Source organism: Podarcis pityusensis, assembly GCF_964106645.2.
Source record: "Podarcis pityusensis genome assembly, chromosome: 12".
In the NCBI taxonomy this organism is placed as follows: Eukaryota; Metazoa; Chordata; class Lepidosauria; order Squamata; family Lacertidae; genus Podarcis; species Podarcis pityusensis.
In genome coordinates this window covers 13,425,681-14,362,957 of record NC_138037.1, presented here as the reverse complement: position 1 = coordinate 14,362,957, position 937,277 = coordinate 13,425,681, and the positions used below count along the sequence as shown (strand labels likewise).

Here is a 937,277-nt window from a genome sequence, read left to right as displayed (position 1 = left end):
TAAAAAATAAAAATTTTATTGGGTTTTTGATAATTTTATACATATAAAGCATAACCATTTCAAACATTAAAATACAAGGTTCTTTTGAACCTTCGGACCTCCTTCCTTCCCTCCATGGGTTCCATGTTTAAGTTTAAATTTGCTGCATCTTTTACCATTATCCATCTATTATATAACCATAATTACCATAAACAATTCCACATTACAAGTGTCATTACATACCTGCCAAAGATTTTAACTGTCTACAGTGGTCTTCTAAATAAATTACAAATTTACCCCAGTCTTTAGAAAATACTTGACCTTCCTGGTTTCAGATCTGCCCCGACAGTTTCGCCATCTCCGCATACTCCATCAGTTTCATCTGCCATTCTTCTTTTGTTGGTATTCCTGCTTCCTTCCATCTCTGGGCTAGTAGCATTCTCACTGCCGTTGTTGCATACATAAAAAGTCTTTTATCTTCTCTTGGTAACTCTCCACCTATTGTCTTCTCTAGAAATGTCAACCTGATCACACTTATTTGAAAGGGACGGGAAAGAACTCCACTGTGTTTTAAAGCTCCTTGTAAATTGTGCAGTGCAGGCCAGAAACTTCATAAAACATCTCTTGCTTTTTTGTTGTTCCATGGAAAACTCAAAAAAGCAGCAAATGCAGGCAATAATTTAGACTGATCCTATGTCCAACTCCACACTGCAAAACGTGTCTTTGTTGGCTTCAGGCATTCTCTCAAGAATTAAAAAAAGCCACCTGTTTAACACATGGCTACAAGTTTTGGCTTAAATATTTGAACCATTAATCTGCTGCATTCATCTTGATGTTCCTACGATCTGGGGGAATTCCAGATCACATCCATATTGCTGTAATGCATATATGTATTGGGATGCATAAGTAAAAAGAATCATAGAATAGTAGAGTTGTAACATATCCCAAGTGTTATCTAGTCCAACCCCCTGCAATGAAGGAATCTCAACTAAAGCATCCTTGACAGATCACCATCCAACCTCTGATTAAAATTTCCGCCCTCCCTTCCCAACAGGTGGGCGGGGTGTGCAACACCGAGCGGGCTTGCCTGGTCCGGTGCTTCTGTATTCAGAACCAGGAAGGAATTTCCCCTGCATTGGCAGGTTTTGCCTTCCCCGTAGCATTTTGTCACAACTTTGGCGGTTTTTAGTCCTTGGCAAGGTATCCTTTAGTCTACCTTTGAGTTGGTGGGGGAAAGGCATTTCATGCACCCTCACGCAGCGGCGTTTGCAGGGCCCGTTAAAGGGTTGGTTGTGGGAGTCCCTGGCCCTAGAGCGGCAGCATGTAGGCCAAACTCCTGGCTGAGATAAGGTGGGAGGGCACGCTGTGTAAGTTTGTGCTTTACAGTCCCCTCCCACTGCACCGCATTGCCCTGCACATCCTCAGTCCCAGACAGGCTGAGAGGGTTACGTGCCAACGCCTATGCCAAATTTCCCACATTCTGAAGTTAAATAAAGTTGTGACCAATTTGAACCCATACTTTGGTCTCTGGTCTCATTCTCTGGTGGGGAGGTAGGCTCCATGAACGGGGTTCAGCGCGTGTGCTCGCAAACCTCCAAGAAGGAGAGTCCAACACATACCAAAGGAGACTGTTCCGCTGTCAAACAGTTTCTTACTGTCAGAAAGTTTTTTCAGTCTTCTCTTTTCCAGAGTAAACATTCACAGCTCCTTCAACCATTCTTCATACGGCTTGGTTTCCAGACCCTTCATCATCTTGGTTGCCCTCCTGGCCACAGTCAAATCCAGCCTATGTTAGACAAGATATTCAGTTTGGAAGATAATTTATTTTTAAAAGCTTAGGTCAGAATTATCTCCCTTAACTGCAGATGGTTACAAGGAGCAGGCTGACTCTAAAAAAGATGTTGGGGATGCAATATGAGAAAATAATCATTTTCAAGGTTGCAAGGTAAGATTAAGTGAACAGAGATACTGTAAAAATACTTTGCTAAATATCACTCCGGCTGTGGGGCAAGTAGGGCCTTGCTTTTTCAATACTTTCAGATCTGATGGGCTCTGCTTGCATTACTACAGGAATGTGGTATCTTTGAGAGATAGGGCAACTTTTGAAAGGCTCATTCTAAATCCAATTATCAGGCAAAAGATTATATATATAAAAGATTATAAATGTGGCTTTAATAGAATTCAAAATAAAGATGCAGTTGTATTTGGAAAAAAGAGAGCTGGGTATTGATTATTATTTTTTTAACAATGCCTGATTTTGGTTAGCAATAGTGCTCAGAGAATAACATGGTGTGTGAACTTTGAAGAAAACTATTACAATTCATACTATAACTGGCTCCTTATGCCCTCTAGCTTAAAAAAAATCTACAAGATTGTCAGGGAACTGCCATCAGTACTGGAGGGGGAGAGCAAAAGCCAGAGGGATTCCAGAGGGCGTCCAGGGATCGGGAGGAGCAGCCCATCTTCTGGGGAAGAGAATCAGCGTAGCACCAGTGGAGAAGGGGGGCAGATGGGGGAAGCGGCGAGGTGGTCTCATGACTCCTTGCCTGGGACCAGCAGGGAGAGTAGGGGTCCTCCGTTGCCCACGCCCTCCCTGCGCAGAAGGCTTCCGCGCAGAGAGGGTAGGCGGAGACTAGGCGTCAAAGAACTTCTTTGCTGGAAGAAATTTAAGAAACGCCCACTGACGGATTCTACCAGCGATTGAGTCAGCCACGGGTGAGTGGCTGTCCGGACAGAAAAAGGTTCACTTTGGCAACACAGCCAGGTGTTTGCACCCAGCCGGGGAGATAGGTACCTGCTTACGCACGAGCAACCCCTAGAACCATTACAAAGATGAAGCATGATAAATGCAGGTGCTGGGGAAATTTAGCAGATTTGTTGTGTACGTTCTGGAGCTGAGCAAAAATTATGCAGTAGCAGTTTTCCATTTTTAGCAAATACTGGAAGGCATTAAAAAAGGTAAATATTGGAAGGCATTATATGTATCCTAAACCAGCAGAACTTCTGCTGAACTTAATTGAATACGCCCTTGAAATTGCAGAAGGTAAGGATTTAGACATGATTATTAACTAGAAGCAGCATGGTTCCTCAGCTTGGAATAAAGATAAGATTCTCTGTTAGGTTATTTAATTACAGTATTCTTCAGGCATGCAAATCATATCTTGTGAGGGAGTATGTGCTAAGCTTGGTCCCTTCTGTTCGCCTGGCTCCCCCAAGTTAGACAGTGAATATCTGAAGCAGCAGCCTCAAATTCCAGGGTACTAAATCACACAGGAAGTCCATAGACCTGCAGGAGGCTCCCCCACTTCAGATGTCTCTGTTGACAAATGAGCTTAACTCTTCGTCTTTTGGAATGGCAAGGTTATAATTTGTGCATTTGAAAGACAGGTGTCCTACCTTTCAGTTATAAGAGAATATATATGATAAAATTAAATAACATCAACAACAAAACACAAAAGGACTTTGGTTACCGTCACTATTGATTGCTTTGCTCTTTCCCCCACTAAGAAGCTTGGCAGATTGAATGTCTGTCTTTCGGTCTAACCATATACTGTATTCCAATTTCAATTTTTAAAAATGACACAAAAGGAGTTTGAACATTTTAAGCAGCAACTGAAAAATGCACACCTGATAAGATTATCACATAGTTGCTGTTCAGAAGAACACACCAGTCACGGCAAAGTCAACACACCTAGCCAATCCTTCTTGTGTGCACGGGGCACATTCTATGAATGCCCAAGAGTTTCTTATTACATCTCTATTTTTGAAGTAGCATCCGCCATATTGAGTAATGTTCCAGACAGACTCAAGCAGGTACCCGGTGTAGAGCAGTGGGTCTCCAGCTGTTCTTGGACTACAGCTCCCATCATCCCTAGGTAGCAGAACCAGTGGTCAGGGATGGTGGGAATTGCAGTCCAAAACAGTGGGAGACCCTAGTTTGGGAAACACTGGTGTAGAGCAAGGGGAGCTCCCAATGTTGTTCGACTACAACTCCCATCAGCCCCAGCCAGTATGGCCAATGATGAGGAATGATGGGAGTTGTTTTCCCACCATCTAGAGGGCACCATGTTAGCTAGCCCTGGAGTAGAGACCAAGGCAATGAGAAAAACCAATGGCCTGTTGGGAGCCTGGCCAACAGAGGCAACTAAGGGTCCAATCAAGATGATCTAGCCCACTATATTTCGTCTTGAGTGGCAAGTCAAAGCATAGCTCCAGTCCAAAGCACAGAATAGACCTCCATCCTTTTGGCTAGATGTCTAGTTATACTTTCCGCAATGTGGCATGTAGGTCCCCTTCTCCTCCCGTTGTGCCCGTCACTATTCCACACTCCTCTTGCATCGTTTGTGGGTGTTTATCTGAGTTGTTTATAGTGGAGGATGAAAGATTTGAAACTGGACTTGTTTATTTAGCAATTATTATGGAAAGTTGTTGCATGGAAACTGTAAACACGGGCATGCATTCATCTTAGGAGTTTGGCAAAGAACAACGCACATGTCTGCTTCTGGGTCAGCAGAAATAAGGGTTAAAAAAAAGAAGACTTTTTTCAATGAAAAAGAAAAAACCAGGACTGCAATCCCACAACTGTGGAAACGAGGGGCGGGCAAACTCAAAAACATTGGTTCATGTTTTTTAAAAGTAAGCAAGCACCCCTCTTTAAAAAAAAAAGTAGTTGGCAAAACGTTTCTTTAGTATTTCAGAATACTCAAATACTTTACTAAGAGAAAGCTTTTTAAAAAACAAATAAAAAACCCCACCAAATTAGCGATTCACACCCATCTTCTCTGTTGGTTCCCTGCGCCCCCTTCCCTACCTAAAAAGGAAAATAAAAATAACCTTTTGTTCTTGAGGCAGGGGTGGGGGCTACAGGCAGTGGGCTAGTCTCAATGTAGCAGAGGTAGAAAACAGGATGCTGTTGGACTGCCACTGCTGGGGCTATCAGAGAGAGAGTAAGCATCAGTCAGGTACCCTCCTCCATCATGCAGCCCCATGACTTGTTGAACTACTATCTGCTGAACTTTGTATCTAAGAACCTGCGATGTTGTATCTGATAACCTCACTGCCTGATTTATCCCCCCTCCTCCCTCCCAATACATTTTCCTTTTGTGCTGTGCTTTTAGATTGTAAGCCTGAGAAAAGGGACTGTCTTATTTCTGATCTTTGTAAGCTTGCAAGAGTAAAAGAAAGAAAGAAAGAAAGAAAAGAGGAGCATTTAAAGGTTTTTTTTAAAAGTTTTAAAGAAATGAATACAGTGGTACCTCGGGTTAAGTACTTAATTCGTTCCGGAGGTCTGTACTTAACCTGAAACTGTTCTTAACCTGAAGCACCACTTTAGCTAATGGGGCCTCCTGCTGCTGCTGTGTCACCGGAGCATGATTTCTGTTCTCATACTGAAGCAAAGTTCTTAACCTGAAGCATTATTTCTGGGTTAGTGGAGTCTGTAGCCTGAAGCGTATGTAACCTGAAGCGTATGTAACCCGAGGTACCACTGTAAAATAGAAGCTAGCTATCCCAACTTAGACAACATCATAAAGTTGAAACAAAACGATTCCCCTTCCCACTTTTTTTTCTTTTTTGCCTTGTCTGCTTAATGCACAGGATGAAGTGAAATTATTCAGATTAAAGCCATTTAAACAAAGAGGCAGCATGGTGATATCAGCCAACAACTGTCTTGGCTCCATAGCAAAGAACAACTCTTCAACCTGTTGCCAGAAGAGAAGACACGCGCACACACATATATCCTGGCTGCCTCCATCTCCCAAACGAAAAGACTTGACTTCCTTTTCCATTCTCTTTAATAGACTAATAAATCATGTCGTTTAAGTGAAGCTTCCCATTAACGCAGAAGCCAAGTGTATTGCTGCAATATGGACATCAGATTGACCCGGATTACTTGTTCTATAAAGAATGATATATCACTCAGCTCAGCTGCTTTGCAGCCAAAGGCATCGGCAGACGTGCGACCTTATGACTCCATCAACTATTCACATATTTATTTTCATGCACCACCTTTCATAGATTAGGCTTTGTGACTAATGTTTCACTGGATGCAGAGTGGAGGCTGATCAAATCGAGGCAAGAAACTGAACCGGATCCCTATCGCCAAACTCTAGAAGCCAAACTGTGTTGGTTGTAATCAATGTCTTCAAATTTGGGGCAGATGAGAGAAAATTGTTAAGCAAACATTGTAAGGGGCCCCTGACCATTAGCTCTAGTCATGACCGACTCTGGGGTTGCGGCATTCATCTCGCTCTATAGGCCGAGTGAGCCGGTGTTTGTCCGAAGACAGCTTCCGGGTCATGTGGCCAGCATGACTAAGCCGCTTCTGGCGAACCAGAGCAGCGCACGGAAACACCGTTTACCTTCCCGCCGGAGCGGTACCTATTTACCTACTTGCACTTTGACATGCTTCAGAACTGCTAGGTTGGCAGGAGCTGGGACCGCGCAACAGGAGCTCACCCCGTCGCAGGGATTCAAACCACTGACCTTCTGATCAGCAAGTCCTAGGCTCTGTGGTTAAACCCACAGCACCACCCGCATCCCACAAACATTGTAAAGGGTAGGTTAAATATTCAGAAAGAAGTAATGAGGTAAGCAAATGTTTCCCATCAGTGGGCGAGTGGGGGAACCAAGTGTACAACTATTGACTGCAGAGTTTTGGATGCTTTCCTAGACAGCTTCTCCGTGCACCCCGAGTGATATATTTGGTCTGCAAGCCAACAACTGAGGTGAGGAATCAGATGCCGTTCAACGCCAACTTCCATTAGCTTCAAACAGCATGGCCAGTGGTCATGGCAGCTGTAATCCAACAACATATGGAGGGCCACAGGTTCCCTGCCCCTGTAGGGTAGCCACAACCTTCCAGTAATTTCTTAAAAGATCTGGTCAGAAATTTCACAGGTGAATCTTCTTGATAGGAGGAATCACCTGTTCAATATCACATTGTTTCTAAAAACTTAAAAGGGCAGATATCTAGCCATGCATGAGACATGGAGACCCTGGTCTATATTTGTGTGTGTTTTCCATCTTAGAGTTCTAAGCTCCTGTTCCCTTAAGAACTTTCCAGCAGGCAGAACTTCCACAGGCACAGTACTTCCCACACTAGACTATACAAAATGAGCCATCTGTCTTTCATCTCTCTCTCTCTCTCTCTCTCTCTCTCTCTCTCTCTCTCTCATGCAGCTATCAAAAGGCACTGGTGTTTAGCAACTGCACTTGGATCAATGGGCAAAGATTCTAAACACTGGATTATCTAGGTTAGATTTTTATTTATAACATTTCCCCACCCTCCTTGAAAAGGGAAACAGAGGAACACCACTGCAAAAGAAGGAACCAAAGAGAGAAAAAGGAAACAGGATAATGAGAGAAAGGGAGCCCTTAACCTGCTCATGAAAGTTCATCATGTTCTAGATATGAGTACATTATTTAGAACATGAACAATGGTCAAGAACTTCATTGGCATTCGTGATAGGGCTGTGCATAGACCCCTCTGCCCTGTCCTGGGACCCCAATCTGGCTTTCCCAGTCATGCTGCCCCATGCTGCCCCAGGACCATACATCCAGCCCCAGGTCAGACCCCAGTTCAATTTGAGAGGAGGGTAATGTTTAGGATGTTTAAACTCTATTTAAATACACAGGTGGGGAGAGACTGTGTAAGTAGCAAGAAACACACATTTCATAGTTCTTCGTTTTATAATGTTGTGCACTGATTTAAGACCATTAGTACAGGAAAACAGTGCATAATAATAATAATAAATCAATAATGTACCAAGCATGTAACTGAGGTAATTTGTTTGTCCATTAGCTCAGTGATAGAGCATATATATTGTAGCAGCCTCAAACGCAGCATTGTTTGGGAATTCTAACAAACCCAAAAATCAGTCTGGTTTTGAAAGGTTCAGGCCGCCATCTTGGCTTGAAATGATGTTCAGTTGTATCCAAGCATAAACAAAAGCATGCTCCTTGATCTACATGGAACCTCCAAGTAAAATAAAAACAGTCATGATATTTAAGAGATGTCCCAATGCACAGTGATCAAAGAAACAACTTTCAAAGATAATATACTATCTGCTTCTATGGCCACAGGTAGTATGCCTCTGAATTCCAGCTGCTCTCAAACGCAGGTGGGGATAAAGTTGTTGCACCCAGGTTCTGTTTGTGGACTTCCCATGAACATTTGGTTGACTACTGCTGGACAAGATGGGCTATTGGCTTGATCTAGTAGAACTCTTCTTATGCTCATACATTGCTTCTTCATGTAGAAAACCCAGTGAAAGGACCTCAGCAAGCAGCCTTGAGAAAGATCTCTGCTTGAGGCTTGAGCGGCTGTTGTCAATCAAACAGATAGTCCCAGGTTAGACGAACCAGTGAGCTGACAGTGTAAGTTAACTTCCTAAGAGTCCTATTTGATCACTTTTGCTTGCTTGCCTTCAGATTTGCTGTGCTCTGGGAAAGCACAGTCTGCTTGGGAAGAAAAACATTATCTGGCGACACCTCTGCCAACCAGCATGCCATAGATTGGCAGGATGCCTTGATGGAATTGGCACTCTAGGCACACCAAGGATCAAAGTAGGGACCTGATCAGAAAGAGGTGCAGCCAGTCACATGTCTCATGCATTTCGCTGCATGCTCAAAGCACCCTGCAGCACAAGCAAAGCAGTCTGGAGAGGGAGGCAAATGAAATTACCTTCAGCGCACCATAAATCTGGAACAAGGCTGACGTCAGCACCAGGCATCTCTGGGCAACTCTGGGCAACTGCTAGGGTCCCAAAGCCCTGGAAGGGTCTGCTATCAAGGCCTGTTCTGCCTCCCCGTTATTTATAATTTTACTTGTCATGAACTCCTAACATGCCTGTGGGGCATTGTGGAAGGTGAAAGGGATGGCGACTCAGAATTGCTCAGTGCACTTCCACCACAGCCAGGCAAGCTGTCAGAGTTCTCACTGTCTTCCATAGTCCACAGACACCAGAGGACACTGTTCTGAGAGACCCCTTTTCCTGAACCTGATTCTGATCTGGAATTCTCTCTGCACTCAATGTGCATTTCTCTTCTCGTCTCTCCGGCGCAAGGCCAGAAAAATGGTGTCATCTTTCATGACAAAGTAACTGGAGAAGGGGGTTGAGATCTACGCCAGACTTGTTGCCACACCCCACATTCCTCCTCTTCCTCCTCAAATACTTCCATTCCATTACTGACGTCTTTCAGTGCGAACTTGGACACTTAGCAAGAACAAAGGGAAGAAACAGAAATTATGTGCATACAGATACTTTCCAAATATTTGGATTCCTGCATAGCTTTTCTTATGCGGAGCTCACCACTGGTCAGACCTTCCAGGATAGCTTGTGAATTAGCTCCTTTTTGATCTTCCAAATGTAGTTTTTGACTTGAGAGTTATTTCCCCTATTTTGGGATGTGGCTAGATTTCTTGTCGTTAATGAGGATCCAACGCTGAAATAGGGCACATAGTGCAAATCTCCTGAGTGTATGGGTAGGGAACAAGCTTTTATACTCTCATGCCAGCCAGCCAATCTAGTTGCAATAAGCCAGCTCCAGTCAGCCAGCATTGGAAAAAGAGAATGAGGCTGCGTACCAGGGCTGGCCCTATCGTGAGGCAGATGCTCAGTGGCGTGGAAGGGACAGAGCTGTGTGTGCCATATGGTGTGGCCTGCCTTGTACCTGCTACTCTAGCCTGCTTCCCTCAACTGTAGTGGAAGATCCATTCCTTTCACTTGTATTGGAGTAAGATTAAACTAGCAGTCAAATTGGCTTGGGGAAGGGTGCCATCTTGCCCTTCGCTTCAGGCATCAAAATGTCTTGAGCTGGCCCTGCTGCAGACACACTGTAATTTAAAGCTCATGGCTTCCCCCCCCAAAGAATCCTGGGAACCATAGTTTGCTCCCCACAGAGCTGCAGTTCCCAGCACCCTTAACAAATCACAACTTTCAATGTGCTTTAGATGTACGGTGCAGCTGCCACAAATGGCGTCAAGAACATTGGCCCTCAGAAGTGAATGTCAAGTGATCTGTGCATTGCGTGGCTATTCCCTCCCCCCCACAGGTGGAATAAATGAAGACAACGGACACAGAGTTTTAGGTTAATGGGCGAAAATGGCCACAACTTTATTGATTACAGGAAAGAAGGGTATTGGCTTTAGGCATTGGCCCCTAACCGACTATCCGGTCTAACCGGGAAGGGTTAAACACCAACAGGGGGAGCCACCCGAGATGCATATCCCTAGGCGCTCCCCGAGGGGTTACCGCTCGGGGGCGCGCTTTAGGCCCTAGCCTCCGTAGGTTTCGGACGAGGCGTCGCCCCTCGGAGTCCTTTAACGAACTACCCTTCAAGAATTGGGGGAGGTGATGGCGTTCCTCCCCCCCAACCTCATCTGCATGACAATACCCCGGCCAATGCCTACCGCCACCGAGCCGCCAGCCGGCTCGCCGCCAGTACCCTCAGACCTGTAACCAATCCCTAACGCCCTGAAAAATATCTGCCAACCAAATATCATTGCCAGCATCAGATAGATGCACGCCATCCCAGCGATAAAGCATTTCCTTGTCAAACCGTATGCACGGGTGCTGAATGACCTGACCACCCAATGCGGCCACTCTACGTGCCACCGTGCGCTCCACAATCCTCCTAGCTTTATTCACCGCCACGGGTTTCTCTGCATCCCGCCAACATCGCCTTTCCAGCAAAGATGACCAAATTATTGTAACGTTTTCATGGGATGCCATCAACAATTCCAAGTCACTGATAATGTTCCACATCAAGTCCACCCCTTTCCTATACGCCAGGTCGTTCTCGCCCAGTTGGATGACCAAGGCACTGGGTGGGCCCTCAGCAGCGATTTTCCTGGATACAACTGGGAAAAACTCTTCCCAACGCATACCCCTCCTAGCGATCCATGACAATTTGACCCTGCTGGGTAGCCGTAGCTCTTTATCCCAGCCCCTTTGTTCGGCGCGCCGCTTTGCCCAATATACGATGCTGTGGCCGAGGATCCACAGTCGAACCACACCAGTACCTGAAATGAGAGAATCGGAGAACCAGATCAGGAGGAGTGCCCGGGGGAAAGCTGAGGGGAATTTAGAAGGGCTTCCGGATGTAACCCCGGTATGCGTTAGATTTCCAGCGCCCCAAGTCCATAATTCTTTCTGCCGGTAGACCCATATGGGCGGCGGTGGTCGCCGCCCCAATGCGAAAGGAGTGCGCGGCGTACTCCTCCTGGGGAAGCCCGATGGCAGCAATTGCCTTGCGCATGACCCTCGTGAACTGTTGCTTTGAGAGTGCGGAACTGTCGGAATGTAAGAAAAAGGGGCCACTAGACTCTGGTCTTACACACAGGTATTTTCTGGCATCCTTTACGGGGCAAGGGCCCGCCTTTTGAGTTGCCTGGAGGCGAACCAAGGCTCCCTTGCCAAGCTGATCAGTCTTCAAGCTACGGATTTTTAACATTACATGTGCACTGTCCACAGTTACGTCCTCCAACAATAGCCCCTTAGAGGCCGTGCGGTCCTCACAGACCACTTCGCCTATGCGTAGGGCGCCAAAAAATGCGAAAGAAAACGCTGCTGAAAATAATTTGGCTTCATATCTCGACCAACACAAGGCCCTCAGCTTCCTACGGATTTGGGTGAGTATATCTAAAGTTATGGGCCTTCTCCTGTCCTGGCCGTGAGGCCTGGACCTGCGCCAGCCCTCAAGCATCTTCCGTACCACGAAATGCGAACAGGGATCAACGGAAAATAAAGTTTTAGAAAAGAAGGATATAGCTGCTGAATGAATATTGAGGGTTTTGGGGGCCCGTCCAAGATCTCTAAGGTGGACCAAATACTCTATGACTTCCGACTTGGACGGTGGCCTGCCCGGCTTGAACCGCTCCTTTTTGATGCGGAAGGATGTGAAGTCTAGCCATGCCTTATTATACGATCTCAGGGTAGAAGGCGCTAGCGCAGACAATACTCCCTTTATTGCTTCTCGTTGCCAATATTCCAGAGGTGCTCCGGGAATGGTTGCGGCTGCTGCTGCGCATCCGGCGCCAATGAGTGAAAGCGTTCCATCTGGAAACGAGATAGAGCATCCGCGATGTTATTATCAATACCAGGGACAAACTTGGCTGAAGCGTGAAGGTTCAACCGCAAGCAGGAAAGGACAAAGTACCGTAAAAGGGACGCTACTCTGGGTGAACGTGACGATTGTTTATTCAAGACTGACACGACCGCTAGATTGTCCGTCCAGAAACAGACTCTATGGTTTTTAAACTGGTCTTCCCATAAGTGGATTGCAACTACGATGGGAAAGAATTCTAAGAATGTCAAGTCCCGTAGTATTGGTTTACCTTGCCAGGAGGAAGGCCAGTGCTGAGCACACCACTGGCCCCTGAAGTACACCCCAAAACCCAAGGACCCAGCCGCATCCGAATGTACTTGGAAATCTGACTGCAGCGCCAAACTATCCTGCCAAAGCGATATGCCGTTGAAACCATCCAGGAATTGCAACCAAACAAGGAGGTCCGCCTTTACTGCCTTGGAAAGGCGTACCCTATGATGGGGTGATCGTAAGCCCGTGGACAGCTTTGCTAGGCGGCCGCAGAAGGGACGGCCGGGGGAAACCACACGGCAGGCGAAGTTGAGGTGCCCCAGGAGGGATTGGATTTGCCTCAAGGTGACCTTCTTTAAAGGCAACATTTGGCCGATGAGCTCTCTAAGGGCCACCAATTTCTCGGCTGGTAAGCGCGAGGTTTGGGCTACGGTGTCAAGTTCAATGCCCAGGTATGTCATGGTAGTGACCGGACCCTCAGTCTTCTCGCCTGCCAGAGGGACCCCCAATTCCCTAGCTAAGGACTCGAAAGCCAGGAGGAGGGACCTGCACTCCTCAGCGTCACTTGCCACCAAAATAAAATCATCGAGATAATGACCCACCCCTAGAGTGCCAGTTCTAAACTTTAGGGCCCATTCCAAGAATGTGCTGAAGGTCTCGAATGCAGCACAGGCAATAGAACAACCCATGGGCATTGCTTTGTCAATGAAGTAAGCTCCCTGGAATTTGAAACCCAACCAGCGGTAGTCTTCCGGATGAACCGGGAGTAGGCGGAATGCCGACTCAATGTCGCATTTTGCCATAAAGGCGCCCCTGCCAAAACTCCGCACCAACCGCACGGCTTGATCGAAAGACGAATACTTCACCGTGCACATTTCTTGGGGAATGGCGTCATTAACTGAGGTTCCTTTGGGATAGGACAGGTTGTGTATCATTCTAAATTCACCGGGGGCCTTCTTTGGGACAATACCGAGCGGGGAGATATGAAGCCCTTCGATAGGCGGAGTTACGAATGGACCGGCCACCCTCCCGGCTGTAATCTCCTTCTGTATTTTTTTTTGTCGCAATGTCGGGCCTTTCAAGGACTGATTTCTGGTTAGGGGGGCAACTGGAATTGGGTGTGAAGGCAACCGGAATTCTAAAACCTTCAGAAAACCAGGGGAAAAGGGGCGAGCCAGGGCTGCCCCGACCTTAAGTGGCCTTACTAAGGCCCGCCCCTGCCGCCAGCCGATTGGCTGGCGCCACAGGGGATGCTAATTGGGGGAATCCCTGAATCCCAGCCTCGCGGGGGCGAGTGTGGGCGGGGTCGTGATCCCACAACCCCCCCTCCTGACGATCGGAAGGGGCATTCTCATGGGCATTCAAAGAATCATAGAAATGTAGAGTTGGAATAGACCTCAAGGGTCATCTAGTTCAACCCCCTGAAATGGAGGGATCTCAGCTAAAGCATCCATAACAGAGGACATCCAACCTTTGCTTAAAAATCTTCAATGAAGGAGAGTCCACAACCTCCTGGGGAAGACAGTTCCACTGTCAAACAGCTCTTACTTTCAGAATTTTCTTGTTGTTGTTTAGTCGGAATCTCCTTTCTTGCAACTTGAAGCCACTGGTTTGAGTCCTACCCTCCAGAGCAGGAGAAAACAAGCTTTCTCAATCTTCCATGTGAGATCTTTGAAGATGGCTATAATATCTCCTCTCAGTCTTCTCTTTTCCAGGCTAAGCATACCCAGACCTTTCAACCATTCCTCATAAGGCTGGATTTCCAGACCCTCGATCATCTTGGTTGCCCTCCTTTGCACACGTTCCACCTTGTCAACATCCTTCTTAAATTGTGGTGCCCAGAATTGGGCATTGTGGTCTGACCAAGGTAGAATAGAATGGGACTATGATTTCCCTTGATCTGGACCCCATACTTCTTCACACTGTGCTTCAATACAATCATTAATTATACTTGTCATTCTTGTATCCAGTTCTCCAAGCTCCACAGAAGGACAGTATGCAGTGGCAGACTTTGGGATTTCAGCAGCGCACCTTTGCGGTGCCAAAATTCGGCGCTTCCCTCTTCTCGCCTTCCATTGTTTGTCATTGTTGCAGTGCACCCTGTGACGTCCTCTCAGCTCAGTGGCCGGTCGTGCTCCCCTAAATCCACCTCAGGCCTGTCATCCCATTTGACCTCTTCAACAACCACCCTTTTCTTGCGAGGAATCCTATTCGGAATAAGGGAATTTCCCTTAAAAAAGGGAAACGTTGACAGCTATGACCCAGAGAGATGTAAGCTAGGCTGCAGAATGGAGAGAGAGTGTGTACCCCTCATACGTTTGAAGGGCGTAGCCATCAAATAAATAAATAAAAACAACTGGCACATTGTGCCAGAGATAACTTGGCTCTGCCCCCCCCCAACATAAAACCTGCTCCCCTAAAATAAATCCCGGCTATGCCCATGGAAGCACCCCATAAGGAATCTCACAAACTGTAGTTTACTCCTCACAGAGCTGAAATTCCCAGCTTTCTTAACAAACTACATTTCCCAGCTGTTTTGGGGAGGGCGTTGTAGTCCAGTAAATTACCTATCCCTGCCCCTAATCTTAAGAAGCCCAACCCCAGAATAAAAATGTAAAATGCATCACCTGTTGTATTTCTGCCTGACGCGCAGCACGCAAGCAGCAACTCCAGGGCGCCAATGGAAGAACCAGATGGGGGGGGGGGAGAAGGAGGAGGAGGAGGAGGAGAGGCAGGAGAAAGCCGGAGGCGGAGAGGAGGAGTCCTGGCTGGGTGAACAGTAGCGCGCAGCCCAGCGTGCCGGGGAGCCAGTCTGGGCTGGGAGGCGACGGAGGCAGGAGCCGCAGTCCGGGCGACGAGGGACCGGGGACGCGTGCTGCCAGCGAGAGGCGCGGCGGGAGCTGCCCACGTGCGCGCCCGCGGAGTCAGCTGCGCGCCAGGAGACGGGTAGCGCCCGCTCGGCGACCTTATGTTTCTGCTGGGGGGTCTCTGCAGCTTCGGAAGCCCGCGACCCCCGGCCCCGGAGAGCTGATCCTGCCCCTCCGGCACTTGGCTGGGATGAACTTGCCGGCTCTTCTCTTCTCGATCGGTTGGTGGACTTTGGGGCTGGTGAGTAACTCTGGGTTTCTTTGCTTTCCTGTGTCCCCCCATCCCACCCCACCCCACCCCTCACCTGGGTGCTGATATCATAAAGCGGGGTTAGTCTCTGAGCATGTGCAAAGTACCTTTCCCGCCGTTCATCGCTGAGCAGCCACAGGACGCGCGGGCTCCCACGGCGACCCTTTATTTAAAAAGGACACAGTGAATAATTTCTCTTTTCTCTCCCTACCCTGCGTTCATATGATCCCCTCCCTGGGTGACTGCTCTTTTTAGGCTATAGGTGGCCCTCTGTTCTCAAATCGATCCACTTGGATCTTTAACATCGCCAGTAACAACAGAGGAGCATAGAGCAAATTCCATAAAATTGTGGGACGAAAGTGTGAGCTCGTTCCCAGTGCTGACTTAGCATGGGAGTCCCCACTGCAGGTGTGACTGGGTGGAAATGGGTCAGAAATGCTCAGCCGCACATGTGAAATATTCCTGGACTTAGGATATAACAGCATTGCTGCTTCACTCATTTAGGCAACAAAGTGTGTGGGACTCACTCACCCTCTCTAACCTCCCTGTTTGATAGGCTGGTAACTAATTTGTTGTAACGGATCTTAAGCCCAGTCATGAAAGCAGGTGAATTTGCTTGAACTCTTAAGCATTGTGGATTGTGAGAGGGCAATGAATTGTAGCAATAAATGCTTCACTGCAGATATGACAGGCAAAGCATGACTGAAAAGCAGATTCACTTTTGGATGGAGAGAGGAACCTAGTAAGAGCTCAATATTTCAGCATTATAGAAAGAGAAGACATCTTCCACCCACAACCGTGGCAGGACTATAAAGGATGAAGTACAGTATCACCCATAATTCCTCTGAGGTGTTCCCTGCCTCTGTAAACTTCTGGATCTTACCGTAATTCATTGAGAAAGATCAGGACAAAGCAGACAGCATGAATTAGTCCTGTCACTGCTGTAAACAGAAGTATTCCTGATGGCGATGCCTCCAGTGCTATTCACGCAGTCAAAATAGCCTCCAGGCTAAATATTACCCTCAAGATAATTTTATGCAGATTGGTTTCCCCCTGCAACAAATGTCAAGTCTTTTCTCGTCAAAATCAAAATTATTAAGGAATGCCAAATATGTGAAGTCCCCGCCCCCATTTTTTTCAATACAGTGGTACCTCGGGTTAAGTACTTAATTCGTTCCAGAGGTCCGTACTTAACCTGAAACTGTTCTTAACCTGAAGCACCATTTTAGCCAATGGGGCCTCCTGCTGCTGCTGCTGCGCCGCCGCTGCACGATTTTGGTTCTCATTCTGAAGCAAAGTTCTTAACCCGAGATACTATTTCTGGGTTAGCGGAGTCTGTAACCTGAAGCGTATGTAACCTGAAGTGTATGTAACCCGAGGTACCACTGTAGACATTTATAGCTGGAGTGGAAATTCTAGCCTGTACTATTAGTAATTTTGAACATGAAACTTGTGTCTAACAATGATAATTATGGATCAAGTGCTCCAAAGTTCAAAAAATAAAAATAAAAAAGGCAGTCTTGATTTTGCCATGCTGTCTGGGAACCATATCTATGCCACCTTGCGTTTTGTGACAGAAGAAAAGCATGGGTATAAGTGTAAGAACATACATAATAAATACTTGTGTTTTGCCACTGCACATCAGGAAGCAGCTGCAGGTGGGTATCTTAATATTAGTGCAAGGAATGTGAGACTCACCTTGCAAAGTTTCTGGGACATACAGTCCAGTTCACGCATCTCGTATACCAACACCCAGTATTGGACTTCAAACATTGTTGCACCTAAATCAAAAAGACAAAACAATGCCTACTGGTTTTGATTATTATTTTTTTAATGATGGACAGAAATGGAGGAAGAAAAAAAATATTCCCCCTTTGAACCTCCTGCTTTGTGGTACTTCATGGCAAAGCCACTTCATTAATGCATGGTCTTTCTAATCTTAGAAATGCTTTTGCACGTCCCTTTCAAATTACTAGTCGGGAGGAAAAGCCTTGGGGGCTGCTGCAGACATTATAGTTTGCATGCAGAAATCAGTCTTATTACTTGGAAGTGTGTTGCAAGTGTGTGTTTTTTCCTCTTGAGCTTGTTGACCAGACATTGGCTAGTAAGGACAAAAAGAATAGTCATACAATTTTCTCTCCATTCTATTCGGAGTCCCTTCTTTCCCCTACATCATCACCTCCTTCTTCCAAAGAGCTCAAGGTGGTTTATCCTTGTGTTTATCTTCACAACAACCCTATGAGGGAAGCATAGAATTGTAGAGTTGGAATATGTGTGAATGCTGCTGAGAAGGACAGAAAGTGGTTTTTTAATCAACAGTTTAGTTTTTTATTGAATGCACTCACCACTTTAATAGAAACAGCCCTTTAAACTTCACCCATGGAAAACGTAAAAGGCAGGCTGCCCCAAAGCATTCAGTACTCCTTAGAGGTTCTGAGACATTTTCTTTGCAGACCTCAAAGAAAAGTTATTCTACACCCTCCTAGCCATGACTGCAGTGCTTTTCTGATAAGGGATTTTACTTCCCCATCCCAACGTTTTGGCATGCATGCCTATGCTTGTGTTTATCAATAGGATTCATGTATTCACAAATCCACACACTTTTCTTTTCACTGTTCAGTAAAATGAACAGTGTGTCAATAGAAAGCTTCGGATTAATAGGATTTATTGAGTTTATCAATAGGATTCAAAGGTAAAGGGAATTTTTTAAGGGTATTTTTTAAAAAAAATAAAATACAGGAATATATAATATGCCCAAAGGAAGCTAATGTTTAAAAATGCATGGCTTCTTGTTTTAAGCTTTATATCTTCCTGTTTGCTCTTTTGGCTTCTTCTTGCCTCCTAGATTTCTGCTTTGCTCTTAACTTTCTTTTCAAATCCTTCCGATATCTCCCTCCCACTTTCTCTCCCATGTGATCATTTGCACTCTGGAAAACATAGGGCAAACCCTGGATGAGGAGCTGTTTTGTAAACAGAAGCATGTGTTTGCAATCACAGGCATCATGCAGAAGAAGGGCAGCTCAGTGGCAGGACATCAGCTTTGCATCCAGATTCAGCTCCCCAACATGTCTAGGTAGAACTGGGAACGACTTCTGTCTCAAACCAGGGTGCCACTCAGCATGGGCAGTACTGAGCAAGATGGACCAGTGGTCTGACTCGGGAGACAGCAGCCTCCTGGGTACTTGCCAGAAATAAAGCAGTTTGCTGAGTGCTCCTGCAGAAGCAAACCCATGTATATAATGTGTGAAGTGACCCAAATCCCTTGTCTGGGTAAAGGTAAAGGACCCCTGACAGTTAAGTCCAGTAGCGAATGACTCTGGGGTTGCGGCGCTCATCTCGCTTTATTGGCCAAGGGAGCCGGTGTACAGCTTCTGGGTCATGCGGCCAGCATGACTAAGCCGCTTCTGGCGTAACAAGAGGAGCGCACGGCAACGCCGTTTACCTTCCCGCCGGAGAGATACCTATTTATCTACTTGCACTTTGATGTACTTTTGAACTGCTAGGTTGGCAGGAGCTGGGACAGAGCAACGGGAGCTCACCCCGTCGCGGGAATTCGAACCGCCAACCTTCCAATCAGCAAGCCCTAGGCTCAGTGGTTTAGACCACAGCGCCACCCATGTCCCTAAGTTATATTATGTAGCTTGGCTTTTTAACTCCTCTATTTTCACGTGTTCGCTTTCCCTTCTGTTTTATAATGAACATGTGGAGCTGCTTTCTAGTGAGGTCATTGGTTTGTTTAGCCTAGCATTCCTTATTCTGACTGGATCTTGGAATGCCATATGGGTGAATCATCCCTGTGAGTCCTCATCCCTCTATCAGTCCTCTGCAAAGGTTTATGCCACACAACACCTGTGTGTGTGTGTGTGTGTGTGTGTGTGATGCCCTAAGAAAAAAATGCAGGCAATGTTGTTACTCTGACACAGCAGTTTTTCCACATTCCTGATTCCTGACTGTTTTATTGCAACATACTATAGGATCAAGTCTTCCAGGACTTGGAAGTAGTTAAGTGTGATTTATCCAACTGCTGTTTTGCCAGGCTAATCTCTATATTGTTCCAATTTTAGTATATGTGCTGCCGAACTGAGCACTATCGAACTGCTGTTTAATTCGCACATCAGGTGGAATTGCATAAAAGGATCTTGCAGCAGCAGGGAACCACCTGTTATTAACCAAGCTTGGTAAATGATGCCAGTTAAAAATGTTGGATTGTTTCCAAATTGCTTATTTTCCCTATCCCTGAAAGGTGTTTTTTCTTTTTTTACAATAGTGAACTATTAATGGCTGCAGTTCATCCTATGCGATGGCTTGTAGAATGCCAATTTGTATTCCCTACTTTCCAAAATCATCTTTTTTTTCATAAATGTGCATAAGGAAATAACTCCAGACTCCAAGCACGCAACACTGTGAATTCATTAGATCACTTGGTGCCTAAAGGCCTTTCATAAAGTGTGTATGATTCAAACGGGCTTATTTGTTGGAAAATGAACGCTTTTGCAGAATGCAGCACGCCTGGAATAGAGGGGGGGGGCATTGCACATCTTCTGCAATTTCCGCAGCTGATGTATATCTTTCAAACAGGCAGCCTGAGCTTCACTGCTAAATCACTGTTTAGAGAACATTTAAATCATGTGATTTAAAGATTTTAAAAAAGAATATTTTTAGACATTTGTTTAATCGACAAATGATAAACACTGAGAATTAAAGTTCACTAGTGGTACACAAAGCTGCATCTATGTTTTGTTTTGTGATTCTCATAAGTAATCTTAATAAGAACCTGCAGGATCAGGCCAATAATCTACCTACTCCAGCATCCTGTTCTCACAGTGGCCAACCAGACGCCTGTGGGAAAACTTGCAAGCAGGATGTGAGCAAGTCGTATTCAGAAGCGTTACTGCCTCTGACTATGAATTTGTCTAATCCTCTTTTAAAGCCATCCGCATTGCTGGCCATCGCTGCTTTCCGTGGGAACGAGTTCCATAGTTCATCTGTTGCATGAGAAAGAAATATCTTTTATCTGCCCTGAATCTTCCAAACTTCATTGGATGCACACAATTTCTAGCCCCATGCAAGATGGAGAAAAACTATTCTCTGGACACTTTCAGCCCTAAAAGGAACTGGGCCACACATTAGAACATTGTGGTCCAAGAAAGATACTTGGAAAAGGAAACTAGCATTAGAAACCACTATTTTTTCATGGTTGCCATACTTTTTTCCTGGCACTGCACCTGTGCATAAATATAACAAGGCTTATATATTTAATGTTATGGCTGAAGCCCAAATTGTGGTTAATCTCAGTCTACACTGTTTAGAAGCTGGCTTGTTTCAATACATTATAGTTAAGACTAACCACTGTTTGTTGGGTTCAGATAATGATGATGATGATGAATTTCATTTCTATACCACTTTATATTTCCAAGAAAAAATCTCAAACATGTCCCCAGTCCCTGTGGCAATGTTGATGGAAGGGCAGGGAGGAAGAGTATGTGAGCTCAGGTAGAGGCTAGAATTGTTCTTGTCACAATAAACCATGGTTTGGTTGCGTATTGTGGTACTTTAACGCAGGGGTCAGCAAGCTAAGGCCCATGGGCTGGAAGAGGCCGGTGGAGGTCATTTGACCAGCCCCCGAGCTGCCCCCGAACTGAGTTGCCCGTTCTCAATCTGCGCTAAACCGGCGCATGGGGACTCACTTCTGTGGCGCCAAAAATTGCGTCTGCGCAGACACAGATCCTAAAAATCGCAGGCGCACGCGCAATTCAGCCCACAGAGGGAACTCCGTGGGACTGATCCAGCCCAGGCAAGATACACCTTGCTGACCCCTGCCTTAACGCAACCAATGAACCATTCCAGTTCAGAAGAATAATTAATACAAAGAGTAACAGAAATGCTTGCACATTACAGTGGGTTTTGCCACTGCACAGCACTTAAGAAATAAGATGTACGAGGAAAGGGGAGAAGAATAAAAAGTCGTCACGTTATAATTTGTGATACTGTACTTTGTTCTTATCACGCTAGATGGGTTCTCTTCCACCCTGCTCCATAGTTAGCCAGGTTCTCTTTTGATGACAAAAATGTACATTTCCTTCATTTATAATAATGTTCCAAGTTGCTCTGAAAAGCTGTGAGTCACTTCAATCAATATTTTCAAATATCCCTGTGGTGACTAGTGATTGCCAACTGTAGTGGCATTGTTCACTGGGGAATGTTCAAGGCAGCAATCAAGGATGTTTCTTTGTACAGAAGAGTGCGGTTTTCAAAGTTCCCATTGACATTGCTTGGGAGTCACTAGGCTGCCAACATTTAAAGCCCAGTTTGGGGAACCTTAGGTGCTGACAACGTAGTAAACGCAGCAGTTAAGAGACTGAATGGTGAACCAGAAAGTCAGTGGTTTGAATTTTGTTTCTGTCCTTGTGTCTTTAGCCACAATGCCTTGACCTCAGCCCCCTGGGAGATACCCTGTGGCCACTACTGGCACCTGGTTGTGGAGGCCAGAGCTCAAACAATGGCATTAATGAGCCTCAGTGGAAACTGTTAAACCAGAGATGGTCCTCTGCTGAGTCAATGCTTGCAGCTGGATCTTCCTTGTATTCCCAAGTAAGGTTGGTCCTCCCAAATAGATCTTTCCTTCCAAGTAGACCTCTGGTGACAGAGCCTTCTGGAAGCCAACTAGGCTATGCACTGGGTCTACCTTTGCTCCTGAGGCCTAGAGGGTGATGCAGACTTGGGTGATGAATTGAGGACTTGGGATAAGGTTGGAGGAGTTATTGAGGGGCCTAGGCGAGGCATCCCTGTAATGGGATTATTCAGGCTACCTTGGACAGCAGCTGGTTCTTCCATATCTTTGTTTGGAGCTGTGCCCCGTGCCTAGAGTGATTTCCCTAGGATCTGGGCTGGAGAAGTTAATGACTCCCTGTGGTCAAGGAGTGTGTTGCTTTACTAACTTTTTCAACCTGCAACATTAGACAATTACCCATTAAAATGAAAAACCACAGCCTTCATAGCTGGTTATCACTACCTTCTTAGCACGTCAAGGATTCCTCAGTTTCTGCTATAGAACTAAAATACATGTTTTGACACCAGTGGTTGTTTTCAGGCCAAATGCCATTGGGTTGTGCCCAGTGCTAGCCTTACTCAGAGTAGTCCCATTGGAATGAATGAACATCTTGATGTAAACTGCTTTTTCGGTAGATTTCATATATTTTGGTATGCATCGTGATTTGCATGTAAATTGTTATTTCTTTGCTACATGTACCTTCTGAGGAGTAATGATATATTCTAATGACACTTGGAAGCAAAGGGTCTGTTGGTTAGGGAGATTGAGTTTTGTTTCAGTCAGTCAGTTTATTTGTTACAGTGGTTCTCTGCACGTTTGTTTGCTGAGTGAGGGTAATAGTGTAATGCAATTGTATCGGCATACTTTATTCAGCCTATAACTTCCAGTGCTAATGTATTTACTTATTCTTGAAAAACCTAATAAAAATGATTAGCTGTGCTTAGTGTTATGAATATATTTAAGTCGTGTCCTTTGTTCAATTTAACAGGTAAATGGGATTCACCCGGAATGCAGATTGCAGCTGGAGCTTCATAAAGAGGAAATAAAGTGCATGGAACTTTTAAAAAATGCCAAAACCGTGGGTTTTAAAGGTAAGAAGACAACTTAGAGAGTGAAAAGAAAAGAGTGATTCAATCGTGTAGTCTTGCAAATAAGTCCACAAAAGCTACTGGCCTGCAAATGAAAGGAGCCTGTTAAGATTCTCGTAGCCTCCATTTCCATGTTGGCTGAAAATGAACGGAAGGTCCCTTCTCATGGCCAGCATTGACATGGGACAGGGTTATCCACCACCCCCTCTGCCAGCCTGCTGTATTTCCATGATTACTTACTGTAATTAGTAAATTACTTTTATTTTATTCCATTACATGTAAAATAAATGTACAAAAACAAATGTAAAAATACAAAAATATCAGAAGTGACACATCCATTCTCTTAAATTTGTCAACAAAACCAGAAGATGTGAGGGGACATCTGTTGGTAGAAACATTTAGATGTCCCTATTTCCTGCATACGGTGCCACAGTGTCCTGGAAGTTAGTTGTGCTGATATAAATGATAGAATCTGACTACACAGTATAAAAAATGTTATGGGTCTTCTAAGCCTTTGGAAACCTTTATATTTTCTGCCCTTGCCAGGTTCCATTCACTTTCATACCACAGAGATATCTGAAGGTCTTCCACTTTTGTGCTGTGGATATCCTAGCTGCTACCAGAAGCCACAACACTAATTCTTTAGCTTGCAGTTTTTGAATATGACCATCTCATATATTTAGAAGTGAGCGCTGTGGGATCATTTGTCTGGTAGTCTTTGAGACAGTATATACCCATTAGACCAGAACTCTTTCACCAGTGGACACTCCCACCATAAATGAAAAGACATTCCTAACGCCCCAATGATGACATTCTGCCCCTCCAAGGGCAGGAGCAATGGGGAGCAGCAAATAGCACAATAGTAGGTCCCTTATGGGAATATCGGAAGCTGCCTTGTACCAAATCAGACCATTGGGCCATCTAGCTAGAGTTGTCCCTAACAGTAGGGCGCTTTAGGCAGGCGCTTTAGGTGGCAGATAGCTGAGGGGCAGGCAGCAGTAAGGTGTTGGAGAACAACTGTGTGTTGAGCAATTTGTTCTGTGCCTCTGAGGTAGCCTTGGTGGAAGATGTTGTCCCATCATCAGTGCTGAAATCAGATTAAAAGTTGGTTTTGGTCCATGGAAGAAGGTGGGTGATGCCGTCTTCATCAAATTGAGCTCGCCCTGCATATAGTTCAGTACTGTCTACACTATAGTTTTTCAACCTTGAGTCTACCAGATGCTGTTGTACTACAACCCAATCATCCCTGACCTGTCTGAGGATCATGGGAGCTGTAGTCCAGTAACTGTGGCTGAAGAACTTAGTTGTGGGGCTATATTTAGACTCTGCAGGATTTCCTTGCACTACGTGAAGATGTTTGGATTTTTTAAAATGATAAAATGTCTTATGGGGCAATGATTACATTTTTAAGATGAGGAGAAAGGGCTTGGAAGGAGGTAGCTGATTCCATTCCTTTCCTGTCTCTGCTTTTAAAACAATTTTCACTATGGCTTTAAGTGCAGTGGAACAGAAGATTATCAAAAAGCAAATACAGAAGTGAAACATTTCCCACAAGCCAGTGCCTCAACCAAGGCCATCTGCTCACAGTGTAAATAAATGATCTTTCATTCTTCTCAGTAGGGAGACAATAAATACAGCAAAGGGTTTGAAACAGAAAAGTAAACACATATCTGCCTGTAAAAGAAAATGGATCAGTAGCAATGAAATGAATTAGACTGGGTGCTGTGAGTCAGAATTTTAAAAGAGTCTGTTATAGGATTTTTTTTTAATTGGCAAGGATATCTTTTATTTGACAAGGATTATAAGGTTGCCAGCCAATTGGAAGGGTGGGTTGAGAGCCAATACAAGCCTGCAGGTTCCTTGCAATCACAGAGAAAATGAGAAAGCCTAATTGCTGTGCTGGTTTATTTTATTTATTTTCAGTTTAATTGTTGTATTTATATTCAGTAGCCCTGTAAAATAGGTTAGGCCAAGAAGGATAGCAACTGGCACAAGGTAACTCAGTAAGCTTCTTGACTGAGTAAGGATTTGAATTTGGGTCTCCCTAGTCCTAGGTCTAGTGATGTATGGAAGTGAGAGCTGGACCATAAAGAAGGCTGATTGCTGAAGAATTGATGCGTTTGAATTATGGTGCTGGAGGAGACTCTTGAGAGTCCCATGGATTGCAAGAAGATCAAACGTCTCCATTCTGAAGGAAATCAGCCCTGAGTGCTCACTGGAAGGACAGATCATGAAGCTGAGGCTCCAATACTTTGGCCACCTCATGAGAAGAGAAGACTCCCTGGAAAAGACCCTGATGTTGGGAAAGATGGAGGGCACAAGGAGAAGGGGACGACAGAGGACGAGATGGTTGGACAGTGTTCTCGAAGCTACCAGCGTGAGTTTGCCCAAACTGCGGGAGGCAGTGGAAGACAGGAGTGCCTGGCGTGCTCTGGTCCATGGGGTCACGAAGAGTCAGACACGACTAAACAACTAAACGACTAAACAACAACAGTCCTAGGTCATATTCATACCATATGTTTAAATGCTATGATACTACTTTTAACGGTCATGGCTCCCCCCCCCCCCAATCCTGGGAGCTGAAATTGACAATTCCTAGAGTTCCCTGGGAACAGGGATTGACTGTCCGAACCAGCACTTGCCATGCAAACCAGGATCTCAAGCCAGGATTTGATCCTAGGTTTGTTTGGGCTAGCAGAGTATGGATGAAATGATAAACCATGGTTTGTTTCAAAGCAGGATCAGTGTGCAGTGGGATAAGTATGCGAACTGAAACTCCTCACTGCTTAGTCACGTAATGCCAAACCATGGCTTGGTGTTCTGTTTAAATGGAACGTCTAACTCATTCAATCATGGCATTTGCTGGCTTGAAAGCGTATCTGACTGCAGGAAAGCTAAATAATTGCTTCAGTGAGCAAAGGACATGGAAGTGCTAGGAAACTAGGAGGGGTTGTGACCTCCTGCCCATAACGTGTCCTATTTATAGAGCACACAATAACTGCTTCAGTTGAGGCCGTGGGGAACTTTGTTTTAAACGGAGATGCAATCGTGTTGCTTTTATGGTTTGCTACGGGTCCAAAAACTGTGTGGATTGCCTCGTATAGATTTCAGGATTAGAGCATGCTTAGCAGTCACAAAGCCCACAGCAAGCAAACAACTCCAGAGATGAAGTTGAAGGATTTATCTAAGCACTAACTTCTCTACCATCCACCCACAAGAGAACTGTTAAAGGCAAAACACTGCTGGAACTCCCTGGAACTTCTAAGTACTTTAGAAGATACCTGATGGATCTGATCAAAGACCCATCTAGTCCATCTTTGGCCAATCACATGCCTATGGGAAGCTCACAAGCAGAGCATGAATTCAATAGCTCTCTCCTGCTTATCACCTCCCTCAACTGATATTCAGAGGCCTACCCCTTCTCAGACTTGAGGTAATATCCAGGCATCGTGCCAAGTAGCCATCAATACCTTCTCCTCCATGAAATCTGTCTTAATCCCTGTTCAGAGCTGTACGAATTGGTGGCCATCACTACACCTTGTGGGAACAGATTCCACACTTTAACTATATGCTGCGCAAAAAAAGATAGCCTTGTCGTTTGCCCTTGGCTCTTCCGAAGAAGAGTGGAACACAAATTCTCCTCTCTGCCAACCCTCACCGACAGCTTTAATTGCTGTGTAGCATAACCCTATCCCTGTTGACTCAGAAGTAAGTCCCCAGAAGGGGGTTATACTCTCAGGTTAAGTGTGTATGGGATGGGAGTTTAAGAGGGTAATCCTATAGAGGGGGTGGGGAGGGGAATCCATAACAGAGTTCCTGTTACTTACTACCCCTGTGGCCAGAGCAGAAAAATATGCTTTCCCCTTTTGTTTCTTTAATTTGACTTAAAAAAAAAAAATTAACAGCAATTAGCCCTTGCTTTGGGCATCTTAAAGAAATTAGGGTGTTTTGGACCCAGGGCCACTCTGCAAGTGCCCTCATTTAGACACTACAACCAGTAAAACGGGACGCAGGTGGCGCTGTGGGTTAAACCACAGAGCCTAGGACTTGCCAATCTGAAGGCTGGCGGTTCGAATCCCCGCGACGGGGTGAGCTCCCGTTGCTCGGTCCCTGCTCCTGCCAACCTAGGAGTTCGAAAGCACGTCAAAGTGCAAGTAGATAAATAGGTAGTGCTCTGGCAGGAAGGTAAACAGCGTTTCCGTGTGCTGCTCTGGTTCGCCAGAAGTGGCTTAGTCATGCTGGCCACATGACCTGGAAGCTGTACGCTGGCTCCCTCGGCCAGTAAAGTGAGATGAGCGCCGCAACCCCAGAGTCTGTCACGACTGGTTACCTTTACCTTTACCAGCAAAACACCCACAGCAGGTAGAGTTTTCCATTCCGGTGAAGTTTTCTGCCAGCATTCTGGTGTTCTCCAGAGTACAGGTGCGTTCCTGCAATTGCATCACCTCTTTCCTAGTGCAGCAGCAGTTATAGCAGGGATGGGAAACCTATTGGACTACATCTGTCGTTGTCCCTAAGCACCGGCCATGTTGACTGGGGCTGATGGGAGTTGGAGTCCAACAACAGCTGGTTCCCCATCCTTGATTCCTAAAGTCCGTCAGCCAGGCTTCCAGCTAAGGACTTCCCTGCTGGTTGTTTTAAAAGCCATTTGGAGAGTTTGGTATGAACAGTGCTTTTTTCTGGGGAGATGCAGAGGGAGGCATACCCCTAAACATTCTGTGAATCTTTGTAGTTTTCTCCATTTACTGTATTTATTTTTCTTGAATCAAAATGAGAGTACCCCTAAACATTTATTTATAGAAAAAAAAGTACTGGGTATGAATGTTGCTTAAAGGGAAGCTGTCCATTAATATACATGTTATATCTTGATGGAGCCAATATAACCCCCACATTAGACAGAGCTTTCAGGCAAGTTTGTGCCTCCCCAGAGCTACCCCTATTTTTTCTCTCTAAAGTGATTCAAGAAGCAACACAACTCAGCTGTCTAAATATAGTAATTTCCAGAAGGCTGCTTGGGACACTCTGGCTTGGGTTGCCAGCGGGGTCTTCGCTATAGACCATTTAGGAGCATAGCTGTCAACTTTTCCCTTTTCTTGCAGGGAATCCTATTCGGAATAAGGGAAATTCCCTTTAAAAAAGGGAAACGTTGACAGCTATGTTTAGGAGATGTTCTGAGCTGGTTTTGCTACTGATAAACGGTCTGGAAGTGACATGTGACTCACATTGGTAAATTTGTTAACATGTCAACAGAAACTCACAACAAAACCCTCTGCCTGTTCAATCATCAGTAAAGGCTAATTCTCAGATTGTTGTGCATAGAATGGCAGTCCCAGTATATAAGAAAACCTAAAGTGTGGGTTTTTTTAAATATAGACATTATAAGGATGTCAAAAAGTAAGTTTCTATATTTAGTGTTGTCAACATTCGAGCTGAGTACAATATTTTTGTCCTGTATGTGTTTCTAATAGCAAAAACATATTTTTCCATGGTAATAAATCACTTTGGGATATTTCTTTTTCTCTTTCCAGTTTCTTCCATAATAATAACAAGGCTAATTGCCAAAAGACACACAAATCAAGCCTGAAACGATTGTCCACATTCTTTTGATAGCCCTAAGCTGCATATTAATGATTCCTGTTGCCCTCGTGACGTTTTATAGTTGCATCTTTTTATTACCAGGTTCACTGGAACTAATTTTGGGTTACGTTTTTCTTTTCACATGCAGCAGTAATATGAAGTATCTATAAAACTCTTAGAATTATAAGCTGGAAAATGTGGAGAGAGTTTACCGTGTGTGCGCCTGTGTGCAAAAAATCTTAGTCAATGCTTACTTTAAAAATTCATTTCCTTGGTTCTTACCAGCAGGTTTGCAGCAGATTGATGAGAGGTAACAGCCATTTTAAAATACAGTAGTACCAAGGTTTACAACTATAATTCGTTCTGGAGGTCCGTTTGTAAACCAAAACAGGTTGTAACTCAAAACGCGCTTTCGCCAATGCAGCCTCCAGAAATTTTTTGTTCATAATCCAAAAAAAATGGGTTGTAATCCAAAAAAAGGTTGCAAACCGGGACACTGCACTTCCGGGTTTGACATGTTTGTAATCCAAAACGTATGCAAACCAAGAGGTATGCAAACCATGGTGCCACTATACAGGAGCTCCTTGGGTTACGTTACCCTCGGGTAATGTAAACTTCAGGTTGCGAAAGCAGCAAACTCAGAAGTGTTTCACTTCACAAGCATGCACAGATGCGGTCTACCACCCCGCGCACATGTGTATAACAGTGATCCTTAGGTTGCGAAAACCTTGGGATCTGGCCAGACCTCCGGAATAGATCCCATTCGCAACCAGAGGCAGCACTGTGTAAAAGTTGAGATGCATTGAAAAGTCCATTCAAGTATAGGCAACTCCCCATTTAATGGGGAGGGGTACATTCTCAGGCACCGCCCATTTAAGTAGAATCGTGTATATTGGGGACACAATTGAGAAAGCCTGCAAACACCCTCTACACCTCTGGAAACCCTTAGAAAAACCAAAAATCCACCACAATCACTCCCTCCAAACCTCCTTGCTCAAACTCAAACGCTCCACAGGCCTCAAAGACTCCTGGGGTTGCACTTGCAAAGGCTTGTGGGATTGCTAGGCACCATTTTTGTACCATTTTTATGCTCTTTTAGGGCTGTTTTTGCCTCTTTTCATTCCACTTCTGGGTTCGTGGCAATGCATGCATGCACATTTGCCTAGATAGTGCAGGTTGTGGAGGTCACAATGCAAAGAGCGATGGTGGTAGAGGAGAAAGGATGCCAACGCCTAACTGTTGTGATTCCGGACTCACACCTTGGAGCCTTCCATTAGCCTATGATGACAAGCTCACTCTCTAGCTCCAGCAGGGGAACGTTCATCAGTAGTCTGTGTGTACACAAAGAAAAGCTACCTTCCTATCAACATCTTTCAGATATTTTCCACAAGTGAGGGAAAGATGGACCTTTGCCCTTCATCTCTGGAACAGACCCAAAAACATCGCACTGGAGCAAAAGAAGTAATTTATTCGGCTGTCCTTTGCCACTGGTATGAATTCCACATCCAGTCGAGCCAGAAAGTTACTCATTTTTCAGTACGTGCATAATTACCAGCGCTGCCAGACTTTTTTAAAATATAAATTTAAAAAATAATAATTGATTGTCTTTTCGGGATTCTTGTGTGTCAGGTTTCTAATGCTGCCTTTGGCCTAAAATCAACTAGGGGGGTGGGGAAGAAAGCCTGGTCTGGAGTCCTGTACGTGGACTGAATCCTCTTTGAGGGGCCAGAATAGGTGCCGTAAATCAAACAAACAGGGGTTCTGCCCACATAGCTTTGCTAGCGACACCTAAAATGTGAAGTTACCCCAGATGGTAATGGACTGATTGTCCCTGGTTAGGATCAGAAATGGACAAAAAAACCCTTGAACTATATCCCCCACAAACTTGGAAAATAGCTCAGTTTCTTCCACTCCAATTGGATCTAGTTAGCAGGTTGGGGAAGCTTATTTGACCTCCCATCGTCTTTGTCACTGTGGCTTAGCAAGAGAGAGAGGAGTGCGGCATCAGTGAGGCGGTGGAGTCAACAAGGTGCAAACGCTCCAATAGGAGTGCTGGATTGGCTGCACTGCTGCTGACCTCACCACCGCCTCACACAGAGATAGGGGACCCTTGTCGGTGTCGCAGGGAGCACCATGGAGCACAGAACCTAACCGTGTCACGCTGCCTGTTGAAACAGTTATGAACCGAAAGTACGACAGGAGTCCTGTGGATTATGGCTGCTGTTTGTGTACTCCAAGCCTGCACATGGTTGAAGACCAGAACACATGAAATTACAAACACACCACACCACCCGCCTCCACAAAGACCTATGGTAGAGCTCACAATATACCTGCGCATCCCCATTCCACTGTTATGGTGGCAGGCAAGCTTGCTTGCCCCTGCGATTGAGGGGGCCGGCACCGCACAATGTGCTCACATCACATGTTCACGCCACATGATGTGCCGGCGTGAGATGGGCACACCACATGGGTTGCACACATGACGTGCGCAAGCACAAATGACGTGCGCATGTCGCCGTGAGATATTGAGGGGCAAAAGGGGCAATTACTTTGTACAATCCTGGAAGTCTGTTTCAAGCATTTTCTTTCAGGCTGGACATCAGTGGGTGGGCCGGAGTCATGTCAAATAGGTTTATTGACAGTTTGGCTTCGCTCGTATTGGATGCAGGTTACAAAGATAACAAGATCAGTATGGGATAGTTCTGTGGGGGTGAGATACGCAACACGAGCCTATGCATGTTTATGCATGTTGGAAGTAACCCCATAGGAACATTTCTATACGCCCTTTCCCTAATAAAATTAATAACAATAACAATAACAATAACAATAACAATAACAATAACAATAATAATTTATTTGTACCCCGCCCATCTGGCTGGGTTTCCCCAGCCACTCTGGGCGGCTTCCAACAAAGATTAAAAATACATTAAAATATCACACATTAAAAACTTCCCTGAAAAGGGCTGCCTTCAGATGTCTTCTAAATGTCAGGTAGTTGTTTATCTCTTTGACATCTGATGGGAGGGCGTTCCACAGGGCGGGCACCACTACCAAGAAGGCCCTCTGCCTGGTTCCCTGTGGCTTTGCTTCTCACAGTGAGGGAACCAACAGAAGGCCCTTGGCGCTGGACCTCAGCGTCTGGGCAGAACGGTGGGGGTGGAGACGCTCCTTCAGGTATAAGCCTCCAATAAGTTTTGCATAGTCAAAAGTGGCTTACAGACATGTTTAAATAAAGTTGTTTACAGTCTGAGCAGGAGCATACAGATTGGGGGGAAGGACCATAGCTGGCTGGTAGAGCATCTACTTTTCGTTATAAGAACCAGATAATGTTCACTGCAATGCCAACATTAAAAAGTGATCTTAAAACCGGAAGTCAAATGAAAAGTGCAGCCATAAAGAGGGAAGATCTTGCTGGCAAGTGATCTAGAGAAGTAGAGATTTACCCTTACCTTGGGAAGATATTTTTTGACCCATCACCAGCTCCTGTCACAGGGCAAGAAACTTGGAGATGTTTCCAAACAGGTTATGCAAGATTACATATGCTCAAAGGATGTCATTGCATCAGTGTGAGGGACCCCTTTAAAAAACAAACATATAGATAATAGATTACCACTTCGGAAAATTTGATTGAAAAGCAGCTATGGGCAACACTCTCTCTTTCTCTCTCTCTCTCTCTCTCTCTCTCTCTCTCACACACACACACACACACACACACAATATAGCATTTTAAAGTATTCAATCAATCCTGTGATTGGGGAGCAGTTTCACAAAAGAACCTAATTAAGGTGATTGCAGATCATTAACTTGTATAACTCGGGTAGTTATAATTAATAGATTGAAACCCAAAAATAATTAACATAAAGTCAGACTGGTTTCCAATCCATAACTGTTATTTCATTTCGTGTGCAAGCACACTTCTTCAGATACACTGAAACAGAAGTTACCAGATCCTTCTATATATTGAATCTGGTAACTTCTGTTTCAGTGTATCTGAAGAAGTGTGCTTGCACACGAAAGCTTATACCAAGAACTAACTTAGTTGGTCTTTAAGGTGCTACAGGAAGGAATTTTTCTATTTCGACTATGGCAGACCAACACGGCTACCCATCTGTAACTGTTATTTCATTATAATTGCTGTTTCTTTAAGATGCAATCCGCACCATCAAATAAAGACTTGCGATACTTGATTCTTCTATTGTAGGCCTTACATTTTTTAAATGTATAATTAAATGTATAATGTATATGAAATTGTATAATTTCACATGTCCCAAAGTCCTTATGCATTTAAATAAACATATTAGCAAATCTAGTTTTATGGGTTTGTGTTTTTTAAAAAATCTTTATTAGTGATACCCACCGTCCTCTAGTACTTGGGCATTGTCCTGCATGGCCCCTAGAAATGTGGGGTTGCTGTTTTTTAATATGACAACATTGTCAAGAAAATGGTTCCTCTGCATAGATCTCTGGGTGAAATGCTAGCCTTTTGGAAGAAAACTATCCCAGTAATTGACATGATCTCGTTGAATTGAGGCCTCTGTGCTATCTAGACTGAGGAACTTGCTTCAGCTGTGTGGGAAAAGCCACCCACACCCAAACACTAGAATGTTCTAGGCTTTAAGTCTCCTGATTGGTTCACCCCTCTTGCGTTTTGCTGTTTGCTTTTATTTCCCTTTGTCTTTCTTACCTGTTGCTTTGCGACACCTAGGAAACCATATCTTCTGTGCTCTGGACTATAGCTTTTGGGTCAATGCTTTATGGTATATGCACAGGCAGTGGCGTAGCGTGGGGGGTGCAGGGGGGCCGGCCGCACCGGGCACAACATCTGGGGGGGGGGCGCTCACACTCGCAGTGCTAAAATCCACGGGTTAGGGGGTGCAAATTACTTGCCTTGCCCCGGGTGCTGACAACCCACGCTACGCCACTGTGCACAGGGTTAGGAAACGTTAGCTTTTCTGTTTCAGTTTAATTTATAATTTAGGAGGCCACACCTTCACCTTCCTGCTCCCACTCACCTTGCAGATCCAGTAACACTTCTCCATTTTGTCAAGTTGTTCCTCCTTTGATCCCATCCGTCGTTTCTCCAGGCCATCCAGCAACAGAGAAAACAGATTTATCTTGCCTGGCTGAGACCATTCAAGAGCCTCTTAGTAATTTAGTATCTTGTCGGATAGTACAGTGTCTACAGACTCCACTTTATGTTTTTAGGAAATGAACATCCACGTAGTCAAGAACATTTTTTCAGCAGTTCTGTGAAGTGTAGGGTTGGATTCTTGGAAACGCAGTGCACACACAAAAATCAGAGACAACACACTTCATCAAGATAAAATGTCTTTGGACCATGCACAAGGAAGAGCAAAGTGCAGATAGATCATCCTTAAACAAATGTCACCCTCATTTCATCCACAGGGGACGTTCAGATTAGAGCATGGGTAGGCAAACTAAGGCCCGGGGGCCGGATCCAGCCCAATCGCCTTCTAAATCTGGCCTGCGGATGGTCTAGGAATCAGCATGTTTTTACATGAGTAGAACGTGTCCTTTTATTTAAAGTGCATCTCTGGGTTATTTGTGGGGCATAGGAATTCGTTCATTTTCTCTCTCAAAATATAGTCCACCCCCCCCCCCACAAGGTCTGAGGGACAGTGGACCCGGCCCTCTGCTGAAAAAGTTTGCTGACCCCTGCATTAGAGGAAGGTTCTTCTGCTAGAATGGACTCTCTGTAAGCACCATACACTTTCCCCAGTTTCACCAGGCTACCAGTCCTGAATCCTTGCTTGTGAATTACGTAGGATGGCAGTGCACTTGTGGCTTTGAATGTAGGCTTGTTCCACCTGCATCAAGTGGAGGAGTGTGATCTGTAGTGACAGAGTGGTACCTGGTGTTGATAACATTCCTGCAGCCATCACATGTTGGAGGCTGGGTGTTTGCAGCTGGGAGCCCGCTCTGCTCTTCATGCAGGGAGCTTACTCGAGGGCAGCAGACTCCCCAATATAGACATTCAGCCCCCAGTGCCTAGAGAGGTACAGGAACAGGGGTCAAAATGTTTGGGAAGGCACAGGGCCAATGGGCTCACCCCCATGGTGGCAATTGTGGTGGTCTGGGACAGTTGAGTAGGGTTCCTGGGTTGTATCCTGTGCTAGCCATACTCAGAGTCCTGCCACTGAAATTAATGCTTTTGACTAACAAGTGCATTAATTTCAATGGGTCTTCTCTAAGTAGAACAGAGCTGGATACTTAAAACCCATGAATTATTTGTGGGATTGAGTGTAGGTATGTTTGAACACTTTTAAGGATTGTATGAAATGTATGTTTGTATGCTTGTATATTTGTAATATATGTGTATTAAAAATTCTTTTTAATAAATAGGGGGAAAAACCCATCTTTTTATTCAGTACTTCACTGTCTTTCATCTACCATGAAATTGATGAGGGAGAGAGCCATATCAGTTTCATGGGTGCCATTTTTCTTCAGCTTTCCCCTCCTGTGAAAGTGATAAGGGAAAGGGGAACAGCCCTATGACTAGAATTCTCCTTTACATAATAAAGTTTGTAAATGTGGTAGATAACCGGAGATCTCTTTGACGTGCATGATTTATTCCTATGACAGAATTAACTTTTCTCATCACAATATTTTGGGGGCTCTTTCACTTGGAATTCTAAACGTTTCTGATTATGCCCAAGTCGTTAGATCCTAATGCATTTTGATGGCAAAGTAAAAATAATTCAGTCTTGTTAGTATTGCTGCCTTTTAGTAACCCAGTGCTTATTTATTGTGGCACTTGGCAGTAAATAATAATTTGTCCAAAGCAAAATCAATCATTGGAATAATATGCCAGAAGCAAACTAAAGCAGTTTTTTTTTTAGAAGTGATGGAGAATAAGTGGTGCTTTGGTTTGCCTTATATGCTTAATATATGTAAGAGTGTTGTCACGCTACAGTTTGCTTGGCCACAGGCAGGTGGCGCTGTGATGTGAAGCAGTCTTCTTTTTGTCTTCCCAACAATTGCTGGTGTGGTTCAGTGTTCTTTTAATCCCCATTGCCTCTGTTAAAATAATCAAACTAGCAGGTGAAAGTACACACAAGGTACACACATTCAAGGCTAGAGGAAAGTCTGTTCCATAGCAGTGAAGGGGCAAGAAATGATTGTGAGGAAGCCAAGTTGTGTCAGAATCTAGGAGAGGGTCAGTTGCATAGCTGTCAACCGTCCCTTATTTGGCGGGAAACTCCCTTATCCCAGTGCTGTGTCCCGTTGCTGTCCTGGATTGATGATGTCCCTTAAATTTCCCGGGTTTCAATGCTGCCTGGGAGAAAAGGGCTACCACCCCCACCTCCCAGCCACCCCCACTCGCAGGGATAAGACCCATCCCCACAAGGGTCTGCTTACATCGCGGCAGGGCCTCAGTGAGCATCAGTCTGTCTCGGGAGATAAAGGAGGAGCGCGCCTTTGGGGGAGAATGTCAGCTTGTTGGAGAGTCCAAGCGCCTGCCACCCAACACACCGAAGGGCCCGTAACTCCCGGAACGCACCAGGAGCTGCAAAGATAATGTGCACTTGGGGGTGGGGGCGATCCGCCTTCGGGGCGCGACTATGGTGCTATCTGGGGGCTTCCTTCCCCGAATGAAAAGCTGCCAGCTAGCCCCCCCCCCGGACTCCAGCGAGACTTTGGGAGCTCTAAGCAGGCGGAGGTAACCACGTCCGGCCCATCCTGTCGGGTGGCAGGGCTCACCCCCTTCTTTAAAGGGCCAGTGAGGAGAGAACTATCGCTGCTTCAGCCTCCCGAGGCATCCCTTACGACTTTAGCATGCACAGCTAGATGTGCAGGGTCTTGCTCGGCACAGGATCTAGGGCAGGCATGCACTGGCGGGTGGGGGGAGCGCCCAGCCCCTGGCAGTGAGATCCTGGCAGGGTGCAATCGCGGCTCCCCCCCACGCGCTGGGCTCCCCACCCCCAGGACGCGCGCCAGCCCACCCCCTGTGCCGCAGCACGAAGCTCCGCCACTGCAGGCACGTGCAACAGGTCTCTTGGGAGTTGGACATGCCTGATCTAGGGGGAGGGGGATCCTTTTAGATTACCTGCTGCACTGTTTTTCTCTGGGGCATTGTCACCTCTCGCCGGGACCTGGCAATGATCCTGAAGCCAACCTGCCCGAGCCGATGGAATGGCAGTCGAATCCTCGAGCACCCTTTTTTCTTTTGATGACCATTCCCCTCACCTATTTCCATTGTCGTTTCACAGTACTGTACACGTCCGACATGGGGGAAAGGAAAGGAGCTGGTTGAGTAAAATCCCTTATTTTGGCTGCTGATCCCTTATTTTCGAGGCTGCTGGTTCCTTATTTTCAAATCTGTAAGTTGACAGCTATGGTCAGTTGAGTAGAGCAGGGGCAGAGAAGGTGGAGAAAACAAAGCAGGTGTGACCAGGTAGCTGGACAAATAGCCAAAGGAATCTTGATCTGGAAGCAGCTGAAATTTCCAGGACCATGGTTGACCTGACCAGGAATTAGGAATGGGGCAGAAATTTGATTTTGTTTGCATTTTAATGAGAAGCAAGTCAATCCACACTTTTTGAACCAAAAACACAATTAGGCTATCCTTTGAAATTTGCAGTTCTCCGAATTCTTAAGTGCAGGTCTCCAGCTAAGCAATGCATGCAAAAATGCATAGATTAGGAGGAAGTATGCATTAAAAAGTGAAGTTCTCAACAAACATACGATTACTTAGGGAGACATGAATCAGCTCTATTTCTGCATGATTCATTGGTAACATTTTCCCCTTAGAAAGTCCATTTTAATAAGGTTCCAAAAGATTTGTTACCAAGATTTATGAATATGTTGAAATTGTTCATTAAGCCTTGCTGCTTTTATAGTATAATTTTTTTAATCAGGAAACATATGAGGGCAATTGCATTAATTACATCATAATAACATTGCTCGCACGGTAATCTTTGTAAACAAACACATTCTGCGAGGGAAAGAGGTTGTTAACACAGTCTCTGCTTAATTAGGGTACACAGGAGTGGATCAAATTCTGCTTGAGTTGCTGATACAGAAAATCCTATGGGAGATAAGTCAACCAATATTTGTTTCTTATTGAGTCTGCAAATCTGTGTTGGATTGCCAGCATCCATTTTAGGTACCCAAGAGGCCAGGGGTATTATTTTTCCCTTAAAAATGTAAAATAATTGATAGGCAGTCGCAGGCAGAACTGTGTGTATTTTGTGAGGGGAAGGATGGCACCCTCCTGTTCCACATACAGAAACTAACGGTGTTGGCAGCTGACTCTTAGCTCACCCCTGGCAGGGTGGCAATATCCTCCACAGCAGGCTGGCTTAGGGAGGTGTAGGGCACGCCATGTGGTACACTCAGACACTTGAGACGTTGTCGCCATTTCCCACTCCACAACATCCACCACCTCAATGGGAGGCCTGCCCTGTCCAGACATGACTTCTTCCTATTACCTGCAGAGATCCATCAGTGTTACCTCATCCTTTACAAAGTACAGGAAGACAGTTCCTGATGGCAAAGAGCTAACGATATAAAACCTGCTACATTTTCAAAGTACTTGTTGCAGATGTTTCTTTGAATATTTCATAATAACCAGAAACACAGGTGCTTCCTGAGAAGTACAGTGGTAGCTCGGGTTAAGTACTTAATTCGTTCCAGAGGTCCATTCTTAACCTGAAACTGTTCTTAACCTGAAGCACCACTTTAGCTAATGGGGCCTCCCGCTGCTGCTGCGCCGCCATGGCACGATTTCTGTTCTCATCCTGAAGCAAAGTGCTTAATCCTAGGTACTATTTCTGGGTTAGTGGAGTCTGTAACCTAAAGCATATGTAACCTGAGGTACCACTGTATATAACCTGAGATACTATTTCTGGGTTAGCGGAGTCTGTAACCTGAAGCGTATGTAACCTGAAGTGTATGTAACCTGAGGTACCACTGTAATTGTGGAAGAGGGAAGAACACAGTGGGAGGAGGGATTCACTCAAGGAGCTCCATATGAGATGCTTTCTGCTTGTTTTTTTCCAGGGTGTGTTGGAATCTGGGATAACATTACCTGCTGGCACCCTGCAGAAATTGGGGAAACCGTGACAGTACCGTGTCCAAAAGTCTTCAGCAATTTTTTCAGCAAATCAGGTAATATATCTTTTATATAATGGAAACCATATTGAGGTGTGTGTGTTTTTTTAAGGGTTCTCATGTGCGGGTAACAACAGCCAGAAATTAAGAAATCATTTTTGCTACGAAGAGTTCATTTTTAATTTGGTGATGGGCAACTTACATACTGAAAGGACTGTTGTTGTCATTGTCGTTGTTGTTTTAATACCTGTATCTCAAGATGTGTACACTTACAAAGGCTTACTGCATGTCTATAATCTTGAAAACATGCAAGTGATTATATTCAGGTTTACATCAAGGCCATAGTGCTGAGCAATTTCTATGAATGTATGTCATGGATATCAGGTCTGCAGGGTCTGTGACCCACCAAACCAAAACGCAGTCCACCAGCTGTATATGGTGTCCCATGGGACTCTGGGTTTTGCAGCCTGTCCAGAACGGTAAACACAGGGCAGAAGGGTGGAGCTTGATTATGCACCTGGTAGGCCTCGCAACTGATGACTTGTGGGGCCAGCCCTATCATTAGACAGAGTGACACAGCCGCCTCAGGCTGCAGTTGCTGAGGGATGGAAAGTGGGAATAACTGTGTGGTCTGCACTGCACCCCCTATGCTGCCCTGCAGTGAGATTCGGCTGCCAGTCTAATTGGCTCTTGTACATGGAATGGGAAAAGGCACCATCTTGTCTTAGGCCACAGGCAGGAAAATATCTTCAGGGTGACCCTGATGACTGGTGGATGTCGACTGTTATAGGGGCCTGCCTTTATGTGGGTTATGGGCCACATTGGACCATATCTGACCTTGGATCTATCTCATAAACCTGGCAAGAAGCAAGAGAATGCCTTAGGAGAACCTTAGGAGCCCCATCTCCAGCATCATTGGACCCCTACACATGGGGCATAGCATTTGAACAGGACCCAAGGAACAGAAGTGTGTGAAACCCAACATATGCTGACCTATTTTGCACAATATTTTAGATAAGATCTGAAATATTGTGCAGGGCCTTTTTTAGAAGTGTACATTCAGCATCAGCAGAGGATGGACCACGTTTGTGTCCTTAGTTTAATGGTATAGCATGTGGTTTGCATGTAGAAGGTCCCATGTTCAGTCCCCAGCATCTCTAGATAGGATTGGTTGTGTTCCCCCTCTGAAATCCTGGACAGCCTCTGCTAGTCAGTGTAGACCATGGGTAGGCAAACTAAGCCCCGGGGGCCAGATCCTGCCCAATCGCCTTCGAAATCCGGCCCACGGACGGTCTGGGAATCAGTGTGTTTTTACATGAGTAGAATGTGCCCTTTTATTTAAAATGCATCTTCGGGTTATTTGTGGAGCCTGCCTGGTGTTTTTACATAAGTAGAATGTGTGCTTTTATTTAAAATGCATCTCGGGTTATTTGTGGGGCATAGGAATTTGTTCATTTCCCCCCAAAAAATATAGTCCGGCCCCCCCACAAGGTTTGAGGGACAGTGGACTGGCCCCCTGCTGAAAAAGTTTGCTGACCCCTGGTGTAGACAATATTTTGGTATGTGGACCAGTAATCTAACTCCATTATAAGGCAGCTTTCTACATTCTATGTTTCCGTGTTCCCACCTTGCTTATGGGATGGATTCAAGGGCAGGTATTCCCAATCCAACACGCTGATCTGATTATTTTAGGGTTATGGCTCCAGTCTTATTATGGATATATAGATTTATTTAAGCATCGCCTACTTGGCAGGTGCATGTTTATGAATTAGCGTTCAGAAGAGTTTCCTGCGATGTTTTGGGACAATAGGAAAGCCCTCCAGTTTGTTGTTCCTTCTAGAACTTTCTCTCATCTCTGCTCCTCTTCTCATAATTGGGACAAGCCTTTTAGAAACACATTATAAGTGAAATTGGGATTTGCTGTGTGTCAGAAGAATATTCATCTCTCCAGCTAGTTATTCATCACTGCAGGATCTGAAGGCTTTAATAACCCTGCCATAGATCATTCAATATCACCTTAAATAACAGTGTAGGGTAATGAAAGGCTTTTTATGAAGATAATTTTATTCAAATTACGTCCCCATCTAACACATTTATAGCCGCAAATTAGTCTTCTCAAAAGCTGGACGCTAATAGAACCTCTGCCAAGTGATTTTTAAATGTCACACGGAGCCTCCTGATCTGTTGCTGACGAAGAACACACCCATACCTGGTGGAAGTATTTGGTCATTTTTCTAGTCGTGACAATACCATGGATGGATATAGGGTTTTATTTTGGGGTGGTGAGAGACAACTTAGGTTATCTGAAGTAAGCGCCAAATATAGACACATGGGTTCTCTTGACTTCAGCATCAAGACACTCAGGGCAATCCTGATCCCTGGCTGGAAGCAGAAGGGCAGACTCATCACTGAATCTAAAGTCCTGTCACCTCCATTGGCTTGGGAAGTGGGAAATGACCAGTTTAGGGAAGAAGAAGAAGAAGAAGAAGAAGAAGAAGAAGAAGAAGAAGAAGAAGAAGAAGAAGAGTAGTAGTTTGGATTTGATATCCCGCCTTTCACTCTCCTTCAGGAGTCTCAAAGCGGCTAACATTCTCCTTTCCCTTCCTCCCCCACAACAAACACTCTGTGAGGTGAGTGGGGCTGAGAGACTTCAAAGAAGTGTGACTGGCCCAAGGTCACCCAGCAGCTGCATGTGGAGGAGTGGAGACGCGAACCTGGTTCCCCAGATTATGAGACTACCGCTCTTAACCACTACACCACACTGGCACACTGGGAGCTTGCTGCTGGTTACCACTGGTGGTAGCTTCTTACCTGCCAGGGTGAAACTAGGCCTCCATTGTGACTGGGCAACCACCACCACCACCACACCAACACTCCTCTCTGCTGGTGGAGGCTAGTGATGGTATACATTACTATAGGTTATAGTAGATTGGCAACAGGAGCCTCAAGTCACCTGTGAGGGACAACCTTTTTAGTGAATTAGAATTCCATTCCTGATTGCTACACTTTCGCCCCTTTTGTTTAGGAAATATCAGCAAAAATTGTACAAGTAATGGTTGGACAGATATATTTCCAGATTTCTTCTTTGCTTGTGGATACAAAGAAGTTGACGAAGACAGCGCGGTAAGTCAAACAATTCTATGACTCGGAATCGAATGTACTGGAGAACTATTGAAATTTTAAGCTGCCAATTTGTGTTAATTAAAGGAAAACAAAATCAAACTAAATGTTAGAGATGGAACACCATCCGGGTCAGTTTTAGAAAGTGCAACATAAAACACTGCTCCTGGAAGACTGCATAGGTCCATCTTAATTGTAGTGGCCCAAACCAATTGGCCTTTATGGGTCAAAACCAGCACCTAGAGTTGATTTTAGAAGGCAGTATGGACCCAGCGGAGATGCTGGAACATTGGTTGAATGTTCTAGAAATTCTAATTCTGCATATGTACTGAATCAAATATGCCTTGTCATCAAATAAATCTTGTGTTTTCCATATTTGTTGACGTTTTCCTCCTGTGACACTGCTGACTAACTGCGCAAAGATTTTAAAACAAAATGATAAACTCTACCAGCCAGACCATATACAATCTTGTTTCCTACAGTATTCACTCAATCAATTTTTTGGACCATTTTCAGGACCATACTAGGCCTCGTTTGAGAAATCATCCATATTTTTTTTTAAAGAAAGATATTGCACCATGGTGCTGTGGAGGTAGAATTAAATCTTGCACTCTTTCCCCCATCAAAATCACCCCCCATAGCTGCTATTTGTCCCTACAGAGCAAAACATGCAGGCACCTGTGAGGCCTGTTTGTTTTGCCCTGTGGAGCAAATAGCAGCTTTAGGGGGCATTAACTGGGTTAATGGGAGAGGGAGTTAGCTAGTCCCACCCCACCCCGTGCCACATCGCCTCATGCATCCCTAGAGGTAGAACCTAGAGGAGGGGAAAGGTGTAGAAACGGACTCTGAATTGCAGGTTGTTTTGGAACCTTGTGTAATGTTAACATATGAGAGTGCTGGAGGTGAATTAGTTAAACAAGTTACCCAATCAGAACCCAGGGGGGTGGAGTCAGAGGGACTATAAAACCAGCTCTGGGAGAGGGGTGAAAGGGGAGTTCGTTGGGAGCTGAGTGGTTGGAGTGGAGTGGGATAGAGTCTGTGGGTAGGTTGAGTTAGTGTAGTGAAATAAGTTGAGTCAGGAACAGTTAGGGGCTAGGAAGACAAGTAAATATCTGAGAGGTGGTTTAGTGAGTGAGAGCAGGTAGCGGAAGTTATAGGTCTGGATAGGCACCCTGTGATTGTAATTGACCGATACCGTTTATGAAACCACACGCTTGTTAAACTGCAATAAATAAACAGAAGTTTATGTTCCAATTTAACCCTGACTGGACTCAGTATTGTACCAGGTACGGCCTGGGTGGTGGCAGCGAGAAATAAAGTGGTGGCACAGGGGTGAATAGACAGTGAAACGTCCGGGGACCCTGTGTGATCGCCACACCTTGAGGGCCTGTGTCCCTGTGCAAGGGATTTACTTGAAGACAAGGCCTGTGGTGTAAATGTTACACAGAAGTCACCTTTACGGTGGGATGACTGGGAAACATTTCTGTGATGCTGGCCCTGCTCTAGCAATTTGTGGCCATGCTGGCGATCGCTACCACCCCCACCCCCCAAAAATTATTGCAACGGAAATTACAAGTCGTTCATGTTGACATATTTTCACTATGCTGTAGTTATTTTCTAAAGAAATGTGGGTGAAAACCTTCAGGCCTATTTCTGAGGAAACATACTGATCACTGAGGTTCTTGTTGTTTTTTGTTGTTGTTGTTACTATTAGGATTGATTCCCATGAGGCACCCCAAAGCAATTTATAGTTGTTCTCCTTGGCCTTGGGATGTGGGTGGTTTTGGTCACGGGATAAACCAGTTCAGCAGGTTAGGTGGAAGTGAGTTCTTCAGAACCACAAACCCCTCTCACCACCCCTCACATAGCTGAAACCGTGTGCCTAACGCAGCATCCTCCATGGTCTTGCTGTTTCCCTCTACAGTGAAATTGCACATGCTCTGGCCTCTGAAAACTCTGCTATGATGGGTGGATTCCAGCTCCAGGCAATAGATTAGAAATAGGGATTCAGAAGTGACCCATGCCTTTTAATGTCTAGATTTGCACTGCAGATTAGACAGAAGGAGACTGTAGGAGTTGACACTGTGCCACATCAAACTGCAGGCAGAATATTGAATTATTTTTTTAATGCCCACCCCACAGAAAACTGACTTGCATGGAGAACGCTTGCTCACCAGGGGGAAACATTTAGCCTAACTCTCCCACTGAAATTCTAGTTTCCCTGCCCCCCCCCCCCATGCATAACTTTAAAGGGGAGGGCATTTCTGTCCCTGCCACTTCAGAATCTGATCTTATTTTGTGAGGGGTGTAGAATGGTTCCAAGAAAGCTTTCGAAGCCCCATCTAGAAAGTTATGATAGATGAAGATGTCATATTATGTGTGTGCCCCTATTACTCTTTGCTTAATATATCTCTGCAAAGGCATGTTTCCTCCTGTGGGTTTTGACAACTATTATTAGCTTACTTCTGGTCTTTCTCATTTTGTTCTGTCAGAGCCATGCATGTAGACACAGGGAACATTTGAACACCGTGTATATGTGGATAGCAGCTGCCTATAGACCTACTGAAGCTTCCCCCCACTTTTGTTCCTTTTTAATTACAAACAGGAAAAGCCTTCTTAAATATATCTGCACCTATATGGATATACATATTGCAATAATTAGGGGATCTGAGGAGGCTAAGCAATTTAATTTTTCCAAGGAAGCAGAATGCAAACATTCAGAGATTTCCAGTAAGGGGGAGGGGGATGTGATATATATTCCCTTGAGTGACGCATGTCACACTGTACTGCATGGGTTAATAAAAGCTGTGGCCTTACCAAGCAACCACCATCCCAGAGACCATAGGAAACATGGAATTTCCTCCTCCAAGGGCAGAAAGAGATTGCTTCTATCTCAGAGAGGGAGCTCCAGTACCAGATTTTCCCTCCATGCTACTGCGGTAACTTTCACAGTCCTTCTCTCTCTGATGTTCAGCATAACCTTTAACTCCTCTGTCTCCTGTGCCTCCCATATTCTGTTCAGCACCCAGCCATATTTGATAGCATTGCAACAAAATCACCTTTTTTCTCTATCCACACGGCCACTTGCCTAGACTACTGCCATCGTCTCCTCCCTGGTTTGCCATTCTCTCACGGGGGTCCCTTCATATCCATCCCATACCCTGCTGCCAAAACTATTCACGCTTTGATCACACGACACCTTACTTAAACCCTTGCTCTGGTTTCCTGTTTTCTTCTGGGTTCAGCATAAGCTCCTCATCCTGACTTTCAAAGCCTTCCATGGACTTTTGCCCTCTTCTTATCCTACCCCCATTCATATCAGTAACCACCCCAGTCCGTGACTTTCACTCCTCCAGCTCCACCACCCTCTGCTTTCTGAAGGTCTCCTGCTCCCTTAGATCCAATCCAAATTCCACCCCCAAGCTCCTACAAAGGGGGGTGATTTACAGGCTTAAGAGCTTTGTGTTCTCTCTTCTGCAACTAACAAAAGCTCCGAAGAAGGGACTTACTGTAAACTGGAAAATCAGTGCAGCAACAACTGGGTTTTTTTAAATTCCTCCTTACCACCTTGTTGTTGTCGTCATTTAGTCGTGTCCGACTCTTCATGACCCCATGGACCAGAGCATGCCAGGCACTCCTGTCTTCCACTGCCTCCCGCAGTTTGGTCAAACTCATGCTGGTAGCTTCGAGAACACTGTCCAACCATCTTGTCCTCTGTCGCCCCCTTCTCCTTGTGCCCTCCATCTTTCCCAACATCAGGGTCTTTTCCAGGGAGTCTTCTCTTCTCATGAGGTGGCCAAAGTATTGGAGCCTCACCTTCAGGATCTGTCCTTCCAGTGAGCACTCAGGGCTGATTTCCTCCAGAATGGATAGGTTTGATCTTCTTGCAAGTCCATGGGACTCTCAAGAGTCTCCTCCAGCACCATAATTCAAACGCATCAATTCTTCGGCGCTCAGCCTTCTTTACCTGGATTCAATTCAAATAACACTCCCCCACCATGAACCTTTTTGTGTGTGTGTGTGTGTGTTTTGTTGGGTTTTTTTTTGGGAGGGGTGGCCTGCCCCATCATGGCTCAAAACTTGAAGGAAGCTGACAGCAGCAGAGACACTTGCTCATAAGGCAGGTTCATGGCAGGAAAGGCAGATGCAAAGAACAGGACCTTGGACAGAGCACCATGGAAGGGGCCAGCTGGTGCTAGAAAAGCTGGTGCCTCAGGTGAGTGAAAAGGCCTTCTAAAGGGTGGCTGGCTTGCCCTGCTATTGGCCTTCCCTTCTCTGAGAAGCTGGCTTGGCTCCTCAAGTGCCATTGTCGAATCTGCAGCCATTGGCTCCTTTCACAGAGATGGGAAACCCGTGACCCTCCAGATGTTCATGGAGGAGAGGGTTATTGAAGGCTACTAGCCATTATGGCTAAGCTAAGCCACCACAGTTGAAGGCAGCAATGCTCCTGAATATCAGTCGCTGGAAAACAAAGGAGGGCAGAGTGCTCTTGCACTCAGGTCCTGCTTGTGAGCTTCCCACAGGTTGGCCATTGTGAGAATTTGATGCCAGAAGGGTCTGGAAACTAAACCTTGTGAGGAACACTTGAAGGAGCTGGGTATGTTTAGCCTGAGAAAGAGGAGACTGTGAGGAGATATGACAGCCACTTTCAAATATCTCAAGGGCTGTCTCGTGGAAGATGGAGCAAGCTTGTTTTCTCCTGCTCTGGAGGAGTGGACTCGAAACAATGGCTTCAAGTTACAAGAATTAGAGATTATGACTAAACATCAGGAAGAACTTTCTGATGGTAAGAGTTGTTCAGCAATGGAACAGACTCCCTCAGGGGGTCGTGGAACTCTCCTTCCTTGGAGGTTTTTAAGCAGAGGTTGGATGGCCGTCTGTCATGGAAGCTTTAGTTGAGATTCCTGCATTGCAGGGGGTTGGACTAGATGACTCTCAGGGCCCTTCCAATGCTACAATTCTGATTCTGTGTCTAGGAGGGCCATTGGTCTGATCCAGCTACAGAGCTCTTCCTAGGTTCTTATGTTGTCCTTATGATGTTGGGCTCCAAAACCCAGCCTGCGTAGGCCATGATCAGGAATGTTGGGAGCTGTTGTCCAACAATATCTGGAGGATCCCACCCCAGTGTAGTGTACTCATCAGAGTGCTGAGCTCAGACTTGGGAGACCAGGATTCAAATCCCTATTGAGCCGTGAACTTTACTGGGTGACCTTGGACCAGTCACCATCTCTCAGCCTCACCCACCCCACAAGGTTGTTGGGATACAAGTGTAAAAACAACAACAGCAGTAGTGCCAAAGAACCAAATATTAGATGTATACATCACCCAAAGACTAGTTCATTATAGTGCCGGGCTGCCACCATTCTGCATGCTCATGAACTAGGCTGAGTACAAAGTTGGCAGCTGCTCCACTGCCAGGAGACCCAAATTGTGGTAGGTCCTGGAGGTGGGTCAACACAGAAAGGCCCCACTGAGGACAGCCTACCAAAGCCCCACCAAATATCTGGAACGGTCCTAAGCTCCACAGTGGTACCTTGGTTCCTGAACAGCTTGGCTTCTGCAAACCCAGAAGTGAGTGTTCCAGTTTGCGAATGTTTTTTGGAAGCTGAATGTCCAACTCAGCTTCCGCAGCTTCCGATTGAGTGCTGGAAGCTCCTGCAGCCAATCAGAAGCTGTGCCTTGGTTTTCAAACCATTTCGGGAGTCGAGCAGATTAAGTTTGAGAACCAAGGCTACATATGTCCTGATTAAATTGCTATGGCCGACTCAGGCAACATTTCTGTGAAATTATGTATTTCTTGCCTGGTGCTATACTTTATTATACTTGATATTCTGATTTACTAGGAGGGGGGCAAAGCAGAATATTTGATCACACACTTTTGCCTTCAAAATTGAAGTGCAGGAAAATGAAAATGCTAATGAAGCATATATGCTTGGAACGAATCTTTGCAAGCTTCTTATCTCTAAAACAAAGTAATAAGATCATTTTTATTGGGGGGGGGACGCCCTTCGCATTGCATAATGCAATCAAATCTTCTAAAGCTGTACAGTGCAGAACGGATTGAAGATATGACATTTTATTATGGTGCTTTCTTACGTCTGACAGGGAGTGTCTGTAGCAGCAAGAACAGTCTGATTTGGAGAAAAGCTGTTTCCTGGTGTGACAGTATTTTTAAAGTAATTAAAATAAAGCTTCTATGTTTTCCACGTTATTTGCAACTGGTAGGCTGTGCATGTGACTGCTGTGATTTGCAAAATAATGTCAATTAAAAATACCAGCTGCCATGGTGGGGGCTGGCTGCAGGCAGTGGAAATGTTGGGCATTTCCTGGGGATCCAAGACTAGCAGGTGGGGGCCCCTGAACCAAGAGCACCCACCTTTTCAATATGCACAGAAGGCACAAGAAGGTCAGAAACTGTGTGTCAAGGGCTGCACTGAGGAGGAATGGCAGGGGCTGCCCCCTTCTCCTGAACCGTCCTGAGGACAGTGTAGATTTAGAACAGTGGTTTGCAGAAGGACATAGTTCAGAGACTGCAGAGTGGAAAAGCTGGGAAATACTGGGAGAGGAACAGCAGGAAGAAGGAATACTGGGGAATTGACAGCTGACAGACTCAGTGTCTTTGGAAAGCATTCCTGAGCCCCCTCTCCCAGGACCAGACAGGCATTGAGGGTAGTGGAACAGAAAGCTCAGAGGCAGAAAGCCCAAGTCAGGGATGATGTTGGATAAGAGAGACGGAGGGGGTTAGGCTTTACTCGGAGCAATACCATTATTTAATAGGGACTACATTCCTTTCTCTTTCTCTGTGACTACTGAATAAATTATGTGGTAAGGACTCTTCTTGTTTACCTGCTTTTTTGGCTGCCACCGGGGGAGGGATAGGATTCCCTGAACCTTGACACTGTGAGAAAAAATTCTGTTTGCACCTTCCCACCTTCTTCCAGGTCAAAGGGGCCCAAGGAGAGCCCTTTGACATGATGCTCATATTCCATCTCCACTGTTGGGGGCAGTATAACTAGGAACACCAGGTCCTGAGGAACATAGTAGGAAGAGTGGTGTTGCCTTCAGGTGCAGCATGTGGGCTTCCCATAGCCAACTGGTTGGCCACTATGAGAACAGGATGCTGGACCAAATGGGCATCTGGCCTGATCCCTCACAGCCTTTCCTATGTTGTTCTTGCCCTTGAGTCCTGCTTGTGGGCTTCCTGGAGGAGGTGTTTATTTAGTAAGCAGGAGATGGGGCTAGATGAACCTCAGCTAAATTTTTTGAAGCAGAACAGCTAGGACCAGAGGTGGCAGCTTGTGAGGTGATGGGTGTGTGTGTCAGTGTTGCGTGTGTGAGCGTTGTGCCTCCCTAAGTCAGGCAGAAACTTCCTAGGCTTTGGGAAAGGTGCTGGAGCCCTGGTGCCTCCTTGTCAAAGCTGAAAGGGCTTTGGGAAGGTGGCCGGAGGGCTCTTGGACCTTGTTGCAAGCAAAAATCCACATCTCTCCGCAAGGGGAGCAGTTGGCTACTCTAAATCCTCTTCCTTCCAGCAACATCCTGGGCTCATTCTTTGTTCTCTAATACGGACAGACCTCCTAGTTCTTGGGGAGGGAGTGTCCCCCACACTCTCTAATGACATTTCTGCTGACTGTTCCCTCCCTTCTGTTTCTCTTTCCATTATCTCGTAACTCGGTAACTCCTGCCTAAGCTGTTCGGTGTCTGTGTCTCTCTCTGTTCCTGAAACCGCTGGAAACAGGGAGGGCGGATCTTCCCCCTCCTCTTTCTCCTCTTCAAAGAGGAGCTGATCTGCCTGAGAATGCATTCCCCAATCATCTGATTCATACCGTTTCCTGGCAGGATGCTAGATCCCTGGTGCCTCCTTCCCAAAGCTGAAAGGGCTTTGGGAAGGTGGTGGAAAGGCTCTTGGGCCCTGTTGGAGCATCATGCCACCCTTGCTAAGCCAGGCAGAAGGCTCCCAGGCTTTGTGAAAGAGGCGCCAGACTTTAATGCTCTATTGTTTACCAGGAACCTTTAGGGGGAAAGCCTAGACCCACCAGTCCTCTGATGGCACACCACTGACGGACCTTTCTTCTGACCTAACATGCCTCTTCCTGCATTCTTAAGCTGTGGTTTCATGTCAAGCAGTGTCAAATGTGAAACTGCAGCACGACTCATTCCGGAGAGATGACTGTCGAATTCTGGTAGATTCTGGAAGTCTCTGTAGACCCCGCAGCAACAAAGTTGACCTTTTGGCTAACAACTTTTTTCGCCTTGCTAAGCAAAAGTGCGAAATATGCTCTGAAGTGGAAAGAACGGCCTGTCAAGCCACGCTCAAGCAAGCTGACTTTAGTATATTATAGCCAGCAAGCATATTAATAGAAAGCTGCATAGATTTTTTTTCTGCATGGCTAGATAGATAGATATATTTTTACAGTTCTTTGGTTGAAAGAAATGTACTTTGGGCCATGTATGCAATGAACTCTCACATAATTGGGAATGTCTTTCAGATCAATAGGCACCAATTCTATTGAAGCATCCGTAGATTTATATTCACTATACTCACTTGGTTATTAAAAAAACATTTCATTAAACAGAATTTAAAAATAGCCCCCCAGTAGAGTATTTCCAATAACATTACATCCAGGAAATTAAAAAGTAGTAATTTTCATTTGGTGCAAGAGATACAAAATAAATGCATTATCTCTATCACCGCACCCTTTCCGTATTTCTGAGGCAGCTAGCAACATGTGTCCTTGCATGTCATCACTATATGCAAATAAAATTAAGGGTTTTTGTGCCTTGCAGGGGTCTAACACAATCTGTGATTCCCCCCCTCACAAGTGTGCAATAGTCCAAACATTTTTATGCCAAGCTCTCATTCTTCCAAGGAATTTCATCTCTGAATTACTGGTTGTCATGCTGCCACCAACAAACAAGATCAATATAATAGTAATTTATAATAATAATAATAATAATAGTAATAATAATAATAATAATAATAATTTATAATTCACCTTACTTTTCCATCTATAAGATGCCCCCGTGTATAAGACGCACCCTATTTTGGGGGACTCAGATTTAAGAAAATGGGAGATGGCACAGAGTTGTGAGCTATTGGGGGGGGGTTGCCGAAAATTGCTCACCCGCAAGCATCCAAAAATCCACCTCTCATCTGTCCCCAGAAGTTGCCAATCACCCGCCCAATTGCCACAGCGTCAGCCAATCAACACCAGCCATTGACGCAGCAACCAATAACACGCCCAATAGTTGCTGACATCCGCAGCAGCAACAAATCAAATGTCCACCCTATGCACTATCCATGTATAAGACGACCCCTCACTTTTTAGCATAATTTTTAAAGTAAAAAACCTAGTCTTATACACGGAAAAGTACAGTATACCCTACCTATCTGGGCAGCTTCCAGCAAAATATTAAAAATACAGTTCTTTACATTCAATATTATGGTTTGATCTCTCAAATATTGATAAGGAAAACAATTCCAGAGTTAAGACTTGGATAGTGCAGAATGCACTGCAATGGCCACTTCCTGGCCCCTTCTTTTAATGAGAGGGTTGCCCATGAGTACTATGAAGGTCAAATGCCTAAGGTCCTGGAGAGGAGAGGTATTGCTGGGTCTACATATGGAAGATGCAAATGTTATTCTGTGCATGATTCCTTGGCAGTACTATAAATCATCCAGTTTTGGTGAATGTTCTATTTATGCTCTTCTTATGGTGACCGATGCATGCAAATTGTTTCTTTTGTAGATTTTCTATGTTTTGGTGAAAGCGATTTACACCCTTGGACACAGTGCGTCTCTCATTGCTCTGACTACAGGAAGTATAATTCTTTGCCTTTTTAGGTAAGTATACCTAAAAATCGGGATGGGGTAGTAAGCTGTTTATTAAGCTACAATCCCCTCTCCACTTACCTAGAGTAAGCCCCGCTGAATATAATGAGACATGGTTATGGTTGCAGGCCTAGTCCCACTGAAATCTATGCGACGAAATTGTGACTAACATTGTCTGAATCCAACCCATAGCGATGCTTGAATAGCTGTCAAAACAAAGCGGCCAATTGTAGATGCTAATGAAATACAGAACCAGCATAAACAACTGCCATTAAAAACATTTTAGTTAATATATTCTGTCATTGGTTTGTTAAGAAATGACATTTGCAGGTTTTTCTTTAAGGCTGGGTATTCGTTTTGCTAAGAGTAAGAAAAATGATAATCACTTGCTCTTCCGTTTTTGTATCCTTTCCCCATGTGTAGGAAACTTCACTGCACTAGGAACTATATACATTTGAATTTGTTCCTGTCCTTCATTCTAAAAGCAATCTCTGTCTTGGTCAAAGATGAGATCCTCTATTCTGGTAGTAACACAGTTCACTGCTCAGAGGATCAACCATCCTGGGTAAGAAAACAAATTGCTATAACTTGAAGCATTTTTATCTTTCGTGTGCTGTGTTTTTGGGTGCGTGAGAGAGCATTAGGGACATGGGTGGCGCTGTGGGTTAAACCACAGAGCCTCGGACTTGCTGATCAGAAGGTCGGCGCTTCGAATCCCCGCAACGGGGTGAGCTCCCATTGCTCGGTCCCTGCTCCTGCCAACCTAGCAGTTTGAAAGCACGTCAAAGTGCAAGTAGATAAATAGGTACCGCTCCAGCGGGAAGGTAAACGGCATTTCTGTGCGCTGCTCTGGTTCGCCAGAAGCGGCTTAGTCATGCTGGCCACATGACCCAGAAGCTGTACGCCGGCTCCCTCGGCCAATAAAGCGAGATGAGCGCCGCAACCCCAGAGTCGGTCACGACTGGACCTAATGGTCAGGGGTCCCTTTACCTTTCTAAGAGAGCATTATATTAGTAGCAGACAGGTTGCATAAAGACTCGTGTGCAGTGGCACCAATCTATGGGGCCAAGATGCCTTCGGCCCCCGCAATATTTGTTGGGAGGGAGCTGGGCCCCCTTCGTGTAGAGGGGGCAGAAGAAGCTGAATGTGGAGCCAAGCACAGCACGGCTTCAGTAGTCAACTCCTCCTGAGAGAGAGAGAGAGAGAGAGAGAGAGAGAGAGAGAGAGAGAGGAGGAACCGCCACACTCAGCCTCCTCCTGACAATACAACGTTGCACATGACGTCATGGACATATGACGTCACACATATGCAACACGTGCATGATGTCACGTGTGTGTGACACACAATGGGCCCCCTCAGTCTTGGGTGCAAGTCAACACCTCCGCTGATGGGGCTTTGGGGTATTTGTCAGGGTGGGGAAAGTGTGGCCTTACAGATGTTGTTGGATTTCAACTCCCATCGGCCTCAGCCAGCATGGCCAATAGTCAGGAGGGTTGGAAGTTGTTGTCCAACAACATCTGCAAAGCCAGAAGTTCCCTATCTTCGTCCTAAGTGCAGAAATGAACGGGCAATAGTAGATGAGTTGGTGAAGAGAACCAATCATAATTCAAAACACAAACATCTGGGTCATATATCCACACCATACATGCAGTGAGGCTGACCAGTGAAGGAACAGGGCAGGATTCCAGCAAGCCCGTCAGAGGTAATGTAATGTGAGACCCAAAGGAAAGAGGCATCGATTGCTTTAAAAAGCAGCATGATTTGGATCTAGGGCAGGGGGCCGGTCCACTGTCCTTCAGACCTTGTAGGGGGTCGGACTATTTTTTTGGGGGGGGGGGATTAATTCCTATGCCCCAGAAATAACCCAGAGATGCATTTTAAATAAAAGCACACATTCTACTCATGTAAAAACACCAGGCAGGCCCCACAAATAACCCCAGAGATTCATTTTAAATAAAAGGGCACATTCTACTCATGTAAAAACATGCTGACCGTCTACGGGTCGGATTGAGAAGGCAGTTGGGCCAGATCTGGCCCCTGGGCCTTAGTTTGCCTACCCATGATCTAGGGCACTTCCAAACTGTCATTCTTTTTGGATAGGGTTCAGTCACAAACAAGCAAATTCAAGTTTGCATAATTAAAGTTGACCTGGTGTTCTTGTGCAACTAAACCATTTTCATTCCCTAAAACACCATACTCAGGCTGTTGCCTTAGGGAAATCATTGCCTGAGCTCTCCATCTGAAAAAAAACCCTGATATAATAATGACCTATCTCACAGGGTTTGGAAGGTCAAATAATTGCAAAGCACTTTCTGAATTCAGCATTTTTAATAAATACACAGTGACAAATGGTGAATTGGAAAGGGTATTCAGTGGGTGGAAGATGAACTGTGACATTTGCTTCCGTGCTATTCATAAAAAAGTTATTAATAGGATTCCATGTTGATGTAACATAATTAAGAGCTAAATCCTAAATACACTTACCTGGGTGTAAATACAGAGGAACTTCTATCCATGCATAGAATTAGACTACAGATAAAGATAAGGGGCCACAAATCAGTGAAAAGGGCACATATTATGTACACTGAGAGAATCAAGTCAGTTTGCAGCCCCGTCCTGCAAAAAAGGCCCCATGTAACATTACAGGAAAAGGTTGGTGGACAGCTGCTGCCAGTCAGTGTAGAAAATTGTGAGTTAAACGGACTAACAATCTGACATCTACTGTGCAAAACCGCAATCAAAGATCTCCTTGCTTGGGGAATTTCCCCTTTCCTTACGTTAATATCTCCACTCTGTTCAACGTAGCCATGAAAACCAGGAAATCTGTAATGGTGGGAAACATGCACGAACCTTTGCATGTCCCTTGAATGAACCTTCCTGAACCGTTTTCTTTTGCCTTAATTAAATGCGATTGGCTGATAAACCTTCCACAGAGCTCCCCATATCGCTGACCGAGATGTCAACATTACTTGTCACTTCAGAGGTTCAGGATCATGAATTTAGCAGGGAGACACAGGTTAGGTTTTCATTTCATTTCTCCTCTCCCCCCCCCCCATTTTTTCTGGCTAATTTAAGAAGGAATTTCAAGACAGCAAGTTTTGTCGCTGTAGTTAAACTGGTATAAATCAATATGCTGCAGTGTTGTCCAGGTGATGTAATATCTGCAGCAAAGAGTTGCTTCTGCTGACCCCAGTTTAGTTACATAAGAGCTAGGAAGAGCTTTCAGTCGCTCGTTATGCATTCCACAGGGCTATTTTTGCTTCTGGCACAGCTTCTATAGAATAAACTAGCTTTAAAAAGTGACAGGAGCCTCTTCCCTAAACCAAATTACTTCTGGTTAACTGGTGGTCCTGATTATTACCTCCCTGCCCCAGATTAACCTCGACAGTGGTGGCATTTTTATTCCTGGAATATTTTGCCCTGAAATGAAAAGGAGATATTTAGGAGGAAGGAATAACACAAGGTATAAAGAGAGGGAGAGGGAGAGAGAGGCAGGATGGTTTTTAGGACACAAGACAAATCCCAAATTTTTCACTAGGGAAGCAAGCCTTGAGAAACACTTGGCGTTTGTTTCCGTTCACTTCTAAAAGTTATAATTTGACCAGAATCCAAACAATAGAAAGAGGCCCTTTCAGGCGACCAACAGGCAAGTTCATGGAAGGGGAAGTCCCTCATGTCAGAGCTTGTATCTATCAAAGAAAGATTTCTAACAAAGGAAGCCATTTACTGTGTTCAAGCAATTTATTTACCCAAACGTTTCATCCTTGGTTTGTAACTTTCCAGGTCGGCTGCAAGGGTAGCTTGGTAATTTTCCAGTACTGTGTAATGGCCAACTTTTATTGGCTCTTAGTTGAAGGACTTTATCTCCACATCCTCATGGTCATATTCTCTCCTAACAGACACTTCGCCTTATATCTCCTTATTGGATGGGGTAAGAAGATTGACACAACCTTCTTTTCTTCTCTCTTTGCCTCTACTGTGTAAAAACGGGGTCTTTGTATCTTAGCTCCTAGGTCTGGCCTCCAGAACTTGAGATCGAGCAACATGGACACACACGGCATACATTGGGGCTGCTTGACTCCCTCACCCCCATCTCTCTTTCTGAGCTTCCAAACAAGCAGCAAAAATGGAGATGCAACCAGTTCCTGCTGCTGGTTGATGAGATGTATTTGGCTGGGTGGTGGGAGTCACATGTTGTGCAGGCCTGACCTAGATACCGTACCTTTCAGTGTATAAGATGCCCCCATGTATAAGACGCCCCTATTTTGGGGGACTCGAATTGAAGAAAATGGGGGGAGATGACACAGAGTTGTTGAGGTGTTTGTGTGTCTGAAGGATTTCCCAGAGTTGTTGAGCTTTTTGGGAGGAGGGGATTACCCAGGGTTGCTGAGCCTTTTTTAGGGGGGATTGCCGAAAATCGCTCACGGGCACACCTATGTCCCATCGCCAGCAGAAGCTGCCAATCGCCTGTCCAACTGCCGCAGCGTCAGCAAATCAACACCACCCATTGACACAGCAACCAACAACACGCACACAATAGCCGCTGACAGCCATGGCAGCAGCCAATCAAACGTCCAACCTATGCACTATCCATGTATAAGACGTCCACCACTTTTTGGCGTGATTTTTAAAGAAAAAAACATAAGTCTTATACACCGAAAAGTACGGTATTCAGATTGTTTGGTTGGTGGACCCAGAACTCTTGAAGATGATGTATGTGTGTATGTGTAAAGCCTAAAACCCCTGGAGGAGAGTTCCAGCATTCCGGGGAAGGAGGGAATCCTGAGACAAGCTTATCCATTCATTCACTGAATTTGTATAGCCACCTTATAACATGAATTCAATCAGTACAACAACTGAAATGCAATATATAACAGGGCTTATCCACACTTCCTCTCGTCCCGCTGCTTTGCCCCCCAGGGAAATTGTTCTTTAGTGCGCAGTTGGAGCAAATGGCAATTCAGGTTTTCTCCTGGTTGACCTTTGCTCTGATTTAGCATGGATTTAGGGTTCTCCCTGGGAAAGGAGCAGGGCAAGGGGGGAACTGCTTGGACTCGTGCCTAGACAGCACAGGTCAAGTGGGAAACTGCTCAGACCGATGCGTTCTAGAAATGGATGGGAAAAGCAGAAGTGTGGACGAGCCCACAGTAAAGTGTATAAACTAAAAGCACAATTGCCATATTTTTCGCTCTATAGGATGTGCCCGACCATAGGACACACCTTGTTTTAGAGGGGGAGAACAAGAAAAAAAATTCTCCCCCTCTCTGCGCAGCGCCCCTTCAGCAAAGCGGCAGGAGAAACGGAGCCCCTTCCATTTCTCCTCCTGCTTAGCTGAAGGGACGCTGCGCCTTAGCTGAAGGGGGACCTACCCTTCAGCGAAAGGAACCCAAAGCCTCCGGAGCGCAGCGGGAACTCAGGCGGCTATCTTTGAAGCCTGGAGAGTGAGAGGGGTCGGTGGGCTTCAGGCGGCATTCGCTCCGTAAGACGTACACACATTTCCCCTTAATTTTTGGAGGGGAAAATGTGCGTCTTATAGAGCGAAAAATACGGTAGACAAGTTGCAACACTATGCACAGTGAATCGCTATTCTGGAGCCAGATAGTATGAGGAATAGTATGTTGGGCTTCCAGCAGACAAAACATTTATTCCAAGCTCAGTCTCTGGTATCTCCAGTTAAATGGGGTTTAGGTAGCAAGGCTGACAAGGGCCTCAGCCTAAGACCTTACTTTTGATTGTTTCAGCACCACAAATGTGGCAGTGTCAGCAGCCTCTCCCTCTCCTCTGCCACATGTTTAGCTACTTTAAACGTTTAACTAAATTTAAGAAAGGATTTCTAACACTACCTAGCAATTAGTTCTTGCACCATGGGATATTTTTTGCATGTAATGCATTCTAATGTTGATGCATTGCAGAAGTGATCTATTTAACAATTCTCCTTTCCCTCCACTTCGTATTCCACTCTCAGGAATCCCCACAGTGTTCATCATCGCATGGATTGTGTCTAGAGTCTATTTGGAGGACACTGGGTAAGTTTAAAAAGGAAAGCAAACTTGATGCTTCCACGTTTTGTCACCACGCGTCTTTTGGCAATTGTGCTATGTCCAATATTACCAATTCTTGGAATGTCAGAATTCTCTGAGGTGTCTATGAAAGATTTCATGAGGCTCATTCCCGCTCCAGGGACAACGGGGAGTGACAGGTGATGAATTCATCATTTTAAAAATATTTTATATTGGCTGCTCCCTGCTACTGTATAGAGCAGACTTCTTCAACCATCCTGGGCATGGTCTGCTGGGAACTCTAGTTCAACAACATCTAGAGGATACCAGATTGGACAGGGTGTAAGCGCTTGACATATGTAGTTCTGCGCTCAACAAGAGAACGCAGGATTTGCACGCAGGTTCAGTCCTGTGTGGTTCAGTCAAATGCCTCTTCACATATTTGATTTGGCTTAGAAGGCTTTAAAGGGGGATTCAACAACTTCAGGGGAGGCCAGGTCTTTCAGTGGCCAAAAGTAACAGTGGCTGTGGGGAATTTCTGCTTTGTTCTTGAGGAGCAACACCAAGAGAGGGGCTGTCACCTCCGTGCCCTGTTTGTTGGCTTCTCAGAAGCACACAGCTGGCCACTGTGTGAACTAACTCATAACAACTTGGGCACCCAGAGTGGCGCACATGTCGTGCACCCAGGAGGGAGCCGCCTGGGGGCAGGGCGAGCTGCCCAGGGGGGCATTTGGCATGGTGATTGGCGCCCATTGGGAGCTATCAGTGCAGTGATCAGAACGGCTATCAGCGCCCATTGGGGGCAATCAGCATCCGGGGGGGTTGTGTGACAATTGGCGCCCAGGGGGTGGGGTGGTGATCCACCCAGGGGGGATTTTGTCACACTCCCCCAGGATGACACCCAGGACAGACCGCCCCCACCGCCTCCCCTTCCTACGCCCCTGACTCAAAGCGCATGGTAAATTCATCTTTTAATAAAAGTTGCTTGCTTTGCTAATACAGTGGATCACAGGCACCGGGTTGCTCCAAAAAGTGAAGGGGCCCGGTGTGCACATGTGACATCACACGTGAGCCATGTGATGTCACACATGAGCCATGTGATGTCACATGTGTCTCCCAATGCTGCACAAGCCAGCGCATCCTTCCATTAGATTGTGCTAGATGCTGCGCAGGCAGGTGCAACCTCACTACTCTTGCAGGAGCTAAAGGGACCCCCAAACTGCCAGCAAAGAAACCCCACCCCCAGGCCCTATAAAAGGGGTGGACTTGTCTGGCTTTCTATAGCTTCTCCTGTTATTGAGGGTTCTACTACTGTGGCTGCCTCACTTCGGCCCACCTCTCCATAATTCCAGCACTGACTTTGCAAGAGAAAATAGTGCCTGTTTTTGTTTTTTTAGGAGGTTTTGCCCTTTTCCAATTTGCTTGGCATTTTCAGTGCAGCTTCTCAATTTATTTACCGTATAAATGGGATTAATAATTTTTTTAAATTATTTCCTCCCTTCTTCCCAATAGTTGCTGGGATACGAACGATCACAGCGTTCCTTGGTGGGTTATAAGATTACCCATCCTAATTTCAATTTTAGTAAGTAAATTCAAATGGCATGTTAACGCTTCGGTTTCACACTGTGATTTTCAGCTCTGTAATTCTGTACGCGTGTGTCGATCTGAGCAAAGTGTGCTATCATATTTTAACGTATTGATTTTATTTATAACCTACTTTTCAGCTCAAGGTTGATATGATCCATTAAAGCAGCTAATATAACATGTCCGTCAGAAAGAACTCCTGCTAGCACACTGAAATATGTTTGGTTTTTTTTTAATTCCCACAAAGTCCTAAAAACAACAGTGAAAAATGCAACGGCACACCCCCCCCCCCCCCGGACACAGTCCTCAAATACTTAGTGGACCAAAACAGCCCCTGCCTGCTTTATAAAAGTTAAAATAGATGTAGCTAAATCAGCCTCCATTTGCAAGATCACTTTTCATAGGGCTAACTATCCAGAACCAAAGCATTTTCTATTCCAGCTGGTGATGCTTGCAATACTTATCCCATTACATCCTGCCAGAGGCATACCTTTTCAAATCCCCATCATGGAATTTCATGTTTCAAAGGATTTTATTTTTTATTTGTAGGCCTCTTCATACATAGGGTGTGTGTGTGTGTGTGTGTGTGTGTGTGTTGCACGAGTGTGCATGCACAATGCATTGCATTTTAATATAGATGTGTATAAATTCCCTCTAATGGTATGCTAAGCAATTTACAAAAAATTGTAAATATTCCCTCCCCCTCAAAAAACATATATATTAAAAATAGAAGCACTGTAGCTCTAGGCTGTCCGGAAACCATCTGTGCTGACCCTGAAAACCCTGATGGGGGTTTTTTGTTTGTTTATTTGCTAATTAGGTCTTGGTGAACCCCAAGCTCTAATTAGCCTTGTTTATAAGTGACAGGCAAAAGGCACATTAATCGTGAATTAATTATGGATTCATTATACTCGATATCAATTGTGGCAGCTCTCTTCTTGTCCCCAAAAGTATAATGAGAAGATAGGTAGGTATTATTATTATTATTTATGGAATATATATACCGCCCTATACTAGGAGGTCTCAGGGATGGTTCACAGAGTAGCAAGGTAGAGTAAAATTGCAGTAGGCAGGACAGGAGCGAACAGAAGTCAGGCTTGTCAGATGTACTTTGTTTTTTACTGGAACTCCCAAGATCTTTCAAGCCCTTGAAATTGCCCACCTGCACTCCCAAAATCTACGCAAAAGTGAGAGGACAGTTGTAGCCTCTCTCTCTCTCTCTCTCTCTCTCTCTCTCTCTCTCTCTCTCTCTCACACACCCACACCCACACCCACACCCACACACACACACCCCTCTGCTTTCAGCTGAGGTTATGCCTCCATTTATGAGACAAAAATATCTCACTTCTGGCTTAACGTCTATAGGACACAAGTAAATTATAATTCAGTCTCCCTGTTACTTTTCATTGGGTGGTGGTCGACTTTGCCAGAAGTCAAATGGCTGTACCTTGCCCTTTGGTAACACTGTCGAACCGAGCTGTTAGTTTCCAGTGCCGCTAACGGCTCTAGCCATTGATTCAGCGTGTTGGAAACATCTCCCAATAACATTTTGGCCATGGAATAATCCTTCTTGGCAAGCTTTGGGCATTCCGTGTCGTGTTCCTCTTCTTGGTCTTTTAAATTTGAGATGTCCTGTACCTGCCACACTGTTCAGTACTTGGCACAGTGAAATTCTAACAAGCCAAAGAATTTGAGGCAAAGACTCAAACAGGTGAGAGACACATGATTAGGATTCAATAGATGGGATTCCTGCATTGCAGGGGTTGGAGTACATGAACCTCGGTGTACCTTCCAACTCTGCAATTCTATGATTCTCCGATTCTCTGTCCTTATGCTGCTCTTCCCCCGCCCTGGTGCTCTCCAGAAGTTTTTTACTACAGCTCCCATCAGCCCCTGCTTGCATAGCCAATGGTCAGGTATGATGGAAGCTAGACATCTGGCGGGCACCAAATTGCAGAAGGCTGTCTTATACTCTCCTTCGGTGAAGGTGTTGTTTTAGACTAGTGAAAATCTGAACTGAGAACTACATAGGACTTTTTGCAGTCCTGCAGTTACAAATGACCTGCCTAGCAAAGTCCTAGAGACATAGAATCCTAGATTTTTATAGTTGAAAGGGACCCTGATGGTCATTTAGTCTAAAGCCCTGCAATGCAGGGATATGCAGGTGGCCCGTATGGGGATGGAACTCACAACCTTGACATTATCAGCACTATGCTCTAACCAACTAAGCTGTGTCCTATCCTGCCTTTCAGCTACAGCCCCCTAATGTGGTTTATGCTAAGCTTGGTGTTGTGTAGGGCTCAGAGCAGGGGTCAGCAAACTTTTTCAGCAGGGGGCTGGGTCCACTGTCCCTCAGACCTTGGGGGGGGGGCGGACTATATTTTGAATAATAAAAAAAAAGAACGAATTCCTATGCCCCACAAATAACCCAGAGATGCATTTTAAATAAAAGGACGCATTCTACTCATGTAAAAACATGCTGATTCCTGGACTGTCTGCGGGCCGGATTTCGAAGGCGATTGGGCCGGATCCGGCCCCCGGGCCTTAGTTTGCCTACCCATGGCTTAAAGCAGTCTTTCTCAACCTGTGGGTCCCCAGATGTTGTTGAACTACAACTCCCATCACCCCTAGCTAGCAAGGCCAGAGCTCAGAGATGATGGGAGTTGTAGTCCAATAACATCTGGGGACCCACAGGTTGAGAACCACTGGCTTAGAGTATCAGACTGGGGAGGTCCATATTCAAATCGTTGCTCAGCTACAAAGTTTACCAACTGACCATGGGCCAGAATTTTTAATCAGGTCCAGCCCTGCTATTAGAGTGAAGCAGCTTCCTCATGTACCTTTTCATGTAGGGTATCATGAAAGGACTATAAATTGTTAGTTTTTCAGTTTACTCTTATTGAACTTTTACTGCCAGGGAGAGGTGTGTGGATTTACTGGTGTGCATGCATGCTGTCTTCTAGGTGAATTTTGTACTTTTCATCAGCATTATAAGAATTCTACTGCAAAAGCTGAGATCGCCAGATGTTGGAGGCAATGACCAGTCCCAGTATAAGTAAGTGAAACTCCCCAGAAGTCCCTGTTGGGAAAATGGAAATTTAGGGGATCTCTGTTAAGCTCTGATTCATCCTTACTTTTTTGTGTGTTGGCGTGTTTTTTTAGGAGACTTGCAAAATCGACATTGCTGCTTATACCACTGTTTGGAGTTCACTACATGTTGTTCGCAGTCTTTCCGATTCGCATTTCAAATAACTATCAGATCATTTTTGAGTTATGTCTGGGATCTTTTCAGGTAAGATATCTGCCCAGTGTTGTTGTTGTTGTTTTTTAAACTGACATAGTTCGTTATTTTTACTGAAATAGTTTATTGTTAAGTTTAACTTAATATTTCCCATTTACAGGGCCTGGTTGTTGCAGTCCTATACTGCTTTCTGAACAGCGAAGTAAGTTTTTATTTAGTCTCTTGTGGTAATAACTAAGGAAGGGCTATAGCTTACAGGTGCAACCCACAGCATTCTAGTTCCTTGGGCTTTCGAGGCTTTGTGAGGGACCCAGGGCTGGTGTTAGCACCCAGCGTTACCAGAAAGTTCATGGCACCCCATCAGGACCCCACTTCTCTGCTAATAAAGGTCCTCTACCCTCCTGCCCAGATCAGGCAGCTGAACCCGCAAGGTAGTGTTTCCTGCAATAGGGGAGGTGCCATTTTAAGCCATATTCACACCACACATACAAAACACTACGATACCACTTTAAACAGCCATGCCTTTCCCAAGGAATCCTGGGAAGTGTAGTTTGTTAAGCTGCAGTTTGTTAAGTGTGCTGAGAGTTGTTAGGCTACAATTACCAGCCCATCTTTGTAGGAAACTCTGGGAATTGTGAGGGGAATAGGGGTCTCCTAACAACTCTCACCACCCTTAACAAACGGAAGCTCCCGTAATTCTTGGGTGGGGTGGGGGGAGCCATGATTATTCAAAATGGTATCATAGTCCTTTTAAAAGATGGTGTGGCATTCATTTCCCACAGTGCCCTGGAGCAATGTTGTGTCAGGGGCATTTGGGGTAATTAATATGGCAACTCCGCTGCCACCCACCATGACTAACAGGTAAGCTTGCCAGGTGTTGCCCAGATAGAGGAGGGACCCTGGAGAACATTTGGATGGGTATAAAAGGTAAAGGTAAAGGGATCCCTGACCATTAGGTCCAGTCGTGACCGACTCTGGGGTTGCAGCGCTCATCTCGCTTTATTGGCTGAGGGAGCCGGCTACAGCTTCCGGATCATGTGGCCAGCATGACTAAGCCGCTTCTGGCGAACCAGAGCAGCGCACGGAAACGCCGTTTACCTTCCCGCCACAGCGGTACCTATTTATCTATTTGCACTTTGGCGTGCTTTCGAACTGCTAGGTGGGCAGGAGCAGGGACCGAGCAACGGGAGCTCACCCCGTCGCGGGGATTCGAACCGCTGACCTTCTGATCGGCAAGTCCTAGGCTCTGTGCTTTAACCCACAGCACCACCCGTGTCCCTTGGATGGGTGTGGGTGGGTGCAAATTTGGATTCAGCTCTGACCAGGGATTCTTGGCAGCTCTGCTGTCTCTGGTTCAGAGGTATCCACTCTCAGCGTTGTATATCTGAAATATCTTCCTGAAAAGGAATTATTATACAACCTTGCTGCATGTTAAAGCATCGTGTGGGGGGGGGGGAAGCATTGCTGACCTTTCCGAGCCCCCACCCCTACCCCCAAATTGATGTAAGCTTCTTATGAATGTGCACACCTAATACTCTGCGTGCTGGTGTGCTCTGTTTACATTTAGGTACAAGGCGAACTGAAAAGAAAATGGCGGAGTTGGTGTTTGAACCAAAGAATGGGCCGAGATTACAGACTTCACAGCTCTTCTATTTCTCGGAATGGCTCAGAAAGCATCTCCCAGTTGCATCGTAATTCAGCGACTCAGTTTTCCCTCCAGACGGAAACCACAGTGATATAAGCCACGTGGGTGCCTGCAAAAGACTAAAGATTATAGGGCATATCGCTGCATTGTACAGCTCAGTCAGCGTGATAACATTTTATAACGTCTGTAGAGTTTTTACCCTGTTTTTGTCTACATGTCAAAATGTGGGAATGGCCTAGTGCAGGTCGTGGTATCCTTTGAGTTTAGCCTTAGAACTTGTTTTCAGCTGTAGGATTTGTGTGTCCTTGGACCATAGGAAGTGGTGTGTTTTGATGCATTTTTATTAGTTATCATTCTGACCCCTACCAATTCCATGCTGAAAATAATTGGGGTTTACTGGATTAAGAAAAAGGAAAGTTGTGCTGCCTCAGACCAATGTCCCTCTAGCTTAGCATCCATTTTTCCAACAGCGTTCAGCCAGATATCTCTAAAAATATCACAGCAAGACATGAAGGCAAGAATCCTCTACCATGGTTGCCCTCTAAAACTTGATAATTTTGGAGATGCACTTCCCCTGAACTGGTATGGTATATATAGGATCATGAATGGCAGCCATTGGTAGCCTAATATTTCACAAATGTATCTAATCCTCTTTAAGGTCATCTAAGATGCTGGCCATTGCCACACATTGTGATAATGAGTTCCATAGATAAATTAGGTGAGGCCTGAAGAACTTCCTTTTGTCTGTGCTGAAGTTCCTGCCAGTCACTTTCAATTCATTACCCTGGCATCTGAATCATTCTCCCAGATGCCCACTATATTGCTTGCTTGTCCACTTTCTTTCAGCAAACACTTCCCTATTTGCATGAGGCCAAACATCGCCGGACTTAGGACCAGCTCTGTTACATAGATGCAGATCGTGATATCAACCCACATTGGCATGTAGGCCTCAGCCTGGTCCATAGTTTCAGAAGAAAGTGTTACTAGGTTTTGGTTCAAGGATGGGGAACCTTTGGCTCATGGACCTAATGAGGCCCCCCAGACCAACTCACTAGTCCCTTTTGGCCAAGCCATATCGGGTAAAGACATGGGGGCTTGCAGACACCACCCTAGAACTGATGAGCAGCCGCTGCAAAATATAGCCCATGAAGGTAATCTTCAAAGTCTAATGACAATTTTAAATTTGGTGAACTCTAAGAAGCCTAAGGGGGTGGAGGCTTGGGTAAGATGTCATACACAGACCTTTGCCATGACTAGCAGAAGAAAAGAATTAAGGTTTTTGTAGGACACACACACAAACTGCAGAACTCAGCTTGCACGAACTTTGATTAATAGAACATCCTTGCTCTTATCACACACTGGCATATTTTTCCTCTGTTCCTACGGTTTGGCTGTGCCCTGAGTATTGATTGTTATGTTGCACTTTTAATTTGCAAATGGTTTCGCCACCATTATTGCATATGCTCTCTCAACAAGCCAGTGATGTCGGTCACTATTATTACCATTTTACAAATGGGAACTGCGTTTGGGAGCCAATGATTTGGCTCAGGGTTGTGCAATGAGTCTTGAGACAGAGATTGGAACTTGACAAAGGAGGAACGGTGAACCGCACGGAGACAGAAAAAAGACTGTATAGACTGAGGTATGTGATACCTTAAAAACCATGGGCAGGGAACCTTATTAGCTGAAGGGACACATTCCCTTCCAGGCAACCTAGAGCTAGAAGTGGGTAGAGTCTGTTTCTTTTATATTTCTGCTATAAAAATCTTTGCCATCTTGGGAATTAGCTACTATATTGACTAAGGTAAAGGTAAAGGGACCCCTGACCATTAGGTCCAGTTGTGACTGACTCTGGGGTTGCGGCGCTCATCTCGCTTTATTGGCCGAGGGAGCCGGCGTACAGCTTCTGGGTCATGTGGCCAGCATGACTAAGCCGCTTCTGGTGAACCAGAGCAGCGCACGGAAATGCCGTTTACCTTCCCGCCAGAGCGGTACCTATTTATCTACTTGCACTTTGACGTGCTTTTGAACTGCTAGGTTGGCAGGAGCAGGGACTGAGCAACGGGAGCTCACCCCATCACGGGGATTTGAACCGCCGACCTTTTGATTGGCAAGTCCTAGGCTCTATGGTTTAACCCACAGCGCCACCCGCATCCCTACTATATTGACTAAGAAGGCTCAAAAGGATGCTGCAGTTTACAAAGAGGTTTATCCAATTCACTTTCAAAGCAGCCTTTACCAACCTGGAAACCTCCAAATGTTTTTGGAGTACAACTCCCATCGGTGCAAGCTGGCTGGGGCTGATGGGAGTTGTAGTCCAAAAACATCTGGAGGGTTCCAGGTTGGCAAAGAGTGATGTATTCAAATGCGTCCCCTCTTCAGACTTTCAATTCCCCCATACCGGGTCCTTAATCATGAGAGGAGCCTCTGGCCTTGTTGGGCAAAGTTATTGGACTTGTTTCTTCATCCTTCTTGGAATGAATGAGTGAGTGAATGGATTTGCATTTGGAATAGTTGTACTGTACGTGGGATGAATGGCTGTCTTTTGAACACAGGGATGGGGAACCTGTGGCCCTCCAGATATTGCAGCACAGCTGACCACTGCCTTTGCTCTTAGGAGCTGGAGTCCAGCTGGAGTGCCATGGCTTCCCCATTCCTGTGACAGCGGTTCTCATTAAATTCTCCAAATACTCGTTTTGTGACTTGCGTGTTTTCACATACGCCGTTTCCAATACTAATTTATTGTATGCATTTTTATGTTACGTCATCGTATATGTATTATGTTTTGCCTGTTGTTAAGGCTTCCCTTTTTGTCAGCTTGCTATTCAAATCTTTAATTTCAGCAGACAGAAAATGATGGTTTTATGTAGTGCTCTAGAGTGTTCACAGCACTTCACCTGAATTATTTCATTAATCTTTGCGACAACCCTGGGCTTTGGGTCAGTATTGGTATTCCCATACTGCAGATGGGAGACTGAGGCTAAGAGATGCCACCAAGGATGTCCATTGAGTCACAGCTCAGTTTCTTAATAGTGCAATCCTGAGCGTGTTTACTTGGATGTAAGCCCCACTGACTTCATAAAGAGCAGCCATAGACACTACACCAGCTCTGTATGTGCAGAGTGACTTCATTTTAATGCTTGCTATGTCCCGAACTCCCAAACATCTTGGAATAAAAAACATGGTTTCCAGATCAAATAGTGTGGGTAGCACAAGTCTTTTCGTGTAGTCAAAACCTGTCACGCTTTTGTGACTTCTTTAATGCAACAACTCTTCTAGCATACTTTGAATATCATTCTATATATATATAATTTTCTTTTCCAGTGTTTATGATATCTGCCGAGCGGGTTTCCATTCATGCTGATGTGCATTTGTAAAAAGTAAAAGAAGAGGTGGGGGGAGTGGGAGGGAACAAAACTTTTAACTATTGCTTAGGACACCTAGGACATAATGATGCAGATTGAAAAATAAAGCTTGAAGCAGAAGGCACCAGGCAAGTTACTTGTCCAGAGTCAGAGAACAGCACCATTTGGAGCAGGAGAAAGAGAAACGGACCAGGCTTGAATTATTCCTAGCATTAGAACACCTGGTTGCTTAAGGCTCACCAGAATAAATAGCAATAACTATATATATATATATATATATATATATATATATATATATATATACCAGTTAACCAAAATTAATGTTCTTGACCAGCCACCAGTCTATATATGTTATAGGATCATGCACTAAAACTTTTCCTGGACTGTAGGGTGTAGCACTGATGTTCTGCTTATTATCCTCACTTACTTTTCACCCTTCTCTTCCCAGGCACGCTCAATGTCTGAGTTTTGTTTCCCTCCGCTTTTTCGTTGCCCCAAGCTGTCCTCACGAAAACCTGCTCTTTAAAGCTGAATAGGAGCACAGGTCAAATTGGGGTTTCCACAGATGGATGTTTGCTCCGATTGAACTTCGTAGAATGAGTTTTCACAAGGAAAGCTCTGGAGCCAAAAAAATAAAATAAAAAATGGCGCTGGAACACACAACATTAAATTGTGGACCGTGCCTGGAAAGGGCAGTGGAAAGGTACGTGTGGCTACACCCACAGTAAAGTACAAGCATAATTGGATTCTGAAGGCCACATGGCTTAGTTCAGCTTCCATGTTCCTTCCATCGATGCTTCTGTGACTCAGAGCTAAGAAGAAGAGTTTGGATTTGATATCCCGCTTTATCACTACCCGAAGGAGTCTCAAAGTGGCTAACATTCTCCTTTCCCTTCCTCCCCCACAACAAACACTCTGTGAGGTGAGTGAGGCTGAGAGACTTCAGAAAAGTGTGACTAGCCCAAGGTCACCCAGCAGCTGCATGTGGAGGAGCAGGGAAGCGAACCCAGTTCACCAGATTACGAGTCCACCGCTCTTAACCACTACACCACGCTGGCTCTTTCTTTCTGCCGTCCTTTCTTGGCCGACTCTTCTATGTCCTGGGTGGCTGTTGCGGATGTTCTTCTGAGTCACAGCTATGCGTGCGCATATCTGCAGCCTTTAAAATCATAATCATAATTTTTTTATTTATACCCTGCCCATCTGGCTGGGGTTTCCCCAGCCACCCTGTGCGGCTCACAGCATATATCAGAACATACTAAAACGTCGAATGTTAAAAACTTCCCGATACGGGGCTGCCTTCAGATGTCTTCTAAAAGTCAAATAGTTGTTTATTTGCTTGACATCTGAAGGGCGGATGTTCCACAGGGAGGGCGCCACTACCAAGTCGCCTGACTCCTAGTATGCCTGAGGTTTACTGGGTGGAAGGAGGGGAAATAGGTCACAGCAGCACAATGAGGTGCCTTAATATTTCCCAGGCCAAACCTGCCATTCTATCAACCAATCCACAATGTCTGCTCCCGAGGAGCCTTTCATTTTGCTCCTTTCTTTTCCCATCTCATCAGCTTGGTACATTTTAAAGCGAGCTGACAAAGGACGCATTGATAGGCCATAACATTTTTGCAATGCGTCAAGTACAAATGCCTCTTCCTGCATGATTAATTCAGAGGCCGGGAGTGCGATATGTTCTCATCAAAATGGGTCATCCCAAGCTCGTGTCAAACATTTGGTTTTTTTACTGTAGCTTTCCCACCCAAAAGTCTACTTTAATGTTTCATAATTGCATGGTTGGACCTTGGTGTTTAGTATATCAGATTATAAATATTGCTGGAACTTAATGGGCTATGTAAATACCCTTACTGTAGTACCACTTTATATCTGTGGGCTGCTGCTTACAACTTCAGACCTAGCAGGGCCATTTAGAAAGGGGGGAGGGGAGAGAGTCCAAGAGGATCCCTTTATAATTACCATAAAAGGCATAAACTGAAAGGGGCTTTTTTTTGTTTTGTTTTAACCTCCTGTCCTTATGTAGCCGTTGCAAAGGGAAAGATATGAAGCTGACAGGTTCTTATAAATATAAGCATGCCGTGTCTACACTCTTAAAAGAAAGGAGCGTGAGTGTGTTTATTTCTGTTGTCGCCTGTGACCACGTCTTTTCTAAATAATAGATGCAAATGCTGCAGTGCTCTCCACAGGGACTTAAAAAAAAAAATTACCTCATACAATGACTTTTTTTTTTTTTACCTCATAAACTGAAGGGTTAGCAAAAATTACCACAGGCAGCAAACAGCGTGGAGATTTCTAGAAAACTGATTCACAGGGAAAATAGCAAGTGGAGTTGTACACAGAGCAGGTTCTTAGAAGGCCCATTCGGCTCAACTTCACCACATGCAAAGCAATATGGACCTGTTTGTTTAGGCAAGCCCATCTAGACACATAGACACTGGCGTGTTTTCCAAATGAAATCACTGTTAATTACCCTTAAATGTTTCAAACTGTTTTTAATTGCTAGTTTTCAAAGGTTCTTGTAAACCACTTAAGAGGTTTTATGACGAGAAGTATATAGATTTCGTTAAATAAATAAAACTGGTGTGAAACTATGGCAATCTTATTGTTAGGTCGTGGGTTGACATAGCAGCCGGCACAGCGATTTCTTCAAGTAGCTCTTTATTATGGTAAGCTGGAATAGAACTGACTGCGAACAGCTCAGCCGGCCTGTATTTATAGGCAGCCGGCTGTCAACATTGTAACCACAACAGCCCAGAGTTCCCGCCTAAAATAACAGACGCGGACCTGAGTGAAAACTATCTACAGACCTGAGTGAAAACTATATACAGTATCCCCCTGTTGGCCCAGGGTGAAACTACACTACATAACACCCCTCCCCACCGAGATAAGGCGTTAGTTACAATCGTAATGGTTTCCTTATATACAGCACTACGCGTAATGGTTCAATTAAGCACAAAAGCATATCGGTTACATTTCCCATACTTAGACCAACAGTGATACCTGTCCAACAACATAGTCCTTTAAATAAGTTGGGCGCTTGGAAACTCTGCCAGACCGCCGGGGACTGGTAGCCAAGTCCGGAGGGCCACACAGTTCTCGCTGAGGCTGTGGTGCGACCCTAGGTGACGTTGGAACCAACTCCCCTGGATCCGCTGCTGTGGGTGGAGCCTCCGCAAGTGGAGTGGTCTGAGTCTGTTCTGAAACGGCTTGGTTCGGCTCCACGCTGGCAGCTTGCGAGGGAGGTGTAGGTGGGGCCTCGCCATCTGTACGTGTCTCTTCTGGAGCCGCAAGCGCAGTTGGGGGCACCTCGGTAGTGTCCAAGTCCCCAACCCTGCGCCTAAGCTGGTCTATGTGCCGTCGCCACAAGCGTCCGTCTTCGAGTGCCACCTGGTACGAGCGAGGTCCAGTGACTCCCACTACTGTGGCTGGCACCCAAGGGATGTCCCCCACATAGTTCCGGGCAAAGACCTGGTTTCCTGGGACAAATGACCGTGGTGCGTTGGCACAGCCTGGGGGTTCAGCCACGGCAAAGTCTGGGTGTAGCCGGTCGAGCGGTGACCTGAGGCGGCGGCCCATAAGCAGTTCAGCAGGACTCCTCCCTGTGGCCGCATGAGGGGTGATGTGTCGCACGAACAAGTATTCGGCGACCCGCTCATGCCAGTCTCCCCGGTCCAGGCGCGCCAGTGCCTCTTTTGTCGAGCGCACCATTCTTTCCGCTTGCCCGTTGCTGGATGGATGAAAGGGTGCCGTTAGGGCATGGCGGATGCCCAGTCCCAAAAGATACCGCTCAAACGTGCCTGACGTGAACTGCGGTCCGTTGTCAGAGACAAGGACATCAGGACACCCATGCGTTGCAAACAGGCCTCGCAGCACCCGGATGACAGCTTCGGTAGTGGTGGAGGGCATCAGGGCGACCTCCAGCCATTTGGAATAGGCGTCCACCACTACCATAAAGGTCCGGCCGTGAAAGGGGCCAGCCAGATCGATGTGCACCCTCGACCAGGGTGTCTTTGGCGTCTCCCAGGTGTGTCCCTTAGCTGCCGGTGGTGCAGGCCTCGACTCCTGGCACGCTTGACAGGCGGACACCCAGGCAGTGATGGCATCGTCCATATTAGGCCACCAGACGTAACACCGAGCCAACGCCTTCATTTTGACAATTCCTGGGTGGCCAACGTGCAGAGCCTCCAGGACGCGCTGACGGAGTCCCTGGGGAATCACAACGCGGTCTCCCCACAGCAGGCAGCCGCGATGAGCTGAGAGTTCATGTTGTCTGGTTGCGAAGGGCTGGAACTCCGATGCAACAGGCCCTTGTGGCCACCCCCTCCACACCCAGTTGAGCACCCGGCTGATGGTGCGATCCTGGGCAGATGCGGAGGCCACAGTGGCAGCCGATACAGGCGCTGCCGGAAGATCCTCAATCAGAAGGAGCGATGAAGCTGGAGCCGGGTCTTCCACAAATGCTGGAAGAGGGCAACGGCTGAGGGCGTCGGCATGGCCCATCGATTACCCGGGCGATGGATGAGCCGGTAGTGGTAGGCAGCCAGGAAAACAGTCCATCGCAGCATGCGTGGTGAGAGGACCGGTGGAGTTGGACGATCACCGGCGAGGAGGCCCAGGAGTGGCTTGTGGTCAGTGATGAGGTCAAAAGTCCTGCCATAGAGGTATTCATGGAACCTCTTCACTCCAGCCACAAGTGCTAATGCCTCCTTGTCGAGCTGGCTGTAATTCCGTTCCGTCGGAGATAGTGTCCTGGAAAAGTAGGCGAGCGGTGCTTCTCTTCCATCTGGAAAACGGTGACTAAGGACAGCACCGATGCCAAAAGGTGAGGCGTCGCAGGCAAGGACCAGCGGCCTGGATTCACTGTACTGTACCAGCACACTGTCTGAAGAAAGGAGAGCCTTGACCGCGTTGAAGGCCGCCGTCTCCCGATGACCCCAGGCCCAAGGCGTCTTAGTGCTAAGGAGTCAGTGAAGAGGCTCAGCCACTGTGGCTTTGTGGGGCAGGAACATGTTATAAAAGTTCAGCAGCCCCAGGAATGCCTGCAACTCCGTTTTGTTCTTTGGGGTGGGGGCCTGCTGGATAGCGCGGATCTTGGATGTGGTTGGATGAAGACCGGAGGCATCGATAAGATAGCCCAGGAACTCTACCTGTGGAACGGCGATCTGGCACTTGTCCCTCTTTACCTTGAAACCAGTCTAGCCCTAGGAGGCTTGGCCGCTGACCTTCGACCACCACCAACCGGAGCAGGCCCGAAAAATCCTTGAAGGCGATCCGGAACCGGCCAACGCCTACCACGGGAATGTCGTTTCCCTGGTAGTCTCTCAGGTGTACGCGGTGAGAGTCGAGTTGCCTTTTGGACACTCTGGGTACCAGTCTTTTGATGGTGCTCCATGACACGATGGACAGGGCAGACCCGGTGTCAATCTCCATGTCACATGGAGCTCCTTCAATGAGCACCGTGACGTTCAGCTTGCGTCGCGTAGGCGAGTCGGTTTGGCCAATCGTGGTTCCAGACGGGCAGCGGCAGTTGGTGAGAGCGAAACAACTTTCCTTGGCAGACTGGAGTGAAGACTTGGACTTGCGAGTCGATGAAGGGGGGGTGTCAGACGGAGCCGATCGGCAGACCTTAGCGATGTGGCCCCTTCTGGAACACTTCCTACAGATGGCGTCTCTGAATCGACACTTGGCACGGGAATGGTTGCCTCCGCAGCCAGCACATTCCGGTTGGCCCTTGGACTTCTGTTGGAACTTCCTGCGCTCCCGCTTTGTCTGGTGCACGTCATCGTCTTCACTGGAGGATGCCTCCTCACTGCTGGCCTCTTCATGATGCACCGGAACTGGCTCCCTAGCAAGACGCGGGCTGCTGGACTTGCGGATCTCCTGAGGCCACAGCCTCCTCAATGGCTTTCTGTAGCGTGAGGTCTGGCTTGGCTAGGAGGCGCCGTTGCAGATGGATGTCCCGGACCCCGCAGACGATTCGATCCATCAGGGCATCGTCTAAGTCTCGGAACTCACAGTGCATGGCAGCCTGTCGCAGGGCGGTGGTGTAGTTGTTGATTGACTCCCCCTCTGCCTGGTTCCGGTGGTAGAACACATGGCGGGCAGCAATCTTGGACGGCTTTGGTGCGTAGTGGTTGCGGAGCTTCTCTTGGATCGTGTCCCATGGTGTTGCCTGGACTGCTTCAGGCGCAACCAACGCTCGGGCCGTCTCAAACACCTCAGGCCCACAGAGGCTGAGGAATAGGCCCTGCTTCCGCTCCTGTGATACTTCTGTCAGCTCGTTGGCTTGGAGGTAGCAGTCGAACCGAGCGAGGTAGGAGTCCCATGATTCAGAGGCTGGCGCAAAAAGCGGTAGAGGCACAAGTGAAGCCATGATCCCGATGCCGGCGTGAAGGGCGATGGATGGAACACAGTGCTCTAGCCAGAACAGTCAGCTCTGAATTGGTTCTGCCCAGTGATTTCGCTCAGTGATTTCGCTCTGTGATTCAGCTCAGTGATTCAGCTCAGTTCAGAGGCTGGCCGCATCTGGCTGTGCTCTGATGTCCATCCATCCCACCTTCGTCGCCAGTGTTAGGTCGTGGGTTGACATAGCAGCCGGCACAGCGATTTCTTCAAGTAGCTCTTTATTATGGTAAGCTGGAATAGAACTGACTGCAAACAGCTCAGCCGGCCTGTATTTATAGGCAGCCGGCTGTCAACATTGTAACCACAACAGCCCAGAGTTCCCGCCTAAAATAACAGACGCGGACCTGAGTGAAAACTATCTACAGACCTGAGTGAAAACTATATACAGTATCCCCCTGTTGGCCCAGGGTGAAACTACACTACATAACACTTCTCTCCTGACTGGAATCGGGAGAAGCAGAAACCAAATCTGACAGATCCGTCCACCCCTAGCTAGGGCCAGCTCTGAATCAAACGGCCCCCTTAGGCTGCAATAGCTTTCTGTACCCCAAAAAGTCTTTTCTTGACTTTTGAATACCTTGTTTTGCACTGCATTTGGGGGCCTGTTTCATGGGTTCTCAAATTGCTCACATAGTTTATATCTCCCTCATATAAGATGGTAAATAAATAAAGATGGTAAATAAAGATAGTAAACACCTCAGTCTTAACACAACCACTCACATGACCACCATGGGCAATGATGTTGTCTATGCTGCTATTATTATTATTATTATTATTATTATTATTATTATTATTATCATGAAGTAAAAATAACAACAGAGTGCTAGCCACGAACTTGGGTTTAGCTGGTGAGTGGATAGTTTATTCAGGACAGTCTCCCTACAAACTCCATATCCCAGGCAGCCACTTGGATTGCCTGGTTCTGGATTTGGCTGTGACTATGGCAATAGATGTAGAACACTTTTTTGGGGGGATGTGGAATTGAGGTGCCAACAAACCACTATTTCCAGTCCCCTTCTCAGGGTGACCAAAGCAATTGGGGCTTGCATATCCCCTTGCTGCCTTAAGGAAATAGTTTGTCTCTCTTTGCACAAACTAACATCTCTCTCTCTTACATCCAGACAAGCAAGAGGCATCAGAGTTCAAGAAAGGCATTACGGAAAGGCAGAAACACTTTGGGTGTGAAGCGTGGCCAGCTTTTGGGAGAGGGAATATGTCATAGGGGAATTCCAGAAATGAGATAGAGAGGCTTGGAGGTTCCTCGCCCCTGATTTAGGGCAATGACAGCGTGATACTTTTTCTAGGTTGTATTTTTCGGACCACGGTAATTTCTGACAAACTGTTACAGCCAGCCTATTACAGTGGTACCTCGGGTTACATATGCTTCAGGTTACATACGCTTCAGGTTACAGACTCCGCTAACCCAGAAATATTACCTGGGGTTAAGAACTTTGCTTCAGGATGAGAACAGAAATTGTGCAGCGGCGGCACAGCGGCAGCAGGAGGCCCCATTAGCTAAAGTGGTGCTTCAGGTTAAGAACAGACCTCCAGAACAAATTAAGTTCTTAACCTGAGGTACCACTGTGTTACCTAATACTTAATCCATGTGCCAGTCAGTGGCAGATAAGATCACATTATGCAGTTGAGCCTGTGGGCACTGTTCTTCAGAATTAGGTATTGTGGTAAATGGCTAAAATGCTCTTTTAAAATAGTAATGAAAATGATTCACGTGGAATGGCTTTACCTCTTGTGTGTTTTGTACCGAATTTAATATTCCCTGCTGGGTTTTAATCAACAGAGCCTCAAGAGAAACTATCTGGATGTTCTGTCTGATACTTCTATCAGTTTTACTTTTCTTTTATCCTGTCGTATACAGTGAAAACCCTGATGTAAATGGATGTGACTTATTTTAGTTTTAATTTCACTTACGTATAGGAAAACGGATGTAAATAGACTGGCTTTTCATATTTGTAAAACTGCATTTGTATCTTCTGTTCTTTAATCTATAAAATATTCTACAAAATATATAATGACCTTCATTGAGGATTTTTCTGGTCACCTTATGTAAAAAATAATAATGATACTGTACAGCTGAAAAAGGTTCAGAAAGGAGGCAACCAAAATGATAATGGGTCTGGAATAATTCCCTTGTGAAGAATTTGCGGCATTCTGGTTTAGAAAAAAGGTAAGACGATACATGATAGAGAGGATACATGATAGAGATGTATAAAATTGTATGTTTTGTGAGAAAGGTGCATTGGGAGAATTTTCTATGGACACCCCAGAAGCAAATCAGGATGATTGCTCATTGTCATGTAATCACCCCACAAACAAATCAGAATGAATGCTCAATAAAGACTAGAAAAAACACAATACATATATATCCTGTTTCCCAGGCTGCCACCCCTTGGGAAAACAGCAACTGGACAAACCACAGGTCAATCATGTGCTGCCATTATGTGATAGACAGGTAGGATGTCCCACCTACTTTCCATGGAGTCAAGCTGCCTCTGCAAATGGTTGAGAAAAGGAGGAAACAGAGGAACCTGTTCATAAGTTCACTCCACATACTGGTGTGTGAGGAAGAAACATGCCCTGAGGGTATAGAATACCCTTGCCGACAAAGGTCCGTATAGGTCCGCATAGTTAAAGCTATGGTTTTCCCAGTAGTGATGTATGGAAGTGAGAGCTGGACCATAAAGAAGGCTGATCGCCGAAGAATTGATGCTTTTGAATTATGGTGCTGGAGGAGACTCTTGAGAGTCCCATGGACTGCAAGAAGATCAAACCTATCCATTCTGAAGGAAATCAGCCCTGAGTGCTCACTGGAAGGACAGGTCCTGAAGCTGAGGCTCCAATACTTTGGCCACCTCATGAGAAGAGAAGACTCCCTGGAAGAGACCCTGATGTTAGGAAAGATTGAGAGCACAAGGAGAAGGGGACGACAGGGGATGAGATGGTTGGACAGTGTTCTCGAAGCTACCAGCAAGAGTTTGACCAAACTACAGGAGGCAGTGGAAGACAGGAGTGCCTGGCGTGCTCTGGTCCATGGGGTCACGAAGAGTCGAGCATGACTAAACACCCGAACAACAACAAACCCTTAGGGTGCTTCCAGGTGGGGATTTAATATTTTAAATGGGTTATTGAGATGTTGCATTGGTTCGTTCATTCATTTGCAACAGGTTTTTATAATTTAGCAAACTTGCCCCGGAAAGGGTAAATCCAGATTAAATGCAGGGGTGTGTGGAAACATGGGCTGGTAATTTGATGACAATGATGTGGGGGCTCATTAGAAACACCCTAGAAACACCATGAGGAAAGCTTTGCAGTGGTTGTTTTAATTCTAGTACAGGCACCCCAACAATCCATGTTACAGGCAATTCTAATACTTGCAACTTTCCAAACACAGTTTACTAAAGCCATCCCCCTCCCACCCGCCAGAGAGAAACAATATGGATCTCTCTCCCTGCCAAATTAAATTACAGTAACAGAGCATGAAAGAGGCATTTAAATATGAATGCCAACCACCAGCCTGGAACTCAAATGCAGGCAAATTGAATTATTGAGATGAAAAGCTGTATCTGAACAAAGCTCTGCAAGTTCTTCACAAATGAAGTTCAGAACAGAAACTGAAGGGCAAGAAAATCTGCAGTCGTTTCACAGTTTGAGTTAAAAATATTTCTTAATAAGAGTTACTCTTAGGAGTTTGTCTTCTGTGAGACATATTCAAAAGGTTGCATTTCAAATCTATTCCAATCTGTAGTCGTGCATTGGTTCCTACATAAATACTAGGCATCTACGTCAGACTTGGGCGTTAATCCAAATCCAAACATTTCAGGTTTATTGAAGGCGGAATGGGATTTGTACAAGGTGGCACAAATTGAAACACCTCAGTGATCCAGACATTTAAAAAATGTGGCAGGCAGGCATCTGCTGAAAGCGAAAGTAACATCTCTAGCTTACCATAATGTCATAACACAAGGGTAGCATGATGGGGAAAGAGAAACTAGCCACCAAAATGGGAAGAAGGCATGGGAAAAGACTCTGTTATAATCAAAGGGAATGATTATTTACTCAGAAATTCCTTTTAGTTCTCCTCTTCCCAAAATTAAATACAAATATGCTCCTGGGCCCATTTTCTGCAATTCGGCAGGTTTCCCACCCAGTGGTACCTCTCTCGTGTCTTATCCCAGTAAGCAGCGGACCAAATCTTCCACTTTTCCACTCTCACAACTGCAAATGCTTCACAGCTTGTTTATTTTTGCACTTCACCCCAACAAAATAATAGAACAGCTCAAATTTATCCTCCTTAGTCAGGTAGCCATTTCCACCTCTCATTAAACCTTCCCATAATGCATCACATCAGGAAAGAGAGCATACTTCCAAGTTGTCATAGCAAAAGTACTCAAGATTGATTTTCATAATGGGATAATAACCACATTTGATGAGTGTCCAAAATACCCTTAGGAAAACTCAAGTCCACACTTTTCCACCGGCTGGCAAGAACATCTCTGCCAATTATGGGCTAGCAGCCCACAATTGTTGCTGGATTTGGCTTCCTTCCCAAACCCTGCCTGCCATTTTGGTGTCCGAGAATGAAAAGCAGAACATCTGCTCCGAGGAGGTATTCTTTAGAAGTCATATGGTATGGGTGTAAAGGGTGTCTTTTTCCTTTTTCCTTTGTTCGTTCTATTTCTGTAATAATTCAATTTAAAAAACAAAACAAAAACCTTCATCCAGAAGTCACAGCCAGAACTTTTACTGCTGGTTTTGGTTTTCCAAAAGCAGCCCTGCGAAGAGCACATTGCGTATATCAGGCATAATCTAGTCAATGAAATCAGGTGGGAGATTTCTGGGTCACCAAACAGAACTAGCATAAGAGTCTATTGGTGGTTTTCCTATGCAGAAAGTTTGGGAGCTACTGAATTTCAGGTCTTATCTGTTGCTTCTAGGGGCACCTAATTCAGTTTTAATTGTAAGTAATGTGTCGGTTAAAGGTGTCTCTGTAAATATACTAGTTCTCCACAATCCTCTTTTGTGAGATTGTCTTTGGTCTTAGGTACCTTCATTGCTCTCCTCTCATTATCTACTTGAACAGTCATGTATATCTCTTTTATATAAAACAAGACAATGCTCCTCCAGACATTACATTAGTCAGTCACAGATGAATTCATGAATGGTACAGTTGTGTTAATCTGCATAGGTTCCAAACGTTGTCTAGGATGAATCACACCTTTCATCTGGGACTAACAAAGGGCAGAAGCATTTAGCTCACATCAGCCACCTGACCTAGCCACAATTAAGCACTTGCAAATCCCATTAATGTTAATGATTTTTATGAAACATATATACGCAAAGCCTGGTTGACTTGTGGCCCACTTTTGACCTGGATAGTGCTGGTCAAAGACCATTGCTACATTTATTTGATGTTTTCTGGACATAAGAGCAGCATTTGCACCTGTTCATATTTTCTAGAGAAGAGAGAGAGAGAATGTGAATGAATGAATAGCTACCATAGATAAGTCTTTGGTGCAAATCATGGCTAGGTACCTATAGACCAGCCTCCTCCAAACTAGTGACTTCCAGATGTTTTGGACTACATTCCCCATCTGTTGGGTTTTTTTTGGGGGGGGGGAGAATTCCTGGATGCCAAGATCCAAGTTTGGTGAGAGAATTCCAGCCAAGATTTAAAATCACAAAATATGCAGCAAAGTAAAGTGTGGAAATATAGGCTGTTAGATCTTTTAAATAAACCTCAAGTGAGTTCTGAAATGTCCCCTTTAAAAGTTTGTTTCCAAAGTTTCCCACTTCGCCCAGCATAGAAAAAGACCCCATGTTTAATAAGTTAAAGATGCTTTACTTACAACCTCTCCAAAGGTCAGATTCATGTGCTTTTCCATTCAGCTTTCAGAAAAAGTTGCACAGACGGTAAAGTATGGCTTACAAAGTGGTAAAAGTTCCTAGATTATTGGTATAGGAATTTAAGAGAGGCTTGTTAGAGCCACATTGCTGGAGGAAGCAGCTCAAGAGCTCCCCAAACACCAAAGTTCACATGTAGACTAGAGGAGAACAAAGACTTGACTACCTAGTTCTTCCCAAAGTAAGAGGAAGTGAACATAGCTAAGCCTGGCAGGACAGCTTAGTTTATGGTATTAACCCCTTCATGCATTTATTAGACTTAAGCATATCGCTTATATGTATGAGATTGGTTACCTCACACCATCAGCCCCGAACAACATGGCCATGTTGACTGGGGGAGATGTGATGATCCAATATCTATCTATCTATATAGTCATCATAGTCATTTTGAGCTAGAGGGCTTGGTTACTTTACTAGGAATCCAACCCTTAATTTGTTCTGCCAAATTAAAATTGTATTGAGGACAAAAACTGTGCCTTGAAATAGAGTTATGGGAAGCTGTATTCTGTGGTCCCATTAATCTAAAGTATTGTATAGCTGGCTCTCCTTAATTCCATCCATCAGATCCAGTGAGCTCTTGTGCTTGAACTATGTAAGGAAGGGAACCAATTTTCCAGTTTTTTGCATGGATTCAAATGCTTTCTTCTGACTCAGATTGTTGCAAGGTTTCTCCAGAACTTTGTGTGGCTGGCTCATTTCCATTGCTTCCCACAACTTGGCCGTGGCTCACCCTTCCTGAATTGGGACCATTGTCTCCATATTGAGAATAGGAACTAGACTATTGCCTTCCATTGCAACAGACTGCCCCTGTTCCTAACAGCAGGTACATATCTGAAATCCAACTAAAAAGGAACAGAGTTGAAAAATCCCTGTAAAGTCCTTTGCAGGGCAATGACTGATACCCTTAAAAGGTAAACACATACTTACATTCTTTGCAAAAAGCAATGCTTAATTTTATAAACAGCAGCCTAAAGCAACAACATCAGTTTGTCTCCAGCTTCTAATTTTACAAGGGCATTTGTATACGTTTCTCCGAACTCTTGATAAACCTTTCCCCAATAGAATTCACTTTATAACTTAGCTGTTACATTACGCCATGTGCAGTTCCTAATGCAGCTGTGTAAAACGCTGCCAGTTTCTGCTCCTAAGTCTTAATATGCCCCTAGTTTTCATGCATTTGCTACACTTTTTTCCCCTTGGGATCCCAGTCTGCTGCATTGCAGCTCTATCAAAGCGCACCTGTTGTATGTATGATGACATATATCTCTTCTCTCTACAGCTATCTAGAGGGCCATAGCTCTGTGCCAGAGCATCTGCTTAGGATGCAGAAGGTCCAAGCTGTAATTCATGGCATCTCCAGGTAGGGCTGGGAGGAATCACATCTGAAAACGCTGGAGAGCCACTGCCACTCACTGAAGACAAAACTGAGTTAGATGGACTAGTGGTCTGGCTGGTAGCATTCCAGGAACAGCTGTGCACCCACATGATCTTAAGCACCCTCATTCCCCCAAAACACCTTCAAAATGGACCCAAAATTACACCAGTTAGGGCTTGCCGACCAGAAGGTCAGTGGTTCGAATTGCTCGGTCCCTGCTCCTGCCAACCTAGCAGTTCGAAAGCAAGTGCAAGTAGATAAATAGGTACCGCTCTGGCGGGAAGGTAAACGGCGTTTCTGTGCGCTGCTCTGGTTCACCAGAAGCGGCTTATTCATGCTGGCCACATGACCTGGAAGCTGTACGCCGGCTCCCTCAGCCAATAAAGCGAGATGAGCGCCGCAACCCCAGAGTCGGCCACGACTGGACCTAATGATCAGGGGTCCCTTTACCTTTACTTTTACCTAAGAAATATGCTCAACTTGCGGAGCTAACATACAGAACAAGAGAACTGGAAGAACATATGTTTAAAGAAGACTGGAAAATGTTTATTGAATGTATGGGGGGAATTGTGTACACTTGAAAATATTGGCAGCATTAAGATTAATTCAATAGTGCAAATATGTTTTGATGGATGTAGTAATGGAATACTGAATGGTTTAGTTTATATGAAATATGCAGGGATTTATGCTACGCAAAATGAACCATGGAAAGTGAAGAAGGGAAGTTTTTGATGTTTTAAGGTTGTTTAAATGAATACAGTGGTACCTCGGGTTACATACGCTTCAGGTTACGTACGCTTCAGGTTACAGACTCCGCTAACCCAGAAATAGTGCTTCCGGTTAAGAACTTTGCTTCAGGATGAGAAAAGAAATCGTGCTCTGGCAGCACAGCGGCAGTGGGAGGCCCCATTAGCTAAAGTGGTGCTTCAGGTTAAGAACAGTTTCAGGTTAAGAACAGACCTCCAGAACGAATTAAGTACTTAACCCAAGGTACCACTGTATTCTGAATTGTAAAACAGAAAATTTAATAAACATGATATTAAAAATAAATAAATTACACCAGCCCAGTTGTTTCCCTCCCACTGGAGTCAACAGGAGGGGGGAAGCCTGTTCATCCATCTTCTCACCTGGCTGCAGAAAGCTGGATAGGCTATTGACATGGTGGCTGTTCCAACATGGAAGCTCTCCAGTTTCACCATAGCTGTCAAGTGTCCCTTATTTGAAGGGACAGTCCCTTATTCCAGCGCCATGTCCCGCTGCTGTCCCTTATTGATGGATGTCCCTTAAATGTCCCTTAAGTGATGTCCCTTAAATTTCAAAGGAAGCAGCTCCTTTCCCTCCCTCCCTGCCGGCCAAGGAGGAGGGAGGCTCCAACTGTGTTGCTTGGCTGTGTTGCTCACCCAATAAGAAGTCTAAGAACGACTGGGGGGTGGAGCTTGCATGCCTTGTGTGTGGCTAGTTAATGCAAGCTGAGGAGGATTTTGAATGCTGGGCGCCATTTTGTTGCACGTGCTGCTGCAAACTTTGCAGTGCAAAGCCAGGCCGGGGAGCCATCTTAAGTTGAGGCTGCATAGGCCTTGTGGTGCATGTGATTCAGATTCTATTCAGTTGAACCTCTGGTTACAAAGTTGGTTGGACAGTGTTCTCGAAGCTACCCAGCATGAGTTTGACCAGACTGCAGGAGGACAGGAAGACTGGAGTGCCTGGAACAGGTGAGGCTGCAGGTCCCTTATTTTGGCTGCTGGTCCCTTATTTTCAAGGCTGCTGGTCCCTTATTTTCAAATCTGTAAGTTGACAGCTATGAATTTCACCCACTCACCACACATAATAGGACTGATCCGCTCAGCTGCAACACTACAGACACTTACTTCAGAGTAAGCTCCACTGAACTCAATGGGACTTGTTTCTGAGCAAGCATGTGCAGGATTTTGCCGCACAATTTAGTTAATAAGATTAGAGTCCTAGCAATGATGTCAGTATCATTCCACAGTATTCGGTAGGCCCGTCAAAGTGAAAAATGAGAAAACGTGCTTGAGAACAAGCAAAGGCCCAGTATTACAAGAGCAGTTAAGTTCTTGAGCTTTCTCCAAATGAGAATGCAATCCCTGGACCTAAACATCAAAAGTTTTATTGGCCAATGGGATTTTTCTCCCCTATACTTGAAATCTCTTCTTGCAGTTATTTGTAAAAGAACAGACAACTTGTTCTTGGCAACAATGTAGCAACCCGCAGCTAATTATAGACCTGCCGCATGTTTTGAAAAGATGAAGTCACCTACTTAATGCAGTGCTTGTCAGAAACTTCACCTGCCCTGAGAGATTCTGGGGAAGTCTTCTCATGCAGTAGGAAATCACTGCACATCACTGCAGGTCTATCAACTTGTCACTTACATTGCAGGTACTTTTAGAAGTCAAACCCAGCCAATGTTACCTTCAGCATATTGGGTTGTAGCCCACTGAATTTTACTCAGAGTAGACCCGTTGAAAGTAATGAAACTAACTAAGCCATTTCCAATTCAGTTTCATACTCTTAAAGTATGGCTAATATTGAAAACAACCTGTTCTGCGTAATCCAGAGGTTTTCAACTTTTTTGAGTCCACGGCTCCCTTGACCAACTGCATTCTTTCTGCGGCACCCCTGTGGGGCTCAGGAACCCAGTTTGTCGCCCCTTACCTGCCGAGCTGGCAGCCTCTCACCCTTTTTTGAACACCCTCCCTGTGGAGTGTTCCCTCAGCCTCCTCTCCTTGGGAGTCCTCTGGGCAGCTGCAGCTGCCTCTCCTGGTCTCTGAGCTGCTCCCTTTCCCCAAAGAGAAATGCCTTCTCCCACTGCCCCACAGGGCTCTGGGAAGCATCTCCTGGCCAGTCCCAGAGACACTATTCACCTGTGGAGCTTGTAGCCAGGGCTGCCGCAACAAACAACTGCATAAGCTGGAAGAGATGCAAGAGGGCATTAGAGGAAGGAAGGAAGGAAAGAGGGACAGAGGCCAGTGTTGCCCACGGCACCCCTGACTATCATTCAAGGCACCCCAGGGTGCCACGGCACACTGGTGGAAAACCACTGGTGCAGGTTTGTAGCTAGACATCAGCATGGTGTAGGTTTGAGGGCAAAGAAATGTAATACAGTGGTACCTTGGGTTAAGTACTTAATTCGTTCTGGAGGTCCGTTCTTAACCTGAAACTGTTCTTAACCTGAAGCACCACTTTAGCTAAAGGGGCCTCCTGCGGCCGCCGTGCCGCCGGAGCACGATTTCTGTTCTCATCCTGAAGCAAAGTTCTTAAACCAAGGTACTATTTCTGGGTTAGCGGAGTCTGTAACCTGAAGCGTATGTAACCTGAAGTGTATGTAACCCAAGGTACCACTGTATTAGTCTTTTGTATGAAACCAAATTGCAGTTACCCATTAATAGTTTACAGAACAATAATTACTTTAACCAACAGTATTGATAGCAATATTCTGAAGTTAAACCTACTGATTAGATTAAGTGTTCCTGAACAGTATAAAAAGTGATCATTTGAACTGCAAACCACAAATTAGCTCTTCTTTCCGCCTCTCCTCCAACCCCGCCCCCTCCAGCCATTCAGTTCACCCTCTATTTAAAACCATTTCTAATGAGGCAATAATCAATATTTATATTTATGGACATATTTTAGCTGACATATTTATGGACATATTTTTTGCGCCCCCCCCATCACCTGTGCCCCTGGTGGGGGCCCACCTCGCCACCCCCTAGCTGCAGCCCTGGCCACAGCCTTAGTTTTTCTTCATAGAATCATATTCGGGAGTTGGAAGGGACCACAAGGGTTATCTAGTCTGACCCCTACAGTACAGGAATCTTTTGCAGGTTGTGATACATAGGCAGCAGTCAAATACAACATTCCTTGTTTTCCTAGAGTGGACATGCAAGGGGATGTTGGGTCCAGCCAGTCGGAACTTCCTGTTTCCTCCTGGACAGGGACATACTTCCTCTTGCATGTGATGAGAGGTGGGCGTGACCATACCTGTGCAGGTAACAAAAGCACAAGGCACACAGCCCTCCTCCCTTCTTTTCCATCTTCCTTTCGTCGTGTGAACTACAGTGACTGCCGGTCTGCAGTCACTGGGATTAACCCCTCCCCCCCAATATGGAGTAGATCCACATGTATATACTTTGTAACTAAGTCTGCCTTCTGGGATCCAACTGTGAACAGAATGTGAGTAAACTACTTTTATATACTTTTGCCCAACATGGGGCTTGAATCCTGAGATTAAGAGTCTCTTGGTTGAATTGGATTTGAACCTGCAGCTTTTTCTCTCTTCCTTGTCATTGTGCTGCTACTTATGATATGTGCCATCACAAGTCAGAGTTGCCTGGAAAGTCGGACAGAGCCAGGCAGTCCTGCCCATGAACCAGCAGCAGTCTCATCCTTTAGCTACAGTCCAATTAGCTCTAGCTTGTATTTTCATAATGAAAGCAGGTGGACAGGCGTCTGGTGTGTTCCAAATCTGCAGCTTCAGTTTCCATTAACTAGTTCTGCGTTTGTCCAATTTTGCTCATAGGCCAACAAGAGAGATTAGGCATAACAGCTCAAGCGCAAACGACTCTCGCCTTTAGATTAGGAGCTCCCTTGAGTGGCAGCTTTGTGGCAAGGTTTCACATGTGTGTTGCTCAAAAAGGAAGCAAAAAATATATATTCTTAACATCCTAGGAAGCACATTTAGGAGTTCTGAGGTTGCACACTGAGTCTGTTTAGGCTACAATCTGAGGCTCCAATACTTTGGCCACCTCATGGGAAGAGGAGACTCCCGGGAAAAGACCCTGATGTTGGGAAAGATGGAGGGCACAAGGAGAAGGACGACAGAGGACGTGATGGTTGGACAGTGTTCTCAAAGCTACCAACATGAGCCTGACCAAACTGTGGGAGGCAGTGGAAGACAGGAGTGCCTGGAGTGCTCTGGTCCATGGGGTGACAAAGAGTCAGACATGACTAAACAACTAAACAACAACAACAACAAATCTCTCAATGGCCCATCTTTTGTTATGTCAACCACTTGGTCATTATCAAGTGATCACCTCATGAGGAAGCTGCCCTGTGCTATTTCAAACTCTTGCTAGAATCAGGAACTTAGAGGTTTGCTTGAATTCTAACCCTTTACTGAATCCAGAAATTATGGGGAGCGCCCCCCCCTGCAAATTCATAATAAAATAAAGATTGCAACAGGACCTATTTAATTGGTTCACTATCTATCGGAGGGGCACGTGCCCAGGCGCGTGTGTGTGCATGATGGTGTACTGAATTTGTGCCTCGTACAAACAACTCCAGTTCAGTTAGCACAACGGTTTATCTCTTTTTCCGGAAAATGCACCTCATCATTTTGCCAGCATGTACTGAATTTCAGCCTCTTGGAAACGCAAGCATTTTGGAGGAGAGAAGATAAGAGTTTTCGTACACAATGATGTCACATGCAAAACTGAAAATAAGTCTTCTGGTGTCAAGCATCGCAGAACGTAAGCCCTGCAGGTCAGCACTGACTCATTACTGCGTGTGCCATTAGCAATTTCAGCCAGGGCACTTCACCACAGCCCTAAATCTTATTGGCTCCAGATGTGTACAGAGAGCCAAACCACTGTTGCTAGATCTGCTATATTCTCCAGTTTGAGCAATTCCTTGTTGAGGACAGCCCCAGGAGATTTGTACTTGCCCACACTTTCATAGAATCATAGCGTTTAAGGGACCCAAAGGCCATCTGGTCCAATCCTCTGCAATGAAAGATCTCAGCTAAAACACATCTATGACAGATGGCAATCCAACCTATGCTTAAAAAGCTCCAAGGAAGGAGAGTCCACAACCTCCAAAGGGAGACCGTTCCAGCAGGGGACGTCAGGACCAGGGGCAATATGGCCGGGTGAGAGCAGGAACAGGGGTCCAGAAGCCAGGAGTCTGAGGGTCAGCGAGCCGGGAGTCAAGAAGTCAAGGGTCCGAGGATCAAGAAGCAGGGAGTCAAGGAGCCAAACACAGCAAGGCAGGAAACGTGTTGCTGTGGCAAAGAGCTGAAGGGAAATGCTGACCTTATATCCCTTCCCAGCTCTTGCCCCCAAGTGCTGTGAGTTACCAATCGGCCTCACCTGTGAGGACGTGCCTTGCCTCGCCTCTTCAGAACAAACTTAGGAAGGCCCCAGTCCTGCAAAGTCCTATTGGTCACAGGGCCTGGCTCCTGCATGCACACCTGATAATTTGGGTGTAATCTTGAATGTATGGTTATGCTCCCCACAATTATAGGAACACAATAAAATCTCTGATGGGTCAGACCAAAGGCTCAGCTAATCACACATTCTGCCTTGACAATGGCAACCCAGAAATCTATAGGGTGTTAACAACAACAACAACAACAACAACAATAATAATAAATTTTATTTGTATCCCACCCTCCCTTGCCAGAGCTGGGCTCAGAGCTGCTAACGAAACATGAGTGCAATTGCACTCTCCCATTCATTACCCCCGGAACTGGTATACTGTACGTAGCTATCATCATAACTAACAGCAATCGATCATCTTATCATCATCCTTAGCTGGGGCGGGAAAGTGAAGTAATGCATGCCCCACCTTTTCCAAAGTTTTTTGGCAACAATCTCCCTAACCAAAGAGGTAAATGGCAACTTTCCCACGCAGCCTGCAGAGAGCTATTAATAGTTCAAAAGTGGGATAGAGTATTATGAACAGGACTAGTAGCAACGAGTGGGGCAGGACTGGAAATGGGTTTTTGCTGATTTCCAAAGAGATGTCACATCAAAGTTCACATCAGAGCACATGTACTTTTCTTGCAGTTGCCTTTGGGCAGGAAAAAAAACAAGAACAACACTTCACAATATAACATTCCTGGGAAAGGACACCATGTAGCTTCAGATAATAAATCCATCTCCTCTTCCTAAATATTTAGGAGTTTTAGAATTGTTGCAGAAAACTTACTCAAAAGATGCTGATAACAGGTTCAAATTAATTTATGGGTCAGTCCTATGGTCTGGGGGTGGTGGTAGAGAGACTGCACCGTCTTATTCTTTAATATTATCGAAACTTTCTAGTGATACGTTGAACAGATGAGGTCTCAGTTTGATTGGTTAGCTATGGAGTTAGAATAGAACTAGCCTTCACATCAAAATAAGAATAGGTTTAATCTAAGAAATATCCAATACACAATCTTTATCATATGGAATGTTGTTGGAATGATGAAACGAACTAACCATGTTAGGTTTCGTGGTTTGCAATCCAAATGATCACTTTTTATACTGTTCCAGGACACTAAATCTAATCAGCGGGTTTAACCTCAGAATATTGCTATCAATACTACTGGTGAAAGTAATTGTTGTTCTGTAAAATATTAATGGGTAACTGCAATTTGGTTTCATACAAAAGACTAATACTACAAAGAGGAGGGAAGCCTTGTAGCTCAAGACATCGTAGTGTTTGCTTGACGTCCTTCTATGTGGAATGGGAAATCAATGAGCCCACTAAGCATTTCTTACCCCAGCCAGACTGGTGCATTTATTGCCACTCAGGACGTATGTACTGGCACTGTGGTCTAAACCACTGAGCCTCTTGGGCTTGCCAATCAGAAGGTCAGCAGTTTGAATCCCCGCGACGGGGTGAGCTCCTGTTGTTCGGTCCCAGCTCCTGCCAACCTAGCAGTTCGAAAGCACATCAAAGTGCAAGTAGATAAATAGGTACTCCTCCGGCGGGAAGGTCAACGGTGATTCCGTGCGCTCCTCTGGTTTCAGTGTTCCATTGCACCAGAAGCAGCTTAGTCATGCTGGCCACATGACCCAGAAAAACTGTGGACAAACGCCGGCTCCCTCGGCCTGTAAAGTGAGATGAGCACCGCAACCCCAGAGTCGTCTCCGACTGGACTTAACTTTCAGGGGTCCTTTACCTTTTTTTAGCTTAGCTTCAGTGTTAGATAACAGGCCAACTTAAACTTTGCCTGCACGGTATGAACATATACAAAGAGGTTTTGGAGGAACTAGGAAGGTACAAAGGAATATGGTGCTTACTAGATTCTTTGCATATGATCAGCTTGGTCAGACAGTGCCAGGGAACACGAGTGATTATGAATAATCTATTTTTTAAAACTCTCATTCTAACAGCGTATACACAATGTGTGTTAATGTACATTCGGTGCTGAATGCGGGAACCTTTTGGGGGGTGCTGTACGCACAACAACATCCCCGTGTCATCCCTGACTCACAATATTTGTTGATGAAAAGTGCATTCTGCTGGAAGTTTTAATCTGTTTTGAGGGCGAGGTCTTTAGCCATGCCAATCTTTTACTGGACTGAAGCATATAAATTTGAAGTTGTCTACCTACCCCAACAAATTTAGGAATTCCTTTATAGTCCTTTAGGAAAAAACAACCTTTCCCCCTCATTAGCCTCGAAGCAAATACCTATTTTCTGCTCCACATGCTCTGGAAATGTGAAGGGATAATGGACTCCTGACTAAACTAATGAACTGAAACCTCTTCGTGCTGAAGAGGGAAGCGGTGGGGCCACCATAATAAACCGCTGTTATGAATTACTCAGGTTAAAATAACTCGATGGAAATGCAGTAGGAACTTCTGCTTTAATCAGGACCAAAAACAGGTGGGGGGAGGTTTCCTGTTCACTTTGCAGTGCCCTAGTTTTAGCAGCGAAAGGATCTCTCTGCATTTGCCTGTGAGAACAAGCTGGTAAAAACCGACATTTCCCTCATCGTCTGAGAACTGCAATAGATCTGAGAATCCAAACAGAAATGAAAAAGATGACATGTTTTGAAGGAAGAATACAACCATAGGAAGACGAGGAATTAAAGGTGGCAGGATTAAGTGAGCTTTAGCCCACAGTGTTTGGTATAGGGACTCTATATGAAAAATAAACGAAAGAAAGCCGAGTGTGTGGGCTCCTTGCTCTGCAGGGGAGTGATGAAAGCAAAGGGGCAGATGGTGAATTTCTTTCCCGTGACAGTGACCCTTAAGAACATGAGAAGAGCCTCCTGAATCAGGTCAGTGGCCCATCTCACATTGCCAACCAGATGCCCGGGGAAACCCGCAAGCAGAATTTGAACACAAGAGCACTCTCTCCTCTTGTGGTTTCCAGCAACTGGCATTCAGAGGCGTAACTGTCTCTGACAATGGTGGCAGTGCATAGCCATCACAGCAAGTAGCCATTGATAGCCTTTTTCCTCCCTGAATTTGTCTGATCCTCTTTTAAAGCCATGTAAGCTGGTGGGCATCACTGCCTCCTCTGGGAGCGAGTTCTGAAGCTTAACTAGGCCCTTCGGTAAGGCACTATGGGGAAATGGGAAAGACATCTCTGCACTCTGCAAGCAAATAATAACAATAATAACAACAATAATAACAATAATATATTATTTATACCCCGCCCATCTGGCTGGGTTTCCCAAGCTACTCTGGGCGGCTTTCAACAAAAGATTAAAAATACTTTGAAAGTCATTGAAAACTTCCCTAAACAGGGCTGCCTTCAGATGTCTTCTAAACATCAGATAGTTGTTTATCTCTTTGACATCTGGCGGGAGGGCGTTCCACAGGGCAGGCGCCACTACCAAGAAGGCCCTCTGCCTGGTTCCCTGTAATTTTGCTTCTCGCAGCGAGGGAACCGCCAGAAGGCCCTTGCAGCTGGATCGCAGTGTCCGGGCTGAACGATGGGGGTGGAGACGCTCCTTCAGGTATACTGGACTGAGGCTGTTTAGGGCTTTAAAGGTCAGCACCAACACTTTGAATTGTGCTCGGAAACGTATTGAGAGCCAATGTAGGTCCTTCAAGAACGGTGTTATGTGGTCTCGGCAGCCACTCCCAGTCACCAGTCTAGCTACCGCATTCTGGATTAGTTGTAGTTTCTGGGTCACCTTCAAAGGTAAAGCAACACCTGTCGAACGGGACCAATGACTATAGCTCTTAAATACAGTGGTACCTCACGTTAAGAACTTAATTCGTTCTGGAGGTCTGTTCTTAATCTGAAACTGTTCTTAACCTGAAGCACCACTTTAGCTAAGAGGGCCTCTTGCTGCCGCTGCGCCACCGCCACACAATTTCTGTTCTCATCCTGAAGCAAAGTTCTTAACCCGAGGTAATATTTCTGGGTTAGCAGAGTCTGTAACTTGCAGCGTTTGTAACCCGAGGTACCACTGTCTAAAGAAACTGAGAATGATTTACTTGGTTCAGTAAGATCGCGCAACCTCAAGCCTGTTCACAAGTGGCAGAATAACAAAAAGAGAAATGTCCTCCGGTGGTATAAAAAGCAGCAAGACGAAGGCCTCCAGTCAAGGAAGGCTTAATGGAAACATTCTTCTGCTGCTTCAGTTTGGTAATAGCAAAGCGGGGGGTGGGGGTGCTTTGATTTGAAAAGTATTATTATGAATATGGGCCTATATGACATGGTCTTCCATGGAATTTTACATTAAAAACTCAACAATACATTTGTAAACTACAAAAAAGAGCAAAGCCTCTTAGCTTTGATTTCAGCTTCATGAGTCATGAGGCTGTATGACGTTAAACCAGAAAAATGCAAGCCCTCTCATAGCAGGTACTTGCTATCAGGCAAAGTATTTGAGTTAATTTTGAGTTAAAAATATAACAGAAAAACAGGAATCCTTGGAGTCAGCTTCTAATCTTGAATGCGGGACGTCAGTGGATCAGTTTGGCTGAATTCATTTCTCATTATTATTTCCCCCCCAGAGAGCCAATATTGAGTAGTGGAGCCTTAGGCCTGATCTATTTGGGCTCTTTTTATGTTTTCGTGTATGGTGTTGCAGTCCTTCAGCTCGATCCCACTCAGTTCAATGTCATTTACGTAAAAGAAAATATGTGGACTGTTCATTGGGTTGTGCATTTCAGCTGACCTCATCCTTTCATTGCATAATGATTTCATAAAACCAACTGGATAAATAATTGCATATTTCTTGCATGTTTACCTCTGACTCCATTTCCTTCACCTTGTCTCTGGTGTATTTGTCTAGATTTTAAGCTCCTTGGGGTAGGGACCCCTTTTCTCAGCAAACTAAATGATTTCTCTCTTCCTGTTATTTTCCGGTTTGCGCCTGGTGGCGAATTTGCCAACATGCTTAAAAATATAATGTTGTTTTCTTCTTTCTGGTTTCCTGTATATCAGTGGTAGTCACCACAGTGTAGTTCTTTAAAACAATCTTGCCTATTAAGATTGCATGTGCTGCCTGTGCTGTTTTTATCTGATCGTTTGCTTAGCTTAAAAGCCACCTTGTTGATCTAATAACTTTTAATTGCTAATGCATTAAACTCTGGGCCATGTTGAGATTCTACCTGTAGAGCTATTCTGGCCTTCTCTTGTAGAGAAAAGGTTTGTATTCAACTAAGTACTACTTGAAGAATTTTTCAATGCAGTTCACAGAAATGCACATACAGTGGTAACTCGGGTTAAGAACTTAATTCGTTCCGGAGGTCTGTTCTTAACCTGAAACTGTTCTTAACCTGAAGCACCACTTTAGCTAATGGGGCCTCCTGCTGCTGCCGCCGCGCCGCCACCACGCAATTTCTGTTCTCATCCTGAAGCAAAGTTCTTGACCCGAAGTACTATTTCTGGGTTAGTGGAGTCTGTAACCTGAAGCATTTTTAACCCAAGGTACCACGAAAATGCTGATTAATTTTCCGATTCTGCTATACAATAACTGTTTCTCCTTATTGTTTTGTCTTGCTTGTGTTGCAATGAAGATTATATATGTGATCCAAAAACACCTTGCTGATTCAAAATGGCACAGTTACAGGTCAGTTGGGCCATTCTGCACACCATTGCTGCGTTTTAGTTATGCAGCACAAAAACAAAGCTTGCGAGATTTTGCTTGATTGCTTCCCGGCAAACCTGTGACACTTGCTAGGTGCTGAAACTGCAGGTCAGGCCTCATCCATCACAGAAAAGGAGCCTTTCAAACCGAACAGTTCTGAGAGAATTAAAAAGAAAAACAGTCGCAGTGAAAACAACCAGGCATCCTAAGCGACTGTCCTGAATTCCTTAAGACTATAAATATTTCCTTCCCAGAGAGGATATTGTTTGAAAGATTCCTTGCTAGAAAAAGAATCACAATTTTTTCTAGGCAATCTATGATAGTCTAACAGATGTTCATCACATTACAGTGGTACCTCGGGTTACATATGCTTCAGGTTACATATGCTTCAGGTTACAGACTCCGCTAACCCAGAAATAGTGCTTCAGGTTAAGAACTTTGCTTCAGGATGAGAACAGAAATCGGGCTCCGGCGGCATGGCAGCAGCAGGAGGCCCCATTAGCTAAAGTGGTGCTTCAGGTTAAGAACAGTTTCAGGTTAAGTACGGACCTCCGGAACGAATTAAGTACTTAACCCGAGGTACCACTGTATATCCCACAAGGGCTCAGAAACCCAGAACCATCTCAGATGAGCTTGCGAAAGCTTCATTGTTTAAAGTGCTATAAATGACAATGGCCCGTCAGTCATATTATGAACGTTTGAGGGAGAATACCAATATTTAGGAAGTCAACATGGCACTACTTACAGGCACAAAAGAGGGAAATATTAGCAGGCTTAGGGGAAACCCATTGCAATCCCTCCTTTAAAAAACCCAAACCAGTACAGGATATAAATACTAATACTAATAATACTAATACTACTAATAATAATAATAATTGCTGAGAGTGAGAAGTAAGTCACAGTTCTTAGGATTCTGTGTGGGAAGCCATGTACTTAAATGTATGGTATATATGCAAACCCGATGTGAAAGGAAGTACGGTCTGTCATTTGGATCACAACAATGTTGTATGAATGCAGCAGCAGCAGCAGCAACAACAACAACAGGTTGTGGGTATGCTCAGCACCAGTTCCACAATAAACTTTCATCCGGATGCAGAATAGCATCCTCAAATTGTTCTGAACTGGCTAAACAATTCTCAGTAGCGAACTTCTCAGCTCATTTTCACAGCTGCCTCTCAAGAAGAGGGGGCGAGTGTATATTTCATTTGATTGCTGTTACACAACCCCAGATGGCCAGTCTCTCAAAATAAGGGGGCTTACTTAGAGTAATTACATCTGCCTACTTAATAAGCTACAATTACACAGATATACAAGCAACCAAGCCTTATGATATAAGGATCACATGTTCGTGGCGTAATAGGGAGCAATCTGCTGTGTGGAAATGGAAATATTAAAATGGTCAAGTTAATGGAAGTTGTATTACCTGCGATGCATTGCCATAATGACTGAGAAATAGGTTTCTTCCTTTCTGTGAAGCTATCAGATAAAAAGAAGAGATGTCCACTAAATTGGCTAGAGTGCAGACAGAGCTAGCAGATGAGTGCTAGCATTTGACATGGGTCTTTCTTTCAACCTCTCCTTTTTTACAGCTTTGGAAATGAACATCATGAAGCGTTACATAACTTATTATTTATTAAATTTCTATACCACTCTTCATCTGAGGATCACAGGGCAGTTTAAAATTTAAAAACTCCAAAAAAAAAATAAATAAATACATACCATAGTAACAAACAATACCACCCCCCTGTTTTAAAAGCCATAGATAGTTTAATTAGCCTGGGAGAAGAGGAATGTTTTAGCCTAGCACCTAAAGATATGCAACGAAGGTGCCAGGTGAGCCTGGTGAATGAAGGCCTCCTGCAGGTTCTCCAGTATAAATTTCCACATCATTGCAGGATGTGTGTGTCTCCCCCACACAGAGAAAGCTCCCTTCTACAGATGTCCCCTTCCTGCAACACAAATACGCTGGGAGGTGAGGCTGGCACAATCTAAGCCTGGCATGAGCTAGTTTGGTTTGACAACCTTCACTGAATTACAGTGGTACCTCGGGTTACATACACTTCAGGTTACATACGCTTTAGGTTACAGACTCCGCTAGCCCAGAAACAGTACCTCAGGTTAATAACTTTGCTTCAGGATGAACAGAAATCGTGCTCTGGCGGTGCGGCGGCAGCGGGAGGCCCCAATAGCTAAAGTGGTGCTTCAGGTTAAGAACAGTTTCAGGTTAAGAACGGACCTCCGGAACGAATTAAGTACTTAACCCGAGGTATCACTGTAGTTCAAAAATCCCTGAACTGCACCTGAAAGTAATTCCCATAATTGCAGAATGAACTGAACATGAATAAAGTTTGTTTTAGGGTAGAACTTTGAATGATTTCTACTTTTTTTTTATTCTTTAGACTGTGGTTTTGGTTTTTTGTGTGTGTGTGTGGGTTTTCTGTATCTTCTTCTACACATTTAGAACCGAGAATTAAAACCAAGAGCTTGCCCCAACAGTTTTCAAAGGCCTATCTATGCAGGAAGGTCTTAGTCTGCAGAAGGATAACAAAGAAGGAGCCAGTCTAACCTCTCTTGGAAGGGGATTCCATGACATGTGAGCAGCCACAAAAAAGGCGCTCTCTCTCATGTCACCACCAAGCCAGCCATGCTTCTGATGTTGATGGGACCAACAGGTAAAGGTGCTTACACGAGGCAAGGTGGGCACAGGGAGATCATATAGGGCTTAAACCATATAGGCAGGCCCTCCAAGTGTCCCTATTTTCCAGGGATGTCCCTGATTTAGTGAAGCTATCCTGGTTTCCGATTTGATCCCGGAATGTCCCACTTTTTCTTAGTACATCCCTATTTTCATTGGATAAATGTTGAAGTGTATAGAGTTATCCAACTCCTGAGCCATCTGAAGGCAATCCTGTACAGTGGTACTTCAGGTTACAGACGCTTCAGGTTACAGACTCCGCTAACCCAGAAATAGTACCTCAGGTTAAGAACTTTGCTTCAGGATGAGAACAGAAATCGCACGTCGGCAGTGGGAGGCTCCATTAGCTAAAGTAGTACCTCAGCTTAAGAACAGTTTCAGGTTAAGAATGGACCTCCAGAACGAATTAAGTTCTTAACCCGAGGTACTACTGTATACGGAAGATTTTTTTAAAAAAAAATATTATGTTTTTATATATGTTGGAAGCTGCCCAGAGTGGCTGGGGCAACCCAGTAAGATGTACGGGGTATAAATAGTAAAATTATCATTATGGCATGGGGTGTCCCAATTTTCATTGGAGACATGTTGGAGGGCATGTATAGGGTGTTATAAACAACACTTTGAATTGTGCCCAGAATCAAACTAGTAGCCAGTGAAATAGTTCTAACCATTCCCAGTACCCTTTGCAAACTACAGTTCCCAGTTTTTTTTGGGGGGGGTGGGCTTCTGTTGTCTGCAAGGCTTGAGTTCTTTTGGGGTGCTCCTCCATCTGTCCATCAGCACCAAGCCAGACATTTTCTGCTTCTCTTTGCACCTTCCCATTAAGTGCTGCTATCCTTCTACTCACCTTTTCGTCCTTTTGTCATGTAAATCCATGCATAATCCTTGCTGTTTGGCACAGGACCCTTGAAAAACACATTTATCCTTCTAATTTGTCACATAAATGTGGCAGGGGGTTGGCGGGAGAGAGTTTCTCTCCTGCCTCAGATCAAAGGCTTTACTTGTTTTGGCACATGGCTGAAAGGGCAGAAAGTTCGAGATGAATTTATTCCTTTTCATTTGTGACTCCATACACTGTCTTGGCAAAGGAGGCTGGGGATTAAGGTTGTTATGTTTGCGAGGAGCATGTTGGGGTACATGTCATATAAATAGGCAGCTTCTCTGAGAAGCCTTGGGCAGTTTCCACCAGAAGAATTATTTTTTATAACTTTATTGTTATTTTTCCGTCCTCCATTTTCTCATCCGAAAAAGCTGAGAGAGAACAGCAGCGAGCCAGAAAGCAGTAATAAAGCTGAGAGGGCAAATCGGTGCCTTGAAGAGTTTTAGGTCCTGGGAGGTCAGTTACTTTCAGTATTAGGAATTTAACAGTTTCTCCTCGAATGTTTGCTTTTTTTCTTTGGGAACAAATACCCTAACAAAGCAGAGAAACTGGGACACTCGCCCTGATCCAGAAACAGTGTGCATGTCCACTAAGATCCAGGAGACTTACTCCCAAGTAAATATGGTCATATCAGCACCACATATTTAAAGTGTATTTATAGCAGTTTAACCATCATGGCTTCCCTCAAAGAATCCTGGGAACTGTAATTGACCATTCACAGATCTGCAGTTCCCAACACTGTTTACTTTTGTTGTTTAGTCGTTTAGTCGTGTCCGACTCTTCGTGACCCCATGGACCAGAGCACGCCAGGCACTCCTGTCTTCCATTGCCTCCCGCAGTTTGGTCAAACTCATGCTTCGAGAACACTATCCAGCCATCTCGTCCTCTGTCGTCCCCTTCTCCTTGTGCCCTCCATCTTTCCCAACATCAGGGTCTTTTCCAGGGAGTCTTCTCTTCTCATGAGGTGGCCAAAGTGTTGGAGCCTCAGCTTCACGATCTGTCCTTCCAGTGAGTACTCAGGGCTGATTTCCTTAAGATTGGAGAGGTCTGATCTTCTTGCAGTCCATGGGACTCTCAAGAGTCTCCTCCAGCACCATAATTCAAAAGCATCAATTCTTCCCAAATTGTTCATCTGGTTGTGAATTCCAGCTGACCTCTCCCTTTCATTTCCAAATGATTTGTAAAACCACTTATTTCTCTTATATCTTATGTCTGCCTCCATTTCCTTTTCTCGTCTCTAGTGTTGTCTGTCTAGATTGTTAGTTCCTTGGGGCAGGGAACTAGTGTTCACTAGTTTATTCCTCGCTGTTATTTTTTTTCAGTTTGTGCCTAGCGGTATACACGCAAACATGCTTTAGAACATTATCTTGTTTTATTTCTGGGAATTGATGTACATCAGTGGTAGTCATCATCATATAGTTATTTAACCACCAACCCGCCTAATGAAATTGTATTTGCTGCCTGTTTTTATCTGATTGTTTGCTTAGCTTAAAAACCACCTTGTTGATCGAATAACGTAATTGCTCTCCGGGCCACATGGAGATTCCACCTGGAGAGATATTATCGGCTTAGTTGTATTCAGCGTTGGCACATAAACATTAATGGACTTAAGTCAGGCATCTCCATTAATTTCAACGGGACTACTCTTGAGTAGAACCAAAACTGGATAGAACCCCATCATTTAAAGAGATGATTAATGAAGTCAGGGTTAAAAATATTAAAAGCTGAAATGAAAGCCAAAGTTCTGTTTTTAGATATTATTCTTCAAATGCAGTTAGAGAATATTTTTTAAAGGTAGTGCTTTCAGTTTTTATTATTTTGGGTTTGAAAACTTGTTTTTAAAACATCTCTCGCCTCCCTCCAGAACCATGGGCTATGTGTGACATGATTTTGGGTAACTTTCTATGTTCCATGTAACACAGGGAGGGAAGCCTTTGGCCCAAAGTTGGGCTTCACCTCGCATAAGCCCAGGGGATTATGGGAGTTGTAGTCCATCAACATCTCTGAAAAACATGTAGGCTAAGCCTATGACCAGGCTGATCTAGTCTTCTGCGCTACACTTCCCTAGCTCAGGGCCAGATTGTTTAAGTAATCTCTTTACTTGGAACCAAAGTGCAAGGACATCAAGATTTCATGTCTCTCGTCTCTTCTTGGCTGAGATAATGTGAATAAAGTGATCTGTACTAATCAGGGGGAGGGAAGGAAGGGGCACCAAATGTTTGTACTTGGATAAAGTCCAAATAAGCTGTCCCAGAAATTGTGACACTTTTGTTAACTTCTGGCATTTTACCTTATTTTCAAGTTATTACAGATTTGTGAGCGAGCGATAGCAGTGCATCACATATATGAATTCATCACATTTGAATTGGTCGGTTTCTTTATTTTGAACCCGCAGTTGAACAGTTTTAAACTGTAGGTGATAACAGGTCAACAATAGTGGAATGGGTGTATACCCTCCCAACATTTCTCCAATGAAAATAGGGACGTCCTAAGGAAAAGCGGGACATTCCGGGATCAAATCAGAAACCGGGGCGGCTTCTGTATATCCAGGACTGTCCCCGGAGGGAGGGTCTGGTTGCATTCCCCTGGAACAAACAGGCCCGTAGTTTGCAGAAATTCCTGGATCCAACGTTGTTACTGGCTAGGAGTGCCTTTTTCCAGCTCTGGCCACTTTAAGGCACAGCTCAGTTGGCTACAATACTCCATGTTCCAGATGGGGTTATTGCAGTGTGCGCTACCTAGGGCTGCCCTTGAAAGAGACTTGGAAATTCCAACTGGTCCAAAATGCAGCTGCCAGATTACTGGCTGGCTCTCCATTCAGAATTCATACAACCCCCTTTAAAACAGCTACAGCGGTTGCCAGTTTGTTTGTGGGCCCGATATGAGATGCTCACGCTTGTGTTTTCCTCGTCTGCCAAACACACACCTTTTCACCCTGGCCTTGGACACTTGAGATGTTTATTTTCACTACCCACTGTAATTGTGATTGAAATTTGTTGTAAACTGCTTATAATATTGCATTTTACACTGCTGCAACTTGTCCTGAGACCTCAGGGTGAAGGGCTAGGAATAAATAATAATTAAAAGAATCTACTTAGAAATAAGCCATGCTGAATTCAGTAGGACTTACTCCCAGGTAAAGGTATATGATAGGCTTAATTGTATTTAGGTTCCACTGATTAACTTAAATTGGATTCAACCTAATGATTTTGAAAACCTTTCTGTACCTGACTCCCTGAAATATATGTGAGTACCCGAGAATTGGGGGGGGGGGGGAATACTGAAGGAACCAGAGACATGTGCATTACAATGACATTCTATGGGTTAATGCTGCATTATTTAAATATAACAATAATCTCTTCTTTGTCCCAAACATATTTTGCATAAATACCCATATTTACTAATAATGGTTTGGTGCCCTCTTGTGGACTACTAGACTGTTTGAATGATAAATATTTGTATATAATTCACAGGGAGAGCAGGTCATTGTGTTAAGTCTGTTGCAGCAAAAACAACAAAGGGGTTTGCACAATAACTGACAATGAGATATGCAAGTTTAAAAGCTACAATTTACACTTCCTCAGACTGGGTGTTATGTATTTCCTTTAAAAAAATAAATCCTGGGAGAGAGTAATGTGCAGCTGTGACTGCAGGTTGTTTTTGTCATGAGAGGGTAATGGTCTCAGGATTTTATTTTTTAACATACCACAAGATTCTCTGCTGCAGTTGTCTTATGTGGCTACTCCTCTGGAAGTTACTATTCACGTAACTGGATTTTTATTCATCCCTATCCCCAAGGCTTCTGAGCAAAGTGTGTTACACAGATAAAAAAATTAGGAATCAACAAATAACTGACAGACAAAAAAACACAACCATCCTATTATCGGCATATTAAAACCCCTATATCCTGAGCACATCTATTTTACCCCTGTCCACTCTAAGCCAGTAGAAACAGTACAAACAGGGTATAACAAAGCTGAAGTTTGGATGAACTGTCATTCCGCTCAAGTCTTCTTCATTTTGTTGGACGGCCATTTTGAACCATATTTCCACCAGAGTGACCACTAAAGTTCTATTCACAACCACCTTTTACCAAGAAATGGACATTTTCGGAAATCACAAAAGCAGCGTGCAGAAGCTTTGTATTCCATTATGGGTTTAGCTCGTATAGTAAGTGATTTGGGGCTTTTGGCGACTCCAATGAAGATGTCCAAATACATGCATAAGGAAAAACTGAGTTTCCACAAGACAAAACTAGAGACAAGCAGGATTTCAAGAAGAGTCTCAATGGCCAGAGTTGTTCCTGATTCTATAATGTCCCACAGCCACACCAGAAGCAAGGCACTTAACGCGTAACAGGTGTTTGAAGAAACCAAACACTATATTAATTCCATGGGCTCCAACCCAACATTATTAAATGTTTTGTAGCATATTAATGCTCTTTATTTCAAATGAATAATAAATATAACTATCTAATGGCTTTCAATTTAAAAGAAGATACCCAAACTTCAAAGGACTTCATGTTCATTGTTTTATTCTAAAATATCTATAAACAATTGCAATGCATAGCCTATACTAAGTAAATACATTTTTGGAATTAAATATAAATACAATTTATATCTCCCCTTTGCATAAAATATCATGAATATTTGTTCTGTTTTATGTTTGATAAAAATATTCTCTACCTCAGGTTCAAATACTGTGTCGATGCTTTAAAAATATATAAATACTATTTACAAAGATGAATGAAAAAATATGAAATCATGTATTTTACTCAAGCTAAAACCCAAATATTAACAAATACATCTAAAATCAAATGGTTGTCATATGTGTGTATTCACAGAAAGGCATGTCTTTCTTTTTTTTACAAGGCCTGCTGCAGAAGTAAGTTTAATTTCTCAGATTCCTCTGGCTGAGGTAGTGCCCACTTCTTCTTTACGTACTTTATGTCTATTGTTCCAGATTCTTTGGCCAGGGCAATCCCCAGGAGACCGCTGGGTTTTTCAGGCTCGCCCAGTACAGCCATAGTTATAACCCTGAGAGGAAAATAGTGCTTGTTTAACAAAGGGAAGAAGAGAGGGAGAGAAAGGTGAAAAAGTAAATCTCCCTTGATTCACCTGACTGGGATCAACTGTCATTTGGCTCCTCCTGCTTCCTGTCCAAAGTGGCCTCCACAAGCTGCCATTCCCTGTGGCTTTATCTGAGGGACACAGCAAGGACCCCCTCCCCACATTTGCATCAGCTTCTCCCCACTCCCACCTCCAAGAGCTGTCTCCACCCCCAACCACCCTACTGCTTCAACATCAGGAGAGGAGAGACTCAAAGCCATGGCCATTTAATTATTATTTTATTTATTTATATATATATATATATATATATATATATATATATATTTATACCCCGCCCATCTGGCTGGGTTTCCCCAGCCACTCTGGATGGCTTCCAACAGAATATTAAAATACAATAATCTATTAAACATTAAAAGCTTCCCTAAACAGGCCACCTTCAGATGTCTTCTAAAAGTCTGTTTTCCTCTTTGACATCTGGTGGGAGGGTGTTCCACAGGGCGGGTGCCACCACCGAGAAGGCCCTCTGCCTGGTTCCCTGTAACTTGGCTTCTTGCAGCGAGGGAACCGCCAGAAGGCCCTTCGCACTGGACCTCAGTGTCCGGGCAGAACGATGGGGGTGGAGACGCTCCTTTAGGTATACTGGACCGAGGCCGTTTGACTCCTCCAGCTACATCAAAATCCCTCTGTTCCTCCTGGAAGCCCTGTCAACTACCTTAAGCTTGGAAATTATTCACCAGAGGGAACAGAGAGGGAAACGTGGGGAGGATTTCCTTCCTGACCCCAAATGTGGCGATTACCTGGACCATGATAGTAATCTTTACATGGGTTAAGGAAGTGTAAAGCTCATGAAGATCCGAGTTTATAGCAAGGGAACAGCAGTCACTTGTAGTTCAGTCACTCATTGAGCCCGGATGCTGAGATCCAGCTCTGAGGGCCTTCTGGCAGTTCCCTCATTGCAAGAAGTGAGGTTACAGGGAACCAGACAGAGGGCCTTCTCGGTAGTGGCGCCCACCCTGTGGAACACCCTCCCTTCAGATGTGAAGGAAATAAGCAGCTATCCTATCTTTAAAAGACATCTGAAGGCAACCCTGTTCAGGGAAGTTTTTAATATTTAATGCTGTAGTGTTTTTAACACTTGATTGGGAGCCGCCCAGAGTGGCTGGGAAAACTCAGCCAGATGGGCGGGGTATAAATAATAAATTATTAATTATTATTATTATTATTATTATTATTATTATTATACCAAGTTTGTATGACTATCGCTAAAACACCGTGCTATGTATGGACTTACTTATCGGACCAGATAGGCTGCTTGGCTACGGGAGCCAAGTCGTTTTCCAGCAGGTCCCAAATGTAAACGACAGACATGGCATCCAAAACAAAGAAGACGGCTGGTCTGGTCAGAGCCCACTGCAGGGAAATGATGGGCTGCCCGCTTGTGCTGTTGTTCCACTGCATAAGCGGAAGCTCAGAGGTCATTTGGTGCAATCTTATGCTGCCATCTGAACAGCCCACCTGAAAACATAAAGACAAAACCTTAGCGGTTCGCTGGCACAAGTAATCCTCTTATTGATTAAAATGTACAACCAACTCTAAAGGGAGCCACACACAGTTTGCCACTCACCCGCAGCATGTAACAACTGCCCACAAATAACTGCACATAAGTGGCAAACCCCAATGCTCTCCCTCCTGTCTGCCTGCTGCTGCCTTATTGCTTGCATTGCCACAAGCATCCCTGGTAATAAAAGGTAAGGCTGACATTAGAAATTGTTCTGTGCATTGGTTCTTGTGGTGGCAATATATATCACACAGTACCATGCTCCAGCACCACACGCCAGCTCCCTTGTGCCTTAGTACCAAGGAAAGGGAGACTGAACTTTTTGAGAATAATCTCTGACTGAACTGGTTTCAGGCTAACAGGCCAGGTTGGGGAGCATCATTCCCTGCACCGAAATCTTGCAGAAGTGATGCAGCGTTTTCCACTGTCAATATTCGCCAAAGTTAACATGTAGGTGCAGGCCAAAACTTCTCCCCCCCCCCCCAAGTGAGTTTTGGTAATTATGTATACAGGCAACAACTGATTTATGAATGTCCAATAGACACATAACAGGAGGCAACCCGGAAGTGGATGGAAAAGAGGGTACAAGGCGTCAGAATGGGCTTATTTGTGTTCCACCGTTGCGCAGAATGCAACCCCTGCACAAATCGGAGTCTGCTTGTACAGGTCATATACACAGTGGCCCTGTTGAAATTATTGTTCCAGGCTTTGTAAAGCATCCCCTGAGCTTCTTTCCCCAGTTTGTTAACTGATGTTAAGCCAGATTTTCCCAGTTTGGGACATAATGGGTGGCTCTGGCTTAATCCAAGCCAGAATCGTTATACAGTGGTACCTCGGGTTACATACATTTCAGGTTACATACAGACTCCGCTAACCCAGAAATAGTGCTTCAGGTTAAGAACTTTGCTTCAGGATGAGAACAGAAATCGTGCTCCGGCGGTGCGGCGGCAGTGGGAGGCCCCATTAGCTAAAGTGGTGCTTCAGGTTAAGAACAGTTTCAGGTTAAGTACGGACCTCCGGAACGAATTAAGTACTTAACCCGAGGTACCACTGTACTGAAGCCAGCACGTAGTAAGAGGAAGGTGAGGGAGGAGCACTTGACCCCACTGCTCTTTCCCAGATTCAAAACAATACTAGAATGATAGTCTGGCCAATATTGCTATATATTGCTATAACATATAATTGCTATATTCCTATATATTGCTATAACATATAATCTGAATCCAGAAGCCTGCAGAACCCTCTTCTGTGTGCCCAAGGGGCCTTGCGAGTCATAGCAGGCCCGGCCTAGACCCATACTGAACAGCAAAGCTTTTTGGAAACTAAGGAAAGTCATAAAAGCAGTTTGCAACATGGCATAGGGGCCTAATTTTCAAAGCAGAACATTTCACTGGGCACGTTCAATCAACACCTTGAGTAAATTTAAGTGCTTATTTAGAGCCTGACCAACTGTAGAATTTCACTCCGTCCAGCTATTACAGTCATGCTGCATGTTCATGGCCCTTTCTCTACGTGGTTATGGTCTGGCTACAAGTTTATGTAAACAAAGGTAACTGTGTGTGTTCTTACACTTGACGTTCATCTGTTTGTAGTTGTACGAAGAATTACAAGACACTATTATTGTTGCCTCATCTCGGAACAGACTGAAATCTGAGTCACGCTGCCAGAGCTGGGGGGTTGAGCAATTTTGATGCTACTTGCAAAACTCTTTACAGAAAGCAAAGACTGCTCCATTATAGGATACACGCATTTTCCCGTTTAGCTCTGTTAAACAGCCCGGCTAAGCTCCTGCCAAGAAATGAAAATGGGCATCCATACCAAAAAGATTGGCTTTCCAAAAGGAGAGAAGTCGATGGCGTTGATTCTGGTTGATCTTGGCGCCCCCTGCTGTGGTTTGAACCACCTGGGAGGTATTCTTAGTTCATGCCTTGTACCATGGCTCACTATAGCCTGCAAATTAAAAAAAGGCGGGGGGGTGGGGACTCTTATTTCTGCTACGTTAAATGAAACAACCCAGGTAGGCTACTTCTTGCAAAAAAAAAAAATCTGGAAAGGAAATTATATACCCACAAAAGAGGACTGGATATATAAATTAGCTGAATTTATAGAATGGGCAAAATTAACTGCAGCAATAAGATACCAGACTAGATCACAATGGATATGGTTTGAAGAATATATGAGTAAACACTGCTCTAAAGATAGCATGCCGATATGTTTAGACTAGTTTGTAAAGTTGTTTTAATAGTTTAATAAAACAAGTAACATAGTGATGCATGAACTGCAATGTAAACAAGAATGGTAAATAATTAAAGATGACAAGCACTGGTGGAGGGAAGTCACCAGGGTGTATGATCATCCACCTATTTTTTGTAATTTTCCTTTATCCCTATTTTTTTGCTTTTTGTTTTGTTTTCTTTCCTTTCTGCTTGTTTGTCTGTAAGGCATGTAAATTACTGTTTTGTATGCATATTAAATGAATAAATTTAATACAAAACCCCCCATGAAAAACACTTTACAGAGAGCTGTTAGCTTTATTTAGAACTTAAAATGTAGCAATTTGTAATAAGAACCTGAAAGTGCATGCATTTAAAGATGTCGCCATTAAAATGTTAACAAATGCAGATGGATCACGGACAACATTCAGGAGAAGAAAGGAGGCAATAGTGAAATTAAGTAGAGAATATTACTCACAACGTCTGTTCCGACAACAAAATGATTGGGATTTGAAGGCAGAAATTTAATATTCAGTGTCTGAGGTACCTTCATGAGCACGGTATCCCTTGAATAAAATCTGGGGAAATGTCAAATGGATAAATTTATATATTGTAGAAATGTTGCAGTGTAGAGTGCTCTCATTCACTGTCTCATATCCTTTTCTAAGACATTTCATTCCATTCTTCTCCCCAATTTCTGTCCCCCCACCCCACAACAGGCAATCAGTATTGTGTGGATACTGAACATATTTAGCCCTCAGTGAGCTGCATTTTTTGGAGCTTTTCTCAAAATGTTTGTTTTGCTGTAAATCTTGGGGTTCCCCCAAGCATACTGATACCTCCCCCCCTCGTTTCTTAGTGTCCCCATTTTGGCTACAATCCTGTCGGCACTCACCAACCTAGTCCACTGTTAGAGGGAGGATCCTTCTCCCAAACGATTTTTCACTAACAGCAGCATAATGCTTGGCCTGCCCTCAGGATGTGGTAGAAATAGCAACCACATCCACAGCTGCAGTTGTATAAAAGCACATCTGAAGCCTAAATGGCTTTTACACTTTGAGAGGACAATGCAAACCTCCAGCAACTGAGTGTTTTCGAAAGCACTGAGTGATTCAGATTGAAAAACACAGATTACAACAAAGAAATATGCTTGGCTATATAGAACAATAACTTCAAGAAATGTGTCATATCTTTACCTGCAATTCAGCTGAACTGTAGAGCTGTGGACCAGTTTTATTTTGCCCCCTGGAATTAAGCCTGTAAGCAATAAAACTGAACTGTAATAATAATAATAATAATAATAATAATAATAATAGCAGCACTGATTTGGTGCTTTATGGAAATTGCAGACCAACATGTATTTCAAGGTCCAAGATTTTTCTACAAAGGAAAGTTGGTAGATGGAGGATACCACCTAGAGTGACTCTAGGTATACAGAGCCATTATTCTAATGCTTCATGTAAGTACTGCATGCAATTCCACTGTTGGCTGCCTGCCCAGAACAATCCCAAGCTTTTGTGATGACCAACAATGCTTTTCTCACAGTATCTGACTTCGTCTTCCTTCCCTTCCATAAACAGCAGCTTCACTAAGGAGTTTCACTTACCTAAATCACTTTGTGAGCCTGCCAGATCCCCCTTTTGAAGTTCAACTACTACCTAAAAAGTGGCAAAAAAATAATAATAATCAGGAAAAAAGAGGAGGTATCATCGCAAACATTCTGAAACATATTTCAGCTTTCCGTATGTTCTCACTAAGACTTTGCCTACCCTGCAGTTTACTAAATTAAAAACTGTACTACCTTAGTTCTTATTCCTTGACTTGCTGCTTATTCAAAACAAAGTTTGCTTTGCAGGCATTCTCCAAACAATATACCCTAAGACCAGCTTCTCCTTTCCTAAAATTTGGTTGTGGGCTTCCTTGCCTAACTGGATCATTCTCTTAAAATATATTTTAAATCTTGCATATAATGTGCAATTAGGCATCCCCACCACACTAAAATTCACAAATGAAAGCATACAATATCATCCAAAGCTTAGTAAAGTAAAGGGACCCCTGACCATTAGGTCCAGTCGTGACCGACTCTGGGGTTGTGGGCGCTCATCTCGCTTTATTGGCCGAGGGAGCCGGTGTACAGCTTCCGGGTCATGTGGCCAGCATGACTAAGCCGCTTCTGGCGAACCAGAGCAGTGCACGGAAACGCCGTTTACCTTTCCGCTGGAGCGGTACCTATTTATCTACTTGCACTTTGACGTGCTTTCGAACTGCTAGGTTGGCAGGAGCAGGGACAGAGCAACGGGAGCTCACCCCGTCGCAGGGATTTGAACCGCCGACCTTCTGATCGGCAAGTCCTAGGCTCTGTGGTTTAACCCACAGCGTAGTGAAAGGTTATTGGCTGCGCTTTATACTGCTGTGGAATATGAGTGAAACAGATCTTTAAAATAATACATAAATACTCCAGAGGTGCAGCAGAAGAGTGGTCTTCCTCAGAAATAAATTTTGTGACAACTTTACAAACAGGAAAGCATGACACTGGTAGTAGCAGGGGAAAGCACTACTGTATGGAGCATTCTTGTGTGAACTGCATTGGAAATCTAGATCTAAAAGCAGAGTAATTCTTTAAAAAAGGTTATTATTAGTTTTAATAGGAACCAACCAAAAAGATGCTCATGATACTTAGAAACAGGATTCACAACAGGATGCCCTAATTAGCAGGAAAGGGAAACTGCATTTTCCAAGCGATAACATCTTTAATGTTTGTGTAAAGTCTCTCTCAAAAACAGCCAAAGTTGCACAAAAAAAGCTATATGCCTGAGCAACAAGTGAGTAATAGCTATGGAAAAGTTCCAACTCACCCACAGACTGAGAGTCCCGTTTTCATCCATAGAGGCAATCTGAAATGAAAGTCCTAACATTTCTGCAAGGAAAAATGATAACTCAGTAATTATAGATTTGCAGGCACTATGGTTGATCATACATTATTTTGCCCACTTAAATTTGACCCCCATAAGATAGGCATTAGCAGAGATACTAACATGCTAGAATTTTATCCTCAACACTGAGGCAATAATGTTCACTTCTTGGTTTGTTAAATTAATATGCTGCCTTTCCACCCATCAAGGTTCCTCAAGCCAGCTGATAGAAAGAAACAATTTAAAATATCACCATGCCATAAAACAAATACAGAATGAAACAAACCGTGCAGTGAAACTCAGCGGCAGAATAATGACCAGCCTGCGGCAGGTGTCTCTAATGCTTGGCTTGTTTTCTAATTGCCCGTCCCTCTTAGTTTGCCAAATAGCTGGGATGGTCAAATAAACCACAATTAAGCAAGGCTGTTGGGTTCATTCATAATGCCAAAACGTAGTAAAGATAAGCCACAGTTCAAAAGCCAGCAATAAACTATGGCTTCACATCTGCCATGACCCACGAAATGAGGACCTTGCAATGCGTGGCAGACGACTGTGGAAAGGTTCATGTGACTTCACTGTGGTGAGTAGAAGGAAGAACATGCAGTGCCATCTTCAGGGCTCTTCCCATCATAGGACAACTCTGTTGCCATGCTCTGACTCAGAAGATGACTCTCCTGCAGTACCTCTGGCTCCCCAGCTTTACAGAAGCCAAAGACTACAAAATAATGAGAGCCCTTTAGCAAACCATGCTGTTTGATGTAGACTACTGATTGGACACCACCTGCGAGCTTCTTGCTTCCATGGAATTAGTTAACAGCATGGTTTGATCCCAGAAAATAAACCAAGGTTATTTGTCTGCTAGACTGAGTTAGGATGTTCAAACAAGCCATACTTTGGCTAAACCAACCATGGCTTCTGAACTACAGAAATGTTTATAGGCAAGGAATTCCAGAACAATAACAACTGTGGGCACAACCTGTATTTCCAAAGAATATTTGTCAATTTCTGGAGAGCGGTCTACGTACCCTCCTGAGATGAGAGGTAGGAAAGACCACAGTTCTGCTCCTTGAAGACAGATGTTGAGACAGGTTCGACTGTCAGCACAGAACATGTGTGGTTTACTGAGGCAAATACTCCATCTATAGTTGAGAAATAAGCAAACAGTAAGTCCACCCATCCAACCAACCCCCGTTTTGTTTAATTCAGGACTGTAGTGACTACTAAACTGGTGTGGAAACAAAAGTGCTAAAAAAACCAAATTTCAAATAAGGTCTCTGTTCTCTTTAATACATGTTTACATTACTGCATATCATGTTAAAAACTTCACTAAGTGTTAACCCTATTATACTGAAAGCACCACGCCCATTGCATTTCAAGCTGGGGTGCTTTTCCTCAGAAGATACAGGGAGCAGAATTAACTCTAAACTCTCTAGTATTAATCATAACTTATCATACAAGCCACTTGAGTGGTAAAATGGCAAACATGTCAAACTAGGAATAACATTTAGATTTACTACATTATTTATTTATACTCCTCCTTTTTCCCCTGACAGGGCAGCTTACACATAAAAATTAGAACCGCTGAAAACATAGAAAAAGCATTAATTAAAAAACAATTAAACTTTGTTGGAAGTATTGCTAATAACATGCCAGGCTTGGTATATATTCTAGCAAAAATAAAAGAAAAAAAAGATTGATACTACTTCACTGATCTTCTTTTCATCAACTTTAATTACATGGGTTCAGCCTTTGACTTATCTTTTTACACATCTTTTGCATGGAGTGGGGGGGGGGGGAGAGATACCCAAAATGGAATTGGAACAACTTCATATATATGAACTGTGCTTGTTCATATATCATGGTCCTGGCCACTCAGGTTGCAACAGATGTGATGATATCATTCAAGGGATGTTGACCAACCGGTAGAAAACGTTGGAGATCGAAATGTCCAATCTGTTTCATTGACCTTCATGCAGTGGTGCAACCTTGAGTCTTCTCTGAGATCCCATACCAGCACTGAACCATCGATTGTTCCAGCAAACACTAAAGTAGCCTTACTAGGACTAAAGCAGCAGCATGTCACCTATACGGCAAGACAAAATATCCCAGAATTACAAATGAGGGAAATATAGTTCTACTGAATATGTTTTGGTTCGATGGGAGTCCAACTTAATGGAAGGGAAGAGAAATGATAAATTTCGTTTTGCCTACGTGGAGCACATTTGACATTAGCACCATTCCAATGATATAATATAAATAGTGTTAATGTAATGCAATGATTGTGGGGGTAGATGTAGTCTTGAACCCTTAATCTTACACTTTAATTTAATGTTGTGAACTGATCTGAAATCTGTGGATGAAGGGCGGTACACTGGCACCTTGGTTTTCGAATGTAATCCATTCTGGAAGACCGTTCGACTTCCGAAACGTTAAAAAACTGAAGCAGGCATTCTGGAAGAATTTACTTATGGAAAACTCAAAACGGAAGCTGCGTGGCACGTTCGACTTCCAAAAAGTGTTCGAAAACTGAAGCAGTTACTTCCAGGTTTTCAGCATTCAAAAACCGAAATGTTCGACTTCCGAGACAATTGAGAACCAAGGTTCCAGTGTATACAAATTTGATAAAATATGACACAAAGTAATCAGTTTTTCACATGCAGTACACTATGGAATCAAACAGAACATAAAGGAATGAAACCCCCCCCAACAAAAATAGAAGATGAACTACTGTCTGAAAGCTTTTGTAGCACCTGAACAGGAATATATCTCAATGATGTGGGGTGAAAATTTTTTCAGTGCTTTATTTCCCCTTGGAAAACTCTGTTTCGTAAGTTCATTAAAACAGATGCCAAATACAAATGACTATTACATGAGCTTGGTAGTTTTAACATATATTTTGCTTTGTTTACAAAATACATGCAAAACAAACAAGTTAAATAAATTAGATCACTCTCTTTAGGGGCATCAGAAGAATTCCCAATGCACATTTGTTCCCATAGAAAACAAGAATTTCTGTGTGTCAAATCTTCGAGTTGAGACTTTTCTTTCCCCGAGCAACAGCTGTTCTGGGTTTAGCCCATGACTGTCTAAATGCACAGGCATGCTCAAAATCCCATAGAGAGCAGACTGTAAGAGGGGGTGTGGAAGCTGAGCTGGATGTAAGCTTCCTCATTGAGACAGAAACCACTGCAGCAAATTTTAAAGATAAAACAGGCTGCTGAAAGAAGGAAAGAAGAGAGGATATTATTCTTGTGCATAACAGAGTGCCTTCCCCATGCTGCAGTGCTCAGCCAGTCTCTATAGGTGGGAATTAAATAATATGTTGCTGCTGAGTTGAATTAAAACATTTTATTTCTAATATTTGACTTAAGGGAATTAATCAGAACTGAGCCTGTCGACCCACATGTGGTGACCCAGTTACTGAACCTTTATTGGTCTGAACTGAATCAAACTGGAACAACTTCAGTTGCTGTTGAACCTGGACTTTGGGTGTGTGTGGTGGTTTGGCTACCTGGGTAGGGACACCAGGTCAATCTCTCTTTTGTCATATAGCGAGGCAGAATGTTCCAAAATGGACAACATACCATGGATATAAAATTAACACAATTTTTAGATTAGCAGTCCCAAACTGCTTTGTAGATACAGTGGTATCTCGGGTTACATATGCTTCAGGTTACATACGCTTCAGGTTACAGACTCCACTAACCCAGAAATAGTACCTCGGGTTAAGAACTTTGCTTCAGGATGAGAACAGAAATCGTGCTCCGGCGGCACGGTGGCAGCAGGAGGCCCCATTAGCTAAAGTGGTGCTTCAGGTTAAGAACAGTTTCAGGTTAAGAACGGACCTCCGGAATGAATTAAGTACTTAACCCGAGGTACCACGGTATTCAAATATTATTAGTGTGCACTTGAGGAAAAATCCTGTTATAACTGCCTTCCACTTAATCTGCAATACTCTGGTAACCTGGAGAGGGTTTTTCCTTGTTTCTCTCTATTCCCTTCTCTTCTGTGATGAAAGTGGAAAGCAGGGAAGGTGGCAGTACTAGAAGCGAAAGGTAAGACAGGAGTCTTGGGTGCGGTTGTGGCTGATGTGGGTCTACAGGCAACAATTAGATTAGAACATATACAAAGAGGTGGGTGCTAGTGCATTAGACAGTGGCATATCGTTAAAGCATACCTGAGATTCACAAAACAGTAATTTCTGAGGACTAGAAGGTTGCCAGACATTCCATACACAAATGATGTATTTGCTGTCCAGCGGTAAGTCATTTGACTTCTCAGGAAACCCATGAACAGAAAGCAGAGCTTGCCTCTGACCCTGTGAGATGTGCAAACAGGATACCCTTCGACCTAGGGGGGGGAAACCAAAAATCACAGATGACATTTTAAAAATCTATTATGGCTCAACTACACAGGGGACTTGTGACTGGATCTCCCAATGTTTCCCTTTTTAGTTAAAAGCAAGAAGGGTGGTGTCTGATTTTGGTTTAAATAGAAGCACTTGAGAGGTATTGGTTTGATTAAGTGATTAGGGTGTCTAATCGTGGTTCTCCCTTATCCTATCTACTTTAGCCCTCAGTCTGCAAGACAAAAGCTGCTGCTATGTAAAACTTGTGCCTTCTGCGTATCTAGGCAAACTAACAGGCATGCTTCTGTATTCAAATTAGTTGAATTTAACTTTGCAGAGAGCTGCAGATGGGTCAGAAGAATGTAAGGATTGTCTCGCTGCATCTACAATTCTGTTCCCAACAGCAAAAGATCTAGACATGTCTGCAAAAGAATAGGAGTTTCTGGTGCCCCACTACAAGATGAAGAGCAAAAAGCATCTTACCATTCAAGAAAGGAAGATTGGTGTTTAACTGGAAGCACCTGTCACTAATAGACAGACTGGATGGTCGTGATCTCAGATTCCGCCGGGGCTGCGTTGCTACTTGATCTTCCTCAAGCAGAACTTCAATTACCTTTAAAAAAAATAGTATTTGTTAGAAATGTGGGGGGGAAATCTATTACTCTTTCCTTCAGTGATAATAACCTGCTAAGGAGTCTGCTGGCTTCAACTGCTTTTACCTCACTTCAATGACTTAGAGAGAAGATGGTGGGAAAGTTTTGTGGGGTAGTTTCAAGACAAGCGGAAAAACTGAATTTGCGGAGCTATTATAGAGGAGTGTGTTCCTCCATGGGTATCCATTCCTACTTGATTAAGGAAAACCATCCTACAGAATGAAAACCAGGTGAGGGGAAACACAAGCGATCATTCTGTCTCTTGTCTATGTAAGGAATATATTAAGCTCCAGACTATGGTTACTGCTAATTATTATTTTACTTTCCCCCCAAGTATTCCCCAAGTATTTCCCCAAGTATTAAGTTTCATACAAATACAGCACATACTATAAAATCAATAAAACCAAAAGAAAAAATGAATAGAACAAATATAACAAACGATAACCAAAAATACAACCTCAAACATATAAGCAATAAAAGTTGATTGATTCATTAATTAAATTTCCAACTTCTTAAACGTATTACTTGACTTCCTCTAATCTCTTCCATCTGAATTTCCTTGTAACTGAATGTAGCAGTTTTCCTATATCATTATTCAAAAGTACAATATTCAGTTTATAATCAGATTTCTTAACTTTTCTTAACATTCTATGTCTTATTTATTTATTTAGTCTTAATTTAGTCCTAGGCCTGTTTAGTACCTTCAAGTAACTACTAATCTTTAATATTACAATATTTGCTCAAATAGTCTTTAAATTTCTTCCAGTCTTCTTGATTTTCCTCTTCTTTCTGGTCGCGGATTCTCCCAGTGAGATCAGCCAGCTCCATAAAGTCCATCATCTTGAATTGCCATTCTTCCACAGTTGGTAGTTCTTGTGTTTTTCACTTTTTGGCTATTAAAATTCGTGCAGCAGTTGTGGCGTACAAAAATACCTTTACATCTTTCTTGGGCAATTCAGAACCTAATATTCCAAGGAGAAAGGCTTCTGGATTCTTTATAAATGTATATTTCATCATTTTTTAAAATTCGTTATAAATCTTTTCCCAGAAGTCTTTTACCTTAGGACAGGTCCACCACATGTGATAAAAAGTACCTGCTAATTATTATTTTAAGCATGAATATAAAAAGTAAAATATATACCTGACAAGCAGATCTCAGAAAACTTGCCAGTCTCTGGGAATCAATCTTTGGGGTAAGGGAAGATACATCAGTGCTGCTTTTTGGACCTGAAATGAGACCCAAGGAAAGACGATAGTACATTACCCAGAAAGTTCCAAACTGCTTTCACATTTTGTGTTGCTAAAGCCAATAGGAAATGACCGCTTGATAATAAGAGATACATAGTGAGGTTTCTCTTAGCGTGTTCTTGAATTATATTACATTTTAACACCTCTACATATCTAAATAATAATCACCTCCAGACACAACAGCAGTTTCTCCAGGATGTTGGGTCCATTTTTCTTGAGTCTCTATTTCGTCAGTCTGAACATCCCTGTCCAGGTTATCTTCATTCCACTGTACATAGGCCTAAAGAAGAAATATGAAAATATCCCATTCACTCTGAGCACCTGCAGATGTGAGCGACTTGAAATACCCATCTGCTGTATCCCAAAATACTTTACACCTCATGAAAAATTCAAGGTACTGTACAAAGTTGCGTTATCATCTACTTCATAGTATAAAGAAAATGTTTCTCTTTTCCTTTGGATGTTTAAGATAAAATCTTTGAACACGATTGCCTATAGAACTGAGTTTAAAAAGTAGTTGTTTGGAATCAAGAAGAGACGGGCACATTAATCTTGCTGAATCCCATGGAAACATGAACTATGCATTTGGTCCCCAAGGAATAAAATAAATGAACTGGAAGGTCTGTTCTGTTGACTCTGCAGTATATTCTCTGGGGGTACTAAATGGAAGCTGCTGACTAGCAAGGAACACTATTACTCACAATAATGGATAGCAGCATCCAAATATTCCTGGCCTGGAAGACTCAGTCAAGGCAACCAAAGGGAGGGGTGTGTCTGTGTGCATCAGACAAGTGAGTTTGGAATAGGTGGATCTTGGACTTTCCTGGATGAGCCAGTGAAACTCCCTCATCCATGGGTTCATATGGAAGAATTTAAGCCAGCAGAAGTCCCCCAAAAGAGGTGTGATGGGACAAAGAGAAACTTGCACCTGGCAACCCAATGGAACTTACACTGGCAAAAAGAGTGGTGCAAGTCAAACTCTTATTTTAAAGGCTTGTTTTCCATCTGCTAGGTTCAGGTTTGTTCAGCTGGCAGCAGCCTCACTCCTGAATGGAGTTTGGAATAGAGGATAAGAAGAAGAAGAAGAAGAGTTTGGATTTGATATCCCGCCTTTCACTCCCTTTAAGGAGTCTCAAAGCGGCTAACATTCTCCTTTCCCTTCCTCCCCCACAACAAACACTCTGTGAGGTGAGTGGGGCTGAGAGACTTCAAAGAAGTGTGACTGGCCCAAGGTCACCCAGCAGCTGCATGTGGAGGAGCGGAGACGCGAACCCGGTTCCCCAGATTAGGAGACTACCGCTCTTAACCACTACACCATACACTAGCATGATTTATCCTAGCATAAACTATGCTGTCATCCTATACTTAGGATTGCTCTGTTATCCATTAACACCAAGAACACAGTGAAGACCTAAGGTCTAACTGATTTCATCTGGATGAGACCTACTAAGTATCTAACTTTTTTTCTAGTTTGCCCTAGTGTGAAAATTCTTATGGCTGTAACTCTTGGCTTTAAAAGTACTAGCAATGGCAAACGCAATTTCTCTTGCATTAGAAACATATACCCCATTGCCAACTTCATTATCAGAAATTAATGAATGTTTTGGGGTACTGTCAGTACTGAAAATGTTGTATTTATTTAATCAAAACATTTATACCCACCCTTTAGCCAGGAAAGCTCCCAGAATGGCTTACAAATAAATAAAAATAGCATACTTCCTGTCTGTAGGCTAAAAACACACCAGAAAAGGAAGAAGGGATGAGAGGGAACAGGAAATCAAGTGAACAAGAAATGAGAGCAGTCAGAATGAATATGCTGTGCGGTGTACCTGCTTGGTGTTTATTTTCCCAAAGTTCCGGATATACATGTCATATTCATTCACTGGAGGCAAATCCAGCAAACAGAAGGTGACTGAAAAGTCCAGGTCAATAAGTCGGAGCAGTTCAATGCTACGTTTCCTTGAAAACACGTCACAAGAAAGCAAAATGGCTAGTAAGAACTAAATATAGTGACATGTACTATAAGGTCTAGAAATATTCTCACTCCTAAAGGGAAGAGCAAGGAGTTCAAAATCAAGGCACATAATCTGAAGGAATGGTTTTATGTCTGCAGTTCCAATGCACTTTGAGGAGAATGAGATTAACGCAATTGAATGCCTCCTGGGTAGGAGCCGTTTCATTTCTGTATACTTTACTGCACATAGCATGCTGTCGACACTAAGGGCTCTTTCAGACATTACACAGGGAGCAACACAGGTTTGTCACCAAATGTAAGATCAACAGGGACCTGCAGCAAATCACAGCTGCCTGACATGTATCTGCACAATACATGTTTTTGCAAGCACATATTTATAGCATTCATATTCTATGCTTTTAGGTTTACACTTAAAATGCCTTAGGTTTTAAATGTAACATATACGTTGACTCTAAGTATATGTTAAACAGTAATATCAGGTGACAGAGAATACTCCTGGTTTAGGTTTATTAAATTTATATCTCTTCCCACCAAAAAGGTCTCAAAACGATCTACAACCAAGATAAACAAAACAAATTAAAAACCGATTTAACAATCTGATTTTCCTGAATAAAAACTAAGATGAAACTAGTTATCTATACATTTTTCCCCAGGAAGGAAACTCTGAGCAGACTATTTTGGAATGTGATCACCAGACTGCTAAACTAGAAAACTAATAAGGACACAATTCCCCCCTCATTTTCCTGCACTAGCCCAACTTTGAAGCAGAACTTGCCTTAAGTCAAGAGTGGAAATCATCAAGCTCCCTTAACTAAGGGAAACATAGCTTTGTTGCTTACTGGGAGCAGATTAGGGACAAAATAGTTTTCTGCCCAATATAAATGGGCATTGGCTAAGATTACTACATCACAGCATCTGAGCCCAGTCAAGAGAGACATCAGGAAAGGCCAGAAAGACTTTTCTGTCTTCTCTGGCACCTCCACAGATAAGCTGCTGTTCTAGAATCATGCAAATATGAACCGATTTCTATCCCTATAGGATTGTGACACATGCAAACAATTTAGACCTAGTACACATGAATTGCTCACAAAAATACTTTTATTGCACTTTGTTAGGCGTACAACACTTGTAACATTAAAAAAAAACTACTGGAAGTTTACATGCAAGCCATCTTGCAAAAGTTACATGCAGTGATATATTTTAATACTACCTACTTCTGCTCACTGGCAATCTTTCTGATACTTTGCCGCTGTTTGGCAGTTTGGAAATCAATGAACTTTCCAGAAACAGGACTTCGAGCGGGTGACTCTTGCCTTTCTGCAAGATAGTAAGTATATTCATGAAATCTTTAAAATGCAAGCGGATGACTCCAATATACATGGATGAAGCCTGCAATGGTCAAAAAGAACAACAAGCTTGCCTACTTCACCTTTAGTTGCAATTAAAACCACAGGAAATAACCTTACACTGTACAATGAGTGCAAAAAAATTGTGTACATCCACAATGGGTCACTCTTATGACTGCTAACCAAAAGTAAGTACCTAGTCACATACCTATTTTCAGTTCCTTTTCCCTTCCTTTTGGATTCTCTCTTTGTTTTGGGAGGAAGGTCTCAATCTTTTCATTTTCAGCATTAATAGCTTTTTGAATTGCTTCTACTTCTGCGCTCTTGGCTACTGGAATTTTTCTTACTTTTTCTTTTGTTTCTCTTTCTTCCTTTTCTTGCTCTTGGCTATCTCCACCTTCATCCTCATCCTCATCATCTATGTCGTCAAAATCATCTTCATAATCCTTCAATAAGAACAGTAGCAATTACTTTTCTTAAAGCACAAATGAAAAGCCCATACCAATGGCGTTGCTCAGCAATCTCCACTGCCAATTCTGCAACCCTAAAAGCTTTCAAGCTTCCTCTTGCCATTGCAGATTGTCTTTTAAAATGGTGATGGTTTAATATCCATTACTAAGAACAACATTTAACAAACAGTGTAAGCAGAAGTAACTGCGCAATTTGTTTTAAAGAAACAAGCTCTCTTGGGTGGAGTTCTGTACAAAAAACATGCAGCCCTCCTTGAGACATGAAGGAAAGGAGCCTCTGGGTGAGGGTCATAGCTCAGTAGCAGAGAAAGTCCCAGTTTCTTTACTACTGTGATTGTAAGTTGTTTAAACTATTTTTTATATTGTGTTTTAATAACTGTAGCCCACCCTGGAACATTAGTATGAAAGACAGGTGATAAATAACAATAACACCAGTGGTCTTCTGACTCAGTAAAAGGCAACTTCCTTCCTTTCTATTTTTCTATGACAGTAGCTGACAGTACAGTCGTACCTTGGAAGTCGAATGGAATCCGCTCCGGAAGTCTGTTCGACTTCCAAAACGTTTGGAAACCAAAGCACGGTTTCTGAACGGCTGCAGGAAGTTCCTGCAGCCAATTGGAAGTCGCAGAAGCTCCGTTGGACATTCGGCTTCCAAAAATAGTTTCCAAACCGGAACAGTCATTTCTGGGTTTGTGGAATTCAGGAGCCAAAACGTTCAAAAACTAAGCTGTTCGAAAACCAAAGTACGACTGTATTCTCCCCCCCCCTCCCCAAAGCATCTCCCCATGATATATTTAAAGAATTAAGTCGCTGTGAAGTCATTGCAATTAGATTTCTATATTCCTACTGCTTGTGGATCAGCTACATTTATTTGATACCGCTACCTTCTTCAAAAAATACTCCTTTGCACTCACTTCAAAATCATCTTCATAGTTCACAGAATCATTATCATAATCTGCATCTGGATAAGGTGTGTCCTTATTTGGTTTCTAGCAAGAAAATGCAAACAACTGAATTAAATCACAATATAACTGTACAAATGAAAACATTAATGGAATTTATTTCACCAGTGAGATTTAACTGGCACTGCTGTGCTCCTTAAAAAATGAACGTAATAATATGCAGCTCTTACATTGCCACTTTCTTCATTTGATAGCCTTTGCCGATGGGATCCCACAGCTGACAGGTTGTCACTTTTGTGGCGCTAACATATCAATAGATAAAACAACTCATGAGAGAAAAGCACTGAAATGTGGCAGGGAGTTCTAATAATACAACTTAGTTCTTATATCATGCTTTCAACTTCCAAGGCTGCCCTTCCTCACATGTTAATATCTCAGTCTTAGAAAAGCCTCACTGTATTTTATATGTATTTTATCTGTAGAACAACTCCCACCCCAAATCCTGACTATATCAGACACTAGAAACAGGCATGCTAAATATATTCCTTGATTATATTTATTTAGGACTTTGTTTTCTCGCCGTGTCCAATGTCAACAACATCAGACAAAGTTGGCAAACCTATGCCACAATCAAACTTTCAAGATGTAACAAGACACACTTTTTTTTTTGTATTTACGGTAACAAACATAAGACAACTATCCTTTTGGAAGTTGCTCTACCAATATGTCTCTCCCATGATGAGCCTCCTGCTCTCTAATATGCTGTGGCCTGTATAGTGCTGAGTAATCTATGAAATGTGTGAAAGGCTGTAGTATTTTTTTTCCCTTTTAAACTTTATTTTATGTCTTCATTGGGTGTACACTCTGGAACACTCAGCCCCTGACTAAAAGACTAAAAAACTGCAGTCAGTCAGATACTACATCATTTTTAGATTTTTTTTTGTCTACGTCCATAAATAATCGTGAGCATTTTAAAATTCTCCAGGGAGAGAGACAGCATGAGAAGTTTCTGACGATACGTTTTGTGCATGATCCATGTAAATGTGTCTAAGTCTGCAATCCAATACATAGTTACTGTGGGAGTAAGTCCCACTGAACTTAATGTATCTTACTTCTGAGTTGACATGCATAGGATCGGGCCAAAAGGTTGCAATTTTATGCAAAAGCCCACTGAGCTCAGTAGAACTCACTTATATGTAAGCATGCAGAAGACCAAGCTTAGAACTGGGTGCAAACTTTCAACAACATAGAACAGAAGTTTAGTATAAGCACAATTCAAATAAAGATAAACACCTTCCAATCCCATTAGTTGAAAGTGAAGAAAAACAAGTATATACTTAATTCTCCTATTCAGATTGACAAGATTTAAAAGGCTGTGGCTGTGCCTTATATTAGGAGTCCTCCTTTGTAACTCTTCACTAAATTTTAGGTTCTTGTTCCTTTGGTTTATTACTAATTCCTACAATATTCTTGCATTAGAACACTCCAAATAAAACCACTTACTTCTCGTTTTGTAGCGTCTTTTTCACTCTTGACATGGCTCTTTACTTTTTCTTTTGTACCACTATAATGAGAAAAAAACACCAAACACAGAATTAAAAGGAGTGCCTACCAAGCAAACACTATTTCTGTGGAAAACAAGGTCTCAGAACTGCTTTACACCTGTTCAAATAAGCTATGCTGGGAAGGGGGGGGGGGGTAATGATAAGTGATTTATGTTGAATCTTTTCCCACTTACACTGCAACATGTGACTTTCTCACATAGTGAGATCTGTGAACCCCTATAAGAACAGCACTGAACTACTTTTCATAGCAATGCCTTGTCCCTTTGTAATGTCTCTCCAACACAGAAATTATTTGCTTTTGATGAGAGAATATATTGAGGAACAATAGACGTACTGTGGAGTTCACCCCATCCTTTCCAAAGTATCCATATATTTCTGATGGCAGAAAATCAAACAAGATCCTTGCTTACAAAGGTTTGGCAGCTTTCAAATTTTGGATCAGCTCTCACTTACAGTAAGCAGAAAATGTGAATGGCATTTCATCAAGTCTTAAAGAATGGATTTCTAAAACAATCCTACAACTCATGAAATAAAACTTAAATCTTCCCCACTCCAAATAACTAAAAGATATCTCCCAACGCTCATGGCCAAGACCGTCATTTCATTGCAGAATTCGCATAAAGCAGTTTCTCACTATGTTAAATATAAAGACCTATCCAAGCTTAACAAAGAGATGCCAGCAGCACTTGCTCTTATCCCAAGAATAGAGCTAAGCAGTTCAAAAGGAAAGGAGAAGAAGAAGCAGCATGTAACCCCGTGGCGGGCTTTAATTTGTTTGAAACAGGGACCCGAGGGAATCAAAAAGATATCAAAAAGAAGTCAGACAGCTTTTTGTCTGGCTGGAAAACATATCCAACACAATCACAAAATGTCTAAGCAAATAAATAAATTACCAAGAAGCTGGTGCCTAGGAACTGAAAATATTTCCCTCAAATCTATAACGCATCATCTAAAAAATATACGATGATGCTTCCAAAATATGTATGTTGGCTATTTTAGGAGTTTTACAGTGCAATCCTATATATGTCTACTTCAAAGTAAGTGTGACTGGATTCACGGAGGCTTACTCCCAGAAAAATGCATACAGGATTACTGCCTTAAATATATTTTTCAGGCCCCTCTTCCCCTGGAAAATTAATCAAAAGGAGGAAGGCAGGACACAGGCAATCAAAACACCCTTGTTGCTCTAACTTGTGGAAACAGATGGGTAAGCAATCTGCCTTTGCACACACTTTGGAGACAAAGAATGCCAGGCACAAATAAATAAAATCATAGAATCGTAGATTTGGAAAAGACCCTGAGGGTCATCTAGTCCAACTCCCTGCAAAGCAGGAAACATATACATACAGTGGACCCTCGGGTTATGTTACCTTCGGCTAATGTAACTTTCGGGTTGTGATCGCGGCAAACCTGGAAGTGTATACACGTGCGCGGAAGTGGCGCCTCATGTTGTGGGCTGTTTGGGGTACGTATGGACCCCCAGAACGAATTAAGTTCATATTCGGAGGGTCCACTGTATTTATTCAGAAGAAGCGGGTGGCGCTGTGGGTTAAACCACAGAGCCTAGGGCTTGCCAATCAGAAGGTTGGCGGTTCAAATTCCCGCAACGGGGTGAGCTCCCGTTGCTCGGTCCCTGCTCCTGCCAACCTAGCAGTTCGAAAGCAAATCAAAGTGCAAGTAGATAAATAGGTACCACTCTGGCGGGAAGGTAAACGGCGTTTCTGTGTGCTGCTCTGATTCACCAGAAGCGGCTTAGTCATGCTGGCCACATGACCCAGAAGCTGTACGCTGGCTCCCTCGGCCAATAAAGCGAGATGAGCACCACAACCCCAGAGTCGTCTGCGACTGGACCTAATGGTCAGGAGTCCCTTTACCTTTACCTTTAAGCTCCACTGTGCCCAATGAGGATTACTCTTACTTATTTAAACAGAGCCCACCTTTCACGTGGATGGCCTGCTTCAGCTTCATGCCTTGAACTCTTGCTTTGGCTTTTATGTTCACGGTGCTGAAAAATATATTGTTCGAAATACAATGATTTGCAGCATTCAACACGACTAAGTATCTCCTTATATGCATTAACAGGTGCACGTGCTCTCTTATATCAATGACTCTTAGTATATACAGCTTCATTTTTAAAGAAGACAAAACTAGCAACGATTAAGGTTATTGCTAGCATTCACCAGATAGGCATCATATATTATGCAAACAATGCCTGTATTAGGGCTGTATTCACAGCACTCCTTAAAAAGAATTAAAGCATGCCATAAAATAACATGCCATGGAGGTCTATCATTGACCTGGGTCCCTAAGGCATGGACTCAAGATAAAAAATGGATTGGTATGGCTGTCATATGTTTGGAAAACACAGTCAGCAAACACAGTACACAGGCATGTGACAAGCAACTGTTAGTCTACATAAAGGCTATATAATATCGTTATTATATGCACAATACCATTACTTTGTGAGAATTACTTTCAAGTAAACATGGGAGGACTAGCCTGTTAATTAGTTTAGCTGCTGCTTTCTGTTGTGGGAAAGTGTACATCAGACGTACAGAACTAGCTAAATTTGAGAAATTCCTGAAAAGTTGACTTACTCTCTATATTGCAAATAAAGCTTATGTGTACCATGAAAGAAGAGCACATAACATTTTGTGCAATGCACTACTTTGTGAAATGAAATGTAGATTACTTCAAAAACTAGACCCTCACATCAAATTTATCTCACGTTTTGCAAGCAGCAAACTTCACACTTTTTCAGCATAAAATAGAATAATCCAATGTATGCTGCCACCCTAAACTCTTTGAGAGAAGGACGGCATACATATACAGTGAAAGCGTAACAAAACCAATCAATTCTTTTATTGACTTTTGGCTTCTAATGAATAATTTTCCATTGCGGAAAAGCATAATATAGTATTTTTGTTTCAAGCCACAGTATTTCTTGATATTTTCTCAGCATATCTTGTTCGCTTCTGACACAAATTCGATTTCCAAGGAAAATCTGACAATTTCTGAATTTTATATTAGCCAGCACTGCTAGGAAGCTAAAGCCAATGTAAAGCAAACCTTGTGGTCTTTCTTCTTCTTTTCGTTTTCTTCTCTGTGTTGTCTTTCACTGTTCTCCCTACGGTGTCTGTCTTCATAGTGAGACTGCTCCTTATGTTTCCTGGAGGTGTGCCCTTCTTCCCCATCCCTGAGAGATGTGAAACTTCTTAATTTCAAAAACTTTTCTTTTCCTTCTACAGCTAAGAGCTCATGCTCTTTCTTCTCTCGATGCCTTCTTCTTTCCTTATCAGGGTCCCGTTCCTTGTGTGACTTGTGCCTGTGTTCACGTTCTTCATCTCTGTGTGTCTCACCCAAAGTATCCCTGCTCTCTTCATTCTGAAGAGAAATAATTTTAAAAATTCTTTTAAAGAACCAAAATTGAAATTTATCAATTTTGTAGCTCAGAAATATACCACTACTACTACTACTAACGACAACAACAAGCCTGTGCTGAGCATTCTTTTGAGAATATTTCTGGCACATTGCTGGAGAAGCGGGAAGAGCAAAAAGGGTGTGTGTGTGAAAAACTCAAGGAGATGAAGAAATTATCAATCTGTTAAGGTACTTTTGAGGAGGGGGGAGCATACCATATTTGCTGTTTGTGAGTTGCTAACTTTTCTTTCTTTTTCTTTACACTTCCCCTCTTTTCCTTTTTAAGAACAAGGATTATTTTTTTACCTTCTCTTACCTCTCTCTCTCTGTGTTTTCTTTCTCTTTCTTCATCTTTTACTTTTGGGTGATCTAAAACACAATCACATCTATAAAATTAAGAAGTTTTATCTTCAGTACATTTCAGTCTCTTACGCTACATACAACGCAAATACAGTATGTGCTACATCTCTGCAAGAAGCATTTCAGGGCTGTTACTTCAATTCCAAGCCTGTTTCAAGTAATGTGCGCAGTATATAACCAATAGCAAACTAGGGGAATTACTGGAATTACTGGAAATGTTAAAAACACACACACAAGTATCATCTAACTTTTCCGCACAAACTAGCTTTTTCAAGGTTTCCAAATCTATCTTCGAGATACATTGACAATAAAGGTATTATTATTATTATTATTCAAATCTCTTTGCGCTAGGACATCCATCATGTGAGGCATTGGAAGAAAATACCCTCCTTCCTATGAAGCAAAAGACAAGCAATGTCTAGAGAAGGGTGTGTGTGTGTGTGGAATGGAGGATCCTGCAGCCTCCCTATATGGGTTTATAAGCACAGGAGGGAGCAAAGAAATGTCCTTCACCTCTGAGAGGAATAGACAGAGTGATACATAGGTGGACTGATGGATTCCACCCAATTGAATTGGAAGGAAGACCACTCCCATGGGAGCAAGCATCTCTGAAAAAGAAACTGAGCTTAAAAGAAAAAAAGCCCAGATACCTATGGAGAGGAAACTCCCTTGTCTATTAGGTCTGTCATCTTGTTAAGACAGACTATCTTTACAAAGTAGGAGATGAAAAGAAAAAGACATTGTGTAGAACTGCTTGCAATCCATGTCACTGCCATGCCTCCTGTGCAAGAGTTTTGAAGCCCATTTTCACCTTCTTCTAAAGCATTATTTTAAAAATACATACAGTGAACAAACCATCCCACCTGCATGATCCTTGTTGTCTCTTCTTCTATAATGTTCTTTATCTCTTTCCCCAAAAGCCTCCGTAGCATTTTCCACCAGTGTTTGATTGGGATCATCTTTCTTATGCTTCCTCTCTCTCTCTTTGCCGCTGTGTCTCTCACCACTTTTCCCAGTGTTATGTTTTTCTTCTTGGACATGTTTTAGCTTAACTTTCTCTCTCTCATGTTCTCTGGGATGATCTTTTTCTCTTCCTTTCTCTTTCCTTTCATTCTTATGTCTTATGTCACTTGATTTAATAAGTCTCACTTTTTCACCTGCTTTTTCTTTTGATTTCACTCTGACCTTCTCTTGATCTTTTGGCAAGTCATCAGCATCATTGCTGTCACCCTCTCGTGATTTCCTCTGCCGATGTCTCCCGTCTTCAGACTGACTATCTGATCGAGACACCTCAAGAAGGAAACAAGAAACGCAATAGTAACATTTTTTATATATACACACACACACACATATACATACATATATATGTGAGTGTGTGTGTGTTTGTGTGTGTGTATGTATATATATATATATGTGTGTGTGTGTGTGTATACCAATTTTTTGTCTTTGAAGACCCACCTTTTCAGGGGCAGCCTGTTCCATTTTGTCAGCCTTCTGATGCCAACCCCGCAGTCATGGCCTCCCCATTCCACTTCCACCACAACCAGTATGCTCCCTCGCTCACCAAAACTCAGTGAGAGAAGGGCACTCCTCAAAGTCTTGGCCACCCCAGAGACAGAGAAGACAAGCTGCAACACTGTGCGCTGGAACATACTCTCTTCTCACCCAACTCAGCAGGGGGAGTGTTCCTCAAAGCCTTGGTGCTCATCTTCTTCATCCTAGGTGCAACACAGCACACATCCCTCTCACCAAAACTCAGGGATGTCCTACTGGCAGCACAAGCAGAGAGGCGGGCCTCTTGAGCTTCCACCACTTACTTCACCTCAACTCAACTCTTCTGGCCGCCACCTCTGCTATTGCCATCAGGTACAAATAAATCTTACCTTAAGATGCTTCTTTAGTTCATCTGATTTCCAAGTGTCATCTTTGGTTCTTCTCTAGACCAAAAAGAATGGTGGGGAGAGGTATCTTAAACTGAGAGCTGTATTTAGAGCATAGGGCAGTATACAAATCTAATAAATAAATAAAATAAATAAATAAATAAATAAAACTACGATTTGGTCAAGGTTTTTGAACAAACACTCAAACTACAATGTTATCAGTTGGAAATGATGGGAGATTATAGAGGGAGTTTGCTTGGACTGCAGAGACCAATAGTGAAATCTTCATAGTCATTTAAACCTATTAAACTAGATAATTTTCAATGAGATAGTAGCAGCTGGTGTGGTAGGGCAGTTACGGAGCCTCTCTTCCAACACCAGTGTTGTTACAGTTTACCTGGATGGGGCAGCAGCAAAATCAAGGTTGCATGGACACAGTGCCAGGAGTACTGGCCAACTCTGCTGGTGCATCCATGGAGTTCCAACTTCATCACCTGCTCTGCCCCTCTGCAGCCCCATCCAGGTAAGCTGTAGCTGTGCCATTATTGGGAGGATGGCACCATCGCACCACACTGGCTGCTAGTGCAGAAACTAAGCTCTTCTCCCCCTTCCTCACATTCTAGGAGCTCACCTTTTCACCCTCAATAGCAGATTCAGTGGGGGTGGGGCCCTGTTCCAGCACAAGTCCAGGTTTAAGGGAAGACAAGAGGTTCAGAAGGCTAGAAAACCAGCTGCAGCAGCCAAAGTGTTTTGGGAGCCTGGTGGCTGCAGAACTACAGTCAAGGCAGGACAGTTACCCAACACTGTTTAACCACCTTGCCGTGCTCAAATTCAGGAGTGTGCAGCTCATCACCTTCCGACTTCCCATTTGAAATAGCAATGACCAGGACAGCATCCTTCAACCACCTATTAGAAGTCGAGTCCTACTGAGCACAGCAAGGCTTACTTTCCAGCAAACACCTGTTTAGGGTGCACCAAAGTTCAAGCAAAGGAAAGTCCAATGCTGTAAAGAAAAATATTGTGTAGGAACCTGGAATGTAAGGACCATGAACCTTGGTAAGTTGGATGTGGTCAAAACTGAGATGGCAAGAATAAATATTGACATCCTGAGCATCAGTGAACTATGGTGCTGGAGGAGACTCTTGAGAGTCCCATGGACTGCAAGAGCAAATCTATCCATTCTTAAGGAAATCAGCCCTGAGTGCACACTGGAAGGACAGATCCTGAAACTGAGGCTCCAATACTTTGGCTACCTCATGAGAAGAGAAGACTCCCTGGAAAAGACCCTGATGTTGGGAAAGATGGAGGGCACAAGGAGAAGGGGACGACAGAGAACGAGATAGCTAGACAGTGTTCTCGAAGCTACGAACATGAGTTTGACCAAACTGCGGGAGGCAGTGGAAGACAGGAGTGCCTGGCGTGCTCTGGTCCATGGGGTCATGAAGAGTTGGACACGACTAAACAACAAAATTCAAGCAGTGCTCACTCCCAGGGAAGTATGAAGAAATCAGTCCCAGATTTGCTAGGGGCTTCAAAGGCCATTTGGTCCAAGCCCAATGCTTTAACCCACTGCTTCAAACCGTCTCCCTGTGGAGGATCCCCATCATCTCTGTGACAAGCTATCAAAGTACAGTGGTACCTCGGGTTACATACGCTTCAGGTTACAGACTCCGCTAACCCAGAAATAGTGCTTCAGGTTAAGAACTTTGCTTCAGGATGAGAACAGAAATCGGGCTCTGGCAGCGTGGCAGCAGTGGGAGGCCCCATTAGCTAAAGTGGTGCTTCAGGTTAAGAACAGTTTCAGGTTAAGTACGGACGTCCGGAACGAATTAAGTACTTAACCCGAGGTACCACTGTATTTGAAACCCTTCTGTGCGTGCCTAACTAAGCAGCAAGCCCAGCTGAAGTTCTCCAACGAGACTTGCAGCCCATTCCTAGGCGTGTTTGCACTGAGTTAACTGCTGCTATGTTGCTCCCAGATATATTTGCAGCCTAAGAGTTCGATTTGCCCTTTTAAAGCTGCGCCCCCCGTTCCCACCTCCACCTCCAGCCTTTCTCCCGGCGAGATTTACGCTACACCACCGACCCTCTCCACCTCCTCCCCTCGTGCCCCCACACAGACGGGCAGCTCACCTTATCTCCCTCCATAACAGCACGCAACCGCCCCGAGATGCAGCATCCCCGACGGCGCCCGCAGCTTCCCCTCGGGCTCTGGAAAAACTTGCAGGCCGCAGCTTAGGTTAGGCTACCTAGGCAACTGCGTCCCAGTTCCGCCTAGCAACAGGTAGAGCAAGGTCACAGCCGATAGGTTAAAAGTCGACCTCGGTGGGCCAATCGAACGAAAGCTACCCGGGTTTAAAGGCGGGACGAAAGCGCACAGGGGCTTCTGGGAGTTGAAGTCAAAGCTCGCTTGCCCGCCCGCCTGCCTTTCCTTCTTGCGCGCACAGAGGAGGCGCTGATTGCAATTTCGGGAGGGAGGCGGTTAGGAGATTAAAAGATAGCCGGAGCGACCTTTTCTTTTTCGGCAGCGATAGAAGCAGGGAAAAAACTCTTTGAAATGGCAGAATAAGGCTCTTCATCATTTTAAGAGAAGAAGAAGAAATAGATCTCTCCGGCTTTTTTTTTTTAACTTTTAAAAAACTAATGTTGTTCCACCATCTGCAAGGCGAATTATGTGTTTTCACGCTTGTGCATTAAAAAATACTAGCATAAAGGCAGAAGAAGAAGAAGAAGAAGAAGAAGAAGAAGAAGAAGAAGAAGAAGAAGACAGACACAGATACTGATGCAAATACAATTGTCGCCCCGGGCATCAGATCGATCATTTGTTGAGCCGAGAGGAGGATACAACCCGTCCTCCTCAGCTGATCTGAGATTTACATCCGCTTTGGGGTACCGCCCTTCACAACAACTGTGGCATCTAGAAGAACAGTTGAGGCGTAGGAAAGGGTCGTCTTGTGACACTTTAAAAGCCAAAAAGTATATTACTGCATAAACGTTCGCAGGCTATAGTCCAATTCATAAGAAACATTTTGTAGCGTGGGCTGCAGTCCACGAACTGTGTTGGTTAATATGTGATTTGTGAGTCCGGAAGTCAATTTAGGTAGGCCAGTTTTCTGTCAAACCCACCCTTCCATGCCCAGTCTCTTTGGTTTATTTACATTTTTATAAACCGCACTTTCATAAGAACTATAAAAACATTATACAATAATAATTACATGGGACGGGATTCAGTAACATGCCAATAAACACTGGTTGCTTTTTTAAAAAACCTACCGTAATCCCCAAGACTTGTCTGAAACATGCAGTTTTTAAAAGACATCTAAAAGCAGATATGACTCCTGCAGGACTCCTACTGGCAAGGAGTTTTACAGGTCAAGGCCTTCCACACTGAAGGCTCAGTCCCTGGTAAAAGTCAACTGAACATCAGGGGCACATGGGACCACAAGGAGTACCCCATAAGAAGATACCTGCAGATGATGTACAGCATAGCCAAACAGGTCTGTAAGGTACCTTGGGCCCAAGTTGTTTGGGGCTTTGTGAATTAACACAAAAAAACTTAAACCTGACCTAGTTGGCAATCGGCAATCAGTTCAGCTCCCTCAGCAAAAGAGTAATATGTTGCCAGTACTGTAACCCGCTCCTGTGAGTAGTCTGGCTACAGCTTTCTGTATTAGCTGCAGCTTCCAGACCAGGCATGGGGAGAATCTTACTGTCTGCTAGTTATAGGAATATTATTTATGTACTAATTTTAAATAATCCATAAAACAATCATAAAAATATAGCAAGGCAGAGTGCAACATAAAAGGATGAAATCAACAAAAGATCCATAAAAGCATTATTTTTATGGATGTATTTTATAGATTTATCAATTATATATTTTTAGCTCTGGGAAAATGTGCTATATAAATGCTGAGTTCTGTTGCCTGATCTGGAAAATGCTTGATTTAGTCTCATAGCACATTTTACATAAATAAATGAATGTTAAAACACAGCAGAACATGAGGTTCACTTGTGGTGAGTTTTGGAGGTCACCCCTCTGAGACCAATATCCATGTTGAGCATGTGTTTTTTTTACAGTTCCACACAAAATGGCTTAGCTTGAGGTAGGTAGAAGATAGATCTGTCTCTGCAGTAGATCTCTGGGTGATTTCCAGTAAATCAGCAAAGGTTTGTTTGTTTGTTTTTACTTCCAGCTGTTTAGTAATGACAACAACAAGATGACTTCTGCCACACCTCTCTTAAATTATACTGCTGAAATTAAGAAAACTGTGAGGAGGATAATCAGGGGGCGATTTTTGTTTGTGTGTAGAAGACTGAGCTCAGTTCAGTTCTTGTACTATTAAACACATTTAATAGTAAAAAAATTTTGCCTGAGTTTTAGAAAACTCATAATAAAAGTAGAACAATATATACAAAGTTCATTAGAATAATGTCTACAACAGCATTATGTCTGAGGAAGTGTGCAGTGCGTTAGATTACAACAACAACAACAATTTATTATTTATACCCCGCCCATCTGGCTGGGCTTCCCCAGCCACTCTAGGCGGCTTCCAAGAAAATATTAAAATACCGTAATGCATCAAACATTAAAAGCTTCCCTAAACAGGGCTGCCTTCAGATGTCTTCTAAAAGTCTGGTAGTTGTTGTTCTCTTTGACATCTCGTGGGAGGGCGTTCCACAGGGCGGGTACCACTACCGAGAAGCCCTCTGCCTGGTTCCCTGTAACTTGGCTTCTCGCAGTGAGGGAACCACCAGAAGGCCCTCGGTGCTGGACCTCAGTGTCCAAGTGGAATTTGGAATACAAATGTCCAATATAAGCAAAAGTTCCTAAGCAGAATTTAGGCTATTAAGGTATGTCCTCCACAATGGAACCTGACTCATTGGAGGTTGCAGTAAATGTCTACCCTGGCTCTGAATGCTTTAATTCCAAGTGTTTGTCTTCAAATGGACTTCAAATGGGTTCTTGTCTTCAAATGCCTCAAATGTGTAAACCGCCTTGTGTATAATAAAATAAAAAGGCAGTATACAAATTAAAAGTGAAATGAAAAAAATATGAAATGATGTATACCCACCCCATGCTTACATTCTACGTTGCTCTTCTACCATCTCAGTCTTAATACATCAATGGTACTACAAGTCATGAAGGAAACAAGAATCTGGCTCTAGTCTTAAGGAGCAGTCCTTGACAGAATTTATAGGGCAGCTGGTAGTTTATTTCAATTAACCCATTTTTATTACTACTAAGGGCCATCCCAGAAGACTGAGGTTTTTTATCTAACATCCAAGAGAATCATACATAAATATAAAGGGAGATAAAAATAAACAGGCAGTATAATTGCAGACCTAGGAGAAAACAATTGTCATGGCAGAAGATGGACATCAGTTTTGATGGCAGTGGACTTATAATTGACATATTTAACAGTCAGACCAAAAAAAAGTCTGACGGGAATTTGTATCCGAAGAGCAGCTGGACAAGAATCCACTGGGGAAAATGCTCTCCTGGGATGATTTATTTCGAGCAGCTCTGACTAGTGCTTTTCACCTTACAGTATTTTGATTTATCCCAAGACCTGTCAATATATGGGGAGGGTTTGGAGCACATAAAAATTTTGCAGAATTTGAGGCGAAGTCTGCAGATAAATAGTAGCTTCCCTACAATACACTCAACTAATTTGTTTGACCCGAGTGTCTCAAAAAGGCCTGCAGCACAGCTCTCCTCTAGTGTGAATAAATCAGCCACCACTTTCCTACTCCTCTCAAATATCCCGAGGTCATAATATGTCCCTGTGTGACACCTGTGCAAATCTCTTAGACATGTTACACAAGTGAACTTCGCTGAAGTAACATCAACTATCCTCTTGCATAAAGAACTAATGGTCTGGCCCTATGCATGTTTAGAAAATCCTACACACAGAGTCCTCCTATACACAGAGGTGTATTTAGGACTTAAGGGTTGCCTCAATTCTTTAGGAACAGTGAGGAACCTACTAAGGACAAATTGGAGGAAAATATATATAGTTGTTTGAACTCACATTTGGTTGAATGTACATAAATAGACCATAGGAATGATCCACCAGTCAGAGCCAAGTGCAAAATAGTGGCTCAGTGGGACACACTGAACATAAGGAACAGGCTGCTTCTGACAACACACTCAGCCCAGGAATTTGGTTAATGGCTGTGTACATGCCATATATTTAAATAACATTTAAAGCACATGACTTGCACAAAGAATCCAGGGAACTGTAGTTTACCTGTCACAAAGCTACGATTTCCAAGACCCTTAACAAACTACAATTCCCAGGATTATTTGGGGGAAGTCTTTATGTGCTTTAAATGTATGTCTGTATTTAAATTTCTATACGGCTCTTCATCCGAGGAACACATGTATGGCATGTATGCAGCCTCAGAGTTTATAATTATTTTACAGCCCCCCCACCTGACTCCTGATTCCCCCTCCCCAAAAAGAGTTCCTAGCATAGGATCCAACACCTAGGGGCCAAGGTCCCTCCATCCTCCCCCAATAAAATATTTGAGGGGCCCTCCCCCACAAAAAGTTAATGGGCATTGCGTATTGTGATTCATTAGGCGAGGTACGGTTTACCTGCCCCCCCCCCAATATTTTATTGAAGCTGGCATCCCTGGTTCCTAGTTTCAGCAATATAATTAAGGGAGGAATATCTTTTAGCTGGTCTTAATGTCAGCCAGTTGGGAGGGAGTCAGAAACCCTTGCCAATTCATTCCAAATATCCCAGAGATGCACCCGGAGATCCCAATTGACTTTCTGTCCTCTGGGGAATAGTCAGTGTCAACACTAAGGTAGGAAAACCAAGCAGATCTTCGGTGTTGGGTTGGGAAAAAACCCCAAAACCCTAAGCCATGCATCTTTTGTTTCAAGTGTGGCTGTTTAGAGGGACATTTTCCAAAAATTTATGGGATTATCCCTGGATTGAGCAAACCTAATTTACTGGGGGGAAAGAAGTGAGATAAGAGCGGGCTTTTTGGGGGGAGCGCATGTGGGTGACGCTACTTAAAACAGGATCTCAAACAGCTTCAAATGCACATTAAAGTCAGGTGTGGACAAGTCCGGAGTCTCCATATTCACATAGCTGTCAACTTTTCCCTTTTCTTGCGAGGAATCCTATTCGGAATAAGGGAATTTCCCTTTAAAAAAGGGAAACGTTGACAGCTATGCATATTCAGTGTGAAATAGTACAAATCCAGCCTGACCATCATCACCTCTGATAAATATTACAACCCCCACAGGAGTTTGCAATCCCGGTCTCTAAAATGGTGTAACAATTTGCACGAATACAAGGCAGCACAATAGCAATAGAATGTGCAAGGTAGAAAGTCACGCTCTACGTATGCACGTAAGACTCAATGCTCTTTGGACGAACATTTCAAACGCTCAAATATAACGTGCATCTGGGTCCCGTCTCCTTTTATGGAATTGACGGCGGTTTTGATTTTTTGGGGCGCGCGCGCCTGCGTGCTGCGCTGGCGGCTTCCCCGGATGCTGACCAGCAAGCGGGCGGTGTCATAGGGACACCACTTGCTGGAGAGTCCTCCGTAGGGAGGGCGCCGTGAGGGGTGTCTTCTCCTTGGGGCGAGGCTTTGCTCCGATTACGTGACGTGGGCCAATAGGGGGCAGGGAACCGAAGAGGCGGGGTAGACGGAGGAGGGGCCTCTCTCTTCAGAGCCCCGCCCCTCCTCCGTCAGGCAGCCGTTTCTTCTGCTCCTTCCCGTCCCCCTCCCGCCTATGGACTGTCCCACAAGTCTCCGAAGGACCGCCTCCATTCTTCCCCCCCTCTCTTCCCGAGGGAATGGCTCGCTCCGGGCTAGGCGGGTCCCTCCTCCTGCTCCTCCCCCCGCCTCAGAAAACCCGGAAGCGGAGGGAGGCGGGCGATTGTTGTTGTCACTCAGCAACTGTGAGGCGGGAGCGGCGGGGCTGAGCGCGCGCGCGCCTGAGAGAGAGAAATGCGAGGAGCCGCGGCTGCTGCTGCTGGTGCCTCCCGCGCCCTGCCTCCTCTGCGCCCGCCCTCCGCCGCCGCCGCCACCGCCCAGAGAGCATGAGCGGCGCAGGGGCCCAGCCGCCGCCGCCGAGCCCCTCGGGGCCCGGCGGGGATTCCCAGCCCTCGGACCCCGCGGAGCCTCCGGCTGCTGCCGCCTCTCCTCCTGAGCCGCCGCCGATGCTGAGCGTCGACTTGCCCGCTCTGGTGTCGCAGTTCGCGCGGAGCTTCGCGCTCATCTTCCCCGTCTACGTGCTGGGCTACCTGGGGCTGAGCTTCAGCTGGGTCCTGGTGGCCCTGCTGTGCGTCTTCTGGGTGCGGAGGCACCGGAGCGGCAAGAGCTCCCGCCTGGGCCGGGCGCTCGCCTTCCTGCAGGACGAGGAGCGCGCCGTCAGGCTGACGGTCTCCACGGGAGACCTCCCCGCGTGGGTGAGTTGCGAGGGAGAAGGGCGGCGGGCGGCAGCAGCAGCAGCAGCAGCAGCCACACCTTCCTTATAGCCAGCCCCAGAGGGCGCCCCCTCCCGCCCGGCCACGGCAGCCGCCCCTGCAGGGTGACTCTTGGGCGCTTCCCTTCCCGCCTTCTGGGCCAGGTGCCGGGGCTCCAGCTCCCTCCCATGGCTGTTGCATCTGCACCCAGTTCCCACCTGGCAGGAGCAGCCCATAATCTTGTGGGCGTGTGTAGTGGTCTTCTTCACGGCTGCCTTTGCAGGCTTTGGATAGTCTTCTGCCTCTTTCTTGGGTTTAGCCCCCAGGTCCAGCTAACCCGCAGTCAGCCTGATGCCTCTGGCTTGGCACTGGCGATCCTGCCACCACTACCAGCCTGCTTCTGTCCTGCCAAGGAAAGAAACTTGCTGGGGTTGTGGTCCTAAACCATACTCCAGAAGTAAACCCAGTGGTTGTGCTTGGGCTGCTTCACACCTTGCGTCGAAAAATGGACCTCTGTGTTTCCTAGTCTGGAATCTCTCTAAAACAGCATTCAGTTGTCTGGAAACATGCAACCAGCCTGGGAGCCTTGACCAGGAATCGTGGGTCTTAATCCAGGAATGTGTGTCTGCTTGCTGCCCCGCCCTGCCCCCCCCTTCTGTGTTTTTCTGGGAGGGTTGGTACCTTTAAATAAGTATTCTTCCACTGACAGTCACACCCTAAGCAGCATTCCTGCTTGATCCACCTCCTCTCCCTGTGCTGCATAGGATCTGACATTTCCATCTGAATCCTCAAGGCTTGCATTTATGGACTTTGGCCTGTTATGTGCACACATACCTTACAGAGTACCTGTTTACCTGAAGGTTTGTAGAAAGAAGAGCAAGCAGTGTGTATTATTCAGTGCACCGCACATGTTCTTTTTCAGCTGTTAACTTGCACGCTTTCAGGCTGATCACGTTCTTAAGAATTTAGACAAGTTTGCTTTCCTTAGTAATTGAAGATGGCAAAGAGCCTTGTGAGAACTTAATGATTAAGATGCTTATTATGGCATAAACTTTCATGGACTACAATCCACTTCATCAGATGTATAAAGTGAAATTCTGAGTTGCAGGAACATCTTTCCATAGTTGGAGATGGGGAATTGTAAACAACCATGTACCTGCAAAGCAGGTTAGCACTTTGTGCATTCGGGGAAGCAGACTGTAGTTCACAAAAGCTGATGCCATTAAAAGCTGATGCCATTAAAAGCTGATGACATCTATTAAGATACCACGAAGCTTTTTGTTGTTTTTGCCACATGAGACTAACATGGCTATTCCCTCTGGAAATTTAATTAAATAGTTTCTTGTGTTCCCAAGAAGAGCCCTGCTTTTAAACGCTTCCTCTCCGTTAGTATCTGCACGAATTATGGCACAGTAATTTGTGGGTGTGTCTTCCATATATTCACTAGGAACTGTGCAAGCCAGCCTTCAAGACTCTTCTACCATTTGATTAAAAAATAAAATAATCCCTATTTTTATAGATTGGGGTATGTATTACTAATACACTTTCAGTATGGCATGCACTTGTTTCTGCCCTAACTGCACAAGAAGCTTATACAGTGTGATTTATCAAGGTGAGCTGAGGAGTTGCCAATCTGAGGACTGGTTGGGAGAAATATTTCTGAGGGCAAAGTACAGGCCTCTGACAGCTGCTTTATATTTTAGGGGGGCTTGCTCACTTTGGTAAGGGATATGAGAACTTGGACTGAAAATCTTTGTTTGGTAAGCAGAAGGGGAATAGGATCTGTCTATGGTTTGGGGCAGGGCTCGTCCTACAATTAGGCTGAGTGAGGCAGCAAATGTTGGGGAGGCAGGGAGTGGTTGCAAGGTATTGGAGAACAGTGCTGTGTTCACCATTCATAGTTTGCCCTGCACCCAGTAAGCTAGCCTTTAGATGCGGTGAAAGATGCAGTTTTGTTGCTAGTGTTGAAGAAAAATTCAATTACCACCAGTCCATCTTGTCTTTTGCCTCAGGCATTCCCTTTTTCAGGGAGCATGTTCATGCTGTTACATGTTATATATACGTATATACATATACATACATACAATATGTACAAGGAGAAGAGTATTTGTTAGTACAGATACTTGATTGGGATTTCTGGTGATTACAGTGGATCTCTGTGTTGAGAACTATTCTTGGGTAACTAGAAAATCCAGGCTAGGTAGTGTGTTCTGCAAGGGAGATTTATTTTCCAAGATGGCAGGGGTCCCAGATCTTGTCCTTAACAGTTGGGCATCTCTCTTCTCCCTCCTGTAAATCTTTTGTTTTCTTCAGCCATTCTCTGTGTTATTTGTAACTTCTTAATAAAGCTTGATTTTGTAATACAAGTCGCGTTGCTAAGAACAACATTAACTGTCAGTATTGGACTGTCTGTTGCCATTCTGAAATTCTGCTCCATTATGAAAGTAAATCCTTAACTAGGAACTTTCAGATTCCCTAATCATTTTTATGGTTTATCTTTCTTCAAGGTACTGAGGAGCTGTAAGTCTGTAGTCTGTAAGAGTTCAGTGGCCTGTGAAGCAGGTGCAAAAAGAGATTCCCCAAATGCAATAACATAAATTGTATGTAAAATGTTGTGTGTATGTGTTTATATGCATTTTTATGGGGCGAGAGTCCATAGTTTTTATCAGATTCTCAAAGAGGTCCAGGACCCTCAAAAGGTTAAGAACCACTGATGTAGAAACTTTTTAAAAAGATGTTAGCTCCAGATTGATGAAAGCTTCCCCCTGTTAGGATGCAGTCCTAACCCCAATCATTACCTGGCTTGGCTTAATTGAGCAGTCAGGCTACCTGCTATGCATGCCAACCTGGGTAGAAAGTGTGTGTAGTGGAGGCAGGTTGTTGTACCAGCCTGTAGCAGTCAGCCCTGCTTGGGATCACATGGCTCTGCTCCTTCCTGCCCTGGAATACCCTGTTTTGGAGCTTTCTGCTGGCAATGCTTCCATCTACCCATCAGGTGGAATGGGGAGTTCAGCATCAGCAGAACTGTCATTGCTGTCATCACTCTTCAGATGGAGGCTGGCATGACTGGGCAGAAGGATTCCTCTGCCCTATCCACCACCATGCCACAGTCTGCAGCAAAGGGGGTTTGCATTATTCTGTAAATTCCGCTGTGTTGAAGGATTCTGTTTAAGCTCAGATTTGTAAAATGTTATAGGTAGGCCTAAGTTGAACTTCAGGCCCTGTTGTTAGGAACGTTTTTGCTCTACTAAATAGGGGTCCATGTTTTGGTGATGCTGAGTTATGGCTCAAAAGGATTCAAATATTTAGGGGGGAACAACCTGGCTAAGAAATCAAGGCTCATAGTCATGCCCCTTGTTTTGCCATGGTGCAATGTGCCAGATTCATTGCCTGCTTTTGTTAGCAGATCTGTGTTTCCGAGATGACTGAACGAAAGCTTCCTGTTGGCTCACACAGGAATGAAACAACGGCAGAATGTGGTAAATCTGGGAGTGGCACTGGTTGTCTTGGCAATGGAGATGTTTCTCTGTTCACAGACACTTCAGGTTTTTCATCAGTATTTCTGTGTAGATGATGCTCAGAATACATGTGTAGTATTTCCAAATCTAGATTGTTGCTTATTTTCATGAAATGTGTAGAAACTTTAGAAGGGTCATAGAACATGACACCTTAGAGAAGTAGATTTACAGTGTAATCCTTTACATGTCTATCAAGTAAGGTACATGAAGTTCAACCCAACTTATTCCCAAGTGTGTGTAGATTACTGAGCCTTAAATTGAAGACCCCAGCTAGGTGGTTTAATTTGGATTTGGAGAGTTCATCTCTGTTGGTGGCCTTGAACCAAGTGTCCCATCCCTTGGCTTAAACCAACATGCCTGAAAGCTGCTAAAATATCACTGAGCCCCTTGGAGAAATGACAATATATAAAGCTACAAACTGAGTTAATATTCAGAGATATGCAGGTAAGAGGACATTTTAAATTTAGGTTGGCAAAGAACAGCTGTTAAATAGATGCTGACCAAGGTGGAGGTTGATCTGAAGAGAACCAGAATTTAAGCCTGTCATGCATGTCTTTGTAAAGGGTTTAAAAGTTATATTAAACTAAAAATGGAATTTGGCCAATGCTTTTCAGATACAAAGGTAGCACACAGTTAAAATTTTGCAGTCCTGCTGTAGTGGAAGTTGGTGTACACCTTTGTTTCAAGGTGGTGTACAAGATGTGTTGACATGAGAAGGATCCATGTTAGGACATGGTCACAGTAACCGTGAATGTTGGAACAGGAATTTATTTTAGGATCTGCCAATTTTTGAGACTAGTGTAAATCGAAAAGGGTATACAGTATTTGGGCTAGATTGATACTTTGATGCTGAATACTTGTACCAGTATATTTTGTTGCTCTGCAAAACAGCCAGGTATGTTGAGCCCTTACAAAAATGGCCCTAGATATATTGTCAGTGCTAACATTTCTGAGAGACTAAATCATGGATTTTGAAGATTCTAAGTTCTCCTAAGCTTTGCTTTAGGCTGCTTAATGAAGCATGGGCTTCACAAACTACAATGAAATAAGAATACTGCTTGTGCTGCTTTGAATATGGAGAGAAAATTGTCCATTGTAAATATTATGTTTCCTCCCCTTCTTTCTCAGTGGGTACAAAGTTATGGTTTGTGGTTGGCAACATAAATAATCTTAGGTAGCAGAACTAATGATGAACAATTTTAAAAATTACTTAGTTGAACATTTGGTAAACTATATTTACAAATTGTTTGTCAGCCTACATCTTCAGTTTGATTTTTATTCATCCAAGACTGGCCTCAGTGGATAATCAATACTTCTTTTTTTGCAGTAAAATGTCTGGTCTACAGCCGTATCACATTTGCATGGAACCAGTCCAATTGAATGACAGGACATCTCAGTAAATAGGCATAGAATTGAACAGTTAGGGTTTAATATCCTGTTCCTAAACAAGTTGCATCCAGGTCTCATTAATTTTGGTGTGTTGGTGGTGCTGTGATCATATATGTGTTATTTAGGAGTAAAAACTTTTTTCAAGGTTGATTGCTGGAGGAATACTGGTCAAAATACAGTAGTAACGTCTTGTCTGTGTAATTTAAACAAATACAAACTTCTCTTGCAGAACTTGTGTGTTTATAAGAACTTCTGGAAGAATCACTTAGAGTGGCATTCTCTTGTAATGAGTCAGTGCAGTAACTCCCCCCCCCCCCGACTTCTGGTGCAGCTGTAAAATTTCTACCAGTAAGTTAGACTTCCTTTCCTAACCATGCTGCTTTAGATGTCAGTTACATTTATTTCAGTGCAAGTTATTTGTAACTAAGAGTGTGCTTTCTTTAAAAGTGAGTTTTGTTGAAATTTGTGAGACGTCCTAGTAAATATTCTTGGTGGTGTTCTAACTCGGTTGAATAAGTGTACAATGAATTTGTTACTAAAAATGAGACTGTAGTTTGTCTTTGGCTGAAAATAACTGTCATATGATGAGCATTACATTGTCATTTGGCTGTCCTTATCGTATAGCAGCATGGCTTAAGCAATATATTTCCGCTAGTTCAAAGGCAAGCTCCTTTGCATGTCAGAGTAATTAGATTATATCCGCTAACATCTGTAGAAAGCATTTTTTAGTTGAATCAGATTCTTAATAATGAAGATATTAACTAGTGCAATGCTTAGCATACCTCTTCCTAATGCTATTTTCATAACCTTTATATTCCATCAGCTAGTTGTCAACACGACTATCCTTACTCAAGCTTGGCTGTGTTGTGTGATTGTGATACAGCACCAAGTGTTAAATTGAGCCTTGTGTATTTCAGCAGTCCTTTTTTCACCCCAAGCCTCTAATAGTGTAGTTCTAAAAATACGTGGACTTATGCCTTAGCATGTTCCAAATAGCTAAATTCTGCAAGAATTAACAGAGCTGTGGCCCAGTGAGATGGTGTTAGCCTGATCCTGAGAGGAGAGGAATAACACTTGAATATGCTTGCACATGGATGTTCAGTTACCAGGTATGCATGCTTGATTTTTCTCAATAAGACTTTGCCAGTGTGAAGTGCCACATGATACTTTCCCTGTAATTAATAATGGAAACTTTGTATGTCCTGCTTTATGCTCACATGACAAAAGTATGAGAGTAGCTGTGCATATCATGTGATTCAAACATCCTTCCTGTCGTGCTGCACTCCACAGTAGCCACCTCTTCAAATGTTGTTGTAATGCAAATGTTCTATGGCAGAAGTTAATAATCCAGCGCACAAATTTAAGGTTCCATAAATTGTGCGAGGTTTCTTTTGTGTGTGTGAACCTGCTGATAGAGTAGATAGCATGGCTTCCTTTCTGGTTTGTTGTGATGTTAACTTCCAGTTGAAATTCATTCATTCAGACTTTAGAAAGAAGCTACGGCTTGTCTGTCAGTTTGTGTCTTCGCTAAGCCAACTAATGTAGACATGCTTGTCCAGTTTCTTTCAGAGCATTATTAACTTGTGGAGCTCTTCTAGGCCATGTGTAAAGTGCAGGTACCACTTCTATTTGTTGTGGTATTTACAGGCTTCGTTTGGTTAGTTGCTAAGTGAGCTATACCAGGTCATCTGTTCATTGCCATTGCTTGTGGTATTGAAATTGATTCTCTGTTCACAAGTTATTTTAGTGGAAAATAGCTTTCATCTCCTGCCTTTAACTGCCTTCCAAGGCTTTCTCTCCCGTTTAGAAAAGAAAGCATCTTTAAAATGAGCTTAAAGTTCTGTCACAGGTGCCCCAGCTCCCTTTCCCCCCAACCAGTCAGTCCTAGCTTCTACAGCATCCCCTACTTTTTTATCTTTATCTGCTTATATTTTGTCTGTTGACTTAGATCCTTGGGAACATGCGAATGGCACCACATCCTCAGTTGTTTTTGAGACTTGAATTTATGTAGCACTGCACATAAAATCTTGCCAAATTGCATTCCTGGTTGCTTCTGAATTGTTTGTGCTGAGATTGCCAAGAGTGGTCTGATTTGTCAGTATTTTGAAGTTTAAAATATGCTATGTTGGCTCACAATACTCCAGATATTTTATTTTATTTATTTGATAAAATTTATATATTGCTTAATGGACCAAAAAACCCTAAGTGGTTTACAAAAACAGCATAAGATACTCAATAAAAAGGCAGCTAAAATTAAACATTAAAAGAATTTGCCATAACATTTTTCAAAATATTCCTAAAGTGAGAAGTTTTAAAACAAATATATCGTGCATTACATGTTAATAGTGCATTTTAGAATTGCATGTCTGGGTAAACTTGCCTAAACAATTTTTTTATTAGGCATTGAAAGCAACGCAGTGACTGTGTCTGCCTAAAATTAATGGGCAGAGAATTCCAGAAAGTAGGTGTTGCTTCACTGAAAGGTCGATTCCTTGCAAATGAATGTAGAATGGGCATTATGTTTCACAATTTGATAAAAATGCAGCACTGGTCTCACTATCTAATTCTGCACTATTGTACATTTTAAGCATTTATTTATGCAGTTTTATGAAACTTTGCTTACTGTGCCCTTGTTTTCTTGACATCCTGCAGACTTTGTCAGAATTGGGCTGGCACACTTTTGAGTACCTGAGTACCTGACATGAAATTCAAGCAGCTTTGAATTAATATGCTGTCAATCCAGTTGTTTCTAGGGATTGGCAAAACAGCATGGGAGCTGAATGGCAGATTTTTCTTGACAGATTATATGTTTACATTTGTGTTGCTTATATGAATGTTGCCTTAGGAAAAATGACTGTACTGCTCTTGAAACCAAAATAGATCTAGGTGGTATAGTCAAAGCACCTTTTCATCTCTCTTGCTATTTTTACTTTGTTTGTTTGTTCTGGATATTTTCTCAAAACCTTCCTTCTTCAGCTATGTGTCAAATAGCAGGCATAATCAAGGGCCTTCAGAGAGGCCAGGGGATCACATAATTAAACCCAGAGCCCTAAAGGCAGGACCCTCAAGGTATCCAATGTGATCTGTGCAACAGAACAAGTCCCCAAAAGATTAGCCCACCTTATCCTAAGAGTTTGCTGCAGGCAAGAGTGCAGAAGTGAATAAGATGCCCCATATCAGACATGCCTGCCTGCAGCCTTTAACTTTGATTTTTTCCATCTTTATTAAGTTTAATTAACAGCAGATTCACATGTATGATACTTCACAAAGCAACAAAAATAAATCCATTCGTTCCTATGCAGTTCATTAGCAGCCTTCAACTTTGACCGTCTCTTGTCAACCCAGGGGCACTGGTAAAGTTTCAGAGGTGTACAAGAGTCAATACTGTTCAGATTTATTCTGTTGAATATCTGGACCCAGGGGCCAGCAACCTAAGGGCCATGGGCCACAAGCGGCCCACGGGGGTCATTTAACCGGCCCATGAGCTGCCCCCAAACCAAGCTGCTTGCTCAGTGAGTCCCCCGCCTGCTGCACTAAACCAGCGCAGCGAGGGGACTCGCTTCCACGGCGCCACAAATCACGGGCACTTGCACTCCGGCCCATGGAGGAATCTCCGCTGGAGTGAACCTTGCAGACCCCTGATCTGGACTATAAAATGGTAAGGGAACAGCTTTTTGTACAGGAACATTATTCTAGCCCAGCTGAGTCTGTGACCTGGATTTGGTAGTAGCATTTTGGACAGGCAAAATGGAAGGGAGCGTCCAGTTTAGTTGGAAAGCACATCCTTTGGACACAGAAGCCACCCCAGTTCAATTCCTGGCATTTCCATTTAAAAGGACATCAGGCAGTGGTGATGGAAGAGACCGCTACCTCAGTCCTTGGTAGTCTGCCAGTTCCAGTTGAAAGTGGACAGTACTGGTCTGACTTGGCATGTGGCTAGCTTCATATTTATATATGTTCATATAAATACTGTTATCTCCTCTGACAACGCTGAGTAGACAAGTCCAAAATACATGTTCATGAATCATTAGGGACACTTGGTAGTGTATACAAACTTGGCCTCTGGACAGAATGTATTTCAAGTAAATACTGCTAAGGGTGTGCCTCTTCCTAAGTAGTTTCTCAATGTTACAGTACTTGCTATACTACTCTGTTAAACTGTACTTTTGCTTCTTTTATCTCTTGGTTCTCTGTGCAAAGGAATTAGGTTTCCTTGGAGTTTTTGGTGATGCCGCTGTGCTCCCTTTATTGCTTAAGTGTAGAGATTAATGGTAGTCCCACCCTCATTTTTATGGCCGTATGATCACAGATAGTTCTGTTTCGAAATTATTGCCTATAGACATATACTCTGCACTTCTGGCATGGGAAAGAATGGAAAGTGTTACTACGGGCAGCTTGAATCTTGGTTCAGCATCCAGTCTCTGTGTGTCTGTGGCCATGCACTGCAATATATGTTGTGACTGAGGGAGACGGTTTGGTCAACACCCTTCTGTGTCCCAGATCTGACCTGCCGCTGCACATTGCCGCAGGAGGCATTGGGGTGATCTTAAGACTTGCTGAATTGTTAATGCAAAATAATTAAACTTAATTTTGGTCTCTATAAAACAGCTTTCAAAAATGACTGCCCCTCCCTCCTCTCTTTTGCTTTGCTTGCTTCTGTCATTTATTACATTAATGCTCTTATTTGTATGAATCATGTTAGCACGCAGTCTTGAGTTCAGGAAAAAAAAGTCTCATGAGATGTGGCTTAATGACTAAGCCTTTTTCAAAACTAAGCTCTCCCATCTGCCTAGAAATAAAATATGTACTGCCATTTCTCTGTAAACAATATGTCTTTGCAGTTGTTTGCCTCTTTAAAAAAATGGTTTAACTAAATCCCAGTCAAGACGGTTGCTGCGTAGCAGTAGTGGCATATGTTTTTTAGCATATCCAGCTACATTGTAGGAAACCAAATTGCCCGTTGTTGTTGAAGGTAGTAGGTAAGGTAAAAGACCCCTGGACGGTTAAGTCCAGTCAAAGACGACTTTGGGGTGCAGTGCTCATCTTGCTTTTCAGGCCGAGGGAACAAGCGTTTGTCTGCAGACAGCTTTCTGAGTCATGTGGCCAGCATGACTAAACTGCTTCTAGCACATGGAGGACTATGATGAGTGCCAGGGCACATGGAAACGCTGTTGACCTTCCCGCTGCAGTGGTACCTATTTACCTACTTGCACTGGTGTGGTTTTGAACTGCTAGGTTGACAGAAGCTGGAACAGAGGAATGGGAGCTCACCCCGTCCATGTAAATAATAAATGATAGAGAGATCTTGATTGAAAACAGCATGTCGATGACAAGCATGAACGATTTCAGATTGAGGAAAAACTACATTTTTTGTGCTACAAATGGGTTAGAGTGTCCACAGCTCTAGTTTGCTCTAGTGTTTACCCCAAAGTAGCTTGTTTATCATTGGAGACAATACCAGAAATGTGGAAATCTGTAGTACAATTGCATAATGTGGATTACATGAACACAGATGCCAGACTATAACTGAATATGTATTTATTTGTAGTATTTCTAGTCCACATTTCTGTTCAAAAAGTAAGTCCAAGCTGGGAAACAAAATATTAGCACCTGAAATGCGGTATTAAAACATGGTAAAACCCCATAAAAACGTAGCTTTTATATCATCATATCTAACAAAACTTTAAAAATAAGAATTGACTAAAGAAACTTTACTTTCGTTTAACCCAGCACTCTGTGGAATAATAATTGTAGTTCTGGTGAAGCTCCTTAGAAAGGGAGTTTCAAGAGTTAGGGTGATGTAACTCAACCCTAGTCTCTGCTCAAGTAAATGCTGGGGAAGAGTTCATTCAGGAGAAAATGCTGTATAAGTTACACCAGGGGTCAGCAAACTTTTTCAGCCGGGGGCCAGTCCACTGTCCCTCAGACCTTGTGGGGGGCTGGACTGTATTTTTTTTTTGGGGGGGGGAATGAACGAATTCCTATGCCCCACAAATAACCCAGAGATGCATTTTACATAAAAGGACACATTCTATTCATGTAAAAACATGCTGATTCCTGGACTGTCCATGGGCCAGATTTGGAAGGCAATTTTGCCGGATCCAGTCCCTGGGCCTTAGTTTGCCTACCAATGAGTTACACCATGAATTGTACCCAGCAGGTAACAGGCAAGCAGTGCAACAAAATTCAGTGCATTTTTGGCAGCCCACTCAGAATAGTAGGTGTACAGCAAGGCTGTTCTAGAACATGCTTATTTAGAAATTCTAAGGCTTGAATCTGAATCATTTGCATGCTGTAGGGATTTCACATTTCAACATGTAAATTCCACTTCTGGCAATGGCCAAATGATCAATAAGTTTGGGCAACAAAATTTGAAGTGTGTAAGAAGAAACAGCGGGTTACAGAGGGTTGTATCTAAGTGCTAGTCTTGCTCACAGTAGATGCACTGAAGTTAATGGACATGGCTAACTTGGGTTCATTCATTTCAGCTGGTCTGCTCCAAGAAGATCTTAGTCGGATTCAACCTAGGATATTTAATCACCTGTTTTGCTTTTTGCTTTACTGTGCTCAATATGCAACAGAAAATTACCTGATTTGGAAGTGGATTGAATTATGGCTCCAATAACCCGCAATCACACATTTCACATACTGTATACTTCACATGTTTGTGCATCCCCACCCCTAGAACAAAAGCTTCTGTTCACCCCAGAAGCAGCCATTGCTGCCTCCTTGCTTCTGAGAGCTTAGCCTGTCTTTAGCATTTGGTACTGCTGGGACAACAAACAAACAAATCTCTTTTCACTCCCTGCATCTTTATTTAGGGATTTTGTGGGGCAACATTAGATGTGCTATTTAGGCACTTACTGGTGCTTTGCCCCACAGCAGGTTTTACAATGGGGGCCATGAATGTATTTGGAATAGCAAGGAGTCCAAATTTTACGCAGGATAAAAAAGCAACTTCTGCCTGCCTGCGCCGTGTTTTCCTCAATAGGCTGTTCCAGCTCAGATGTGCCTGATGTTGTGCTAAGCTAAGCAGAGCTCTTCCCAAGAGACTGCCATTCCCCTGACTTACGGTGAGCACTTTTTTGTTGTTGTTAATTCGTTGAGGAAGAGGTATGTTTCTCCCTATGTATCCAGTCTTCACTGCCCAGAGTTCGGCTGTATGGATTGCAGATAACTGTACATGCCAGACAAGAACGGAAGGACTGTCATACACCATCTGTATCAATTAGTGTTTTGTTAAGTGCTTCTCTTTTTGGTTCCTAGAAGGGCTACAGGGTACCGAAGGAGGAAATGTGTTGAACCTCTTGCAGTGTTTACATACAAATTGAGAACTAGCTGCCTGCGGATGGTTGACGGTGTTGTGATATCTAGGACATGTTTGATGCCTAAAATAGAACAGAGGCTTGCATTTCTCATGGTGTTTGAACATGCTGTAAAACTTGTCATAGCTTAAAATAATGATGCATTAGAATTAGAGGTTTGGGGAGGAACTGGCAACTGAAGCACACAGAAGAGTATTCAGAAGAGAAAAGGAAGATGGCTGTTTAAGGAACCAGTGGTACCCACAGCACAGTTGCTGAAGAGGAATGCTCTTGTCCAGAGCTCAGGTCAGCCTGGAAGAGGATGCTATAAGGCCCTTGTTGCTGCTTAGACCTCCCAGGTGGGGTGGCTTTAGCTTCTGGAGTGTATAGTTGCTGCCGCCTCCTGCTCCTCAGCTGATGAAAGCCCTCCCCAGCCTCCATTGAGGCTCTCTCCTTAGCAGGAAAGGGGAGGAGGAAAGCCCCCCCCTGAAGTGGTGGAAGTCAGGGCAGAAAGGTGAGATGTGCCCTTCTCCAACTCAGGTTCCCCTCTTTCTTCCTTCTCTTCCTACGTTAGAGCCTGCCATTCAGTGTAAACATTGCTCAGCTATTATATCAGGCAGCTTCCTGAGCATCAGTTTTGTGTGTGGCCATTTCACTGTTGAACTGATAGGCATTCAACTTCCTGAGCGCTCTCTGTTGGAGAGAATAACTCTACAATTATCTTAAAACATGTATGCATCACTTGTTCATAAACTGGTCTCTTTACATTTCCGCTTATTGTTGTAATCTTATGTTTTAACCCGGTGTAAGCTAGTCCATGACTTGTTGCTGAAAGAGTTTTTTTTAAATTGTAAATGAAAAGGTAATCAAAGCCACAAAGCTGAAGGGGTAAAAAGGAGTTGTGTCTGAAAGGGGCTAAATACAGTAAATGTTTTGCAAATGAGGGTTTTAAGAAAAGTAGCTGATTGGTGGTTTAGAGACTTGAATTCCTATAAGCTGAAATAGTTAAAAAAATGTGCTAAAAACAACTACAACACCTTTTTCAGTTTACTAGGCTTGTTTCAGAGTTAAGAGCTACACAAAAAAAGGTTATGTAAAAACAGCAAAGAGCTCTGGCAGTACTTTACTAACCATTGTGGACAAAATGGCTAGAACACTGAGGAAGATCTCAGCTATTATATAAATATTTCAGGTTATTCCATTCACTTCTCAGTTGCTTCCCAGGTAGATTGATTCTAGTGTCCTTTAGTTAGGGTTAAATTCTAATTTTCATTCAGAGCACAGAAGGTACACTTAATTTTCTGAAGCATAAATGAATAGCCTAAAAAAATTCTGTGGAGACATCACCCTTTTAATACTGTCGCTGTCTGTTTGTTTTAGACTTGATTGCCCCATGTGTTTGAACTCTATATAAATAAAATATTGTGTTCTAGTACTTAGAAGCACCCGGTATACATTATTGATGGTTCTCATGTACTTAAGCTCATTACGTATGACAACTGTTTGGAGCAAATAGCCCTTTTAGTGAAGGTGTTACAGATTTGAGATGAAATAAAAGTCTATGAGCAAGCAAATTTAAAAATCCTTTATTAAAGAAACAATGTCTATGACCAAGCAGATTAGAAAATCTTTTATTAAAGTAACAGTGTCTATCAGTCATCCTTTTTTTTTTACCACAATGAGCCAGCACTAGCAGTAAAAATAAAACCAACTAAGCTTGAAGAGAACGAGGCCAGCAAATTGACTTGGTTTTTTTATTTGTGGACTGTCAGTAGTTTTAAGAAATAGAACAGTGCGGATGTATGCACTTGATCAGCCATAGGCAAACTCCGGCCCTCCAGATGTTTGGGACTATAATTCCCATCATCCCCAGCTAACAGGAGCAGTGGTCAGGGATGATGGGAGTTGTAGTCCCAAACATCTGGAGGGCCTGAGTTTGCCTATGCTTGCACTTGATCATTTAACTATGGATCAAAGTTGGTTAGCAAGCCATAGTTATAACTGTGGCTTCTCTACTGTTATTTTTAAACCGTAATTAAGGCCACTGTAGGTAGATTGGTGGAAATTTGCATTCAAAAGGAGGGAGAGATGGTGCATATATACAGCTGCCAAGGTTCTAACTATGGTTATGATGGGGCTTGATAACAAATATCTGTCAAACATTTTGAAATACAGTGGTACCTCTGGTTACGTACTTAATTCGTTCCAGAGGTCCGTTCTTAACCTGAAACTGTTCTTAACCTGAAGCACCACTTTAGCTAATGGGGCCTCCCACTGCTGCCGCGCCGCCTGAGCACGATTTCTGTTCTCATCCTGAAGCAAAGTTCTTAACCTGAGGTACTATTTCTGGGTTAGCGGAGTCTGTAACCTGAAGCGTACGTAACCTGAGGTACCACTGTACAGATAATCATTTTGTGCAGGGGTTCCATTCCTGGGCCCTGTGCGCATCAGTGGAGTGTGCGTAAGCCAGCCCTGCTATGCCCCCATTCTGCCCTCTTCTCAGTCGCCCGTCAGTTGGATGCACGCAAAATGGTCACTGCCTGTAGAATATAGTTCAGTTCAGATGACTTTCCAAACCATGGTCCTTGAGGATAAGATATAACTTATGTGCACGCGCACACTTGTTTTCCTTTCAAGCACAACTTCACTTGGTAGTTTAGCAAAGCATAGGTTGTGTTTACATCTGAACATCTGCACACTCTTTTCCAGGCTTGCCCTCCAAACCATGACCAGAAACCACTTCAGATTATGGTGTAACTGACCGATTTGGACAGTGCAGTGATTTACGATTAGTGCTAAACTGCAAACGGTGTGATGATTTTGTGGGTGGGCAAATGCACAAACCTAGATGAACCTTTGGCAGAACAGCATACAATGGCAGCATCAGATACATAATGCTGTTCTAACATTTGAAGATAATAGTTAAAAGGTCACCAGTCAGAATTTATCTTTGGATGGGTAATAAGAACGTTGGGGTTGGGGAGGCACAGGGATAACTAGTTTTCAGAACAACCTACTTGCAGGGGTAACGGAAGAATATCAATTTTTGGGAGCAAGCAAAATAGACAAACTATCCCTAGTCTCCTGGTATGAGCCAGTAATAGTAACTGGACATTATTACTTAACAGACTAAATTAGCCGTGACAACCAGACCCATGATTTCTCCATGTGAAAAAGATACCGGTAATTGCCAAACCGGATTATACCATATTTATGGTACTCCATGACCCTGTTGTACTTTCAGTGGCAGGTTCACCAGGTGAAGGGTTTGGCCAACAACTGTAGAAAACGTTTCAAGCCTGGTAATGAACTTGTATGGCGCAGTTCATCAGCCTTGAAGCCCTTGACTCATGTTCACAGTGATTGTGACCTTGTGCGTTTCCATTTTTCTTTTGGTTAGGTGCACTTTCCAGACACAGAGAGAGCAGAATGGCTGAACAAGGTAAGTTATTGTTTCCTTGCCTGGAAGTTCTTTTATTGCTTTTTCGCGTTGTCATTTTGTCTTTTGACCAACTCTGATTACCTATACTTGGTACAGAGGCTCAGAGTATCTTGTAAGGGACTTGAAGAGAATAGAAAGGAGTTTATCAACTCCTCCTCCTCATGTTGGCAGCCATAACTTCATGCTAAATAGTTATCACATATTTGCAGGAGAAGCGATGGGCAACCTTATGGCTTTTCAGGGTCCCTTCTCAAATGAAATTCCTGAGTCTGTATTGCAGAGGGAAAGCTCCCAGGGTGATGAACAGATAATTTATTGGAAAGGCTTATTTTCCATAACTGATTTGTCAATCCTATTATCAGGGTGAAATGTTTTTAATGCGGATGTAAGCCTTTAGTTGATCCTAGTGCCCTAACTTAGGGGAAAACTCCAATTTGTTACTGTTGACCTGAGTCGGAGGACAATATGAGGCAACTTTTCTGATTTCCGTAATCCAGTGACTGCAGCACAGGTAGAATCTTCCGTCCGTGACTGGTTGTGTGTGAAAGTGAGAGTGTTGTCCAATCTGCCCCTTCATCATAGTCCTCACCTCCATATTTTCCTTCCTTCATGCTTTCCTCCCCTCATTTTGTGTGTGTGTGTGTATGTGTGTACTCAAAATTCCATAGATGTACGAAGTACGTATGTAGCCCTTTGCTGTGCAGTTTGATGTGAAGTTTTCCTGGTGCTGCTGCTTACGTTCTCAGTGCTGTGCTTTGCAGCCCTTTTGCCCCATCATCTTCATTCTCTAGGCAGAGGAGTGTTTAATGCCACATTTTGTTTTTGTCCCGTTCCCCCACATTTATAATAAGACTTTCACACTGCAACATCACTCGATTACAAGAAGGGAAGATGATGTGATATCAGCTGTTTGTTGCATCACCCCTTTTACTGCCCTCCTTTCTTTGCCTTCTTGCAGCCAGTGTGGGACCTTGAATTCTTATGCTGTGCCATTGCAGAATATGAAGCATGGCCTTTCAGCTTTTAGTGCAACTGCACAGAAAATGGACTCTAGTATGATTTTCTCTTCTATGGCTTAACGTTCCATGGACAGTTAGAGCCACAGAGACCTCAAGATGCCCATTCTCTTATGTATGTTACTTTCTCACTTCTACAGAGCATCTCTGATAGGAGTGCACGTCCAAAAACATTTTAGGTAGTCATATATTACATTAAAACATGACAAAGTTAAGTGAAAGGAGTACACAGACATGTTAGTTATATGGAGCACAGCAGATGAATTTTCCTGGTTGTAGCCTGTATGAGGCTGCTAAGGCAGCTACTGAAGGTGATATAAAATGGGAAATTGTACATAAAAATTTTCAATGAACTATTTCTACAGCAAGAACCTACAAATACTGTACCCTTTTTTCTTTCTCAGACTGTAAAACACATGTGGCCTTTCATTTGCCAGTTCATTGAGAAACTTTTCCGTGAAACAATAGAACCAGCAGTGAGAGGAGCAAACAGCCACCTGAGCACCTTCAGTTTCACAAAAATTGATATAGGGGATCAGGTAAGTTTCTTCTAGACTGTGCATACTGTCTAGACACTTGGAACCTTGTGTGAATTAGGGTGCCGGCTATTTTCTTAAGAGCGATTATGGGCAAAGAGTGATTACGGGCAAGGTGGTAATGTACAAAAACAGCTTTAAGTTCATTTATTCAGTTTGACCAGAGTTCATGTTTTGGCAAGATTTTCCTGGAGATGATTATTTCAAAAGTGACATTTTGCTTTTCTGGAGGAGGGAAGATTGTAGTGTTGTTGGTGGTGGTGGTTGTTATTGATTACCTGTCCTTTACCTTAAGCTCCCAGGGCAGGTTACAACATTAAAACACAACATTGCAACACAATATTAAAAACTCTTTAAAACAGTTTACAATGCACTTAATGTGTTGCCTGATATTTTTGTTGAGGAATTTTCGTATTTCACTACTGAGGTGATTGTATCAACTCATTGTGTGTTTGAAGAAACAATACCTATTTTAAAATAAATATTTATACAAGTCTTGTAGTATTGTCAATTGGCAGCAACTTCCTTACCGTATTCCAGTACATCTTTGCCTTATGCTAAAGGCAGTATATTTTTTTTTATTACAATTTTTTAGATGACTTTGCTCTTCCTGTCTTGTTTGTGGTCAATCAGTGGCTTAATTGGTGTTGTGGTGTTGCTGTGATAACAGAAGTGGAAGCATTTCAGATTGTAAACCACTTGTGTTACAAGATTATTTAAACTTTTGTTTTTAATGAAGTCTAGATGCCTAGATTGGACCAACATTTTCCCATTATCCTTTGGAAAAACTTGCTCACAGCACAAGCGTACAAGCACTTCTGTTCAGAGCAGATACTGGTTGATTGCTCAGCTGAGCTGTATGTTGTTCCTGGTCATGAATCTGCTCTGCGGATTGTAGTTCAAATATTAGTTATTTGGTTAACCATCTCTCACAACCCGCACTGTAAACATTTGGGCAAAAATAGCCTTGATAGATCTTGTAACACTGCTTCTGCTTATCGATTGATGTGGAAGATGTGTTATGACCAAAATGGGGTATGCCATTTGTTTTCCTCTCTTAAACAGAATTGAAGTACAAACTTGGAGCAGAAACGGTGCAGTAGGTGGGAGCAATTTTATAGACCACTCCTTTCTCCTTTCAGTTTTCTGTTATTCCAGTTTCTAAAACAAAACTCCCTAGAAACTGCATGGAATAGCAACATTATATTTACGAGAAATGACAAAATTCATCCTTGCCTCCTTTGAGTTGGGAATCGAACTTTCTGTTTATGTGGAACACTGAAGGTGGCATGCAAAATGCCTATTCGGGCTGAAATGTAATAGTAATAGCATCTTATACATTGATGGTGAAAGTAGAGCCAATTCTCTTCCACTTTACGCAAGCATCCTTGCCAGGTTGCTTGGATCCAGTTCTTATTCACCGCAAGTGATCAGGTGTGCTGCCTTTCAGTGTTTCCGGCACAGTTATGTCATTATAGGACAAAGAAACCCTACATTTTGATATAATGCTAATGCTTTTTATTACTCATGCAGTTTTCCCACACCGAATTTGTTCATAGTGACACATCCAGAATAAGAGGGGCATATTCTGTTAGGTGGTATTTCTGAATCTGTGTCCACGTCAGACAGCATTTCACACTTGATGGGATGATTTTAACAGAATAATTAATCACTTAAAACTTATTTTTCTCTTTAGCCTCTTAGGATTAATGGTGTTAAAGTGTACACTGAAAATGTGGATAAAAGGCAGATAATCTTAGATCTTCAAATCAGGTAAAACTGTCAAAATATGTACATCACAAGTTTAAATTTCTCAAGTTTTGTATTTTTAAACAATGTTTCGTTTTCTGTTGGGATTTTATTTGGCAAAATGCTTCCTTGTGCAGGAAAATACATTTTTGTTTACATGATAAAAAATTTAGAAAACCACTAATGGTTTTGCTAGCATGAATATATAACATTAAGCAAGGTACTATTGTGCACAGAAATAAATAAATTTGATAGTAAGAGCAGAATAAATGATTTCTTGGATCCGTGGATCTGTCACTTCTTTGAAGAGGGGTTTTCTTTCTTCTTGTTCCTGTTCAAGTCTGTCAATGGCCATAGGTTAGCATAACATGGATGAGCCTCCATGAACCCACATAGAACGTCATGCTCATTCCCTCCCCATATTGACTGATCTCCTGGAGGCTTGTCCACACAGTGCTAAGCCAGCTTTGTATTTCAGCACTTCCCTGGTAGCTGTAGGAGAGAAGGAATTGTGTGTGGGCAAGTGAGAAGGCTAGTGGAGAAGGAATTGAGTGTTCTAACCCTTCTCTGTGCCCAGCGTAGAAACCAAGCAGGCTCGCAGAGGAAGGAATCCTCCGCCTCCATTTTTTGCATAGATAAGGCAGTAGGAAGAGGCGACAGAGCCCTCCATCTGTTTGCCAGGCCAAAGCACTCTAGGTTGGTTGTTTTTGTAGCTCCACTAAACCATATTTAGCATTAGGAGCAAATCGGGGGCCCATTGTACCTTTTGAAAGTAGAGATGCATAAACTGCCAATATGTGACTTACGAGGGTTCCTTCGATGTACAAGATGTGCCTCAGACATGAAGAAGGGGATGTTTGGAAACAACTCCTTCCTGTCTTGTCCCCCCCCCCTTCTATTAAGTAGATGACACGATAAATAATGAGTTGGAGGGTTACACTACACTGCTTTTCATTAACTAGAAAGCTCACATACAACAAAATGTAACAATTTAAATTTTTTTTTGCCTTGAAGTGGTGCTTAAAAGGTTTTTTGGCTGATTGAATGGTTTAACATGTAGAACATGCATTCTCTTTATTTCTCTGAGGCCTTAGATCAGCCTTTGCCAACATGGTGCCCACCAGATGTTTTGGGCTAGATCTCCTGCGCTTGCTGGGGCTGATGGAAGTTGTAGTCCGAACCATTTGGGGGGTATCAGGTTGGCAAAGGCTGGCTTCAATACGAAAAAACATACAAATAAGGGGACTTTGGACTTCTCTTTTGAAACTGAGGGGAGTTTCAAAAGCAGTTTGTAATATGGAACAGAGGAGTCTGTTGTTTCAAGAAGGCAAAATCTTACTAGGCATGACTAAAGTAGATCTTTGGATCCTGGCCAATAACTTTTTAGGTTTTAATAGGGACAAGCAGCACTAACCATAGTTCTTTGCCTTTATACTCTTGTACACTATAAATCTTTCACTCCTTCCCCTTTAAATTGTGTGAAAAGAAACCACATTAGTCATCTTCTAAGTATTCATGGGGACAAATGGTTAATAAACTTCCTAGTAATGTGTAACATGTCTGTCTGCCATACTTGGGATCTGCAGATTAATGTAGCCTTGCATAGTTCACAGACATTATGCACTCGGTGGATAAAATGTTCTGCTTAACTTGGTGTCCAAATAGCAGATCATGTTTCATACAAGCTGTATTGCAAAGACACAGTCCAAGGAATATGGGTTGAAGGGCAATAGTGTCATTCATGAATTGTATAGGTGCAGCCAGCTAGCACTTTTCTGATATGTCTTGTTTACTTCACTTAGGTATATTTGGTGCTGCAAATTAATACAGTACCAAAGAGTGTAATCAATTTAAAAGTAAAAAAAAAAAAAAAACAGGATAAAAAAGTATCTCTTGCATGTACACAGAATATACTGAGCACTTCCATAAGGATTGGTGAATCATTTTAAATAATGAGCCTAAATGTGATTTCTGGCATCCCCGGTCGGTATCAATGAGAAGACCTGCACTGGGATTGCATGTTACATAGTGTTTGACATACAAGTGGGGTTGTATCAAATGCCAATCAAACTGGGAGCTAGACCCATTGAAATTCATGGCCCTAAGTTAGTCATGTCCATTAATTTCATTTGGCCTCTTTTGAGCAGATACTAGTTGGATATAACCCATGGTTTCTAATATGTAGAAAAGCGCATTACAGAACATTGTACAAGGGCTGTGATTCAAGGAGGCTGTTAACTCCTGCGGAAATGATTGCACGTTTACATCAAGGTTTATAAAGCAGTTCCACCTTTAGCAATGCTTCCCTGCCAAATCAAAGGCTGCTGTTTGTAACTGGAATCTAAGCAGAGGCTTGAGAGTTGGAGGAGGCCCTGAAGAGGAAACTACTGATGGCTTGTATCTAGCAAAGCAACACTGGGTCACAGCCTAGGCCTAATCTATTTCGAAAAATGATTTTTAAAGTAAACTTGCCATTGATTTCTAAAAGTGGTCATTTACGAATAGGCTTTAATGTTTAATACAAAATTGCAATGTGTCCTTGTGCTTCTCAGTTTTGTGGGCAATTGTGAAATTGACTTGGAGATCAAGAGGTACTACTGCAGAGCTGGTGTGAAAAGTATACAGGTAAGCTGCGTTTTCTTCCTACGTGACACAAAACTAAATTATTTACAGATAAAAATGTCGTAAAACTGTGCAATCCTTTCCCCACCCCAAAAAGGAAGCAAACTTTTAAAAAATCATTTTGTTCTGTTCAGCATAGACCTTAAGTATGCAGGTATATTAACAGACTTCTCCATTAACGATGCAGTTCTCTATATTATTAATTCATGTTTAGTATTCTGAATCTTTCCCCCCTTAGATTCATGGCACTATGAGAGTTATATTGGAACCTCTGCTTGGAGATATGCCTTTAATCGGAGCACTGTCTTTATTTTTCCTTAGGAAACCGGTAAGTTAAAAATCTAGATTTCTTCATTCTCTATCTTACAGATTTTTGCTTTTTCACTTCAGTAAACCGGTGCTTAGAATAATTTTCTAAATCTAGGGATGTCGAACGGGAATTTATGGCTCACCCTAGCGTAGACCAACCATGGTTCTATTTGAGTAAATCTGGTCCTGAAAATAACTTTGAAGAGATCAGGAGAGACTAGGCCTCCCTCCACTACCCCACAGTCCATGACTGTAACCACCATACCTTGGTCACATCCATACCATATATTTAAAGCACATGGCTTCCCCCAAAGCATTCTGAAAACTAGTTTGTCAAGTGTCCTGGAAATTGTAGCTCTGTCATGGGTAAACTGTAGTTCCCAATATTCTTTGCGGGAAGCCATGTGTGTTAACTGTATGGTATGGATGCCTCCAGAGTAGAAAGCAGGACCTAAACTGGTCTTGGGAGCCACCACTGGCTGATTCTTGATCAGCAAGGTTTTGTTGCCTTCAGTAAAGTTGAAGGTCAGTTTACGTTTATGGTAAGAGAACTAAAAACTGTAGTACACTTTTCTATTCTGGCCACCTTTTTCATGCTTGTACAAAGTATAATTTCAATAATCAAATGAAAGGCCATGTTGATACAGTCATGTTTAGGCATCAAAGGTTAATGGTGGTGGGTGTATCTGTTGTCATCCTCTTAATATACCAATATCCACTGCTCCTGAAAGTTGGAATCATTTGTTAAGCAAGCTGTAGTTGGAAACTACTCAAATTCAGTTTTAGTTTCATTACATAATTAACTAAAAGGAAATAAAAACCTGGTGCAACACAATTCATTTGGACTTCAAACAGCTTATATTCTGCAGATCTGGTGTGCAGGTCTAGTACCTAATTTATGAGAATCTCCACTTTTATTTCAAAAAGGGAAATATCTAGACCTCATGGTTGCTGAGAAGATGAAAATGAGTTTGAGGGTAGTGTTTTTTGAAGGCTCACAAATCAGATAGGCAGGGATCGTCTACATGATGAAGTCCCTCTTATATGATCCTAATCTCTTATTTCCTGCCTCTTTCTTTTTCCCCTCCCTAAAATATTCTGAGCTGCAAAATCCTAAATATTATTTTGTTGATTGTTATTTAAGATGTTCCCAAACAATGTACAGTAAAGATATCGGAAAACAGAATGTATAATAGAAATAAATATGTAGGGCATATTCTGCTAGCACAAAGATTTCCACATGCACAGCAAAACCCATAACAGATTTAGGGGGTACATGGGGAGAAGAGAGGGAGAGGAAGTTCCGTTTTGCAGCCAAAAGTCCTTGCATTATTAGAAACACTTCATTGGCTGCCACCCAGACAGAAAAGATTAAATGCAAAACTTTAAAACTCCAAATTACACAAATTTTACAGTTATAGACTGCAAAATGGCTGAAGCTGCCTGAAGCCAAGAATTGTAGGCGCATGTCTAATTTTGATTGGAAGCTGATTCCAGAGAGCTCTGTAACTGCTGCAGAGTTATGCAAACTGGAGAGCTTGTATAGGTTTGGGCACGGGAAGGTATTGTAAAGTTCTGCCTGCCACTGCAGATGAAGAAGTATTTGACCTTGTTCTGTCATCTTCTGTGAAGATCATACTTTTCATTTGGCATCTTGCTTTGCTCTGCTGTCACTCTGATTTCAGTGTATCCTATAAACAACTAAAATTGGAGGTTAGTGCTTATCATCTAGATGTAGGGACTGTCCCCCACCCTTCCTAGTTATATAGAGTATGCAATATTTGCTTAAAATATCCAGGTGTGGGAAGCGGAGTACAGAAAGGAAAGAGATTTTAACCATTTGTGGGGTTTGACTTGTAGGTTAGTTTCTAAAGCATTTTTATCCTGCTCTTCTGCTGGGAAAAGTCTCCAGGGCAGCTTACGTAGAATCAGTAAAAACAAAACAGTCTGTGTCCATACAGTAGTCTCAAAGGCATGATACAAGAGGAAAACAGGAAGAGGAGGAAAGAGGAAAACAAGGGACGCTGGGGAGCACTTCCTAAAGATACATACTAGTTCTAATGACCATGAACTGGAGTAGGAGCGGCGAAGGGAGTGGAGAATCTGGAGCAGGCACCCCCAAACTCGGCCCTCCAGATGTTTTGGGACTATAATTCCCATCATCCCTGACCACTGGTCCTGTTAGCTAGGGATGATGGGAGTTGTAGTCCCAAAACATCTGGAGGGCCAAGTTTGGGGGTGCCTGATCTGGAGCTTGTTTCTCAGCAGAACCTATGGAGTGGCTTCTTATCTTTCCTTCTACAGTTCTCTCTCTCTCTTTCTCCCTCTCTCCCTCCCTTGTTTTAAATTGAGCTAAATTTGGGCCATAACTTTTATTAACTGCCAGCATTCAGCCCAAGAACATGTGAAATAATAGCTGGTCTCTGAATGTTAGTAAAATGCTTTTCTTTACTCCTTGACAAATCACATGATTGACCTCCACTGCCAGAGGCATTATGTTTTCAAGACCCATTGCTGGAAATCGCTGGTGGTCAGAATGCTGTTGCTCTCATGCCAAGTTTAAAGGTTTCCACAGGCATCTTGTGAGCCACTGTGAGAACAGGATGCTGGACCTCATGGGTCCTTGGCCTAATCCAGCAGACTGATCTCATGTTCTTATGCTCTTCATCATAAGAAATATTTCATTGCCCTCAGACTTTATACAAGAAAAAGTTTCTAGGTTGCTTTATCTTGGCAGCTACAGCTAATTAGAGTTCACACCTTTTATAATTGCTCAGCCTCAGGGTGAGGAAAAGGTAAATTGAAGGAGACAAGTTATCCTTCCAGAGACCACACTCTCCGAGCACAGATCCTCAATAATTTTCCGGGTGAAAAGGATATAAACGGCAGAGCTCTTTGCAAAACAAATTAGGGAGGAACTGGCCATAAAAATTCTGGCTCTATAAATTTATGAAAGATGGATCAGAACTGAACTGAGCATGTACAAGGGACTTATTTTTAAAGAGGCAAATCGTAAGAAGAGAGATATTAGAGCAACACAAAGCTTGGAAGTCTGATAAGAAGTGAAAGGCACCATGATTTCTACAGCTGCATAATACTACCGCTCTGTTTTTTGGCATCTCTCTAATGAAAATTTGTGCTAGAATATATTGGGAAACAGCTTTACGGCTCCAGGGCTCAATAAGAACAAGGAGCGTATGTGACTAGAGCAGCCTTTTCCAGTCTGTTGTGCTCTAGACTACAATTCCCATCATACTTGACCATTGGCCATGTTGAGTGGGACTGATGGGAGTTGGAATCCGGCAACAATCTGGAAGGTCACATGTTCCACTATAGCTTTTGCATCCTGAAAATACCTTAAAAACTTGTAATTCTTAGGATGCAGTAAATTTTGATTTCGCCATGCTAAGGCAATTATTCCTAAAACACCCAATTATTCAAACATGAGAATTTATCGTATTGAAAGAGGCTGTAAGAAGTCATCCTCGGTGAAGCAAAAGAGCAAGGATTTAAGCTGCAACTCGGGGTTTAATTTGTGGAAGTGAATATTTCATTTTCCTATCAGTGTTTAATATGCAACATTTCTATTTTCCTTTGGTTAGTTCTATGCTTATTTTAGCTCTGTTCATAGGACACTGAAATAACCTCATTGGTTAAACTTTGCAAACTAGCCACCACCTGCAGTTGTTATTTTTAACATAAAAAAAAGACGACTTGGAGCAAATTCACTGTTTTTTAAATTGGATTAGCTGGTCTGCCCAAGAAGCAGGTGGCTAATAAAGATGTTAAATTATCCTGTCCGGCTTTGCTGCTGTGGTTAGTGGAAACAAGGTTTATTTGGAAAAAGGATTACTGTTTCAGCTGGGGTAATACATGTTAAATAAATTTAAAGGGCATTGCCCCAGGGATGAACTGCTGCATAAGGAAGTATTGGATGTGCTAAATAAGTAATAGTTGCATTATTGGGATGTAGTTGCTGTCTTGTTTTAGAATAGGGGAACTTCTGTTGAGGTTTTTCCCTCCTCCCCCTCACCCATATGAGCTTTTATACAGTGGTACCTTGGGTTACATACACTTTAGGTTACAGACTCCGCTAACCCAGAAATAGTACCTTGGGTTTGACGGAAGCCAGCCGTCACAAATGGCGCAGTTTAGCATAAAATAAAGACACAGAGAGCCAGCAATATTTTCAGGATGGTATGAGCAGCTCCTTTCGAACTTCTCTCTTCTCCGGTCTCTTTTATTATCCTTTGTTCTCTCCTGTCGCATGGCCGTTTGCCAATGTCTCACGTTACCTACATCCAGTCATGGCTTAAACCCACCCATCGCCATATAGGGTAATTACTGCCCAGAGGGGGAACATAACTCCATATAAGGCTATGCACTTAATACACTGCAAGGCACGGACATGCAGGTCACCGAGGTCAGCGAGGCACCAGGTGGCGCTACAAGCCTTTGCCATGACTTCATGGCTCCCACATGGGTTAGGAACTTTGCTTCAGGATGAGAACAGAAATCGTGCGGCAGCGGCAGTGGGAGGCCCCATTAGCTAAAGTGGTACCTCAGGTTAAGAACAGTTTCAGGTTAAGAACGGACCTCCAGAACGAATTAAGTTCTTAACCAGAGGTTCCACTGTATTCCATTTCTTTTCTCCATATGAAACAAACGAGTAACCTGTTTGGGGGTGGAGAAAAATATTGGGTGGGGGAGAGAGAAGGGGGCACTGCTGATTCTGACCCTACCCACTTTTTGACTTCAGCCTTGCCCATCTCCAGTGTACAGCCTCTGAGGAATTAGGGAATGTAGCTCTTGACATAGAAATGTTCTTTTTTGCTTGCTTGAATTTGTACCCCACACTTTAGGCAAAAAGGTTCCCAGAGTGGTTTACATACAGTCAATGAAAACATACAGTCCTCTGTCTTAGTCCCCTCTCCCTCTCTTTCTCTTCCTAATCCTAACACACATGGGGAAAGGGGCATGGAGGAAAGATGGAGGGAAATCAAACTCTGGCAACAATTCTTAAACAGTTCGTTCTTATAATTAACAGCTTACGTAGTTCAGGGGTGGAAGGTGCCTGATGGAGCCAAGCTTTTGGAGATTCCCACATTCTGAAGTAGAGACATTTCTGCCCTTAAGGAGCTGGTCCATAGCTCAGTGGTAGGGTGCCTGCTTTGCATGCAGAAGGTCCTCGGTTTAGTCCCCAGCATCTACAGGTTGGGCTGGGAAGAAACTCTAGATAGTTATTGCTCTGGTTATCTCCCGCTTGGACTACTGCAATGCACTCTACGTGGGGCAACCTTTGAAAGTGACCCAGAAACTACAACTAATCCAGAATGTGGCAGCTAGACTGGTGGCTGGGAATGGCCGCTGAGACCACTTAACACCGGTCCTCAAAGACCTACATTGGCTCCCAGTAAGTTTTCTGAGCACAAATCAAAGTGTTGGTGCTGACCTTTCAAGCCCTCAACGGCCTCGGTCCAGCATACCTGAAGGAGTTTCTCCGCCCCCATCGTTCAGCCGAGGCCTTCTGGCAGTTCCCTCACTGCGAGAAGTGAGGTTACAGGGAACCAGTTTGTAGCCTTCTCAGTAGTGATGCCCACCTTGTAGAACGCCCTCCCATCAGATGTCAAGGAAATAAACAATTATCTGACTTTTAGAAGACATCTGAAGGCAGCCCTGTTTAGGGAAGTTTTTAATGTTTGATGTTTTATTGTGTTTTTAATTTCTATTGGGAGCCACCAGTGTGGCTAGGGAAACTCAGCCAGATGGGCGAGGTATAAGTAATAAATAATAATAATAATAATTAATAGTATAGTGCCGTTTGCTTGCTTCCAGATGTTTCTTTCATTCTCCTCACGCCGCATGAATGAGAGAAATTGCTGCCCTTACCCAAGCCCTTTTGCACGTGCCAAATAACTCTGTATATGTGTGTTGGTGGGAGTTTGTAAAAAATAAGAAATAGAGGCCAGCCTAGTAAGCCCAGCCAGTATTTTGTGGACCCCTAGTTTTATAGTTTGCAATAAATTAGACTACATTGTTTTTAAAATGTAGAATTTAAGGGGGATTAGTTTTATGATGCTGTCTCTCTTTCTCTCTCCCCCCGCCCACAAAGAATTATGTGACAATCTGAAACAACTTTTTGTGTTGGATCAAAATTTTACTACTGTCATTTTGCCATCATCTAAAAAACTTGAGAGAGGTTGCTGCCAAGAAAAGCTTCTCCTTCAGTATTTTCGTAAGGAGAAGCACAGAGGAATTATTTGGCAACTTGTCGTGGATTTTTTCTTCTCATATTTTCCAGTCCAAACTAACAACTGGCAGTAATTCAGCATACTCCACAGACAGTATCTGTTGCCGGCCTTGATGACTATATATGGGAACATAGCCTAAATTAATAAATCTGAACATACTTATCTAATGAGTTTGCTCAAGCCTTCTGAACCATACAGAGATTTTTGTCAGACAGCCCCCACTTTGTACTGGCTGCAAAAATTAGTCATCTTCTTTGAGTAAGAGAAGATGGCAAACGTAGCCGTTACATGTTTATCGAGAGGATATATGTTCAGCTAATTGTGAAGACATTTAAATGGCAGAACAAGCATGAGAAGAATTGGTAAATTTCCTCTGATAGCTTCCCCCCCCCCCCATGATTAAAGGTTTGAAAGGGAGAGTCCTGTGGCAGCTTAAGGAGAAAATAGAAATCCTGTGTCCATATTAGTAAATAGAGCCTGCTTTCTGCAAACTTCAAATTCTCCTCTTTCCTGTCGGAGGCTGGTTCGAGTGGTTGAATGGGCTTGGCTTGCTGTCTGCTGGAGTGTTTGTGCCACTGTTGTGAGGCAGACTGGGCCCCACGCTTTCCCACCCTCTTTTTCATGCCGGGGTTACGTCCTACAGGTCGCACCTAAAGCCAAAGTCGCATATAGCCGATGCACATTGGATTGAATGGTGAATGAGATTGCTGATGTCATTTCCCAGATGCACAGCTCCTTTCTGCCCCCCTTTTTTTGCCAAACTCGTAAAGCTGAATACGTTCAAGTTAAATGGACCTAAGTTTTTATTATTTTTACTTTTATTAGATTTACCGTATTTTTTGCTCTATAAGACTCACTTTTTCCTTCCTAAAAAGTAAGGGAAAATGTGTTTGTGTCTTATGGAGCGAATGCAAGCTGCGCAGCTATCCCAGAAGCCAGAACAGCAAGAGGGATTGCTGCTTTCACTGCGTAGCGATCCCTATTGCTGTTCTGACTTCTGAGATTCAGAATATTTTTTTCCCTTGTTTTCCTCCTCCAAAACCTAGGTGTGTCTTGTGGTCTGGTGCGTCTTATAGAACGAAAATACGGTATATATCTCCCTTCATCATAAGATATCAGGGCAGTTCACAGAAGTTGCGGGCTTACTGTATTTTATTAGTGTTTGAGGTGAATAGGAATGAGTGTAGCTGAAAATGTCAGCCCTTTATTCAAAGTGAAAACGTCTTAAGCCTGCACAGGGGGGAGGGACCTGAGTGCTCCTTCTTCAAAAATATAATCTCTCCATAGAAAACTAGAAAGGCAAGGTAAAGGCTATACTAAATCCCTTTACATCTTTCTGTATATGGGCAGGTGTGTGTGTGTGTGTGTGTGTGTGTGTGTGTGTGTGTGTAATAGAGAGAGAGAGAGACACCATTGTCATAAGAAGCTGCACATGCTTGGAAAATGTTACATAATCTGGCAAGGATAAAAGCTTTCCTGTGCCCTAGTGATGGCTGAAAGCACCATTCCTGTATACGAAAAGAGAAACCTGGAAACACTTGGGAAGAGTTGGAAACATCTGTATCTTTTGCCCGCCACTTCAAAACCATATACAGTGGTACCTCTGGTTACATACTTAATTCGTTCTGGAGGTCCGTTCTTAACCTGAAACTGTTCTTAACCTGAAGCACCACTTTAGCTAATGGGGCCTCGTGCTGCCGTCGCACTGCCGTCGCACGATTTCTGTTCTCATCCTGAAGCAAAGTTCTTAACCCGAGGTACTATTTTTGGGTTTGCGGAGTCTGTAACCTGAAGCGTCTGTAACCTGAAGCATATGTAGCCCGAGGTACCACTGTATGGGGGGGGGGTGGCGGCATTGAATTTGCTATGTATATAGCCTTCAGGGTGTATATTTAGAGAGTATAAGCCCTATGACACCATATGCAACATTTTCTTCCCAAAAAGTATTCTGTGATGATCTCCCCTCACCTCACTGCTTCTCTCAAAAAATGTTACACATACTAATCAAAAGGGGCACAGTAACTCTGCCTTGTTCTTGCAAATACCTGCTTGAAGATTATTTTAAAGGGTCACTGAACTGGTTCTTCTGCCCTATGAGTCTTTATTTTATTTTTTATTTTTTTTCAGAGGAAAAAAAATCCATGCTCTTTTCTGTCAGGTAGCTTTATCTATGAAGCTTTGGACATTTTGACCTGAGTAGATTTTTATTTTTTATAGGAGTAGACCTTTGTTTTTCCTCTTGAAGCAATATTAATCTAATCTAAAACACCTGAACGTCTTTTATTGACTATACCCCCCCCCCCCGGATTTTAGCTGTGCCCTTGCCTGGGTATATTATATTTGAGAAATCTGTTAAAATGTCTGTGTGCATCCTCTGTAAAATATTAAAGAGGCCACGGTCTGCTGTGCAGTGCTTCTGAACAAAAACCAGTGGAACAGCAATGAGTCTCTTCAGTACCAGAGCTTGATGCATATTACATTTAAATCCTGCATTTCTTCCGTGAGACTCAAGGCAGCATCCATAGGGCTCCCAGGTGGTCTCTGATCAAGGCATTGACACAGACTTGCTTGGCTTCAACGAAGTTGCTGCATCATTTACCTTCATTCTTGGGATCACATAACACGTTTTTAAAGCAGATGACACAAATACATTTAAAAAACCCCAAAAACTTGAAAGTAATACTTTTTTGAAACTTCTGTATCCAATCTCTGTGGGTGTTCGAGACCTCCTGTTTCTAATAGGTTCGTCTCTCATGGAAGTTTCAATATACTGAATGAGTGTGTGTGTGTGTGTGTGTGTGTGTGTGTGTATGTGCATGTATATATGCGCGCGCGCACACACACACACACGTGTGTGTAGGCATGTGTCTGAAGGCAGCCCTGTTTAGGGAAGTTTTTAATTACTGATGTTTTAATGTATTTTTAATCTTTTGTTGGAAGCCTCCCAGAGTGGCTCGGGAAACCCAGCCAGATGGGTGGAAAATAAATAATGATGTTATTATTGTTGTTATTATTGTTATTGTTATTATTATACATATGCCAGAGGTGCTTTGTAGCAAGAGAGTATTGTCATTTAGCAAAAAACAAACAAAACTGACAGCCTTGTAGAAGAGTGATGCAATTCTATAGTGGGAGATTAAAACAAAGGCACAAAGATGAGTGATTTCTAAGTAAACTCCCTACCATCTCTACCACTGTGTTTAAAGTTTAATGCAGACTGGTACACTTGGCAAGTCTGAGGCATCCTTTTTACCTGCTAGTGCCACGTTTTGCTAGCAGTCCTTTGGCAGTACTATGTGATCTTTCGCAGCGAGCTAGTAACAAAGAATTTTATTAGATGTGGAGCCAAGGGCGGGGGGGACTAAACCACAAAAAAGAGAAGCAGAATTGAGCAATTATTCCCAGTCGTGATTTAAAAGCAAACACATGGGGGGTGGAGGAATGGGAATGTATGGCTGAAGGACTGTCAAATCCAAAACCACGCTGCTCAGGGCAGATGGGGTGGGGTGGGCAGGCGGGCAGCTGAAGGCAAGAAAAGTTTGGCAGCTACAAGGCTGGCGCATTTCCCCTTGTGGAACACACCTCTGTATTCTAACACCTCGCTTGCTGCCTGCTCCAACAACATCTGCAACGCTGCAGCAGCACTTCCAGCATCTTTGCAGGAGCAGCGCAGTGCTTGTGCAGCAGCCTGCTTGCTGAAGTGTTGTGGCCTGGACTGGCGGCTTCTCCACTTGCTCAGACAGTCAGGAGCCTTTCTCAGCAGTGCTGTCTGTGACTTGCCGGGAGAACAACCAGGCCAGGCCAGCAGCAAGCCAACACATTGGCATTGCCAGGGCACTGGCTCAGGAAAACCGAAATGGCTGGGATGTGGGGGCTGCCATTGCCTGCTCCAGCATCCGCTGCCTGAGGCAGCCACCTCACACTTTCGAATGGTGGAGCCAGCCTTGCCTGTAAGGAGGTTGGTTGGCGGGGGACTCTCCTAGGCGTGCCAAAGTTCTAGGCTTTTTCTGATGAATTGTTCTGTATAATCAATACTGTATTTTTCCCTGTATAAGATTAGGTTTTTTTCCTTAAAAAATAATGTCAAAAATTAGGGGGCGTCTTATACAGTGGTACCTCGGGTTACATACGCTTCAGGTTACATACGCTTCAGGTTACAGACCCCGCTAACCCAGAAATAGTATCTCGGGTTAAGAACTTTCCTTCAGGATGAGAACAAAAATCGTGCTCCATCGGCCCAGCGGCAGCAGGAGGCCCCATTAGCTAAAGTGGTGCTTCAGGTTAAGAACGGACCTCTGGAACGAATTAAGTACTTAACCCGAGGTACCACTGTACACGGATATTGCCGAGGGTGGACTGGCAATTGGTTGTTGCAGCAAAAATAGGGGGCATGACAGGAAAATATGGCAATTAAAAGAATAATTTCAGAAGTTCTCCAAGAAGGCTTAGATGCGGGGGGGGGGGGGGGGGGTGTAAGTGTGAGAAGCTTGGCTCTTTGTTGAGTTGACTGTTTTCCTCATGACTTTTAGTCTGTTCTGCGATATCATAGTAGTGCAGCCAATGGCTAGGGAGAGTTGCAAACAGGCCACAGTTACAGTATAAGATACCCTCTTTTATAATGAGAGAAAACTAGAGCCGACATTATGTTACTAATGTGCATTATTTCTTAATGTGCAATGTTACGTAATCTTGCAATAAGTTTAGCAACTATTTTTGCAGCCGTTAAGCTACATTCCTTAACACACTTCACTTTTAAGAGTTGGCCTGCTTGATTTCTAATGGTAATGATTTCTACAGTAAATTGCTTTTTAGAATAGCAGCCTAGTACGTTTTATGCAAGTAACTATTCTGAGGGTCATTCTGATGTTCTTAATCTGTAGGTATAAATAGTTTGTCTTGTATCCTTCCTGATGTTGGACAGTACTCACAAAGGGGCGAAAAAAATGCTATCCTTCATTTCAGATTTTGGCTGAAATTTGCATGTGTATTAGTGTTAAACTGATTGCTTCCTGCCATCTAGCCTCTGGGATAGCTCAGTTGATAGAGCATGAAACTCTTAATCGCAGGGTTGTGGGTTCAAGCCCCACTTTGGGGGGAAAATATTTCAGGACCTTCGTGTTCCTGTCCAGCTCCACAATTCTGTGATTCTATTATCCTTACGGCTATCAGAATGTATGACCCTTTGTTCTGTTTCTTAAGTGCTGGGCAACATTTAAAATTGTTGTTTTCCCCCCTGTCTTCAGCTTTTGGAAATTAACTGGACAGGACTGACCAATCTTCTGGATATTCCAGGACTAAAGTAAGCCAAAAATTGAATGTGAAACTATTTTTTTTTAATAAGTGTTTTAGTGTGTGTGCATAATTACACAAGATAATTCCAAAGAAATAGGTGTTTGTGTTCCATCTGGTCTCTGCTATACTTGTTGAGAAACTGTCAATGTGATAGGCTGAGTTGATAAACATACTACATCTAAACCTTGTGATTGGGCAGTGCTTAACCGTAGCCCTCAGTGATATCTTGAAAACTTTAGAAGAAGAGGAATTGACAAATGTTCTGGCTTTTAGCTTTTTCAAAGTTCATGCATGTAAGTTTTTTTAATGATTTTTTAAAAGACAAACTGGATTAGTAGATAAGAATTTGCAAATGGAACGGCACGAAAAGGCTTGCAGACATGGGTAAGGAAAGTACATATGGGGAGCTGGAAATGCTCCTAAAGACCCAAGCTAGCTGTTTTGCAAGCTGCAGACTGCATCTTGTACAGTTTGTTTTGACTTCCAAAACCAGCCAGAAGAGTTGCAAAATTATAGGTGGCAAAGGTTAACTTTGCTTTGCTGTGAGCTTTCTGGTGAATAGCATCGTTTGTAATTTGCAGCAGTATAACATCTGGAAGAAAACAAGGTGTTTCTATGCAGGAAAAAAAACTGCTAGCATTCTAGCTATATTTGGCTTGCCTATTCAAAGGAAAGAATGCAGTCAGTCTACTTTTGTTGCAGTCAAGAGAAGTCCCAGACTTGAGGTGGTGCATATTTGAGGCTAACTTGTAAAGCTCCACCCAGTACTGTAAACTCTGAAATCCTATGCTTACTGTTGATTAATTTCTCTCTCTTTCTTGAGCTCTCAATTTGGGACAAGCTTCTTGTGACAAGCTTCTCTCTAAAACTTTCAGGCATAACTGAGTATCTTTGTTTCTTATTGCTGTCTCCAAATGCAGTAAGAAATTCTTAAGGTTGCTTTATTACAGTACTTTTGAGAGAGAGAGAGAGAGAGACTATGCCAGCTTTTTTTGCCTTTATCTTTTGCTTGCCTCTTGACGAAATTAATTGGGGTGGGGTTGCAAAATGTAGGTTTCCTAAAAAAAAACTTAGGGCAAAAGTTCATCGCAGACTCTAATTATAACTTGCAGTCATGTGGCCATTTCCACTGGTTGGGCATGTTGGTGCCCCAGTTTGTCCTGCTGTTCATTTAATGATGTGCACTAAGCATCTGCTAGCACCTGCAGAGGTGTTTGCATAATTACTCACTGTGTTGTGGCAGAATGGTGCTCTTGAGTCAGCAGATCCTCGCTCTAAAGCAGGGGTCAGCAACCTTTTCCAGCTGTGGACCGGTCCACCGTCCCTCAGACCATGTGGTGGGCCGGACTATATTTGGGGGAGGGGGAAATGAACGAATTCCTGTGCCCCACAAATAACCCAGAGATGCATTTTAAATAAAAGGACACATTCTACTCATGCAAAAACGTGCTGATTCCTGGACCATTCGCGGGCTGGATTTAGAAGGCGATTGGGCCGCATCCGGCCCCCGGGCCTTAGATTGCCTACCCCTGCACTAAAGCATAGCTGGCTTTTGTGAGAGCCTGCCAACTCCCTGGTTGGATATTGATTCCATCCCTCCGACCCCTGGAAATCTTTATTTCACAGTCACACTGGGATCATTCATATCAACTCATTTTTAGGAAGTGACTAACTACCTTGAATACCCACAAATCCAGAGTAATTGACCTATGTGGAAAACTTTTTTTGTTTTCTTTTTTTACGTTTTTTTAAGTTAATTTTTTTTATTTGTATTCTGACAGATAAACTTGACATACAAACATATAACAATTAAACATCAAAAAGTGAAAAAATTATAATAAAAAGATGTTAATACACAAAACAAAAAACAATGTTAACAAAAAGAAAAAGGAAATAATTATTAAAATAAACACATATCTCAAAATAAGTGATATATGTAACCAAATTTCATATCCATTTTCTTTGTTGACTTCCTTCATCCTCTATTTGGGTCTGATATCAACCTTAGTAATCTGTTTGCATTTGTCTACTTATTTTCTCTCTTTGTAATTCTTTTTAATTATCATTTTTCTAATCATATATCAATTTGCAGAAGTTAATTAAAACAAGTACAAACAGTAATATGTGGGCATTGCTTTTTCAAATATTCATTGTATTTTTCCCAATCTTTTTGAAATTTTTCCTTGCTGTGGCCCCTGATCGCATCTGTCATCCTTGCTAATTCAACATAACTAAATAGTTTGCCTTGCCACTCTTTTTTGGTTGGAATTGTCTCTTTTTTCCAGTTTTTTTGTGATCAGGGTTCTAGCTGCTGCCACGGCATACAAAAATAATTTTTTCTCATCTTTAGATATATCTGTATCAATTATTACCAGCAGGAAGGCTTCTGTCCCCCCCCCCCCATTGTATTTAAAGATTTTCTTCATTTCTTTTTTACATTTTTAAAACGAAAGTGCTGGCTGACTTGTTGAAAGCCTTTTAAAATGTTTTTAAATTGACCATTGGCTCAAAGCTATAAAATATTGTATAACTTCCTAGTAGAGAGAGAGAAAATATAAATGGGCTAATGACTTTGTATGATATCAATGAATCCAAGTGTAAAGGTGGTATGGCTGCATTCTACTTCTGTTCCTTTGAGTAAAGTGTTTTTTGTTTGCAAAACTTCCAAACGCAGTGCTGCAAACTAGCTTCCCTCCTCATATAAAATTTAAACACCGTGGTGTTCATTTGATCTGTACTGATATCAATAGGGCTCAAATGTTTTCTTGGATACCGCAGTAAAAATGTGAAAGTCTAAGTTCTGAAGAGCTCTAGCTGCAAGGCTAGATGAAACATTATGAGGATTGCACACCTATCAGTTGTTTTCACAGAGAGAATATGCTCCTCCAATCTATTTAGCCTCAATCTACTGTTTTCACCATCATTTAATAATGCCACATGAGACTCACACATTCTCTTTTCTTTCCCTTATCTGGCATTTAGCTTCTCTGTACACTTAATAGTTTTGAAAAATGGCTATATAAACTGGTTGGATGATGAAAAGCATGGCCATTTCCCACTGTTGACTCTTTTCCACTGTTTGCCTGCCTGCCTGCTGCAGTACTGTAGACTGGTTGTAATATTTTATGCTGATGTTCTGAAAAATTCTGATTCCTGAACAGAGTGGGCGGTGTGCAACATTAGTACCTAATCTGCCATGCGTAGACTTCCCATAGCATCTGCCTGCCCTCCCAGAAAATTATTACAGAAGAAGCCTAACAAATGTCCACGTATGTGCTGATACCTTAAGGCTGATGTACTTCTGGAAGCTGCTTTGACTTCCTCCCTGGTGGTGTTTGCACTGACATAGCAAACTGTGTGACCTGAGATAACTCAGTCTCAGAGCATGAGACTCTTAATCTCAGGGTTGTGAGTTTGAGCCCGACGTTGGGCAAAAGATTCCTGCATTGCAGGGGGTTGGACTAGATGACCCTCAGTGTCCCTTCCAGCTCTACATTACTGTGATTCTTTGAGTTTGAATCAGTTTGTTACTGTGTGGCTTCCACATGCTCACAAGCTCCAAGTTCAGTCACCTTAGTGGTGCATGTCATGTGCTGTTTCATTTGAGTAAGCTACTCCTTAGAAAAGCAAAGTAATTGACTTTTGTATGTTGATTACTTTAAGCTAACGTCAGTTTCATCAATATATGATGTATGAAACAATAACTTGGAGTAGTGGGCCTTATTTTCTATTCAACGGTATTTTATAGTAAATAATTAAGGCAACTCGGAGAAGAATGAATAATGTTTATACAAAGCCTCTTATTCCTGCCCCTTATTCTGAGCTACTGTTTCCATCTTGTGGCCATTGAAGGTATCATTGTAGGCTCTCTAAGTGGTGGATGAATCTTATGTACCGTATTTACTTGAATCTAATGCTCACCTCTTTTGGCCAAATTAGGTTGCAAAAATTGAGGTGCGTATTAGATTCGATGGCACATCTGCATTTGCCAGCAATATCTTTTTTGTTTCCAAGGTTCTGAAAACTGAGGTGCGCGTTAGATTCGATGGCGCATTAGACTTGAGTTAATACGGTACATCTAGGGCAAGACTGATGATAATGCAAGTGTAGTAAATTCAAATGTATAGCACTCTCTGACCCAAGGAAGCAGGGCTGGTGTCAAGGCAGTTGTTGTGGGAACTAATTCAAAGCAGCGATCCCATTGACAAGAGCCTTTGTACCTTATTGTGTGAGGAGGTAGACCACTAGAAGGGTGTCTTGGGATGAGGGATGGGGTCTTATGTAGAGTGTCTTGGTCAAAGACTGAACAAAATCTGGCATAGACACTGAAAGCAAATAGCACTTGGTCTGTCAAATTTCACTTATGGAAATGGTTCAAGGTGAAATGATAATTTGTAGAAGGAGTTCTACTACCACTCAACATGGAGATAGATAGATAGATAGATAGATAGATAGATAGATATATTTCCTCCAGACTTCATTAAAACAAAACAAAAAGCCAGGAGTCCTAACTGAAATGACTCCAGCCAATCAGGTCATATGATCTTGCTATTTGGGTCAGTCCTATATATACCCTTTCTTACAAAACTGAATGTAGATGAAAGGGAAAATCCAAGAATTTTGAGAAGCCCACGGAACTAGCCCAGAATTTTAACCAACGTGTAAATGGGGCTGAACAAATATTTCTGCAGCCTGCATATTTAGCTAGATTTGCTGTATGCTCTATAAATCTGGTTGTCGCTTTTTAATTAGAAGATGAAGAAATGTTGGAAGAGAAATTGTGTTGGCAGTTTGCCTGAAATTTATTTACTGTCCGGAGTTGAAATTCCTTACCCTGCAATGTTAACAGAAGCATAAATAACTGTGGCTTCAGCAAATGTAATAACTGTTTAAATGGTGATAGTGTGTCAAAAGTGCAACTAAGGCAAGATGTCTTAAAATAACTTCTCTTACGTTTTCTTCCCAATAGCGGTTTATCAGACACTATAATATCAGACATCATATCCAATTACCTGGTGCTTCCAAACAGGATCACTGTTCCTCTCGTCAGTGAGGTACAGATTGCTCAGTTGCGCTTCCCCATACCAAAGGTAAGAATTTTAGCATAAAATTATAAAAGAATACAGTGTGAACTCAGTATCATTTGAGTAACCTTTGCAGAACCATTATGATTTGCGAAAGTTTGATAAACACTATTTGTGAAGACCCTAAAAATCTGGATGCTGGGCATATGACAGTAACTTCAGATGGGTTTAGCCTTCCAAGGTGAAGCTAGGAATTTCCTTCCCTGTCATGGACAATATTTGAACAAAAATATTTTAATGACTCTTTGTTTCCATACCTCAGGTTTCTCCATTTGTATAACTTAATGCTTATTTTGGGTAAAATTCTGAAATGATGAAGCAGTACAAAATCTAATGCAGCAATATCAAAAGTTCATATGTGGGAAAAATAGATCAAAATTGCGGTACTTCTGGAATGTTCTGGATAACCAGAGAAACTAACAGGAGCAGGCAGTTTTTCACAGATACTTAAATCTTGAGACTGAGTGCAGACCAGGTGACTGATCAAGTCTGTACCTGCTTAGCTTTAACCAGTGCTTTTTTTCTTAATGTTTTTTAGAGGTACTCTCATTTTCCTAATCATGTTGAAATACTGCCCCTCAGTGAGGCCAAACTTAGATTCACAAAATGTTTAGAGGTATGCATCCCTCTGCGTTTCCCCAGGGGGAAAAAAAACTGGCTTTAACAAATCTTTGGAATCTAGTACTGCTATTCCATGCACTGGGCTCCAAATCTAGATTAAAGAAATATAATCCAAAATAATAATGAATTTGCTTTCTGTTCTGTCATAAATTGGCAGAACATACCATCCAGTCATAGATGCATGCGTTTAGAATAGAATCTACTATGTAGACTTGCGGTACTATGCAGGTAACCTAGAGCAATCCTGTGACCAGGGACTGATAAGGATTGATCCAGTCAAGTTGATGGTCAGTCATCCTGCAGTGGAAAGAATTTGTGTTGATACTTTATTGTTGAAAACTATATGATGGGTAACTATTTCTTGCATCTTGACAGGGTGTACTAAGGATACACTTCATTGAAGCTCAGGATCTTGAGGGAAAAGATACTTACCTAAAGGGAATTGTTAAAGGGAAGTCTGACCCGTACGGAATCATTCGTGTGGGTAATCAAATTTTCCAAAGCAAAGTCATCAAAGAAAATCTCAACCCAAAGTGGAACGAAGTTTATGAGGTACAAAGTTTAAAACGGCATTAAAATAGAGCCTTTGAGGGCTAATTCCGTATACATCTTTCTTACATGGAGAGATAATCACCTTTTGTGTCTTTTCTGCTGCTGATACATGGACTACTGCAGCTGTCTGCACAACAGATTAGTTCATTTATAATGCCAAGCCATAGTTTGGTGCCGTGTGAACAATGATGATAGTAATATTAATAATAGACAAGACTAACTTAGCACCATTAAATTCAGTGGCTCTACTCTGAGAAAAACTTAAATACAACCCGTTCACAAGAGTTAATTTCTGGGTGGTGTTGCTAAGCCACTTTGTTTGGAAGTCAAACTTTGGAAAAAAAAAATGCATTCTAAAAAGGTGAGGATGTAAAAGAGTTTTCTTTTGTTATTCATTTTTATCTATATGGTAGTAATAAATCCTATTGGTTTATCAGCATCCTTGTAATCAGACCTGTGTGTATCCTTCATTTCTCTACTTATACATAATTTTGTAGTGATAGGTATTTTGTATAATGTAGACACATTAAAAGCCATGTCAGATATTTGTGCTGAATAGGTTACCTTATTCACTACTTTATTTGCAGGCCTTAGTGTATGAGCACCCAGGACAGGAATTGGAGATTGAGCTCTTTGATGAAGACCCAGACAAGGATGACTTCCTGGGAAGGTAAATGCCAAGCAAGATACATTTATGATATTGGCAAAAAATAGTTGTTTTTGTACTTTCTTCTGATTTGAATGTTAACAGATAAAATTCCATGCTTCCTGTGTTTTAAGTAATTTTTAGTCCTTGTTTTCTCTTTGCGTGCCACTGCCAGAATCCCTCTTTCTATACGGTGGTACCTCGGGTTAAGAACTTAATTTGTTCCGGAGGTCCATTCTTAACCTGAAACTGTTCTTAACCTGAGGTGCCACTTTAGCTAATGGGGCCTCCCGCTGCCGCTGCGCCGTCGCCATGCGATTTCTGTTCTCATCCTGAAGCAAAGTTCTTAACCCGAGGTACTATTTCTGGGTTAGTGGAGTCTGTAACCTGAAGCATCTGTAACCGGAGGTACAACTGTAAATGAAAGAGGAGGGAAAGCTGAACTCGGCAGAACTTGAAGAAAAATAGTTAACATCTCCAAATGCAGTATTGGCATATACACAGAACAGTTGCCTTTTCAAAATGCCATGATAATGCATGCATGGCGTTTTAAAAATACCTACACGCTGAAAAGAAATAAATGTTGTAAGTGTTAGAAGTAACAATATGTTCCTACCTAATTCTTATGCTCTATTGCTTTTACTATTGTAACATATCTGGCTTTAGCTGCCTGAGGAATAAACCATAAAAAGCTCATATGTGCCCTCATGGAAGCCGTGCTCTGTTGTTTTCCCCCAGAACACCATGTTATCGCAATTCAAGGACCTAATTTATGTCTTTTCCACAACAATTGCAAATGTGGCAATTTTCTTCAAAGCTCTTAACAAGCAGTCACCCTTTGCTTTATATATCCTTCCCAATTCCTTTCTTGCCCCATGAGAACTTAGATGCTGTTCTCATTCTTTATGGACCTCTTCTCCCAATATGAACCAACCCAGACTCTGCAGTCATCATCTGAGGCACTTTTTTGTGTGCTTTCTCCATGAGAGGTCTGGAGGGTGGCAACACGAGAACGGGCCTTTTCTGTGGTAGCTCCCCGTTTGTGGAATGATCTCCCTAGAGGGGCTCGCCTGGTGCCTTCATTCTATACTTTAGGTGCCTGGTGAAAACGTTTCTCTATAACCAGGCCTTTGGCATTCTATGACCTTTAAACTGTGCTTGTGGGAGTGGGGTCATTGGTTTGTTTTATTATAGGCTGCGACCATTTTGTGCATGTCCAATTGACACATAACCTTTTGGACCCAGGAAGGGATTGCGTGGGGGCAAGGACCAGAACCTCTGCGCAAAATGGTCCCCGCCTGTATTATGTGTTCTCATTTTGTATTTTTATGTTGTGAACCGTCTTGTGATCTTCAGATGAAAGGCGGTATACAAACTTAATAAACAACAGCAACAACAACAACAAATTATCATAAGGATAGCATAAATATGTTTAGATTAACCCACTATCCTTTTTAATACTTCATTGATCCCTCCAACAATACAGCTTACAGACGAGATAATGATATTATTCTAATGTGTTTTTCTCCTAGTCTAATGATAGACCTAATTGAGGTCGAAAAGGAGCGCCATTTAGATGAGGTAAGTCTCTACCTGCTCTTTGGTGGAAAAAGTGTACCAGGGTTCATACCCTGAGGTGGTCAGCCTACGGTGCTCAATCACACTTCAGATTCAAATGTTGAATGATTTGATAGACCTTTCTTCCAAGATTGCAGCCTCCCTCTGCAGCAGATTTCTACATTTTTATAACACCGTTTATGTGGAACCATTGAAACACCATCTCTCCTCTGTGTCAATTTATTATGATGGCAGACATTCTGAAGACGTCAAATTGTGGCATGAATGGTCACAGTGTGTGGAAGTCACTGATAGTCATTGGTTAAAATGTTTTTTGTAAGGAAGTGTTTGTACAATGTCTTAACATGAAGTCATTTTTATTGTTGTGTTAGAGCATGGATTGAATGTAAAAGATAAATGGGAATCATGTTGACTTAGCTGTTTTTATTGGTTAGTTTCATTATGCTATGTCAGTGCGCCATTTCACAAAGTACCAGTAGTATGTCATGAAACAGGAATCTATAATATCACATTAGTGGATGGCTTTGGCTCTCACAATCTTTTATTTACTTTGCCTACAGTGGTTTACTTTGGATGAAGTTTCCAAAGGAAGATTGCATTTAAAACTAGAATGGCTCACATTGATGCCTACTGCAGAGAATCTTGATCAGGTATTTTGTTTTATCTTTTTAATACATGGTCTCGCAGCTTTAAACAGGGCGTTCTCAATATAGATAAGAACGAAGACCTGGGTCTATACACACACATAAGTCATATTGCTTGATAAACAATGGTTTGTTATTGCATGTGCAAGAACCACAATGACCCTCAGGCTTCCATGCAGCTAGGAAGAGGACTTAAGAAGCTTTTACTTTCTGTTTTACGTAAACTGTGGCTTTCTGTTTTGTCCAGACTGGGATCATGGTATACAGAAGCCAGCTACAGAAGCCATGGTTTAGAGTTGGCTTGAATTGATTCAGAGTATATGCTAAACACAGTCCCTGGTTCAGGGAAAGCAGAAAGCAGAAAGAAAAATGTTTCTGAACCCTCCTTCAGCCATGTCGGAGGTGGATGGAGGCATGTGTGATTCTGAGTCGCACAGTTACTTGTGCATGTCTTACCATGGCATTCCAACAGAGCCCCCCCCCCCCCCGCAATATACCATATTTTCCTGTCTATAAGACGCCCCCTATAAGACGCCCCTATCCGACGCCCCTCAGATTTAAGAAAATGGGGGGAGATCTATCGGTGTATAAGATGCCCCCAACTTTGGACATTATTTTTTAGGAAACAAACCTAGTCTTATACATGGGAAAATATGGTAATTAACTTGAACATTTCTTTTAAATTATGCCTCTCTTACATTAGGTTCTAAAAAGCATTCGAGCTGATAAAGATCAAGCCAATGATGGCCTGTCGTCAGCATTGCTTATTCTCTATTTGGATTCCGCAAGAAATCTGCCAGTAAGTCTCTTTGCGGTAATGGTATTTCTCTTCAAGTGATTCCCATTTTTTATTCTGTCACACATTGCTTATCACTAAGCCACTTTGCCTCACTAACTCACATTATGCCATGTTTTTAATTACATTTTCATCTGCATTCTGCAACATTAGCATCTTTTTATAGTAAACACACATTGCGATTGAGTCTGTTTGCGACACTGGTCTACCAATTGCATTTTCTGAACTTATAAAAGATTTTGATTAAACTTGTAGCCTTGAAAGAAAACGCACGAGCAGTCCTATGAAAAGTGTGCCAAGCCCAATAGAAGTATATTCACTTGGATTCAAGAATGGATACTTTGGGGGCTTATATCTGTGTTTTTCTATGGTTAGGGCTGCAGTCTTAGGTATGCATAGTAAGACTGGTTGGTTTGGGTCCTGACTTTTGTTCCATGAATAGGAGGAGAGTTGTGCTGAGTGAAACTCTGCTTCTGTGAATGGAAGATCTTTTGAATCACGGAGCAAAAAAAAAAATCAGAGACCCAGGCTGTAGCTGAGCGAGCATATGTAGGATTATACTCCTTGTTTTATGATGGCATTGTTTGGAGTTGGCCACCGTTTTGTGAACATGGGAGAATGCACATAAAACAAAGCTTTTGTTTACTTCTTCCAAATAGCAGCTCCTATACAGTAGTATAGGCTCTACTTGCTTCAGAACAAAAAACCCCATAATTCTGCAAGTGCAGATCTCTTGCCTATGCTTATTTGGATCAAGGCAAGCCATTTGATGTACGTAACTTAATACCATTATTCCTTATAAGAGAATTCCCTGATTTAGGCTGTATGTCTTACAAGGTCTTCTCAGGCACAAAGGGAACCCTGAATGAAAAGAGAAATTACAAAGACAAGGAATTGCTTTTTTTTAAAAATGAGCCCATAGTGCTGCTCTTAAGGAGTGATGATTTTCAAGGAACATTTCCAAAACAAGCTTCACCTGTATCTTCTGTCAGGAGGGAGGCTTCACTTGGAAGCCACAAGCTGCAAAGACCCAAAGATAGGTTTGTGCATATACCAGACAGTGCCATCTTCTGCGGAAGAAGCTGAGCAGCAAGATCCAGTTGCCTTTCAGCTATTTTTCTGTATACTTCTGCTGGGTAGTTGGGAGCTGCTACTCTCCCAAGAGTAGACGCTCTTCCATTGTGGGTTGTTCCCTTGCTCTGTTAATGAGTAATAGACTTGGTCATTTTTTTAGGCTGAGTTAAAGGGGGGACGCAGGTGGCGCTGTGAGTTAAACCACAGAGCCTAGGTCTTGCCGATCAGAAGGTTGGCGGTTCAAATCCCTGCAATGGGGTGAGCTCCCGTTGCTCGGTCCCAGCTCCTGCCAACCTAGCAGTTCGAAAGCACATCAAAAGTGCAAGTAGATGAATAGGTACCGCTCCGGCGGGAAGGTAAACGGTGTTTCCGTGCGCTGCTCTGGTTCACCAGAAGCGGCTTAGTCATGCTGGCCACATGACCAGGAAGCTGGACGCCGGCTCCCTCGGCCAATAAAGCAAGATGAGCACCGCAACCCCAGAGTCGGTCACGACTGGACCTAATGGTCAGGGGTCCCTTTACCTTTACCTAGAGACTGCTCCTTCTTGACTCCATTCATATCTGCCTTTTGAAGAGATGGCAAACTTATTAAGGACCTTGAGTCTGCCTGCTCCCTGTTTTCTACCATGCAGACCAAATTTCAGAAGTGAATTCTGGAATGGCCCAGATTTGCTAATCTCTGGTGATATTTTAAAGACAAAGTAAGAAATGGATATTGGTCTTGGAGTACTTGCTTCTTACACTTGAAACAGTGCTATGCATCAGTATGTTTAAAGGTTAATTTTCTCAACGACACATTTTCTGTGCTGTTATTAAGGTTGCCGGGTGCAATCTTTACACTAATATTTTAGTTTTCTGCAATCATTGATACCCAAAGAAGTAACTTGTTTCAATCTAAAATGCTGGCGGTGGTTTTCCTGGTGTGTTTGGGGGACCGGGATTGGGAAAGTGTTGTGTAATGTCTTTATAAAAAAAATAAAATGTGGTCACGTTTTTCTATTTCCTTTCCATTACAGGTTTAAAGGATTTTTTTTAGTTTTTAGTTTTACATGGAGAAACTTGAAACTTTTAAATAAACTAATCCATTGGGACATGATGTTCAATGTATATTAATAAGTAAGTGGGTGGGTAGTGCATATGACTTTACAGGATCTCATAGCATAATTGAAGTTTACTTGATGGTGTGCTACTTGTTTAAGTAGTAGGGGAAGTGGTATTACCTGCAAATTTACCATTCAAGGGTCTCCTCTATCAGTAACGTGTAAGGTAAAATCAGGGTAGGGGGACAGCTCTTGAGCAAAGAGTGTAGCCATAGAGAAAGGATGAGGAACCTACCTATCCAGATGTTGCTGGAATCCAGCTGCCATTGGCCCCAGCCCCCTTTGGAAGGATCACAGGTTTCCTATCCCTGTCATAGAGGGTTATGGTAATCTGACAAAGGTGTTCAAAGTTTTGTTGGAAGAGATTGAAGCCTCTCTCTTGCCCACATAGAACTTGGATCTGTTCAATGATTTAGTCACACCTACACCTTTTTTAAAAAAAACAAAAACGCTTCAAAACAGTGATTTGATGATGATAGATGGTATAGGGATTCTCCTTCTACCCTATTAATTTTATTAATACATGGTTGCCGGATATTGGGCCAGTTTGGGATTATGATTAAACACGTTTGCAGAAGGCTGCGTAAGTAAAAGGTCCTATGATTTGCTCAAGTGGTACTGTAAATGGAAGCATGCAAACAATTTGGGGGTGGGGAGAGTTACTGGTACTTTGCTGTGTTAATGAGGTGAGACCAACAAATGGCAAAAATGATGACACATGTACCTTTGGTGGGTGCCAGTTTGTAATTTCAGACACCTTTGACTGTTTTCCTTAACTGTGCTAATGGTAAAGCTGCTTGTGCATTCATGCTGCCACAACCCTCTGCTTTCTTCTTCCATTTCCATCTTCCTAAAGAGTATCTACGAAGGAAACTTTGGGTGTGGATACTTAAAAGAGAGGAGAGCATCGGGACTAGTCTTTTGTGAAAATACTACCTCACTCTATAGAACACTATTTGTGAGTTCTCGGGTGTTATATGTGTATTATACATTCTCTCTCTTTTGTTTTTTTTAACCCGCCAGAGTGGATTGGTGCAACTAAACCCACTTAACCCTAATAGTGGAATGGTGGAAGCATGCAGTTTTCCTTCACACGCATGGCTTTCTTTTTTAAAGTGTGCAGTGTTGTTATACTTACTGCATTTCCAAACTGTTTTATCAGCTCGGTTTGTTAGGTATGTTTTGTTCATTTGAAACTAGCCTTTTCAAAGATCAGCATGTTTATTCGTTAATCTCCGTGGGTACTTTAGAAGAAATGCAGACGTTTGCTTGCAGCGAAATGAAACTGTCGTGGATTTTGAGAGCCAACCTCTTTTGTGATGCTTTGGAAAATTAAGTGCAAGTTTTGTGGTGTGTTGTACGCGAGGGCCTGGAATCTCCTAGATTTGGTTCAAGTTGCACAATGAAACAGAAAGTTGTGTGTTCCCCAAGTTACATGGTAAATTTTGTGTTCTGTTCTGCAGGATGAAGGGAGCGTATTCCCCAATGGCCTTTTGTCACTAAGAAAAAGTCCCTGCAGTATTAGTGTTTCTACCAGTCGGAAATAATGACTTCTGTTTTGGAGACTATGCTTAGAATGCTAATAATGCATTGACAGTTGATGTCAAAATTAACATGCTTTTCAACTCATGGGCTTTTAAAGCAAAACACCTGTTTTCTCCGTACGATGGTAAACACTCACATAACACATTTAGATTCTAAACCCAAGAAAGCCTGTAGATGCATTCATAGGCTGCAGTTTGAAATGCTGTGACCATTTCTTAGTCACATAATCAAAACTTTTTTTAAAAAAGGCGTAAGTTGGCCCAGACATTTTCACTGTGACACCCATGGCCTATTCACACACAAACTCCTTTATATTGGGGGATCATTCACCAGTGCTTTGTGTGCTAATTCTAGTCTTATATTTAAGCACTAACCTGGTAACTGTAGGTGCAGCTGGGAAACCGAGGAGGCAAGCCCACTCCATTCCCAATGTGGAAATTTAACTTTCTGCCCCTCTTCTGTCAGTCCCCACCAGGCTGGTGTAATTATTACCCTATCAGGCAGAGGGCCTTCTTGGTAGTGGCACCTGCCCTGTAGAATGCCCTCCTATCAGATGTCAAACAGATAAACAACTATATGACTTTTAGAAGACATTGGAAGGCAGCCCTGTATAGGGAAGTCTTTAATGCTTGATGTTTATTGTGTTTCCCCCAGAGTGACTGGGGGAACCAGTCAGACGGGTGGCATATAAATAATGGCCTCGAGTCCTTTTATTCCTATCTGAATAATCCTAGATGTTTGCATTCATTTTATAAGTCTTTAGCTCATCAGTCTTGCACCTGGTATAACATTTTATAATTTTTTATAAGCAGATGAGTCTTACTTGGGAGGGATAGGTACTTATCTCTTCCCTGGCCCTATTCTGGCTTTCAGCGGAACTGAGATTAGGTGTGAATATCACATTTTAGGATTGTGTGTACATTCTCCAGCTCCATACCAACGTAATTTGGTGTTGAGTCAGATGTTTGCCAAATTGGGTTTGCTTCTAAGTTTCCTTTGAGAACCCAGCTTTAGTTCTGGTTAGAAGCACATTCAATATGTTTCTTCTTTCATCCAGGGTAGTGACAGTCACATGTAATGCCAGGGCTCCTTGGATATGGTGCTGAGGAAATTTCACACATGGGAGAAATAATAATAATAATAATAATTTATTATTTATACCCCGCCCATCTGGCTGGGCTTCCCCGGCCACTCTGGGCGGCTTCCAAAAGAATATTAAAATACTATAATACATCAAACATTAAAAGCTTCCCGAAACAGGGCTGCCTTCAGATGTCTTCTAAAAGCCTGGTAGTTGTTGTTCTCTTTGACATCTGGTGAGAAAGGTGCTCATAAGCCCACATCCTGCCAATAGCTTTCTCAGCCCCATTTCTGTTGTACGTTGTGTCTCTCAAGTGCTAAGTTCCCTTTAATATTAAGTTTGCCTAGATGGGAATAGCTTGTTACAGCCGACAAAGATTGCTCTAGAAAAAAAAAACCAATTTTAACAGCAACTTGAGCCAAATTAAGCTGGAGTTTGTGTTTCCCTTTTTTACTTTAGAAGTGGCTGACCCCTCTTTCCTGTTTTGGATAATTTTAAGGGCTCCTTCCCTTCACAGACATTATAAAGTTTGCATGGCAGCAGCATGCAAACTGCAATCCCCTATACAACCCATTGCTTTGATTCTGATAACACTGCCTTCTCAGTTAAAGCAGTTACAGTGCCCATTTGAACTTAACACGATTCTTTAAAAAATAAGAGTACAGCAAAATTTCAGCAGGATCACAAACTTTTAACGTACTCGTGACATTCGTGAACCCCTGAAAATAAAGCAGCAAGAACTATCAGTGACTGACCCTTGCATATCAAGAAGTAGCATGTATAGAAAAAAGAAGGGGGGACCTATGTGCACGTGCAACGTAAAATTATTTGGGTTGTTTCTAAACCTTATAGGCCACTTTTTTCTTTCAGTCTATATACATAGCTGTCAACTTTTCCCTTTTCTTGCGAGGAATCCTATTTGGAATAAGGGAATTTCCCTTTAAAAAAGGGAAAGGTTGACAGCTATGTCTATACACATAGCTATTCTAAGTGGCAAATAGAAACAGGCCAAGTTCCTGCACGTTGTGTTGTCCATTCTTGATTCTTAAGACGCCTTCCCAGGTTGCCAGTAGCATGAGTGTGGTATGTACACAACTCTTTGAAATGCTCCTGCAAAGAACTCTTGACTCAAATTGACCCATTGCTTCAAGAAGAACTTCATGTTCTTGAGTGTACTTATTGGGTTACTTATGGCCCTGGGAAATAAATTTCTTTCTAAGGAGCTATATTCAGAGATAAGAAACTATGTCCATTCTCTCTCTTACCCCCCTGAAGAAGGAAGGACCACAAAACATTGCAGTCCTGTATACCTCACGTTTCTAGTTCTTTCCAACAGGTTTGTGGGATTTTTTGTTTTTGTTTCAATGCATGACTTTCACATCAAAACTCATGCTGTACCCTGAAACAGAGACAACTGTATGTGTCTAACAACTTCATACCAGATTATTCCACCCCCGCAGAAAACAGGGAAAAAAATCCTGTGCAATTGAATTTTTAAAAGAGTTATTTCTGGAACACTCTAACTTTCTCTTCCTGTTTTGGGTTACAGCATGACTGCAGAGTTGCTTCTGTTACTATAACAACAAATGCCATGAGCTTTCAAAGCAGAACTTTCTCATTAAATATTATGTTCTGCTTCAAAAACCCATGGGGGGAAGATGGCACCCTGAACACCTGTTTGCTTTCTTTCGAAGCCCCTTCTCCTATTCAGCTGGTAGCATCGCAGTTTTTCTTGGTAGCTTAATTCTTAATAGCTTGCCTGAGCCACTTCTGGGGTGATGCAGCTATTACCAACATAAAATGAGAAATTGTTAATGGAAATGGTCAGAGGCCAATCTTGTTTAAATCCACTCCTATTCGTACATCTCCAATTCAAAAAAGAAATTTATGTTGCGTCGTACCGCTTTGAAAAGAGAATAATAAGGGAGAAGAATATTAGCCCTACTGGAAAAAAATGGTGTCTAATTAGAATACTGGAATTAAAGATAGAATGAGAACAAAAGACTTTGTCGTATTATTTTGGAATAATCATTTTGTTGTTTCCCCTTCATTCCGAGAATGTTTTTTCCCCCTGGTCCCCTGTTGTCCTGTCCTTACTTAACCTCCATAGAACTGCTTCATTGCATGCCTTATTAACCCTTTGTATGTTCATTTTCTTCTGCTTTAAAAGCATAATCCATTAGAGTATAATCCAGACGCCTTGAAGAAGTCTGCTGTTCAGAAAGCCCTGAAGGTAAAGCTAATACACCTTTCCATTTAAAGTCACAACGTTAAATGGAGTCACAGAGTCACCTGTAACAAATTGACATTCCTATGTATTTTTTTGTGCCACAGAACATAATCTTACTACTTGGTACCAGGCATTAAGACACAGAGTGTTGATCTATTTGTCTGTGAGACAGCACACTGAAAATCGTATCAGTGTAGCATTGTAAACATTAAAACCTTATTATAACTAAGCAAAAACAAAGCTGTAAACAAAGACAAAACTACCAGATTCTACTGTGAATCATGCATTTACTGTATTTAAAGCGTAATCAAATTTATCAGTAATCTGTGATGAAAGATGAAGTCTTCATTATTAGGCTAGTATAAGGGGCACTTTAAGAATATGACTATTATAGAGTTGGAAACAATCTCAGAAGGTCATCTAATCTAACCCCCTTGTGATGCAGGGAATCAAAAATTGTTCTGCTTAAAAACCTGTAACAGAGGAATCCATAGTAATTCCTTATGTTTAGTCTAAATCATTTCTGTTGTAATTTGAGCCCATTGGTTCATTCCTATCTTCCAGCACAACAAAACATCAAAATGAAATTGATTAGAAACTAGCTTTGTAGACTTACTCATAGCAGCATGTTTCAGGATGACCCTTATAGGTACTGGCCAGAATTCACATAGACCAGTGGCAACCATAAATTGAGTTCTGTCAAGTAGCAGGAGGGTGCCTCCAGTATATTTACCATAGGAGTAATCTTTTCAAAATACGCTTGCAGCACAGAGACACTGAAAGACATAATTAGTGCCATTGGTTGGAAAGAAAGGATTATTTACAAACGTGTGTATGCATATGCAAATGCCCACAGTCAGCCTCTCTTCCCCTGTAAACAATCTTAACTGGAAGCAGGCTCAAAGGGGATGGATATAATTTTAAGTTTATATATCAGGGGATCACAGGGTGGTTTACAGTAATTGTCCCTGTGGACAGGAAGTTACAGCTTCTTCTCACTGGCCATTATAATAGAATCATTGACTTGGAAGGGTCATGTAGTCCAACCCCCTGCAATGTAGGAATCTTAGCTAAAGCATCCATGGCAGGTGGCCATCCAACCTCTGCTTAAAAACCTCCAATGAAGGAGAGTTCACAACCTCCCGAGGGAGTCTGTTCCGTTGTCGAACAGCTCTTATTGTCAGAAAGCTCTTCCTGATGCCGGAATCTCCTTTCTTGTAACTTGAATCCATTGCTACGGGTCCTACCTTCCAGAGCAGGAGAAAACAAGCTTGCTGTATCTTCCACGTGACAGCCCTTAAGGTATTTGAAGATGGCTATCATATCTCCTTTCAGTCTCCTCTTTTCCAGGCTAAACCTACCCAGCTCCTTCAGCCATTCCTCATAAGGCTTGGTTAGAAATAAGGCCAGCCAAATTAGTGGATCCTATGTGCGAGGATTTAAAATTACTGTTTTGCAGCTGTTTTATGAGGGAGCATACACTTTATCTTGTTCAGTGTAACATAAAGGAAACATGTGAATAGTGAGAAATAAGAGGGGATAGACGTAACTATTTGGAAAACGGAAAGTCAGGAACCCAGTAAACGAAAAGTTCTATCTTGTAAAGGTTGGTGGCTGAGAACTTGATTTAATGCTATATACTTCATTCAGTGATCACTAAACCAGTTTCTTGGCAAACAGCCCCATAGTTAATATTTGGGGGGGCATGTTTGGTGAGGTGGTGGAGGATCAAAGGAACTCTCCTTTTATTCTCCTGAGCACATAGATGATTAATGATATGGCTTATTTCTTTTAAAATTGAGTATTTTGTATGAGAAACGGAATTTGCACTTCAAGATGAATTGCAGTAAAAAAAAACCCTCTGATTTTATAGGAATCAAAACATGCTGTATGATTCTCCTAATCTAAAAGTTTTAGCTTCATTCAATGAAAGATAATGATCACTAAAAAGAGAGGCATTAAAGAGAGGCTTGTGTATCAATTAAATCTAAATTTAAAAATATTTTTATTCAAAAATTTCAGGACATGTTTAATACATTTAATACATGTTTATGAACCTCTAACCATTTAACATATTTTATTAACCTCTGCTTTTTAAGCATTTTAATTTTTCCTATGTCTCAAGTTCAAATAAATTTGTTAACAATCTAGGTAATGACTTTTAACAACATTAATAGCTGCTTCGGATTAACTGTTGTATATACTTCTCTTTTTAATGAAAGTGTTTCTGTGAGACATTAATTTAAAGCATGTTAACAGACATTCACGATTGGGGAATGTTCAGTTTCTGTGAACTGATGATAAGCCACTGTTTACTTTTTGCAGTTTGACCTAATGGTATTCAACTGGGGAGCAAGGCTCAGACATGACAGATGGTTGGGTAAACCTATAAGTAAACCTATAAGATATCATAGCGCATCTCCTTCTTTGCTTCTCCTCCCTCCAAAAAAAGAAAAGAAAAAGAAAGATGTTTTATGAGTCTGAAGTTCAGCTTAATCATAATATTCCATCATACATATAATAAAAATAAGCTTTCTAAGCTTGCGCTTTATCCATATCCCCCATCTGCATGCAGACCGCAACATTCATTTATTTTTTCTGGGATTTGAAATGCTTATTAACAGATTGAGAGGTTGAACTTTATGGAACAGTTTCATTCAAAGTGTGTGGGGGGGGGGGGAATATGGGAAGGAATTTGAAACTCAGTTGTGTCAGTAGTATCCCTGTACTGAATATTTCAAGGTAGGTGTGTGTGATTGCTGTTTGCCTCATAACCTATAAACAACTTTGTAAAGAATACAAAATAAATGGGTGGAGGGCTGGGTTTGATTGATGGAAAGCCCGAATGAGATGCTAAAAGAATTTCATTCAACCCCCCCCCCCTTCGTCTTCAGTCAGGAAAGAAACTAAATAGCAACCCCAACCCCCTTGTTTTGCTGACTGTTGGACACAAGGCACAAGAAAGTAAGGTAAGCTCAAAGACCTAAATCTACCTTGGATAAATATTGAGGTATTCTTGTGAATTCATTGCTCACAGTTGTTTACGTGTTACACGTAATAGGAGAGGTGTTTGCAGTCCTCCTCCTATTGAGAAGCAGGCTGAGAGCAGGTTAATTTAAACCAAAGAAAAATGAGTGACATTTGTGTTGTAACCAATTCTGAAGGACTGGGCCTTTATTACTCTTGTATCTTACTTTTCCTTTAAGGAGCCCAAGGCCTCTTTAGTCATCGTCATAACCTTGTGAATTGTGTTAGGCTGAGAGACAATGAGAGACTTGCCTGAAGCCACCATCTAGCAACTGAAATGGGGTTTTAAACTTCAGTTTCCAACATCCAAAGCCACACTCTTGCCATTATGTTACACAGGCTCTTGGATATGCTGGGAAAGTCATTTAAATCTATAAGGGGCATTTGATTCACCGTGTAAGCTTCCATGTGATTTTTCTAGTCCATATGAACTTTGCCGTTTTTCCAGAGTACAGTATGTGAAAGTTGCAAAGCAACTGTATAAACTGAGCTTATTTTTAGCCATTAATTGTAATAAACAAACTTTTCCCTATCCCTGAATAGATTCGTTACAAGACCAATGAACCTGTATGGGAGGAAAACTTCACTTTCTTTATTCACAACCCTAGACGGCAAGAGCTAGAAGTTGAGGTAAGATGTCTTTCCCCTCTGAGGTCTTTGCCTCTCCCCTGTTTATACCAGCTCCTGTCCCTAAGTAATCCCTTCCAATATCCATGGGTTACTTTCCTCCTTCCCCCATGTAGTATTTTGATTCCACTGTTGCTAAAACAGCATGGCAATACAGTGGTACCTCAGTTTAAGAACTTAATTCGTTCTGGAGGTCCGTTCTTAACCTGAAAATGTTCTTAAGCTGAGGTACCACTTTAGATAATGGGGCCTCCCGCTGCTGCCGCCCCCCCCCCCACCGCCACATGATTTCTGTTCTCATCCTGAGGTAAAGTTCTTAACCCGAGGTACTATTTCTGGGTTAGCGGAGTCTGTAACCTGAAGCGTCTGTAACCCAAGGTACCACTGTATCTTCCAGATGAGTAGTAATGTTAATGTGTTGCAGGAAAAAGGGTATTTTAGCACTTTACACAGCAATACATTTGTCATGGCATGAGCTTTTGGTTTATGGCACGTTTGAGGCTTTGCCCTGGTGCCAGTGAATCTTACTCCCTTGGACATGAAGTTGTGAGGGTGGTTACCTCTTCCTTCCTTGAAAAGGGCATGGAGGAAAAGAAGAAAGTTAGAAGAGTGACACTCTTTCCCACTTCCTCCTTCAGCTCTATGTCATTTCCAAGGCTCATAATTATTCTATGGGATCCAGCTTTTCCACAGATCCCTTGGGAAAGTGAAGTGTGTGCATTCTTTCTTCTTTCTTGCGTCTCTAGTAGGGTGACTGATCTGATGAGAAGGGTAGTGATCAGAGGTGGCATTCATTGTACTCTTTCAAAAATCCAAAGGTGCCTATGGGCCTAAAACGTTAGTGGCCTCGGTAAAGGGACCCCTGACCATTAGGTCCAGTCGTGACCGACTCGGGCTGCGGCGCTCATCTCACTTTATTGGCCAAGGGAGCTGGCGTACAGCTTCCGGGTCATGTGGCCAGCATGACTAAGCCGATTCTGGTGAACCAGAGCAGCGCATGGAAACGCCGTTTGCCTTCCTGCTGGAGCGGTACCTATTTATCTACTTGCTCTTTGACATGCTTTCGAACTGCTAGGTTGGCAGGAGCTGGGACATAGCAACAGGAGCTCACCCCGTCGCGGGGATTCGAACCGCTGACCTTCTAATCGGCAAGTCCTAGGCTCTGTGGTTTAACCCACAGCGCCACCCGTGTCCCTCTGTTACCTCTGTAAGATTCCCAAAAAACCAAAACCAAAACCCCCAATCTTGAGGCTTCTACTCGTTTGGATGACAAGATCTTGGGTAACCTTGTGTCACTTCTGCAAATGCTGAACAGTTTGCATAATCAAATTTGTTTTACTAGACCAGGCAGTAACATTTTAAATAGCTTCTGTAATGTTTATATTGTGGTCACAGTAAACCTGACGGCATCTGGTGCTGGAATTTGGATGTCTTATCAAATGGAGCTGATGGCCATGAATCTAAAGCCCCCCCAGTGTGAGCAGTCAAACTCAGCTATTGTTATTCATATCTGAATCATTACATTTTTGTTTTGCTCTGTTCCAGACAGCAGTTTTACTTTACTTCGACTTTGGCAGATTATTGCCTTTTCCATAGAAATAACACTATTGAGTAAATTACCGGCTTTTCTGTCTGTAACCAGTTAGTGAAGAAGCATGAAGTTGTTGTTGTTTAAAAAAGGTGTTTTATTGAAAAGTCGCTGATCCTCTTTATGAGTTTGAGTCAGTTTTATTTAAAATGTTCAGTGTGCTCAGTTTCTTCTCCTTCTCCAATAGGTCAAGGATGAACAACACCAGTGTTCCTTGGGAAACTTCAAGCTTCCTCTAAGTCAGCTTCTTGAAAGTCAAGATCTAACTATGCATCAGAGATTTCATCTTAGCAATTCTGGTCCAAACAGCACTGTAAACATGAAGATTGCACTCAGGGTACATGATCTCAATGAATATATGTTAAGGAACTGGGGTGGTGGCATCCAAATATATGTTCCCAAGTTTGGAAGAAAACAAATTGCATTAAAAAAATGAATTGCAGTTCCTTTCTGTACTGCGCCAAGAAATTAATGCCATGTTCTCTGTTCTGTGGCTTCTAGATTCTTTCTCTTGAAAAGCAAGAGAGGTCTCCAGACCACCAACACTCAGCCCAAGTGAAGAGGCCCTCCGTTTCCAAAGATGGAAGAAAAGGTTCTTTCAAGCCTCAGGTCCCCAGTTCTCCAGCAACTGACTTGAACAAACACCCAGTTTCCACAACAACAGACACTGATAAAAAGACTGATGTGGTTGAAAAAAGCCATCCCTCTAATCCTAGTCCTCAGTGGCCAACAGATCTCAGCAGAAGCTCATCCAGTCTCCTTGCCTCCAACTTGAGCTATTCTCCCAGCCACCTTTCAGTCAAAGAACCTACTCCAAGTATCGCTTCGGACATATCACTGCCCATTGCTACGCAGGAGCTGCGGCAGCGGCTGAGACAACTTGAAAAGTATGGTCCTGAATTCTTTTTACATTAGGTTTTAGGCTAGGAAGCAACCAGGAAGGCCATCAAACATAATAGATGTGAGAAGCTAGGGTTCCTTACACAACAGGACATGTAGTCTAGACAAGCTTTCATCAACCTGGTGTCCTCCAGCTGTTTTAGGCTGTGCTAGCTGGGGCTGATGGGAGATGTAGTCCAAAACATCTGAAGGGCACCAGATTGATGAAATCTTGTCTAGACTACAGGGTGCAATGTTGCAGCAAACCTATGAACATTGATGAGAGGGAGCCTTCAGCATCCCTATCTAACTATGACTTGTAATAAAAAATCCTTCCTGGTTCCGATAATTGTGGTCAATTAGGCTTTGCTTTATGCCCAGAACCTATCTTGTAAGCCTCTCCAGGGGCAATGATACTTTTCCCAAAAACACTGGCATATGTTGACACAGTCTTACTGACCACTGAGAATTACAAACTGAAACTTGGGTTGTGAGGTCTTAAAATAAAGATTATGTAGCTTGATGACAGCTGGCATCCTTAGTCTATAAATAGCAACTATACCTAATTTGCCATTGCACAGCAGATAAATTAACAGTGCAGTATAATCCGATGTAAAAATATTTGTTGCTTCTGCAACTCAGTGGAGTTTTTGACAACAGAACATATGAGTAAACAGTTCTCATTATTATAGTTGCCTTCGCCTTTGTAGGTATGTATTTAAATTTACCAACCTAAATTGAACCCCATTCTGATTGGTACACTAGTTCACGTTCTGTCGGCTCTTTCTAACCTAAATATGAGGCACATAGCGAGGATCCTTTTTCAACTAACATGGAGAGCTCATATTGTCTATTGACTTCTCTATTATTCTCATGCATTTAGTAACTTGGGGGTGTTTCTCCATTCAGATGTATAAGCTGCTGAATGTAACAGAATATGTTATTTTGGCTTCACAGCTTTCTTAAACATGTTTATCATCCTTTGTTTCTTAAACTACTGTGCCTGAAGAACAGTTCATGCAGTCTGCTGACATTTGCACACAGCAGCAATCGCCTTACATGCTGCATCTGTACATTGTAATGTAACCTTCACTGCAGAGTAGATATGAAGCATGCTCTAGCTTTGTTGTTGGAGGCAGTGTGCCTCTGAATGCCAGTTACTGAGAATCTCAAGTGGGGAGAGTGTTCTTGTGGGATACCTATAGTTTAGATGAGCTTTTGTTCTGCTCCTCCAGGCTATCTATCTCCACTCTATTTATACCAGAAAAAGCTGGGTTAAAACAGCATGCAGCATGTCTTCTGAGTTTGTGAAAGGTCATATCCTTCCTATTGAGGGGATAAAAACTTTCAAGAAAACAAATAAACCTGCTTATGTATGTCAGTTGCTTCCCCAACATGGCAACTGAATATTGACAGTATTATGAGCCCGTGTGGTGTAGTGGTTAAGAGCGGTAGTCTCGTAATCTGGTGAACTGGGTTCGCGTCTCCACTCCTCCACATGCAGCTGCTGGGTGATCTTGGGCTAGTCATACCTCTCTGAAGTCCCTCAGCCTTACTCACCTCACAGAGTGTTTGTTGTGGAGGAGGAAGGGAAAAGAAGATTGTTAGCCATTTCGAGACTCCTTAGGGTGGTGATAAAGCTGATATCAAATCCAAACTCCTCTTCTTCTTCACAGTGGCACAACGTTAGGACAGTCTCCGTTGGGACAGATTCAATTAACAATTCGGCACAGCTCACAAAGAAACAAACTTATGGTTGTGGTTCACACATGTAGGTGAGTATTATATTGCTTCTTTCTGCATCTTGCAGCAAAACTATTATTATTCATTCATTTTAATCCAATTATACACTGCTCCACTTCTGATAACAAAGCAGTTCACCTTTACAATACACAGTAGAACAACAACAAAGAACACAACAACAGAATATAACCATAAAAGCCATCTAACCATTCCCACAAACTGTCCTGTGGCTCAGCAGATCTCTCAGCCTAACTGTCCCAGGTGAAGGGTTATGTCTGCAAAAGCCAATGAAACTAATAGTTGAAGAATGATGGACCTCTAGAGGCAAAGAGGTCAACACAACACAACCAGGAAACCGTTTGAACAGGCCACAGTTCCTTGGGTATTACAGGACAGTGGTATCCTAAGAAGGGCTCCCTCCAGTTGCACAAACTGGGAAAGCATTCTGTCATGTACAGTGGTACCTCGGGTTTAGTACTTAATGCGTCCCGGAGTTCCGTACTTAACTTGAAACTGTTCTTAACCTGAAGCACCACTTTAGTTAATGGGGCCTCCTGCTGCCGCCGCGCTGCCGGAGCACGATTTCTGTTCTCATCCTGAAGCAAAGTTCTTAACATGAAGCACTATTTCTGGGTTAGCAGATTCTGTAACCTGAAGTGTATGTAACCTGAGGTTACCACTGTATCTGTATAGAGCTTTGTAAGTTGATGGCAACACTTTGAATTGGGCTTTGAAGCAAACAGCCACTGCAGGTCATGGAGAATAGGAGTAATACGGCTTTGAATTGGCACATCACTCTTAAATCACTGAATACCGGCTTTCTGCACTAGCGGCAGCCTCCAAGCAAGCTGTACATAAGCCCCATGTAGAGCACATTGTAAGTAATCCAGACAAGAGCTTACCAGGGCATGGATCACCGGGGTTGCATTCAAGTGTCCATTTGTTCACTATATAAGAGAGATTTTCTACCTTTAGCTGTTCATTTCATTTGTTTTGCTTTTTTAATAAAATTGCTTTTAATGTTGGGTTTTTTTATTAACCGTTACATTTTATTGTCTTTGAAACATTTTGTTAAATATACTGCAATAGAATAATAGCAATGCTCAGAGCAGTATGTAACCGTAAGCAGCAACTTTCTACCATTGGCTTCTGTTATTGCAATGTAGTGGCTTGACAACCCATCACCTCTCCATTAGTGCTGTTTCCTGATCTCCATTTCTCTCAGTTGCCTCATACTGAAAGCTACTTGTAACCAGAATCCTCTTTCTGGGAGGCAGGAGAGTGATTGTGTATACAGTAGGCAATATGTTAGGAGAGAAGAGATTAAGAATCAGCACATACAGAAGACAGTCAGTCTGAGAGGATGAATACCGAGGCAGTTGGTGTGAATACCGAGACAGTGTACTTTAAAATAAATAAATGTCCTCTGTTCTAATGTGGTTATTTTGTGTTTCTTTGATAGAAATCTAATTGCCTTTTCAGAAGAAGGATCTGACCCCTATGTCCGAATGTATTTACTGCCTGACAAGAGGAGATCAGGAAGAAGAAAAACAAGCGTTTCAAAGAAGAATTTAAATCCAGTGTTTGATCAGGCGTATGTTGCAGTTTCTCATTTGTTGTTTTTACAACATGGAGTTGACACAATCTTCCTTTGCTTGCAGTGAAATAGAAGTAATCAGGAGTATACAGTAAACTGTTTAGGAGTAAACAGATTTCCCAAGTTTGTGTTTTCTTTAACACTTATTTTAAAACAGGGAACATGGTTTAGTACAATGTCTGTTTTAAAAGATGATTGGTTTTAGTAGCCTGGTATGCTTAGAAAGTAGAGATGGACAGAAATCTCAGAAAGCAAATAGTTTTGCAGAGGGAAGTGCTCACCATGAGGTGAGAGGGAGTTTATGTTCGTGAATATTTTTCCATTCAAGCTCAGTTGGAATCTCTCAAAGGCTGCTTTCAGAATTTCAGGGATTTCCCTCCTGCAGACCTGTTTTGCAGTTTAGAAATACAATTTAATAAAAATATAAACAGAGATTCTAAACTTGCTGGGTATCCTGTATCCGATGCCTTATTGTGTTCCATTTCATAAGCTCACTTTAAGATTGTTTTCTCTGAAAGATTGTTTCCCTTTTCAGCTTTGATTTCAGTGTTTCATTACCTGAAGTACAGAGAAGGACGTTAGATGTAGCAGTGAAGAACAGTGGAGGTTTCTTATCCAAAGACAAAGGGCTGCTTGGTAAGGTAAGTTACAGATATAAAGAAAAAATACCATGGAATGCCGGTGCAGGTAAGTGTGAGTTAAAATGTTCTTCCTTTCTCAAAATACTACAGCCTAGAATCATTAGTGAAGCTGAATGTTGGAAGATGCAGGAGATGCAAAATGAGAGAGACAGTCTTAAGAACAGAGGGGCTTTAATCATCACATCATAGGAATGTAGGAAGCTGCCTTTTAGTGAGCCACACCACTGGTCCATCTAGCCCAGTATTGTCTGTGCTGACTGGCAACAGTTCTCCAGGATTTCAAACCAGCATCTCTCCCATTCCTACCTGGAGATGCTGGGAATTGAGCGTGGGGCCTTCTCCGTGCAGCAACGTGGGAGCCACAAGTAGTCAACCCACTTCCTGCAATGTTGTGTAGTGCAGATCTGGACCACCTGAGGAAATCTGAAGCAGCTGGGCCTTCCAAAAAGTCACCAGCCATTACAGAAATGGTAGGAGGGCAGCCTTGCACCTCCGCCTTGGCTCTTGACTCTCACCCCAGAAACTGCACCCCTAGAAATAGACAATGTGACTTTGCGTGAGAGGAGAGTTATCTACCTGCCTTTCGTCTGAGCAGAGTTGCTGCCTGCTGTAGCCTCAGGATCTGAGCTATAGGCCCCAGCCTGGTGAGCTTGCCAGTACCCTTGCAAGGCCCCCAATAAATACCAAGTCCTTGTGATGATGCAGCCAGAATGTATCTCCTTGACCTTTGACCATCTTGGATTATTAAAGCTTGCCAGAGTAAAGTGAAGGCACGAGGCAGGAGTTGGTAATGCAGGTGAGCTGTGCACAGGCATGCTGCCAGCTAGCTCTGCGGAGGCTCTTTTTATTAGCACAGTATGCAAACCCAGGCAGATACATTTTGGACTGTGACCTTTACACATCTTCCAATCCCAAGATCGAGAGGTGGTACAAAGTTATTTTGGCACCTGTTTCCACTGCATCATTTCCCCCTTGAACAATGTATGACGAAGGAGACAAAGGTCACAGACAGGGCACGGCAGACCACTAAGAGAGCAAAGGTTAGATAGAGGGCAATGATGTTCAGACAGCTGTGGCTTTGTCTGCGGGTGGGAGTGTGCTCCGCACCCGAAGGTCACGCATTCAGACAGCGGAGGCCTGTCTGCAGGAGGAAGTGTGCCCCACACCCGGCGGACATTCCTTCACCAGAGGGGTATCCCCAAGCGGGTTCAGGGTGTGGTCAGTGCATCTTCGTGGTCCCAGCTGTCCTGAAAGGTGGCGAGTTGATCATTCCTGAAAAAGCCCACCCTGGACACTTTCACTGATTGCAACTTCCAACTGGCTGAAAACTCCCTTTTTAGGCAAGGTGATTGAGGCTTGTGGCGTAACAACTGCATGTACCGATCCAGATTCAGCACATGGGAATTCTGTATCATACTTGTGCCGCAAAATGTGTTGCTGAATGCTGTCACAATGAGACTCTAGCCTTTAAAGTTTGAGAGAGGGCATCAGCAAAGGTTCTACCTAAGCAGCTGTAGGGCACTTACAATTAAAAAAAACTAAGTGTTAAATCACTCCCACAAGATATTAGCATGCTCAGATTTCTCGGAACTTAATTAGCTGCTTCTTTTCTTGCACAGGTATTGATACCACTGGCTTCTGAAGAACTTTCCAAGAGTTCCACCCAGTGGTAAGTAGAATCACACTGGCACCCTTTCCATCTTATTTATTCTTGGTGCCTCCAATAAGACTGCTTTTCTTTTTCTTCACCTTCTAGGTATGACCTGACAGAAGATGGTACAAGGCCGCATATTGCACCTTAGGCAGTTTGGGATGCCAGAAGCTCCTGTTCATATACTTTTGCCATCCTTTATATATTTTATCAACATTGTTCACACAGATGTATTAATATTTTTTTATAACTCTTAGTTATTAGGCTCAATCAACACTTCCCAACAGTTTTATAATACTTGGACATTATATGTAGGCTTAAGTCCGTTTGTTAGCCTTTTTTCCTTCATTTGTTACAGCTACTTTAATGTGCAATAGGGTTTGTAGAGTAACCATGTTTCAATGGAACCTTTTATGGCATTTGTAACCTTGAGAAAAGTGAGATTTTATCTGGTTTTCCTATCTTGTTTCATATCTCACCAAGGTGTCTGCCATGTAAATAGATGCTATTTTTTTAAAGAGAGTTTCCCCCAATGGTTTGAAGACAAAAGGAAAATGTAAACACAAATGAGATCTTTTTCTTTTAAATGCACGCTAAAAGTTTAAGGCAAAATGTTTAGGGAATGGTTTTCACAGCAAAATTGTCTTAATCCTAAGATGACTGATTTCTTTAAAAAGAAAAGAAAAAGTACAGAAGGAATTAATTGAACAGTTAGCCCATATATTTCTGGCCTTAAAGCCTTGCAAAATGGGAGAGTACAAAATATTAACTTTTAATATTTATATAGAAAAGTATTCTTGGAATTGCAGATAATTCATATAATTCTAAAATTCATCCAGATGTTATAAAGAAAAGTATATATAATTACTGTACAAAAGAAATACTGTATGAAAATAAGATGATCATGGTGTTGAAATAATAGTATATTCATCTAGTCTCTTAAGATGCAAAAGTGAAGACTTGAGTAGTACAGTGTTTTGTAATGCACTTTTGCAGTCATTGCTTCCTGTTAAGATTTTATTTGCCCCACCTGAAATACCAGAAAATTGCCTATGCAAAAGTATGGTTAAGATGTACTGCAGATTAAGAATTGATAACCACCGTAATGATTCAGAATCTGTGGTGGAATCACATTGATTGTTTTACATATGAAGCTTCTTTAACTGGGTCTCTAGGACGTTTATCAGTGGTATCATAAAATGCCTGCAGGTCTCTTAAATTGGAACTCATATTATAGAAAGCTCAATATCTAGATTTCTGGTTAGCTTTTTCCAGTTGCTTCAATGCTTGGAGCAGTTCCTTCTCTTTTGGGTCTGATCTATGTGAAACACTCACATTCCATTCAAAACACCACTGCATTCTGCTGCAAGGACTAGTTCATACACCACCAGTTAAGGAATCTGTCACTAGAGATTGAGCAGACCGTGTGCTCCACAAAGTCTGCAAAATCTGCCATGAATCTGGAATGTGTGGATCAGAATGATGTTAATGCAGTAAAAATGAGCCATTTAAAATCAAATGTATGTTCTAATCAGTGCAGCTTTTTCATTTGATTTTTACAGGCCCAGGAAATGCAGGAGTGGTATGCAACAAATGGACTTGATAGATGTTTTGAGTGTGAACGTTTTGCTTCATTTTATTCATTGTTACTTTCGGAACAAAATCAATGGGGTATTGATTATATCTATTGCTTCCTTTTTTTGGAAAGCTTTCTCAGATGGTTTTTAACAAAAATGTATATTTTTGTGGTTTAACCCAAGAAACAGTACATTTCCTCTGCAGACAGTAGCCTCACAATCTTGGGTAAATATGCAATTGCTTTTTAAAAACAAAATAACAATTTATCATTAGTTGATTCTCTTGGGGTGGCTTCTGACTACAAAATAATGTTTATGGGTAAATAAACTCCTGGAATACTAGCTTTATAATTAAACTTACATAACCTTAATTCTCGCTTAGACAATTGGAATAATCCAACAGTAACACCTCCTGCACAAGAACCATTCAGTTGAGCTTGCACAGAAGAGATTCCCATGTGCCCTTCAAGTATACTAAGAATACCGAAGTGCCTGTCATATAGATGTAGCAGACTGTTCATACCAAGTTTAAAAAACAATTTCATTTTCATTTGTCGGCGTGACACATTTGTACATACCCATTGGCATCCTGTATGTAACATCAAGTTGTACTGTGTCATCTTTGCTAGGCAGACCTGTGCGGCAGCATCCAGATAATGTGGTACATGTACATGAGCTCTGAGAGAGAGGCTCACCATAAACATAGTCTAGATTAAGGTGGTCCCCTACTTCCTTTTAAGCATCTTCACTATATGACCACTGTCAGACAGCTCAAACAAGGGAGAACATATAATAGGAAGAAGAAAAGCCATAATCTGTAGTTACCACAAGCCCTTATGAGAAATATGAAGACAAGGGAAATGTGACTCGAAGTCTTATTGAAGAAAGCTACTAACCCGTATACCATAGTATTCTCTCCTGGCTAAAATTGGTATTAGTAAGTAAGAGCATTGTACAGTGGCATTAGTTATGTTGAAATTCCTAAATGATGAGATTCTTGGGAGAGGATGCCATAATGCCAACATGTGGGCATGTAACATCGTAGAACAAATAGGTTTCTCGTTGTGGTCAAAATTTGGCAGGAGGGTCCTACATAATTCTTTTGAGTATCTGAGTATCAGGTATGGTAACCTCTATTTCATGTATTTGCAATACCTTGTCATTAAGAATAGGATATTGGTAGAAATGCATAGAGGTAATGCAGGCCACTAGGGAACAGCGTGAAATACTTCCAATCTATTATTAAAGTAAAAGCCGCCGTCTTCTCTCTTCATCCCCTGGTATATATCAGTGTTCTTTCCCTACATCCCAAGGTATCCTGCATGAGGAAATAACAAATAGTGAGAGTTATGCCAAATGTGTGCAAAAAGGGATTAGTAACAATGTGAGAACTCATCAAGGTGGCCCTCGGGTGGAGAGGAGCTCGCTCTCAAAAATCTGGACCAAAATCCTGGCTAATTACAAAGAAACGCTCTTTTCTACCTTTGGAAATCAGAAGCTGCATGCATGAATCTATTCTGTCCACAACTTGGTGGTGGTAAGATGAGGAAGAATGACATTTCCATTAGCAAATCAAAGACTAAATGTCATCAGACTAGCTTTCCGCATTGTTTATTATTTTTTTAATTCTGTGCCTTAAAGGAAAGCTTAAATACTTTGTTTCAACCCAAGCTTTGTTCTCTGTATCTACCAGTTTTTGTTGCGTGCTATTGAAACTGTTCAGTGCTCTATGTTGCTGGAGAGGAAAGCAGCACTTTGCATTTAGAGCTATTATAATCCAAGCACCAAGTCACTATATTATGTGGGTTTTGGATTAAATTATTTGAACCTTCTCTATATCAGGCTTGCAGCAACTGCTGAAGGGAGGAGATAGTTTAGTACAGATTGCCTTTTTCGCTCATGTAATTTTGCAATTGCATGTATTTATTCAATAAATGATTCATATGGGAGTTATTGGTGGATCTTTTTTTCCTTCATTCCAAGAAAGTCTTAAATATTTATTTACCCGACATAACAGGCAGTCATTAGTGCATCAGTGATTTACTGCATTATCAGAAGACATGTATTCCGTGTATGTATGTTGACTACTGAAATCAATAGGAACTTCCTGCGGTACAGGGAAGAGGTTCATTGATAAGCCTAAGCTTATGCCGTTGATGAAACTTGAGAAAAAGCAGATAGTTCCTTCCAAGACTTCTGTTGGTTGGATATCTACACTGATATAGCCTCTGTAATTGGTTTCCTGCAGAAGCAACATTTTTCAGAACTCACTTGCATTGTGTAACAATCTTGAAGATAAGAGGGAGGGATGAAGGTATTTCAGAGAAGGTAGATGGAGCAAATAAAGCATATTTTAAAAATGGTTTTCAGTTCAGAAGAGACACGTCTTGTTCAGTTGCCCAGTGCATGGAAAACTCTCATAATACTGGGTCAGGTCTGCTTTTCTTTTACTTCCATCAACATTTCAGCTGTGTTAGAAATGTCTATGTGCATTGTCTTACAACAGCTGATTTTGTATTTTCTTGCATTACTTAATTCTGCTTTTTAACCTATAAGCAAAGGCAGCCGTGGTAGCCCATAAGAAATTCAGAAATGCATACCTAGGCAATACTATTATTAGGCCAACCACAAATATCATAAACTGGTGAGCAAGGTACTCACTTCTACAAAGGCACAAAGACTGGAAGGGGAGGCTGATTTCTGCAGCGGCATCTCAGTCCCCACCACACCTTATGTCACATATGATGGCAGGTGTGAGTGGTTTCTGAAAAGCAGCCTCGTAGGCCCAGTAAGCCAAGTTTGGCCCACAGGCTGGGGGTTCCCTCTGATTTTAAAGGTATGATGTCCATTTAGTCACAGTCTTCTGTTGGGATAAAGAAACACAATTGATTCCCCCATTTTAAAAAATCATCTAAATCCAGCTGTTACCTGGGTTCGTCTCCATCACTGAGTTCCTTGGTAGGTGGAAAACAGAAATAAACTAGTTTTTAAATTAAGGATGCTGAGATTAACTTTAGTTGCTGTCCTAGGTGAAAAAGAAGTCACTGAAAGCTGAATAAGGTAATTTAAGATAAGTGGTACATTTTTAAGCTATAAGGAGACAAAAAAGTGAGCTCTTGGCAACAGTTCTGATGCAGTCTCAAATAGTGTGTTTTTTCAATCATGCACACAACTCATAAATAGCACTAGATGGTGCTATAGATTCTAATGAATAAGTGCTCTTCCCAGTCAGTTCAGCCTATTCATGGACAAAAGCTAAAAGCTTTAGTTGTACCAGGTTTTTTTTCCTGGTATATCGTAATTTGAGGAATGTACTATATGTACTATGAATGTGCCCTTTGCTATGGGCTTGCTGAGGAAATCTTGTAAACATTGCTGGCTGTTGGTTTTTAAAATCTCTCTCTTTATGGTACCACTCTCTTGATTTATGTCTGGTTTTTGTACCCCACCCTGGGATTAAGTGGGATGATGGGCTGGTTAAAAATATTCTGTAGAAATGCAGAAAACATCAAAATTACAAAGTGAACTTCTGCAGCCAAAGAGGAAAATAATATTGAAATTGTACAGCTTGCTCCTTGAATGGGAACTGAAAGATGGGGTAATAAAAGAACCAATGATAAAATGGTCACAAGAGCTGGGCCAGACAATTCATTTAGACAGAGGGGAAAGATTATGGAAAACTGATATAAATTTTACAGCGTGCTATTCGATTAAGGAAAATATAATGAAGACGTTTTACTGCTGGTACCTCACCCCAGTGAAACTATCAAAAATATATAAAAAATCAAATCTCTGTTGGAGATGCAAAACAGAGGTGGAGACGATGTATCATATGTGGTAGGGGTGCAAAGTGGTGAAACAATTCTGGATTATGATACATGAAGAGCTTAAAAGGATATTTAGGAGTTCAATCTTTAAAAAACCAGAGGCATTTTTGCTGGGTTTGGTATCGAGTGACATTCCTAAGGATAAAAGGAATGTATTCCTTTACGCAACCGCGGCAGCCAGAATCGTAGTGGCAAAAAATTGGAAAACTGATAAAATATCAGAATTATTAGAATGGAGAATCAAATTTCTTGAATTCGCGGAGATGGCAAAATTAACAGCATCAATTAGAGGCTACTCTAATAAAAAAATTAATAAAGAGTGGGAATGCGTTAAGGAATACATGAAAAAAAGTTGGTGCTGGAGCTTAAAAATTAATATGCAAAAGTATAAAAGGCGCAAAGAGATAGGATAATATGTTAAAGTTGGAATAACAAAGTGAATAATGTAACAATAACAAAAATAATAGTAAGTAAAGAAGATCACACACAGATGGAGGGAAGTACTGGGCTGTGGGGGAGGGAGGTGAAGGGATTAATTGAAACTGTTAAAGATTGGTATAGGATTTAAGAGATTTACCGGTAAATTTTCATAAAGATTCTATAAGGAAAGCAGAAAGCAGCAAGAAATATCAAGTAAAGGTATCGGAGAGGAAATCAGTGTAAATGAAAACATGAGACTTATGGTTTTGTTACATATGATTTTATTTTGGAGTTGTCTGTTTATTTTGGAGTTGTTTGTTGTAAAGAATGTATATCATGTGAATAAAATAATAAAGGATGAAACTGAAAAAAAGAAAGAAAAAGAAAATGTTATTAGCCTAAAGAGCTGTAAGTTAATACATAATGAAAAAAACAAAAAAGGCAGAATTATTTAGAATTGGATAAGAAGATGGCATATATAATGTTTGTTGACTTATCAATGTAAACTATGCTTGTGCATTTAGACCTCTACACTCCTTCAAGGTGTATTGCCCTACAAATCCACACTGACAGTTCCATAAAAATCCCCCCCAAAAGTAATAGTAAATACAGTAATAGTGTGTTAACTAGTGTATTTGTGAGAGCTTTTAAAAAAGCAGATTATGAGATGGGGCATTTGGATGATGGAAATCAGACTTCAAACCCTAAGGAACAGCTAGGTTTCCTAGAATAATGTAATGTAAGAAGGTTCCCTGTGCTGGGAAATTACAGTACCATGCAGCAAAAGTAGAATCACAAGAGAATATATGCATAAGAAATAGAATCTAGTCCTCTGGAAAGTCCCTTGAACTTATGGCCTGGCCATATTAACATTTGTGGCAGAGTGCATGATAAATGCCCCATTTGCCTAAGTGAGAGGAAGGCAAACTACTATAGGATTTAGGAGAATTTTACGAGTGATCTTCCAATTTTATAAAAATTATTGAAGTAATACAGTAAGTGAAATGAAAAATAGAAATGAGAGGAAACATTAAACGTCAATTGCAAAGAAATCCAATACTAACAAAGTGTATATAAAATAAGCTTTACTGCAATATAAATAGCTGTTCCAGAATTGTCTCTTCACCACTCAAGTGTGCACTATATAAAAGAAAACTGACTCTCATGTCAAAATAACTGTTTTCTGAAGGGGCATAGATGGTATATAGTCAAATAGATTCACCAGCTATCATATGATGTAACATTCTGGGAATATTACTTTTGTTACTGCTGATAGCAGTGAATAATATACAAAATTACAATGGCTTGCCTGAGGCATTCTAGACTCCTTGACAGATAAGAGGGATCTCTTCAAGGGGGGGTGGGGGACAAGACTGTCTGATGAAGGGACAGCATGGAAGCAAGTTTGCATTTGCTGTTGCTCAGCAACCTTGTATTGAAGGCCCCCTTTCCCAGATTGCTTTAACAAGATTTGACGGGAGAAGGATAGTTAAGTATATGATTAATAAAAAAAGGTATAGATTATTCTGAACTGATGTGCAGACACGTCAAAATGGAATTGTACAATTTAGGTAATGTTGAAGGATGACACCCTGCAAAAAGTTGACAACTGGCTCATTATTACCTGCACAAAGCAATTCTTGCATCCCTTTTTTGTTTTCTGCTGTATCACTTAAGATCTGATCTTTGTTATTATTCAGCCTGCTATGATTTCTGTGTCAAGATCTAGTTGCAGGGACATAAAATAAAAACCTGAATTTAATAAGCTATGTTAAATTGTAGGGAGAGCTGTATTTCAGTGAGTTTACCTGATGGGTACCTTGCAGAGTTGGAAACATTGATAAATTACTGCAATTTGTACCCTGGCACTGCTCGCAAATGGAAATGCCAGCCAATTAATTAGGCATATATCCCTGCTTTACAATGGCTGATCTTATTTAAACTGCCTCCACACTGTTGCTGTAGGGCTGTTAAAGCTGAGCTGTAAACAGCAGTCAGAGGGGAGCGGGGAACCAGTTGTTGTGCCAAGGAATTGGAGTCAAGGAATTGAGCCAGAGAACTGAAGAACATGCCAAAGCCAGAAATATATCCGGCAACGACTCAGCCCAAAGTCTGAGAATATGTCACTGTCCAGACTCCAGGACGGTACCACAGTCTGCAGTTGTGGGAGTTGCACATGCACAGAGTGTTGTGGGTTCCTGGTTCCAGTTCTAGCAGCACAGAGTTTTCTTTGAGTAACTCAAATTATTTTTAACTTTACTTCACTTTCTCTTCCCCCCCCCGTACACAATACACTTTAATAAAAGCTGCTTTCTCATATATTTGTTTTATAAAACTCTTCCATATAAGTGCCTAGTCCCATATAAATGTCTGAAAATTTAATAAACCCTGAAGCCAAACTTCATTACAATGTATTTTACCCCATTGGAAAAAAAGTCATCTTTGTCAACTTCTGGTTTGTACTCTGCATATACTCTGGGGCTAGTCTACACCATATCGGCCTCCCCATTTAGATTTAGGTGGCATCATTACAACTGGAAGCAGAAAAGTTCTCTGTCATGTAGCACTTTTAAATGACAAATTAGGAATCCTAACATTTATATAATAAACAAAAAATGTGCATATAAAATTAGAAAAGGAAATGAAGTTTCTGCTGCTTTCTCTGTGAGGTAGTACGCTACATACCATATAAACAATTTCAATAAATTCAAAATGCTATTCTATTTCTTAACAGCATCTTGGCAGTCAAAAACAAGTCTCCTTTTTCAACTGCTCCTCAATCCATAGCTCTACCTGAAGTGGCAGAGAAGCCTGCAAATTCTGATACAGTGGTACCTCGGGTTACATACGCTTCAGGTTACACACTCTACTAACCCAGAAATAGTGCTTCAGGTTAAGAACTTTGCTTCAGGATAAGAACAGAAATCGGGCTCCGGCAGCGCGGCAGCAGCAGGAGGCCCCCATTAGCTAAAGTGGTGCTTCAGGTTAAGAACAGTTTCAGGTTAAGAACGGACCTCTGGAACGAATTAAGTACTTAACCTAAGGTACCACTGTATTTTTAACTGGCTCTTAATTGTAACATGTAAGGTCTGGGGAACGAATGCAGCTCCCCAAACTCCTCTTTCAGTCCCACGCCACAACCTCCATTGGCCCTGCCCAACTGGAATATGAACTCTGATAATGCTTCTTACTTGCCGTGATAGAGGTTAGAGTGATGCACAGTAGAAAAAGTACAATTTGCTTTACTTGGCTCACACACCTTTGCCAGGCTCACCATTGCTGGCCCTCAGAAAGCCACCCAGGAGAAAATGCTTCTGCTGGGGGGGGGGGACCCCACCCCCAGCAGCAGACAATATATTAAGTAAGTTTGGGCTGCAAGGCTGAATAGTGCCTTACAGTACAGCCCTCAATATATGTACTCATTATTTAGCACACTTGATGTATTTATTCATAGAACAGTGCGCTGCAGTGGTTAAGAGTTTAGGACTAGGACCTGAGAGACCAAGGTTCAAATCACCTCAGCTATGAAGCTCACTAGGAGACACTGAGCCAGTTGCTGCTTCTCAGCCTAACCTACCACACAGGGTTGTTGGGTAAGTGAGGCCACAGAACCATGTGCACCACTTCAATTGCCATTGAGGTCGGATATAAAGGCAATAAATACTCAGAAGGCCCAAGGCTTCAAACTCTGCACTGGTTAACGGGCAGAAAGCCCCCAACTGAACACAGTGGGACTTCTTCCCGAATAAACCCTACATAGAACTGAACTATTAATGATGAGTGGGAATACTTTGGGGAAATGTTTTAAGAGGTATAAACAGTCAAATAGAACTTCCAAGTGTGGATTGACTTTTGGGCAGCAGTAAACAACAACTTAGAAATGGAGGCAGTGAGAGATTTTACTTTCTTGGGCTCCATGATCACTGCAGATGGTGACAGCAGTCACGAAATTAAAAGACGCCTGCTTCTTGGGAGAAAAGCAATGACAAACCTAGACAGCATCTTAAAAAGCAGAGACATCACCTTGCCAACAAAGGCCCGTATAGTTAAAGTTATGGTTTTCCCAGTAGTGATGTATGGAAGTGAGAGCTGGACCATCAAGAAGGCTGATCGCCAAAAAACTGATGCTTTTGAATTATGGTGTTGGAGGAGACTCTTGAGAGTCCCATGGACTGCAAGAAGATCAAACCTCTCCATTCTGAAGGAAATCAGCCCTGAGTGCTCACTGGAAGGACAGGTCCTGAAGCTGAGGCTCCAATACTTTGGCCACCTCATGAGAGGAGAAGACTCCCTGGAAAAGACCCTGATGTTGGGAAAGATGGAGGGCACAAGGAGAAGGGGACGACAGAGGACGAGATGGTGGGACAGTGTTCTCGAAGCTACCAGCATGAGTTTGACCAAAGTGCGGGAGGCAGTGGAAGACAGGAGTGCCTGGCGTGCTCTGGTCCAGGGGGTCACGAAGAGTCGGACACGACTAAACAACAAATTGTGTTTAGGACTGCGGTACCTCACGTGACCGCCAGGATGTCTCGAGAGTCCCCCCCCCCCCCAAACGCCAGACAGACGGGAGTTTTACCTCACGTCTTAATACATATTATTTCTGAAATACCAACCAACCACCTCAGCGAACGAACCCTTTAAGCGCGCACAATCCCACACCCTTTGCAATCGCCCTGAAGGCCTTGAAACTGAGACAAGCGCTTCGGCCTCCGGGTCCCAACCGAAGGCTGACGGACAAGTGCGCACGCGCGCGGCGGCGACGGACCGGAAGGAGTCTCGCCGCGCGGCCTCTCCCCGCCCCTTTCGACTTCCTTCTTCACCTCCCCGCCCCTCTCCCCGCCCTTACTTCCGAGCTTCGTCCAATGACTAGCCGCGAGCCGGCCTCCGTGGCGCGCATGCGTCGTCTCTTGACGTTGCCGCTCGCGGGAGAATTCGAATCCAGCTGCGCGGGCGCCAAACGGAGCTGGTAGTGGATTCTCAACGGTGAGTTTTGAGGGGAGAGGGCGAGGCCGTGGCAGGTGAAATATAAACGGAATTATGTTAGGGTAAGCTAGGTCTGTGGTGACCTGTTCTTGACAGTGGCCAATGCCCAGCAGCTGCCTGCTAGTTAGGGAGCCGGAAGGGTGGGCGTCTTGTGGAGAAAGGTGAAGGAACTGGCCTGCTGGATTAATGCTAAGGACCCGCCCAGCCCTGCTTTCTCTATTCCTTTTCGATAGCAAGCCTCAGGGGAAAGGACTGTCTTACTATACTGGAGTTTGCAGGTAGCTCGGGGTGCCTTTTCTGCTTGAAGAAAGTGAGGTAAAAGCACACCTTTGAAATGGTTTGTTGTTGTTATTTAGTGACTTCTAGGTGCGTCTGAAACAGGGAAGTGACAGGAGAAGGGGGGGATTGTATACAAGGTGGAATTTATTTTACTTAGCCTAGGTCCATTAATTTCAGTGGTCTACAGTGGTACCTCGGGTTACAGACGCTTCAGTTTACAGACTCCGCTAACCCAGAAATAGTACCTCGGCTTAATAACTTTGCTTCAGGATGAGAACAGAAATCGCGCAGCGGCAGTGGAAGGCCCCATTAGCTAAAGTGGTACCTCAGGTTAAGAACAGTTTCAGGTTAAGAATGGACCTCCAGAACAAATTAAGTTCTTAACCTGAGGTACCACTGTACTGTTAATAGAATAGAATTCCATACATATGGGAACAGAGGTGCGTGGTGATGATGAAAGGAGAATTGTGTGTTTGCCTTCAGTTTCTTAAAAAAAAAAGAAACAATATAAAAAACATTCTACCTTCAACTTCAGGAATATGTGGTTGGGGGGGAAAGGGGTGGGGTTGGCTGTGGGGGGTGGGGGAGCAAATGGCCACATGCTGTAGCCAAAAAGAGTGAGAAAAGAAAACCTATGGATACTTTTGACTTTGTCATCTCTTTTCTCAGAATTCATATTGTGCAGGACAATAAAGAAGTGTGAATCACCAGTAACTGGAACTAGTGAGCTATTGTGGTAAGGCTAGTTATACTACATGTTCTGCCCAGTTGCCATAACAGTTGCCAGTCCATTAATTTACTTAAGAAGTATAGAAACATAGAGAGACAGTACCTAAAGCAGTGTACGGAATAACCTAAAACTACTGATATTACCGAAAATAGCAGTAAAACATCCATTGCTGCCAGATGGACAATAATTCATGGCCAAATTAAAACAGCAGCAGTTAAATACATTCAGTTATGTGGTGCAAAAAAATCCTGTAAAGACAGCTGGGCCAGAATACATCTTTAGAAAGAGCCAGGCCAACAGTGTAGGAGATAGTTGCTCCAAGGAGTCGAAGTGCAGATGCTGCCAGGTTTAAAGGAGGTAACCTAGTGGGGCAGTGGTTAGTGAGGCAATAGATGTTTTCTTGGAAGCAAGCAACCTGAAGGCAAAGTTTTTCTTTTCTTTTTTTGCGAGGGAGGGGGAGGAAACAAACCATAATCACTAGTTTGCACCTAGTATGAAACCAGTCTCTGGTTTGTTTCCACTCTAGTGTGTCAAGGTAAGGAGCAGGGGAGAAGCAAATTGGAGACATTTGAGCAGTCTGCACCTACATGCTTCTTATTCATATTAAAAATGCAATGCGGTGTGTGAACTAGGTTTGTTTGCCAACCAGTTCTGAATTGCTGTTCTGGCATTAAATTGGATTTCCTGTTGCAATGTTTTCCTCTTAGACTTTTATGGATTACGAAGTAATACAACATGGCAAAACGTGAAGCTTTTCTACAGGCTGCTTTTAATGGTGCCAACAAGGAGTTCTTGCATTTTATCCAACTTCACGTAAGTAAATATGAAGAGGGAAAAAAGTGCCTGGAGTGGGTTGAAACGCTTTTGTTCAGTGACAAACTTTTGGTTTGTATCATTTTTACAGAAAGATGCAGCAGATCCATTTGATTTGAATGAGTTGTTGCAAGAATTATCTAGGAAGCAGAAAGAAGCATTGTGGGAGAAGTTAGCACAGTGGTTGGCACAAGTTTTAGTGGAAGACCCAACAGAAGAATGGCAGAGAGTTGGAGAAGACTGTGATGATGACATGGAAATTGAGACGGCTGCTAAAAGGGTATTTCTTATAACAGATTCCTGCTATGTTTCATGAGCTGATACAATTACTGTAATTATTTATTCATTTGTTCATTTATGTGGCTACCACCTTAGATACCAGAAGCCTTTCATATGCACTCCTTTTATGTCCGTTTCATTTACATCAGGGGTGGGGATCCTTTTGGCCTGGCCAGCCAGATTTTTAGCTTCTCTACCCTCGTCAGCTGGGTTCAGGCATGCTAGCTTGAGTTCAGGCACACTCAAACCCTACACAAAGCAGGATTGAATCCCCTGTGCAACTGTGTTTACCTCCCCCACACCTGATTGCATATATATGATTGTAGGCATGAGGCAGGTGGCCAGGGTTTCTGAAAAACAGCCCCATAGGCCAAATGGGAAGGCCCAAGTTTGGCCTACAAACTGGAGGTTCCCCACCTCTTGATTTACATCCTGTAGTTCCCTGTCAGAATGGCTTATGCTGGGCTTCCAGGCCTTTCCACACATTGTCCATTCTAGCTTTTATACAGCAGAGGGGCCAGGGGAAAGCATGATGGTAATAGTTTGAGAATCTCAAATGCAAGTTGCAGATGCCTTTGTTAACATGAATGAAGTGAAGGCTTATTATTTATCAAAATCTCAACTGCTTTCTTCAGGAAAGCAGTGCAGAATTGTGTGAGTTTTCTTCACTATACTGTACTGAAAACAATGGCTTACAGCTAATTTAGACCCATTGATTTAAGTGGATCTACTCTGATTGGGTTGTGTCCAATCAAGCTCTAGTCTGCTTAAGGGTTCTTTGAAACCTATTCTCTCTTAAAGAAAACACAGTTACCTAGTCTATCCACTTAGGTTAATTGGCTCTCAGCTCCTAATTCAATGAATTTATTTGTTCTTGGTTCAAGTTCTTTTGCTGAAAATTTGTAGATACATGGATAATTTTTTTAACAGCTTAAGGAAGAGTGCTGTGTTACTTCAAAGCTTACATTCTGCACCATGAATATGAATTCACATCAGTTGATTGGACGTTGTTGTAAAACCTGTTTGTAAGTAGTTGCAAACTGGTACAAAGTTTTTTACTTGTTTTGTTTTTGTTTTCTAAACCTCAAAACTTGAACAGTGGCAGATCCTGAAAAAAACAAGGAAACGAAAATATGCTGCAAGGAGGAGAAAAAGACATACAAAAATTAGTGCCCTATTAATTTCATCGAGAGAGCTTAACATGTGTTTAAATATTTTCTGCTGGAAAGTGCTTGACTGGCTAGATCACGTTCATGATGTTTGGAAAGACACTTACTCTCACAATAGGTTTTAATGGGGGATCACAGCAGTGCTGCTCTACCATAATTGTAAATACTGCCTAGTAAAAAATAAATTAGTACCTGCATTTAATAAAGGGAGGACATACTTAAATACCTTTCAGCAAAGGAATTTATTCCAGCTAATATTAAGCCAAATCATACTGCTTTCAGTTTTTCTTGAATAATTGTGGTCTGATGTTGTAGTTTAACTTCATAGCCTTGTTAAGTAAGTGTACCTCTCTCAACTTTTAGGAAGAAACCACAGCTGTCATCCATGGTGTTGCCACTGTAGTTACTACTTCCATACCCACAGTAGATGAAAATGTAAACATCAAAGCTCTTTTAGAATGTGCACTGATATTAAATGGTATGTATTTCAGTTGATCTCAGCATACTAGGATCTTTGGTATATTGATAGTGCTAAACATCCTTTGTGTGAACAAGCAAATATTTAAAACAAAAGGAATGCCACTTCTGGGAGTGGAAGTAATTTAAACCTACTGACTTACAGCTTTCTTCATACAATTGCATGTACCTTGAACATTTAAAACGCATCTTTTCTTTAGCTATTATTGTTTCTTTATGGCATATTTTGAAAACCGTATTACATGTCATATAACCACTTATCTCATAACAGATTCACTGGTTTGCATAGCAACAAAGTAATAATCTAAAATGTTGGTGTAAATATTGTATCTGTTGATATGTTTATAGCTTAGCAAGTGGGTGTAAGTGCTTTACAAGCTTCAAGTACTCTTGATGTGGGTTTCAGACTGTAAAATGACTGGAATGAACTTACTGAAACAAAACTATAACCTTGGTCATACCACAAATTCATCCAAAGCTAGTTCTTAAACCTAAGTGTGGTCCATCCCCTGTTTAGTCATACGCACCTCATAGGAACCACTGTATTTCTTGCCTAACCTGGAATGAGAGTACGCTGTGGTGGGAGAGCGGAGGGTCTCCCCTTTGCCCATACTATCATCCCGACCAGAATGGTCCCTCCCCCATAATCCATTCACCATAGAGCGCGCCTACTGGGACCAATATAAGCTTTTATGCCACTGCAAATATGAGGCACCTACCTCCCCTGATTCTCAGTGGGACCACAGGAGAAATAGTTAAAGCCACCCAGACTATGGACCCAATCCAATTTGGGTCCCCTGGTTTACCTGTTTGTTTTACAAAATTATGTATGCCGTGGTTAACTATGCTCCTAAGGTCACATTAAATTTTCCTAAGAAATTTAAATGACAAAGATAGAGTTACTGAGTCTGGCAGTAAAACAATTTTTTCAAAAGACAGCTGTCTTGTGACTGGCATTTTGGACAGCAAGATAAGAAAATCAGCTTTGAGTTATGTTTCTTGAAGCATTTTAAGATTGCTAGCGGTCTCTTTTTGACACATAAATTTAATTGTGCTTGCTATGATTTTGTTGCAGGCATTCTTTACACATTACCTGACTCTGAAAAATCTCTGCTGGGAGCCATCCAGTGCCTATGTGAGCGATGGTGGGAGAAGGGACTTCAAAGAAAAGAAGTGTTTGGGAAAAGTGCTCTCATCATGCTTCTGAAAAAGAGTCTTGAAAAGAAAATTGTTGTGGTATGCTTTAATTAATGAGTTAAGTCATGTTTATATACACTGGGGGCTGCCACCCCTGCTCGCTCCACTTGCCGTCCCCAGCTACTCACACCACACTTCCCTGCCCCCTTGAAGTACCTTCAGACCCAAACATGCCCCCTAAGATGCATGCCAATGTTTAATTTAACCTTTCACTATGTCCATGCTAAAGCTTCAGGATAGCTTCCCCACTCTGTATGTCAGGGCTAACCAGAAACAGCTTTACCCTTCTGCCCATTCTTCCAGGCTACTCAAGAGAAGATCATACTTCAATAGGCTGCATTAATCCAGATCACCTATCTCAGCTGGAAATGGGTAGGATGGATCAGTGTTGGGTGGCCTTTGCAAGCCTTCCCACTCTCCCCCTGTCACTGCTGCCATAGAGAGCCAGAGAAGTATGGTTGTATATTTCCTCCCATCTCCTGCAGGAACCAGTAGCAGTGATGGGGACAGCGGAAAGGCTTGCAAAGCCTGTCCCACACTGATCCATATGCCCACACTTACTTCCTACTCACCTGAGGCTGCTTGTCTACTGAAACAACTCCCCAGCAACCATCTACTAGGTTCCCACTTTGTTCCTCCTTGGCCTCTGACACTGCTGAAACTAAAAGAGTGATGTCAGTGTCAGGTGCATGGCAACAGCAAAGTAGGGCAGTAGCTGAGGACCTGTCCTGGCTGTTCTTTTGCAGCTTGTCTGGGCCTCCCACTACCCATGCCATTTGCTCACTTGCTCATCTGCCTGCCTGTTTTTCTTTCCCACATTTCAGTTTGTGTGGCCACCAGTACACGACCATGTGAACTGCAGCATGGCAACATTTTTTGCAACATCTTGCAAAAATATTAGAGAGTAAGAAACTTGTAATTAATTTGTGCTTGAGCTAATTGATACTGTAAACTCCAGTACTTTGGTGCATATCGCATGACTGAAAGATGTCTCTCACCTCATAATCCTCACACACAAATGCAATTGTGCATCTTCCCTAGGGTGTGGATATAGTCCGTCTATGGCATCTTCACCGGGCTTTACTGTGTTTTGATTATGACTCGGAGGAGAGTAATGAAGTGAAAGATTTGTTACTCCGGTGCTTTATGAGTATTGGCCATATTAAAAAAGAAGAGGTAAGTGTGCTTTTTCTAAATATATCTTCTCACTGTTTTAAAATTATTGGGTGATAAGTTGATGCCTACAAAAAATAAAACAAGTCTTAGGGAGGGGGAGCATAGAATTTATATTTCTCACAAGGTATGTATGTTCAGCAACCTGATGAATGCAGGATATCTACTTGCCTTCTACCTCATTCTTTGAAGAAAATAGTTAAGACCTTGTTTTGATTTGCGGGGGGTGGGGTGGATTCTTTTGCTTGTTTGGCTACAGATGTACTGGGTTTTGGAAGGGTTTTTCTGGTCAAAAATACTGGAGAAGTGGACCTGTCACCCTCCATATGTTATTGGCCTCCAGCTCCCATCAGCTGACGGCTAAAGTCCAAAACCATCTGGAGGGCTGCAGGTTTCTTACCCCAGGATTACTTATGCTGTGTGTGGGTTTTGTTGCTTTTAAAGAACTTGGTTTCAATTGTGTGTTATGCTGCTGTAATATATTAAGTATTTTGTTAGCTGCCTTGAATACATGTTGTGCAGTGCAATCCCATCAATGATTACTCAGAAGTTGTCTTCTGTTCAAAGAATCTTGCTGTCAGGAAAGTGAGAATGTAGTATATTATAGCCGTAAACCCTATGAATGTCACATTACTTAGTTGTGAATATTAAAAAGCCCATTTGGCTATTTGTGAAGTTGCCTTGCCTAACATCTCTTTCAGGGGAGAAGATTCCTGAGTTTTCTTTTCACATGGAACGTGAACTTCATTAAAATGATACACGGGACTGTTAAAAATCAGCTGTTGTGTTTTCCTAGGTATGTTGAACTGAAGGCACTTGCTACCACTTTGTTTTATGCTTGTGGTCGTGGCCATACCCCATACCCCAAAATGTGTATAGGTAGATAATATAGTGGGGCCATAAAACTATTAGGGAAAATACATTCATATCCTAAGACATCATTATATATAAGTGCCAGGCAAAAACTATCTTCTCTAACCAGACCTTTGCCTATCTATGGCCTTTTAGAAGGGGGTGGGATGTTTTAAATGTATGTCTCTGTTTCCTCTCTGTTTTAATGTATCTATGTGGGCTTTTTTGTTCATTTAATGATTGTATATTGTTCTGGGTTGCGCTGGGCAAGATAAAGATAAGAATAAGAATAATAAGGATTCAGTTTCTTATAGAATATCTGCCTCTGTCCATTACAAGAAGGTTTCAGAACCCTTTGCCTGTTGTAGCTTATTAGCGTGGCCAGATTAGGGCTGAGTGAATTGTGGAGGTAATAAATGCCTCTTGAAGGTATGTTCTCAACAGTTATTTTGTGAGGTCTGTTCTAAAGGAACCATCACTTGAACCAACTGATCTTGGTTGTGCAGTCTTGACTCAGAGTGCATGGTGACATAGTGACAACTTAACTCAAAATAGTTACTAGCCCTAGACTGTTTCCTAATCTTAATTATATCTTCATTTACTAATGTAGGTCCCTGATGACACACATTGCTGAGGTTTATTTCAGAGCCTGGAAGAAGGCTTCAGGGAATGTACTGGAGGTATATTGTTTCAAAGTTGCTACTTGTCTTTGCTCTTAAATGTGTTGGCACTCTAAATCTTGAAGCCAGTGTAGGTAGAGGCAACCAGATTGTGTACATATCACAACTACAAGCAAGCGAGGTAAAAGGCCACCTTTACTTAGCAGAAAGATCAGTTGTAAATAAGAGCACTGATACTGACATATCCAAGAGGTGTATGGATCTTCTATGCTAAATACAGTGGTACCTCAGGTTAGAGACGCTTCAGGTTACAGACGCTTCAGGTTACCGACTCCGCTAACCCAGAAATAGTACCTCGAGTTAAGGACTTTGCTTCAGGATGAAAACAGAAATTGCATGGTGGCGGTGCGGTGGCAGCGGGAGGCCCCATTAGCTAAAGTGGTACCTCAGGTTAAGAACAGTTTCAGGTTAAGAATGGAGCTCCGGAACGAATTAAGTTCTTAACCTGAGGTACCACTGTAGTCTTTCTTTGTGGGGGAACAGTTATTTTCAGGAGGACTAATACAGCATTCATTATCTTCACTAGACAATTCACGTGAAGACTCAGTGGCCTAAGCTCTATTTGCATTAGCTCCATTCACAGGCAGCTGGCAGTTGGATGGAACTACTTCTGCAGGGAGCAAGACACTGGGAAACTAGGCTCTTGTCAATACAGCTCAAGATGCCAAACCACAATAGCATTAAACAATTATAACAAAAAATAGGCCATCAGAATAAAAATACAGAAAATATAAGCCGCCAATTAAAAAACAGCTTGATCAAACAGCCTCCAGCAGTTTGAAACAATTCAGTAAGTAGGAGAGATTAAAAACCACTTTTGATTCCCAAAGCCTTCCTGTAAAGAACGTTTTGGCAACCTGACTGAAAACTGTTAAATTGGGGTCCAGGCAAGCCTCCCATAGGAGCCAGTGCCAGAGTGCAGGTGCAGCCACAAGAAAGTCACTCTGCTTGGTCCCTACTAAATGTACTTCTGGATCTAGGACACATAGGATGGTCTCTGTTGAAGATCTTGGTAGGCAGTTGGTCCTGTGCAGGAGAAAGCATGTCCTTCAGATATACTGGCCTCAAACTGTAATGGGTTTTGAAGACAACACAGGCATTTAGAATTTGGCTCAGAGACAAGTTAGAAGTCAAGTGCAGTTGTTTCAATAACTTAGCCCTAATTTTTCACATTGATGAGGATGTGTATTTGTTCTTATTTTAGGTGATTGAACATACTTGCATTCAGGATTTCATGCATCATGCAATTCACCTCCCCAGGAACTCTCCATTAAACTCTAAAGTGCGAGAGGTGCGTTGATATTCATGTTAAACCAGTGGCTTTCAGAATTCCTATCTTTTCCCTTTCCACACTTCTGCCTTGCAGGGTGATCCCCCAGAACACATATTGTTCTCTCCTGAAGCTGTTCACAGCAAGAGAACACTTTAGAAAAACTTCTCCAGCATTGAGGAACCCAGTAATTAACAATAATATTTGTTTTGTGCGTTTATATTCTGCCTTTCCTAGAAGGAGCTCAAGGCAGCATGCATAGTTCTACCCTCTCATACTCACAACATCCATGTAAAGTAGATTAGGCATAGAGAGCTCTTGATTCACAAATGATTATACACTGGTTTATAAGCCATGGGATGATGGTGCAAATCCTCCTGTTGCAACTGGCCTATTACTTGCTGAGCCTCATGGCTGAGTGAGAATTTGAATCTAGCTTTCCCCAGTCCTAGTCTAGCCCTCTGACCCAGAGCTTTCCAAACGGTGTGTCACAACACAATAGTGTGTCAGCTGCAGTGTGCAGGTGTGTCACGCAAATGCTCCTCCTGGGGCTGGAAAGGGGTTAGTTAAACTCTGGTTTGCTAGTAAAACTGCATTACTGTGTTGCAAAATGATGCATGTTTAAAAAGTGTGTCACCACTCTGCTCTAATCATACAATAACAAATGATTTAATTTGAAAAGTATCTGTTCCAGTTGTTATTGTGTGTCACAAAAGTTTGACTCTCAGCATTGTTACTTTTTCTGAAACCTCAGTTTAACCTTAACCAGACTACTCTGGGGGTGGTGAATAGGATCCAGTTGGCAGGCCAGATCCTGAACTTGCCCACTCTTGGATGGGCCCTTTTTGATGGGTACATGGGGCTGCCCACTAGTACATCACCTGCCATCACTATGATGGGAGGCAGGGTTGCTCCTAAATGAGCATTTAATTCCTATTGGGTACAGTACATACAAATAGTTGTGTGGTTCTTTTGCTCTATCAGTAGCTAATTGAAATGTCTACACTCTTCATTCTTTCCAATATTCATGAGTATCATGTGGTCAAAGCATCTTCATAAGGAGAACACTTTTTAAGCATAGCATATAACATTGGTAACCAATGGTGCTCTCCAAATGTTGGAGTCCTATCAGTTCCAACTAGTATGACCAGTGGTCAAGGATGATAGGAAATGTAGTCCTGCATCTGGAGGGCATCACACTGGCTATCCCTAGCATATAAGATCATCTATGGTTGTCTGCTTACACAAACCACAGGAATTCTTATTTTTGCAAAAGCTAATCACTGGATAAAAGGAGTTGTATTTCTCAAATAGCCCATGAAATGAAATTACTAACTTCCTGCATCCTTTGCATTTATTTTCATTTTGTCAGTTGCTGATCTATTTCCACAAACAAAACAAATGTCGCCAGGGAGTTGAAGAAGTTGTTTATAGACTTTATCAACCAATTCTTTGGAGAGCATTGAAGGTAATTGTTTAAAATGTTACCTATCATCTTTGCGGATATTTTTACATCAAGATTGTTGAAAAGGAGTTGAAAAATAATTGGACCTTTTTTAAGGTAGCTTCCAATATTCTTCTGTGTTGTACGTCACCACTAGCCAAGCCTAGTCAAGCATCGATCTGACAAAATAGATAGTGCATACTCTCTTCTGTGCCAAGTACCACTACAAAGCTGCTCTCAGTTAAGAAGGGGGTCTTCCTGTAAAAAAAGGTTTCAACTTGTTTTGCATAGGGTGGCACTCCCCTTCATGAAGTGGAGATCCTCCAGAATCTGGCTTTGCTTCTGAGTTTGAGTATAATTTTATTTTTGCTTTGTGAGTCACCCAGATAACTTTTGTTTTGGTGTGGCTGTATGAAAGTCGTAAGAAAGCAAATAATAAATAAAATATAAAGTTAATGAAGAAGAAGAGGAGGAAGAAGAAGTTCAGATAATGGCTGTGGATGGGTTTGCTTTTGCCCAGGTCCAGCTGATGCACCTTTTTACTTTTTTACAAGAGTATATGATGGCTTTTACCTTGACGTGGAACCACAGAGAGCTCTGCTTCTGAAGAACTAGCTCTTTGCACGTATTTGTTAAGCACTATTGTGCTGATAAATGCGCCATCAGGTGCCTGCTAGCTTAGAAGCAGCTAGCTTATTTAGCCCTAATAAGTAAGATCCCTTGCCTGCTGCTGTGTGGAAAGGGAAGAAAAGTCTAGTGTAGTTGCCATTTACTTAAAGGTCTGAAACGGAATTATATTTTTATAATCTCATTGAGTGGAGAAAATTGAGGTAAAATGGAAGCAAAAGCTTCTGAACAGCTTGTCCTGGCTGTGTTGGAGGCGGGTTGGAAAGGGACGGGGCAAATAAGCCCGAGGCTTTCGTAGGCTCATTCTTCTAAGGTTAAACTATTGTTTATAGTTGAATTCAAATGGGACCATTAACACTGCTGCGGGTTCACACCTTAAACTCACTGTGCACCCTTGCTTTTAACACAGGACAATGATTTAGGCATTAAGGATTTGCTTTGTCCATGGTTTATATAACTATCATTTACTTGACTATTTTCCTGCTTTGTAACAGGCCAGAAACTCGGAAGTCCGATCAAATGCAGCATTGCTATTTGTTGATGCATTTCCAATTCTTGATCCATCTTTTAATAAAGAAGATATGGAAAACGAAATCCAAAGGCAATTTGATGAGCTCTTTGTAAGTCTACTGTGTGTTTCTCTCCCCACCCTCCATCAAGCTAGTTTTATTTAAGGTTAGCAAAAAGTAAGGAAATCCATTTTGCTGGAAAATGGAATTGGAGACATCAGTGCTTTTTTATTTTTACAAGTAGCTGTCTTGCTTTATTTTGAACTTTTCAGCATCATAATTACAAAGCAACCTAAAAGTAAAAACTGTGAAAACATAGATTCTTATTAGGCTAGATGATATGTCACTATGAGAATAGAGAAAGCCGATTGCTTCTCTCTTCCTCTTCCCTTCAATACTAAAATATAATGTTATTGTATAAATGTACATACACATTTATTTGGATCATTGGCTCCCACAGAAACTTAAATACTGTAAGATTAAAATATACATTGGTAATGAACATTTTAGAACAAGAAATCACTGTACTGATGAAGACATACTTTAAAGCCCATATAGGTGGAAAATATAGACATGGAAGAACTCACTTAAGTGTTGCATTTCTGAAAATATCTAAGGCATCATCCCTTGATAAGGTCTCCTTCACAAACTGTCAAATGTGAGCTGTCCAGCTGCACAGAAAACTGGATGGAAATTGTGACTTAATATTCTTTATTTCCCCCCTGTTTCTAGACTCTCTTAGGAGATCCTCAACCTCTAGTCCGCTCAACAGGTGTGCTTGGTGTTAGTAAAATAGCATTCAAATATTGGGAGATGATTCCTGCAAATGTGCTTGCTGATCTCATAAAAACTCTAATTGAAGATCTTTCTTTTGATGCAACTTCAGCTGATGTTAGATGCTCTGTTTTTAAAGTAAGTGCCTTCACAACAAAATGGAGTGTCTCTTCTTTTAGTGATTAGTTTCTCCTTGGCTTGGTTCAAATGTCACTTAGCACAGGTAAGCATGACTATGATTTAAAGGTGAACACATAGTGTGCTAGTGCACAAGGCTAAACTCACAGATACTTGGTTTCTCTCCTTGCTGCTCTGAGAAACTAAGGCATGGTTAGCATTAGAGTTGCATCCAAATCCAGGCCTGCAATTTCTTCTCCAAACTCAGAGGAGCAGGTTCTTAGCTTGGGGGTACTGCCTGATTGACATTGTCACTGCAGGCAGGCCCATGTGGCCTCAGTGGTAGCCATTCCTGGATCAGGAATGACTTAGCCACAGTAACCCGTGTTCTCGTAACCTTACTTTTAGACCATTTTAATGTGCTCTACTTAGAACTACTTGTGAAGACAGTTATTTGGGACAGATGGAGGTTTTGGGGGTCATTTTTGTTTGTTTTGTTGCTGTACTTTAGTGATGGATCGATATAATTCTTTCCTAAATGTTACAGCTGCATAATTTTAATGTGCCATTGAATTTTTGTGGTTTTCATTTGTGTTTCATTGTGTCCAGGGATCTTTCAATGCAGGATAGTTTAAAAATTGATTAAGCACACTGTTTTGCTTTCATTTTGCTTGCTGAAAAAGTTGGCTTTTCTCAATGCGCAACTCAGAAATGCGTTGAGTGGTTTTGGAGCGATCTCTTCTTTTGTGGGCAATTTGATGCAAGGCACTGCCACTGAGCAGTGTGTAAAGGGGAGATTGTGGGCAGGTTTGAATTTCCTCTCGGAGCTCCCCCGCTCCACCTACCCCCACAACACACACTGCTCAGCTATGTGGAGGAAGGCAGCTTGGCAGCCAGGAAAAAGTGGCCTGGGAAAAGGCAGGGCCCAGAGGAGAGGCTGCTGGGCTGAAGAGCAGGCTACAAGACAGTAGTTCCCAAGCTCTGCTTTATAGCCAATGCTATTCCCTTTTAAAAATAAGCTTTGAAATAGTTGGCATGCAAAGATCATGCTGCTGATTAGTGATGAGCTTGTTAAAACAGGGTACTTCTGATTGGAATGAGAACACAATCTTAATAACTAGAACAATGCTGTAATAGTAAAGTTCTCTAGAGCAGAAATGTTTGCTAACCTAATCATACCTTAAATTGGAATAAAAACATCAATAGATGTACCAAACCTTTTAAATGCTTCTATTTTGCATAAATATATTTGCTGTCTTTGTTCCAGTTCAGCAGCATATCCCTAGAAGGAATATTAATAGGACAATTTTTATATGCACAACATATACCACTTTGCATTTAAATGGCATGTTTTAATAAAATGTGTTTCCTTGCTTTTTGTCATTCTCCAGAGCCAGTTCTCTAAGCTGCATGTGGTTAGCAATTAGAATAGTTTCAGTTCTGTATTCCCTGCTTTCTTGTGATAACCTTTTATTGGTCTTTTTCTTTTCTCTCTTGCAGTGCTTGCCTATAATTTTGGACAACGTACTAACCCACCCATTATTGGAACAGCTCCTGCCAGCCCTGAAATACAATCTCCATGACAATTCGGAGAAAGTTAGAGTGGCTTTCGTTGATATGTTGCTGAAAATTAAGTCTGTCAAGGCTGCTAAGGTAGGATAAATTAGGTTTGCTAGGCTGCAGACAGGCTGCATAGAACTAGGCAATTTATTCTGAAAGATGTACATTCATCAGTACTGCAACAATCCTAAAAGAATAGGGGTGCAGGTAACCTATTAACACTTCACTCCAAACTATTTACTATTGTTGTATTTTAAACTAATCAGTGCCTTTGCTGGTTTCTTTTTTGCAGTTTTTCTGGCAATTATCTTGATTGTATGTCCAGCAGTTGTATTCTTTTATTTCCTGATTATTTTTAAACATAAGTTACAAATTATTGGTACTTTGTAGCTGCAAAAATAAACTGCCCCTAATTGGAAAAGATGTGAGAACTCAACTGGGCACTAACTGGATACCAAGAGCTGGGATGTTGCTGAATTGTTTAGGAAGAAATAGAACCAGGAGGGACAACTGTATTCCAACAGCTTTTAGGAAATATGAAGATATTAGTTTAGAATCAAATCGGATCAGAAGATCTATGGTCAATAATATCATTGTATGTCTGTGATCTTTTGAGTTCTTTATTTATTCCTATGTTGTTTACAATAAAACTAATAGAAGCCTCTGGGGGTGGGGGCTTAGAAAAGTACTTTATTTCTATTGTGTCTGCACCAGCAGCTCTTCCGTTGGTTTTTTTGGGGTGTGCATTTGCTGGAATATACATATGATGATGAGGACTTGGATTTTTATAAGGGGAAAAAAGGACAATTCTTGCTCGTACTGATAAACTTACACTGATATTTGAAAACAGGAAAGTTTATTTTTCAGGCACACGTTGCTATGCATACTTATAAGTAATGGTTAAGCAATGTGCCATTTGATTCCCTTCCCCACTTGCAAGATTCCAAAATTACAAAGTTTCCACATTTATAAGGCTGTATAATACACTGGATTGATGCAATTTATATACTTTTAATTATTATTTAAACAGTATAATATATAATAATATTTCATTTTCAGTTGATCTATTTGAATTCATTAAATTTCTTTGAACCTGCTAATCATTATAAAGTTAATGCTCAATTTATAACTCTGTATAAACTCAGTGCTGGGCTCCATATACTGTAGTTTTCTTGCTTTTTCAATATTGTTAGTTTTATAATCCAAATTTTCCTTATCATTCTATTTACTCAGGCCACACATTATAATATATAATGCTGCTTCTTGATAGAAGGTGGCATATTTTACATAATTCAGTAAGCAGAGTAAAGGGTCTGTCGATGTGTCAATTGAAAGCTGGCCAAGTTCCTTACAAGTATGTTCAGATGTTAGTACCTTTTTAAAGCACTGCTGACCACTGCTACTTGCTCTTTATGTGTGGCAAGATCAGGAATGAGCCTTGAGCTCTTCCTTTCTGCTCTTACCTCTGGTCAGGGAAGTGAATGCAATTATTTGCAAGCTCTCCTGACCCTAGATATGGAACCTGTTTCTGCTTTAGCATCCATAGCCTTGCTTAGATAAATGGAGTCTCTTTGTTGGCACTTCTGCACCTGTGGGAGGAAGAACAGGCCCATGGCCCATTCCTAACGGTGCTGAGAAGAGGGAAGAGAGAAAAGGGAAGAAATATCCAAATAGTTGTTCAGCTGTGATACAGGTTTCCCAATTTCAACCTGCTGCAAAAAAGCATTTTCATACTCATGCAAGTGCATTGAGACCAGCGTGTGTACAATAACTGCATGAATAAGATCTTCTGCTCCCTGCTCTGTTTTTAACCCCAAATAGTGTGCCTGGAACTGCCACAATAAAGATGTGGCATTCTGTTCCCAGAAGCCTTATCTAAACTCCATAGATTGGATGCAGACAGAGGTAGATAACAAGGTGTGATACAGGACAAGGACATGTTGGAAGAGGGATAGTTGATTTTAACATTGTCTTTTTACATTGTTGGAGCCTGCATAGGTTTGTGGGAACAATTTGTAACCTTTATGGTAAAGGACGGGTAAGAAATAATAATAGTATTGACTAGCAGACATGCTGAAAGGTTGAGGCTGTGATGATCCAGGGGGGGATTTGTAAAGGAATGTTTTGAATAGAGATTTTAGAAAAAGCATCATGTAAAAAAAGGCAAAATGGGATTATTAGATAATGTAATCATGATAACTTTTTTTCTTCCTCTTCCTCACCTCCATACTGCCCTGCTCCAAATTCCTCACAAATCAGTTCTGGAAAATCTGTCCTATAGAGCATCTCTTAACTCGCCTTGAGATTGATTCACGGCCTGTGTCCCGGCGCATAGTAAATCTCCTGTTCAGCTCTTTCATGCCCATCGATCAACCGGAAGAAGTGTGGTGTGAGCGCTGTGTCACACTAATCCAAATGAACCCTGCAGCGGCTAGAAAGTTCTACCAGTATGCTTATGAGTACACCAGCCCAACCAACATAGGTAAAGTTCTGGAGAGCTAATGGCTTGGTTTATAATAAAGAATCTATGAGCAAAAGTATTGTGTAGTAGCTCTTACTGTAAATGCTCGTAGGCCAGTAGCTGCTTCTGAAAATTCTGTGCCAAATTATAAATGCCGGGAAGGGGGAGAGAGAGAGAGAGACCTATATGGGGTTTTTATTCTTATTGCTACCTTTTATATGCATGCATTATGTATCTACTTGGCTTATTTATTTTTAAATGGAGATCGTACTTAACTCCCTCCTCAGTGCATAGCCATTGAGTGATACAGGGTGTTAACTTCAGCCACATTTAAATAATTTATTTTTATTTTATATTAAAATATATAGCCATGAAGATGCTCAAGGCCATTTACAAATCAATTAAAAACACTAGCAAGAAATAGAATGAATAAAATATTAAGCTCTAAGCAGCACCGTGTTTTATCATTAAACTGTTTTTATTTTTATATTTTGTTTACATTGAAGACTTTAAATGTTTAAACTTACTCTTTTTTTGAATGTAAGTAATGATTCGGTTGACTGCTTTGCTGCCCACTACTTTAAATTGTTCCTGTTTCACACTATCTTTCACAATTGCACACTTTGTTCTTTAATTTTAGCTAAATTGATGCTTACCATTCAGAGCTGTTTGAACGCCTGTATCCGGCAGGGATTAAAAGCATCTGACAGCGATGATGAAGACAGTGAGAAAGAGAACATGAGTGTAAGAATGCAACACAAAGTTTCTAAGATAAAAATGCTAATTAGGAGAATAAGAAGTGGTCTATGTACTTGGCTCAGTAGTGGCTTTCCATGGTTTCAGACAGCATGTTCCCAGCCAGGGATTGTACTCGGGACCTGAGCCTTTCTTCTGTCTTGCTCTTTGGGGCAAAATATAGAGGACAACTGTTCACTGTTTCACCTACCAAGAGTGTTCTTTGGTGCTTGTTGTGGGATGTGATGTTCCCCAGTTGCAGTACAGCTGCTAAACCAAGGTTTGGCTTAGTGTGTTGTCCAAACCTAGAAGACTGGTTAGTAGGACAGACCAGAAAGGAGCAAAGCAGCTGCAAGTTCCTATCTAGGAGCCAGCACACTCTGTCCTAGTAGGCTATGTTAGCCTTACTGTGGAACTAGGCCTGTGTGAGGTGTGTTTACTCTGTACCATATTGATTATTACTGGGATTGTCAGCACCTGAACCAGATTTAAACTATAATTTCGTTCTAGCAGCTAAATTTCTGGCAGCTAAATTGCTAACCCATAAACAGCTACAATGTTTGTATATTCATCTAGGCCAGTGGTGGCCAAACTTGGCCCTCCAGATGTCTTGGGACTACAACTTCTATCACCCCTAGCTAACAGAACCAGTGGTCAGGGATGATGGGAATTGTAGTCCCAAAACATCTGGAGGACCGAGTTTGGCCACCACTGGTCTAGGCATTTTCTAAAGTAAAAAATAAATTCATAAGAAGTATTACTTGGGGCTGGGAGCTGCCCAGAGTGGCTGGGGAAACCCAGCCAAATGGATGGGGTATAAATTATATTATTATTATTATTTATTTTTATTTTTATTAATATTATTATTACTGTGTTTTCTTTAGGCTTTCTTTTGCAGTCTCTGGAAAGGCTTGCTTTGAAATGCTGGTTTCCCTTGCTCTACCTGCCCCCGCATTCATTTTTCAGGGTCCTCATCTTGTTTCTGTATCTCTAGCTTCTATCAATGCCTACCAGCCCTGATGCCTATGTTCTCCTACCACTGTTGGTGGCAGTATGCATCTGAATGTCAGTCGCTGGGGATCACAAATTTGGAGAGAACTGTTACTCTCAGGTCTTGCTTTTGGTATTTCCATATGCATCTGGTTGGCCATTGTGAGAACAGAAAGCTGGACTAGATAGGCCATTGGCAGGATCCAATGGGTTCTTCTTATGTTCTGTGTTGTGTTTGGGAATTCTAAGGCAATAAAATCTAGATTCTAGGATGTTAGTTTTCAATGGGTATTATTACATGATCTAAGAAAAAAACAGTTAATGTTCATTTCCCCCTTGATTCCTGGAACACTGGCCCTCTCAGATAATAGCAAACTTCTAAAATTGCTTTCTTTCTAAAATTCCTGACAGCATCCGTTGTATTATCATACACATGAGTTCAAGAAGGCCCATTCCATTTTTTAAAAGCCTATAAGCCTAATTTGAGATGCACTGTGCAAGAGAAATTGCATAATAATCCTCACTTGTTTACATTTCAGGTGCCACATAATGTGTTGTCAGTTGATGACATACCTTCCATGGCAGGCTTACTTGAAATAATTGTAATTCTGTGGAGAAGCATTCAAAAACCACTTAATCGCAACGAAGGAGCCAAAAACCATATTGTCCGAAAATTTGCTTCTGTGCTATCTGAATATTTAAAAGTATTTAAGGTAAGTTCTCCTGTGAGGTACACTTAAAATTCCTATAGATGTATTGGATGCAAAGGTTTCATTCTGTTGGTGGAAAGGGTACAATTGCAAACAGAACAGCCCCCTTGAACTCCAACTCACAGTAATACTTATCTCACAAGCTTTATTCTGTGGCCCCTTGTCCCTCACCAGGTATAGGGGAAAGAATGCAAAGGTATTAAAAACAGAAAGAAGGAACTTGCTTGGGTTTTTGTGTAGAGGGAATACAGTAGGAATAAGAGAATTCTGTGAAGTACAAGACAATCAGTTCATCATCATCGTAATAATTATTATTACTATTATGAATTACATTTGTATACCACCCTTCATCCAGGGATCCTAGGGTGGTTCATAACAGATCATTAGATTGAAGAAGTGCAGTACATGCATCCAACATCCTGTAGATAAGAGAAAGGGTTAGAAGTTTTGCAGATTTGTTGTTATTGGTCTGCCTCTGTATTTGCTCTAACTTTAAGACATTAAATCATAACGTTGCTGTAACTTTAAATGCATGGATGCTCTTTCCATATATATATATATATATATATATATATATATATATTCATATGGAATGTTTGTCATTCATAGATCTCAATGATCAGAGATTCTTTTTATTCAGCGCTGTTCAAAACTGTAAAAAATGCACTGGGAAGTACAACAGTAAACATATGCAAGCCAAGTGTACATAAGATCTAACAGTATTGCTAGTCTATATTTGTAGCACAGTCTAGGCAGACCAAACTTGTGGCAATCAAGTATACAAGATGTATCAATATGAATCAGGCTTAATAATTCTTGACCTGACTTTTTGAGAATCTTAATGAATAAGGAACTTGCTGTGAAAATGGAGGGGGCACCATTTGGTTCTCTTTGTAAGTGGCCTTGTTTACCAAATGTTTAGAAATTCCTTATTAGACTGTTCTTTGTTTCAATCTAGGATGATCGTTGTGTGTCACCAATAATTGTCCTTGCATCTTTCATGACTCCTGCTTCTATTCCTACATTCAGGTATTTATGTATTTACTTATAGTTCCAAATGTGGATAGAAACTTTTCCTGTCAACTGTGTGCCATGCAGATTTGATTCTAGTAAGGATATTTCGATCCATAGGCATGTTGAAAAGTTGTGTAGGCTTTTGAGGTAACCTTATGTACTTAAATGGCTAACGTGCCGTGTTTGCATTTGTTTCTAGTTGTGGTGTGGTCTCTAAACTGAAGAATCTGGAAAATGGTGCCACTGAAAACAATTACTCTTCCCTTCTTGACTGTCTGTGTCGTTGGGGGAAGGTGGGACACATTCTTGAATTAATCTGTGATTGGATAACTGCTGAACCAGTTGGAAGAGAGGTGTGTTAAAAGTCTGGCTTTGAAACTTGGCAGAGCAAAGAGTATATTGTTAATGTAATGTTTGAAATACTGTACTGTGTCAAAAAAGAAAATAATAAAAATTATACTTAAAAAAAAGTTGGGCTTTGAATCATTGCCTTATGCACCTTTTGTAGATGGATCGTTGCTTTAGTTAACATTTTAAAATGATATCTTCCTACTGTTTAAATATAAAGGAGCTCTTTTCTCTTTGTATTTAGAGTAATGGCACTTCTGAACGGCGAGTACGTATCCAGGAGACACATGAGTCGAAACCAGAATTGGCGCTTGATTATATGGAGTATTTGCTGACTCATTACATGAATCGGGAATGTCTCCTGTCACTCCCCAAAGAGAAGCTGGACCATCTTTTGAAAGCTCTTGAAGCTGCAAAGGTTAGATTTCACTCTTCCACAGTATTGTATGGCAATCTGAATTAATGCCAGCAAGTAACATATAAGGTTTTCTGCTGTTATCTGCCTTGTGGATATCTTTCTCTGCTCCATAATCATCGAGTAAACCTTTGAAGCAACTTATTCCAACAAAATGTAGCTTTCATATGTTGCCTAAGAGTTTATCTTTTATTGTGGGTCAAATTGATGTAAAAATCTTCATCCCTGTTCAGAATGCATACATAGTGTTATCAGGCTATGTCAGTTCAGATTAACATTGCTTGATAATATTGGCCAAAGTTTCCCAAAAGATAAATGATATATGATAATTATACTTCTGTTCTTCTATATTTGCTCCAACCTGGAACCTTTGCATTTGCAAGGAGCAGCAGGATTGTGCAGATTACTTAATACAGCAACTACCATGAGAAAGACCTTGACTACAGTGATGTGTCTGTATTTCCTCACAGGCACAAGCCTTTTTTGTCTCTTATTGTGCAAGCTCTGTAATAAAATGGAACAGTTTGAACAGGATGATGCAATGCATGCTAATATATGCTTGCTGGAGTGACACTTAAACTAGGTTAAAGTAGGCAATGTGGCAATATGCCAGATGGGCGATACTGGCTGTTTACTTCAGGTGTATGGATTAACATTTTATTTGAGGGTGAGCATCCAGTGCATCATCAGAATTGGGTAGCTAGGTTGCCTAGTGTAATTTTCTCAATAGAATGAACAATTAGCCTCTTTTGTATTGGTTTATGGTTCATGTTGTCAGTTCTGGGGATCGTTCTAGCTTCACACTATTTTGCTTATGTGTGTGATGGCCAGGAATGTAACCCCCACATAAGATGTGAATTACCTGTACTCGTAAATAGCCTCCACTCCTCAAAATCTCTTGTTTTCTTCCTAAGTATGAATTTTACATTTCAGGATGTTCTAGGCTCTTCTAGTAGAGGATCTGATGCAAGGCCTCCCTTTTACCCTGCAACTGCACTGAGAGCCTTCAGTCTGTATTGCAGATTAAATATACATCTTCAATATAAGGTACTGTCATGTCAAGAGTTGCTCTGCGTTTGAGCAGCAATAGCTCTCAGAATCTGAATATATTATATCACATATTTGTGTGCTTCTGTTTTCATCTTAACAGTTTGCCTCTGAAGGGCAGGAGTACCTGTCAGCTTTGGAGAAAGCAGGAGCTTGGATAGAAAGTAGCATTCTGCCTGCTTTTGAAATAGATGAACAGGAAGGCAACATAGAGCAGCCCAGTGAAACCTCTCAGCTGGTGGTTCAGGTAAAATGTATGTGCATGTTGTGGGGTTTTTCTCATGTATTTTGAATTAGTACAGTACCTCACACTGGCTCAATTCAGACCTCACACCAGAGAAACACAGATGCAATCCATAATTTAGACCTGCTTGTGCTCACCTATGGTTTGATCACCTATGGTTTCCTTTTACTTTATTATATTTTTATCTCACTCTTCCAAGATACTCACAGTTGCTTCACTTACTCTTCTCTTCCTTAGCTCTGTGCTCTTGTTTATGTGGCGCAACAGCCTTAAGAGGTAGACTAACTGCCATGCCTATGGTTTGTCAATTTGTACAGAAACTTGTTCAAACCATGGCCTTAGACTGATTTGCTGACTGGCTTTCAGACCATGAGATGTCAGATCAGATGCCATGATAAATCATAGCTAAGCTTCCTTAACTGTGGTTTGATGTTGGATATCGATTGCAGGATCATTTTGTCGTTCATTTTTGTTTTTTACAAGGGTGAGTTCCTCAAGAGTTGTGCTAGTAACAGCCAGTGGAACAAAGGACTGTACAGTAGATGCTAAATCCTTCAAAGCACTCTTCTGCTATTTACTTAGGAAATGCGTGATAAAACATGAGTCTGGCTTCTTAAAAAACATGTAATTTTAATATTAGCTAATGGGATGAATAAATAAACTCCCTATGTCTATAAAATAACAACCCTCCAGTTATTCTGCTTGAAGGGTAGCACTGTAAAGTTTGTTTATTCACCTATAAAAGTTGATCCAATAGCAAGAGCCTATTAACTCTTCTTTTGGATTAAAACTGTCGAAAATGAGCTGACATTAGGGAATACTGCATTTAAAAAAAAATGACAAAAATGTTTAAACAGAAATTTTAAAAATTAAACTTTGTATTTCCTAGCTTGGTAACAACTTGTCATCCATTTCCTAATCTCAAGCATGCTTTAATCTCAATAGAAGCTTAATAACTGCATCTAAATATTAAGTACTGGTCATGCACAAAAATCTTAATATATTTCAACTTTTCATATGTAGAATTACCTGACAGTTTGCAAAGATGTTATAGCTGTTGGCCTTGGTGATTCAGAATTTCAAGCACACCTTTTGAACTTGACCATTGTCATCATACACACAGGTATGTTTCTGGCTAATTAACACTGCCTTTTATTTTGTGTGGTTAAGATTGTTTGGCCCATAAGCCTTTAAAACATGACAAGGATTCCACATTTCCAAAATTAAAATTTGTGAAACTCTGTACTTTAAACGTTCTGTATGCACATGCATACACAGACACACACACCAATATGCAAGGTAAACATACAAAGTAGATCCCAGAGAAGAGAAAATTAGCAACATTGGAAAAAGCATATATTGTGTAATAAAATACATATTTATAAGGGTTGCATCCGATGCCATCTGTGGGCAAGTAGAACTTTACCTTCCTCTCCTCTTCCATGCAACCCTCACAATCTTCTTTGGGGTGCTGCAAGAGGAAGGAGAGAAGTCCAATTCATATAGTGGGGCTTCACATCATGAAGTTTGCTTGTACAATACTGGATTCTGTCCAAATGGTATAAATTGTAGTAAGCTAATGACAATGTTGATACAAGTAGGTTTCTGTATGCAGTAATAACAAATAAGTTATATAATGACTGTGCAATTCAGCTGTTGATACTAAAATGAATTTTATAAATGCTGTTAGTTCTAGAAAGTACTAGTTCCAGAGGTGAGCCTGAACTGCATATTGTGCAAGCAGTTAGATAGCAGTGACATGTCTCTGATGCAGAGAACAAAGCAAATCCAGCACAGATATTAAAATCACAGTTCAATGATTACCCTACAGGATATACCTAGTAAGATGTTGCTCTTTTAACTACTTCACCAAAATACCTCCTTTTCTGAGTGCATTAATTGGATAGTAAAGCCATAGAGCCAAAACAATTCCTCTCCTGTATTAGAAATGAGGGTCCTTTTTCAGTCTGAAAGCCGCATTGCCTTCTGGACAGCCTTCCATGGACCATGGGTCAGTGGTAGGCAGAGCAACAAATGTCAATTTTACCTTTGGTACAGTAGGCTAGTTTCTACACCCACTCACATGCCCCTCTCTAAGCGAGAGCTTTTATCTGAGTTCATGGACACTTTTCAGTTGGGCAAAAATGCTTGGCCAGGCCACTGAGGACATATGGCCTAGGGAGACAGATTCTGAGTGCCAGAGATGAGGCTTGGAGAGCCACAGTCATTCTCCCACCCTGAGGCTCCTCGCTTCTGTCCTTTATGATGTCCACAGTGTCTATGCAGCAGCCTCCACTCTGTTGATGCACATAATTGGCAGCTTCACTATATGCTCTTCTGAATATATCATTAAGTTGACACTTGGGCAGCCCTTTGTTTCAGGCTAAGAAAGCCTATTCTTGAGTAGACTTTGGCTGCCTTTGTTTCTGGATGAATAGGCATTCTGTGTGCACATTTGCAAGAAACCAGGTAGGACACATGGCATCCATGGCATGGGTGGAAAGAGACATGATCGGGATATAGGTCAAATCCTGTTTTGCTACCTTGCAGAAAAAGTGTGTGCATAGGGTACTGTAACTTCATAAAGGAGCTAAACTGGTGAGGAATGCCTGTAACATTGATGTGGTTTAGTGGTTAGAGTGTCTGAGTAGGACCTAGGAAGCCAAGGTTCAAATACCCACTCAGCCATAGAATCGTAGAATTGTAGAGTTGGAAGGGACCCTGAGGGCCATCTAGTCCAACCCCTTGCAATGCAGAAATTCTGCCCACAGTTGTCCCTGGATGGGCTCAAACCACCAACCTTCTGGTTAACAGCCAGATACACTGACTCATTGTGCCACAGGCTCCCTGGATACCATGAAGCTTTCTGGGTGACCTTGGGCCAGTTACTGCCTCTCAGCCTAACATAGTATCTCACAGGGTTGTTGTAGGGATTAAATGGGAGAAGGGCAGAACCATGTACCCCACTTTGAGTGCCTTGGAGAAAAAGGTGTGAGATATACATGCAATAAATTAATTAAATCAATAAATATTGTAAGATCATAGGATCAATAACCTCCAGGAATTAATTGGCCATTAGACAGACAGACAGACAGTTATATGGGGTGGCATAGCTTAAAATCTGAATTCTGATAGTTAATTTGGTTTTTCTTTGCTTAGACAGAGGCTATGTCTGCATTCCAATGATACTTGGTATCCTGAGAGAGATGGTTGAAGCTTCTTTAGCCCATAATACTGATAGCAGTGACTGGGAAGAGCTTCTTGACAATGTTCAGAAGATGTTCCAGAAGATTCTAGAATGTATGGCACTGAGACTCAGAAGACAACGTGAAGAAGGAATCCAGGTATTTGTTGCATATGAAGTTGGCCAGCTTGTTTCTTGCCAATTGAAGGACTTATTCTATCTACAATTATTGGGGAGTGAAACCTTTAAGGTGATGTGAACACTTTTCCGTTTGGCAATCACGGCTGTATTGGCCAGGCATGGCTGTTGCTCACGAAAGAGTATAGATACCGTAACTTGGGAGAATAGCCTCCAAAGAAATATAGGGGTATTGATTTTTCTCTATAGCAAGGAGATGTGTGTCCCTTTGATGCCTACTTTTATTCTTAAACCAACTTTTTAAGAAAGTCAATGAAAGGCAAGAGGTCATTGCAAATAAAAAGAAACAGAGAAACACACCAGTTAAAAGGAAGAAGTAACAGTATATATTTTATATATACCAACAATCTGCCCAGACAAGCAAAATTACTGCTTGATGAAGGGACAAAGTGGTCATTAGTTTTCATAGCAGGCTTTTCAATAGCTTTCATAAACATTAGTGCCATGATTTCTCGCCTGTGTCTCTGATGAAGGGCTTGCCTGAAATTCAGTGCTGGTACAAGTGTGAAAGGATGATGGACTAGCTTAAGTAGTGTCTTCAAGCTTTGCATGCCACTATTCCGAAGCTGTTCCCTTATAGCAACCTTGCCAGAAATGTGTTACCTCCACTTTCACTGTTACTTGACTCCTATATTTCCATTTCATAGTGAGGTTGTTTAATCCCTTTGTCAGCATTAATTCTTAGTTTCAGTTTCATAAGGATTCATGACCCTGTTTCTTCTTGAGCCTTTTAACACTCTTTATATTGGAAAAATAATTCTGCACAGACTATTGGAACTGGGCTGTTGATCACGATTTGGGTTGTTTCTAAGCAGCAAAGAATTGGAGCACGTTAATTAATTTTACTATTCTAAGATTTGTGTCATAGTACCAACATGGGAAAGTGCATGTACTTACTTCCATCCTCCACTTTCTGAAACAATCTAGTGATGCTACACTGCTTGCATGGGCTGGCTGGAACTGGGTGCGAGACTTGTTCCCTCTTCCACATGAAAGTAGGCAGTTCACCTTCAATGCTCTTTGTAGACTGCTGTTACTGGGTACATGTTTTTAAGCTGCTGTGACTTTCATGAAGATTTTCTCTGCTCTGAGTTCTGCAGCTATGCCCAAATGATTAAACTCCTGAAAACAGACTCATAACTCTTGTTCTCTCTGAAAGTGTTATCCTTGAGAAATCTAAATCTGTTTATTCAAAGGGCTGTTTATGACTTCTAAAGCCTGACTTCCAAAGCTTAGGCCCAGGACCACATTCTGCCATGCAAACCCGATAGCGTTCTGACACCTTCAGGGGAGGCCCTTCTCTTGATCCTGCCACCCTCACAGGGATGTTTGGAAGTGGCTGCTCTCAGACTCTGGAACTCCCATCCTAGAGAAGCTAGACTGACTCTCTTGTTCTTCTGGCAAGTTCCAACATTTCCAAGTTCCAAGACTGTTTTATTCCAACAGGCTTTTAAATAGTGATGTGCTTTTTTTACTATCTGCATTTTAATTACATTTTAACTACTGTATTACCTTTTGTATGTTTTTAGTCTTCTGTATTTTATTTGTATTTTAAATTGTGTACACTGTCTTTTGTGTTCCAGTCTGGGAAATATGCGGATATAAATAAACATAATTATAATATAATATAAAACTATTTTTTATTTCTTCTAGTTCATTCATTCTGTTCAGGAGCCTCTTCGAGAATTTGTACATGTGGTTCAGTGTTGTGCTTTGACTTGTCCAGCTGTTCACCATGGAGTCCTTTCTTCTCTGCTCGCTGCAACAGTAGTCGAGACAGGCTACACCTTGCAACACAAGGTACAAGGCTTTGTTTTGCTTTCTTTCTAAAAATGCTCTGTAAGCATGAAGGGAAAGGGAGGTATCAAGTGATCATGCACAGGTTTATTAGTGAATTGGTGCTGAGATATATTTTTTGTACTAACTTGTATACTCAGTGTATTTTATAAAAAGAATGTCACCATAAATCCAAGATCTTATTCTTGTGAATATAAATTGCTTGCTGTTGCACTTTTTATTACAGCTATAAAACTGCAGTTCATTTTTATTGTCTAATAACCTTACCATAAATTTATTATTGTTGGAGAAACTGGCTTGTCTTCAGTTTTTGGAAGAGTTTAGATATAACGACAAAAATCCAGTGCCAGTTAACAAACTACCTTTCATTTATCTTGAATAATGCTACTCCCCCCCCCATCTTATATACAGTTGATGGTCTAGAGTGGTGACTAATCTGTGACCCTCCAGATGTTGTAGCTTGCATCAGCCATTAGAGTCAGGAATTATGGGAGCTATAGTCCAAACTAATGTAGAGTGTACCACAGGGTTAGCTACTGCTACTATGAAGCATGCTAGGAGTATCTGTTTTCCATGGACTGCTTCCTAAGAGCCTTTAAAATATGTTCAAGCCCACATGTGTTCATTTCCACTCAGAAAAGCTGGATAGATTGTTCGGGGATGAGGGGGACTTCTAACAAGCATTGATTCTACCTGAACTGAAAATGTGAGTTCTGAGTGGCTCTGCCCACCTTGACCAATACCTAAAACAAGAAGTATAAAGGTGGCAGCAGCAGTGATGGGAAGAAAAGGAGAGAGTGGTGTGGAATACTTTCCAGACTTGCAGCTGCTGTTTGCTGTAAGTGGGGAACCACCACTGGTCTACATGTCAAAGATTTTGGCCTCAAGGTTATTAGAAATGCTTCATGTCTCACTATCATTCTTATGGGAATTGAAAGTCAGCCTGAAGGGTCTCATGGCAGTAATCCGTCACGCAAAATTACAGTGAGCAAAATGTAGAATGTTCTGCAAAACTGAAAGGCTAAAGGAATGCTTGGTCCCTATTATTACTTTGATGCTGTCAGTGACCTTTTGTAAGGTGAGACATGGGGACCACTACCTTCCCTCCTGGTTCTTTGCTAACAACCATGAAAGAAGCATTTTAAACTGTATCTTCTGATTAGCTTTTGCCGTCTGTTGCTCTGTGCTTCCCCCTCAGAAGAAAGAAATGAGACATAGGCTGCACCAGAAATCTTAAAGCTATCACAGTTAGCTTCTTGGATGAGGAGCACAGCTGCTGAATTTATGTCTTTGTTTCTTAGAATAATGTTTTATTGGGTTTTTTTTGTTTGCATTTGTTTTTATTATACAGACTTACATTTTCTGTGTTGTGTTTTTGTATACCACTTAGATATTTTTTAGCAGCTCAAAATTATCTGAAATAAATGTCTTGCCAGACATATACTGGGGGCGGGGGATGGTCATCCACCTTGCTCTCTTTTGTGCAAGAAATCCTGACAATTACCATTCCCTTTGGTGTGGACCCCAATCAGGGAGCCCAGCCAGGGTATATACCAAGCCTCAGCTCTGCTGTGACATGTTTACTGGTATTAGGTCCAGTGTCTCAAGGACCTATGAAAAACCAAGGCTTTGGGGAAATATGCCAAGGGGTGTTCAGGCAGTTTTCAAGCATACAAAGGACACTACCTAAGCAAATTATTTGGGCACCAGTAGAGTGAAGGCTGATTCTAGAAACATCACATCTAGTCCAGCTGTCTGTTCAGATCTGCACAATTTGTTTTCATTTCATTTTCATAGAAATAATAAATTATTATTAGTAGTAGTATTTTCATGGATGAGCTCAGAGTGGCTAATGAATTGTATGGCTTCCAAGTTGTCTCCTATCTAGGCAGCTTACAGGCCAGATCTCAGCTTCATACAAGCTGTCATGTGATTTCATACCGTTCTCCAGGCCCTAGCCTAAAGTCCCCAAGAAAAGGCAGCTTCATTGTTGTTAAGTTGCAGATCTGTGAGGACACGAGCCAAATAATAATAATGTAGCTGCATTAATGATGAGTGCTAGAAAAGCTCTAAAACAATTACACACTCCTATGCATACTTTTTTCCTCACTTAATCATTGTTCATTCAAATGTGGAATTCACTCAACCGAACGGCAAAAGCGTGCTTGGAAGAGTCACACTTTAGTAAGGGCGGTGTCAAGGACACAGAGCTGAAGGACTTGGTAATGGTACTTTGAATGAGATTTTCAAGTGATAGCTGCGAGTTCAGACCTCAAGCTGGTCAGTGGACACCCCCCCCCCCTCATTCCTACCCAATGAGAGAGCACTATGCCATCTGTTCCCCGTTAGTTATGACCCCTAAATTTACTATTAAGCCACTGTCAACCTTCACACTGCTCTGAATGCCAGCAGGTGCAACAGACCTTTCAGAGCTGTTAGAGCTTAGTGTGCATTCCCCTATCAAAGCCACAACAATTGCTAATGTACGGTTTGAGATAATGTCATGTAGCAAGTACTGCTTTTGTCAAGGGGATGGCAGTTTCCAAAGCCAATTCTCATGACCTTTCATTCACTCATAAAATGGATTGGCTTCCTAATCCTTAGAAAAACTGCACTTTTGTTATTAGGTGGTATTCTGCATGCACATGTTCCACTGTATAATTTTTTTTTATTTAAATAAGTTCTCCGGTACACATTCTAGGACTACTCATGGCAAGGGGCTGAGCAAGAAGTGGCTGGCTCTATGCTTTGCCTCAAAAATGGTATCAAGTAACGAGACAATAGGAGCTGAATGCTCCTTCCGCCTGTCAGCTTTCCTTTTTTAAAATCCTAATTGTAGACATCTAGTAATTCTTTTTCTGGCTGTTCCGGTTCTGGTTGAATATTACATAAACTTAAAGTATCACAATTCTTTGCCTGCTGTGTATTCACTTCCAGTTTGCCTGAATAGAGTCTCTTTGGGTTTCTTCCACTTTAGGCGTCCACTCCAGAAGAGCTGACTCCACCTAAGTCTTTTTCAGACCTCCCCCCACTATCAAGTATTTTGATGGCAATAGTGAACAAGTCAGCAAATGTGGTCAGGTAAGTTCTTTCTATCCCCACCCTCCCAAATGTATGCGGCAAAGCAGATAGCCCCATTTCTTCTTGCATCACTGCTTGTACTCCTGCCTACATTGCGGAGGAGCAAGTGTACCTTCCTCCCCTGTACCATGCAGTTGAACCCTTGAGTGTGATGTGGGCTGCTGATGGCAGTGCTTTACATGAGCGTGCGAAAGAGAGAGCTGATGGGGTAAGTATGAATTGGAGCCAAGCTTTAATTCCTTGTAGATACAAAGGCAGTTAATATCCACTGGCAGATCTCCATGTCTTATCAGCCAACTTTTATGCTAGGCTTTTTGTTTCTTTCTTCCTTTATTTTACAAATTGGTAAGAGCTCCTTCAGACCTACACTTTATAATGGCAGCCTGAATGCATTTAGTTATACTTTCTTTTTTATTGGAACCTTAATTTAGCACTAGTATGTTGAAGACTAGTTTTACCACTCTTCAAACATAATACAAACAGAGCTATTTTAGGCCTGCAATGTTGATCCACCCTACATTTTAAAAAAATAATTAAAAAAATCCAGGAAAATGGGTTCTACTTTAAATATACATATTTGGTCATAACTACTCGGGATACATGCAGTTGCCCACATCAAAATGCACCGTAGATTGCCACTATGGGGCCCCCAACCCCAGGCAATTGGGCTGTGTTCCTTGGCTTAGTTTGACAGCTGTATCAGAGAGAGGAAAGAAGACCCCACCTCCTTAGAACTCTCCTCCCCCACATGGTGGTCTCTGCCTTGGCAGTAAGTGACAAGCTGTTCTCCAGTCAGTGCCTTTATCTTGAAGCAAGCTACTGTTATTCCCACTCCACCCCATCCCGGGCTTTAAGCTATCTAGTTGAAGCCTATTCTACTATGCATTTCCTTGAACAAAATGGATGAACAAAGACTCTTCCAAGCTGCTTCAGTTTCTCAAGTACTGTATATGTATTGGAGCAGAATGACGGACAGTCAGTTTTAAGACCACTCACCGAAGAAATTTGCAAAAATTAAGGTTCTCCCTCTAAAATGACATGCCCTAGTCTGTTATACTTGATTTGACCTGGAAATCTATTTACTAAGAACCTGTTTAATTATTCATGTACTTACTTCTATTCATATACTGTACTTATTTCTGTATTTGACAACATTAATCTAAAAAACACAGTTTTAGAGCTCATATTGAACTGTTCAGTTTCCAGGGATCAGGAACTTGTTGCATTTGAAACTACCATTTTTGCCACATACAGTCCTTGAATCTAAAATCAATCTATCTTGTAACCATTGCTGCTGAAACCATACTTTGTCATCAGTTTAGCTTGGGGCTGACATGCACTTCCTTTCTCATGAGAACTATTTCCTAGGAAGAAAAGTGTGAGTGTGTATGGGGTGGCAGTGGTGCGTTACTCCTAGAAGACTGAATATTTTGCCATTTTCACTTTCAAATGCAACATGAGAAGCTGAATATGATTGTACTTGGTTTCCCTCACCCAGATAGGGTGTAGTTCACAGGCAGTTTTGTATAAGACGTGAGCTGCTGAATTATACAAAGGATGTTGTCATCTTTACTTATGTTTCCATCACAGTGGGTTACATCTAGAAGGATTCTCCCTCTAACTATATGTATGACTATTTAGTTGTACTAGGTTGGTGACTTTATGTTTCTAAATGCTTGTGCATTTTAAGAAAATTGTCAGGAATTGTACATTTGGTAGCAGTGGGAGAGCTCAGTAGGTAGAGCATGAGACTCTTAATCTCAGAGTCGAGAGTTCACGTTGGGCAAAAAGATCCCTGCACTGCAGGGGGTTGGACTAGTCGATCCTCATGGCCCCTTCCAACTCGAGAATTCTATTATTGTAATGCTAAGAATGGAGATGCGGTGTTTTGTCCTATTTGCCCACCTCCTCACCCAGATACACTGGAACAGAGGGAGTTAACTTGGAAAGGGATTAGGGCTATGGTCTGCCTAGAGAGGCTGCAGTGGAAAGTTTGAGGTAGAAGGGAGGGGAAAAAACTGGGCTGAAGGTGGAGAAAGGAAGTAGCTGTTCTGAGGTTCCTGGGGAGGGCGAAGTGACAGCAATGGATTTGGTAACAGTACCTTGAAGTTATTAAGAGTTTTGCACAGGATCTTAAACCTAAGAACTCTGAAAGCTATTGTTTTTTCCCCCTCTTTACTTGTATATTTAATGCATATTCCGTTCATTCTTAGATCTTTTCTAAAGGAGTTAACAGAGTCCATTGAGTCTGAAGAAATTGAAGGGATTGTCAGCATTGCAGCAACTGTGTACATTGTTGCTTTAATTAAAGGTGAGTAAAAACAAAACTTTGAAATCACTGAAAGCTGCACAAGTTTAATTCCGATTTTTGGACTCCCGAATTGCTTTTGACAACCCCTCATCAAAGACTTTAGAATAAGCTTGCTAGTTAAAGCTTTCTAGTAAAAGATCAAGAAGCAGGCATTGGAAGTAAACTGGTTCACCTAAGAGAGGGAGATAAGTATGACTCTCCTAAGGATCTGTATAGGGACCAAGGCCACTTAACTTGTTAAAAATGATTTGAAGTTGAGAGAGCAGGGAAGTAACCAAGTTTGCAGATGATGTCAAATTATCCGAGATGTTGGAAATACAAGCAGACTGTGAAATGCTACAAGGGAATCTCTGCAAGCTAGCTTGAATAGGTGTTAAAATGGAGAATGAGGTTTAACAACTGTAAATGTTGAGTGATTCATATTGGGGTAAAAATCCTAACTGTGACTAACCAGAAGAGAGAGATCGAGGTCATAGATAGCTGAATGAAAGCATGAACTCTGAGTGTGTTGCGGGGGGAGGGTAGTTAAAGGGCCAATTCTATGCTAGAAATTATTGGAGAAGGGGTAAAAAACCAAATTGCTAGCATTTTCCCGAATAGGTTTCTTTTGGGCGGCAAAGATCTAACACTTACTGAAAACTTCAGATTCTGTATAAATGCAAATACCTTGTAGTATTTATTTTTCACAAAATGCTATTTGATTTCCAGAACAAATTATTGCCTCTGTTCAAAAAGGCAATTGAATTCATGGCTAGCTTGAAAGGATTCTTTTAGTGCAGCCATGATTAGTGGATTTACTTTTACACCTTAAGGGAATGTTTCGGTTCCCTTTTCTGTTCTACCTATTTCTGTTTCTCAGTAAGGCTCACTAGTTTTCATAATCATGTTTTTCAGCAGGTAAGCATAGGCCATCATACATAAAGGATATAGCATCTGCCCTTCAGAGGAAGTTAACATCATACAGCGAGATTATCAAGGAAGATGGTAGCAGCATGGAAAGGTAAACCTTTGGTGGAATGTTTACGTTCTGCAATGTAGAAAAGATATATACTAGTGCTGGTGTGTAATGCATTATTTTATTTGCAAAAATATTGATATACCACTATTCATTAAAAATATCAGAACACCTGCAATAATAGTACATAAAACCATATGAAGCAGTCTGGTCTTAAGCAGTTTAGATTTTATCTTCTCATTGGCCTTATGTATCATAATAGAATTGCAAAGTTAGAAGGGACCACGAGGGTCATCTAGTCCAGCCCTCTGCAATGCATGAATCGTTTTGCACAATGTGGGGCTTGAACAGATAACCCTAAGATTCAGAATCTCGTGCTCTCCTGACTGAGCTATCTTGTTGCGTAATAAGTTATTTGAGGCCCACACGGAGCATGGAAAGAAAGAAAGAAAGAAAGAAATGCCTTTCAGTTTTTTCTTGCAATTCTAAAGGGGTTTTTTGTTTAGTTTTTGAACAACACATGCAGCTATATGTTAGCAGCAAACCTTCTGCTTTTCTCCATACTTCATGTATATTGAACTTATTAGGTCATGCAAGAGGAGATCAAATACAATAGAAGGCATCAGTGGTTTTTGATTCAGTGATCAGTATGTTATTTAATTCTTTAAAAGATTCCAGCTAATGCCATTTGCAAATGGATACTCTTAGCCACGTCTCTCCGTGTTAATAAACAAACAATGTTCTTAATACTTGGAGCTAGCTAATAAAGACTTTGAGTACTTTACCCCCAGGATCTTTCTCATTGTGAGAATGCATCAAATTTCTAAAATCTTAGGAATCCATCAAAGGTAACATGGCTTGTTTCCGTTAGCATCTTGTGCAGGTTTCTTTCTTAATACAGTGTACACAACAGTGTGGAATGGGGATATGAGACGGAGTACTTTTGTTTGAAGCTCAATGCTCTCCCAATAAGCTCTTCGGTACAAGAAACCTTATACGTAGCTGCATAGGAAGATCACCAGGATGGGGCCTTGACTAGGAGATATAAATCTAATCAGTACAAAACCCAGTTCATAGTGCTGTGAAGCAATTAATTTTAATCTGACATCCATACTTTTGCATAAGAGTATCAGAAATGTCATAGTAAGCAGATGTTTTAGTTAATGGAAAACTCTTCATTTGCCAGTCATTTGTGTAACTTACACAGCTGCTCCCTGCTCTTGTTTTCAGAACCCTCTATGAAACGGCTCTGCGTGTTTTGGATGAAATATTAAGTCCTTGACCATGTAACTATTTATATAAACTAAGGAAACAGTGAAGAAGATGAATACACCCCTTCCAGAGAACCAAATGACTTAACTGTGCAGTGTTTTGCCTTGAGTGGGAAAACCACGCCGCTTTGCTTTGTGCTTCCTTGTCATGAGACTGCTTCCATAGGTAATCTTTAAAGACAAAATCAAATTGTACATTCATTTTTGTAAGAATTGTGAAGAAACACTTTTAAATGCTAAAGTATTTTTTGTACATTGCTTTAAATATGGCTTAGATCCTTGAGTTATATTTTGTATATATTTAAAAAAAGCTCTTTTGAATGGCATCCAGATCTTTACATTAAATCACTATGCAAACATCGGTTGAGTCACATGAGGCATGCTTGATCAGCACCAAAATCTTTCACCCAATGTAACTGTTAAGTAAGAAATGTCTTGTCTTAATTTTTAATATGGTATTTCACATACCGTTATTGAATACGGAGTAATATTTTCTGAAAGCTAATGCAATCACCAGTATAGATAGGTACTCCTACTGACTTATTCTGATAGCATATTTATGACATTCTGAATCTTTAAAAAGGTTTCTGTAATAGAGTCTCCCCCAGCTACTGCATGCACATTCACAGGTTTACATCTTCACATGCCAGTGCAAATATTCCATTTGTCTTAGTTGGCAAATGGTACCTCTTTGTCTACAGTAGGAGTGGGGAACTTGTGGCTTTCCAGATGATGTTGAACTATTACTCCCATCCGCCCAAACCAGCATGGCCAATGGTCAAAAAGTTGTCATCCAACAACATTTGGAGAGCCATAGTTTTCCCATCCCTGGTCTGTGGCCTTGTAGGCAGAAGCAGATGCCAATCTAGCAAAAGGACACCCACAAAGAAACATCTCCCTTGTAGTCATTTTCTTTCTCTTTTGCTCCACATTCCAGCAGGCTTCTTATGAGACCAGAGCTAGTCTACCGGAAACCAATTTTGTCTGCAATAGAATTAATGTTGCTATAGTTTTAAGATTGGGGAAAAGCAGAAGTCCACCCCCCCCCCAAAGCAGGTTGCTTACCTGTAACTGGTGGCCTTCCATTGGCCATCTGGGCCTGTGCAGAGTACATTTTGGGAATTTTAGGGGTGGGATGTGGAGTGAGTGCCTTCCTACTTCGGCCTGTGTTTACTGCTACAGGAAAGCATAATTGGGAATCGTCTTTAGGGACTGTCTTCTTAGCAAGTTCCGTCATCATTTCTCATGCATTCTGGGAGCTCTTTAAGTTCTAGCAAATACAGCATGCATTTTATTTCTTTGGTTTCCTTTCCATCCCTGCACCTACATCACAGTTGCTGTTTTTCAAAAAGCGCTGTCACTTTTTGAAATTACCTCTCTGTTTTCTGGAGAGAAAGCAGAAAGTTGATTCATGCACTCACTGACAGCCACAAGAGAGCCATAAAAAGAACATGCAAAAAAACCATAAAGGTAAAGGTAAAGGTACCCCTGCCCGTACGGGCCAGTCTTGCCAGACTCTAGGGTTGTGCGCTCATCTCACTCTATAGGCCAGGAGCCAGCGCTGTCCGCAGACACTTCCGGGTCACGTGGCCAGCGTGACAAGCTGCATCTGGCAACCCAGCGCAGCACACGGAACGCCGTTTACCTTCCCGCTGGTAAGCCGTCCCTATTTATCTACTTGCACCCGGGGGTGCTTTCGAACTGCTAGGTTGGCAGGCGCTGGGACCGAACGACGGGAGCGCACCCCGCTGCGGGGATTCGAACCACCGACCATGCGATCGGCAAGTCCTAGGCGCTGAGGTTTTACCCACAGCGCCACCCGCGTCCCTAACTGACAGCCACAAAAGAGCCATAAAAAGAACATGCAAAAAAACCATACCTAACATTAAAAGGTGTAACAAGTTCCTCCAGCTTTTCCTTAGAACTTTGTTTCTTGCCATTCTCTGAATTCTTTTCTTATCCTGCCATATCTCATTGATAAAAGGTGCTACCCCAAATGAACTGGATTGTTCCTAATGATATCCCATTGGAATGGTTCTACTTGTTTTTCCAACTCCTCAATGCAAGTTACTTTAATACAAACCCAAGCTGGGCATTTAGCACCCCGAAGCACATCAGTTTGGGACAGACCCTTTATGAACTTCCCAGCTTAGCAAAACCACTAAAACCAATTAGCCTAGTCTTCAAATTATAATCATTTTCAGTTTATTCTCTTGAGTCTTGTCAAAGGCTGGGGGACTAAGGGGAGTTTTGGGTACAAATAGTGTTCTGCGTCACTTCCTATCTTTCCAAATAGCTTCTATTCCACATTTCCTATATAGAACATATGAACTATTTACATACAAAGCACCCATAGACTTGACTCAAGATTGTTCCTTTATTATACCCAGTATTGTCTGTTTCTTGCATTTTTTGCGGAAAATTATTAATTTTTCATTGTTGTCCTAGGAGTCTTGCTGGGATTTGTCTCCTTCAGCCTTTTGCTGATGCAAACAAAATTTCAGAATTCTGCTACCAACAGAACTGTATCACTAATCTAAAACAAAATAGCTTGAAATTCTTGTCTTGCATGCAACATGACTCTCCTTCTTGGTTTTGTTCCTTTGAATGACTAATGGAAGCCATTCTGCTTTAAAATGAGTCTATTGTTCATACTGTCAAGAAGGAGCGTTATCTGCAGATTTGTAGGACTAATCACTGTTTCCATGTTCTGAATAGAACACTGGAAAATTTCTCCAGCACTCTTTACTTGAGCTGATGCTAGCAATGATAGGAGGCTTGTTCTAAACATTTGGTTTTTCTGTGGGTTGTTTTTTTTTAACTACAAATGCAAGTATGAATGTTTCCTAAGTGATAAAGTACAAATGGAAGAAAATAAGATGAAACACAACTGAACATGGTGCAGAACACATTTTAGAGTTTATTGGGTGGTGGCTATGGCAGAAAATTGATATTACTTCTCTGCCTCCATTGTGCCCATTCAGTGTCATTCAGTTGATCTACTGTGGCCAGTTTGGGATCTTCTCCAAGATCAGTTTACAGGAGACCTTTGTTGTGAAGCATTTTGTTGTGCTACTCTGCCTCGCTGCTGTTCTAAAATATTCCATAGCTAGGTTCTTTGACTCCAGAAATCTCCATACTGCTTGGAAAGCTAATGCTGAGGTGTGCATGGCAGGAAGGTTATGGTTGGTCTTGGCTGCTATCTCTGTAAATCAATCCACAAAGAGGTACTCTTCCTAACAATGATTGATAGTATGGGAACTCAGGAATATTCAAATGCCTTTCTCTTCTTGCTTGACCAGTGTTCATTTGCATCTGACCCAACTTTTCCTCTACTCATGTAAGATCGATCCCCAGTTTGCTTCCTCACCCTAAGCTCTGGCATATACCAGGGATCCAAGCGGGCTCCACGAAGCAGGAGACGGCGCTCAAGGGTGATTGCGTCAACAACCTGAGCCATTTGGATGTTCCAGTTGTTGAGCAGAGCTTTGACAGGAGTGCCAGTCATATCAGCCAGAAAAACCCCCCAGAGCCGCCTGGAAATCCACTGGATCCATCAGCCCCTGAGGACAGACCATCCTAATAGGTCTCTTGCCTCTGCAGAGGGGAAAAGGTGCTGAAATGCCTAAAAGCATTACCATCGCTGGCAGGCATACAGTGGTACCTTGGGTTAAGTACTTAATTCGTTCCGGAGGTCGGTTCTTAACCTGAAACTGTTCTTAACCTGAAGCACCACTTTAGCTAATGGGGCCTTCTGCCTCTGCGCCGCCGGAGCACGATTTCTGTTCTCATCCTGAAGCAAAGTTCTTAACCCGAGGTACTATTTCTGGGTTAGCGGAGTCTGTAACCTGAAGCGTATGTAACCCAAGGTACCACTGTACTAGCATAACTTAAAAGCCAGGGCCCTCTGCTCACTCTCACTTCTAGTGGTGGGAAATTTAAATCCTAATGGTATAAGTTATACTATAGTCCAGGGAGATACAAATCATTCTTTTATTGATTCAGAGCCACTTCAGCGGAGGCCTAAACAGTACAACAGTCACATAAATTTAGTCAACTTCACTGGAATCTGCCTGCCTCTCCCCAGAAGTTAACGGAAGAAAAAGCTTAAGATAGGCTAAATAAACAGAAGCTTAACACAAACTCTAATTAACTTTCTTCTCCCAGAAAAGAATAAAACCATCTCCTGTATCCTGACCAGTAATATGGCAATAGCTGGATTTATTTATGTATGATTTTTATATCAAGGCCCACTAATTTGTACCACGGTTGAAGAAAAGCAGAAGAATGAGGGTGTCCCAAACTGATTGTCCACTGTTGGTTGTGGTTCTTGTCTCTAGTGTTATGACCGCAGCATTCTGAGGGCCTTAAAAGCCCCATGGCCAGCTTTATCGCCACATCCAAGTTCACTTCTTCATCTGGATCAAGCTGGTCTAAAGCTGAGCCACACTGGCTGTAACAGGAGTGGCAGAGAAGGGAAATCAGAATCAAGGGTCCTATCCACAAAACATCCTGTCTCTGGTAGGTGGGCATGGTAACTTAAAAGGTAGTGTCTGGCTTTATTTCTTTTTATTGTTTTCCCTGCTTGGTTTTTTTTTTTTTATGTTTACCACTTAGAGATGCTAAGGACTAATCAATATCTAAATGCCTTAGATCCAATGAAATAATGTAAGTGAGCTGTTTGCTCATCATCTAGGGCACATGAGACTGTCAGAATAATCAGAGTTAAGATATAGCACATTCTTGTGATTTGTGGTTCTAGATGGTCCCTGTTTTGGTGCTAGCTGTTTATTGCTTATTGGCAACACCTAAAAACTATGCTTGGTGTTGTATTTATCAGTGCTCCTCCCCTTTTCTACTATTGGCAGGTAGGTTGGTACTCTGAAAAGATTACTTTGGGAAATTAATTTCGGCTTTTATATCTTTAATTTCTTCAGAGCTTGCTTTCAGTTCCCTTATCTCATTCAGCAGAGGGTTATACTTTTCCATGAACTTGAGCAGCGAGCCGCTGCTGCAGTTTTCCCCCTGTCACAACACACATTCTATTTTCCTATTTCTGCTGTGTCTCTATTTCATCACTGACAACTGTGTTTCCTTTTTTCAAACACAATATTGGCTGTCCTTCTATATAAGGCTGCAACATAAGCCAAATATTAACTCTGTAGTCCTTTAAGGATGGAATGGAGCAGAACGTTTTGTCTGGTGGGATCATACATTAGGCTTGAGGTAAACAGGACTTTTTTCCTCGGGTCCAGCTCTCTAATTAAGAAATCTTGGAGACTCTCTTGAGGTTCTTGTACTACTTTTGACAGTTGTTAAGTAGAGCTCAGTTGCATCCTTTTCCTGATGATAGGATCATAAAATGTGTCTTGGTTTTATTACGTTAAAATCCTTTTTTATCTCCAGATAATCCCTCAAGTCGAGTTAAGGATAAATTGCCTAGATTGCAAACTTTATGATGTTTGTCTCACTGTTCTCCTTTTTTAAAACTCATACTGATGAGTCAAGCTTCTGAAACTCAGCCTGTGTGTCTGGCTAGTTATCTTAACTTCTCTCCTTTGGATTAATTTCACTCCCATAGTTTTCTGTCCACCATTTTCCTATCTCTTTCATCCTTTCCTCTTTCTTCATATAGTGCTTCTGTGTTGGCTACAGCACTGATGTCTGCAATCTTTTCTTTCACTTGCTGTGTAATGTAGTCAGAACCTCAGTCTCTTAACTCTCTTTGAAGTCGCTACCAAAAGGGCCCCATCTTTCATACCCACCAGTCTATTAGATTGCTGCAGGCCCGCAAACAGGGGTTCTGAGGCTGACCTTAAGGCCTGCACAGATTCATATGGGTAGAGGTGGTACTTCAAATAGCTTGGTCCCAGAAAGTTTAGAACTTTAAAGGGCATTATCAGCACAAATAGGCAACAACTACAGCTGTTCCAGCAATAATGCTATATGCTCCAACCACTGGGCCTCCACCAGTATCTGAATAGCTGCATTTTGTACCAGCTGAAGTTTCCATACTGTCTTTAAAGGCTGCCCTTCATAGAACACATAGCAATAACTTAGTTTGGAAACAACCAGGGCCTGTGTAACTGAGGCACAGACAGCTATATCTCTCTGTAAACCAGAGATGAAGAACGGGGAAGCACTCTAAATGTTGTCTGACTACAGCTCTTATCATCCCTGTCCCTTGACCATGCTGGCTGGGGCTGATGGGAGTACTAAGCCAACAGGTATCTAGAAGGCCACAGGTTCTCCACCCATACCCTAAGCTTTCTAGATCATAAAGGCAAGTCATGCTAGAACTGATCTCCATGCTTCTGAAGTCTGGTTTCTCTAGAGAGGAGGCCATCTAACAAAAGAAATTTCCGTGCATGTTAATTCCTGAAGGCTTTTTGTTAATATTAGCTCATCTCAAAATGTGCTGATGTAAACACTAAACAGATGCTTAGGTCTTCAGTTAACTCTCACTAAGCATTAGCATTTTCACTTAACCACACGCCTTATTTCCAGCTATTCTCCCAGGTAATCGCTAACTGCAGTTCAGTCTGAGACTTAAAATGCAACTCCCTTTCAAAGCTCCTTTCCAACTGCTCTTCTTTGGCAACATGTAAAAGCCATTATCATTTAGCTATGGCCTAGGGGATAAAATAGCACCTCACAAGCTACTCGTCATCACTAAAAATCAATATTGTTTATATCTCACTGAGGCTCAATCTAGAAGAATCTCAATCTCCCATTTTCTCCCCCTTGGTAAACTGCAACTATTTGGCAAAATTACACAGGAATATGCTTGAATGCTTAAGGTGGGGGTGGGTGAGTGGGGGGAATAATAAATTTACCTCTGCTGTGAGTTGAGCAGGATATTAACATCTGCTGGCTTCCTCTCCAAGTATTGTAGAAAATCTTCTGAACCCACTGCTGCTGTTATGAAAACATTTCTGCAATCTTTTCCTTTCAGGAAGATGAATGCATTCATCTTAATTTGTGGCACCACTCCTAGAGTTAGAGTTAAAATGTATTTTATGTTCCTCTGTGTTTCATTATGGTGAGAAGTCCCAAGAAGCCTATCCACACTTTGAACTACTGGGCAAGATGCAGAATTTCTAGATAGAGGCGCGTGGACTGTGTTGGAACAGCAACACAGGTGAAGTGCCTCTACAGAGGAGGAAGATCACCCACTGAAGGAGAGAAACCCTTGGAAGAACATGATGCACAGAAGCAAGGCTATCGAAAGCCTTGCTGTGTCACTGGAGCTGCAAAATGGATCCCAGGCCCTCACCTTGGACACCATTTCTGGGCTAGAGGAGCTAGGACAGCAGTTATCAACCTCAAGACACACCGAGATGGCTGTGGAAGATACAGTGCACAGAATGATTCCTGCCACCCCCCACAGGAGGAAGAGATGGGAGGGGATGGACGAATAGTTTTCCATTTTTGACCTAAGCCCTTCAGATCCAAAGCTACTGACAGTGGATGAGTATTCTGATAACCTGTATGCTACCTACCAAGGAAATGATTTCAGAAAAAGGAGAATTGCAGTTTGAAAAAAAGCAATTTGAGATGAAGGAGTAGGAAGTTATCAAGCCATAAGACTCCTGCTTTTGTAACCTATCTTAATAATATCTTGATTAGCTCATTATGTTGGCCTGAATGCAGGGATTGGAAGAAATATGTCCAGGTTAGAGGCCCCGAAATATGTCCAGGTTAGAGGACCCTGCCAGTGATCTAATTTCTGATTCTGGACCAGAGGAGCAAGAACAGCAGTTGCAGACCTCTGAACACTCTGAGGTGGTTTGTAAGGTATTGTGTACAAAACAATTACTGCCAGAAGGAAGAGACGTCTGGTGGTGGTAGGTGACTCCCTACCGAGGGGGACAGAAGCAGCGGTGGGCAGGGGTAACAGGGGGTCCCAGGAGGTGTGCTGTCTTCCAGGTGCAAAGATTCATGATGTGACAGAGAAGTTGCCATGTCTTATAAAGCCCACTGACCAAAAACCCTTCCTTTTGATTCATGTGGGTATAAACGATACTGCCAGACACAATCTTTAACATATAGCAAAGGACTCTGGGCAGGATGCTGAAGGGCCTTGGGGCATCATTCCTTCCTGTTGAAGGTTGTGGCCCAGGAAGAGAGAGAAATACTGAAAGTAAACCACTGGGTGTCATCAGGAAGTTTTTGGCTTTGAACATGAACTCTGCTTCCTTCAGGAAGGTCTTCTGGCAAGAGATGGGGTCCCTTCCAACTACAATTCTATTATTCTATTCTAAGTTTAGGTAAAGGGTAAAGGGACCCCTGACCATAGGACGACTCTGGGGTTGCAGCGCTCAACTCGCTTTACTGGCCGAGGGGGCTGGCGTACAGCTTCCAGGTCATGTGGCCAGCATGACTAAGCTGCTTCTAGCGAACCAGAGCTGCGCACGGAAACACCATTTACCTTCCCGTTGGAGCGGGAACTTGCACTTTGACGTGCTTTTGAACTGCTAGGTTGGCAGGAGCTGGGACCGAGCAATGGTTTAACCCACAGCGCCACCGGCGTCCCTAACATATTAGTGCACATCTGTGCACTCAATATTCTTTTCTCTTTTTTTGAGTGGTAGCAATATACCACATTATATTATATTAATTGCTAATTATGCAAATAAATTTGTAATATACAGTTATTGACTCACACTTGCATGCATGAAAGGGTTAACAAGCTCAGGTTGCCAGTGGGGGTGGAGCTTAGCAGGCTCCCTGTAGCATTTTGTTTCCTTCCTCCCAGTGTCTTCCTCTTCATGCTTCCTGGAAGAAGGATCCACGCAGAACTAATTCTACTTTTGTCTCCATCCTCCTTACTGATGTTCTACAAAGGCTGCTGACAGGTGGCCACCACTCCTTGAACTGGTTGTAAATAAGAAGGCAAGCTGATGGGGACAGACTGAGATTTGTGGGGCCGTCCCCCATTTTCCCTAACAGCAGCCTCCACTGCCTATAGGTGACTGAAAGCATGTCCCATATAGACCTGCCAACCAAAGGACACAGTGGTCTTGCCAGGTGAAGTTGGTGCAAAGTGTTCCTGAGGTCACATGTGTAGCAATTAATCCTGGAACATCCTGAGGCCATTAGCCTGAATTATGAGGGAAGACTAAATCAGCAAAGGTGGATATGAATTCCATCCATAATAGTTATCTTCATGCTGGCAAGCACATCTGCATTAGCAAGCAAGACGGGTGGAAACAATCCCAAATAAGAGTTCAGTCAGCCCCGTACACTTTGACTCCATTCTTAAAGATGGTTATCATCAGTGCTGTTCCAAAATCTGTTATCCAGTTTGTCTTATGAAAGAGGCTTCCATTTTTCTGTCTTTCTTAGGGCACTTGGGGATTATTATTGTTGCTGTTGTTGTTGCTGTTGTCAATATGGGGTTTTGATCTTACCATTGTGAGGAGGCCAAGGGTGGTCTGTGTGTGCCCCCCTCCCGGTAGATATTTCTCCAGCACCCTGCAGCCTCCCTGGGTGCCTGCACTTCCTAAAACACCTAATGGGAGAAGTGACCCCATGATATCTTCCCCAAGGCTTCAATTGATATTTTGGCACTCGGGAAGTTCCAAAGCCTAATTATAGGACAATGTCATGTTACACATAACTGCAACTGCAAGATGAGAAGTAATGAAAAAATCAGCTCTGGTGTTCAGGTCCTGCTTGCAGTTGGCCACTGTAGGAACAGAACACTGGATTATGTTCAGATCATAACAAGAAGTTGACCAGATAAAGGTATTGCAAAATAAAGGGATGTATATTGCTCATCTTCCCCCATCCCACAAATTAGCCAAAGTTAGCACATGAGCATAGTTGGTGGGTGAAACAAGTACTGTTGCTTTCTGTAAGAGATCAGCTGGGTTTACTTTGCCAACAAGTATACTGCGAAATCTGTGGTCAAATAGCCCCACCCAGGTTCTATATAGACATTCTAATATCTTTGTATACATACCCTGTGAACCCTGGATCTTCTCTACACCCTGTAAACATGCAAATGCAAATTAAGGAGTGGCGCTTGCTTCCTTTTCGAAGGAAGGAAATTGAAGCAGAACATAAGTGTACCGATGTGATCTTACTAGGAGTTTCTACTAGAAAATAGACACCTGCTCCACCTATTATTATATGAATAAATTTGTATACTGCCCTTCATCTGTAGATTTCAGGGCGGTTCACAATCTAAAAATACAAGACGAAGAAACATAATAAAAGCAAGAACAAAAACCAATACCGCCCCCCCAGCCCCTCCCAAAACACATTTAAAAGGGCATTGGATGTCAAGCAGCCAAAGGCCTGGTTAAAAAGGAACACTTTCACACGGCGCCTTAAAGATGTATAATGAAGGTGCCAGCTGAACCGCCCTGGGGAAGGCATTCCACAAATGGGGAGCTATTGCAGAAAGGGCTCATTCTTGTGTTGCCATCCTCTGGACCTCTTGAAGAGGTACACAGAGAAGGGCCTCAGATGATGATCTTGGGGTCCCCGTAGGTTCATATGAAGAGAGGAAGTTCTTGAGGTATTGCAATCTTGAGCCATTTAAGGCTTTGTAGGTCAAAACCAGCACTTTGAATTGGGCCTGGAAATGAATTGGCAGCCAGTGCAAGCAATGCATACGTAAACATAATAAAAGGTACCGGTATCTATTTTAAGGTTTCTGTAGCTGTTGTTTTTGCCACAGTCCTTGCTATTCAATAACACTTTGATTTACTGCGATGATTCCCTCCCACCACCTTTGAATGAACTATATATCTGTGTGGTTTCTTTTGTTTTGCATTGCCTCTCTTTAAATAAAAATCCTTCCACATTCTCTAATTGATTGTATTCAGCGCATAAGTGGTCCAAACCAATGCCAATATTGATTTTAGTCTCTTTTTTTGCTGTCAGTTGCAGAAAAAACAACGACTGCTCAGTGGTAAGCTTTGATATCAAAGTTTTGTTCATCTATTCTAGTAGTTCACACTCCATTAAAAAAATACTTGTAAATCATAACTGACACATGTAAGCTTTAATTTTCTCCCCACGGTAGAAGCTTTTGAAGCTGATGCAGAAGATTTCCTGTTGTTCTAAATGTATTCCCTTACTAACCTTTAAATAGCTTGCATAAACCAAGGCTGCCATCATGCAGTAGAAAACCATATGCTACATGTGCGTTGGCTCAGTCACATTCCTGGTACAGGCATGGAGACAGTGCACATGACCGAACTGATGTATATGCTAACGTAAACACAAAAAGAGCCCTGCTACTAGGTAAGACCAAAGGCCTCTCTGGTCCAGCATTCTGTTCCCACACTGACCAACCAAATGCCTACAGAAAGCCCTGATAGGATATGAGTGCAATAGCCACTTTCCTCTGTTGTTGCCCAGAAGTTGGTACTCAGAGCCATGCCATCTCTGATCCTGAAAGCAGAATGTAGCCATCATCACTAGTAGCCATTAATAGTCACTTCCCTCCACATCTTGTTGCAGCAAACTCCATTATTTAACCATGTGTCTGAAGTGGTACTTTTGTCTGTCTTGAATCTCCCACGCTTTAGCTTCATTTGAAACGGAGAAAAAAGCCTCTATCCACTTTCTCCTAAAGTAAACGGGTTTCATGGCACCTGTCATGTGGAGAACTCACTTGGATAGGCTTTATAAATACATGTTGCTCCCCTATGCTAGAGTCATTGAACTACTGTTCAGTACTGACTGTTCTGAATAGCAGCAGCTCTCGCTAAGGTATCAGGTGATATTTTTCAGCTCTAGGGATTATGCTAAGGTTCAAACCTGGAGCCTTCAGAATGGGCCCATCTGTAACACTATGATGGGTGCGTTGTTTTCATAAACAAAAAAACGTGAGGAGTGGGTAGTTTGGGGGTTGTGACACCTTCCTCTTGCTAAGTTTCCCATTGTTAGAGTGAAAATGGGAGTTCGGGGTACCAGCTGACTATATAAAAGATTTCCCATCTTTGAGGGGATAGGATAGAGGATTTAAAATTGTTCCTAATGTATTTTGTATCATCAGTGTTGATAAAAATGTTGCATTTTTATTTACATTGCCTTAACAGTGTAGTTCAGTAACTTGCAAACAACAGAAACTACATTTAATTTCTAATATATTTTGATAAATGGTAACTAATGATAATGATAAATACCTTGTCTTGTCACTTTCTGCCATATGTTATTGTCTTAGTCAGAGGTATGTTTCTCATTCCATGTAAATTCAATACGGTCATTTTCCCAGGGTTTCTTTTTTAAAAAACTACATACTCTCTTTCCAGCCATATGGCTTGCACAGCCCATGAGAATTCAACAATTTAACTTTCAGCAGCTCCATTTTTCATCGTGTCCTTTCCGTATTGCCTATCTTTGCATTTTTGTTTGTTTCTACTTCAGTTTAGCCATCTGAAGTTACATATCTTGCAGTAGCGAACTTTCTTCAAACCACAATTCTTTTAAAGCAAACTCATAGCTTAGAATAAGTGTTTTACATAAACCTTACCATGCTTTGCAATAAAAATATTCAAAACTGGTGGTGTCCACTACAGGCTGCTTAAACAGTGAATGGAGTTTTGTTTAGTGATCCTCTGTGTTGTCCTGCTCCAACCAAGTTCTACTCAGAGTAGGGCCATCAAAACGAATGGACCTTAGAGACATCCAATTCCAATAGGTTTACTCTGAGTGTGACTAATGTTCACTACAATCTTACAGTCAGGCATTTTATGCATGGCTAAAACCAAAAAGTGGGGAGTAGCCTCACTCCCTGCTGCCCATGTACACAGTGCGTATGTGCAAGGAAGGAGTGTTCACACATATATCAGTGTATGTGAAGGCTCCCTCCCTGCAGACATCCATACTATATACATGGGATGCTATGGGGCATGACTAGTCAACATATGAGTGCACCCCACCCACCCCTGCCCTAGTCTTACCCCTGCAACTAATGCTGGAATAGGACTTTGTGTTAAAGAATTAAAGAACAAGTACTCTAACCCAGAAAGGGATGAGCCAATATTGAATACTGGGGAGAATGGACGCCCTACAACAAGACCAGTAACACAAATGCAGAAGTGCATAATAATTTGTCCAAAGACAAGGATTGATCCTGGGAATGCAGGATGGCCATAAATGGACTGGTTAGGTCAAAATCAACAATATGTTTTTTTCACTGCAAAAATGTGGAGTTAATATAGACAATCCAGAGGGCAAAGTGCAAATATTTTCCTTTAATTAAAGTCCAGGAGGGGACTGGGCAAAATGATAACTATAGATGAATAACCACCCAGTGGTTAATCAGAGGGAACCGTCACACTTTAACATTTTGATGTTATCAACAACAGGAGTGACATTACCTGTGGCTCCCCAGTTTTTTTCAGACAGGGTAATTAACTTGAGATGCTAATTGGAGACTGAGCCTAAGATCTTTGGCATGCAACCTCTACATGCACTGCAGATGTTCTATTACTAAGTCACGGCCATCAAACACATTTCACTGTGTTACGTAAGAAGTAACCACAACAGATCCTCTCTCTACCTTAGCTCCAGGAGGTGGTCTTCCAAGTCAGCAGAGCTGACCCTACTCAACAGAGCAGAGGGAGGCAGCAAATGCTGTGTGTGCAATGCACTCTATCGCCATCCCCTATACTCTCAGGTGCTGTTGGTGAAGTTGCATTCAGTTCTGCGCATGGAAGCTGTGCGTCTCTGTGCCTGTGGAGATGCCACTTGACCCTTTGCCTCGGGCACCAAAATGCCTTGGGCCAGGCCTACGAGCCAAAGGTGTGCGGCTTTCAAGAGCAGAAGAAACGCCTTTCTGCAAGAGAGCACAGCTTCATGAGGGATGCCCAGCTGCACAGGCAGGCAGCCCTCCTCAAGAGATGAATTTGGGCAGGTGCAACTTGTCATGCTCCACTTCCTGCTTGCATCCTCCTTTCCCCACACAAAGCTATTATTAAAGGCACACGAGCCCTCTCCTCCTTGGCAGCAAGGCCGACCCCCGTCCATTGAGCCAGCCTGCCACTGAGAAAACCCCCCAGGCGAACTACTACTAGCCTCCTGGGCCCTGCCTGCCAATCTCACCCCAAGCATTTAAAAAAGGAGGAGAGCTCCCCTTTGCAAGCACCCACACCCACCCCAACACCTGGTGGCCAGAGAGCACTTTTGGAGCAGGAAACAGCTGGGCTTCCATTTTGGACCCTGACCTCTCCTCCTCTCCTCTTTAGTGGGATTTGGTCGGCCAGTCCCTCTACCTGTCCCTACAAGTTAAGCCTTGGAGAGTGGGAGGGAGGAAAGAGATGGAAGGGGTATTGAGGAGGAAGAGGAAGAAGAAGGGCCAGCGGGCGCGCTTGGCCCGCCTCAGCTGAGGGAAGGCTGTGGAGCTTGCAGCGCGAGCCAGTAGCAGCAGCAGCAGCGCGTCGAAAGAGCTGCGCGAAGAGAGCAGCAGCAGCAGCGGCAGGCAGGCAGTTCATTGCGAGGAGGAGGAGGAGGCGCCTGGCGCTGCCGGGCGAGGAGGAAGCGAGGCAGGGAGGGGCCGCCTGGCTGGCTGAGGCTGGCGAGCCGAGGGGACGGCGCTGGTCGCTGTCCTGGGTGTTGAAGGGAGCCCGCCGGGGAGCGCCTGCAGCCTGGCCCCGGAGCCGAGGTGGCATGGACTGAGCCGCTGCGAGGGGACAGGAGGACGAGGCGGGCCGGGCAAGCAGGCAGCCAGCAGGCAGGCGCTTGCCATGGGCCACGCATGATGGGGTCGCCCGGCACCTCCAGCCTCGCGTTCCGCCTGCTGCAGCAGCTGCTCCTGGTCCTCGTCGTCGCCCGGCACCCAGGCGGAGCCGCCGCCGCCGCCGCCGCCGCCGCCAGCGCCGCTGGAGCAGAGGCCAAATTCGGTGAGTGGAGAGCTGGGCTGCGAGGGAAGGAGAGGCGCGCGGCGGAGGACGCGCAGGGCAGGAGGCGCCGCCGCTGCAGCCGCCGCCGCAGGAGGGAGGAGGGGGCGGGGAAGGGGAGAGGCCGCCCGCCGGGCCAGGGCAGGTGAGCCAGGGCCGCCCGCGGGCGGGAAAAGTGGCGACGCCGACGCCACCCCTCGAGCCTCTGAGGCGCAACTTGTGAGGAGGGCGAAAGGGCGCGGGGATCCTTCCCTGGCTAGCGCAGGAAAGCCTGCCCTCCAGGGGCCTGCCTGTGTCCCCGCGGCCGAAATCCTTCTCCTGAGGAGACCTTCTGTTTCCCTCCACACCCCCCTCAGTCGAGACGTATTAATTCCTCCCCTCACATATTCTTACTGAGGTGCGCAACACCTGCTATCCGTGCGTGCGTGTGTATTCAATTAATTTCACAGCTTTTGTATACCGCTTGGTCAGGGACAAAAATCGGTTTCTACGCGTGTGTGTAGATACACCCACACTTACATGCGTGTATTTCAAGTCCCCTGTTAGCAGAGGTTTGGGTCAGCCCTTGCACCTGTGTGTTTTTACCTGCACCCCTCCTCCCTCAGGTGTTCCCATTGCCACCCAGTTGAGCCTCACTGACTCACCCCTTGCAGGGCTTGAGGGGAGGCCGCTACTACTTTGCAGACCCCCATTCCTCCATGTTACGCCCCCCCCCCCAATATTCTGTCCCCATGGACTGCTCTGCTCAGAACCAAGAGATCTCTTTCACAAATCATCCTCTTACAAGTTATACTTTGTGAAGTCTGTGGCACTAGCAAAGCAATTGCATTTCCACTTGTGGCCTCCACATGCTCCATAGGCACCTTATTAGAGGGCCATCTCCAAGGGCTGCCCCAGTTACTTCAAGAATGTTGATTTCTTCAGACCCACAGGCTGCTACGAACATCCTACAACCTACCCTGCTCTCTTAATGTTCCTTGCTAGGCCCACCCAAAGTTAGATAACTAGCTCATTGGCCTCCTCAGTGCACACCACTGATATTTCCCCCATTTGAAACATCTCACCTACTTCCCAGTGAAGCCTGGTGGTGGTGTTTTTCCAAAATTCTACATTGTTGTGAACTGCCCTGAGGTTTCTGGGTGAAAGGCGGTATACAGATTTAATAAACAGCAGCAGCAATAATAATGCTAAATTCAACTCACTGAATCAAGAAGTTCCATTAGTCACATGTACTAGAGTTGATCACCCAACTGTTGTTGATCATTTCATAAACCTTCATAGACAATATCTTACTGGAAAGTCACACATTCCCTTGGTGAGGTTCTTGCCCTTCAACTTTTTTACCAACCTAGCTTATTTCTCTTCTTCAATTCCACCCCCCCCCCCCAGCAATATTCAGATGGACCGTTTCCCTTTCTCACCTAATTAATTCAGGTAAAGTCGTTTATAGGTCAGACTCCCTAGGCAAATTGATCCTCACTATATACCTATCAAACTATCATCTCGTTGAACATGCTGGCCAAAAATGGAGTTCTTTTTATTGATATTACCTTTTTGTAGTTGTAAGCAATCCTTCTATATCAGATACACTGAATATATATTCCTTACCAATAAACACTCCAAATGAAGGAAATTTTCAATATAATTTTGTAGTCATTCTTCAAAACCTTCCCCCCCTTTTAAGAGATATCCTCCCAACTTAACTAATGTTACTGTTAATCCTCTAAAACTTGCACCATATCACTCTTTACCTGCTTAACGCTTCCTGATATCTGAGCTCTGCAAATTAAAAGCATTCCCGCTATAATTGTAGTGTACAGTGGTATTCTGAAACTAAAATGAATTCTAACTCTATAAGCCCATTTATTTTGCCAATAACAATATAGTGCAGATTTCAGTTGCAAACTCTCCCAAACAATGACATGCTAATAGGACTATTGTTACAAACTTCCCGTGATGAAAACAAAAGCTTGTCTTTTGGCACCTTAAAGTCCTACAGATTTATAAGCTTTCAATCTTCATCACAATCCGTCTTGTAGCCTTTAAGGTACCATAATAATAGCTTTTGCCATAAAAGCTAGCTTTTCTATCCCTCTAGAATTTGTTCCCTTATTAGCTGATTCCCCATGAACACATTTTATCATTGAAATTCCATATTCTCACTGGATACCTAGAGATACATTAAAGAAAGCTAGACTTTGAAAATGACATATTAAGTCACATACTGAGAATCTGACTCAGTGCCATTAATCTGTTCACCCCAAGCTTACTTTATATTGGGGGGGGGGGGATCATTTTTACTGAGAAGCCACCTGAGACCCTGCAGTGTTACAATGACCTATATAGGCCATTCCAGCCTCATCTTTGCTATTATTTTTGTGAGAGAACAGGTTGCCTCAGCTTGTGTCCTTGTAGAGCTTGGCACTTACTGACTGTCTAGAGCAGGTAAAAGAAGAATCAGCCTCACATTAGTCTCTGTTAAAAGCTCTCTGTTAGTAAGAGCAAATTAATAGAACCTATGTTTCCATGCTTTCTTCCCAACTGAAAGGGTCATGGAATTAAGCTGATAATATTTGCAGGAGTCTGCATATTGAGATTAAAATAATAATGTGTTCCATATGCTAAAAGATGGGGACAGGTGTTTAAAGGAAACTGGATTGGAGGTAGCAGTACTAACAATTATAAATGACACAGAAAAACCATTCCCAGATCTTGTTAAGGGATGCACTTGTCCAGAGTAAATACTACCTGTTATTTATAAACCGAAATCCACCCTTTCACTGCTCCTTAACACATTTATGCATTTGCCTCATAATCGTTCTAAGCATGCATTGCAAATAATTTGGGAAGCACAGGAAGGATAACACAAAATCAGTACGTGATTTCCCCCAGATGGTTTTCGAAAGGTCAGCCTGCGCACTCTAGATTGATTTGTGCAAGCACTAAAGTCAATTTAAAGAACAAACCTGCCCTTGAATTAAAAAGCAAACTCAGAACTAGTTAGGCAACCTTGGGGGCAATCATAAATGGAGCCCACTCCTTTTTAAAACAGGGAAGTAATTTGAAATCCCAGCAGTGTGTTTGAAAAGGAGAAAGAACCAGGAAAACAAGCACTTTGCTGTGATTTAAAAGTATTTCACTATTTTAAAAAGGAGTGGGCTCCATTTATGACTGTGCCTAAGCTTGCTTAACTAATTCTGAGTTTGTCATGCTGTGGTGGAAATAGTTTTAAAATATTATTTTAAGAGATTATAGAACATTATCACTAGGACATGGACAAAATCGCCACCAGGGTCTTTTTCTCTGTTAATAAAGTGTTGATAATGAGAGAAATGTAGTGGTGCCAAGAAGTGTTTCTACCTTGAAAATAAATATCTTTCTGAAGCATCTGACTGAATATAACCAAAGTAAATGCCACCACATTTGAAGAACAGAAAACAGATGCAAGGCACTGATGCCTCGCCTTCAAACTATCAAGTTTATGTTGTTGCTTTTCCATTTTCTTGTTTCAAAATATCTCTTGGAACTGAATGTTGAATTTTTAATGCGTTCAGACATGCATAAGTAACTACTTATTATACCAGCAAACATATTGTTTTTATAGTGCCGTTGGTTCATACAATTCTTTATACAGCAACATTTTATTCATTTGGAATATTTAGGACCTGCGTTTTCAATCTGAAAAATCTTCCCAGAGTGACTAAGAATTATTTTTTTTAAAAAAAGCAACATCAAACAGATTTAAACAGCAAAATAAATCCTTAAAGCTAAAAGCTGGAATAAATCCACAAGGAATAAAAATAACAAGACTACCTAAAAGGCCTGGGTAAGTAAAGTCTTTACTTCAGGTTGATGGCAGGCAAGGTTTTCCTAGGAAGAGTATTCAAAAGATGGGGTGCCACAACTGAAAAGACCCTAAATGTGGGTTACTATCTTAATATTTGGGTATGCTTTATCTTAAGTATAAAAAAGTGTCATTGGCTCAAACAACATGCAATCTACAATTTAATATTGGAAGAAGAAAGCAACAGAGAAAAGTATGGAGGATAGGGGAAGTCAGGTGGGATGAACAGGTACTAATGTAGTGACATGTGTTTTCAGTTGGGGGTGATGACTAAAGGATAATGATGAAAGGAGGACTTGAAGGGAGAAAGAGAGAAAAATGATGCTATCAAGAAGTTCTGGGAGACAGTTCTCTAGGTATGAGGCAAGAAAGTGAGAAAGGGTGGAATTTCCAGGAACCAAAAGTATTTCATACCACTGAAGATGGTAAAAGCAAGGACCACCGTAATGGATTTTGCTGTCCACTTAGATGGCTTTAAAATAGGATGGTACAAATTCACGGAGGATCAGTGGTTGATAGTTATCATGGTAATACTATTTCCACTGCCGCAGGCAATATGCCTCTGAACCACCGGTAACAGGGGGAACACAAATGAGAGAAGGCTATTGTGCTCATTTCCTGTTTGAGGCATTCCCGTAGGTATGTGTGAGAGCAAAATGCTGGTTCTACATGGGTTCTACATACAAAGGCTGGGAAGGTTCTCTGAAGGTACACCTCTAGGGAGCTTCCCTGAGCACAGCCTTCTCCATGGGAATGATATCTTTCACCAAAGATTGAAGAGCTGCGCTGGACAGGAGTGCCAACTTGGCCCCAGAAACATGGGTGCCTGGGGACGTGGGTGCCATGCAGTGTGCCTGGCCCTGGCACCGAAATTTGTGGGGGCCCAACCCCTTCATGGGGAATTTTGTGGGTGCCCAGGCACCCAGGGCCCAAGGGAGTTGGCACCTATGGCCCTGGACATGTCTCATTTAAACCCCATTCCCCATTATATAATTGATTCACAGTTCTATCACATTGAAAGGATAGGGAATAAGGATTCAGCCTGTGCTGGAGGGCATGTGTGTGTTACACTCCCCCTGAAAACTCAGGTTTGCTCCTTGGGTGTACTCCTGGATTAAACCCTGAGTCTAGATGCTTAGGTTTTGGCTAGGACTGTGTTTGCACATTGAAAACTAGTGTGCCAGCCACACCTGTTCCTGGAGTTGTCTAATCTGGCCACAGCGATACATGGCAAGAGGAAATAGAAGTTGTAGCTTGCATGAACTGATCTATCCTAATCATGTCATGGCCCAATGCCAAATCCTACAGACAAGGAGGCAAGACTGGACTACAGATAGCTTCAAGTAAGCAACTTGTTCCAACAGAGTATGGCAGCAAACAGAACTTCCTAAAGCTCCTGCTCTCAGACTCTCTCAGCCTGTGCCCCCTTATGACTAGCTATAGAGTCTTAACGGGCCAACCCTCTGGCCTAAGATGGCCACCCCTCCTCAGTTCCCTAGTCTCTGCACTATTGTACTGGTGAGGTCCTGAGGGAAGGTTTTGGCTCCTGAGAGGGAGGTTTGCCCGTGAGGATGCAGGCTCTGGTGAGCTTCTTCTGGAGACTATGTTCCTCAGCCTCGGTTGCTTCCTGTTCTTCAGCAGCAGGCTTGGGCCCTGTGTTGCCTAAGCTGCAAAATCTGCTGCTTCTGGCTCTGGCTGCTGCTGGAGTCATGACACCTTGACTGTACTAGTGTGGAGCAACAAAAAAAGCAGGAAATCTGCCCCTCCCTGCCCCAGTTCCATCCTGGCCATTATAAAGTGGCAAGGATTTGGATGCAGTTGTAACCCTGTGGCTCCCAGTTGGGATTTAGGATCGCTTGGCCTGACTACAATCCTATCTCCCCTTAGGTAGCAGCTAAGTCCCACTGAACTCAGTGGGACGTGCTTTTGAGTAAACATGTGTAGCTGTGTTATGCAAGTCCACAGTTTCACAATGGCTTGTTAAAGAACACAGTCTCTTCATTCCGCTACTGAACAAATCAGCATTGGCGGTATGTATTAGCTACCAGTTGGCATGACTGAATTGAGCAGAGCCAAGTTACAGTGATCTGGTTCACGTGTTGTCATGGTAAGCCATGCAGGAGTGCATGAAAGTGTGGCCTCCTGGAGAGAAGTTTGCAGCCACTTCGCTGCTCCGTAGCCCTTTTACTCCTGTGTGCGCTGAGCTAAGTCAAGGTTTGGCTTGGTGTGGCATCCAAACCCCGGCTCATGGTTAAGCTCTCTCTTCACTAACCACAAGCTATAGCAAAGCTTTGTTCTTGCACCTAAACTTACCCTTGTAGAACATCATATCATGTTGAAGAACACCATAATATCATGTTGAAACTGTATACTGGGGATTTGGGGTGCTATAGAAATTAAAGAGATAGGATCATACAAGGATAGGCATTAATGTTAGAATATGGACATTCTTAATAAATGGTCACATCAAATTTAATCTTCTTGTGTGCCTCCTTTCCCTGACATATCAGAGATCATTGCTAGCTCAACTTGTTGCATGGAAAATTTGCACTCGCTCACTCAGAAAACCAGCTACAAAAAACAGGGTCGCGTTATGGACAGCGGCAGGAAAGGAGGAAAAAATTCCAGGTTTTAGAAACACTATTTATTCCAGCCTGGTGTTTTTTGGAGGGAATTTCTTGCTCGGGGGCACATTTCTAGCAGCAATTTTTGAATGTAAAGGAGATTATATCACCCGTATTTCTAGCTTGTTACATTTTGATGTGATATTCTGGTAGCCCCATTAGTGATATGGCTCAATAGCTTGAGTTACCCAGATTCATTTATTTTTTATCAAAACATTATCTTTGGCACTTTTTTTTTTTTTGCTATTGCCATCTGCATAAAGTTGCATATATATTATTATATGGTGAGTCCAGCCAGTGGTGGTATGGTAACATCTTTATTCATGGCAGCAAGCAAGTAGAAAGACACACAAAAACCCCAACCCTGCTGCTATACATAGGCACCTGGGCTAGGACTACCCAACCCAGGTGAAGCTAATTAAAAGCAATCACTACCTCCCTTAACTAGTCCCTGGCTGCTCTGCCACTATGCTGAGCCTGCAATTCAATACACAACATATATGGTAATTTTTCAGAGTCTTGAAGATGGCATTGCAGAGTTGACATCTGCTTTCGTCTCTGGACAAATTGGTTTGGCAAGTTGTGTTTTTTAAAAAAAATCACCAAGCTTTTATACTGGCAAAGCTGAAACTAGCCTCCAAAAGTAAGATACGTTAATACGTTTCAGCTGACAGTTGTGATGGGAAGCCTTATGGTAACATATCCCTTCTCCAAATTCCTAGGAACATTTCTGATGTGGGTTCTTCAGTGTATTTTTAGTACTTGAAAGGATGCTTATCTACAGAAGCACTCATGTAGCTCTTTAAAAAGAGGCTTTCCATTTATTCACAGCAATGCTCTGCTGTTGCAATAACATTTTTTAAAACTCATCTCTCTAGCATAGAAGTAAACATCTTACTTTTTTTTTTTAAAGGACCACATAGCCTAACTTCCTCTATATCAATGTCACCTGCAAACTTGAAAGCCTCAGATAAAGGAAGGTCCATTGAGCTGCCTGAGCACCAGGGGAATTATGGTCTTACTCCTCCTCCTCTGTGTTCTGGAGGTGAAAGTCACCCCCTGCATCCCCCTCAGTTCTTGGAAACCATATTTGTCCCCCTACCCTTCCTTCTGCAAGTGGTGGTCAGTGCTCTCATAGTTAACACTGCTGCTCATTTGTCCAGTGTGGTCAAGCAGATTCCGCACCTGCAGAAACAGCTATACAGTTGCACTTGTTTGCGTTGGGACACACAACAGTCACAATTCATCACAATATCAATTAATGTAATGTTTCAAATGTTTTGTGTATCATTGAAGTCTGGTGAACCGTTGAAGCCTGGTGGTTGAATCTGACAAAGCATTACCCGTGGAAGTTTGTACCACAATATATTTATGGGTCTTTAAACTGCCACAGGACAGAACTTCATAAGCCTCGCTACAAGTGTTTAACGTGGCTAAACCAAAAAAGTCTGGTTTGGATTTGAAATATGTTATTAAAATCATGTAAGTGATAATCTGAAGGCAGCCCTGTTAAGGGAAGTTTTTAATGTCTGATGTTTTATTGTATTTTTAATATTTTGTTGGAAGCCACCTAGAGTGGTTGGGGAAACCCAGTCAGATGGGCGGGGTATAAATAAATTATTACTGTTGTTGTTGTTGATAATGATAATAATAATAATAATAATAATAATAATAATAATAATAATGTTTTAGCATGTGCCTGTTGACATGAGCCAAGCCTAAATTAATCTATTTTATAATAAAAGTTTAGATGCATTACATGCACATTGTAACTCATCAAGCAAACAATATTTGCAGGAATGAATCTGCAACAATTAAAAAGAAGACTCAAAAGCTCTGCCCAGATCTCTGGCATTTGGCATATGAGAAAGAGAATTTGCCACCAGGAGTTAAAGGAAGTGGGTGGGCATCTGAGAATGGTTTTCTATGTAAGGTTTTAATTTTGGTGCAGCGAATTCATGAACGTAAAAGAGGAGGAAAATGAGCTAGTGTTTGGAATAAATACTCAGCAACATATGACACCATTTTTAAAATAGTGGTTTCCTGGGAAATCATTTGTTTTCTCATGCTTACATAGTGCTTACAGTGCAGAAGGTAACTGGAGGCGAATATTTATGAAAATCGTTTGTGCTTGAAGGGATGCATATATAACAAGAGAGGACTTTTCTTCCAATATTTTTAAGGTAAAGAAGGCAAACCTACCACTGCTGTGATTCTTTTGCCTTTGAATATTAGAAAATTAATTTGACATTAATATCCTGTTTTCAGTCATGCACACAAGTTGCAAGTGGTTAAGACGGAAATCCTATACAGTACACACTTATCTCAGAATAAGTGACGCCTGAGGTGACGCCTGAGTAAAAATGTACAGGTTTGCACTGTTAGTCTGATTTAAATCAATGGAACTAGATCATAATTATGTGGTGGACTGAAGGGACTGCGGGGAGGGGGAAGGGCACAAACGATAATTTTTATTGAATGGCACACTGAAGTATTCTGGGTGGTCTTTTTGAAAACAGGATTGTAAGACTTGTGTATGTTTTTGCTACCAGAGAATTACAAATAGTAACTTCTTCCCCAATGAAACCCATAAGGTATACATGACTCAAAAGGTAAGTACAAGTCCTCAGAAACTTAAAAACGAAACAAAACACAGCTTAGCCTTCTATTATTATTAAATTTATTTATTTATTCAGAACAAAAACCTATTTCTGTGGTCAGCAGGAAAAGTAAATTGCCAGAAGTGTTTAATCCTTTCATGAAAACTCAGAACCTGAGTTGCATGTAAATTAAGTCTGCTCATCCTCCCAACCATAATCTCTGAGCTGAAAATATCTCATTGTAAACACCAGCCTTCTGTTTGCCTAATTTTAAAAAAGTGTTTTTGTTTTTTATTCTTAATAACTGCAAGTTGTTTTATGAACCCTAACTTTGAGAATGCATTTATGCATACTGACCCAAGGAAGTTTTTGAACCGGGTTGGAGACAGGGTAACTGCTGGATTATATATATATATTTTTTAAAGGGAGACAACTATTACTTGCTTCTTTGTCCCAGTAACCTTTGGTGCAACCCGCACCACCTAACAAAACCTAATGCTAAGAACAAAGCAAGCCAAAGTACAGGGAGCTGGTGGAACGGAGCCGTCTTAAATTAGCTGGTATAAGTTACCCCTGTTCCAAACTCTGTTCGCAAGAAGGGCTAAAGCTGCCTGAATAGGACTGAGTAAGGCAGAGGGATAACAAAGCTTTAAAACAGAGTTTGACTTGCACCACTCTTTTGACCAGTGTAAGTTCTGCCAGGTTTCCAGTCATGCAACTGAACTGAAACAGCTTTGGAATAGGAGTAAGCTTTTTTCTTGCATCATCCCACCTCTGCCTTGTTCCTATTCATGCCAATATAAGGGTGTCCATCTTCGGTTCTCTCACCTGAGCCCCAGTTTAGCAGGTTCAGGAACTTATGCCAGTATATTCCTGGCTGATCCAGGATAAGCATTGCCCCTGCTCAGCCTATCGTTGGACACCTGGATTCTTGGGACCCTCAGTGAGCTTGCCAGTGAGCTTGCCTCCATCAAATGCTGCTCCTAAACATGGACCCAAGCCGCCAATCCCAGACGCCTCACCAGATGCTGCCACTCCTTCCATCAGCAACCCTGGGCAAGTAGACCTGGAGGTTCCCTGAGCAGTGCAAGGCCCGTCCACCCTATTGAGGAAACAGAAGAAGAAAGATGTACAGCTGGCACCCACCAGCTCCCTCAAGCTGCAGGACATGCCCATCTCCCTTCAGAGCAAAGAGGCCTTCATGCAGGACATGACCCCTTATGTATTCCAGCACCTCTAGACCTCCCCCAGAAAAAGACTGGCAAGCAAAACATGGGAAGCTTGTTTATGATGGACAACTTGCTGCAGACCTCCACTAGAGACTCTGAAGCCTGGAGCACAAACCTCAAATCTTTGCCCTGCTCCTGGGTTTCCCTTGACAGCAGGATCAATTCCTTTCCCAGCCCAGATGCCTCCTTTCCTTGCCTTCCCCTTACAAGAGTTGTCAACTGGACCTGGTGGACCCACCCTGTGGTGGCCAGCCCTCCACAGTCTCCAGTCTCAGCCTTTCATGGTTATTTGTTCATGCCCTGGGACCGGCTGCCCACCCTGTGCAGCAGTGGCATGGTGCCCCCTCTGGTAGGCCCTTCCAGGGGCTGTTGACCACCTCACCCCCAGCAGCACTGCCCTGTTGCTGGTGTTGCCCCCAGCTTACCCCTAGGCTGCCAACTGGAACCCAGTGGCAGCTCTCCACCCCACTACCCCTGTACCCCTTAACCTACTTGCACCCCTTCTTTTCTCCCCCTCCTTGCTGTGTCCTCCATCAGCCACCATCACTCTCATCCTTCTGAAGGGACAGGTTGCACCCACTGGAAGGGTCTGATCAGGTTCTTCCCTCTGCCCTTTATTTTCAACCAGGGTGCTAGGAAAAGTTGGCATTTTATTCTGTATGTGTGCCAAGCACTTCATATGAAAATGTGGGGTAAAAATACTTAAATAAAATAAGAGGAGTGGTGAACACTTAGGGACACCCCCCCAAACGATAAATGTATGTTTTTAGCTGTTTCTATTTTATCTGTTGTTTTTGTCCATGGAGTTTTCTTGGCAGGGATACTGGAGTGGCTTGCCGGTTCCTCCTCCAGGTGGATCACGTTTAGTCCAAACTCTCCACTCTGACCTGTCCATCTTGGGTGGTCTTGCATGGCATAGCTCATAGCTTCTCTGAGTTATTCAAGCCCCTTCACCATGACAAGGCAGTGATCCTTGAAGGAGCAGAAAGCAAGGAGGAATTAAAGAATCCCTTAATGAGGGTGAAAGAGGAGAGCACAAAATATGGTCTGAAGCTCAACATCAAAAAAACTAAGATCATGGCCACTGGGCCCATCACCTCCTGGCAAATAGAAGGGGAAGAAATGGAGGCAGTGAGAGAGTTTACTTTCTTGGGCTCCATGATCACTGCAGGTGGTGACAGCAGTCACGAAATTAAAAGACGTCTGCTTCTTGGGAGAAAAGTGATAACAAACCTAAGACAGCATCTTAAAAAGCAGAGACATCACCTTGCCGATAAAGGTCCATATAAAGCTATGGTTTTCCCAGTAGTGATGTACGGAAGTGAGAGCTGGACCATAAAGAAGGCTGATCGCCGAAGAATTGATGCTTTTAAATTCCGGTGCTGGAGGAGACTCTTGAGAGTCCCATGGACTGCAAGAAGATCAAACCATCCATTCTGAAGGAAATCAGCCCTGAGTGCTCACTGGAAGGACAATCCTGAAGCTGAGACTCCAATAGTTTGGCCACCTCATGAGAAGAGAAGACTCCCTGGAAAAGACCCTGATGTTGGGAAAGATTGAGGGCGCAAGGAGAAGGGGACGACAGAGGACGAGATGGTTGGACAGTGTTCTCGAAGCTACCAGCATGAGTTTGCCCAAACTGCGGGAGGCAGTGGAAGACAGGAGTGCCTGGCATGCTCTGGTCCATGGGGTCACGAAGAGTCGGACATGACTAAACAACTAAACAACACCAATTTTATCTGTAAGCTGCCTTGAGTCTTGGTCTGGGAGAAAGGTGGGATATAAATATAATAATAATACTGACAATAATATTGTTCAACCTGATGGATTACGGGTTTGGATTGTGCTATAAGTCTTCAACTCCTTCCTGCATTGTGAGGGAATTTGGACAGTCATATCTTGGCTTAAGCCTTTCAGCCATGCAAGCATTTATTTCACTTTTCCCTTTACACCAGAGAGCAAACACATCAGGAATTCTTTTTATCAACTCTGATTTCTCATCCACAGCTTCAGAATTACGAAGCCAACTTCAAATGATGGCTTTGTTCCAAAGCTCCTAACCATAGTTTCCATAGGTGTTCTATAAGCTGTTAGCCAGAAAACCATGGTTGACAGCTTAGTTATCTTTGCTATGCTGATAATATTCCATTGATCAAATTCTGGGTTAGTTATCCTGTTTCATACATCCATCCTTTCTTTCTCAGGTCCCCTTTCCCCTTGAATGCAAGGACTTCTGCAGCTTTTTGTCTTCTGCCGCGTATGTAAAGAACAATCTAAGGGAATAGTCCTTCTCCCAAGGCCTCTGATATTTCTTATCTTCTCCTTTTCCTTCTGTGTCTCTTCTGCTTTTCTTAGTATCTTGCTCATCTTAAATTGTAAGCCTACAGGAGGGGTGCCTCTTAAAAATATAATTACTGCACAGCACCCACTGTTTGAGCTGCTTCACAATAGCATAACATAATACGACAAGGTCCAGTCCTTTCAGTTAGATGTTGCGCATCTGGCGAAGCAGCAGCTTAAGAGGGTGGCACAACGCTGCTGATTGTGCCCTTAGCAAATTATGTTTTGTTTTGATTACGTACCTGGCCCTTGTGCCTTAGTTATGTTGCACAAAGGCCTTTGTGTAGTACAGTCAAGCGGCTTCTGTTTGATGGTAAATTGTTATTTCACGTGACTTTCCTTAACATTACTGTGCAGGCCCAGCGCTAGAAACTGCATCATTTGAGCCGGCCTGCAACTCTGCCGCTGCTCCCCTTTCATCTCCCCACTGTCGCCACTCCCATTCTTTTCCTTGCAGTGGCAGCACCACCTCCTCTTCCTCTCCCCTCCCTCTTCCTGTTCCCCCACCCCCACTAAATTAGCAATGGCAATAGCAATAGCAGAGAGAGTATGTTCTCTTCCACCTTCTCCTCCCTGCCTTGCCTCACTGAGGAGATCCTTCTTCAAAACCAGGCATTCTGGGTGAGGTGCCTGTGCTGTCTGCCACTCAGTTTTGCTATGGTGGCTAGAGAGGCTTTTTAAACTTAGAATGATATTGGAATAATTAAAAGCAGCAGGGTTGTTTCCCCCCCCCCAGCCAGAACTCACTAGAACTCTGGCAGTTCTGAGGTGGGCACCATTGGCATTCTAAGAGAACAAGGGAGGTGTTCATGGTGAGTTCTGGCACCTTTTTAAAAAATAAAAATAGCACCGAAAAGCAGTAATAATTTTGGGGTTTCCTGAATTGGTTCTTCTCCTTTGTAATACTGTAATACAGTGTTGTGAATGACAGATGGATGCGGCTTTAAATCACTCATATATAGCTCATCTAGTGGTTAGTAAAAGTAAGGGGGCCCCTGACCATTAGGTCCAGTCGTGGCCGACTCTGGGGTTGCTGTGCTCATCTTGCTTTATTGGCCAAGGGAGCCGGCGTACAGCTTCTGGGTCATGTGGCCAGCATGACTAAGCCGCTTCTGGCGAACCAGAGCAGCGCACGGAAACGCCATTTACCTTCCTGCCAGAGCGGTACCTATTTATCTACTTGCACTTTGATGTTCTTTCGAACTGCTAGGTTGGCAGGAGCAGGGACCGAGCAACGGGAGCTCACCCTCCCGTTCGAACCGCCGACCTTCCGATCAGCAAGCCCTAGGCTCTGTGGTTCAACCCACAGCGCCACCTGCGTCCCTTTTCATCTAGTGGTTAGTTTTTGTGTAATGACCAAGGCTCACTGTTTCATCCCAAATAGTATAATGTCGAGCTCTTCCACAAGAGTAGAGGGCATAAATTGCCCTTCTTACTTTCCTTCAAATAATTGGGTAGTGGAATGTTATCATATTGGTGGAATTTATTGGTGGGGTGCTGAATTTATGATTTTCCATGCTTTCACTTTTTTTTGGGGGGGGGGAATCCACATTTTGAAAAGCATTGGCAGGATTTGAATAGCTTTCTTCCATAATTGCCTTTGTTTTGGTTGCATGGTAATTGTATTTTGTGTCTGTTCTTGGATAATTATGTAATTGTTCATAATCTCTGTACTGAGAGAAAGACTTTCCTATTATTCATAAAAGGTAATAAGTAGAAATTAAGTTACAGTGTTACAAACTGGGATTTTCAGTATAACGTAAAGGCCCAAATAGCCACTGGAAACTTGCTTCAAATGCTGTAAGCTGAAGGTTTTCTTGAGGATGCCAGTCTGCTAGCAACCAAAATATCTAAATATCTCTTGAGTTCAAAGGCTAAAATAATAGAAATGGAAGGAACTTGAAGACCACCTATAGGTAAAGCACAATCTTTTATATGCATAAGAATGGCATCGTTTCCTTGGATCCAAAGGGCAGCATTCTGTTTTCAGCAATGTCCAAACAGAAGTCTTTGAGAAGTTTATAAGCAGAGAATAAGCAGAAAAAATAATTTATTGTTGTCTGCGCCAATATCTGCTAACCAGATACTGGTTCTGAAAATGTAAAGATCAGTTTTTAAACTATTTATATTCTGCCTTTTTGCTATAATGCACAAGATGTTCTGCAGAAAATTAAATGCTAGCAACATTCAGTGGTAGCTAAAAAAAGTTTTGCAACACTTTTCAAAGGCAGACCCATATAAAGCATGTTTCAATGTTTCAGTGAGAAGGTGACTGAAGTATATGTGTCACCACAGCCAGATCTGCCTTCTCAATGAATCAATTCTTCTTTAAGGACTCCTTGCCACAGTGAGTTGCTGAACATCCAGCAGGAAAGCTGGGTCAATAAGCACTTCCAGTTGAACATCCGATTCTTCAAAGGAATTGCAACCCCATCCAAAACAGACTGAAGTGCCATTCCCTGATCTGCATTTCCATTGAACAGGAACACTATATTCAGCAGTTATCCACAGATTCCCCATGAATTTGTCAAATGGCTTTAAAAACATTTTTACTGTCTTCATTGCAGGCAGTGGAGTCATAGAACTCAATTAAGCACACGTTGGGGAAAGACGTGCCTTAGTCCTTTGGAAATGTGTGGAAGATATATTACAGTAAACTAGGGTTAGCCATCATTACCCATGGTTTATGAAATCCTGTTGGAAAATGTGACTAGACGGAGAAATAGAGTCTGCAATAAATCAGTGATGTTCATTAGCTCATAAAACAGCTACAGACAATTAGCTGAAACAAACATTATAGCATATAGTGCAGATAAAGCACTACTATATGCACTTTTTAAAAAACCACACACCCTAGAAATCAGGATTTCAATAAAGGAATAAATATGATTCCAAGTGTAATCCTATTCACATTTTTTGTTACTTAATTTCTGCTGAATTGGAATCTCCAATTGGAAGCCACATCCTGGCTTTCCATAGTGGTGGTGCTGAAGTTAGCAGAGAGCAGGCCAACACTGCTGTTCTCTTACAAACTACCACAGAGCTCAGTCACCCTGCGCTACTTCCAGAATCCCTTACAGTATTTGAGACTATCAGTGCCTTACAGCTAGGTACCTGACACGGTCAGACAATGTTTGCACCTGCCATGGGGCAGTGGACAATGCGTTCCATCCAACTTGCAAGCCAAAATTAAGCTTCCAAAAGGTAGATAGCAGATATCAATAACAAGACTAAAAGTGCCAGCAGAGACTAATATACCCAGTGCCTCAAGATTGTGTTTGAAGTTTAATTACAAGAACTGTCAGGAGATAGGGAAGAGGGAAGAGGGTTGTGTAGCAGAAGTCTCAGGATGGTCTTCATTTACAGAGGGTTTCTGAAGAGCTTTCATGGTTTTCAAATAAAAACGTTTTGAATTAATAAATAAGATTGAAACGCTAAACCAAAGTGGGTTGTGATGAACACACATTGGCTTTTAACGTAGAAACCCAGGGCTCAGCACATTGAACTTGATTGAACTCTGTGCCTTGCCTTAATTCATCTTCTAGCAGGAAATATATTGTAAGGATAAATGAGATGTCGAGCCTATCAACAGATTTCAGCGCATGCTGAAAAATGCTGTACACGCTACCAGTGACATTAACAATATTTTACAATTTTAATAACTGCATAATAGTTATAAAACGGCGTTTTGTAGTTAAAAGGAGAAAGGAGATATTGCTGCCCAATCTATCTCTAGAGGGGCCTTTTGATCCAGAAGGACTCTTCTTGAATATGCATGAATATATGTGTACCAGACCGATGTTCACATTTGGGGTCTTTCTGTCCTTTTGGATTTTTTCTTCATAGCTGGAGGGACAGCCATGAAGGACCGGGAAAATGTAGATGTCAGGATGACCCTTAAGAATGTTTCTTGGTTTCAGCCAAGTGGGATTCTCCATACGACCACCACATCTGCTTTGATAATTCTAGTCTAGCATCCTGTTCTCACAGCGGCCAGCCAGATTCCTGTGGGTAACCTGTAAGTAGGACCCAAGCACAAGAGCCCTTTCCTCCTCCTGTAGTTTCCAGCAACTAGTATTCAGAAGCATACTACCTCCGACTGTGAAAGCAGAGCATAACCATCATAGCTAGTAGCCACTGAGAGCCTTAATTCTCCAGGAATTTGGTCTAATGCTTTTTTTAAGCCATCTAAGTTTGTGGCCATCACTTCCTCCAGTGGGAGTGAGTTCCGTTGTTCAAGCACGCACTGCATAAATAAGTCCTTCTGTTTATCTACCCTGAATCTTCTTATCTACCCTGAATCTTCTTATCTATCCTGAATCTTCTTATCTATCCTGAATCTTCTTATCTATCCTGAATCTTCGAGCATTTGGCTTCACTGGATAGCCATGAGTTCTGGTGTTATGAGAGAGGGGGAAAAATGTTTCTCTAGCCACTTTCTCCATGCGTGCGTAATTTTGTAAACTTCTGTCATGTCACCTCTTACTCGACTTTTCTCTAAACTTTAACTATTATATCAATAGTTTCCCCGAAAACTGTTTATATAACAGTCTGTTCTTTTATGCTAGCCTGCAAAACCTGATTTACCCAGATAACCTTCTCCTCCTGTCGTGATTCTTTCATTTTGCAGTTACGCATACAGATACTGTAGATATAGAAATACATTTTAACATATAAATGTTTCCTATATATCTCTCTCTCACACACAATGTGCATGTGTATAAACGTTTCCATTGACGCACATTTGTGATGAATAATTGTAATGCTTTGGAAGGAGGTCACAATCTGGTTGACTCACACAGCAAATGCGTTCATAAACAGCAGATAATAAAGATAATATTTCTTTCATAAAATAACTAATTGACAGCAAATATTATTGATAAGAATATACTTGCAAGGCTTTCTCACTATGCTTTCAAAGGCTCTCTATTCAGTAGAGAAATATTGCACTTATATTCTCATTCTCTCCATACTTTCAAATTATATTTTACCTCTTCAGATATGATGTTTTTTTAATATGGGGAATAAAGAGGCACTTAAGTGAATTAATGCACTAATTCCTTAGAACCTTTACAGCAAAGTAGCAGTTAAGTGAGTGCAGCATATGAAAGAAACAAGGTACTGTTTAATAGAAGAAGGGTTGCTAAGGCAGAGTAGAAGCTGTCAGCCATTTTGAGCCTCTGGGCCCATTTGGAATTCTGAAGAGTCCCTTTCTGGTTGTTTTTCACCCTCTTCCTTCGTCACTCCCACCCAGTCAAGCAATAGGTTGTGCACAGGCATATATCCATTCACACACTTTGCTTTTCCGTTGGGTCTTGGTAAAAGGTGGATCCAGTAAAATTAAAACAGATCCTCTTGAATTTTCATGATGTTACAAATTCAAGTTTGCATAATAATAATAATGATAATAATAATAATAATAATAATAATAATAATAATTCAGATCTGGTGCTTGCTAGTAGCACGAAAACATTAACCTGTGGCACAGGTCCTCCCGGCTATTCATTGTTTTTATATAGGATGACAACAAAACAACCAAGTCACAGAGACGACCTATGATTTGGTAATGGTTTTGAGGGGATCCTTTGTAAAACATTATGAGGATGCATAGTTTTTGCACCATAGCAGCACTGGAAAGCACAGGATCCATGAATGTGATTCGGCCAATTAAAACAGATCTGTGATTTGATGGTGGGGGGGGGTCACGTGTGTCACCTCAGCCTTCCAGATCACTGCCCTTTCCTCCCCCTCCCCTGCTTTCCATGTCATCTTCTTGGTTGCTCTACTTTCTTTTCAGTTGCTCAGGTGCCACTCTGAGCCTTGGAAAGTACATAGTGCTCCTTCAGCTCTTATTTCAAGGGGAGGAGGGCAGTAGCGCCACTTGCCACATCACGATGAAGGCAGCAATGACAGGGGCGTCAGGGTCTTCGTTGTCACCCTTGTGCAAATAGGCGCTACACTGGTGACTCCAGAAGCTGGGCTCTCAGCAACGTTGTAGTGTTGTGTCAGCTTATACCTCTCACACCTTGTCCAGTGTCCTCCATGTAGGAAAACAGGTGAGAGATTTTTAAACACTTGAATGACATGCTAAAGGAGGGCATGTTTTTCACTTGCTGCTATCGTAACGTGGGAGCTTTCTAAATGTGCCATGTATAAGTTACTTTTTGGAGGATATCTGTACTTTTAAAACTTATGCAAAAGGACATTGGTGAAACAAAGTGTGAATGACGGGTGGGCGTTTGGAAGTGTGTAGACAGAATCACAAGCTTGCTTTTCGAGCAGCTTGGTGGAGCAAAACCTGTTACAAAATAAAATATCGTTGACAGGTTGGAGATACTGCCATCTCTTCTCTATTAGAGGGCTTAAATATGAAATTAGCACTGTGCATTTGGATTATCTGCTTATCTTTCACTTTAGTTCTAATAGCGTAGAAATGCCAAGTATCTAGAAAGATCTAGAATTTGCAACTTCTCTTTTAAGTTTTATTTTCGGTAAGGGATTTCTGGGTATTCAATATAGCAAAACCTTCTGGGTGGTAATACAGCACTGCCTTTAGAGAAGAACAGTATCTAGGCTGGTGTGAGAAATCTTGCTCCTCTGTCACAGCAAAAAAGCAGAAGATAGTTCTTGCTGTTACTGGTAGCAGGAGCAGCATTAAAATGGATTCCAGTTATGTAATTAAGTATGTAAATTTAGTTGACCTTCTTTTGCATAATTATGTAGCTCAGCTGCTTACAATGCATATTGATTTAGAACACTAGGGTAATGTAAACCTACTGGAATAGCATTTCGCAGATCACACAAAATCTCAAAGCAGAGCAAGTAGCTTGTGTTCCTAAGGGCTCAGGTTTTATTTAAAGGCTTTTCTTTCTGGAATCATATCATGGGATACTTTAATTTCTGAGGATGTATCTGTTTAAATCTTAGATTGACACTTTGGTTCCTTTTCTTTTTTAATGAATGGAATATTTAAAGCAAGTATTTGAAAACCATTTAGTGGAGTCGCTTCCTACACAGTTTAATTGAAAGTTTTTTTCTTTGGTCGTTTGTCACTCTTTTTTTTCTAGTGTGTTTTTCTTTCAGGTATTTTGGTACACTTGGGTTGACTGGAACTTGAACTCGAGGATGAGCAAATAGACACACTAGTCAGTCTTAGTCCACGCTAAGTGATGAAGCTGCCTGGGGAACACCACATCTAGAACCTATGCTGGTGGTCCAGTGTGTGGATAATGTCATTTCATAGTTTAGTCACTAGGTGGCAATAGACCTAGTTGTAGCTGGGTGAAGCTTCCTGTTCTGCTCTTGTTCTAGAGCACGGGTGTCAAACACAAGGCCCGCGGGCCGAATCCGGCCCGCCAGACTTCGTCATGTGGCCCGTGTAGCCGCCGCCGGGCACCAGCCTTCACCTTTTATTCTCGCTTTTTTTTTTTGACACAAGAAAGCCGCCTCTTCAGCGCATGCGCGGCAGCCTACAAGCCAGAGAACGTCTGCCCTCTAGCGGCGCCGGCCGTTCTACACAGGAAACCTCCACTTTACATGCATTCAGGAAACCTCCACTTGTTTTTATATTGAGCGCGTGCCATCCTGTGATGTGACAGATCCAACGGCTGCCTGAACCCTTCTCTCCTGTACTGTAAGTCCTACAGATACAACCGGCCCTTTGAGGGGGACCAAACTGCTTATGCGGCCCCCGATGAATTTGAGTTTGACACCCGTGTTCTAGAGAAACAATAACTTTGCTTGCCTAGTTTCTTGACGGGTGCAATCTTCTCCGCAAGATCGTTGCTACGCTAGCATGATTGTTTCTATTATGTCTGTGAGGTTAGGATTTGCTAAGTAAAGTGTCTCAAAATACTCTGGAATTTATGAGATTGTACAGCATGAGATTTAGGGTGGTGCGGGTGTTTCTCCAGCACAGGGTGCAAAGCCAAGGGGACGCAGAAGAGCCATAATTGACAAGATCCATTTGGGGACACTAGATTTTGGCCCTACCGCAGGGTACCATATTACGAAAGATTACCAAAGTCGATGGCTCGTGAGAAGAAAGAGAATGGTGATTGACACTGTGTACTGCACTGAAATCTTAGAAGCCACTTGGTTGAAAAGATGTGTTTTGCTGCAGATCAGAATGTTTCTAGCATGTCAGAATTCATGTCATTTATTTATTAAGCAGATGCAATGGACATTACCTATATATATAGAGAGAGAGATTATTTTTTGCCTTTTGGTATGGGAAGGTAACTGGATAAATAATGTCATGTGCAATAGATATCTATTTCTGGCTTAAAATTGCATGTAGTAATAGGATACCCAAAATGTTAATGCTTTCTTCAAGACTAAGGCAGAATTATAAAGCATTTATCTTGGAAATAGAATCTACATATCAACATAACCAGCACACATAGGAGTTAGATAAAATATAATTGGACCTGGAGTGTGTAATGAACATAAATTTCTGATTTGTTCTATTTTGTATCTTTCATATTTTGGTCTTAGTGCCCAGAACATGTCAGGGAGGTATAAAGAATAGGCAAGATTCTATTTAAAATATATAGAAACACAAAGGAATATGAACCTCCATTCTAACTTGCAACAACAAATGACAGTGCCACCTAGTGACACAATCATTATTATTATTATTAATAATAATGATGAATTCATATACTGCCCTATACCTGGGGATCTCAGGACAGTAAACAAAATAAAATCAAGATATTAAACCACAAAATACATAATAAAAATAAAAACAACAACCCAATAGCCCCCCCCCCCCATTTTTTTAAAAGGGCGTAGGATATAAATCATGTCAACCAAAGGCCTGGTTTAAAAAGAAACGTTTTTGCCTGGCACCTAAAGGTGTATAATGAAGGCCCAGATGAACTTCACTGGGGAGAGCATTCCACAGATGGGGAGCCACTGCAGAGAAGGCCCGTTCTCGTGTTGCCACCCTCCAAACCTCTTGAGGAGGAGGCACATGAAGGAGGGCCTCAGAAGATGATCTCAGGGTCTGAGAAGGTTTATATGGAAAGAGGCGGTCCTTGAGTTATTGCGATCCTGAGCCGTTTAAGGCTTTATAGGTCAAAAATAGCACTTTGAATTGGACCTAGAAACTTAACTGGTAGCCAGTGCAGTCAGACCAGGATCCATGTAATATGCTCAAACCATCTTGTTTAACCTGTAGCTCTGTCCACACTCCATCCCAGTCTCCACAAGTGAGTTTCCAGGTGCACGTACTGTGTTCCCTTTGGGGATGATGAGGCACAGCAGAGACAGAGGTGTCTTTATGATATGTGGCTTATTGATACATATATAAAACTTGAGCCTACAAGGAGGGTTGCACAGCATTACACCCCAAGAGGGTCCTTTGCTTCTCTCATAGGTGCAGCAGGCTTGGAGATCTGCAAACAGAGAAATAAATGAAGCTCTCTGTGTCTCTTCCTCTTGCTTGCCAAACCACTTGCAAAGCTGGCACATTTTTTTCCTGTTTGCCTGCTCTACATAATCCATCCTGAAATCCTAAACCTCTTTGCTCTCTGTCCAGCAACACAGCTGGAGAAAGGGCTCCCTACTCCTTGCCTGCTACCTCTTTGACTTATTGATGGCTTCCTTGGTGGGTTAATGACTGGCCACCATTAGCCTTTGTTCTCCCAGTCACCCATATCCAACTAGCTCTGCCAAGCTGGCCTGTCTCATTAGCACGAATGAAACCCAGGGGATTCCGTGTTGGGTTCAGTTTAATCAAACCTTAGTTAATTCTAACTTTTGCTAATTCTAGGATTTATGGGTGTTTTGCACCCACAGACTCTGGCCTCCAAAACTTATAACAATATACAAGAAGAAAAAAATCAATTCGAAATAATTTAAAAATGCTTTTTAAAATGTGCTACCAACTCCTGCATCTAAAAGTCTCCAAAGGTTAAGGGAAACAGAGTATATTCAATCTTATTATCTGTTTGTAAAGAAAAGAACAATTAGCTGTGCTTCCTAGCAACAGACCAAAGTAATTATTGGCCATGGGCCAGTGAAGTGTGCCTGCAGCCTCTGTACACCAGCACTAACTTTTCAGAGATATTCCATGCCAGCTGCTGTCCCCACAGAATCTCCACATTGTGCCCCAAACTCCCAGATTTGAAAAGCAGTCTGAGTAATTGGGATGAGAATTCTTGGGACAGATACAGAGGGGGATACAAGGCTGTTTACCTTTTTTAAAATAAAAAAGTTACCTTAAAAAAAGCACACCTTGCTTTCTAGTGCACTTGTAAACATTGCACTTTGAGTTTGTCCTGAATTATAAGAAATCGTGTCCTCCCTAAAAGAGGGCACGTGTCGCGGTGAGAACTGGACACCGACCTCCTGTGTTGTGGGTGGGGTGAGATTGGACAGCCACAACACCCGATTGGTAGGTCCTTGTTGTTGGGTTCAATCTAGCCAATGGGGTGCAGTCCAAACGGATTGAGGGACCTATATATACCCATGCACGTGACCCAGAGCTTCCTTTTTCAGCTCGTGCATTGGAACACCCGCCCACCTCTCCCTACTTTTAGGGCATTGCAATTGACCTTGCTATGCCGTCGTCTGTCATTGGGACAGGCACGGCAGGAATTTCCCCACTTGGCTGATTGGCTGTTGCCATTTGGGTTTTGCCTGCCGCGTAGCAAATTGTCACAACTTGTAAGGTTGCGGATAGGCTCTGGTCCAGGTGATATGGATGGGAGAACGCTCTCGCCATCCCTTATGTGAAGGGTATTCCGTTAAAGGAATCCAAGGACTCAGCTGGTTTGGTCAACCCCCAAGAGGGGGTTGTGCCCATGCCTGAGTCCAGGGGGGCATCTGGGTGGCGGAGTTAGCCCGTTCCCGGCTTTCCACTTATCCAGGTTTCACCCTCGGCTGACCTATGCTGGTGCCCTGGATCAGCGCTACCTGCATGGCAGGGAGCTAGTCGAACCAGAGCCTATGCAACCACTCACCTTCTGTAATCAATAAAGTTGTGGCCTAAATTCTGCCAAAAACCAAAACTAAAATTTGAGTCAAGTGTGTCTTTATTTAGGGGGGGTGGTCTCTGTGTCTGAACATGCAAAGTGTTGCACTGTACACTCCGGAATCATATATGTGGTTTTGTACCTAGAACTTCTCAAAACTTTTCCCACTTTCTAAACTACAAGTGCATAACCAGTATTCGAACTTCCATTGTACCATGAATGATCTGTAGCTTCAGATTATCCAGATTCATTGCAGATCCTCAGATTTATGATAACACCCGGTAAACAGCACTTTAGCGCATCAGTGTTCACTGTCCGGAAATTCTTACTGTTAGTTCTACAAGATAGATTGGTTTTGGAAAAGGGCAGGAAGTTCTTTCCCTAACAGGTACAAAACATAGCCCTTTACAGTTCAGAGGAAAATGAATGTTTATTTACTCCCGCTTCATGGCTCAAGCATAGAACAGAGTCCCTTGGATGTTACTGAACTGTGCATCTCTTTAATATCTGAAAGAAACCTGGAGGAAAGCTCTGCAAACCCCTTCAGTTTCCCGCCTCCCTAACAAGGGCTTTCTACTTTTCTCCAGGCCTTCTGGGGGTACTACTCTCCTCCTTATTGATTGCATTACACATCCTGATCCCAGCTAAGTCATGCTCACCTGTTTAAAGCTGTTGAGCTGAAAGGGTAATCCAACCCTAGCATCTCAGTGCAGATTGGAAATAAGGTGCAATCAATCTCCTGCAGGCCTTTCAAGGTACATGAATATTGCATTCCAAACGTGCTCTCTCGCTGGGCACAGCACAAAGGTTTAGTCAGGCTTTGGCATAGGGGTAGGGAATTATCTTATTATCTGTCAAATGAAAATTCCTCCTTATAATACTTTCTCCTTCCTGAACTAAGCAAAGCTGGGTTTTCTTGTGCTCGCTATTTGCATACCTAGCCTCTTAGGACATATTACACAATCATGCCTGCCCAGGATTGTTTTAGCGGTTTGCTTATTTATATGGAATACATCCTGCCCTATTCTAAGGGCTTAGTACAATGATTTGTTGTATAATCAAAGGGTATTATTTAAAGATACACGATGTGGGAACCTTGCTGAAGCTAAGCAGGGACCATGACTGGTTGGAGGCTGTCAAGGAACCCTGTGTATTTTGCTTTGAGTTCCGTTTGTGGAAAAGGCAGGACATTAAATGTAACAATAAAGTAAAATATTAAAATAGAATGAAAACGTCAAGTGTATTTTACTGCAACCCATTCACCAAAAGCTAGCCAAAGCAACACGATGTCGACACTGGCAAACATCTTAACATAATGCGTAATTGCATGGCAGCTCATAACTCTATCATTGTTGGGGAGGCCAGTGTGGTGTAGTGGTTAAGAGCGGTAGTCTCCTAATCTGGGGAATCGGGTTCGCGTCTCCGCTCCTCCACATGCAGCTGCTGGGTGACCTTGGGCCAGTCACACTTCTTTGAAGTCTCTCAGCCCCACTCACCTCACAGAGTGATTGTTGTGGGGGAGGAAGGGAAAGGAGAATGTTAGCCGCTTTGAGACTCTTTAAAGGGAGTGAAAGGCGGGATATCAAATCCAAACTCTTCTTCTTCTTCTTCTTCTTCTTGGGAGTCTAGCCAATAGCTTCTGGACTCTACTGGAAATTCCAGAGTCCTGATTTAATGTGCCATTCAGCAGACTGCTGGTCATACCAGGGCCAGCCAAAGATATTTCGCTGGCTTTGGAGGAGCAGCAAATGATGATTCTCCACCCAACCACCCATGTCAATACACACAGTAGCCAAGGCCAGTCAAGTTGTTTTGGCATCTGAGGTAGAAAATCCTACAAGTACCTCTTCCCCTTCTTGGAAGTAAAATACAATAATAAATTAAATAATTTAGCAGCTTGCTATCCATTCATGACACCCCAAATCAGCTGTTTCACTCTGATGAAAAGTAGGGCCATGTCTGTGAACCATATCTGCACCATGTTTACATAGTTTGTGAGGCAGTCTGACTTGCCTATTGTAAACCAATCACCCAGGAAGCCCATGAATATTTTTGGGTATACAGTTTTGCTCTTGCATAGGGAACGGAAAATCTCACTACAAATTCCAGTCACTTCCCCTATTTGTATACTCAGTCGCCTGGTGATGTATTGACAAGTCAGTTCCTAAGTACCCTGGAGTTTTCTTGTCGCTTTCTTTCAACTTCCGATTCAACAATGGATTGTTCAAAGGTTGATATAGTAGGACATAACCTGGAGTTATTTTATAATATAAGAGATGTGTACGTAACCTACATGTCAGGGCTGCCTCAAGTCTCAGCTCACAAAAGACCAACGCCAATTTCTTCTTATATACAAAAGTGTTTATTGGAGTTCATTGTTTGCTTCACATCCGAGGCGCGCAGCCCCACGTCTGTTACCCTTAGACCATTGAAGTCCCCTCTGAGTCAGTCCCTCCCCTGCACCAGTTTAAGAGGCTTGCGCTGCTCCACCTCTTCCTCTCTTTCCTTTTCCGCAGGGTCTTCCTGCCCGCTGGGGTTTCGCCCCTCCTGGATTCCCCTGACGCGGAATCCCCAGATTGCTCTTGCCCCCTCCTGCGGGCTTTGGGACCTGGCTCCTCCTCCGGGCTCCCTGTACTTCCGCGCGCCTCCACATTTGAACTTGGCGTGCGCGCCCAACCTCTAACCTTCCTTTTGACAGTTACACTACTCCCTTCACTACTCCCCTCCCCTTCCGGGAGGGTGGCTTGCTCCGACCTCCCTCCCTTCTCTGCTGCCGGAGCTGCTTCCCCTGATACACTGGAACCTCCACCCCCTTCGCTGCACTCTGGCGGGGAGGCTGGTCCTGACGCCCAGCTGCCACTTTGGGATCCCCCGCTGGCCCCCTGCTCCTGACACGTCCCCCCTGGGGCTCCCCTGGCCTTGACCACCGGCGCCCCCTTCTGGGAATCCTCTGATTCGCTGGAAAGACTCATGGAATCTCTTGAGTCATTGTCATCCTCTTCCTCGCTGTCCTGGGATTCATCCCCATCGCTCTCCATCTCCTGCCTACCCTGTGCCTCTGTCCCTGAACCCCTGACACTACATAACAACAAAGCCAGAAACTTTGTAAATATTGACTTTTGCCAGTAATCATAAACCTTTTATTTGAATGCCATAATGGGAGGGTGGCAGAAGAAAAGGCTGAGGGAGCTGTCTGGTGCTCTTCATTGGTTTCAACAAGACTGCTGCCATTTGTACTGTTTTGCAGGTGTAATGTTGCATTGCCATTAGGGACAGAGACAAGCCCTGAGGAAATACAGTGGTACCTCAGGTTACAAACACCTTGGGTTACAAACACTTCAGGTTACAGACTCTGCTAACCTAGAAGTAATACCTCAGGCTAAGAACTTTACCTCAGGAAAGGAATAGAAATCGTGCACTGGCAGTGTGGCAGCAGCAGGAGGCCCCATTAGCTAAAGTGGTACCTCAGGTTAAGAACAGTTCCAGGTTAAGAAAGGACCTCCAGAATGAATTAAGTTAGTAACCATAAGTACCACTGTATAGAAGTTTGTCTAACTTCAGCTCTGTCCCTAGCACACCGCCAACTCTGACTCTCTTGCTTCTCCTGGTGGTTTTTGCCTAAGGTAGATAAGCCACCTTAGTGACAACAGTGACACTATGCTACCATATTCCCTATGACAGCATATCCTTGAGTTCCGGCATAGGAAGATTTAGAAGAAATCTCACTCCAGCAGAGAGTGTAAGTAGGGCCGGTGGAACATTGTTTTAGCTTTAGAAAGGCGGCATACAAATAAAATGATTGATTGATTGACTGATTTAATTTCATTCAGTTTGTATTTCATGGATCAGAAGTTAACTATACTTTGATTTCACACGTCTCAGGATTTTACAATACATATGGCTCAAATGACATGCCAAAATGCATTAAAAATATTTTAGAGACTACTGTAATAGTCTCTGTCTTAATAACGGCTGCATAAAATGAAAGGAGCGAGGCGTTCCAACTGCCTGGGACTGGCTGACGAAATGTGTTGAACTAGCAGTCATGGATAAACTGGCCAAATTAATTCAAAGGAGGGAAGGAAGAAGGGGAAAGTCCAGATTTTATGAGAGATGGAATTGCTGTATTGATTATTGAAATGAACAATATGAAAATTTAAGGTTGTGAATATATTTGTTTGTCTAGACTGTGCATAATATAAAGTAAAAAAGTAAGTATTTTCATTTAAAATGCAGTTTAAAAATGTGCACATTAAGCTAAAACACTTATTTAAGTAGGAATGGTCATACTTCCAAAAAAATCTCAGATTAATGTGTAAATGGAATGGAAGGGAAGCACACATGAAATTGACAGAGACTAAAACAGACCTATCTAACCACACCTAGCTGTAAGTCAGAAATACAATCCATTCTTAGAGCTAAACCATGATTTGGCTTAGTATTGCATCTGAACCTGGGCTTGTGGTCTGCTTGTTTTTTTAAAAGTAATTTTATTAGTTTTAATAAAATACAAATATTTAGGATAATTGTACAGCGTAGCTTACAAATCTTAAGAACAGACTTAGTTAAAAAACGTGTAACATGAAAATAAACAATAAACGAAAGTGTGGTCTGGATTGGGGGGGGCGAGGGATGGTACCATTAGGAGCATACTCATACATTTCTTAATAATAAACAGAAAATAGAAAATAATGTTTGGGGCTTATTCATTGGTGTATATATAGAGCATATAAGGAGTGGGAGAATGCTCACCTGTATTTCATCAGGTCAACCATAAACTTCTGAATGCTGGATGCTGGCTTGTGGTTTGTTCTTGTAGACAAAACCGCAAGCAATAAGTCAAGAACACACCTTGATTACAGCTCTCATGGTATGTCTGCAGCAAGACAAAACAAGAACCTGGGTTTCAAACCCAACGCTAAGTCAAATGATGGGTTAGCTCTAGGTGGTACAGCAGCAGGATGACCAGTGGAGGAGTGAAATGGCTTCAGTTTTTACCGTAACTACCTGTACACTTGCACATTCTCACTTAGCAAGGAAATTCCAGGATGTAATTCACAAATCATGGTTAGGAAGCATAGGAGTGAAAATTCTTACTCGTCCCTACATACATTAGGTCTCAAGAGAAGTACAATTTTCTATCAAAAGCTGTATTTCAGCAACTGAGAGAGAATATTACCATTGATGGTAATAGGATTCTGCAGATAGATGTTTTCTAAAAACAGAATATTCTCAGGCCCAGAGAAAATACTAGCCATTCAAACAACAAAAGGAGAAAGCAAAATAAATAAGAGTGGGAGCCTACTGGGAGCAGTGATCTGTTTCTGAAGACAGTTTCATACTCACAGAACCACTATGAAATTATACTGAGCCAAATGTAGGACAGAAATGAGGTGAGAAACAAGAGCAAACTTTATAAGCTACAAGAGAAAAATTAAGTAGCACAGCTGTAATGGCATATTTTAACTTCCAAGCCCTCTGACATAATTTGAAGATGCAAATCAAGTTAGAACTGTCGTGATATACAAGAAATGGAATAGTTCATTAGCTTAAAACCATAGGATATCACAAGGCAGATATTATTACTGGCCCACTTTTCCAACGCTCATTCAAAGCAGTTTACAGAGAAGCGTAACAGGAATACAATTTAAACAAAAGCAGAACGGGAATAGTCAACATCGCAGCTATAAAACAACAACTTATGTAAAAGCAGTGGCCATAGAAATTTCTTAGGAACAGCAGAATGATTTAACATCTGCTGAAACAGACACGTTCACGCCCAACATATGACTTATAGGCACAAGCAAATTGCACCCACATTGATTTTCCTTGCTAATAACTTGTGCAATTTGTATGTTGCTACATAAAGGGCCACCTTATTTTTCTCCCACCTTCCCTTTTACCCCACCCATAGCTGTGTGTTATGCTAATGATAATTTCCACTGTTGCGTTTTAGTAGGGAGGGTCATGGCCCCACCAAGCTCTGATGTACAGCAGAAAATAAGCCACTGCGGTGCTGTTGCAGCAACCGCAGTTCCTTCCCTGCTAGACAAGAATCATGGTAAATAAAAGACCGTGTGAGTTAAGGATAGTATTTTAAATGTCAGGGATTTCCCGCCCTGCCCCCATCTCCACCACTAATGTTTAACATAGCCAAACCTGATTTGCTTTTTGGGTGCGTCAATCAAAGTTATGCTTTCCCAGCCTGGTTGCAGGGAGAAATATTTCATATTATAATAGTCACTTGTTTAACAGTTGCTAAAGAGAATGTGTCAATAGGGTAAGGTGACTGAGAAGGATTATATAGCCTGTAGAATGACTTGCTGCTCCACTGAGCAAGTGGCTACTAAGAACCCCCTGAAATCACATTGTTCTGCATACAGTGGTACCTCAGGTTAAGTACTTAATTCGTTCCGGAGGTCCATACTTAACCTGAAACTGTTCTTAACCTGAAGCACCACTTTAGCTAATGGAGCCTCCTGCTGCTGCCGCGCTGGTGGAGCACGATTTCTGTTCTCATCCTGAAGCAAAGTTCTTAACCTGAAGCACTATTTCTGGGTTAGCGGAGTCTGTAACCTGAAGCGTATGTAACCTGAGGTACCACTGTATTGTAATTTATCTCTGATACAAAAATAATGGCCTAAGTAGTTCACTGTAAATTAAAGACAAAAAGAGCCCTGCATTTTATTAGTTATTTAAAAAATATACCACACCTTCTTTGGAGGCAGGGTTGCAGGCAGGGGGAAACCTCCAAGGTGGCTAATAATTTAATTAAAGCCAACAAAAAGCTCCAAACTAATTTGAATCCAATAAATTACATGTGACTATATGCAAAACAGCAATGCCAAAAACTTCACCTTCATGACATCTGATCAAACACCCAAAGGCACTCGAAAATAAACTTTATTTTACTTGGCACTGAAACAACAGCTACTTATTTGCCACATGAATTTGGTGAGGGAATATTTCTTAAATGGGGTAAGTGCTTCAACCCAAAGGGTCCTGTTGCTAGTCAATTGAGGGTAACCGGAGAAGGAATATTAAAGCTAGTCTCCTAAAAGGCATGTAGGTACTGACAAGAAAAGGCAGACAGCATGATGATGATGATGATGATGATGTATCACCCTTCATCCTAGGATCACAGGGCAGTTTACAATATAAAAACACAAAAATACATAACATAGTAATAAACAAAAGAAATACTCCTCCCCTCCCCTGTTTAAATGGCCATAGATTATTTAACTAGCCAAAGGCCTGAGAGAATAGTGTTTTTGCCTGGCGCTGAAAGATATGTAACAAAGGCACCAGGTGAGACTCCCTGGGGAGAGCATTCCACAAATGGGGAGCCACCATAGAAAAGGCCTGTTCTCCTACTGCCACCCTCTGGACCTCTCGTGATCCCAAGTTTTGTAGGACTTCATAGTGTGAAACCAGAACACTGAATTGTATGAAGAAAAACTGGAAGCCAGTGTAATATTTGAATACTGTTTCATATTCACAATCAATAACTGTTTCATATTCACATGTCTTCATGTAGCCACCTTACAGCTATATTCTCTCCCCCAGAGCTGGCCCAACCATGAGGTATGTGTGAAGCAGCTGCCTCAGGCGGTATATGCACATAGACGGCACCCCACCGCTTCTGCTAGAGTTCCAGTACAGGGCGTTGCTGCTCTTCCAGCAAGGTGTTGGGACAACCCCTCTTGTTTGTGCTGGATCTAACATGGATGTTGACCAGGCTATGGATAAGTGTAGTGCAGTGCAATTTCTCGAATAATAAAACCTTCTTGGGAACTAGAAATATGTCATTTCAGTTCCTTTCCTTTCTGTAGTTTCTGCTGCCAGTGAAAACTAGTTACATGTACACTGGGTTCTTACTAATATCCAAGCTCCACAGAGCATGAGCAACACCAAATCGGTTCTAGGAGCAGATGGCATATACTAGTTCCAGCAGCCTGAAATATTTGAAGAGGCAGAGCACTGTGTTTCCTTCTGCAAAGGGGAATTAGGAATGAGGGTAGCAGATGGGTCACAATGTGATGTAAGGGAGGGCTCTTCCATATTTAAAGACCACTGATATTAGAGAAAGGGAGTAGGATGGCACTGTTTAGTGGATTAATGAATTGATTAGATTACTAGATTAAAATAAGTTTGTTTTAACAACTCTGTTTGAAAAATCATGCTGAAGAAGAAGAAGAAGAGTTTGGATTTGATATCCCACTTTATCACTACCCTAAGAAGTCTCAAAGCGGCTAACATTCTCCTTTCCCTTCCTCCCCCACAACAAACACTCTGTAAGGTGAGTGAGGCTGAGAGACTTCAGAGAAGTGTGACTAGCCCAAGGTCACCCAGCAGCTGCATGCGGAGGAGCGGAGACGCGAACCTGGTTCCCCAGATTACGAATCTACTGCTCTTAACCACTACACCATGCTGAAGATTTTAAACAGTGTAATGCAGATGCTCACAGGACCTGGACCTTGTAGGTGCCATCTTGCAAGAGGCATTCCTTTCTCTCCTGCGAAAGCGAATGGCTTGCCGGAGATGGTGTTGGCTGCAACACATCAGGAGTCGGCAACCTTTTGCGGCCAGTGCTTCATTTGGGCACCGCTCACAAAATGCCTGTTCTGGGATATAGGACATCACACAAAACAGCTGCCACGTCTAAAAGAGAATAGGCACACAAAATGGTAGGGGTTGCATGCCACCCCACCAGTGCAAGGGGGGGGGGGATAGGCACCTGCAACACACTTGTAGAGAGATGGTCTTTGTACACCTCTTCAGACTGGAAGGGAAGATTCAATCCTGATATTGAATGAAATGTGGGCATGTTTAAAAGGGCATGTTCAATGTAGGATAAGCCGAACCATCACAAATAGGAACTGAGCAGGATTGCACTGTGGATTTTTGAGGGAAAATTTACTGAGACCTACTGTGGGTTGCACAAAACGTATTGGTGAGCACATTCTCACCTGTAGGCATAATAATAATAATAATGATAATAATAATAATAATAATAATAATAATAATAATAATTTATTATTTGTACCCCAGCCACTCTGGGCGGCTTCCACAAGACCAAAAATACACTAATATGTCATACATTAAAAACTCCCCTGAACAGGGCTGCCTTAAGATGTCTTCTGAATGTCAGGTAGTTGTTTATCTCTTTGACATCTGATGGGACTACACTGGTGACCCCTGTATCACATTTTCTAAATCAGGTGTGGAATCTGTGGCCCTCCATATGTTGTTGGATTCTAACTCCCCAATTTTGATCTGAAACAGCATCTTTTTTTCATCCAAATTTTGCATTTTCATATGCAAACTTAAAGCAGATTGCACTAATTAGTCAATTTAAACAGATATGGTTGAGTAGCTGAATGTTTTTCAATAAAATATTGATATATGAGGTGGAGAATGTATGGCTTGTTTCTGACACAAGGTAAATCCTGCAGGCATTTGCATTTATTTTAGCAGGAAACTAAGGTGGGGAGGGTGGGTATTTTGCTAGAAGATGGAAGACAGTTGTTTGTAATGCATGACGTGAGTAAAAGGATCTGCAGGATACGATACTGCTTTGCTCTTCAGTAATGATTTATTACTGTCATTAACCATTAGCAGGTAGATGATATTTAAAATGAAATATGTTGTTTCTTAATGCTGTAGCAAATAATAACAAAAAATAAATTTGTGTTTAAATTAGCATTTTGACTGCTGGGTGAAACATGCATAACTTCAGCTTCAGTTAATGTAAAACTCAATTCAAATATCATGCGTTTTTCAAGGAGATTTAGAGGTCTTTCTAATCTGCTTTCCCCAGCAAACCAGTACCAGAGTTTGCCACACATGAATTTATTAATTTGCTATTCAAGACATAGATCCTCTGGTTAATTGCATCAGATGCCTCATTCTAATCAGCATGTAATTGTCAAGTTTTGTTGAAACATTGAAGGTGCAGCTTTGTATAATAAGTTTTTCTTGTGCGTATTGAGTACATATTAGGTGATAATGCAAAAGGGACCGAACAGAATTAAAGTCACTTATTTGAATTACACACTTGTTCCAAAGTAATCTCTTTACGTTTGGTGCCTGAACAACAAAATGGCAGATTCAATATAAGGAAGTCAAAAGTCAGTTGGGACTGGTTGTCACCAAAATTCCTACCCATATTTATGTTGATGGGATCTAAACTGAGTATTAATTAAACAGTGCATTCAAGGCAGTTCATATCGACTTATAAAGCAATAGGTAACTGTTAGGTGGATTTGTAGATGGTTGACTGACTAAACCCAAAGAGTACTCACTAATAGTTCCTCATCATCCTGGAAAAATGTGGCAAGTTAGGTGCCACATTGGTTCTGTCCTGGGCCCATTGTTGTTTAGTGTCTTTATAACAACTTGGATGAAGGAATTGAGGGGATGCTCATTAAATTCGCAGATGACACCAAGCTGGGAAGGGTAGCTAATGCTTCACAAGACAGAATCGGGATCCAAGTTACAAGAAAGGAGATTCTGACTAAACATCAGGAAGAACATTGTGACAGTAATAGCTGTTCGACAGTGGAGCCGGCTTCTTCAGAAGGTAGTGGACTCTCATTCCTTGGAGGTTTTTAAACAGGAGTTGGATGGCTACCTGCCATGTATATTTTAGATGGGATTCCTGTATTGCTGGAGTTTGGACTGGATAACCTTCGTGGTCCCTTCCAACTCTACAATTCTATGATTCTGTGATCAGAGACCACATAGAATAGATGTGCTTTGATGGGCGATTTGAAGGAAGGGAGAGAGATGGCACCACGTACATGTTCAGGGATACCTTTATTGATAGGAAGAAGCAGGGGAGAATATGTTGAGTTATTCTGGAGACATGTAATCAGCTGAGCATGGTGGAGTTGGATAAGTAGAGATCATAGATAGGGATGTAATGAGAAGCTTGGGCCAAAATTGTAAGCCAGTGACAGCATCTGAAGAAGGGTGCTTCTTGGTCTGAACAATGGAATAAATTAGTACTTTTGACAGGGTAGCTGTGGATAGAGAGATGGGAGGTCTGAGTTGTGAAAGAGGAAGACCAGATAAAAGATGACCAGAACATGAACTAGTGTAATAGCTGACGTAGCAGAGAATAATTGGCTTAGAGAGAGGAAGAATGAGGAGGAGTGAGAGAACAAAGAGAAATGGCAGGACTTGACAGCTGATTAATGTGCGTAGGAAAGAAGATAGAAGAATGAAAGATAAAACTATGGCATGAATGGCTGATTAAGAGGTTGCATAGTGATTTTGTTGACAGATACAAAGAGGGATTGAGGAGAAGACTTAGAAGGAAAGATACCGTAAGTAGTCCAGTCCTGGGCATGTTTAATTTGAGAACACAACATTGAGAATAAAACATTTTGCCTTCAATGCAAATTGTCATACCGTAGCTAAGTATGTTTTTAAAGGTGTGATTTTGTCATTGCTTTTCGTTCCCATCTACTCAGTTTGTTCTTACTACCCCAGCAAGTGTAAGATATGTCATGTCCTACCATGACAGCTGATATATGAAAGATGTATCACATGCAAATTCTAAACCACAAGGGATAAGGTTCGAATTATTTCACATGCATCTTGTCTACTAGAGTTGAGACTACCACCATAATCACTATGATGATGATCATGCTTTCTAAAACTCTGGCTGGTCCTGGTGGATCTAGCTTCCTTTATTATTTATCAATTTAATTTACACGACACTTCCTATAAAGCATCCCAAAGCAATTTAACAATCAAACCATCAACAAGAAAAGCATATATAAACAAGAAAACATATAAAAACACTTTCAATGCCAATACATAGTTCATAAGTTTATCGTTTTAGTAGAAAGACATGGCAAACTTGTAGCAATAGTAGTAAAAACACAGAGAACATAACACCCATAATATAAACCAACATCTATGATGTAAGAGAGAGAAGATACCAGAGACACCCACAAACTTAATGTCTGAATTCCCAAAACAACTTATTGTGCTTTTATCTAGCTCATTTCCCCTGGTTTTTTGTTTGTTGTTGCAGCCGGTGCGCAGAGGGCCACTTTCTGTGTTACAAAGCTATTATTGCCACTCAGAAGAAACAGAACCATTTCTACCAAGGTGTACCTGTTTGCTTCTGCAAACAGATTTCAGAAAGCGATTTCTTGGTTCTTTTTATGAGTGATGTCTTCCACCTGAGGTTGACCAGAAATACAAAGTCTTTCTGTGTACAGGACCTTGTTATAGTGTCCATCCAAGGAAAGTATTCAATAAGTACCAGAAAGATGATAGAAATGTGCCCTGTCTGATATGTAATGGAAAGAAGTTCCCAAGGGTAGGTGTTGTTACACTAAAAGCCCAATTCGTTCATTGTATTGAATGGACCTCTTGATGAGATGGTATCTGCAGGAGAGTGCCTCCTGCAGTGATCACTTGGGTATATAAGCAGTGACACCAGCTTTTAGCTATTGACTTAAGATGGTCATAGACACATTCTGGATTTGAGGCCCAGCATAACCGCTGGAAATACTACATGAGAGCTGTGCCTCAGGAAACGAACCTTTGGGGACCAGGCGCTCAGTAGCAGGTATTATATTTCTGTATTCTTCCCATTCATTCTTTACATTTACTTTATGCTCTTGACTTCTTCTGTACTGCTCGGCTTAGAATATCAAACAAAGGTCTGACTCCAGTTTGAGATTTTATAGCTTGAGATGTTGGGACTGTACTGCAACTGCATTGCTTTCACCCCATCCTGATTTTGTGTTTTCATTGCATTCTTTCTAGGCTGCCTGTTTGAGGATGACCTTTGCAAATCATTTGAAATCTGCATAAATGGTAAGTTTCTGAATAACTGGCACACATTGCTAAGCAGCTTGTTGTATGTGCGTACATCGATGCATGTGGAATCTCTCTGCCAGTAAGAATTAAGAGATCCTTCAACTCCCTCCCACCCAAGACAGATTTTGTATAGTCTGAGCAGTCATTTGTTAAAGTTTATTTATGATGAGTGGTGGTGGTAGTGCAAACTTTTGTGCCCATGACAAAATGTGTAGATCCGACACTGGGTGGTGGTGATGGTGGTACCTATCAATATACCTTTCTACACAGGCTACTCTCTCCTTCTTTGTTGTGGCAGCTTCTCCCTCCTTTCATTACCTGACTCTCTCTGAGACATCATGAGAGGTCTGGAGTCTGGCAGCTCCTTTTGCACCCACTCTGACGCACGTGCAGCAAACCCTTATGAGCAAGCAGCCAGCCTTCTTCCCTGCATGTATTAAAAATACCTTAGGATGTGCGACATACTTTATGGACACCCCCAATTATGCAACTGTTGATGGACTCTTAATTATGTCTTTTTTTAATAATAATTTTTATTAAGTTTTCCATTTTAACAATCCAATCAAATCACATTAAATATTCCAAATTATATAAATATATATCATAAAGTCCAAATATTTTGCCAAATTATAACTTTTTTGTTAGGGGTTCCCATGCTTCAAGTTCAGTGGTGTCAGAGGCTTAATGCTGTCCAGCTGGCATAGATAAGACTCCGGGCTCCCAGCCAGTTCCAAACTATTTGATTTATTTGACAAAGTTCAAACGTACATCTCCAGCGTTTCAATTAGCGTCCGTCCCGTTGTTGCGCAGTTGCCGCCTCTAATCTTTCTTCTTCCTTTTCTGTACCCAGCATGCAAGTCTGCGGAAACTCCTCCCCTGACTTCCTCTGTGTACAGAATGACTTGTTCCAGGCTCATCCTCCTCCCCCTCTACGTCAGACCCACTGTCAGACGACAGGCTGCTGATAATCTCTTTAGGCTCTCTATAACTGCTGGTTTCTGTCCTTTCATCTTTTCCCGTTTGCCTCTCCCTGACATCCACCCCCTCCTCAAAGGCCCCCTCCCGCTCAGGAGACCCGACTACATCCCCTTCTCTTTCCTCAGAGGTGGTAGGGGAGAACCCCGCAAAACTACCCTCTTCCTCATCCGTCTCTTCGAACACACTCCTCCAACCCCCAAGTCCTGGAGTTCCTCAGTCTACGCCTTCGTCTTCTTCCTCCTCCTCATCCAATTCTGGGAAACCTTCGAATTCCTCTTCGTCGTCTGTTGTTTCGAACACCTCTTGTAAGGACCTCACCTTGCCTTTGGGTTTGTCCGGGAAAAAATTGTGGAATTCCTCTACCAGTTCCTTGTTAGACATACTATCTTCCGGGACCCAGGTATTCTCCGATGCCGGGGCCCCTTCCCAAAGCCACCAAATATTCCAAAGTCCCCCCTCTCCAACGAGAGTCCAGTATTTCTGTGACCTTGTTGCACTGCTCCCTTTCCTCTATTTCGGGTGGTGGGCCTTCCCCTCCCCCACTACCCTGCCTCCTTCCCCCCTCCCTGTAGGGGAACAGCAGTGATCTGTGGAACACCGGATGGATTCTCATGCTTTCTGGCAACCTGAGCTTAAACGCCACCGGATTTATTTGCTGGATCACCTCAAAGGGCCCCACCTTCCTGGGCTTGAGTTTCTTGCAGCCCCCTTTCCAAGGCAATCCTTGCGTGGACAACCACACCTTGTCCCCAACCCTGATGACCTCCCCTGATCGCCGATGTTTGTCGGCTTCCTTCTTGTATAACTCCTTAGCCCTTTCCAAATTCAACTGCAGCTGTCTGTAGATCACTTCCATCTCCTCCACAAACTGTTCGGCCGCTGGAACACTCCACGACTCCTCCCCCCTCCCGGGGAAGGCCCTTGGATGACGCCCATGATTGGCAAAGAATGGTGTCATCCCTGTGGATACATTCTCCGCGTTGCTGTAAGCAAACTCTGCCAGGGCTAGTTTGTCCACCCAATCGTTCTGCTTCTGACTTACATAACACCGCAAATACTGTTGTAAAACAGCATTTGCCCTCTCCGCTTGCCCATTGGTCTCGGGGTGCCTCGCCGTTGTAAAGCTCACTTCCACCTGGAGCAGCCCCATGAGCTTGAGCCAAAATCGTGAGGTAAATTGAGCCCCCCAGTCCGAAACCACCCTTGCAGGTATCCCATGCAACCTAAACACGTGCTCTACAAACAGCCTAGCTGTTTCTTCCGCCGTCACGGCGTGTGAACAGGGCACGAAATGGCACATTTTGGTCAAGAGATCAACCACCACCATGACCGCTGTCTTACCCTTACATATGGGCAGATCAGTGATAAAGTCCACGCCCACCACCTCCCATGGCTTCCCCGGTGTGGGCAATGGTTCCAGCAACCCAGCTGGTGCCGCCCTTTCCCCTTTGGCCCTCTGACATGTGTCACATCCTCGCACATATTCCTTTACATCCTCTCTCACCCTTGGCCACCAAAATTCCCGTGTGACCAGTAGCATGGTCTTATGCTGTCCAAAATGCCCCGCCGTGCAACTGTCGTGGAGTTGCTTGATTAATTATGACTTAGATTGTTTTAAATGTACCGAATGACCGTTTAGTAATTTTTGTAAAATTTTTGTAATTTTTGTAAAATTACGAGAAGTACTTTTGTAAGAGAAAGAAAGTAAGTACAACGTTAAAAAGAATTAATTAGAGTGGTGGAAAACAGATGATGGGTGAGCTTCACTCATTGCATCATATATTTCCACTGGGCCACGTAGAGCCTTTTTTGTCTATAACAATAAGTGTTCTCCTAAAGTGCTGATATCTTTGCCGTAGAGGCTATATTTGTTATAAAGGCTCTGTTATCTTATTTACATTTGCTGAGTGGCTTGTGGTAGCAGTCATGCAGTGTTAATTTTCTTCTGTAAACCATTTTTATTGGCTTGCTGAAATCTGCTGATTCAGAGTTGGTAAGGTAGTGGTGCATTTTTTTTAATGCTTTCCTAATGGCAGGACAATATGTCAAATAAGATCTCTGAGTCTTGCTCTCCAGAGTTTTCTGTTTACAGATTGATTTCATATACTTCAGTTTCTGTCACTAGTAGAAAACTGCCTCATATGGTTATGAGCCTGAAAAATTGATATCCTCCTGTAAATATGTGAATAATGAGTTTTTATCATGGAAAGTGTGGAAGGAGGAAGGAAGAACAGCCTGGGTGGATTGATGTGTTGCTTTCCAGATGTATGTGCGTGTTTTATTGTTACAATCTTTGTTAACTTAAGAGATTCTGCAACATACAATGTGATCAAACAGGATCTGGTGAAGATATACATATACAATTTCAGATCACTGTTGAACAAATACAAACAAAAATTAAAACCAAAATAAATAAAGGTATGTGAATGCACCAAAGGTAGCAACTAGAACTTTATAATGTAGACATAATGATTAAACAAGACAAGGTTACAAAACATGAACCCTATCACACCAAGTGAAAGTATTTGAAGTTTTCAAATGCCTTGAGTCACAATATCAGCCATATTCATTCATAGGATAGGCTGGGTTCTTGACCATGTTCCTCCTTGCTTACAAATGAAATACAGTCAGACCAAACAAGTACAAAAGCATCCCCCTTTCCCCTTTGGCATCTAATAACTATCAGTTTATTAGTTTTTCCAGCAGGGCAAACTTTACTGTACCAAGATGGATGTTCTCTGTGGCACAATGGGGCAGTGTGGCTTTTTGTTAACCAGAAGGTTGGTGGTTTGAGTCTACTCAGGGATGGCTGTGGACAGGATTCCTGCATTGCAGGGGGTTGGAGTTGGAAGTGACCCTGAGGGTCACCAACTCTACAGTTCTATGATCCTAAGTAGTAAGATTGGCCTCATCTACCCCCCCCCAAACTGTGTGATGGTCCATCCTAGCTGCTATAAGCAGGTGCACTATCAAATGTTTATTATGCTTTTTTATTATCCTTGTCAAATATAGATAAATGTGCTAATTGAGAAGTTGAGATAATGTGGCAGTTAAAGATCATATCTGTTTCTCTGAATACCGTAGCCCAGAATTATTGCACTCTAGTAGAATCTAGAATCTAGTAGAATCTAGTAGAATCTAGTAGAATTATTGCACTCTAGTAGAATCGCACGCCAGGCACTCCTGTCTTCCACTGCCTCCCGCAGTTTGGTAGTGGAAGACAGGAGTGCCTGGCGTGCTCTGGTCCATGGGGTCACGAAGAGTCGGACACGACTAAACGACTAAACAACAACAGAATCGCACTGTAGGTGGAGCTACAACCCACTTTCTGATCATCCCCTCCAGTACCTTGTAGATACAAATGAATTCATCTTCGAGAGCCTCCTATGAGTCACGTACCATTTATGAATCAACTTCAATTACAGTTCTTTATAGTTAGCTGATATTTTATGAAAATGAGTTTTATCCCCAAATTGCTAGCGAAGTGTCTTCGATTCTAAACATGTTGAATTACAGCTTCCACTGTCTCTGAACATTGGCGATGTTGGGTGGAGCTGGTGGGAGTTCTGGCTCAAAACACCTGAAGAGCATCACCTTGACTACCCCTGATGTAGAAGATTACTCAAAACATGTAAAGCTCTTCACTAAAATGGCTGAAAGCCAGTATGCTGCTGATTGCTTCACCTGCCATTGCCTTGGTTTTCATATCACACTAAGCCAAAGCCTAACCACAACCCAGATTTGATCCTGATGATGATGGTGATAATAATAATAATAGTAATAATAATAATTTATTATTTATACCCCGCCCATCTGGCTTAGTTTCCTCAGCCACTCTGGGCAGTTCCCAATCGAGTGTTAAAAACAATACAACATTAAATATTCAAAACTTCCCTAAACAGGGCTGCCTTCAGATGTCTTTTAAAAATAAGATACCGTATTTTTTGCCCTATAGGACGCACCGGCCCATAGGATGCACCTAGATTTTTTTTTGGGGGGGGGGAATAAAGGGAAAAAAATTTATTCTCCCCCCCCAGGCGTGGGGCTGGGGCGGGGGAAGCCCGAGCTTCCCCCGACCCCAGCCCCCAGAACAGGTCCCAGAGCGATGCCCCGACCCCAGCCCCCAGAATAGGCTGCCGCCCCAAGCCTTGTGCGCCAGGCGGGACCTCCCGCCGGGCTCCCAAGGCTTGCGGATAGCTTCCTGAAGCCTGGAGAGCGAGAGGGGTCGGTGCGCACCGACGCCTCTCGCTCTCCAGGCTTCAGCGAAAGCCTGCATTCGCTCCATAGGACGCACACACATTTCCCCTTCATTTTTGGAGGGGAAAAAGTGCGTCCTATAGGGCGAAAAATACGGTAGCTGCTTATTTCTTGACATCTGATGGGAGGGTGTTCCACAGGGCAGGCGCCACTACCGAGAAGGCCCTATGTGTGGTTAGTCTGGAGAGAATTTAATCATGAGCATGGGTTCAGATGACATACTAAACCAAACCTGGGCTTAGGCCAGTGTGGCACAGCAGCAAAAAGGACCAGGGAGGAGCTAAACATCTGTGAATTTCTCTCCTGGAGCCTGTGCCTTCATGATAATTTCTACTTGGACCAAGTTGGGTTTCATACTGAGGAGGCATTTAAGGCAGTCATCCAACAGCGTTTTGCTGTAAAAAGAGAAGGCAAGGGGAAGGCAGATTATCAGTGATTATCGCCCTATGTGTTTCTGCTTGTGTTCAACAATCTCAGACTTCCAACTGAAGCCATTTCCATAATTGGAGCACTTACGTGGCCTTTCTCCATGGAATCTTTCATGTATGATAAGAGACTATTCCTGGCTGAAACTTTTCTTACATGTGGGGCATTTGTAGGGTGTGATGGGACGATGAGCTGCTTGTGTGTAAAATCCTAGTCCCTCAGAGTTTGGTCAAGTTTGCAAACCTCTGTCTGTAACGGAGCCCCTTAAACATGGCTCCGTCAGTCGCTGGCAGATTCCGACAGTGGTTGCTTTCGGAATCGCTTCCAACATAAAAGCTCCTTAACGGAAACACGTCTTCTGGACTCTCTGCGTGACAGTTTCCGGCGAGGAGTGGGTGTCCCTACAGGAGGTCCTGAAACCTCCCCACTGTTTTCGCTGGAAGTGTCTCTGAGCCATCCCTCCAGCTCCCTTTCCCTCAGCTCAGCTCCTCTCCCCCTACTGGTTCCCTCTTCAGCTGCTGAGTCTCTCCCAACCTGTGTGAGCCCTTTCACTTCCCTTCCTTCCGATGGCAGTTCCCTGACATCCACCTCCCCTCCAGGGCCCCCTTCATCCCCTCTCGCCCCCTCCTCTACGGGCGGTGAGGAGGCAAAACCCCGGAATGAACTTCCTTCATCTTCCGATGTCCCGAACACTTCTCTCCACCTGTTGCGGTTCCTGGTCTCGAAGTACTCCTCCTCCTCAGAGTCCATCTCCCCTTCCCCTTCCGATTCCGAGAATCCTTCCAACTCCTCCTCCTCATCGGTGGTCCCAAAGTATTCCCTCCGGAACCTCTCCACAGGCTGAGGTTTCCTTGGGAACCTTTGATGGAACGTTTCTATCAATACCTCGTCGTTGATATCTTCTGCCATTACCCAAGTGTTTTCTGACTCCGGTTCTCCTTCCCACGCTACCAAATACTCCACCTGATCCCCCTTCCATCTGGCGTCGAGGATTTCTGCCACATGGCTGCTGCATTCCCTTTCTTCTATGACCGGTCCCCGAGTGGCCATCCCTTCTCGTCCCCCCTCATACGGTGACAGTAACGACCTGTGAAATACTGGGTGCAGTTTCATGTGGTTGGGTAACCGGAGCCTGAAAGCCACTGGGTTGACCTGTTGAATGACCTCAAAGGGACCCAATCTCCTGGGTCTTAATTTCTTACAACCTCCTTTGAACGGCAACCCTTGGGTTGACAGCCACACCCTATCTCCCACCCTTATGGTTTCACCTTCCCTTCGGTTCTTGTCTGCCTGCCTCTTGTATTCTTCCTTCGCCCTTTCTAAGTTGAGTTGGAGCTGACGATGGATTGCTTCCATTTCTTCTACAAAATGCTCGGCTGCCGGGACACCCCATCTCTCCCCTTCTCCCCCTGGGAAAGCCCTGGGATGACACCCATAATTAGCCAAGAAGGGGCTCATCCCTGTGGACACATTCTCGGCATTGTTGTAGGCAAATTCCGCCAGCGCCAACTTTTCTACCCAGTCATTCTCTCTGTCATTGACATAACACCTCAGGTATTGCTGGAGGACCCCGTTTGCTCTTTCCGCCTGCCCGTTGGTTTCAGGGTGCCGGGCAGTCGAAAAGTTGACCTCCACCTGCAGTAAGCTCATGAGCTTCCTCCAGAACCTGGAAGTAAATTGTTTTCCTCGGTCTGAGACCACCCTCAATGGCACCCCGTGCAACCTAAAAATGTGTTCTACAAATAACTTCGCTGTCTCTTCCGCCGTGACTGCATGCGAGCAGGCTACAAAGTGGCACATCTTTGTTAGTAGGTCTACCACCACCATGATGGCTGTTTTCCCCTTGGACTTCGGCAGATCAGTCATAAAATCTATCGACACTGCCTCCCAAGGTCGTTCTGGGGTTGGTAAGGGTTCTAATAGCCCCGCCGGTGCCCGCCTCTCCCCTTTGGCTCGCTGGCATTGCTCACACCCTCTTACATACTCCCGTACATCTTCCCTCACCTTAGGCCACCAAAATTCCCTGGTGACCAACCACATGGTTTTGTGTTGTCCAAAATGCCCCGCCGTGGGGCTGTCGTGCAACTGCTTGAGTACCCTCCCCCTTAAGTCTCCTTCAGGGATATACAGTGCCCCTTTGTAATACAAAGCTCCATTTCTTTCCTCGAAACCCCCTGGTTCCTCTCCCTCACCCCTAAGACCTCTGAGCTTATTCTGGGCGTATTCATCATTCTCTGTTTCCTCTACCAGTTCTCTTTGTCCCACCAATGCCGCCCCACACACCCAGCGGTCCTCTGGAATGACATGTCTCTCTTCGGGTGCTCCCTCCCCCTCCAAATATTCAGGTTTGCGTGAGAGAGCGTCCGCCCTAATGTTCTCTGGGCCTGGCACGTAACAAATCTCAAAGTTAAATTTGGAGAACTCCTGGGCCCATCTCACTTGCCGTTGGTTGAGCACTCGTGCCGTCCTCCAATACTCTAGGTTCTTGTGGTCAGTGCACACTTGCACCTTATGTTGTGCGCCAATTAGCAGGTGCCTCCATCTCCGGAACGCCTCATGAATGGCTAGTAGTTCTCGGTCATACACCGTGTAGTTCCTCTCGGATTTGTTCAGCTTTCGCGAAAAAAAGGCACACGGTCTCCACTCTGACTCCTCCTTCCCTGGCTGCAGAAGCACCGCCCCAATAGCTCTGTCTGATGCGTCAGTTTCCACTCTCATCGGTTTTTGTAAATCCACATGCAGGAGTTGTTGTTCCGAGGCGAAGGCCCTTTTTAGTTCCTCAAATGCTCGCTCCGCCTCCTCAGTCCAAACGAACTTCTTCTTACTGCTGAGACAGTCCGTAATGGGCGCCGTCAGGTGGGCAAAGTTTCGGATGAACTTACGATAGAAGTTCCCAAATCCTAGGAACCTCTGCACATCCTTCCTTGTTTTGGGTGTTTTCCATTCCAGCACCGCCTGGACCTTGCCGGGATCCATGGCCAATCCCTTGTCTGACAGGCGATACCCCAGGAATTCCACCTCCTTGGTATGAAACTGACACTTCTCCAGTTTCACCCACAGCTGGTTGGCTTGCAGCCTGCTCAACACTTCTCTGACGTCTCTCACATGCTGCTCCTCATTCTCAGAATACACCAACACGTCGTCTAAGAAGGCCACACAATTCTTGTAAAGCAAAGGCCCCAGGACGTGGTTCATAAACGATTGAAAGCACGCGGAGCCTCCTTGTAGGCCGAAGGGCATAACTAAATATTCAAATGCCCCCAAAGGGGTGAACATGGTGGTTTTCCATTCATCCCCCTTCCTTATTCGTATCAGGTTGTACGCCCCCCTTAGGTCCAGTTTAGTAAAAATCTTTCCCTTCCTGACCCTTGTCAAAATGTCGTCAATCCTGGGCATAGGGAAAGCCACTGGTTCTGACACTGCATTTAAGGCCCTGAAGTCACACACAAGCCTCGGCTTGTTCGTGTTTTTTTTATCCACAAAAAACACTGGGCTGCCCCCCACCGCCCTGGACTCTCTGATGAACCCTCTCTTCAGGTTCTTGTCAATGAACTCTCTTAGCTCCTGCATCTCTCTGTCTGACATGGCGTACAGCTTGCCTACAGGGAGCTGTGCCCCAGGGAGTAAATTGATTTGACAGTCAAAGGGTCTATGCGGGGGTAGTTGGTCAGCTTCCCTTTCGCTGAAGACGTCGCGGAGATCTGCGTATTGTCGTGGTACCTTCACGTTCTCTGTTACTTCAGTCCCTGCTAGGGTGGCTTGGGCCCCTGCCAAACCCTTTCCCTCTTTGCAGTGTTCTAAGCAATGTGCTGAACCAAAAGAAACCACTCTCTGATGCCAGCCCACCAGCGGATCATGTAACGCTAGCCAGCTCATCCCCAATATAATGGGAGCTCCTCCCAAGGTGGCCACATTAAACGCTATCAGTTCGGTGTGCCTTGCCACCTTCATTATCATTGGGACGGTCTGCAAGCTGACTTCTCCTCCCAACAGCTCCCTGTCATCGATCGTGGTCACCTGCAGGGGGTTGCTTAAAGGGATCGTCTGTATCTGGTGTTCAGCTGCAAACTCTTTGCTCATGAAATTGCAGGAGCTGCCTGAGTCCAACAGCGCCTTTATCTTTAGAGGGTGTCCGTTTGGCAGCTCTAGCGCCACTTCTATCACTAGGGCGGGTTTAGGAGGTTCTGGCGTGGGCACTTTCACTGCTCTTTGGCCTGGCTGCTGTGCCCCGACGGTGGCAGCCAGGCGTTGGCTTTTACTTGCTTCGGTATTTCTTCCTCTCTTCCCTCCACAGCTCCTACCATCCCTTGCCATTCCTTCCTCTGGGGGCAGACTCTGGCAAAGTGACCTGGCTGTTGGCAGAGATAGCATTTCCGGGCGCCTTTTCCCTCCTTCTTTCCCCCCTCACTGGGCTTTGAAACTGCGCGCGCGCGCGCTGTTCCGATTTCCATCGGCTCTGCCGGCGGGAAAGTTGGCTCTGGAATGTCTGGAATGCGGAACTCCTTCCAACGTTCCCCCTTCCCTTCCCGCCTCTCCAATGCTCTCGCCTCCTGGCGCGCTCCTATGGTCAGCGCTGATTTGGTCAGCTGGTCCATAGACTCCGCCCTGGGCGCCCGGGAAAGTTCGTCTTTCACAGCCGAAGAAAGCCCTTCTTCAAAGAGCATTTGAATGGGTTCCGCCGATAGATCCCACCCCAATTTATGGATCAACATGGTGAACTCAGTCCAGTACTCACGGACAGATCGGCTCCCCTGTTTGCAAGCCATTAACTGTCTGCGGACCACTCCCTGTTCAATATCGCTGGAAAACATCAGATCCATGGCGCGAAAGAACTTCATCGTGTCCTTTAGGACGTCACTATTCGCTGCCATCAGGGGTCTAACCCAGTCTCTCGCCCCCTTTTCAAGATGCCCAATCACGAAAGCCACTCGTGATTCCTCGTCAGGGAATTCATCAAACTGCAGATTGAGGGCATATTGCATCTCTGTCCGAAAGCCATGATAGTCTTTGGGCTCCCCCCCAAACTTCTGCACCAATCCTGGTACCTTTCTGACGAGCTGGGTGTCTTTCCCCTTTTTGTCTGCATCCTGAGCCCTCCTCTCCTCAAGCCTCGCCGTCTGCAGCGCTAGCTGGACCTCCAACACCCGGTACCTTTCTTCCAGGCTTGGACCCGCTCCAGCTCCTGCTTCTCCGGTTCCGGCTGGGTTGCTCATGATGCCTTCTCCTGCACAAGCTGCTCACGAAGACTGTCGGAATGCTGTGATGGGACGATGAGCTGCTTGTGTGTAAAATCCTAGTCCCTCAGAGTTTGGTCAAGTTTGCAAACCTCTGTCTGTAACGGAGCCCCTTAAACATGGCTCCGTCAGTCGCTGGCAGATTCCGACAGTGGTTGCTTTCGGAATCGCTTCCAACATAAAAGCTCCTTAACGGAAACACGTCTTCTGGACTCTCTGCGTGACAGTTTCCGGCGAGGAGTGGGTGTCCCTACAGGAGGTCCTGAAACCTCCCCACTGTTTTCGCTGGAAGTGTCTCTGAGCCATCCCTCCAGCTCCCTTTCCCTCAGCTCAGCTCCTCTCCCCCTACTGGTTCCCTCTTCAGCTGCTGAGTCTCTCCCAACCTGTGTGAGCCCTTTCACTTCCCTTCCTTCCGATGGCAGTTCCCTGACATAGGGTTTCTATCCTGTGTGGATTTCTGGTGTTTTAACGAGATCCTGCTTCTGAAATAAGCAAGTCCCACAATGGGAGCATTTTATCAGCTTCTCTCCTCTGTGGAATCTTTAATGTACAGGAAGACTGGTCACTGACAATTTTTTTCACACACGGAGAATGGGCAGTTTTCTCTGTTGCTTCATGAAATCGGAACACTTTCCCTACAACTGGAATATTTAAATAGCTTTTCTTTTGTGGGGGATCTTACGTATTTTGTGGTTTTTTCATGTTGTGAATATCCTGAGATCTAAAGATGAAGGGAGGTATACAAATTGTAATCATTGTCATAATCTTTCATGTGAAAGAAGGCTTGATTGAAGAAGAAAGCTTCTCACACATGTAGAACATTTGGATTGTTTCTCTGTGTAAATGCTTGACATTTAATGCAATTTGCATACCAGTAAAAAAACCTGCCTATTTTTAAGGTTTATCCCTGTATGATACTTTACATATATTTTAAGTTTTGATTTCTGACTGAAACTCTTCCCACATGTGGAACATTTATGTGGTTTCTTTCTTGTACAGATTCTCTTATGTTTTATGAGATCGGAATGTTTATGAATATGTTATATCTCCTCTGGAAAAAAAGATGTTGTTCTGTATATAGTGTTAATTTCCCTTTCATTCTAGTTTTTTAATTTTAATATATAGATATTTTTCATAAGATTTTTATATATGTTTAGTGAATGTTGTGTGTGGGTATTTCTTTGTGTGTGTAAAAAATACAGTAACAATTATTTTAAAAACCATTGAGACCTATATGAATTGTCAATATAGAGCACACTAATGATTTCCCCCTGATAATTTTGTTCCTTGTTTTGTTGTTCTTGTTAATTACCTGGTCTACCTTTTTGAAGCCATACTATCTATTTTTTCTCTCAACGGAGTATTTGTAATGCTAGGACAGTTTTTATATATCAAGGACACAGTTACTGAAAATCTTATTTACATGAATCATGACCAGGATTGTATAGATGAGATCTGATTGCATGGGGCCAAGCAAGAAAAGCTAATTAAATGTACTGGCTGATGCACACTGTATCATTAAGTCAATCCTCATTGATAATTTCTAACCCTCTTGCAGGAAGACATAGTTTAATGTCTGAAATTGTATTTGAAGAAACTGTGTCCCTCAGAGATTGAATAAACAGTTGTGCAGTGTTGAATCAGTAGTGCCTAATATGAGCAACTTGCAGTTTGTCAGAAGAAACCTTTTTTGGTACAAGTTACAGAATCCTTCCAAGTATAACAGTAGACATTCTAGGGACATCCCCAAGCACAGTATCACAGAGCTCTTACTATTAATTCATTTATCCATGGGGCACCTTTTTGTGATCTTACAAAGGGCCAGTCCTACCATAAGGCAAAGTTAGGTGGTTGCCTCAGGCAGCAGATGCCGAAGGCCAGAGTGCTGCAGTAAAGTGTTGGAGGTCAGAGCTGTGTATGTCATGCTGTGTTACCCTGTGTCCTAAATAAATCTGCTACCCTTAGTGCATTGTCCTATTGCCAGTGTTGAAAGGAAAATTTAGCTGCCAGCCCTTTTGTTAAGGAAATGCAGTGGTTGGGGCACCATATTGTCATTTGCCTTGACAGCAAAATATTTTGGGCTGATCTTGATCTCACGACTAGGAAGCACTTACATGAAGATGCAATTTTCCTACTGTGATTATAGTTTCAATTTATCAGAGCAAAAGAAGAGTCACATTTTTACTGCAAAATCAAATTTCCTTAGAAGCAGATGTCAGTATAGTTATTTAACTACTATTTGTAGTGATTCGTCACATAGGATGAAAACAAAACAGGCGAAACTCTCCACACGGTATAACAATCACATACGGATGCAATGAGAGTTTGTGAGGTAAGTCTCAGACCAATTCCACACTCATTGGTTAGTCTCACTCTCTGTATACCAGGCATAACTTACCTAGTGTACCTCTGGATGAAGCATAGGGTAAAAACATGATTTTTCCAGTCCACTTCATTGTCATGGCCTCTGCTGTTCATTTTATATCACTAAGGCAGCCTGATTCTGGGAAACAATAGTCCTGATAGCTAAAAACTATCCTGAGCCAGTGTGGTGTAGTGGTTAAGAGCGGTAGTCTCGTAATCTGGTGAACTGGGTTCGCGTCTCCGCTCCTCCATATGCAGCTGCTGGGTGACCTTGGGCTAGTCACACTTCTTTGAAGTCTCTCAGCCCCACTCACCTCACAGAGTGTTTGTTGTGGGGGAGGAAGCGAAAGGAGAATGTTAGCCGCTTTGAGACTCCTTCGAGTAGTGATAAAGCGGGATATCAAATCCAAACTCCTCCTCCTCCTCTTCTTCTACTTGAAAAGCAAAGAAAAAGAAGAAGCAAAGAAAAAGAGGTCCCAAATCCATAGTTGGGCAATAACTTTATCAGGATTAACAAAGGGTTTCTGAAAGTGGCAAGCTTCCAAATTCTCCAAACGCTTCCTCAGGCAAGATGTCAGACAAAGCAAGAGGTAGCAGGACAAGAAAAAACAAAACCACTAAAATTAACCTGGATGTTGCAGTCATAAGGTCAGTCGTTGTTTTTAGACTCGATGCTCTAGCCAGGAAATCTTGTTTACAAAAGTTATATAACAACAGATAATTCCCCATTGGTTTTGCATCCACCCTGTCAAACCTCCTTGGTTCTTCCACATGGAGTTCCACTCTACTCCACCCCACCCTACCTCAAACTAACCTAGCATCCTTATCCAAGTCATGGTGCAATGACATCAAAGTTCTGACACCGACTTGGTGCCACCTCTTTGGCTGCTGGCTGCCAACTGAATTGCTGAAGCTTCTGGGAGAAAGGGAAGAAGCTGAACTCATTGCAAGTGTTACCCACCTGACTCTATGAGTACATTTCTCTACTGGAATTCATAAATTGCTACCTTGTCCTGCAGACATATAGTACTAAAACCATATTGGATCTGTTTCCAATGTAAAGTTCCATACAGATTCTATAAGCTGAAAGTAGGTATGCATTTATGGTAATGCTAGCGATGCCATTGCAAGCTGAGAATGTGAAACCATGACAATGGCATTAAGCATTTGCTAAACAAAATCTGCTGTTCCGTGCAGTGCAGTGTGTATCCTGTTTTCTGGTATAAGCTGGTGGCATCGTTTGTGTTTACTGTGACTTTTCAAAGGAATTGAATTAAATAAACTGAGGTCTGAATTAAATGGGCATGTGGTCTGATAGATATGGTGCTGGGCCTGGAGCTGGGAGACCTGTGTTCAAATCCTCCTTGAGCACTGAGCTCTTAGTACTAATTTGTTAGGCAGGATTAACAGTGACCCACCTCACGGGGTTGTTAGGATTCAGGAGCAACAATTAATATAACCTTGCAGGCAAGTCCAGAAAACATTTACTGGCTTATCTGCCTATACATATCTGTATAATTAATTTATGTCATAGCAATAGCCTAAACAGAAAATAACACCCCCACTCACCAGTTTTGCAAAAGCTGTCTTGGGTAGTTACTTTGAGATGATTCTTAATCTCCTCAGAGATAATAAGCTAAATAGCTATTTACAAGTCTAGATTTATAAGTGAAAACACCAACCTGTAAACCTAACTTGTTACAGCAGTCTCAGATTTGAAGGAGGCTTGATTTACAATGTCGTTGAAGGGTGACACTTTCTACCAGTGATAAAAGCCTATTTATTTTCTCCCACATAGCTGGACTCAAAATTCAGTTTTTAAAAAAAGGTTCTGTGGCGAAGGAATGAAATCTGCGCAGCAGTGATGCTCTATAATAGGAATAGGTATATGTGGCTGGAGATTTGTTTGTGACAGAAGATAACAGAGCTGCGCATTATTATTATTAGACATGTTTATACCCCACTTCATGGCATGAAGCCGCTGAAGAAGTGTACTGTGTAAAAGCAGAATAAAACACAGATCCTTAAGAGCAATAAAATCAGTTCAACAAAATGATCAATAAAACCATCCATACAAACTAAAAACAATGGAAACACTTCATCAAATATACAATTGATCCTTATAAATGGCTGGGTTATACAGAACCTCAATAATCGCCTCTCCTCATATAAACTGACCCAGACTTTGTGTTCCTCTTCTGAGACCCTTCTAGGCCTGGACGATATATCAATATATCGCCCAGGACCAGTATGAGGAGCAGACCGCGATGTCAGTTTCACTCAGCGGTATATCGCTGATGAAACCGCTGCCGCTTCTGAGTCCCTCTGTTAGCGACTTCCTCCAGTGAACGTTGCTAGTAGAGGGACTCAGGAGCAGTGGCAGTTTCACCAGCACACTGGGGTGAAACTGCCTCAGCTCCCACTATGAGAGCTGTGGCAAATTCACCCAGTGCCTCGCCAATTCAGCTTGTTTTTTCAACATAGCAGTATATCTGAAGGAGCGTCTCCACTCCCATTGTTCTACCCGGACACTGAGGTCCAGCGCCGAGGGCCTTCTGGCGGTTCCCTCACTGCGCGAAGCCAAGTTACAGGGAACCAGGAAGAGGGCCTTCTCAGTAGTGGCACCTGTCCTGTGGAACGCCCTCCCACCAGATGTCAAAGAAAACAACAACTACCAGACTTTTAGAAAACATTTGAAGGCACCCCTGTTTAGGGAAGCTTTTAATGTTTGATGCATTACTGTATTTTAATATTTTGTTGGAAGTCATCCAGAGTGGCTGGGGAAGCCCAGCCAGATGGGCAGGGTATAAACAAATTATTATTATTATTATTATTGCCAGACCACGATGTTTGGCTGGTGATATACCGTGATGTTGAAAAGCCAATATCGTCCCAGCTCTAGGCCTTTCTTCATGTGCCTCCTCCATGGGCTGCATCAATAGGAGTATAGCATCTAGATCAAGGGAAGTAATAGTGCCACTGTATTCTGCTCCGGTCAGACCTCACCTGGAGTACTGTGTCCAGTTCTGGGCACCACAGTTCAAGAAGGACATTGACAAACTGGAACGTGCCCAGAGGAGGGCAACCAAAATGGTCAAAGGCCTGGAAACGATGCCTTATGAGGAACGGCTAAGGGAGCTGGGCATGTTTAGCCTGGAGAAGAGGAGGTTGAGGGGTGATAGGATAGCCATGTTCAAATATATAAAAGTATGTCACATAGAGGAGGGAGAAAAGTTGTTTTCTGCTGCTCCAGAGAAGCGGACATGGAGCAATGGATCCAAACTACAAGAAAGAAGATTCCACCTAAACATTAGGAAGAACTTCCTGACAGTAAGAGCTGTTCAACAGTGGAATTTGCTGCCAAGGAGTGTGGTGGAGTCTCCTTCTTTGGAGGTCTTTAAGCAGAGGCTTGACAACCATATGTCAGGAGTGCTCTGATGGTGTTTCCTGCTTGGCAGGGGGTTGGACTCGATGGCCCTTGTGGTCTCTTCCAACTCTATGATTCTATGATTCTATTCTATGTGAGGTCTGGAGGGTGGAAACACGATAATAAGGCTTTTCTGCAGTAGCTTCCCATTTGTGGAATGCTTTCCTCAGGGAGCTTTGCTTGGTGTCTTCACTGTATACCTTTAGGCACCAGGTGAAAATGTTCCCCTTCAGCCAGGCCTTTGGCTGATTAATATTCTATAGCCTCTTAAATGTGTTTGTGGAAAGGGGATTTATTGTTTTGCTGTGGCCATAGCTGCCTTACCAACCAACAGGTTAAGAAGACCTTTGATTATCACTTTTTTGTAGCTGTTATTGTTTATTTTTGTATGATTGCTAGGTGTTCTTTTAACTAGTATTTTTTTTTAATTTAATGTTTGTTTGTTTAAGAAATTTGATACCTGTTCTTCACTACTGGGGTCTCAAACCAGGGTACAATATACTGCTTTGGACTATTTATTGGTAGCAAATATGCAGATAAATGATATTATCCATAATATTACAGGTTGTTTTTTACTTTGTCTATAGCTCATGACACACAAGATCATAGTTATTCTCATAATAATTGCTGGGATCAAGCTGGAGAAGGTTTTATCAAGTTGCAACATCTGATTTCAGAAACTGTGTTTGCATCAGTATATTGGCTAAGTGAACCTTGTATTATATTAATGCAGAATAGTCATATTGTGCATCTTCTTACCTTAAAGTTACTGGAAGGTACCATGACAGGTTTATTATCTCTCTCCCTATGCATCAAAGTCAGGCAGATAAGCAGGAAGCTGAGATAAGTTTAGTAAAATCAATCCACAGAGGGAATGGAGCAATTTATACGAAAGAGCTGTCCGTAAATGAAATGAAACGTAAAAGTATCTCAGTTGGTACAGTAAATCTTGCAATATAAAAAGATTATCTCATAGGCCTACATCTGAAGCAGTGCACCCCATCGCTTAGTCCTGGAATATTTACTATTTTTCCAAGCAAAGAAACATTAAATATTAAGGAGAAAGTTGTTTATTTGAAGGAGAGTCAAAGCAATTGGGGTAGAGATGCTCTTTCAGGTATACCTGCTTGTGTTCTGCCTACATTTATAATAATAAAAATCATCCCAGTGGACTAAGAGCCCTGTAGCAAAAGCAAAATAAACAAGGGTCAAGTGACCTGATGATGTAGAGGGAAATTTCGTTCAATCTCCTCTCTTCCCACAACAGAATATGGTGGGTGGAAGGAATAATTGTTTGCTTTAAAGAAATGTCTGGTGTCCTTTGTTCTCACTTTTGGTGCTTTTACACTGGGCAGTGACAGCTTGCTTGAGTGGGACATTGTGCAAGCTGCTTCATCCTGGTTTTGGGTGATTCATTTCTCCTACTGCAACTTCAGACATCACATCCCAGGCCTTTCAGAAGGGCCCACTAACTCTCTGGGAAGTCTTTTCAGGGTGAGCAGGATACAGAAGAGCTTCCTTGTACTTCTGCTTGCATAACATACAACCCAATATATTTTTGGCTCTTATTCTTGTCCATTCGTTTAAGAGTTTATGTTTTTTAATTTGTTCATTGCAGTTTAAATGGCACAAGTTGGGAGGACAGTTCAGTCACAGACTCCATGCAATATGGCAATGTTTGCTTTAAATCAGACTACGGTATATTTAGTTTCATTGGCCTGTTGGTGGAAGTTTGTATGTGGCTGTCTGTCCTCACATAGTTTTGTGTTCTGTGGTATGCTTTGATTCATAGCACAAAATCCCACCCCCCATTTCTGGTAAGGATGAGTTGTTTGTTTGTTTTCACCATCAGGCTGAAGCCAGAAACTGGGTGGACATTTGGGAGGGAATTCACAGCCAGCAACAAGCAAGAAATATTGTCTGAAATTTCTCTGAGTTTCACACACCTGCTAACATGCTTTTTTTCCAAGCATCCCAGCAATACCACTTTGCTGTAAGATTACTGGACTTGAAAGGAGGTTCTGTGATCTGCCACTTTAGGCAGCAGAGCATTTCTCTATTACTCACCTGTTGCTTCCTTTAATAAACAGTTCTTTCTGAAGGAGAAATTATAGCTGCTGCTTTCAGTATCTGGAGAATTTGAATGATTAATTCCACAATAAATGTCTGCATGGGGTAATGGTTATCTAGTATCAAATGAGAGCATTGTCTTGGGAGCAGTTATGGTGTCAGAGCTGCTCAGCTTGCCTTGCAGTTTTTCACTTGACCTGCAGATAAGCAGATACCCATGCTCACTAAGATGAATTTATGAGAATTGCGTTTAGTGGAGCTCTTCTTGTTAAGGGTCTGCCAGCACTTCTGTCTGAAGCCAATATTTCATTAATATGTGCAAGCCTTATTTTAACCAACAGCTAGTAAACGTTTTGGAGATCTGCTTTGGGTTCAGAGTGCAATGTACCCTAATGAAGAAAAAAATACTTTATGATCTCATTGTTGAATACAGTGGTACCTCGGGTTACATACGCTTCAGGTTACATACGCTTCAGGTTACAGACTCTGTTAACCCAGAAATAGTGCTTCAGGTTAAGCACTTTGCTTCAGGATGAGAACAGAAATCGTGCTCCGGCGGCGCAGCAGCAGCAGGAGGCCCCATTAGTTAAAGTGGTGCTTAAGAACAGTTTCAGGTTAAGTACAGACCTCCGGAACGAATTAAGTACTTAACCTGAGGTACCACTGTATCCTTACAGTTGGTAAGTAAGAATTCAACAAAGGAAGGGGGGGAGCCTTATCCTTTAAGAACATAGGTGCTTCAGCAAAATATTTGCATCCACTGCATGCACACACAAAATCATAATCCTCAACTGACCCTGCTAAATTGATTGTGTGCACCTTTCTCAGTGCTAATAAGGATGTAAAACAGAGACCACTAGTTACGTGGTGTGACTACAGCTGGATTGGGGCCATAATATCAAACTGAAATAAGATATGTATGAGTTGATAATGCTTGTTTAAGTTCAACATAAGAACATAAGAAAAGCACTGCTGGACCAGACCAAATGGCTGTACAGTGGTACATCAGGTTACAAACACCTGGGACAGAGGTAGGCAACCTAAGGTCCGTGGGCCGGATGTGGCCCAATCACCTTCTAAATCCGGCCTGCGGACGGTCCGGAAATCAGCGTGTTTTTACATGAGTAAAATGTGTCCTTTTATTTAAAATGCATATCTGGGTTTACTATCGAAATATAGTCCGGCCCACCACATGGTCTGAGGGACGGTGGACCGGCCCACGGCTGAAAAAGGTTGCTGACCCCCGACCTAGGGTTACAAACACTTCGGGTTACAGGCTCCGCTAACCCAGAAGTAGTACCTCGGTTTAAGAACTTTGCCCCAGGATGAGAACAGAAATCCCGCGGCGGCAATGTGGCAGCAGCGGGAGGCCTCATTAGCTAAAGTGGTACCTCAGGTTAAGAACAGTTTCAAGTTAAGAACAGACCTCCGGAAGGAATTAAGTTCGTAACCAGAGGTACCACTGTATAGTCTCGTTCTCAGAGGGGCCACCTACTTCTATATTGTTACAAAAATTGGGTGCCACCCACACTCTCTGCCGGGTGGTAGCAAGATTCTTTCATCAGGGCTTGAGATTTGTGATGGTTCATTATATTGTAGTTCTGAATGGTTTATATGTGAACAGAGCAACTGTACGTTTGCAAGTAAAATTATGACACTTGGTATAAATGTCCCAGTTTGCAATTCTTGCTATTTTAGCCACATAACATTGTTCTACTAAATGTAAGCTTCTCAGAGGAGCTGTTTTCTTCTTGACTTTCCTCACAAATGACTATGCCTTGGAGGTCTATAAGACAGTTAATCACCTGAGCAGGTGGTTTCTGTTTACTGGAGAGGGTAAGAAGGGGGATGTTAATAGACAAAAACAGACCTATGTGAGTCCCAGATTCATTAAGCTGCAGTTTAAAGCACCTGCTGGATCCAAAAGGCATCTCATTCCATGGTTTGCATACAAAAAACAAGATAAAAATTGACATGAAGGCTGCTTTAAAGGGGAAACATTCTCAATTTCTGTGCTGAGACTCATTAAATAGCCTTAATATGCACAGCTCAGGAGATAAACCTCACGACGGACCAATTGAATAATCTTAAAATGTGTGATGTTATTTATTGTTTGCCTGCATGAATTCTTTTATGCCAAAAGAAATGGTCATTTGGGGAATGTCTAGAGCCAATTAACCATTTAGCCATGAGCAATGGATGCCTGCGGTGAAGGAGTTAGCTAGCATGTTAGTCAAACCTTTTATAACATTACTTGTGAGTATTATTTGAAACCCAGGGGGATGTAATTAAATTGTTGCAATTTTTTTTTTAGCCAATAGCAACACTCAACAAACAATTGCATTTCTTTTCTATCAAGCAACGGCCCTTAGGTTGACAAGATAGCCTTTCTGCACTGTGATGATGCAGTTGCTGCTGTTGTTATTTAGATGCTCCTTCCCTGCTTTTCAAATTTTCAGTAAGGATAACAATGTAAGATAAATATGAAATTAAAATAATGTAATATTAGGCATCATGAACTGGTAACACGATCTTTTTAAAGGTTTTGAAATAGTTTTAAGTTCAACCAATACATTCAAATAATGGCCAATGTTTTGTCCTTATTTAGGAAAAAAGAAAAACAAAGTTAAGAACTTCATCTGCATTTTTAATTTGCATAGGATCATTAGGGCCAGAAAATTCTCTTATGCCCTAGAGAGGTATCCAATTTGGTATGTTTGTTTTATTTGTATTTAGTAAACAAAACTAAAAAGCTTTAAAACTGGATAATATTCATTTTCAGTTGGCATCCACTAATTCTTACTAATGAACTTTTGAAGTAGAAAATTTTCTATAGATAAATAAAGCAGCGGATTTTTAATTTTTTTTACATTTTGGAAATTTTCTGACATGCATCATTAATTCAGGGCCATTAGCGGGTTGGAAACCATCTTAGATGTGTTGCACACTGCAGCATTAAGCCACTTCATGCTATTAGTTATCTGGCTGTTCCATATCACTGCTTAACCCAATGTGAATTCATCAGTATTTGAATGTTTGGTTGTTCATACATTTTGATAGGATAAACAAGACTGGACAATAATTAACAAAGACTTGGTATTAAAACAAACTGAGGGCATTGCATTAATTGGATGTGGGCAATTGCTCTTGAAAAATTAGGATAGATTGCCTCTATTCCGTCTCTCACTTGCCTGGTTCCTGTCAAGGAACAGCTGCTTTCTCATGTGACACAATTGGCTCTGAGGCCGCCTTGGTGGGCAGATTTTGTGATGTGTGAAAGTACCAGCTTACTGCTGGAAGAAACTGTTCTTCATTTCAGGAGGACGTGCCAGCTGGCTTCCTCAACAGATATCCATGGCATTTAGCTTCTTTCATAAATCACAGGGTTTTATTTGTCCTTATCAGACATTTCCTACAATAATGTTCATCAAAGGGTACAATTTACCAGAGCTTTATGGTAGCCCTTTCAAATAGCACCTCATTTTCGTTCAAACAAGTCATTTCACATGAGACAAAAGTTAAATAGTTTCCCGCACCTTCACCCCCACCCATGCCCACCACCACATCCAGTGAAGCTTTTTGCAGGGTATAATCACTGATATTAGAAGACTGCATCTTTGAGCAGCCACTCGGCAGCAATGGTGAAACCTTGGGCACTTATATCATTGGCTTTATGATCTATAATATCTCTCATGGATGGTCAATAGCCATTCATAATTTTATGCCAGATAATTCTTGCACCTGGCTCTTAGCACATCCTCCATCCCAAACTCCACTGGTTTTCTTACAAGTCATCTGTCAGACTACGAATACTTACTTTTTCAATTGCCTGGTTGCTGTTAGTCTTGCCCTTTCTGTCGGGATGGGCAAGGCAAAGGCAGAGGCACACAATTGGTCTATTAGAGGGGAGATGTTCTGCTCTAGGTGGGATGTTCAGCCTGACAGGATTCTAATCTGGGCAGTGCTAGGCATGGGTTCAGGTGCAGCAGGGCTAGCAAAACAAAGTGCAAATTTCAATTGGTCAAATCAAGCAGGAATATATGGGAGTGTAGCTCCACAGTTGTTGTTTTTCCCCCAGGGCAGAAGTGGTGAAGCTATCCTTCAAAGTACAGAGCGGGTAATTGAGGAGCCCTCCTTTCTTTGAGAAGTGAATGATGTGATAGGAATGCTTTCAAGTTTGTTACAGATTAGGATAGAAGAAGGTAGAGAATGAGGAAAATAAGCTGAGGCTGAATACTTTTTTCGTTTTTTAAAAATAGGGTTCCTACTTCCTACTACCAGTTTAAATGGTATCATTATGGGGGGGGGGTTGTTTGCATTCCTTCCTTCCTTCCTTCCTTCCTTCCGTCCGTCCGTCCATTTTTTAAATTGGTTTTCCACAGTATGTAAGTTGAAGTCTAAGTTAATGTTTTCCTTGGTAAGTTGTATTTCTTTTCTGTCTGATCATCTTACAAAATTGCACCAGCAGCGTACTGTGGCATGGGGAGCTTCTGGATGTTTTATCAGTTGTCAGAGTTTATTTCCTCCTCCGTCACAACCTCTCTCACTAGGAAAAACATGTTCAGTAGAGACAAATTTCTGATACCATTGAAAGCCTGCATAGTCCTGGGCAGCTTGCCATTTGTCTTCTGAGAAATTTATCCAGAGGAAAAAAATACAGGCATAATGCACCTGTCCTCAGACTGACTTCAATTTGAGAGGGCAAGTTCTTATAAAAGGATATGTTATGAAGCAGACAATGGAATATACACTGCCGTCAAAGGTGGACAATGGCTGGTGCTTTAATGATTAAATTTTTACCACCACCACCCCCGCCACAATATGCTGTTTATTAAAAGGGATAGAAAGGAAAAGACATTACTGGAGATGGAATTTAATTCCTCTCCAAATAACATGTGCAGATTTATTAATCTAGTATGTGATTTATGCTGAACTTGCACTGCAAATTCAGCTTGGATACTACTGAATGCATGTATCCAAAGGTCCTTGCATTCTCACCAAGTCTTTAAAGGGCAACACAGTTAAAGCAACTTCTGTCACATCTCTTCATGATTCATCAGGTTTTACTGCCGTTGGCAATGCATCAGTTCATGGGATATTCCCCTCCCCCTTTGCCAGAAAGGTTCAGGGCAAAATATATTTATAATATTTCTCAAAGCTTAGAGAAGCTGTATTTGAGGAATGACTTATTCTGGAGGAGGCAGTGCTAATGAAGGAAATTAACCCCTTCCTCCATGTCCAGTTCCTCCAACAATGAGATCTCGGGGTATGGCGGACAGCTGTTGGAGGAACTGGACATGGAGGAAGGGGTTAATGTCTCCTCCAAAGAAACCACGGGCTATAGATTAAGAACAAACGTTGGTTGCAGCTCATGGTTTGTCTGGAGGATGATAAACTGTTAACCTGGATTTGGACAACACAATAAGCCAAACCATGACTTGGCTCACAGCAGCAGGACTGGAACAAAGTGGCAATGGTCTTCTTTTGAAGTGGGAGCCCACACACACATGTTTTGACTTAGAATTATGTATGATTCCATAAATTAATTAGCACCATGTGAAGAAATACTTATTTATTTTGTCCTGAATTTGTTAGCCATCATTGTCATTTAGTGGCTTCAAGTTGTAGGTAGAATCTGCACACATATTAAAAACACTGTGAAAATGCTTTTTTATAACAAAGGTTTTGAAAAATACGTTGAATTTGGCATAGCTCACCATCACCATCTAGTGTCACATTTGTATATTGCACTTCACAACACATTTAAAACGTTTTATTTGCAGCTGTATAGATGAGTCCCCAATGTTATATGGGAAAGGGTTAGGGTTAGGGAAAGGGGGAGATGCTTTTCTCTATCCACTTTACACATAATTTTATAAACCTCTGTCATATGCTAGCCATAGGCCTTTCCTCATGGATAATGAGATCTAATGTCTTTCTCATTAGGATGCCCTTTTATTTGGCAGAAGTTTCATAGTTTTATGAAAGTCTATATTGTAAAAGTGAGATAAATTCTGCTGATTGGAAGACATATTGCTGTGTTTGCAGGAACTGTTGCATATTTTGTGTTCTGACAGATGGCTGTTGCATATTAATTTGGGAGGCTGTTTAACTTTATCAGGAGGCATTTGAGGGAAAGCTTCAGAAATATTAGGTCCTTTTAATTTGTATTCTTTTTCAATGGATGTGAACATTGTTTCAGTTTAAATTAAACTAGTGCTCAGTGAGGCATTAGCTACAAATATGTTGTAATTAGAAGGTTTAAAAGCTATCAAAATTTAATAGGCTGCATTTCTGAAAATTATATTACTCTTTGCTCCTGAACTGAGTTCCATTACAACAAGGAGAGCAATCAAGCTGACCTCTTATTTCATCAGTTTTTCTGCTTCAGCTTAAGAGGTCTTCGATATATAAAGAATATTGATTGTTGCTAATACCATTTAGAGAGAGTAGGAGTTATTATATATATGGACCTGTCGCTCATTACAGGGGTGTTGCAGAATTGTTTGGCTGAATTTATTCATGATTAAATATTAGAAGGCAACATGTTTGCTAACACAAAATGAATTTGATACAGCCAGGGGGTTGTTAATCTTTATTTTCTTGTTTTTATTTTAATGTATACGATTTGTGTTGTATATGTTTCATTTTGATATAATAATCTTTTATAAAAGGTAATGGGCACTTGGAGATCTAATTATAGTAAACGGCATGTGTTGTACCATGGTAGAATACAATTCAGAATTGATAATGAAGAAACTGCTTGACATAGCAGTAAATATTCATAGAGCCTAAATACCAGTCATCAATGCTGCATGTCTTATACTGCCCATATGTCAACTGCATGGGGCTGAAGAGAGCCATGTTCTCATCCCCAGCCACAGTTCAGACAGTATGCTGTAGTGGAACAGAGCACTGTTTTGTCTCAGGTTGCTTTAACATGGATGATAAAAAGGACCCCTGACCATTAGGTCCAGTCGTGGCCGACTCTGAGGTTGCGGCGCTCATCTCGCTTTACTGGCTGAGTGAGCCGGCGTACAGCTTCTGGGTCATGTGGCCAGCATGACTAAGCCGCTTCTGGCGAACCAGAGCAGCACACGGAAACACCATTTACCTTCCCACCGGAGCGGTACCTATTTATCTACTTGCACTTTGACGTGCTTTTGAACTGCTAGGTTGGCAGGAGCAGGGACCGAGCAACAGGAGCTCACCTGTCATGGGAATTCAAACCGCCAACCTTCTGATCAGCAAGTCCTAGGCTCTGTGGTTTAACCCACAGCGCCACGGTAGTAAATATGATAAACGGTAAACGGTAAACGGTAGTAAATATGATAAACGGTAGTAAATATGATTGTCTCCTGCATGGAGTCATACTCCTTGGAATTTCCACTTTTGACTTCTCATTTGAACATGGTGATTTGCGTGTTCAGATCCAGAAACCTCCCCCCTAAATAAATTCACACATGACTCAAATTTTGTTTTGGTTTTTGGCAGAATTTAGGCCACGACTTTATTGATTACAGAAAGTGAGTGGTTGCATAGGCTCTCGTTCGACTAGCTCCCTGCCATGCAGGTAGTGCTGACCCCGGGCACCATTATAGGTCAGTCGAGGGTGAACACCTGGATAAGCGGAAAGCCGGGAACGGGCTAACTCTGCCACCCAGAAGGCCCCTGGACTCAGGCACGGGCACAACCCCCTCTTGGGGGTTGACCAAACCAGTTGAGTCCTTGGATTCCTTTAACGGAATACCCTTCACATAGGGATGGCGAGAGCGTCCTCCCATCCCTATCACCTGGACCAGAGCCTATCCACAACCTTACAAGTTGTAACGATTTGCTATGTGGCAGGCGGAACCCAAATGGCAACAGCCAATCAGCCAAGTGGGGAAAATTTCTTCCGTTCCCCAGTCCCAACGACAGACGACACATGACGGCATAGCAAGGTCAAGCGCAAAGCCCTAAAAATAGGGAGAGGTGGGAGGGTGTTCCGAATGCACGTGCCAAAAGAGTAAGCTCTGGGTCACGTGCGTGGGTATAAATAGGTCCCTCGAACTGGTTGGACTGCGTCCCATTGGCCAGATTGCACCCAGCTACGAAGGACCTACCAGTTGGATGTTGTGGCTGACCACTTGTACCCACCCATACACAGGGTGTTGGTTGTCCAGGTCTCACCGCAATACGTGCCCTCTTTAAGGGAGGACCCGATTTACTAAATGAATGCATAAAGAAAGCATGTTGGGTTGGAGAGGGAAGCGGGAACAGACTTTCCTCGCTTCCTTTTCCTAACTTACCATGGTTTGCAAGTGTGCCAAATAAGAATTGGGCTAGCCCCCAGGCTCAAATTTTGTCCATTTCTTCCTCTTACCCATCACACCACTGGCTTGTGGCCCTGGGAAGGTTGCTCATGGCTGAATATAGCCCGTAGACTGCAAAAACGGTCCTCACCCATGTATAACTGTATGAACTGAGCAAGATTCTTATTTGATTAGTGCTTCCTTTGGAACAGCAGGCGTGAGAACAGCAAGACATGCAGCTCAAATCATAGCTTGGCCTGTTCCTTGAATTTTCATATATGTTGCAGCATGATATAAGCTTCGGTCACACAACTTGTGTATACTGTCTAGTAAGAGTAGGGAGGACTATATTAGAGTCTCCTTTGGCCAAAGCTCTGAGATAACCAGTCTCATATAACCAACATGCTTAAGTCTAATTAATGCATGAAGGGGTTAATACCATAGAGTAAGCTGTCCTGCCAGGCTTAGCCTAGGTCACTTCCCCTAACCTTGGGAGGAAATAGGTAAGCAAGCCTATTGTTTCTCTCCAGTCTACCTGGGAAGCCCAACTTGTGAAGTGGTTTATGTCGATAGCTCCATCTCAGACCGCATGGTTGTCACTATGCCAATAATTTAGGAACTTTCACCACTTTGTAACGAAGCCAAGTTTTTCTGCCTGTGCAACTTTCTGAAGCATAAGAATCTGACCTTTCAAGGGATTGTAAGTAACCAAATTTACCAAATATGTGGTCTTGTAAGTAACCAAATTTACCAAATATGTAGTCTTTTCCTATGGTGGCGGAAGAGGGGAACTTTGGAAATAAAGTTTTCAAGCGTGCATTTTGGAACTCACTTTAAAAGGCATGTTTCCACGCTTCACTTTGCTGCATATTTTGTGACTTTTAATCTCTGATGGGGTTCTCTCACTAAAGAGTACTTGCCCCAAACTTGAATCTTGGCATTCAGGATACACACACACACACACACACACACTTGCATCAACAAAAACTTCTGCATGCAGTTGTTCCACACAGGCCTGTTGAGGAGAGCCACATCCAGACTCTCAGTGCATTTTCCAGTATCCTGCTGTTGCTTGTCAGATCTAAAAGACTAAGATTTTGAAAAGTTTTTTGATTTTTTAAAAAATAAAAAACTGCTTTGCTTTTGTTGAAACTTTCCCGCCTCAAAAGAGTGCCCCAGCTGTCCTAAAACTGTATAATTAATGTCTGTTCAGATTTAACCCAGCCATCTGTTTGCATCTCACTCCTCTTCTTTTTGCAGCCTAGCTTCTGCTTAAAGGATTTTCGCGGCAGAAGAATATATGCCACAAAGGGGTTTTTACAGCAGCACCCAAAACGCATTAAAAGAAATACAAAATTCTAAACTATCCGTCAAAGCCCACTTTTCAGATCTCATTTTTCTCAAGCTCAGGGAAGCACATCGGAATGAAAACCACTAACAACTTATAGTAAATCCTGTGCAATTCACGTTTTGAATGGGGTAACTCCATAATCTTTTGCAGGTTAAAGGCTTCACTTTTGAGCATTTGATCCCTATCTAGTAATTGGAACAAGATTTTATCTGAACACGTTTGAGTGGATATAAAATGTTTCATTTTGTTGCCTTTATAAATGGAATCATACCGGTTTCAGAAGAATTTCTGTTCTAGTGCATTGTTTGGACATGTTTTTATTGCTTATTAAAACATCTGTTTGATACCGTACTTAAGCAAACAGAAAACAAAAACAAAAAACCACAAATCGAGTTGTTTCACTCTTAAGTTATAATGTATTTTAAGAGCTCGGCAGCATCCGGAATAAAATGAAAGGAAATTATTTTTTAAAACAAACTTTTGAAGAGAAGTTCAAGAAGAGTAGTTTTTGTTAGTCACTTAATTTGCTACTGCTTCCTACAGATACCTACCTTGTTTTATATTAATAGCGTGCTCTATCCTGTAGACTCATCGGCAATGACAAGCACTGTCACCGTCAGGAATGACAAGCATTGTTGATGGCTCCAACAAAATAAAAAAAAATGTTTGGGAAGCTAATTTCCTTTTCTTTATTAATGTGTTCCTGGGACATATTCAGTCTTTGACTCACTGCCTAAGCAATTCTTGTGCTTTATCCCATTGTGTAATAAAAAAAATGTTTAAAAGGGAATTAAAATGGTTAATGGTACTGATGTCACCTCCACAGAAATGGCAGCTTGTCGTGATTAACTATTATGCTGCTATTTTGTAACAAAACTTTTGCAGGAAAACTAGGCTAGTACTATTTTCAGGTTGAGCATTCTCAACCAATTCTGAGATAGAGAGTTCTTAATGGAAAATCCCAGTCTGTAGCTCCAATGCATTACTTACATCTAAGCCTTCTGTGGTGTTTGATCTCTCCTTCATGCTTGCCTTTCCTTCTCCTTAGATATGATTACTGTCCTTGAAATGTGTTCTGGTTCTTAAAGAAACTGATGCTGTTTTGCTCTCAGATTATTTCTGAATTCATTGGCTTGGAGGAGGCATTCCCCACCTCTTTGTACACAAAATATAGGCCTATTCTCTGATTTTATGCAGTTCTAAGGACACTGTGTTCTGTAGGCTTGCTAACATTGACATATTATTTAACAGAGATCAAAGACTACCTACTTCTCCTCTACATATAAGAAATTAGCAGAATAAACAACATCCAACACTCTTAATTGCATAAAGCTGTTGCACACTTAAACGGAGAGAGGGAAAGCAAGGAGACAAGGGCATCAAGCTGTTGGGGAGCAGGTATACCTGTACACCACAATGTCATGCAGTCAGACAAGTGGTTTCCCAGCCAGCCTCACGCACAAATTCATCCCATTGTTGTCTGTCTGGTGCTCTTTTACATCCATTGTTCTTTTCCAAATTCTCAAGCATATTTGTTAAAAACCTTAAGTATCTAAAGTCAATGCAAAACATGACTAAGCATGCCTATATAATTTACCACTGACACGTGGCTTTCTAAAAATCTTGAACTTCTTTTGCAATGTGATATGGCTTGTGCAAGGTGCGTTGTAGAGCTACCCTTCCCTACTCTCTTATCTCAGGGACCCCGTGTTTCCCTGTTGGAGAAGGCACTGCTCATTGATATCAATGTGGAATTCACAGTAAACTTCACCCCCCCCCATCAAACGTCTGGGTGGCTTTCAGTTGGGAATGGGATGGTCCAGGACAGAAAGTTCTTCCTCTGTGGGAAAGATACCAAGCTTAGCTGTAGTGTGGCTTCTCTTCTCCCTTCACTAGGACAATACTTCTGTGTTTATATGGCATCTTCTGCCTACGTTATGACTCTGTGACAACATGCAGTTAAAACAATGTGGGTGGTATACATCTTACTTTTTAAAAATTTCTTACAGAATTATAGCCAGCAGTTGCATTTATACATTTCAAACTATTATTAAACACATATTAATGGGTTCTCAGATTTTTTTTCATTTTTATAAGCTGTGGCCATGATAAAAAGGTAAAGGTAAAGGACCCCTGACAGTTAAGTCCAGTCGCAGACGACTTGGGGGTTGCGGCGCTCATCTCGCTTTACAGGCTGAGGGAGCTGGCGTTTGTCCGCAGACAGTTTTTCCGGGTCATGTGGCCAGCATGACTAAGCTGCTAATAGCACAATGGAACACCGAAACCAGAGCAGCGCACGGAAACGCCCTTTACCATTTACTTATTTAACTACTTGCACTTTTTGGGGTGCTTTTGAACTGCTAGGTTAACAGGAGCAATGGGAGCTTAGCCTGTCACGGGGATTCGAACCACCGACCTTCTGATCCGCAAAACCAAGAGGCTCAGTGTGGCTATTGTGTAACATATTTCAAATTAGTACTATTATTATTATTATTTCTTTTTTTAAAAAAGTTCTTAAAAAGTCAGTTTGTATTGGAATTGTTTTGCATTGGTTATGCTGGTCCTTCTACATTGGATTTAGGCTCGAGGCTACTGGGAACAGTCTAATTGTAATGGTAAAAATGTATAATTTCCTGTGTGAACAGGCAGTGCAGTTATGTTTGGTGTTTTTTCCACACACAAAAAAATTATTAAATTTTCCAAATTTTAAAACAAACATATCATCAAACATAACATAACATCAAAAAACAAACAAACAAAGCAACATATATCCTAACTATAGAAATTCCACTTTTGTTAACATTGTTAGATGACTTCCTTGACTCCCCCTGGCTGAGTTTCCATTTAAATCATTGTAGCAATTTTCCGAAACCAATTTTACATAAAATTTACTTAGTCCAATTAACATCTTGCTTTCTTTTCATTTTAACTTTTATTCATAGTATTCTACAACATCACATATTTAAATCATAGGCCGATTTGGTACTCGCAAGTAATTCTGTTTAAGTTATCTTAACATATTTAACTAAATAGTCTTTAAATTTCTTCCATTCCTCTTGATACTCCTCTTCTTCCTTCTGGTCGCGGACTCTTCCGTTCAGGTCAGTTAGCTCCGAAAAGTCCATCATCTTCATCTGCCATTCCTCCACAGTTGGTACTTCTTGTGATTTCCAATTTTTGGCCAGCAAAATTCTAGCAGCAGTTGTGGCATACAAAAACAATTTAACATCTTTCTTGGTCAATTCCAACAGGCAGTGCAAGTTATGAGTGATATTGGAGCAGATGCGTCTTAGTCCCCAGAGTGGCCACCCAGATGCTTTGGGGAACCCTTTAGCATTTATTTATTAGGTGGGAGCCTAACGGAACAGGAAAAGCCTCCTATTAAGACCATTGTTCTTTCTTGCTACTGACTGGCAGCAGCTCTCTATGTTTAGAGGATTTCAGATTAGGTATTTTTTGCAGCTCTGCTTCCAGTGTGTCAGGGATTGAATTGAAGCCCTTCTGTATGAGAAGTATGTACTCCACTTCTGAGCTATGATCCTTCCCTGAATATTTGACTAGAGCCGAATAATGGATGATCTGTCAGTCAACCATGTTTGAGGAGTTAATTTAACTGTGAAAAGGTACATACCAGGAGAGGAATATAGTTTCCAAGGAAGGAGGGGGGACGACGACCCGTAGAGGGGAATAAATCTTACATTCCGCTATGAAAATGTTCATTGTTTAGGCTCAGCCTCACAAATGTGAACATGCATTCGGCAAATGGCATTGAGGAGGACGTGCTCCCCATTTATTTTTGTAATTATGCTTCCGCTTTAAATGCATATCATCATGGATGAAGCTGGCTACGCTGAATACATTTTTGAAGACTGAAGTGTGATTGAAGGGAGCCTGTCTATAACCTCATAGAAATCCTGCCGGAATGGGGACTTGACTAAGTAATTTGAGTTGCAAACAGCCTAAATTTTTATCAGCTGCCCTCAGTAATTACCAAGCTAGGTTGGTGTGACTGGAATGGAGAGGTGAATAAAATTGCATTTAATGCCAGTCTCACTCAGACAGATTTCAACCATTCTTTTTTGGGGGGGGGGCGTAATGGGATGCAGTGGAGTTGTACACATGTGGAATTGGCTTTGAAAACCTCCTCCCTGTACAGGTGTGGGGAGAACAGCCTTGTCAATTTCACAATTTGAATACCCCATATTGCACTTCACTCTACAGTATTACCATTGATACTGCTCCAAGGAGGGGAGGGGCTGTTTATCTCTTCAAGGGGGTCATTTATGCACACCAGTACTGGTGCGCGTTTTAATTTTGTAAGAATACACTGACTCTATGAAAAAACTCTATGAATTGGAAAGTGGAGATCCTATACGTACCTTTCCTCGCTTGTTTCTTTTGTATCACAAAAAAACTTTTAAAAACTATTTAAAACAACTCCTTCATGGATCACTGCCTTGTCGTGGCGAAGGGTCTTGAATAACTCAAAGAAGCTATGAGCTAGGCCATGCAGGGCCACCCAACATGGACAGGTCATAGTGGAGAGTTTTGACTAAAAGTGATCCACCTGGAGCAGGAACCGCCAAGCCACTCCAGTATCCCTGCCAAGAAAACTCCATGGACAAAACAACAGGCATATAAAAGTTATGATGCTGGAAGATGAGCCCCTCAGGTCGGAAGGCGTCCAACAAGCTACTGAGGAAGAGCGGAGGACAAGTAGATTCAGAGCTGATGAAGCGACTGGGTCAAAGCCGAAAGGTCGCTCAGTTGCGGATGTGCCTGGAAGTGAAAGGAAAGTCCAGTGTTGTAAAGAAAAATATTGCATAGGAACCTGGAATGTAAGATCTATGAACCATGGTAAGCTGGATGTGGTCAAAAGAAGACAAGAGTGTCTGGTGTGCTCTGGTCCATGGGGTCACGAAGAGTCGGACACAACTAAACGACTAAACAGCAGCAACAATTTAAAACAAAAAAATTGAGCAACATATAAGTTAAACTGGTAAGGCGTTCCCGCATGTGGATTACAGGAAAATGGCAAAGGAGAAGGCATCAGCGCAGTTTAAAAGAAGGCCTACTGGACATAGCTGTCAACGTTTCCCTTTTTTAAAGGGAAATTCCCTTATTCCAAATAGGATTCCTCGCAAGAAAAGGAAACGTTGACAGCTATGCTACTGGATGGCATCTGTGTCCAGTTTTAGAGCCAACATTTGGGGCAGGCAAGCAGGAGAGGAGAGCGTCTTCTTTTGAACCAGCTGCAGGGGTACGATAACATTTAGAGTGGGGAAAACTTAGCTTGCAAATTGTGATAAAGCACATTAATTGAAGCAAGAGGAAGTTCCTAAGGCGCTTCTTGCTAGAGAGGGATAGTTTTGGCATGGCAGCAGGAGCAGGGTTGGGCATACAATCCAAGCAGTGGTTCCCCTGGGACAGCTGCTCTGCTTAGCTGACGTGGTATTAACTTCATTGCATGACGCTGTTCGATTTCCATGAGGCAGATTTAGTTTTATAACTGTCCAGGGAAACAGTTCTGTCTGTCCTCTGTATGCATCATCACATGCCTATATTCTGCTGTGTTATTTTCTGGTCTTAGTATATTATTTGTTTTATAGGAGAGTGAGGCAGAAGCCAGCAATTTAACATGCATGTTTTTAAGAAAGCAAATAGCAGGGCCCCAAAGCGCCAGGAGGAGGATAGCTAGGGTTTCCTCCCTATGCATATTGCAGTTCCAGGGAGTTGATGTGTTGTCAGGACTATAGCGGGGCGGGGGGGGGGGCATGGGAGGGTTAAACTCCCCCTCTCCACCTCCTGTTGCTTAGTTGCCATGCAGCTCCTATTTATGTTTTCAAAAGCATGCATGTTGATTGCATTCATGCAATCTGCTTTACATAGAGTTTGGCCCTTAGTGGGATAGATGAGAACTTGAATGTTATGATCTGGATTAATTGGTGGATCAGATTCTGCCTACTCTTATTGGGGAGTGTAGAGGAGAGCTAAACGAGTGGGTGAAATATATAGATAATTATTGAAATGTGGTTGACTGATTATGCCACCTGTTATAGTGTGCCAGGGGTCTCTCTCTTTATCCTTCCCCCTCTTCAGTTCCTGCACTCTTGCGGAAGTTGCAGAATTACAATGTGTGTGTGTGAAATACATATGGAAATACAAATGTAGAGAAAAAAATAATCATGACATAAATCATCCTGTCTTTGAATCCATGTAATGTATATGTAGTATACACAATTTATAACTGAAATTTACCAAAACAACAATACAGGTCAGACTTAATTGGAATACTTATGGTTGAATTATTACCTTGATATTTCAATATTTTGGGACTCTGAGTTAGTTTTCTTAGAATTTTGAGCATCCTTATTCAAACAGAGGTCTACATTTGTAAACTAGCTTGTAATCTCTGCTATATTTATTTCTTCTCTTTTGCAACCATCTGCTCAGCTTCAGCAGTATGTACAGATTTGTGCCTTAAAGGCCATCTAGAGACGATTTTGGAACTAAGGGAGGTAAAGAAGAAAATGGTAAGATGGAAGGAAATATAAACTCGGGTGTTCCAAAACCACTAGTAGCAGCTGTTGCTGGATATTCCAGAGATGGGCAAATGAGCTTGCATTTCATTATTAATAATTTATTTTTATAACTGGTGGAGCCATGAAAAGGGCTAAGGAGGTTTCCCTTTGCTTAAATAGAACTGAATGTGTCGCTCAGAGCAGTTGCAGGTCTGGAGGAGCCAAGAAAGAGACCCAGGACTACCCTGAGAAAATGGTTTTGAAGCACTGTACATCAGAGGGGGCAGTCAGAAGACGATAGACCAGGATCTGTGATTTGCAGATTAGCAGGGGTTTTGACTCTGAATTGTTTATAACGATAGCAACAACGAAGCAACTTTTCCCACCCCGAATTAGGCCGCTGAGATGAAGCAAGCTAACCACAAGTTTTCTTTTGTGTGAAAGGACTGCGAGCTCAGTTCAGCTTCTAGCACAGAAAACAAATTCCAGGGCTCAGAATGTGCTCAGAGGCACCACAAACACTTTAATTCTAATTACACTTGGCTCTGGTTGGTAGATCTTGGAGTTCAAGGGAAAAAACCAACAACCTGATGGTCCGACAAGTCTGACATTTGCCCATCCCTGCTATATATTATGTGCAGTTCAATGGCATCCTGGGAGTGCTTCCTTTTTATCATGTAAAACAGCAGCAGGTGGCTTCCGACTGAGCTAAGAACCTGTGTATGTGTGTAACCTTTTCCGGCCCAGCTGTTTGCCTGCTATAGCCATTCTACAACTCATATTCCAGAGTGGTAACATACAGGGACCTGTATATTTTATTCTTGGGAAGGAAGCTGGGACATGGGTGAGATTTTGAGTGAGCACATGCTCTTGTGAGGACAAGTTTACACATTTGCGACTTTTTAATTTGGAGGGGGGAGGGGAAGGTGAGTAAGGCGGGACATGGCAGAGGTGTATAAAGTGGTGCATGATTTGAAGAAAGTAGATAGAGATTTCTCTCCCCCCCCCCAAAAAAAAACCCCACCTAGAACCTGGAACCATTTCAGTGAAGCCTAATGTTGGAAGATTTGGGATGAATTTGGAGGTACTTCTTCACAAAGTGCACAGCTAAACTATGGTGTTTGCTTCCACAAAATGTGATGCTGCCCACAACCTTGACCTTAAAAAGGGATTAGGCCAGGCTTCCTCAACATCGGCCCTCCACATGTTTTTGAGACTACAATTCCCAGCATCCCTGACCATTGATCCTGCTAGCTAAGGATCATGGGAGTTGTAGGCCAAAAGCATCTGGAGGGCCGAGGTATAGGAAGCCTGGATTAGACAAATCCATGCCTATCAGTGATTACTAGCTGAGATGGCTGTGTACTGCATGCTCAGAGACAGTGAGCTGGGAATTGTGCACAGAGAGTGTGTTGTTTCACGCAGGCCCTGTTTGCTCTGAACTCTTAGCCTTATCTAGCAGGACTTTTCTTACGTTGTTCCCTTCTCTTTCTCTTCACTCAGCCTGAAGTGACCCACGATAAAAAAGAAAGCCTTTAGGAAACAGAATAAAGGTGTTACATGTAATAGGCAGCACCACAGTGCTCATCCATCCATCCATCCATGCAGGTTGTTTCCTCCTATATTCTGTCCTTTTGTCTTCACACAGTCAAAACTCTGATCATTTGTAATTTGCATGTGAGAAATTCTGGCCTTATCTCTACAGGTAGAGCTTCCTTTCTGCCTGTCTTTGGACTTTACCATGCACCCAGTAAACTAGTTTGTTTCTATCCATGGCAGAAGCACCCACAGAAACATTACAAATGAGTCAGTAGGTTTATACATGCTTCTGTATGTCTTATTTCTCCCTGCCTGCCCAAGCTGATTTCTAGCCTTATTGTACCAATTTACTTGTCTGCTGGTTTCTCCTCTATCTTCCAACAGTCGTGGTGCGTCTTGCCCACCTGTTGTCATGTTTCATCTTCAACTATTATTGTGCCTGTGTCTTTAGACTGAAAGTTGAGTTTTGCCCTCCAAGTGACCTTTAACTTTGAAGCCATCTTTGGATACAACTCTCACGCTCAGTGAGTTGTATGGAGCGTCTTCTATATTGAGGTTATTATACAGAAAAGTTTGGGTTAGTGAACATTGATCAAAATAAGAGCACATAAATAAGAGTCTTAAAACTGACATGTCACCTCTGACTCTGTTTTATTAATCGGAGCTGTTTGTATCTCACAGAACAAGTGAGTTGCTTGTCAGAATTGACCTTTCTTGCAGTAATCAAATCTACTGAAACCTTTTAGAGATGGATCATGCTGAGACATGCACAGTGTTTGTCATGAGCTTTGTTTCTCCCTTCTTCCTCAAGTGCCCAATTCCCTCAATCCTTTCTCACGTTGTGACAGACATTTTGGAAAGGATGGATGATCAATTGTATTGATCAATTGTTATATAAACTGTTGTGGTATTTAACATGATTGAGCTAAAGCATGTTTGATATTGTATGAAATACCTCTAGATCAGGGGTCAGCAAACTTTTTCAGCAGGGGGCCGGTCTATTGTCCCTCAGACATTGTGGGGGGCCGAACTATATTTTGAAAAAAAAAATATGAACAAATTCCTATGCCCCACAGATAACCCAGAGATGCATTTTAAATAAAAGCACACATTCTACTCATGTAAAAACACCAGGCAGGCCCCACAAATAACCCAGAGATGCATTTTAAATAAAAGGACACATTCTACTCATGTAAAAACACGCTGATTCCTGGACTGTCTGCAGGCCGGATTTTGAAGGTGATTGGGCCAGATCCGGCCCCCGGGCCTTAGTTTGCCTACCCATGCTCTAGATGCATTAAATATTTTATAGCTGCTTTTTAAAAACTATCTTAGCGATTCATTTTAAATGAAATACTTCTACTAAATGTAACTATGTATTTTATTTTGTCGACAATGAGTGTGATAAATGGGCAGTTCAAACTAGTACTACTCTTACCTTGTTACAGTGTGCCAGTTAATGAATTTGTGCTTGATTCGGTTAATTTGTGGTGGAGTAGTTGTTTGGTTTCCCACATGATCAGTAAACCTATGAGACCAAGTTGCAGAAAGTGGTAAGTCCGGACACAGTCTCTGTCCTGAAAATAAACGCTTTGTCAAGTGTAGCAAATATATTTTGGAACAGCGTATGTCATATTTTAGAATGCCTGTCTTCATTTTTATTGATGGTTCCAAAGCAATAAGACGCTCTTATGTTAATCTTCCCCTCATGCCCAAAAGTTCCTTCATAAACTAGGACCAAACTTTTCTCATGTGGGTTGTTCCTGCTTACATTTGACAGTTAGATATTGGGGCTGACAACCTGAAAAGTGCTGTTGGCGTGCGTCTCACATGAAAGGCTGTTTGTGGATTTCATGAGCTAGGAACAAAAAATCTACTCAGTGGTACAGGTGGTACCTCAGAACTTGAACGTAATCGTTTCTGGAAGACCGTTCGGCTTCCGAAATGTTCGAGTTCTGAGGCGCAGCTTCCGGTTGGCCGACAGCTAGGTTTTTGCACAGTGGAAGCACTTACTTATGGGTTTTCAGCGTTCGGGAGCCGAAACGTCTGAGAACAGAGCTGTTTGAGTTCCGAGGTACCACTGTATTTATTTAAAATCAAGGTTTCTACAGTATTCTCTCATCTTCCACAGCAGGGGGCCCCAGTGAGTTGGTATTTTCAGTGCATATGTAACTCCACATTGCTATCTTTAGATAAATCTGGTTTAATAGGCATTTACTAGTATCCTGGCAGTTTATATGAGGCTGATGAAATTATCAGCTGTTTTTTCTGCCATCCTGTGGTTGTTTTTAAGTACTGCATAGTCACAACCACATCAAAACTTCTTTAAAGCATACATTATATAAACAGTAGCAGGGTTGTAGTGTTCTATCATGACTTGAACTTCTGGGGTAGCATGGTTGTTACTGGCACTGCGTATAAGACAAAGGTCATCTTAAAGCTTACAAGTTCATATAATAAACCACAATGTAATGCTCATTTTTGTAAATGAAGGTGAATGGATGCCTTTCTGTTTACATGTTCATTTTATATAGATGACATGTTGTTCCAAGGAGGGTGCAATGTCATTAAGGCAATCTCCTTTATTGAAATAACCTTTGTTAGCGCATGAGTATGCAAACTTTGGACTCAAATAATTGAACTATTTATCAAGCAGAATAGAAAAGTAATGAAATAAGAGAGGACGAAATAAGAGACCTGGATTCCTGTGCCCCGATTTTAATCCCAATCTTCACAAAGAAGGACAAAAAGAGACTAGCTTGTACTTCCTATCCATATCCTTTAAAACAAAAATTACAAATGAAGCAAAAGCTTTGATCCTTTTGCAATGAATTCAGCCTGAACATTTGTAAACAAATAGATAGTTTTAAGGCGATAATAATATTCCAGCGCATTCACCTCTATGAAAGTCTGCTAGGGGAGGAGAGGACAAAATAATAAGCTACAGGCAACTATGGATGCATCTTTAGGTCTCAGGCCAAATCAGAAAATGCCCACTCTATTTTTTATTTATGTTTCTAGTCACTTTAATTCTGAAGATTCATAGTGAGTAACAACTTAGAGCAGGAATGGGAAGCCTGCCTGCCTGCAGACCTAATTTAGTCCAGCATGTGTCCTAATTTGGCCTACAAGGTCATTTTCCTTAAGGCACTCCCACATGCCCCACATCTGAGATAATATGGGAAATTACGTATGGGACAGGTAAGGAAGCAGCCACAAAGAAACAGTTTCCTGATTGTTCCTTGCAAGCAGGGCTTGCTAACAGTGAGTCCCTCTGGGATTAGCTGCACTCGGGAATCATACCCTCCATCATTCCTCCAACGAAAATAGGGACATCCTAAGGAAAAGCGGGACAGTCTGGGATCAAATCAGAAACCGGGACGGCTTCTCTAAATTAGGGACATCCCAGGAAACTGGGACACTTGGAGGCGCTGGGGAGTTTCAAATTAAATAGTGTGTGTCTATTGAATGGCATTTGCACATGTAAGCAAATTTTCTCATCACCACTGGATGATGTTGGCAGCGCTGGGGACTTGCTTAATTTATAAGCCAACAGATTTGCTATTTCATAGACTTACGCTTTAGCAAATTTCTTCAGCAAAGCTGAAGCATTAGATGTTGATGATTCTGGAAGTAGACTTTGACTAATTTCTGTGAGCTTCTGAGTAAGTGTGTGTAAGATTGCAACCAGAAACCAAGAAATCTCCTATTGTCTCAGGTACACTGGTATTTCTGCCCACTGAGTTTCAGATAAGCAGAGACATTTTAAAGACATCAGCACCTGTGACCTCTCTTTATCATATATTTAGTGGACGTTTGTACTTGCTGTGGCTTAATATGTGTTTTTGTAACACTGTGCATTGTACAGCAGAGGGAGTATTTTGTCAGGAATAGAAGATATTTGTCACAGTATCGCAAAACTCTATTAAAACGTGCCTTTAATTTTTTTAAAAAACTGTAATAATCAAGTCCCAATGCAATATCAAATAGATTTATGGGTTAGAATTCAGCTGAGAATGGTTTCTTAAATAAAGCTTTGTTCAGATTCTACCTTGTCATCATGTTTTATGTACACAATAGAGCATTCCCAAAGGGGGAAGGAAAAATTAAAGTTTCTTTAATATATTAAAAGTTTAATTGTGTTGCTTTTTTCACTCATGAGGGAATGATTAATCAAGAACAATGCTGTTATCTTAGTGGTGAATAAATTAAAATTGCTTATATAAGTTCTGGCGAAATTGCACTCAAAAAACAAACTGAGCAACTCTCAATGGGCAAATATACATGCATGCATTCCTCGCCTATATCTATTTTAATATATGCAGTCTCAGCCTACTGACTATGCCCCTTGATGTTGGGGTGATTAGTAAACCATGTCTTTGGATAGCTAACACGTTTTTCTCAGCAGTATTTGGCTGCATCATAGATTAGTTGTGACTAGTCTAGTTTCAATCTTGGAGTCCCCCCTGTGAGTGTCAAAATGAGATACTATTCCTGCCATCTACATAATTGTCACAAAGGGACTAACTTCAAGACAAGGCTATAACATTCACTTGTCAATTGGGTAGAGGGCTTGTACATCTTGACAACTGAGGCAGAAAATCCAAAACACCCCCTCCCCATAATTGTAAATTTGAATAACTGACTACTTGTTACTCTTTGACACCCAAAAGTAGCTACTTGAACTGGCAGCTGGTAGAACCAGTGTTGCTTGCCCAAAGTCCTGAACGCTCACAGTGCAGCAATATATTTGCAGAATGGGTGAATAAGGAGGCAAGGGAACGTGTGGATTTAAATCCCCATCCTGGGAGTCCAAGTGTCAAGGATAAGACTTGTTAGAGTTGCTCAGTGTAGAATTAAATTAGCTTTCCCACCCCAAAAATGAGTTTCAGGGCTTTACTGCAGAACAGTCTTAAATATTAGTTACATTGGATTAACAAAATAACAAAATAACACATTGCAAGGAAGCAGTGTGGTTCAGTCCTTTAAGTCGTTTATGCAGTTCAATAAACTTTCCTCTCTCTGGTCCCAGAGAGAGATTCTAAGCTTGTTCATCATTGCAGAGTTTCTCTGCTGCAACTGCTGCTGCTAGCCATCTTTGACTTCACAAGTTTCCTCTCCTGTTGTGAGAGCAGCTGCTCAGGTTTTCTGTGATGAATCATCAGGTACCTTAACTCACTGAAATGAAAAAAACTCAGAGTGGAACCTCTCACTTAAGACAGACTTCTCTTTCCAGCCTCAAGTGGAATCCATGATCTGGACCTTGGGTAGAAATGAATTCAGATTCAAGAATGTGCTTCAGACCTTTACTGCAGAACAGTCTGAAATATTAGTTGCAATAAGATAAACATTACAAACCCACAGTGCCACCCGTGTACCATGCTACTCCTGCTAGCCATCTCCAAAACAGGCTTTTCAAGTTCCAGCTTCTTGCTGTGAGAACTCTGCAGCTCATGTTTCCAGAGAAGAATAATCAGGTAGCTTATCAACTTGAGTTGCATGTACTTTGTCTTATAGTTATGCATAGAGCAGGGATGAAAAACCTGTGTCCTTCCAGTTGTTGTTGGACTAATCAGCCCTAGCTATCATGACCAATGACCAGGAATTATGGTCTGCAGGTTGGACTACAGGTTCTTCATCCCTGCAGTACAGTATTGGGACATAGGGCTTGTTCCAAAGGCTTCATGGAAAAGAGTTGCATAGAGGGATTTGAAAGGATCAAGGGAGTTACTCGCACAGAGGCATTCTGGAAGATGGTTCCAGTCATAAAGGGCAATAAAGCAGAAAAAGCAGACTCATTTAAGGAATTTGGAAACTTTTTGATGACTTAGAGTGGCAGAACTTCATTAATGAAAGACACAGGCAGAAACAGATTTTACTTTAAAAGTTATTGTGCCCTTGGTAGTCTCTAGGACAGTGTTTGTCTCAAAACAATATTCCCCAGAGGTCTCTTCTTTTCTTTCCCTTTCCAAATTCCATCAAATGCCATAATCTGTCCAAATTAAAATAAGCAAATCTATTCTGTTTCTACTGTCATGTTGAATGTTTCATACTGACACAAAATCATGAATATTAGAAGAGCATTAAATATCAAAATTTGCAATGGATCCTAAATGTATTTTTATCAAACTGATTTCAGTTCTGAAACGTAAAGTTTAAAACCATATGAGTCATTTATTTAAATGGTGGGGGAATCATGCGTATTTGAGTTCTGGGCAAGTCAAGCACACCTGTTGCAGTCTCCTCCTGCATAATCACAATGTCTATAAATTTGCTGTACAATGGGAAGGCAAATATTCCTATATAGGCTACAAATCCTTCACCCATTTTAGCTGCTCAGAATCGAGGTAGACTGCCTCTCTCCAGTGTACTGCAAGAAGGGCTTAATTAAATCTACAAATACAATTTTCTGCTATAGTAAATGAGAATTCTTCATATTGTATTAAGAGAAGCATTCATCCCTGATCTTTCAGAAGGCACTTGACAACCTCTTCCTATGGGCAGTAGGAGTTTATTCACACCTAATTATTACAAGACTCTCAGAATGATTCTCTCCTTCATTTACAGCCACTGGTTGAGGATAGGGTTACTCCTAAATCCATTGCACTAGTGGAAGTGAAAGCTCTGCTGGTGTAAGGAATCTGGTGTAGTGTTGCTGATATCTACTCTTATGCTTAAGGACCTCCATTAGGGTGCAAATGGACTTCTTTGGCTGCAAGTGCTTTACTTAAGTTTTAGCAGAGTTATAATTACTTAATTAAATCTGTATATTTTATTTATGCATTTTATTTTTGCATTTATTTATTAAATCTGTATACTGCCCCAGTTCACAGCACAAAAGTACAAGATAAAAACACAAAAAAAAACATTTTGAGGACTTTCTTGCCAGATGTTTGCTTGTGTGCTTATTTGGGGGAAATTTCTTTTTTCCCCCCGGGGAAACAACACTGCAAAGGGAAATATTTTCAGGAAAATGAATGAGTGTCTGATGAAAAAAGTTAACTTCTGGAACTGGACAACAAATTAACCTAATGGTGCCACCAGCTTTTGTTTTTGTTTTGAATTAATGTCTTGTATTTCATACAGCGTGGGATGCGGGTGGCGCTGTGGGTAAAACCTCAGCGCCTAGGACTTGCCGATCGTCAGGTCAGCGGTTCGAATCCCCGCGGCGGGGTGCGCTCCCGTCGTTCGGTCCCAGCGCCTGCCAACCTAGCAGTTCGAAAGCACCCCCCGGGTGCAAGTAGATAAATAGGGACCGCTTACCAGCGGGAAGGTAAACGGCGTTCCGTGTGCTGCGCTGGCTCGCCAGATGCAGCTTGTCACGCTGGCCACGTGACCCGGAAGTGTCTGCGGACAGCGCTGGCTCCCGGCCTATAGAGTGAGATGAGCGCACAACCCTAGAGTCTGTCAAGACTGGCCCGTATGGGCAGGGGTACCTTTCACCTTTACCTATTTCATACAGCAGACTTTCGTATAGTTTGCATGAATTTTAAAGACATGTACTGAAACTGTGTAAAATTATTATATATATTTTTCAAATTCAGTGCTCCGCAACAGCTACTATAGGTTCTTTTGTAATGCTGTAATTGCACCGCACTTTCAAGCACAATATCACATTTGAAAAGCAACATCTCTTTGTTATCAAGAAGCTGTTTATGAGATCTGCATTAGCAGTGTTTGAAAACTTACAGCATCTAGGGGAAAATGTTCATTACTGAATTTAACTGAAGATGTCCACAGAACTGGAAGACTTTAGAACTTGAATTCCATATCTCTTGTAGTCCTTGACTTTAGTATTTAAATCTGCCCTACTTTTCCTATATGACTGGGTACAGCCCATATAGCCATATAGCCCTATAGCTACAGCACTGTGGATTGCCAAGGCAGAACACAGAGCAGAACAGCAGTTCATTCTCAAATTACACTCACAGCTTTTGGATTAATCTCAACACACCTACACGAAGAAATGCTTCAACATGTCTGACTCTGTAGGGAGTTCGGCTGTAGTGTGATGCTGTTACTAAGGCAACAGGATAGGGTGAAAGCAAAGAGACTATTCAAATAGCAGTGTCAGTAAATGCATCACATCAGGTAAGCCAAAATATTGCTCTTATGGGAACCAAGAGACCTGTATGGATGGTGGTGTCGAATTGAGACCAGGCTGCAGAATTCACTTCCGTAAAATCCATTTGCTGGGACACCAACATATTATTTGGTTTTAGTCCAGACCCATGAGAAGAGAGCATTAAACCCCACCAGCCTCCTTTCTCACTTCTTAATAAAAAAGTTCACAGAACTAGACTCCCAGTAGCAACTCCCCCAAGTTTTACAGTCTTGGATTTATGCTGCAGAATGTCTGCTGAAAGGTAAAAAGAATGCAGGTTAAAAGCCAACAAATATGATAGGTAATGAAAAAGATTGCTCCAAAACATTAGTAAATCTTTGTTCTGCAAATGATACTGAACATTTCTCAAAACAATACAAGTATTTAATAATGATGATGATGATGATGATGATGATGATAATAATAATAATAATAATAATAATAATACCTTATTCTTTGAGGGGAGTATTTTAGGGCTGCCAAATATTCAACAGGCAACTTACCTAAAGGAGCTTTTCTGTAGTTCCACCTAGAATTCAGAATTCCGAGGAGCCCTGCAGAGAAAGATTCCCATTCAAAATAATTGAATGATGAAGCAACGTGATACACTTTCTGTCTAAAGTTGATGGAATTTGCAGTTGGGCTGCCAGACCAGTAATGGCGTTGGGCTATTGGAGGTTGAGGTTGAGTTGATGGCAAGGTTGCCAGCAGGGTCTTCTGGATCTGGTGCCCTGTCTGTGAGTTGGGTCCTTTGCCCCACCCACAGCAGAGGGGGTAAATTGCCATGTCATATGCAGATTTGTATCATAACTTACTAGTGGTCCAGATGACCCAAAACCCCCTCAGTTTTCATTCATCCTCAAGCACCACACCCTACCAGATGCCTATTGGACTGGTTTTTTTTAAAGATGTTGTGTTGGGAGTACACTTAACTTTAAAAACAATAGCAGCAAAAAGTTTTGCAGTCCTGGAATAAGGCTAAATAGCAACACAGAAAGAATACCAACAGGTGACGTTTTCCCCGTGATTGTATTGCTTTAATAGAAAAGGCTAAATTTGTTGAATTTCTGCTTGCCACACAGCTGTTAAAGCATAAGTGCCCTGCTGTTCCCCAATACCAATGCTTAAAGTTATAAATAGTTATTTAATAAAGGTCTTTCATCAATTGATGTAGGTCTTAAGTACTACACACTGCAATGCCTAGCGTGGTATTTCAGATGTCAGGAGTATGGGTTGGGGGCTAAAGTGAGACACAAGATTTGTGACAACTAAGATTCATATGCCCATGCTTGGATAGATTCAAGATTAAATGGTTAACAAGCCAGTCGTGTATTCTTAGAACATTGGTTGTGATCACACATTTAATATATTGCCTAGTTTAACCCATACATGCAGAAAGGCTGTTTTAAAGTGCAGAGCATTTTTTTGTAAGCAGCAGATGATTGCGTAGAAAGCTAAAAATAAGCAGAGACCTGTATCTTCTGAAGTAGGCACCGTGGAACAAAAACTGGAGTTGCACAAAATGAAAACAGAGAGAGAACGTGTAAAAAAGCAGTTGCTAATGAGAAATATAATTGTTGGCTGAAATGCCAGAAGGATGATTGAAAAGGTACATCAGCCTGCTTTGTGTGCCTTTTTCAGCTCTCCACGCACATGTCCCTGCAAATGTATTAGCACCTGCCTACCAGCTGAAGTGGCTCACCTTTAACTGATACGCCTTTCTGAGATGGCATTATACAGCAATTTGCAACTCTCTGCAGGAGGTGAAAACATGCAAGCAGGCATCCTGCTGCCCAGGACAGAAAATATACTGTTAATTGTTCTTTGCAAGTATGTAGAAATACTCTCCAAATATTTAGGGGCACTCCAGGGGCCTGACCAAGCAAGTTTGATCCTGGGCACTACACACCAAAGCAGGCGATACGATCTTAGTAGTTCTGAGGTACACACAGTGCCTGTCAGGCTTAGCTCCAGAGACAATGGAGCCACACCAGTTGCCTTTAGACCATTCTCTGAGCTTTACAGACACATACCAATATTTCTCAGTTTAATGATTCTAAACTATCTTCTGACGTAAGGCCTGTTACACAATATTTTTAACCTAACTGTTAAGTCGTGGGTGAACATATCAGACGACACAGCGATTCTTCAAACAGCTCTTCTTTATTCAGATGCCAGAACAGAACTGAGCTGAAGGGCTCAGTCAGCCTGCTTATATAGAGCTCCAGTACCTTGTTACTGTAACAACTTTCTAAAACTATCCAATCACTGAACATCACTTTCGATCCTTCATTTGCATAACTATCTACAGTATCCCCCTGCTGGCCCAGGGTGAGAACTTCAGTACATAACACTAACCGTAAAAACTGTTGTGCACTCTTTATCTTCTCCAGTTTCCTGCTTCATCATCTCTGTCCCTGCACCTCATTTCTATGGTAGGTTGTTGTTGTTTTTAACTCCTCAATTAACCAGAAATGGCAGCAGTTGTTTTAGACAAGGACCTGGACGGATTGGTCCAGTGACTCGCTCTGAACCAGTTATCTGTGCCTATGAATATTATTTCAGGTATTTAGAAGGAGATCAGCAGGGCAGCATGTTTTTGCAGTTCTTCTTCACTGCATGCAGTGTCCTTACTCCCTGATGTTGTTCCTAACATTTTCTTGAATTTCTAAAAGTCCTTTTTAAATAAATAAATAAACTGGGAGTGTACAATTGCATGTTCCATGGAACCGAGTTCAGTTTGCTCAGGGGAGAGGATGGGGGGGACGACTCAATTATTTTTGTTTACTATTTATAAGTCTGCTGCTCTGAACTCTGCTTACGTTCGTTTCGTTCCTGCTGCCTTGTTAGTGAATGACAGGAAAGGCTCAACAGCTGTTCCCTATTCAGCTCTTCTCAACCTTTCATGCTTTTCAGACACATCTTTAGGCTTCCTTCATTCAGCACTGAAGAGCTACTCCTGTGTGTGTACCCTTCACCATTTTGCCTGCCATTCTCCTCACCTTTTCCAGTTTTGCTGCAGCAGGCAGTGCCAATACGTTTTATCCTCAATGATAGTGTTTCTTGGCAGGCGTTGCTATAACATACAATTAAATTGTGTTCTGCAAATGGTACATCAGATATGACAGGGGAGGCACATCTTTCATCTTTTTGATGTATAATGACATTCAGAATGATCTCTAGTGCTCAGTTGTTAAAACAGCCTGAAGAGTCGGGAGGTCTACAGAGCTCCTTGTTTGATTTAAAATTTGTAAGATCAGCACGTGACCTTCTTTTGAACGTACCTCATTCTGATGTGCTCTGCGCATCATTAATGTCATTAACAGTACATACTGGATATAGAATTAATAAGTTTTAAATTGCCAATTTGGGGGGGCTCTTGAAAAAGGAGGTGACAGAAACAAGATGAGGAGCTGTTGTGCATCTGTGCTGCTTTTAAGTTGAGAGGAAGAAGGGTAAATCAATGCATTTCAATGTATTCCTGTCTACATTGCCGATGTAATTCAATAAATATGTTAATTAAGTATTCCAAACAGGAAAAAAAGAATCGAGACTTTCATTAAGTCCTATTCATTTTGACAATTTTTATGTTATTGGTTCCCCTGCCCCCACCCAGCTTGCTAAGAAATTATCAGTTTTATTTTAGTTTGAGAGCTGGCTTCAGTTAAGATAGCAAAACCTTGAAAAACCAGAGGCAACTTCTTGGTGTTTTTCATCTTTTTGAACAGCACTCTTAAAGTGAAAAGTAATTTCTCCCAGTAGTAAATTCTGTTCTTCTTTGTATGGTACCTGCTTTCTGTGGACAGGTGCACCTTATAACAAATTGGGCTGCTTTAGATGACATGGAAAGCCAAACTATATCAAGGCATTGTAAATGTGTGAGGTCTCAGAGAGGCATCCACAGCCATATTGCTCCTCCCCGTCCCTTTTACTGATGCATTGTGCCAACAAAGTTTGGCTTAGCATGTTGGCTGAACCAGGACTTATGGTTAAGCTCTTTCCTCACTAACCATGAGCTATAGTCCAGAAGGCTACCATGCAGAGATTCAACAGGACTTTCTTCTGAGTAGATGTATCGGACTGCACTGACAAAGACTTAAAGCATATGCATTCCAAGGCATTCCAAGGCAGTAGCTTGCCTCCTGGCAGACTACTAATTCAATCCCATGATTGAATATATATTTTTTAAAATCTACCACAATGAGCTTTGTTTCATTAGAATGGAGGCAACCCTAATCATCTTTGTCTGGTTCCACTAGACAGCTAATCACATGAATTTCAACCACTAAGCAGTGGCCTAGCTGAAGTCCCTTTGAAAGTCAGGACTATCTGACTTCCAATAAAAGTTAACAATTCATGTCTTATGCCAGGCACAGGCAAACTCAGCCCTCCAGATGTTTTGGGACTACAGCTCCCATCACCCCTAGCTAACAGGACCAGTGGTCAGGGATGATGGGAGTTGTAGTCCCAAAACAGCTGGAGGGACGAGTTTGCCTATGCCTGTCTTGTGCCTTATTCAAGGGGGTGATTTTCTAAGAGGGTGAACAAACCTTTCTGTCTCTCTGCTTAGAAACCCACTAGCAGGATACAAGGTACTGTCTCCCTCTGTGCAATCTCTTCTACTAGAGACGGGGCATATTTCAAATTCAACAGGCTTGCTACGATGCCTTGGATTTGTGACAGAAGCTTTTAGCGAAAAATATAGATTTTGGTACCTTTCTCCCTTGAGGGTGCAACAGTGGAGGGTTCGCAAATGCTGGTCTTAATGAGTCACTGCATCAGCAAAAGTGGATGGGGCATTTCACATGTGGGAATAGACCTCTGTGGTCTACACCAACCCTTCTAGATAACTGTATGTGCCTTTGATTCAGAGGTGTAGCAAATGAATGGTGAAGCAATAAGGGCAAAAGCACATATACTCTTGAATAGCAATCTTCTTCTCTCTGTGTGAGCACAAGAATAAATTGTAAGGAAACAACTCTTTTATTATGAATATTATTCATTGCTCTTGCTCACATTTCATTGGAAACATAAGTATGGTTTTGTTTTCCCTAAAGCTTAAGAAAAAGGCTCAAAATTTTAATGTACTAAAATAGTGGAATTTAAGAACATCCTGTTCAGTGCTTTGAGGTAAAAAGCATTCTTAGTCAACAGAAGTGGGGAAGCCTTCTTTCAGAAGAGCATTAGTCAATTATGGCCAAATTGTCATTTCACAAGTCATTTTCATCTGTGATAAGCCAAGTCTTCAAGGTCAGCTCAATGTGGTGTCCAATTTCTATTTCCATAATGTTGTTCTGCGGCATATTGGCATTTTCCTTGGAGCTGCCTTCTTTCCTTCATATGAGTTTTAGGCAGAACTTACTTTATAGACAAACAGCATCCTTTGTAATTATCTCAAAGGGTATTGTTAAGAACTAAGTAATGTTAAGAATCTCTTTATGCTATACTTATATGTCTACATTTTGTTTTTTGTTTAAAGAAAAACACTTTGCTACATTTTTGTGCCATTTTTGTGCCATGATGGAACCCAAGGCAGCTTACACTCCCAAGTGTTCACCCACTCAGTGTGTTTACTGATGTAGGCACTGACCACACCTAGACCTACATAGCTTTAACATAGAAGAAGAAGAAGAGTTTGGATTTGATAGCCCGCCTTTCACTCCCCTTCAGGAGTCTCAAAGCGGCTAACATTCTCCTTTCCCTTCCTCCCCCACAACACACACTCTGTGAGGTGAGTGGGGCTGAGAGACTTCAAAGAAGTGTGACTGGCCCAAGGTCACCCAGCAGCTGCATGTGGAGGAGCGGAGACGTGAACCCGGTTCACCAGATTAGGAGACTACCGCTCTTAACCACTACACCACACTGGTAGTCTCATATACTTTTGGACCAGACCTTGGTCCAATTTATTACTCATGTTTATTCCTTCTCATTTACTCAAATAAGGTTTTGCTCTTGTTTAGCTGGATTTCATCAGTGTCTGTCTTGAGTGACAGGTGTGTGTGTGTGTGTGTGTGTGTGTGTTTATCATACAGTATATACACCCATGTTCAGAACCTGAACATTTGAACAATACTTTAAAGCAGTGATGGGCATTCTCTGGACCACGGCTTTAATTAGGGCCTCCCCACCAGGCCTGTGAGGTTATTTGCTAGTTGCTAAGCCGTATCTCTCTGCTCTAAGGGATGCGGGTGGTGCTGTGGTCTAAACCACAGAGCCTAGGGCTTGCCGATTAGAAGGTCGGCGGTTCGAATCCCCACAATGGGGTGAGCTCCTGTTGCTCAGTCCCTGCTCCTGCCAACCTAGCAGTTCGAAAGCACGTCAAAGTGCAAGTAGATAAATAGGTACTGCTCCAGTGGGAAGGTAAACGGCGCTTCTGTGCGCTGCTCTGGTTCGCCAGAAGCAGCTTAGTCCTGCTGGCCACATGACCTGGAAGCTGTACACCAGCTCCCTTGGCCAATAAAGCGAGATGAGCACTGCAGAGTCATTCACAACTGGACCTAACGGTCAGGGGTCCTTTACTCTATATCTGACAGCATATACTATATGGGGCATCAGCTGATGAGCAGTGCCTTTAAATCCCTGAACTTTTGATTGGTGGTGCTTGGAAAGCCCTTGCCCAGAGCTGGTCCACTCATGAGGCAGGATGAGGTAGCTTTCTCAAGCGGCACCCATAAGGGCTGATTTGACCGTTCCACCTCCCAGCTTTGTCGCTTGGTGAGAGGGGGAGATCTCGCCCCTCTGCACCTGGCGGTGTGGCAGGGCTTTGCACCAGCTTTTCCTGAAAGGAGAATCTATTTGCAGTGGTGGATTGAAACTGCGCCTGCAAATGGAAATGCTTTTCTCTGCTTGCAGGCATGGTTTGAATGCAAATTGTACCTGCAAACCGACTTCAAAGGGATCCTTGAGTGTGCCTTCAAAGCAGCTTGCTCTCGGCACCAATCAGCTGATTAGTACCAAAAGCAAGTACCTTTGAACTTGTCAGCTAATGTCATAACTACACCAGGTGATTGGCAGGTCAAAAGTCTGCCTGCAGCAGTTGGAGATGGAGTTGGCCCACCAACTTGACGCTGTTCTTCACTCATGCTTTTAAAATGTAGGAGCATCCTGGGAAATAGTTTGACGCAATTTCTGTGGTTTCTTCTAGCCATGGAAAAGCTTTTCATTAAGACTCTAAATTTACAGTAAGATATTAAACTCACAGAATGGTTTGTTCACAAGATTGCAGTACTTGCATTGCTTTCTTCCATATTATTAAAAAGTGGAAAGTTGCACAACAAATGTTTCTTTTCACCACAAGCCGAGGATACCTCAAACTTCAATGCCTAACAGTGAAACAGATTTTCTATCTATACATATGATTTTGATCTTCTTTTAAAACATAGTATGGCCCCACTGTTAAAACTAAGAAACAAACAATTCTGTGTGCCTTTAAAGATTAACTTGTTATTCACAAGGGATTTTACAGGGAAGAACCTACTTTATTGTATGTTTAAAATGGACTTAGATGATAGTATGTGTAGTTGAGTTGAACTACATACAGTGGTAGGAAAGCATGTTGACAAGGTGAGAGGCATGAAGGTAGCTGAAGAATCCCTTCATTGCTTTAAAAACACAACAAAATGAACTGGACTCCTTGGCAGGTTTTGAATAAGCATACACAAATTTATTGTTGATAACATGATGCACAGATATGTAAGGATATATACAATTTTATAATATGCAGAGAAAATATGTGCAGCGAAATCAGAGAGAGGAGCTGAGGAAAGTCTTTGGTGGGGGGGAGGGAGGGGGAAAAGGGGGTAAATTATGTAGGCGATTATATGGTTTGATAATTTGTTATGTGGAAATTGAGCAATAATTTTTTTTTTTAAAAAAAGAATCCCTTCATTGCTTTGGGTTACAAAGTTTGGTCCAATTGATTAATACAAACCAGAGTTTGCCTCCAAATCAGACTTGTAAACCATAATTCAAACTGGGTTTCTGTTTCAGGTTTGGAGGTAAAGTTTGTTTAAACTTTACCTCATGAGCACCTTGTGAATATTTTTATGTCTCAGTATGGACAGAACTAGCAATGCTGGGATCAGTAAATCATGGGCAAGCTCATACAACTGTTTTGACTATGGCCAAACAGGGAAACTTTTTGTTTGCAGCATGGTATTCTTTTCTTTTTTATGCTGAGGGAATTGGCCAGTCATAAATGACATCTGACAAATTCCCACCTTTTCTGAAATAATTATCATTAAAATAGAATTTGCATTGACCTTGCTCCTTAAGCCCCGGCCAAGGCGGTATCTTTCTCGCTGAAAAAGTGCTCTGATTAATGTGGCCTCTAATTAGGATTTATTGTTGGGTTTTGTTTTATTAAAAAATAATTTGATATTCTTTTATATCGTTTTAATATGTCAAGTGTAGTGCAGCTAACAGGCTAGAAATGAAACATTTACTATATATATACCACTTTCTTGAGAGAGCATCCAGAGTGCTAAAATTGTTTAACAGTGCTAATAGATAAGAAATCCTATCTGGAAAAAATCTAAAAATGTTTTTTCCTGCTTTGCTTCTCTTCTTTTGATTGAAAAGATTACGGTATATTGTGGTATTTTTTCCTGATGAGAGAGAGAGAGAATGGCAACATTTAAAGACTTTCCAGTGTGATCCAGGTTTCTGACCATAGATGGCAGTGTCTAATGTTTGAACTGGCCCTTTTACACATGCCGTTTTACAATTTTAAATTGCTACAGTACCCACCCATAATAACCACGAACTATACCTATATAGCTTAGTTTTAAAGTAGGGGAATGACACAAAGGGGGTGGGGTGGGGAAGCCTTCCATTTCAAATTTCAGCCCCAGTGGCTGCACTATGCATATAAAGAAGGAAAGAAGTCTGAAAAAGAATCACAAGCTACATATGAGATCTTCCACCCATATTTGGCCTAAATATGTTCAGATGGAGTATTAACCTGAATACCAGCTGTTGAGTGCATACAATATGGAAGGGCTGTTACCTTCATGACCAGTGCTATTTTTCTGGGGGGTGGGGGGTGGGAAGAGGTGCCAGAACTTGCCAAGAACGCCTCCCTCATTCTCTTAGGATGGCAATGGTGCCCACATGAGAGGTGCTGGAACTGGGTTCTCCTGAGTTCTGGCTGAAAAAAGCCCTGTTCATGATTGCCTGGAGGCATTTGGAAATAGAACTGCTTTGGTCCAATATTCTGAAGCCCTTCTGAGTTCTTATTGATATGTGTCTCAGATACTTGAACACAGATATAATGAGCTGTAAAGGCAAAGGTAAAGGTACCCCGACTGTTAGGTCCAGTCGCAGACGACTCTGGAGTTGCACGCTCATCTTGCTCTCTAGGCCGAGGGACCCGATGTTTGTCCGCAGACAGCTTCCAGGTCATGTGGCCAGCATGACTAAGCCGCCTCTGGCGAACCAGAGCAGCGCACGGGGTGTTTACCTTCCTGCTGGAGTGGTACCTATTTATCTACTTGCACTTTGGGGTGTGCTTTCGAACTGCTAGGTTGGCAGGAGCTGGGACCAAGCAAAGGGAGCTTACTCCGTCGTGGGGATTCGAACCGCTGACCTTCTGATTGGCAAGCCCAAGAGGCTCAGTGGTTTAGACCACAGAGCCACCTGTGTCCCTATAGATCAGTACTATGGTTTAACTGGTTTGTGTTACCGATTAAACTATTGGTATCCCAACCTAAAAGAATGTGTTGGGTGGCAGCTTATATATATATATATATATATATATATATATATACTGTTCCCTAGTATTGTACTCCAACTCCTCTGAACCTCTCTAAAAAGGCTGAGGATTCTGGGCTACATACCCGGCCTGCTAGTTAAGTTACTCTATATTAAAAACTGTCAGAGAAAGAAAAGCAATTTCACAAAGTCCCTAAATTAATGAGAGTCTGGTTGCATGTTGGTTGCTTTTTTCCCCCTCCACGCATCTGCGCCCTAGTTCAGACTGCCATTCTTAATCATATTTTAATTTTCAAATAAATTGCTTTCATTATCCTTTCATTTACAATACCATGTGTGCATTACTGCTCATTAATGTTTGTCATCTACTATTCTGAAGCCGGGTTTTTAAATAACCATGGTTGCAACATAGTAATTAAAGATGATCCATGTTGGTTTTACAGAAATTATTCTGAAGCCTTTAAAAACACCAGAACCAAAGTGCAACAAGGAAGAATTGCAATATGTAGACATTGCATCCTTCCACCCCCATTGAAAGTGTTTTAGTTTGTTTATGAAAGGAAAGGTGGCTTAATAGAACCAGCTAACCTAAAGACCTACATTATTCCGCACCCTCCCATTAAGCTGTATTACTTTGTTATAATTGACAGGCCTGCTGGTTCTTAGTTATTGGTATATATTTGTGGCACTGATTTGTACACGAGTCCAATCTTGTTTATCCAAATTGTCAGGAAAGCAACTGAAAACATTCAGATAATTAAATGTTTGGTTAAGCAAGAATGCTGTTTTTGTTGGTATGTCTTGACATAGTGCTACATATGAACATACCGGGAATTTAGATAATTGGGGCAGATAATAGATGTCTGGCTAACGGGGCCTTGTTGAAGATAATAAGAGAAAACAGTTGCATCCCACATGAATTTGCTACAAAATACTGTTAAAATAATTTGATTGGTTCCCCTCCAAACTGCTTGATGTCTTGTTGGATCTGTTCAATAATTCAAACAGCACAGAACAATTTCCTCATTCGCAGAACTGCTGTTAAGTGGCAGAAAAAATGAAAATAAATTGATAAGTGTGGTTATTGCACTAAGAGTGTCTGTGTTTATATCAGCAGTAGCAGGTGTGCAAAAAAGCTCACTGCATGCACTGCCAGGCAGTCCCTTTCTACAACACTTTAAAATGTCGTCCTTCAAGCTTACTGGGTTGTATCCAGCTAAGTCATAGTCATGATAAACCTATTGAAGTCAATGGACTTAAGTTAGGGTGCTGCCAGATGGAGACCTTGCATTGCATTCAGATCTGGTGTGTGTGATCAGCATATAAGCTTCCACACATTTTGTTTGGATATTCATTGACATGCCACTGCTTAGCATCCATACCAGTGGGCGGACCATAGTCACTTATCCTTTATCCTCCATGACCTTTCCCCATTTTTAGGTGCACGAGAATGTCTGTATCTGCATGTGCACATAGGAAAGTATGAAAGAGCAAGATCTTTCATGGTGGGCTTTTCGTAAGGGGTGATATCAATTTCCAGTTTTATTTATTGTGAATACCGAGGTATTGTGAAAAACAGTATACCTGAAGGAGCATTTCCACTCCCATCTTTCTGCCTGGACACTGAGGTCCAGCGCCAAGGGCCTTCTGGCGGTACCCTCCCTGCGAGAAGCCCAGTTACAGGGAACCAGGCAGAGGGCCTTCTCAGTAGTGGCGCCCGCCCTGTGGAATGCCCTCCCACCAGTTGTCAAAGAGAAAAATAACCACCAAACTTTTAGAAGACATCTAAAGGCAGCCCTGTTTAGGGAAGCTTTTAATGTTTAATAGGTTATTGTATTTTAGTGTTTTGTTGAAAGCCGTCCAGAGTGGCTGGGCAGACCCAGCCAGATGGGCGGGGTATAAATGATAAATTATTATTATTATTATATTATTATAAATAGCAATTTCAACCTGCTGTTTCAATTGGTAGGTTTGGTGTTGGGCTGGGGCCATATGAAGGCAACAGGGAGCAGCACATGTGTGATGGATGTGGACAGGGAAAGGGGACCGAGGGAATCAGATGCAGTCAGGAATGTCATGTCTGATACTGAGGGCGCCACATTGAGCAGCAGCAGCAGCAAGGAGAAGAGAGCAGGATGTAAGGAAGCTGGTTGTTGGGATGCCACCTGTGGAGATGGTTTTGATTGATTGCTCCCCAGTCAGGTCCAAAGCCAGACTTAAGACCGCCTGAGAAGGAAATGGGCTTCTTGTAGTTGCAGGTAACTGTGGACACAGGCTGTGGAAAATTCACCACTTAGGGATGGTAATGCAAATGTAAACAACAACAACGAAAGTATTCTCTGGAACAAGGCTGGGTATCAGAGGACAACTTGTTGGGTTTTTTTGTCCATAAAGGTTATTTAAATGGTTTTTCAAATTGAGATGCTCGTCTTGTGCTGTGGTGAACAACACAGAAACCTGTCCCAGGCACATAATTTTCAGTTAGATGTCATTGAAAGCTATAAGTGTTTTTTGTGTGTTTTCAGTCTGAGCGCACATTTTCTTCTAATGAGCTTTGCAACACTTTCCCCTGGGTTGTGAGGTATAAGCAGCACAATACGAGAACAAACTGGGTCAATTTGTGCTGATGTTCATAACTACATGTAAGTGGGAAATATATAATCCAGCCTCTCCATTACTTTGAAGTAGTTTCCACCCACTCTAATCTTGTCCATCTGCTTGTCACTTTTGTGTTCTGTACAGTGGTTAGTACCACAATGGATTACATCTTATGATACAGACATATGTCTATATCTGTTTCTATAGCTGTATTTCTCCACTATCATCGCTTCTGTCTGTAACTATTTCTGTATCTGTATCTATCTGTCATTTGCTTGGTGTTACTTGCTTGATGATACTCAAGTTGTGAAGTAACTAGAAGATAGTTTCTTATAGTTTTGCTCGTACTTATAAATTATAATGCAGCTGCAGTTTGCCCAGTGTGTTGCAGAGAGGCTTCTTAACCATTTTCCCTTGAGCTATTTTTCATCTGAAAATTGTGCCACGATTTCTTTAACTCCAGGTGGGGGGAAAGGTGCTGCTACTTGTATCTTTTCTTCATTAGTAGTGGAAGCAGCTTCTCTAGTTGTTTAGTCGTGTCCGACTCTTCGTGACCCCATGGGCCAGAGCACCCCAGGCACTCCTGTCTTCCACTGCCTCCCGCAGTTTGGTCAAACTCATGTTGGTAGCTTCGAGAACACTGTCCAACCATCTCGTCCTCTGTTGTCCCCTTCTCCTTGTGCCCTCCATCTTTCCCAACATCAGGGTCTTTTCCAGGGAGTCTTCTCTTCTCATGAGGTGGCCAAAGTATTGGAGCCTCAGCTTTATGATCTGTCCTTCCAGTGAGCACTCAGGGCTGATTTCCTTAAGAATGGATAGGTTTGATCTTGTAGTAAAGGTTTGATCATGTAGGAAAAAGTATTAAGAAGCCTATTCTTTCTCCCCCCCCCCCAAAAAAAATTGGCCTTCCACTTCAAATTGCAGATTTCAATGCCTGACAAAAATAATCTTCTAAAGGAACAACAATGCAATTCATAACATGTAGTTCTGCCCTAAGTCAAGATAGTAACTTCTGTTGCAAATGATGCTTCCTGTGCACTTAGCTTTCTTGGCCTTCACTCTGTGATATAAGTATACATTGTGATTCTCCGATCCTATATGACATGGAATATGTTACTCCAAAGTGTTTCATGTGTGCCTCTGAAATGTAATGGGAGATATGGTTCTGTCTATGTAGTATGTATTTGCATAATATGTCAATAAATCACATATTGCATCCATGTGGTTTAGTGAAATATTCTGGTTCTGTGTTCATGTCTTCCTTTACAGAAGTGCGAATTTTGAGGAAATTCCTGTGCAGCCAATATTTATGAATGTGATATAAAATACATGTTACAAAATAAGGTTTTTGTTTTAGATTGGAAGTATTCATACCACGTGCTTACCAAGTAGTATGTAACATTTAGCAAGATAAGCATAAGAATTTTTGATTATTTATTACCCTGAAGAGAGAATGACAGAAGATCCTGTTTTTAAACTCCATCTCATAATTAAGGTTTTTAATTAAATGCTTCTGCACTGAAAATCGGATTTTTATTAAAGTATTAAAGTATTAAAACAAGAAATTTCCTGTGCCTAACCTGGAATGTGAATGGGAAACAAGCGCAGAGGCTGTATGAGTAATGATCCGGTTGGAAATTGCTATCCTTCTCTGTGTACGTGAGAGATGTTGCTGTAGATAAAATTTTAACGTTGCCAATTTGACATGCATTTGCCTTTATTACAAGCAGGGCATAATGTACAAAGATTCCAATCCCCTTCATCTTTGCCACCAGTACTCTGATCTGCCAGTGGAACGTGCAACTGAGAAATGGCTGCTTTCCTTTATAGAGGGAATTGGTGATGTCAATGAATGGCTGAGCTTTTACCAAGAAAGACCAAAAGAGTCTTATGCATGCAAATTTATAACTTCCCCCTGTTTGTTTTTTGTGGTTTAGAATGAGCAGTGCAGAAAATTACCTTGGTGGGCGAGGTGATGGTGGAGGACACGAACAATAGCCACTGACTATCCAGATATTTTATTTTTTATTTTTTAAAAAGGACTAAAATTTTTCTCTTTTTCTTCCCACATAATGTGCCGTTTTCATTTTGTGCTGCATATAACCCTCCATGTCACAGCTTTCTATTCTTGTCTGAATAGTCAATGAAACATTAGGAAGCCGATAAGAGAAGCTCTGGCCTGTTACTTGGCAACGGCTGTTGAGCAGAGCAGAGTGCTGTTGATTGAGGAGATTAGCTGCCATAGATAAACCTCCTTTTTGCTGCCCTGCTGCTCATCTTTCCACCCTTAACAGGTAGTTCCAAATATGACTGCAGCTGGGGAGAATGAGCTTTATTGCGAACCAAGTTTGCTTGACAGGTTTACGGTAGTAACTTAAACCAAAAAACCCCCTTTACTTTCATTAAATTGAGTGCATTGTGGCTTAAGTTCTTCCCTTGTTCTAGAGTAAATACTTTTATTTATTTTTTTGGAAGGGTGCCCACGATAAGAAGGCATCTGTGCTGTTTTCCGTCTGCATCCTTAAACTTCAAGCCTCAAATCATTAACTTCAGGGTAGTCCAACTGGTGCCACTGAGATCTTTCCAGATTAATGGGATGTTGGAAAGAAAACATGGCTCTGGAATTCCTTTTGCAACAAATGAAAGAATGAAAAATAAACATTTAACCACCAGTTACTGTGCAATATCATTCTGGGGCCAAGCTGGAGTTCTCTATCCTCAGTTGGTGACCCTAATGTAACTTACTCCAGAGTAATCTCATATAAAATGTGGTACTGTGTCATAATAGTAACAGGATTACAACTGCAACTGGTGGTTGCATCCACCTGTTCAAAGCAGCCTAATAGTTTCACATCATAAAAATGTGGTCTGCTTAACAACATACCGAACCCACTTCAAAAGAAATCTCTCTCAGTCTCATTAGGGTTGCACAGTATTCAAGAAGTATCTCTCTGCCCAACTACAGTTGTTTGAGTCTACAAAAGAGGTTCTCAAACTATTGTGAGCTCTACACAAAAATAAAAAATAAAATTTGAAACCCACAGTTATTTTCTAACCAAAAGCAGTGTGAACACAAGCAGCCTGAGAGCTGCCTCGTGGGAGAGGTTTCGAAAGCTTCAAATGACAGTTTTGCAAATAAATGAGAGGCAAAATTGGTATATAAGTGACTGCGACAGTTGAGAGGATTATTTGCAGCGTTGCTGGGGGGAAATGAGCCAAATCAGAAAAAAGGTTAGTGTCTCTTGGGAGTATGTGGAATGGGGATGATGTCTGTCTGAAATTAGCTTCCGCTATCTGGAAGAGGAGTTGGAAACCTATGGCCTTGCAGATGTTGCTATATTACAACTCCCACTATCTTTGACCATTGGTTAGGCTGACTGGAGCTGATGGGAGTTGGAGTCCCAACAATGTCTGGAGGGCCATGGGTTGTCTGCTGTTGCTCTAGAACAATTAAATTTAAGGTAGAAAAAAAAGCAACAGAACACTTGTGGCTGATGAGGCAGCTCGCTAGTCAAATCCTCCATTGTGTGGCAATAGAGGAGGGAATTTCTACACACAACTTCACATGCCAAGATGTGTTATTGGAGGCAGGGAGTACAGCAGCCAGTGTGGTCAGTCCCTTCTCAATTACCACAATATAACAGTGGTTTCTACTGAGAAACCGCCTTCACCAGCTACCACTGTAGTAGAATGAACATGAGAAGAAGAAGCAAAAAACAAAGCAAAACCCAAACACCTCAACTAGCTCTAATGAAGAGAGATTCTGGGAAAAGATTTTTAACAGAAACCCCCCACAGGCTATGGATGGCTGTGCAAAGTGAAGAATAAGCTGAAAAATCTACTAATATAGATATTGTTCCATGATGGCATATCTCTCCCATGTGCAATTTTGAATGTGTGAAGAACTTGTACATAGGGCTTTGTGGAGGAACTCCTGTCAAGATTAATCAATCAGAAAATGAAGGTTATATACAAACTTTTAAAAAAATTGACAAGCTTGGATATTGGTGAGAAATTATTCTTTATATATGGAGTATTAAGCATGAATCTGGCTTTCCTTATTGGGCCAGATTACAGTTTGCTTGTAGCGAACTGGTTGAGCAAGCATCACCTTTGGGTACAACTGCCATTCATTCTATTTAATCACAATCTGAGCCAAGGGAGGAGCCATTGCTGGAACAGTTTCCCATGAGGAAACTGCAACCTTACGCTGAGCAGTGCTGGACTAGATTCCCCACACTTCTTGTGTTCATTTACAGCAGGGATGGGGAACTTGTGGTCTTTCACCTCTCCTCTTTCTAGGGACTGATGGGAGTTTAAGACCAACATCATTTCAAGAGCTGGAGGTGCCTTGTCTCTTATTTAAAGGAGGAATGACACACTCAGGGGTTGTCTGAATGAGCTTAGAGAGTAACCACAGTCAACTCACCTGGCTTTGAGTTACTCAGAAAATATTAGTATATTAGACATATTGGTGACCAGTTCTTTGAAAGCGACTGCCATGGAGGTTGCTCTGTGCAGGACGCCATTCTGGCATAAGATCATTGCCTTCCCCCTCCTCACACTGTGCCAAGTCCAGTGGTTAAAAACTTGCAGTGAAGGCTAATCCATGTAGGGCAGAGGTCAGCAAACTTTTTCAGCAGGGGGCCAGTTCACTGTCCCTCAGACCTTGTGGGGGGCCAGACTAGATTTGGGGGGGGGGTAGTGATGCAAGAGCACCACGAGCCCCAGTGGCTGCTTACCCGTGTCTTCCGAGCGGCAGGGGCTGGCGGAGGTGGAGGGACAATGAGCAATGAGTGCACAAAAGGGCTCCAGAGAGGGGCTGCTTAAAATGGCAGCCGCTCAAGCACTGCTGCTGCTGGCACCAACAAAGCCCAGCCCCCTTCCTCCTCTAGGCAGGGCGGGGAGGAGGGAGGGGGAAGGAGAGGGAAAGAACGTGCATGCTGGCGATCCACGCGGCAATTCCCGACCATCCGTGGGCTGGATCCAGAAGGCAATTGGGCCTGATCTGGCCCGCGGGCCTTTATTTGCCTACCGATAATTTAGGGAGCGCTAATGCATACAGTAACTGTGTTTTAAGTGCTTCAATGTAGCAACTGCATTATTAGAAGCAGACGTCATTGCCCTTCCATTTAAAGGTCACTGAATGCAATTTCAAGTCAGCCAATTTAAGGAACATGAAAAGAAGTGTGTCAAGGGCTGTGGCATAGAACTATCCTCAAATCCCACAATTTTAGGAATGACTTCAGGTACCTTAATTTCACTTTCAGCTTTGCGTAGAATTTAGGGGATCCCTTAAAAGGGAGAGAGACATTTACATTAGAGGATGGGTGGAGCCCCATTGCAGCCCAGGGGCCACATTCCCTCATGGGCAACCTTTCGGAGGCCACATGCCTGTGGTGCGCTGGGCCGGAGGCAAAAATAGGAGGAGCAACAGGTGAGGCTGTTATGTTTGTACAGCAAAATTGAGAGGTTTCTACACTCACCTCTTTTCTCCAGGCAGGGAAACATGAGGCATTACCACAGTTCAAGCACATCTTCCAGGCAGGCAAAAGGATTTGAAGAGGGTACAGAGCCAGGACTATTGAGGGGTGAAGCCTGGAGATACGAGGCTGGACTACGAAGAAATGTGCCCTGGGAAGATACAGAGGCCTGGATAGCTACAATTCACACCCACACACACACCCACACACACCCCGGCCTGAGATTCCCCACCTGTGCACCAGAGCAACTGTCTTTGGCTTTGTGAGATATCATATCACATAAAAAGTAGGCTGCTGTTCTTTTTGCAGGATAGTGTCCTTATGATGTGGTGCAGTTTGGCTGCTGGAGTAGGCAGATGCAGCCCATGGTTCCATAGTGGATCCTTCTTTATTTTTAAACTGAACAACAGCTCCCAGGGGGCAGGCTGGTAAAACAAATGTTAAAACAGCTCCTTCACTACATAAAAGTAGAACTTACTTCTTTGAATTGTAATGAGTTCTCCCAAGCCTGGAAAGATGAAATGAGTGCAGCTAGAACCTTTTCAGACACGGAGAAAGATGTCTGAAGAAATCAACTTAGCGAGTGCCACAGTAGACGCTGTATCAGGGAAGAAGATAAGCAAAAACAGTGTTCTCTTAAGCGGAGTTAAAAGTAAAGGTAAAGGGATCCCTGACCATTAGGTCCAGTCGCGGACGACTCTGGGGTTGTGGCCCTCATCTCGCTTTGTTGGCCGAGGGAGCCGGCGTACAGCTTCCGGGTCATGTGGCCAGCATGACTAAGCTGCTTCTGGTGAACCAGAGCAGCGCACGGAAACAACATTTACCTTCCCGCCGGAGCAGTACCTATTTATCTACTTGCACTTTGACATGCTTTCGAACTGCTATGTTGGCAGGAGCAGGGACCGAGCAACGGGAGCTCATCCCGTTGTGGGGATTCAAACTGATTGGCAAGCCCTAAAACTGATTTTCTTATCAAGCATTTTATTATCGAGAGACTCTATAGTCCTCTCTTTTCCCCTCATTAAGGAATCATTTTGAAAACCCAAACTATAGCTTCTTCCTTTCAGGGAGAGATGGAGAGGACGTGGGACGGGGGGAGAGAAATTATTGCCATTTAGATCCTTCCTATATAATCTTTCAGTTTTGCTCTTTGATTCACATGTGAATGCTTTCTGATGCTTTCAAAGTTTAACCTAAGAGGATTTCTTCCTCATGAAGTCAGCATTCTCTTTGACCTCTGTGCAGAGGTGTATTTAGGGTCCCTTGTGCTCTGCACCACATAAAAAGCACACACACTTTACCATAGCCACATTAGCAATTACTACATTTTATGTGTGACAGCAGCCGCGCATTGCCACACACATATACATCATGCACTCCATAGTCTGATAGGGGTTTTTTGCACATGCCCCTAGACCTGCACCCCTGGCAGGGGCTGATTTCACCAACCCCTAGTATGCCTCTGGCATACTGTGAGCAACTACTGTCAGAAATGAGAAGCTGTTTCTCAGATTGCATTGTATTGTGCTATATCAAAATTTGAGCACCATAGAATTCTATAGAATTCAAATTGTAAGTGTTCTTCAGACCATTGATGGTCCATGCACCATAGTTTGGGGACCCTGGGTCTACACTCAGGTAGTGGCCAGTTTCAGAATGGGGACATTCCCAACGCTACCTGGAGATGCCAGGGATTGAAACCGGACCTTTTTTTTTTTTTAAAAAAATAATATTTATTAAAGTTTCACAGGAAAAACAAATTAAAAAAAACCACATTAGTAAAGAAAAAGTTAACAATAAAAAGAAAAAATACAAAGTAAAAAGAAAAAACAATTTAAAACAATTTCATCTTTTCCTCACTTCTTTTATGTTTACTTGTTTCCCGGACCTCCTCTTACCTCCCTCTTCTGTATTCTAATTAAATATGTTAATCCAACAATTCCTTTCCCTCCTTTTTAATCCTAATTTTTAATCTTGATATAATATAACTTTAAATTTTACATTTTACATATTAAAAACCAATTTTTCCATATTCTTTTGTGCCTGTACAGCTAGAAACCACTTAACTTCAATCCACCATCATTCTAACATTCATTAATTTTGCAATATTTCTGTAAATAATCTTTGAATTTCTTCCAATCTTCTTCCACCGACTCTTCTCCCTGGTCACGGATTCTACCAGTCATTTCCGCCAATTCCATGTAGTCCATCAATTTCATCTGCCATTCCTCCAGTGTGGGTAGATCTTGTGTCTTCCAATACTTTGCAGTGAGTATTCTTGCTGCTGTTGTAGAAACCGGACCTTTTTGCATGTGAAGCAGATGCTGTACCACCATTAAGCCACAGCCCTTCCCCAAGGTTTCTCCAAGCTCTCCGGGAATGCGCATAGATGGAGGGTGGGAATGGCATATGCAGCCCTGCTCCTCACATGCATTGAATGAACATCTGAAAACAAAAACGGGTTGGGATACTCTGAACAACCGTGCTGTTTTGTAGCTACTTAAAGGCAGTTGCTAGGCTTATCTCCGGGGATGAGAAACACAAAATAGATAAAGCATTTCATCAGACCAGCTTGCTTTGTTGTAAGTGTGTGTAGAGAATAGAGCAAGCATGTGTTCGCCAGGAAGGAAAACATCACCACACGTCCGTGTATCCCTTTAGAAGCTATCCATAGCTTCAGAACTCAGTATTTTGTAGGACAGAGAAATATGAAATCCAAGCTAACTCAAAATATATGGTGGTGTGGCAGAAATCTTTTGTGTGGAGTAATCGTTGCTCAACTGTTAGGAAGAAATCACACTTGAAAATTTGCAGAATTTTTTTTTTTTTTTTAAAAAACATTTTAACTGCATCTCTTCAAGTCTAGGTTATATAATATAATATAAAATATTCCAGTTTATAATGTAAATTAAATGACTTTGATATAGGTGTGTACTCTATAATACCATAGACGGACTGTTTGAATGTTGAGAGCAGCTGTTTCCCCCTCTATCTACTCTTTCATCTTGTTGAAGCTCCATATAAATAAATAGGTACTTCCAAATTAATTCACAATATTATGTTCTATTAGTCAAATTGCACTGTCCCTTTTGATTATGAATGCAATATCTGCAGTAATTACTGAATTAAAACAAGCAGTATGAAGAATAGCATGCTAATTAAACTTTTTGCATTTTCAATAGTTTTCTGTGGATCACTGTGTACAGGTGAAGACAACAATAAATGCACCCATTTTTTTGAAGCCTAGCGCTGCAGATGGTCAGAGGATATTATAAGCACCCGAGTTCTAAATTAGTCTTTTGTATGGAAGGGAGAAAGGTAATTTGAATGTTTGAACTCCCCCTCCTCTGCCTATCTTCTTCTTCCCACACAGGAAGCTTGTCTTGAAATGAACAATTCTCTAAATAAAGACTAATTAGGACCTAAATTAATTAGAAGGTGTGATATGAAAAGAGCTTGATGAGAAGGGTCTGTCATTTTAGATGAATGGAATGGCGCTAAATAAATTAGGTTCCATTAATATCTCATTGTTGCATGAGCCGCTCCCTTTTATTGCATTCATTAGAGGGTACTACATTAAACTAGCCTTGGCTGCTTATTATCGATTCACCACTCATTTACTACTACATAGCTCCTGTATTAAAAGGAGTGGGGGCGGGGGAAAGAAACCCTCTCTCTGCAAACTAACATACATGTTTCCTGGGCAGTCTGGTTTTCATGAGAGTTACAGTGGTACCTTGGGTTACATACGCTTCAGTTTACATATGCTTCAGGTTACAGGCTCCGCTAACCCAGAAATATTACCTTGGGTTAAGAACTTTGCTTCAGGATGAGAACAGAAATCGTGCTCCGGTGGCAGGGTGGCAGCAGGAGGCCCCATTAGCTAAAGTGGTGCTTCAGGTTAAGAACAGTTTCAGGTTAAGAACGGACCTCCAGAACAAATTGGGTACTTAACCCAAGGTACCACTTTATTGCTTTATTTATTTGCTTTGGCATTACTAGAAAGGATGTATCAAAAAGTGAAGCAGTTTTTAAGGGAAGGTGACCAATTACTTTCTCATTACCACGTTTCGTACAACTGGAGGTATCTCTTTCTCATTACCATGTTTAGTGCAACTGTCATAGTAACAGAACATATTGCAAATTTCTTTGTGTATGTAGGTATGTCATAGAACAATGTGATTTATTCACCCTTTTACCTTATGCCCCACCCCTTTTTTTTTACCTTCTCCAGATGGAGTATTTGGGAGATGTCAACAGGTGCCAGTGATAGACGTGTACAAGTATGAAGTTTCACCACTCATCCTCCAGCACTTGAGAATTGTCTTAGAGAAGCTGTTACACAGAGGTACTGTACAGAACAGAAATGTTAGATAGCATGTGGATATATCGATTCATTGGTATAAAGGGGTCCAGCTTTTGCAGAGCTTTGAGCGAAACATTTTACTCCAGCCATGTCAGGTAGGCTTGGAATGAGCTGCGTTGCTTCCCCAGAATTCAGAAACCTCTTCTGCCCTTTCTGTTGAAGGAGGACCAGTTGCAGTCCAGTTAATTATTAGGTCACTTCCAGACAACCTGTTTCTTCAGCATTCATCCTGATTTGTTTGTGGAGAGATTAGATGGCACCGACTATTTATTGAGCATGCATTCCTATTTGTTTGTGGAGAAGTTGCATGCATAGCTGTCAACCGTCCCTTATTTGGCGGGAAAGTCCCTTATCCCAGCACTGTGTCCCGCTGCTGTCCCTTATTGCTAATGTCCCTTAAATTTCCCGGGTTTCAAAGGAAGCAGCTCCTCTCCCTCCCCCCTGCTGGCCAGGGAGGAGGGAGGCTCCAACTGTGTTGCTTGGCTGCGTTGCTCACCCATTAAGGAGTCTAAGAACGACTGGGGGATGGAGCTTGCATGCCTTGTGCCGATCAAATCGGCCGCATTGCCTGGGGACTCGCCTTTGCTCAGCGCTTCCCAGCGGAGAGGTGACGGAGGTTTTCCTTGCTGCATCCCCTTTGCTGGGTTGCTGCGCTGTGGGAACCACTGCTTGAGGCTTTGTTTGGCTGCTGTCTGGGCTTTCTGCCTTTGGCTCAGAGGGGCTCAGAAGTTGAACATACCTGTGCTCCAAAAATCCCTTATTTTGGCTGCTGGTCCCTTATTTTCAAATCTGTAAGTTGACAGCTATGATTGCATGGCATGTCTTTCCTTATTGCAATAAGTCAACTCTTTTGGGGAGGCAGGTTTGTTGCACAAAACCTCAAATCCAACTTCAATTGTGCAGCCTGAATTTGCTGATATGTGAGTGAATCCCACCTGAAAATAGCAGTAGGCTGGAAGCCCCCTTCCACTACTTTCTCCCAGGAGCAAGAGCAGTCCCTTCCTGTTTGAGATTAATGCAAGCAACTAGCTCCTACAGGCACAACTTCATGACAACGGGGCTCAGGAGTCTAAGGGAAGGAAGCTGCTGGTAAGGCTGTGTAGGGCAGCCAGCAAGAAAGGCCATGAAAATTAATTACATTGCCAAATAATGCACAGCAAATCTCTTTCGCTCTTTTGTAACAATTTTCCTCTGCATGTTTCATTTTCGGCCATTTGGGCGTATGTTTTATCCGATAATAAGATATTCAGCTTTATTGCAATTACGATTTCCATTTTTCTTCCCTGTTTCATAGTCATTGATTACTTCCAAATTATACCTGTGATCAAAGCAGAGATCAAAGAGGTGTTAGGTTCTGTATCAATAAATTAAAGTAAAAAAAAAAATTACAAAAACATCCCTATTAATACAGAAGACCCAGGTAGGCTACTGTTAGAGGCTGCAGATATAATATAAGGCTGGTTCTGCCTGCTGTTTACAGAAAGCTTTTTATTAAAGGATTTTCACCTTGTTGTGCGAAATGTTTCATTTCCATCCAAACATTTGGGGAACCGACTGTTTCTCTGTATGCTTCATCTCTTTGTTCTTCTTCGCATTATAGCGCTGTATCTGATATATCCTGCAGTATTACAATCAATGTGGAGATGCAAAAATTGCTTGATTTCTTCCATCCCTCTTGTTCTCTTCTTCCCCTTTGTGCATTCTTTCATTATTCTCCTTGTGAGTGTCACAGTCCCCCCCCCTTTTCTGTACAGCAAGGCAGCTCTCACTTTTAAAAACCTGCTACTGGAAAATGCATTTGCCTTCCATCCATGCTACTCCTTCATCAAACCTGTCATCCACATTCACTTTCATCTTTGCATCTTACCTCAGGTGCTATCCTGAATACATAATATGTCTCTGCAACATGGGCGGGGCAGCTTGAAACTGGCACTACTGCCAGGAATAGGTAAGGACCCATGTGAGGATGGATGGCCCAGGGGCGCAGCTCTGTATCTAGTCCCTATAAACAGGCCATTTCAAGCAGATTCCGGTGGCCAGCCATGTAAGAAGGGGCTCACAGAGCCAATTTGGAAAGAATGGGAAACTCTGGGCTCCTCCTGTGTGTTCCTGCATTGACCTTGCATACTCTCCTCTCCATTCTGGGGTCATATGGAGTACATTGTCATCAGTATGCTGACGGCACACAGCTTTACTTCTTCTTTACAGGTGTGGCAGTGGATGTGCTGGACTTGTCTTGCCTCGGTAATGGGGCAAGATGGTTTGAGCATATAATGCCAATCCTGGCCCGACTGCACTGGCTGCGAATTAGTTACCAGGCCCAAATCTAAGTGCTGGTTTTTGATCAATAAAGCCTTAAATGAGTCAGGACTGTAATACCTCAAGGATTGCCTGACCTGGATCCTGCAATCACTATCCCGAGGCCCTTCTTTGTGTAACTCCTCTGTGAGAGGTCCAGAGGGTGGCAACATAAGATTGGGCCTTTTCAGTGCTGGCTCCCCGTTTGTGGAATGTTCTCCCCAGGGAGGCTCCCCTGGAACCTTTGCTACATTTAGGCTCCAGGCAAAAACATTCCTCTTCTCCCAGGCCTTTGGCTAATTATACCACCTATGGTCTCTTGAACGCTGCATGTGGGGGTTATTGTTCTTAGTATATTAGTTTTACTGGGTCTTTCATGATATCATTGTCGGAACCGTGGGATGGAAAGCCAGCTGTCTTGGCCCTAGCCAGAATGTCTCCCTTCTCAGCCTTGCCGCTGCGGAGATCCATCAGTCATTCTCCAACGTACGTCTGCGACTCATGCTGCTGTACATGCAAGAGCACACATGACTCAGCAGAGTAAACACACAACAGATCAGGCTTGAGGTGTGGATTCTATACTAAACTACGCATTTATTATACATAAATCAGGACAAAGAAAAACATGGCCTCTCTCCTTGTCGTTCTTCTCAGAGAGAGAAAACAAAAGCAATACATGTTCCGCTCATGGGACTCCAGCAATCTGTGCTGGAATGTAAACAGACATGTGACATGTAACAATCCCACATATCTGCAGCAAGGGTGGAAAGGAATTCCCATCAATCATGTACAAGTGTTTGCTCTGCTTTTGAGCAGGGTGGGGCCAGTTCAGATCTTACTTTTCGTTCTTTGACTGTTTTTTATTTTTAAGAACCACTCTTCTAGCAAGAGTTCATGGTACTTCACTCTTTGTACCTTTTTTTTTCTTTCAAAAACACAAGCTAAGGAAATATGCACAATTTGTTCTATTCATGCTGTTAATGGTAAAGATTAAAGAGCTATTCAGGATATTTATTGCTGGAAATTCTGGCTTCTGAGATTTCACCAAACACTGTGCACACTCTTTCAAATACTTTTGCAGCTCCATGTACCCAAATACCTCATTGCTAAAAATTAAAGTAGAGAAAGACTGACACTCCACCTGATGCAATCACTGCCTAAGAACAGCCCTGCCTAAGATGCAAGGAAGATGCCGTTTTAAGGAATCCTTATGTGTGCGTCTATTTTCCTGTTTGGTGAGCCAGCTAGACAAGGTGAAAATGGATCGTCCTCAAGTATAGCATGAAAATAATAATGATCTATGTTGCTGTTGTGATGGGATGGAGGGGTGTTTTTTTTTTAAATCCCTTGTCCATTTAAAAAAGAGCTCTAGAAATCTTTGCTTGGCCATAGTAGATGATCACAACATATACAGTCTTATTTAACTGGCTGGAGATCTTCTTCTGAGGCATTGCATTTTGAGATATTAGCTCTCAGGCTTGCTTGATGTATGCTTCAGCAAACAACAGAAAACTAGTGTTGTCCTGGGATCTGTGTCCAGGAGGGAGACTATGACAGGCACTGTGGTGCATTTTATGTGACATGTGTTACCAGCATAGCTTTGGCTATTATTTTAGGTTTTCTGCAGAATATGAGGAATGCTTTTCAAATCTGCAGTCAAGTTGGGGTCATGAATCATTGAAGGAGGTTCATTCTACCAGACATACAGTTGGTTGGAAGTCAAGATATTTGAGAGGGCATTTTCTATGGCAATGCCCAGTATATCCTTTCCCCAGAGCAGATCTGCTGAGCTGCCTCTTTAATACACTTTAGGCTCTATTTTAAGACCGTGCAGTTTTAGCAGGCCTTTGCCGTATTTGCCTGCTGATGTGTTATCCTCCTTTATTTATTTATTTATTTATTTATTTATTTGGTTTGCTTGTTTTACCTGCTGTGTTCTACTGTGCTTTTTGTCATGCTTCTACTGCCTTAATATTTGTTTGTTTTCTGAATTTTTTTTATTTAGGTAATTTAAAAATTTTAGTAGCTGGGAGCTACCCACTGTTGTTTACTTGCGAAAGCAGAGAGGGCATGTAGTTCAATTCCTAACTGCATCAAAAGCAATGAAGTCTGCAGGTGAAAAAGTTTCGAATCACATGTAGTAAAATAATGCAACTTAAATTAATACATATTTGCAACACTAGATGGTAGGAAAGGATCAGTAAGATTGCCCTGGAAGATATCCTTTGCAGTAAAAGTAATTAATATAGGATCTACTTTAAATATGTGTGCAGGAAATCTTGAACTTAAGCAATACTTAAATATTATATTCAGTTTAAGATGGCACAGAGAAATAACCTCAAGCCATGTTCCAGCACAGTAGAAGACACAGATGCTACAGCTTCCATGTGCATTTCTCCCTTATGGAACTTTATGGAAGATACGTTAAATCTTTTCATTCAAAAAGGCTTGTGGCTGTTACAGTAAAGGTAAAGGGACCCCTGACCGTTAGGTCCAGTCACGGACGACTCTGGGGTTGCGGCCCTCATCTCTGCTTACCGGCCGAGGGAGCCGGCGTACAGCTCATGTGGCCAGTATGACTAAGCTGCTTCTGGTGAACCAGAGCAGTGCACGGAAACGCCGTTTACCTTCCCACTAGAGCAGTACCTATTTATCTACTTGCACTTATGGTGTGCTTTAGAACTGCTAGGTTGGCAGGAGCTGGGACCAAGCAACGGGAGCTCACCCCGTCGCAGAGAATCGAACCGCCAGCCCTCTGATCGGCAAGCCCTAGGCTCTGTGGTTTAGACCACAGTGCCACCCACATCCCTTACAGGCTGTTACAGCGGCAGCGGGAGGCCCCATTAGCTAAAGTGGTGCTTCAGGTTAAGAACAGTTTCAGGTTAAGAACGGACCTCTGGAACGAATTTAGTACTTAACCCGAGGTACCACTGTATTTAAGTTCTAATGTGTCTAGTGGCTGGGGGACCCAGTCAGATGGGCGGGATACAAATAATAAAATTATTGTTAATTATTATTATTTACTTATTTAAATCATTTCGGGGTCCAGGCTGTGCATCCACCTGTTCGTAAATTGACAACAGTAGTTTGCCTGATAATTTTCAATACAAGAGCTGGAAAAGGAACTAACAGCCAATCACTTCCACTGATTATTCTGAATATTTATTCTTGTTGAACTTTCAAATACTGGACCACAAAGCGTTTCCTTCTTTTGTGCAAATTGACGTTTAGTAGACTAAATTACTGTGAGGTTTGCTTAACTGCCACCCAGCTCCATGTTTGCTGTGCATTTTATCACAAGGATCATCAGGAATCCAATTTTGTGAGTAAGCGAGCAAGTCAATATATTCCATAAAGCAGAAGATACTGAACTCAAGTAAGAGACAGATAGAAAGTAAGCAGCAATCGATCTCAATAGCTGGTTTGTTGTCATGCGCACTTATGGATTTGTGTTTTGTTCCTCTGATTTTATCTGCTGTTTTAAATTCAAAGCATTATCACGCCACGATTTACATTCTTCAAAACGCTTACTATAACCATTGGTAAATAAAATGTGTGTTGTTGTTTTTCAACTCAAAGTAAAGTAATGGTTATATTAGAGCCTTAGATATACAAACCCTAAAGGATATAATTAGACTAGTTGATCAAATGTCTCCTCAAACATCCTCAAAACAATTGTGTTGCTGGAAGAGTAGCAGGCCTTATCTTCATGTCACATTTTCAAGTACTTCCCCAAGAAATTCAGTGTTTTATCTGTGGCCAAAAAGTTGTATTTACCATGCTGAGGCAAACAACAACTTTTTGGTTGCCCTCATAGCACAGGTGCTAGTTCTCATCCTATTCAGGTTTCAAACCTGAAATGAAAAATTGATGTGATGAATAACTGGTTCTGAGTAAGGCTTTCATGGTGATTTCTTAAGTGTATCTGTCAACTCCTTGCCAGTCTTAGATATCAGAAGGTGTGGAACTGGGTAAGAAGGAGAATGTAGGAGTTATTATGGGACGATGAGTGATAAGAACTGGAGGGTATTCATAGTTATGTTATTTCAGTCTAAATATGTCTAGATTCTCAAAATATGTGAATATTGGAAAGAGAGAAACACTTTCTAGACTGTGCAAACTATTCCGGAATCTCATGCATTCCACACCTATGACTCACCACACCTTTGTCTCATCTCTGTTCAGAATCCCTCCGCCCAAAATATTAACTTCTCATGACATTCCTTCATGGTGGTAGACATAGCAGAAACTCTTGGTCATTGTTCTCTTGCTCTATTTTCTGCCCTTATTCCCTACAGCTGTATTCCCACCAGTGACCTCTGTCCTCTAACCTCACCCTGCCCAACAGCCCACTCTCTTAAATTAGCATCTCTGGTCTCCTTTGTTGCCCATTATGGTTGGAATTCGCTCCTAGAACACTTTTGTGATTCCACTCTTCTTTAAAATACTCTTCCTTGAAAATTGTTTTCAGTTCATTTTGGCTGAACCACTTATAGGCCGCATTGATACGCATGCTAAATACATGAGATGCAATGGGTCTGGGGGTTGCAGGCTCCCTGCTTCCCTTCTGCAGTACTCACTGAAGAATGGTTTGGCATGCATAGCCGTACGTTGCCTTTGTGGCAAGGATGCTAATGAAGAAGCCTTTGGATCTGCCCTTGAAGAAGGTGACGATTGCTTCAACTTTGCTGCTTTTATGGATTTGTGAATGAAGGTATGGTAGCAACACAGCAGCGTAATAAATAAATAAAAATACTGACATTGAATCAAGTTCTTTTAAAAAAAAATCTATCTGGCTTTTATTTCAGATAGAATTGCATTGCATCTATCAAGCAGTTTTGTCATTTTGTTGCTCAAATATGAACATTGTATATTTGTGGCTATTTTTAATACAATTAGGGGGAAGGGGTCAATGAAAGCTACTCATTACTGACCACCACCATGGCTAATAATCTTACTAGGATCATAGGCTGTTATAAAAAACCAACTCAAGATGGTAGCAACCATCTGTTGTACTTTGTTAACCATTACTTTATGTTGTTGTTGTTGTTTAGTCGTTTAGTCGTGTCCGACTCTTCGTGACCCCATGGACCAGAGCACGCCAGGCACTTTATGCTTTAATGCACTTTATGCATTAATGCATTTGACTTTATGCTTTAGTGCATTTGTTGTTAGAAGAGCTCAGTGGCTGAGGGGAGGGATGAAGGTAAAGGTAAAGGTACCCCTGACTGTTAGGTCCAGTCGCGGATGACTCTGGGGTTACAGCGCTCATCTCGCTCTATAGGCCGAGGGAGCCGGCATTTGTCCGCAGACAGCTTCCGGGTCATGTGGCCAGCATTACTAAGCCGCTTCTGGCGAACCAGAGCAGCACACAGAAACACCATTTACTTTCCCGCCGGAGTGGTACCTATTTATCTACTTGCACTTTGACGTGCTTTTGAACTGCTAGGTGGACAGAAGCTGGGACCGAGATAAATAAAGTGAGGCAGAAGGGAATATGTTGAGAATGTGGCTGGAGGTTATGGATAAAGTTTTCTTAAAGAATCATTAAAATCTATTTCTCATGGATAAGGGGGGTAGATACAAAACCACCCCATTTTAAGGCCTGCATAATTAGAAGGAACTGTGCTAACAGATGAAGGTGGGGCATGGAGTATTGATTTATACCACCAATGTTGCCTTAACAGAGACATGATCAATCACTGATCAGTGTCGGATAGCAGCCTAAATGAGGGGGTGGGGTGGTAATTGTGTCTTAATATACAAAGGACAGACCATGTTTCAGCCTATATGAACAATTTTAATTTGTTGGAAGCTGTCCAGAGTGGCTGGGGTAACCTGGTCAGATGGGCGGCATATAAATTACTATTAATTTATATATAAGTGAAATCTGCAAATAATCTCCCCCTTGCATTATTTACAGATTTTGCACTGTATGTGCTGCATCTCTTCAGTGATGCTCCCAAAAATTATTTTGGTGCATTATGGACCATTTCCAGTCAATTTCAGCCCTCTTGAGCCCAGGTTGCTGGATAAAAAGTGCCCCATGGTAGATATTATATATTTTTGACTAGTTTTGAATAATTAAAGTGTCTGGGTTCTTTTGTTTGTGTTTTTGGTGAATTCTACTCATTACTGATGGTCAAACATGGCTGATAATTTTATTGGGGTTGTAGGCTATCCAAAAAAAAGGCAACCTCATTTATCCATCCCAGATGGTAATGACTATCCCTTCTGGCCCATAGACTAAAAACTATATCTAAATTAACAGCCTAACAGTGGTATATTGGGGCCAAAGGTGAAATAGTTCAGTTGGTGTATGTTAAAATTCCAGTTGAAACCTTAGTGCCTTGTAATTGTTTATGTCCTACTGTTTAAAAATGGCTTTAGTTCTCTTAATATATACCAGTCTTTCAACCAATGTTATTGTATTCTTTCCCTGTCCTTCATCTTACATTCCTGATTCAATTTGAATTTTCCTCTTGTCCTCCTGCCCTCTCTAGAACCCTCTCAATATTGCATTATCAGCATGACAATCTGACGCCTCAGGTTGGTTGCGCCAGATTCTATAGCTGCATAAATAGGATTGCGGATAGCAATATCACATGCATGGTAAAATGATATAATAACTTGAAGGAGGTATTTTCAAAGCGTTTTTGCACTACTGAAGAGATGGCTATTGCTGCCGAATCAAAAGCTGGAATTCACATAGCTCCGGGGCACAATTGCTTTATTTGAGCAAAATTGGCGTGCTTATTGTTACAAGAATCAATCGAAGTAGAAGAAGGGGAAGAAATGGGGAAGAGAGAGAGAGAGATAAGATGTGTGTTTGTGTGCATTTGTTTGTAGCAGTAGGAAGGAAAGGAGATGCATTCTTTGATTATTTATTACATCTTTTGTGCTGCTGCACAGTCCCAACAGGTGGAGGCTAAGAGTCGCATTGACAGTGGCATTCTAATTCTCCAAGGGCATAGCCCACAATGATCTGTTCTCACCTTTGCCTTCCAGTGGGGCTTGTGGGGTGGCTGATTATAAGCTCTGTAGAGAGGTGGCATTTACCATAAACCAGAAGAATAAAATTACGGTGGCCCAAATAATGTATTTCTACTACCCTTGTCTCTTATGCACGGAAAATGGAGTGCAAGCAAAAGCCAACGTGGCCAAAGGAACCTCCGAGGTGCCCTACACCTACAGTGGTAGTCTTTGATTTCTGAAAATGAAATCCAATATGCATTTATATTTGGCGAGTATCTTTTGTCTTCAGTCATGTACTGTGGGCCTGAGGGCATTTTTTGCTTGTGACGTTAAAATCACATGGAATACCTCTTGTGCATATACACACCCCTATATATTTATATACACAAATGTTGCTAATTAGGGGTGTGAAAGAAGAGTGACATTCTCAAATAAACATGCTAGCAACTTTATGCAGTATTTGTATTACAGGAAAAAAGTACTTATGTACCATGTGTGTTGCCCTGTAAATTTCAGGGATCATTCTAGTCATGTTTCCCAGGTTCCCCCAATAGTTCTTCAATGATGGGCATAGATATAAATCTCATAGATAGATTTTTCTAGACAGGACATTGTATTTCTGATGGTGGGTTTGAGCTATTGGATTATGTGGCTACATTATGTTTCTTGTACAAACTTCATGTGCCTACTAAGTATTATACAAAGAGATCGTGACAATTTTCTTTTTTGACTGTTGTGGAAAGTACATCTCAATTCTTGTCATGTATTGATAATTTGGAGGGCTAACACAATCTTAAGTGCTTTGATTATTAGTTGAAGACTGCAGTCAGGGTGTAAGACGGTACTGGTTCTGGTACATCCTCATTAAATATGAGAACATTTTAATTTTATAAAGCATTTTAAATTGGGTAGGTATCGTGTTCCTCGTTTAAGAAAAATAAAGTTGAAAGGAAAAAGTGTCGACAAAGGCTTCAGATTTAATTACAGTCAACTCAATATTTACACACAGCTTCTACCTACTGAAGGAAAGTACTGATTCGCTTAAAGGTAAAGGGACCCCTGACCATTAGGTCCAGTCGTGGCCGACTCTGGGGTTGCGGAGCTCATCTCGCTTTATTGGCCAGGGGAGCCGGCGTACAGCTTCCGGATCATGTGGCCAGCATGACTAAGCCGCTTCTGGGGAACCAGAGCAGTGCACGGAAACGCTGTTTACCTTCCCGCCAGAGCAGTAGCTATTTACCTACTTGCACTTTGACATGCTTTCAAACTGCTAGGTTGGCAGGAACAGAGACCGAGCAACGGGAGCTCACTCCGTCGTGGGGATTCAAACCGCCGACCTTCTGATCGGCAAGTCCTAGGCTCTGTGGTTTAACCCACAGCACCACCCGCGTCCTACTGATTCACTTAGTGCATAGCTAAACTATGGAATTTGATCCCACAAGAGGCAGTAAGGTGGTTTTCAAAGGGGGTTAGATAAAATCATGGAGGATAAAGGCTGCTAGTCATTATGGATATGTTGTACCTCCACTGTATTCAGAGGTAGTACACCTCTGAATAATAGATTCTGGAAACCACAGGAGGAGAGAGTGCTGTTATGCTCAGTGCCTGCTTGCAGGCTTCCCCTAGACATCTGGTTGGCCGTTGTGAGAACTAGATGGGCTAGATGGGCTGTTTGCCTGATCCAGCAGGCTCCTTTTATGTTCTTTCTGCACATACATTATGAGACTTGCATGTTCAAACTTTTAACTGAGAGGTGGACCTTCCCAGTTAAAATGGAATGTGACTCAGAGGAAAGACTGTGTAATATGTCCAGCTTGTCACAAACAATTGTAGCAGAGAATTTTTTTGATCCTATTTCCCGCCTGCAAGGTTAACTGCAATGCCAGTCAGCCGGTTGTCTTCAGCTGAGGACAATGTTTAAACTATATTTTGTGACATAAGCTGTACTAATCTTTGCTGCCTTAAACGTATGGGCTCCAGGACAATTACGCAACTAAAACCTTGCACATAGAAAGTGCGTTGTATCTTGTAACTGGTTGTCCGCTTTCCAAAATTCAGCAAGACGAAACTAAATGGCCGCTTATTAATTTGTGAAACTTGCTCTTTTAAAATGATAGATAAGAAAAGGCAGGGTTAAAAGTACAATCCTGTGCCATAAAGATTTTCTTTTCTTTTTTGAATTTTTGATCCTTTTATTTCTAACACTAAAGACGTAAAAAACAACAACAACCCACCCCATTAAAATAAACCCTATCTGATTGTGTTTAGTGAGAGAAAAGAGAACATACCGGATACGTTTCAAAATTCCATCTCATTGACAGCACTACATCCCAGCAGTTCAAATGCTTTTGTGTATGTTGCAGTGAAACGGGGCGAGGGCGGGAGAACCTTACTATACAGTGCTTGAGGCTGAGGTTGTAAAATACGATGTTTTTGTCAGGTCACTGCCAGTTTAATTGGACAGAACTGCCTCACATCTTTCTCCAGGAGTTGAACTTTTCAAGCAGAATGATGGTTAGTGACACTGGAACATAGTTTGCAGCTTGATGAAAGAAATCCCACAACACAACCCCCTACAACAAGAGAACTTAACAGGCATTACTTTAACCAGGATGCAGCATTTAACCAGTTCATCACCAGAAGAAAAAAGATGGGCTGAAGAACAAATGCATATGTATTTGTTTAAAAGAAACTAATTACATTTGCCCAAAAGATTGGCAATCTGATAGTGGTTGGACGTTTTAATATTCTCCTATTTGAATAATAAGATAAGTTTGTGTGACCCTCTCTAAGCTTGCATGCTTTTCTTTGCATAAATCCTAATATATCTACTTATGTTTTTTTCTTAAGCTCTGTCTTTTCTCTCTGTTTTTACCTCCCATTCCCCCCTTTCTCTGTTCATCCATGTTAGCATCTTATGAAATCATTTCCTTTCTTTCTGCCAGTTGCCTGCCTAACCCAATTGCCCTCTTACTTTCCTCAGTTTCTCCTCTCTCCATTTTCTCTCTGGTGATGATGATGATGATGATAATGGCCACTTTACGGGACTTAAAAAGTGAGCGGTGGTTGCAGCCTGCCATGGTGCCTCCAGAATGCCTCGCTGCTCCGCCCCATTTTCTGGCCATTGCCGCGCCCCCTCGTCTGTGGCAGAGGCTCACTGGTTCCCGCCTGGCCCTCCAATTCAAACTAGCCTATCTACGGTGGCCTGGGGTGCAGCTTGGGGAGCAGACCTGGAGGAAGCAGGCTTCACTCAGGTCCGCTCTCCAATCATTTATCCCGGCCGGTGCTGCACTCGGCAGTCTTGATGACATTCATATGTTTCGTCTTTTTCTCTCCATGCTCCTGATCATATTCATCTTCCCCATTTTCCCCTCTTGCTGCCCTATGAGTGCATCTGTGGCTACCATTTCTTTCTGCCTCTCATACTTATTTATGTCCAGCCAGGCAAGTTTTTCCCCTTTCTGTACCATCTGTTTTTTCTTTCTCCCCTTATCTTTACATTTTATCACAATTCTACTCATCCTTATTTCCTTTGCCCTGCTCACATTTTGCCCATTATGACTTTTCTTTTTGATTCCTGCATACTCCATTTTTCCTTTCCTCTCATCTACTTGACCCTATCCTTGGAGTTTCTTATTTGCACTAATGAGTCCCATGCAGCCAAACAAGTCCAACAGAAATGAAAGGAGCTTGTGCAGCAGAGGCCACAGCACCGTGGCAGAGCAGAGATTTTGCTTTGCATGCCAAAAATGTCAGGGCCGGCCCTACCATTAGCCAGAGTGTGGGAGCCACCTTAGGCAACATGAAAGGGGAGTAAATTGTTAGCTATTGAATTTGCAGGGTTGGGTTGTTGTTTTTTGCCACAGGTGCTACAATCACTCGGCAGACCTTTGGTTCTTTGCACCTTTACTTGGGGATGGGCATTGTTGTCCCACCTCAGGCAGCAGAATGGCATGGGTGGCTTTGCCCAGTAGAAGGTTCTGTGTTAACTCTTTAGCAACTACAGGCAGAGCTTATGTCTGAAACCTTGGACCAATGGACCAGCTAGATGGACTCAGCATAAGGCACAGTACTAAGTGGATTGTGCCCAATCTAATGTGGAGCTAAAAATTGTTATCATGGTGTGATTTCAAAACCGATTTTGGCCGATATATTGAAAAATCGCACAGTGCTAAAACAGACCATAAAATTGGTGTTATTACCATGTAATACTGACAAAAAATTAGTTGGGGGGAGGCAAGGGATGGGGCCGCAGACCCCCTGGGTGGGTTCTGAGGACCCCCAGGGGTCCCTGGACCCCTAATTTGGAACCACTGTCCTAAAGTATATAATTTGCTACATTGACTGTTTAGACACTGGAAATAAAATACACAGGGGGAGGAAGAATTCAGTTTGTTTTGAACGTTTTGAAACCCATGATGATGAAAACCCAAAACATTATTTGGTAGGGAAAAAAATACAATAATTGCATTGGAGAAAAGCTGGTGGAAATTTGCACTTTCTCTCGACCTCTTTTTAGAAGGGCTTTGATAGGGAACATTTAGAACTCAAATTCTGCCTTGTGTCCTCTTAGCCATGAATTTGTCAATAATCAAACCAGCCTTTGTCACAAATGTCTTACGTAATATTGATAAATAGATTTTTCTGGTGGTTAGTCACGTAGCTGTGGTTTTGAGCAGCAAAATTACAACCTGGGATATTTTTTCAGTGGATTTGTTCTACTGAGACAGTCATTTCAGTTCTTGAACACGAACTGGAACTGGGGAAACTAGCAGTGCCAAAGGGTACTCATATTTTGTGGCTGTGAGAAATGAGGTAAAATGTCTAAGGATACTGAGCTCCAAGTATCATTTCTATGAAAACATCAGCATTTCCTTCAGTTTGAGCAGGAACAATAGGAAATGCAGCTTTTTGGAAATCATTATCAGTTGAAACCACCTTGAACAAATAATAATAGAAATGTGTGCATTGTAAATACATAAAATTCAATCCTATGATAGATCCTACTCATCATTAACATTGACTGTCCATCAGCACGAAAGCACATCAAACAGAGGAAAACTAATTCTGCAGGTGCCGAATGCTTGCCAAGGTTAACTCTTACAGAGAGACAAGTTAATAAGGTCTCTCCCAGAGCTCTGCTAGAGTGCGGTAGCTACTTGGTATTGAAGAAAAACACAGAAAGCTTATGTCAGCTCTTGCGTGTTGTCAGTCACTACAAAAAAAGTCAATACTTGGACAGAAAGGCAGCTTTCGGACATGATGTTTTCTCCCCCACCCCTCCCCAGCATTGGAAAATAACACAAAGTGATGTTCCAGCAAAGCTATCCACTAATTTGTGGTGGTTGCTCAGACATGTTATTTTTTGCCTGTAATGTAATAGCTGCTTGCCACCAGAATGTTTCTGCACACACAGAATTCACAAAGCTATTCCTTGAGATGCAATAAATCTTGCAAGGTTTAAAAAGGCACAGCTTCCCATCTACACCCCCAGCAGAAAACATGGAAGACGTATGCTAATATTTTCATTTGCTCCCTACCATATTCTAAGTATCATTGCCTCGAAACAGTGGCAGACTTTGGTGTCTCAAATTTCAGTGGTGTCCTGTGTTAGGCAAAAATCCAGTACACACACGCCTGCCCACCTTTTAGCTTCCGTTGGGCATTATGGCTGTGGCATCTGCGGCAGAGTCTCAGAAGTGCCGCAGTCGGTACAGCTGAGCTGGTCGTGCTCCCATAGATCTGCCTTTGCTCAAAACACAAAATGTTTTTCAGCCTATTGGCTTCCTTCCAGACCTCCTTCTTGATTTCAACACTTGCCTTTGGGGGAGGGACCTCTTTATTAGCCTTTTCCTTGCCACAATATAGTGTCACCAGGGGTGCCAACTTGAATAAATTATTTTGGGGGGTGCATGTAAGCCCTACCCCACCTAACTGATCACATGACATACCATTTGAATGGAAATCCTGATCAACTTTGGGAGGGTCTGGTCCCCTCAAATATTTTATTGGTGGGGGGCAAAGGGACTGGCCCCTTTTAGAGTTGGTAAAAGCAAGTGGGCGCGCTCCTCTGCGTGTCATCCTCTTCATGCTTTACATGCCCAGAAGCAGCATGGAGGGAGTCCGGGGGGCGGGTCTGCATTGGATTGAGCGAGAAAGGAAAAAGCAGGGGGGTAGGTAGAAAAAAGGGGGGGCTTTGCTGGGTGGCATAGAAGCCCATAGGGGACATGAAAGGAAAGGTGGCTCTGGTCAGCCTCTAGTTCATTGTTTCCAGTTGCAAGAATGTTCCCATTTTCATTTGAGGAATGTTGGAGGGAATGAAATGTTTGAGCATCAAACCTTCTTAGGCCTCTATACTACAAGGGTGACTACTACTTTGCATTCATGTTCAAGCAAGGGGCATTCTTCATGGTTGTTACCCAGCCCTGAAATTTCCCCACCTGCCTTCAAATGTATAAGAAACAGAAGTTATATTTACTTGTCTAGGCACCATGAAATTTTAGTCAAGTGTTTTTTAGAGAGATTCTTTAAATCCTGTTTTGCTGCTCCCAGTTTAGATATTTTGAGACATCTTGAGTCACAAACATAAATAAATATATAAATAAGTTAGTTCTTCAACTTTCTGGGTACTTCCCCCTCCCCTTCTCTACTCCCCTCTTGTCTAACAATTATCCCCTGAATGTACCACTAATTTGTCTATGGCATCAAAGTCCTTCTTGCATAGTGTGAGAATGATGTTACATAAACAATGTACACAAAGTCTTCCACTGAAGAGGTGTGGATTCTTATACAATTTTGGGAATGTTTTGTAGTAGGAAAAATAATGCTATTCTTTAAAAATATGAATTTTGAGTTTTGACATTGATTAATGTACCATCTCTCACTTCCTATATCTCATGAGGGATGAAGTGTTATTACTTGATAACCAGTCCAACAATATACACCATTCACAGCAAAGCTAAATTACGCACGAGGGAAAGAAATGATTAGCAATACACCCCCATTTACACTTCACAGAATGTTCTGCATCCCAGAATACTACTTCTTTCAGCTCATTTACATGGCAGAGACTGATAGCTGTAGGTTTCTGAAAGCTGCAAATGAGCTTTCCCCCACACTAATAGTTTATACTTGCCATAGATTATGCTTCCAAGGCCTAAAGATGCTTGCTGCATCCATCAATACAGCTTAATGAGAGTTCACGTAATTCGCCTTGAGGGGACATTGTTTGTAAGGTACATAGAGGAGGGAGAAAGGTTGTTTTCTGCTGCTCCAGAGAAGCGGACACAGAGCAATGGATCCAAACTACAAGAAAGAAGATTCCACCTAAACATTAGGAAGAACTTCCTGACAGTAAGAGCTGTTTGACAGTGGAATTTGCTGCCAAGGAGGGTGGTGGAGTCTCCTTCTTTGGAGGTCTTTAAGCAGAGGCTTGACAACCATATGTCAGGAGTGCTCTGATGGAGTTTCCTGCTTGGCAGGGGGTTGGACTCGATGGCCCTTGTGGTCTCTTCCAACTCTATGATTCTATGATTCTAAGTGCATGCCTGAAGTGCATAATTTACACATATTTAAGTTGTATGCACATATTTTCAGAACAATCTTAGACCTATGCCAAGCCGTGTCCAAAGCTAATACTGCTTGTATGAGGGAGCTGGTGATGCTGTGGTCTAAACCAATTGGAAGGTCAGCGATTTAAATCTGCACAACAGGTGAGCTCCTGTTGTTCTGTCCCAGCTTCTGTCAACCTAGCAGTTTGAAAGCACAGTAGTGCAAGTAGATAAATAGGTACCACTGCAAGGGGAAGGTAAATGGCATTTCCATGCGCTCTGGCACTCGTTATGGTGTCCCATTGCACCAGAAGTGGTTTAGTCATGCTGGCCACATGACCCAAAAGGCTGTCTGTGGACAAATGCTGGCTCCCTCGGCCTGAAGCAAGATGAGTGCCATACCCCATAGTCTCCTTTGACTGGACTTAACCATTCAGGGGTTCTTTACCTTTACCGCTTCTATGCTGGCAGAATGCCCACTACATCCATTGAGTACCCAGATGAGGAGTGAGGGGACAACTATCAAGAAAATACAGTTGCTATTATTATTATTATTATTACTATTATTATTTGTACCCCACTCATCTGACTCGGTTGCAATAATGGCAGAAAAACCAGCTATACCCCCAGAAACCGTGAGTACACTGCCAGTGACAACCAATGAAGGGCTGTGCTGGCAACCCTGCCCACACAGAGGGAGACAGTGAACTTATAATGATGGGAGCAACCCCCTCCCAGTATAAAAGAGGATGTCACACACATACTATCAGCCCTAGTGGCAAAGCATCCATCCAGGCACCAGTTAGAATTGCCTTACGTTCCTTACAACAATTTAGCCTAACACGAAAAGGGAAGGAGGGAGAAGGTACAACAAACACAAATTCTGCCAAATGCTAAATTCCCCCTTCACCACTGTAACCCCACTATAGCATTATCCCTGTTAAAGTCACAGGATGAGGAGGAAGTGAGTCAAGTTCCCCAAGGATTTTACAGTTCCGCACTTACTTTCCTTCACAGTGTCCTTTACTATTAAGGCATGAACCGGAACAAAGCTCAAACGTAATATGAACTTGGAACAAACTTTGAGCACATCCCCCTATTCTAAATATAGTAGTACCATCGGTGTTGAAGCCGAACCGCAGCTCTATCTTAACTAATGAAGAATGTAGGCCAACACGAACACTGACAGATGATGACTAAATGCCAATTCAGACTTACAGCCCCAGGTGCAGGTTACCAAGAATTGCTTCCACATGGTGGCACCTCCATATGGGACCCATAATGTTTAAAAGCTGCTTACCAAGTGAATTGTTTCAAATGTGCAGAACCATTAGTCATCAGGAGTCTGATACGGCACTGAATGTTGCTGATGTTTAGCCAGACCTCTGCTTCGTTGAGGAAATAATGTGCAAATGAAATTGGAGAGATGTGGAAAAAGATTAAACCAATCCACAATTATTCCAACTAGCCATGCTGTTTTCTTACCCCAAGGGCTTGCGCACACTTGCACGTTCCCATGCCTGGAAAGCATGGCTCCAAGTGGTTTCCCACTTGTCCTGTGCTTTTTGGGTGAGGGTCCAAGCAGTTTTGCCCTTGCCCTGCTGCTTTGCCCGGGAAAACCACCTTTTCAACAATAAATCGGAGGTAACATCAATCTAGAGAAAAGCCGATTGACATTTACTCCGATTCAGCAGAAAAGATTGGTTTTCCCTGGGGAAAAGTGGCAGGAAAAAGGGCAAAACTGCGTGAGCCCTAAGAGATTAAAAAGCCTCCTTGATAGCTGGAAACAAGAAGTACTTTGAGCAGCAACTCCAACTTGTTTCTCAGGTAACTTTGTTGAGTTCAGGGCTATCACTAGGCTCATCCACAATTCGTTTGCCCTGTGTCTAGAAAGCTTGGGTCCAAGAGGTTTTCCACTTGTCCCATGTGTGCTAGGCATGGGTCCAAGCAGTTTTCTGTTTGCCTACCACTTTCCGTGGGAAAACCAATTCTTTACTGCTGAATCAGAGCAAACATCCATCCATGGAAAACCTGATGGATGTTTGCTCCGGATCAGCAGTAAAGAGCAGACTTTCCAGGGGGAGAGTAGAGGGACAAGCAGAAGTGTGGACAAGCCCAGGGTCGGAGAGAGACCCTATCAGCTATAGAAAAGCCTCTCCCTGCAGACCAGAGCCATTTCCAATCAGCATCACCTCCATCTTGTTTGGATTAGTGCTTGGCCACAGCTTCCAAACACTGGTTCAGAACAGAAATAGCTGCTCCTGGATACTTTAGTATCTTTGGACAGACCTGGGTGTCACCAGCATCCATTTAAGGAATTCTGTACACTGAGAGACTTGCCAAGGATAGCGCCATCTTGTTGTAAAGACCTTTTTGTCTGGGCTTCCTTTTGGCAGATTGGGTAAAGTGATGGGGAGGAATAGGACTATATCCTTTAACGTTTTAAATGGCAAAATACCCCTGCTGAACTAATGAATCTTGCACTATATGCTCAATCAATTTAATTGTTTGATTGCCTGTTTTTATGTTTTTATGTTATTTGTATACTGTGTTAATTTTATGATGTTAGCTGCTCTGAGCCGGGCTCCGGCCAGGGAAGGTAGGGTACAAATTATTGTTGTTGTTGTTGTTGTTGTTGTTGTTGTTGTTGTTGTTGTTATATCTGGCACTGCTTTGGTCACAGAAAAGTTTCAGTGGACAAGCAGAGTTCCTTGTTCACTTAAAACAAGTAGACTGTTCTCTTTTCACACAAGAACTCTGTCCGTTGGAGCACACACTGAGATCTGATTCGGGAACATTGCTAGTGGCGTTTGATATCACCTGGGAACCCAAACCCAAACTCTGAAAAGTTGTCATCACAGTAAGCCACTTGTTATCACCGTTGAGACCAAGGATGGCAGCCAGTGGCTGAAATAGCTGAAGAGAAACCAGATTGTTAGCTTAGAGGACATGATTCCATGACAAATGGCATATTCGCAGCTGTTCAGGATTCCAGCCAGTAGCTCATACCTCTCACCTGCCCACAATTAGGGAAGACTAATTAAGTTGCGAATGTTCTGCTCCATTATTGGGGCTGCAAATGCAGCAGTAAAGTGGGCTGGAGAGAGAGAGAGAGAGAGAGAGAGAGAGAGAGAGAGAGAGAGATGGGAATTGTCATGGCATTTGTTAGGAGAAATCAGTCTGAAATGTCATGGAGGGCCCTTTTAGCAAGGCTTCCGGCTTAGAGTCTCTAAGCCTTGAATTTAGACACTATACGAGAAATACCCCTGTAATGATTATGGCTCCATTGAGTCTGTGCAGTGACAGAGGTCTGGTACTGCTGTGCTTTCCATTTGCTGTTCATCTGAACTGTTTTTACTATATGCTGTAAATAATTCAGTTAAATCACATTCCTAAAAGTGCCCACACTTCTCTTTCTCTAAAAAAGTAATTTCTTTACATTATTGAACTTCTGCAGAATAATAAATAGCCAAGACAACTCTCTTTTAGATCTTGGCTGAAAGGCTAGCCTTTTGTTTAGCCAAAGCTTCATCTTTCTCGCAAAGCCTGCACCTTCATTTTTCAGGAGGACAAAATGCATCGCCACAGGAAGAAATCTGAATCCTGTTTAAGCCTGAAAGCTTACCAAATGGAATACCCCCCCCCCCACTTTTAAAAGAGGAAAGGAAAGCCATTCATGAGCTGTATAAAATGTAATTTTGATTGAAAGCTCACTAAAAGCTATATAGGTCATGAAGACAATCAGTCTTTTATTCTTTAAAATAATTCACATTACAGCCCTGTGTATTACCACCCTTATCAAAGAAAAGCCTTTAGATTTGTGTTGGCAGATAATTACAAATTGATTTTTTTTGGACCTCTCATTTTGGGAATAGCTCTGAAAATCTTTACTCTCCCCCCACTCATTCCCTCCCCAATCCTCCACCCTCAGTAAAAGCCTCTTATGATTTTCCTTCTGCATCCTACTGAAAAACTACGATTACTGCGAACTGTTCAGGTGGGCTAAGCCAGAAGGCTACATAAAAGAGCTGCATAGTACAAAGGCCACAATGGAAACTAAGCATACAAAGCCAAAGAAAGATGCTGCTGGAATAGCCTGTTTTCCAGAGCTATATTTGTCTACTGCGTGATGCTTCAATACCAAAGCATACCGCAAAGTAGGAATTATTAATAATTATTCTCAAGACATTTAAACGTAATCAATATACGGTCACGGGTTTTTCTCTGGCCAGGATCGAGTTAACTCTGAAACTTTTTGCAAGAACCCAAAGGGAGGTTAGATTAGTTTTTCTCAAGCTGCTCCCCCAGCCACAAGGCAGACTTTATGTGATATTACATGGGTAGTAGTAGCAGTTGTTGTTTTAGAAAGTATCAGACATATACTTGGCGAGGGCAAGTCCCCTATTGTAAGCACAGGCTGTATTTTGACCCTGTTTTTTGTCTGCAGTAATGATTTGCCAGGGACGCGGGTGGCGCTGCGGGTTAAACCACAGAGCCTAGGACTTGCCAATCAGAAGGTCGGCGGTTCGAATCCCCGCGACGGGGTGAGCTCCTGTTGCTCGGTCCCTGCTCCTGCCAACCTAGCAGTTCAAAAGCACATCAAAGTGCAAGTAGATAAATAGGTACCACTCCGGCGGGAAGGTAAACGGCGTTTCCGTGCTCTGCTTTGGTTCGCCAGAAGCGGCTGTCATGCTGGCCACATGACCTGGAAGCTGTACGCCAGCTCCCTCGGCCAATAAAGCGAGTTGAGCGCCGCAACCTCAAAGTTGGTCACGACTGGACCTAATGGTCAGGGGTCCCTTTACCTTTACCTTAATGATTTGCCAGGATGGTAGACTAGTTAGGGACTAAGGTCTTATCCACACTTCCCACTGCTTTCCCCTGGGGAAAACAGCTCTTTAGCATTCAGTCAGAACATTGATATTTGCTCCGATTTAGAGCTAAAGAGGGAGTTTTCAATGGGCTGTGCCTTTTAGACATGGGGTAAGCAGCAGTGTGGATGAACCCTAAGACACAGGCCATATATTAGGCGAGTCAACCTGTTCTAATCTCATCTGAGGCGTCTATTGTCCTGCAAATCCACAAAGCATACAGCCAGAGGGAAGCATGTGTTGGCTTTAGGCAACTGACTTTGTTTTGTTTTCATGCTTTTTACAACCTCAACCTTGGGAGGCAGCGGAATCACAGAAGAGCCTGGCTAGAAATGCCAGCATCATTAGTTGCAGACATGGGGTCTGAACCTCTGAATGAGACGTTTCTTGAGCTAGAGACTCCTGAACCAGGACCACCAGCAGCAACACCCCCCCAAGAATGGGTCCTCTGATGTCCCCCCTGCACCAGGGCCTTCACCCTCTCCAGTGTCTGCTCACCACCACAACCTACCAACCTAAACAACTACTGGGAAAAGCAAAAAATGCAATTTGAGGCCGTTCAGCAGCTGAAAACTACATGATTCAAGCTAGACCTCCACTTTTTAAAAAAACCCTTGCTTCTTTGCTGGAGAGACTTTTTCAGCCATCAGATCCTCTTAGGGACATCTGAGCTGAGTCTTTGGACTTTGTCTGAGTAACTTTGTGTTTTCTTGGGGATTAATCACATCCTGCCCTACCTTCAGACTGGCTCTAGGTTATCTGCTTTCTTCTTATTGTGTTGTACTTTGCTGGCTTCCCTCAATCTTACGCACGTCCTAGTGGTGCAGCAATAAAACTGCTAGCACGCTTGCAAAGCTAAGCAGGGTCCGGTATGGTTTCAAATTGGATGGGGAACCACCTGTTGGACTAAATAACTCTCAGGGTCCCTTCCAACTCTATAATTCTATGATTCTATGACATCTCCTGTAAATAGCTGCATAAACTTATTAAGGAAAGCTCTGGCTAGTTAATGGCAGAATGGTGGTTGAGGGTTAGGCTGCAGACCAGAAGTCTAACCCATTAAGACTCTTCACTTCTCTGTGTGAATGTTGTTTCAAATGGCTCCCACATAGTCAGTATATGAGGCACCATAAGGCCAGAGATGGTCTGTTGGTATGACATTCACAAGAGTTTGAGGGGCACAACAAATTCTATGGTACATTCCAAGTCTCAGTGTTCATTCGAAGCTTCGTCTCCTGCAAGTTTTAAAATTACTCCTACAATGGTTCCCCCCCTAAACAATATAAAATTGTGCAAGGAGAAATAAGCTTGATCATGGACCTCCATAGAAACCGTCACTCAGAAATTACATTCATTCCTTTCCCCAACATCATTCATGCCTCCTTTCTGTTTATTTTCTACATTTCATCTCCCTTCTCTCCTGGTTTTCTGTGACCCGTTTTCAATGCTAATTTTTTCTCATTCATTTCAGATAATGAAAAATTTTCAGAGCCTGACTTACAAAGAAAATGTGCAGGGAAGCCCTTGATATGTCCAGTTATATACATAAAAGTAACATGAATGACACTAAAATTGGGTCTGAAGATCTCATTTGAAAATGCATTGGAAGTGTATGCAAGTTGATAGGCATATTTTGCTAGTTTATTTTGCTTTAACTATACCTCTTCTTTTGTTATCAATGTTTCTACTTATCTGTTGGATAAAGTTCTTCATGCTATTCCCAGACTTGAGGGCACATTTGTAATTACAGAGGGAGAATGCTGAAGGAAAACAGTAAACCTTCTCTACCCCCAATTGTTTTATTACGTGATGATGGAAACGAACTGCTGTCTCACGACATGTTCCAAATATAGGTAGATTTACAGACAATTTTGTCTCCTGAATTGTTGCCTTAAGCTCATGATGCTGAGGCAAAACTGTCAGTCGCCAGAGTTCATGTTTTCAGGCACAGCAGAGACCGCAGTGTCTTTATGATATATGGTTTATTTACACAAATATAAAACCTGAGCCTACAATTGAGGTTGTATTGTACTCATCTCCTTGGCTCGGGGTCTCATAACTCCATACCCTCCAACATTTCTATGAGGAAAATAGGGACGTCCTAAGGAAATGTGGGACATTCCAGGATCAAATCAGAAACCAGGATGGCTTCTGTAAACCCGGGACTGTCCCTGGAAAATAGGGAAACTTGCAGAGTCTGTAATGAGTCAGTAGATAATATATAGTACAACTGCTTTGACTAGCTTTCTTGAGTTTCTTAATGTATTGGTTGTCCCAGGGCCCTTCCATTGACTGCTTGTACTTAGATGCATTGGTGACACACTCCTTAAAATTACAGCTTTAGTTTAAGAAAATATGGTTAAAGTGACTAAGAAAAGATGTTACCCAAGTCTCTTCTCTGCAGCCTTCCTTTCTCACTGTCAGCATCTAATGTTTGTTTTCACTGCTGCCCCTTGTCTAATGTCCATCTAATGTAGATTGAAAGAATTCTAGGCTGCAAGCAATGTTGCTTGCTTTTGAGTCCAGGGCAGGCCTTCACTCATGGTTAGCACTTAAGTAAGTGTTATATTGTGGTAATAGTTCTGGCGGAGCAGCAGCAAATGTATGCCTTATCATTGTACTAGCAGCCTTACATTCTGAATATTAATTCACTTCCATGCTCTGTCATGGGTTCCCAGAAGGTTCCCTATAGTCTTCATCTAGCTTTCGTACAATTTTGTATTCTTTGCAAGTACAGTTTTCACCTTTTCCATTGCAAGACAGGAGAAAAGCCTTGATTTTCTGGATTGCTTCCTCCAGGTCTTAACTCATTTCTGCAAGGCTTCCAGGTGGCCAAATAAAGGTACTGAGGAGTTGCGACCCCCTAATTGTAATAAAAACAAACCATGAAGCTTAGCATATATACTGCCAAATCTAAGAGTGGGGTGGTGTTTGTGTTTTTGGTCCTTTTAAAGTTTAGAGGCTTTCTTTACAGAAAGGCTGTAAGGAAAAGCTGATTTCTGTCTTGTTTCTCTGAAAGGTACTGTAGATTTATTTAACAGCGTTCATGGGGTGCTGTGAATCTGTCTTTCACAAACAAGCTGTACAGCAACAATGCAGTGACAGAAAAAGAAATGTGAAGCATCTTTTCTGCTAGAGAATTCCTCTCCAAGACAGAATTAAAAAGATTTCTGTGGAACACCAACTGTTATTCTTGCTACGGTAGCTCTCTCCTATCCAAACCATTTGTTAAATGGAAAGTAATTGAGGTTGAAAATGATTTCACTGAACAAAGATGGCTGGTGTTTGTTTGAGGAGGAGAGAGAAAGAACAAAGATGACTTGCTTTTCTTAAGAGAGCTGTCATCAAAGGAGAAGTAATGCAGATTTTTAGTAGAAATTATATGATGGAATGAGAGAAGCGGAATAGGTTATGTTAGGGAAGAGAGATACAGTACTTGAAACAGGTATTTTGAGCTCTACGCCTGCCATAGCAGTACTAAAACAGAGCTCAATGCAGTCCTATATAGTTAACATCAGTAGTGGGATATTTTAAGGTAAAGGTAAAGGGACCCCTGATCATTAGGTCCAGTCATGACCGACTCTGGGGTTGCGACGCTCATCTCGCTTTATTGGCCGAGGGAGCCGGCGTACAGCTTCCGGGTCATGTGGCCAGCATGACTAAGCTGCCTCTGGCAAACCAGAGCAGTGCACGGAAGCGCCGTTTACCTTCCCTCCAGAGCGGTACCTATTTATCTACTTGCACTTTGACATGCTTTCGAACTGCTAGGTTGGCAGGAGAGTGGGATATTTGAGGTGGTTGCAAAATCCCTGGGATCGCAATGTTTGCTGCTGGTGTAAAAAAAAAGTGGCAATATTGAATGTGCCATCTTCATTAACGCCAAGTGTTAAATTCCTGGAATCAGTAACACCATGCGCCGCGAGGTGTCAATAGAAAAATGCTTGGATTTTATTGGGTAAATAATAGCATTTGGAATACAAATATGAGGCTTATTCAAATGACACTACTGTAAAGGATCACGCTCTAAAATGGAGTTCACCCTTTAGATCTTCATCTCCATCTCCTGCTTACAAACAGGTATGCCTTTAATTCTCTGTGTTTTGACAGCAACCATTTCATTTTTCTTTTAGTATTACTCCTTAAGACTGCTCCCTCATCCCACTTATTCCACATAACTTTAACGTAGTGTTTTTATTATGGAAAAAGACCACAGGGACAAGCTGAGGGCTGCTGTGTATCAAAAACATTACTATTGAAAATAATCAGTGGCTTCCTATTTGAAACAATGGGCACTAGTAAGAATATTGCAGAGGCAGGCAAATGGTAAACTGGGAGTTACCAAGATACCAAGCAAAGTTGCATATAAAATAATTTGTTGTGTTAATTGTTTTTATTTTTTGGCCGTAATGTTCCTCACCTGTAAAACATGAGTATGAATTGTCCTACAGGCCTGCTGGCCAGTTTTAGATCCCCCCCCCCCTTGGAGCTGCAATAAATGAAGTATATCTGCACCCTATATGAAAACTACACGTTTTCAGGGTTCCATCCGGTCCACCTTGCCTTTCTCCGGCTTACTAGAAGCTGCAAAGGGATATAGCATGGCATTCCTTACCCCACAACTCCTGTTTTCAAGTTTTCCAGTGTTTTTTCCCAGCAGTGCAGGGAGGCTGGAGCATGCACAATCCTTATTTTGGGTGGGGGGCTGCTCCCTTTTGTTTGTTTTTAGGCACAGAATTGGATACACACACCCCCCTTGTCTGTTCCTGTCAACTTTTTCCACTGGGGGTTTCCCAGATCTGAAGAACAAGAATCAATAATAATAAATAATAATAAATAAGCTGCTTTGGATAGTCCCGATGCTGCAAACACACCCCAAATAAGCTAGCCGATCTGCTTCCTGCTTGACGTATGCACACAACTTGAGTTGACTAGCACTGCTGTGCATCAGGTGAACGGTAACAGTTTTAAATATACTGTACAGCAGTATGTAGGAATCTTTGGCTATCATATGTGATACCTTTGCCCCCACTGACACTTGTAATAGCTCATTTCAAATATTTCTAGGCCAAGCCTAAATATGGAGAACGTAGCACTCTATTTCTATCTGAAAGCACCTAATTATCCCTACCAGATTCATGCAATTCTAGTAATGGAAGTCATGTATACAGCTGAAATAAACAAACAAGGGAAGTATTTTATTCTACCAACCCTTCCCCTCACTATAGCAATTGGTAATAGACAGTAATTATGTACTAATTAGCTCATTTACTATGAGATGTATTTGCTTTGTGGCATTTATGGCTGTCCCAGTAATGTACATTTTTATGTCTTGTAATTAGACTACATCACTTTATGTAAAAATGTTAATTTTCAGCCACTGAGCCTGAATCATTAGTTTAAAACTAACTGAGTGATGAGTGACCTTTTGAGGTCTGAGGAAATGAGTGTGGCGAGGCTCTGAAGTGCTAAAGAATGGAACACACCAATGGATCACAGACAGAGCTTCATGTTGCAGATGGCTTGAGGGCCATCTAATGTTTACGTATGCATTATGCCTAAGTGCAGTTAGTTACCCGAAGTAACTAGCTTCTACCTGAAGTTAGCTTCTCTCTGTCTTGAGGTGTTGCTAGAGGTTGTGCATCAAGGTCCCCAAGACACCCCCCCAAAGAAAAACACAATTGACACTTAATTTTTGTTTAAGGTTTTTGGCATAATTTTGGCCACAACTTTATTCAAATTACAGCAATGTGAGTGGTTGCTTAGGCATTGGTAGCACTAACTGACCCCGCACGGGGACAGCTCTGACATTCGCACCCCTTGCGAAGTCAGCAAGGGTAAGTCACCTGGGGAGAGAGACGGGACTGGGAACCATGCCTCACCTCTCCCCAGAATGCTCCCAGGGGCTTGCGTGGCCCTAGCCCCTTGCCAGGGGGTTATGGACAAAAGCATGGGGAGCCCCTGGGTTCCTTTAATGGAAAACCCTTGAAGCAGCAGCAGCAGCATTTTGGAGGGGCAGGCACAGCCGAATCCATACCCCTCCACCAACCAATTCCAAGACCAATGCCTAACCGCAAACCTTACAAGTTGTGACGATTTGCTACGCAGTAGGCAAAAATCAAGTGGCACACACTAATCAGCCAAATGGACAAAATTCCTACCAGGCCCCTGCCCCAAAGCAGACGACCCCATGACAGGCATAGCAAGGTCAAGCAAACAGCCTAAAATTAGGGAAGGGAGGGCGGGTGATCCGAAGTAAGCAGCGAAAAGAGGAAGTTCCTCGCTGCGAGCATTGTATTTAACAATTAGGGCTGTCAATCAACAAATGGCAACATCTAGATTTCCCCAGTAACAGCCCACCCCTGCTTAAAGGATGGCCAAACCATTTGCCTAGTAACAGTGAGGTGTCTTGTCAGCCCCGGCCACAACCTGTGCTCTCCATGAGGGAGAACACACTTTGTCCACAGGTAACCTCAGCAGATTCTCACTTCACTCTGGAGAATTGCTCCTGCTTAGTGCTCAGAGGTTAGCTTGCAGCTCTGTTGATGTAAACACATCAACTATCTCCCACAATTCCACACTAATGTTGGGACTACTAAACTACATTAACTGAACTCGGCAGTTGTTTAACAAATTGTCCAAGAGGCTACTCACCTGAGGAAGTCTGCCCATTCTCTTTTACTGAGAGCATGGTTGGATATTCCCAGCATGATTCAAGACCTTTCCATCCTTCCTTAACTTTCAAAACACCCCTGTATTATACCCTCTTTTAAAATAGCAATTGCTCCCAGATCCAGCTTTATTCTATCTCATTCCTTTCACAAAACGTATTATGCTGCAATCTAGATGAAACCAGTGTGAAAACAAAAGCTGTTCTCCCAAAGCCATAAAAAAAGGTCTGTGACCTTAAGCTCCATCATTGGACAGTCATGCATAAAAGTTGCTACCTTTCCTGTAGGAAAAACAAGCAGCAATTGTTTCTGCCAGGTCATTTTTAATGTATGCAGATTCAAAACAGTCCCACGGACTATCATCAAGATGCTTCTACAAACAGCAGAAAGCAAAGCACCCTAAAACCTGAATAGTCCCTATTCAAACTATTTCTGTTTGAGAAGTAAGATTATTGTTGCGGTTCAAAGCCTTCCACTAAGTAAAAACAATGTGAGGCTTTCTCTTTGGTTTTAATATTTGATCATAATGACATAAATGAAAGTGTGTCACACTTCTATAGATTTATAAACACTTGTTTTTCATCCTGTACTCTTAAATGGGCCAAAACACTGATGGAAAGTGGAAGGATTCTACTCTGTACTGAGGAATATCTGAGAGCTGATGCAATGTCACATACAGAAGGAGTTAGTAAAGCTAATAACAGAGGGATCTGAATATGAAAAGCATCCCTGTCACCAGACCTTTGTCTGGGAAAAGAAAGCGAAAAGATTTTATCATACACGGATTCCGGTTTCCCTTTTGTTGAGATCTGAATAAATATCCTGCCTAAATTCTCCACAAATGAAATGCCTTTCAGTTTATCTGAACAGATACAGTTTATTCCCTTTTCAAATTAGTCATTTCCTCTATGCATGGCTTCTTCTGCCTTTTTTTGTGTTGTAATTGAAACTTTAATAATTGATGTCACCTTTTACATATTTATTTCCTGTTAGGAAATAGTTTTTACAAAACAGCCTGGGAGTGATACAGTGGGCACAAATATATTTTTTCGTATATGAGCTTTTCTCTGTCTTCACCTTTTACAGCTGCTGTGATAAAAAGTGATTTCCTGTTAAACAGGGAAGAAAAGACCTGACATTTTATGTACAAAATAAACACGAATTATAGAATGGCCAAACAACATGTACCTCGGTACCGAATTTCATAGCCACTGTTAGGCAAGACACAAAAAGGTTGAGTCTAAAATATGCTGTGGACTTACCTTTTATATCTCCCAAACCATGGGAGCTTAGGACATATCTTCTCTTCAGGAAATCATGGATGAAGGACTAACTCTAGATAATTTGATAATTTTCTCATAGGGTTGGTTGATGCCTTTTAGAGAGCTGGTATAGTTGTCTGTCCATATATGGAGGAAGGGATTCAAATAGTTGAATATCTGACCCACCCATACTCCACCTCATTTTGAAGAGTTTGGATTGTGATGTAGGTGTACTCTTATTGTAAAAGTAGATTTTGTTTCCTGATAGGATACATTTCACATTACTTGTATTCATACAACTCAAAAGCACAGAGGATCTTGACTTCGGACTATTTCAACACAGTATGAAATAGGTAGAGATTATATTGGAGGCATAGTCTGGGAGGAAAAGCAGTGCAAATTGACTCGTAATTATGATTTCAGCATCTATTTGCTGAAGCCAAATTTTCAGGCGGTGTTAGGAACCTAATATTGATCAACACAGACTGAAGGACATTCACAAGAGTCTAAGGCTAATTAGCTGCAAGTACCTGGAGAACCCTTAAAGGTTTAGAAATGTTCAGCAACAAGTGTAGGCCCCAGGCTGCATGGAGAAAGCCCATGGAGACTGAGATGACTTGCTAGGGGAGGCAGGTCATCCAGGTAGAGAAATTTAAAAACATAGCTTATGTGCAGAAGGAAAAAGGCCTTATCTAGTTGAGCCAAGCTACTATTTTATCAACCAAGTTGTTCTGGGGTGAGGGGAGGATTTATCAAAGAAATCCATGTCATCGCTGATTATCTGAGTACCCCTCATATGGTTACTTAATTCTCCAGTAGAGCAGTTGTGCTTTAAACAACATGAAGACCAATTTCTTTCCTGCTACTGGCAACAGTACTAATGCCACTGACTCCAGTGGGACTTCCAAACAAATTTAGGAAACTAGAAATGTTGTAAGTGCCTGGGGGGGAAGGAAATAAATCACATCTTGGAAGTAGGATTTTTTAAAATGCCAAATGTTCTGTCCATGTACAAATGACCCCATTAAGGGAATGAAGAAAGCTGAAAGGCCTTCCCCTTTATAGGACTCTTTAGCTAAGTAGCTTTGCATTTATTTTTGGACCAAGCTAAAGTTTGCTGGCTGCTATTGTAGGAATCTTTAAAGAATTGTACCCTTTATTCTGCTTAAGAAACTGATGGTTGTTGTAATGACGCCTTAATAAAATGTCACATATCAAAAGTTAGCAAGAAACCAGTGCCACAGGTCTAGCAAAGGAACATGGGCGTGAAGTGTAGGTGGTTTCCCACGAGGCAAGACACAGTGATAACAGCAAGAACCTTTATTGAACTGAACAACAGGCACAAAGCAACTGCGTATATACATTTCTGAAAGCCTGGGCCACTCCCACTCCCAGCATGATTGGCTGTCTAAACTTCCAAGCTGCGAATCATGACTTGGAGTTTAAGGGCCAATGACAGAGGCCCAAATCCTGAAACGTTCTGTGATTGGACATCATGTATCGAATCAGACACAGGGGCTCAGAATTCTTAGTCCAGAGTCAAGCTCAGGCAAACACAGACCACTCAATACATAACAGGAGGACACAGCGCAGGGCATCAAGCATGCATGGTTGTAGGTGTAAAACATCATATTTAACATTATAAGAAGGAGTTCCGTTGAAAAGTCAAGAAGAACACAGAATAACAATGGAGGGACTGAATGGAGATAGGTCCGTAAACATCTTCCTCTAGCATAGTTTTTTTCTCAGAAACGTGGGGTGTGTTGCCTAGCAGAGGGCATGAGATATCAGCTAGGGCAGTTCAATCAAGGGCCTATATCATCAACCAAGGTGAACAGGCGTCAGTGGAATGACTAGAGAAGAGGATTGGTGTTGATGTCCTTCACTGCTTTGGATCCAGGACCACTGGGCAGGAGATGAAATGGTGTATGAAAGGACCAAGGAGGAAAGTGATACAGGCTTTCCCCGAAACCAGGCAAATCGAGGCGAAGTGATGGTGTGGCAGTGGCAGAGAATTGGAATAGGCAAGTACAGCCAATGAGCTTGCAAGATAGGAAGCATGGAATATCTATTAACTTTGGAAAGAGAATGTGGTTATATAAATATGAGATATTCTGGTACCGATGGAGCTCCCTAGGCAGGAGAGAAAGTACCTTGCTCTGAGGTAGCCTCTTCATTGGACTGTAGCATAACTGCCTTGGACAAACCTTCATGCCAGCGTATCCCAGCGCAAAACTGAGGGCCCTAGTACATGGCATTAAATAAGCGAAGCCCGTTTTTAGATTGCATTAAACAGTAATTAGATTAAACATTCTATGCTAGGTAATCAAGTGGTCATATGCATGAGTGAATTGGTATACAGGAGATGTAGCATCATTAACCACAGAAATATTCATGGATGAGAGTGGAAAATACCAAGATAATTAATGAGAGCAGAAGCTATATGCAAGAGTTTTAATTAGTACCCTGCATCATCTCATATCGCATATATGTAACCAGACAATATAGAATGCAATTGTAGTAATCTCTTAGGATTGTTTTAACCTTTAACCCTCTTTTTGTGTTGGGTGTATGAATGCCCTGTTATTATGTTAATGCAAAACACCCTGATGGAGATGAAGGGACCTAGGTGCAGCTTTTGCAACTACAGCTAGGTTATTGCTCCTTTTCTCTAATCAAAAGACCGTCTTTCTAATTCTTTTGATGAGCACAAGAATAATTGCATATTTCCTAGATACCCCTTTTTCAAATGGAACAGTCAGTGGCATATTCCTCACAGCGGGATGACTGGCTCTCTGGGTGCCAGTATAATGAAGCAGCAAATAATTCCCCAGTCAGAATCCTTAACAAGGAATTAAAACGTTTCTTGAAATTCCACTTTTCCGTAGGCTGCAGGAGAGTGGGGCGGAGTGTGTTGCCGCAACTATTTTCTGAGCTCTGCTTTAAGAGAGATTCTGCCTGAACAGTCAAAGGTATTTGCGTGAGACATGACCTTTTCAGATCGTATTTATTGTGTCTTCCCAAATACATGCCATAATGTACAGCACCTGTCAACATTTCACCAGGCAAAACAGGCGCTGTGACTAGGAGGACTGCCTCTAATTCTCTGCTACATCATTTCTGCATAAGAGAAGCCAGTTCTGGAAAGGAAAGGAGGATGACAAGGAAACTGAGAAAAGCAGGAAGGAAAGAAGGGGTGGGGAAATATATTGGGTTCTATTTTCTCTCTCTTTCTCCCCCCTTCCTTTTTCCTTATTACTCTGCTCAGAATTATCCTCCTCTGAAACATCTCTCATCTTTCCCATTCCATGCTCCACTGCTTTTTCCCTACATGGAAAAAGCAGCCTGGTTTCCTCAGATAATTGGTTTTCTATTTTGAAATATTTTATCTGTACTTGGCAATACAGATTGTGGGTTCTCTGAATTTGGATGCTCATGCCTAATGTACTTGGGGAGCAGTTAACCGAGGAATCCTATACACCAATATGTAACGGGGAGAGATAGGTCCTCAGCACTACGCCCTTAGATGCCGGTGTGAAGTCTATCATGTCCTACACTCGCTTATTTCAAATCAGCAGGGCTAAAACATACTGCTCAGGGCAGAGTGACAACATCCATGAAAATGACACCAGTGCCCACCAATCATGGCCAATGTCTTGGAGATGATGTGGCAATATTGAGGAGGCACTGTGAAGGTGACATGGCGATGTTGGAGAGAAGATGCCTTGGTGATGCTTCCCTGCCAGCAAGATATGGGAGGAGCCAGGGGGTTGTACTAGATCAGGCACGTCCAACAGGTAGATTGTGATCTACCGGTAGATCACTGAACGTCTGTGGTAGATCATTTTCGCCCTGCACCCCCCAAAAATGGGGCTTACCTCCTCCCTTAAATAAGTTCAACAACTTTCACCTGAACCCCAAAAAACAGGGCTTCCCTTCCTAAAGAAGCTGAACAACTTTGACCTGAACCCCCCAAAAGGGGGTAGATCACTGCCAGTTTTTAACTCTGTGAGTAAATCGCAGTCTCTTGGGAGTTGGCCACCCCTGGACTAGATGATCCTCAGGGTGCCTTCCAACTCTACAATTCTATGCTCTGTTATGTTACTCAGTACAGTGGTACCTCAGGTTACAGATGCTTCAGGTTACAGACGCTTCAGATTACAGACTCCGCTAGCCCAGAAATAGTACCTCGGGTTAAGAACTTTGCTTCAGGATGAGAACAGAAATCCCATGGTGGCAGCACAGTGGCAGCGGGAGGCCCCATTAGCTAAAGTGGTACCTCAGGTTAAGAACAGTTTCAGGTTAAGAACGGACCACCAGAACGAATTAAGTTCTTAACCCGAGGTACCACTGTATGGTGTAGTAGTTAGCGGTTCAAATCCCCACTCAGTCATGAAATGCATCTGGTGGTCTTAGGTCTGTCTGTCTGTCACTCTCTCTGCATAGCCGGGTGGTTGTGAGGATGAAATGAGAGAGAGGAAACATGTGCACCCCTTAATTAAGCCTCTTGGAGGAAAAGTGGGTTAGAAATTTGATAAATGAATAAGTACCCTGAGCTGATGAGAATGAGTAATACATCCAAACACACAGAGAGCCACTTTAAGTTAGACTTTGGACCCATCTAACCCATTGCTGTCCAGGTAAGGTAGCAACAGCACTACCAAACACTATTTTAAATGGGGATTCTAGGACACGGACCTGGGATCATTTGCATGCAGAGTTTGTGTTCTCTCACTGACTGAGTCATGGCTCTCTGGCTTTGGGAGAAGCAATTGCCTGCAACGCACCTGTGATCTTTCTAAATCTGCCACATAAGTTGCATCTGGCAACTTTAAACTGCCTTCTAAGAATATCTACTAAGGAAAAAGTCCCATTAAACAGTTGGGCTGAGTTACCATGCTTAGGACTGTGTTGTACATAGCACACTGGGAACACAACCCAATACACGCAAAGCAGCTTGTTTCAGTAGAATTTAAGTCTGTGTCGAATTGTGTCCTGGGTGTTTTTAGAATAGCTGTCCTTTTTAGCCCCGGTTCACTTTTATTTACATGTATTATGCACCTTTTTTGTGAGTGGCTGAATGGAGAAGAATCAAACCCTGTGTGTTCTACATCAACAGTGAAAGCTGGCATTCAGAACCTCCTTTGAAATTAGTACGCAAAACCTGACTTTCCTGTGAAAGCTTCTCCAGGTATAATGTATAAATCATTATAAACAAAGCTTGAAAGGAACTCAGTGTTTATACTGAATTCCCTGCCCTTTACAAGGTCTGAGAGCTTGAAATACCAGAGCATCTCAAATTCAAAGGCAACATGCAGGGAAGAGGACTCACAGAAAGGTGGGTACTACGTTTCAGCTGCGCTCAGCAACTTTAGAATATTAAGCAGATTTGGCCCATGCTGGGAAGAGCCCGAGGAACACATTCTCCAAGTCTCATTTCTTCTGTTAGGAACCTGATTAACAAAGACATTTAAATAATGTCATTGCACTCCATAATGATCTGATCCCATTTTCTCTTTTGTGTGGCCAGTGAATTCATTCCCCCCCCCCCCCAAGCTTGGCATGCCTGACCTCCATTTCCTAATGGTGTCAAGCAATGATACTTTGAATTATTTTCCTGAATATAAATTTAGTCTTCAAAATTAGCAAAAGCTTTTGTCACTTTGGCTGATGAAAGCACAATATTGCATTTGCTTCAATAAATTTCCCTTCTGCTGGTGCACTGATGAGTTTCTCGCTGTCTCCATTAGATACCTTTGTTTCCATAGGCTGTTTTTGGCTGAATAGAATAGCTTGCTTTTTAGAAAACGGGTGATGTGCTGGACCCAAGAATGGGAGACACAGGAAGAAAGGTAATTTCTTCATAGGACCAGCTGGTAATGGTGAAAGAATAGGGAGCAACAAACCATAATATCTGTTTGGACATAATGGCTCCTGGCTCGTTTATCCAGCTTGCACCAGAGCAATCAGCCAATGTGCTGCTTGTTCCAGGTAAACCATGATAGGTCTAGCTTATAGTTATGTGCAAAAGCTGCTGCTGGAAAGATAGCTACCGTATTTTTCGCTCTATAAGACGCACCAGACCACAAGACGCACCTAGTTTTGGGAGGAGGAAAACAAGAAAAAAAAATCTGAATCTCAGAAGCCAGAACAGCAAGAGGGATCGCTACGCAGTGAAAGCAGCAATCCCTCTTGCTGTTCTGGCTTCTGGGATAGCTGCGCAGCCTGCATTCGCGCCATAAGACGCACACACATTTCCCCTTACTTTTTAGGAAGGAAAAAGTGAGTCTTAAAGAGCAAAAAATACGGTAATTCTTTGCTATGCAAAGGGAGATGTTAATGCAGGCTGATCTGACTTGTAACCCCTCAACATAAACGTAGCTCAGCAGTCTCATAATAAAGGGGCCGGTAGACTTCAGGCTTGTTGGAAGCTGGAATCAGAACCCTTAGGTCTACGCACCACAACTAAGTGCAGAGTCATACTGTTAAAGAAGAGTGTGCCCTCTCTTGAGTGTATTCTGAGGCTATGTATGGATCTGTTTTCAGTGCCGGAATTGAGCTGTGGTCCCAGTCATTTCACAAACAAGTTTGCTCTTGCTCGTCTTCCTTTATTTCAGGTGGAAAAAGTCATGTCGTTGCTGATATTGTTAAACAAGTTCTGGGAATTGGGAATCCTTGCCAATCTGCTCACTGTTCACAGGAGCAGATTACTGGCACCATGCTGTTGTTGTTTGTTGTTGTTTAGTCGTTTAGTCGTGTCCGACTCTTCGTGACCCCATGGACCACAGCACACCAGGCACTCCTGTCTTCCACTGCCTCCCGCAGTTTAGTCAAACTCATGCTGGTAGCTTCGAGAACACTGTCCAACCATCTCATCCTCTGTCGTCCCCTTCTCCTTGTGCCCTCCATCTTTCCCAACATCAGGGTCTTTTCCAGGGAGTCTTCTCTTCTCATGAGGTGGCCAAAGCATTGGAGCCTCAGCTTCAGGATCTGTCCTTCCAGTGAGCACTCAGGGCTGATTTCCTTCAGAATGGATAGGTTTGATCTTCTTGCAGTCCATGGGACTCTCAAGAGTCTCCAGCACCATAATTCAAAAGCATCAATTCTTCGGCGACCAGCCTTCTTTATGGTCCAGCTCTCACTTCCATACATCACTACTGGGAAAACCATAGCTTTAACTATGCGGACCTTTGTTGGCAAGGTGATGTCTCTGCTTTTTAATATGCTGACTAGGTTTGTCATTGCTTTTCTCCCAAGAAGCAGGCGTCTTTTAATTTCGTGGCTGCTGTCACCATCTGCGGTGATCATGGAGCCCAAGAAAGTAAAATCTCTCACTGCCTCCATTTCTTCGGCAACATGTATAGCCTTGCTATTAGAGCTGTACTGGTTGCCAGTTTGCTTCCAGGACAGGTTCAAGGTACAGTTGTACCTTGGTTTTCAAACAGCTTAGTTCTCGAACGTTTTGGCTCCCAAATGCCGCAAACCCAGAAGTGACTGTTCCGGTTTGCGAACTATTTTTGGAAGCTGAACATCCGACGTGGCTTTAGTGGCTTCCAATTGAGTGCAGGAAGCTCCTGCAGCCAGTCAGAAGCTGTGCCTTGGTTATCAAACATTTTTGGAAGTCAAACAGATTTCCGGAACAGATTCCGTTCAAGAACCAAGGTACGACTGTACTTCTGTTTCTATGTAATTCTGTTTCTTTGTAATTCTATGATTCTGTTAATTCACAACGCCTAGTGGAGGTTTAGCAGGAACCATCCCTCCCTTTCAGATGTATTTTGAAAACTTTATTGTTTAGACAGGCCTTTTCAATATGCTCTTTCTTTTTTAACCACGTCTTAATAAAACCAGCATTTTGCTGGTTTTATTTTTATATTTTGCTTACTGCGTTGTTACCTGTGTGTGCGAATTATAAATATGCAGATAAATAAATAAATAAAATGTGCTGAGGATTATTCAGAAATTTCTTGGTGGAACCCAATCTGCCTTCTGCTCACCATTGCCTTAATATAGCTCTCCTTTATCTCTGCTAGCCGGGGATTACAACAACAGGGATGCTGTTGGCTGTCTGGCAGGCCACAATATATGCCTGGTGTGCTGTGTTTGGCTTGTCTTGTCATAGTTGAGTCAGAGGCATGAATGGTAGACAGTATCTGGGAAGGCAGAATGCGCGGCATGATATCCTGATTGGCTTCCCTCTTTTAGGTTGCAAAGTGATAATGGTGGGGCACAAAAGGATATCCACCTCTAAAAGGAAAATTATTACCCACTGTACCTCTTTTTATGAGCTAGACATAGAGAGTTTCCAAATTTAAGCTGCCACATCTTTCAATTGCATAGGTAGGACACGTCCGCTTATGTAGTTAGTAAAACTAAACAGGTCTTTCTTTTGTGAAGTTTAAGGCTCCCTGCTTCTTTCAATAATCTGAATCTAACCGGTAATTGTAATGAACATTGAATTTTCCACAGGAAGTGCAGACATTACAAATTGGCAGCTATTGTGAGGCAGAAGTACATAAAAGTCACATATATCTTTCAGGCTTGTGTAAATAATTTCATAGGTCAATGGCTTTTTTCACTTGGAATAAGCAATGTGGCCTGCTGACATGAGAGAGAAGCATCAACAGTGTTGTGTGGATTGGATTTTTCTATGCCGGTGAAGAGAAGTCCCAGCATAGGCCAGAAGAAGTCCCAACGAAAGCGTATGTTTTGTAAAGCAAACTTTCCACAGACCATTTAGCAAATGTTTGTAATGAAATTCACTCACAAGAGATAAGAGAACTAATTTGCCAAACTAGCAAGCGATTTAAGGAAACCTCACTCAAACTCAGATTAGTGTAACTAATTACCAGGTTACAAAGTATTTGGTAAATAATTATTATTGTTAATTTATGAATCAGCTTCTATACAGTTGTCTCAAGGCAATCTACAATAAAAACAGCAGACATCGCTAAATTTCTTAGTCTCGTTGATATTGATCAGTAGGGTAAGGCTTACATACACACAATTACACCTAACCCTGATTCTTCTTCCACAAATAGACTTGGATAATCAAAAAGGGCAGACCAAATAGCTAATAAATTTTCCATTGAGAAAGACAAATGATTGAGCTTATTTCACATGCAGTATCTAACTATCTCCTGGAAAGTTTTCCTCAGATTAGACCGCATTCCGTACTTGGAGGATTTTGAGTGGGGTGGGTGTGTCTTCTAGTATATGGCTTGGCTTTAAATACAAGAGAAGTCTCTATTTTATTTTATTTTAAATGTGTATTTTTGCAGTACAGTTTAGTATGAAACTATGGAAGATCGCTTAACTTGTTCCTAGGCTGTCCAAAGCCTAATGGATATATTTAGTTGCCTTTTTTATATTGTTTTAAAAACTGAAATTAAATAACTGTTTGTTTATACTGATGTGTAAGATCACCTAAGTAATTGGCTGGATATTGAATTTATTTCTTATTTAAAACTGGGCTCTAAATCTTAGCTGTTATAGTAAAATGTTAATCCAGCATGAAATATTACCAGACTCTAACCAGAATTAGTTGGATCAACTGTCTGAATCAGCCTAGATGAGGCACCTTCACATTTCATATCAAAAATCTTTGAACAACACAGACAATTATTTTTGTTTCTGAAATAACATTAGAAGGCCTTTGATATTTGGCTGCAACCAAGCTAGCTGGCAAACTTTAAATCAAACATCTGGCAGCAGATGAGCAAGAAACTAATTTTCAGAAGAAATAACCCTATCTCTAGAAGTGTGTTAATTTTATTGTGTATTTTTTAAAAACTTATAGGGAGATGCAGTTAAAAGCGGGGAAGGAAATAGAAAACATCATCTGATCATCCAGATCATTTAACTTTAATGTATAAGTGATGCACCTAAATATTGCCATTGCTTCCTAAACCAGCATTAAATTGGCACCAACGTTTCAAGGTTGTGCTTCTGAAAAGAAAACGATTCAAAATATTTGCAGCATAGAATTAGAGAATTTTCCATTAATGCTTCTGCAGGTACAGGCAGTGACTGACTGATATGCATGCAACCTCGCACACGGGCATTGGCCCGAACCTGGAAGTGACCCGAAAACCTCACAAAAGGGGGTGGGTCAGGGCAGAATGGGTCAGGGTGACCTTACATGGGCCACAATGACGCTCAAACCAGATAAGACTGAGGCACTGAAACCAGATAAGACTAGGGAGTGGGTGACTCCCTAGACCGGATGGATGGATGGAAGGCCTGGGGTTACACATGTCGGCATGCGGGGGTTGATTGGCCAGCTGGCTAGCCCCCAGCTGGGTTGACTCCTTCCAACCATTCCTCTGTGAAGATCCATCGACCTCTTGCTCCAACATAAATTAGCGACCCAAGCCACCCAGACTCGGGCACACTATACTTAGCAGTGTAAACAGCACAACAGACGAGACTGAGGCTGTGAATACATACTACAGTGGTACCTCTGGTTACGTACGTAATTCGTTCCGGAGGTCTGTTCTTAACCTGAAACTGTTCTTAATCTGAAGCACCACTTTAGTTAATGGGGGTCTCCCGCTGCTGCACCGCCACATGATTTCTGTTCTCATCCTGAAGCAAAGTTTTTAACCCGAGGTACTATTTCTGGGTTAGCGGAGTTTGTAACCTGAAGCATCTGTAACTTGAAGCATATGTAACCCGAGGTAACACCGTATCGACTACGGATTTATTAAGCATAAATCAAGACAAAGAAACATGTCGTCTCTCCTGCCATCTCCTCAGAGACAGAGTCAAAAGCAAAAGCAATACAGCAGAAGTTCCGCTAACCCCAGCAAACAGTGCTGGAATGTAAACAGACATGTGACACGTAATAATCCCATGTCTGCAACTAAAGGTGGAATGGAAAACTCCCAACTAGCACACAAGGTGGCAAATGACATGCTCCTTGAGGCGCAGATCTGCCGCCCCTCCCAACTGACCCCCAGCCAGCTGCTTGAGGCAACTGCCAAATTGAGGCTTATGGATGGGCCACCCCTGGAAACGGGGGTCATGGTGGTTTCCACACCGCTTCCCAAGGCAGTTTAAACAAATGGTTTAATTTGGTCAACGCAAGGTTCCCCCCTCTATTTCACTGCACCTCAACTTAGATTGTCCTTCACAAAAAAATAAGATTGCTCCTGGTGAAATATATTCACTTTGAAAATACTCAAAATCTATATCAAGGTAGGCCAGGTGATCACATTACCTATGAGTCTCATCGCCTAAAGAGAGAGGTAGCAGGTCTCCGATTCCTTGGCCTTCTGTTGCATTTGCTCAGCTTTGCCCATTCTTTTAACTGGTGATGCTTTTATCCTTTTTGATTATAGTGTTTCACTTTGTGTTGTGTTCCTATTTTCAGGCTGTCCCTAGGTGAACAGCATATGTCCCTATTAAGAATTTCTTATGAAATTAAAGCCAGTGGGTTGATTTTTTTCTGTTTTTCAAGCTGAAATAGGATTTTAAATGCTTCTGCATGCAACTTTCTTTTCCCTCTCATTATGCTTTCATTTTTCATCTCCTTTCCTCATAAATAAAAAAAGCTTATAATCATATCACAAGGACATTATGCCTGGACAGTTTAAATTGTTACCATTTTTCATTTCCTCATATTATACTGGAATAGATTGCAATTCTAATACGAGACTGAACTAGCCATTGCATTATCTTTATTAAGTTTACAATAAAATCTTTAACATAATACTCACCAAGGGCAGGTCTTGCAGAGAAGTAGAAACCTCATTATTTTAACTTTGGATATCTGAGTTCACTCTGTGCCTCCCTGTTCCTGCGGAACCTGATGCAGTTTGTACCCTCATCCTGAATCTTTCAAGATGAACATGTTCTAGATCCCTGTAGGCTGTTTGGGTAAATACAACATAGGAAAACCATAACCTTTTTTTTTTTTTTAACTTAAAGAAAAAGTATTGAAACCAAAGCTTTCTCACTTCAGTTGCAAGCGACTGAGCAGGTAAATTTATTTCGTTTGTTTACTGGGCATTCTGCCCTTTTAAAGAGCTTCTGGTTATTTTTTTAAGGGTTATTTTAAAAAAACAAAAAACTATTCCGGCTGTTTTGTCTGTGTTTTGAGCCAGGCTGTTGAGAAACATTTAGGGCTCGTTCTGGCAGAAAGTCTATTAGAATTCACAACTGAACACCCGGGCTCCACAAGGGCAAAGGAAGCGTCACTTGTCACCGATTTCTGCTGAACGTTTAAGCAGAAGTGACATTTACTAGGGCTTGTTTGGAAGATTTATTAACGCAATATATCCTTGGCAAGAATGGCTGCTTCAGTAAACGTTATGCTCTAACACGTAACCACGAGCTTGAATTGCAGGAGGATTCGCTAGCAGTCATCAAAGGGAAAGCAAATATTCAGCGGACGTTTTATTAGGGGTGTGACTTCATTTCTGCTCCATTCCACGTGGATTAGCCTGGCATCTGTTGTGCAGAAAGAGTGAATTCACGACATGTTAATTGCTGAGTTGCATGGTTTTCTTTTCTTTCTTTCTTTTTGTTTTTTTAAAAAAGTAACTTTTAGGCAAAGGTAGCCTTTTATCGTCTAGCAAACTGCATTGCATCTAATAAATGCAGATAGCATTCATAGCTCAAATAAGCTTTTCTTTTCTCTTTTCTCTTTTCTCTTTGCTTGTGAAGTTGTTATGTGTCTAGCGAATGATTCAGCAGGGAGGGCTAAGTTAGGGTGGAAGGTGAGCTTTCACTTTGAGTCAGAGCAAAGGAAGCAGCCTTATACAGAGTCAGATCAATAGTCCACCTTGCAATGGCTCTTCAAAGTTTCCGAGTCTGGAGATGCTGGGGAACTTCTTCATGCATAGCAGATACTCTACCCCTGAGCTTCAGCCTGTTCCATCATTTGATCGTGACTCAATACTTGTGGCCTGAGCATTTCAAGCCACCATCTTTCAAATACGTCACTTGACTTCACTTTGGAAACAAGTTTGTTGGAGAACTATATGAAATATTGCAGAGAAAAATTACAAGAATGGATTTTAAGTTATGGACTATTAAAAGCAATACAGTGGTACCTGGGGTTAAGTACTTAATTCGTACCAGAGGTCCGTTCTTAACCTGAAACTGTTCTTAACCTGAAGCACCGCTTTAGCTAAGGGCCTCCTGCTGCTGCAGCGCCGCCAGAGCACGATTACTGTTCTCATCCTGAAGCAAAGTTCTTAACCCGAGGTACTATTTCTGGTTTAGCGGAGTCTGTAACCTGAAGCGTATGTAACCCGAGGTACCACTGTAGTGAAAATAATGAAATGCAAGGCTAAGTGATGAAGGTTGCAAATCATTAGACGTGGTTGATGGAAGTCCTAGGCTTATAGCCACAATGTTGTATAAGATGAGAGGAGATGTTATGTTCTGTTTGGAAAATATATATAAAAATTAATTTAAAAAAGAAACAAGTTTGTCACCTGTTGAGTGTTACTTCTGGTTTTTTAAAAAATAAACCAAAATCTAAACACGAATACCTTTGCAAAATATTGTGGTTCAGATATGACCCACAATTTAATCAGATATGACTTATTTGTATGATAATGTTTTATAAATATCATTCCTTGTGGTTTCTTGACTTTTTTTTACGACTTGCTCCAGTCACCTGCCCACTTTCCAAAGGCTTTTGCTGAGCCCCTGAGAGGCTTATCACCATCAATATGCCATTCTGACTTCCTCTGAGATGCTACAGAAGTTCCTTTCAGGAGGTGTTTGTTCTGCTAGTAGCACTGTTCTGCTGTGGCGCTTTACTTGTAGTGACATCTGGTGTCTGTTCATTGCACTGCAAGCTTTTTTTGATACGTAACCAATGCCCAACTCTACTATTCCTTTGTAAAACACCAACCAGAGATAGCCAGCAGTATTTATTGCTAATAATTTTTGTGCTGCACTTAAAATTCAAACTTGTTCATATTGCTGGTAAAATCAAAGAGGTTGTGTTTGTGAGATAGAGGAATTGAAAAGACTAAAACAAAAGAAAGGTCAGAAAAATACATGTATTATGAGTAGGGTTTCATATTATATGTAATGAATTAAGCTTTATTATAAGATTTATAGTAATTAATTTTTTAGCAGCTACTCTGTGATATATAAATTACTTTTTTTTAATCCCTAACTGATTTTGCACTGCAAACACCAAAGAGGTGATTTTATGAAGTATGAAAAAGTAGACAAATAATGTGTTGACTATTCTACAGTGTACATGAGAAGAATAAAAATCACATAGGCATTGCTCTACTAGTGTATAAAGTACTGAAAATTTGATAGGAAAATCTTTTAAAGGTCACATTTCACCATGGATTGACCCATTAAACAACTTCCTTACCAATGATGTTTCCTATTACTCATTCTGTCTAGTGTTACCATTGTAAGAATTCAGAAACATGAGGTTAAGACTAGCCATATTGAATTTGTATGCTGCAGGTCATTCGAAGATCACTGGGCAGTTCACATCATAAAATTACAGAATAAGAAAATAAATAACAAAAACAAAAGCAAACCAATAACCCGTCTCCCACAAGGACATTTAAAAGGCCATAAATTGTCCATAAACAGGACTTTGGCTGATTAAACAAATGTTTTTGCTTGACACCTAATGGCACCAGGAGCCATCACCTTTCTAGGGAGAGCATTCCAAAAATGGAGCCACTGCAGAAAAGGCCACCTTCCAAATCTCTCATGGAGGGAACACATGAAGAAGGACTTCCAATGACAACTGCAGGGTCCTGGTCGGTTCATATGGGGAGAGGTGGTCTTTGAGATATTTTGGTCCTAAGCTGTTAAATGTTTTATAGGTCAAAACCAGCACTTTTAATTGGGTCCAGAAACAAACTGGCAGCCAAGTGCAGTTAGGCCAGGATTGGTGCAATATGCTTGAACCGTCTTGCCCCAGTGAGCAACCTGCCTGCTGAATTCTGCACCAGAATCTCCAAGAAGAGGAGATTGGCAATTGGTCAGTACCGTAGTTACTTAGATTTTCTGAATCCAGGGAGGGTTTCTTAAAGAGTGGGCTTACTACTTGAGCATTGTGAAAGATGGAGGGCAGAAGGAGAAGGGGACGACAGAGGACGAGATGGTTGGATAGTGTTCTCGAAGCTACCGGCATGAGTTTGACTAAACTGCGGGAGGCAGTGGAAGACAGAAGTGCCTGGCGTGCTCTGGTCCATGGGGTCACGAAGAGTCGGACATGACTAAACGATTAAACAACAACAGCAACTACTACTTGAGCACTACTTGTCCAGTCCTTGAGCCTTACCAGCTGAAACTCATTCAACACAACAGGACTGGACAGTGCTCTGGACACCCCTTGAGATCGATCTGCTGTAACAGCAGAGTCAAGATTCCAGTGGTTGCAAGCGATGTTATCCTCAATGTTCTTTGCAAACGAGTCACAGTGAGCTACCATCAGTTCTGCCACCTCCTTTGGGACAGACTGCAAGAGGCTCCACACTACCTGTAAAAGCTCTGCTGGACAGCACAGTGAGGATGCAATGGAAGCAGCAAAGTATATCTTTTTTTGCTGCCTTCACTGCCACTAGGTAGGTTTGATTATGAGCCCTCACTAGTGTCCTATTGCATTTGACTGGAGTTTTTTCCTACCACTTGTGTTCAAGGAGAGGGAAATGAGGGAAAGCAGCCTATGGTTACATTCTTGTAAAAAGAGATAATAAAAGAAGATTCCAGCTTTTCCACCACATCAAAAGTATGGTAATAAGATTGTACTTTATAGTCTAGAAGATACTGTATCACATTTCCTTGCTATTCAGTCACCATGTAAGAGAACTCTTCATCTGGAATGATGGGAACTAGCATTGTAAGAGCTTTTGAAGCTGTATCTGCAATGTTCATGCCTTTCAAAACAGAGAATTACTGCATTAGTACCTTTCTAGACTGGGTTGACGCAGGGCAATCAGCCACTCCAGTTCCTTTGGGGGGAAATGAAGCTATATTGAGCAATGCCTTGTTTTGTTTTTGCTACTTGGTTTGTTCTGGTGCAGACGGAGGCTGGGGTGATATCCTCCTATGCTAGTTAGGTGGGGAAAGTCATTTAGCTGTGCCCTGAGTTCTCAGTTACCTCCAATGGCTTCCTTTTGCTCTTTTAAATCACCAGTGCAAAAGAGAGACACACCTGTTCAATGTTGATTTTATAGTACAGCAAATGTGCAGTTGCATCTCATTTCATTGTAGGGAGATCCAGGTGTCCGTGTAGTTTTGTGCCTTTGCTCAGCATTCAAACGCCAGTATCTTGGAAGTGGGGGATATACTTTTCCCCAGATGAACATGCCAGATAGTGAATGTTGTGTTGTGCATGTCGGAAATCAAGCCTTTATCGGGAGAAGCTGGCAACTCTCCCAGGCACCCGGCTTGGTCTCCTGTTGACCACCCTGGCTGCATTCCCCAGCAAGATCCAGGCTAGGTCACGATAGGCGATTCTTCCCAAATGTGGGAAAAACACACCCCCTCCCTCCTGCTCCCCCGGCAGGGAAAAGTAGATAGACAGAAACGTATTTACATGCTTTTATTTCTGTCTTTGCAGCATTACAGAAAACATGACTGCTCTCTTCAAACTCCAGCAGTCAAGTGACAAAGACTTCCTGTACTTCCAGTACAAGAGCAAGAGGAAGAGCTCATATTACACTCTGAGCTAATTCCGGTGCATTGCCCTGTGAACTGACTGTCCCTCTGTTTCCCACGGAACAGTCCCAACATTCCATCATGTGATGTTTTCAAGCTAGCAGTTTGCAGCTGCATTGCATCCATATCGTAACAGTGCAAGTGTCAGGGCAACTGCTGGGAGTACCTTTGACATTGCTAGTAAACAGCCTCCCATGTTTGCGTTGTGGAGTAAGTCTTAAATTCTCTGGCAGACATCCTTTTCTGTGCCACTTAAATGTGGGACGGTGCCTGTACCCCTTTAAAACAAAAATGGAAACAGGCACAGTTGGAATCCTCTCCCTTGTAACAAGGCAAAGGTGTTATTAATGGGAGCTAGTATCAAGTCAGACCACTGGTCCATTTAATTCAGTGTTGTCTATATGGACTGCCAGTGGTTCTTTTGGATTTCCATTAGGGGTCTCTCCAAGCCTTACCAGAAGATGCTGAGGATTGAACCAGGTGTTTTCTTTGTGCAGAGCAGTTGCTCTTCTACAGAGTGATGGTCCTTCATTATTAATTAACTATTACGTAGGAGCCACAGGTGAGAGCTGTAAGCACGTGACAGCAGCCACACCCCGGGAATGGCTTTGACGGGCTGCTAAACCAGGTGAGGGTAGCCGATGGGTCTCAAACCCTGAGTTAGGGACTTCCCCTGCATGTGAAGACAGGCTCTACCAGTGGAGCAGATGGGACAAGTACTCAGTCCAGTGGTCAAGAAGGCAGTGTCTTCATGTGCTGTAGAAGGAAGTGAGGGGCAGATGGGGCTCTTCTGCCTAGGAAGGAAGCCCATCTAGGAGAAGGGAAAACTCTGATCCTAAAACCTCCACTGTGGAATCATCTTCAGGAGAAGAGAAGTCTAAGGAGTAAACTCTACACAAATCTGGAGTAGAGTCCCTAAGACGTTTGGATGGTGCCTTGTACACTTTCTTCCAGCAACTCCTGCAGCCAAGCTTGTGCCAAATGTATTGCTCTGCTCAGCGAGGCTGAGAGGGGGTTGGTCTCCGTAGACACTGACCAGGCTTGCACATCGTGGAAGGTTACTTTGGGGCTGCTATCACAGTGGTTTGACTTCAGCCCCGGAGGCACACTCCATTGTCTTTTGAGACAGCCGGATGGCAACATTATGTAGTATTAACTCTGTACAAGAGTTGAAAATGCATGTCCTGCTCCCAGTTTACAGTCTAAAGAATTACTTCCACATTAAAAAAGAAGAAAAAAGAAGAATGCTCAGTAGCATGGAAGCTAACATGACCTCAGCATTTAACTGCAACATATTAGGAATTCTGGCAGTGAGATTCAGACATCTCATTCACTGTGCCATTAGATGGAAGATAGATAGAAGATGGAGCCATTAGCTTGTTATCCAGTGTTTGCACATCATCACTGCAGCTGGTCAGAAAGAGGTACTGCAGTTTGCTAACCCATCAGATGTCAGGTGGCACCATGGACCAATGGAAATTCAACTCTGGACAAGCTCCCCAGTCTGCTATCAGATTAGTTGTCACCAGTGTAGTTCTAGTCAGTGTATTTATACACTACAAATACATTTCTGCTCACAAGAGATTCACAGAAAACAAAGCAGTCTGCAACAACCGAATATAATCGTAACATAAACTATCTCTGGGGAATAACACGAAGCATTTGAGAAGGAACGATTCATTTAAAATACACCCCCCCCCAATAAGCACAAAGCTTACCTGTAGAAGATCCATTAACAATATTCTATAACTTCACATTTTATACTTAGATTCAGCATTTCAGAAAGCCCCCACAATGTTATTTTGGCAGTGGATCCTTAGGGAGGCTCCTTTTCCTGTTACAGGGCTGATATATTATACAGTGGTGCCCCGCAAGACGAATGCCTCGCAAGACGAAAAACCCGCTAGACGAAAGGGTTTTCCGTTTTTCGATGCGCTTCGCAGGACGAATTTCCCTATGGGCTTGCTTCGCAAGACGAAAATGTCTTGCGAGTCTTGAGATTTTTTCCGCTCCCCCCCCTTTTTCTAAGCCGCTAAGCCGCTAATAGCCTTTTAGCCGCTAAGCCTTTAATAGCCACTAAACCGCTAATAGCGCTAATCCGCTAAGCCGCTAATAGGGTTGCTTCGCAAGACGAAAAAACCACTAGACGAAGATACTCGCGGAACGGATTAATTTCGTCTTGCGAGGCACTACTGTATAGACAATCAGATGGCATATGGAGCTGTATTCCACATATGCAGCAATGGAACTTTCACCGGGTCTCGTCACAAATACTATAGGTGAAAGGAAAGATGCCTGGCCAGAAATACATAACAACTGTGAAATAAGACCTCCCACCCCCACCCCCACCAGATAAAAAGAGTCTGTACCCACTCCTATGCTGACAATATAGCTGCAGCCTGCAGAACATGCAGTCATCATTTGAAGTAGGATGGCTGTCATCTATTAATGCCTGACATAGGCTGCAGAAATGGAAAGAGCACCATACCTGGTTAAAATGCTGCTTGCTGCTCAAGGCTTGCATACCATGCCGGCCTGATTTGGCTCAAGCACATGATTTGTAAGGGAAGACAGCTGTATTTATTTAAAAAAAGAACACAAAGTAGAAGTATCTTTTCTGAACAGTTAATCAGAGTGAAACACATTCTAGTTTCTGTTCTGCTGGTGCCGTGTCAGGAGTTCAGGAGTTTACAGTGGTACCTCGGGATAAGAACTTAATTCGTTCCAGAGGTTCGTTCTTAACCTGAAACTGTTCTTAACCTGAGGTACCACTTTAGCTAATGGGGCCTCCCGCTGCCACCGCTGCGTGATTTCCATTCTCATCCTGAGGTAAAGTTAACAACTCGAGGTGCTACTTCTGGGTTAGCGGAGTCTGTAACATGAAGTGTCTATAACCTGAGGTTTCTGTAACCTGAGGTACCACTGTATAGATGACTGTGTGTGTGTGTGTGTGTGTGTGTGTGGTAGAAATGGTTTCAAGGACTTTGATTCTGTTGAAAGATTTGAACGCTACCCATGACTGTGACAATTATGTATACTGTTGTCTCTGTTGTTATTATTCCTTCTACCGTATATGCCAATTTTTGTCTCATAGACCTCCACAGTGCTGAACAACATATTAAGACAAAATATACAATAGAGCGCCATAAAGTGCTGTAAATCAATCAGCATCAGAGCAAAGCAATTATAAAGCAGCAAAATCACAATACAGGAGTGCCAAAAACACAGCCTCCCCCCCCCCACCATTCCGAAGACATTTTTGTCACTCCTAAGATTCAAGCTTAACCTATTTTGATAATTGGTATGCATAATAATTGGGCTGCTTATAGCATTTACATGGATGTAAGTTAGTTTTTAAAATCCCATCAGTACTGGCAAAACATGACACTTACTGTCACCCCATGACAAGTAAATATGCCCCTAAAAAGCATGTTCGTTAACACAATCTATTTTGTCAGGCAGCATTTGTGCAAGCAGAAACTCAGAAGGCATTTTTTTCTGCTATCCATTCGTTTGCAGTGTTTCAGTGCCCTGGGCTAGCACGTGTATATAGATCTGCGCAATATAACAGGAGGCTTCTTGCCCCCCCCCCCTATGTTCTAACTTAACATTACTTTTTATCAATAGAGCATACCTTCCCCAGATCTCCTGGTGCGTAGGAATTGGCTTGGACAATCAACTATTTCCTGTTTCTCTAGTCAACAACTAATTTTCAGTAATGTATTTCAACTGACTATTATTCCCAAAGGACCAACTACCTTGTCTCTGCCCACAAACTCCCTCCTTCCTTCCTAGGTCAAGGGATGGTTAGCCCCATAAACAGCACCAGAGGCTTCAGGGACTTCAGCTGTACCTCTGGTTATGAATTTAATTCGTTACGGAGGTCCGTTCTTAACCTGAAACCATTCTTAACCTGAAGTACCACTTTAGCTAATGGGGCCTCCCCCTGTCTCTGCACCGCCGCCACACTATTTCTGTTCTCATCCTGAGGTAAAGTTCTTAACCCGAGGTACTACTTCCGGGTGAGCAGAGTCTGTAACATGAAGTGTTTGTAACCTGAGGTGTTTGTAACCCAAGGTACCACTGTATATCCCTGTTTCCCTCTATCCATGTTTCTTCAAAGGAGCAAACAAGGGAGGTGCTTTTTAATTTTACTTTATTTATTTATTTAATTTGTTCGTTGCCTTATCTGGCCCAGTTTACAGCCAGCCAGCCAACAGTCAACCCCACGACACACAGAGATACATGAAAACCAAGAGGAAAAATAAATACATTAAAAACATCCTGCCCACTTCAAACAGGACACTGATAGTTAAGGGCCAAAGGCCTGGTTATAGAGGACAGTTTTTACCTAGCACCAAAAGATATTCCTAGAGAGGTTTGGCTGGCACCTTCGTTATACACCTTTAGGCCTTAGGCAAAATGTACTTCTTCAGCCAGGCCATGGCTGATTAACATCTTATACCCCTTTTTAATGTGTTGGGTGTGTGTGTGTGTTACTGTTTCTTTCCCCCTTGTCTTTATCATGTATCTTGTGCTTTTATATTGCAGTTTTATGTGCAGTGCCCTGAGATCTGCAGATGAAAGGCGATATACAAAGTTAATAAATAATAACAAATAATAAATGAAATAAAGATATATAATGAGGGCACCAGGCAATAAGGTCATAGTATATTTTGTCAAGGTTACGCTTGCTGTTCCTGAAGATGCCTGGCATTGTTTTTCAGCTGTATCTGAACGTGCCTAATAGGTTTAGGGCTCGTGCCAAATTTCCATCTTATTTTAATAAAATGTTTGATATGAGCCAATGTCCCCAGTCCTTTTGGTAGACTGGTGCCCACTTCAAAGGCTGCCACTCCAACTGGTGCTAATTGGCTTCATTGCTGGCAGCCTCAGAACACAGAAGGGGGCATGGAGATTGAATTACACCTGCACTTTTTGTATACATCTGCTGTGTTTGTAAAGTTGTTGTTTCTCAGTCATTCTAAAGCAAATTCATGGTGGTGGAAATATGAAGACTATGAAATGGAGTTTTGGAGAAAATAAAAATTAGGACTATATCTATACCGAGGCAATATATAAAAGGATCTTATTTTGTGGTGGCTATTATTATATTATGTACTGCAATGTCATAATGGCTCAAGATTCAGCTTCAGGTTTGTGATTTCATGGCACCTGAACCCGCTATTTTTTACCAGTGCACTGAGAGATTTGAAACAGGCTCAACAAACCTGGCTGAGGAGCAATTTGGGATCTGGTATAAATGGACATCTTGCTCAAGGAAACCTCTCTCTACCACAAGTCAGGCAATCATTCTATCACCATCAAGAGTCAAGTGACACAGGACAGGCACATGCTCTAGTCCTCGAATGCAGTAGCTCCAACTTCTACTCTCAAGACTCATGCTCATCGGTTGCACTTCTACTTAGTTATAAAACCTTATCTCCATGTTTCCAGCTGTCCTATTTAATGATGTAGGAAAAGGCTGCCATAGGCTGGTCAGCAGTTGTTGTACCCCTTTCTGTCATTTGCATTTATTTTTGAAACCACGGTGAGGAAGCTGTGGCTCTTCAAATGGACTGCAGCTTCCATCATCCCTGCAAATTGCTCATGCTGGCTAGGGCTGATGGAGTTGTAGTCCAACAAAATGCTGACCAAAATCAGCATTGGCTGATGCTGGTCTAGACAATTCTTCTGGATTCTGGAAGGACTTCTGCTGAGCCCAGTTCTTTGGCCTGGTGACTGATTCCTCCACTTAGAATACATTGCTCACACCTCTCATTTCTAAAAAGGTCTGTATTTAGTCAAATGAAGTTGTTGTTGTTGTTGTTGTTTAGTCATTTAGTCATGTCCGACTCTTCGTGACCCCATGGACCAGAGCATGCCAGGTACTCCTGTCTTCCACTGCCTCCCGCAGTTTAGTCAAACTCATGCTGGTAGCTTCGAGAACACTGTCCAACCATCTCGTCCTCTGTCATCCCCTTCTCCTTGTGCCCTCAATCTTTCCCAACATCAGGGTCTTTTCCAGGGAGTCTTCTCTTCTCATGAGGTGGCCAAAGTATTGGAGCCTCAGCTTCACAATCTGTCCTTCCAGTGAGCACTCAGGGCTGATTTCCTTAAGAATGGAGAGGTTTGATCTTCTTGCAGTCCATGGGACTCCCAAGAGTCTTCTCCAGCACCATAATTCAAAAGCATCAATTCTTCGGCGATCAGCTTTCTTTATGGTCCAACTCTCACTTCCATACATCACTACTGGGAAAACCATAGCTTTAACTATATGGACCTTTGTTGGCAAGGTGACATCTCTGCTTTTTAAGATGCTGTCTAGGTTTGTCATTGCTTTTCTCCCAAGAAGCAGGCGTCTTTTATTTTATTTTTTTAAACAATTTATTGGGTTTTACAATAGAAATGAACATAATAAACAGTGTAACATTTATCTTAACATAATTTCACATTTTCTTTGGACTTCCTCACATCTCCCTCTCCCACTTTCATCGTTATAACATTTTGTCAGCAATTTATTATCTTATTTGCATTCTTATATCCCTTCTATGTTTCATAATCTTCTAGTTCTCAAAAGGGGTTATATTTTCACAATCTTACTTATTTTCTTAAAATCCTCTAAATTTAGTGGTGCTCAATTATTTTGATCTAGCATCCTGTTTAGCATTCACTCAAATTACAATATTTTTGTAAATAATTCTTAAATTTCTTCCAATCCTCCTCAGTCCTCTCTTCTCCCAGGTCACGAATTCTGCCGGTCATCTCAGCCAGTTCCATGTAGTCTATCAGTTGCATCTGCCATTCTTCCAGTGTGGGTAGATCTTGAGTTTTCCAATGTTTTGCGAGAAGTATCCTTGCTGCTGTTGTTGCATACATAAAAAATGTCTGGTCCTTCTTTACCACCCCTTGGCCGACAATACCCAAAAGGAAAGCCTCTGGTTTCTTAGTGAAGGTATATTTAAATACCTTTTTCAATTCATTATAAATCATTTCCCAGAACGCCTTCACTTTAGGGCAAGTCCACCAGAGGTGGAAGAACGTTCCCTCACACTCTTTACATTTCCAACACTTATTGTCAGTCAGGTGGTAAATTTTTGCAAGTTTGACTGGGGTCATATACCATCTATAAATCATTTTCATTACATTTTCTTTCAAAGCGTTACATGCAGTAAATTTCAATCCAATACTCCACAACCTTTCCCAGTCCTCAAACATGATATTATACCCAATGTCCTGTGCCCACCTTATCATAGCCGATTTAACCGTTTCATCTTGTGTATTCCATTTTAACAGCAAGTTATACATCCTTGAAAGTACCTTAGTCTTTGGTTCTAACAATTCTGTTTCTAGTTTCGATTTCTCCACCTGGAACCCTAGTTTCTTGTCATTTTTAAAAACTTCTTTAATCTGAGCGTAATGTAACCAGTCTCGCACTTTGTCTTTCATTTTCTCCAAACTCTGCAATTTCCAGTTATCTCCATCCTTTTCTAGTATTTCCCAATATTTTGGCCATTTAGCCTCCATATTGGGTCTTTTTTGGGCCTTAGCTTCCAAAGGTGAAAGCCACCTTGGTGTTTTATTTTCCAGCAAGTCTTTATATTTTGTCCAGACATTAAACAGTGATTTTCTGACAATATGGTTCTTAAAGGCCTTATTTGCTTTAACCTTGTCATACCATAAATATGCATGCCATCCAAAAGCATTGTTAAACCCTTCCAAATCTAACACATCAGTGTCTTCAAGAAGTAGCCAGTCTTTTAGCCAGCAGAACGCTGCGGCTTCATAATACAACTTTAAGTCTGGCAGGGCAAAGCCCCCTCTTTGTTTTGCATCAGTTAATATCTTAAACTTAATTCTGGGCTTTTTGCCCTGCCAGACAAACTTAGAAATATCTCTCTGCCACTTCTGAAAGCATTCCGTTTTGTCCAAAACCTGAAGTGTTTGAAATAAAAACAACATCCTTGGCAATACATTCATCTTGATAGCAGCAATTCGGCCTAACAAAGAAAGTTTCAATTTTGACCAACTATCTAAGTCTCTCTTAATTTCTGTCCAGCATTTTTCATAGTTATCCTTAAATAGACTTAGATTTTTTGCTGTTATATTTACCCCTAGGTATTTTACTTTTTTAACCACATTGAGTTCCGTCTCATTCTGAAACCGTTCTGACTCTGTATCAGTCAAATTTTTTCCCAAAACCTTAGTTTTCTGTTTATTTAATTTAAATCCAGCCACCCGACCAAAGTCATTAATCAGTTGTAATACTCTTTTCGTACTAGGCTCTGGCTTCTGCAAGGTCAAAACCAGGTCATCTGCAAAAGCTTTTAATTTGTATTGTTTCTGTCCGACCTGAATTCCTTCCACCAACCGATCCCCTCTAATCATATTCAATAGCACTTCCAGAACCGAAATAAATAACAAAGGGGAGATAGGGCAACCTTGTCGAGTTCCTTTTTCAATTTTAAACTCTTCTGTAACCACATTATTGACTATCAGTTTAGCTTTCTGCTCTGAATATATCGCCTCAATCCCATTCTCAAAACCCCGTCCCACTCCCATCTCTTTTAAATTTCCCATCATAAATTTCCAGGAGATGTTGTCAAAGGCCTTCTCCGCATCTATAAAGATTAAAACTGCTTTTGTCTTTATATCTGTTTGCAACAGTTCCAAGATATCAATAATGTTCCTTGTATTAGCAAACAAATGTCTACCTGGGAGAAAGCCTGCCTGGTCCTTATGGATTACTTCATTTAAAACTTTTTTAAATCTACTTGCCAAAATGTCTGCAAATATTTTGTAATCCACATTTAAAAGGGAGATGGGACGGTAGTTCTTAAGTTGTGTCTTTTCAGCTTCCGTCTTTGGTATTAATGTGATAAACGCTTCCTTCCACGACTCCGGTGCCCTCTTCCCCTCCATAATTTCATTGCTGACCTCCATCAAAGGTTGTATCAAATAGTCTTTTAATGTCTTATAATACTTGGAGGTCAGCCCATCTGGCCCTGGAGATTTGCCAAGTTGCATGTTCTGAATGGCTTGTTCAATCTCCTGTCGTGTTATTTTAGAATTCAGGATTGTCCTATTTTCTTGTGACAATTTGGATAGTCCATTTTTTGCCAAAAATTGTTTAATCTCAGCTTCGTCTTGCGGCCCTTGGGTGTATAGTTTTTTGAAGTATCTCTGGAAACACTTTCTGATGTCCACTGGATTCTGAATGTTTTTTCCTTCAATCTCTAAGTTTGTAACCGTATTTAATCTTTGTCTTCTCTTCAACTGCCAAGCTAGCAGTTTTCCACATTTATTCGCCGACTCAAACGTTTTTTGTTTCATTAGTTTAACCTTCCATTCGATTTCCTGATTTATCAGTTTAGAATATTGTGTTTGATAAAGTTTAATTTCTCTCAGAGTTGGCTGTGACTTCGGGTTCACTCTTAATTTCTTCTCTAATTCTTTTATTTTATCCAAGATCTTATCTTTTTTCTCATTTTGTGTTCTTTTCTTTACTGCATTCTGTTGTATCAAGAATCCCCTCATTACAGCTTTACTTGCGTCCCAGACGATTCTTTTTTCCACCGTAGTATTCATATTTATCTCAAAATAATCCTTCAAAACTTTTTGGGCCTTCTTAGTAATTTCCTGATCTCTGAACAAATTGTCATTCATCTTCCATCTAAAGGATCCAGTTGGTAGTAGTGTCATATCCATCTTTACTGCATTATGGTCGGAACGAAGCAGGCGTCTTTTAATTTCGTGACTGCTGTCACCATCTGCAGTGATCATGGAGCCCAAGAAAGTAAAATCTCTCACTACCTCCATTTCTTCCCCTTCTATTTGCCAGTAGATGATGGGCCCAGTGGCCATGATCTTTGTTTTTTTGATGTTGAGCTTCAGACCATATTTTGCGCTCTCATCTTTCACCCTCATTAAAAGGTTCTTTAATTCCTCCTCACTTTCTGCCATCAAGGTTGTGTCATCGGCATATCTGAGGTTGTTGATATTTATTCCGGCAATCTTAATTCCGACTTGGGATTCATCCAGCCCAGCCTTTTGCATGATGAATTCTACATATAAGTTAAATAAGCAGGGAGGCAATATACAGCCTTGTCGTACTCCTTTCCCAATTTTGAACCAATCAGTTGCTCCATATCCAGTTCTAACTGTAGCTTCTTGTCCCACATAGAGATTTAAGAATACTTATTTCCCATTTGTTTTTAGTGATACAGGAACACTTTGCGCAACTTTCCCCAACCTGGACTACATCTCCCATCTGCCACAACTTTGTGCCGCAGCTCAGGTCAGCTTGATACACAGCTGACGGTGTGCAGTGGGGAGTTAACTTCCTGAAATAATCTTCAGGCTGCTGGTGATGTTAGATGAAAATGATAAAGAACCCATTCAAACACCTACAGACTGTTCCATTTTATTAATGAAACTCAATGGAAAACGCGGGAGATAGTTGAATGAAAACCAATATAGAAGCCAGAAATTAAGTGTCTACCTAGGGACCAGATGGAGAACTCTCTTGACAAAGTGTTAGTATAACTCAATAAATCAACATTTTCAGAGCAGGCCAAAAGGGACAGGTTGTGCCTTACTTGCCATATAATCAGTTGCACAAAATTTAAAGAGAAAAAAAATGACATTAAACAAGGCCACATGATTGGCACAAGGCACCAGGAATTCTTCAGAAATAAAAAAAAGCAATGTGCATTGTGCCTAATGCAAGCATCCAACTGTGAGCTGAACTGAGGTGGGCACAGCCCACCTTCAGAGATTCCTGCTTTGATTCTGCGTCCCACCCCAGTCCTCTGCCAGCTGCTACTCCCACTTACCTTGGGGAAGAGGAACAAGGTAGCAGCTGGTGAAGGGTTCTAACAGAACTGCTAAGTTGCCTGTGCAGCTGGAAATTGCACACATCATATTTTCTGCTGGGGAATCACAGGCAGGGCCCAAGCCATATGACCCATTCACTGGAAGGAAATTATATTCTGCAAGTCATTTCCAGCTAAATGGGCAGCTCACCGGTCTTTGCTGGATCCCTGTGTTGGCTTTTGCTCTGTCTCACACCCTCGGGAATATTTTGGGCTCGGGAGCTGGGACAGAGTAGCAAACTGTGAGAAAGGCAGGAAAACCAGGACTCCTCAGCTGTGTGTGCCAATGGCCATGTAAGGACCCTCCAGAACTGTGGCTTGGAACAGCATCCTGGGCAGTGAAGATGCTCCAAGCCTAGATTGGCCCCACTTGGCCCCACTGGCCACTGAGTTATCCAAGGAGGTTTTCTGTTTGCCTGAGCAATACTGCACACTTCCTAGCTCTCATTCCTGAGCATAAGATGGGCTCCCTACTTGCTGACTCCTCTGACTGCTGCTGTCTACAACTCTGGCACATCCTGAGGTTGGCATTTTGGCTTTCAGGTGTTACATCAAAGACTTGGAGAGCCTCCTGCAGAGCCCCCATCAATACACATATTACACATGTTCCATTTTACTATTCAAAGGGTGCAAATGCTTTTTTCTTTTTTCAGGGTGAGCACAAGGCTGCTCACCCATCAACGAAATAAGTGGGCTCAAGCAGGGCACACACTTTCCCCTCGCTTTCCCAAATGAATGCAAAGACATGCTATGCAAAGGTCAGTATTTCGAATTAGGATAATTTTATGCTGAGTGGTAACTCAAGACTGCCGACAAATTGCGCAGAAGCCTTCTCTATTACGTATCGCATAAAGCTGGCAGATATTATGCCGAAGTGACAGGAGAGCTTAAATAAAGCAGCCTGATGGAAACTGGAAGGAACTATTAACAGTAGACGGTAGAATTCCCTATTATCTGCAGCTTGGTTATTCAAAACATCTTGTTATCAAGATTGACTTTGTGTCCTGCATGCTAATCCTCTTCCCATGTAATCCTGTGTAAATAGCATTCCTGTTTATCGGAGCAGTTGCCCTCTATGATGGAGGATGGGTAGCTCCCCCATAATTATTACTGTAGCCCTCAGCTTGTGTTGAGGGTTAAAATGAAAGTATTGCTGCTGGGAAATATTAGAAACAATGAGAATTTAGTTTGTTTTGGTAGGTGCTAAAATCAGCCACAAGAAATGCCTTATCTTTGGTGCATAGATAAATATCTAACATAGAAAAGAGATGCTTTCTTCTTCTTTTTTGAGCAAGTCGTCTATTAAAACATGTGAACCTCATTTGATTTGTTGTTCTTAAGCTCTGAAAATGGGGAATGGGAAGGAAAGTGAATGCTCCTTCTCTAGGGAGTCTGGGAAGGCAGCCTGCGGAAAGTCACATCTATATGTTGACCTGTTAGTTGTGAAAACAAGAGAAGAAAGCCAATCACATACAATTCCGCAGACATTCTGACAGCTAACAGAGGCATTAGCAATTTGCAGCACACATGACACAGGGGCTGCAAATATCCAAGAATCACACTGAAGAGTTTCCTCACTGAAATAAAATAGTAGGCTAAAGAAGCAGGAGGGCATAGGGGGAAAACTTAGAGAAAATGGAACATATCATCGTTCTGTATGCTGAAACTAATCTTAGGGCACAGCTTGAAAAAGGGAGCCATGTAGTAAAAAGGAATGTGTAATATTTTGTTACAGAAACGGAAGACACAGCAGTACACTGCTAAATGGCAATACACAATTGTGTTCATTTTTTACTGTGGATTTGGGGTTATGGGATATGTGGGCTCAAACAATGCACACAGCAGTTAGTTTTCCATTTTATTCATGCCATTTTATTCATAACCCCACTTATTTCATACATGTTTGAAATAAATGAACTGCTTAATTATTGTAATGCCCCAATGGATTTGTTACTGCATGTGTTTTAATTATGCATTGATTTTATAGTTGTAAACTGCTTCGGAGTTTCGGAGCATATGAGCAGTATATAAATGAAATAATAATAGCAGCAATAATTTTGTACGAAAATTGCTTTTTATGGGTAAGGTTCTCAAACGGTAAACTCTTTTAGGAACTTGGTAAGTCTGCCGTGTTCCACTGTCCTTGCAGGTCACTAATCAGGACCTCTTCAAATAAAAGTGCAAATAAAAGACTAATGCTGTAGGCTGGAGACTGATACTTCCTCTATGGCTCATCACATTGCAGCAGCAGACCTACCAGAGAGGAGTAAACAAAGCCTCTCCAGGGCTAGCCCAATACGTCTTGCTATCTGAGGCAAACCAGATTGTGTGCTCTGCCTCAGATTTCTATTTCTGGATCTTAACTCAACTGGTAGTTGAATCTTACTTCAACCCAGTTAATTGGAGAGTATCTTCCACTGTACCTGGGGGGCAGCATGCAAGACTGGGGAGTGCAGGCTAGACTGTGTAGAATAAGGTAAAGGGACCCCTGACCATTAGGTCCAGTCATGACCAACTCTGGGGTTGCGGCGCTCATCTCGCTTTATTGGCCGAGGGAGCCTGCGTACAGCTTCCGGGTCATGTGGCCAGCATGACTATGCCGCTTCTGGCGAACCAGAGCAGCGCACGGAAACGCCGTTTACCTTCCCACCGGAGTGGTACCTATTTATCTACTTGCACTTTGACATGCTTTCGAACTGCTAGGTTGGCAGGAGCAGGGACCGAGCAACGGGAGCTCACCCCGTCTCGGGGATTCAAACTGCCGACCTTCTGATCGGCAAGTCCTAGGCTCAGTGGTTTAACCCACAGCGCCACCCACGTCCCCATACTGTGTAGAATACAAAGTTGTTATTCAGCACCTCTATCCTAGCCCTAGTATCTGCTGCCTGAAGCAGCTGACTCACTTTGCCTAATGGTAGGCTGCTCCTGCTTCCTTCGCCCAATTTCAGTTCTGGAACAACTAGGGTTAGTTTTACTTGGGGCAAAGTTCACAACCAGGAGAAGTTACTTCCGGGTTAGCGGAGCTCATAACCTGAAGCGTTCATAACCAGAAGCTTTTGTAAACAGAGGTACCACTGTACAGGGAGAAATGTTGGACTACAGTAATACAATTTTCTCTCTTTGTGTTTGCTTCAGGCTTGGATTTGGAGGGAGAGGGAGAGAGAGAAAAATTATGCGTAGTTGCTGGGCATGCCAAGGTGCTTGCAGAATTCATACTTAATTTCTCTGTGTGTGTGTGTGTGTGTGCGCGCGTGCACACATGCACGCACACGCTTCTCAAAAACAATTTTACAAAATCCATTCTCTTTCTCAAACTAGTCTTCCTTCCCTGAGCATCGCTACTTAAATCATGCAGCATTTCAGTTTATATTTTTGTTGGCTTCAAGCGATAACTTGTCGGCTCCATTGTCTTAACTAGATCCCTCAATGGAAGAATGTGGTTCTGCATTGCCCATCTGTGGGAATTCCCAGTTGGAAATATGTACAGTGTAGGCAGAGCTCCAGCAGGGATAGATAATTGGTAGTTGTGTGTCCCACCATACAGTTCCACATTAGTGACATGGAAATAATATGTGTACAACAGAACGACTGTGATCCTGCTCAGCCATCGGTGTTAAATTGTTATAATTGAGTTGTGGGCCAGGAGCAAGCCAGTAGGTGTGGCAGCACAGACAAAAGGGACAGGAAATTGCCTAGTAGCGTCATTTGCTGTTGCTCAGTCTTAATTTTGATTGCAATTGTCAGCTTGGTATTAGTGCTGTTGTGTGAGCTGTTTTATTGCAGACCATGTGGGTGAGATTTTCCCCCCTTTCCAAAATGAAACAGTGAAAGGATGCAGCTGATTGTTTTAGGCAATACTAGTTATACTTTCAGTGAAACTTTTTCCATGGAACGTGTTGAATAGTAGGCTATAAAGAACCAGTGCGTTTAGAAGCAAGTTTATAAATCAGTGTAAAAGTAATCCTTTTAAAAGTAATAACCTGATGTGTGGCAATTAAAATTATTATCACTTGTTAATTTATGAATCACCTTTTGCACATGTTACGAGGCGAATTGCAAACGTTATCATAAAAGCAGCTAAAAATAGTTTTTAAACCAGTCCAAAAGTTTTGACATGAACAGCTTTACATCCAGCTGGAAAGACTTGCAGAAGCAAAAATATATTCTATTTTTTTCCTGAACCGACAGCTGCAATACAGATGTGCACTTTTAAAAAGCTGCTTTCCCAAGCCTGTTCTTGAAATACTTTTATGTAGATTTTTGACTCCTGTAGATGTTTTGGATTGGGTCAGCAGCTTAATGCAAGAGGCCAGCCAGTCTGGCATAGTGACGGATTGTTAGGAAGGTCTGCACCAGATCTTTGTTTTAAACAGAAAGCTATGGATGAGGCACTGTCTCCCTGCCTAACCTACCTCTTAGAACTGTTAAAATATTAACAAATATGCACAAAACTCACCTCTTCAAAGGAAGAGCAGGATAAAAAAAAACCTGAAGAAAAAATATTATAGCATTTTCAAATATTAAATATTAATCCTGGAGATACAGTGTTAAAGATATTGTAGCTCCAAAAGCCATTCCAATATGCTCACAGTGACTTATCCCCAAACATAGCATTTTAAAAGGAGTTATGGATTAACACTTTAATCTGAAACACATTTTCTAGAAAATAAATTAAGGTTGTCTAATTTTTCAATTTGCTTTCTTTAAAAACCACATTCATTTCAGTTTATGTTTTAAAACATAATCACATTAATTTTCCTTCATTTTAATTGTACTCATTTTCATTTTATCTTTCTTTTTCTTCTTCCTTTTTATTTTAATGGAGACCCAGCCTGTCTTTTGGTACCCTTCTCCTTCTTGTACATTTGGTGTTTTCCATCTCGTGGCATTGAAATCTCAGGAATTCTACCACCTCCTTTCTCCAGAATATCAGATTTTCCATTGGACAAAGACTCCTAGACTCACAGACCCAAAATCCGAGGCAATGATTCCAATGTAAAACTAATTTGGAAATGAAAATTTATTTTTCATATTCATTTTGAATATGAACATGGAATGCCCTAACATCAGATGTCAAGGAAATAAACAACTATCTGACTTTTAGAAGACATCTGAAGGCATCCCTGTATCGGGAAATTTTTAATGTCTAATGTTTTACAATTATGTGCTGTAAGCTGCCCAGAGTGGCTGGGGAAACCCAGCCAGATGGGCAGGGAATAATAATAATAATAATAATTTTGATGTTGAATGAATTTGGATGCATTCATTATGGTTTTAGAACAAACTCATGCCCCTAAAATAGACCTCCATTGATTTTAATGCTTGTGTATTGCCTGAATTCTGCACATGCTCCTTATGCTATGAAACTGTCTAGTGATGGTTTAGCACAGGGGTAGGCAACCTAAGGCCTCGGGGCCGGATGCGGCCCAATTGCCTTCTCACTCCGGCCATCGGATGGTCCGGAAATCAGCATGTTTTTACATGAGTAGAATGTGTCCTTTTATTTACAATGCATCTCTGGGTTATTTGTGGGGCCTGCCTGGTGTTTTTACATGAGTAGAATGTGTGTTTTTATTTAAAATGCATCTCTAGGTTATTTGTGGGGCACAGGAATTCGTTCATTCCGCTCCCCAAAAAAATATAGTCCAGCCCACCACATGGTCTGAGGGCGGTGGACCGGCCCACGGCTGAAAAAGATTGATGACCCCTGGTCTGGCACATGTAGAAATGTCTTTTGATCAAATGGAAATATGTTCCAATGAATAGGATGCATTTCCAAGTGATTTGAGATGCACCTGAAGTTCAATTAAACGTGATTGATGGCAGTTTCAATACAGTAATAATTGTTCTGGTTCGAGGACCCGATCCCCCCCACAGTGGAATGAATACACAAGGACACGTGATATAAGGTTAATGGGCAAGAAAAGGCCACAACTTTATTGATTACAGCAAGTGAAAAGGTATTGGCTTAGGCACTGGATTACGTCAGCTGACTCCACCCCCTCAGAGAGGGGTGAGTCTGAAACAAGGGGGGTTTATTCACCAGTAGGTGGATCCTGTTGATGCTAATCCAACTATAGGCTCTCCCCTGATGTCACCGAGGGTCGTGCCATGGCCTCCCGCCAAGCAGGCATCGGACAGAATACACGACCGCCAGATTCCTTTAACGGAATACCCCAAAACTGAAGGCATAGGCGATGGCCACACCTAGCCCTTCGACACCACGACACATTATTCCAATGCCTAACCTACCCACCAATACCACGAAAGTTGTGACGATTGCTACGAGGTAGGCGAAAAAACCAAAAAGCCGAATGCCAAATGGAAAAATTCCTACCAGGCCCCCCGGACAACCAGGGCGACCAACCTAAGGTCCATAGCAAGGCCAAGGAAAACTAAGACCCTGAGCTCAAAGGGAGTGGAGGATGTCAATTAAACGTCAATTAAAGGGTGGAGGGTTCAATTAAACGTGATTGGTGGCAGTTTTAATACAGTAATAATTGTTATAGATGTGTTCTCAACTCAACAATATCTGTATTAGTGGATAGTATTTCAGTAGATGGACTTAGGTTGGGGAAGCTGAATGTCAATAATTACCAGGAAGCGATACGTTGTTAATTAATAATAATAATAATAATAATAATAATAATTTATTTATTTATACCCCGCCCTCCCCGGCCAGAACCGGGCTCAGATACTGAATAATTACATATAACTCCAGGTGGTAAGCCTACATAAATTAAAACTGTTAATCATAACATTTACAAATCTAACAATTATTCTTGGAGTTGTATAATTATTGTGTGATCAGTAGTGCATGTAATTAATGCATAATTGCATGGAATTTGCTTTTACAGTGACACCTTGCCCTTGTTTAAAGGTCTCTGTTGCAACAGTTGAGTGTAAATAAAATATGAATTGGTCTTCATATATAATATTCCACTGTCCATTAGAATAGTTAGCACTAGATCAGTGTTATTCATACCTGGGTGTGCCTACCTTTTCCTGAGCAGGTCACAGAAACGGTTTATGGAAAATATATTGTGAGATTGGTGAGATAGTAGTCCTCCTTGAAAAGCCACTTTCCATTATATGCTACAATTTAGTTTTGAAACTTGGCATGACTTGTATTTTTGACTCACTTATTGTCAAACACCTCTTCTTTGTAACAAAGCAGTAAATACTGTTTATACAGTAAAGCTGGTTTATAGGTCCATAGTGACTAAGAAACACTAAAATTCTAAGACTAATCTCCCTTTTAAATCTCATCGCAGCACCCACCGTCTTCTTAGAAGAAAGCATTTTAAAAGGCTTCAGTATTTCACGAGAAAGGTCTGATTACCACAGTGATTTTTGCAGGGGAAGGAAATCTGCAGCTGTAACAAGTAGAAAGTTTGTTAAAAATCTTGCAGAAGTTGAAATTTCTGTTCATTATAATTGCTTTCGTAACACAAGATTGAGATGTCCCGTTTTGTTTTGTTTTGTTTTTGCTCTGTCAAAGTACTGAGTTTCTAAAACTGTATTTTGCACAACTGTTTTCCAGGTTTTACCTGGCGAGATGATTATACACAGCATGTTATTGCCCGTGAAGTCTCATATCTCCATAAGATTCATGATTGGCACCCTGAGGCATTCTCATCAGAAGAGCCTGATGCACAGAGGTAAATACCCAGGCATTTTATGTATCATAATGTTTTATGTTCTCGATTATGGGAGATGAAAATCTTATTTATTTATTTATTTATTTATTTAAAAAACTGGTATGTTTGGCTCACATTACAAGTTCAGGATCTCCCTTGTACTGGCGGGGCAGTGGGAAGCAGAGATCTTATTGGCACATGTGGTGGAGTTGCACCAAAGTTCATGAATTTTGGAAACAAGTGAATACAGAAATCTGTACACTTACAGGTGAAAATGTGATCCTGGATCCTTCACTATGTATTTTGTCTGCTATTGATAAAGGTAGGGCAGATCTTATATGTAAACAGTTAATTATAGATCTAGTAGCTGCTCCATTAGTGATTGCTCAGGTCTGGAAAGAAGCTTCATGCTATACGTAAGCAACTGGTTCAAGAAAATTACCGTATTTTTGCGTCAATAAGACACCCCCATGTATAAGACGACCCCTATTTTTTTTAACCCAAAATTAAGAAAATGCACTATGTACTATCCATGTATAGGACGACCTCTTATTTTAAACTTCAAAAATTTAGGAAAAAATATAGTCTTATACACAGAAAAATACAGTATGTTCATTGCTATCTCAGAGAAACTGACATGTAATAGTCAGGTGCCTGTGATGTTGTTCCTTTTGATTTCACCTCCAATTCAGGGTTATTTATTAAACTTATGACATCACAGTCACATGAATGGCACATTCCTTCAAAATATGATTTTATTTGGCAGCATCTATAAACAGGCAAGACCTTTTATTCCCCACCCCTATTCCCTTCATTGTACAAGGTAAGTTAATGGTTATTATGACCAAAGAGAACCTATACTTGGCCCAAAGCCTTACTATTAAAAGTGATGGAAACACTTCTAGCTCAACCTGTTCTTAATTCTTTCTGGAAAGTCAAGACCCTCTTGTTCAGTTAGTTGCTGATTAAGGGAAACCTGTCAATCATGGGGCAAAAGAGATGTAGTCATATTGGGATCAACAGAAGATTGAATGGAAGTGACACTTGATCAGGATAAATGTACACATTTTCACTTTATCTGTCATCTATGATCTGGTAACCTCTAGGTTAGATTACTGCAATGCATTATATGTGGGGTTGCCTCTGAAGATGGTTTGGAAACTTCAACTGGTACAGAATTTGGTGGCCAGGCCAAATTCCCACCAGGAATTTTGGAATGCTCCAGATAGTTGAGGGACTTTGTTTTTAATCTTTGAAGGACAGTGTTAACCATCCCTCCATCCCAGGCATCCATACCAATACTAAGTAAAAATAAAAACAACGGGCTTGTTTTGTTCTTCCACAGCCCTTTGATCCAGTGGAAGCTTCTGTTAGCGAACAGGCAGAGAGGGAGTTTTTGCTCATTCCACTTTCCTTCGGCTGCCCCTGTGCCCCTCCCAGATCTGTTCAAGGGGGTTGGGGACCTCTTGTAACAGCATGGAGGGAGGTGCAACAGATTGGAGGAGTAAAAAGGAATCTGTGAAAATCACGCTCTCCTTTCAGTTCATGGAAATCTCTGTTGGATCAAAGAGCTTTCTGTCAGCAGAGGGACCCAATTTGATCCAACCCATTCTTATTAACCATTTCTGAATATATCTTATTGAGCTTGTGTCTTTTTACTGAAACATTGATATTTCAAAATATTCTAGTGTATTTCACCTCTCAAAAGTATTAGTTATATGTTGCTGGGGACTATATACTTAATATTCAAAGGTGTTGGTTAATTTCTGAGTCCATTGCACGTTTTATAATGTAACGTTGTTTAACTTTATTTCAACTTGCAGGTCCACAAAGCAGAAAGCTGAAAGCAACAGGAATTTAGGTCTGGAAAAGGATGTGAACTTTGCCAAGTCTCCGCAGCAATACCTTGCCTATTTGGACATTCTCTCCCAGTCTGCAATTCCAAATTTATATTCAAAGATAAGGGGCAACAAAGCCTCTCTTAAGGTACGGTGGTTGTTGTTGTTTCCTCCTGTTCTTCCTTCAAACATTTCTTTTTCTTTTTCTTTGCTGTTAGACTTTGCCATTTTTGTGATATTCTTCCTAGGAGGCTGGCCTGGGAGTGTATACAATCTCACAGCAGTCATTAGTTTTCTGGCCAATGGTTAATGCAAAACAGTGTTACTGATTCTCCTTCTATGATTGCTCTGCTCCACCAGACTGACCACTGCTGGTTATAATTAAAGAACAGGCTGTAATGATCTCTGGCAGGCAAGCAAGCCCCGATAAGAATTAAGGACTCTCCGGCAGTTTTATGTACGTTTATTTATAGAAAAACACATCCAGAGCACGGCTTCTCGCCTGCTCGCACTGATGATAGTTGGTCAGTCTGAATCTTCGTCCCTCCCACAGTAGGAAGGACGCCAAACTCCCGCCTTTCCCCTCTTGCCCTTCCATTGCCCTCTGATCTTATCCAGTCTCCTAGAACGGGGACTGAGAGGCTGGCCTCCACCCTCCCCACTTCTACTTGACACAGTCTCAGACCTCTGCTTATCTGCTGATTGCCTAGCAATGCTCTGGCTGCCTTCCAACTCTTCCTCTTCTTGAGAGCTAACAGAGTCTTCCCCGGGAAGAGAGTTGAGCTGCCCTTTCTTGACTCTGTCAGCCAGCTATCATTTGCAGAGTCAGTCCCTCATTCACTTAGCTCAATTTTTGAGTCTGACTCCTATCCTGTGCTCGGGGGGGGGGGGGGGCACGTTCCTGACACAGGATGCCTCTGAGCACATTCTGAGTCTGGAAATTTGTTTTCTAGACCAGAACTGAACTGAGCTCATAATCATTTCACATAAAAGTCCATCCCTTTTAGATTTCTTCATTTCAGCAGCCTTAGGTAGGAAAAGTCACCATGTTGTTGCTAAACAATTAGCAGCCAGAAACTTTTGTTGATCTATTGCAAATCACCCAGGCATCTATCAGAAGACCCTGACCTACTTACCTGACCTAACTTCTACACCTCTGGTGTATGACTGTTTAGCAGCCAGCCTGTATGTAGAGGAGCGGTGATAACATTTTGTTAAGTGTTTCGAAGACAAAGTGCTATGGCAAGCCTAAGTATGGTAAGTATTAGCTTAGGGCACTGATTAAAAGTGCCACCTAATTAACAAACAGCAGTTCTCTAGATGGTGTTCAATGTAATGGCTTACTTTACATTTTTAGAGGATACCACCTGGCTAAATTAGTAGTAGGGTCTTGAGAGGTGATAAATGGCTGAAATTTGCAATTATGCAGCTCCCCCTTTCCTCCCCAGAAAAATGAACTGAACACAACCCACCCTCTGACATGGATTATAATCATTTGCTTAATAGGTATGGCTGGACAAAAAGTTCTTTTTCAACTTTCTACTGAAAGGAATTTTGATGGCAGTGGGGTGCCATTTTTCATAACCTTGCAGATAAGTAAAATAAAAATAAAAATTGGCTAGCGTATACTTTTTTCTTTTCTTTTCATCATCTATAGCGTTTAACCTGTGGTGGTTTGTTCACACCTACATTTCAGTGGTTGATGCTACAGTGAGCAATGAGCATTCATGTTGTGGGTTTTGGGGAAGGTCAGTTTCCATGATGCCCTGAGCCCCTTCCAGTTTTTGGGTTCCTATATCTGTTGTGGTAGAAAGTATGAGAGCAAGCTTGCCAAAAGACCAGTTCTTTTGTCTAGGCAATGGTTGTGGCTGAATAGTGAGAGAGACCTAAGGAGCAAAACCAGGAGTATTTTAAGGGTGTTTAGAAGGATGTAACCAAGTGTTACTTGCCCAAAGATGAAGGAGGTTCTGGCCAAAAAGAACAAGGTGTTTTAATATGGTTTGGGCAGTTTCATAATGGCAGCTGAGTTCATCTAATTTGCTTACATAGTGCCTGACATTGTCATTTAAGTGGTTAATAAAGACAAACCCCTAGTGTGTCCAGTTTTCTTCCAATTCCCCCCCCCACTAAATGCACAGTGTCTTCCCCCAAATGAACATTTTGCATCCAACTGCACACTAAAAATCCTCTCCTTAAACTGAGCACTATTTGATATGTAATAGCAGTAACGTGATGTTTGACGTTCTCAGAATTACTGAAAATGAACAGCCAAAATAAATAAGCAATTGATTAACTTCACTGTGTTTGATGAACTGCTGCGCATATGGTACGCAATGCCCCTCATATTATAATGCTGAACATCTGTGCACCTGTGATGACATGAAGATCATATACGTTTCTCGTGTTCCCAACATAACACATCATACTTTTATATTTTAATATTCTAACATATATATATATATATATATATATAACATATTTTTTGGAAGCTGACACACACAGACCCGAGAACTGCATACACCCCTCCCCGCCCGTGATGGAGAAACATTGCTCTAGTGATTATGTAAGTCCTATATAAAATGTCTCTCTAGAGTTTGGTACTGTGCACATTTCACTTAGCAAATATATTTTGCAGTAAAAAAAAATGTATGTATGGCCAGGAAGGAGCCAGCAATGAGTATGAGTTCAGTGCGTAACTTATGGCCCTTGATATTCAGAGAAGCTTGAGTGGTTCAGGGATTCTAGGATGTTATAAAAGTAGCAGGGGAAGCTTTTTGTTATGTACTGAAGTTCTCACCCTGGGCCAGCAGGGGGATACTGTAGATAGTTTTCACTCAGGTCCACATATGCAAATACTGTCAGTCTAATGGAAGTAGGTGAAATGTAACCGATATGCTTTTGTGCCTAATTGAACCATTACATGTAGTGCTGTATATAAGGAAACCATTACAATTGTAACTAACGCCTTATCTCGGTGGGGAGGGGTGTTATGTACTGAAGTTCTCACCCTGGGCCAGCAGGGGGATATTGTAGATAGTTTTCACTCAGGTCCACATATGCAAATAAGGAATTGAAAGTGACGTTCAGTGATTGGATAGTTACAGAAAATGGTTACTGTTGCGTTCTAGTGGAGCTCTATATAAGCAGGCTGGCTGAACCCTTCAGTTCAGTTCTGTTCTGGCCTGCGAATAAACAAGAGCTGTTTGAAGAATCGCTGTGTCGTCTGATATGTTCACCCACAACTTAACACTTTTGGGGGCATTTTGGCTTTCCAGTCGAGAATGAAGCTTGAGATACTAAACTCCATAGAAAGCCAGCTGCTTTTGTGTGTCCAGGTTTCCTTCCCATAACACACATGATAGAACAGGCAGTTTGCAGAAGATGTACTTTACAGCAGAGTGGCTGTTTATTCAGCCTCCAGTCTGTCCATTCAAGTGGCAACTGCACAGTCAGGCTTCACAGGCAAAACTATTACCAGTTTTGATCTGAAGAGAGTCTTTGGACCAATTTTTTTGCTTGATCATCTATATGCAGCGTGGCACTTTTAACTAGAGGGTTTTAATTAACAACCTTCCTCATGCAGGTTTCCTCTGAAGTAGATGTTGAAACTATTTCAAAGCTTCAGCGTATCTCAGACAGGAAAAGGTTACGTAAGATCCTTAACTACGATGATCCATCTTCTCTGCCAAGCCACTGGTGGTTTCATGATATATTAATGATCTCCCTCTTGCCATCACTCAATATGACTGCTGGTTGTTTAATGTTACAGCGTTCCCCGAAGCTTGCATGAAATAATTAGAGAGAATAGAAGATCATCTTAATTAAAATTTAGTTTAGGCCAGTTCACGCAATCAGGATTTTTTCCCTGTGTATCTATGGATATGGAGAACATGTCATGAACTGTACGAGGTATAGTTCTTGCCATTGTGGCAGCTGTTCAGGAAAATAAAGATACAGGCAGGAATGCAATTGATATTCTCTCATGTCCAGTTCTTAACCTGAAGTAAAGGTATGTCTAGCAGATTTTCATGTCATCTTGTCCAAGGATTCTCAGAGAACGCTGGACTTGGAGCCTGCATGCCCCTTCGCTGAGAAGCCTCCGATGTCAAGGAATTCTTATCCTTGTAATCATTGTTACTTTTGGTGGGATTGTGTTATCCTGAGTGGTCTGTGGAGCCTTCAAATAGTTCAGCTATTGTTAATAACAGTTTTTATCTAGTGCACCATAATTTTGTTTGACGGCTGCTGAAGAACTATTTTTCCTCACTTAGATGTGGCTAGTCTAATATTTTAAGAGTCTTCAAAGGATAAAATAATGTGCACTTCTGTGACATTTCTTTCTGAAGGGTCAGTTACTTAAGTAAATCGTAGTGAGCAGTGTGTCATAGTCAACCTGACTTTAAGTTAATGTACATGTTTCAAAGTAATTTATTTTCTTTTTTATTGTTCATCCTGTATTATCTAGGTCACCTGCACCATCCACGATGGGTCAAGTGAACTGTTCTTTAGAATAAAAAATTTTAAAGCTCATCCTCTGCAAAGACAGGGATGACTCAAAGTTAACAAATAGTTTTAAAAAATCTTAAGACCGTGACAAAATCTGATAAAACAGTAGTTCCTTCACCTGAGCAAAGCATCTTTTATTTTATATTCACACATCACTTTTTATTCCATCATGGAACTCAAGGCGACATGCCTGGGATTCTTGGGCAGCCCACCGTTTGGCATTGACCCCATCTAGATCGACTTAGTTTCAGAACGGCTGATGTGTCATGCACTAGCAAAGCTTGCCATTATTTTAAGAAGAACCAATGGTCTGGAGCAGGCATGAGCAAACTCGGCCCTCCAGATGTTTTGAGACTACAATTCCCATCATCCCTGACCACTGGTCCTGTTAGCTAGGGATGATGGGAGTTGTAGTCGCAAAACATCTGGAGGGCTGAGTTTGCCCATGCCTGGTCTGGAGCAATCTTAACTCCCTAATTGCTCAAGGAGCGGGCGATGGCATATGGCAGAGGTGTCCCTTCACCAGACTCCGCTAGCAGGTGGTTCCACTGTTGCAGAAGCTGCTCTGGAGCTATTGACAGTGGCATTCCCACTGTAGCAAGCACAGGGTTCCAAAATGGGATTTTTCAGGGGCAGAGCAAGGAGAGCCAAGGATCTCCTGGATCCTAAGCTGGGTCATTTGTTGTTGAGGGGGCTTGTTCAGGCCCTTCTGCTGTGCCAGCCTGGGGCTGGTACAGGAGGAAGGAGGAGGAGGAGAAATTGCGCTCCCATCTTACCTCCTTAGTGGCAAGAGCCAGAAGATATTTGGATTAGATGGTGGCTCCACCTAGCTAAGCAGCCCCAGGGTAGCTACCCATTTAGGCACACTTCGTTCCCATTGAAATCAATTGTATTTGAGCAAAGTCATGACTATTTAACAGGCAAGTATAGCTTGCAGCCACAAGTCACATATGGAGTAGTTCCAATGTGATAAAGCCTATTCCGCATTTTTCCAACTGTTGTCAGATGTAATTACTCTCTGGCTCAAATATCAAACCTCATTTGATGCATGTTCATGTTGTTGCTTTTCCCAGCCTGCCCCCTCCAGCTCTTTCTTTCTTTGCCCTCGTATCCCTTGCTAGCTACTTCCTGTGCCATACAGCTAATTTTGCCAGCAAAGTGAATTTACAAATCCCTGTCATTAATAGCAATTAGATTTACAAAAATAAATAAATAAGATATTCTGCTGTGGAATTGCCCTGTGAAACTCATTTTACTTTTAAATGAGGCAGGTTAGTAGTGTCCAGAGGTACTCGGCGAGAATAAAAAGACCAGATAAAATGGCGGTGACACAAACGATCTTAATTCTTTGATTAAAAACATACATCAGGAAGAGCTACATTCTATGCAGTGGGTCTCCCTCATCCTCCTCTTCACAGAAAATAGAATAAATTACCCTGGTGCTATTTAATATAGTAGTTGTGTGACTTGGGATTGCTCTTTTCTAAGATCACATAATTCTGCTGCTACATTGTTTACCTGTGCTAAGTCATAACTGGGTGAAATTTTCAGTTTGTACCTTTCTGTTGTGCATACATATCCTGACCTATTGCGTTCCATTTATCTCTAGGAATTTCTCCCCCGCCTGAAGATTGTAGAAACTTGCTATGAAACAAGGGTGAGAAGTACCAAGAAGGACTGTGTTGGATTTTATCTCCTGGTCTAAAGTTAGCCACATATGACTTTATTCTTTACTAAAATCAAACCTGGCGAACTTTCGTCAAGGGATACAATCCAGTGCAATCCATCCCGACACTTCCAGTATAACATAGAATTAACTTTCCTTTCTTGTTGTCCAATGGAAAGTACAGAGACAATTCACCACAAAGATGCCAAAGAACAGGGCAATGCAGGTCTACATCCATAGTGAATCACGGTCAAAGATGGTTTTAACGTTAATACTGGAACTTCAGGCTGTATGTGGCTCTAGTCTTTTTCTCTCTCTTTGACTTTACATTTGTTGTCAGAAATGAGGGTGCTTTCAAAATAGGCTTAACTTGCTGTTGATGCCATATTTTTAATTAGGAATTTTCAAAGAGCATCCCAGTCTGCCAGTGTTGTGACCTGTCAAGCTGCTGAGAGACTGCTGGTCCTCTCCTGATACCAGCTTAGCCTGCGATTGACACTTGTACCCAATTTGTATAAGGCTGCTTGAAGTGTCTGTGTTCTTCTTCTTGATGGGCTTGTTTGTTTACAGGAGACTCAGGGAAATCGCAAATCCTCTTCAATATTTGAGTGTTCAGGCACTTTTCGAGTAGCTGTGTGTATTTTTTAAAAAAAGCCACCTTTGATTATCCAGGTCAAACTTTTTGCAAACTGTCTCGTAAGGTTTGTATAAAGGAAATGGTTCCTCTTCATCCTGGAGAAGAGTGACTAGTGGGGTGCCACAGGGTTCTGTCTTGGGCCCGGTCTTATTCAACATCTTTATCAACGACTTGGATGATGGACTCAAGGGCATCCTGATCAAATTTGCAGATGACACCAAACTGGGAGGGGTGGCTAACACCCCAGAGGACAGCATCACACTTCAAAACGACCTTGACAGATTAGAGAACTGGGCCAAAACAAACAAGATGAATTTTAACAGGGAGAAATGTAAAGTATTGCACTTGGGCAAAACAAATGAGAGGCACAAATACAAGATGGGTGACACCTGGCTTGAGAGCAGTACATGTGAAAAGGATCTAGGAGTCTTGGTTGACCACAAACTTGACATGAGCCAACAGTGTGACGCGACAGCTAAAAAAGCCAATGCAATTCTGGGCTGCATCAATAGGAGTATAGCATCTAGATCAAGGGAAGTAATAGTGCCACTGTATTCTGCTCTGGTCAGACCTCACCTGGAGTACTGTGTCCAGTTCTGGGCACCACAGTTCAAGAAGGACACTGACAAACTGGAACGTGTCCAGAGGAGGGCAACCAAAATGGTCAAAGGCCTAGAAACGATACCTTATGAGAAACGGCTAAGGGAGCTGGGCATGTTTAGCCTGGAGAAGAGGAGGTTAAGGGGTGATATGAAAGCCATGTTCAAATATATAAAAGGATGTCACATAGAGGAAGGAGAAAGGTTGTTTTCTGCTGCTCCAGAGAAGCGGACACGGAGCAATGGATCCAAACTACAAGAAAGAAGATTCCACCTAAACATTAGGAAGAACTTCCTGACAGTAAGAGCTGTTCAACAGTGGAATTTGCTGCCAAGGAGTGTGGTGGAGTCTCCTTCTTTGGAGGTCTTTAAGCAGAGGCTTGACAACCATATGTCAGGAGTGCTCCGATGGTGTTTCCTGCTTGGCAGGGGGTTGGACTCGATGGCCCTTGTGGTCTCTTCCAACTCTATGATTCTATGAAAGGGTCTTCATTACTTTTGTTAGTTGTTTGAATTTGGTGGTGCTTTCAGAGTACAATGTTGACGTCCAAAGACTGCTTACAGGTAGAGAGGACAGTGATTTTCCTTTTCCCACAACCAGGCATTATAGAGGGTCCCTGACCTCCAGGAGCCTAGGTGGGGGAGCATGGAGTTTCATGGGCTTGGCGGGGGGAAGCTTCAGTTGTGTATGTGCAACTCTCCGTGTTGCTCCTTGGGCGACCTCTGTTCTTTAGACTTCAAGAACTATTTTGCATTTGTAAAAAAAACAGCAACATATGAATGCCTCTTTGTCTTTGCGATTTCCACATCACTTTGCTCAAATTCAATGTACAGCATAAGTAGCACCTTGCAATTCAGTTTATTTCTCCCTTATTTTACGGACGTACAGTAACATCCAATTGTTGAACAACAATTGTGGATACAGATAAAGGAGTTATGAATCTTAAAGGGCTTGAGAAGAATAGGTTATTATCTTAAGCCATTTATGGTTTATCATTATCATAATAATAGCTCAAAGGATGCTTTGCATGAATGCCAATTCCCCAGCAATTTGCTCAGTATAATAAGGCATAGAAATATTCTTTGGCATAAGGTTCCTAGCACTGGTGCAGGGGGACAAATGTCCCTGATATTAGGATTCTGAGTCGGTATGGGTGCTTTTCGATTTCATCATGAAGCATTGCACTGCATAACTGAGACGAGGACCAGTCTTCCTCCTGTTCACTTTCGTGGCATCCCACGGGCGCTCAATTCCTCTGCAAGTGTGGCTGTGTACACATTATCGGCTTAAAATGCAGCAAGGTCATTTCCGCCCACTGTGTTTCAAATTGCATTTGCACGTCATTGTAGGTCTGATCAAACACATCAAGATCGGGTGTGTTTCCAAGTCACCTGCTGTCTCTCCATACCAGTGGGCAGGGAAGGGGGCGCAGATGTCTCCATAAGGCTTATTAAATTGAAGCTGGGGTGTTTGGGAGGTGGGGGGAATTCATCAAAATTCAGCATTTCTCAAATTGCAAGGTGGATGTAGATTGTAACTAAAGTTGTCTTGTCATTGGCATCCATCTGTCTCAAGAGACAATGGAGTGCACCTCTGGGGGTGAAGTCTCCTAGAAGCTGCCAGCATGTAGACTGCCAGGAATAGACAAGTTCTTACCAATGTCTTTTATTGAAGCCTCTTAGAGTAATGGCATTGCTCTGAGTAATCTCCAGGCACCCCCCCTTCTCTCCTCAGTTGTCAACAGCCCCACCCACCTTATGGTGGCTGCTTAGGGCCATTTGTCTTCGAGCTCTTTGCTCTCCTACTTCCAATGCTCATCATGTTCTGGGGGAAGGGGTGTCTGGAATGCTTTCTAGTGATGACGTGTCTCCCATTATCTCCCAACTTTGCCCCTCATCTGCCTCTGAGCTGTGACCTCCCGCAAACCACTGTTGTAAATCTATACTGTCTTCCTTTTCTCTGCAAGGTTCAGGCTGGGGAGGAGGAGGTCTCCACCATTCCTCCTCTGTCCAGTCCCTGGCAGCATGTGACAGTGTCCACACCCCAGAAACAGCTTCGAATGGCCAACTAAATGTTGTGTGTACTTGTTGGATCTCCGTATCCCGTGTTTGCCCACTGGAGTGCTCCGATCTGCAGAACTGGTACTGCTACAGGTGCTGGATAATACCCCGCAGTTGTGAGAAATGGATCTTTTAGAGCAGCAGCACCTGTATTTTTGGAACTCCCTATCTATTTACATCAAGGAGTCTCTCTTCTTGGCACCTGCTTAAATCATTTTTGTTTAGGCAAGCTTATCAGGACATGTGGGCATTGATGAGATATTATCTTTGTTATTGTTAATAAAAATTATTTTTAAATACTTAATTGTTTTGAACTGTTTTAAATGATAATTTTAATATTGCTTGTAAACTGCTTAAGGGTTTTATTACAACCAAGTAGTTTTTGGTTAAATAAATGGAACAAATAATCATCGTCTTCCCAATCTAGCAGTGGGAGTTTAAGGCATACCATGTAAACATGCGTTTGCGCACAGCCTCTCTCTGTATAAAAGATCTAAGAATCATGTTTCATTATATTTTAAAGGCAAGTGTCCTGCTCTTGTGAATAGAAATATCCATTTTGAGGTATACAGAAGATGCCCTTTATACCTCAGAAACCAAAGCAAGGGTTGATAAATTATTGGTCCTCCAATGCTAGGGTTTCCATGCTATCATGGCAACTTATATAAGGGAGAAACAGATAAACAAAGTGTCCCTTTGCACCAGCACAAAATAAACAGACCTAGGTAAATGTGCATCATAATTGATATATGATTCAGAATCCAGCCCTGATTTGCATAGGGAATGTGGGCTACCTCCCTCCCTTTCTTAAACATGAAGTTAAAGTAGGAAACACATCATTATGTATTCTTATGGAGTTCCCATGTTGGCTAATTAGAAGGGGTTAGCATAAGACCGATTCTAATACAACTTTCCTTTTCCTTCTAGGTTGATAACGTCCCACCTGACACCATCATCAACTACATGGTGCAGAACTCCAAAGGAAAAGCTCCTGCTTTAACCCATTCACCAGCAGCCCATTCAAAATATACCGAGAACATCCCAGTGAGAACCTTCAGCCAACCACAGAGAGATAAATTCCCACTAAAGCCAGATGACGGATTTGACAGAAAGGCTCTGTTGGCGGCATTAAATGCATATATATCTCAGAAAGTTGCGGCAAAAAATCTTGATGGAAGTGCTCCTGTTAGCAGGACTAAAGTGTCTCCTCCCTATACCAGTCGGCTCAAGCTTCCTCAAGCTGACCATCTTGATGGGACAATGTTGAAAGAGAAACCAGGAGATATTGAGATGAGGCCACCATTCATAAGGAGGCCTGGATCTGGACTGGTGCCTGGTTCTGTCCAGAGCGATACGAAGGCCCCTCTAACTCCAGTAGATGGTAAGGGATCCATTTAATCTTCGTATGAGTGCTCACCTATTGTTCTAGACCAGGCATAGGCAAACTTGGCCCTCCAGATGTTTTGGGACTACAGCTCCCATCATCCCTAGTTAACAGGACCAGTGGTCAGGGATGATGGGAGTTGTAGTCCCAAAACATCTGGAGGGCCAAGTTTGCCTATGCCTGTTCTAGACCAGTAATTTCATTTTATCAAGTTTATAATTCCAGTTTATCAAGGGATTTGTCAATGAGAAGGTCAGTCTTGGCATGTCCTCTCTCTACCATTGATTGTCCCATGCAATGCACAGCTGCAGGGGAGGGGAAGCATGTGATTCAGTTCAGACTGCTCAGGCCTGAACAGTGCACCTTTTATAAGCAATAAATCACTCCCCATAATCCTCTGCAATGCACACAAGTTCTGTGAGAGTTGTGCAGAGAAGTCAATGTGAAATTACCTGAAAATAAAAATAAAAATTGAAATACATTGTTGTAGTCAAAGGAAGAATAGTCTGAAGTTATTAAGATACCTGCAAGCTTTTGAGCAGCAGTGCATCTAGGTAACTTTAGGACCCAGGCTTACATTCCTCCTCTTTAAGTGTAACATTATTACTTTATAATTGTGAAGTATGCAGTATGAATTTTGAGTATCCTCATCACAAGATCTGGCTTAGTTTCCTTTCTGCAGCTGAATTTGGGGAATAGCCCCACTTTTGTCATTAAGGAAATACCTGCAGAATATGCCACCACCACCACCTATTCAGTATACCGCAAGCAAAAAAGGGGGGCTGCCTCCTACCCCCACTATTCCACATGGTGTAGTGCTTAAAGTTCCAGACTAGGAGACCCAAGATAAAAATGTAATGGGGCATTCAGTAGACTAGAGAGCAATAGGTAAAGGTAAAGGGACCCTTGACCATTAGGTCCAGTCGTGACCGACTCTGGGGTTGCGGCGCTCATCTCACTTTACTGGCCGAGGGAGCCGGCATACAGCTTCTGGGTCATGTGGCCAGCAGTACTAAGCCGCTTCTGGTGAACCAGAGCAGCGCACGGAAACACCGTTCACCTTCCTGCCAGAGCGGTACCTATTTATCTACTTGCACTTTGATGGGCTTTCGAACTGCTAGGTTGGCAGGAGCAGGGACCGAGCAACGGGAGCTCACCCCGTCACGGGGATTCAAACTGCCGACCTTCTGATCGGCAAGCCCTAGGCTCTGTGGTTTAACCCACAGCGCCACCCACGTCCCTCTAGAGAGAGCAATGCACACACACAAATCCAGGAAAGCAGGCACCCCCTGCTGCCCTCTCCATGATTTGACTGCTACATTCCACTCCTGTTACACTACAGCAAAACAGGCACAGTTTTCCAACCTTGATTAACAGGGTTTGTTGCTGATGCTGGAGAGATTGAGCAGGAGCTGCAGAAGTGCAACCAACTCTTCGGGCAGCACATAGTTAAACAATGGTACCTGGTCTCATTAGGAGGCTATGATGGCTCCCAACTTGGGTGGTTTTAAAAGATGACTGGACAAATTCAGGGAGGGTAAGGCTGGCAATGGCTGTTAGCTATGATGACTATTCTCTTACCCCCCCATGGCCAGAACCAGTAATGCTTCTGAATACCAGTTGCTGGAAACCACAGTGGGGGAGATTCCTACAGGCATCTGATTGACCACTGTGAGAACAAGATGTTGGTCTAGATGGGCCATTGGCCTGATCCAGCAGGCTCTTTTATGTTCTTATTTCTCTTAAGTTAACTCCTATGGGGAGCTGGCTCACCTCCCTGTGGCTTTGTGATGTTCTCTGCATGTGAAGAGTTGCAGACAGGCACGATGAAGACACAGCAGCAATAAGCAGAGCAGGGAGGGCTAGGTGTAGTGCTAGCAGCTGCCCAAGTGGCTGCTTCCTCCTCCTGCTCCTCAGCTGCAACAGGCCAGTGCTCATGCGCAGCTCAGCAGCTGTGGCTGCAAGTTGTGATTTGAAGCATCTGGTGGTAGGAGTGCTGCAGGCACTCATCATTTGCTGCTGGGTGGGCAAAACAAAAGGTTTGTTGTGTGACAACGGCCAATGGGAGCGCTAGGAGGTGAAAGCAGGGACCCCACTATGCTAAGGGTTGGGTGGGGGCCTTAGAATTGGGACCACGTGTTTGTAGGTAGCAGTGCCTTTGCTCTTGTGAATTTAATTTGGCAGAGTCTGCAACATCACAATAGGTACCGTATTTTTCGCTCCATAAGACGTACTTTTTTCCTCCTAAAAAGTAAGGGGGGAAGTGTGTGCGTCTTACGGAGCGAATGCAGGCTATGCAGCTATCACTGAAGCCAGCACAGCAAGAGGGAGAGCTGTGCAGCGCCTCTTGTTGTGCTGCCTTCCCAGTGAAGCAGGAGGAGGGACAGAAGTGAGCCCTTATGGAGCCGCTTCCGTCCCTCATCCTTCTTCGCTGGGAAGGCAGCACAACAGCCTCAGAGATAGCTGCGCAGCTTGCTCTGGCTTTTCAGGGAGGTGGGAGAAGGGATGGAGGGCAACCCATCAGTCCCTTCTCCCACCTCCCGGAAAAGCCAGCAAGAGCCGCTCTATCTTTAAAGAGCCGCACCAAGTGAGTGTGTCTGCGGCTCTTGCTGGCTTTTCTTGTTTTCCTCCTCTAAAAACTAGGTGCGTCTTATGGTCGGGTGCATCTTACAGAGCAAAAAATACGATGTAATCATTGTCAGCCCTTCTGGGGAGGTATATGCAGTGTTAGGTGGAGTTTTCTATTAATGGAAGGTAGGTAATGTTGGTGTGTAGAACAACCTTTGCCAACCTGGTTCTCTCTAGATGTTTTGGATGACAGCTCCGAGCATTGTTAACCATTGGCCAGGATCCTCCCTTCGTAGAAACCTGAAGCATTATACATACCGTGCTTTACATATTGTTTCTCACCGTCTTCTCCTTCGTGTTTTTCTTTTGCTCCCAAATCCCTATATCACTATTGAAGTGTTGCTATTTAGACAGAAGAGAGCCCAGTGTGTACATGCCCGAAGTGACAGGGTTCATAGTGAGGCAGCTGCCTGATAATAGGTTTCAAAAAACAAATTTTAATGTAAATGCAAGTCCAGGTGGCCCTGCACGTATCTGGAATAGGACTGCTGCTAGAGCAAACTAGGTCCATGCTGATTTCATTATCATGCACTGCCCTATTTCACCTTTCTTAGCAGGAATCTGCAGAGAAGAAATACGTAAAACTTACAGGGAACAATGTGCTGCAAAATGCATTGGATTTTAACAGTTTGGCTTCTGCAGGCAAAACATTACAGAGCAACATGTTTAGGTACAATGTTGACCATTTAAGAAAGGTATTCCCACCCTCCAAATAGTTTCTTTCTCTTTAATATCTGTTCACAAATCAAGTGTTTTCTTAGCTTGTTGCCAGCAGTCAAACATTTTCTAATGAATCTTCCAATATACTTATGCCATATTTTTCAAATTGTGCCTGTGATTGCTCTTGGCTTCTATCTTCAGTGGTTGTCGGGCAGTAGCAATGCTTCGTATTCTCGGCTTAGTTTTCCTTAAGATGTCAGTCTCCTCTAACAAGAAGCTTATCTTCAGGAGGTATTCCTAGCATCCTAGTGACTGCCCAGTGTGAGAAACAACACACTTCACAGAATGCAGACCATTTCTCTATCTTTGCTTTATTTAATGAACCAGAAAGATCTGCCAAATGTCTTTCAGTGGACTCTGGAGTGGGGCTGCTGGCCATTCATTTTCTCCTGTTGAATTTCTTTCCCCCTTATTTTCATTTTGCTTGAGATTACGACTGTGCTTTCCTATAGACTGTGAAACCTAGGGAAGGGAACTGGGGAGATAAGACATGATAGAATGAAAGAAAAGAAAATGAGTTGAAAACAAATGAAACTGAAATGGAAAGGTTTATCAACAGGTTTTTTTTATTCAGCAGTCTAGGTTTTCGCTGGATTGAACCCAATTGCAGGGAGGGAGGGGAAAGCCCACCAGACAGCAATATTAAACTTACATGGTGCTTTATACTGAGCTCATAATTGACCTGTTCAATTGTACGCTATAGGAGTTTAAAATAGGCTATGTAAATATCTAAGGATCTCAGACTGGGATCTCTGGTCCTCAGGACATAATCTCTGTGCCATTGTGGTAGCTTCTCATTGGAGGGAGCACCTGGTAGTAGTAGTAGGAAGAAGAAGAAGAAGAAGAAGAAGAAGAAGAAGAAGAAGAAGAATTCCCCAGCCATCTAGCTGGGTTTCCCCAGCTACTCTGGGCGGCTTCCAGCACATATATACAGGACTGCCTTCAGATGTCTTCTAAAAATTGTGTAGTTCTGCTTGACATTCTGATGGGAGGGCGTTCCATGGGGAGGGCGCCAGTGCCAAGAAGGGCCTCTGTCTGGTTCCCTGTAACTTTGCTTCTTGCAGTGAAGGAACCACCAGAAGACCCTTGGAGGTGGACCTCAGTATCCAGGCACTGGATGGGGGGTGGAGATGCTCCTTCAGGTATGCTCTCTGCTCTGCTTAAACACCACCACTGCCAATGGCCAGATGGTGGCATTTCAGCTACCAGCTCCATAAAGGCAAGATTATCCTAATACTCCTTCTAATTCTAGGATTAGAAGATCTTCAGTCTGAGCAACCTGTCACTCAGGTGCGGACTGAGCTGCTCTCCAGCCATCCATTCCCACTTATCTGCTGGCTGCTTTGATGGCCTGTCTACTTGACTGCTCTCCTGTCTGTTTCCCAATTTGCCTACTGACCTGCAATCTGCTTACCTCCAGACCTTAATGGATAGAACAGACAAATCCTTGTTGGCCACTATGAGAACAGGATGCTGGACTAGACGGGTCTTTGGCCTGATCCAGCAGGTGTTTCTTATGTCTGATCAGAATCAAGTATACACTTCTAGAGTTAATGCTAAATACATTACTTCTGGTAAATGAGCCATCATAGCTGCTACAGGGCCATGAGAATTTGTGTCCTGGGCGTTTTAGACTCATCTACCCATATACTATCTAAAACCAAAGGGGTCCATCGGTTGCCAGATGTGAAATATATTGGCATTATTTTCAGCTCACCTGCCCCACTATGCCATTACAGATGTACCATGGCATTTCTTTTTTAAAAATATTTCATTTTCATTTTTTAACAATGTTCTTATACATTTAAATCATTTTCAGTTTTTGCACATCTGAGATTACTTTAATCCCCGGACTTCCCCCCACTGTCCCCTGGTTTCCAATATTTATCTGTTGTTTCTGTTGCATCTAATTACATTTTTCAAATTCATTTTGTATCCTTTTTTAACTTTAGTCTTATTACATTATAAGTGTTATAACAATCCTGCCAACTTTTTAAATATCTACAGTGAGCTTTAAGATACTGTACTCAATACATTTTTCTCACTCTTTACTAAAACAATTATAATCTTGGTGTCTGCTCTTCATGGTCATCTTTGCCATTTCGGCATAGTCCATCATCTTGGTTATCCAATCTTCATTGGTTGGGACTTTCTCTTCCTTCCACTTCTGGGCAAAAAGCATTCGTCCACCATGGGGTTTCTCATGGCACAACGCACTTGGTTTTTCAACAGAGTTTACCCCAGACTTGCAAATAGCAGCTCACCCAAGTCAAGTAAAGAAAAGGTTGCTTCTGACCAGTGACAGACGTTTTGCAAAATACAGTTCTTTCTACCTGCCTCACAGCGTTTAGGCCACAGATGTCTAAAGTAGATAAGTTTAGGCTTGTGGGTCATTAGTGTCTGTGATTATATTTGCAAGCTTGATTGCACCATGGGGTGCTTTTATATAGAAGTATGTAATTATGGCTGTTAATGTAAATGTTTCATTCATTTAAATGTTATCCCACCATGTCTCAAATGAATAGGGCTCATTATAGTAATTTTTTTAAAGCATTTAAAATATATATATATAAAAGTGGCACAAATCACCCAAAGTAACAAAAAGATAAACAACTCATTCTGGGTTTGTCTACCAGGAATATATTATTATTATTATTATTATTATTATTATTATTATTAACATTTATAAGTGCCTACAATGTTTATGGGTGCTGTGCATATTTTACAAGATAAGGCAGTCCTTCCCTGCAGGATCAGTCCCTCCAAGTGTCCCTATTTTCCAGGGACAGTCCCAGATTTACAGAAGCTGTCCCAGTTTCTGATTTGATCCCAGAATGTCCAGCTTTTCCTTAGGCTGTCCCTATTTTAATGTAATGTTGGAAGCTATGGTAGGATGTCCCTATTTTCATTGGAGAAGTCCAGTTGCAGACGACTCTGAGGTTGCGGCGCTCATCTCGCTTTATAGGCCGAGGGAGCCGGCATTTGTCCGCAGACACTTTTCCCGGGTCATGTGGCCAGCATGACTTAGCCGCTTCTGGCGAACCAGAGCAGCGCATGGAAACACCATTTACCTTCCTGCCAGAGCGGTACCTATTTATCTACTTGCACTGTGTGCTTTCGAACTGCTAGGTTGGCAGGAGCAGGGACCGAGCAACGGCAGCTCACCCCATCATGGGGATTCAAACCGCCAACCTTCTGATTGGCAAGCCCAAGAGGCTCAGTGGTTAAGACCACAGCGCTACCCGTGTCCCATATTATGGAATAGGACATCCCTATTTGCATTGGAGAAATGTTGGAGGATATGGAGATGATGCAAAAGAGTGAAAAAAGAATGGGGAGGGAAGAGGAAAGCGAGAATTGGGGCAGCTGCACCTTAACTGGCTGACGGATGGGACTAGGTTGGTCTCCTCCTTGCCGTTATATTTTTCTCGGGAGGTGCAGCCTTTGAAATGGCTCAAGATCACGTGGATGGTGGCAGAAGCCAGTGTGTGCCTTCTTTGGCTTAGTTGCCACCCCCCCCCCAACTTGTGGGTTTGATGAAGGGGTTGTGAGGCAGTGTACGTATTCTGGGTAGAAAAGGAAGATGGGCCTAAGTCCCTTGAATTATATAAGGAGCACTATGAATCCCAGAAATGAATTCAGCTCTCTTGTGTTCAGCTATTTATTTATTTCCTAATATTTATATAAGGGACACGGGCGGTGCTGTGGGTTAAACCACAGAGCTTGGGACTTGTCGATCAGAAGGTCGGCGGTTCGAATTCCTGCGACGGGGTGAGCTCACGTTGCTCCGTCCCTGCTCCTGCCAACCTAGGAGTTCAAAAGCACGTCAAAGTGCAAGTAGATAAATAGGTATCACTCTGGCGGGTAGGTAAACGGCATTTCCGTGCGCTGCTCTGGTTCGCAATAAACGGCTTAGTCCTGCTGGCCACATGACCCGGAAGCTGTACGCCGGTTTCCTCGGCCAATAAAGTGAGATGAGCGCCGCAACCCCAGAGTCGGCCACGACTGGACCTAATGGTCAGGGGTCCCTTTACCTTTTTTAATATTTATATACTGCTTGATTGTAATCCCCCCCCAAAGAAACCTCCAAGTGGTTTACAAACAGAATAAACCAATGAAAAACAACAATTTTAAAGATTTTTTTTGTAAGTTCAAAAGTGGAAGTGGATATGTTTTTTAAAATAATTTGTGTGCGGTCTTCTCATTTCACAAAAGAGGAGGGGAGGGGAGTTAGTGACCACCCCAAGCTCATGCAGACTTATTTACGTAACAAGAAACAATGGGTTAGTTTTCATTCTGGACTGGGTAAAAATGCTCTCAGTCTATTACCTATATTTTGGCACTGTTGGCTATCTCTTTTCAGATTCCTCCACTTACTTTTGTTTACTTTATGTATTTTTCATCTCCAATATCTTTTAATATTTTCTCCTTTGAAAACATCTGTTAATAACACATTCAGAAGTCTGTTGTTTGATTTTCTTTGTAGAAATCTCTGCTTTTTCTCATCTTGCCTCAGATGTCATCTTCCATTTATGTTCTTTGGGGGTCATTGATAAACTCATTTCCTTTACTCTGTCCACATCTGACATACATCAGAACAAAACACAGCTAAAACTCTCATTTGAACAGACAGAAGATCCAATATAATTCAGAAAACATTTATTTACATTTTGTATTGTAGCATAAACAAATGAGATCAGGGTGCTTGTGTTAAAAGACAAGCCACTGGCATATTTATTTCCTGATATTGATGAAGATTAGGTCATAAAAATATAAATTATTATTATAAATGTAAATTAGCTTGGATATATCATTAGATATTAAATTATATTTCAGCAACAAAAAATAGCTGTCCTTTCCAGCTAAGCAGGAGCCTGCATATACAAGATAGGTCAGCCCCACCAAGTAGTTGGCTATCTGGTAGTGAGTAGCTGGGTTAATGCTGAATGGTTGTTTAGCAAGTACCTGGAATATCTGTATGTGCGAATTCTGTTGGCAGCAGCAATATGGCTCCAAATATAATCGGGGCAAGCATGTTGGTGGCTGAAAACTGTAGGGCTTAAACTGAAATTATAGGAAGATTTGTCAGGGCTGGGAGTCAGGCGTAGGTCGCCAACAAAGCAATAATGCACCCGAGGTCAGTGAAGTTGACTCTTTATTCAGGGAAACAAACCACAACTCAGCCTAGTGGTTTCCAGGAGATCTTACCACGATGAAGCAGTTGCCAGTGGCGTAGCATGGGGGGTGCAGGGGGGGGCGGCCGCACCGGGCGCAACATCTGGGGGGGGGTGCGCTCACACTCGCAGCTCTCTGCCCCTACCTGGCTCACTCATTCTCTCTCACTGCAGTGCTGGCTGTGAGAATCCGATCCGAGCCGCTGGGTCACCGCCCACTGTGGAGGGGGTGGGTGCCAGGCGTGCGGTGCGGAGAGAGAGCGAGGGACTATCTGGGGGAGGGACAGTGCAGCGGCCGCCCAGCGCAGCGCTGAGCGCGGGAGAGAACCACACCAGACCAGACCAGGCAGCAGCAAGAAGCTGGCAGCGGCGGCAGGTTAGGGGTTAGGGGGCGCAAATTACTTGCCTTGCCCCGGGTTAGGGGGCGCAAGTTACTTGCCTTGCCCCGGGTGCTGACAACCCACGCTACGCCGCTGGCAGTTGCAGTAGGACTCCTCCTTTCCAGGGTCTTTCCCACACAGTCTCAGGCTTCATTTGTGCACAACAACCCTCTACTCTTCCCGTTTCATTTCTCTGTGTGTTCTAGGAGACCAGAAGGGAGGGGAGCTGGTCACAGCAGGATAGCGAGACTCCCTGGATTCTGCTCAGAGTCTGAAGTGTGCTCTGCTGCAGCTTCTTCCTGATCATTAAACCCTGTTACCTCTTCTGCTTCTGTCACCTCCTCCCCCTCCCTGTCTGCTCCTTCCCCCTCTGATGACTCATCATTGTCCCACCACCAATCCACTGGCTCTGAGCCTTCTTCCCCTGGGGATTCCTTGGCTGGTGCCTCCCACACTCCTCCACATCCAGCCAGTCCATGACAGTTTTAAAACATGGCAATCTCCTCTGAGCTGCTCCTTGTGATGCTCCTTGTCTCTTCAAGTTGGGAACTTCTGAGTGGAGAGTTTTAAGGCAATTTTGTCGGCTGGTGCACATTGCATTTTGATTGGTTCATTGTAGATATTTGAACCACCTGTCATGTTTGGAGACTGTAGGAAGCTCCATCTGGGAATTCGTGTCAGGTAGAATGATAAGATGTGGGATTCCAATGAGAGCCCTCTGTTTCATGGCCACTATTGGATAAGGCTTCACAGGGATGGGCCATGAAACTCTTGAGATCTCCCCATTGCCTCCCCCACCCTCCAGTTAAGCCCTTTATATGACTGGGTAAGTCAAATTGATATTGCTGCATCATTATTCAGTGGTGGTGATTTATTTACAGTCTGCTTCTTTTGGGGACACCTAGTAGAAAAATAGCTTTGGTCCTTTTATTTTTTCAGCAGACTGCATGTTTCTTATATGTAATTATATTGATGTTCCCTCTATTTTTACTTTACAAAAACTACATTATGGTTGACTGAGTGTAATCATAATTTATTTCTATAGTTAAGCAGCTTTAGTACAGCATAAGTTGATTTTGTAAGGAAGTCTTGATACAGGGTTTGTAATGGGGAGGGGAGGGAGAGACCACTAATGTGATAAAATAAATACTTTTTTTGTCCTCGGGATACAGGCCTTCCTGGATAAGCCATATTGGTCTGGGAAAAGTTTCGCCACTAATTTATCCCAAATCAATTGTTTCAGTAGGGCAAGACGTGTCCAGTGAGAAAAGTGATCTAATTACTGATTCATATAAGAAGATAATCCCATGAATTAGTAACATTGAAACTATTCAATAAACACATTTGAATAAGAGGAGAGAGAGAGAAAAACATTACCAAGGCTATATTTATGAATACAGATTAGCACAGAATAATGTAGTCGAGACTTCATAGATAATTAAATAGCTCCTACTGAGGACTGGAGCAGAGACTACAATGCTTTGTTTCTCTTTTCCTTGCACATACCATCAGACTTTTCATAAGTAATCAAGTTTCTCCTCCCTCCCTCCCTCCCTTCCCAAGAAATATTTATTCAGGATGTTCTGAGGGACCTGAAGAAACATCATGTGGATGTAGATAAGTTGAGCCCGCTAGAGCTGGACGAGATGGCAGATATCATTGCTGATGCCATTCAAGCTGTTGATGTAGATGAAGAAAAGAAGAATGCCGCTGGGAAGGTTGGAGGAGAGGCAGAAGAGAAGAGAGTGGATGCCGAAGGAAAAGATGATTATGAGATGGGATTAATGAGCGCCGGTTACCCTTTACAAGGTACAATATCCACCATGGCAGCTTTCCTTTCCTTTCTAAAGGAATTCAGTCTTAAAACAGCCTTGCACAAAGATGCCAAGAGGAGGAACTTACCTGCTCACCTGTCCCACTGCCGGCTCACTGCCCTATTCTCCCTGCTGCTTGCTAGCTCCCCTCCACTTATCATTGCCTTACCATTAGCTTCCCAGACCAAGATATTTTGCTGCCTGAGGTGAAGACAAGATGGTTCCTCCCTGGCACATTCCACATACTGAAGTCAAACAGCCTGGCTGCCAAATCTTACTTCAGCACTAGTGACAGGACAGCAGCCAACACCACAGCAAGCTAGTTTATGGGACGGGGACAGGTTGTGTAACCCACAATTCTGCCCTCCAACAGATGAGACTGGTCCCGGGAGCAGGGGGTTAGGAGGAACACCCAGGGGGCTTCCACTGCTGCCCCACAGCATCTGTTCCCTGAGGAGGTTATGCCACTTTGCCCAATAGTAGGGCCGTTCGTGTAGCTTCCCTTTCCTCCTGCCATGATTATATTGTGTTCAGAGGGTGGGATGAGTGCTATTTACTCAATCCCAACTTGCTGTGGGCAATTAGGTAAGTGCAGGTTGCTCCATGATTTAAAGGAGGAGATAGCTGTTTGGGGAATGTAATTCCCACACATCTACCTCCCCATTAAAATTGCAAACTGCTGTCTCTATGCAGCTATTATCAATATGGGGGCAGTAAACATTCTTGGATTGGGAGTACTGTGGGGGTAGGTTAAAGCCTGCTCCCCAGTGTTTCCTATTTACACAATATTACTGTTGCTATTAGCAGTGTGGGAACAGTACACTCTTCCTGGACACCCAGCTGATGGCTGATTGCAGGAAAAGGGGACTGGGGCTTCCTGGGCTTTGGAGTCCTGTGTGTTGCCCACCCTTGTCCTAAGGAACAAACTGATGCAATTAACTCATTCCGCCACTGCCACCTTAAGATACAGCTGCATTTTCATGATGCTTAATTGTTCACTTGGTTAACTGATAGCACTGTTGTAAACAATTTAGATGCACCTCATGAACAGGGCCGCATTTAGGTTTGATGAGGCCCTAAGCTACTGAAGGTAATGGGGCCCTTTATATGTCCATCTGTCCTTTGTCAACAACAAATCGCCACTGTTTTTTGTGTTGACTATATGCTATATGGTAATTTATGGACCCAATAGGTATCTAAAGCCATTTGCACATAACAAAATATGTATTTTATCAAAGTAATTGTTGATATGAAATAGAATTAAGAAGAAGTATATTGGGGGGGGGGGCAAGAGAGTGGGGCCCTAAGCTATAGCTTGTTTAGCTTATATGTAAATCCAGCACTGCTCATGAACCAGGCACCTGCATTTAAGTGACCTGCTAAAATAATTAGCCATCAGTATGTATTGCAGGAGTTTGAACTAAATTACCCCCATGGTACCTTCCAACTCTACGGTTCTATGATTCTATGACCCATTCAGGAAAAGTAGGGCAGACATGGTACTAATTTGTTTTGGAGAACTCATAGTTTTGAGGCCTGATTTAAAAAAATGTACCATCCAGTAAGAGTGGCCTGTGTGTTCCCAAATTCAGTTTCCTCGCCCCACTCTCACACAGGTAATTAGTCCTCTTATTAAGCCTTACAGCACCTTGTGTTCATTGATCAAATAGGGGCATGCAGATGCATGTGACAGGAAACATGTAAGCAGCACATTGATTTACATGTGGACCATTTAAAAGTCTCCGAGTTTATTGCTGTGGATAAAAATGAGATGTGAACAGCTCCATTGTTAGGTCATTTTGTGACTCATGTGAAAGATGCACAAAAATCTGTTTTTCATGCTTATAAGCCTCACAAAGGCTTCCTGTTCCTATCCTAAAACAGGCAATTTGGTATCCCGTATTTACCTCTGAGTAGTCACAATAACCGAGAAACCATTATTTTGAAGTGCCTACTTTATTAAAATAAAGGATTAGATGAGCACATGAAATCCATTTTTCCCTGAAAAGTGCCTGAAACGTAAATTTGTTGCCTTTCTGCATTTATTACTGTAGCCATTATTTCTATGCTAGCAGAAAACATGGTATTGATTTTTTTTTTAAGGCATTGGTAAACAGAGGTAAATTCGTCGCCATACTATTGAACTAATTAATATAATGCACTCTTACAGTACTGCTTCCATTGATCTTCCATTAGCAAGCTGTCCAAATGGAGTCAAAGTGACAAACCTGATCTATGCTTTTACTTTCGCCTTTCAGCGGCAACATCTTAATGTTTAATGTACGGTAAATAACACCACAATCTATAGAAAAGCAAAGCCAGTACAGCAGTGTCTGCATTACACACGTAATGTTCTATAATGTCCCACAACACATGCTTGTTCAATGTTCCCACAGATGAAGGGGCACAGAATGAAGATGCCAGGACTAAAAATGAGGTAAATTGCATGTTTAAATATAAATATCGACAATCCATCGCACCAAATGCTCGCCATACGAGAGATGCTAAATATAATGTAATAAAAATAATTGAGGTTCAGTTTACAACACAGTGACAGCAATGGAACACAGACGGAGGTGCACTTGAAACCATCAGTGGATTTCAGACAGTGGGAGTGGGGGCGTTATCAGCATCTAGCAGGGGGAAATTTCTGTTTTGTCACTCGCCAGTATTGCTCCTTCACCCCCCCCCAAATCAGTGAATGCCACCCCCCTCCAATTCACCACCTGTGAATGCACCAGCAAAATTCAGAGTAGCATTTTCATTCACCTCTAAAAACCCATATGAGATACGTGTGCTATAGATGCCTCAGCTAATTTGCTAGTTTGTTCCTTTATTTAATTTATATGCTGCCCATGATGGCAAAAACATAAGGCACGGAAATGCCGTTTACCTTCCTGTCACAGCGGTACCTATTTATCTACTTGCACTGGTGTGCTTTCAAACAGCTAGGTTGGCAGCACCTGGGACAGAGCAATGGGAGCTCACTCCCGTTGGCAGGGATTTGAACCGCCAATCTTCCGCTCAGGAAGCCCAAGAGCCTCGGTGGTTTAGACCACAGCGCCACCCACGTCCCTATTGTACTGCTCTTAACACCACCTAACAAGGCGCATGGGAATGGAACTTCACAGCAGATTTTAATAGAATTTCAAGTCATGTTTCTAAAACACAAAGCAGAAGAAGAATCCAGAATTTGGTCTTAGACAGTTCCCCCCTCCAAAGAGTTAAGAATTTAGACTAAGTGATGGGGCTGTTTCTACATCTCAAGGCTAGCTGATTTGAAAGACCCAGAATTTGAAATCATAACTTGGTGGAAAGACTTGGTGGCCTCATGCCACTGTCAGCAGGAAGACTTGAACTGAGTCAAACAGGGATGTCTAGGGCTGCTTCGTGTAACATAAGGCTGGGCAAAAAGAAATTAATGATAATGCTTTAGGTTTAGACATACTTCAGTGCTTCCAAAAGAGGAAGCCTCTTGAGATCAGTCAAATTTAAGAAGAGAAAAGCAGTTTCGGGGAAAATACAGGCAACATTTTCTAAGCTGCAATCTAAGAGCTGTCAAAAGTTGCACCCCAGGCTAAAGTGATTTCTAGTTTTCATCTTTCATAAGTGGACAACAGTGTCTACTCATGTATTTAGTATAGCTTCAGGATTCTATTAGTTTTGTGCCCTTAAATTTCACATAGATACCCCATTAATGTGTGTTCAAAATTGTTATGAATGACACTGTTTGTTTTTGTTTTTGTAATACAGGAGAACCATTTGAGTAATAAACTACTTGATTTCCTGAATGAGGATATCGCAACTGAAAATCTTCTTAGGGAGCCTATGTCCAAAGAATCTTTTAAATCAGAAATGAAGAAGTCGGAGGATTTAGATCTCTCCTCCTCTTCCTCCGAGGAAGTGAAGGTTGGGGTTGAAAATGTGAAGAGCGAAACATTCTCCAGGGAGTTGATAGCTGAAAAGAAAGCTGAGTCGGAACCTAACTCTCAAGAGCTGACTGAGCTTCATCACTGGATTAAGAATACTTTGATTCAGGATAAAACTGTCTATGAAGAAACTCCAAAAAAAATGGGAGAAGGTCTTCAGCTGGATGCCAAGCCTTCTAAGGAGGATGAATATGGATACATTGTGACAGAGAAAGAGTAAGTATAAATTTGTGTGTGTGTGTGTTTGTGTGTGTGCATATATGTGTGTTTAAAATATAGTAAAGGTAAAGGGACCCCTGACCATTAGGTCCAGTCGTGACTGACTCTGGGGTTGTGGCGCTCATCTCGCTTTATTGGCCAAGGGAGCTGGCATACAGCTTCCGGGTCATGTGGCCAGCATGACTAAGCCGCTTCTGGAGAACCGAAGCAGCACATGGAAATGCCGTTTACCTTCCCGCCAGAGCGGTTCCTATTTATCTACTTGCACTTTTGACGTGCTTTCGAACTGCTAGGTTGGCAGGAACAGGGACCGAGCAACGGGAGCTCACCCCGTCGCGGAGATTCGAACCACCGACCTTCTGATCGGCAAGTGCTAGGCTCTGTGGTTTAACCCACAGCGCCACCCGTGTCCCTGTTTAAAATATAGAATGGTTAAAATAGGTTATTTGTGAATACTGAAATATTTATTAAATTTTTCGAATGTATGTGCCCCCAGGTCTGCTAGACACCCAAGCAGCTCACAGTAACATCCAAGAAACCATGTCTGTAGTTCAAAATACTAGAACAGCAAATAATGTAAAACCTGCAGCATCCATTTCAAAGCTAAGAGTAAAATTTAAAATGACCTTATCAGTGCAATATCTTTTAAAAACTTTTTTTTTTAAGTCACCCAAATGCTTTTTTGTTAGCTACTATCTCCCTGAACTGCTTTGACAGAAAAGCCAGAGCTTCCACATTTCCTGTGAAAATACATAAAATGAAGGCCATTTATCTACTTCTCACACTGTCCTTTGGTGGCCTTGTGGACTGCAGAGTACATTAGTAGCAGTATTAATGGTTTTACAGATGTGCTCTTTGAATATTAGGCTTCACAGTGCAAAATATGATGAATGTTGTACATTAGGATTCTTGGCCCAATTTTCCTGTGGTAAATATTGGAAGCAGCACTGCTGTTGTAGGCGAGACAAATGCTAAAATCAAATGCGTACTTAGGAGTAAACTCTACTGAACTCATCAAGGCTTTCTTGTTGCCGAACATATCTAGGATTGGGCTGTGTGCATCTCTTCATTTAAGCAGTTGAGCCCTGGTCAGTGTGGTGCTGATACAGTTTATGCTGGGAACATTCTTCTGTTTATAGGCAGATAGGTTGTGGAATTTGAGTTTGCTTATTGTACCTTAGCTTCCAGAAACACTGCCTGAACAATTTAATACATGCTGCTGTGCTCTGTAATGTAAGGCTGCTGGGGGAAAGGGACCCCGGAACAGATAGTTGTCACCAGGATATTTTAAGTAAACCACTGAGCTTGTCCAAGTTTTTCCTCAGTCCTTTAAAAAATAAAAGAAAATAAAACTTCTGGGTGTGTTAATAATGCCCTGTTTACCTTCTGAGCAGAAAACCTAGACTCATAGAATTGTAGAGTTGGAAAGGGACCACGTTTCCCTGTAATGCTCAAACCCACAACCCTTAGATTAAGAATACTGTGCTCTACAGACTGAGCTATCCAATCCATGAAGGATTGGAAACATATGGTTTTTTCTAACTATGGTGGAGAGCCACTACACCTGTGGACCTCCTGATGGTGCTGATCCACAACTCCTATGATTCTGCCCACAGACCATGCTTCGTGAAGTAGATGGGAGCTGAAGTCCAACAACAACTCGAGAGCTGCAGGTTCCCTATTCCTTTGAAAGGGGTGTGCTGAATACACTTAACAGCAACAACTTATATTTATTTAGCTCATTTTTCTGTAGGTTCATATAATGATTGACCCCCTGCTTTTCACCAGAAAGAAATGTGTAGACACCCCTCCATACATTTCAGAGTTGTACACCAAATCATAGAATTTGTAGAGTTGGAAGGGAACCACAAGGGTCATCTCATCCAGCTCCCTACAATGCAGGAATATTTTGCCCAAGGTGGGGTTCGAATCTACAACCTTGAGATTAAGAGTCTCATGCCCCCTGCCAGCTGAGCTATCCCAGCCGCTACTGTATGTTCTAAATCTAAGCACAAAGTAGCCTTAAGTAATGTGGATTTGAAGAGGGCGTGCTTTGACTGGCAAGTAAAATAATGGAGGGAGATGATAACAGAGTAGATTATGGGGCCATGTGGTCTGTCGTGGTCCAGTTGCTCTTTCTGATATGCGGAAAGGAGCGGTGTGATAGAAAGAAGCAAAGAAGGATGGTGGTAGAGCCTAGAGCACAGGCAGCTGGAAGAGAAGTTGTAAGGTTAAGTTACATTCAATAGTTAGTGTCAGTTTGGAAAAGGACCTTAAGATTAAATAGAAAGTAGAGAGAGAGAGGTTTGCAGCATAGAAGCCCGGAGCAAGCAAAGCTTATTCCTTTATTATCAAGACCAATTCCCCAGCTGAAATTTAGTAGAGGTTTAATTTCTCTGAATTATGGAAATATATGTAACATAGACTCTCTTGACATTTTCATAGTTCAAGGATGTCAAAGCTATGCAGTTGTAAGCAAGTTTTTTTTTCTTTTAAAACAAAAACACAGCTCGCGAGAGATAAAGAAAGCAATAGAACACAACTAAAAATGACACCTGGAGCTTTTTTTTATTTTTAATACCGTTTATTCCTATAATCACCTCTTGCTTTATTGAAACTGTACATTGTGGTTGCTGCTTGTCAGAATTTTATTAGCAGAAGTGGTTATAATAAAGGAACAAAATCCTTTCAGCAGAAACGAACCCTCTGTTGGTAAAAGGGGTCTTGCATATTCATGCACAGAGGTTAATAGCTTGGAGTTCTTTTTCACTTTGCGATTTCAGATGTAACTGGGGGCAGGGGGGATTGCACTGAGCAGTATGGTTAGAAAGATGTCAGAGGTGATTCATTCACACTTGGATTCTCAGTGTGTGTGTTTTTGTTGGCTCCAGAGCCTTGATCCAAGGAAACTGCTTCGCTGTACTGCGAAGACCAGGTATTTTAATTGTGTCATAGAGCAGAGTCAAATATTTTCCTCAAAAGTTCCCAAAGAAATGATTTGTGATAGTTTTGAAGATTTGTCAAAATGGCAGCCTGCTTGTCAGTACAGTGGTACCTTGGGTTACAGACGCTTCAGATTACAGACGCTTCAGGTTACAGACTCTGCTAACCCAGAAATAGTACCTCGGGTTAAGAACTTTGCTTCAGGATGAGAACAGAAATCGTGCGATGGCAGTGCAGCAACAGCGGGAAGCCCCATTAGCTAAAGTGGTGTCTCAGGTTAAGAACAGTTTCAGGTTAAGAACGGACCTCCAGAACGAATTAAGTTCTTAACCCGAGGTACCGCTGTAGTTAGAACAAATAGGTCACTCCTGCTTTTTGTTGAGTGACCTTTCAGTGACCTGTACTGATCCATAGTAAGCACTGGTGCTAATCTTAGGGGTGAGTTAACAGTTTCAGTATAGACATTTGTCTGGCAAATCCTCTCAGGTGCTGCTTCAGCATTTTATTTTGGGTAGAAAGTGTTCAAAATGGATAACTTCCCTGTATGCTGGTCCTTCCTGAAGAATTTGACCTCAGTCCATGATATGGATGCCACACCAATCCTCTATAGTAAATCCAAAAGCGTACAAGTTAAATGTGCATAAGTTATTCTTCATAACTTTCCTTCCAGAAGAGCTAGAGACTTTTTTTTTTTTTAAAAAAAATGAAAGCTCAGAGCTTGGCACCAGTAAAGGCCCTAATGGGCACTGGGATGGAAATACTCACCCTAATCGACTAGCCTCCACTGACGTGTTGGGGACTGGCTGGCTGGATGATGAGGAGTGGTTGGACGCAGCAGCCGGGGAACCCTCAAGGGAAACCCCAGAGGAGGAAGGCTCAGAGCCCTGGGATTGGTGGTGGAACACTGAGGAGAGGTCAGAGGGAGAAGTGTAGGAAGAGTTGTTGGATGCTGAAGGGGCAACAGGGTTTTGTGAAGAGGGAGAGCCTGTGACAGGGAGCATTTCCAACTCAGAGGATGAAGCAGAGGAGTGGGGGCAAGAGGCTTCAGAAGAATACAGGGAGCCTGCCTCTCCTTGATTCTCTTCATGAACAAGCAGAGTGATGCATCAAGCAGAACAGATATTAGAGCTGCCCAGACACAGTTTGAGACTGCTTGGGAAACATCTGAGAAAGGAGGAGCCTTAGAGGGAGCTGGAGGCGGAGATCGTCAGTCCTGGCAACTGCTCTATAGGGGCAAGACTTACTGGAAAGTGTTGCTGAGCTGTATGCTGTTTCTTTGAATAACTTCTCTGACAAACTCTGCTCCTTGCTTGCTGACCCATGTTTGACTCCAGCCCTGACAAGGAGTTAAGGAAAGGAAGAGTGGTAACAACACAACAAACTGAAATATTAAAATTCAACGATGGCAATTCATCGTTTGTAGCCATGTTCCAAAGGTATCCTCTCAGTCAGCAATGTATATTAATAACTTGGGGTAGGCAGGCTAATGCCACTCGTACTGCACATATCTGTACTTATTCTAGGGGCATCACTGGCAGAAAGGCCTTGGAAAATAGGGGTAGAAAAGGCAGGGGCATATGAAAGGAGAAGGCAAAAGCTCAATAAAGGAAATGGGTCAAGGAAGTGCAAAGAGAAAGACTGGAGGAAGGTGATACAGGTCAATGAGGGAAAGGGTGAAGACTGGGGTGAGGAAGGAAAGAGAAAATTGATACAGAGGGGAGAAGCACATGATCAGGAGGCTGCAGAAGCAAAGAAGGTTGAAGGTCACACGTTGATTCTACGAAACCTTTGACTACACATCTCTTGTTTTCCAGGAATCAGCAGAGATATCTACTTAGAGCTATATAATATTTTCTGGCTAAATAAATCCTGGCTGTGTTTTACGAGTGGGAAAATAAAGTCACTTAAAAAAACCCCACACACAAATCCACACCTATTACAGAGCCAAAGAAGCAGCAACAAAACCTTATATAACCATTGGAGAGGAAATTCATTCTGTAGCATGTAGTAGGAAGAGCTCATATATTTCTGAATTTCTTGGGAAAGGATGGGATTCGCTTCAACCTCAACACTTTGCAGAATCTTTGCAAAGCTTTTGGGGAAATTGGAAGTTATAGACTTACAGGTTCCAATCCCGTAGTGAACCTCCCAAAGCCCAAAAATAATTGATTCAAATTTCCCCACTTTTTGTGTATTTATCTAGCTCATACCCCACCCTTCCAAAGTAGAAGGAGCCATTGGTTATAAAACCATCATAAAAAACTTCACTATTAAAGAGGTTTAAAAATTAATAACATTTACACTCACCAGGTCTATATGCTTTCACCATCTGTTGCATCCGTAGGCATTTAAGAGATTGCAGATGGTCCTGCTTCCTTCCAGTGCTATTCATGCTTTTGTTGCTCCAAAGCACACAACTCTCTACAGCCTTATTTTACTCTTGCCTCTGATCCTCTTCCCATTGTGCCGGGTGACTCCAGATTAAGTTAAAGGAAGCAAATGGTTCCAGGGAGTCTCTTTTTTTTGGCCACCCCCCGCCCTGCTCGATTGTGGATGGTCAACAACCATCCTGTGTGCCCAATGCTTATGAGATTAATTTGGAATAAATTGCTTTGCAGATTGCAGAGCAGTTTTAATCCATAATAGGAAATGGATTACTAAGAACTATATTGTATGTGTTCTAAAAAAAGGAAAAAAGTTTTGTTTGTGGAAGAAATCTTTCCTAATACTTTACTACTGCTCTGCCGTAGCGGCATGTGGCAAACCAGGCATCAAACTATATGATCCCCCAGATACAAGAAGCTGGCAGTTAAAACTCCCTCAATCTTCATTTCTTCCTAGTGGTGATAGCTGTATAACACTGTTTTAAGGATCAGTGCGCATGATTGACCTGAACACTATTCTCCTCTTCTGCTGGTAGTAAATTTCTGCTTGTGTGTATGAGGTTATCCAACTTGTCAGGGGCACCATCTACTGGGGGAGGAGGCCAGGAGCCAAGGGTCCCCCAAATTTTCAAGGGAGTGGCTTGGAGCCCCTCAAAATCCCATGGTGGCTGTGCACACGGCATGTGTGCATGTTGTGTGACAAGGTATGTCACCTGCGCCCACTGTGTGGCATGCGCAAGTGATGTCAGCAAATAAAACGGCATGTGCACACAGTTGGTGCCTGCCCCCTCGATTGTGGAGGCAGGTCAGCGCACTTGCAACTTGTTTTTCACAAGCAGAATCAGCGGTTTTGCGTAAGTTGGTGCTTGAAGAGTTCCCTTTCATTAAGTTTGCAAATTCTACTACCCCTTGATTCCCCTCCCCCTTCTAGCTAAAGAGCACCACCTCCCCACCCTGTATCTTCTTAAGTGTGGCTCACAAAAGGAAAGGGAAATGTCCCTCTTCAACCACCGATTACAGTTTAGCCCACAATAATTTAAGTCGGGATACAAAAATGGCAAACAAATGAGATTTGGCATCAGGGTGGATATTGAGAGCAGATGTCATGATCAGAGTACTTCTGTGTGCTGGAGTATGAAAAGCAATGACAAACCTAGACAGCATCTTAAAAAGCAGAGACATCACCTTGCCAACAAAGGTTTGTGTAGTTAAAGCTATGGTTTTCCCAGTAGGGATGTATAGAAGTGAGAGCTGGACCATAAAGAAGGCTGATCGCCGAAGAATTGATGCTTTTGAATTATGGTGCTGGAGGAGACTCTTGAGAGCCCCATGGACTGCAAGAAGATCAAACCTATCCATTCTTAAGGAAATCAGCCCTGAGTGCTCACTGGAAGGACAGATCCTGAAGCTGAGGCTCCAATACTTTGGCCACCTCATGAGAAGAGAAGACTTCCTGGAAAAGACCCTGATGTTGGGAAAGATTGAGGGCACAAGGAGAAGGGGACGATAGAGGACGAGATGGTTGGATAGTGTTCTTGAAGCTACCAGCATGAGTTTGACCAAACTGTGGGAGGCAGTGGAAGACAGGAGTGCCTGGTGTGCTCTGGTCCATGGGGTCACGAAGAGTTGGACACGACTAAACGACTAAACAACAACAAAAAGTATGAATGTTTTCCATTTAATATGGAAACGCTGCTGAAGTGTCGTATAACTCACAAGCAAAGGCAAATTCTGATAAGGAAGCACTCTCTTATTGCCTCTGTTGTGGGTGGAGCCAGCATGTATTTGAAATGAGACCCACCTCCCTACTAAAGCCTTATTTGGTGTCACATTTCCATAATAGCCCCTGTGAACAGATCCCTTCTTCACTCCTACGTTCCTGTTACCTTTCTCATGATATGTAATTTCCATTGACCTTCATAGTCTGACCACCGAAATTGATTTTTGCAAAGTGTCATCTGCTTTATAAATTGGTCAGGACTTGAATCTGTCTTGAGTTAAAAGGTTTAAATTTCACACCTATTTGCGGTGGGGAAGGAAGAGAAGGAAGGTAGGTGCGCAAAATGTGGCAAGCAGAAATTTGCTGTCTTGTCAAAACAGAAGTAAGCTTATGAATGTTCAGTAGCTAATAAAGCCTTAGAGGAAACAAGGCTGGGGGAAATGGATTGGAGCCAGATGAAGTTAAATTGCAGTGTTCTTAATAATCGTTACCACAGGCTTGTTTGAGCTCTCAGGTAACAGAACTCTGCAGGATCCATTCCTGCCACAACATGGCTACGAAGCACAAATCCTGTTTACACGTGGGTTGCTGCATGCAATAATTCTTCTACATTTTAATTTTAAATGATTCAAGATTTAGTTAGAGTTCAAGTTGCAAGGCTGTATTCTATACAGGCAAAAGGTATCCATTTGTATATGGAGAGATATGGGGCTGTTGTTCAGTGCTAGAAATTGTGTTTTGCATGCAAAAGGTTTCAGGTTCAAATCCCGGGCATTGGGTCCAACCCAATTTGTGTGTGACATATACCAAAAAGAGTAACACAATGCAAGTGGGGAAGGGAAGTCTCACTGTGGTTGGCTGCTCAACTTTACGCTTCATTCTTCCTTTGCAAAGCAAGTATGGCCCAGAGTAGAAAACATTCCAAATTAGCTCTCAACAATGGCTTGTACAGTGGCATTCGCTTGAAGAGAGATCTTGCAAAAGCAAATATTGAGTAAAACAAGTCTGCAGATTGCACCTAGGGAAATCCCACTAAGTCTGTTCTCTCCAAGTTGTAAGTTCACTTCTTGGCAAAACATATTGTTGTTTTTGTTTTGGGGAAAGTAAATTTCCACAAAGGGCAAAGTTTTGTTATGACTTACAGACTGGTTCTTAATGATAAGAGTGAGAGAGAGAGAGTCATCATGTATGAAAGGCTACTTCTCAGAGCATGAATAAGTGCCCAGCGAGTTACCCCAAGGGTATGTGGAGGATTTAAAATTCCACGTGGATTTAAATACATTGACGGATTAAGAAGCACAATGGCTGATGAATTCCAGGGTAATGGATTGGTAGAAGACAGCTCTTATATTTTGAAAATATAAGGTCTGAGAATAAAAATATAATGTCTGCTCACCCAGACTCTGAGGTTTTGGAGTGTGGCGGAAACGCATGGTTGCCTGATAGGTTGTTTCATTAAATCTTTTGTGTGTGAATGAAAGAGCAGATGCATATGACTCCTATGCTGTTGTTGCTGAGTTTGAGAGTATTTCGGCGCAGCTGTAAAAGTACAGATGGAAATTTCCAAGATCAGTTTGAATTGCTCACATACACATGGATGCTGACGTCTCCCCAAACAGGCAGCCTGGGAGTCCTCAACACCGACTCTTGAGACCAACTCTGTCAGCTCAGGCAGGAAGACTACTGGGCAGCAAGGTGGGCGGTAAACCAAGAGAATCCGTAATCTGTCCCAATTGGCCAATGCCAGGAACACTCACTCTAGATCTCCCACAACTGGACAGAGAGCCTGGAGAGAGAGAGAGAGAGAGAGAGAGAGAATCTCTATACATCTCAGCAACTCCACCTCCCTACCCTGAAGTCTGCCCCGATGCTGCACCGAGTACCCAGGTTGGCACAGCTGGTTGAGACCAACCCACTCTGCTCATCCACCCAGGTCTCAGTGATACAGACCAGATTGGTCTCCTCATCCACAATCAGATCATGGGTGAGGAAGGTCTTACTATGAGCTGACTTGGCATTCGACAACAACAGCTGCAGACCTGAGGACTGGCTGACCCACAATTCGCCAGGTTGGAGCACGGGTAGGCACATGGCACAGTCACCAACTACCTGTGCCTTGTGCCCCTTACCCAGCGTGCCCACCCGCTACACCATACCTCTCCCTACTCTGAACCACTTTGCTAGCCTACCCTTGCTCTCCCTTGTTGCTCCCCCTCTCTTCCAAGGCACATTCTACACCTTAAAAGAAAGAAAAAATACCCAAATTTAAAAAACCTACAGATTAAAAACTGTTTAGGCGCTGTGGGTTAAACCACAGAGCCTAGGACTTGCCGATCAGAAGGTCAGCGGTTCTGATCCCTGCGACGGGGTGAGCTCCCGTTGCTCGGTCCCTGCTCCTGCCAACCTAGCAGTTCGAAAGCACGAAGTGCAAGTAGATAAATAGGTACTGCTCCGGCAGGAAAGTAAACGGTGTTTCTGTGCACTGCTCTGGTTCTCCAGAAGTGGCTTAGTCATGCTGGCCACATGACCCAGAAGCTGTACGCCGGCTCCCTCGGCCAATAAAGCGAGATGAGCGCCGCAACCCCAGAGTCGGCTATGACTGGACCTAATGGCCAGGGGTCCCTTTACCTTTAAACAGTTGGGGCAGTAACACCAATAGCAAGAGCCCCCAACAGGACCCCCTAGACACTGCCACAATAAAAACACATAATGAGGATTTTATTTCTGTTTCGTTACTAAACGCAACAGAATTATTTCTGAGGTTTTCTGCCCATCACTGGAAGACTGCGATAGTTGTTTCTCTTGTGTGGGTTTTTGCAATGAGAGAGAGAGAGAGAGAGAGAGAGAGAGAGAGAGAGAGAGAGTATTGGTGTGTGGTTGTTTAATTTGGGCTTACCTGTGTTCCAGAAAAGTAATTAAGGCTAGTGTAATGACAATATTGTGTTCATTTCTGCCTCTCGCCTTCCTGAGGGTGTTTGTAACGCTGCTGGATTTTAGCACCGAAATGCTCTGATCAGCCTTGGTAGAGTTGCTTTTGCAACTCGCTTTGACATTCAGTTTTGATTTTGTAGCCTGCAGAGATATTACAGTTTTATGCGTACAAATGATAGGAAGGAAATGCCAGCAACGTATTGTATGACTTTTCTTGCACCTCTGGGCAAAAATAATATTACAGTGTTAAAAAGAGAGAGAGGGAGAGAAAGAAGCCCACTCCACTTTCTGACACCTCTTGTCTCACACACATTTGAACCACTGTCCTCGGGAGTGAAGGATCTAATTAACACACAAGCCCCCGAGTTCCTGTGACAGCCCTGCTTTCATTGCGACTTGTGAAGAATCAAGAGTTCTACCCCACTACCTAGTCTTAAAATTCAAGGGTGACTTTTTAATGAATAACCTAGGTACAGCATTTCCCCTCCCTGTGGAAATACTCAAATAACCCTTTTCGGAAACATCATTGTATTACACGTCTGGAAAAACCATATATTTAAATACTAGCTTAGAGGGAGTGCCACCTATGGCACAGTGTCCCTTGAATTATTTTTGGGGAGCGGATGCATGAGGTTTGGAAGAAATTAAGAAATATTACATTCCTAGCTGGGGTCCAAAGAAGCTATTATATCGATAGATATTCCCTCAGAGTACTGCACACGTTCATTCAAAGGTACTTTAAACAAAATGTGAAGAGCAGTGCTCCTCAGCATAATATGCAACTTGTACATCACACTACTGATTTAAAATCCATGTTGCTTTCTAATAGGTTGGTGGTGATGTGGGAAATACTTTGTATTGCAGTAATTAAAAATAAGAACCAGGATGGGCTGCTATGTTGGGGTGTTTGTGTGTTTTATTTCAACCCCAGCTCTCCCAATGCGTTATTTACTTGAGTGATATCTACGAGTGCTGTTTGTTTTCTTTGTGGCATTCTATTTCAACATATTGTGAAATTCAGATATAACTCTTAATACCACTACACTGAATTTTTAAGTAGTGTGCTCTGACGTCTGATAAAGTTATAAAGTTTAAATTTCCTAAGGACTGCTTTATGTTAATTTTGGGAAGTGCAATAATATTGCAACTGAAGGAGTCATACGAAGTAGCTTTCTTGACTTTAATTATTATTATTTTGCAGGGTTTTTAAAAATAAAATAAAACTGATTATTTACTAATACAGCCAGCTCTGCATTTGAAAGTACGTTTGTGTGTGTGTGTTGTGTAAATAAATAGATGGAGGTAAATACTGTGTGTGGGTCAGGTGAATATTGACAATCCCCAACAAAATTTATGAATGCCACTATTTTCTGGTATATGTTGCCACTTGCTGGAAGCTAAACTGGTGTATGCCAGCAAACTCGGTGACTAACGGCATTCAGTGAAGATATCTGTGCTGATACTGACCAAACCTGTAACTTTATAATCTTGATTTGCAGCTAAATCTATTTCTCAAATGATGGTAGCAAAGTATTGCTATCAATAATAGTAATACCCTGCCCACCTGGGCAGCTTACAGTATGTATAAAAACATAATAAAACATCAAACATTAAAAACTTCCCGATACAGGGCTGCCTTCAGATGTCTTCTAAAAGTTGCGCAGTTCTTTATCACCTTGACATCTGATGGCAGGGTGTTCCACAGGGAGGGTGCCACTGCCGAGAAGGCCCTCTGCCTGGTTTCCAATTAAAAATATAATTAAAAAGCATGATATTGAGGAAGACTAGAAGGCTCAAAGACATGTTTTTTGAGCACCAGAGAGAGAGAGAGAGAGAGAGAGAGAGAGAGAGAGAGGAAAATTAACTTCCATACCCTCAGCCACTCTTCAGGACAGTGTAGTTAGCACTATTGTTTGTTCTTGAATATTATAATGTTTGTTCCTCCTTTTGCTGGGCACAAATTCATTTCAGAAGCAAATGAATTGAAGAAGAAATGTCTTCCTGCGACCACTTCATAGAGTCCTGTAATTTGACATTCATTTGTTTGTTTCCAACCTCATCTGGCTCTCTTCCTCCCTCCCACTTTTTTTTCCTTTCCATTGAGGACCAAGATGAACTGGTCGCTGCATCATTGGGCCCATTACACTTCCTAACAATTCCATTTACACCTTATTGTTTGTCTTATTGCTGGAAAATTCAGGTGATTCATCATGCCTGAGGAAGCACCTGATCCCATTTCCCTCGATATCGCAATTGCTATGTGACAGGAATACAGTTAAGCGTTGGCTTCGAACCACCTAACCGTTCCAAGGTGATAACTCTTTGGGGGCTTTTAGCCTCTCAAGTATTGATGAGTTCCATTTTTCGTAATGCTGTGTATTCTTGCTTTCTTTCAACAGCCCTCTGAGCGAGGAAAAGGGTTTGGAGTTAATAAAGCAAGTTGCTGCCCAGCTGAAACTGCAGATGACGGCCTTTGCTGATATCAAGTATGTGCACAAAGTCCAGCCCTTCTATTAATCTCATCTTAATTCCTAGATTGCTTCGACACTAACGTCCATCCTCAGCCACAATAATGCGATGGTTCTGAATTGTTTTAGGGTACATTGCTGATATATGCTTTACTCCCCTTTCCGTAATAGAGGGGGGAGACCCAATAAATTGGTTGGCAGTAGGCTCAGGTTATAGAAAACAGGGTATGTCTTCATACAATGCCTAATTAACCCTTAGAATTTACTACCATGATCTATGTTGTTGTTTTTTAAAAGGTTAAGACGAATTCACAGAGGATAGGTCTATCAACAGCTATTAGTCGTGAGAATTACAGTGAAGTTTTCATTTTAAAGTTCAGCCTGAATTGTCTCTCAAGGACCACCCTCTTCCAGCCCTGTGACTCTGATTGTAGAAGAGAGACTGCTAAATATAAATTAAGTAGATAAATAAATAAGAGTGAAGCGAAATGTCACTTAGAAGAAGGACCTGAAATATTTTCCTTGTAGCGTGAATTTATTTTACTCTGGATTGTTTTTATGCAACGTTTTAATGTGTTGTAAACGGCTTTGAGATTTTTTTGGTTCTTTTATGTCAAGTAAATGGACAAGTACAGGTGATTCATTGCCATAGGACAGTCATGGCCAAACTTGGCCCCCCAGCTGTTTTGGGACTACAGTTCCCATCATCCCTGACCACTGGTCCTGTTAGCTAGGCATGATGGGAGTTGTAGTCCCAAAACAGCTGGAGGGTTTGGCCATCACTGCCATAGGAGCTAAGAACATGCTTCTAGCAGGGAGTATGTTCCCTTCCCACACATCATTGGAAGTCATGTCATCTGTGTTTGTGTGTGTATAGAAGAAGTACATCTTAAAAAGCAGAGACATCACTTTGCCAACAAAGGTCCGTATAGTTAAAGCTATGGTTTTCCCAGTAGTGATGTATGGAAGTGAGAGCTGGACCATAAAGAAGGCTGATCGCCGAAGAATTGATGCTTTTGAATTATGGTGTTGTAGGAGACTCTTGAGAGTCCCATGGACTGCAAGAAGATCAAACCAATCCATTCTGAAGGAAATCAGTCCTGAGTGCTCACTGGAAGGACAGATCCTGAAGCTGAGGCTCCAATACTTTGGCCACCTCATGAGAAGAGAAGACTCCCTGGAAAAGACCCTGATGTTGGGAAAGATTGAGGGCACAAGGAGAAGGGGACGACAGAGGACGAGATGGCTGGACAGTGTTCTCGAAGCTACCAGCATGAGTTTGACCAAACTGCGGGAGGCAGTGGAAGACAGGAGTGCCTGGCGTGCTCTGGTCCATGGGGTCACAAAGAGTCAGACACGACTAAACAACTAAACAACAACAACAACAAGAAGTGCAATAGAGTGGCGGAAATGACTGGCAGAATCCGAGACCAGGGAGAAGAGTCGGTGGAAGAAGATTGGAAGAAATTTAAAGACTATCTACAGAAAGACTGCAAAATTAATGAATGTTAGAATGATGTTGGATTGAAGTTAAGTGGTTTTTAGCAGCAATGTTATAAAGGAATATGTAAAAATGGATTGTTAACAGGTGATAATCTGAAGTTATAATATATTAGGATAAAAGATTAAGATAAAATCAAAGAGGGAAAGGATTTGCTGAATTAACTAATTTGAACTGGAATACAAAAAAGGGAGGTGTGAGGAGGTCAGGGAAACAAGCAAATGAAAGATAAGATATGGAAAGACTGATCTGTTTTTTAACTGTTTTTATCTTGTATTTTCATTTTCTATTTTTTTCTCTTTTTTTCTTTCTTTTTCGCTTATTTTTGTAATATGTTGAAACTTTAATAAATATCTTTTAAAAAAAAGAAGAAGAAATGCAATAGAGTGTCAGTACTGGAACTGATGCTGTGCCCAAGCAGATTATTCTGTGTGCAGGATTGGCACACTAGCTTCTCTATTTTCTGTTTTATCCCTCATAGATCTTCATTTCTGGTCTGCCACTGGGCAAAACTGTTAGTTTTGTCCCTCCTCTCAATCTCTGCCATTCTACCTTTCCCCATTCTGGGCGCATGCCATGCAGAAAATGTCCACATGTGTGCCTTTATTCCCCCCCCCTCCAGTGTATAGAACAAATGTTTCCAGTTTTTCAAAAATGGATCATTCTATAGAAACCCAGCAGTATTGCAGTCAGCACTGGGTTGGAAGGGGATGTTTCGCTTTCCTAAATAGCATTTATTTTTGAGGGAGGGGAGACTAGGCACAAAAAATGAACGTACTGTATTTTTTAAAACTAAAACAATGGGGTGATGGGGCAGATATATAAGAAGAACAGCTGTTGAAAATAAAAATTGCATCCCTGAACAAATGCTATGCCAATGCCAGAAGAAGCAGGTCACTTGCAGGCTTGGCTTCAGCCATTGTGGGTGAGGCTAGCTAGGCAAGGGACAAAGAGGAAGAAGTCAATTTCTGTCCGTTTTGCATGAGAACAAGAGGGAAGGGGGACAAGTTTAAGAGACAGCTTGGTGGCGGTGGGGAGATTGTTATGTTTTTAAAAGTTTTAATAAATAAATAGATCAATAAATAAACAAAGGCCAGCCGCCATCTCTGCCAGCAGCATTTGTCCACAGTGGCCTCTCTTTCCTCTTCTTTGTTACAGCAGATGAAAACAATTGTACAGCCTTGTGCATGACCTCCTTATTAAATACAGTTTTATAAAGCTGATATATGTGCTGCCATTACAGCCTCCGGGGTGTGCAAAGTGGGGAGGGAGGGAGTGTGTATAGTTTGCAAACAGCACTACTTTTGCAAGAGCGAGGCAGCGATGGTGTGCATCAGATTTGCAACCCAAAGGCAGTGAGGGATTGTTTCTTTTGGATTTTTCAACAGTATGCACAGGGTCTGCACTGGGTCTGTTGGGTTCTGTGCTAGCTGTGCCTCCCCCCCAAGGCCCCGTTTTGGGGTTTTCTGTTCTGGTAGCTCATGCCCACCATTTGAATAGGTGCATTACTATACTTCTCAGTGGCAGAGCTTCCCTGCCGGTGGAGACTGGTGGAATAATAATAAATAATAATAATTTATTATTTGTACCCTGCCCATCTGGCTGGGTTTCTCCAGCCACTCTGGGCGACTTCCAACAAAAATCAAAAATACATTAAAATGCATAGCTGTCAACGTTTCCCTTTTTTAAAGGGAAATTCCCTTATTCCGAATAGGATTCCTTGCAAGAAAAGGGAAAAGTTGACAGCTATGATTAAAATGTCACACATTAAAAACTCCCCTGAACAGGGCTGCCTTCAGATGTCTTCTAAATGTCAGGTAGTTGTTTATCTCTTTGACAACTGATGGGAGGGCGTTCCACAGGGCGGGCGCCACTACCAAGAAGGCCCTCCGCCTGGTTCCCTGTAGCTTTGCTTCTCGCAGTGAGAATAAGGCAGGGCAGGTTAAAGGGACACCTCTGATGCACCCAAACCTCCTCCTGCACTAGGGATTCGGGATTTGGATTGCTCTTGTTACTTATACAGTGGTACCTCAGGTTAAGTACTTAATTTGTTCCGGAGGTCCGTTCTTAACCTGAAACTGTTCTTAACCTGAAGCACCACTTTAGCTAATGGGGCCTCCTGCTGCCGCCGCACCGCAGGAGCACAATTTCTGTTCTCATCCTGAAGCAAAGTTCTTAACCCGAGGTACTATTTCTGGGTTAGCGGAGTCTGTAACCTGAAGCGTATGTAACCTGAAGCGTATGTAACCCGGGGTACCACTATAGTAAGCATGTTTAAGATTGCAACCTATATAGTCTCGGGTGTGGTGCCAATAGCATGCTACCTGTGATTATACTTAAGTTATCCAAACTGTTTCTGTAGCACATGTGGCATTCGACATGCGGAGTACAGAATTGCAAAGACAAGATGATGAAAACAAGGGTTTGGGCATTTCAGCTTGCAGGCATTTCAGCTTGTTGTTCTGGCTGCCTTCTTGATCTTTTATGAAAGTACTAGTTATGGTTAATCTGTTTTGTTAATGGTTATGTAGCTGTGAAACAAATTCCATTATTTTGTATTACATCATTAGGGATCATTAAAAGAATATTACAGCGCCAGAATAATTATGCATGCAGACACAAAATGATAAGTTTGATTTTATAATCCAATTACGAGTGTCTGTGGCCTCTGGTGATTGATTGCTGGACCAATATCGTAGGAGATGAAAGTGGGTGGCAACATCAATAGGCATTCTGTTAGTCCATGTGCTGCTGCTTCTACCACAAATGTGTTTTGCGACAATGGCTGTGTTCACACTCTCGTTTACTGCGTTTTCATTACTGGGTTTTAAATCCTTGTTTACATGACATTATCCTAACCATATAGGTATCCTAAACTTTTGACACAAAATACTAGTGCTTGGTATGTTGTTTCTTAAACCAGCTTCACACTAATTGGAGCCATTCCCAATTAATCTCTAGCCAAGTTGTGCACCCCTTGGCACAGGGCGAAGACGTACTTCCCCCAACAGTGCCCCCTGGTGCGAACACACGAGCAGAAATGAAGGAAGCTGTGCTGATGTGAACAGATAGGTGGGAAAGAGCTGTGAAACGTAATGATGAGAAAAACAACTTCACTACGTTTTAAGGGGGTAATGTGATCACACACCAATGCCTTTCCTCTGAGAGTTTCTCCTCTCTTAATTATCATATAATGAACTTCTATATAGCAAACCAACCTGAAGTAAATCTAGGTACAATCTGTTTCCTTTAAAAAAAAAAAAATCTATTTTGCTTATTTGTGGTTTGCTAGACCTTACTTCCCATGGGTTTATTTTAACTGGGAATTCTATTCTGTATCCTAAAGCATAATGGTAGAGTAAATTGAAATATATGAGACAAACCAATAATAATAATAATAATAAAACCCAAGGCATAGGAGTTCAGTGAATGTTCAAGTAAAGCCTGTATCCACAACTTGAAAACAGGGCTTATCAAGTGGTGGCAGCACCAGCAGTATTGGTCAAAGATGCTTTGCTACCCAAAAAGAAGAGCAAGAAGGCACCTCTCCCCGCTTCCAAATATAGACGCTGACCAGACTGGCAGCTGAATCTTCCTTAAATACTGGCAAAGAGACGGTATCTTTCAGTGCACCTGAGGGCAGCAAGGTAGCTTTGGGGATGAAATGGCGCACCCAGCTCTGTCCACTCTCTGCCTGTCTCATCATCTGGTCTGGGAAGGAATCCTTAGACAAAGGGAAGCCTAAGGCAGCTCATTTGGGATGTCAGTTATTTCATTTATTTTTGCATTTTTACTGCTAGAGAGAGATGCTTGTGGGAGTTTTTGCCTCAGGTGCCAAAATAAGTCCGCCAGTCTGGGGGTGGCATTGGCTGTTCTGTCCGAGGCAACAAAATTTCTTCATCTGGTCCTTTTCCAGGTAACTTTTCAGAAATCTTTAGTTTTTCAGCATTGATGAGGTTCATCTTGAAATGCTAATGTGAATCGAGGCATATTTTAGTGTTGTGTAAAGTCCCCTTAGCTCATTTCCGAATTGAGCCAACAGTCATGGGCAGTCATAGAATCCGAGAATCCTAGAAGGGGCCACAAACGTCATCTAGTCCAACCCCCTGCAATGCAGGAATCTTTTTGCCCCATGTGGGATTCAAACCTGTGACCCTGAGATTGAGGGTATCATTCTTTACTGATTGAGCTATCCCAGCATATTTTTGGAGAATGGTTGTTTGTTTGTTTTTACTAAGAGTTCTAAATTGACTTGTAGTGATGGTTGCACAGCACTTGTGCAGAAACATATTTTACTTCCTCAAGTGCAGAATTTCTGAGAGTAATCAGCAGCTAGGAAGAAGTCAAATTTAAAACTAGTGAGAACAAAGTGTATTTTACTGGCTGAAAAACCAGGTTATAGCCCTCCTCTTCTGCATCTTCTGAGTCCTGTCTCACAGAACTCACCTGTTATGAAGAGGACTAAAACAAGTCACAAATAACCATACCCTAAGAAGTGCTAACTTGGATTTCCCATTTAAATCACTGGAGGTTTCATTTAAGTACAGTGGTACCACAGGTTAAGTACTTAATTCGTTCTGGAGGTCTGTTCTTAACCTGAAACTGTTCTGAAGCACCACTTTAGCTAATGGGGCCTCCCGCTGCCGCTGCGCCGCCGGAGCACGATTTCTGTTCTTATCCTGAAGCAAAATTCTTAACCTGAGGTACTATTTCTGGGTTAGCGGAGTCTGTAACCTGAAGCGCATGTAACCTGAAGCATATGTAACCCGAGGTACCACTGTAGATGCATTTAGGAAATGGGTGAGAAGCCATATAGAAATGATCCATTTTGTCCAGGGTTTCCCAAACTTGGGTCTCCAGCTGCTTTTGGACTACAATTCCCACCATCCCTGACCACTGGTCCTGCTAGCTAGGGATGATGGGAGTTGTAGTCCAAAAACAGCTGGAGACCCAAGTTTGGGGAACTCTGATTTGGTCTTAGTGACTAACAGGGCAAAGGAGCTTACACTTCAGTTCCTTTCCCATTCCTGATCGTATGTGATAGAGCTGTATGTACCTGAATTGGCATGTCAGCAGTAGTTTTGCTAAATGGAAGGCTAAAGCCTTGGGTGGTGGTTTTTCTTTGTTTCCTCCCGTTACATTGATACCACCTGAAAAACCCAATCAGCCATTTAATCAAACCTACTCATCCAGAACCTAAACACTGCTGTGAAACTTGGTGTTTCCACTTCATCATGCTGATAGGTTATGACACAAGGCATGTGTTGGTTGTAAAGGTGAACATCTAAGGAAATTATGAGTAGCTTGGATTCAGAACGGTGTGAAATAGGTATATTTAACTCAGCATGCAAATTCGCTTGGTAATCCTAGTTGAATCTAAGCCAAATCTTGCACAATTTGGGTACGCTGCAGTTACTTTTTAATGTGCAGCTATTTGGTGTTTGTGTTCAGCCCAGACTGATGCAACGTCCTTCAGAATAAGGCTGTCTCCTCTTCAGAAATAGATGGGTTTCAGAAGGAAACAGAACTAAGTGCGGTAAAAAAAGTGAAATACCTAGGGGTTCACTTGTCAGCTAAAAATTTGAATTTATTTAAAGACAATTATGAAAAATGTTGGCTGGAAATCAAAAAAGATTTGGAAATCTGGTCAAGATTGAAACTTTCCTTGTTGGGTCGAATTGCAGCTATAAAAATGAATGTATTGCCGAAAATGTTATTTTTGTTTCAAACCCTACAGATTGTGGACAGAGTGGAATGTTTTGGAAAGTGGCAGAAGGATATATCTAAGTTTGTTTGGCAGGGCAAAAAGCCCCGGATAAAGTTTAAAATACTAACTGATTCGAAAGAAAGAGGGGGGTTTGCCCTGCCGGACCTGAGATTATATTATGAAGCTGCGGCCTTCTGCTGGATGAAAGATTGGTTACTTCTTGAGAACACTGATGTCCTAGATCTGGAAGGGTTTGATAATGCTTTTGGTTGGCATGCATATTTGTGGTACGACAAGGTAAAGGTTCATAAAATGTTCAAAAATCATATTGTTAGAAAATCAATATTTATGGTCTGGACAAAATACAAGGACTTATTAGAAGGTAAGACTCCGAGGTGGCTTTCACCAGCAGAGGCCAAGGCCCGGAAAAAACCTAATATGGAGGTTGGTTGGCCGAAATATGGGGAAATTATAGAAAAAGTAGGAGAAACTTGGAGGCTGCAGAGTTATGAAAAATTAAAGAATAAGGTGCAAAATTGGCTTCACTATGCTCAAATTCAAGAGGTTTTTAAGTTGGACAAAAGAACAGGTTTCCAGGTGGAAAAATCGAAACTAGAGACAGAATTGTTGGAACCAAAGACCAAGGTACTTTCGAGAATGTATAACTTGCTGCTTAAATGGAACACTCAGGATGAGACAGTCAAATCAGCCATGATAAAATGGGCTCAGGACATTGGGTACAACATTATGTTTGAAGACTGGGAAAGGTTATGGACCACTGGTATGAAATTCACGGCATGTAATGCCTTGAAAGAGAATATTATGAAAATGATATACAGGTGGTACATGACCCCAGTCAAGCTTGCTAAGATATATCATTTGTCTGATAATAAATGTTGGAAATGTAAGGAGGCTGAAGGGACATTCTTTCACCTCTGGTGGACTTGCCCAAAAGTGAAGGCCTTCTGGGAAAGGATCTATAATGAGTTAAAAAAGGTGTTTAAGTACACCTTTCCCAAGAAACCAGAGGCCTTCCTACTGGGCATTGTCGGCCAGAAGGTGTTAAAGAAGGATAGAACCTTTTTTATGTATGCAACTACAGCAGCAAGAATTCTTATCGCAAAATACTGGAAGACTCAAGATTTACCCACACTGGAAGAGTGGCAGACGCAATTGATGGACTACATGGAATTGGCCGAGATGACTGCCAGGATCCGAGATTTGGGAGAAGAAGCAATAGAGGAGGATTGGAAAAAATTTAAAGATTATTTACAAAAATTTTATAAGTTATATGAATGTTAAGAATTCGCATGATTAGGGAAATTCAGCTCCAGCAATAAGATTAAGGTATGGGAAACTAAGCTATATTAATGAAAGGACTAATGTTTAAAAGAACATTATATATGTTATTAGTGTAAATTGACAATAAGCATTTTAAACGTAAACCACAAGTATTTGAAAGAACAAAAGAATGCATGAAATAAGGTTATAATTTGCTGAAAAATTTTATTGTAAAGAACGCAAGGTGAGGGAGACGTGGGGAAGTCCGGTTGGTTATGGAAAAATGCTTTGAAAAGATGATTTTCTTCTTTTTCTTTTTCTTTTCTGTTATTTCTTTGTATATCTGACTTTGTATTTCTATTTGGAAAAAATGCAATTAAAAATATTTTAAAAAAAAAAACAGAATAAGGCTGTCTCCTTTCTCCAGGTACATGCAGTACCTGGCTAATTGTAGGTGAGCAGGAGGGGTGTTTTTTTTGGGGGGGGGAGCACAGCTCTCATTTTTTCAGACCAGAAGTTATGGCATCGTCTGCCAAATCTCCAGACCAGTTGGTGGACTCTCTTTGCTCTGGCAAATCAATGAATTGATAATGAGGTTTTTATTATTGCCGCAGATGGTAATACAGGAAGTAAGAGAATTTGAGAGCCTGAATACTTTCCTTTTCTTTGGTGGTGCATCTACCCTATGCTAGCAATTTAGTTGGTAACACTTCTTTGCAATATTGTTTGCATTTCTAGTTTGAAGCTAAAAGTTGCATCTGAGCTGACTTAAGAATCTTTTATCAATGAGTTTTACAAGTCAAACACTTGTAAAAGCAGCACTGCTTCCTCCCAGGTAACCATGCATAGCACAGGACTGCATTCATGCCGCATGGTTAATTGGGAGGCAAGCCCAGGTCTCCTGAGTCAAAAACAGCTTTCTGCATTTTTGGACTGTTCTTGGGGCACAGCTGTGAGGACTGCCATTATTAATTCCTGCACTTCAAAATTTGACACTGCGCCACTGCCTAGCTATGATAGGTTACAGAACAAAACTTCAGAGTGAGCAAAAGTTGAGATTATGTAACCTCATAAACTTTTACAGAACTGCCACCAGCTCCTTATTAAAACAGTAAAGAACCCAAACCTGTAATATAAAAGTACATTTTAGTAGTGTGTCCAGTGGTTTTTATGAACACAGGGAAAGTGAAACCCAATTGGAAAAGCAAAAACAGAACCCAGAAATATTTCAGAAAGAAGGAAAATAAGGGGCAAAGGAAAGATTTACAGGTACTTAAAAATAAATAGCATTTTAGCCCGTCTTAATTGCAAGGAATTACTTATTTGATATACCAAGGTTCAAGTGAAGTTTGCATAGTTTCTGACCTGCAAATCTGCGTCACTTCTTGAAGCCAGCCTTTTCCATACCATTCCTGCCTTTTCCATATATCAAATTCATCAAGAACCAAATGTCAGTGTTTTCGAACTTCCTTATCCCTCATCTTCTAAACGATGACCCACTCTTTGAAAAAGTAACTGACTTTCCAAAACATGTGAGTAGAAAAATAGATTTCCTCGGGAGCTAAATTTAATTACTATGTAGATCTTAAAACTTAATTTCATATACAGAATTAGAATTCTAACAGAACTAACAGGATATCTTGGTTAGCCCTTCAAAGGAAGGTTGAACCAGTGAAGGGTAATTATCCTGCAGGAGAATTTCATTTACATCTGACAAACATATATCAAAGTCCCCAAACAAGTGATATCTCAGATATAAGGAAGATTGGTAATTAATTCAGACTTACTGTCCTGAGGGCCTGTCACTGAATGAAGCAAGGTTAGAAGATGGCTGCTGTTTAGCATCTAACAGATTAGACTTCTCTAATTTCTACACTTGTAGCTGGAATTTCTCCATGAAAAGATGTAATAAATCTACTGTGTCATGATAGCCACCTCATGTTTCACACTGGGGAGTTGCCACACCCCTTTATAATGTTGACTGCCCTTTTCTGAATGTTTTCCAGCACTGCCTGAAGGTGAAACGACCAGAACTAGTGAGGTCACACACAATGGCATTACAGTGGTACCTCAGGTTACATACGCTTCAGGTTACAGACTCCGCTAACCCAGAAATAGTGCTTCAGGTTAAGAACTTTGCTTCAGGATGAGAACAGAAATCGTGCTCCGGCGGCACGGCGGCCGCAGGAGGCCCCTTTAGCTAAAGTGGTGCTTCAGGTTAAGAGCAGTTTCAGGTTAAGAATGGACCTCCGGAACGAATTAAGTACTTAACCTGAGGTACCACTGTATAAAATTGGCAGCTTTATGTTCAATCCCTTTTCCCAATGATCCTTAACATAGAAATCGTCCACTTACTGCAGCATCTACTTTGAGCTATCCTATATCAAGTCAAGATTTCATTTCTAATTAGTCATTGCCAGTTCAGACCTCATGAGCCTATGTGTGGAATTAAGCCCCCCCCCCCCAGTATGCATGACTTTAAGCAGGAGATCCCCCATTTATATGAGCAACATGGTACCTTGTGATAATTCAAGATTTGTCTGACTTTTGACCCTGAGGTCCACTTTCTTCCTCATTTCATTTAGAGAACCAAGTACAGCCTGAGCAGGCTTTCAAGTTTAACCTGCGGGTAAGAATGGGAGCGGAGGGACGCGGGTGGCACTGTGGGTTAAACCACAGAGCCTAGGACTTGCCGATCAGGAGGTCTGTGGTTCGAGTCCCTGCTCATGCCAACCTAGCAGTTCAAAAGCACGTCAAAGTGCAAGTAGATAAATAGGTACTGCTCCGGCGGGAAGGTAAACGGCGTTTCTGTGCACTGCTCTGGATTGCCAGAAGTGGCTTAGTCATGCTGGCCACATGACCCGGAAGCTGTACGCCGGCTCCCTCAGCCAATAAAGTGAGATGAGCGCCGCAACCCCAGAGTCGGCCACAACTGGACCTAATGGTCAGGGGTCCCTTTACCTTTACCTTGTTATTTATGGAAACCTCCACAAGGCAAAGTCAAGCCTGTATGTGTGATGATAAATTTCTTCTTCTTCCACCTTGATTTCCACTGACTTCTTGTAATAGTTCCTTCCAAACACTTGGTGGGAGGAATTTATATGGCAGTAGGCTCTTCTCCTTTTCTCACCCTCTGCTCCCTGCCCTTCTTCTAGCATCTAGAATGCTAGAATCTAGTAATGTCCTAGCTGCAAGCAGCCCTGGAGAACATGTTTCTGCAGGATTTCTTGCACCTTGCTACCATGGCACTGTGGGCACTGGAAAGATGGGGGGGGGGGAATGAATGAAGGAAGGGGTGAGGAACAGAGGAAGAACTTGCTGCCACCCCTGACCTGTCATCATGTTAATTTGGAAGAAGGGAATGCGGTAATGAAGGGAAGGAACATTGTGTGTTGGTGACCTGGATACAAGCCAATTAAAGTGCAAGTCCAAATTAGGGTCTGTCTGGGTACTCATCCCATTTTCTGAATTTGGTAAAATAAATTATTATGATACCGACAATCTCATCTAAATTATCTGGTTTTGACTCCTTTGTTATCTGCTAAATGTGTGCTCCTAGACACCCACCATATTCTAAACTACCGTCTGCTCTTGCGATTCATTTTAAGTTAAAAATATAAGGTTATCCTTCAGTCAGTCATTGCATCCTTATTTCCCTTTCCTGTGTGCTCTGTTCTGTATACAGAATCTCCCTTCCACAAACCTTCCTCTCCTGCTGCCTCCCAGCTGTGCTTGTTTGGGGACTGTGAGCCAGCAGCCCCCTTTTGCCATGCAGAAAGCATCAAGCGGATCATGCCCAATGTTGGCACAGATGTATTGGTGCTGCCGAAATGTGGTCAGTGGATAGCTCTCAAAGTAAAAATGCAACATCGCACTCATTCAACAGCATTGCACTCGAAAGCCAAAACACATCATAGACCAAATTATTTTGGTGTGTTTTCCTAAACGTATACCACTTAAATTGTTCAAGCTCCATCGCTTAGTGTTGCAGAAATAATTAATTATCAAAGTGCATTGTTTTGTCCCGTGTTTCTTAGGGACTTAATCCTCAGGATCAACAGGAGACTGGCTTCAGCCCCCACAGTTTCATTCTAGAAGTACATTGATTTGATCACTGTACCTCAGTGCTTTAGCACATTGTGAATAGTGTGACCAGCTGCAAAGGCGGACAAGACGCCAGTATCTAACAGTTATGTAGAACAAGGGTATGTTTCAGGGAAGAGGAAATGCTTTCTATACAACTCTGAAAGGCGCAGGAACCCTGTCCTCCTTTACATATAGTTTTGAACTTCTTTCAGAGCCACAAAACTGTTTCCTTCTGCCGTCAGTTCCATGCTTTGTTGCTTCCTATGCCACCAGCAGCGCTTGCTTCTCAAATACTTTTCCACTAGGGGGTATGGCAGACTGTAACTTCACTTCCCTGTGATCTTCCTTTTATGTTTCCCTAATAAGTACCGTACCTACGAGGGAAAGAAGTGTGGTCATGTGAAGTTCAGTCCACAATCTATAAGAATTTAAATGGCCTCATTTATAAAAGTAATTGTAGCCTGCAACTGAAAGTGATGCAGGAACTGCTGTATTGATAATGTTGCATCTCTCTCTTTCTGGCTTTCAGTTTGAAAATTCATTGATGTGAAATCATATGCTTGGAATTAGAGCAATAATAATAATTCTGAAGATAAAAAATTGTTCATCGTGTGTGGCAAGGGTAAAAAACGGGGAGAGGAACATAATATCATTAACATGGAATCAAGTCACCCTTGACAAATTGACTGGAACCCACCATAAATGATGATAACCGTCTGCGACGTTGTTCAGAGGCTGATGGTTTTTGGTTAAACCCAATACGTAGCTGATATGAAAGTAGCACTACTGAATTTTAAAAAAACAAAACAAACCAGCAGAAATTCCACCGACTTAGGGGGTAATTAGTCTCTACATTTCAAGTAATTTGTTTGATCAAGCAAACACTGTTTTGAATAGGATTAGGGTTGCTGTCTTACTATCCTCAATCTGCGCAATCACCTTTATATACAATTGCATTGTTAAATGGATGTAAATCCAGGATAACCAAAATGCTTTATTGAAAATGTGCATGAATGCAACTGACGGTGTGATCTAATTCTCAATTCTATGATTAAGATCCTTTTCTAGTCACCGAAGATACACAGCAATGCCATGCTTCTCAGGCGTTTTGATTCATTTGACCAGCTGGGCTCTGGTGTTTTTATGTTTATGACCTCTTTTTCATCTTGCACAGTTTGTTGAATTTGTGTGTGATGTAATCTGCCCCAAAGGAGGCAATGTTCTTTACTCACCAGCCAGATCATGGGTGATATGTGAGAACAGTTTGTTTGCAATGAAATGCATCAGGTCATAAACACCATTACGCCCTTCAGTGGGAATTAGTATTTAAGAGTGGTGTCAAAACAATTGTGGTTAATATTAGCCAAGCTTCAAGAAGGTGTGGTGAACTGAGTGAAAGAGCAATATCTCATATGTCACTGATGCTGGCATCAAGATCTTTCTCAGTAAGTCTTGGGAGGGGGAAGGTTTTTCTGCATCTTTATTTACTTGTTTTTCTTTTTTCCCTGCTGGCTACACCTTCTTATATGCGTCAGTCAAATGCTGCTAGTCCTACAAATAGCATAAAGTAAAGCAGAGACATCACCTTGCCAAGAAAGGTCCGTATAGTTAAAGCTATGGTTTTCCCAGTAGTGATGTATGGAAGTGAGAGCTGGACCATAAAGAAGGCTGATTGCCAAAGAATTGATGCTTTTGAATTATGGTGCTGGAGGAGACTCTTGAGAGTCCCATGGACTGTAAGAAGATCAAACCTATCCATTCTGAAGGAAATCAGCCCTGAGTGCTCACTGGAAGGACAGATCCTGAAGCTGAGACTCCAATACTTTAGCCACCTCATGAGAAGAGAAGACTCCCTGGAAAAGACCCTGATGTTGGGAAAGATGGAGGGCACAAGGAGAAGGGGACGACAGAGGACGAGATGGTTGGACAGTGTTCTTGAAGCTACCAGCATGAGTTTGACCAAACTGCGGGAGGCAGTGGAAGACAGGAGTGCCCAGCATGCTTTGGTCCATGGGGTCACGAAGAGTCGGACACCACTAAGCGACTAAACAACAACAACAACAAAATAGTGTGCTGATCTTGACTATCGGAAATGTAGGCTGAAAACCTCACTCTGCTATTGAGTTCCCCAAATGGACGTATCGCTGTATTTGCTTGACTTTACTCAGAGGTTGGTTGTGAGGCTCAAATTGCCATTCTGAGCTCCTTGGCTGAAATGTGGGATGTAAACGTAAGAAATAAATCTTGCCGCTTGGCATGTATTTACCAATACCACCAACAGTAGGCAAGGCACTGTACAGAATACCAATGTGGCAGAATCCCTCCCAAAGTCAATGCGATCAATAGTCGTTGTTGTTATCATTTATTACTTTTTATTTTGTGGTATTATATTTCTCTTGCACATAATGAAAAGTCCAATTTTCCCTAGCGCACACACATTCTTATTGAAATGTTTATTCAATAAGAGTTTGAGGCTCTATTAGCTGCTTTAAAAAACAACAACAAACAATCAGGGGGAAAATGTTTTTTATGAGCTACTACTTTTCTACTCAGTCAGTTTCCAACATATCCAATACAGAATAAAAGTATGGACAGGTTATGATAATGAAAACTGATGTGCAGAATTCATGTGAAGGAGGTCTGCACATAATGGGACAGGTATAGATTTCACTACTGATATGGACTCTATTGAAAAAAACTTTGTGTTTATACACATTTATATGGGATCTGTTCCCATAAGAATGTAAGAACAGTCTTGCTAAATCCGACCAAATATCTACCTTTTACCCGGTCTTTGGGTGGGTGTTTGATTTTCGTTGTTGTGTATACTGTGTATATACGGACAATGACAATAAATTTATCTTATCTTATCTTATCTTATCTTATCTTATCTTATCTTATCTTATCTTATCTTATCTTATTTTACGCCATTTTGTTTCCAGGAGTCCTTTCTCCACCTTATTCTAGAAAGATATATTTAATGACTCCAAATGAACATTTTTTTTCGGGAAGCTTCTTCTCTCCCTTTTTATGTGTGTTAGTGGTAGTAGAGTCCAGGATAGCACCACAAATGAATGACCTATCAAACTGGTATATATTTCTATTTCTTCGATACCTTTACTAGCAATAGTGGAACCAAAGTTATAAGTTTTGATAACATGGTATGAGAAGAAATGGTCCAAAAATATTTCTGTTTCCGCCACAAATATTTAACAGTTTCATATGGACACACAATGTTAGCTACAATTCACACCTATCCTGTAGGTTTTTGTTAAATGAAATACTGCATTTTGCTACATTTCCCCCCAAAATCTGAATTGAGGAAAAGAATAACCTAGCTGTGTTTTAAGCCAGTAATGTGTACCGTACATAGCCTCATGTTCTAAAGGAAGATGTGGACTTCCCAAATTACTATGTTGTTACCATGCTGCTAAATTTGTCTGGATCTAAAAAGATAAAGGTGAACCAGCAATTAAAAATATTGAACAAACCATCTTCTGTGTCCCATCCTCTGGATAATAAAGAAGAAAAGGCAGCTTTTTCTAAAGTGTCAAAATGTTATTAATACCTTACTGTCCACATGGGACTATTACTACAGTAAGATTTCACCTACAACCTTCTTGCTTAAGTAGCTATGCCAACAAGTTTCAGAATTTAAATTCCCCTTTTCCAGATAAAGAATTGTCTGTCTATACAAGAAACAATCTTGTTATAGAATTCTAACATCCAGTTCTCAAGAATTGGATGGATTTTGAAATTGATGATGAGTCAAGGCACAAAGATTCCGCCCCACCTCCAAATACATTATATCATAAAATACATTATATCTTTGACATGTGGTGGGCATAGCACTGAAGTGTTTTGCAAGAAGATGGTTCAAGGAATATTGTCATCTACGTACTAATGCTAATGTACCTATGGATTCTCCTGTATACTGTCTTTAATATTGTACCAGGTGTGCTCCCTGGAAAGGGTTGCTAAATTAGTTTACCGGTATGTTTGTCATCTGAAATTTTAGGAGATACCTTCGAAACTAGAATAACTGGGGACATTATGGGATAAACTTTTATTAGTTAAACCAGGTGTCAGCAACTTTTTTCAGCAGTGGGCCGCTCCACCATCCCTCAGACCATGTGGTGGGCTGGACTATATTTTTGGGAAGGGGGGAAATGAACAAATTCCTATGCCCCACAAATAACCCAGAGATGCATTTTAAATAAAAGCACACATTCTACTCATGTAAAAACACCAGACAGGCCCCACAAAAAATAACCCAGAGATGCATTTTAAATAAAAGCACACATTCTACTCATGTAAAAACACCAGACAGGCCCCACAAAAAATAACCCAGAGATGCATTTTAAATAAAAGGACACATTCTACTCATGTAAAAACACGCTGATTCCTGGACCATCTGCGGGCCGGATTGAGAAAGCAGTTAGGCCGCATCTGGCCCACAGGCCTTAGGTTGCCCACCCCTGAGTTAAACTGATGGCTCCACATGAATTTGGTGCCCAGTAATTGTTTTCATAAAGAACCTCTTGTCATTGGATTATAAACAATTCAAATGTTTAATGTAGAAACATGTCTTTTATATTGATTGTATGTTTTAACTTACGGGGTGCTGACTTGATTTTAATATTTGAGGTGTCTTGCTGCTTACTAGATCTATAACATTTCAATAGACAAGTACCTCTTGGTTCTTTTGTTTTCAATTCTAGAGAATGATAAGACACTGACTAGCTGTGCCTTCCTAACCACTATGTTGGTGCAAATGATGCAGAAAAAGTATTAGCTGTAGCTAAAATGTGTAAATGAGGCATAGACCTCTGGCTCGGAGTCATCATAAGTTCCTAATGTGGTCTTTAGTGCTGAACCCTAGTTGAAAAATCAGCTGCTACTTAACATAATGCCAGGTGGTCTGGACATAAGGAAGCGTGACCTAATTGTGAATTTTGACTCAGGCTTCAGTCCTGAAACTGCTTATTTGTGAATGATCCTGTAGCTTATTTTGCAGTAATTTAAGATGTTTTTCATTAATGCAACGAATTATATAAGAAGAAAATGCACATCACTTGTATCATTACTCCTCTAAAATCAAACTTCAGTGCCCCTGTGCCTATCAGTTTGGAAGTGAAATGGAGCTACCTGAAAGCAAGATATTTCTGCATACTCTGTAGACTTCCTGTGTGTGCCCCCCCAAATTCCAAACAATAACCTATGATTAGTAGCCAGGTACTTATGGGATATTGAAAAGCTACAAAATGTTGAGTGAGGGGAGGGAAGGAAGGAAGGAAGGAAGGAAGGAAGGAAGGAAGGAAGGAGGCAGGGAGGGAAGGAACCAGAGATACCAGGTATCTGGAGAAGTGTGCATGCACACGAAAGCTCATACCAATAACAAACTTAGTTGGTCTCTAAATGTTACTGGAAGCAATTTTTAAATTTTGTTTCAACTACGGTAGACCAATACGGCTACCTACCTGTAACTATGTCCTATACAGGGATATTACAGAAGGGAAGAAAGTGACAATCACATCCTTTTTAAAAAATAAAATAAAAAATCCAGACCTTGCCCACCCAAGTAGCAATAAATCTTCAGGTTTGGGAATGATGAATGGATATTGAAAATTTTTGGAATAATGAAAGCAATACATTGGTACCCATTCATTACTCTTGGTACTTGTTGGTTCAACTTTCATTTTACTTTTTTTACAAAACGTTTGGTTGAGTTTTTCATTCATAACTAAATCAATATGCACCTTACTTTGATATTGAGATTATAAACATCTAGCTGAGCCTAATAAAACACACTGGAGATGATAAATTATCCTTGAATATATATTGTATCTTATGTTCCTTAGTTACAAACCTCTTGTTTCACATCATGTTTTGTAGCATGCTGGGGCCAGCTGTGACCTTCAAAGTGCACTCAAATGTCTTCAATATCACCACAGCCGATGTTGCCAAAGCAGCAGGTAAGAATCCTTATTGTCAAATGCACCCTTTTCTCCACCCACCATTGAATTTAGAAAGACAGTCTCAGACAACAAGAAGGGTCCTTATCACTAGAAGATTGACATTTAATGAAACAGACATTTGAAGGGGTGGTAGCCTAAATGGAAAACTTAAGTGTAGCATCTCCAACTCAATTAAAACTGCCTGACACTTCCTTATTTGTAAAAGAACTGAGCAGAGAATGAGGCCTGGATTTTTATAATGAAAGAGAGCCCACAGTGTTGTGTTTGAAAGAGAGAAAACGTACAGTTCTTAAATGAATATTTGACATCAGCGAGTTCCAGCTAGTGTAGCTGTACAGCACAAAAGAAGTATGACTACAATTAAGCCTTTATTTCTGGACTTCGGAATTGGCTATAAACGTGTTTGTGCTGTCAAGTTAATTTGACAATTCCCATGACCCAGAGATGGTGAGCATTGCAGATCAACAGCGAACGTCCTCCTCCAAAAGAGCCATGGCAGTGCAGTGCGGATTTGATTATAGTCATTTTGGAGTCTAGCCTTGATTGTAAATTGTTTTGCTGACCTGAAATCGTGCCTAGAATTCCACTCGGAGGCCCAAGGTTTGTTGCTGCCCGAGGTGAATTAAAAGTTTGCTGCTTCCTCACCTCCTCCCTGTACCTTGTCCTGTGCCGACCAGCTTAACAATATCACATTAAAAGATTAAGAGCTGACCTGGGTATTATTTTCTCGTCTCCTCGTTTAATGTTCCTTCCCCAGAAGGGCAGGAATAACCTCTCTCCCCAAGACATTATCAGTGCTGAGACAGGCACCCCCAAGTGGTTACCTGGCTTACTTTGGTGTCTGGGCAAGCTCTGTGCTGTAACTTTGCCCGGGGTAACTCAAGCGCGCTTTTAATGAGTAAGAACAAACGATCAAACTGGTTTGAAATTGTTGCTTATATAATCTCATGGGAGCTTCCAATGGCAAAAATACTACGCCATGAAAAGTACTGTGGGTTGAATGTATGTACAGTAGATTGAATATCTTGGCGCTCAACTGTTCCACAAGTAACCTAGGAGGTAATACAGTGTGGTATTAAGTTAACCTGTGAAAGGTAAAGGGTAAAGGGACCCCTGACCATTAGGTCCAGTCGTGACCGACTCTGGGGTTGCGGCGCTCATCTCGCTTTATTGGCTGAGGGAGCCGGCGTACAGCTTCCAGGTCATGTGGCCAGCATGACTAAGCCGCTTCTGGTGAACCAGAGCAGCGCACAGAAATGCTGTTTACCTTCCTGCTGGAGCGGTACCTATTTATCTACTTGCACTTTGACGTGCTTTCGAACTGCTAGGTTGGCAGGAGCAGGGACAAAGCAACGGGAGATCACCCCGTCACGGGGATTCGAACCGCTGACCTTCTGATTGGCAAGCCCTAGGCTCTGTGGTTTAACCCACAGTGCCACCCGCGTCCCTAAGTTAACCTGTAGGTTTGTGCATTTGTAAGCATAGTCTATTGGCACACGGCGGGAGGCAATCCTAGCAGGGTGTGGAGGGCAAAGGCAGTGGCAAGTAGTAGTTGCCACCTGCCCTATCTCTTTTGCGATGAGCAGCAGTGTCACTGTTGCTGGGATGATATCGCCAACACTCTGACCCCCAGCTGCCAGTGCAGTCAAGTTCTGTGATAGTACTCAAGTGAATTAGACAGCTGTGCGTGTACCCTTTATCAACCTCCACTGTATGTGTGTCTGTCTCCTAACGAAAGCTCCATGTACCATTACCAACTTGCAGAACCATGTTGCTTAGGAATATGAAGCACAACACAGTGAAGATGCAGTGCTGTCCATTTCTGTTAATTTCAGTTGCAGAGTTTAAGCATGCACTTAACTTCCTACAGAAATTAATTGGGTTTGAGTGGGCCTTCACCAGTGTGATTGGGCAGATACTTGGAGCTGCCTTGTTGACAGTAATGTCACCACAGGCTACCTGGGTGAGGCTGAGAAGGGGCAGGGTGGCAGCAAGGTTTGTGCTGTGTGTGTGACCCATGGGAGTGATGGATTGGCTCTGCCAGTGTAGCCATGCAACCCTAAGCAGACCTTGGGGGTCTCAAATTTCAGTGGTGCCCTGTGCGATGCCAGAATTTGGCGCCCCCTGCGTCTCGGCTTCCATTCCACAACGTAGTTCTGGCGCCCTTGTGGCACTCCCAAGGCTCTGCAACCAGTGTGACTGGTCACACTCTCCTAAACCCGCTTCTGCCTGAAGTCATCACCACCCTACCCCAACCCCATCCAGGTTAGCTGTAGCAAAGCCGGTGCCAAGAGGGTGGTCCTACTACACTCACCACTATTTCTTGACTGGATTATGGTCCTGGTGGGTTTCTTTTAATAAATGCACTGGGTATCACCAATTAAAGTGCTTTAAAACTGTCCTCTTTGAGGTATTCTGCCATTGACTGAGGTGCAGCTACTTCATTTGAATCCAGGACCTGTACTTCTTTTGTGCCCCGTGGAGACAAATGCTTGTTTAGTTTTAGTACACTGGTTTGTCTTAGGCAGTGGAATTGCTTCTAGGAACTCGATATCCATTCTAGGGTCGACAATGCTTAAGGGAAGAATAATTTACTTGTTGTTTACAAAATCCCAGGTCACAAAACCTGTAGGTTTTTAAAATATAACTTTTATATGCATCTCGATAATTTACCCTCCGCCTAAAGGACAAGCTTTGTAATCCTGTCGCGTCTCTTTGGAGTTGATTGCACTGAGTAGTAGCGGAGGAGTAGAGGACGAAAGGGCAGAAATAGTTCATATTGCCAACATATCAAATTTCGTATCTTTGGATATGAAAGTCATATTGTTATGTACTGAGCTTGGATCCTAGAACAATATGCAGGTTGCATCCTAGAAGGCAGAAACCTGATTGGTCTGCAGGAACAGCCCAATCAAGCTCCAGGAGGAAGTGAATGAGCAACCTGACTGGCCTACAGGAACAGTCCAATCAGGCTCCAGGAGGGGAGTTGAATCAGCCAATCACCCATGGTGTAAATAGTGTATATATAGCCAGAGGTTTTGGGAGAAAGCACTCACTCACTGATTACTATGAAATAAAGAGCATGAAATCAACACTCAACTCCGAGTATATTTCACATATGCATTATAGCAGATGCGGTCATTAAAACAAAATAACCCACACATTCCATGGACATATATATTAATACTGAATGGCAACCAGTAAGGGGGTGGGGGAATATAGTCATATAGCACCCTTTCCAACTTCACACCCTCACTGCCCCCTGATTACTTTGCTGGGATCTATAGTTCTGTGCCAGAATGTGACTATATAGTCCAGAAGGGACTCTGGTAAAGAACAATTTCCAGCTGTCTCTGCCTTCTCTATGGTGTTGGGAACTGATGCTCCAAGATTTATTTTGGAGCGGGAGCGATGATGTCATCTGTCGAAACACCAGAGAAATTTACAGGTCCTCCTTGCTCTAGCTAGTGAATGAGACAAGAACGAGGCTTCCGTGTTTTGCTCTTTGTGGGACACATTAACAGAGAGGAAATCTGAGAATGAGGAAAATAAACTGTGATACTTGCTCCCCCTGTTTTTGATGGGATTCTTGTTTCATGCTAGCAACTTATATGGTAAAAACTTCTTTGGAAGATTGTTTAAATTTCTAATTTAATGGCTGCATTAAACATCTCTTCAGTGACTGTCACTTTATCTTAATCAACTGGGTATTATTCTAATATTTGGGTGTGGCTGTGTATCAACACAGCTCATTGTATTTTTGGACCTTGTGGTGAGGACACGCGGAGCTCCTACAGTTCAACATTTGCCACACCACTGCTGCGCCTTTACCTCTCCTGTCGTCCCTGTTTGGCAGAAGGAAGTTTCCTGCCTTGGGACTAGTTCCCCATAAAAATGCATAAACTCCATTTCCACTCTCCCCTCCAGGTGCGTATTACAGACAATATTGTGGAGAGCTGTAAAAGTAATTTAAAAGCAAACCAAGCAAAGAAGAAATATTTAGTACACCTTCTGATAATGCTCATGGCATTCCTCTCCCTGCCTCTTTGCTCCTTTTCAGAACTAGAAGACATGCAACTTGGTAGTTATTGTCAAAGTTTCTCTCTATACGAGACAGTCCTGTAGGTCCCACAGATATATTGTAAGTGTAATTATAACTTAAGTAATTGCTCCGCATATAGAAGTTGCTTTTGGGAATCCTATCCTTAAATAGTCTAACTGTGTGCAAATTATCTTTAACAGAAGCTTGTCACCTAGGGATATAAGCTGTTCATAGAAGTTTTCAAGGAAACAAAAAAGCCTATTAAGATTGCCTTGGCATAGTCAATAATTAAAGTGATAATGCATGAAAATGATAAAAACTCAAATCCTCTACCATTTCCCCACTCGTTTTCTCTCTTCTCTCTCTCCCATCCAGAATTAAAATATTCACTCTATATGGCCTTGAAATGCTCTGTTTTGTTTTTATGACAGAACTTGCCCATTGTGTAATACAATTGGTTTCCAAGCATCCAGCTTGATGCAGTGTAGCTTTTTTTTTAAGGCTTAATGACTAAGTACACTGCTTTGTGCTTGCATTTCCCAAGTTGTAATAAGTTCAGGGTAGTCTTTATGGCAAATTGGGTTAAACCACAGAGCCTAGGATCAGAAGGTTGGCAGTTCGAATCCCCGCGACGGGGTGAGCTCCCGTTGCTCGCTCCCTGCTCCTGCCCACCTAGCAGTTCGAAAGCACGTCAAAGTGCAAGTAGATAAATAGGTACCGCTCCGGTGGGAAGGTAAACGGCATTTCTGTGCGCTGATCTGGTTCGCCAGAAGTGGCTTAGTCATGCTGGCCACATGACCCGGAAGCTGTACACCGGCTCCCTCGGTCAATAAAGCAAGATGAGCGTCGCAACCCCAGAGTCGGCCACGACTGGACCTAATGGTCAGGGGTACCTTTACCTTGTTTGGGGGGGGGGGAATTCTGGAAATAGCATGGTATCCTTATAATAATAATAATAATAAAAAAATTCATTTACAAATGTAGAGGTATAGCAGTCATTACTCAAAGAGTGGGCACATGGGCAGGCAGCAAAGGTTCCAGAATTAGAACTAGAGCACTGAGATACCCAAAACTCTTTTTCGTAATGGCTCAAGTCGGTTAGAGCGTGATGCTGATAACTCCAAAGTTGCCGATTTGATCCCCATATGGTACAGCTGCATATTCCTGCATTACAGGGGGTTCGACTAGATGATCCTCACGGCCCCTTCCAACTCTACAAGTCTATGCTAAATCTTATTTATTTATGCAACTCTGCCAGACACTGGGCAAAATGAGTCCTTCAGTCAGCCTACACAATCAAATATTAATGCATCATTCAGCTGAAATTAATTGGAGTTACTTCCAGATAAATTTCCAACAATTGGACGGTAAGTCTGATCTTGACTCTTGCTAAAATGAGCAGCACGGATAATATACATTTGAAATGAAACAGTGGACTTTCCACCGCCTTTTATCTGCAGAAATGCCCTGCTGGCAGCTAAGCTCTGGCAGTTTACACCTGCTAGTTATTTGGACGTTTGCCTGTTCATATGCACCTTTGAAGAATATGGCCACAACTTTTTGGATGAGTAACAAGAACATTATAAAGCAACAAATGATTGAAAAAATCGCTTTAAAGCCTGCATAGGTAACATCTGCTAATTCTTTGTGCAATGGTGCCTAATTTGGCCTCGTTCCCAAAGTGGCATCGCAGTGCCATTTCCCCATGTTTAGTTTCACTAATAATCATTAGCTAAAGGACTTAGTGCAGTCACACTGCTACTAAAACAGTTGGCACAAGAGTGATGAAGCCAAGTGAGGAACTGAAACCTTAATCCTCATTATAATAATATGATTGGACATGGTACCTGGAGCTACTTCCTGGAAAATGCAAGTGGCGGTAACTTGAGCTCTGGTCAGTGGTGGCCAACATATAAAACGCAGGTCACATGTTAAGTTGCTTTGTTTCCTACAGGCTCTTTTAGCAGCCCTGGGCATATTGGATTTATTTCCTCTCTTGTTAAGCTATTAATATTAAAGCCTGCTTTTATATAAATATGTCCAAAGTGGCTTACAGCAGAACACAAAATACTATAAAGCAAATCCATACTATCAAAATACTTAACAGCTGCATCTTGATTTTTCTGCTAAGTATCAATCCACCACATATGCAAAACTGAAACTGGGTCCAAGATTGAGGAAAGGCATGCCGATATTAAAAGTGTTTTTCCTTATCATGGAAAGGATGAAAGAGATGAGTTGATCTCCTTACATTTAAAGAGATGTTTTCTGCTGGTACACAACAGCTGTGCAGGATTGTATCACTCATATCAAAATCATAGAATTGTGGAGTTGGAAGGGACCACAAGCGGCATCTAGTCCAACCCCTTGAAATGCAGGATTTTTTTGCCCAAGTTGGGGCTCGAACCCACAACCTTGAGATTAAGAGTCTTGTGCTCTACCAACTGAAAATGGAACAGGGATTCTCCTGCCCATCTTCCCATGCAAGATTTCAAATAGGAAAACAAATTTTTATGGAACTTTGAAGATACGATGTCGAAATTTACTATAGATACAAGTGCATACTGTATATTGAAGTTGTTGTTGTTTTAAACGCCTCAAGTTGTTTCAGTTTGGAGGTAACCGTTTCACAATGATCGTACCTTGGGGAAATGCATTGTACGTACCATGTATGCACTGTGCACAGATTAACGTACTTGCATCAAATAAAATAAATGGAAGTTTATATTGTGTCCTTTGGGACTGTGCCAATGTGAGCAACATGTACTGCGTTGTTTGCTGAACAGCAGCCTGCACTGCTGTATCCTAAAGTGAGTTTTCAAAAAGCAGCTTGGGATTATATGGTTCTCATCAGTTTGTGCTGCCAATTTTTCAGGTTGTTACACAATTTAAACACAGACATTTTTGGCAAAGAACAGTCAAGCAAAGTATATTCCAAGGAGCTTCTTCAGTGTAAAATGTTGTGTATGACCCCTCTGCTAACAACCTTTGAACTTTTCATGGACAGCAATGATATGTGTGCCTCTAAACTTACATAGTCAGGATTGTCCATATTAATGCAAGCAAAGAATATGAGTAATTAATACCATGATTATGAGGGAGGCTTTGAGATGCAGATGAACCTAAAATGTTGGATGCATCCAAACGTAGCTTGCAGTGAACAATGGGGTGCAGAATACTAGTGAAGCCTTATTTCATAAAGCCTAGCTATCTGGAATGTTTGCTCATTAGAATTCATTTTGCACCCCTTGATTTCAGAGCAGCTATGCAAAACCGCTCCCAATGATGTAAATGTATAAATTAAATGTGTACCAGCAAGAATACTAATGTGTACTTAAGAAAGTCGTTTCATATCTCCAAGCTCCAGTTTAACAGTTTGCAAAAATGAGTCCTCATGAAACCAAACAAATATATTGTTAGGCGGGGAGAGTAAATAAAGTAAATACAAAGAACATAAGAAGTGCCTGTTGCATCAGGCCGGTGGGCCGTCTAAAGGCAGCATTTCGTTCTCACAGTGGCCAAACCATAGAAAGCCGGGACCTCAGCGCAGCAGCTGTCTCACTTGCGGGAATTCTTGATTGAAAGTTAGTAGAGGACAAATGTATATAAGGTATAATTACATGAATTGCTCCCAGCTCATTTCCTTACCTGATCTAACAGCCAGAAAAATGGTGACAGCAATCACAGAGCTGGAAGACTCATCTAGTGGTTCTTTCTATCTACCTCCTTTAGTGATGGCAGGTTTGATTGGCAGGATATCATGCAGCTAATATTTAATATCCCATTAAAAACTGCGACAGACTGGCGACAAATTTTTGTATGCCAGATTTAAGAAGGCGCCTCTTGGCAAAGCTTTCTACTTGTTTTAGATCAGTAACAAGCAAAGGTGGGCAGAAGCACACTGGCATTACTCCTTCCTAAACATCTAGGTAATTACTTTTGACAAGTGTTTGCTGGAGAGAAGGTCATAACTGTCAGCATATAAGATCTATGCTAATCTGCTCAGCTGGAGAAGACTCAGGTAGCTAATGTTTTTGTAATTAGAAGTTGTGGGAGCCATTTTACAACGTTGCGGCTTTGCATTGAGAAAAATGGTGCCACTAATACGGTGCAATTTCATTTGCTAAAGTTTACATGGCTGCTTCATTTGGAGGTGGGGCAGAGGCGGGTATTAGCTTGCATGCTCCATATTTAGGAAATAATTGGTAAATGAAATATTATGCTCGATCCATAACTGGACTTTCTAAGATTATCTTTCCCCCCTTTCTCTTTTGGGCTCTCTTTTTTGCATAGCACTTCAGTATAAGAAACCATGTACAATCATGTAAAAAACCAAGTGTGACAATTGCTTGCACACGTTTTGCTCAGGTTTTTTTTAAAAAAATAAATAAATTGAAGGGCCTTTTATCTCCTCTTCCCGCTGTTCAGCTCCCAATCACCACCCAGAAGAAAAGAGCAAACACAAACATGTATCCTTCATGCCGGTTTCTCTTAAAGCCCCTTTCAACATTCTGCTTTGAAAAGGAGTAAAATTAAACTCTGCAAAGGCCTGTGTCTGTAGTGGCATCAGTGAAGAGTGCAACTCCTTAATAATTTTTATGGTTTCATGTTTGTTGGATGCTTCCTTTGCATGATTTTTTTAATTTAAACTTTTCATCATATAACACAATAAAAAAGTAAAACTAAAATGAAAGAAAAAAGAAAGAGAGAGAAAATACAGATTCCTCTTTCAAGGGTAGATCTTAACCCTTGTCTCACACAGAAGGGGCCGCACCCTCCCAGCTCACACATGAGAGCTTCCCTTTCTTCTGCCAACTACCCACCCTGGGAGATTTTCCCAGGTAAGTTTTCCATAGTAAGTATAAAAAATCAAATGGATAGAGTCTGCCTATATGTTTGATGTTGCAGTTGTTGCTGCTGCTGTTGTTGTTGTCGCTGTTGTTATTGTTAGGTTTCTGTTATGCCACTGTGCAGTGCTTGGAGTCACAAGACTCTGTTTACATTCCAGACATTCCAGACTGTTGGAAGTCTCATGGGAGATGGAAGATGGATGTTGATATTACTTGTTTCCTGTTTCTTTGTACCAGTTGCCTCTCTGCTTTCACAGAGAGAGGATGTATATTCTTTTCTGTCTGTATAGTTAGAAATAAAACTCTTAGCAATGCATCTCATATTTCTTGTCCTTCTGCTGCTGCTTGCATACTCTGCGTAATGGGAACGTGCCTGGAGCCTCATCAAAGGTTTAGGTCATTAATCAACGTTGGAGGAGATTCCGGAGGACTCAACCGGAGGAGCAGCTCGGTCATACGGAATTCTGACAGTTATAATGACTTGTGACAGATGGGCGGGGCATAAGACAGGGATTGCCAATGTGCCATGTGTGCCCACGAGTGCTAATAGTTTCAGTAAACATCTCTGCAAATATCCACAATACACAAGAGACTTTTTGCTTTTCCTGCTCAGTTCCTGGCTCAGCCTCTGCTACACTGAGCACAACCCTTTAAACATGCCCACATTGCCTTGGATGCTCACCCCTCCCATCTATTCTGAACAAATACGCCGCCTGGCCCAAGAAGGTTGGTGACACCCCCCACACACACACACCACCCCATTATAGGAAGTAAAATTCCAGCAGCTAACAGGAAACTTTGCATGAACAATGCATTCACCATGGAGGAAGTTGGTGAAATGATGCGTCTTCTGACAGTTGCAGGGCAACTTGTATGTTTCTTTTAATCAATGGCACTTCAAAACATCTATGCCCGATAGCAAAGATTCCCCCGGACTATTTAATAATAATAAAAAAGAATGCAGCTGGAAAAACATGGCCAGGCATTGGCTGCGTTGTGTTTCTTGGATTTGTGCCCCATTGCGGCATTGTATGATTGGACTGTTCAGGCTAAGAGGTGGCTACTCAGCGTGCAGCATAAAAGTTCTTCATGCCTTACAGCATGCTAAGAGGGAGGAAAACCCTGGATAACTCAGTTGGTTAAAGCATAGCACTCATAACGCCAAGGTTGAAGGTTTAATCTCTGTTTGGGACACCTGCACATTCAGAAGGTTGGACTAGATGATGTTCAGGGTCCCTTCCCACTCTACAGTTCTATGATACTATGAAAACACAATGGATCCCTTCAGCTATAATGTGCAAAGTTTTTTCAGGATGAGTGCTTTTTTTTTCTGAGGGGACGCAGGGGTACGCATACCCCTAAACATTATGTGAACCCAAGTTTGGCCTCATTGAGGGGCAGTATTTCAAAATGAGTAGGAAAATGAGAGTACCCCTAAACATTTTTAAAGAAAAAAAAAGCACTGTGCATTGTTCAGATATCCCAATGAATAGTATTCCAGTTCTCTTGTACCAAACAGAAATACAATATATTCAATAATAGTCCTCCTAAGACTTCGTAATACGAAAAAGAACTGCCCTAGAGTTGGCGGAGATCATGGTGAGGGTTACATTAGCATGCATGTTCTTCCCTGCATCACACAGGTGGATCAATAGGAGGAGAAGTGCGCGATGACACTCTAACACTTATTAACAGTGGATTGTGGCATTATTTCTTTTCGATTTAAATACATTTTGCACTCTATCAGCACCTGCCTCATTACAATTGTAAAGTATGAAAAGGTGAAGCTGGCATAAAACAATCCTCCGCGCTCTCAATTACTGAGTTTTCCTGAATAATGAGAATTTTAAAAAACCACGCAGTAACAATACATGTGACACAGCTACTACTTAAAGACCGCTATGTTTTCAATGTAAGGGAAAGGTGTTGATAAAAGCAGAAAAGGCTGCAATCTGTATATTTTTCGGATAATTGGGATAATCATTTCTGGGCTTTTAAATAGTGCTTATTTGAGAGGGGCACAGGGTTCTAAGAATGGCACATAACCAACCACCTGCTGTGCTGGAACACAACTGACACCTTGAAGAGGTTTGCCATCTTTTGATTATGAAATGGTTTGCCCCCTGGGTGAAGCCTGTAAGTTGAACCAGCAGTATTCTGGTGAAATCTGGTAAGTAATGGGAAGAACCAGGTGAAATCCAGTAGATCATGAATGGAGACAGCTGAAATAGGATGTGTTATGGGTGGAGCTTAGCAAGGCAGTAGCAGAAACGTGGTACCTAAAAGAGTCTACAGCCACTACATATTTCTACACGGCCCCTTTTGCTTAGCAACATGTCCTTGTCAGGTCCTGCAAATCAGCCCAACACAATTTGTAATGCAGGTATAAAAGAAAGAACCAGTCAAGTGTACTTAGAGCAGATACCTGCAGAACCTGTAGCAGTGAGGGAACTTCGGCAAAGCCACCTCTTGCATGAACACATGCCCTGGGGTCTTTTAGGAGGAACTCTGGACTTTAGCCCATACCTATAAGACTGGATCTATGCGCAGCTACAAAAGGGTTGTAAACAGTGAGGATTCCATTAAAAAATAAGCACCCTTTTCATGAATAAATTTGATTGTAAATTCATTTGCAACCCCACACTGAGGGCCATCCTTTAAAGAAGAAAAATGACAAACTAATTGACTGTCTTTTGAGAACAAACTTTGTCATTTCCGCAGCTCTGTTCCATTTTAATTTTTTTTTTTTTTTAGGTCATGATTTCTCATGTTTCTAACAGAAGCCAGTTTTCCTTTTTTATCTGTAATTAAATCCACAAGTTGTTATTCTCTGAAGGTCCTTGTGAATTTTGACTTTTACAGAGAGCGACTGGCGGAGGGGGGGGGGGAGAGAGAAAGAGAGACTTAAAGAGGTTCCTAATATCAGGGCAGTTACAAAAAACTAATTTATTATTCATTAATTTGGCTTTCATTATAAAAACACTAATAAAGAATACTTTGCTTAGGTAGTACACTATATTTCTCTACATATTCTAGGCATGAGCTATCCAGATCAAGCCCCTCTGATTCCAACAGAAGAGTTTGCTGGAACCAATCCTTTTTTATATATAGGGTTGTGAACAGCAGCTCCTTCACAGCGTGTTTAGGGTGTGTCAACAGACTACAGGTGGATGAAATGGTGCTACAAGAAAGAGCCAGAAAACTTGCATCTTTTGTATAGTCAGTGGCAGCGTGGACCAGAAGAAATCAGAATCAATGTAAACATATGTGTCTTGCAAGACCCTTCAGGTATTGAGTGTGTTGAATCACAACAGCTGGCTTTGGAAAGAAAACCCTGCCCCAGTTTAGCATGGTGTGCATGCAAGAGGTCTCATGCACAGAAACAATGTATTTGGTCCTCTAAATTAGAGCCACCAGGTTCCCAATGCTGGGGTCACTGCTGGTAAGCAGGAGGGGCATGGTGAAGCTCAGGGAGGGGCTTCACCCATCTTCCGGCTGACATAGAATCTCTGCTTTGTTAATTGCCCATCTACCTGCCCCCTTTGTCTGCTTAACAACCTGGTCATTATCAGGCTGACCTGGGCATAGGAAGCTGAGCTGAGCTATTAAGGGTCTGACTTCCAGCTCAACTCTCCAAGCGTTGGTTAAATTCTGTTGTTGTTGTTGTTAGTTGTTTAGTCGTGTCCAACTCTTCGTGACCCCATGGACCAGAGCACGCCAGGCACTCCTGTCTTCCACTGCCTCCCGCAGTTTAGTCAGACTCATGCTGGTAGCTTCGAGAACACTGTCCAACCATCTCGTCCTCTGTCGTCCCCTTCTCCTTGTGCCCTCCATCTTTCCCAACATCAGGGTCTTTTCCAGGGAGTCTTCTCTTCTCATGAGGTGGCCAAAGTATTGGAGCCTCAACTTCAGGATCTGTCCTTCCAGTGAGCACTCAGGGCTGATTTCCTTAAGAATGGATAGGTTTGATCTTCTTGCTGTCCATGGGACTCTCAAGAGTCTCCTCCAGCACTATAATTCAAAATTCAAAAGCATCAATTCTTCAGCGATCAGCCTTCTTTATGGTCCAGCTCTCACTTCCATTAAATTCTAGGTTAAATTCTAGGTTAAATTATATTCTAGGTTAAATTCTAGCACTTACTAAATTCAGACACCCAAAAACTCTGGCACCCAGAAACCCATAACAATATGTTTGAAGCTACTGGGGTTTGAGTGAGAAGGCATAAATATCACTCTGCCTCTAAACTCCCCTTTCTGTTTTTGTTTTTTAAATAAATATTTACCTAAAGAATTGTTTTGCCTAAAAAGCAAAACACGAAAATGCAGTACACCCTTTTACACTGAGAAGCAGGAAGAAGTCTCATACAGTACATTAACTGTATACGTGGTCCTTTGGATTAAAAGCTTGACCACCCTGCACTATTTTTCCTAAAGGACACTTTGCTATCATGGCTCACATTTTACTCGCTCTGTTAAATAAACAGCACAGAGTAATTGCCCAATATTGTGACCCTAGAAATGAGTTGAAAGGACGAGGCCAATGTTTAAGAGGTCAGTGTCAGGGCAGTCTTGTTGCAATTTGGCCACCTTTAATAGAAGAGTGGCGTCATTTATCACTACTGCCGTTATCAGTCACAACCCTCAGCAGCAATGATTGGAATTGCAAGAATAAACCAAATGTTGGCTTGGTCAGTTTTTTGTGTGGTTTTTGTGCTTTTTAAATTTTGTGCTTTTTTTAAAAAAGTCACTTTACAATTGTTTACCAAGTAAGGTATCCACCTAAAGCATTTTTGTATCATTTTGTATCAACAATACATTTTTGTATCATTTTGAGAAGAAATTAATTAAAGTGCATTCAAAATTTTAATATGCTGTCTGACAGATGGTTGCTTTAAATTGCTGATCGTAGATAATGCAATATGTGAAACGTGTCATACTTTAAAAATATAATAAATGAGGCAGGTGTCTTAATTAATATACATTGGTTTAATAATAATCAGTATGGATCATATCTGCTATGTTAGATTAAGGCTACAATCCTGTACACAATAACCTGGGAACAAGTCCTCTTGAACTCAATGGACATTGCTTCTAAGTAGACAACGTTTAAGACTGCACTGCTAATGAGGTTTTGTGTACTCTAAACATGAAACGTTCTCTTGATTTATATTCATTGTCTATGGAGGAGAATGAATGTAGTTCTGTTAGTTTCCAGCTTATCTTATATTGCTTGTCTCTATATAATACAGGTCCACACACTGACCCGTTTGGAAACATAAAACTAGGAATTGTTGTCAACAGCCTTTGTATGTGATGTGATGGTCATGTGATTATTTCTCCATTAACTTCAATGGGGAGAACAATGTATGTGTGCCTTTATCCATCCCGACTTGAGAGTGCTTTTTAGATCTGGTACCCAGTTGCAAAACATCACTTACTGTACTGTGCATTAAAGTTGCCTAATATTTTCACAGTGCAGGCAATCTGGATTTGTTTCCAGATTAATATCCAGCCTAAGTAACATTGGACAATTGTCATTTACTGGTGTATCTGACTAAAAACTGGTCTTGTATGAAGCATTTATTTTTGTAATACCTTCAGCTGCCTCTGTTGTTCCCCCCTGTGGTATATTGTACTTTGCATTGTTTTTTCATAGTTTCTGAAGAAGGTCAAAAAGCACTGAGCAAATGTCACATAAGATCACTTATGAGAAGTGGATGCTATGTATAATAACCATTAGGAAATATTTAACGAAAAAGTTCCTCCAGTAGCAGTCATTCCCATATTAATTTAATCCTGCTGTCTAAGATAATACAATCTCTTTGAAACAGTCTCAATTCTTCAGCGCAAAGGGACCTTTTCTGGATCAGAGGCCAAATTTCCATTACCTGATGAGCTAATCTGACGTGACAGCTGCATATGCAGATGGGGGAATCTCTTGTCAATAGTTTTTCTTCAGAGACAAAGAGAGACAAATGTCTATATTCATTCTCTCACTTCATGCATGACTAACATTACCTTTTCTGCCTTTCCTCTATCCTTATTCAGGTAGTAATGGAGAAGAATTTAAATAAAAGCTTTTGTACTTCTGAATTGTTTATGAAAATATGTTTATGGAACATTGGCAGCTTTGCTTATGGTACCATACTCATTTTTATGTATTAATTTACAGGTATACTTAATATCTCTCTCTCTCACTCACTCACTCTCTCTCTCTCTCACACACACACAATTGCTCTCTCAACTTTTTATCTTTAAAAAAAGTTCAGTGGGGATGGGAGAGTATGGAAATAAAGGGAACTTACCATCTGAGGTGCTTTATAATTAGTGTTTTATATTCATTCAGATGCACAAATATAAAGAGTTCCAGATATTAAAGTCATTGAGAATCATGAGGAAGAAGGGAACAGAAGTGCCGGCCTTTATTTAATGGCCACAATCCAACAATGAATTAATTATTTCAGTGGGTTGGATCCAGAAACAGTCATACTTAAGAGTAGTCCCACTGATTTAAATGAGACTGTTCTTGAGTATTACTAAGTCTGGCTCCAAACCAATAGACTTAAAGCATGTCAGTGTTAGGTTAAGGTCAACGGTCAATATATTCTTGTCCTTCCAAACTGATAGCCTTCCACCATTCCTGAATATAACAAGTGGTTGTGCCATTAAACCAGGTAGCATAAAGAGTAGGTACATGTAAAATCAACACACCATTCTGCTCCATAGCTTGTAGTCCCTACTGTTCCCTCTATATAATATAATGTTATTGCCCTAGAGATGCTTGAATTGTTGATATTTTGCATAATCTTTAAAGCAATCCCTCTCAGTTGGAAGAAGGAGCTCCCTACAATGAGGGCGGCATGTACAATCCAAATAAATCTTCCAGGTCAGAGAAATGAACACTGGATTCACACACAGACAAAAAACAAACAAACTACTGACTGTATCACAGGTTAGTTAAAAAAACCACACCAAATATATATATTTTAAACTCTTTGGCATAATACCAATGTTGCCAGATAGACTGTGCATCTAGAAATAAGTAGAACATTTGTTGTAAACCTTGTTCAAATTTGGGACAGGACCCTCAACACCTAGGATTAAATGAACCAAATACATATTGAACTCAAGCATCTAAAGCAGTTCAATACATTATCAGTGCTGCAGCCAGTAAACCTTGGGCAAGATAAAAGTTTTTGTAGCTTGCTGGAGGCACAGTAGCTGTAAAGTCTTTCACAGAGGCTGCCACCTTGAATCTCTGTAGGTTTGCTGCTAAAAGGAAGAGGAAAATGATCCTGTTTACACCAATGAGAGAGTTTCCAGTTTGGTTATGTTCTTAAAGCAGGCATGCTTCTAAATACATAGCGTGATCCAGCTAAAGCTAGTTACGCTGAACTTCCGTTGAAAATCAGTGGGATTTAAGCATGCCTAACTTTCTGTGGGTGGCGTCTTGTTACATTTCGGTTGGGAAATCTCATGCTATCTAATTTAATTTAATTTAATTTAAATAGGAAGCAGTGGGAGTCATTTAATGCAAAAATGTTTTATTAACGCAGAATAATGTATAAACACTTCCAGCAGCACTTTTAATCCCCTTTAAGAAAAACTGTAAATGTATCCAGGTTTATCCTTTTTCATGCTTTCCCCTATTCACATTAAAAAGTAACAAACAGCTCGCTACAATGAGCTAGGTTGGGGGGGTGAAAGGAAGATGGCGGTGGGGAGTGGGTTCAGTTTGAAGCCATGGCAACAGGAAGCGATCATTTGCATGTTTGAATGAGAATGTGATTATCTTATTGCTAGAGATAAGTTGCCAGTGGCGTAGCATGGGGGGTGCAGGGGGGCCGGGCGCAACATCGGGGGGGGGGCGCAGAAGAGACTCGAGTGCTAAAATCCACAGGTTAGGGGGCGCAAATTACTTGCCTTGCCCCGGGTGCTGACAACCCACGCTACGCCACTGTAAGTTGCTCTCAACATTGAAAAGCAGGAAAGCGCTCGGTTTTAAGGATGTTTAGAAAGAAAAGGTAGCAATGAGTTAACAGGGTTGGGCTGAATTTAACGAGGTTAGTTTTTCAGAAGGGAAGATGTCATTTTGGGGGACATGACCTTTTCTCTGAAAGCAGCAGCGTTCTTGTAGGGGAGGGGAGTCATGATATTCCTTCTCTCTTAGCAAACTGAGGGCCGAGAAGAGAGAGAGGTACTATTAAGTGGATTGTGCCATGCATCACTCTTGTGGATTAGCTCCTTTAAATGGTGTTGCTTTAAAGGAGGTTCCCAGGGTAGCAGAAGAGGTAGCTGGCCAATTGGCAGAGCTAAATCGGAAGTGGAATCAGAGGGTGGAGGGAGAATTATACAAGGTGGAGGGATCCTGATCATAAAAAATAGTTGACTTTTGGGCACCTACAGAAAAACTGTTAGAATTCCTGCTCCATGATTGCAGTCATGGGATTTTTGTCTATCACATGATGGTGTATGTTTTGAGTCCACAGAGTGGGAAGTGACAGAGACAGGATGTTTGTGTTATTGCGTTCCGTGAAGTGGGACTATTGTCCTTTGTTCTTACTCTTTGCTGTCTGATGCTAGAGAGAGAGGGAGCCATGTTGCAGTGCTCCATGTGTGTTTATATGTAAATAAAGTAGATTAGCCAAAATGCTGAGTTGCTGAGGTCTGTTACTCAAGCTGCGAAGACTCTGCAGATCCCTAAGTGTGCCGGTGTCGCTTGGTATCGGTCGCTGTGATGTTCGGGCTGAAGAAAGCTTTTGAAGCTCCCGAACGATTGACCAGGAGGGAGAGAACATGACAGTCGGGCATGTGTCTCTGCCAGGGTCCTACTCGAGTGTAGGATGAGCTCCTGACAAAAACTAGGGTCACCATTTGAAGAAGAAACTAGACCTAGGGGTGGGGGACCTTTTGTTTTCGCAGCAGAAGGACCACACTCTGCCCTGGGGAACCTTCTAAGAGCCACATTCTAGTGCTGTGTGGGAGAGGCAAAAGTGGGAAGAACAATGAATGCAAATTTTACCTTTGTGTAGAAGCCTGCTTTCTATACACAGTCATGTACCCTCCTGATTTTCCATCCAGAAAAGCAAGAGACATTTTCAGACCACATTCCGGCAAGGGGAAAATGTTCGGGGGTGTGAAGCCAGGCCACTGGAGAGTGTGATGTGGGGAGAGTCCGGAGAGCCAGAGATGGGACAGGAGAGCTACATTTGTTCCTGGGTCTGGGGTTTCCCATCCCTGGACTAGCCAGGCACGTCCAACAGGTAGATTGTGATCTACCGGTAGATTGCTGGACGCCTGTGGTAGATCACTGGTAGATCGGTCCCCCCCCCCCAAGAAGCTCAACAACTTTTACACAATGGGCTGCACATGATTGGCTAATTCTGGAATTCTACTGTAAGCCAATCAGGTTGTGGATTCACTTATATCTGGAGCATGATTGGGTGGTTCCTGCCAACCAATCATACTGCTGCATTGTTCTAGGACCAATCAGACTGCTGCATTCTGAATCCTATTGTTCTAGGACCAATCAGACTGCTGCAATTTGGATCCTATTGTTCTAGGACCAATCAGACTGCTGCAGTTTGGATCCTATTCAACTCAGTACATAACAGCTCCCCTAAAAAAGCTTAACAACTTTGACCTGAACCCCCCAAAAGGTGGTAGATCATTGCCAGTTTTTAACTCTGTGAGTAGATCACAGTCTCTTGGGAGTTGGCCACCCCTGGACTAAACTATTCAAATAGCCTTTCATGTTCTTCTTGTAGCTCCTTTTTATGCCTCTTTGAGCAGCAACTTCAGATGTGGAGCCGTTCAGGTTCCAACCGAAAGTTTACATTGCTGTGTCCAGGGCTTGTCAGCCGTGAGCATCGGTCATACCAGTGAAAGTGTGTTCTGTCAAATAATTGGTGCTGATGACTGGAAAACCCACCAACTCCATCCATGATGTACCAGACTCTGAACTATCTCTGCGCAAACAAAAATATAGCTGAATTTGGAATAAGAGGGTTTGAGCTTTTGTCTGATCGCAGCACGCAGCTTTTCAAGCAGTTTTCAAGCAGCAAATAAGCAGAATTTCGCCCCTGATATAGTCATATTTAGGAGCTTACCAGTTGTTGCACCTACTTCCATGTTTTCTTATCTCTGTGAACATTTTACAGCTGTTTTTGATCCCTCTACTTGTTTATATGTGAGTTTCTCCTCATGCACTTCAACCATAGTAAGATGGGAGAAGGCAGATTTTATGTGGTAACCAATAACATCTATGCATGCAAAATTATATTTGTAATAAAATTTCATTGGTGATAATAGGCTCTAGTGAAAATTAACTTTCCTAGATAGTCATAGGCCTGCATTGTGCATCAAATGATACATAACCCTTTCTCCTGCTCTCTGGGTTGAGGTTTAGTTCCTCATTAATGGTGGAACCAATAGATAATGGCCCCTTGGAAGCTAAAGCTTCACCATTGCATCGTGTCCTCATGTATTATGAGTGAGAAACAAAGGCAGCTGAGGAACTTCAAAGCTTCCTGTGGCATTCAGAACTTTCCGACTTCAAAGAGCCTCTCCCCTTTTGTAGTTCTGCTCTGGGTTTAATTAATACATTTTAAATATTGTTCCTGTAAACAGTGTCATCGGTTTTGTTTTGTTTCCTGCACCTTTCTGTTTCAGAGTAGCTAATGTTATGAAACTGTCAACTTTATTTAGTGCCTCTCGACCTCTTTTCTTTAACAAATTAGTAGTCACCTCCGGTTGAGATGAAACACCACTTGGAAGGTATATGCTCTTGCAGCTGGCTGAAAGGGGTCTTAAGTGTGTGCCTGTGCATACGTGTGCCTGCCTTTTATCTAAACTCTCTAAAGTAAAGAAGCAGCCTTCACTCTTTCTCTTCATGCATTAACAATATTTTAATATTTTAAGACTATAAAGGTAGCTGTGGAACATATATAATTGGGCTTTTCTTGATCAAAAAGCTTACTCTTTAGCTGTAAAAAAAAAAAAAACTTAAGAAAAATGTGGTGGATAATGTTTTGTTCATAGCATTCCATTCAACATAAATGCATTGTTTCACATTGTGTGAAATCCAGTTGGTGCTTACTTTGGATCCAGTGAACACTTCCATTATTGGAAGAGATGAAGAGGCATTTTTTGTTTTTTTAACCTTCCCACTACTGCCCCCTTGTCACCGTCTACCCTGTCCTTGAGTATCCCTGAACTCTCTGGAGTATACATTTGGGGAACACTGTGGGCTGCTAGGGGAGGATAATTGATAAAACTGCCCCCCTTCTTTAATTAATAGAGGCATCCATCTACCCCTGTGGCATCTCTTCCTTTGTGGGAGCAATAATGGCCAATCAATGCTGATCTCACTTTCTTTCTTTTCCTGGTTGATATATGTTGGTTGATTTTAATTGTGTCATGGCACGTCATTCTGTTTGTAAGCTTCCCTGGGTATGATTTTTCATAGAAGAGAGGACTGTGAATGCTGGAACAGATTAATGAATATTTGCTGCTCTGCTGCCACTACAGCAAAAGTGAGGAGAAAATACATTGCCTGCTCCCCTTCAAGTAGCTGCTCAATATATATGTCTGAAGAGCAGACAGGCTCATGTCTGCTATAAAATGGGCATTCTGCTAGTAACAGATGGGCTGGATTGTTCCCTCCCACTGCCCTGTGCATTTTTCTATCATTCTTTGGTATGTTTCTGATATGCAGATTATAAAATGTCCTGTTTGGGAGGAACTTAATGTTTCCAGTAAATACAATTTAAACTCATTTTTGCATTGTGCTTATTATTACCGCCCCTCTTTCCCCCCTACCTCTATGTGAATTTTATTTTGGTTTTGTTGCATCTTACAGTGTGGCACCAGCTTTTTTTTCTGAAGTACACTTCCTCAGAAGCCGCATAGTGCCTGTCTCTCATTTCCTACAGCTATACTGCCTATATAAATTCTGTCATTTTAAAAATCTATGTGGGCACTAACTTCAGATGAAACCATGAAACCTAAATAATGCATAAGCATCAGAAAGCGCAGTGTGCCCTTTCTATCTTTGCCAGTCCTCTGGTCTCTATCGAAATCAATACCAGTGTACTGCTGTGATGGCTCACAGTATGATATGCATTTGGCATACTGAAGTACTTAAACCTGCTTTATAGCAGCACAGAATCTTTTGAAAGAAGCTTTCCCTTCAAAATGGTATTGACATCAAAATGCCATATAAATTGTCAATAATGATCACTCCCTCTTCTCAGCAAAGACAATGGAACAATGCAGAAAATGGGGAATAAAATGGCAGAAGGATTCTAGTTTTAAACTACCGGTTGCATTTCCTCACTTCACAAAACCCAGTTCTGTAGTTAGTACTTTACTGTGGAGCTGTTGCTTATTCATAACATTTTTTTTTTAAATGGAAAAAACCCACCCTTGTGCTTTATTGGATCATATTGCATTTATATTATTGCTCTTAGCCACCTTGAGCACCAATTGGTGTAAAGGCTGGGTGCAAGTTTAAGCAGGAAACAAATAATTTTGATGTGCGTTACTTCTTTGGGGCTTTTAAACAGATTGTTGCAAATATATGATGCGAAAAGTCCACTTACTTCCCAGCTATATGCACAGCAAGGTTGCTATTTTATGATATGTTTGGAATAGAAACCCGTTTACAGATATTAATATAAATAAATAAAAAGAATGCAACTATTAGGGCACAACTACATGCGACATCACATAGCCACATTTTTTTCATCATGTTTTTCAGAAATTCTCTCAAACCAACTCTCATCAATAATACTAATAATAAAAAGCAAGGAGAGAAACAAGTACAGTCAGCAGGCTTACAAAGACTCAAGGGAAGGGAAAGGTGTTGTTTAAACCCGGAACAAAATAGTGAGTTGTAAGTGTAGGGGACGTGGGTGGCACTGTGGGTTAAACCACAGAGCCAAGGGCTTGCCGATCATAAGGTCGGCGGTTCGAATCCCCACGACAGGATGAGCTCCCGTTGTTCGGTCCCTGCTCCTGCCAACCTAGCAGTTCGAAAGCACGTCAAAGTGCAAGTAGATAAATAGGTACCACTCTGGCGGGAAGGTAAACGGTGTTTCTGTGTGCTGCTCTGGTTCGCCAGAAGCGGCTTAGTCATGCTGGCCACATAACCCGGAAGCTGTACGCCGGCTCCCTTGGCCAGTAAAGCGAGATGAGCGCCGCAACCCCAGAGTCGGTCACAACTGGACCTAATGGACAGGGGTCCCTTTACCTTTTTAACTGGGCATTTATATCCAGCCGGGGTCAGGTTGATCTTCCCTTGCTGGTGCCTCTTGCCTGAATAGCAGTTGATGGCTCTTATTATTATTTTTGTCTGATGGAAGGAGCCACAGCATGTTTCCCCCCCTTGCTTCTGTGGACCTGGGGCAACTGGCGGTTGCCACAGGGTGGGAGAAGGAAGCCCCCTGCAGTTGCTTAATCTGTGGCCAGTGTATCACATTAGACTGTTCTTTATAACTGCATTATGTTCTTACTGGGAGAAAGAAAGAGCAGACTTCCAGAGGCCTTGCCAGTGGCATAGCCCTTGGGTATAGCCAGTGTGGAGTGGATCAGGACCCTGCCATGGGGTCGGAGAGCTTTAGAGCATGGCTCCCTGTGGTCCTCCTGGTTCAGATCACACCCACCAGCAACTTGCATGAGGGGGAAAGGGTCCTGTTGGACCCTTATTCCATGCATATCATAGGGGTGGTGGTGGTAGTGGATGTCCGTATGGAATGGGACCACAGCAGGGAAAAGGTCTCAAGCTCCCCTATCCCCCATGCCAGTACCCTCATTTCAGTGGGGTGGTTTTTTAAAAAATAATAATAGATGAACAAGAAATTCATGGGTTTCACAACCCAGTACAACCTTATTCATTCTTGAGAAAGGCCAGAAGGCATACTACTATATAGTTATGGTAGAACTTATGGTTGAGAATGCAAAAGGCATGGTTGATAATACTGGCAGAACAAAAAAGAACACTTATTGGTATCTCATACCCAAGTGACCATGAACCAGTCAATAAAGATCTACATCACTAAATTACCAGTTTCTGCCTTCAGCATTCACATTCAGGAATTTGATAGTGTACTGCCTCTTAGTTCCCATTGCAGATAATACTATTGTTCCCTTCTAAACAACCTCTAAGGTTCCTTTTTTGGGTGCATGGTTATTTTTCCTTGTGGAAAATGCTGTAAGCACATGCTATGAAAACTGCAGTGCTGTCCCACAAAGATCAGTAACTTGCTCTTCTTGCATTGCATGAATCCATTTATTTTAACTAAGACCATTAATCCTAGCACTCTCTGCATCAAATGACTTGATTGCACAGCCACTTCAGAAGAAAGGATATGGAGTACTCTGGCGTCATATATTTCCTCCCCCAGTTTTTCACCTCCATTTTATTGTTGCAGTAACCCTCTGTGGTGGTTGAGTCGCCCTGGGAGATTTTTGGGTGTGGGCAAGGGAGCTTGAACAGAGATACCTTCAGTCAATGTCCAATGGTTTATCTACTATGTAATCACATAGAACAGAGAGGTGGATACATGAGGGCTTGTAATGTAACAGAGCATAACATTTACAATCACATACATGCCTATGGCGTGAGCCTGTCTCAGAGATCACTGCTTTTGATAGATGTGGTGGCACTGCATGAACTAGGACAAGTTTTGTGCATTCCATACCTTGTTTTTCTCATGGTTTCAGTGTCACGAGAGAAGGAAGAGAAACCACACAATGTAGATGGAATCAGAATGCAGTGGCATCTCATATATGCTTTAGAACCAGTGCTCAAAGACAGTAAACATGCATTGCTATCACATTTTCATTGAGGATTCTGCTGTGAATAAAGGAAGTAGAGAAATAGATATTTTATGGGTGTCAAGTGACACATACCATTTCACAATAAAGGGCAATATTAAAATGTTGGACTGACTTCTACCCAACAGAAGCTCACATTCATATTTATGTATTTCAGGCTTTTTAAAAGTGGTTGTTTTTAGTTGCCATGGTATCTAGGAGCACAGTTCAGTTCAATTATTGAGGAATTCTCTGTGAAGATTTGTATTTTATAATGCCATATCTTAGAATCAAGAATTCATTTTAAAAATAGCATTTTGAGTATGCCAGGAGTCAATATTTTTCATGAAGTTTAATATACATGCGGTTTTGTATGGTGGTGCATCTTATTATGAAAAAGTAAAGTCAATATCTGACTTTTTAAAAAAGAATGCAAATTCACGCTAGCAATATATGATGGAAAATAATATGCGTACAAGAATAGGTTAATACATTCTATTTTCCTCTGCTTTGTCAAATATCAGCCTCTCTTTCTTAGATACCAGATTTTATCTAAATAGGTAAAAAGCAGGGCTTTTCCCCTGAGAATTTGAGCAGGGGTTCAGAAACCAAGAATAGTTCAATCTGCAAAACCTAGCAAAACCAGCAACTAAGATGTGAAATGTTCATATATTTGGGAACCTTTTGCTAAACAATGGATTTTTTGTATTATTAATAATTCAACAGTTCCCTGTGGCACACCACATGCATACAATATTTTTATCAAGATACCCGAAACTTAGGTTGCATTTTTTTTCCATCAATAAGGGTGTGGTTCTGGCGCCATTTTAGCCTTTCCAATGCACATTTTCATGGTTTAGTTACAAATAAACTTATTCATTCAAATATTTGTGGGGTTTGTTTGTTTGTTTGTTTGTTTGTTTGTTTTTGAAGGGGGGATCACAGTCTGGCCATGTTTGGTTTTGGTTGCTAAAATTACTAATGTAATTTATTTAGGGCTTATTTTTACAGAGCTCGTAACCCCAAACATTCCAGAGTATGTTGTGGGGTCAAAGCTGCAGGCACTGAAAAAATGGGAGGGACACACACACACACAGACACACACACACACACCCCAATATATATTTGGGAACTGTTTCAAAACAGATTAGTGAGCTACAGTGCTGAGGCACTGTAGGTAGCAAAATTCAGTTATCAGGCATATGATTAGTTTCACCTTGTAGCCGTGCGCCTCTGAAAATGCAATTAACAGTTTCCTACTCAGCACCAGTGCTTTATTCTGTTGCGTGGTGCGCAAGATTGGGATTGCAGGGGAGTAGGGTGGGGGCTAATTGGTAAACACAGCTTTGCCAGATTCTCTGCAATTCACCCAATTTTGTTAATGTTAATTGGCTCAGCTTCAGCATTCATGTTGGATGGGTTTTCAAAGGCAGCCACAGATTAGAGAGCTGCAAGCACTTGTGTTTCACAAGACAGACTCCAACGAGACTTGGGGATTTTTATTTTTAAATTAATGTTGGATGCAGGCGAGCTCTCTTGACCCATGGTTGCCATGGTTACTGTTTTGTCTGCTAATCTGATGGTGGTGTGTATGTTTATTGGTGCTCATTTCTAATGATCTTCAGAGGCTAACTCTGATGGATAGTATTATTGTGCCACTGTGGTCAGAGGAAACAGCTAAGTGATTGTATCCTAAAACTCTACCCTATTGTTGCTGAATATATATATATTTTCCCTTTTTTATATATAAAAAAATGTCATTCCTGGCTACACAAACTAGAAATGGCAATTTGTGGTACCCAAGATGCATGTTTCCCCTAGGGTCTAGATATCACAGCTTCTGTATGTAAAGTTCAGATGGAAAGCACTTTAAAGAACCAATTCTCAGCTTGTTCAGTTAAGGGATTTGCCTGTTCTTTACATTTAAATTTTGCAGTTTGAGTCATTTCCCCCCTAAACAAAATAGCGATATGTTTTCTGTTGGAGGGGGCACTAAAAGTGACGTCTGAAGATCAAATGGTTCTTGGTTTACCACACTGACATCCTCCTTGCATTTTATTTCTTCCTTAACATATGCTGATTTTGTACAATTGCACCGGTGCACCAATATATAAACCCAGTTAATAAGATGCAGTTTGTGAAAAATGCCAGTGGGGAGTCGTAAAGGACAGGGTTTTGTTTTGCTAAAGAAAACTGGCTGTTGAAATTAGCAAGGTATTGTGTTAAACTCTATGTTAACTTTAATTTCATGGCTAACAGCCATGTCAGATTCTAAAAAAAATATTGATCCTAGAGTTGTGTGAGGGAATGAGAGCAGTTTTCTTCAGAACTAAAGCATTGAGGGAGGAGAGGTTTAACCCTTCTCCCTGGGTTCAATCCCAGTTACACCCCCCCCACCCACACACACTGTAGTTAACCTGGGAGGGGAGTTACCTTCATTGCCCACCTGTCACATAGCTTCCAATACGACACAGCCAAAATCTGTGTCGTCATCTTCCGGGTCTGCACTCCTGCGTGAGTCACGTGACTCACATGAGATCACAGCCCACGAAAAAAACACTTTTTCGGGTACAGCACCCCAAAATGAGTGTTTTGGAGTGCCATTCTTGAAAAGAGTGCAGCCCAAAATCGTGGCGACTATTTTGGCTGCTGTCCACTAAGAAGAAAAAAAGGGGATGTCCCCTTTTTTCCGGGGCAGTTAATGGGTATGATGTCATGGCACCCTTGGCACAGAGTCAAAGGCTGTAGGGGTACCATCCAGATCAAGGAGCCAGATTAAGCTCAAGGCTCTGAGCCAGCTGCTGCTGATCCCCAGAGGAATCTCCTGGATCACCAAGGTTACAGGCTGGACCTTCATGAGCACCTTCCCCTAGGTCTGAGGAACCAGATGTTTCTCACCATACTTCACCAGCCTAGCGGTGCAGGGACCACATCAGAAGGGAAGCTATGGAATGGAGGACGAGTGCCATTCTTCAGGCCTGGGCGTTGGCTCTTTAAGGCTCTGAAGTTCTGCCTGAGGGATGGAGGTTCATGGAAAACTGGTGACCTAAGAGGCTTAAAAGGCATTTGTCTGCTTCCAACCTTTGTCGGAGTAAGCTGCTTACTTGTTATCTGTGGCCCTGCAACATCTGACAGGCCTTGTCTCCATCCTAGTTATACCTCTCCTTTCCTCGCCTCACTTCCAGCCTTGCCCCCTTCTCGGTGGGATCCAGCATCCGACTGGAGCACAACACCACCAGTTGGTGAACATGTGCAGTGACACAGGTTCCTAGTTAATAAAGAAAGAAAACAAGTATGGGAATCTTTAATAATTCAAAAGGGAAGCTTTAGACAACGAGCAAGAAGAAAGTAGGAAAAGACACCTGTCCTCCGCAGCTTATATCTCTCCCCGCCCCCTTTTTGGACATAAGCTTTTGCACAGGAAACCCGTCCTTTAAGAAATTGAGTATAACCAGGGACAAATCTCAAACACAGGGTGGGAACTGCATATATTTATTTCCATGTTTATTTGTTTTTATTACTGTTTTTATTGTTGTTTTATTATTGAGGGATTTAAAAAAAATGTTTGATTTTGTTAGAGCTTTTAAGGATGCCACTTTAAGTGTCGTATATATTGGAAAGGGAACTCCGGCTGCAATCTAGAGTTGCTGCTAGGACTCCTGGGAGCAGTGGAACCATTGCTGCAGTTCTGCTGGTCTCAGCGGCTGTGGAAGAAGGCAGGGTAGCAGAGCGATTAGGCCCAATCCACGCACTGGCTCTAGGTTGGCACAGCAATCAGGTCTGGATTAGGCCTGATGCTGACCTCTGAGGGCTATGAGACTGACTCAGAGTGCTGTGGCTCCTAGGCTGGCTCAGTCCCACCCCTACCCTGGTCCAGAATGTGCCATTGTGTGGCTTTCCCCTGGGATCCATCGCCAGGAATACCACATGTACCTCCTGCCCACCTGAATGTTCAGTGGAGCACAATGGAGTGATGCCTTCACTCAGTCCAGTGTGTCCCCCCCACTTAGCATAAGGGGTAGGGGTGATGGTTTGCTCTGTTATCATCATCATCATCATCATCAAACGTTTACTGGCATCACATACAAACATTCAGAATAAATAGGCCAGTGCGATCTCCTCGCCATTTCAACAGTACAATCATTTGCCAAAGGGAAGAAGAGGTGAGCAATCTATTTCATCTCTGTGGGTCTCCAGCAAGGGCAGGATCCTGTAGCGTACTTCGGCGACAAAAAAATCAAATAGAGGAACTTAGCTACTGTCTTGGTGAGCTCCTGGGCTCTCCCCTGTAATAAAAAGCGTATAACCTCTGTCTTTGGTTTCCATGATAGAATACATAGATGGTCTAGAAATTGTTGGCGGAGATCATCATACATTTTACGTTTAAGGGCCATGTGAGCTAGAGTTTCCACCAGGTGGGCATAGCATGGGCAGATCCTATCTCCTTCTGCCATACCTGCAAACCTACCCCAAAGGAGGTTAGAAGGATTAGAATTGAACCTAACCAGCAAAAAAAAACCTTCTTTCTTGTGGGTTAAACAAAAATTGTAAATAATTAAGGTTAAATCTGCTCTGTTAGAACATGATGATAGATAAATAGATTATTGATTGATAGCTAGAGAGCTAGATAGCTAGGTAGGTAGGTAGGTAGATAGATAGATAGATAGATAGATAGATAGATAGATAGATATGATAGAGATAGATGATAGATAATTCAAAATAGCTTTCAGGGGTTTCTTGTGGCAGTCCAAACACTGCATTTTAAGGAAAGAGGAGATTTTAATATACCATGTTGCATCAAGTGCACTTTATAACCAAACTACGGACATGGAGTCAAAATAGGCCAGGAATTATATTTTGGAAGCATTCATGAACCTCATTCGGAGCTTTGACGTCTGTTGATATTATTTTTGTTTCATTGGAACACTGCCAATCATATGTGACGTGAAGCTGCCTTGTGTTTAAAAATATGCTCCATTCTCCATTCTCCTTTTCTCTTCCCTGCTGGTTTTTCTCTCCTACAGTTTTTCTAGAATCAGATAATTTTGAAAGGAATTCATTTGGCTATTTGAAAACTTCATCAGCATTCACACTAATTTCTTTCCAGTTGTGATATTATGATGTAAACTGCTGGTTGCAATAGTGTTTTTATTCGTTTGTTTGGGAGGCTGTTGAGCCGTAGCTTTGAAGAGCCCCTTCTCTCAGTGATGGCCCTGGGAGACAGTGCAGACTGTCTGACAATGTCAGACTGGTAGACTATTATTTAAATTAGCAGTGTATCTGTGAGTCAAGGAAGCATACCAATTTCGTGATACAATCAGACTGTATTATTCACTCCAGCAAAGCTACTGGAGACTTCCCAAAATAGGAAATGATGTCTGACATTAAAATAGCAGTTTCAATTGTTTGGTGAATGTAGAGGTTTGCAGATGTCCTTGCTTCTTGTAGTGAGAAACATGTGGCAGTGTGACCAAGAAAAGAATAGCCCAACAAAGGACTTCATTTTTAACAATTCTCTATGATTTCCATTAATTTGACTGCATAAGATCAGGGACAAAGAGAAGATCAGGCAGCCCACCTGCAGCCAGAGAAGACCACAGTTCATCATATGCGAATTCTGGGAATCACAGAATTGTAGAGTTGGAAGGGACCCTAGGAGTCATCTAGTCCAGCCCCCTGCAATGCAGGACTCTCAACTAAAGCATCCATGACAGATGGCCATACAGTGGGAAAGATCAAGACAACAGATAGTTATCTTTAGCCACTTGCAATTACCTTAGTAGACCAGTATGAAGTAAGCAGCACATAAGCGGCACACAAAACAATACCAAACCATTCTACATTCTAAATCTTATATTAATAATCCAAAAATTGAGAGAACAAGGTACAAGATCTACTACAGAAGCCACACACAGAAAACTCATTCAAATTGTGTCCAAAAGGAAAATTCAGTCTTTAAAGTTCCTTTAGCCAGGCTCCTGTTGATATCAACTGAGGTAAGTTTGATCAAATGAAGTGTCGGTGATGTTACGCACGACAGTTAGACAGGGTGCCGGCATTTGTCACCTGTTTCACCCATGAAGAGTCTCAGGCTTCTTCAGTAACTTCTCTCTCGTGGTTTTGATATCTTCGTTGTTCTCTCAATTTTTGGATTATTAATATAAGATGCAGAACGTAGAATGGTTTGGTAGTGTTTTGTGTGCTGCTTATGTGCTGCTTACTTCATACTGGTCTACTATGAGAATTGGCAGCATAGGTTCATTTCTTCAGTACTTACAATTACCTGGCATTAGCAGACCCATGAACTCTGACCTCCACAAGGTTCCTTAAGGGCCCCTCCATGATGATATGTGAAGTTTGACCCTGCCTACTCCTTGATTATAGCCCTTGCCCATTACCTAATCACCAGTTAAAGAAAACTCCTCAGCCCAACTCCACTTCTGCACTCATGGAACCTAAATAATTTTTACCAGCATAACTCATACGTCCCTCTACCAAATGATATTGCTCTTGTTCAAGAGATGAATGTCATCCAGTCTATAGATGAGAGGTAGCTCGTGAGAAATGTCTGGGTGTCAAATTACCTCACCATACGCAGGTAGTCATGAAGCAGCATAGTGGGTCTGTCCACACTTTTCTCCACACACCTTCAAACCGTTTTAGGAGAAACCTAAAAATTGCTTTTCCAGCATATCAAACCAGGACATGGGGATGCCAGAAGCAGTCATACTGCCAAAGAGAGTATTGCAGTGGTTACTGGATGACCCCACATGACCATCTCTGTCCTCAGTGTACAGACCAGGTATTCTCACTGCAAGGTTCTCTGTCCAAGCCAAGTATTGCACAGACTGTAGCCCAGCATGAGTTGGGAGTCACATCCATATTTGAGTGTGTGCTGTTGAACCAACACTGCTATGCCGGTAAAGCCATACCAACTTGGTAGGACAATAAGCAACTAAACAGAACAAAACATTAGAGAGATGCCACCAACTCAGGGCAAATTTCTACCACTTGGGCAGATAACCACCACCATCCAAGATCAGAAACTTGATGATGGTCCCAGACAACTCCCAAACTTATTCAGATGTGATGGATCCAATCCTGAGGGGATTGAATCAAATCCTAAACCTGCAATTAATTTATATCCAGGGAGAGAAGTACCATTTTGGTCCATGAGAAATGAACTGGAACAGGCAGAGCAAAGTGGGAAGTAGGTCCTGCTCCTGACTAGTTGCAGGAGGCATGCAGAACTTGTGCAGAAACTGGCGATGCCCACACACAGATGTTAATTCTACAACCCATCCGGCCTGTTTTCCAGCTTCCAGTTCACAAATTCATCTCACTCAGAGTGGTATATACATCCCCAAAGGCTAAGGTCCAGCTCAAGGTATCTCTTCTAGAAGAGACAACTAATTCTCTTGCCCTTGAGGTACCAAAAAAGGTTCAGGGAAAAGTCCAAAAACAATGTAACTTCTGACTTACCCAGACCACATGGCAAACAAAGTGGCTGGAGACTTTCCAAAATAGGAGATGATATATAACATCAGATAGCATGCTGACTTACTGTTTGTCTTTAGAGGTTTATTGTTGCCTTTCCTGCAGATGGTTCTAAATTAGGAGGATCTTAGTCTTTGAGTGCTTCCAGACCCTTTAGTTCTTATGGGCAGAGGATGACAGCTCTTGTGCAGCTGGTATGTTCTTACAAAGCTTCCACTCATTTCAGCAGGGCTTATGCAGGAAAACTGTCTAATAGGTGATGCCCCATGCTGTTCTCCCCTTTGACCTGCATGAATAACCAAGACCCACATGAGATCTGCAGTGGATAACATATGTCTGTTCGGGGGGGGGGGGAGTGTTCCTGTCATTTCTTGAGTTGGTCACTAAATCCATGGTTGCTTGCTACACCAATAGGCTCTGAGCATAGGATTCTGCCATTTGCCAGATTCCTGTGCTCAGGATTCTGCCATTTACTTTGATGACCAGGTAGGCTAGAAGCTGGCAACACTCTGATCACAAGGAGTTTGCACTAAAATGAAGGGTTTTTCTCTGTTTTATCAGGGGCTTCAGTTGGCTTTACATCAGCTCATTGGCAGGTGGGCACAGTCCTTTTTTAAATGACTTCACCAGCCAAAATGGAACTCGTGGCAGGCCAAGACTAGTCCCTGGTCAAGTGGCTGCTATTGTCCCAGCTGAGATGTCCTCTCCCTCCTCCAGCTGACACTCAAGAACTATCTTGCCCTGAGTGGAGAGGAAATCTACTTTTTCTTTCTTTTGTAGCATTCTTTGACTGTTTTATTCTGTACTTTCAGTTGGTGCATGTAGTTTTTAATATTTCTATGTAAATCTCTTTGTGATTTTCACCTGAATATCTTATCTTATCTTGAATGAATGAATGAAAGAATAAGACTGTAATTCTGTACACTCTCTTTTCTGACCTTAGCAGGGCTTACTTCTGAGTAGATACACATTGGATTATATGAAATGAGATGCTAGGACTCAACCCGGCCTAGAAGACCTTCTCCCTGAGGTGTTTCAAGAGGGAAGATAAATTCCCTGAATTACTTGGTCCTTTTTTGTGGTGATGCTCATACTTTCAGTTTAGAGCCACAGTGCAAAATCAGCCATGTAAAAGCAGCTCGTTGCAACCCTTATGACTAATGTCTATTAAAAGCAGTGAATCTTCAGCTCCCAGAGCTGCAGATTGTATTCATACAAAAGAACCCTATCTTTTGACTATAAAAGCTTTCAAACTCCCCCCCCCCATTTCAATTGCAGTACTGATGAACACAAAAAAATCTGTGAAAATAAAATTGCTCTCCCTTCTTGTGATGAGTTCCTAAGCGACCCACTGCTTGTTGTTGAAGATTTTGTGTGTGTGTGTGTGTGTGCATTTGTAAACATGGGAAATATTTGGTGATAGTATTTTCCCCTTGCTTTCTGGGTTACATTCTTTTAACAAGGAGGGTTCACAGCCAAAATGCCACTGGTAATCTTATCGTCCAGAGTGTATACTATTAACACATTTTTTATTTACCTTGCTAGTAGATTAGTAAATTCTAAACTGTCTTAGAAACATTACTTTCTGACCTTTTTTCGTTCTTTATGTTTTAGGGCAGTGGGGAATCAGCAAAAGAAAACAATAGTAACCTTTCTGAATTCATTACTATAAGCTGTACTGACCTTAAAAAACACATACCAACAGTATTATATTGAGGACTGCTCCTTTTTTCGATTTCCAATTCTTGACAGTTTTTCAGCTCATGCAAAGTAAAGAAGAAGAAAAATTACAATGCAATCCTCATAGACTTTGAGGTTGTTGTTTTTTTGCAATATATATATATTTATTCATCATCACCTTTAAACTATTTGATATGGTTGCATCGAGATACATTTTTGCTTACATTAGAGCTATGACATACACAGTTACATAAAATTAAAACAACATTAAATACTCAGATAAATGTTTCTGAATATATTTACAAAGTTCTTTCAAAGTGTATATACCAAAATTATCAGGTATTACAGATATGAAATGATGCATAGTAACGTGTGTTTCTTAAATTGGAGACCATAAGGAAAAGGTATTTTGTATCAATAACAATGGAAATTTATAGGAAGGGGGAAGAAAAAAATTAAATATGCACTTCATGCATGCCAGACGGCTGTAAACTATGAATATTATTATTATTATTATTATTATTATTATTATTATTAATTTTATTATTTATTTAATTTATATACCACCCTGTATCTGCAGGTCTCAAGGTGGTTCAGAGAATAAAATCAAAATATTGCATTATACTATTGGTCCATACATAATAATTTTAATTATTTCCATGTCCTGGCAATAGTTGTTCTTGCAGCAGTTAAAATATGTGTTCTGAGTTCTTTGTTTCTAATATGCAATTTATTTTGAATATGCAAGTAAATGCATTTTCCCAAAACTTCTACTTTTGGACATTCCCACCACATGTCTTGATATGTCCTTACAGTGGGATATCCTCTCCAGTGTGGGAAGTGTGTATGGAGGTCCTTGGCTGTCCAGACAACAAGACCCCCCCTCTCAGCCTCACTGATATGGTCTAAAGGAAAGCAGATCAATGGATTTGGCTGAAGGAGTTGCCGGAAGGAGCCGTACACTCTGGATTTGTGTAGGGTTAACTCCTTGGCCTTTTCTTCTCCCAAAGATATTCTTCAAGGCAGTGGAGGTTTAGGACCAGAGTTTTTCTTGTCCTGGATAAGCTACCTTCCCAGGTTGATGAGTCCCATGTGGTAAGCACTCACTTCCCTTCTGGACAGTTGGACCACTATTGGTCTTGTCCTGTCAATCATCTAGAGCCTGTCTTTGCATGCAGGGGAAGTTCTTAACTCAACAAGGGTTTGAGACCCATCGGCTACACTCACTTGGTTTAGCCGGTCAGTTGAAGTAATTCATGGGGTGTTGCTGTTGTCGCATGCTGACAGCTAGGAGCCACATGTGAGAACTGGGTGCAGGGTGGGGACCAAAGGTAGACAGACTACCCCACAACTTGCCACCATCAGAGGTACTAATCTTCCCTAACACCCTATTGGCATAATAAAAATGTAGCACTGGGGACAGACTTGTGCTTTGCAGCATGAGCAGTTAAGCTGCCAAAATGTAGTCCTCCAGTACTATTCTCTGGCACCGGTCATGTTTACCTATTATTGTCACTTCCCAATTTTACAGTAAAGAAACAGACTCTGATAGAGATGCAACCTTGAATAAGGGCATGCACAAAATTCATGGAAGTGTATATGCTAAACCCACATTACCAGTATCAAAGTCCAGTTCTCTTTAATTAAGGGTGGGCATGTTTTAATGAAAGTTTTCATTTTAATCTGAAGCAGTCTGGTTATGCTTCACAGTACTGGTGTGTGATTTAGAAGTATGAATAACCTTCTTTACCCTCATATTTTTTTTCTGCCTTTAAATGTGTCAGAACAAGCAAAAGCTTTGATCCTAAACCAAGCTATGTCGCCAAGCTTTTATTGTGTTGTATTTTCCTTTACAACTAAGAAGGGTTCATACCTCTTGCTTTCCTTCCCTGTAAGGGACTTCTGACTTCTCTTATATTAGCCTGATTGTAAATCGTGTCAAATATACTCCAGATTACGTAACCACCTAATCTCTCTAACAGCCAATTCTTAGAAATAAATGTAAGTAAGTCTGGGTGCTTTAAATGAGCATAATCAATCCCTGAAAATTGCCTCAGCCATATATGTGCTGATTGTTTCTTTAGTTCAAAACACCAGTTGGCAAAATGCAAACTGCCTCTTCATTTGAATAATAAGGCAGAAAATCAGAGAAAATAAGCAGGAATCTTTAACACTAGACTATACCAAAACAAAAAACCAAAGGTACATACTTGAATCATTCACACAATTTTTTGGCTAAGACCAGAGGAATCCCCAGTTTTGTATGAGTTCTATAGCCACCTATATATTTTTCTCATTCATATGCTCTCTGATAAGAGTCTTCATGTGCCTTTAAATATGAACAGCCTTCAAGAGGTATATCATGATGAATATAACTGTCTCCTAAACTTGGAAGTAAAATGTGAAGAATGTACAGGAATTCCATGATCACTTTTTGGGCCTTGCCCCAATGTCTGAATATCTCTGGCTTGCAACATACGAGAGCAGATTATAATCCTGTACTAGAGAATGATTGGTTTGAAGTGCATTTATTGTATTTAAGGCTAAAAATGCATCTGCAAACCATTTTCACCACAATAATATCTGATTGTCTTCACACTTATCAATGTGACTTAATATGGTAGAATGGCCTCACTGGGTAAGAGTAAAGACAGACAGATATTCTTCTTAGTGGAATTGTTTTGAAGATACATTCTTTATTTCTTTTTTTTTGCCTCAAAATGCAGCAAATGTAGACTTCCGGGGTGGCGGATTCCCTCTGATTCGGAGGGACCAGCTCCACGGAAAACGGGTCTTTCCCGCTACGGTGAAGCGGGGACCCTTTCAAAAATCACAGGCGGATGAAGCCTGTGACCATGGGACTCGGCAGGCACCTTTAGCGGCCCCCCCAACCCGTAAAGGAACCCACTTACGGGCTCCGGAGCGAAGAGGGGGAAGTGGCGCGGTGCTGAGAGTCAACTGCTTCTTCCGTGGAGCGAAGCCGCACAGCCGTTGCCGGAGAGCGCTGCCTTTTTCCTGGGACAATTTGGCTTTTAAAACAATCACCCGTGAGTACTTTAATTTCGGACAATTGGACTATAAATAATGACCTGCGAGTAGAAAGGAAAATTGGACTAAGAAATTCATCTCAATTTGGCACTGAAACGGGAAGGTCTAAACAGGAAGTCAGCCTTCCGTTTCTTGTAGATAGATTAAAGCAAAGACATGGCAACCTAGAGTTCAGAAAATGGCTTGTAAAGGATTAACTTTCACCATTTAAAATTGTTGAACCCCCTTCGGAAGCAGGAGAAGAGGGGGGATTTTTTCCGGACTGTTTAAACCTGCAGAAGAGAGTGTAAAGTAAAGTAATTTTCCACCGTCTTGATCCTGGGAGCGGGGTGTCAGGACTGACGTTCATTGGGAAGCTCATTGACCACAGACAAACGTCTTTGACAGATAGTTAAAAGAAGGGAAACATAGTGATTCCATTGATCTCCTTCACATTTTAAAGGAACACATATTGACAAAATACCTGAAAAAGGAAACTTTGTTGCTAGATCTGCCTTTAAAAGAAAAGAACAAATAGAAGTTCTTCCCCTAGAGGGAGCCTATGAAACTGTTACTAAATCTGAATCGGGGAGCTCTGCAGCTGCAACAGATTACGATCGTGGGAATAGACTTCTGACCTTGCAGAACAATGTATCCAGAAGCTCTGGTGCGTGCTTTCTGCAAAACAAGTGCCCTACTGGAACAGCTACATGAGAAGACGGACTTGATGACTGCTGCGATCAGAAATTTTGGACAGGTAGTGGGAAACTATATAGAGCCCACCCAGGAATCAAATCAGGAGTGTGCTCTGACAGATCAGATGAGGGAAGAGGATGTTGCTGAACCTCGGGCACCAGAGATGGAGGGAGATGTGGCCCAGCAGGAACATGAGCTCTTGGATTTGACAAATGAACTTGATTTGAGCCAGATTTGGAAAGATAAAGTTTGGTTTGGTTTGGAAATGGGGGGTTGGATAGACCCCCCCTATGCAGGGATGTTTGGACTTTTCAAGTCTGGCAATGGGCCGTGAGATGTTTGGGGTTGTGGGGGCTCTTAATTCTGGAGGGACTTTGAAACATGTTTTTAAATACCACATGGAGTTTAGTGTGGAATATGGAAAAGGGACTGATTTGTTGAGAAGGGTCAAAAACACTGTCAAGTTGGAGTTCCCACGAGTGAAAGGAGCAGGAGACAAAGTAAAGTACAGGTATAAATATGAAGAAGAGACATGGAAGAGACTTAAGGGCCTCGGACATAAGATTATCAGGTTAATGCGCTAGATTGATGGGATAGAAAGGACTGACAAAACCCGGGACCAGGAGGAAGAGACGCTGGATGAAGATTGGAAGAGAAATTTTTTTTTATTAGGATTGCTTTATAAAATTGATGAATGTTAGAAAAACGTTGGAACGAAATCATCTGGCTTTAGCAAAAATGTTAAAAGAATTATGTAAGACTATGTTATGGTTATGAGAAATAGGTATAAATAAGATCTAAGTTTCAAGTTTTAGGGTCTTTTATAGTAAGACAAGGTTAAAATAGATTAAGGTAATGTAATGACAGAATATTATGAAAAATGGAAAGGATTTGCTGTGACAATTAACAACTAGGATACAAAAAAAGGGAGGAGTGAGGAGGTCAAAGAAAGAAGGTAATGACAGTTAAGGATTTGAGAATATTGGACTTGTTTTTTAAATGTTTGTGGCTTATTTTTGTTTTTTGATTGTGTTGTGTTATGTTCTTTGTTCTTATTTTTTTGATTTTGATTTTTATCAATTTGTATTGTTTGATTGTGGTTTGTTTTTCTTCCGTTTTTTCTTTTTCTTTTTTGTTTTTTCTGTAACTTTAATTTTTTAAATAAATATCATTTAAAAAAAACAAAAACAAAATGCAGCAAATGTGTTGAAATAACCACTACTGCTTAATGTTCTAAAAACAAATGATACAGAATGAGGTGGGTAAGTGTTGAAATCACTGCTACAACACAATACAGTAGTGTAACAGCCACATCCTCACCATACATTTAAAGCACATAGCTTCCCCCAAAGAACAGGGAGAACTGTAGTTTGTTAAAGGTGCTGCAAATTGTAGTTCAGTGAGGGTTAAACTACAGTTCTCAGGATTCCTTGGGGGGAGCCATGACTGTTCAAGTGCTATAAATGTGCTTTAAATGTGCGGCGCAGCAAGAGAGACTGCATATAAGTCCTGTTTTCCTGAATTTCTTACCAGGAGGAAGGTAGTTTTTTTATTCCAAATATTCTAGTCAAGTTTTTAGAACTCATACTTGGCAGTGAGCTTCAGGGCCTCATAGTGATGGTCAGGAATAGTAAAGTCCAATGCTTTCCTTTAGCTTTTTCTGTATGCCAGTACAGTACACTCATTTAAATCAGCAGGAGAGAGAAAACAAACCCTGATGTCCCTTGAGAAATGTACACAGTAGCCCTTGGAGCAGAGGGAAATACTTTTCTCAATGTCTGTTGGGGCCTTTCCTTCCCTTTTTCTGCATCAGGAGTGAGCTATGGATGTGGCTCAGAAAATGATCCAAGGTGAGCAGAGGCAAGATCTCCCCACATACTGTGTGGGATCCTAAAGGATCCTGTCCACTCTCAGGGCTCTTCTGGAAGTTTCTCTTACCACGTCATCCCCTTGTGCTCTCAGAAAGTCAGGGCCCATTGGTGACAGCCCTTGAGGCAATACAGTAGTATCTCTGGTTACGAACTTAATTCATTCTGGAGGTCCGTTCTTAACCTGAAACTGTTCTTAACCTGAAGCACCACTTTAGCTAATGGTAGCTAATGGTTAGCTAACTTTAGCTCCTGCTGCTGCCTAGCCACTGCCACACAATTTCTCTTCTCATCCTGAAGCAAAGTTCTTAACCCGAGGTACTATTTCTGGGTTAGCGGAGTCTGTAACCTGAAGCATCTGTAACCTGAAGTGTCTGTAACCCGAGGTACCACTGTACGAGGAAATGTTGAAGGAAGGGAAATTGTCAAGAGCTGGGTGTGTGCAATAAAATTCTTGTGCATGAGGCAAGATGTATGTGGCTGTAGTCTTGGCCTGGCCTGGCCCCTATTTCATCCTGCCAGGGTCCAAGGGCTTGTAGTACAGGGACCAATGAATCTCCTTGCCTTCTCTCCCCGCCCCCCGCCCCAAAGTGGACTGATGAAATAGTTCTGCTGCTTATTACATTCCTTGCGCCGTAGTTGGGTGATGCTGTATGTGAGACGAAGACATTTGCCCCACAGATATTTTAGTGCTATGTATTGAAAAAGGTCAGGATGTTATATTTGCTCCCTCAGTGTTTTGTGCTAGATAGCTAAAAAGGTCATGTTTCACCACAGCCTGAGGTGTCTGTCCGAAGCTGGGGACCATGTTAGCCAATTGCCGTTCCCTGCCTCTCATAAAACACAAAATAAATCACCAATTGTGTACTTTGTAAAGTGAACATAAACCCTCTGTGTGGTTTTTCAGTCTGGAGCCTTTCATGATTCCCTCTCCCTTTTGATTACATGAGACTAAAGTAGAAAATGTTCTGTCGAAAGAAAGAAAAGAGAGGGGAGTCATAAGAGGGCACTTTCTGTGTATCCACGAAACAACTCCTTTTTGAAAATTAAACTTAAGATAGGAAGACTGCCGTGTAATCAGCTTCCACTTATGAGCATCTATCTCAAGATTGGAATGGGAAATTTTCTTCTTCTTTACGATAAATTTCCAAGTTGCCCATTGCCCTCATGGGGTAGGGCATGGGTTGTTTTTAATGTTTTTCATTTTATTTTGCAGCACGTTGATTTATGTTTCTTTGGTGCAATTGTGCTCTGAGCCAAACAGAAATCAGGTGTAGGCTTGGTGTGCTCTTGCAATTTGGGTTTAATTAGGGAACGGGAGATTGTTTGCTGTTAACGGACAGATTTTTCCAGGATTCAATCAGTAGCTGCCAAGGGCCTTGATTGGGGAATAGTTACCACAGCAATGGTATTTCCTTAGCGTTATTTGTATCTTTTAACACTGCTTATGTTTGTGTCATATTACATCCTAGGGTGACTGTTCTGCTGCAGGAAACTATATCCTGATACCGTGCCAACACAATGTGATGCCAGATGCATGCTCCTGCTTATGCTTTAAATAATCTGAAGAGGCCATACTGCAAATGCATGGGTGATTACAAGATCTAAGGCCTTTTTGGTTAATGCCAATTTATGAAATGCTATGCCCAAAGAAACTTCCCTGACCAGATCTCCCTCCACCTTCTAAAGGATGGAGGGAAATTCTTTTCTTCTTGAAGCTGTTTGCTCTTCCAGAGCACATCACAAGGAGTTTTCCCAGCCAAGCTCACAGATGCTGGCGTCTGGCAGTTCAGTTTCCTTAGCATAACGCTCGTGAACATTCCACAATGTCACCTTGGCCTAACCAATCACTGCTGCAGGTTCTACCAAAGACTGCCACAAATTTGCATATTATAATATAGATAGTGGGAAAAACGGCATCCATGTTTGAAGTGCAGCAACATCCTTTTTTGAATATTCACATAAATAGAGTCCGTTTTAAATAACAACAAATGCCGATGTCGTAAAAATGTCAATTATGGAATGTGAATGGCAGTAGATAGACTCCAGTCTTTAGATATGCATAAAATCACAGTAATTGATGCACAGAATACCTTGCTTGAAGTAACCCATGTTAAGGTTTGTTAATTGCTTGGTGCAGAAGGAAGAAATCTAAACAGATATTTGTTTTGTTATGAAAATTGCAAAGGGCTGTGTTTTTCAAACTATTCATACAAATCTAACATTACACAGGGAACTGACCAGAACTGTACACGTAACGTTTCTCTTAATTTTACAATAACTGTTGGAAGCGTTATTAGGTTCATTGTCGTTCTGTTAAACAATGAAAGAGCCTGGTACTACTAGCCAGTGGCAAAAAGTATATTAGATTCATGTAAGAATATTAATATTTGAAATCATTTATTCAGGAGTTGGAGGCTGGATGGGAGTGGAGAACTCATTTGGATGAACATTTGTACTGAGGGAGAGGGAGAGAGGATGGAAGCAGCCTCAAGTGACATATTTGAGATACAGAGATGTAGCCGTTTGTACAGAGATAATTTAGAGTTGCGTTGAGGATTTAGCTTATGGAATTTATACATATGTAACTGGAAGATAAGATACAGCTCCCAGCACTGTGATAGGCAAGAGGCTGGATGAACTCATTTCCCCTCCATTCCAGTGAGTCCTGTTGCGTTGACTAAGGCAATGTTCCCAGAACACCTGTCATAAAATTACCCCGCATTCCTTCCAATCCACACCCCGGGCAGGAGTAACTTGGTGCTGGAGCTTTGAGAGCCTGTACCTCAGAGAAGTGAGGTGTCATCACATCCCAGTCTTCCTCCGTCGAAAAGAGCTTAAATCTACAAAGCCTCTGAACTCCACACTTTTCAGGGAAGAGAGAACAAGCACTATTTACAGCACCCGTGTTGATCATCGTCGTTATATTTCCATAGCATGCACTGCCAAGAAAATGGTGGCGTTTTGTAAAAGGCTACCATCGCTCCTGCTGCATTTCTGGCAAACTCTGAAGGAGTAACAGCAAACAGGAAATCTTCCCCCTTTATTTGTGGAATGGGTAGTTTTCCAGATCGCTGATTTCTTGGAACACCGTGCAGCACTGGCTGGTATTAACCCAAGAGTTCATAGAGCGGGCATGTTTGTGGGCTGGTGCTGCCACTGCATGTACTCCTGTAAAGTACTGAGTAAAGTTGCTTCTTTTATTGCTGATTCTTCACGCAGCGCATATGGAACAGGAGGCAGGGATGGCCACCAACTCGGATGGCTTTAAAAGAGGAGGAGAGCCTTGGTAATATGCCACCCTGTGCAAGGCTGTTTGATGCCCTCCACTCCAGCTTTGGGAAGGAGGCACGAGTCTCTGACAGGGTCTTAGGAGCCACTTACCTCCTTCCCAAAGCTCGGTAAGCACTTGCCCAGCTCTGGGAAAGCGGTAGGAGGACTCTAGGACCTTGTCAGAGCCCTCCTTCCCAGAGCCAGGCGAGTGCTTTGAGAAGGTGCCCTCCTTGGCTGTGCGCCCCACTGTGGGATTGCACCACTCGCACTGCCCTAAAACCACCTCTGCTAGCCAGGATGGCTGTGCCTGGCTGCTACCAGGCTGCTACCAGTGCTTCTGAATACCAGCTGCTGGAAACCACAGGAGGGGAGAGTGCTGTTGTGCTCAAATCCTACTTGCTTGTTTCCCACAGGCATCCGGTTGGCCACTGCAAGAGCAGAAATGCTGAACAAGATGGCCCATTGACCTGACGCAGCAGACTCTCCTTATATTCTTATGTTCTTTGTTGCTCAGGACATGAAAGCAGTGAGCACTGGGACTTGAATGAAGGATTCATATAGCACAGAGTTCCAGTGGGGTTCCTTGCAGTGGTGGGATTTGGGGCCTGACTCTATTCTTAGAGATTTCTCCCAACACGAGTCACTCACTCACTCACTCACTCTAGACCCCTGTCTTGCATTATTATCTCTTGGGATTGACTCTAATCAGTCTTTCATCATCAATCTTTATTACGGTCCAGAGACCCAACAAATCATTACAAAGCAGTACACAATTCATACAGCCTACCTCCAGGTTAAACAAGCATTTTGTTTAGAATATAGGGATCATTTGTTATTGCAACCACCGATAAAAACTTTGCCACTGCTAATGTTCTAGCATTTGTCCGGTCTTCCAGTAGGAACCTGACATAGTGAGCCTCTGCTAAACAGTCTTTCATTCAAACGGAACCGGTTGTGCTTCTTTGGGCACTGACTAGAATAGAAGTAGCTAGATTGCAAAATTCAGCTAGAGGGATCTCTAGAGAAGGATGTTTGGGCCGTAGCATCTCTGAACATTTGACGCATCATTAGAGAGTGGTACAAGGTACTGCAAGACAAAATAGGTTTGATAAAGTCTGCTTACGATTTATAAGCTACATAAGTAACTGCAGAAACTTGCCTATCCCCACTGCACCATAGGAGAATGTGGAGGGGTTACTTGAATGTGCATTAACCTGCAGATTGTGTTGCTTAGGTAAAGGTAAAGGGACCCCTGACCATTAGGTCTGGTCGTGACTCTGGGGTTGCGGCGCTTATCTCACTTTATTGGCCGAGGGAGCTGGTGTACAGCTTCTGGGTCATGTGGCCAGCATGACTAAGCCACTTCTGGCAAACCAGAGCAGCACACAAAAATGCCGTTTACCTTCCCACCAGAGCGGTACCTATTTATCTACTTGCACTTTGATGTGCTTCCGAACTGCTAGGTTGGCAGGAGCAGGGACCGAGCAACGGGAGCTCACCCTGTTGCAGGGACTCGAACCGCCAACCTTCTGATCGGCAAGTCCTAGGCTCTGTGGTTTAACCCACAGCACCACCTGCGTCCACCTGTGTTGCTTAGTGAGCAGGAAAATATATAAATATAATTATCATTTTTTTGCATTTGTATGTCCCTTATCTTTCAAATTGTACTGGGACACTTCTGGGTTTGAACTGTTTTATTGATTAACAACTTTTAATAAATACATTTTCATGGGGACAGACTTGCTCAGCTTCAACGAAAAACATTTTTTGAAGGTCGGAGTGTTGTGGAAGCTTTGCTGTTTATTTAAATGGTAGAGCAGAGAGGGACCAATATAACTTGGAGCTACTAAAAGATGTACAGAGGCGTGCATCATGCTTGTTTCCCTTCAAGGGCCTTTAAATCTCTTTCCGATTAAGAAATTGATCTCAGGAGGAAGCGTTAAAACATGGCACGCATCTCCGACCCACTAAACAGGCACTGTGCTATCGTTGCTTGCTCTGAATTTATTCTGGTGACACGCAGAGACCAGATTGCATCATTAGCAAACCAGTTCAGCGCAATATGTTGAAGGTTCCGAGCTTGGCAGGCGAGCAGGCAGTTTACCGAGCCGGCTTTTATCAGACTGTGCCCCAAATATTCAAGCCTCTTGGGCTATAGAACAGGCCAGGCTGCAGAAGATTATGAAACAATTTGCACATCACACACCATACTGAATATTAAATGCATCTCTCTCTTGACCTAATGGTAAACTAGGGGCTGCTGGAACTTCCTGAACTCATAATTGAGAGCTGATGTGGCTAGAGCCAGTGTGGTGTAGTGGTTAAGAGTGGTAGACTCGTAATCTGGGGAACCGGGTTCGCGTCTCCGCTCCTCCACATGCAGCTGCTGGGTGACCTTGGGCTAGTCACACTTCTCTGAAGTCTCTCAGCCCCACTCACCTCACAGAGTGTTTGTTGTGGGGGAGGAAGGGAAAGGAGAATGTTAGCCACTTTGAGACTCCTTCGGGTAGTGATAAAGTGGGATATCAAATCCAAACTCTTCTTCTTCTTCTAGAGTGTAAGAGCAGGGAATGCCCAGGTTTAAAAGTTCCCTCAACCAAATCTCTTCCTGAGCAAGCCCATAAAGTAAAGGTAAAGGGACCCCTGACCCCCAGTTGTGACCAACTCTGGGGTTGCGGTGCTCATCTCACTTTATTGGCCGAGGGAGTCGGCGTACAGCTTTCGGGTCATGTGGCCAGCATGACTAAGCGGCTTCTGGCGAACCAGAGCAATGCACGGAAACGCCGTTTAGCTTCCCGCTGGAGTGGTACCTATTTATCTACTTGCACTTTGACATGCTTTTGAACTGCTAGGTTGGCAGGAGCAGGGACCGAGCAACGGGAGCTCACCCCGTGGCGGGGATTCGAACCGCTGACCTAGGCTCTGTGGTTTAACCCAGCACCACCCGCGTCCCATAGTGCCAAATAGAAAATCTGACAAAACATTTAAGCAAACAAACCAGTATAAAACGATCTCCTTCTTTTTAAAGAATGGGGATAAGGAAGGGCAAGAGAACACACTCTGCATACACCAGATCTCCGGGTGAGTGCTTCACATGTCTAGTTCAAAGCATCACTTGTAGTGGTTTTGGGATAGACCCCTGCCTGAAACTTTGAGGAGCCATTGTCAGTCAGAAGAGACAATAACTGGCTAGAAGGACCACTGCTCTGATACAGCAGGTATTTATTTAGAAAATAAAATATTCATGCATTAGGCACCCTTTAGTACAAAACTCCACCCCAGCAGTCGTGATTCTAAATGAGAAAGCATATACAGTGGGGGGGGGGGTCAATTAAAATACAGCAAGGAACAATGGGCACACAGTAAAATCAAGCAGAACAGTATTTCTTAGCTTCCCCTTTCCCACCATTTGCAAAAATGTGAAATATACTACCTACCCCGCAGGGTTGTTGTAAGGTTTACCGATGTAACATCCCGGAAGTACTTTAAAGACTTCAAGCAGCTATATAAAAAAGCAAAGTATTATTAATAGCATTGTTTTTCAATGAATGCATGCCTGTTTCTCAGAAGATTTAGGAGGTGGCAAGCTACCCCTTAAAATGATGCCCTTCATTAAAGGAAGGCCTGAGGTGCTGGTGTTTAGATGAGGGCTCTGTGTGTTTAGGAGGTGTGTCGGCGTCTGCTCTGCTCTGTGAACACCACTGAAAACATGCCTGTCACAGTATGGCCATATATTATTCTACAGGGAAATAAAGTGGAAAAGGCCAGAGTCATAAGTCCTACCAGCTGAGACTGTTTAACCTACCATCTGTTTCAGAACTGCAACTGTATCCTCAGGAGTTACTGAGAGATCTGCAACTCGCTTAACCTCATTGAGCAATATATTTATGGACTCAAGGCTAGTACAGGCAGAGCAAGAAAGCAACACATATTTGATTTCCTAGCTCCCATGTGTTTCTTCTGTTCAGCTAGCGTAATCCTGCGGATTCCTGTGAAAGTACACCAAATTAGCTCTCCTTATGCAACCTCCTGAGAGCGTCTGGGATGCTGAGTAAAAAAGAACAGACTATGATTTTGCATCTGTCGGCACATGGTAATGAAATGCATGCAGAAAAACCAAGAGTTTTTTTCTTTTTCTTTCATGAGTGCTGTGAAAAAATGTTTCATCAGTCTGTGAAAAAATAAAATCTGCAACCACATCTTAAAATCCCTAAACTTAAATTTGTTTTGTTGCACAAGTACTGGTATTGGAAAAAGTACGCTGGCATATTCTACAAATTGTTGTTATTGAGCTGGTGGTGTTCTGATCACCACCTTTTAGGAAGACTGTTACTGCACTGACAGGTAAAGATGGACTTTCCCTTTCCATTACCTATAAGATCATTATAGAGTCATCGTTCGGTTTCTCAGGAGCAATTGGTCAAAAAAGAGAATAAGGTTCTCCTTGCAGAAGCCTCTGTACTTCCTGTTCTCAAGCATTTTATTGTTGTTTGTAGCCTCCTAGGTGGGGTGGAGCGAGGCATGGGTTAAAGCATAAGAGATTACTGAAAGCTTAGGTAAAAAAATACTGCCTTATGATTCACCCCTCATGTTTAAAGACTCTTGTCAGCCACACTTTGCATGTAATATCAGTGGAGTTTGGAGTTGTCCTCATTCTCTTCACATCGTAATTTGGTGAGTCTGTTGTTTTTCTTTAAAAGCAACACCCAAACCTGAGAAAAGGAATGAGGCATTAGTTTTCCTTATTAGTTGTTCGCTCTTGTTTTCCCCCCCCCCTTCTCCTGTACATAAGCTCTCATCTTTTTAATGGCCCCAGTGAGCAACTTTCTGACATTTCAGTTCACTTGCCTCAGCTGGAATAGGAGACCTTAACTATAGCGTTAGTTGAAGGGAATGTGTAAAACGCGAGACTCTGTGGGTGTATGCCTTCTTGAGCTGGTAACAATTCCACCAACTCATTGACATCAATAAATTGTGGCGTGCTGCTGCTGCCTCAAAAGATTTCCAGCTTGTTAGCCTTTCACACCCCTGTTAGGATTCTCCCGCTTTCACTTCTGTGAGAAAAATTAGTAATTATACTTAAGGGATTTACCGAAATCTCCAAAGGTAGCTATCGGATGAACATTAGAAGTTTCAAGCTGTGCAGCTGCAGGAGTACTTGGAAGCTGGTATTTACCAAACCAAAGGAGACCTTTACCTGGGTGCACAGAAACGCACACACAACCCCTCCCCTTCTGACATGAGAGCTTAACTAACCATTATGTGAGACTTAGAACCTTGCCTGACATCATCGGTTCTCAGCAATGCAGAGCCTGATGATGTCACACCACACAAATATTTTATGAGAAAGGGTGGGTGAAGAGACATAGGCCAGCGGTTGCTCAGTGTATCTATGTTGCTGTCTAGTTTAAACCCTGGAAAGTTCTGAAAACATTTCTGTATGGTCACACACTGAAATGAGGTTGGCGCACTTATATCTCTTGTGAGGTGCAAGCAGCCTCTGAAACGCCTCTTGCAGTGCAGAAAACAACACCCAGATCTAGAAAGGTGGTTTAAATGACATTGTACTCTTGGCTCCTGCAGATCTTTTAAGAAGTGCTACGACTTGCTCTGTAAAGCTCTCCAACGGATCTTTTCATAAGTGTGGCTTGTTATTCTGTGAAGCTCCTTGTGAGTTTTTGCCAGTGTCTTTTCTGCTGAAACTTAACTATTAAATTCAGACATCACATGGGCTTTGGTAACTAAAGTGGTTCGTTAATAGGGTGTGTAGATAGAGATAGAAATAGAAATAGAGATAGAGATAGAGAGATAGAAATAGAAATAGAAATAGAAATAGATATATATTTCCCTCCCTGGCAGGGCTCTAATACAGTTCTCTGATGACTGATATCCATTACGCTAAGCACCTTCTCCCCTGGAGCGTATTTTGCTCTCCTGAAATGCAGAAAAAGACTATTCTGCATTATCTAGCTGTAGAATCGTAATCAGCACTTCTAAAACCCAATCTATGTGCTTGACTACACTCTTTTTAAACTTTCTGTAAGAAGTCCAGCATTACAAGGCCATTTCCACCCTAAAGTTCCCACTGCTTTATTTTTACTCAGTTTACCTACGAGATCGCCTTACTCCTCATGTGCCCACACAACTATGTTGATCAGTGGAATTGGCACTGCTACAAGATGCCACTTAATACCTGTTTCGCATTTGTAAGAACTTGATCATTTATAGTGTGGCAGCACCTACACATTGGAACCCCCTGCCTGTTGAGATCGAGCAGGTGCTTTCACTGTACTCTTTTCGGCACCTGCTAAAGACATTATTGTTTAGACAAGCCTAGGTAAAGGTAAAGGGACTCCTGACCATTAGGTCCAGTCATGGTCGACTCTGGGTTTGTGGCGCTCATCTCCCTTTATTGGCCGAGGGAGCTGGCGTACAGCTTCCGGGTCATGTGGCCAGCATGACTAAGCCGCTTCTGGCAAACCAGAGCAGCACACGGAAACACCGTTTACCTTCCCGCCAGAGCGGTACCTATTTATCTACTTGCACCTTGACGTGCTTCTGAACTGCTAGGTTGGCAGGAGCAGGGACCGAGCAACGGGAGCTCACCCCGTCGCGGGGATTCGAACCTCCAACCTTCTGATTGGCAAGTCCTAGGCTCTGTGGTTTAACCCACAGTGCCACCCGTGTTCCCTTAGACAAGCCTACCAGATGCTTAAAAAACTGAGGAATTTTTAATATGTTTTCATGTTTTAACTTTTGCATATTTTAAAGTATGGTTGTGATGTTTGTTTAGATCCAGGGCTGCGCCTATGACAATCCCTCCATCATAGGCTCAGGTTGTATTCATGTCTCCGTGGTGCCTCATTTCCAAAAGAACCCTGGGTCAGCACACCTGGAACGCTGAAATCTCAAACTGCTCAAAGATTGGGGTGGCATGTACAGTGGTACCTCAGGTTACATACGCTTCAGGTTACATATGCTTCAGGTTACACACTCCGCTAACCCAGAAATAGTGCTTCAGGGTAAGAACAGAAATCGTGCTCTGGCGGTGCGGTGGCAGCAAGAGGCCCCATTAGCTAACGTGGTGCTTCAGGTTAAGAACAGTTTCAGGTTAAGAACAGACCTCCGGAACAAATTAAATACTTACCCTGAGGTACCACTGTAACAATGTTCAAACGAGTCCAGGGTGGAGAGTTTTCTCCTGCAGATGTGCACTTAGATGCCATAGGTTGTTATTAACAAATGATTCTGCCCTCCACCCTGGATTATGGTTGTGTGTGTGTTTGCATTGCTAAAGTTGGTGCTTTAGAGACTCGTTCTTTATCAGCTTTCTATTGCCTTTCATCACTCTATGAGGCTTCAGAAGCTTTTGGATTTACTCTCTCAGTAGAAGAACTGAGACCTTTGCACACAAACGACTCAATCCTTTGTCCTAAAAAAAAAAAAAAAAAAAGGCTTTGTAGCATGAGAGAACAACTGGAGTGTGTACTTCCATTGTATCAAGGAGACCAACCAAGCAAGAAAGCAGAGTGTTGTAAAATAGAGGGATATGGTAGCAGCCCTGTTCCTCGTACAGTAGGTTTGTAATCTGTATGACTCCTGTTTGAACGCAGCCAGTCTCAAGGGAGGACAATTATCCTTCGTCATTGTATTGGCTTCTCACAGGGCCTGGTCACAAAGCCAATCGTTGCTTTGGCTTATTGTGCTGCTCAGCTCCCATCACCTGACCCTGGGGCATGAACTAATGTTGCCCCAAGGAAGAAAATGGAGTGGACAAAAGTGTGTGTGTGACTGTGTGCGTACACACTAAATTTTGAGGATTGGGGAGGCGGGGATGACATGTTACAGTCTTCCCACGTGGAAATAAGTCTATGCTTTACTTTTCATATATCTAATGCTGACGCACTGGGCAGGCCATTGTTAGGGTTAGCATTGTTGTTGCATCCCACACCTCAAGGAGGAGCTGCCTGTGGGTATGATGAACATACAGAGGTATTCATTGAACTCTTGAGCTGATGTTTAAACTTGTCTGGAGATGCTCTGTTGCAACTGCAGTAGAATATTTGTGTGTGTGTGTGTGTGTGTGTGTGTGTGTGTATATCCATGTTAAAATAGCATGGGAGACAAGATGGAACCCTGTGGGAAAGCACAGGACCCCCATGATGCTGAATAGTAGCCTCACCTTCTGGAAATGGACCTAGAGGTAGGAATGGAAACACTCAACCCCAACCTTCCTGAGATGCTACTGAAGGATATCATGGTCAACAGTATTGATCGCTGCCAAGAGATGCAAGCAGGGTCACACCCCTCCCACCTTCCTCCCAATAAATATTGTCAACCAGGGTGACCAAGGCAGTTTCATTGCCATCACCAGGCCTGGAGTCAGACTGCAGTGGATCCAAGTAATCAGCTTCCTCCAAGTGTGCCCGAAGCTGAACCTTCTCAAGCACCTTGAAAATTATATTAAAAATTCTACCATGCACCAGTGAAACTGAACTTCAAAATAATATATATGTCAGTCCATAATCAAGAAGTAGTCAATGAAATGAATAACTGGCAGGGAACACCACGACGCCTTTCAATGGATGATGTCCAAGACAGTATATCCGGATTGAATCAACTGTTTCGAAGAAGAATCTTCGTCAGCTGATGATGAAATTGAATACATTGCATACAATGAATGACAACAAAAATAATACTGAGCAACCTGCAAATTAAATAATGAATAAATGAGATATGAGGAATACATACCAAATAGTTTTCAATAGAATATCCATACAGGTAAATGTAATACTGTTGCGACTATAGTTTTTTTTGGCTGAGTGAATGAGCTAAGAATCAGGGAGATACGTTTTCTGAATTTTGTGTTTGTCACGAACTCCTCCCTTGGCTCTCAGCCTGCAGTTTGGGGATAATAATACTTAACTTCCTTACAAGGTTGTTATAGGTGTTATAACAAGATAATAGACGTTAAATACATGTGTTCACAGATTGAATAGTGGAATACGAAATTTTATGACAAATGCTTCGAAGACTTGGAAACCCTATCTGGATGATAATAATGTTTTGTATTTAGACTGCCCTTTGTATGCAATGAAGATTTTAATTTAAAAATGCATGGTTGACATTTTATATTCTGGGTCAAGGGATTATATGCACAATGCATTTTATTTGAGTTGAATATCAAAATGTTGGAGCTTTTTAGTTGGTTTAGAGCAGGCTTCCCCAACCTACGGCCTTCCAGATGTTTTGGCCTACAACTCCCATGATCCCTAGCTAACAGGACCAGTGGTCAAGGATGATGGGAATTGTAGTCCAAAACATCTGGAGGGCCAAAGGTTGGGGATGCCTGGTTTAGAGTGCAGGTGCACATACATATACACACTGGACAATGTATGATTGACATGGGCATATAAAAAATTGTTAGGCTATGTCACCAGCAGATGGCTGAAATCTGACTGCACATCTAAGTGGAAGATTTCCTGATCACTAGAAAAGACATTTTTTAAACATATCACAGGGTTGAAGTGTAAGATGCAAAGTACACCTCATACTAGCATTCAAGCACAGTGCAAGCCTAGCCACAAACATACAGAGTTAATTCTGGATGGGTCTTCCACTTGTCACACACTGAACACAGCCTTGGATTGAGGAGACAGGTTTATAATGGTGTCCAGTAATGTTTATGTCTCTTGGAAGAGTCACAGAGATGACATACCTTCTGCTATATATGAAATTTCAACTTTCTATCTTTTGGGGAAATATTGTGGTACCTTAACAATATGTATACCCCTGAAAGTCGGTGAGCACCAAGTATCTTCATTCTGAATATATACACATACAGAGTAGAGGAAGAGCAAAAGAGAATGTGACGTGCAACAGCAGGGAGCCTGATTAAAAAACACATTCCAAACCTCAGATGTTGCTTCTGTTTAGCGGTGCACCGATAGGAAGAAGTCATAGTCTTTCCCTGTGAACTGAAGCAGCAAAAAGTGCATGACAGATCCACAGGTTTGATTTCAATGCCAACAGCTTGGCAAGAAGCATCTCTCTTGCCTTGGCAGCCTTCTCCTTGACAGCAGTAAATCGCGTTATCCTGACATCCCTGCAGGGGAGACAAGCTCAAGAACTGCACAGCCTGGTCTTGCTGTAGCAGCTGAGCACCTCCAGCAAATTAGGATGTAGAGTCATACCAGTTATTTCCTGCTGCTGCCACACAGCAAGTCCTCATGGGAAGGAGGGAGGGAGTGCAGGGCTACAGAATGCCTAAAGGCAAGATGTTGAAAGAAAGAGAAGGTGAAGCCCAGGAGTGGAAAAGGGAAGGCAATCCTTCCGAAAGATGTTTATTATTCCCACCAGCCGTCTGCATCGCTCCTCAAGTGTAATTATTCAGAGACTACTTCCTATTTAATTTATTGCACATTTCTCCCGTTAGGCAAAATGTGGCAGGCTCTCCAGTGCTTTAATATATATAACTTGATCTGAAACGTGAACACTACATTCATACTGTTACGAGTTTTGCCGGGGGAGGGCAGCGGTTAGGCTGAATGCCTGGGTCCCCTTCTAATTCCTGGAATAGCTAAGCTAGTGGCTCTGTGCGAGATGGCAAATGAGTGGGGGCCCCTCCCTCAACTCGGGTAGTTAGAAGCTTCCTCCCAAGTCCCAACTTGCTTAGTTAGAAGCTTCCACTTGCAAGCAGAGAATTGGGAGCGATGTAAGCTAGAAGCTATAGAGAAGCAAGCAGGAGAAAGGGAGAGAGAAGGAGATGCTTGACTTTTGCTTCAATCCAACGCTGCAGCTATGGGGGAAGCAAGGCCCTCTTGGGGTGTTAATGCTGCGAACCCCTCCATCGTAGGCTTTGGTTGTATATATGTGAAAATAAGCCATATATCCTAAAGACACCACTGTCTCCATTGTACTTCATTCTGAAGGAAATAGAATCCCCGGGTAAGTGCCTGGAACCCCTGGAATCTCGCACCATTCTCAGATTGGGGTGGCAGGGAACAATTCACAGATATACTGTGTAGATAAAACAAGGCCAAGATTTCAAGCCATAGGAAGGCTTTGACAGGGATGGGGGTTGGCTTTCAAAGACCTTGAAATATTCCCTGAACAAACCTCACATGCCTAACTTTGTATTGCTTGTTTTCCCCCACTTGTTTGCTGCCATTCTCAGCAAGTGCTGCAGCGCCATTTAAAATTCACCTTCTTTCAAGCAAGTAGGAATAATGTTGCCAGTATGATGATGTCATGATGCCTTATAGGCAATGCAGAGAGATGACAATAATTCCTGCCCACACTCTAAATGGGCAAGCACTTTTGTCCTTTTTTTACAGATAGATAGATAGATGATAGATATAGAAAGATAGATGATAGATGATAGATAGATAGATAGATAAATAGATGATAGATAGATAGATAGATAGATAGATAGATAGATGATAGATAGATAGATAGATAGATAGATAGATAGATAGATAGATAGATGATAGATAGATAGATGATAGATAGATAGATGATAGACAGACAGACAGATGATAGATGATGATAGATAGATAGAGTAGAAGGGGGAGTTTGGGGAGGAATTTTTTTTATTATTCAGCTCTAATACTCTTGCTTACGTGTCACAGATTTACAAATACAAATATTTACACAATATCAATATACAGTGATACCTCAGGTTAAGTACTTAATTCGTTCCGGAGGTCTGTACTTAACCTGAAACTGTTCTTAACCTGAAGCACCACTTTAGCTAATGGGGCCTCCTGCTGCCGCTGTGCTGCCACTGCACGATTTCTGTTCTCAACCTGAAGCAAAGTTCTTAACCTGAAGCACAATTTCTGGGTTAGCGGAGTCTGTAACCTGAAGCGTATGTAACCCGAGGTACCACTGTATATTCTGCTGCTTTCATAAAGAATCCAATACCTGCTTGCTTGTACTAATAAGGAGCACTTCCAAATCTATTCTCTTAGATCACAAACCACCATCTTTTTATGCAAGGCCCTGCACTGATAACTCTGCGGAAATAGCAAACCACAGCCATATACTTGGGGGTGTCTGAAAGCCACATGGCTGTGCTGCCTTGCACTGTCCAATTTAGTGCAACTAAATGGAGTCGTTCCAACAGCTCCTGGTCAAGTGTTGCAGGTCCTGTTCTTTGTCTGGAGGCCTTTGTGGTGCTCCGACCAATCACAGAAGTCATTATTTAGGAAAGAGAAATCTCAGTGCTAGCTCTGAGGCTAACCTCCTTCGCCTCCAAGTGGGCTTGTAGTTCACTGTGGCTTGCCTGCTTTCTGAGGGGGAAGGATACATCCATTCATAAGGTACGGTAACGGCGGTGGTTTATAAAATAAATGTGGGAGAATGTGAAATTTCAATAGCTCAGTTTTTCCACACATTGTACAAGTAAAGACGGAAAGTGATACTAGCTTATATCCAATCAAATAAAAACAGGCCCATTGAAAGTAATGGAAATGACTAATTTACGTCTACTGATCTCAATGGGTCTACGATGAGTAGAGCTAAGGTCAAATGCAACCCACTGGCTTCCAGGTTGTTGTTTTTTTAAAAAAAACCCAGCTTCATATTTGCTTTCAAATGTTAATAAAACCAACGGAAAATATGTCTGCATGTAGTACATTTACTCTAGGATTTTGATCGTGCTTTCTTACTGATCTCTAGGCACCTGACGTTTATTACCATATAATCTCAACATTAAAATCCACCATGAAGCTGAGGAAACAAGGCTTTTAGGGAATTTGTCATGCAATGCAGAGCTTTCAGCCACTTCATGCTTTACTTTACTTTATTGTATTGGCTTGATCACATTTGACTCTGTGCTTTATGCACCCTTGATGCCTTACAGTCACCATTTTGTTTATTAATTTATTAAAGTATTTATGTATTAATTTGTAGTCTGAGATAGTTTGATACTTGCAAAACAAAACAAGAGGCCTTAATCTAGGCTTGCCATTCATCAGGAAAATTCCTGACATGTCCTGGTTTTCGGGTGTAAAAATGGTGCGGGGGGGGGGGATTTTGCCGAATTGGCAAAATATCAAGGAAAACCCGGATGTATGGCAATGTGGTGGAAAAAGCAGTGGAAACAGCTCCAAAAGCTTAAAATCACTATTTTGAGGGGAGGTTTTCTCCAATTTTGTTTCCCTTAACTATGGCAACCCTACCTTAATCCCTCTTTCAGGAGGACATTGTCTCTGTATCATTTTGGCCCCAATAAAATGTGGCTAGAATTTTGGGTTGAATTTGTAGCTATTGGAGACAGTTTGTGAAGCATTGCCTTGAAACTGGTCTTTGTGTGATGAGCATTTCTTTCACTTTTTATCTTCTCTAATAAAATCTCTGTGCAGATTACGGCCATAGTTTGATCATCTTCATGCCTCACTTTTCTTATCCTACATAAACTCACATTTGTTGTGTGTTTTTTATATAAATCTATGGTGATTGGGGCAATTTCTGTGCGGAACCCAGGATGGAAGCCATATGGAAATGGATCTAGTAAATCATTGATCTCTAGGCATGCTTGGAATTTAACTGCCACCACCCACTCAAGCATCTAGCCTAGAAAGGAAAGATTCGCAACAGGCTAATAGTCGAAAAAATCCCCTGGGTTCTTCAAGAGTGGTCTAATCATTGCCTCTAAGGCAGCTGGGACCATGCCTACCCTCAACATAGTGTTTACTACCTTCCTGACCCAGGAAGCTGCTCTTCCCACCACTAGTCATTGTCAGCTGCAAGGGACAAGCATCTATCCAAGCATCTGCAGGTTGTTAACAACTGGAACACAACCAAGTAATGGCAGCAAGATGAGAGTATCTCGTAACTGTAATGTAATCAAAGTGGTGTCTTGAATAGATGTGAGCATTTTCCTCCCACTACGAACTAGCAAAATATGTCACAGCAGACTGCCAAAGAGTCACTGTGATCACCCTGAGAGCCAACATGCCAGCAATATTGCAGCTGAGCAATTAAGCGAGGGACTTCTGCCTCCTTGCTCTCTCTTCCCTTCTGATGCTGCCTGACAAGCAACATGTCTATATGAGCAGAGGCACTAGTTATTCACTTCCGTGCTGCAAGACTATAGACTATAGAATTTCTTGCTGCCTTGCACAATGCAAGGATATATATTCTTGAGCAAGGATATATATATATATATATATATATATATATATATATATATATATATTCACTCATTTTTTTCTTAATATAGGATTAGTTTTCTAATATCATGGAAGTTTGATCTATTAGGAATTGAGGGGAGGGGGAGCTGAGGTTGTGTAGGGGAAAGAGGCAAAGATGTGTAAGAATAAAACAACTGTTGCACTCAAAGGCTGCACCACACCAGCTCAACGTATATGCCTGCCTCTGCAATTTGCTGATAGAATAATAATAATAATAATAATAATAATAATAATAATAATAATTTAATAATTTATTATTTATACCCCGCCCATCTGGCTGAGCTTCCCACTCTGGGCGGCTTCCAAAAAAATATTAAAATACTGTAATACATCAAACATTAAAAGCTTCCCTAAACAGGGCTGCCTTCAGATGTCTTCTAAAAGTTTGGTAGTTGTTGTTCTCTTTGACATCTGGTGGGAAGGGAAATATTGGAGTATAGGAGTGGGGGAGAACTCCTTCTGCATGATAGAATATCTGCATGGTAACAGGTATAATTCATCCATATCCTCAAATTAAAAACCAAACTCATTCCTTCCCCACTGCCCCCAAAACCTTTCAATCAGATCTTTACTTCTTTAGTTCTAGTTCAGGCATAGGCAAACTCAGCCCTCCAGATGTTTTGGGACTACAGCTCCCATCATCCCTAGCTAACAGGACCAGTGGTCAGGGATGATAGGAGTTGTAGTCCCAAAACATCTGGAGGGCCGAGTTTGCCTGTGCCTGTTCTAGTTGATGACTACGCACCACCTGGAATCATCATCCAGAAATGGGACAAGAGGCTGGCTGTGTAAAAATGAGCAATGACTTTGATGGGATCCCCCTAGTAAGCAGTTTAGAAGCAACTGTTTCAGAGTAAAAGGTTTGCCTTGATACAGGTTCACCTTGCTGCGAGACAGAGACAGAAAGAAAACGGGGAGTTGGCAATTAAGTATACCCTGGAGTACGTTAGCAAAGGTCAACTGTGCAAGTAGTGTACTTGTCTGCTCAGAGTTGAAGCAGTGTTCCCCAAACTTGGGTGAGTGAATTGCATCACCCAATTGAGTCTACTTGATTACTGTATTTTTTGCTCTATAGCACGCACCCGACCATAGGAAGCACCTTGTTTTAGAGGGGGAGAACAAGGGGGGAAAAAATCTCCCCCTCTCTGCTCAGCGCCCCTTCAGTGAAGCGGCAGGAGAAACGGAGCCCCTTCCATTTCTCCTCCCGCTTAGCTGAAGGGGCACTGCGCAGCTCTCCCTCTCTGCTGAAGCTGGGAGAGTCTTGCTCTCCCGGCTTCAGCAAAAGGAACCCGAAGCCTCCAGAGCGCAGTGGGAACTCGTGCTCCGCTCCAAAGGCTTCAGGCGGCTATCCCTGAAGCCTGGAGAGCGAGAGGGGTCAGTGTGCACCAACTCCGCTCGCTCTCCAGGATTCAGCGAAAGCAACGCGAAGCCTCCGGAGCACGGAGGGAGCGCTCCCTCTGCGCTTCGGAGGTTTCGCATTGCTATCGCTGAAGCCAAGGAGCCTGCATTTGCTCCATAGGACGCACACACATTTCCCCTTAATTTTTGGAGGGGGAAAAGTGTGTCCTATAGAGCAAAAATAAGGTATATGGTACAGCCCCAATGTAAGCATTCCGCTTCGGAGGCACTGCGACCATCCATTTCAGATGCAATTGCCATATTTATACCAGGTGCAGATATTACACATTTTAACAATAGCACAAAGCATGTCTGCTAAGGCATGAAAGAACACTCACCCCCCCCCCAGCAAACTAAACATGATTAGGAAGTTATAGTAACAGCTAAATGTAATAAACTACTGTGTTGTGAAATAAATATAATTACATTGATGTACTAGACAAATGAACCCTGGTAACAAGATATATATTTTAGGACCCATATTATTCTCGTCACTGCAATCGGTTTTAACTGTTTTTAATATTTGATTTTTAAATTGCTGTAACGCTCCCTGGGACCTTATGATGAAAGGTGGAAAAGAAGTTTAATAGATATTAGTAAAAATAAAATAAATAGTACTGTTGTTGATGATGATAATTATTATAATATATTTAAAAAGAGAAATAGCAGAAGAGGTGGGCTTTTTCTTGTTATAAATTATAAGAGCCTCCTATAACTTCAGTATTTAATATTTATACTTTTATATATTTCTATTTTGATTGAACTGATGCAAAAGAATTATGATGATATAGGACGTATTTTCTGTATTGGAGTAATTAATTAAGCATCCATATTAATTTTGTATTATATATACTCTTATTAAAAAGCTTTATAGCAAACAAACAAACAAACAAACAAACAAACAAACAAACAAACCCCTGTTTTGCTTCTTCCTTAAGTAGCCACCTAACAGAATTATTTTGAGTGCTGACTGGGCAATTGAAATCTACTATTGGAAAAATATATTTTGAATAACTGGACTTAGCCAAACACATGACATGTTTTAAAGAGGCACAGGTGCAGCCACAAACAAGCCCTCCTTAGATCCACAGCTATTGAATAACTACCAGCCACTCAGGAAACATTAGAAACTTCCCATTAGAAGCGCTGTGTGGCCCCATAGTCTTTAAACATGGCTGTTTACCCAAGCTTTGGAACCCATAATTGAGGCATCACTAATACCCTGTTGAAAATGTTTGTTATATAGAGTCTATGCGTTTTTCTGTTTTTATTCTGTGTTATAGGGCTATTTTATGGTTAATCCGTCTGAGATTTTCAGATCAATGACAGAATATAAATAAATTACAGCTAAAAATGAAACAGTCCAATTAAACAAAATACATGCATAGTTCTGGGATTATTACATAGAAGCACTTCCATATTCCTTAGCTGCTGCTAAAACGTCATCCCTATGGAGAAACCTACGAGCTGCTTAACAATCCTCAGGATCACACTCAACAGTTAACAACAGGAAATAAAACAGAATACCTTTCCCTCTTTTAATACATAAAAGGGAACATGAAGGGACTGAAACCATGATAAACTCCTGATCTGGAAGAAAAGCAAACAAACTAATGTAAAAATGTGGAAAGACAGGATGTAATTTATCTAAAGTGTACCAGACACTGTTGGGAGCACTTTCCTGTTTTGTTTTGGTTAGATCATTGGAATTCGAATCATCTGCAAGTGTTAAGTACTTTGGCATTTCATTTTTTCCATAGATTTTAGAGACTCTTGAAAGGACCGTAGATAAGAGAGATAGAGAGAGCACACACCTTTTCCTGGGTTGTCAGACTTCCTTGTTTAGGGCGCATGTGTCTAGGTATGGTCCCATATGACCTTTCTCTTTTGTAAGATCTGTTAGAAATATGTTCTGAAAAGTTTTAGCAGCGGGCAGAGGCATATTCAGGTGGGTGAATTTCCCCTGTGAATTTGAAGTTATTAAACTGCTCACGAGCTGGTACATTGTAGCATTTTGAAATCAAATCTGTTCACAATTTTCTACCATGCTCTCAGAATGCTTTTTAGATACAGCAATATTGTGATAAAGAATCCATGAGGGTTACATAGGTCTGGACATGGCTAAATGTATTACTTTCATAAGAGGAATATTGGGTAGTTTTCTCACTTCACTTGCTTGTTTGTGTTTTTTTCCAACAACTCATTGTCTGGTAGAGAGCCAGAGTTTAAGTCATGCATTACCCCTGTGTCCCCAAAAGAGGAAACTTGGAGGAACTTGAGACTAGAGAAGGAGATAAATTGTTGTTGTTGTTTAGTCGTTTAGTCGTGTCCGACTCTTCGTGACCCCATGGACCAGAGCACGCCAGGCACTCCTGTCTTCCACTGCCTCTCGCAGTTTGGTCAGACTCATGTTTGTAGCTTCGAGAACACTGTCCAACCATCTCGTCCTCCGCCGTCCCCTTCTCCTTGTGCCCTCCATCTTTCCCAACATCAGGGTCTTTTCCAGGGAGTCTTCTCTTCTCATGAGGTGGCCAAAGTATTGGAGCCTCAGCTTCAGGATCTGTCCTTCCAGTGAGCTGGATTTCTGAAGGGCTGGTTTCCTTCGGAATGGATACGTTTGATCTTCTTGCAGTCCATGGGACTCTCAAGAGTCTCCTCCAGACCATAATTCAAAAGCATCAATTCTTCAGCGAGATAAATTACTTTGGGAATAACTCCTCTAAGGAGAAATGTCGTTGTCATTGGCAGTACTTCGTTAGCTCCTTTAGCTAAACAGCTTTATACATGTTCATTAAAATAATTCCTATTATATATTTGAACTTTATAAACCATTAGTACAATTCATAACCCACACAGTGAGCTTGAAATTGAACAAGTGTGGTCAGCTTGTCACCAAACCTAAATGAGCTTTGATCCATGCATTTTGAATTGATTGTGTAGTTGATCGCCACGACATGAGGTCAGAAATGCTATGCTAAGTATAACAATGTGAAATTATGAAATGTTCATTTACTGTTTTTGAATGTTTTATTAATATTTCTTATAAAGAACATTAATAAACCTTATGTAGAGCATTTCAAGGTCATGGACTGTATTGCACGCATCTAATATTGTTCCCTTGGCATTCCTGGATATTTGGGGAGATTTGAGGAGAGGAGTTACGATAGATATCTTCAAATAGCTAAAGGGATGTCACATGGAGGATGGAGCAAGCTTTTTTTCTCCTGCCCTGGAGGCTCGGACCCAAACCAGTAGATTCAAGATGTTTGATGTATTACAGTATTTTAATATTTTTTTGGAAGCCACCCAGAGTGGCTGGGGAAGCCCAGCCAGATGGGCGGGGTATAAATAATAAATTATTATTATTATTATATAAGAAAGGAGATTGTGACTAAACATCAGGAAGAACCTTCTGACAGTAAGAGCTGTTCAGCAGTGGCAGACTCCCGTGAGAGGTGGTGGACTCTCCTTCCTTGGTTTTTAAGCAGAGGTTGATGGTCATCTGTCATGCATCATTTAGTTGAGATTCCTGCATTGCAGGGGTTTGTTCTAGATGACCCTTAGAATCCCTTCTAACTCTATAGTTCTATGATTCTATAAATGGACACCAACTTACCTTCAACACGGCTGCTGTATCACCAGCTGTTTCCACAACATTCACATCTGACTAAATGGGTTGCAGATCTGTCATTCCAAATCTGTCAGCTTCCGAGTGATTGTGTGAAATGATTTCCACTTTCTGGAATTGGATACACACACACACACACACACACACACACACACACACAGTCAATACTTATTCTTCCAAACTCTTATCCCTGAGTTATAGTTAGCCTGTTTCTAAATGCATTCAAAACTTTGCTTCATAAAGACTTTATAGTTATCATTATTTTTGCAAGGCAAAGGAAAAACACTGGTCAGTTTACTTCAACAATATGGATTTAGAACCTGGTGTTGATGGAAAAAATGCTCCATCAGATACATCTGACTTATAGGCTTCACCAACCTGTCAGTTGTTTACTTGGAATGCAATTCCTCTACTTGACATTCTCCTTTCGTCTGATATTCATGCTATATAGATTGAAATTTTATGAAAAGATACTGTAATCCTATGTTTTAGCTCATTCTACTGATAAATTTGTGCTTTACAGTCCAACTCTCCTGTTAGTTGTTATGATTTTCGCATTTTATGTTCTTAGTAATGGGGGAAATTAATGAGATACCATTTGAAAAATCTGACAGCCCCTCGAGCAACCTTGAAACAACATGATGCAATGACAGTGTTTAACATTAAAGTTCTGTTGAGACAGGATTACATAAAATTCTTCAGATTCACATGCCACCAGTAGTTTGATCTCTGCCAGCATACAGCTAGTGAGAAGTCCCAAGGGTGTGTGCCATATAATGAAGGTATCGCTGTTTGATGCTCAGGGAGAGTGTACTTCAGCGGAAGTAGTGTTAGGGGAGAGTTCCACCAAACAAGGCAGGTTCATGACAGGACCATGGACAGAGCCCTGTAGAAGATGTATGTAGTAGAGTAGGCATAGGCAAACTCAGCCCTCCAGATGTTTTGAGACTACAATTCCCATCATCCCTGACCTGTTAGCTAGGGGTGATGGGAGTTGTAGTCCCAAAACATCTGGAGGGCCAAGTTTGCCTATGCCTGTAGTAGAGCATTTTCACTCACACAAGGAGAACTGTAGTGTCAGCAGAGTGCAAAGGCTATGTGAGAGTTTATGAGCGCTAGAAGGGCTAGTCTTGCTATTGCCCCCCTCCCTCAGGGGATCAGTCTGTGTTCTAAAAGGACTATTGCATATTCTGTAACCACTAGCTGCAAGACAGCAATGAGGTTTACTTCATTGAAGGTTTGTCTTCCAAGTCTGATGGGTTTGGCAAAGCCATATATTCTGACCTGGAAGCTCGTGGAGTGGGGAATGACAGATACGTGAGCAGTGTCTCCTCCCTGTCCATCGCTTCCTCTGAGCTTGAGAAGGAATTGAGGTCAGAGAACATGACAATAATGTTTTAAAGGAGTGAGGGTGTTTTGAAAGTTCCTGCTGGCATTAATAACCATATATGTCTTTCTGCTCTGGGTAAAGTCCTGAAATAAAATGATTCTGCAGTTTTTCAGTGGCTTAGGTTGAACAATAAAAGCTAACTGTGAGTGCACTTACTGGCTAAGCCTATAGGCTGATTAAATTGACACCTCACGTCTCTGACACCTGTCCAGGCCAGTTTTTATACTTTTTATAATGGTTGCCTTTTAAGAAGAAAGATCAACATGCTTCTACATAGAAGCACATAACTTTTTTTTTTTTTAAAATGGACAGTACATCTGGTGCACAGGAGGAGGGACAAGACTAAATAATAAGGATTGTTTTGAGAATTCTGTCTTCCTCATTTGACAAATAATATCTCAAGCTCAGCATTTTGAAAGAGAGTTAGTATAACTGATTCTTCCCTCTCATAGGATATAAGTAAAACCAATAGGGTGTAGAGCAGGGAGCATAGTCGTAGTCTGCCATGAACGCTACCCTTCCAATCCTCGTTCCTTGTTCTAAGGATGGCTGTTGATATACCTTATTTAGTGTACCAGTTTTAGCACTAATCAAAGTGGAATCTCCTGAGGCTCCACTTCCTGAATAACTCCCACAGTGCGTAACAGATTTAGGATTTCCTCAGGCTTTCACAAGTTGTTCATGTCATTGTTATTTCTAATACCTATAACAATTTTTCATTCATTTGTTATCAGTCCTACTTTCAAGTTCTCTTGGAAGGTTCATTAGTGAAGACTTTCAGCATGTTCAAAACTATGGGGAGAGCACCGTCGTGCAGAAGGCACATTGCTCAAGGCCAAATGCAAATGTTCTGGTTTGCATATACTCCCAAAGGCCTGGGTTGCAGCAGCAAGACCTAGCTAATATTAAACAAACTTTCAGGAAGCAGGAGTTGAGTTTGCTACTTGTTTGCATCAAGTGAACTTTTTATTCTTCTCCGTTGTTTGATTCATGCTTTTTTCCCCAATCTAAAAATTGTTAGTTATTTGTGATATCACCTCACATTTGAATCTTAAAGATGTCGTGCTTAAATATGGTACCATGAGAGTGAGAACTTTTAATGGTTGAATCAGTACAATTCTCTGCATGTCTAGAACATTTCAGAGTCAGGGGTGCCAACTTGAATAAAATATTGTGGGGGCCCAGGTAAGTCCCACACCGCATAATCAGTCACATGACACAGAGTGCACACACCATTTGAATGGGAATGCCCATCAACTTTGTGGGGGCCCAGTCCCCTCAAATATTTTATTGTGGGCCCCAAAGCCCCCATGTCCCCTAGGAGTTGGCTCCTATGGTCAGAGTTTAGTGAGATTTACTCTCAGGGAAGTGTGTACAGTGGTACCTCGGGTTAAGTACTTAATTCGTTCTGGAGGTCCGTACTTAACCTGAAACTGTTCTTAACCTGAAGCACCACTTTAGCTAATGGAGCCTCCTGCTGCTGTCGCGCCGCCGGAGCCTGATTTCTGTTCTCATCCTGAAGCAAAGTTCTTAACCTGAAGCACTATTTCTGGGTTAACGGAGTCTGTAACCTGAAGCGTATGTAACCTGAAGCATATGTAACCTGAGGTACCACTGTATAGGGCTGCAGCCAGAATGTTAATCCACAGAAATCACTGAAAGGAATTCCTCCTGCAAAAACAACTTAATTTACAGCAATACCATTGATGTCCAAGGTTTTACCTTGTAGACAGCCAGGGAAGACAACTTATTAGCAGATTAGTTCCTATGCAGGGAGCTTCCTTAGACCCAACAGAAATTCACCAGTGATTCACATACCACCACCAGACTCCACCAGACCGTTCAAAGGCATCACTCAAAACAGAGTCTGAAATAGTGTAGTCCAACAGTAGATATGTTACGTGGAGCATCAGCTTATCTTTCAAAGAGTGAGGTCAGCCTTTCAGCCACATAACTCCAAACTTAATAAAAATTTCACACTGATTCGATCACTTCTGTGCATTTTTAATTCTGAACATACACTAAGTTGCTTCGAGCTAAAGTCTATTTAAATTAATACTTATTTTTGCCATGGATTCTTTTTTGAGGATTCATCCAAATGTGGTTGGTGAAGCCAAAAGAAATTTTAAAAAAATACATCTGGTTGGTTGCAATTGTATTACATGGTCAATTAACTTGCGAGCTGCCAAGATCCTTCGCATGTTGTAAATTCCTTTTCTCTGTGTTGAGAGGCAGAAGTAGACATTGCACCTAGGATGGTACCCCTTGACAGATTTTAGCATTTGCAGCCAAATGAGGTGGCAAGAAAAAGTCAGCTAACCTGGGAACAAATGTGCTTTCTGCAATAAGACTCAACCGCTTTGCCCTTCCTTGTTAACTAGTTGATCCTTTCCTGGCTACATCTGCACATTAGCTTTTTAATGGAACCTAGTCCTTGGCTCTCCATTCTTAAGGAAATCAGCCCTGAGTGCTCACTGGAAGGACAGATCGTGAAGCTGAGGCTCCAGTACTTTGGCCACCTCATGACAAGAGAAGACTCCCTGGAAAAGACCCTGATGTTGGGAAAGATGGAGGCCACAAGTAGAAGGGGACGACAGAGGACGAGATGGCTGGATAGTGTTCTCGAAGCTATCAGCATGAGTTTGACCAAACTGTGGTAGGCAGTGGAAGCAGAAGGGGCTGGAGTGCTCTGGTCCATGGGGTCACGAAGAGTAGGACACAACTAAAGGACTAAACAACAGCAACAAGTCCTTGGCTAAAATGGTTTGCATCCACCCTAAACTTATTTTCCTGTTCTTCCTTAGGGCAGTGCATGGAACTGTATTATTTTCAAACAAATAAGATGCTAGACTAAGAGATGGCGATTTGCCCAGGGCCACCTAGAGAGCCTTCAGTGAAGCAGGGATGCTTTGGGTTCCATTTTGCAACTGCTAAAATGTTATGGCAGCTGCCTCCCGCCTCTTTTAATGGGTAGCAAATGGAAACAGTTTTATTTGTGTGTGCCTCTGAAAGGAAGAGAGGAAAGGGTTGTAGGAAACGTTCTATTTCTTCTCTTTCACATGAAGAATTATTCGTCCTCAAGCATTATGGGAAAAACAAAGAGCATGGGAATACACGGGAACACAAATGACTTTTTATTTCTTTTGGTGAGCTCAGCTACGAGTTCCAAGTCTAGGAAGCTGGACTGTCCCTTTGGTATCCTAGCAACTTGACCTTGCCTGTAGCAAAGAGGTGCTATCCCAGATGTGATGATTGTTTCCCCTTGGCACCTTAGGAAAAAGCGCTTTCCTTTATGAGAGAGAAAAACCAATAAGCTATTGGCAGGGAATTGGGAAAAGGGTAGAGCAACGAAGATCCTAGGGTGGTTGAATATAAACTCCAGACATTTTGCTCTTCCACCAAGAGGTTTCTTAGAATGTAACTGTATTTTTCGTCTCTAATCACTGCTGCTACGTGTCAGTATCTCTTATTTCTTTCCTGATTTGACTGACACAGTGTGATATGTCTAATGACAACTGGAACAAATTTCAGTAATGAGGTCACCTTGGGCTTGTATTACTGCCTGACTGCTGTTTTCCATAGAAATTATTTGTGAAAGCAGACCACATGCTCTGCATAACGTCCTCCACTTTTCCTGAGAGTGACGAAAGGAAGATGTGTTATAACTTGCAAGATGCAGAAGACCTGCATCGATCTGTTTCTGATTTTTGAGGTGTAAATTGATACGTAATGAGAAGTTGCTACTTCAGTTTTCCGGGGGAAAGGAGGAGATGGAGGAAAGAGGAGTGGAAATAGATTAGAAATCTGACTGAATCATTTAATTTTTCTCCACAGTAATGAGAATCGTACAGAGGCTAAGCAAAAGATATGCCAGCAGAAAAGAATGAGAAGGCTGACGGCAAATAAAGGAGTGTCGGCTCCAAGCTCTGTCTGTAGTTCTTGTTCACTAGGGGGGCTGCAATTCCCATCATCCCTGACGTTGGCCATGCTGACTGGGGCTGATGGGAACTGGAGTCCAACAAAATCTAGAGAGCTTATAATCATCATCATCATCAGTATTATTATTATTTAAACTTATAAGTCACTTGTCACCTGAAAGTCTCTAAGTGACTTGCAGCAAAGAAAAATATATAATACATGGGGAGAGGAGGAGATCATATAATACATTAATATGTATATATCCAGTGCATTTTGTTCTGGGGGTACTCAATGGTACACAGTAAGGGCACCTTTCCCCCCCCCTTCAAATGTTAAAAGTGTGGCGCTTACTGTAGCAATTATATGGTGACTACCAGCGCCCTTTCTATTAAAAGAAAAAAGAGCACTACATATAGCAGAACATCCATGGAAAAGCAGAGACAAAAATACCAGCCATACAAATAATAGCGAACAACAATAACAACACTCAAATAATAAACAAAGCAATACTCTGATCAACTAATTAGCAAATAAACGAAACCTCAACCTCCCAGTAGTTCAAAACTGATTCACATCAAACAACCAATCTTTCCCCACCCCATTTAACTTCCCCTCCACACCCAGAACTCTAGTGTCAAAGCCAGCTGTTACAAATCAGTGGTGGGTGGGTCCAGTGTCCTTCAGGAATGGTCCAGTGTCTCTCCTCTCCCTTCAGGGGAGAACAGTAGGAAAGGAAAGCAGGAAGGTGGCAACAAAAGTTTTACCTGCTTTGCAGTTGATCCGGATACTGCTCCTCTCCTGTTAACCCAACAGCAGCCTTGACATGTTTACAATTGCAGCAGAAATAGCACAGTATGGATAAGGAATCACAGAGGAAGTTGTAAAGAGTACAGTGGTACCTCAAGTTACAGGCGCTTCAGGTTACAGACTCCGCTAACCCAGAAATAGTATCTCGGGTTAAGAACTTTGCTTCAGGATGAGAACAGAAATCGTGCTCCGGCGGCACGGCAGCAGCAGCAGGCCCCATTAGCTAAAGTGATGCTTCAGGTTAAGAACAGTTTCAGGTTAAGAACAGACCTCCAGAACGAATTAAGTACTTAACCTGAGATACCACTGTACTTGGTAGACAGTTAGAGACAATGGGAGAAGGCCAAGTCTGGGCAAACTCAGCCTCTACCCCACCTTACCTCTAACCGTGCTACACCTAAACTGCTAAATAACTCTAGATTTAGTGACAAAGAGCAAGATATGATGGTTTAAAGTGGAAAATAAACCTATGGCTCTGCAGATGGTGTGCTCCAGCCCACGTGGCTGATGGTCAGGGATGATGTGGGAATTGCAATAGAAAGCTCAGGCTTAGCTTGAATGATTTCTTCCCGTTCCTATCCATTGCTGCATGCAATCAATAATTGACATTGCAGTATCTGAACAATGGTTCTTATGCTATATGTTGTGTCAGTTGTGCCACTATTCACTAATCAATGGTGAAAGTCTAAGCTTCTTAGCACACTGATCAGGAGTCAAGGGAGTGCCTGTCATGTCCACATTTCATATCCTTCAGACCTAAAAAGGAATGGTCAGGCAGGTCTAATTATAAATGTGTCATTCAGTATTTACTTTAAAAGAAAAGCTTACCGACGGTCTCTTAATGTAGATGACAAGTGAACAAACTGAAATGTACCTCAAGCTGATTGCTACCAGGGAGAGCACAAGATTAAAAGAACTTGGTTCTTTCCTATTGTCTTTTTAAAAATTGTTTAAAAAATATATCTGCTCCGTAATGAATTCCTGTCACATTTTACACTGATTACTTATTTATTTCTGATTACAGGGCAGGGTATTTGAAGGTGCCATTCTATATTGTGTGTGTGTGTGTGTGTGTGTGTGTGTGTGTATATATATATATATATATATATATATATATATATATATATAATATATATGAATGAGAGTCAGTGTGGCATAATGGTTAGAGTGTTGGGTTATGCCCTGGGAGACGAGGGTTCGAATCCCCACTCAGCCATGAAAGTCAGTGGGTGATCTTGGGCCAGTCACTATCTCTTAGCCTAACCTGCCTCACAGGGTTGTTCTGAGGGTGAAATAGGGAGGAGAACCACATACATCACCTTGAGATCCTTGGGAGATAAAGGTGATTGTGGCGATCACACAGGGTCCCTGGACGTTTCACCATCTATTGATCCCTGTGCCACCACTTTATTTCTCGCTGCCACCACCCAGGCCCTACCTGGTACAATACTGAGTCCAGTCAGGGTTAAATTGGAACATAAACTTCTGTTTATTTATTGCAGTTTAAGCGTGTGGTTTCATAAACGGTACCGGTCAATTACGTTTATGGGGTGCCTATCCAGACCTATAACTTCTGCTACCTGCTCTCACTTACTAAACCACCTCTCAGATATTTACTTGTCTTCCTAGCCCCTAACTGTTCCTGACTCAGCTTATTTTGCTACACTAACTCAAACTACCCACAGACTCTATCCCAATTCACTCCCACTCCAACCAACCACCCAACTCCCAACGAACTCTCCTCTTGTCCCTCCCAGAGCTGGTTTTATAGTCCCTCTGACTCCACCCCCTTGGGTTCTGATTGGGTAGCCTGTTTAACTATTTCACCTCCAGCACTCTCATATGTTAACGTCACACAGGTATATAAATGTAACAAATAAATAATAATAAATATTTCTTACTCTGCCATGGTTATTATTGGGTACAATATACCCAAAGTTAGGGACGCGGGTGGCGCTGTGGGTAAAACCTCAGTGCCTAGGACTTGCTGATCGTATGGTCGGCGGTTCGAATCCCCGCAGTGGGGTGAGCTCCTGTCATTCGGTCCCAGCTCCTGCCTACCTAGCAGTTTGAAAGCACTCTTAAGTGCAAGTAGATAAATAGGTACTGCTTTATAGCGGGAAGGTAAACAGCGTTTCCGTGTGCTGCGCTGGTGCTGGCTCACCAGCTGCAGCTTCATCACGCTGGCCACATGACCCAGAAGTGTCTTCGGACGGCGCCGGCTCACAGCCTCTAGAGCGAGATGAGCACGCAACCCTAGAGTCGGACATGACGGCAGGGGTACCTTTGCCTTTACCTTTACTATACCCAAAGTTAAGCACTTTCAATAGAGCTGTTAACCAATTAAAGAATTTTTATGAACCTGCTGTTTAATAAATTGGGCAATTAATTAGTCAATTAATCAATAGTTAAATTAAAACACATATTGAGATTATGATAGTTTACAAATTTGTGCATTTTTTCAGTATTGAAGGATTACAAGATAACTTACAGTTTAAAAAACCAAAAACAGCACCTTTAATACGTTAATTCCTTGCTACAGTAATGCACTACAAAAAATATCATAATGCCCCTATAACTTGTAAGTTTTTTAAATTAAAATTGATGTCCACTGATTAATCAAGGTTTTGCTGAGCAAACTGATTAACAGCACAGTCATATGCATGTCTACTCAAATAATTTGCATTAAGTTCAGTGAGACTTCCACGTAAATGGGTGCAGCATGCTTTTAAGCGCCATCTAAATCAATGGGAAATATACGAAAAGGCTTTAATTCCTTCTCTTAAAATCAGTTTGCTTTAAAAGTGCTTAATTTTAATCATTATACCCTAAAAGGCAAGAGTAGAACTTGTATTACAGGATACATATCCTCATACATTTTCTTGCTCTTCTGTCCTCTAAATGCCACAATCAGACAAGTTAATGTATTCAGCTAAGGGGCTAGCAATTCTGAACAAGAGATTCTAGAGCCATTCATTCAGTCTCAACCTTCCATATATGTTTCAATCAGAATTTTAACATTGCTTTCAGCTGTGCTGAATGAAGTATGGTATTCATTGCTGTAGAGCATGGGTAGGTAAACTAAGGCCCAGGGGCCAGATGCAGTCCAATCGCCTTCTAAATTCGGCCCGTGGACGGTCCAGGAATCAGCGTGTTTTTACATGAGTAGAATGTGTCCTTTTATTTAAAATACATCTCTGGGTTATTTGTGGGGCATAGGAATTCGTTCATTTTTTCCCCTTCGAAATATAATCCGGCCCCCCACAAGGTCTAATAGACAGTGGACTGGCCCCCTGCTCAAAAAGTTTGCTGACCCCTGCTGTAGAGATACAATGCAATCGTGTACTTTCCTATGCAGAAGTCAGTCCCAATAAGTTCAATGTAGCTTACTCCCAAGTAACTGTGTATAGGATCACAGCCTTGATAAATTAAAGGAAAGGGTAGAGAAAATGAGGCAGAAGTTTTAAATAGATTTCTAATATGCTTTTATCATATAGCTATTAAAGTTCCTGGCCTCCAATGTAATATTTTAAGAAATACTCCCTAACTGGCCCTTATCAGAGGGCCAATTAGACTCACAGAATATCGTATCCCACCATGTGCATGAGAAGGAGAAAGAGTTTAGATAGATAAACAAATGTTTTTGAAGATGCGAATCACAAATTAAAGAGAGTCTTGTGGAAGAGGAACAGTGGTTAGGACTCCATTCTGCCAACAGAAGAAACTTCTGCATGTTACTGGCGCTGCGGGTAATTTTTCTTTGCAGCAGTACAAATATTTACTTGGCAGCTTGTGCTCCTTACGGAAAAGGTCCATTCATTGATTTTTCCAGCTGACAATTCATTCAATAAGCAAAAGCAACAGACAGACTCCACAAGGCAGTATCAAAGAGAGAGGCCTTCCTCCCCGCCCCCTCCACAATTGCTGTTTGTGCGAAAGGCTCTGTACAAATGTGCTTGAGTCTTTTGCTTCCATCTTGTTTGGGGCTGCGTGCAAAGGCAAGCTGCAAAATGAGAGGACAGGGGCAAAAAAGATAAAGGAAATGAGGAGTGTGAATGTAAGTACAGAAGATTCTGCTTTTCATTATGTTGTGCTTTTCAAACAGAAGGGCCTAATTCTGGTTCTTGCAGATGATACTATGATGGTGTTATGTACTGAAGTTCTCACCCTGGGCCAGCAAGGGGATACTGTTGATAGTTATGCAAATGAAGGATCGAAAGTGACATTCAGTGATTGGATGGATACTGTAGATAGTTATGCAAATGAAGGATCGAAAGTGACATTCAGTGATTGGATGGATACTGTAGATAGTTATGCAAATGAAGGATCGAAAGTGACGTTCAGTGATTGGATAGTTTTAGAAAGTTGCTACAGTAACGTACTGGAGCTCTATATAAGCAGGCTGACTGAGCCCTTCAGTTCAGTTCTGTTGTGGCCTCTGAATAAAGAAGAGCTGTTTGAAGAATCAAATGGGAGCTCACCCCATCGCGGGGATTCAAACCACCGACCTTCTGATCGGCAAGTCATAGGCTCTGTGGTTTAACCCACAGCGCCACCCGCATCCCTACTGCACATGTTACTCTGATACTACTGATATGTTCACCCACAACTTAACAGATGGCAAGCACATCCCTGCAAAAAAGATGTTTTTCCGTTCCTACATCCAGTACATATTTTTTTGACTTAAAAGACATATTCTTCTCTTCCATCTAGCAATTTACCTAAATTTTACATTTACAGTGGTACCTCGGGTTCATACGCTTCAGGTTACACACGCTTCAGGTTACAGGCTCCGCTAACCCAGAAATAGTGCTTCAGGTTAAGAACTTTGCTTCAGGTTGAGAACAGAAATCGTGCTCCAGCGGCGCGGCAGCAGTAGGAGGCCCCATTAGCTAAAGTGGTGCTTCAGGTTAAGAACAGTTTCAGGTTAAGTACGGACCTCCAGAACGAATTAAGTACTTAACCCGAGGTACTGCTGTATAGACTGCACCCTGTCTAAGATCTTGAAATATTTTCTTGAAACATCTAAAGAAGAAGCATAAGTGAGCCATGCTTCTTGGAAATTGCCAAAAAAAGGAGAAATTTGCTATTACCCTGCATTCCTAGTTAATATTTGGTTAAATGTAATAAATGCAGAAACCCCAGTTTCTCAGCTACCTTATCCTCAAATCCAAAGAGCCAAACAAAGACACCCCCATCTGCTTCTTTAAAGTGATGGGGCTTTAATCATGTCTTAAAAGGGAAATGGTTCTATTTCTGGGAGCATAGTTATTGTTATTTATTAAATTTGTATACAACCTTCATTCTAAGATCGTAGGGTGGTTCACAACATAAAATTACAAAATGAGAACACAAACAAAAACAAATCAATAATCCCCCCTCCCACAAACACATTTTAAAGGCCATAGATTGTTTATTCAGCAAAAGGCTGATTAGAGAAACATTTTTGCCTAGCGCCTAAAGATATGCAATGAAGGTGCCAAGAGAATCTCTCAGGGGAGAGCATTTCACAAGCAGGGAGCCACTGCAGAAAATATTTGGGAGAATAGCTTTCTGTGTGCCACAGTTGTACTCAGATTCATGGATGTCTTCATTATTCTGAAAGTTTTCATTGATATGTTATCCCTATGGCAGCAGCATGAGTTCCCTGAACCATCTGACAGGCCACTGCTAGAAAAATGATGCTGAGCTAGATGAAATCCTTAAATCTAACCCTGCATAGTTCTTTTTGTGTCCTTATATACAACCAAAAATACCTGAATTCACAGTTTCAAAAATACCATTTGCCCTCCTCATAGTTTTATGTATATTAATATTTAATGGAATGATTGTGTTGGAAGCAGGATGGTTTTACACACCTCAGCAACTTTACGTCTTATAAAGTGAGGGGGTGGATTAACACTCGATTAGTGTGAACATCAGTGTGAGAGAAATGTTTTTGTTGTTTCTTCTTTCATTCATACATCAATCCACAGCGGATCAGAACTTTGGGGCTGCAGGGACATGGCATAAATTTATGACATAGCTGGATACCAAATCAGCCTTCCTCAACCTGGTGCCCTGAAGACATTTTGGACTGCAGCTCCCATAATCTCCTACCATTGACCATGCTGACTGGGGCTTATGGGAGTTGTAGTCCAAACCATCCGGAGGGCAGCAGGTTGGCCAAGGCTTCAATAGATGACCACTTGCTTGCCCCTTGCGGAAAGATTATATGAAACTTCCAAGTGGCTAATGACTGATTGCACCCATGGCAGTGGCAGAGTACATGTTTTTACAGGCTAAAGGTCCCAGATTCAACCCCCAGCATAGCCAGGTGAGGATAGGGAATATCTTTGCCAGTCAGTGTAGACAGTATTGAAAGGGGTATTACTATAGATCAGTGGTTCCCAATTGGTGGTCCCCAGGGGATTTGCAAACCCACTCACATAATAAAAACTACCATAGAGATATCATGATTTTCAAAAGTAGAGGGTCCATGGCTTGGCTTTTGAAAAAGACAGTACTTAGCTGTAATGATCTCTGGCAGGCACTCAAGTCCCGATAAGAAGTAATGACTCTCCGGCAGTTTTATGTACGTTTATTTTACAAAAAGACACATCCAGAGCCTGGCATCTCACCTGCTCGCATTTATGTTTGTTGGTCAGTCTGAAATTTGGCCCCTCCCACAGCAGGAAGGACACCAGACTCCCGCCTTTCCCCTCTTGCCCTTCCGTTGCCTTCTGATTTTATCCAGACGCCTGGATCAGGGACTGAGAGGCTGGCCTCCCCCCCCCCCCCATCACTCCTACTCAACCCAGACTCAGACATCTGCTTATCAGCTGATTGCCTAGCAACGCTCTGGCTGCTTTACAACTCTTCCTCTCCTTGAGAGCTAATAGAGTCTTCTCCTTGAAGGGTGTGTGGGTGTGTGTGGGTGTCAAACTTCCCTTTCTCGATTCTGACAGCCAGTTCTCATCTGCAGAGTCAGACCCTCATTCATTTAGTTCAATCTCTAACTCATCTCCTGCGCTCTGGGGGGGGGGGCATGTTCCTGACATTAACTAATTGAGAACCACTGCTGTAGATGGTACCAACGGTCTCGCTTAGTATAAGGCAGTTTCTGATGTTCCTGTACTCTAATCTGAAGGGGCCCTTGACTTCATAATACACAGTGAGACATAGCTTTGGGAATTCTGCTTCCTTTTCCTACTTCAAGGCTTTGTGGGCGTCCTCTTGTTTGCCAGCAGCTAATGCATGTCCTTTCTGGCATCGTAATAATTAGTTTTTCAATAATTATCCAAGTGCTGAAAGTGAAAGGTAACTTTGAATTTTAATTTCAACTGCCCCCGTTAGATGCATATATTGCAAACTGAAATGCAATGGTCACCTTGCACCCAATTTGTCTGCCAAATATCAGAAGCAGGGGGAAACATTACTTTTCCAGCCCAAGTACAAAGCCCCTGGAGTCTCAAACATTCATTCATTTAAAACAAAAAACAACAACTATGCTAGCTTAATTAGGAATGATAATTTATTGATACATATGAAGGGAGTACTGTGAGATAATTCCAAATAAATGACAAGACGTGCCTAGAGCGGCTAAATAGTAAAAGCAAATGAAATCTAATTAGTAGTAACAGGAAATCATAATTATTTGCTCCTTCAAGCCTCCTTCATCAGGAAATTAATATTATTGCCAAAATGGACCTGGAACAACAAACAGCTTTACTCCACTCTTGTCTTCAGTTTTTTGACATGGTCTGAACATTATTGACGTTGCTGAGTGGGGGGACTTAAGGCAAAACCAATGGTGCCTTCAAAATACTGCAGACTAAACTCCTGTTAGCCCCTGCAAGCATGACCAATGGTCTGGGATGATAGGAATCGTAGTCCACAATGTCTGGAGAGTGTCACATTGGCTTTCCCTGTGCTAGGCCCTTGCAATTGGGAGACAGAGCAGGCTTATGAGTTGCGTACTCCTCCAGTGACCTGTGACAAGCAACAATTGCCTCCAATAGCAATCAGGCAAGGAAGCTCTCTTCTTGGTTGTTTCTTTAATTCTTCCTGCTACCAATTTGCTATAAAAATGGTGGTGCAACCACTGCATGTTTATCCATCCCAGTAGCCCTGGGTGCATCTTTAAAATCTGGAAGAGCCTTAAGACTGTGATTAAATGCAGACTAGGTGGTTTCAACATCAGTCAACCGTTTCCTCCTCCTCCGCTTACAAACTAGCCTGATCTTAAGTGTTTTTGAGAACCCAAAAGCTTGCATGCAAAGCTTTTGATATTTTGGTAGTCTAATAAAAGTATTGCCCTAGTGTGGGTTTTGGGATAGTACTGCACATGTTACTCTTGTGTAATTTTAATGGAGGTGAAAAAACTGGCGTGCTTTGACCTGTGATTGCTCTCTTCCTAGGACAGTCTTTTGGACCAGCCTACGGTCTTCCTAAATCAGTTCTGGCATGATATGTTCCTGAATATCCTTGATAAATTGAGTGTATTAACAGGACCAGGTATATGGATCCTGAGATGCATAGCGGCTAGCTGCTCCACAACCTTGGAAGCTGTGTGCTGCTCAGCTTCCTTCCAGGTTTATGTTAGTCTTCAAATATCCTAGCAGAAAGTTTTTCTTAAGTTTGGCTATCATAAGTGAAATTAGTGAGAATGGGGGTTTCGCAATTAGAGCTGTACAACCATCACCAGCAGTTTAGAGTGCAGCTATATTCCTGTTGGAGAGTGATCATTTGGCTGTGTTATTATGCACTTCTAAAGTAATCGTCTGGCAGGAGAATTGGGGATTAAATGAAAGCCCAGTATCTCATTACAACTGATTTTCTACACCACACTGCTGTGTGTTTCTTCCTTTCTGGCTAAGGTGCTGATTTTAAAAAATTATAGGTAGGCACTTTTTCTGAATTATGTGCTGCTTTTCAAATTAGAACGATTAGCAAGCGGTCAAAGAAGGTTCATAACTTCCAAAATAGTTTCTGGTGCATGTACTTTTGCAAGTACACAAACTCTAGTTCTGATTCTTTCATTTCCTTTTTCTAACACGTAAAGGTTGTTCATTTGAATAAGAACTTTATTTTTCATGACATGTCTGAGAGGTGAACAATTTTGCATTGTGCGACAAGTTTATTATTGTGTCCAGTGGTGCACCTTGGGGTCTCAAATTTCAGCAACACCAAAATTTGGCCTGCCCCCACCTCTTGCCTTCCATTCTACTTCATAGTTGTGCCCCCCCTTCAAGGCTCTGCACCCAGTGTGACCAAACCAGTTGTGCTCCCCTAAATCCGCCTCTGCTGTGTCTCACTAGAACAGTTAGAAAATCATGGTTCTATCCCTCATTGCTGTAAATAAAACATGACATCGGTGCTTTTCGTACTCTATAAGACCTCACATGTTGATTCTTATTACATATTATGGTTCCTGGTTCTCAAAATGTCTGCCAGCCTCATGAACTGAAAAGCAGAGATGCATCATAATTTTCTGCCTCTATTTAAAACCAGGCAAACGAGTTGTGATTTACCTCTCTTGAGTGTCACTTCCCCTTTGGATTAACCCCAGTTGCCTGTTCCGAGTGCATATATGTTATACGGTGCATGTCAGATGAAGAAATCACCCAGTGATTAAGAATTTTTATAGACCCGGTTGCCGACAGTCAATTCCCATGTGCTGCTTGGTCAACTGGGCCTGTGATTTGTGAAGGCGAGAGGGGTGCATCAAAGATTTCCAGAGCTGCAGAAATGAAACAGCATGATTAATCTGAGAGGTCAGTCAAGGCCCAGTGCCTCCACACGCTCTTAAATCGATCCTAACCACCTGTAAGTAGACCCGTAAACCTTTTCCTTTGAAGTCTATTGCCATGGGAAAGAAGCCTGTATATAACGGTGACTTTTGCGTCTTCTCACCCAGTCCACTGCAAAAAAAAAAAGATCTACATGAAAACTGAACTGGAAGGCTGAAAATTGGAATGGTATGGTTCACAGCACTTTATATTAGCAGGACTAAAAGGCCTCTTTCTACCTGTACAGTCTTCTAATTTCCTTCTGCCGGAGTATCACTTGGCCTTTAGTTAACTGTGTGCTTTTTTAGACCACTTGAAATAAAATATCAAATTAAGTTCCAAATAGTTAGCATTTTATCCTGGCAGCAGGTTTCCTCTCACCTGGAACCCTACTTGACACTGAGATATATATATATATATATATATATATATATATATATGGAACTGTAAATGGAACTACTTTCACTGTCACTTAATATTTTGAACTTCCTGGGTCACAAAGAAGTGGGCTCCATATCATGTAATATATGGTGGACCCGTCACATGACTTGGTCATTTCCTGGGCATCAGCCCTAGGACAGGAATTTCCACACAAGGGTCCGTGGACCACCAATGATCCATGAGCTTTCTTCGTGTGGTCTATAGCCTGTCTTTTAAAATACAATTAAAAGCCACACAGCGTCTAGCACAACATACTACAATTGCTACAACAGGCAGAAAAATCATGAAGTGGTCCACCAAAACTGGTCTGTGGAGCAGGGTGGGAATGTTTTGGAACCACTGCTCTATTAAACTTGTTAAGTAATCAAGGAAAGGCTCTTGCTCTGGCAGCCTTTCAGCTAGAGTACTGTGCTGTGGAGCTGCTCTTGAAGACTGCTCTGGGCAGAGTTGCAGGTGTTAGCCGCTGCAAGCCTATTTTGCAAGCTCTCCATTGTTTGCTAGCATGTTTCTGATTCAAATGCAGGGTTTATGGTCTTTCTTTTTATAGTCTTACCCCATTTCCTATAACATTCCCCATTTGTAAAGAGTCCTTGCTACAGGTGCCACTTCCACAAAAGGCAAAATTGCCCACCACACGTACTAGAGCTTTTCCAATAGTGATCCTGTGTCATAAGAATTCTATCAGGTTCATTCAGGCAGGCAGTTAAAACCTACACTTCCTTGTCTGGGCTTGGCTCAGACTTATTATTGTTCATTCTCCAAGGGTCAGACATCTGACATTGGAGATATGACCAGTCAAGTGTCTCAGAGTCCCTAACTCTACATTCCTTCTGGGTTGGCTGCCTCATGGAGTAGTATCCCAGATAAAGTAAGATTTACCAACTTATTCTGATCTATTGGAACCCACAGTGGGGTCCTTCAGGCTGGAGCCTCAAGGGCACTAATATCCCACATCCCTTATCAAGGATATCACTTCTGGGTCAGGATAAGGCTGGTGGTACATAACACTTATTAAGTGTATAATGTTTTTGTCTGGAAACCAAAGCATGGCTCAGCACTATAAAATTCTGGCTCTGCCTACATTTCATGTCCGACCTGTCTTCTTTAATCCCACCACTCCAAATGGCTAGCTTGCATTGAGAGCAAAATCAGAACCTGTGGCCTACCACTCGAGTCGCTGCTTATGTTCCCACCGTTGGAAGCATTCCAGACAATCAAGTGCAGAATCCTAGAGATTTAATTCCAAACCCTTTGCAGTGCAGCCAACAAAACCTGTTCCCCATTGGGGTTGGGAATTCCACCCTTGTTTGGCCAGGACACTCCATATTTACACCAGCTTTACGATCCCCACCTACACAGAGCTCTTTCCCTCACAAGATTTAACGTCTTACCGTCTGCAGTTTTGCAAGGTAGATTCTCGAAAATCTCATGCTCTGAAAGATACTGCCTTTGTGACACAAAACAGGTCGAATCCATCACACACATTTTATTATATTGCCCAGCTCTTTCCCTCACAAGATTTAACGTCTTACCGTCTGCAGTTTTGCAAGGTAGATTCTCGAAAATCTCATGCTCTGAAAGATACTGCCTTTGTGACACAAAACAGGTCGAATCCATCACACACTTTTTATTATATTGCCCATTTTATGCAAAAAAAAATATCATAAGTATTTGGTCCCCTTATTGAAGGAGGGGATTTATCTCACTGACTCTTCCATGGTGTCTTATGTGCTGAGCAATTGTAGTAATGACGTTGTGGAGAATGTGGCAAGATTTTTGAGTGACGCTTTGAAATTATGTCACCATAGGTTAGGCATGGCCAAACCTGGCCCTCCAGCTGTTTTGGGACTACAATTCCCATCATCCCTGACCATTGGTCCTGTTAGCTAGGGATGATGGGAGTTGTTGTCCCAAAACAGCTGGGGGGCCAAGTTTGGCCATGCCTGCCATAGGTCCTAAGAGCCATCTTCGTACCTCACGATGTCTGGACAGTTTTATCCTAAAGTATCCCCTACTATGCTTCATTAACTTTGTTGTGTTCTGATCCATGTATACGATGCACTTTTTATGCCAATAAAGGAGACTGGTTGACTTACTAAGTGCTATGTGAATTAACCGTGTGCTGTAGAACATTTCTCAGTACCTTTACAGCAGATAGGGGGTTAGGAAGGTAGGAAGCTTGAACACTTTCTAATTGATGTATGGGATTCACCGATTCATTGACTTCCTTTTAACTCTTGTGTTGGCCTTCCTTGCCCTACTATGTGCTGTTGCGTGGCGATTCCCGCCTCCCCCCAATTGGAATAAATAAAGACACAGGACACCATTGATTAAGGTTAATGGGCAAAAATTAACCACAACTTTATTGGTTACAGGTAAGAGCGGTATTGGCTTTAGGCATTGGTCCTATCAGACTATCCGGCATCAGCCTGTTAGCATGAAAACCGGAAAGGGTTAACACCAGCAGGGGGAGCCCTGGGATGCACATCAATAGGAACTCCCCCAGGTTTCAGAGGAGGCAATGCCCCCCCCCCCAGAATCCTTTACCGGATTACCCTTCAATATTTGGGGGAGGTGATGGCGCTCCCCCCCCCCAACACATCTACATAAGAATACCACTACCAATGCCTAACCGCCATAACCAAGAGATGTTGTGACGATTTGCTACGAGGTAGGCGAAAAACCAAATGGCCAGTGCCAATTTGCCAAGTGGAAAAAATTCCTACCAGGCCCCCTGATGGCGACCAACCGAAGTCCATAGCAATGTCTTTTTTTTTTTAAATGATATTTATTAAGGTTTCCCAAAAAAAGATTACATATATATAAAAAAAAGAAAAATAAAAACAGAAAAAATACAAAATAAAAAATATAGAAAAAATAAAAGAGACTTAAAAAACAAATCAATCTTTCCATACCTTACATTTCATTTACTTGTTTCCCTGACCTCCTCTCGCCTCCCTTTTTTGTATTCCAGTTCAGTTGATTAATTCAGCAATTCCTTTCCCTCTTTATTTTTATCTTAATCCTTTAACTTATTATAGCTTTAGATTCTCACCTGTTAACAATCCATTTTTACATACACCTTTATAACATTGCTACTAAAACCACTTAACTTCATTCTGACATCATTCTAACATTCATTAATTTTGCAGTATTTCTGTAAATAGTCTTTAAATTTCTTCCAATCTTCTTCCACCGACTCTTCTCCCTGGTCTCGGATTCTGCCAGTCATTTCTGCCAGTTCCATGTAGTCCATCACCTTCATCTGCCATTCTTCCAGAGTGGGTAGATCTTGTGTCTTCCAATACTTTGCAATAAGTATTCTTTCTGCTGTTGTGGCATACATAAAGAAAGTTCTGTCCTTCTTTGGCACCATTTGGTCAACCATGCCCAGGAGAAAGGCCTCTGGTTTCTTCAAAAAGGTATATTTAAATACCCTTTTCATTTCATTATAAATCATCTCCCAGAAAGCCTTAATCCTTGGGCACGTCCACCAAAGGTGAAAGAATGTACCTTCAGTTTCTTTACATTTCCAACATTTATTATCGGGCAAATGATAGATTTTTGCAAGCTTGACTGGTGTCATGTACCACCTGTAAATCATTTTCATAATATTCTCTCTTAAGGCATTACATGCCGTAAACTTCATACCTGTGGTCCATAACTGTTCCCAGTCAGCCATCATTATATTATGTTCAACATCTTGTGCCCATTTAATCATAGCAGATTTCACCATTTCATCCTGAGTATTCCATTTCAACAGCAAGTTATACATCTTTGACAAAATCTTGGTTTTGGGTTCTAACAATTCTGTTTCCAATTTTGATTTTTCCACCTGGAAGCCAATTTTCTTGTCCAAATTATATGCCTCCATTATCTGATAATAATGAAGCCAATCTCGCACTTTATTTTTTAGTTTTTCAAAACTCTGCAATTTCAATCTGTCTCCCTCTTGTTCCAAAATTTCCCAATATTTCGGCCATTTGGCCTCCATATTGAGCTTTTTCAAAGCTTTCGCTTCCATCGGTGACAACCACCTTGGGGTTTTATTTTCAAGTAGGTCCTTGTATCTTATCCAGACATTAAACAATGCTTTCCTAACAATATGATTTTTAAATGCTTTATGTGCTTTGACCTTATCATACCACAAATATGCATGCCATCCAAATACATTATTAAAGCCTTCTAAATCCAAAATGTCTGTGTTTTCAAGAAGCAGCCATTCTTTCAGCCAGCAAAAAGCTGCTGATTCATAATAAAGTTTAAGGTCTGGCAGGGCAAACCCACCTCTTTCCTTTGCGTCCGTTAGTATTTTAAATTTTATTCTTGGCTTCTTGCCCTGCCAGACAAATCTAGAAATATCTCTCTGCCACTTCTTGAAGCAATCCATTTTATCCAAAATTTGCAATGTTTGAAACAGAAACAACATTCTAGGCAATACATTCATTTTTATTGCAGCAATACGGCCTAGCAATGAAAGCTTCAAATTTGACCAAATTTCTAAATCTTTTTTCACTTCAGTCCAGCATTTTTCATAGTTGTCTTTAAATAGATTCCCATTTTTAGCTGTCATGTTAATCCCCAGGTATTTCACTTTCTTAACCACTGTTAAACCTGTCTCATTCTGAAACCTCTCTCTATCGCTGTTAAATTTTTCTCTAAAACCTTTGTTTTTGACTTATTCGGTTTAAATCCTGCAACCTGACCAAATTCTTGAATCAGTTCCAAAACTCTTTTGGTACTAGATTCTGGCTCCTGTAATGTCAGTACTAAGTCATCTGCAAATGCTCTCAATTTGTACTGTTTAGCTCCGACTTGTATACCTTTAACCAATTGGTCCCTTCTAATCATGTTCAGCAGGACCTCCAGGACCGATATAAGAAGCAATGGGGAGATTGGGCAACCTTGTCGTGTCCCTTTTTCTATCTTAAATTCCTCCGTCACCACGTTATTAACAATTAATTTAGCCTTTTGTTCTGAATAAATTGCACTTATACCGTTTCCAAAGCCTTGGCCTACCCCCATCCCCTGTAGATTCTTCTTCATGAAACTCCAAGAAATGTTGTCAAAAGCTTTCTCCACGTCCACAAATATCAAAACTGCCTTGGTGTTAATATTCACTTGTAATTTTTCTAAAATATTGATTATGTTTCTCATATTATCAGACAAGTGCCTACCCGGGAGAAAGCCTGCTTGATCTTCCACTAACACTTTTTTTAGTCTTTTAGCCAAAATGTCTGCAAAGATTTTATAATCCACATTAAGCAGTGATATGGGGCGATAGTTCTTAAGCTGCGTCTTTTCAGTCTCTGTCTTCGGTATAAGTGTAATATACGCATCTTTCCACGACTCTGGTGCCCTTTTCCCATCCATTATTTCGTTGCAGACTTCCTTTAAAGGTTGTACTAGCCATTCTCTTAAAGATCTGTAGTATCTAGAAGTCAGTCCATCCGGTCCTGGAGATTTACCTAATTGCATATTCTGGATGGCACCTTCTACCTCCTGTTCAGTTATTTTATAGTTCAGCATTAATTTATTTTCTTGAGAGATTTTTTGTAATCCATTTATTTTCAAAAATCGGTCTACATCAATTTCTTTCTGTGGCCCTTGTGAATATAGTTGTTTAAAATACCTCTGGAAACAGTTTCTAATATCAGCTGGGTTCTGTATGTTCTTTCCTTCCACTTCTAAATTTATAATAGTATTTAGTTTTTGTCTTTTTTTCATTTGCCAAGCCAACAATTTTCCACATTTATTAGCCGACTCAAATGTCTTTTGTCTCATTTGTTTAATTTTCCATTCTATCTCCTGATTCATCATTTTCATATATTGTACTTGATATAACTTTATTTCTCTCAAGATCTCTTGCGACTTTGGTTTTGCTCTCAATTTCTTTTCACTTTCCTTTATTTTCTCCAATATTTTATCCTTCTTCTCATTTTGAATTCTCTTCTTTATTGCATTCTGTTGTATCAAGAACCCTCTCATAACAGCTTTGCTTGCGTCCCAGATTACTCTTTTTTCAACATTGGTGTTCATATTTGTCTCAAAATAGTCTCTCAAGGTTTTTTGGGCCTTCTTAGCCACTTCTTCATCTCTAAATAAGGTCGAAGTCCATAGCAATGTCAGAAGGAAAACCTAAAGGGTGGGTGGGTGGGAAACCGAATCGGCTGCACAGGCGAAAAGGGGAGATCCCGGGGCCGCGCTGGCCTTAAATGACCCAGGCCACGCCCCCGGAGCCAGCTGATTGGCTGGCTCCCAGGCTGACGCGGCCCGAGGATTCCCCTGGTCGCGTGGGGCTGCAGCCAGCCCTGCGCTAATCTTGGGGGCGTGAGCCCGCAACACCACCTCCTCCTTATGTCGGAAGTGGCTTTCTGGTGCACTGCAAATAATGAGCTTCAACACCCCATACAGAGCTGACATCTGGGACAAAGGGTTCCCAGATTCCAAGTAAAGGACTCTTTTAAAATATGTTATTTTCAGGAGAGCTGGATACAGCTGCCTCCCCTTAAGGTGCTTCATTTCAGCACTTTCAACACCTTCGATTTATATGTTTGCAGCATTTGGTGTGATAATATCAATTGGACTGTGGGCAAACTCATATCTCATGTAAAAGCTGGAATCGAAGTTGATCTGGCAAAGACTGGAAGACAATTTGGGCCGCTTCAGCAATTTCTCTGAGAGCAATTTGTGGGGGTGGAGTGGGGCAGCTTGAATATATTAGTAGAATATATTGAGAGCTTTTAATACCTGCTGTAAACTGTTTTGAAATACAGATCTACATCTTGCGACAAAATTATGAATAAGTGGTGGTTTTAGATTTAGTATTTTACCAGGCAAGACTATGAAAGTGTATCCTTGTTGTTGTTGTTGTTTAGTCATTTAGTCGTGTCCGACCCTTCGTGGCCCCATGGACCAGAGCACGCCAGGCACTCCTGTCTTCCACTGCCTCCCGCAGTTTGGTCAAACTCATGCCGGTAGCTTCAGGAACACTGTCCAACCATCTCGTCCTCTGTTGTCCCCTTCTCCTTGTGCCCTCAATCTTTCCCAGCATCAGAGTCTTTTCCAGGGAGTCTTCTCTTCTCATGAGGTGGCCAAAGTATTGGAGCCTCAGCCTCAGGATCTGTCCTTCCAGTGAGCACTCAGGGCTGATTTCCTTCAGAATGTATCCTTATATGCAATCAAATAACTCAAGTTTTAAATTTAAAACTTCTAGACTATACCACGTTTTGACCAAGCAACATCACCGACTGTCTTGTATTCAATCCATTTTCACAAAAAGAAAACCACAGAACACATTTTTAATACTCTATTACATTGTTTAAACTCTGTAACATCAGTAACATCCACACCATTGACAAGAATGTTAAAAAGCTAATGGGTGAATAACCAAGCAGGCAGATCTATTGCCTTAACAGCCCATCAGGCAATAGATCTGCCTGCTTCTGTATGCACATGCAAATAACAGAATAATAAATAGGGGAGTCCAGAGGATCAAGTATGATCTAGGAGATTTAAATACAAATCACTCCTTTAGCTAAGGTCAGGTTGTGACTTGGGTACGTTACTCTTTCTCAATGATGGTTCCTTATCTGTGGAATGGGATCCGTAGTGTCCTGATTTACAGGAGTGTAATAAAGGCAGACATAATATTTGTTTTGCACAAATTATTCATAGATAATTCTACACAAGCTGCGCAATTTGTTCCTTGACTGTTTTTCCAGTACAAAATAAAGTACCAATCCACAGAAGGAAATTTATTCCTAGCTTTTATTCTGTGACCAAATAAGTTTTTTTAAAAAAATAAACAAACATACGAACACTGTGCACTGTAAAATAAATAGGTGTGTGATACATTATAACAAAATCCTGTCTTTTTTTAACACAAAAATACAACTGCACTAGTAAGTTTAGAAATACGAGTTCCTTAGCAGCTGATCTTCAACTTCTGAATTGTATGAACACTTCACGTTGCTGTGGCTAATTTTAATTTTGGGTTCTTTAAAAATGCATTCAATTGCGCATTCTTCCCATGGAAGGCTGCACAACAGTGCAGAAAATACCATGTTTAGGAAACAAAGAACTGAATGGCTTCGTGGCCATATCTAAAATCCCATACCATCGGCAAGGGCGCCACATTTCCATATGATCTTCAAAGAAATTAATAAACACACCTGTGAGTATGGCACTGAAAAACATGTGTCCCAATTTTAATTGGTGGAATGTTGGAGGGTTACACTACTATGTTAAGTGGCATATATAAATTGTGGTAATAAGTAATTGATAAATATTACAACCAGGAAGTGGAAAAAAATAGCTACAACTTATTTCCTTGCAAATTCACTTTTCATTTTACATTGTTCACCAAAACAAACCAAAAATATTGCAGGAAGCAAAACACAATCTAGCCAGGCTAACAAAAACAAAACAAATTACTGCCATTATACTTGTCTGAACCAAGAGATGCACACAGATTGTTTAAAATAATGCTGAGTCGGTGCTGAAGCTACCAGGAAGCTAGCTTATGATCAAATCTCTATAGCAATCCTAATAAGTGATTGATGAATTTGACCATTAACCATGCCAGTTAATTAAGTGTGCCTTTCAGAATGCATCAATGCGTTTGGCACTGTTCCTCTGCCTAGTTGCGACCATAGGAGCCATCTTCCTATCTTGCACCATATCTGCTAGAATAGGGAGAGTTGGGAGCTTTTGTAATTGCGCTGCCTGACAAGCTGTCTCCAGAAACAAGCATTTGATTCTGATCACCCTTGACAGAGACATAGGGCACAAACGTCCTTTGGAAGCCTAATTTATGGATTTTTTATCTTGTTTGGGAAAATGTGTATAGGATAAAAAAGGGCCAAATAGGAAATACAAAATGAGCATGAGAGGCAAGCTACAGATGAGAACCTGGACGAGAACATAACACATTGAGAAAATGCTTCCCCATATACAGGTAAATAAAAGACCTATGTTAGGCAATGGCCTTAGGCATTTAGATGCTCTAAGCAAACTATTCAAATAGCATAATAGCATCCTTCCCTTCCTCCACGATGGCTTCTTGAACTTCTAATGTTTCTTCCTCTTCATAGATTTCCCCCCACCTGGTCCTGTAGATCAGGCATGTCCAACAGGTAGATCACAATCTACTGGTAGATCACTGGGTGTTCCTGGTAGATACTGGTAGATCTCTGGCCCCTTAGTGATCTCCTTCCCCCCCCCACACACACAAAAAAAAGCTAAACAATTTTGGCATACTAAAAAAGCTCAACAACTTTGGTCCATCCAAAGACAATGGGTAGATCACTGCCAGTTTTTTATATATATATATATACTGTGAGTAGATCGCAGTCTATTGGGAGTTGGACATCCCTGCTGTAGATAATTGGGGTCTGCAGAAACTCCTTCAGCATCCTCTTTCCTACAGCAATGCTACCTACTTCTGAATTTCCCCCCTTCTGTTTATCCTTAGTTTCTCAGCTCCCAGCTGCAACCAACCCCAGAATCAATTTCAGTTGCTGCCAACTGCAAATCCAAAGGTTGGATCATTACCTCTTAGATGCAGATGTCACTGGGGGGGGGAGCTGATTGAGCGGGTAGTGGCAGACCAACTGTAGATGGACCTGAATGAAGCTGATTATCAGGCCTGGATATAGCAATGAAACAGTCTTGTTTGCTCTGGTTAATTACTTTTTTTTTCAAGAGAAGGGACAGGGGAAATGTTTTTCTGTTGATTCTCCTTGACCTCTCAGTGGCTTTTGATAAAAATTGACCATGATATTCTCCTGGGTTTACTCTGCAGGCTGAGGGATGGAGTCAAAATATTCCAGTGATTCTGATACTACCTACACAACTCTTATTGGAGAATAGCATTGGGGGACTGCTGTTCAGCTCCATGGAACTTGTACTGTGAGGTTTTGTAGGGGGCATAGCTCTCAACCGTCCCTTATTTGGCGGGAAAGTCCCTTATCCCAGCGCCGTGTCCTGCTGCTGTCCCTTATTGATGATGTCCCTTAAATTTCCCGGGTTTCAAAGGAAGAAGCTCTTCTCCCTCCCTCCCTGCCGGCCAGAGAGGAGGTAGGCTCCAACTGTGTTGCTTGGCTGTGTTGCTCACCCAATAAGGAGTCTAAGAATGACTGGGGGGTGGAGCTTGCATGCCTTGTGCCGATCAAATCAGCCGCGTTGCCTGGGGCCTTTGCTCAGCGCTTCCCAGCGGGGCGGTTATGGTGGTTTTCCTTGCTTCATCCCCTTTGCCGGGTTGCTGCACTGTGGGAACCACCTCTTGAGGCTTCGTTTGGCTGCTGGCTGGGCTTTCGGCCTTTGGCTTGGAGGGGCTCAGAAGTTGAACATACCTGTGCTTGGGAAATCCCTTATTTTGGCTGCTGATCCCTTATTTTCAAGGCTGCTGGTCCCTTATTTTCAAATCTGTAAGTTGACAGCTATGGTAAGGGATCTATCTTGTCCCCAATTATGTAATCATTTTGTAAACGGAACCAGAAGTTTGTTGTTGCAATAAAGCCTTCAACTCATTTAAAGATCTTTTGAAGGTCTTTAATGCTTGATGGCAATTTAATAATAAAGAAAGAAGATAAGAACTATCCTTTTATTAATAATTTTTTAAAACCCTCAACAACAACCCCAGAGAAGGATTAGAATTTACCACTGAACTGGTTGCTCTGGGGCTTCATAGTCATAGAGCATTTTGTTGATGATGCTTAGAATGGGGACAAATACAGGCCATTCATTATTAATGCAGTTTAATAGAATCTCTATTTTGAAACATTTTTGATACCGCATGCCCAATACGTCTTTGGGGAATAGAGCCTGCAGTCCAAATGACTTGCATAATATCTGCTTCTGTGAACTGCTTTTCCATGCTTGTTGATAAAGGTAAAGGTAAAGGGACCCCTGACCGTTAGGTCCAGTTGTGACCGACTCTGGGGTTGCGGCGCTCATCTCGCTTTACTGGCCGAGGGAGCCAGCGTACAGCTTCCGGGTCATGTGGCCAGCATGACTAAGCCGCTTCTGGCGAACCAGAGCAGTACACGGAAACGCCATTTACCTTCCCGCCGGAGTGGTACCTATTTATCTGCTTGCACTTTTGACGTGCTTTCAAACTGCTAGGTTGGCAGGAGCAGGGACCGAGCAACGGGAGCTCACCCCGTCACGGGGATTCAAACCGCCGACCTTCTGACCAGCAAGTCCTAGGCTCTGTGGTTTAACCCACAGCGCCACCCACGTCTCATGCTTGTTGATAGTATCCCACTAATAGACCTCTCAGAGATTAGATTTTTCCTAAAGACGTAGCTTACCAGTATAGTGGTACTTTCCAGTTTTTTTAAAATTGTAAAGATAAAGCCTTCAGAAAATGTGAAATCAGTACATACAATTTGTGCCATCAAATGGTTGTTCTTCCTTTGATGCTGCTCTCCTCTTCTATCTAAAGTACTTTATGTTCCATACCAAAGACGAGACTTCACTTTGAACAACTGGAGTTCAAACTGCATTATAAACATTTAGAGAGTCGCTGAGTATTTGCAATACTTCATCAGAATTTTACCTTCCATTGGCTTTAACACTAGCAATAGTCAAAACTGTGTTTAAAAATCACAGAAGAAAAATATTTTAGCTGGACGAAAAGCATATCTGAGATACATTCTTCTCTAGCAATGTTACAGCATGGGATAATAGAGCTCAGCCTCCACAATGTAAAACTCTGTAAAAAGGACTCTGGTGTATCCTCTATGTTTGGACTTACGACAAGGGGAAAAAATAGTTATTTAATTTAGGCGTTAAATTTATATCTTCTTCATAATGCACGTACTTAGATAAGGTCACGGACATTTTCTAATACTGCACTTCCGGTTTCATGTAGGAAGTGGGCAGAAAATGGCAGAGGCCCTGTGTCTTTATAATCTCAGAAGGGCCCAGTGTGGGTACAGGATGTGTGTCTCACAGCTCTCTTTAACGTTTTCTCCGGAGTTCATGGTTCTCGCACTTGTGTCTGACCTCTTTGAAGTTAACAGAGATATGTGTCTGATCATTTTCTGGCAGCTTCCCAAGGTTTCTTTTTTTAAAATTCAGAAATACAGCGTGAAAAAGGAACAGAATGCTGTGAGCATGGGAAGTAGCAGAAGGCTATGTGCAATTTCTGTTGCCAGTTTTGGAGCAGCCCTATCCAAGAATGCAAAAGCCTCTGTTGCAAGTGTGAATCTATTTTTATTTCATTTTTTTAAAAAAAATATATCGTCAAAGCCTAGTTGTATTGTATGTGTATGTATAAAGTTACCGTGTAATCCTGTGCATGTGCGCACAGCACAGCTGTCAATCCCATCGAGCTCAATGCAATACTCCTGTGTGTATAGCAAGGGTAGGGAACTAGTTACTCTTCTGGACTTCAACTCCCTGCATCCCTGCCCATTGCCCATGCTGGCCGGGACTGATGGGATTTGGAGTCCATCAGCGTCAGGACATTGTGTTGTGGAAAGGAGATATGCCACCACTGCACCAGTGGAACGGTATCCGCATTTATTGAGGATTAATGCATGCTCAGCCTAGCGGGGAAGAAGGAAATACACAACCATAAAATATAACAATGGAATGACAATAAAGTATCTTAGATTATGAATATCTTCCATCAAGGCTCTTCAATCAAAGCTCTGCCTCTCCTCCAAACCAGCCTCCATTAGCTTGAGGCTGTTTTCCTGGAGAGAGATTAGCATGTCCATTCTCTCCAGTAGCTTAAGACCAAAGACTCATTCCACCCAAGATGGATGCCTACAGATTAACCTACGCATATACTTGTAATGGTATCCTTTTCATATGATTGAAGGTAAACGCCACAAAAATACAGCCCCACTTAATGATTAAATGTGAGGCTCTCTTCTCAACTCTTCCTTAGCTTCAATGGAAATTTCCAGGCCATACGTCACAGTATACATACAGACACATTACAGAGTTATTTTCCATTTTGATGTACATTAAACAGTTACACTTAACATGTACAGTGGTGCCTCGCAAGACGAAATTAATTCGTTCCGCAAGTCTCTTCGTCTTGCGAGTTTTTCGTCTTGCGATGCACGGTTTCCCATAGGAATGCATTGAAAATCAATTAATGCGTTCCTAGGGAAACCGCCTTCAGACCAGGTCCGGGGACAGTCTGTCCCCCGACCTCTTCTGAAGGCTGGGGGGGGGGGGGACGAGGGCTTTTCTTCCCACTCCCAGCATTTTAAAAAACCCCGGGACAGCGGAGGACTTCTCCCCTGTCCGGGCGATCTTAAAATGCTGGCGGGCGGCATTTTAAAATCGCCCCGGGACAGCGGAGGACTTCTCCGCTGTCCGGGGCGATTTAAAAGCCCCTGGGAAGGCAGGCAGGGGGGACAAAGACTTTTGCCCCCCGCCAGCCTTCAGAAGAGGTCCTGGACCTCTTCTGAAGGCGGGCGGGGGGCGAAAGTCTTTGCTCCCCCCCGCCTGCCTTCAAAAGCCCTCCGGGACAGCGGAGAAACGCGCTGTGTTTCTCCGCTCTCCCGGGAAGGCAGGCAGGGGGGAACAAAGACTTTCGCCCCCCGCCCGCCTTCAGAAGGTGTTCCCTCCCCGTCGCCCGGCTTCGGAACGATGCTCCGAAGCCGGGCGGCGGGGGCAGGTGTTCCCGCCCCGTCGCCCGGCTTCGGAACGATGCTCCGAAGCCGGGCGGCGGGGGCAGGTGTTCCCTCCCCGCCGCCCGGCTTCGGAGCATCATTCCGAAGCCCGGCGGCGGCGGGAGGAGGCGTTCCCGCCCCACCGCCCGGCTTCGGAGGAGGTCCGAGGACAGTGGGGAAGACGCACTGCGCTTCCCCGCTGTCCCGGATATTTCCCTATGGGCTGTCGTCTTGCGAAGCAAGCCCATAGGGAAATTCGTCTTGCGAAGCGCCTCCAAAACAGAAAACCCTTTCGTCTAGCGGGTTTTCCGTCTTGCGAGGCGTTCGTCTTGCGAGGTACCACTGTACTCCTCCTCTGGTCCTGCTGCTGCTATAGTTTCCCTTAATGTGTTGCCTCAATCCAGATTTGAGTTCAGAGGGAGGAGACAAAGAGGTAGGGTGCTGTTTACTCAGGGTGGTAGTGCAGCAAAGGCAGAAGCTGTGTGACATGATCAGCTACTTGTCATACCACAGTACTGGGAAAGCCAGCAGTAGCAGCTTGCCCTTGCTCAGCCACTCATTCAGGCAGCAGGTTAGCAGGAGAGGAAGAGAAGGAGGAGAACCAACAGAGGGACAGAATGAGTGAGATAGCTTTATTTTTCTCAATGACTTTTTGTTAAGCCTTGAGTGGGTGGGTGCACAATGCCCACATCTTCTGCATTAGTGCTGTCAAATTTTCTAGTTCTGGAGAATTTCTGCTGCTCTGTGTAGGCTGATAAATGTCACAGGGTGTGACTCTGGACAACAAAGCATTGCACACACAGAGACAAGGAAAATGCACGGGTGTGTTGCAGCACTGTGCAATATATACATGAGTTGTAAGATGTTTAGCACCAGCAGAGGCAGTGCATTCTGCTTCACCACTGAAGGTGAAATGGAAACTGCTTCCTGGCTCTGCCTGCCTCCGCCATCTCCACTGCCAGCGCTGCTGCCGTGACACCCATTGCTGTTGATTTCGGGCAAGAGCTTGCAAAATCTTATGGAGTGTGATTCTGTCCCGACTGCACTGGCTGCCAATGAGTTTCCTCACCCAAATCAAAGTGTTGGTTTTGACCTATACAGCTTTAAATGGCTCAGGATTGCAATACTTCAAGGACCGCCTCTCCCCAGCGATCATAATCTGAGGCCCTTCTTACTTGCCTGGAACCTTCATTTCACACCTTTAGGAGCCGGGGCGGGCGGGCACAGGAGTGTTTAGGGGAAAGAGAGGAAGGGGAACATGTGTTTTGTTGTTGTTGTTTTGCACAGCCAAAAGCCCTTGTGCTAGCAGATCTATTTAGTTGGCTACCTTAGGGATTTTTCATTGAGCATTGAGGAGGAAGGGGCTTCTAATGAATATTTGGCTCCTGGGTCTCTCAGAGTCTTAAAAGGAGTGTGAGAAGCACTACTATCTACTTTGACTTCTCTGCTTTAAAGTTTCAGCATCTCTAGACTTCCTTCACACTGATTGCAGACAATCTATACAGAAAAATACAGTTGAATCGGAAACTGAACCACTGAATAGTTCATGTTACTACCTCACTCAGTAAAAGTGTGTGTACTGCAAATCAACAAAAAACAGCAGAAGGGGAATTCCAATTAGCTTATATTTCTGATGAAATATTAATAAAACCTCACTGTGGTCTTAATTGCTCTAATTTAATACAGTGCATGGCATAAATATTTTAGAAATATGGCAAGAGAACATTAAGATGAGGGTCAAGGGATAATAGTAGACATCCTCTCTGGTTGGTTAAAAAAAAAATGCACACTTCGTACATGATTGATATTTGTAGTGCTGATCCACAGAGTCATTACCATACTGTGGTAAGAAAACTATATGTTTGGATGTATAATGTAGATATGAGTATGGGAATAAATACATGCAAACGCTGAAGGATACAGAGATTTGTGGTGCCTTAAAGACTAATTAATCTGTTTACAACTTGAAGCTTTCTAAGCCAAGAGGCTCCTTCATCAAATGCAAGCCTGTGAGTGATTGGGAGCTGAACTCGTCTGGATTTTTGTCTCCTGTGTTGCGCTGTTCTTGTACATTCTCTTTAATGTTGAACTTTTGTGCGCTTTTCCAGGCAAGGAGATCTGCACACGGAAGCAGGGTCCCCACATGCCGTGGTTGTAAAACTGAAGGCATATCCAAGTATGGATGTTGTATATCAGTGCTGCATTACTTTCAGTGGAGTCATAGCTGTCAACTTTTCCATTTTCTTGCGAGGAATCCTATTCGGAATAAGGGAATTTCCCTTAAAAAGGGGGAAACGTTGACAGCTATGAGTGGAGTACACATTCAAAAGTTCTTCCTCAATCACATTCTCATGCATAAATACAGTCATGTGTAAATACTGTACAGAGTTTTTATTTATTTATTTATTTATTTATTTTACATACTTCCACAGCTGGATTGGGGTATTAGTGATCTTTTTTTTAAAATGAATTGCTATCTGCTTTGAGAAATATGGTTGCAAAGCAAGCTTTAAGTCCTTAAATACATTTATGACTGGAAAGGCATGTTCAGTTTTCCATGTGTTGCTGACAGGAGCAAGCCAGCAGTAAATCACACTGAGCAAGATGCAGTTAACTCTTTAATAGCAAAAACAGGAGCTGCACAGGATTGTCAGGCCGAAGTGTACAGCAACTCATCTCCAGCAGGTCTTGCCCCCATGAAGCAGTTGCTGACACTGAAAGTGCCCACCTCCCCACAGCTGCCTAAATCTCCTCCTCTCCATGGTTTCAACCAAGCAGTCTGAGACTGTGCCTGCGTGAAGCTAACTTATGCTTTGCCCCCTTCATGCCTCTCCTGGTTTAGGGAGAGGGGGTGCCACAACAATGCTGTAGAACAGCATGAGAGAGGTGGGGCCACACCAGATTTTAGCATCACACAGGACACCACTGAAATCTGAGAGCCCAAAGTCCGCCTACGCCGAGTCTGATCAACAATGTTCACGTGGACTTTCTGAATGCATTGGAGGGAATCTTCTGGTGTGAATGTGAGCGTAGATTCTAAACTGGTACATCCAAAATGGCAAAGTATGGTTGTGCTTTCCCTCTAAACTAGGATTGCAAATTGATTCAAACCATGGATTGAAAAATTGTTTTGGAAGCCAGCCAGCACAAACCATAATTTGCTGGTTATTGAGCCAGGAAGTAACTAAGTGGAATGTTCAAGGTGGGAGAGAGAGAATAGAAGCTTGGGGTATATTTATTTATTTACTGATAAAGTTGTATACCAATATTCAACTGTAGCTTTTGGGGCAGTTCACAACATAAAATACAATATAAAAACACAAAATTCATGAAAAAAGCAAGACCCCCCCCCCCAAACCAATAAACCTCACTGTGGTTTGGCATTATGTGGAAATGGAACGAACAATAGCCTTTCCCCTTAGTGTCTCTCTTCCATAGCTGTCTTTCCTTATCTCTGTGTATAAATATTTACAGAAAATAATTGGTTTCATTTAGAAAACTTTTGTGTTTGCAGTGTGTTCTGATTTAGAAGGGAATGCTTCTCATTTGAATGCGCAACAAAATCCACACGTGGTGGCTTTTCGGCTACAGGGCAACAATCATATAGCTGAAGGTTACACCAATAAACAGTGATTGAAGTTAATTCGAAACAGGAGGGGGAGCTCTTGCCACAGCAGCTTGAGAGCAGGGAGGAGTGGGAATTCTTCAAATGCTTTAAGTGGAAGGAAGGGAAATGTCCTAAAGGCTACAACCATCTTCCACTATTGGTTACTAAAGCTAGTATGCTAGTGGTATCTGGGTGCTGATTCCACAATGTCAGCTCCTGCATTCCTGCTGTCCACTGGTTACAGATGAATCTTTCCCTGGCTTAAAGCTTAATTCAAAGCTCTCTGGAATCAGTGGAATGAAATAGGGCCTTCCTTCTGTGGTCTAACCGTCAAAAAACAAATGAGGCTGGAGGTGGCTTTGCAAACAAATGTATAGCGAAAGCAATATTGCAGAAGAAGAAGAAATGTGTGTGTGTGTGTGTGTGTGTCTGTGTGTGTAAAATACAAGACGTTTACACTGAATTTTTCATTGCCTGCTGATTTGAAGTAAATCCTTTTGACTTCAGCAAAATAGCCTCTTTATTAAGTCTTTATTAAGATGAGACTGTGGGAAGGAGGGGAATATAGTCAGGTGTTTGGAGAAACAGTGAGCATGTTACTGCAACTCATCTTCATTTTCATCCAAAAGCTTTATGGCAGATCTTGTTACTAGGGGCATCTTTGGCAATAAATATTTCTGTTCTCACAGTAAATAGATTTTGTAAGTGGGTGACCTTGTGCATTAAATGTGTAACTCATGATTTAGTAAACCAGTCAGTTGAAATATTGCAAATGTTTCCCCAACTCTGGCTGCTTCTGGTTGTGCCAGGAGGCTGCCTGCAGATGAACAACAAACAATAGGCTAGGTTATTACTAAAATGGACCCAGAAAATGAGGCTTTATTTGATGTGGAACAGATCAACAGCTAAATACAATATTGAAACAGATGTGGCCTTTTTCTTTTTTGCTGGGGGTGGGTGGAGAGGTGTTCATTAAAATTTGTTGTTTTTCAAAGAAGGTGCAGTGCATTTTTAAATGCATGCTGTTGCCCAGATCAGCCCTTTAGTTGTTGGACTGCAATCCTGAACACTGGCCATTGCATGGCCACTGGCAGTGGTCAATGAGCATGGAGTCCGACAACATTTGGAGAAAGCACCAGGTTGTGGAAGGCTGGTCTAGATGTATAACTGACCTCTCCAAAGTAGAAATATATTTATGTATAATAGTAAGCAAAAAGGCATATTCCAGTCTTATTGCGAAGGTGCTGATTGAACAGCCTTTGAACAGAACAATTTTGCATCTGAAATATCATCAGCTGGGTTTTTAGACCATTTCTTGGAAAGTGAAACTTCCAGCCTTGAATAAGTCTCTTCTGGGTCTTCCGATTTTCTTCCTCTGCTTCTGGTCTTTGTGGCAATTCAATACAATTTATATTTTAAATTATTTTAACTGAGCATTTACAGGGCTATTTTGGGCTATTTTCATGGGGTGGGATATGTAAGACCCACCTTTTATCTGTATTAATGTGGTTTTGGACTTTTATTGGTTGTGTTTGTTTTCATTAGCTTTAATGTAAAGTAAAGCTTTAGGCCACTTTTGCGATGAAAGGTACTAACAAATATAATCAGTAAAGCTGTATTTTTTCAGCAGGTTTCTTATACCCCCTGTAAAATTGTATTTTACAGATCCAGGCCGCTACTAGAGGAATGCAGGATGTTAAACATAGAAATGCAGTCTAACTCAAACTTGCAGGCAGAAGATGTCATTCCACTCCCATTCACCTTTTGTATTTTTGTTCAGACTTGAGCAATCCAAGTACATACCGTTTCATCCCCCTAAAGTAAGCAGCTCTGGATTGGAAAACCAGCTGTGAAATCGATGTAAACTACCTCGAAGGATGTGGTTCTGTAGATAAATGTGAGTTTCCTGACTCCATTCTTCGGCCACACGTCCTTTTCAGTCCATTCTGTGTTACCAAGGAGTGTGCACTGCTTTTTCTCAGATGCTGCAGCCTTGGTGGGGGGGGTTCTGGCACTGGTGGGGGCTGGAGCAGCTAAAGAACGCCATTGCTTCCGCCACCCTCCCCAAAGCAGCCTCAAATCCTTTTCAGCCACCAGCAATACTTACAATGCCTGTACTTCATCCTCTGTGGTAGTCTGACCCATCAGGCAAGCATTACGGGACTGCTACTCCACAGCAGGTAGAAGGGCCTACACAGAAGAGAATTGCACAAAGGAGGCTCTTGCCATAACAGGTTTTAGCAGTATTTTGCTGTGTTATTTATAGCTGTCATGGGTGAACTCCAACTCAACAGGGGAAGACCTAGTGACCATTAAGCAATTTTGTTTTTGTGGTGTGTGTGTGTGTGTGTGTGTGTAATTTTTATTAAATATTCTGTTTTACAATTTAGAATATTCATTTAATATTCGTTTAAGCAACCTTAAAACAACCTTAAAACATCAATAATATCCCTTCTTCTCTTCCTGTGGTTCATTTTGCATAACATAAATCCCTGCATATTTTACATAAACTAAACTATTCGTTATTCCATTATTACCTTCCTACAGCAGGTTACCAAACATTTTAAAAGGAGAGCTATAGATATGGGAGACTTCAAGTACTCTGATATCTGTTGGAACTCAAATGCTATCAAGAATGTAAGGTCCAACAAATTCCTCCATTGCCTCACTGACAATTTCATTTCCCAGAAGCTTGAAGAAGCAACAAGGGGATCATTTCTCTTGGACCCAGTTCCTCACCAACAGGGAGGAACTGGTCAATAAAGTGAAAGAACTGGGAACCTTGGGAAGAAATGATGAGGTACTCTTAGGTTTCATTATACACAGGAAAGGGAAAGCTGAGTGCAGATGGACATGCACTCTGGAATTTAAGAAGGTTGGTTTCAAAAGCAGGGAAATACTGTGAATGTTGTGTATCTTTATTTCAGTAAGGCTTTTGATAAAGTCCCTCATAATATTCTTCTGGAGAAGCTGATAAAATGTGGGCTAGATGAAATAGCTGTTAGGCGGATTTGTAGCTGGCTGACTGCCTTAGTTAGGCCTGGAGTACTTTGTCCACTTCTGGGCATTACAGTTGAAGAATGACATTGACAAGCTGGAACATGTGCCTCTAGTAGAGGGTGACCAAGATGATCAAGGGTCTGGAAACCAAGCCTCATGAGGAACAATTGAGGGAGCTGGGTGTGTTTAGCCTGGATAAGAGGAGACTGAGAGGAGATATCCTAGCCATCTTCAGATATCAAAAGGACTGTCACATGGAAGATGGAGCAAGCTTGTTTTGTCCTGCTCTGGAGGGTAGGACCCAACCAATGACTTCAAGTTACGAGAAATGAAATTCTGACTAAACATCAGGAAGAACTTTCTGACAGTAAGAACTGTTCGACAGTGGAATAGGCTCCCTCAGAAGGTGGTGGACTCTCCTTCATTGGAGGTTTTTAAGCAGAGGTTGAATGGCCACCTGCCACAGGTGCTTTAGTTGAGATTCCTGCATAGCAGGGGGTTGGACTAGATGACCCTTGGGGTCCCTTCCAACTCTGCAATTCTGTGATATTATGATAGCTTTTTAACTAGCTAAACCTAATATAAATGGGATTTCTTTAATCAGCGGTAGTTGTAAGTGAAGTAAAATGCTGAAGTGAAACTAGTGATACAAATCTTTTATTATCTACTTGTAGCCTTCACAGTGCTTGTCATGTCTCCAGAAGAGCTAAATTACAAGCTCCACTGAGATCAGCAAAAGAAGCCTTAATTCTGCCTTTCCTGTGTCAGTTTTACTGGATGTAGTGGCCTTTATGGGACCAGTACAGTGAAAATTGCTGTAAACAAAAACCCCATTTTAAATTACTCAAGGCATCAAGATACAGATGGGGGGTGGGGAAATACTTCCAATAGACTGGAGGGTGAGACGTTGCTATGAAAAATTATATTAATGCAAAAGAGATTGAAACAATATCTAATTAAAATCACTTGAAAAATGACTTGAAAATTGGATTTGACATAACATTTACAAGGCTGTCACTATTATTACTGTGCAGCTTAGCCTTTTTGTGCCACCGTTTTCATTGCAGGTTTGCCAGAGATTAGAAAAGAGACAAGTGAGCGATAAAGGTCTTGCATATTTCCCTGCGTTTGAATGGAAAAGGAGGGGCAAAGATAGCTTTTCTCTGCAACCTTTTGGCCTCGTCTTTGACAAATAATCCCTTTGGATATGGAAAAAGGAAGCATTTCAGTGTTGCGCCTGACCATTTAAGTCAGCCGCATTGTCACTTCAATGTCTGTAACATATAGCTCGTTGGCGGTGGTTTTTAAATTATTAATCTCTCTAGTATAGCGTTGAAATTGGAAATAAAGCAAAGACCAAATGTGCTATGCCCAAAAGGAACAGGATGGCAGAGGGAAACAATGTCTCATTATGAGAAATCTAATCATTTATACTGACTGTAACTATGACCATTTGCTAGAGAGTTAATAAGACCAGCCATAAGCACTGCCTGGTCCAGGTATTGTCTATGTCCCCATCACCCTGAACTTCGTCTGCTTTCTACACTACTACAAATCTTCCTAATTTCACTCTTCTTGTGTCAGCTTCCTGCTTCTCAGCCTTTTTTCCACCCCAGACACTGGCTGGAGCAATTTTACAAATGCTTTAAACCTGGGATGTGGAACTTGGGGCCCTCAAGATGTTTGGGAGGTACAAATGGGATAAAATCCATTGGTACTACACTCCTATGGTGGTACCTATTTCTCTAGGGCAGGGACTGCCAGCCTTTTTGGTCAGTAGGAACATTAGGAAGTCCGAGGAAGTCCTTTGGGTGCCAGTCATAAAATGGCTGCCGTAGGGGGTGTGGCATAATACAAAATGGCCGCCAAGAGGAAAAACCAAGACTAGACCACAAAATGGTTCTTGCACGCTCTCCCTTCTTGCTCCACCACACTTGCTCACAAAAAGAGAAGCTTTTTATCCCTTTCCCATGCGAGGTGGAGTTGGCGTCCAATCTTGGCATCCAGTGAAATGTCAGAGTGTTTGGGGGAGGCAGGTTTAGTGTAGGAGAGCCTGAGCAAACTGAGGCTGAGTAACTGAGCAGGAGAGCAAACACTCTCTCATGTATTGTGCATTTTTGAGGGGATATTTACTGAGCCTTTTGGCGGGCACCAAACTGATGACCCCTGCTTGAGAAGAAGCCAATCAAACCAATGTGTTGTTGTTGTATTTTTGCTTTTAATTACCCGTCTCTGAATGACTGTTTTATCCATTCGCCTTACCTAAACAGACCTACTGGTTTGTATTAAAAATTAGCAAGGCAAATGGATATTAGCTAAATTACATTTACCACCCAATGTGGTGAGGCATGAAAACTTAGTTGATGTTTGTGAAGCAGTTTCATATCTTCACATGAGAGGAAGAAGTGGACTATACAAATGTCAACTATTTATTCCAAAGGAGCAAATATACCTAACATTTCAACTTCTCCTGCAAGGTAAACGCCCAAAGGATGCTGAAATGTCAGTGGCTTCTTTCTCTCATTTCAAACCCTATTTTTCACTTTTATAGTGAAGAGTGTGAATTCAAACATAGGCTAAAGCAAACAAGTAAGTCAGCAGTGCTTAAATTGAATTGTTTCGACAGATTAAGAGGTCTGGCAGAAAGCTCCTCTTTGGCATCGTGACCCAGAGTGCTTAGTACCCAAAAGTTGCCTAATGGTGCATCGCTTGATGTGGTTACTAAACATTAAGCCATCTCCTCCTTTCATAAAATGGCAGTACAGCTGGAAGGGCTGTAACGGTCATCTATCCCAACCCAACGGAAGGCTTGTCTTTGGCAGTGAAACAGAAAAAAATGCATTCTTAACCTATGAGAGCCAGTCTGCTAATGGCATCTGCATTAGCCACTGAAGAATGTCTCAGCCCCCCCCCCCTCTTTATGCAGTCTCATTGAAGTCTGCTGCATATTCTGATGTAGTTTAAGGATTTCGGCTGTTTTTTCTCATGAAATGGTTTCTCTCCACCCGTCTCCCACACGCCACTGAAATAAATTACGTTGTTCAGAAAGTGCCTCATCCCTCCTTTAGTCAGATCCAAGGCCCTGTGCTGTGTCAACCTCTACCTCTCTGAACACTCAGTAACCCTCCAGTCGTGCCGCTTAATAGAGCAAAGCCATTAAGTTGTCCCCATTGTAATTTAGATCACAGAAGAAACTTCTACATATTCTTCCAGGTTAAAATAACTGGTATAAAGCGAGCAGGCGATATTATTCCACTGTAGCTACGTGCTTAATTATATGGAATTGTCAAGTGCAAAGAATTATTCTGATAAATTAAAATACTAATTAAATAGACTATTGCCGAATTTTGAGAACATTATAGGGTTCCACTTCTTCAGGTAATTTGCATATCCTTCATCTACCGAATTTAATTTTAATGGACTTCTTTTTGTGTGTTCAGAAACCCTTTTGTCTCATGGGGAGATTTTTTAAAAAAAGGAATTCATATGTTGTTCATTGCCTTTCCTTAAAATAGCAGCTCATTTTTTAAAAAAATTGCATCTTCCCTTGCAATGTGTGCTATCTTCATTATATTTTAAATAGTTGAGGGAAATGTTATATAGTACAGGTGTATTTCTACGGTTCTGTTTTTGTTTGTTTTCTTTCTTTAACCATGAATTCTGTAAGTAATTGTTTCCCAAGATGTCTTTGACATTTGAGCAGAGAGAGAAATTTCAGCTCACAAATCTGCACACAGCTGTTTTCATACCATATAATCCTTTTTTAAAAAAATGCCTGATGAACCCACTTCTATGCATATTTCTTCAGATGTTCTACTATGTCCAGTGTGACTTAATATCTTAGCAAATGTGTTGAGGACTGCAGCCTTAACTGAATACTGTCCATTTTTTCTCCTCACAGTTATCAATACAAATCAGGATTGCCACACCAAAACTTAATGCATGTTGTGAAAATTCTGCACGTGCTATTAACATACCATATATCGTTTAAAGAATTTTAAAAGGGTGTGGTTTTCATTTTTCCGCAAGATATGTTTATAAAAAATTTGGTTGCATTCTGCTTTTTACCTTAGATTTTCAATCCGAATGAATAAATCTGTAGTTTTTGACATCTCACAGGTATCAACACAGATTTGCATAATATCTCCGTACTGTGAAAGGATTGGTAAAGCTCACCCCTGATCTCTTTTGCAACACTTTTTATTTCTTACAGGAAGGGGATAAAATTTCCCAAGGTAATCTATAGTGTCACTACCAGCAACATTAAACCCTTCATTTTGGGAACTGCAGACAGAGCTTTGAGTAATAAAATTAAATCCAGCACACTACACTTTGTTTTGATAATGCCAAGGTAATCTTGATTTGAACACCTCCTAAAAGGTGTAACAGGTGTCATTTATCTTCACTTCTGCCTTACAAGGACTTCAAACCATCAATTCATAATAATGAAGGAACATGAATTGCCATTATTACTTCCATCAATATGAGCTGGGTCTAGACACATCAGAAAAGCGTTTCAGTTTAAAGCGTTGTAAATTTAAACAGGGAAAACAGGCAGAGAAAGATGGGACTCCACATCGCCACCTGGTGGCACAGTGTTCTATCGCATATATGACGCTTATAAATCGCTTTTTCTTTACCAGTCTATCTGAGTCCATAGTCTCGCTGCATCAAGCCCAGACTAGATGTACTTCTAGTTTATTGGGTAGAAAAGGGAAACAGGAGGCATGAACTAATACAGAACAAGGGACTTAAAGGAACATCGGATTTGGGTCCTGGATGTTTGGGAACATTTATTGTCAAGGTATGAAAAAGTATGGAAACTACTGCTATATTTCAGTTAGTGAAATGCAGTATAAAGGCTAGAATATTAGGTTTGGACATGAGAAATATCCATTTAGGTGTGAAGCTCACTCAAAGATGTTCAAAGAAGGATGACCCGGGAATAGGGCAAGTCAGTATCTCTGAATTTGACTTTCCTCACAGGGCTCATGTGAATTAAGTTATTGAGATTACTTCACATTAACTGCTCTGAGAGTAAAATATAAATGGTGCTTGAGGAGGCTTGAATATCTGAAGTTATTAATATGTTGTTCTAATATGTAATTGATTACTAATACAGTGGTACCTCGGGTTAAGTACTTAATTCGTTCCAGAGGTCCGTACTTAACCTGAAACTGTTCTTAACCTGAAGCACCACTTTAGCTAATGGGGCCTCCTGCTGCTGCCACACTGCCGGAGCACGATTTCTGTTCTCATCCTGAAGCAAAGTTCTTAACCTGAAGCACTATTTCTGGGTTAGCGGAGTCTGTAACCTAAAGCGTATGTAACCTGAAGCGTATGTAACCTGAGGTACCACTGTACATATATGACAACTGGAGACTCATGTGAACTCACTCATGTCATTCTCTGGATAATATTTTCTTGGTGTCCATTTTCTCATTGTACTCTCCCTAGTTTACACATGGACCTATTCCAATGTTTACTCAGTACTCAGACACACTATTGACACATACCAATAGTACACATCTCCATAATCAGCATTCATATATTGATTTAGCAAATGATCAGCAGTTTGATGAGCACAGCGAAGGAGCAATGTTTTCCCACACCCTCATCTGCCTCTTGGCCTTGTATTGTAAAATACTGCACACTAGGCATGTTCATAAACATTCAATAACTTGTCAGCACTGGCATCAGTGACTAGGAAAGTTCCATGCAGAAGTCAGAGCTCTTACAGCAATTGTCATGGGAGTGTCAAACACCACAGCCTGTGATTATGTTAGGTTTTCTTCTTTTGTCAGGTTTATCTGATTTGAGGGGTAAATTGGCAGAAAAACACCTCAATATCGTGTGTTTTCTTTATGGCCATGGTGAAAGGCCTAAAATTTTGTCCAAGGCTGGGAAGAACTATGTATAAATAGATACATAGTATTGGCGGATAACTTCCATTTTCTTATAAATTTGTGTGATATCTGTGAAACAGAGCATATTCAGGTTGCAGTATTTTGCTGACGTATATATAACATATTGGAGACAACATTCACTTTACACATCAAACTTGAAATTGATGGGATTTGAGTGCGCCTTCTTTTTAATTATTCCAGTACGTAAAGAAACTACGTAAGTTGTTTAGTACATGTACCAAACCAATGTGATCATTGATGTAGATGAAAATGCATTTATATATACTGCAAGAAATACGTAGGCGTTTACACATTGAAATCATTATTCTCTCAACAAGGCTTGCATCTTAATCCCCATCCCAGCATTGATTCTGAGCAGCTAGGGAGAGCTGAGTCACGTCTTTGCCTCAGTTTGCCCTTCTCTTTGTACAAAGGGGATTTAATAATATTTACTTAGCTATCTCTCTGGGGAATTGTAAGGATAAATAAATGGACTGATGTTAGTTGAGTCTTTGAATGCGTGAAGCACTATATAAATAACTAAATAGCAATACTGAATTGAATTATCTATCAATCTACACTTCTAGGCTGCAATCCAGGAAAGCTCTTGAGCATGCTTGAAAGCAAAGAGAGGGAAACATTTCTGAAGCACTAGAAATAAGTGCAAGAACAAGAATGCAAGGGGAGTGTTCAAAAGTTTATGGGATTAAGAAGACTGGTAGAAATGGGCAAAGAGCTGAATTGTCATGGCAAATTCCGTATCTTTAGACACTGGGGCCATCCCCACCCCCAGAAAGAAATCAACAAGATGGTCAACTGAATGAAGGCACGGAGACCTCCATGTGATTTGTTGCAAGAATATGGGGCTGACAGTAGTCTTCTGACTTAAACAGATTTCAATGAGGGTATGATTGAATGAACAAGTACCTCCACATGAGGTGGGGCATATACAGTGGTACCTTGGTTTATGAACTTAATCCATTCCGGAAGTCCGTTCTTAAACCAAAGCATCCTTAAACCAAGGCATGCTTTCCCATAGCAGCGGGGGACTCAATTTACAAATGGAACACACTCAACAGGAAGCAGAACATGTTCTTATTCCAAGGCAAAGTTCACAAACCAAAACACCTACTTCCGGGTATGCAGCGTTCTTAATTCAAGTTGTTCATAAACTAAGCTGTTCTTAAATCAAGGTACCACTGTACATGCTTTCATTATTTATTTACTTTCTTATATTAAAATAACCACCTAAGGTAGCTTACGTTACATTAGGGTAAAGCAATATAACTGTTGGGTTTTAGCATTTGTAATTTGGTTAAAAGAATAAATACTAGAAATGGCATAATAAAAGGGGAATTCCCTAGATGAGGTTTAGGGCAAGTACTCTTTGGTGAGAGAGCCTCAACAGAGATTTTAAAATCACAGCACATGTAGTAAAGTAAAGCGTGGAAATACAGGTTGTTAGACCTTTACAGTATCCCTTTCTAAGTCACTTTCAAAACTCTCCATTTATCTTAGTAAAGAAAGAGACTATATGTTTGGTAAGTTTACTGACAAACTCTTCAGACGTCAGATTTCCATACAGCAGCAAGAAACAGAGGCAGCAAAACCTAGCTTAGTTTCAAAGTGGTAAATGTTTCTAAATTATTTCTGTGGAATGACAAAGGTGGCTTGCTAAAGCCATGCATTGTAAGCTTGGAGCATCCAGCTTAGATGTCTTTACTGGTTGAGTTCACAGTGGAAAGGGAGAGAACAAAGAGTTTGGTAACCCTTCCAAGGTGACAGTAAGTGACTTAGCTAAGCCTGGCAGGACAGCTTATTCTATGGTCTTAACCCCTTCATGAATTAAGTAGAGTTAAGCATGTTGATGAGGCTAGATACGGTATATCCCACAATAACAAAGTAAAATAAAATATGATCAAGGATGAACCAGCAATGACAGAAACTTAGAATCCTGCCTGCAGTCAGGAGGGGCGAGACTGGTGTACACAGTTTGTCCTCTCTTTTGAATGCTGGAATAGAGCATTAAACAGGATTCCAATCCAATGAAGTAACTAAGTTTTGAAAGGCTGTGGCCAGGTCTAACGTCTTTAAAAATGGATGCAATTGATGAACCATACAGAGCTGGCCATTGCCATCACCTCTTGACCCAAGAGCAACACTACATTCAGGAATGCCTTTCAAGTGTGAGACTTGTTACTTTTGGAAGAGTGCAATTCAGTGCAGAGCAGGCTGGACACCTCATCTAAAATCACCAGAACCCCTGACCAGCAGTATGATTGACCCTGGTGTATAAAATCAGCAGCTTTATCTGATCTCTACCAGATATGCAAGAACACCAGCAGACCCATGTGGTCCAGCAACTGATTGCATGAGGACTGAAGTCTCAGGAGCACACCTGAGATGTACTTCAAAGTACATTTAGCACACCTTTTAAAACATATGGCTCCCCCCCAAAAAAACCTCCTAGGAACTGTAGTTTATCCCTTACAGAACTACAGTTCCCAGCACCCTTTACCAACTACAGTACCAATAATTTTGACAAGACATGTGCTTTAAATTTACGGTGTTGATGTGACCCAGTAAGTGGATGGACTCTGATATTAGCTGCAAAGCCCTGTGGGTCATGGTGGGGGTGCCTTCTTAGTAATGGCTCCCTGACTGAAGAACATCCTCTGCCAAGTTGGCTGTCCATCTTTCGGACCCAGCAGAAAACATTTGTCTGCCTCTAGGACTTTTGAGTGCTGATACCTATATATAGAACCATTTGTGGAAATTCTATGATTTTGGTTTATATATTGTTATCTGGCCTGAGGTGATCTGATGGACAGGATATGAACCCTATTAATTAGTTTAAAACTCTGTTTCTTGGTTTATGTAATCCTATGTGACGATTATAGCCAGTTGGTCTAAGAACTTGAGTCCAGGTTCAAATGTTTAGCTATGGTCTAAATGATTAGCTGAGGGCACATTTTGATTCCTCAACCCATCTCTGTAAAACTGAAATAATCCAACTGGCAGGGATTCTGTGTGGATGAATGTGGGAAAACATTTGGCATCTCAGCAGTGATGAAAGCGTATGATGCAAAATCCTTTCATTCTCAACTTCCCTTTAACTCTGCCGTTCTTTAATTTTCCTAACAGCTGACAACAAAGACAAGCTTGAAAAAGCAACAGGACTGAAAATTTTGCAGATTGGCATGGGGGAGGTAGGTGACTGCAGTACATGTCATTATCTAAAATGCTTGATTTGTTATTTTATAAGATCCTAGATCTTGCGGATGTTCGTATGTGAACTGTGTTAATCATCCTAAGGGCCTTTTAAAAATTCTGATTATTAGACTGTTGTATCTGTCATAATACAATATCACATTCCACTTACCATATGAGTAAATCTTTGTGGCCTTTAAGAAATAGATTTCCTAGCTTTGTAGTATGTCAGGAGCAAAATCCCCTAGGACGAACAAAGCAATTGATGTGTCTGATTATTCCCACCTGGTTTCACTCAAGTTCTGTTTCATCTCAAGAGCCGCAGGGACCTAAATTTGATGTATTTGTCCTTCCAATATGTAGATGAGCCTGCTTGTGAACTGCTATTTTTTAAAAAAGTATAAATATAACACATTTCTAAGTCATTACACTCACATCACTAAGCAAAAAAAAATATCAGAACACAACCCTGTACTGATAGCTCATCATTTATTAATGAAGATTTTCCAGAACTTTCCATGAATTATACCAGATTGTAAATTCTGGTGTTATTTTTACAAAGAGGTAGCAAGCCACTTTTACCATTTCTACAGAAGTTTATTCCCCTACCAAGAGATAGGGGAATCCCCACTGTTCCTCTTATACTGTTCAGGTGTCCCTTGTAATATTTTTACTTCTAAATGACTCGATAGCATGCACACTTACCTTGTCTAGGTTACGGAAGGCCTGTCCTCAGATCACAATAGAATAGCAACCTTTATTTCAATTGCAATGCAACCTAGAACATGACTTTCCTGAAAACCAAGCAGTGTGTGTGTGAGAGAGGGGGAGTGGCAGAGAAATTCAACAGGGACAGGAAGTGGACCCATCAATTGTATCCTTGCATATGTAAGAGATAAAGTGCTCTTGATAGTCAGGAATTCATTGTGATAGATGGATCAAGAGCTCCAGATAATCAGCTGGGGTTGCAAAGATGTCTGAAAGCATCTGTGATATACTGGAGGCTCTGACCGCCCAAAGGAAACCTATATGCCTTCCAACTATTCCACATCCAGGGTTTCTTGCATTGTAGTGAAACAACAAGCAGCCACATCTTGAAGCTTTGAAGTCCTATCCTGCGCATGCTTACTAAGGGCCAAACTGTATGTGATGCTCAAGAGTCACTTGCAATTGTGGTGAATAGCAGATAAAGGGGACTGGCCAGGTTTAGGACTATCACATGCATGGGAGACGACCCTCTGCTCCCTTCACTGTTGATCCTGACAAAAGTATAAGCCACTATTTGAAATTATTGGTTCCAGAGATCAGGGTCCTAGTGGCAATGGCTGCCATTTAAAAGTAGGAGAAACATGCAAACAGCTGCCAATGAGGATTGACTCTGAAAAGCACATCTTGTTTGGTTAAATGAGACTTAATCCCAAGCAAGGTTTAAAGGGAGTTTTTACAGAGTCAGGGATACAGAGTTCTTGTTGCATTTTTTTATTTGCAAGGTGGACGTTCTTGGGGAGAATGCAGCTGGTGAACAAACAGTGGGCAGAGATGCAGTCTCTATACAATCTAGTGGGGAGGAAAGACAGGGGTTTGTTCCTCTTTTAATTAGATAATCTGTTTTCTGCTGGATTTAACTAGTGTCTTTTTTACTTATCAGCATATTTCAATGTTTTATGTAAACCACTTCAATTTCTTTTAGGAAGTGGGATGTACATAAAATAAACAAGCAAATGCATGAACATAAAAGTCTGTGATTACTTGTGCTACATCTTGTACATATATGTTTAACACATGCACCAAACCTACGCATGTATGCATGAGCTGTGCATTTAAAAATGCAGTCTTTTATTTATTGTGCTTCATACTTCAAGTCATGACATATGCCTGTCTTATTTCATGTGTTCGGAGGGAAAGCTCCCTGACGTAAGAAATTGTTCCTTGACACATATAGCTAAGCACGTAATTCGAAGGCAGCAACCTTAGCAGACTTACCTGGAGGTAAATTCTATTGAAATCGATAGCGCTTGCTTCCAGATAATGTGTTTAGGATTGGGGTGTTTGTGGGAAAAGTAATTAACCCTCGGGCATTTAAACAGGTTAGCAGCTTTCCAGATGCAATTCTGATTTTACTGAAGTCAATGGGATTGCTTTTCTGAACTGGCGTCTGTGCTAGAAGGTTACAGAGCTGGGAGTTTTTTTTCTACAAATGAGTGTGTGCCTCCTGGAGACAAGACTGCAAGATTATTATCTGCGCTGATGTAATTAAGCGAGGAAATTTGAAGCATAGCACATAATTGTGAAAACACGTCTTCAAGGTATAATGCGGCTGTGTATTGCGGCTCAAAGAAAATTAGTAACAGTATCACGAACAGCAAGTATTCACAGTCGTGTCACGGTGTCTTATTATGTAAGTCCCATGAGATTTCAACCTTCACACATACTGATAAAAAGGGTAGAACCTTTGGTTCGGATGACCCAGACTTGCAACCAGCATTGCTAGATCAGTTCTATCAAAACCATACCATTTGCATTCTCCATACTGTAATACTAAGAGTTTATTAAAATGTTCTGTGGTTTTTTAATGACCATTAATGTGCACATAACAGGTCTAGTTTGTCCTGTTTGTTTGGAGCCTTTTAAAAATATATATATATATATATTAATCCTTACCTTTCTCCATGGAACTCGGGAGGGCAGCAGGTTGTATCCCATATTCGTCATACTCGTATTCTGTGATGTAGGTTAGGCTGAGAGACAGTTACTGACCCAAGACTGGGATGCAGGCGGTGCTGTGGTCCAAACCACAGAGCCTCTTGGGCTTGCCGATCGGAAGGTCGGCAGTTCAAATCCCCGCAATGGGGTGAGCTCCTGTTGCTCTGTCCCAGCCCCTGCCAACCTAGCAGTTCAAAAACACACCAGTGCAAGTACATAAATAGGTACCACTGCAGCGGGAAGGTAAATGGTGTTTCCATGCGTTCTGGCTTCCGTCACGGTGTTCTGTTGCGCCAGAAGCAGTTTAGTCATGCTGGTCATGACCGGAAAGATTTACAGAAGCCGTCCCAGTTTCTGATTTGATCCCAGAATGTCCCGCATTTCCTTAGGAAGTCCTTACTTTCATTGGAGAAACGTTGGAGGGTATAGAGTTATGTGACCCCCTAAGCTAAGAAGATAGGTAAAACTATACTACCTTTGGAACTCATCTGAAAGTAGCCCTGTATAGGGAAGTTTTTGGTGTTCCATGTTTTATGATGGTTTTATATATGTTGAAACCCCCCAGAATGGCTGGGGCAACCCAGTCAAATGGGCAGGGTAAAACTATTATTATTATTATTATTATTATTATTATTATTATTAACTAGGGTGTCCCTATTTTCACTGGAGAAATGTTGGAGGGTATGGAGGTGGTCTTTGGGAAGGGAAAGGCCAAGCACACGTTAGACAATAATGTGGCAAGGATACCAGCCTATGCTAATCTAAGGTCTATATGTGAAAGTACCTATGGAATAGAAGCCTACCTGTGCATATTTACCCCAAAGTAAGTCTCAGTGGGATTTATTACTATGCAAGTATGCACAGGATTGCAGATATTCAAATGATACAAGGGCTGCAGTTGTTCGAGCAATCCTGCTTAAATCAAGCATAAAATGATCTGTGGAAACATATGCCCCTAGTCCTGCAAACACTACAGGTATTATCTTTATTTGAAACTCAAACGTGACAATGACTTCCAGGACGACTCTTCTATGATTAAAGCTAATCACACGCCCATCCAGTGCAACTCCCTCTGTCACTTATCAAAGTGTTTATCCCCCCTTGAATACTGCACAGAAGAAGTATTTTGACTTGTGACTGACAGGTCGCAGCTTCAGCTCTGAAACGGGTTGTCTCCTGTAATCTCTTCTCTTATCTTGCGATTCAAATATCTTTACATCTGTTTTCATGCACGTTTTGCATAAGGAAATGACAGGGAGCTATGATAATAAAAAGTTATAAATGGCTCCTGAAATTCAGAGGCAGCTATCAGTTTATTCTGATACGTGTTGTGCTCTTGAAACATTGCGAAAAGCACAATAGTGAAGTGTCATGTTGCCTCATGAATCCCTCTGTATCGGAATAGCGCGTGTGATTTTTAAACTAGCAGAATTGTGAAGTGATTGAGCGGTTGCTATGGTAGCAGCAGTAATTCCTTTTTTCTTTTTTTTTATTCAGCAACATGTAAAATGAAAGAGGGAAGGTATATGCCTCGTGGCTGTGGGAATGCATATGTCCTATTTTGCTTTTGTTTGGGCTATTTAAATAATAATAATCAATACACAGAACATATGTTAATCCAAGTTACAGTTTGTATTTGGGCTTGACAGTGTTGTTGGTTTTTAACCATAGACTGAAAGGAAGCAAAGAGCTAAAAGCAAAAGGCTAGCAAAACCTGTTGGCTGCATGTTGAAACATGAATGCAGAATTAAAACTGAGGGTGTTTTGTTTTACGATCCAGTATGCCATACAATGTAGACCCTGGTTGCAAAAAATGTGCTATGCTTATGCATTGTTTGGGGAAATTAGTAACCTGTATGGGGTTGCTCCACCAAAGATTAAAAATGACTGACCTCAACCTTTGTTATAATGGTTTTGGTGAAGTGGAAGATAGCTGATTCGTGAGCTTTTGCATCCTTTTTCTATGTGCACAAATCTTTCTCACAACTTCTTTTTGATTAGACTAAAGAGGTGGATACCGTTCTTTGGATTGTAAATAGCCATATTGAATATTAATGTAGTAATCAGTTGGGACCTATTGAAGTTAATGGACCTCGGTTATTCATGTCTATTAATTGCAGTGGTTGAGTATGACTGGCACTGGATACAATAATGTGTGTGTGTTATAAAGGTACCAAATGTTGTTGATGGTGTCTGTCTGTCTTGAGAGAGAATGGAGTGTGCCTTCATGGGTGAACTCAAACCACTGCATTAGCAGCCCAGAAGTGACCTCCATGGGATGCAAGACCGGCAGTGTGTGTGGAGGTCCTGGGCTGCCCAGACCACAAGGCTCCCTATTTTGGCCTTGCTAATGTGGTCCAAAGGAAAGCAGAAAAATGTGTTTTGTGCCAGCTTAGCTGCAGGAGTTGCTGGAGGGAGGCATCCAACTGTCTTAGGGACTCCAATCTGGATTTGTATAGTATTTACTCCTTAGCCTTTTTTTGTCCCAGCGATTTTCCACAAGACAGCCAAGGTTTAGGACCAGAGTTTTCCTTCTCCTAGATGGGCTACCTTCCTATGCTGATGAGCCCCATCTTCCCCACACTTCTCTCTACAGTATGTGGAGAAAACACTTCTTGACCATTGGACCCACTGTTGGTCTCATTCACTCAATCCGTCGGAACCTGTCTTCACATGCAGGGGAAGACTCTAACTCAACAAGGGTTTGAGACCCATCGACTACCCTCACCTGGTTTAACTAGCCAGTCAAAGCTGTTTCCCAGGGCATGACCACTGTCACATGCTGATGGCTTCTGAGAGCCACAGGTGAGAACTGAGTCCAGAGTGGTAGACAAAGACAAACTACCCCAGAAGGAGCATGACATGTCCCCCATCAGAGGTACTACCCCTCCCATACACCCCAAGGTACCAAATGACTGCTCCAACATTAGTGTACATTTTAATTCTACTGGTCTTTCCCAGTCCTGTGGTTCTCTAATTGTCAAAGAGGCATTGCTTTTTTCTGTCTTTAGAGCATGTCTTTTATATTCAGTGGGAACCATCTACCACTATAAAAGAAATAACCGAGCCCTTCAGGCATTATTATGCTTTTGATCTCCTCCATAAATCTCATTGTTATCAGAGTCCTGCTATCATCAAGTTGGGGGAGAGTGGAGTTAAAAAAAACCAGTTTTCGGAGGCGCACCTAGACCACAGACTGGGTGGTGTAATGTAGGGAGTGGAACTCTTATTATAGAACTACTGGCCCCACCTAGTGGAACCACAGAACATTTTATTATATTTAGGCTTAGGGCTGGATCACACATCCACATCTGTGACCTGCCAACTGCCTGAAAAAGAAACCATAGGGAGGCTGCTCCATATGGCATGTCTTTTAGTGTTTTTAAAATTATATTTCTGCTTCAGGCGATCCAATGCTTAAATTATATCTTCTTTATAGGCTCTGGTGGTTTTTCGCCACACTAGCTCAGACTGCTAAAATGTGGTTTTCTACTATCATGGGAAGGTGGGTCATGGCTAGCTGGGTGCAGGTTGCCTCCATGCAGTTGCATTTTTCAAGGGGCGACCACCCCATGGCGTTCACACATTCATAAGACTCCCATCTGTAAGCCTTTTGTGGGAATTCACTGAGATGAACTTCAGGATCCTTCCCCCAAGTTGGAAGTTTTTATTGTTCTTGTTGTTACCTTCAGTGGGTGCAGTTCAGTGGTTTTAGACTGGGCTTAATGGCTTTACAGGGCCCCCTCTTTAGATGGTTTTTGTTTTACTTCACTTTGAAATGTCCTGCTGCATCTGGGGCCCCTCCCTTGCTCATTGTATTGAGTGGGATCCTGGATGTCAGCTCCAAAATCCTGTTCTGATGGTACCACTGGTGAAGATGGTTACGTTGATAAAGAACTTAATAATATTCATTTTTTTATCACATATATAAACCTGATATTACCAACAATAGGTCGTATGTAGAAGTTTGTTCAGGTGCATAACTTGGCCTTCCAGGTGTTGTTGGACTATAGAAGAGAAGAAGAAGAGTTTGGATTTGATATCCCGCTTTATCACTACCCTAGGGAGTCTCAAAGCGGCTAACAGTCTCCTTTCCCTTCCTCCCCCACAACAAACACTCTGTGAGGTGAGTGAGGCTGAGAGACTTCCAAGAAGCGTGACTAGCCCAAGGTCACCCAGCAGTTGCAAGTGGAGGAGTGGAGACACAAACCCGGTTCCCCAGATTACGAATCTACCACTCTTAACCACTACACCACACTGGCTCTCTATAGCTCTCATCATCCCAGACCATTGGCCCTACCAGCTGTGGCTGATGGGAGTTGGAGTCCAACAAAATTTGGAGGGCCACAGGTTCCCCGGCCCTGACTTAGAGAGTGATTCTTCCCATTATGAGCACCTTCTTTGCTTGTTAGTATAATCTCGGGGCTCCTTCTTGGATCGTGTTGTGGCGAAAGGGCTTGAATATCTCAGAGAAGCTATGAGCTATGTTATGACAGGTCATAATGGAGAGTTTTAACTAAACGTGATCCACCTGGAGCAGGAACCAGCAAACCACTCCAGTATCCCTGCCAAGAAAACTCCATGGACAGAAACAACAGGCATATAAAAGTTATGATGCTGGAAGATGAGCCCCTCAGGTCGGAAGACATCCAACATGCTACTGAGGAAGAAAACCTATCCATTCTTAAGGAAATCAGCCCTGAGTGCTCACTGGAAGGACAGATCCTGAAGCTGAGGCTCCAATACTTTGGCCACCTCATGAGAAGAGAAGACTCCCTGGAAGAGACCCTGATGCTGGGCTGCGTCCCTCCGCCCACTGCCAGCACACTACAAGGACCCAGATTCCTGCCCACAAAGCAGCCCCCCAGAGAAGGGGAGCTGACCTATTTGACAAGGCATTTGGCTTGGATGATTGAGAAGCTAATGGGCCAATTTATTTAGTTTTGTTTTATTGTTTTAGAATGTTATTGTGAATCACCTTAAGAATGTGGGCCGTTTAAAAATGCTGCCATTCAACCGCTGACATAAAATATGTTGACATACAGTTTCTTGTAAACTGATCTTGTTGCTTTTAAGGGCCCTTGCTTCCAAACAGTTGTCGAGGATCACGCAGCTGATGCGTTCATAAGAATAAGAAAATATACTTCCAGTCAAAGTAAGAAAATCAGTCGCACAGAGGTGAAAATTCTTAACATTATCCCAATCAGGAAACACTGAATTTTGTTATATTTCCCCTTTGTGAGATGTCATGCGTGCTGTGTGTGTGTGTGTGTGTGAGCGTGTATCCATGTGAGCAGTGAGCAGGAAAGATAATGAATTTATTTTATAAATGCTATTGATGTTTCCATGATGCCATTTTCAGCTGGGACATAAAAGATGCTGATTGTTAAACTGCTAATTTACAGATTCCCCTAAAGAGAATGCAAACAAATTCTGGTGCACAAAAGCTCTGCTCTCCTATACAATGTTCAGTTTTTAATTTCCAGTCCATCTTAACATTATGGCGATGAAAAACAATACTTAATCCCTCGTTAACACATGAATAAGTGGAAACTGTCATTTTTCCACCAAACAATAATGGGATTATCTCGAGAACTGTCAGTTTATGTGAAAACATTATGTTGCCCAAATTTTCATAAAAATTAGCAGTGGATAATATTCAAGATCAGAGCAATGGAAAGAGCAAAAAAAAGGGGGGGAATCTGCATTCTTGGTAATAAATATTCATATTTGTCTGCTCAGGAGATAAAAATCTAATCAAGGGGCTATTGATGCGCTGGCGCGCTCTCTCTCTCTCTCTCTCTCTCTCTCTCTCTCGCTCTCTCTCTTTTAAACCAAGATGTTTCATCTAAATTGGGTTTGATATGGAAATTAGTCCCACTCCAAGTCCTCGAGGCCATGAACATGCTGGGAGAACACTAGAGGTGACCAGTGTATCAGATGCTTATTCTGGCATCTGCTACTGCAGAGAAGAAATCAGGGGCAGCAGGGTGGGGGTGGGGTTTGGATCTATCAAGAACCTGCTTCCTAGGAAAATAGTGTGTGTGTGTGTGTGTGTGTGTGTGTGTGTGTGTAATAAAAATCTATATTAGTAGTGGTGGCGGTAGTGGTAGTAGCATTTAGTACACACGAATCCTGTGTAAGTAAGTATAGGGTTGAAATAAATGTGGGTTCTCCACCCACATCCAATAATTTTGTTGTCAATTACCATAAATCAGAAGACATTCTGCATGATGCTTGATGAAATATGGGTGATTTAAAAATGGGAGGATAACTGCAGAATGTTGCTTTGGGGGCGTTTTCTTATGCTTGTGCGTTTCGGTGCCCATGCACAGAAACAGCTAGCTCCTGAAGCAATGTGTTCTTTCGCTTGATTTCTGTGCCGTTGACGTCAGAGTTTTAAGGTGTGCTAGGCTACTGTACATTTCACGCAGTGTTGAGAAATACTGCATTGTGGAGTTCTCTTTGAAACGAAATGTTAGCGTGCTTCATAATAATACGTTCCAAGTGTTATGAATAGTTTTTTCTTATGAGAAAATCTGAGGTGACTGGTGTAGCATTAACATCGGACAGGATTGGTAAACAGTGGGTTTGATATTGAAGGTATGCAAAAAAATACCATGGAGATCTCAAAGCACTGTCCCATCATTTTCACAAGCACTTTAAACCATGGTATTTATATTCGAAATCTGAAATATGTATAAGGGCTGCCTTAGAGTGAGTTGGACCAGTGATCTGTCTGGTTGAGCATTATCTAGTTTCACAGGCCGCAGTTCTCCAGGGTCTCAGGTAGAGTTCTTTTACAACAGCTGCTATGCAATTCTTTTAACTAGAGATAATGGAGATTCAGGGGGAGGGGAATATATTCTGTATGCAAATTATGTGTACTCTGCCACTGAACTGTAGACCCTTTCAGAAAGTATTCTGTGATAAGAAACTTTCTATTTACCTAAAAGATCTATATGCTATGCTATCACCATGTTTTCACTATAACTTACAACAAAGAAGAGGGAGAGCAAATTAAGAATGTTTACAATAAATGCATAAAACATAAGAGAAGCATAAGAAATATAGCCTGTACAAAAAGGAATTTAAAGGTGGAACAGATTAAAAGGCCTTGGAAAGAGAATATAAAGAAGGTGCCAAATGGGACTCTTTGGGGAGGGTATTCCATAAGCAAAGTATCTCCACTAAATGGGCCCTTTCTCCAGTGGCTACCTGCCACTCATCACTCAGAAGCTGCACCCAAAAAGAGCCTCAGAAGAAGGTCATAAGATTCAGAGAGGTGCATATGGAGACAGACGAGTGGTCTCATTCCATGAAGGCCTTCAAAGGTCAAAACCAGAACTTTGAAGGGGGCACAGAATTTAGGTGGAAAACAGTGAAGTTGGTTATGCACTAGTGCTTATATTATCCAGTCCCCAATGATGGACCTACATTTTGGGAGCTCTGAAGCTTGAACTGTCATGGGGGCCCCTTCGCAACAGCAGCAAGGTCTGGGTAATGACTGTTATCTTCTTCAATGAGGTTGCTCCACGACACATCACTCCACCTTTACAGCATCTGTGCTACTAACTCTGAAACTTTGGGATTGTTGAAATATATACAACCAAAAATCAATCCATTTGAGTTGTGTGACTCAGTTTGGGTCCACTAGACCTCCAAAAATTGAGCAAAATCACTTCAGCTTCATTGGGTTCATAGTAGATCCGCTCCTGCCAGTTCCAGTTAGGAAACATATCCTCAAGTAGAGGAAGAAAAGCATTTAAAACGCAGGCAAAGCATTATTAACGTGATACAGTATTTGGTGTTTGTCTTGTGAAGCTATGTCACTGATATGCCTCTGTATCAAGATGACCAAGAGATGAGTGGCATGCCTAAGGTTAGAAGTGTTCAAGTCCTAAGAGCCTGAGGGATGCTAGGGGATGATAGATATGGCTCATGCTTTGCAGTCCTGGATTTAATCTCTAGCATCTCTAGCTCAGTGTTTCAGAGTGTGAAGACCTCTGTCCTAGGATTTGGATGCCAGTGAGTACAGGCCTGAAGAACTGATTATCTGAGTATAAGGTAGTTCTGCCTGTCTTATACACTGACCACTAATCTGCAGAGGTGGTAAGGGTAGATATATAATACACCAGCAAATTCCCCCGACCTGCATAATGAGCAGCTAAGACATCTGCTCCTTATGCTGAAAGTTTTCTGACCATCCACATTCACAAATCTAGCGCAAGGTTTCCTTGGAATCTCACTATTATTGCTTGTGTTGCTTCTGCTGTTTGGTGTTGTCAGCGTGTGGGTTTGGTGTTGTCAGCGTGTTTGCCTTGCTTCTGACAGAAATGGCATGTATCCCATGAAAGTTCATGCCACCATGAATATGCTGGGTCTTTAAGGTGTTGTTTTTTGAGGTACTGTGAGGAATGAATATATGGTTCTGCCCACCCCGCTGCTTTTGGGGACAAACAGGAAGTGAGAGAGCAGGAGTAAAAAAAAGAATACAGGGTGGGGTAAAGTAAACATCCATTAAGTATCACAAAAGGAGAAATGCTTCAATGGTTGGAGAAGATTGCAGAAAAAAATAGAGGCATTTAAAAGAAGAAGGAATAACCAGTGTGGCCATACCAGCCGTGCTCGCCTAAAACTGCCTCTGATATCAGAGGATGACCTCATAAGCTCAAGCTTCATTCAAAAAAAGGAGAAAAGCCAACAGAGTACAAACAACAGTTATGGCAGTTTGCTTGTTTCTTTCCCTGCTTTTACGGCAACAGCCTAACACAACCGCCCCTCTGAAATTTCCTCATACAGATGTCCATTCCATTCCAATGAATCCTTACATTTCTTGTATCTACTTCCATGCTTCTCCCTCCACAAACACCCTTGCAAGCTGTTGCAAAAATATCCTTACTACTGTGGACATTCCCATACAACCATCATAGAAGCTCATGGAAGTAGAACAAAATTAGGAAATTGATAAAGCAAAGTTCAGTGTCTTCGGAGGCAGAGAGTATATAGTTTGGAGTGTGCTTAGACAGCTGCTATATCCATGGGGGCTGTTTCTCTGCTTTATTGAAGCAGTATGTTCCACTGCAATGTAGTTTTAATTAGACTTTTAAAAGTTTGAAGAAATGCTTGGCGGGACACCATCTTTCCCATTGTGCCACGGTTGTTTCCAACAGGACTATGATAATATCTCTTTCAGCATTCAGATTCTCATGCAAATCCTGTGCTGGTAAGTGCATAGATTCAGCATAAAAGTGACAGGGAGTGCCTATTGGCAGGCCTGGCATCCTTTGCTGTGCAGTCTGTGCTGGCATGCTGTCTAGAGCCTTTTTTTCAGAAACGTTCTCTTTCTAATGATTTCCCTTGACAACCCAGCCTAAAAAAGAAGTAATAAAATAAAAGCATGTGGTATGTGCAGCAGATGGCTCCGCAGCTCCAGCATACAGGTGTCTGGCAGGCAGGTGTTTAATTTTGTATTTGCTAGGTGCACAATGGTAGCCAGATATTTTGCAGAAGTTTTGGAGAAGTTGTTATTAGTGAAAGCGGCTATTCACAGACCCTGCCACATTAGCCAGGCTAGCCCACTTAAACTTGGCCACTTTTATAAAGGTAAAAGCCACTCCAAGCAGCTTGGAAGCATGACTCCAGCCGTGCATTTTCATATCGAGACCAGAAACTTTCCTGACAATTTCTAGGGAACAATTTTTTACTTTTTGAATGTTGTCTAGATTTCAACAACTGATTTAGGGTATTTTTGCACTGCTGAATCAGGAAATGGCATCCGTTTATCTCCATCAGGTCAGCTTTACTGTAAACTGAATGGTGGGCATTGATAAAGGTAAGTACACGTAAATTGCATGTTGCTTCACCATTTTTCAAACTTCAGGGCTTGAACTTCCATTTCCTGGAACTCCTGGAATGCTCAGCGGCAGGGAGGTCTCTCTTCAGAGTCCAACAGTAGTCAGCCATCATGACTGCGTCCCAGCAACCCTGATACCTGGTCTCCATCTCTTTCATGTCCTGATGGAATCTCTCCCCCTGCTCGTCACTCATTGAACCCAGGTTCTCAGGAAACCGGTCCATATGTGAAAATAGGTAGTGCATCTTGACGCTCATGTTGCAGCCCAGGTTTCTGAAAGCAGTCAGCATGTTGTTGACAAGTTCTGCGTAGTTTCTGGCCTTATTGTTGCCAAGAAAGTTCTTCACTACCAGAAGAAATGCCTTCCACGCTTCCAGTTCCACTTCGTTCATTGAGTTTCCAAACTCTGGATCTCTGATGAGCTGACGGATTTGAGGACCGTCAAAGATGCCAGCTTTCAACTTCTCCATGGTCAATCCTGGAAAAGCCTGGCACAAGTAAGTGAAGCAGTCACCATCCTTGTCCAGAGCCTTGGTGAACTGCTTGATTAAGCCAAGCTTGATGTGCAGCGGTGGGAAGAGTATTCTGTCTCTGTCCACCAGAGGGTCGTTGATGACGTTCCTTTTTCTGCAAGGCACCAATTCCTCCCGCACAGGCCAGTCCTTCTTCGTGTAATGCTGAGCACGGTCCCTACTATTCCACATGCACAGAAAACATGGGTACTTGGTGAAGACAGACTGTTGTCCCAACAAAAAGTTCACCATCTTCAGGTCAACACAAATAAACCACTTATGCTGATCATAACCAATTTTCTCCAGCACATACTTCACCGCTTCATAGTTCTCCTTCAGTGTACTCGAGTGAGCCAGGGGTATAGAGGCAAATTGGTTGCCGTTGTGTAGCAGAACACATTTCAGTGATCGCTTGCTGCTGTCAATGAACAGTCTCCAATCTTTGGGTTCGTACTGTGGCACTCCAAGCTTGAGCAGAAGCTGCGCAATATCTGCACAGTACACCAAGTCCTTCTCTTTGGAGAAAAAACGGAGGTACTCTTGATGCCTGTTGCGGAAGAAGCTGATGCGAGCACTGTCAGAGAGGAGGTTTTTTTCCTTCAATCTGGATGCCAACAGTTCAGCAGAGTCCTTTGACAAGCTGAGGTCGCAAACTAGATCATTCAACTCCTTTTGGGAAAATGGATGTGGAGCATCATCTTCAAGAACCACTTCTTCTTCTTCTTCATGTCTTTCAACACTGGAGGCATCTTCGTCACTAATGTCAGGAAGTTCTCCAAAGATAGGCACTGGAATTTCATCACAATGAGCTACAGGATGACATGCTGATTGAAGATCAGGATACTTGAGGCTGCTCCGGTTCTTTCTGTTGATCCCAGCCTCGCCAATTTATAGAAGATTTCGAGGTTTTATGACTTCAAACTGATCCCTTTTCAGCATAATCACCCAGAACTATCGGATCTGAATACTTCTTGTCATTAAAATAATCATTTCCAATCAAAACAATTATTCGACATGGCATTTTATCCCCACCAACTTCTTCTAAAATGCTCCACACAAGCGTACATGTGAACAAAAACGTAAAAAAAGACATGTGGCTATAGCTCAAAAACTTGACCTGATTGAGCAAAACCAATGTGATTTTTGGATTCAGCGCATCAGATTCGTCCTAAATCAACTGAAAAAACGCAGACAACAAATTTGTTGTTGACCAGTGTTATGCTTGTTGATGACATAGCATCATTTGCAGGAGCACTATATATGGGCAGGGGATTTTTATCCCCTCTGGGGAAGAAAAAAGGCCTTAGGCCACCTCATAACTGTAAGCTAACTAATTGCTCCCCCCCCCCCAAAAAAAACAACACTTCACCTCCCCCATTCAGAATGCCCACTCCTGGCTCTTAAAACTTTGGGAAAGGTGGTTGTCCCTTTCTAATGAATTCTGCTGGGCCAAAACATTCGGCCCAGTCTTACTACTCCCTTGACTTGTATTAAGGATCTGTAACTTGACTGTGGCATTGCCTCTAAAAATCAAATAGTCCTTTTACAGAGTTAGTTCTCTTCATTCCTCTGTAAACACTCGTGTCCCAACAAAGTGTAATGTATGCCTAGTGTAGATACACCCCATCACTTTCCCACACCACAAATGTAACTGAGATCAATGTCCTTGTGAGCAAGCATGGCTTCTCTATTGGCAAAGTGCAGTAGTATCTGCCATGTGGTTTATGTCTGATCATGGGACTCTCCTTCCCCAGTTCACTAGCTGCTACTGACAATTGCATTTAAAAAGTCTTGCAGTTGAATGTTTAGACCTTTTAACCTCCCCCTTAAATAAATTCAGACAAGACTCAAATTTTGGTTTGGTTTTTGGCAGAATTTAGGCCACAACTTTGTTGATTGCATCAAGTGAGTGGTTGCATAGGCTCTGGTTCAACTAGCTCCCTGCACCGTGGCAGGTAGCGCTGACCCAGGGCACCAGCATAGGTCAGCCTAGGGTGAACACCTGGAACAGCGGAAAGCTGGGGTCAGGCTAGTCCACCACCCAGATGTCCCCCTGGACTCAGGCATGGGCACAACCCCTCTCAGGGTTGACCAAACCATTGAGTCCCTGGATTCCTTTAACAGAATACCTTTCTCATAGGGATGGTGAGAGCGTTCCCCCATCCCTATCACCTGAACCAGAGCCTATCTGCAACCTTACAAGTTGTGATGATTTGTTACAGGGCAGGTGAAACCCAAATGGCAACAGCCAATCAGCCAAGTGGGGAAAACTCCTGCCGTGCTCCTGTCCCAACGACAGACAACACACGATGGCATAGCAAGGTCAAGTGCAAGCCCTAAATATAGGGGAAGGTGGGCGGGTGTTCCGATGCACTGTCCCAAAGAGGAAGCTCAGGGTCATGTGCATGGGCATATATAGGTCCCTCAATCCATTTGGCTAGCATCCCATTGGTCTGATTAAACCCAGCATTGAGGGACCTACCAATAGGGTGTTGTGGCTATCCAATCGTACCCACCCACTACACAGGGTTTGGTTGCCAGGTCGCACTGCAACACGTGCCCTCTTTGAGGGAGGATACGATATACTTGGGTAGTGCAATGCAGGAATCTCAGCTGAAGCATCCATGACAGATGGCCCTCCAACCTCTGTTGAAACACCTCCAAGGAAGGAGAGTCCACAGCCTCCCGAGGGAGACCATTCCACCGCCAAACAGCTCTCATTGTCAGAAGGCTCTTTCTTATGTTTAGTCGGAATCTCATTTCTTGTAACTTGAAGTCATTGGTTTGAGTCCTATCCTCCAGAGCAGGAGAAAACACACCTTCTCCATCTTCTATTTGACAGCCCTTGAGGTAAGAATAAGCATAAGAATAAGCATAAGAATAAGAATTTATTTCTACCTCGCCCATCTGGCGGGGTTTCCCCAGCCACTCTGAAAATATCTGAAGATGACTATAATATCTCTTCTCAGTTTCTTCCAAGCTCAACACACCCAGCTCCTTCAACTGTTCCTCATAAGGCTTGGTTTCCAAGAACTCAACCAAGAAATCCAGGACAGCCTGTCAGCTCTAAAAATCACTCTATGGTTAAATATATTGTGTTCCACCATCTCAAACAATTTTTGTTCACTCCTTAAGAAAGCCTGCTTCACAGTGAAAGAGTAGTTTCCCCATGAGATGTGAAACAGCAAGGTCCTCTCCATCTGGCTGGGAACAGTGATTAAAATCACCTTCCTCAAGCTCTGTGTGGAAAAATATACAGGTAGCATATAAACACCTGTAAGTTTCCCCTGGGACAAATAGCAGCTCTTAGGGAGGGGACACAGGAGGGGCAAAGTATTAAACCTCTTCATTTCCCCTGGTACCTCCGTTCTGATTCAGTTCACCATCCCATGCACAGCTTGTATTAACCTTTTTAAGATGAGAGAGAGTTCCTGATCACAGACTTCTGTGTTACATCTAGTTGGGCCTCTAGACACCATACTAATTTTGTCTGGTAGAAATGTGGCTGCATCCTGATTTCATCTCTCTCGAGGTTCCTTAGATCATGTTACATAACAGTAAATTAATCTGCAGCTCCACAAGAAAAGAAAAGAAAGTCGTGCCTCTGAGATTGTTTGTTTGAGGTTTTATTAAGTGCACTGAGCTTCTTTAGCTCCGGCTAGAAGCAACGTGGTCAGCATTTACTGCCTAGTATACAATCAGCCCAAACGGAAACCCCTGTGCAATCAGCATTACCACAGGGGTGTTAGTAATAAAACTAATCACTCTTTTCTAATGGTTCTCACTTGGCCAACCTGTGCTTCTCATCGCGAATTACCTGACCTCTATACAAGACAATGGTTCAAGTAGAGTGTTTAGCTAATCGCCTATGGCATCATGGGTTAGAGTTTGAACGCAGTTATACTCAGAGAGACTTAGCAGCACTCCATTTCACCCCAAAATGGTTCCTGATCCTGAACTTGTTATTAGCACATGCTCCAGTCGCAAGCATTGACTGTCACATTCTGGGTTATGTGTACTTTTGCCTGTCATGTTTACTAGGTCCGAGATCATCGCTACAACCTAAAAATGGCTTGACAGGAAATGTATAGAAATCTGAGCCGCAACATGTAGATTAACTGGCTTTTTGTTTTTACTGTCGCTCTAAGTGCAAGTTGCAATTAGCAATGGGACTGGGCATTTGAAGGTGATACCTTTATGTGAACTTTGTACCTGAGAGCTGGCTTAGGTTTACACAGCATTAATCTTGGCAAGTCACTTGCCCTGTCTTTCAGGTCCGTCCTTCCTTCCTTCCTTCCTTCCTTCCTTCCTTCCTTCCTTTCTTCCTTCCTTCCCTGTAGTGCCCTGAATCATCATAGAGGTATTAGTTATTATGTGTGCCAGATGTTTTTATTACTCTCAGTATTTAACATTATTTGGAGTGTCTGGTGCTGTCTATAATTTTCTCTCTCTCATATGGCAACAGGTTGCCTGATATGAATTAAATGTTACGAGTACCTCCATACAAAGGTCCTAAATGGATTTGCATTTTTTTTACTTTCATGTTTTACTTTCATTATTATTAAAATGAAAAATTGTTTAGATGTTTGAGGATTTTTTTTTAGCTGAAGAAGATTCTTTCACAGACATTTCACTGAAGAACAAGAAATACTTAGTTCTGTTCCTTCTCTCTTCTGTAAACTGCCCAGAAGAGTTGGCAACAGCTTAAATACAACTGGAGAGATAAATATATTTTGCAAAAATTGAATTTGTTCAACTTTTTAAAACTGAAAAATAATAAGCAGGGGCACTGTTCCTCATTGTTCCCTAACTTCTGTAATCAAACCTTTTTATGATGGCATTTATCATGTTTTAATGGGATGTGGGTGGCGCTGTGGGTTAAACCACAGAGCCTAGGACTTGCCAATCAGAAGGTCGGTGGTTCGAATCCCCATGACGGGGTGAGCTCCCGTTGTTCGGTCCCTGCTCCTGCCAACCTAGCAGTTCAAAAGCATGTCAAAGTGCAAGTAGATAAATAGGTACCACTCCGGTGGGAAGGTAAATGGCATTTCCGTGCGCTGCTCTGGTTCACCAGAAGCGGCTCAGTCATGCTGGCCACATGACCCGGAAGCTGTACGCCGGCTCCCTCAGCCAATAAAGTGAGATGAGCGTCGCAACCCCAGAGTCGCTCACGACTGGACCTAATGGTCAGGGGTCCCTTTACCTTTTAATTTTGAAAGTAATGCAATACTTGACAATATATAATCTGATTCTGGGGGGTGAGCAGTTCACAGAGAAGGTCAAACACAAGGGAGGAAGAGAGAAATGTCACATTATTGTTAATGTGCAGCATTTGATATTCTGCAGTATGTTATTTAGGATGCCATGCAAGCCAAAGAGGACTTTCTTTAATTGTGCTTTCCTTTTTTCTTTTTTCAGTGTCCCCTATAGAATTAGCATCATGGTATACTTTTAAGGGTGGTAACTAGCTGCTTGGACACTTGTGTATACTGCCTGTAATAAACTACCTATTTATAATAAAAACACTGCAGGCTATATTTTGACAGTATGCACTTCACACTTTGAAAAATGATCCACGCTTACACAGCTTAGAGAAATCCCTGCAACTCATAACATAGCGAATTTGTATGTGCCGTGCTGTTAAATGACATCGCTGCCTAATGACATTTATTGTTTAGAGGAAAACATAATTTATTTCATGTCGAACCAGGTGATGCTTTTAAAATGTGCAATTCTTTTTAGAGCATATAGTGTAGGGAGTGCCTGGCACTGGGGTCTTCTGTGAGCAACTGAACTACAATTACTGTTTTCCACAGTCACCATGCCTGAAAGCTTTGACCTCATTAGTAGGGACAAGTCAAAGGATACATGAAAGAAGTGGTGCCAAGTATCCCAAAGGTAGCTTACTGATACATTTTCTGACAAGCACTGGGTTGTCCTCTGTCTCTCTGACGTTAAATCTGGTCACTGAGAGCAGCAGATGGGTCGCCCACCAGTCCATATGGATTTCATCGCACCACTTGCAGTTCATTTTGTGTTCCACAGAAACCCAGCAGAAGAGGCTTCAGTGCTGTCACACAGCACACAGTCTAGCTTAGGACACAAGAGATGGGTGCTGCTCTTCATATTAAGTTGCATTTTTCCTGACTGGATCTTTCTTCTGCTCTCTTGATTGCTTGTGCTGATTGACTGCAGCATTGATCTCCATCTGACAATGACCACTCCCCACATTAAATGGGGGGGCGCTCTTTGTGTGGTCGCGCGCAGCCCCCAGGACCCTATGTGGCACCATTAGCACAGGCTTGGCTTCACCTTCCCCAGGTGGGATACCTGGAGGTCTCCGCCTACCTCAGCCAACTGCCCAATCCCGCCTGGGAAGGCGTTGCCAAGGTGATCAGGCTGGGTTGGGGGAGGGACCACCCTGCCCACACAATAGGGGGAGGATCTTACCTGAGAATCGTCAGTTGGCCTGGTTCACACATCATGTCAAGCCAAACCACGGCTTAGTGCAAATGCATGGGCTTTGAGAGAAGGATTGTTCCCTGATCATTTTGCTGGTACTCCACACTGAGCTAAGCCATGGTTCATGTGTCATCTGAACATAGGCTCACAGTTTAGCTCCCTTCAGACTAGTCACAGGTTCGTCCTCAGTTTACATCTTGTGATTTGCCCGGGAGACCTAAACCTAGGTTTGTGTGCCGTACTAAGCCAAACCATGCCTTAAGCTCAGGAGTAGTGCCAGAAAAACGACAGGGGAGAAGTTACATAAGCATGATCTCTACCTCTCCTGGAGTCCATACACTCTCACGTTTTTGCTAGATCATCGTTTGGCAGAGCGTAACATGCAGATCAAACCAGTGGCTCCAAGAACAAGATATAATTTCCAAGTAGATAAAGGGACATACTTTAATGGACCAACTTAGGTGCTTTAGGAATATGTCGGGCTATTAAGTATACTCTGTCTAATGTAGTTTGATGCTTGTAGATCCCTACACAAAGCTAAACTGATCTAATAAAATGCTGTCCCCCTCCATAACTCAATTCTTATACCTATATAAATACTACATGTTAATATTAGTAATGAACTAGCTCACAGTACCTTGTAGACACCAGCAAGTTTGCCAGTTTTGTTTTGTTTTTCAACCTGAATATAAATTTTATTTTATAACTTTGAACATGGGAATGGATAAAACCATTGACAGTTTATTCAATTCACATCTTTGGTAATGCAGATTTACACTTTCAGAAGTCTGAATCTGACTTACTATCCCAGCATGTAACTGCTTGGGCTAGGGCATGCCAAAAGTAATAGTGTCAGCATATGGTCAAAGAACGTTATATCAACATTGCTGCAAATATCATTCTACCAGATGCTTTGGAGCAGATATTTATGATCAAGAGATAAAGTCATATTAGAGCTAAAAATAGTGTAAGGTAATGTGCCTTAGATTTCATCCAAGTCTAAGCAGTTCTGTTTCCTGTGCTTATATTTGGATACATTTTTAATAAATTTGTATTCTGAAATTAAAGGAGAAAGGGCTGAATGATCATACTTGCAGCATTGCTTATGAGCTTCCCAGAGACATATGCTGGAAAAGAATGCTGAAGTAGACTTTTCATCTGATCTAGCAAGGGAAATATTATGTTGCAGCATTGCTGTTGGGGCATTTTGCCGATATTTTCCCAAAAGCATATGGATATACTATTACAATATTCTAATCTGCAGTCTGAGGGCTATGTCTGACTCTTGCCATAATTCCATGTAGGCAGGAATTGATCAGGTTTAACCTCAAACTTCCTTAAATACCAAAATGCTTAGGAAAATGAGCTTCATCACGTACCAAAATTGCCCCCCTTTGCTCCTAGAGTGACCCCCCCCCCTGGAAAAATCTACACACAACTTTTTATGATGTTTTTTGTGGGGGGCCCCCCACATTTTTTCTGTATACTTTTATATAGGTATATAACTAGAAGTTACCAGTAATTGTTTTAAGGCCAAGCATTTGCTGAAGGAAAATCTGAACTGATTTAGCATAAAACCAGTGACCATAAGTGGCAAAAGGGGCGGAGACATACAGGATGAAGTGTTCGCAGTTTTAAGTTGCTTGACTAAGTGTTGTTTTTAATATAGTAGCTTTTAAATTATTTATAATTTATTGTCTCAGGGTTCCCTCCCCCCCCCCCCCCGCTCGTTCTGTTTTTTAACACATGCTGCTAGCTGTCTTGGGTCCTGCATTGGGTGAAAGGCAGAATATAAAATAAAAATAATTATAAATGCCAGTTTCCACTCTTCCAGATTAAAAGTGGTCTTTTGATATGCTAATGTACTGAAGCCATAGGGCTGCTGTTTGGTTGCCTTTAAAGGAAAGTCATGCTAACTTAAGAGTTGTGTTTTGTTACTGTTGCCAAGGCTTGAGCTGAACATGCCTGTTGTATGTTAATGAAGTTACCGTATTTTTCGCTCTATAAGACGCACCAGACCATGAGATGCACCTAGTTTTTGGAGGAGGAAAACAAGAAAAAAAAATTCTGAATCTCAGAAGCCAGAACAGCAAGAGGGATCGCTGTGCAGCGAAAGCAGCAATCCCTCTTGCTGTTCTGGCTTCTGTGATAGCTGTGCAGCCTGCATTCGCTCCATAAGACGCACACACATTTCCCCTTACTTTTTAGGAGGGAAAATGTGAGTCTTATAGAGCAAAAAATACGGTATTTGTTAAGTCCCTATAAATCGCATGTGTTTCTGTTTCTTTTATGTCATTATGAAACTCAGTTGAATCATTGTGGGATATTTCTGGGATTTAATGTTATACTTAATAATAGGATGGTTGGTGCAGAGTATAGAAGACTGTGACTTCAAATCACTCTTGATGTTGCTTTGCTGCTAAGCATATATTTTACAGAATTGTCTGTGTATATTCACTTGAAAATATTGGCAAGGCCTGATACTGACATCAAGTACCCAAATGATCCAAGCTAGCTCACCTACAGTATGTGTGTAAGCCTCTGGTTATTTATTTCTGCCCGTCGTTCCCTATTGCGTCTGCCGAACCTATCAAAATAATCTTTCCAATACAGTGGTTGATCAAAAATTACCAAAGGTGTAACTCCATGCTTGAATTTGTGCTTGCTTATGATGTGCAAAGTAGATCCAATAGAAATTTGAAGTTTTTTCTGATCCAACATTGGCACCAAATATTAATGGAGGCAAACGTTTGTACTTGATGCTTAATCCATCGAACTGACAACATGGATAGCAGCAAATGACTTTGTTTCCAGCTTCCCTTAGTGTCTCTGGTGTTACATCCATATGAGGAATCACAATATTTTTTTGTAGCAGCTGGAGTGATTGCTGAAGATTTCTCATACATACGTGATGACCTCATGATATGGTAAACAAAACCCAAGTACATTCAAGGTACTTAGATCCAAATTAATGAAGCAGTTGCATGGCAAGTGCTAACTGCATTGCTGCTGTTTTTGCTCTGGGCCTGCTAGCCTACATCAGCGCTTGACCCGTTAATGCCTTTTATACTTGTATGTTTGTGTCACTAACAGTTGAGGATTGCAGTAAGTGAAGAGACTGTGTCAAAAACTGCAGGCACTCTTCTGTGCTGGATATGGGGTTTTTTTAAATATAGGATATATATTCTGGGATGCGGGTGGCGCTGTGGGTTAAACCACAGAGCCTAGGACTTGCCGATCAGAAGGTCGGCGGTTTGAATCCCCGCGACGGGGTGAGCTCCCATTGCTCGGTCCCTGCTCCTGCCAACCTAGCAGTTCGAAAGCACGTCAAAGTGCAAGTAGATAAATAGGTACCGCTCTGGTGGGAAGGTAAACGGCGTTTCCGTGCGCTGCTCTGCTTCGCCAGAAGCGGCTTAGTCATGCTAGCCACATGACCCGGAAGCTGTACGCCGGCTCCCTCAGCCAATAAAGCCGCAACCCCAGAATCGGTCACGACTGGACCTAATGGTCAGGGGTCCCTTTACCTATATATTCTAGATTGCCAGACTTCCTTAATATCGTTTCTTTTTAAATAAAGAAGCTAGCTGCTGCTATTAATTTTTTACCCTGTTCATCAGTGTCTTGGTCTTTAGGCTTATTATAATACAATGAATGACATGAGCACTTTTTCTAAATGTAAGAACATTTCAACACCATTTGTGCTACTTGCAGAAACACTGTGCCCAAAATGTTCAACAATTTTGCTCTTCGATTATGGCAGAGTGTAACGCTCTTCATAATAAATTCTGCAAATATGGTTACATTTTATCAACTATGTCATGGACCTGTCCTTATTATTATCTTGGTAGCAATTTACAGAATGTTCAAAGGCCAGTTGTCGAACTGGATTAACTGGATTAACCAGTCTTTCATTGAATTCTCGCCAGTTACATATTTTTCAGTAATATGTTTGAATGTGCGGAAGTTGGGGATACAAAATTGGCGGGACTCAGCGTCATCTGCTGTGAAGCAGCCCATTCATCCTCACAATCCTTGCATACTATCATTATTGACTTTTGAACAAGAGTCGGGGTGTTTTGTATCAAGTATTACTGGCCGAGAGCAAAACAAACTGTGAGTTCTGAAATTTCAAATGGATTCCTCTGACCAGCCTGTGGAGTTTTCTGGTGCCACTCCTGGCTTCTGGGTCAAAACAAATACAATACCTTGTTACGCAGATGCAATAGTTACAACATATAGAGCGCAACAGGCTGAATGGTAATATTTGTAACAAATTTCTTTACTGGTTACTTCATACAACATACGAATCAAGTCCAGGATGTATCCCATATACAGTGGTACCTCGGGTTACATACGCTTCAGGTTACAGACGCTTCAGGTGACAGACTCTGCTAACCCAGAAATAGTACCTTGGGTTAAGAACTTTGCTTCAGGATGAGAACAGAAATCGTGCTCTGGCGGCGTGGCGGCACCGGGATGCCCCATTACCTAAAGTGGTGCTTCAGGTTAAGAACAGTTTCAGGTTAAGAACGGACCTCCGGAATGAATTAAGTACTTAACCTGAGGTACCAGTGTACAATCCTTAAGCGAGGTATATAACCTATTTAATTAAATCCAATGCAGATATAGTTCTTCCTTTCTTAATACATTCTTGTTTTAGTTCATATATTACACAGTCCTTGAATGTGGTTAAGGAAAGGTCCCTTTTGAGCATTTAATTTGCGCGATTTCAACTGTCTGGGCTTCATCCAAGTAAAATTGAAATTATGTACGTTGAACATCTGTACGTTGTGAGTACTGACTTAATTTTTTTTTTAAAAAAAATCTTATTAGGTGAGAAGGGGATGCTGAATGGTTTGGGGGGATAATTGTCACACTGTTATTTGTTTAAATCTAAAAGAAAATCTAACAGTAATCGGCAACAACAACAGAAATTTCATCCCACCTACTCTCTCTTTTTAATTTTGCTGCTACCTCATACCTGAGAATTACCTCAGGTATGAGGGAAACCCCAAGCTGTCGTATTAGCAGTGGGCATTTTATCAGGCTATTCCAGAGCCTCTCTCTGCTCACTTCAAACATCTCTGGCAGAGCACCAAACTGCCAGGCATCATTAGTTGAAAGTTAAATTCCATAAGGGATGAAGCTACCTAGGAAGAAGATTGCTCACCTGGAGTTTGGCACACAGGACTCTAATTCTCTCTGGCTAGGATTATGTTTTAAACATCAAAATGTGCATAAAAAGATACTCTAAAAGCTTTGCTAGGGCACGTAGTCTTTAAAACTATTCTCTGGAAAAATGTTAGTATTCAAACAATTTTAAAAAAATAAAAAAATCAACTTTATTTTGGCCATGGTGCATTTTGAATTGCATGCATATTCAAAGCACTGTAGATCAAATTGAAACCTTATCTGTGCTCTTTCGGGTTCATTATTCTTTGTTAGTTATTGTAATAGATAATGAGTTTCTTATGGAAAAGAGTGAAAAGTCATGAGAAACACCACAAAAAAAGGAGTTTGGGATTCCTGGAGACTTTTTTCCCCCATGTGTGCATCATCACCATGAGAATCACATCTTTGTCTACAAAACTTTGGTGGAATTTCACAGCGGCAACAACAAAAAGATCACTGTTTTGACAACTTTTGATTGCCTTGAGCCAGACAGGTATTTGGTCTCTCCAAGCAAAGTGTTCTCACCTTCCCTTTTTTTCTCAAGCCCTAATGCAATGCACTAGTTGCAGGTAAAAAGAAATCCAGAATGCTAAAGGCAGTAATTCCTGGTAATGAGAGCACGGTGCATCCTGAAATGGTGAGCTTTTGAACCAGCAACCAGCTCTGATCAAGGAAGGCGCTCCATAGGGAGACCAGCAAAGATGCCTTTTTACAGTGTAAAGTTTACATCCTTATATGTCTCCACCTGACTCCTTTTAAAGTTTCCTGGTCAACTTGCTCAAAGACACTGCTTTGGTTACTCTATGCTAGCTACAAACTGCCATTGCCTTTCTCCCCTTCTGCAGCATGGGAGCCAGGTCTGACAGCTGGGGTGACATTCAAAAGAGCATAGCCAGGTTAGAAGAGGTCTTTGCGTAAGATCATTTCAACATTCTCACCTTGGCAAATTCTATTTGCAACAGCTACAAGAAACCCTCCACTGAATTCTTCTCACCTGAAGGTAGCTGACCTAGTTCTGACCTGGACACCATTGCGGCCTGTTATTCTTGACTGCAAACCAAAAACTTGAGGAACAGGGTGTTAAGAGACACATTTACTTGAAGAGTGTGACATATTCATCTCGTTTCAACTCCTTGCGGACCCCATTTTTTAAAGCACTTTCAAATGCAAAATAAAAATAAAAATCTGGGCCTTGAAGACCTTCCAGCCATACAGAAGAAGAAGAAGAAGAAGAAGAAGAAGAAGAAGAAGAAACTCAGTTGGTTAGAGTATGGTGCTTATAATGTCAAGGTTGCAGGTTTGATCCCCGTATGGGACAGCTGTGTATTCCTGCATTGCAGGGGGTTGTACTAGGTAATTCTCAGGATTCTTTCCAATTCTGCAATTCTATAAGAAGAAGAAGAAATGGCATGGACATACAGTGGTACCTCGGGTTAAGAACTTAATTCGTTCCGGAGGTACGTTCTTAACCTGAAACTGTTCTTAACCTGAAGCACCACTTTAGCTAATGGGGTTCCTGCTGCTGCTGCGCTGTCACTGCACGATTTCTGTTCTCATCCTGAAGCAAAGTTCTTAATCCGAGGTACTATTTCTGGGTTAGCGGAGTCTGTAACCTGAAGCGTCTGTAACCTGGAGCATATGTAACCCGAGGTACCACTGTATAGGAAAACTGATATTCTAGTAGATGTTATGGTGCTGGAGGAGACTCTTGAGAGTCCCATGGACTGCAAGAAGATCAAACGTATCCATTCTTAAGGAAATCAGCCCTGAGTGCTCACTGGAAGGACAAATCGTGAAGCTGAGGCTCCAATACTTTGGCCATCTCATGAGAAGAGAAGACTCCCTGGAAAAGTCCCTGATGCTGGGAAAGATGGAGGGCACAAGGAGAAGGGGACGACAGAGGACGAGATGGTTGGATGGTGTTCTCGAAGCTACAAACATGAGTCTGCCCAAACTGCGGGAGGCAGTGGAAGACAGGAGTGCCTGGCGTGCTCTGGTCCATGGGGTCACGAAGAGTTGGACACGACTAAACGACTAAACAACAAAGTAGATGTTAATATATCAAACTGAGCCACACACATGTATGCACAATCCAGTAATTTAGACTGTCACCTGTGGGTTGCGTAACCTCCATTTGGTACCGGGTTCAACATGATGCTTCTTCTTTCCCTGATCTTTTCTCAGCCCTGCTTACGACCATATACGTTGGTAATTTGATTTCAGTAAGACCTGGTAATTTGCTTCTGAAAACTTTGCAGAACCAGATGCTTTATTCCTCTAGATTTATTCTATGCCAGCTACCCACCCCACTTTGCAGTCATTTGCTGTCCCTGGGTATATTAATTCACAGATGTGTGTTTTTTTTTAAAAAAAGGTTTTGTAGCTGCCAGTCAGAATTCCTTTCAACCTTTACAAAACTTAAATGACTTTTCCCTAGACTTGAGTCTCTGCTACCCTAAATTGGGCTTCCTTCTCACTGCATATGTGCAGAGAAGTTGCAAAAGTTGAACACAACGTGAGGGGAATGCATTGTAGTTAAACTGCTGAGGAAGTGGCACATCAGGACCCTGAATATAATCTAATTTGTGAGATGGTCACGTTTGGTTGAACTTATATGAAATCTGACTGCTTCAAATGGAATGATGTTTCTTGTCACCCTCTCACCTGCCTTTGGCACCTTAGTTGCCCCAGGACATGGCAGAAATCGGACAGCCATCTTTGCTTATTCTTCTTGTCAGAGAGGCATGACACTTTTTCAATGCAACCTTTAGAATAAAGGTAAAGGTACCCTTGCCCGTACGGGCCAGTCTCGTCAGACTCTAGGGTTGTGCGGTCATCTCACTCTAGAGGCCGGGAGCCGGAGCCGTCTGCAGACACTTCCGGGTCACGTGGCCAGTGTGACATCGCTGCTTTGGCGAGCCTGCACCAGAGCAGCACACAGAACGCCGTTTACCTTCCCGCTATAAGCGGTACCTATTTATCTACTTGCACTTTAAGCGTGCTTTCGAACTGCTAGGTGGGCAGGAGCTGGGACTGGAAGACGGGAGCTCACCCCACCGCGGGGATTCGAACCGCCAACCATGCGATTGGCAAGCCCTAGGCACTGAGGATTTACCCACAGCGCCACCCGCGTCCCATAACCTTTAGAATAGGAATTGGTAATTTTCAGCTACCCAAATGCTGCATCATTTGAATTGGGCCTCACTGAAGTTTATTTGTGGAAGATGTTTTCAGTGCCAGAAATTCACCCTGCCTTCTGGAACATCTAAACAAAATAACATAGGAAACCTTTGAGAATGTGAAGAGTCTCTTTCCCTGTAGTGAATAACCACCACAAGCTGCTGAGGTTATGGGTAAGGGCTCCCAGCAGAAGAAGGCTGAAATCCAAGCATATCTCATTAGAAATCACACTCCTATTTATCTAACAAAATTTATATACCCCTTGACTGTAATAAAACCGCTAAGCATTATCTGACTGTGATCCGCTTGCCACATACCAAACAGCCCTATGTGCTAAAGCCGCTAAAGGTATTTGTGCTAGCCATATAAAAGACAATGCTGTAGACTGTGCAGGCAATTCATTAATTTGACTTATTGTACATGGACGTATATCTCTGGATTTCTTTTAACAGGTTTTAATTGACTTGCTGGATCTGTAATTGAATTTGTAATGGCTTTTCGTCAAACACAATAATTGATTGATTGATAAAACCTCTAAGCTGTTTACGTGAAATATTAAGATTATCAATAGAATCAGTTAAAAACAATTGAGCATATTTTAAAATAATTTAACATTGACAGTAAAAGATATCAAAGCCCATCGACATCTTCGTGTCTTGATCGGCTTGCCTGAATGGAAATGTTTTAGGCAGGCACTGAACAGAGTGCAGCAAAGGTGTCAATGGGCAGGAAGTTCCAAGTAAAGCCTGCGCTTTGTGTAGTATTATTATTATTATTATTATTATTATTATTATCCCACCCATACTTCACCCTAAGGACACAGGGTAGGCTACAAAAACTCCTTTTTGGAACATCAAATAAATGCTTTGTCCACATGGAGTAAAATAATAATAATAATAATAATAATAATAATAATAATAATAATATATTCATACCCCGCCCATATGGCTGGGTTTCCCTAGCCACTCTGGGCAGCTTCCAACCGAATATTAAAAACAATACAGTGTCAGACATTAAAAACTGCCCTAAACAGGGCCGCCTTCAGTTGTCTTTTAAAAGTAAAATAGTTGTTTATTGCCTTGACATCTGGTGGGAGGGCATTCCACAGGGCAAGCGCCACTACTGAGAAGGTCCTGTGCCTGGTTCCCTGTAACCAGCGAGGGAACCGCCAGAAGGCCCTCGGTGCTGGACCTCAGTGTCCGGGCTGGATGGTGGGGGTGGAGACGCTCCTTCAGATATACAAGACCAAGGCTGTTTAGTTCACAAACAGGTTTCCTCCAATTTTCCACTTCCCAACGTTCTGTGTCACTATTTCTGTGACTACTGTTATGCCAAGGCAACTGCAAGATTCCCCGCCTTTCATGGGGTGTGGGTTTGAGGCTTTCTGATTAAGAGCCACTCTGCAATTTGGGGAGGCGGGGAACGCAACCACCAGCCTTGCACCACCAAAATTGGGTTGGTTTGGAACAACGTTTTAAATTTAGCTTTCTTCATTCGTGGAAAGAAATTGCAGGCACTGAAGGATGAGCCAGCTTAAAGTTGTCCCACAAATTGAACCTGGAGGTGTCACTGCCTTGATGAACATAACTCTGTGTCATATGGCCTTGAACAGATGTTTCTGAGCTGAGTCTCAGGAGGAAGGAAGTGATGGCATCATTGTGTCTTTCTACAAAAGCAAGCAAAATGCTATCTATAGGCTTAAAATGGAGGTGGATGGGGTTGTATTCTACTTTACTCAGATGCATTGAAATTAATGACCATGGCTCACTTAGGTCCATTAATTTAAATGAGTCTAGAGTGAGTAAAAGATAGCTGAATACAACCCATAGTGATTGTGTTCTGTTATGATAAATACAGCTGTTGTTTTAACTTTCTCACGTTTGCCTTCCTGGGCTCCTTTGGAGGCAGGGAGGAAAGTAAAAGTAATAATGAAAATACTGAAAATACTGCTTAACACCAACTTGCAGGAAACCAGGTGTTATTTGAGGAGCTCAGCACAGGTGCCATATTAAGCAAGCTTAAGCACCTTGACTCTAGGAAACCCCATTTTGCATAGGAAAATAAATTAAGCCAAGGGAATGAAGACAAGACCATCCATTAGCACCTGCAGCTTTATGCAAAGAGGTGCAAGAATTCTGGGATGTTCAGATGGCTTCCTATTTATTGGTGCAATCAAGGCAACCAAGACGCCATGACCTCTGGGTCCAATAGCAACCCAGACAGAGTGGGAGGCTGCAAAGGCATCAGCTAAGGAGCCAGACCAGGACTCGGACTGGAGATTGGGAGACCACTGAGCCCAGAGACCAACCTCCCATAGAACCTGTACATCCACAGCCAGGATCCTCACTGGGATCTTCCTCTGAGCCTGAGGAACCCAGTGCCCAGCAGCACAGGGAATGCACTGAGTTTTCAGGAACTAGGTTCTGCACAAGGGGGTGGAGCCTTAGAAGATCTATCTGTAATCCCTGATCTTGCCTTGCCCTATGGGATCTGGCACACAAGGTGTGCCCACTAATTGGCCATCCTATGGTCCTGGTGGAAGCAGTGAAATCACCAGTAAACACATAAGGAATGCATGTCTTGCATGTCTGTATGACAGGTAATGTCCTAATGGTGTTAAGCAGGAGATGGAAGCCTCACAGCCTCCTGCAGATGGCAGCACAGCCACAGCTCCTCTTGTAGTTTTCAGCCTTGCTGATTTTAGTGATCTTAGTGATTTCCAACTGCAACTTTCTCCCAATAAGAAAACAATGCAGATGAGCTAGTGAGGAAACGTGAGGTTCTTCCAATCATTCGACTGCTTAACATTCAATAATAGAGCAGCCTGCAAATAGTACTAATTTCCCAAAATAGAATACCAATGTTCAAACAGCACGTATCTGTTTGCACTTTTCTCACCCAGTTACCATTGATTTTACTCCTGTGGTCGATGCAGGGACAGAAACAATTTACTTCCGTCTAATCTGCATGCACAAAGTTCCATTTTCAGCATTCAAAATGTTGCTCTATACCTGCACCCCAAATTACATGCGCTCCTACTTTAAAGAGGATGCTTGTCTGTTTTGAACATCTTATCAGAGGAAAGTCTATCTGAAGATGTCCTCCTTTTGAGGGCTGCCTAGTCCAAGCCTGGTTTAAAGATAAAGAACCATAAAATGGGGGAGCAGGAAAGCTTTCTCTATCAACAGTTAGTTTGCAGTCGCTGGTCAGCAGACTGAGCAGGCATACAAGTCATCTGGTGTCTTCCCTATTATGATACCATATTTCTATTTAAATCATTTTGATGCTTTTGAATTATGGTGCTGGAGGAGACTCTTGAGATCAAGGAGATCAAACCTAACCATTCTGAAGGAAATCAGCCCTGGGTGCTCACTGGAAGGACAGATCCTGAAGCTGAGGCTCCAATGCTTTGGCCACCTCATGAGAAGAGAAGACTCCCTGGAAAAGACCCTGATGTTGGGAAAGATGGAGGGCACAAGGAGAACGGGACGACAGAGGACGAGATGGTTGGACAGTGTTCTCGAAGCTACCAGCATGAGTTTGACCAAGCTGCGGGAGGCAGTAGAAGACAGGAGTGCCTGGTGTGCTCTGGTCCATGGTCACGAAGAGTCGGACACGACTAAACGACTAAACAACAACAATGTCTAAATTTGCACCTATTCATATACATTATCATATGCAAATTTTGTGCATATCCGTGCTTTTTATTGGGGACCCTAAAAGTATTTTAATTTTAAGGGTGCCCAAAATTCATTGCAACTGTTGTGGCTCTTTTGCGATTTTTATATACCCCCCCCCCCTCTTCTTCCAATACATTCATAAAAACCCTATTGAATAGATTAGGCTGAGATCGTAACTTGTCCAAGGCTGCTGAGTCTCACAGCAGAGCAGATGTTTGTCCCTGGCCTTTCTACATTCAGTTCCTTCCAGCATTGCCTTCACTGCATTGGCTATTGAATTCAGCCCTTGTGCTCCTGTTCAGTCAGATTAATGAGACAGAGGACACGCTTTGGGTTTTATCTGCAGCACTTTATGTTCTAATGATAATACTGAATTATGGGCCTTTGCCCTTCTTTAAAAAAAAAAAAATACTTTTCTGCAAGGCCTTGTCAAATAATATATTTTCCCTACATATATGTAAGCAGTCTTGAACAAATAATCAAACTGCAATGTTGTAGAGTGTCAGGATCACCTATTTATTACATCTATATCTCTGACTCCACCTTTGGGAAATTCAGAGGGGCTTACAAGGGGCTCTCACTCAGTTTTCCCTTCCATACAAGCACTGACTAAGCGCCAAGCCCTGCCCTGTTATAAGAAAACAACAAAATCATGTGCCTTCAAACTATATTCTCTGGCCTCTGTGATTAGTAGGCACTTTCCTCAACAAGTTTCATTGATGGAGGCTCATTCTAAATTCTTTAGAAAGCTCAAGCATTATTTGGCATGCAGGTGTTGGGGAGAATTTGTAATTTCTTTCAGTTTATTCTATACCTTTTCAAAATCAAGGCATTAATATCTTCCTCTTTTAGATTATCAGTAAATTAATAATGAGCATCACTTTCCCCCTTAAGGCATATGCCCTTAAGAAAAAAAAGAAATACATTTTAAGATTTTGTTTTTAGTTGAATGAACCACAAGGTTATACATCATTTCTGAGACACATGTTTTGGTGATTTGTTTCTACTGCTGTTGAGGTTCTTTTGTGTGGGTTTTCTTTCTTTTTAGGTACTGTCTTTGTTCTCACTTCCAAGGCTAGAGAGGCAGAGGTCTGGAGAGAGTGAACTTGCTTTGTTGGTTCTTCAGGGAAACATGTTAACACTTAGCCCAGTGCAGATGTTGTGTAGTACACACAATAATGCTATGTGTGTGCACATGCAAGCTGCCATAAGAATTAGTGTAGAAGTGTATAAGATTTCGCACACAATGTGTGTGTGTTGTGTGTGAGAGAGAGAGAGAAAGGGGGGGGGGAATCCAAATAAATTCAAGGTGGAGATTGTGGAATCAGTTGTGTAAATGTGGCAACTTCTCATCTGCAGTGTGGTTTAGTGCAGTGTTGGGTAGCGTGATTTGTTTACTCAGCATATGGTGTTGGTTATTAGCATTTTGTCATATTTCCTGTATGCCTGTTTCCTATCTCTTCCTCGCTGGGATACCATCCAGGAACTTGCTGACATCAGCCTGCATAATTAGGTGGATTGATTATGTGAACAAGCGAAAGGAACACGTGTACATACCCAGCAGTGGGAATCACCCAAGAGACAATCCAGAATACAAGTGTATTCTTGTATGTATGTGCTTACCAAAAGACCTAGAAAAGCAGAGTGCTCAATGCACATAGAGAACTCTCTGTATGTACACTTCAAAATACAGGGATCTCTTCAGAGCTTACAACAAACGCACATGTGTAAAGGGGCAGAGCTTGCTAAGTGATGCCACCCTCCATCCATGCCCACTGTATCTATGAAAAATGTCAGAAAGGGGCTTATACTGTTTGAAGCGAACTCTTAAGATGTACAATCCTGTGTGGTGTTTTTCCCCCTGTACAAACAGAGTACAGCCAGCCTCTGGCACAACTCCCATGCTTCTCGTTGGGCTTCACAGATGACGTTCCCAATGAGTGTGTGTCCAGTTATTTCAGAAAACTATTGTTACAACAAAATTTCTCATACGCTGTGATTTGTATTTGTGTTTCCTTCCTTCCTTCCTTCCTTCCTTCCTTCCTTCCTTCCTTCCTCCCTCCCTCTTTCCCCCCCTCCCCAAAAAGAAACCTCACATAATTGTTAATTCATTAATGCTAGAAGCCACCATGGCATTGTTTTCTGGTAATTATACACACCTCATATGCTGGCTTTTTAATAAACTAATTGCATGATTAGTTTTATGATTTCTTCTGATTACCAATTAAGTTACCTTTTTCTGTATTTCATACATACCATTAGACTTTATAGCACTCCCTTTTTTAATTTCTCACCTAGCAGGGGTCCTCACACATTTGAAGACTGCATTATCCACTCAATAAACAGAGAGAGTTTAATTTTCTGTGTAACATATTGGTGTGGACTTGGAAGGATGAGGTTTCTGATATTATGCTATCAAGAGTGACATTTAATTTTACAAGGGAAAAAAATCTTGTTTTTCACTGTCATAACAATGTTCACAGAGCATGATTTTAAAGATGTGCAGAGACCAAATCAAGTGATTTCCCGTCTGTTAGCTTAGTCGAAGTTGTCACATCTCCCCAGCCCTTCTTGTACTGCCAGCCGCTCCATTATTCTAGCTCAGTCGCTTTTCTTTATGAAGGTGGGTATGGTTGTGTGAATATTTGGACCCATACCCCACCATGATGTCATATTCTAACATATCACTTTCACACATATTAATAAATACACAGAATGTCCAAGGAACTCTACTAATAGGAGGAGAATTAACTCTGCAGTAGTAATATGGAAGCTGATAGCCGGTATGATTCACCTCCTTGTGAGCTAAAATTTGCCTCTCCCCAGCCAAATAATATATCTGCCATGTAGGTGCAGCTATGGGATACTCTGCAGGTGTCCTGGAAAAACTGGGACATACATCCCATTTTTTCCCTACAAGAGCAGGCCACTGTGATATCATGCAACTTCGCACTGAGGTCACACCCTTAAAAAGTGCTTTTTCAGGGCTGTGAAGAAGAAGAAGAAGAGGAGGAGGAGGAGGAGTTTGGATTTGATATCCCGCTTTATCACTACCGAAGGAGTCTCAAAGCAGCTAACATTCTCCTTTCCCTTCCTGCCCCACAACAAACACTCTGTGAGGTGAGTGAGGCTGAGAGACTTCCAAGAAGCGTGACTAGCCCAAGGTCACCCAGCAGTTGCATGTGGAGGAGCAGGGAAGCGAACCCGGTTCACCAGATTACGAGTCCACCGCTCTTAAACACTACACCACACTGGCTCTCCGTGATTGCGCATGGCACCTCAAAGTGCATGTTTTTGTGTGCTGTGAGAGCACAATCCCCGAAAAAGTGCATCTTTTGGGCTCTGTGATCTCCCAAGGGTCACGGGACTTGCGCAAGAACACAGATGGGAAGACGTGCGTCCTGGTTTTGGGACTCAACACGTAGAAGGGGTGTGCTATGGTTCCTTAGGAGAGTATGAAAAATGTGGTGCTTTGGGCTGGCCTGCTGCCAACAGGCAACTAAGGAATTCCTTGGGCTGTATGACTGGGCATCCCACACCATTTACGTGTTGTCTTTGGCCATATTAAAGGGGGGGGCATTGAATGTGATATTTATTATGTTGCAAATTTTCAGCACCAACATGATGCAACAGCTCAGTTTTCATCAATATTTGTGTGTGCATTCAGTTTCAAACACAAGGGTGGAGATGGACCTCCCCCTTAGTAAATCAGTTTTATTTTCTCAGTCATATTGTTTTACATTATTACACTCCGTGTTGTTCTTAAAAGAGTAGGCATTTTATAAGTACAAATGAAATATTTGCCAATACAGGAGAGAAAGCTCCGTGGCACTAAAACTGTATCTGTTACTTTAGTTTTACTTTCCAAACTATGAGACCATGTGCTCAGTCATAGGAAGCAACACATGCCAAATGTGGCAGGTGGTGAATCTTGGGCAGCCAGCGAAATGAGTGCATAAGAATTCAGGATATATTAGCTTCCAGGGCTAAATAAAGGAGAAGAGATATGTTTCACAGCACTGAGTAAATTTCATAGATATGCTGAAATCTATTTTGACCATGAAAAGCTATAACTGTACTCACAAGGCATCCAATCCATTCTAATGGGACTGCTTAGCTATATAAAGCTACATTTGCAGTATAGTGAGAATGCTCTCTTAAAAGAACAGTACAAAGCTAGGCACACAAAGAATGGTGGTTTCCTTGTTTTTAAAGAATAAAGGGATATGCCTTTTAAAAAGAAGTATACTATCTGCTACAGTATTTGTGTTTCCAACTTTTTAAAAAAAAAAACGCAGGGTAAATAATGGATGGCTCCCCTAGCACTCTGTCTATCTAAGAGTAAATTTGAGTCTACAGGAAGTTAATGCAAATCTATGGGTAATATAAAATATATATGCAGTATCATAATTGTAGTTTTGAGAACACTGATTCCCAGCCTTCAGATAATGAAATAAATGTGAGCTTTAATGCTCTATGGGATTTTAGGCAACTTAGTGTTGAAGAAAACAAGTGTACACTATCACATTCCGAGTGATCCATCAAGGTGGCGCATACAAGGACTCTCGAAATTCTAAGGTATCTTTCACAGAACGTTGTTAAGAAACAAATCTCTGGCTTTGAGGAGAGGTTGATTCTTGCAGTGGTTGCTTGCCAGAGCTTGTACTGTGGCTCTCTATAAGGATACGGGGGAGAGAGCACATTGTACCATATGCTGTTCTACTAGCACCCTGTGGGCAGCAAGTCAGCATGGAGAAATGTGCAAAATTGAAGGTGTTCCTGTAATAACAAGCAAGAACATCTCCAGCCCTCCAAAAGGTGCAATTTTCCCATAAATTGTAGGGAAAAACCGAGTAACCGTTACTTATCCATAGCAGGTTTTCCCCCTTTAGGGGGGGAAAAATCCCCTCTCACTTTTAAAAGTCTGTTTCATTCATTGTTCTGCTTACTATTGAATAATACATGAGATAGAGGCAAAGTTTCTCAGGCCAGAAAATACAAAGGCTCTCCTAGCTGAAATGCCAGTTTTAACTGGCCTGACAAGGTCACCAATATAATCAGAATTTCTAAAACTTGCAGTTCTCTTTTATGTTTGCATTAACCAGTAATTTTGGGTACTGCACAAATTAAATATGTGCCTGGAAGAACACGGCCCTATCTGGAGCTGCTTAAGTGCCTTATTTTTATAATGTGAAATTCTCTTTTCTTTTAAATTGTGGGGAGTATGAAATCTCTTTTATTTACAGCTGAGGTGGGGATTGTGTGTTTGTGCAATTTTCATCTGCTTTCTCTCAGCTACATCTGCCTGCATATTCTTCTCATGGAAACAAGGTTTGCTTTTAGTAGTTATGCTTTCCCTCCCTTGTCTTCTGGGCTTTTGATTTTAGCCATTCATAGAAAGTTTTTCTTTAGAGAGAATAGTGAGGGGAGTATGTGGGCTAATAGGACATCTACCTTCTTAAAACTGAAGGAGTGTACATGCTGTCATTTCTATGCCTTAGCCAAGATTGCTTGGCTAATGTTCCTGATTTGTAAGATATCTGAAAGACACGCAACTCACTCACTCTCTCTCTCTCTCTCTCTCTCTCTCTCTCTCTCACACACACACACACACACACAGACATACATCATCATAATTGACTAGTTTTCTTTCTGAGCCGTTCTTGGCACGACAGCAAACCTATGCTACACTTAATGTGTGATTCATTGTCACGAGGAAAGTACTCTACTTCTTTATTTAAATTTAGCATCTGCTCCCTCAAAGCGTACTCGTTACCATTAGCACTCCAGAAATGTTAGGAAGAGAGCAAGGATCTTCTACTCAGCTTTTCCTCCACGTCCTTAAAAAGAGGTTTTGATACACTATTCATAACATAATATGCCGGGTTTAGAGATTATGGAAGTCAATGGAGCAGTGCCATTCTCAGCTTTTGACTGCACAATCCTGTTCAAGGTTACTTGGAAGTAATCCCACTGAGTTCAGTGGGTTTTATCCTCAGGTTAGTGGAAACAGGATTTCAGTCTCTCTCTCTTTTTCTCTCTGGTACTTCAAAATCAGCCAGCCTACATCATGCAGAGCAAATCAACAGGCTAACAGAGAACAAGTGCGTGTACCACTTTCCGTGCAATCTCTGCCTCAGAATATGCCTGTCTAACTGTTTGAATGCCAAAACAGAATGGAGAGTACAGTCAAGTTGGGTTTAGAGATTTAGTTGTAACAGATACTTTAGCCAGCTTGTTGTTGTTTGAACCAGTTATCCCCTTTGGACAAAGGAGAGCTAAAGGCTTCCCCTCCAGCACCAGCTCATGGAAGAAATGTCCCAACAGGTCCCTCAGCAAATTGCAGTTATATCCAGAAATCCTGCTAAGAACTGGCAAATCTGGCAGCAGTTCCTAGGAACTTCTCAGGGTTCACCCTTCAACTTTAGGACTGGCCACTTTGCATGTCTTGAGCTTTGCATGGGAATCTCTGTGCTGTGTGTGTGTGTATGATGATGATGATTTATACCCCGTCCATCTGCCTGGGTTGCCCCAGCCACACTGTGCGGCTTCCAACACACATACAAATAATAAAAAAACATCAAACATTGATAGTAACAATCTGAACCAAAATGAAAAGTCACAAAATAGGATATTGTTATGTATTGATCACATATTGATACGTGAACAGAACTTTCATATCTGTGTTAGAAGTAGCTGCAGAGTAAGAGAGAATGGTCCTTTATAATCCCAGAAATGGTACAAGGGAAAGGGTTAACCCTTCTCTTCCAATGCAACGGCTCCAACCCCATTGTGGAGAGGGGTTGGCTGCCATCTTATCTAGTTTGGCGCGTAGACTGAGGGGCAGCATTTGGATTTGACTACACATAGGGAGAATGTCATGTGTTAAAGAGGCTATTTAGTAGGCATGCAATTGAACAAAAATGAAAGCATGTGTATCATCTTCATTTTAAGTCTTGGAGTGACCAAACTGCTCACATTTTTCATCACTTGCCGTAAGTTAAGAGGTTTGAACCTCCCCATGCTTGATGAACTGTGCAGAGACCAAATACTCTCCTTTTGTAGCAACAGCAACTGCTGAAACGTGGCAGGTGTGGCTGGAGTTGATGTTACTTATGTAGTCATTTAATTGAAAATTACTTGCAAGAAGGGTTACTTCTGCGCAACTGTCAGATGAACGCTAGGGTCTCTTGAAAGTAAATTATCATCTAGTAATTATTAATTAATTAATTAAATTTGTAAAAAAAAAAACCTTCATCTGCAGATCTCAGGGTGGCTCACAACATAAATACAAGTCAATCTAAAAGAGCCAAGGCTAAACAAACTCCCATTCCTGCAGCTCAAAACTTGATACAACAATTTTTTAAGGAAAATTCTAGCGGCCTAAGCTGTTGCATGTGTTACTTGGTCTTGGAATGTGATTAAGCATGAAAAACTAAATACTGTATTTTTCCGTGTATAAGACACCCCCATGTATAAGACAACCCCAATTTTTTTGAAACCCAAAATTAAGAAATAAAGTAATCAGAACACTTTATGAGTTGTGTGTACTAGATTCCCTTTATGTCATGGATAATAATTGACATGCTGGTGTATTTTTAGCTGCAGCATTATTGGTCCATTCCAGGCTTCCTCAACCTCAGCCCTCCAGATGTTTTTGCCCTACAACTCCCATGATCCCTAGCTAGCAGGACCAGTGGTCAGGGATGATGGGAATTGTAGTCTCAAAACATCTGGAGGGCCAGGGTTGAGGAAGCCTGGTCCATTCCTTTTACGAATACCCCAGATATCATCTGTAGCCCTTACTATAATGGTCAGTAGCCCTAGTGCATCTCATCTGTCTGAGAAAGGGTGGAAGACACAGGAACCAAACATTCTTATATACGTTCTTTCCAGGTTGCCAGGCTGGCACATGACAGGGGAATAGAGAAGCATGAGATGTTGCTAGAACAAATGTTTGAGGAGCAGTGGCATGACAACGATGATGATGATGATGATGATGATGATGTGACAGATACAAAGTACTGATGGGCTTGATGGTCTGTTTCCTGTACAGTTTCCCATTCCAATTAGCAACATCACCTGAGATCCTTGGCACCTGTACTGAAAAGGCATCTCAGGAACTGATAAAAGTAATCTCCTTCTATGTGCAAAGATCTGTACCAAATTGGTGCATTTATGTCCTTTTGTGTTTTGCAGGAAAGGTTCCATGCCAGGATTTGTTTGATATGGAAATGCTGCAACTACACAAATGCCGAGCTCATAAAATCACCAGCAAAAACTGAGTGGTGTTTTTTTTCCCTGTAGGCATCTTCTTCAGCAATTTAACATAAAAGTCTTGCATTTTTGGCTTGTGCTTTTAAATAGATTCTCCTTTGGACTCCAGACTTTGGAATACATTTCTGAGAAAACAAATGTTGCTTTCCTTATTAAAATAGAGAGGGCGGGGGTGAGAAGAGAGCATATATTTTTAAAAGTTGCATGCAGCAGTGTCACCACGTGTGTCTGTACTTTTATACTGGCATCAGTTATGCTCCTGTTCTTAAGAAATATTTCTGCAGTATGTTCCTTGGAGCCTGGCTCCTCCGTGGTGTTTCTGCCTCCTGATGAGGGTATTAGGAGACTATTCTCCTATAAGCCTCGTTGCCTGTAAGGAATAGAATAATGTATAATGAAATGGGTTAGAAATTCATTTCTACTCCCCGGGAAATAGGGAGAGGTAACAGAATTGCTTCAGGCCTTGCCCACATGTGAAAAGTGTTCAGAGGAACAGGATAAGAACCCTGCCTCTGACATAGACAGATTCCTGTTTTCTCAGAAATAGTTCCTTAACTTGTACTGTTAAAATACTTCGGAAAAAGTAGGATAAATTTTAATTTTATAATTCCTCGAACTATAATTCTATTTTTAGACTTCACTGCATCTATAGCAGAAGAAACCAAGGAGTTTCTGATTATCGTAAAAATGAGGAAAGACACCGGATGATTTCTAGGGGGGAAGTTGGCAGTCGTAGTGACAGGAACAGGTTATCACTTTCACTCCCAAAGGTCCCTGAGGAACAGCTTACATTATAAGATGCGGGTGACGCTGTGGTCTAAACCACTGAGCCTCTTTGGGCTTGCCAGTCAAAAGGTCAGCGGTTCGAATCCATGCAACGGAGTGAGCTCCCGTTGCTCTGTCCCAGCTCCTGCCAACCTAGCAGTTCGAAAGCACGCCAGTGCAAATAGATAAATAGGTACCGCTGCAGTGGGAAGGTAAACAGCATTTCCATGTGCTCTGGTTTCTGTCACAGTGTTCTCTGCACCAGAAGCGGTTTAGTCATGCTGGCTACATGACCTGGAAAGCTATCTGTGGACAAACACTGGCTCCCTCGGCCTGAAAGTGAGATGAGCGCTGCAACCCCATAGTTGCCTTTGACTGGACTTAACCGTCCAGGGTTCCTTTACCTTTTTACCTTTATAAGTTGTTTATTTTATTCATTCTATTTTATGCAAAAGAATTGCAAACTGTATAATATTCAAAAAAATCTCTAAGTGGTTATAAAGTAATCCTCCAACGGATACCATAAAAATGCCCTGACTAAAATAGAATTATAGTTTGAGGAATTATAAAATTAAAATTTATACTACTTTTTCCAAATTATTTTAACAGTACAAGTTAAGGAACTAGTGTCCTGCTGGGCAGTTGCATTATACATTTGTACAGAGAATTTGTACAGAAAGAGGCAAGCTTACTCAGATATTTAAGGATGACATGCATTTTAATAGGTCATTTTCTTTTTAAAATGATGTACAGTGGTACCTTGGTTTAAGAACAGCCCTCTTTACGAACTATTTAGTTTACGAACTCCGCAAAACTGGAAGTAGTGTCCCGGTTTGCGAACTTTGCCTCAGTCTAAGAATGGAATCCAAATGGTGGAAGGGCACCGGTGGCAGGAGGCCTCATTAGGTAACATGCGCCTCGGTTTAAGAACGGTTTCGGTTTAAGAACGGACTTCCAGAACGGATTAAGTTCGTAAACTGAGGTACCACTGTATATAATGTACAGTATGTGGATATTATGTATACTTTTATGTTCCAGGTAAGCCGCTTAGGGATTTGACAGTTAAGTGATATACAAATGTACTCTGGAACAGAATGGGTGGGTTGTTTTGTCAGAATAGTGCCCCTTAGCTTCCCATAATTTACTTTTCATATGGCATGAGGAAATGGAGTACAGGTTTAGATGGACTTTTTATTTAACCTGACATTGTCATGATTTCATTATTATTAACAGCAATTTATTGTGTGCCCTATAGTTCCTGTGGAAAACTAAATCTGAATTACTGCTGCCGCTCCTTCCTCCCCCCCCAAATTGCCATGCATAAGTTGGAAACGATAAGGATTCATGACTGTCACCCAGCACAATAGAAATGTTCAAATGAACCCCTCCACACACAAATCCAGTCAGTGGCATGGGGAGCAGCCCCCACTGGCACAGCTCCCAATGATTTGTGCCCTGTTGACCCCATCCCCAACATCCATGTGTTTAGCATAATGTTTGAAAAACAACTTGTGTTCAGCAGTATGCACTTAAGCTCTTCACCCAGTCAGCAACCCCAGTTACGCAGAGTTCCCAATCTGATAGGGAACCTATGTTCATAAACCTGTACACGTATAGGCTCCTTTGCAAACCTCTCACTGAATGCATGGATTATTTGAGGAGTGGGCCAGTGAGGTGTTTGACATTGGCACAGTCCCTCTTCCCCTTCAGTGCATTGCATGTGTGCATCCCTATTCTTTATAGGATCATGCTGCTAATTTTTTTTGTTATTTGGTGGTTTGTGTGTGCTGTGCAAGAGCAGCGCAGACACCCTTTTATGGCTATTCTGCTAGTGTAACTGAAGGAAATTGAGGAGATGCCAAGAGAATCTTCCTCTAGCATTAAGGCAGGGGGGCATTAAGCATGATTAAAGCACTGGAAAGGCTGTAATGACTTACTCGCCGTTCTTTGCAAGCAAAAGCAAAAGACAATGCAATGTCTCTTTCATTAGTTGCACGGCTATGTTGAAGACTGGGCTGTCCAACATTGATTTTGTGATATTCCAAATCATGGTTCATGTATGAGGAATGTGCCATGGATTCACACACTGATTCCTTGCTCCATTTGGGGGACTTCCTCTAGCTTTGATTTGCTGTAATATCCAAATCAGGCAAATGTTAACTCTCAAACCATGGTTTGCAAAACCACTTCAAACTATGGTTTGGCAGGTAGTGGTTTTAAGAATCGAAATGTGATATATGTTAGCCTGGTATGATCCTTCCATATTGCTAGCTTTATATGAAATAATTACACAAAGAAAATAGTCTCTCACGACTGTTAAATCTTCTGGTTTTTTGGTGTGTGTGTTTTTGCAATATTCTTCTTTGGCTACAAAACAGTCAAGAATTCTTGGCCTGGAACAGGTTTAGGCCTTGCAGAGTACATATTACGTTATCTGTTGTTTTGCAGGAAGATGACTTGGAATTATAGACACATTTTTTTGGCTGTCTGTTTTAGAAACTTTCCTTAAGCAGATGATATATTTAACGGTGCCAGAGCTTAGTCAAGGAAGAAATTCAAAGGAGAAAGAAGGCCATAGGGGGTATCGAAAGGAAACCTCATGTGTGCGCTGATTAAGGACCTATTCTCACCACTGCTACTTGTCATGCTAGTGTTGACAGCCATGGATGGCACATCCAGATGCCCTATGCAGAACAGCTTTGTGCATCTTGCTGACAGTACTCACAAAACCATGGTCACCGCAGTCTGCGCAAAGCCAGCTGGCGCTAAGTTCTGCACGTGGTGTCAGCCTTCATCTGCTTAAGGCGTGGACACCTATGTCTGGAAGTCTGATGGTTGTGAAAATGTGCTAGCGCTGAACATTAGACTGGTGGTGAAAAAAGGGAATGCATATCCCTCTGCAGTAAAGGCAGGGGTAACTATTTGGGGACTCAGCTAGACTGGTAAAGAAAAAGTGATTTACAGTGGTACCTCGGGTTAAGTACTTAATTCGTTCCAGAGGTCCGTTCTTAACCTGAAACTGTTCTTAACCTGAAGCACCACTTTAGCTAATGGGGCCTCCTGCTGCCGCCGCACCGCCGCCGCACAATTTCTGTTCTCATCCTGAAGCAAAGTTCTTAACCCGGGGTACTATTTCTGGGTTAGCGGAGTCTGTAACCTGAAGCGTATGTAACCCCACGTACCACTGTATATGCAATATAACATTGTGCCGCCAGATGGCAATGTGGAGTCCCATTTTTCCTCTCCCTGTTTTCCCTGTTTAAATTTACAATGCTTTAAGCTGAAACGCTTCTTTGATGTGTCTAGATCCAGCCTAGGTGTAGGTTTGAAGACAGCCATGGTGTACCCTTACTTTCTTGTTCTACAAATTGTATGGCACAGCCTGCAGGGTGTGTACACAGAGCAGATGAACACGTATTGAAGGATTAAGTTAATATTATAGATTACATGTTTTAGTCATTCCTTTAAAGCAGTGGTTTTCCACCAGTGTGCCGTGGCACCCTGGGGTGCCTTGAATGATGGTCAGGGGTGCCGTGGGCAACACTGGCCTCTGTCCCTCTTTCCTTCCTTTCCTCCTCTGATGCCCTCTTGCAAGCTCCACAGGTGAATGGTGTCTCTGGGACTGGCCAGGGGGTGCTTCCCAGGCCCCTATGGAGCAGTGTGAGGAGGCATCTCTCTTTGGGGCAGGGGGGCAGCTCAGAGACCAGGGGCGGCAGCTGCAGCTGCCCAGAGAACTTCCAAGGAGAGGGGAGAGGAGAGGAGGCTGAGGGAACACTCCACAAGGGAGGGTGTTCAAAAAAGGGTGAGAGGCTGCCAGCTCGGCAGGCAAGGGGTGACATAACTGGGCTCCTGAGCCCCACAGGGGTGCCGCAGAAAGAATGTAGTTGGTCAAGGGAGCAGTGGACTTTAAAAGATTGAAAATTTCTGCTTTACAGCTTTATTTCCAGAGATCGAGGTAATCTTATGCTCAGCACTTGCCGTGTGTTTCCCCCCGCCATCTTATAGCACCCAGGAACTGAATACTCTAAACTGTTAGAATCAAAAGAAGGAAACTTGAGTAAGTGCCTTTTAAAAGACTTTTAGCTACTTGTATATCACAGCAGTGTTAAGGACAACTGCAGCGTGTGAATTGCTTTAATGTTTACCAGTCGTTGCTGTTATTAATTCATCACCAGTCCTCAATTATTGTGAATGGCAAAAGTTTGGCCAAATTTCTATGGGAATTTTAGCATAGGACTGGGCCTAGGGTAGCCAGACTTCAGATTCCATCTAAATTTTATCTTCTTTTCAGTTTAGGAAGGGGCGGGGAAATATATTCCGCACGATAATTTCACCTACACATTAGCCAGCTACAGTCTGGGGTGAAAGCTGAAGTAAAAGGTCTTTTAAAGCATATGGAAGCATCCGTTTTTGTGGCCAAAATCGGAAAAGAAACAGAACTTGCTGTCTTGCCTTCATAGTCCCCTGTTTCATTGGTGATTTATTATATATTCCAGTGTCTACGTTTACCTCAGGGCCAGACACATATCTGCACTGTAAAATATTGGAAATGCAGCCTCCACATTAACAGTAGAGGGAGGTACAGCACAGTATATATTGTGTATGTGATATATATATATATATATATATATATATATATATATATATATCCATATCCTCACAGCAGGCTATAGAGAGAAAGCTAGAGTTATTAGTCTCAATTAAGACTTGCAATAAAAATGTATAGCCAAGTAGCAAATATGTGAACAAGAATACATTTCTAGGTCATGTTTTTGCTGTAGTTTCTATAATAAGCTCAAGCATTTTTGTTATTCTGTATCAGGAAATTTTTTTCCAAAGGCCACTTGGATAGCTAAACTTGACATCCATACGAGATTCCTCTTTGTGTTGTGGGGAGCTGGGTGGGGGGTTGTATTCCTTACTCCTGGGGCCAATGAAATAAAACGAAGATATATTCAGTATACTTCTGGAATACATTCGAACATTAAAAAATATGCACATACCATAAGTTTCCACCTAATCCAAGGTAGTCCTATCATTAAGAAGAGTGAGATGGCCACTTCATGTGGAAGTTGCTGAGGAGCATAGAGTGGGCAGAGCTATGTGTTATGAGGCCTAGCCTGTACCTCCTAAGATAGTTTTGTGGCCTTGGGTGACGTTGAGGACTCTATCCCATCCCAAGCGCCAAAGGAAGGTCCAACTACCAGTCTAGCCAGCTTTTCTGCATGGAACAGGGGAGGTGCCATCTTGTTTTTTACCTCAGGCAACAAAATGCCATGGACTGGCCTTGGCAGATACTTAGGGACTAGGATCACATCAGCAACCACTGAATATCCAGTAGGGCACAAGATGGGTCAAAAACACTTTCTCTCCAGGATGACCATGTGCAGGGCAAAACAATAGCAAAGACTGAAGTGTGCCTAAGGCCCATTGGCGTGCTGTACCATCAGCTTTCTTCCTCCCAAATAGCTCTTACGCCTTCAGTCCATGTCCTAAGAATGTGTATTGGTTTGCAGTCAGGCAGAGCAATCCTGTAATAGTGGGTAGGCAGTTCATTGTAGTTAATGTCTGTGAAATGTCTGCAGCATCCAGACCATACCCAGCTCAAGGAGAAGAGAAAAAACACAGAAGAAATGGGGAATGCTCTCCATTTTGTCCCATTCCTCCCCTCTCCATTGGAATAAATGAAAAGGGAATTAATTGCTCTCGGATCACAGTCCTGGTACAGATTTTTGCCAATGTCTGTGGCTGGTCAAGGAGGCATGTTAGGGAATTGGTGTAGATACACTCAAGGCTGGTTTCTCCCATGCCCCATCAAGTGACTCCAGCCAAGTTTGGGGCTCTTCAATGGATTAGAATTTCTGTGTATGTGTTTAGCAGAAACAGTAGCTTTCCCGCCATCATTGGGAGCCTTCCACGTCATCCTAATGCCCATCAGCCAATGAACTGCGCTTAAGATGTTCCCATAACAAGTGCAGTTTCTACCACAAACTTTATTATCAAGAAATAAGGTTTCCTTCTTTTCTACAATGAAGATGCTGCTTCAAGACACCAGATATTGGAGTGATTCATCCACTTGCTGTTTCCACCCAAGTTGACATATGAACCTTTATGGTTTATTTTTTTATTTTTGCATATGATGTATAACAAAATTAATGCTTTTCCTCCTTTAAGAAATCATATTTAACTTGTTCTTCCTCTCCGCCAGCTCAGCAAGGCTGAGACATCAAGCTCTTGTCATGTTGCTTATCTTAGAAAAGGTACTGAATGGGTGTTTCCTTTCATTCTCCTGGCCAGTACCTCTCCCTGCTGTTTGCAATTATCAGAATCCCATTTCTCAAGGCTGCTTCTTCTCTGTCTTTCATCTTTTATGGCTTCCAATTGCTTTTATTGTGACTTGAGGAAGAAAAAATGTAAATCCCTAGGTTGTTTGCATGCATGCTCAAACTGCTGTATGCAGCATATCACCCATACGGCACAAGACACAAATGCACACAGATGCCCAGGCTATGTCCCCTCATGTAAGAGCATGCGCAATCCTCCAGTCATTAAGCAAATTGAAAGTATTTTTCAGTATCTACTCAGACTGTGAGGAGGAAAAGGACAGAGAAGAGGTAATAAGGAAAGAAACAAGGTTTGCACTATGCCCATAATGCACGAAGTGCAACAAAAATTCAAACCATATAAAGAGAATGAAAATGTTTCCCAGTACTTGTACCTGAATGGAGACAAGCCAGGTTGTGTATGGTTAGTGTGTTATACCCAATGTACCATGCAATTTTCAAGGCTCAAAGACTCTTGGTTTGTGCCTTTCAAAAAATATACATAAGATTGCTATGCTTTCCTGCAAAGCTGCCTGTCCAAGGCCACAGCCTTGGAGTTTAATCCACACACACCACACCACACCACCATCTCATTGTGTACTCCCTTTGTGGTCTCACAAGGTTCTATCTTCTTTTCCTTCGTTTTCAACACACCTATCTAAGGATGCTTTACAAGATTGTGATGGATTTGGAAATGTTTGGTGTCAGCAAGCTGATGGAGGCCAAGTTATGCTTCTAATCTGACTACAGCCCTCCTCCTCCTCCTCCTCCTCCTCCTCCTCCTCCTCCTCCTTCTTCTTCTTCTTCTGTATTTATACCAACACTTAACTGGCAAGAATGATACTACAAGCCAACCAGGAAACATTTTTACTGGGCATATTAATATGGGTGCTTAATAAACATGTGTGCATCTGGTTTGGTCCTCTGTCCTGATGGCTGTATACCAGATAAGTCCTGAGAAATCTCATTTCCTATGGGGAAACAGTACGGAAAGAGCACTGTATGTGGCCAGCTGGATCTGTCCCACTAATAGAAGATCCCCAAAACTCAGTTGCAAGCATTGTCTGTAGAAGGATGCTTCAGCTATGCATTGATGCCAACAGAGTGGTCATCAAGCTGTCCATTATCCAAAGTCTACTTGCAGACCATCTCCAATGTGAACCTGTATCCTGTCTCATGCCTGCGTAATCAATTTCTTGACACTTGATGAGTTGTTATTTTAAGCCTTTTCCGACACCCTCACCCTGGTTGTGCAACTACCATCAATAACTGCTTCTGTGCATGAATGTACCTTGAGATGTGTTTATAGGCTGAAGATACCTGCCATGATGGATGGCATTTTAGCAGTAATTAGAGCAAACGGTGACGTGAGAGTTTAATAAAAGCAGCCCTGTTGCAAAGACCTCATGCTGTCAGTAATGGAAATCTGACATTTACGCATCCTATGTAGTCTTTGAAACTGCAGTCCATTATAGCTGAACTACTGTGCCGCTCTGTTCAGCCATTCTGTTTCCCAGGGGTGTTTTGAGCACATAACACTGTTTCCCCCCTCATCTTTTCCTTTGTTACTTTGCAATAAGGCTAGTAAGTTATGCAGCTTTCCTCTTCAGAAAATAAAATAATCTTGGAACTGCTATATTTATTCAGTGTATGTTTCAGCTGAGCATAATTTATAAACACAACTCTTGTTCTAGTGCAATCTAAACTGCTCTCTTTTATGAGGATCAGAAGCCTTGGGTGGCTCTGCATAATCTAGTGATTGTTGCATACCTGAGGATTACCAAGACGGAACATTTGTTTAGGAATAGATTGTAGTATGCCTAATTTTCTGAAAATTCTTCTCAGCTCCTTGAGCTTTTCATTGTGACCCTTCCAACCAGGATTTCCAAAGCAGCTCAGGAGCATTTTGAATTCTTAACTCCCCGTCTCCTTCAGTATGAAAATACATCCAAGTTAGATTTTAAGGAGGCAGTTCACGTAATTCATCCAACCCTCTTCGACAACAAGGATATTATGCATTTTGGTGCATCAGCCCAGGAATCACACCTGTGGCACCTTTGGTTGCATGCTGGAAAAAAGCAAGATACACAAAATACACAAAAGTAAATAAAATCCATCCTTCTATTGCCTTTTTTTTATTTTAAATCACTGAAAAGCCACTTAATATTTAAAAAATCTCAAAGTGCTGTTTGAAATAAAAGCAAGCAATCAAATGGAAACAAAAATAAAACAGAAACCAATAGTAAATATCATATAAAACCACAAAAAAACCCAAATAATATAGGGATTTAGACACACAAAGCAGGGTCCAATCTTATGGTTCAGGCAAAAAGCACAGTCTTTAGTGTTTATTGGGTTTGGCTGGTCTATGGCCTTCTAGGAATGGAATAGCTTATGCTTAGTAGTCTATGCATTGGTAGTCTCAAGACTTGATTACAGTGGTACTTTGGTTTACGACCTTAATCCCTTCCGGAAGTCCGTTCTTAAACCAAAGCGTTCTTCAACCAAGGTGTGCTTTCCCATAGCAGCAGGGGACTCAATTTACAAATGGAACACACTCAACAAGAAGCGGAACATGTTCTTATTCCAAGGCAAAATTCACAAACCAAAACACCTACTTCCGGGTTTGCAGCGTTCTTAATCCAAGTTGTTCATAAACTAAGCTGTTCTTAAACCAAGGTACCACTGTACTGCAATGTAATTACTGCTACTTTTGGGGCAGAATGCTGTGACCCAGTTGTTGATGAAATAAACTTTTTGACAGTGTAAAAGCACCTGTGCTGTGGAGAATGCACTGGCTGAATATTTTTAAGAAGTTTCTATATGGCTTGGCTCAAATGCATTAATCAACCTCTTAATTTATAGGCATCAGTCTAGCAGCCGTAGCACATGCAGGGCTAATATCAGGGCATCTCAACACTTTAGAATTTACTTTTAACTTTATTGCTTCCTGCCAAACATTTTATGGTGTGGTGGTAGCTGCTGATAGTAAGCCAGAACATATTGATCGTTGGCTTCATTTTAAGTTCAGTCATCATCCATCTATCAATCAAGGTTCCATGTAATCTGGTTGATAGTACTGAACAGATTTGTGAACCAGGCTAGCTCACATTGAAACCAACTTTCATTACTGAGATTATGTCTATAATATGTGAACAGAGTTACTGATAAATGGGGAAAAAATACTTTTTAACATCTTGCATTGCTCTAGAAGCAGGAATATGTTTAGAAACTTAATCTCAGCAGGCTTGCATTTATTTTTAAAAATACAAACTACATTTAAAATATAACTTCATATAATATAAATATATATTATATTATATTATATTATATTATATTATATTATTATATTATATTATATTATATTATATTATATTATATTATTATTTTAATAATGTCCTCAATCTAGGGTCCTGGAGTCTGTAGGTAGAAATTAATAAATGAGATAGAAATTAATAAATAAATGGTAGAAATTAATAGGACTGAAATAATAATTGGGATACGAAGGGAAATGTTAGCTAAAGAACTCTGCGAGACAGGAAATCCCTGGGTTTGCTTATGCAACCCAGCCTGAGCTAAGTCCTGAGCCATTAAGGGCCATTGACAATGCAAAAAACCCCGAAACAAACCCACTGTCCTCCCCCAAACCCCAAGGAGTGGACAGAGACAGGAGAATTGGCAGGTTGCCAAGTTGACGGGGACATGATGTCACAGGAAAATTTGTCCTTTTTGAAATCTAAAGGTGTTCTGGGAACAAGGAGGAGGAAATAGGCAGAATCTTGGTGCTGACTGGAGGAGGCTGCACCAAGAGACCGGGAGCCATGACTGACTGCTGCTTTTGGCCCAAGTTTGCTATGAGAGGGGCAATGAGAGTCTCTCTTGGGGTATAATGTAAAAGACTGCAGGTGTAAATATGTGTGCAATAAACCATATTTCTAAAAGACACTAGCCTCTGCTGTGCCTCAGATTTCCCAACGGAAGCACAACCCTGGGGATGTGCCTGGAACCCCCTGCAATCTTGTGACTGCTTGTCAGAGGTTGGGAGTGGCATGCAACCAATATTCTTCGTTTTGCTTATGGAACAATGTAAAACAGGGATGGCACAGTAATTAGATTTCTGCTTTTACCCACACAGTAGGAGGTTAGATGCAAAAGAGCTCCAGCCTTCTTGCCTCTGCAAACTCTATGGCTCTGGTTCTTTGACCTTTAGGAGACAGATTTCTAAGCATTCACCATGTGTTTTGAAGTGTGTGCATATGCAACAGGAGATAGATTGTAGCTTGACTGCAGCAATATGTCTTTTCAACACAAGAATACTGCAGGATAAATAAATCAAATTCAGAAAGGAGCCGATGCTGTGGAACCTACAAATGCTTTTTATATACCAGTACATTTTATTTATTTTGAGATATTTGGTGAGACCACACAAAGCTGATTTGTAAACTAATTCACAAACTAAAGTGTGCCGTTCTTTTTGTGAATGCAGCTCGTTTTGTACAGGACAGAGATGCTGGGGATTTTAAAGAATCAAAAGAACATCACATGACTTTCAGAAGCCTAAATCGGACCATGTTAGACATACGGTCAGGGAGATGGATGCACTGATCAGGGCAGCAGCTGAATGCATTATTTCAGAGTTTCAGCATAACAAAGGAAGGCCATCATGGAACCTCAGAGAGCGGACTTCAAAACAAAATTATTAATAGCCAAGAGAGAGAAAGCTTTCGTAAAAATTCAGAACTCAAGTCTAAATAGAATTTCTGCTTCAAGAATGAATAATAGATGGGATCCAACTGTTTTGTAGCTGAGCACAAATTAACGATTCATTGATTGTAATCAAAAGCAGCTGCCTTTAATCAAAGAACAGGTTCTGATAGGTCATTATCAAATGGTATGGTAATGTTCTGTCTACAGAAAGAGCAGAGAAATAGCCTGTCTTTAGGACACAAAGTGCATTATTTTGCTGAAAAGCTTACCTAGGCATTGCTTTCCTTTATGTTTCCTCTTTTATTCTGTTAATATTTATCATCTTTGTTGTTATAATGAATCCAGAGGCAGTCCCCTCAAGGGTCATCAGGGCCAAGTGACTTCTAGAATCACATAGCAAATTGCAATTCTTAGGGGAAAATGGGTTGCATCGTAACTCCAGATGTGGTTAATTCAAGCAGTCCCTGATGTAGGCAAGGCAGGACAGGTTAAATGGACTATCAGCAGAAAGACATGGAAATGTTGAGTTTCAGATGCTTTGCCATCAGAAGAATATCCACAAACAGGAGTGAGATCCCCTGGAGTAGGATGCTTTTGTTGGGCTCTTAGAACACACTGGAAGATGGTCAGAGTATTGAATTCGCAAAAGGCATGGGACTTCACTGTTGTCCCAACACAACTTCAGGAGTGCAATCCCAAGGAAGTAAACCATCCAGTCCTTTTTTTTCCTGGGGGTACGCAGGGGTACACATACCCCTAAACATTTTGTGAATCTAAGTTTGACTTCATTCAGGGGCAGTATTTCAATATGAGTAGCAAAATGAGAGTAAACATTTTTTCCAGAAGAAAGCACTGAAACCATCTATAACAACAATAACAACAACAGCAACAACAACAACAACAACAACAACAATTTATCCCCAGTATCAACATCAATAACATTATTAATAATATAACACTATTATATTGTTATATTAATACATATAATAATAACAACCACAATAAATAAATAAATATAAATATAGTGCTATTATGTATTATTTAATGATCAACTATGTTTATTTATGCAGACAGTTCATATACTGCTTAATCACAGTTGTTACTAAGTATACATAAAACTCAGCAATGCAGTAAAGATTTGTGTTGTAAAGTTAAAAACCGTATCGCTCAGAATGGCTTAGAATGCTTGCTGGAATTAAAAGGCATTCCGTAGGCACTGGAAGAGGGAGGGGTGCCCATATCTAATCCCAGCTGGAAGGGTGTTCTGCAAAATTGGGCCCAAAGTACTGAACTTAGGACTCATGGTTCTCCACACTGAACTCATCAGGCCTTGGGACTGAGAGATTCAGAGGTCTCAGAGTCCTTTTTTGTGGTGGTGCTTATAAGCAGAAAACCGCAAGAGAAGTTACGTTAGAAGAGAAAATGGGGAATTACGTAGAGGATAATGTGGGAAATAGCAAATACAAGGCCCATAGGGCAGTTGGTCTTGCTGTTGCAGTGCAGAGAAAAAGTTCTCAGACAAGTACAGTACAAAGTTCAGCGGGTAGGTGTAGAGACAGACTGAGAGGACCTGAGGAATATGGAAGACACTAGGTTTCTGAGGTTTTCCTTGAGAAAACTCATGATAATGATACTTTCAAATCCTACAGCATTTGAGGATAAACAGTATGCTGTTCTTAGGCTGCACTATACTAATGTGCCTGATAGTAAACCCCATTGAACTCAACGGGAATTCTGAGTAGGTATGTGTAGGAATGCAACTATGTGTTTGTGTGATATATCTGCGCTTGAGGTGTGAGTGTGAGAAGTTTAGAGCTGGAGGTAAAGTTTAGTCAAGAATCATTTTGCTGCCTCAATTCCATTGTAGCATAAATCATTAACTAAAGTTACAAGAACAGTGTTACAGACTGTTCTGTGGCAGCAATTTTTAGAAATAGGTTAACAATGTAGACTCGTTTCTGACCCTTGTGATGCAGTTAATGATCAACACCCTTCTAGAGAGTGGCATAACCTTATAGCCTGATATTGCCTTATTATAATCCTTTTTTTGGAGGGGGGGGGGAGTCCCCCCTGTAATTGTGAAGTCAGTTTAGTAGTTTTCTGAGTCTCCCTTTCTGGTGTTCATAAGAAAGACGCCATTTTAATTTGCTTTTTAACAAGAACAGAGTTATAAATCTCTTGTATCCAAATACTTAAATAAATATTTAGCAATCTCTTAAACCTATTTTACTTAATAGGAAAATCACTTCCTTGAGATAAAGAGTGTAGCTCTAAACAAATTCACAAGAACCCATAATAGCCTTCCAGCTGCCCATTTATCTGTAAGAAGACTTTTGTCACATTTGAGGTCCATATTGCACATATCTTGCAGAAGCCCATTCTTCTGAAATACCCAACCAGCACATTGTGGAATCTCCTCAAACTCACTATGTTGAATACCTTTTCTGTAGTCTTAAGGAGAAAAACTCTCCGATACTTCTTGCAGTTTGCATGTTCCACATTGTATGTGTTCTAATACAATAGGACAATGTTAAAATGTTCTGTGAAACTGATCCTTCCTTCAGCGTAGCAAGAGGTTGTAACTACAGCTAGGGTAGAACACAGCAGCTAGATTGTTAACTGGGGGCAAGGAGGAGTGGAAGTAAATCAATCAATAAAAGCACTGTTCATGGCTCAACAGCACAGGCTGCCAATTTCCAAGCTTCAGTCAAAGTCCCAGCTTTGACCTTTGAAATTGTATATGGCTTGGGACCCCTATACCTAAAGGACCACCTTTCCCCATGTATACCTGCCTGAACCCTAAGATCATCCAGGGAGGTCCTGCGGATGGAGGCAAGAGAACAGGCTTTTTCTGTGATAGCTCTCTGTCCACAAAATGCTCTCTTCAAGGAGGTTCACCTGGTACTAACTTTTTCATAGTTTTGGAACCAGTCACAGATGGTCTTGTTTTCCTGGGCATTTGAGCAGCGCCCATGATTGGATGTTCGTCCTGTTTTGGTGTACATCTTAACTTGGGTGGGGTTGTTGTGATGAAGACAAACTCATTTAAATTATTGTATTCTGATATAGGGTTATGTCCATGTAGGCCCATCGAAGTTAATGGACCCAAGTTAGTCATGTCCATTAATTTTAATGGATCTACATTGAGCACGACTAGCATTGGCTACAACCTTATGTTTTTAACATGCTTATGCAATTTTTATTATTGCACTTTTTATTTGGTTTTAAATCATTTCAGGATTTTTTGTAGTGGGAAGCAGTATATAAATTTAATAAACTTAAATCTCAAACATGCCAGTATGTTGGCCTCTCCATGAATGATCTCGGCTGAGATGATGATGAAGAAGAAGAGTTTGGACTTGATATCCCACCTTTCACTCCCCTTAAGGAGTCTCAATGCGGCTAACTATCTCCTTTCACTTCCTCCCCCGCAACAAACACTCTGTGAGGTGAGTGAGGCTGAAAGACTTCAGAGAAGTGTGACTAGCCCAAGGTCACCCAGCAGCTGCATGTGGAGGAGTGGGGAAGAGAACCCGGTTCACCAGATTACCAGTCCACCGGTCTTAACCACTACACCACACTGGCTCCCTCCAGTTAGTTTTCCACCTGTAGATCCTGATTAGAGGTCATCCATGACAGACAGCACACACTTACTTCCCAATTTGGAAGTTACGATCAGGAAACTATGGTTGTGGTATACTGAAGTTTGGACATACATACACAAATGAATTGTTTACACAATCAATATTCTGCAATATCTTGAGAAGATAGATTGTGCTCTAAACATTCTTAGTCATGACAATAGGCGTACTGTTCAGTTTTCAGAAGCATGCATCCGGCCAGACAATATCACCAAAAAGAATGTTAATAAACAAAAATCTTCCATGTAAATGTGACTTAGTAGATTTCAGCAGCAGTGAATGGAAGACATTAACAACCAAGAGAAACATCTGGTGTCACAGACCCCAGGCCTGCACAGAAATCTAAGCAAAGAAAGAGCTCCTTCGGCTGTAGAAAAATCATGAATGTAAGATTAAAAGCATCAGATTGCAGGTGTGGCATGTGCCACAAGTCTTGCTAGTCCACTCAGGGACTATATATTTAAATGAACAAATTCCTATGCCCCACAAATAACCCAGAGATGCATTTTAAATAAAAGCACACATTCTACTCATGTAAAAACACGCTGATTCCCGGACCGTCTGTGGGCCAGATTTAGAAGGCGATTTGGCTAGATCTGGCCCCCGGGCCTTAGTTTGCCTACCCATGATTTATATTGTAGATTATCTAAAGGTAAATTGGAAGTCCATCATCTCACAAAGATGGAAGACTTCTGAATATGATCTGAACTAGACTAATTGGAAGGACATTGCTAGTACTTTGCATTTGATCATCCATCTTCAAATATTTAGAGCAATATCAATTGCTTTCATTGCACCTGTGGTCAGTGTGTTTGCGACCATGAACTCAATCATTGCACAGTGGGAGGTATAACTAAATGCTTTAACACAGAACAAATCATCAAGATGAAAGAGTTGGCACTGCACCCAGAGTAAAGACCATTTTGGTTTTTAAAATGCAAAATTAATTTCAAGATGGATTGAAGTCATCCTCTGTTGCTGCTGACAATGGAAGTATCATAATATCAAGGTCCCTTCGTGTTCCTTTGTCTTGCGTGTCACGTCTAGTATGCCTGGCCCTGTGTAAAGAAGACTTTGCATTACAGATGGATAATAAACTCTGTGTATATCCTTTCCTCTTAGAGAGAACTTTGCAGAAAATTTTGTGTGGTAGATGGAGAAGCAGGTAGAAGACCTTTGAAGAAAGGTATTCTGTTTATCTGCAATACAGTTTCTGTGGATTTAGTTTTACAGCTGATATAATTTATCTGAGTGTGACCTTGTGAGAACATATTTCCCAGAGTCACAGGGATTCTTATTTTCTGTGCCAGTGCTGCAACTCTCCCCCTTCTGCGTCTTATTGGAAGCAAGAAGTGTGTGAGATCTTAGCAAGCAGAAACCCAAGAGTTTGGTATTGACTGAAAATGCAGCTGATATCATAGGACTGTATCTTTCATTTATATTCTGTGTGTAAGGAATGCACCATTAATGTCTTGTAAATCCTTTAAATATTTTGTGAAGTCTCCTTTAAAAAAGTATCCTTTAAACCTTCTATTTGTGTACTTATTTGTCCAATTACTGGACAAGGTTCAAGAAAGGAAACTTTCTGCAAAAGTCCCCTGTGTGAACAACTTCTCTCTAATAAGACTGGCAACAAGGAAGCATAACAATGTTTTACCAATAGTTTCTTTTAGGAATTTCAGTCTGCCTTGTGTCCTCAAAACACCTTTTTCCCCTGGCATTATCCCAAAGACTTCAATTTGCCACCTTCTAACATGAGCAGTTGAAAGAACCTCACCTTGTTATGCCAAAATACTCGGGGAAAGCTGTCTATATCTGCATTGGATTTTCAGTGGGACTATGAGGATGGACATAAATCTGCCTGAAACTAGTAAGAGCAAGATTTACTTATTTCAAAGCTTAGAGTGTCTCCCACTAGTTTTCTCCATGCAGAGAGTTGTTTTCTCCCCAACATGCCAAAGTGATACTGTTCTGACAGGACACTTAACGTGCACCTCATGGTTTAGCTACTATTAGGGAAGGAAGAAGGGAGCAATTTCTGTCTCAGCCCTGTATTCATCACAATCAGTGCTGTTTCTGTTCTGCTGCCGTTCTGCATCTATTATTTTTTATTAAATATATATTCCACTCTTTATGCGAAGATCTCAGGGCGGTTCACAAGATAAAACTATTCATCTTACTGTCTACTAAGTTATATAACTATCTACATAACTTATAATCATTTCAGTGTAAGGGGAATGGCAGAACAATGTAAAACAAAGTTATTAATTACATATTGTTTGCAGGTTTTAAAACAACAACAGTGTTGTTAATTATTATTATTATTATTATTATTATTATTAATACCCCGCCCATCTGGCTGGGTTTCCCCAGCCACTCTGGGCGGCTTCCAACAGCATATTAAAATGCAATAGTCTATTAAACATTAAAAGCTTCCCTAAACAGGGCCACCTTCGGATGTCTTCTAAAAGTCAGGTGTCTTCTAAAATATTGCAGAATCTACTTTTGTTGTCTATCAGTCCCCACATTACAGGAATTTAAAAGTGTATGAATATTCTCAAGTGCCAAATTCCATTTGCCCTCCCTGGCACGACTTTCTCCTTTTTTGTTGAGAATTGCATTTTCCATGTTTCCTTGCACCACTTGGGCACTGCCGTGCATGCTTACCACAGTGCCCAGGACTTCAGCCTCTGGTGTCTTTGGCCTTCTCAGAACTGCCCTCCCCCAGGTAAGTTTGGTGAAGCCAAATGATGCAATGTTAGACTTTTTCAAAACTTTGGAAGGGGTGGCCTGGTTTGCAAGGGCTTCAGGCTGTTGAAATCCACTTTTTGAATGCAGCTCCCCCCCCCATTTGAGATGCAGCACTGTCACTAATTCCCCTTATCCTTCTTATACACGAACAAAATGACATCTATCTATATATAGTGCGGCCGGATAATCTTCAGAGATCTCCGCTCAATTTCCAGCTAAGTGTCTGTCTGTCCTCCCTCTCTTTCACACACAGCAAGCACAGAGGTAATTTTCAGGTTCTTCTTTATGGTTCAATATAGTACATTTCAAGTACGGAGGACAGATATTGAACCGTGCTGCCAATAGACGTGTTTAATCATATTGGCTGGAGCCAACAAGTAATCCCTACACTTGTCCCAAGAAGTTCACCGTCTGATTAGACACGACAGCAACTGCATGCAAGGGAGGTTGATGTGATGGGTGCCGTGTTCATGAGTCACAATCCGCTGGGAGATCATCTTGCGCAAACCCCATCAAAATGAAGAGCTTTACTCTCTTCTAGCACTGTCCTAATTTGTTTCAGTGGGACTACCAAACACTTGGCCAGGTACCTTTCATTTCTGCATGGCTTGTACAGGAAGCATTCTTGATGGATGGTGCCCAAGAGGTGTCCATCCTCCTCCTTTGCAGAAAGGGCAGCCTTTGCGGAATTATTTGCAATATCTCCAGTTGTGTTCTCAAAAGGTAACATGGGGGTAGAAATGAGATATGCGAAATAGCAGATTCCTATTCTTCCCGTACACACACACATCCGACCCCAATGTTTCCATACATGTGGCCCTGCCCGCTCAGTCCCCAACTTTCCTCTTGTTGAGTGAGGAGGATGGACCTGCAGAGGGCCTCTGTTTGTGTTCCCTTGAAGGCGTGTTGACAAATCCTTGCAGGATTTTGAATCCTGTTTTAAAGACCCCATGCAGACCTTTCCCATTCAGCACAGGGAAAGTCAAGAACAGAGCAGCTGGAGCGATGCACACTGGGGTTAAGACTTTGGTGCATGTCCCTGCTGTCAACCATGGGTTCATCCATCATGTGTCCCAGCAGATGTCTGGATGTACCTTCTGTGTGTTGTGCGAGAGCCATGCTTCGGGCAGCAGACCAGAGTGAGGCTGTAGCTGGGAATGGGGACTGAAGAGCAATCCATATCAGAGCGCAACCAGGAATCACAACCAGAAGGACAGGGCAAATTAGAGCTCAGGTAGACTTCATTGCTCAAGTAAAGTTCCACAGAGACAAAAAAAAGCCCTTTTATACTCCTTCCTGCCCATGGGGTGCCAACTCGCTCTCAGGATTGTGGGTGCCTTCCTCCACAACACGGACATGCAACATCACACACACGACCACAGGGAGAAGCTTAGACCCGGGGGCAGAGAGACTCTGCCTCTGCATCCGAGCCCCCCTACCCCCAGAAAAGGGTGCCTCCCTCGCTGACTATGAAGGGTGGAGCTGAACTGCTTCTCTCTCGGAGGCAGCACTACTGCCACCTGCCAGCTTTTCTCATTGACTTTGTGGTGTCCAGCCCACACAATTATATTGTTGTGGGTGCCCAAGCACCCATGTCCCCCTGGAGGTATCTGCTATCTTCCTGCCCAAGAGATAGTCCAGAAGTTTCTTCCCTGAGACACTGCCTGCATATGAACTAGCGATCAGCAGTAACTGGTGGTTCACTGAGAAGATACATTGACTCAAGCTCAAACAATGCATCTCCTTTAACGGAGAGAGTCTGATTCTTATGCCCCAGGACTGGCCCACCCATTAGGCAAGGTGAGGCAGTTGCCTTGTGGCTGCAGGCTCCAGAAAGCTGGGAGAGGCAGCAAATCTGCCTCCAGCACTTGTTGGCCACTGCTTCCCCCTCCACTGTTTGTGTGTCTCCACACCTACAGCTCAGACACACAACAGCAGGTGGGGACAGGCAGGCAGGCACACAGTGGAGGACAAGGCAGCAGAGGGGAGCAGCATTTCCTGTTTTGCCTCTGGCGGCAAAACGTCCAGGGCTGGTCCTGATATGACCACATTGCTGTAAGTCAAATAAACACTTCAAAGTGTATGGGCTCTAGATAAACATGGCAGAGGGAAGTGGGATAGCAGTTTCATTGCACCCTGACCTACACATGCAGATTTGGACTTTGCTTCTGGGACAGCTGGTTCTGCCCAGGCATCCAGGATTCTTTATTTTAAGAATTATCATTTTTATTCCAAAAGTTTATCCCATTTAGTTCTTAACCATTTTATGACCTTGTTTTAAATGCTAGCTAGAATCTGTGGCCATCCTTTACAAAAGATACAGTGGTTTTCTGTGTGTGTGTGTGTGAGAGAGAGAGAGAGAACGAGAGAATAAACTAAGGCTGCAGTTGTATTCCCATTTACCTGTGCAGTGAGCCCTGTTGAATTCAATAGGATTCAATTGTTAATTAGGAAAAGGTTGGTAAATAGGATAACAATAGGGCACAATGTATGATTTTGGCTTTGTGAATACACCTTAATGAAAGCTTGGTTTTCGTACGCCAGTTACGTTCTAGCTCTGATGCGTCATACCTATTCACACCTCTCATTTTTAGATATTGTAGAGCTCTATTATTAGATGGGGTGGTGGTAAGATGGAAGCAAACGAAAAACCAACAATGTGCAAAATCTAAGGTCTGCAAATGCTGCAGGAACATCCTGTGTGGCTTTGCAATTTTTGATGTGTGGTACTTCAAGTGAATTTCGAAATAGCAATGAAGCATAGCTCCTGTGGAGAAGAAAATACATTTGAAGTAGCTTCTCACATTCATTCAGAATAACTGGTGAAAGTTTGAAGATTAACAAGTTTGGGGAGGGGGGTTTTAAATTAAAAAAAACACAACCACCTATATGGCATGTAAGACAATGGGAAAATAGGACTCTGGTTCTCATGGAAATGATCACTAATGCTTGGTATTTAAAGTGGCAACCAACAGGCCTGTTAGTAAGTCATGGCTATCTGGAATCCATTTCTCCATCCCATAATGGTGGGTGCTGGTTGCCATTGGTCAGTGGGGAGGTAAAGGCACTCTCTTTTTCATAGTTCACATTTTCACTGGAAGTGAAAACCTGTCCTGTGTCAGGATGCCACCATTCAAAGAAGATGGTGTGCCATCTTTTCTGCTTTTGGGCTCACCGAGAAGGATCCGTGATTATTTCCTTAAAATTTAGATGCCCACATAAAAGCTGCCAATATTAGGATCTATGCAAATGCACGTTTTGATCAACGATGCTTTTTTCATCTTGCACCACTCATTTGATGTGTCATGTGCGTGCCCACCCCCTTTCCGATCTCTTTCTAAATAAGGGCAGAAATCATTTGCTATAAATGATTTCACCTTTTATAATGTCCCAGTTCTCCTCTTTTCCTTTCTTTTTTTGAGCTCAGAAATGACATATCAGTTGGGCAGCAGATTGTTATTTCGCCTGCCTCCCACAATCCATCAGGAGAGAGTTAAGAAAAGGACCAGTTATCTCATAGCGGACAAATTCCTTGTACATCATTGAGCTTTACACTGAGCATCTCTGTGTGCTGTCAGCTGCACAGAAAGGAGATTATACTGTCTGTCTGCAACATGAATACCCTGTAAATAGTGCTTCGACATAAGATAAAAAGCATCTTTTCGATCAGCTAGGAAATATGTAAAAGTGAATAGATATTTTAGCCAATTGTATTGATAGGTTTGGATGCTTAATACCGCAGCTGTTTCCTTTCATGCTGTTCAGTATGCATAAACCCCACCAACTTCATGAGATTTATGTGCAGACTGCTGTGCAGAGGACTGTAATACCGCGTGTTTAACTGACACAACTTAACAGCACAGTGGCCTCATTGTACAAATACTTGAAACCAAATTTTATTGGTCAACCAAAAGTTGTGTTAATACCCCCCCCCCCCTTGGCATGGGTACTAGGGGAATTTTTAATGAAACTACCATTCACTTTTTGGACTTCCCCTACCACTTCTTTTAGTCTTCTTTAGACGATAATCAGGCAGCCAGATCTCTTTGCCTACATGCTATCTCCATGAAGCCACATTCAGAGGATGGGCATGAATATTTCCTGCCAATACTTCCTGTCACTACTCTGGCGATAGTGATGCCTAGAAGCCAGGGTGGCAGAGAGATGAAGTGTAGTCATTCCCACCGACTAATGAGGTAAATGCTTTACCTGGTGAAGCAGGTTGAAATAGCTGGAACCTACTATAGTTATATTAGGGTGCTGGAGGGGACTCTTGAGAGCCCCATGGACTGCAAGAAGTTCAAAACTATCCATTCTGAAGGAAATCAGCCCTGAGTGCTCACTGGAAGGACAGATCCTGAAGCTGAGGCTCCAATAATTTGCCCACCTCATGAGAAGAGAAGACTCCCTGGAAAAGACCCTGATGTTGGGAAAGATGGAGGGCACAAGGAGAAGGGGAAGACAGAGGACGAGATGGCTGGACAGTGTTATCGAAGCTACAAACATGAGTCTGACCAATGCGGGAGGCAGTGGAAGACAGGAGTGCCTGGCGTGCTCTGGTCCATGGGGTCACGAAGAGTCGGACACAACTAAACGACTAAACAACAACAACTATAGTTATGCGACCCTGAGCACTGCTTTTAATGAAAGGGCTAGTGCTGTGCTGTTTTTATTATACTGAATTGGTATGGTTTTAATAGTTTTTATATATGTATATATGTTTTTAATTTTATCAGTGTTTAATTGTTTTTAAATGGTTTTTTTCTGTGTTTTTAGTTTTTATTTTAACCTGTAAGCCGCCTTGAGTCCCATCAGGGGGAGAAGGTGGGGTAAAAATAAAAATAAATAAATATTCACAAACACCACAAAATCACCCAAACATCTCCCAACAAGCATAGCCAAGTTCAGCAACATTGGGGGAGGGGGGAGGTAAACGCTTATTAAATTGAGGAAATACACACCATTTTTACTCAGTTTGGATTTTCTCTCACAGATAATCAATTACATGTATACATCAACATGCAATGTGCATGTGAAGGGAAGTGTATGGGAAACTAATGAATTAAGAAAGGTGGAATAACTTCAATTTGCTTATTCAACTCCATCATATCCATACTTCTCTTTTTTAAAAAAAGAAATCAGACACCTTTGAATCTTGCTGTAATGTCAGCAAAGTTGCCATAGACTGCCAGGTTTGTGTATAATAATAATAATAATAATATATAATATATATATATATATATATATATATATATATATATATATATATATATATATATTTCCCGCCCATCTGGCTGGGTTTCCCCAGCTACTCTGGGCAGCTTCCAACAAAATATTAAAATACAGTGGTCCGTTAAACATTAAAAGCTTCCCTAAACAGGGCTGCCTTCAGATGCCTTCTACTGAAAACAGCATGTGTTCTATCCTGCAGCCAAAGTTGTTCTTAGACTTCAAGAAAATTAGGATAGATCTTTCCAATCACCATATATAATATATATGCCAAAATTCTACCTGGATGCCTGCATTGTGCATTCCACAGAAGAAGCAAAGGGCTAATAGATCAAAACTTCAATGCTGGCTGTCAAGCAAGTTGCAATAACAGCCCTTCATATATCCATGGAGCATCCATCACTATTACAGCAAATGAAATATAGAGGCTTCTCTGGTCCCAGGCTCCCACACCCTGTGTTGCTTTGTGTTGTGTTCATTTAACTCTTCATTGAGGAGAGTGAAGTGGCAAACTTAGTCCATTAGACTAAACATATTAATCTGCCTATAATTCAAGTTACAGTGAGAAATAATAACCATACAAAAAGATTTTTCCTCCCGTGCTCCTCTCACCATCATTTTAAAAGGAGAACAACAGAGCATGTTTTTTAAAAGAAAAAAGAAATAAATAAATGAAGCAGCATTTGTCTAAATACATTGCTTTCCTAACTGATCCATCTTGTAAGCTAAAGGCAAAGACAAGTATTCAAAAACAGAAATTTATTTGAAATCAGTCTGAAGTAAAATATATATATATATTTGAATCCCCACTCTTCCGGCAATATAAAGCCCTTAGAAGTATGTATACTACTTTCTAAACTGGAGACCTGTTAATAGGCCTTGCTTTATCTTCTTAAGCTACATAGTACTGTATTGCAGTGTTAAGCACACCTGCAAGCAACAAATTTGCCAAGACCAAACGGGCATTGGCCTGAAAGAAATATTTGTCTATTTGTTGAATGTATAGCCTACCGTTCAACTATTGATGGAAGTGCAGGGGCATCTAAGCAGTCTCACAGACACAGACCTCCTCAGTGTCACCAATATTGTTGCATCGTGTACATTCAGATGATGCCTTATGCAAAATTTTGGCAAGGGCTTTTTGGCCTTAATAGGTGGGTCATAGACCACCACCTATTCACGTTGGCTTTCCTGGCCAGCCTCTTATCTCCTTCCCCCTACACACACGCTATTGTTCCACACTTCTGTGCGCATGGGGAGCAAGCAAGACAGGGCTAAGGAGTGATTCCTCAGAGGAAGAAAACGCACAGCTATTTAGAGAGTTAGGTTGGTTATATTTTTGTCAGTTCAGATACATTACAAAACATCTTCACTACTGGTGTTACATTGGCCCATGTAGATTCTACATGTAGACTCCTATCCAGTCAGTAATCACATATTGATTGCAATGGCATCACAGTGCTACGTAGTTCATTTGGTTGCATGGTAATGGCAATTACCATGGAAAACAAGGACAGAACTTCCTGGATCAATTATCCTACCCATTCAGTGGCCATGCCATGGATGGAATGGCTCCACAATGCTACGTCAGATTTGGCTATGTGATAATGTTACTGAGAAGAAGTGATGGCAATGGTAAAGACAGTGAGAAAAGGTCATTACAAATAAATAACCAAACACTTTATAATCATCATCATTTATTATTTATACCCTGCCCATCTGGCTGGGTTTCCCCAGCCACTCTGGGTGGCTTTCAGCAAAAGATTAAAAATACATTAAAACATCAGTCATTAAAACTTACCTAAACAGGGCTGCCTTCAGATGTCTTTTAAAGGTAAGATAGTTGTTTATTTCTTTGACATCTGATGGGAGGGCGTTCCACAGGGCGGGTGCCACTACCAAGAAGGCCCCCTGCTTGGTTCACTGTAACTTCGCTTCTCATAGTGAGGAAACTGCCAGAAGGCCCTCGGAGCTGGACCTCAGTGTCCTGGTTGAACGATGGGGGTGGAGACGCTCCTTCAGGTATACTGGGCCGAGGCTGTTTAGGGCTTTAAAGGTCAGCACCAACACTTTGAATTGTGCTCAGAAACATACTGGAAGCCAATGTACAGTAGGTCTTTCAGGACCGGTGTTATATGGTCCTGGCAGCCACTCCCAGGGACCAGTCTAGCTGCCGCATTCTGGATTAGTTGGAGTCTCTGAGTCACTTTCAAAGGTAGCCCCACATAGAGCGCATTGCAGTAGTCCAAGTGGGAGATAACCAGAGCATGCAGCACTCTGGCAAGACAGTGCACAGGCAGGTAAGGTCTCAGCCTGCGTACCAGATGGAGCTGGTAGATAGCTGCCCTGGACACAGAATGGACCTGCGCCTCCATGGACAGCTGTGAGTCCAAAATGACTCCCAGGCTGCGCACCTAGTCCTTCAGGGACACAGTTACCCCATGCAGGACCAGGGAGTCCTCCACACCCGCCCGCCCCCTGACCCCCCAAAACAGTACTTCTGTTTTGTCAGGATTCAACCTCAATCTGTTAGCCATCATCCATCCTCCAACCGCCTCAAGGCACTCACACAGGACCTTCTTTCCTAAGGTATTCCAATGAATGATTGAAAAGAGGGGGGCACTTTTCCACATTGCCAAAAAAAGTTCACATAAATTGTGAGTAGTTTCAGCTCAGCCCCTAATTATAAGTTATTTGAAGCGGAGCAGTAATTTGTGCCATTAGCCCAATGTCTTTGTCTTTCTAGCTGAGAAGTATCTCATTTTCTATTCTACCTAATGAGTAATATATAACTCAAAAGTTTGTGCGCTCCTACAGTGACAGTATTCCATCATCATTTGAACACTCGGGGTACTACATTGGACACTTGGAATAATCACATATACTCAAGCCCAATGCACAATCAGTTTTCCAGCTGGCTAGCAAAAATATTGGTTAGCAAATTGTGTTTATAAATGATATGATCAAATTGGTCTGATGAAGGGAATGATTAGGATGGTTAAGTGATAGGGTGAAATTAAACATTGTATATAAGTGATGCAATTATATTGAATCTAATCCTTTTCTTGATCATATTAGTTCACTGAACAGGGGCAAGATTTCATTTCTTGCTAGCCAATATGCTCCTATGTGAAAGTATAAATAAATCCAGACATACTGAATGGCAGAGACAGATCAAGGACTGGTTTATGTCCTCGTGTAGCATTCTCTCCCCTGCCCCGCCCCCCAGTTACTCTTGCCTATTAAAAATTCAGTGCATGTTTTAAAATCTTACTTTGTTCTCACCTTATTTTTGTTCAGCATTTGTTAATTTATAATGGGGGAATGTTCTGAACCTCTATCCAAGATGTGTTGATATGGTGTGGGAGAGAACAATCACCATTCACTGCTGAAGTCTAGTGGCATCTTTTTTCTTTCTTTCTTCTTAAATTCTGAACTGCAGCTATATTTATAATTCTCTCGTAATGAAACCATGGTGAAAGGGAGAGAAAGGGTCCTTTTTAACTTTGTGGCATGAAGCACTACAGAAAAACAAACGTGTGAAAACGAATAAAAGTCTCAAGCCCTCCGTCTCTTCTCACATTAATTTTGACTCCAGCCTAATTTGACAGGCTGTAATGACAGTTTTATCAACCAAAAGAATGAGCGAAATGTAAAATTAAAAGGAATAATGGGAATATTAAATGCTTGTAGTCCAAATGTATCACTATTTGTTTTGGGAAATGGGGTGCTGGAGTAGATAGTTCAATAAAAAATATATGTAACCAGGGTAATTCTGCTATTTTGATTTTTGTTTTGTCGACATGTCCCTCCTTTCCTTGCAGCGTTTGATATGAAAACTTTTACATGGTCTTGGAATTGCATTGTAATCAATATTGACTAAGTTATACTTGACTAACTGAGGTTCATTAATTTTATTGGCTCTACTCTAAGTAGAACTTGGTTGGATACAGCCCACCTTGGGTTATATAAGAGCATAAGCACCTGGAAATTTAAAGGTACATTGTTATGAAGAAGAAGAAGAAGAAGAAGAAGAAGAAGAAGAAGAAGAAGAAGAAGAAGTAGTTCATACATTTTCAAATAAATAATAAAATACTGATTTGATCAGAATGTGGTTTCCTTGCTGCGTCACACTCCAACCTTCTGTTTCTGTTTAACCAGCAAAGTCACTGGGTGTTTGCAAGCAGGGCAGGAAATGAAGCTTTTGCTTGTTTGCCGCCTCATCTGATATCCAGAAGTATACTTGCACTGCACATGGAGAAGACAACCTTAAGCCTTCCCCTCTGCAGGACAGAGAGAGCATTTAACCGCAGGAACAAAATATTAGGTGGAATGTTTTGAAAAATAACATTCTGCTTTTTGAAAATATACATATATAGTGCGGGTGCCTGATTATCATCTTCCAAAGCAACTACTCTATTCTGAACTTTAAAATGGAAAGCATAATGCTGGTGGCCAACAAAAGAGGTTTAAAGACTGTCTCAAGGCAAATTTTAAAAAATGTAGTATGAACACCAACGATTGGGAAATACTTGTCCGAGAGCGCTCCAATTGGAGAACAGCCTTTACCAAAAGTGCCATGGGCTTTGAAGGCACTCAAACCCAGGACGCAAGGGAGAAACGTGCCAAGAGGAAGGCACGCTTGGCAAATCCACACCATGATCAACTCCCGCCCGGGAACCAATGTCCCCACTGTGGAAGGACATGTGGATCCAGAATGGGCCTCCACAGTAACTTACAGACTCATTGTTAAAACCGTGTTTATGGAAGACAATCTTACTCAGCTACCAGTGATCGCCAAGGAAGAAGATATAGTCATCCATTAGTATTTATTATTATTATTATTATTATTATTATTATTATTACTCACCATCCTCTCACATTTGCATTGTCTGGGTGCTCTTTGATCCTCTCCTGGTTGCAATGTCTTCTCGTTGTCATTTTTCCTGTTTGTCCTTATAGCTCTTGGCCTCATTGGCCTTTGCTGCTGTCTGATCTGATTGGCTGTAGCAACCCATATGGTTTTGTTTACAGAAGTTTCTGGTGTCATATTGTGAAGAAAAGGGTAATGGTTGCAAGAATAAGTAGCAGCTTGGGAATAAAAAGGTGCTGAACGTGAATATATGTTTGTAGGAAGCAATGAAAAATCACTTGGGGGATGCGCTTTTTGAGACTGATGAAAATGGACATGAAACTAAATAAGTAATTTTATGTCAGCCCTACTCATAACCTTCCTAGAGCCTGAGGGATAGAATAATATGATCAAGAGCAACAGGTACAGTTATGCCTCAACACTTGCAAGTTATCTTTGGACAAATGCCCCACCCCCACCCCAATGATTTTCTGATATAAAGAGCACACTAGATGTGACACCATTCATGCAGTTAACAATTATGGGAATGCCTTTTAAAAAGAGAGAGTGGGAGAGAGACTAAAAGGTGCAGGTGCCCTGATTGGGATCTGGTTTGGGGGCTTTAACCTTAGACCATATTGGTCCGCCACTATATTGGAAGTAAAGCTTTCACTGGTGTCAAATATGACCGTGCATGGAGTGCAATTGTAAGCAACATTCACGATTGCGAGTATAGTGCCAATTGTTCCTCATTAATTAAAATGGACTGAAAGGAGGTATGTAGGACAAGCTTTTTCCATTGCTCTTTAATACTCTTTGAAAGGGCAGGAGATTGGCGCTACTGAGATAGATACACTTTAGAGGAAATACAATAGCATGATTTCATACCATTAGAGCACAATCATACACACACAAACACACACACACACACCTCATTGGGAGTTTGGGAGTCTTAGCATGTAGGTTTCTCTCCCCCATGTTGATGGCTGAGGGTGGTGGGTCCCCCACTTACAGCAAGCAGTGAACCCTGAAGGAAGGAGATCCAAACAGGAGCCCAGTTTTGGAGTTGACGTAGCCAAAAAGAAGAAAAGGGGGGGGGCTCACCTTCTTCCCAGCTGGTACAAAGCAGTAAGGCTTCAGAAGTGATGATAGATCTAACATATCACTCCTCTCAGCTCCTTGTTTACAACTGCTGTGTTCGACTATCGCAGTGCATTCAGACAAAACATCCAAAACACGAAGTACTCAATTGTGTATGTGTAACATACTAATTGCGATGTGGGTGGCGCTGTGGGTTAAACCGCAAAGCCTAGGACTTGCCGATCAGAAGGTTGGCGGTTAGAATCCCTGCAACAGGGTGAGCTCCTGTTGCTCGGTCCCTGCTCCTGCCAACCTAGCAGTTTGAAAGTTAAAGTACAAGTAGATAAATAGGTACCACTCCGGCGGGAAGGTAAACGGCGTTTCCATGCGCTGCTCTGGTTCGCCAGAAGCAGCTTAGTCATGCTGGCCACATGACCCGGAAGCTGTACGCCGGCTCCCTCGGCCAATAAAGCGAGATGAGTGCCGCAACCCCAGAATCGTCTGCGACTGGACCTAATGGTCAGGGGTCCCTTTACCCTTAACATACTAATTGTACATGTTAGCAAACTTAAAAAGTGTTTTAGGGATAGCAGGTGATGTATGTAAATAAGGCTGTCATCATAATCCAGTTTACCTGGGAATAAGTCCTGTTGAGTTCAGTAGGACTTATTCTGAGTTGTCATGGTTAGGATTGCGCTGCCAGAATAGTAGGTTTTTAAACTATTTATTCTGCTGAACATGATTCATGGTCATTTGACTGCCTATGAATAGTGTTAAGGAGAGCAGATACTAAAATGTATTTGCACAATCCCTTACAATATCATATGCTATATACAGAGAACTGATAAATTCTTCAGCGACAACAACAAACTAACTACTACTTAGCAGAACTATGAATCACCAACATAATTTTGTGCTCTGTAATGGCAACTCTCTGCAAGCCGTTTAATACTATCGGGATAACTGGTGACCCTTACAATTTATGAGCCTACTAAAAAAAAATAATCCAGTAGTCCACATTTCTCAGATGCCCTCCTATGTCATGACATCCTCTTTATGGTAAATCTACAAAATATCTGCAAATTATGCGTTTATGAGAGTACCAGCAGTTTTCAGCCACACATTCCCTTCCTGAACGCAGTACACCACAGACAAGTTTCCAAAGTTTCAGGGTGGGAGTGTTTATTAAATGTTCAAAATTTGTTACAGCAGACCCACAGCTCCAAATTCCTTGGTTTAGTATCAAGTAGCTACAGTGGTACCTCAGGTTAAGTACTTAATTCATTCCAGAGGTCCGTTCTTAACCTGAAACTGTTCTTAACCTGAAGCACCACTTTAGCTAATGGGGCCTCCCACTGCCACGATTTCTGTTCTCATCCTGAAGCAAAGTTCTTAACCCGAGGTACTATTTCTGGGTTAGCGGAGTCTGTAACCTGAAGCGTATGTAACCTGAAGCGTATGTAACACGAGGTACCACTGTAATTTGTTAGCAAGGCTTCCATGGCTTTTGAAAGTAGCTAAACTTAGGCAGACATAACTAAAACAAGCAATTGTATTGAAAGAGTTAAAAAAAATTTCCTTGGGCAGCTTATAGATTTCAAGTGTTAGAAGAATACTTGCATACATTTCTACCTCTAGTTTTAAATATATGGAGTCCCCTGAAAGGAACATTATCTCCTTATGTGCAAAGGGATATGGGTGTGTAATACTGGACAATTATAACAGTATTTTTCTCCCCATATATTTAACATTGTCTTTTTTGTTGCTGCTGCTGCTGCTGTTGAAGATGTAACATCATTTGAACAGGTTTAGAAAATGCGTAACAAGCAGTCAAAATTTGTTTCTTTCCAAATTGGAAATTTAATTTTAAATGTGTTAATTTGAGAGAGAGAAAATTGAATTCAAAAAGATGTTTGCAATTCAGGAATCTGAGTGAAGGCTCTCAAAACAATATCAAATATTATTTCAATGGGAAATGTATCGTGAAATAAATAAAAACATTAAAATATATAGAATAAAATAAATAAAAACATTAAAATATATAGAAACCAAATAGAAATTTTTCCACTTACAACAATTCAGACAATATTTTTTTTAAAAACGAAACAAAACCCAAAGCAGATAGCAAGAATCCAGTCAATAAAAGCCAGACAACATCATTCTACCCCATAAGCCTGAATAAAAAGGTGCATCTACACACCACGTCAAAATTTCACTGGAAATTTGGAATGTGTGAATTAAATTTATATGCTTTTATCATCCTAACAGAGGGACTGTCGACCCACCCAACTGAAAGTCGAAAACTTTGTTGGTTGACTGCACTGTGTTATATACCGTATTTTTCCATCTATAATACGCCCCCTATTTGGGGGGGACTCCGATTTAAGAAAATGGGGGGAGATACTATCCGTGTATAAGATGAGCCCAGATTTTCAATGTTATTTTAGAGTAAAAAAGCATAGTCTTGTACACAGAGAAGTATGGTATATTGTCTCTATTGTGTTTGATCTCATGATTCAATGTCATGTCTAAAAATTAACTTATGTAAAATATACAGTAACTCTAATAATATATATTTTCAAAGGCATTTGAAAGCTTAAACAAGTACTGGGCCTCCTGGATTCAACCCATGCTCCTATACATACTTCCTTGGCACTAATTCGCATTGAATATAGTAGGACTTGCCTCCAGGTTAATGTGTATAGGGTTTGGCTACATATCTCACAAGTGCTCTCAGCTGTGTGTTAGATGCTGCCCAATGAGATTTTAAAATCTGAATATATTTGGAAGTGGTAATTAGCCCTATTAAGCCTTTCAGACTTGCAGCATGTTTTCGCACCATGCAGACGTACTTTAAAAAACACTTAATGAGATATATCCAGGATATAGTGCTCAGCTCTTAACAGTGAAGCCTTCTTATCTGTCCAGCTTTTTTCTTAAAGTGGCAAAAAATATCAAAAGCTATTTGAATATAGTGGAACAAATTCAGATCTCAGAGCAAAGGTGGTGGCTTTGATGGAAAGTCAAGGAATATGTGGCATTTCCAGTAACTGTTGGAGCTAAGTACACATTCTATACAAAAGCGTGTAACGGAGTCCTGATGCTTTTTTAAAAAAGAAAAAGCATACATATGGATGTGGGTGTATTTAGAGCATAGAAGCGGCAGGGGGGGTGGACAGGGTACTTAACCTTTTCCTTGTGCACAATTTCTCTGTTCTAAATTACTCCCCAGGTAGCTTTCCCCCTGTGGGGTTCAAAGTGTATGCTTGTGTTTTAAACCCTACAGGAAGAAAAGCTATGAGGGGGTGAGACAATTTTAAACGTCGGACAGTGAAAACTGCATATTGTATACTTTTTTGTTCAACACATACATAACTTGTGGAATGAACCGTCTCAAGTTGTGGTGGTGGCCTCCAACTTAGAAGGGGATTGGACGAATTAATGGAGGAGTGGTCTTTCCACGACTATTAGCCATGAAGGCTGTATGAAGCTATATGTGGCATAGCAGTGGAGCAGCCTGATAACTTCTTGAGAACTTAGCTTATTGGAGTTATCTGGCTGGCCACTGTAGAAATCCAGATTCTGAACTAGAGGAACCTTATCTGATTCTGCAGGGCTACCTTGTGGTGTTATGTTTACCTTTCAAAAGCATCTGCTTGAGATTCATAGAGCCATAAATGTTTAGAGGATCAAATTGATTATATCCTCCTTGCTAGTGCTAGCCCTGTGAAGATGGTTTAAAATCATGTAAAACCAACTGAGTGCGAGCCTGTTTGACGAAAAAGAATAGCACTTTAGACAACAACAAAAATGGACAAAGTGAAGTCATCAGGAAGCCCACTCAACAATTGTGATACAACTTTTCTTTTTATCCAAGTATGAAGTAGTGCCTTTTACAAAGCATTCACATTTCCTGGAAACGATTAGTCTCCAGGAATTGTCCATTACTGAGAGTGTTGTAGACCTCTATTATACCAGGGAGTCTGTCATTTTAAACTCATCAAGAAAATGACATTTTGGCAAGTTCCGTTTAAAAGTTGATAAATACAGTGTGGTTTTTCTAGTTATGAGAGAAAAGGAGTTATTGCTATTTCTACGTTGATGGACGAGCATGTTAGTAGGTGATGTTATTGGAGTCCATGCTTACAGAACCAATTGTTTGAACATTTAAAAAAGCACTACAAGACCTAGGAAGAATTGATGGGATTGTCCTGTTTCTTCTGGAAATCTGAAATGGAGGTGCTTTGCCTGAAGGAGTAATGGTGAGGAAGTACAGCCATTCCATTAGTTCCAACTCTTTAAATGGTCATACAGATTCAGACATGTGAACACTGGGTGTGGGGTAGGCTTTGTGGATTGTTGCACCTTTAAAAAATGAAACCAATTTTCATTTGTCTCAATCCGTTGGGTTAAGTTTAAATGAGGTATGGGGTTTAGCTAAAATCAGCTGCTATAGAAGCAATTGTTGCTGCAAAGAATAGCAAGAGGGAAGAAGAAGAAGAAGAAGAAGAAGAAGAAGAAGAAGAAGAAGAAGAAGAAGAAGCAGCAGCAGCAGCAGCTATTGTCTTGTGCACAAATAGGTAAAAGGATATTGTGCATATGCTCAACATGAACCCTGGTCTGCAGTGCTGGAATGAATTGGCTCTCATAAATTGCGCCAAAATGTTCTCCTTTGTCCCATGTTGATCCCATATATTTTCTGTAGTACCAGGGCGCAGAAATATTCTCTGGATCTTCTCCAACTATCTGGCTTTCGGGAGCATGTTCTTATAACCACTTTTGAAACAGGTACTAAAAAGCTAATAACATTTTAATGGCAGTGGTGGTGTGGGGGAGGAGAAACCAGTGCATATTTAATGCCAACTGTGTGCTAGGTGCTGCAGAGAACAAAGACATTGCATGGTCCTGTGCCCACAGAGTTTTTAATCTAAGTAAGATGAACAGGACAAGTGTGAGGGGGGCAGCGGTTGCAGCAAAGTGGGAGAGAAAGAGGACTATTGCTTAGTGACCAGGTTAGAAGAGATGTAGTTACTATTTATGGCGGCCCCCATCTCAGGGTTCTACCCTTCTCTGTACTGTGATGAAAATACATACACACTGTCCGTCCCCCCCCCTTTTTTTTTGCTAGCTGCCTTTTCTTTCAATTCGCCCAAGCTGTTAAAAACCCAAAGCAAAATGTGCCTAAAAGTCTATAGTGTAAGCCTGAATTCAGTTGTGAAAAGTCTTTTTGTTTCTGAAATGCCCACCTCCATCGCTTGAAAAGCTGCACTGTGTGAGTCTTCTCAGTGTGTAATTACTTAGGGATCTATAGGTAAGACATTTTGGTGCTTAAATAAATAGTATATGAAGACGGCATGGTGAGGTCTTTCATAAATCAGAGCTGGCTTTGGTGCCATTGATTTGATGATGCAATTCACTCTGGGGGCCATACATGGTGGAGTTTAATGAAGAATATTGAAAAGGTTACAGTGCTTTCTCGAACCTCTTTTGCTGTTTGTTTTGAAGCTAGTGTCAGAGCGATGGGGATTTAAAAGTTATTAAAATACACATTTTTCTTTAGAGTCCATCTAGTTCACCTTGGGAATGCATACAGAGGGGACTTGCGGGATTATTCCCTTTCTGCTGGTTCAGTTACAGCTGCTTCTTTGTTTAATCTGTGATGTGCTACAATAGACCTTTCATCTAGTTGGGGGGAAAGGAAAGAATTATGTTAAATTTACCCATAAATAACATGGCCATATTCAAATGGTCAATAGATACATGGAAGATGGACAAAAATAAAATTAAATTTAAAATCATACAATTATCCAAATAATTATCAGCTTTAGACAAGGTGGACAGGCAGTCAGATATGAAAATGGGTACAGGGCTTTGCTTTTGTTCCGCAGTTTCTTCTGGTCAGTTTTATAAAGCCCGCTGCCATGGGTTACTATATTGCTGGAACAGTTGCTGTCTAATTTTCCCTCTGCCCAGATGAGTCAATGGTAGTGCAACTTGAAACCACACTATCATACCTAGATGAACATATTGTTGACTTGAAACACAGACAGCTATAAAGTGAGACACAATGTTAGGAGGAAATTGGATTGCTTTAAAACTTGATTCACACATGCAACTTGCAATGTGGAAGGGTACTTAGAATGAAAATGCAACCATATGGCAGCTTTTCCATATGGCAAGCCACATCTGTGAAGCATACCTCCATGCAATCGCATAGATTTTTATGACACCATGTTCATGAAAGTCACTGGAACTGTGTGGGGAGCTACATTACATAGACAGCTTACTACTTGGAATAATATCTATGTGGTTGCATTTCCAAGGGGCTATCACAACACTGAAAATCATGGATCACCCAAGTTCCATTCCCATAACAATAAACTATATAATGTCCACATAGGCCTGACAATAGATGTACAGTATAGGCTATTTCATCTCAGGTCTGTTTATATGTTTCATTTGCTCTCTGCTGCAGCTGTGAGGAAGAGATCAGAAACTTCCATTTTTAAAAACCACAGTTTAGTGTTATGCCCAAACCCACAGGACTGTGGTTAGACTTTACTATGGTTTGTTGAAGCAAGCCAAATTCAAACCTTTATGAAGGTGACTGGTTTCAATTAACAAATGTTGAGATCAACCACAGCATGGGATTTGGATATAACACTAAACTGTAGTTAATTGGAAGTGAAAGTTTCTGATTTGCTGAAGGCTACACTGGAGAAGGGATGCGGGTGGCGCTGTGGGTTAAACCACAGAGCCTAGGACTTGCCGATCAGAAGGTCGGCGGTTGGAATCCCGTGACGGAGTGAGCTCCCGTTGTTTGGTCCCTGCTCCTGCCAACCTAACAGTTTGAAAGCACGTCAAAGTGCAAGTAGATAAATAGGTACCGCTCCGGCGGGAAGGTAAACGGCGTTGCCGTGCGCTGCTCTGGTTCGCCAGAAGCAGCTTAGTCATGCTGGCCACATGACCCGGAAGCTGTCTGCAGACAAACGCCAGCTCCCTCGGCCTATAAAGCAAGATGAGTGCTGCAACCCCAGAGTCGGTCACGACTGGACCTAATGGTCAGGGGCCCCTTTACCTTTACCCTACACTGGAGAAGGGGCAGCACATGAGCCCAAGGCTCACCTAGTCTTGTTCCCACAATCATAAGCCATAGCTTAATGTTATGTTCAAACACAGCCTTTCAAAGCATGGCGGAGGCGGTTTGATTTCAAATACACATCTTCTGTCTGAAAATGAACGCCTTCGGAATGCAGCAATATGTGTATCATAACCTTTCTCACCACATTTTAAAATATCTGTCTGTCTCCTTCTTTTTGTTCTATTCCACTGCTAAACTCAGCTGAGGAGGACAAAGCATTGTCAGTTAAAGTGTTCTTCAGAGACTTCTCTCTGCTCACTTTCCGAAAATGAATCTGAGTTATCAAGGACACACACACAAAAGAGATGTGGTATATAATAAGTGCACATTGAAAATGCCATTAGAGAAACAGTTATTTGTTTTCTACTGAAATTCCTTGTGTTGCAGTTCACCTAAGAAAGGGATATTGCTGCTTAGGAAGAAGTTTAGATAGGTAACAACAGCGGCAACTACAAAGGAAATTACTCTGGGCCTGGGAAAACCATCTTCAACGAGGGATCCAAAAGGCTGGAGATAGTTAGCTCTGGGAGGAAGACAAATAAGAGAAGACATGATAAATATAGAAAGTGATGAATGGTACTGAGGACAGATTGGGAGATGCTCTTTTCTTCTAAGTCTCAAAGCACAGGAACAAGGGGACGTATAATTAAATTGAAAGATGGCAAATTCACAGTGGATAAAAAAGACTGCTGCTTCACTCAGAGCACACTCATACCATAGACCTTGTTTCCATACTTGCACGGAGACTGCGTTTCTGCCAAGAATCCAGTGTGCGTAGGAAGCTGCCTTATACTAAACCATGCCATTGGTCCATTCAGTTCAGTATTGTCAACATAGAGAGGATCTCCTGAGTTTTAAACTAGTCCTACCTGGAGATGCTGTAGATGGAACCTGAGACCATCTGCATGCATGGAAACTGCTCTAGAACTGAGCTATGCTTAAAAGAAGGAAGCACTTTGCATCTTTCTGAAAACAGAGGGATAGCCCACATTCTGTTTTAATGCTACCAAAAGTAAGGCTCTGCACCAGATTTGGCCGAGCCCAAAACTGAATTGGGCCAATTTGTACCCTGTCCAGATCGGGCTGAAGCAGCTAGCTGCAAATCATTGCAGGGGCGTTAGCTTGTGCTGAATCAATTTATACAGCTTTGTGCAGATCTGTAACTCAATACAGTCCCTCAGAAAGTCAGAAGTGCAACTCCGAAAAGTTGTCATCTAGAATGATCTCACCAAGGTGCGCCAACTCCTAGAGGCAGAGGGGTCTTTGGCCCCCTCAGTATATACTGTCAGGGGGTCAGGCCCCCTCAATGTTGAGGGGGTGGAGGAGATGGAGTCTGGTGTGGTTCAGTGGCTGGCTGCTCATGAGTGCAAGAGAGGAAGCCACACTGTGCCACACTGTGCTTGTCCCCCTCTGATGATGCGTCATTATGTGATGTATGCCCCATCCCCTTTGGGCACAAGACAGCACCTCTGATCTCACCCCAACCAACACTCTCCATTCACAGTCATTAAGGGAAGGAGCTAAACTTTGCTTAATAAGAGCTGCAGGGTTAGAATATGCTCAACCTACCCAAACATATCCAATTATTGTGCTTTGTGAGGAGGTAGAGAGTCTTAAAATGCAGAACTCTTTTGTAAGTTCTGTCTGTCAGAAGGTGTTTGGTGGGGCTGTTGGCATTTGTTTATCATATATATGTTTTCTACCTTTTACCAGTCAATCTCAATCCTATCCTTTTCGTTTGTTGTCTGCTTTATTTTTTATAAAATTCTCTTCTCGTTCCTAAGAATTTGTTGTTGTTGTTATTGTTATTATTATTTATACTAAGAAACAACGTGCGTTTTCTATCCTAGTGGGGTTGCACAATTATTTTATTTTTATTGTTATCCACATGTTATTTTTATTATTTCGTTATGATTTGGATTGGTTGGGCCAGGTCTAGATCAGTTCTGACTGGATCAAGCCAGATCCAGATTTACAAACTGGAGTCATAGATTGGCTCCAAGCTTTGGGCAAAACTGGCAGAAAGGGGTCAGGTACTTGCCAAAGTTGCCAGGTGTGTCTTCCTATTTATAATATTAGAAATGTATGAATATATTTCAAAACCCAGATTCAAGGTTGTTGAGTTTTTGTTAATATATTAGGCCCATTTCATTTAAAGCCATATGACAGCACCTACAGCATACTCCAAAGCCAATATAATTTCTCAGTGTTGGCCCATTTGTATTGCACATACTGGCCAAGATCCACATAACTGTAATTCCTCTGCACTCCAAGACATTTTGAATTGAATTGTGAGCATTCTGAAAAGTTGCTAAGGAAAACCCAAAGACCCTTGTAGCACCCAGTGCAACGTGAGGATCTGCAGCTGGAAGCAAAGATGTTTCATGGAACTCTGCACCCTGAATAGCCTGTACATTGCATCCAACATTAATCGTATTCAGGGCTAAGCCAATGAAATTAATGCACATGACTAACTTAGGGCCATTGATTTTCGTGGGCAAAAAACTTAGTTGAATATAAGTGCCATGTTTATTTAGTTTATTTGTTTAAAATATTACAGTATTAGCCTGCCCTTCATCATAAATTGCCCCTTTGCCCAAGAAACCCACAAGCATCTGTGGTAGATGGCATTCCATAAACACATTGTGTATTTTGCTTCAAATAGAAGCACCTGGCTATTGTACACTGGAAAGGAAGGGCTGCAGTGTTGGGGCTATGCAAGCTATGTTCCTTTTTCATATAGGAAAACAGATCTGCCATATGAATTCAAATTGCTGCTTGTTTTTACAGAATCCTCTTAAAACGTTCTGGCATTTAGTAGCACATTTTCTTAAATAATAGTCTGTTTGCAATGATGAAAACAAGTGAATTAAGTTTAAGACTCCTGTTCAAACCAATTGTGAGGTAATGGGAGCAACAGAAACTTTAAACAGCATTATCTCAAACCATTAGTTTGTGTCATGTAAATATGTATAAAGTGAGAAATATTAATCAAAATGAGATTTCTCAGAATGTTATCTTCACATCAGCAATAGATTTTTTTTTAAAAAAAGACTCATGTTGTTTAGGTTTCGATTTTTTCTATCCAATTTTGTGCATACAAAAAAAACTTTTTTTTGACAGTGCAACCCTGTACATGTCTACTCAGAAATCAGAGTCATTGAGTTAAGTGACTCTTACTCCCAATTAAGTTTGTACTGTATATATTTACAGCATGACAGTACAAGCCTCTACATGTTTACTCATAAGTAAGTCCCATTTTGTTTATGGGTCTTACTCCCTAGTAGGTGTGTTTAGGATTGTAGCCTGCTTCCTTTTCTACCAAGGGTGAGCAAGAAAACTCCCAAATACTGCAGAACTGGCTTCTGAAGAATTGGAACTCCCATAAAAAAAACCAACCATGGGTACTTCTAGAGTGTAAAATTACCTAACTGCCCCACTTTTAAAAGGAAATGGAGCTATAACAGGTTAAATCAATTTACTTACAAAGATAGATTGAGGCTGCTATCTTATGCATACTTCCTCTGAAGGAAACCCCACTGAACTCAGCAGGTCTTACTTTTGAATAAATATGCATACAGTGGCACTGTTAGAAGTCTGACTTTACTTGGAATTAATAGACCTGTATTCTTTTGTATTAAGAAATAAATGTCAAAATATCTGTTCAACTGTGTGACCTTGTTGGGATTATAAGCAGAAGTGGTTGTATACTTTTGCAATGGATCTTTGGACAAATGATCCACTTTATTAAATGTTTACAGTGTCCGTGTTTGCTTGGCATGGTAAACCACAGGGGAGAAGCAACAGCAGTCTCTGTATTCATGGTAGACCACTTAACTATTTTACCACAACATGTGAGCTGGGCCTAGTGCTTGAATAATATAAATTCTAGTCATAGCAATGTAGCTTGACCCGCACACAACTTTAGATGGCGTCTGTAGTGATTCCCAGATGTTTTCTGTGAAGATTCTGCCAAACAGCTGCTGTTAAATCAGCTTCCCTATACTCCACATTAAACCACACTCAGCTTGCAATGTCAACAAGTCCCTGTGTTGCTGTTGCGGTTAATGTAAGCGAGTGCTTGTCGTGATGCCTCTCTTTGCAAACCCATGCTAGAATAAACCTCCTCTGCTATTAAGAGCAGCAGGCTGGCCTCACATGATAGACCCAGCTGTAACCTGCTCAAGTGTCTTAAATATGCAATTATTTGATCCCGTAAACATTCCATTCCGTTGGCTTTTTGCTCATGGGTGAGCTTCTGGAAAGGAGCCAACGAAGAAAAAGGGGATTATTATATCTGTAAAGTGGGGGTTGGAGTGAGGAGAGAGATCCTCTGGAGGGTGTAGTAGATACCAGACCAAGGATATTTTCTCTCTTTCTTCTGGGACATTTGGTTCCTCTCTTTTGCACACACCCCACCAACATGTTCTACTTGCTTGGTTTTAAGCATTGTTAACAGCATGCATCTTGAAAAGTCAGGTGTTGCTACTGGGAGATCTACAGCAAACGCCATACTTTTAATCTGAGATCCAATGGGGACTCAGTTGGCGCTTGTTTGCAGCTTATACAAACTTTAAAGAAATGCTTGCCATGTCAACTGCAGTGATCAGATGGAAGGTCCATCAGCGCTTAGGGGTCTTCAGCACTCCCTGAGCCCTAATCAATAATGTACAGATAAAATGGCTTGCAGAGATATATTTATTCAGCAGAACGCTACATTTGAGAGGCTTCATATAAGGATAGGAGAGAAAGGATATGATATTCAGTCTCTGGGAACAAAAAATTAAACGAGTTCCTGTAAATATTGTCTTAATTCTGCTGTTAGGGCAACCTTTGGGGAGTAGACCTTCAGGAGCAAATACTATGCCAAGGAGTCAACCTCCCGCAATTTTCCCCCCTCTCTGCCCCCCCCCCGTGCATCTTGCTTTTTAAAAGTATGTTCATTCATTTGCCTTTATCCCACATTTGGACTCAAAAAGAGCCTTCGTGGTTGCAGAGTTGTGATAATTGATCGTTGACATCTAAATAGCAGGGTAGGTTACAGGGTAGCCTATATCCCGACTTGCCCAAAAGGTTGCATGGATCAGCCCCATATATCCTATTCCTGAAATGCTTAGAATTTGCCATTTTTTATATTTATAATTATATTTATATAATTATATATATATTTCCTATTCTTGAAATGTTTAGAATTTGCCATTTTTTATATTTATAAAATCTGAAATACCTGATGAAAGTGGCATCTCAGGTTCTCCCCTCCCCTCAGACCAATTGAATTCCTTGGAAACACTTCTAATTACTGTCATTTACTTCAGTGGGCATATAAATCCCAACTATTTAAAACTCTGGTCAGGTCAAATATACCTTTTGATAATACAGCTTTGGGCTTTTGCACTCTTGGGGCATCTTTGAAAGTCTTGTACAGCAAACCCACCCAGGTCCTATAATTTCCTCTTACCTCTTTGTAGGTATTGAAATGCCACAAAAAATATGTGAGAACCAAATGTCAAGCTGACTGGTACAACATTTTCAATGATTCGGGAATTTATGATACTTCTCAAATAAAAATCTTTCAACCTTGCATTTCGTCACATTGTTGGTGCTTATCTACCTGGTGTGCAGAACTCTTAGTTCTTTTGAATTAATAGCAAATAGCAAAATCAAAATCAGACATGATTTGATTGTTCAATAATAGGTTTAGCTCCTTTTTATCATTTATTGACTTTACAGTTTCATCAGTGGACATGGTGCTTTATATTAGTCAACCTAAAGTCCTGAGATGGGTTACAACATTTAAACTGTTTTTAATATTGTGTTTTAAACAACTTACAATCGCAATTGGGTATTTAGTCTTGCAACTCCTGCCCTCTGGAATTACTTGTCAGCCAAAGTCTGGTACCTAGCATTGTGGTGTTTAGGCACCTGCAGAAGAAGGCTTTCCCTGGGGAAATTTATGAAATAAATTTATGAAATATCAGTTTTTGTATCTGAAGAAATTGTTTTGCTGTCTTAGAGTTTGCAGAGATTGTTTAGAATTTAGAGGTTGTTGAACTGATTTTACTGTTTTTAAAGCTTGTGCTTTTGTGGTTTTATCTGTTTTTATCCTGTACATTCTTCAATGGATTCATGTTGTCAAGTGGTCTATAAATTAATTGATTGATTGATTGATTGATTGATTGAATAATAACAATCTAGCACTAAAACAAAAAGAGGATGGCTCTTATACTGGCTTTGGTGATGGGAAATGGAGTCCAAAAACCTCTGGAGGGCTACATGTTCACCATATCTAATTAAAAGGAAGTAAGGGAAATGACATTACAGTACACAAGTGTTCTGCCCTGTACCAATTGTACGGGCCAGAAAGAAAGAAAATGTGGAGTCTTTTGAGAGTGCAGTGGAGGAGACCTTTAGATAGTGGTAAAACATAAACATGCATGCCAGTTCTACAACAAGCTTCAAATAAATGGATATGACACATTTGCATCAGAATGAGGTTCAAAAATATCTATCAATTCAGTTCCGCAGTGGTAGCCATCTAAATTTTTGTTGTAGCTAAACAACAAAGAATATTGTGGTGGCGCAAGAATGGGCCTTTTTGGCGGTGGCTCCCCATTTGTGGAATGCTCTCCCCAGGGAAGCTCACCTGGCGCCTTCATTACATATCTTTAGGCGCCTGGTGAAAACATTCTCCTTCTGCTAACTAAAGCGTTGATGGCCTTTTTAAGTGTTACAGGAAGCGTTATGGTTTTGTTTGTTATTATGTTATGTATTTTTGTATTTTCATACTGTAAACTATCCTGTGACCTTTGGATAAAGAGGGGTGTATAAATTTTAATAATAGTAATGGCACAAGCTTTTGGGGACTATAGCCCCCTTCATCAGATGACAGGAGTCAAGGGCATCTCTGCCATGAGCAGTCAGTTCCTTTGTGAATGCCTGTTTGATATCTCAGGTGCTTGAACAGCAATAATGTGCGGTAAATAAGGTTGGGATTTTTGCTGGTTGACTTTCTTATCTGGAGCCTTATAGCCAGATGGAAAAGGGTAGCATTTCTTGCTCTGTCTGAGCCAAGCATTGTATGTCTCAGGCTTAACATTCGGCTAAGCTGTGTGTTTTCTATCTGTGCAACCAAGCTGCGGGTTTTCGTTTTTCCCATCAGTCACAAATGTGGGTGCTGAACCAACAGCATAAAGGAAAAGAGATGGAACCAGGCTGGCATGGACTTGCTAACTGCCACAAAATCTCAACTCATGCTGTACATTTCCAAAACCTGGGAGCTTATATATTGAAAAGACAAGAGCAGTTGAAAATGAAAATGTGTGGCTCACCTATTGGAAATGCCTGTCATTCCTTTCTTTCACAGTCTAGCACAGGGGAAGGCAACCTAACGCCCGGGGGCTGGATGCGGCCCAATCACCTTCTCAATCTGGCCCGCGGATGGTCCGGGAACCGGTGTATTTTTACATGAGTAGAATGTGTCCTTTTTAAAAAAATGCATCTCTGGGTTATTTGTGGGGCCTGCCTGGTGTTTTTACATGAGTAGAATGCATGCTTTTATTTAAAATGCATCTCTGGGTTATTTGTGGGGCATAGGAATTGGTTCATTTCCCCCCAAAAAAATATAGTTTGGCTGATCACATGGTCTGAGGGATGGTGGACCGGCCCACGGCTGAAAAAGGTTGCTGACCCCTAGTCTAGCAACTGCTGCCTCGGTGGCGTGATGTGTGGTGTTGGCTTTCCTGTAGCTTTCCACTATGCCAAAGTTCTATTAGCCAAACTGTTTTATTTTAATTGATTTTTTTAAAAAATGGTAGTGGTAATTATTATGTATTTCTTACAATTATGAATTGATTTCCATTAGGAATCCCAAAGTGATTATTCATGGTCCTAAAACCCTGCAGTGGAATGGACAGAAGCAGCAGATGAAAAACAAATATAAAATACCCAAATTCTGCAAACAAGTTCATAACAGCTACTTGCCCTCAGAAACAAGCCTGCCTTCTTACATCTTGTGGTTTATGACATATCAATGACATAGCATTGGGGTGGGGGTGGAATGACAATCAACATTCGGTTATCAAAAGCTTATTTATCTAGTCATCTAGAGGTGATTCTTATTCAACACAGGCTACCAGATAAGTGACTCATTACAAGCCTAATTATACAGTTAAAATATGATTAAAGCATGAAGTAAACGAAAATGCTACTCCATAACAGCAGTGGTACTTCCAGTTGCGGACAGGATCCTGAGGTTTTCGCAACCAGAGAAACCGCTTCTGCGCATGCACACGTGTCAAAAACCCAGAAATACACTTTCGGATTTGCCGCTTATGTATCCCGAAGTTTACGTAACTGGAGGGATATGTAAGCGGAGGTACGACTGTACTAGCAAAACCATGTTCTGGCTATACCTCCTATTGTAAGAATTTCAACAGATGCTAAGTTCCAGGAGAAAAGTTTGCAGCTACTGAGAATGGCTCTATCAGTGCAATCTGATGGAAGCTCCCTTCCCAGGTTAAATGAGTCTAGGATTGCAGCCTATGTGATCTAGCTGTCCTGATGTGGCACAGAGGTGCAAAACTGTGAGTTGTACAAATCATATGAGTTTAGGGATTCAACCCACCACCAATTCATTTTCCTGTGAAAAGGCAGGTCTTTATAGATGAATTTATTCAGCTCTCAAATTTATAAACAGCTTTGTAGCCCAAGATTCTCAAAGCAATCCATGCTGGTAAAATCAAGAAAAATGAAAAGAAAGTCGTAAAGAACAATATCAAAACAAAGAAAGCGTAGCAATGAAAAGCCATAGATACTGAAACACCGGATAAAAACAATTTAATTTCCAATTGAAAACAAACAGAGCAGCTAATTATCAAAGCAGTCTGAATCTGGCAATCGTTTGAAATAACCGTCTTCTGAAATTGCAAAGGGAGATGGATTAGTGAGCCTCCCCAAGGAGCTAAGGCATCACTACCAAAAAGACCCACAACCATATCGGATGGTAAGATGGTCACAAAAGAATTTTAATGGAAGTTTACATAGTATGGGGAGGAACCTATAGGATGATGAGTTCCTTCCTTCAGGTAAACATGGCCCGGGCAGTGTTGAGTTTTAAAAGTGAAAACCAACCGTTTGACTTGTGCTCAGAAACCATAAGCAGGTGAGGCACTTCTTAATATGCTGCCATTGGGCAAAGCTCATAGTCCAGTGACACAAGAGACTTATCTGTGGTGGTACAAAAACTATGGATCTCCCTCTCCTCAGAGGAACAGCTGGAGCGATCACTGTTCAGCTTTACCTGAATAATCTCTTCACCTAGGCCTATGGAGAAATTCGATCTAAAAGGGCACCACTAAATTGATTGCTTTCCGTCTGCTGTCTTGTAACATGTGTTTGTTTTTAATTTGTTAACTTTAATTTTGCTGTTTTAATGTAGTGATTGTTGCGCAAAGCAGATGGATTAATCTGATCTCCTGCAGTTGGCCTGATCTGTGTTTTAGTCTGATACGCTGATTTACTTATAAATAAATAAAGGAGCTGTAAACATAAGGGCTAGCTTCACAGTGAGAAGAAAGGAACGAGAGCTTCAGCTCTGAGGCTGGGCATGCCTTCACCAGCCCGCTGAATTGCAACTATGCATTGTTGTTGTTGTTGTTTAGTCGTTTAGTCGTGTCCGACTCTTCGTGACCCCATGGACCAGAGCACGCCAGGCTCTCCTGTCTTCCACTGCCTCCCGCGGTTTGGTCAAACTCATGCTGGTAGCTTCGAGAACACTATCCAACCATCACATCCTCTGTCGTCCCCTTCTCCTTGTGCCCTCCATCTTTCCCAACATCAGGGTCTTTTCCTTCTCTTCTCATGAGGTAGCCAAAGTATTGGAGCCTCAGCTTCAGGATCTGTCCTTCCAGTGAGCATTCAGGGCTGATTACCTTAAGAATGGATAGGTTTGATCTTCTTGCAGTCCATGGGACTCTCAAGAGTCTCCTCCAGCACCATAATTCAAAAGCAACTATGCTTTAGTTCAGTCTAAAAATGCAAAGAAAAGGGTCTACTCCCCACACCAACTTCCTTGATGATTATCACCTTGTTTCACCACTTGTTGCCTGGACCTAGACCTGAAAATGGAATCTGGACCAATTCATAGGTGCCAACCCCCTGGGGCCCTGGGTGCCCAAGCACCCACAAAATTCCCCATGAAGGGGCCAGACACCCATAAATTTCAATGCTAGGGCCATGCACACTGCATGGCACCCATGGTCATGGGACCAAACTAGCATTCCTGCCTCAATTAATTTTCTTAAGACATATTTGATTCAGTATGGTGTAATGTTATTTCTTTCAGTCAGTCAGTCACTAATGTTCACATTAATATATTTAAACCAAGTCTTATGCTGCCCCCTTGCAGAATGTCCTAATGAGTAAATTATAAATGAAACAGCACCAGAATTCCACCTAACGTAGGTCTGCATTTTGTGAGAGTCCTTTCCATACAGATCATTTCGCAGCTTCCCTTTTACTACTCAAGTAACAAGATGTGATTCCATATCTCCACCCTTTTAGACTTCTCTGGTTTCCCCCTTCTTTTGTGCATCTTGCTGATGAGATAATATTCACTCTTCTCTCAAGCAGTCATTTTCTGGGTAATTTATGTAAGTACCCATTGCTCATTTCCCCCTCTCTCTTTTAAAAGCCTTCTGGGAGTGGATTACCAGATTATACATTTAATCTACTTTTGGAACTTGTTTCTGTCCCGAACTACTCCTGTTTAGATTTTAGAACCCCTATCTGCAATAACTTCCAGAATATAAAAGCTAGGACTGATTAGCATAAATAGGGGTATATTTTCAGATGTTCTGTTGTAAATTGTGAATGCTAAATTATGTACCATCTACTCTGTTAGCAAATTTGCCATTTGCATATCTAGATACATTAACTGCAGTGTAGATTAAAGTGGTTTTAAATATTAGCTCTAGCCATTCCAGCAGATATGCTTTGGTGGTCTAGGAGGGAAGCCAAGTTCTCATAATGATACTTAATAGCCCCATCGGTACATGACATACACAGCTCATTTACATAGTCGAGGTTCAGAGGCTGCTACCTGAGCACTGTTATTCTGATAAACAACTCTTGTTAGAGCAGAAAGAGGATTTCCATGTTATCTCCATAAACTGGAGATAACCTTGCTATTGGTTAAATTATACTACTCCAGGGGGGAAACTGGAGGTGACTTTAGAAGTGCCCCAAGTCAGGAGCAGCTATCTTGTTGCTCTCATGTGGCTGGGGGCTGAATCCTAATGTTCAGTCACATGAGCAAATGGCCCACAGTGGGTTTTATCCTTCTGAGTCACAAGTTAATCTTCTTGTGTTCTTCTCCCTTTTTCTCCCCTTCTGTTACTCCCAAACTCCATACTTCCTCTTGTCCCACTGATTTCCCCTGGGGGAAAACCACACATTTTTTCCAATTATATTTTATGAAGTTTCAACTTTTTTTACATATACAGTCAAAACACAGTTTCGTCTTTTCTCTTATTCTTGTTGACTTCCCACCCTGTTTTCCAGGCTGTTGTTGTTTCCCCCCTTCTGCTGCATCCTACCTTCCATCTATCGAATCCTAACCACAGTGTTATAATCTAATTACTTCTGTTGCTTTAGCACTCATTCGGAGCAAATGGCACTTGGAATTTCTACGTATTGCCATTAGTTCCGAATTAAAGCTAAAGAGCTTTGAATTATGGTGCTGGAGGAGACTCTTGAGAGTCCCATGGACTGCAAGAAGATCAAACCTATCCATTCTGAAGGAAATCAGCCCTGAGTGCTCACTGGAAGGACAGGTCCTGAAGCTGAGGCTCCAATACTTTGGCCACCTCATGAGAAGAGAAGACTCCCTGGAAAAGACCCTGATGTTGGGAAAGATGGAGGGCACAAGGAGAAGGGGACGACAGAGGATGAGATGGTTGGACAGTGTTCTCAAAGCTACTAGCATGAGTTTGACCAAACTGCAGTGGAACACAGGAGTGCCTGGTGTGCTCTGGTCCATGGGGTCACGAAGAGTCGGACACGACTAAACGACTAAACAACAACAACAAAGCTAAAGAGCAGGTTTTCCATGGGAAAGGAGGGCAGCAGCTGCTTAGGTCTGTGTTTTCTAGGCATGCAACAAGTGTGGACGAGCCCTAAGTATATCCTTGAATCTTCCTTTACAGTTCCCAGAACTACATGCTGCTAGATCTTTGTCAGGGTAGGAAATTTGGGGCGGGGGGGCGCACAAAGATGAAATCCCTTTGACATCTAATCATCAAAGATAAGACCCCTAAACATATTTTTAATCTTGCCCTCTTCCACCCATTTGAATTAATTTGCTCCATCTCCTGAAACACAGACCTTGACAGCCCATACTAGTTTGTTGCAGTGACTCCCAAATCCAGGTTTTCATATGATATTCTTGAACCTTTAGTAGATGTGCAGCACGGAGGGTCAGGGTGTCTGGCTGTTAACCAGAAGGTTGGTGGTTTGAGCCTTCTCAGGGATGGCTGCGGATAGGAATCCTGAATTGCATGGGATTGGACTAGATGACTCGGGGTACCTTCCAACTCTACAATTCTATGGTTCTAAGAATCACACCATGCCTTGGAAGCCTGGAGGGAATAGGAAGCCTGCCTTGGAGGGGACCTGGCACTCCTGTAGCAGAAAGGCTTGCACCACTGGAAGTCTCATTTCCCCCGCGACTGACTTTGCCCTTCCAGCAGAGGCTTGTCATGATGAAATTAACATCAATTCCGCAGCATAGCAAGATTCCAAGGAGCATTATCAGAACTCAGCCTGACAAAGATGAGATTTGGAACCATAAGCATTACTTCTGCCGTTACACTTGCTGCAGATGTTACAAATCGGTATGGTTTTATTCCCTATCTCTGTTGGTTGGGGGGGGGGGGAGTAGCCATTTCTGCCAGGAGAACAATGGACTGTTTCATCGCAGCTGGTTTTTTTAAAAAAAAATTAGATTAGAATCTAATCCATGTGAGCTATTTGCTTCCAATGTAAAAACAAGCCACTGGCAATTAATATTGGTACAACGAAAAGCTGTAACGTGTTACTGTTCTCTTCGGGAGAATGAATTAAGAAGATGGCACATTTAAAGAGAACAGCTCTTGTGAAAACATCAAGTCATCTTACGTCACAATGGCATGCCGTACGGTAGCTGGCGGAGCATGGCATTAACCCTGCATAATAAAGAGCTAGCTGAAAGGTCTCTAGGGTAGCTGGTGAACTAGAAGAGAGTTGTGTCCTGAAGGCATTACGTATGAATGATTTGTAGGTAGGCATTTAAATAATAATAATATTGCATATGGATGAATCTTATTTTTCAATTTAGTTCTATTTCTATTTACAATCTTATTAATAATTTATTTTGTCTTAGCAATTTATTTTGTCTTAGCAATAAAAAAAAGCAATATTCATTGTATTTTAAAACGCACTCACAACAACAGCCTTTTTGTTCCCATAACCTGCTATCTGGAAAAGGAGTGTTGCACAACAGCATAGAAATGTAGGTCTGGGTATAAGTAATAAATTATTATTATTATTATTATTATTATTATTATTACAGTGGTACCTTGGGTTACAGACGCTTCAGGTTACAGACTCCGCTAACCCAGAAATAGTACCTTGGGTTAAGAACTTTGCTTCAGGATGAGAATAGAAATGGCACGGCGGCAGCAGGAAGCCCCATTAGCTAAAGTGGTGCTTCAGGTTAAGAACAGTTTCAGGTTAAGAACGGACTTCCAGAACAAATTAAGTTTGTAACCAGAGGTACCACTGTATTGTCCATTTTTGCCTACTGCAATAGCTGAGCTGGTCATTCTGGGAGTAATGAACACTGTATATGCTGGTGTTCAACCTTTAGTTGATTCACTGATCAGATAATTTTGGAACACTTTGCCTCTGATCAGGCAGCAGATTGTAGCAGTTAGAGCATTGGGCCTGGTCCTTGGAGACCAGGATTCAAATTCCCACTCAGTCATGGAGCTCATTGGGTGACCATGGATCAGTCACCAGTCATTACCTTACAGGCATAATTTGAGGATAATAATAATAATAATATTTTAATGTTCCATTATTTTAATGTTGTATTTTATTTTTGTTTTTAAGTTGTAATCATTCATCTTGTTTTTATTATTGCTTGTAAGCCGCTCTGAGCCTGGCCTTGGCTGGGGAGGGCGGGGTATAAATAAAAAAATATTATTATTAATAATAATAATATTAATAATAATTTATTTATTTATTTATACCCTGCCCATCTGGCTGTTTCTCCAGCCACTCTAGGCGGCTTTCAACAGTTGTTTATTTCTTTGGCACCTGATGGGAGGGCGTTCCACAGGGCAGGATAAAATGGGGAGGGGAATGTATTGCCACATTGAGCTCTTTAGAGGAAATGTAGGAAATAAATATATATATTTTTAAAAACCATCCATTTTAACAACTGGTGCTTACAAGAACTGCAGATGATCGCCACCATCTTAGAGAAGACATCCTGTCCCTCTTTCACAAAGAAAGGATTGGCTCTTATAATATGGTACCTGCTATAACACAAGTGTAGATATAGAAACAAGTTTTCATAGAATCATAGAATCATAGAGTTGGAAGAGACCACAAGGGCCATCGAGTCCAACCCCCTGCCAAGCAGGAAACACCATCAGAGCACTCCTGACATATGGTTGTCAAGCCTCTGCTTAAAGACCTCCAAAGAAGGAGACTCCACCACACTCCTTGGCAGCAAATTCCACTGTCGAACAGCTCTTACTGTCAGGAAGTTCTTCCTAATGTTTAGGTGGAATCTTCTTTCTTGTAGTTTGAATCCATTGCTCCGTGTCCGCTTCTCTGGAGCAGCAGAAAACAACCTTTCTCCCTCCTCTATGTGACATCCTTTTATATATTTGAACATGGCTATCATATCACCCCCTTAACCTCCTCTTCTCCAGGCTAAACATGCCCAGCTCCCTTAGCCGTTCCTCATAAGGCATCGTTTCCAGGCCTTTTCCATGTCATAGAATCATAGCGTCATAGAATTGTAGAGTTGGAAGGGACCCAAAGGATGATCTAGTCCAATCCCCTGTAATGTAGGAATCTCAGCTAAAGCATCCATGAGATGAACCATCCTGTCAGAATTATTGTTTTTATTCCTGTGGAAAAAAATAAGATTTTCCAAATTAAACAATTAATCTGACTAAGGCTGCAGTGCTGTATTCACTTACATGTGAATACGTCCCATTAAATTCAGCAGAGCTTACCTCTGGGTGAGCATGAATAGGATTGCACAGTATGATTTCTCTAATTGGGTAATGGTTCTAACCAATACTGTTAAGTACTGAGCTGTTGTGTTACTGGCTACCAAATACACTCCCAGAGAGAGTGTAGCTTTTCCTTTCCCATCCGTGTTGTGTTGGTCTCAAACTGAGCACACAACTGCGTCAGATGTGGGGAGCGTTTTCCTTTCATTAGCAGTCACAGTGGTCCTAGAGAGAAAAGGTAGGGATGAGCTTGCTCCCCACATCTAATATCTAGGATGCGGTCAACTCTCCAGTGAGATGGGGAAGATGTGCCCAGGACTCATTTTGTCTAATGACTGATGATGGCACTGATAATAATATATCAGCCATATCAGATGCTGGAACCACAAAGATGTGCTCCTTATCTGGTAAAGTAACCAATTGAGCATAAGTGCATAGCTTTCCCTAGTATGATCAAGGACAAGTAGATGTCGATCTGTCTTTAAAGAACTCAAATGTGAAAATGCAGATCTTCTAATAAAATATATGACGTGCCCTAAGATCAGCCTCCATTCCTGACGACTGTTAACAAAATGGTTGTTGGGGTGATGGGGATAAGTTTTTCTCCCTCTCTTGTAATACTAGAATCCAAGGTCATCCCATGACGTGGAATGTTGGAAGATTCAAAAGAAAATACTTTGTTAACGGTAGAATGTGGTCCTACAAGATGTAATGATGGTCACAGACTTGGATGGTTTCAAAAGAGGATTAGACAAATTCTTGGGGGATAATGGCTATAGGTTAGCACTCCCTCCATTGTCAGAAGCAGTATACCGCTGAATTCTGGGAATTGTAAGTGAGAAGATGGTTCCTCTCTGTGAGCTTTCCATGGACTTCTAGTTGGTCACTGTGAGAACAGCATACCATGCCATCCAACTTTTGGAGACACAAAACCAGGATGCACATCTCCTGGGGCGTGCTCCCTGGTGAGTCACGTGACCCATGCCTTGAAAAAAGTGCTTTTTCAGAGCAAGATCTTGCACGGCATCCAAAAATGTGCACCATGGGGCTCTGCATTGCTTTTTCTTGAGCACAGTACAAGATCACAGCACCCAAAATGGCCACCACAATCTCAAACACACAAAAACGGGCTGTCCCATTTTTTCAAGCAGGGTTCTTTTTATGTGTTTTTATGTGGGAGATTCATAATCTGTGAATCTGAGAACTGTGGGAGATTCATAATCTCCCACAGTTCTGTTGGATTGTACTTGCTTATTTTTAAACTGTTTGAGTGGATTATTATATACAGGACTGGTAATGAATAAAATATTAAAAGATGGCCTTTATTTCTAGAAATAGCTTAAACTGCAAATTAGTTTACACTTAAGATTTTTTTCCCCTCCATTTACTTGGGGATCCTAAGTAAAAAAAATAAAATTCTTTTTTTATTCAAAGACTCAAAATTCCTGCTACATAGGCCTGGTTGCATTCACCTCCTGCCCAAAGTTACATGTTAATATTTTTAAGATGCTGTATACTATGCTGAACCCACAAGGTCAGACCTTTAAAAGGTGTCTAAATTTAAACTCCCCCTAATCACTGCATATCACTGCAACCTGTGCTTCAAATCCACGCCTCAACTATTTTGGCAAATTAAAGCAAATGATAGCCTGGTATCTGGTGACCTGTGGAAATGAAAGCCAAGCCCTCATGTGGCTGCTGTTATTTTATGCAATGCCAATTGGTGGAAGGTATCAATATTAGATGATATCCTTTTCTCTACCATTCAGGGATTGTATCGTATTGGCCTAACTCGAATGGGCTTCTGGCTCCAGTGATTGCAATGAATGAAAAGGTATTAGAATTCTCCTAATCATTCTAGCACTGCTAACCCAAGTTGAATTGAGAGTCCTCTAGTACAGTTATCCTTTAAGACCTTTTCTAGCAGGGGAAGGAATTATCCGGAGTTTCTGAGATGAAATGTGACTCGGTTTTGTTCTCCCTTTTATTTCACCACTGCTGCATTTCTTGCTTGTTTGCCTGAAGGCTTCTTATCCCTCTCCCTCTTCCCCTTCCGTCCCCCTCTTAATATTGTTCCTTACTAGGTTTGTCTCAAATCTAACCTCATCCTTCTTTGTCTTGTCTGTTTTCTCTGATTTCTTTATTTCGAGAGAGAGGCAGGGCCCAGTGCCATTTCACCCCTTTCCTGGAGAAAAACAACAACAGGAGTATTCCTTTAGAAAAACAGAAGGCGGCAGCTTTATTATAGGTTAGAAATTGTACCAGTTCAAACAATTCAAGAAATACAGTTTCAATAACACGGGAGCTTGCCAGTGAGCAGAATATCATTTGAGAAATTACTACTTGAAAGGATACCCGCCTGCCTGCTCCTCATCCAGTGTGTGAGCTGCGCCCTTGTCTTCCAAATTTTTAAACCAATTCCCAGAAGCACTCACATTTCAGCTGCCATGCAGGTTGCTCTTTGACTCTTTCCATGACTTCTTTCCGTCTCGGTGAAAAGCTGTTCCTGCTAGCTTTCTCAAAATGTTTTAATAAGAATATTTTTTCCCCCACTGAAGAAATGATTTCTTCAAAGGGATTTGAAACAACCAAAAATAAGCGTTTTAAAAGTTGCAAGTATTCTAAACTAGCAAGATCCAGCTAGCAGTCAGTGGGTTGAGTCTGTGAGATATTTTTCACCCCTGTTCACAAATATTTTTCAGCACATGCGTGTGAAGTCATCTGTTGACATGTTGATGGGGCTGCTCCCTCCATAACATAGGTTTGGCAGATACTTGTCATGCAGTGCTGTTCTAGTAGGTTCAGTGGGACTTATTCCCAACTTAAAGAACGAAACTGTGGGCATTATAGCCTGAGCACAAGTTGAGGCTATGGGGGTGGGAAGCTAGATCATTCATGAAGACAGGTTCTCCAATTGCCTAGGATTGTGTTGCATACACAGTATAATTCTGGCTGATAAGAAAACGTTAGGTGTACTTTAGATGGGAAGATAATGTTACATTACAGACAATAATGCATTATGTTTACTTAGGTCAAAGACTCTCAGAGCATTCCTTTACTTGGTTTTTTGTAATGTTTCAAAAGATGGAGAAGCTCACAAAATTAATTCCACAAAGGGGGGGGGGAGTTAATACCTTAGATAAAACAAGCATATATTGAAGTTTTTCCCCCTGTCATAAGACTAGCTTTGTTCAGGTATTTTAATTAGCATTTCCTACCAGGCTACTGTGTCATTGGTTATCTCAGTCCCTTGTGCATTAAGCAGAAATGATTGTTATTCCTGTTAATATTTAATTAAATTTGTTTAATAAACTCTCTATTTTGGACTGCGGGAATTAATTTTATTTTTCTTATCAGCCAGAATTCTGCTGTAACCTAATCATGTAATTTTAAAGTTTGATGAATATCGAGAGAAATCCGAATAAATATGGGAAACTGTGGTTCAGCAGCTTTAAATGTTATAGTCACTAAGAGACTAGTGATACAGATATGAAAAGATAAAACAAAACTAATAATTGAAAACTAGAACAAGAAACTGGTACGTACAGCCTCTGTGGAAGGAATCATGTACCAAAACAGACATTCAACGGTAAAAGAATTCCATTTGTTAAGTTTAAGGGTTGCTCTTCAAATTGTTTATCAGAACCCAAGCCCACAAATGCAAGTGTATGCATGCTAAGTCATCAACGGTTATTAATATTATGCTTCCGTGTGTCATGCTCTTAGCTGAAAAGCTAACCCAGTAATATTACTGTACAGTATATTGTTTTTTCTTTGCATAACTAAACTCTCTTATAACCTAGGTTGAAATTCAGCACGTGCAATTGGATACAGGATTGCAGTTTACCCCCTAAGGCTGCAATCCTGTGCCCACTTACTTGGAAGTAGGTACAAATGAACAAAGTAGGAATGTCCATATGCTCGGGCTGTAATTTTGTAACTGGCAGAGTTATTTGATATATTATTAAATAGCACTATGCTGAGATGCCTTTTGGTGCTGCTGTGAATTCTCAGATGACAAAAACAGTTAGAAAATACCAAGAAAAAGAATAATTCCATTGGGAGGAAACAGACTCTGCAGTACAGTATCATGAAATAATGCTGCAGTCTGCTGCCCGTGTAAGCAAACACTTCAATCTTTCTCTTGCTTCAGGCCTGAAAGCAAGCTCCCCACATTCACATACACACAAGTGCTCTTGCACATGCATTGACCTGGTTTGCACATCACTTTAAACCATAGTTAAGCTAAGTAGCATTTGCTTGGCTAAGCAATACGTTCCAACCAGTGCTCATGGTTTGTTTTCCCTGTACAGTGGTACCTTGGTTCTGAAACTTAATCTGTTCCGGAAGTCCATTCCAAAATCAAAGCGTTCCAAAACCAAGTTGCGCTTTCCCATATAAAGTAATGCAAAACGGATTAATCCATTCTATACTTTTAAAAACAACCCCTAAAACAGCAATGTAACATGAATTTTACCATCTAACGAGACCATTGATCCATAAAATGAAATCAGTAAACAACGTACTGCAGTCACACAATCAATCAGTAGCTGAACTGGGTTCCACACAGTCACAAAAACAAAACAAAAAGCCTCAAAAACAAAAACGCAAAATAAATAGCAGAAAAAGACAGACCTCAGCATAACACTCAAAATGGAAGTGCGGTACTCAAATTGGAAGTGCAACACTCAAAACAGGCATGTTCGGCTTCCGAAAAATGTTTGCAAACCAGAACACTTACTTCTGGGTTTGCAGTGTTTGGGTTCCAAGTTGTTTGAGTACCAAGGTGTTTGAGAACCCAGGTACCACTGTAGTTATAATTTGTTGTTTGTTTAGAGAGAAACATACCACAAGCCTGGTTTGGATGTATCTCAAAGCCAACCCATGCCTTAGCTCTAAGCAGTGTGGAAGCGGGGGGGGGGGGGCGCGTGTCTGAAGCACCCATGACTTTAGCCTCATGCAAGTGACGCAGCTGTGTGATGGACTTCCCTAGTGTAACACGTGCTAAGGTTTAAAAATTGGGAGGCATTTCTACTTTGGATTTCTTTGGACATCCTTTTGGCAAAAACTGATTGCATCTACCCCAAGATGGTAGTGCCACAGTGGGGCAACAGTGGGCAAATGCCCATCAAGAAAGCTGCCGTGCCCATCCTTTGCCTGCCTCTAGCTGGCAGAGGTCCCTGGCATGATCCCAACTCACGATGTTACTTGTCTTGGCAGCCGGCTAGAACTCATGACGTGCACTAAATGATTTATGAGCAAGTGGTTGACCTCTTTGCTGACTTGGTACATTCTGACTCCATCCCATCCAGCTGAGATAGCTTCCTCCAGGGACCACTGAGATTCAGGCAGAAGGTACTAACTGGTATACCAGCAAAGGGGAACATTCTGTCTGAAGATCGGGGAGAGGGGAGGAAAGCGCATTCGAGTTTCAGCACGAGTGAAGAGATATAGAGGGTGAGCTGCCCATTACTACCGAGCAAATGATATCCCAAACAGAGATCCCTGGAATGATCACAGCCATTGCAGCTGCAGTTTGGATTCCTTCCTCTCATTTCAGTTCAGTAGTGACACTAGTATCCTGCCTCTGAGGATGATTTGGAAGTTTCTAAACTTTTGGAACAGTTCAGGGTCTCTGAAGGTTTAAATCATAGGTAGACAAACTAAGGCCCAGGGTCCAGATCTGGCCCAATCACCTTCTAAATCTGGCCTGCAGACGGTCTGGAAATCAGCATGTTTTTACATGAGTAGAATGTGTCCTTTTATTTAAAATGCATTTCTGGGTTATTTGTGGGGCCTGCCTGGTGTTTTTACATGAGTAGAATGTGTCCTTTCATATAAAATGCATCTCTGGGTTATTTGTGAGGCCTGCCTGGTGTTTTTACATGAATAGAATGTGTGCTTTTATTTAAAATGCATCTCCGGGTTATTTGTGGGGCACAGGAATTCGTTCTTTTTTTTCTTCCAAAATATAGTCCACCCCCCCCAAAGGTCTGAGGGACAGTGGACCACCGGCCCCCTGCTGAAAAAGTTTGCTGACCCCTGGTTTAAAACCCCATAGAGAAAGATGGCACTTAGTTATTACAAACTAAGTACCAAAAACAATGCATGATCTTGTACCAAAAACAATGCATGATCTTGTGCATAGGTAGATTTGTCACACCCTTTGAATGCATTTTTTCCGATCATCAGTTTTTGTTCCATCTCAAATCTGCCTCCTTGTCTCTCTTTGAATTGGATATCTTGTATCCAGAGTTTCTGTATATTTTCACTTCTCCGTTGCTGGGAATTGAATTGATTGGCTAATGAACCCTTTGGGTTTTTCCGCTGCTTCCTCTGTTACAGCTTAGCATCTGTGGCTGCTTCCTTTTTATATCAAGTCCAGGCAAGGTGTGCCAAGTTTTATGGGATCAGTTTCAGTTGTTGCAGCTGAAGGATGTGTGCAAGGTGCTTGCAAGTATGCATGTGTCACATATGCTCTCAAGCCTTGCTCATCTTGGCTGATTAAAGCTCATCCACCATGGAAGCCCTTGTGAGTCCAGACAGTAGTGAAGGTCTCATTACAAGAAGGAGAAACACTTCTATCATTATTATTTTTAAAAGCAATTATACAACTGGTCCTAAAGAAGGCAACATTAAATCAAACTGTGCTGCACAATTATTGGCCAACTGCTAATATTCCTTTTTTGGGCAACGTGATCAAGACAGTAGTGGTGATGCAACTACAGATAATCTTGGAAGAGACCAGGAATAGTTTCAGGGTTGAATCAGCAATGGTTGCCCCTTTGGTTGACCTTCAGCATGAAGGGACAGTGGGTGTGAGATCCTGTTACTGTTGCTCAACTTCTCAGTATATTCAGTATCATCTGCCATGGTCTCCTCCTGGGCCTGTTCTGTGGGATGGTAATTGGTGGCACTACACTTCAGTGGTTTCATTTCTACCTGCAGGACCATTCACAGAGCATGGATTTGGGCAAATGTCATCCCTCTGGAATTTGCACTGTGCAGTCCCTCAGGGTACCATCTTGTCCCAATGCTTTGGAAGTGGTCATTAGCTTCCTCTAATGGAGCAAGGTGGCACCAGGAAGCTGATGGCACACAGTTCTGCTTCTCTGTAACATCTGAAACAAGATGGTGTGAGTTCTCAACCACTGCTTGGAGTCAATGAAGGGCTGGAGGAAGGCCAATAAACTGAGGCTGAATCCTGGTGAGCCAGAAGGCTGGTAGATGAGCAGTTCCCACGTTCAGGAAATTGTCAGGTTTCCTGTTCTTGATGGGGTTACACTCTCCCTGAAGGAACAGGTTTCTACCTTGGAAGTACCCTTAGATACATCCCTGTTACTGGAGGCACAGGTGTCCTCAGTGGTTAAGAGTTCTTTTCCCCAGCTTTGGCTTTGGCCAATCCTGGACAGGGGTAGATTGTCCATAGTGGTGCAGGCTTTGGTAACCTCTAGACTGGACTATTGCAATATGCTCTAAGTTGGGCTACCCTTAAGATTGGTTGTGAAATTGAGGCTGGTTCAGAATACTGCGGTCTAGTTTTTAGCCAGAGCAGCTCATCATCAGCATATTACACCAGTGCTGATAGCTCTACACTGACTGCCAGTACATTACCAAGCTAAGTTCAAGGTTTTGCTGTTAACGTATAAGTCCTAAGCCACCTAGGACCAGATTAACCTGAAGGACCACCTTGTCCCTTATATACTGTCCAGTTCACTGTGATAATCTGGAGAAACCCTCCTAACTGTCCCACGGTTACAGTATCTCATATACATTTTGTTTCTATGCAAACCAAAGTTTTTAGCATAGTGGTTCCAGTAATTTGGAATACCGCACCTGCAATTCTGATATTTCACCACTTTTTGAAAACAAATGTTTTGTCAAGTATTTTTAGATGATGAATTTGGTTATTTCCCCTCACACACACACACACACACATACCCTGTATTTTATTATTTTATCATTTTAATGCTTTTATTATGCACCGCCTTGATATATTATTTTTATCGGGGAAAGGCTTATAAATATTCTTATGAATAAAGAAATAATTTGAAGACTTTTGACAAGAGAACATATGCTTCCTGTGCAGGGCGAGACAACAATACTTTGGAAAGTGTGTTTCAGCTTGAAATAATTTCATAACAAATTGTACATCAGACTTCTCCTCCCCCCCCCCCCACTCCCACTCCCAGTATGCTGCCGGGGTGGGGTTATGCCTTGCTTATTTCAAAGGGGTGGGGGACAAGAATGAAACAGGGTGAGTGTAGCCATTACTGCTTTGATTGCTACTGGCTCATTAGCATTGACCACGCTCCCTCAGATTAGCAGTAATTAAACTGTGAAATCAGACCGATTGCCTTAAGCTGAGACACCATACCAGGCTGTCAAGAGAAATCACAGGGGATAAATCAAGGGCCCTCTGCAACGCGTATCACCCTTGGCATGGGTGAGCTTGCGAGAGGCGGAATAATGAGGACATTCAGGCTTTTTTTGTATTGGGTGGACTCTTGGCAGACAAGCTTTGGAAGCGTTGTCATGACGATGACAAGAGCAAGGATAAACTCTTACTCCCACTAGCTCTGGTTAATGAAGATGATAATGAAAAATTATGCCAACATAACTGCAATTTTTTTTTCCCATCCCGACTGGCACTTGTAACCTTACGCCTAATGACACCACACAATGGTGACAGTAATTGTGCATTGATAAATGGGGCAAAGATGCTGGAGAAATGGCTGGCTCCAAGATATACAAGTTTAGTTAGCTGCATAATTTCTTCCAATGAGGGTTTGCTTTGTTCTTTGAACTCTCACTAGGTGGCTTTGGCCTGCGCATGCCAAAAAAACATCTCTAATCACTTTGTATTGTTTACTGAAGAAAGTCTGGCAATTAAGCCAAACGCTTCCTGTGTTCTTCCCCCCACCCCACCCTTGTAAGCAGAACAAACCCAATCAAGAGAAGTAATAAAACAACAATACTTTTTTACATGCTGAATTGGAGGAGCACTACGGAAGTCTGTGGGATTACTTCCAAGTAAGTGGCTTCAGACTTATGGCTTCTGAGCTTTGACTCCATGTTGTTTCTCTACTGCAGCATGAACCACCAAGCATATGAATCTGATGAGGCCTTATCTCAAAACACTTGGGGCTTTGATAACTTTGTTGTTTAGTCGTTTAGTCATGTCAGACTCTTCGTGACCCCATGGACCAGAGCATGCCAGGCACTTCTGTCTTCCACTGCCTCCCGCAGTTTGGTCAAACTTTGATAACTGCTAGAGTGCAATTATTTAAGGCGGTTTTCCTTAACTTCAGTTAGGTAAAAAAGGATGCATAGTTTGGGGCTTTCAGACAACACAAAGTCTCATTCAATAATATCAGCATTGGGGTGCTTTAGGGTCAATCTGTGTGCCTTCAAATAGACCAATCAGATGTGAATTCTGCAATCCATTCTATACTAAACCACACATGCACGTCACAAGGCAACCATGCAAAGCTGGAAAACTTGCTAACATTGTCTTATCCTCAAACACCTGTTCCAACCTTTCAGCACTTGGCCTTCCCATTTTATTTTTTTAAAATTAAGTAGTAAGTGTGCACTTGCTTCTTTCTTTCTGCACACAGCCGCCATGTTTCCCCTCTTCTGTTGTAAGAGAATAAGGTTTTCTAAGCTGAGAATACAGAATAATCTATACCTGGGGGAATGGGCTGTATTCCTCAGAGAGGGCTTTCATTCTATTTTATAAATCTCTTTTATATTAGGAGTGTTTTTAATATATATAAATTTGAAGGCTATGCATTCCTTTTCTCCTATAAAAGCAGGAAGAGTTGTAAATAGTAGCATGGATATTCACTTCAAAGCAAGTCTGCTTTCTGCTCAGCAAGTCTGCCTCCCAGGTAGCAGAGCTATTTATCCCCCTGCATTCATTGCATGCAGATAGCCTACTGCTCTGCGGGCACATAAAATGCAGGAATACTGCACTAGGTGGAAATGCAGTTGTGAGAAGGCCTTTGGAGAAAGAGCAGGGTTATGTATACGAAAGCTTTCTCACAAAAGGTGTACAAAACACAAGGTGCCAACATTTACGGACCTTGCAAATTGTTCTGGAAGATTTCCATACTGAAAGAAGATGCTAGCTCTTTTCATTTGAACATATCAAGGTGTTTTTCCCTTGCAAGTTTAACGCATATGGACAAATGTGCTATGCTCAAGTATGCACAAGGTTTATGTATGCATGCTTTGGAATATGTTGAGTCACAGATCATGAGTTTTCAGGTATACATGTACTGATTCCATGCAAGCATGACGATGACTGTGTGGGTGTCAGAGGCAGGACTAACAGACCCAACCCTAGTTAGCCTCCTCCATGTATTCAGTTGAACACCTGAACTGTGACATCTGAAAATATATTTCATTCTGGCCTCATGTACTGATATCAAACTGAGAACGCCACTGATGTCAGGAGATGGGACAGTTACAAATAGAAGGGGGTCTTCCCATTTCTATTGCCCACACACTTAATCCACTGGGCTTCCCACTGATGTAATTATTATGTTCTTTCAGCCAACAAATGAGGTAAACACAATAAAGAAAACCAAATGGTTTCATCTATGGAGCAGATCCCAGCACTGCCAAAATCCATCTTGAGAGCATTGTAGCTATGAAGGCACACTACTCTGCTGCAAAGAATAGCCTTATTGAGGGTGAGAGTGTGCTCTATTATAGTAAGCTCTTTCTGGATTAGATAAACAAATGCAAATGAATCTTTTGATGCAAATGAATGGTTTAAAGGAGCCAATGATGTTTTATTTACTGCAAAAACAAACTAAGAGAATAGCTCTTTTAATAGCTTGAGAATGGTTTTTCTGCCTCGTAATCTTCTGCGGTCCCCTAATGCCTTCACCCCATCAAAGCCTTGGCACCTCAATCCCTAAACACATATTTACTTGAAAGAAAGTCTCATTGAGTTCAGTGGGGGAGAAAACATATAAATAAATATGCTTAGGAGCATAATTTGGCACCCTGCTCCCAGGACTCTCCGTTTAGCTATGGTGGTGTGAATCGTGGTTTGTGCTGCTATGCTATCCCAGGAAAATAGGACAGAACTTAGGATGGAACATGATAAAATTGGACCTTGAACACCTAGGGCTTGGATGATCAACAGGAATGTGGCACATGCCCTGGTTTTTTCCAGTCTCTTCCCTCTTCTCCATGTTACATTGGGCTCATAAAGCACCAGTTCTTCCCTAGCAAAAACCTAGAGGAAAACTTCTCATTTCCTGACAGGGAGCGGCATCTTCCAGTTTCTTATTTGATTGGATTTTTACAGTGACGTTTTGACCAAAAACAGGCCTCAAGCTTCTTCACTGGGTAGGTGGTGGCGGAGACTCTTTTGAGTTAAAAGAATCAAAGTGGATGACGGTATCACAATCTGTTGATGTAGTCTGGGTCTGAGAAGCTGAGCCGTGGAGAGAGACAGACAGACAGACAGACAGAGTCAGTAGAGGCTGGTTTATTATGGTGCATGGGGCAGCTGCCTGCTTTCTTATGTACAACCAGTTCAGGAGTGGCCCAGGCTGTTTGCTTCCCCTACCTAAGTCTCAGTGTTGCCCTTGTGGAACGCAGCTGGGAGGAGGGTGGGCACAACTCAGGATAGCTCAGTCGGTAGAGCATGAGACTCTTAATCTCAGGGTCATGGGACTGAGCCCAACGTTGGGCAAAAGATTCCAGCATTGCAGGAGGTTGGAGTAGATGACTGGTCCCTTCCAATTCTACAGTTCTACGATATGAGTAGAATTAGTTGGCTCCATCCATCACTGGCTCTGCTTACTGCTGGGCTCTCTGACTTCCTCACTATCAGTGTTATTGAGCACCAACCACCACGGCATAGCAACCCGACTGCATAAATGTGGGGGTTTGGGTCATGCCAATATCTACAAGTTCTGTAATGGCAAGAAAGGGAGACAAAGAAAGCCTGTCTTGTCTATCCGCTGAAATGTAATAGTGTCATGATTCATGCTGCAGGAGAGTGCTGGTCCATGTGTCCTCATAGGTTTATGTAAACAGAGGCCTCTTCATTCGCTTGAGGGTTGGGGAACGCTCTTGTGTAGGGAGCCTTCTTTGAAAGCAAACAGCGTCAGCAGCCCCCGATTTCTGAGACTGCATCAGAACCCCTTCAAGCCCACTAGAGCTTCTTTTTTTATGAGGGCAAATACCTAATATAGATTTTGTTGTTGTTCAACTGCTGTTTCTTTAAGGGAGGGAAAACCGCTTACCTGGAGGTGTATCTGATATCCAAGGGACTCATCTCGCCTTAGTGGTATTTGTCTTTCCTGTTCTTGAAAGACAATATTAAGACACTAGTGTTTGTGATTCATGGCTGCAATTCTCCTTTTATTGCTCAAGTCCAGCAGTGAGTAAAAGCCAGAGAAGGACACACTGCCCATTATCCTGTACTAGGGTATACTTAGCCAAGACTCTTCTGTTCCCAAGAGTCAGCCTATTGGAAAAAGGAGAGAGTAGTTTGTATAAAGATGTGTAAAAGTAAAAGTTGCTCCTCCATCAAGCTTGTGATGCCTGTTGTCTAACACTCCGTGATAGATATTTTATAGACTCCCTATAGGCTTTCTGTAGCTTTTGTGCACTACCTTATGGTTATTGTTTGGGAGCACCTGACCAGATAAAAGCTATAAAAAAGGGTTCTGAACCAAATATGCAAACTCTCAAGCTTTGCAGAGCTGCCATATGGGCTTCTGTCCATGGTACAAAGTTGGCACATTTTCACATTTTGATTTAACAAACTCTGCTAGCCGTATTTGTTTACCTTGGGTTAATTCCGACAAACTTTTGGTGCTGGGAGGAAGAATTTTAAAGTGTTCCATGCAACTTGCTCTCAGTTAGTCCTATGTTCACGGAGACAGCAATCCTAACTCACTTACTTGCTCAAAATTATGTTTAAATCAGGTTCAGTGTGAAGAACTTGCTAATTGGGTGCAGAATGAGCTGTTCTCAGACTTTCTATTCCTTCCCCCACCTACCTTGTGTCTGGTTTGCCATCTTGCCAGCTCACTGGCCTTTTTGCTTCCTAGTCAACCATTTTCATAGCCAGTATCTGCATGCCTCTGGATCACTGACGTTGTATAATCCCTCCTAAAAAGCTGGACAAAACAGATTTCCTTCCTGCTTTCTCCACGATAGAGGAAAAGAGACAATTGCAGCATTCCACTACAGTGAGTGCCCTTATCTTTGCTATGGCTTACAGCAAAAAGAATGAAATTGCTGCTGCTGCTTCTACTGCTGCAGTGGTGATCCAAAAAGGAATTAAGTGTCTTAGATATTGTTCATAGTTTGATAAGTCTCTAAGGTTAAGCATAATGTTGCTTAGAATGTAATGTAAATTGTTTCATGATAACAGGTAACTAACTTGCATGCTGTTTTAAATTGCCTTAGGCCTCTCTTGTTACTACGGATCTAGTAAACTAATTAAAGGCAATCCTCATTTTGCATGGGGGTTACATTCTGGACCCCCGCACACATCAGCAGGGCCCACGTAAAGAACACCACCATGTTCTGCTCCTGCCCCTTTTGGTGACATTTTAGTGACAATTTAGTGACATTTTCAGGTCACTTCTGGGTTCAGTGTTTTTCGCAACATGTGCATTCGCACGTCAATAGGGAGTTCCCTTCATTTCAATACTTGACCATTATTAGGCCTGTTAGTGATGGGATAAGAATTTAGCAGGATTTGTGCTAAACTGGAGGCTTTCCACATAGAAAGGTGCATTGCACATTTTTGCCTACCTGGATCCTTCCCCCTTTTCTCTCTCACACACTCAGTAATTGGATGAATCAAATATTTTGCCTGTAGAGTGCATGAAGTTCCTTGAAGCTTTGATCCAGGTCTCTATACAGTGATGAGAGGAAGGGCTTCCATTACATAGATCTCTAATCTGTTTTACCTTTATAGCCACCCAGTTTCAAAAAGAAATTTACAAAAGCCAAAGAAAACACATCAAACATGTCATCAAAACATTACTACAGGGTGGGGAAATGCAGGAAGAGAGCCAAAGCTCTGAAGTTGAGAGAGAGGAAAGAGAAAGAGAGAAATCAGTGATGAGGAGAGAAAGCTGAGACAAAGGATCAAAAGATGGTGGAGCCCCAGAAAAAAAAGGTTGCTGGAGGTGCAGGTAACTAGACATCTTAGTAAGCTTCTAATGCAAGAAGCTGCGGGGAGGGGGAGCACTTTGCTGATATTTGAAATTTTGGCTCAGTTTGATAAATGAGTGTCTTAGGTGAGAAGGAAATCTCACCAGATGAACTCTCACCAAGAAACTGAAAGCCAGGCTTAATTGAATGGTGAAATTTGGGCAAAGAATAGAAGTCATTTGCCCTGTCGGTCTGATTTTTGTTCTTTGCAGCCAGTAGTCTGTCGGTTTACATTAGGATTCTGTGGCCTTAAAAAAAACAAAACAGTGCGAAGAGTGTAGTTGGCACATTTCTGTTTTGTTTGCATTGAAAGAATTGGACAAATCCACCTCTATATATTTTGAATGAATTATAGTAGTTCATTCCCTCCTCTCCAGAAGCCCTTTACACTTCTTTTTTGATGGAAAAGCATCCAGAGACTAGAACTGGGCATATCTGGCTTCTTGAAATAATCCACTCTATTTTGGGGCAGGGAAATTGATGTTTGGGCAGGGGCAGCATTTCTCAAAATTATGATGAGGGTGATGAATATTCAGTGGGAAAACGTGTTCTTTTGTCTGGCGGGTGGTAGAGGGCGGGTGAAGGATCAGCAAAAGAAAAATGTCAGAAATTTTAAATTTTATTATGAGACATTTCAGCTTAGCTCTCCCTGAGACCACACCTTTTGCTCTCCTGCCACCAGCCCCTCAAGAGGATCCATCTCACTGAAGAAAAGTTTTTAGGCAGCAGTGATTTCTGGGTACTGGAATATTTTCCGATTTAAAAATATGTAAGATTGTTCCCCTCAAGTAGACTGAAATGCTCACTAGTGAAAATGAGTGATCTTTTTATAGCTCGTTATTGGGTGGATGGCAATTAACCACTCAGGAGGGCTGCCAGTTCCTCCGTGAACACAGTCAGCCACTTCATGCTTTAAAGTTAAATTATATTTGACATTTAATTTAAACTCATACTGCCTTCATTCAAAATAAACCCTACTGCATTAGTAGTAGAAAAGCAAAAAAAAAAAAAAAAAGGGAGGGGGATATTGTCTGCCTCCTGTTCCAATTCACTAAAACGTATCCTCATTTCCCATGCTTAGTTTTTCAAACTAATTATGTATGACTCTGATTGATTGCTGCCAAGCTATTAAGCATATGACTAAAAAAGCAACAAAAATTTCTTGGGTGGGTGGGTGTATCAGCACATTGTGCAAAACTTCAATTTCGCTCCATCTATTTATTATTTATTTTATCTGTTAAAATGTTTATTGATATTATGTTGTGGCAATATGTAGCACAAACCGTTATGCAGCAAAACATCCTTGCTTCTCGTGCAAAGAACGAGTGAAATATAAAAAGAGAAGAGAACAAGAAAATAGCATGTGAAGAGGGCAGAGGGACAGACCATTGTTGTACTTAGCTCTCTACTGTCTACACTGACTGCCAGTGACTCTCTTAGGGGTTTCTCCCAGTCCTACCTGGGTGTGCCTGGGATTGAACCTGCGATTTTCTGCATGCAAAGCTGATGTTTCACCACTGAACTGCAGTCCTTCCCTAGATTATACTGATCGCACATGGTATGGCCAAACCACACCTGGCTTTCATATTATACCATGTTGGGTGTTCTTAAACCAGGTGCTTGTCAGATTTCTATGTATCTGCATTCAAATCCAATCCTACAAGTGTTGTGCCTGCTCCCTTTCCTAGCATTTTTCTGCTCTTTCTCGAATTGAAGTGGGCACGTGATCCCCTGATCCTGCTTAAGGAGAATGCAGCTACAGTAAAATGTAGAAGGCAGAGCACAGGGAGCTTTCATATGGACCTATCCTTCAAGAAGCAATAACACCTTGCTTACATTCTGGATAATACAGGGTCAATTCCTGTTCCCAGTTGGTCCTTCAGTTGCCAACCAACAGGCAAGAAGGGTATATGGTGGCTGACCACTTTGAAAGCTGAGGATGGGGCTTGGCTTTGTTGTTGTTTAGTCGTTTAGTCGTGTCCGACTCTTCGTGACCCCATGGACCAGAGCACGCCAGGCACTCCTGTCTTCCACTGCCTTCCCTCAGTTTGGTCAAACTCATGCTGGTAGCTTCGAGAACACTATCCAACCATCTTGTCCTCTGTCGTCCCCTTCTCCTTGTGCCCTCCATCTTTCCCAACATCAGGGTCTTTTCCAGGGAGTCTTCTCTTCTCTTGAGGTGGCCAAAGTATTGGAGCCTCAGCTTCAGGATCTGTCCTTCCAGTGAGCACTCAGGGCTGATTTCCTTAAGAATGGAGAGGTTTGATCTTCTTGCAATCCATGGGGCTCTCAAGAGTTTCCTTCAGCCAGCCTGTAAAACTAGGACTGAGTTGCCAGCCAAGTCTTATGGTAACTTTCTGCGTCTTCATTTATGAATTCACTTGTTGGATTTCTCTTTCTTTCTTTCTTTCTTTCTTTCTTTCTTTCTTTCTTTCTAGAAGTAAACATTGCAGGCCACAGCCATCCCTTGAATAAATTCAAATTAACACTAATGAGATTATGCTTCAAACATCTTGTATAAAAGCTCATTTTTTTATTTAAAAAAACCTCCAATTACTGTCTATTATTATTTTGGACAATAAAGTAAATAAGGGCTTAGTTAGGTTTCTCCCTGCTAAACCCAAATTACTTTTTCATCCATATTACGCCCCCAAAGCAAAACAGAACATCTCTCCCCAAAAGAAAAGAAAAAACCCTTTGACATACTAATGAATTATGATTAACAAATAATAATTAAAATGTGAGTGAAATGCTTGAAACTGCCTTAGCTGCTCAGCAGATTATGCAACATGAAAACCACTATGACTGGAAGAGAAGGATAAATATTTAACATCAAATAAATGTTGTGGTTAATAAACTCACACTAATCAAACTACACCTTCCCATATTGTTAACATGCATTAGAAAACAGAATACGAATATTGACATTCCCGTATTTGGAAAATGTAATACTTGTGTAGATTTTAAATTTGATCTAGAGCTCCGTTACATGATAATATATTTTGCACATTTTTCCTTTCCTTTTCTGTGCATTTTAAACCTTAAAGTAGGTGAATGGTGAACAAGTTAAGTGGGAAAGCTGAGGTTGGAAAAAATGTATAGGGAGCAATGTGGAGTCTGTACACTTCTGTTTTTCAGAGAGAGTTTTAAAAACATTTTGCTCTGGTGTAGTTCAGAGGCATAGTTTGTCTTACATTTCTGTTCTTGAATTTTTATTTTGTCAGCTTCCAGGGGCTAGAAATACTCTTTATTTCTGAGAAGCTGCTTATGAGGCAAACATAGTAACTTTGATCTACTGTATCATCTCTGGCTCTAATTAGGGGACGAATTTAGCAAGAAGCTGTAGCCTGGTGTCTGAAATTGTCTACCCCCCAAAAAAAACATTTTTTTTACATGCTCATTGTACAAGAACAACAAAGTGTAAATGTGTCCAAATCAAAATGAGATCTGTGAAGAGATCTCATGAAAGTCCATACACACACAAAATTAAAATTGTGCTGCAGTAATGGAAACGGCTGTCGTGGACACAACTGGACTCACCCAAAAGTTTGAAAATGGAAAATGGAAGAACTCTGTGGAAAGCACACTGGGGATAGCATCGAATTCACATGTGTAAGCTAGTCCTTATACACACACACACAAAATTTACTTTATGGCTATTGCAGAAGAGCAGTTTCTATACTGAAAGTTGAACAACACAAAAGTTTGATAAGGTACTAGACTGAAGTGGCTTTGATGGTCCTTCTCAGTCACCACTGCATCCTAATACTCATCTATGCCTGACTAGAGAAGATTCAAAAGGAAGAAAAAGTATATTGTATGTGTTTGTTTAGTCATCGTTAAGCTGGAGGTTAATGGTCTAGACAGCCTACGCTGGCTTATTGTTCAGGCTAATACTATTAAAAATTGATAGTACTCCAACCCAGCTATAAATGGGAGCTGCCTAATGGATTGTATTAGGAGCATAGCCATTCAGATGTAACCCTGGCTGAAGCGACTCCGAGCTTAATAACTTTCTAATTGCAGCTGCTGTATAAGCTGGGTCACTTAGCAGTCAACTGACAGGTTTACATTTCCTTATAGACTAGCTACTACTCTGTGTATTAGCCCTGCACTAGAATTGCAAACAGAAAATAATTAGCTTGCTTTTTAAGCCTTCCCAAATGGCTTAAATTAATGGCAGCATGGATCAACACCAAGCCTCAGTGTGAGCATTTTTAACCCCCATTGATTTCCTCCTTTGCAGGGCAGCGTGACTTTGGCTAAGAAACCCTGCTGATTGGACAGCTGTAAAGCTGACAAGTGAATGGAGCTTTAGGTGGTATTAGATTAGTTCCTTGGTATTCAAGAGCATACACTATGGAAAAAACAGAAGGTGCTTGTTCTCCAGCCAAAGCAGCCGTTTGCTAGTATCATCTTTTTGCAGGGAAAAAGGTCGGAAATCCAGGGGTTTCATAAGATGGTTGCTGCTATTATTTGAACTTTCCCAAGAGATTATTCAGGATAGGAAATATCTAGGTGGGGGTGCCATTTGACATGGAAGAGGGGAGTGCTCAGATCCATAGCAAGAAGCTTACCTAGTGCCAGGGAAGTTCCCTCATCCCTGCAGGTGTCTGCACAGCAGCTTTTACTCTCGTTGCACCAGATGTCAGGCCTGCAACCAAATGGGGTTTCAGAAAAGGGACTTTCTGGGAGAACTGTACAGAGTTGGAAGGGACACCAACTTGTCATCTTGTCAAACTCCCTGCAGTGGAGGAACAAGCTGGAGCCTTGTTACCTGAACATCCACCTCTCTTCCTTGCAGACTTTGTGCCTCCAAGGCCCAAATACCTCATTAGCCATTCGTCTTGCCCCATCTCTCCCCTGTTTCCATGATTGGTCACTGCAAAATTATATACAACAACTTCTTCCTTCTTGTTAATCAGAATGCACCCTGTGTATTATTCCCAGATCCTGATTTCTTTGTTTCTATACTTACCTGTTCCTGTAGTTTCCCCTACCTCGCCTTCTCATAGAATCATAGAATCATAGAGTTGGAAGAGACCACAAGGGCCATCGAGTCCAACCCCCTGCCAAGCAGGAAACACCATCAGAGCACTCCTGACATATGGTTGTCAAGCCTCTGCTTAAAGACCTCCAAAGAAGGAGACTCCACCACACTCCTTGGCAGCAAATTCCTTCTGAGCATGAGTCACTGTGTGTGAGAGAGGGAGGAGAGAGAGAGAGAGAGAATGTTGTGTGCCTACATGTCTGGTGAGTGTGTGTGCTGTATGTGTGGTGAGTATATGTGAGTGTGCGCTGTGTATACATCACATGCACAAATACATTGCTGCATCTACCACTGGCATATGGACCTTTGAGCATTGGCTGTCTGTCTAATATATCCCTTGGGTCAAAACTGGTTTGGCATTCCTGGCTTACAGGGAGCAGACCTCTGCAAAATCATCTGCACTATGAACTTGTAACCGCTTTCCATGAGATGGATTGATCTGACTTTGTGAAGTCTTCAGATGCATAGCTACGTTACCTGTTTGCCCATCCTACAAAGCACCAACCCTGCAATAATTGATACCCTTCTTCAGGGCTGCTTGTCCTGCAAGCTGGCACTAAACCCACCCAAGACATGACATCCAACTTCTCCTCTCCCTCATTCCTGTTACTGAACCCAGGTCTTCCATCATAGGAATATATGAATTGGCCAACGAAAACCACCTGACTTGAACAAGGTCTTTAACAGCTTCATACCTAAGATGCAGGGGCGTGAACGAGGAGCTCTCTCTGTGTGTGACACATGTGCTCTAGCACTGAGCTATGTCCTGGGTATCTTAGCAGCTACTTGCTTCTCACCTTGGAAAAAGTAGACTTTGGCCATTTAGAACATATTCCTGAACGAACTCTGACTTTCTGCCTCTGCCACTGTGTTTGTTTGTTTGTTTGTTTGTTTGTTTGTTTGTTTGTTTGTTTACTCATGAGCCTTAACAAGCAAAGCATTAAGCTTGCTTCTGGTTCCAGCTACCCCAAAAGCCTTTACCCAACAATGCCCTAAGGGGGGAGCAAATCCTGCGATACTTGTGAAGGTCACTTACAAGTAAATGCCCTTGAAGGCTTTCTGCTCACATCTGTCTAATATGGCTGTCGCTACTTAGTTGGCATTCCTAGCTGAGAGGGAGGCAGAGCTCTCCATGAATAAAATGAAATCCATCACAGGATAATAAATTGACTCCAAGGGAGAAGAATAGAATGAGGCCCTTGCAATAGTACATTTAAGAGGTCCTCACACATCTATGGCCCTTGGACCATATGCTCTCATTTGACAGGGTGCACAGGTTGAGAAACATGCAGGACCAATACACAAGCACATGCCCTTCCTCTGTTCTGGCTGTGAATTCACGGGGCACTGACCCGTTAACTATACCTTCTAGCCCGTCCGCTCTCGTATCCACAGGAAACTGCCCTTTCGATATTTCTCATATCTTCTATTTCTGTGTTGTCAGATCCTGTCTTTTCCTAGTAGCAACCTTGTGGAATAGGTGCAGCATGGCTACTTCACATGCCAGCAGTTTTGACTCTTCCCTCAGAGGGTCAGTGTCCTGGCCACAAACGGGACCACGGGGCTCAATGGATGCCTGGAGGCAGCATGTTTAGGCAAGTGGAAGGCTTGGTCATTGGAGTTGCAGGACCTTGGATAGCTCCTGCAAGCTCACCAGAGAATTTTTATCTTTCCCATTCTCCACTGAGTTCCTGAAGAGTAGAGTACCTTAATGAGGTGGTCCTCTGTCCTACAACCTTTCTCCAAGGCAGTTTTCACCTTGTGCATTCCCTGTGCTGATGAGCAGGCACTAGAGAACATAAGGTCCCTGGTTAGTGGGGAAACTGGCTCAGGAAGTGCTATCTCTGGAGGTCCAAGTTTGGAGGTCCCTGTCACAAGGGCCTCCTGGTTCCATCTTTCTGATCCAGGTAATGCCTCCTTCTCTATGGCTGCTGCTCAGGTGGGGTCATGACGGTCAGTGCTTAAGTGAAAAATAAATATGTTACTTGCTCATCCCAGATCAATGGAACATGGGTTGGGAATCTAAATTTCTTGGGAAAGGACTTCACCTCTGCCCTGATAAAGTGATAAGTTATTTCAGATATGGTCCCACTGACTTCAAAGGAATGTGCACATGATGATAGCAATGCCAATATTATAGCATAATGAGTAAATATTTTATCATTAAAATCTCAGTTTCTGTGGCATTTCAGCTGTTTTTAAACCCCATGATCTGATCTTTGGCGAATATATCACTGGTGCATTCTTTTTGAGCAGTGATTTCTTAAGGAAAGCAGCAAAATATTAAAGTATGAAATATTAATATTTGTATAGTATGCAGTACCTAACGCAATCTTGGAGTTAAATAAATGTTAAAAAGAAGTCAGAATTCACTTCTATTACAGTAAAATTATAGAGTTGGCTGTGTGGGAGCCGGTTGAAGTTAAATCCTTCGAAGACAGAGGTCCTCTGGCTGGGTCAGGACAACATGGGATTGGGGGGCCAACTCCCATCTCTTGCAGGAGCTCAATTAGTGTCAGTGCCTTCTGTCAAGAGCTTGGGTGTAAACTTTGACGCCTCCCTTTCCATGGAGGTGCAGGTTGCAGCTACAGCAAAGGTGGCATTTTTCCATCTCCACAGTATCAAGCAGTTGGTCCCTTACCTTTTTCACCCTGATCTGGCCACAGTGATCCATGCTCACCGTGCGAACACCTCCAGGTTTGATTATTGTAACTCGCTCTACGCGGGGCTGCCCTTGAAGCTGACCCAGAAACTCCAGTGGGTGCAGAATGCCGTGGTGAGGCTCCTTACAGGGTCCTTTCACATTCATCCAGTGCTTTACCAGCTGCACTGGCTCCCGGTGGAGTACAGGGTCAGGGCTAAGGTGCTGGTTTTGACCTTTAAAGCCCTATGCGGCTTAGGACCCTCGTACCTACAGGACCGCCTCTCCTGGTATGCCCCGCGGAGGACCTTAAGGTCCACAAATAACAACACTTTAGAGGTCCCAAGCCGCAAGGTGGTTAGATTGGTCTCAACTAGGGCCAGGGTCTTTTCAGTACTGGCCCCGACTTGGTGGAACACTCTGTCACACGAGACTAGGGCCCTGCAGGACTTGACATCTTTCCGCAGGGCCTGCAAGACAGAGCTGTTCTGCCTGGCCTTTGTTTTGGACTCATTCTGACCCTTATGTTTCCCTCCCTTTATGGTTTTCATTTATGGGCTGCTATTAAAATGAGGCTGCATTTTAAATTTTATTTTAACCCATATTTTAATTAACTGGGTTCCCCCCCCCATTATGTTTTATTGTAATTTTATTGGTGTTTGCTGCCCTGAGCCCAGTTCTGGTTGGGGAGGGCGGGGTATAAAAATAAATGTTGTTGTTGTTGTTGTTGTTGTTGTTGTTGTTGTTGTTGTTAGAGTTGTGTGCTGTTTGGTTTCATGTGCCCTTTTCATATTGCTTTAGATATGTTGAAAGCTCTAGCACATTTATGCTGATCATGTGTTTCAGCTGATTTTCATTGGTCATGAATGGTTATAACATATTATTTCTATACATCTATGAACTGTTCTTTGGGTAGTGTGACAGAATCTTAGTTGTTCTTGCTTCATTCATTTTGGAATATGAAGCATTGTGGTGTGGGAAGGGAGGAAACCCCATCTAGATTTTTACTTTTTAAAAAACAGCAGTGGTTTCCAGACTTGATTGGCTCACCTTCTTTCCAGAGGGTTACTACTAGGGGACATTATGCATAATTCCAATGGTTTATGAATAAGCTCCATCTCTCAGTAAATGTTTTTGTGTGTTTGTGCCAATCCTTCCTTGCCTCTTTATAGTAAGTAACCTTAATTTAAACAGCTGTGTCCCAAAAGCTGCTAATAATGTACTATTATATCATACCAGCCTCTGGTCCTGTTTCTCTAGCAGTTAGTCATTGCATTTATATCCAAGCTTTCTTCCATCATGGAACTCAAAGCAGCATACATAGTGTTCCCTGCTGGTCTCCCAGCCAGCCAGTGAACAAACTCAAGCTTGCTTAGTACCAGCATAATTGCTGCATCATATGCCTTTGGGCTATGATCTGGGACAAGGCAGAGTCACACTGCTGTGCTACATACACGGCGACTGGCAGATGTAGTCAAAGCAGAAGTGAAACAGAAATTCATTGTTTTGAATGAAAGAGAATGATTTGGGCATGTGGTCAGTGCAGGTTTCCAGGTTAGGGAGCATCAGAAAAGGGACTGAAAATACCACAAGGGACTGAAAATACCACTGAAAATACCACCTGGAATATTGTATGCACTTCTGGTTAACATATCTCAGAAAGGCTAAAGCATAGCTGCAGAAACCGTAGAAAGGAGCAACCAAAATCATCAGGGAGCTGAGTCAATTCCCCTGCAAGGAATGGTCAGAAAGGGTAACTAAGAGGGGACAGGGTGGAGGTGTCTAAAATGATGCTTTGTGTGGAAATATGTTTTTCTCCCTAGAAAAATACTAGAAGCTGGGGACAATTTGACAAAGCTTGGTGGTGGGAGATTTAGGACAGCCCAAAGGAAGAACTTCTTCATATTGTTAAACTGGGGGATTCAGTATCACAAGAAATGGTGATGACCACCAACTTAGATAACTTTAAAGGGTGATACGTCAAGACCGTGGAGGATGCAGCTCACGGTGGCTATTAGTCATGATGACAGCATGCCTCTGAGTATCAGTTGCTGAGGAAATTGCCTTTATGTCTTGCTTGTGGCCTTCCTCAAGGCATGCCACTGTGAGAATGAGGATGCTGGGCTAATGTCCACTTCGGGTTTGATCCACCAGGGCTCTTCTTACACGTAGGAAGCTGTCTTATATTGAGTCAGACCACTGGTCCATCTAGGTCATGGGTAGGCAAACTAAGGCCAAGGGGACGGATCCGGCCCAATTGCCTTCTAAATCCAGCCCGCGGACGGTTTGGAAATCAGCGTGTTTTTACATGAGTAGAATGTGTCCTTTTATTTCAAATGCATCTCTGGGTTATTTGTGGGGCCTGCCTGGTGTTTTTACATGAGTAGAATGTGTGCTTTTATTTAAAATGCATCTCTGGCTTATTTGTGCGGCACAGGAATTCGTTCTTCTTCGTTTTTCTTCAAAATATAGTCCGGCCCCCCACCAAGGTCTGAGGGATAGTGGACCAGCCCCCTGCTGGAAAAGTTTGCTGACCCCTGATCTAGGTCATTATCATCTTTTCTTAAAAGCTTTATTTCTTAGGAGTTGAATTTTTGCATAACTTCACAAGGGCAACTAGAAAAAGACACCCACCGCTTCCTCCACTCATAATTCAGCAGGCAACAAGTTCAGCAAAATACACTATGCCTCCCCTTTGGTGGGTATCAGGTATATTTGTTGTCATTATTATCTCTCCCAGCCCTACCTGAACGTACCAGAGATCAAATCTGAAACCTCCTCCATTCAGAGCAGACTCCGTGCGACTTGAGCTATTGCTTTTCCCATGTTATGTTCTGCCAGTGTGAACAACTATAACCTGCTAAAATGCACAGATGAACTTATTAGCAACTTGGGTGGTTTATTTATTTTTTTGGTAGTTTGCCCTGCTTGCAGATCTGACCACGGAATGTTCACATTTTCCTTATTTGTAGCACAAAGCTCCTTTTACGTTTGTTTTTCTGTCTCTTAGGAAAGAATTAATTAGATTTCATTTCATAACAGCCCACGATGACTATGGCAAGGGCTAAACTTAATTGGATATTATCTTTCCCACAGTGTCCCTCCTCCCATGCCCCAGCAACCCAAAACAGATTGGGAAGCTGTGAATTTGAGGAGAGGAACAGCAGGGGAAGGGACTGGTTAACTCTTTACCCTCTCGGTTTTTGGTGTTCTGTTTTTTTTTTATTAAAAAAAAATCACCCACTCAGATGCTTTTGTCATTGATGGGTGAAAGGCAGCGGTGGCAGAGAGGGGGGAGTAGGGAGGGACAATTCGATAAACCCTGCAGGAAAGGGTTAAGCATTCCCTCCCCTCATTTGCTGTGGCTCACTCAAACATGCGGTATTCTGACTGAGACTGCTTTTGGTTTTAAAGAAAAAGGTCAGGAAAATACATTTAAGTGCCTGGAATTTCTAGTTTGAACCTGATAGGAAGAATGAGAGACAGGAAGTGTGTGTGTGTGTGTGTGTGAGAGAGAGAGAGAGAGAGAGAGAGAGAGAGAGAGAGAGACTCAAAAAAGTGTTAATCGCATTTCAGAAGTTGCTAGGTAACAGCATCCTCCCTGCAGGATCCCTTTCTTGCAGAAGCAATTTTGATATGATGTAATGCCTCTGCTACAGATGATGTAATTATCTGTTTCTCTGTTTGAGTGCATTCTTTCCTGAACATTTGAAATTGGGAGAGAGGAATGGGGGGGGGGCTTTATCAAAGTATCGGGCCTTATATATGAGTCATGGAATCAGTCCTGGAACAGGTGAATAAATAAAATGCTTCTGAGCATGGCTGCTAAAGCATAAGGGACATTATTTTAATCATTATAGGAAATATCTTGCCAGTTTCTCAACGGAGCCTAGGATAATGGCACTTCTTGTTCTAGAAATGAAGGCTGTGATTTCAAACACATTCACTGGAGAATGAACTCCATTGAACAAACAGTGGGACTTAACTTCAAAGTAACATATAGGATTGTAGTGTGAGAATGGCAAAACCTATAGCAGGTTCTAAACTGGTTTATATCATATAGAGAGCTGATCCCTCCCCATCCCCTAATTCCGATTCCTTGGTTTAAATGAGTCTCTCAAGAAAATCTCCTTCGCTGAGATAGTACTAACGGAATCCTTCCTTACCTGTGCATTTTAAGTACTTTCACCTTCTTACAAAATAAAATAGTACCACATGGAATACAGCTCAAAATTGACTGGAAACCACTCTGTCTTCATTATTTTAAAGAGAATGAGGTGGTTTCATTATAGGGTAATCAACATGTTCTGTCGCTGAATTATATCAGAAATTTTGAGCAACAACAATAAGAAAATCAGGATTCTTAGGATTTTAAAACAAAGGATCCTTAAAAGCTGCATGTGGTCCATAGGATGCATTTTTCCACCGTATTTTTTTAAAAAAATATTATTCAGATATTAATTTGAAAAGTAAGGAGACAAATCTGCTTGTAAGATAAATAAAACCAAGCTAGTAAAACCATAAACACCGATAAGTCAGTAGCTGGCCAAGACATAGTTATCTTTGTTATACACACACACACAACCAGGTGTTTTCTTTTACCTGTAAGGCCCCTGTTGCCATTGACTGAACTTTCTGTGTGATGCCACATAAAGTATTCTAACAACTTAGGAGGAAGAGCCTGCTATAAAATATTGATTAAAAGTGCAGTTGCTGAGAGAGAATTGAAAGGTCAGTTTGGCAGGCAGAAAACTTTCCACAGGGTTTAGGGACAAGAGGCTGCATTCCAAGGAGGTTTGAACAGGCAGGGAGCTTGGAGCCAAAGGCTAGAAATCTGAAGAGATACGAACCAAGAAAGTAAAAGGGAGCTAAAAAGAAACACAACCACTATGGGGTAGTTGAAGCTTTTCACATCAGTTTATTTCTTTGTTTGGGATGGCTGCATTGCTGAATTTCTGCCCATCATGCCTCTGTTAAAAACACACAAAACCTGCCAGAAAACAGGAAGCTCAGTCATAGAGCACACATTTTGCATACAAACGTTCAACCCTTGGTTTCTGCAAGTAAGGATGGGAAATACTCCCATTGTTAGTTAAGTGCTATGTAAAATGACCTGGTTAGTGGGGTTAGTGGGGTTTGATGACCTGGTTAGTGGGGTAGAAGTGGAAGGATCATTAGGCACGAGTGATCATGCTCTTCTGAAGTTTACTATACAGCGGAAAGGAGCAGCCAAGCATACTAGGACTCAATTTCTTGACTTTAAGAAAGCCGACTTCATAAAACTTAGGGAAGTGCTGGGTGAGATCCCATGGACAGTAATACTAAAAGGAAAGGGAGTTCATGATGGCTGGGAGTTTGTTAAGAGGGAGATAGTAAAAGCACAACTTCAGGCAATACCAATGAGACGGAAACATGGAAGGTGGCTATCTAAAGAACTTTTAACTGAGTTAAGATTAAAAAAGGATGTGTACAAAAAATGGAAAAGGGGGGAAACCACCAAAGACGAATTCAAACTAATAGCCAGCACGTGTAGACACAAAGTCGGAAAAGCTAAAGCACAGAATGAACTCAGGCTTGCTAGAGAGGTTAAAAGCAACAAAAAAGGCTTTTATGGGTATGTTCGTAGCAAAAGGAAGAACAAAGAAACAGTGGGGTCACTCAGAGGAGAAGATGGTGAAATGTAAACAGGGGACACAGAAAGGGCTGAACTCCTCAATGCCTTCTTTGCCTCAGTCTTCTCCGATAAAGAAAACAATGCCCGACCTGAAGAATTTGGAGCAAATGATTCAGCAGAGGAAACACAGCCCAGAATAACTAAGGAGATAGTACAAGAATACTTGGCTACTTTAGATGTATTCAAGTCTCCAGGGCCAGATGAACTGCATCCAAGAGTATTAAAAGAACTGGCAGATGTGATCTCAGAACCACTGGCAGTCATCTTTGAGAATTCCTGGAGAACAGGCGAAGTCCCGGCAGACTGGAGGAGGGCAAATGTTGTCCCTATTTTCAAAAAGGGGAAAAGAGAGGATCCAAATAATTATCGCCCAGTCAGTCTGACATCAATACCAGGGAAGATTCTGGAGCAGATCATTAAGCAAACAGTCTGTGAGCACCTAAAAAGGAATGCTGTGATCACCAATAGTCTGCATGGATTTCTGAAAAATAAGTCATGTCAGACTAACCTGATCTCGTTTTTTGACAAAATTACAAGCCTGGTAGATGAAGGGAATGCAGTGGATGTAGCCTACCTTGATTTCAGCAAGGCATTCGACAAGGTGCCCCATGATATTCTTGTAAAGAAGCTTGTAAAATGCGGTCTCGACTATGCTACCACTCAGTGGATTTGTAACTGGCTGACTGACCGAACCCAAAGGGTGCTCATCAATGGTTCCTCTTCATCCTGGAGAAGAGTGACTAGTGGGGTGCCACAGGGTTCTGTCTTGGGCCCGGTCTTATTCAACATCTTTATCAACGACTTGGATGATGGACTCAAGGGCATCCTGATCAAATTTGCAGATGACACCAAACTGGGAGGGGTGGCTAACACCCCAGAGGACAGGATCACACTTCAAAACGACCTTGACAGATTAGAGAACTGGGCCAAAACAAACAAGATGAACTATAACAGGGAGAAATGTAAAGTATTGCACTTGGGCAAAAAAAATGAGAGGCACAAATACAAGATGGGGGACACCTGGCTTGAGAGCAGTACATGTGAAAAGGATCTAGGAGTTGTGGTTGACCACAAACTTGACATGAGCCAACAGTGTGACGCGGCAGCTAAAAAAGCCAATGCAATTCTGGGCTGCATCAATAGGAGTATAGCATCTAGATCAAGGGAAGTAATAGTGCCATTGTATTCTGCTCTGGTCAGACCTCACCTGGAGTACTGTGTCCACTTCTGGGCACCACAGTTCAAGAAGGACACTGACAAACTGGAACGTGTCCAGAGGAGGGCAACCAAAATGGTCAAAGGCCTGGAAACAATGCCTTATGAGGAACGGCTAAGGGAGCTGGGCATGTTTAGCCTGGAGAAGAGGAGGTTAAGGGGTGATATGATAGCCATGTTCAAATATATAAAAGGATGTCACATAGAGGAGGGAGAAAGGTTGTTTTCTGCTGCTCCAGAGAAGCGGACACGGAGCAATGGATCCAAACTACAAGAAAGAAGATTCCACCTAAACATTAGGAAGAACTTCCTGACAGTAAGAGCTGTTTGACAGTGGAATTTGCTGCCAAGGAGTGTGGTGGAGTCTCCTTCTTTGGAGGTCTTTAAGCAGAGGCTTGACAACCATATGTCAGGAGTGCTCTGATGGTGTTTCCTGCTTGGCAGGGGGTTGGACTCGATGGCCCTTGTGGTCTCTTCCAACTCTATGATTCTATGATTCTATGATTCTAAAAGGTAAAGGACCCCTGGACGGTTAAGTCCAGTCAAAGGCAACTATGGGGTTGTGGCGCTCATCTCGCTTTCAGGCTGAGGGAGCCAGCGTTTGTCTACAGACAGCTTTCCGGGTCATGTGGCCAGCATGACTAAACCACTTCTGGCGCAACGGAACACCATGATGGAAGCCAGAGCACACGGAAATGCCATTTACCTTCCCACCACAGTGGTACCTATTTATCTACTTGCACTGGCATGCTTTCGAACTGCTAGGTAGGCAGGAGCTGGGACAGAGCAATGGGATCTCACCCCGTTGTGCGGATTTGAACCGCCAACCTTCCAGATCAGCAAGCCCAAGAGGCTTTGTGGTTTAGACCACAGCGCCACCCGCATCCATAAGTGCTATGGGATGTAGTTAAAGTAAGTGAGGAACTGGGAATCAGGAGGAGTGGAGGAAGAGGGCAAAGCAGAAGGCAGGATTGGTAGAATCATAGAACTGTAGAGCTGGAAGAGATCCTGATGATTAAATAAATAGTCGAACTCCCTACAATATAAGAATATGCAGCTGTCAGGGACCAAACTTACAACCTTGGTGTTATCAGCACCATGCTTTAGCCAACTGAGCTATCCTACTGCCTGGATAAGCCAGGAGTCAGGACCAAAGAACAAAACCAGATTTAAAAGAGCTCAGGTGGACCTTGTGGCTCAAGCAAAGCGCCTCTGACACAGAAAGAGAACTCTTGTACTCCTTCCTGTCCAGGAGGAGCCAATGGTCAACCTAGACAGAGTTTACCCAGCAGGAACAATAGTGGTGCTCAGCACACAAGACAGCAGTCAGCAGTTCCTGACACCTGTCTAGAACCTTGGAAAGTTGCTGTCAGTCAGTGTAGACAATACTGAGCTGCCTTGGTCCAATATGTTCCTATATATGGCAGTCTTGGCCATAATGAAATTTTGCAGAAAACCAACTATCAAAACTACTGTCTTGACTCCAACATTTAGCATGTCTCCAACACCACAGCCATAGCAGAATGCTAACAGCAGTTTAGGAAAATTGGCTTGGAACAATGTTGGAACAATGATTAGGGTTGCCAGGCTGAAAACTGGATATTCCCATTGCAGTTTCGTAATAAGAAAGTGTGCAATGAAACAGGCACTGCTTTTTTCTTCCTTTTCGTTCCTTCTTCCTTTTGTTGGCCTCCTCCCTTGCCTGTTGTTGTGTGCAGACTCCATCTGCTTTTCACACCAGGGAATGCTGACAGTAGGGCAGATGAAAGGACCAAGGAAAGAAGAGTTAGGAAATGCAACATCTGGGGACTCGAGCTTAAAGAACACTGATTTATGGGAAGCATCTTATGAGCATAAGCTTTTGTGCTCAGGCTTGATTCCTTATGCCTGTGGCAGTTGCATCCGATTTGTCAATGGCAGATACCATTGGCCAGATGTGTGCTATAGTGCAGATTCATTAGTGTTAAAGATGTTCCGCATTGACGCGAAGTCAAGAGGAATATCTGGTATGGAGAAAAGTTCCAAAGAGTGTTTGATCAGCAGTAAGGCCAGTCTCTGCTTTCAGTAAGATCAGTAGCGATGCCTCCAGTGGTTTGCAGAATTCAGCAAATTCGGGTTGATTACTAATCAGTGGCAGTGAAATAGTTACAACAGATTAGTCCCACAAAGCTGCTTGATTCTCCCTCCGCTCCATGCCCCCTTCACTTTCATTAACCTGGGATGGCCAGCAGGTGAATGCAATTTATGCAAATCCTTTTCTCAATACCATAAGACATTTTACCTTTTAACAATAGGCAACCAAGCAGGTGACTAGACCCCAGACACGCACATTTTTGTGGACCCAATTTAAAATCTGAGCCGCCATGAAAAAGCACCAACAGCCAAAGGCTTTTCTAAGGGTAAGATAAGAGTGTAATCCCTCAGTTTGGTGCAAATGTTTTAAGACTTTGTGTTTCTAAAATCCACTTTGAATTAGCCTTGAACTTTAAATCTGTTTTGTCTACTGAACCAGGAAACACCATCTGATGTGCGTAACAGCATTGCGCAGTTCCCCCCTCTTTCTGTCCTTTCCTTCCCAAAAATAGGACTGTTGATTTGCCTCCACAGCAGATGGAGCGAGGATGGGCAAAGAGACCAGGAGAGATGCAGGAAAACCCATAGCTTTAATATAATTGTGACGTGTTAGCTGCAATCAGGAACAAAGTTGGATGGAAATTAAAAGATAGATTTGGCAAATAAATATTGCTGCAGTTGCTATTTGGAAGTTAGTGTTTCAAAGAGTCATAATGTCTCTGCACTTGAGGGGGACCACTCCCTGGCAGGGGGCTCAGTGGAACTGCTTCTTCTCTTCACCTTCACAAACTGCTTGTTCAGGTGCCTTTCTCTGTGGCCCAGACCACAGTAGTGGTGAGGAGGAGTCATAGTAGATGCCACTGCCTGTTTTGCTAGCCAGCAAGCAACCTAGTAGTAGCCACGATGAGGCAGGGAACGGTAGACTCACTGAAGGAGGGAGGGGTGTCCGTTGAGGGTGTCTCCAGAATCTGGAGTCAGCACTGACTGCTGTCCACAGTACAGTGGTACCTCGGGTTAAGAATTTAATTCGTTCTGGAGGTCCGTTCTTAACCTGAAACTGTTCTTAACCTGAGGTACCACTTTAGCTAATGGGGCCTCCCGCTGCCACCGCGCGATTTCTGTTCTCATCCTGAAGCAAAGTTCTTAACCCGAGGTACTATTTCTGGGTTAGCGGAGTCTGTAACCTGAAGCGTCTGTAACTTGAGGTACCACTGTACTGCTAAGCCAAAAACCTAGCAACCCTACAATGACCCAAGCTACATAGGCTGCCCTATCGATCAGGGCTGGATATCACAGGTGGATCCCGTAGCTGAGGACATGAGGAGGAACTGGAAGGAATGGCTCTCCATGCTTATGCCAGGCTTGTTTCAAGACCCTACTAAATAAAAGCAGCCCTTTTATAGGGAAGAATAATATGCACAAAGTATTCTAATCACAGAATTTGTGGATCTGTAATTTGCAGAGGTTGGCTTTTCTTGTTGGATAGTTGATTGAAGTCGGCTAATCAATGTGAAAAGGGTTCCATATACCACTTAGAACACACTGGGCTGATTTTGGCTGCCATCCCTTATGTAGACTTCATGCCCTATATCCCCACCCTCAAAATCCATCCAGCTTTTTTTTTGCTGCAAACACATCTCCCTCCACCTTCAAAAATAATGGCGTACCAATCCCTTCCACTGCCAGTAATACCTCAACTGGATTTGGTCAGAACATTATGCTGGAAGAGGACACACTGTTTTTTGGTGTTGAAACCCAGGACCAGAATAAGTTCACTTGCCTTATGACATAATTTCTTTTTTCTTTTCTTTTTTGTACTTAGGGATTGTCTTTCTCTAAAGGATCATTTCAGCACTTCCATACCTACCTATGCTACTTTTGTTGTAGTGTAGCAGCTAAGAGATTGACAATACAATCCTATACATTTCTAATTAGAAGTAAATCCCATTGGTTACAGTTGTGATTACTCCCAGATAAGTAGGTATAGGAATGCAGCCAGAGCTTATGTATCAGGGAGTCTTAGATTTGAATCTTAACTCTGCCATAAACTTAGTACTCTGCAAGCCACTCTATCCCAGCATCTTGCTCCCCACGACTACACCTTCAGCAATATAAAGAATAATAATAATGCAAGGACTACAACTAGATAATGCATGAGAAGCACTGTGAACACTTGAAAGTGCCATGCAGTTTTTTCTATAATCATTATACAGTATGTGGACATCTTATGTGAGGAATGGCTGCTGTACAACTGTTTTGAAGTTGAATCGGTGGCTAGGGAGTGTGAATGGGACCTGTCAAACATCTAGGATCCCGTTCATCGATCCTTCTATAAACTGTAGATCCTACACTTATTAGGTCAAAGCTGCTGCTTTTAGTCTTGGGTCTTCCTGTGGCTAGTTCAAAGCAAAATAAATTACCATGATCTCCCCTCCCCCAAAAAAGCATAAATTGTGTTCTTATTGCTCCCTTGAATTTCCTTTTAAAATAGAAATGTTTTAAGAATATATATATGGGGAAAGATGGCCCTGCTTTGCCATTTGGATGTCCAAGGAATTATGGGAATTATGGAAGCAAATGGAGCTATGGTCTAAACCACTGAGCCTCTTGGGCTTGCCAATCAGAAGGTCGGCAGTTCGAGTCTGCGTGATGGGGTGGGCTCCCATTGCTGTGCCCCAGCTCCTGCCAACCTAGCAGTTCGAAAGCATACCAATGTGAGAGGATACTACTGCGGTAGGAAGGTAAACAGCATTTCCATGCACTCTGGCACTCACCACGATGTCCTGTTGTGCCAGAAATGGTTTAGTCATGCTGGCCACATGACCCGGAAAGCTGTCTGCGGAGAAATGGCGGCTCCCTTGGCCTGAAACAAGATGAGCCCCGTACCCCATAGTCGCCTTTGACTGGACTTAACCATCCAGGGGTCCTTTTTGCCCAAGGAATTAGGCTACATGCAATCTATTTGTATGTATTTACCTTAGCTTCTTTAGTCCAGTAAAAGTTGTGAAGCAGTAAAGCAAGAGATAGAACTAGGTGTGCTAAAGCGCTTCATAAGGATCTGAGTAATGAACACATTTTTGTTTTAGTACTTAAGTTTAGTTAGCATACCTAACTTTATAACTGAGGGTCAGAGGTTCATATCCCAGTTGTGCAAAGTTTATATTTTCAGTCATCCACTATCACAGCATGGCATAGGAGGAGACTGAAAAGTGAAACTGAGATCAGGATACAGCTGAAATGAATAAATAAACGCCAGAATTTCAAGGTTTATTTTATTTTATTTAAATTTTGGTTTTGAAAACAGGTGGACAGAGGTGAATTGCAGCCACTTCAAAGGAGTGTAATTGAAACCAGATGGAATGCACACGACGTGACGCAGTAGACATTAGGGTGAACTGACTGCTCAGAAAGGACTGTTCTCTGGACTCTCCTTGAAGTAATTTGTTACCTTGAGGGCAGCAAAATGCTGGGTTTCACGTCACACATCTGGAAAGTAGGAATAGCAATAGATTTTAATATCTCCAGAGGTCCCCTCCACATCTGAAGCATTAGAGGCATTAAATAAGGCCTTAAGTCCAAGTTATCTGAAAGACTGTATTCCGTTAAATGAACCTGGCCAGGTTTTTAGATCTTTGGGGCAGGCCATTCACTGGTCCCACAACCCTCACAGTCATGCCTTGTGGGGCGGGAACAAGGGCTTCCCAATATAATAACCATGTGAGGTAGGTTTAGACCGAGTGTGTGACTGGCCCAAGGCTACTGAAAAATAGGGCAAGCAAGATGCAGAGTAGCTCAGGACTCCTGCACCTTTAATAGTGTTGTAGAAGAGAGTCCAAAGGTCCGTATAGTTAAAGCTATGGTTTTCCCAGTAGTGATGTATGGAAGTGAGAGCTGGACCATCAAGAAGGCTGATCACCAAAGAATTGATGCTTTTGAATTATGGTGCTGGAGGAGACTCTTGAGAGTCCCATGGACTGCAAAAAGATCAAACCTATCCATTCTTAAGGAAATTAGCCCTGAGTGCTCACTGGAAGGACAGATTGTGAAGCTGAGGCTCCAATACTTTGGCCACCTCATGAGAAGAGAAGACTCCCTGGAAAAGACCCTGATGTTAGGAAAGATGGAGGGCACTAGGAGAAGGGGACGACAGAGGACAAGATGGTTGGACAGTGTTCTCGAAGCTACCAGCATGAGTTTGACCAAACTGCAGGAGGCAGTGGAAGACAGGAGTGCCTGGCGTGCTCTGGTCCATGGGGTCACGAAGAGTCGGACATGACTAAACAACAACAACAGAAGAGAGTATTTCAGCAGCTGTAGCTTGCATGAAGAAAACTATTCCGCAAAACTATTAAAGGAGCAGGAGTCCTATCACCTTTTGTGCTGCCCACCCTGCCCAGAAGCTTACATGGCACATTTGAACAAGGTTCTCCACCATTCTGTCCACAAACAGCCCAATCTTCTTCATGTCTACCCATTGAGTTTAATGAGACTTACAGCAGGTAGATGTGCATAGGGTTGTTGCCTAATGGTTCAATTCTGAGCAAGTTTACTGAGAAGTCAGGACCAATGTATTCAAACTCCACTTGTTCAAAATTAATATTATGCTCCTAATTTTGGAGTGATCCCGTGTTAGATTATTGGATCCTAAATTAATGGAAAGTTCAAGCAACCACGGCCCCCTTGCTAATAGCAAACTTGAAAATTCTTTCCTGTTCAGTAGATGTTTGTGCCAAATGAAACTGTAGAATGATCTTTAAAATGCCAATTGCTGAAAGGTGTTTCACGAGGAAGTAAACAGGCAAATATTTATTTACTGTATGCCGGGCTACTATGTTAATGGTGTTTTCTATTTTAATCTTCTTAAATTCCTGCTTTCTACTTCCAGCTACTAATAGTTTGGGGGTGTGGGGGAAATACACAAAAGGGATGTCAGATTCTAATATCACCCCAGCATGAATAAGAAAAGTAATTTAGCTTTGAGGAGATGGTGACATCTAATTTTAAAGTCAATCTCTCAATGGCATTTCTGAAATAGGCATCTTTGTGTGGTATTTTTAGGCTGACAAATCCTTTCTTCAGAAGATGGTTGTGACATGTCTGCCCTCTCAGGAACTGTTCCACGGACCTTAGGTTTTTTTAAAAAATGGTTTTGTAATGAGTAACTCGATTAATGATTGGAATGGCTACCATGAAACAGAAGTGTAGATGTCATCGACCCATCTGCTGCATTACAGAGGGAGAAGGAAAATCTCCAGATCATGCTTTCTGTGATTGATAAGTGTCCAGAGAGTGGAGTGGACTTGCATTTGGAGACTCAGCCATCATAACAAAATATAAGGGTGTAATAGACACCTTTTATGTACTGGGGCAGGGGCGAGCTACTGTAACTGTACAGAACACAATCTATCTCAAAGTGTTAAATTTATTGCTACTTTTTTTTTCTTGTAAACATTTAAATTACTGATAAGGAAGAACTTCAGTCTTGACAGGTGCCCTAGTGATTGGAGAACAGGTCTAATAATAATAACGGCATCCCGTTAAAATTAATATTAAAAACAGATGGCACAATCCATTTTTTGTCCCAGTTTTTCCAGTGGTAGGGATGCTTAACTCTTCTAATGCAATCAGGGGGCCTAAAGATGTTTCACTTTGGCAGACTTATTTCCAGAGTTCACCCTTTTGCTTTGAATTTTCATTATGTAAGTCCATGAGTCATTGCATAAAGGAAGACAGCATATATTCAATGAACTTCTTTAATTTGAAAAGCCTGGTACTAATCAGGAGCTGTGAAGTTCATCCCAGCCCCATTGTTATCAATATGAATTAAGTGTTTAAAAATCTCACCGGTTTTTATGGATCTTCAGCAAACCAAATTTCTCCATTATTATAAAGAAGCACCATTCCCCTTTTATAAAATAACTATAGACAATATTGTTTATATACCACTAGCTGTCAAGAACAAAGTTAAGCAGCTTAAGGGCTATACTGGCCTTTGTCAGGCAGCTGGGTACCAACCTCAACCATGAACAAGAAAATCACATGTATTTAGGCATCTCTTAATGACATTTTCACATTTTAGTATGAAGTCACCTCTTGTCCGGTGCCATAGAATTGATGTTATGTCTTTGGAAAAATATAACTCTCTAAATTATAAAGAGTGCTGAAATAGGTGGAATGTTTAGGGTTTGCATTAGGAGATCATGCTGAATGTCATAGCCCCAAGTTCCAGTGCCCCCCCCCCAAAAAAATCCCCTTTTGAGGTCTGGCAGGACAATCACCAAGGACTGGGCCTTTTCTATGGTAGCAACCAGGCTGTTTTGGGGAAGTTCATCCTATTCCTTCATTTCTGACTACCTGGCAGCAAATGGAAGTCAATGTTTTTTTATTTCAGAGGTGGGGGTGGCTATGCGTTGAGTTCATTTTTCTGCTGTTTTAATTCTTTTTAAAAAAAAACCACACCTTTGCAATTTTAACAAAAAGAAGAAGAAAATTATAACAATTCTGTTTTAATTCTTGCTCCTCTATTTACTGATTGTTCTGAGTTTTTGTTTTAATCTGAGTTAGCCTCCTGGAAGTTCCTTGGTGCAAAACAGTAATTTTAGATTTTGTGCTGGCCACTGTCTTATGCATAAAATGCATGATTCTGTTCCCTGTTGCAAGTAAAAAGACTCTCCCCCCAAAGTCCCAGGTGCCCAGGAACCCTACATCTCCTTTGGTTTTAATTTCTGTACACTCAAGTACCACCAGTAAGTCAGCTTTTCACCCTGGGGCAGTCTTGTTTTAGAAGGGTAGCTGGCATATGTAGATCTTCCCTCCTTTACTTTGTTTAGTGACCAGCCATCTTTTCCCTTGAATGATCTTAGGTAGGGTAGCTATATGTCCACTTTACAGAGGTCAGTTCTCTATCTGAAGGGTTGCCCAGTCCAGTTTAAAGAGCACAAACCTAAGAAGGGAGGGCAGGGGCCTTGGGGGTTGGCCATCAAGAGTTTGCACCTGGACAGCAGACTGAACAAACATGCACACTGGTCATCTGGTGGCAGTCTTCCCCAGTCTGGTGAGAATGATTGTATTTCTGTTTAAATTTGTAGTATGTGGATAGATGCAAATTCTATTTAAATTTGCATCAATCCATATATATCAACATATGCATACCTTATGCAAAGCTGTGTCCTCTTTAGACATTTTTTTAAAGATGCATAAGTGGCTATCCTATCTGAGGACAACACTGGAGAAAGGAGCCTGTGCTGAGTAGGGATTGAAGCTCAGAAAGCAAAGGTTCAACCTAGGCAGTTTGAGTAGCAAAGAAGCAACTTGTTCTTCTTCACTTCCAGAACTTTACTCATGGCCTTCCAGAATTGTTTCAGCAGCTCTTGCTGCTTTCTACAGCTGTGATCTCTGGGAAGTTCTTTATATTTTTTACTCATAGTTTAGTTAGTACATTTCATCATCATGGTCGTAAAGGTAAAGGGACCCCTGACCATTAGGTCCAGTCGTGGCTGACTCTGGGGTTGCGGTGCTCATCTCGCTTTATTGGCCAAGGGAGCCGGCGTACAGCTTCCAGGTCATGTGGCCAGCATGACTAAGCCACTTCTGGCGAACCAGAGCAGCACACAGAAACACTGTTTACCTTCCCGCCGGAGTGGTATCTATTTATCTACTTGCACTTTGACGTGCTTTTGAACTGCTAGGTTGGCAGGAGCAGGGACCAAGCAACGGGAGCTCACCCCGTCGTGGGGATTCGAACCGCCGACCTTCTGATCGGCAATTCCTAGGCTCTGTGATTTAACCCACAGCGCCACTCGTGTCCCTATCATCATGGTCATAAAAGCATGCAATTAGGACAACTGGTGCTGGCATATTATCACACTCTCTTCCTTTCATAGATGAAGCTAAGCTACCACCAAATATATTCTCATTTTCATATTCCCTCTAAAATTAACACATCTGACGCTGCCAAACGAATTACTCAGCACACCAAACATTTGCATTGTTTCAGTGTCATTTGACACTTTTTTGTTCCTCTGGCTGCTGCTTCTCGGCACCGTTTGACTGTGCCTTCATCTTTGCCCTTGGCTGTTTCCAGCTTCATGCTGTTTAATCCAATTGGTTGTGGCTCTCCATGTGATTTTGCTTATGAGTGACCACAAGGCTGTAGTGTCAGGCACTGCATTGTGATACTATCAACAAAAATCACATGGTTGTCCACAACCAATTTGATTAAACAGCACTGAAGGTGAATGAGCCTGAGAGCAAAGAGATGATGGAACATGGTCCTGATAAGAGAGCAAAAGGGAGATAGAACATGGTCCTGAGAAGAACTGCATATATTACCAATGACTGTTGAGAATTGCCAGAAATAGAAGGTGCTTTTTGACACTTAATGAGCATGAAACCAAGGAATAAGAAGTTTCATCTCAGACTTCAGATAACTTATTGCATAACTCTTTAAAGGTTACAAGACTTTCTTGCCACTTCCTTAAAACATGCAGCTACAGCAGCAAATGATCTGCCTGATTAGGCTGCTTGCAAAACCTCCCAGCCAGGCACAAGAAAACTTTCTATGATCGTTTCTGTGCTGGCAATGCAATTTTATGCAGCAGGGCTACAGTGGAGGTTGAACCAGTAGACCCCTTTTGTGGATTGGGTCAAATGTGCATAAGGTGGCAATGAAAATATGCTTGGTTACGTATGGGGGGGAAACATGTAGGGATGGATCTTCTGAGTTTGAATATGCAACTTAATCCAACTTGCATGTACAAAGAGGGCCTTGGTCTAGACATCCATACAGAGCAGGGACTCAATTAAAGAACCACAGACTGTGAGTCCATTGCTGCAGTCCTGGAGACTTCTGTCTTTACCCCTCTTGAATGAAGACACAGTCCAATCCCTTCTCTCATCTGCCCGTCTCCTGTTCAGTGAGCTAAAGACATAGCTCAGTGTTCTATGGGTCAGGAAGATTGACTTTCATTAGACTGTAGGTTTAAAACTGTTCTATAAAAAACTGTTCGAAACCATTTAAATATTAAATGCTGGCATGCGCATAGCTCATGTGTCGTGTAATGGAACAAGCTGTAGCCTGCACAGGGTGGGAAGGCAAGCTAACCAGCTCACCCTGCCCCTCCCTCCTTCTTAATTTCGCTACTCCCACCAAGTGCATATCTGGGGGGGCTATTCTTCTCCTGGCTGCTTCTACTGAATAGACCTTTAACCTATGGATTTATCCCACCCCCACCCCCCGCTTTTCTAGAGTGCTAAGTCAGTACAGTTCTGGGTAGAACATATACCCAAATAAACTCAGTTTTAGGTATAGAGTGAGTAGCAAGTTAACAATTTTCGAAAATAAGTTATTTTAAAAGCTTTTTTTAAAAAAAAAAAAAGTTCAGCAGTCTGTGAGAGCAAAATAAAAACAACAAATACACCCACCTAGAACTAGACTAGGCTATTTCCCTAATCGAGCCAATACTCATCAATTTCCATTTCTTTCAGAGTTCAACTTATCCCCTGGCTTCATCCTTCTCCGTGATCTCTAACCCCACTGTGTTTCAGATCTTTTTCCAGTGTTTCAGGTCTCTCTGTCATTAACTCTCACCTAATATATACAGTATTATTTTACCCTCTTTGCAGAAGGGGAACAGAATCTTGTATATCTTTCCATCTCCCCTCTTACATTATGTTTCTTGCCTGCACCTTCTCTCTCAATCTCTCTGAAAGTTTGACCCGCATGTGAACATTTGCCCTCTTTCTGATTAGCACCATCTCTCTCTCTCTCTCTCTCTCTCTCTCTCTCTCTCTTTTAAAGGAAATAAAGCAGCCATTTAATAATAAAGGGCATAACATGAAATGGTGTTGCAGCTTCATTCCTTCAAAAGATATGAGCATTATTTGGAGTGTGTACCAGATATTTTCAGATATCACGATACGTGTGGGCATACAGAGGTACCCACTGGGATTTTGAGAAAGTGCCATAGGTACACAGAATGACGGCTATGAAGGTGGGGCCTATCGCAAATGAGATGCTCTGGGAGCGTAGCATAATGCAATGTGGTTGTTGTGGGGGTGGCATAGCACAAAATGGCTGTCGTGAGGCATAGTATAGTAATCCCCATAACTAAACAAGCAGAAAAAGAGACAGGATAATAAAAGGGTATATCCATGCCCCCAGTTAATCACACCATCAATGGAGAAAAAGAAACATCAGCCATTGCCATATTTGCTCATAGGGAGAAGTAGTTGAACCTTGCCTTTATTCAGAATAGGTGGCAGTGCCAGATTTTGGGAAATGTGAGCAGTTTGCGTGGCAAGTTCCCACCCCCCACCAAGGATAAATAAAGACACCGAACACCAGAATTAAGGTTAAATGGGCGAATTAGGCCACAACTTTATTGAATTCAGGAATGAGAGGCATTGGCTTAGGCATTGGTCTTTTCGACTATCCGGCTCCAGCCCATTTGCTGAAGACCAGGAAGGGTTAACACCATAGTGGGGGAGTCTCCTGCTGAGGCACGTCAACTAGGAGCTCCCCCGGGTCACCGCTCGGGGGCGTGGCTTAGGCCCACACCTCCATAGGCTTCGGACAGGGCCACACCCCCCGGAGTCCTTTATCGGACCACCCTTCGCTCTCTGGGGGGAGGTGATGTCGTTCCTCCCCCCCCCATCCTCTTAACCCCTTCTAGCTGGCAAAAGAGGGCGAGCCCCGGCCGCGCAGGCCCTAAATAGGGCAGGCCACGCCCCCAGCCACCCGATTGGCTGGCTGGGCAGACGACGCGGCCGGGATTCCCCTGCTCTCGCGGGGGCTGAAACCAGCCCCCGCTCACGTGGGGTGGGCGTGAAGCCCGCAACCCCACCTCCTGGCCAGGTCCGGAAGTGGCTTTCCCCCACACAGGACACCAAGATGAGGGGGCACAAAATTGAGAAAACCCATTATTGAGAAGATCCATTTGGGGGCACCAAATTTTTGCCTCATTCAGCGTGCCATAATACCAGTGCTTTCTTCCTTTAAAAAAATGTTTAGGGGTACTCTCATTTTCCTACTCATATTGAAATGCTGCCCCTCAGTGAGGCCAAACTTAGATTCACAAAATGTTTAGGGGTATGCGTACCCCCAGAAAAAAAGCACTGCATATTACCAAAGTCTGCCCCCACAGATGGGAGATTGGGCACCCATTTCTGGCATCCAATGAAATGGTGGAATGATTAAGGTAGAGGATGAACCAGTACAAAAAAGAAACCAGGTAGGAACAGCATTGTGGGTTTTTAAGGAGATATTTACAGAGACCTTTTGATGGTACCATAGTAGGTACTGGTGGGACAAGGGGTGCCTGGGCGTACTATGTTGGTGGCCGCAGGCTTAGGAACTAAAATGCCAAAAGGAGAGTAGGCAGCCTGAGGATAGGTAGCTAAGCCTAAGGGAAACTGAGGAGAACTTATAATTAGAATTCCAAAATCCACAGGCAGTTAGTTGTTAAATCTAACCACATAAGCCTTGCAAACAGCCTGTGGGAATTCAGATTACATCTTGTTGATTAAAATTGGTCAAGCGGACTTGGAGCATTTAAATAAAGCAGCCATTGGCCACTGAGAAACAACACTTGCCGCCTAGTTATGTAGCTGTCAATATTATGTATTTACTGCAGAATAACCCAGCATTTCCTTCAACAAGCAACCTGAGTGCTAGATTAATAAAATACATTCCCTTTTTATTTATTTTGACATTTATTGATCACCCATTAACAATGTCCTCTGGGCAGCTCACACAAAATTCAAAACAAATCAGCAAAGTTAAAACACTGAGTTATGCACATGGTGATCAGCATAAAGCAGCATACATAAAATATTTTTTAAAAAACAAATGTGTAAAACCAAGCTAAAAATAAATTGCTCCATTGTTCTAAACAGCCTGGGAGACCTGATGCAAAAGAACCCACAAAATCTTAACATAAGCTGTGGCGTTTAGGTGATCCGCACTGGGGAGCCCAGTCCATCACTGGAGCATCACCACCAAAAAAGCCCTCTTCCGAAAGCTACCTGCCTCCTCCTTAGGTTGGGGAACCTGGAGAAGAGCCTCTGATAACGATATTAAGGTCTAGTTGGGGAGGTAATATGTGAGGAGGTAATTCTTCCAATAACCTGGTCCAAAGCTGATTAGGGGTTTAAAGGAATTGGGCCCAGAAATTGTCTGGAAGCTAGTGTAGGTGAGAAAGCACTGGTGTAATATATATATACACTTATCTTCCAGTCCCCATTAATAAACCTTACTGCCCTTTTTTGAGCCAGCTGAAGTTTCTGGACCATTTTCAAGGGAAACCCCCACATATAAGGCAGTGCAGCCAGCCAACCAACCAACCAGGAAGTTGCCAGAGAATGAATAACCACCACAAGATTATCTCTTTCCAGATGGGGTTGTAGTTGGTATATCAACTGAAGCTGTCGAAAGCACTCTGTGCACTGAAGCCACTTAGGCCCCTCCAGTGACCGTTCTGGATCAAGGTTAAGCCCAAAACGATAAACCTGCTCCTTTAGTGGGAGGGCAATCCCATCCAGAGCAGGTTGAAAGCCACTTAGCTAGGCAGGTGATCCATTCACAAACAATGCCTCTATCTTGTCTCAACTGAGCTTCAGGTCATCTATGATCAGGTTCAAGCACTGGTTTGGAATGTCCAGTACCTCACCTGGATTTCTTGAGAAGCAAATGTAAAGCTGGGAGTAACCTGCATATTCATGACACCTCAACCAAAGGTCCCCTCACGGCCATCTCCTAGCAGTTTCATGTGGATGTTAAGAAGCATTTTGTCACCTAAAAATATCGTAACACATTTAGCACCAATCTTTCAGAATCTAAAGGACCATCCTCCTGAGTGCATTGCGCAGCAATCCTCAAAACAGTTCTTCTAAATACTTCTGCTTAAGACCAAAAAAAGAGAGGCCAAACTAGATGTTACATGGAATTCCATGTTGCTTTCTTCCAAAGGTGTGGGTTGTAACTTGTACAAGTGTTGAGTCTGAGTGGAAGATGGACAGCTACTTGATATTTTTCCCACTGCACATTTTTCAACTCAAGAGTGTCCTCTCCAAACCATTGGGGGTTTTTTTTAAAAAAAGAATAATCTGTGGTGTTTAAGGGAAAAGATATGGTGTTCCCGTTTATAATTAGCAAAAATAATTCAAAGGAAAGTAACGCAGAAGTTTGTGTAACGTCTAGCTTGGCTCTCAATGAACTGAGAATTATCTTTAAGATTAGAGTGGCATGACATTTCATTGAAATGACATGGTAGCTTGTTCTGCAAAAGCACAAGAAAGTGGCAGCCTCTCTTTGTATTCTAAAAATACTGCTGCTGAATGATGGCTCTTGTTCTTCTAAAAGGAACCCCTAGTTCTTATTGTTACATGCCACCCCAATCGCTGAGCAGTGCAAGATTCCAGGGGTTCCGGTCGCTAACTTTGTGTTCATGTTTCCTTTGGAATAAGGTACAGCAGAGACTGTGGTGTCTTTATGATTGATATATGGTTTAATTACACACATATAGACAACCTGAGCCTATGATGGAGGGGTTTACAGTCTAGTCAAGTTGCGTGGGATCAATTCCAATCTGTTACCCCCGAGGATGTGGACAGGCTGCTTGGACAACTGAAACCAACCACCTGTCTCCTTGATCCTTGCCCATCCTGGCTTATAAAAGCTAGCCGGGAAGGGCTGGGCGATGGGCTTCGCAAGATAGTGAATGCTTCTCTGTGTGAGGGGGCCTTCCCAGACCCGCTGAAAGAGGCGGTTATCAAACCGCTTCTTAAAAAAACATCTTTAGATGCGGCCAATATGGCCAACTATCGCCCAGTCTCAAGTCTTCCATTCTTGGGCAAGGTGATTGAGCGAGTGGTTGCTGAACAACTCCAGGCACGCCTGGAAGAAGCGGACCATTTGGATCCCTTCCAGTTGGGATTCAGGCCTCATCATGGGACTGAAACTGCCCTGGTCGCCCTGGTCGATGATCTCCGGCAGGCTAGGGACAAAGGTGAGAGCTGTTTCCTAGTTCTGCTGGATCTCTCAGCAGTGTTTGATACCATAACATCCTTCTGGACCATCTAGAGGGGCTGGGAGCTGCGGGCACTGTTATACAGTTGTTCTACTCCTTCCTTCTGGGCCGTATTCAGAAAGTGGGGGGGATGAGTGTTCAGACCCCTGGGCTCTCACTTATGGGGTGCCTCAGGGTTCTGTCCTCTCCCCCATGCTTTTCAACATCTACATGCAGTCACTGGGAGAGATGATAAGGGGGTCTGGGCTGGGTGTCCATCAATATGCGGATGATAGCCAGCTCTACCTCTCTTTCAAATCAGAACCAGTGAAGGCGGTGAAGGTTCTGTGTGGGTGTCTGGAGGCGGTTGGAGGACGGATGGCGGCTAACAAATTGAGGTTGAATCCTGACAAGACAGAAATACTGTTTTGGGGGGACAGGAGGCGGGCAGGCATTCAGGACCCCTGGTCCTGAATGGGGTAACTGTGACCCTGAAGGACCAGGTGCGCAGCCTGGGAGTCACTCGCAGCTGTCCATGGAGGCGCAGGTCCATTCTGTGTCCAGGGCAGCTGCTTTATCAGCTCCACCTGGTACGCAGGCTGAGACCGTACCTGCCCACGGACTGTCTCGCCATAGTGGTGCATGCTCTAGTTATCTTCCGCTTGGACTACTGCAATGCGCTCTACGTGGGGCTACCTTTGAAGGTGACCTGGAAACTACAACTAATCCAGAATGCGGCAGCTAGACTGGTGACTGGGAGCAGCCGCCGAGACCACATAACACTGGTCTTGAAAGACCTACATTGGCTCCCAGTATGTTTCCGAGCACAATTCAAAGTGTTGGTGCTGACCTTTAAAGCCCTAAACGGCCTTGGTCCAGTATATCTGAAGGAGCGTCTCCACTCCCATTGTTCTACCCAGACACTGAGGTCCAGAGCCAAGGGCCTTCTGCTGGTTCCCTCACTGTGAGAAGCCAAGTTACAGGGCAAAGGGCCTTCTCGGTAGTGGCACCCACCCTGTGGAATGCCCTCCCACCAGATGTCAAAGAGAACAACAACTACCAGACTTTTAGAAGACATCTGAAGGCAGCCCTCTTTAGGGAAGCTTTTAATGTTTGATGCATTACTGTATTTTAATATTTTGTTGGAAGCCGCCCAGAGTGGCTGGGGAAGCCCAGCCAGATGGGCGGGGTATAAATAATAAATTATTATTAATATTATTAATGTTATTAACACCCCAAAAGGGTATTGTTTCTTCCATGGCCGCAGCTTTGGATTCCAAAATAAATCAGGCCTGGCTCTCTCTCTCTCTGGCTTCCCAGCCTGCAGCTTTGCTTCCAGCGTCTAGCTTACATAACTCAACTTTTGCTGCTGCTTCTTTTTTTAACCACCAGGCCCACCCATTTTCTGTCTAGCACAGAGGCTCTTTTATTTGTTTCCTTAATGACCTATTACCACACCAGGAAGCTAGCCTGGCTATACCAGGAATTAGAAAGGTCTCGGCATACGGCCTACTCCCCACCCAAACTCATAACAACATGCTCTCCTTGGGAGCATTTGTCAGTGGAAGAGAAGGGAACATTCATAGAGGAGAATTCTTTCAGTGTTGGAGGCAATATACCTTTGAGTATCAGTTGATGGGAATCTCAGTTGGGGAGAGTGTTCTACTTGTGGGCTTCCCATAAGCATCTGTAAAAACAAGATGCCATACTAGATGTGACTTCAACCCAATCCAGCAGGGATCTTCTTGATTTCCCCCTTCTCTTTCTATGGCTATAGATCAGAGCAGCTTCCAGACATACACTTATCCTCACCCCTCTGACACATTCTGATTTGTTGCCCTGCCACATCCCTGTTTTGACTTTTCAAAACGTGCTTCCACCTTTCAGTGCTCAGGTACCATAAAAACACCATCACATCCTTCTGCTGAAACAACATTAACCCATCAAACAACTAGGATAAGAGAAGCTCAAAGGTGCTTTTCAGTGCTGTGTGTGAACAAACACTCTCTATAGTTTAAAGGTTTGCTCTCTTTAGCTGTGATCTACAAAGTGGAGTTATGTCATCTTATACAAAAACCCAAGAAAACTCATTTGGTTTATGGATGGAATTGCTGGCCTCTTTTTACTGTTTGTTTGGAAATTTCAGAACTAGGTGCCAGTCTTCTTTTCACAGGTTGCTTTTGTTTATCAAATACTATGACTGCTTTTCCTGAAAGGAAAAGGGGGCTAGGAGAATTCTTGAATACCCTAAGGTAACTTAACCAAAAATGGAAACACTGGTTGGTATTAAACTAAGTTTTACTCAAAATAGAAACACTTAAATTAATGAACATGACCTAGTTAGGTCCATTAATTTCAATAGGCCTTTTCTGAGTAAAGCTTAGTTGAATGCCATCCACACTGAACAACCCCTACAAAAAGTAGTGTTTTTCTTTTTTTTTTTCTTTTTTAAAAAATAATATTTATTAATAATTTCAAAATTACAGAAAAAAAAAGAAAAAATAAGAAACAACACTGCAATACATAAAAAGAAGAAAAAACGCAAAACATAAAAACCAATACAACAATACAGCAAAAAGATAAAAAAAGAGGGGGGGGGAGAGACACAAATCCCATATTACATATCTTTAACTTCCATTTGCTTGTTTCGTTGACCTCCTCACACCTCCCTTTTTGTATTCTAGTTTAGTTAGTTATTTCAGCAAATTCTTTCCATCTTTCTCAATTTTTATTAAATAATTTATCTTAACAATTTAACCTATTAATTAACTCGACAGATCCTTCCCATCTTTCCCCATATTCTGTTATTCAAATTACCTTAATTTATTTAACCTTATCTTACCATAAAATACCTTAAAGCTTAAAACTTAATACTCAGTTATACATAACTCCTGATATCATTTCTACTAAGTCATATAGTTTCATTCCAACTTTTTCCCTAATATTCATTAATTTTAAGCTAATTCCCTAAATAATAATTTTCTTTATAAATTTTCTTCCAATCTTCATCCAACAACTCTTCTTCCTGGTCTCAGGTCGTGTCAGTCCTTACTGTCTATTCCATCTAGTCCATCAACCTGGAAGTCTTATGTCCGAGGCCCTTAAGTCTCTTCCATGTCCCTTCTGCAGATCTTCTTCTTCTTCTTGTTTATACTTGCACTTTTCCTTGTCTTTTGTTGGTCTCTTTCTTAATTTCTTTCCTTTCTCATTGAGGAGTAGGTCTCTGGGGGGTTCCAACCCAAAATTATCTCCGTCTCCCTTCATCAAACCAGCCCATTCCCCACAGTCCCACTCCCCACAGTCATCAATATAATCCAAAAAATATTTACGAACATATTTCAAAGTCTCTCCAAAGTTAAGAGCCTCCTCAGTTCCAGACTCCCCCTGGCCCACTCCAACTTCAATCTTCAAAAACAGCGGCTTATGCTCCTGTAGGGCCTTGGGTCTCTCCATTTGTATTATTTGAGGTGCAACGGCAGCCTCCTCCATTATCTTCTGCACTTGCCCAATCAATACAGGTTCCTGAGTTGGTCCCTGGATGGTTTCTGTATCACTATTCACTATTTGTCCACAGTTATTGGCCACAACAGTCATCAAATCCATTTTCTCATTCATCAAATCCATCTTCTCATGCATCTGTTCCAACAAAGCACTTGTCTTGCATAAAGCAAGCACCAAAACTTCCACCCAGCTCATATTTAGACAAGGTCAAAAGGACTAATCCCACGATCTTAATCTCACAGCTGTGGAGTCCTCAAGTAGACTGCAGCAACAATTTAGCAGGCTCCCTCTAGAGGAGACAATTTCTATTTGTATCCATCTTTTTAAGGCAAGTCCAACAAAGGAAAATTACTTTCATTTTTCAGATATTTTGTTTCTTTAGAATGCAAAAGGCAACATTGGAATCAGTTTATTTCTCTTCTTTAGCTATCTGTCAAAGTATTCCATTCACAGTCAATGAACCTCTCCAACAATTTCTGTCTCTGACACCCCATTCCCAGGTTAGAGACGGTGGAAACTTATCTTTCTTTACTCCCTCTCCTGCAGGCGTTACACAAAGCCCCCCCCCTTTTCTCCTGCTTCCAAGGGTGTTTCAGTAGTTATAAATGAAGGAAATTTAGGCTTTTTAAACGACTTTCCAGGCTTTAGCTTACAAGGTTTTTGCTTCAGTCTATATACAAAAAGTGGAAGGCGGACTTCCTGTTTTGAACCTTCCCGCTTCGATGTCAAATTAAGATATTTCTTGATCCAATTTTCCATTTCTACTCATGGGTACTTGTTTTAAATCCAATTGTCCACAGGAAAAAGTCAGCGCTCTCCGGCGATGGCTGTGCGGTTTCACTCCGTGAAAGTAGCAGTCAGTTCGCAGCACCGCGCCGCTCACCCCACTTCACTCCGGAATCCCAAAAAGGGGTTCCCCGTGAGTAGGGGGGCGCTCCTGGTGCCCTGCCGAACCCCACGTTCCCAGGCTTCCTCCACCTGGGATTTCTAGTGGGTCCCCACCTTCACCGCGGCGGGAAGACCCAGTTTCCACGGAGCCAGCTCCTCCGGTCGGAGGAACTCCGCCATTCGCCGATGGCGCTAACCCGGAAGTCCTCCAAAAAGTAGTGTTTTTCTCCCTGTGTTTGTGTGTGTGTGAATAATTTATAGACCACTTAACATAAAATATCTAAGCAGTGAAGAAGAGTACAGTGTATAAAATACGTAAGATAAAATAAGTCCTAAAACAAAATTACAGAAACAAAATAAAAATCTTTCATTGTAAATAAATAATTGCTGGAGAGCAGAATCTCTCTCTTCTCCTACTTCATTGCTGCCCTCTCTCCCAGTGGCCTAACCTGACTTGTGAGATCATGCCCAGTCTGAACACAGTGTGCTTAAAGGCAGAGTTCGACGTAAGCTGAAATCACACTTGCATTTTTAGTGCTTTAACTATTCCAATAGGGAATATTACCCACTTCGGTGAATGTGCATTGAAACCATTCACAAGTTTTGCCGCCGCCCCATTTAAATACCACAACACACCCTTCCCATCCTTGCCTATCTCTAACGCTTATCCATATTGCTCTATAGCGACCTTCGGATGCATTTCTAGCCAGAACCACTAAGTAAACCAGGTGGCAGTCTGGGTCAGCAAATTTTCAGAGGTGGCAAAATTAGAAGGGCAGTAAAATTTGAAGACTGGTGAAAGGAGGAGCCAGCAACTGCCAGTCCATGGCAGGGACCACCATGACATTTTATCCTGGGCGGAGGGACGACCTCCTGAGCTGGTCTTGCTGTCAAAGGGCGGGGAACCAGTGGTGGTGGTGAGGATGACACAGTGGAGTCTGAGATGGCAGCTTGGGTCGGCGACTTTATTCCATTCCCATGTCCCATCATTGAAGCCATTCCCATGTTTGAAGGATAAGGTAAAGGGACCCCTGACCATTAGGTCCAGTCATGACCGACTCTGGGGTTGTGGCGCTCATCTCGCTTTATTGGCCGAGGGAGCCGGTGTACAGCTTCCGGTTCATGTGGCCAGCATGACTAAGCCGCTTCTGGTGAACCAGAGCAGCGCACGGAAACGCCATTTACCTTCCCGCTGGAGCGGTACCTATTTATCTACTTGCATTTTGACATGCTTTTGAACTGCTAGGTTGGCAGGAGCTGGGGCCGAGCAATGGAAGCTCACCCCGTCGAGGGGATTCGAACTGCCGACCTTCTGATTGGCAAGTCCTAGGCTCTGTGGTTTAACCCACAGCGCCACCCTTGTTTGAAGGATAGCGGTCAGCAAAAAGGTTAGGAACTAGGGAGCTGGAGGGGGAGTGCTACTTAGCAGATTTCTAACTACATGAAGTGTGCATGAAAAAAGATAATATGCACATTTGCATATATTTATTTTTCCTGTGGGGGTGGGGGTGCAGAGCCCAGGTAGTAGCTTGTGCTTCTGCTAGTGTGCTCCTTCTTCTTTTTCTGAACCCGCACTGTGTGTGTGTCCCCCCCCTTCTCACTGCCTGCAAACTGGAATTGTTGCAATGGAATCAATTGTTAAGAGTGGCAACGATATTGTTGGTTTTTTTTAGTTATAGCCACTCTGGAAACTTCTAGAGCAGAAGGACGGGACTGAAATGTTTATAATAAACAAAAACATGGTGGCACAATCATCTAACTTTTAAAAATATATAATTCCTCTTAATGATGACCAAAGGGACACTTCTACACACACGGCAAACCGAAGCCATGAAAGAAAGTTAAGATGCGGTTGTAAATCTGCCTCCCTGTGTGGCTGTCAATTGGTTTGATATACAAGTATGTTTGAAACTATCTTTTTGTCTTTTCCATATACACAGCAAGGACAGGAGAGTGTTCAAAGGCGGTTTAAGTGGCACTAACACATGTGAAATGGGTCAATGAGGGCAAAGGAGATGCATGCATGTGGTTGCAGTGTTGCTAGAAAACGTCGTAACTGCGTCTTTCCAAGGGCCTCAGTGCTGGAAGATAATACCCAGTTAGTTCATATGCATCTACATGGTTTTCTAGCTTGGGTCAGGTGGGTTGTGTGTTGCACACACACACGAACACGCCCATGTTATTAATTCAAACCTGTTTCTCCTTCTTCAGTGAAATTGAAAGCATGAGTTAAGTAGTCCGGTGCAATTAAATGATTGATTCGTTCATTGCAGATTTAACATGGATTTTAAAAAATATGATTGTAATCCAGGCTATCTCCTGTGAAAGACTACTGACTCGGTGCCAATGGAGTAGTAGGCAAAGTCTGCTTATTTCTACATGGTGAATGCCATGAAATGGTTTGCCTGGACAAATCGCTTATCCATATCTTTAAGCCAAAGGAAGCTGTGTTATTTGTTACATATCCTTCAAAGATCCCTTGTTCTGGGAGACTTCCTGTATTTATTATAAGATGGTTAATGAGCAAATTGGTTATACAAAAGTAGGAACATTAATCAACTAAAATCTTATATCATGTATAGTTATGCTTGAACTGCATGTTGGCTGTGAGTATTCCATGGCCTTGTGCTTTAAGAGCCAAGGACTGGTGTTAAAGAGGGTCAAAGATGTGGCATAATTGCCACATTGCCTTTGTTTTGATTTGTTTTATTATCTAAACAAATGTAAATAAATGACTTAATAAGGATTTGGGATTCATTAATACTCATTAGCTGGTGGGAGTAGCAACTGACACTCAGGGATGTTAAGAAATAGCAAAAAAAGAGTGATGTCTTCTCATTCTCAAGTTCATATTTACACATATACTGTGATTCTCTGGGACGATTGGGCAGTGGAGTGGTAGCTGATCAGGAATAAGTAATCCAGAACAGTGTGTTTATGTGATTTTTTAAAAAAATTGTTGAGGGAAGTACAAAAACAAGGTAGTCTTGTGAGCATCTTTCCACAATTTGCAGGTATGAACACAGGAATCTCTCTTACAGGGAGCCAAACCATTTGACCATGTAAGTGAGTGTTGTCTCCTCCCTGATTGACAGCATCTCTCCAGGGTAACAGGGAGGGGTATGAGTATTAGTGCTGAGTATTACACTTCGAGTAATTTGCATGCGGAGCATATGCTCTTCTATTGAGCTAAGCTCAGCATTTATTATTTTGGATTGTCACGTCAAGGTAGCAACTGTAGTGCTGTGGATAATGTAGACTAGCATTTGGGTTAAGGTTCCCACTTCCTTGTGGGAGTTGCTCAGTTACTTGGGTGAAAGAATAACCACTTAACATCTTCTATGGCTTGTCTGTAGAGTGGGAACTCTAAAAAGCCTATCTCATAGGATGGTGTGCAGGTCGGAGGAGGAGGCAAAAAGTGAAAGATGATACAGCAATCTAGTTTTAAAGAAGTCCCACTCCTCTCCTCTCCCATCATCCTTTCTCATGGTCGGTTACATTGCCTGATTGTCAAATGGCCTGTTGCATTTGGAACCATTTGTCCTTATAGAAGGGGCCTGGTGGGTTATTCTAGGGGACATGGGGGAAGAGATTAAAGGATACTCTGGTGGAAATTCCCATTTTGTGGGGAGACCATTCAACAGGCAGTTTCAGCGGAGGGTGAGGCAGAATCACAGGGAGGTGGCCTAACGCCTCCCCCCTGCAGCTGGGGGCCTACAAAAGGGGGAGAGGAGGGCTTGTTAGGGAGAAGCTAGCTTTGCCGTGCTTGGGCCTGCCATCCCCAGCTGTCATGGCAAAGGGGGGAAACAATAGCAGGGGGAGGCGGGAGGGGAGCATGGTGCTTTCAAGAGTGCCAGACACTAAAGAGGCCTCCCAAAGACTTGTCATCTGCATCTGACAAGAGCTCCTTTCCCCGGGTTCATTTCTTTTCTTCCTTTCTTCTCCTGTTTGCTGCAGCTGTGGGATTTTCAAAGGCGCTGTGCAAACAGATGTTTGGCTTAACCTGCAGATCCATCCCCTCCCTCCTCTACTCCTGCACCATTGCGGAGTTGTAGAAATGCTACACTTGAGGAAGGATGGGAGTGTAAATGCCTCTCTAATATCGGGACTTCATCAGAGAGAGAGAGAGAGCAAGCGGTTAGTTAACGGAGTAAACATTTAGCAGGAGTTAAATGTTAACCAGCTATCTCACGTCAGCACCAGCAGTAGGGAATAGAATTCATCAGAAACTGGAAATACGATTGTGATTTTACAGTCGGTCTTGAGCTGGAACTATAGAGAGAGAAAAGGCCAAAGACTGCATCTCCAGTGGTATTTTGGGCACCCAAAGCCCCCTGAGTGGAAGCCATTTACTTTCCATGTGTGTTATGGCCTTCTGAATACAACACTACAATTAGATAACTAGGCATTTGAGATAACTTTGAGATTCTACTTTCAGAGATGCTTTGCATGTCTTACAGTGTTCTCTTTGATGAAGACCCGTATCTCTCATCCTGCTGAACTCTGAAACAAGACGCAGAATGCCTTTCAGACACAAAATGCTTTGAAAGGAGAGGCACAGCGAGGGACATTCAGACTTTCCACAATTTTGCAGAGCATTCCCTTATGGAGAAATGGAGTTTTTTGGGGGGCTCCCATTTTCCAGGACAAGAGCTGAGCAAAGCCCCTGCTGCATTGTTAGCTAGGCGAGCGCTACAAAGCTCTGCAGGCGGCATTAGACACAGTTGCAAGGCCAATTCAGCAGTACAGGAACACTTGGTGAGAAATATGCAAAGGCAGTGCGGGGCAACTTTAAAAATTAGGTTCAGTTTGAGGACACAACCAGGAATTTTGGAGAGGCATGGGAAGACCGGGCAGTGTAGGAACCTGTTGCCAGTGCCCTCCTCTTAAGGAAGAAAGGCTGAGAGAGTTGAGTCGATGTCGCCCACCATGCCTAAACTTCAACTTCAATTTAGGTGGCCTCCAGAACTGTAATCATTGCACTGAACTATACTAGCTGCTAAACAAGGAGTAGCCCAGCTGTGGCTTGTGGGTGACATGCGGGGACTCAAGGAAGTGGACTGAAATAGAATTAAAATTACACATGCCACCGGAGGAATTGGCACTGCTGCAGGTGCCACATAATACCTGTTCCACATTTATAACAACTCAGTCATTCAGTGCAGCAGCGCCTGAACTTTGGAACTCCCTGCCAATTGAGATCAAGCAGGTGCCTTCCCGTTACTGGAAACGTCCATGTTTAGACAGGCCGGCCCAGATGCTTGGAAAGTTAAGGTAGCGTTGATCTGTTTTGGTATTTTAACTTTTGTGTGTTTTAAACTAGGGTTGTTGGGTTTTTCCTTGACTTTATTCTCTTATCCATTTGTAAACCGCTTTGAGCAATCAAAGCTAGTGTATATATTTTTAAAAATAAATCCTCAAGGTTCATCAGCAGCACATCAGGAGCTTGTTCATCCAGTGCAGCAAGCAGCAGAACTTGAGAGTGGTGGAAGAAGGGAATGGCCTGGTACTTGGATTGTGAAGAGGAACAATCCATAAATACCACCTCAGGACTCCTTTCAGTTGTAGTCAAATTGTGGCCGCCTTAACAAAATTGCTGGGGGCACAGCTGCTGCTTCTTCTCCTCCCCTTCTCCCACTGGTACTGGAATGGCGGCAGGAGATGGTTGTGGATAAATTGGTTGGTTTGGGGGAATGAGCACTGCTCCATGTGAGAACATTTGCTTCGCATGTGGAAGCTTGAAAGTTAAATCCTGAATTTCTAGCTTTAAAAATCTCTGGTTGCGGAACGTGTTCCCAAAACTATGGGGGGCTGGTGCCAGTACTGGCCTAGATGGATGGAGATTTTTTATGCAGTGTGAAGCAACTGTCCTGTGCTTAACAGACAAGGGCTGTGTGACTGGTGACTGAGGTCCACCTCAAGGCTTTCAAATACGACTCTTGGCTTAGGAATTTTGCCACATCAATTATATAGTAATATTAGCTGGTTATTTAATAGCTCTCCAAACACTAATTAAATTAGTCTAGCACTTTACAAGCATTTAACAGTCCCCATGACACTAATGAAACTAGGTGGAGTTCGCCCCTCAAACAACTGAATAATATTGGGTATTTCAGCAAACCGGAGGTCTAATAGATATTCCAGTTTATTCCAGTACAGTACTAGCAACCTTAATTTTGACAGGCATTTTATTTAATGCAGAATATAAAGGTTTTCTTATATTGATTAAAGTGAAAACACGTCAGCGCATGAAGTGGAGAAGAGTTGGCTTGAATTTCTGCTTCATATCCCCCCACCACTTCAGGAAAAGTCCGTGCTAGAAGAGCAGTGGACACTGACATGTTGGGTGCCTATATTTTGATGCAAATCGTAGAGGGTTTTGATTTTATTTTATCTTCCATTGATGTTTGAGCCTGCAGGGAAGGGGCGACGCTCCCCTCATTGTTCTCCCTTCAGCTTCCATTTGGCCAGAGTGGCACAAAAATGACGGGGGGGGGGGAAGGAGTGTGTGTGAGAGAGAGAGAAAGTGAGCGTGAAGAAGGGGGACAGCAGCAACCCCAAGCAGCTTTTACAAATGAGTGACAAAGGCTATGTCCATTCATAGCCTCCCGCGCCAGCGAGGGGGTTCTGAAGAGCCCGAGCCTCGCCAGCCAATTGCTGTCAGCAACCTGTGGAGGGGAGGCATCGCTATAGCAACCGGTGGATGGGCCATGTGCTTTGCCGCCGACAGCAGGGGCTGCGCGCGGGCGAATATAAAGGAGGGGCAGAGCGGTGCCCGGGCGGATGGGACGGGCGTTTTTTCTCGCGCGCGCTCCTCGGTGCGCTCCCCCTCGCGCCCCGGGATGATGGACAGCTGCGCCGAGGCCCTGGGAAACGGGCGGCGGCGAGCGCCGGAACCAGCGGCTTCGTCGCGTTGCCTTGGGACCGGGAAAGAGGAGCCTGTCAGCAGCGCCGCCTCCCGCCTTTGTATCGCCTGGCGGAGGGACGGGAGGGAGTTGGAGCTCCGAGCGGGGCACCGAGTTGGGCGGCGGCGGCGGCGGCTTCTTCTTGCTGGAGATGCCTCTCTGGGGATTGAGAGCCCTGCGGAGGGAGGCGGCCGGCATGGCGGCAGGTAAGGGGCGCCCCGAGGGCGGAAATGGCGCGCGGAATTCCCCTTTCAGCGACGCCCGACGTGGAGCTTTTGGCGCCCTCGTGCTTATTTGTGGGGCGGGGAGCCGCTCTGGCCGCGTCGCCCCGTCGCTGAATCCCGGCCTGGGTGAGAATGGCTGAGAGAGAGAGCGGTGGTCGTGGTCTGTGGTGGCCAGAGGTGACGGGGAGGCCCTCTGCCCATGCTCAGAGGTTCTGCGGCGGCCTTTACTTTTGCGAGGAACCCTTGCTGGAGCAGCTCTGGCCCCAGTCGCGCTCCTGGGGCGAGTTCTTGGCCACGTGCTCAGAGGGGCGGAAGGGGCGCTTTGCCCCGCCGGGGACGGAAGGGTTGGGACGCGGGAGCTTGCCTCCTTCCTGCTGGCGCTGAAGTCGCCGCCAGCAGCAGAATCGCGGCCGTGTTTGCGAAGGATCAGTGCTGGGCGACAAGCGCCAGGGGAATCGGGAGGTGAAAACTGTGCTCGGTGGTTTGCTAGCGCGCGCCGGCGGCTTCCGCGCGTAGTGAGCGCGCCCGTCTGCCCTGGTTCTTTCCTTATCCTGGTTTTGCTGAAGCATTTCTCGCGCGCCCCAGTTCCGGAAAAAGTTGGAAGGGGTGGGGGTGGGGTTCAGCCCCCCTTGATCCAGTTGTTAAGCGCCCAGAGGCGCATCTGACCCAGCCGATCTCTCGCTCCCGCGCCAGTCGCGCACTTGAGGAATGGGCGCATTCTTTCCCGCCCAGGATTTGCGGCTTCGAATCTGCCCCCTGGTTGTTGCGTATTGTGTGGCTGGCGACCAAGAGCGCGCTCTCTCTCTCTCTCTCTCTCTCTCAAAAGACAAGAAAGTTCTTTTGTTTTGCCTCCCAAGCTGCCCGGCAGCAGCTTCTGTGCAAAGGTCACCGCTGACATGCGCGGAGGGGACCCCTCAGAGCTCGCCCTGCAGGATCTCCGGATCCTCTACCTCCTTCGCCTCGTGGGCCGTCGCCAAAGGTCCCCGGAGCGATCCCCGACCAGCTCACGTCGTCTGTGGCTATTAACCCGTGTTCCTATTCAGCGTCGATAGTCCTAAGATTTCACCTGTAGCTCCTGGGTTGCAGTGACCTTAGCAGTCAGTTTTCCACTACTTTCCCGAATCATCATGACCTCACCAGCCCCCAAAGCATCATTTTTTGCTTCCAACAAGTCCCGCATCATTCTGGTCCTGGTCATTCCTTAGAAAATCCCAGAGATAGGAGGAGGACAACAACAACATACTTAGCCGATTGAGCAAAGTTCCTCCCAGTTGCTCTTGTTCCTGCGCTGGTGACTCGTTCGCAAGATGGAAAGCAAAGTTCGGCCACACTTCTTCCTTTTATAGTCCTCCCATCCCTTCTAAAATTTAGCTGCTGACGTATTGGGAGCAAAATGGGGAGTTGAGAACAAATGCGTCTCTCTAGACGGCGTGTATATGCAGTATATGATTCCATATCTACGCTCAGCCTACACTGGTATGCCTGCGGGGTTTACATGCATAGTATTGTGATCCTTATATTAGAAGGACATAAAGCAGGTGATTTAGGCAGTCTAGGATTTTGAAACAAGACGACCTATTCTGCTATGCTTTGTTTTATATACAGTATAAAACACACACATCCTAGCACAATCTTGAGGGAAGCTGGCAAAATGGGATATACGCTTCAATTTTTTGTTTTAAATTTGGCATGTTTCAATAGAGATGCAATGGGCATAGTTAGGCAATCAGGATATTGACCAGGATGGCAGAAAACAATGGAAATAGATGCGAGCACTGTGTGTATACCTACTCACATGCAATGTGGGTACAGTAAACTACAAATATGGCATGTATATATTAATGGAAGCACTCAAAGCATATACATGTGAAAGTGTGTGTGTGTGTGTGTGTGTATATATATACACATACATAGATAAATGAGGGAGCTCTCTTTACTCATATTTTCAGAATATTTCTGACAAGTAATTAGCCATATGTTTATGCTGTGCATATATCTACCCTTTCTTGTTTCTCCTTTATCTCTCTCTTTTGCCTAGGAGAATATTAAAATGCCAGTAAATTTCATCTCGCCACAATACTGCCAGAGAGACGGAGAGATCCACTTTATTTTAACCCTTTGGACAACTATTGACATTTTAGTATACATATTGCATAGCACCTATGAAAAGCAAGGTTACTGGTTTGTGGGTGCAAGCAGCTCCTCCTCTCTTTCTCTTGGTAAACAACAAAAACAGCTCTTTTATTTTCATTACGAAACAAGAAGAAAGTATCTCCCATTGATGCTGGTATCTTTGAAACTTGTCTGAAGCCTCGGATTCGATTCCTTCATTGTTGCGGGATATTAATCCTTCTAAAAGGTATAGAGAAGTAGCCCCCCCCCCCCGCTTTGTGGGGTTGAAGGTTGAGGAAGGATCATTGTGTCCCTCCAAAAGAATAGGTCTATGGTTCGCACCATGACCTTTCTCAGTGATTTGAATAAGCTGGAGTTCCCAGAAATCCATCTGCCTTTTGTGTGTGTCAATTTTGTCTAATCTTTTCAACCTCTCCATAGATTCTCAAAGAAGGGGGGAAAGTACCTTCCCATCTGACTGCACCCCCTTCCCCTTCCTTCTCCAAGTAAAAGCATTAAATTGACCTTGTTTCAGGTGATGAACTGACATCTGCTACAAGTAATTCTGAATCAACATCCGAGGTGTTAATGGAGGACAGGGAGCTATGAGGATGCTGTCTCCATCCCTATATATACAAACCTCTTGCTAATCTTAAAGAACCTCATGTGAGATTTGAGGCTGCAGTCCTAACCCCTTACCTGGGCAAATGCTCCATTCAAGCAGCATTCTATGGCCTTTTTAATGTGTTTGTGAGAGGCGGGGTTGTTTGTTTGTTTTCATTTTATTGTGTATTTTGTGTTCTCATTTTGCATTTTTATGTTGGGAACTGCCCAGTAGACCTTTGGGTGAAGGGCGGTATAAAAAATTAATAAATAATAATAAATAAGACAAGAATTCGAGTTGGACTTGCTTCTGAATAGACAGGACTAGGATGTCCTTTTTGTGGTGTATGATGTGACAGTTAGTAAACAAGAACACATTTTATTTGAACACAAATAACAAGGCATTTTTGTGTTGAAGCAGCTCTGATATCTTAAGGCCTTGCTTCTGCAATTGTGTAGTAGTGCACTCTAAATGCATTTACTTGAGTATCGGTCCAGTCAAATGGATGCAATTCTAGCAAACTTAACTTGAGTGCATATTCAATTTAAACTAAATGAGTTAATTTTCTTCCACGGAGATGTGTTTAGCACTTTTGTGATAATGGGTATCATTGTAAAGAACAAGAACAATTAAAATATTTTAAAATGCCAATTTACTGTAAGGATGATTTTTGTACATATAATTCTTTAAAGTATCAAAAGCTTAAGTAAACATATATTTCCTGCATTTTTTTTATCCCGAGAAGAAAATATCCCCCAGAAGATCACAGTTAATATAAGGTTTATTTAGTTAAATCAATAATGTGACTCTAATAAATGTACTGCATGAAAACAAGGTCAGTTATTCCAAAGGAGTTTTTTTAGAAAATGTGGTTAGATGATATTAACAGTAATATTATAGATAATAGCTGCACAATTTACAAAACTATATATTCCTTTTTTTTAATCCTCCTGAGTCCAAATGTATATTAATATATGTTTATAGTCAAGAATAATTATTTTCTTGTCATTCCTTTTCTTCTTCTTGGGACTCAACCCCCCCTCCTTTTTTGGCCTCCTTGAATGGCAGATTTGCAAGTACAATTTCATCAGCACAGAGGAACAATAGCTTTCAGTTGCACAAAGGATTTCTCCCACCCTGAATCTCAACCACAATGCCTCTTGCTCTGATAATAGCTTCTGAAAAGATTTTGTAATGTAGAGAATTAATACATGATTATTTCTGCCTGACTTCTCCCATTTATTAGGTTCTGGAGTGTATTCTCAATTAAAAATAGCATTAGGTGGGTTTTTTAAAAAGTCATCATATTTTAAGATAAATCATTTTCCAAAGTTTTATTTATCTGTGCATACTGAGATATTTAGTTTTCATTGTTATTTGTGTTCAGATCTATTATAATGTGTCATCAACAAAGAATTATAAAAAAAATGAGGGGGGAAACCCCTCTGGTGCATTATGTGCCGCTAAATACTACTGCCAAGTTATTTTAGAAAAAAATATATATTGAAATGCGTTTTTCTTCTCAGAAGTAGAAAGGCAGTGTGCATCAGCTGCCAGCCAAGTGTGTCCTTATCTCAACTGAGCAATAGCTTTTGAAGTTCGAAGGCTTACACTCGCTGGTTCTTAGCTGAATGGCATTTCCATTCTTACAAAGTTTACTTTGTAAGGTGGCAATGTCCATTTTAAACAGGAAGGGGAGGGGGAAATGTGAATTGCTATTTAAGGCTGATAATCTGTAAAGCACCTGTATCTAAGGTAGCATCTATATTATGAAGATAACTAAGGGTCGTTTCAAGCAGTCCATCGTTGCCTTCAGTTTCCAGTACATTCACTTGCCTGAATGATATTAATGTATATTAAGCATTTACAGGCCATTGTTGGCGTGGAATGTTACCTGCACCTGCAACCTCCAATCTAGCTGGGCTCGCAGTCATGCACACACCTCCTCCTCTTGAGGAAGTGTGTCAGACCTGTGACTGTTGAAGAAGATGCAATGAAAGGATATCAAACATGGTTTGATTACATTAGCATCATCGTTTTTGGGGGGAGGGGTGGGTGTTTCCTTACTGAAACTCAACTGTGTAAAGGGCTTTTGGGTGGGGGGGTTAGTAAAGCTGGTGCAAAGGCAAAGAAATGCCTTTCTTCCTTCCTTGAAGAGACAATGCAATGGGAAATAACATTTTTGATTGGCAATGCATTTGGGTAGGCCAGTTCTTTGAGCTGCTATGTAGGGTAAGATTAATAAATATATATGGTAGTCATCATTCTGCATTGGCATGATGGGCTGAAACCCAGGAATTATTAAGAGTCCCTGTTCTATAGTCCTATAGAATACCCTGCTTTAGAGCATAGTTTAAAGGTGCTTGCGAATAAACATTCAGTAGATACTCTAATGCACTTCACTTTAATTATTCCTTAGAGTCCGTTTTGCATTTTTTGTTGTAAAGAAGAAGAAACGTTGTCGTCCCCCCATCCCGTGCATTTGGTAGGCCTTAAACTTTGAAAAGGAAGATATTTGCAATTGTTCCCATGTTATGCAACAGCAGTTGTCTACACACACACACACACACACACACACACACACTTCAACATCCCAGCGTCAAACTGAGCCAGTGACAGAGGAAGGGGATGCTGTGCTTTAAAGACGTCCAACTGTAAATGTCAAATTCATACATATTTAAAGATCCCCCCCCCATTTCGAGTCAAGTCTGACAGGGCGCCTCTAATTAACCCCGGATTCTGTTCCGCGAGGCCTGATTGTTGGATCCAATAGAAGCATTTGGCTGGAGGGAGGGGGGAGATGGGGTGGGGTGGGGGTCTTAGGCAAAGTGGGAGATTACTGGGAGCTCCAGGGTGAAAGAACCCTCCTGCCCCCTAACCCTCCTGCCCATGAGGTTGTCAGGTAGAGTATAGTTTGGATTGGGAAACTAGACTAAACAAACAGCTAGTTAAAAGCTGCCTCTTTTTTAAAGCCCAAATTCTACTTCGTGGTAGCAGAGGTACAGCCTGAGGATTCACAATTATTTTTTATTTCTAAGCATTTTAGCCAGGGATGCATCAGGAAACAAATCATTACCTTCTATCCTGTGTCACCTGGGTAGGGATGCTGCTGGAAAAGCCAGATTAATGTCACCAATACAAGCCTAGCTTGCTTTTGGATTCCCTTTGATTCCTCAGCCTGACAAGAGGGAAGGTTTTCTTTCCAAACCTCAAGCTTCTTCCAGTCACAGCTCACTGACCCAGAAATAGCAATGGATATGATAGGATCGATGGGTCTCTGTATCCAGATCCCTCCCACTCAAAAGGGTGCAATGGGGGGGGGACAGGACACCCCCCACCTACTTTGGATGACCCCCTCCCCTAAGGGCATAGGATCACACTTTTGTACCTCTTATCAACCGATCCTGAATAGGCACCAACACTTACCTGATCCTGAGCTCATGCCCAGGTCACGCTACCAAAAAAAGAGAAGTTTTCCTCCTGTAAAGGGAGTGGGGAGGCCATTTGTTACACTAACCATCCCGACTGTAAGAAGGACAGAGCGTTTGACGAGACAGCTGGGGATCCGTGTTAAGTTGTATTGAGAATGCACCCGAGGCGGGTACCAGCGCTTTGACACCATCCTCACAGCAATGTATTCGGGATCTCAAAAGTCCTTCAGGAATCTCGGTTCCTTCCAGAGCGCTGGCGGTATATACTTTTGTCAGCAAGCTTACGCAGACCTTTATGGAGAGAGTAAACCTCCCTTCCGGGTTGTGGAGGTGACAAATCGGGGGAAGCGCGCAGAGGAAGACCCTCGGACCCGCATTATTTGCACAGCAGCGCTGGCCCTGAATTGTCCCTGAAGTTTGGAGCGGGACCATCCGGAGCTGGGTCGAGCTGCGGGGAAGTTAGGGTGGGGCGCAATGGATGGATCGGTTTGAGGATCTTGAGTGAGGGTCGCAGGCGTTACATGTTTCCCTGGGATGTTTGCAAATTAGGAATTAAGCCGGTCCAGTTTCGAGAAGAGGGACTGCCTACGTTCCAGTCTTTCATAGGTCGGAATGGAAAGAAACCTCGCTGTTTAGAAATTCGTCAGATGCGCCTTCCTATCTGACTGTGTTATGGTGAAGAAGGGTTCTGTGTAGTTCGAAACATGCCCTGTTTCTTCGACAACAGAAACAGGTTTGCTTAAACCTGAGCTGTGACAATATTTGCAGAAACAGAAGCGGAATTATGTTAAGTACGGGAACCGATCAGGGTCATCCGTACAAAGCGGCATCTTTAGAACAGGGTGGGAAGGATGCGCAGTTGAGCACCGTCCGGGGGAGGGAGCGCTTTATCAGGGACTAGTTCCCCCCAAAAGAGAAACTCCTGACATCATAGGCGAGCTAACGTGTGTACTCGGTTTCGGCCTCTTCTGCCCTGAAAAGGCGCGTATCGGCTACAGAACTAAAGGCTTTAAGGGCCACACGCGATCTAAGCGCTTTGTGGGGTTTGTTTTTGAACAATGAGGGCTAGAAACGCGAGTTCCCAACAAACCCTGAGCCCGGCGTTATCGTCAGATATTTATGGAGAGGGCATTGTGTACAAATTGCGGAAGAGAGGGAAGGTGGTTTCCTCTTTTGGCGAAGTAGGCAAAAAAGAATCTGCTTTGCGCCACTTGCCCTACCGCGACTACATCCAAGCCCGGGCGCCTTTCTGTGTGCGAGATGTTGGTGTTTTCTGGACCTTCTTCCAGCCCTCCATTCAGAACCTCCACCAGCGTAATCTCGGGGCCCTCGCATGTTTCCCCACTCGCGGGCAGTTTCCTTGCCGTATCTGAAAGTGAGGGTCTCCCCAGCCCTACCCTTCCCCTTCCCTGGCTGGCTCCCTTGAAGTAAGAGTGGTCCCATCTCTTGCAAAGGCAAAGCCAAGGCAGGCCGCCTCGAGTCTGCTGGCAATCCGCCGCCCCCTGCGAAGCGTGCGCGCAGCAACACGGCGGTGGCGCACAGGGGGGCGTTTGCCACTCCGGGCCCTGCTTAAAATGGCTTCCGGTTTCTTCGTTTTTCAACAATGAGCAGTCAATTTGTAAAGCAACTTGAAGCCCCGTTCCGATTTGCAGCTCGGCTTGGAGGGAGGAACATCGTTATGCAAATTAAACCTATTTACAAACAACAACAACAAACAACAACCCAAACTCTGAATCCATAGGAAACCTGGAAGTGGTTTGGACAAAAACGAAACGCTGCTGAAAATTAAAGGGAAATAAATTATTTGCCTTATCTGTTTAATTCTTACATTTGACAGCGCTTTATTATAGAGCTTGTGGTGATATTCTCTTGGCATGGTGATTTCCTCAGAGTTTGCCAGGGGGTTTTTCCCGAGCTAAAAATGCGAATGAGAACCCCGTTTATTTTGTATTAAGGATCGTGTGGCCGCGGGCCAGTCAGCTCCGCGAAAGGGGCCTGACAGCTCTTGATTTAAGAGGCTTGCTTACCATTATCGTTTATATCAGTGGTAGAAGAACTCGCCACTTGGCAAAGCGGATTCTGTTGCTTCATTTTTTTCTTTCTTTCAGAAGAATCCTGAAAGGACAGCATCATCGCTATCCTATACGCGTCTGCTTAGTTCGATGGGACTTACTCCCAGTGCAGAATTGCAGTCTATTAGTCCCATTTTACAGTTAGGGATTCGAGGCCCAGAGAGTGACTCACCAGCATGTTTATGAAAGAGGGGCTGGGGGAGGTGTATTTTTTTGGGGGGGGGGATGACTACAGTGGACAAGTGTGGGTTTCTCTTTCTTTCTGACGTTATTTAATATCCGCACTGTTAACAGAATAAGCCGGGCAATAATTTACAGAGAAAAAGCTTTCTTATGCAAACCATAAATAGAGTCGCTCTTCTTTCCATATGACACTGTTATATATGTACGCAAGGTGCGTGGGCGCGCATCTCTTGAATGCTGCAACAACCAATTAGCAACCCTGATCCTAAGCATATTTAGGTTGCAACCGCGTGAGTAATACTTGCAATACTTGTGAGTAAACGTCATTTAACTTAATGGGACTTGTGCATTGGGTCTGCTGTTATTTTGGCTTTGGTATTTTGATCGCTTAAGATCGGAGCTGTTCATCTATTTACCCCTGGATTATTATGCGCAGCATCTTCGAAGTATGTTTAAGAAGAAGTGAGGCGTCTAGTGGGATTTCTCGTGTGCGACATGGGCTGGGGGGGGAGGCTCATTTCCCAGGATCGGCCAGGATCGGGGCCATGCATTCAATGGCCTGGTCTCCCGGCGAAGAGGCCGGAGGCGCCCCCTGCCTCCGCCTTGTTGGGTGCGCAGCTGCTGGAGGACGAGTGTGACGGGGGTGGGGGGACCCTGCCTTCGCGGCAGCTGTCCCCACAGCAAGCCTAAACATCGGGGCAGCCGCTCCTTCTGTCTCGGGGACTTTGTAGCGCGTCCAATTAAGGCCCCTTCAGGCCAGGCCCTGCCCGGGGAGGGGGGATGGAGTTCTGGTGGGGAGGGAAGAGAAGATGCGGCGAGCGAGGCCGGGTCTCCAGTCCAGGGCAAGATCATTTTTCAAACGCCCCTATTTAGATGCAGATAGGGACCTCTCCCTCGCCAGAGGGCCGGGGGGCGCTTTCAATTAAATGCTAATGGCGAAGCCAAGGCCAGGCCTTGAGCTCCAGCCAGCAGCCTGAACTGGCCTCCGAAGGGGAGGACCTGCCCTTTCGCCGCCAGAGGAGAGCTTTATCGGGCGACCCCCTGGCCTCCCCAGCAGGAAGGGCCGCGGCCAAAGGCGCTTTCCAGGAACGGAAAGGCGGGGCTGAGGAGGGCGCCGCTGCGCGGAGGGGCCTAAGAAACCCGGGCGGGGTGGGGCGGGGGCGAGGGACCATATGGCGGTCCTAAGAAAGGGAAAGCAGAGGCGACGGGGCGGTAGGGAGATCCCAAAGAGGGAGGGACGGAGGAGGACGCGAGAAGAGACCTGTGGGAGAAGCTGCCGTGTTAGGGGGCAACGGATTTGCCCGCCCTCGCCAAGGAAGAGCGAGTGGGGCTGCAGTCAAAACTCATATACGGCCCCTTCGGGGCGCTTTCCCTGAATCTGTTTCCTAGCGGGGATGCAAAGCGGGACCCACACACTGTTTGTAGCAACGGGAGCCACTAGACCCCTGGTCAAAGCTCGTCTGCAGCGTGGGGTGTGTGTTTTTACAGCCAGGTCCGCAAATTGGGTGTTGGGTTGGTTCTCTGCTGGTTTGTGGACCTCACTGCCGTCGGTTCCCGCTGCTACGTGGATTGGGGCGCGCCAGACGTTTTAGCCGAGGGTGCCACGAACTGGCCCCACTTTTCCCGCTCGTTTAGACTGCAACCCCGATACCTGGGATTAAGTCCTGCAATATTCATAGTTTGCTTCCGAGTAGGTACTGTAAGGATCGTATTGGTTAGGCTGAGTACACACCGTACATTTAAAGTAGCCTGCCAAGAATGCTGGGAACTGAAGTTTACACCTCCCAGAGATGCACTCTTAAACTACAGTTCCCAGGATTCCTGAGAAAGTGTTCTTTAAATATCTGGTGTGTTCAATCTCGCAAATAATCTTTAACAGAGGCCCTACGCTAAGAGCACCTACTCCAAACTCCTCAGAACAAAGCACGTACGCTGGGAGTTAAGTTCCGTGTCCGAATGCGGTTTGGGGATCCGGATGTGTAGGGCTGCAGGTCTAATGACTGAGCTGATATTCCAGTGCCCACTTATTTCCGTGTTGAACTCCAGCGGGGCACGCGGCCCATTGCTGCGCTTGCTTTTCTTTCTGTTCCAAAAAGTTCAGTAGGTTGCCATATAGGACCGTTGCTTTGTGATCCGGCCTGAATCACGCTTACTTGCAGGGCAAGCCCTTTTATCTCTGTAGGGCTTCCTTCTCAGTAATGTCACTTCCAGGCTGTGCCTTCTTAAAAACCAATGAGATGTGCAGCCTGACCCGTCGGAAGTGTCCCACTGTGTTCAGTTCGGGCCTTACCACTCCCAGTAGGCGAGCGCAGGACTGCAGCCTAGCACCAACCCACCCCGTCTAAACTGAAAAATGGACTGAGTGGCGGGGAGGCGCCCCTCAAAGTCTCCCGGTCCCCTCTCCTCCCGGTAATCTCGAGGGAAGAGGGGTGGGGACGCGGTCTTGAGGACACGCGGGCGGGGCAGGCGCGCTCGCTTGAAAGGGAGGCGAGAGGCGAAGCATCGCCCATCTACTCGAGCGCGTTTTTGCGCACCGGAGGTCTCAACGCCGCCTTCTCTTCCTCTGCGCTGGGTTAAGGAGGAGAGGCGAGGCAGGTGGAGATTGGGGGGAGGGAGGGGGGAAGCGAGGAAGACTCCTCCCGCTGGCTGAGGAGGCGGGAGAGCGCCGGAGCGCGTCCTTCTTCGATCCCTCGAGCGCTTTGGAGAGGCAGCGGGAGGAGAAGCAGAAGCAGGAGCAGCAGCGACTTGAGAGCCAAAGTGGCGCGAGCGGCTGGCGAAGGAGCCCCTCCCCGACGAAGCCGCGAGGGCGGGCAAGCGGGCGACTGCGCGCCCTGCCCGCCTGCCTCCTTTCCGTCCGTCGGTTCCTTTTTCTCCAGCCGGCGAGCCTCGCTCCTCTTTTTTGCTCCTGCGCAACAAGGCGGCGAAGGGTGGGAGGAACGGTTTGCCCGGACCTGCCTTTCCGTTCCATTAAGCCCGAGCCCCGCGCTAAACTGGCGCGCTGCTAAAGCAAGGAGGCTAATTAATGGCAAGCTATGTTCCCAGTCAAGACGCGGCGCTAATTGCTTCGGTGGCCTTTTCTGATTCCAAGATATATTTTTTTTAAAAGGAGAGAAAGAGAGAGAAAGGAACCGGAGTGGGGCCTGACACAAGAGCCGCTTGTGTACGTGCTAGCCGGGAGGAAATTAAGCGGCGGCCAGCTGAATGCGGAGCAGAAAATTACTAAAGAGAGGCGAGATAATGAATAGGCCGGGCCGGGCATTCAGGGGGGGGAATCCATTTTGTTACCACGCGAAATGAGGTGGTGGAGAGGACTTGGCTAATTGTTCTCATCTTGTAGCAACCAGAGCTGAGGCAGGGGCGTGCTTTTCAATTCATTTCCCTAGTAATTGTCAAGCGCTGGCCAAATGAGCGAGCCTGCAATCTTGCGTGCCTGGGCTTTTCATAGCCATGTTGCGATTTTAATTGTTGCTAATATAGCTTATAATGAAGCTAATGAGGGGAAATTATTGGACAACTTTTGAGCGCATGGAGACAAGCGAAAGGCATCACCAGGATTTCTTTTCTGTCGCTGTGCACACACACACACAGAGACACATAAAATTACACACATTAAAAAAAAAAATATCGTGGAGGAGCTTGGAAACGTTGAACTTTGGTTTTGTTTTGTTTCTATCCCAGGAAGAAAAGAGGGAGAGATGAGCCCTCCCCATCTGATATCTCTTCCCTCACAAGTAAAAATAAAACGTTAATGAAGAACAGTGTTTTTTGAGAAGTCAATTTTTCAGGTGTCAAACAGAAGAAATCTACATCCCACTTTATGCAAAGAGTATCATGAGGGAAACTGGCTGTGATAATATCTTACCAGGTTTATTGTTGGAAATATTTTTTTCCTATGACAAATTCAGTAGGCTCACAAAGACAGTCTTACCTGCTTCTTAAAGATATTTTATGAACGATGTTGCCAGGTATGTGTTAGGGAATTATCTTTTTAATTTACATTTCATTTAGGTGGTGGAGGAAAACAGTGATACTACTTTTCAGATAGCTGGGTAGATTTTTGACTATTGCTGCAGTTCATTTAAGGTCACAATCCTATGTATGGGATTTGGGGACGGGGTGAGAGAGACTCGTTGAATTCTGCAGTGTGTACTTTGAAGTAAAAACATGTAAGACTGAGTTGCCTGTGCAATCTGTACTGCACCGAGGGGAAAGCAAATGCCGTTGACTTTAATGGAATATACTTTTGACTAATCGTGCCTAGGAATGGATTCCAAACTTTTAATTCCTATCCTGACACATCCCAAAGAACTGGTGTGTGAAATAAACAGTGTGATCCTATCTACTGAAAATAAGACCCTCTTTATCCATTGGGGCTTATTTTCAGTGAATAGGATTGTAGTTGCAACCCCTGAAATATTCTGCTAGGGAAGCCTGATTGCAGTTTCGTACGGTGGCAATTTCTCTTCATTTTGTGTTGTGATTTCACCTGTTGGCATTGGAGGGGGAGGGCGGCGGAATCAAGTAGTGGTTGCTCTCTTGTTTCTGCCCTTGCTTAAAAAAAAAATAATACCCCCCCACCTCTCCTATTTTCATTTTTTGTACAGAAAAGCAAGCTCCAGCGTTTGCCCCACCATGCCCAGGAAGAGAGAGACACCACCAAATTCATCATACTAACCCTCCTCTCCATCGCTTGCATTTTTGGGATCCTTGTGGCTTCTGGGGTCATCTATTGCCTCCGCCACAGCTCTCATCACAGACTGAAGGAGAAGCTGACAAGCCTAGGCTCCGACAACAGCTCCAGTGCGACTGCTGCTTATCAGGTAGGAGACCGGCCTCTCCACTCCACCAGCTCTTTATTTTTTCCTGATACTTAAAACCGTTATTTATTATCCCCCACACAAGGGAGTGCTGCTTTTATTTATTTATAGCCGAGGTAGGATTCTCCCCCCCCCCCTTTTCTTTAAACAATGCCTTACTTGGGCGTCCCTCCATTAATATTCCCCCGTAGACTGTAGCAGCTTTTTTATTGCTTGTTATTAATCTTTGCTATTCTTGTAGCTTGCTGTAAATGTGCCTCTAATTAGAAACGTTAAAAGAAGTAGTTGCCAATTTCAATGCCCCTGGAAAAGGAAAAAACCCACACGCCACACACATCAATATCTAGAACCTGTCACTGCGTTTTAGATATTAAAAACAATCTTTACAATTTATGAGGCATGGATCACCCAGTTATCTGAAGGTGTTCCTCTCTTTGAATCATTGACTTCTTGGAGGTGTGATATGAAAAGAACCTTTGACCTGCGCAGTTGTCAGTTTCTCCCATTATTCAGATAGATTGGAATATAATGCTGATAAATTTGTAAGCGCTAGAGAAGGTAGAAGCAGGCCTGTTGGTGTTTTGGGTTTGTGTTTTTTTAATAAAAGAAAAATCTGAGAACAGTGACAGCAGATAGAAGCAAAGGAATATGGAAACATTATAGGTGAGGCTTCTGTAGTAAATAGGAGGGGAAAGGTGCTGTTTCGGAAGCACTGATCAAGGACTGGGAGCTTATTTCTGATAGGCAATCCTTATTTTTCTTGTCACCTGCATTGGCATTTTATATATGGTACTGAACATTGCATAATTGGACAAATCATAACAGTTAATCTGGCTGCCCACAAATCTTCGTATTTCTGTAAAATTCTCGAGTTGTAGAAGAATGCTCAGAAATGCTAAAAGTTTGGAACAGTGAGCTGTGCGTTTAAATAATAAAATGTTCAGTACACTTTTTGAGTTGAAGCCTTTCCCTTTTTATTTTTTTGCCATTGTGTTCTATGAGGACCCAGGGCACTTGCATCTGTATCCTGGTGTACTGAAGCTGTGTCCCCTTTTCTCCCTCCAATTTCTCTCTCCCTCTCTCCTCATCTTTGTACTGTGTGCTTTCCTCCATGGGGGAGGGCAGCATTGCATACCCAATGAAATGTTCAGTAAGAGTGCTGAATTCAAACATCTGCCCAACTTATTAGCATTTCAGAGGAAGAGCTTTCAACTTGAGATCTAAGCAGAAGGAGAAAACCTTCTAAAGTAAAGTAGTAATAAAGAGAGAGAGAGACTTATCAAAGGGAGGTGTGGGGGGGAGGTGTTTCAGTGAAGAGAAAGGTACATTTGCTGAAACCAAAAAAATGTGTTTACGTAACAACAAACGGTTAAACCAGTTTTGTTAATTTTTATCTAGGCATTTTTAATGTAAAGTGTTATCATTTACAAAGGAACACATGAGCTTTTTCTTTTAATGCATATAAATTTAATAATCTGAGGGAAATCATACTTATTTGTGATAAGTAAGAGGACAATCTTCCCTGTGACAGTTCTAATTAATGGTATCTGTAATTAAAATCATGCCCTTCCAGCAGGAAAATTGTTTGAATTTCTGGGAGTGACCTTTTTGCCATTTCTCTTGGGGCACACTGGTTAAGTTGATATTGATTTTATAATGAGCTCTGGTTTGTTTAATAAGAATTTGTAATCCAGATGCTAAATGAAATTTAAGCTTCATTTATTTAATTTTTTCTACGATTTAATTTTTAAAAAGTATAACAGTTAATAGTATATATACTTAAAGCAACTATTTTTAAAGTTAACATTTTAAAAACTGTAATTCTATACATGTCTACTCAAAAGTCAGTCCCTTTTGTCAATCCAATTTTGAAGGGGGGGGGGTTGAGGGTTTTCCACACCTCACCCAAATAGTTCCACTGCTTTTTGTGAGGACATCTTTGATAAGAATAAAGGTAGGCTGGTTGGAATTTAAATGCAGGTTTTTTGAAGGAGGGCTTGATTGTTGCATTCCGGGAATCAGCATAGTTTCTGGCTTTCAATTCAGTTGGTGCTAAAGGACAATACAATATCGCAATCAAATCAAATGCCAAACCATTCTATGCCTGTTCTGGCTCTTCCGGGTGCTTGTTTAGAAACTTGTTCTGTTCAGGCTGCTTCCCAGGTAGAATTAGTAGCAAAGTTTCCATCCTGTGGACTCCAGAGAACAAGAATGAATTCTTATGAATTAATTCATGTCATTATTTTTTTCTCACTTTAGAGTAGTTCTTGAAAGTCTTGAGTATCCTCCCTTCTCCTCCCAATGCCTCATCAAAACAAGTACAGAACAACTTCATACGTTCAAATAGCCCTGGGGAGATCATTCAAAACATTTTCGTAATTGGAAGTTGGAATTAATGTGTGTGCTATTTAGTGTGGGCTGTGTTGACCCCGGGCTACATGAGGTGACTTACAGTGTTAGGAGGAAGATAGGAAAGCTGGAGTTTGCATAATGACGTTTCTATCGTATTAAGGAAGTGCTGGCAAGGGTAATCATTCTCTGGTTCTTGCTTGGGATTATTGGGGACAAAAAGCACACCAAATGTTCACAAACTCCAAATCCTTTTAGGGAGCATGTAACTCTTCTGAATCAGCCTTCCTTTTACCGGGCCAGCTGCAGTGTTAAACTTTTTACTAGAGAGGTATCTCCCATTCAACTTAGAGGGACTTACTTCTGAGTAAAAATGCTTAGGATTTCACTGAATATAATGTAATTTCTAAAACTGGGAATTGTATATCTGTATTCACAGGCACTTGCTATTACCGCTGTAGCATGCTTTTGCTTAAATATTTAATCCACGCTTTTTCCATTTGATGTCAGTAAAGTAGAAAATGAAAGTACACCAGCAAGAATAGTACTAGTGACTGTCATTCTGGTGCCTTCCAGAATATTATGCTGTTTATGCAAATAAACCAGTCCTACTTTTTCAGCATTTAATGGGGCGGGGGTCAAATCCATTTTGTCCTCCTTTAATACAGGACTTTAGTTGAAATATTTGTGAATTCATTTCTTGGAGGCTTTGCTTCTAATTGATGCAATGTAGTGTTGTTAGGAAAGCAGAGGAGGAAGTGAGAAATGTATTGTCATTGAAAGAGCATTTGCACTGCTATCCTTTCAAGGTTTTCTTGAAACCTCAGTGCTTCTGAAGTCAGTCTTAAAGTATCAAGTGATTTCAGTGTATGAATGATCTCATAAAGGGGTTTTGCAATAACCATGCCATGCACGTAGGCCATAGTTGTTGAGGCATAATGAATGTTATGGAACATAAATCTACTCTGCACCAATCAGTAGGTGTCCCTTTCCTCCCAAGCAGAAATATTTCTTATACGTCTGCCATGCTTGAACCGGTTCTTTTTGTCAAATAGGGTGCAAAGTATTTAAGAATTAATTAACAGTAATTTTTTTTAAAAAAAAATCTGTCAGCCATCAAACAAATCTTTTAAGTTGTCACCCTCTTGCAATGTAATATAAAACGCAGCACTTTGAACATTCAGAGTTGTATATTTATGGAACAGAGGCATATACCAAGAGCTGTAGTTTGGTTCAATAATTTTTGGCTTTGTTATTGCTTCCTCTGGGTTAAGAAAAGAAAAAAATTGCACATGGCAGATGTAATTTTTTTTATTCTTTTTGGGAAGAGGGAAGGGTGTAGCTTGATTTCACAGGTGCTTTTTTCTGCAGTCAGTGTGAAATACAATAAGAGTAAATTATCATGTGTGTAACATGCAGATACATGCTTCGATGCGCACCATCTACTTCTGTGTCTGCTTTAATACTGTCACATCCTTGCTTAATTGCACATGCAGCAATTGATTTAAATCTGTGCTGGAGCCCCAGACCATTAGAATAAATTCTTATTTCTTTCTACCACATGCTTTTGATTTTTTAAAAATGTCATAGTTTATTTGGTGGTAGTAAATAGAGCCAGTTCAATATTTTGCGAACTTCATATTCTCTCCATTATTTCTGTGACCAAAGGAACTTCGGCGTAAACTTACTGTTTTACAACATTGAGCTGGTTTTACTTGTACGTGCTTTGAAGACTCTAGTACATAAACCATGGTTTGGGGAGGGGAGAAGCATTCAGGCGTGGAGTGCAAAGAGGGCTAGTGTGTAAACACTGCCAGTAAGTGCATATTTTCATTGTCATCAGTGAGCAATTTATTAATGGCAGTGTGCATTGATGATTGCTGCTCTTTAGGGATGCTCTGCTGGTTCTGTTCCAAGAGATGTGCTTGTGATTCCACAACTGCACTCTGCCTTTTGACCCCATACATGGTGGATTGTGATGCTGTAGAAGACAGTGCCAAGTGACCCTGCTTGCATTGTGTTTTATTGTTTTTCATTTTGAACTGGAGAACTTTATTAGTGAACGTAATCTCTTAGACCACGAATAACCATTAGTAAAATATTGTTCCAGTGGGGGAATTAGTGTTAAAATAGAATGAGGCTGAGGTTGCTAAGCTTCCCACACCCCCGTTTCATCTTTTATGCTAATACAATTCTCAAAGGATTATTTGCGTCTGTTAAGTCTCAAGCAAAGAGTAGCATATTTACCCCTGTAAGAAAACAGTGTGCAAGCGAATTAAAGCTGTGAAATCTCTCCAAGTGTTGCATTAAACTGGATAGATCACTTTGCACTTCCAGAGGTGAGCATTCAAGAGTCCCCCAATTTTGTTTCAACCGTATGAGGGTTGCTGCCACAAGCTTCCATTTGATTGCAGTAAGCATTTTGCTTTGGTTAAGGCTTTGAAATATTAAAACAGCATCTGTTCAAGGGGTTGGATCTGCCAAGTGATACCGAACCATAAGCCTCTGCGACAGTGTAGGTAAATGGAAGACGTGGTCTCGAAATAACTTGCACAATTTGCAAGTTCTGTTAAAATTCAAGGGAATTTCTTGCCAACTTTTAATAGCTTGCCCCCGCTTCGGTATTTTAGTCTAAGCTGTCAATTTTCAGATTGTCTTTGACGAATCAAGTTCAGAATGATTCATCCTAGGATAACGTACGTCTTGAATTTTCTGTGTTTAACCTTCTCCCCTTTTTGTATCATCAGATACGTTTCTCTGCATATAATACTTGAGCACTGGGCATGTTCGTTGCATAGCTTCCTATTTCTGCATGCAGCTTACGGAAATATAATGTGTCTTATAAGATCAGAGCAAGTTTATATACCTTTTGGGTGATACTGAACATCAACTTGCTGTGAAAATAGAAGAGAAACAACTTTGTTTAACAGCGGAATCTAATAAACTGAATAAATTTTGGAAGAAAATAGGATCATTTTGCAATTGTATCAAATGGCCAGACATGTTCAGATAAGCATCTTTGGAAGAGGCTAATGGCATCTGACAAGCTGGGATATTCAAAACACCCAACGTTGTAACATATGACACAGAGAATCGCTCTGTCTTTGGAGATGCATATAACAGTTTCACATTATGAATGGCATTGAAGCAATTGCATAAGCGTGGAAAACATTACAAAGACGAGTATCTCCTCTGAAGCAGGAAGAAAGTAGAGCTCTGAAGCAATGTGAGGGTGTCTGTAGTGGTGTTTCAAAACATATTTTACCCTGTAAAAAAAAGAAAAGAAGTCTGATCTTCTACATACCTACTCAGTGCAATCTGATGTGTGTCTACTCAAAAGCAAGCCCCATTAAGGTCAATAGGACTTACTCATAGGAAAGTGTGTATAGGATTGAATTCTAAGGGAAATAAGTTGTTGGACTTGCTTTTGAACCCTAATTGGCTGAAAAAAGTCCTCTTGCATGCCTTTTTGAAACAGCCAGATTTGGGGGTTATTAAATAGGTCCAGTGCATGTACAGGGTGAGTCATTTAAAAGAGAGCCCGTGGAACATGTGTACCGCACTCTGTATCCACGGGACCTCTTTTAAAGGACTCACCCTGTATGAATACATAGTTAGTTGTCAATGTGCAGTTAAGTCACAGTTTATAGTCAACGTTTCTTGTGATACAGATAGGGATATAGATATGAATGAATTATTAGGTGAGATTTAACTGGATAAAATTAAGGGTAATTGCCTGAAACCAAAGTAAGCATTTATGTTGGATGGTTGGGCATAAATATTTTATTAAAGTCAATTAAACAGTATGTGCCTGAGGCTGATGTTGAGTCATATCTAGTGGTGCTAACAGGTGACGTGGATCAGACCAAAGTCTCTAAGAACTACAAAAACTAATGTAGCACAGTGGATTTTATGATTCTCATCTTCCACTTCACCTCTTAAAGCAATGCATCTTGATTACTATTCTGCCAACCTTAAATTTTCCAACAAAACTCATGGTTGATATGTTTCTGTAGATAGCTGAGATTTTAAAAACCACTTTGAACTATGTCAGATATTTATTGTAGTAATATTCAAAGGGAAATGTGAGCAATGTTTTTCATCGTTGTTAACTGCAAATCACTGTATTTTGGAGCAATTTTGACAAATGGATCCTGTATCTCTTATCTGCCTGAAAAGATCTTGTGTATTTTATTTGATCTGAGTTGATCAGTATTTGCATAGTTATTCTTATTAAGGGGATATTACCAAAGGAATTTTGTCATTCCGCATTTAACCCTTAGTGATGTATTGGTCGTGTTTTCAAGTATTAGGGAGATGCAAGGCTTCTGCAGTGGTCGCCCCAATACAGTGCATATATATTTGACAGAATAATTCATACTTGGTGGGAAGAGACATTTATTTCCAGCTTCAGGGTAGGAAAATTCACAAAAGGAACTTTGGTTACCATTATGGCACCCATGACCACAATGAAACCTTTTCCTGTGAAGGCCACACCCCATTTCATGAGTTGGGAAGGGTACTGACCCCCTCATACAGCCAAGGAAGTTGGAAGTGTGACATTCTCCTCCTTTGATCTATATGTGTTTATCAAGGGTCCAGGTTGGCACCAAACAGCTGAAGAGGCAGTGGAGTGACCAAGAGGGTACGAGAGAATGGGGAGTGTTTTTGAAGATAAGGGGCAGCTGCTGTGGGAGAAGCTGAAGTATGAGAGAGAGAAAATGTGGGTAGGTGGACACAAACATCTCAGATCCAGTACAATCCTCTTGGAACTGAATAATTTTTCATGGGTTCCTCCCCAACACACACACACACTTACAACAAACTAAATCATCAACAAATCACAGTTCACCTCGGTCTCCATTGACTGAACCACCAGAGTCAGGAATCTGGGCCATTCAAGCACTGTAACCATACAAAGCTTTTTGAACTCAAAGCTTTTTGAGTTCTTTTCTTTTTCTTTATAACAACGAACCCCCTGAAAAGCACCATAGGTCACCTCCTCATCCGCACAAGTTCTGTGATTTTTTTCAGTGGTTTAACCATCAGACTGTATGTAAAAAAATTAAGACCCATTCTAAATCTCTGCCTTGGACTGAAGTTTAGTGGTGCTATTTATGTGTGGTCTATCAATAAAAATCTGATGATGGTTTGCAGGAGGATTCCCACATAAAATCAAGCAGATTCATGAGAATCTTATTTCTGTTGGATACAACTTCTCCCCAACCCCCTTGGAAAAAGCAAAGTGTTTTGTGTTGCATGTTTTCTTTCTTTCTGTCGTGGAGAGATTGACCTGGAGGAAAAGAGAGGAGAACTACTAGAGGGGATGGTGCCCTTGACACTCTACAGATGTGCCCAAGGACCCAAAGAAGTTGGTGACCTCTGCTCTCGGAATTGAAATGACAGGGCAGGAAGAGAAATAAGCCTTTGTGTCTTTGGTCCTTCTAGTTTCGTTCTGTTCCGTACAGGGAGTTCTCTGTGCAGTTTCAGCTAATACCCTTCTCTCAGGGAAGTAGTGTAGGTGGAGAGGTTGGGAGAATGACATTTCTCCAAGGCAAACTTAAATGTACAAGTACATTTCATATTCTTCAGAACAAGAGGGAAAGTGGCACGGTGGACTGAGCCAAATCTCTGGGAGTTGATCTCTTTAAAGTAATTAACCTTAAAGCTTGCCTCTTGCATTATTTATTCCTTGAATATTTTTTTAAAAAACCAACAATTTTAGCTTGACATGCCCATTGGGTGCCATGCTGTCTTACAGAGCAAATAAATATTTATGTTGCGAGAGTAGTTAAGACTGCAAGGAAAACTAATGCTGGTAATACTTGAATTGAATGCCGTTCCCTTTTTGGAATGCTAGGAGTGCCACCTAGAATTAAATGGCATTCTTCGTGGACATAATATTGTCTTGAAATACTTCTCTGGATAGCCTCTGCATCTGACTTGCAACCCTTTCCCCTTCTCAGCCTTAGAATGCTTTGGTCACGGAGAAACTTAACTTGTTCAGAGATTCATATTTGATTTTGGCCTGGTCTTGGTGACAGGAGGAGAAAGCAGCTGGTACTAGACATATTGGCACTCTTCTTTGTTCCCTCCTCCAGGCAAGCCAGAGTAGCCAACGTAGAGTCCTGGCTGCGAATCCTTTTGCCAGAAACCACTGGGACTTTGCTCTGCAATAGCTGTTAGTTTGATTTCTATGCTTGATGTGATGGCCGCTACTTAAATGACAGATTTCTGCTCTAGCTCATTGCACCGATGCTTCCTGGAAGCCCCTAACCCGTGTCTTTCTGACACAAATGGCTAATTGCCTATCTATCTGTGTGACTGTTTCAGGAGCCGCTATTAAGGAGCAGCACGGCTAGGATTTTGCTTACAGCTCAACAATTAGGGTCTCTATGTGTCTATAAACGGGCAAGAGTCATTCATAACACATGTCGCGCATCATACGGAAGGGAAAGGGTAGCAGAGTTGTGGCAAGGGAAGGAGAGGTTAGTGGCTGAACTTTGATGCTGTGCTATTGTGTTTGTGCTGGAGAGGCAGTCATTTAGCAGCTAAGAATGATGGTAAGGGGTGGGGGGAATAACCAGTTGAAAATAATGCAGTGAATGTAAAGAGAACGAGTTTGGGGGACATTGTGGAGGGGAATGGGCTGGAATGCGTGGAAATAAAATAAAATAAAATGATTTTGTGGGGGTTAATGAAGGGAAGGGATCATTAATGGAAATTAATTCAGGAAAGGGTGTTAATTGAATGAATGAGGATTTGTTGGGTGGAGAAGAAAAGTTTAAATAATGGCATCAGTATATTTGATGGCAATTGTGGGGAAGCTATTAAAAAGATACTGTTTTCCTGCTTCATCTAGACTACCTTACCATGTGGCCCTCTGAAGGTTGGCCTTGGTTGGGGTGAAATGAATAGTTCCCTTGCTTCCTCGTTGATGAGACCTCCCACCTGATTTAGAGCAGGGGGTGGGAGCCTCTGGCCTAGGTGGGTCTAGGCCGTTTGGTGCAAGCCCTGTTCACACAAAAACGGAGCCAAAGGGGCTTCTGAAGTGCCACCAATCAGCTGATTGCTGACACTTCAAAAGCCCTGAGCACAGTGCTTCTGAAGAAGAAGAAGAGTTTGGATTTGATATCCCGCCTTTCACTCCCTTTAAGGAGTCTCAAAGCGGCTAACATTCTCCTTTCCCTTCCTCCCCCACAACAAACACTCTGTGAGGTGAGTGGGGCTGAGAGACTTCAAAGAAGTGTGACTGGCCCAAGGTCACCCAGCAGCTGCATGTGGAGGAGCGGAGACTCAAACCCGGTTCCCCAGATTACGAGACTACCGCTCTTAACCACTACACCACACTGGCTCTCAGAAGTCCTGATAATCAGCTGATTGTTGGGCCTTCGAAGTGGCATGTCACCTGATGCATTGCGACATCAGATGATTGGCAGGTAGGCAGCCCAACTAACCTGTCAAATTTGGCCTTTGGAGGTAGGGAAGATACCAATTCCTCAGTTTTGAGGCAAAACGCAAATGCAAGCGCATTCCCATGAATTATCTGTTCCTCCACTGTACCCTCCAGCAGACTGCAAGGGTGTAGGAGAGAGGGGACTGAACGTTTGGTTGCTTGTAGTGTTGTTGCTGCTGTTTTTCTTAAGCGGGGAGGGGGGACAAACAAGTCTCTGCACATTCAAATCTAGCAAGTTTGAGAGATAGCTGTGCTACATCTTCTCCGGCCCCTGCAACTTGCCAGCTTTGTATATGCAGGGACCTTATATTTGTGAGGGTGATCTCAGTGATTTGGATATACATAGTCTAAAGTTGCATTGTCCAGCAACAGATGTGGGAGCACTGCACAAGCATAGCAGCAATTCATATTTCCTTATAGTCCCTGCATGCTTCTTGGCTTACCCAGGTTCCTCTGCTCATCAGTCTTGAATCTCGCATAGACCTGCATGGCCCTATAGCGAAGAATAGTTAGAAGGCCACACAGGTTGTTAATACCCCATGATTTTCTAGGTGCAGGAATCCTCTAAGGTTAGAGGATTTGTAGGACTCCTTACATGTAAGATACAAATACCTTTCTCTCTTTTTTTTTCTTTTCATTTTTAAGATACTTGTCTGCCACTTTCCCAGATAAAGTTAATCCAAAGCAGCTTACATCCCATAAGAACTACATATTTTTTTAAAAAATCGATAGTATTAAAAGTATAAAACAGATTCACAAAGTTAAAAGGAAACTCAGAATTCCAAGAATGTAGTAAAATTCTATCTGCCTTCTGGTGAGCATCACAAAAAACACACCAAACTGTTCTGGGGAATAGAAACAAGCAAGTATGAAGTGTAGCCACACACCATAGCTGTATATGGCTTCACACATTCAGAACTACCTCTAAAGTTAAAACTGACCAGGCAATGATCTTTCCATGCCAATGGAATAATTTCTGGTTTCCCCCACCCGCAGATCATTAGCAGTTATGGGGTGTGATATTCCTTATCTACTACAGTTAAAAGCAACTGAACCAGAAAAGGTGACTGTCAATGGTTTTTAACCTTGGTTTTCATCATCCAAAGACTATAGTCCTTCTTAATTTGAATCCTCTGGTTGCTTCAGCAGCAATTGTTTTTTCTTTGAGAAAAAAAAAAGTTTCTAATTCTTCTTCTTCTCCCGATTCCAATTTCAGTAGAACTTTGCTCCTAGTATAGACAGATTAGACTTCAAAATAATATTTAAAAGGCTTTAGGCCCCTAGCGTCTCATTTCTGACTATTAGCAAGACGTAGCAAGGTGAAGAAGGGAACAGTCCTTACATTGAATCAGAAGAACATACATTCAGAGATCCATTGCAGATGTGAATAGCTGTGTTTGAAAATACCTGTTGTTCTGCTTCCCTTGTGTCCTGTTGCTAACTTTAATATGTTTCATGTACTACAGACATAGATCTTGAGACAGGCACGCCAGCTCCTTTCTCTTCTATACCTTCCCAGATAGGGTTGGAGCATCTATGGTCCTTCAGATGCTGTAGGACTGCAGCTCCCAGTGCAGCCAGGTATGATGGCAGCTGGAGTCCAGTAACATCTGGAGGGTCACAGCTTCCTCCTCACTGTCCTAAGAGGCAGAAAGTGGACATTCTGGGCTGTTTTTCCAGCTCCCTAGCTGGGAGGGAGGCAATTATGAAAGTGGAACTTTAGATTAGGCCCAGAACTAGATAAAAAGGCATCTTCTCTTCCCCAAAGAGCTCTGCTCTCCTTTGTGTAAGCAAGTTCACAGAAACCTGTGCATGGATCACTATACCTTGGTCGGGAATCATTGCGCTATATATATATATATATATATATATATATATGGCAAAGGATGGGAGGATCTCCAAAGTAAATGCAAATTTATTTGTTTTTTACATTGCATCCTTCACATGAGTGGATACTTTTTCTTTTTTTCTTTTTTTGTCCTTGAGTAGTAGAATTTGATTGGCAGTAGATTCTGTACACTTCCATGTGTACAGTAGTGGTTTGTGAGGGGGAGCATTGGTGCCACCATCATTTATGGAATTTACTGCTACCCAGTCTTGTTGTGTTTTGTTTTGAAATGTTAGAGCACTTCAGGAGTGATAGGTCTATTGGCAGCTTTTATCTATGATGTGCTGGAGCTGCATCTGAAGATGGTTCAGAAGCTGCAATTAATTCGGAAGCAGCAGCTGGACTGTTAATGGGAACTGAATGTTATGATCATCTTACACCAGTTCTTCACCAGCTACACTGGCTGTTGGTCAATTTAAAAGTGGCATTTAAAACCCAACACAGCTTGGGGACAAAATACCTGAAGGGTTGTTGGTCTCCCTGCGTGTGCCGTCATCAGAGACTCTTCTCTGCCTTCCCTTGCTATCAGAGGTACTGCTGGTGGTTTACCAGGAAAGAGCTTTTCCATTGGTGGTGCCCCACCTTTGGAGCACTCTTCCCAGAGACCCTGGTTTTCATTATAGAATGAGACAGAAGGGACCACAAGGGTCATCTAGTACAACTCCCTGCAGAGCAAGAATCTTTTTGCCCAACCTGCAGTTCGAACCCATGACCATGACATTAAGAGTCTCATGCTCTACCAACTAAGCTATCTGGCTTGGTGCCCATTTTGATGTCTTTGAGACATCAGACAGAGTACTTTTCATGTTTTGTGTATTTATTTTATTATGCATTTATTTTATTTGGTTTACCACTCTGGTAAATCTATCAAAGGGTGGCAAATTAATTTTTATATTTTTTATAAATAATTTATAAAATTAATTTATGAAATGGTGGCTTAATTGAACCTCCATGTTCAGGGCTGGTATGTCTTTGAGTACCAAATACTTAGGAGAAATGTGGTGCTGCCTTCAACTTTTGCTTATCAGCTTTCCAGAAGCATCTTGCTGATTAGCACTGAGAAGAGGATGCTAGACTAGACTGATTTTGAGATTGGGTATGTAGACCCTGGGAGGCAGGAGTTATAAGTGACCAACACCATCTGCTGTCACAGTTCCCCATTTTACACGTCCCAGCAAATCAAGGAATAAAGGAAGGGAGTACTGTTAGTTCGAGATACTCTGTGCTTCTGTGGAATGAAATGTTAAAAAGCAAATAAAATAGTATGAACATTCATTTCAAAAATTTACAGCCCTCCGAGTACCTATTCTATTTTACATCATGTACAAGTGTTATACTAAAACATGCCAGGCTTGTTCCAGTATAATGCAGTCTCCAGCGGCCAAGAAGACTTTACTTGTGTATTTCATATTCAGAAGCTGAATATGACTGCTTTTGCAGTTGTCATTATTCAGACACAAGTACAATGGCTTCAGCAACGTTGCACAACAACAATTTTTTAAAAAAAGAAAAAAGAAATGGGTTCTTTTCAGACAAAATGCTGGTTCAAATAGAATACCAGTATATTTGCAGATAGAAATTTATTTTTACTATAAATTACATCACCAGGCTCATAGTAAGATTGGTTTTTCTGTGCTTGCTTATTTCTTGCTAGCATCTCTAACTTGTCTTAAGACAAATGAGAATATATCTGGCATATATTTGACACTTGGCTTACAAGGCTTGCCTTATGGAGCAATGGTCATTTCAGCCTTAGCTTTTATATATAGCAAATGTAAGTTCATTCTTCAGATGGTAAAGCCTGGAACTGAGCATTATAGCAAATTCCATTATTTAAATGGAAATTCCTAAAACGGTTCTGTGAAAATGCTTTCCACCTAGATTTGCTAGTCTTAAGATTGTGTCGTTCTCAGGAGAGACAACAGCTCCTGTTTTCAGATCCTACTCTTACCTGTTTGGGCATCCTGTTTAGTGCCTGATCTGCTGCCATTTCTGCATCTGCTCCATGTGTGGCTGACGTGACTCTAGAAGGCAAGGGAGCAGCTTGTGCATTGTCTTGGAAGACTTGTAATAGTTTCAATACTTCCCTTCTTCTTTAGGCCTTACTGTGGCCCTGGGTTCCCCATGTCTTTTGCACTTGAGCTACCGGTAGTTTTCTGAAACCCTAAGCAAACTAGTACTTCATCTAGATCATGGGTAGGCAAACAAAGGCCCGGGGGCTGGATCTGGCCCAATCACCTACTAAATCCAGCCTGCGGATGGTCCGGGAATCAGCGTGTTTTTACATGAGTAGAATGTTTCCTTTTATTTAAAATGCATCTCTGGGTTATTTGTGGGGCTTGCCTGGTGTTTTTACATGAGTAGAATGTGTGCTTTTATTTAAAATGCATCTCTGGGTTATTTGTGGGGCATAGGAATTCGTTCATTCCCCCCCCCCATATAGTCTGGCCCCCCACAAGGTCTGAGGGACAGTGGACCTGCCCCCTCGCTGAAAAAGTTTGCTGACCCCCTGATCTAGATTGCACATCTAATGGCAGGACACGTCCTAACAGAGTTCACCCTGTGATTTAATACTTGTTTGTGATGGAAGAACAATGTCTCATTGGTATAATAAATGTAAGCTTTTTCATCTATCTATCTATCTATCATCTATCTATCTACCTTCTATCTATCTACAGTGGTGCCTCGCAAGACGAAATTAATCCGTTCCGCGAGTCTCTTCGTCTTGCGGTTTTTTCGTCTTGCGAAGCACGGCTATTAGCGGCTTAGCGGCTATTAACGGCTTAGCGGCTTTAAGAAAAAGGAAACAAATCGCAAGAACTCGCAAGACATTTCGTCTTGCAAAGCAAGCCCATAGGGAAATTCGTCTTGCGGAACGACTCAAAAAACGCAAAACCCTTTCGTCTAGCGAGTTTTTCATCTTGCGAGGCATTCGTCTTGCGGGGCACCACCGTATATCTATCATCTATCTCATTTGCTCTTGTCAGAAGGGACATGGTCCTCTCTTTATTTACTAAACAAACGGAATATCCTTTGCAAGGCCACTTGACTTCCACAATTTCAGTGTAGGCATCCCTGTTCCATGCCTGTTGTCTAGCTGGCTTTCTAAGCTTTGCACATGCAAAAAGAGAGAGAAAGAGAGTGCAAATGGCTTATAAACTTTCTAAATAAATATTAAACTCACCATAGCGATGTGGGGAAAAGAAAAAAAAACCCCAAAGGTAGGCAGAAGTTTGCTTAATGGCAGCACCTGCTTTCCTTGATTGAGCAAACGAAGTGTGTACTAGCTGGGATGACTCAGAAGCAACCTCAGGCATGCAGTGAGGGAAGTGACATTGGAAAGGAGTGCAATATTTGTATTATTTTATCATTCATTGCATTTCTTAACCCCTTCATACAAGGAAAGTACTTTTAACAAAATAAAATAGAAACCAACAAAACAAATTAATAGCCAAATTTAAAACTGTACTGTACAATGCAAAATTCCTAAAATGCTCATCCAGCAATGCACTAAGGAGGACATGACCTGTCCCCCGCTCCTCCCCAGCAGTGGGGAAATAAAATTGTCTTAGCCTGGTGCCTAAAACACACAGTGATGGCTCCAGGCATGCTTCCCTGGGGAAAGCATTTATCAGATGGGGAACCACCACATGAAAAAGCCTGTTCTCATGGTCACCCTCTGCACCTTCCTTGGATGAGGCACATGGAGAAGGGCCTCTTAAGATGCAGGATCCAGGCTGGTTCATGTGGTGAGCAGTAGTTTTGGAGGTATTGGGGTACTAAGCCATGCGAAGCTTTATAGGTCAAAATCGGTGCTTGGAACTGAGCATGGGAACTGATCAGTCTAGGGTTAGTTTAAATAGGACCCCACTTGCCAACAGGTCTCCACCACAGTGAGGTCTACAGCCACAAGACTTCTTTACAGGGAACTTTCCATTCTCAGTGATGGTAGAGCAGTTGATTGCTATGTGATGGAAGTATGGTTTAGGGTGTATTTTTGTGAAATTTGGGGTTGTGTACAACCAAGTTCTACTATCAGCAGATCCATTGAAATTAATGGAGCTATATTAGTCATGTCATCATCATCATTATTCATTTCATTTCTATGCCGCTATATATAAATGATAAATGCCTAGTAATATCAATGGGTCTACTCTGAACATGGCTAGCATTTAGATACAATCCTTTGGTTGTTGTTCACCTTTAGTCTTTATGGAGAAAAGAGCACTGACTGCAAATCTCCATGATATTTCATACTTTGAAAGAGGAGTAAAGTTTTTGATGCACTGATGCAAAAGCTCTTAAAATTAAAAGCAAAATAAAATATAGCGGGGAGGTCATAGAGCAGGCTCTTTTTTAAATAAGCTGATAAGAACTTAAGAAGAGCCCAACTGGATCAGACCAAGTACTTCTCTAGTTTGCATTTCTGTTTTCCATGGTCCCCAACCAGATGAGAAGCCACAAAAAAGACTTGAGGGCAGTAGAACTCTCGTGCTGTTTCTCAGTGGTCTATTCAGAGCCATATTGTCTCTGATACTTGAGCTAATGTGTCTTGTCTTATCATTGACACCCTATCTTCATGGCTTTTTGGAGCAAGTTCTTACCTCTCTTGACTACCCAAAGAGCTCCTGAGTTAAAAAGCTTGATCACTTCACTTGCAACCTGGAAAGTTTCTTTTATTCCCTGCCTTGCAAACTATTTTTTTGCATATATCATGCAGAACAACAATGAGGAAGGCCAAGACTTCCTGTTAGTCTGTTGGATTATCTGTTGGATGGCCTGTTTTTATTTGGAGAGAGGAGGTGATGGCTTTCTAGTTTGACATCCTGCTACTGCCAAAAATTGTATTCATAGGGTTACTTGATAATGGTTTCTGTATACCACATCAGCTCCAAATTTTGTGCAGAAGGGGGCCTAAGGTTTCCTCTGTTAATGATCATCTGGTCCGTTACAATGCTTGCAATGGAACCGAAATCCTATTCTGGTTCAGAATCTCTCTAGATTTCTTTTGACAGCTTATTGATGTTAGAGTTAGGTTGCAGACTGATGGTCAGCTTTCCCCCCAAGAGACATGAAGATGCTATGATAAAGAGCTATTATTGCCTGTGGTTATGTACACATTTGTTTTGTCGTTCTGTTGTCCCAAACAGGTTTTGTTAGTTTTTGAAGTATTATGAAAGCCTACAAACCTGTTTTCTACAGAGAATAAAATTAAAAGTGTGCTCATTAGGGTGCTGGTGTTTCCCCAGAGTCATAAGGTATACAGATCAGTTTTCCCCAGGTGTTTTACCCTAACTATCTCGCAATCTTTCAGCTCTTTTTTAACCTTGCTAGAACTGACTTTAATTTTAAACTCAGATATACAGGATTACAGATCTAATTGAAAAGTACACAATAACAGCACATATAGAATTAAACTCAAAAACAGACAAATGGCAATTCTTTTCTTGCAATAGTTGCTTGTTAAGCGTTAAGTATAAAAAATAAACTTAATTACAGGAGAGCAACAACCTTTGAAATTACATTTTTAAATGAAACACCACAGAAAAGTTTATTAACATAAATGTGTAAGATTCTTCTATTGTTACTGCCTCACAATTGTGGGTAGGAAGCAAAGTGGGGAAGAGGAAAAGTTTCATCATAGATAAATTGGACAGGCTGCAAAATAACTGTTGGATGTATAATCTAAAGATAATGAGTATAAGATATATATGTGGTCTGGTATTGCATACCTGTCACTTGCCCCCAAGGTTTTAGCAACTCATACTGTTGGAGATGTAAAACAAAATGTAGCTCTCAGACTTACCTGGTGATTGTGCAAATATATAACAGATTTATGAAAAGATTTTTTTAATTATGAAAGATGTAATAGGAGAACAAATACTTTAAGACCTGAACCTTTGTCATTGGAACTATTTGAACAATCTATTAAAAAGGAACATTAATCTTTGATAACAACTGTATTATTGTGGCATGGATAATGATTTCAAGACATGGGATTTACTGACAGCAGATGAATGGGTTTAAAGTGTGTGGCATTACTCCAAGAGACTCTGGCAAGATAGAAATCCACACTCGTAGACAATTGGAAACCCTTTGTGATACATTGGAATGGAACTATAACTTATATCCAAAATAGCATGTCAGGAAATTGAATACTGTGTAATCCTTTTCTGTTTTTTAAAATTGGAACATCTCTTTTTCTTACAGTAGCTACATTTAGGTTTCCTTTTTTGCTGTCTTAAATGGACACACACGAACAGGGCATTCATCAGTTCATAGAATTACAGAGTTGGAAGGGACCCTGAGGATCATCTAGTCCAGCCCCCTGCAATGCAGGAATATGTAGCTGGCCCAGACAGGGATTAGACCCACGACCTTGGCGTTATCAGCACCACGCTCTAACCAACTGCACAATTTAGTGGGTGGAAATGACATACCTGTGAGGATGGTTTAGGAAGTCAATGTGGGGAGTTCTCTTCAAGCAAGATGGTTGGACAGTCCACTTGGCTCAACCTAGGTGCTCTTCAAAACCACACGAAGCTTTGGAAGAGGTTACAGCTCCACCACCTTCAGTGTTCAGCTTCCAGGAAGCCCTCCTCTTTCATTGGGAACTGTGAACAAAACCATAAAGATAGAAGGGCTGAAGAAGAGCCTTTCTGAGCCAGAACAAAGGCTTATAATAATCCACAATGATGACTACAGGAAGGCCGCAAACAGGATCTATGAACTTTCTCATTTTTCTCCAGGCAGACGGTACTTGAGACAGGCAGTTTCTGATCCTGGAGGAAGTATTACAGCCATCATTTAAAAAATGCCATTAACAACCTTACCCCCCATAAGTTTATCTAATTGCTTTTTAAGTTGGTGGCCATCATCAATAGCAGGAAACACCATAGTCTAACTATGCATTGTATGAAGCTTGTCTGTTCTGAATCTCCCACTCTTCAGTTTCACTGGATGACCTGGATTCTAGTATTACTAGAGGTGTGGCGAGGGGACTTATCCCAATTCACTTTCTCTGCAGCATGCATAATCTGTTCCCTCTACTCACTGTTTTTTTCTGAAGTGAAGAGCCTCAAGCATTGTAACCCTTCTAGTTGCTTCAGCCCCCTGATCATTTTCACCGCCCTGTTCCATCTCTACAATATTGCTTTTGAGGTGTGGCATTCCAAGCGCAGTTGCACCATAGATTTGCATAATGGCAATCTTGTTTTCAGTCCTTTTCCTGGTGATCCGTAACATGTCACCGTGGCAACACACAATGTTAACATTTTAGCCACCACCCAAAAACCCTTTTCCTGGGCACTTGCTGTCAGCTGAGACTCCATCAACATAGATGTGGAGTTCAGGTTTCCTGCTGCAATGTGCACCGCTCTCGTTAACATTGAATCCCTTTGGGCATTTCAATGTCCACTCACCCAGTTTGGAGACATAATGTTTGAAGCGCTTCACCACCCCTTTTTATTTTGAACCATTTGGTGTCGCCTGCAAATGTTGACACCTCACTGCTCACTAATAGCTCTGGGTGATTTGTAAAGAAGTTTTAAAAGCACAGGAATTAATACTGATTCTTATGGGGGACTGCACTTTCTGCATCCCAGAGTCTAGTGGCAGTAGTTGACTCTTGAGTTAAGAATCTGCAGACTTTCCATCTAAGGAGCCAGACCAGCTGTAGAGCTCTGAGTTTGCTGCTGGAGAACAGGAAACCACGAAGACTGAGGACTGTGAGCCTCCTGTTTCTGTAGGGCCAGAATCTTGACCCTCCTGGGCATTGTCCCCTGAGGAACCAGATGCCTCACCCAAGGCCACACCAGTGCAGCAGCACAGGGGACACACTAGGTTGGAGGCTAGGGAACAGGTCTTCAGGCCAGAGGGTTGACATTCTAAGGTTAGCTGCAAGGTGGCAGAGCTTGAGATCAAGAGTTTAGGAGGGCTCAGTCTGTTTTCAACCTTCATTGCTCACTTGGAGCTGTCCATAGTACTGAACTTCTGACTTGCCTTGCACTCAGCCCTGCCTCCTTTTCTGTGGGGTCTGGCAGCAGACTGGACTGCGACACATCCCTAAATTGTTGATTAAAGTAATAATTTATTAATAATAATAAATTAAGGAAGAATTTATTCTTACTCTCTTCATCCTGGTCTTTAACCAGTGACTGCACCACTGAAAACCTGGTCTCTTACCCTGTGTCTCTTAAATTTGCTCAGCAAAATCTTGCAGGGGTCTTTGTCAACAGGCTTTTTTGAAAGTCCATGTGTACTATGTTTTTACTGGATCACTCCTATCTCTCAAAACTCTAAAAGGTTTAACAAGGCAGGACAAGCCCTTGCAGATATTTTCTATATGCTTGATCATTTTATCTTCCATTACTCCTTCTACTGACTTGCCCAGAACAGGAATTGACTTGCCTGTGGATTCCTCTTCAAGAAAGGCTGTTGCCTCGGTCGCTTTCCAGTTCTCAAGTACTAAGACTCATCTAATAGAAAAAATAAATATGTGTATTAGAAGATCAGGAATTTCATATTTGAGAACCCTCAAGTGGATACCAACCACATCTAGTAATTTTGTTAGTTCATAATTTGTCACTATGACTTAAAACGTCTCTTGTCAGTTTAGACACCGATATTTTACCTGCATGATCCGCAGTCATAACTGACACTAAGAACTTAGTTTCTATGAAGTCTCCCTTTAGCAAATGTTTGGCTACCTTGTCACCCACTGGTTTAATTCTAGCAGCTTTTTCTGCTTTTGACATACTTAGAGAATATTCTATTCCTTTCAGCAATATATTCCTCAAATTCTTTCTTTTTTCCTGGTATCTCTTTTATCGTCTGCTTCCCAATATTTGTGTTCCTTTTTGTTCTTATTTGGGCAACACCTTCCAAATTCTGAAGGGGGCCTTATTTCCTCTAAAAGCTTCCTTGATGCTGCTTATTAACCATGCTGGTGTCCTGTTGTACTTTGCTAATACTTTTCCTGATCTGCAGGATACATTCTCACTGGGCTTCTGTTACTGTGGTTTAAGCCCCGTAGTTTTTGAAGAGGTTTGGCCCTTTTGACGTTCCCTGCAACTTTATTTTAACCAGTTCCCTCATTTTTGAGGCCCTCTGCTTCCTTTATGATAGGCTCGTCAAAATAGGAAATAGCGTTGAGGAGATTTCAGATGCACCCCCAACTGAAGAAGGCTGCTTCAGACAGATTTGGGCTTTGTATAAGCTGAAGTGGCAAAGTGACCTAGACCTAAACAGGGACTTTCAGGGCACTTTGGAGATACAGACATCAGAAAAACAACATTGCAGGCAGTGTATCCACAAAAATCAAAATGCTCCAAGCTTGTCATAAAGGGAAAATGTGCTAAGGTGGGGAGAGGGTGGACATCTGCTTTGTGACTGATAGGTCTAGCTTCTAATGAGAGGGAATGGTTTTATCAGGGCTCTCAAATCACAGTGTTTGGGCAAAAGATGATGAAGTAGGGTAGCACCTTTCTCTGGTTCTGTCCTCTTGTTCTGCTAGTGGTAGTTGCTTGGAAAATGTTGGACATTTGTCTGCCACTGTACCACATGCCCACCCACCCCAAATCCACTCCTGTCAAATCAGCTTTGCAGTTTAGTTTCTGGGATTTTTGGTGCCGGTTGAGAACACAAACCTCAAACTGCTTTTTTCTTCTTTGCTATTAGCTGCCTAGCCCCTGCATTTATCATTCTGAAAATGTTCATGCTATTATATTCCTAGGGGCACCTCTACCATGTATTCCACTTAAACCATTGCCTACAAAACAACAGTGAGGGAAAGTTAATCCCTTTCACTGTTCCCCCACAAAAATGAACTTCAAAGGCACCTAGCATTAAAAACTGCAGCATCCTTTCTGCAATTTGGCTGCTTTCTTACACAGGGGCCCCTCTCTGCTATATGCTATTTTAATATAAACTGCCCAGAAAACAATAAGGAAGATTATGTGAATCCTTTTATTAACTGCTACAATAGTTGGAAAGATGTCCTTGCAAGAAACACACTGTAGCTATCCTTCTGAAATTTGGCAGGCTCCATTATTTTAGAAGAGGCTACCATGCCTGAAAATTCCATCCAATTCTGTCAAAAATGTAGGGGAGGGGGTAGAGCTGTAGACTGTTTTTTTAAAAAAATCAAAATTTAAAAGTGCCTTGGCCAGACAAAACACACACCATGGACCTGTTTGCCTCTAATTTGGCAGGCTTCACCCACTCAGGAAAGGTTACTGAAAATTAAATCTTGATCTGAATCCGGCAGTTTCTGAAATGCTTTGGACTGAAGTGGACATTTTTTTTGGAAGCACTGAATTGACATATTGTGGTTCATGTCCATCCCTGGGAATTATACTGCTGTGATGACCTTTCCCCCTCACTTTTTTTTTCTTTATTGTTGTTGGATCCCAGGACCACTTGGGCAAAATTCCAATTAAATGTGGCAGTCCAGACAGTTGCTTTCTCTTTCCTCTTTTTCAACCCAATGTTAGCAATATAGGAATAAAGTTTCCAGAGTTATTGTGATCATTGGCCTCTGTAAAATAATAATAATAATAATAATAATGGGCAATTTGAATTGGCTGTATACAGCATTTTGCACCTGGAAGCTCTTTTCAGTGCTAAGATCCAGCCTTGCAGCTTATGAAGTAGCAATAACTGAGCACTTTTGACAACACCCAACAATGATTTTTTTACCTAGCCACTGATCACCTCTCCCCTCCACACAAACCAATATCTGGGAGCTGGGTGAAAGGTCTTCAAGAGAGAGTATAGGCTTAAGCTCTGGCACCTCTTAATTTTAGAAACTGATCACTTGGAAAACAGGACAATCAAGTCTTTCATCTGTGACTACTGCCCAGATCCACACTTTGTGTACACAATAATAAAGCTTTTGCCTAGACTTCACAATGTCATTTTGGGGTCAGTGTTCCTGTAAAGGAAGCCCGGGTGGGGGGAAAATTATAATGTTACAGTATCAGAGACAATATGATTACTGTATAACAAAGTCTCCTCTCAATGTTTCTCCACAAAAGAAAGGGCGGAAACGTAGTAAGGATTTTTGCTTCGGGATTTTTCTAGAAGGCGGAAATGGGGGAGGGGAGGGAGAGAGAAATAGGGAGGGGGAGGAGAAATATTTTTTTTTCCTGAAACATACAGTGTAATGCTACTCATGTGGAGCATTGTATGCATGGTTGGAGATAGATGTGGGTGTTGGGTGTGTACTTGTGAAATATAATATCTGGAAATTCTGTGGCTTTCGTGTGGCTCTTATGATGAGGAGGTAGAGTGGGATGAATCTGAAATTATGTGAGAAATTTCTGGTGGTTAGTAATAGCCATCGTTAGCTGTTTGGGCTTTCCTATAAGTAGTGACTGTTTCCCCCCTCTTCAGAGTAGAGTGAGAATACTCAAAATGGGTATGCTTAAATCTATGAAAGTGACTAAGATAGAGAAAGTCAAGCGACCTTAGGAACGACTGCAGCATAACAAAGCTTTTCTGTTTAGCTGCTTCTTTTGGTTGGGAATTTTATTTGAGGCTGATCTTAGATTAACCTGAAGTGAGAAGCATAAAAACAGAGTTATAAAGGTGGTTTCTATCCAGAGGTACTTTTGCCTTTCCCTTCCTTCCCCCAGAACACTTGTCTGCCTGCTCACTCTCTTATTTAGTTCCTGAATTGATTGTAAGTGGCTGCTCATCAAAGGACTGATTGTAAGTGGCTGCCATTTCACACAAAAAATTATACACATTAAATAAAAAAAAAAGCACTAGATGGACAAAACATTTTGCTTTAGGATGGCAAGCAACCGCGTTACAATTAAAGCTGGATCCTTCTCGGTAATTTAGGGGCATGCATGGAAGGTGGGAGTTTGAAATAATTGCATCTAGCAGAACTATCCACCAAAGCGGAACTATCCACTACAGATCTGGAGGGAATTTGAATTAAATGCAGTGCTCAAAATGTAAATGTTAAGCTGTGTAAGTGGGTGGTGGGAATCATAGGCAAGAAGATGTTGTCATGCTGCCCCCTAGTGATAGTATACATTAAAACTAGGATCTTTGGCTGAGCTGATAGTGGTGGCTGAGCTCCATAGTAGCTCTGGTACAATCCTACATGAGAATTGAGCTGTCTTTGCTGTAGGTGCTGTATACTCCTTTTCTTCCAATGTGACATTGTGTTCCCTTGGTAGATGCAAACCCCAGCCTTCCTTATTGATCATGGAACTACCATATATCCTGCAAACTGAAAGGAAAATGAGGGATAGGATTGCATTCTTTTGCATATCAGTGGTATAGGTTTCTGTGCATACAGTAGGGACTCCAGGATCTCCCTTGGCCCCAGACACCTGATTCAACATGGAGTGTTTGAGCACTCTCTTGTACTGCATACTGTGAGCTGGCCTCACCTGGAACTGTTTTCAAAGTGAAAAAACAAACAAACCTCACTGTCTAGTTTATAAAAAAAGGCGTCTGGTGGATTAGACCAGTTTGTAGATGGAAGGTGGCATATATTGCATCCAAGACTTCCGTCTTTTTTCAGTTCAGTGTTTCCAAGTAAAAAGTGCAGGGAATTGCAACTCCCTGTTATAGTAAGACGTATGTAGTACAAACTCATGTATCCCTTGTTCATTCTTCTGTACACAAACTCATTATAGAGTGTGGTGCTATAGGAATTGTGTTTTGAAAATTCCAGGATTTGTTTTCCTTAGGCATAGTTTGGTTACATGTATCTTAAATGCATTGCCAACAGTTTTTCACATAGCGATCTTGGAGCGTTTGGTTTAGCTGGCCTGTTTTGTTTTGTTTTTTCTTTCCTCTTTTTGGAATCTCAGTGTGGAGCAGGTTTAGTGAGCCAGTGGTCCCAGTGTGATATAGTGATAATCTGAGTGTTGGGTTAGGATTGGGTGACCCAGGTTTAAATCTTGAATCATCCATGAAGCTCCAGGGAAGTCTGTCTCTGGTTTCAGCCTAATTTACCTCACAGGGTTGTTGAGAAGCCCTTTTATTTTTAGAGGTACACCATCCCCCTTGGAGGAAGGATGGGATAAAAATGGCACAAGTTTATTAGTAGGGTTTAGGTTTGGAGCGATCATCAAGGACTTGTCCTGTGCAAGAATTGTCGAAGTAAATGGACCATGCCTAGAAAATGAAGTGCAAAAGAGCTTCTCAGCAAATGCCAAAGAGAGTTTCCCAGTGGGTTATGCCCACCCTCAAGAGACCCTATTTAATAACCAATGACAATGGCCCACTTGGTATGAAAAGTGGGGTTGCCATGGTCTATAAAAGAATGTCAGTGTTTCATCTGCTCATCTTGAGGAAAATTATGTCCTGCATGTTGAGAATCTTGCCATGTGATTCCCACAAAATCTCCATCCTGGTAAAATAATGTTTTCTGCTTGCTTGTGCCAAGATGGCGTTTACTTTATGTTGTGTGTTAATGATTACATGACAGAAATGCAGTGCTTTTGCGCCCCTGCCGTCCAAATAAGAGTTAAGTGAAGTAGGGGTGTGTGACTCAGTGAACATGGGGGTGACAGCAGCCCTTCCTAGTCTTGAGCCCCAGAGGTTGGCCAGTGATCAGGGTTTATGGGATGTATGGTTCAATAACATATGGGGGAACTTCAAAGCTTCCTTAAAGAATTTCTAACCAGTTAAACCTGAGTGTTTGGATACTAGATGAATTAATCCCATTTAAACCAATGTAGCTGAACTTAAGTGTTGCAGTTTAACTGGTTTATGAATCAGGCCAATGGGTTTCTGTGATGGAAAGTTAATTAAGGGGGGGGGGGGAGAACTAGTTTTACCTGGCTATAAAACCATCCTCTCCTTTACATGTGCACATGATCAATATTTCATGGGAGACCAGGTAGTTCTAATGAATTTTTCTGGGCGCTACAAGTTAAACCTTGCCCGGTTGTAGGCTATCTATTCTCGTGTGTGTGTGTGTATATCCCCCTTTTTTGTCTCATTTTCTCCACACTTTTGTGACAGCTTGATGGCTGTCATCTGCTGCGAAAGCATGTGGCAGCAAAAGCACATTGCTGTCACAGAGCAGGGACACCCAGAAAGAGATGGCACTTGTGGTGTTATGCAGTCTGCACATTGAAACAGGAAACCTTCGCTTCCTTAAATGATGAGATTCACTTTCTGAGGATGTGTGAGTGTGTTTGTGTTTGCAGTGCTTGCCTGACATAGGTCACGAATGCAGAAGGCTTAGAATTGGCCGCAGGATCTCAAATGTAGGAGCACCTGGGCAGCAGTGTACAGAACATGTTCCCATTCTCTCTTTAAGATTAAAGGGACTTTCACTAATCCAACTTTTCTCTGGTGGCTTAAGGGAAACCTCAGTGCTACTTTGAAAAGGGAAGAGTATTTTAGAAGGTGTTGCTTTCAATAGCATTGCCCAGAACCATTCAACCCCTTCTGACAGAAAATCTCATGTGCGATGCTCCAGTTTAACTTCCTGTTAATCTGAAAATAACTACATTGTCGGTATCTATGCTGTCTCCCTGTCCAATTGCACCCATCAAAGGAAAAGGAGGAGCTTGCAGGAAGTACTCACCTTGCTATATTTTTAATAAAAGTGGGGTCTTTAACATCCCATTTAAAAAAAATATTTAAATAAGAAAATACAAAATAATCTGGAAACAAAGCCCAATTTTAATTTTAGCCTTGCATAAACTGACTTGCTCTTCTTCAAAAACCCATCTCTTGCCTCTCTGCCAAGTCATCAGTTTGTTGAAAAACTGGGAATTATTTAGAACTGGTTCTATTTTTTAAAAAATGTTTGTTTTTTGTGTTGGGGGGGGGAGAGTTTGATATATGCTTTTATAAATGTTCTGTTTAGGATCACCACTTTGTCTCTTTGTTTTAAAAAAAAATCACACACATAAAGGCGCTCTGCAAACTACCATAACAGTATTTCCAAATGTTTTAGTTTGATTTGGGTAGTTTCTGCCACACAGCAATAAGTTTTTTCTATCATATGTGGTAAATACATTGCACAAATGTTTGATAGTAAGTGTGATGAAATGAAATGAGAAGGAAGTGGTGTCTCCATTGGCAAGCAATTCCCATGTAACATGAAACAATTTAATAAGCATCAAGTTAGCTTTTAAAATAAATGTTTGTGGTCTAACAATCCATTGGAGGATACCTAAAATGGCCATGTTATCATTTCCCCATATTTATGCTGTAAATAATGGGAGTTTAAGTTCCAAATGAGTACAGTGGTATCTCGGGTTACATACGCTTCAGGTTACAGACTCCGCTAACCCAGAAATAATACCTCGGGTTAAGAACTTTACCTCAGGACGAGAACAGAAATAGTGTGGCGGTGGCGCAGAGACAGTGGGAGGCCCCATTAGCTAAAGTTGTGCTTCAGGTTAAGAACAGTTTCAAGTTAAGAACAGACCTCCGGAACGAATTGATACGTAACCAGAGATACCACTGTATCCTGCTTTTCCAGAACACATTTGTTAAACCTCAAGATAGCTCAGCATCACTTAAAACCACAATATATAAATGTATCTACTAGTAATATATAAAAATCACAATACGACACTTGCAATCAAATGTACAAAGAAAGCTTGCAATGCAGTTGTACATACGAGTTGGAAGGGTGTTTTTCTTTCATACAGGCTCCTGCTGCTCTGTGTGTTTTAGGAAATTTTCTGTGGTAAAGAGGATGCCACTTGAGCTGGGAAGCCATTAGTAGTGTTTTCAGCTAGTTAAAACTGGAATGTTCAACTACGCAGGCAGTGTTGACCAAACTACGGCCCATTAGGCAGGGAAACAAATATTCAGTTGTTGCTCATAGTTTTGTGAGCACTTTCTGAGAGCATAATTTTGTGATTAGGGTGGATGGATAGTCCCAAGGATATGGGTAGTAAATCTGGTGACACAGGCAATAGAAGTTTGTAGCTTTTCTGTACCATTGTTATGTATTGCCATATACACCCAGCAAATGTGAAGAGGACTTGCACTTGTAACTTCATTTGAGAAAAGAATAAAACATGTTGGGTCTTTCGACTACTCAGATATAAAAAGGCTGCGCCAAAAGTAGGCCTTCAGTCTGCCCTACTAATTTCACTTCAGGACAGGTTTTTCGTTCTTGTTTTTTTGGGGTGGGGTGGGTGGGAGCAACAGAGGACTAAATTAGCGGAACTGATACTAAATTTAATTACTAAATTAGTGGAACTGGGGGATGTATGAAGTGGGTTCACACTGGCAAGTGCTTAGAAATAACGTCAAGGCAGTAATCACACAAAGTGTTACATCACCATTGCTCAGGGACAGGGTTTCAGTCCACTATTGTGGTGTATGGTTTCTCTGATTACTTTTTTTGAAATGGAAGTCGTAATAATGCGGAAGGTTCACTGGTGGCAAATAAGATTACCAAAACCCTTGAACTCTGCTTGAGCCAAAAGCTGAGGTGGAGCTAGTCTAGAATCACGTTGTTCTGGGAGGAAACCAGAATGCAGTCTGGAGGACGCTGGTTAAAGCCAAGGGGCAACCCTTGAGTTTTCTGCTTTGTCAGAATTAGTATCACAGACAGAACATAGTTTTACTGGTCTGACTACTAAATATTGGCTGAGTGTCAGCTCCACTGAACAATGCAACATTTATTGCAATCGTCCTCAGCCCATAGACTAAGTCAGCGCTAATGGAGAATCTGATTTCTAAACATTTTCTCAGATGGATGGCTTCACTTGCAAGGGGTATTTGATATTTTTCTCATAACTGTTTTATCTGAGGGAGTTTATTGTTGCACGCTGCTATGGTAGTAGCTTAATGCCTAGCATATTATAAATTAATAAAGTGAATAAATGAATGTAAGAAAGGAAACAGTGGCGGCCCTGTTGGGAATATACTCAAATAAAAGGACACATTCTACTCATGTAAAAACACGCTGATTCCCGGACCGTCCACGGGCTGGATTTAGAAGGCGATTGAGCCGGATCCGGCCCCCGGTCCTTAGTTTGCCTACCCATGTTCTAGGAGTTTCCAGTATGCACAACAAGGTGTTTCCAGAATGTATTCTAAGAATTCTCCTCTAAAGACCCTTTGTGAATTTGAAACAAAGGGGTACAAAGTTGGAGATATTGTGTGGTGCCCAGAATTGTATATGGTTGGGTGCTAACCTGCTTGTGTTGGCTCAAGAGAAGGTTTCACACAGGCCTTGTTCACTGCATCCTTTACCCACCCAAGAGGTTTCCCTCTTTGCTTGCTTTGCCCCCTCCCACAGAACAAGATGTTCCTTTCAGCTGTTGCCATTCAAGTCTCCCGTTTTTCTGCGGCAGAAGAAAAGCCAGGACCGGTTGGGCTAGAACAGGCATGGCCAAACTTGGCCCTCCAGCTGTTTGGGGACTACAACTCCCTAGCTAACCAGTGGTCAGGGATGATGGGAATTGTAGTCCCCAAGCAGCTGGAGGGCGAAGTTTGGCCATGCCTGGGCTAGAAGGAAGCAAGTAAAGAATTGTCACTGCCCCAAGGAATTTTTATTTTCTTGTTCCTTCTGATATTAGAAGCAGTTGTGTTGATAAAGAAAGGGTGGGAAGAAGAAAGAACATTCTATTACTTTAAAAACAGAGTGTCATTTTGGGTGATGCTCACTGAAGTCCATCTATTTCAAGGAATCTACTTTGAGCATGACTAACATTGAGCATCAGTCTCGCCCATTTTCTGATGTACCCTTTGTACATCTTGGCTGCACTTCCCATTGTGTAGCTCAGATAACCATTTCTGCTTTCTTTGGGTATGCAAAGCAATTTCAGTTGACTCAGAAGCTACTATAAGAATGGTTTTTGAAACTCTCAGTAAGGAATTCAATTGTTCTAATATAAATAATTGGTTCATTACTTTTTCCATATCTGTTATCTTTCAACTGGGGGGGAGCCTCCTTTCCTGCTGCTGCCCTAAGAGCAAAAGTTATTTTATATTTCTTAAAAAATACATTAGTAGAAAAACAGAGATTGCATAACTGTTATGCCATCTTCAGCCATATTACTTTTGTATAAATAGGAGCTATTAATTTCTGGTTGCTAACTTGTTCTTATTGCTTCCCTTGCCCCACCTTAATGCCAGCAGTCTGAACAAGGGAAACCAGTTGTAGAGTATAGCCCTGGTCAGGATATGAATACTAAGAACAGATGGAAGCCTAAACAAATGCTGCTTTTACGTGAACAGAGAGTGCACAGGAAGTGGCTTGCATCCTCTGTCAGATTATTCATTGATCCTGTATGCAATATATGTAAAAGTATTATTTGCAGTAATTAATGTTAAATCACATAATGATTCACCTTTTAAAATTCATCTTACATTTACTTTTTACTCAGTTGTTTCCCATTCCAAGAAAGCATATAATGTAAGCAGCAAATAATAATTGATGCTAGAAAGTTTTTTTTCTATACAAATAAGCAGAACCATCTAGAATACCACATTGGTGCCGGTTCTACATAATACAGTTGTACCTTGGATCTCAAATGCCTTGGCTCCCGAACAAATTGGTTCCCAAATGATTGAAACTCGGAAGTGAGTGTTCCGGTTTTTTAACATTCTTTTGGAAGCCAAATGTCCAACAGGATTTCCGGTTGGCTGCAGGAAGCTCCTGCAGCCAATCAGAAGCCGTTCTTTGGTTTCCGAACATTTTGGAAGTCGAACAGACTTCCGGAATGCATTCTGTTCGACTGCCAAGGTATGACTGTAGCCCGTAACCAAGCTGGGCAAAAGTTATTTTAGAGATGCCTTCAAGTACCTATGAAAAGTAACCTCTGACTTGGGTCCAGATACCGTGTGGACTGCAGCACGAGAAACAAGGGAGGGTTGATATGAAACTCATGCAAATGCATCCACCATACAAATGCGATTGGGCTCTGGCTTGGGGCTCTGTTATCAGAAAGTGGGGGGCAAATGGACCTTTCCCTTCAGCTTCTGTCTTTGCACCCCTGCCATTTTCCAAAGCAAAAGTTCCAGGAAACCTTGATGGACTGCCATTGCCCGACCTACTTATCAGGCTACCAGAGAATTGTCTTACTGAATGGACCCTAATATTATCTAGCTACAAGTCTAGTGCATACGTACCATAGTAGTGGCACATGTAGGCAATTGCTTTAAAAACTTAACGCACTGTATGTCATTAAAAAATGAAACTGTAAAGCATGCAGTATATGTTAGAGGAATCTAACATATAGCATTCAAATGTTAGAAGTGGGCTTCCTGTATTTTAAGTGCCAGACAGAGAATCCAGACCTTGGAAATTAGCTGGACTCCTAGAATTTACATTTTGAAAGTTATCTGTCAGCCCCTCCCCCCGTTTTCTATACATTTTTTGGGGAAACCTGCCCCACACACCCCTGTTTTCAGTTGTCTCCCAATGAGTGTGATGTAGCTATTGCAATTCAAGGAGGCATGAAAGAAGTCATCTGGTTTTTCCAACCCTGGAATATATGCATAATGCCAAGTGAAAAGGGAGCAGAGAAATTGAATAACTTGGCTACACAATTCTGAATGGTAAACTGTCCCCCTGGTGCAGTTAGGCAAATTTAGACTCCGAACCAATGGTCTTATGAGGAAACACACCCACACACCCATTTTAAATGGTGCTATAGATTACTTCAAAATGTTGTAAGCCAGCTCTGCTGTGTTTGGGAACCCTCTGCTAATGGTACTACTTAACATTTATTATTATTATTTTAAAATTTTATACCACCCTGTACCCTTAGATCCCAGGGCAGTTCACAACACAAAATTGCAATATAAAAAACACAAAATACATAATACAGTGGTACCTCGGGTTAAGAACTTAATTCGTTCTGGAGGTCCATTCTTAACCTGAAACTGTTCTTAACCTGAGACACCACTTTAGCTAATGGGGCCTCCCTCTGCCCCGGCACGATTTCTGTTCTCATCCTGAAGCAAAGTTCTTAACCCAAGGTACTATTTCTGGGATAGTGGAGTCTGTAACCTGAAGTGTCTGTAACCCGAGGTACCACTGTAAAAACAAGAAGCAAAACAACCCATTAATTGCCCTTCAACAACACATTTTAAAGGGCATCAGATGCCAATCAGCCAAAGGCCTGGTTAAAGAAGAATGTCTTCGTCTGGCACCTAAAGGTGTATAATGAAGGCAATAGCTGAACCTCCCTGAGGAGAGCATTCCACAAGCCGGGAGCCTCTGCAGAAATTTATTCCAAAGTAGCTTTACTGACATCAGTATTCTAGAGTAGGTAGGTCCCAGTGGTCATAGGTAAAGGTAAAGGGACCCCTGACCGTTAAGTGCAGTCGCAGACGACTCTGGGGTTGCGGCGCTCATCTCGCTTTACTGGCCGAGGGAGTCAGCGTACAGCTTCCGAGTCATGTGGCCAGCATGACTAAGCATGACAAAGCCACTTCTGGCGAACCAGAGCACGGAAACGCTGTTTACCTTCCCGCTGAAGTGGTACCTATTTATCTACTTGCACTCTGAAGTGTTTTTGAAATGATAGGTTGGCAGGAGCAGGGACCGAGCAACAGGAGCTCACCCTGTCACAGGGATTCATAGTTTTGACCCTAATCTGAATATTTTGAAATCTTGTGCTTTGCACAAATCCTAATAAGCTTTGATAATCAAGCAATATACATAGCACAACAATCCTGCTGGTGTTGCATCTTTCCTTCTGTCTGGTATGCAGTTCTTGTGCACATGAAGCTCAGAGGCAGAAACAGGAGTCCGGCCTGCATGTAGGGACAAACCCCTGTGTATTAAATGTGTGTTTTGGTGGATGATTTCTTGGAGTCTGGATTTTAATCCCGGGATATTCCTTCTCTCTGTCTCCTCTAGGAGTTGTGCCGCCAGCGTATGGCAGTGAAAACCTCAGACCACCCAGAGCCTCTGCATACGTCTCGCATTAACAGCATATCTTCGCAGTTCAGTGATGGGCCCATCCAGAGTCCTTCTGCTCGAAGCAGCACTTCATCCTGGTGCGAAGAACCAGTCCAGTCCAACATGGACATTTCTACTGGGCACATGATATTGGTAAGGCGCTAAGGCTGTTGAATTCAACTCAAGAGAGGAGCTTCAGGTGCACTGTGGGAAATGCAATGCATAAAACTTTCTTTTTAAAAACAAAAAAACAATTCAAAGTGTTGGTGCTGACCTTTAAAGCCCTAAACGCCCTCGGTCCTGTATACCTGAAGGAGCGTCTCCACCCCCATCGTTCATCCCGGACACTGAGATCCAGCGCCAAGGGCCTTCTGGAGGTTCCCTCACTGCGAGAAGCCAAGTTACAGGGAACCAGGCAGAGGGCCTTCTCGGTAGTGGTGCCCGCCCTGTGGAACGCCCTCCCTTCAGATGTGAAGGAAATAAGCAGCTATCTTAACTTTAAAAGACATCTGAAGGCAGCCCTGTTTAGGGAAGTTTTTAATATTGAATGCTGTATTGTTTTTAACATTCGATTGGAAGCCGCCCAGAGTGGCTGGGGAAACGCAGCCAGATGGGCGGGGTATGAATAATAAATTATTATTATTATTATTATTAAAAACAAAAAACCCCAGCTCTTTAAAAGCCAGTAGGATTGTTATCTTCTTACCAATCTTTTTACTTTAAAGTTAATCTTAGCGCTTTGGTTTTGTTTCTTCTCATTAGTGTCTTGGAGTGCAAGTCCAGCCCTAGATCCACCAGGGTGTGCGAGTTTAGGATATGGAGCATCTCTGGAGATATGCAGACTTAACTCCCACATCCCAGGGCTGAACTTGCTGCGTAGAACCTATGCCAGTGTCATCCCCGAATAATGGATGTTCTGGGGGCAGGAGGGACTCGTAACTCAGTTCAGTTCAGTCACATGACCTGGGAACCCAGCAGAACTAACCAGCAGAAAGGATGGTATAAGTCAAGCTATATTTAAAAGGCTTGTTTTCCCTCTGCCAGGTTTAGGCTAGGCCAGCCAGCAGCAGCCCTGCTGCTAGATGGAATAAATTAAAGCGCTAGCTTCAAAACCTTAGGAAGCAGCCTCTCACACGGATAGAAAATGAACCTCAAGATTCTTGGGCAGCAAGAATCAGAATGGGTGTTTGGAGTGCGCATTGCAAAAAGGCCAATATTCTGGCACCTGGCATGGCAGCAAAAGGGGTATAGGTCTAAGTTCTGTTGACAGTCTAAACAGATATATCTGTGTAGCTGTCTGAACGCTGGATGCTTTCAGGTGTTCTGGGTAGGTGAGAAACAGCTTGGTTTCTTGCTCTATAATTATGTCACGGACTTGGCCAACACAAGCTCTGATGAGGAGTCTGTATTGTCTCCCTACAGCACTGCTTTTTTCAAAATGCAATTCCTCCACCTCCTCTGTCATTGCCTTCTTAGTTTTAAGTTGCTGGTTTTGTGGTGTGTTTTTTTAATTGTTAGAATTGAACATATACTCTAAACTTTAACTGCAAAAGCCAATTTCAATAAATTTCTATAAAACTGACTTAAAACAAAACTGTTAAACACCAGGTACTGAGTCTGAACAGTTTTCCTAGCTAAATAACTTCCTGGGGCTCTGAATTTTAGTATAGCAGACACATTCAGATATGAGAATTGGATTCAATATGCAAAAAAAAACCCAACACACACAAAAACCCCAACCGTTACACCTTTTCAGATCTGTTTCCCCCCCTCCCCCCATGCTCTGCTCCAACCTATTGGTTTACTTTCTTGTAGGTCACAACTGGAACTAGTTCACTGATACTTTGGTCTCACAAAATAATGCCTTTAAAAATTAAAGAAAACTTTGTCTTGCTAAAGTTTATGGTTTGTGCCTCCAAAAGGAAAGCTCGTTTTGAGATAAGATCTAATAAAATAAAGAAATATAAATGGAGATGCACGTGCTAAAGAAATGTTTACCATGATCATTTGTGTATTAATATTTGATCTGTCAACTTGACGAAAGCTGGAATTGGATTCAGGTTGCATGTTTGAGCACTTTTCTGTGTTTTTTAGTTGGTTAGGAATATAGCAGTGCTGTTTCATTATCCCACACTCAGTTGTTGTCATTCAACCTTGAGTAAGCTGATATTTGGTAGATAAAAAAGAGGACAACATGTGTTATGCATTAGGTTGTAAGGGTTCAAAAAAAGGGCTGCTGAAATGTTGATACAGCACTTTGGGAATCCGAACTGCAAGGCATTCATTGCGAGTGTGTACAAATTAAACCCACTGAGCCTAAAATAAGCAAATAGCAATGATTCGTGAAAATTCTGTGTTGCTTTGCCTTGGTCTCTGTGAAAGACAAAGGGCAGAGAAAATTTCTGTTCTTATTAGAAGGCGCGGTAATAGCAATTTTTCAGGAGGTCAGATGGAAAGGATTTCTCTTGCTTGAATGCCAAGAAAAGAAAGTTAAATGGAAGGTTGAACAGACGGTGTTTTGTCCAGTGCTAGTGTTTCTAGGATCCTTTTAAAGACGTGCAAGTTGAGCATATTCTTTGAGTACGGAGAGTTATATTGCTGGTGATTAGTGGCCGGTGAGCTTCCTCCAGAATGCGCATCTGATTCTATTCTAAAGCTCGCTCATCATACATGAGTACACCTATCATACATTTGTTTTCAATGAAAATTAGCATTCTGTCTCCATCTGTATCTCTCCTGCTCCCTGTCATGCCTGCACAAATGCATCCCTGTACTCCAGCATGATCATGTCCCCAGTTGCACATGTGAATGCCACATATACCTTGCTTCCCTTCCAGTAGGCTGCATCTGAATAGAGCCAAGGCAGAGCCTTTGTTCTTTCCCAAGGCAAGGAAGGACAGCTTGGGGAGCAATGTGTTCTCTCTAGCTCCAAACAGGTAGTAGTGGGAATGAGTTATCTTGCTCAGCTGCAGATTTAAGCCTGTGGCTTAAAATGAGACTTTGCTCAGTAGCTTCTGTCTTTGGCTCCAAACCTTTCCACCATTGTATTCCATCATGTTTGTCCTTTAAGAAACTCCCTGGTCATCACCTTGACTATCTTCTGTTTTTCGTATGTGTCAGAGGTTGCATGCCCAGGGAATTTCGTATTAATACAACGCTAGGTAGATATACGTAAAATATGAAAAGTTTGCAATACTTCTTATTTAAAAAATATCCTTGTTGCCATAATTGGTACACCAGTTGCGTGAGGCCATATTTATGAGATCTGTTCTACTCTTTAGATGGTCTGTGTATTTGCAGTTGGACAATGAAAATACCATGTCTTTGGCATTCCAAATGAGATAACATGACTGTGGATGGTTTTTTTCCTTCCTATTTAAAAATCAACAACTCCTAATTATTTATTCAAATATTCTTGCATATTGCATTTAAAATAATCTTTGTTTAAGAAAACAAAGCCTTGAGAACGGCAGTAGAAACCCTCAAAAATGTGGTTCGGTGAAGACCCATCGGAAAGAACCTTTATGTATTAAAATATTGTATGCATTAATTAAACTCACATTACTTTGGATAGGGTGTTCAATCACTGTGCTTGAAAATATGTAGCCGGTCTGAAGGGAGGAGAAAAAAATGTTTCTGTGTATGTATTAGTGAGAAATTGTGTTTTAATGTGGGTGCCTAGATAGTCAAGCAGAAAGATACCAGGAAATGAATTACTCTTTGCACTTATCTTACCTGTCAGGGAAAACTGACTTGTACCATTCATTGCAAGAGGCAGCTTGGACTCTTGCCTTGGAGGCACAGCTCTTGTTTCCCCTTCTCTTTGTTCTTAATTTTCGTTCGGAACAGCTAAAGGCACATTGTGTTTTGCTACATTATTTTTTGGAAGTGGGGATTTACTTACTGGTTTTATAACCTGCTTTTCAAACTAATTTTCCAAAATGGCCTACATTTAAGAGACACATTATAAGAATATAAAAATGCAACAGTAGCAATCAAAGCACTAAGATACATGGCAATGCAGAAGGAAATAATGGGTGGCACTTCATTATTTGTGTGTACCTCTTTTTAGACACCATCCTATGGAGAGAATTCCACACTGTGGTGCCAGCACTGAAAAGGCCCTGTTCTTGATATCCACCAATAGTATACTTGTTAATGATGGACGAGAGAGCAAGAAACTCATACAAATTCATATAGGCAAAGGACATCCTTAAGATAACCTGATTGCTGCCAGTAAGGGCTTTAAATTTTATTACCAGCACTTTATCTTCATCCCAGGAATCAGCTGGTAACCAGGACAATTGATGTAGGATAACTGTCATTTGATCTGACTGCCTTGTTCCCAGTGGTGTCCTGGCAACCACAATTTATACCATTTGCAGTTTTGCAACTGTTTTTTTAAAGGCAGCCCCATGTAATTGCAGCCTGGATTGAACTAATGGATGGTGAAAAGAGGCCAGATCCACCTTTTCTAGGTAGTTGGCAGACCAAGCAACTAAAACTGTTAAAATCCCTCCTGGCTACCAGTACCACCTGAGCTTCCAATGATAATGGGAGTTCTTTCTCCTCTCTTGGATCAGACAGTGAAAAATGAGTGTTATCAGCTGCCCACTGGTGATGCTTTAGCCCAGATCTTTTGATAACATCATCTAGTGGTTATAGGGAGACCAAAGACGATCCCTGTGGCACCCCATAAGCTAAAGGCTTCTAGTCCGACATAAGATGGATGGTGGACCTGGGACATCGGGCGTGGAGGTGGTCTTTTGTATTTGCACTGAGGCAGAATTCAATTTTTCCCACATTAGTTTGCCTGTAACTTTAACAATTGCAAATTTGCATCCATGTGTCTGCAAGCTGCCAAATCGCAGGGGTAGCCATTTTGCATTTATTGGCCAAAAATCGCAGGTGACAACGCTGGTTCTATAGGAAGAATATCCAAAAGCCACAGTAGTTTGATACCTGTACAGAATTCTGTGTGGAATATATGTGCTAGAAGGGCAGTAAGAATAGAGGAAAAGAAAGTTAGAGCCTATAGGGGTATTTCCAGCGGGGCATGGTCCAAGTTACATAAATCCACAGACTGCTATTGGAAAGGCAAAGGGAATAGGTGCAGCTCTTGAAAAATGGCTTGCCTTTTTATTTCTCAGGCAGTAGACTGCTTTGACTGGGAGTGGGAAAATGCTCCCCACATGTGGCCTGCCTATATTCACATTGCTACACCTGTTGTTTCCTATACTGGGGGGAGGAGCCTGTGGCCATCCAAATGTTGCTGGACTACAACTCCCATCATCCCTGGCCATTGGCCATGTTGGCTGGGGCTGATGGGAGTTGGAGTCCAACAACGCCTGGTTCTGCAACTCTGTCCCATAACTACCTTAGGCTTTTCAATTCATTTTGGGACATAAGAAAAGGATGTCAGATTGAGGTAGTATTGGACTTTTCCTTTTGAAGGACAAATATAGAACCTTTGCTTTGTTTCTATACAGTGTAAAGTAAAAAACACCACTGCATTTAATAAACTTGTAAATTGAAAATACATATTTAAATGCATTGAAATAAATCAATGGAGCTACTGAACAATATAAAGTATCCTCCTTTTAAAAAAAAATCACACACACATTCTTGTAGTAGGTTACAATTTTTTAAAACCATTGAGTGCTCCAGCTAGTAATGTATGTATTCAGTTCTGGTTTATTGTCACCCAAATTTGCTGAAAGAAAGAAAACTGCACAAAAGGAATCTGATAATGGAGGGCAGCCTGGTTGAATAAACTCCCTTTCTTTGCCGTATTCTCCTTATTAACTCTGTAATTAATTATACATAACTAAGGAAAGCTATGGAAATTGCATTTTGAGATGTATCATATCTGACTTCATTTCAGACTTCCATGCAATTTACTATTAATGAAGCAGGGATGGAAGCCCCAAATCTATAATTATTACTTACCATTTGAATGACAAGCAAAAATTATTATCAGCATAGTTTTGAATGAAAGAGGATTAATGCCTAATGTTGGAATTGTTAAATCTATCTTATATATTTTTTAAAAAAAACTTTTCACTAAAGCATTTTGCCCGTAAGAGTTTTCGAGAACATTGTTTGCAATGAAATTAACCCTCTCCTGGGTTAACAAGGATTTTCTTAAATTGGACAGATTGCAAATATTTTTCAAATGAATGAATATTTTATTGTGGCTGAAGCTGTTCATCTGGACACTGCTACATAGCTCCTTGCTCATATATTGTGTATCTGAAATGTATATAAACACACACACAGGTATATGGAGTAGGGGGGCAACGCAATATCAGAGCAAAGATGGCTGGGATAAAGGGTGTAACAACCAACATTTAAAAATCTATTTTATATTAGGGGTTTTAACATACTGACAATGATTTTGTTCAGTGTTTGTAGGGTCTAAAAGCGGAGATGAAATGCAGTATTGTCACCAACCATCGCCATGTTAAAATGTCTGAATAATTAGCATTATACTTGGCAAGTGAGGCCTGTAATTGCAATGAGAATTTTAATTTGCGTAATTTATATATAAATAAGTGTGGTTACCAGCCAGGAATTTCAATGGGATGTTGTGCTGGGTTTTCATATCGCTGTTGGGCTAGGTTAGATAATACGTGACATGAAACCAGCAAGGTGGTAAAGGGGGGATGCACCTGCCCTTCTAACTGTAGAGAACTCATTATCTTCAGTGCAAATATTTACACTCTAGTTTAAAGTGAATGGAATTTACTTCCAATAAGATTTCAGCCTAAAGTGTGCAGAGCCGCTTTGGTGAGTTGAGCGCATGTCATTGAGCCCTTGCACTTCCTGTGTTGAGGCTCCTCCCACTTGGAAGGGTTATTTATGGCTCCAAATGGAAGACACCACATGCTTCAATCTAGCCTATTGGCATGTATTCATATAAATAATAAATGTGTTCTATTTGAAGTTGAAAGCAATCTCTTGTGTTAGCGCTTCTCGAATTAGACCCATTGAAAATAATAGACATGACTAACTTAGGTCCATTAATTTCAGTGGGTCTGCTCTGATCGTAAGATCGCACAATTTTGACTACTGTGTACCACCTTCTAAAACAGGGATCAGCAAGCTTTTTCAGCAGGGGGCTGGTCCACTGTCCCCCAGACCTTGTGTGGGGCCAGACTATATTTTTTTTGGGGGGGGGGAATGATGCAAGAGCACCACGAGCCCCAGTGGCTGCTCACCTGTGTCTTGCGAGCGGCAGGGGCTGGCGGAGGTGGGACGATGAGCTGCGCGTGAACGGGATCCGGAGAGGGGCTGCTTAAAATGGCGGCCACTCAAGCGCTGCTGCTGCTGCTAGCACCAACAAAGCCCAGCCCCCTTTCTCCTCTAGGCAGGGCAGGGAGAAGCCAGGAGGAGGGAGGGAGGAGGAGGCAGCGCCGTGGGAGGGAGAGGGAAAGAACACGCACGCTGACAGTCCACGTGGCGGGTCCCGGACCATCTGCAGGCCGGATCCAGAAGGCAATTGGGCCTGATCCAGCCCACAGGCCTTAGTTTGCCGACCCATGTTCTAAAAAGTGGATCTGCTACATAATGTACCTGTTCTCTAACTGTTCCAGGTGGCTCAAATAAAATATAACTGATCAAAATACACCCACAATTTTCTGTTCATGTTGAGAAAGACATATATATTCCTGTGGAGAAAGGCTGGGCTGTGTTTACTGCATTGGCATCAGTAGGAAGATTTTAATCTATGTCGCATCCAATTGCTAAAGCAGTATGCATTTGATACATATTCCCATATTTTCTGAAACACCTATAAACATTTTTATTAAATATCATTTTCCGTTTCCATTAGTCACTGAACAGATTTAGGCTTGGGCACTGCTTCCTTTTGAGCATGAACAGAGCTGAGAAATATTGTCTCATTGAGTTGTGTCACCTCATCTCAGTTTTAAGGGCTCAAAAGACTGTGGATTATATCTGGAGACTGGCTAATCTGTCAGTTTTGGTTTCTGTCAGTTACTCAGTTTTACATTCAGTTCATCCCATTTCCACAGTTGTTTGCAAACCTTAAAAAAAAAAGGATGAAAATTTATACACATTTTTGTGTGCATACCCTTTTTTTGCGCACACTGTTCCATAATATAATGCATTTTGTACATTATTTTCACTAACATACACATTTATGTCCACTTTCCCCGAATAATATGCTTTTATCGGTACATTTCTTTTTCTGTTGGAGAATTGCATCATAAAATCCAGAAAAGTGTGAATTTTGAAGGCTAGTTTGCATATTAGTTCTGAAGGTGTGAATTGGATAGGTGCACAACATTGCAGACCGAACGAATTCCTCCCCTATTTGTATTCAGGCTCTGAGGCTTCTGTCAGAGGAATTCATAAAAGAGGCAATTATTACATATTCATTTTCTTCCCTACAGCTCCCATCACCTTCCCAAATCTGTTCCAGAGGGTTGGGAACCCATCATAATAGCATTAGAGGTTGGGCAAGAGGGTAAAGGGTGGTCTTAAGAAAAAAGCCTCCCTCCCCATTGGCTGATGGGAACCTCTGCTGGATCAAGAATAGTCTGTCAGTAGAAGCACAGCATTTGCGCAAATCTCTTTCAGTGCCCTTGACCGAAAGCATCCTCTGCTTGCCTGCTGGAGAATGTCGGATATTGTTATGGGATGGGGAAGAGTACTAACATCTGTAGGCCCTGTGAGTGTGTGCGTGTGTTATTGTTAGAAAGTAGCATGGTGGTAATTGGGATGTGCTACCTGTTTTATTTTAGCAACGTGTGCTTGAGCTTAGACATAAGGCCCAAATTCGAACGCCTGCACAGTCATGAAGTTTGCTGAATGCCTTGGGACAAATCATAAGAGCACAAAGAGCTGTCTTATACCAAGTCAGACCATTGGTCCAGCTAGCTTAGCATTGTCTGTGGTGATTGGCTGTGGTTCTCCAGGGCTTCAGGCAGGAGTCTTTCCCAGCCCCATCTCCCAAGGATTGGACCTGGGGCCTTTTGTTTCCCCTAATATAAGTTAAGAGTTAGATTTGTGGCTTCATCTTTGTTTATTGTGCATACATTATGCATGCAGGTCTGTGTACACACACAGTTTATCAGGATGATTAAGCTAAGGCGTGTGCCAGTTGCAATCCTTTCTGGTCAGAAAGAGAGATTTTCTATGCTTATCTGTTTTTTACTAACCTTCAGGTCGGACTGTTACATATACAGTGGTACCTCGGGTTACAGAAACTTCAGGTTACATACGCTTCAGGTTACAGACTCCGCTAACCCAGAAATAGTACCTCGGGTTAAGAACTTTGCTTCAGGATGAGAACAGAAATCACACGGCGGCGGCGGCAGAGGGAGGCCCCATTAGCTAAAGTGGTACCTCAGGTTAAGAACAGTTTCAGGTTAAGAATGGACCTCGAGAACTAATTAAGTTCTTAACCTGAGGTACCACTGTATTGCTGCTTGGAAACTGTGGTAAAGCTCAAAATGCAGTAACGGGTTGTTGGGGACACATCTCACAATTGCTTGAAGATCTCCACTTGCTTTCAGTCCATTTCCAAGCACATTTAAAATAATAATAATAATAATAATAATAATAATAATAATAATAATAATATAATACGCATTAATACGCATGTTGGAGGTTTTCCTTTGGGTGCTGCCACTGCCACCTAAGGGTGACAGGGGGGGAGCCTTTGGGTTGTGGAGTGCAGAATGCTTGCAGAAGAAGGGGGGGTGCTGTTGTAGTGGGAATGAAACACATTGCTTCGCTGCAATTGTCACATGTCCCTGCGACATTTAGTTTAGGCTTATCCGATATGTTGTGTGCCAAGCTAACTCAGAAATCTCAGTGCAAAGTCCAGTGGCCTCAAGGAACACCTCTTTCCGGTATTAAAATTACTGTCCTAAACCTCATTCTTCGGTTTCAGACATTGATTTGCCAAAGCCTTTCTGTGGAGTGACTGGGGCAAGGGGGTGCTCCATCATGCCTGCTGTTTTTCTTTGTTTTATTTCGTGCTTGACATTTATTTTACACTTCCTCCCCCATCTGGCATCAAATAGGGGCTTCTGTTTTATTTGTTCAGTGCTTCTTTTGTTTGTTGTTATAGATTGGTGCATTGATTGTAAGTGTTGACCAACCCTGGAAGCTGGGAAATGTTGTCTGTGCATTTTGCGGAAGTAAATAAATAAATGGCCCCACTTAGCTCATCCCATAATACACATGATGCTTGAGCAGCTGAGGAGGTAGAAGAGGACAAGGTAATGTGTGAATTGAGATTGCTGTAGAGAGCATATGACTCCTTTGCTACGACAGCTACACATACTACCAGTCTGGGCACAATTCCAAGTGCTGGCTATGACCTATAAAGCCCCACACAGCTTAGGTCCAAGCTTTGTGAAAGACCATATTCCCTCATATGAACCTCTCTGGGTTTTGAGATATTCGGGAAGATCCCTTCTGTCAGTCTCACCACCCTCACAGGCATACTTGGTAGAGATGCAGGAGAGGGCCTTTTCAGTGGCTGCCCCCAACTTTGAAACTCCCTCCCTAGAGAAGTTAGGCTGACTCCTTCCTTGTCCTTCTGCTGGCAGGTGAAGACTTTATTTTGTTCCAACAGGCTTTTGGAAACTTAACTGGTTTTAATGAAAGGGCTGGTGCCATGCTGTTTTTATTGCAATTAATTGTATGGGGTGAGCTCCCGTTGCTCGGTCCCTGCTCCTGCCAACCTAGCAGTTCGAAAGCACGTCAAAGTGCAAGTAGATAAATAGGTACCGCTCCGGCGGGAAGGTCCACAGCGTTTCCGTGTGCTGCTCTGGTTCGCCAGAAGCGGCTTAGTCATGCTGGCCACATGATCCGGAAGCTGTACACCGGCTCCCTTGGCCAATAAAGCGAGATGAGCGCCACAACCCCAGAGTCGGTCACGACTAGACCTAATGGTCAGGGGTCCCTTTACCTTTTTATTAATACATTTTACATATGTATGCAGTTTAACTTCTATTTCTATGAAGGAATTCTATTTTACCTGGATACCAAACACTTGCAGCATAATTGTATGCATGTTTGTTCAGAGGTAAATCCTGATTTGTTAAGTAGGACTTATTTATGAATCGACACGTCTACAATTTCTGTATTTCCTAAGCCTGTGGATTTCCACCAGTGTGTTGTGGCACCCTGGGGTGCCTTGAATGATGGTCAGGGGTGCCGTGGGCAAGACTGGCCTCTGCCCCTCTTTCTTTCCCTCCCTCCTCTGATGCTCTCCCACATCTCTGTCTCCCCAAGGATTGCACAGCTGTTTATTGCAGCAACCCTGGCTCTAAGTTCTGCAGGCTTCTGGGAGGGGTCTCTCTTTGGGGTGGTAGAGGGCAGCTCAGAGACCAGGAACGACAGCAGCAGTTCCCCAAAGGACTCCCAAGGAAAGAGGAGAGGAGGCTGAGGGAACACTCCACAAGGGAGGGTGTTTGAAAAAGGGTGAGAGGCTGCTAGCTCTGCTGGCAAGGGGTTACATAACTGGGCTCCTGAGCCCCACAGGGGTGCTGCAGAAAGAATGTACATTGGTACCTCGGGTTACAGACGCTTCAGGTTGCAGACGCTTCAGGTTACAGACTCCACTAACCCAGAAATAGTACCTCGGGTTAAGAACTTTGCTTCAGGATGAGAACAGAAATCGCATAGCAGTGGCGTTGCAGCGGCAGCAGGAAGCCCCATTAGCTAAAGTAGTACCTCAGATTAAGAACAGTTTCAGGTTAAGAATGGACCTCCAGAACGAATTAAGTTCTTAACCAGAGGTACCACTGTAGTTGGTTAAGGGAGCCGTTGGTCTCAAAAGTTTGAAAACCTCTGTCCTAAGCTGATACCAATTTGTAGTGCAAAAGTGCTCATAGTAAACAATCATCTTTCATTGCATGCCGGGATATCTGAATTGTTATAGCAACCAGTTAATACGCATGCTTGTCCAAGAAATATGTGGATTTCAAAATGGGCAACTTGATTTAAATCAATCTACGCTGATTGGGCTCTAATCCTTAAGTACGATGTCCCTGTGTAAATGGAGCATGAGGATTGTTTAAATGAAATTACTCCATTCTTCTTCAGCAGCAATCTTGTCATAATGAGATTCCAGTACCAGTGATTACTCAAGGATGATGTAAATTTTGCTTTTATTTTATTTTTTGGGGGTTTTTTTATTGGTTCCTTTGATCCACAAACAAGGGAAAATAACCTCTCTCTTTTTGTTCTGAGAGGTGATTTCTGTGTCTGTATGTGTGGTTTTCATTGTCAGATGAAAGGCTGTGCAAAAGTGAAAAGAGTTAGGTATTATCCCCCTTTGACAAATGTCCCCTCTCTTTTGTTGAAGGTTTATTTCAGACAAAGTAATTGCAGGGATAAAACTTCATTGCATAACTTGGATTATTTTTAAGGTCTAAGAGACATCAGGAATAATAAATTAGGAGCCCTTTTGTGCAAATCTCAGACATGTTCTCAGTGTACCGTGCTCACCAATAATAGCTATTAATCTCTAAATCAGGATTATAAATTGCTTACCTACTTAACAGTATCTACATAGTGTAAGAAAGAGCTTTTACACTATTTCATTTTTAAGTATGTAGTTTTGCTGCTGCTCTCTCTTACGCCCTCTTTAAAAATATGTATACCTGATGCCGTTCTCTTTGAATTGTTAACAATGGTTAGAATAAAATGTAATTTTCAGGTGTTCCAAAGGGAAGTGGGTGAAACAAAGCCCTGCATCTCAGTCCCTACCAGGTTGTATCCAGTAATTTCGTTTGGATTTCACTTGAGCACCTTTGGCAGCTGCAAAGTGTAAGAAAGGAGATTAGCAAGTGTTTGTCTGACACACACTGATCCCAGCACCTGCTGATTGGATTGAAATAATCCTTTTACATGTTGCAAAACTCTATTATTGGAGCATTACGAAAAGCAGAGCTAGCAACGGCCACTGCATAACAAGTATATTAATTTAAGTAAATAGAACATAGGTTGCCATTTAGTGTAAACATTTCATTGTGTCATTTAGTCTGGAACGTAGCATAGAATTGTCTTCAGGTACAAAAAAAAATGTGATTCCTAGGAGGAGCCAAGGACTCTTTTTTTAAAAAAAAAAGGTTACAGAGCAATATAGTGCTTTATATAATTCTGATTCAATTAATATGTAATGTGTCCTCATTTAATTTTGGATAATTAATATGCTTTCCAAATTGTACTCCTTATTTGAAAGTGTCAAATAGTTAAGGAGAAGCTTTTTTTGTGTGTGCTGTGGTTAAAAAAAAAAAATCCTTCATCAAGTAGTGTTTTAATAAGGCTTAACAGACTTTGAAGAGAGCTTTTCACTGTTGCTGCCAGTGTCCCAATATGTTTTTTGTGGTACTCTGGTATATCGACTAGCATACCCCACCGTGGTATTGTATCGACTGGTCCAGAAAATTTCGAGACTGAATCTTTAAAGTGGTCAGATGCTGTTGTTGGCCTCTGACTATGTCAAGTTACAGGGAACCAGGCAGAGGGCCTTTTCGGTAGTGGCACCCTCCCTGTGGAACGCTCTCCCACCAGATATCAAAGAGAACAACAACTGCCAGACTTTTAGAAGACATCTGAAGGCAGCCCAGTTTAGGGAAGCTTTTAATGTTTGATGTATTACAGTATTTTAATATTTTGTTGGAAGCCGCCCAGAGTGGCTGGGGAAGCCCAGCCAGATGGGCGGGGTATAAATAATAAATTATTATTATTATTATTATTATTATTATTAGAGACAACAGGGTGTGTTAGCAGCACCAAAGTGACCTCCTTGGAGTGCAAGCCTGGGCAGTGTGCATGGAGGTCCTGTACAACAAGACCCTCGTCTCAGCCTCGCTGATGTGCTCCAAAGGAAAGCAGAGCAATACGCTTGGCACCAGCTTGGCTGCAGGAGTTGCCAGAAGGAGACTTACAAGACACCATCCAACCATCTCCACTCCAGACTTGTGCTGTGTGTACTCAGTAGCCCTTGCTTCTCACAAAGCAGCAGAGATTTTAGATTAGAGTTTTCCTTCTCCTAGATGGGCTCCCTTCCCAGGTTGGCAAGCCCCGCCTGCCACTCGCTTCCCTCGACAGTACAGGTAGAAACCACCTTGACCATTGGACCCATTATTGGTCTTGTCTGCTCAATCCACCAGAGCCTGTCTTCTCATGCAGAGGAAGTCCATAATTCACTAAGTGTTCAAGACCCATTGGCTACCCTCACCCGGTTTAGCCAGCCAGCCGAAGCCATTTCCAGGGTGCTGCCACTGTCACATGCTGAAAGCCACAGGTGAGAGCTGAGTGCAGAGTCGGGGACCAAAGGTGGACAAACGACCCCAGAAGGTCCCCACCAGAGGGACCTCTATCACCCATACAGTAATGCAGTGCACTATCAAAAAGAAGACGATATAAGCACATTGGATTATATCGTACAGGCATTATTCCTCCAGATAGGGGGGAGGAAACCAGACGTCAGTATCTGGCGCTTTTCAGAGAGCAGATAATTAAAACAATGTGCTGTCGTACAAAACATTTTCCTCTGTGACCTCTCTGGAAACAGTTTTTAGTGCTTTTAATGTATTCTGTAGAGATGGGTCAGGAAATCTCATAGGAAAGGCATGAATTGCAGAGAGAGGGAGGGTTTTATTCTGTTTGCATGAAATGCATACATTATATGGTGAAAGGCAACTGACACTTTATGACAAAAGTGTTAATTTACTGAATTTGCCTCTGGGGGATGAGTTCATCCGTGAGATGCAGGAGATGAGCTAATGGGTCTCAGTTTTAATTCTGTTTAATAGTGTGTTTTTTTCAACCCAACTCCTGCTCTGAGACACATCAAGCCCAATAAAAATTGCTGCCCCCTCCCATCTTAATTGGTTAGAAAGCAGAAGTATTGCATAGCAGCAATGGGGAGTTGAGTTTTGCATCACCTAAGGAGTCTATCGTGTAATAAGTACATTTGTCTTAGCAATTGCTACAAACTCTGTATGACCTATTACAGCTTCATATGATCTCAGCAACATCAGTACCTAAGTCCACCTATCTCAGAATTGGAGGCAGTAGATCTTTTCTTGCATCATGGGTGGAGGGCGAGGGATAGAAAGTTCAGCAACTGACAAGTGCATTGAGCAACTTGGCTCACTTATTAGAAGCCTGTTTTCAGTGAAAGCCACATATAAAAGCCATTCATATTTGCAATTCCAGCATGTAATTTGTTGACTAGGCCCACTAGTTGCAATACTAATAACATGGAACAATTTAAGGTGGTAACCTGCTTCAATGGAGATTACTCTCTCGCAGTTATTCAAGTAGGTACACGGCAGCTAAAAATATTCATTTCTAATGTGTCTTGTTCCCCACAGGTTTTTTCAGTGCTTCATGTGTTACGTTTCTGATGTGAAGAAATGTGGATTTGGTTTCTCCTTTGACGGTTTGGTTTGGTTTGGTTTGGTTTGGTTTGGTTTGGTTTGGTTTGCTGGAGAAAAAAGCAGTTACTTCTTCCAGTCACTACTACAGGCAGATGGAAACTGAGGGGCTTGCAAGAGAAAATGTTCTTTCCGAAGAAGAAGCCTCTAGCTTTGTTAAAAGCTGCAGTGTATCACTTAATGTGGCAAAGGTCTCTCTTTTGCAGCTTTAAACAAAACCAGGACTGTTCTGCATGTCACAGTAAGCCATGGTTTAAAACAAATGATAGCTTGATGTGAACCAGCAGCATGCTGAGCAACACAACTCAAAAATTCATAAACACTCCTCCTCCATTTCAGCTGCTCTGGCCAAATTGTACACAAAACAGTTCTACCTACCTGTCTACCTACGGGACCGCCTCTCCCGATATGCCCCACGGAGAGCCTCAAGGTCCATATATAGCAACACCCTAGTGGTCCCGGGCCCTAAGGAAGTTAGATTGGCTTCAACCAGAGCCAGGGCCTTTTCAACACTGGCTCCGGCCTGGTGGAACGCTCTGCCTCACGAGACCAGGGCCCTGCAGGATCTGATTTCTTTCCGCAGGGCCTGCAAGACAGAGTTGTTCTGCCTGGCCTTTGGCTTGGAGCCAGTTTGATTCCCTCCCCCTCTTTCTTTTTTCTTTTTCCTTTCTCCTCCTGTGGTGAGGCTGCATTTTAATATTTTAATGTTTCAATATTTTAATGTTGTATTTTAATCTTGTTTATAAGTTGTTTTCATTCAACTTGTTTTTATTCTTGCTTGTTAGCCGCCCTGAGCCCGGCCTTGGCTGGGGAGGGCGGGGTATAAATAAAAATTATTATTATTATTATTAAAACAAGGAAGGGGTAGGCTTTGTTATGATGTACGAACCTGGACTTGTGCTTTATCTTCAAACGAAAACCTCAAGTGGTAACCAAAGTTTGTTCTTGGCTTACCAGACTTGGTTTGTTCTCCTCAACCCAAAACCATGAGCCCAGGTGCAGATGACAGGTCCAACTAGACTCTGGCTTGTTTTGCCCCATGGAGAAGACACTGCTCATTCACATTAAGCCCTAGTGCTTTTAAAACAACAATGAGAACAGTTTAGCAGAATGTGTGAAATGATCCCATGATAGGATTCCTTCTTTCCAGGGGTGCATATATGCCAGGCAAATAAGCCTCCATGTCTTTCCCGCTCCATCCTCCTATCCTGGTTGCTGCTAAAGGGAAGCCTTCTCCCAGCCTGCTTCAGACATGGACTCTTTAGAGAGCAACATTATGAAGCAGATCAAGGAAGGTCCTGTATAGTGAAGTTGGATCTTTTCCAAGATGGATCCAGTTAACAGGGTTGTCTACTTGCAACTTACGTGGGTGGCCCGTTCTAGCTGTGTGTGTGTAATTACAGCTATTGTATAAGGTTTAGAAAAACCTGCCCTGAGCCATGGTTAGCTGTGCTGACCAATCTCTGAATAAGGTTTGGCTCACTTGAGATGTCTTCATTTGTGCCAGTTCTTTAAAAGCACAAACCACCATTAAGAATTAAAAGGTCGTGGTTTCATCATTGGACCTCAAAACCTCCTTTCAGTTGGCAAAAAAATTATTAATGAATTCATATATATATGATGATAATATCTGTATTTTATGCCAAATATATACATACACAACATAAACACACGAGATGTGCTGCATTAACCTAAGTGTTACCTAGTTTCATACAGGTTTGCTACAGCAATGTTTGCCTATAAATCAAGACTTAAGATTTCTAGTGCATCCTTACCTTAATTGTAATTTTCCATTTGGGGGTGATCTGGCTGTCTGAATTATAAATCAAGGGAGTTCTAAGCAAATTGGGGAGAAATGGGTTTTCCATGACTTAGAGGATGTACACAAGATGTGGATGTGGTTTTGGTACGGACTTGGTGAGAGTTTTATATTCATGTCTTACTTTATTATGATTGGTTGTAGAGTTCATAGAAAAATTATGTAATGTATGCTAGGCCAAGGGATGGGGATATGCATTTAGTTATTCTTTCAGACATCTGCTCCAACAGTCTGTCCGGGACTAAACAATAGTGTACAATTAATTAATTATCTTAAAACTTAAAAAACTCAGGAAGCTACCACATTCCATTAATCAGCAGAAGTATGCAGTAACTAAAATAAGAAAAACCCACTACGTAGCTCCGTATACCAGCAAAACCCATCATAGTTACATGAATGAGCCTTATGACACTGTGACAGTCCAGCACTAGTATAAGCATATATACTCCAAACTGTGAGCATGTTCCTGAAGCTACATAGCAGAAGGTGTGATGTAGTAATTAGCATATTGGCCAGGATCCAGTCCAGGGATACCTGGATTTAAATCCACACTTGACTATGAAGCTCAGTGACCAGTCACCATCTCTTAGCTTTGCTACAGAGTTCATGTGAGGATAAAACAGAGTGGGGGGAACCTTGGGTTTCTTGGGAGAAGGGTAGCATAAAAACAGCATAAATAAAATGTCAGGTAAACTTAACTTCAGCAAGACACTGTACAAGGGTACAACTGGAAAAGCCATGTCTTCCAGTGTTCGTAGGAAAGACTATGTTCCTTTCAAGTACACTGAGCTTAAGATTTACAAGTTAAATGCCAGCATCTTGGGTCGCTCCTCGAAGCCAGCTAATGCAAGCAGAAGAGAACTGGTGTGGTAGGCACCTACATACCTGCAAAAGTTGTGGTGCTGTACAGTTTGCACCAGTTGTACAGTTTTCAAGTACAGTCTCATGCAGAGTGCATTGCAGCTCTGCTGAAGGGGTCAAACAGCATGGGCAACAATAGAAAATTCCCTTACACTTAATCATACACTTGCTCCATCTACCTCAGTACTGACTGGTAGCAGCTGTCCAGGGTTTTACCTGGAGGTGCTAGGGATTAAACCCAGTCTTGGAAAATGCCCGGGGTGGCCTGCAAACCCCTGGAACTCCGAGCGTCCTCCGATGTGTGCAGCACTAAAAAAGGCATCTCCCTTCTTCTCCAGGGCGCCCAGCGACATATATCAGCTTGATATATGCACACTAATCTTCTGGCTTAACACAGCAAGAAGCTTGAGGCATCGTAGAGTGAAACTACTATTTATTTCCACACTATGTACAGACAAAGGCATAATGGCATCTGTTCTCTCCAGCTCTCAGAGAACAACCAAAGTGAAAGTACGTTACAAAGTACATACAGCGGAAGAGAGATAAGGCTGTCTTCCGTTCCCATAGTCTTCTCAGACACGTCCCAGACAGACATGTGATTTATAACAATCTCACCTGCAGCATCGGACTGCATGAAATACTAACACCCGGGACGTGTTCTGTGCAAAGCATATTCTCTGCCACTGAGCCTAGCAGCTCATAATTTCTCCAACATCTTAACCTTAGATATGACAGTATTGGTGAACAGTTCTACATCCACCAACTTAATGTGAAGTGGTGGAAACTGGTGTTTGAGCAAAAACTGGCACCTAGGTAAGAACAGGTAGATGGAACAAGTTTTATAAGAATGTTAGACGAGCCCTGGTGGAGCCAACCAGTGGCTTATGTAGTCTAGCATTCTGCTCTCACAGTGGTAAGCCAAAATCATAAACAAAAGCAGTTTCCTGCTCATGATCCCATACTGCTGGTATTTAGAGACATACTGCCTCCGATACTGCAGGCCTCAAATACAGATCAAGCCCACGTTATACAAATCTTTAACATTAATTACCGGTATGTTTCCGTTCCTATTAGCGGGGCTTTAAGCTTCAGTTGACCTAACAATAGCACATCTCTTCCTTGAATGGGTGTACTATTCACATCTAAAGTACATATTTTGGTACCAAGGACAGCTCCCCTCTTAACAGGAGGAAGCTGCTTTCTTTGGCTGAGACAAGAGCTTCCCCAGCAATGGAAGTGTCTGTATTGGGAATATAGTAAGAAGTACACCAAACAAGAAATTTATCTTGAGTGTGGGGGTTTGGCAGTGCACTAGCTGGTTTTGCACCAGTTATGCCTCCTGTTCTGGTCCTCCTTACAACCATTTGGAAATGAAAAATAGGGATTGACATAGTCCCTGTGTGGTCTGAAGATGCCAGACTTGCTAAATCTGCTGGCCTGACACTTCCGTTTGGAAATATTTTTAGGATCTTCATCTAAGGGCAAGAGGTTCCTTAGCAGCTTTGCCATGCCCCGGTTTCAACAATATGCAAGTAAATTGAGACAAATTTCTTCCAAATGTCATAATGGGAATTGAAGTTAGATTTGTTTCAAGAGCTTTGCAGAATAGCAGGGGCTACAGAAGTTGCAGTTTCTCACTGAGTGATAACCTAAAAGCAGGTATCTTGGGGGATTATTACCTTGCTTATTAAAATAGGGAAGCTTTTATAATGGTAGCCACCATTTTGCGAGATGCTCTGTGGAAAACCTTTTGTATTGATATCAATACAAATGAACCTGGAAACACAGAATGTGGCATCATGCTTTGCTGGGTAGGTTTCAGTTGATATAGGTCTGCTAAGTTTACCAATGCCAAGGTTTCCCAGAAGACAAGTTTTTGTCTACCGAATCTAGTTTAGGGGTTACCTAGGTACCCCCGCCCATACGGGCCAGTCGTGTCCGACTCTAGGGTTGTGCGCTCATCTCACTTAAGAGGCCAGGAGCCAGCGCTGTCCGAAGACACTTCCGGGTCACGTGGCCAGCGTGACGAAGCTGCTCTGGCGAGCCAGCACCAGCGCAGCACACAGAAACGCCGTTTACCTTCCCGCTATAAAGCGGTACCTATTTATCTACTTGCACCTAAGAGTGCTTTCGAACTGCTAGGTGGGCAGGAGCTGGGACCGAAAGACGGGAGCTCACCCCGCCGCGGGGATTCGAACCGCCGACCATGCGATCAGCAAGTCCTAGGCACTGAGGTTTTACCCACAGCGCCACCCACGTCCCTTACCTATGCTTAGAGAAGCATAAATTAAAACGTGTGATTTAGATGGAAAAGTTATATGTCATCTCAATTACTATTTTTTAATTGCACTTGACAAACGTTTTTATGTTTCCTGCAAATTTATTTTAGTCTGCAGTTCATGTTCAGCATGGTGCCTTGTTATTGTTTGCCTTTTTAGGAGCATAAGAGCTATGCACATTCTCCCCCCCAGCACACTGTATAAACAAAGCAAAATTCTGATGAAGACTGGTTAATCTTAAATCACTTCTGTATGCCAATTTCCAGTGTTACTCATAACCAGAATTTAGGAGAAAGCAGGTACGATTTTCTCCATTCTAAAAAACCAACACTTTGAAAAGCATGAGTTGTTGGAGATGGGAAGATACTGAAGTTGTTAGCATGTCTGGACTGTAGCAATTTAGCCAGACAGGCTTATCACATGAAAAATGTGAGTAAACCTTACCACTTGGATAAGGACCCCACAGCTTAGCACATAGGAGAATTGAGGCCAGGAAGAAAAATACAGTGTCGTTGAAACAGCTGGCCAAGCAACCATGTAGTTGTGGTAAGATGAGTACCTGTATTCATCTTGTTAAGGACACAGCCAGGTTCTCACAGAGGTGTCATCATGTCTTCTTAAAATGATTTCAGGTAAAAAAAAAAATGGATAAAGTTTATACAATGGGATTTCATCACATTTTCATGGAGAGTATTCCGTAACTGCGGAAGAGTTGTAGCTCTGTGGCTGAACACATGCTGTGCATAACAAGTTCAGTGCCACATATTGCCTGGTTGGGTTGAGCAAGGCCCTCATGTGAAACCCTGCAGAGTGCAAATTCTACTGTCTTAGATGGACCAATGACCTGACTCGGTAGAAGGCAGCTTTCTGTGTCCCGAAGTAGCTGTTTTGCATGCACGAAATGATCCACAGAGTTGCCATACTCAAGGGCTGCTTTGTTTCTGCAGTAGTTGCACAGGGTCGAGAATTTTCAGCAGGTGGAACTTTGGCTACCATTGCAGTACTAAGCTGGTTTCAAAGTCAGATCCAGGTGTTTTCACAAAGCTCCATTTGTAGCTATGCAGGGTTCTGTAGTTATGAAGGCTTACTGGGCCACTGAAAATCAGATGAAGTTTGAGCTTTGAAGATATAGCTCCCCCCCCCCCAGTCCCTGAAAGGATTGTTGTATAATCTTTGGAAATCTATTTTATGAGGTGTCTTTTTTATGTGTGCCAAATGCCTTTTAATCTAATGGGATAATCCTTTCACATCAAAATAATACAGTACCACAGAACCTTGGAAAGACCAAAGACATAGGTGGCACTGTGGTTTTCAAGTACCAGCATTTTCTCACTGCCTCCATCAAAACAAATCTTATAATCCAAAATATCTCAGCGGCAATAAATGTGTACTCCTCTCACAGTTTTCCCACTTCTGCAAATGCCTCTATTTTTAGCTTGACTGCCCTTGGCAGATATGATTTCCATAAACCAGCTTGCAAATGTGCATGAATGTTTTGCAGAAAATTAGACTATACTTCAGGCAGCATTTTCACACAAACAAATGCATGTTTTGATTTGCAAGGAAGATCAGCATTGATACTGTTCACTGTACAATTAGAAGGATGGCATCACAATTTTACTAAACTGGTAGAAAGGAAAGGGAAAAACCTAATGTATTCATTATCACCTCCATTTCTGGGAGATAGAAGGAGCGACTTCATAGGCTGCTATCTTGGCTTTTTTATTTGTAAGTTGCCCTGGGCTCCTTTGGAAGGAAGACCGGGGTAGAAATTTAATAATAAATAAGTTCAAGTGAAATAAGTGGACCTTTTTAGTAAAAATGTGTTGGGACTGTGCTGTCAGTGGAAGCATAGAAATTGCTAAGTTGAGTCAAACCAATGGTCTACTAACAGTCTTAGTGAAAAGTTCAGGAAGTTCAGGGTATGTTGGAAATATGCACCTCCTGTTATTTTGGCTATCATGGCTAATAGATTGCTAGAGAGATGCCCCATGGATATCACAGCATCTGTTGTGATTTGTGTTCATGGGCTTATTATGCATAACACAAAGTAGTAATACAGTGGTACCTTTGTTCTCAAAATTAATCCGTTCCAGAAGTCTGTTCCAAAACCAAAGCATTCCAAAACCAAAGCATGCTTTCCCATAGAAAATAATGCAAAATGGATTAATCCATTCCAGACTTTAAAAAACAACCCCTAAAACAGCAATTTAACATGAATTTTACCATCTAACGAGACCATTGATCCATAAAATGAAATCAATAAACAATGTACTGCAGTCACACAAGCAAGCAATCAGTCAGTAGCTGAACTGAGTTCCACACAGTCACAAAAACAAAACAAAAAAGACACAAAAAGACACAATAAATAGCAAAAACAGACAGACCTCAGCGTAACACTCAAAACGGATGTGTGTCACTCAGATCGGAAGCATAACACTCAAAACAGAGCACGTTTGGCTTCCAAAAAAAGTTCGCAAACCGGAACACTTATTTCCGGGTTTGCAGTGTTTGAGTTCCAAGTTGTTTGAGTACCAAGGCGTTTGAGAACCCAGGTATTACTGTAGTTATATTGGCTGCTTATCAGATTTAATGGATGACTCTTCTTCATAAGTATGAAGTCTTGCATATCCTTTCTGTGCCTGCTCCAGTTCTTCAGTGTCCTTTCTGAAGATGCAGCTAGGCTGGAATTATTTATATGTATGAAATTCTTCTGAAGTTTCTGAAGTATTTTATTCTTTAGTAACTAATCAGGATATGCAGGAAGAAGATACAAATAAATTTGTAGTGGGGTGACATGATCTCAAAGTCAAAAAAGTGGGGTTTCTCCCCCCTGCCTATTGCCAAACTGCCAGGAATTCAGTAGTTTGATGTAGGTCAGACATTGCATGAGGACTTGTTGAATTGTGTGCAAAGTCTTAAGATGCACACAAAAAATTAATATCCCATGACAATATTTATCATGAAAAAGGCCAATAAATGTCATACTTTTGGAACCCTTATTGACTACTGTAAACAAAACAAGAAATGTGACAAGTTCTATTATCTTTTGCACCTCAAAAAAACAGAAAACTTTTTTCATTAACAATATAAGCTCATGCTGGATTTTTTTTTAAAAATATGCATTTAACAACTATCTCCTACATTTCTTTTATAATATATATTATTTATTTTTGTTAATTTGAATTCTCTGAATCTACCCCCTACCTTTTGTAATATATATATATGAATTAAACAAGAGTATGCATGCATCACAGTCTTGGTAATACTTATCTGGAAACTTTGAAAGGACTATTACAAAATTACAGAATTTGTAATCAAATTACAATTCAGTTTGATTTGAATTGGAGTCTGACTGGTTTAGGAGAAGAGTAAGCATATTATATAAAAGTGCATTGTGTTGCTTCAAGCTAGGACCAGCCTGTTCTTCACATGGGACGCGTACAGTGTGATCTTCACTTCAGTTAGTTTTGCTTTGTCTTGCCATTCTTGTGCTACTTCCTTGTTTTATTGCCTCCTACCCTGACGCTGTTAATTATCAGTCCTCCCCGCACCCCACCCCAGTGATGACATTTTAAAAAATATATGCAGGTTAAATGCAAAGAACACATTTAACACCATGACTAATTTGGCCCTGGACTTCTTTTTGCCCTGCCACCGGCCCCTGGGAAAACTTGCTGCTTACCACAGAATTGGAGCAAATGCCAATCGGACTTTCTCCAGATTTACATTTGCTCTGATTTAGCACTAAAGAGCAAGTTTTGCGGGGGGGGGGGAGCAGCGGGACAGAAGTAGAAACCTCTCTGACTCATGCCTAGACAGCAGAAAACCGCATGGATCAATGCTTTCTAGGCATGAGACAAGAGGATGTGTACACAGATGTTGGGGAAACCAGAGAAGCAAGTCAACTCTGTTCCTGTTTTCTTCACTTTGACTCTAATGTCAGAAGTCCAGCTTCATGGGTCTTGTGGCTCAGGTGGAACTCATGAATTGCACCACATGGCCAAACAGCAGATTAGCTTGATTCTTATTTCACAGCCCTGCCCTGCCCTATTTTGGCTCAGCAATATCATAACCTGCTTTTGCAGGGATCCAGCAGCTTTTGAAACTTCTTTCAGCTTTAAAACTAGTTTGCTATGCTGTTTTGAGAAACTTGGGTTCCATAAGGGTTTGACCGATGAAGCCTTAAACGGCTTAGGACCACCTCTCTCCATATAAACCGACCTGGACTCTAAGGCCTTTCTTCGTGTGACAACACGAGAACGGGCCTTTTCTTTAGTGACTCCCTGTTTGTGTAATGCTCCCGCCAGGGCACCTTCATTATATATATTTTAGGCACCAGGCGAAAACATTCCTCTTCAACCAGGCCTTTGGCTATTCTTCAGCCTTGTGGGAGGTGGTTGGTTACTGTTTTGTTGTTTATGTTTATTTCTGCTTTTATCTTGTGAACCACCCTGAATTCTGTTGATGAAGGGCAGTTTATAAGTCAAATAAATAAATGATAGATAGATAGATAGATAGATAGATAGATAGATAGATAGATAAGAAGCAAGCCCCTGGGCAGACAGCCATAGTCAAGCAGTTCTTGAATTTGAGCCAAAGGCAAACTCCGATCCTCCAGATGTTTGGGACTACAATTCCCGTCATCCCTGACCACTGGTCCTGTTAGCTAGGGATGATGGGAATTGTAGTCCCAAACATCTGGAGGGCTGGAGTTTGCATATGCCTGGTTTTTGTCCTCTCTAGTCCATTCAGATTTTAATTGGAATAGCAGAGTGTTGAGTGTATAAATAATACTACCTCTGAAATTTTCTCATTTCAGTCCTATATGGAAGACCACTTGAAGAACAAGAATCGCCTGGAGAAAGAATGGGAAGCACTTTGTGCTTATCAGGCTGAGCCCAATGCAGCTACCATTGCACATAAGGAAGAAAACGCCCAGAAGAACCGCTCACAAGATGTGGTTGCGTGTATGTACAGTTTAAGCTGGATTCATTACTTAATTGCTTTCCCCTTTGCCTGTTGCTGCAATTAGAGGAGGAAATGTGTCGAAAGAACTGTTATCAGCCACTCTGTGCAAGGAACAGTTAATATTCCTGTGGCCCATCTTGTCTTGCTGTGTGCTTCAGACTTTTCATGGTGGATGCTGCTGCTTCCAAAGTATGCTTTGCACTACTTCCCATAGAATCATAGAATCATAGAGTTGGAAGAGACCACAAGGGCCATCGAGTCCAACCCCCTGCCAAGCAGGAAACACCATCAGAGCACTCCTGACATATGGTTGTCAAGCCTCTGCTTAAAGACCTCCAAAGAAGGAGACTCCACCACACTCCTTGGCAGCAAATTCCACTGTCGAACAGCTCTTCCTAATGTTTAGGTGGAATCTTCTTTCTTGTAGTTTGGATCCATTGCTCCGTGTCCGCTTCTCTGGAGCAGCAGAAAACAACCTTTCTCCCTCCTCTATGTGACATCCTTTTATATATTTGAACATGGCTATCATATCACCCCTATCATATTTTGCCCCAGCATGTAGGGCAAAAAAAAAATTTCAGGTATTTCAGGGGGTTGGATTAGATGACCCTCACGGTCCCTTCCAACTCTACAATTCTATGATAACAGCAAGTGCCGTTTTGCGTAAAGGACATTTCATTTCGACAGCCTCATGGTGCGGTTTTCGCGCATGGCTTTTGGACACAAATACCTTTATCCAAAAGTGCACGATGCTCTTGGCTTGTAGTTAGAACGGTTAGACCCAGTCAAGTGTATAAGCACCTGTTGGTTTTGATAGATGAGCTTACAAGGCAGCTGCTCTCCGTGTTGGGCCTAGGATGGAAAGTGGAGCCGAGAGTAGCCAGGGCATATATGTGTTTTAAAAGTTTTTTGTGCTCTTCATGCTCAGCCAAAAGCAGCACATTCCTATTCCATGTACTTGCTTATTCTGGTAGGTGTATCAAACATTCTGTATTGTACATCAGACTGAATGCACAAGGCTGTACCATGAGATCGACGCTATTTATTAAATTTCATCAGCTACCCTACATATGAACTTGGTGTGGAAATCCCTTTAATATAAACCTGTTATTATTGGCAATGGTCTTTAAGCATTGTCATGCTCTTACAGAGAAGGAACACGGAAAGGTTTGGCTTCATTAATGCCCTTGCTAGGGGCTACTGAACCTGAAGCACAGTCTATATTAAACATTGTTGTGTGTTTTTAAGTGAACTTGTTAGACACCCAAACATTTTACTGATTTATTTATGTGGCGAGGTTTATACACTGCTTCATCATAAAAAAAACTGCTAAGCTGTTTACATAAAATGATATAAAATAGTCATTTGAAAATACTGATAAAATCAAACATTAAAAACATGTTGCGTTAAAATGTATCAAGCTAGAAATAAAATCAGTAGTTCTCTTTTCAAAAAAATATATGATAGACTTGTGTAAATAAAAACATTTTATTTTTTTAGCAGGCGCTGAAAACAATACAGCGAAGGCACCTGCCTAATAGCAATTATTCCTCAACATATCAAGTTCCATTTCAAGAACACTTTTTATATGGTTCTTAACCATTTAAATCAGTCTTTTGGAAATGTCTATATTTAGAAGCAAGTATGCAAAAAAAAACAGGCTGAATAGTAGTGGTCTGTTCAGAAATGCTCTTTGAAAGATCTCTTTTAACATAAATATGAATTAATACTGATTTTAACTTTTTTTTTATTTAAAAAAAATCAGATGATCATTGCAGGATATGTTTGAAAGCTGAAAACAGTCACGACAACTCGGACTACATCAACGCAAGTCCTATTGTAAGTATAAAACAAAAAAAATACTACTTTGCCTTTTTGAAACTAAAACGTTAGTTCTGATGGAAGAAAAAGGTTGATTGTGATGCAAGTTATAATAGCAATTTATTGAGTCCACATGGCGACATCCCTCCAATATTTCCCTTCCTGTGACTTTGCGGCCACCAGTTTGCCTGCTTCTGATAGCAGCTATGTACAATGGGTGTTTTCTCAGTAGCTGTATTAATCATTTGGCTAAGAATGCCACAGTGTGAGAGTTTAGATAAATGGGGAGTTTCGGGAGTTTCTGGGTGGGAGAGTAAATACTTGCCCAGCTCCCTGCAATAGGTTTTAGTAAAACTCCTTATATCTTGGGGACATAGTGATTGTTCTTACTGTTCATTATCATTCCCATAGCTGTGGGAAGAATTGCTTTTCCCCACTGACAAAATATTGTTGGTAAGGTACAGCAGATGCCCTCTGAAACAGCATCTATCTTGAGGAAAGACATTGGGATCACCTTAAAGCCAAGTAGCCATTTTGTATTTATTGTACGGCAAAATTGTGTGCCCTGATAATTTAGACTGGCAAAATTTGTGACATTGCAGGAAGTGAACTGAAGCAGAATCAGAACTTTGTTTTGTTTTCCTTTCCTTTCAGAGTTCACAAAGGGTAACTGAAATCTAGTCCCATTTCTCACACCTCAGTCCAAATTCTTCCAGTCATTACAGTTTCACACAAATCAAACTGTGTTTGGCCAAAATAGATGTTTCAATGTGGCTTCACTGTGTGTCACACAAGCTGTCTCACAGTCCTTGGTTGTTTCCAAGAGCAAAGTATGCTTTAGGGTAACATCAGAATGTTTTAAAATTCTGCTTCATTCTTGCTTGATGTGTCTTTATTGACAGGAACAAATAGCTTTTTAATGCCATGATTGTCTGGTAATTTTACTGGTTCCATATTTAAAATGTGTTAACTATTTTCATGATATTGAAGGTGCATGATATTTTGTAAGTGCAATATTAGTAGTAAGCTTCAAGTCCTCAGCAGAGAACTTGCTCCTGTTAACTTTCATACTGATGGGCTAAAAACATCTCTTGTTTGTTTTGAGAACTTAACCCTAGTCTAGCCAAGAACAGATAGGAAAGGCTAATGAAACGTAGCAGATGTGTGGAGACCTGAAATAACAGTGGTTTGATCTTCTTCACCAACTACAAATAATCTTTTTAAATTCAAAATAAATAAATGAAGTGGTTCAAAATTTAATAGCTTCCAGCAATTACCGTGCCAATAAAATGGCATATTTGATGCCACGAAGCCTTTGGATGTGAGGTGACAATTGCCCTGTATTCCAAACGGAAAATTAATAACGCTAGAGCTATAAACTATGAATTGGACTAGAAAGTTTTTTTTATTTCCACTCGCCTCCCTTCGGCATGTGAGGGGCTTGATGAAGCCGGAGTGTAATATAAAGCAATTACATTCAGGCCTTGGAAAGGGAGGCTTCCAGGGGTGTGCGTATAGTTGTGTGTTTCCAGCTCCAGGGTCAGTGGTCCAGCCTCCAGCTGGGGCTCACTCAACCTTGGCTTGAGTCTAAATGAGTAAAGCAATACATGCTGGGGGAGCCCTTCTTTGCACCAGACAATGCGTTGGCCACCTGCCCACATGTTTCTTTCTCGAAACTGCTTAGCAGCCCCCCTCCCTGCCCCCACTTTCCCATCCCTCCCAATACGTTGTGAAAACCCAGGGTTTTTTGTGTGTGGTTTTTTTTACACTTAATGCGCTCAAAAAGCAACAAGGAGAGAAATCTGCAAAGAAATCTGATAAAATATCTTGCTGATCGTTGTTGTTTTTAATTACTATTCCAATGCGAGGATGCTTAGAGATTCCTTGGAATAAAACTGAGCTGGAAGTCCTCTTTCCTGTTCTCTGAAATAACATAAAATACCGAGGTAATAACTCTGCTGCCAGCGGTTGAATGAAAAGCTTGCAATTACAGCACAAGGAGACCCTGACTGTGCAGAATAAAACTATGATAATTACATCTGTCATATTTGTACTTTGTCCTCATTAAATTCCAGGGAAATCATCCAGTAGTAAATAATGTGCAATCTTTGTTTTTAAATCAGAGGTCAGGAAAAGTAAATGGGAATTTTGCTTTTCCCTCTTAGGGTGTTGGAAAGGGGGGAGCCCATCAACTACATTAACAAAAACAAAATAGCACCTACCTTTCAGCTTGCTTATTACTGAAGCCACCAGACTGAGGAATGTGATTAACATGACAGTTTGCTCAAACACAGCATACAAATTTTTATCAGTGAGAATAGATTCTGAAATTTGTAATGACATTCAAAACCATATTTATTTCATTCCATTATCTTTTTCATTTTTGAAAGAGGGATTTTTTAAAAGGTGGGGTTTTTAAAAAAAAAAGAAAGAAAGGCAGGTGCCAGTTATAATAATTATATGTTCTAATATACTATTAATATATTAGTCATAATTTTATCATCTCCTGTATCATTTTTTATTTTTAACAGAGGAAAGAGGTGATTCAGTAGTAGTATACCTGCTGAAAGTCGTGTGTGTGGTGGTTTTAAATATATTGCAGTGTGGAAACAAAATTGCCTCCGAGCTTGCCTGTAGTTTTAAAGAAAATTAATTTCATAGAGATTTTGGTTTTATGTGTTGGTTTTATGCACATTAAGTTTAACCATGCATTTAAAATAAGTATGCAGGAAGTCAGGATAAATTGAACAGCCAACACACATACAGAAATGAACTTGGCTGGTTCTGAGCCACAAATATTACATTGCTCAAAGCCAAAGAACTAAATAAAAGAATTCTGAATTGTATGTTGTGTCGGCACAATAACTGGGAAAATACAGATCTAAATTGGCATGAAGCTAGTTCAGTTTAAGTGGAGTCACACAGAACAGATACATTGTTTGAATAAGATTTTATCACAATAAATAATGGCATAATATCAAATCTTTTCTTATTATTCCCTTGGTAAGCGGTGGAGCATTGTTTTTATTCATATCTAGATTTTTTTTTTAGTGCAGAAGCATATGCATGAAGTTTGTTAAAACAGAAGGATAAAATAACACTGTCTCTAAATATAAAAAAAAATTGAATCTTTTACACATTAGCATTTTTAGCATTTACTTGGGGGCAGCATAAATATGCAAAAAGAATTGACATACATATTTTAAAAATTCAGATAGAATTGATTATAGCAATGTATTTGTATTCAGTGTGGTGTTCTCTAGTTTAGGAATTGTCAATCAATTTTAATTTGGGGACAGGCAGGGAGAGTGCTTAGATGACTTGGAATTAAAACATCTTAGGTTTAGAGGTGGTTTGATCTGATCCCCTGCAGGAGTTCTCTTCTGATAAGTTGGAACGAGGCAGATGGTTCTTTTGGGCGTCTTTCGATTATTCCTTCTTCCTCGTATGATACCAGAATCAGAGCTGTTAATTTTGCTTTGGTTCAAGTGATCCTTAGTCACATGTATTATCATGGAAACTCTGGATATGCGGTAGACTAGCTCTCTTCCTGGCTTGCTGGAGCAGCTGTGAAAAATGATAATTTTGTGAGAAGCAGAACATGTGTAATTATACATTTTTTAAAAAAAAAAGACTCTACCAACTATATCTGTGCAAGTTGTTGTTTTTTAAAAATATATAGTCTAAACTTCCTAAACCCTTGCAGATCAAAAAACGTTGATATTTGTCCTAATGAGCCAATTATTTGCTGTCTTATTCTCTAAAATGAACTTTGTGACCGTTTCCGATTTATCTATCTGTAGTGATAATTTCTTAGTGTAGAGGAAGAAGCTGTGCTTTGATGTTCGAGACGTTTTGGCACAACATACAGATTTCATTTAACAACACTTCTCCATTGTTTCTGCGCTCAGAATATCTAGATGCCCTCAGGGATTGTTCAGAAACTTTACTCTTAAGCAGCCTAAACATTTTGTGCTAAGCTTTTATTGGTTGATGTTTCCAGCTGGGTTATATTAGTTAACGTGAATTTGAGCAAATTGATCTCAGTGGTGCTGAGATCCCAAATGACCTTCAGTGGTTCAAAGGATTTGGCTGAAAGGTTTATTCTGGCATCAGGATAATGTTCCAGCTTATGCCTTTGCTCCACTGCCAGGACTTGACTCTGGCCTTTGGTCTAATGGTACTGCTGCTTTTTGACTCTTATCTCAGGACTTCGTCCATGCCCCACCAGCGTAGAATGAGGCATGGCTGAGACAAATGTGACTGACTACCCGGGGCATTCACTTCCTGTCAAGTTTACCCTTTCATGTTTTTATCCTGCCCTTTTCTCCAGGGCAACACACATAGGATTTCCCTCAAGTCGCTTTTATGGATGAGTTGGTTTTGAACCTGAATCTCCCCAGCCCCAACTCAGTACAGTGGTATCTCGGGTTACAGACGCTTCAGGTTACATACTCCACTAACCCAGAAATACTACCTTGGGTTAAGAACTTTGCTTCAGGATGGGAACAGAAATCATGCTGTGGCGGCGGGAGGCCCCATTAGCTAAAGTGGTACCTCAGGTTAAGAACAGTTTCAAGTTAAGAACGGACCTCCAGAACGAATTAAGTTCTTAACCCAAGGTACCACTGTACTTTCCCCACTCCTAATGGTTTGTAAGTGGGGCAGCAACTTCTTACTACACTGACTCAGCAAAAGAAGGAGGAGGAGGAGGAGGAAGAAGAAGAAGAAGAAAGAAGCAGCAGCAGCAAGAGGTCTTGACTAACCTTTATTGACTTGGAACCTACTCTAGTCACGCATCATCATCATTTTTAATTTGTATACCATCTTTCTATCTTACAATACTCAAGGCGGTTTACAAGCTGAAGAAACAAAAAATGTACATCTTATAACAATCTAATGCGCTAAAAAAAAGTGATAATAAAACAAAACTTTAAAATAAGCAACCTACATCAAAAAAGTAACATCAACAATTATTAGAATAGTATAAAATAATAATAACATATAATAGTTAAACAGAAATCCACTCAACAGTTACAATAAATAATTTCTAAACTATAATCAGTAGAACAACGGCAAGCCACAGTACATAAAATAATACAATACAAATTGAGAAGCAGAGACTAGAGGGTGGAACAAGGCAGGTGGAAGGAGGCCTTACCTGATGGAGTCTCTCCCCTCACAGTTCCCTTGCATAACTTTAAGGCAAGCTTAGCATAAACACACCAGTTCCCGGAGAGGAGATTGTGGCCGCTTTACTTCTCCTGTGATTCTTCTGTGAGCTAAGCCATCGTTTGGTTTGGCTTAGCATGTCATCTGAAGCTGGGCTTGTGGCAAACCGTGAGCTGTAACCAAGGTTTGCTCTTAGGTTTTCAGCTCATGGTTTGTCAGTGCAGCAGGAGGAGGACCAGAGGTGAACTTCCCTGTACCATTTGTGAACCATCTTCCTGAGCAACCTGAAACCTTTCTCAGAACTTGCCTGCTTGCCTACCTTGGTATCAGCCAGATCAGATCTTGTTAACTCTTACTTGCCCATAACCCCAGCCAGCCCACCCGTGAGGCAAGGTGAGGCGACTGCCTCTACAGTGGCCTCTCAGTGAATAATAGGCACTGATAGCCTCCTCCCACACCTAGAGAGGAAATGGTGGGAGCTGCTTTCGGGGGTCTGCTGGGATATGTGCCTGCCTTCAAACATTGGGCAAGGTTGACTTTATTCCCTGTCCTTATTCCCTATGTAGATCTTCACTCCCACTTCGTTCCTCCATTTTATGGTTTGCCTCAGGTGTCTTGGGCCAGGCCTGCCCATGCCAGACCTAGCAAACTAGATTGCCAGCATCCTGATGCAAGTTTAAGTTCCATGCTGGTGTGGTTTTGTTAAGTGTCCTAATAGCAACCTGTATCCCGGGGTCTTTGTGTTTGCAACCGTAATAAATTTAAAAACCTCAGTACCAAGTGGAACAAAACTGGACAGTTTTCCACACATACCTAAGTATACAGCAGCACTTTTGCTGCCATTGTGCATGTTATTATCATGCGATCCAAAGTAGTTTAATAGGCTGTGCATCTATTTAGATCTTTGCATTTCAGCTGAACAGAGTGCAAATTGTGAGTTAATATCCAAATCCTCCCAAATATATTTAGCATTGGGAATTTTAAAACACGCAAGTTAATAGAGGCATGCATTATTATTTTCAATTAGTTTAACCTTGGCAGGGGTCTGTAAATTCATTTATTAGCAGAGAAGAAAGCTTTTTTTGCCATCTTGGATATCCTCTGAGAACATACGCACGCTAGGCAATGCCAGTTTTTAGTGAGACTGATAACCTTTCTCCTCTTTGTTTTGCTCCGCATCAGTAGTAGACAACAGGCAATTTAAACATTTACATTCATTGAAGTGATATAATACATGCAAATTTGAAAGTGACCCAGCTATTTTTTCATGCAAACTAGTAATCCTAACCTGCATGTGTCTTCTCCATAGCTGCTTTCTGTGCACCAGAATATAATAATTGCAAATGTCTGTGTTATTGTTAACTTGATGATACGTTTGACCGGTCTTTCCTCATTATGATGTCTGTAATGCTCAAACTGCAGCTTTCTGACAACAGTTGATTTATACTGTAAGGCCAAGAGTGGCCCTTTCCTGATTTATCAAATAGTGGAGGGTTTAGAAGTATTTCTTCCGTGACAGTGGCACTCACCTCATCACTGATTCAGCTTGCCTATTCTCTTTACATTGTGAATGAATACACACAGCTTCACTTTTCCCCCCTTTCATTCACAAAGTTCGCACCATTTGAAATGTCAGCATAAGGAATGGAAAAGTAGAAACAAACAAATGCCATGTAATCCAATGTCTTGCCTACAAGGGCAAAGATTTCTACCAGCCTTCAGTCCAGGGGCAGCTAATGTGATGCCCTCAAGAGGTTGGTGGGACTACAGCTCCCATCAGTCTCAGCCAGCATGGCCAGTGATCAGGGATGATGGAGTCCAGCAAGATCTGGAGCACACCATGTTGGCCACCCCAGTTGTAGTCTATCCTTAACCGCAACATTCTAGTTTTCCATGTGTAAGGGTCCGTTCTCCCCCAACGCACTCACAAAAGTGTTTTCACACTTGCAAAGTGCTGCCAGCAGTCTGAAGTAATCCATTGCAGAAATGGTTTTAGTAATGAGCTTTTGTGGTGATGAGCTGCTTGCCTGTACCAGGGGTGGTTAACCTGTGGCCCTTGAGATGATGCTGGAGTGCAGCTTTGTGGCATTCCTGACCATTGGCCAAGGGAGCCAGAGTCCCAACAGCATCTGCTGGACCAACACTTCAGACATGCCATTTTACCCGTGAGAACACCAAGATCTACCAGCCCAGATAGACTTGTATCTGCTAAAGACTTGTGGTTGGGGCAAAATTGTGGGGTGTCTCAGGATATTCTGACCCAGTGATATTTTTTTCCAGTGCTAGAACTGAAGCAAGCTCACACATAAAAGTTCGTGCCTGTTTAGCGTCCTTCATTTAGGCAATCTGATTTAGCTGGGGGAAGTTGTTTTGCTCTTGCTATTTGGCAAACAATTGAGAGAAACTCTACTTCAAATTACCAGCAGGTGCCAAACTACCTTCCAACTACCTCAGTGTAGTCTACGCCTTAGGCAACACACTGCATGCTTCATCCATTGCAAATGATGTCCGGTGATTCTAGGCTGGTTAGGCCACCGCATCTCCTTCCTCAAGGCCACTGTTCCCTTTACCTGTACTCCAATTTTTGCCTTGTTATGTGTTTCAGGAGGGGGGAAAGGGAAAGCTGGGTTATGAAAGAAGCACAGCACTTCCAAATGTGGTCATGTAAATAAATGAATGTGACCTTCTCCTTTGGATATGCTAAAGGTGTTAAATAAAATAAAACGGAATCATTATCTACTAGAAGCAGCAAGCATGTGTTACAAATTATACTGGGTTTTAATATATATATAAAATCGTGTTATATTTTATTATAGTGAGGTGCTTCAGGTATCTGGTTTTTTGCCATTTCTTTCAATCATGGGAGCCACCCACTCAAATGAGCAGTGGCTAGGGGAGACCTAAAACTGCACAACTAGTTCCATGCTTCCAATGTATATTTTGGCCCGTGGTTCTTTGAGCAGTAATACACCCTAATGGATATTGTGTGCTGCATTTGAAATTATGGAATCTGCTGTTGCTATTGTTTAAGAATCAGGAGAAATCTTAACCAATCTGCTTCAAATCGCCTAGAGGCATACGAAGAGGTGAAATTATGGGTTTTTAAGAAGCAGTTTGTGATACCAGATGGGAAACTGATGTTCAAACAAAATAATTTAGAAACTGCACTGCACATCCCCAAACCGTTGGATGTGCCTAAAATAGCTTTTTGGTCCTGGTCAATGTACTATGTGTTGAATCCAGTGGACCACAAAATATGAAATGTGGTGTTGATGCCATGGAATTGGTTGCAGCCAAGGTCCAAAAACTCCTGGCTGAACATAATACCGATCATGTAGGCAGAACGACTCCACAAGTAAAAGAGAGCTTCTGAAAGTAATGAATAATCCAGGCCTGAGTTAGGAGATCTGTGATTGTATCACCAGATTTTTAAAAACAAAAATGGAAATGCAGGACTGGGGAAATAGCTCCAGAATTTCATTCCAGGCCATTTCCCCAAACAAAACCCCATGCTGCTATGTGTCACACAGGGAAAACACAAATACAAGCATCTATAATTTTCCCCTGGGGTACAAACAGCAGTACAGGGGTCTTTTAAATTGGAAAAATTGTGTGTGTGTGTGTTAAAAGCGCAGCCAGCAAACTCACACAACTACAACCCCATTAAAAGTAAAACCAAGCAAGTTGGAAAATGCAAACACGAATCTCCAACCTAATAAGTGGTTCCCCCTTAGAACGGCTGACTTGTGTTTATAAATGTTAATATATTGAGTGTTACAGGGTGCTGCTATCTGCTATTGCTTAAAATTTTGATAAAACTTTTTTTGGGGGTGGGTGAGGGTGGATTCCACTGCTCAGTACAATTTAGCACTTGTTGAAATAATTGAGATTTGTGCTCCTGCAACTGCAAGCATAATGTCAGCCTTGTTCATGAGTGTGAGTGTGTGTGTTTTAATTCTTTCTAAGGATTACAATCAATGGGGTTTTTGTTGTTTTTCTTGTGTTTAAATTCCCATCAGCCAATCTTGTCCTTATCAGGAGAATGGGGCCAAAGATTTAAGACCAGAAAACCCACCCATCTGTTTGAAAACACTCATTGTAACTACCTAATCCTATTTACTCTCCGTAGCTTTGTTTCTGAGGATCTCTTTTTCCCCTACTCAGTCACTCTTTGAAATAGATGTAATAATTAAGGTCTTTAAACAGAACTTCTTTTATTGAGGGTTAGAAGCCTGCATTTTTAAACAAACAAACTGACCAGAAAAGGCCAGGATTGAGTTTGTTCTTCAGTTTTGGCTTGTTTCTAGATGCCCTTGAGTGCTATGACAGAAATGGAAGAGATGCTTAAATGTGCCCGGCATCCCTAATGCCCTGCATTGAGAAATGTTTTGAAGTGGCCTGTAGGTTGCTATGAGACTGAAAACCCCGAGTAAATGCTTTTTTTTTGCTTTTTTTTTGTCAGCAAATGCTCCTTAAATGATTTCACGTTACATATTTAGAACATAGATCGCTGATCTTGTGACATCTTAGTATTAGACGACACATTCTGTTCTGCTGGAGAAAGGAACTCTTATTCTGAGGAAAGGAAATAACAGACTTTTTCCTCCTTTCAAGAGAAGTGCTCTCCTAGTTGATCAGTTCACTAATGCACTGCAAAACTGCTATTTTCGCTGTTTTGTGGCAATTTTCTCTCCCTCTCTGTTCATATTGAGCACTGCGTCTAATTGCTTTTTCCTTTTTCAGATGGACCATGATCCTAGGAACCCTGCTTATATAGCTGCTCAGGGCGCCCTGCCTTCTACGGTCACAGACTTCTGGCAGGTAAAAAGCCTTTGTTGAACTGCTTTTAGGAACATAGGGAGGTGCTTCACCCTGAGCCACACCATTGATGCATCTAGATTAGCATTACCCTGACTAGCCATGGCTCTCTAGGGTTTCAAATGGAACATTCCCAGTCCTAATGGAAACGTAAGGGATCAAACTTGGGAACTTCTGCATACCAAGCAGATGATCTGCTGCTGAATTATGGTTCATGCTGCGGCCGTCCTTTTACAATTGTGTATTCATTTCTAACTACATTTTAAGTGTAACAGTATTGTGAGCCTGCAGCAAAATACAGGGTTGTAATATCATACATTGTTAGGGACGCGGGTGGCGCTGTGGGTAAAACCTCAGCGCCTAGGACTTGCTGATCGCATGGTCGGCAGTTCGAATCCCCGCGGCGGGGTGAGCTCCCGTCGTTCGGTCCCAGTTCCTGCCCACCTAGCAGTTCGAAAGCACAATTAAGTGCAAGTAGATAAATAGGTACCGCTTTATAGCAGGAAGGTAAACGGCGTTTCCGTGTGCTGCTCTGGTGCCGGTTCGCCAGAGCAGCTTCGTCACGCTGGCCACGTGACCCGGAAGTGTCTGCGGACAGCGCTGGCTCCCGGCCTCTAGAGTGAAATGAGCGCACAACCCTAGAGTCTGTCAAGACTGGCCCGTACGGGCAGGGGTACCTTTACCTTTACCTTTAATATCATACATGTAATATTAAAAACCTGCACTGGGTTGGGTATAACTATGGCGGTGATTTTGTTTGTGGACAAATGGATTCGGTTCAATGTACACTCCGCAGATGTGCAAGCGGGGTCTGTGTGTTGGGGTGAAACATGCCCCCACTCCTCACATCACAGAAAGGCCGAAAGGTTCTCCTGAAGGACCATGGAGCAATTTAAGCTGTGCTGAATGAGTCTGTGTGTGGAATCTTAGCATGCCAAGTTGAAGCAAACCTGGGCTGTGGGAATAGAATGGGTATCAGCAGAATTTGAGGTGACAATTGAGTTGTCAAATTTGGGGTGGGAGAAGGGAGAACTGAGATGGAAAATGGTTCCTACCTAGGATCTGCTGAGAAGAGAACATCATGGGAACCCCAAGGAAAAGTAGCAGTCACTCAATTCCTAGCAGGAGGTTTAGGGAAGTGTGCTACGATCCAGATGTGGCCTTATTCCTATCTAACAGCATGTGCACAGGGTTGGAATATGTCGTTTGCTTGCCACTAATGCAATTTTCTAATTTTCAAAGTACTTTGTAATGCAAGCCTAGAGCTGCTGAAAACCAAATACTTTTATACATTTGTAGGGCTTCCCTCCGGACCCAAGAAGGTGCTTTTTAAAGTTTAGCATTTCATGTTATATAAACTTTTTCCCATTAAATCCTTAACTGAGTTGGGGGAAGAAAGAAAGAAAGAAAGAAAGAAAGAAAGAAAAGATAAGATAGAGGGTCGTATTCACCTAAGTTTTACTCAGAGTAAATCAAATCCATTGAAATATGCCTCACTTAGGTCCATTAATTTAAGTGGGTCTACTCTGAGTAAAAGTTAGTTGAATGCCACCCAGAATATTTGCAAGTTCCTATATGTCTGTGTGTGTCTCAGACTAGGGGGAGGTTCACACAAGGGCAGGATCCCAAATCCTGTCCATTGTTTCATGAACCAAACAGTTGCTCCTTTAAGACTTAAGATATTCAAAACTGCTGCTTTTTGGAATTTCAGAATTCCAACACACTTGCAAGGTTTAAAAAGATTTAAGGTGGGCCAAACACAAATCAGCACCCTATGTCAAAAACAAAGCCACAGTTCACCTCTCCCACCCCATAATATAGTCTTACTTGGGTCACAGTCTTCAGTGTGTAGCTGGAAGTGTGGAAGCAGAAAAAAGATACTTTTTTTCCTTGCACTTTGCAAACCAAGCAATCTAGCAAGCTCTGGATTGCACCCACCCACCCCTGCCTCCATTGCAAAGATCATTCTGGCACCACCTTAACTGAAGAGAATGGGCAGCAGATTTGCTTTTTGCTTTGTTGTGCTTTTCAGATTCTCCCAGGGTATAAAACCTTGAATTCACTCAAAGTGGGGGGGGGGGGATTCTGATTGCAGAATAACGAATACTTAACGCCAAAAAAACCCAAGTTGCTCCACACCAAAGAGGTGTCATTTGAAGGTCCATGGTATCCAGGTAGCACTTATGCGGGTTGATGGAACCCATTTTCCCATGGGCCCCTGTTCTGATTATTAATTCAAGGCTCTCTTGAAGCCCACAGTAATAGCAGAACAACCCTACTCAACCCTACTCTGGAGTAGATCAGCCTCGCAATTGTGAATGGGTTGGACAAGAAGGGAAGTTTATGGGGGAACCAAAATACAACCTGTACCTCTATATCAGTGGGGTTTTACTTAGTGTTGCATTAGGTTAGTGCATGTTAAACCCTGATTTTCATAGTCAAACCGGTGCTCTTCTCCTTATTTCTCTGCAATACTTTAATAGCCAAAGTCCATAAAATTGAAATTAGGATATCTGGTTGGCCTGAGTTAGAAAGGGTAAACTTGCTTTTTAAGGGCTAATCCTGATGTTGCTTTTCAGTCCCATGGAAAGCAACAGCCATGAGCTGAACATGTCCCATATCTTAGTATTTTCAATGTTCCCTAAGATTTTTTAATGTTGAATTTGAACTGGGGCACCTTTGTGGGAACCTGTCTTGCTAGTTTTGAAAGAGCTTCACAGGCTGCCGGTTTACAAGGCCAGTTCAAGATTCAAGTCCTTACCTGGGTGCCAAGTTACTTAGGACTGCATAGGAATCTAAAGGAACCCCTCCTTGATTTCAGCCCTCCTAGACGCTCACTTCATCTGCTGAGGTCTTCAATTGGGCGCAGCTATAGTGTTCCACCTGTAGAATTTCCTGCTCCAGAGACTTTGCCCAGGATCAGCTTTGCAGTTATTTAGGCACCAGCGTAAAAACAATGAAGTCAACCAGGTGGCAACAGAGCTGTTGAGTAAGCAAAGCTAGGGTGCTTCAGGAAAGCCTTTCTGGATGCTACTGAGGAGTGAAATTGCCCTTCAGAGTGATGTCTCCTGCCTCCTGGAGAGCTCTGTTCGAATGACAAAGTTTGCATGTTGTGCTTGGTATGAACTTCAGGGGATACTATCAAGTCTCCGGCTGCCTCTCAGACTCATGTAGTTGTGAAGGCAGGATCTGCATAGCTGCAGAACATGTTGAGGGAAGCATCTGTCTGAGGGCATGAGCAAGAGAACTTTTAGCAGTAGGGATGGGGTTTCCTCAATCCCTTGGGCTTCCACCACCTTCTCCATGGAATTCAGTGGTTGCTTCCCAGAATGATCCAAACTAGGCATCTGCCCATTGTCAGGATCCAGGTCTCCTTTGGTCATAAAGAAGTGCTGGGTCCAGGTTGTGGGTATGAAGCTAGATAAAGATTGAATGTTTGTCATGTCGCAACCTGCATGCAAGCACAAGCCCATTCAGAACTGAGGCCCACAGGTGGAATCCAGTGACATCTGTTGGCTTTCCATGTATACAGCAAGATTTTGAACAAGTGATCCCAGAAGAGGTACAGTTAGGTGACAGACTGCTGTGTGCCTGGATTGGATTCATTTTAAAAGAGAGTTGAGGAAGGTTCTTCTACGTTTGGGGTAGGAGATGGGAATGGGAGACGAATACAAAGAATGTTTAGTGCAGATGTTTAATAGCATCTTTCGTTAATTTGTAGCAGTTAGTCTACCTGGTCAGCCATTACAAATGTTCCACTTGGTCCTTTGAACATATATTCTTACAGAAGAATGAGGGCACCACAGACTGGCCTTACTGTGAAGCATTTGATTCAGGAAGCAGGCGTCAAAGTGATGATAGTGTTTCTATGGACAATGGGAACTTCTCAAAGGGCAACATGCTAGAATGGTATATAAACTGTATAAATAAAATAAATACCTAAATATTATTAGAAGACTAAGTTGTATTTTTCCCCAACATCAATTATTATTGCTAATAAAATATTAGCTTAGGGAAAAGGATAGGAGAAAATGTTGGGGAGGTGGGGTTAATGGGGAAATGGTATAGACATCAAAGTGTTAAATATGACTGCAATATCCTAGAATTCCATTGTTGGAATTCAGTTGTGGCATTGATAGCGTTCAGTGTCATGTACCTCATAACATGACTTGGAAAGAAATATGGTACCCCAGAGTAGCTTTGAAATTGTTTGTTGAAATTAACTTTCATTTGGATTTATGCTTAAGGAAATTTTCAGAGATTTGAGGAAGTCCCTCTGTAATGAAATGCTGTTCTCCCTATGTCTTTCTTTCTTTCTTTTTTTAAGCCCATGCAAAGGGATGCCAAACTGTAAGGATTCCTCTCCCTCTCTCTAAATGAGTGGGCTTTCATAATGTTACACTTGGGTGGCACAAGCAACTGCTGGATGATTAGTTTATGACCTAGATCATTGTGTTTTTATTGCACTCATAAAAACCGTGTTTCTCCTCATTTTCGTAATGGCTTCATTGAGCTTCTATACCTTCTAAAGGCACATTAAATCGTTATATGATAGAAGCACAAGCTAGCCTGGCCAATTTGTGGTGGGGTTTCATTTTTTCTATAGTACAGATACAGTTAAAATAAGAGAGAGAGAGACTGTAGAATTCTGTGGAGTGGAGTATATGAACTAATGTAACTGGCAGCATCTTTCAATTCAAGGTTTTGCTGAAATTAATTAAAAAACCTCTTAAGGAAATAGAAAAATGACCCTTAGTCGTTATTCGTTGCTTTAGATCCAACATACTATTTTTGCATTGTTAAGAATTTGCAGCAAGATTATTTATACTCTCTGATTTCAGTGGAACCAGGAAATCACTTTGGGAATACAGGGTCAGCATAGAAAGTTTTACTCTTTCCAGAGAGACAGAGAGGTTTTACAATAAAAGTGTGTAAAAGTAGTCCCTAGCATTACAATATACCTTTGTCTTTGTCTTAATGCTATCCAAAATTTGTACAAAGGCTTTTTTCCTTTTAAAAAGAGTCATTGTTGTGTAAATAAAGCAAATGAAATTAAGGTAAAAATAAATCCCTGTGCCACAAAGAAGGAAGCTTTTAATTGAATGTAACATCCCTGTGGTTCTTATCCGAATGCCCCCTTTTCTTGTTTACTCCATTTACATTTCAATGCAGTTGCTTATAAATATTTCTGCGAAATAAACGTAACCTTTTTGCAGTAAGTCCAATTTCCTTTTCATGAGATAATTTTGTATGCTAATAAAAAGACAATGAAAATTGCATGCAAATATAGCATCAATGTACACCACAATAATGAAGACTTTTCTTGATTATGCAGCTCCATATTAATTCAGGAGGGTTTTTGTTCAACAACAGGCTGTTTTTCCAGCACAGATATACTACCCTAGCTTGTTTTGTTGCTTCTGTGAATAACATCTAGCGGACCTTTAATTGAGAGTGCCTTAGATTCTTGTTTGCTTGCTCTGGGGCGACACTACATTATTAAACAGTCCCACTGTTGAAGTTTCCTTGTTATCATATGTTCATGGTGATATCTGTATATTTTGGGAAAATATAGCCCAGAGGGTAGGTTGCATTATATTTTATTTTACATGTATTTCTTGAAAATTTTATGAGTCAAATCTGAAACCTGTAGTGTCGATTTTTGCTACTGAGTAGACCCATTGACTTATTGTAGGATGATTCATTTGGGATGGGAGGGGGAGAATAAGTATTACACCAATACAACTCCAGAAGGCAACTGGTTTTGTTTTTCTGTCTACTGTTTTTCTAGCATTAATATGACAGCTCAACTGATTATCTTTTAACATGACAGGCATCTAAAAGAAGCAGCATCTCTCTTTGACTTAGCATGACAGATTTTGCTGCTATTTTGTTAATTACACACATCCATATTGGGTTTGCGTTCTGCAACCAAATACGATGCAGCAGACTTTCTACGAAAAGCACTATTGTTTCCTCTGTAAATTGGGAGTGTGAAAGTGAAAAAGAACTGGAGATAATTGTAAAGAAAGGCATAGAATTTATTTTAGAAGTATTTGGAGGAATTCTTTGGAGATTCTTTAATATTTCATGTGAACATGCAAAATATGACGCTAGTTTATTCAGAGATTTGGAAGCAGCTGCAGAGAAAAAGTGTCTAATGAAAATGAAATACATTTCCTGTGAATGGAATAAATTTCGATTGTGTGTCTGAGTGCCGTAATTATACATGTCATGCAGTAATTAGGCAGTCACAGTGTGGCCACGGTGTCTTTCTTTGTGTGCAGATGGTCTGGGAAAACGGCTGTGTCGTTATTGTCATGCTGACACCCCTTGCTGAAAACGGAGTCAAACAGTGCTACCACTATTGGCCAGACGAAGGGTCAAACCTCTACCATATCTACGAGGTACTTAAACAAAATATCTGCTTGTAAACCTGACAGTAAGTGTGTGGATTGATTTCATACAGAGGAAAATATTGCTTAATGGGATTTGACCTGCAAACTGAGCTGAGGTCTACCATAAAATGCAATCTTGTGGCTCTTGAATCATTTCAGCTTCATTGAAAATTCTATGCATATCTTGATGGAACGGTTAGCAGGAAAGCAATTCTGTGCGGATTCTAAATATATACATGACCAAAGAGGTTTGAAAATTAGAATGCTCTCTCTCACACACACACACAGATGCACAGACATTTAAAATACAAATAAGGGGGAAATTAAAATGTATACATTATAAGAAAATATTGTGCCTATAAATATTTAACAGCAGCTGTAGGCTCCACACCCTATCAAAAGGCCTACCTATGATTTTGATAATTAAGCTAATTTTTGTTTAGCATTTTTTTCAATTCAGAACTGTAGATGTACATAGCTGCGACACCCCAAATAGCAGAATGCACCGAGGTGGCTGCAACAATCTGGTCTATCTTGCTATAAGACCAGGCATTGTGACTCCGTTATAAAAGCTGACTAAATAATATAGGGTGCCAAGTCCTGAGCAAAACCTATTTCAACCATAATTCCTAACAGATAGTGCATAGGAGGTAGACCTCCACCATCTTTCTCATTCTGTTCACTTGAGAACAACACACAAAAACGTATTAGGGATTAAATTTTTGCTTTGCAAAAAATGTGTATATTACGACAAATTGACCAGTAATGAGCTGCTGAAAACCAGATACATTTATACATCAGTGGGGCTTCCCTCTGGACCGAAATAGGTACCTTTTAAAGTTTCCATCCTGACCACTACTTTGTTGCAGGCAGGGCCTCTGCAACTGTTAAAACAGATATGGGGGACCCATAATGCTCCAGATGTTGAACTCCAACTCCCATGGGCTCTGGCCAAAATGCCTAATGGTCAGGGCTGGATAGAAGGTGTAGTCCAGCAACATCTGCAGGGCCATGTTAAGTCAGTTAAAGCAAAATTTGTTTCCTGTGTGTAAAATTGTCTTGCCAGGTTATACTATACAGAAATACTTTGAATAAGCAATAACTAATGGCAACACTTCTTGAACAAATATGGCCTCACTCTGCTTTGTATCTATAGATTCCAGCTTGATTCTATGCATAAGTCAAACAGCCATAGTTGTTGACTTCTACATGCATGGGGGAAGAGTTTATTATGCACAAGTGGCGGGGGGAGAGGAGGAATTCAATGAGGACTGGTAGGGCAGACCTCTTTTTGTTTGTCTTGGATCGTCAACAAGCAGTAGTCACATTCGATAGAGATGTTTAAGGAATTTCCTATTTTTGAATGCAAACTTAACTCAAACAGCACCTCCTATACGTTGAGATGTGGATTCTAATGTCATTATCCTTTGCATTTCGCGCCAAATTTTGCAGTGCAGTTCTTGGCTTAAAAAACAAACAACAACTCAAAATATATTTTAAATTCTGTATTTTAGGATAAAATGAAAAAAAATATATGCATAGTGTTAAAATAAAGGCTATAAATGAGTAATTTGCATTCATGGTTTGTTTTTAAAATGCGTATGTGCAGAAATGGGGCATGAATACATTCAAAAGTGATGCAGAACAGAAATTGATTGAACCAACCTTGCTTAAGTATGGATAGTGAATTTGTTTCTCTAGGCATTATCTGTGTCTGCTTCTAGGTGTGAAGGGCCATCTGCATCTCCTACAACACGTGTGTGTTTCTCTCACTTTCATAACTTTCTTTGGTGCAGGATCAGCTCTGATTCTGCTTAATGTTAAAGCAGGATAAAGAAGCAAAGATATATATTCGCCTAAGTTAGGTTGAATTACTGGTGATCGTATTAAAACAACTTAAGATAAGAGTTTTTGGATTTAAGCAGAATTAATAGGCTTAAATCAAAATCAAATCCTATTTGTAATGAACCACTCGCCAGGCATAGCAATCCTGTTCTGGTATCGCAGGGGCCTGATTCTGCATTGGGAATACAGTGGTACCTTGGTTTACAACCATAATCCATTCTGGAGGTCCGTTTGTAAACCAAAACAGGTTGTAACCCAAGGCGCGTTTTCGCCAATGGGGCCTCCAAAAATTTTTTGTTCGTAATCCCAAAAAAAGGTTGCAAACTGGGACACGCACTTTTGACATGTTTGTGATCCAAAATGTTTGCAAACCAAGATGCATGCAAACCAAGGTACCACTGTATTTAAAACTGCTATGCTGTGCCTAACCACTGGTCCATGTAGCTCAGTATTGTGTTCAAAGCTTCAAGGTGTCTAGGGTTGAGTCCAGAGCCTTAATGAAAAGCATATCCCTTACCACTAACAATGCTAGGTCCATCCAGCACAAATGTTTAGGCTTGAGATACTTTTTTAAGTTAATAAGATTAACCAGCTGCTCATCAAATAACCTGAGCCACATTACTTCTCTGTGACCAAACAGCAGGGGCAGTCTAGTCCATTTCAGTGTGTGAGGCAAAACGGGAAAGTTGTCGTTCTGTGTCCCCAAAGCCCCACTGAAGCCTCGCTTACCTGGGTCAGTGGGTCACACAATGACAACTTCTAGGCTCCAGAGAGATCTTACAAGAGCCCTATGGGATCCTAAGAGAGTTTCATGAGATTTCATGGGGCTCTTGTGAGAAGCTCCTCCTCCTTGCTTCTCTGGTGGGTAGCACCCACGTTTTGCAGCATTTTATTATTGTGTTGTTTACGATAATGAGGGTTTTTTATTGTGTTTATTGCTAGTTTAATAGTATAGGTTATTTTACGTGGGCTTTTTTTGCTTGGAAAAGTGGCATTTAAAATTCATACAACTTTTCCCATTGGAGCAGATTGTCAAAAATATGTATTTGACTTAAAGGAAGTAAATTTCAAGTAATAAGCAAAATAAGAAAAATTCCTAAATAAGCCCACTCCAACAAGGCACATGTTTTCTGTCCAAAAGAGGATATTTTGAAATGTCAGATATTCCCAATAGAACATGCCATGTGTGTGATTATCTGCTGTATTCCATATTTAATTCACTTTTATATTTTTTGTGCAACGGCAGGTAAATCTGGTCTCAGAGCACATCTGGTGTGAAGATTTCCTTGTGAGAAGTTTCTACTTGAAAAACCTACAAACCAATGAGACTCGAACCGTGACACAGTTCCATTTCCTTACCTGGCATGACCAGAAAGTGCCCACTTCCACAAGGTCCCTTCTGGATTTTCGCAGGTACAACACAAAGAGTGAATAGTTTTAAGTTAGGTGCATAAGTGGCTGGTGAGTCAGACATGCTTCTGGGACTGTTTCTGAGTGCCCCCTAAAATGCCATCAAAAGTTGTTCATAAGGAAACTCAGATATATGACCCCCCAAAAAAAATTCTTTCTAGGTTGAATAGCTGCCCATGGTTTCACATTTTTAAAAACTGCCATGCAGAAGAAATAATCCCACTTAAGAACCCGGTCGGGAACCAGGGAATTATCCTAAACCAGTGGATACTTTGAATGCTATGTTAGCCATGGAGTTGTAGGCAGATGTAATGGTGCAAATGGATTCTGTGTGTAAGTAAATAATGGCACACAGTATTTTTAGCACCATGATCAGTGTGCTGACTTGGAATCTAAAGCAGCGATTTTATCTATGCATAAGGTGTTTGTTTGCATTATATGCAGTGGCCACAGTAGAGAAACTTTGCCTGCACAGCCAAGTATGTTGTTGCATGTGTCTGCCTTCAGGTGCAGTTCATGCATGGAGCCCTTTTGCTAAAGTCATGCCAATGTGCCAAGGTAATGTCACCATGCCCTGCTTGGGGCATCAAGCGAAATGAACCCAATTGCATGAATTAGAACAAGGTTAAATATGAAGATTAAAGATGCCAGCGAATGCATCTCATGGGAGAAGCATCTTAAAGTGGGTACTAAACTGGCTGCTTCTTGTGGGCTGAGAAGCCATGAGGTGTGCTAGTCTACCTAACCCTCTCCATCCCAGACCTCCTAGGGTTAGGAGTGCCATTTCCAGGCTACCGTGTATACTGAAAACATTTTTGGTCACTTTCACAGTTGTTTCGCAACAAGAATCTGATGTCTAGTTTTGGGTAGTGGGCTGGTATTGCTTTTGATATTCCAACTGTCTAGGTAGCTTCTGAAATTCCACATTGTTTCTGAGGACTATCCCTCCTCGCATTTTGAAGGTATGCTAAGATGATGTTTAGCAGAGTTCATGGACAGTCTCACACTAGTTCATTGGAATGTGCAAATCGCAGTACCGCTTATATATGAAAGTTCTTCCATGTAATGCTACTTCTGATTAAAATACCATAGCTGAGTCCTCTGAACTTGCACTCTTAAATAAATGCTCTTATGAGGCATGTCGTAAAAATGCGCACTGGCACATTTAAAAGGGGGAATGGTCTATGTGGCTTACAGTTGCGTCTTGAAAAGCTTTGCGCATGTTGATTTCTGTTTGCAGGCTACATAAAGACCCACGGTTGCTTTTAAATTATTGGGATTTGTCATGACCTAGGTATGATTAACTTAATCTGAATCCAACCCACAGATTTTTCAGGTTTCTGCATTGTTTAAGTACCAGTCCTGCAGTTCTACATACCCAGGTTTTGCTTACTTCAGCTAAAAAAAATAAATCAAAATCAGAACACCAGCATTGGTAGACAGCAAGAATTTCTTCTTACTGCAGTCACAAAGGGGTAAAGGTTACAAGCCCTTTTTCAATGCTCCACCAAGGGCAAAAGGCCACAGGAGTAGAGGTTGGAGTGACTGAGTTAGAAGCCAGCTGGTTTTAAAAGAAAATAAAATGAACATGTAATCTGTATGTAGTGGAGGTGCTTTTCAGGTAAAGGTTTAAAAGCTATTCACAGTTTGTTTGCTTTTAAATAGAATCAATTTTACATATTTTAAGGGAAACAAAACGCTCCATGCTCTTTTTAAAGGGAACTTAAGTATATTGGCAATCGTAATTACCTTACAACTGAAGCAATTTAAGATCAGCCAAAGCAATAAATACTCTGCCTCCCTTGATATTGAAATTTAATGTCTCACACTTTCAGAAAAAAGTACCTCTGGCTTAGCTACTTTCCTTTTTTTGCAACTACAGATACTCAGATAAAGTTTTACTAAGTGTGACTCCCATCCTTTTAATGTTTTGACATGCATCTAACATGTTTATATACAAATATATATTTGTAAATGTATGTATATTTATATGCTTACATAGGTATGTATGTATAGATGCAAATATAAACAATTAAGAAAATATCACCAAGAAAAATTGGTTCCCCGCCCCATCCCCAAATTAGCTGGTCCCAGAGCTTCTGAAATATATGTGCATTTTTCACTCCTGGAAGCAAATTTTGTGAGATTCTGAAAACAACAAGCTTGCACTTCTTTTGTTCCTCTATATTAGACACTGTTTCAGATTCTATTGTGTTGAGTAGGTGAATTAAAATATTGTGAAATCTAGTATCAATTGGTGAATGAAGGCAGATTTTTCTTCCCTCCATAAGCTTAAAATATCCATGCAGAATGCAGTGCTTGATAAATGAAACTTCTCCTGAAAACACTGGTCAGTTTTAATGGTTATAGAAACCTAATTTTATTTTGAACAATAGACCAATCGTTTAAACTCTGGACTAGCTTGTTAGTCATGCACTGATAATGTGTAATTAAATATTCCTGGAGCCCAGAGGGAGCACATTTACACTTTAAAGAGACACTGCTAAGCTAAAAGATAATTAGCATCACATGTGAGGGCTTTGCTTAAAATATATATTATGCTATCACTGCTTGCTGTGTGCAATGGCATTTACTAACACTGCTCACTTTAAAAATGGTCAAATTCTTATTTTGCCAGCTAATTAGCGGTTGCCAGTGTCATTTTTGTGATGTTGCAGCTAGTAATATAAGCCCAGTTGCATAGTCACAAAAGTGATCATTGGAAACTGTGACTCTGCTGCAGGGACAATATGGGAAACCCCTTTTCTGAGCTTCTAACGACCTCTGACCTTTGCTTGCTGATGGTTTGCATGGTGATTTCTTTTTCACTCAATGAACCAAGGGTTGGTTTGTATTACTAATCATTCTTTCCTAGTTAATTCTTCCTCCTCTTCTTCTCCTCTTCTTCCTCCCTCTTGAAGTGTGCGTGCGTGTAAATGTATATATTTATATGTGTATGTATGTACTTTATTTGGTTCCTGGTGGCTCCTGGGTCCAGGAATTAGGTGTTCAACCTATTATTTGAGGGGTTGTACTCCCTCTGAGGGAATAGGTTTGTAGTTTCGGGGTACTCCTGGATTCCAACTTGTCACTGGAGTCTCAAGCGGCTTCTATAGCTGGAAGGGCTTATGCCAGGCTTAGACTGGTTTGCCAGCCCTGGCCATTCCTGGCTCAGGATAGCTCCCACCTGGACTACTGTAATGTATTCTATGTGGGGTTCCTCTTGAAGAAGTTCCAGGGAATGCAGCTAGTGTAGAATGTGGCTGCTAGGTTGGTAAGTTGGGCAGACCAATGGATCATGTGTCACTGGTCCTTAGAGAACAACACTGGCTGCCAGTGAGCTACTGGGCCCAATTTAAGGTATTAGTACTAGAATATAAGGCCTTAAATGGCTTGGGACTTCATTACGCAAAAGAGTACCTTCTCCAATATCAACCAACTTGAACCCTACAATGGTGCCACCATCAGGGGTGGCCCGGTAGGCAGTTACCCATGACAGGGCCTTCTCAGTGGTGGTCCCATTTATGGAATAAGTTGCCCTAGTGAAGTCTGTCAGTTTCCCTCACTATTAACTTTTAGGAGAAATTTAGAAACATTCCTACTTACCCAGGTGTTTAATGGTTGGCAATTCTATCCGTAGCAAACCTGAAATAATTAGTTTGACAGTAGGTGATTGCTTTTAGATGTTTTAACTGTTTTTAAAAGTTTTAATTATATCGTTTTAGTATTGCCATGTTTGCCACCCTGGGCTCCTTGAGGAAGGTGCAGCATATAAACTTAATAATAAATATTAAAACACCCAGAACCTTACTTTATCAAAAAAGGTTTTTACTGAGTTTGAAAGGACTAAACTTTGAATGAAACCATGTATAGCTCAATGTTCCAAAGCTATTTCTCAGCAAAGCTTGTTTTGAAATAATTATTTTCAAATGCCTTCTGAAATATGAAATACGATTCAGGTGTCAATAAAAAAAAGACAAATTATGCTAAGTTGCCCATATGATTATCTATAGGTAAGGAGCCATGCAGATTTTTAATGGGCATATGTGGGAAACAGAAATATGAAAATAAATGTCTTAACACTTCTAGCTAATCCTCGGAGTTGATTAACGCTTCACATGCCCCTGTGAGTAGCCTGATGTTGGTTGTTGTAAAGTGTGAAGGGCGGAATGCAACATCCCTAAACCCACAGGGACAGGTCCACCAGGGAGCCACAGTGCTAGCATGTGTTCATCTGTGTTTGGAGAGGCACATCTCTCAGTCACACAGCAAACACCAACATACCTGCCATACCACGTGAAGTGTAAATTGGCTTTTGCTGTGCATTCAGGAGACCAACCGTTAATGAGCTGCTGGTCGTGTATTTCTATCCCAAGGCCTTTTTTCCAAGTCCAAGACTATGCTATTTCAGCATAACGATAATCATGAAAATATTACCCTTAGAAAAGGATAAAATGTTAAACTTCCACCTCTCAGAAAGCCTTTGGCTCTAATTGATCATGCTACCTTGATTTCAAACCAGCGTCTGATATCCCCATTCTTTAGGATGAGAACTCAACCATTCACTCTGCGACAATTGTACCATTTGGTCCAGCACTTAACATTGCAAGAAGGCACATCATTGCAAATATAATTCTTCCCATTAATGCTGCCATACTGTCATGGTTGCATTGGGACTGGTGGGGTCAGAAGGCCAACAGTAGGCAGAGGCAGAGCCAAGAACAAGCAGAGCCAACTAATGCTGGTTTTGTCCCCATCCTCCTCCTTCCTGCTGATTTCTACCAGGGCATTGTGGAAATAATGAGGAGGAAGCTCACAGGCAGTGCCCACCCCTTGGACTGCTTGTAAGTAATGAGTGCCAGGCAGGTCTCAGCCTACTGAAGGTAGATTAAGGTTGGTGGGACATTGCCCCATTCGCCCAAACAGACCAACCTCTACCACATGGTTGGGGTCTAAACCACTGAACCTATTAGGCTTGCTGATCAGAAGGTCAGCAGTTGGAATTCATGCAACGGGGTGAGATCCCGTTGCTCTGTCCCAGCTCCTGCCAACCTAGCAGTTCGAAAGCACGCCAGTGCAAGTAGATAAATAGGTACTGCTGTAGCGGGGAGGTAAATGGCGTTTCCGTGTGCTCTGGCTTCCATCACGGTGTTCCATTGTGCCAGAAGCCGTTTAATCATGCTGGCCACATTACCTGGAAAGCAGGCTCTGGCTCCCTCAGCCTGAAAGTGAGATGAGCGCCGCACCCCATGGTCACCTTTGACTTGACTTGGGCATTTTAGTGCCTCAATCCAGGGGTCCTTTACCTTTTTACCTTACCACATGGTGGGCAGTTGGGAGTACCCCTCAGGTTCACAACTCCTCCATTTTAAATGGAAATGCCCTGCCCTTCCATTATGGATATAGTGCTTTTGCTAACCGTGCTTATAGTAAGCCTCAAACTATGGTCAAAGTGGGTTTGTGAACACTTGCTTGGGCTTAGTATATAAGCCCTGTTCAGGTTTTCTGTTACTGAGTAGAATAATCAGGCAAGGGGGGGCATGCACTAGCTCCACTCCCTCATTGCCATTCTAAATTGCTATGAACTGGAGCATAGCTGTGTAAAGAAGGAATTCTTTGCTATTTAGTGCCCTGGAAAAACCAAAAGTTCCTCAGCTTACCATGATGGAGGGCAGAGCCCAGACGATCCCTTACATGATTATGCCTGAAGGGATATAGTTAGTGAATATATCAGTGTACCTGCCATGCTAACCAGCTATCTGCGAAACCAAAGGGAAGAGGAATATCAGCATGAGATGGGAAGAGCCCACTGAGCATTCCTGCTAATCAAACTACAGTTTGGTGGTGTGACCGTGTTGGGGTCTGCACTGAAACAATACTCCAAGAATGATGACCCTTGTTGAGAGGCAGCCCTAGTGTGGAAATGGAAAAGGCGAAAGCTAAAGAGCCAAAGAGCCAAGTTGGGTGCACTAATAGGCTTGGGAATCCTTAGTGGATTGGGGATTTTTTCCTTTTGAACGGCAGATCCCCTTGCAGTACCACAAACTGCTTTTGGAAGACACTTAGATTTTGAAAGCAGCTTGCCATGTGGCAGCGGGATTGCTTTTTGAGAAACAAAAGCTCAAAGTCCATTTGGGCACATTGGAACTAATTTTGTGGTCCTTTAGATTTAAGCCATAGTCTGGATATGCTTTGCCTAAAGATGCCACTGCTTCAAAAATCTTACCTATTTCTGTGGTATGTTTTGAAGATTTTTATTTGTAGTAAGCCCCCAATTGCACTTTGCATAAAAAGGGGGGGGGTTAGTTTCAATGGGCTTTATTTAAAACCTACAGCCCAATTCACATAAAAATACTCTGCTGAACTCAGATGATGATGATATTAAATTTCAAATTTGTATACCACACTTCATCTGAGGTTCACAGCATAAAATAGAGAATAAAACCATAAAGTACATATTAAAACCAAAACCAAACAACCACCACCCACACCACAGAAACATTTAAGCAGGATCTGTGGGCTGCTGGGTTTCAATTTTAGATGAAATACTTATTTCCCATTTTAAATCTATCTGTGATAGTTGTTAAGGACTTTAATCTGACGCAGTAGAGCTCCTCTAATGCCCATCCTTGCAGCAAGTTTGTAAGATAGATAACTAACGTTCCCATTTTACAGATGGGAATTAAAGTTGAGGCGCTAAAATGCCCAAGGCAACTTTGTGACATGAGGAAAAATAGGCCTAGCTTCTATTTCTCTGAAAAACAGAACAATGAAGGCCTCAATGGTCTCTGACTGTCCCCACCCCCCACCCTGCTCTTTCAGGAATACAGCTTCTACATTTCATTTCTAAATACAGTTACTTTGAAACTAAGAGACGTCAATTTCAGTGAAAATGTGGAAGAGCACCAGTGCAGAATAATTGCAAGATTTAACATAAGAGGAACAAATTTATTTGTACTCTTCTACACATGGCATGAACAGGAAGAAACCAGGGTGAACAACATTGCTAAAACAATCTTATGTTGATGTTTTAAAAACGACGCCACTGATAGCATTTTTTTTCATTTTTTCTTTGCTGAAAAACAGGATATTTCAGTCTTATCTCATGCTGTTTTAGTATGTGGGAGTTACTGAGGAGCCGGGGGGGGGGGTTGCAGCTTCTGCGTGTATGTGAAACCAGGTTTCCTCACAGTGAGGAACTACATGCACCAAATAGGTCCTATGCGTCTCCAATCAAGCATCTAGCAGTGTACACACAGAGACCTTTTTCAAAGATTAACTCCTACTAATCAGAAGCAAGTTGGGGGGGGTGGACTTCTACCTGATTTCCCCTTTCCTGCCAAACAGCTGATTGGTGAGGTTTTATCTTTTGAAAAAGTGCTCTTCAAATGGAATATGCCTTCTATCAACTGTAGATTTTACATTCATTTGCATTACAGATGTGTGAAGTATATTTTAAAAAGTGCTTTACTGTTATGTGTGAAAATTCTGTTTCTTTTGACTCAAGAATTCAAGAAGACATGTATGTACAGGAGCTTCCATTTGCAATAGCCCACTGGGTTAGCACGAATGTTTACATGATCTAGCATATAACTAATATGTCTGTGTTGTAACACTTCCATGTGATTTGGGCTTGGCTTTGCATACAGGCACTGAGCAGCGACAATCTTGTTTGATAGCTAGACTGGCAGTTTCGAAGGTTGCTATTCTTGGACTATGTAGTTTTATCTATGGCAGTGTCCACTAGAAAATGTGCCCCGATGGCTATTTTATAGGAGGAATGATCGGAGAATTGCACCCATTGCCCTAACAATTTCATTAAGCCTTTAACTGGGAAAACGAGCTGGAAGATCATAGCCTATCTTTGGGGGGGGGGGGTAATATGTGGAAGATACTTTATTTTGGAATGCTTCTGATTACTTCAGAAAGTAATATATTTATCAATGTCTATATTTGTTTTATTACAGAAAAGTAAACAAGTGCTACAGGGGTCGTTCTTGTCCGGTAATTGTTCATTGCAGGCAAGTACCATTTTCAACCCACCCTCAAAAGAGGCTCACAAGGAGATTGCATGGACTGAACAAAATATGCAGATGATTCTGTAGCTTGATTTGCGAAATGAGCAAAAACTGTTCCTTATTGTTCTGCCCCCCAAAAAATTGCATTTGCTGATGAGGAGAGTCTCTAGTAAATGGGAAGATTCCTCACACTTCAGATTTCACCATGAAAATATGAAAGTTGCTTAAGCCCATCAGAAATAACCAGTGGGGTCTCAATACCATCTCACCAGCAATTCTTCCTTCTCCCTCCAACCTACAACAGTACAGTGCACACAGGCACCAAACAGCACTATCTCATACCTGCTTAGAAGTAAGTCGCATCAAGCTCAATGGGGTTTTACTCCCAGGTAAATCAGTGTACGGTTATAGCCTCACCCTCTCTGCATCTGTAAATAAATAGGCCCTGTTACTTGCTTGGCAGCTCATTGAACATTTATTTCAAAAGCCTTCAAACATTACTTTTCCCAGTACCACGTGTTACTGCTTTGAGAGAAGTTTCATTATACAGTTTAGGCATGGATTCCATACTGTTCAGTTCAAGGACTGGTGTGGTGTGGGAGACTCAGAACTGGGGAATCCAAGCTGCCTTTATTTGGTCCGTGGCTGCCTGTCTTTTTCCCTCCGTGTTCATAATGCCACAAGCTCATAGGAAGGGAAGAGATTTGAGACTAAGGAACTGCTAAACAGAATAGACTTCCAAGAAGCATATTACTTGGTAAGCCAGCTGAGAATTTGCTTCCAAATAAGAGAGTTCATAGATTGTGGTTTATAACCAGAAAACTCTGCCAGTTTCGAGGCTCCGTTGCGTAAAACTCAGGGAATTGTGCCATTTTCAAGACTCTAGTAGACTTCTGAATTTGCCTGGACTGGCACGGTTTATTTTGCTATAAAAGAGAAGAAGCACATGCCTCCTAATTTTCACATATATTACGATATCCTTGTCAAATATTTTTTTTTAATCGCTCAATTATTTCTATTGACTCTTAAGTCCAATGCCTAATGTCAAAACATTAACTCTGTGGTTAAAAACCACACCCCTGATCTAGTAAATTGTACTCTAGTAAATTGTACTTGCAAGATTTAACATAAGATTGAACATGCCTTCAAAACCACAGTAACACCACTGTCTTCTCCCCAAACCCCTCCAGTCCAGAAATAAGTTCTGTAGGTAAAGAAAATCAACAAAAGCAAATTACTTTAAGTGATATATCTCCCTCCCTCTCTCTCCGTCAAGCATAGTCACAAAAATGCCACCTTAAAAACTGGGGGAAAGGGCAAGAAAAATTGATTGCTTAGAATCTTAATTTTGTATACTGGCAACATCTATGAAAACTAACACCTTTCCAATTAGAAGCTGGTTTCTGACAGCAAATGGAAACTGCTTTCAGATTAGGGATCTTGACATCTTCACATGGATCACTTGGAAGTCTCCAAAATTATCGTGTGTGTTCCAAGGGGGTTAGAAATACTTTCAGAAGCTGCATGTTATTTCCCCCCTAACCAAGACAGCTACTATATTAAAGAAAAAGGAAATCGGCAGCATTTTTCCCCAAGCCCAGGTGGCTAGTATCCAATTAATTTATAAGGAAATAATACAATCCTTTCCCCCCAGTTTAAGAAGATGCAAGTGATTGTAAGGTTGGTTTGTTGACAAGAACGTTCCTATAAGCTCAGAGAGAGAGCAGTCATTTGGAGAAGATGCTACTCTGTCCTTTTAGCTTTTTGCTAACAGACCTGACTGAACAGCTCTTGATCATGGATACTTGGCTTCTAGAATTACTCACTTTATCACAGTACTCTTCAAAAATATTTGGAGACGTCTTTCCAAAATAAGCAAGTATTTGCCCTTAACGAAAACACAAATTCATCTTGCAGAATTGTAGAGTTTATCCAAATAATAATATAACAGCTGCCAAGCTTGTGAGGACAGTTTGTTAAAGAAAGCTTGTCTAACATATATCATCTTTCCACCTCAACTCAGCCCTTTATGCTACTATACTTCCAGCATCGCATTTCTGTCGGGGTTTTGAGCATGTTGAATTGATCATGGGCTATTGTTGTTTTTCCCCCTCTCCCCCCCCCTCTGTAGTGACGGTGCGGGAAGAAGTGGAACCTACATCCTAATTGACATGGTTCTCAATAAAATGGCCAAAGGTGAGAATCGAAAGTGCTGTCGCTTTTTGAGTTCTGAGATGTGGTGGCGTTGTCATGGCAACGCAGGCGCAATATTCGCAAAAGGGGCCTCAGATAGATTAGAGGCAAATTTTACCCTCGCCTGAATGTTCTCGGGGCTTTTTTTATTTTGTTTTTCCGATGTCCACAGTGATTAAAAATGAAGCAAAATTTCAACCCCTGGAGCTCTATATGAATGAATCTCACACATGTGTGGTTGGATTTGTACTTTCACAAATTTACATAACTTTTATTGGCAAAAAATGTTATGAACTACGCAGTAAATATTTATTTAGTTTTGCCCTACATTCACTCTCTGTGTGGTATGCAGCAGTTGACATTCACCTGACCGTAATTTGTGTTCAAGGGCTTCTCTTGCTTTGAAGATGACAGAAAACTGAAATAAGCAAGTAGAATATTTTGACCTTTTTGAAATATTTCTCTTTATGCTCCCCTCCTCCTTTCCTCTTATGTGACTGGCTTGCTCAGTCAGGAAGTTTCCACAGTATTCCGGTGAAGCTGCAGAACACATCAACTAGATCATGGGAGTTTCTATTACATAAAGCAATATAACATTATTTTATGGCCTTTCTCTTGCTTCTCTTTAACATCAACCACCACCAATTTCTTTCTTTCTTTCTTTCTTTCTTTCTTTCTTTCTTTCTTTCTCTCTCTCTCTCTCTCTCTCTTTCTCTCTTTCTCTCTCACACACATTGTGCTAGTGAAGTTTTTCTCACTACTTACTCTTAAGCTAGGAAAAGATTTACATGCTGATTTTTTACATGTCATGCTTCTGTTAGACATGGGATCAGGACCAGCCGAGCAGGGAGGAATGTTCAGAATTCTGCATGTCTTGTTTGCTCCACGCTTACTCAGCAATTAGCACCTTGCAACCAAATCCAGTCTGCTGGGCCATGTCATCAGGTGCGCCTCCCAATAAGAGGTGGAGCTCCATAACATCTCTTATAGTAGGATTGGACATCAGCCTGGTTGTAGGGGCAGGATGGAACCTTGCTGCTTCACCCCCTCCCCTTCTCACAATGGTTTTCCAGTAGAATGGAAATGGAATACTGTCCGGGTAAAGGTACCCCTGACAGTTAGGTCCAGTCTGGGTTGCAGCGCTCATCTCGCTCTATAGGCCAAGGGAGCCAGCGTTTGTCCGCAGACAGCTTCTGGGTCATGTGGCCAGCATGACTAAACCACTTCTGGTGAACCAGAGCAGCACACGGAAACACCGTTTACTTTCCCGCCAGAGCGGTACCTATTTATCTACTTGCACTTGACGTGCTTTCAAACTGCTAGGTGGGCAGGAGCTGAGACCGAGCAACAGGAGCTCACCCCGTCACGTGGATTCGAACTGCCGACCTTCCGATCGGCAAGCCCTAGGCTCTGTGGTTTAGACCACAGCGCCACCTGCGTCCCACTGTCCAGGTAGTATACGCATAACCATTTAAAAACGCTTCCAGGACAGTTGCACCAGCGGATAGTTGCCTACTGTGGTATGTTCCACACTAAGCCACTTTCACTGGGTGTTAAGAATTCAAGACCAAGCATACCTGCAATGTTACCTAGATACTGATTGCAACTCTTCAGTAATTCCTTCCATGACTAACGAAGGATATAAATTTAAGAAAATAAATGTAAGAAACACTCTCTCCCCCTCCCCCCAAAGACACTTCAGTGAATACTTTTCATTTGGTACATAGTGTACTTGCTTTCGACCAGATCCCTCAATGAAGACTCCTGAGTAAGCTTAGCATAGCAGTTCCCTTGTCCATCAGGAATTGATTAAGTAGCAGGAAGAAGAGCCTAGGAATAGCACTCTGGAGAGTTGCAGAATGTGGAGTACTCCCAAGAGATCACTACTGTGCTTTTTAACATGTTCATAAATGATCTAGCGTTAGGGGTGAGCAGTGAGGTGGCCAGGATTGCTGATGATACCGAGTAGTTCAAGATAATGAAAAAGAAAGGGAGATTATGAAGAACTCCAAAAGGATCTGTCAGTGCTGAGTGAATGGGTGGTAAAATGGCAAATGCAATTGACTATAAGGTGATGCATGTCAATGCACAAAAAAATCCTAATTTCACATTTCACACTCAGGGGGTCTGAACTGGTGGTGACTGATGGAAGATGTTGACCTAGTGTGACAAAGCCGCTGTGAGAAAGCTAGAGATCATTAGGAAATGAAAGGAAAACAAAACTGCTATTATCATGATTCAGTTATACAAATCTATGGTGCAAACACATTTGTATAGTTCTGGCCACCTCACCAGTGGGTATCATAGAGTTGGAAAGAATCATAGAGTTGGAAAGAATTCAGATAAGGCCAACCAAAATCATCAGTTCTCATATGAGGAAAGGCTGCAGCATTGGAGACTTCTTGGTTTAGAGAAAAGGCGAGTCAGAAGTGACATGATAGAAGTTTATAAAGCTAAGCATGGCATCATCTTCTTCTTTGGCGATCACTTATAGCTGAGTAAGATTGTCTTCCATGAACACGGTTTTAACAATGAGTCCGTAAGAGACTGTGGAGGCCAATTCTGGATCCACACATCCTTCTACAGTGGGGACATAGGTTTCCGGGTGGGAGTTGATCACGGTGTGGATTTGCCAACCGTGCCTTCCTCTTAGCACATTTCTCCCTTGCGTCCTGAGCTTGAGTGTCTTCAAAGCACATGACATCTTTGGTAAAGGCTGTTCTCCAACTGGAGCGCTCGCAGGCCAGTGTTTCCCAGTTGTCAAGTGTTTATACTACATTTTTTTAGATTTGCCTTGAGACAGTCTTTAAACCTCTTTTGTTGACCACCAGCATTACACTTTCCATTTTTAAGTTTGGAATAGAGTAGTTGCTTTAGAAGACGATAATCAGGCATCCACACAACATGACCAGTCCAACGAAATTGATGTTGAAGAATCAGGTGATCTTTGCTTCATCCAGTACACTGATAGTAGTTCACCTGTCTTCCCAAGTGATGTGTAAGATTTTTCAGAGACACCGTTGATGGAATCTTTCGAGAAGTTGGAGATGGCATTTCTAAGCGGTCCATGTTTCACAAGCATACAGTAAAGTTGGTAGTACAATAGCTTTGTAAACAAGCATTTTTGTTTCCCTGCGAATGTCCTGGTCCACAAACACTCTGCACTTCAGTTGGGAGAAAGCCGCACTCACAGAGCTCAGGCGATATTGGATTTCGGCATCAATGTTAGCCCTTGTGGAAAGATAACTGCCTAGGTAGGAGAAGTGATCGACAATTTCCAACGTTACACCATTGAGTTGGATTTGTGGTGCTACAGAGGGGTAATTTTGTACTTGTTGGTGCAGCACTTTTGGTTCCAAGCATGGCATGTGGAAAGGGGAAATGTTTTTCTCCTCTCGTAACACTAGAATACATGGGCGCCCAGTGAAGTTGAATGTTGGAAGATTCAGGACAGAGAAATGTTCTTCATCTAGCACATACGCTATGGAACTTGCTCCCAAAGGAAGCCGTGATGGCCACCAACTTAGATGGCTTTGAAAGAGAAGTGGGCAATGTCATGGAGGTCAAGGCTATCAATGGCTACTAGCCACGATGGCTATTCTCTGCCTCCACAGTTGGGACGCAGTAATTCTTCTGGATTCCAGTTACTGGAAAGGAGAGTTGCAGGAGAGGAGAGGCTCTTGTGCTCAGGTCCTGCTTGCCAGTTTCCCACAAGCATCTGGGTGGCCACTGTGAGAACAGGACACTGGACTAGGTGGGCCCATTGGCCTGATGGCTCTTCTTATGTTCTTAATAGAGCTTCTGTATTGCCTCTTAATTAACACACGGGCAGAAAAGCATAGCTCATTCTGCATGGCCATGGGGATTTTAAGCTAGAGTTTCTTGAAGAGCAGCTTTTTAAGCTACATGGCAATGCACTTTGAAATTGAGGGGACTTTCAGACTGGGTGCTTGCTCTATGCAAGACAAATGCTTTGTTGGAACAGATGCATGAGAAGATGGACTTGATGAATGAGAAAATGGATTTGACTGTTGTGGCTGATAACATTGATACAGAAATCATCCAAAAACCAATCTATCAATCTGCACTGACTGGGCAAGTGCAGATGACAATGGAGGAGGATGCGGCTGCACCTCAAATAGTACAAATGGAGAGACCCGAGGCCCTACAGGAGCATAAGCCGCTGTTTTTGAAAATTGAAGTTGGAGTGGGCCAAGGGGAGTCTGGAGATGAGGAGGTTCCTAGCCTTGGAGAGACCTTGAAATTTGATCTTAAATCCATTTTGGATTATACCGAGGACTGTGGGGAGTGGGACTGTGGGGAACGGGTGAGCTGTATGAAGGGTGATGGAGATAATTTTGGGTTGGAATCCCCCCGAGACCTACTCCTCAATGAGAAAGGAAAGAAACTAAGACAGAGACCAACAAAAGACAAGGAAAAGGGCAAGCACAAACAAGATGAAGAAGAATTGCAGAAGGGACATGGAAGAGATTTAAGGGCCTCGGACATAAGGCTTCCAGGTTGATGGACTAGATGGAATGGACAATAAGGACTGACATGACCCGTGACCAGGAAGAAGAGACGCTGGATGATGATTGAAAGAGAATTTATAATGGAATTTTTTTATTTTAGAATTAGCTAATGAATATTAGGGAAAATGTGGGAATGAAACTATACGACTCTCTAGCAGAAATGATATTAGGAGCTATGTATATTTGAAATTTAAGATTTAAGTCTTAAGGCACTTAGGGGTAAGATAAGGTCAAATAAATTAAGGTAATTTAAATAACAGAATATGGGGAAAGATAGTAAGGATTTGTTGAGTTAACTATTAGGTTAAATTGTTAAGATAAATTTTATAACAAAAATTGAGAAAGATGGAAAGAATTTGCTGAAATAATTACTAAACTAGAACACAAAAACGGAGGTGTGAGGAGGTCAATGAAACAAGCAAATGGAAATTATGGATATGCAATTTGGGATTTGTGTGTGGTTTTTTTTCTTTTTTCTTCTTTTTTTACTTTCTTTTGTTGTATTGTCGTATTGGTTTTTCATGTTTTTCATATTTTGTGTTTTTCTCTTTTTTTAATTGCTTGTCTTTTTTTTCCTTTTTGTATTGTAGTGTTGTTTTTTATTTGTTCTTATTCTTGTAATTTTGAAATTATCAATAAATATTATTTTTTTTAAAAAAAGAAATTGAGGGGACTTTCAAAAGCAGTTTATGACATGACACGGGGATATGGTATTTAACTAAAAAAATTGGGGGGGGGGCAGAATCAGGTGGGCACGCCTAAGCTTGCAAGCATGTCTAAAATAGTGTTGAATGAGATTAGCTGCTTGCTTTCTGATAGCTTAGCTTGTGTGATAGGAGGTAAGTAGTTCTAAATACTAAAAGGAGAATCAACGGCTTATATATTTACCGCATATTGGATATCTATGTTGAGAGGAATGCTATATTCTTCCCAATGATACCTGCACCTCCAAGGCATGTATAGGAATTAACAACTGATTCTAGGAGTATTCAGTGATTTGTATTACACCTTAGGCTGTAGAAATGCAGTCCAATTCATCATAGCAGATAATGATGCGGCTAATAGTTGCTTTATGTCGAGAACCATAATATTAAGTAATAACATATGTGCTAATAAATACCAAGTAGTGTTAAAACCATAGGGTGATCTCCTGTTTTTACTCATGACCAGACCCTGAACATGATTTAGTTGGGTATCATCAGGGGGGTGGGGGTGGTGTGTTCTACAGTCAGCATCTAAACAGCTCAATATGGAGCTCTATTATGCCCCATACCAGACTCTTTCCAGTAAAGCAAATTATTTTCTTAAATGCTCTAGCCATTAAATGTATGAGAAAACAAATTGTAGCAATAAAATACTATAAACCATATCCTGCAGTTAGCAGAAAAAGGAAAGCTGTTTTTTGTTTTTTTAAATGATATTTATTAAAATTTTCAAAAATACAGAAAGTAAGGATTAAAATACATTCAAAGCCTTATTTTCATACATCCACTTTCCGGGACTCCCCCCTTCCCCCACCCCTACCATATTCCTCTTTCATATTGTTGGCTCCACAAGCTCTCAGTTCTAATTGAAACTTAATTTGTTTAGACCATTATTCGAATTTAAAATTTATACACTCCTCATCAATACCCTTAATAAAAGACAAAAGTTCTCTCCCAGGGCCCACCCCATTTTCATTCCACAATTTCCCTTTTTTTAATGATAAGGACACCCCACACAATAGAAATATCAGAAATAAGAAATAAAAAATATAATAGATGAAAAAGAGCCAGTTCAAAAAAAAGAAGTTAACAAGCCTTTGGATTTTAGTTCTCCCCCCCCCTGTCCCCGGTTTAATTTCCCCCTGACCACCAAACCATGTTATCCGCCTGGAATTCTTAAAGTCCATAAATCACCTATTTCCCCCAACTCCTTGCTGGCTTTTTCTTTTTATAGTTATTTTTTAAAACACTTAACTTCAAATCTTTAATAAAACTCCCCCCATTGTTCTTTCCAAATTGTAGTCCAATTTCCTCTTGTTCCGCTGCTGAAACGTTCTAATTCAGAAGCTTAGTAACTCTGCAGGGATTATTGTTATTCAGGAACAAAAACTTGCGTTCAGTCCCTTCCTTTCTTCAATAGAAAATTCTATTGTCTCCTTTAGCTGAACACCCTGTAGACAAAATATTATTTCCGTTTTGCAGCTTTCCCAGAAGATAACCAGTCCTGTAAAATTCCAATGGTATTTTTCCACTTACGACCATCTTTGTAATGTCCCGAAACTCCTCTAGGGGGATTGTTGTAACTTTGTTTTCTCTAGTCCAAAAGTCCGATTGTTATCCATGTTTTCGCCATTTTGTATCCAAGTTTTAACGAGTTATAGCAAATTGTAACAAATTTAACCAGCAAAGTTCTCATAATAAAATCCTCTCTGCTTTCCGACTTTGACAGCTACTTTGACAGCTGTCAAAATCTCCGACTCTTTTCACCAGGCTCTCTCTTCAATCACCCCGGTTCCCAGGGGGGGGGGGTTACGTTTCTTCTCCCTCAATTCTTCCTCCAGCACAGTTCTTATAGTTCCCCATCGTGGAATTCTTAGTTTTTATCAGCAATACAAATCTTTTTGGACCTTGGTTTCCGCGTCCTTGTTTTGGAAGGTTTACAGTAGGGGGGGGGACTGACTTCCTTTTTGGATCCCCCCCCGCTCGTGTCCAATCCGAAAAAAAATTCTTTTTTTTCTCCTTTTGAACCCGGTTTCCAAATTACTCACGGGTTGTTGTTAAGAAGTCCGAATTTTCAGTGGAAGAAGTCAGCGCTCTCCGCCGGATGGCATGCGGCTGCGCTCGGCAGGGATAGCAGAGGACTCAAAGCACCACGCTTCTCCCCGGCACCCGATCCGTAGCCTTTAAAAAGGCTCCTTCACGAGTCGGGAGGGCGCTAGCGGTGCCAGCCGAGTCTCCATGTCCACGGCCTCCGTGGCCGTGGTTTTTAAGGGTCCCCGCATCGCCGGTGCGGTAGGACCCAGCCCCTGCCGAGCAGGCTCCCTCCGGAGCTCGGAGGGAGTCCGCCATTCGGCGATGGCGCCAACCCGGAAGTAAGGAAAGCTGTTTTTATTCATACCTGGGTTGCTCTTGATCAGGCATCCCCAACCTGTGGCCCTCCAGATGTTTTGGCCTACAATTCCCATGATCCCTAGCTAACTAGACCAGTAGTCAGTGATGATGGCAACTGTAGTCCAAAACATCTGGAGGGCCAAAGGTTAGGGTGCCTGCTCTTGATAATGAACTTTGTGCCCAAATTTTGCACTGAAATAGTGAAGTTCCCATTATTTACTTTCCAAGTGGCCTGGGCAGAACCAGTTTACAGGCCTCTGCCCTAAGGAAAACAGTCTAATCATTGCCCCTTTAAAGAAGCCACTGATGCTTAGTCTCCCCACCTCATCCCCGAACATCTCTTATATTAGCTGGAAGCCCTAGGAATCAGCATAAGAAAAATTGCCTACAAAGCTGAACATAGAACTCCGCAATCTGAATCTATTCCACTTCATAATGATGCAAGACCTATCACTGATGATCATTTCACTGAGGCCGAAGCAATGAAGATGACAAAAGTATATTTATATGCCACTAAAAGTTTGAGATTGACAAAGTATATTACTTTAAATGTACATAACTGTCTTTTTCTGTAAATTAACTATTAGGGCCAGATTTAATAAGAATACCATAACAACAATAACATTTTTGAAATTATTTATACCTCACCCATCTGGCTGGGTTTCCCCAGCCAATCTGGGCGGCTTTATTGCCCTGAACAGTGTGTAATTTTTCTCTGCCACAGATTCTCATGTGGGAAAAGTTCAGGCATCATCACCATGTGGTAAAGTCATAGATTAGAATAATCTACGCTTAGTGAAACGGAGGTGTGACGGTATCTCACCAAACTATAGTGTTTCATCACTATAGTCTTTCAAAGAACGTTGGTTTCCTCTTTGATTTCACAGTTCCAAGGGTGGTTTGCTCTACATATTGCTACTCTGAAACCCTTGGAAGAAGAGAGATTGCTCTTGAGTTGCTTACGGAATACTGTAGTTTGATTGCTGAGAAATCTAACCTGCATTATCTGAAAATCACCCCCCTCCCCGAGCACACTTTTTCAGATAGTTTAAACATTAAAAAAACCTCTCATCGGCTCAACTTTGTAGATGCAGCACTATGAAGTCTTTGGTTTCATAGAACTACTCATCAAAGACTGCTTTGTGTGATGAGAAATTCTGCATATATCAAAAGTAATGCATAGCAGGGCACCCAACAACATGACTTAATCATAAATAATGCATCTTAACATATTTACAGTGCTTTTTGCCTTATTTCCAATGATGCTGAAAGATTAGCATACCAGATGATCTAGAATATGGGGTTTCCCCCAAAAAATCTCCTCCTATACATGCCTGGAAATTAGTCCCATTCCACAGGACTTAATTTTTAAGCGACGTGCACAGGATTGCACCATTAAGGTGGGATATATAGCGTACCTTTGTGTGCCATGTGAGTGAATTTTGTCTTGTGCCCTCTTTGTTTCTTGTGCCCTGTCTGCTGCCCAGTTCACGTGTAATGTTGAGCCAAACTATAGTTAAGTGCGAACATGTAGATGTCACAGCAGAAATCATGGCCTCCCCCAGTCCTCCCTGTAGGGTGGCCTGGATTGTCTAGTGTGAGTCAAATTATGAACCCAGGATCAGATGTGGCACAAAGCCAAAGCATGGATTTTTAATGGGTTGCACAGCAGCAGGAGGACTGAGGGGTCGCAAAGCAGCCAAGTATCCAAAAAATCATGTGTTCATGCTTAGCAATGGTTTGCTTTAGCGTTACGCACAAAGTGTGTGTGTGTGTCCTGTCTTAAAAGGGTCTCATCTACCTTTTGTCCATTAGGCAATGCCTCTGAGCTTATCTATACATAGGGATGTCTCTTATTTTCATGTTTGAAATACTGGTGGCTATGTTATTATTTGAGAATGTGGGCGTTGTCTTCATTTTTGGTTTGGGCAACTTGACCTTGCCATGTATGCCTTGTCCGGTATGACTGTGTTTTCTGTGCGCTGCGCTACGTTATAATTTTTTCCCCTTAAAAAACAAAATGAAACAGTTCACTGAGGATCTTTTGCCATTTGTGCAAAAAAAAAAAAAAGGCATTTCATCTGCTTGGAACATTTGAATTGCAAGTGGCATCTTGATCTGCCTGTATCAAAGTTATTGAGCTGAGGGAGGGAGCAGACATGCCACATTTATTAGACTTTTGTTAAGCTCATTCCATTTTTCCATCAGAGGTTGCAGTGAAAGCAAAACTGCAAAATACATACTGTTTTCTTCACAGAATAGTAAACAAGTAGTATTTTCTAGCTTCGAGCTTTCAACCACTTAAGGGAAAGGTTGACTTTGTTGCAAGAGCTCTAAAGAATGCCATTTACTGACTCCATTGTACCATGTAATGTCAAATTCCATTTTAAGTGTGGGCTTAGTGTGGCACAATGCAAGACAAGTCATGTGAAACTGGCTAAAGAAAAGAGTTGCAGGGTTTTTCAGATTGGTCAGCCCCATTTTGTTCTTGACCTGCACCCCTTTGCCACTGGGGGTGTGCAGTCTGAAATCCCTGACCTGGCGCTTTTGGGCAGTTTAAATGAAAGATCAAAGGGCAGAGCGGGCATCTCAGCCCTGCTGAGGTGGGCCTTTCCCAGGCTGTCACACTGTGAGGCAGCCAAAGTTTTTGTTCTGACAGGAATCTAGGGACCGGTCTGTGAGGCCTAGCCCTCCTTTGTCTGGCCTGAGAAGTTTGAGGCCCAGGTTGAGAATCCAGCGCTCATCAAATGATCAAAGGCCTGAAGTCCAGGACATGAAATCTTTCTTTCCATTTCCTTTTCTTAAAGAATGAATTGCACAAGTACCAATGAATACCCTTGCCGTTGCTTTTTCTGTGGTGCAAACACTAACTTTAGAGTCCTTCAGTTCTAAACATAAAAATGTAAGTGCACTTTCAGTCTAGGGCCAGCTGCAAGGACAGCATCTGCTAACATGTTTTAGGGAAAGGGGGGGGAGTGCTTTTAAGGATTAAGGCCTTCAGGTTTTGTGTTCTTTTTTTTTTTTTAAGGACTTTTATGAATAAGAGTAATCTGAGTTCTTGTTCCACACTCTGCTTTATTAGAAAGCAGGCAATAATGGATTTTAAAATCAAAGTAAATACAGCACCACTTAGTTTCAGCAGTGGGAAAGTGAAAAGCAATCAGTAAGATGCTTTGGCTCTTCAGTAGCTCTTTAAATAGCACAAGTTTAGGAAAAGGGACTCCTTTTTCACATAATTTACTTTTCTGTGTTCAAAACAGTTTCCCCTAGCTGACTGTACAAGGCACCGATGCTTGAATTTCAGTACTTTAGAAGTTCGTATTTTCTGCTATTAATCCTGCCTTTGATTTAAAACAAGAAAAATCACATTTTAAATGATCTTACGGAATTTTAAGAGGGAGGGGGAAATCCAGTGGGTTTGGGGTTTGTTTGTTTTTAGTTCCCAGTTTTGATATTGCAGTTACGATTTCATGAGTTTCTCATTTGTCCAGTTTTTCTTCTAACCAGAGGTTCAGCTTCACTTAATATAAATGGTTAGCACAGTGGTACTCCGATAATAGTTGCCGCTAATATTAAGTGTTTCAGGTGTTTTTGTTCTGCGTGTTGTGTAGCAAGAGGGTATATTTACAGATCTCATGATGGCTGGAGGAGAGCTGTGCTGGGAACATACATTCCAGGCCCTTAGTTCCTTTTGTTATTCAAACAGCTGCATAATGCAGTTGTGGAGTGTTTGGCCTCTCATACAACATCATGAAGGATTTGCTGCAACTCTCTGTGAGGCAGAGGTGCGGAACATATGCATGTGAGCACACTTCAGATGAATTATGATGCACTTTTTATTTACACCGTGGTCTTTTCATTTCATGTATTAAGTTACATTTGGTCTGAAGTGCCATTCTTTACCATTGTAATCATTAAGTGTTGGTTTTTTATTGGGGGGGGGGTGGAGTGAGGAGGAAGACTCTTCATACCAAATTTCCCACACCACTTTTCTTTTTCTGCAGTCTGCCATGAATACTGAGGGCACAGTCCATGCTACCTATGCAACCACCTTGAAATAAATGGGAGTTAGGAAAGAGTACACATTACAAAACTGGAAGATAAATCAGGCCTGCAGCTGTGATGATGGAATAAAAGGCAGTGTGAGGAGACCCTGACACTCAGAGTCACTGAGTGGTATTTAGTTAAGTTTTGCTCAGAGCAGATCCATTGAAATCAATGGACCTAGCTTAGTCTCGTTCATTTCAGTGGATCTATTCTGAGTAAAACTTAAGTTGCGTACCATGTTATCTTTGTCCTCGTTCCTAGAACTCTCTCCCATAAAACCCATGTGGTACCCCTTCTCTCTCTTCTTAAATCTTTCCTCAAAAGTCCCATTTCCTGCAAGTACTTTGCTGTCCTTTCTAACTAAAATAAAACTACTACAATGCAATGCATAAAAATAAATCCCACTATGTTCAATGGGGCTTCTTCCTGACAAATGCATATAGGGTTGTAGCATAAAAATGTGAAGTGATGTTCACTCTCAGTCATCGCTTGCGGCTTCCTCAATTTATAAACTGGGGTTGTTTTATGTATTTTGCTTGTTTTGCCCTGTGAAATCTCACAGAACTTACAGCTAAAAACACATACTGTACTTTACAATATAATGTTCAAACATAAGAACAGAGCTATGCTCACATACTAAAAAAAATGAAATCTTGCATAATTCCTGTATACCTTATTTCTTTCCACCCATGTTTGAGCTTCATGAAGCAATATGGAGCCGTGCTTACAAGCCTGATTCACAAGTCTGCAATCCAGTTAAGCTCAATAATATGTTTCTATGCTGCTTTTTGTCCCACGTGTGTTGGCTTAATTAAAATTGTGAATCAGTAATGTTGTAGTGGAAATATCATTAATTTACAGAGTTTTATAAATCTGAAATAATTTTTTTGGCTTCCAACAATGTAACTTTTGCTTCCGATCCAATTTCCAAATAAATATCTGCATAGGCCTTTCTTATTGCCATATTTTACAATGTAGTTCTGGGGAAAATACGCAGTGTTATTGATCTGATAGTTCAAAGGATATGAGTGGGTTGGCACAGAGACATAATTACTGAGAAGCCCACAAAGAAGGAGAAGGAGAAAAGTCTTCTGTTCTAAAAAGTAGCTGTCTTGCCTTCTAGGTTTTGAATTTTATTGAATCACTAAGCCTTGAACTTTGTAGCTCATTAGACCCAGTCAGTTATCCGATGGAGGAAAAAAGTGAAAGCAGCAGAAACAGCCTGAATCTTGCTTTCATTTTTAGGCATATTTTTCACAAGCCAATTTTAGGTCATTTCAAGTAAGAACACTCTATGTTCTCTGAAATACTGCGGCTGCAGTTTTGTCAAAATAGCTCTTTGCGTTCAACAAAATCTTATTATATATTTACAAAGGCATTATGTGAGTGAGCTGCTTTTAATGTAATGTTAACTGACGATGGAGTTAGCCAGTTTAACACAATTATGCAGTATTGTTGGCTGTGGCAAGTTTTTTCAACAGATAGTCAACCACAGTTAAAACTGTGCCTCAAGCCGTATTCAAATGCAAACATGGAAGAAGATAGTTTTAGTTTTTAACTGATAAAGACTATTTAATATTTTTTAAGCATGCTTTTAGAGAATACTCCCAGCGAGTTCAAAAACATGGTAGTCTTTTTCAGATGGGTTAAAGCAGCAAGGCCATTTCAGCGAAGCGAAGCCCACCTATCCAACACCTGATGTCAAGCAGAGGGCCTTCTCGGTAGTGGCACCCACCCTGTGGAATGCCCTCCCATCAAATGTCAAGGAAATGAGCAGGGATGCAGGTGGTGCTGTGGTCTAAACCGCCAAGTGTCTTGTCTTGGGCTTGCCAATTGTAAAGTCGGCAGCTCAAATCAGCATGACCAGGTGAGCTCCCATTGCTTTGCCCCAGCTCCTGCCAACCTAACATCTTGAAAGCATAACAGTGTGAGTAGATAGGTAGGTAGCGCTGCCGCGGGAAGGTAAACGGCGCTTCCGTGCGCTCTGGCTTCTGTCACAGTGTCCTGTTGTGCCAGAAATGGTTTAGTCATGTTGGCTACATGACCCAGAAAGCTGTCTGTGGACAAACGCCAGCTCCCTCGGTCTGAAAGCGGAGATGAGCGCCATACCCCATAGTCGATTTTGGACTGGACTTAACCGTCGAGGGGTCCTTTACCTTTACTTTTACTTTACCAAGGAGATTAGTAACTATATAACCTTTAGGAGACATCTGAAGGCAGCCCTGTATAGGGAAACTTATTAAGGTATTATGTTTTATTATGTTTTATGTATGTTGGAAGCCATCCAAAGTGGCTGGGGCAACCCAGTCAGATGGGCAGGGTATAAATAATTTGTTGTTGTTGACGTCATGTGATGTCAGATGTGGAATATGTAAAGATACAGTTTGGACAAGAGAAGGTTTTGCAGAACTGCTGATCAGCTCATAGTGGTGCTTCCAAAGCCCTATGTGACGTGACTCACCTAGATGAATAGTCGCAGGTTCCAGTAGAGAAATTTGTAGGCACACACAGACTTCCAAACATTATTATAGACAACTTAAGCAAAATAGAACCATTTGAGCAAGGAGCTGGATCGTGCACTGCAAGGAGTTGATACCTCCTTGAACAGTTATCCAAGAATTTCTTTTCATTGGAAGTAAGCAAAACAATTTATTTATTTATTTTCATTTATTTATTTATTTCTGTTAATAATCGAGATTTTTCCCCCAGCCCTGTGGTATTTAGAATGGAAGAGTTAACAGCAGAAACTATAAAAACTGCCTCATTTATTCAGGGTTGGGACCTTTGAATTGATCACACACAGTCAATATCTTTAGAAGGAGAAAAAAGACTTCCAGAGCTTTAGAAGATTCTGAAAAGAATGAGCTGATATCAATAAGTTTGAAATAGTAATCAATTTGGAAATAAGAAATCTCATGGACTGAAGTCACAGAAGAGACAAGTTTGTAGAGGATGCAGGCAACATTTCTGCATGCAAAACATAGTTGTATTTATGAGGTAAATAACAGACACCGCCAGTAGAAATTGTGTGTTGTCTGTTAAAGATAAAAAGGTAAAGGTACCCCTGCCCGTATGGGCCAGTCGTGTCCAACTCTAGGGTTGTGCGCCCATCTCACTTAAGAGGCCGGGGGCCAGCGCTGTCCGAAGACACTTCCGGGTCACGTGGCCAGCGTGACAAGCTGCATCTGGTGAGCCAGCGCAGCACACGGAACGCCGTTTACCTTCCCGCTAGTAAGCGGTCCCTATTTATCTACTTGCACCCGGGGGTGCTTTCGAACTGCTAGGTTGGCAGGCGCTGGGACTGAGCAACGGGAGCGCACCCCGCCGCGGGGATTCGAACCACCGACCTGACGATCAGCAAGTCCTAGGCGCTGAGGTTTTACCCACAGCGCCACCCGCGTCCCACCTGTTAAAGATACAGCCATACAAAAGATTGGAGAAGGAAGCAAGCATTTTCATCGAAATATCTGTCTTAATCCATAGTTAAGTTTCAAAAGAGCATAGAACTGAGCTCAGAATGGCATGTTTTATGACGGACTCTTTAAATTAATGCTTCGGAATTTTGTTTTATAATTTCCTGGGCATTCTGTGTATTTTGTTTTGTTTGTTGTGTGGTTAGCATATCCTAAATGGGATTCTTCTTGCTAGCTTTCATGGTAGCTGTAAGGAAGAAAATGGAGCAGTGAAAAATTTCTGTATAGCGTTATATATGTTAATTAAGTTTGACATTTGACGCAGCTCAGAATTGGCCTGAGTTAGTGATCTTCTTGCTTAATCCAGACCTTTAAGGGCTCTCAGTTTTGTGGCATATGAATGTACTTGCTTGTCTCGCAGCAGGAGTTGGGTGGGCTGCTTCAAAGAATACTGATAATGAAGATCTACATGAAAGGGCTAGCCAAGTAATGCTATATTTATCAAGAAACAAATGCTTTTAGTCAACACAAATGTGGAAAAATAAATTCTATGCATATTTAAGTTCCACATGGAATGTAGCATTTTCAAAGCACCCTAAAGCTGTTAGAACAGGATTTGGTTGTAACTTAATTCACCCCCAAAGGAAGTGCTCTGTGAATGTTAGAGGTGCCCGAAAACCAGCCAGTTGCCCAACTTAGCACAGCTTTTATGTGTTGTGAAACCTGAGTAAAATAAAGGTCATTCCGCAGGATCTTCACCAACTTGAAACCTGACATAATACCTGCTATTACAGCCATTAAGGAGCACCAAATGGCAGCAGGATCCAATTAACAGCCTATTCTCCAACATACAAAAGTATTTTAATAGAAATATTTGCACCAAAATACTCCAAAGTCTTCAAGCAGAAAACTCCATTACATAAATGGGAACAAATTATGTAAACTTGAAATATATATGTAATGTTTTAATATATTTCTCTGCTTCAAAAGGGGACTAGGGAGTAGAGAAACAGGGCTCAAAATAAGATGAACATATGAGAGTTCAGGAGCTGTACCTGCTGACCATATTGACATTTTACTAGTTTCTGAGGCCTGCATGCCATAGTTCACGCTCCTTTTCACTACAGAAGTAGCCAAAGCTCCTAGTTTTTCTCCACAGATCACAGTAGTTGGCAAGAATGTGTTTGCTAAGAGTCTCATGAACCTGCTCAGGAGAGCTTTAAACTAGATCCTGAGGGAGAGAGACAACATTACTGACAGCAGAAGAACATATGGTACTAGGGATAATAGCTTCACTGGTGCACAGAAAACTGAGGTGGTGCTCCAGAAACCTGCCAAAGGGCAAGAAACTACAAGAAGTAAGCGGCTGGAGGGAATGACTCATGATTTCAGTTATCTCTATACTAATGCACAAAGTATGGGAAACAAGCAAGACAAATTGGAACGTTAATATAGGATGGCAAATATACCTAGCAGGCATTACTGAAATCTGGTGAGATGAGACTCATGACTAGAATGTAAGAACTGAGGAGTATAACCTGCTCAAAAGAAATAGACCAAACAGTAAGGGAGGGAAAGTAGGATTATACGTAAAGGGTGTGTACACTTGTGAAGAAATCCATGACCTGTAGCACGGAAGGAAGATTGAGAGTTTATGCGTAAAAATTGTAGGAGACAAACAACAAAGCCCCTTCCAACTCTACAATTCTATGATTCCAATGTACAGTCATACCTTGGTTGTTAAATGGAATCCGTTCTGGAAGTCCATTCGACTTCCAAAAATGTTCGACAACCCAAGGCACAGCTTCCGATTGGCTGCAGGAGCTTCCTGCACACAATCGGAAGCCACGTCGGACATTTGGCTTCCAGAGAACGTTCACAAACCGGAACACTCACTTCCAGTTGAGTACTTCCACCATCTCTCAACCTCTTCTACGTTACCATAAGCTCCTGGAAGGAAGGGTATGATACAAATGTGTGAACATGGAAGGTATTAGCGTTCCCTCAGTATCGCTTCTTCCTCTGCAAATGGGTATATTATAAACACACCCAGACCATGAGGGTTAAACCAAAATGCTTCTATAAATAAAATTTCCCATTTCCCCCCCCCCAATTATTCAAAAAACATTTAAAAAACCCTCAAATTATTCAGCTAAAACTTGTGGTGTTGACAGCAGAGCTTGTTTGGTTGTTCCCACCTAGGATTATTACTCTGCAGCTGTCTGAAATGCAGATTAAGTCAGTGCCTCAGGGTGACATGGGAAGATCGGTCTCTTAGCTGGGAATTAATTGAAATCCAAGTCTTCTGAGTCCAGCACCACATCTGCTAGGTGTACTCTCTGCTGCTACATTTGACAATTTCTTTGAAAAAGAAACAGGTAGTTTTAATACAACCTGAGCAGTAGGTAATTCACTGGGCCTTTTGTACTGCCATTCATTTCAACGTGAACTTTATATGTAAACAAAGTAGGAATAAAAAGTTTAAATGGTAGCCTTTACAGCAGTGGTATTATGGTAAGTCATTTAGGTTCATCCCACGTTGCTGCAGCACCACTTAAAGGCTCAGCAACATATGGAAGGGTCTGATCATGCACATAATTATCACCCAGCAATCTTCAGGAGTTATGGCTGGGTGGAAAGAACCATTGCAAATGGTCCCGCTCATGTGGTACCGGACCTTTAAATGTTACAGCTCCCACCCCACTGATGTAACGTCAAAGACATTAATATCCTAGCATTTTTCTTCCTACATTGTCTTCCCATCCTAATAATATCTTCTGCATATCATATCTATGACTGATTTTTTGTGAAACTTGGAACAATTTATAACCCATAGTTTTGTCTGCCCATCTAGGGGTATGTTAATTGGTTTTTAATTTAATTTTGCATTTCACTCTTCCTCCAAGAAGCTCAGGAAGGAATATATGTGATCATCCTACTTTATCCTTGCAACAGCTGAGGCTAAAGTAGAGTGAATATCCCACACTAAAGGAGTAACTAGCTCCTGTTGAATGTTCCACATTACTAAAAGTGAGCGTCACTCAGAATTTTGTAGGCTTTGTCCTGAAAGCACCATGTGGTTACAGAGCATACAATTCTGGTGACCCTCCTACAGACCAGAATTGTTAATCCTCCTGAGATTCGGTAATCCCTGTGCCAGCTGCTTGATGCCAGACTTCTTGCTTCCCTACCACACAAGGGGAAAGAGGCCTTAAATCTACATTTATGAATGTAGTTTCTTTCCCTGACCGCCAAGTAAAATAGGATCCAGTCCACTTTGGTAGCTTCATTCTGTTGTTCTTAGTGCAGAAATTTTGTTTAAAGTTCCAGTAACGCTTAAGACAACTCACAGAATCTTCTCCCTTCGCGTGCTAACTATATGGTGTTTTTTAAAAAAACCACAGCAAGAAAAGAAGTTACCACTTTGCATTGCAATCTTACACTTAAACTGGTTGTGTAAATCCGCCGCAAATATTTATTTACTTTTGTGTGTGTGGTGTTTTGTATAGTTCACAATGTGAGTAGTGAGAGTTTCTTATGTAGGATCTTATGAGTCTTCAGTTTAGTCTGTGTGTTTCACACCCCCAGGCCACATGGAAAGGCACGACAAGAGAAACTGAGACAATGCTAGGCAAATCAATAGCCTTAACAAAGCAAAGATCACTACTGAAAAATAATGGTTTAATGTAAGCATAAATGGATCCTCACTGTGGTAAAAAAAAAAAAAAAGACCCTAATTTCAGATATGATCTTGAATCCTGGAACGAGGACAACAGGGAGAATAGTTCTCAAGTCATTAAACATTTTTTTAAAAAAAACTTTTACTGCTCTTTTGGGAGATTATATATATATATATAACTCATCAGCATTCTGCAAACTACATTTGAGGCAGCTTTACCTTATAGTGCCTATATGAAAACAAAAGGAAGCACCAGAAAGTTAAACTGGCTGCTCATGTTCTTAAAAAATGTACAAGCAAGAATATTGGTACAATGCCCACCTTGCAATTATTTTAAGTTACAAAAGATCAAGACACAAGCCCCCACTCAAAAATATTAATCTAATGGATTTTAGTATTTTAGTCCAATGGCAGAAAATGAAAAAATACAGAACCTTCCTGTGTGTTTGGTTTTTTAAAATAAACTTTAAAGGTGCCATGCGGGGGAGGGGGGAACCCTACAGCTGTCTGCCTATCTGGCAGCCTTGATCTACTCTTGAGGAGCTTCTGTGCCTGCAAATTTTACCCACTTTTGCCAAGAGAGTGAATGTGGAACACAAATCTTGTTATAAACAGAGTGGCTCAGGACTCAAATCACAGACAGACAAGAGCAACCTAGGAACAGATGGAGGGGTGTTAAAGCACAGATTCAAAATGAATCCTGAGGCCAGTTCACACCCCCAATATATACATTTACGAATGAGTTTGAAACACTGACTTAATTGTCAATAAATGCATTTTGCTGCCTGTCAGCATCAATACAGACATCTTTTAACAATTCTTTATCATTTTTTTCTCTCAAAAAAATAACTAATGCTAATCAAAGCTACCCTTGGCTTTATTCTTCCTGCGTTTCTGAATGCCAATTCTTGAGCAGCATGCCAAGTCTGCTGAGAGATGACTGTATAATTTTCAATTGGGCTTGTAGCCCAAAGGGAATCCAGTAGCAGGAGATTGACAGATGGAGCATATATTATCATCACTTTGAACTCAGTCCAATTGGTGATTTATTTTATTTTTATTTCCGGCAGGTGCTAAAGAGATTGATATTGCTGCTACTCTGGAGCACTTGAGAGACCAGAGACCTGGCATGGTCCAGACAAAGGTACTGTCAATAAATCCACTTGGGTTAAAGACCTTAATACTTTGCTTTCGTTCTCCCAAAAGAAAAGGAGGATAGGGCACAATTTAACACAAAGTGCATTCTTTTGTGTTTGCTTTTTCTTCTGAAAATTCTTACTTTTGATCTGGATTAAAATGTTAAATATAGCAATCTTTAGATGACTAAAGAAAATGTGTGTTCAGAAGAAAACACTTTCCTAATCTTCAAGGATAGGTTACTTCCTAAAAAAATAATGCAAGTTCACTGAAAATATAGTGACCGTTATCTGAATGGTAGGGTTCATCAAGCATACTTAGCAAGAAGGCTGGAGTTCAAGAAGAGTTTGGATTTGATATCCCGCTTTATCACTACCCGAAGGAGTCTCAAAGCGGCTAACAATCTCCTTTCCCTTCCTCCCCCACAACAAACACTCTGTGAGGTGAGTGGGGCTGAGAGACTTCAGAGAAGTGTGACTAGCCCAAGGTCACCCAGCAGCTGCATGTGGAGGAGCGGAGACGCGAACCCGGTTCACCAGATTACAAGTCTACCACTCTTAACCACTACACCACAGTGGCTCTCGAGACAAGATTCTCAAATTAGGACAAAATAGGTTAAACATTAAGTTGATGGAATATATCAAAGAAATCATACGTTTGAAAAAAGTTAGAAGTCTTAAGTAGAAGTACTACTAGGCCACAGGAGTGATATAGTACCAGGTATGTATTGGCTTGGATCTAAAAGTTCCTTCTTCTCATGCCATGACACTTCTGCTTATACAAGTGTGGGTCTCCTGTTTTTACTTATTCCTTCTTCCTGCTAGGGCCATAGCCCATGCTGTTCCGAAGGTTTCCCTAATCCTCAAGAGCAGGTTTTTGGAAGTTGGGAAGGGACTAGAGTGGGAAGTGGAAGGCAGTAGAGCTCCATTATTTGAGTAGGAAGTATGTTAATGGAAGTCAGGATCCAAGCCATTATCACTTCCAAAAGTGATTTTGATAGGAAAAACCACCGCTAGGGAGACAGAACAGGTTGAAATAAAAATAATAAAGTTATGTAATAATAGATTATTTACGCAAATTGAATAAGTAAATGTAAAGTTGTGCTACGATGGGAGATACACGTTCCAGTAATCCTCTTTGAAGGTTGTGTGTGTTAGTTAGACAAGTAGAAGACCACTTGCACAACTCAAATTTCTTGTCCACTTCTTCTCCTCTGCAGCCCTGTAGCCTTCATAAAGCTTCTCCAGAGGGTGGTTGGGGATTGTAGGCTCCGTTGTATAGAACTGTAGTAGACTGGAGGGATTGTGTGAAATTGCAAGACTCCTCCACCCAGTTTCAGGTATTCTCCCCCACCTTCTGCAGCAGACCTATACAACACAGCCCATCCTGTTCAGAGTGGGGACCCAACTCTCTGGAATGGCTTTTCCAAGAGTGCAGAGGAGAAAGTTTGATTGTGCAGGCTGTTTTCTGCTCAGGCAGCCATTGGATCCAACCCAACAATTTTAAAAAATGTCTAAGAGCACAAGTAGGGTATGATCTAGAATTCTGATTTATTCTATTCATTTACGTTTTGCATGTAGTCACAGATCGGCTCTGGGCTAAAGCTTTTTTTAAAAAATGTATTTGAAAGGACTTCAATAGTATCAGGCTAAAGTTATTGATGATCTGGTATTAAAAAAAAATGGATTCAAGGTTTTGCTCACCTTCCTTTTAACTATTCATCCCCTTGTTAAAATTGCCCAAATTACTTTGTTGTGCCAAGGACACTGCAAACTCTAAATATTTGGCTATGAGCCAGTAATGGGCAGTCTCCAGAGAATTTTGTACATGTGATAGATTTAAACAAACCATGTTCTCTCCCAGCTGAATACAAATAAGGGATGAGCCTCTTACAGTAATTTAAAACAGTGGATTAAAAATCAGGATAGAAATGCCAATTAGAGTGTATCTCTAGGCAAAATAAACAGCAGTGACATTGGGTTTACAAGCAGACACTGCACCATGTTTCCATAGCTCACTGGTCAGTGGAAATGATCCCTTTCAATATGTTTGTTGCTGTTTTTAATCATGACCATCTTCCCTATATTTAGGGTCTAGGGGTTACAGGGGAGACACTTAGCAATCCACATAAAATGAACACACATTTTCTCCTTAAATTTATATCCCACCTTTCTTCCGTTACGAAACCCAGGGTAGTGCATTTATAGTTTCCAAGTAGTCTCTCAATTATGGTTGTAAATTTTTTAGTGATTATGTTATGTACATCTGGATCCTGGTGATAAGGATAGACAGGCACATCTGATTAAATGCATACACGTACAGTGGTACCTCAGGTTACATACGCTTCAGGTTACAGACTCCGCTAACCCAGAAATATTACCTCGGGTTAAGAACTTTGCTTCAGGATGAGAACAGAAGTGTTTCAGGTTAAGTACGGACCTCCGGAACAAATTAAGTACTTAACCCGAGGTACCACTGTAGAATCTTGGAAGTGAGCTGCTAGCATGCATTTCCCAGAGTGTAAGTAGTAAAACCTCTGAAAATCTTGTGACACAGTTGCACAATAATTGGCCTAAAAGAGGGCTGGGAACGCCCCCTCCAGATGATGAGGAACTCCCCATCAGCTCTGACCACTGACCATGCCGGGTATGGTTGGTGGAAGTTGCAGTCCAAAAATATCTGGAGAACCACAGTTTCCTCAGCCCTGTTCTATAATCACCCGGTGTTGAAACTAGGAGTGTGGGGGCAGATCTACACTACATGTTTAAAGCCCACCCAATGCACATAGCTCCCCCCCAAAGAATCCTGGGAACTGTAGTTTGTTGGGAATTATAGCTCCGTGGGAAGGAAACCACAGTTCCCAGGATTCTTTGGGGGAAAGTCATGTGTTTAAAATGTGCATTGGGTGTGCTTTGTATCTCAGGTGGAGGGAAAGTCCTTGTGGTGTAGTGGTTAAGAGTGTCAGTCTACAACCTGGGAGACCACGGTTCAAATCCCCACTTGGCAATGAAGCTCACTGAGTGGTCTTGGGACCAGCCCACTGCCTCTCAGCCTAACCTACCTCACATGGCAGTTGTGGGGATTAAATGGGGAGAGCCATGTACGCCACCTTGAGTTCCTTCAATAAAAAGGTGGGATATAAATGCAATAATAAATTAATAAATAATTGGGAGTCCCATATGGGCTGCTCTCATTCTCTCAAAGAAAGAGAGGATTGTGTATATGTATATATAAGGAATACACAACGTGTCTTGTTGATTATGTTAGGTCTGAGGCCTGTTTCCTATGTTACTCTCCCTGTTTCCTATGCTTTGCTGTCCAATTTTCCCATACAAACTGGCAAGATTTCCAGGTTGATCACTGCTCACAGGCCATTCATGTAGGCTAATAGCTAGCATTACTAATGGTGCTGATGAGTTATTTGTAGTTAACTCTGAGCTGCAGTGATTAAGCCACATGGTGGGCACACACTGAGTCTATAATCTTAATCTCAGGACATTTTCTTCTCTGCCTCTTTTTTGTTGTTGTTGTTGTTCTGTTCTGTACAGTTAGTCCCTAGATATTTTGCTAAATGTTTCACCAGGATTCCTGGAAATGCTCCAGAACATTAATCCCGACTGTTCTATCTACAGGAACAGTTTGAGTTTGCGTTGACGGCAGTTGCGGAAGAAGTGAACGCAATCCTCAAAGCTCTTCCACAGTGAGCGACTCGTCGTCCCCGGAAGGTTCCCAAGGCGCTCGTCTCCCTCTTCCATTATCCTCGGTCCCTGTGAATGTCATTGGAAACCGTGGCCTGACCTTAACTTGTGTGTCTGCTATTGTAACCACATATCGATAGGGATCTTTACAAACTTCTATTGCCGGTTAAAAGTCCAGCAGTTAATGTATATCCTTGTTCTTGTTATGGTATTCAGAAGTAATACACACTGAGACCTTGGCTTAAGAGACAAGAACAATCCCTCTAGCTCCTCTTAACATCCACAATGTTCTGAATCTCACGCGTTGAAAGCACATGTACACCTTGTTAATAGAAAACACACCGTGTTGTGGATGCGCAGTGCATTCAGTGTATCTTTGGCAACATAGTGCTCTCTTGTGTATCTGTAAACTTCTCCAGGACTGAATAAAAGAGGCAGGGGGCCTAATTATTACTTTTTTGAAAATAAAAAAAAACAAGCATAGGGGGTTGTTCTTACAAAGGCCAAGCAAGACCAGAGAACAATGCCACGTGTTAGTAAACACAGCTCCGATTTCTTGCATAAAGAGGCTGTGCCACTTCATGCTGCGCTTGGCAAAAGGAACACTTTTCTTAACAGTTGTTTACTTTCCATCTTCTGTGCAATGAATAGAGGCAAATCTGAGCTCTTAAGTCCAGAGACCCGCACAGTTAGCACAACCAGGGATAAAAAGTCGGTCACGTTAGCAGGAGCCCAAGTTTCCAAAGAGCACAGCAAACTTTTTTATTGTGAATCACTGCCCTAATAGAGGGAAAGAATGGCAAAGTAATTGAACTTCACAAGAGGGTTTAAAAGTCCGTGTTGGCAAACTGCTGAATGTTGGTTTTCTTTCTTTTTTTAGAATTAGAAGAGAAATTGCATCTATTGTTGTGTTTATATCTCGAGATTAATTTACCTTTTTAAAAAATCAAAAAGTGCATGCTTTTTTAAAGACCGGTAAAGAGATTTTTTTAGGAGCTTTCAGTCATATCTGATTGAATTGCTAGCATATAGTTATTCAAAATTATAGCAGGTTCCTTTTTCCACTTGATTCCAAATTTGCAGAATAATTTAAAACCAATGGTTGTTGCCTTTAGTTCTTAATCCACTTACAAGTAGCCTTATTTTACATTATGTTACTTGCACATAAGTGCTTTTAGGATTGCTATCTTTTACTATAAAACTGTCCAATAATTCCCTTTTAAACATAAGAGGGAGCGATCCAGCCTCCTCCTACTGCACATGCAAAGCTACATACAAGGAGGCTTCCATGCCCCTGGCATTTGCTGATTTCAATTTGCTGATTGAAACGTGCTTTTGCAGGAAACATCTTCATTTGCTTGAGCTTTGAATTAAAGAAGATTACTTGAATTACTGTGTAGTATGCTAGCTATTAATTATTTGTTTCCATGCTTCTAGCACTTAACTGTGGCTCTCAATCTGAGGTGTGTGTCTGTAAATTTCTGTACAGTTATGTTTTGTTTTAAATGTATAATTTGGCTAGAACAGTTAGATCACAGCATCCTGTGAATGAAATCACATGTTTCAATTCTTGAGCACAATCCACCAAGCACAGCTGAAGCACACTCTTGTCGGTTTCAATGGGACTTCCATGGCCCATCCACCGGCCACTACTACTACGCATCCTGTCTTCGTCACACTTGCAAGCCCCACTGAAATATACGGAAGATGTGCATTAGCAGCGCTTAGAGGATTAGACCCTTTATCTCCATTGTTTAATGTAAGCATCTATGCGGCCTCCTAGTAATTAAAGAATTGTTTTTAAAAGCTCCAGATGTGTTAGCTTTCGTGCATACATTTCTGCGCACGGTTCCTGGCACATGGGAAACGTTTGGTTTGCACATTTCATTAGCGTATTACTCCTGTAGAGCAGTTAAAGCGGACTCCTCTATCCTCTTTGTCTATGTCGGTTTGCAAGCCCCCTTCACAGAGGCTGGCCCCTCTCACTGTCCTCGGAGCTTGCATACCGGTAACCTCCTCTGGCTGATATCCAGACAGACCAGGGAGATTTTGATAGCGCACATTTTCCCAAGCATGGGCAAAATGCACAACCCCTCCCTCCTGCTTCCGCAGGGGAAAGAAAATAAGTCAGAAATCTATTTACATGATGTTTATTTCTGACATTCCAGCACTAAAGAAAAACACGTCCTTTCAGTTCAGTTCTTCCGGCAAGTCTGACAAACTTCCTGAACATGCGCACACAGAAGGTTTCAAATTACACTCTTCACAAAGACTTATCCAGCCTGTGAACGTCCTGGGAAATTCTTCTTTCCCACAGATAGGCGCATCATGTGATGTCAACAATCTGGCTGTCTGCAGCGGTGATGTTTCCATATACTGACAGTCTACACCTGCTGTATATTTAGCCACATTTTTTATTCTATGGCATCAGCACTATAATAATAATTAAAATGGAAAGTTTTAGGGTGTGGTTAAGGAAAGGGCCTTTTCATCGGTTATTTTTTCTTAACACGTTTCCTTTATTACTTTAGGAGTTTAGGGAAGGGGAAAAAATCAGTTGAACAGCATCTGCTAGCATTTTGAATTTGATTTACTGGAGGTAAATGGTTTGCTATGGATTTCTGCACACTCATGCATCAACTTTGAGATCAAAGCGTAGATTCCAAAAAGGGAAGCTTGGCATACAGCTCTTTGTTACGAAATCCTGTATTCTTGGGGATGGTGTGTTACAGTGGTCCCTCAGTTTTTGAATGTCTCTGTTGACGAACATTTTGGTTTTCAAACGCCGTAAACCCGGAAGTAAACGCTTCGGTTTTCGAACACACCTTGGAAGTAGAACATGCCACGTGGCTTCCGTATTGAGTTTTCTGTTTTCGAACTTTTCAGAACTCGGAACGGTCTTCTGGAATGGATTACATTCAAAAACCGAGGTACCACTGTACTAGCCTGCAAAGAAATGTCAGTGGGTTTAGGGCAAATCATACCATTGGTCCACATCTGGGGGAATCTTGTGCACTGTTTAGTTAATTCGCTCCCATCTGTGTTTCAACCTACATTGATCTCTGCTTTCAACATGGTTGAAAACGACCCTACTTTGGACCAGGATGAGCTGAGTGGTCTTCAGGGTTGAGTTCCCATGATGATAAAAGGGAATGTTCGGGTGTGGAGAGAACCTGCCCTCTTCCAAGACATGTCTACTGTGTCTGGTTATGCTTCCCACTAAAGAGGATTCTGGATATGCCCTTATATCTGCAGTGCACCATGTTGGCCACCACTCCAGGTCTACATTCAACCAGCTATTAGAACTATTTGCAAAACCCACTGAAAGAAAGAAAAGCCAGCTATTTTGTACACTACTTCCTCACTGAGTCTTTAAGGGATCCCAGTTATTGGAAAGAATAACCATCTGTATGAATAGTTTCTTATCGGCAAGAAAAGTTTTTAAAAAACCTGAGTAAGCATGCATAGGATTGTGCTGCAAGTCCATTTTTCTTTGTCCTTCTGATCTCCCTTTCCCAGCTGTAGAGGTGCTAAAGTATCCATGATTAAAGTATTTCATACTCTCTTAAGCCTGCTGTCTTGTAATGCTGATTTATAAGTCCCACTGAAGGCAAGACACTCTACAGAGCAAACATGTACAATCTGAACTGCAGGCGGTTACTTCTGTTTCTGTTTTGAAGCAATTTCAAGCCTTCTCCCACAGCTCACTGATTGGCTATTCAATCATTTCTTTGAAAGTTTCTAACATAATTCCATGTAAAGGCCCTGAACCCTTCAAGACACATGTTCAGGCACTGTCCACTTTAATCGCACAGTGTCCTTCTTTGAGAAAGGGTGGGACTTTCAGTTCTGCCCTATACATTAAGCCCTAAATCTTAAATATGTTTGGCATTGTTGCACCTGACATCAGTGGCCATCTGTTTGTTCAATACTGCATGCACAACTCCTAATTCAGTAATCAGAACGGTCTGGCAAACCAGATTACTGAAAGCAGGTAACTGTCGTGGGTACCAGTTTTGCAGTACTGTATCACTCATCCACATCTTGATGAACCCAGGAACCTTGCTCAGATGGACCCAGGTTAATATGCCCAATTGCAAGAGAGTGTCTCATATGGTGCAGTTCAGTGTGCTGAGTTTGTATCTAAGCTGGGTAGCCATAATAGCACTGATTAATACTTTGCCACTCAAGAGGTTGCCTGTGTGGTGTTCCTATGGCTGGGCTCAGAAACCGAATCCAGGCTATATATAGCAGTGAACTGCTATACACACATATATTTGGATCAGAGTCATGTACATAGAGTGCCGTTCTATTAGATACATTTGGCCCACCATCAGCAATCCTCTGCCCTAGAATCTATCCATCTTTCATTCCAATGAATTGTGATTTTAGAATTTTCACCATTTTAATCTTCTCTGTTCTGGATGTATAACTTAAGTGTTTGTGGTTTGTGTTAATAGCTAACTGAGGAAAAGGAATATCACAAGCACTCAGATTTTGGGATGAACTGCAGATGAACATCTGAGAAGTTCAGCTTTTTATTATTTTATAACTAGTTTTTATCACTGTTTAATTTTCAGTACTGCTTTAAATAGTTTAGACTTACAATGGAAGCAAAGACATCTCCTAGAACAGTGATGTCACACTATTACAATGATATTTTAGGTACTTGGCTCACCTCTGGGAAATCACTGCGTATTTTTATTATTCTAATTTCCATACAAATGGGTCCATTCCAACTTCAAAAAGCAAGTTCTAAACTGGGGATGCCAACACGCATAAGCTCCTTTTGTAAGTTCCAGATAGCTGCTCATGTTTCATAGGTTGACCTGCTGCAGACATGCTTCCATGGACATGCTCAGCCTGGCACATCATGTGTCCTAAAAACCTGAATAAAGCTTATGGGAATGGCATAAGTCATGGGAATTTCCACAGTTGTCAATTTCATGGGTAAGAGCCACACAATTCATCATTCTCATCCAATGCTCAGCCAACTGGGATGGCCTTAGGAAAATGGCTTGTTACACAGCAGTGCAAGTACAGCACTTCAGTATCCAGGATTTTTTATACACAAGAAGAGGCCTTCTAGTTCAGACCAAAGGCACATCTAGTCCAATAACCCAAGAGATTAAAAAGTCAGCTCTTCAAAGTTAAATATTAGAGAAGCCACTCTAGCCAATTATGACAACATTAACCATAGATAACAATTTCCTTCTATTGTCCTTGCACTTCCCATGAGATTTGTGAGGAGGGGTTTTATAGCTATCACCAAACCTCCTGATGTATAGTTCCATAAAATCCAAATTATGAGGGGCTTTCAGAACAGTCTTCCAAAGTTCCAAAAGCCAGCAGGTTTTCTCCAGGGGCTGCTGGAATGACTGGCTCTGAATGGGCTGACGTCACAAATAAATTAAACTCGGTGCATACACAGCCCTTCAGATGAGTGGAATTTAATTCTTCCCCAGCAGTTACTAAAACCCTAAAGTAAAATGCCTATTGCACATATTTCCTAAATAGATGTATAATGCTACTCCAACACATCCCACAGAGGAATGACAGCAGTGTTGCCTGTAATTTGGGGGTTTGTGCTTTATTAATCAAGTAGAATGTTAATATAAAACAGCCCAACCTCATAATTACTGGGACAGACATTAATTTTTTTTAAGGAACAAAGCCTGTTTATTGGAATAGAATTTTGATTAGTTTTTGTTACAGAACAATAGTTACCTTTTGCCTATGTGTTTAGGGAACTCTCTTAGTGAACATGTTTCTGATGATTCGCTTTTTAAAAATGTATAGTTGCTATTACTTTGCTTTGCAAACTGTTGGTTATGCTTTTATGCTTAAAACTTCGTTTGGCATTTTAAAAACATTTCATCATTTAGGCCGTTTGTAAAAATCTAATAACTGAACAAAAAATGAAATGTGTGAGGCTGAAAGCACAATCCTATACATGCCTATTGCAGACCGAGTCCCACTGACCCAAGGCAATTTACTTCCTGTCAGTTTGTAAAGAATTGCAGCCTTAATCTAATTAAAAGCTTGGCAGATTTCCCCTTAGTTACCTCCTTCTAACAAAACATTAACACCAGCAGGATTTTATCTGACAATGGGTGTGATCCACCAAGTGTGGGCCACTTCCATTCATTTCAGTGTGACTTTGGGGCAGAGTCCCAGTGGGGTTGTGTGAGAGCAGGCATTTTAGTGCATGGGTGGGAAGAACCTATGGCCCTCCAGGTGTTGCCGGACTACAACTCCCATCATCCCTGACTAGGAGTTGGAGTCTTCCAAGAGGCCACAGGTTCACCATCCCTTTTTTTAGCAGATCACTCCTGGTTTCCCTCTGCATGGTGTTTGTCCCGTATCCATCCAACCACATAACTTGTTTGGTCTTTGAAAAGTTTCTCTTGTTCAGTTAAATATATTAGATATGTATATAATTAAAACAAAAACAAAAAATAGCATACAAAGTATTTTGTTCTACCTCTGTAAAAAAAACCCACAACCTCACTTGTGAATAAAGTTATGCCATCTGTGGAGTTCTGTGACTACTGCAAAAAAAAAAGAGAGAGAAGTGTGTTTTGTTTCTAAAGCAGGGGGCTGGCTTGAAGATGGGGAAGTAGGCTCGAAAGTTCTGGAACTCTTCTTACCCTACAAGACTGTCTACAACTCTGCCCCCCACCAGCTAAATATTTCCTTCCCTTAGCACTGCCATTTACATCTATCTCTACTGGTCCTGATAGCCCAGAATGCTTCCCCGTGATTCTACAGATGAACACAGATGTATGCAGTTTTGAAGAAGGTGGACTTCTTCAATGCATATGCAAATACTATAAGGAAACAAGAGACTGAGCCTGGAACTGGGCACCAGCAGCCACTAGGAGACGCAAGAACGCGAGTATTAATGGGGAAGACTCTGTGGCAGAGAATTAGCTTTGCACAGAAGTTCCTGGTTCAATTCCCAGCCTCTCCAGGTTAAGCTGGGAAAGACTCCTGCCTAAGACCCTGGAGAACTACTGTATGTCTGTGTAGACAATACTGTGCTAGATGGACCAGTGTATAACACAGCTTATTACGCGCCTATTGCCAAGCCCAAATCCAAGGGCGCAGTCCTGGAAGCCATTAAAAAAACCTACAGCTGAAAATTGGGTACCAGAGTAATTCCACCTACCATATTTTTCGTTCTATAGGGCGCACCGGCCCATAGGACGCACCTCGTTTTTTGGGGGGGGAAATGAATAAAAAAAATTATCCCCCCCCGCCGCTGCCGCCCCAAGCCTTGTGCACACCTGCAAGAAGCACGGGGCACCCTCCGGAGGGCTCCCCGTGCTTCGGGCGACAGGCTGCCGCCCCAAGCCTCGCGCGCTTGGCGGGACCTCCTGCCGGGCGCGCAAGGCTTGCAGACACTCGCCCGAAGCACGGGCAGCCCTCCGGAGGGCTCCCCGTGCTTCGGGCGACAAGCTGCCACCCCAAGCCTTGCGCGCTCGGCGGGACCTCCTGCCGGGCGCGCAAGGCTTGCGGACACTCACCGGGGCTGCAGGCTGCTGCCTGCAAGCCTTGTGAGCCCGCGGGAACTCCCACCGGGCTTGCAAGGCTTGCGGATAGCTTCCTGAAGCCTGGAGAGCGAGAGGGGTCGGTGCGCACCGATGCCTCTCGCTCTCCAGGCTTCAGCGAAAGCCTGCATTCGCCCCATAGGACGCACACACATTTCCCCTTCATTTTTGGAGGGGAAAAAGTGCGTCCTATGGAGCGAAAAATACGGTAATAGGAATGAGAACCAAGTGCTGGGCTACGGGGACCTTTGGCCTGACTCAGCAGGTATTTTCTTGTGCCCACAAGCCTGACTTGCCTACCTGGCCGGTTTAGCCCAGCTACATGTTCATCAGAACTGCATCAAGCAGCTCTTGCTAAATTGTGCAACTTCAGACTCCAGGTGTGGAACTGCACCCCTCGATTAAAAACAAGCAAATGGAAATAATAATTTGTTTGTACCCTGCCCATCTGACTGGGTTGCCCCAGCCACTCTAGAATGGTCACAAACAGAATCATAGAGCTGGAGAGTTGGAAGGGACTCTGAGGATCAAATAGTCCCACCCTCTGCAAAGCAGGAATATGCAGCTGTCCCGTATGGGAATCGAACTTGCAACCTTGGCATTATCAGCACCATGCTCTAACACTAGCATGTTAAGAAATGCACAGGGAGAAGGAACATTTGTTTCTGGCATGTTCGTGCTCTACAGATGAGCATATGGGACCTGGGAGACCAGGATTTGAATTGCGATTCAGCACTCATTTATGGAACTCACCTAGGGCTAATCACTGTCTCTGAGCCTCTCTGTCTATTTCACAGGTTGTTGCCAGGATAAATTGGGGAGGTGGAGAATCATATATGCCACTTTGAGCTCCTTTTGAAGAGAGGTGGGCGATAAATGGAGTAGCAACAATATAAGAATGAATAACAATGTGATATATGCAGAATGTCTCTTATACCTGCAGTCTGACGAGGGCACAGGCCAGCAAAAGTTTCACAACGTGAATCTACTTATCATGCAGCTTGGCTCTTAAATTCAGTATTGCTGTACTACATGTCCTGATAGTTGAGGACATGCCAGCAACCTGAAAGCAGAGCTACCTGCCCAAATGTGGGAAGCAAAGTATTTATTGCCTCATTAAAAACTGCTGGAGTGTCTTGCATTTTGAAATTCTGGGAATTTTAATACTTGGGAAATGGGGTTTGGGGTGCCGAAGGGAAGTTCTTGGTGCACTGTGCTCATCAATGACAGAAGAAGAAGAAGAAGAAGAAGAAGAAGAAGAAGAAGAAGAAGAAGAAGAAGAAGAAGAAGAAGAAGGGAATATAATGGTATTTGGAGGCAGAACAATAGCGCCAGTCTCTGAGTGACAGTAATGTCTGGCACAAGGATGCTGAGGCTGGTGCCTGTCTCCTGCTGCTTGACACATTATGATGCTGAGTTAGACGCTGCCATGTGTCTCAGTCCCCGTGATTATACACAGGGCGCTGCACTCTCGGTTGACATAGTCGCAGCACTAACAAATCCGGCCATCTTTTCAATCAGATGTTCCAAGGTTTTCAAGCTAGTCTTTAGTCAAGGCCTTAGAAACACTTGTTCTTTCTCTGTAATCTGAAAGTCTCCCCACTACCACTGACTTTGCTAATGTGACAAATCTACAGCCTTGTGGGAATTCAAAAGACAGACAGGTACTTCTGCTGCACAGGATTGCAGACAGCAAGCTCAGAAGCTCATTCCAGATAATGTTTAGTGACAGCAGCCCATTTAGTACGGTATCTTAGCAAATCATTTATGTATACACTCATAGAATTGTAGAGTTGGAAGGGGCTCCTAGGGTCATCTAGTCCAACCCCCTAAAATGGAGGAATCTCAACTAAAGGATCCATGACAGATGGCCCTCCAGCCTCTGCTTCAAAACCTCCCAGGAAGGAGAGTCCACAACCTCTCAGGGGAGTCTCTTCCACTGTTGAACAGCTCTTACTGTCAAAAAGTTCTTCCTGATGTTTAGCCAAAATCTCCTTTCTCATAACTTTAATCCATTGGTTTAAGTCCTGCAGGAGAAAACAAGCTTGCTCCCTCTTCCATGTGACAGCCCTTTAGATATCTAAAGATGGCTAGCTTATCTTCTCTCCGTCTCCTCTTTTTCAGGCTAAACATACCCAGCTCCCTCAGCCATTCCTCATCAGGCTGGGTTTCCAGACCCTTGATCGTCTTGGTCACCCTCCTCTGCACACGTTCCAGCTTTCCAATATCCTCCTTAAATTGTGGCACCCAGAACTGGACACATGACTCCAGGTGGAGCTTCACATAAGCAGAACAGAGGAGTACAACTTTCCAAAGTTTTCTGCTCAATACCAACCCCCTGACTCTATCTAATGAGGTGCATATTCTGCCCTCTTTCAAAGGGAGGTCAAGGGAACACACATGGATCTTCCCAGCTGGTTTTCCCACCCAGGCCAAGACAAGAGCTGGAACTACAACAAGCACCCTCAGACCTTTCTGAAGCTTTCTGTACCTGTCTAAGACTTTCTTAAAGAAGACCCAGACCTGAAAGTTTAGTAGACCATGTGTGGCCAATGTGGTAACCTCCAGATGTTTTGAACTACAACTCACATCCTTGCTGTCCATTGACCAAGATGTCTGGGGACGTGTTGAAGCCTGAAGGGCCCTACATTGGCTGCCCCACCATATAACTTTCCTAGAGACCCAAAAGATAGCCAGTAGCAGCATCCACAACTACTATGGTGTGTAGGAAAGTATTTCCTTGGCCAAAAGTACTGACAGCACACCAGTGGCAAGGAAATGCTGCCATGAAAACCCCTTTCATGCATGCACACAGTCACACACTTAACTGGAACTTGTAACATGCGAAAAAGGAGGGACAACTTGAGTATCTCCACATGGGGAGAAGAAAGCTCCATTTCCACATTTCAAGACAAGTGACAGCATTTGCATTTGCACATAGTCTTGTCATTGGTGACCAAAATATTATGCCAGTTTTCTTGTTATCACACCGCCAAACCCTTTTCAACAGAATAAAAACAATATATAGTATATCTCTCCTTTGGGCTGACTTTTCAGTGACTTCATTTACATTGCCTTCACTTGCACTCCTGTTGCCTTCATGTCATAATGAGCCAAATGTGATTGGTGGCATGGCACTGTAAAATTCTTCCCACTGCATAGGTCCCGCGGAGGTGAGAGGACAATAAAGCAATGGGAAAGGACTGGACAAGGGTGCATATTTAAAGGGCAGCCGGGGGTAACATTCCAACCAACGTAAATTCCTAAGTTCCATCAAAGAATCCCCATACAGGGTGGAATTTAAATTCTTGGGACACCTTCTTCTAAAAGAATATCCACAGCAAAAGAAGAAGAAATATATAGAGAGTTAGTGATTAGAGTCAAGGGAGAAACCTCTCCTGGGCACAGGTGCCATTGCTTCTGGCTGCAGCTGGTTTCGTTTTCATGCAGAGACGCACACAATCGTGTGTAGAACTCGTTGAAATATGCAATACATAAACGTAGGAACTGCAGGGAGCAGAGGCACTGGCGTAGCACAGCCACGGCAATCAGCAACTCTGATGTAAGAATAAGCGTTGGAACAGCCTGCGCCAGTCCTCCAGCTGTTTTCGACTACAACTCCCACCAGCGCCAACTTCTCTGGAGAGCGACGGGTTGGGGAAAGCTGCTTTATAGCAAACGGGAGTCAGATGCAATAAAGGCATGCCTTTAGGGAGGGGAACAAAAATAGTTTTCAGAACTAACTGGCCCTGCGTTACCAGAAGATACATAGGATTGTTTATCTTGCACTCTTTAATGCCATTCATTATGTCACAGAAACGTGATCGATGGGGTCTCATCTGCCTCCTTTCCACAGCCCTAATCTCTTTACTTTTTCCACAGTGGGACGTATTTAACCTCTTCTAATCATTCATCTTGCCTGTCTCCAGAACATTTGCTCATGCTCTGTTTTTAACCAGATTAAGACAGAGCATCCTCACTTTCAGGCCACCTTTATGTGACACCGAATCATGCTGCTAAAATTGTCGGTGGGCAAAGTGATAAATGTGGCACCATTTCCTCAGGTTCCTAGCAAGCAAGCAAGCAAACCAAATAGGTGTGTGGCCGCAAGTACCCTAAGAGGAACACATCTCTTACAGAGTGGAATATTTTTCAAAGTAGAAACTGGGTAGGTTATATTTGACTGAAGGGGTGTAAAACGTCGGGGTGGGGGGCATTTAAATTAGACCAAGGGGTCATCCAGCCTAGCATTTAATTCCAGATGCCCCTAAGAAGCTTACAAGCAGAGATGTTCAAGGTGCAAGCAGCCCAGGTGAATTCTTGGGATGGGCCACATTTTTAAGGCTTCAGCACACGATCAGTGTGGGACCCCAAAGCCCTGGGAATGACCCAATGCAGTGCAGAGATGGACTATATGACAGAAGAGCACCACGGGGGTACAACCAAAAGAGTCTCTGTTCCAAAAGATCTCAGAAGAGCTGGTTCAAAGAACATGGGTGAACTATCGGCTGGTTCAGACTCTGGAATACCAACTACTGAAGTAGCCGCATTTTACCAGCACAACTTCCTGGCAGTGGTTATCAGGAATATAGAAGCACTTTCATTGCCACCACTCCAGCTACCATACAGAGTGGGGAGGAGAGACTGCGCAGAGGGTCCTCCAGCATTAGAACCCTTATAGGACTGCTGTGAGGGATTTTGACGGCAAAGTTGCTCACATTCACCATGAACTACTACGTTGCGGTCTGCACAGATCTGGAAGAGGGGTCCAGAGTGCCATCTGGCCAGTTTGGGCTGCTGTCATCTGGGAATGAGATGTTTGAAGGGGCATTGCCTAGACCCTTGCCTATTGCAGCCAATCAAAACTAGCCAGACAGGGTGGCCCGTGTTTCTTTGTGATGTCTCAAATGGGGTCATGATGAGGCTCCCGCCTCAAGACGCCCCACTTGGACCCACGGTTTGTGATAACTACCACCCAGTAACAAATATGTCATTCTTAGGCAAGATGCTTGAGATACTGCGGGATGTTCAACTTCAGATGTTCTGGGAGGAAGCAGATTATCTAGACTCATTTCAGTTAAGGTGTTGGCGTCATCTTACAAGTACTAAATGACTTCGGCCCCAGATACCTGAAGTAGCTTCTTTTCCTAAATCAGCCTGGTTAATATCTGTAGGAGGACCCTCTTGGTAATCGCTCCACTGATTCAAACTATGATGGCCCAGGAAAGATCCGTTTCAGCAGCCTCGGAAGTGCAACTCCCTCCCCTCTGCATCAGCGCTCAGACTGCCATCATCTGTTTTTTGACAGCAGATGAAAACCCATCTGTGCATCTCGGTTCTCATGGGGATCTGATATCATTGTTAGGATGATATGACAGTACTGCTGCTGCCAGTTGTTTAGATATGTTTCTTGCTCTTAAATTGTTTTAAATAATAATAATAAATCTTATGAGACCTTTTATGTAACCTGTCTTTGGGGTCACTGAATAATAAAGAGCAGGAAGAAGAAGAAGAAGAGTTTGGATTGGATATCCCGCCTTTCACTCCCCTTCAGGAGTCTCAAAGTGGCTAACATTCTCCTTTCCCTTCCTCCCCTACAACAAACACTCTGTGAGGTGAGTGGGGCTGAGAGACTTCAGAGAAGTGTGACTGGCCCAAGGTCACCCAGCAGCTGCATGTGGAGGAGCGGAGACGCGAACCCGGTTCCCCAGATTACGAGACTACCGCTCTTAACCACTACACCACACTGGCTCTCAATATAAATATATATATACAAGGTAGGATATACCTAATATATATAGGATATATATAGTAGGATATAAACTACTATAATAAACAGGCAAACAAACAAACAAACATTTCAAGAAGATTCCAGAGGTGTGGTCCACAGGAGACGTGAACTTGTTGAAAGACCAGAACTCCTTTCATAATGGCAAATATCTAATTTCATTTTTTTTTTTTTATTGTAAGAAGGCTAGGATGGTTTATGCACTCCATCCTGACTCCAAACTGCACTAATGTTTGGATTTCCAGTATGCTTTAGATACGAAACATGCCTATGTACACATGCTTCAACATCAGGTATAAAACTGGATACCAATCAACACACAGATGGGTGGGGTATAAATAATAAATTATTATTATTATTATTATTTTCTGGCATCCTTCCTGCAGAGGGCAGGTTGGACAATTCTTCACATTGTGATTATCAGCTATGATGCCATTTGCAAGAAGGGTATTCTGCAGAATCTGGGTTTCCCCAGGAAAAGCAGAAAGAGAACGGGAAAACCACCATGGTGAAATAAGCTATGAATCCCCAGACAGAAATGTGACCAGGAACAGAGCCAAAAGAGAGCAGGAACCCAGATAAGATGATTTAATAAGACAGCCAGCATAAGCCTTAGACTCTCTCAGAACGGCTAAGGCCTCAGGTGTGGTAACAATGGCAAGCTGGCAGGAATATGATCACCTAGGAACAGCGCTTCCCCTGTACCTCTGCAGGAGGGCTGTGGATGAAAACATCACATCTGTGAATGACAAGCTCTTTTAACCCCAGAGAGAGGAGTATTAATTCATTAGTCAAATTAGGAGGCTAGCTATGACAGACATAACAATATTGGTGGTTTTGAAAGCAAGAAGGAGCCTTTCCTTTTAAAAGGACAGTCAGGGGAGCACTGAACACAAAGAGCTGGAGCTGCTATCGAAAGGTCAGCCGGCAGAAGACGGAAAGCTACACGGTGTACAAAATTATGATATTGTTCCCATTTATTTCTTTTTATAAAAGAAATCCTACAAAGCGTTCCCATAAAAAGTGCACAAAGTGTGCTACACAATCAGCAATGAATTCTCTAGCATAAATACAAAAATGTAATTGCAAAAATGCAGTTGGCAACAAGATTAATATTGAAATCGTGCCGCTAGAATCATAAAGCCTCCAAAATCCATATAGACATAATCCACAGTGGCACACATTTAAGTTTCATTTGAAAGCAAGAGAGTTTTAAACATTCCCTATGTACTTACTGGGTTGTGGCCAGGGATGGGGGGGGAATTAGGTTTCGTTCATATTTAAATTTGAGCCTTCCTAATTTGCACTTCCCAGAATATTATGTGAACTGAAACAAAGCCATCCTTCAAAATTTTCACTTGTTCAAAGTAATTTGTAATTCAGCCTCTCCAGTCAAATAATGTGTACAAACATACTAAAATACAGTGTGCAAAATAATGTGTGTATTAGTGAAAACAGCATACAAAACATGTATTATATTGGGGGATTTTGCTCTGTAAAAATGTGCATATTAGGAGAAATTTGCACTAAAATGCTGATGAATTTTTATGCATACCTAAAAATATCACAAAATTGATGTGGATAACCTAAGAATAGAAACAGGAGAAACTGAAGCTGACAGATTCATCCATACCTAATTGTGACCATACTGTATTTGGAATTAGGAATTGTTTTCACTAAGCACCTTAAACCAGGTAGAGATATGGAGCCAGGCAAGCCTGAAGGAAAGAATTCCCCAATTTTGACCTCTCTCCTTCAATACACTGTCCTTGGTACTCAACAAATGGATCTCACAAGGTAGAAGAACCCTGAACATGGTCTGCTGAAATAACCAAGAAATCCAGGGAAGATCTTAAGACAGCCTTTCCTAAGGGATGAAAGGAGCTCAGGATATATTGCCATTATCTATCCAGGTTTATCTACAGAGGGTGGGGGAACTTGTGAGTCTTCAGATGTTGTTGGACTCCCAACTCTCATCTGTCCCAGCCAGCATGGCCAAAGGACCACAAGTTCCCCACTTCTGATTTACAACCTTGGTTTATTTTCTAGTGATTTGTGGCATGATCACTCATTGCCATTTGTTTTTCTGTGTGTTTCTTCCATTGTCTATTCTTAGCTAATCCACTCTTGGGGTTTTGTTTTCCTTTTTTTTTGGTCTGGTTCACTGACTCATCCTCGTCCCCAGTAAATCTTTGCAAGAAGTTGACCGGCAAAATCTTTTTGAAAATACAATGGTACCTCGGGTTACCGACGCTTCAGGTTACAGACTCCGCTAACCCAGAAATAGTACCTCGGGTTAAGAACTTTGCTTCAGGATGAGAACACAAATTGCACAGCAGCAGCAGGAAGCCTCATTAGCTAAAGTGGTACCTCACATTAAGAACAGTTTCAGGTTAAGAACGGACCAAGAACGAATTAAGTTCTTAACCTGAGGCACCACTGTATATGAAACAAAAAGACGTCCAGATACATCTTTGCCCACCAGGTATCTGAAGGTCATTTGAATTAACCAAGACAGTCAGTCATGACCTTTACTATGAATTCTCAGCCTTTGCAAATGTACATTTTTTTTAAAGTAAAATAAAATCATAGGCAAGGACTCCAATGTGGTTGTTATAAGCTTTAAATATCACTCAAAGTATATTTTTTAAAGGAAACTATAATATTAAATGCAACAGATGGCGAAGAGCACCTTGCGAGGTGGATGATGCAGGCAGAGTCATCGTTGTGCTCCTAGAGTGCTCCCTTCCTCATCTGCTGTTGCCACGTGGGAGCCACACAACACCCGCCTTAGGCAGGGCTTGAGCTTTTTCGAAAGATTTGCATGGACTGTGTGGGTGGAAATATAAGAACAACATATGGTAGTCTAACTTAGCTGCTGCACGTACATAGCAAGTGATCATAAACTTATGTTCCAGCAATAGCTGGTAACTTGATACCAGATTAACGGACAGTTTTGTCTTCCCCAGTCATAGACGGTGGGCTTAGACATGGTGATGGCGTTGGTGGATCAGGGAAGAGCACGTCAACACTGTCCAGTTCGAGAACTATGGGTATCTGTGATGTGCTTTTTGCTGTGCTTACATTGTGTCTTTAGTATGTGCAAAACCAGTTAAATGTGAGACTTGTGTCTACATTTGCGTTGCTGCAGTAGCAAAGTCCCGAGAAGGTGGGGAAATGTCACTAAATTCATTAATGGTATTTCGGGTCTGTTATAATAAGGCAGTCTTTTTGTTGTACGCTGCCTTGACAAGACAGCATAGGTCAGGAATCAGAGATGTGTTTTCTTGAACAAAATGTCATGTTACAGGATCACTATCACACTCTTACAAATGATATGCAATGTAGTTAAGAATACAGTGGTACCTCGGGTTAAGTACTTAATTCGTTCCGGAGGTCCGTTCTTAACCTGAAACTGTTCTTAACCTGAAGCACTACTTTAGCTAATGGGGACTCTTGCTGCCGCCGCGCCACTAGAGCACGATTTCTGTTCTCATCCTGAAGCAAAGTTCTTAACCTGAAGCACTATTTCTGGGTTAGCAGAGTCTGTAACCTGAAACGTATGTATCTTGAAGCGTATGTGTAATAAATATAGGGGTTGCTCGTGCGTAAGTTGCCGCCACTCCTGGCTAGGTTGCCTTGTTAAACCTTTTCTGTCTGGACAGCCCTTCACTTCGTGGCTGTTTCAGTCGCTAGCAGAATCCGTCAGTGGGCGTTTCTTAAACCTTTTCCAGCATAAAAGCTGTTTGACGCCAAGTCTCCTCCTACTCTCCCTGCGCGGAAGTCTTCTGCGCAGGGAGGGTGTGGGTAGCGGAGGACCCGTGCTCTCCCCGCTGGTCTCCAGCGAGGAGTCCTGGAGCCCCCTCGCCGATTCCCCCATCTCCCTGGTGTTTCCTTCCCCAGCTGATGAGCTGCCTCTCTCCCTGCTGGGCCCCTCTCCAGCATCGCTTGGGAGCCCTGCCTCCGCCTCTAGCTCCGATGTCAGTTCCCTGACAGTATGTAACCCGAGGTACCACTGTATCCACAACCGCTTCAATGGCCTTAAATGTGCTTAACTCTAGTTGGACTGTGGCCACAGCCGAACGCCACCTGTGGCAAGAACGCCTTACTGAATAATCTCATGTTTACTCAGGAGTAGCTCATAGGATTGGAACCTTAACAGATCTAGTAACTGTTCATAAGGGACCGTTCTATTTTGTATAGGAAAGGCAGGTTTTGGACAGAACTAGTTCACCATACAGTGAAATATAATAGGTTCCTGGCTGTTCTGAACTGCAATGAGCTCCCAGGAGAACCAGAACGCTTTAAAAAAATGTAGCTAGAAAGTTTGAGAAGTAGGAAGAAAATGCATCCTTAAAAGCCCTTTGTTCATTTGGTGCTGAGGAACAACTTGCCCTGCCCAGCATTTTGAAGATGAAGACCGAAAGTGCACAAATGTCAGTCCCAAAAGGAGCACCCCAAAGGAGGGACCTTGTTTCCCTCTCCTGCTCTAACCACCAAAGTGCATACCTATCATGCCAACAGGCGGTTTTAGAGACTTCACACACACACACAACACACACATTGCCAGAGCCAGACCCACCAACCCACGTTCCTATGCAGGTAAGCTACAAACTCCCACTGTTACTTGGGTAGCCACACCTCTGGCCCACCAACAATGGTGTAGCCCGGGAGGCAGGGACCTTTCTCAGCCTGAGGGCTGCATCGCCTTATTGGCCTGGACAGGCAAAAAGGGGGTGATCCCAATCCAAATACCTTTATTGTACTAGCCATTGGTCATGACAAATCTGAATCAAAAATAAATACAAGTAAAAGGGGTGTAGCGCCACAAATAATGGTCTCTATTTAGATCTCTGTGTCTCCCTTAACAGTTCACTGCCATATTGTGTCCAGGGCCTTCTTTCTGATCTTTTTGGCCGCCAAAGCAAAATGGGAGACTTTATGAATCACTGAAGTGTTTACATGGCTAAATAGTCATAGGACCTTTTCTGCCGGGGAGAGACATCTTTCCTGTACGGACGGCAAGGCGAGAAATCGCCTCCCGGGTCCAATGTATAGTGGGGCAACATAGTAAATAGTGCAAGATGTCGTCCACTTGTGGTTGCCCACATAGACAAGAGTCTGCAAAAGGAGGCAAGAACAGAGGCAAAATTGTAACGGTGAACCTTGCCCTTTAGGCAGGAGGCTGCATTCCAACCACACAGAAGTCATAGGATTCTGCACACACAGAGACACCCATGCGCCCATTTCTCTCTGAGTTATATCCAGACAAGCAAGGCTGGCAAACGCACTTGAGGAGGGTGTGGAGTGGCACTGTTGAGGGTGTATGGCCTGGGGAAACTCCTGAATGCCAGATAAAGATGCCTAGTAGGCCATGTTTGACCAACTGCCCCCGCCCCAGCATAGATAGTTGGGAACCATGATGTCCTCTTTCCTTAATATCTTGAGCAATTGTGGCCACCACATCCTTGGCTGTACTTGTCCAGAGGCCTAGGCTGCTAATTCCTCCCTCTCCTCTCTGCCTCCCCACAAGAATACATCATCTCCTCTGTGCCTGGTGATTAGGTCAGTCCATGTCGAATGCTTGAAGTATTCAGGCCAATTAACACTCTTTCTGGGTGACCAGTATTGCCGATCGATTAAGCTGCTCCCGCCTGCTGTGAGCTCTCGCTGCTGCAAAGACAAGAGCCTGGCCCCAGACGCCACGTCAAACGAGAATTAACGAAAAGCTGGTGGAGACTGACAGCTCAAAAGCTTTTGACTTCTGGAAGCCACCCGAGAAGGCTTTGCCGGGTTCATTACACCCTCAGAGCTCAGGAAAGAAACAACATCTGTCACTAAAGTGCGAAGTTACCACAAAAAAAGCACCCACCCTAATATATTCCACGAGCTTAATACGCAGACAGCAATTTAACAAAGCAAAAACCCAAAACCAAGAGCTCCTCTGCTCTGATGGTCTGTACCCTCCAGGGAGACGGCAGTTTCATACACTTCTTGAGACGCTCTTCAAAATGGTGCATTAAATACTCCATATTTTCCTGGTGGATTATAGCACAATCTTGTTTATTCAAATGCCTTTGGAACTATATCTGTGGTTTAGTTAATCTCGCTTCCCATTGCATTACTTATTTTTGGACTGCATATATTTGGGCGACTGCCAATCTGCCTCTCTTCAACCTGATCATAGGACATTATGCACAACGCAACATGATCCCTGAATTGGTCCATATTTGGCAGGGCTAGTGCATTATGGTCTGCTTTTTGACATGGGGGAGTATATAAGTATCACAAGAGAGGGAGAATAAAAATGCACCTGTATTTTGAATCTCTCCCAAATTCCCCACTTGAATGCAGGGTCTGGGAGAAGCAGTTCCTTCTGCATGGGGGGTAGGCAAACCATCTTTACTCTAATAATGCTTCACACTGGCACATAAGACTAAAGAGAAGGAATTTTCTACAGCTCCATGCTCTATCAACCTCTTGCCCTCTCCTAGGAACAGGGGGAGAAATTCAATTCAGTTCACATTTAAAGATGAATTTACCTAATTTGTGCTTTCCCAAGCAATACGCGCAGTTCTCTGAATTTTGCAGCAGGATTTTCTATCCAGTTAATGTGTATGGAAGTGTATCTACTTGAGGAAAGTGTGTGTATATTGGAAAACACACAAAAATGTGTTCTATCTGGCAAAATTGCTTGGCAGAAATGTGCATATTAGGCAAAAACTCATTCAAAAATGAGTTTTTTAGGAGAAATTCAAGCTAAACTACTGATGAATTCTCGTGATTGCAAACGGATGTGGCAATGTGTTGATGTGAACTGAGCTTAAGATTGGAAAAAACTGGAAACGGAGCAAAATTTACAAAAGCTGGTCCATTCCATACTGCCTCCGCCTCCATGGCAACGGGTTTAGCAGGTAGCCTTCCCACCCCCCATTCTCCCACCAATCATCTTTAGCCTCTAGGGCCACTATTTCATTCCACCTCACCTGACTGGTTAACAGCCAAGTTCTTGAGCAGTCCCACTGCAGATCATTTGCATACATTTAAATAAGCACGGTCCCATGTTTTACCCAAACTTCGCCTGTGTCCCGCCGCTCTATCTCATGGTCGCAGTCACAATTCATGGCCAGGGTCACCAGCTCCCTCTGGCCACCCCTGGTCTTGAGCCAGATTTCACCAAGTGATCGTCAGTTGCTGACCCCCATGGTAAAAGATACTTCTCCCACATCCACATCCCTGCAAATTGATTATTATAAACCAGTTTCTCCTTACAGCTTCAAGGTGTTGTACACACTTTCAACTCACCCAACAGTATGTTAGTGGCTCAGGCAACAATGAATCTAGCAATAAAATGGCCATCTCTAGAGCTTGTAAATCTAATTGGACATTCTTGCTCCCAGGCACCCCTCAGTTAAGCACAACTATCAAGAACACAACACAGCAAATATAATTGCATTGTCCCATTACTCTGTCTTACTTTACTGTCTTGCCCATTAATCTTTTCAGGGTGCCTGGTTTTCTCGGCTACTACCAGTTGATCAACCAAGAGCCGCTGAGCGTTCTGCAGAAGGAGGGGGCAAGGGGAGGAAGAATAAATTTGGGAAGTAGTAACTTTGAAACATGGCCTTGATTAACATTCTATTGCGGCTAATCTGTTTTATCAATCCCTTAATACAAGGAATCAATGGTTACACACAGCAAAGCAAATGAGTTTCTCAGAGGGAAGAGAAGGGGAGGGAATCCATAAAATGAAGACTTCAAGTCTTAAAAGCTGCAAATTAAAAACAATGAGTGCCACTAAACTTTTATTCAAGGTGAAAATTGCCGGTGTCTTAAGCCTCATGCGCAGCTGGGAGCACTGTCAAAGTTGCAAGCGACAAGATTTTTGAGAGCCACAACTAAGTGCCATAATGATACACCACCTACTGTTAATAGTCTGCTGCATCTACAGTTTAAGTTTACTAGCACTGACACAAATGCAGAGGTGGGTGGGTGTGTATTCTGTAGTACAGATGCTTCACCCTAAAAAATATCAAGGAAATATAGCAGACTTAGCAGAAATTCTAATGGCTCTCTTTAACTAGGATGGCTTTAGTGCAGGGGAGGAAAGCCTCAGGTTCAGCCAAAATGCGGCCGTCCAACCTCTCTACCTGGCCCTTGGAACTCGCCACACGCCCACAGTCTCCAGTACACACCTCTCATTGGTCCTGCTCCACATGCTGCTCAGATGCTTTTGCCTGGCTAGAATTTACAGTGGTACCTCGGGTTAAGAACTTAATTTGTTCTGGAGGTCCATTCTCAACCTGGAACTGTTCTTAACCCGAGACACCACTTTAGCTAATGGGGCCTCCCGCTGCCGCCGCACGATTTCTGTTCTTATCCTGAAGCAAAGTTCTTAACCTGAGGTACTATTTCTGGGTTAGCGGAGTCTGTAACCTGAAGCGTCTGTAACCCGAGGTGCCACTGTATTCTTAAAAACTGGTGGTGCCTTTGCTTGCCTGGGTGGAGGATGGAAATATGGATATAGATAGAAACCTCAGACTTTGGGCACAGCTGGAGTATAGCCTCCTGTCCAAAGGGAAGAGCCACATCTGTTGCTCTGCCCACTTTTGCTTCTGACCTTGCCCAACTTTTGCCTCTAGCCTTGCCCACTGCTGGCATGAAGCCCCCAGAAGGCTGCCCACAAAGGCATGCCACCACCAAGGCTATGCAAACCACGGTTTCCTGAGCATATATTCTGTACTAGTAGTGAACTCATCTTCCAGGCATTTATGCTCTTCCTAGTGTTACTGCTTTAAGGCAGTGTTTCCCAAACTTGAGTCTCCAGCTATTTTTGGACTACAACTCCCATCACTCCCTAGCTAGCAGGACTAGTGGTCAGGGATGATGGGAACTACAGTTCAAAAACTGCTGGAGATCCAAGTTTGGGAAACACTGCTTTAAGGTTACATTAGTTTTGCATGCCATGTGTCTTTATTATGTTGTATGCATTGTGTTTTCTTTTATATTGTACCCTGTTCTGAAATCAAATAGAATGAAAAGTAGGCTGGTACTGCCTCAAATAAATAAATATCCTCCTGCCACAAAAAAATACATTAAAGGGCACATGGTTGGGGGGGGCAAGGTTTGCAGAAGCCTCCCGCAAAATGTTAGGGGGGAAAAAACTATCCTAAGGAAAGGGGAAAACCCCCCAACAATCCATGCTAAGCATGCTTAATGGACATGGAATGATGAAATGGGAGGGGATCAGAAAAATGGGGAAGCAGGAATGGAATGGAGTATGCTACAAAGGGGCATGCTCAACTGGCTGGCTGGCTGGCTGACCCCCTGAACAGGAGCACTCCACACATCAACATCTGGACATAACCATGTATCCCATTGGGTTTTTGAGCTGCATTTTATGTAGCCCCAAGATGCTGTGATAGATTATTTGGGAGTTCCGCAACAAAGGAGACTGGTGGCGGCACAAAGCAATATGGTTACAGAACTATTTATCTCTCTCTGGAACCGTATGGTCTTAGTGCTTATTGAAGGCAACAGCACAGAGAAAGTTCCCTGCGGTCTGTCCAGCGTTTTCCTAGCCGAGAGAAACAGGTTCTGAGGTGCTTTATGCGCACGCCAGAAAGTGGAGCCAGCAGCAGCAGAGGGTTAGTGAAGGGTCAATCTATCCCTGATGGACGCATTATTCTGAGCCCCCTGAGCTACTCATGGCAGCTTTGGGCATAGATGTGGGCAAAACAAGAAGCAGACACATACAGCTCCATGCGAAGAGAGATGCAGAAGGAGTCTATCAGAAGTGCACGCACCTAAGAGTGGACAGACTGGTCTATTTCTGTTTCATTTTGTGTCTCATATTTCCCTGTCAATAATCCGTTCCATCTTGATTCTGCATCAAACAGTGGAGGGTTTAAATGAACAAAAAATTAACTACGAAATGAAACCAAATATTCACATTTTCATTGTATTTTGCAGTCTTTGGGGCTGCGTTTTGAATGCATTTTGGTTATATTTTATGCATTTTGTACATTCTAATTACTCAAATGATAACCACATCACATCTGATGGTTGCATTATATTGCAAGCTGTGGTCCAGGAATTGTAACCCCCGCTGCATAAGGGGGAGGAAGGACACCTGTAATTCATATTCATGAATTAAACAATGAAGGCTCTGGAAACCCACCATATGTCCCATAAACTCTTAAACCATGGCAGGGATGGAGAAGCTGTGCCCCCCCAAGGTATTCCTGGACCACAGCTTCCATTATCCCTCACCTCAGGCCACCTTGGCTGGGGCTGATGAGAAGGGCCCAACAACTTCTCCACACCTTGGCCAGGGATAGGCTAACAGTGCGATCCTAGCCACGTCTTCTCAGATGCAAGTCCTATTGAATTCAGTGGGGCTTAACCTCAGTGGGTTTAGGATTGCAACCTTAGCAGCTAACGCTTGAGTGATCCACTGTAAATAATGCAAAAGTTCCCAGAGGCACAAATGAAAGCAAGGGACTGCAAGCAATATATTTGTTTTTATAAAGTGTTCCTTTCAAACTCTTCCCTTTTAATGTCTGCTACGGCTTGATTAGAATGAAACCCTTCATTCTCCCTGGTTATTTTTTACTAATACGTATGACGAGTGTCTAGCAACAGTGCTCTTTAATTAGCAGCTCCTTTGTATTCCGGTCCCTGTGCATCCGTTCCCCGCCCCTTGCCCCCCTGCAGGAAGCCATCCCTATAAATAGTGCCTTCACCAGTGCTGCGTGTTGGCGTTAAAAACGTCGACGGTTGGATACAGATCCCTCTTGCCAAAGGAGGATCGCCGAGGCAGGTTGCTCTAACACACAAGACTGCAAAGGTCACCCCCCGCTGGGCTCTGGACCTGATTTATTACTCATTCAGTTTGTTTCTGTTTTCTTGCCAGGGCTTTCTACCTGCCTTTGTCAAGCCCAGCGAGGGAGGCTCCTGTCAGCCAAGGAGCTACATGCTAAAAGCTCTCCTGTGCAACCTTTAGCCATAACCGCCAAGCCACTTAGAACCACCAGCTCCACTCTCTGGAAGGCGCAGGAAGAGCCATAATTACTTTGACAGAGGCCAAGTAATCACAGTCTGCATCGACTAGGAAGACGCCTTTCGTGACTTCTGCAAGCTGAATGCAGAAACTACACCCGCCTCTAGCACCAAGGAAGGACTCTCACTGCCCAGATACTTCCAATACATCAGCAAGGCTTCTCTGAGATTCGATTCGATATCTTTATTGTCATTGTCCCATACAGAACAATGAAACTGAAAAATCTACATAAGACATTCAAAATCCCATAAAAACTCTGAGATCCATGGAGATTGAATTGAACAACACTCAAGGGCTCATAATCCCAACACACACACACACACACACACACACACACACCACAATCTCAGGAGAAGAAAGGAAAATAAGAAAACAACGCGTGGAAGTCTTGTTTGTTTCATTCTTGTAGGTTCTTTATCCAGCCTAATGTAGAAACTGCAGGTCTTCACAGAAGCTGCTTCTCTGTTGAGATTTTAACCGTTAGCCATCCACTGAAATTGTCTGCAGGTCCTACAGTCCACGCCAGAGGACTGTAGTTCAGACTGCCAGAAGAGATTGCCATAAACATCACTTTATGAGCTGTAATGATAACTGGGGAAGGGTCATAGCTCACTGGTAGGGCATAAGGTCCCAGCCTCAATTCCTGGCATCTCCAAGTACAGCTAGCAATGTCCTAAACCCAGAATTCTAGACAGCCACTGCCAATAATAATAATAATAATAATAATAATAATAATTTTTATTTATACCCCGCCCTCCCCAGCCAAGGCCGAGCTCAGGGCGGCTAACAAGCAATAATAAAAACAAGTTGAATGAATACAACTTAAAAACAAGATTAAAATACAACATTAAAATACTGAAACATTAAAATGCAGCCTCATCACAGGAGGAGAAAGGAAAAAGAAAGAGGGGGAGGGAATCAAATTGGCTCCAAAGCAAAGGCCAAGCGGAACAACTCTGTCTTACAGGCCCTGCAGAAAGAAATCAGATCCTGCAGGGCCCTGGTCTCATGAGGCAGAGCGTTCCACCAGGCTGGAGCCAGAGTTGAAAAGGCCCTGGCTGTGGTTGAAGCTAATCTAACTTCCTTAGGGCCCGGGACCACTAGGGTGTTGCTATTTATGGACCTTGAGGCTCTCCGTGGGGCATACCGGGAGAGGTATGTAGGTAATCAGTGTAGGTAATGCTGACCTCGGTGGACCAATGTTTGGGCTCAGTATAAGGTACGTTCTTCAGCCACCCGTGAAAATCCCCCAGTTCTAGACAAGCAGAACCAAATGTTCATCTTTGTTCACCCTCTTCTGACCACGTGGAAATCATTGGAAGTGGTGTCGACAGCAACCCACAGTAGTGTCGTATAGGTTTCCCTCTCGCACCAGATCAGACTTGCCTGGGAAAGCAACCCGAGCAGAAGATGATTTAAGCTGGCGATTTCAGCGAGACACGACTCTGCAATCTTCCCTAAGAGACGTGACTAAGCAGAAAAAAACCCAAAATCTGCCTCCGCCCTCCACTCTTGCAAAGTTGCCTTGCATTAGGGCATGGATGAGCAAGCCACCTCTCATTATCACTTCCATCTCTCATGCTGGCTTTTGTGGTGTGATAAAGAATTAAGTTTAGCAAATTAGGTGAGGGAGAGGGAATTTAGAAATGACACCCCTGATGATTGATGATACTAATAAGCCGTATGCTAAGGAGATTCCCCTCTCCACCCCCTCTTTACCAGCCACACCAAGCCCTATCCCTGAGCATACACAAAGAGGCTCAACATCAGCTGCTCTGATTTAAATACGTACTGAAGCATCTGTGAAACAACAAATGGAAAACATGGGGTGGTAGAGAAGGGAGCAAGGTGAGGTACTGGTTTTCAAACCCAGGATACCTCTGTTCTCCTTTTTCTGTTTTGGCATATTGCCAGCTTGTTATTCAGTTACATAATTATGGCAGCATCTATATTACAACTACAATCCCATTTTAACAACAGTTTTTGCCAAGCCAATGCCAAGGGAATTAAACCATCCTCAGCGCAGACACAACTTTCCCCTCTCAGTGGTACAACTGTCCTTTTCCCCACAGCTAGGAATGGGCAAATCTGTGAGTTTCTCATTTTTCCACACTTAGTTCAGTTCTGCACAGTTCCAAATTGATTTGTGGTATGGTTGCCGTTTTCTTTTCTTTTTTAAGAGTATCCCGTGAAAATACAGTAGCATTTAAGTGCAAATTTCTGCTTAATACATGTGTTTGAATGAAATTTCCCCTTGCATACACACTTTTGCAAAGCAATTTCCCCTAATACTGTATGGGGGGGGGAGTGTGTAATTTTTACACACGTTACACACATTTTACTAGTACCTGTTTTTGTACCTGTTACTTTGCGGGGGGGAGAACTACACTGCAAAAATCAGGTAATTGTTTATTTCAAGAAGCCTTGGTTTGCATGTGGTTTCAGAAAGTGTGAATTAGGTAGATTCTCCTATAAACATGAACTGAATCAAATTTCTCCTCCATCCTAACCCGCAGCTCCCTTCTCCTGCCTCTTGTTATTATGTCTGTGCTGTAATTCTCTGGCATCAAAATTACAGTATCCATAGGGGTTTAAAAAGTGCCCCCACCCCTTCTGCTTACACAAATAACCACAAATGTAGGACTGAGCTTTAGGTTAATACCTCATTGCACTGGTGTTAATATTCACTCACATTTCATTTTGCAACCTCGGATGTATAGTTGGAGGCACTGTGCACAATAACATACAGCAAAATGCTCTAGACAGAGCTCAATAAAGGGGCTGCTTTCAGTTTCTAATTTTTACTGAAGGCCTGTAGAATACAGTACAATGACAGCCATGTTGGATGCTGCAAACAAGTAGCAACAGAGAAGGCAAAAAACTTTTGCTCCGTGGTGAGATCCACATGCATCCAGAGATTAAGTAGATCATGCCCTATTTTTGTGTGTTGCTTTGTAAAATACAATATACATTCATGTCAATGGGGCTGATATATTAGTTCTACAGAAAGCCTCAGACTCGTGAGTTACTCGCGCTTCATCTGTGATGTCTGCAGCAGTTCCGTGGGAATACTGTTCCGAGAAAAGCAATCAATAGCTGTTGCTACTGAATTTGGGTGGGATCATATAAAGATTCCATGGAACTCTAAAGCTGTGTATGAGAAACACATAGTTGTATCCAATTAAGTTCCACTGAAATTAATAGGCCTAATGTCCATTAATTTTGATGGGTCTACCCAAGAAGGACTAGGAAGCCAGCATGGTGTAGTGGTTAAGAGTGGTGGACTTGTAACCTAGTGAACCGGGTTTGCTTCCCTGCTCCTCCACATGCAGCTGCTGGGTGACCTTGGGCTAGTCACACTTCTCTGAAGTCTCTCAGCCCCACTCACCTCACAGAGTGTTTGTTGTGGGGGAGGAAGGGAAAGGAGATTGTTAGCCGCTTTGAGACTCCTTAAGGGGAATGAAAGGTGGGGTATCAAGTCCAAACTCCGCCTCTTCTTCTTCTTCTTCTTCTTCTTCCATTTGATACAACCCACAAACTCTGCTTGCAAGAGCATGCCAGCTCTTCTCTCACCATCTTAGCCAAATGTCTGCAGCAGGAACTCAAGTTGGTTCTATGTGCAGTTTAGAACCCTGGAATGTGAGGGTTCTAGATCAGGTTGGGAGTTGACACAAGTCAAGCAGGCTCCCCATTTCTAAAACCATCCCTCCAATTCATGGCAGCGGGTGATGGGGACAGCAGTGCACTCCCTCATTGCAAGAGGGATAAGAATGTCTGAATAGGGTTTATATAGCCATGCATTCTGCACATGCTCAATGTTTCCCATGTCCAAGCTGTAGGTGAAGTTAAAACCTGGACTCCCTACCCCCCCAGGATTTTAGTAAAAAGTAGCACTGGTGTGTGTCTTTGTGTTCATTGTCCGTGCAAAATATGAGCCATGTGCATTTTCCATGGCACAATGGTCGTACAGAACCCCGCCTCCCAAAACCAAACAGGCAAAGCTGTGGGAGAATGCTAAATTTGTGACCTAAGTAGAAGGCACAGTGCTCGTATTCAGCATGCATCTTTTATGTTTCATAGAAGCCTTTCCGCATGTACTCTGCAACTGCTCAGCCACCTGAGACCACAGTACAGGGACAGCAAATTATCTAACAGCATTCCATCCTATAATAGCAAAGGCCTCTGTGCTCTCTTAAGCACTGATGTGCATCATGATCAGAGCCTAACTTTCACCTGCAAAAAAGGGAAAAAGGGAAAAGAAAAAAACCAAACAGAGAGTTCCATCACAGTTGCTCTATACTAAAGCTGCTACTTCTGATCAGGAGAGAGAAAACACTGAGCCAGTACTTGTTTTAACTCCCTTTATTCTATCCTTTGGCGCTTTTGCTGTGATCTGCATAGCTAGCTATCCTGAACTTGTGCTTGAACTGAACTGAACTGAAGCTAAATGTGTGCTTCAGTCTCATAATCTGCCCACCCAGTTCTTCCACAATCAAGAGCAAAGCAGAAGGCCAGTTGAAACCAAGGCTGCGAATACCCATCCTATTCTACAATCCCTGTAGACCAAGCACTTGTTTTCTCCACGTAGTCCACACGTAATCTAGATCTGTTGCATATCTTTTGCCTCTGAAAAATGCTTATTGAGAAACTGATTTCGGTCCAAAGCAAAAAGCTCACTGCAGACTGATACCTAGTATTATATAAAAAATATGGCAAACAGTACAATTGGAACAGACAATTTCTAATGATGCATTCTGTCCTGGAGTGGGTATATCTGCCCTAGGGGACTTGCACCTAGTCAAGTAAATGAGCCGGTCTCCATTTTGCCTTCTCCTGCTTTGTTCACTTCCCACCCCGCCCCCCCCCCCGCCCCCAAATCTTGGACTCATTCAAAACAAGATCCTCATCTTCATGTCTAACCTTCACCCACACTTTTTCTGCTAGCCTTGTGAATTCTGCCTAATTAAGAGCCTTTCAGATTCCCCCGTGGCCCAAGTTTTGTCATGCAGAACATGGAACTGGGAAAAAGGAAGGACTGGAGAAAACGCGTTGTGAACATTCCCCACCCCTCTCCCCTGGGTCCGGTTGGTGCTCTTAAAATTGGCGTTTGTGTTATATCTGGGTGAATTCTTGAAATGTATTAATGGTGCTCATTAATTAAGACTCGGCGGTGATGTTCTTTAGATGACATTTTGTACTTCAGATATCCAAGCACATAATGTATATGTGTTCTGAAGGGTGCCCACGTGTATGAATCACATCCTGGTTTGTGTTCGAAATACATTCAAGTGTAATTCAGACCAAATCCATTAGACCTTCGGTTTATCTCTTAAACCACAGGCAGGAAACCTTTGCTGAGGAAGGGCTGAGGAAGACTCCTGCCTAACACATTGGAGAGTCACTGTCAGTCAGCGTAGACCAGGGCGGTCCAACTTTTCATCCCAAGGAGGCTGCAAGAGTACTTCAACATTGAAAGTATGGGCCGCACACAGCCTTGTTGCACAGGGGGTGAGCAGCGAGGCTGTTATGTATTGAGTTGAATAGGATCCAAAAGGCAGCAGTCTGATTGGTCTTAGAAAAATAGGGTCCAGAATGCAACAGTCTGATTGGTCCACAGGAGCCACCCAATCCAGCTCCAGGTGGAAGTGAATCTGCAACCTGATTGGCCTACAGGTGAATCCCGGAATTAGCCAATCACGTGGGGCCCATTGTGTAAATAATGTACATAACGCAGACATTCTGAGGGAACTTCCCTTCCTCCTCACCACTATGAGCTGAATAAAGAGCATGAAATCCACTCTCGACTCCGAGTATATTTCAGAGGCCAAAATTTGACACACACACACACACACACACACACACACACACACTACCAGCCTTCGCGCTGCCTTCCCAAAGCAGGCTAAGTGACGCTATGAGCTTTGAGGAGGAGGCACAAGGCCCTGGCAGGGTTCCAGAGCCCTCCCACCTCCTTCTCAAAGTTGGGAATGTGCTCACTAGGCTTTGGGAAGGAGGCAGGACTCCTCAATGACCCTGTGAGGGCCCTCATAACAGCTTCCTATGTTCCTGCGTTAGGAGTGTTGAAGCCCAACTTCTCCAGGCTGGAGCTCTGTGTAACATAGGCAGCAAAGCACAGCGTAGTACTATTGTAGGAACACGTCTAACACTAATAGACTTCTCTCCCAGTTTCTGAACCCTACATTTAGCACTCTCTCAACAGCAAGTAGCATTATCTACTGAACCATCAGCATCACCCAGGGGAGACGCACCAAGGGTGATCAAACTCAGGTTTGCACATACTCACAACCTGAACTGCTTTGCTCCTTTTTGTCAAATGAAAAATATGTATTTTAAAACTTCCTCTGAAGGTTTTGTTCTTAAAATCAATCTTGATTCAATAGGAGAGCCACAGAACTAAAAAGAAAGAAAGAAAGAAAGAAAGAAAGAAAGAAAGAAAGAAAGAAAGATAAGTTGTGCCCTTTAAAAAGATTGATTCCAATTTTTTCGCTAGCCCTCAGATCTAAATATACCTTGCATTTATGGGCAAGAAACAGAACACGAAGAGAAGAAAGGAAAACACAATATTGTCCAACACATAATTGTGACCGCAAGGATTTCATTTGTGGAAACAAATTAAGCATGGATTGTTTCCTGTAACTCTCTAACAATTATTAAATTTCCCCACAGCCATATTGGCAGAAGGCAGGGAAATAAACCTCATTAGAATGTAATAGAAACAATATTTGTCTGTCCTCCCCTTACTAATGGGAAAACACAACTTTCCCTCTCCCTAAATGTTTTTAATAAATCTTAGTTCACATTATTTATTGATTTTTGCTGTAAGAATGGATCAAGTCATACTGCATGTCGTTAACTGTTTGGGTCATGATCCATGAATAGTAGGCAGCACATACTTGAAATACTGTGTGCTGTTTATTGGTTTGGGGTACTTTTGGTTTTTGGTATTTGGTAAAATAGAATGGAGAATTCCCTGGATGGCTAGATCCAGGTTTGGGGCAAGTACTCTTTGGTGAGAGAGAGCCCCAGCAGAGATTTAAAATCACAAAACATGCAGCATGGAAATATACCTTTAAAATGTCCCCTTCTAAGTTTCCTCCAAAGTTCCCCACTCCCCTTTGAATAGAAATGACTTGTTTGGTAAGTTAAAAATGGTTTACCTACAAATTCTTCAAATGTCAGGTTCATGCGCTTTCCCATACAGCACCAAGAACACACAAGGCAGTATAACTTAGGTTCCAAAAAGTGGCAAATCTTTCTAAACGATTTGTATAGAAACACAAAGATGGCTTGCTAAAGCCATGTGGTCTAAGCTTGGAGCATCCAGCTTAGATTCACATGGTGGAAACAGAGAGAACTAAGAGTTTGGTAACCCCTCCTCCCAAGGTAAGGGGATGTGACCTAGCTAAGCCTGGCATCTTAATCTGTGGTCTGAACACCTTAATGCATTGATTAGAGTTAAGCATCTTGGTTATGTGAGGTTGGCTATATCCCACACAGTTCTGGTCATTACACCCATGCGATGTACCCCTTTTCGCCACTTGAAATGCCACCCTGGCATCCCGCCATGCCACCTCTGCCACTGATGAAGTGGCACTGGCTTCTGAAAGAGAACAAGATATTGCCCAATCTCACAAGATTTTCGTAATATCGTGTCCTTCCAACTCTATGATTCTATTATTATATTTCACTGGAAATCACTGGAAATATTTCACTATACCTCAGAAAGGATGTTGTAGCGTGGGTGGTGCCTCTTGGGCTGGCCGATCAGAAGGTCGGCGGTTCAAATCCCCGTGACGGGGTGAGCTCCCATTGCTCGGTCCCTGCTCCTGCCAACCTAGCAGTTCGAAAGCACATCAAAGTGCAAGTAGCTAAATAGGTACCATTCCAGCGGGAAGGTAAACGGCGTTTCCGTGCACTGCTCTGGTTCACCAGAAAGCGGCTTAGTCATGCTGGCCACATGACCCGGAAAAACTGTCTGTGGGCAAACACCGGCTCCCTCGGCCTGTAAAGCAAGATGAGCGCCACAACCCCAGAGTCGTTTGCAACTGGACTTAACTGTCACGGGTCCTTTACCTTTTTTCAGTGCTGTAAAAGGTACAGAGAACAGAAACTCCCCAAATCCCATAAGAATGAGGAAAGGTGGGAATTTTTAATTTTTTTGGGGGGGGGACAACTAATTGTGTGCAGCGGGGCAGGGGAGATGACATGATATGAAATTCTGCACGGGGAGATATCTGTGCATTGCAATTTATATGATTTTACAATTGCTATGGTCTTACAAGCAAACTATTCTCTTAAATAACGTGAGAGCTTGAGAAGCGGGTAGAAATGGCTACAGATCTTGGCTGTAATAATCTATATGCGTTCAGTATACCAAAAGAATCGAGTACATAGACTAGAGAAAGGACAAGGTATCAGAGAAAATTAGAATGTGCAGAAATTGCTATTTTCTTCTGTGTGTGAAGGTGACTTCCAGTCTTGCCATGTAGACAGACACACACCTCTGACTGCACCAGTAATAATAATACACAAGATGATGGGGGGGGCAAAGACCAACCCCTCCCTTTGGCATTGCTCTGACCATAGAACAGCAGCAGAAGGGGGCACCTAAAATAACTATCAAAATCAGATGACCCTGACTCATCATTACAATTTTTACCATTGCTATAATGATAAGGATGGTGTTATATCGATTTATTCCGATTGCACTGTTCAGTTTTTATTTTTCATGCCAATGAAAAGGGGATACCTAAATAAACAGCAATAATTGTTGATGCAATTGCAGGTGTGTCTCAAGTCATAGAAGGCAGGGCTGTTATACAGATGGAGAGGGTGGCCAATGAACCAAGGAAACCTGTGGCTTATATTTATTTACTGCAGGTGTGGGATCACATCACTGAATGCTTCCTGTCTGCCAGGGATTTAACAAGAGAAATTATAACATTATGCCTGACTCCAAATGGGTCGTCTCTGTGTGTGTGTGTGTGTACATACACTATCTTATTGTGCAATTTCAACACATCTAAAGATTGATCAATAAAACATCACAACTTTAATATTTATAATTATAATATTTATAATTATATTTTAAATTATAAATATTTATAATCGTTCTTTAGGGGACACCTATATAAACAGCAATAGTTGCTGATGCAATTGCAGTTATGTAGGGAGGGGTGGGTGTGTGCATGTGTGTGCAAATGTTTAACAGAATAAAATGTTTTTTTGCCTGTCTGTTGAAAGTCAAGGCGGCTAACAAATTCAATAATTTTTTTTTTTTTATGATCCCATCTATGTTTTTAGTTGTTTCTCTTTTATCTGTGTCCCTGTCAGGGAAAAAAGGCAGGCTATAAATTAATATGATAACAATGGCAAGATTGACAGAAGGGACCTGCAACAAGATATTGCAGTGTCAAGCTCTCCTGCTCAGGATTCCAGCCAGCCATGACCTTTTCCAATATATTCCATTCCATTCCCATCCATTCTAACTCCGCCTCCCCACCAAGAGTCACTCTGCAATCCACTGACCACGCTCAGCCTTCAACTGAGCTGTTTTGAGTTCTCCCCTTCCCCCTCCCCCAATGATTTCTTTTGTACTTCTACTACCCATGAGTTTCCTCTGAACGGGCTGATACCTTCTTTAATGTGCAAAGATGGCGTCATTTTGGCTCCATAAGGAGTCTGTGCCAACCTGGTGACCTCCAAACGCTTTGGAACAGAACTCCCATCACCCCCCTGCCAGCACATCCTTGCCTGCTGGGTCTGTTGGCAGATTTGTTCCACAAGATCATGCAGGCACCTGGCTGGCAAAGGATGGCATATAAGGTGAGCAAAGGAATGGAGGCAGACAGGGCCGGATGAGGCCCTAAGCTACTGAAGGTAATGGGGCCCTTTATATGTCCAGTTGTCCTTTGTCAACAACAAATTGTCACTGTTTTATGTGTTGAATATATGCTATATGGTAATTTAAGGACCTAATAGGTATCTAAAGTTTTTTTTTAAAAAGAAGGTATCTAAAGCCATTTGCACATGTTGCCTTGCAACCAGTCCATGCAGAATGTAGGCACCCTATACATAGAAATGAGCAAACCAGTGATATTTTAGGGAGCAGGCGGGGCCCATTACTTACATCATAGGAACCTACACAAAACACTGTTGTTGTAAGTAGGTTTTATTTTATTTGTTTTTTATCTTATATTTTGGAAATGTACATCCAGTGGTTTTTTCCCCTTTAATTTTTTTGGGGGCCCCCAAGAGAGTGGGGCCCTAAGCTATAGCTTGTTTAGCTTATATGTAAATCCAGCACTGGAGGCAGACATGGAGCCCATGGCTGAGAAGGCACCAAGCAGCCCATTTGGATTCCTATGTCTCTAGAATGGATGCTCATTTGAAGAAATAGGAGGCGGCCTTTATAAAATTGTACTAGGCTGATAAGGTCTGCTATGGTTTTCACTTGAGGATCCAATGAACCTTAGTTCAGGAGGCTGGGATAGAGACATCGGAAGGCCTTTCCTCAGGGCTACAGTTTGATGGATCTTGGGGAGGTTCCAAACGCAACACCTAATAAATCAGGCATCAAAACACACAGAATTTAACCAATGCTTTCTTTGCCTCCATCGTCCATTTCCCCTGCAATAGTTCCAGGGCAGTGTTGATAAAGAAAGAGAAAAGGACACAAAGAATAATGATGATCAGTAGACAATAAAAGGAGAAGGATGGAATGAAGAAAGGCTAAACTTCAAACCTACATGGGGGGAAAAGCTCACCAGGTTGACTTCCACATGGAAAATAATAGGGATTTTGAAAAAGGAAGAGTTTAAAAGGTTTTAAAAGGTCATTATGTATTTAGCAGCCAAAGAGCAGTATGAATTTCTAAGCAGCAACATCTGGAAGATCAAAAGAAATCATACTTCAATCAACATGAAAATATCTGCTCATTACATGCAATCATATTTAGTTATTAATAGACACTGGCTAGACACTGACATTTTGCACATTTCATCGTATGATGCACCAGGGACACTTCTGGCATTTAGTTTATCATTTTCATCAGTGTCATGGAAAGAGTGACCGATCTGACCCCCAAAACCCTCAGACTGTCACTCATCGTAAGTGAATTTATCAACACATACAGAATGGGGAATACACAGGAGAATTTTAACTGTTTGCATACAAAATCATTTCATTCTTCACGCTTCAAAAAGAGGGAGGGAGGGAGGGAGGGAAGCCGGCACCTTCACTTTTGCATGATAAATAATAAGGGCCAGCAGACAATTACATAGGTGGAAATAGTATGCAAAATGATTGGAATTCAAATTTGTTGTGCAAATGTAACTGGAGGTAGCTTAAGTAATCAGCTGCAACGGGTTGATTTTCCTCCATTGTTAGAGGTTAATACAAAAGCTCTCCAGCTTATATTAGAAGCAGCCTTACTTCAACTGCAAATTGGCACATATCCCATTAGTATTTTCATTCTATGACATCTCCTCTGATAGACTTAGATGCACAGGCTGGCAAATATTAAAATTAATTGGGCTATTATATTTAAGGCAGAGGGAAAAGCAAAAGTCTTGGTGAGGGAAATTCTGGGGGACAAGTAGGTCTGATCCCAATGTCCAAGACACCCTGGAACTGAATGGAAGTTTTTTCTCCCCCTGTGTCAGAATGGTTTGCTAAACTGGCACATCCTACTGACTGGGGTTAAATGATTGCAATTAAAGGAACAACAAGAGCAAATCTCTCCCCCCCCCCCGTACTAATCATGATTGCAAAAAAAAATGCCTGAAATGCGATTTTATTTCTAATGACAATTATTTGGGGATTGGATTGCAATTTTAGTTTTGCTAATTAGATCCACTGCTGCATTTTCATACTCGCTCATTGCATCCTTTGACGATTCTCACCAGAATTGCATTTCCACACTGGCCACTTTGCAGGCTACGCTTTAATAATTCTCAAGACAAATATGAGAGGGGCTTCATTATATTTTGTGACAGCGGTAATGTAAACCTTCTTCCATGTTTCAGTTTCAGAAATCATCCTGGTCGCTGAACCATTAATTCTAAGAAAAAACTACTGTTTCAGAGGGATTATCCAGAAACAGATTATAAGCATGTATAATTCTTATGCAATAAATTGAAATTAATATACTGTTTACCCAAAACCTTAAATAAAAAAAAAGGTAGGGGGGTGGGTGTGTTTAATTTGGACATTCCAGAAGACATTGAACAGCAAGCACAAGCAATGTGCGGATTTGGTTTAGAATAACAGGAGGATTTACAGTAGAACAAATTTATCAGTGTGTTAGCTTCTCAAATGTATTAGGGATCTGAAAACAGCGCTCAAAACTCCCATTGTTCTAGGCGCGTTGTGCGACAAGGAATTTCATTAGTGAGAAGCGGTTTCTGCGCTCTGGGCGCAGTCCTAAAATTTCAGATTAAAACTGCAGAGTGGAAGCAAAGGAGGACCTTTTTCTGCCTCCCCACTTCCAGCCACCCTCTGGAGAAGAGACCCTCTTAAGAATATTTGGGGGGCTGGCAGGGGAAGCATGGCTTTGTTTTTGCAGTCTTCAGATGAGGATTAGCCCATGTGAAAAATGAATGTAAGATTTTAGCCGGTTCGTTCATTTTCAGCTTTGTATTCTTGTTAGAAAAAAGTGTGCCAAGACATTCCATTGTTGTGCCCATAACCTAGGTTTAAGGCACCATTTAGCTCCTAGCTTTCATATCTCAGTTTCTAACACTGTTTGAAAATGCAATAAGGTCTCCCAGGACCTCTCTAATCTTGTTTTCTCCTTAGCAGCGACTGTATGTCTATATAGGGGTGTGTTTTTTCTCACCACCCATAACATTTGCTTCCAATGATCAGATTTAATTTCCTAAAAGGAATGTGCTCATGCTAAGATTCTTTCCATGTTTAAAACAGATTGCAGGGTCTCTTAAGTGTTTGTTCAGTTTTGGCCACACAGATGAGAATCCCCACCCAATTTCTTGGGCCACTTCTATCCCTTAAAAGTTTTAACGGTCAAAAAGGAGCTGTAAGGTGCCAACAATGCACCTATTTCTGGGAGGGGTGATGCCGATTTAGGAAAGTTGCAGCAGGGATTTCTTCCACATGATCATGGGCTTATGTGTCCTGAAGAAAAGAGCCGCATGGCTCAGTCTCCCATAAACACAATACAGTGGTACCTTGGTTTAAGAACAGCTGAGTTTATGAACAACTTGGAATAAGAATGCTACAAACCCGGAAGTAGGTATTTTGATTTGTGAACTTTGCCTTGGAAGCAGAACATGTTCCGCTTCCTGTTGAGTGTGTTCAGTTTGTAAATTGAGTCCCCCGCTGCTAATCAGAGGCTTCCTGTTGAGTCTGTCGGCTGTTGAGTCCCGATCACCCACACAATGCAGAAGTGATATTTGGAGCTTTTGTTTTTGCTATTTATTTATTTTTGTGTTTTTGTTTGTGTGACTTTTTCAATTTTTTGACTGTGACTTGTTCTTCGTTTTATGGAACTGACTTGTGACTGTGGCTTGTGACTTAGTTTTTGCAGCTTGTTTTTGAGACTGTGTGGAACCCAGTTCAGCTACTGGTTACTTGTGTGACTGCAGAAATGAATAAAAGCCCCCCATCCAAACAATGACTATCATCAGTGCACGTAAGGAAAAAATAATAATTTTAATTTTTATCATCTACAATACTGTCTTGTTTATTTTATAGTACAGTACACTGATTATTGCCTTCATTTTATGGATCAATGCTCTCATTAGATAGTAAAATTCATGTTAAATTGCTGTTTTAGGGGTTGTTTTTCCTCGTCTGGAACGGATTAATCCATTTTCCATTACTTTCTATGGGAAAGCAAGCCTTGGTTTAAGAACGCTTTGGTTTAAGAACGGACTTCCGGAAAAGATTAAGTTCGTAAACCAAGGTACCACTGAATTTTTGCAAGCACTGAAAAGCCACGATGACATCATTTTCAACAATGCCCCAATCACATAAAAAATTTCAAAAGGCAGTGCCTCTTGAGTCCGAAAACATGGCAGAGGACTAATAGATGGACAAAGATCCGATGAGCCCTTATCGTGGCAAAGAGACTTACATTGCAAGCAAGAAATGATAAACACCCACCATCCACTGTACAGTGAAGCTCTCACTGCCCTTTCTACACTGGAATTAATGATCATCAATCTCATTTAGATACCTCTTCAGACACATGGACTGCTTATATGACTCTACAGATTCTGGCAATGTTTTTCTCACTTTGCCTCCCTTGCCTTCTGTTATATTTGAGATTTTATATATAGATACAGATAGATAGATAGATAGATAGATAGATAGATAGATAGATAGACAGACACACACACACACAGTGGGCCTTCACTATTTTTCTGACTCACAAAGACTCACAGACTTATTGAGCAGATGATGAAGAAAATAACTAAGGAGCTATCCCCTAATACTGATACAGAACTCAAAGGAGCCCTCAAAACCAACACAGTGTAACAGCAGCAGTATTTATGGACAGCTTTTAAAATATTTTACAGAAATCCCATTTTATGGTAATGTTGCTTAATAATTAATTTTGTTAATCTTAGGCTTCGACTTCAATTTCATTCAGGTCTGCTTCAAAGTGGCAACTTCTGTTATTTAAAGGAGCATTAGAGTGGGTTGAGGCACGGAACATTTTTAATGAACTTACTATAATTGAATGCACAAACTCAAATAACGCAATCTGAGGAAAAATAAGGAACACTGCAATTACTGAAGCAATCATAAACATGGCTAGATAGACGAAAATACAATTTCTAGCTTTACAAAGGCACCATGAATTACTAGAGGTGGGAGCATCTTAAGAGTGGGGGGCTAAGCAAAGAGTAGAAACTTTTTGATTTTCTGAGGCTGAAACGAAATGAGAACACAACCACAGCAATTTGGGGTGGTTTCCAGAAAAAGCTTGAATTATGGGAGGAAAGGAAGAGACCTTAACGAAAGCCCTGGAATCCCTTTATTTTTTTCCAACCAAATCATACCCACAGTTCCATAGCCTTCTAAAAAGATTAGTTAAATCGGCAGAAGAAAATGGTCTAGGCCCCCTTTAACTCTCCTGTAATTCAAGCACTGATTTTAACCCAAGATTTAGCAATCTAGTCTAGCGGATAGATTCTAGCAGAAGGTAACAAGATGAGAATAAAAAAAATAAAAGCATGTATCCAATAACTAAGACTTTTATTAGCTACTTCATGATCCTAAAGCAGTATAATTCTTCACCCTCGGAAACTCATGGCACAAGCAATTTATTAGTCAATAGCAACCTCGTGCCAGCATTCCTTGGGAATTCTAAGAAATAAATAAAAATCACTGCAGTTTTGGAACCAGCGGTAAAACGCAGGATAGATATAGATTGCAGCTCACATCATATGTGCACCACTTCCCAAACCAATGGTGGGAGCACACTGGATGCAGCTGACATGTGGGCAAGCAGCTAGTGCTGCTGTGCTACCCCGAACATCAGCTGTTCGGCGGGGAGGTTGAGCAGCTCAACAAAGCCTCGCTGCCCCTCCAAATTGCAAAGAAACCTGCCCCAGAGGGTCTCTGGGGTGGGTCTCCTCCAGAGCCAGGAAGACTCTCCAGGGTGCTCCCCACTAATGCAATTTTGCATATGCGTGCGGAGGCCTGGAATATAACCGTGAAAATGAGGAGTCACCTGTACACCTCTCAATACCAGTTGCTGGTGAACAACAGTGAAAGAGGGTGATTATGCTCATGCCCTGCTTGCAGGCATTCCACAGGCATCAGATGTCCCGCTGTGAGAAATGGACTATATGAGTTTTTGGTATGATCCCACATGATTTTTATTTATCTATTTTATTTCATTTATATATCACCTTTCTTCCAATGAGCTCAAGATGGTGTACATGGTTGTCCCTTCCCTCCTAACAACCCTGGAGTTAGGTTAGGCTGAGAGGCGGTGACTAGGCCCTGTCAGGAGCTCGCCCTACATTTGAGTAGGACCCTGGCAGAGACACATGCCCGACTGGCATGTTCTCTCCCTCCTGGTTGATCGTTCGGGAGCTTCAAAAGCTTTCTTCTGCCCGAACATTACAGCGACCGATGCCAACAGACATCGGCACACTTAGGGATCTACAGAGTCTTCGCAGCTTGCGTAACAGACCTCAGCAACTCAGCATTTTGGCTAATCTACTTTATTTACATATAAACACACACGGAGCACTGCAACATGGCTCCCTCTCTCTCTAGTATCAGGCAGCAAAGAGAGAGAACAAAGGACAATAGTCCCACTTCAAGGAACACAGTAAGACAAACATCCTGTCTCTGTCACTTCCCACTCTGTGGAGTCAAAACATACACCATCATGTGAAAGACAACAATCCCATGACTGCAATTACGGAGCAGGAATTCTAGCAGGCCCAAGGTCACCAAATGAGTTTTATGGCAGAGTGGGAATATGAACTCCCAGGTCCCAACCAGACACTCTTAACCACAACAGCACACTGACTCTCTTATGTTCTTATACTGATGATACCTAGTTAACTAGGACTGCAGTTACACAAGCACTAATTCAATCCCTGATTTGCCACCTCCGGCACTTTCCTCCACCTCTATTTGCCAAGCTTCGAAACTGCATTAAAACCAGAACAAAGATTTCTTTGGGTAAATCCTTTCAACGCTGCTGAGTTATAAATCTTTGCACATAGAGTCCTCTAAAGGAAATGGTAAGAGACTAGGCTATAATGGTACTGATGGATATTTATACCTCATTTCCTTGCTTCTTCCGCCTTAAGAGATTCTTTTCTCTCCCTTCTAGTATGATATAATTGAAATGGAAGAAAAATGCCCACCTAATTGTGCAGATGCTCTGTTAATCACTTATTTCAATTCAATTAGTTTCAACAGGATAAGAATGTAATCTGACAGTCTAGGGAGCAATAGGTATTTTGGGGTATAGCAAATTGCGCGATAGCATCTTGCTCTGTTCCCCCCACCCCCAAATCAACCAACTGAAGCTAATATGTTTGCTTAGCAATGCTTTTTTAAAAAAAGAAAAGAAAAGAAAAGAGAAGAAAAAGAATAACCGGATGGCTTTTAATAAATGTAGTAGATTTAAGGATGAAAATAAAATCCCCATTACGGCGCTTCATAAATATTAGCAAGTTTTATTAAAAGCAAATACAGGTGCATTTGTGCAAAGATAAGTGGTTCTCTCATCGAGGTACGTGGAATTTGCTTAGCGATGGAGCTTGATCAGCAATATCTGTGCTGGTAACACCCAAGTACACCCACACTAACCATAACAACCCCAATATATCTTGCCAGTTGACACAAAACAAGAAATGACTGTCGAAAACCTAAATCCTTTCCTTTTGCACCTCTCTCCTTTTTCAATCACTTTCCCACAACCCAAATCATCCCCATGGTGTTAAAAGATGTATGGAGATGATCAAGTAATCTCAAAGGACACAGTCCTAGCCCTGGCTGCTGACTGCCATATGCTCAAATCCGGTACCCATGTCTGGGGCTGTGTACCAGCTGGAAACACAGCCAAGCCATTCATTTTCTCAATTTCAATCAAAGCTGGTTTGGAGGGGAAACAGCATCAAGATGCAGTATTTCCTAAGAAATAACAGGGCAAATGCAGGATAGATGTGCATTTCAGCTCACATTATGCATACACCACAGGAACTTCCTTAACAGCCTAGGTGTCAAGGAAAAGGAGACCTGCCTCTTCTATTGCTTATATGCTTCTAGACCCAATTCAAGGTGTTGGCAATGGTTTGGGTGCAAACTACCCAGAATGCACCTACACGAAACTGCCAGAGATTTGAGGTCAGTTACAGAGACCCTGCTCACCGGGGTCAAAGGCCCACCAGGAAAGGTTAGACTGGCTGGTGCAGTCGCAGCCAGTGTGGTGCGGCAGCGGTGTGTATCCACCTGCCTATAGCTCACTTGAATGAGGCCAGAGGCTAAGAGTGTGAGCAGAGATGCTCTCACATTAAATCCCGTTTTAGAAAGGAACACACTAAGCAGCCTTAGGCAAGCCACTGTTTCAGTCTCAGTCCGCTCCCAAGCAATTAATATGGAAATATTAATACTGATCTACCTTGTAGGGTTCATCTAAGTATTGCTGAGCCATAGAATGCTGGACCATTATTTTTTATTTTTTGCACCGTTCCTGCCTATTTAGCGCTATATGCATGAGCTGCAACAAGTCTGAGCAAGGCTAAACTCTGGCTGGTTTCTCCAGCATCATGTTTGAAGCTGGCTTGTTCTGGAGCTGACCAGGGTTTGTTACAAACCGTGGTTCCTGGTTCATGCTCCGTTGCTCCCCGATTTTGTGAAAGTGAAACTAAAATCTGCCACACGAACATGGAAGCTTGAGTCTCACTTGGGCTCATTCCAGCTCTCACACACAGCCTTAAGCCATGGTTTTTCACACAGTTTTTAACCCAGAAACGAAGTAGCTGAAACTTTTATAGCAGGGCTGGCTAACCTCTGACTCTCCAGATGTTATTGGACTCCCATCAGCCTCAACCAGCCAGGACTGGTGAAAAACTACACCTACTGTATTTTCTGGCATATAAGACTACTTTTTAACCCAGGAAAATCTTCTCAAAAGTCGGGGGTCGTCTTATACGCCGGCTACAGCAGCAGCTCCTGCAGCAACTCCCCACCAAAGGATGAAACAACAGCAAATTAAATCAGAGGACACCAAGCTCTCTAGATGAAGCAGAAATACGCTTGAAAATTGGCCCCAGAAGCCCCCGGCCACTGAGAAGTGGAGCGGATTTCCGAGCCGGACTGGAGACTGGTTTTTTAAATTTTTATTTGGTGTGCGTTGGAAGAGGGGTAGTCTTATATGGCGAGTATATCCCAAACTCTATATTTTAACTGGAAAAGTTGGGGGGTCGTCTTATACGCCCAGTCATCTTATACGCCGGAAAATACGGTATTTAATTTGTGTGTGTCAAGACAGCTGTTAAAGGTGGTAGGGCTCATAACTGTGCTGCTCACCTAATTCTGCATGTCTAAGCCCCATATACAAATAAACAGGCGATTCCAAGGAGGTCTGCTTATCATTGCCACCATAATAAGTCAACCCAATTCCCTGAACCTGCACACCCAACTTGGGTCTGTTTTACGCCTGAGGTTTTCTCCCTCTATGCCTTCAAAGATTGCAAGACATTTTACAGCTCTGGCTTTCACTGTAGTGAGAGATCTCTCCGAGGAACAATCCCAAGAGCTAGAGGCAATAAAGTCTGGAGAATTGATTATCCCAGTGTTTATTCCCCTTTTGATTCCTTTTATTGGCAGAGGATCTCTCTTCCTGCCACCTGACAGGACCCTGCATACTCATGCCTTTCTCCCCCACCCCAGCACACACATATTTCTGCCTGCAAAACTAGGAAGTAAGCTGGGTTGCTAAGGGCCAAGCCATTTCTATTTCCTCCAAAGAGGGGGAAAATAGCTTACCAGAATCCAGAAAATCTCCCACAAGGATGCCACACACTTTAAAGAAAAAGCAGGCTGCTGCTACTGCTTCTCTCCCCCTCTTTCTTTCCTGCTATCCAATCATTTGCAGGATAAATCCTAAAGCTAGTTTCACTCCCGGTTTTTCTCTCTCTCAAATCGTCAACACCTTTCTTATCAGCAGCATAGGTTAATTTCCCAGCTCTCTCTGCCTACCTCTCGTTGCTTAAGGGTCTCCTTCCTGCCTTACGGTTAAAACTGTTTTAGAAAGACCATTGAACTTCATCTTTCTGATCAATGATCAGCAGCCTTTAAAAGCTTTTCTCAGTAGGCTTAGTTGCAGCATAACCCTTCTCTCCCCCCCGCCACCACCACAAATCAGGTGCTCACAAAGCTGTTCTCGAAAATGCCATGGACTGATTCAAACCAACACGTTGCAGAAACATGGGGTTGCCTGTGCTGCAGCTGCTCAGAAACTGAATAGCACCAATTGGGGCAGGGAAGTCCCACAAAGCTGGTAGGCACTGATCAAATTACTCAAGCGAGGACTCTGAATACATACTGAGCTTCAGATGGTGGATTTAGACAGGGGAAACCACCTCTGCTGCTTACAGGCACAATTCCCCATCCCCAACGGAGGAAGGATGTGAAAGGCTGTTTGGGCATGTGCATGACCCCCTTAGCGCATGGGCAACTCAGTGTGTTGCCCTCCAGGTGTTCTGGATAGACTACAGCTCCCATGATCCCTGACTGTGCTGGTTGGGGCTGATGGGAGTTGGAGTCAACAACTTCTGGAAGGTATCACGTTGGCTATCCCTGCCCTAGCTAGACCCAGGCATTTACCTAATGTAGTTATCCTTCAACTTGTCATATAGTGGTACCTCGGGTTAAGAACTTAATTCGTTCCAGAGGTCTGTTCTTAACCTAAAACTGTTCTTAACCTGAGGTACCACTTTAGCCTATGGGGCCTCCCGCTGCCGCCATGCCGCCACCATGTGATTTCTGTTCTCATCCTGAAGCAAAGTTCTTAATCCGAGGTACTATTTCTGGGTTAGCGGAGTCTGTAACCTGAAGTGTCTGTACCCCGAAGTACCAGTGTGTGTGTGTGTGTGTGTGTGAGAGAGAGAGAGAGAGAGAGAGAGAGAGAGAGAGAGAGAGATTTAACGTGAATGAAGAAGTGTCTGCATCAAAGGTTGGATTGTTCCTTGAACACTGGCCAGAGCAGTCCTGCCAGCCCCTGAGCTTCAACTCAAGTTGTGGATATTTTTGTATACAGTATTTTTGGTATGGGTTGGAAAGAGGGCAACAGAAAGGGCATTTAGAGGGTGCTCGCCACTTTGGGGGAAATCATGTGCTTTAAATGCATGTAATGTAAATTTAAAAATCCTTTTGTACAGCAACGTGTCTTGCACCTTTCCCCCAACACTTCTGTCCGTCCCATCTTTTAAGAAAATCCCAGCAACACAAGGGGGGTCTGGCCATTATGTACTGCACAATAATGGATCTCAGAACAATTAACTCTCGGTTCAACCTCAGTTTGCCCTCGTATGCTGTTATATCCTTGCGCCAAAGTCAGAACCCTTAATCCTGTTCTACGAGCTGTGCCTATGCAATGGATCCTAGTTCTGAGCCATAAGACTTCTGTACTTCTTCCTGTTTATAGCTATTAGGAATAAATCCAAAGAGCAGACCTACTCAGTGCACTCTTTCCAAATGAATAACACGGATTATTATCATCAGCAGGCATGCTGGCATCAGGTGGATTGAGAGTGCATTAACTGAGAAATCTGGTAAGCTCAGCTGCCTCTGTGTGTGCCTGCTTTTGAACTATATTTAACTCTTACTCAGCATTCTGTTCACACTCCTGTAAAATGTTGCTCCCTGGATTGCAGCGGATGAGGGTAGTGCTTCGATTCTCATTTAATTAAGTGCTCCGCGTCTTAAGAGGGTGATACCGCTGATTAGTGTTCTCGTTCCAAAGCATTTCATGAAGGAGAAAAGAAGGTTACTTGCTGGTAAACAGAATTCTCCGATTTCATAATCTCCGTCGGGACCTACTGCCCATCATTGTAAAAAATATATATATTCCCGATATTGAAGACAAAAGAAGAGACAAGGCCACATCTTCACCGTACATTTAAAGCATCGTACCATTTTGTCATGGCTTCCCCACCAAGAATCCTGGGAACTGTAGTTGGTTAAGGGTGCACATCCCATGCGTAGCTTGGAAGGGATTAGGAACAATAAATTAAAAAACTAGCAATTAGTTGGCCTTTCAATGGACACCCCAAACTAGCTGCCGGAGCTAATCACATGGGAGTGAGGGCCAATGAGATGCAAAGGAGCCAAATCAGACACAACTGCAAGTAGAATGATAAATGCCTGACACAAGTGCCAGACCTCAGTGGCTGATCAGCCAAGCAGATCCCCCTGAAATATAAGAATCCTATGCCTATTTCATTCCCTCTTGTTGCCTAAACAGAGAATTTGGTACTTGTCTCTGTTTTTCATTTCCGGCTGACTTGAGAAACCAATATGGTATCGCGAAGGCCGCTGTTACCTCCCCACGACCCAAGTGCTGAAACCCACAAATCACATGCAATGGGTACAAAGGAATAAAAAAATTATTTAAAATCTTCTCTACAAATCACTCAGCACTGAACGCCAAAGACATGGCAGCCAGCGAGGAGGAAGAGGGGAGATGGGGGCAGAGTTTGGGTCTCCCTCTCCACCCCCAAAGATGGGTGACCAGGTGGGCCTGGCTGCAAGTGAGGGGGTACGCTCAGACACCTCCATCTTTGCCCACTCCACCCCCCGCCCAGGCCCACCGGTCTTCCAGCAGCTTCCATAGAGTACCAGCTAGTGCTTCCCCCAACAAGCCCCTCAGCCTGGGAATTGTGTGCACTCCTCATAGAATAATAAATTTAAAAATTTTTATTTTGTATCCCGCCCTCCCCAGCCAAAGCCGGGCTCAGAGCGGCTAACAACAGTAAAATGACACAACATTCTAAAATCATTTCATTATAAAATCAGTTCAAATCAGATTAATGGCAACCATTGGGCTAGAGTTCTGTGAAGAATTGCCACAGGAGGGAGTCAGGCTGTGCCTTGGCCAAAGGTCTGGTGGAACAGCTCTGTCTTGCAGGCCCTGCGGAAAGATGTCAAGTCCCGCAGGGCCCTAGTCTCTTGTGATAGAGCGTTCCAGCAGATTGGAGCCACAGCCGAAAAAGCCCTGGCTCTGGTTGAGGCCAGCCTAACCTCTCTGTGGCCCGAGACCTCCAAGATGTTTTTGTCTGAAGACCGTAAGGTCCTCCGTGGGACAAACCAGGAGAACTAGGTCATCTAGTCCAAACCCCAACCATGCACAACTAAAGCATCCCTGACAGAGGGCCACCCAACCTCTGTTTAAAGGAGAGTCTATCATGGTTAGACTGAGGGGCCTGGGGCATTTGGGTCCAGCCCACGGGGAGGACGGGACTTTCTCCATCCCTTCCAGGCTCCTAACTGCCCCCCACCCCTACTTGGTCCCAGTCAGTTGGTTGGCAGCAAGCACATGTTGGTGAAAGGGCAAGGCCAGCAACAGGCCAGGACAGAGCCGGACGCAAACCACACGCCTTGGCAGAGTCGTGTTTATGACACTGGCAGGGGAGCATGGAAAGGCTGCTTATTTTCTTTCTGAACGAAACCGGCAGAGATTTCTTTGCTTCGGATCAACCTGGGAATTCCCATCTCCTTCCTTCATCCGCCAACCTTTCCCTTGTCACATAAACAGAGATGTAAGCAGAGATAAAGAGGGGCTGGCGAGAGAGAACATCGCTGCAAAGAGACAACAGCAGTCAGGGAAGGTGTCTGTGTGTATTGGGGTGGGGGGGAGAAGCCTAGAGTGGGGTGGCAGACCTGCAAAAGGGGGGGGGTCCTCCAGTCAGAACAGCAGACAAGAGAAAGGAAATAATTTCAGAAAGGGCTGAAAGGGAAGAAGGTCTCTAAGATCAGACAAAGGAAAATAGGCAAGGTTGTTTGCCCCTGTTGCTTAGTGGAGCCTTGTAATGCGCAGTGAATAAACCACTACAAAAAAATATAGTTTTAGAAAAGGTACTGAAAACCCAAGAGGCATCAACGAGAGGGAGAAAAGCAGCCATTTTGTGCCTTCTTTTGTTTGTTTCCTATGAAGAAGTTCTAAAACAGGGGGAGGAAACTACATATATTTAACAAAATGTATATACCGCTTGATTGCTAATGGAACATCTAGGCAGTTTACAAAAAATAAAGCATTAAAATGCTCCGAAAAAAGGTTTAAAACAGGATAAACTTAAAACCAATGGTTAAGTGAAAAACAGATAAAAACACAGGCTTGCAGGAACAAAAATTATCTTAGTCATAAAGAGTACATGAAAGAAGTGGAGTTGTAGGTGAAGAAACAGGGAGGGGCTCTCAGTCTTTTGCTCTTGCCCTCCCCTAATGAAATCCCTGTCAGGCCAAAAAAGGAACAGGGTTAGCTTGTGGGAGGTGCAAATTCCTCCCACAAAATCAAATCTTTCCTGCAATACACTTTTGTGACGATTTTCAACCAAATGAGGGCAAAAGGATGCAACATTTTCTCTTAATAATTAATCCTAACCTCCTTCAATCATACAAAACATGCTATTTAGTAGAGGCTGTTCAAGAGTGCAAGTCTTTTGACACAATCCTCTTTGTATAATTTCTGCTAAACTGCGTAGGTGGCGGCATTGTCAGATTGCAAAGCCATCGTAACTGAAAAGGCGGGGGGAGAATGAGCAAAAGTGTGGGTGGGGGGAGACCCCTGGCGTGACAAGCAAAACAACAACAAATGAGATGCAGTTATCAGCAGCACATTTCAAAAAAAAATTCCAGAGCTGTTTTCCAGAGAGGGTGTTGGGGGAAAGGTGCAAGACATGATGCTGTACAAAAGGATTTTTTATTTACATTTCTGTAACATAAAGCACATGTTTCCCCCAAAGAATCCTGGGAGCTGTAGTTTGATAGAGGTGCCAGGAATTGCAGCTCTGATTTGCAGATGCGACTCGGGAGCTCCTTGGATGACTAGCAGGGATTACTGAGTGGGAAGGTTGTTATTACTAGTTTGTATTATATTATATTCATTAGTTCGTTCACCCTAAGGTCCAAATGCAAGTTGCAACAATCAAAACAATATTTAAAACAGTTTAAAACAACTTAAAGTTACAGAAATAAGTTGGGTCCTAAAAATGTGCATCTTAAAGGTCCAAATGACAGGAGAAAGATGCGTGTCTTCAGCATTCAAAAAAAGCTGCATAATTTCTGTGGGAAGGGAGTTCCACAACTTGGGGGCTGCCACAGAGAAGGCCCTCTCCCAGGCTGCCATAGGCACACACCCAAAGCTTCTTAGTACCCGAGAGAGATGGTGGTCTTTCAGGTGTTTGAGGCTCTAAACAGCAACACGAGAACTTCGAACTGGGCCTGGAAACAACTGATGATCAATGTAGCTGTGTTAAAATGTGGCATTGTATGAGATCTGAAGCGAACTCCCAGCCATATGGCTGCTGCATAATGGCCCACTGTTGCAATAAATAAATAATAATAGCAATTATTATTATTATTATTATTATTATTATTATTATTATTTATACCCCACCCATCTGGCTGGGTTTCCCCAGCCACTCTGGGTGGCTTCCAACAAAATATTAAAATACAATACAGTAGTCCTTCAGATATTAAAAGCTTCCCTAAACAGGGCTGCTTTCAGATGTCTTCTAAAAGTCTGGTAGTTTGTTTTTTCCTTTGACATCTAGTGGGAGGGTGTTCTACAGGGCAGGTGCCACTACCGAGAAGGCCCTCTGCCTGGTTCCCTGTAACTTTGCTTTTCGAAGTGAGGGAACCACCAGAAGGCCCTCAGCGCTGGACCTCAGTGTCAGGGTAGAACAATGGGGGTGGATGGACTTCCATAAAAGAGAACCACCAATACTAATCTTCTTGATTGATTATTTAATTTCTACACTGCTTAACATATTGGAAATGTCTGAATGCGGTGCACAAAAAACTAAGGCAACAACAGACAACTTAAACAAAATAGTACAAAAATACAGTTACGTGTAAAAGTGTTGCATTGATGCAAAGTTGTGTGTGTGTGTGTGTGTGTGTGTGTGTGTGTGAATTTTCCTTTGACACACCCTTCCTCTCAGCCTCCGGGTTCTCACTCTGGGTTCAAACAAACTCTCAGCTCATCCACAAAAGTCTCACAGTGAGAAGAGGTCCTGGAAATAGTGGACATCAGCCTGGTCTCTCTACACTTGCCTTCTTGGGCAGGCCCAAGGTGGATGGCGCTACCTCAGGCTGCCCACAGTTCTGCCCCATTCATCTGCCCTGTCTACATCTAGTTCCAGGTACAGGAGGTTTGTTGCGTTTCCAGGGGGGTTCAAAGCATGAGGAAAGGGCTCCCCCTCCAGTCACAGCAATCTCTTTGCCCTCTGCAGATAAGTAAATCTAAAAAGTGTTCTCGGATGCTAGAAAGTTTGAAAATCATCAGCCCCTAGTATAAAGTAAGTAGTTTAAACCATAGTCACCCACCATCATTGCACTATATTTCTGGTCTGCTGAAAATTTTTGGCTCTAATGTGGTTCTTCCTTGCCTTTTGTATCCTCCAAAGAAGATTTCCCACAGAGGATGCCAATGTGTGCCTTTAAAGCAGCTATTGTTAAAAATATCCCCTCTAATATTAACAACATGTTTACTTCTTTGTAATCTCATCAACTGTGACATTGTGTAATTGCAGTTTGCTCAAAAGCCTCATCTACCCACTCATTCTTGGAACGAAAAACAACCGAAGGAGCAGCCTCAAACCAAGGATCTCAACCATGAAGCTGAGAATGGCAATGGAACCGACTGGGGCAGCAGCAGGTGTTTAACAAAGAGTTATTACAAGCAGAGATGAGGGAGACATTCGTTCCGGTTCACATTTTAATGTGAACTCACCTAATTCACGCTTCCCAAACGGGTGCTTCTCCAGCCAACGCAGGCATGCACACACACATATATTAGGGGAAAGTGTACAGAAAAAAATAAGTATATCTGTAAATTTATCATGCAAAGGTACAGTATATGAGGGGAAATGGTTTGCAAAACTGCATATATCAGAGGAGATGGGTACCAAAATAAGTATATGTGCCTGAAAATGAAGATGCATTTTCACATAGAGCATTTTTTTAAAAAAAAATATTTTCCTGTTGCAACAGAGCCCCACCACCACCACCTTGCAAGGAGGTGAGAAGGGCACACAGAATATTTTTAAATAAATGAACCACAAACTTATGAGGAAATGGGGTGAACTGAACTCGAGTGTGGAAAAACGAAAAACTAAGAGCAAATTCCAATCAACAGATTCTTCCATTTGTAGTGCCAGGAATAGTCACTCATCTCAGAGCACAGCCTTAGATCAAGGGATCTTTACAATGACAGTGGCATGTTCCCATACAGTGGTGCCCCGCAAGATGAATGCCTCGCAAGACGGAAAACCCGCTAGACAAAAGGGTTTTCCGTTTTTCGATGCGCTTCGCAGGACGAATTTCCCTATGGGCTTGCTTCGCAAGACGAAAATGTCTTGCGAGTCTTGAGATTTTTTTTCGCTTCCCCCCCCCCTTTTCTAAGCCGCTAAGCCGCTAATAGCCTTTTAGCAGCTAAGCCACTAAGCCTTTAATAGCCGCTAAACCGCTAATAGCGCTAATCCGCTAAGCCACTAATAGGGTTGCTTCGCAAGACGAAAAAACCGCTAGACGAAGAGACTCGCGGAACGGATTAATTTCGTCTTGCGAGGCACCACTGTACTTCCAATAATGTTTTACCTTATTGTCCTGACAATTTATTCAGTAGCTCAACCCCTGTGTAGAAGTCTGATCAAGAAAGAAATCTCAGGATAGGATTACACAGAAGAAATCCTCCAACTGTTCAGCATATCAGGACACATACAGGTTTAACTTGCATATGTGATTATCTTTCAGGAAAGAAAGAGATTGGAGTGTGTGTGTGACTTGGCTGGCAAAAGGCAGTTAAGAGTTAAATGAACAGGAAGTGGTTTAGCCTTACCACCCTGAACACACCAGATCTTTTCTAAACTAGGAAAATAAATTTGTTTGTGGGCAGAAGGCCCAATACTCATAGTGAACCAGGCCCAGAAATCCTGTTGGCTGGCTTGGTTACATAACCAGGCTTCCTCAACCTCGCCCCTCCAGATGTTTTGAGACTACAATTCCCATCATGCCTGACCACTGGTCCTGCTAGCTAGGGATCATGGGAGTTGTAGGCCAAAAACATCTGGAGAGCAAAGGTTGAGGAAGCCTGCATAAGACAATTCAGTGGTACCTCGGGTTAAGTACTTAATTTGTTCCAGAGGCCCGTTCTTAACCTGAAACTGTTCTTAACCTGAAGCACCACTTTAGCTAATGGGGCCTCTTGCTGCCCTCAGGCCATCGGAGCACAATTTCTGTTCCCATCCTGAAGCAAAGTTCTTAACCCGAGGTAATATTTCTGGGTTAGCGGAGTCTGTAACCTGAAGCGTATGTAACCAGAGGTACCACTGTACACAAACAAACAGTATTGTCTACCTTACCCTTCCTCTTTCCCTTTTTTAACTGAGCATCTGAAGTGTTGCTGAAATGCCATTCTGGGGTGCTGGGGTCAACCCCCCTGTCAAAAGCTTGTGATCAGTGTTGTTTCAAGTCACAAAACATGGCAAATGCAAGAATTTTCCTATGATCTGTAAAACTGGGGAAATAGCACGTCAAGGCAGCTGGGCTGACTCAATGCATTTTGCTACCTGAGGCAAAGGACAATATGGTGCCTCCCTCATTACATGTGCAACAGCTGACTAGACTGGCATTTGGATGTTACTTCAACACTGGTAATGAGACAAGAGTCCTCCGCCACACTTAAGGGCAACAAGATAGCTTACAGCATACAAAGCAGGCACACAGCTCTGTCTACTATCCATCACTCAGCATTTGCCACCTGAGGCTGCACCGTGTCTCATGGTAGGGCCGGCCTTCCAAAGCAGAAGTACAATTGCATTGCCAGAAGCAGATAAAACCTACAGTACAAGATTTCTTAATTGGTATACTGAATTATTCATCTCTAAAAGAAGCACGTGGGTCTTCTCATGAATGATCCCCAAACAGTAGACTGACTCTGGGCACTGACAAATTTAATGTCTTTCAAAAAATTATATCACATTGTAATTTACAAGCTGAACCAGTTGAACATTCAAATGCTACATTGGTAACATGGAACCATACCCTGGATATGACTTCTAAGAGTTTGGTAAATGAAATTTTGTTCAGTACATGTCTTTATACATGCTATTCAAGTTACAAGACAGCTCAGCTGGAATTCTAGGTAGTAGATTTTGATGCACAATCTCTACTGAGTCTACAGGGCGTGACTAATTCAAATTCTGTACAAATAGTTAATTTAATAGAAACATACCCAGAAGATCGGTGTGATGCTGATATCGATTACAAAAATGTGTTTCAAGGCCCAGGTTGCTAGAGCAGTAGTCCAAAGAAAAAGAAAAGAAAAAATTAACCCAGAACTAACTGATTGTAATCAATGCAGCACAGAAGCTTCTAGTGGCAAGTGATAAAATTTTAAGATAACCAACTCATGGGGGGAGGATGAAGGTGACAGTCATGGTGGAAGAACTACAGAGTAGGTCAATCTAGAGTTGGAGTCAACAAGCCTGGCAGAGACCAGATAACGTATCTGAACCCATAATGTCATAATGTATAGAAAGGCTGGAAAGAAGTTGAAATATGAAAGAGGGGCAAAATCCTGGAGAGCCCCTATCTGGAGATGTCAGGAATATATGATCAAATTAATGGTGTTGGTGGCATTAATTATAGCACTGGGCTCCTTGAATATCTATTTGGCAATTATTGTCTACAGCTCATGACTGGAACATGCCGGAATCAATCTTGGCTTACAACACAGGGGCTTTTCCATAATGCTGCACTTATTGCTCAGAGAAAAGCCAAAGCACACACACAGCTCTGGGGCATGCACAGAGTTTCAGATGAACCTACTTACTTGGTGGCCGTCTTTCAGCATCAGCAGGGACTTTGGGCAGAGTCATCTGGATGGCAAAGCTCCAGGCTGAGCACACTCAGTATAAGCACAATGTACATTTTAGCAGACATATATTTACAAGATTGGAATTTGGGACTCTTCAGCTCAAGGAAGTATAGCCAACAGTTAGCTAAAGAACTGTTGAGAATCTTGATGGTGTCATATGGCAGGGATTCATTTTATTTGGTTTTTAATAAATAAATAAATTCTGTCCTACTAAAATAGTGTCCGAGGCAACTTAGCAGATGGATGAGACCTGCAGGTATAGGGCGGTATGCAAATTTCATAAACAAGCAAACAAACCTGATATGACAGAAGTTCAGGTAATTACATAATGACAGGCTAAACAAGTTTGTGATGGATTTTAAGAAAGGAAAGGTGAAAATGAATAAAGAAAAATGCGTACTTGGCAGGTGAGAAATAAAATTATCAATACACCCAAAGGTGTTTTAAAAACAGATGCAACTAAAACAGAGGCTATATACTTGCAGTGCCTCACTCAAAGAGCAAAGCTGGTCTGCAAAAAGTTATAGGAAAAATCAACAGTAACACCATATTGCAATTGTACGCATGTCTAACCAGACACAAGTTCCAATGAGTTCACCAAGGCTTAGTCCCAGGTAAGTGTGCAAAGTATTGTAGCCTTAAAACACAACATTTTGCAAATTTACCCAGAAGTTCCTCTGAGTTCTGTGGGACTTACTCTCTAGCAAGTATTTAGGATTGTAGTGCAACCCTATGCATCTTTACTCAGAATTAAATCCCATTATGTTCAATGGGGCTTATTCCTAGATAAGTATACAAATATTGCAGTTATAGACCCAAAATGTTGAGTTTTTATTGTATACAGCAGCCCGAGGGTGGCCCTTCGAAGTGTGGAAACAGACCACGAAACCACTTGCACCAACTGGGAAGTGGGGAGAATTATATAATGCACTTCCAAGAATTTAAAGATCGCTACCGACAACAACACAGAAATATCAACTGCATGCAGTAACCAGACCACACAAACATTTGACAATACTGGCAATCTAAGGACACAGCGGGAACAAGGGGGTGGAGAATGTTCTGAGGAGGCTGATGTTGTTCTACACCCCTTGCGATGTGCTCGCCAACCTCAGAACCAGAACTGAAAGTATGCCATACAGCGTCTTCAATCAGGAATTTCAAACACCTCAATTAGTGGGAAGACGTACCAACAAAGAACCAAAACCAAATTCGAAATCAGTTTGAAGTAAGAGTTGCATAGTATTAGATCAGTTTTACTTGTTTCACATATAAGTCTCTTGAGGCATCATCATTTCGTAAGATCTTAAGAAGATCCCTGCTGGATCAGACCAAAGGCCCATCTAGCATCCTGTGTTCACAGTGACCACCCAGATGCCTCCACAAGCAAGACACAAACACAATAGTATTCCCTTTACTCGTTATTATCAGTAGCTGGTATTGGAGGTGTACTACCTCTGTCACTGCAGGTAGTACAAAGCCATCAAGGCAAAAAGCCATTGACAGCCTTACCCTCCATGAATTTGAAAGCCACTCACTGCAATAGCCCACAAACCCAATGCGTTGTCGTGGAGACTTGTTTTCTCCACACAGGCTGATAGAGGGAGATGAGCTCCAGCCTCGATATGGGCCTTGATATTGAACTTCCCATCTGTTCTGCCTTCAGCCAACTGCAACAACCTATGACCTTTCTCAAGATTAACCACATAAGGCAATAGTAGTTTGAGCTGCCATAACATATCTTATACTGTGCACAATAAAGGGTGTCAAAGGTATCCGTCAGTTCAGCTTGGACTGGGACTCAGAAAGAAAACTGTGCCTATACGTACGAAAGTATTAACATCTAGTGTAAATGGATAATTTCGTATCATTTGTGCATAAATATCCCCAATATGTTTAAGTCAATACCTTCCAATTGCACTCGTTTATTAGATACGTCTCAGCAGCTGTGCAATTTACTTCTTGGTTAATAGCAGAGCTTTTCTACCAACTGTCTCTTATTTGGCTGTTGGCAAAATTCAGCCTGCCTTACCTGGCAATTGGATCTCATAACCATTAATGTATACAGGATTTTAGAATTCAGAATACTCCTTGTCTTCCAGAAATGAGGCTGAATATGCTATACAGTACAGATGCTCCCATCTTAAAAAATTAATTGGTGGGATACAGTGCCTGGTTATATTGAAGAAACTATCTAACATGGTTGGGTTGCTTCCCATATTTAATATAAAATGGGTGCCTTTTTTTCTACATTTGATATTGGAAGGTATGCCACAGACATTTCTTAGACATATAGCTCAGCAGCTTTAAGTTCTACCTGGGAATGACTTCCCTATGAGGCTTTTGCACCCCAATAAGAGTTTGGGGTAAGGAAATTCTGGTGTGTGTGATAGTCCCTTACCTGCAGAAGTCTTCTCATTCAGTTCAGTGTTGCAAGAAGCTCTACTCAAAGGCGGAGTACTCAACCAAATGGCTTTCAGCTGTTGTAATATACAGTTACTGATTCACACCTGTGTGCACAAAGCCCTGAGCTCCTTACCATGGGAGGAGACCAACCGGCTCCCAGCAGCCTCTGCTTCTCCCCCCCCCCCCCAAACTTCCTAGAGCATGCTGGAAGCCCAGAATCTCTCCAAAAGATTTTTGCTGCCTGCATCTTTAAGACTGCATAATTCTCCTGCAAGTTATTTCTTTTTAAGTCATTTGGAACCTTTTCCATCTATATTCTACTGCCAACAGTTTGGAGGGTTGTTTGCTGCAACTTCGGAAAACTGAGTAAAATTTTCACTTATTTGTAAAGCTAAGTGCAACTTATTCTATCCAAAGTATTTTTGTGGGGAATGTTTGTTTGAAGGTGGGTGAGGTCAGATGTAAATATAAGTTTTAATGTGCTTGGAGCAACTGTCATTGTGCTAAATCTGCTATGAGAGAGTAATGAATCTCTCTTCCAAACCTCTCTCTCTCCAGCATCACCAAGCCTCATAACCTTGTTTGCAATAAGGGGTAAATATTGAGCTATCTTACAGGGTTGTTGTAAGGTAACAAATGCAACCTGAAAGTGCAGTAAAATAATGACTGCTAGCCTTGCCTCCATTTTTTCTCCTTTTCCAATAGTCAGTCAACATTTGTGTGTTTACAGAGCAAGCTCCATTTTCCTTCAGTGTTTTATGGTGGCATAAAACTTCAATTCCCACCCCAAGTATCATTACATTTTTTGTTAACTTCCGGAGCATGCCAGTACTGCCTTGTTTGTTCATTTGGTTCCAATCCTGTCAGCGCTCCTCACCTAAGTTCACTATTGTGCATATGAACACCCAAAAGCACTACTTAAGTGCAAAGTATTATAAACGGGTAAGAGCAAAGGTTTAGAGTAATGAAAACATTATCTCACTGCAACTCTCTCCTGCCTCACAGTAATGTCAGTGAAATGAACACTGTGATCCTATATATGTCTGCTCATAAATAGAGTTCTAGATGTACTTCTTCATGTACAGTGGTACCTCGGGGTAAGAACTTAATTCGTTCTGGAGGTCCGTTCTTAACCTGAAGCACCACTCTAGCTAATGGGGCCTCCCGCTGCCGCCGCACCGCCAGAGCACGATTTCTGTTCTTAACCTGAAGCAAAGTTCTTAACCCAAGGTACTATTTCTGGGTTAGTGGAGTCTAACCTGAAGCGTATGTAACCCGAGGTACCACTGTACAACCTAGTTAAACTATGTGACTTGCTCGCATAAGGGAGCAGTGATGGCAACCATCTTTGATGGCTTTAAAATAGGATTGGACAAATTCATGGAGGAGCAGACTATTGATGACTACCATCCATGATGGTTCTTGCTCTGCCTCCATGGTCAGAGGCAAAACAGTTCCTGGAAACCACAGAGAGGGAAAGTGATCTTGCACTTGGGTCTTGTTTGTGGCGTTTTTTGTGAAATGCCTTGAGGCATTTTTTGTGAAATGCCCCGAGATCTTCAGTGTGGTGTAGTGGTTAAGAGTGGTGGACTCGTAATCTGGGGAACCGGGTTCTCGTCTCCGCTCCTCCACATGCAGCTGCTGGGTGACCTTGGGCCAGTCACACTTCTTTGAAGTCTCTCAGCCCCACTCACCTCACAGAGTGTTGTGGGGGAGGAAGGGAAAGGAGAATGTTAGCCGCTTTGAGACTCCTTCGGGGAGTGATAAAGTGGGATATCAAATCCAAACTCCTCCTCCTATACAAATTTAATAAATCTTCATTATCATCCTCATCTGGTTGGCCACAGTGAGGATAGGATTTCAAATGGCCTCTGATTTCAAATGGCCTCCCTCCCAGTTTAAACAGCATTACCCACACCCCCAAACTTGAAGCCGATACCACGGTTTATGTCTGGTGCATCAGAGATGGCATTTTACTTGCCAAGCAATAGGAGTTCTGTATGCTTCATAACAGTCACTGAATTAGCACTTCTAGCCCATAGGAAAGCTACTGATACTCTAGATCAAAGCGCATGCTGTGAACATCCTGGGGTCACATTTGGGCAACAATTTTGTTGACAAAGGCAACAGAGGAAGCGGGAATTCTGTTAACTAGTCCGCAACCTAGTCTTGGAACCCCTGCTGAGAATAATATTACCATATACAGAATGGCATTTATTTCTAATGGCTCCTCTTCTGAGCTCTGTACCATATGCTGCTTTTTTTTGCAGCAGCAGCAATAATAATGATAATAATAAGAATAATAATAAGAATGATGATAATAATAATAAATTAAAAAGAAAATACCCCAGCGGTCTCCGCGTTCAGTGCAAATCCTACAAGGTTTTCCTGAACAAATAGCAGATAGTGACCTTTTGGCCTTTGTTTTGCATGAGAATTAACATCAGTATTCAGTAGTTACTACTGTGACTAGGGACTACTGCAAATGCCAGATTCTGATTTAAAACTCGGGTGTGTGTGTGTTTTTTAAGAACCCAGAAGAAAAGGGGGTCTTTGAAGCTCATCTGCATTACAGATCAGGCCTCTCTGAGAAAATCAACCATCCATAATTCATTACATGTTTCCTGCAGGGCTTGGAGACAGCAGCGATCCTAGCAACAGCAGAGTCATAGCAACAGCTGCAAAGCCGGCCAATCCAGCGTCATCCTTCCTTATGCAACATAACCAATCAGAATGGGGAGCACCAGGCTGAAATGTTGTCAGCCAACTGGTTATTCTGTCATAAGCCTAGTTTTTAAACTAATGTGTGCTATTGGAATTTTCACTAGCATGCTGAAGGGGAAAAGGTCTGAAGCCTTTTTTTTGCTGAAACGTAGAATGAAATGAAATGCAAAATTGTGGACTTGAAAAAATTCTCCATTCCTCCAAATTTTTAGCCCAGTGCATCAATTAAGTATATTTAGACTACTCCAGTGTACTATCACTTTCATATGGAGCTCATCACAATATCACTGGTCAAAATGGTTTTCATTATGATAAAACAGCACATTTTACAGACTTTTAGGCTGCAATCCTAGATCCGTTTACCTGGCAGTAAGCCCTATTTAACTCTGTGGGACATAATTTTGAGGAGACATATTTAGGACTGCATTGCCAAACTTTCACATTTATTCCTCCATCGCTGCTTCCTGAATGATTTTCCGTATTTTATAATGTGTTTCTGCTTAGCCACAAAACTACAGAAATAATCATTTGGGGTGGGGTGGAAATACAAAAGGTGCCATACGTTGCTTAAGAGCTTGGTTAATTGTGACTAGTTGTTCCCCTCCATTGTGATGTCAAAACAGCAATGCTTTCGCAATCTAAAACATAACACATTAAAAATCAGAGATCTGCTTTTGAAATGCTTTGCTGTTTTGATTCTTTAATACAAACTGCTGCGGTAATTACAATTTTAGTGGTATTCTCCTTGGGATGCTAATAGTTTACTGAGCATCATGTGATGTGATGTTTGTCCTGAAAACACATAGTTGAGAACAAAGAAAATAAATTGTCTATGGGCGTATGGAAACAAATGGAGATCAGAAACCGTATCATACTCACTTGAGCAGAACTTACAATTTTAAAACCGCCTGAGTCTTCGCAGACACCACTCTGCTATATTTCATAGCTGGTAAGGATGCCGGAAAATGTTTACAAACAGGATACTGATTACCATATTTTTCCATGTATAAGACGCCCCCTATTTTGGGGGACTCAACATGAAGAAAATGCACTATGCACTATTGTGTATAAGACGATCCCTTATTTTAAACTTCAAAAATTTAGGAAAAAGTCTTATACACTGAAAAATATGGTATTTTCTTTGTTGTTGTTGTTTAGTCGTGTCCAACTCTTCATGACCCCATGAACCAGAACATGCATGCCTTGGAAACTCTCACTTTCTTCTCAAAGCTTCTCCTTTTTTATGTCCATGGAGATTTCTTGGCAAGGCACTCCTGTCTTCCACTGCCTCCCGCAGTTTGGTCAAACTCATGTTGGTAGCTTCGAGAACACTGTCCAACCATCTTGTCCTCTGTCGTCCCCTTCTCCTTGTGCCCTCAATCTTTCCCAACATCAGGGTCTTTTCCAGGGAGTCTTCTCTTCTCATGAGGTGGTCAAAGTACTGGAGCCTCAGCTTCAGGATCTGTCCTTCCAGTGAGCACTCAGGACTGATTTCCTTAAGAATGGGTAGGTTTGATCTTCTTGCAGTCCATGGGACTCTCAAGAGTATTTTCTTTAGGAAGGTTCAATAACTTATAGTTGGGTGTTGAACCAGCACCCCTTCAAGTGGCGTTGGACCGCTACTCTCCACCTGCATGGTCAGTACCAGATTTACATAGAAGCTAAACAAGCTACAGCTTAGGGCCCCACTCTCTTGTGGGCCCCAAAAAAATTTAAAGGAAAAGAAACTGGATGTGCATTTCCAAAATGTAAGATAAAAAACAAATAAAACAAAACCTACATACAGCAACAGTGTATTGTGTTGTGTAGGCTCCTATTTGTTATGTGCAAATGGCTTTAGATACCTATTAGGCCCATAAATTACCATACAGCATATATGCAACACAAAAAACAGCGACAATTTGTTGTTGACAAAGGACAGCTGGACATATAAAGGGCCCCATTACCTTCAGTAGCTTAGGGCCTCATCAAACCTAAATCTGGCCCTGTGCATGGTGGATGATCAGGGGCAATGGAAGCTGAAGTTCAACAACATACAGAAGGCCACAGGTTTCCCATGCCTAGCATGCCAAGTAAAAAAGACGTGGCTCCTGCATTGTCAAGAACTAGCAGTAAATGACACTGTGGAAGTGTGCACTCTTTATTAGCAAGAACATGATCTGTGCAGACTTGGCAGAGTGTCAGGCCTAATATGCACAGCAGCTCATCCCCGGTTGGTCTTGAACCCATGGATCAACTGCAGAGACTGAAAGTCCCTGCCTCCCCACAGCTGCCTAAGTCCCCTCCTTTTCCAGGGTTTATCCCAAGCAATTGGAGACTGTGCCTACATGAAGCCAACCTGTCCTCTGCCCTTTTCATGCCTCTTCTGGTTCTGGGAGACCAGAGGGGAGGGGAGCTTGCTGCAACAGCAGCAGGGGGAAGACACCCATATCTCTTCTCTGCCTCTTGGCCTCCCTCCCTCCTCCCTTGCTTCAGCTTCTGCCTCCAATTCTGGACTTCTCTCTGCCAGACACTTCCCCAGCTCATTATGCCGTGTTACCTCTTCAGCTCCTGACACCTCCTCTTCCCTGTGACCACTCATCATTGTCCCACCACCACTCCCCAGACTTTCAGCCCTCTTCCCTTGGTGGTTCACCAGCTGGTTTCACCCCCCATTCCTCTACGTCCAGCCTTTCCATGGCACGCACCTTCAATAGTTGTGTTGGTATAAGAAAGGAAAGGGATGCGGGTGGCGCTGTGGGTTAAACCACAGAGCCTAGGACTTGCCGATCAGAAGGTCGGTGGTTCGAATCCCCGTGACGGGGTGAGCTCCCGTTGCTCGGTCCCTGCTCCTGCCAACCTAGCAGTTCGAAAGCATGTCAAAGTGCAAGTAGATAAATAGGTACCGCTCCAGCGGGAAGGTAAACAGTGTTTCCGTGCGCTGCTCTGGTTCGCCAGAAGCGGTAGTCATGTTGGCCACATGACCAGCTGTACGCCGGCTCCCTCGGCCAATAAAGTGAGATGAGCGCCGCAACCCCAGAGTCGGTCACGACTGGACCAAATGGTATGGGGTCCCTTTACTTTACCTTAAGAAAGGAAGTGCTCTTTGTCACCTGTCCACTATAAGTACTTGGCTGCAGAGGGAGGAGAGAGACACAGAGAGTTGCCAGAAGCCAGCCCCAGATGGTGATTAAAGATTTATTTCACCAGAAACATGTTTCTGTGTAACACATTTTTATCTTATCTAAGAAAATTAGAATAATACAACAGAGAATATCTGAAATCGTTTTTTTAGACAGGGAGGGTACTCACAATGTTCCACATAAACACATGTGCTGTACAATAATATAGTTATATAAATCTTGCCAGCGGGCATTATCTTCGATTTCATATCTTTAGGGGGAAATGAAAAGTAATCATTCATCTTTACCTTAACGTTACCACTTGAAGGAAAGATACGAGAGGTTATCTCTGGTGAAGCCTTGGCCCACAGCCGAGAAATCTCAGAGAAATTCCACCTGAGTGCCTCTGTTTCTCTCCATGAGTGAAAGAAGATTTACTAAGGATGCTTCAGAATGTATTTTGAGGCCAATTGCCCTATTCTGAACTTTCCAGATGATACATAAATTGACCAAAACTGTGAAGATTGTCAAAGCACAACTGGAATGAACACACGTGTGTGTGTGTGTGTGTGTGTGTGTGTGTGTGTGTTCATCTATGCATTTTATAAAAAATCTGCTTTTTCAGTAGCGACTTTTCAGATGCTAGAGATTAAAATAAATTACCAAGTACTTCATAATACTGCAAGCAGAAAGGAAGATTCTGGATGTAATCATTCCAGGTCTGTGTAAAAATAATTACTGGTTTGTGTAGGGATGTACATGTTTTTCAACTGTTTAGAACTCTTACAGGTCTGAGGTGTTGACATTCAAATCAAAATGTTTGTGTTACCTGGTTATGAAAGAAAACTTAAGAACTGTGGCTCTGAAAACATAATTACTGTCAATAAACTGAAATTTACATTTTATTTCTTTTCTTGGGGTGGCAATTGTGTATTTTGGTTGCAATTAGACAGTAATGAATGGAGGGGGAGGAGTGTACATCAGGCCCATAACTATTCATTAAGCTAATCTAATGAACCCTTTGGTCTGCATAGTTAAAAATAAGAAATTGCCTCATAGGATGGTTAAGTGGTCCCATACCTTCATCCTTAACTTTGACAGCTTCAATGTAGAGCTGGGAGGCATCCTCAAACCAAAAAGCACACAGCTCTCTAATGAGCTGGTAGAATCATACAACTTAAGCTAATGAATTTCTTATCCTCTTAGACTGATTTAAAAAAAAAAAGTTTTCTGGGAGAAGTCAAAAGATCTCAGCATTTTAAAAGTGGATTTGTACTTTCCATTCCAGAGAAGAAGAAAAGAATCTCAACAATGGATAAAACTCACAGCATAATTCTGAACGAACAATTGTGTGACAATAACTTGACTAAAACATGATTAGTGTGTGGGGAAAGGCCTCTTCTGTGATTTGTTCAAGACACCATGCAATGCACAGACACAAATACCCACCATGGCACTGAAAATATGTGAGTTCATTGCAATGTAAAATGCCTACTGATTCTGCATTTCATAATATTGTTCTGCAAGCACAGACGCACACACTTCCCTGAACTGTATGTAGCTTTCAGAGCCGCCGTTTATAGGACTTTACAGTCCTGAAGACTTATAATTATCTATGAAGATTTGTGACATATTTTCTGAGAGCTACTTACTTATAGGTATTCAAACTGAGCATGGGGAACAAGCCAGCTACTGAACTGAAAATCATTACCAAGTTTGACACTATGGAATTTGGACTCAATAGCCACTAGGGGCAGCTCATTTTCTGCAGAAATCAATTGCTCCTCTCTATGGGTGTTTACACTACCAGTCTTGCTGTGCCTACTTACCACCATGTTGCACTATTCACACAGTTTACTAGGGCTCCTACATTCTGCTCAACAGATGCACACCCTTGATGCCTCCATTCTGCACTTTGTTCTCCATATTCGATCCATTCCCAGGTTATGTTGCTTTGCAGTATTGTAAAACTATAGCACTTCTCTCCCTCCCTCTCCAGCTTTGATCGTCACTCGCCTCAACTACTGCAATTTTCTGGTCTCTGATATTACACTGCCGCCTCATGTCTATCTAGCACTCACCTGCATAAATCATTCACCTGACACAATGCCCCTCCTACAAATCCCTATTTTATGGCCTCCATAGGCCCGCTTATTTGGAGGGGACAAACCATGGTTTATCATGCATGAGTGTATTGCTTCCACTTTGCTCCAGTTCAAGCTAGGCAGAAGCAAACTACAGTCTTAGCATTCTTTCCAAACAAGGGATCATGGTTTGTTTCACTCTTATTAACTACGATCAGTAAACGAAGGGCAAACCTTGGCTACAGATCATGGTTTGCTGGCATGAAACAAACCATGATCCCTGATTTGGACAGAACGCTAAGCTAGGGGCCATGATCTGTTTCCTCCCACTGCAAGTAGGAAGCAGCAAAGCAGTTCAGTCTGGTGTTTTCATGGCAAACCATTAACTGTGGTTTACCATGGTGTGCAAACTAGGTCAATCAGTCAACATATGCAGTGAAGGTGAGAAAGGGGCCAAAATGTTATTTTATAATACTACAATTAGCCAAATCCATACAGGAAACTCCCTGTTTGCACAGGGGTGGTGTTCCGGGTCATTGTGCACCTGCAAGAAAATTGCAGGGTTTTTTTCAATGGATGTTCCGATTATACACACAAACAACCTGTTCTGCCCCTGCCCCAACCCATTCTGACTCTTTTTTGTGATGTTTTTGGGTGACTTCCAGGTTCGGTGTGATACACATGCGTGCATGTGTGCGTCATGCACATATCGGACGTGCCTAAAATGGTTGCGGTGTTATACCATATTTCTCTGTAGACCAAAAATAAACAGGAATTAAGCTGTTATACTATGAAATGTGACTGATTCCCCTGCTCTCGTTCTAGTCAAGCAGAACATCTCTTTTGACCATTGCAGTCAGGCCAAATACCGTATTTTAACCTATTTGCCACCACAATCTCTCTCCACAGCCCAACGTAGACTGCCTTGGTCGCTTCTGTCAAAATGAGGACAGGCTTCACGGAAGGAACAAAGGCCTCTCTCCCTTTTAGTCATTGTGTCCTTCTGAAAAAAAGAGAGAAGGGGCCCTCCTCAGGTAATTAATGCCCTGTGATTAGTTCCCCTCTCTCTCTATTTATTCAGGAGTGGGGAGAGAGGCCCAAGAGATCTCTTCACTATATGCGTGTGGAAGAGGGACAGGTCAAGGAGAAGGAGCAGCCTCAGAGGCAGCCATGGCATTGACAGAGCCTGTCCATTCTCTTTGGTAAGGAGGGGATCAGAGGAAATAAGTCTTCCTACCCTCCTTCTGGAGAGGAATCCAGACTGGGAAATAATGCCTGGCCTGACCTCAGACATTCCAAAGAAATCAAGGAATACCAGCCTCTTTTCCTTCGTTTCTTCCCTTTACATATGAAGGCAAAGAGGAGGGGAAAACAATTTGGCAATTATTATTTCTGAAAAGAGGGGTGCTCCGAAATGGGAAGACCTTTGATGATGGTGATGATGAGTCTTCCTTCATAGGAAGGTTGTTTTTTTTTTAAAAAAAAAAAAGCAAAACCATTCATGCCAAGGGAAGCCAGAAAAATTTCTTCGTGGGACAGCATGAGACTCACAGGTTTGCTGAATGGGAAGCAAATAGGGAGGGGGGGCAGAGAGAAGGCATAGCCCCATAACGACTCCCTTTGTAAGACACAGAAAAGGCCAAGCCATCCATTTGAAGAAACGAGGGGGGAGGGCTGGCTATGAATGTGTTGTTTAGAATGGAAGTGATCAGAGGGACATAAAAAGGAATATGGCTTCTTGGTTCTCAGATGAACATTGCCCAGTCTGTATTTACTGAACCTATGGAACCTGTTTTTGTTTAAGAAGGCTTGCTCTGAGGTGTGACCCAGTCATTCATGGGGCATTAATTGTACATCTGTAACGATGAGTTCATATTTTTTTTAAGGGTTTGTAGGAATGGTTTTATTGTTTTCAGAACGTGCCATTTTTATTTTTGGCATTTTCTCTGATGTTTGTCTTGTTGCATACCTGTTTGCAATAATAGCAAAACAAAACACTAATACTGCAACAAACAAACACACACACACATATATATATACAGAGAGAAGAGAGAGGAAGAGAGAGACCATCATCATCACATCCCACTCGGAGTGAGTTAACGGAATGACCTTTGGTTCGCTCCTCTATGGGGAGTCTGAGAAAATGACCCCTGACCTTTAGCTCAATGGGAGCTCAGGAGAGGTCAGGAGGAATAACTCTCACCGCAATCTCTCTCTCCACAGGAGTTTGAAGGGGGGTGGACCTCAAGAACTGAGGAGTATGTGATCAGCAAAACTTTGCAGCATTTCTGAAGATAAAAAAGCAGGCAGAGGGGGGAGGGGAGGTGATATGTTTAGCTACAGTCCCTTGGGGTGGGGGTGGGGGAATCACCTACTATTGAGAAACAAATAAACCCATTTCAAGCAAGAATATACCTCGACTCTTTGACTTGCAAATCAGGAAAAAGACAAGCAGGAGGGGGGCGGGGGAAGGGAGGAGACCCAGGATGTAGTTCAAAATCAGGGTGTTCCCCTCTGAAGAGATGCAATCAAGGCTCCCAGCCATCAGGCACAATAGTTCTGCTTAAAGGAAGCAGCTCGGAATTAAGCAGAGTGCTTTTTTGTTTTAATGAGGTGATCTTTCCCCCACAATTACAAAATGCCTTTGCTGAATGTAGCATCAACTAAAGGGGGGAAATCTGGATTGTTTGATGGGGAATTATCATCAAGGGCATATGAATTAAAACTTCAAATCTCCACTATGTTTCTTTCTTTGTCTCCCAAGAGTCCATACAGAAATCAACTGGCAACACTAGCTAGATGCTCAAGAATGATTTTTTTTCAACAACAACAAAAAGACTACAGAATATACTGCACTCCAGATCTTTCCCAATCAAGCCACACAGCTGTAAAGGTTCCTGTCTTTATAGGCAAGGCTGTTATTTAACAGAAACGATATCTTGCTTTCAGCAATGGTTTTATGTCTCTGCCCATTAAGTCATAACCATACCAGCTAAAGCAGAGGAAAAGGCTCTTTAACCGCTTTCTTGCACATGTGCTTTTGCTATATGTTTGCAACATCATGCTATAAACCATGTAGCAGGAAGCTCCAGACTCAAACTCCTCCTATCCCCACACAGCTGATCTTTCTGGTTTTCGTTAACCATAGTTGCTGGCTTAGACGACAAGGCGAACTTCAGATAACACTAACCATGGTTAGTTTCACAAGCCAGCTTCATAACTCATGCTTTGAAGCTGGCTTGTTTGAAACAAACCATAGAGAATGTTGCCCACGGTTTGCCATCCCAGACGACATGGCGCCAAACATACACAAGCCTTCTGGGAACTCTCCAAAGCTATTCAGAACCCCAGGTTAGCTGGGTTCCCACCCAAGACTTTTCTCCAACTCACTGAGAGTAACAAAGCATAATGAAATGGAGAAGGGGGAGCTTAGTGTGTTGTGTGTAGCTGGTGCCCACCCACAAACCCATCACCTTAAGTCAGTGCTTGAAACCTAATCCTGTTCAAAGCAGGCTTAACTCTTCTTGTCCTGGACTAGAAGTAACTGGCCCATGCTCTGGTGACATTCAGATTAGATTGCTGCCATATGCTCTGGGCTTGCCCTCCTACTAACCGCCGGTCCAAAGAGTGGCACTGCTTATCAACAGTAAGAATCTTCCTTCTCCTTCTCCTCCCAGTGTTGTTGCCCTTGTAGAACTCAGCAGGGAAGATGACAGGGGCAAAACTGGAATTAATAGACTCCACCTCTCATTAGCTCTGGCCCCACCTGCTCCAAGGTCACGGCCACTACTGGACAAAGCCAAACAACATGAAGATTGTAAGAAGATGGAAAAACAGTTGTTGTTGTTTAGCCTTAACCGGACCAGGCTGTGCTGAGCAAAACACAGATTTAAGGTTGCACCAAGGGCTACTGAGGTGGAGAAATTGCAATGGGTGCTCCCCTACCAATAAATAAATGAATACATAAATAAGGAAGTCAACCGTTATTTGGATGTGTCTCTTGCCAAGCAGAACACCTGGATCCCTTGTGAAAGCAAACAGCAGACATAAATAAAAGGAAACATGGTGGCCCTTATATAAGTAATGCTGAAGTATAATTTTATGTGGCAAAGGAGTGGGGGTTTTTCCTAATGGAATAACTCCTCTACTGATGATGACTTTCTTTTGGATATTCAGAAATGACTGACAGTTGCACAGAATAGTCGGGAAAGGAGATTTGTCCTTCTCTTCATCTTTTGTTTCTCTTCCTTTTATTTTCTTCTTTCCCTCCATCTTCCCCCATCTGGACTCGTAATTAGCATTTGATTTCCACAATTCCCTGCAATCTTGCATGTTCTTTTCTGAAACAGCATGTGTTCTATCTTCATGGGAAATCAAAGTGGCATCATGTTTACATTTCAGCAATGTGTGTCACAGAAATTAATTTAGCCATACGTGCACAAAGACACCTTTGAAACTGAAGGGGGGAGGGAGGGAGAGGAAAACATTAAAAGGAAGTGCCTAGCTGAGCACTAGCAACATAGCGGGGACAGACAAAGGAGACTGGTGAGCATATCTGGCAAACAAAAATGCACAAAGAGTTCAGACTGCCTTGTTCTATAGTGTAGGGCCTCCCTTCTACAGTGGTGCCTCAGGTTACAGACGCTTCAGGTTACAGACTCCACTAACCCAGAAATAGTATCTTGGGTTAAGAACTTTGCTTCAGGATGAGAACAGAAATCACGCAGCGCCAGCTGGAAGCCCCATTAGCTAAAGTGGTGCTTCAGGTTAAGAACAGTTTCAGGTTGAAAACGCACCTCCAGAACGAATTAAGTTCTTAACCCGAGGTACTACTGCATTTCTAAATCAGGGGTGTTGGGGAGCCTGTCTTAGTCTGGGGGTGACATTCCCTTCTGGAGTCCAAATGTCAGTTGAGGGCAGGGCCATAGGCAAAAGTAAACAGAGCTATAAATATGAAACTTTGCACAACAGGCTTGTTCCTTCACACTCACACATCCCTCCCTGCAGGAAAACAAGAGGTATAGTCATAGATCAAGGACGCATTCCAGTAAAAACACATTAGGAGGGTGTGAAGCAATGTTGTGAGGCTCAGGAAGGTGTGTTGTCTGGAAAGCAGGCTGAGGGCCAGGTAGGGAGGCCTGCAAGGCTGCATTTGCTCACCACCGACCCCCAGCCTGAGGTCCCCCATCTAAAAGAACTCATTAACAGCATAACCTAGAAATCCGTAGTTCAAATCTCAGCCTAGCCACAAACTGGGTGCCTTTGTAAGCTAGCATTTGTCACCCTCAGTCTGCGGCTCCATGCGCACTATACCTTTAAAGCACACTTGAAGCACATTTTCTTCTCAAAGAATTCTGGGCACTGCAATTTGTCAAGGGTTGCTGGAAATTGTAACTCTATGGAGGGGCAAACTAAATTGCCCAGGATCCTTTGAGAGAAATAATGTGCTTCGAAAGTGCTTTAAAGGTATCGTGTGTACGCAGCCTCCTTTACAGAACGGCATCGCCAGTGGTGGCGCTCAAATTTCAGCAACGCCCTGGACAACGCTAAAATTTGGCGCTCACACACTCCTCTCGTGGCTCCATTCTGCGCCGTTGCTGCAGTGCCCCCAGTGTGGCTGAATGGGTCACACTACCCTAAAACCACCTGTGCCATGGCCATGGTGATACCTAACTTTGTATACACACACACACACACATACACCCGCACACAGTGCAACGGGTGTGAAGGGGTGGGCCATTTGAGTCTGGCTCTACAGACCTACTTTCTGAGGCTTTGCAGACCTAGGCCCAGACTTACTTAAAATGATGGGTGGTTAGTTTGGGCCTGATTGTTGAATTTTGGAATTTTTGGCCTCTTTGATACACTTCTCAGGCACCCACTTACATTCCCAAGCACTGCAAAATGGGTTATTCTAATCATACGGATTATGATAATATTTCTTTTTTATATAAAAAAAATCTCTTGGTCATTAAGAAGTATTCATACTACTTTAATAAAGGAAATTCTGACATTGGAGTTCCCAATTGTATACTAAAAAAAATGTAATCCCTTTCTGTCTGGTGGAGTTCTTGCGACACATCTACAAATTGCAATTTTCTTATAGGTTTAAGGAAACTTCTTTCATACCACTGAAATACAGAGAGGGAGAATTTAAGGGTTTCCTGTCAATTAAACAACCTGTTGCTTAATTAAAAAAAACAACCCCAAGATAATGAATACTCCTAGGAAGTTCAGCACCAACTGAACAAGAAGAATGCTAATATGTTCTTCAGTGCTTTTGTTTAGTGCATATAATTATAAATTATAACAGAGATATCAAGAACATGATGTGGACCAGAGAACAGAATATCTGGAAAGACGTTATTCAAAAGTAGGAAAGATTTTCTTCATTGAGATAACTACCCTATCTTTTTTTCTGCTTCTGCAAAATAAGAGAACAATTCCATCTATCTACCCCTGCCCTAAGCACCCCAACACACACACCCTGTTAAAAAAAAAAATCCCACCACCCCCTGCCCAATAGAGTCCATACCCTTCAAGGAAAATGTATGTAACAAGGTAAATCTGGGATAGCTCACTCGGCAGCGCATGAGACTCATAATCTCAGGATCGTGGGTTTGAGCCCCATGTTAGGCAAAATATTCCTGCATTGCACAGGGTTGGACTACTAGATGATCCTCGTCGTTCCTTCCAACTCTACAATTCTGTGATTCGAAGATGTACAGTAGTACCTTGGGTTACGTACTTAATTCGTTCCAGAGGTCCGTACTTAACCTGAAACTGTTCTTAACCTGAAGAACCACTTTAGCTAATGGGGCCTCCCGCTGCCGCCGCGCCGCCGGAGCCCGATTTCTGTTCTTATCCTGAAGCACTATTTCTGGGTTAGCGGAGTGTGTAACCTGAAGCGTATGTAACCCGAGGTACCACTGTACTTGAAATAACCAAGTATTCCTTGGGACAGGGTTGGGGAACATTTTCCCTTCTGCAGCTTCTAAAATTAATCCATAGTCAGAACTACTACCTGCATTGCATGATTCCTTCAAAATCCCCAAAAGTGAGCATTGGAGAACTTTCTCATATATATATATATATATATATATATATATGTGTGTGTGTGTGTGTGTGTGTGTGTGTGTGTGTATATATATATATATATATATATATATATGAGAATGAGAGTCTCTTTAAGGTGAATGTACCAGGTCAATACCTGGCAATATCACAGAAACCAGAACGAAGCCAAGAAGTATTCACTTGTAAAAGAGCAGGGCTTTGATGATATACATTGCCCTTTGCTCCTCCTCATAAGAAGAAGGAACATTACTTGGAGAAAGAACATAGCTCAGCAGCAGAGCACTTATTTGCACCCAGAAGTCCCCAGGTTCAATCCCCTGTGTGGGCTGGTGGTTTTCAAAATAATAAAATAGTGGGAAATGGAAAAAAACTTTCTCTTGTCTGAGATCCTGAGGCAGCCGAGGTGGATGACAGCAGACTCAGTGAGCAAACCGTCCGATGTGGTCTAAAAGCAACTTCATAGAATAAATTACTCCCCATAATGAGGCTTATATAACTTGACTTATAAGAGATATCTAATTTATCCTAACACAGAGTTGCATTGAGCGTTGGTCATACTCAGACATGGGGGCAGCCAGGGGGGCAGCTGCCCACCCCGCAGCATCAAATAAATAAAGAAATAATACTTAACTAAAAGTAGGAATAATCAGAATATTTGAAACTGAAATGCTTGGGTGATGTTGTGGCGCATTCAAGGAACACAACTGGCAGCTCAGTAGCTCGGTTCTGGAACAGGTTAGGTGGGAGCCCTGCCCTCCCAACATAAATACTGGTTATGACCATGTACTCAGAGTAGACCCACTGAAATCAATGAATACGACTAGCTTAATTTCAGTGG

At 42.3% G+C, this 937,277-nt stretch overlaps 5 protein-coding genes and 3 long non-coding RNA genes across 20 annotated transcripts in view; 4 read left to right on the top strand and 4 right to left on the bottom strand.

Moving 5' to 3' along the window:
* The window catches only part of LOC308459224, a 300,770-nt gene extending 216,205 nt beyond the window's left edge, over positions 1-84,565 (bottom strand). The window contains exon 1 of the long non-coding RNA XR_013977921.1: positions 84,528-84,565. This is a non-coding gene — a long non-coding RNA (uncharacterized lncRNA). The remainder of the gene's footprint in view (positions 1-84,527) is intronic.
* On the top strand, positions 15,123-67,320 carry VIPR2 (vasoactive intestinal peptide receptor 2). The gene is made up of 13 exons (XM_080974190.1): positions 15,123-15,405; positions 22,953-23,055; positions 38,653-38,760; positions 41,729-41,826; positions 51,570-51,664; positions 52,076-52,217; positions 55,437-55,584; positions 57,619-57,679; positions 59,165-59,234; positions 62,200-62,291; positions 62,399-62,528; positions 62,638-62,679; positions 64,045-67,320. The coding sequence occupies exons 1-13, from the start codon at positions 15,355-15,357 to the stop codon at positions 64,216-64,218; spliced, it is 1,314 nt and encodes a 437-aa protein (XP_080830316.1). The 5' UTR covers positions 15,123-15,354; the 3' UTR covers positions 64,219-67,320.
* A 16,803-nt stretch (positions 84,566-101,368) lies between the features above and the next one.
* On the bottom strand, positions 101,369-128,760 carry DYNC2I1 (dynein 2 intermediate chain 1). Of its 2 annotated transcripts, none has more exons than XM_080974015.1 (25): positions 128,604-128,760; positions 126,474-126,527; positions 125,454-125,880; positions 124,547-124,599; positions 123,880-124,194; positions 122,748-122,815; positions 120,749-120,809; positions 119,476-119,547; positions 119,258-119,332; positions 118,082-118,319; positions 117,742-117,844; positions 116,382-116,511; positions 114,721-114,832; positions 114,446-114,531; positions 113,135-113,264; positions 112,481-112,653; positions 110,224-110,386; positions 109,329-109,442; positions 108,247-108,308; positions 106,998-107,049; positions 106,588-106,648; positions 105,870-105,969; positions 104,997-105,128; positions 102,912-103,135; positions 101,369-101,604 (listed from the first exon to the last, which is right to left on the bottom strand). In XM_080974015.1, the coding sequence occupies exons 1-25, from the start codon at positions 128,616-128,618 to the stop codon at positions 101,580-101,582; spliced, it is 3,045 nt and encodes a 1,014-aa protein (XP_080830141.1). In that variant the 5' UTR covers positions 128,619-128,760; the 3' UTR covers positions 101,369-101,579. The 2 variants fall into 2 exon arrangements, with proteins under 2 accessions (XP_080830141.1, XP_080830140.1); XM_080974014.1 differs by having other exon boundaries at positions 101,369-101,587.
* Positions 128,761-134,486: 5,726 nt separating this feature from the next.
* Positions 134,487-200,563, top strand: ESYT2 (extended synaptotagmin 2). Of its 4 annotated transcripts, XM_080974030.1 has the most exons (24): positions 134,487-134,908; positions 150,517-150,558; positions 151,979-152,113; positions 153,807-153,883; positions 156,412-156,484; positions 156,720-156,809; positions 168,285-168,340; positions 173,303-173,423; positions 174,414-174,590; positions 175,178-175,260; positions 176,769-176,817; positions 177,375-177,464; positions 178,162-178,257; positions 181,285-181,386; positions 185,225-185,287; positions 188,179-188,253; positions 188,855-188,941; positions 190,714-190,863; positions 191,028-191,413; positions 193,082-193,180; positions 194,611-194,742; positions 195,281-195,386; positions 197,006-197,055; positions 197,143-200,563. In XM_080974030.1, the coding sequence occupies exons 1-24, from the start codon at positions 134,540-134,542 to the stop codon at positions 197,186-197,188; spliced, it is 2,754 nt and encodes a 917-aa protein (XP_080830156.1). In that variant the 5' UTR covers positions 134,487-134,539; the 3' UTR covers positions 197,189-200,563. The 4 variants fall into 4 exon arrangements, with proteins under 4 accessions (XP_080830156.1, XP_080830157.1, XP_080830159.1 ...); XM_080974031.1 differs by lacking the exon at positions 185,225-185,287 and having other exon boundaries at positions 134,489-134,908; XM_080974032.1 differs by lacking the exon at positions 181,285-181,386 and having other exon boundaries at positions 134,492-134,908.
* LOC308459173 lies at positions 200,347-207,647 on the bottom strand. The gene is made up of 2 exons (XR_013977848.1): positions 207,438-207,647; positions 200,347-201,477 (listed from the first exon to the last, which is right to left on the bottom strand). It is a non-coding gene; the product is annotated as an uncharacterized lncRNA (long non-coding RNA).
* Positions 207,648-207,717: 70 nt separating this feature from the next.
* NCAPG2 (non-SMC condensin II complex subunit G2) lies at positions 207,718-242,917 on the top strand. 6 transcript variants are annotated; one of them, XM_080974009.1, is made up of 28 exons: positions 207,718-207,844; positions 209,561-209,666; positions 209,758-209,946; positions 211,478-211,592; positions 212,667-212,827; positions 213,830-213,964; positions 214,663-214,757; positions 215,424-215,493; positions 216,698-216,784; positions 218,136-218,231; positions 219,329-219,454; positions 220,076-220,255; positions 221,735-221,887; positions 224,054-224,276; positions 224,896-224,999; positions 226,520-226,693; positions 227,649-227,719; positions 227,904-228,057; positions 228,297-228,470; positions 229,401-229,514; positions 229,618-229,761; positions 230,782-230,881; positions 232,918-233,102; positions 234,794-234,940; positions 237,915-238,018; positions 240,232-240,329; positions 241,227-241,329; positions 242,515-242,917. In XM_080974009.1, the coding sequence occupies exons 2-28, from the start codon at positions 209,589-209,591 to the stop codon at positions 242,564-242,566; spliced, it is 3,432 nt and encodes a 1,143-aa protein (XP_080830135.1). In that variant the 5' UTR covers positions 207,718-207,844; positions 209,561-209,588; the 3' UTR covers positions 242,567-242,917. The 6 variants fall into 6 exon arrangements, with proteins under 6 accessions (XP_080830135.1, XP_080830130.1, XP_080830131.1 ...); XM_080974004.1 differs by having other exon boundaries at positions 241,224-241,329; XM_080974005.1 differs by having other exon boundaries at positions 207,832-207,906; positions 241,224-241,329.
* A 13,911-nt stretch (positions 242,918-256,828) lies between these two features.
* Positions 256,829-866,834, top strand: PTPRN2 (protein tyrosine phosphatase receptor type N2). The gene is made up of 23 exons (XM_080974012.1): positions 256,829-257,419; positions 293,822-293,872; positions 360,467-360,580; positions 425,299-425,416; positions 427,219-427,381; positions 437,630-438,083; positions 448,552-448,797; positions 451,199-451,239; positions 452,556-452,947; positions 465,328-465,414; positions 483,867-483,946; positions 590,547-590,611; positions 751,616-751,831; positions 784,343-784,537; positions 809,600-809,747; positions 811,514-811,587; positions 821,485-821,562; positions 827,847-827,966; positions 831,049-831,215; positions 839,180-839,233; positions 841,362-841,426; positions 861,260-861,333; positions 864,959-866,834. The coding sequence occupies exons 1-23, from the start codon at positions 257,275-257,277 to the stop codon at positions 865,028-865,030; spliced, it is 3,219 nt and encodes a 1,072-aa protein (XP_080830138.1). The 5' UTR covers positions 256,829-257,274; the 3' UTR covers positions 865,031-866,834.
* LOC308459190 lies at positions 443,073-925,036 on the bottom strand. 4 transcript variants are annotated; one of them, XR_013977877.1, is made up of 5 exons: positions 921,449-921,618; positions 839,573-839,658; positions 824,321-825,192; positions 821,877-822,514; positions 443,073-443,159 (listed from the first exon to the last, which is right to left on the bottom strand). It is a non-coding gene; the product is annotated as an uncharacterized lncRNA (long non-coding RNA). The 4 variants fall into 4 exon arrangements; XR_013977876.1 differs by lacking the exons at positions 443,073-443,159; positions 821,877-822,514; positions 824,321-825,192 and adding exons at positions 811,602-815,136; positions 923,800-925,036 and having other exon boundaries at positions 921,449-921,557; XR_013977878.1 differs by lacking the exons at positions 443,073-443,159; positions 821,877-822,514; positions 824,321-825,192 and adding exons at positions 811,602-815,136; positions 816,336-816,431.
* Between the last annotated feature and the right edge of the window lie 12,241 nt (positions 925,037-937,277).

Bases quoted from the DNA above. Each gene is read 5' to 3' on its own strand.
- VIPR2 (XM_080974190.1), top strand. From the start codon at position 15,355: ATGAACTTGCCGGCTCTTCTCTTCTCGATCGGTTGGTGGACTTTGGGG. The intron at 52,218-55,436 runs GTAAGAAAACAA...GTAACTTTCCAG, and splicing joins CAGAGGATCAACCATCCTGG to GTCGGCTGCAAGGGTAGCTT. The intron at 62,680-64,044 runs GTAAGTTTTTAT...GTTTACATTTAG, and splicing joins ACTGCTTTCTGAACAGCGAA to GTACAAGGCGAACTGAAAAG.
- DYNC2I1 (XM_080974014.1), bottom strand. The intron at 124,195-124,546 runs GTAAGAGAAGGT...ATTTCTCTTCAG, and splicing joins GAAAACACAGAGAGAGAGAG to AATGAAGAGAGCAGGGATAC. The intron at 118,320-119,257 runs GTGAGTGCAAAG...TTCTTATTGAAG, and splicing joins ACTATGAAGATGATTTTGAA to GATTATGAAGATGATTTTGA.
- ESYT2 (XM_080974030.1), top strand. From the start codon at position 134,540: ATGAGCGGCGCAGGGGCCCAGCCGCCGCCGCCGAGCCCCTCGGGGCCC. The intron at 181,387-185,224 runs GTGAGTTCTCGG...CTGCTTTAAAAG, and splicing joins CACTCTATAGAACACTATTT to CATAATCCATTAGAGTATAA. The intron at 188,942-190,713 runs GTAAGATGTCTT...CTTCTCCAATAG, and splicing joins GGCAAGAGCTAGAAGTTGAG to GTCAAGGATGAACAACACCA.
- NCAPG2 (XM_080974004.1), top strand. From the start codon at position 209,589: ATGGCAAAACGTGAAGCTTTTCTACAGGCTGCTTTTAATGGTGCCAAC. The intron at 227,720-227,903 runs GTATTTATGTAT...ATTTGTTTCTAG, and splicing joins GCTTCTATTCCTACATTCAG to TTGTGGTGTGGTCTCTAAAC. The intron at 229,515-229,617 runs GTACTGTCATGT...TCATCTTAACAG, and splicing joins ATATACATCTTCAATATAAG to TTTGCCTCTGAAGGGCAGGA.
- PTPRN2 (XM_080974012.1), top strand. From the start codon at position 257,275: ATGATGGGGTCGCCCGGCACCTCCAGCCTCGCGTTCCGCCTGCTGCAG. The intron at 751,832-784,342 runs GTAGGAGACCGG...TGTCTCCTCTAG, and splicing joins GTGCGACTGCTGCTTATCAG to GAGTTGTGCCGCCAGCGTAT. The intron at 839,234-841,361 runs GCAAGTACCATT...CCCCCTCTGTAG, and splicing joins CCGGTAATTGTTCATTGCAG to TGACGGTGCGGGAAGAAGTG.